Below are 1,153,433 nucleotides of genomic sequence, written 5' to 3' on the forward strand. Positions count from 1 at the left end.
AACAAAATATACTTAGTGTCAGTCAGCATGGTTTCACAGAAGGTAGTTCATGTCAAACAAACCTGTTCTCTTCTTTTTATTGACAAGATTACAGATCTGGTTGCTAAAGGCAAATGTGTTGATATAAAGTACTTGGATTTCTCCAAGGCTTTTGCCTTTGTACCACATGACACTTTGATTTAAAAACTTGCTTTATATGGAATTAACAGGGCACTCTAGCTCACTGGCAGCTCTCCAAATGTAGCTATTAATGGGGAGATATCACTGAGTGGGGCCATTTCTAGCCAGATAGTGCAGGGCTTGGTTTTTGGTCCAATGCTATTTAATATTTTTATCAACGATCTAAATGATGATATAAAATCTTTACTTGTAAAGTTTACAGGTGACACAAAGATTGGTGGTATAGTAAATAATGGTCAGGGAAAGTTACCATTACAGAGTGATCTGAATCACCTGGTTAAATGGTCACACTCCAACAAAGTGCATTTTAATATAGCCACATGCAAGGTAGTACATCTGGAAAAAAAGACTGCAGGTTATACCTACATGCTGGGAGATTATGCCTTGGAAATCAGTGGCTCAGAGAAGGATTTAGGGGGCATTGTAGATAAGCATCTCAACAGGAGCTCTCAATGCAATAAAGCATAAAGGGCTAATCCAGGGATGTATAAATAGGGGACTGTCAGTGATCTTGCCTTTGAATGCAGCATTGGTAAGATTGCTACTAGAATATCATGTCTAGTTCTGGTGTCTGCGCTTCAAGAAAGGAAGTGGAAGTACTGGAAAGAGTTCAGAGGAGGCCACAGAAATGATCCAGGGGTTGGAAAACAAGGCTTATGATGTGAGGTGTTCGATAAGGTGGAGAGGTGACTCGATCACTGTGTCTAGGTGCTTACACATGGAGAAGATAGCTAATAGTGGGGGCAGTTTTCAGCTTTGCTGACACAGGCATAACAAAATCCAGTGTCTGGAAGTTGAAGGTATATAAATTCAACCTTAAAATAAGCTGCAATTTCCTAGCTGTGAGAGTAATTGACACTGGAACAGTTTAGCAGCAGAGGCACTGGGCTCACAATCATTTGGAGCCTTTAAAATAAGCTTATATGTTTTTCTAGAAGACATGCTTTAATTTAGCTTTTGGGAGAATTTCTGTGTGCGGGGGAGGGTGGTAGTAGCGGGTGTTAGGCTGGATGGTCGTGGTGGTCCCTTTTGGTTTTGTAATCTGTGAATCTGAGTCCCCCTGTTCATTCCCTTCCTTCATGGGCCTTGGGGAGAACAGGATGCCTGCTTTGCCCTCACTATTCTCAAAATGCATGCAGTGCCGCATTAAGACAATGACTAACATCAAATCCCATGCTTCAGGGCTGTAACTGGTTGCCTGCAGGGATCAGCGAGGATTTCCCCCCCACCACGCCATGCACAATTACCCAGATGTATTCTGGGTTTGTGGGAGGGGACTGTTTGTTTCATTTGTTTTTTTGCCTTCCTCTGGAGCAACAGAGATTTGGCCATAGCTGGAGATGGGACACCAGATGGGGAAGACCAGCACGCAGCGGGGATCGATTTATCGCGTCTAGTCTAGATGCGATAAATCGATCCCTGAGCACTCTCCCGTCGACTCCTGTACTCCAGCGGCACAGGTGGAGTCGACGGGGGAGCAGCAGGAGTCGACTCACCGTGGTGAAGACACCACGGTAAGTCGATCTGAGTGTGTCGACTTCAGCTACGTTATTCACACAGCCGAAGTTGCGTAACTTAGATTGATTCCCCCCCCCGGCCCAGTGTAGACCAGGGCTTAGTGTAAGTAATCCCCTTTCTTCGCTGCCTGCCTGGTGTGTCTTCCTCACATGCTCAGGATCAAACCGATCACCAGATTTGGTGTCAGGAAAGGAATTTTTCCCCAGGTCAGATTGACAGGGACACTGGGGTGTTTTGCCTTCTTCTGAAGCACAGGGCATGGATTGCTTGTTGGGATCATCTGGGCATGTCTCACCTCGTTAATTCCCTGCCAGTGCGGCGGCCCCAGGCATTGGTGAATCCTTCGTCTCTCCTGTTCTCTGCCTGTGATATACCGAACAGTTTAGTCTCCTGAGGACTGAAAAGCTTTAGTCTAACTAAAGTTATTGGGCTCAGTATCATGGTGCCTGGTGGAATGTAATGGCCTGTGTTATACAGGAGTTCAGACTACACGATCTAGCGGTGCCTTCTGGCCTTAAACTCTATGAAGTCTATGAAAAGCTCAAGATGAGAGCACTCCTTTGGGAAAGTCCCGCTCCTGAATACACATTATGAGGGTAATTAACCACTGGAATACACTACCAGCAGATGTGGTAGATTCTTCATCATTTGGAATCTTTATATCAGAATTGGCAGTTTTGCCACTGACTTTAGTTAGATTAGGAGTTCACCCTGGCTGTTTTCTGAAAGATATGCTCTAGTTCATCCACAAGTTATTGGATCCTAGGCAGGAACTACTAAGTGAAGTTTTATGGCCTTTTTTTATGCAGGAAGTCAGACTAAATGAGCACGATCAGCCCTCTGCACCCTTAAAATCTCTAACCTCTTAACACTGCAGTTTGGGGCTATTCTGCAGTGTTTTTTTGCACTTTCATCTGAGATCAGCGTGGCTTACAAACAATGAAATTGGTTTCAACAATGGTGTAAGCTCAGTAGGCATCCGCATTATACAGATGGGGAAACTGAGGTACAGAAAGGTTAAGTGACTTTCTATAGGTCACACAGAGACTGTGGCACAACAAAGAACAGAAATTAGGGCCAGATTCTCTGATGTGTTGTGACCAGTGCAAGTCTGCCCTATAACTGGGATACCCATTTGACCGTATTCATTTGACAGCAATTAGGCCACTGGTGCGCTACCACTGCCTGTCATGCTGACCAAAATTGTTGTCTTGTTGCCTTGTGTGATGGTGTATCCACCCCACACAAGGCAGAGGAGGTTAAATTAGGTCAGTTAACCGGATAGGCTGCACCTGGGGGAGTGTGAGATATTGAAAGGCTAATTGATGATCAAGCCCATCTGGGCAAAGGCAGGCTGAGTTTATGTGACATTGTCTGATTAATGATTTCATGGTTATATTTTATTGCTACCACTGTTATATAATTGCAACAAATCTTCTACAAAATATAACTCATGGCCAGAAAGGGTTAAACAGCTTGCAGGATGGATAACCCAAAGCCAACTTTAAAGTCATGTTGAAAAGGTATGTGAATGGTAATTAGGGCCTTTCATGCTAAATAGGCTAGAACTTTGAAATGCAAACCTATGTTGTTAAAAGTTAGAGGTAATATTAATTATGTGTATCTTAGATGCTACCTGTCTAGCTAGTAATTCAGAGATCAAGGGGGATAATTACTAATTATAGCTAGTAATTCAGAGATCAAAAGGGTAAATTAACATTTAGATGAATCTTGGGTGAAATAATATCATTGTCTATATGCCTCTTTGAAGTTTGTGATAGATTGCCTAATGGATAAATTGCCCTGTGTTAAATTGTGTAATACTGGTGGTTGTTAAAAAACAGAAGGTTACATCAAAAGCATATTGTTTACCCAGGACTGTGTGGTCAAGTGAATGCTAGAACACTGTATAAAAGACCCTCGGGTCCTGATTCTGTCATCTCAGATCTGCTTAAGCTTCACTGGGGGAAGTTTAAGCCCGAAAGACTGAGATCCCAGTCCTAAACTGGAACACCCTGAAATGGTATTGGACATTGGACCATAACCTATGAACTAAATTCTAAAAGAACTCTTTGCAACTACAAAGCTCACCATCTCTGCTATGAATCTGAACCTTAAGAATCGAACTCATGTCTGTATGTATATTGATCTTTTAACAATTCTCTCTCTCTCTCTCTCTCGTTTATTAATAAAGTTTAGTTTAGTTAATAAGAATTGGCTATATGTGTGTATTTGGGTAAAATCTGGAATATTCATTAATCGGTGAGGTAATGTGTCCGATCCTTTGGGATTGGTAGAACCTTTTCTTTTATATGATGAAATAAGATTTTTAGAAATCTTCATTATATTTGTCTTGGGTACCTGGATGGAGGCCTGAGGCTGGGTACTTTAAGGGAACGGTGTTACTGACTCCTGATTAACCAGTGATGTAATTAAGAAGTCATTTTGCGCTTCCTTGGTAAATCTAAGTATTGAAACATCCACCAGCTTTGGGGATTGCTTGTGATATCCTTTGCAGTTCACCCTAATTGACTGACCTCAGCTGGCCCCCACTGGGACTCTGGTCACAGCTTGTCTAAAGCCAGCAAGCTGAGAACAGCAGGGGCAGTAGTCTGCAGTCACTTCCTGTGAGGAGGGACTTTGGGCCGGTAAACCCAGGGGGGCAGAAGATTGTGCAGAGAAGTAGGAAAGAGTCCAGAGAAATAGCAATAGGGTATGGGAGCAAGTAGACTGGAGTTGCTAGACATAGGGTCCCTGGACTGGAACTCAGAGCAGTGGGGAGGCCCAGGTTCCCCTACCAGCTGTGGGAAAAGCAGCAAGGATCTGGCCTTGGCTTGGAAGATAGTCTGGCAGAGATGAGGACAGCTGATCCAGTGGGACTTTGATACCTCGGAAAGGGAAAAAGCTATAGTGACCTGGTTGGAGGGCCAAGGCATGAAGACGGAGCAACCGAGTCACGAAGAGAGAGTGCGCACCCTGAGTCATAGAGAGAGAGAGAGGATATGGGATGTGTGAACGAGAGTGGAAGGGGAGTCAGATCGGGTGGAGCTAATCTCCAGAGCAGCCCATGACACCTTGCCACTGCAGTACAAATAACTAATAAAATAATAATAAAGGAATGCTCCACTGCTGTAAATTGTTTCACAATGGCAGGATTCGGTTACTGGCTCACCACAGTATGTAACTCCCCAGTCACACAGTCCCCTGTTCTTTAGAGAAGCCTGTCCACTTTCCCTAATCTTTGCTGTATCAACTGTTCATATCAAAAAGGTTCAACAGCAGGGGGCAGACCCTCAGTTGATGTAAATAGCTCCATTAACCACCTGAGGATCTGTCCCCAGATTAACAGATCACTGTTGGGCAAGGCAGTAGGGAAAGGTCAAAAATAGGCCTAGAAGCAATGCTATTTTGGCAGATAGAGGATAGGCTAGAGGGGATGATATTTGAGAACAGTGTTTAAGCAAAAGCTCCTATCACAAGAAAGGAGTTAACACAATAATGTAATTATGTTGGAAAGGCTGCATTGGTGTCACTTTCCGTAGCCAGACTTCAGAAAGAAAGAGAGAGGAAGGTGTTGCCAGAAAAAAGTGTGAAAATGGCTCTGAAACATAAGCTATGAATTGATCTTTAGCAATATTTTAAAACTAAAATGGACATGCTCAAGTTCCATAAAGATGCATTAATTCAAACAGAACAGCAATTTATTGCTTTATATTTTTCCTTTCCTTATCAGTACACATGGAACCACCTGGCCCCAGAGATCTATTTCATAGTCATAATCTTGACTTGATGTACAATTAATATATAGAGAGAGTGTGTTCTGCAGCTGACCTGCATAATCTTCTTGCTAAGGACTCACAGGTCAGGATGACCTTCTGAATTGCCGGTTTATATAACACCACTGATTGGGGCTCTGAAAGGCTTTTAAAATTCATTTACAGTTTAGGAATGAGTCATATTGCTTCTTCATTTAATGTGGAGAAAAAAATGCCTAATGACTTCCTTTGGGATATTATGTTCCGAGGGAGGAACTCTAAAATGTATTCATGCTGATGGCGCATATGTGTTTTCTGATCTTCTTACTTTGGGGTAAACATCAAATCCCACTGGAGGGCAGTGAATATTCTTCCATACCCACAGCAGCCATGGGAGAGCTATTCCTCTAAAACTGTTACTAGAAAAGGAAACATCCAATCTGTTAGAAAAAGAAGACCCTGACATATATAGCCTTGTATATAACAATACTGCTCCAAACAAACATTTCTATTAGAGTAGACATAGGTATGGCAAACACCCATAAATGTTAAACCAATGACTTGTGTACATGTACATATATAATAGTGCTAAGCCAATTTCTGTGTATTTATCGGCACAACATTACTACACCAGAAACACTGATGTTGCCTGCTATTAGGTAACCATTCCTTTTCTTAGACTCCCAGACTTTAAAGTCAGAAGGGACCATCGTGATCATCTAGTCTGACCTCCTGCATACTGCAGGCCACAGAACCTTACCCACCCGCTCCTGTAATAGACCCCTAACCTCTGCCTGAGTTTCTGAAGTCTTCAAATCATGATTTAAAGACTTCAAGTTACAGAGAATTCACCATTTATACTTCTTTGAACCTGCAAATGACCCATGCTGCAGAGGAAGGTGAAAACCCCCCAGGGTCTCCCAATCTGACCCAGGGGAAACTTCCTTCCTGTCCCCACATATAGCAATCAGCTACACCCTGAGCGTGTGGGCAAGAGCTCAATATCCAGGTTTCGTAAACTCTGCATCAAGGGAGAGGAGGCATTGCAAACTGCCCTCCAGATGGCACTCTTCCAGCATGAGTTATTGTCTGCAATGCTGCCCCACAGTCGCAATATGGAGAAGAAACCAGGTCAAACTGGTGCTTAGTGGCAGCAACTCTGGACAAGCCAGAGAGTCACCTGATGAGTCAGGTCTGTTACCCGGGGTTCTTTCAACCCAAAGCTCTTGGTAACGTTTACTCTGTTCGAGGTGGTGTCAGGAAATAAATCAGCGGAGACATGGCCATCTGACTGATAGATGGCTGGCACAAACAGGACAACATGAGTGCTTTCACTTAAAGCTAAACTTTACTTAGTTTCAAGCACTTACACATGTCCACAACAGGTTAGTAAAACATCCCCAACCCTTGATAATTACCAAAGCTGAGTGTGGCTTGTGAGTGGCCCAGCGGCAGCCCGGAACACAAGATGCATCCAGAGGGAGAGTCCAGTCCTGAAGAGTCCCACTACCTCAAACTTTTCCCCCTTATTTATACATTACATTTAGTAATAGAATGACATGTCCCTTAAAGAAAACTTGTTAAGCAAGCAATTCCAATGGTGAAGCAAGCAGTTCCTTCTGATTATCTATTAACCAGGTATGGGTTTTTCCAGAGTTTGCAGCCTTGAGACCCCAATAGACATTCCTGGAGCACATCCTGCTCTTCTAAAATGCATGTATCAGCAACTTCAACACAATTCTTATCAGGAAGGACACAGGGTCAAGCTGCCCTTTCTGTGGCACTCAAAACCCTCTCCCCTCCTGCCTTGATCAAGCTGTGTTTGCTACATGGCCACTTTACGGCCTGCTGACTTGGCTGCTTTTAGCAATAAGCCATAGTGGTTTCAGGCACTTTACTGGTTTGCTGACATCTCCCCGTACTGGTCCAGGATCTGTGATCAAGTGGACAAGGAGCAGGTGCAGCAATGGACGCCCGAATGTAGTTAGCTTGTGAGATTTTCTTTCCCACAAATGCTTCTACTCTATAAGAATATAGTTTTCAGCTCCCTGGTGGTGCTGATCATCCATTTTAATGCAAAGGCCAGTAGCATTCTTTGCTATGGGAGCTCATGCTCTCCTGGACAAGGGGTGTTGAGAGATCAGCCATGGTGTTACACCCCTGTCTGCAGAAGTGGGATCCTTCTCCTGAATACAAGCAGACCCTCAAACTGGTGCTGAGTATTGTTTCCTGTGTGAAAATGGCGCATAGATCAACCAGCGATGTAATAGCTTGGTAGATGTAACAGTACTGGCATCTTGTCAAAGCTCTGGCACATACAAACTGGAGGTTGGTATCTAATTCAAGCAGCTACTAATAATACAAGTTGCTGAGTTCAATAAGCTAAGTGTGGCAGCTGCGGCCCCCATACTGCAAAGCAGTAGTCAGCTGGAGCAAACACCAGGACCAATACAGCTGTATAAAGGACTCAAGGATCTGCTTCCCAGGAGGCTCCCAATAGTTTGCATACCAAGGCAAAACGGGAAGAGATCTTCATTTTCAGGTGCTCTAGCTGAGGTCGATATGCCAGGCTATGGTGAAGTTTTACTCTCAAATATGTGCCAACTGGTTGAAGTAGTAGTAATGGTCCTTGTGCACAGATTGAGATGGGTCGATTTAGCAAGGCAGTCGTTTAGATGGAAAGCAGTTGCCACTGTCTTGATTTCATTAAGAATTAGTCTCCATTGCGGTAAGTAAGTGGTGAAAATGTCCACAGCTTGGCTGAGATTAGGGTGACCAGATGTCCCGATTTTATAGGGACAGTCCCGATATTTGGGGCTTTTTCTTCTATAGGCACCTATTACCCCACCATCCCCCAGTAGCGTAGCCGGGGAGGGAGCAGGGGGGAGCGGCCACTCCCCCTCTGAGCCCAAGTGGCGCCTTTTTAATTTATAGGCGCCTTTTTAAATTTTTACTCACCCGGCGGTGCTCCAGGTCTTTGGTGGCGGGGGGCCTTCACGCGCTCCGGGTCCTCAGCAGCATTGCGGCGGCAGGGGCCTTCAGGGCCGCCAAGGACCCAGGGTGCCTCCTGGTGAGTACAAGCGGGTGGCACCTTTATGTCCGCTGCCCCTGTTTGCTCCACCTAGCTATGCCAGTGCCACCCCGTCCCAATTTTTCACACTTGCTATCTGGTCACCCTAGCTGAGATTCTCTTCAATCTATGGATGTCGTTTCCAAAGTCAGCAGTGCAGATATCAGCGTACACATACACTTCTCAGCCTGTTTCAAGAAGGTCATATATGTGTATATTGAACAAAACAGGAGCTAAGACTGACCCCAGTGAAAGGCCATTGAGGAGATGTTTAAGCCAACTAATTTTTCTCCTGGACTTGCAGGATGAGGCTTTGGTTGCCAATCATTCCTTGGATGAACTGCACCTTCAGCCTACAAGGGATAACTTGCAGCAGGTTGGCATAAGCCTGACATGCAACACGCTGTCATAGTCTGCTGTCAGATCAATAAGGACAGCACCAACTTTCTTTCCTGACTCATGTGGTTTTTTTAATATTTTGAATCAGACAAAGTATCTGATCTTGGGTGCATCATTCCCCCATCCTGAATCCAGCCTAAGGCAGCTGGGGAACAACTACCTCATTAATCCACATCAGGATTCATCTCTCCATCAGCTTATAAGTAACACTCAGCAGAGAGATCCACGGGTAGCTCTTTGGTCTCTCAACAGTTTCCCTGGCTTGGGAACCCTGCCAAGCTTTTGGGATGCTGCAATCCTGGGTACAGTGATTCAGAAATCAAAGCAGCCAGCTTTTGGTGACTGGCCCAAAGTGAGAGAGAAACTGATTGTGGATGTTGCTTAGACCTGGAGTCTTGTTATGCTGCAATTGATGTATAACCACCTTGAGCGCCTGATCAGTAAAGGAGCCATTAGGTTCGTGTCCCCACTTGGAGCCTGCCATCTCTCAGAAGCCATCATTTTAACTACATGACTGAAAACTTTACCTGGACTAGGAGCCCTGCCATTGGCCACCAGCAGGGATACAGTGGAGTTTGCTGTGACTGGATGAGCCCTCTTGTCCAGACTAGAATCTCCTCTGTCTATTAATATCTTGCCAGGTATTGTGGCTGGATTGTATGAAGTTCAATTTGGAAACAGATTCTTTCAGTTTCTCTTGCGTGGTTTAATGTAGAAGGTAGAAATGGTCTCTACTGCTGACAAAAACCTCCTGTTTGTTCTTGGTGGATATGAAGACCTCCTGACAACCATGAAGAAGCGCAAGTTGAAGTGGTGTGGCCATGTAACAAGATAAACTAGCCTATCCAAGATCATCCTCCAAGGGACAGTACAGGGGAAGAGAAGAAGAGGTAGACAGAAGAAGAGAGAGATTGACAACATAAAAGAGTGGACAGGAATGGACTTCACGGAGACTCAAGCACTGACACACAATTGTCAGGGGTTGAGACAACTGGTTGATTGCTCATCAATGATGGTGCCCTAACGACCAATGCGGTTATGGGAGTGATGATGATGATGATAGTCTGGTTGTATGGGATGATCATCCAGAAATTAGTTAAAAAGAAAAGGAGTACTTGTGGCACCTTAGAGACTAACCAATTTATTTGAGCATAAGCTTTCGTGAGCTACAGCTCACTTCATCGGATGCATTGACTGAATGCATCCGATGAAATGAGCTGTAGCTCACGAAAGCTTATGCTCAAATAAACCGGTTAGTCTCTAAGGTGCCACAAGTACTCTTTTTCTGTTTGCGAACACAGACTAACACGGCTGCTACTCTGAAACCTGTCAGAAATTAGTTGTTGATGAAATACCCAAGGTATCATTTTCTTTGCAGCAGCCAGAACTTTATCACAGAAAACTTGGTAGATGGAACTGTTCTAAATATCTGATTCCAGGCCTTTACCCACAAAAGACTCCAACTCAAAATGAAACAGATTTCACCGTTCTGCAGCATTTTCTGGAGGCCACATATAGTTGGAATTTGATGCTGGGATCTAGGAAACAGATCAAGCACTTCATGCTTTATGACCACCAAAAGGGGGTTGCCCAGTTGTAGAAAAGGTGAAGTCAGGAGACGAAACTGAGGTCTGCCTTTTGCCATAGGAAGGGGTGCCTGCTTAGGATCCTATAGAAGCTGCAGGTTGACTGTCAATGCCCATTCCTCTGGCCTTATTCCATCCAAATCATCATCAGGGTATCCCCAGGGGAATAGTGTGAATTAAAATGGCAGAAGACTAAGGGTACTGAGAAGATGGTAAGAAAGGAGTCAGCCAGTTGGAAGATGGAGGTTTGTAGACATTGATAAGAGTCAGGTCCTTCACTTTTACAGCCTACCATCAATAATCATGTGATTATTATTATTATTATTATTATTATAAAACCTGCTGCTGCTGCTGAAGTTTCTGGAATGCTTTCCCTAACATAGGGTGCCATCCCATATTGCGTGTGATGGAGATGAGGCACAACAGCAAAGCCAGGAATTGGCAGTTGAGTGTCCGTAGTAGAATATGTTTCCTGAAGCAGGAAGATGTGTGCTTCATAGTCTACGGCCAACTGGAAGAAGATATGGAAGAAGTGGCCCTCTTGGCCACTGGGGGCAGGTCTACACTGGAAGTGCTACTTCAGCACAGCTGCACTGATGCAGCTGTAGCGCCTCTGGTGAAGGCGTTGTATGCCAACAGGACAGCGCTCTCCCGTTGGCATAATTACTCCATCTCTGTGCTCCGGGGGGGGGGGGGGGGTGTATCTTTTTCACACCCCGGAGAGATGTAAGTTAGATCAACTTAAGCGGTAGTGTAGACCTGCCCTGAGATTCCCTCAATATTGAGATACAACACTTTGAGAGCAGACCCCAGTGATAGGTTTGTCGTGCTAATGGGACCGATTGGATGATTATTCCGTCAGGCTGTATTTGTCTTTCACTTTTTACAGTGAGAACTTGAGCTTATGTTTTGCACTTAGTTTACTTTAGCTTTGCTTTTCGCTGTTTGCAGGGGATCTCATGTGAAGGCAGTAGATTTCCAATTGATGTACTACAACAAAGAGACCCTGTGCAGCACTTGCGTGTAAATAACCTATACTTGCTGTTTGGAACACAAACTAATTATTATTTTTTAAAGGGGTAAACAACAAAGGAAGAAAAACTGATGTATGCGTTTCTTGATTCAACTCCTTACATCACATTTATTTTTATTTTTTAAAGAAAAAGATTTAAGCAGAGATGGGTCTAATATCAAAGTGCTATAGCCACAATCTAAAAATTTTGAAAGTTCAGTATAAAACTAACCTACCTGGAGGCTAGATGGTTTTGTGGTAAAGGTACTAGTTGGAGATGCAGGAGGACTGGCTTCTATTCTTGACTCTGCCACAGACTTCCTGCATGACCTCGGGCAAGTTACTTAATCTCTCTCTCGCTCTCTCTCCCCTTCCCTTCCCCCATTCCCTATCTGTAAAACGGGAATCATGATTTTGTCTTGTCTACGTACATTGTAAGCACTTTATGGCAGGAAGTGTTTTCTTTACATGTGCCTGCAAAATCACAATGATCCCCCAAATTTGTTTGAAACCTCTACACAATAGTGCAATATGAATTAAAAATAATAATTCAGAATTGTTTGAAGTAGTAGCAGGTTTTGCGCATACAGCTTTTAAAATGCTATATCCATATTCCAAATTCATACCACGCTAGTGAGATGCTTACTGAGGTAATGATCAAAAACCAGTAACCAAAAGTATATTTTGTACTTGCAATCTTGAGGAAAAATATGTACACATAATCATCATCTGTGTTTATAACTATTGTATGAGAGATTTTATTACCCTCCATGCCCAAGAAAAAAGCTTGAGAAGAGACCACATTATCAGGGTAGAGTTGTAAGTTATTTGACCCCATGTGAAACAAGATGCCATGTCTGCTTATACTGGGACTGGAGGTAGAATTGGGGGTATACTATATTCTTTGCTTTTGAAAAAAATGCAGTGTGAGAGTGACCATATTAAGCATAAGGACACAGCAGGTTATCCAAGCTGTTCTCACTGAAACTATGCTTTATTATTTGCAATCAAAGAAACGGTATTTTCCAGCTTTCTATAGTTAGAGCCAATTTTTTTCTTCTATGATCTCATATTTTGCAGCCACTGTGTGTCTGTTTTTCCCACGTGCAGGTATTTGCAATTGAAAATTAGGTAGCTGAGAGTGCAGATATCCAAACTATGTTTTCAGCTTTGGGGTTTTGTAGAGTCAAATGGGCACTCAGGAAAAATTAGAAACTGGTTTGAATGATTGATTATTACATTCTGGAAGTGTATGAAGTCAGCTGTCTCTGCCTTAAACCACAATAAGTACCATTAGAAACTATATAACACGGAGCCTAATGAACTTTAAAGTAGAACATACTAAGGCCATTTTATTGCTGGAGTTGCAATACCAATTTGGAGAGTGTCTTTCTGAAGACTACTTAAGTTTTAGATTAATTTTATCAATGGTGATAGCATAGTTCTTGCACTCAGGGATGCTGGTTGCACACAAATACTATGGGTTAAACAGTTGTATCATCAGTAATTTCCTTCATGATAGGAATACAATCAAACCAAATTTTGGAAAGAGGCATAGACCATAAACTGGGCTGAGTTATTCTGGTACAAAATAAGGCAGTCATTTAGACTGTTGTGTTCAAGAATGATGATCAAAAGGGCAGAAGGGGCAACTAAATTATTCAGGGCTTTGGGAGTAACTCAAAAGTGACATCTCAATTGCTTCAAAAAAACAAACAAACAAACAAACAAACAACAACAAAAACAGATGGAGTTGCTCAAACTAGGGTGACCAGATGTCCCGATTGTATAAGGACAGTCCTGATATTTGAGGCTTTGTTTTATATAGGTGTCTATTACCACCTATCCCCATCCTGATTTTTCAACATTTCTATCTGGTCACCCTAGCTCAAACTCATATGGAGGATACAGCAAGGGACTGGAGCCAGATCCTCAGAAACCTAACTACCTTTGAGAATCTGATCCTTAGTTCGTACAGATAAAGATAATGGGCCTTATTCTCTCTTGCCCTGCACCCTATGCAGTCGTCATTTATTCCAGTGCATTGTGGGTAGGAAACACTATCACTCTGACTTTGTCCTGGTGTAATTGATTGCACAAGGTGCAGGGCAATGGAGATTCAGGCACAATATATGCAATTTATTACTAATCCAAATTCAAGAGGAAAGGACTGGGGCTGAACAGAGCTGCCACACGTTACAGACTGAACAATTTAATATTATGGAAGGTTGCTGAAATACAAAACAAATAGCCAAATTAAACAAAAGGGGGAAAAATAAGGTCAACCAGAGGGATTTAGACAGCACTTCAGATAAATAATTCAAATATAATGCTGCCAATAAGTATCAGTATTAAAGTGTCCTTAAATCTATGACTAAGCAATTCTGACAAAGTCTGAAAAACTCTGACCTACCAGCAGAAAAAGCTTCTTTAAACTAAAATTCTATATGTTACATGAATGAAAGCCTTCTGGAAACAATAAAGCATGCTGGACATGAATATGTTAGGCAGCAGGATGTTGGCGAATATAAGATGGAATGGAAAAAGTCTTCACTGGAATCTTATTACCAGTTTGGTTAGTATCTCTTGTCCCCTTGAATAAAATATTTTTGAAAGTTAATGTGCTATTAAAAGATTGGGAGGCTGACACTAAATACGTGTGTCTTGTTTAAATACTGCGTACAAAGAATGAACTTTAAAGCAAGGAAAAGAGTGAACTGATCTATGTTTCTTTTAGTGGAAGGCTATATCCATGCTTAAAGTCTATAAGTATCCCAGAAGAGCCTTTGATTTATTCTAAGATTAAGAAACTTGATTTGGCAAATATTTCTGGTTTTTATCCAACTTACCTATCCTCTAGTATGTATTACTAATGAATCAAGCCCCAGCTACATCAAAGACTACATTTCAATCTGTGAACTACACAATAGCTGCGAGCCTCTGGGATGACGCAGATCACAAAGCCCAGGCTGAAGCATGTGAGAGCTAGGGACAAAGCATTCTCTGTCAAGGGGATCCAGCTATGGAACAATCTCCCAGACAAGTTCAAGCAAATCCAGAGTCTGACCATCTTTCGGAGACATTGCAAAGCCTTCCTTTTTGAGAAAGCCTTTCCATCATCGGTGACACTCATAACACCCTTTTATTCCCACACTCCTTACTGCTCCCCTCTACCCCCCCAAACAAGAAAGAGAACTTACCCAAAGCAGAATTTTCACCCTGAAAAGGGAGACGTGCCAGAGGCTCCATGAAGTTCACTAGGGAGTTTGCTATTACTTTTGATTTTTATATGGAATGCGCTCAGATACTATGTTGATGGGTGTTAGTATAAAACCCTAAGATAGCCAGATGTATTAAACATGCTAATGGTGGCATGGGGAAAAGTCAAAGTTCTCCACCTAATCCAGGCAGTGTTTGCGGGGAATGTAAAGCTGGCAACATGCTCAAATTTGACATCTCCCACTCTGATTTACATGTTACAATAGCAGCACTCGGTTTTCAGCACATGCAAAGCCTCTTTCTCATGAGAGAGTCACAAAACAATCTCATAAAGAATCATACTGAAATGTCATGACAATGCTTGAATTGTGACATTGCTTCATTATTTGATGTGGCATTGTCACCCCTTCTTGAAGCAACATCATGCACTGCTGATAGTCTTTCTTCCTATACTGGTGGCTGAGAGAAGAGGTCTCTCCTGAGACCTCTTTGAAGGAGAGGAGAAAGCTCCCCTTCTCCTGGCTACTGGGAGAGAAGGAAGAAAGCCAGCAACATAATGGCTGAACTAGATTCTTTCACTGCAGATTTGACAAAATGCAAAGGTACCGATGTGAAATTTCTAAAGATAGCTACAGCACTCGACCCAAGGTTTAAGAATCTGAAGTGCCTTCCAAAAATCCGAGAGGGACGAGGTGTGGAGCATGCTTTCAGAAGTCTTAAAAGAGCAACACTCCAATGAAACTACATTGCAGAAACTACAGAACCCGAACCACCAAAAAAGAAAATCAACCTTCTGCTGGTGGCATATGACTCAGATGATGAAAGTGAACATGCATTGGTCTGCACTGCTTTGGATCACTATCAGGCAGAACCCGTCATTAGTGTGGATACATGGCCTCTGGAATGGTGGCTGAAGCATGAAGGGACATATGAATCTTTAATGCATCTGGTACATAAATATCTTGCAATGCCAGCTACAACAGTGCCATGTGACCACCTGTTCTTACTTTCAGGTGACACTGTAAACAAGAAACGGGCAGCATCATTTCCTGCAAATGTAAACAAACTTGTTTGTCTGAGTGACTGACTGAACAAGTAGTAAGACTGAATGGACTTGTAGGCTCTAAAGTTTTACATTGTTTTATTTTTGAATACAGTTTAACATAATTCTGCATTTGTAAGTTCAACTTTCATGATAGAGATTGCGCTACAGTACATGTGTGAAGTGAAGTGAAAAAATACTATTTCTTTTGTTTTTTACAGCACAAATATTCATAATCAAAAATATAAAGTAAGCACGCTACACTTTGTTCTGTGTTGTAATTGAAATCAATATATTTGAAAATGTAGAAAACATCCACAAATATTTAAATAAATAGTATTCTATTATTGTTTAAGAGGGTGATTAATCACACGATTAATCAAAATTAATTTTTTTAATCACTTGACAGCTCTAATTAGAACCTCTAAATTACTGCCTTCCAGTGTCTAAGAAAATGGTCAACAAAACTAGCATCACAGTCTAACCCTTATAATTAGGACCCTACCAAACTCACAGCCATGAAATGTTGTCTCCACCTGTGAAATCTGGTCTTGTGTGCTTTTACCCTATATTGTACAGATTTCACGAAGGAAACCAACATTTCTCAAATTGGTGGCCCTTATCCAAAAGGGTGTTGCAGGGTTATTTTAGGGGGGATTGTAATATTGCCACCCTTAGTTCTGTGCTGCCTTCAGAGCTGGGTGGGCAGAGATGGCCAGGTCCCCAGCTCTGAAGGCAGCACCCGCCCCCACAGCAGCAGCGTAGAAGTAAGGGTGGCAATACCATATCTTCAAAGCTGGGCTCTCGGCCAGCAGCCACTGCTCTCTGGCCATCCCTTTCTGAAGGCAGCGCCACGACCTGCAGCAGCACAGAAGTAAGGGTAGCAGTACTGCAACCCGCCCCCCCTACAATAACTGTGACACACACACACCCCCAACTCCTTTTTGGGTCAGGACCCTCTACAATTACACCAGCATGAAATTTCAGATTTAAATAGCTGAAATCATGAAATTTACTATTTTTGAAATCCTAGGACCGTGAAATTGACCAAAATGGACCATGAATTTGGTAGAACCCTACTTATAATAAATGGAAATAGTTATCTTGAAGCACAACCACCAGTCAGCTTCCCTTGTGCCCCAATGGCAGATGATCCACTGCATCTACTGCACCAGCTTATTTAATCAGGTATCAGTTGTACTATTGTTAGAATGATTAGATGAATATTCCATTGAAAAAAATGAGGTTTATAGTGTTTACCTATCACAATTATGTAAACACTTAATTTCTGCTTTATTTTTATGCTATTTTTTTAAAGAGCCAATCCTTGCATTTTTTTCCCCATAACCCATTTGGCTGTGGAACACAAAGAAAAAAATATGCCCATCTCTTTCTCTCTTTGCAATGAATTAGTGACTAATTTATTCATCTTTAAGGCCTATTTGCACACCTATGCCATATTTCATATGTGTACAATGAGATAAAGCGTATTGTTTTCTGAATTTGTGGTTTAATTAAACCCACTGAATTTCAGCTTCTAGGTTACAGGGAGAGTCACAGGATCACTCACTTCTGTGGGTTGTGTCTTGTTGTTAAAAACTCTGAACAATTTCAACAGTTGTTTTTGAAATTAACATCTAACCTTTGAAAACAGAGGTTACTTACTGCATTAGTCTGGTAATATACTCCATAGAAAGTAAATTGTTTCTTTTCAGTTTTTTCCTTCAGTCATACAGACAGGCTTCACAGCTGAGTATTATGACAAATACCATATGTTCACCTTCAGGCCACTGCGTTATTTGCTGGTAACTGCATTTCCTGATGCTGTAGTTATGCTGTGAAATGTAGATATGCTATTCTACTTTCTCTGTACAGTGGGCTACCTTATGTCAGTTTATATTTATAGGCAACTTTCTAAAGTCAATGCCCCATGACATGGGTAGAAATGCATGTAGATACATTGTTCAAAATAGCAAAACATGAGGAATATTTGAATTGTTTAAAGAAATGACAAATAGCTAATACAGAAAATTGCCTGCTAAAAATTCGATACCTCTGTCATTATTCATTCATTTCAGACTGTAGTGCTTATGTGGCTAGTGTACCACTAGGCAAGAGTTTCATTTCAGTATGAAATGGATCACTGGAATGGCCCACATGTCCAACATCATGAGAAATTTATAGCAATGCCATAGAGGATGTTGCTTGATTTGTTCATCTATTGGTCTGTAATGTACACATATTGTGCATGAATTATATTTTGAGTCTGGGAGGAAAGAAAGTTTGCTATGGACATTCATGCAAGTGTACTGTTCTAAATTTTCAGTTTTTAGATGCTCATCCTTCCTCCCTCATTTCCCCCCTTGGACTTATTGGGTCTGACTGCTTTTATGTCCTCATTTGTTAATGATATTTGTTGGGTTCTGTTTCTGATATCGGAATACTATAGTGCACATTATATGATAGCTATGGACCTTAATCCTTTATTGCCCACACACCACAGTTGATTCCAATAGGAGTTTAGCATGCAACAGAATTGGGCCTTACACTGGCTCTTCTTCATTCTGACAGTACAATCTATAGAGCCCTGATCTTCTTGGGGAAAGATGCCATCCAGAAAGAGTTGATGAGAATTTCATGGCTCACATTACTAAGTACACTGGATTGCAGAAGGGTACCTTTACTAAAGATTTGGAGGAAGTCTTATAGATCCTTCCCACCTTCAAGTTTTTAATAGATTGTGTGAGCCATTGCTCTACACAAACTCTGAGCTTTCTTTTTGATTACTGAATTATACTTTGGCACATGACAAATGGGCCTTTCACTTGCCCTAGTGCCTGCAGTCAGGATTATGATCTGGTCCTTGTTCTACCATGGAAGGCTTTAGCTCCCTTGTCTTATCTTTCTCCACTGCTGCTGACTCAGTTCTCTCCTGTATTGCTATCCTTTAGCGGCTACAGCATCCTAAGGTGTGCTCACTTACAGACACCTGGAGGAAGTGACTTGCTAGTTAACAGATGGCTCTAGAATTGCCATATTAGCATGAAATTTTCTTGGGGTGCCCAGAACCAAGGATGAACTTGTTACTTTTATGGCTTAGAAAAAGAAAGTCTTTCCAAGGCTAAGTAGGTGACAGCTCCCAGTTACCCCAATCTGATAGCTACCCTAGGACTGCCAGCTTTTACTTTGCCTTGCAGGTAACGTTTGGTGCACCCCAGTCCTCAAACCTCCTTGAAGAGTGTTCCCTTGTGGTATCCATCCCCTGTCATTGAATGTTCTCAGTAATTGCAGAATATATTTTAAATTTTATTAAAGCTAATGTTAAAATTATCTAATACACAGCTTAAGGAAAGAGTGTCTATACATCTGGGTATAATGCATAAATTATCCAAAAGTATAAAGTTTAAAAGTCATAACATTCATATAGTACATAATCTGCAATAGTCCAAATTAAGGTTAATAAATGTAACAATGTGGTTAAAATATTAGCATCCAAATATCCATATATTAACTCAAAGTTAATATAGCTTTTGGAAAGTAAATAGCAATTATTGTAGATTATCCCTCAGTAATTGAGAATTTAGGATGGATTGTATTTACTGAAAGACAACGTATCAGAGAAGTATTTCAGTTACTTTCCCGACTTTGCTTTTCAATGGCACTCCAGCTCATAACTCCTGGTATTGCTGATATCTGGTGATATGTTCTAAATAGATGTCCCTTGATCACCTGATGGTGTCTGACACCATGAGGTGGCGCATCAGCTGAGCGCAGCGCTGACCAATTAAGCTTTTCTGCAGCACTCGCTTGTTACTGGGGTCTCATGCACCCAGGACTCTGACAATCAGCGTGTGTGTTTGAGCCTCATAACACCTAGCTCTCAAGGCATCAGCTAAAGGGACATATTTCTCCACCTTTTGAGCTCGAGCATTGCGGAAGGCAGGGGTCCTGTTCTCAAAAGGAACTGTGACATCCACCATGATGATCTTATTCTGTTCCTCTTTATTGATGATGTCTGGTCACAGTTGGCTGTCTGTTCCAGAGTTCAAGGCAAGCTTCCCTGTAGGTGATGGGATGGCTTTGACTAGGTGATCTTGATTGGCATTGTGGCACAGTTGCCAGGCTCTGGAGTGGGGCTTGCAGCTGCACAAGATGTGGGGTACTGTCTCATTGGCATAGTTACACTTTCTGCATCGCTTGTCCTGATTCCCATGGCAGACAGCTCGGTTCAGTGGGATGCAACTGAGCCAAGGTCTCTGAATGAATCTCCAGTCAGCAAATCAGGTGAAACTGCCCCTGGGGAGGAAGTGATTGATGGTGTTTCAATTGCACATCACTTTGAAGACCTTGCCCTGGTCGGGCTTGTGTCTCAGGTTTTCCATGTACTGCCAATGGATGGCATCCGTCAGCGTCCTCTCCAGCAGAGTTCTAGCTCTGAGTGATGACTGTAGGCTCTGTATTTTTGACCTGTGCCAAGACTCCTAATTCCTGACATTCCTCGCACCATGTCCAATGGCAGCCGATAAGCTTCTCCAGGTGTCATGTAGCATTGCAGGCATGAGTCCAAAGTGAAGCAAAGACTCCCCCGTCTCTTCCAAATTCACCTTCCAAGGAGCCTCTGAAGTAGGTGGTGACATCTTGGTTGGAGGGGATCCTGGCGATTTGCTTCCTGATATCATGCATAGCACTCACTGCGATGTTCCTCACTATGGTGTCCAGGCATGTCAGAAGGCAGAAAGCGTGAGTGATCACTGTAGCATCATACAGATCATGCATTCAAGGGACATTGGCGCCACCCTGCCTGTGTGAGATGTACACCAGCTCATTACTGGCCCATCCACTTCTTCACTAACTGCCTTATGATGTTGTCCACCTTGTTGAGGGTACCTTTGCCACAGCAGATCCCCTCAGGCAAATCAAATACAGGGGATCAAAGTTGTTCAAGGTGTTGATCTTCTGCCCTGATGCCAGCAGGGAGGAGTCGATCTTGGCCACAACCTGTAGGATCTCAGCAATGGTATCCTCAGGTATCTGCTGGACACGAAAACCTGTGGGCACGCTGAGATGTTGGTAGTCTTGCCCATCCTCAAGTAAGATCATGGATTCACCCTGGATCTGAAACAGGGTCACCTGGACCAAGTCCCTTCTACTGCCATCAATATGCAGGGATGCGCACTTCCTAGCATTGAAGCTGAGTCCCATCCAGTTGTCAGCCTGGCTGGTGACATCAAGCATTTGTTGGAGACACTCACAGTTGTCTGCTCTGCATGTCCCTAAACCTGTGACTGATGGAAGCTAGGAATGGAGGACAGGGGATGGATCACTCAATTTCCCTGTTTTGGTCATTCCCTCTGAATCATCTGGCACCACCCACTGTTGGAAGACAGGATACTGGGTTAGAAAGACCATTGGTTTGATCAGATATGACCAGTCTTATGTTCTAATTGCCAAGTCTGCTGCCTCCAAAGAGGTAGTATACACACCAACTTACTTGATTCAACTAAGAATTCACAGTTATGATAAAACAAAGAGATGTTTATTAACAAAGAGAGATTCAAGTGATATTGAATAAAGGTAGTAGAAACAGACATGGTTACAAATGAAATAGATGTGTAACACACTGCTAAGACACTAAACATAATCTTAACAGGCTAAAATCTTTGTCTCAGATAAGTATCTCACCTACAGTAACTTCTCAGCATCACCAATCCTCTGAGCCAGGAGCCAGCTTTCATAGACACATTCCCCTTTGTTCCCTCAGTGAAGGCCCCCAAAGGGGTTCTCTTGCTTCCTTTTTGTAGTCCAGAAAACCTTTGCAATGTATTCTTTAGAAGCATACCACCAGACAAAGTTGTCCCTTGCTGATTGCAGATGCCAGGCTGTCCATGCTGTTTTTCCTCACCCTTCTGTTAATTTGCTTTTCCTGTTGACAATATGCAAATGAAGATTGCTTTGTGTTTGCTTTTCCCATGCTCTATTTGCATCAGAGACCAGGGCAGACAGGTAAATCAACATTTCTTTGTCAAGGAAAACTTTGTTCCTCAATTCTGCCTGGTTTACATATATTTTCAGTATAAACATACAACTTCTTAATTGTTACCTGTACATATATCACGCAATGATTATGACAACCCGTATGATATAAGTTTTCATTTGATACCTTAAATGACATTCTTCATAGATAAATACTATGACATCAAAGTGTTAGGTGTAGTGAGTTTGTCAGGCCTGATAGGAGCTGCTGTTCCATGACAGCGAACGCTTTGCCAGTTGGCACTGAGGAATTCTTAGGGTCACAATTAGGCATGTACACTTCCAGCTCAGCATAGACCGCTTTCAACAAAGTCAAAATATATTCATGCCCAACAAAAAAGACTGAAAAGAAAAAATGTGCATCACGGATGCAAAGGAAAAAACCCATCTTGATTTATAATCGTCCTGGGATTGTGTATGTGTCTAGGGGTTGGGGGGGTAGCTAAATTGGTATAGCTGGGTGAAGTCCAAAAGTCTACATACTATTCAATGGTGCTGTCTGCCTTTATACAGTGTCTGGAAGTCTCTGGAGTAATTTCAATATTGCTCCCTCTCACAGAAGAACATGCTGTAGGAGGTACACATTCAGCATTGTGCTTTTGAGGAGTGACAGTGGCACGGTACGCATTCCTGGGCAGTTGTAAGTTAACATTTCCAGCAATAGAAACTGAAGTGCATCAAGCATACACCCTTAAAGACTACTAAGTCTGCTAACCGTACTCTTGCTAAATGCCACCTTACTCCACAAGTAATTCCATTACTTTTCAATAGGGCAAGTCATGGAGTAAGTTACTGCTCAACATAAATAAGACTGGCAGAAATCCAGCCCAAGAAATAAACTTGGGGTGAAATCCTAGCGCTATTGAACTCTCTTGGAGTTTTGCTATTGACTTCAGTGAGGCTAGGATTTCAGACACTTTTATATTGCTGCTTATTGAAGGTACTCTACAGTCCTGAAAATCTTGAAATCCTGGCTTTATTGAAGTCAGTGAAAAATTTCCCATTGACTTCAATAGGGCCAGAATTTCACCCTTGATGTTTGGATCAACTGGCATCTTTTAAAGGAATGCTCATCTTATTCCTTAGCCTTTTGTTTGTTTGTCTGTACCATGTGCTCTGCTGTGTCTTAAGATACGTTACATCCCTCATCACCTGAGTTACAGGGGGAAAAAATGTAAAAAGCTAATATTTGAAAGGCTTGTAATTAGGTTCATTTTGATGCCTGGCAACATTGGAAGTATCCAAGGTTATCTATCTAAGGTACTTACCTGGCCTTCATTACCATAGGACCTGTACACCTCCATTTTTTTAATGTATCTGCCCACAAAGCAGCCTTTTGAGGAAGGGAAGTGCTATTATCCTATTTTACACATGGGAAACAGAGAGACTGAGTGACTTGCCCAAGGTCAACAGTGACAAATGATTTTAGATGGCTCAATTTTTCAAGTCTTTGACTTGAGGCAACTAAAGAAGGCCTGATTTTCAGATGGGTGCTGAGCACTCCCCCTCTGAAAAATCAGACTGCTTTAAGGTGTTAGGCAGGCACCCAAAATCACTAGCCACTTCTGAAAATTATGTCCTAAGGGACTTGCCCAAGGTCACACAGGAAGTCTGTGGGAGAGGAAGGAACTGAACACAGATTTCCCATATCCTAGGCTCGAATACCAGCCACTGAACCGTTCTATTTTTCAAGCAAACTTTTAGCTAATGACAAGAACCCTTAAAATTAATTGGACTCCAGCCTAAATGAAACCAATGGTAATGAACATAAACTATAGCAAGTAAAATGTAAGCTGGAGGGCTGAAAAATTTGAAGAGCAGATAGAAAAAATTATTAAAAATTTTCTATTTTAGGCTAAGTGTATCAAAAGTGGTACCTGTGATAGAATCAGTGGGGTTGCTCAACCATTAGAGAGTCAAGGGAACAAAAAGGGAGGCTAAAGACATTGCAGAGAAGCTAAATTATTTCTTTGCATTAATTTTCACCAGAGACTATGTTGGGAGATGGCTCATTTTTCCTGCTAATAAAGATGAATCACTGTGAGATTGAAGTGTCCAAAGGTGACATGCTGGAACCAATTGCTATATTAAGCAATAATAAATTTAAAAGGAAGACTGGATAATATTCACTCAAGAGTGTTTTAAATCCTTACTTCTTCCATCCTAGTACTAGAACACGTCCATCCCTAAACTGGCTCCAACCTCTACTTACCTGTACAGCAAGGTTTTTTAGGAACTTTGACATGAAGTTGATGAGTTACTAACAAAAACATACAATATTACTAAGTCAGTTGATTGTACAGTAGCAAATATAGGATCTGTAAGAGAAGTGCTGGAGCGTGATTGTGAAAATTATAGACTAGCAAGTCTTACTTCAGTCCCAGGTAAATAGGTTGAAATGATAATTAAAGGCCATTATAAAAACATCTACAAGAAGATGAAGACATGACAGGCACAAATCAGCATGGCCTCTGTAAAGGAAAATCATGCCTCCAATCTACTAATATTTTTTTGAATGTGTCAAAGAATTGGCTGACATAATTTATTTGGACTTTTAAAAACACCTTTGACAAGTCCCATACATGAGGCTATTAAGGAAATTAAGTAGTCACGGGGAGAGTTAAAATCACTGCAAAGGATTGGAAACTAGCCAAGGGTTAGAAAACGAGTAAAAATAAATGCTCAATTTTCATTATGGCAAAAGGTGGGATGATTCAAGGATCCATAGGAAGAATGGTGGTTCATACATTTATTATGGCTGGCAAAATTTGCAGATGACAGAAAATGACTTAAATTAGTCCAAACTGGAATATTGTCAATTAATGGTATACCTTCACCTTGAATATTGTACCCAAAATCTGTGGGTGGGTGGCTGTGGGGTGACAGTGGCATCAAGGGATCTCTTTTGTTGCCTCAGCATTTCTCCCTCCAGGGTGGGGATGGGAGAAAGGTGCTCGAGTAAATCAGTCTGATTTACAAGGTGGATGTCAGGGTAGGCTCAAGTAGTTCTTTTAAGAAACCCCCCACCCCCTCCCCCAGGGAGGTACATCTACTTGTCCACAGTGGAGCACTGACTTATTTTGCTGGCTTCCAGTTACCAGCACTTCCCCAACAGAAGAAAACTTAATGTCTCCCCTATAGGGAAGCGAACAGCCTGCCACCCAGAAGAAGCCTTTTCTCCTTGCTGCCCTGGGTGGGAGGCTGGGAGGTCCAAAAGCAGCCCCTGGACTCTGTCCCTGCCCCCTGGTGCACCCTATCTAGGGTAGGTAGAAGGTCCAGGGCTCCCCACAGCAGCCAGGGCTCCCTGGGTGGCTCTTACTATGGCCTGGCTCCAGCTTCTGGCCTGGCCAGAGGGCAGGGCCATGCAGGGTGTGGGGGGAGAGAAATAGAGCAGGGGGCAGGGCCCCATGGCAAAGGCAGCTAAGGCTCACCTCAGCCCTGCACTGGTGAGAGGCTGGTGTCACTAGCAGGGCCTGCGCTTTGTGACAGGAGAGGTAATCACCTTATCACTTCCCTGCTGAGAAGCACAGCCCCCCTTGCTGCTGCTCCGCACCTGCCCAAGGCTACTTTGCCCATGTTAAAAAGTGGCGGGGGGGGGAAATGTTTGTGTCTAGGACCCCAATAAATCTTAATCTGCCTCTGAAAGTGCTATTATCCTCATTTTACATACAGGAAACTGAAACACAGCGACCCAGATCCACAAAAGTATTTAGGCTCCTCACTTACATTGATTTCAATGTAAGTGAGGAGCCTAAATACCTTTGAGGATCTGGACCAGAGAAGCTAAGGCCCAGATCCACAAAGGGACTTAAGTGTGTAGTGACACTGGGCATTGCAATGCCCAACCTTCAGGCACCTAGATAATCACAACACCGCAATCCACAAAGCCCAGGGGAGGTGCCTTGGTTCCTAGACAATGCACAGAGAGAGAGGCACCTAAGAATGGGATCCTCAAAAGCCAGCATGCTAAATGGAGAGCTGCCTAAGCTAGCCAATGGGAGATGAGGAGGATGTGTGTCCTAAGCCCCTCCCCTCTCATAGAGAGAGGTGCCTAAGTGTAGGCTGCAGTGAGGCACCTATGTCTGCTAGTGATCCATGACCGGGAATCCTTCTCCTGTAGTCAGGTGGCTTAGACAACTAAGCCATTTCTTGTGAGAATAAGTTAGGTGCCTGCCTCAGTCCTCCCAAAACACCTGTTTTAACCCCTTAAAAGTTTTAGTTTACTAGAGCACTCACTTGGGATGCAGGAGACTGAGATTCAATCCCCCCCTCTACTTGAATGGGGTACAGGATTTGAACAAGAGTCTCATTTTTTAGCAGCTTGCTCGAACCACTGATCTATGGGATAGTCTGACATACGGAGTCCCTTAATTTTTTCCTGTTGAAGCTGTTCCACTTTGAATTAAAGAATGATTAGGCCAGCGAGAAACAGAGTGAGACTTACTCTATAGCCTGGTAGTTTGGGCACCTATTTAGGAGTTGGGAGAGTCAGGCTCTAGTCCCCCTGCTCCAATGATTAACTTGCAATGAAAGAGGTGCTGGGGCTCAAGCAATATTTTACATTCACATCTGATTCAGCAAGCCCAGAAGTGCTGGGGCTATGAACTGTCAGGTGCCAGTGCTCAGCCCTGGAAAGCCCCGGCACAAATTAAGCACTGCCTTGCTCTAATGGCTCTTTAATTATTTAGACACAATGGAAGGGCTTCAACAGGAGAGACCAGGGGAGCCCCCACATCAGAATATCCCGTACCTCATTGGTTTGAGTATGCTTTTGAGAAGGATGAGAGCTCTAAGTTTAAGGTGGGCAGTGGCATGACTGCTGGCCAGATTTTGAATATGAAGCTGTCCAGCAAGTGGCCTCTGGATACACCCACTGGATTGGGTGCAACAGGCAAGATAGGCACTCTTTTGCTGCCTCTCTCCCCCAGTTCATAGATTGCTCTGGGAGACAGTCATCTGGACGCCTAGAGCGAAGCAGCAGTGCACATGCCCAGAGATAGAAACATAGGTGCCTAGGGAGCTTGTACAGCAAAAATGTAGGTGCTGAGTGAATTCAGCCACCTACATTGCTAGATTGCAGCTGAGTGAGGGTTTTGTGGATCACAGTGGAGCCTAGACCTGGACTGCCTAAGTCTGATATTTAAGCACCTAAGTCCCTTTGTGTCAGGTCAGAATTGAAAACCTGCTACTGTTATGACTATAAGCGGTACAACCTGTAGAGGTCAATGCTGAGTTCTGGGCAGTGGTTAATTAATCCAGAAACCTCAGGAAGTGCCAATGGCTTCAGGCAGATGAGTGCCTGAGGAGGGCAGTAGAACCCTTGATGGAGGAAATGTCATCAAAAATCTGATGAGCAAATTCACTCAGTGTTTTTGCCAATGACATCCACACAGGACAGATCGGTCCCTTCAGCTGTAGCTGATAACCAATCTAGGATTGGAGCCCCAAAGGCAGGCAGATGGAAGATCCATCTGGTTCCAAATGTATCGAAGGGCATCCTTCCTTTGGTCCAAACCAGTGAAGTCAAGAGGGGGATGTCAACTCTTGGGCAAAGCAGTGCCTCCATATTAACCACCCAGGCTATTGCAGCCACATCACATGGAGAGGACGCTCCATCCTTGCTGGTAATATGGACACAACACAGAAGGTGGCAGTTACAGGTTATAAATTCAGGGCACCATGGGTCATCTTCAGGAGGTGGGAGGAATCACTGCATTCCATTGGTCAGCCACCCCCTGCCAGAAAGCTGGGAAGCTCCCAGACAATTAGGTGCTGACCTGCCACAGTTGTGTGCCTCATGGGGTGCATGGAGCTAGACCAAAAGTTGAAAGGCAGACAGAAACCTCTCACCTGGCAAAAATAAGAAACCAAGAACTTCCTGGCTTGGAAGCTAGAATGTCAGGACCATGTGTCCAGGATTGACAGATGATGACCTACAATATACAAGCAGCATATGGAAGTCAGCTTTGATAGACTGTAAGCTCTACAAACTCAGTGTTGATATTGCAGCACTTCAGGAAACAAGACTTGCAAATGCTGGTTCTGTCCAAGAGGCCAATTACTCCTTCTTTTGGCAAGGTAAAAAACAGTGAAAAAATTCTGCAGAGTTTCAGTTTTGCTGTGAGAGACAAGTGGGTAAAGTTCCTAGAAACACCGATTGGGAAGTCAGAGAGTATCATCTCACTTAAACTTCAGATAGCCATTGGCTCTGTGAACATTAGTGCTTATGCATCAACACTCAATCTAGCCCCAAGGAGAAGGATATACTTTACAGCTCTTTGCACCAAATCACCCAACTGAGCAACTTTTCCTCCTCGGTGACTTCAATGCAGACAACAACTCATGGTCAGATTGCCTAGGACATTTTGGCACTGGCAAGATGAATGGCCAAGGACTTCTTGAATTTTGCGTCCAAAACCAAATGCGCATTACCAATTCATATTTTACAGGAAAAGATTGTCAAAGTGTCATGGAGGCATCTCTGATCAAGCCACTGGCACCAATTAAATGTTGTCGTCAGGAGGAAAGACCTACCCTTAGTGCAGAACACTTGCATGTTTCACAGTGCTGATCGTGAAACTGGCCACTCCTTGATTATTAACAAAGTGAAGATTACAGCCAAGAAACAGAGCATAACCCAGGAGCAATCAGTACTATTAACACCAAAAACCAGAATGACAGACTGACAATGTCCTGGAGAAACCTTATGGAATTAAGATAAACTTTACTGAATTAAGTTAAATCTCATTGCATTAGGTTAATACCTTTGGGGTCCACAGTGTTAAAATGCAGTTACATGAAATTTCACAAGAACATACATGCAACTTCTCTAGGAGAAAGTGGGTGTTAATGTAATTTGTTTGGTTATCAGCCCTTTCAAGTCATTCCCTGGTGCGGTCTACATATACTAGTTCAAACTGGATTCTCCAGGGACAAACAGCTAGAAAGAGAGTTCTGAATAAATAGCCTGGTTTTAAACTGGCTCAGGGCCTTCTTCCTGACTCAGACAGGACCCCTGATCCCTGGAGGGCCCAATCCTTAGGGAAAGGTTGGAAGGATTGGGCCTACTGAGGCCCCATAAAAGTAGGTGCTTGTTCTGAGGTGAAACTCTGATGAACTTGACACCACAAGGAAACTCCTTGGAGGGGTGTTGATGGACTGCTCCTGCCAGAGCCCAAGTTAGGGTTGAGGTGATGTCTGGTCTGCTTATTAGCAAGTGTGTATATCCTTTTATTGTTTTGAATGTGTTTTCTCTGTAGTGCTTTTGCCTTAAGAATAAAATAGGCTTGCAAAAAAAGCTGTGTGGTAACTATACCTGAGGGCAGTCACACTGTTAGTGTTAACCATCTCTGAAGAGAAAGTAAGTGGGCCTGCTTGGGCAGCCTGTCTCAGCTGGAAATAACATAGCGAAGGCAGGAAGCTGTTCAGCCTGGAGATAGGTGTCTCTCTCCCTTCTGACTGGGGGTCTCCTCTCCAGAGAGATGATGGCGGGGGAGCTGGAAGCCTGAGGGTGGGTGCCCTGGCTGGCACACTGCGGGGAAATACAGATGCAGACGCCTTGAACTATGATAGACAAAAAAGGTCATACACCACAGTGCATATTATAAGAGTTGACTGCTTTGCCTGCTGCCTACTAGAGTATGAATTGATTCCACCAAATGGCTTTTACTTTGTAAACTCTGGTTAGGCTCTGATAATGGTGCCAAAAAGGAAACGTCAGTGATTTCAATAGACCAACCTCCCCCAGGCCATTAGTGAGGGAGATATAAAGCCATTCTCCTCTCCAACTGGGAGAGCAAAGAGCACTAGTCTTGAATGCTTCAGTAAAGCGATACAAAGGGAGCTGTGGGGTTCCTGAGGCCTTTCTCTGCTGAAACCTATAGCTGTGCCTACATTATGATTTCCCGCTCTTGCCACCACAGGCTCAGCTCCACCTGTTGTAGCAATTGTAGAACTGTTAGCATGGGATATGTTTTTTAGGAACACAAATCCCAGTGGAGGCAAGGATTGTCACCATATTTTAATCAGAGCCGGGAGAGCTAATTAGTATATTTCATCTTTAAAAAAATATTTTACAAAATGTATTTTGGGGCCAGGTTAAGGAATTACAGCGCGCTGGGTCCAGGTGGATTTAAAGACCTCTAAAGGCCATGATGAAACAAAGTGTGTGACATTACTATTTCAGAGGACAATATGAGAAGTTAGACCACCTACTGCTTACAGATTGGCTCTGCTATAACCCTAATCCTGCAAAAAACCCACACAGAGCTTAGTAAAGTAAGAACTCTGCTTTTGTATTGGTTTGTTTTTGAATGATGCAACTGTATTTGAAGTTTTACCAAGTGCAGGTATTCAGCAACACAGAGTTAGATGCACATGGGACTTAGTTTTTAGAAAAGTATAAGGTCAATTAACTATTTCACTACTGAACAAAACATACAAGGAAGTAGAAGGATGATCATTTTCTGTTCTGCACACTACCGTGGGTTGGTCTATGTTACCAAATGTCCTCATGTTCAAACATAATCATGAAGAGCTGAGTTAGCTGACATGTAGTGGCCACAACAGCTTGCACCATGTAGAACAGGGCAAAATATTGACAGGCTCCCATCAGCTAACTTGATTCTTATCAATTGTATTTGGTCATGATAAAAATCCCTAGTGGAGACGAGCCCACAGTTGCCATCTCATTTTGTTGTCATGAGTGGGTGGCACTAAGCACTACCCTCCCCCCCCAAATCTGCCTGTTGAGGACAGGAGACCCAGAACTGAGCCATTTGATGGCTCCTCCAAGCATTTTAGCTTGCTTGTTTCCCCTTCTGAAAAAGGGGAGCTCAGACTGATTTACCTTCCCTATATCAAGGGACTGGATTTTTGCTTTCCTTTCTACAAAGATAGTACTGAATCAGACCATACTGATTCAGCTGGGTGTTAGTACTACAAGCAAGAGAGTGCAGGCCTGAGAACTGTGGTCTGGAGCCATTGCAACTCCAGGTCAGAAACTTATGCCCAGGGGTTGAACAAGGGGCAGAGCTCCCCCAGTAAATATCTATTTAACCCTTAAAATGGGTCTCCAGGCTTTGGGGTGTAGACCAGATCCTATTAAAGGTCATGCAGCTCATACATTTTTCACAAAGATTTGCTGGTTTCATTTCCATGTTTGAACCCCAAACTAGGAGAGCTTTGCCTGTCTGGGGGCTTCAATGCAAAAGGTTCATAGAACTCTATTTTCTGAATAATTGCTTCTTCCAAATCCTGGGACAAATTCTTCCCTGGTGCAGCTTCTTTGTACTAAGTGGAGTTGTACCAGGGAAGAAGTCAGACCTTTTAAATTACAACAAAGGCCCATGGCAGAATGTTACAATTTATCTTTAATTTTCATTACAAAGCACTTTGAGATTTTCAAACAATTAAATCAATGGCTGCATTGCACATACAATTTAGGGCATGAAAATGAATACCATATTAATACAGACTACTAGAGATGTGCAAGGGGGCCAAGTTACAGTTGCTATGGGAACCATAACTTTGAATTACATTACTTTTGTGCAGTTAAAATCTTAGTATTAACATTACATTATGGTTTCTTGCTCTGAATGCAGAATTTATTTTAAAGATACCCCACTAGCCTTTTTGGTGAGCATTTTGGTCAGAAAAGTGCTGTAGATGTGTATATTTGCAAACAGAAGCTTTTAATAGTCTGAATTTTTCCATAGTAAAATTTTTCTACTTTCTTTCACCTAGCAGCAGTAACCTTCCCAAAATGTCCTTTATTGTTAACAGTAAGAACATATGACTTTCATGGGTGGTGGTCATTCAATGGCAGAAAATCATGTAAAATACTAATATAGAAGGTGTCACCAGATTATTCTCCTCAGTTTGCTAGTAAATGGTCAATCTTAGGAAGACATGCTGTATTGTTAGTTTTTGCTTATGCACAGTCCTGGTAGAAGCAGATTGTGGGCTGAGGGGGCTGTGTGAGCAGCCGAAGAGCTTGTTCTCTGCCTTGGTCTCTGACTGGAGTCAGTTTTTGAGGAAGCGTTGCTCTTTGGGAACCATGCATTGGTGAGTTGAAACGTCTGAAAGAAAGGATTGCCTGCATATTGTTTCAGCTGCTCAGTCCCAGGACTGCATTTTACATGTAACCAAAATAAGTTACTTAGAATATACCACCAATATACCATGTCACGGATTTCTGCTCCACTGGGAAGCTGACCTGCAAGGCCTTAAATGTGCTACCATTCAGCAGAAGGGTAATGCTGGCTTCAGACTGAGACATTGCTGTCAGAAGAAGGGGTAACCATATGATGCACTGGTAGGCAACATAATCTAGTGCAGGAGACCAAAAGTTAGGAAACATTCTGGTTTTGGTTCTACTGACTCACTGAGTGACCTTGGGCAAGTAATTTCTTCTTTGCTTCCATCTTTCTGTGTATGTATAATATTTATGTATGTCACAGCACTAGGATGTTGAAAATGTGGGCTATTTTGCTATGTTGCCTACTCTTCACTCTCTCGCATCTGTAGTTCATAGTGAGTTGGATAGTGTTGTGGGACTGAATGGTCAGATAGTTGCCATCCAATTGTCTGGAGTTACAGTAGATGGCATGTTATGGTTTCCTAGGAGTGTGCTATTGGAGAGATGTAGACCCTGCTGCTGGAAATCAACAGGTACAAAGTTATGTACTTTGCTCACGTCAGGCGTAGAGAGGGAAGTAACCTTGAGAAAGTTATCATGGAAAGAATGGTGGTGGGTCATTGTAGCAGGAACAACTAGTGAGGAAATGGGTGGCTGGTGGTGTGTAGCAGATCACAGGGAGGTCATCTGCTGAGTGCTCGAGACTAGTGAGAGGGCGTCTGAAAATTCTGCTGTGATGTCACCCATATTCAGACAGGAATAAATGGATTTTACTTAGGATAGTGCTATGCTAAAGTAAATGGTCATTTTGTATCTTTTAAACCCAATAAGGGTAGTCACTCCCCTCCCCTTGCTGTTCCATAGGTATGTCTAATGAACATTAACATACATAAATTGACCTTATGTGAGTACTGCCACATGTGGCAGGCTGAAAAAGTAGGGCGAGACTGCCCAAACTATCAATATGGCGTTCTCTGCTGCTAGTGGCTGTGCTGACCCTACTGGCCAGAAGGGGATCATTCCCAAAGGAAAACCCAGGTTCTCCAGTAAAGTAGTGACTCCAAACAGTCTTGATTTACAAGCCAAGGCTCTTGGGTGGCTACTCCCTTGAGAAGATGTGGGAAGGATCAATACTGAGTGGAGAACAACTGTGGATGGAATAGTGTGAACACAAAATACAAGCTGACAACCAAACAGGTGGGTAGAGAAAGACCATCTCATTGCAGCTGATTTCAGGAGATGTGGGCAGCTCAGTCCCTCTTGTTTGAAAAGAGAATGGCCATCCGGACACCATTTTGATGAAGTGCCAGTGGCATGCTAAGTGAACATGCAGCTTATGTACAAACATGCCTCAACTGCTGTTTCTTATCGTCTGCTCTCTTGGGAGTCAACCAGTATTAGTACCTCTTGGCTTGCACCTGCCAGCTCCTTGGTAAAATTGTGGGTCCCCTAAAGTTGCTCACACCAGCCTGAGTTGCCCACACCAAATCTGAAAATAGGCTGTGGATGCTGATCCTTCATGCCACTCCTATGCCCCATCCTTTTCTGTGTGCTCCCTTCCTTTGGTACTTACACTCTGCACTCATCCAACCCAACTCATTTGAAAATCTCGTGCACACCTTACTCAAATCTCACTTCTACCCTGGAAGAAGCACTGATGCTTATTTCCCCACATACAAGCTATAGAAAACAGAGCCCTCTGTGTCCAAATCAACTTATATTATTGTTGGCTGTAAGTAAGGTTTCAATACTGTAATATTAATGGATGCCAGAAGCTGGAATACACTCTTTTCCAGGCAAAGATGCAGTTTTCAAGGAGAATTCAACATCTAAAAGTTTTCCAATGATAGTGTGTAAAGTCAAAGGAGTCATTTCAAAGAGTATCATTTGATCCACTATGCTTTTTCCGTGAAGGTATGATCAAGTTAACTTGATTGGTTGCATGAATTGTTACTCATTGTAGGAAGAGGTACTAAAAACTTCTGCCTATCAATTCATGCAGATATACAGCATAATCTAAAAAAGCATGTGCAGTAACTGACAGCGATGAATACTGAAACAGATGAAAATCATGAATAATTCAATAAAGTGAGAAAATCACAGCTGAGAGTTAGTTCACAGGTTGTCCTATTCACACTTCCTATAAAGGAGGATAATTAATTAAGGCTGGAACTTCTTCTGTGAGCTTCCACTTAATTAGGGAAAAGCAAAGGATGATGGTGAGATCACAAATGCCTAAGAGCAATTGTATTTTTGAAATTTTTAAATATAAAATCCAGTGACTGGGAAGGAAAACCCACTAAAATGACATCTCTGTAACTGAAAGGCAACTATTTGTTTTCTCTGAAGTATAAAGTAAACTTGACAGAAGGATTGGTTTGCTACAGAAGCTGAAATGCAAAACAGATGCTACTGCACAGCCTAAACAGTCTGGTTAGCTCAGCAAGGGCCTGGTGCAAAGGTAACTAAAGTCCAGTGTAGAGAGTCTCAGTAATTTCAGATCATGCTACAGCCTTGTTCTTTATGCATGTCTTATTACTGGTAATATTATGGAGGGGAAAGATCCAGCCCATAATTCAGGTTGAAGCCAACTTCCATAATATAGCCCTATATTAGTCCCCTTATCACTTTGGCTTGGAAAATCAATTTGGCCAGAAAGTCATTCTATTAGTTTGTATAAAGCTTGAAGAGAATTTGTCAAATTGGTTTTGAATTGCAAGTTATCAAAAATTTACCCTGATTTGAATTTTTCATGTGTGTAATTTCTGTCTCTCAAGCATACAAACAGCTACTCAGTCCCTTCAAACTTTTCAAATAGTAAAATCGCCTTGAAAACGTAGGTACCAGCTATAGATGTGAAAGCAGGTTTCAAAATTAATCTTGTATTTTTGCTCTGGATAGGCTGGGGCCCAATCCTGCTCTTATTGATATCAGTGACAGTTTGGGGCTAGTTACTTCAGGGTTTTCAGGCTCTGGCACTGTGTGAGTGAGTGCACATGTTGTCCTTTGTCACCTTTGCAATTTAGGAACAGGTCAGACAACTGACACTGCCTGCAGCTCCCTGCTCTTCAACTTTTCTGGGGCAGGAGTCTTTAAGGAGTGTGCTGGCAGAGGTCTGTACCCGACAGAGACAAGTGCAAGTCTGAAATATCAGCCCAATCTCCTAGCCATCCTGTCCTCCACAAGACCTGGTCAGATTCAGAAACCCAGCTTTTAAATCAGGCAGGAAAATAAAATGAACAAAATGAGCTTCGAACTAGCATCTTGTGAAGTAATGGCCAAAGCTTTGGAAACACCCACTGTAGCTTTAATTAGGAAAGAGGCGTCAGATTCTGCAATCCTTACTCCTACAAGCAGTCCTCCTTTATTTATCTGAGTAGTTCCAGTGGGGCGTATCCAATGAGGAGGGACAACTTGCCTGAGAGAAGGGTGGAGGAGTCTTGGCAGTGTAGATTACTTTGCTGGGCGATGCGATCAATGATAGAATATGACGACCCAAAGAATGCTACAACTGTATTTATTTCAGGGAGATTTTCATACAGTAATTGGTCTCAGTTGCACCCTACTTAATACTGAAAGGAAACAAGTTCCTATTGTATAAAATTGTAGGCTGCTAAGATAAGGCTGGTGTGACTATCTTAGGGCCATATTGATATACTTACTCATACAGAACAGTACCTTACTCCTAAACTACCACCACTGACATCAATAAGACTGCTCACTCTCAGCCTGAGTAAAAAGTCTCATAATCTAGTCCCCAGAGCCAGCACTAGACATAAGCAGGCTAAGCAAATAGTTAAGGCCCCATGCAGCTCCAGCCCCCCCCCCCCCCATTAATTATTAATATGTGCTGGAGGGAATATTCCTGCTTTGGACCCCCAATGGGTTAGCACTGCCCTGCTAATCCCTAATATTTTGGCATGAACTGAACAGGACCCTTTTAGTGGGTTCCTTAATGGAAAAAAACAGAAGAATCTTCATTTTGGAAAGAGTAATTGTGCAACTCTTTTGAGGTGACTTTTTAACATGAAGTAGGAGCTGAAATGTAACCAAGGGAATAAATAAGATGGTGACCAATAAGAACACAATAGATGGTTGGAACAGGGTCTTGCTGCTCAGCCCACCAGTGTCAGTTGCAAAGAATAAAGATATTGCCTTTGGCAGCTGATGAACTGACACTATTGTGATGCTCTGTACCTTGGAGGAACACCCTACACCCCCATGTTCATCTTTATAAAATGTTTGTGTGGTATCCAATGCAAAGTTTGTCATGTTGGTTGTCTTCGGAAGGTTCATGATCCACTGAGCATGGTTATTATAGTGATGTTATGGGTTATAAATTTCATTTATATAGTTATGAGGCTGAAAATGTATCCTCATGGCTTAAAATAAGCCCAGGCAAAAACTCTCCAAGAGCAGTTCACACCTCATTAGGGCAGGTATGGGACAAACCCAGCCCAGCCTCATAGGAACAAAGGACTCTGGCCTAGGCAGCAACAAAAGAATCTGTTGGACTCTTGAGGGAGTCACCCCCCTTCCTTTGGTCAGTTTGGGACTGCGATGAGGTAATGCTCACCTGACTATGAAGGGGGTGAGGACAAAGCCAAGAGGGAATAAAGGACATGATAAAAGGGAGAGACATTTGCCATGCTCTTCCTCTCTCTTCCACCTACATCTACAGACACCACACCAAGCAACTGAAGCACTGATGAAAGGGGAGAGCCCGGCTGAAGAGCAACTAGCCAGCCTGTGGGTGAGAAGCATCTACGTTTGTAAGGACACTGGAAGTGTTAAGATCAGCTTAGAATGCATTTTACTTTTATTTTCTTTAACCAAATCTGACTTATCACTTAAAATCTATCTTTATAGTTAATAAATCTGTTTGTTTATTCTACTTGAAGCAGTGCGTTTGGTCTGAAGCATGTCAGACTCCCCTTGGGATAACAAACCTGATACATATCAATTTCTTTGTTAAATCAATTAACTCATATAAGCTTGAAGCATAACTGGACACTGCAAGATGGAGGTTCCTAAGGTTGTGTCTGGGACCGGAGATATTGGCTAGTGTCATTCAATTGCACAATCCAAACAACAATTTACATGCCAGAGGCTATGCATGAACAGCCCAGGAATGGGGGTTCTCACAGCAGACGAGAGTAAGGCTGGCTCCCAGAGCCAAGAATTGGAGTGACCTGGCAGATCACCGGTCCAGATAACATCAGAGGGGAACATCACAACTATGAATGGTGCAATTGAGGTAGGCAAAGGGGTCAATCATGCTGGAGCTCCAGTTTATGAGGAAGCTGTAGATAATCCTCAGTGATTTCAGACTGAGGCTTCTTTTAAGATTTTTCTTCAGCTACTAGCTGAAGATTAGAGATGTTCTTATAATAGAGTTTTCATTTCCCGATATGCAGTCTTGACTGTACTGGGCCTAAATGGTACAAATTATCCATTTAATATGAGAGATTTTGCCCATAAAATGTACTTTCCACAAACACTTGTTAACCAAATGAGCTATTTCACACACATAGAAAAACACCTGATTGACACACACTCTGCAGTTGAAAGACTCATCCTGGGAAGTTTTCAGTAATATGGCATTGAACACTGCGCTGTAGAAAGTTCAAGGAACAGAAATAATAGTGTTTCATTAGAAGTATACAGAGTACCTTGATCATTGCAATGAAACAAACAGCTCAAGATATCTAGATGGAGTGATGATTTTTTCCTCGTTCACATAGCACTGCTGCCATGTGTGTTCTAGGCTTCAGAGGTATTGCCTCCCTAATGTAACAGGAAAACAAGCTTTAAAAGGCCGACACTGAGATACTGCCCATGAAGGCTCTTTAGATATTGCCCTACCTCCCTCCACTTCCCTCACAACCACTCTCAATAGACCCCTTCTCCAACTGACCTTGCTTGTGCAAATTCACATGTTAATGCTTGAAAGACCTGCTGTGCTGCCTCTAGCTTTGTTGCAGCAACGTACTGCCTCCTTCGCTAATGTGTGTCATTGAGTATGCGCGGTCATGGAACAGGCTATGACTCACTGCTGTGAAGAGAATAGAAGTGGCACTCTAATATTATGGTGCAGTGAGCTAGAGCAAGGAGTTATCTTTTTAATTAAAATTCAGCACATCATGATTAACATAATTACCTAAGCATCTCCACATCCATGATTTTTTTGGGGGGGCTCTTCCATATATTCATAGATCTTTGTGTAACTTCTAATTCTGAGGCTATCAAAGATTTTTAAATATATATCTTTATAATCCTTTCTGAGCACAAATAAGTTAATGCTCTGTAAACCCAAAGGGAATGCAGCCTAACAAGATATGTAGGGTAGGATTTGTTTCAGAATAGTTTTCAACCAGTGAATCTGCACTTTCATTTCAGTAGAGAAAGAGAAGCTGTTATTTTGGAAAACTACTAACATAAGCAAATGAATGCTAGAAACGCTCTTCTAGAGGTTCAATCATTTTCTGGATACAAACTAAAAAAAAAAAAAACACACACACAACTATTGCTGACTGTAATTCACTTTAAAGTCAGTTGCTCCAGATAACTCACCCTTTTAAGTACTTTCATTAAATTTATTTCTATATACAAATCTGGTACATTTACTTAGTGTAGCTGAATTTTAGATGATTGGACAATATCTCCCCTAATTAGCCCCTTTCAAAATTACTGTTCTATTATAAAAGAAGTTTCATCTTCTATAAAATAAATCACTACAGTTTTCTTAGTGTGACAAAGCTCTGTCCTTGTCTCTGTAGATCCCACATTTCCTGGTGGATTTCACTAGCCTCAGAAGCTCACCATGACCCTCCCCATAACCCTTCTCTCTCTAGAGACAAGGGTCAGTCTACTGAGCCATTTTCATCATCAGCCAACAAGGTGAGGCTATCCTCCCTTGCACAGTCTCTGTTGTCTCCCAGAGACAGTGATTAATCAGGGGGAGGGGGCAAAGAGGGGGAGCCCAGGCCCACCCTCTACTCCAGGCTGCAGGGACCCTAATAGTATCAGCTATGGTAGCTGACCTTTTAGAAACATGACACATACAATGCCCTGGGCTACTTCCCCCACAGTAGCCCCCACTTCCTCAAGCTCCACTTCACCCTTACCTCAGGGCCTCCTTTCTTGTGCCTGATACACTGTGTACTGCTCAGTCTCTCCAACAGCACAACTTCCTCCCACAGCTCCTACCATCCACACCTACCTGACTAACTGGGAGGCTTTTAACTAGTTTCAGCCAGCCCCTGATTGGCTTCAGGTGTCCCAATCAACCTAGCGTTTTCCCTGCCTTCTGGAAAGTTCTTAATTGGCCCCAGGTGTCTTAATTGACCTGGAGCAACTGCCATTTCACTTATCCTGGTACCAGGGATTTGTTTAGCCTGGAGCTAATATATCTATCTCCCACTACTTTTCTATAGCCGTCTGGCCTTGCCCCGTCATATTAGTTACAGTACATCTAATGGTTTACAGTTTAAAAAAACATTAGTTTATGCTGCCAGGATTTCCTTGAGTTATAAGGAGAAAAAGGACATTACAAAATAATTTTACTGTGTTATCTGCTAGATATGCATCTTATTTAGCAGTTAGCGCTTTAGCTTTTTTCCCTTCCCACTCATTGTTTGACCTCTTAGCCAGCCTCTGGTTTTTCCATCTGAAGTTTGAGAGCTAGTGACAAATTAAAAAGAATCTGAAAATGCTAAGTGATTTCCATTTTAGTAATTTTAAATTTAGAAAATTAATTGAAATTTTTTTGTATCGCTAGACACTTTATACCTCTTAGATAAGCTAGAAATGTTAACATGTCCCATTTTTCCTACCCTCCAAGAATCTGATCAGTAGCTTTTCCATCTCTGCATCTGGGATCTTTAGAGATTTCCCTCCACCCTATCATTTTGCAGTAGTCATTTAAGTACAGTTTCCTCCCACTCTTTTGATTTGAAGTACATGAAACATTCCAGTATCCATTGAAAGGTTATTACTGTAACTCTGTACAACTTCTCTTCCTCCTCCTGTAAAACACAATTGATGTTGCTCTGTGAAATGCCTGGCAGATGTGTCATCTCTCTCACACATCTTGTCTATTTTGAGCCATAACTTCCATGATTAATCAGAAAGAGGCCCAGAGCGGAAAACAGCAAGGGAGACCAGTCTGCCAGTGTTCTCTTGTTAGTCATAAGGACATACATTTTTTTTTTGGATGGAAATGAATGCAATTGGCTTAGATGTAATTCCTTGGATATATAAAAATATTATTTTAAACAGTGGGCAGTTCATCTAAGACACTTGCATGGACTTTAGAAACTCCATCCAAAGAAAAAAATGTATGTCTTTATGACTGACAAGAGGACTGGTGGGGTTACAGCAAGAGAAAGGGGTTAGGGTTCTGATCATGACTTTGGCTATGCCAGTATTTTCAGATGTGGTCTATGACTTTGGGCGCCTCATTTTTCAGAGGTGCTGAGCACCTGCATGTCCCATTGATATGGACTTTGTGGTTGGCCTCTTAACACTAGGCTTTATTTGCCTCAAGCTAGCCATCCAAAATCAGAGATTATTTTAGGTAGGATGACCATATTTTCTCAAAGGGAAAATGGGACAGCCACAGGCTGGCCCGATCCCGCCACTCTCAAGCACTCCCTGCCTCTCACTGGTGCAAGGCTGGGCTGAGGTCCTCCCGCACCTGGGGCCGGGCCGAGCCCCTGCTCCCTGTTCACAGGGCCGCCCAAGTCCTTCCTGCATCCCACCCATGAAGGGCCAACCTGAGGTCCCTCTCCCCACTGGCGCCCAGGGCCAGCCCAAGTCTCCCCGCCACCCAACCTCAACCTGCCTTCCCCTTATGTCAGGGGCTTGTCCTCCGACCGGCCCCCACTGCCTTCCCATGCACAGGGCTGGTCCTCTGAGCCCCCTGCTGCCCACTCACATCTCCCCCTCCCACTGCCCCCTTCCTCCCTTGCATGGGGCTGGTCCTCCAAGCCTCCCACTGCCTGCTTGCGAGCGGGGCTAGTCCTCCGAGCTCCCCCACTGCAAGCCTACACGCAGCACTGTCTGAGGCACCCCTCTAACCCTTTTGTGTGGTGCCACCTGAGGCCCCCCTCTTCCTCCATGCAAGCAGTGTGGACTGGTGGGCCCGGGCCATTCTCCCTAGCCCTCCCCCCCAGTGCAGAGCTGGCATTGCCTCTCCCCCCACCCCCCGGGCACAATCCTCCTCCATCAGTTGGCAACAGCAAATGGGACAAATGCCCAGTTTTGTCAAAGAAGTTGGGATGGCCAGGACAGGACCTAAAAAAGGGACTGACCTGGCCAAAACTGAACATATGGTCACTCTAATTTTAGAAAAATTTGACTTAAACCTTTCTGTACCACGTTTACCCATCTTGAAAATGAGTATGACAATCCTAACCTCACAGAGGTCTTGTGTCTCTTCAATGTACAGGTAGTCCTCTTCAGATCTGGAATTATTGTTAGACTGTTTAAGGTAGAAACATTGTTATGTTCTGCAGTATGAACAGCCTCAGACCATGTGCACATAACTTTTCAGAACATGGGGGAATTGGGGAAATGCTCTCCTCCAGAAATGTTTGTGATTTTTCATGAAAATGTATTCATGGTACGTACTATGTATTCACGGTGTGTAGACATTCTACAGAAGCTTATACATGATGGGTGTCAAAAGATGTCCTTAGGGTCTAAAAGGACACCTGTGTTCCATTTTCTCTGACTCCAACGATGTTCTCTGTGTGAGTATTATTATACCTCCCCCTAATTACAGATGTCAACAACCTCCACCCTTCAAATCACTTCCCAATGCACAGAGTGAAAAAGAAGTCGTCTTCAGTGGTTTCTGCTGGCTGTACTGATTTGCAACCTGTGTGAAAACTCTTGGGTATTTTTTTAGAGCCCTGAACCAACATTCTACTGTTGAGGACTGTAGATTCAACTCCATGGAGCAGAGGTGAAAAACAGCAAAGAGTTTTTAGACTAATAGTACAAAGTATAAAGAACCAGAGAAAGTGAAAGCCATTTGGGACCTCGGAGGGGATACAGAGGAAAGAGAGGATATTTTGGGTATGGAAGTGAAGGCAGCTTAGGGAGCAGAAGCCATCCAGAAGATTCTCTCCAGAGGAAACATGGCAGTGAAGGGAGTGGATTGAGGGCGTCTGATCCATTATTATAAAAAAGACAGGTACATAATTGTCCACCTTGGGGATTTTACATCTTCCTGGCCACCATCAGAGACAGGACACTGGACTAGATTGATCATCATCAATGATCATCTAGTCTGATCCAGTGTGACAGTACATATTGTACATTCTTCTGTTCCTATTTTGAAATCAGGCTTCTAATTCCTTCTCAGAATTTTGGTACTCATGTAAGCAAACCTAACTTTCTTCTGATGCTTTATTAGATCACCAGAGCCCATCAAAGGGATTATACTGCCATAGTTCAGATACCATTATTTTATGCAGTACCAGCTGTAGGCCCTGGTGGAGCCCTAATCGTAACTAAGAGTATGAAGCAGCATAGGCCTTGGCAGAACCGCTTCGGTGGTACCTGAACACACCAACCCATTGTAAAGATAAGGAGGGGATTACAGGGTAATGGATGAGGAGGTTTTGTGTTAACTAGCAGGTACAAAATAACAAAAACCCTACGGAATGTAATACATAACTTAATTGTATACAGGGAGAGTGGAAGGAGGGGCATCTTTGTACTGGTCTAGGGGACAGCATCATGTTATGTTGATTGAGCTGGTACCTTGTCGCAGGCATACACCGGTTAGTGTACCTGCAGCTCCTATGGGGCACAAGTACATGCTTTGTCAACAATACACCTGGCCAAGTGCCTTCTTCACCAAACCGAGCCTGTAGTCTTCCTTTATGAAAAACATAGAGGTCTGCTGAATCAGCGAGCTGCGCTCTGCTGCGGCCGAGTAAGCAGGAGCTCCTGAAACCAGCAGCACTCGCAGCACGAACAACACATTTCTTTATCTCCATATGTCTGGAACCCAAGTTACTGAATGAAAATACAGTAAGATAAGGAACTTGCACCAGACATCAAAAAGACACTCAAGAGGAACTCTATTTACAGTGTGATTTTGAATCTTTAAGTAATATCAGGAATTAGACTAATCAATGGCATCTAACTTTTTTAGAGAGAGAGATTTTTAATGTAACATGGAGAAAGCAGAAAGGAGGTGTGAGCTAACTGATTTAAAACGAATCCTACAGAAGCTGATAACCAATTTAAATGTTACTGTAACTCTTTGTTTTCAAAGCTGTGATCGATATTGGTCAGCTTTGGTGCACCCATTAACAAAAGTAGAATTTTGTTTTCAAGAGAAGAGTCTCTAATAAGAAGGTCTCTTTCACATTTCATATCTTAAGAAAATCTCAGAATTTTAATTAAAATTTTTAAACAGGTAAAGTAACTAAGTAATTCCTCCTAACAATCCTACTTTCCTTTCCAGTAAATGGTAGAATATCCACTAGCAGACTGAATTCCACAGAGGTTTTTATACCATCCTTTTCACCATAGTATCTAAACACTGTCCATAAGTACATAAAGCAACAAGACTATGAAATCTGTTACATGTGGTTCTTTCCCCCCCCCCCACATTCTCACAGCTGGAAATTTTGTAGGATTTAAAAATATACACATATATATGCCAGTGTTTATATTAGGGAAAGCAAGGTCAAACAAGTGAGCCTCTTAATAGAATTAAAGGTGGTGAGGATTGTGGTTCTTCATTCTGCAGTCTAGGACTGGGTCTCAAGAAAATTCAGTTTCTTGTACCATTGAACAGTACCCTTACAGTGGACAGTTCCATTGTGCCTGAGGACTGTTTTCATCCTCGAGCTTTAGGTGAGCTTTTAGGTGCCCTGAGTCCATTGAGGATCTTGAAGTTAAGGATTAAGACCTTGAACTTGAGTTGCTATTTTATGGGAAGCCAATATAAAGAGCAGAGGACTGTTATGTGCTTGCTGTAGCCCTTGTTCCTGAGGAGACATGCTGCAGCATTCCGTACTAGTTGGTGTTTGCTTAGGGTTGATGGCTTCATGCCCAGTAGATAGCGTTGTTGTTGTCTGGCCAAGAGGTGATGAAGGTATGTATTAGTGAAGCCAGGACATCATCCACCAGTATGGGAGGGCATTTCTTTCTCAGCTGTAGATGATAGTAGTGCCTAGAAATAATATGTGCAATGTGACATCTTAGCAGCTGTTAGCCGACGGCCAAGGATGTTTGGTGAGGTGCCAGCTATGCCCGTTTATACCATCCGTGACTTTAACCGCTAGGACGCACTGTCCCTTCGCGGCGGGCAGCCCGGGCTAGGCTGACGGATGCCCCAAGGTCCTAACCACCCGTGACTTTAACTGCTAGAGCTCAGAGCTCCTTTGCAGCGGGCAGTCAATACTGACTGACAGGTGCCCCAATGGCAGCACTAAGAGCCTCTCCACACCCGTGACTTTAACTGCTAGAGCTCACAGCTCCTTCGCAGCGGGCAGCCAGGATTGACTGACAGGTGCCCCAAGAGTTTGCCCCGTGGAGGCGGCACAACTCAACGCGAGGCTCTTAGTACTCTCACCTAATGGCCAGGCTTTAGAGCCAAAACGGCTGAGGTTCTTTAATTGTGTCGGCTGCTTTACAGTAAACCAGAGAAAACAAGTCAGGCTTATGCATAAATGGTTACCAAAATTTATTAAGCTAGATTCTAATCATGTGGTTACAAAATTGCTAGTGCCTACTTATTTAAATGTAGAGATGTTACACACACAAACAAGTTACAAAACTGAAGCCACAATCCCAAAGAAAGAAAACAAAGTATAGAGCTCTATTTCAGAATATGTGTACACTAAAGATAGGAGATCAGGTGTGGGTGCTTCTTACCCTCCTTGCATCTCTCGATTCCAGCGGTGCCAAGCCAGGATCGGTCACTCAATTTCCGCGGAAAGACGAATAAGGGACAAGGCGTAGGGACCCTCTTAGCTGCAGAAGCCTTGGGAGGCTGTCACTTGTCTGACCAGCAGATAGATAGTGAAAAGCACTCAAAAATCATGGTGCTGTAGGTCCCCTACTTATACCTCTGTACTCCTTTATTCTCTTTCTCCTTTCTTATGCCAAATTGAGGCTGGTCTGTCTGGGTGACGCCAGCTTTCGCAAGAGTAGTTTACACTTGCAAGGGAGAGAAACAATAAGTGTCGACTACTGGACATTTCTTTTATCAGGGTAAATATTTTCCCAACTAGGATGTTGGTGTGTGTGCATCACGCTATTTAGTAGGGGCTAAAAGCCATGTCTGTCACAGGGCCTCTGCCTGCTGTGAGCTTAATCGTTGTATCTGCCCCCAGAGGCACACCTGTGCTTTCACAGCTTCAAAGGCTGTGCTGGAATATATGTTAAGTGCCCTGTTCCGGCTTCCTCCTGTGTTTCCAGCAATGCTGGTCTGAGGGGGGGGGGTGGGGGGCTGGCTGTCTGGCTACATTCCACCCCCTGATGCACCACACTACATCCCAGATTGCAAGGTGGCGGTGATGCCAGCACCTCTTGCCCTCCTTGGGGAAATCTAGAAATACCCAACAACCAAATTAGAGGATGAGGGTTCGCGGAATTGGTTAGGATCCCTTTTTAGCTCTAGGTATCTGATTTGCGTGGAGGAAAGAGCAGTTTGAATCAAACGCTTCATAATACATAAAGTTACACAAAAAACAATTACAATAATTAAAAAGGTTAAAACAGTATTCACAACCGAATGTAAAAACGGGGAGAGGGAAAATCCCAAGTGTTGAGCTAACCATTGCATCCATGAGGTTTGTCCATTCTCAGCCACTGCATGTAGTGGTACAAATTCAATTCCCAGTCCATTGGTTGAATCTAGCAAGGTGCACATCCAGCAATTTGTAGCACCAGCAGCTGAGGCGATGGTTTGGATTGCTCCCCGAAGAGGATGTTCTGGTATTGCCAAGGTGACTGGAGCCAACAGAAGGATCATGAGGGCTTGCAGGAACATATCTCTGGTGGGTCGTGTTCTAGCTAAAAAAACTTATTTTAAAACCAAAAGCAAAAATTACACCTGCTATTATAAGTAATGGCAAATATATCAACAGTCCATAGTAGTCTCTAGTGATCAAACAGGTCTGCTGCATGGTCCATTTTGCTGACAGGTTAGCTGGCAGGTTGCTCGGAACCGTGGGACCATTCCTGCAATAAATCACATGGTCAGCCGGTCTTGGATGCGATCCAAGCCTCTGTAATGGTTATTAGCCTTTTATCAGCATTTAAAGCACTCCATACACCTTTCTCTTTATAGGCATGCAAAACACAGGTAAAGGTTCCCAGGGCTGGGTGTTTAATCACAACAGTGTCTCCGGGAGCATACTTGGAACTGTGCAGTGGTGTTCTGGCAGGGGAGATAGCTTTCCCTGTAGGGAAGAATCCCCTGCTGATTGGACTTCCTGTAGGAGTCTGTCTGTTGTTTAATCTCTGCACCACTTCGTCCAGTCTGTCTCCCCATGTGCCATCAGTAGGCTTCAAGTGATTCTTTAGCAACCCATTCCAGCGCTCGACCATGCCATTAGATTGAGGTCGATATGGAAGGTGGAAGGTCCATTGGACTCCATGTTTAAGGGTCCATTCCCTTACAAGCTTATTCTTAAAATGCGAACCATTATCTGATTGGATTTCTTGAGGCATTGGGACAATTGCTGTTAAGCGGTTTAGTCCCATAACTGTGGACAACCCTGTTGCCAATCGGGTTGGATATGCAAAACCAATCCCTGAAACAATTTCTACCCCAGTCAAGATGTATTTCCACCTTTGCCTTGTAGTGGGCAGTGGTCCGACATAGTCGACCTGCCAGGTTGCCCATAGTGTTTTTCCATCTCTTAGCCTGGCAAACCGTTGTCCTTCTGCTATATGTTTTCTAGTCTCAGCACAAATAGTGCAGGCTTGCACCAGGTCTCTAGCCTGTCTGTGGGTGATAGGCCACCCCCTGATATGTGCTTGCCGCACTAACTCATCACTTCCTGTGTGTCCTAAATTATCATGTAACCATGAATATAAGCGTTCCCATTCTACTTGTGCGGTAAAGAGCTGGGCAGCTGCATCGGCTAAATTGTTTAACTGTGCAGCTGGGGTATTATTCCTCTGATGAGCTGAGACATGTCCTATAGACAGGGGTTGTTGCAGGGCATGCTGATATAACCACTTCCAGTATTCCAGTCCCCAGACTGGTTTACCTCCTATTTCCCAGTGGTTATTTTTCCAGTTAGTGATCCACTGAGTGGCACCTGCCCAGACCGCATAGGAGTCCGTATATACTGCGGTGGCTCCTGCTTCACAGGCCAGTTTAATTGCAGCCAATTCTGCAAGTTGTGCTGACCCATCAATTTCAGCAGTTAGGGGTGCTGCAGAGGTGTCTGCAGGCACTGCTGCAGCTTTTCCCTTCCATTTTCCTTTTACCAGCCTGGCACTGCCATCAGTGAACCATACTCCCTCAGGCTTAGAAGGATCAAATGGGGCAGCATCCTTAATGGGAGACTGCTGTGGAGGTAGGCGGTATTCATCAGGCATTCCTACTTTCCATAGGGATTCCTGAATCATAGTGGGGTTTTGTGCAGTGTCTGCACTCCCTACCCTGTGGTGTATGTAAAGTGCCCATCTTTGGATAGTCATCTTTTGTGCTACACCAGGTGGTAACTCTTTCCCTTCCAATATAGGTTTAATGATTGGAAGAGGAGTGTGAATTGTGATGTCCTTATCCTGAGTTAATTCCTCAGTTTCTCTCAAGGCTGTGTAAGCTGCCAGAAGCACCTTCTCATAAGGCGCGTAGTTAGCCTGTGACCCTTGCCATGACTTGGAACCAAACTGAATTGGTCGTCTGGGAGCAGTGTCACTTTCTTGCCAGAGAGCATAAGACATTCCAGTGGCTCCCACAGTTAGGTACAAATGGAATGGGGCTTCAGGATGTATGGGACCCAGAGCCTGATAGGTGTGTATCTCCCCTATCAGTTGTCTGAGGGCTTCCTCATGGGCAGGAGCCCATTCCCAGGCAGCACTTTTCTTTAACAAATTGTACAATGGTCTGGCTATAATGGCAAAGCCAGGTACATGTTTTCTCCAAAATCCCAGGGTTCCCAAAATCTGTCTCAATTGATCTTTACTTTCAGGGGAGGGTGCCTGATTTAGCTCTTGTACAGTGTCATTAGGCACAGACCTCCTACCTCCCATCCATACAGTACCTAAGAATTTTATCTCTTGGGAGGGACCTTGGCATTTCTCAGCTGGTAACTCTAAATTAAGGGCTTCTAGTGCTCCTTTGATTTGATTCATAGTCTCCTGTACCTCTTCTGAGGTTTTCCCACCTATTAAGATGTCATCAATGTATTGCACAGTTTGTACATTGGGTGGCAATATAAGGTCATCTAGGACCTTTGCCAGTGCCCCATGGCAAATAGTGGGTGAGTGTTTAAACCCTTGTGGCATTCGGGTAAAAGTGTATTGTACACCTTTCCAAGTAAAAGCAAATCTTTCCTGGTCAGCTGGTTGCAAAGGGACCATGAAGAACATGTCCTTTACATCTAATACTGCTAGCCAGGGTTTATCCCAGGTTTGTATGGTGTTTACAATATCTGTTATGCTAGGGACTGCTGCAGTTAATGGTCCAGTGTTACTGTTTAGCTTCCTATAGTCTATAGTGAGTCTCCATTTGCCATTTGGTTTCTTGATGGGCCATACAGGAGAATTAAAGCGAGAGTGGGTACGAATTAAAATTCCTCGCTGTTCCAAATCTTTGATCAGGTCAGTAACAGGGCTTATGGCCTCAGCTGGGACATTATACTGCTTTATGTTTGTTACTGTTGAGGGCGGGAGAGCAGGCGCGCTGCTAAGTAAGTTTACAGAATAGTGGGGAGGGCTTTCCTCTTCCAGGTGGGTGGCATGAGGAACAGAACTGACTCCAAAAGCCCATCTTTCCCCATTAATCCTTCCCTTCTTTCCTCTTAAAACGTCCATGCCCAGTATGTTGGCATTGCCCAAAATCACCTCATATTTTCGGGGCTGATGGTGGGGTTGCAAGGGGATATCCAGTTTTATCTTAACTAATGGGTAAGTTATGGTACTGCCATTTACTCCTGTAACAAGTACCTGTTTTCCGCCAGTAGGTGGCAAGCCCTGAAAACTTTCTCGCTTAATCATGGACCTTTGAGCCCCTGTGTCCATTAAGAAAGGAATAATGTGTTTGTCATTTACAGTTACATGTATCCGGGGGTCTTTTGCTGTTGTTTTCTCCTCTTTGGATTTAAGCTGGTTTATTAGGAGAGGAGATTGACCCCCGCAAGCTAGTTTCCCTGCTCTGGTAACTCTTGCAGTTGCCGCAGCAATGGAGTATACAGGGTGTCTGCAGGTGGGGAAAGAGGAGAGGGCTGCAGAGGTGCACTGGGAGTAGCATTAGTTGTCTCCCAGTCAGCTCTTTTAAAGGTGGTTAATAATTTTAGCCGCTCTGTGGGCAGTCCATTTATCACATCTCTGGGATAACCTAAAGCCAGACATTGTCTCCACAACTTGGCTCTAAGCTCCTTTTCCTCTTGGGTTGGCTCTCGCTTGTTTTTATGTCCTTTAGATGGTGCCCCCTTGTTTCCCTGAAGGGAACGTATCTTAGCTTTGCCTGTCAGTGCTCTGATGTCTCCGAATTCTCTAAAGTATGACACCAGAAGGTTTAGCAGTGCCCGAAAGGTACTGTTATGTGCTGCAGCTTCTGATCTAAGGGACAGTGCCATAGCCCTGTGGTTACTTGGAACTCCCTTAAGCAGGGGTCTGAGATCATCTACATCTACCTGACCCTCCCATGGGCTTTCATAGGCTAACTCTTGAGGGTTTTGGCCAAGCATGCTTATAACAGCCACAGTTAATAGAGCTGTTTTTACCTCATCTATGTTGGTCCAGTGCATTACTGTGGGTTCATCTCGGTCTGCTGGGTAAATTCCCCTTGCCCATCGACAAGCCAGAGACCAAAGTGTTTTAGGGGTGTTCCCCTCTGAATATTCCAGGAATATTCCTGCACCTAAGTTAAGGCGCTCAGTTTCTTGGGCTGTCAGGCGTATATATCCACCCCCAGTGTCCCAGAGGCGGACCAGCCACTCTATTATACCTTCCTCAGGTTTTTTAGCAAAATCTCCCTGGATTGTTTTTAACTCCAAGGGAGTATATTGGCGGGTGGTAATTTTGGTAAAGTGTGTTGGAGCTTTACTCCCTTTTCCCTTTTTACCTCCCTTCTTTGTTTTTGAAGAGGTGGATGGATAATTGTCATCCCCTTCTTCATCCAGCTCTGCCCCACTCAAATTTTCCTCATGTTCTTCTGATTTGTGATGTGTGATAGCAGGTCTTAATTTTACAGAGGGACCTTCCTCCTCAGAGGAGGGGGACTCATCTGCTGAATCCCAAATGTCTCCATCCCATTCCTCAGGGTCTAGCCAGAGAGCAGTCTCAACTTTAGCCCGGTTGATACTGCGTGTTTTAGTCTCCAGCTTTTCCCTTCGTTCTATCCCTTCTTTCTCAATTAAGGGAAGTAATCTTTTCTGAAGATGTTCCATATCCCTATTCAGTGTTCTTACTCTGGTATCTAAATTCTGGCATTCCTTGTGCAGTGTGTCCCTTTCCTGTTGTAGCCTATTAAATTCTATTGCCAGACTATGATAATCCTTACAGGCAGCTTGCCAAATGTTAGTAAGCAGCCATATACAAGCACCTTTTCCTTTCCCTTTCTTCATCTTGCAGGCAGTTCTCCAGTTACAGAAATGCTGCCAGATCTCTGCTGGTTTTCCCCAATATTTCTCCAGCAGTTCTTTGCTCCACAGAGGATTTCCCCATCCCTCTTGGGTCAAACTTTTCTCTAGCTCAGGGAATTCTGTGGTGTTTATCATGACTGGTTTCATTGTGTTACTGTAGTGCAGCCTATATCACAATCCTGTTCGTGACGCCAATTTCTGTTAGCCGACGGCCAAGGATGTTTGGTGAGGTGCCAGCTATGCCCGTTTATACCATCCGTGACTTTAACCGCTAGGACGCACTGTCCCTTCGCGGCGGGCAGCCCGGGCTAGGCTGACGGATGCCCCAAGGTCCTAACCACCCGTGACTTTAACTGCTAGAGCTCAGAGCTCCTTTGCAGCGGGCAGTCAATACTGACTGACAGGTGCCCCAATGGCAGCACTAAGAGCCTCTCCACACCCGTGACTTTAACTGCTAGAGCTCACAGCTCCTTCGCAGCGGGCAGCCAGGATTGACTGACAGGTGCCCCAAGAGTTTGCCCCGTGGAGGCGGCACAACTCAACGCGAGGCTCTTAGTACTCTCACCTAATGGCCAGGCTTTAGAGCCAAAACGGCTGAGGTTCTTTAATTGTGTCGGCTGCTTTACAGTAAACCAGAGAAAACAAGTCAGGCTTATGCATAAATGGTTACCAAAATTTATTAAGCTAGATTCTAATCATGTGGTTACAAAATTGCTAGTGCCTACTTATTTAAATGTAGAGATGTTACACACACAAACAAGTTACAAAACTGAAGCCACAATCCCAAAGAAAGAAAACAAAGTATAGAGCTCTATTTCAGAATATGTGTACACTAAAGATAGGAGATCAGGTGTGGGTGCTTCTTACCCTCCTTGCATCTCTCGATTCCAGCGGTGCCAAGCCAGGATCGGTCACTCAATTTCCGCGGAAAGACGAATAAGGGACAAGGCGTAGGGACCCTCTTAGCTGCAGAAGCCTTGGGAGGCTGTCACTTGTCTGACCAGCAGATAGATAGTGAAAAGCACTCAAAAATCATGGTGCTGTAGGTCCCCTACTTATACCTCTGTACTCCTTTATTCTCTTTCTCCTTTCTTATGCCAAATTGAGGCTGGTCTGTCTGGGTGACGCCAGCTTTCGCAAGAGTAGTTTACACTTGCAAGGGAGAGAAACAATAAGTGTCGACTACTGGACATTTCTTTTATCAGGGTAAATATTTTCCCAACTAGGATGTTGGTGTGTGTGCATCACGCTATTTAGTAGGGGCTAAAAGCCATGTCTGTCACAGGGCCTCTGCCTGCTGTGAGCTTAATCGTTGTATCTGCCCCCAGAGGCACACCTGTGCTTTCACAGCTTCAAAGGCTGTGCTGGAATATATGTTAAGTGCCCTGTTCCGGCTTCCTCCTGTGTTTCCAGCAATGCTGGTCTGAGGGGGGGGGGGGGGGCGGCTGGCTGTCTGGCTACAGCAGCACCAAGGAGCTGAGGGGCATTCAGAGATTGTGGATTGACATGACCAGTTGTTACCTGCATGCATCTTCAGCCAAACAAGGTTGCAATCTGTCTGCAAGCTCCTCAAAGTGCTTTCCTCTGCCAACCAGCATAGTCTGTATTTTACTCAGGGTCTGATTAAATCAGCTGTTCTTCATCTATGAGCTGAACTAGCCCAGCCACTAAGGGTATGTCTACAATGGAGCTGGAAGGTGTAAATTCTAGCTCAACAAGACATACTCATACTAGGTCTGATCAAATGAGCGCACTAAAAATAGAAGTGTAGCTGTGGCAGCAAGACCAGCGAAAGAGGCTAGCTGCTTAGGATGGAATGTATACCTTCCAACTCTAGTGCTGACATACTCCATGGCAGAATAGTGATAGGGGTAATGTACGATGTGAATAACTATGAGTTGCCACAATGAATGGCAATGAATAGTCACTGGGCCAGGAAAAGAGTGTGAGAATGACTCTACAAACTGGTGGTTAGAGCCCGCATCTAGGATGTAGAAGGTCAAATTTGTGAATAGTTTCTAGTCAACTGAAACTGCGTATTCAGCAGACAAACTATCTGCAAAGTTTTCTCACCTCTATTCACAAATCTTTGATGGACTGTCTTTTAGTGTCCAATACTTCTTTAGATGTGTATGAGATGAACTCAAGGAAAGACGGTTGCTTGTTTGCTGGCCAGCTTATGGAGATTGGATCCATATAGCCTGAAAAGTATTTCCATATGTGGTTGCTTAGGCCCCAAGCCTAGAAGTTATCATGCGTGCAGCAGTCCACCTGTGAACTCAGTATAAATGGCAGGATTAAAGGCTTTATTAGCTACCTAATTTGAAAAAAATGCTTTAAAAATGGTAGATGTAGTAAATTATAAATTACAATGAAAATGTTTAGATAACACATCCCAGTTAATATCTAGTATGTTCATATCTTCCTCATTAAACAATCACTAATAACTGACCACTTAATTAAAAATGTTAACCCTGTGTAATGGAACCTAAAAATAGCTGGGTCTGATTGCCATCAGTAGCATTGTTGTTAGTGATTCACCCACATCGAATGCAGTTATTTCTGGGGTGAGACTCATATTGTTAAATGATCTTCCTTACCCATATTAATCAGTGTTTTCTTTATTCAGTGCAGTATGGCTTTACTTAAAAAAACAAAAACAAAACCTAAAAACAACTATATTAGTATGTGTCTTTGTGAGCAAAGGTGACCACTAAGCAAATCCCTACTCACTTCTTATGATAAGAAAAGAAAGCAAAGTTAGCAATTAAGGTAATGAGCAATACTATTACTGTCATTAAAACCTGCTGCCGTATAATTTAAACAGACCTAACAAAATGGCTGCTATTTCATTTTTTTGGTAAATATAATACGGTGCCTTTTGTATCGCTTAAAAGGAACTACCGTTGACAAAAGCTATTTTCTGCACTTATGTGGCATTTAGTGAGCATCTAGACTACAGTGCTGTTTGAAAAGTGCTGACTGTAAATGAGAGAAGTTTTTAAGTATCTGATCTCCTGTGTGCTTTGCTTTTCTTGTAATATACAGCACTGCATTTTTGAGACTTCTTTTAAAATACCAATACTAGTAAAAAACTTTTCATGTCAGACTAGATACAGTGTTGATATATATAAAACAAGATAAAAGACAAGTGTCTTTTTTGTGGAAAAAAAGTCCCCATTTCCCAATGGTGAAAATATCTCACTTCATGGCACTTTGCCAGAGATGTAGGGTAACGGCTGGGACAACCGTCATCCTTCACCCACATAAGCCTCCTAGTCCTTCTGATGTTTTAGAAAAACAGTTGATCTTCAGACATTTATGAATGTGATTAATAAGGGAGAAGGCATTCCCTGGGATTGTGACCTTACATTCCTGTAAATAGATGTCAGTACATGCCGATAAATATTTGCCTGAAACCATCATTCACAGAAGGTCAGCTCTTTGGCTCTGGCTTCAGGGGAGGAGCCACTGGACCCAACCATCAACTAATCACAGGGACTACCAATGAAAAAACAGGGATGACAGTGAAGGCACAGGGATAAAATCAGGGATCCAGTAGCACACACTAAGCAGAGAACCCCAGACAGTGCCTGCTGCTCCTCGAAAGCATTCAGAGAGGCAGTGGACACAGCCCAGAGGAACTCTGCCTGGAGATATGACTTCAGGAGGGATCAGAAATAGGCCCCACAGTCACAGAGCACCCCCTCCATCCAACTTCCTCCTCCTAGTATGGTGGATGGCCACCTTGGCCGGAGGCTTGGCCAGCACCAGGAGGAAGCTGACAAGGAGGTCTCGCAACTTAGTGGGGCCATGGACGGGGTGTGCATAAATCATGAGATGTGGGGAAAAGTACAGCCAGAATCTCAGGAGGAGGTTCTGGAGGAGCCAGAAGAGGGGCTGCAATCTGGCTCACCCAATATCAATGTGTGCCAGGGTCTCCCTCTTGCCACAAAAGGGGTAGGTGTTGGGGAAGGTGGTGAACCATGCCAGGTACACACCTGTGCTCACAGATCCATGAAGGAGCTTCTAACTAATATCCCCAGTGGGCCGTGGGACTAGAGTGGAATATGGACTGGCCCACTGTGGTTCCTTGCCCTCCTAGGGTGGTAGGATGTCCTGCCACTTGGAGTCAGGGCATAACACAAGGGCGAGGAAATGAACAATGTGGAGCACAAGCATATACAGATGTTTCCTGGGCACAGTTTGGAGATGTCATGCAGCCAGCTCAGTTATGTGTCAGGAATGGCTGGGGAGGCTCGCGGGCAGGGGCCCAGTGGCAAGGTTCAGAAGGCCAGGGGTGATAGGTAGGCAGGGAGCACCCTCCCTCAGGACTCCGTTGGCAGGGCAGGTGAACAAGCAGCCCTGGTCTGACTGTGGGTTTGCCTCACAGATTCAAACAAAACAAAGGTTCAGCTAAATTTTCACGAGAAACTCAAACTAAACCCAAACTAATTCTTCAAAAGTAAAAAAAAAAAAAAAAAAGAGGGGTGTGACCTTGACCTTATTTTGATGAAAGGTGGAGCTTGGAGATCAAGGGCTAGATCTGATATGGTTCCTTTGTGCTAAATAGAGGATGTGCCGGGGCATATTATGGGCCGAAGAGTTAGTCAAAGCATTTTGGCCTCTGATCTTTGACTGCATAATGGCCTCTTGTAGGGAAATTATCAACCCCCAAATTTCCCCCAAACTTATGACAATTATATTATTTAATATGCAATTATTAAGTAACAAAATAATGAGTCATTGTTCTTATTGCAATGTAACCAATAGGGATGCTAGGAAATGTGTAGATGCCTTCATAACAGGAAGCTATTTTTACAAAACTGGAAAAGCCTTTGTCAGCTACATATTGCTCACTCACTACATGTCATCCTTAGGATGTACATATTTGAGGGGATTTATTCTTCCAAACATAACAGGATGGAACCTTTCCCTGCTATTGGAAGCTTAGCAAATACTTTAGTTTAAATGAATAGTGAATGTTTGGTAGTGTACACACAGCATGCAATAACTTCAGATATATACTTCCTTATAACATGCGTGATTTTGCTTTTAATGATAAAGGTATCCTCATCTGTAAACAGTAATGACCTTTCCAACCAGCAGCCAGTCTTTAAGGATCCTTATAATAATGGTTCAGATTGAGATATGCCACATGGAAACAACATTAATCATGGTGTTCTACAATCTTCCCAGGACAACGAATAGATGCCAATCTGATATTAATATCCATGCTGATATTACTGGATCTGTCAGCAGTAGAACTGATTTCATTGAAAATTTGATTGTTTTTTCATTGGGGGAACCACAGAAATTTTAAACAGAAATTTAGGTGGAGTGTGAGGAGGTACAAGCTTCAGTCAGCAATATGCTCTACATCTCATTTTTAACAAACCCAGACAGAGCTGTTTCCCAGTGCCTGGCAGAGGCAGGGATCTAGATGAAAGCCAGCTGGCTCAGTCCTGGAAAACAGAAATGATTTTGCTTGGAAGAGGAAAGCAGAGTGAAGACTGTCAAAGGCAATGTCTGCTCCATCAGTTGAAGGTGTCTACCCTTCTATCATCAAAGGAGTTTGCAACATTGAAGTTTATTGGACTATCCACTGCTCCTGGATCACCAAGACTACAGTAGTGGATAGCAATGCCTTCTTTCATCTCTCACTTGCCAGAAGGTTGGGAAAATTCCTTTTACATGTAGAGTCCTAATGTGAAAATCCACAGCTCTGTTACCTCAAGACTGGACTATTCCATTGTACAGTATCTGAGGCTAACCTTGACAGCCATTCAGAAGTTTCATCTGGTATAGCATGTGACTGCCCACCTTTTGGGCTTAACTTTAAGCACATGCTCAAGTGATTTTCTGAACAGGAATCCCTTCTGAACCAAGGCTTTGGTAGGCTGCATTCTTCTGAATGAGGGTTGCTCCAATGTCCAAGTATGGTGCTGGGGCACATTGCAGCCTCTTTTCGGATGAGAAATTTAAAAATCAAGATGCTGATCACTTGCTGGTGGCAGTGTTTTTGGAAGACATAGGGGTGGCATTCTGGCCACATTACTATTTGGGTAACTGTTGTGTGTTGCTAGCTGCTGTCGCTCTCCAAAAGAGGCTGCTTTTTGTGACTGAGTGAAGTGATTTCTGATTGTAAAGCACTTAGGGCTCCTTCAGAATGAAAGGAGTTATTATTATTGCAGACATTGTTATAAAGGAAATGGACATAAAATGCTGCAGACAAAATTGAGGTTGAACTAGGACTTTGATTGTTCTGGACACTTTTCATTGATGATTTTATCTTGTTTGAATTTAGCAGTGCTATAGTGGACTAGACTCATATAAACCTCTTTAAGGCCTGATCCTAGTCCCAATGATATCAATGACAAAACTTGACTTTAATTAATGAAAGTAGGATCAGACCATAGTGACTGTCAGGTAGCAAAACCCTCTTTGGCTAAAGAAATTATTTCCACTGAGGTGACTGTAAATATAATATTGCTTATAAAGCATTGGCTCACCGTGGGGAGATAGGCAGCCATTGCCAATAAGAAAACTTGAATCTTTCCTGCCTGCTGGAAAATGTGGTATACTCTTCCCTAAACTCACTTATTTAGTGCTGCTGTTAGAAATTACAGTGCCCCTTGTAGCTCTGCTTTGGACAGATATACGTAGTGAGTGTTTCAATAGTCAGCACACACACAGGTCTAGTTAAATCAAAGATTCTGCAAATAGAGGGTCCGATCAGCCCACCCACAGGTTCCCCTTGTGGACTTTTCTGTAAATTGTCCCTTCATGGATAAGGGAGTTGGCAAGCTATGGTATTGGAGGCAAGGCTGATATCACCCAACACCACAGAGCCTTGAGGCCCACAGGAGGATTCCCCTTCCCTTCCTCCAACAGAGAAAGAGCTTTCCCCAGATAGATAGCCTCAGCATTTCCAGTGCATCATGCAGCCCTGCTCCTATGTTAGCAGCATGGCTTTTGTAGAAACTGCACTGCCATTGGGTGGAACCCTTCTTTGAAGCTTGTTAATGGAGATTACCCAGACCAGGTTAATACAGTGCCATATATTTTATATTCAGATTCAATACAGATTGTAACTTAAGATTCCTTCTACTCTTAGTTTATAAAGCAGCGTTTTTCTGATGATATTGGAAAGTCTGTATGAGACTTCATAGCTTACATCCAGATTCGTAATTAAGGAAAAAACTCCCTTTTAAAAATAAACTGGGAATAACCAAAAATACCGTTTTGATTCTCATAAATATTGTATGAGCAACAGTGAAATTTTATCAATCTTGTGCTCTTTTCCAAAAGAATCATGTTGGAAACTACTTAACAGCTCAGAGAACCAGAAGGATTGAAGCTTAACATTCTTACCTAGCAGATAAAATCACAGCATTTTTGTTTCACTTTTATACAGTCAGAGAAGTAAGTGCCCCTCCAATAACTAATGAGGGATACGCACAAATAATCACATTACTTTTCTAAACTCTCTGTCTGTTGATTTAGTTATGCACCCAGGTAACTTTACTTATGTGAGTAGTTCGAGAGAACTTGGTGCATATGTGTTTGCAGAATATGGCTTCTAGGCAGTTACCAAACAGGGATCACCATGCTGAAGTCCACATTGTTATCAACAAGAACACTCTAGCCTTATATACTCATTGGTACTATAGTCCTTACTCTGCTAAAACTCCTCTGATTTTGTTCCTTCATTATGAGTCTCAAAACAACTGTACCCAGACTTGCCGTACTAACCTAAAGAGATAGACCAAAGTTTTCAAGCCTGGGTGCCTAAAGATAGGGTCCCATTTATTAGGTGTCTAAAATGAATTTAAGAGTTTAACTCTAGTCACTCTTGTTCAAATGTTTTGGCCATAAAGAACACATCTCTTCACAGAATAATAGTAAGTTTCAGAGAAAAGGTGAAAGTTTAATTCAAACATGGCCTTCGTTTGCAAGAACCCAATAAACTGTACTCACAGTTTTGCATCTGCAGTGAATTGTCAGGAAAAACCATGACTGAGTTGCTTTTACAAAATTGTGCCTACAAAAATGGAGGACCAGTCTGAATATTGGTTCCTGAATTCCAATAATAAGAGCTACTGGAAAGAGTAATCTAGTTAGAGGCAGGGGTAGATTTATCTATTTTTAGATTTTAAGATTTTAAAAATAAAGACACCTATCCAAAGTTTTAGGTGACCAACTATAATTAATAATCATAGAATCATAGGACTGGTTGGACATACAGAGGGACCTAGACAAATTAGAGGATTGGGCCAAAAGAAATCTGATGAGGTTCAACAAGGACAAGTGCAGAGTCCTGCACTTAGGATGGAAGAACCCCATGCACCGCTACAGACTAGGGACCGAATGGCTAGGCAGCAGTTCTGCGGAAAAGGACCTAGGGGTTACAGTGGACGAGAAGCTGGATATGAGTCAACAGTGTTCCCTTGTTGCCAAGAAGGCCAATGGCATTTTGGGATGTATACATAGGGGCATTGCCAGCAGATTGAGGGACGTGATCGTTCCCCTCTATTCAACATTGGTGAGGCCTCATCTGGAGTATTGTGTCCAGTTTTGGGCCCCACACTACAAGAAGGATGTGGAAAAATTGGAAAACATCCAGTGGAGGGCAACAAAAATGATTAGGAAACTGGAACACATGACTTATGAGGAGAGGCTGAGGGAATGGGATTGTTTAGTCTGCGGAAGAGAAGAATGAGGGGGGATTTGATAGCTGCTTTCAGCTACCTGAAAGGGGATTCCAAAGAGGATGGATCTAGACTGTTCTCAGTGGTAGCTGATGACAGAACAAAGAGTAATGGTCTCAAGTTGAAGTGGGGGAGGTTTAGGTTGGATATTAGGAAAAACTTTTTCACTAGGAGGGTGGTGAAACACTGGAATGCGTTACCTAGGGAGGTGGTGGAATCTCCTTCCTTAAATATTTTTAAGGTCAGGCTTGACAAAGCCCGGGCTGGGATGATTTAGTTGAGGAATGGTCCTACTTTGAGCAGGCGGTTGGACTAGATGACTTCCTGAGGTCCCTTCCAACCCTGATATTTTATGATTCTATGATCAAGAGTTCTTCTAGTCCAATCCCCTGCATTCAAGGCAGGACTAAGTATTATCTAGACCATCCCTGACAGGTGTTTGTCTATCCTGCTCTTAAAAATCTCCAGTGATGGAGATTCCACAACCTCCCTAGGCAATTTATTTCAGTGCTTAACCACCCTGACAGTTAGGAAGTTTTTCCTAATATCTAACTTAAACTGACCTTGCTGCAATTTAAGCCCACTGCTTCTTGTTGTATCCTTGAAGGTTAACGAGAACAATTGTTCATCCTCCTCCTTGTAACAACCTTTTATGTACTTGAAAACTGTTATCATATCTCCCCCCCCCCCCCAAGTCTTCTCTTCTTTTCTCCATATTAAACAAACCCAATTTTTCAGTCTTTCTTCAGAGGTCATGTTTTCTAGACTTTTAGTCATTTTTGTTGCTCTCCTGAGTACTTTCTCCAATTTGTCTACAGCTTTCCTGAAATGTGCCCAGAATCAGACACAATACTCCAGTTGAGGCCTTATCAGGGCAGAGTAGAAGGGAAGAATTACTTCTCATGTCTTGCTTACAACACACCCGCTAATACATCCCAGAATGATTGCTCTTTTTTTTTTTTGCAACTGTGTTACATTGTTGACTCATACTTAGATTTTGATCCACTATGACTCCCAAATCCCTTTCCGCAGTACTCCTTCTTAGGCAGTCACTTCCATTTAGTATGTGTGCAATTGATTGTTCTTTCCTAAGTGTAGTACTTTGCATTTGTCCTTATTGAATTTTATCTTGTTTACTTCAGACCATTTCTCCAGTTTGTCCAAATCATTTTGAATTTTAATCCTATCCTCTAAAACACTTGCAACCCCTCCCAGCAAACTTTACATGTGTGCTCTCTATGCCATTATCTAAATCACTGATGAAGATATTGAACAGAACCAGACCCAGAACAGATCCCTATGAGACCCCACTGGATATGACCTTCCACCATGCCTGTTAACCACTGATAACTACTCTCTGGGAATGGTTTTCCAATCAGTTATGCACTCACCTTATAGTAGCTCCATCTAAATTGGATTTCCCTAGTTTGTTTATGAGAAGATAATGTGAGATTGTATCAAAAGCCTTACTAAAGTCAAGATATACCAAATGTACCACTTCCCCCCATTCGAATATCTTGTTATCCTGTCAAAGAAAACTATTAGGTTGGTTTGACATTATTTGTTTTTGACAAATCCATGCTGATTGTTACTTATCACCTTATTATCTTCTAGGTGTTTTCAAATTGATTGCTTAATTATTTGCTCCTTCCGGGTACTGAAATTAAGCTGACTGGTCTGTAATTCCTGGGATGTCCTTATTCCCTTTTTTTATAGATTGGCGCTATATTTGCCCTTTTTCAGTCCTCTGGAATCTCTCCTGTCTTCCATGATTTTTTGAAGATAATTACTAATGGCTCAGATACCTCCTCAGTCAGCTCTTTGAGAATTCTAGGATGTATTTCATCAGGCCCTGGTGACTTGAAGACACCTAACTTGTCTAAGGCTTGTCTATACGACAGGGGAAATTCGATCTAAGCTACACAATTTGAGTTACTTTAATTGTGTAATTCAAATTGACATAGCTTAGATATTTCCTATCTTTCCTATGCAGTGGGATTGTTTGCTCTTATGCCCTTAATAATGTCTCCTTGAAAAACTGCCAAATCTCTTGAACTATTTATCCTCTTAGACTTGGGATCTTACCTACCAACTCCCTGAGTTTGCTAAAGTCTGCCTTCTTGAAATACATTATCCTTATTGTGCTGTTTTCCTACCTACCATTCCTTAGAATCATGAACTCGATCATTTCATGATCACTTTCACCCACGCTGCCTTTCATAGAATCATAGAATATCAGGGTTGGAAGGGACCTCAGGAGGACATCTAGACCAACCTCCTGCTCAAAGCAGGACCAATCCCAAACTAAATCATCCCAGCCAGGGCTTTCCCTTTCAAATTTTCAGACATTTCCTCCCTATTTGTCAAAATCAAATCTAGAACAGCCTCTCCCTTAGTAGCTTTCTCCACTGTCTGAAATAAATACATTCCAAGAACTTGTTGGATAATCTGTGCCCTGGCTGTATTATTTTCCCAACAGATGTCTGGCTAGTTGAAGTCCTCCATCACCACCATGTCCCGTGTGTTGGATGATTTTGTTAGTTGTTTAAAAAAAACCTCATCCCCGTCTTCTTTCTGGTTAGGTGATCTGTACTAAACTCCTACCATGACATCAGCCTTGTTTACCCCTTTTATCCTTAATGCAATAAATAAAAACCCAGAAGTATTAAAGTAATCACTTCAATAGGAACTCAGTCAGACAGCCATATATAGATACTCCTGAAGGACATATGAAGATGTAAAATAAGATATATTGTTCATCCTCTAAAGACCTGTAAAATCTGCTTTCAAAATGGTATATGGCTCCCATTTCTAGTCCTCATGAATAGAAAGATACTGTACCAGCTATATAAATCCATTACTGCTGCAAGATTGAACATTGCCTGGCCCAATCTATAGACCAGTGTTACTCTGGATGGCAAAGAGTGAAGAATTCTGCATTTGGGTAGGAAAAAAGAATGCATTCTCAGGCAGGTTGAATTTTTTTAAAACTGTGTGATTGAAGGTAAAGGGTTTGTGGTGCAGAGTTTATGGAATGCTAGAGTAAGGCCCAATGGAGATGAACCAGTGGGCAGATGCTTTCAAAGGGACACAGTATATGCCATTGTTGACGTATATGGATGGTACATTCATATGATGACTTGCATTTATTATATACTTTTTCATGTGTGTGTAAATATATATGGTTAGACACAGGCTACTGTTCCAGATGTACATGTAATGTAATATATATAATATAAAGAACACATTTAACATATTAATGGCTCATCTGGTACAGTGTCCTGTATCCAGAGTGAGCTAGTGCTGAATACTTCAGAAGGAAGATGTCAACTCCATACACAGTTAGCTGTGCAGTGCTGTGCCGGGGGGAAAATTCTACCTCAGCACAGTTGGTGATCGATGTATGTCATTAAATGTGGTCTAATGTAGTTTACAGTTACCAGACAAAACATTCAATTTTTCAGTTATTTTGCCATTTAGTTCCACATAGCCACTTACAGGAAAACAGAACGTAAACAAAACTGTTGTTCTCAGTTGTCTATGTAACAAAAATCCAAATGCAAAGGCTTTTGGTTTGTTTTTTTACAAAGTATTTATAAAGAAACCTCTGAGTTAATGGAAGGAAATGGATACAGCTATGAAATAATTATCAAGACTATAACACAAAATCTAAACCTTTTGACAAGTTTCTTTAAAGGCTTTTTACAAGGGAAAACCCCGAACATACATATTTTAATAGGTTTTTTTAAACTTTTACAAAACTAATAGACAAAGCCTTTGTGGGAAAGCAGTTTTTGCATTGTAATTCTCCATTCATCTTACTCTGTACTCCCACTCAGACATTAATTAAACTGTTATAGCCATTCAAACTAACATCTAAACATCCCAAGCCCAGAGTGGCTTAAGTACAGCCTCAGGCTATATCTGGCGCAAATCCATGAGAATGGCTCTATGCCTAATCTTCTGTTCCAGCTATTGACAGTTCTCAACCCCTTTTTCCTTCACTTTTATCATCCATTATCCTATGTGAACTTATTGAGTTTGTCCCACTTCAGTTTTGTCCATTGATGCAACTGATATTTTTTGTTTACGTTCTGTTTTCCTGTAGTCAACTTTACCAGTTATTTCAAGAGTAACGTTTTCAAGCAACTTGCTGCATCTAGACAGTTAGACTTCAGTGCAGGTACACTAGCAATGAGTTTGGCCCTTTGACTTGTGGTTCCATGTGACCTGTGATCAACGGATGGGTTGTGAACATGTAGCTGACCTTTGAAGCTAGATGTTGTCGTTATCTTCAAAGGGGTTGCAAATCCTATTTATTTTGACTTATGCGCTCTAAAAATGTATGCTAGTATCCAGACAGGAACAGATACAAACCTTCAGAAGAGAGGAAGTTCTGAGCTAAGACTGCTATTGCATGCTTAAAGGCATGTGGGATCCAAGGGTTGGGTCCATTACATCGGCCTGGCATCTGACACAAGGGGGAGCTTAGCCAGTGCTGAAACAATTTATATTTTAAAAAAAAATATTTTAAACATCCATTTATCTGAATGAGTCTTATGGTAGTGAAATGTTATACAGGGGTTAGCGATATTAAATAAAACTTTGCAACCTCAATTCAGTTTGATCATTTTGAGTCACAGGGTGAGATAAGGCAAATAGTTTCAAATGCAGATAAGAAATGAAACAGACAGTTAACAAACCCTTGATTGGCAGATACTCTACATCACTTTAATACAGTTAACTGTAATTATTATATATTATATATACACATTTCAGAGTAAGCTTATTCAATCATTAACACTCTTTTGTTATTCAGCCCAAGTAAAGCTGTACTGCTAATAGCTGACAATAGAATCATAGAATATCAGGGTTGGAAGGGACCTCAGGAGGTCATCTAGTCCAACCCCCTGCTCAAAGCAGGACCAATCCTCAATTAAATCATCCCAGCGAGGGCTTTGTCAAGCCTGACCTTAAAAACTTCTAAGGAAGGAGATTCCACCACCTCCCTAGGTAATGCATTCCAGTGTTTCACCACCCTCCTAGTGAAAAAGTTTTTCCTAATATCCAACCTAAACCTTCCCCAATGCAACTTGAGACCATTACTCCTTGTCCTGTCCTCTTCTACCACTGAGAATAGTCTAGAACCATCCTCTCTGGAACCACCTCTCAGGTAGTTGAAAGCAGCTATCAAATCCCCCCTCATTCTTCTCTTCTGCAGACTAAACAATCCCAGTTCCCTCAGCCTCTCCTCATAAGTCATGTGTTCCAGACCCCTAATCATTTTTGTTGCCCTTCGCTGGACTCTCTCCAATTTATCCACATCCTTCTTGTAGTGTGGGGCCCAAAACTGGACACAGTACTCCAGATGAGGCCTCACCAATGTCCAATAGAGGGGGACGATCACGTCCCTCGATCTGCTTGCTATGCCCCTACTTACACATCCCAAAATGCCATTGGCCTTCTTGGCAACAAAGGCACACTGCTGACTCATATCCAGCTTCTCGTCCACTGTCACCCCTAGGTCCTTTTCCGCAGAACTGCTGCCTAGCCATTCGGTCCCTAGTCTGTAGCTGTGCATTGGGTTCTTCCATCCTAAGTGCAGGACCCTGAACTTATCCTTATTGAACCTCATCAGATTTCTTTTGGCCCAATCCTCCAATCTGTCCAGGTCCCTCTGTATCCCATCCCTGCCCTCCAGCGTATCTACCACTCCTCCCAGTTTAGTATCATCCGCAAATTTGCTGAGAGTGCAATCCACACCATCCTCCAGATCATTAATGAAGATATTGAACAAAACCGGCCCCAGGACCGACCCCTGGGGCACTCCACTTGACACCGGCTGCCAACTAGACATGGAGCCATTGATCGCTACCCGTTGAGCCCGACAATCTAGCCAACTTTCTACCCACCTTATAGTGCATTCATTCAGCCCATACTTCTTTAACTTGTTGACAAAAATACTGTGGGATCAATCAAGAATACTGTGGGATCCATCAATACAGGGGTTCTGCTTTGTTGAGAGAGGGTGGCTCTGAAATGGGTATACAAGGTGATCTGCACCCTATGTGCATGGTGGAATTGAGCTCTGCACTGGTCCTGCATGGCCCACCGTGGAAAAGGGGTTGGGGACAGACAGGGATGTGACCACTGGGTCTGTGCTTACATGAACATTAATGTGATGTCTATATCCTCTAGAGTCTAGTTCATGAGTTCTCAACTGGGTGGTTGCAAACAGGTGTCACACTACTCTTCCCATATTGCTAAATGGGAGGGAGATCCTGGCTAGGTGGGAGGGGAGAACTGGTGTATATCCTGGTATGGAAAGGGTTCAGAACCACCATGGCCTAGTCAGCTTTGAAAATGTATTTTAAATATTTACATTGTAACCCTCATTTCAGCACCTTCTGAGCTGACTGACTCTTCTGAGCAGAGCTTTCATTTAAAGGTGGTGAAGTGGGTACTTAAAACTGATATGAAAGACAGTCTCTCACTTGAACCTCCTCTATTTCCATGACTAGAAATGGGTTTGACACAAAGTTTGAATGCAAATGCTGATCCAAAGTTAAGGTGTTTGGATCCAGGGTATTTGATCAGGCACATCTCTATCCATGGCTTGAGATCTTGTTGATTATCATCTTATATTTGTTTTCAATTCTGTTATTCTCTTTTACAATCACGATTGTCATTATAGTTTGCTTCTGGCTACCATGCTATTTGTCATATATCCCATCTGGCATGGCAAAGCAATCCACAGCCACAGAGTGTTATGAGTGATTACATTTTCTAATGTGAAGCCAAGAATAATTCTGATCCAGCTACAATAAATTAATCCCCAAGAAGGGTCCTACATCTTGAAGTGTAACATATCAAAGGTGATCTGGTGGTCAGCATACATTATTCATGATGAAAAACTTTTATGCTCTATTCTTTGCAGAATGTCATTAGCCCTACTATCTATTTTAAACTGAACTTTTTACTAATAGTAGCTTTAGAGCCAAAAATCTTCAGATTTACTGTTTTGCAGTTATAGACTAACTACAAGAAGTGTCAAGTGATTCCAAATTATGTTTTTAATATGATACAGCAAAATCTTTATACATAAACTTTATCATCAATATTAGTTTTATCTTTCAATCTGTGCTTAGCAAAATTTGGAGAAAAGAAGAGAGTGAGTATTGGGAGACCTATTAGCCAAAAGCTATTAGCAGCCGTATTTTAAAAACTTGTTATTGAATCCTATTTCCTAATCAAGAACATAACATTAAATTTACACAGTAAGTGTCCTGAAACATAAACAGCTGATTATTTTGATCTGCTCTGTTTGGAGTGGGGGAGAAATCAGATGGTGTACCTAGAAAATTCAATATTTATGACAGCCTGGGCATTAATTCTGGAATCTGACACACTGCAGTTTTGATATATTACAAAGGCAGTTGTATAAATCTGGCGGTTGACACAGCAAGTTAATGAAGAAAGCAAATTTATAATATTTTGCTTACTTCTGGTAAGCTGCATGAAGTTATGAATAGCAGAATGTGGAGGGATATTTTCCCCTCTTGTCCTCATTCATTTTTGTAAAGATTAACGATGAAGGATTTAACAGAGCCTCCTGAAGTGCCAAAAGGAATGACATATATGTTAACATCCTTTTGGGTTCTGTGGCTTTGACTCCAAGAAATTAATTTATAACTCATTTTAATATGTTTGAGACTCCTTAGTGCTTTTTCTTGCATGTTCAAGAAGGGTACTAGATATAAAATCTTGCAAAGAAATACAATAAATATCAAACTGTTGCCTACATCCTATAGTACAGATGCTTTGGTTTTTTTCTTCTCTTGTTTCTTCTGTCACTTTCATCTTGCTTAAAATACACAGCATACACAGGCTTTGCCAATTCGGGTATACAATGCACTCTTGATTGTAGCATATAATTAAAACTGGATTTCTGTTGTTTCTCCACACTAATTTATATAGTATTTCTTTGAATTTGGGGAGGGAAAAAGACATCTGGCTTCTATGGCTTTGTGTGGGCTACTGCAACACAGAAACTAGTTATTTTTTTAACTGAATCAAGTCTAAAATAATTAGCATTTCTTATTCACTATCATATTATGCCTTATGTGAAGAAGGTCACAAAAATCATACAATGACACCTCTCCACCAAACACTGCAATATCATAATTGTACATTGTACTATTCAGGTCCATTCCTGAGGACCCAAATAGCAATTTTTTATTAAAAGGAGAAGCTTTTTTTTCCATTGCAGTTTGTGTGACTTTAATTAAAAAACAAAACAACATAACGACTGCCACGTTCAGTATACGTGGGAGACATATTTTATAATAAAACCCTGTCTGACTTTCCTAGACTATGCAGGATCTATATATATATATATAAGAACTGAAGACATTTGTGCTGGGTCAACATCACCACCACAATGCATTTATACAGTGTCCTTGACCAGATCCACAAGGGTGTTTTACAATAAAACTCATTAAAAATTATCAATATTTAAGAACTGTTAAAAGCAGTCACAAATGTATTTCTTTAATGTAGTTCTAAATGGTGAAACAGACTGGGCAGTTTTAAAGTAGAGATAGAAAGTAAGTTTAACAATTGACCAGCATAATTAGAAAAAGCGCTGGCTCTCAATATCACAAGGTTATAAGTAGGACAAACTAAGTAGCCATCTGATTCTGACCTCACTGAGCAACTGCAAAACACATGCTAGTAAGCAATTGGTCAGGTAAACGGGTCTCTATCAATTAAAGGTCAAATCCTCATTTCAATGCACAGCTGAGTAAAACAGATTGTCTGCAGGTAGAAATGAAGAAGTCCTCTCTCTCAGGTTGAGGAGCAGTGATGTAGCTGCACTGTGGCTACTGTGCAACTTCCCCTGTCCTGATCTCAAAAAGCTCCTGCGGAACACAACTCTAGTGCACAGTGGTCGTGGACCTGCCTCCCACAGTTTGCCCTGCCCCAACACACACCCAAACAATGTGTTTCACCAGACAGTGAAACAGCAGCACCAGGTTACTGCATTGAAGGCCTTCTGTGGTTGAGAGATTCATGGGATTTACCCCTAAGTGTCTTGTAGGTTAATAAAATATTGTCTAAATCCATAAGAAATTTTACAGGACGCGAATGTACAAGTTTGGAAGTGAGAGTAATATGATGGGCCAAAAATAAGCATCAGGGGACAAATTGTTGGTTGAGGCTGAGATCCATTCAGTGTTCTTAGGCAGCACTAAGTCACACCAGCTGGCAATGGTCACCAAGGAACCATCTACAATTCGGAGAAATCTGGGGAGTGATGTGCTCCAATGCCCCTTATGCTGGAGCTGCAGTGCGGGAGTGGTGTAGGAGCTGAGCATGATGACTCTGCTCACTGGGAGCTCCCCCATATTGGGAGAAATCATCTTCTCCGGAGATGAGGAGGGATTTCTGTCTTTGCACCACCAGAACCCCATGATGAGTTTTTTTGCTTAATGCAGAGATGGGTTAGATTAGGGGGCCTGTTATTAGTTGGTATCCACAGACACTGGATAAATACATATTTAAATTTCAGCACTTGCAACAGTTAGTTATGGCACGACTTCAGTGTCCCAGAGCATGCAATGATGTCTGTCTCTGATTAGTGAAGTATGCAGAAATGAGCCTAGAGTCTCAGCCCTCTGTATTTTTGGTATTACGATATGATTCCAAAGTGCATCACATTCAAGGGGCAGTATTAATTCCTTTGATAGATTCCCACATAGGGCAGAAATTTTTATTTCCCAGAGGGCAAGCCAGTATGCAGCCCTGTCGAGGTCCTTTGTAAAGACACAGTTTCAGAGCTCATTCTTATTTAGCCCTCATCTCATTATATTGCCTAAAAACAAATAATAGAAAAGTAACACATGTTCATTACAGCTGTAAAACATAACCCTTTGTCACCTGGAAGAGACAAACATGCAGAGGAGAGAAAAGGTTGCCCTTTTCTAATGGGTAAACTAAATTGAAAGACCCAGAGAATGCATCTTCTAGAGTACAGTTATTCTGAATGGCAGAAAGTAAATCCCAAAGAATTATGAGTGAATGTCAGTATTTGGGTCCTTCTGCACAGTAACAGCACACATGCTAACCTCAGCTTCATTATAGACAGGGAGTACAAATATGAAAAGAATATTTTTTTCAAAATGCCTCCTGAACCTGTTGAAAATGCCTTAGGTCAGTGGTTCTCAACCAAGGGTATGTGTATCACAGGGGTATGCAGAGGTCTTCCAGGGGTACCTCAACTGATCTAAATATTGGCCTAGTTTTAAAACAGGCTACATAAAAAGCATTAGTGAAGTCAGTAGAAACTAAAATTTCATACAGACAATGACTTGTTTATACTGCTCTTTATACTATACACTGAAATGTAAGTACAATATTTATATTCCAATGGATTTCTTTTATAATTATATGGTAAAAATGAGAAAGTACGCAGTTTTTCAGTAATAGTGTGCTGTGACACTTTTGTATTTTTATGTCTGATTTTGTAAGCAAGCAGTTTTTAAGTGAGGTGAAACTTGGGGGTACATACTCTGGACTCTGGAACGGGGTACAGTGGCCTGGAAAGTTTGAGAGCCACTGCCTTAGGTGCATGTTGTCAAAGGATACCTTGGGCGGGTTATTTTCAGTCCTTATAGTTTGCCACATACAGTACAGCCAACTACAGTTTTCAGGCATACAAAATCATCTCATTTTTTACAGAGGTTTGGGCCTTTTCCAAACACATGCTACTATCAGATGGGAATTCAGTGTGTAAAAGCTGAGATACTTTTGGGGAAGATTTGAAAAGACAGTTTTTTTCAGGCCTGTTATCCAGCAGTTCTGACTGCTGTATCCTGCAGTGTGACTGACAGTTTGTGTATGGCAGGGAGCAGATGGAGTGGGAAAGGTGCACAGGAGTCCTATTATCAATTTCAGTATATGTACACGTGTGTATGTCTTTTCTGCAAACAGTGGGAAGTGGATGTATACTTGATGTGTGAGTGGCTACATTTGCAGAGTGTTTCTACTTGAAAAGCAAATATATAAAAATATACCCTCTTTCTAAACAAATCTGCTCCCTATGTGCATTCAGTCCTGCTCCTCTTCATGACAAGCAGAAGTTTTAATATAGTGAGAGAAAGAACGCATGCGTGTGCGCACTGGCCAGAAAGCAACACTTCCATTTAATGAAAAAATTCAGTTTAGAAATTTTGTTTTCATTCTGCATCGGACAGAAAATGAGATTTTGAGAGAGCAAGAGAGAAATTCCGACCCCATAATAGTCAGTAGCCCAGTAGTTAGAGCCTCGCCTGGGACATGAGGCCGAAGCTCAAGTCCCTGCAGTCCCTGATTCTCTCTTGTTTTGACCAGAAATTGCATCCTGGATCTAAGAAACTTTCCCAACCAAATTGTCATGGAACATATGTAGATTTTGATAAAATAGTATTTTTCAATGGAAAAAAGTTTGTCAATTTTTAACTCCTCCTAGTCCTGCAGAATAAACAGAGCTGAGAGTGAGCATGGGTATCATCAGGAGAACTGTTTACTAAGTTCTAGAGCTGGTCAAAATTGATTTTTTTTTATTCTGAACTTTTTTTTGAGCTTTTGGTGAAAAATCAAAACCCAAAATATTCCAAAATCAAAAGACATTGATTCTGAAATGCTGCTGCAGTGCGTTATGGGTGTTTTAGTTAGAGTGTCTCTTGCTTCAATTCTCCTCTGAGAGCAGGTTCCCTGATCATGCTACATTTTCCATGATGTACTACAGGTGATGGGAGGCAGCACGGTGGAGATTAAATGTTATTGGGGAATCTGGCATTTCAGAATCAAAATGGTTTGATTTTCAGCATTCTGTTTCAGTGTTCAGTTTTTTGATGAAAATGGAATTTTTCTGCAGAAAGCTGACTTTTAAAAAAATGTGTTTAGTCAAAAACCCAATTTTTTGTTGAAAAACAGTTTTAACTGGAAATTTGACCAGCCCTACTAAGTTCCAGTCAGCTGTGGAAACCTATTGAAGAGAGGGAGCATGGTCGTGTGATTAAGTCACTGGACTGGGACTTATAAGATGTGGATTTTATTCCACAAACTTTCCCTTTGAGTCATTTACTTATTCTCACCATGTTTCTGCCACACTTACTCATATTGATTGGGCCAATGCCCTCCAATGGGACTGCTCATGTGGGTAAATAACTACTTACTGTCATTCATGTGTGTGAATAACTATTCCATTTAAGGAGGCTTCAACACTGCCCGCATGTCAGGAATCAGGCCCTACAGCAAAGCCAGTCTCCAAACAACCTAGTGAGCACAGCTGGTCTGTTGTACGCAGCCTGATTGGCTACACTGCCTGATTGGCTGGAAGAGTCAGCAACCAGCTGTTAGGCCCGGCATCAGCCATAGTTTGGTGGCTGCTCAAAGCGTTTGCCCATAGCTGTGATAGCATCCATGTATGCTTGTTCCCAGCCTTGTTCCTGCCTTGTTCAAGCCCTGCTCCTGCCTTGGCCCCAGCCTTCTCTCGCTCCAGGTAACCTAGTCCTGATTCTCAGCTCTGATTCCTGTCTTCAGGCTTTGGCTCTGACCCTTGGCTCTGGCACCTGGCCCATGACCCTGGGCTTCAATCCCTGGCTTTCTACTTCTGCTCAACAAATGAGGCCTAACCCCTGCTTTAACCACGAGGCACAACGGCCCATATCCTGGTCACTGACACCACATCCCCTAGCCCTACAGAGTGGGGAAGGGATAGGAATCCCAGTCATATTGTGCAATCTTCTTGTATGGTCTGCACCATGGATCCACCCCCGTGGTCCTCTCTTAATTCCTACCCCAGTCTGCGCAGTGGCTCATTATCCCAAGAAGAAGGAAACTCAGGCATGCACTTGTTCAATGCTGGCCATGCCCATGTGCCTAGTGTCATTAGTGTTCATTGTTTAGTGTTTATTGAAGACAGTCAGTGGAATTACCTCATGGATGAATCTGGCCCATTGTATCCCAAAGCGACTGTAATCCTGGGATCTTGGTACAATCCCTTTTCTAATTTGTTGGCTACAGAAGGGTAGATGATAACATCTGGAGAAGTGTTCCTGTTGAACTCTAACAGCTCTAAACTTAAAGATAGGTCATATAATAGCCATACAATGGTGACTTTTTTTGTTTTTTAAATTAACTGTGATTTCTTTGTATTCCAGGTTATTAGTTTGTTATGCACTAGCAATTTATGGGGTTTGTTAAAGCACAATTAAAACAAGGCTAAAAAGAGAAGCTAGAAGAATAAACAAGGAGAAATCATTTACTCTCTGATCCAACAAAATAAATCTATTTTACACCCTGGAAGTAGTTTCTTTATGCTCTTGTGTTATCATTTGCCATATCACATTGCATATAGACACTCTCCTAAACAAAAAAATATGAACAAAGATCTAAGCACTAATCTGTCCTGAATACTGAATGAGTCCAAGTTTCTGCCAAATTTCTGGCCATCAAGCACAGAAAGAATTGCAAAGATGACTTAGTTTATAACTAAATATAAAGACTCTTGAGGCCACTACTTTCCTGTTCACTTCAGTAGGAACAAGATCAGATTCATGATTAATGCATAACACAGTAATTCATTATGAATCACTCTGGTCCTGATCCAAAGATGGTAGAAATCAATAGAAAGACAGCCATTGACTTTCAATGGACTTTGGATCAAACCCACTTTGCAGAAAAAATGCGTTGTGTGAGTGAAAAAAGTGAACACTACATTTGCATCATCTATTCATTAGCTGTTAAAAAGTAAATCACTTTACAAATGATGTACCAGAAAGGAAGGCTATTGTTATGTATATGCCTGGGTACTTCTGCTTTCATGATTGTTCCTCTGTTTTTATTAAAATCATGAATGTGAATCTTTTGCAAGTGGTTTTGTCATTCACTCTCTAATATTGTAGGTGATATACTTTAACTGCTCTTTTATGTGACACTATCGATGTTATCTAAATTATATTGAGGACCTCAGGGGCGACAACTGTGCTTCTTGTTCCCATAATTTTGGCAATGTCCTTGCTAAAAGAAAAGTTAATACAGTGTGCATCACTTTTAACAAACATTTGATAAAACCTAGTTTATCATTGAACCTTTATAGATTGCAAGCATTTAGGGCCTTATTCAAAGCCCATTTAAGTCATTTTAAACTTTTCCATTACCTTTAATGGTTTTTGGATCAGACCATTACAATAACACACCTGCAATTTGAAAAATAGTTGCAATATTTGCATTTATCTGCATTGATATGGAGAATTTTGAAGAGATGACAAATACTTTTCACTTACATGCACCGTTTAACAAAAGTCTTCAAAGAGCTTTACAAATAATTTACTAAGCTATAAAATACCTTTGCGCTATACAGTAGGTGAATATTATTTCCATTTTACAGATAAGTAAGCTAATGCTCAGAGAGAATCCGAGGAGTCCCAAATTCACACAGAGCATCACTGGGAGAGCCGAGACTAGAAACCAGCAGTCCATCTGGTCTAATTCACTAGACAACAACATCCTTCTTGACAGTGTTATATCATTCTGGTGCTGAGTTGTTTGAGGAACCTACATAGAAGGTTTTCTATCTGTATTATTTGATAATTATCTGTGATTTTTTAAAACATACAGATAATTCATGTGATTTTTATGTTTGAAAAATATATAATGAGAGGGCTGAAAAGATTAGTTTTAAAAAATGGTAAAAAAAATTACAGTATTCAAGTATATTGATATTTTGATTTAAAGTGTTAGTCAGGTGCTGAGACAGATGTAGAAGAGAAAACATGCAACCTTGTATTGTACATACAAACCTAAATTTTAAAAGGATCCATGATAATGCCACTTGACTGAAGGTTTCTGCCCACATTACAGTAGGTGCTAGGAGAAATGCAATGCAATGAATTAAAAAGATGATAAATAACTTTAAAAACATGATTCACCTGCAAGAGAGCTTTGTCACACTTAGTTGAAATATGAAGTGAAATCCCATTTACTGTTGGTCAGCACTTGAATCTGTGATGTTCCTAATTTATATGAATGACTCCAAGGAAAGCACTAACTGCGAACTGGTTCAACTTGCTGACAGCACAGAAACAAGAGGACTAATGAGCTTCAGGTAGAATGCAAAGAGATTTGAAGCAGACATATAACCAGGCTGACATATATCCCCTGTCATTTAACACTTACAGATTGGAAGTGATAAAAATATTGGTCCATAGAAAATTGCAAGTGCTGTATAAAATGGGTTCAAATGAAAACTGGAAGGTTTTGCGACAGACCTTGCAATAGAATACACAATATGTCTTAAAAAACAAGAAGTCCTGTGCCTTCTCCCTCCCACCTAAAGCATTAGCTTTTCATGAGCTCAAACTAGAGCATCTTGGATGCACTAGAATGCAAACTAAAACAATCCGATGTCAGACTGAAATAATCTATTCTTAACTTATGTGCACAACACAGTGAGATGAGGCAATGCGATCGGTGGTTTACTAGATGAATTTAATTATTTCTGGTTTGTTTTTGCCCTTGGGGCTACTTTTTGGTAGAAGAAATTCAATATTAGTACTTGGATGACTTGCAATATACAAACAACACTGCTGAGAGCATACCAAAAGCTATGTTCAATTTAGCTCAGCTAAGACAGTAAGGACAATGAGGTTACATCTGTTATTCACAGCCTTCAGCAGAGAAAACTAGGTTACACATAAACTAGGAATAATGAAGATGTTGAGATTAAGTATACTTACATGGCTCTTTAGAGACTCACAACCTAGGAGTGGTCTCATAGAATCACCCTGGGAAAAGGTTAAAGGCTTACATTTTCGAAAGAGACTAGTAGTGATTTTAAAAAGTCAGACCCAAAAATTAAAGTTCCCCAAAGTACTGGTCACTTCTGCAAATTTACCTTGAAAAATTACTGGCATGATAAGCATGCAATGGAGTCACTATAAGGTTTTGGGTCTAGCTCAGTAGCGCAGACAAGGAAGCAAAGTAAGAATTCCTGTGACTAGTCTTTTTACCCAAGAGTCATTGTGCTGTATTTCTTTTTACCATAAAATTATTAGAGGAAGACAGCAAAATTAATACAGACTGGTTCTGTCAAGTAAGTTATCCCTCAGTGTAAGTGGAGGAGGGGAATTTCTCTATGTACACAGTACCCCAACTGAATTGAGTGATGAAAGGATCACAGTCCCTGCTCTAATTCACTTCACCCCAGTACCAGTCCGTCTTGACTTTCCTTCCAGGCCCCGGGGAAACAGGACATGCACCACATAGGGAGGACTGAGCCCAGGGGCTCCTGGATGCTTACTTCAGTCTCTCCATGGGCAACTCTGGGCAGGGCCGAGGGTGCCCCAACTCCAGGATACTCCTAACGCCCTTGTTACTGTTTTAACCCATGATCACTGCCATTCATTCTGACTTACACTATATGTTTACATTCCAAACTGTTTCCTTGGGGACTGAGGAGCACAGCGTGGCATGGGGAGGGTCAATGCAGCCGTCTCTAAAGCCCAATAAACTGTCCAGTTATCACAAATTGACAAGGGTCATATCAGGCCTGGATGTGGTGCTGCAGGGGGCTCTCCCCAGGTGTTCGGCTCTGTGCACCGGGACCTCTTCTCCACCTGCGGTTCTGGCCTCCCATCAGGCCATGTCCACCTCTGGGCCAGCACTTGACGCCCTCCCTGGCTGCTTGGGGAGTGGGACCCATCTCTCCCTAGGCCAACAAGTGTAGCCTCTCTGGGTGAGCAGGAGATTCACCCCACCACTATCACCCTGGTACCCCTTCGCACTCCAGCTGCCACCCTGCCAACCAGCTCCTAGCAGCCCCTCCCCACGCAGCCTCCTCCCTGGCCTCCACCTGTTACCCTCGCTCCCAGGGCAGACAGGCTGTCCCTGTGGGCGGGGACCCAGCTGAGCTGTGCCATTCAGTGGGGGTGGGGGGAGGACGACAGAGGGACTCAGGCAGCTGGAGGGGGCCTGTGGCAGAGGGACCACTTTGCTGGGAGCAGGGGGCGGGAGCTGTGGCAGCTGGAGGGGCCATTGGGCCACTTACAGAGATGAATGGTTAGAAGGGGAGCTCATCTGGACTCACCTTAGGCTTTCCCTGCACCTTTAAGTCATTACATTGTCACTCAGGTGTCTGTGTCCAGCTCTGCACATATACTTCTGACCCAGGGTCCAATTTTAAAAAGTTTCAGTCAGATGTGCTCACCCACTCCCAGCCCACAGGAAAATAACGAAATAAAAACATAGCGTTTTCAGCAGTTCACACCCAGGGAGACTTGCCTTTGGGAAGTGTGCATGCTGCTTGAAATTGTTACTTGTTTTTCCACCATTTGCACTGGAGGTGTGACGCTTGTCACTGCTGATGTAGCACCTCAGCATTCAAGCACCACAAGCAACATTTAACAAGGTGTATCCTCTTCCTGTGTGATGCTGCTGTGTCACATCAGCCTTTCACCTCCACAATGCAGTGACTCTTTATATTGCATTGTAGATGCTTCTACAGCTCAATCCTCAAAAGAAATCAGTGTCCACTGAAAATGACAGATTGAGTGAATGATTGCCCCCCACTCTTTATTCTGAAGGAATTTGGCTTGCTACTCACTAGCAAACTGTGTGAGCAGTTTAACCTTGACCATAATTTGTTTCTCTTGGTTGCCAGGGCATCTCTGTGTCAGAGTGACAAGTTAGAACTGATATCAATCTGCAGTTGGCACAAGTCTTCATGTGTCACAGTTCTATGAACCCACAGCCTTCACCCACAATAAGCATCACTTTCTATTTGGTAGGTGAAGTAAGGACTACGATCCTGCTAATTTTGCTTGAGCATTTGCATACATCTTATTTAATAAGAGAGAAAAGCAGTGTTTACTCGTGCTTAGATTTTTTTCTCTGGGTACATCAGCACTGCAGCTGGGAACTGTTTATGTAGACATACACATGCTAGCTTTGATCAAGCTAGTACTCTAAAAATAGCAGTTTGGTCACAGTGGCATGAGTGGTGGTTTGTACTGCCTAAGTACAATCCCATCTAAGATCTTAGGTGCATACTCAGCTCAAGCCACCTTGGTCACGCTGCTATTTTTTGCCTGCTAGCTTGATCAAAGCTACCAAGTGTATATCTACCCAAACTGCGAATTACACCTCCCAGCTGCAGTGTAGACATACTATTCTGTCTGTTATTCATTCCACTAATTAAGGAGCAGATTCTCCCAACTTTACTCACTGTGAGTATTATCTTACTCTGGGAGTAGTCCCAGAATGTTAGTACTTAGCATGAGGAAGGGTAGAAGAATATGATTCTTAATGTTTGAAGGAAAATTGCTATACCTATTTTCCATTGCCCACGAATCTAAAAATGCATGTGGTAATAACCCCTGTTACAAATGTGCAATATATCTGAAAATCAGAGTTATTTTTTAAATATTCTATTTATTTATTTTAAGATAACAGATGGTAACATATGCATATTTCTAAGCATGTCAAATGCTTTACATAACTTTGCAGTGGTAAAATCAGTAGATGGATATATATATATTACCATAAACTTCAATAAACAGGAAGTTAAACATAAGCTTAATTCTAAATAAATACAGCCAATACTAATCAAAGCTAACAGAGGCTCCACTGGGAGAGAGCTTGGGCTATGCTACAGACCCCACTGGATATGGATAGAGACCTCTTTTATATTTTTAATGAAATAAATACTACTGGGAATCGTGTGAATATCGGATATTTTAATTTCCCAGCAATAGATTGGAAGACAAGTGCTACGGATAATGATAGGACCCAGATATTCCTGAATATGATAGCTGATAGATTTCTTCACCAAATGATCACTGAACCAACAACACTTAATGCCATTTTACACTTAGCATCGGTACGTAGTGAGGACCTCATAGAAGAACTGGTTGTAGAGGACAATCTTGGGTCGAGCAATCATGAGCTAATTCAGTTTAAACTAAATGGAGGGATAAACAAATTTTCTAATATAACGCCATGTATTGTAGCATTCTTTGCATCAAGCCGTAGATCCATGATTTAACATTTAGTGTGTCTGTGTGTGAGGGTCTTTTGGGGGTTGGTTGTTTATTTGTTTTGCTCAGATCCATTGATTGTCAATGTAACTTTTTTGACATTGCTGCTAAGAATATAAACACTAATAACAAAAGATCCCCATTTTGTTAACAGGACGACTCACAACAGTAAGCATTACTTTCACTAGTGTTTCCATAAATTGTAGTACTGACAGCAGGGAAGGCCAGTGTAAGACTGTAAACCAATGCTCATCTTGCTTTATTGGTAGTTTAACATAATAGCACAAGTGAGGTTCCCCGAGGTGCAGCTACATTTGAAGGTATAAGTTCAATATAAAACTCTAGACAGAGTGGACATTGTCTGGAGGCATTATTTATAAACTACATCTATGTACTGTACCATACACTGGATACTCTGTCATCCATATAACACAAATGATAAACACATTAACTCTCTGAACTACAGTACATCCCTAAGAAATGCGGAGATCAAATACAGTTTGTAAACTGTGACTCGGTTTAGATAAACTGCTGTACAGCAACATGCAGCCATTCACTGTTCTCCTAACTAGCTTTGACTATACCAGCATGATGTTATTTTTCTAAACAGTGTTTTCCCAACAAACTACTTAATAATTGCCCTAGCTACCATACATGATCAAACTATTTCTGAAAGGAAATGACTGTCTATGGGAATGCTCGATGGTCTGTCTCATTAATACTGTAAGCTAAAGCTTTGTTCCCTTATTATTTTCTATAAAGCAGTGGTGTGCATGCTTTACAGCTCCAAAGGCCACACTGGCAACTTACCAGCAGCCAGAGGGATGCAACTAATTTACATACAACTTTAATCAGAGCTCACTTCTGCTACTATTTTATTTATTTTTATTCATACAGAGTTCTGTAAGTGTACACATTGCTTTACAAAATTATAGGGAATCCTTATCCTTAGAAGCTTTATTGAAGCCAGTGGAGTCAAACTGGTGTAAAACTTTAAAGAGGATCAAGCCCACAGTTTATGGGAATTAAACACCACTCGGCCTGAGCAAAGGAAACTTAAAGCTGCCCTAAAAGGGTACCTGAGGAAGCCCCTAGGCTGGTGTAGGGCTAGTATAGATGGGCCTGCACCATCCCTTGCCAGCTTTCTCAGGGTAGGGATTGGGAGAGGCCATGTCAGGTGCAGGAGGGGGCATGGCCAGTGTGTGCTGTGCTCTGGTGATTCCTGCCAGCGTAAACTAACCTAGAGGGTCATGACAAGCCAGTACAATTTAGAGCAGCTCTGACACTATTCTAATTGAATTAAGGATGAGCCAGCCTCTAACTGCCCCCAGGATCAGTAGAAGGATAAAGTGGCAGAAAACCACTTATTTCCTCTCTCTCTCCAGGTTAGGGTGACCAGATAGCAAGGGTGAAAAATTAGGACAGGAGGGGGGAGGGGAAATAGGATCCTATGGAAGACAAAGCCCCTAATACTGGGACAGTCCTGATAAAATTGGGATATCTGGTCACCCTACTGCAGGTGTGCCAATCATTGAGTGAGCAGATGTGAGGATTTAGCATATGGAATGCATCCACAAGTCAGGTACATAAAAAGCTAAAGAACCTGGTTTTCCTCTCTTTGACACTGGTTTTACACCATTGTAACTGCTTTGGCTCCAGTAGAGTTAATTGCAATGTATTCTAGCATAAGTGAGAGAGCCTAGTATTAGCCTGTTGTGTGGAACTGAGAAAACCTAAAGTCAGGAGAAGGCAAGGGTCTAGCTGGAGAAATATGATAGGGAGAAGACCTGAAAGTTTAGATAATCAGAATATTCAGGGCTTAATTGAAGGGGGCTTTGGGTGGCTCAGGAGACTGTATGGGATAATAATATTCAGCATCTTTCAAACCATTGTACAAATGTTACCTAATTAATCTTTGAGGTAGGCAAGTGTTATCCCTATTTTGCAGATGAGGAAACTGAAACACAGAAAGGTTAAAACCTAAACGACTGAGTCAATGTCTACTGAAGTCAGTGGAAAGATACTGTTTGCTGTCAATGGTCTTTAAATAAAGCCCTAAGTTTTCAGATGTGGTCACTGATTTCAGGTGTCTAACTTGAGATATATTGTGTCTGATTTTTAAAGGTTCTGAGCATCCACATCTCCCCTTATCTTCACTGCTCTGCCCTTTTAAAAATCCAGCCCAACGTTTCTCAAGTTGAGCTCCAAAAATCAGTAGCCACTCTTGAATAACTATCTGTTAATGATTTGCCCGAGGCCACACCTCACGTCGGTATAAGAGCTAGGATTAGAATTCAGGTATTGCTGTTGTCCAGTCTCATATTTAGTCCATAATGCCTCTCTCATGTGGAATCATGCACTCTTACATCACTGATTCAAACCACACGCAGGTGGATAGCAACTGAAATGGTGACAGGATATTTAGCCTACATGCAATGAATTGTTCCTAGTGGAGGGCTGTCTCTATGAAAAAAATACCACTCGTATTTGCATCAACACTTTTGTGGCAGTCTCAACAGAGAGGCAAAGAACTAAACTGGTACAGAGACCAAACTACCTCTGCATGCCATGATGGTCCCTCCAGGCCATGGCATTTTAAGGAAACTTTCACTGCTGAAGCTTGCACACATGTCCTATAAGTTAAGTCTCTAGTGCTCTTAGTCTGGCATTAGATTTACATTTTTAAAGAATCCAGACCATTCTGGATCTTTACTTTCTCCATTTAGGGAATTTATGAGATTCTTAATATAATAACAATCCAGCAGGATGTCAACATGGCATTTTTAATGAGCCTTCCTCATAGTGGTTGCATAGATTTTTCCATTAACTTTCCCTCACTTTTCCAGCCACATACTCCTTCTTCCGTTGTGCTGCTCCCACTTGGGGTCTGTGTCACTAAAGTTTCTTTGGCCTGGTCCACAATTCTTTTGTTGAATTAAGCTTTACTAAAGCTTATTTTCAACATTTGTAACACAACAGAAATTACACTACAGCTGTTTGCAGCAATCTGGTTCCATTATTGGGATAAATGACTCAGACTTGTAGTTTAGCCACTCAAGTTCATGATTGTACTTCCTCGTAAAACAGCATGGTGGTATTTCTTTTCAGGAGCATTTGATTCCCTGATATATTCTGTTACCAGAGTTGTTTCACGGGAGTTCACTTTTTATATGGCATCACCAAGGGAATGACTGGCTGTTCTTTCAGCAGTATTACTCTTATTGCAGTATGTTTTAAAGTGAATATCACTGTATCAATTCAATCAGATAGGAAATAGCTGCAAGTTTTAAATTTGATCTATTTCGCCTAGGTAATTGTAAATGTTACTCACTATGTAGGCCAAGATTTTTAAAACTGACTAGTGATTTTGGGTCAGCACCCACGCTCTGAAAATCAAGCCTCTTTACGGACGGAGGCACCCCAAAGCAGTAATAACTTTTGAAAATCTTGCTAATTCCTGAGCACTGGTTCATTTTCCAAAGATTGCATGTCTTACAGTGTGGCCTGTTTTGTACAATCACGGAAAACACTTTTCTTCGATGAATACAGAGGGTAACGTTTTATTATATGTAACCATTAATCCAATCAGAAGGAGGGAAAATCCCCCAAAATTACATTGTTCCATTATTACGACCACCAGACACCAATAGTGCCTCATTAATATTAGTCTGAAAGCACAATGAAAATGACTATTGCTGTTTTATCATAAAGTGTTGCCTTATATACTGTGCTCATAGTAATGCATATTATAACTACATTTATTCAGGTTAATCTCAGGGCATGTTTCAAGGTTAAGCTCCAAAACAGTTTTTAAATTGTCACTAAATCATTATGGCATGCGACAGCGGTTTTCACATTGATCCCCCTATGTCTGGTTTATCGACATGGGATGTAATGTGTGTGTGTCGCCCTACTAGAAAAAGCAGTTGTAGCTTTGACTCTTAAGTAACAAACGCAACAGTCACAGTTCAGTTGTTAATGTGGTTTGGCGCGCTGAACAGGGTAAATCCTGAGCGAGAGATACCCCACAGGATTCTGTGAGACAGAGAGAGACAAAAGACAAAGATTTCCAGCCCAGGACTGCTGAGTTCCCGGGGCAATTCTCTTTGCTGACAGCTTCAATCTACTTTAAATACAATGGACACTTACGATAATCCATTGGGAATCTTTACTGTGATTCAGTGAGTAATCTAATACATTTGTACTTCATATTTTAAGTTAATGAGAACATAAATATTTAAATATATGCATACTTTGCAAGGGCAATATGTTTTAAAATATCCACACTTCTGTGCACTTAATGATAAAACATGTTTTGAAATGAGCTAGTTAAACGTTGAGAAAGGTTTGACCTTTGAATTGAGCTAATCTAAGCAGAGCTTCACCAAAATTGTAGTATGGACAGACTGGCTAACTTGCTGAAAATGTTGTAGCACTGCAGAAAACTTCTGAGTTTCTTTTTTCACTGTGCATATATTAGAAATTTGTTCTGATGCTACTCTTGGTGTGCACTATGTTTCTCTTTCGTAATAAATCTGACCCAAAAAGAAGTATTCTTGAGCTATTCTATCAATATATTTCAATTTTGTACCTGGAAAATTCATTTGAAAAATCTGTTCCTTTAAAAAATGATTTCCTATGCACTAGGAGATTTGTTTGTGTGAAGGGGTAAATAAATAAATAAATTCTCTATTCACTTTCTCCATACCACTGATGATTTTATAGACCTCTATATCATATTACTTCTCTGTCATCTCTTTTCTAAAATGAACAGTGCCAGTCTTTTTAATCTCTCCTCATGTGGAAGTTGTTCCATACCCCTAATCATTTTTGTTGCCCTTCTCTGTACCGTACCATGGATTTATATATGGCATTGTATGTTCTGTTTTATTATTTATTCCTTTCCTAATGGTTCCTAACATTCTGTTCGCTTTTTTGACTGCCGTTGCACATTGAATGAATGTTTTCAGAGAACTATCCACAATGACTCTAAGATCTCTTTCTTGAGTGATAACAACTAACTTAAACCCAGTCATTTTATATGTATAGTTGGAATTATGTTTTCCAATGTGCATTACTTTGCATTTATCAACATTGAATTTCATCTGCCATTTTGTTGCCCAGTCGTCCAGCTTTGTGAGATCTCTTTGTAACCCTTCGCAGTCAGCTTTGGACTTAATTATCTTGAGCAATTTTGTATCATCTTCAAACTACGCCTCCTCATTGTTTACTTCTTTTTCTAGATCATTTATGAATATGTTGAACAGCACTGGTCCCAGTACAGATCCTTTCAGGACCCCACTATTTAACTGACTCCATGTGAAAACTGACCATTTATTCTTATCCTTTGTTTCCAATTTTTTAACCCACTACTGATCCATGAGAGGACCTTCCCTCTAATCCCATTACTACTTAATGTTTATGTTACCTTGTTCCACTCTGGAGCAGTTGTAAGACTACTGAGTCTTCAAAATGGCTCTGTGCTCCGAAGATTATTTCCCTATTGGACTGAACTGCAGCCAATACATTTTTTGAGTCTTTTATTAATGTTTTTATTCGTTACTTAACCATTTTGTGCATCAGTTTACACATCCATAAAATAGTTATTAAAGAGCAAGCAGTGCAATATGTATATGCCTTCACTGAGTAACTGTATGATCACAAATTTTGAGTAACTTTGTCCTTCCACAACCTATCCCCTCCCTATTGTTTGTCACCTCCACTTGTCAAGCCATGTCTTAAATTTAGATTGTAAACTCTTTGGGCACGGCCTTGTCTTTCTAGGTCTTCTTTGAAGTGTCTTGCATATTTTAGGTACATTAAAGGAATAAACAGTATAGGACTGAACTGTCATTTTTTCAACCCAGACCCGTCTTCTAAGGGCAGATCTCCCCACTCTCAGATAGAAGTGGCCAGTCCCCCTCTCCTGTTTCATCATCTCTCTTCTTTTGGATCCTTCAGAGGATAATCCAGGGCGAGGAGGAGGAGTGGCAGGTCAGGGATAAGAAGGGGAAGCATTCATAGATTCATATCTGGTCCCAGAAAAATCCTGAAATAAATAACAGAGCTCATGACTCCTCCATTCTCCCGGCATGGTGAGAGGGAGGGACTGCTGCAGCCAAAGGGAGTAATTGATCATGTAGCTCTGGTGAGGGAAGGCAGCCTGTTGAGGTGATGATGGCCATGGCCTCCCATAGATCACTAGGGATCTCCTAGGTTTGGGGACCCCGTGGTCTGTTACGCAAAGCAAGGCAAACCTTGTCCCTGTGAGGGAACAATGTGATGGAAACTCTATAAGGAGATCCCTGCAGAAATGTATTGTGGGAGGGGATGATCCGAATCTTACACATTTACACACCACAGTGATATTAAGTGTAAGTCTTTTTTAATGACTATTTTGTAAAATGTTTTGAGACATCCCTCCCCCCAGATGATAAGCACTATATACAATAAGGGTAGGTTATTATTACACTCTTTGTCCTAAGGTGTAGGTATGACAGGGCAAGAAATGTTTGTTAAATGTCTTTTTAGGTGTCATTCTTTTAATGCAGAACAAAAGATGCACAGACTCCCTAAGCACTGGTTATAGGGGCTCTGCAGTGCAGGTGGGACTGTGCCAGAAAGCATGCTTATCATGCAAGTTCTTCTCCAGACACTAAATAAGCTTGCAAACCTTGCACAAGCTTAATTGAAGCCAACAAGGAATTTAGGAGAGACACGGCACATGAGACTGGAAAGAAATGCATTATTCAGAAATAATATCTTGAAGCCAAATAAGTTGCTGGAGGGACATGACACTTGTGATCAGTGGTCAGGAAATGGGGCATGCCAAGGATAGAGAATGGGTAGGGAAATGAGGCCTCTTTAGAGGACAGGATGTCCTTGTGCCACTTACTGTACAGAACTGAGTCATTAGAGATGTAGGATGAGATTTTCAAAAGCTCTCAGCGCTGGCCTAACTCTGTTCCCACTGAAGCCAGTGTCAATATCAGCATCCAACTCTGCATCAGCATGTTGTTCAGGTTTCATTTTGGCACACTCTTCACTGTGTGCTCAACAGGCTGGCTGTGAAGTGAGTTTACAGGGGAGGTCGAAGTCTGTTTCACTAAAACACTTGTGGCTTCTGGGTAGCCATTAACATCACCCCTGCCCAGTCACAAAGTGCTGTTTGAAGTGTTCCACTCCTAACTCTTCCAGCATCATAAAAGCACCATTCCCCCAACCGTCATGCAAGGACTTCAAACTTCAATGATGATGGACAGCACTGAATGTGCTTTGGGAGCCAGTTAGTCTCCCTGTGTGGCAAGAAAGGCTCTCCGAAACAAGCCAGCTTCGGAGGGAGTTAAAAATCAACTATTGGTTCTGCTAATTTTTTAACTTTTGAAAAATTCAAAGAAGCAAGTTGCCCACATTAAACTAAGAAAGACCCATCTGACAGGCCTGGCACTGTAGCAAAAAGGGGGTGTATTTTTCTTATAGTTCACAACACAAGTGGGAAACAAACATACAAAAGACCTTATCACTATGATTCAACTGGTCAGGGGCTCCGTCCTCAGTTTGACATGTTGTAATGAAACTCTCTAGGTAGGAGTAAAATGGTAAAGAGTTAATGATGTGCTGGTTAATTCCACAATCAAAAACTTGTTCCCAGCAAAGCTCCAATGACTTGCTGGGGCCAAGGCCAGCCATGAAACAGTGAAAGGCACTCCAAACTTACAAAAGGGGAGTCAAAGCTAGGCTAGGTTTGAGCAAGGTCAGCAATTTACTTGCCAGTCTTTGTTTAACTTACATTGTGTTTACTGTGATCAGGTGCCTACCTGGCAAGCTGTGATGGAAATACAGTAACACGTTTAATGCAGTTTTTGCCCAGTTTAATACTAGGTTTCCAAAAATGTGCCCTGCTGGTCATAGAGCCTGTTTTTGCTGCTAGTTAATATCTCACCTATTTAGGCTTTTATATTGTGCTCATCACCATTATGTGGAAGGCAGTGCAGAGGGTGGAATGACATTGGCTCTAATAGGCTCAGTTCAGCTCTCCGTCACAGGCCATACACATAGACGTGGTTGCACAGCTGGCACAAGGACTAAAAGTGCTCTGCCGGAGAGTTCATTTAGGTGATGTAGCTGGATCTGTGACCTTCTCAAACTTGTGAATCTTGTCTGCTCAATAGGCAACGTAAATAGCTGACATCTGTCTAGCCTTAAATAAGCCACTTGTAAGTAATTTTGTCATGTTTATTGGGACTAATTGATTGATTCTGTCACCAGTATTGAAAATCTTCTCAGGCCTTTAATTCAATGTGTGGTCACTGTTCTTAAACTTTGATCTTTGCTGTTTTCTCAGCTCTTGTATGTCTATGTTAATTAAACATTTGAAATCATTATTTTTCTAAAATCTACACAAATTGTCAAAAGGAAACTTGGAAAACAGGCAAGCAAGTTAGATCTGAACAACTCTAGCAAATTGTGCTACAAGGAAAAAACATGGGTAAGACAACAACAGGTGAGAATTTGAGATTCAGATTGAATTTGCTACAAACATTAGGCTGTAAAATGAACTGGTGATTTTAAACATATGCCACCAAACTCCTGTTAGATGGTAACATCATGGTGACCTTTGAATTGGTGACCTGGATGTGAAAGTCTCAAAGTGGACACAAAAAGACTATTACAGTTGGTACTAATCTCAACAGAGGCCAAGGAGTGAATAGCCTATGGTGAAGCCCTTCCATCATTAGAGGTAGTTCTTCCAGGTGTCTGGGTTGAGACATACTGGCAGGGTAATGGAGGGTAAGTATTCTCTACATCTCCTGTGGACAAAAAGATTTGTAGTATCCTTACCTGTCAAATCTAGGAACTTTCAGAAGCGTTAAGTTAATTTGAATATATTTCTAAAATGCAAAGATAAGGTTGACTAAATATTAGACTGATTCACCAATTCATTGAAATAAGCTGAATTACACCATTGAAAAAGTTCAGTATTATGATAGTGAATCAGGCCCCTTTTTAGATTGGCAAACACTTTCTATCACACTCTTCCCATCTAGAGTGTCTTCCTCCCTGCTCTTTCCCCAGTCCTCAGCACTGGCCATAAGACAAAGCATAGAGAATCAAATTGGCAACATCAGTCTTGAAACTATTTGAACTCAGTACTAACAGGGGCATAAAAACCCCAAGTGGGGGTTTTCTTTTGTTTTTCAAAAAGGGCCACTGATTTTGGGTGTCTCAAATTAGGTGCCCAAATTCAGACACTTTGGACCTATTTTCAATGGTATTTAGATACCTAAAGAAGCAGATAGGCACCTAGTAAGCTTTTCAAGAGCATCTATGCAGGTTAGGTGCCTAACTCCAATCTAACGTGTTTAGGTGCTTTTGAAAATCCCACAAGGTGCCTATCTGCATCTTTAGGCACCCGAAATCAGAGGCCATTTTTGAAAATGTTGGCCTATGTTTCTCTGACTTCGTGAATGTTTTCAGTGGCTAGGAGGAAAAGCATTCTTTTGGTCTGCTGCACTGGCAAAGACAAGGAGCCAGTCCAATGCTGTTACAGTATCTGATCTCTGTAAGGTAAGCATCCTTCTGAAAGGAACTAATGTTACTGCCTAGTGTACTTTGTGTTCAACACTTTCTTTACTCAGATACAGGGGGAAAGATATTTAACTGTGGTTTCTCTCCTTCCTCTGATTTTCTTCCCAAGATTAAGTGAAGAAATTACTGCCTTGTGTTAAATTCTTTTTTTTTTTTTTTTGGTTTACATAAATTTTCTGTTATTTTTGCTACCAGTGTCTTGAGTCTCAAGTATTTCAATAAATTTCATGTTGCAGTTGTTGGTTTCTTGCAGTGAAAGACACTCATATTGCATAAGATATAGTGTACCATACACTGCACATGTTGTAAAGTGAACCACTGTATAATGAAATCTTCACATAAATACACAGTACCAGAGGTCTTTGCTTCTCAGGTAACACTTAAGCAATATTATAAAGAGGAGTGTACAAAAAAATCATGAGTTTTATTATGAATTTTACCTTTTCCTCTGTTTATGAAGACCATAATATTAAATGTATCCATTATTTGAATTTTGTCAATAATTCTTGGTTTATAGCTCATATGCAAGCTATTAATTGTAAGCATTTGATAATTGAAATTCAAGCTTTGTTTGGATTCACAAGTCATATGGTATTGTTTCTGTTTTCTGAGTGGAGGCTTCTGGTATGAACACAAATTTGAAATTAATTCTCCATAAATATTGTGCAATATTCAATTCAAATGTACTGTTGCATGGACTTTCCTGCCAATAAATTCAATTGATAGAAAATTCCTAAAAAGCAAGCACTGTGGAACAAATTAATTTAAAAATGTAATCACTTCTCGAAAATACTTTTCAGTATTTGCCCAGCTGTAATGATTAAAAGAAATCTGGCATTTATTTGTACATATGCTAATGGTTATCACAGTCTGCTTATGGTTTTCTCTAAGATAGCTGTTAGCCTCTGCAGCTGTAGTGACCTTGAGGTCCACCTAGCTTCCCAGATGGACAGAAACAGAGGCTAATTATCCTTGAACTGATCTTCGGGTTAAAGCCTTGGTAGCAGTTTAGAGACACAGTACAACACTTCCCCCATTTAAATTGACCTCTGTTTAAGCAAAACACCTAGTTTACTGATGTGCTGATAACTTCCACTAATTGATGCATATTATGTATTTCTCCTCCATTTAAATAAACCTATTTATCCAAAGGCTTTGGGTTACAGCTGTGAAATATGTGCATAGTGTGGTTCAAATGCATTGCTTGATTTGGGCTTTTATTATGAATTTGGACAGGTTTGCAGGTGTTCTTCAGCAACTCTGGCTGCATTTGGACAAACCCAGGCAGAGTTTAAAATAAAACGCTGCTCTGTCTTGGGATACCCCCTTCCTTCCAAAGGATCCCTCAGTTCTCCCTGCAGGGTTAAGCGCCCTTCTTACCCTCACCCACATAGGTCAGCTAGCAATACTTAGTGGAGTTTTCCCCATTCCTCACTTAGCATACTTTTGGTGACAGCTGGCTAGCTCTTTTTCTTGGCTTTTAAGGAGGAGGCTATGTTACCAGCTCCTCTTGTACAGGGCCAGCTCTAGGTTTTTTGCTGCCCCAAGCAAAACATTTTTTGCCCCACCCCCACGCACACTTTTTGGCCGGAACGCTGCCCCTGGAAATGTGCCACCCCAAGCACATGCTTGCTTTGCTGGTGCCTAGAGCGGGTCCTGCTCTTGTATAATCTTCAGTGGAACATCATGGAGGTGGGCAGCCTGCCTGCCTCAGTTCCGCAGTAACTGGACACAGAAGTTTCCACTTGGTCCAGCTGCTGCTATATGGCCAGTTTACTTCATTCTGGGGCCTGATGTGCCCAATGCTACACTATTACCAGTGCACTCCATCTGTGGTAGCTTCAGTCAAAGTGCTATTATAGACTACACAAGCATTTACAACTATGTTATCTAGTTCCTGCTTGAAGTAGGTCTAGATGGCAGGGACTTTAAAACATCAGGGGTTGGTCCTACTCCTCCTGTTATCACCAGTCAGATATGCACTCGTGCTTGTGAAGCAGGAAGAGATTTTTTTTAAAAATGCCAATGTAGACAAGGCCTTAGTGAGAGTGGGAGTGAAGTTTCTCTTAATGTTGTAAGTATATAGCCCGGAAGACACATAGGGCCAAATGGAGCAATACTTATTTACACCTGCTGGGGATCTGGCCAGTGGTGGCTTGAACTGAGAGATAGCTGCAGGCATGGGGAGAAAGATAAATTTAAATATGTTCTGTTTGATAGAAACAGTTATGTAAAAGGAAGAAATACAAAATGAGCTTGGAGAGATTTGTTTGGATTGTATTTGTATTTGGAAGGATGAGGAAAATGTATTTTAGTATATTTCAAAATATTTCTGTCCCCCAAATGGCATTTTGGCCTTAACTGTATGGGTGAGATTCAGTGCTGCACTGAAAAACCCTGTGTTATTTTTTTCTTAACACACATGCTGAATCTGGAGCATCACAGCTTAATAGATGCTACTGACCTATGGAGAAAAAGGACAGGAACAACCGATGTCTGCCCCACCTACTCACTTCCTCCTGCTGTTGCAGAAAGAAGTGGGATACATCTACCAGATGCTAATAGGTGATCCCGAACGAGTAATCTAGAGCAAGAAAACACACTGATTACCCTGCTAAGAACCCTGCTTATCTGAGACAGAAAAAAATTCCCTCAAAGGCCAATGTTTCAAACCTTTAGCATCAGAAAAAAATGCTACAGTGTATTGTCATAATGATGACACGTTATTAGTTTAATAGTATCTAAGTGCCCTTTACAAACAAATCATTAATTTAAATAGATATATGTAATCTGTTGAAGTGGATAAATTGGATGCTACGAGGAATTTGGTAACCTTATTCTGTATAAGGGAAATGTTATGCAGTCTGGCACTGCCACTAGGAAGAGGAATATCATGTGTGTTTTGTATTAGTTGCTACCTCTTACACTGATTCAAATACCTAAATTCTGAACAGGCCTGTCTTTTTTGTTTGTTTGTTTTGTTTTATTTGTTTATTTTAAAGACAATAATTAAGGAATCAATTGATTCAAAAAGAGCTATGGTTCTCATTGCTGAAGGTCGTGCATTTTGACTCTGCACCCAGTTGACCTAGTCAGTGGAAGCCTTTTAAAAAAATTCTTTAGTAGGTGTATCCCTGAACATTCATACAGAAATGAAGGTTTCATATAAATTAATTTCCCTTGTCCCTGAGAAGCTTTCTTTCTGATTCATAAGGGTCAAAAAGATTCCTCTCATGAAAACAATTTAGAAAATTCAAAGGTAATCCAATTCTAGGCTCTGTGCTATCCAAATGCCTGTACCCAGCAGGAAAAAAAATCTCCTTAATCCTTTATTGTTTTTATAAGTACATGTTTGCCAGGGGCCCTCCTCTTTTTTACTGAAGGCACTGCATCTTATTTAAACTTTTTATTTTCCCCTTACTTTGAAAATGTTCACTTCTCTCAGGTATCTCTTAATTGTAAAGTTCACTTGATTAATCTCTGAGATTTTTCCTCATCGCCAGCAATGGCACCCATGGATTTTGCCATAAGGTATCATATTCTTTATATATCTTTTGCCCCTAGACAAATGTATCTGAGGGCAGTGGGAGAAGGGGTTAGGGTGGGCCACATGAATACCAATTTTAGTGTGGTAAATGTTACAGCATTTTAGAGACAGGATTACTTGCATGTTCTGAATCAGGAAGCTTTCCAAGCTGGACTTTTCATGAGCAAGTTCCCAGAACATCACTTCTTTTGCAACAGTGACTGATAGGGAAGGCATGTTTTAGCAGTTAATAACCAGCTGGTCATTGACCCAGCTGGCCAGTCAGTAACTGGAAATATCTGACCCGAAAGTCATTTCTTCTTACACAATCTTCTGTTTAATTAATTATCATTTTTATTTACTCTATGTGTGGCATCTCAATTTATTGCAATTTATTTTACTATATTATATAGGACCTTTTGCTAGATAGTACCTGACTGGTATTGAAACCAATGGGAAAGCAGAATTATTACATTTATAGTATCTGTACTGCAGATTGTACCTAAGTGTGTTCAGAATAAAAAAGTTAAATATATAAGGTAATGTATGTTACAATAGGGTTGTTGATAGTTTTATCAAAATATTTGAATCACACATACTTTCTGAATATTAATATGTTTTACCCAGGCTGTTTTAAAAATAAGACTCAATATAATACAGGAGGAGTACGGCGTTTATGGAGTGGAAGAAGATGGATCGCCATGAACAAAAAGGTTGTGGAGGGAGGATTATGGCTGTGATACAGTAACTAAAGAACTACGCCATAGGACAAAGCAAATTACAATTTACTGGAAATAAGGGTAGTGTTCAAGAGGGATTAGATGGATGGAGAATTGGTAATGGGATAAAAAGCATTTCACCTCAAGGTCACCTTTTGAATTCAACTCAAATCAGCACTGACAAAAGCTGTTACCATCTGATGGCACTTGGGTGGGGTGTTATGGTATAGCCACCCCCCCACAAGCCCTGAGTGGGTTAATGTGTGCCAGAGGGGACACATTACATGCTGAACCTGGAGGGGAACCAGAGCTTGATAAGGAAGATGAAGCCCAGATGGAACAGGATTATAAATCAGGAAGTGAGAGAAGGAATGGGCTGCAAGGAGGAGGCTGGCATTCATTCCTTAGTGGGAGTGAGAGGAGATCCAGGGGAGACAGTAAGCCCTGGGGTCCTGAGACAGACTGGGGAGTTTAGTAAGAGGCCAAGAAGGATGAAGTAGCTATGGGGAGTAGAGGAATCTCTGGTGGCAAACCCAGAGATAGGCCAGGAGATAGAGGTGGGGTAGAAAGGAGGCAGAGAAACAGCAAAACGAGCTGAAACTGAACAGATTTAGATTGCTAGCCATAGAGTCTATAGGCTGGAACTTGGAGTAGGGGGTAGGCCTGCGTTCCCCTACAAGCCACTGGAAAAGTGGCATAGGACCTGGAGACTTGGAATGGAAGACAGTTTGAGACAATGTCTGGACAGCTTGTCCAGTGGGACTTTGTCACCCTGGAATTGGGGGGGCGGAAGGGGGGACGGGACTATATAGTCCTGGGGACCTGGCTGGAGAGCTGAGTCACAAAGAGGGAGCATCCCAAGTCACAGAGAGAGGGACCATGCTATGAGCAACTGATGGAAGAGGGTGTCAGGTGGGTTAGGGTTGATTCCTACCTGCAGAAAGTGGCCCCCTTCACAAGGGGTTTATGAGAAATTAATCGGTCTTTACTCAGTGTATGGATATTTACATTGTAAAACCCACTACTATATCTGGCATTCGTTACTCACCCTGTTAGCAATCTCAGGAGGCCCGGGAGAGAATGGGCATGGGAACTGAGACCAGCCATGAAACTGGTTTCCATGGACGGGCAGTGGAAGAAAGAGGACAAGGTGGCTGATAATGGCCACAAAAGAGTCATTGGCCAATCTCCTCCTAAATAAAGAAAAAGTGAACCCTTGGATCTACATTATAATTAAACCAAATACTGTCCAGGCTTTGAAAAGTCAAGCAAACAGTTAACATTGCTTATCCAGTGTCATCCAATTGTAAATAAACATTTTCAAATCTGGGTGCTTAAAGTTAGGTATCTGGATCTGTATTTCGGCATCTAAATTAAAGCGACTTAGTGTTCAGAGAATCTTGCAGCTCCCATTGATGTTACTGGTGGGTTGAAGTTGATGGAACCCGTGGTTGAGCAAGACCTTGGAACATCAAGCCACTTCTGGAGGTGCCTAACTTCAGGCAGACGAGTTTGAAAATGGTTTCAGAGTAGCAGCCGTGTTAGTCTGTATCCGCAAAAAGAAAAGGAGGACTTGTGGCACCTTAGAGACTAACAAATTTATTTGAGCATAAGCTTTTGTGAGTTCATGAAAATGTTAGTTAAAGTAAGGAGTAAAGAGGATCAAATGAACTGTAAAATAGGCCCAGATCCAGCAAAGCAATTAGGCATCTGTTTAAATTTAAGCTTGTGAGCAGTTTGTTTCCCAACAACTCAACAAAACACTTGCCTGAATAAGTGTTTTACTGGATTTGAGCCTTAGGGTATAGTTTTCAAAATGGGCTTAAGTCCCATTAAATGCCAGTGGAATTTGTGCTCCTAAGTCACGTAGGCTCTCTTGAAAATATCCCTATTACCTTCCAACCAGCAGTCCTTATTCACGTAAAACTTCTGTTTGGACTCAATGGGAAGCTTAGTTCAAGTTTTTTCCACTGTGATGTAATGGCAGAATTTTTTTTAAAAATTCATCCTGAAGGATGTTTAGCTAGCGGACTAGAAAACACTAAGGCAGTTTCAGCAGCGAAAGCAAGAGAAGCTAGTAATCAAAAAGAAGTGATATAAATTATACAGAAATGTGCTTGGGTTCTCTTAATTCCTATTATTTAGGCAGTATTGCTGAGCGGATGGTGCACTGGACTGGGAATCAGAGCAGCTGGGTTCTGTTCCTGATGCTGCTGATGACCTTGGGTAAGTGATTTTCCTTTTCTGTGCCTCCATTTCATCATCTGTAAAATGGGGATAATGATACTGACCTCCTTTGTAAAACTTTTTAAGATCTATGGATGAAATGCTCTATACAAGGTATTATTACTATTATTTTCATAATTGCCTTTACACTACTGCAAGTGCGTAGGATATCTCCAGGGAGAGAGGAATACTGTGATAGTAGGGAGCAAACAGGACTTGACAAATCATCTAATTAAACGTTAATACAAAAATTCTTTCAGAAAAAGAGCTTGCTTCACACTTGGTAGGGCGTGATCCATTTTGTAAATGTTTATATTCCCCATTTTAGCTCTTTAATGTAATTATTCAGTTTTCTAGCCTTGCTAATATAAGTGATGATAACATGTAAAGGGTTCAAAAAGAAGGTCTCTGAATAGTATTTTGGCACTCTGTTAGGAGATGAAATATGTATATATTACCCCGTAAATCTAAATTATTTGCACGTGAGAAAGATTATTTCCATTTATTTTGTTTTGTTGTATAATATGTTGTGGTGAAGGCAACAATAGTGTTAACTTGTGATGGTTCTAAAGTTCAGTAGATGATTAGATCATTTGCTTTATACATTTCTAGGGTCAAATCCTAGGAGGTACTAAGCATCTCAGATTCCCACTGAAGTCCAGAGTGGTCTCAGATGCCCAGCATCTCCTAGGATTTTACACCTGTATTCTTGGATAACACCCCCCTCTCCCACACACACACACACACACACTTTATTTTATTTCATTATTGGAAACATTAACTGGAATTTATTTTTCTACGTAAGTGTTATAATAGAGGAAAGATGTATAAATGTATATCTACCACATAAGATAGTTTTGCCATAAACCTAATTCATACCAAGAATTTAATGGTGGGGAGAAACCCTCTGGATATAAAAGTAATCCATTCACTTTATAGATGCTGTTTGGACCTCTTGGAATTAAAATGGGTTATCTTTATTAAAGTTAATTCACTGCCGTTGTATGATTTTAGCCATTTGTGTGCCTATTTAAAAATGTAGCTCTGTTAGCATGATAACTAGGTTGTGGTGGCTGGATGGTCTTGTGATTTGAGACAGGGATGGAATTCAAGAAATATGGTCTTGCAGTTCATCCTCAGGCAAGTCAAAACAGGCTTTGTCTGCATTAGTCCCTTTGAGGGGTGTGAATTCTAGTGCACACTAGGGTGTTGCATGAGAACTAATTTGTGTGGACCCTCCTGGTGCTCATTAAAATTCCCTAGCATGTTTTAATGTAGTACTGTTTGAAATGGGATTACATTTATGTGCACTAGGGAACTCCTAGTGCATGCCAGCAGGGTCCATATGGGCCAGTTAGTGCATGACATTCTAGTGTGCACTAGAAATTACACCCCTCTAGTGCAGACTAATACACAATGTAGACAAACCCTCAAATAAGTTTCCCATCTGTAAGAGCAGATGACATGTACTGCGCGGGGTGCTAAAGTAGGGTTTTTTTAATCTCTGCTTGAATGGGAGTTAAAAGATTCTGAGTTGCATGATTTTTTAAAAATCCTTACATTTCTGCCATTTAATTATGTTGCTTGTCAGTGAAAGTGAGTGTGGATGGGTGAACAGACTTCACTGAGAGCCTTGAAAGCTGCAAAGTCTAATCCTGGGCTCCATGGTGGGTGAGGGGAGAGAGGGAACAAGTAGGAGTTCAACTACAGGCCATGAAGATGCTTGTTGAATAGGTTGAACATGACTGATTAATATAAATTGTACATCTATATTATCTTCCATCCAAGGATCTCAGTCTTTTGTACATATCTGTGTGAGGGAGGTGAGGATTATTGTTTCTATTTTACAGGTGGGAAAATGGAAGAACGGAGTGTGGGTAATAATATTTTCAATTACTTACTGCATGGGGTGTGGTTAAGATAAACTTAACATTTTAATAAGAGCTTTGAGACTGTAAAGAGCCACAACATCTATACATTAAGTTATTGACATAAATTCTCTCAAAGTCGGTGGCAGTGCTGAATTAGAACCCAGAATTCCTGGCTCCCATTCCTATATTTAAGCACAAGACCGAGCATTCTCCCCAAAAGACGCATCACAGAATGCAGCTAAACTGTTTTTTCGTGCTGTTTATTGTCTATTTTGGGTTCTTTTAATCTATTTTGGGTGTCCTGGACCATTAGTTTGTTTTTTAAAAGGTTTGACTGATATTTGCATAATTACTTATAAAACTGAATTAAAATGGTTATTTAGAAAAATAAGTAAATAAAGCACCAGACCAGTAGACTGCCATCGAGAGTTTTAATTCCTTGAGGCTCTCTACTAACTTGTTTTCAAAATGGGTGGTGGGAGTGCTCAGCAGCTCTTCTCTGTCTGCTAGGGAGGGCTTCGTGAATTTAATGAACACGGGCAGTGATTTGCATGAAAATTTAAATAGCAGTTACAGATGAGATTTGAACTACTCATCTCTGCTTTCCCCTAGGCAGTATGGGTATTTAAGAAGATAGTCTCTCTCCCGAAGTGAGTAATCATATTCATTCTGTTTTGGCAAATTTGTTTTCAGATTACAATTCACTGGGCTCACCTTGGTGTGCACATTCTCCAGTATGTGAGAGTGAACAGCTACAGAATAAGAGTTACAAAATGCTTTATAGACAAACACTCCCTATGTATGACTGAGATTTCTGGAATCAGCACACGAGGAGTCACTGTGGCCAAAGGAGAGGGCCCAGAGTGTTTTAGATTTCTTGCAAAAGGGGCACAGAGAAAAGTAAGGCAATCCAGTGAAAAATTGCCAATAGTGATTTTTAGATTCTTATTATTCTCTCTGTATCCATTTTTTTTAAATCAAATCTCGTGAAAAATTCAAATACAACCCAAACTTTAGTTCTGTGTTTTGGTTTTTGCCACTTCAATGAGATTTTTACAAAGTAAAGGTTTAAGGCTTCTGTTAAAACAGAACTCTGTTACACAACCTTATCTATGGACCTGTTATTTACCACAATATCCCAAAGCACACCAACTTCAGCAATATTAAATGTACAAAGTTCTTCATAGCATTAGTTAGTTAGTTTAACTAACATTTTTCGTGGAAGCTATTGCTTCTGTGCATCTTCCTCAAGTACAGTTAATCTCTCTCTTCTGGTCCACAACTAACAAAAGTGATTCGTGATTTTAGTTGTCCCAGTTTTTGGGTGTCCAATATGAGACACTTAGAAGGGGCCTGACTCTTAGAAATGGGTGCTTAGCACAAGCCCTCAAACAACAAGTCACTTTTGAAAATCTTGGCCAGTGTTTTGGGTTTTTTTAAACCTTTCTTTCTTTTCCTTCTGGTAAGAATATTCTTAATGGCTGCTTGCAAGAAAATTAGCCAAAGGAGACCTTTGATTGCTGGCACTGTTGCTCATTAGCACATATTCTCTCTTATACTTAATCTCCTTATGGAATAGCGTGGTTGTGGTTAATAGTGAGAACACTTAACTCAGCTATACTCTCACCATTAGGCTAATGGTGAGAGATGTTCATCTAATTTGTTCTAGATGGTGAATGTAGGAGGACAACTATATAGTTGCAGCACCTTGTCTTTTATAGGAGACCTATAATATCTTTAACTCTTTGGGAAAAGTTTTTTGGGGGAGGAGGTGTGAAAAAATTATGTATTTAGGTGTTGTGATTTATAGCTCTGTAGCAGAAGAGCTCACTTCTTTGATTTCCTTTCTCATTCTGATTTATACTTCTTGAATGCCCCTTATACACATCATATAAACTGGCATCTGTGTGGCCTTCTGGCTGTATGATTCACAGCCTTGTGTTCTAGCCAAATGCACCAGCACAGCTCATGACTATGCATTGTTGGCCAGCGTTGTAACAGCGGCTTTCTGTGCACTTGGGCATACCATTTTACTCATTTCTGAAGGGAAGGGGTGCTCTGAATATTATGTTTCAAGTCTTTACTTTGACTAATTGTGCAACCAGAAAAGACCCATAACCTATTTTCACATCCCTCTGAATTCCTTGATTTTCTTAGAGATAAGGTAGGAGAGGTAATATCTTTTATTTCACCAATTTCTGTCGGTGAAAGAGACACGCTTTCGAGCTACATAGAGCTCTTCAGGTCTTGCTGATTTTTTTACAGAGACATCAAAGGCTTAAGTGTCTTAATATTGCATTAACACTTTCCACAGGGGACTGTATAAGACTGGGAATTTATCTTGTACTTCCCATTTTCCCCCAGTTAGAAACAAACCAAATTTCTCTCTCGGGATTTGGAACACTGCGTTTGGCATTCAGACATCATGGTGCAATATAAGAATTTAAATAAGAAAAAAAAGGTAGTATTTTGGCAGAAGGCCAGATGCAGAATTATGATCAATTATTTAGAAACAGAAGGATTTTAGATTAGTCATGTCGTCTCTTTTTTATTGTTTAGTTTAGTATCAGAGGGTGGCTCTCAGGAGCGGCAGAAGTGCCCTAAAAGTGAGGGGGGCCCACAAGCTCCTGAACCATGGCTTCACCCTCCCACCACCCCTTTCCACCGAGGCTCCCCTCCTGCACCACCTCTCAAGACCCCACCCACTGCTCCACTTTTCAAAGTGGGGGAGACTGCCCCCCCTTATTCTGGCACCCCTGGTGGCTCTCCTTTTAAGAGGTGATAGGCTCCAGTCCACATGTGACAAGTGTCAGGGGACTGTTGCCCCCTGACTAACATTCAGTGGGGGTGTTTTAGTTGCTAGCTCCCAGTACTAAAAAGGGGGAAGGGTCGATGGGGAATCAGGACCCTGAGACTGACAGCCCGCAGGAACAATGGGGAGAGGCCAATGCTCCAGGTCAGCCTGAATGACGGGGCGAGCAGGCTAATCAGGGAGTCAGGAGGCCAGGGAGGTCCCATCCTCCCTGTGAGCTGGATTTGCCTGGGTCAGACAGAGTGGGGCCGAGCTAAGGAGAAAGCAGGGGTGCAAGCTGAGCTGGGGACCAGAGCTGTGCCAGATCCAGAGGGACCAGAAAAGCAGCCCAGAGAGAGCAGACCCTGTCCTGGGAGCAGAGCTGCAGCAACCAGAGGGAGAGGGGCCAGAGGAGCAGCCCAGGGAGCCGGAGGCAGAGCAGCTGCAGTGCAGAGACCGAGTGGTGCAGCTGCGGCTGGAGCAGTCCGGAGCTGGGTGCGGTGAGCAGCTGGGGAGAGCGAGGGGGACCCTGGGCAGCCGGCCCAGCACAGGGAGACGCCTCAGCCAAGAGGCTCTGCAGGCCAGGCTTGATCGTAACCCCGACAGGGTGGGGGCGACCCTGGGAAGAAGGGTCCTACCACTTAGAGCCTGAGAGTGTGTGGCCACCACCAGAGCAAGTGTCCAACCCACAGTATCCCTGCAGCACAGCCAGGGTCTGAGAAGGAGGCCTGGGACTTACAAGGAACAGACTGTGAACTGCCCGGACATTGCAGAGACACTGTTTGTGATGTTCCCTGCCACAGAGCAGGTTGATGTGTTTCCTTTGAACCTTTCCCATTTTTCCTTATTCTTTTTAAAATTAATTGTTGATTAAATAACTTGCATTTGCTTTAACTTGTATGTAATGGTCAGTGGGTCAGAGAAGTGCCCAGTGCAGAGAGAGTACCCCATAGTGGGGACACCCTAGCCCCTGTCCTAAGTGACCATAGCAAGGTTGGGAGTCGAGCCCCCCAGGAATCCTGGGCCCAGCCTTGTTGGGGTTACGAGGACTCTGCCAGACAGGAGAGTGGAAGGGGAGTCCTCAAGGGCAGGGAAGCCACTGGGTAAAGGAAGTGGGAGCGAGGACTCAGATCCTTTCGCTAGCCCACTTCACCGGGGTAGTGCAGAAGCCAGGAAAGTTCCCCACAATAGTGGGACTATTCCCCCGTTACACAAGTTTAACTTGCTGCCTCAGGTGGGAAAATGATTAGTCACATGACCTTCCTGTCATATGACAAAACAGGCCAAGCTGAGGGCTAAAAGGAAGAGGACTGAGGGCAACTAAAGAGCTGCTGCAGCTAGCTGCTGGAGGAGTTTCTGGGGGAAAGAAGGAAACCAGTCACAGGAAGGAGAACTGTGAGACCCTAGGCTTGAAGGGCAAGCTATGGGCCAGGGAGGCTGGGAAAATGATATTGAATAAATTAGACACCAAGAAAAGGGGAATATTGTTTTTAAAGACCTGGTTGTGGCTGAATTATTCTGGGAGGTTTCAGAATGAAATTGAGGTAGGGTGCTTGCAAGGCTACCCCAGGCCATGAATGGGGTGCCCTGGGAAAGCGCCTGTTCTATATTTAGTTATTTTTGAAGAGTCATTTTTAAAATGGTTTAACTGTATCATAGTACTAAGCAGGTTAAGGTATTGGAAATGTTAATTTCTTGCTTGTGAATACACACCTAAAATACTCCTTTATCAGAACCAAAACTGCATTCTCACATGGACAAGTACTGTAAATGAAGATTGACAGACCTTAAAAAAAAAAAAAAAAAAGAGGACAAAAAATGGGGAATTCAGCATAGGGAAACCTTCACATAGCAGGAGGCTTAATACAATAAGCCAGTATCATTCATCAAAGCATACTCAGTGCTCTTCAAAATACAGTTTGTATGGTTTGATGGGGTCTTTCTTATGCTGTCACATCAGCAGCTTTCTTAAGAAAAGCCAAGTGAGAACATGAAAACACTTTTACAGAGCAAGAGACCCCAGTGGATGCAGGTGTTATATAACCTACATTTACAATACTACCACATTGGGTTGTAATCTTTGTCAGATCTCATAAAATAAGATAAGCTGGGCCTCATTGGTACTTGGATGGCAAGTAGATGGCCATCTAGATGCTGTAAGTAGTAGTGATGATTAAAGAGGTGCCCCTCTTGCCCTCTGAGTCAATACAATGCTAATGTGTAATGCCCCCGAATTATGCTGTGCTAATGGAGGTGTCAGTTTATGGGCAGAATAGAAGTCCTGTCCACATGTGGTTGTTAAAGAGCCCTTAAAAATCTTGGAGAAAGTAGAGTGCTATAACCCCATTGTCCTGGAGAATTCTAGTTTGGATCATTACATTCTGCCTCCCTACATTCTCTCTGTAGTTTCAGCTGAATCTGGTATTACTGTTCACTGTGGACTGCATGTCCAGGGCTGTTGAGCAGTGCTGAACAGCAAACATGTTCCATCTCATATATAATTGTGTTTCAAGGTCAAGTTGTGTATCCATATATTATCATAGCAGTGTGCGTGTGTGTGCATGTTAAGTACAGAAAGGATGCATAATGATGTAGCATGGGTTACAGACTTAGCCTCATTATTAGAGTGGCTATCCCAAACTTATGCCTATGAAAATGTCATGCCACTCCACCCCATAATGTGTTCACCATTTGCTACGCTTTACAGAATAATTATTTTAGTAATGTTTCAGAGAATTTATTAAACATTTTGAAGCTAATTCTCCACTGCCCTATCCCTTGTGTAGTTATTTACGTCAGTGCAAAATGGGTATAAAATGCTACACATCAGAATGGTAATGCTATACACTTGCTTTCACTGGTGCAAATAACTACACAAGGTGCAGAGTAATAGAGAATCAAATCGTTTGTATCCCTTTGTCTGCAAAGCTCGGTAGAGCTGGCCAAAACTTGGGTTTTCTGTTTAAGGAGAGATTTTCATATTTTAAAATTTGGTTTCGTTATAACTCAGACAAACCATATTTTCCTAAATTTCCTGTGAATTGGAAAGCCTGGAAAAAAAATTGGAACTACCAAATACATGGTGTTTCCAAAACAAAATATGCTCCCCCGGACATGCAGCTGCTAACAGAAATTGACACAGTTTCACCACTGCTACTGTCAATTGCAGTCAACAGCTGCTGGGACTCCAAAGGTTTTGGCTCTCAGACAGTCCTGCCATGAGGACTGCCTCTTGGCTGAGGACCCTCCAGGTCAGTTCAGGAATCAGCAGCATGGTGAGCTAGCTGGCCCGAGAGTCTGGAAGCCAGACCCTGGAAACTCATCCCAGGACATCCCAGCTCCACGGCAAAGAGCCTGGAAGCCCTGGCATGGCAGGATTGAACCAGAGCCCCAGACACTGGTTTGCCTGGCCCCCAGGAAGTCCATGTGGCAGGACTACCCCAGAGCAGTAGACTTTGGAAGTCTGGGCTTACCGGCAGCCCACCAGCCTGGCAGAGAGGTTCCACTGGAATCCTGGCAGCCAGGATTTGGTCAGAGCCTGCTTACAATTTGACAAAAGTTTGTCAAATCTTGCTTGCTTTCACAAGAAATTTTAGGTCCAATGCACCTGGCATTTTCCAGCGAAACTCTGTTTTACTGGAAAGTTTCCAACCAGTTTAAGTACTTTAATCATATAAGCCCAATTGTATAGGTCTTGAATAGGGGGAAACATTAGAACTGATAAATGTTCAAAACCTCTAAAAATGTCCTAAAATAGCCCTTCCGTATGTTATAATGTCATCATTATGTGATCCTACGGACACGCACAAAAAAGCACCATGTATCCCATTGGAAAACTGGGACTCACCCATTTTCAATGCAATAAAACCCTTATTTCTGGCCCTGCTGGTTTGTGAGATAAGACAATCAACCTGTCATTAATCCAGGCATATATATATTACCCATTCCAACTCTGAGGTCAGTGTACTTCAGGGAGAACAAAATAAAACTTTTTGGACAGGCTGTACTTGAAAAAAAAATCTTTAAAATAGAAGCACTTGCAAGCCGCACAAGTGTCTGGAATGTTACAATAAATTATGATGGAGATGGAGCAGGGGGAGAGTGCAGCTGAAATGGTCAAAGGTGCACAAAAAATTCACTTTATCACCTGGATATGCAATATATCAAATAGATACCACCATATATGTGGCGTGTAGCAGCTCCAGGAGTGAAGCGCTGAATAAAAAAGTTCAGTGAAGGCTTGGGTTTGAACACAAATAACCTTCTGTAACTAACATTTTATTGCAGAGGTTAACTTGGCAAAAATCCCCAGACGCATTGCTTGTAAGACTGCATGGAACGAAATGAACTCAAAAATAGAAAAACAAAATACAAACTAAGCAGGATAGAGCCTTTGTTACCAGAGCTTGCTGCCCTGGATCCTGGTGATTACAAGTTTGATTTCTCTAAACTCTAGGAGTCAACCCACTTCTCTTACATATCCTCATTCTGTGTGTACTCTGTTTCACAACTTTAATGTTGCATTATCAACATTTCTGCAATATAGAGAGAGTCAGGAAATATAGAGTGAAGGCTAAAAGCTCAACATTTATCCTTTCCCCTTTTGCTTTGTGATTTAAAATAGTCTCTCTTTATAACAAATTATTTATCAGCTAATAAAATATATTACGCTAATTTCATAGCATTGAATGCAATACAGTACAATGAAAGTATTAATTGGACATGGCTTAAGTCACAGTGTGATCTATGAAACAAGTTAAGTTTGAAGAAGAAATATTTTTCTGCTTTCAGTATACTAGAGAAGCTGAAGAACTATAAGAAGAGCTATTCTGACTATATTTCCAACCTTGATTGAAAACAAAAATATCTGAAATAATGAAAAACACTGCACTTGTCAAGTTTTCAGTTCTGTTCAAGAAATTCAAAAGTGTTTGTGGAGTCCACAGACATTTCTCAGAATCATCTGAACTTTTCTATGCTTATCCAAACTGAATCCAAATTTGAGCTTTGTGAGATTCATCTGTCACTGATGATAACACTATAAATCACAATTCAAAAGAAAAATACCTAAGTATTCTGCTACAGATGAAATGTTGAGGGGAAATGTGTTATAAGAATTTAATGAAGTCCAAGATGTGAGCTAGCAGAGAGGTGAACAAAGATTTTAGAGTACCTTTCCCATTAGTCTTCTATGCTTCTTACTGAAAATACATCCCTTTTGTACTGTATGCAGAAAGAAAGGCAGATACTGTTCACCCCCAAACAATTGTGTATCAGTTCAAATTATTCGTAGAATAGCGATACCTCATTTCATGCTTCTTATCCCTTTCTCTCCATCACTCTTTTGTTGTGACCCTTTCTGTCAGATGTTGGCTTTATAGCCAGCATGGGATTAACCATATAATACTCCCCTTTCATGCTTGCCTTCTCTTTATATACATACAGCCAAACTCAACACCAGAACTCTCCAACCCTTCGTGGTGGATGGGCATATGCTCACTGTGACCTGGTTATGTAAGAGTTCACTTCTCCCAATTCTGACGCAAAGTAATAAGAAGAGGGGAAATGTTGTTTCCAGAAATAAAACAGATTACTTTAATCCCAACCGCACTGCAATGTCAATCATAATTCTTTTTTATTATTATATGTTTAACCATTTCTGAAGGGAAACTAAAACAGCTAGTCATTTGTTTAAATACAATTACTGTTTAACCTTAGGGAACAATCCTCCATTGTGTGTGTTTGTTTCTCCTCCGCCCTGCCCATTTTCTATTTGAAACTCATACATTCAGATACAGCATGAGACCTCCCGCAACTACTTACTATACATATTAAAATGTTTTGTCTTATAGCTAAGTCTTGTCTATATGTAACTAATCTAGACAGCTATTACTATAAGGTAAATCTGCCTTCTTGCACAAATTTATGATTATTGCACTTTTCCAGGAAGATCTGTATTTTCTTCCTCTTTTTCCCCCTTCTCAATATCAGGCTAATTAAGTGTCATGCTAAAGGAAAACTTTTTTCCATTATGTATATATTTTATTTTTATTCTCTGCTTAGTACAGTGTCTCAGTCACATCTCAGATTTCTTTCTTTGAACTACACTGTAATACAACTCTAGAGTATCACTTCATTAAAATAAAACAAGATTCAATCACAGTTGCTATTGACATGCTGTCCACCTCACACAAGGCCTGAAGGGTAAATTAGGCCAATTAAAGTATCGGCTGCACCTGTAGGAAAGCCAGGGAATGCTAAGGCCTAATTTGCTGATGAAGTCCAGCAGGGGGAGGAGCTGGGCCAGGTTTATTTAAACCCAGGAAGCTGCCAACAGAAAGGGGCTGCAGGGAATTAGTCTGCAGTCATTCTCTGGAAGAAGAGAAGTGTGTTGGGGCTATAGAGAGCAGCCTACAGTTACTCCTGGCAAGGAGGGAGTTTGAGCTGGTACACCCAGGGAAGGGGGGAAGCAGAAGCTGTAGGAAGGAATACAGGGAAGGAACAACAAGGGTTGAGGGAAAGTGACCATAGTTGCCATGTACAGGATCCCAGAATAATGGGTGGTCCCAGGTTTCTTTACTGGCTGCTGGGGAAGCGGCAACATCAGGGCACTGCCAGAGAAGACTGCCTGAGACTGTGTGGAAGGACTTTAGGTAACCCCTACAAGGGGAAACCACGTAGTGACCTGGCCGGAGGGGCTGAATCACAGACAGGAGGCTGCGGTTCCTGGAGTGAAAGGGGTCTGCAGAGCAAGAGGACCATGGGAGGGATGCTGCCAGAGGAGGGTGCAACATCTGGCAGAGCTAATCCCCAGAGCAATCAGGAGGAGGCACCACCTGTGGTGAAAAGGAGTACTTGTGGCACCTTAGAGACTAACCAATTTATTTGAGCATCCGATGAAGTGAGCTGTAGCTCACGAAAGCTCATGCTCAAATAAATTGGTTAGTCTCTAAGGTGCCACAAGTACTCCTTTTCTTTTTGCAAAGACAGACTAACACGGCTGTTACTCTGAAACCTGTCTCCTGTGGTGAGTGGACCCTGTCACAAGACTAAATATTAAGATCCTGCACTCTGAAAGCTACTACTCCAGTGTGGTTACTTCCAATAATTTTTAATTGCAATGAGGAGTGTCAATGGGGATTTTCATATTTTTAAATGGTTATTTTAGTATTAATACATATAAAGGTAGTCAAATAATAAGATCCCAATACTTAAAAAATTCTGCTGGCATTTTCAATGTCCGCTTGGCAAAACAGCTGGTCAAACACTGTAAGGCTTGTTGTTAGTAGTAGCTTTGATCTGATGACACAATTCATCCCACAACAATAAATGATTTATGGTGGTGAAGCAATGGCACTAGGTGGCACAAGTTTCTGCGTCATGGACTCTCTTGACCATCAGAGGAGTCTGGCGTAGTCCTCATCCCCAGGAACCAGGATGAATAAAATCATGGATTACTGTTTTTATAAAAATCCAAACTTTTTACATACATTTTCATTTTTTCAGAATTCATATTTAAAAAATACTTTTCTGAAAGACAATAACCATAAGCATTTGATGACAGATGTATCACCTGATATATGTATCAGAGTAGCAGCCGTGTTAGTCTATATATGTATAAATCTCAAAATGCTTGACCAATATTAATTAATCTCATAACACTCTCTGAAGGATTAATACGTCTGTTACAGATGGAAGAACTAAAGCACAGGGAAGATAAGTGACTTGCCTTCATTTGCAACATCCAATTAATGACTGAGCCTGGAATAAAACCCAAGAATGACTCTCATGCTCTAGTTCTAGCCATAAGACTACACTACAGACTAACACGGCTGTTACTCTGAAACCACTCCAATACTGTTATAACAGGCAATATTTTCTTAAAAGAAACATGGGAAATCAGTGCTCTATAACTTTGTTGCACTTAGTCCCCTTATCTAAAGCAAACTAAGTACTGATCTATCTATCTTGGTTCTTATCAGGTGTTTTTCACCACAGTATCTCAGTGCCTCACACAAACAGAACTAAGGGACTATAGTGCACTCAGGTCCAACACAGGCATTATATTTCCCCCTCCTCCTTAGAGGCTGGAACACTCCCCCCACCATTTTTTTCCTAATATATGTGTGAGAAAGAGTTCTCCTCTTCTCCCTTCTATCTTCTTTTCCGTAGTAGTAGAAGGTGTTACTGGTTTTGGGGACATCTAAGCTAAAGAAGTGTCTTGCATTTAGTTCTGAAGGCAGTAAGATCTGTGTGTGTTCTTACCTGCCTTTGGAAGGGAGTCCCATCCTCTTAGGCCAGTAGCAGAAAGAGCCCTTCCCCCCATTTGCATGGGTTTGATCCTTGAGTTTGACAGTCTCATTGTTCCTGTGGTACATAACTGCTGAGGAAGCTTTTGCTTCTCTAGTGAGAGGAGCTGTTTTAGGTAACTTGCCCAATAACATGCATGGATGGTCTTAAAGATGAGGAAATCTATCTTGAAATTAACTTGGTGTTCTATGGGGAGCCAATGTAGAAGCCCAAGGGTGATGTGCACCTATTGTTTCTCAAGAAGCAGCTTCTGCATTTTGGACAAGTGGCTGCTCTTTTTAAGGTCAGCACACTCACTCCCCGTACAATGAATAGCTGTAACTCAGCTTGGAAGTCATAAAGGCATAGATCATGTGGCCAGGTCATTATCCAAGAGTACAAAGCTCAGACTTTCTGCCAGTTACAGATGAAGGAGAGCATCTGTTTCTGTGTGCGTAACCAGAAACCATGAGAAATAAGAACACAGACTGACTTGCTGATGTTGAAAACAGTCCCTTAATAACAGTAGATGCTATGGTGGTGCAGCTACTCTTCCAGATATTTTGTGTTCCCATTAGCATTGCTTCTGTCTTGGTTAGGCTTAGTTGCAGTCATCTGCCTTTCACCCATGTTCTGAACTTGGTCAGAAATGGAGATTGTTGGGTAACAATGCTATTAGCCTTGGATGTGAGTGAGCAAGAATGCCTACTGTTGGTATTTGAGAGCATGATGTCTTGTGATTTCCTCTAATGTCTTTAAATGGATGTCGAACAGGATGAGTGATGGTATAGAGCCTTCACAGGCCTGGTAGCAAAGGAGAAGCTGACCACCAACACTCTCTGATTGCAAGCCACAGGGGAGGATCTCTTCCAGCTCAGTGCTTAACCATTAACTCCTGTTGCTCTTTCAAGGCAAGATAATAGTATACTGTAGTGATTGGTACTGAATGCTGCAGAAAAGTCTAATAATCTGTTGATGGACAAGAGGGGGTCATCCATCAGTGCAACCAATGTTGTTTCTCATCCATGTTCTATACCCTCAAGGCTCTACACAATCACTCATCTTGTTTGCCATCTGTTTAAAGATATTGGGGGGAATCGTGGGACATCATGGTCTCATATGAACAGTATGCTGGGGAAAAGCCCACAGGTGCAGAGGAGCACGTGGTTTGGGTGGAGACATCCCTTACGGATGTGTTTATTAAAAGGGAAACTCTATATCCTAGTAAACAGGATAGGAAAGAAGTTGGTAAAGTACAGGCAGGAGCTAATGAGAAACAGTCATGGAAAAGAGTGCCATTTAAATATAATACATGAAGGCAAGCAACTGAATATTGACAAAATGTACATGGGCTTATATACAAATGCTAAAAGTATAAATCCTAAAATAGGTGAACTAGACTACCTGGAATTAAATGTGGATACATTGATATAATAGGCATCACGGAAACTTTGTGAATGAGGCTAATCAATTATACACAGTAATACCAGAGTACAAATATATAGGAATGACAGAGTAGGTTATGCTGGTGGGGAAGTGGCACTATGCACTAAGTAAAAATCCTAAATGAATCAAACGGTACCATAGAATCTGTATGGATAGAAATGTCATGCTTGAACAATAAGAGTATAGCAGTAGGAATATACTACCAACCATCTGACCATGATGGTGATTATGAAATGCTCAGAGAGATTAGAGAGGCTACAAAGGCAGAAAATCCAATAATATTGGGAGATTTCAACTATCGTCCTATTTACTGGGTGTATGTCACCTCAGGAAGGAACGTAGAAATACAATTTCTAGACACCATGAATGACTACTGCTGGGAGCAGCTTGTCTTGGAACCCATAAGGGGAGAGGCAATTCTAGATTTAGTCTTAAGTGGGGCACAGGATCTGGTCCAAGAGGTAAATATTGCTGAACCACTCAGTGACTATAATATAATTAAATTTAACATCCTCGTTGGGGTGGGGGGAATGCTAAAAACCCCCTACTATGGTAGCATTTCAAAAAGGGGAACTGAACAAAAATGAGGAAGCTAGTTAAACAGAAATTAAAAGGAACAATCACAAGGGTGAAATGCCTGAAAACTGCATGGCGACTACTTAAAGACACCATAATAAAGGCTCAGACTAAATGTATACCACCAAAAAAATGCCACAATGGCTAACCAGCAGATAAAAGAGATGGTTAGAGGCAAAAAGGCATCCTTTAGAAATTGGAAGTCAAATCCTAGTGAGGAAAATAGAAAGGAACATAAACTCTGGCGAGACAAGAGTACAAGTACAACACGGCAGGCCAAGAAACAATTTGAAGAGCAATAACCTAAAGACACAAAAACTAACAGCAACACTTTTTTAAAAGTACATCAGAAGCAGGAAGCCTGCCAAACAGTCAGTGGGGCCATTAGATGATCCATTTGCTAAAGGAAGACAGGGCTGTTGCAGAGATGCTAAATGAAATCTTTGCATCAATCTTCACTGCAGAAGACGTGAGGGAGATCCCCACACACAAGTCATTCTTGTTAGGTAACACATCTGAGTAACTGTCCCAGATTGAGATGTCTGTAGAGGAGATTTTGGAACAAACTGATTAATTAAACAGTAATAAGTCACCAGGACCAGATGGTATTCGCCCAAGAGTTCCGAGGGAACTCACATATGAAATTGCAGAACTAATAACCGTGGAATGTAATTTATAGCTTAAATCAGACTCTGTACCAGATGACTAGAAGATATCTAATGTAACACCAATTTTTAAAAAAGTCTCCAGAGGCGATCCTGGTAATTACAGGTAAATCTAACTTCAGTGCCAGGCAAATTGGTTGAAACTATAGTAAAGAACAGAATTATAGATGAATATGCTATGTTGGGGAAGAGTCAACATAGCTCTTGGAAAAGGAAATCATGCCTCACCTATGTGTTAGAATTCCTTCAGGAGGTCAACAAACATATGGAGAAAGATGATCTACTGGATATAGTGTACTTGAACTTTCAGAAAACCTTTGACGAGATCCCTCACCAAAGACTCCTAAGCAAACTAAGCAGTCACAGGATAAGAGGGAAGATGCTCTCATGGATTGGTAACTGGTTAAAAGATAGGAAACAAAAGGTAGGAATAAATGGTCAGTTTTCACAGTGGAGAGAGGAGAATAGTGGGGGTCTTCCAAAGATCTGTACTGGGGCCTGTGCTGTTCAGCATATTCATAAATGATCTTGAAAAACAGAGTGAACAGTGAGGTGGCTAAATTTGGAGACCATACAAAATTACTCAAGGTAGTTAAGTCCACAGCTGACTGCGAAGAGTTACAAAGGGATAGCACTAAACTGGGTGACAAAATGGCAGATGAAATTCAATGCTGCTAAATGCAAAGTAATGCACAGTGGAAAAAATAATCTCAATTATACATACAAAATGATGGGGTGTTAATTAGCTGTTACCACTCAAGAAAGAGTTATTGGAGTCATTGTGAATAGGTCTCTGAAAAGAAATGCTCAGTGTGCAATGGCAGTCAAATTAAGCTAGCAGATTGTTTGGAACCATTAGGAAAGTGATGGATAATTAGACAGAAAATATCACAATGCCACTATAAAAATCTATGGTATGCGCAGACCTTGAATACTGCATGCAGTTCTGGTCACCCCATCTCAAAAAAAAGATATTAAAATTGGAAAAAGTACAGAGAAGGGCAACAAAAATTATTAGGGATATGGAAGAGCTTCCATACGAGGAGAGATTAAAAATATTGGACTGTTCAGTTTATAAAGAGATGACTAACAGGGGATATATAGAGGTCTATAAAATCATGAATGGTGTGGAGAAAGTACATAAGGAATTGTTAATTACGCCTTCACATAATACAGAACTAGGGGTCACCAATGAAATTAATAGGCAGCAGGTATAAAACAAATATAGGGAAGTACTCCTTCACACAGTGCACAGCCAATTTGTGGAATTCATTGCCATGGGATGTTGTGAAGGCCAAACATATAACTGAGTTCAAAAAAGGATTAGATAAATTCATGGAGGATATGTCCATCAATGGCTATTAGCTAAGCTAGTTAGGGATGCTACCTTTGCTCCAGGTGTCCCTAAACCTCCAACTGCCAGAAGCTAAGACTGGAAGCCAGGGATGCCCTGTTCTGTGTATTCCCTCTGAAGCATCTGGCACTGGCCACTGTCAGAAGACAGGATACTGTGGTAGGCGGACCATTGGTCTGACCCACTATGGCCTAGCTAATGTTCTTGTGTCCTGGCCTGAAATTTGATTGGGAAGGGTCCGTGATTTTTGTGCTTGACAGACACAAATCAAAATTTGAGGAAATGCAATTTTCTAGATCACATTTAAAATCTCCGCTAAAGAAAAGTAAAACAGTTCTACATCCCCAAACTGTCTGGTTCCTTTAATATGCTTCATAGGGTCCATTCTTGGAGCCAGTTAATGGAACTACATTGACTCGCACCAGCTGAGGATCTGGTTCCCGGGATTTAAGAAAGATATATATATCTTGGTTTCACAAATTTCCAAATAGACACAGCAGTAAATAACAAATATCTAATCCCAAATAAATGCAATAGCGTCATACTGGCCCACACAAGGATTTGAGAAGTTGTGCATATGAAGGGTGTCTGAGGCCTATTTTGATTCATATAGACCTACAAAGTAGATGTGTATAAGTTTGATTATTTGCTGTAATGGTAATCCTTCCTGATGCATATGGGTCCACAAAGAGACTTTCTGAAGGCGCGACCGCTGGGAGGAGCAGTGACCAACTTTGCACCGTAAGGGGCTACAAGGGTACTTTATTGTGAGTTGATTTCTTGTTAAAAGAAACGCAAATTGCAGTATCCAATTCAATATAGCTAGTCAGTCAGGCTGGTATTCCAATTTGTTATATTAATACAGTACTAATGCAAGGCAAAAATGATTCAAAATGTTCAGTAAATGGTACTTAGAGTGTAAGCTTCTTGGATCAGGGACCATCTATTTAGTCTGATTGTACAGCACCTAGCCTGACTTTGCTCTAATGTAGGTATAACAGTGCAGCTACTCCAGTGGTTCAGGCTACCACTGGTACATTGTGATTTGCACTACTACAGTTTATCTAGATTTGAAACACACACCCTTATAGTACAAAAAAAAAATCTTAAACAAGTATTTTTCTGTTCTTTTAACCAGTGCATCATATTCCTGGAAGACATATTTATTTAAGGAGTTGCATAATCAATATGGAGGGAAAGAACTTATTGAAGACGTTCACAATATATATTCTCCTATAATACAACCATCTTTTAATGTCTGTCATCATTTGGTGCATTTCACATTTCTTGTTAATATTATTGTAATAGTATTCCTTTAATATGCTTTGCCTTGTTATCATTTAGTTAAAATTCTCTCAGTATTGTAATTCTGAACAGCTATGTCCTGCAGGGTATTATATTTTGGGTATTTTTAAATTACGTTGATCTGAAACAAATCTGCAATGAAACATCTGTCTAGTCATTTTCTTGTTAGAGAGGAAAAATAAAAACAATCCCCATGGTTTCAATTGCTTTTCTAACAAGATGTCACAAATGAAAATTTAAAATAATTAAAATTTAAAGGCAGTCTTTAATGGGAACTACTTGCTTTTTATATTTTGTTTTCATTACTGGTTAAAACACTTGACTTTCAAAGGCAGCTGCTGAACATGTGCACTAGTTACTGTTCAGAAAGTTTATTTTTCATTTACATCTTCTCATTGAAGAGATATGGACAAACATCAACCATGGAAAAATTATTTCAGTGCAAGTCTATGGGGATGCTATTACAAAGTCAAAACAAAATATCTCCCCTGCAAATTATGCTGCCATGAAAATAATGATTATGATTAAAAAGTGAACTGAAATTCTACCAGTGTAGACCAGAGTCCAGGGTTCTCTGCTTCTGTTGTAACATTTCATGACCGCAGCATCAGCTATGTCATCCCTTTGATCAGCATGCAAGTCCTATAGAGCCCTGTGCAATTACAGGTTACCCACCAAAGCACCAGATAGTCACCTGTGGTACTTGCAGTCTAGGCAGACCCATTTAGGAGGCAAGTTGGCTTGGATGATAAGGTACAAAAGGTTTAAGGAAGAATAAAGCTGGACACTAGGGAGTCAGAGAGACAGAGAGGAGGTATGGCAGTTTCTAACCACCAGAGACAATAAGTCATGGAAGCATGCTACATGTCTGGATATAGATGAGGATGGGTAGGCTGTTGCCACTAGAAAGAAGAGGATCTGAAGGGATTCCTCACAGCTAGAAGTTTCCAGTCAAGACCAGATCCTCAACATGGAAACTGTGGAAGATCTCTCTTCAGATCCAGCTGATCCAAGGGAACAGAGAGATGTATGGGACACACCTGTGGATGGCAGACTGGCAAAACTTTAAGAAAATCAAGCTTGCCCACAAAGAGTTCTCCAATCATCCAAGGAAGACAGACAATCGTTTGCTGGGGAGTTAATACTCAGAAGAATTGAAAGAACATTCTATAAGAGACAGGTGGACGACAGGACATTGTGCTGCCTTGCCAGAGCCAAGACATGAGACATCACTCTTAGATTGGGTAGGCTTTTGGAGTAAATGGGAAAGGATCCATTGGTGATGGTTCATATTGGCACTAATGACCACTGTGTCACAGACTATATCACAGATAATAGATGACTTCAGCAAACTTGGAAGCATGCTGAAGAAGAAGGATGAACAAGTGATCTTCTGAGATCCTTCCAATTCCACAAATGAAGAAAGACAGAAGGCAGAAGATTTTGGAATTGAACTGCTGGCTAAGTTTTGTGGAACAATAGTCCATTTTATAGAGGGAGCAGGAGAGGTATAATTTGTACTGCCTCCATTTCAGTAGAAGGGGGACCAATCTTCTTGGGGCAGGCTGGCTAAAGTAGTCAAGAAAACATTAAGTTAATTGTAGAAGGAGAAGGTAAAAAGAGGAAAGATAGGAGAATTCAGCACACAATTGAGATCTTGAGAACAAAGTTATTCAAGGAACCAAAAAACATGAAGAGAAGAAATTCTTTTATGGCTTACACACCAATGCTAGGACCCTGGGTAACAACCAGGAGCAACTGGAATAGCTCATTTATGAGCATGAATTTCATCTAGTTGGTAGTACTGAAACCTGGTGGGATGATTCCCATGATAGGAATCTTATAACCTATTTAGGAAGGATCAAGTGGGTAAAAGGAGGGGGGGAGTGGCATTCTATGTCAAAAATGGCATTACCTGTTTCTGAGTCTTTGATGAGCATTCAAGATCACTTTCTTTCAAGTTATGGATCAATCTTCTAATAGATAAAGCACAAGATGGGGGTATTAGATGTCTGCTACAGACCACCAAATCACACTGGAGAACAGGATGACCACCTCCTTATGTACCTATCTGTAGTGTCTCAGAAAAAGCTGTGTAATCATGGGGGGGCTTCAATTTCAGAGACATGCTGCCAATACTAAAACATCTTTGAATTTCTACTTATTAGAAATGACAAATTCCTAACACAAAATGTTGCCTCCAACATGGGGGAATTCTGTATTAGACCTCATCTTGGCAGATATAGAGGAACTGATCACAGAACTAACAATTAAAATGATCATGACACAATTGCATTTATAATGTGCAAACAGAATAAAGTCCAGACCAGTGAACTACATGCCTGGTGCCTTAAAAGGGCCAATTTCACAAATTGCAGGAAGGGATGGCTCAGTGGTTTGAGCATTGGCCTGCTACACTTAGGGTTGTGAGTTCAATCCTTGAGGGGGCCATTTAGGGATCTGGGGCAAAAATTGGGGATTGGTCCTGCAGCAGGTTGGACTAGATGACTTCCTGAGGTCCCTTCCAACCCTGATATTCTATTAATTATGAGCCAAATCATCTAGGAAAAAGTGTCTAATCATAAAAATGTGAACAATAATTAAGTTGTTTAAGAACACTTTACTAGATGCCCCAAAAGCAGTTGAGGAAGGAGACCATATTGGTTAAAAAACCAACCCGATTTAGACAGGAAGAGCAGGCAGGTATAAAAATTATATGTATAACAAATGAAAGAAAGAGGAAATTGATAGTAATGAATACAAATCAGAAGCTAGAAACTGTACAAAATTGAAAAGGAAAGCAAAGCAACACAAGAAGTAATCTTGGCCAGCACAGTTAAGAACAATAAAGAGAAGGTTTTTTAAATATAGTGGGAACAAAAAGAATCCTAACAATGGTATTCGTCCATTACTAGATGGAAATGGAAGACTTATCAATAATGCAAAAAAGGCAGAAATGTCCAATAAATATTTCTTTTCTGTATTTGGAACAATATAGATAACGTAGCCGTATTATATGACAGCACTAATATCTCAGGATAGTAAACAGCAGCTACTAAATTTAGACATTTTTAAATCAGCAGGTCTGGATAACTTGTATCCAAGAGTTTTAAAACAGGTAGCTGAGGGCACATTGGATCGTTAATATTGACTTTCAATAAGTCTTAAATTTGAGAAGACTGGAAGAAATCTAATGTGTCAGTATTTAAAAAGGGTAGACTGGCTGACCAGGGTAATTATAGATCTGTCAGTATGACATCAATCCTGGACAAGATAATGGCATAGCTGATATGGAATTTGATTAATAAAGAATTAAAGGTGGGTAACATAATGAATGTCAATCAACATGGGTATATGGAAAATAGAACCTGTCTAACTTGATATCTTTTTATGATGAAATTACAAGTTTGGTTGATAAAGATAATAGTGTTAATGTAATATACTTAGACTTCTGCAAGGCATTTTACTTGGTACAGCATGTCATTTTGATTAAAAAATTGCAAAGATATAAAATTAGCATGGCACATTAAATGCATTAAAAGCTGGCTAACTGGTAATGTAAATGGGGAATGATCACAGAATGGGTGTATTTCCAGTGAGGTACCGCGGGATCAGTTCTTTGCCCTACTCTTTTTAACATTTTTATTCATGATCTGGAAGAAAACATAAAATAATCACTGATAAAGTTGGAAGGTGACCCAAAAATTGGGTAACTGGTAAATAACAAAGAGAACAGGACACTGATACAGACCAATTGAGATTTGCTTGCGCCCAGATTAGCAAGCAATAATACACATTTTAATATGGCAAAATGTATACATTTAGGAACACAGCATGTAGGCCATATTTACACAATAGGGGACTCTATCCTGGGAATAGTGACTCTGAAAAAAGTTTGGGGGTTGTGGTGGATAATTAGCTGAACATAAGCTCCCAGTGCAATGCTGAGACTAAAAGAGCAAATGTGATATTTAGATGAATAAATGCGGGAATCTCGAGAAGGAGTAGAAATGATATTTCTATATCTCTATGTGGCACTGGTGCAACTGCTGCTGGAATACTGTATCCAGTTCTGGTGCCCACAATTCAAGCAAAATGTTGATAAATTGGAGAGGGTTCAGAGAAGAGTCATGAGAACGATTAAAAGATTAGAAAACATGCCTGACAGTCAGAGGCGCCGACTTTCATTTTTCCTTGTGGATGCTCCACCCTCACTCTGCCCCGAGGCCCCGCCCTCACTCAGCCTATTCCTACCCCTGCTCCACCTCCTCCCCCAGCAGCTGCCACCCACTGCCAAACAGCTGATCGGCAGGGCCCAATGAACAGGTGATCAGTGGGTGGCTGATGGGTGCTGAGCACCCTCTATTTTTTTTTTCTGTGGCTGCTCCAGCCCAAAAGCACTTACAGAGTTGTCACCTATGCTTATAGTGATACACTCAAGGAGCTGAATCTATTTAGCTTAACAAAGAGAACATTAAAGGGTGACTTGGTTAGTCTACAAGTACTGACATTGGGAACAAATATTTTATAATGGGCTCTTTCATCTAACAGAGAAAGGTGAAGGCCATCCAGTGGCTGGAAGCTGAAGCTAGACAAATTCAGACTGGAAATCAGGCATACATTTTTAACAGTGAGGGTAATTAACCATTGGAACATCTTAGTAAAGGTCATGGTGGATTCTCCATCACTGACAATTTTTAAATAAAGATTGGATGTTTTTTTGAAAAGATGTGCTCTAGAAAATATTTTGGAGAAGTTCTATGGCCTGTGTTATACAAGAGGTCAGATTGAATGATCACAACGGTCCCGTCTAGCCTTGGAACATATGAAAAAATACACAAAAAGCCATTTTACACTTGCAACTTGCAGAGCAATTCGCTAGGTACGGAGTCAAGATAAATGACTGGTTTTCCTAAATATTTCTACTACCTATTCGTAGTCTCAGCTACATAAGAAGTGTTTTAAAGTTACAAGGTTTTTCTTCTTTAATTGGAAAAGCCAAAGATGTCCAATTTGACTATGACATTGCATTGCAGCATATGGTCCTGATGGTAATCTCAGGTATGCAATTTATGTATTTACTTATTTCTGTTGTTCACATAGAATAAATTTCTTAATTTTGGTAGCCATAAAATAAGCTGCGAACCATAAAATAAATAACTTGTCCCCACTTTTGACCTCCTCACCTGCAAGCTGTCTGCTCAGCTGGGGCTCATTCACACAATCCAAACTTGTCAGCAGCTTTCTAACAGCAACCATATTTAATAATAATAAACAATAATCTCCCAAAACCAGTTTCCTTGAATATTCAATTTTCTGTTCAGGTTACAGTGACCTGAAATCCATGACTGATCAGTTTCAGACTATGACCAGTGGAAGTTTAAAGTCTGATATAACATGAATCATTTAGTGCTAGAAGCAGATGCCACATTCCAAATGAGGTGTAGAATAATGTAAAACATTTGTTTCTAGCTCTGGTAAATCATGAGATATCAGACTATAAGCCTGAATCACCCTGATTTATAGAAAACCTATTGTAGATATTTTTAGCGGTTTTAAAAATTTATAAACACTACTTTTTCTGTCATTTCAAGGGTAACTAAGGCAACCAGTGTTGAAGAAATAGTCCCAATAAAAATCTTTAAAACTTCTGCCCAAAAATTTTAGAATAATTATTCTGTAAAGTATTGGTGTTCAAACGTTTTCAATCATGCCCCCACCCCCTTTCCCAGTAATGGAATCTCTCAGACCTCACCCCCCCTTTATTACTGCACAATCAAGGCTTCCACAGCAGCAGAGCTGGGGCTGAAGGCAGAGCTGGGAGTGAAACTGGGAATGGAAATGGAGCTGGGGCTAGAGCAGAATGCAGAGCAGAGCTGCGACTGGGGTCAGAGCTGATATGGGGGTGGAGAAGGCATGAGGGCAGAGGTGGGCCTGGAGGTGGAGCAGGAGTAGGAGTGGAGAGGGAGGGAGGGAGAGTGGGCGGAGCTGGGCCTGGAGGCGGAGCAGGACTAGTAGTGGAGAGGGAGGGAGGGTGGAGCTGGGCCTGGAGGCGGAGCAGTATTGAGGGCGGAATGGCATTGGAGGTGGAGCTCGTCTGGGGGCAGAAGTGTAGAACTCCTTTCCTGCCCCCTGTGGGGGCTGGCCCAGCCTCACTGTGTACCCTGTAAATGTTCGTCTGCACTCCCATAGAGGGCATGCCCACACTTTGAGAACCACTGTTCTAAAGGGTAGCATAAACAAACTACTTAATGGTTTGTGCATTTGGTATAAGGGACTTATTTACACTTGTTTTGCATTACCTGCATAACTCACTTATGTCTTCAATACTCAGGAATTAGCAGCAATCCCTTTTTTCCTTCTGAGAATGGATCCAATGAAGAACAGTAGTGGGTGATTGTTCTTCTGCCCTAATAATTCTCTTGCATGGGGTACTGCGAAGTTCTGTTCTGTCATCACACCTGTTTCATTGTGTAGGTGTGAGTGTTCATGGGGCAATTTGGGTTGTAGTACCATCACTTCGTTGATGACACTCAGCTCTCTGTCTTCTTTTCATCTGATCTAGACACTGCTGTCTTTCAGCACTGGCCAAGATTAGGGCTGGGATGAGGACTAGCTATGTCAAACTCATTGCAAACAAGAGGGAGGAGAAGATACTGGCAAGCTGTTGGAAGCTCTCAGAGGGGACGGCAGAACTGATATCTGCCCCCTTGATCGGCCTTACAAATTTCACAATATAGTGGTCAAATAAGATTCCCAAATACTTTTTAATGATGATCAGCTGCTGCAGCCAAGTGGTTTTGTTTGGCTGGTTGGTTTTAGCCTGTGTTTGGTGAGGAGTTTAATGGTCTCAAGTTGCAGTGGGGGAGGTTTAGGTTGGATATTAGGAAACACTATTTCTCTAGGAGGGTGGTGAAGCACTGGACTGGGTTACCTAGGGAGGTGGTGGAATCTCCTTCCTTAGAGGTATGTAAGGTCAGGCTTGACAAAGCCCTGGCTGGGATGATTTAGTTGGGGATTAGGTCCTGCTTTGAGCAGGGGGTTGGACTAGATAACCTCTTGAGGTCCCCTCCAACCCAGATATTCTATAATTCTAGGAGATTGCAGTGCAAAGTGAATGAGAACCCCTTTATAGTTACCTTTGATTTTGTCACCTCTAGTTTGGAGTACTGGAAGATGTAGTTCCTAGAGATACACCTGTTGTCCACCCAGAAACTTCAGCTGGTGCAAAATTTAGCTGGCTGCATACCTACTTCAGTGGCGTGACAGAGAGCATAGGACACCTCTGCTCTGCACTATGCATCCAGTTCATTCCTAGATTAAATTTAAAGTGTTGGCTACCTTAAGCTTTGTATTCACTCAACTTTTTATTCTGTATGACTGGCTGTTGAGAACATTCAGATTTATCATAGTTGATGACAACAAAAATGTTGGAAGGGATATTAAACCTTGTGCTTCTGGGTTTAAGACAATCTAACTATGAGAGATCATGATGAGGATGACCTATAGGGGGAGCAGATTATCTGCCTACTGTGGGGTTCTTACACCTTCCTCTGAAGCATCTGGGACTGGCCACTGTCTCAGACAAAACACTGGACTAGAGGGTCCATAGGTCTGATCTTATGTGGCAACTTCAATGTTTTTAAAGCAGGAATAGTAGGCAATGGTGGGAGTGTTAGTATGAATGGGACACTAGTGTTTTTACCACCATGTTTTCTAATTTTGCTCAGCGCAGATTTAGATAGCATGGTGGTAAAAATTCTGATGGCTATCTGACTTTGGTCTCTGCTAAATTTTCCAACATTGCTACCACTGGTAGAGCTGTCTCATTTGCAGTATTAGTGGACAATTTTTGTTTAAGTCTAGTGTAGACAAGGCTTTAAAGACCACTTTTTTTGTTGGTCTTTTACCCATTACACAATAATAATAATGTGAAGAAACCACATGAGCACAGTGGGGTCCAAACAGCCATATTTACTAAATATGCAGAGCACACAAGGCCTAGTCACATATACAGACTGCTGCTTTTGCCTTTGGTTTCTAAAACATAGAACACAGTGAGACCCCTAGAGGGCTCCTAAACTATTGAAAGAGATATTATCCACTTCCTATACATTACAACCTCTTCTCCTTTGTGTCTATCCTGACAGTAGCCATCAGCTGGGAGCCCCCAGATTTATATGTCATGGGGTTGATGAAAGCGTTTGGTAAAGAGTCTATAACTATGCAGTTCACTCCCCACACTGGTCCCACAGAGGCAGAGGGTCTGATTTTCATTTAGATTAAGGCTCCTTTGCACCACTCTGGAAGTATAAAAGGGCCTTAAAGTGATTGTAAATATAACTAACACCCACAGTGACATTTACACCCAGCTTAAGGCCCCTTTACAGTGCCCCAGAAATATACAGGGGGGGTTAATGTGAATGAGGTTGAGGCTCAGAATTTGTTAATCTTCAGGCAAAATTTTGTGCAAATAGGTAGAGTGGAGGGAGGGTGTGCGTGTGTATGAGTGTGTGTGAAGTTTTACTGAATGCATTAACTGGATTTGTTCGAGCTGTTTAACTGAGATTTTTTAGGGCTGTTTAATGTGGCTTCCATTTAAAATTTGCACTTAAAGATGTGTTGTAAGTGCATTTTATAAAATTAAAAAATAGCCCATTGTATCAGTTCCTCCAGAAAAGGGGAATGATGTTAATACTTACTTCCTAACCCTAGAAGAGTATTGTGAAAATTAATTAGTTAATATTTGTCAAGCACTTGACAAATGTGAAGTCAGATATATTGCTAAATCTAAGGTTGCCACCTTTGATTTTATTTTGAGTCACACAATATTAGGTGTGTTTTCTTTAAGACCCCAACTCCTAGATTAATGTGTTTACATGAGAATCTCACTTTCTTTAAATGGAAGCAAAGTTTCTAGACTTTTTGGTTGCAGAGTAGGGTGACCAGACAGCAAGTGTGAAAAATCGGGATGGGAGTGGGGGTTACTAGGCACCTATATAAGACAAAGCCCCAAATATCGGGCCTGTCCCTATAAAATCAGGACATCTGGTCACCCTGTTGCACAGAGAGGCTTGACAACATGATCCAAGTGGACTCTAAATGCTCAAAAAACAAAAGGCAAAGAAATACAACCCAGAGTGAGTACATTTTAAAAATCTCATTATTTTATATCAATCTCATGGCATTTGGGGGTCCGTCTCACAATTTTTAAATCCTGGGGCTGGCAAATACTTGCTACAATGTCTTGGCACAAAAAAATCTGAACTAGTGCTGTCTGCCTAAGTTTGGGCTTTACCTTACAGTCTTTATTCCTACAAAACTCCTATTGATTTCAGTGGTCTGGCTTTTAGATTGTAAATACTTCAAGTCAGGTTTTTTAAAGGGCCCTGTACTCCTTAAAGGACCATGTACACTTACTGCTGCATAAGTAATAATGAAAATAGTAACCTTAACCTTGCTGAAGCAGTTATGGATCTCTATGGTCTTTAATTTGTATTTAGCTTTTTATTTAAACCTATGCCTCCATTATAATAAAGCAAGATGATTTGATTTTAAATTCTGTGGCACTCCATTCCATTTTGCCTAGATAAACCTTGACTTCATATGATTGCAGACTCAGAGCTATGGTACAGTTTATCTCCTTTGCAAACAGGGAGCTTATTTAAATGCTATAAGAAAGAATGAAAGTGAAAAGAAAAATATATCAATCCATGGAGGATTGGAGCCAAATTGATATAAGGCAGTCTAAGCTATACACTATACCAAGTGGAAAACTAGATATAAGTGTAATGTAGAGCAACTCTGGGGGACTAAAACTCCTTTTCAGCAACACAGATTTGTATCAAATTGTATTGAAGAATATGAATAACATTATACATGAATGTTACAGCTGCAGTGGTATGGATTCAAGTATTCAGGGTACTAGAAAGGCAGCCAATTGTTCAAAGTTTGATTATATGATGCTTGCTTAAGGCAATTTACAACAGGGTGATCAATGCCACTTTTTCTCCTGTCCTCCTATTTGCACCTGAACTTGAGTGACATTATGACAGTCTCAACAACTAGGGAGCACATAGTTTAGGCAGGAATTAAGTGGCGTGATAGTTATGACACCTGCTGTAAATTTTAATTCATGTTCACACTTTAACAGCGTTTTGGCTATTAAACAATTTGTTTAGGGGAAAGGAAAGGGAATGGATATTAGACCTTGATCCATGGATTTCCACTGACGAATAACCATAATAAATGCATGGTGTGGAGATGGTGATGAGCTAAATTGATATTTATATTTGTTTTCAAAGACTATTTAGCAAGGATTGAAACAATATTTAAACAAGTTTAGCTTGAAGTCGATTGAAACTGTTTAACACCATTTAAAGAAACACTGTTCCTTGAGCAGAAATGAGTCCAAGCTATACAGTTGGGATCTGGGTCTAAGTCCACATTTTGTACTCTCACGGTTAGGGGTTATTTTGATTTGATGGGTTCTTTACTAATTCCTGGCTCAATTAGTTTAGGCACCTAAATGGAGTGGTCAGACTTTCAATAGTGATCAGCATCAACTAGCAGCACAATAACCACTTATTTAGCTTACCATTTTGCGTTTTGGTTGGATTCTTTTAAAACTCCATTGGCCCAGCAGCATGTTACTTCCATTTCCAGTATCTTGCATTAAATAAAGGAATCTGAAGATAGTAAAATACTTGGCCATGTCATAAGGGTATCACTCACAATGCACTGAGATCCAACCTTTTCTAGCTCATTTTTATGAATTGCTTTGTTTTGTTTTGCTTCATCATAGAGGTTATGCTGTAGATTATATGTACAACTTCAAAACGAGAATAGTTATAATGGACAGAACATCAAAGTTAAGTTAGAAATATAGCAATTGCCTTACCAGATCAGATACCGGTTAAAAGTTGGCTTAAGCCCTGAAACGTAAGGGCTTATAACTTTTCCAAAAGTCAAGGTTACTTAGCATTTAGTATTTATAGTATAACCTTGGATTTTCTCATTAGCCATTTAATTAGGTAATGGACAAATATATGGACAAATACCCAAAGGCTGTGTACAGTTTAGGGGTCTGCTCACATAAATTAGGAAAGTACAAATATATACACATACCTAACTTTGAACGACTAACCTTGAAAAAAATAACAGCACATTGCTGGTATAGTACTCACACAAATAACTGTACTCGTCTCTGTACAGAAAGCGAAGAAGACATTTATAACATCTTATAACCATTTATACTGCACTCTTGGGGTTGATTCAAACCCACAATCTCTGTAATGTATTCCATTCACTGTACAGGGAAAATAAGAGAATAGCTCCCTTTTTCCTTACCCTTTGCCCTTCTGCAGGAGAAGAGAAAAATCTCATTTAGAACCATGTTCTCTACTGCAAGTAGCAGTGACCTTCTTGGCAGCTTCACTGATATATTTTGGCTGATAAACTTGAAAGAGCCCTGAACCTCAGTCATTTTTGAAAACTAGAAGTGAACTGAAAATACCAACGCTCACAGACTGCCAAAGCCAAGTACTGACCTCTTGGACCCTACTGAAAACCTTCTCTCTTTTAACCATTGGAATATGCCAGACACAATGCAGTCATGGCCTCAGTGGTTGATGTTACACCATCTATGCCAAACCATTACAGTGGTGTAATAAGGTAAAAAAATATTTTCCGGTTTGGACTCAGGTTATGGAGTATTTCAGTGTCAGTTGCAATGGATTCACTAGAATTGTGAATACTTTTTCCAAGAAGATTGTGTTTGCCTTGATTTCCATTTGTGGTTTTGGGCTCCCATCAGTCTTTCCATACACCCCGTGGGTGCGATGCTCCATCTGCTTTTTTGTTCCACATTATAGTGCTTGATTTCTCCTCGAGAAGCATCACATTAGCCCAGTTGAAATTAAAATCCCCAGTGCATCTTACCAGTGGTCACCTGAATAATCAGAAATGCCTCGAGCTGCAATCCGCTGAGGACTCCTTATCGTATTACTCAGTATGCTGAACAAGTAACTATCTTACTGTATTTATTACTGCATTGAGATTTGTAGTCCAGTCCTACACCTGGAAGAAACGACATTCTTGATGCACGTGCTATAACACATTGCACACCATTTACACACAATGTTTGAGCCAAAACTGGACCCTGATTCACAGAACTGACTTTTCAGATTGTTACATGGGCAAGAATAGCACCTAAAGCACAATATTACTTTCCCAAGCTAAAAATAACTGTCAATCTTTGTGAGACCTCATGTATAATGCATGTTTAGAGATTTATTAATCTGGCTATTGAGAACAAGATTGGCATTTTTAGCGGACAAAAAACTGACTTGCATTATCCTTAGAGATGTGAGCCAAAATTTTCAAATGTAGGTTCCCAAAGTTAGACTCTTAAATCCATATTTAGGCAGATAAATAGAAGTGGCCTGACGTTTTTTCAAAAGTTGCTGAACACCCAGCAGTTTCTTTCAACACAAGTGGAATTTGTGGGTGCTTAACACTTCTGAGACTCTGGTCACTTATATTTAAGTACCTAAATATGGATTGAGGAGCCTAGCTTTAAGCACTCAGGTTTGAAAACAATGGCTGTGAGATTTTTAATTTTGGAAAACCTCGGGGGGGGGGGGGGGAGGGGTGTGTGTATGCATGCACATATTTTTTACCTTGGGTCATTGGTGGTTATTTTTGTTCTTTATCATGAAATCCTTATCCATTCCTTATTCCCTCACCTCAGACCTGACATATATCTCTTATTAAGTTTACAAAGAGCAAAAAGCTTACAGCATTTCTTGTATACCATGGTAGTGTCCTATTATGTCAGTGAAAATGAAAAACCATACGTTTGTTAGATTGACAAATTAAGGAATTTACAAGCCACAGCTAAATGTGTGGTATGACGCTGGTAGGGAATAAACAGTACTGAATATTCCTGGAGATATTTAAAATTAGTAATAAACAACCCCCCTTTTTCCAGTAACTGGAAAATCTCCCTTGTCGTCTTTCCCCTCAAATGGTCTCCTACTCCAAAGTAGAATATCCCTTTTTATTTTAAAATCTCTCCTTGGATTTGATCATTTTAGAAGAAACATCGACCCATTGTGCCTGTTCCACAATCCTGAGTCCTCTCCCATGCCTTCCAGTGAACCAAAAATTCCAGCTAACCTTTAGTCATTTGCCAATACGTCTAGCTTCCCTACTGGACAACGTTTATAGTGTGGTTAAACATTGGCAGTGTAAGAATCTGAGGCACAATGAAAATGGAGGGCCACAGTAAAACAACAGAAATTAAATACTAAATAAAGATGACAAGGATGTACCGATGGTGGTATTCTTTTTCATACTTAATTAGTAAAAAAAAAAAAAGACCAAAAAAAAAGACGTGTTTTCTTTTTTTTTTTATCTTACCTGATGCTGCCACAGAACTTTCAAGCTGCCACATTATTGTGATGAAGAAACCATAGGATCAGGTTACAAGATCTATGTCGTTTTTCAAGCAGAATATATGGAGCCCTGCCTATTATTGCATCCTTCCATTTTTCTCTCATTGTGACTAAAAAATAAAACAATGTAAAACTTTAGAGCCTAGAAAGTTCACTCAGTCCTACTTCTTGTTCAGTCAATTGCTCAGACAAACAAGTTCGTTTACGTGTGCAGGAGATAATGCCGCTCGTTTCTTATTTACAACGTCACCTGAAAGTGAGAACAGGCATTCACACGGCACTTTTGTAGCCAGCATTGCAAGGTATTTATGTGCCAGATATGCTAAACATTAATATGCCACGTCATGTTTCAACCACCATTCCAGAGGACATGCTTCCATGCTGATGATGCTCGTTAAAAAAAATAATGCGTTAATTAAATTTGTGACTGAACTCCTGTGGGAACATTGTATGTCTCCTGCTGTGTTTTACCCACATTCTCCCATATAGTTCATGTTATAGCAATCTCAGATGATGACCCAGCACATGTTGTTCTTCATTTTAAGAACACTTTCACTGGAGATTTGACAAAAAACACAATGTGAGATTTCTAAAGATAGCTACAACACTTGATCCAAGCTTTAAGGATCTGAAGTGCCTTCCAAAATCTGATTGGGATGGGGTGTGGAGTATGCTTTCAGATGTCTTAAAAGAGCAACTCTCTGATGTGGAAAGTACAGAACCTGAACCACCAAAAAAGAAAATCAACCTTCTGCTGGTGGCATCTGACTCAGATGATGAAAATGAACATGCATTGTTCGGCGATGCTTTGGATTATTATCAAGCAGAAGCCATCATCAGCATGGACGCATGCCCTCTGGAATGGTGGTCAAAGCATGAAGGGACATATGAATCTTTATCATATCTGGCATGTAAATGTCTTGCTACGCCAGCTACAACAGTGCCATGTGAATGCCTATTCTAACTTTCAGGTGACATTGTAAACAAGAAGCGGGTAGCATTATCTCCCACAAATGTAAACACACTTGTTTGTCTGAGCAACTGAACAAGAAGTAGGACTGCGTAGACTTTCTAGGTGCTAAAATTTTACATTGTTTGTTTTATTTTTGAGTGCAGTTTTTTGGACATAATTCTACATTTGTAAGTTCAACTTTCATGATAAGGAGACTGCACTCCAGTACATGTATTAGGTGAAGTGAAATACTATTTATTTTGTTTCTTTTCTACAGTGCAAATATTTGTAATCAAAAATAATTATAACGTTAGCACCGTACACTTTGTATTCTGAGTTGTAATTGAAATCAATATATTTTAAAATGTGGAAAACATCCAAAAATGTTTAAATAAATGGCATTCTATTTTTTTAACAGCACAATTAATCACTATTTTTTTTTTTAATTTCTTGACAGCCCTATTTATATATATTACTGTAGTGCCTAGGAGCCTTAATCATGGGTAAGCGGGGGAATGGTCCCGCTATTGTGGGGAACTTTCCTGGCTTCTGCACTACCCCGGTGAAGTGGGCTAGCGAAAGGATCCGAGTCCTCGCTCCCACTTCCTTTACCTCGAAGCCTCCCTGTCCTTGAGGACTCCCATTCCACTCTCCTGTCTGCCAGATCCTCGTAACCCCGAGAAGGCTCGGCCCAGGATTGCTAGGGGGGCTCGACCCCCCAACCTGTGTGTGGTCACCTAGGACAGGGGCTAGAGTGTCCCCACTCCGGGGTATTCTCTCTGCATTGGGCACTTCCCTGACCCACTGATCGTTTCATACAATTTAAACATACAAGTTGTTTAATTAACAATTAATATAAAAAAATAAGGAAAAATGGGAAAGGTTAAAGGAAAACACATCACGCTGCTCTGTATCAGGGAACAATTCAAACAGTGTCTCTGGAATGTCAGGGCAGTTCAGTCTGTTCCTTGTAGGTCCCAGGCCTTCTTCTCAGGCCCTGGCTGTGTTGCAGGGATGCTGCGGGTTGGACACTCGCAATGGTGGTGGCCACACCCCTCCAGGCTTTGGGTGGTGGGACCCTTCTTCCCAGCGTCAGCCCCCCATTGGGTTAAGATCCCCCTCCCAGTCTGGCCTGCAAGAACCCTTGGCTGGGGGTGTCTTTCTGCACTGGGCCCTTTGCCCAAGGTCCCCCCTTGGCTGGCCCCAGTTGCTCACCGCATCTGGCTCTGTGGCTGCAGCTCTGTTCCCAGCATAGGATCTGCTCTCCCTGGGCTGCTTCTGTGACTGCTCCCAACTCTGACCTTCTTCCTGGGCTACTTTTCTGGCCCCTCTGGATCTGGCACGGCTCTGCTCCCCAGCTCAGCTTGCGCCCCTGCTTTTTCCTTAGCTCGGCCCCGCTCTGTCTGACCCAGGCAATTCCAGCTCACACGGAGGACAGGACCTCCCTGGCCTCCTGACTCCCTGATTAGCCTGCCCACCCTGTCATTCAGGCTGACCTGGAGCACTAGCCTCTCCCCATTGTTCCTGGGGACTGTCAATCTCAGGGTCCTGATTTCCCATCAACCCTTCCCCTTTTAGGACTGGGAGCTAGCCAACCAAAACACCCCTGCTGAATGTTAGTAAGGGGGCAACAGTCCCCTTACACATGGGCAAGGACCACATTATGCCAGGCACTGCACACGGAACCAAAGACTGTCCCTGCCCCAAGGAACCTACACGAAGACAAGAGACAACACTTGGGTCCAGACAGGGAGTACATGGGGACAATGAGACGATATTGGTGATAGGCAGTGGTCACAGCACAACAGCAGCATACAGGGCTGTCCATGCCCTAAGCAATGTATGCAGCTGCATAGGGCATCAGGAAATTTGGGGCGGTAAATTTCCTGGTGCCCTGCGCAGCTGCGTGCTGCTCCAGCCCCTGCCCCACCTCTTCCTCATGGCCACACCCCCGCTGTACCCCAGCTCTGCCTCTTCCCTCCCCTTCTCTGCCCCAGGCCTACCCCCACTCCACCCCTTCCCCAAAGACCCTGCCCTGCTCTGCCCTGCCCCTTCCCTGCCTCTTCCTGCCCCTGCTCTGACCCGACCCCACTCCCAAGGACTGCAGCAGGGTCGGGCCTGCACTCACCAGCAATGGGAAGTGCAGTGGCCTGGCCCCAGCCGCACCACTGCTGAGTCCTGGGGCGTGGCTCCCCCCATTCCCCCAAGCCAGCCCCCGTACCCCCTGCGGAGGCCTGGCACCCCCCCCCAAGGGGGGACTGTGTAGGGCCCCAGAATAGCTAGGGACGGCCCTGGCAGCATAGGTGCTAGAACTAGGGGTGCTGGAGTTAATGCAGCACCCCGTGGCTTGAAGTGGATTCCATTATATACAGGGTTTACAGTTTGGTTCAATGGCTCTCAGCACCGCCACTATAAAAATTGTTCCAGCACCCCTGAACAGCGGCCTCACTCGTGTCAGGCCTTTCGTAGGCATCACATCAAAGGAGAGTTTTTAGGAGGGATTTGAACGTGCATAATGAAGTAGCTTTGGAGATGTTTACATGCTAAATGCTTTCCTGAATCAGGGCCTTTGCCACTAAGAGAGCTATTGGCTCTAATAATTATTCTTTTTTCCACCTCTCTCTATTGTGTGCTGTTAATATTTCATACATATCCACTATAAAAAACGTAATTCTACCTTAAGTAGAAGATCATCTTATATTAAAAAGAACAAATGCATCATAGATTTCTCATACTTCCTTGCCATTTTTGTAAACATCACTGCTTAGCGCTGTAGTACCTTATTTATTGCAAGATTTTATCATACTTTGTGACTGAGTTCCTGCTCATTATCTCCATCTCATCTGTCTGTCTGCTCCAACCTGTGATCTTTTTTTTAAATGTAAGACTCCTACAGCTTATGAATTTTCAGTTCATAAAAGTAACCTATATCTTCTGTGCACCATTTCTTTTAATCAACCAGCTTGTATCGCATCTAATTATGAACCTGGCTTCAGCAAAATTGTTGCACTTGTTAGAGTGCCTGCTTACGGCCTGCTTTTAGGGGCTGTTCATCAACCAGAGTAAAATTAAAATGTGTGAACATATCCCTGTCTGGATTTCTTGGTTTCATAACTCCCAAGGAAAAAAATCCTAGGGTATCTGTGCTTACTCAATTCTGTACCGCTCTTGGCTTAATTTTGGGTGTTATGGGACACGTCGCTTCCACCCAGTTTGAAATCTCTTAGATTGTGTGGCAGAACTGAAACATCATTTCTTGTTAGCGATTTAAGAGTTTGCAGGGGCCAAAGACCAACTCATGCCTGTTTAAAAATTCTGTTCAAGATGTAGTATTTAAAAAGACATATGTACTAGCTGGTGTTTAGCTTCAAGGAGGGTGAAGGAATTTCTTGACAACATTGGTCAATTTCTTCACCAAGGACAGGGTAGGCCCGTTACTTAATGGGGGGGGGGGGAATAATAACAGACACTGGGGAAATGACAGAGGTGCTTCATGACTTATTTGTTTTGGTTTTCACCAAGAAGGTTGGTGGTGATTGGACATCTAACATAGTGAATGCCAGTGAAAATGAAAATAGGCTCAGAGGCTAAAATACAAAAAGAACAAGTTAAAAATTACTTAGACAAATTCAATGTCTTCAAGTCACCAGGGCTTAATGAAATGCATCCTAGAATACTCAAGGAGCTGACTGAGGAGATATCTGAGCCATTAGTGATTATGTTTGAAAAGTCATGGAAGACCGGAGAGATTCCAAAAGACTGGAAAAGGGGCAAATATAGTGCCAATCTATAAAAAAGGGATATAAGGACAACCCAGGGAATTACAGACCAGTCAGTTTTAACTTCTGTACTTGGAAAGATAACGGAGCAAATAATTAAACAATCAATTTGCAAATATCTAGAAGATAATAAGGTGATAAGTAATAGCCAGCATGGATTTGTCAAAAACAAATAGTGTCAAACCAACCTGATAGCTTTCTTTGACAGGATAACAAGCCTTGTAGATAGCAGGGAAGTGGTAGATATGGTGTATCTTGACTTTAGTAAAGCTTTTGATACCGTCTCAAACGACCTTCTCATAAAAAAAAAACGAGGGAAACGCAACCTAGATGGAGCTACTATAAGGTGGGTGCATAGCTGTTTGGAAAACTGTTGCCAGAGTAGTTATCAGTGGTTCACAGTCATCCTGGAAGGGCATAATGAGTGGGGTCTCGCAGGGATCAGTTCTGGGTCCAGTTCTATTCAATATCTTCATCAATGATTTAGATAATGGCATAGAGAGTACACTTATAAAGTTTGCAGACGATACCAACCTGGGAGGAGTTGGAAGTGCTTTGATGCCCTTAAGAAGATTAAAATTCAGAATGATCTGGACAAACTGGAGACATGGTCTGAAGTAAATAGGATGAAATTCAATAAGGACAAATGCAAAGTACTCCATTTAGGAAGGAACAATCAGTTGCACACATACAAAATGGGAAATGACTGCCAAGGAAGGAGTACTGCGGAAAGGGATTTGGGAGTCATAGTGGACCATAAGCTAAATATGAGTCAACAGTGTAACACTGTTGCAAAAAAAGCGATCATCATTCTAGGATGTAGTAGCAGGATTGTTTAAGCAAGACACAAGAAGTAATTCTTCTGCTCTACTCCATGCTGATTAGGCTTCAACTGGAGTATTTTGTCCAGTTCTGTGCGCCACATTTCAGGAAAGATGTGGACAAATTGGAGAAAGTACAGAGAAGAACAACAAAAATGATTAAAGGTCTAGAAAAGATGACCTATGAGGTAAGATTGAAAAAATTGGGTTTCTTTAGTCTGGAGAAGAGAAAACTGAGAGGGGACATAACAGTTTTCAAACACATAAAAGGTTGTTACAAGAGGGAGGTAGAAGAATTGTTCTTCTTACCCTCAGAGGATAGGACAAGAAGCAATGGGCTTAAATTGCAGCATGGGAGGGTTAGGTTGGACATTAGGAAAAACTTCCTGTCATTGTAGCTAAGCACTGGAATAAATTGCCTTAGGGAGGTTGTGGAATCTCCATCATTGGAGATTTTTAAGAGCGTGTTAGACAAACACCTGTCAGGAATGGTCTAGATAATACTTTGTCCTCCCATGAGTGCAGGGGACTGGACTAGATTACCTCTCGAGGTCCCTTCCATTCCTATGATTCTATGATTGTATATACATGGACATGGAGGAAATCTAACTGTTATAACATTTCACATAGAGTTATGTGTTTTGAGAAGAATAAACAAATGGATTCTCAAACACGTGCACAGTCCACTCTAAAGATTCAAAGTTAACTAAAATGAATAAAAAGGGTTGAAAAATATAAGAAGTGCTAGATAATTCTTGATGAGTTAAGATACTATAAAAGCATGGTCAACCATCACTGCCTGTGAACTTGGTAAGAACCACATTCTTCTGATGAAATTGTATCCTTGGCTGCCATTTTGAGATTGCCATCCATGCAGCAATATCATATTGGTTCATTGGCTTTAATACCTCTCTTGTCTAAATACACAATCACCATAAGAGCCTTTATATTAGTGATATCATCGCCTATTGTAGGAGAACCACAGAACCTTTAAGCTCCCCTGCATTTCAATTTTAAAAATCTCTCATCGTAATTTTTACAGACTACGCATATTTTCCTTTAATGATTTAGAATTTCAAACAATTTACTTAAAACAATTGCAGTTCACTTTTAAGATGGTTTTCAACTCATCTGCTGAAAAAATCGGAAGTGAAACTTAAAAGTTACAATGGAAATTGATGGTAGCCTGGATCACAGCCCCTTCAAGAGGTTTCAAATAGTATCTTTGCAATGGGGCAGGAATTCACCTGACTTAAAATAAATTGTCTGGGACAAAGTTGTATTCATTATGTAGATAAAATAATGAATATAATGGTCCATTTGCAATGCTGATATCACTTGTACCTAGTCTCCCTCGCAGCCCAACTCATGTAATACTACCGCTCACTGTTTCTAGCTTAGGCTCACCGTGCCTCAAAAGAAAAAACACACACAAAAGTATTTTGATAGCAACAAATAAAAAAAGCTCATTTATAAAGATAATTACACTGCACCTTCACATCAGCATCCCTGGAACCAGTGCAATGTAGATGTTATGAAGAGGTAGTATTATTTATAGAAATTTAATTTAGTTTTCATTTACTCTTAAGTTAAGGTGCAGAAGCATTATTACATGCTGTGTCTGTTACAACAACATGCTTTGTAATGAACTGTTGAGTCTCTTCTCTTTACAAATACATCTAAAACCAGGACACAGATATAGTCTCTGAAATTAGGGTTTTTAAAAACCACATATAGGACATTTCACTGTAGAATAATACAAAACATTGGAACACAGTGTTATGGTTAAAATTATTATATAAACAACTTGTCTTTTTAAAAGTAGCATACACCAAAAACAAATTCTTAAAAGAATATTCTTTGCTATTCTGTTATATAAAGAAAAATACAGAGAGAAATGCAGTCAATGAGTGATGTCGACTTCCTAAACAATTAGAAATTTTGTCTTTGGCTGATTATTTTTGTTACATTTGTTTGTCTGTTCTTATGCAATATTTACATGAACCTTTACCTCAAATGACTAAAATATCAGGTGTGTATATGTGAGTTCAGTCATGTCATATTCCGGTGACTACAACTTGTAAATGATAACACCATTGGATGAATTGGTATCTCTATGAGATTTTCAAGAGAGTCTGTATCTGACAATAGGTGGGCTATTTAGTGTAATTATTCCCAAAACTCTTATGGTTTGTGGCCCTTTGCTATAGCATAATCTGTCAAGGACTATTTTTCATGCATTAATTAAAAAAAAGTTGGCATGGAATGTGATTGCAATTACACAAGAGCAGCATGTTACTTAGGTACCTGTGGCTGGCACACGGACCAGTGATAAAATGTAAAGTAAATCAAATGCTTTGGCCAGAGCGCCTAATATGGAATTCCTTGCAATACAATTGTTTTAATTTGATGCTTTTTACATTGTGGTTACCTCTCCCCTGGCACTCATCTGCCATTTCAGTCCAGCCATGTGGTGTGACTCAGCCACTCACAGTGCACTCTGATCTGGAAACTTCATCCTAACCAAGAATAGCGGTCTGTGTTGCAGGTCTGGGGATGACAACACTGGGGACACATGGGGAAACCAAATGGGGTGAGCAGTGATGAGCTGCCAAAATCTTAATGGGTTCCCTCCTCACCCCACGAGGGGGTCGTTGCCCACCCCCACTCCCCGGGACTCCTGCCCCATCCAAGCCCCCCGTGTTCCTTGATGCCTCCCCCACCGGACCCCTGCCCCATCCACCTCCCTCCCCTGTCCTCTGACTGCCAGAACCGGGCAGGAGGGTCTCGTGGGCCACTGTAGTGGGTGCCCACCCCGCCCTGCCCCTAACAGCCAGAGGCACGTGCCGGGGGCCGAGTCCCGGAAGTGCTTACCTGGGGCAGCTCCCAGGAAGCATCTGGCAGGTCCCTCTGGCTCTTAGGGGCAGGGTGGGGTGGGCGCTCCCCCACTGATCACATCAAAAGTGGTGCCTTAGGCGCCGACTCCCTGGGTGCTCCGGGGCTTGAGCAGCCACTGGGAAAATTTGGTGGGTGCAGAGCACCCACTGGCAGCTCCCCACCCCGCGCCTGGCCCCAGATCACCTCACCTCCGCTCCGCCTCCTCCGCTGAATGTGCTGCCCGACTCTGCTTCTCCGCGCCCCCACCTTCCCCAGCTTTTTCGCGAATCAGCTGTTCGGCGGGAAGCCTGGGAGGGCTGAGAAGCAGGCCACGGCTTCCCGCTCAGGCTGAGGGTGGCGGAGGTGAGCTGGCGTGCAGAGCGGTTCCCCTGTGCCCCCCCCGCCCCCCCGGGTTACCTTCTGCGGTGTGGGTGGCCCTTTTTGCGCCCTGGCTCACCTCCGTCTCCCTGGGCCTGAGTGGGAAGCCGCGGCCTGCTTCTCAGCCTGCCCCAGCTTCCTGCACGAACAGCTGATTTGCAGGAAGCCGGGCGGGGGGGGGAGCAGAGAGCGGGGCGGCGCCTTCAGGGGAGGAAGCGGAGAAGAGGTGAGCTGGGGCTAGGTGCGAGCGGGGGAGCTGCTGGTGGGTGCTCTGCACCCACCAAATTTTCCCTTTGGGTGCTCCAGGGCTGGAGCACCCATGGAGTCGGTGCTTAAGGCGCCACTTTTGGCCAGTTAAATTTAGAAGCCCTTTTAGAACCAGGTCCCTCCCTTCTAAATTTAACAACTGGTTCTAGTGAACCGGTGCGAACTGGCTCCAGCTCACCACTGGGGGTGAGTGACATAAGGACTTGACAGCTGCCACTTAGGCTGCAGAAAAGGGAAAGGAGTGAAAGGAGGAGCCATGGTGAACACTTTCACCTCCTTTGAATCTATAAAAAAGTATCAATTAGGGCTATTGAAATAGCTTTCCTGGCCATAAGCCTGCAAAATCAGTCCCCATCAATACTTGTAACAATAAGAAGCTGCATAACTGGTGTAGATGGCTCCTTATCAGATGATTCCTCCTCCTGACCAGTTTGTTAATCTGCCATCTCCCCTATAGCATCTACATCCCGGTTCATCACAAGCAGATCATGAAACACCAGGCATTTCACTACATGCATCTGACGAAGTGGGTATTCACCCACGAAAGCTTATGCTCCAATACGTCTGTTAGTCTATAAGGTGCCACAGGACTCTTTGCCGCTTTTACAGATCCAGACCAACACGGCTACCCCTCTGATACCAGGCATTGCAGTATCTGGTTCTTCATCCCTGGGTCTGCCTGGTTCATGGTTCTCTTTGGCCCTCACCACTATGCTGTAAAAGCCCCCTTTGTGTTAGGCTTCAGATTGTAAAATAGACATTTGATGATTTGGCTCTGATCCTGAAAAAAATGTATGCATGTGCTTAACTTTACATACTGTGAGTAGTTCCATCAGCTTCATTAGGACTATTTGGGACTTGCAAGTGTGTAAAGTTAAGCACATACTTAAGCCTTGCAAGATCTGGGCCTTTGTTTGTAATACCTTGCTCCTTACCTTTTGCCTAGCATGCTTTGAGGTTATATAAATACCTTTAAAAACTGTTTTCTAACCAGCTGAAATTGCATTATCTTTGTAACATTTGCTGATCAATAGAGCAGTGTGACTGGCAGGCACAGATTCTTCAATTACTAAAGTTTGGTATAATTCTAAATGGATGTAAGTAGCATGCTGGATATCAATAAATGTTTTGATATGCTTAGCATAAAATACTTCATTACACATTTTAAAATGTGGAGATATCATGCACACATATGGTAGATAAGCAAGATTTTGTGCCAGTTGTTCAGTGTTCTCACAATGTAAACAGACAATCAATCATTCTTTGTTTCTGTTTTAAAAGTAAAGAATAGTTTGAAACCTGAGTCACATTGCGTGTTCGTACTGCCTGTTCCTTTTTGTACTAGTACCAGTAAAAGTTAATATAAAAAATGGTGCCTTGTTTTTTTCTGGCTTTTAGAGTCTACCTATTGTGCTTTTTGTCACTTGTGAAATTCCTGGTCAGTGTGGGGGTTGAGGGAAAGCTGCCCAAAAAGACTTGGACTCTGTGGGGTAAAGAGCATATCAGTCTATTTAACAATTGAAATTGTGAAGCAGAGAAAAATAGAGGAGGAGAAAACAAATTCCCATGGTGGGAAATTATCGAAATATGGAGCTAGGAAGCATGGCTTTATGTACATTTGTGGGTGAATTTTCCAAGTTCCCCGTTCTGCTCCCTCACTAGAAGTCAAGGCCTTGATCCTGCAAATGACTCTGAGAGGTTGGACCCTTACACCCATTGGAAGCCACTTGCCGGACCAAGGATCAAGGCTGTGTCTCTTCTATGTGGGCTTCTGATATGCTATAACACAAGAATCAGTTGTCCCATTTCCCAAATGCTTTAACAGGAAATTTAATTTAATTTAAACTAAATCCCCATGAAACTGCTTTGCAATGTTTTATCTTAACCAGCATGACCCCTTTTCTTAAATTGTCATTTGTGTGGCTGATGCAAAAAGCATACCACAGTAGTGTGTGAGCAACTGATTACTGCCCATGTGCACCCCTTATTCCCCCTAGCATCAGAATGGGAGGGCCATGGTCTTGAGCATACTAAAGAATATAAGAACAGCCATACTGGGTCAGACCTAAGGTCCATCTAGCCCAGTATTCTGTCTTCTGACAGCAGCCAATGCCAGGGGCCCCAGAAGGAATGAACAAAACAGGCAATCACCAAGTGATCCATCCCCTGCTGCTCACTCCCACCCTCTGGCAAACAGAGGCTAATAGCCATTGATGGACCTATCCTTCATGAATGTATCTAGTTCTTTTTTTAACCCTGTTATAGTCTTGACCTTCACAACATCCTCTCGCAAAGCATTCCATAGGTAGAATTCCATAGGTTGAAGCGTTGTGTAAAGAAACGTTTGTTTGTTTTAAACCTGCTGCCTATTAATTTCATTTGGTGACCTCTAGTTTTTGTGTTATGCGGAGTAAATAACACTTCCTTATTTACTTTCTCCACATCTCTCTATGATTTTATAGACCTCAATCATATCCCTCCTTAGTTGTCTCTTTTCCAAGCTGAAAAGTCCCAGTCTTATTAATCTCTCCTCATATGGAAGCTGTTAAATACCCCTAATCATTTTTATTGCCCTTTTCTGTAACTTTTCCAATTCATCTTTTTTGAGATGGGGTGACCACATCTGCACGCAGTATTCTAGATGTGGGCGTATTATGGGTTTATATAGAGGCAATATGATATTTTGTCTTATTATCTATCCCTTTCTTAATGATTTCCAACATTGTTAGCATTATTGACTGCCATTGCACACTGAGCAGATGTTGTCAGACAACTATTCACAATGACTCTAAGATCTCTTTCTTGAGTGGTAACAGCTAATTTAGACCCCATCATTTTGTATGTATAGTTGGGATTATGTTTTCCAATGTGCATTACTTTGCATTTATCAAAATTGAATTTTATCTGCCATTTTGTTACCCAATCCCCCAATTTTGTGAGATCCTTTTGTAACTCTTCGCAGTCTGCTTGGGACTTAATTATCTTGAGTAGTTTTGTATCATCTGCAAATTTTGCTACGACACTGTTTACCCCTTTTTCCAGATCATTTATGAATATGTTGAATAGCACTGGTCCCAGTACAGACCCCTGCGGGACACCACTATTTAACTCTCTACATACTTACAATTTCCTATACCAGATTGGGTCAACAGTCCAAGTTCAGCATGTGGTCTGGTGCTTCATATGATGGCCAAGAAGGCCACCAGGTCCCTCCCCTACCACAAAGGGAGAAAGGTCAGTACTGTGGCAGAGGGATGACTGGTGAGCAGGAGTCCTTTGGGGAGGCAGGTGTTTTGTATATGGGGGGGGGGTAGGATCCCCCTCCTCTCTCTTGCCTGCCAGGTGGATTCTGAGCTGGGCTTCTCATCTTCCCCCTGCCCCAACTCATGAAATGGGCCCCTTCAAGAGGGTGCTTCTCTCTTCGGCCTAGTCTACACTGGCAACGCTAAAGCACATTTACCTAAGGCTGGGCGAGTGCTCTGTAAAAAAACCCACCTCCACGAGGGGCGTAGCTGGTGCACTGCCTACACTGCTGTTTTACAGCGCTGAAACTTGCTGTGCTGGGGTGGGGGTGTTTCACACCCCTGAGCCAGAAAGTTGCAGCCCCATAAATTGCCAGTGTAGGTTAGTGTAGGGCACAAGCCTCTTCCCCCATGGGTGTGTGTTCTCCCTCATCTCCCCCTCCCCCCATGCAAGTAAGTGCTCCCCAGGCGGGGGGGGGGGGGTGTGTTCTCTCCTCCCTCCCCACTGCCTCCACGCGGGCCCCCGCTGTCTCCCCCGGGCTGCGTTGCCGGAGGCTCTGTTGCGCGGGCCAGCTCCAGGCAGCTGGCGGCGGGGTGGGGAGCAGGCAGCCGCCGGCTGCGGAGGGAGCCAGCGTGCGGCGCTCGCTTCTCCGGCTGCTGCTGCCGCCCTCTCCGGCTGCGCCCACCCACAGGCGGGGGAGACACCGGCAGAGAGGCTCCCCCTCCCCTCCTTGCTCTGGGGGCATCGCAAGCACCAGCGGGCTCCTGAGCGCTGCCGCCTCCCGGGCGCGCAGAGCGGCGGGGGCCTGAGCTGAAGCGTCTCCTCTCCCGCCGCTCAGCCCCGGAGTTTCCCCGGGCGGGGGCGCGGAGGGGGGCTGCCCACAGCTCAATGCTGCTGCTCCGAGATGCTGCACGCCCAGCTCCCGGCCGGAGGGGGGTAGCAGCTTCTGCCGCCAGCTCCTTCCTCCGCAAGGGCTGCTGCTGCGAGAGACTCGGGCACCACCTCCTCCCCACCATGGGGCTGCTGCCGCTGGAGTGAGCGAGCGGAGGGCACGGCTCGCTGCCTGCATGGATGGATGTGTTCAGCTTTGTGAAGATTGCAAAGCTCTCAGGGTAGGTTGCTGCTTCCTTTCCATTAGCAGCCAGCCCCCCCCCCCCCTTGTGCGCGCCCCGCTGCAGTGCTGGCCCCTGGCTGCTGACCCCCGGGGGCGGGGGACATACCCGGGGTGGGGGGAGACCATGCCAGGGGGCTTTAGCAAAGCCCGCCGCCAGAGCTGCTGCAGCAGCGTTCTACTTACCTGACACTGGGGCCGAGGTCCTGGGGCTTGGCTGCTGATGGCTCATGGCGTTTTCCCCCTGGCACCCTGCTGTGGGATAGTGTGGGGGGAAAAAAATGTGTCCCGAGGCTGCTGCGAAGATAAAGCTGGTGGGGTTCTGAGTCTTGGGCTGTGATGAGACGTTGTTGTTAATGGGCGATCAGTGGTTCAAACTGTTTGAAAATGTGAAGCCGGCACCCTGCCTTTAGTTTCCTTTCGGGTTGCAAACAGCTGTGAGGGTGCTCTAGCCGGGGAAGTAGCTGGAGGCAACAGTTAACCCTGGTGGGGGTTGACGTGGAACTTCGGATAGGCTGGACAGATAGCAGAGCAGCATTTTCAAAAAATACCCCATGGTTGGCAAACCCCCCCAAACCAAATGCAATATATTTAAGACTTCTTGACTTTTGTGCTATGAAGTATGGTGCTCTGCTTATTGCGAACCACTCTCTGTAGCTCATGAAAGCTTATGCTCAAATAAATTTGTTAGTCTCTAAGGTGCCACAAGTACACCTTTTCTTTTTGCGCATACAGACTAACACGGCTGCTACTCTGAAACCTCTCATGCTCTACAAAATCTCAGACACAATAGGGGTGATTTTTTAAGAGAAGCTGTGAAATCATAATCAGACTGGAAGTGCTGTCTTGTACCATCACACATAAATCCCAGGAGTAAGTGAATGTGGTCTCTCTTTTTTTTTTTTTTTTAAGCTCTTTCTTGTAAGGTGCACACAACCTGGTTGCTTGAGCTGGTGTCTGATTTAAATACTTTTCCTTCCAAAGAATTTTTCTCTCACTATCAACTGAATGCTGGTGTGGAAGGAACTGCCTCTAGATAGTCCTTAGGTCCAAGGCTACAGAGACACATGCACAATCTGAATTGCCCCCCCACTTGAAAATGTTTTCCCCATGGTTAAAAATAATGTGTAGTATTATTGAGAAAAGAGTTATGGGAAACCAAATTCTTTCTCAAAGATGGAGCATAAAGGTGCTGTAGTTGAGGGATTTTCCTGATTTTTGGTGCAGATAATCTTCCTAAAGGATTTAGCTTTGAATCAGAGTAGCTATGAATGTTTTGAATTCTCATGGTTTCGTGGTTAGCGCTGGCCTTTGCCATTTCTGAAGCATTCACTGAAGTGGAATGCCATTTGAGGGGGAGAGTGCTTGTTGTAGAAATGAAGCATATATGTTATTTCTGTGGCATACACGTACAATACTTGTCAAAATAATTGTTCTATAAAATGTTATTAAATGATTTTTATAGAAAGCACTGGGTGGACTGACGTTGTAAAATCCCGCAGGCGTGTGATGTTATAATCTGTGTCTACTCAAGCCCTTTGCCCTAAAATTTACCACTGTTGCTACCATGATCAAAGCTCTACTGAAGGGAGTGCTAGTATAGAGCAACCGCTACTATTCGAGCTACATGGCTGTCTAACTTTTCTCAGAACAAGTTTACCTGGCATGATGGTTAAAACACCAACGGTCTCCTGAACCTGGTCTATACCACCATTCCCACTGTTACTACCACAGGGGAAACTGCATCAATGGTAACAATTGTGGAAAATTTTAGAGGAAATTTTATTTGGTATAGATAAGACCCTAAGGAGTAGGTAATATGGCATCTGATTTTTGTTTCAAGAAATATTTAATCATTTAGCTTTTTTGATCAGGATATTAGGTTAACAAACCCTTTCTTGCAGTAAATGTCACACTTGAGTTCAAATCAAATGCAAAGAGCAGGCACTGGTTAAGGATCAGACATGGCTCAAGACAGTCTGCCAACCTAGGTAAAACTTCAGTGTGCACCCCGAACCTGCTTAGAAATTTGCGGCAGAGCTCCCAGTGGCTGCAACCCCAACTCTGGGTCAGAGGCTCACAGGGCAGACCCCAGCTTGGGGCTTCAGAGGCCACTAGGCCTGTTGTTGGCTCCTGTTGGATGGGAACATTCTGACGCCTGAGTGGACTGAGCTGGGCCAGGCCATGGCGAAAGTCCCCTAGGCCTTGCAAGCAACTGAGACCCGCTCCCTGGGTGGGTGATGCTCCCAGATGGGGCTGCCTTCCTAATGGCCTTTTGTGAGTGGGTTGGCACCAGCTGCCTAGGGCTCAAGAGAGGAGCAAACCCTAGCTCTGCAACTCTGAACAGCGAGCTGCTCAGCCCAACCACAGTGGGACCTGGGCACCAGCAGGGGGCAGCTCGCAGCCGATAAGGCTCTAGTTAAGGGGCAGCATAACCCCCACAAAATGAAGCCATCTGGGCTGGAGGTGCTGATCCCACTTGCACAGTGGGCTCCTTCCCACTGGACAGAGTGGGGTTCTCTGCCACCTGGCCCTGCACCTTGGCCCCTGCACTGCCAGTCCCCTGCCTGGCCCCACACCCTATCCCATTCCACTCCACCTGGCCCCAGCAATCTGCATACTCCCTAGTGTGCTCCCGCCTGCACCTTTCCAGTGAGCTCCTCATTGTTGGGCTCATAAATTGCGGGATGGCAGCACCTTCAGAACCTGGACGTGGTGGTGATGAAGCGGTGGCCCCAACTGGGGCAGGAGCCAGGGGCTGCCTGGGCAGCAGGGCCTGTGGGGACCAGACACGGAGCAGCAGGTGCAAGCTGGGTGCAGACATGGAGCCAGGCGGGTTGCCACAGTTGTGGCCAATGCCCTGACAGCATTCACCAGCACCAATCCTGAGCTGTGTCTGGGCCGTGGCCGTGATCTTACCCACAATGGGGATGGGGAGCAGCTGGGGATGAGGCGGGAGCGCTTGCCTGGCTGGGGGCCACTTTCTGCTCCTCAGAGCCCTGGCTAGTAATCCCCCCTCTTCCCCCCCCCCCCCAGGTCATCTCCTGCCACCACCGTTGGAGAGAACCTGGGCAACTTTACACTCCCAGAAATCTGTTGCCCTAGGCAACTGCCTAGTCTGCTTTAGGTAGAGCTGCCTCTGTTAAGGATGCTGCACAGAAGACAGTATCATTAAATCAATAAACTAGGAATGATTCTTCTACATTTTAAGAGTCAGTTTACCTTCAAATATCTCCTTCTTCCCTAACTGCGACCTGTAGTTGACTAACAACATCCATATTGCCATTACCCGGACAAAGCTTTCCAGCATATTACTCTTTTTCTCTTCAGGCAAACCAAAGTTCTTTCTGCAGTTGAATGACAGGTTTCAAAGCTCAAATCCAGCTTCATTTGATATAAGGACTTTAAAGTTCAGATACTGGACTGAGTTAATGCTGTGCTTTGCAATAAATCAGTTTTATGTGGAGTTGCTTTTTACTCTTATTATCTGGTTATTAAACTACTTAATAGTGTACACAGGACTTAACTTTGCTGTTTCCTTGGTAACTGTTAGATATATCTTCCCATTTCTCTTTGTAGAAGAGAGTCTTATGGAGCAACCAGTTTCCACTGTAAGCCCTATTTTTAGCTCCTTCTGTATCTTGGACAGAAAAAAACTGTTTGGGCCTGAAAACTGCACGTTTTTGCCTAAAGGCAAAGGAGGGTTTTTCTGAAAAGTCTGGGGGGAAAAAAGGGGTCAGACGGTTTTTGATTTAGAGTCTGATCCTGCAGGGCACCTCACTTGGCACAAGGGTTGTCAGGATCTTGGCTATTACATAATGTTTCTTTGAGTTCCTGTAGGTTTAAAAAAAATAGCTTTATCACTCATTCAAACTTTCCATCTGGATAAATCTCCTTGAAAACTAATGCATAGGCTCTGTCTACTTGTAAGTAAACTATTATAATAATTGCTGTCTTTAGCCTTGACCCTGCAAACAAGCACACAGATAAGTAACTTTACCCACGTGAATAATCCCATTGACTATTGGAATTTATAATTGTGATAGTCAAGGTGAGTATTTAAGGTTTGTGATGGCCCCATTTGTATATTATGGAGGTGCCTGCTAGGACTTTATAGTTGCAGTAGGCATAAAATGGGACATAAACTCTGTGTTTTCTCTAGAAGTAGGCAACCAGTTGATGTGAAATTATCCACACAATTCTTATCTTGTCCTTCAAACTTTCTGTGTAATTTTTACTCCCAGGATACTATCCATCTGTCACCCCCTTTAATTACCTTTCTGCGTACAGCCCTTTAAAGACTACCTTCTCACAGCAGAACCAACTGTTACATCAAACATCTACAGCTACTTGTTTTGGTGGGTGGAATAATCTGGTGAAGGGGTATATGCAGAAGGACAAAAGGGAGCAGCCCTAGATGCTTCACCACAAATGTTCTGTTCGTTAACTTAGAAAAATTTGTGATGACTGACCTCAAATGAAAATCACAATATTCTGCAGATATATTACCTTCTCTCTCTCTTCCTCCTAAATACGGACTTGACTAGACTTGGAAACTTACCAAAATAGCTATTCCATGGAGAGAGTTATTTCTAAGTATAGAGTAGCCTAGATGGGGTACTGTGTGGTCTACACTGTACGCATGTTCAAAGGCCTGGGTAAACGTGAATGCATTGTCCATCTGGAGAGTGAGGTTTTTGACCTGTACTGGGAGGATAAGAAGGAAAGATAATGAGATTGACCGTATGTGTTTAGAGGGCGGATGGTGTAGATAGTTTTGAGCCTTATAGTAGTAATAGTGAAAGAGATCATGATATGAAGTGGGAAGTTTTGGTTGCGGGAAGGTTAAGGTGGTGGTCTGTATATGGAAGGTGAGAGGCAAAAGGTTTGTGTCTCTAATAATAATAATAATAATAATAATAGGTAGTGAACTGTAAGAGTGATAAGTGGTGTTTGGAGGGTGTTTAGCTCCCATTCAAGGTCTATATTATCAGGATTTGAAAATCTACTCACTGATGAATAGGAAGCTTTTACTGATGACTGTGGGGATCTAACCTATTCCCCGCAAATATGAGCTTGCGTATTTACAAAGCTAGTCTTCCAAATATTGTGTGAATGTGATTCAGTGCAGTGTTGTCCTCCAGAATCTGCTGGCAAATAGCTCTAGTGCCTCTGCTGCTGTTCATAGCTTTGCAGAGCAGCAACATAATGAAAGTAATTAGAGACCAGTCACTTACATTGTTGCTGTTCCTTATCCTGTGGGCAAGATTGACTGAGACAAGACTCGAGTCAGTTTCATGCAGCTGTTGCTTGTTGGGAAAACTGAGCAACCACAGGCTTTGGAGTTAATCATAGGGAAAGAAGATCCACAAAATGGAGGTTGTAGGAAAAGAGTGAGGTAGTGGAAACTTGTTCCATCTCACAGCAGCTAGGGGTTGTGGGAGAAGCAGAAAAATAAGGTATGTCTACACTGCAATAGTAGACTTATGGCATGGCTGAAGCTGGCCTGGTCAACTGACTTGGGCTGTGGGGCTAAGAATGTCAGTGTAGCTGTTTGGGCTCAGGCTAGAGCATGAGGTCTGAAATCCTGTGATGGGGGTGGGTCTCAGACCCTAGGCTCCAGCGTGAGCCTGGATGTCTATGTTGCAATTTTTAGCCCTGCAGCCTGAGATCCACAAGTCTGAGTCAATTGACCCAGGTTCTAAGACTTGGTGATGTGGTCTTTTTATTGCACTGTAGATGTGTTCATAGAGACACTACCCCTGGCAGAAACCAGGAAGTTCTGGATGGGGGAAAGAAACCATGTTTCTGATCTTTCAACAGCTTTAGTGCTAGAAAGGAGAGCTTCAGATTTAGAGATGTCTGTCTTAAGGTTTTATACTACTACCAATCACTGTAACCATGAAAAGTGGCTGAGACTAGCCAAGTCCCAAAGTCTTCCAGAAGTCAGATTTTTAAAAATAAAGGCCTGCTGCATGCAGGATGGCACCCTGGCATAAACTCCAGCACTCAGCCTTTCTTCCCAGGTGCTGTGGTGTGCCTGGGGCTGCGCTTTTTACTGTGATTCATGGACATCACTGGTAGAGTATCTCTTGACTTTCATATTTACCTCTGCCTAGTTAGACATTTGTTAATTTTCCAAGCCGTATATGTAAATTAGGTTGTGCGAGAGTTTCCAGACTTGGAACCTGGTGGGCTAATGCAGCAGCTGAGGAAGGTGAAATTTCACTCCAAGCAATAGCACAGATCTAGTTCTCTTCTCAGGGATTTCATTTATTAAATGATTCAAAACAAAGTAACCCAAAACACTGTCACTGCCCCGTCTTGTCTTAATCTTTGTCTCTGGGGCTTCATGGTTCTTACAGCCCTCCACAGCTGGCTCCTGCTCCCTGTAAGTGTCCTTCTCGGGCTTTCTGCCTGATTGATGAGGAGAGTCCCTCCCAGGGTGGATAAAAATCAATGATTTAAAAAAAAAATTTTTTTTTAAATCGGATTATTTAATTTAAATCATTTTTTATTTAAATTAGATTTTTTTCCTCAAAAATCATTTTATAAAAAAAAATCCATCTGAAGATACATTATAGCTCAAAGATATCTCATCATGGAATAGGGATTATAAATTCTAATTCTATAGTATGAGACAATATATTCATGTAATGTTTAAGAAAAGTTTTGTAAATGAGTTCCAATAGTTCATGGATTAGGGACCCAATCTAATGGGGTTCCAGAGGCTTCTATATATCTTATTTAGGTTAATCTTTCTACCTACCCAATGGGGCTCAGTGCTCAGTCTAGAAGATGCCATCAGAGATGTTTAGTTTTGCAGTTCTCAGACTGCGGATTTGTCTCTCCAGAGGTAGCATGCTTGTTAACAGCAAAAGCGTTTTTAAATAAATAATATATAGAGGTGAGAAATAACAGACGTCAACTCTATTGTCCCTCTGCAAATTTGTGTACACAGTCAATCCCTTACCTCTCTCTAAAAGTGCAAAGTTTCAAAAAGTTCAATAAATAGAAGATTGTTGGGGGTGGAATAGATCTGGACAAGGAGAAGTCTGGAGATAAATATGAGAAGCGAGGGACATATTTTTTTTTTGTTAAAATATTATGTTGCTGTTGCAGAAAAAAGATCCAGAATACTTAACGTTGTTGTATTAGTTAAATAAAACAATTTAAATGTCTGTCTGGTGATGTTCTCTTCCTAATACAGCTTGTCAAGAAAATCCTCCAAATATTAATGATTAACCTGTGGAATTGGAGATAGTTCACCTTCCAATGACTTCATAAATATTTGCTTCAATTAACTTTGGTAAATGAAATAACCAAACAATCATTCATTTTCTGATATAGTTGTAAAACTAATCTGAAAAGTTTTCAAAATAAATCACTGTTTAAAAACATATAGTGTGTTCCTTCTAAAAATGAAAGCTACATCTCTCTCTCTGAGTTGTGAAGAATATGTATTAAGGTTATAATAACCAACAAGAATGCACTTTTATGTAGAAAACAATGATTAAATCGAATCTTCCTGACTAGTGATTTAAATCATGAGTTAAATCAATTTGATTTAAATCAAATCCATCTGGGTCCCTCCCATGGCCTTCCTCTGTCTAAGAGGAAGGAAGCCTTGTATGCTGTTTCTTGTAGGAAATGGGGCTATGGGCAAGCATGTGACCTGCAATTATGGCTCCTACTTTTAAAGGAGCCAAGGGCCATAACAGGTGCAGTGGGCTGCAGGATTACACCCCTAGACCCAAAGCCCTTTTACTATAGTTTGAGGCTGAGCAGGTATATAGTTGGCAGAGTTAAGGTTGTTCTTGGAATCCGCAGTGGGATATTTTATTGTGTGTGTTTTTCTTTAAGCAGTTGGTGAAGATATCTGAATATTTATCTCTCTTCTCTGTAAACCATTTCAATGTTTAGGTGTTTTTAATTGTGACTTGCTTTGGCATGTTTGTTTTTCAATTTCAGTGTTAACTAGCAACCTTCATTAAAAGATAAAGAAGATTTTTATCTGTCAGTAAAATGTAGGCTATATCATCTGCATACTATTTTTATTATAAGTACTCTTTTCAATGACTATATCTCATAGCATGTGAGTTGTTTCTACTGTTTACTGAAAAATGTGTCAGTAATAAAGCATATGATTATCCTTATGCTCAAGGGAGGTAATTTAAATCTTGAAAATATTTTATCACTCTAGATGATAATCCAAAGACTATGAATTCATCTTTCCTTTCTTCTTTGAGAGGACATGGCACTTTGTTCAATGAAAGATTTGACTATATGCATTTTCCCTTATGTTTTATTATCTGCTATATAGTGGTGTTCTATTTTATCATGTGTCATATATTATAAAGACATTGTTATTACCATAGTATGTAATAATAAATCTCTGGTCTGGCAAAGGCTGGTAATTACTGAATTCTTGTATTATAGGCTGTCATGAACTTGTAGAATGGTCAGTGCATAAAGGTTTAACTTTCCAAAATATATTTTAAAAATTACATTATCACTTAGTGATATAGCACTAGAAGATCTGAGAGTGAATTAGTACAGTGTAATTGATCCAGAATAAGGATTTAACAAAAATCTTGTCCAGACTTTCACTACTCAGTCACAATCACTGCATGATTTTTTTTAAATGGTTGTTCAAGGAGCCAGAATGATAGCCCTGAAATAGGTTTGCCACCTATTTAATAGCTGGTAACCGGATCACCAAGGTACACCCCTTGTTCCACCTCTTCCCTTGAGGCTTGCCCCCTTCTCCACCTTTTCACTTGAGGCCCCTGCCTTGCCTCTTCCCCTTAAGGCCCTGCCCCTGCTCCACCTCTTCCTCCCGATTAAAAAAAACCTTGTAAAATGGCACCTGGACACACAAGCCGAAACCTGGACTGTCCAGGTGAAAACAACCCTGGTAGCAACCCTACCCTGAAAACGGAAATGTTCTGTCTTCAGACTAAGTAGAGTGTGAGCAGGAACAAAGTAAATTTCCACCCAGCTAATGTGCCGTTCTGGGAGGATGAGAAAGGAGCTCAGTTTCCATTCCCATGCAAGCCTTGTCCTGTTTTCTTTTTTCTTTTAAATGTATAGTGGCATGAACTGTGATATGGCTTTTGTGGTGTAGACACTTGTCCCCAAAGAACAGGACAGACACACCATTTCATTCTTTACAGGACATCAGATGAGAGTTTATTTTTGCCTCTACTGAAATTGTGCTAGATGATTGAACCAAGAACCTTGAGATAATGACGTAACAAACCATTCTGCAATCACCTGAGCCATTTGGTCATTGTATTTAGTGATTTTTTTAATTGATCTGATTAATAAACTATTTATGCTGATTTGAGGGAGAGTTAAATAGACATGGTTGGCTTTCTACAATGTGTACAAATACTGAGGAGGACATCAGTTTCTATGGGATGAATTTAGCCTCTACTTCTTGTTGTCTGTCTGAATGGTAGGTTGGCCAGGAAGATTGTTGTGAAACTGAAAAACTTACTTACCTATAACAGTAATGCACACTGAGAGTATATTTCCTTACTTTATATCATTTTAGGTCATTATGTAAGCTCATCAGATTGTCTGTAGGAAGTTTAAGCCTCAGCCTGAGATAATGGATGGACAATAGATGTTCTTAGATCTGCTGGCCATGTGGGGGAGAGAAGCTGTCTAACTGTGCTTTCAACAGTTTTCTCAAATAGGTATTACAGTATGCCACAGCTTAGCATCTGATTTATATAAAAAATAATTGAGTGAAGTCACGTATGAACTAACAATGCTTGCTGTGTAGATTCTCCCTTGATCTTCCTCGTTCACAGGTCATTTTGATTTGTAACGGAACACAAATGAGTGCACAAACTCAAATGCCAAAGTGAAAAAGATGAACTCATAAGCCCCAGCCCTGCAAACACTCACATGTGTGAGTAGTCCCACAAAACAGAATGAAAACCAGTCAGACGTATGAAGCTACTCACATGCATGAGTGATTGCAGGATCAGGGCTGTATCTTCAGTTTTGATATTGGGTATATGGTGGAACAGCCCCATATCGATAAAGAATTAGCTTTTAGTTACTGTAGGGAACTGTGCTGGAACTCAGCTATTTTTAGCGTTAAGAGGAAATATCTCTCAAAATATCAATTTGCAAACAGGGAGAATTTCACAGACAAAAATAATAGGAAGAAACAAATATTCTGAAACATTTCAGAGGTTTGTGAACTTATGCTTATTTGTTATTTACCTTTCCTTTGATCCACCCAGAATAGATTTTTGTGTGAGAACGAAAACCTTGTAAACAGTTCTCCAACCACAAACCTTCAGTAAATCTACAAAGTAATTATTCCACGAATATAAGAAATGAAATAACATCCATGTAAAAATATACAAGTCTTGAGGAAACCTGATTTAGGAAAGCACCTTTTTTCAGAAAGCGGACTTAAGCACATGTTTAACTTTAAGCACATGCCTAAATCCTCTTGACTTCAATAGGACTTAAGCTCTTCTGAAGAGGGATGTGATTAAGCATGTATGGAAGTGGTTTTCTGAATTGGGGCCTATAATTGCAGTAGGAGTCTCTGAAACTCTTTCTTTATGTGGAAAGTCTATATAGAACTCTTTTTTAGAGATTGATTATTACAGAGACAAACATACAAGAAAGACACTTTGGGAAGCTCTTAATAACCTAGATCAAAAGTATTGCAGGAAAAAGTTGCTAAAATAAAGATATTGTAAAGAGGTGTAATGAACACACATAGAATGCAACTTGGTAGGTCAGACAAGTTACGAGTCCAGACTGTATGAAATTGTTCTGCATTAACTAATGATTTAAAGGTGGAGTGGGATGAAGTAAAAACAGGAGGAGCTTTTCCTGCTAAGCAAAGGGATTTGTGAGGCTTCTTTCCATAAGAGTAGGTGATGATAATCATTCTATTGACTGTAAAGGAAATTGCTACAGGACAATTTTTGGGTTTCCACAACAGAGGTAAAAATGGTTTGGGGAAAAAGAAGCAAGTATTTCAGGTAAGGAATTATTTTATCATAAAAATATTTTCAGTGATTACCTGAGTGCAAGCTATTCAATTTTCATTTTAGTAGCAAAGGTATTAAAGGGGATCAATAGCTGTTAGTGTTAATTTTTACTAACTACAAGGGGCTTTGGGGTATAAGGCACAGTGGTCTTAGAAGAACAAGGGGTACTGGATTAGAATAATATGGGAGCTAAAAGAGACTTACACAGAATAAGAAGGAAGGCAAAAGTGATAAGGTAACTACAGTGTGTATGACTGTGTGTCAAAATCACATGGTAATGTTTGGGAATCAATCCTGTTTTGATTTTTTTATGTCTCTTCAAGAAATTATTCTTTTTACAGTCCTGCATAAAATGTTGTGAAACTTTCTGTGAATGAAACTCAAGTGTTTTGAATATATGAAGACAGTTTTCACATATTCCTTTATAATGGATCATATTGTGACTGGAATAGTGATATTGAGAATGGAGTATTCCCTTCTGATTCAGTATAGGCATATTAATCACTTACCTTTATGATCAATATTTCTTGTAATTTTTAATGATATAGGTCTTTGTTATCCAGAGGGTCTGCTAATCCTATATATAATAAGAGGAAACAGGTTACATAATAATTTTTCTTTGCTATACAGCCTAAATAAAGTAGATGGTCTATAAAGTCTTGCACGTTTTGCTTATGGATTTCCTGATTTCACTGGCTTTGGTTTTTGTTTGTTGTTCTTTTAAATCTCAAATTTGTGTTTATAGTAATCTGCTTAATAAAAAGGCCTGTACTGCCAAGTTGAAAGTATTATTCTATGGCAGTAAACTCTGACAGAACTACTAACAGCTGCCCCAATGGTGGAGGTCAAATTATGCATGTTATACATCTTACATCTGTTTATTTCCTTTTGTTACAGTATGTTCCATATCTGAAAATGGTCCATATCTAATAAAGTCACTGGGCCCAATTCAGATCAAATGAGACACTACTTTCATTTACTCCAATTCCCGAGTAACGTCATTGACTTCAACTTGCTCAAAGTAGAAGCATCTAAAGTTTGTTTTTCTCCAAATTATCTAGTGCTATAACATAAGCCACTTATTTATAGCCCTAGTGTTCAGGGCTAATAGTAACTAACTTACTTACAATGCATTCCTTTTCCTCATGGATTTGTGTGGTGCAGCAATGGAATTGCAGACTGTGTAATACATATCATGAAGAATATCCAAAATATACACTACAATGACCTTTCAAGGACTGTGCAAGAACCAGGAGTAGGTTAATTCCTTAGCCAGTAAGGAACCTCATTTGACAAGCCTGGAAACGGTTATGCATCTTCAGAAGACCTCTGCACACCTATATTACCTGTTGTTCTGTGAATCTTGAGGAAAGATTCTGTAGATGAAGATGGAGGTGGAGGGAAGGGTTAAAATATAGAATCATCTAAACTAGAGATGGAAAAAGAGTCATTAGATCTTCTAGTTCTTCCTGATTCTGAGCGAAATATATATTCATATTCAGCTTAAATATTCTTGCTCTGTGATCCTATTAATGATCTCGGACCCTGTAAGACCTTTTCTATGTTAGGGAAGATATGTGCTTTTTAAATGTGATATATAACATATTGTAAAGTTCTAATGTAGATAGGACAAACTGTAACTTTACCTCGATTTAGCTGGTCGAGATGAAGGTTCACCTCAACTAGTTAAATCAAGATACAACTGTAACTTTCCCTTTCCAGTAAAGCTGGTCAAAGATTTTCCATCAAAACTATTTTTCAACAGAAAATTGGGTTGTCGATTTAAACAAAATTTTTCACAGAGACTATCTGCTTTCCTCAGATTATCCACTTTTTTGTTGGAAAAAGCAAAGTGTTTTTGGCTCAAAAATCTTTGGTTTTCATTTTTTGGCAAAAAAAAAATCAAATATTTTCCATGGGGGGAAAAATACAATTTTCCAACCATCTCTGCTGCATACATGTGATTTTTACTTGTTGGGTATCATCTGTTTAAAAAACACACCTTCCTTGTGTAGACATACCTTAAAGAGAGACATAGAGTGACTGCTTTATAAAAGATTTCAGAGTAGCAGCCGTGTTAGTCTGTATTTGCAATAAAAAGTACTCTCTCTCTTCCTTGTACTGGCAGTGGATTGGTGTTGCAGGGTCCGTGGAAAAGGAGCAGGGAAAAGCAAGTTAGTGAATGTGCTGTTTAACACAATCTTATTTTCATTGAGTGAATTTGAAGCAATTGTTCAAGAATAGCTGATCTTTATGTAAAGATTAGCTTGTTCTTTGTTCTAAGTCTTTTTGTATTTAGATCTCCTCCTTTCCTTTTTCACAAAAGGTGATGGTAAATACCTGTTTCACTAAACTTACCCATGATGGGGCATCAAGTGTTATTTCCCCATTCCTGTTCTGTGTCCTCTGAGAAAATTAGTTTTCTAAGGTTCTTTTCTTTTAACATTTTATCTCATTGAGGCTAGAAGCACACGCGCACACAGAGAGAGAGAGAGAAAACGAACTTTCAAAGGATTGTTGTACATTGCTTGTACAGTATGAAGTTTCCAGTTGGCAAAAAAGTCAGAGCTTAAAATCTCATAATTTTCAGCTTTATAATATGAACCAAATGCTCTGACCTGTAACTAACTTAAAGAACATGTATTCCCTCATAACAGTAAGTTTCTGGTTATGTAGGTGGTCGTAGTTATATCCTCTAAGTTCTGGAAACATTCTAATGAGAAAATAGTGTCTGAACTGGAAAAAGGATATTTTATGGATATTACTATAGTTATACTTGTCACGATTATATGTTTCTGAAAACAGAAAAAACAGCGACTATTAATGGCTTGTTTTCTTATGTTGTCAGTTTCCAAGCTGAAAACGGAGGTTTTGTGGCCTCATTAATTGACTTAAAATATTTTTTAATCTTCTTTGAACAATGTTTTTTTTAATCACTTAAGCAAGAAGCATAAACTTTTTGTAAACCCCAAGGAATGTTTAGGCAGACAGTTTTTCTATTCTGTCTAACCTGTTTCCTATATCAAATGATAAATATTCCAAAGTTTCAAATGATAGGCAGTAAAAAGGTTGATACATTTATCAAAACTAGTTGATAAATATAAATACTGTAAAACAAACAAAAAAACCCAAACTCCTCCTCTATGGAAAAGGTTTTAAAAACAGCTCGTCCCTGAATTGTTCAGTAAAATAAATTTCTCTTTCTGCTTTATTTTCATTTAGCTTTACAAATATTTGTGGAGAATGACTTGTCAGGAGATATAATTAAGTAGGTGGTGAAAAACATGCCAAATGTCTAGATTCTTATCCAATAGTCAGATTTGCAGTATAAGTTTCATAGAGAAGATAAGTTTGTATGCAGTAATTATAGAACAAAAATCAGTAGGAACAAGTGCCTCTTTTGCTCCTTGCTCAGAGCTTGATACAAAAAGATTTACAAGGTCAGAGTCTTGGAAGTTAATATTCTACTTACAACAGATACCAACTATCACATGTGGTTATTAAACACATCACATTCAGTACATCTCTATTTGGTAACTTTCTGGTCTCTTGCAGACATAAATATATAGCATTTTGATATCAAGGCTTTGGTTCTGAAAGGCAATGGAGGTGGTGGTATGGAGATTGGGCAGGTATGGCAATATAAAGTGAGAGTTGCGGATGTTTAACTAAAGAGTACAGGATTTGCCATAGTGGATGATTCTCTCATTCATCAAATCTGGGTATCCCACCTCTGCCAGTGGCCATTACTTCAGAGGAAATGCACACACTTAGTAGTTTATTGTGTGAAAGGGGAAAGAAGAAGAAAGTTCCCTCCTTACCCTTACGGATGATATGTTTATGCTTTGAAGCAAGAGACATTACCACACTTACTTAGCATGAATAGCTATGTGTCGTTAATGGTAAACTAATCAGCTCTTTTAACAATTCATCTCCACCTCATGACTTCCTCTACTGGTGAATTGCATAGGCTATGTGTACATGGTGGGAAGTATTTCCTTTTTCATTTGTTTTAAACTCAACAGGCATTAATGACATTGAGTTGATCTCTTGTTTTCAGATTATATTATAGTTCCCAGAAAATGAACTAATCTGTGTGTGGGGTGTTGAAATGTTTTTTACACAAGACTAAATAAAACTGTGTTAGTCAATTCAGTTTTTAAAATGACTCATTCACTGACATAACCGTTAGCAGTCTAATTAAAGACACAGTACCTGCCTTTACAGATTCTGGAGTTGATCCTATTATATATATAGTATCAACCAAAAATAGCTTGTGTTTACCAAATGATATTAGTTATTACTGAACAGTCTTTTCCCCAGTTTCTTCTTTCAGCTGTTTAAGCTCACCTACCCCCAAATATACACTATTTCCTTCTCTTCATTGCCTTCTGATTTTCGAATACACTTTGCGACTTCCATTCTGCTCCATTTTATTTGCCCTTCATTTGGTTTTCACTCGGGAAGATTTATTCTGTTAAATCCCCCATTTCAATAATGTTATGTAATTGGGACAGCTTGTGAGTCAAGATTGCTTGGCAATCTTGGCTATGATTTAAGTTTGTCTGGTTTATCCAGCCTTCAAAGCCGCATCCACTGACAATGCTCTGCCCTTGCATCCTGGAAAACAGTGATCCCTCTAGAGCACCAACTAGCCCCGTTAAGACACGTGTTACATGGAAGTTGTTAGATAACTGGAATCACAGCAAATAACTCAATGTTAGTTTTGTTTTGCCCATTTATGAAGAAAGGGAGAGATTTTGGCCTTTTCTCCTTATATAGTTGTTTAATATCAGTCTCATGCTTCATTTTCTTTCTAAGAGCCCAGATTCACTGCTCGCTTTGCCATAGTAGAAGGGTGGTGGTAAGGTTTAATTAATGTTTACACAGTTTTTTGGTATCCTTGAATGAAGGTAACTTCACTATTGAATTTCCATGTGATCTTTGAAAAAGTTTGGTACATAATGACAAAATTAAAATAGCTGCTGCTGGAGCCAAAAGTCTGCACAGATTTATTTCTAACTCTTCCCCTCATCTTCTCATTTATTTATTTATTTTGGGGAACTAAGAGATGCCAAAATTTATGTGAAATGGTCTTAGGTTCAGGTGGTGGTCTTACCCTCCTCCAACCAAACTTTGCTCACATTTCATATAGGCAAAATCACGTCCTTCTTGGGGTTTCTTAATTAATAAGGTAAATAATACCTCTGATTCACCTGGCATTGGCCACTGTCGGAAGACAGGCGACTGGACTGGATGGACCTTTGGTCTGACCCGGTATGGCCATTCTTATGTTCTTAATAGTGTAACTGAAATCCCAGCCAAAGCATTCTCCCTAAGTTGACTGTTGCTGTGGTTCTGCCTGTAGGAACTCTCTGTCTCAGTGTGTAGCTTCTTTGGCCTACAGGGCCCCTACCACCTCCCCATATCCAGAATGGATTTAATGAGATGCATTTGGTACAAATTTTCAGTAGACAGCAGTCAGCAACTTTATGTAAGTGTCTAACATCTGCTGTCAGGGTGGTTCAACAGTAGAGCCATGCCCCATGATTTTGCATCTGCTTTCCAGTTTTGGTGGAATGCTTCTGATTGTGACAGCTCCATGGTTGGCAGCCTTCTCTCCTGGGAATGTAAAATTTGCATTACATATGTAGATAACATGATCTGTTTTCTAAGCTGACAAGCTTAGTTTGACAGTTGATTTGATTCATTTACTGAATATGCTGCATTAAAAAACTTGATTTTTTTTATATGTATATAATGTACAGTAGAACCCCTTTTATCAGACCCTCCCTTAGCTGGCTCTCCACATTTACCAAACAACCAGGGCTCCCGGGCCAGACACGGGTGATCTTTCCTGTGGCGACTAGCTGGCGCTGCAGCATCGCATTTTCCCATTCCCTGGTTTATCCAGAGTTTTGATTATCTGAGCTGGCCCTGGTCCCAATTAGACCAGGTCAACCAGGTTCTGCTGTATATAAAATTATAGCCCTTGAAAATAAACCTAAATTAATCTCCGTTGAACAAATGGAACATGTCATCTGTGCAGGGTGATTGTGTTTCTTTCACTCCTGGGTAAGGTCATCATAACTCATGCTTACAGTGTCAAAAGTTAAGGCTTTTTGATTATGTGAATAAACCTAATAAATCACCCTCCATGGTGGGATTCCTTATGTTCTGGTACACAGTGACTTATGTCTTATGTATGGTGGCAAATGCTATAAAATGTGACACAAATATTCAAACAGTGATCATGGTAACAATCAACTGAATGGAAAACTCATGTGTGTAACTGTTAGTAACTGACTTGGTTTGTGGATTTGCTTTTGTGATTGATAATTTTACTGGAAAACAATTTCGCTGCTAAATACCCAGGACATGGTTTTCAAAAGCAGAGAGTAATTTTGGATGCCCCACTTGAGATATCATCATAAAGGGGCTGGATTTTTATTTAATTTTTTTTTTTTTTTTTCAGAAAGGGCTGAGCACGTGTCGTCTGAAAATCAGGCCCTTTTAAGGTGGCTGACGTTGACCACGAAATCCCTAGTCAGTTTTGGAAATCTTGGCCCTACATTATAAGTTTCTTGTTTGCCCTGAATTGTTATTCCAGATAATTATCAGATCTCATTTCAATTTTTTTTTGCAAAGGCATAACATTCCCACCCTGAAACACCTTGAAAATATGTACCATTTCCTTTATACCTCTGGTATTTAGACAGATGACTTGACTGTCCCATGTGTCCCTGTAGTAATGATGATTGATTGCAGTGATACTTGGTGGTGACAGAAGAACTGATCACCTGCAGCTTGCCCAGCTTATTTCTGAATTTATCCAGGAATCTGCGCCACTGGATGGGAACCACATAAACATGCAGTGGCCCTTCTTTCTTTCATTCCATCTTAAAATGCCAGCAAAGCTCTACAAGCACTTTGTCTGGAGTGTTTTGTTTGAAGTCTCCCTGTCAGTTATTTGGAAGGAATAATTCGAACAACTCATACACACTGCTAGGTTATAAATTAACTGCAACCGCTTGGACATCAATGTGGAAAGCTCAATGAAAGCTTCCTGTCAATGTAGAGTGGTGACCAAAAAAGTAAACAAAATATTCTGATGTGTTAGGAATGGGATAGAAACTAATCCTGAAAATATTACTGTGCCATTATGTAAATTGCTTTTATACCTTCACTTGGAATGTTGTATTCAGTCTGGTCACCATGTTGCAAAAAAGATTTAGAAGATTTAAATAGAAGGGTGACAAGTTCCAAAAATTAGAGGCATGGAAAGACTTGCATATGATATGGGACTGAAAAGATTACGACTGTTCAGTTTAGAGAGGACATGAATAAGAGAGGACAGAGTAAATGAATAAAGGAGGTAAATGGGGAACTCTTATTTACACTTTCTAATAATAAAGAATGAGGGACATTCAGTGAAATTGAAAGGCAACATATTTAACTTGGATAGAAGGAAATAGCCTTACACAACTCACATATAACCTGTAGAACTCTTTGCCACAAGATACTAAGATAAGAGCTTAGTAGAAGTAAAAAATAAATAGATATTTATATTGATAATGGGAATATCCACAGTTACATTGGATAGGATAAAATGTGCAAGGGATATAATCCATACATAAATCCATATGCTTCAGGCCATAAGACAACCACTCACTGATCAGATTTGGGCAAAAACTTCCTCTGGGCAAAGACTATTTCATCCATCATGATTTCAGTTGTGATTGGCCATATTGTATGTGTTAGAGACAAAGGGGTGGAATAAAAATTGTTGAAGACATTTGCATTTTTTATTAATTACTTTATTCATTAGTTCATCATATTAATCAGTGCAAGGAGTTTGTAAGCCAACAACTGCTATCTATCTAGGTAGGTTGAAGGTTTTTTTAAATTACATTTTTTTGTATGCTGAGTGGTGCAGTATTTTATTTTTTAAAATATAAACTGTAATCAAAGGTTTATAAAAGTCTGTAGACTGACACACTGTGTGTGTGTCTAAACTTTGGTGACTAGTTTGAAAATTAAATTGAGATTTTTAAAAAATATCTCTATGGATTTTTGTATTATCTTTCTTTAGTGAACAAATGCTATAAAATTTTGAGAATCTGAAACTGGCACACTCAGTTGGTTGACAGGTGTTTGCTAATTGTTTAAAACAAAGAAACAGAATACCTTTTGGTTAAATACCTGCAGGATTTTTCTTACTGTAATGCAAACTTGCTTTTAATTTGGGAACTGTAAGAAATTTTATATCAGATGAGGACATTCTAAAAATCATTCTGTCCATTCAAGGAAACTTTTTTTTTTTTAAAATTCTTGTTTCGTAAACTCTTATCTGTTGTCCAGAGGAAGCCAGAGATTTGTATGTCCCCTCCCTTTCCCCACCTTTCTCAAATGCCCAGTAATCCAGTATCTCCAAAGATGTTTTAATAGACTGGGCAGTTAACAGTTTCCCTAAAATAAAACCAGACAAAATATTTCTAATTCCAAATTTGACAGTGCTCCAAAGAACATAGCTGTCATAATATTTGACATCTTTTACCAAAACGAGTTAAGAAGGCTACGCTGCTGGAAAATACGCCTCTTGGAAAATAGATCCCTAGTGCAGCACAACATTGTAATTGGAAAGTAAGCTACTATACAGTTATGTTTTCTTCCCTGTCTGATTCTTTGATGCTAAAATCAGTACAAATAAATAATCCAGTTTCTTACTGCTCTAGAAGGCATTCTTAATTAAAAACAACCACCATAAAACTGATTTATTATTATTTTATAAACCATGAACATTTAGATCTTTTTGTTGATAAACAGACTTACCCAAATATGAGATTTTGATTTTATTGCTATTTTTTGTCTTTAGAAGTAATAGTGTTTGTAACATCAGCATGTGTTTACTGCTTGGTGGAACAATACTAAAATTTGCATTAGGCCAGTTGTAAAATATGAACTTGGAGTTATTTGTTCATGTTCTTTCAAATTTGACATTAAGTCTATGTCATACGGTAGTGAGATTAGAAATGTCTCTTGCATGACCACTGGTGCCACTGCTAAAGCTCACAAGGCTGCTGAGCTGTGATAGTGTAAGTCAGTCACTTCAAAAATGAAATACTTAATGTCCCTGTCATGGGGTGGCCACCACTCAAGTGCCCCCTTGTGGCCAGGGTGCCTCTCCAGTGCCCCATCCATATTTCCCCCTTCTTCAGGGCTTTTTAAAGAAAACTCACCGTCTTTCTCTTTCAGTAACAGCCCTTCTTTGGGTCTGGTTTTCTTTATTTACAAAGTTCTAGAAAGCAAACACAAAAAGGAATTTCCCCAATCACTCAGAGTCCCCAAAAATCTGTCCCAGGGCATGGCTCCTACCTCAGATCCTGGGGGAACAGGAAAAGTTTCCTTCACAGACCCTCTCTTACCAGTCTGTAGCTTCCCTGCCCAAGCTGACTCCCTTGTGGCTTTTGCTTTCAGTTCTCTTATAAGGAACTAGCTGCTGGAGGTTCCTTTCCTGTGCCAGGTGTTTCTGGTTGGCTCATTGAGCAAGCCTGCTCCAGGCTTCAGGTCTCCTGCAGGCAGCTCCCTCAGTCACTCTGCTCTCTCACCATGCCATTAAAGGATATTGCAAGTTCTTTTGCTGGAAAGAAACACTTAAAACCCATCTGTCAAGTACTCTATTTAAAACCCAGCAACCAATTTACCTTCATAAAACACGGTGAGAAGTGTTCTGTGGGTTATAAATATTTATTCTTCCTGCTGTTTTTTCACTTTGTCATAGAATGTTTTAAAACAAAAACTGTTAGCTACTCTGTCTGTCTGTCTAGGCTCTGCATGGTTACGTACTGTGTTTTTGCTAAAACAGTAGAGGCAACACAAATTAACAAATCTTATTGGTGAAGGTGTGAGAATGATATCAAGAAGACTGATGGCAATCACGGAAGTCACGGAATCAACAAGTAAAGTCAGAATTGCTTGGACTCTTAGAAGCATGGGTGTCTGAAGCGTAAGAGGGAATGAGATTAGTGTTTGCCAAGGGAAAAGGACACTGTGTCTAAGGAGGAATTACAGTCAAAACTAGAAAAAGTAGTATACAGTACAATTCCAGTTCTCTGAATTCCCGTTATCTGAAACTAGTAGTTATTGAAATCCACAGTGCGTCCCCCATGCAGCCCTATGTTAGTTAATCACTTGCTAATAACTATAATAATGACTGAATCAGTTATTATAATAACAAACTTGAAAACCTGTCTCTTTCATCAACAGAAGGTGATCCAATAAAAGGTATTAACTCACCCACCTTGTCTCCAATATCCTGGGACCAACATGGCTACAACAACACCGCAAATGTTAATAACTTCTCAGTTAGCCTCTTTGTGCATGTTAGTGCTAAGCAATGGCTTAGTATTTGTGTAGCAGTTTTGAAATTACCTTCAGTTGGGATTTGTCTACACTATTGGGGCTACAGCATCATAGCTGCAGTGCCATAGCAGTCCTGCAGTGACAGAAGAGGGTTTTCTGTTGCTGTAGGAACTCTTCCTCCCTGAGCAATGGTAGCTAGGTTGATGGAAGCAATCTTCTGTCAACCGAGCCGTGTCTACCCCAAGAGTAACGTCAGCATAGCTGCAGTGCTCATGGGCAAGAATTTTTCATACCCCTGAGTGATCGTAGCTATGTCAATCTAAATTTTTAGTGTCAATCGAGACTTAATCTTACTGAGGACTATATCAATGAACCTACAGCTCAAAGTAGCACTTCTGTTTATCTGAACAGCCAGTTGTCTGAAAGGTTTGGCTATCCCTCAGGCCATTGGGATAAATGGGAGTGTACTGTACTTGGCATTCTGCCTTTGAAATGAGACCAGGAGACTGAATCTCACCACAAATAATTGAAATTTAGTTTAAACTGGATTTAAACTTAGTCTTGTTTAGCTGCGATAGTGTCCTTGTGTTATTGAGTCTGCATATTGTACCACCCTCGATTCATGAGCAGGACTCCCACTGATACCTGTGGGCAGATCAAGAACAGTGAACAATCCTTTAAAGTGGAACTTAAATTTACTGCAGGTTTTTCAAATGTAATTTATTTAATGTAGAAGTTAGATTATATTTTAGGCCATGTAGTATTTTTGCTAAGACTTTCATTTTGATGAGGTACCAGCTTTGTGGAGAGCTTATTGTAAAACGAGCACTTGATTTGATTTGTATTCTTACATAAGTTCTGTGCATTATCTTAGTACATTCACTTCTAAGAACCATAGGCAGTAATTCAAGCTAACTTTATCTGGCAAATATTCTCTAGCAAGGGCATTGGTGATTAATATCTCTTACTTTGTAAATCAGTCACTCACAACTGTGGTCTGTGTTTTGGGAGAAATACAAACCATTTCCTACCCAAACTAACCAGAATGTCAAGAATACAGTCTTCCCCTAGCAGTGTCTCTTGCATTTCAATATTGGCCTCGTTAGTTTATCCTAGGAGTACACTATATCAGAATGATATTTTGCACAGGATGGCTAATCAAAAAACAAACCCACAATCCTATTAGTCATTTGCATGTTTTGTTTTGCAGTTCTTTCTGTTTGTCGAGGTAGAAATCCAGAAATGTATGTCGGTAACTATTTGCTTTCTTACCCTAGATGTGCAGGTTATGATGTTATACTCATAGGCTTAACAAGCTTTTCTAGGAGAGTAAAGCAGAAATGTCATTTTGAAGTTACTCAGTTGAAGGCTCTTTGAAATAAGTTTAGAAGGCTCCAAGACTATTTTTGTGCTCTCTTTAATTTTTAAGGAAATGTATTGACGTGATCCTCTGATGGTGTTATTTATTAGTTGGAGGGAAGCCACAAGAAAATTGCCCCACAAGCCTGACACTACTTTAGGTGAAGAGATGTACCTGCCAAGGCACCAGAGCCCTGATTGGCACAGTTCCCAAATGAAAAAAATGTCTATCAGAAGCCTCGACCCCAGAGATAAAAGGCAAGTGACTTAACCCATTGCTTATGAATAGCTTTCCCTTTCTCAGAGACTTTTTATTTCCTGGATAATTTCATAAGGCTGAATTTGGGAAAGGTGTGCTTTCATTTCTGAGTCAGATTAACTTCCTGAGGGTTGGGAGATATGTTTCCCCAGAGCTGTGATCAGTGCAGGCATTGAATTGAAAGGTGCTACGCAAGGATAGCATTACAGTAGGGGTGACTCAGGTATGATGTGGGAGCCACATGTTTTCCAATAGTACTCCTAAAATGGTCCAGCACAATTCTCAAAGACTTTAGAATATTCCCATGTGCTGTCCTCCATAATAACTGCTCTCCTACAGTGTGAAAATCTCCTTCTGTCTGCTTCTGTTGCCATGTCCATGCCTGAAGGAGGAGATGGCTAAAGCACAAATCGGAAATAACAGCATGGATTTTTTTTTCTGTAGAAGGGACTTTGGCTCTGGGAGACTTGTAATGAGCTGGCAAGCAAAATTTCAGTGGCTTGCGGAAGTGTGATGTGTCAGTGAGACAGAACAACACTCCCGGAATGCCTGTGCCCCAAAGCCTCAATTCTATACACACCCCGTCCACATGTCCAGAAAAGTTTGACCATTCTTGTATTATGGCAGTGTTACATTAATGAGGACAAATGGTGGTGACACCGGTTAAGTTCAGATCCTTTGGCAGTAAAATGCAGTGTGTCCTGCATGCAATATCATTGTGATGATGGGCATGCCTCAGAATAGATAAAATTTAGTGTTATATGTTTATACCAAATTATGATACTTCTGTGCAAGTAATTTGATATTGAATGTATCAAAGTAATAAAACACATTTTGTCTTATGAGGATTTATTGCTGTCAAGCTCAGTTGGATTAGAGAGAATGACTGATGGCCCGCAGTGTGGAGGATAATATTTACTACTGTTCATTACTTCACATATAAGAGACGGTTAAGTGATTGATTTTAATACTGCTTATGTGAAATCTGTAAAGGAACTCTGTAAAGGGAGTTGCATGGGACTGTAACATAAACATTCCCCAGTAGATGAGTAAGTTTACCTCATCACAGTGCTGTATACATGTTTTCTTCAGCCACTGCCATTTTTTACTTGTCTGCTGTGCTGTTTGGGGTAGAAATGGGCAAATATATTCTTGCAAATAAAACTCAAATTTCCTTCTCTGATCTGCACCTTTTATTCACTTTTCCACTGACATTTGGCTGAATGAACTGTGTATTCACCAGAATGTTCTCAGAAAGCAAAAAGCATTGCAAGTGCTCGCATATGCATAACATGAATAAATATGCACATCAGAAATGAACCCACAACCTTTTAGAATGCTCTTTGCAAATTGGAATGGGGAAGAGGGAGATTTTGGGAGAGGAGCAGGAGGGAAAAATAAATGAAATGTTCAGCAAAGGGTTAGGATGGGTTGTATAGAGCGCTGTCATCTCCAGAAGAATTGGCAGAAGGGTCCCTTCCTTGGCAGGATATTCCTGGTCACCTGGCTGGGTTCCTGTAGTGCAGCCAGGCAATGAGGTGGGTGAAGCACTGCCCTGGCGCATATTCCCTTTGGAACCCTCTTTCAAGATGGCATCAAGAGATTTTTGCTCTGCTGCATCTTTATTATATAGATTCTTATTCTGTGCCTTCCAGTCGTGCATTAAGCAACATGACTAACGTCTGTCACATGTTTGTTTTCTCATCCTTTTCACATGGCAAGAAGTGTGTGCAGTGCAGTTGGGTATTTTGGGGTTTTACGCGCACACATGCACATGTTGTCATGGGTCTATGTTAGAGAAGGCAAGGTCAAAGAAATGTGCCTTGCAGTGGGAGGGGAAGGTGGTGAGCTTTGTGATGGTCTATAGTTCCTGTGGAAGTTCATTTCAGAGTCTCAGATTGGCACCTGAGAAAGCTGTCTTCTGTACAGAGAAGTTTTACCCCTATTTTAGAGAGTTCCATTGTGCCAGAGGAGCAAAGCTGTTGACCACAGTCTTCGTCCTGGAGCTTTAGTTGATCTTTTAGATATCCTTGGCCTGGCCCAAGCCAAGTCCAAGACTTTGAATTTGATATGAAATTCTGTGGGAAGCCAGTGAAGAGAGTGGAGGAAAAGTTTGCTCACCCTAGCCCATAATTAATAAATAAATAAAAAACTGGCATATCTGAAAATGGAAGTTTATGCTCCGAGAAGGCCCAATTTACTGTACGCAGGATCATGATAAAAAAACAATGGGGAAAGGGCACCAACGACAGAGGAAGACACCAGGAAGGATATGCGGGGGGCCAGTGTAATGTATGCACAAAACTCACAGGTTTATGTGGATTGGTGATCAGAGCACAAGTAGCAATATCTCTTTGACATGTATGGCGGCTACAAGCGTGAAAAGGTAGAAACTTGGGGTCAGGACTGAAGGATTAAGACAGGTGGAGAAGAAACAGCAAAGAGAGTGCAAGTGATGGGAGATGGAAGAAAATGACAGGGGGAGAAAATTTAAATAATTTATGCCTAACGAAGAATGCATTGCTTTTGTCTTATTTATAGTCACACCAGCAGCTCTTTTAAGCTAATTACTGTAAATCACATCAGTTGCACCATAACATACCAAATTGCTTCAACTTTTCCAAACTTTTTCTGGGAGATCTTGCCTTAGTAGTATTCTTCAGAAGAACAATGGGGTGAGGTAGCTTGTTCAAACAAATTCTTTTATTGCCACTTTAAAAATTAAATGTTGGCAACTTGGAGGTAGGAAGAGTAATTATGTCTTTATAATTCTGGGTGACATCACCTTTTTATTCTGGAGAAAAAAATTGAAATTAGCATGAAACAGCAAAGCAGGGAAGTGTGGACTGTGCTGTGGTGATCAGAGTCTTCTGTATCACTACCTCATGGCTGTTTCTTTGTGGATGTGGTGACAGTGCAGGGCTATTCCAGATGGATACAAACCATTAAACAGTGTGAAACAGATGGGTTGAGAGGAAAAGTGTGTGTGTGTGTGTCTGTGTGTAAGGGGGTGGGGTGAATGAGGAAGATGAGACTCATTTTGCACTTAAAAATAAAAGCAACCCTCAGTTTATGGGGCCTAGAGGGCCCCTAGAGCTCTGCTTAAATTGTTCTTTTGAATCCAGGAATGGGCTTCTCAAGAGTAACCTGGACGGAGAGCAGGGGGACCCTGAGGAGAGAGGGTCAAGGTCCACAAGCATGAGCAAAGGCTTCAACCCTGGTAGATCTGTTCGCTCATGGGGGCTGTAAGTCAGAGATTTTTACTTTAATCATGTGTATGTATATGTAAGTGCTTTGTGTGTCTGTGCATAGTATATATGTAGATATATATGTAGTCAATACACAGGATGGTAAACAGATCTATTTAATTATTTTGCCATGCTTTTATCATATTCTTGGTAAATTCCTTTGAACTAAAACATTTCTATAAACTGTACTGAAGTATTTTGTGAATACTTTTGACATGTAGTGTAAATGTCTTGGGAGGCTGTCTGCACTAGTGACTTACCATGAGTTAACTGATGGTCAGTTATCTTAAGGGAGCTAACGCGTTTGTAAAGGCTATCATGGACGCTCTCCAAATGTTTGTTCCAGGGTACAAATGTTTGTGGTTTACTAGGAGAAACAATATATGTTTGTCTTCTGGCACAAAGATTTGGGGAGTGTTCATAGCCTTTGTCCATAGCCTTTGCAGCGGCGTTCCCTCCCTCTAGATATTTGGCAATCTGGGGCACACAAGCTGGTATTGGCTTCTCAAGCGCTTGATCCTCCTTTTTTGAGTGTTTTCACCTTTCTTTACCTGCACATTTTCCCTGCCTCCTCCCATCACCATGACTTAGCCGCACATTTTTGTGACGTTCTCTATTATATCATGACATTAAGCAAATAAACACATAACATTGGTGGGTGGGTGTGTGTGTGGGTGGGGGGGTGGTGGTGGTGGTGGTGGTGGAGGAATGAAGACAAATTTCTCTTGTCCTACTGTCTCTTTCTTTGTATTTTTTTATCCTGTGTTGAAATGATGAGGAACAACAAGGAATTTCTGTGGAAAGTCTATTGTAGTTTCAGTTCCATCAGCCATTACTTAAGTGACCTTCTATCATGTTTAATTTCTTACTGAATTGTAAGATTTGTTTTTTCATATACAGCTAAAATAATCAATAAAATACTATAAATTTGCTACTGTTTATGTTCTAGCAGATCATATTCGTGTAAAAATATTGCTTGGTTTTGCAATTAAAACACAAATGTCACATCCTCTCACGTTAGCAAATTTTCTTTTAAGATTTAGTTATGCTAAAGTGATATGAAGTATAAAAGCCTTGTTGAAAGTTACTAGCAGACTAAAATTGTAGCTGGGTCTTAGCAGAAATGAACGCTTCTATGGTGTTAACGTAATATTACAGATCATTTCTAACGAAACAACATTTGTGTAATACCATCAGCGACCTTTGTATCTAATTTAAAGAAAATTTGTACGGCTACGAAATGGAAGCTCTCGTATTATTTAATACAATGAAACATAATTTTGTTCTTTTTCTGTCGTTTCATCCACAGACCATGTGCGTTTGGCATGGATCGTGAAAATAAGAGAAATTAGAAGATTGTCAGTGTGTTATTTCATAGGTTAATTTTGCCCATCTCCCTACTTCATTCTGTGTTAAAACTGAGGCTCTTGAAAACACTTGGTGCCTCATCCACTGAACTCAGTAGGCCTTTCACCAGGCCTTTAAAATGGGAAAAGAGGGTAAACCTAGAAATCAAATAATGGTAGCTGCAAGATTTTTCAGATGTACATTATGCTGGGAGAGAGGTCAGAATTAAAATGGATGCCTCTTCCTCCAGTAACACAGCTACTAGGGGATGGATTTTCTTTTAAGCATTGCCAATTACATGAAAAACACACATTCAATATTCCACAGTTCTCTTCAATTAAAACTTGAATTCTGATTAATGGACACTGGACTATTTCCACACATAATGTAGTATTTTGGAGCAAAGATTTTGTATAAATAAGTCTTCTGAATCGAACAACCTTTGCAATTTAGCAGTTTCACATTGATTATGTGCTAGATTTTATTGCATAATATTTGAATATAGTGTATGGATGGTAGAATTTTTCCTTCTACAAAGAGCCACTGGAACATTTAAGCAAACTTTTTAAAGACCTAGCTTTTATTTAACTGTTACACACTGTATTTTTTCTTTCTTTCTCTGTATTTTAGAGTTCCATGGTACATGCAAGTAATTAAAAAGCTTTGTGTTCTATCATCATTCTCCTTTTTCTTGATTCGTTCAGTGATGCTCCCATGCATTGGCTTACTTATCAAAGCCCCTGTTTATCAAAATAATTAGTCGTGTGCTTGACTGCTTCACTGAACTGGGGCTGAAATATATTGTGTGTGTGTGTGTGTGTGTGTGTGTGTGTGTAGAGGAATGGGGCATGATGAGTAATAGGCTGATTACGGCCCTGATCCTGCAACCACACAGATGCTCAACTTCATCATCATCATCATTATAGCAAATCCCAAAGGGATGCGGTCTCTTTGCAGATTGAGCACCACCTAGATTGACCTTTGGCTAGATCCTTAAGGTGTCTGTTTCCATATATTCACTTTATGTCCATCACTGGCAATCTTGTCATGCCACCAAAGCTTTTGGCACCCTTGTGATTGCTGGCTGTGCAGATTCATTTCTTGGTACATTAGCTTTGGAATTTGTTGGTCCTCCATTCTAATAATATATCCATACCAAGAAAGCCACCAACTCTGAATACATGCTGATTGTTGCTCGATTTTATGGGTGATTAATAATATTGTTTAGATAATATGGGTCATAGACTCGCCAGTTAATCTGATTGGAAGATAAGGTTTTTGACCCAGAATCAGGGTACACAGAATTTTCAGGGACCTTTGGGATGTCTGACAAAGAAACTCACACTGAGAACAAAAGGCAGCTTTAAGCCTTTTATTGAGATAAATGAGCAGTAATGGAATAGCTATCAAATAATCAATTACAAAAGCAGTAATAATGTTCTAGCAGTACAGGTGGTATTATATACTATAAGGTTTCTCAATTAATGTATTCTCACCCTTTTTTGACAACCTGGTGATCAGAGAAAGGACCAGCCTTGCCTCTGGCCTGCCAAGAGACTTCGATGGTCCAGATTCCTCAAGTCTTGAGTGAGAGGTGAAGAACTCAGAAGAAGCTAGAGCTAAAAGCTATAGAAAAACTATAGAAGCTAACTTAGAGTTTACTTAAAAAACTAAGAATTAAGAACTAACAATGAACTAGCTAAAACTACCCAATATGGTGAGTTTCCCCTATTATAGGGCCTGAGCCCTAAGTGCCCTCCTTCCATGTCCAAACAACTTCCTGACCCATGAAAATGTTAGGGTACACTTACTCTGTAGGCTGGCGTGTTCGTGCATATGAATGACATATTTGTAACTATTAGAGACTATTAGCTCACCCTTGCCTCTGTTATTTCTGTTCTAGCGGGTTGTTTCCATGTTCTTTGTGGTGTACCTGCTAAGTCTGAAAAAGGCCATGAACTTGGGTGGCCTTAACCACCACCATGTTTTAATTTGCCCACTTATCTTTGTGAAAGGTCACACACATATATACTGTATACTTAAGCTCATCACCACCCATCTAGGGTAAAGCTCTCAATCATATATATGTTAACTTGCTTTAGCTTAACAAACAGGATATTGCCTGTAGGTTCTTTGCATTACAGTTAAAATACTCTAATATAAATTGATAAACCTATTATAATAACAAATAACAAACCTATAATGTAACAAATGATCAGACTCATAAGAAAAGATATATATGCAAGCAAGCAGGATAGCCCGATAGGCTACATGATGGAGGTGGTTGCTGAGTTCATCTTTGAATATCCTCATTTCTGATCTTGTCCAGCCACTTGATACGGGGCAGCTGACAAAGATGACGAGAATCAAAAATGTCAGTCTGTCGCTCTTCAGCATTCCTCAGTGCCCACGTTTCACTTCCGTACAATAGAGTTGGTATAACCATGGTTCTGTAGACCCACAGCTTTGTGGCAGGTTTCATGTCACAGTATCTCCACAGAGGCCACTGAAGGGTCCGAAATATAGCAGTAACTGCTAATATATATGTGTCCACATCTTTCAGACACCCTGCAACAAGTCTGTGATGCCGCTGAAGTATTTGACTGTTGTCATGTGCTCAGTGTCCCATCCAGACAGGTTAATACTGAGCTGACTGTAATCTGGAGCTGGAGGCTGCTAGATGATAATGACCAGAGGTGTAATTTTATCTGGATTAATAACCAGACCAATGCACGCTGCTTCTTGTCTGACCAGATAGCCTATCAGTTGCAGCAATTTACCAAACTGAGCCAACAACACAATATCATCGGCGTATGCAAGATCTCGAAGCAGAATGTTGTCCAGCTCCGTGCCACTGAGAGCTGCCTTTTCAAGTTTATCCATCAAGCGATCAATGTCAGTATTAAGCAGTGATGGTGATAGAACACAGCCTTGCTAAGCTCCTGTGGAAATAGGAAACCATGTTGTGTATCTGCCATTGATTTGAACCTAGCTAAACTTCATACACATGAGTAATTACTCTGAACTCAAAGGAATGCTGCACTTACATAAATGTTTGCAGGATTGTGGCCTAAAAAGGAAAGCTTTTACTGTATTAAAACCCAAACATCTTAGTAGTCATCAGAACTGAAAATATGAAAAAAGTACATGGTTTTTGCAAAGTATTGCAAGCAGTTCCTTTGGCTTCTGTTGCCTTTGGTGTGCAGGGTTTTTTGTCTCCTCTGACTTTATGCTGCTTGTTTACTTGTTGCATTTCTCTCAGTTTGGACAATGAAAATACTAGGTATTTTCAATTTATTTCTAATCTCTTGTACTTTTTTTGCTGTCACAATGTTGCACTACTTGGATTGAGTTTTATTTTTATTTTTAATTCTTTAAAAACCTTGTTTCCCAACTGGAAATTTTTAAACCTGTAATTGGATTTAGGTTTTGATATAGCTTACTTTAGCTAAAGCTACATTTTTGGTCCAAATTTGAGGTGCCATTGTCACTTTAAAAATGCCTGCGTCTGAAATCAGTCCAGGTAATCAGACATACCTTTCAACAGTGCTATGTTACAGCTGTGATTGCTTTTTGCTTCAAATTTTGTATAAGAAATTCGTAATTTATAATGGTCTTGAATTTATTTTAATGAGAAAAACTAAGTTGCAAACATGGGATCTGCTCCTACAAATAGTTATTAATTATCAGAGTGCTTACTACCAGGATTAATAGTAGCCTGGTTATCTTATTTTACTAATATATTTTTATATAGATCATGTAAAAACCCAGCCAAACAAAAAAATAAATAAATAAACCCAACTCTAAATTAAAATAACATTAAAATTGAAAAGTTAGGAACTGTTTGGACTAACATGCCCCTACACCATTAATTCAGTTCCCTTGTGTGTACACATTATGATATAGTCCTTAATTACGTGATCCCGTACTTCACTCAGTTCAGGTTGGATGGTGCTCACTGAATGGGCAACTGTTCAATATTTTCTTTTCTTCTCATTGTTCTGTGTGTGGACAGTTGACTGTGCACTATCCAAACCCTGCACTGAATACAGAATAATTAATGTCTTCATGGCTGTTTCTGTGGTGTTTTCACCATGCTATCTGAGTGCTTCACAAACACTTATCGATTTATCTTCACTCCTCTGTGATACTTGTGGAGGGTATTATTATCCTTATTTTACAGATGAGGAACTGAGAGATGAGAGAAATTAAAGCCAAGATTGTAATGAGTCTATTAATTTTTGGTGTCCAACTTGAAACAGTTAGGACCTGATTTTTTTCCGAGAGCTCAGCATTTTTATAACATTTTATACGTTCAGTGTGCATCTCCCATTGACTTGGTTTGCAGTTGTGAGCACTTAGTACTTGTGCAAATCTGACCCCAGGTGTTTCAAGTCAGACACCTAGAAAATGAGGAACACACAATTAGTGACCACCTGTGAACATTTTGGTTTAAGTGACTTGCCCAGAATCACATAAGAACTCCGGGGCAGAGACTGGGATAAAATCCAGTTCTCCAGGCCAGCATTCAGCTGCTACACTACAAAACCATCCTTTCTCTTCCTGCAGTTCCCTTCCTCATTCATTACAAGCCTCCTAACTTCTGCAACAAATGAGGCTGTGGTCCTGCAAACAACAGCATCCTTTATTACAAGGTCTTGATTCATTCCCTGAGCACTATCCATTCTGTGCTCTAAATGATGCAGGATGGTGAGTATGTAGTATCTGATCATAATGTATATGTACAGTGGGGTCACGGTGAAGTTGCACTGGCAATCTTGATTCTGGATTTTTCTAACTTTTGAGTGCTTGTTTTGGCAACCTTGATTTTGCATAAAAAATGTTCTTTTAATATTCTTCTTTTTTTATGTAATTTCCTAATATTTAAAAAACAAACAAACAAAATCCTGAAAGAACAAATTCCATCACATAGAACAACTACACTGATCCCCACATTAGTCATCAGCAGCACTGGGTCCAATAGGTTTACTGCACAGACCCTAACTACTTGAGCTAATGGGGTAACTGACAGCAGTAGCAGACTCTTAGCTTCTGGATGAGCTGCTGTAGGGGGATGAGACACACACTTTGCCAGTGAGTTTCACACACATTTTCTGACAGCTGAGGAATGTTGGGTTCAGTTCCAGATTCTGGAGAAGAATGTGTTTAGTGGTTATAGATCCTTATGCACCATTATCCTCTGCCCTTATCTATCCCCTCTCTCCTCCACTGCTCCCCTCCATTCTGCTCCCTACCCCTCTGCATTTGAGTTAGGCTGCTTCCTCCATCTTCTCCTCACTCTCTTGGTCCTGTGCTTTCAATATCCCTGCTCTTAATTCCAATGCTTGGCACCACAGCAGCCTTTAGCAGACAGGAGGGGCAATTACAAGTAAACTCTCTGATCAGCCTCTGCAACCTTGGGATGGAACGTGCTCAGTTGTTCCATAGGGATGCACATGGTTAATTTGTTGGTATATAGCAGATATGTGGGGATGGAGCATGCTTTGCACAGACAGAATCACTGGAGAATAATACTGATAACTTGTAACAAACCTAACATGGGCTACAGCATTTTTTTTTAATAATTTTTTTTGTAGGGGTTATGACTTGACCAAATCTGGGTGGATTTTCATAGGGATGGCAAAAGGCACATACCTGATACTAGGATGTCAACATCCTTGTCAAACTCCCAAGTCCCTGCTGTGAAGCATGGAAGTGCTCAAGCTTCTCAGTGAAATGATTAACCCACACTAAAAAATTCTTCCAAACAATATAATTTTACCTCTCCTCGTTCTCACAAATGGCCCAGAAATGTTTTAGCTGACACTTTCCATAACAATTCAGTTTGAGACAAACACATAGCATGGAAAATTTCAGACCGAACTCTTAAAAGTTTGGCAAAGATTTAAGTAGCTGAGAACAATGTCATAATGGGAAGCATTATGGAATAGCCAAATCAACGTCACCTTTAATTAATCTAACAAATTAGTGGGACATCTGTCTCTTGGATTTTCATGTTAAAATAGCATCACTCAACTTTCAGGACCTGTAGAATCTCTGCATGTCAATGTTTGAACTCTGACATTTCATCCTTAGGTGATACTGCATTATTATATAGTGCATTGTCGTGCCTTCTGGAGCCACCTATGTGAATAGATGATATTCTGTGTATCAGTTTCATCCATAATGAGGTGTTTATTTTTTTTAAATAACAGTGACCATATCCTTCCCCAGAGAGAGAAATAAATAAATAAATATTTGGCAAATAGATTCTGTAAAGTGGAACGAATATGATCCATGCTGAACTTTACTGTGACATCTCAGATGTTGTTGTCCATTCATATTCAGATTATAAACTCCTCGTAGTAATGTGAGTTATAAAACCAACCTGTAGAACAAAGATGATTGTAAACTAACATTGGGTTCTAGTGATGTTGCAAATGTCTTGGACTTAGTGTTTCTGATATATAATGTTGGCATGCCAAACGTCATGATAATAAATAGTGTCATACAGATAGTATAACAGTTTTGTTATAGGTGGGCCCTCAAATCTGCAGCAAGCTCCCTCCTCCACTTCTCCCCTTGGTCTGATATAGCCCTGGTTTGTTGGTCCCTAGGGCATGCTGGAAGATGCATCTGTTTGGACAGGGTGCTTTGGAGAGCAGATTCGGATGGGGTTAGATCTGGAGGGACTAGGAAGGGAGATCTGTTGTCCATTTAATTTTGTTTTTGTAATTTTCAGGCAGGGGCATTTCCTTTTTTCAACTCTAAAAAAATATAAATCCATTGTTGAGCTGGAGCCAAATTCTCTCCTTGCATGTATGTGCTATGTGAAGTCAATGGGAACCTTATATGTTTTATCTCATGCCAGCATTTTGGGCCTAGCTATTCACCATTCCTTTGGTTCAATTGGGTGCAAGTGACAATTTGTAGAAAAACTGAGTTTGGACGAATAAAAGAGATGGTGAGAGTTGTTACTGGAGTAACCTGTCAAGCAAAGAGGACTGGTATCATATATGAATCCAGTCCAGGTCATGCAATTGACTTACCACAGATAGGATTAAATGCCAACATGGAAGCTAGTGGCACCTGTACTACAGTGCAGTACAGATAAATCTGAAGTGGGGGTGTGGAAAGGGGAAACGGAGCCTTCCCCCCCCCCCCCGCACAGAAATATTTGCTGCCTCCACACACAATAACCGCACCTACTGGCAGAGTTGGAAAATGGGTCATGGTGGGGATGGAGGAGCAGATCTAATCGCATCCTTTCTCAGCTGCCCCGAACGTAGTCCCTGGAACCAGTACTGACCCTTCCAGACTCGCCTACAGCTTAAATATACCCTCTCCCAGAACTCCATCCCTGTGGATGTTCTGGGTTCACAGGTTAACTCTTTAAGGGCATGTGATAGGTGTAACACACAGAATGAATTTTAACACACCATTGCTCTTAACTGCATATGAAATACACAGATATAAACAAAACTAAAAAATCCCACACACATTTTTACCACTCCAAGGCTTCTTTGGGCTGGGGTTAGAGTCCTCTGGGGTTATCCAGGGTCCTTCTGCTGTAACACATAGCTTGTCTTAATCATGGAGCCTCTCTCTCTCCTTCAGGTCAGCTTGCTTTGAGCATGGTCAGCTTGCTTCTTCAGCTAATTTGAGCATCGCCTGCTAGAAAAGCATGTTTCTTTCCTTGTCTCCTGCCCAAAGCTTCCCGAGTCTCTCTGAGTTTGTTTCACTACCACACCTGATTCCTGTGACCTGCTGCTGGTAATTCTCCAGTCTCCAAACCCCAGCCTCCTGCAGACTAGCTGGAGGAAGTGGCTTCTCCCAACTCCAGCCAGCCTCCTTAGTAAACCAATTAATTGGTCAGAGTAGCTGCTAAGGTTAACTACTGTCAATTATATCTAGTCTGGGAGAGAGATGCTTACAGACTTGTCGGCAAAGGTGAAAGCACATAGACATAGAGACATTCCACAATACAGCAATTTTCCTAAAAGCAACTTCACAATGTCACTGAGAATTCGTAAGTTCCTCTACCTCACACAGTAACAGAAATAGTGAACTGTTTTTTCTCTTTCTCTCTCACCCTGGTCACACAGCTGCATTAATCCTGAATTTTACCTAATGCCAAAAATTAAAGCTTAACATTTTTTCCTGCATAATGCTTTATTATTTTAGATATACCTTTGCTCATTTGAATTGTGCCTGGAAACCCCCTGGAAACATTCTTTTCCATATTGCTAATACTTTGACAGAGACAGTTTTTGTCTCAGAGAACAGTCTTGCATTAAAGTCTCAATTAGCAACCAGATTCCATTGTGAAATACATCAGTATAAATTAATGTCATATTGTGCTACGCTATGTTTGCCACCTGTTCAGAGCTTGCTATCTCTGGTTCCTAACCTAGACCACTGTGTTTTAGCAATGCAAGCTTCACAGTTTCCTGTGCAAATAGGTTTGTTCCAGACCCACAGTATAACAATGTCATTTTAAGCCACTGGGAAAAAAGAGAAAAATGAGTGAAGGAAGGCAAATGTCAGAGTAACTTGAGGCCAAAAAATGAGCTTTGAAACTGTTATTGAGGTAATTCTGCAAAGAAAAGTCTGTCTCTTTTGAACTCCTGTATTCTGATCCTGTCATGTTGCACCAGTACTTGAGATATGAATATGCAATTGAGACACTGTGCTTCATCATTAGCAGTCTTGATGCAGACTTCAATAGCATTAGGCCTTAGGTGAATTAAGTCAGTAGAATATTTATTATTCATTTCAAGGCTGCAGAATCAGGTCCCAAACCAGTGACATATTTAGCTGTTCCACAGAGCATTAAAAAAGGCTATTTAGTCCATACCAGAAGCAGCAACCTCCCTGTTCTCAGTCCCTCAACCCTGCTTACATGCACAAGAAAATTAAATAAATCAGATTTAGTTAATCTGAATCAATTTGTCAACTCTTTATGTACTCAGATTTGAAAGCTCCGGATTAACATACCAAGGGAACAAATATATCAAAAAAATAGTTACCACTTCACTCTTTTTTACACCTACTGACATACATTCCAACACATGTACTCTACTAGATAGCAGTTGTATGTATAAGGTCTTGTTGTACATGTAATGAACACACGATAGAATCTGATTGATTAAGAAACAGATGGTGCACATTTTTTCTAGAGATCTTTAATACATCAGTCAGGATGTGGATTACACACAGAAAATATATTGGCACAGAAAAGAAGAGGCAATTTGGCAGGGTCGACACAAATGCAGATTAAAGTGTGCAAGCTCTACTGCATATGAGAACCAGAATAAATAACTCATTCATGTTCACCGAACAGACCCCAAGAGCTATAACTGGAATGTATGTGGATCCTTACATAATACATGGTAGCACCCATCTTTTGGCAGGAGGCTGATTAGTTATACCCTTCATTTTCAAATAATTATCTTTTTTGTGATGAAATACTGGGATGAGGAGGAGAGTAGGAGGAAGTCTTATAGATTTTAAAAGTTGCAAGAAAATGTGAAATCTCAGTGCTGTGCAATATCTGTTTTCCCTTAAACCACTAGAAAAAGGGGCATGTGTCTCCTTGTCTGTAGGAGAAAACAGAGCAATCGTAATGATTAGTGAGCACATTTATAGACTGGAGTAAAAAGACACACATGGTCTGAGTAAATTTTTGGCATCTACTTTACAGGATATAAAAGTTAGACTATCTCCTGCTTTGGAGTTCCCCTTTCTTGTATTTCAGAGCAGTGTGTGATTAAGGTCTGTCACTTTACCCAGGCAGAGATAAGGAACAATATACCACAACAACAAATCATTTGCGTAGTGAAAGAATGTGCCTGAGCTCTCAAAGTAAGATTCACACAAGAATCCTGAAACAACTGGAACGTTTTCATGCTGCACAAAGGTTGTAATTAAAAATAAAGCCTTTTCCTTAAACCCTTTACTCCTCTCAATTAATTCTACCAGTGTCCTCCTGCCCAGAAACTAATGCACACTCAGTAGCTCTGTGACAATTTGGGGAATCGGTCTGTACAACACGATTACACAGGAATGCTGAAAATGACTTTGTAATGAACTATTCACGTTTTGAGGGAGATCAATCCTAGAGATGACCATAGAAACCTTTTAGGGAACAAAGGTTTCCTCATTCCAGAGTGGGCTTGTTCCATGGTAGAGGTGCGCCCAAAATGAAACCTTGCCTCTGCTTTACCTCTGAAAAAATTTAACAGCCAAACTGCAGGTTGTGCCGATCTCTTTTCCTTATGATTTATTTTCCAGTGTTCTGTCCAGTCTTGATTTGAATGTCCCAAGCCCTTGCACTACAGCCACTTTCCTTTGGATGCTATTATACCATCTAATCTAGATCTCATTGTCCCACCTTTATGTCCTCCCATTTCTCTTCATATTGTGGGATTTACACACTTCAGATAATTTTAGTCTAATTGCTGCATTCTTTGTATGACAGGAGTTGCTGTATACCTAATGGAACAATTTCCTGCAAAGCAATCGGGAAACAATTTAGATTCAGAGGTCAGTTCTGTTTTCTTCTGCCTTATCTCTTGGCAGATGTATGCACATGGTACAGGTGGTGATAAGAATGAATATCTGGACATGTCAACATAGGGACATAAGACATTTTATTTCAGTTTGGGAAGCATAGGTAATATGGATGAGCAGTGTCAAGCTAACAGCTGTACTAGGAGGTATGGGTATAATGTAAAAGCCTGAAGTGCCAGAATGAGGGCGAATTATGAGATGAACCTTCTCTTTGGCCCAAAATAATTATTCTTGAAATTAATAGATGTTGTCAGTTAGTGTTAGGTTCAGACATCAGACAATTTGAGTGTATTTGTATTAAAACAATATTAAGACTAATATTACAGAAAGTTATTAGCAAAGTTAAATTTTAGCCACATTTAGTATTGACCAAAACTCATATTGCATCCAAGCCACACTTGTTCAAATTTATAATATTTGAAGCAATGAAAAAGTCAAAATGTGGATTTGCTGTAATGTGCATGTGAGAACTAAAACCTGAATAAAAGCTTGCCTTCTGAGGAATAATTTTACTCCTATCCCCCATTATATAAAATCAAGTGAGATAATATCAGTGGAATAGCATGTTGTCACAGGATAGTGGTCTCCTGCTGCTACATAGAAAGGGTGAAATACTTAGGGGAATTATGTGTCATGGAGAAGCCAAGATATTTATTTCCAGTGGAGCAGTCACTGATCCTGTGTGAATTTATTAGTACTACTTTATTTATCTTATCAGTACCAAATGATTCATAGAGTTTAAGGCCAAAAGAGACGATTTAGGTCATTTAGTCTGACCTCCAGTATTTCGCAGGCCATTACATTTCACGCTGTTAAGCCTGTATTGAGCCCAATAGCTTGTGTTTAAGTAAAAGCATATCCTCCAGAGAGTTGTCCAATTTTGATATGAAAACTGATGGAGAATCCACCATTTTCCTTGGAAGTTTGTTCCAGTGGTCAATCAACTTCACTGTTAAGGCACAAGTCTTATTTATTTTAATTTTAATTTGTCTGGCTTCAGCTTCTAGCCATTGGTTCTTGTTATGCCCTTCTCCACTACATTAAAGAGTCCTTCAGTAACTGGAATTTTCTCCCTGTTGAGGGTACCTATACACTGTAATCAAGTCACCTCTCAGTCTTCTTTTTGATAAACTACACAGATTGAGATTTTTAAGTCTCTCATAAGACATTTTCTGCAGCCCTCAATGTTTTTGTGGCTATTTTCTGCAACTTCTCCACCTTTTTAAAATGTGGATGCCAGAACTGTTCACAATATTCTAGTATCAGTCTTACCAATGCTGAGGTAAACTCACCTCCTTATTTCTACTCACTATTCCTTGCTGTCCTCCTCATTATTTATCACTCTGCAAATCTTTGTGCCATCCACAAATTTTATTAGTAGTGATTTTATATTTACTTCCAGATCATTGATGAAATATTGAATAGTGTCAGGCCTAGGACTGATCTTTGTGGAATGCCACATGCACCCTATTAAATGATTTCCCATTGACAACCGTTTTTTGAGATCTATCAGCTAGTTTTAATCCATTTCATGTGTTTTTTACGGATATTGTTTAGGGCTAATTTTTTAATCACTGTCCTCTGATACTAAGTCAAATATCTTACAAAAGTTTAAATATATTACATGTATGCAATTACCATTATCAACCAAACTTGTAATTTCCTTGAAGTAAGTCAGGCCTGTCAATCAAATCTACTCTTTGTAAAACCATCTTGACAACCTTAATTATTAGAGCTGGTTGGAATTTTTCCAATGGAATATTTTTCCATTGGAAAATGCTGATCTGCAAAAGCAAAATGTTTAGTGAACCCAATTTTTTTTTACTTTTGAGTCACTGAAATTTTTGGAATATTTCATTTTGGTTTGACCCAAACAGAACTTTTTCACCACGTTTTCTGAGAAAACAAAAAAAAATCAGCTGTTTTCCCATCTCTGCTCCCTTCATTATACCTTGACTGTTTTGTCTGATCTAACTTTTAAAGTTTCACATGCTAACTGAATGAAAAGGCTAAAGATAAAATTTTCAAAAGCACCTAGGTGACTTAGAAGCCTAAGCTCTAAATCACAGATCTGGCTATTCAGTAAATACACTGAATGTACATGGGGTAATGCTGAAGCAAACTACTAACATATGCTGTACAAAGAAAAAATTGGTGACAACATTATAATTTTAGCAAAACAATGAATCTAAACATCTAGTGCAATTGTAGGGAGATTTTTAAAACCAGTGTACAATCTACAATAAGTTGGTATCACTTTGAAATATAAAAAGATCCCATAAAGGGCATTGGATGGGTACACCATATTGTTAACTTCATGGATAGTAGAACCTAAAGCTAGTGGAGTCCATATAATATCCTCTATTCCAGGGGTTCTCAAACTGGAGGGGGGGGGGTTGAGACCCCGCAGGGGGGCCTGAGGTTATTACGGGGGGTGGGGTGTCACGAGCTGTCAGCCTCTACCCTAAACCCCACTTTGCCGCCAGCATTTATAATGATGTTAAATATATAAAAAAGTGTTTGTAATTTATAAGGTGGGTCACACTCAGAGGCTTGTTATGTGAAAGGGGTCACCAGTACAAAAGTTTGAGAACCACTGCTCTGTTCAATACATATCTCACTGTAACACTTTTTTTTGTGTGCTTTGTACAGGCTATTTTATATTTTGTTTGTCACTTTTTGAAACATTTTTGCTTTGAAATCTTTAAAAATGAAAAGTTCAGTGATTATTATTCTGACCCAGTACTACTTACTGAGTAATGACCGTGATTACAGAGCTAAACAGATCTTGCAGAGAATAGCTGATACAGACTAACATGGCTACCACTCTGAAACCTGTTTTGGTTTCACATTTCCTCGTCATTTTGAATCACATCAACATTTTTTGTCATTCAGTGTAAAAATAGAAATTGGTAATTCTGGGAGTAAGATTTCAAAGGAGCAAATGCAGTATCTAATACACCTCAGTTAAAATGGAGTCCTTTTCACCCAACATTAGTTTGTTTATCGTGTACTTCTACTTTAATAAATGTCTGAAAATGACACCATCAGAGTCTGTTTGTTGTGTCTCGGTGGTTTTCAGAACAAATTTGCACAAATTATTTAAGTAAAATGTTGTTGTTTTTCTAACTGTCCTACTTGCAAACTGAAGCTGAGCTGAAAGTCACAGTGTATTATTGCTGATTTATACATCATCATCATCATCCCTGTAAAAAAGATTCTCCCAGGCCATATTTTGCTACCACATCTTCAAAGAAGTGGCACAGGTGTAAGGGAGGGCGAAAGGCAGCATTGCAGTTGGAACTTAACCATTGTGTTTATAGAGTGAACTGGATTGCATTCCTGGTCATGCACTATCTCCACAACTGTGTTTACTCTAGAGGAGGAAAGTCAGCGTAATGAAGACCTAGTAAGGGTTAATGGAACACCACAAGGTAGGAGTATTTTCAGCAAGTGGAAAGAAAGTAAAAATATTGATTAGAATTGTAGGTAGGTGTTACAGTTAGTGAAAGGACTATACCTAATCTGGACTGAAAACTGCATGAGATCTGAGGCACACAACTAAAATTCTTGTACATGAATTCAAGGAGTCTGGAAAATAAAAAAGAGGACCTGGACCAACTGGTGCAGGAGATCAAACTGTATATTACAGGGATTACAGAAACATGGTGGAATAGCACTCATGACTGAAATATAGATATTGAAGGGTATGTGCTGTTTAGGTGAGATAGGAATAAAGGTAAAGCATTTGGGGTCGCATTGTACATCAACAAAGCAGTTAACTGTAAAGAAATAAGTGATCATTTGGACAAAAGAGCCTGTTTGGGTCAATGTCACTGCAGAAGGATTGTAAAAGAAGTTCTATTAGGATAGAGACTGGAGAATAAATGCTACTAATACTGGTAGTTCCGGTTATTCCTCGATGCGATCGACGAAGGTTTTCTTCATCACTGGACCATCATGAGGTGATACAGTTTTAGACTAGGTTCTGGTAAGTTGTAAGGAGTCATAGAAGAGCTGGTCATAGGAAATACCCTTGGATCGAGTGATCAAAACTTGATTCAGTTTAAATTAAATGGAAGGATAATCAAAACCAGAAAATGAACTGTGGCTTTTTATTTCAAAAGGGAAGATTTTTGGGAATTAGTTAATGAAATCAACTGGCTTGAAAAGCTCAAGGACTTAAATGTGGAGGAGGCTTGGAAAATCTTCAAATCAGCTGTACAAAAAACTGTCTGAAATTTGCATCCCAACTGGATGAACCCCTTCAAAAAGGTTATTAGGTGTAAGCAGAGAGCCTGGAGGGAATGGAAAAAGGGATTGATCAGCAAAGAAAGTAGTATCTTGAAGGTTAGAGAATGTAGGAATAAAGTGAGAATTGCTTAAAAAAATCAAGCTGCATTCACTCTTGCCAAGAAATTTAAAATAAATAAGAGGGTTTTTTAAGCTGTATAATAAAAAAGAATAGCAGTAAGCCACTTTGGAGTGTGGATGGGAAGGAGATTAAAGATCATCTACATATAGCCCAAACACTAAATGAATACTTGGTTTCAGAAAGGGTGGTGATATGGAACATGGTCATGAAGGCAGGATGGCTGATGGAAATGGTATATAGAAATAGAAATTCCACATCTGAGGTGGAAGAAAAAGAGTTTAATGTGCTCAGATTGTGCAGACCAGATAATTTCCATCTCAGAATACTGAAAGAACTGGGACATGAAATTGCTAGTCCAGTAGCAAGAATTTTAAATACATCTATTCATTCTGGGGTAGTACCATATCACTGGAGAATAACTTATGTCCTACCTGTATTTTAAAAAAGGGGAAAAAATGGGATCCAGACAATTAAAAGACCTGTTACTCTGTCCTCAGTATTATGAAAGGCTCTAGAACAAATTGTGAAGGAAAGGATAATTCATTTAATAGAGGTAAAAGGTAAACGGGATGTTATGCAACATGGGTTTACCTCAGGTATATCATGCAAGACTACCTCAGTTTCTTTCTTTGAGAAAACTGATTTTTTAGATAAGGGAAATAATTAGATCTAATATACTTGGACTTCAGTAAAACATTTGATACAGCACCACATGGGAAATTATTAGTTAAATTAGAGATAATGTGGATTAGTACCAGAATTGTAAGGTGGATAAAGAACTGGCTAAAGGGGAGAAGCTCTAAAAGGTGGATTGTTGGATTAGAGGGAAGTTACTAGTTGAGTTCCTCGAGGATTGGTCTTGGGACAAATCCGATTCAATATTTTATTGATAACCTTAGCACATAAAGCGGGAGTGTGCACATGGAATTTACTGGTGATAGAAAGTTGGGATGCTTTGTCAGTACTGAGGAGGATCAGAATATTGTACAGGAAGATCTGGATGACCTTGAAGACTGGAGTGACAAATGGGATGAAATTCAATAGTACAAAGTGCAATGTCATGCACTTAGAGTCTAATAGTAATTTCTGCTGCAAGCTTGGGGGCTTATCAGTTGGAAGCTACAGGAGAGGACAGAGACCTGGGTGTCTGGGTCAATCATGGATGACTAAGAGCCACCAATGTGATGTGGCTGTGAAAAAGCAAAATGTGATCCTAGGATGTAGTAGGCAAGGCATTTGCTGTAGAGATAGAGAAGTATTAATGGCATTGTACAAGGCACTGGTAAGACCTCATTTGGAATACTGCGTACAATTCTGGTCACCCATATGCAAGAAAGATGAATTCAAACTGAAGCAAGTGCAGATAAGAGCCACTAGGATGATCAGGGGAATGGAGGGCCTATCTTATGAAAGCAGACTGGAAGAGTTGGCTAGTTTAGCCTAGCAAAAAGAAGACTGAGAGGGGATATGGTTGCTCTGTATAAGTACATTGGGGGTGGAGGAGGGGTAAACGACAGGAGGAGAAAGAGGTATTTAAGCTAAAGGACAGCGTTGGCAAAAGAACAAATAGATATAAACTAGCCATGAACAAATTCAAACAGGAAATTACAAGAAAGTTTCTGCAGTGTAATTGTAGCTTTGTTGGTCCCAGGATATTGGAGAAACAAGGTGGTTGAAAGAAGGTGGGTGAAAGTGATATCTTTTATTGGACCAGTTTCTGTTGGTGAGATTGTGTCTCTCATCAACAGAAGTTAGTACAATAAATGATATTACTTGACCCACCTTGTGTCTCTAAGAAAGTTTCTAACCATCAGAGGAGTGAGGTTCTGGAACAGCCTCCCAAATAGTAGTTGTGGGGGCATAGAACTGAACTAGTTTTAAGAGAGATGGACAAATTTACTAGTGTGATTGTGTGATGGGGGTGGCTTGTGATGGTAGGGGGCAGGGCTCAGTAGCCCGGGGCTCGCTTTCAGTTTGTCTTATGTTCCTAAAAGCTCATGCTTCACGTGTCATGAAGGGAATTCCCCACCTCCCCCCCCCCCCCCCCGCAACTTCTTTTTGTGTGTGTCTAGTCTTCCATGGGCTGTAATACTTTTGGCCTAATTTAGGTTGTTGGGTTTAGCGTGTGGGTGCTGGGTGGTGTTCGTGGCCTGTGATATACAGGAGGTCAGACTAGATGATCTGATGGTGCCTTATGGCTTCAGACTCTGACTCTGGTGGTAAGAGGAGTGAAAGCTTATTTCTCACCAGTGGAAAGAGAGGAGCAAAGTTAAGTGTTTTATTTTCCACCTTTTACAAACAGATCATGAAATCATATGCAAATAGCTAGCATAAAAAAATAGACAGCAAAATGCCTCCTAAAATGTATTTTAGTTGATTAATGATAAAAGAAAAATGCAGTATTATCATACTGGTATTGCATTGCAATAAATTTGATCATAATCACATTAAAATGCAGTAATTTATTATGGACTGTCACAGGGGGCCGAGTGTGTCAAAGGGGGCTAGCTGTCTTAGCCCAGTGCAGGACTGGTACACCCCATCACACGATCATCTGGATTCCCTGTTGGGTCAAGCAGTTGCGATGTGGAGTGAGGTGGGGTGTCCCAGTCAGTCTGGGCGGTCATTGGGTCATCTGCAGTGTAGTCTGGGTCCACAATCCCAACAGCCTGGAGAGACGCCAGTTCCTCAGGATTTGGCTTTTGCCTCAGGGTTTAGCTCAAGTTTGCAGCATGGTATGTGGGGCCTTGATACTGATTTTTAAGTCATTCTCCACAGCACTGGAAAAATCATGTGTGCGAATAAATTTTGGGGTTTCACTATTTGTCATCTTTGAACAATTTTTCTGTTTTCTGCAAAACTCTAAACATTTTTTTTTAAATTCTAGCTTTTCTGTACACCGTGTTACTTTGTAGTCCCCTTTCTTGTGGTAAACAGTTTCTAGCCAAAGATGGTAGCAAAGGTGTGACCCACTCTTCTCTTTGTTTGAATGAGAGGTTCATTACAAATTATTGATGGTAATCCAAATCCTGAAGAGTTTTTGGCACATGCGTAGCTTTAGTCATGTGAATGTTCCCATTGACTACTCATGTGAGTAATCCCACTGAAGACTCAACATGTGCCAGAAGTGTTTGAAAATGAGCAGAGTTATAATTGCTCACATTACCAAATTATGGTAATGCCAAAAACTAACAAGCTGGAGTCAATGCACACTCACAACTATTGGGAAATATGACACTGTTGATCCCTGCATGAAATCCCATTGCTAAATGTGTTAGCTGCATTTATGTTCCTGGCCAGTAATGGTAACTGCCTTCATGCTTTATTCTTTCCTTTTTCCAGGATGGTGTCTTTGCATGTTCTTCAGAAAGGGACTTTGAGGTTCTCTTATTATCTGTGGGATTGTTCCTTTTCTATTTTCCAACCTCAGGAGCATCTGGAAGATGGACAAACTCTTTTCTTTTTCTCTTCACTGTCACCTGCTGAGAAAATGGTCTTGTACATACTGTGCGATATAAACCTTGAGTCTTGCAGATAATCCTGCACTATCCAATTTCTTATACTTTATTGATACTGCCATTGGAACCTTGGTCTTGGGGCCCCATCTAGCTCAACAGTATGAGAACTGAGCTTTAAAAGAACATGGAGTTCAGAATCTAGTTTCTCAACAATTTATTTTTCATGCACAGTGCGTGTGTGCATCCATACTTTTATATAATATAAAATTAGTACTTTGTTCTAACACAGTGTTAACTTCCCAGACTAATGTCCCCCCCCCCCCAAAAAAAAAAAAAAAAAAAGCCCTCCACCAGGCTGAAAGTAAGCATAGTCTTGGGCATGTTCCTAAGGAGGGTGTTGCAGGCTTGTGGAACTTTTTTTGCTAGTCACTGTGCTTCCCTGGAGGAGAAGGTGCTGCAGCAGAAAACATGAAAAGATGAAGGAAGGCAGATCCTAGTGGTTCTCTTTCTCCCCCTGTTTCCTCCTCTCCTCTCCTGGTGAAGTGTTTCAGGTACTGGTATTGGCTTTCTACATCATGGGTAGTGATGAGGTCATCCTGGTGGGCCCCATCCTCTCTACAGTAGGTAGGTGAAGGGGATGGTGCCAGTGTGCCCTGAAGGAAGTGAGAGAGAACCATGCTAAGGGTAAGTACACGTGCTCTTGAAATAAATTCTGTAATAAATAAAAAAGGCAATATACTTCTAAAATGTTTTATTAAGTAATATGTCAAAATATCATTTCTGAAATATCCATAATTATATTTGCATCTAACTATACACATTGCGAAATTCCCTATTTATTGTGTCTTAACGACTTGTAGAACAAATGTGCATGAGAGAGTTTTGTTTTGTTTAACCTTTGTACCTTGCAAACTCATCCTGGGATCTGAGAGTCAAAATATATTTTCACTTGCATACATGCAGCCCTCCTGAAGGCTAATAGAGTTGTACAGGTATTAGCAAGGACATAATTTGGCTACAGTATTTTTATTTTTGGTGATGTGTGAGAAGGATGGAACTCAGCTTGACTCTGATTCCACAGTGAGTTTGCCTGGCTAACCATTAGAAAACCATCACTCTTTTTGTGAACCAGGCCATTTGATCTTAGTCAGTGAAACAGAATAAACTTCAAACCCATTAATGTCTTTTGAATTGTCAGTGGTAAGAGTGAAGCTGCACTTTACACATGGTTCCAGCAATATAAATTTTTAAAAATGGAAATCACTAAAAAGAATAAGAAATAGGTACTGTCCTGCTTATTTATTCTCCCCCAAAAATTAAAACAGAAATTGATAAGAATAAATTTTTTTTTAAAGTGTCTTGAGAATCAAAAGGCACAAAGTATATAGAAGACTGTTTTTAAAAATAAATCCAGCATTGTAAGAGGTAAATTAACTGAGGTAGAAATCTTACCCTATTTTTGCAAAGCAGTGCATTAAAATTAAATTGTTTCCCTATCATTGAGGCAAGAGGGAACAAACATTTAAGGGGCAGTAAGGCATCTTAAAAAGCTGTCTCTAGCAACCGGCTTGATCTTATTAATTGATAAATTAAATGTGCAGTTATAGTTCATCTCAGGATTCATGTGAGGTTTCATTTACTATTTTTGCATAAACATGTCTAGTGAGTTTTAACACAGCATATATTATCACTTGTAAATATTTTAAGATTACTCTTTTCTTAATGTGGTGTAGTGCAATGAATCCCATGGTATGCCCCTCCTTCCCTCCTCCAGCCTTAGCTTCTGCTGAATTATGTATTCAGCAAGAATGAAGTGTCAAGGAAAAACCAAAGAATCTCTCAAGTTTTTTACTTTATTTCTTAGGGCTCAGAAAACAGACCATAAATGTGTGTGTTTTCACCATCAGCAGTCACAATTTCTGTTATGGCAGAGAGGCTACTTATGTTTCTTTTAACTTAGGGTTCTTAAAAGAAGTATAGGAGAAAGGAGATCAGAATGCAAACCCAAAAGGCACTCAACTCAGATTCTTTTAACAGGAAAATTAGGATTAATACCATATTAAATAATCAAAATCTACTTAAACAAGCATTCATTTAACACATTTATTGAAAAGAACACTTTCAGAGAGTACCAATCATTAATGTCTGGGCAAATAATAGTAGAACCCCCATTAAACTCACAATTGATAAGGGAATATCGCAAATGAATATGGATGGAAATATGATGAATATTCAAGCAGTTGAAAGAGAGGTAAATGAATGAAATTGTTTGTGCAGCAGTTTATATTCGTTCTTTATGCAGCAAACTTCTTATGTAAATATTTGATGGAAGGAATACATTTTAACCTGTTAATAAAAAAAGGTTTAAGTGCAGGAAAGTGGTGTGCATAAGAGCGCTAAATGTACCCAAGACAAAGTAAGGTAGAACGGGCTATTTAAAACAAATAGGATGTCTGTCACAGAGCTGTTTGAGATGTGCCAAATACTGAGGAAACAAGCTGCTCAAACGAAGAATAAGAAAAGGTCATCCGCAAAAGGAATTTAGGTGAGGCTGTTTACAATGAGATAAGTTCATGCAAAGAATAGACTTCTGAAGGCAGCTATAGGCAAAACTAGTGTAAAATACATAAAAGAGGAGCTAAACAAATATTTGGAAGGGACAATGATGTGTGACACAGCCGCTCATTTAAACAAATGGACAGTCTTGGATTAACTAATTGTTTCTCTTCTCAGCTCTAGAGTTGTCTGAAGGTAAAATATGTTAATGACTTTTACAGATATGGTTTGCAGTACAAACTTTCAAACAACTTTGGGAAACTGGCAATATTTTTGTGAGTGTTAGTCAATGTAATTTCAAAAATTGTCTGTCTTTCTATTTGCTTGTACTTTGAAAATTGTACATGTGAAATGATTTCTTTGAGAACCTGATAAAAAGCCAAAAAACCTAGGTTATGGTGCAAGTCTTTTTGTTAAGCTGTGTCAATGGTATGTCTAGATTAGGATAAAACACAGAACAGGCTAGCTAGCACATTCTAAAACTCTAGTGTAGACTTGGCAAGTTGTACTTTAGCACGTGGTAGTTGGTCATGGTGAAGTCTTGTCAAGTCTACACTAGAGTTATACAATACATTAGGTAGAACATACAAGCTAACATGTTCTAACTCTCTTCCCCCTCTCCCACTGTATCTTTTATCCTAGTTTAGACAAACCCTAGATGTGTACTGGGAGTGCCAAAGTAAAATCCTGATTTCCTTGACAGAGTGTTGGGGCAATGATATTCCTGCCATGACAGTACTTTCCCCCCTAGATGATCAAATGCAATGTGGTCTGCTTGTCTAAACAGATGAGGTGGCTCTTTGCTATCCACTATAAAGAATGAATTAAGATTAACACCAGACATTTCATCATTAGATCTAATTGAAATTAACATTGCTTTGGGTATATAACGCTGGACATATTGTATCACTCTCCTTTATACCAATAAAGTATTCCAGTGGGCTAGTATAATTGATTCTGAAACTTTTGACTCCTGACAAATGACTCTCCCTACCTGCTATTTTCGTGTGGTGGAGTGGGAGTGGAGAATCATATGTAAGGGCAGCCTTTTGTATCATGACCATATGTAGTGTGATGCCCAGGCTGTTCGGTTCATTATTTACTCCTGGGGAATTCTGTGCCACTGAACTTGTGCAGAATTCATGTCCAGCAGAGAATTTTTCCCTCCACAGAAAATGCATTTCTGTCTTTTGCCCACCAAAGGTGACTGTGGAGCCAGAACAGCCAGCTGACTGGCAATAACAGCTAGCAGCCTTCCTGTGGAACCAGGTTAAGAGGCAGTGTGGGGCACACAGGGCTGTGGGGATGGTCACAGACTGGGGTTCAGAAGAGCTAGTGGGGGGGACAGACTGTGGCATGGGCTCAGGAGCTAGTGAGGTGACAGCATTGAGCCAGAGGCTGGATGGAAGGAGGGTTCCAGGGCCACATAGGGACAAGGGGGTAGGAAGGCTCCAGGGCCACATGGGGACTTGGGCAGATGTGCCTGATTGAATGGAAGAGGGTCAGCATCAGCCAGGGTTTGCATGGGGAAGGCTTCCCAACTCTCTAACAGTCCCTCCCCTGCCAAAAGAAAGTGTTCCATACTTCTCCCACCCACACCCAACAGCCTACCAGGTTCACTCCCAGTCTACTTCCTTTTCCCTCAGGTCATCTGTTACCCCCGACTCCCACAAACTTTTGCACGGCTTCTAAGGGGTGCGGGAAATACATTTCTGTATTGTAGTTTAAATAAGTTACTCAAAGTTCTGTATTAATATTGAGGCAATAGATTCCTTACTAGGCATCTTTCTTTTGCTGACAGGCATTTTGAAATAAATTCTCAAAATAATTGAAACTGGCATGATTATATTGTGTTATTTTGGCAAATAAAATATGCAGAATTTTGCAATATTTTAAAATATTCTGTGCATAATTTTTAACTTTGGCACAGAATTCCCCAACAAGTAGTGATTGCTCTTTGTGTTTAATCGATCTTTCCAGGCATTTATACAATGTTTATTGCCATGGTATTTGAATGCCACATACCCGTTTGTTTTGAGTAGCTTTATTTATTTATTTATTTACTTATTTAGTCTGTAACATTATGAACAAAGTGCCATAAATGGCGACCATCTTCTGTCTTGTTGGCCCTGGAATGTTATCTTTCACATGATGCTGTTTATGAACTGTTGATATAAAATATGTCAAGTCATTTCTGAGTTTTGACAAATGGGTTGTTATCATGGGTCGCAGGTGGAGCTCCCCTTTGGGAAGTCTAGCCCCCAGCTCTACCCCTTCTGCCTGTGCCCCCACCTGGGCTGGACCCCTGACACCCTTGCCCCCCCCCACCCCCTGCCTGGGGGGAGCAGTGAGCAGCCCTCCTTGGCCGGAGGTGCCCTGGGCTGGCCAAAGCCTGGAGGAGCCCCGACCCACCTTTGCTTGCCCGGAGGAGCCCCAGGCCAGCTGCAGCTGCGCAGCGCCTCCCCTCCCCAGACCTCAAGCCACCCGGGAAAAGCCACAGCATTTCTTCCAGAAGACAAATCTGAGCTTTTGATATGCCTGGCCCATGCAGGTGCTGAGGCAGCTGAGGCAGTGGTATCAGCTACTCATCTTTCTGGGTTCATCAGTAACCTCTCTGGAGTCAGGGAGATTACTGATGAACCCAGGAAGCTGAATAGCACATCCTGCCTCCTCAGCTGCCCTGGAACCTGCATAATAAAACAAAAACTTCCCCACCCAAACCCGCAACTGGGCTCCGGTGGCAACATCAGTGCCAGGGGAGTCAGAGCCTCCCCTGGCTTATTATATCCGCCACACATGGTTGTTGTTTAAAGCTTTATATATACTTGTTGACTGATGCACTCACACTGTCATCCTGCAGTTTTGCTTGTTTCTGGGAGGATAAATGATGAAAAACTTGTCTCTTTCACCAACAGAAGTTGGTCCAATAAAGGATATTACCTCACTCACCTAGTCTCTAATATCCTGGGATAGGTTATTTAGGTGCATTTTTAGTTAGTTAACTGTGATAATAGTAATAGTGAATATCACCAACATTTGGTCAACACTCAAACTAGAATTTGCAGATAAACATAGCAACAGAAGAATGTTAGGTACTGTAGATTTCAGAGTAGCAGCCGTGTTAGTCTGTATTCGCAAAAAGAAAAGGAGGACTTGAGGCACCTTAGAGACTAATTTATTTGAGCGTAAGCTTTTGTGAGCTACAGCATCCGATGAAGGGAGCTGTAGCTCATGAAAGCTTATGCTCAAATAAACTTGTTAGTCTCTAAGGTGCCACAAGTCCTCCTTTTCTTTTTGTGAGGTACTGTAGAGTGCATGTGTATACAACTTTTGATCATACTATGTTAAACTTCAAAGGAAAGTGTTCTTTAGAGAAGCAAGTGGAAACAAAACCCCCAGTTTTTTGTGAAGAGGGAGGAAAATTATCAGAATAACTGATACCTTTTTTGAATACTTTTTCATGTAGGTATTTCATACTCATTAGATATAAACGTTGGTGTGTGTGTGTGGGGTAATCTCCTCTATTCTGGGAATCCAGAACAAGAAGTGAAATATGATAGATGATGAAACGCTGGTGATTTGTTTAACCTTTCATGAAGTATGGGATTAGGATCATATATTATGGTTTTTATATTGTTTATTTCATACATTTTCCAGAAGACAAGTGATTGTTAGGTTTCACTGTGAAATATGATTATATTTTCTTCCATATACATTTGGAATTATTTGTAAATGAGAGCGAATACATTCAGAGAAGTTAATATTACAGATGCTGCCTTAATTGCTTGAGGAGGTTAAATATAGACAAATGAGCAGAAAAGAATGTTTGTATTTAAGGTTATAGAATAAAATGGAAATCTAAGTGCAAACATTTTGCTGAAGTATTATCTTATTATTATGTAATATCTTTTTGATTCTACTTATCAATGCAATTGCTAAACCTATCCCCAAGACTGATGGATGCTAATTGGCAAGAGAGGATTAGGGCACAAAATTGGCGGAAAGTATAAAAGCAAATGTTTTTAAAAGGATATTTTCTGTACCTGCTGAGCAAACAAACTGACTTAGCTTACAGTTTGCAATGTTTTTGAGATAACAGTATTATTATTCCCTTGTTCTGAATTATTGAGCTTGATGCAGAAATTACTGAGTAAAATTTTTACCTTTTTTTGTTAGGCAAGATGTTAGGTTAGATAATTGTAATGGTTCCTTCTAGCCTTATTATCTATTCATCTATATCATAGGTGAAACAGTTTTTACTTCTAGGCCAAGATGTTCAAAATTTATTAGTGATCTTGAATTATTCAAATTTTGGATGCTCAATTTGAGTGTCCTTAAATCAATTCCATTTTCAGAAAATCAAGCTCCATTAAGGTCTCCAAAAGATTCTGAAAATCTTGTCTCTTAACTGTAAGTGTGTTATGCAATGCCATTTTCTGTACCTAAACATTTCTGGTTTTTACTCCTTAATAGCCCCTTTAAAGTGAGTAAACCGATACAGTAGAACCTCAGAGTTACGGACACCAGAGTTACGAATCAACCAGTCAACCACACACCTCATTTGGAACTGGAAGTACGCAATAAGGCAGCAGCAGAGACCAAATAAATAAATAAATAAATAAATGATAGTACTGTGTTAAACATAAACTACTAAAAATCAAAGGAAAGCCACATTTTTTTTCTGCATAGTAAGTTCTATTAAGTCAATGGTCTGTTGTAAACTTTTGCAAAAAAGAACCATAACGTTTTGTTCAGAGTTATGAACAACCTCCATTCCTGAGGTATTCGTAACTCTGAGGTTCTATTGTACTGTAGAACACCTCCTTCAAAATTATAGAATATGAAACGTTATGATTACTGTACTGAGTTTTCATTTTCTTTAGGTAGTTGAACAATAATAATAGGGAGAGTACTCCTTCCTTTATTTGGAAGGAGTACTCTCCCTATTATATGGTCTCTGCTTTGTTGTTTGTTGTGCAGATGTGAAGTGGAGTTGTACGTGGGACAGTACCATCAGTTGTGCACACCAAATGCACTGCAAAGAATGAAATTGCTCTATTCTTCCTTTGGAGTCCTTCTGTTTCTGTACCATAGCACTGGCTATGTGGAAATCAGTGATCAGGAATGTTTCTGTTCTTTGGAACTTAACCCATTGGGATATCCTTAGTTGATGACAAATTTAAAGATGATGATCTCCTCCTTAACATACTCCTAAATAAGACTGTAAACTCAAGCTAAATCTGAATGCTTATAGAACCCTTCTGCCACGTGCCTTTAGCAGTAGCAAGGACCAGGTTCAAATGACATCTATGGGTTTGTTCTGTTTAAAATAACAATTGGTTCAGGACCCCTCCTAAGACCTTATCCACTCCCAATTTTTATGAACTTAATATTTAAATCCCCTGATCACTCTTACAGTGTTTCTTCCCCACTTGCAAACAGTCAGAAGTCCTTGAGAATATGAAACCATCAATACTCCTTATTTGGAAAAATAAGATAAACATTATCTTCATAATAAAATGATGAAAACCCCAGCGATGTATCAGAGAAATGGCCAGCCCTAGGGCCTCCGTTATTCATCCCGCCACCCCCCAACTCATTTGTGAATCCAAATAGTCACTGTAGTAGAAAGAGAGAGCCGACGTCAGATGTTCGGCTGCGTGTGTGTGTTCTTTCTGTATGCTGCACTGGCTCTGTCCAGATAGCCTGTACAGGAGGCTGCGATCGAACCGCCCAATAAGACCACAAGACTTGGTTTAGTAGCACAGGCAGCTGGCCAGGTTTATTGCTGACAAAGCACAGTGCTAATGCCCCGGCTCAATGGTTACAGGTCACACTAACACATGTATGCCCGTGACCATGGACTTAGCTCAGTCAGTGGCGGAACTTTCCATTGCCCCCTTGGCAGGCCAAAGGGTTAGAGCGAGGTATCTCAACATTTATAGACTGAGACAAACAATCTGGGATAAACAACTTACATATCACCATATGTGTTTCGTGACGTGTTTGTTACCTCCCCTTGTACTTTCCTCCCGATATTTCAGACAAAATATCACTATTCATCACTTCTGTCAAACCACTTTATCCTGTGCTAGGTTGGGGTGTTCTTGTGCTGGCCTGCTGGAACGTGTTTACATACTCAGTGTGTTTTAGCAATTCTAGCAATACTGGTGCCGAGTTCGTGTACCAAACACTGACTTTCAGGCAAGCACCTGCTTTTAGCAGCGCCTGATTGTTGCTCATAGCATAACTTTTGCCGACTTTGGTTCAGTCCTCAGGTCTTGCACCAGGCCCATGCTTCAGGCGAAGGTCTTGGGAGGGGTCCTGAACCAAGTTCAGGTGAGGGCAAATGGGCCCGAGGAGGTGGCTTTCCTCAGCCTCATTCTGTGAAGTCTGCACCACCATCATGCTTTCTGATCTACAGCTACCAAGACCTGCTCAGGGAATTCAGATCTGCCAGGCCTGCTACTGCCTAGTCCACTTCTGTGAAGTCAGCTCTACCTGCTCAGTTACAACTTGGCCAGGTTCCATAAAGTCAGCTCCACTGAGAACTCTTCACAGGTTCCAGAGAATCTTTGGGTGGGAGAACTCAATGCAAAGAAAAGATTTCTTCGGAGGATCTCTACTCGCTGGCAGAATCCTGATTTCTGTTGCTGAATTTGCGGTCAGTGTTCACTGTCAGCTCAGAGTGAGCCATTTTCCCCATTTCCTGTTTTAAAAAAAAAAGTATCCAATATGTAGTCTCTGAGTGCCCAATATCGAAAGTTACAAAACCAAATTCTCAACTTTGTAAGCTCACCCCCTCTGCCATGCAACAGCTCTTAATCAAATAGGATTAAGACCCCCATACACTGGTTTATACTTCAGTTCCCATACAAGAGATGAGTGAAATTTTTTGGTTGATTTTTTTTTTTTGTGTGCCAGAAAATGCAGATTCAGGCTGACAGAAATATTTTGTGAATTTGTATCAAATTCACCAGATTGATTCAGCTCAGAGAACAAAAATATCCCCAGAAAGTCTAAGTGTTTCATTTAAACACTTTCAAAACAAAATACTTCATCTTTTGAAATATTTTGTTTCAAATATTACTTGAATTTTGTTCAGTGAGCAGGGATCAGAGTAATCGCTAGAGCTGGGTCTCAAAGCAAGTCAGAGTCAGCCTGGAGTCAGAGACCAGAGGTAGCACCAGATTGGAATCAGGAGGCAGGGTCAGAGGCAGGTTGGGGTCAGACGCTGAAGGTCCAACGCAAGGAGTAGTCTGGAGTCACAATAGGTCAGAAATCTGGGTGGTTGCCCGGACAACTTCCTGGACAACCCCCCCAGGGTTAAATAGTGAGCGTGGGTCAATCAGAGGGCCATAGGATGCTGTCACTCTAGACCAGTATTTCTCAAACTTATTTGACTGGATGCACCTTCTTTGTGTCTATAGTCATTTGCTTCCCCACCCCCCACCCCCCGTACATATATTGCCACCCAGCTCTGAAGGCAGAGAGCAGTGGCTGCAGGCTGGGCAGCCTTCTCTGAATGCAGCACCACACCAGCAGCAGCATGGAAATAGGGGAGGCAATGTGAACAGTGATATATTGTCAATATCACTTTTCACAGTACACTTAGTGCCCCATTGCCACCCTTACCTCTGGGCTGCTGCTGTCACCTTGGGGCTGATAGCCAGAGCCCTGCCACCTCCAGGTGAAGGATTGGGGGCAGGGAGGAGAACTTGAGCCCAGGCTGCCTTCCGGTGAGGAAATGTGGGTGGGGAAGGAGAGCCCAAGCCCGGGTTGCTTTATCCAGCTGTCTCCTTTATCCCCACCTCCTGGATGTGCACGGCCGTTCTGATGAGCCCCAGCCACCTGGGGCCACCAGCCAGAGCTCTTAAAAATCCCCAGACCCACACAGCTTGCATCCCTTGACACATTCCTGCGCCTCCCTTGGGAAGCCTGCCCCACAGTTTGAGAACCACTGCTCTAGACCCTTTAGGCAACACTTCCTGTGGCACCTAATCTCCATTGTGCTCTTGGGAGGTGGCTCTGCATTTCCTCCTAGTGGCAACGTTGGAATGTCAGTTGTCCTATTCTGTGCAGAGCTGAGTTCTGGTCTCATGGATCCTTACACAAACAAAATGCAATGTTTTGTTTGTCCCTCTTACCTCTCTTAAGAAGCCCAGGTGACGCAAACAAGGTCAGCGGAGTGCAGGTCTAATTCATCTCCAAATTATTCTTTGTAAGCCATGAAGTAGTTTTTTTTTAAATTGGCAAATATGAGAACATATCATACCTAAGTAGTGGACTCATATTGATCTCCAAGGAATGAAATCATACTGATCTCCTAAAATCAAGGAGGCTGGTCTCATGACTAGCATGTCAATTTCCAGTGTCAGTGGAAGGGTTGTCACTGGGTGCCGAGTCATGTTTGCCACCAACATCTTAGTTTTTGTGTACTATTCCGTTCCTAAATTCTACATGAGCTGTCTTTAACCTGTTTTTTCACGTGCTCTTCTTCTTCCCCATGTAAAGTCATGGGATGAAAGTCTGATTTGATTACTAGTAAAAGTGCATATAAGCTACTATATGCATGGGGCAGAATTATTCAATACAGTAGTTGGGTTCACTCTGGCAAAGCCGTTTGTTTATCAGACTTGTACTCCCTTTCTGGCTGCTCTTTCTTTAAGTTTGACTTGCATGTGTTGTGGTGTTTATGCTGTCTCAAACAATCATCTTTCTGAAGAGTAATGTGTATAAATTACATAGCATGTAGCAGAGGAAGTACCAAGGGGAAGTACCTATAAATTCAAAGATCATGAGCTGTCAGATCTAGCTTTCAAGGCAAGGAGTTAGAGCCAAATATCAAAGATTTAGATATCGGGGATTTTGTTACAGTGCAGAAAGAAGCCGACCATAGTGTAAATTTAGTTTCAGAACAGCAACTGCAGCTCTTGATTTTTTTTTTCCCCAGGAGTTTCCATTGCTTCAATGATCTGTGAGAAACTAGTTTTTCAATGGCTATTCGAATATTTCTCCTGCTTTAATTTCCTTTTTTCACAAAACATGAGGTTAGGAGCTTGAAGGATTTTTTTTAATCCTTATTGTTAGGCCTGGGAATATGTAGCGGAAGCATGGTAAGATTTTCTGTGGACTGAAAACCGTTTATAGTACATAAGCCAGAATAGAATGTGTTGAAGAAGTAAACAACCTTTGTTGCCGAACATTGATGGAAAGAAATTCAGTTTATATGTGTATTTTATTTCCTGTTCCTCCCCTCCTTGGGTTTGTCCTGAATGTTTAGTAAGTCTAAGGACTTCTCAGTCAGGACAACCTTATGTGGGTGTCTCCAGAGTCTCAGACCAACTGGCAGTGGACATCCTACTGTAGGACTGTGTCTTACCTTATCCTGTTGTACACCAGTGACACAAACAGTGTTGTCTTCTTCCCAGGAGGAAGGCAAACAGATGCTATTTCAGCTAGATCGTCTCTATAATTCAGTTAACTAGCGCATCTGAGGATTCTTCCAATCTCACAAGTTCTGAAAGCTGCTTCATGTGTGCATGTCCTGAGTCCATTAGGTTTTTGGGACCACAATGTTTCCATCACTGAAAAATATAATCAGCATTTTTGTGCTGTTTTCTACCACTCTCTCTGCTAAAATAATACGAAGGCCCTAATGTAAACTGGCAAACTGGAATTCTTTCCTTTTTCCGACCCATTGTCTTTAAGTTGTCCATCTTGCAAAAACAAGGTGTTAATTATTTACCATATCATTACCTATTTCTCCATTGCTTTGAACACTTCTGCTTGTAAGTGAATGAAGCTTATAATAGTTGGCAACTAGCTCAACACCTGCTGTAAGAGTATGCATTATTCTGAGATCTTCTGATTTATCTCAAACTTGAACCATTTAGAAGTTGCCTAGTGCAGAAAGACCAAAGCCACCTCTCTGCCAAGATGCAATAAAAGTTTGGCCTGAAACTTTACTACATGTGGAGAAACTTCAGACCTGGTGATTCTTCGTCAGTACTTTGAAAAACATTCTTTTTAGCAATAACTTTCCATCTACATATATTTTCTGTATTTCTTTGTTGCATGAGCTGTATGACAAAAGGATCTATGTTTCTCAAAGTACAGTTTGATTCTGAAATGGGGCCAGATGTGACTAGGAAAAAAAGCATATTCTTATTCACAAATCTTTCTGAGAGTTCAGAGTCAGATCTCCTGACTTTAGTGACAAAAATCCAGTTTTATCTCTGCTTTTTGTAAGCTGTTAAGAGCCAAACCAACTAATGTACACCTATAGCTAATAGACATTATTTACTCACCAACAGTATCTGTGCTCAGCTCAGATTTATCTATTCAGTGTGCGTTTGATAAGAAAAATATCTTCTAACCTTTTTACTTTCCAGTGTCCTATAAGATTTTTACAATGAATTTATGTTTGTGCAAATATTTCTTGGTTTACAGATCCACTGGGGGCCCTCTTAGGACTCTACAGTAAAACTACTGCAACACTGGCTCATGGTTTATGATTTATAAGTTGGTTTATGAATATTTGTCAAGTGCATATTTTTATTGCATTGAACATGCCATGTCTTATTTGCAAATGTATAGTCCTATTACCATGTATTGCCATTGTCCATTAACATATTTTTTCAGTTCAGACTACTTTAATCCTATTTGCCATGATACTACCCCAAAATTTACTACATTTTTCATATAATTATGCCTTTAAATTAAAACACATCCAAATTATTGTTGGGCTGACCTGTCTGAATTTATAAAACACTGTTTGTGGTGATGCAGTTACTTCCCCTGAGTGAGAGTTTACACAAGGAAGCAGGGAAACTTACAGTAGTGATTTGGTTAAGAGAGCACAGCAATAGTATTAATGGCTTGAACATTTTCAAGATGCGCTTCTTCAGAATGCAATGTGTGAAAAGTGTTCTCTAGAGACAAAAACACCTGCCTTTGTTCAACTCTGTCCCTTTACACTGGCATGCTCACTGCTGATGCATAAAGCTAGAGAAGTCAGTGTCACACAGTTACTTGGGGGAAAGGGAGTTTGACAGTGGAGGGATCTGCGATTATGAAACAAAGAAGCTGATAGATATAGGTGCACAGTTTACTGACTGAGCACAAGTTACTCCTCATTATTTCATTGACTGTAAATGATGCAGAAAGGTCACATCATATTTGCTGAAAGGAGCATATTATAGACATTTCTTTAAATCAGCATATTTCCATGTCATACTCAAACTAGCCATGCTGGAGAAAGATGATGCCACCCTGATCACTTTTTTAACCATGTAAGCAATTTTCTTAAAGTTCTGGCTAGTTGCTCGTTTACCATGAACATTCAGTCTCTCTGGGTAGAAGCAGCACCTGTGGAATAGTTGAATAGGAAGTTTTATTGTGGTTTGAGAGGCAGTTTGTCAACCAACAGCAACAGGAGACTAGATCAAAGAAAGATTCTAAAAACCAAAAATGTTACACTATTAAAAATGGAGGGAAGGGGCCATTTAAAAAAAAAATTGAACCAGATTAGCTGCCATTGGCAATTCATTCTGTTTTAACCAGCTCTCCTCATCTTTAATAATAATAAAAAAAGACTGTTAACAACAGGTTTCAGAGTAACAGCCGTGTTAGTCTGTATTCGCAAAAAGAAAAGGAGGACTTGTGGCACCTTAGAGACTAACCAATTTATTTGAGCATGAGCTTTCGTGAGCTACAGCTCACTTCATCAGATGCATACCGTGAGCTTTCGTGAGCTACAGCTCACTTCATCAGATGCATACCTTCCACGGTATGCATCTGATGAAGTGAGCTGTAGCTCACGAAAGCTCATGCTCAAATAAATTGGTTAGTCTCTAAGGTGCCACAAGTACTCCTTTTCTTTTTACTGTTAACAACAAGACTGTTAATAAAAATATGCTGAGAATGGAGTTGAGAATGATCAAAGAATCTGATGTGGAATCTGTTCAGAGTGCAGTTGTCCTGAGATAAAACTCAAATGTTTTTTACCTGCAAAGCCACCTGAATCTCCATTCATAATACTGACGTGCTTCAGAGTTTATATACTTAGAGGGTAACTTCATCCAATAAGTCATCAATGCAATATGTGTATGGTGAACAGCTATTGAACGTCAAGCAAGAAAAATGTTAAGGCCTTGTAGAGTCGTGGTAACGTAATAAGGCTGTTTTGAAATAGAGAGTGCCTGTTAGGTAGCATTATTAAATCATTCATTATAACTTATGATAGGCAAGGGATCTGCGCCACTGCTGATGTAGAGAATTCTAATAGAATGTCACTGCTTTAATAACAGGGGCTCTCAGCAGCTACTGTCCTTGCTCAGTCTGCTGGTCAGGCTTGCTAATAACAGCATTTTGTTGCTGGGAGGAAGCACTGCCTCCAGGAAAGCGAAATCACCTTCTCTTCATCTGTGTTAAGAAATGGTTAGAGGGCAGAGTACATTTCTGAGCAAATCTTGGCATGTAGACTTTGTGCTTGAATTTTTCATTTCTTTTTTATATTAAGTAAAAAGATAATAATTGTGTTGCTGCGTGCAATAGAATACTGAAATGTTAACTGCAAAATTTTAACCTCTGCATGCACGTTTTTTGGTTGTGCTTTAAACTCCATACTGTAGTTGTTTTCCTTTCCCAAATGTGGCTTCCCAACAGTCTTATTATTTTGTTTAAAATGATAACAGGTAATAAATGGAATTCTTATTCCTCCCTTCCTCACTTAACTATATACAAAAATAGAATTCCATGAAAATTACAGTAGCGTGACGAGCTATTGACACGTGCATTTAAGTATGTAATTTAATAACGCTAAAAATTCAGTAGTTCCCTTTTTCCCTGTCAGACATGTTGTCATAAATAATATAACGTGTAGCGAAAGACATTCCCTGTCCCAAAGGGTATCCAATCTAAATAGACAAGACAGACAAAGGGTGAGTGGGGAAATGGATGTACAGAAAGGTAAAGATACCCAAAGTCACAGAACGAATCAGTGACAGAGTTGTGATGATAACACAGAGTTGCAGTTTTAAGCCCTATTGACTAGGACGCGAGCTTGAAGGCATTACTTCTAGATGTGTGTGTGTATATACACCACCTCAATGACGACAACAAATCAGATTCACTAGGTCTGCAATCATTTATGTTAGTGTAAGACAGTGGTCTGAATGAGCTCTCCTGTCCATCTATTGATGAAGTGAGGGAAAAGACTTCATAAGCAGACTGTATTTGCATAGATACACCTACTTTCCCAGGGTGATCAACTTTGGTTGTATTGTGTTAAAATTCATTTAAGTCTTGAATGAAGGGGTAATGAATTGTTGTTACCCTTACTGTATGATTAAAGGGTAGCGGAACTTTACTAATGTGCCCTGTTTGAGAGGTCATTATAACTGTACCTCAGTCACTAAGTGTGCGGTAGTGAGTGAAATCTAAGCAAATGAGACAATGGGGTGGGGACAGGCGTTCCTAGCTGGTGGTGAGGACTTTAAGAGTTCATTTAATCCTTCTCTTCCAGTGTTTAAAGACTTACCTTAATAGCCTCAGTTGAGAGTCCTCTTTTCTCAGGGGTCACTACAGGTGAAATCCCTGTTAAGCTTGATAGGGGTTGAGCCCTATACATGGTACAGAGAAGTGTACTGGTGTAAGGCAGTGTGGGGAAAAAGCAGTGGCAGTGAGGATCCACGTTACTCAGTGAAATCATTAGAGCTGAAATAACTAAGAAATGGGCTAGGTGGTTGCGGTGCTGTGGGAGTGGACAAGAGAAAGGAGATAGCAGAACAGCAGCGGAAGCATCATTCACCCTGCCCCCTCCTCTAGGGCTGGTGAACCCACCTGAATGCACCTGTGGCCTCAGGGACTTCACTGGCCTTAGACAATACACTGCAATGTTAAAGGGACCTTTGTGCACTGGACTTTCACACCACAAGGTGGGAAACTGAGGCTGCTGCCCAAGATACTGTAGGATCAGTATCTATTTATTGTTTGCATACTTTTGAGTCATTGTTGCTGTGTTTTTTCTAAACTAATGCTGTGTTCCCTGTTCCTTAATAAAATGGTTTCTCTGTTTCATAAACAAACTCTGTGCTTGCCAGGATGTATTGCCTATTAGAGGTGCCCATTAGTTCCCCCAGACTTCTGGGTGGGGGGTTGAGCCGGTTTTGTTTTCCAATTTTAAGAACATTTTCTGGATATTGAACCCAGCCCTTCTTACTGCTGATACTACCTGGGAGAAGGGTTATGTAAGCATCACCTTCTGTGTTCATGTTATCTGGGAATAATGTGACAGTGAGGGAGCTGAGCAGATAAGAGGATAGATACAAGAAGGACCAATTTATTGATTTCCCCTTATGGAAATCTGCACTCTCAAACTTGCCCCCCCGAAGCAAGTGCATGGATCTTCAGTAGGATGTGATAAAGAAACTCAAAAATTCAAGATCCTTTTCTAAGAAATATAGAATTGTTGTATCATGTCCACAGAGGGGTAATTTTCCTCCTCCCTCCCATGAATTCAGCCTGTAATTTTCACAGTTAAAACCACAATAAACAACCCATAAGACTGAAGAAAAGCAAACATACAGTACCAATCTATTTTGCCTTTGAAATCTTGTAAGAAGTGTAGGAGTTCTCACTGCATATTGATTTTACTGGTATGTGTTTTGAAAAGGTGGGCTATATCCTGAGGTCGTATCCTCCTCACTTCATTTATACTCCCAGCCTTTGAGATAAGGTTGAGGGGAACTAGAAATAATTCATTTATGTTTCTGTAAAAGTGAACTCATGTTGTTTGAACAGTACATTACAGATACAACTACCTCTTGGTCTAACTCCTTACCCTTTTTAGTTTCTGCTGCAGTGAAGTATTTAATGCTGTAGTTGCTGCCTAGAAGCAGTGGGGAGGAGGAAGAGATCTACTGATTAAAAAAAAGTATATGTTTACCATACAACTGACCTAAGCTTCTGCAGTGCATGTGATACTTTTTCAGAAAATCCCTGTGACCCATCCCTCATTGCCAATGATGTGATTAACTTTGGTGAATTACAGGTCATGCGTGCCACTGTAGGAAGGACTGCATATCAGTTAAATGATTGGCTGAACTAAAGAGCAACCTCTTAGGTTGTAGCAGTGATTTGGTATAGCTGTGAAGTAGTAGGAGAGCACCTTGGAGACCAGAAAGCTACAGATTTTGTTCATACGTTCATTGTTTTGAAGCACAAGCCAGAGCACTCTATCTACCAATGTACAAATAGAGACACATGAGAACAGTGACAGAGAAGAGAAAAGAGTTGAGAAGGAAACTTGCATCCAGAATATATATAGTCACCAGTGAGTTCCATGGAGATGGTGACAAAGCTGCCATTTTCCAGCTTCTTTGTTAGTGATTTAGGACAGGGCTATGCCTTTAGATTGAAAAAAAATGCTTTTGACACTGAAATTGAAAAGGCAATTAATATTGTGCCTGAAGTGACATACATTACATGCTCTTCATGATGGTTTAAATACATTAGGCGTGTAGTCAATGAAAGAATGGATGGATTTTTAATGTGAACAGTCATTGTATTATGGATCTAAAAATCTTTAAGAGTCTGTGATGGGTTTTTGCTAGCCCCTAAAGTAAGTCCTGGAGCCCTGCTCCCTGCCATAGTGTTGTCCAAATAAGGCACTAGCAAACGGCATGATTTGTTTTTTCTTTCCAGGTGGTTTGGGGTGGCTAAATTTTAGCAAGAGTTTCCAGAGTGTCTGCCTGTTCTGAAACAATCTCATGTAGCTTGGTCAATTTAAGGTCAGATGCTTAAAAAGTGACCGGGCTCCTCTTGTGAGAGGGAAAGATTGGAATGGCTGACTAGAAACCAGGATAGAGAGGTTTTCAGATAAACTAGCTAGCTGTTTCTTATATGTTTTTAGATCAGATGTACACTATAAGTATGAAGTTTAAACCACATGAAATGGAGGGGGAATATGAATGGAGGCTTTGCCAGTTTGGGTTCTTCTGAGAGAACAATAACCCTGTAAATAACAGGAAATGCCACTAAGGGCTTTTAAGTCCTTCACCTGGGCCTCCTGTGAACTTTCTCTCCATCCATTCAGCCCCTGCCACAGAGACATAAATTACTTGGGGAGGAACTGAAATGCACTGACCTAAAATGGGACAGTGTAGGAGTAACAAGAAGATGGAAATGCTGTTTTCAATTTGTATGTTATGTTGATTTATTTATAATGTGCCCATCTAAAGCTCTGGGCACATGTACAAAATGTTTTAATAAAGCACTGTGATGGGGCATCTGCCCCACACTGGCAGAAAAGGGGGTTAAAAGCAGCCCTAGGGAGGCTGTGCAGGAGGCAGCCAGTCACAGAAGGGCTTACAGGAGTAGCGAATCAGGGTTGGGCTGGCCCCTATAAGAAGGTCTGCAGAACAGAGCAGGGGTAATCACTCCCTGGAGCTTGAGAAGGGAGGAGGACAGGCTGCCTTGCAGGTGGAGAGCAGCAAGCACCCTGGACCATGCAGTGCTGCAGGCAGAGACCCAGAGAGCTAAAGGCAGCTCCTGGCAGGCTGCAGGGGTCTGCAGACTGAGGTCCTGATGCAAGGGTAAAGAGGGTGCTGGAGCCACTGAAAGAAGTGGCTAGACAGTGGACTGCAAGTCCCCGCGGAAGGGGGATATATGGAGTGTGGCACAGCCGAAGGGCAGTGTCCCTGAAGAGGACGTTGTGGTCCTGGGAGTGACATGGGTCCAGGAACAGAGGTGACAGCGGGCGAGACCCCACCAGAAGAGGGTGCAGTTCTAATTCCTTGGACAGCCAGCAGGGGGCACTGCACATCACAAGCACATACAAAATACAAGTGGGAAAAACAAAGCTCTCCCCGACTCACCTGCAATATGAGCAATCGAAGGCCAAGTGAGGCACTGACAGAGTGAATACAGGTGAGTTCAGAGTGAAGGCAATAAAGTCATAGGTAAAACCAGCTGATTATCTCTTGTGCAGTGATTGCTTTGGCTGTAAATGGGACCCTTATGTTTTGTACTGGGAAAGTGTAAATTCAGAGCTAACTAGAGAGATTCCTTTCTCAGGTGCCGTGAGGGCTTGTTCAGCGTGAGCATAGGAGAGTGTGAAGTGCATGGGACCTGTAAAATATTTCCTTGTTTTATCATTGCATTAACATAGATTTTTTTTTTTGCTTTTTATACAGTGCAGATGGATGTGTGTTACACTGTGTGTGTGTGTGTGTGTGTGTGTGTGTATATATAAATAAAATTACACACACACACACACACACATGTTAGACAAGACACAGGATGAACTTTTAGCCTTGCAGTTTAAAAAGCTACCCAAAGAAACTGAATTTGGACAGCATGTACATGTTTTTTATTTATTTTCTGATGGCCAAAACCTTGGATTTGTTTTTAGTTATATTTGGAGCTTGATCCTCTGGTCTGATGCTTATTGTGTCATTGTGCATTGCTTTTAATAATCGTTCAGTGATTTCAGATAGATGAATGCAGAGGTGGTGGTGGTAACTTTATTTAGAATATTTTGCTGCAGGAAAAGGCTGTTCATTGGCTTACAAAAATATTCCTTAACCTGCTCTTTAAAGCCAGTTTTGATCTCCTACTTGCCCTAACTTCTCTTTTATACACAATCTCAATATTTCTCATTTGCTGAACAGGTGAGTTACATTTATATTATTTATGTTGCCTTAGTTTGGTCATGCGATTGCAATGTTACGTTAATGTTGAGGACTTGTTATCATGACAGTAATTTAGAAACATCCATGTGTTTTGTGGACAGCCTTGCCTTCGCTTTACTGTCTCAGGTTTTGCCCACGTGTGTATGTGTAATATATGTAATTAATATTGTTGCCTTCCCTTCCCTATTATGTTTTGCATGTTCTATTGATTTGTGCCACATAAGAGACACGTTTCATTTGTCATTGTTTGAGGCTAGAGCTTTCCAAGGAGGAGGATCAGGGCTGTGGCAGGGGATTGGGGCATGGTAGGGGGGGCTCAAGGGTGCAGGCTACTGGTGGTGCTTACCGCAAGCAGCTCCCAGAAGCATGTCCCTGCTCCAGCTCTGAGGTGCAGCCAGGTGGCTCTGCGTGCTGCCCCATCCTCAGGTTCCACCTCTGCAGCTCCCATTGGTCGGAAACCGTGGCCAATGGGAGCTGCGGGGGCGGTGCCTGTGGACGGGGCAGCATGCAGAGCCACCTGGCCATGCCTCCGCATAGCAGGAGCTGGAGCGGGGTCATGCCGGTTGCTGTTTGGGAGCCGCGCGGAGCGGGGCAAGCCCCACGATCCCGCTCCCCAGCTTGAGCGCCAAAGCGGGACAAACCTCCGACCCTGCTCCCTGGCGGGAGCTGAGGACCAGATTAAATGTGGCCCGTGGGTCTAACACTTGGAGTAAACTGGGTGAAGTCACAGTATTGCCCACCCCAAGCATTTAAAAACAAAAATCATGAATCAGTCCCTTCCCTTCTCCTTTCCGCCACCCCCCCAAAAAAGCCTCAGCATCATATGTTTGATAATATCATGAGATTAAACAAAAAGTTAGGATTCTTTTTATTTGCCTTCTGTTTTTTTAGATTTATAAGGTTTACGTTTTTTTCAAGCTTTTCTTCACAGCCATGAGATCTAGAAGCTTACTACTTTAACAAAAGCAAACCAAACCCCAAACAAAAAGCCAAACACCTGCTCCAAGGTTCTCCCAGGATTCCAGGAGTTGGGGCTTAAAGAAAAACACCTAATATCTCAAGGTTTGTGATAATATCATGAGGACTGGGAATCTTGAAATCAATCTGTAGAATTAAACATACCACCACGTACCCGCACTAAAAAAACCCAAACACAGAACACCTCCCCACCACAAGCAACCAACACAACAGTCCTCCCCCCCCCCCAAAAAAAATCTTTGTGTTTGAATTTGGAATACTGCTTAATTAAATTTTTCATTTCTGCTTCTCTATCCACAAAGATTCTTGGAATACAATGCAGTTTGCTCTTATCTACCTCCTTTTATCTGGTGCATCCTTAAGGCATTTTTTGGTTCATAAATAAATCTACATCAAAAGCAAAACCCTACTGAACTGCAGAAACCATAGAAAACAAATATCTTCAATTTAGGGTTTTAAAAAAGCACAGCTTATATTTGCCCTTCCAAGAAGACAAAACATGCCACATTTTAAACATCTTCCTTTATCTAGGACGTCCCAGGCGTTCTCCAGAGCAACTGTGCTAGATGCCATGCAGAGCTCAAAATAAAAGAGATACTCAGGATCTATGTAATGGTTCCATGCTACTTATGGCTATTTACTTAATATTTTATTTCTGTTTGATTTTTATTCCTTGAGATTTGCCAAGAAATATCTCAATATTTCAGTTGCATCCAGACATAGCTGCAGATGACAACTAGCAGGTAGTTTTTTCCTGGGAAAGCTGTCCAACTAGAGAAGCTCTTTTTGGCAGAAAAAACCAAGTACTTGGCTCCAGCAGTCAATGGGATAACATTTAAATTGCCCCCCCCCCCCCCCCCCAAGGAATGGGAATGCCAACCTTTGCTTTCTGTCACTATTGCAGTGTATCACTTCTAAGCAGCAAATGCTACCCTAAATGACCCAACTTCAAAGTCATTATATACATTTTTACAAATTTTACAGTGATTTCAGTGAAATGTCATTCAACATTTAACATAGACTTTTCTAGACCTGAGTGAGCATTTGCTTTCTTTAATCCATTGGCTTGTAGTGCAGATAGTAATAGGCAAATTTGGGGTGTATTTTCAGTGTTTAGGTTTTTCTTTGTAAAGCTTCCAGTTGTGTGAGTTGCCAAACCCTAAACACGTATCTTAAAAGAATTATGTCATGTGACTGGTACAGCCTGAAAAGAGCTGTCATATATAATGTGTATAAATTACATTTATCATCCTTCTTTAGCTGGTAAAGTTCAATTTTTCAGGGTTGGATTTTAAGCTGTAGGCAGAAATGCTAGAAAATACCCCACCCCCCAGATATTCTTTACCATTTCAGTTTTCCCCTAGAGACAAGGCTGAATGTGGATTCTTTCTCAATTTACATGCTTCATTTAGGTCTCTTCCCCTTCCCCCACCCCCATACTAGCTTAGAAGTGGAAAAGCTCTATTAGGGCATCTAGCCCTTTCCCTTGCCAATGTGGGAATGTTCCCTATAATCCAGTTTCAAATGAGACAAAGCCAGGATACCCTCAGCTCCTCTCTCTCTTTTACCCCCTTTATGACTGATTAGAGTTTATAGCAGTTCCTTTTGTTTTTTCACATTACACACATCCTGTTTGGACCGGTACAGAACTTGTGGCTAGTCATAACTGGACTACATGTGTAGGTTTGTCTTTGGGTAGAAAGGTTTTTGATATGGCATTCACAGAGTCAGTGTAGTGAGACATGAGAGAAAGATGTTATGATTTCTTGTTGCTGAAGTCTTTGTTTCAGCCTGAGTCTGCAAAATCTTCTGTTTTTGTACATTTTAGAAATCTTCTTTGATGTGTTTGTGTTCCAGATGCAGAAAATATTTCTCAAATATTTATCTTTTTTTCCCCTTTTAAATTCTACATTATATGGCATGATAGTGTTGAGAGCAAAATTTCCGTTGACTTCAGTGGGACCAGGATTCAGCTGTAGTTGCCAGAGAGTCTGCCTTATGGGTATGGGAATCATTTCTCCCTCCCTATGCAAGAGAGGAGGATGAAGGGAATTTCAGAACTGCTGGTAGGGGAAGCCCTAAATGCAGCAAATTGTTGTGTGGAGGGAAGCTGAAAGGCACAAGTGTTCAGGGCGGTGAAGGGTGCTGACTGCTACAAAACTTGAAGAGTGAGCTGGGAATATTTTTGGAATGCAGCAAAATAATCAGAGATCCCATTGTTCTATCTACAGTTCCCTCTAAAATCCACAGTTTCATCCTCCCAGCCCAGCTACTCTTTTCTCCCTTTCCTCCTATTCCTCTACCTTCCCACTCTGTTGATAACTGTGAATGATTCAGTTAAATAGGACTTCCCAAACGGCTGTTTAATTTTCTCTTCTGACCCCCTGTAGCTTTTGTAGGCAGCTAATCTGTGGCAGCCCGTGCACCATATTTTTCTCTCTCTCTCTCCACACACACACACACACACGCGCACACACACACTCCTGCTCCCATTACTTGTCTTGCAATTCTTCCCCAGCTGATTGCAGCAGCCACTTGTGCTACCTGCTCACCCCTGTTACTCCCCATATTGTAGATTTAGATGGACAGAGAAGGGGAATGTGCCCCTGTTCCATGGGCAGTGTGCCCTCATATAATAAGAAATCTGAATGTTCTGTGTTTTTAGTCACACAACCCCCAGATGCTGTGTAGAAAAATGACACAGTGACTCAACAATACTATCAACAACCATCACTCTGTATTTTCAAATAACCTGTAAGAAAAATAACTCTATCCATCCACCCCAGACACAGCACACAGAGGTGGGGGATCCCTGTTGCTCAAGTAAATACAAAAGTTGAGGGAGCTTCCTAGCTAACTTTTCTAAATTGCAGCCATCGTGTCCCTAATCTATGCAGGTTTCAGAGTAGCAGCCGTGTTAGTCTGTATTTGCAAAAAAGAAAAGGAGTACTTGTGGCACCTTAGAGACTAACCAATTTATTTGAGCATAAGCTTTCATGAGCTACAGCTCACTTCATCGGATGCATTCAGTGGAAAATACAGTGGGGAGATTTATATACATAGAGAACATGAAACAATGGGTGTTACCATACACACTGTAACCAGAGTAATCACTTAAGGTGAGCTATTACCTTACATTCTTACAACTACAATACCCACCTGTTGAAGTGAAGAAACAGATTGACAGAGCCAGAAGAGTACCCAGAAGTCACCTACTACAGGACAGGCCCAACAAAGAAAATAACAGAACGCCACTAGCCATCACCTTCAGCCCTCAACTAAAACCTCTCCAATGCATCATCAAGGATCTACAGCCTATCTTGAAGGACGACCCATCACACTCACAAATCTTGGGAGACAGGCCAGTCCTTGCCTACAGACAGCCCCCCAACCTGAAGCAAATACTCACCAGCAACCACACGACACACAACAGAACCACTAACCCAGGAACCTATCCTTGCAACAAAGCCCGTTGCCAACTGTGTCCACATATCTATTCAGGGGACACCATCATAGGGCCTAATCACATCAGCCACACCATCAGAGGCTCGTTCACCTCCACATCTACCAATGTGATATATGCCATCATGTGCCAGCAATGCCCCTCTGCCATGTACATTGGTCAAACTGGACAGTCTCTACGTAAAAGAATAAATGGACACAAATCAGACGTCAAGAATTATAACATTCAAAAACCAGTTGGAGAACACTTCAATCTCTCTGGTCCCTTGATTACAGACCTAAAAGTTGCAATTCTTCAACAAAAAGACTTCAAAAACAAACTCCAACGAGAGACTGCTGAATTGGAATTAATTTGCAAAGTGGATACAATTAACTTAGGCTTGAATAGAGACTGGGAGTGGATGAGTCATTACACAAAGTAAAACTATTTCCCCATGTTTATCTCCCCCCCCCCCACTGTTCCTCAGACGTTCTTGTCAACTGCTGGAAATGGCCCACCTTGATTATCACTGCAAAAGGTTTTCTCCCCTCCACCTCTCCTGCTGGAAATAGCTCACCTTAAGTGATCACTCTGGTTACAGTGTGTATGGTAACACCCATTTTTTCATGTTCTGTATGTATATAAATCTCCCCACTGTATTTTCCACTGAATGCATCCAATGAAGTGAGCTGTAGCTCATGAATAAATAAATTGGTTAGTCTCTAAGGTGCCACAAGTACTCCTTTTCTTTTTGCTAATCTATGCAGCTACTCAACAGGCTGAAAGCACTGAAGATGGAACTCGAGAGAAACTGTGTGTGGCACAGACTAATCCGTAAAATTTTATTTTGTCCTATACACTGATGGGGTGTCGGTTTACAGAATCCTCTGAGGAAAAGATTTAGGAAACATCGTGGATAGCACGATTGATAATGTGCAGTGGCAATTAAAAGATCAAAATTGATGTTGGGGTACGCTAATGTCAGAGAAAACACAGTTCTCACTCAGGTTGGGTGCAGCAAATCAGATTGACTTTATTATCTCAAGCAATTTCACAGAGGGAGAGAGTGCACTAGGACACAGGGTTTCCCCCCACCTAGGCAGGTCTCTCCCAGATAAACAATAAGAGCAAGTATTTATACCTTTATTACAGACAATAATAAGCAACAACTGCATGTTGTATATACATATGCCTTCCTCATATCTTATTTTTCTTACCATTTCTCTTATAGTCTGCATTCTGTTCTTCTCTAATAAAAGGTCACAACAGCCTCTTTCACAGTTGTTTTCCACTCGCTTTGCACTATCGCTGCTTCTACAAATCTCGCGTTATTAAAGCTAGAGTTAGTCTGACTCCTGCTCATTTCAGAGGCCTGCATCCAAATTCCCTTTATCTACTTCCACACTAATAAAGGAATAGAATATAGACCAGAACACATGGTGAAAACGGGGTTCTCTCATTTGTGTTCTGTTTCGTTTGGTGACCCTTAAAATATAGCCGAGATTGAAGAGATCCATGAAGGGCAATGCAATAGTTACAAGAAGAAATTTTAGATATGAGGTGAGAATTGCACAAACTAGGATGATTTAGCCTTGAAAGGAGAAGCGTAATGGAGATTTATGTGAGGTGTTTAAGACTGGAAGGAATATAGTAAAAATAGATCATTCCTCCCTTTTCAGCTGCAGTTTATCTTCTCTGGTCAGGTCCCTAACCTGTGACGGAATCTAAGAGGAACCATGACAACATTTGGTACCAGGTTCAAATCCTGTGTTGGAACGAGAGAATTAGCTACCAGTCCCGACTTTATCAACTGGCTGTAGGACGCAGGAAGCATTAGAGTACAGGCTTTTCAAGAGGACACCCATTGAGCCTGTCAGCTGATACTTGCACTCAAATGTGACAAGCTTTCAGGCCCAAGGCTAGACTAACTTGTTGGAAATCCAGTATGATTGGCATCCTGGCTTCATTGTGCTCTGTCCTCACTCTGTCCCATGAACTCACACAGGGTCTCCAAACCCTACAGTGCGTCTTGGCTGTCGATGGCTTCTTTGGCTGTATCAAAATAGAAAGTTTTCTTTGAAAGTCTCTTTAGGCTTGTGCACTTAACAGCAAGGCCAAGACTGCAAGCTTTGCTGCATCCTTATGAAGTACTGAATCTCCTGATGTATAAATATAGAGAAGAGTAAAGAGTAAGATCAAACTATTAAGTCAAGGATTATTCAGTACCAGTGGAGCCCCAGGAACTCAGAATCTCTGTCCAGATTATCATCATTTCATTCTTTTTGGTCAGGATTTGTCTCTCAACACTCGATGATGATTTGTTTGTAAACACAAACTAGTGAATATTGCAGCATACCATGTGGTCCATCTGGCATTTGGGGGAATTGAATTGCCCATATGCTACTTTCCTCCCCGCCCCAATGTAACAGGTTTTGTATTTTAATAATTGTGAAAGATTTGATCCTGAAACATTTTTAAGGATGTCTTTCCCGCCCCGCCCCCGGGAAAAATGCAGTGTCCGTGGAGGATGAGGTAGTCCCTGAGAGTATATGATGAGTTTGTTCTGCACAGTACAGTAGTTCTTAGTTAGCTGATCTAGGTGAGAGAGGCTGAAAATAGTAGAACACAGTTCATTATCTATCTCGCTATTTTTTCCCTAGCAAGGTACAGTTGCGGAAAACACACATGTGCATGAAATGAAGAGTCATATGAAACAACTTGCTCTAGCTAAGGCAGTTTACATAGCAGGGCATATAGGAATCATCTCCATTTGGCTAGCATTCGGATCATTAAATATCAGGCAGAGTAATGCTGTAAATTTGATCAAATTTAAAAATAAACATATGTGCATAACAAGAAAAAATATGCAACCGTACTGTGACATGCAGATGGCAGTCTCTCTGATGGTACTGATACAGTCTGTCACCATAGTATCTAAGTGCTGTTCTCCCTTAACATCCAGTAATACCAGATCTTTTTAGGGTTTTTCCAAGAGTAAAAATGAATGGGTGCTGCTAGTTTATCATCCAATTCACTAGGTCATTTTTGAAGCAGGTTCTCTGCTCTAGCAAATACAGTATTCTGCTTGGAAGGGATGTGTTGACATGCTTGGTTTATGAATCCAAGTTTAATACAGTACCTGATACAATTGCCTTTGAAGGGCTCTAGACAGTTGACGGAGATTGTATATACAAAGAGGCAAAATCTGACCCTCATGAAGGAAGAGAGCCATTCTGGAAAACATTTCTTGAGATAATCAAATACCTTCTGATTGAGGGTAATCAGTTATATGGAAGACAGAACAAAAATCACCAGTACCACTTCATTTTAATACACATGTTTAGGAAAGTGTGTAAATTAGAGTAGGTCACGTTATACTTGTGTGTGTGTGTGTGTGTGTGTGTGTGTGTGTGTGTAGCCTGTAATTATAAAAGTATTTTGAAAATTGCAAAAACAAACAACCCCTTTCCCCAGTCCTACATCAATCTATTAATAATGTATTCATATGCTTAAAAAGGCATATATTCCTTATGTTCCATATGATAAACCAAATAATATCAAAATATATCACGAAAATTGAAATAATATACAAAAATCACACTAGGGTGGATGCCTACCAGTGCATAGCACTCTGCACAACATTTATAATGGGAAATTTTTTGACCAATGACCCCAGAGAAGATCATTTCTCTTTTTATATATAAAAAGTAAATATATGGGATATGTAAGGTCCACACAAAGCAAATAAGACTTCTGTTTTTCAGGAGTTATATAAAAGGCACCCTCCAAATGCCATAGGTCAAGAAACCATTTGTTCCAGTGAGCCATCATTTTCTTAAGAAAGCTCTTGCAGCTCTTTTATTGAAATTCAAAGATGAGGTTGTCTTGCAGTATTTTGGCAAGAGGAGATATCCGTGCCCCTCTTGCTTCTCAACTTTAACAAGAAATGTAGGTATTTGGAACAGCTTGCTGTACTACATCACTGTTCTGGGATTCTTTGAGGGGCATAAACCTTAAGAATTCATTGAGACTGCTCTGGCATTGCCTATTACAAATGTGTTTTTATGTACAAATAACTGAGAAATGGAAAAAATAGATTGGCTTGTCTAATGCTAATGGTGTGTGTGTTTGTGCCTTATTCATTGGAGAGATTGTTCAATGATTGCACCACGAGGATTCTGAAGCTGGTGCCTGCAGGGCCGTTCTGTCATCTGTTGTGTAAGGACTGAGGGCAGCTTTCATCTGGTCAGTTGACTCCTTTGGAAGCTTTGCTGAGTTTTTCTTTGGTGAATTTGTGAGGCATATTCTTTTGGATTTTCCATTTTGGCGGGGAGGGGTGCAGTTTGGGTGTGAACATTTCTCCCTTTTTGCAGCTCCCGAGTGTGTCTCAGAGGTGTATTGCTGTACTACTGTAGGTATAGCCTAAACCCTAGGAACTGAGCTCTATAAATGGGGAACTGTATGCCACTGAACTGTGCAAAATACAGATTGACACAGAATGCAAGTGCAGCAAGATACGAGTCCTTTCTGTGCAGAATGTTTACATTGTTTCATACAGTCTATTTAAACTAAAGGGGTTATAGAATTGTTTAGGTATGTAGCGGGAATGTTTTGATTTTAGTTTGACTTTGAGCACTGACAAATTTTATTTGAATTTTCAATTACTCAATAGCTTTCCTCACCACATTTCCTTCCTTACCAAATGCAGTGTTCCAAGTGGCTCACTCTATTTCATTGGACAGAAGCGATACTTGAAAGTAAAATCTTAAAGTACAGCTATTCGTATGTTCTGACAAAACTAATAATTGTTCAACTGGTGCTTGGATTACTGGGTAATGGTAGACTCCATAATCAGTCATTTGTTGTCTTTGTATGGTGGTTGTGCAAGAATGTGGAAATCTGTGTTCAGTTGTCATGGCAATTTGCTTATTTACCTGCCCTTATCCATCATAACTGCTCTCTCTCTCTGTCTTAAGGAGAAAAGAATGTCTGGTTTAGCAGAACCACACTTTTAGTGAGATACTTGAATTAAATTTTTGAATTTGTGTCATTGTTGCATCTAGGCATCCCAGTCACGGACCAAGACCCCACTGTTAGGTGCTTGTACAAACACAGTACAAAAAGTGTCCCCTGCCCCAAAGAGCTTACAATTCTAAGTATAAAATGAGACAGATATAAACGGGAGTATAGGCAAACAATGAGGCAGTATTGGTCAGCATGGTAGGCAGGGGTCTTTGCACCTGAGCAATCTCGCTGATGTCAAGTTTTCTTTAGGCTTCACGTCAAAGGAGGGTTTTGAAAGAGGATACTGAGTTAGTTTTGAAGATATTTATGGGGAGCTTCTCCTAATTAGGAGGGGGCAGCATGAGGGTAAGCACATGGTGCTTATATGAAAATTTAACATGTGGATGATGAAGGCTATGACTTCATTTTAAATGCCTACTTCTCTATGTTCCTTTCCCTCTTAACCCACCTACTAGTTTCCCAGTCCTGTGATTTAGTTTAAGATATTTATATGGACAAGTTGCTTCAGATTTGTCTTCATACACCAAGCCAGACTTTTCACTTTGGGATGGACTTCTAAAATCAATGTATGTTCCCCCGCCCCCCCTCCAAATTTAATTTATTGCTGATCTGGCTTGAACGCTCTGCTATCACAAGTCTGGCCTAAGGATTTAGGGATGGGTTAGTGAGAGAATTATTTGAGATATACCTCAAACTATGGTAGACTGACTCATTTTACATAAACAAAGTATGTGTTTGGGGGCTCTTTTTAGGCCCACTTAGCCTCCTGCTGTAGAGATGGAGGCCCAGCTGCTTCTTTCTTTCAGCTTTAGCAATCAGTTGACCCTTAGATCAGTTTACATTTTTATGGCTGTCTTCACAAGAAACGTACAGTAGAACCTCAAAGTTATGAATGCCTCAGGAATGGAGGTTGTTCGTAACTCTGAAATGTTCATAACTCTGAACAAAATGTTATGGTTGTTCTTTCAAAAGTTTACAACTGAACATGGACTTAATACAGCTTTGGAACTTTAATATACAGCAGAAAAATGCTGCTTTCCCTTTATTTGTTCAGTAGTTTACATTTACCACAGTACTGTACTATATTTGCTTTTTTTTTTGGTCTCTGCTGCTGCCTGATTGCATACTTCCGGTTCCAAATGAGGTGTGTGGTTGACCAGTCAGTTCGTAACTCTGAGGTACTACTGCACTTTTTATTTTAAAATGAGAGCTGAGATTCTCCTTACTCTTATAATTCTCTCAAATCAGGGAGCTTCACTGCTATGAACCCCATGATTAACTCTTATCGTACTTCACTGGCATTGTATTTGTATTCCCTTCTCCCCCTCTCTGCCATTTACCTAATTGTGCTAAATGTCACCATCTCAGAGATATAGCCTGGTGCTCTTCCTGATCCCAGATGTAGTGTTCTACAACAGCGCTGCTTTTTTAGACTTATATAATATAGTAATCCACAATCAGTGCATAAACAGAAAATTGAAGCTGTAATTGAAGCAGAACATTTCAGAATGACAATAAAAGACTCTAATGGATTCCAAAGTTGAGGATCTCTTCCTAGGGATGTCTTGCCAGCAGTCCCCCTCCCTTTTAATCAGAGGACTGGTGCACTGAGCAACTTGTCATGGAACCACAAAGGGAGATGTGATCTATAAGTTATAAAAGGCCCAAACTGTTGAGGGTTTTACAAATCAAACCCTCTACTCTAAGCTACTTGCAGAAATTGGGATTGGTAGATTTTCCTCTAAAATCACTGTTTTGTAACTTGAAAATCCCAGCATTGGTGGGGTTTTTAACCCAAGGCCCAAGCTCTTTGAATGTGTAGCACGCAGCTGGAGTGCTGCTAAAACAAGAATATTCATTCCATATCTTTGAGTGTGCTGGGAAATACTTCCATAAGATACTACAGAAGCCAGAACAGATTTTGGGTAATCAGGGCAACTTTCCTTGAGGAAAATACTGCTTACTGGGTAGGCAGCCATGTTCTGTCCTAGCTATAATTTCCAGATGATCTTAAGGTGTAGCCCCATGTAATATACTTTTTTTCCCCCCTCTTAAAGGAGGTCCTTCGAAAGAGAGCTGAACCGACAGTCCTGAGACCAAGGTCACTTTATTCACAGAACAGGGCAGCAGTAGTGCAAGTTCATCAGAATTGTCCTATCAGTCTGTGCCTCATCTAAACCTGCTGCTTCCAGGAGTGAGAAGAGTTTGGTCCATATGTCCCTTTAATCCTTGTTCCCTCTGTTTTGAACACGCACACAGGTGCCAATTGTATGTTGTTTGAGTGGACTGTTTTTGTGGTGATCAGTGGGCAGATATGTATACTGGTCTGAGCTTTTCTGCTCAGCTGCTATGGGTCGGCAGAGATCATTCCTGTGGTAGAGTGTGTAGCAAAAGTTACTAAGCCATCCAGTTGCTTCATCAATAAGAAAATATTGGACATTTGATATTGGTGTTCCATCTGTAAATGTTTGTCCTATGAAGAAGTGGTGGGTTTCCTCCTTATCCATGTAGCAGTGGCCAAACTCTCCCCCTTTGCCTCCAGCTCTTTTTTTGTGCAGAGAGAGGGACTGTGAGAAAGTAAGTTATGCACTCAACTAACTTTCCAAGTCATAAGTGTAACAGCAAACAAACAAATGGACAATAACTTCTTATTTTCCTAGTAATGTCAGCATTACATCTCTGTTGTAAGAGAGCTAAATATAGCTGACTTTTGATGTTACTTTGAGAGGGATATTTTTAAAGGACTCTTGGTTTTTAGGCATCTTTTATTGTTTGATCAGTCTTAGCCGAAAGTGTCTCATGAAGGCATGTATCAATTACTTCAAAATCTTCATGAAACGATCTCCTTTGACCATCTTGTTTGCGTATTGCTACATAAGGCTTAATGTGTTCCTTTGTTATCATTGTGAGTGTGTTTTGTGGAGGTGTTGATTGCTCACAGTAATGCTTTCTGGTCCTCCAAGCTGCTGGTTGGGTTATAGAAACCTCTCCCACTCTCATTCTCTCTCACCTGCCTATTGAATGGAAGGGTAGCTTGTTTATTTTGAATGCTCAGTAGAAAGACCACTTTCTGCCCTAAGTATGGCTCTCTTTGGCCCTCTGTTTACCTCTTTATGATATATTTCTTTTGTCTGTAGATGTGCCTAGCCTTGTATGAATAATTTCATAACACTTAAATAACAATAAGGTAAGAGTTATGATGCATCTCTTCACTTGATTGGCATAGATGTCCCTTCTGTGGAATGCTTGTGCCATATTGCTAAGCAACCCTTAACTGCTACCCACATTCTGTTTGTACTTGTTAGGTATTTCTAACATTTAATTTCATCTTTATGAGTGAGTTGTTAGCTATATTGTTGCTGTCATATTAAGTATGGCTCATTCAGAGGAGTATGGACATTTTAATGGCACATCCTACATGACTGGCATTGGACATAAGTTCTTTTTATGTCCAAGGCCTGACGTAGCATTTGCTTGGAAGTCAGTTCATGTTAATGCTACCCAAAACAGATTTGCTGTTGAAGAATATGCCAGATGATGGTCCATGTCTAAAGGCCAATTTCTATAGTTTAGCCAGGAATTTGAATTTCTTAAACCCCATTTTTTCATTCACCACAGTGGTGACTGTGCATAACAAAGTCAGTGTTAAACTGTAGACAGCAACTTATCTCTTCTTTTTCTTCCCCTTATCCCATCAGCTGGGGTTGAGTTGTCATGCAAACATACGCCATCTTTGTCTGCCCAAGGCGGCACTAAGGTCCACCTACTTATCTTTCTTTGATGCAATCCATCCATTGCTTTGCTCGGGGTCTCACCCTCTACTACCGTACTACCTTTGTCAGATTACCTTCATTCATCCTCGTTATGTGTCCGAACCATTAAGTTGTGTCAGTGTTTGCTTGAGCCCTGGCACCTCTTTCATTACAAATTAATTAGGTGCTGGGGCTCAAGCAATTTTTTTACATTCATAACTGATGCAGCAAACCCATAGGTGCTGGGGCTCAGTCCTAGCAAGCCCTGGCACAAATTAAGCACTGAGTTGTGCTTCCTGGAGGTTGTCAGCCACATCAGACTTTGACTTCCATTTTGATATTTTCATTTTGAAATCTGTCTTTCCATGTAACTCTTCTTATGGTGCGAAGACATCTCCTCTTGAACACCTGTAGGCATTGAGCCTGACCTCTCTTTATTGCCTGTGCTTTTACACCATACAGTATTGTGGAGCACACCATTGTTCTATAGAGTTGGGCATTTACTTTCAGTGGCATACACTTGTCAGATACAACACCTGAAATGTGATTCCACACGCTTCCAGCACTCCTAAGTCTGGACTGTGCCTCATGTTCAAGCTCACCATCTTCTGTGACCCAGCTGTCAAGACCGGTCTGATCAGTCTGGTTTAATCTCACTGCATTAATCTCGATGTCCAATTTCCCTGTGGCACCTCTGCTGACCCTTATGCTCATTTTCATCCCATGAGTACTTAGGTGGTCGTGCTACTGGTTTTCTGTTTTCTCTAGAGCCTTCTTTTGAGGATGCCCTTATTACTATATTACCAATATATAACAGCCTTCTCACATTTTTCCATTAGAATCTTCCTGCTGATGTAGTCCATCAGTATGATAAATAGCACTGAACTGAGTGCCAACACTTGGCACATGCTTTCACTTCAAAGGGACCTGTCGTTCCAAAACATGTTGAGATCACTTTTTTAGGTGGTCTATATAAGGCATTCACCGGAGTTATAAAATCCTCAGACACTACAGGTTCTTATTTCCTCAGCAGTGGTGTAAGCATCCTTCTGTCCACTTTCTTGTACGTCTTTTCTAGGTCTATAAAAGCTATCCTGTTGGTGCTCTAGCCACTTCTCTATCCCTTGCCAAATTACAAACATGGCAACTGTGCTACCTCGTCCTTCCTTAATGCCAAACTATTCTTGTTTGAGGAGGGGTTCCACCATTCTCCTAATTCTAGCATCCAGCGTAGGTTCCAGTTCCAGGATCTTATCATTCAAGTATTTTATTTCATGCTCCACAAATCAAGAAGAACTCTTTTGATTGATTCCTGCCCCCCCCGCCGACATGCAGATATGTCACTCACTAACTGTCTTAAGTTATCAACCCATAACTAATGCTCATCTTGCAAAGAATTTTGCAAAAGACTGTTATTTAAAGAGTGACTGAGGAAAATTTATTTTGCTGTGGTTGCTAAATAAGACCAGTAATGGTTAAAAAAGAAAGCCAAGTCTCCAGCAGAAGAGAATATTACTGAGAGAGAATACTTATTAGTTGTGCAGAAGAACACAGATATTGATTTTTATCCACCCTGAGTATAGTATGATTTAAAAAAAAAAACTTCCTGCACAGGTATGCCATTGCATAACTGTCCATTATAAATTTATAGTCTGCAGAACTGACCACTTTCAGAGACTTGTTACTCGAATAGAAGGGTCTAGAAGTAGGCAAACCCTACTTTTTCTTGTTCCCCATGTGTTAGAACATACATCAGAACATTTGGTGACTCTGTAACATTCATTAAGTGACCATAAGATTCCTATGCAATAGAGTGAATATATTAAGAGATTTATATTTCTAACAATCTGTATGGCCAGACTGTATAATCAGGGACATTGATATTGGTTTGCATAATAGGCATTAGTTAAAATTACATAAAATGGTTCTGAAATAGGAATGGGGGAGGGGGAAGAGGGGAAGACACACTGTGTGCTTCTAGTCCTGCAGGGCTGAAACATGAAGGACTAAAACTGTCATTTTTAGGTCACTTTTACAAGATTTTATAGCTCTCTTAGTTTTACACATGGGATTCATGGCACAGATCGTTAGCCCTAGGATAGCTAGGGCACTTAGCTTTAAGGTGCAGATAATTACCTGTTGAAAGGCAACTATTCATTTCACAATTATTTGATTCACTTGTAGCTTCCCCCCCCCCAAAAGGAAACACTATAGCCTCATCTACACCTAAAAGGTCAACCTAGCTACACCCCTCGGGGTGAAAAATTCACACCTCTAGGAGACATAGTTAAGATGACCTAAGCCCTGGTGTCGACACCGCTAGGTTGACTGAAGAATTCTTCCATCGACCTACCTACAGCTTCTTGGAGAGATGAGTTACTACAGCAGTGGAAGACCCCTTCTAGCAGTGTAGGAAGCGTCTACACTACAATGCTACAGCGGAATAGCTGCAGCGCTGGAGCTGTGCCACTGTAGTTCTTGTAGTGTAGACATAACTTAATCTTTCAGTAATAGAACCCAGACTCTGATCTTGTCAAATCCTGCAAGGTAAGCAGTGTGAGCCTGGTCAGTGTTTGGATAAGAAACGTCTGGGGAAAACCCAAGGCTGTACAAGAAGTGATGCTGGTGGATTAGTGGCTGATACTTCCCTCAGCTACCACTGAACCAGTGCCACAGCATGATGTGCATTGTGTGGTTGGGGGGGCAGTCTTTCTTGTGAGGTATAAAGCTGCTTGACCACTTTTGCCATACTAATGGTCATTAGGGTTGCCAGTTTTGGTTGGACATATCCCTGGAGTTTTCACCACATGACATCTTTAATTAAAGATTAATCCTGGAGGGCTGGCAACCCTAATGGTCATGGGAAACTTTTTTTGCTATAGAACAATTTTTAGTTCAAGTATGCAGGTCAAAAATGACTTTGCTAATTGCATCCTGCCTTTGTAGACTATACTGGCAAGTTCAGTTATCCTGTAGAAAGGGAAAAGGTGGGTGAGGACGGAGCATAATGGGCAAGGAGGACGGAGCATAATGGGCAAGGAGGGTGAGGTTTGGCAGTTGAATGGCTGCAGTGGTAGGAAAGGGTGGGATGAAAGTAGACCAACAACCAGCGGTAATCGAACAAACAAGAAAAGAAAAAAATGTCCAGATTCAAAGTTTCAGAGTTGGAAGAATAGGATAGTAATTTAATCCATTCCATGATGATAATATGAGATTAATTAGTATTGATGCATGGATATGCAGAAGTGCGAAAGAGATGTGACATCAACTAGATTCAGATCTAAGATATGAGTAGGCACCATAAGGGAATATGCAAGTTGAGAACCGGGAGAAATTGGAGGGAGGGGGAGAGGAGAAAGAGGCTACATATCAAATAGCAGTTTTATATTTAATATTAAATATGTCAGAAGACTCTTTGCAATATAAACTACACATCAGTTGAGTCATAAATTTTGAGATCATTTTAGTTTTTCCCCTATGTAAGACTTAGACATTAGGATAAATTCCAAAGTATAACTTGTGTGTTGTTTTAGCTAGGCAGACTCCACTGTGACTCTTTAAAGTGATTGTACAGGGCTTTAGCTCATCTCCAATGTGTTATTTATACTTCACTATTCACAGGAAGGTGCTTTTTGATTCAATATTTTGGACATAATTCAAACTCGAACTTCAGTTGTCGTTAAGTTCATAGTTTTAGGGAAAAACAGGATCCGAACACTTCATTTTACGTACATTGTTTCTTTTTCTGTTACAATAATAAGTGTAGGCGCAACTGACTTTCCCAATACTATTTTATGTAATAAGAAAATGACAAGGAGAACAAGCTTGTTTGGAAGTGAATATTAGTCTGCTGAAGTCTGAAATGTGGAGTTAAATGTAGCCCATCGCCTCATTCCGAACTATTGCAACTTTTGTTGTGATCCTTCCTTATGATCAGTTTAAAAATGCTCCTTTTATCTTCAATTGGGCACCAAAATAACCTGAAACAATGGGACACTTAGGATCGGATTCTAGTCAATTTTTTTCTGGATTTACAGATCAGAATCTGGCCCTAAAACAAACTGTTACTTCACAGCAGAAGTGTAATTACTTCAAGAGGAAGTCAGCTCTGCACTGCGTAGCTTTTTATTGGTAAAATGGGTTCTGCCCGAAAAAGGTGAAGTGTTTGAAACCAAAACCTATCAGACACTTCAGAGAATAAATATTTAAATTTTGATGCTCTTTGAAATGATGGGTTTCAGAGTAACAGCCGTGTTAGTCTGTATTCACAAAAAGAAAAGGAGTACTTGTGGCACCTGAGAGACTAACCAATTTATTTGAGCATAAGCTTTCGTGAGCTACAGCTTACTTCATCGGATGCATACTGTGGAAAGTGTAGAAGATCTTTTTATACACACAAAGCATGAAAAAATACCTCCCCGCTACCCCATTCTCCTCCTGGTAATAGCTTATCTAAAGTGACCACTCTCCTTACAATGTGTATGATAATCAAGGTGGGCCATTTCCAGCACAAATCCAAGGTTTAACAAGAACGTTTGGGGGGGGGTAGGAAAAAACAAGGGGAAATAGGTTACCTTGCATAATGACTTAGCCATTCCCAGTCTCTATTCAAGCCTAAGTTAATTGTATCCAATTTGCAAATGAATTCCAATTCAACAGCTTCTCGCTGGAGTCTGGATTTGAAGTTTTTTTGTTGTAATATCGCAACTTTCATGTCTGTAATCGCGTGACCAGAGAGATTGAAGTGTTCTCCAACTGGTTTATGAATGTTATAATTCTCTCAGCCCAGCAGAAGCAGTTGTCCTGTCTCGGGGCCTCTCCTTCTGTCCCTCCACCCCCACGAACATGATACAGTTCTGTGGTGACCTAGAATCCTATTTTCAATGTCTCCGACTCAAGGAATATTTCCAACATACCTCTGAACAACATACTAATCCACAGAGACCTCCTTACCAACACTACAAAAAGAAGGATTCTAGGTGGACTCCTCCTGAAGGTCGAAACAGCAGACTGGACTTCTACATAGAGTGCTTCCGCCGACGTGCACGGGCTGAAATTGTGAAAAAGCAGCAACACTTGCCCCATAACCTCAGACGTGCAGAACACAATGCCATCCGCAGCCTCAGAAACAACTCTGACATCATAATCAAAAAGGCTGACAAAGGAGGTGCTGTTGTCATCATGAATAGGTCGGAATATGAACAAGAGGCTTCTCGGCAGCTCTCCAACACCACTTTCTACAAGCCATTACCCTCTGATCCCACTGAGAGTTACCAAAAGAAACTACAGCATTTGCTCAAGAAACTCCCTGAAAAAGCACAAGATCAAATCCGCACAGACACAGCCCTGGAACCCCGACCTGGGATATTCTGTCTACTACCCAAGATCCATAAACCTGGAAATCCTGGGCGCCCCATCATCCCATGATCTTCCTGATAACACCATCCTGGCCACTACGGATGTAGAAGCCCTCTACACCAACATTCCACACAAAGATGGACTACAAGCAGTCAAGAACACTATCCCCGATAATGTCACGGCTAACCTGGTGGCTGAACTTTGTGACTTTGTCCTTACCCATAACTATTTTACATTTTGGGACAATGTATACCTTCAGATCAGCGGCACTGCTATGGGTACCCGCATGGCCTCACAGTATGCCAACATTTTTATGGCTGACTTAGAACAACGCTTCCTCAGCTCTCATCCCCTAATGCCCCTACTCTACTTGTGCTATATTGATGACATCTTCATCATCTGGACCCATGGAAAAGAAGCCCTTGAGGAATTCCACCATGATTTCAACAATTTCCATCCCACCATCAACCTCAGCCTGGACCAGTCCACACAAGAGATCCACCTCCTGGACACTACAGTGCTAATAAATGATAGTCACATAAACACCACCCTATCCCGGAAACCTACTGACCGCTATTCCTACCTACATGCCTCCAGCTTTCACCCTGACCATACCACACGATCCATCATCTACAGCCAAGCTCTGTGATACAACCGCATTTGCTCCAACCCCTCAGACAGAGACAAACACCTACAAGATCTCTATCAAGCATTCTTACAACTACAGTACCCACCTGCGGAAGTGAAGAAACAGATTGATAGAGCCAGAAGAGTACCCAGAAGTCACCTACTACAGGACAGGCCTAACAAAGAAAATAACGGAACGCCACTAGCCGTCACCTTCAGCCCCCAACTAAAACCCCTCCAACGTATTATTAAGGATCTACAACCTATCCTGAAGGATGACCCAACACTCTCACAAATCTTGGGAGACAGGCCAGTCCTTGCCTACAGACAGCCCCTCAACCTGAAGCAAATACTCACCAGCAACCACATACCACACAACAGAACCACTAACCCAGGAATCTATCCTTGCAACAAAGCCCGTTGCCAACTGTGCCCACATATCTATTCAGGGGACACCATCACAGGGCCTAATCACATCAGCCACACTATCAGAGGCTCGTTCACCTGCACATCCACCAATGTGATATGTGCCAGCAATGCCCCTCTGCCATGTACATTGGTCAAACTGGACAGTCTCTACGTAAAAGAATAAATGGACACAAATCAGATGTCAAGAATTATAACATTCATAAACCAGTCGGAGAACACTTCAATCTCTCTGGTCACGCGATTACAGACATGAAAGTTGTGATATTACAACAAAAAAACTTCAAATCCAGACTCCAACGAGAAACTGTTGAATTGGAATTCATTTGCAAATTGGATACAATTAACTTAGGCTTAAATAGACACTGGGAGTGGCTAAGTCATTATGCAAGGTAACCTATTTCCCCTTGTTTTTTCCTACCCCTCCCCCCCCCAGACGTTCTTGTTAAACCCTGGATTTGTGCTGGAAATGGCCCACCTTGATTATCATACACATTGTAAGGAGAGTGGTCACTTTAGATAAGCTATTACCAACAGCAGAGTGGGGTGGGGAGAGGTATTTTTTCATGCTTTGTGTGTATTAAAAGATCTTCTACACTTTCCACAGTATGCATCCGATGAAGGGAGCTGTAGCTCACAAAAGCTTATGCTCAAATAAATTGGTTAGTCTCTAAGGTGCCACAAGTCCTCCTTTTCTTTTTGTGAAATGATGAGGAGCTATGCCTTAATTCAGTCTTCCTGTCGTTTTTATCGATTTTTTTCCTTTGCTGGAGATGCCCCTGTTTGAATATCAAAAGCAGATTTACATTCACTTTGAATATTTTAATTTTTTTCTTTTACTACCAAACTTTAGCTTTTAGCTTGTGTCTGTTGTAATAGGTCCCTCATGGACATTACAAAACATGTAAGACAATACATTAATATTGACTGTACTACATTTTATATATCTATATCTATCTATCTATATCCCAAAGCGACAGATTGCTAAATTGGACATTTCGTTAACATTTTACTGTAAGATTACTATTATTATGATTTGTGGAGTGCTCTCACTTTTTCATGATTCTCACTCTATAATAATAATAATTAATAATTTGAGAGTGCTTCCTATTTATGAGATAATAAATGTGTTAGATGAATAAACTCTGAGCCAGGGTCTACATTAGAAAAACTACCATTTGCTAAGAATGGGTTCAGCATGGGTTCAGCTGCATGGGATTTAAATGCAAGCATAGACCAGGACAAACTACTTTTCAGCAGTTTCAGAAAAATGCGGCTAAGATTTGTTCTTGGTTTTAAATAGGCCTGGACTAAAATTTTCAATTAACCTAATTTTCTGTCAAAAATTTCTTTCATCAGAATAAAATTTACAAAAACTGCATCTTTTCTTTAGAAAATTTTGATTTTCATTGAAAAACAGAATGCTTTAAAACCAAAATATTTCCACCAAGAACAGACATATTTTGATGTGCTGTAGTGCCTCTTGGGAATTATAGTTTGTTTACCTCATGGTCCCTATTTCCCTTTATGGGCTGAGTTCCCCAGCAGCACTCTCCTGCATCACGTGATGCTCCGTGGTCAAGGACTCCAAAGATGTATTGACTCCTATTTCCAGGAGGAGAAACTGTAGAGCATCGTGGGAGAGGGAGACTGCCCGACAGAGGAGAATGGAAGCATGAGGCTTCTGAACTACAACTCCTATGAAGCATCACAGCAGCATTTTGAAATCAAAATATTTTCATGTTTGTCCAAAATTTTTCAGTGTTTGAATTGTTGCCAAAAATATAACTAGATCTGCTCTTGAAACCCATATAATAAAACATATACACAGTTTGTGTAAACTCCCTGACCTTCCCCTGACAGAGTGGGATACAAAACTCTATTCTACACTCCCTTTGGAACGATGGACAGAGCATGAAGGGACATATGTATCTTTAGCACATCTAGCATATAAATATCTTGCAACACCAGCTACAACAATGCAATGTGAATGCCTGTTCTCACTTTCAAGTGACAATGTAATTAAGAAGTGGGCGGCATTATCCCCTATAAATGTAAACACACTTGTTTCTCTTAGCGATTGGCTGAACAAGAAATAGGACTGAGTGGACTTGTAGGCGCTAACGTTTTACATTGTTTTTTTTGAGTGAAGTTATGTAATAAAAAACCCTACATTTCTAAGTTGCACTTTCATTATCAAGAGATTGCACTACAGTACTTGTATGAGGTGAATTGAAAAATACTTTCTTTTGTTACAAATATTTGCACTGTAAAAATGAAATAAAAATAATATAAAGTAAGCACTGTACACTTCGTATTCTGTGTAGTAATTGAAATCGATATATTTGAAAATGTAGAAAACATCAAAAAATATTTAATAAATTTCAATTGGTATTCTGTTGTTTAATGGTGCGATTAATGCGATTAATTTTTTTGAGTTAATCGCGTGAGTTAACTGCGATGAATCGGTAGCCCTAGTATTTTGTGTTTGTGTAGATGAAATACATCCAATACTACTGTTCTGGCAAAAACGTTAATAGACTGCATGTTATGATTTATTGAAGTATGCGGTGTTGTAGCTGTGTTGGTCTGAGAGTATTAGAGAGAAGGCGGGTGAGGTCACATCTCTTATTGGACCAATTTCTGTTGGTGAGAGAGACAAGCTTTTGAGGTATCTGAAGAAGAGCTCTGTGTAAGCTCTAAAGCTTGTCTCTCTCACCAACAGAAGTGGGTCCAATAAGAGCTATCACCTCACACCTTACGTCTCTAATGATTTATTGAAGTAAGGACTAACCAAGAAGAGAGCTTGGCCTAAGGGAGCCCATGAGGTTTGGCTACCGCAACCATGGTGTAAGGTTGTTAAGGGGATTGTGTGAATTATATACTCTTTGGATTGCATGGGGACTAGCAGAGGATTCAGCTTCAGAGGCTGTTGTTGTAGTCAGGCCTCTTTGTGGTTCGGTTGTGTCACAGAGCAGCTTCACCAAAGAAGGATTAATGGCCAAACCTTCTGAAGGAAAAGCCTTAATTTTGGCAACACAAACTCCATGCTGGTGACAAGGACTTGGCCTAATGGGTTTACTGAGTGGAAAGAATAAGGCACAATCAGCAGAGAGGAACAGATAAAGATCTGAAACAGGGAAAGACCAAAGGTGAGAGAGTTTGGAACTGTTTCTTAGTGGCAACTTTCCTAAAGTTTCTGCAAGTGGGATTGCCTGCGTATGACTGTGTGGGGCCTGTGTTGGAGGTAAATAGGGCTTGTGTTCATCTTCTGAATAAACAAATTGAGCTAGAAGAGACAATGCTGTCACCAGTTTCTCTCCTACTGGGAAACCTTACTCACTGCAAAGCTCCAAAATCTGTTATTTCTTGGTAAAGGACAACAGTCCTAAAGGTTTCAGAGTAGCAGCCGTGTTAGTCTATATCCGGAAAAAGAAAAGGAGGACTTGTGGCACCTTCACAAAAGCTTATGCTCTAATAAATTTGTTAGTCTCTAAGGTGCCACAAGTACTAAAGGTGTTGGTTTTTTTGTTTTTTTGTTTTTGTTTTGTTTTGAAGGATCTCAGATAAGAGTTCCCAGATCTGTGCACAGTTGCCATAGTTACATGTGAAAAATCAGTAAATGTGCACATGAATGGGTCATATCTTGCCAGGTGCAAAGTGTTTCCTGCTGGATGATGAGAGCCCTTGATCAGCATAAAAGTAAATGGGACCTCAGGGCACTTAACACTCAGAGGGTTGCGCCCCTAAATTATCTTTCTAAATAGGACACCTATCACCATTAGCCAAACAAATAGTCTTTTTTGTGTGTGTTTAACTGATTTATATACGCACTTAGGCCATTTCTACTCTTACAAGCTTACAGCGGCAAGGTTTCACCGATACAGCTGTGCCACTGGAGGATTGCTTGTGTAGCCGCGTTATGCCAACAGGCGAGAGCTCTCCCATCGAAGTAATAAAACCAGCTCAATGCATGGTGATAGTGAGAACGTCTCCCACTGACATAGCACTGTGCATATGAGCACTTATGCCAGCAAAAATTATGTCGCTCAGAGGTGTGAAGGAAGTTTTGCTGACATAAGCACTAGTGTTGACCCGGTCTGAGTTATCTCAAGTGCATAGACATTTGCCCTTTGGTACATGCTACTTTGTGTGTGCAGACTTGGGCCTCTGATTTCTGAAAATCTGGCCGTCTATTTAATCTGTAGAGACTGAAAAGACACCAACACTCAGCTCTTCTCACAAGCTCTGGATGTCCCGTGTAACTGACAAGTAGCAGAGTGAAACAGGTCATATTTAGTGCTGAATTCTAATTTGCAACAGAACCTGCATCTGTAAAGGCAGCAACATCTGCTCTTTTTTGCTAAATACAGTTCCTGTAGGAAAAAAAATATAAATATTCATTTAAACATGCATCTGAAAGGATCACGTACGGAATCACAGCTGGTCTGATGCCTTCAGGAACAAAAATGTATCACCATTAGTTTCTGTGCATATTTTTTAGCTGACTTTTTTTTTAAAAGTTGCCTTAATATGCAACCATTTGATTAAATAGTGTTTCAACTGTTGCTGTCGTCAACATTTTTGCGTATCATTTTTATTATACTATGTGATTGCTGACAGCTTGTTTCTTTAGATAACTCCAGTTGGCTTTTTAACTAAGGCTTACTTGCTTAATAGACACTTTTCTTTTTCTCTTGATTGATTAAACTGTCATTTTAACTCCTTCAGTTAGTCACTAGACAGGGCTGAGGGGACAACAAGCCTCTATTTCTTTCTCCTTGTATATATTTTCCTGTGTGTGTGTGTGTGTGTGTGTGTTTTTTAATACCTCTCCTTCGAGATGATAAAGCTGTTCTTTCTCTTTGTTTTTACCATGGTGAGTTTTTCGTCATTTAGGCTAAATATTGGATGAGTCATTTGCTCCCCTGAATACATCCAAACATGATTCAAGCCAAACGTTGACCCAAAATTGATTTATTCACATTTGTGTGTTCTCATATTTTGGCATTTGCGATTCTTGTCTACACTGAACAAATTAAAAATGAAACCCTGGGAAATATAAAATTATAGAAGTCCTTGAAACTAGTAACATTAGAAGTAGCAGTTATCAATAGTATTAGGTGATTAGATGATAACTTGCTCATGAGTATTTCTACATTCTGGAAACTTAAAATTCCATCTCTGTGCAGGACATTTTCTGCTATACTGTATGAAATCCATTGAATAGAATTGACAAAAAAACCTCACACTTTCTGCAGAACGAGAAAAATTACAAGGTTCCAAAATTGGACATTAGAGATGGTTGAAAAAGAAACAAAACTTTCTCAAAGAAGTGTCTTGTTTTTTAGTCAAACCGTCAAGAATTTGAAATTTTGGTGATTAAATGTACTGAAATTTGAACTTTGTTGTCTGTCAAAATTTGACATTTTGACAAGAACAAAAGGAAATTTTCATACATACTTTTGAAAATTTGTTTTTGTGGCTAGCCCCACTGCTATTTGGCGTTATAGGCAACTGGCAATAGGTGACTGGGCAACAAAAATGGCAGATGAAATTTCATGTTGATAAATGCAAAGTAATGCACATTGAAAAACATAATCCGAGCTATACATATAAAATGATGGGTCTAAATTAGCTGTTAGCGTGCAAGAAAGAGATCTTGAAGTCATTGTGGATAGTTCTTTGAAAACATCCACTCAGTGTGCAGCGGCAGTCAAAAAAAGCGAACCGAAAGTTGGGATCATTGAGAAAGGGATAGATAATAAGACATAAAAGATCATATTGCCTCTATATAAATCCATGGTATGCCCATAACTTGAATACTGCGTGCAGATGTGGTCTCCCCATCGCAAAAAAGATATATTGGAATTGGAAAAGGTTCAGAAAAGGGCAACAAAAATGATTAGGGGTATGGAACAGCTTTCATATGAGGAGAGATTAATAAGACTGGGACTTTTCACCTTTGAAAAGAGATGACTAAGGGGGGATGTGATAGACTTCCATAAAATCATGAGTGGTGTGGAAAAAGTAAATAAAGTGTTGTTTACTTCTTTTCGTAACACAAGAACTAGGGGTCACCAAATGAAATTAATAGGCAGCAGGTTTAAACAAACAAAAGGAAGTATTTCTTCACATACTGCACCTGTCAACCTGTCAAACTCCTTGCCAGAGGATGTTGTGAAGGCCAAGACTATAACAGGGTTCAAAAAAGAACTTGGTAAGTTCATGGAGGATAGGTCCATCAATGGCTATTAGCTGGGTTGGGTAGGGATGGTGTCCCTAGCCTTTGTTTGCCAGAAGCTGGGAATGGGTGACAGGAGATGGATCACTTGATGATTACCTGTTCTGTTCATTTCTTCTGAAGCACCTGGTATTGGACACTGTTGGAAGACCGGATACTGGGTTAGATGGACCTTTGTTCTGACCCAGAATGGCCGTTCTTATGGCACATGCTACATTTTGCCAGGGTAACTTTGTCAGTTTGAGTTTCAATAAACATGCCTATAGGACTTTTATTTTTGGAAATGCTGTTTTATTATCTGAATCAGTCTTGGGGCTGCTGTGTTTATCATTTGTGAGTCTTCCTCCTGATTGACTGGTATCTTGTTTGCTATGACAAGGTAATTGCTAAAGCAGTGGTTCCCAAATTGTGGGTCACGACCCCAAATCAGGAGCTGGCAATCCCTTTTGCTCTGCAAAATGGCATCCTCCACACACACTGTGACCTCATATGTATGGTGCGCATGAGGCCATGCTGTGTGGAGGAAGCCATTTTGCTTTCCATTCTATCCCAGCAGCAAATCCTTCAATAAAATAGGATTGTGCCAGCAAAAAATTAGGGAACCCTGTGCCCGAGGATTCTTGAAGTTCTTTTTATTATTTAGCCAAGATCAGGTCTGACGGAATTGAAATGATTACATTTCATGATATTCTGTTTATTCCTGGGACCTTAGATTTATTAGACATGAAGCGACCTCAGATTTATTAGACATGAAGCGACATTCTGCTGCAATGTCATTTTGCTGTGATAAACAGTGTTTGATACAGCAAAGATAATATTTTGTTTCAGCAGTCCTCCCGGGAACAGATAGCATAAAGCAGAAAGACTAGATAAACTTAACCCAGTTAAGAGTGGAAAATAAACATTCTGTATGAACAAAAAAATTGGCAGATCATTCTTAATTTAAAATTTTTGGTTGTTTTAGTTATTTGTGTACATGATTTGCAAAGTATTTCATGGCTCCATTATTAGCCCATATAATTAGTGGGCTTTAGTGCTTTATTTTACATTTCTACAAAAGTATAAATTGAGATGCCAACTACACACTAACCATTGGTTCTGCTCTGCAGGGGTCCTCACGATCAGACCCAGGGAAATAACTGATTTTTGAGTTCACTGACAGTTCTGAAAAATTGGGGAGGGAAAAAAAAAACAGTTTGACCTGAACTGAAACCAAAATTTTTCAGAATTTTGGGTGAATTGAAAAAGTCAGAGAAAATTTTGGTTTGGTTTGAACAAAAAGTTTCACTCAACTTAAAATGTTTGTTTTTGATTTTGGCATGATTTAAAAAAAAAGGAAATTAAATACTAGATTCACAAAATGGAGGCAGTGGGGGTACCCCCATATACATAAAAGCCCCCAGTGTGTGAGCCTGAGGTTCAAATCTCCCCTTTGGAGTAGGGACTTGACCCTTGATCTCCTTTTCCCCCCTCCCCCCAGGTGAGTACCCTAATCATCAGGCTTTGGATTATTTCTAGGGTGAATCTCTCTGCCTGCCCTATTGAAGCTGTTCCACTTCGTATAAAATATTTGAATAGTCATTGGGCCAGAGAGCAAGCGAATACCACTCTATAGCCTAGTGGACCTAGGAGGGGAATTTGAACCTGGGTCTCCCATATCACAGCTGAATACCCTTAATCACCGGGTTATTGGGTATAAGAGGCACTATATCCCCACTTCCCCATCGTTGTCCTGTTATGTGAATGGTACCTGAATCACCTAGCATAAAAAAGCCAAATGTTTGATTTGATGTTTCTAAATTTTTTTCATTTCAACCTAAACAATTTGCTGAAATCAATATGAATTCATAAAATGCTTCAGTTGACCTGAATCTGCATTTGTCGGTGGAAAAAAGTTTTGGTCAAAAAAATTTGCGCAGCTGTAGTTGAGATTCTATTAGAAGTTAACCATGTGTCTGGGGTAGAGTGTGGAGGGGAAATGGGATGGTTTAAACTCTCTCAATTCTTGATAGCACTTTTGATTGTTGCCACTGGTACTCACAATAATGTCACATGAACTAGGGATGCTTTTTCAAGTTCATTGTGCAAAGGAATTGCTGAAGCCCTTGAAGAAAACAAGTTGCACTTAATACTAAATCATGCTGATTGCAGCTGCTGTTGCAGTGAAATCACACAGAGATGAAGGAGGGCAGTTAAGACAGGAAATTCTGAGATTGTGGTGACAATACCAGTCCATTATGTTTAGTAGATGTTCCTTCTTTTCAATATACTAATGCTGTGTATTTTTAATAGTAGCTGTAACTCTAGCTGACTCATACCTTATCCTCCTACTAGAGCAACTTACTAGCAATTCTATAGTTAGAAATTTAAAGTTGTTTTCTATAGAAATGTTTTGGGTTTTTTTTTTTTGCATTATCATAACACTGGTACAAAAGGTCCTTTCTAAATGAAATTTCTCATGTTTCGGTCTTGATGTGAGATGTAATTTATTTTCTGCCAAGTCTGGCAATATTTTGTTTAGCCACTTCTAAATTATTAGAATGCTAAAAATGAAAAATGTTACGTTTGCTGTATTTTTGCTCTTAAATAACTTTTTTTTTAAAGTGAGAATCTGAAACCCTTGCATGTCATAGGTCTTTAGGGTGTGTCTAAACAGCAACTAGACACTTGTGGCTGGTCTGCCCTAGCTGACTCGGGCTGCAGGGCTGGGGCAGAGTGTTGGGGTACAGGAGGGGGTACAGAGTGCTGGCATAAAAAAGGGCTGGGGCAGAATGTTCGGGTTCAGGAGGAGGTTTGGGGTGCTGGCTCCAGGAGGAGGTTCAGGGTTGGGGTGCAGCCTCCTGCCAGGTGGCACTTACCGCGGGCAGCTCCCGGTCGGCGGCACAGAGAGGCTAATGCAGGCTCCCTGCCTGCCCTGGCCCCACACTGCTCCCAGAAGGGGCCAACGTGCCCCCGCAGCCCCTGGGGGGAGGGTGGGGGCCTTGTAGCTCCATGCGCTGCCCCTCTCTGCACGCATCACTGCCACAGCTCCCTGTTCCTGGCCAACGGGAGCTGCGGGGGCGGTACTTGCAGGCAGGAGCAGTGTGCGGAGGGGGACCCCTGCCTCCCACCCCGGGGCCATGCTGGCCACTTCCGGGAGCGGCGTGGGGCTGTGGCAGCCATTACTTCTAGGCTGTCTGGAGCATCCACAGGAAGACTAAGCCCTTTCACAGTTCATTGTCTTTGCTAATGGGCCACTAGCCTTGTCTGGCTTTTCTATTGTTGTACCCCAAGGGCTAGTTGGGGGTGAAACCCAAAGTAACACATTTGAAATACAGATACATAGTCAATATTTCTAACTTTAGATACAGAAATGATACAGGCATACAAATTGGATAATCACATTCAGTAAATCACAACCTTTCCAATGATATCTCACATGAGCCATCTTTCATAAAGTATATCTCAGTTATGTCATATCCATATCATAAGCGTATTTTCATAAAGAATATGAAGTGAAATGTCACACCCTCTTTCCCAGCTAATTGAGATGAGCTCTCTGAAGGAGAGCTGCCTTCTTCCACAGAAGAGGGAAGATGCTGACAAGAGAAGGAAGCCAGAGCCAGAAAGCGGAGCTCCCGCTAAGAAGGGCTAGGAATGGTGGCTAGCTGAGGATAGAAGAGGAGCTCTGTGTGTGGCCAAAGAGCCAGAGCTGCATATGAACTTTTGGGTGGTGGTGATGGACTTTATTTTGAGGACCTTGAGGATTGTCTTGACCTTTTCCTATTATTTAACCAACCTCAGGGAGTGAGGAGGACCACAAGAGAGACTGTGAGGAGTTCTTAAGGGGCCCTGAGAAGGGAAAGCAGAGGTGGGCCACATTTGAGCCTCTGATGGCCAGTGGTGGGGGATCAGAAGATGGCTGCCGTAGTATAGGGGAATTGAAAACCAGATCACCTGCATCCCAGGTGAGGTGCCCTTAACCATTGGGCTAAAAATTTTAAAGGAGGTTGTGCTTCCTCCTCTAATATTTAGTAAATCTATCCTGAAAAATCAAAAGAAACTATTTTGGAAATGTAAAAAGAGTATGTTTCAAATTTGATTTTTTTAGTTCAACTGAATATATTCACCAAAATTGACACAAAATTCACAAGTAGTTTCAGTTAACCCAAAATTGCATTTCTTTTTTGGCAAATAAACAATTTTTCCAAAGAATGTCACCCAGCTCGATCTCTCGGTATGCATAACTACAAGGGTTAGAGTTAATGTTCTCATTCATTTTCTTGCTTTTGAGGATAAAGCCATCGAATATTGCTTTTTTTTTTTGGTGCATTTAATTGATGTAGTATTTGTAGTTTTGCAATGTAGTATTCAACTGTGACCTATAAGGCTACTGAAGGGAATACCTACTTTCATATGAAGTCCTTCATAAGCAATCAAGGATTTCTGAGAATGACATGATATAACCAAGAAAGTAAATGTCAAGTTGTCTGTCTGTTTTAAATCATGCTCGCCGTTCTAGTCTGAGAGCACCTTGTGGTAGTAGCACATCCAAGAGGTGTCTAGCTTTGTTTACCTTCCCCCTCCCCTGTGTTGTATCTTATATATCTGAAGCCAAAAGCAGAAAGTTAGCAATAAAAACATTTAATTAAAACCATGTACAAAATGTATTCCTGCTGATTCATTTTTGCAAGAGTCTGTCCCTTATTATGCACAAGGAGAGCATAAGAGTGGGAGAACAACACTGGTGGTTATTTTAACATTACAATTTAATTTCAAGATTGTTCTGGAGAGCCTAGTGGGGTGATTGACAACATAGGTAATTCAACTAGCTGTAATACACTTCACTATATTAGCATAGTGAATTTCTGCCATTTTAAAAGGAGTTATTCACTTCATTAATCCAAATGTAATGATTATGATGTCGTAGTCTTGAATATAGCCCTTGGATGACATTAATCACCATGATCTTTGTCTTTTTTGCAGTTGCAGGTGAGGGCTAAGAGGAAGGGTGAAGTGGACAGGCTAGCTAGCCATGGGATTTTTCACCTGTGATAGAAATAATTGAAGATGTTGCATTCTGAAAAGTGAGGAGACCTGATTCCTTGTGCTTAGAAAATGGATACATGGCAAAGGAAGCCTTATCTGGGTCTCCTGCTTATTCATTGTTGGGTGCCTGCTGTACCTAACCTCTGCAAATATAAAAGAGAAGTGAAATTGATTTAGTGCTTTGGATGCCCTTTGATTTACCCAAACTATAAAGCTGCACCACAAGGGACTCATTTACCTAGTTATATAAAACAAAATTAAAATAGAATTCTCACTTAATCTGGAAAGACCAGGAAAATTAGTATGAGTGCTGAAAGTTTGTTCTTAACTTTCTCTTGTTCTCCCTTGTACTCATGTGTTAACTATCTGCTAAGAGGATCCATAATAGAAAAACATTCCCTCTTAAACATTAGCTTTCTGGCATCTTGTTCTTCTAAAGGGAGGAACTGCCAATCTCCACCACTCACAGACCAAATGTCTCACTTCCTAGACCAGCCAAGATAGGCATGGATCTAAATCAGGGCATATAATCTAACAACCCTAGAACTTCTAGAGCCTTGGTGGGCAAAACTGGTTGAAAGCTTGGTAGAAAAGATGGATTTTTTCCCTTACTGTCAAGAATCTGTCAGCACAGAAGCTAATAATTTTTGAATCTGAGCAAACTTACCTGTGAAATAAATGGAAAACTCCTCAAAATGACTAAGTCAAGTCTATATAATCAAACGTAAACAGTTCCTCAGGTCATCTTTGCAGAAGTACCTTGGTACCAATGCCTACACTCTACAGTGGTTGGCATGTTGGAAATGCATATAGATTAAAAAAGTCATCTCTGGCTATCTCTCAATGCGAGGATGTCTGCCAATGGGGTTCATTGGTGGGTTTTTAAGTGGCGGAGGAGCCCAATTCGTGCCCTGCAGTTTTTCCCACAGAAGTGACAGATGTAATTTTAGAGGAGAAATAGTTGTTGGCTGGACTGTTGTGCCGTTTATTTCCTCCTTTGTCGCTTCTCTGTCTCATGAGCACGTCTGCTCTCCTCAGAGTGAGCTGTGACTTAGTGCATGGTGTGGTGCCATTGTTCTGTTCTGCGCCAAGTCCTCCCAGTTTGTTGGGTTGATGCCTCTCTTTTTAAGGTGTACTTTCAGTATGTCTTTGAAACACTTCCGCTGCTCTCCACGTGCCCTTCTTCCCTGAATTAACTGAGAAGAGTACTTGCTTCGGGAGGCGAGTGTCAGGTGTACAGTGGCCAGCACAGAGGAGTTACTGTTTCATGGCCTGCACTTCTGTACTGCTGATGCTGGCTGCAGAGAGAATGCTGATGTTAGCGCATCGGTCTTGCCAACTGATCCTGAGAATCTTCCTAAGGTAACGCGGCTGGAACCACTCCGGCTGCTTGAGGTGTCGTCTGTAGGTTACCCAGATCTCACACCCACAGAGAAGGGTGGGGATGACAACTGTCTTATAAACCAAGATCTTTGTGCCTGTTTGCAGATCCCTATCATTGATGACTAGTTTGATTAGTCTTCCAAAGGATCTGCTGGCGCAGTGGTTCCTGTATTCAATTTCTGTGTCAATGCTGGTTGTTTGGGAGAGGTGGCTGCCAAGGTATAGAAAATGGTCCACGTTTTCCAGGGGTCCTCCACTGCTGGTGATTTGTGGAGTTCGAAGAGGAGTTTGTGCAGGTAAGGGCTGGTGGAGTACGTTGGTTTTCCCAATCGTTGAGCGAGAGAGACCCAGGCTGTGATAGGCATCTGCAAAAAGATTTAGGGTGCTTTGCAGGTCGGCCTCTGTGTGTGCAAGAATGACGCAGTCATCTGCAGACTGATCAGTGATGCTAATTCTTGTAATCTTTTAGTAGATGACTAAAAAAGATTCTGAAACCAATGAGGGTTTTCCCCTTACTGTAAGTTTTAATGTACACTGAACCCACTCTGAGGCTGCAGCTTTGCATGCTAAAAATATTTTTAAAGCACAGTGGAAAACAGTGGATTATAATGCAAACATTGATGCAGTTTTAACTATGAATCAGAGTGGATAGTGAAGACAACTTGTCACTTATTTGTAGGACTTCTGCTTCATTTGTTGCAGGAGTTGTAAAATGTGTAAGAGGAATGCCAGGAAGTGACAAGTTGTTACAAGTTGTCTTCACTACCTGCCCTGATTCATCCCCAGAACAGCTCCAGTTTCCAATCCTTAGGCTTCTTTTTCCAGTCTCATGGAATCGAGTCTCCTCCTCATCTGATCTCTCTCCCCCACCCTGGCAGGGAAAGTCCTGCTCAGCTTTGGATTGGAGCATGCTGAGTTTAGATGGAGTCTTCGAGAATTTAGCTGTTAAAATCTAACGTCTTTACGGAGCATGTGCTAACGGTGCTTTCAAAGACTTATAACTTAGCCAATTTTGGGTGGATTTTCATAGGGATAACGAAAAAACACATCCCTGACGCAATTTGACAAGAGGAGGTCTTTGTAAGTTCCTGCTGCAAAGAATGGGGGCACTAAAAGTTTTGAAAGAAAATGTATCCAGAGTTCAATATGGGAACAACTTACTTTTCCTTAGTCTTGATCTCAGAAATTGCTGAACCAGTTTGGCTAAAATTTGCCATAAAATCAGCCTGGGGCAGATGCTTGCATTCTATTATGTGGCACAGAAAATTTCAGCCTAAATGGCTGAAATTTGGCAAACATATAAGCAACTGAAAACAGGTCTTATAATGGGAAGTGTCAGGCAAACTTAATAATAGGTAATGCTACAACGTCTTCCTATAATAAATTGGTAACAGACCTGAGGCCAAATTTGACTCAACCCAATATGTTGTATTTTCATTCATTTTACTAGTATTAAATTAATACATCACTTGAGATCAGTGCTCACTGTTAAAGTCCAATAGTGTGTTATCTCTCACTTTAACCAAAAGGAAGGGTCAGCTATATACAGTCCATCAGCCTCCTATTTCCCTTGTGTTCCTCTAATAGGAATCTGGGAAACCAAGATTTACATGTTACCCAAAAGATGTTTCAAGAAAATACAGCACCAAAAGGCAGCCAATTAGAAACTGCTAAAACTTCTAAAGATTTTGGGCATTTGATTAAAATTAATTTTAAGGTGGTAAAGGAAGCCCTTCTAAAGGACTTGTCTGCTTTTGCTCATAAACTATGGCTTCTTTTATTTAGTGCGATCAGGAATGACTAAAACTGCTTGATGGCACTAACACCAGCAATTGTATGGCTATAAACTAAGTTTGGTAGCCATGTAGTGGGTGTGGCTACTGTGGAGCCATGTTACTAATGATAGTGAAATGCATTTATTTAGAAGGAATTAAACAGTGTTATAAGCACACACATCCCTGTTTGACATTGTTTTCAGCCCAACTAATGAGACTGTACTTAAAACCATAACTGAGCATTCATCAAAATCTGAGGCACTGAAATGTACGTGACAAAGTCAGATATAATGTATGAGAACAAGTTTCAGAGGGGCAGCCGTGTTCGTCTGTATCAGCAAAAACAATGAGGAGTCCTTGTGGCACCTTAGAGACCAACAAATTTAACTAATTTGTTTACTTTAACAAATTTAAAGTAAATGCTAAGGCAGCTCCCATCTTTTCATGTACTTTGTGTGTGTGTGTATATGTGCGTGTGTGTGTATGTGTGTATATATCTCCTGTATTTTCCACTCCATGCATATGATGAAGTGGGTTTTAGCCCACGAAAGCTTATGCCCAAATAAATTAGTCTCTAAGGTGCCACAAATACTCCTCATTGTTTTTGTATGAGAACAGTGATGCCAAAGAATGTAAAGATTAACACACTATAAAGAACACTTCCCTGAAACAAGAGTGATGGTGATTAGTCTGTTGTAGTCCCTTATTATAAGTAATAACAACTGAAGAAACCTCTGTTCATAAATGAATCTAGTATTTTGACCCAAAGGAATAGCATAATAGTCAGCCAATGTGCATGTACTGCTGCAGGTTACTCTTTAAATGATAGTACATAGGAGACATAATTAACAAAATATTGCCAAGTCACTCTTTCGTTGCTTTCAGGACAGGTTGTCAGGTCGCTGACTGAAGTACCAATTGGTTTTAATACTTAGTAGCCTGCTTTATTAACAGGAGAGAGTGAGTGGAGGGTGGAGGAGGGGCAGTTAGGGTTGGAGAGAGAAGGCCAAACAGGAATTCATATGAAAACGCTGTACTGAGAGCAAGAGCCACAAAAGAGAATATATTTTGATTTTTTTTTTTTTAAGACCTCAGGCCAAGTGAAATAATTAGATTTCAGAAGGAGCATGTGGAGTGCTTTATAGGTTCATTGAATTTTGTTTGGGAAGCAATATTCGTGGCACATGGGTCTGTAGAGCTGGTCTGTGAGAAGCAGGGTTTTCCCAAGCCTTGGTAATAGCTGGTTTTTAAAAAAAAGTGAAATAAAAAACAGCTGCTTTGATTTCAACCAAAATGTAAGTTGCAGCCATGTAGCATTGTTTATTGATGTCTTCGCTCACTAAGATATTAAACAGTCTGTCCCTATTTTGAAGATATCTATTTGTGCTTCTGAACCATCACTTCCTGGCAGCTCCAAATGGAGCACTAAATTGCAACTTGCATGATAAGCACCATCAGCGCTCCTGAGAACCTCACTCCTGGTTTATCTGTATTCTAAGATAAGATGCAACTATTTATCTTTGATGTTTGCTTCCAAGTTGTGTCCTTAAGAGCTTTTCTGTACTGAACACAAATCCTTTTCTTGTGCCTCAAAAATTAAAGGCCTGTTCACCCTCCAGAATGTAGCCAGAAGGAGCAAAATTCTGAGGATTACTCTGCAGAGTTTCTTGTGAAGCCCCTCCTTTGAGCTGCAGCGTAAGCCTCTTCCCTTGTATTTGCTCTTTGGAGTGGTTTCTCTCCTCCACTCACATGGGTTGGCTTTTCTTTTTGTGCTGGCTGGTGTTTCTACCAAGGTGATTCCTGGAGTATTAATTTAGATGGAATATATAGGTTGTCAAGGTTCCTTCCCCCACTCTGAACTCTAGGGTACAGATGTGGGGACCTGCATGAAAACCTCCTAAGCTTACTTTCAGCAGCTTAGGTTAAAACTTCCCCAAGGTACAAATTAATTTTATCCTTTGACCCTGGATTTCCACTGCCACCACCAAACTTTAACTGGATTTACTGGGAAATGTAGTTTGGACACGTCTTTCCCCCCCAAATCCTCCCAACCCTTGCACCCCACTTCCTGGGAAAGGTTTGGTAAAAATCCTCACCAGTTTGCATAGGTGACCACAGACCCAAACCCTTGGATCTGAGAACAATGAAAAGGCATTCAGTTTTCTTACAAGAAGACTTTTAATAGAAGTAAAGGAATCACCTCTGTAAAATCAAGATCGTAGATACCTTACAGAGTAATTAGATTCAAAACATAGAGAATCCCTCTAGGCAAAACCTTAAGTTACAAAAAAGGTAAACAGACAGGAATGGTCATTCTATTCAGCACAGTTCTTTTCTCAGCCATTTAAAGAAATCATAATCTAACACATAACCTAGCTAGATTACTTACTAAAAGTTCTAAGACTCCGTTCATGTTCTGTCCCCGGCAACAACAGCATACAGACAGACACAGACCCTTTGTTTCTCTCCCTCCTCCCAGCTTTTGAAAGTATCTTGTCTCCTCATTGGTCATTTTGGTCAGGTGCCAGCGAGGTTACCTTTAGCTTTTTAACACTTTACAGGTGAGAGGATTTTTCCTCTGGCCAGGAGGGATTTTAAAGGGGTTTACCCTTCCCTTTATATTTATGACATAGGCCAAAGGTGTTAACATAACCCAGTCACTCTCCAACAAGGTTTGGGGTTTAGTAACAAAGATTTCAGCCTGTTTAGTACCATGGCAAATACACCATTAAAAATCCTTATAACCTGTTAAAGATACAGAAAAGAAGGAAAAATAATTGAAACATTTGAAATGTGTAGTATTAAATAAGGCATTTATTTTAACAACATCCCTTGTTCCATCTCCCTTTTATTGGAAAGGATTTTTAGAAAGGGAAAAAAACACCCTTGTTTGACCTTTTTTTTTTTTTTTTTTTTTTTAGGTGGTAATAAGCATCCTTTTTGGGGGAAATGAGTAGAAGTTAGTTAAGATGAGCTGGAGCGGTTAGTCTGATCCCATTTCCTAGAAGACAAAACAAGACAAACCCACACAAAAGGAGGAGAGAAGAGAATAGCAAAAATAGAAAAGGTAGTTTCTGTCATTGGTGTTGACTTTCACTTGCACCCTCAGTGCTGGAGAAACACAGGCATAGCATACAGTTTTATCAGCTACTCCAAGACTAGGCAAACTTGTACCAGCATCAGGCTGTGTACGGCATTGTGGGGAGTGGGAATTCATCAGAGACTCCATGAGCTGTTCCGCTTCTCATTCAGCTCCCAGCCTCAAAAGCTCAAAACTGAAACCAGTCTTTTGGTCTCTGAGTTGGGCAGTGGCTCATCACTGGGCCAGCAAATTGCGTGTCCAGATCACCCCAGGCAGAAGCCTGCATATTGGCCTCAGCATGAGTTTCTAGTCCATTCTGTCTGAACCACTGACTTCAAGCATGCAGGGAAATGGTATCAGAGGGCATTAGTAGCCATTATCGTTGTATTTCAGTAATTGTAGAACCTGCTAGAGGCTCAGTCTAGAGTTCCAAGAGCTGGCAAACTACAAATGGGGGTTACAGCCACAAAGCCACTCCTCAAAGGAGAGGGGTTGTGGGTAGCAGTGGAGTGTGAGGGTGGTGAGCCTTCTCAATGTCACAGAGCCTGGGGTGATCCATGAGAGAGGCACCATTTAGATCAGTGAACGCAGAAGACTCCCACGTGGATAGCTTCCTCTTTCTGGCATTCACTGGTGCACCTCTGGTATGATCCATTTTACCATTAGCTAGGTTTTCCTATATGTGCTCAGAAGCAGCTATGGAGGGTCAATACAGATTGTAAATGTTTTAAATCCGAACACAGGTTTTTTGTGGGTAATTTAGCAGGTGTTCTGAGGATTGTGTCACAGAGAGCAGATGTTTTCTTGGTGCTCCTGTGCCTCATCCTTTAAACCTGAAGGCATCCCAATGGTTGGATTTTCCATTAATTGCTAGGTAAGGAGGACACAGCTCCCTGTGGGGAGCACAGAACTTTCAGGTGTTCTGGTCTTATGGTACTGAGCTACTGTATATGTATTCCACAAAGTACCATTTTTTTTTCTCAAGGGGATTAACCCAAGTATGTTGTTGTCCCCAGGGATGACTAAAACTGCTTGATGGCACTAACATTAGTAATTGTATCACTATAAAACTAAGTAAGCGTGTTATGTAAGTTACCTTATGATGTGGTAGGAGTCCTCACAGTCCTTAGCTATGAGAAGAACTATCATTCTTTGTTAGTGAAATCAGTGAGGTGTGAAACAAAACGGGTGTGTGTGTGTGTGTGTGATTTATTGGTTAGAAAGGAGGCTTTCCAAGGAGTAAACAATGTTGTGGCTGTAAACTGGTTATATGCCATTTCCAGTGGGTTTCCTTGTTTCACTTCTGTGGTCAGTATTCTAAGACCCATACGAAAAAAGAAATAAAAATAAGCCAGAAGAGAAAACCATTTTAAATAGATTCAGTCTTTCCCATTTTTATTCTTACAGACTTCTCAGCTGGCATGGATTAACCTGTGAGACCTCAGGTTCCTTATTCAAAGCAGACTGAAAGTTTTTCTCCGCCTGACAAATAATCAAACCATTTCTATTGATTATGAGTTGTATCCTCTTGAACTGTGGACACCAGAAGTGCACACAGTATTCCAGCAGAGATCTATCCAATGCCAAATACACCTCTCTACTCCCACTCAAGATTGCCCTGTCTATACATGGAAGATCACATTAGCCCTTTTGGCCACAGCATTGCTCTGGGAGCTCTTGCTCATCTGATTATCCACCCCATCACCCCAAAATCTCTTTCAGAGTCACTGCTTCCCAGGTTAGGAAGTATCCTTCCCTGTAAGTATGGTCTAGATTCTTTGTTCCTAGATGAATACATTTACATTTATCCATATTAAAATATATACTGTTTGCTTGTGCCAAGCTTACCCACCGATCCTGGTTCAAAAGACACCATAATAGAGGCTCAACTTAAATGTATACCCCAAATTAAAAAACACAGTAAAAGAACTAAAAAAGAGCCACTGTGGCTTAACAACCATGTAAAAGAAGCAGTGAGAGATAAAAAGGCATCTTTTAAAAAGTAGAAGTCAAATCCCAGTGAGGTAAATAGAAAGGAGCATAAACACTGCCAGATTAAATGTAGAAATGTAATAAGAAAAGCCAAAAAGCAGTTTGAAGAACAGCTAGCCAGAAATTCAAAAGGTATTAACAAAATGGTTTTTAAGTACATCAGAAGCAGGAAGCCTGCTAAACAATCAGTGGGGCCCCTGGATGATCGAGATACAAAAAGAGCACTTAAAGATGATAAAGTCCTCGCAGAGAAACTAAATGAATTCTTTGCTTCAGTCTTCACAGCTGAGGTTGTTAGGGAGATTCCCAAACCTGAGCCGTCTTTTGTAGGTGACAAATCTGAGGAATTTTCACAGATTGAAGTATCACTGGAGGAGGTTTTGGAATTAATTGAGAAACCTAACAGTAGCAAGTCACCAGGACCAGATGGCATTCACCCAAGAGTTCTGAAAGAACTCAAATGCGAAATTGCAGAACTATTAACTATGGTTTGTAACCTGTCCTTTAAATCAGCTGCTGTACCCAGTGACTGGAAGATAGCTAATGTAATGCCAATATTTAAAAAGGGCTCTAGAGGTGATCCTGGCAATTACAGACCGGTAAGTCTAACGTCAGTACCAGGCAAATTAGTTGAAACAATAGTAAAGAATAGAATTGTCAGACACAAAGAAGAACATAAATTGTTGCACAAAAGTCAACATGGTTTCTGTAAAGGGAGATCGTTTTACTAATCTATTAGAGTTCTTTGAGGGGGTCAACAAACATGTGGACAAGGGGGATCCAGTGGACATAGTGTACTTACATTTCCAGAAAGCCTGTGACAAGGTCCCGCACCAAAGGCTCTTACGTAAATTAAGTTGTCATGGGATAAGAGGGAAGATCCTTTCATGGATTGAGAACTGGTTAAAAGACAGGGAACAAAGGGTAGGAATAAATGGTAAATTTTCAGACTGGAGAGGGGTAACTAGTGGTGTTTCCCAAGGGTCAGTCCTAGGACCAATTCTATTCAACTTATTCATAAATGGTCTGGAGAAAGGGGTAAACAATGAGATGGCAAAGTTTGCAGACGATACTAAACTGCTCAAGATAGTTAAGATCAAAGTAGACTGTGAAGAACTTCAAAAAGATCTCAGAAAACTAAGTGGGCAACAAAGTGACAAATAAAATGTAATGTGGATAAATGTAAAGTAATGCACATTGGAAAAAAAATAACCCCAACTATACATACAGTATGATGGGGGCTTATTTAGCTACAACTAATCAGGAGAAAGATCTTGGAGTCATCGTGGATAGTTCTCTGAAGACGACCATGCAGTGTGCAGCAGCAGTCAAAAAAGCAAACAGGATGTTAGGAATCATTAAAAAAGGGATAGAGTAAGACGGAGAATATCTTATTGCCCTTATATAAATCCATGGTACACCAACATCCTGAATACTGCGTACAGATGTAGTCCCCTCATCTCAAAAAAGATATAATGGCATTAGAAAAGGTTCAGAAAAGGGCAACTAAAATGATTAGGGGTTTGGAACGGGTCCCATATGAGAAGAGATTAAAGAGGCTAGGACTTTTCATCTTGGAAAAGAGGAGACTAAGAGGGGATATGATAGAGGTGTATAAAATCATGAGTGGTGTGGAGAAAGTGAATAAGGAAAAGTTATTTACTTGTTCCCATAATATAAGAACTAGGGGCCATCAAATGAAATTAATGGGTAGCAGGTTTAAAACAAACAAAAGGAAGTTCTTCTTCACTCAGCTCACAGTCAACCTGTGGAACTCCTTGCCTAAGGAGGTTGTGAAGGCTAGGACTATAACATGGTTTAAAAGAGAAGTGGATAAATTCATGGAGGATAAGTCCATTAATGGCTATGGGTAAGGAATGGGTAAGGAATGGTGTCCCTAGCCTCTGTTTGTCAGAGGGTGGAGATGGATGGCAGAAGGGAGATCACTAGATCATTACCTGTTAGGTTCACTCCCTCTGGCGTACCTGGCATTGGCCACTGTCGGTAGACAGGATACTGGGCTGGATGGACCTTTAGTCTGACCCAGTATGGCCATTCTTATGTTCTTATGATTACTCTGTATCAGTGACCATTTAACATACGCCAATTTTTGTGTCATCTGGAAACTTTATCAGTACTGATTTTATGTTTCTGCAAGAATTTCTCACTGTCCGAAGCAGTGTATGTTGTTGCCCTTTGCAAATGGATCACTTCATTGAATAATGGGGAGTTGCATGCATGTACATCAAAGGGACAATATAACTATAAAGAAGAATGAAAAGAAGCTTTCTGTGATGTGCCTCATTTGTTCAGCATCTCTGCACCTGAACATATGCACAGTAGTGCATAAAGACCAGGGACATATCATAAATACAGCAGTGGTAGAGCTTAAAATAAAGCACTTAATAACGTATCAAAAAATTTTAAAAAAAGGATAATTGTAAAAATATAACCTCACTTAGGAAGAAGAACAAACAATGACAAACTATCAAAGGAGTATTGTGAACTGAAAAATAACAAACTTCTGTCTGCAAATTTTGTGCTTGCTCTTGTTACAAGTCACATTAAAATTACTATAATTGAAAGAATTTAGAGAAAAATACTCCTATTTTCCATTTGTTTACTTTGTTCATTTGCAGCACTTTGTTGCCAATCACTTTTATCCCTGTACAATCATCCAGTTATCTCTGTTTGTGTGGGATTTTCCATTCGGCAACATTAGAGAGTGAAAGGTTTGGGGGAAACAGGAAAATGTGAACGTAAAACCACAAAAATCAGGGAGTGGACTTGGGTATGTTTAGTATCTTGAGACTGTTTTTATTTTTTTAAATTGATGGTATTTTAAGATGATTTAGATAGTCAAGGTTTGCCTGTTTACTGAAATATCAGCAAGTATAAATGAACGTGGGAAAGTGGGAATCTTGAGTTCTCCTGAGCATTTAAGCTCCATAAAACTGAATTTTCTAAAGGCTCCTTCAGTGTGAAGTTAAACTCCTGTAATTTAGGCTTGCTATAGGATTGAATCCTGAAAACTCCCACTCTAATGAACTGCTGTGTATCTGAACTGAACTGGTTCCACTAATGGAAGGAGTTCAAGTAATCTGGGTTCTACAATATTTGCAGGCGCATCTGTTTGCATGTGCAGAACAGATAAACACAGGTACAAATTTTGAATTACCTATGTAACAACCTGTCTTGTGGTAACAAATGCCAGGTTTAACACATCCATAGAAAGAAAGAGTGGCCTTGTAGTTAAGGCATTGCCTTAGGATTCCGGTATCTTGGTTCAGTTCTTTGCCTTGCAGGAGACTTTCGTTGTGGTATTGGGCAAAGTACTTAACCTCTCTGTGCTACACGTTTCAGAGTAACAGCCGTGTTAGTCTGTATTTGCAAAAAGAAAAGGAGTACTTGTGGCACCAGTTCCTCAACAGTAAAATGAGGATAATAACAGTTTTCCTTCTCCTACCTTTTTGTCTTGTATATTTAGATTGTGAGCCCTTTAGAGTAGGGACTATATATGTTTATACAGCTTTCACCAGTATGTGTGCCCCAATTTAATTTGGGGCCTGAGCATCTCCTAGAATACAAGTAATAAACATGATAACAAAAGCAGTTCAGTAATAAAGAACGAATGGGTAGGAAACACTTAAAATTGCATATCCAGTACACTTCCCTGTAAAGAGAGCAGAGGATCTTAGCAGCAGCAGCAAGTGTGTGAAAAATTTCAGAGTAACAGCCGTGTTAGTCTGTCTTCGCAAAAAGAAAAGGAGTACTTGTGGCACCTTAGAGACTAACCAATTTATTTGAGCATGAACTTTCGTGAGCTACAGCTCACTTCATCGGATGCGTACCGTGGAAACTGCAGAAGACATTATATACACACAGAGACCATGAAACAACACCTCCTCCCACCCCACTGTCCTGCTGGTAATAGCTTATCTAAAGTGATCATCAAGTTGGGCCATTTCCAGCACAAATCCAGGTTTTCTCACCCCCCCCCCACCCCCATACACACACAAACTCACTCTCCTGCTGGTAATAGCTTATCTAAAGTGATCATCAAGTTGGGCCATTTCCAGCACAAATCCAGGTTTTCTCACCCTCCGCCCCCCCACACAAACTCACTCTCCTGCTGGTAATAGCCCATCCAAAGTGACCACTCTCTTCACAATGTGTATGATAATCAAGGTGGGCCATTTCCAGCACAAATCCAGGCTCTCTCACCCCCCCACCCCGACCCCCGGAAACACACACACACGCACACACACACACAAACTCACTCTCCTGCTGGCAATAGCTCATCCAAGCTGACCACTCTTTAAGTTTAAATCCAAGTTTAACCAGAACGTCGGGGGGGGGGTAGGAAAAAACAGGGGGAAATAGGCTACCTTGCATAATGACTTAGCCACTCCCAGTCTCTATTTAAGCCTAAATTAATAGTATCCAATTTGCAAATGAATTCCAATTCAGCAGTTTCTCGCAGGAGTCTGGATTTGAAGTTTCTTGTTGTAAGATAGCGACCTTCATGTCTGTAATTGCGTGACCAGAGAGATTGAAGTGTTCTCCGACTGGTTTATGAATGTTATAATTCTTGACATCTGATTTGTGTCCATTTATTCTTTTACGTCGAGACTGTCCAGTTTGACCAATGTACATGGCAGAGGGGCATTGCTGGCACATGATGGCATATATCACATTGGTAGATGTGGAGGTGAACGAGCCTCTGATAGTGTGGCTGATGTGATTAGGCCCTGTGATGGTGTCCCCTGAATAGATATGTGGGCACAGTTGGCAACGGGCTTTGTTGCAAGGATAGGTTCCTGGGTTAGTGGTTCTGTTGTGTGGTATGTGGTTGTTGGTGAGTATTTGCTTCAGGTTGGGGGGCTGTCTGTAGGCAAGGCTGGCCTGTCTCCCAAGATTTGTGAGAGTGTTGGGTCATCCTTCAGGATAGGTTGTAGATCCTTAATAATACGTTGGAGGGGTTTTAGTTGGGGGCTGAAGGTGGCGGCTAGTGGCGTTCTGTTATTTTCTTTGTTAGGCCTGTCCTGTAGTAGGTGACTTCTGGGAACTCTTCTGGCTCTATCAATCTGTCTCTTCACTTCCGCAGGTGGGTATTGTAGTTGTAAGAAAGCTTGACAGAGATCTTGTAGGTGTTTGTCTCTGTCTGAGGGGTTGGAGCAAATGCGGTTGTATCGCAGAGCTTGGCTGTAGATGATGGAACAACGCTTCCTCGGCTCTCGTTCCCTAAAACCCCTACTCTACTTGCGCTATATTGATGACATCTTCATCATCTGGACTCATGTAAAAGAAGCCCTTGAGGAATTCCACCATGATTTCAACAATTTCCATCCCACCATCAACCTTAGCCTGGTCCAGTCCACACAAGAGATCCACTTCCTGGACACTACAGTGCTAATAAACAATGGTCACATAAACACCGCCCTATACCGGAAACCTACTGACCGCTATTCCTACCTACATGCCTCCAGCTTTCACCCTGACCACACCACACGATCCATCATCTACAGCCAAGCTCTGCGATACAACCGCATTTGCTCCAACCCCTCAGACAGAGACAAACACCTACAAGATCTCTGTCAAGCTTTCTTACAACTACAATACCCACCTGCGGAAGTGAAGAGACAGATTGATGGAGCCAGAAGAGTTCCCAGAAGTCACCTACTACAGGACAGGCCTAACAAAGAAAATAACAGAACGCCACTAGCCGCCACCTTCAGCCCCCAACTAAAACCCCTCCAATGCATTATTAAGGATCTACAACCTATCCTGAAGGATGACCCAACACTCTCACAAATCTTGGGAGACAGGCCAGTCCTTGCCTACAGACAGCCCCCCAACCTGAAGCAAATACTCACCAACAACCACATACCACACAACAGAACCACTAACCCAGGAACCTATCCTTACAACAAAGCCCGTTGCCAACTGTGCCCACATATCTATTCAGGGGACACCATCACAGGGCCTAATCACATCAGCCACACTATCAGAGGCTCGTTCACCTGCACATCCACCAATGTGATATATGCCATCATGTGCCAGCAATGCCCCTCTGCCATTTACATTGGTCAAACTGGACAATCTCTACGTAAAAGAATAAATGGACACAAATCAGATGTCAAGAATTATAACATTCATAAACCAGTCGGAGAACACTTCAATCTCTCTGGTCACGCAATTACAGACATGAAGGTCGCTATCTTACAACAAAAAAACTTCAAATCCAGACTCCAGCGAGAAACTGCTGAATTGGAATTCATTTGCAAATTGGATACTATTAATTTAGGCTTAAATAGAGACTGGGAGTGGCTAAGTCATTATGCAAGGTAGCCTATTTCCTCTTGTTTTTTCCTACCTCCCCCCCCCCCCCCAGATGTTCTGGTTTAACTTGGATTTAAACTTAGAGAGTGGTCAGCTTGGATGAGCTATTTCCAGCAGGAGAGTGAGTTTGTGTGTGTGTGTGTTTCCGGGAGTGGGGGGAGGGTGAGAGAACCTGGATTTGTGCAGGAAATGGCCCACCTTGATTATCATACACATTGTGAAGAGAGTGGTCACTTTGGATGGGCTATTACCAGCAGGAGAGTGAGTTTGTGTGGGGGGGGGCGGAGGGTGAGAAAACCTGGATTTGTGCTGGAAATGGCCCAACTTGATGATCACTTTAGATAAGCTATTACCAGCAGGACAGTGGGGTGGGAGGAGGTATTGTTTCATGATCTCTGTGTGTATATAATGTCTTCTGCAGTTTCCACGGTATGCATCCGATGAAGTGAGCTGTTGCTCACGAAAGCTCATGCTCAAATAAATTGGTTAGTCTCTAAAGTGCCACAAGTACTCCTTTTCTTTGTGTGAAAAATGAAACTCTTCTTATTTTTTAAAAAACAATACACTACATATTTTAACAACTTTTTTACAGCTTGGATATTTTTCTAGAGTAATTGTGTCCAACCCTACGTGGCAAATATTAATTTCCATCCTTTTTCTTACCCACCTTCTCTGGTGTGTGTACCAAAGCAAACTGATAACTGGGGCAGGTTACATTTCTTCATGGGTCATGAACCAGAGGGGAAAGTCCATGTGTCTGGTTTCAGAGTAACAGCCGGGTTAGTCTGTATTCGCAAAAAGAAAAGGAGTACTTGTGGCACCTTAGCGACTAACCAATTTATTTGAGCATAAGCTTTCGTGAGCTTGGTTACGAATAAATTGGTTAGTCTCTAAGGTGCCACAAGTACTCCTTTTCTTCATGTGTCTGGTTGTTAAGAACTCGGTGTAGATGGATTTGGGGACACTTGTGACCAGAAGGGCTGTTGAGGTCACCCTTCAAGGAGTTGGTAGGCTGGTGGCAGCCGGGGTGAGACTTTATTCTTGCAGGATGGTGTAACAGGGTGCTGGCCAGGAGGTCCTGAGCCAGGCCCCTGTTAGCCCAGATCAATTAAGAAGTATTAATTGGGGCTGGCTGAGTATGCCATGCCTAATTGCTGGAAGGGAAGCACCTGTGGGTCTTATTAGCTAGGGGACTATATAAAGCTGGCAGGGACAGGGTGAGGGGAAGGGAGAAGAGAAAGGAAAGGGAGGAGCCAAAGGTCGTGTATCCCTGCTGGCTGGAGAAGCTAGCTATCCTCCAGGTTGCTAATTTGGAGCACACTGTAATTAGAAGGTGGTGGGAGCTGACACTGAAAATAAAAAGCACTGGTGATTGCACTCAGAAGGGGTCTCTGGCTGATTTGTTGCGCGGGCAAGCGAAGGCCTCGTTACAGATGGCTATTGTTATCAAGGCTCTGAGCCATAGCAGCATATCATTAAGGCACCCTAAGTTACAAGGCAGGCAGTGACAGAAACTCTTACTGGTCAGTGTGAAAAATGCCACCATCCCATCAGCTTTGTTATGGCACTAATAAAATTCATCTCAGTAGCCATTAATGATGCTCACCAGGATGCAGAGTACCATTTTAGTAAGTTCAGAGTAATGACTATAAACACTGAATGATCTGAAGCCACTTAATTTCTTTCTGCGGTTCTCAACTGGAAGGCAAACAAGCTTGTCAAAATGAAAATGTCTTCAGTGCCTAACCGAGGTTTTAGCTCTAAATTAGGCTCTGTTCAGAGAGCCAGATGTTTGGCCTGTGATCTTCCTGGGGGACATCTTTCTTTAGAAGTCTGCTGCTTTGAATTCTGACACATAATTGACAATGTAAAAGAGGAGTTACGAAGCTTGAAATCTGAAGGAACCGTGTCTGCTGAAAGGTCGGTTGAACTGAAGGTGAGTTTGGGAATAAACATGTATTTTGCGAATGCCTTTTTTAAAATTACAAGATAATTATTGAAGATATCAGTAAAGAACATTAAAGAAGGGTGATGTATACCTCAAGGGTGACGTATACCTCTAGGGTGACTCATTCTGACTATTTTACAGATAGAAAGGTAGTGGAAAGAAATGGTGTTCCTTGGCTTGTTTTAAAATTCTGAAGACTAAATGGTGGCAAAATGGTTTAAAAAGTGGGATAGCACTCTTGGTTAGAGCAAAACATTTTAAGATCCATTTCCTTTAGCTGACTGGAAAGATGTTTGTGGAGAGTTTGGCACATTTGCTAGGATTATAAGTGATATCAGAGATAACTTCCAAATGCATCACACAGTTTTCATAGACACTATAATATTTCAAATTAGAGATGGAAGATCTGTTATCTAGTCATCTAGTTGACACTTCGGGTAGTGTTTGTTCTAGTCTAGTGCAGCATATTTTCTAGTTCATTTTTCAGTTTAATTTTAAATGGCAGAAGCAGTGGGGCCTCATCCACTTATAAACATGTCACACAGTTTTTCATGATACTCAGAGTGAAGTATCTTTAAGCTTACCCCCTTGTACTAGGTTAACGTGACACAGTGAACAGTCACATTCCGGGTAGTGAGGAGGTGAGGGTCAGCAACAGCGAAAAACCCAGTCAACTGCAGATGGTCTGTCAGGCTCAAATCAATCACCACCCCCTCAGATTGTATGTCTCACTGCAATTTAAAAACCCATGACTGGCCGTACCAGTTGACTCAGGTTCTTGGGGCTCGGGCTCAAGGGCTTTATAATTGTGGTGTAGATGTTGGGCTCAGGCTGGCTCAGTCTCTAGGACCCTGCAACGTGGGAGTCTCCCAGACCTTGGGCTGCAACCCAAATGTATATACTGCAATTAAATAGCCCCTCTAACCTGAGCACCCATAGGCTAATCATGGGTGTCTAATTTCTGTGTAGACATACCCAGAGACTGCTAGGAGTGGAAGGAGTCTGGGGCCTATATAAGGCAGATCCAGCTCATTCCAGAGGGGGCAGGGCGAGAGTCAACTTCAGGAATGGTGTTCTGTTGCTGAAAGTGGGAGCTGGTAAAATATAGTGTTGCCAACCCTCCAGGATTGTCCTGGAGTCTCCAGGAATTAAAGATTATTTTTTAAATTAAAGATTATGTGATTTGATGAAACCTCTAGGAATACATCCAATCAAAATTGGCAACCCAATAAAAATTTGATATGTGGAGATTGACAAGTAACCCAGGAAGGCTCGGGCAGAGCCCAGAAGCAGAGTATTGGAGAACATGACAGACGCTTGGAAAAGAAGGTACTGAATCAGGGGGAATTTGGGCACTGGTTGGGCCTGCCTCCCTTTAAAGACTTGAACTTTGGGAAGGAAGGAAAAAGGAAAAAGAATTCAATTGGATTTGAATAAGCTGGTGACACCTAATTAACATCTATTGATCCTTGGTATTTACACTAGTCAAAAAATTTAGACAGTTATCCTGCTTCCTCTGACTCCATTAATCTTTGGTTGACCAAGCTATAGCATTCACCATTTAAAATGCGTAATGAATGTAGTATTTATAATATTTGTGCTTGTAAGTGTAGGAAATAATGGATTAAATATAACTTCTTCCAAGTGGTACATGGCAGTTTTGGATGTTTGATTATAGAGTTTTCAGTCTTTACTTAACAGTCGAAACCATTCAACCTCTTATTATTTTTCTTACTTGTCTTTGAACTCTCTCCAGTTTGTCTGCATTTTCTGGAACTGAGGTGTCCAGAACAGAAAATGGTGTTATCCCTATTTTATAACATGGAAAACTGAAGCACACATAGGTTAAACTAGTTGTCCAGGTCATGCAGTTTTTAGCAGAGCAAGGCATAGAACCCAAATCCAATCCCCTGATCCAAATCTTTTGCCTTAAACACATTATTTTTATCTCCATATAACCATTAAGATGTCTTACATTTACTGCCTTCCCCATCCTCTGATTTTGTAATTCTATCTTTCCAATCTAACAATTGTAGTTTAGAAAAAAAAACACATTTCCCCTCCTCTCTTCATGCTCCCCCGAACTGGCTGTCAGATGTGTTTGCATAGTTAGATATGACTGAGCTAGTAAAGAGATTACTGTACAAGTGATGTATTTGTTTATCATATTTGAAGACTTAGAATTAGTCCATTTCCCTATGTGGGCTTCACGAATACCCAGTTTTACCTACTAGACCATGTTTCTGTTCAAAGCTGATGATTAGCCCTGACAGGGAATGTACACTTCTGTTGTTGCCAACCTGGCTGAATAAAAAACCTAGTCTAGTTTAAAAAAATGTGTTCAGGCTTTATTGGATGTGGGAATCTCAGAAGCAGAGTGGGTTGCATGGGATGCTCACATGCATGCCAATATTCAGAATGCTTTCACAGACTCTTACCGTTTCTTCACATGCACACACGCCCACTGATTTCTTAGCTATGGCGTGCTGTATAAGAAAACTGAAAAGAATTCCTCCATACCTCGTTGCATTACAGAAATCAATAAATTGCTACACTTTGCCATCCTTTCCTGCTACAGTAGGCTAAAGGACAGGATTTATATGCTGCTTCTCCTTAAAAGAAGGCATGAACTGTCCTTTCGTCTTTGAACTGTGTTCCAGTCAGAATGTTCTTGTGCTTAAGATCTGATATAAAATATGATAGAAATAATGTATCGGGACGGATCTTTAATTTGTGTAAATCATCATATCTCAGTTGAAGTAAATGGAGCAATGACCATCTATACCAGTTAAGAAGCTGGCCCAGTATCTGCACTTCCTGTTTTACCTAAACTATATAAAATCCGGCAAATTAATTTACTTCATTAACAGGCTCATCTTCTAGCCGGGATGGACTAGCTATTCCTTCAGGTCTTGAACAGGAAACCTCTTAAAGTAAGCTAGAAGCCTTTTGCGTACTATCATCTAGTCAAGATACTTATATATAGTGCCCATCACCTTAGTATCTAATTGTTTATCTAGGTGAAGGTCACTCATTATTGCTGTCTAAGTACAGAATAGGTTTTGCACTTTTAAGTGTCCCAGTTGATAATGTTCAAGAGCCTGCAAATTTAGTTTGTCTCACAAGTACAAAATTTCATGTTTTCCCGATGGATCACATCTTTTTGAAAATGCTTTAAGTCAAAGAGTAAATATAAATTAAAAAAATCCAGAGAAGAAAACTTTAATTAAAATACCATGTTTTCCTCTTTCTCTGTGAAGTGTACGTAGCTCACATGTGAAGGAAGATGCACTGTTTCCACAATTAGCATATGTAACGTTTGATTGCCGTATACATCTGCTATTAAGCCTCAATTTAGATACTTAAAGTTACATTAGAACTTGTGGGCAGACAAGTTACTGCTCAGGGATGAATGTTTTAGCGTGTTCATCTTTACTGGTTTTTTTTTTTTTACTGTAATTATTTCACTTTTTTTCTTTTTTCTTGAACTCCATTAGATTAGCATCTTTCAGATACTTAAATGAATGGTGCCAGGCCCCAACCTTTCTGTGGGAATAGTAATTTTCTATTTCCAGAAGACAGTGGCGGGTGCCAGACACCCCGCCGCAGAAATGCTGCCGAGAAGCGGCAGCGGCAGGAAGCATCGCCGCTGAAATACTGCTGAGAAACGGCAACGCTTCTTGGCGGCATTTCGGCAGCCCAGTCTCCTGCGGGCGCACTGGGGACCCCTCAAATAATGTATCATTATGTCAGTTATCTTGAAAATATGTACAATGATCTAATAATGTTTGGTCTTACCTCATTTTCATAGATCATTACAGGTACCCAAAGGTGCACTGGCAATTTTGTAAGTGACTATGCCTATCATTATGTAAAATATACTGGAGAATAGCTGGCCATGAACCAAATTTATGGTTGCCATTTGGTTGCCATCTTCATCTGTTTCTCTGCTACCTTAATCACACATCCATTGCAGTGTTACAAAATTAAATCAACTCATCGTGATATGCTATCATGCTATATCACCTCAACTCAATGATGTGTCACACGCCGTAAAATTTATTTCAGGATTAATAATAAAAAATCTTGTAAAATTTGAGGCTGGTAGCAGGTGTGAATACACTTCAGAAATTGTTATCCTTAATTTTATGAATCTGCTGTGGAGTGCCTGTTTTAATCTGCCAGAAGAATTGATAAATCTCTCATGCCTAGTAGACTCAGCCTCTAAAAAGATTACATATAGTAGATTAACCATGAAATTTGCCCCAGTGGTTACCTCTGTGTTGTAGTTGATTTTCTCTTGGGGATCACAGGGTAGATGGATGATACGGTACTGCATGTCTCTCAGTTTTTTTATTTGGGGCGCATAGGGTGTGGGCTGGGCCTCTGGGATTTCACTTGGGAACTTAAGATGTAGGTGGGGAAGAGCTTCTGGATGCCTAGTTGCACTCAGATAAGGGTACTCATGCTCCCTACCTATAGCAGTTTTGTTTATTTTAAATTGACTCTGAGATGAGGTATCTGGGCTTTCAATCCTTTTTTGAGGGGGATAAGGTGGCGGGGGAAATTTCACAAGTAGTTATTTGTATTGTTTTATGAATAGTGGCCCTCTCTGAACACACCTTTCGTTCTCTGTTGACAAATATTTGTTAAAACTGATACACATGAACCAACTGTTGACTGAAGAGGCTGCCTTTAACAGCACCACACGTTTCAGGCTGCTGTGGGCTGAGATGCTCAGACTTACAAGTCTGACATGATTGGCTCAAAACAACTGCTCAAACTTTAATTTTAAAGAAAAAAATCCTCCATTTCCTGATCTAGACTACTTGATGTGTAGTTCTACAGAGGTTTTTGCTAATATGGAGAGGCAGGAGAGCATTGTAGAGCATTACTGTCATAGTTGACATGGATACAGGTAATGTGTGAATGTGTAGGACGTAGGGGCATGATATCCAAACACTCTGAATTTTCAGTGCGTGGTGGATGGGAGCCATGATACATGTATGCCTGGGGCAAAGTATTGGGTGTGTTGCCTGAGCTGTGATACCATTGCTAGTATGATATCTAATGGATTCATTATCTGCAAAATTACCATGATTCTAGCACTTATTACTTAAACAGTGCTTATCATCCAGATAGACACAACTTCATCAAATATGCCTCACTTAGTGCTTGGCTAAGTAATAAGTAAGATGTTTTGTTTTGAGAACATCTGTTTTCTTATGCCAGTCGTGGTTTACAAGCATGGACGCTTCCAGCCAATTGTCCCATCTGGAGCATAAAAGATTTGATTTGTGTGTTTTGTTTTTTTAAATCATAAACTGCAATAGGGATCCAACATCAAGTTTTGCCAAAAGAATTGTGTGGCATCTAAATAATTTTGTCACTAGGTTATAGAGTAGTAACATTCAAGATGCCAAGAATGTGAGCTTATTTCTACATGTAAAATAAAAATAGGATATTCTTGGTATATTAATTTCACTGCAACCCTGAAAACAGAACATATTGGTTTTGATTGGTAGAAAATCAATTATAATATAAACCCTCATGAAACAGCTGCGTTTAACAAACTGGATAATGAGTAGAATCTCCTTTTTTACTGTTGTTGTTTTGGACGCTATCTGGTACTCCTACAGCGTGCAGTGTCAGTCTCTGTTTAAACCCTGACATTCAGTACCCTTACCTGCTAAAAGCAATAAATACCCTTTAATGACTTGCACTTTTCTCATCGTTTGCCTGAGTTTTAAGCCTGTGTAAAAGGATACTGTCAGCACTACAGAGTGGTCAGGAACCTTTGGCCTTAAGTCAGTTGGTTATTTCCCCTGCAAGGGAGAAATGAAAGGATTTTCATATAATTATAGATACATAAGTATTCCTAGTATATACTTTACTCACATGTAGCTTTGAACAGACTGTCTGCACTACCAGGCAACATTTGCACAGAACTATCCCTTACAACTCCACAAGGCATTGTGTGGGTCAGGAAGTAGAGTGTGCCCTGTGGGCCTGTCAGGATGCGTTCTGAGAATTCAAAGGAGTTTAAATGTTTCCCTGAGGTGAGTTCCATCACTGTGCTCTTGTTAATTGCAAATGACAACATTCCAAGAAAGATCTTGCCCTTTGATGGGGGTAAGTGACTGTCACAGAAACCATGTGCACTTAATGTTTGAAAATTCAGGACAGGGCCTTGGAGGCTGTGTTCAGATTATATATATATATATATATATATATATATATATATATATATATATATATATATAATGACTGTGCAGGCCTGGGGAGGTTGCTGAGCCTGCTCTGCAGGAGACTGACTGGTTCAACAGAAAGCTTGGGAAGCGCATTACAAAACAAAATCTAGTACCTCACAGGCTAAAAGTTGCAGCCTTAGATAGTGAGTACATGTTCTCCTTTCATAAACCATGAAGTCTTTATTTTAAATATCTTATCTCCTCCTGCTCCATTGGTGGGCTTAGATTTAGATGCTCAGCTTCAGCGGGTCATGGATGCTTATTACATCTTCAGCCTGTGGTCTTCCTTGTTTTAAAGAGGAAAATTAAATTAAAACAGAACACTTCAGAAGCGTCATTGAATAAGTATGTGTTGTATCACAACTAGTAAGAGAGGACAATCCTAATGCTCCATCTGGAATTAAAAGAATAAAATTGTTTATGTCATAAAAATAAACGTAGACTATTGGAAGTAGGACATAGCACTATTCTCACTTAATTAGTCGATTAAATATTTTAAGCTCTTCCCTAGTCCCTTTACGACTGTTCTTTGGCTGTCAGCAGTGGAAGAGAAATAGCCAAGTGCCTGGCATGTATAGCTCTCCCTGGGTCATGTTAGGACCAGATGTGTCACCAGAGAAGACCTCAAGTTCAAATTCAGGCCATAGCACTTTTGTGTCACTAGGTGATCCTGTATTTATCTTGTGAAAAGAGACAACCAGGACTAGAGCTGGGAGAATAGTTGATTTTTCCATTTGCTAGCAGTTCTGTGGGGAGGGAGGGAGTGTTTTTGGGTTGAACCATGTTTGAAAGTTCTGCTAATTTGAAAAAGCCAGTTTCAGGTGAAATAAAACATATTGTTCCACCTGAAACATTTTGTTTCTGGGAGTTTTTAAAGGGCTAGATTTGAGGAGGAGGAGATGGTGCCACCACTGCCTGCCTTATAAGCCATTAAATCTGTCTGACGTGGAGAAGGGATTTGAACATAGTGAGTACCCTAACCACAAAGCTCTAGGGTACTCTGGGATTGGACTCTCTCCAGCTGAAGCTGTTCCACTTTGTAGAAAATACTTGAGTAGTCATTGGGCCAGAGAGGGCATGAAAATGACTCTATAGCCTGGTGTTATGGCATTCATCTGGGAGGTGGGATACCGAAGGTCAAGTCTCTGCTCCAGTGACCATTAATTTATTTTTACAGAGTGGAACAGCTTCAACAGGAGAGGCCCGTCTCAGAATATTCCATAGTCCCTTTAAATCTGTTCTCCATTTCAGACAGAGAGGAGAATTGAATGAGTGTCTCCCACATCCCAGCTGAGTGCCCTAACCACTGGGCTAAAGGTTATAAGGGAGATGGTGGCACCATCTCCTCCGGCTATTTCATGAATGGCACCACAGTCTTGAAAAAAAAAATAGTTTTTGGCCATAACTGGTGAATTCATGTCAAATCTGCAAATAGTTTTGATTTGCTGAAAAATGCAATTTTTGGCAAATTTCCTCTTCTCTGAAAAAAGTTGCCCAGTTTTAGCCAGCACTCCTAATATTTATCTTGCTAATCCTGCTGTGTTGATACTTTGTGTTCAGAAGGTAAGATGAAGCTCTCCTGCTGATGCTTGTGCTTGGAGGAGGCATGAGAGCAACAGACACTTGCTTTATTTTTGGCCTATTATTACAGTAGATTAACTGTGTTAAATTGGTGTTCGTTAAATTGGTGTGTATCTATAGTTCATTATTTTTCTGCTATACACAAAATAAGGTTGGATTATATTTGCCCTGACTTTGCTCCTTCCTTATTTTTCCAGGTCATTAGGAATAAAACTTAACAGCTATTAAGGAATATATGTTCTCCTTCGGGTTCCTGTCCTAATACTGGCTAAATGATGTCCATTCTCCAAAGCAATTGGTGAGGAATCTTCCTCTGTATTAAGGTGCCTGGAGTACTCTGAGTATAGTACCAGTTATCTTCCCCAACATGAATCTCAGGAACCCAACAGCCAGAAATGGCAGTTAGATTGGGCAAAGTCCACCAGAGAAAGAGCACGAGCAAACAGAACATTTTCAATTAAAAAAACCCCAAATCCTCTTTATCCCTGTGTCTGTGAAGGGACCTTTTTGCAGTCTCCAGGGACAAGCAGCTGGGGATGTTGCTTTTTGCTGAACTGAGTCCCTTGGGGGTCAAATACTGCAGACATAAATCTTGTGAAACTCCATTGACTTCTGCAGAGCCTTACAGAATGTCTATCAATGCAGTTTGGCTTTCGCTATTTCAGGTTAATTCTGAAAAGCTTAACGTTATTGTAGCTACCTTCTGAATAGATGGAAATTGTACGCCCCCATTTATTTTGACTAGGTATATCTATCTAAGCTATTTCTATAGCTTCCCTCACTGTAGAATTGAAGCACTGCATTGTTTTATTGCCATATGTTTAATGTGGAAATTTAAGGTTTTCTTCTTGCAGGCCATTATTCATTAAGATGCATTTGCTGTATATTCATTCAGTTGTTCAGCCGCCGATTATTGTTTTTGAATTAAAATGGGGAAAAAGTGTTTTTCTCCAAATGCTCCTTTGCTCAGAAACACTGTGCTGTGTGGAACCATTAAAAAGCTAGTATGGGGAATGCAGAAAATTAAAAAGATATACAGTAAAAGCTGTTTTACCTGGCACTTCACCAGCCGGAAAGATCTATAAACCAGCATTTCTGATCTTCATCAAAATGCCAGTTTATAGTCTGGTTGGCACGGGGCCAGCAGGGGGTTGAGGCGTGGGAGGGGGTCTGGAGCGTGGGTTCTGGCAGGGGGTTTGGGTACAAGAGGGGACTTGGGGCGCGGGAGGGGTACCGGATCCAGGGGCCACTAACCTTGGGCGGCTCCCTGCAAGTGTTGACCTGCCTGGCTGATCTTAGGGGGAGGTGCGGCAGGCGGCTCTGCACGCTGTCCCTATCCCTCCCTGAGCGCTGGCTCCGCAGCCAATGGGATCTGTGGGGGTGGCACCTATGGGTGGAGGCAGTGCACAGAGCCATGTGCCGCGCTTCCGCCTAGGAGCAGCCAGGGAGGTTGCCACTTGTGGGGAGCCGCCCACAGTGAGTGGCCCCTGGATCCAGCACCCCAAAACCCCTCCCACACCCCAACCCGCTGCCCCGAGTCCCCTTCCACACCCAAACTCCCTCCCAGAGTCTACGCCACACACCCAAACTCACTCCCTCTTAATTAACCGGCATTTTTCACTTACTGGCACCCACTATTCCCCCAACATGCTGGATAAAACAGCTTTTACTGTATTATTGGTGGCTTGAATAATGACTATCTTTCAGTACTTTTTTTAGTCACTTCCCTCACTACGAAAACCCCGACACCCAGTATTCAATTCCAGGAATTTAAAATTTAAAAGTTTAGGATTCACATTTGCATGCTGATATAATTATTTTAAGACCATACAGTTGTTGGGAATCTTTTATACTGTGAAAGGTTAAAATTCCAATTTTGCAAACATTTCAAGGTTATACTCTAACATTTTAGAAAACAAAAAATAATCAGTGGAAGCAATAGTTGGCAGTACAAGCTTTCCGTTGAGGATACAGCAAAATGACTTGTGGTTATATGGACGGACTAAAAGGGGTCTGTGTGTGTGGTTTGTATATGTATATAAAATAAGGGTATAGTGTGCAGGAAGGTCAGTTACTTTTCCTCATCTTAGAGCAGACAATAGACATAACAGTGGCTATTAGCAAATGCTATGTAAAAATATATTTTTAATTTCTGTATAGTATCTCCACTAACTTTTTTTCAATAATGTAACAAAAATCACTGACCTTCACCATGACAACTTATTCCTATATTAAAAAAATAATGCTAAGCCCCTTTCCTTCCAAAATCTTGAAATGGAACTCCCTGGAACTAAAGAACAATTATGTCATTTCCAGTAGTCTGGTGATTTTTTTTTTTAAAGTAACTTTAAAATATACAGAATCAGAAACATTTTGACAAATAGCATAAGCATTAGTTGTGTACAAAGGAAGAGGGGAGTAAAGTGTATGACCTAAGGCACACTACTTCGCGTACAACAGACCCTTTTACAGAGCACTTCAAGCACTTGAAAACCAAAAGGAAGATATAAAAACAGATCAACAGGGAGAGCATATGAAAGAAGTGAAGAGGCTTAGTTGAGGAAGTGATACCAAAATATACGAATACATTCAGCACTGTGCGTCCCTATAGGTAGTACTGAGCCACAGCATTTTAGTTGTAAAGTATGTGTTCTAATGCTGTTTGACTATAGTGAACTACAAAATTGTATAATGTACATATAGCATTCATAGTTTAAACCAGCCATTTGTCTGATAGTTTTCTGTGGCGGGAGAAGGGTATTGGTGGGAGTAAAAAAATATTAATGGCGTTTTCATTTGTATTGTCTGCTGGCTGTGGGAAATTATCTCTGTTTTTTGATTATTGAAGACCATGGGTGAGTGGAGTTAGTTTAGTTGATTTATGCTGCTGGGAGCTCTTTGGGTCAGGGGCTGTCTTTTTTTTAATAGCTTTTAAATTGAGAAAAGCTACCATTATATTCATCTAGTCTGACCTGTAAAATACAAGACTCGGATTCCACCAAGTGGTTCCTGCATCGAGCCCATAACTTCTGACTGAGCGAGGGCTTTTCTTTTACAAAGACTTCCTATCTTGATTCAAAGATTCCAAGTGAGGGAGAATCCATCACACCCCAGGTAACTTCTTACATGATTTAATATCCTCACTGTAAAACAAAAATTACACCATATTTTTGTTCAGTTTCTATGGTGGTTCTTTGTTTGTACAGCACCTAGCACAATGGGGCCCTGATCCATGCCTGGGGTTCGTAGGCATTCCTGCAGTATAAATAATAATAATGATAATCACATACTTAATTATCATTGGGGTGCTCAGAGCTTTGTATGGGCATTTTTTCATGTCAAATCAAAATAAATATATGTACTGGCAGTGGTGTGTGGGTCTCTGCCTTCTGCTGGATGGGATCTCTGGCCTTCTCAAATATGTGTCATGAGCCTGAAGGCTACAGGCGCTAATGGAGATTCACCTTTAGTTCAAATATTAGTGGTTTTTGTTTTGGAGTATAAGGATGAGACTTCTCTCTGGCTAAAACTACAAATTCCTTTGTGGCCACAGTATGTAGCCCTTGATATCCATGGAACTTTTATACTACATACGATAAATATCAGTTTTAAAGAGTTTTGTGTATACAATTGTTTGTTTGCTTTAATTTACATATTAACATTTGAAACTCTATTCCCCAGTTCACAAGAATGAAAAAAGGGAATTGCCATGTCTGACTTTGCCTTGACCTGAAAACTCACCTACGTTTTCTCTCTCCTTTCCATTCTGGAGCCACCATTTACCATCCACATTTTTCAGACTTTTCCCCCAATCCACATACATGCATACAGCCGTTATTACTTAGCCTTCAGGTGCACACCATCCTGCACTACCGCTTTCGATGCCTTACATCAACCTGGCCAGCAGGGACTCAGCTCACATCCTTCAAGTCTGAATGTGTCACCTGGGTGGCTTGGCTCCCAGGGCTTTTGTGCCCCTTTTAACTATAAGTCAGTCCTAGCCCAAGGCAGTAGTAGGCGTGTACATATTGCAGTGTTGTTGGAGCCCTGTCAGTCCCAGGATATTAGAGAGACAAATAGGATGACGTAATATCTTTTATTGGACCAACTTATGTTGGTGAGAGAGATAAGCTTTTGAGCTACATAGAGCTCTTCTTCGATTGTGAAAAAGGTTTTCAGAGTGTCACAGCTAAATACAAGGTCAAACTGATAGTTTTGCATAAAGTAGTCAGCACATATTCCAAGGTATCATTGAAGGTGAAGTGGCCCATTACAATCCCTCTAGTCCTAGGATAAAAAGTGGGGTTTAGTGGGTTACAGATAGTTGTCATAAGCCATAAATCCAGTGTCTTTATTAAGACCATGATTTTTAGTATCTAGCAAAGTGATGAATTTAAGCCCCCAGATTCATTTTTTGAAGGTGTTGTGCAGGTTTCCTTTCAGGATGAGGACTGATAGGTCAGACATAGAATGATAGCATTGTGAAAAGTGTTCACCCATAGGGTGTTTGTCTTTTATCATTTTCCCGTGTGAGTTCATTTGACCATAGTGATTGTCTGGTTTCACCCACATGGTTGTTATCTGGGCATTTAGTGCACTGGATGAGGTACCCCAGATGTTGATAGGCATGTGTAGGACCCCTGGATCTGGAAAGGTGTGTTGTGGGGGTGTTGATCATTGTAGCAGTCAAGTTATGTTGACAGGTTTTTCATCTGTTGTTCCAGCAGGGTCTGGTGCTAGTTTGAGTTGGTGGGTCCCGGTCTGTGGGGAGCTTGGAGAGGTGATGGTGTTTGGAGCGGGGGAGGTTGTTTGAAGGCCAGAAGAGGGGGTTCAGGAAAGACTTCTTTTAGGATGGGGTCACCATTGAGTATGGGTTGCAGTTGTTTGATACCCTGGATGGGTTCCAGTGTGGGGTGGTAAGTGACAACTAGGGGTGTGAAGTTGGAGTGGGTTTTATTTCTGGATTGAAGCAGGTTCCCTTGGGATGTCTGGGTGGACCATTCCATGATGCAATGTACTTCTCTGGTGGAGTGCCCTTGTTTGGTGAATGCAATTTTAAGTGTGTTCAGGTGTATATCCTGGACATTCTCTTATGTATGTAATTTGTCCTGTCAGAAGCATGGGACAAATTCAGGCCATTTCCCCTTAGCTGTAGAAGTATTACCATTAAATGATGATCAAAAGATAATGAAATCATAATGAAATATTGTTCAGTTCTAATTACAAGTCTGATGCTTCCTGCTCTATGTCTGAGTTTACTGGCCCCAGCGAAAACCACTGAATGTCTGTATGCACTGTGTAAGTGCTTATCGTCAGTCTAATGTCAATATTCTCGAAGTTCCTATAGATCTTGGTATTAAAGAATGTGGCAAGAATGGTCATGTGCAACATTCAACAACTCTAATAGAAGTCTTGTATTTTAACTCCACAAAATTGTTGAGAGTTCTGAAAATAGAGCAAACAAATAATTCCTTTTGTCGCTATGTCATCATAGACATTTCAGTTTTTTATTCCTAATTATATATATCAGAGCGTCACTAATTCACTAACTTCACTAACTCTCCCACTTCGGAATTTTTAAGAATAATAGAATAAAAATGGTCATCTTTCTCTTTCACAACAGGAATGCAACAGCAGGTGCTACAATGAAGTCTTATGTTTTTATAAAACATACGACTTAACTTATGAAGCACTATAAATAATTACAGCTAAATCACAGCTGTCAGCACAAATGAGCAAAGTATACTTTGTGACTAGAATCCTTACATTTCTATGCTTTCTATCACGCAGTCTCCAAATTCAGTAATTCACATTGGGTCTTCATAGCTATCCATTGCGTAGATAAAATATTTCCCAATCAAAAGCTTAGAAACGGGTGTACCTCTGTTTCTCTGTGTCACAATGTACATCATACAGTATGCAATAATAACATTTATTTTAAATCTTATTTATACCTATGTTTTAATTAAAGCCGTTTGTGCTGAGCTAAAAGAAAGAACTATATAATTTATTTTAAAAAGCAACATGTCAGAACTTACAAGGTCAATAACAACTGTTCAATTAAGTTAAGACTTTTTGTATGTGTGTTTTTGTTTAAGAAAAGATGCAGTACTTCGGTACATCCTTTTGATAACATTTCAGAAGCAAAACTGTAAATCCTTCCTAGCCTACAAAGGCACTCAATGGCCATCCACAGTAGTCGGCAGTGGCGCACTGGCATGTTGACTACAGAGGCCCCTTATCTACTGTAACCTCTTGGGGTATGTCTACTCTGCAATTAAAACCTGCAGCTGGCCTGTGCCAGCTGATTGAGGCTCACAGGGCTTGGGCTAAGGCTAGAGTTGCCAACTGTCTAATCGCACAAACCCAAACACCCTTGCCCCACCCCTGCCATGCCCCTTCTCTGAGGCCGCACCCTGCTCACTCCATCCCCCCTCCCTCCATTGCTCACTCTCCCCCACCCTCACTCACTTTCTCCAAGCAGGGGGTTGGGGTGCAGGAGTAGGTGTGGGATGCAAGCTCTGGGAGAGAGTTTGGGTGCAGGAAGGGATTCTGGGCTGGGGTAGGGAGTTGGGGTGCAGAAGGGGATATGGGGTGCAGGTTCTGGGGGGTAGTTTGGGTGTGGGAGGGGCCTCTGGGCTGGGGTAAGGGGTGTGGGCTCCTTAACTGGGCGGCTCGTGGTCAGTGGGACTAAGGCAGGCTCCCTGCCTGCCCTGGCCTCGCACCACTCCCGGAAGTGGCCGGCATGTCCCTGCGGCCCCTGCTGGGGGGAGCAGGCAGCTCCATGCACTGACCCCGCAGCTCCAATTGGCTGTAGTTCCTGGCCTGCCTTAGCCCCACTGTGCTGCCAGACTTTTAGCGCCTAAAATCTCCCAGTTTGGCTTCAGTAGCCTCTGGGAGTTAGAGCCCAATTCTGGGAGACTCCTGGCAAAACCAGGAAGGTTGGCAACCCTAGCTAAGGTGCTGTTTAATTGTGGTGTAGATGTTTGGGCTTAGGCTGGAGCCTGGCTTCTAGGGCCCTGTCTGGGGGAAGGTCCCACAGCCAGGCTCCACCCCGAGCCCAAACATCTACACTGCAAGTATACAGCTCCTTGGTTCGAGCCCTCCGAGCTGAGAGGGCACAGACCAGCCATGCTTGTCTAATTTGCTGATCCCTAGCCTTGCATCAGCAAGGCCTGCTCCTGTAGCTGGTGAATGCTGCATTGGTGCCACTTCTTCCCTGTGCTGTGAGCGCACACATACATGTGGTCTGAGTGCAATTTGTGTCACTACCTCCTTGAGGGAAGAGGAAGAGAGAACGCGGACTCAGTCAGAGAAAGGGGATGCTGGAAAGGTAGAGGGAGATAGTGGGGACCCAAGAAAAGGAGGGGGAGAAGGGAGATTCAGGAGGAAGTAGAGAAGGGAGATCGGGGAATCCAGAAAGGAAACATCCAGGGCAGACGTGGAGGAAGGAAGATAAATCACATTTTGGGAGAGAGGGAAATAGATGGGTATTTGGGAACAAGGAGAGGAGGAAAAACATTTCATGGCAGATAGCGAGATAAAAGGGGGAGAGGGTTGAGTGAGCATTAGGGTTAGGCTGAGAACTAGAGAAAGGAGGAAAAAGATGTAGTTGGAAATCCCAGGCTTAGGCAAGGAAAGTTTCAATTTTGCACCTGTGGAGCATACCGCTGCACGGACCCTGAAAAAACTTCTCCAGGGCTAATCACTGCTTCCCTGAGCTGCTTTCAGAATTTGCACCAGAACTACTATGCTGATGGCTGGCCATCGATTGCTGAAATTGGGGCCAGAGCCATGGACTGAAAGGATTTAGAAGAGAGGGAACCGGCAGAGGAAAAGAAAATGAGAGAGAGAAGATCACAATCACAGAAAATTGAGGGAAAAATAAAACAGAAGCAGCAGGGGTAAGACAAAGTCTTGTCAAAGACAGCAAGGTGATGTGGTAAAGGTTGTTTTCTTCTATCCTGCCTGTTAGTATAATTTTTTTTAAATGAAGCTGAATTGAAGGTAGGCTGGATGGGGTAGTGGGAAAGTTTGTTGGGGGTGGAAGTGGCTCAGTCCCTGTGTGGCTGTGCTGATGCATCCATAATCTAGCGTAGCTTATAGAGGAGAAGATTGATAGTTTCCCAGCCCAATTCCTTGCTTCATTGCAAATGGTGAAGGGTAAACAAGTATGCAAATACTTTTCACACACATTGTTCTTTAGCATGTCTCAGCCTACAGCTGGATGCAGCCCGTATTGCTGAAGAGTGGCCATTTGTGATGGAAACAATACGGGAACCTAATGGAAAAGTCTATGAAACCAGTTTCCAAAGTACTTTAATATTGCTCGAAGAGTCGAAAGCAAAACCTTTTGTTTTAATGTTTAAAAATTTTAAAAGATTTTAAAAATAATTAAATACTAACAGCAGTTTGGGAGCTAGTTTACCATCTTTATCTATTGTTATTTATCATCATTATTTGTTATGCTCATGCTCTCAGGGTGTTAGTATCACAAATGATTTCACTCTTGTTTTTGGTGACAATTATGCCTTATCTTGTGGACTGTCATGTAGGGTTGCTGAGCTGAGCAAAATGAGTGCAATTTTACAACAAAAATGAGGAAAATGTCTAAAAATGGAAACAATTTTTAGCATACTATTGACTTTGTATAAAGCATCTTTGTTCTTTTTTTGTTTGTTTTTTTAACTTCAAGGACTATTAAAATATGTGTTCTACATATTTATGATCAAAAGCCAGTGTGGGGTTACTTACTGAAATTTAATTATAAGTGCAATTACTATACAGTTATGAAATAGGATATCAGCAGTTTTGTGCTTTAGTATGGTGCATTGTACTTTGGAGGGCTTCAGCATTTCTATTTTAGCACATTGGAGATTGTAACTTCTGTACTAGTGAAATGATGGTGGGGGCACTGTATGGTTGAAGGTAAAGCCAGCTCTAGGAGTTCTAGAAGGGGTCAAAGAGATGATTCCTCTCCCTTTTCATTTTTCCCAACACCTTTCAAAAATTAATGGGCTCATTTTAATTTTGTTTAAAGAGCCATGGCGGGAGGGGCACGGGGAAGATATTAGGCAACCATATAGTCGTTCCATGGCTACCCGGTAGAGGGGTTTCTCCATTCAAGATTCAAATAGTGCTCTGTGGGTATAGAGTTAGACTAAGGTGTGGAGCCCAGGCCATACCTACATTATAGAGGGCTTTTAAAACTAAATCTCACCATGGGGATCAAGGTGGAGAACTGTTTTTAAGCTCACCAAAAACTAAAATGAAGTCTCTTCTGAGGTGAAAGATGGCATCTATTAACATTTCACCACATCATAAGGATTTGAAGAGCTAATCCAACTGCGATAAGGGGAATTTTAAGTGGGCAGAATATTACTGGCCCAAATTAGAAATGGACTTTGCACCACTACTGCTGGGGAAAAATTTAATGGGCTCCTGAATGATCACAAGGCTTCAGACTTCTGATTTATGCCTCATAGGGAGTACACTGTCTCCTAACACCATGGTGAGTTATTGGTTCCGTACAGACTCATAGGATTGCTGATTGTAGTTTCAGAAGTAATCAGCTTTGTTCAGTTAAAGGACACAGAGGAGTGAGCTATTTATATAAAAAGGGCAAAAGGAATTTTATTCATTTTTCTCGACTCTAAAAAGTTGGGAGTTTCTTGTGAAACTGAAAATCTTACTTTTCAAATAAATGAGACCTCGAAGGTACTATATAGAAGCACAGAATCTACAATAGCCAACTTTTTTTAAGCGTTAGAGGTTGGATTTCCTGTTTTAGTTCCCAATTAAAATAAAATTAGTTTAAAAAAAAACAGTGTAGTGCTGCATTAGAAAACACATAGAATGCAACATGCATAATCTGTAGTTTTCTCGGAAGGTGCTGTCAGCTCCATTTTACTTTTAAACTGCATATGCATTTAGACTTGCCATAAGGAAAATAGCACAATAACTATTGTCTTTTAAAAATGACTTTCAGATTGAATTTGCCTGCAACCATGTGTGAGACTTGGAAGTGCTGTTACATTACAAGGTGATAAATCTTCAGCTGTAATAGAATTTGATTTAATTGTACCTATATATCTGACAATTAATTCAGAATATTCTTAAATTATTATCTCATCTTGTTTTTTAATTGGTACCCACATGTATGCATGCCCTTGAAGTTACAGAAATCCTAAAGCTCCAGAAAAGGGTATCTTGGCTTTCTTAGGGAGAAGAGGGGGAAGGAATGATAAAGAAGCCACCATATTTAAAAAAAAACAACTCCACTTGCATCATGATGATTACAATAATCATTGTTTTAAACTTATATTCATTCATACATTACTATTTTATATTTTAAAAATCTGTAAGTGACCATCATCTGCTCTGGGCGCCTATTCTGTTAATTAAAACACACAGTTTACAAAAGACTTGCTTGTCTTTTTGCTCCCAAATGTCAGCCCACCCCTCTTTAAAAGTTTGAGAGAAAAATAGATATTAAATACATAGGTGGCACAATGGCTTATGTGTGTTAACTTTTCCTGGGTTCAAATGACGATCAGGTCACAATAAACCATGCATTTGTTTTTTAAATCTAATCTCCATTTATATTATTACCAAACTCTCCAATGTTTTACTGTCTTTGGTCAAGAGAGGCCAGTGTTTAGGATGTTGTGGGTCAAGACCAAAAGACATTGGCAGTGCCATGGGGAGCAATTTCTTGGTGTCTCTCTGCAGTGTGCCGGGCTCAAACTACTGCTACTTGCTTTTCATGGCTAACTCGCAACACTTTCGAAAGTTGAAATAAAATAAGCCTCTGTTGGCAGATTTTATTAAATTGGCTGTAACAGTTTGCTATGGGCTAAAACATGATATGCTGGGCTCCCAACTGGCTTTTCTTGTAAGCAATCTTAAAAGAATCAGTTTAGTCATTTATTACGTCATGAAAGTACTAAAAAGGAGTTAAAATAGGGAGGATTCTGATAATGTTTGTTTTCTTATCACTCAAAAACTGTTAGTTTTTCAAAGCTGAAATCACAGGGTTTCAGCTCCATGACCCTGGATCAGTACCTCTGACAGCATACGCTGGCTTTTGGAACCAGCCAGTGGCTCATCTGTGTCAACAGCTCCTCACCTCCTAGGAGTAGTAGCATTACACAAGTGGAGTAGCCCATGTTATCCTGTCAACTAACCTGTCAGACAGTATATAACACGTCCTTGGTAAGAGCATCTGGGGGCACTGAGCCAAGCCACTGAGCTAACAGTCCCGTCTGTAGCCCAGATGGTTGGAAGAGGTGATTTTCTCGATGATGCAGACATGTTTCTCAAAAGAAATAAATAACATGTTGCTCAAAGACAGTTACAGAAGAAACTAATCTAGGCCCCTGTGGAGGTAGGGCTGTGGTGTGTGTTATATTTTGTTGTTCTATTAGGACCTAAATAAATAGAGCATCCCCATTGTAACTCAGGGTGAAACTTGGCCTTGTATTTTGAAGATTGTCGTTCTGCTGCTGATTCATGTTTCAGAAAATATCCCAGCTCAGTCTTCATAACTGTTAGCTTTGCCATGCTCACATGAGTAAAAAGTACTAAAATGTTATTTCAGTTACTAAAGAGAGTAGCAATGTCTTATCATATATAGGCACCAGATCTGATGAGGAAGAGAACTTAGATTTTATATAGTTACATTGCCAGTCATTTGATTTTTTGGGGAGGTTTATTTTGTTTTATTTATTTATTTTATTGGGGGTGTCAGGAGATTTTTCTAGGATTTTGGAATGTAGAAAAGTTAAAATGTTATGATCAGAAGCTATTGTGTATATGCAAGACATATCCTAGACCTAGATGCTTTGTATTTTATCATATTTGTATTTTAAATGATTTAATGTAAATTCCTTTAAACAGGCATTCCAGAAGACTTATAAGAATAGTATTATCAAAATCAAGAAAATGCTTAATGACATATTGAACAAATGAAGTTCTTACCTTCAGTCTCAAAATGTGACAGGAGCAAAAACATATATCCTGTTCCAAAGTTTTACTTATCAACTTGGAGGTCAACTAAAGATGTGTAAACTTGAATTTGATGTAGTTTCCTTGATAAACATTACTTCCTTTATTAGAACATCTTGAATTCTTTATAGGATTGTTGTCTGAGTCTCCTGATCGGAAATATTGCTAGTTATATCTTAATATGTTAGATTTAGATGTTAATATATTTTGTAAGGTAGATATTTTTGTATGTTATTTGAAATCTCTTATCTTTATTTTTTAAAAAAATCCTTGTGTTATATATACAATGAAGTAGTAATCTGATAGTAAGCACAACTAGGGTTTAGTAAAATATTGCTTTTAAAATTCTTCTTTGAAATCTGTTGTCTAGCTTTATGTCAAATATGTATCTGAGGTCACCCATAAGTTAGTAGAGATGAGCAGTGATGCATGTCTTTCCTATGGCTATAACAAAACCAAAGCATTGCTTGGAGGTCTTCTGCCTTACATTCATTTATAACCAGTGCCAGAGTTGATATGTTGTCACTGAAGCAAAGAGATTGATTTTGCTAAATGAAGAGTGAGCATATGTGTTCTAACCATGATGTTGATGCAGTATTAATCGGTAATCTGCATGTTGATATACAGAAGTATTGGAAGGAAGTTACATTATGTTTACAAGAAGTGTAGAATAATTTTAATCCTTTAAAATTCCTGACAAAAAGATTAGCTTTTGGATGTATCACAACAGGACACTGGATACATCTTTTTACATCTCAAAACACCAAAAGTCATTCTGTAGTCGTTGGGATTTATTAAATTTTGATTTTTAATTTAGTGTAACTTTGATTTGTGATAATTGTCAGGTTAATTTTCTCAGTAACCTTGTATAGTCTATAAAAGTGCTATTAATTGCCATGGAATTTCTGTGGAGGTATACAGAGTATGACTTTTCCCTGATTATTGAAAGAGCTTCTTATGATTAATGTAATTACAATGTATGCTCAAGGATTTGATAACAGTTAGCTACTTAACTAGTATTACTGAAGTGCATCTGAATAGAGCTCAGTGGGAAATGGTTTTCCTGTCCCATGAAAATTGTGAAGATTTTAGGAATTTGTATTCGTCGTCAGAACAGCTTGAGACCTTTTGAATTATTTTGTGAAAAGTGAGAGCGAGAGACTCACCCTAGAATAGCCAATAGGATGGTTAGGGCATTAATCTGAGAGATGGGAGACTCAGGTTCAAGATCCTGCTCTGGCTGACTTGAAGGAGGGACTTGAGCCTGGGTCTCCCACATCCTAAGTGAGTGCTCTACCCTCTGAGCTGTAGAGTCAGTCAGTCTCTTGCTGGGCCAATGAATATTTAATTATTTATACGAAGTGGAAGAGCTACAACAGGAAAGGCTGAGAAAGCTCCATCCCAGAATAGCGAATAGGCTGGTGGTTGGGGCACCGATATGGGTTCAAGAGCCCCCTGCAAATTGGGCAGAGCAGGGGATCTGAGTCTGAGGTGAGTGTTATAGTTACTGGGTTGTTGGCTATTCTGGGGTGGGACACACCCACCCACCCCATCCTGGATCTGAGAAACCTTTCCTAGGAAAAGTTTCTGTTTTGACAAATCACATTTTCCAATGAAAAGCAGTTCTGTTAAAAAAAAATTCCCAATCAGCTCTACATCTGAATTCCCGCCCCGCCCCGCCCATCCACTTATTTAATATAACCCTGGGTGTTAGACCATTTTAAAGGAAGTTTTAAAGCTCATATGTATCTAGATTTGACCCTATCATTTTGTCTAATGTGAATCTGGTTCGTTATCCTAAATGGATTGGAGCTGAATGCTCCTCATAACAAAGACTTTCTGTTTTCAAAGAGTTCTGAGCCAGAAAATTGTTCTGTAGTTTTGGTATTTGGATGAACTTTTGATTAAAGTCTGGCATAATTACTTGATTAAAGTCACAGAAGATATGTGTAAAGTTATGGGCAGTCCATGTGTGGCCCAATGTGGTGCTGTGAGTGTGCACAACCTTAATTTACTCTGACTGGGCAGCAGTTTGTTAGCTTTAACAGCCTGGGGCAAGGAGAAGCCAACACATGTTAGCAAAATAGCATGCCCCCGTTTTAATAAGTCTTCAGGGCAGGAACAGATATAACAAATAGTAAATAAAGTCTTCACCTCAGAGTCCTGGGTCAGCTCCAAAACTTAATATTAACAGTGTCTCCAGTTAGTCTGGTCTTCTAGGGCAGTGGTTTTCAAGCTGTGGTCTGCGGACCCCTGGGGGGTTCACAGACTGTCTAAGATTTCCAAAGAGGTCAGGACCTCCATTCGAAATTTTTCTAGGGGTCCAGAAATGAAAAGAGGTTGAAAACCACTGTTCTAGAGTACATGTAAACAGCTTGCATCAGCAAGCCTCCCAGCCTGGGTCAACAGACTTGGGCCAGTGGGGCTTGTGCTAGTGCTCTAAAAAATATATGTATAGTCAGCACTTTGAAGTTGCAGTTCTGACTGGAGCTCGGGATCTGAAACCTTTGGAGGGTGCTCACAGTTTTCACCTTTTGTTCTCAGGTGGGCCAACTCTGCCCCTGTTTTGTGACTTGAGCCAAGACATGGATGCTGAAGGGGAGTGCATCTTTTCTAGCTCCAGCAAGTCCTCTGCTTTGTGTGTCTGTAGGCTGTTCGTCTGTGCAAGGACTTCAACCCTGATCCTCTCAGCTGCAGTAATCTTCTCTTACAATTCCTTCTAATTTATTAGTGGATGGGTTTGCTGGGGAGCTGTAGTGGGTATCCCTGTTAGCGCAGCTTCATTTGTAGACACAACCTCCATATTTATGCATGTCAGTATCCAGTTTTGTGAAGTGTGTTCAACTCCTCTCTTTGAATAGTCCTCTAGAACATCGGAGTCATCACTCCACTTGACTGTATAGACACCAACCTCCTGGTAAGTTATTGCCTTGCTTTCCGCCATATCACATGTACTAGTGCTCTTGTGATATAGCTATTCTCTCCAGAGTTGTCCTCTTTAGTCCTTTCTAACTTGTTCCAGGAGCTGAGTCTGTTCCTGCCTGAGGTTTCAAAGCTTCTCAGTTACTTTCTTTTAACCAGAGATACAGGTTTGATGGTCTTGGTAGACACTCTTCTAGTCTTTAAACTGCCCTGCTCATGTCCTGCAGCTCATTCTGGGGTTGCTCCTTCTTGAGCTATAGGACTAGTTTGAGCCCTTCCAGTTCCAACTTCTGGGTGGTTTTCCCTTGGGAAACTCCTTTCCCACTTCAGCTACCTGGTGGCTGGCAGTCAGGCATTTCTTGGTCTCTGAGTCCCTTGGCTTTTCCAACTGGGCTATCTTTGTTTCTACAGCTGTGAGGAAAGACTGGTCCTTGGAGGTCATTGTGCATTCCAGATCCTGCAAGTTGGACTTCAAGTTCATATTACCTGGCTGACCTTCAGATTTAATTTTCTTGATGGTTGTTCACCATCTGTTTGTTACTTTTCTCCTTCTCCAGCTGAGGCTGGCATTGCTTTTTCTCTAGGGTCAGTGCTTCCTGATCCTGGGAAAGGGGCAATCCCTGCAATCAGATCATTCTGTTGCGTCATGCTGGGCACTTGGCGCATTTAGAAGTTGCCAGTTTCTCTTGCTTTTGGACTATCTCTGCCTTCATCTACTCCTGCAGATGCTGGAACTTCCTCCTTAACTTCAGGGCTTCCGGGAGGCTAACGCAGATCTTCCTCTGAAGAATACCCTATTCATTTTCTAGTGTGTTGGTTCAATCCTTCAGTGTCCGGTAGCAAGGTCCACATGGACACTTACTGCATGGCAGGCTAGTACATCTCAGCTTTCTACGAACTAAGTGTTCGTTTAGAGTAGATAAGCCCTGCCTCTCTCAAGCTCCCTGTTGGTTACCATAGACACAGGGACAGAATCTCTGAATTTACTGGTTATGTGTTAAGAACCAAGAGTGCTTTATCTTGAACCACATTTTTGAACACTCCCTCCCCCACAGGAATATGCTGGAAGATTCCTTCTCCTTGAATCAAAAATAAGTTAAACTCCTGCATAAGGGTGTAATGAGAGTCACCAAAGATGCGAAGGAAATTGCAGAGAAGCTAAATGATTTCTTGCATCATTAAACACCACAGAGAATGATGGGGAAATATCTACCGTAGAGCTACGCTTTGCAGGTGGTGTCATGCAGACAAAGTATTGAAAAAAGGAGATGCAACAACGAGAGTAATTATATTTGGATAAATACCATGTGGGCCTGGTGATTTATTGCAGAGTTCTGAAGGAACTAAAGGCCAAAATAAATGAGCTGCTTACTTTTTAGTGATAAAATACATGTTATAGTTACTAGTATACCGAGGACTGGAGCTTCTTACAGGGAACAGGACACTAGGAAGCCTTATTTTAATGTCAGGAAAAATATTTGTTAAAATAACAGGAAATAGTTATAAACGATCTAGAAAATAATGGGGACAGATGGGCAAGGCTTCTTTAAGGGTAAATAGCACCTCTTTAACTTGCCATTTAAAGATTGAACAAAATAGCTGATAGAAAAGATCAAGAGAATATAATATTTTAGACTTATAGTTTCTTGATTAGTGAAGATTAGAGATGCACTGATAGGTTCAGAATTATTTGTGACCACTGAGGAAAAATGATCTAAGTGGAGGATCAAAAAGAGAATAAGGCCTTTGATTGTGTTAAAAAAGGAATAGAGAAGAAGGCAAAACATGTTATATAAATAAATGGTGGGTCCTTAACTAAAATACTGTTGTTTTTTTTATCAGCTTATCTCAAAAAAGATGTAGCAAAAACAGAATTTGTTCCAAAATGGTCAACAAAAATTATTAGTAACCTGAGTTTAGAGGTAAGAGATATGAAATAATAAAGCTATGTGAGATATTTGCAATGAAATCTAAAACTACACAAAGTTCATGTGATTTAGGATTTCATTACAAACTTGAGACTTGGTCCTAGCTTGATGATAGATTTGCAAACATTTCAACTGAACATGATCTGACTTATGGATTTGAACCATATAAAATTAATGATTTTACAGGGTTGCAGTGTGAAACCAGATAAAGTTAAGACGTTTCAAGTAATTTCCATTGTATGGTTTTGGATTTGATGAAAACCCTAATCTTTAGGGGAAGAGGGGAAATGTGCCCACCTGAAACTGTGAACAATGTTTACAGGTATCCCTGCTATGTGAAGCTTTTTATGTTGATGGATCTTTCCTGGGGGATATTCCTCTTTTAAAAGGGAGATCTTAGGTTTTCATGCAGAATTCTGTGTCTCATATTCCTGAAATCATTATAAGCTACAAAATTAATGAATGTGTGTATTTCGTGATTCTACTTAATTGGCAATGTATATCAAACTTAAAGATAATTAAATGAAATTAGAGGAATCCTCTATATCTGCCTAGGTGGAACTAAATCAATCATTTGAGAGCTACGATGACCATATGGATAATGAGTGCAATGACTTGTGTGTTAATGAATAATAATTGTATTTGTTCTATCTCAGCCTTTCCTAGGATATTAAGTGGCTCCTTTTGTTGGTTTACAGTCTTCCTTAGTTCCCCACCCTCCTTCTCCAGGCCTCCACACACACATTAAGGAACTTGCACCAAGAGACTCATTTTCACTTTGTTTTTTTTTTTTTAAAGTGTCTTTTTTTGTCTTCTGCTTTGTGGTAATATTTGTAATACTTTCTAAAATGATTCATTTTTCATGTTCTTATGTATGATGTAAAACTGCAAAATAAAAAGCCCAAACAAGAATATGAAGGTACTCAATTAAAAGGCATCCGATTTAAGCAGATGCAAAAGTACCCCAAAAAACCCAAAGTATTTTTTAACATGTAATTAACCGTTGAAACTAAATTGACACAGGAGGTTGTCAGGTTAAATATCTTAGTGAGATCCAAACAGGGATTTAACGTTTATATGCATCTATGGTTACAATAGCGAAGGTGAAAATTATGAGGGCTGTCCATCCTTTCCAGTGCACATAAATTGATCACCAGGTGGGTCATGATGAGGAAAATTCCTCCTTTCCCATCTCCCTGGTATACGTTTGCTAATTTGAGGGTGTTTATGGAGGGTTTTATAGCTTATTTTTCAGATCCTGCAGTCGCATTCTTGGATGCAGGATGGTGGAAGTAGATGAACCACCAATCTGTTCTATTCTGACAACTCCTAGAATCCAATCACGAGTCAGTTTTTCCTGATGTAAAGATTTACATTTTGGTCACTGGAGCTCTTTAGTTAAAAGCTTTATTCTGAGCTAGGGAACTAGTTATAGACCCTATAGAAATCTTATCACTATGGGCTGCTTGTGTTCATTTGTATAAAAGGGACCATAGAACACACTGAGTAAATTACAGTAGATTCATGTGTGTTTATTTTGATTTCTTTAATGTAGTGTCTACAACACTAGGCCCCTTGTACACCATTTTAACCTCCAAAGTCAGGAATAAAATTAAAAAATCTATGGCTTAATGTAATCTGTGCTTACTTTGAACTGATAGGTGGTTTTTTGTATTGAATGCAGTGTGAGCTGAGGTAAGGAGTACCGTTAACTTATACATAAAAATCTTCATAACATTAATATTTTTCATATTGGTCTCTCACTGAATCCAGCTGCCCCAGCTCCAGGCTGTTTCCCTGTTCTCATTCCAGAGGTGGACTTTTCCAAAGGGGAAGGAGCACAGAAAGAGAAATTCTCCACCTAAAACAAAGACTGGAGATTTACCCAAGAAAAAAAAATGGGTCCATATATTGTCCTCACGCAGAAATCCCACTGATGTTCATGGAAATTCTGAATATAGCCTGAGGCCAGTATATGGCGATTAAATATTAAGAGTCGAATTATTGTTGTTAACAATGACTGTGTAGTCTTCGGTTAAGGCTGCATTGCCCTTACATATTTTATTTAAAGTCCCTTTTTTCAATGTAAGACATAATCTGAGAAAATTTGTGTTGGCTCTTTCCTGACATTTGTGGACGCTTGTTTCTAGATTTCCCCCAGGGTGCGCACATGCCTGTGCTGTTTTGTTTTTCTTTCACCTCAGCGCTATATAAATGATGATGGTGAAATAAAAATCTGTCTGAGCAGTGAACATTAACAATTACAAAGGAATCCTTCCTAGCAATATAACAGTCCATCCAATGAAGTCGGACATTGTCAGGTGGTGATGGAAAGAGATGCTTTTGAAACCAGTGGGATTATAATAGGATTGAGTGTACTGGGGAGGAATAATAACTAGCCTTATTTCAGTTGGTGGAATCTTCAGATATGTCAGGTTTCCAGATACAGTGTTATCTGGGCACAGCATAGCAGAATTTTAAGTATACATTTCAACTGCCATAGTCTGCATTTTCAAATCCTTTTTTTCTTATAGACAACAGGCCGTGTTCAGATCTCAGCATTTAAACTGTGACTGAAGGTACAGTGCGCCATTATGCCTGAGCTGCTCCCTAGGGAAAGATCGAAGTAACTTGGCTTTCATTAGTGCTGGGAGTGAAAGTTTGGCTACGTGGAGGCCAGGTGTAAATTGTAATGCGAGGTGCTAAATTGGTATATAATTCCCACTCAATCTTCTGTGGAAAATTAGTGTTGATATGGCAGAAAGGGAGGCAACCAAGGACAGAGAAAAGGAGTACTTGTGGCACCTTAGAGACTAACCAATTTATTGGAGCATGAGCTTTCGTGAGCTACAGCTCACTTCATCGGATGCATACTGTGGAAACTGCAGAAGACATTATATACACACAGAGACCATGAAACAATACCTCCTCCCACCCCACTGTCCTGCTGGTAATAGCTTATCTAAAGTGATCATCAAGTTGGGCCATTTCCAGTACAAATCCAGGTTTTCTCACCCTCCGCGCCCCCCCCCCCCCACACAAACTCACTCTCCTGCTGGTAATAGCCCATCCAAAGTGACCATTCTCTTTAAAATGTGTATGATAATCAAGGTGGGCCATTTCCATCACAAATCCAGGTAAGGAGAGTGGTCAGTTTGGATGAGCTATTGCCAGCAGGAGAGTGAGTTTGTGTGTGGGGGGGAGAGGGTGAGAAAACTTGGATTTGTGCTGGAAATGGCCCACCTTGATTATCATGCACAGTGTAGGGAGAGTGGTCACTTTGGATGAGCTATTACCAGCAGGAGAGTGAGTTTGTGTGTGTATGGGGGTGAGGAGGTGAGAAAACCTGTATTTGTGCTGGAAATGGCCCACCTTGATTTTCATACACATTGTGAGGAGAGTGGTCACTTTGGATAAGCTATTACCAGCAGGAGAGTGAGTTTGTGTGTGTGGTTTTTGGAGGGGGGTGTGGGGGGGTGAGAAAACCTGGATTTGTGCTGGAAATGGCCCACCTTGATTATCATACACATTTTAAAGAGAGTGGTCACTTTGGATGGGCTATTACCAGCAGGAGAGTGAGTTTGTGTGTGTGTGTGGGGGGGGGGGGCAGAGGGTGAGAAAACCTGGATTTGTGCTGGAAATGGCCCAACTTGATGATCACTTTAGATAAGCTATTACCAGCAGGAGAGTGAGGTGGGAAGAGGTATTGTTTCATGGTCTCTGTGTATATAATGTCTTCTGCAGTTTCCACAGTATTCATCCGATGAAGTGAGCTGTAGCTCACGAAAGCTCATGCTCCAATAAATTGGTTAGTCTCTAAGGTGCCACAAGTACTCCTTTTCTTTTTGTGAATACAGACTAACACGGCTGTTACTCTGAAACAAGGACAGAGAGGATATGAGGGCAAGTAGCAGAGACTGAGTGAATCAAGTGATATTAGACCTAGCTGGTTAGCTCTCTGAACAGTAAGTAGTACGGTGAATAGTAAATGGAATAAATAGATATATTTAGTTGATACGTCTTTGCATTGCTAGGCTGTGGACCCAGTACTGCTAACACAAAGCTTTCAAAAACTCAGGCCATCAAAAATCATAAGATTGGCCTAAAGATTGTGACATTTTAAAAAACAATACTGTTATAATCCTGGCTGCCATCCCATTTCAGTCCCCACCCCCTTTGTGGGTGGGTCACTGATCTGCTGTATTGGGTACATTTTTGGATCCCATGTACTTCCAAGCCAGCTGGGTCTGAGCAGTGTTTCTCTCTGGCCTTTCAGGTATACTCCTTGGGTGCACATTTCCTACATGGCACCCTTCCTTGGGTAAAGGGGCCCTGCAGACCGACTGCCCTCAGCCCTGAGACCAGTGCTTAAGACCCCAAGTACCTAACGCACACACTTCCTGCTTCTGCACTCTAGAGTGCAGTTTAACTCTTTGGGGATTACATGACAGGTATAGGAAGGAATAGAAAGGATTTGCTAAAGAAATTCTTAAACACACACACACTTTACGCTGGAGGGCAGGGATAGGATACAGAGGAACCTAGACAAATTGGAGGATTGGGCCAAAAGAAATCTGATGAGGTTCAATAAGGATAAGTGCAGGGTCCTCCACTTAGGATGGAAGAACCCAATGCACAGCTATAGACTAGGGACCGAATGGCTAGGCAGCAGTTCTGCAGAAAAGGACCTAGGGGTGACAGTGGACGAGCAGCTGGATATGAGTCAGCAGTGTGCCCTTGTTGCCAAGAAGGCCAATGGCATTTTGGGATGTATAAGTAGGGGCATAGCGAGCAGATCGAGGGACGTGATCGTTCCCCTGTATTCGACATTGGTGAGGCCTCATCTGGAGTACTGTGTCCAGTTTTGGGCCCCACACTACAAGAAGGATGTGGATAAATTGGAGAGAGTCCAGCGAAGGGCAACAAAAATGATTAGGGGTCTGGAACACATGACTTATGAGGAGAGGCTGAGGGAACTGGGATTGTTTAGTCTGCAGAAGAGAAGAATGAGGGGGGATTTGATAGCTGCTTTCAACTACCTGAGAGGTGGTTCCAGAGGATGGTTCTAGACTATTCTCAGTGGTAGAAGAGGACAGGACAAGGAGTAATGGTCTCAAGTTGCAGTGGGGGAGGTTTAGGTTGGATATTAAGAAAAACTTTTTCACGACGAGGGTGGTGAAACACTGGAATGCGTTACCTAGGGAGGTGGTAGAATCTCCTTCCTTAGAAGTTTTTAAGGTCAGGGCTTGACAAAGCCCTGGCTGGGATGATTTAATTGGGGATTGGTCCTGCTTTGAGCAGGAGGTTGGACTAGATGACCTCCTGAGGTCCCTTCCAATCCTGATATTCTATGATTCTCTCTTAGAAAGCAGTCAAGAGACTTGCAGATCTGTACACTTGAACACAATTCCCTCCCTCAGTGTCGTCACCACTGTCGAGAATGTTTTCGGTTCTGGCTAGTGTCTTTAAGAGAGACCAATTTTTTCCTGCTCCCTCTTCACCCACTCCTCCTTGCTGAGTTTTCTGGTTCTGGCAATACTCTCTCCTGTTGTTAGAGAGGCTATCTCTTTCTAAAAGCCATCTGTCACCTCTTGTGAAGTGGTCAACTGGAGAAAAACTGTAGCTCTTCCAGTCATGTGCTCGCGCTAGGGAGGATTTCAGCACCCACCCTTTCCCCTAAACATGTTTCTGTGAAGAGATAGTGCATTCAAAGGCAAATGCCCTTTCTGGCAGAAACTCCATTGTTTAAGACAGAGAGACCCAGTTACTGCTGATATCTCCTTGATAGCCCTATCACATTTTTCAAGACATTCTACTCACTATGTGACAGGATCCTGCTAGCAAATAGATAATCCAATTCACAAACATTGCTACAACCACACATATTTCACAAAACAAATAGGAATTAATAAATAGACACAGATCTGTTTTGGGATTTGCATTCTGGTTTTGAGTCTTTAGGGTTCTAATTTTCATGCTTTTTGCAACTATTATGATTCCTAGAAGCTTACTTTTTGAAACCGTGACAGCTGAGATATGTGTTAGGGTGGCCAGGTGTCCTGTTTTCGACCAGAAAGTCCAGTCGAAAAGGGGACCTGATGGTGTTTGCTCTGATCTACCAACCGGGCACCCAAAGTCCAGTTACTGCAAGCCGGGGAGGCACCGAGTCATCACCCACACCAGCCCCTACTCATCCAGGACCACCACCTACCTGCATTGGGTGGCTGCAGTTCCCAGCCCCAGCTCTGAAGGCGAGTCCCTCCTGACCTGGGCAGAGGTGGGGGAGAGAGAGGGAGACCAGTGAGTGACAGAGGGATGAGGAAAAATGAGCAAATGGGGGTGTGGGAAGGGCCAGAGAAGGGGCAGGGCAGGGGTGAGGCCTGTGGGGAAGGGAGGGCAGCGGAAAGTCCTAAGGGGAAAGGGATGGGGCATGAGAGGTTCTGGCACTCTTGCTGGAGTGTCTGATTTTTAAATATTACAAAGTTGGCAACCCCAGATACGTAATCTGATTACAGAAGCTGGGGCTTTAAGAAAAACACCAAATATTTTGAGAGTTGCCACACGATTTCTTGTCTGATAAAAGGGGTAGATACATGGTACACAATCCTGTGTAGCATCCATGAGCACAGGACTATGGTTTCTTACCCTGGACAATAATATAAATAGTTCATTTAACCATAGGCAACAACTCTGAAAATCTAGACAGCTCTGCCCACCAATTTATTCCATTACAGATGTGCAGTGTAAGCTTGTTATATTTGCTTGGCCAACAGCACAGCAACAATTGGTAGTCAAAAGGCAATCAGGCAATAACATTGAAATTAGACCAAGGTTTCTAACTATCAGAGGAGTGAAGTTCTGGAATAGCCTTCCAAGGGAAGCAGTGCGGGCAAAAGACCTATCTGGCTTCAAGATTAAACTCAGTAAGTTTATGGAGGAGATGGTATGATGGGATAACATGATTTGGGGAATTAATTGATCTTTAACTATTCATGGTAAATAGGCCTAATGGCCTGTGATGGGATGTTAGATGGGGTGGGGGATCTGAGTTACTACAGAGAATTCTTTCCTGGGTATCTGGCTGGTGAATCTTGCCCACTTGCTCAGGGTTCAGCTGATCGCCATATTTGGGGTCGGGAAGGAATTTTCCTCCAGGGCAGATTGGCAGAGGCCCTGGGGGTTTTTCACCTTCCTCTGTAGCATGGGACACGGGTCACTTGCTGGAGGATTCTCTGCACCTTGAAGTCTTTAAACCATGATTTGAGGACTTCAGTAGCTCAGACATAGGTGAGAGGTTTATTGCAAGAGTGGCTGGGTGAGATTCTGTGTCCTGCATTGTGCAGAAGGTCAGACTAGATGATCATAATGGTCCCTTCTGACCTTAATATCTATGAGTCTATTCCCCAGCAACTTCTCTTTATGCTGTGAAAGAGGCAGAAACACTTTACCCCACCATATGAGAAGATCTGTGTTCTATTTTCCACCAATACTGCTGATATCCCAGATATCAGGGTATTCAAAGTTTCAAGTAATTGTGCTCTTTTAAAATTCATCCTTCTCATCACCTCCACATTTGTAGTTTTGGTTATCCAGCTAATTTTTAACTTTCCTCTGTAACACCAAAACTTAAATGCCCTGTGTCCTCTTTAAGTGTCCAGCTCTTACATCCATACAAGAGGATTGACCATATGTAGCACTTCAGCAATCTGATCCGGATGTGTAGTTTTAACTTTAACACAGGAGTCTTTGGCTGTTTCTGAATGCATTTTTTGAAAGCTTAATCCTTTTGATTTCTTCATTGCATATTCCGTCTGATATTAGACTCCCCAAATAGGGGAAACTCCGGGACTACAACTCCTATGTGGCACCATAGCGCCATTTTAAATAAAAATATTTCAGTTTTCAGTTGAAATATTTTGTGTTTTTATATTTTGCCATAACATCTAAATTTTCCACATTAAAGTTTTTAAAAAATAAGTGTTTTGTCCAAATTTCTTTATGAAAAGAATGCTATTTTCTGACAAGTTCTGATTTTCATGGAGTTCAAGTGTCAGAAATGCTATGCTAGAATGCTATCCTAGAATCACCTATAAAAGTTCAGTGTACAATTTCCCCTACAGGATGGAGTTTGCAGGGAAGGAAATAGTCTTTCTGCTCTATCAGAAAGAAAAAAAACTAGCTGTATACTGTACTATATGCAATACTAGCTATATATTCTTTGGATTTGGTTGGTAAGACCTGTGTCCTACCATAATATAAGATATTTTCAAGCAGTGTATCTTTTTAAATGCATTGCATATCTGTCCCAGAATCACGTCAGTGGTCTTGTTGTGAATCAAGTGAAAACCTAATGAATCTCAAGATCAGACACGTCTGTAAAATCAAAATGATTTGCCACCATACAGGTTGTAGATTAATGTCACTGACTTAATTTAATTCCTTTTCACTTTTTGAGTTTACTCATGTTGCACTCCGAATCTTAAATAAGACCCACAACAACAACATTCTTGTTTAGCTATCGTGAGTTCCAGGCTTTGACAGTATTTACCAGAAGCTTTTTTTAGTGGCTCTAATAAGTAATTTCAAGCAACTGAAATAAAACAAAAACATCTTGAAGAAAGAGAAGAGAGGATTGTAGAGGTTCCTTTTTTCCCCACTGAGCCTTCGGATTTCTGCAAAATTTACCTCATGGACATGATGGTGCTAAGCAAATTATCTCTACCATTGTGAAAGAGGATTTTGATTAAAACACAAGAATAGCTGATGTAACCATTCTTTTTCATATTGATGTTTTATTCTGCCCATCACCTGCTTTCTGTTAACATTTTTATATTTGCATCTGTTCTTATTGTGGTGGAAGTTTTCTGGGTTCAATACAGATATTGTTTTAAAGTAAACCAATCACAATGGTAAAGAAAACAGCTATGTGATCACATTCAGTTATTGTTGTTACTTGCTATTATTTGGGGGCGTAAAGTGTGCAAGGACGACCACTTGCCTGAAGAGCTTAAACCAGAGGTCCCTAACTGTGGGGTACAGAGGAATGTTGGAGGGAGTGCAGCGGGGTCTGGGCCAGCCCCCACAGGAGGCAGGGAGGGAGCATTACCCAGCCCAAACCCTGTACCTGGCCCCGGCCCCAGCCTTGGCTCCACACCCAGCCTTGGGCCTGGCTACTGGCCCCCACTGCGGTCTGGCTCTGCCCAGCTCCCGGCCCCGCTCCCAGCCTTGGCCCTTGGCTGCAGCTCCATTCCCAGCCCAGGGCCGAGGCTGGGAGTGGGGTTGGGAGTGGAGCTGGACTTGGGCCCAGCTGCCAGCCCCCACTGGCAAGGGGAGGGGTAAGGGGGGGCACGACTCTGAAAAGTTTGGGGAAAACCTAAATTCAGACATGGAACAATATTTTGCCTTTCGGTGTCAAGTGCAGTGATCTGGGAGGCTACTGTTCACACAAGAGCAGACAACTGTTGTCATTGCTCTCATGCCTTGCTCTGCACTCTAAAATGCGGAAAAAATCAGCCAGAGCCTTACAAGGGTAGGCAGAGCAGCTAGAAGTAAGTCCCATGGAGGTGACAGCAAAGGCCTTTACCTCCATTATAAAGCAGGGAGAGGAACTGGGGAGAGTAGAGGAAAGAACGCTTCCCAGCCCTTCAACCCCTTCTTTTGGGTGTGCTGCTGGAGCCTGCTGGGAGGGTGTGACATATCCCTGAGGTACAACCTGAAACTTGTGGGACTACTGTGCCCCCTTAACTCTCCTGCCTGAGCTGTCTCTCATGATGCTTTGCTCGTGACAAGCAGCAGCAAACCTGTCCAGGTGCTGTGATCACTTGTCAACAACATGCAGGGACACACGGAGCTAAGTTGCATGAATGCTCTCTAAGCCACCCATGAAATATACACGGGGAGATACCAGCAAATCCCCCCAACCTTGCACCATCTTACACTGCTCAAGACCTTTTCTTGAACAATACAAGCTCATTTAATCAGTTCACCACTTCATAGCCACCAGCCTTTGTAATCTGAACAGATTCCCCAAGCAGTTTAGACAACCTCACTGTAAGGATAAATCATTAAAATAAGTTTATTAACTACAGAAGAGTAGATTTTAAATGATTATAAGTGTTAAGCATAGAGGTCAGAGTTGGTTACACAAGAAATAAAAGGTAAAATCGCAGTCTAAATCCTAAACTTTATCAGACTAAGCAAGATTTGGATCATGCAGTTTTTCTTACTCCGCTAGATGTGTAAATAATTCTTAATACTCAGGCTGAATTCTCTGTTCAGCCTAGGACCAATCTCCCGAGTTCAAAGTTTTTTCTTCCAAATGTTCTTATTGTCTTCAGAATAGGTGGGGGAGGAGAGAGGTAGACTCATGATGCCATTGTCCCTTATTTTATATGCTCAGTTCACGTGCTTGGAAAAATACTGGTTCAAACATGGAGTCAAGCATCAGGTGTCCTGAGGTGCCTTGATGAGTCAGAGAGTTGAGCAATCCCTATTGTGTGGAACTTGAGCAACAGTCTCTCACTGAATTGTAAATCTCTTATTTACAATTCCCTGTTGGTCAATGTCTGGGGATGGTCACTTAAAACCCATCTGGGTATGAGCCACCTCCCTTGTTGCCTCTGGAGAGCTAGCTGTGGGCATCTCCCAGACTCACCACATAGTTAAATAACAATCATATAGCAAAATATCATAATTCCATGTACAATAATGATATACATGTTTTGACAGAACAATGAGTTTCAGCAAATCATGACATTTTATATACCTTACAAGGCATTCTTTGTACAAAATATGATAACCATATGACCCTGGTGAATATGTGGGTACAGGCTGCTATTTTGAGGTACAGTATGTCACACAGGGTTGTGAACAAAACTAGGCAGGAAGGGTATGGGCTGTAAAGTGCTGGGAAGTGGGTTCAAGACTCAGGGGTGCTGGGACTGGACCATCCATAAGAGTAATCAGGGGATGAACTGGTGTGTGGTGAGGGAGTGGAACTACATTGTACCTGGAGAAGTTGTTGGAGAGTGCTTGGGAGAGGAGTAGTAGAGGGTCAGGGACGGAAAGGCTGTTATCCCTGATGTGAAGGCAGGAAAAAATGTTAGTCTTGGTAAGCAGGAAGAGGGGGAGGCTCCTCCATTTTTGTGTGTGTCAGAGCTTCTAATCTTCACATGTGTCAGTGTGCGGCACCAGCAATCAGAATATGACAAATGACCAAAAGCTGGAATCCCTGTGTTTCACTTGGTGTCCTACCTAATTGATGGATAAAGGGTTTTGGCTGTATCAATAAGACTCATTTTAAAGGATGTTTTCTCACTCTGTGAATTGAATAATTTTTTTAAAAAGAAGATGGGAAAAGATTGTAGTATGTGCAATTGTAACCCCCCCCCACACACACACACCTTCTGGGTGTGATGTTCTGTCCCATCTAGTGGCACTGAGACCACTTAGAGAGTGTTAAATGAGTCTGTTCTACAGCCTTAGCTAAGAGACAGTTGGCTTTTAGCTCATGCAGTAGAGGCTCATGCACTAAGCTTCAGAGGTCTCAGGTTCGATCCCGCCTGCAACGACCAGCGTCTGTTGGTATTACACAATCGTAAGGTCCCCCCACATCTATTGTCAGGAGAGTTTGAATCCTGGATCGTCAATCCTCAGCACAACCTCTGCCACTTGATGTACAGGAGTAATTGTTATCTGCTCAGCCATTAGACGGGGATTTGATGCGCACTTTGCCAGTGGATTAAAAACTCTTTTCTAGACAGCAGTAGATAGTGGAGATAAGAAATTATGGATTCTATACCCAGCTTTGGAATGGGAGGAGAGTCTGGTTAGTTAGAGCAATGGTTAGAGCTAGGATAGCCAAAGAAAAATGATGTCACATAATCAGCTTGAAAGAGAATGTGTCTGAGATTTGGGTCTGGCATATTAGAGACTGGAATGAGCTTGTGCTGCCTCAGCCCATTACTTGCAAAATTGGGTGGTTAATATTTGGCTGCCTTCTGTGGGGCTCTGTGTGGTCTTGGTCAGTAATAAAAGGATCTGCAGTGTACAGAAATATAAATGGCAGAGGTGAGACCAGAACTTACGGATCCCACTTAGTGCACCTTACTCTAGGTTACCAGGTTTTTCGGTGGGAATCTCTCTCTCTCTCTCTCTCTTGTCTGCAGAATGTTGCACAGTTTAGTGGAATGGATAGCCTGATCCAACTTGAATGTGGAATTTTCAGCAAAATCCAATACACATGAGAAGCAGAGTGTGTGCAATCATTTTTTATCCTGAGGCGTGCACACAAAAATGGGGGGTCAGTGGGCTTTTTTTCAAAGTGTTCAAATATCAGAATGCAGAGCCAAAATATCATGCCGTATATATTTCTATATACACAAATTTATTTCAGTCTGTGTCATGATTTTGTAAGTAGTGAGGTTGGCAGTGCTGCAAAACAAGAAAATTCATAATAAAGGAGGGGGGAAAAGAGGTAGGACAAGGGTTAGAATAACATCCTGCAGTTACTCATCAAGACATGTACACGTGATGGTTGTGGTTTGATTTCAATTAATTCATGATTTATTCAGTGAATAGTTACAGATCTGGGATAGATGAACAGACCTTGGCAGCAAGTCTCACGTTTTGAATCCCCTTTTTTTCAGGAGTAAGAACTTGTTTTCCTCTTAAGCAGCCATTTTGTCTGCCAAGTTGACGTTTTCTTCCTTGGCATATTTAGAAGAAAGCCCCGAGGAAAGAATTAATGCTAAGCACCTCCTGAACCATAATGCAGCTGATATACTATGCTGTGTATAAAACATTGAGGGTTTGCTCATTTTCACAATATTCCAAGACTACCAAGCAAGAGTTTGATTTTTAGAAATAAAAATACATTTTTTATTCATGGTACAACTACAGCTATAGAATTTTTGAGGGGGGGGGGGATTACTATTTATGAACATTTCATTTGAAAAACAGATTGTACTTAATAAATGATGCCTGACTAACCCTGATCCTGATGATTAAATATGTACCAGCTGACTTTTGATTTGCTAACCTTTTGATCTCGAAAGATTTGTTTTAAATCCGCGGTCACACTTTCTAGAAGAAATGCCTCTCTCCCTGATCCTGTAGTTATATTTATACTATTATACACAATTGGGGTAGTTAATCTTTTAGACAAGGGGATTATTTTTTCTCTTTTGGCCCTGCATGGTTTTGCTTTCAAAGGCTCAGGAGGACACTCTGTTGGAAGCAGAGCACAGCTCCGTATTCAAAGGTAGGCCTGAAATAAGCTTTGGAGATGGACTCTCTTCACAACAAGGGTTCCCCAAAGGCGTCCATTGCTACTTCATCTTGTGAAAAATCAGGAGGCAATGCTGCTGCTGTTGTGTTCATAAAGATACAGAGTTTTGTCTCCTCCATCAGGTTTCTGTCTTGGTAGTGACTGAAATCAAGCTGCAAAAAGAGCACTTCTGTTGCCATCCTTAACAGGACCAAGTGTGATGGGAATTTGGGTTCTTCCATGTGAATACCAACCATTGAAACTTAGTTTAATTTTGTGTGTGTGTTGCCTGAAAGCATAAGATTATATACAGATAATTCCTTTTACTATTTTACTCAAGACCCTAATCAAGATAAATCTAAAGTTCATTAATTTTTTGCATGCGAGGAGACTCTGACGTGAACAAGGGCACAGACTTATTTTGAAATCTGTAACCTGTAGGTACAATTTGTTTCCTTTGAAAAATTCAGAATATTTCCATTGTATTCAGGAAGTGGTATTAGAATCCCTTTGTCGCTAATGAAATACTTGTAAATTCACATATCAGTAATTTTAGTATTGAGTTTTCTAGCAATGTAGTTACAGGTGTATTTTAAGCCCTTTTCTATAAAGAAAAGAAATATTTCTGTTCCAAAAAGAAATATCAGATACGGAGCTGAGTGAATAATTTCTAACGAATATTTTATCTAATGAATTTTGTCTTTCTCTGAGTTACCAGGGACATACCAACCTCAAACTTATTCATTGTTTAGAATTTTTCAAAGGATTTTTTTTGGTTTAGCTCTTTGACCTGCTATTCAAAATTCAGACTGTTGCTTGGTTGTAGATCAAATAAATATGTGATCTGTTTTTTCCCTTTTTCTTGATTGGGTGAATACCATTTTTATTATATGGGTTCTGGTGCAAATGCTTATGGGTAAACAAATTTAATGTTTGTGGAAGCTTAGCACTTGCTTTTTGCAGTAAAACAGAAAGTGACCACAAAATGCATACAAACCTGCTCATTTGCATAAATATGTTTTTAGCCCTTCTCTAATCTGATTCAAAACATTTCACTGTTGAAAGTGCAGCCTTAAATAAAAAAGAAGCGATATCTCACAGAAAAAGATTAGCTATTAAATTAAATGTGTCCTTACTAACTTTTAATATGTTCTTCCTATGGTTTATAAACCGTGTGTATTGGGAAGGAAGGACTTGACCCAGTCAGAGCCCAAATTTTCATATTGAACTTGATCTTTGAAGCAGCTACCATTTTCTATAGAGGCTCTTCAGTACATATCACATATTTATAAATGGTTGGGTTTTTTAGGCTGTTTTTTTAAATGTGAAACGTTTTGTTACAGGTTACAGTGGTGAAAATTAGTTTGGGACCTTAGAGCCCAGGGTAAGAATCTATACTTCCTTGCCTCCATAATATGGTATGGTGCTTATACTACAAACGTTATCAATAAATCCTATTCCTAGAGGAGAATTTCCTGAAGATAATACTGGGGCGTGATTGGGATTGCTCCACTTCTTGTACTTGGGGCACCACTAATTCCTTTTACGCTTAGCTGCTGCTGCTGGCTCCTTTGCTGCTCTTTAGCAGTTTGGTTTGAAGAAGGACACTTGTTCTGTGAATTAATTTTTTTTTGTTTCTTCCTTTTTTCTTGTTTCCTCCTTTGTCTTCCTCTTTGAAGATCATTAATTAACCCCAATTATGGTAGTACTGTTCTTGCAACTTACAGTAGTTTCCCATATTATCACTCTTCCTTAGGGCTTCCAAAACTTTCTTGCACAAGAATAATTTTTTTCTCTCTTAGCCATAATTAATTTTGGAATTTACCATTGCAGGTCTCCAGAGAAACTTTTGTCTATCAGTGATTTAAATGTAAAAGACATAGTGACGTGGGCAGGATTCATTTATAACCCTCAAAAGACTCATATGGGAAATGGCGTCATTATTTCATCACTGGATGTCTGTGAGCAGTAGTGGGACTTAAGTTAAAATTTTTCAAATGTAAATATCATTTGCTTGGTCCCTGGAGGGAGATTATTTAGCTCACCCTAGATGTCATTACTAATGGCTTGTAACTGGACTTTAAAACCAATCAGTGAGATAATGTTTATGGCACATTAGGCTGTACAGCAGGTCTCTGCCCTGCAGGTAGCCGGGGCCTAGTTATGTTTTTTTAAAAATATCCCGAACAAATATGCTTTAAGCAGTAGTCAATTATTGGATGGCTAGACCCTTTTCCCCCTGACTTTTTCCATGACGTGATTACCCATAGGCAAACTGGTGTGCTGCAATCAATGTTTTGTTTCATTTAGTTTGATTTTAAAGGGTCTACTAGTTAAGTAATGAAAAAAATAGATGTCAGACACAGAATGACTCGGTCACATATGTTTTCCCACATAGTATTTGGTAGTTGCTTATTCTTAATATTATTTAATGTAATCTCTTATTAATTGTGTATACTTCAGTTTTGTATCTTAATATGGGTTCTCCTGAAGCATTCATCTGGGGCTTCGCCTTCTCCCACCAGGATTCCTACTTTACCATGTTCATTCTTCTGCACTCTGCTTGCTAATGGGAATGTTTGTGTTCAGGCATGGGAAAGCATGATGTATTATATCTGTTTATTTCAGCTTATAACTTTGCACACTAAAATAAAAAAATTAATTGCTGATAATGTGTGTCCCCCTGCTGCGATCTGGACACACCATTGTATACAACAAAGATTGTTCTGTCGCTTCTCTTAGGTGGCATTCAATACCCCACTGGCATCACTGCCTGTTTCAACGGAGCATGGGCAAATATTTCTTGAGATCAATAGGTCCTCTTACTCCTGGGGAAAGAAAAATATTACCTTTATAGAATTCAGTGTTCTCGCCCGCTTCCCAATGCTAGCATCTCTTCACAAACAAAAGAGAGCCCTTCTCAGATCTGTTTAATGACACTGACACTTTCACAATCACTCCCCTCTACTTTTATCTGCATCAGGTTTTCCCATGGGCTACTTTGCTATTGCAAAGTATTGTAATTGTGAGGGGAGGAGGCTGGGGAAACAGATCCAAGGCTTCAGATGGATTAACAGCCTTATGAAAATTTGGAGGTTCAAAATAGAAAACTCTTTACTTTACCCCAAAAGCCATCAGGACCTGAGGATATTGTGGCGTTTGTTAACCTGAGATTGCTTCATGTTATCTGTGCCTTGGATTAGACAATCAGAATTTTTGTGTCCCTTCACTTCCCTGGGCAAGCTCAGGAAAGCGGACAAAATCATGGTGATAACAGCTGCAGTAATGTGGAATGATTTTTTTGTTCTAGGATAGAACCACAGATACGGTGTTAGAACCAATTCGGGGGAAAATCCTTAACCTCTCCATGTTCTGGAAACTCACCCTAATAATGGAGGGGGAAAAATCTCACATCACCCCAAATCACTCACCTAAAAGTTCTGGTAGGCATCTAGATAGTAAAAGAATCCATTTCCCCTCAATTGAGAGGCAGCAAAAACTGAAAAAGCAAGTCCCTAATTAATTATTTTCCCTGATTCAGTTGTAACAATGCCAATACCACCTGAGGCAAGAATAGAAGCTAATTGCCCTTAAAATCCCTTCAGCGAGGACAGGTCAACTTTTGCTTCTGTTCTCAAATAGGGGGCCCTCATTAGATAATGTTGGCTGTGGACAACATTCTTTTTAAGATGCAGAAGCTCTCAGGACAAGAGGGCAGAGAAGGGCTTTTCCCTTAGGAAAGTAAATATTTTCATCTCTTCTGTAATCAGTTTTGGTAGATCTGTTTGACAGCTAGGAGGAGCAAACTTCATCATCTGGGCTAGTGGCAACCAGTCACAGCAAACAGCAAATTTACTGGAAATGGTGTTTTTCTACTTAAGATGATTTTTTTAATTAGCTTAAAAATATAGCAAGAAATATTAGCTAAAATTATCACCACTTCAACCACAGAAGAGAGAATGAATTGAAACAGGTCTTGACACTTAAATGTGAGCAAAAGCATATCTAAAACAATTGTTTACTTTACAACATAAATGTTTTTCCAGACAACACACAATCATGTGCTAGTCCAGGCAGCTGTCTCTCTTTCTCTCATTTACTCATTTATTTTACAATAGTCTTGGGCAAAGGTAAATGTGTTCTTCAAACCCTAGGCCTGTTTGGCCCATCTCCTGGGTCCTTAATGCGAAGAACCAAAGTCTTTTAAACAACAGAGCTGTATGTACTTTGAACTGCTTATGCTTAAATGGAGCTCTGCGGCTTTGGTGCATGGATATATTGGCTGTCCTGAATTGATTTAGGTGCTAACCCAGAGATATTAAATAGAATGGAAATTCTTTGAAAAAGAGAAACCGCCAGTAGTCAAAGTGCCTGCTCTCTGCTTCCTTGTCATACCAAATAACAAAAATGTTGTGAAGCAGCACAGCATTTGCAGTGTGATTAGTTGCATCACTTACGCAGATTCTGAAAAATAAACACATTTAGATGGCAAACCATGACAAGCGTTACAAGAAATAATGGGCTTTAAGCAGGAAGAAAGTCACAATTAAGCTGAAACTTAGCACTGTGAATACAGTTAAACAATGTAACATGCTCTTAGGAGAGCTAGTGATATCATTGCCACAGAGATGTTCCAAACTGGATTTGACACCTATGTTTGGGGGATAATTTAATCAGTCCTCCATCTAGCAGAATGGACTAGCTATTAATAGCCCTTTAGAACTCTGTTTGAATACTAATGAAATCTGTGATCTGCTGCATTTGAAGTTGCCTTAAAAGTCTATGAGCAGTTCACTATCGTACTAACTCATTTTAAACCTCAGTGTTTGATTCCTTCGGTTAGTAATCAGGAAGAAGTACTGAGGATGGCATGATCTCCTGTAATTTCTAGAAACAGAAATTGAGGACCTGAAACTGCAGCAGATTGTGTTACATCATCATGTTTTATATAATAATTTGGCAGTTGTGACTGGAGCTGGGAGAAAAATTTTGACCAAAACATTTTTTAGTAAAAAATGCAGATTTGGGTCCATGGAAACATTTCACAAATTTGTGACAACTTCACTGAATTGTTTTGGCCCTTTTCTTCCCTCCACCCCCTACAATATCTGAAATAAAAATCCTTTGTGTGACAGATATGGCAATGTTCCGGGAGACCTTACTGAATTAAATTTAAGTATCTTTGGGGTTCCATTGTGTTAATAGTTTATGTATTATCGTGGGCTGGGAGTATGTGTAACCTCTCGAAAGGTGGAGATGTTACAGATGTGACATCTAGGAGTTCAAAGAAATATATTGAACATGTACCAAGCAAGCATGGATTTCTGGAACCATAAATGTTACATGGATTTCCTGGGGAATACCTCAGTACAGGTTAATACAAATCCCCCCCTCCCCCCCCCCCCCGTTATGCAGAAACCCAGCCTCTTGAAGCTACACCCTAAAGGGAGGATACTTGTCTGCTGATTACTTGTTTTTGGAGACTAGATATCAAAGCCTGAGATGTGTAAAGAAATGGCTGAACTGCCCAGCGTGGGTTCTGGTTCTGAAATGTTTATGAACTTGTAACCATGGGGAAAACCCAGTTGTGGGGTTGAAGGACTGACACTTACTAAGAATCCTAGGCTGGAGTTGGGGGTGACCTCTGATGAGCTTTTTAGCATGCATGTAGGTTCTTTCATAGTTTTCAATGCATTTTCTCTGTAATGGTTTCACCTCAAGAATAAATGTGCTTACTGAGAAAGGGTTCTTTGGTAACCTGTAACTGTGGTCAATACACTGGTCACAGCCTCTGGAGAGAAAGCAAAGCACAGATTCTGGCCTTTTAGGCATGCTGGCTTGCTGGGGATATCGCAATACATAGCTAGGATCTGTGCAGCCTTAAAAACCTCCTGTCAGGAGAGAGTAAGATGTGACTCTCTGCCCAAGAAAAGTGATAGTTTGGAGTTGGAATCTTTTATGTGGGTGCCCTCGAGGGACTATGGAAGGGGAATATAGGTGCAGTTCACCTGAAACTCTAACGTTTTGTGTTGACATTTTCAAATGTTTCAATTTTTTTATTTGAAACAACAGTTTGAAAATTTTCATTAATTTTATTTTTTAAAAATCATTAAAATTATTGAAATTTAAATGAATCGTTTAATTTCAAGTCAAACTAAACATTTTGTCTGACCTCAAATGATTTTTAAAAAACTTTCAGAACTGTCAACAAACCAATTATTTGCAAAGCTGTAGTCATTACTCTGTGATCAGTGAAACAGTTGTGTTTTTGTCTTAATGATGAGGGCTGCAATCTGAAACAAGGGGCAATTTTGTCATCCTAGAAAGTTTCAATTTTGCGTCTCATTCTTCAAAATGTTTGCTGTGGAGCTACAGCATTCCACACATATATATGTAATTGCTTTTGTTCTAGGACTCCTTAAACCTTAGTTGCTTAGTGGCAGCAAATTGATCAAAATCTTTTAAGTTCCACTTCCTTGCTCTGCACACTGACCAAACTAATGAAGTGCAGCTTTGGGTAGACAGTTACAATCTCTGAGCCAGTGTGCTAATTCTGAGTTATTGGAGAGGAACAAGAGACACATAACAATAGGAGAGAGAGAGAAACAAAAGTCTGAGGAAACAAGAGACAGTGAAACAGGCTCAGATACAACAAAAGCAAAGTAGAAGGGAAATAGAGGAAACACAGGCACATCATAAGGAGAAAGTGTGGGCTGGAGACCAGTATTCCCTCTAATTTTTCACTGGCCGTGTGCACAAAAAATTTCTGCTGTGCAAATTGTTGTGCTTCTGTGCAAATTTTTGTGCGTGCGGTGTTTCGCTGTGTGCGCGGGGTTTAGGATCTGTGTGCCCGCACGCACACGCACAGCTTAGAGGGAACAGTGGTGGAGACCAGAAGAAATTGTAGAGGAGATAGAGAAAAATATTAAAGGAAGAAAGAAAATGAAAGCGAGAAGTAATACAAAATAGACCAGGAAGGTTTAAGGAGAACCAAAATGGCGGGGAAAATATTATAGGATACATGTCTTACTGTTAAATGTGTTTGAAGAGGACTGTCAAAAGAGCATATACTTCTAACATGCATAGAGAGAGGAGAACCTATATTAATGAAAATTTGACATATGCATGTAGCGGGAGAAGAACTCTGCATCTTCTGGGATATTTCTGTACACTGCCAGCATTTGTGTGGCATTTATCTTTTGATAAGATGCATGAGACACCATGGGATTGGGAAGGCAGTAGTGGAGACAGTCCATGAGAGGATTTCTCTTGTACATGTGTACAGAATGTAACCTGATGGAAACCAAAGTAATGCAGGTGGCCAGATATTCTAAGAATGATGACTGCATTTCAGGAGTGGAGATAACAATATGCATGAATTCATCATAGGCCGGTGTATATTCTTGTTGTATTTGTTATTAAAAAGGCCCAGAATGCAGTTCAAATGTATGGGTTCATCCCCAGCCCAAAAGAATAATGAGATTTAAAAAAATTATTTTGGGGATGGTTCAAAGATTATTTGCTTTGTTATTTTTGAGCCCTCGGGATTCATGTTTTCAAGCTTTTCTCCACAAACCTTAGGACTACAAGTGTTCCTTTAAAAAAATGAAGGCTTAGATTCTCAAGTAATGACATGGATCCAGTAGCTGGACTGTAAGGAAAATTCCAAACATGAGACTCATGGTAAAGGGGAGGATCCCCAACTTGTGTAAATTGTCACAGCTCCATTAATGAGCTGAGGATCTGCCCCAAAATCACAAACATGGAGCTTGTCATATCTTTGCTTTTAAGTTAGTTTCTAATGATTTCTACCAAACTCTCTTTTTTTTAAAAAAACTTGTAGCTTAAGAGGAAGGACAGGAAGTGGGATGACTCAGTAGAGTTATCTTATTCTTATGGAAGACACCATACATTATGTCCAGTGGCAGAAACAGTTGATTTGGGTAGGAGCGTAGCTTCTATTTTGACCAGTGCTGTTTGTGGCAGGTCAGTACCTAAAGTAGTTCAAATATAGAGTCTGTGAGGAGTTCCAAATGATCCTGTGGGGGTTAGGCATTTAATTCCCTTAGTTGTCTTTGGAAATACCAGCAAGAACATTTATGAGGCTTGTTCAAAACAACATATTGGGCTAGATTTAGAAAAGCTGTCCCACAGAGGTGCAAATTCCAACTTCCTGCAATGGTCCAGCAATGACTATGCGCAGAATGGGAAAGTACCACTGTGCGAAAAAGATGGTTGTAGAGGTTCCATCAGTGGTGGAGCTCTTTAAAACACACCAGATTTTCTTCAGAGAGCGGTTGCATCCACGGGCTTTCTAGATGAGCTGGCCAAATTCTGTTTTTTGGCCTGCATTGACCATTTTTGGGACAATGTAGGCCTCTTACATGCCCTACCTTGCAAATGTCCCCCTAAACTTTAGAGTTACAGCTGTTTTGTGCTGCTACAACCCACTCTCCAGTTGACGGTGCATCTGGCCCAATATCCATATGAAACAGTCACAAGTTGACTGTGACTATGTTAATACAGTGCCTCTACTAGCTGTGTAAGAATAATTATGTAGACTAGGCTGATCATAAGTATATCTCTCTGTTATTCCAGTTCATACTCTGTATTTCTCCTTTACAGAGATGCTTGCCAGGTATTGGAGCCAGTAGGGGCAATATTGGAGAAATCTCTGCATTATTCCTTTGTGATAAGTTTCCTCAGAGCAGTTTCTAATATCAAGCGCCAAGATGAGAATTTTGATTTCTGTGCAGGTTCCTGTAGGTAACTACTTCTGATAAATCGCTATTGCTTCTGAAGTAATAAGGGTCTATTCCCTGTTGTATACAGGTGGTGTTTTTGTTAATCTCTGTTTTAGGCATTTATGTGCCCCCATCACTGTAGTATCTGAGCACCTCACAGTCTTTTAATCCCCCCAATGTCTCTGTGAGGTAGGGAAGAACTATTGTCCCCATTTTACAGATGGTAACTGAGGCAAAGTGACTTGCTGAAGGTCATGCAGGAAGTCTGGTGGATCAGAGAATTTGAACTTTGGTCTTCCAAGTCTTTGGCTAGTGTCCGAACCACTAACGCTTCCTCAAGTTAGCCTGTAAAGTGAGAGAGCTAGCTGGTATTTCCTGCTTTTATCCTTTCCAATTCCTTTGTTATTATGAAAGCCTTTTAAAAAATCACCATAGCTTTTCTTCTAAAACTGGGATTAATTTCATACTTGCCAAGAGGTGACTGACTAGCTAGTCTTTGCTCTTGAACTTTTCCAGACAAGGTTGATGGTATATCATGTTTAGATTTGGCCCTGGTCTTTAACATTATGATTTATATGAACAGAAAGATTTCATATTGTGATTCCTTTATTTGTTGGTTGTATAGGATTATATGCTTTCCTGATTAAAACCATTAGTTGTCCAGGAGGTCAGAGATAGAGGACGATAGTTATATGTCATGGTTATATCTAATATTCTGAAACAGTTAAGTGGTGACCACAGTAGATCAGAGAAGTAACTTCATAAAAAGAAAAGGAGTACTTGTGGCACCTTAGAGACTAACAAATTAGGTGCCACAAGTACTCCTTTTCTTTTTGCAAATACAGACTAACACGGCTGCTACTCTGAAAGCTTTAAATTTATAACTCGTTATTCAGGCAGAATAGAGTTAAACAAAATATGGCACATTGGTTCAACTGTTATATTATGCAGATCGGATATTGATGTTATGTTGATGCTTGATATCAGGATATTTCCTTTTTATTGCACCATTCTGCCCATTAAAATAAAAAAATATTAGAGTAGGTAACTGGTCGAGTTGTTCTGCCAAATAAAAATAAAAATAAATATTTGGTTCTTAAAAAAAAACAAAAAAAAACCACACAAGATATTTTCTGCGCTTTAAAATATGTTCAGCTAGGGCCATTACAGGCAGAAGAGAACATCTTACAGTCAGAATGAACAACTCAAGTATCAAGCAAAAAGAAAAGGAGTACTTGTGGCACCTTAGAGACTAACCAATTTATTTGAGCATAAGCTTTCGTGAGCTACAGCTCACTTCATTGGATGCATACTGTGGAAACTGCAGAAGACATTATATACACAGAGACCATGAAACAATACCTCCTCCCACCCCACTCTCCTGCTGGTAATAGCTTATCTAAAGTGATCACTCTCCTTACAATGTGCATGATAATCAAGGTGGGCCATTTCCAGCACAATCCAGGTTTTCTCACCCTCCGCCCCCCCCCCCCCCCCCCCCCCCCGCCCACAAACTCACTCTCCTGCTGGTAATAGCCCATCCAAAGTGACCACTCTCTTTACAATGTGCATGATAATCAAGGTGGGCCATTTCCAGCACAAATCCAGGTTTTCTCACCCTCCGCCTCCTCACACACAAACTCACTCTCCTGCTGGTAATAGCCCATCCAAAGTGACCACTCTCCTTACAACGTGTATGATAATCAAGGTGGGCCATTTCCAGCATAAATCCAAGTTTAACCAGAATGTCGGGGGGGGGGGGGGTAGGAAAAAACAAGGGGAAATAGGCTACCTTGCATAATGACTGAGCCACTCCCAGTCTCTATTTAAGCCTAAATTAATAGTATCCAATTTGCAAATGAATTCCAATTCAGCAGTTTCTCGCTGGAGTCTGGATTTGAAGTTTTTCTGAAGTTTTTTTAAAGGGCCTGATAACATCAGCCACACTATCAGAGGCTCGTTCACCTGCACATCCACCAATGTGATATATGCCATCATGTGCCAGCAATGCCCCTCTGCCATGTACATTGGTCAAACTGGACAGTCTCGACGTAAAAGAATAAATGGACACAAATCAGATGTCAAGAATTATAACATTCATAAACCAGTCGGAGAACACTTCAATCTCTCTGGTCACGCAATTACAGACATGAAGGTCGCTATCTTAAAACAAAAAAACTTCAAATCCAGACTCCAGCGAGAAACTGCTGAATTGGAATTCATTTGCAAATTGGATACTATTAATTTAGGCTTAAATAGAGACTGGGAGTGGCATTATTCAAGGTAGCCTATTTCCCCTTGTTTTTTCCTACCCCCCCCCCCCGACATTCTGGTTAAACTTGGATTTATGCTGGAAATGGCCCACCTTGATTATCATACACGTTGTAAGGAGAGTGGTCAGTTTGGGTGAGCTATTGCCAGCAGGAGGGTGAGTTTGTGTGTGTTGGGGGCGGGGTGTGAGAAAACCTGGATTTGTGCTGGAAATGGCCCACCTTGATTATCATGCACATTGTAAGGAGAGTGATCACTTTAGATAAGCTATTACCAGCAGGAGAGTGGGGTGGGAGGAGGTATTGTTTCATGGTCTCTGTGTATATAATGTCTTCTGCAGTTTCCACAGTATGCATCCGATGAAGTGAGCTGTAGCTCACGAAAGCTTATGCTCAGATAAATTGGTTAGTCTCTAAGGTGCCATAAGTACTCCTTTTCTTTTTGCGAATAGAGACTAACACGGCTGTTACTCTAAAACCTGTCAAGTATCAAGCTGTCCAATATTTATTTGGTATTCTATCTGTCAGCTCTTTGTGGGATGGGAGAAGCCCCACATACCATACACAAAAATAACATTTCTGTTTTAAATCAATTTCACTGGTTTCAATGGACTTCATAGTAGGGTTGTCAACTTTCTAATTCCAGAAAACTGAACACCCTTGCCCCACCCACTGCCCTGCCTCTTCCTTGAGGCCCCGCCCCTGCATGAGGTCCCCCCCCCCACTCACTCCAACTCCCCCCCCCCCTCCGTTGCTTGCTCTCCCCCACCCTTTCTCGTGTGCTCATTTTCACTGCAAGGCCCGAACAGGCATATTTATTGTTTTGACAGATGTATTATGCTAAATTCAAGTTTTATTTGTTAGAGGATGCTAGAGCTGGCAGCAAAATAGTCAAAAAGGGTAATTTTTAAAAAAATGAAATTTCACAAAAGTTTTCATGATTCTTTCCCTTCCTCTTCCTGTTTTTCATAACCAGCTCCATGGTTTTTGTTCACTAAAGTTATTGTAATTTTATGTGTGGAATTAGGACCACATGTTATCACTGCTGCAATGGCTCTATTAAAGGCCCATTCCCGAAGCCCAGATACAAATCCATAGAGCACAACCACAGAAATGCACACCTGTCCAAATACATATAAAAATAAATCTGAAGAAACTGACTACCACACCTTCATGCAGATACACACGTGTATTCAAGTGTACACATCTAGCATGTGCTAACACATATACTTCCACATTATTTATTAGTACAATTGTTTAGTGCCTAGAGACCCCAACTAAGATCAGGGCTCCAGGGTGGTAGGTGCTGGGCATACACATAAAAAGAGAGAGTCTGCAACAAAGAGTACATAATGTAGCTAGATAAAAGTGGGGAGAAATGTAGAATACATTGGCTCTTCTGCAATTTCTAGTCAACAACATTCACTTTTTAAGAAATAATGTATTTCTTTTAGAGTTCCCTTCTCTTTTGACAACTTGTTATGAAATGAATACACACATTTTATGTCAAATTTTTGTGTGTGCAAACCAGCAAAAGGAATAAGTCAGTTAGGCTGCACATTTTATTCACACAGGTATACACACATGCAGCAATACATACACCTCCCTACACAAAGACACACAGTCTCTTACACACATACAATGCCTGCATGCACACACTTGCCTACACAGAGACACTTTTTCATACACTTTTCCAGGGGCTGCCTAAATCACCCAGCCTGGAAGGGAGGCGGGTGGGCTGGAGGGGATAAGATGGGGGGTGGGGTGGAGGAGAGAGGATGGGGAGAGAAAGAGACCAAGGATAAGAGCAGGGTGGGAGTGAGAGGGGGGCAGTGAAGGAGAGAGGAGGAGGAGGTGTGGGGGGTATGTGGGGTGGATGGGGATTCGGGGGAGGCAGAAAGCTACAGGTGTATGAGGATGTGAGGGGCACAGGGGTGTATAGGGACATAATGGGAGGGCAGCAGTGTGTGGAGGCAAATGGGGTGTGGTGGGTGAGGGATATGGGGCTGGTGGCTCTGGGAGGCAGAGAGGATGGGTGGGAGAGCGCTGTCAGGGTTCAGGGTTGCGATGGGTAGGTGTGGGGTGTGGGATGGGACGGGGGAGGGACGCAATGACTGGGGGATGGAGGGGTGAGGGGTGGGACGGGGAGGGATGCAGTGAGGGAGATGGGGGTGTGGCCCCATTCCCAGCACTTGAAGATGGGGATACACATACCTTCAACTCCTGGGTGCCGGCGATGGGGCGACAGACCACGGTTTGTAGCAGGGCACGTGCCGCAGCTCTAGCCCAGCCAAACGAGGAGCGTGAGGAGAAGAGGGCCGGGCAGCAGCAGGAGAAGCACGTGCCACATGACCCCTCAACAGCCACCAGCTGAGCACTCATGAGTGGCGCTAGTTCCTGACCTGCCCTGCCCTGACCCATCCAATGGGAGCTGTGCCTGTGGACAGGGCAGCACGCGGACTCCCCCAGGCAACCCCTAAGGCTAGGAGCCGGATATGCCAGCTGCTTCCGGACCCAGGAGCTGTGTGGGCTGCCGTGCTAGCATGGAGTCTGCCAGCCCCACTGTGGCACCGCGAACCGGACATTCAACGGCCCAGTCAGCAGTGCTGACGGGAGCCGTCAGGATTCCTTTTTGACCGAGTGTTCTGGTCCAAAACCAGACACCTGGTCATCCTATTTCACAGCACAATATGATCCTATGAAGTTTTGACATGGGAATATTGTTTTCTAGCCATAAAGAGAAAAACGTGCTTTCAGTCTGGATTTCACATTACAAAAAATCAAGGGGAAAAAACACTTTTAAATATGAGAGCATAAAGTTAGGCTCGTAAATCCATACGTAGGCCACTAAGTAAGTGGCCTGCTTTTGAATGCAATGAGTATCCAGCAGTCTCCGTTGACTTGAGCAGGAATTGCTACTCCGTTCTTTTGAAAATCAGGCCACTTATTCTGGTGATGAAATATGGATTTAGAAAAAGTTTGAAAATCTGAGCTCTAATATGTTTTCATGAGAGAGTGTAGTTCAGCCATGTTGAACTGATTCACAATTCTGATCCCCCAGCAGACTGGCAGGTTAACTTCCTGTACCTTCCCCCCAAAAAATTGGTCCAATAAAAGATATTACCTCACCTTCCTGGTCATGTTAACTCTGTATATTTAAAGCGATTTAAAGGTGCAGTACATATCATAACATTTCCTCTACATCTACATAACTATGCGTACCACCAGAGATACCTGCTTTTAACACATCATTTTAAAAGTTTACAGCAACAAATAAAACAGAGAGCAAGAGATACCCTAATACTAATACTCTAAGACTCTGAATCTGCAAAATTTATGCGTGTGACTACTGGTAATTTGTGTAAAATTATCCATGGCATGAGTCGTTGTGGGGTCAGAGTCTTTCACATCAAAAATACTGGATGAAACCAAAAGAAAAATCCCAATTCAAGCAATAATAATACATATATTGCTATAATTTTCATCTTAAAAATTCTTTACCTGCATTAGCTAATTTAATCCTTCCAGCAGGAGTACTTTGGCAGAGCTCCGATTCTGAGCGCAAATTTTCCTTATAACTTTGATAGGAATACAATTACTCCTTCTGTGCCTTCATCCATAAAAGGAAATTAGGGTAATGTTCCAGTGGAGACTTGACAGGACAGAAATGATACTACTTGACCTTTTCTACCTATATATGTGCTGCACCAATTGACTATTTTATGTCTAATTGGATGCAAAACTCATTGAGGAACTCAGTGGAATCTTATCCTACATTTTAGCAAGCTACGCTTTCTCTGTCATCCTCTTCCAAATTCCCCTCCGCCCTCCTTCCCTCCCCCGCCCAAAAAAAGAAAGAAAAAGTTAAAAAGGAAGCAAATTGTGGCAGGTAGAGAACTAAGAATACCTAAGAGCCAGATAATCCTGCCATCCTTATTCACCATTAATATGACCTCACTCCACAAACAATTGTGTACATAAGGAAGAAAGCTAAAAGCATTTGTGAAAATTTTCTAATCCCCATAAATTACCAGGGAATTTACTTGAAAAGCGGTAAGTACAAACAAGGTTTGAACTGAACTAGTGTGTCATACCGGCATCATGCCAGCTTGTCATACTAGGCCATAAAAGGCACTGATGACTTTTACTGTAATTTCCTGGGCTGCCGTGCCACATTGCAGCTATTGTGAAAGCAGAGCATTTCTCAGAATATGCATAGCCTTTCTGAAACTCCCTATCAAGCAAAGTGAGGCGAGTGTGAGTCTGAAATACCTGTTTTCTGGAACTAGTATGTCACCAGCATTAGCTGCAAATTTAATATTCTTGGTGTACCAAGTCCCAGAGTGCAAGTGGTAGGATGCAGCTGTTGCCAAATTGGAAGAATTCATGCAGAGTGCAACTTCAGAGTGCAGGTGGCAATGAAGCGAAGATGTTATAGGAAGGAGGTAGCTCAGTGATAGGCAAATAAAGAAGGAGACTGAAGAATTGTAATATAGAGTTAAAAGGAATGAAATGGGGGATTTGATGAAAGCAAGGAGATAAACAAAAATAGATTTAAAAACAAAAAAAAGAGGCAACATAATTTAAGGTTAGTAATTTTTTTTTTTCATTTTTCTTTGACTAAAAGGAGATGTGGAGGAGATGATGGTGAGATAGGATGCAGAATCTTTGTCAATCATGCTTCAGAATTTGATGACTGTTCTGGGCAGGGAGCAAACCAGCACCTTTGCCCCCAATAATTTGAACACAGACGACCTGTTTTTGTTGTTACAGCTGGATGACCATAGATTTTTAAAAAAACCCACAATTTCTTGCTTGCTGTCTTGGAATGTAAGCTCTCTGGGCAGAGACTGTGATTTCCTAAATGTGTGGAACTGCTACTTAATATAAATAATAATTAAATGGTTGAGAACTGTAGAATTATTTATGTGGAAGGCAAACAGACCTCCGTGTTTGCCAAGCCTCTTAGTTATTTTTTGATGGCTGGTTAAATCTAGTTATCCCAACCCAAGACGGATGACCTAATATGAAAACCAGTATAGAAGGAATAATTTGCAAAATCATCTTGCAGTGACCAAACGTTTAACATTACAATATAATCTTTAAAGGACAGAATCTGGGTAGTTCAGTATATTTAGTTTCTATAGGTTTTTATGCAAATTACTATCAGGGAGCTTTAGAAATTAATGTGGATTACTAATAAAGGGGATAAAACACAATTATTTTTAGCCCGGTATTGACAATAGCATCTTGTATTTCTAAGGGTCTTAATGTCCAGTAAGTTAGCTGTGTAAAATGCAAATAGAACATACAATAATGCACATGTTCATGTCACACGTGAACAGTACCAGTAAATAAATTAGATTGTTGTTCAAAAATCTTCCTTATTGGGTTATCATACAGATATAATAGAATTTATCCCCTTTATTAGAAATCTATGGGGGACACACATTATAATTTCTATTTCTGTTTTTACACAGAATGTATATCTAATATATCTGTATATACAGTATATATATACTTACAATGAATACTTGTAAACAGTAGAATAATTGCAGGCATGATAATACATGCCAGCAAAATGTAAGAGAGCCTTGTAATAAAATCTCATTGAGCATGCAGAGAGTATGTTTCAGCATTAGGCATTCTCCTCATGTTTCACATAAATGCATCCTGCTCTCATGAGAGGCTGAGCAGTGCCTTTGCACTGGCTCATTCAAACAGAATGTTGGTAAAAGAAGAATCTTGAGCAAACAGAGAATAGCCTGACGTTTTTTTAAAGACAGGAGAAAGGTTAAGCTGTCTGCTGCTCATGCTGCTGTTGGTTGGATATTTTATCTGCTGGCCTCCATGTATACTGAATGTGTACTTCAAAAAATCATTGGCAAGATTTTGGATTGCTGCACAGCGCTGGGCTGGATGAAATTAAACCAAGACTGTTTTACAATAAAGTTAGATCTTCATAATTTTTTTCACTTGTTGTTACATCCCTGAGATTGGAGAGAGAGCATTTTTCTGGGAGGGGGAAAAAAAAAGGATAAGAGATGCCTTTCCAGATTTTTGCGTTCTTCTTTTTGTTTTGTTTACTAAATTGTGACAGCACTGCAGCTGGAGCTGGAAAAAGAAAAGATGATAATTCCACGCATTTGGCATTTCCTAGACCAAGCTACTTTTTTTAAAAAATAAGGGCTCTGCAGCTGACTGGATTGTTTCTGTCACTTGGTATTTACAACAGCCTAAAAACCAATGTACAGAGCAATGAGCCTGCACTTGAACATTTTCTCGATACTGCATTGAGTGATTACATGGAGTCAGATACCCCTTTTGGGTGAGGTACCGGCATCATCTCGCATCTCTGTGGGATATTTTAAGAAGAACACTCACTGATCACAGTAAGAAAAAGGTAAGACTGCAGATGCATACAAGGTTATTTCTGTTTTGTCCAATATTTTTCTATAGTTTTTCCAAAGAGAAGAGTGAGAGTGCTAAGACATTTATATATTCTTGTAAACCAAACTTGTATATTCTTTTTTTTCAAGTTGAAGGAAAGAAATTTCTTCTCCTTTGAAAGTGCCTCTACCTCTGTATCTAGCTATCAGTTACGCATTGCTACCCAATAAAAAGTTTTCTTAATATTTAAGAAAGTACATAACACATATGTTGTAAGGGCTAGTAAAGACTGAGAATTGAAGGCTTCTTTTACAGGACTGGATTGTTGAAAATCTTTTTTTTCCCCATGATTCAGAGGTGAGGGCATGGACGTAGTTTGGGGGGCAGGGGAGGCATTGCCCTCTCATATGGTAAGCCTCGGGCAGGCACGGAATTTGCCCCCAAACACGTGGCTCTATTTGTCTGACTGGAGCTCTCCCCCCCACCCCACCCCGCATCCCAAACTACACCTCTGGGTGGGTGTGAAAGGTTTTGCAGGGATAGAAATTCAAAGAAACTTTTGACGTGGCTCTGTGTGATGCAAGTGGTGTTCATGTGCTAGGTGAATTTAATCTGCAATACTTTCTGTGGGGGAAAATGTCACTTGAAAAAAAGTTCTTGAGTTAAAGAAACCTGAACTTACTTCACAAATGCTCATTCTGTTTTGTAGCTGGCATGTCAAAACACTATCTTTGGTTAATATTTATGGGAAAAATAACTGTACAGCAGTTGGGTAACCGTAGCATCTCATGGCTGCTTTGGCAGATCTCTTTACAGACTCTTTGGATCCAAGTTCTGCATGTAAGCTGAGCTCATGTGCATAATAAATTTCTTTCTCGATTGGTTGGACTCATTTAAAAGCTTTACAACATTTACAGCATTGTAGGTAAAAACATGTTCTGTGCACGCTGCCTCAGGGTATTGGAATGCAGTAATATTGTCAGATGAACAATATAAATGAAATGGTCCTAATACCATTTTTATCACTTGTAAACTGCACACTAATGAACGTTCACAACAATTGACATTTCTATATAGAGTGCTAATTTTGTGCTTGTGATCGTGGGTATGTGTGCACAGTGTTGGAGCTACAGCAATGGCACTGGACCCTAGAATGACATGAATCACAAGATCTAGCATAACAAAGCATGCTGTGCAAATAAAAAATAAATGCTCTCTCCGTGTGCCCTGCATGTCTGTCTAATGGATTTTCAGAATGGATGATTTTCCAAGCTGTATTTTTACACCAGAGTCTTATGTGCACATCGTTGTTATTCAATCCTATGTGGCATTGTTAGTGTAGTCTACTGTTTCTTGCGCTGTAGGTTATTTGGAAGGAGCTGGATGCCCTTTCCGATTCCGGTAAATGCTCCGAGTAAGAGAAGGGAACAAATAGTCTGGCAATATAATTACAGTCCAAAGGATTTTCCTCGTGCCTTCATCACATGTCCAGGACTCTGGGGTGAAAATTTTTTTTTTCTTGGTGGTAGAGACTGGCAGACAACTCTTTGTTGTGCCTGTGGTAATGCAAGAAAAATGCATGGACAACCATTTCAAATCTGGTGGACAATTCAATTAGATTTTGATGTTATCAAATAATATATTTTCACCAATTTCTGTTTTTAATTGCTTTTTCAGAGAGACCTATCATCTCGATTTTCTCTTGGGATTATTTGAAAGAAGTCAGGGTAAAAGCAAAACATTGTTAGTGAACACTTAAGTGTATTTGACAAAAGTTAGTTTCTGGCTTTTCTGAAATCTCAAGATTAATGTTTTATGCACTTTAGAGCTGCATATTGTTCATCATGACAGGAGGGTGCTTGAAAGAGTCTTCTTGCTTACTTTTGCTAAAATGGGGATCAGCCCATTTAGCTGAATACCGCCCACTATCAGAATGAAGCTAGCCATAGTGCTCTTATGCACCGAGGCCTCTGAATCAGTAACAAACCAATAATAACAAAAAAATACATTTACATATTTATTTGACCTTCTCTCCTTTGTGTGGATTTACTAAAGAACAGTTCTTAGCCAGTTCTCAATTTGGAATCAATATTATATGTTAGGTTTTAATTTTCTTGGTCAGCCTTTACAGTCTCTCCTGGTACATTTGTCACTCGTACTACAGAGTGACAAACAGATGGCCCCTTTGGGCATCTTCTCTACTATCAAGTGGGAGCGCAGTGGAAATCCAGTCCATAGTTTTCAGAACTGGGGATGCAGATTGTTAGCTAATGTGGTCCTAGTTTCTGTAGCAGATGCAGAAAGCCGGGAAGGTGTCTGATATACTAGTGTTGGAGGTTTTGGAAATGGAGATACCTGTTAAAAGCTGCCTATTGACCCCTGCTAGAGAGGAATTAAATTGATTCCTCAGGACAAGTGAAAATCAGAGCTCAGATTTTTTTTTGAGGGGGGGGGGGAAATCATCCCTGTATTTGAAGAAGGAAAAAACAAACAAACAAACCTTTGCCACTGCTGCCCATGAAGTTCTTCTTCTGTGGAAATACTTAGTCTTACTTAGCCTTAACTCAGGGGTCCGAATCTTGGTTTGTGGCTTGTTCAGGGTAAGCCCCTGCCGGGCCGTGAGACACTTTGTTTACCTGAGTGTCCTCAGATACAGCCGCTTGCAGCTCCCAGTGGCCATGGTTTGCCATTCCCGGCCTGTGGGAGCTGCGGGAAGTGGCACAGGCCGGGCCACCACTTCCCGCAGCTGTCATTGGCCGGGAATAGCGAAACGCAGCCAGTGGGAGCTGCGAGCGGCCGTACCTGCGGAAGCCCAGGTATGCAAAGCGTCTCACGGCCCGGCAGGGGCTTACCCTGAACAAGCCATGAACCAGGATTCGGAACCCCTGTTCTAATGGTTAATTACTCTCGCTGTTAGACTAGAAACCAGGAGAAAATGTTTAAGGGCATGTGAATAGTGTGAGAAGGAGTGCTGTGATGGTCCACAGGAAGGCAGATGATTAGAACACCTAATTTATGATAAAATGAAAGTCCTCTTTGTTTATTGCAGACATTTTTGTCTATAAAAAATATAGGATGATAACTTCATAGCCACAGAGAGCAGTTAGGTCTTCAGCTCCCACTGACTTTCAAAGGGAGTTGGTTGTCTCACTGCTATTTATGTCTTTGAAAATCTTCCTCATATCTTACTGAAATAATTTTTTTCAGTTTTCAAGACTTTCTTCTCTATGTTTAAGATTACAGAGAATGTAAATGTCAAAGTTCTATAATTAGTTTTATCTTTTGGCTTGGAGAAGAAAATCACATTATTAGTTGAAAGGCCATAAACAAAACTAGAGTGAGAGAGAGAGTGAGTGTGTGTTTAAAATGAACCTGTAAAGGAAGGAGTTGTCAGTTTGTAAAGAGGGCTGGATGAATTCACTAAGTGTGTTGACAGACCTGCACCAATATTTAGTAATTGCTCCTGTTATTACACAGTACAGGATTCTGAAGTTCTCTATTATGTGACAGATATGTGAGGAATGAGTTCTAGAGACAGTCTCTGGAACTGACTATATTATATTATACTTAATAAAGAGAGAAAAAGATTGTTAGAGATACAATATCCAATGCCAGCTAAAAATAAACTTCTAGCAGATTGTCACCACCTGATGTAAGATTTTAGTAGGGAGATAGAAAATAGAATAAATTACAGCAAGACTTGTATGGCTCTTGTTTCTTCAAAGAGGAAGCAAGGCCTGCTGCAGAAGGAGTATTGCTTACATGAAACATTTTGCATGTCTATATATCTTTGAGCATTCTTCATTTTTGTAAATATTAGTGCTGTTATAGTTCATAGAATGAATGCAGTATTGTCAAGCCCCAAAACATCATGATATTGCCTTAAAAATCATAAACTTTTTAAAAACGAGTACAATTTCTGTATGTTGTTTGACATTTTATTTATTCTTCTTCTTCTTTAGGATTCATATTTTCAAGCTTTTCCCCCCTGCAATAACAAGGGATTGATTACTTACTTTTTTTAGATGCAAGAGGCTCACGTAATCCCATGATTCCAGAAGCTGGGGCTTTAAGAAAAACCCTAAGTATCATGAGATTGGTGATAAAATTGTGAGAGTTGGCCACCCCTGCACATGATTGCAGAAAATGAGCATGAAAAGGTTGCAAGCATACTTGAAACACATTTAAGAGTGATTATTTCTATGGACCATCCTCTATATAAACTAGAATAAAACCTTATACAAGAAAAGAAACATTTTCCCATGGGACAAATTAGGTTGAAAAAGGTGTGGTGGTTTGAAAAAACTGCACAAATAGCAGGTTTCCCATATCTAAACCTGCAGAAAAGGAGTTCTAAACAAGCTGAACTACCTTGGTCTCAGAAGGTACATTTTAAAACATTTTACTGCTAACAAAGGTCTATAGGGACAGCATTCTTTTGAAAAGTTATTACTAGGAGCATTAAGGCTCACGGTTTTATATCAGTGGCCTACAGAATACTAATGAATCTAATGCAAAGGAACTTCATAAGCACCTTCACCCTTGGGAATAAAGATTAAAACATACAATTTAGCCAAACATAGTGATCTAAAGCTATACAAATTATACACTGTTTTTTCCAGAAATAACATGCTTATACAAAGCCAGATCTTTATTATCTTTTGGAGTTTTATTTCTCCAGGATTTTATGACAGAACATCAAAAAGAGAGGGAAGCATTTTAATAAATGTGAATTACAAGACGCTCCCTATTTTCATGTAATACGGTCATGCAAAGTAATACAACCTTTTCAGCACGACATGATGCAACACAATAAAGGACGTGTTGGAAATTGTTGTTTTTGTAATATCCTAGTGATGTACCCTTGGCATTAATGACATTAAGACTTAATGAAATAGTTATTAGAGCTCCTTTGCTCTTCAGGCTGGCTAAAAAAGCCACGTTGGCTTGGGTTAATGCAGTGGGACCACAATGGAGTATGAGATTTCACCTGATCAGAGTCCCCATCACAATGGAGCAAGACTCAGCAGGAAGAGAGCTCAGACCAGCGGACAAGGAAATGGGAAATAACCACCATTTTTTTCAAAATAAATAACAGACTTATCTCTACTATATGGCTTTGTATCTGTTTGATATAATTCTATATATGTATGTTTAGGCATGTTATTGAATGAAAACAAATTTGAATGAATATTAGCCAGAAACACCTCAGTAATCACACCCTGCTGTACCAATGCTGATGACTAAACCATAATTGATCAAGTCTGATTTGAAATCCCAGGTTCAGTTTGCAGACCTGGCATTTAGGTGTTTGTGTTGGGAAACATTGAAATTAAACTAAGGCTCCAATCTTGAAAACTGATCCTGGTGATCCTTGTTGAGCCCCATTGATATCACAGTTGAGCATTTTAACTTCTTTTTTTAACATGGTTATCTTTGGAGAGATCATAAGCCATTCTTGGCCATATGCATAGAGAGGTACAAAAGCTTGGCCATTATGTGTAGGGGTCCAGCTAACAATTTGACTGGTGTGAACCAGTGAATTAACCTTACACAACATATCTCAAAGCCCTTGGCCTAGCTAGGAGGTGTGGTCAAAGCTGTTGCACTCCGGCTATCTCTGGGCACTGGAATATCTTACTGAGGGTGTGTGAACTTCACGCAGCTTAGAACAGACTTGAAACTGCTTTAAAATGCACAAGGATTGAAGGAATGTTAAGGAAGGGGTGAAGTAACATTTACCGATTCCCTCTTAGATCCTGCACTAAACATACCTTTGTTATATGTTGTGGGATAGGGGTATCTTTGTTGATTTTTGCTAGCTGCTTCTGTATGTGGAATGTTTTGGGTTAGACATGTTTATAGAGTTGACATGAGATTATGAGAAATGAAATGGCATCCCCAAGAATGTCTTCATACTTTGCCTCCAGATATCATTTTCCAAAGATGGAGATTCCACACTTTTTGTGTGGCTGTAGGAGGTTTTTCCCCAAAAGAAACTTCAGTTCATTGCTATAGAAAGCAGTGCAATCCATTAATTGTTATAGAAAAATTAATAAACACTCACCCTAAGCAGAGACAAAGGAATAAACAAACAGATGCAAGATGAAAGAAAGATGAATGGTATCTTGTAGGCTGTGGAGCCAGTAATGAGCTAGCTATGTGTTTAAAAAAAAGTTGAGCACAACTTCGATTGAAAACACATTTTTTGTTCGGTGTGTGGTTGTTGGTTATTTATTATTAAAATGGCATTGTATTGGCACTGTACAGGACACAAATATAAGTATTTCATGCCCCAGTGAGTTTACAGTCTAATATATTCATCATACTGTTTTCTAGCATCTTAATCTGAGGGAATAGTGAAATAGTTGTTTTTTCATGATTAGTATAATCATTTTTTGGATTACAATAGGGATTACTGGATATACCAGTGATATTGTCCTGCCTTGGATAGTTTATAAAATCTCAAAGCATTTTATAAAGAAATTGGTTAGAGTAGTTATTTGTGTATGAAAATGGTGCCATCAATAGTTCATACAAAAGTCTAGGATATCCAACTGTTTTCAGAATTGCATTTGGATCTCTTAACTTTTATCCAGACAGCCACCAAGGTTGGGCAAGACCTTGTCTTAATTTCTCTTCCAAAGGATGGAATGAGGCTGAGATGATGGTATTGCTATAGAAACAACTGTTAATCATTGTGTTCTGCACTCCCAAGAACTCCGTGACAGATTAAATTGCAGATGATGATAATAATGGATCTCTGTAAAAGGAGTGGGGGATGTCTCGACATGCTAGAGCTGAGAGATGACAAAGAGGATGAATATAAAACAAGGAAACAAGGCAATGAATCAAAAAGAAAGTTCCTCTCCAGAAACTGATAGGTTTGCTAGTGGAAGCCCTTATGACTCCCTCAGCTATAATCTATATATTGCATGCATTTAGTTTGTCTGTTGGCATGTTCACATTGCAAAAGATTTTGGGTTTCTTCCGTTTATAAATGATACATTTACAAATGATGATTCTAGCACACTAAGACTAGCTTCTTTAAAAAGGTGTTAATTATCAGGCATGATCTTTCTGACGCAATGAATGGGATCTAGTTTTGGCTTTTCTGATGTCTGAATAGTTAAATTGTGAACAAAACTCCTGTGTGGAGCGAAGTTATTTGTTATATTGATTAAGTATAACTCACAACCATCTAGCAGAGCTACAGTGCAGTTGTTGTTTACATCTCAGTGCTTGTATTTCATTCCTATTCTGAGCCAAAGTGCTGAACCATGACAAATCTACAATGCAGAATGTTTCTTTATAAAGATTGAGCACAGTGATTTTGCAAACTGGAATAGAGTTTATTTAACAAAGTGCTGGGAAAAACATTAAGTTCACCAGCCAAGCCCCCATCCCACCTCAGGGTGTTATTTCCAGGGCTAGACAAAGCTTGATTTCAGTTTGCCACTTCAGAAGCTTGAAATGTACTGCATATTAGAGTTGGGCATTGAATACTAACCTGAACAAGCATCTGTTGTCATAGGTGTGGGGCAATGACCAGCAGCAATTGGGGTTCTCCATCTGCAGATGTGATGCGTAATGTAGAGGTTTTCAAAGCTGTAGTGACAAACATCTAGTCAAGATAATTAGACACTGGAGGCTTCATTGGGAAGAAACGGGAATGCGCCGTTAGGGTATAGTTACAACATGCAATTTCTGAAGCATTTACAGTATGTGGGACTGAAACTGAGATCTGAAATTGGTGTCTAATTGGAGTCTTATCATTACTTGCTGCTGAGAGAGAATTTAATAGGGGAATTGCTGAAGGATGCGGTCGGGTGGATTTCCACTAGTAGTAGCTCAAACTGCCATGGATATTGTAAGGCATCTATTTCCCAGCTACTATTCATTAAGCAAATTTAAGTGGTATTTTGAAACATTAGCAGTAGTTCAGTTATTGTTGTAGAGGAGAAATTTTTTTTTCTGTGTTCTAATATATCAGAAGAAATAGCTTCTAGAGAGAGGAAACAAATTAGACGTTTTGAGAGGAAGGATCTGTTTTCAATTCAGGAAAAAGGAGATTGTAAAGTGAAGTATGAAGAAGAGGGTTCCACCACTATGTCCCATATTGTAACCAGTTTTTATACCTCTCTTTCAATATGTAAAAACAACTACGGGTTTTTTTGGTCCATTCTTTTGAATTTCTCTTTAGATGTCAATAAATAAATGTTAATTCTGATTGGTACTTAGTTTGGTTTGGTTTTACACATTCATTACATAACAGCACAGCAAGTGCACCCACTTATGTTTTCAGGGAATAAAGAAGAATTGTTTGAGAAGATATGGGGGACAGCGTATTTTAAGATACGACATACAATATGTTATTTATGGTATAAAATCATACCTTTAGATCACAGGATATTAGCCTTGCATAACATTTGCTTGAAAGCTGAGGCAAACATTGTCAAGCCCAAAGCTAAGCTCCTAAACCCGTGGTTAGTCTCCCAAATAAAAATAGCCTGATTATCATAGATGCTGAGCCACCACAGAGCTGATTGAAAATAGTTAATATCCCTGAATATCAGGCTGCTTTTATTTAAGAACCTAAATATAGGTTTAGGCACTCAGATTTGAAAAGTTTGGCCTTAATTTTTATGTAGACAAATGCTTCTAGGTAGCTACTTACTGGATGTGAGTCATGGGACGTTAGGCACAAAATAAGAGATGTCCCTCGAAGTATGTGATGGATGGTCACCATGAGCCAGAGCAGAGATATTTAGCATAACTATGATTCCTCTTCAGCATTTTATTTCTTTTGGAGCCTCAGTAGGTTTTGGGAGCTAGTGAAACTGGTATGAACAACCAATATTTTAAAACTTCCTCTTCCTAAGTGCTGCTATAATAAGCATAGGATTCACCAATCTCTGTGCTAACTATATATTTTTCTTTTTATAAACTCTTTCCAGAGGAGCAGTATTCAATCAAGGGCTAGTTCACTTTGTTTTTTTCTGGTTTTAGGTAGTGGATATTGAAATGTGTGTAAGGGGATAAGGAAAAAACTGGGAAAGAGAGAAATGGGGCTAAACCAGGGAATTCCGAAGTTCTGAAAAATGTGTGTAAAACAATTTTAAAGCTGCTTCTAGATCATTCTAACTTGAGTGACCTGGTTGCCATTGGTCTTTCTAACCTTGTTTTAAAGATTTTGTATTTTTGCAAGAATTAACTTTTTAAAACCATGTCTCTCTAAGAATACAGGATATGCTAGGCACAAACAGCTTTCTTTAATATAATCTATTTTATGGCATCTTGTTCTTCCTTTTTCAACAAACAAAAGTACCGCATCAATTATAAGGAAAATTCTATTGTCTATTCATATTTTAATTTTGTGCATCAGAAATTATCCTGGACCAATATTCAGGGTGTGAACACCTTGAATTTTGGGGAAATTTGGATCTTGAACCAAACTTTCCAGCTCAGAACCATTTGTGCTTTACATTCTCTAGATGTTATGTGAGGATATGTATGCACTTGTAAAACAGGGCTGTATGTAGTTCAGTGGACACAAGCTGGGTGATGTTTTTTGTTATTTTACATATCTGACAAAGACAGCTGCTTTTCCTTCATGTAGAGTCATGAAGCTTGTTTTGTGTGTGTGTGTGTAAGCAGTAAAGTAGTAAATATGAGCAGGTGGGAAGCACAGAATGCAGAGAAGAAACTGGTGCTATGCTTCTGAAAAATGCTTCTTGATCAAACCATGGGATGCAGCAGAAGAGTTCAGGTTGTTAGGATTCCCAAGAAGTGAAGTGAGCTGTAGCTCACGAAAGCTTATGCTCAAATAAATTGGTTAGTCTCTAAGGTGCCACAAGTACTCCTTTTCTTTTTGCGAATGCAGACTAACACGGCTGTTACTCTGAAACCAAGATACCATAAAAGCAACATAATGACATCCCAGGCTAAAGGAGATAGTATTAAGTATTTCCAGACTTTGAAAGCTTTGCTAAAAAGGTACTAGGAGTATGAATCTGGAAATGTTTTTCAATGTAGAGCATTTTTTTTGTCAATCAGCCAAAGAAAGTTTTTCTTAGGACACTCTGTGAAGCAGGTTAAGACTCAACTTACACCTTAACACATCTGTTCTGGACAGTATGGGTTAATATTATTGCCTAGTGTCTTAAATTCTTTTATACTACTTAAGGAACGTTATCAACTTACAACCTGGTCTATTTTTAAAAACTAATTAAAATAACATGATGTCCTACACCTGACCTTGAGTCCTGGTGCTGATTTTTGTTGTTTTTAAAGTGACCTTTTATTTTCACTCTCTCCTCTTGCTTTGCTCATGTAGAAGGAGGAACTGATTTACTGTACAGAGTAGGGAGGAAATAGTAATGCTCTCTGTATACGAAGTGCTATCAAATGCACAGAGTAAACAAATGATATACTGAATTATTTTCTCTAATTTTTTTTGCTTACAGTAATCTTAGCAATTACTTATAGAGAACAATAATAGGTAAATTATTTGTGGACAGAGTGCAATTTTTATTTTTTTAAGTTGGCCATTTTCCTTTAAATTGCAGATGTTCTCTACAAAGTGACTGTTTAAATATGCCATATTTTTACTTAATAGGTCTCCTCCCTGCCTGGCCCAGACTCATGTCATATCCAATCTATCTGCTCCCTCTGCATCCAGAGTTGATCAGCAGACATTGGTAACAAAATGTAAACTTTTTCTCCTGTTACCATTGTAAATCAACTCAGCTAAGACAGAGTGAGCTGAATTCTGCTCTTCCTTGCACATCATCTACAGAATATGCTTTGTGGAATGTTTTAGTATATTTACCAGCTACACCTTTATTAAGGTCCTTTTTCTTGTACCTTAGCAAACCCGTCACTAGAGTTACTGACGGTGTAACCTGGACTGCAGAACTTTTTGTGTGTGTGTGGCCGGGGGGCTCATAGTGGTGCATGAAAATACAAGATGTTGGTTTGATTCTGAGCTCTCAGTTGAGATTAGAGGGCTGGCAGTGAGGGAAAAAACCTCTTTATTTGTAATTTAGCACACTTGATCTGGAAGTAATTGAGAGACAGCAAGAAATATGGCACCCACAATCACATTTTGCAGTTTCAGGATGGAACTGCACTTTAAAGTTTATTGTCATTTAAAAGACTCCAGAAAGTGCCTGCTTTTCTGATTTTTTTTTTTTTTAAACCAATTAATTTTGGAATGTCATGGGACAAAATACCATTTTGTTTTCCTTTATTTTAAAATGTTTTTGTGAAAAATATTAGAAAAATGTAAAATGTCATTATGGTTGTGGCACTTGCTACAAGATTATTTTAGGTTTTGAAAGTCTGTTTACTATATGTATATTTCTTGATTGCAATTAATTTCTCATTTTTAGTTTTATGATCTTTATTCATGTATTTAAAATAAAATATTAACATAACTGATTTCTGAAGCCTATAAACTCTGTGAAAACAGATGGACCAGTTCTATGAAACTGATCTGGAAAACAGAAGGAAAAAGCCTCAGCTGTATCCTAGGTCAGAAGTTAAAAAGGCCTAAGGTATACTAGATAGTTGGAATTAGCCTCTCATGTCATGAAATGAATTTAGAAGCTGTTGAAAATGGTTTTTAAACATTGATGTCCTGATTCTCAGAAGTACTGAGCACCCAGAAATCCCACTGATAGGAGCTGAAGGTGCCTCACGTCTCTGAAAATCTGGTCATGCAGAAGTCCTGCAATTTAAGTAGCTGTAATTTGAAAAAAAATTGTCATGTGCAGTGTGGGGTTTTCGTTGTTGTTCTGTTCATGCTGCTTTATCATGTGTTTTAAAAAAAATTGCTGAAGGACCTCTTGGTGGAGAGTAAATATGACCATTTGGCATCTCTCTCTCTCACGCACTGCCCTCCCACACCCAGAGTAGAGCTCCAAGACTACCATTACAGTATGTGGTCAGGAAGGAGTATCTCTTCCTATAAAATAGCATGTTAAACATTTATTCAGCTAGGAGCCAAAACACAAACTTTTATCTAATTTCTTGGAGCTTGGAATGATGTGAGATCAGAATCAGGCCCTTAAGGAGAGCGCCTTAATCTCTAGTATATGATTGAGTGCAGTCAGAATATTTTTTAACTAACCTTAAGGACCATTGATGTCAAGGAGAGTTGTGTGTGCAGATTGGGGTTAGCAGAAGGTCCTAAAATTTAATGTAATAGGTGAATTGCTGTGGTCTGCACTTGTAAAGTTCCTGATATCAGAAGCTTCTAAAGTAAAGGTATAGGACACTAAAGAAATGTTTGGTAAGGGAAAATATCCACAAAAACTACTATTCTTTCTTGATATATACTTGGAAAAATATGACCTGGGATACTTGTTAGCTGCTTTAAACACTGGTTTTCATAGAGAAATAATAGAGATGGTATTTATTTGTGTCAGGCAGGCAGTAGCCAATGCACCTCTCTTGGTACAGTATTTAATAGAAGCCATGTATTTATATAAAGTATGTACTTTTGTGTACGAAAAACTAGTTTGGAATTCACTAGGAAAATATTTGCTGGGTTTGTCTGTCATAGATTCTGAATCTTAGAGAAATGTAATTGTTATGCTTAGTCATATCTAAGCAGAAATGGGAAAAATAAAGAGTATGCTTTTATTGTAGGGGGCACCTGGTTTTGCAATTACTGAGTATTTTTCCTTGTGTACTGCAGCTTCTAGATGTTGAACTCCTCTGTCATGGATGCCAAATAAAAGTTTGCTGCGCAGGAAGAATCCTTCTTTCAAGTCACAAATCCCGTTCCCCTCCCGTTCCTGGCTGCCAACTAGACATGGAGCCATTGATCACTACCCGTTGAGCCCGACAATTTAGCCAGCTTTCTATCCACATAATAGTCCATTCATCCAGCCCATGCTTCTTTAACTTGCTGGCAAGAATACTGTGGGAGACTGTGTCAAAAGCTTTGCTAAAGTCAAGGAACAACACATCCACTGCTTTCCCCTCATCCACAGAGCCAGTTATCTCGTCACAGAAGGCAATTAGATTAGTCAGGCATGACTTGCCCTTGGTGAATCCATGCTGACTGGTCCTGATCACTTTCCTCTCCTCTAAGTGCTTCAGAATTGATTCCTTGAGGACCTGCACCATGATTTTTCCAGGGACTGAGGTGAGGCTGACTGGCCTGTAGTTCCCAGGATCCTCCTCCTTCCCTTTTTTAAAGATGGGCACTACATTAGCCTTTTTCCAGTCGTCTGGGACTCCCCCGATCGCCATGAGTTTTCAAAGATAATGGCCAATGGCTCTGCAATCACATCTGCCAACTCCTTGGATGCAGCGCATCTGGCCCCATAAACTTGTGCTCGTCCAGCTTTTCTAAATAATCCCTAACCACTTCTTTCTTCACAGAGGGCTGGTCACCTCCTTCCCAGGCTGTGCTGCCCAGTGCAGCAGTCTGGGAGCTGACCTTGTTTGTGAAGACAGAGGCAAAAAAAGCATTTTCCATATCCTCTGTTACTAGGTTGCCTCCCTCATTCAGTAAGGGCCCCACACTTTCCTTGACTTCCTTCTTGTTGCTAACATACCTGAAGAAACCCTTCTTGTTACTCTTAACATCTCTTGCTAGCGGCAACTCCAGGTGTGATTTGGCCTTCCTGATTTCACTCCTATTCACTTCACGATTAGTCCCATGGTTTAGAGTTTCAGGTTAGATCTTCTAGTCTGACCTCCTGTATTTCTGGCACTGGTCCAGTGTAACTTGCAACCCCCCTGTACTGAAATAAAATGAAGTGAAAAGGAGGGTATAGTCTAAGATGAGCAATAATCTGCGTGCTCTCTGGTTTTCTTTATGAGTTAGGTATGGAGTCTGCTCCTAATTTGCTTGTAGCAAATTTGAAAAAGTATATGGCCTGATTTTAATCTGTGTTTTAATTAACAGAGCCTGGAAACACAATGAGGATAAACCTAGTATTCTAACAGGCAATGGTATCAAGAGGAAGTTGAGTTCTTAATAAACATGTTTGATTTGTCTTCTCATGTTGAAGGAGTCCATCCATGAAATGAAAATTGCATTTAGCAGAATCAGCCAGGATCATAGTGTTTAGAAGTGGTGAAGGAGAATATTTAAAATAAAGAATACCACTAATAACTTTAGAGTTGAATATTCAAAATAGTGAGTGTGAATTTAAGGCATTCAGTTACAAAATGCTCAAAAAACCAACAGGTATTTCAAGAATAGATTAGTGAGACAATTTTCAAAAGAGCTTATTCTGCATCTAGTCTGTTTTGGGTGTTTTGATTTATAGATTGTTCTATTGCTTTTGGCAGGTGGACACTGAATTATGAAAAAGATGCTTCTTATTCTGGGTACCTTGTTGGTTTTCCCTTGTAAGACAGGGTCTTAATTAGGCTCAGCTTTTCACTTGCCTCCTCTCATGGGTGTAATCTGTGTTGGAAAGTTCTTCATTGACCATACCTAATCACAATTAGACACACATTTTAAAAAACCCTGTACAACAACAAATACATCCGTTACAATAAAGACTGGATTGGTTGGCCAGCATCTGCCACGTTCACAATTTCTGTTTCATGCCATACCTGTAAAAAAGCATTCCCAGCAGCAAATTGTCCCCTACACCATGATAGGGCAGTGGTTCAGCACCAAGGGAAGTGTGATACTTTCTGTGAATCATCAGTACCATTTCATCAACAGCTAGTTGCTAAATAGAGGTCGTGCAACCAAGGCTAACTAGCTAGCCTATCAGATCTTATGGAATCACAACATGTAGTGATATACCAACTGGTTGGACAGAAAGCAGCTATTGTGCTGTCTTCCCTAGAAAGCTTGTTTAAATGTTATTTCAGTAATCAGCTGGCAGGAAGCTCAACACTCTTTTGTGGAAATACATGTCCTCTCTTCAAGAGAGCCCCAGTGATAGATCCCATTGTGATAGGCATTTTATAAATACCAAACGAACAGGTGTCCCTGCCCCAAAGACCTTTTGGTCTTGCTCTTCAGGTAGCCTTAGGAATGGTGTATGAATTTAGGGTTGCTCCCAAATCTGTTTTCTGTCAGTCAATGCAATTGGTACTGTTGTAGTATTGCCAATTCTTTTTATGGCTTCTCAGTTTAAATGATAGATTTATCAGTGATGTTTGTAGTATATCTTGATGGCCCACATTAAGTTGTTTAATTCTTATCCCAACCTAGTTATCAAAGTGCTTGAAATTGTGAATCATACCACTCTGTAGGGAGAATTAAAGGCATCTTTGGTACTTGATTCTTGGCTTGCTTCCTGAAAAAGGAACTAGATGTATCTTTTGTTACTATATAATTGAAAGTTATAAAAATGCCATCTAGGAGTTAGGTGGAAGCATGGGTAAAACATTGGCATTACATCTTAGAGTCTGGATCTTTCAAATCCATCCTGAACTCCTGAAGGAAAGTTTGTGGAATATTATTTCTTGTCTTACAAAAAGCCTATGCATAGAATTTTGGCACAGGTTGCTGCTGTAAGTGGCAGGAACTAATCTATTTTAGGTTTAAAGAAGAATTCTCATGAGCACGTTTTCATTGCTTCCTTAAGACTATAAAGAGGAAAACAAGCAGCACTCCAAAACTCAATGTATTGCAGGGGAAGATTAAAATAAACTAATGGTTTGCTTTTTTATTATCCTTTGAAACAGAGTTTTGCAATTTTTGAGGGTTTATGGTATATGTCCAGCAATGAGATCTGTTCTTTACAAGGGACAAATTTTGCTCCGAATAGTTTTCAAAGAAGGCATTTGACATTGTTTGAAACAATGTATTTCTGTATCTCTACAGTTGGGGCTGTCAGCCTTTTCAAAACATCAGCCATACTGGTTTTAAAAAAAAAATCTGGTTTAGAGGGGAAGTGAAGGCAGCTATAAAAATAATAAAATAAAATAAAATAACAATTTAAAAAATATAACAAATGGAAGAAAGGTGAAGTAACGAATATAAATTAGAAGCCAGGAATTAACATGACACACATGATGTGGATTAAAAGCTGGCTAACTGATAGGTCTCAAAATGTAATAGTACGCGGTGAATCATCACTGAAAGAGTGTGTTTCAAATGGGGTCTTGCAGTTCTTGACCCTGCTCTACTTGACATTTTTATTAATGACCAGGAAGAAAATGTAAAATAATCACTGAGACAGTGTGCAGATGATGCAAAAATTGAGGAAATGGTAAATAATGAAGAGGATAGGTCACCGATACAGAGTAATGTGGAAGCAAACTGTGTGTTTTAATATGGCTAAACGTATACATCTAGGAACAAAGGCAGAAGGCCATACTTACATGATGGGAGGCTCTATCCTGGGAAGCAGTGACTCTGGAAAAGATTTAGGGGTCGTGGTTTATCCATACTGTGTATGAAGTATCCATACCGTACGCATTCTGTGTCCAGTTTTGGTGTCCACAATTCAAGAAAGATGTTGATAAATTGGAGAAGGTTCAGCGAGGAGCCACAAGAATGATTTAAAGGATTAGAAAACATGCATTCTAGTGATAGATGCAAGGAGCTCAGTCTATTTAGCTTAACAAAGGGGTGACTTGATTACAGTCTCTAAGTACCTACATGGGAATAAATACTTAATAATGGGCTCTTCAATCTAGCAGAGAAAGGTATAAACCATCCAACGGCTAGAAGTTGAAGCTAGACTGTCAAGGTTCCTTTCCCACTCTGAACTCTAGGGTACAGATGTGGGGACCTGCATGAAAACCTCTTAAGCTTACTTTTACCAGTTTAGGTTAAAACTTCCCCAAGGTACAAACTATTTTGCCCTTGGACTTCCACTGCCACCACCAAACTTTATCTGGATTCCTGAGAAAACGTAGTTTGGACACGTCTTTCCCCCCAAAGTCCTCCCAACCCTTGCACCCCACTTCCTGGGGAAGGTTTGGTAAAAATCCTCACCAATTTGCATAGGTGGCCACAGACCCAAACCCTTGGATCTTAGAACAATGAAAAAGCATTCAGTTTCCTCACAAGAAGACTTTTAATAGAAGTCAAAAAAGAATCACCTCTGTAAAATCAGGATGGTAGATACCTTACAGGGTAATTAGATTCAAAACATAGAGAATCCCTCTAGGCAAAACCTTAAGTTACAAAAAAGACACACAGATAGGAATATTCATTCTATTCAGCACAGCTATTTTCTCAGCCTTTTAAAGAAATCATAATCTAACACATACCTCTCTAGATTACTTACTAAGTTCTAAGACTCCATTCCTGTTCTATCCCCGGCAAAAGCAGCATATAGACAGACACAGACCCTTTGTTTCTCTCCCTCCTCCCAGCTTTTGAAAGTATCTTGTCTCCTCATTGGTCGCTTTGGTCACGTGCCAGTGAGGTTACCTTTAGCTTCTTAACCCTTTACAGGTGAGAGGATTTTTTCCCTCTGGCCAGGAGGGATTTTAAAGGGTTTACCCTTCTCTTTATTTTTATGACATAGACAAATTCAGACTGTAAATAAGGCGTACATTTTTAACAGTGAGGAATATTAATCATTGGAACAATTAACCAAGGGTTGTGATGGATTCTCCACTGGCAATTTTTAAATGGAGATTGGATGTTTTTCTAAAAGATATGTTCTCGGAATTACTTAGGGCCTGTGTTATAGAGGTCAGATTAGATGGTCAGGAGTTCAGACTAGATGACCATAATGGTTCCTTCTCGCCTTGGAATCTATGCGTGTATTTTAGTGTACTTGAATAATACATGCAAATGTATTGCACTTTTTATACGAGATGTAAGTGTATTACATAATTGTAATAATCCCACACTTTAACATAATACAATAAATACATCTTAAACAGAATAGAAAAAACCAAGGTTCCCAGAGTCTTCACTACCACAGCTTAGTCTCCAGTACAACCTTCATTGAAAGACTCCTCAGCAGCCTCCATCACAACCGTCCTCACATAATTTAATTTATAAATTAAACCTCCTCATTTATCATTTAAAAAAATACTCAAGGGCAATTTTAATAATGCACTGGATATCTGTCTCTAGGGATTTAACATGTCTTTAGCAGTAGCAAGCCTTCTGCCATTTTTGGTCTGTGTTTGCTACTTAAACCCCAGCAGCTATGGAAAGAGCCATTTGTAATAATTTTGGCTTTAAGCAAAAACTCATGATATATCCTATTTTTATGCTTGCTTCAGCTGAGGTCCCAATTGCTGCAATGGGGGAGCTTGTTTTTAATTTGACAAATGTTAAGTTATTTTCTCTGTGCTGTACTAAATAAATAAGGTAGAAGAGCTTATGTATATACTGGTTTCAGAGAAGCAGCTGTGTTACTCTCTATTCACAAAAAGAAAAGGAGTACTTGTGGCACCTTAGAGACTAACCAATTTATCTGAGCATAAGCTTTCGTGAGCTACAGCTCACTTCATCGGATGCATTCGATGAAGTGAGCTGTAGCTCACGAAAGCTCATGCTCAAATAAACTGGTTAGTCTCTAAGGTGCCACAAGTACTCCTTTTCTTTGTATGTATATACTATGGCTATTCAAAGGGCAGCTCCTTGACGTGATATTCTCCCATCTTCTGGGTGGTGGTGGGAAACGCCATCCATTTGGGAACAATAAATTGAAATTAGAGATGCTTTCTTTCAGTTATTCATGCACTGCACATAGAGAACAGGAGGCAAAAGCAAACTCTTGTTATTAATCACCTTAAATTAGATTTTAGACAGAGTATGATTGGGGCCACATCAAGAAGTCTAAAAGTGGAGGGATCTAGAGTCTCTCTCCAGGGAGCAGCAGCAAATTGAGAAATATAAGAAGAAGAATTTAGGATTTCTACATGGAGACTTAGAGAAGTCTCCTGTCTCTGAATGGGCTTGTTTGACTGAGGGTGTGGAAGGGTAAGCAGCAGTGGAGTTGGTAATCTCCGGATACAAGATGGAGCAGAAAGCTGAAATAGAAAATATATAAAACAGCAGCTGCTGAAGTTAAGTATTTCTAGATTGTCAGTCCCCTCTCTTATCTCATTCTCCATACTTTGTTTCAAAAGTAACAAAAGAGGATCTTAAACAGCTCTAAAAGAGTTAAACATTTTAAAATTGACAGGTCTAGGTAACTTACACTCATGTGTTTTAAGAGTTTGTCTAAGGAGCTCTTTGAACTGTCAATATTGCTTTTAATAATTTTTTGGAGAAATGTGAAAATTTCAAAGGCTCGGAAGAAAGTCAGCATTGTGCCAATATTTACAAAAGATAAATGGGATGACCTGGGTAATTATAATTGGTTATCCTGACATTGATTTCCATATTTTCCATTCCATTATTTTTCAATCCATAAAAATTGTAGGTCAATAATGTGATTCATGCCAATCAGTCTGGTTTCATGGAAGAAGGTCCTGACAAACAAACTCAGACTATTCTTTGACAAAACCAAAGTCTGTTTGATAAATATGTTGATATAATAAACTTACCTTTTATGACCTACAACCACACAGTGTTCTAATGGAATCTTAGGTGGTTTCATCACCACTGTATGAAGTATATTATACCAACCAACTTTGTCCTTGTTCCACCACAGACTTCCTGTGTGACCTTGTGCAAGTCTTAGTCTTAGGGATAATATTACTTTCCTACATCATGGTGGTATTTCAAGGCTAAATCCATTAAAGGATTGAGGGACTCTGATACGATGATGATGTACCTATGATAGATGTATTCCAAATACAGAACAAAATTATTTATTGAACATGTCTGCCTTCACTACAGCCTTACTGACAATTTCATCACCTCCCCTTAGTAATGGATCCAATGTTAGCATTCCTTTTTTGTTCCTTGATGTATTGGAAAAATGCCTCAATTTTGCTCTTAATCTGTTTGGCCATAGATATCTCATGAATACCTTTAGAGCTATTCTCAACAATGTTTGTTCCCTTTCTAGTCCATTGATATGCACCTTGCATCCATAAAGAAAATGTTTCCCTGGGTTTTCAGAATGGCTAAGAAACATTCCAAACAGGCCTTGAATTTTCAGGACAAAGAGTGACTGAGGCTGAACCATTTCAGACTTGGCTGGTGACATGCCAATGTGGATGGAGCTGCCTGCATAAATGTTTAAAATAGTCCTCTGACCAGTAGAGGGTGTCAGGAGTGGAACTACCAGCTCTGCTGCACAGTTACCTAGCTGATGCGCATCCAACCGTTTGCTAGCTGAGTCCCCTCTCTGACTTCCCTCCCAAATGTTATTCCCTGTGTCTATACACTTACCCCAGCCTCCACTAATATCTGTCCTGCTCATAAATGTCAGGTGGTTTGTTGGCTTAAGACATGATTGGGGGAGGGGCCTTTCTGAGGTGAGGTTAACATACAGGGTATGACTTAGAGGGGTGCATTTCTGAGAAGGGAGGAAACTACAGAAGGCATAGAGGAAGAATGGCAGTGGCATGCATGTGGGCTCGCGCGCTCTCTCTCTCTCTCTCTCTCTCTCTCTCTCTCTCTCTCACACACACACACACACACACACACACACACACACACACACACACACACACACACACACACACACACACACACACACACTTTGAATCATTTCTGCTTCTTCTGTATAAAACTAACCAATTCAAACATAAGTCATTGCAAGTCTCTTTGGGGACAGAGCCTTAGAAAGAAAGCTGAGACAGTTTGCTTCAGAAGCTGCTGAGCAGTACAATATCTGATTGCTGATGCAAATTAAAAGTATTGCAGTGTGGGTGTGATATTGGCTAACCTACGATGGAGGAAAAGATAACACTGAAATAACAACACTACCGTGAAGTTCTTGGAGGCAGAGGAAAATTTAAAATCTTCATGAAGTGGTATAATTGGACATTTCCCCAGGGTATCAGAACACTTTTGGTTGCAGGGAACCATTTTGTCCATCCATCTAGTTAGTGTTTGTAGCCTGTCATGTTTCTTCTTTTTAAATGGCCGTCTACTAGAGCTAGTTAATGTTTTCTGGATTTTGAGTTTCTGATGGGAGCAATCAATTTTGCAATCTGTTTTATTATATAAGAGAGTATAGATAACTATTATGTAAACCAGGTTATTTGGTGGTGTTTTGTGAGTATTTAAACTTGATCATTATATCACAGAATAGTCCAACAAGCTAATTAAAATATGTCTCTGGACAGGCAGCCTACAAACCATATTATAATGACACTTTAATTAGCATGAAGGGTGACAGCCTGCAAAGACGGATCCTTAAGATTCCTACTTGCATTAGAACAATACTACTTCACATCTATTTAGAATAGTATTTCCATTAAGTATCCAATGTACTTTTGCAAACACATCAGTCTTGTGACAGGAAGATAGGTCTCCTATTAAATCTGTTTTGCAGACTGGTAAACTGAGGAACAAAAAGTTAAGTAACTCACCCGTGTTCATGCAGTGCGTCAGTGGTATGGGGTGGGAATAGAGCCCAGGACTCCTGTCTTCCATTCAAGAGCCATTAGAACAGGAAATCTTTACAGTGAGAGAAAGCTTTCACAGAGGATGTTATTCATTCTTCATCACAACTCTCTGTTCCATCTTTTACTCTTACTGCCAAACTTCATAGGAATTGTATCCACAGTCTGTAATTTTAGGTTTATATCTCATTTGAATAGAGAACAATAAAGGCCATTGTTAGAGCCTTGGTATTTTAAAAAATGGTGACTTCTGATACCATCTGCAGGCAAGACTTTCATTTTAGTAAAACAAACAAAAATCCTGTGCTTTAAGTTACAAGACTTTCATGCATCTTTCAAAGAAGGGACAGCTGTACCAAATTCAAAGAAAAAATTATAATGAGAATGGAATAGTTTTCTTTGCAGAAATCAGTGCTTTTTAAAAATAGAAATAGTCTGACATTGTTTAAGATAGCTCTTGGTGTAGTCACTGCAGCAAATATTCCATTACAAGATAGCCATTATTTTGGCTAGTCAGCTTATTTTCCTGTCATAAAAATCATGCCAATAATTCCTACTGACTGATGTGACCTCTGCTGGAGAGAAAAGAGTTGATCCTTCTGTAGTTGTTCCTGACAGACAGCTTAGTGACATGCTCTTTTTATTCATTTATTTATTGCTACAGCAAATGTCTCTACACACCAGGTGACTGAAATGAGCTGCATGGTTTGTCATTTATCTCTTGCATACATCTCATTAAAACAAAAACCGAAATTTTTATCGTAATAAACTTGTAGATCAACTTGCTCTCCAGCTTTCTACAACTTGCAATTTATCTATTTTGTATCATTTCGATTTTTGTAAATGGAAAATCTCTCTCTTCCTAATATTTAGATCACAAACAATTGCTTCCTTGGCTTTCCTCAGTCTTCCCTTCCACTCTCTCTTGCCATACTATCTTCACCTTTTCATTCATCCTCTGCTGTGTCTGAGCCAGCAAAGTTGTGCTTCCTGGTTTTTGGTAGTACATCATGGATTTTGATTTCCATCCTAATGCTTTCATTTTGAAATCTGCTGTCTTTTTATCCCTAGGCTGCTGCACCATTCAGCGTTATGGGGTGCACCATGATTCTATACAGCTGGTATTTCAATCTCGGGGGCATCAGTTGTTATATGCAACAAGTGAGATGTTATTCCACACTCTTCCAGTGCTTCCCAGTCTGTACTGTGTCTAATGGTCAAGCTCATTGTCTTCTGTAACCCAGCTGCTAAGGTATTTGAACTGGTTACTCTTGTTTAGTTGTACTCCATTAATCTCTATATCCAGTTTCCCCCGTGGCACCTCTGCTGACCCACATAATCTCAGTTTTAGTCATGTTCATTTTCATCCCATGTCTGCTTAGCTGGTCATGCCACTGATTTACAGTTTCCCCTACATCTTCTTTTGAGGGTGCCCTTATTGCATATAGTAATTTCGCACTTTTTCCCATTGGGATTTTCCTGCTGACATAATCCATCAATATGATAAATAGCAGTGGACTGCGGACCGACCCCCGATGCAGTCCGGCTTTCACTTCAAAGGGAATTCCGTAATGTTGTAGCTGTATCGGTCCCAGGGTTAAAAGGTATTACCTCACCCACCTTGTCTCTTCAAAGGGACTTGTTTTAAGTGATCTATATTGTCCATTCACCATAGCTATTAAATCTTCAGACATTCCATGTTTCCTCAGCACAGGTGTAAGCATACTTCTGTCCACTCTATTGTATGTCTTTTCAAGGTCTGTAAAAGCCCAGAAGCTGTCTCGTTGTTACTCTAGCTGATCCTCTATTACTTGCCAAATTACAAAGAGGGCATCTGTGGTTTCTTGTCCTTTTCTACAGCTGAAGTGTTCTTGTTTTGAGAAGGAGTTCCACCATTCTCCTAATTTTAAATGCATCTTTAATTCTCAGTATCTTCATTCCATGAAACAGTAGCTTTATCCCTCAACAGTTTCTGCATTCATGGATGCTTTCCTTTTTATTGGGACCAAGATAGACCTGTACCAATCTTCGAGGCTTCTGTTGTCTTGCCATGCAGATTTAACCACTCTGCTCATCCATCCTATGTCTCTCTTGCCCAAGACTCTCACCAGGTCCACATGTCTTCATCAGGTTCCACTGCCTTACCGCTCTTCATTTTCTCGACAGCATTTTTCACCTCTTCCTCAATTATGCTGGACACAGGCATCATGATAGGAACACAAATTTGCAACTCTACTCAAAAGGGGTTTGCCTCATTTAAGAGATTCTTGAAATATTGTTTCCAATTCTCTTCATTTGTTTGGGTATTACTAGCAGTGTCCCTTGGCCATCATTTACGAATGGTGTTGCAGTACCATCCTCTTTCCCTTTGTGTCTCATTTTTGGAAAAGTTATAGACCTTTTTACCAGCCAGATTTGGGTAGTGTAAAAGCTCAGTGTACAGGTCATTTAGAGCACTCTTGGACCTTCTTCACAGCTCTCTTTTTGCTGCTTTGTATTTGCTTTCATTGTACTCAGTCAATTCATTTCTTTTTCTTTATGCACCATTTTCTTGTTTCAGATTGCAAACTGCAATTCATCAGTCCACCACCACTCCTCTCTTTCTCTTAGATTTCCCCATCTGCATTAGGGATGTAAAATGTTAAATGAATTAGGCTGACTGGTTAACCAACATTAACTGTTAACCCCAGCCATGCCACACTGGCTGGAACCTGGCATGCTGGGCCCCAGTCGTGCAGCACCAGGCCCTGGCCATGCAGCACCCACCAGCCACCTGACCTCAGCCCACGGCCGGCTGACTGGCCCCAAGAGCAACCCCATTTAATCAGTTAACCGTTTAAATGATAGAATTTTATTTGTTTTAATGGTTAACTTTTTAAACTAGATTTACATCCCTAATCTGTGTCATCCACAAACTCTTCTGCTGCTGCAATCCATGTTCTTTTGAGCTGTTCCACTCCTCTTCTGCTGATATCTGTTTTTGGATACTTATCCTGCACTGCTTGTCCAAACTTCTCTGCCACACTTCCCCTAAACTCAGAACACTTTAATTTTGTTTCTTTTGAGCTTAGTTCCCTCCTTGTCCAAAGCTCTACTGCTGTCTTTGCCACAAGAGGTTTCCCCTTGGCTATATAAAAGTGTCTATAGTTTGGCTGTGTAAAATTGTCTGTAGGTTCATTTTCAGTTCAAACAGATATAAGGTGTGTACCATAGCTCTAGAAACCTTAATATGCTTTCACATTAAAAGACTTACTACTTCATTTTAAAAGATAACAGTAACACACTATGTTCTGTAGATATACACATATAAATTGATTACTCCTTCATTTTCTACGTGATTTTTTTTCTGTCAAAACCTCAAAATTCAGAAGATGTCAACAAATTTCTTATTTATTTGAAGCTTTGATGTCTTGTCAGTGTATTCTCTTACTTATGGATTACCAACCTAAGTACCCAGAGTGCATTCTGGGAGTATGTGTACACTGTTTACACTCATAAAACTAATGAAAGGTGTAGCACTTTCCCATCCATAGCACTCTTCATCCAATGTGCAGTGATGCAATTAGAATTATAAATTGCACCTTTCACATTCTAAATACAAACTCCTTGAGATTGATAATACTGTCAAAGTTCAGAACAACTGCACCTTTATTCCCCCTCTGTGGTCCACCAAGGGCACCCACTTCTAGGCTCCTGGCTCCCAGCTGTTACCTCTCTTGGGGAGAGATCCACCTCTCTCTCCCATCTGATCATTTCCCAGGCTGCAAGTTCCCTGTCTACACTGTGATATCCCCAGCAAGCCAGACAACTTAAAGGGCCAGGTCTGTACTTTGCTTTCTCTCCAGAGGTTAAGTGCCTGCAGTTATGAGTTACCACACAGCTCTTTCTGAGTGAGCACATTTATTCTTAAGGTGAAAGAAAAAACATATTCAAAACAATAGAAGAACCTCCAAGCTTGCTTAAAAGAAGTCAACTCAACTCCATCCTCAGGCTCTGGTAGGTGTGAGTCCTTTCAACCCTTTCCTAAGGCTTGTTCTCCATCTGTCCCTTGGACAGAAGATTCTGCCTGTTTGCTGCATCAGAAAGAAGGCCCTGAGCTAGTTTAAACTAAGGCTGTTTATCCCAGTGTCCTTTTTTTTTGTCCGTCGGTCTCTGGAAAATTCCATTTGACCTAGTATATGTGAGCCTCTCCTGGTGGTGGCACCTCTCTAAAGGTGTTACAACTTGAGTGAATTTGCCTATCACACTTCCTCCCCCCTCCTCCCCCCCCCCCGCCAGGGTTCTTAGTTCCTGGAGGGCTGTGGTCCTCCTCCTGCGCGGGATTATATACAATCCCTGGCCAACAATGATACAGCCCAAAGAAAATGCAAGGAATTGCCATTTGTCACAAATACCACTGGGTACTTTTCTTGGTATTTTATGCCATTGCACATAGTTCCCCAGAAAGACAATACAAGGACTATCTTCTGGATGAGAAAGGATGATTGAATTTCTAATTATTCATTTTAATATTCCTTAGTTTGTTTTGTGCTTTGAAGAGAGAGATTTGCATAGTTTTTGTTTGCCAATCAGCAAAGGATGTCTTGACTGTAAGTAGATGAGTATTTACATGCAGAATGAAAGGATAACATTTATAGAATTGTCCTGGGATTTGGCCGTATAATTGTTATAATGGTGTCTTTCCCACCCCCAAACTGCAAAACAGCATAAAAATATGCATTTCACATGGGATAATTGCAATATGCAGTCTTGGATCAAAGAGCCTGTATTAGAACAGAGGGAGAAAGAACAGGGCATAGTTTGCCTTAGTTCACCTGCCAAAAATATTTCAATCGGATGCTTGCTTCTCTAGGGGATGGGGGAAGGGTTGGTAATGAAGGCTGGTTGTTTAGTAATTTTCTGCCTATTAACCCATAGCAGCCATGTTCACACTTCAAAAAGGACAGTGACTAGAAACCACTATAAAAACCAATTTAATAAACTGTTTCAGGTAGTACAGCTTTTGCCTCTGTGGACAGGGAAAGAAGACTGGAAGATTTCTTAATGGCTCTATCTCTTCTCTAATTTCTGTGATTCTTTGAATTTTCTAGAGGCCAAATTTCTGATCCTGTTTCTGGGAGTCAGCATTGTTTTGGGTAAACTGATATTCTCATTTATGACCATGTACTTTATTTATGGCTTCCCGTCAGGTTTGGTTAGGTACTACTACTTGGGTCAAGCAATTTGACCTCCCTAAAATAGAGCAATGATGTGATCACAATATAACATTTAAACTTGTGAAGAAAAGCAGGGTTTTTATTGAAGGCTGGCTGTCGCATGTCTAGCATGCAGGATGACAGCAGGTCTTGTGTGCTCTCGTTTCCCAAATTGCACTGTTGTATTAACTAACCTTTTGTTATCATTTGCCATATATGTTAGAATTATTTTCTGGTTTCTGTGGTGTGGAAAAACTTTTATGATAACTCCTGCCATGCCAGACTGAAGTTAGCGTTTTACATGAATTCTGTCAAAATAAAGTCTTAGTCACTAGTTAGCAATAACCTACACTGTAGAAACTATGACCCTGCAACTGTGGTCGTTAGTAAGGACTCTAAAAAGCATGACATATGAGAGGTAATGAGTGCTGAAGGAAAACTTTAATGAGAATGCTTCTTTAATTCTGTTTGTAAAAAGGGGCTGCAAGGAGCATTTGGATTTGAATTTATAAGCTTCCAGTTATGTGATAAATTTTGTTTGTTTCTGTCTTTTTTCCTGCAGAAGGAGAAAAAAATCGATACCATGGTTTTACCCATATTACATCATTTGGGCTGAATCCCACAAATGTCTCCACTGGTTTCTTTCCTTTTATATAGAAGCTAAAAAAGCCAATCAATAGACTTGACTTGAAAGCTTTTATTTTGAATTTTTGTTCACTTTAGAACAAGTAGTTTTGCGGATCAACTCTGTTGTAGGGGGTGGATGTAGAAGATGCTATGCTCCCAAATTATGGGCTGCTGCATCATTTGAGCTTGTTAGTGGATAGTTACAAATGTTACAACATTATATTAATATTTCATGCAAAAAAGCCTACAAAATAAAATGTTTCATTTACATTTTCAGCTTTAATGGGTGAAAGCAAACCTGCAATATGAGTTATTACTCATTAATGTTCATGGACCATTTAGACTATCTCCCAGTGGAAATAAAAACTATCCAACAAGAATTATGGATTTGTAGCTTCTGCTTTGTGTTATGATGGTATTGCAATTTTAACCTGAATGTTTTGAAAGCTTCTTGTGTATAACAGAGGGGGCAAACCGTGTGTTTTCTCCATCAAGTTAAACTTACAAATTACAAACAGGATTTTCTAGAACTTTACCAAGATGGAAAAAAGAATGTTTGTTTGTACTTTATATATTTGGTGGAATATACATACTAACATTTTAACTGGAATTGGGCAAAACTTATTCACTGATATGAATAATGCTAACACCAATCTGGAGCCTTAGGAAACATTAGGGATAAAAAGTGAATTAATTTGGAAGGGTTTAACCTAGAATGAAGCCATCTGCATCCTGAGACCTATATTAGTTCCACTGTTCTTCCTGTGTATGTGTGCCACTTTTTAAAAAACCTATGTACAATTTCAGTGCCCTCAATTTCACAGTTTACATGAAAAGGAACTTCTCCATGCTAGATTTTATAAAACTGTTCTAAAGTGTAACCAGAATGACAGTTGCTCTGTCAATATCCCCAACAGTAATGTATTATTTAGCGTATTCACACTGCACTGTACATAGCAGAGCAGCTCTTTTTTCTGTGCCAACTGTTCAACCAGGAATAACGTAATTCAATATCTTTAGACTCAAAAAATAATAATTTGGATTTTTTGTAATCACTGCTTTTATAGGCGAAAGAAGTGCTGTTCCAAAGGTTGAATCTCAAATTGACATACTTTTTTTAGATTTCCTCACCCGCCCCATTTTTCCAATGCAGATTAGATAAGGGTCTAATTTCCTGAAAGACTAGGCCAGTTGACAAGTACTCCCTTGAGAAACTGATGAAAACACATGTAATCCGAAGCTTGGCTGCCTCTCATAATAATACCTTCCCCTCTTGCATCTAGCTGGGAAAGTAATAATTTGGTCCATTGAGTAATAGTTAATAATAATAGTAATAGTTAATAGTTACATTTTCAAATATTCTTATCTTTGAGGAATCTGTGAGATAGTCTTAAAGTGCATTTATCTCCTTTCCTTTGTCGTCTTTCACATTTCAGGTCCATGCTTCACCCGTGCTGGGTGTATGCAGTTGAGTTCTTGAAAGCTTGTTATATAGGTTTTGCTTTCTCTTTTTTTTCGAGTTACATCTTTGCTGAATAGCTATCTTTGTGCACCCAAAATGAATTAATGTATATGTGTGTACAGTATGGAGGCATTAAAAAGAGAATGTCACAGTTTTCCTCAAAGGACTGAAGAAAATAAGACTATCAATTATCAAACTTCTTGGCATCTAATCTTATCTTGAAGCACAAGCATTTACAGTGTGGCTCTTGTTAGTGTTTAATGGGAGACATGTTACTCCCTCTCAGCAATAAAACAGGTTTGTCAGGGCAATAAAATTGCTGAATAGTTTTCAGAAGCCATTTTCTAAATGTTGTGGAATAAAGAGTATTTTAAATGTTTCACTTAGACTAGTTAGGTATGAGAGTTGAAAACGACTCCTTTATTTAAACATACATACAGAATTGAAGTGTACGGGTAGTACTGATGTCTCTCTCATGACTGAAAGACTCTGTTTCCAGAACAGTTTGAGTACAAGATGTTTTAAATTTCCTTTTCAGATTTGTTTAACTCTGATCTAGTGGTTCCATCACTAATACTGAGATAGATCAGGCTCCATGTCACCAAAATCCTTGGCGTTTCTGCTGACGTTGCCAATTAGTGTCACTCATAGTGGTGACTTACAGAATGTGGACAATGATTTATTTGCTCTGCTGATACCACCAACTTATTTCACATAGCCGAAGAATCTCTGCCAGACAGCAGCTATTTGCATCATACCAACCTGGGTTGGATTCCACCCACAGGCAGAGGGATACTGTAAAAGTCTCAATATCCATGGCTAATCCCTTGAGACATCCAGTCCTCTTACCTTGAAAGCATTTCTTAAAATATAGAACATCCTAACGGAGATTGTTGTATGTTGAAAGTTAGACCAGCAATCTCAGCTACATTCGTTGGCAGTATTCCCTTCTGGAAAGCTGGATGTCTTAGAGTTCAAGGATTTATTTTCTCAAGTGACTCATCCTTCATATTAGAAAGACAGAGTGGGGGAGGTAATATCTTTTATTGGACCAACTTTTGAGCTTACACAGAGCTCTTCATCCTTCATGTGTCACATTTAACACCCCCCCCAACATTCTGACTTGCCGTTTAACAATAAATAATAAACACTGGGGTTATCTCTTATTATACATGGTGTATAATATATTGTATTAGACACAATGGTTCATGCATGGAGTTTATTACAGATTGACAGGAAGTAGTATATTTGAATTGGTGGTTTGGCTGGGGTGGTTAAAAGATAGCTTTGGACTTTAACATTAGAGCATTCCTACTTGGAAACCATCATAGTCCTTGGTTGCTTTTCCTAATTAACTTAGCCATCACAGTGTTTTAAAGGTGAATTATGCAGGTTTTGGAAAAATGAGTAAACCCCACTGATAAATGCTGCACGCTTCAAATAAAAAGGTAAAAGAGAAGGTAAAATTTTGTAAGTGTGTAAGTCGCTGTGGAGCCAAAGTCTCATTGACTTTTAGTCTCATTGACTAAAATATATAATTGTCCCAAACTGTTTGCAGTCTACCTTTAAAATGGTGTCCTCCATTAGAAAATAACATGTGGTTTTGTTTTATGCAAATATTTAATAAATATACTACTTCAGCTGCAGACATATTTGGTCACTGTTAGTGTTTGCAGACAAAGCATCCTATGGAGTACAGTGACTCCTCACTTAACGTTGTAGTTATGTTCCTGAAAAATGCGACTTTAAGTGAAACGATGTTAAGCGAATCCAATTTACCATAAGAATGTACATGGGGGCGGGGGTTAGGTTCCGGGAAATTTTTTTTTTGCCAGACAAAAGGCATTATATACATTTTAAACCATTTTAAACAAGCAATTTAATACTAAAATCATCATTGCTGAGTATGAAGCGTGGTGGAGTCAGAGTCCCCCCCCTTTACTTCGCATGCTGCGTCCTCGCCCCCCACCTTTCTAAATGCTGCAAGCCAGCTGATTGCCGTAGGCAGGAGAGGGAGCGGGGAGGAGCGAGGCGCGCCGAGTCCTTGCTCCTCCCTCCTGCCCGGGGCAATCAGCTGGCTTGCCAGGTTCGGGAGGGAGGGGAAGCCTGCATGCCAAGTCCTCGCTTCTCCCCCCTTCCTCTGAAACGCCGCAAGACAGCTGGTTGCCGCGGGCACAACTTTAAACGAGCATGTTCCCTAATTGATCAGCAACGAAACAACGTTAACCGGGACGACTTTAAGTGAGGAGTTACTGTATTTGATAATGCTAGTTTGATTGTAATATTTTCATAGCATTAAAGTTTCAGGTGAGTAATTTGGAACAACATAGTCCCTCTTACCTTTATGTGTAAAATTACATTTTGCACCTTAACTACAAAACTAAAGTGACACAAACAGCTTTCAGCACTGGCTTTGTTGGGTAATAATTGAAAACTTACATCTTTTTATAAATATGAAATAGAAGTATGTAACAGTAGCAACTGGATGCTCGTCTTGCAGGACGGACCTTTACCCATGCAGTCAGCCTTATATAGTGTTCATTGCTTAATATTCTGAAATGTAAACTCTTAAGATACTGCTGTTAAATGAGTCACAGAATCCAATCTCTCTCTCTCTCTGTGTCATTCATTGTATGCTGTCGCCCATCATCGTAATATCTGAGCAGCTCCCATGTAAAATCAATAGCAATAGTGTAGTTCATGGAACTTCTCCCTTTTTGGGTCAGGGTTTTTGTTTTTAATCTTTTCTATTTTATTAATGTATGTTTTTCAGGTTTGTTTTGATTCGTAGGGGTTTACTGCACAGAAGAAGGTATCAGTATTGTGAGTGTCATGCTTGAGGAAAGGCTTTTTCAAAGAGGATAGTTTGCAGCATTTCCTAAAGATGGTCATATTCTGGATTTGCCTGATCTCTTCTGGAAGTTTGTTCTCTAGCTGGATCCCTCTACCAAGAATGATTTATCCCCAGATCTTATGTGCTTCATCCTAGGCCTTGAGATCTGCATTGTCGCAGAGGAGTACAGCTGTCCAAGTGGTTCATTGATGAAAATGGCGTCTTTAATGTAGCTGGGGCTTGATCCATTGCTTGCTTTGAAAACTAGAACTGATGCAATAAACTGGCATTGAAAGTTGACTGGGAGCCAGTGAAGGTGCATGAGCACAGATCTGATGTGCTTATGAATGTCTAGAATATGGAGAAAGTGGGCAGCTACAGTCTGGACCAGCAAGAGCCTGTGCAAATGACTTCACATTCAGCTTGAGATTCAATTATTTCCAGCAATCCAACCTGAAGGTGACAAATCCATAGATCACTGTGGCCAGGCCCTCCCAGGAGGACAAAACTTCATAGCAAGGTGTAGTGAAAGATATTATTTTTAGATACTGATACTAGAGAATTATACAAGCTTAGTGAGGAATCAAAGAGGATTCTGAGGCTTCACAACACTTTGATGAATAGGAGTTGTATGCCTTCAGTGGAAGGTGGAGATTGCGTCTGAGCTAGTTCTTCAAAGCATTTTCCCTTTCTGACCCATCTCACTTAAATCTTGCCTGGATTCAGCTTTAGCCAGCTGCTTTTCATCCAAGAACTGACTTCTTGTAGGCATTCTGCCATCATAGTAGCAAGGGTAATTGGTTGAGAATGGGGAGTGTCAGTATGTATATATGATTGGCATGGTGTTAGCAGCTGATCCCATAGCTTGTTACTCTCTTTCTCAGTAGTATTATGTAGATCAGGGATAGGCAACCTATGGCACACGTGCCAAAGGCGGCATGCGAGCTGATTTTCAGTGGCACTCACGCTGCCCAGGTCCTGGCCACCATTCCGGGGGGGCTCTGCATTTTAATTTAATTTTAAATGAAGCTTCTTAAATGTTTAAAAAACTTTATTTACTTTACATACAACAATAGTTTAGTTATATATTATAGACTTATAGAAAGAGACCTTCTAAAAACATTAAAATGTATTACTGGCACTCGAAACCTTAAGTTAGAGTGAATATATGAAGACTCAGCAACACCACGTCTGAAAGGTTGCCGACTCCGATGTAGATATTGAAAGAGAAGCGTGGATAGGATCTCTGTGGTACCCCAGAAGTTTGGGACTTTGGAAAATGTGAAGCAGTTACTCAGTACCACTTCCTAAGGTCTTCTGGAGAAGAATGATTGCAGCCACTATATTGCTGAGCTATCTACTCCTGCTAAGTTACATAGTTGGGTTAGCAGTAACTTGTGGCCTATCGCATATTAAAATTTGGCAACTGCTTACTCTTGCAAACAGGATAATAGACAATGAATGGAGTAAAACAGGTTATTCCTTATAGTTAGGATGGATGGTGCATACAGTCAGAGTAATCTATTAATCTAAATTTATCCATGAGATTTTATTTAGCTCATTCTCTCCTCAGTGACATTAGTGGCATGTTTTATTTCCCCAGACTGAAGCCATGCAGTTCAAAAACTGGCTTGTCATCACTAGACTGAGGATGCTGTCTGTGCTGTGGTAGTCAGCAAGTATTTGCAGTTCTGTTTTCTTAGTCTTACTAACCAAAGAGGGCTTAGTAAACAGTAAAAGCCTTGAAGGCTGGAAGTCAGAGATGACTGCTGGGAAGAATTAGAACTGAAAATAGCAAACTTTTTTTTTAAATTTCTATTAAAAATTAAAATTAGTAGAAAGCATGATGCATTTTATGAAAGTCTGTAACTGACATTCTAGCAGTATACATTCCAGCTCCCTCATCTCCCCTTTTTAACATACATGTCAGTACTAACTGTATCAGAAATTCCCTTATGAGCACTTCAGATGCTTTTTAAAGGTAAGTAATAGTGCATCTGTGCAGAAAATTCAAGTTTATGTAACAGGTTGGTTAGTATGGTGTGTCAATAAACTTAGAAAGCTAGTAAGGACATTAGGAACATATTTTAAACAGGTCTCAGAGTGGTAGCCATGTTAGTCTGTATCAGCAAAAATAATAATGAGTCCTTTTGGCACCTTAGAGACTAACTAATTTATTTGGGCATAAGCTTTCATGGGTTAGAACCCACTTCATCAGATGCATGGAGTGAAAATAAAGGAACAGGTATAAATACATGAAAGGATGGGGGTTGCTTTACCAAGTGTGAGGTCAGTCTACCAAGATAAATCAATTAACAGCTGCCCCATCCTTTCATGTATTTATACCTGCTCCTTTATTTTCACTCCATGCCTCTGATGAAGTGGGTTCTAATCCACGAAAGTTTATGCCCAAATAAATTTGTTAGTCTCTAAGGTGCCAGAAGGACTCCTTGTTATATTTTAAACACTCGGCTGATTGTAAAATGGGATCATTTTCTGCCAAACAACAAGGTACTAGTCTATTTATGGTTCAGTCTGGCTTACATATACTACCTGTCCTTTCTTAATGAATCAGTTTTGCTGTGGAAAAATTAATGGTTTCAGTGTGTTAGTTCTGACCAAATCCTATGATGCAGAACAGCTTATGAAATCTCCCATCCATTATCTGAACCTGTAAAAAAAAATCTATATATCATGGATTATATTCAGCTTCAGGGAGTCAGTGACTTATTATATTGTGATTTGGCAGCCATATAAAAAATTAAATGCTATTTGGATTCTTGCCATGTGTATTACTTAAAAACTGAAAGTATCAGTAAACCAGGCTATAGAATAGCATTAAATGGGTTATTATTCCAAGCATTTTAACAGTCCAACAAGAAACTAATTTAACTGCACCTTCAGATGAATCTAGATGTTTTGCAAAAACAGGAGGAAAAGGGGAATGGGTTTTTAAGTGTAGTGTGATACCCCTCTTCCTCCTGTGGCATCTGAACACATGTACAATCATTTGAGATAATTATTGGACAAAAAATATCAAGCAATAAATAAGTAAATAACATAAAACCAAAAGGATAGTGACAGTATTTTACCTGGACATTTATAGAATAGACCACTGGCTGCATGGTATTTTATCTCCAGTATATCTGTAAAACAGCTAGTATCCTTTAGTCTCTGGAGGCCAATCAGTGCATCAACCATGGTGGGTGCAAAAATGAGCCTTAACCTTAATGTGAAGGAGGTAAAGATCTGACTTGGAGAAGACCTTGGGCGTTGTAGTCTTCACATTTCAGTCTTTACTCCCAATCCAAAAATAAGATCCAAAGTGTGCACACACATAGACCCTACCACTGCCTGGAATAGTTCCAGAGTGGCTATGAGAACCTTAGCACACCAGAGCAAACATCTGCAACTAAGGAACACAAGACTTGCGGTCTCTGGTACCATACTGGACAAAAACCTCTCTTCCTGTCAGATGGGGAGATCTGAAGTGCAGTGGGATTATCCCAGATTTAATTTTATCTACGATTCTCATGCTGTGTGGACATGTTCAGACCTACTTTTGGGGTGAATGTCCTCCTTCGTATGAGGTTAAATGCAATCAGCACAGCTACACTATTTTCCAGGCCTTCTCTTTGCTCATTCTAAACTTAGTATATTACCAGTGAAAGATGAGACAATAAACTCTGATGAATCATCCAGACAAATCTCAGTAATGCATGCAAAGTCAGGGGCCTTATGATTGAATTATGGTTTGTGACAAGCTCGTTATCCAAAGAACATGCATTAATCAGAATCAACTTTCCTATAGGGTCAGTCAGGTCCCTGTCAGCCAGTGTTCTATGTTCCACAGATGGAACCCCAGAGAGGACCAGAATAAATGTTGATCACTGGTCTACATCTGGAAAAAGTCTTTTGACCTTCACTTACCATGCCCACTATAAACTTTGGCGAATCAGTCCTCTCTCCCCTTCAGACCCAGTCTCTATTCCCCTGTTCCTCCAAATTCCTACTCTAATGCTTGTTGTTCTGCCCTCTTAGCCACCAGGTGGTAGCCATTAAAGGAACAGAACTGCTGTAGCTAGGGTGACCAGATGACCCGATTTTATAGAGAAACTCCTGATTTTGGGGGCTTTTTCTTATATAGGCACCTATTACCCCCACCTCCCATCCCAATTTTTCACACTTGCCCTCTGGTCACCCTAACTGTAGCTCAGTTAACCAGTAAGGACTTCCAAGTAAGTAAGGTCCATCTGACAGACAAAAGATTCTAGAAAGCAATGCATTACGGGCAAAGATGGAAGCATACAATCAAGAATCTTTTTAAACAACCTCAGATAGAATTTCCAACCCTCAAATCGATAGTCACCATCCTACCACAGAACTGCTGCTCTTCACCAGAGTAGGACACTTGTATTTGGAGGTCTGGGGTAGATGGATTCTGTGGACATCTAGCCCTTCTGTTACTGAGGTTAGTCACGTGAACCGGAGGCTATAGAGGAAACAAAGAAAAATACACAGGGATGTATCTGTTCACAGAGCTGGAAATCTAGTATCCCTTAAGAACATCCCTCATCCTCACAATCTACAACAATCCAGCCATCATACACCGTTCATAATTTAAAAATGTCCTCTCCCATGAAGCATTGACAAGGGCCTCTGTTCCTATTGTGGGAGGACATGATTAATAAATACTGTAAATAAAACCTCAGCCCTATCTTTCACTATGGGTGTGAAATGCCATGGTGGGACTTGGCCGTGGCAGAGTGACCACAGCCAAAGATTCCCCATGACCCCACCCTACCTTTTCAATATCTCACAGTACTGTCAGCTGAAGACTGAACTCAAACATTTCCTACTTCTTTAAATAGCACAGCTCTAACCCTTTGCCTCTCCCACTGTTGTCACAGCAAGGTTTTATTCGCTTCTTTTCCTTTGCTTGGAATAGATATAAAAAGGATGATGTGGGCAGTTCAAACAGAATGTAGTGTACCCCCATGTGATCTCATCCAGGTAAGGACAATTAAGATTTTTTTACTCACAGTGCTGGATGAATACATAGGATTTTTTGAGCAACAAGATTTTCCAGGAATATATTTGTGAACTCAATTGAAGGTTAATATAAATATGTGGGATGCTCTAAAGATATCATTACAGGAATCACTGGAATATGTCACAGTCGTTTCAGGGATCAGAATAGAGGAGTATAAAATGAAATGGAGCAGTTCTATTCTGATCCCCAAATCTCGGCATAAGAAAATGCATAATTCAAATGATGATAACATCAGGGGACTGCATAAATGTACAGTATTATCAAGATCTTAAATATTAAAATAAAAAACCTAAATAAATGAAGTACATTTACTGACCTTTTCAGTTCCTCTCTCCTCCTCCTTAGTCTAAATTCAACTCCAAGAAAACAGAATCTTATGGCATTATACCTTTTTCTTTTTTCTCATTCAAACATGAGTCACTTTCTATGCAAAATGATAAATTTATTTGGTAGAGCATTTTGCCCATTACATTGTTCATTATTTACAGTAGAAAGGGGACAAATAAACTATAGCCAAAGAATGGGCGGCGGGGAGTGAGGGGCAAGCCTTTTACCTCAGACAGCTTGGAATGTATTTGAGGTCTTAACGATTTCATGAAAAATTAATTTCCTGAAATGTGAATTGTTGTAACTCCATCCCTAGCATGGAGTTAAGTCTGTTGCTATTGTCTGAATTTAGTGATGCTTCAAAGAATGAGTATAGAGAGGTATATCATGTTTTAATTTTGTTTATTTTTCATTTCATGAAAATACCTTTGTGCAAGACTAGAAAAATTCCTACATTAGCTGTAGATGACAAGTCCCTTTTGGGAAGGAATTCTTTACTGTAAATGTACGGTTTTCTCTGTACCACATTGGTTAAAGAAGCCACCTCATGTTGAGTGCATAGTAGAAGAGAGACAGTCTGTAGGCTCTGATTGAGCCTACTTAACCTTGCAAGGGTAAGGAATATATCTGGCTAACTGCCATGGTAGAGCTATAGAGAGACAAGGTGGGTGAGATAATATCTTTTATTGGATCAACTTCTGTTGGTGAGAGAGAGAAGCTTTAGAGCTACACAGAGCTCTTTTTCAGGTGTGGTAGAGCTATGGCAGTGATAATGAACCTAATGGTGCCTCTGAATGGTATGCACACCAAAAGCAGAGGTGGAGGGAATACGTGTACAGCATAATAGAGCTGGTCAAAAAAATTCAGATTTTGAAGTCATTTTCATTTCAAAATGAATTTTTTTGTTTTGTTTTTTGAAACTTTTTTTTTTAAAAAAAAGTATTTAGAATTGGAATTTTGAAACTTCTGTGTTTTATTTTTCCCCTAACTCTCTTCCATACTGAATGCAATTGAATAAATAATGCTAGGGGGTTTTTTGCTTTTTCATTTTTTTCTTTAGCCACTGTCTGTCTTTTCAAAGTTCCTCAATTACTGAAGTTACCAAATGGCCAAAGGAAAAATGGAAAAAGTAAAAAGTGTGATAGGTAGAGAGAACATTATTCTATTGCAGTTAGTGACAAAAAGAAAAAAAGTGAGGGGGATTTTGAAAATATAAATTTCAAAATTTTCAGTGGAGAAAATGGAACATTTTAAAAAAGTCGAAGCTTTTCGCAAAAGCTTTTGCTTTTTAAAAAGACCATTTTCTGTTGGAAAAAGTTCAAATAGTCTCTTTTGACCAGTTCTGCATATTAAGTTGTGCTCTTATCTAATTGATTTTTGAGCTTCTCATTTATAGTAATGATTTCTGTTTTATATTTTGAAAGAAATATTTCTATAATCTACTTTCCAAAACTCAACAAATTCACAGTCATTTAAATAATTTAGGCCAATTTCTGCCATTTGTTGCTTGCATGCTGCTCCCAATTATTTGAGTTCTATAGTGAGTGTGTGTATTTTATTTATTTATTATAGATCAACAGAATGTAATGAAGAAGCCATTACATTCCCTTTGGTAAATATAAATGGGCTGATAGAACAAGTCTTATTTATTTGTGTATATAACCTTACAAGCCAAACAAAGAGGATATCACAAAATGCTTGTAAAATATGCCAAATTATACACCTTAATGATTACTTATGCTTTCAAATTAACATATGGATCTTAAGAAGAGTAAACATGGAAATATATAATGTAGATTTAGCTAATCTCTACTTTAGATTTGCATTCCATTTCCAGATGTTTGCATCAGTTGCTTTTTCTAGTTATCGAATCAATAGTGATAGAAAAATAGCCCACAATCCAGCAATTTTTCTTTGGAAAGAGACTGCTTGATGTACAGCTTTGCCCATTGCAGAGCACTAGATGAGGTACTGTAGTTTAAAAAAGGCATAAAATACTCTACCACAACAAATGGCAGGAAACTCTCTCTATACATAAAAGAGCCTATAATGATTAAATCATATTGCAGTGAATATCCAGATTTATTATGCCTTCAAATAAATCCAGATGACCTCAGTTCAATAATTCTTGATATTCACCTTAACCAATGTTAGTACCTACTTATTATGTACTTGGAATCTGAAACACTTAAGTGTAAAATAAAGCCATTTTGGAGTTGTGTGAATATCAAAATGCATTTGAAACTGATAGGCATCTACTATTTTAGTTTTGCCATCCTTTTAATGTCAACAATTTTGATATTTTCACATTTGTAGAGAAAAAAATAACTCTTGACAAAGGATCATATATAGAGAAAATATTTTTGTGTGAGTTACATATCCTTGGAAAAAAAAATTTCAGTTTGTTCCCCTTTTTTGTTAAGGAGAAGTGAACTCACTTTGCCTAATTTTTCCCCACTTAAACAATGTGGGTTTAAAAAATGGAACTCAAACAGGGTTTGTATTCTACTTACAGGACATGTTAACTTTAAAAAATCACATTCTCTCTGAAAATTGTTGACCGAGTATTTCTACACATAGCACTTATGATTACTATGAATGAAATAGTAGAGGGAAAATGTTTTTGTTTTCCCCCCAATTTTTTTTCTTCATGCATTTGAAAGAACTCTCTATATACAGTGGTCAATTTCACGGTTTCTGTTGCAATAGTCAATTACTAGCTCACTGGTGACCTGGTCTTGTACTGGAATTCATTAGTGCGTAAACCTGTGCCAGTGCAAAGTTCTGTCTAAATCAATAGGTCTCTGCATGGGTACAGGGATTCTCCAGTAGTGGGTTCTCCTGTAGGATCAGGGCCTCAGTAAGTTCTCTCTTTCCTTTGTGTGTGGGTTTCTCTCCTTCCCCTTTCCTCACACTCACAACAAAAATGGGAAGAGAATGTTTTGTTTTGTTTTTAAAGTAAACCGCAACAATTTGCAAGGTGTCTTGGGTGTATGTATTTTCTATAACTACTTTGGACTTTTTAAAGAAGGATTCAAGTTGAGGGGTCACTTTTAAGAAACTGGAGGAAAATGGAGCAAGAGAAAATATAGGATGAGACAAGGAACAGAGCATGCTAGAGGGAAAAACACACAGAAGAGCCAACATTAAGGAGTAAAGAAAGGAGAGAGAAAAAGAATCAAACTTGTTTTAAAAATAAAGAATTTAACTTAAAGGGGAAAAAGAGGGGCTGAAAACTTTTAACTAATTATTGGGGACATAAAACTAATTAGAGAGGTTTGCAAAACCTTGAACTCTACCAAGTTTCTTCTTTTATATGATTTCTTTCAAAATGGAAACACTGATTTTTCTGAGCTTCCTTTTTAAATGGGATTTTAAGATCTAACAATATCTGCTGCTTAAATCTTTGGAAAAATGTGTGTTATATAACTCAGGTTGGGTGAACTACTATTTAACATTTGTCTTTGATGTAAAATACAATGGAAAGTCTAATACTTGAACAATAGAGACAGTGTACATAAAAAAACGTGGATAAGTGCTTTTATATTACATTTTAGGTGCTTAACAAGAAAATTGTACAAAAAATGAAGAAGAATTCTCTAGTTTTGGCTGTAAATTACTAATATATGAGCGCTACAATGTTGGGCCAGAGGGGAGTCAATGAATGGGAAATGAAATCAATCAAACCCTACCAGATGGGCATGTTCATGTTTTCCCCTGTCCCAGTTTTGAGCTGGATGTCCCCATATCCTTAGGCTTGCAGGATCTGAAACAGTCCTGAAGTATCCTCAGACTGCTGTAATATTGTATCATGATGCAACATCCTGCTGTGATGGTCAAACTTCACATTTTAGAGAGACAAGGTGGGTGAGGTAATATCTTTTATTGGACCAACTTCTGTTGGTGAAGGAGATAAGCTTTCGAGCTACTCAGGTACTGAAGAATAACTCTGTAGCTTGTCTCTTTTACCAACAGAAGTTGGTCTAGTAGAAGGTATTTTCTCCCCACCACCACCACCCTTGTGTCTCTAATCTCCTGGGACCAACAGAGCTATAATACTGCAAACAAGCTTCAGTTATATAAGAAGGTAGGAAAGTCCAGGGGAAGAAAAGCCAGGTCAGTAAGAATCCACAGACATCACAGCATCGTGATGTTTGTGAAGGTGGTACAAGGTTAACCTCTTCCCTTAAAACGTCAGAAATATTTCAGTTACCACATGTGAGAAAAATTTCACCATGGGTGCCAGATGTGAAAATTGCTCCATATTTCTCCCATTTCAGTAAACAGAAAAAACATTTCCATTCCAGATAGTCACGGGGAAAACAATAAGGTAATCATGAATCCTTCACCCCAGAGTATCCACACAGTAATAAGTTATAGGGTGAAACCCTGGAAAGGCAAAACTGTCATAGGGTTTACCGGGGTCAGGTTTTCACCCACAGCATATCATACTGTTAGGGTGACCAGACAGCAAGTACGAAAAATCGGGAAAGGGGGTTTGGGGGGGTAATAGGAGCCTATATAAGAAAAAGACCCAAAAATTGGGACTGTCCCTAAAAAATCGGGACATCTGGTCACCCTACATACTGTAAGATTATGGTCAGCATTCACCCTCAATCTTCTCCACAATAATTTTGTCATTAAGCAAGTGGCACCCATTGACAAGTGAGGCTAACTCCTGTTTGGCTGCATCTGGTTTGCAGGCCCAAGAAGCATTTTACAAAACACCTGTGTGGGTCTGCAGTACCCAGCAAATAATCCTGCATAACCAGGCCATGGCTCACATACATACATTAAAGATCCAAGAATTTAAGGTTAATGGCAGTATATATGAATGAAAGCAAAAAAGCAAAGTGGAACTCTGTATTGTGCTTGGTGTGATCTGATTTGGGCTTTTCCATATTTCACTTATTCTTTGTATCTTACATTTCTTATTAATTAATGATCTTTATTCAAGGTAACATGCAATTAAGGTATGTTTTGTTTTTTGCTTTAAATGAATGGTTGAAACAGCCCACTATTTGTTTTTGGGATATCGTTTAACAAGAATGTATGAATTGTGATATATTCTATCCAACAGCTAGAAGATTCTATTTTATATAATCTGTACAGTTTTTTAATGTCATTTTTGAGGATGGACTTTAATCATGAAAGCAACGTCTGACTCTATACAAGATAGAATATATGCTGTGACGTTCAGGCCTTTAAGAACTGCCAGGTGAAATAGTAAAAAGATGTTTAAACATACCTGATTAATTATGGGTGGACCAAGGAAACCCACAAATTCTAAGAAAGCCAGGAAAAAAACAACTTAAATTGCATGAGTGTTTTCAAAACTGTTTCATAAAGTTTTATATCCTGTTTCATATCAAAATGTGATCATCAGCTACTAGGCCAATATCTTTCCTCGTTCTGGTCCTTTTAAAGTGAATATGAAGCTTAATAAAATATAGAAACATGCACAGACTTCCAGTGTAATCATGTCATGATGAAGTGCTGTATTCAGTCTAGTGAGCAAACACAATATAATTACCAGAAGTTTTCAGTGTGCTTGGTTGGTTCTGTTGTTGTTGGGTGTTGTAGTCATAAAAAGGTTTGTTGCTCCTCTGCATAGCCAGGGGAAGAAAAGCCGGGTCAGTAAGAATCCACAGACATCTGTGGTATTCTTATTATTTCAGTTGTATTTGATTTGTGTATTTGCAAATTGAATTGTGTTCCCAACTTCCATTTTAAATGCAGCAAGAAGTTGTCTGGTTGTGCATCATCCTGAGGAGAGAAGTATACAGCATCGAGAACGATTATGTTCAGGAGATACTCTGTAGCAGTTAAAAAGCAATGTTCATTCTTGCATAGTATAATCTCAGTATGAATAATGATTAATGTCCAGCAAAATGTTATGACTAGAGAATTAATATTCCTTCTTCTGAATCTGCATACAAACACAAATTCATAGACCGAACTATATTAAGTAGATACTGGTCATTTAGGTGGCAAAAGCCTCATTTAACCAAGGATGTCCAACTGGACAAAAATATGATCCTTAGATTTGGAGTGTGCCTGTGTGTGTCCGAACATGTTTTGTTTGCTTCCACAGTGACCAAAGATGTAAGAAGCTCTTTTTTTGAAAGAGGAGATTTATTTATTGATTTAGATATATAGAAAATACCTCTATTATGTGAAAATTTGCCATTTGACTTCAATGGGCCCAGGATTTCAGCAGTGGTGATTGTGACAATGAGTGATTCACATCAGTCCAGGATCAAAATGATAGAAGCTCCTGGGCTGGAGAAACTCAGTGAGGGTAATCAGTTAATTGAAATGATATTGCAAATTATTTTATGTGTGTGTCTACATATCTTATAAATATATATAAAATAATCCTCAATATCACTTCAGTTAACTGAATTAACATATAGATGGTACTCAGCAAGGGATTCTGTTTCATTTGAATTGCTATCTTTAAAAAGCTGTAAAATTAAAACAAAATGATTTCTGCTGTATATCTCTAAAATGGCATTGGGAAGTAGTAGCTAAGTGAGGCATCTCAGCAAGGCCACTAGAGTTGAATGAATAATTGATTTTTTGGTTCACTTGATTTTCCAAAAAGTCACGTGGGGAGGGGGGGAATAGGTTGGGGTTTAAACTGAATTTGAAAATTTCTGAAAAATTTTGGTGAAACAAAAAGAAGTCTGTTTTGGGTTAAGCAAAATGTTAAATTCCATCGAAAATGTTTTGTTCTGTTGGTGTTTTTAGGGTTAGATTCACAAAATGAGGGGAGGAGAAGCTGCTACTGCTTCCCTCATAAGCTTTAGCCCTGTGGTTAAGGCACTCACCTGGGGTATGGGAGATACTTGTTCAGTTCCTACTTCTGCTTGCTAGAGAGAAGGGATTTGAACTTGGGTCTCCCACAGAATGGGTGAACATATTTGCTCCAGGCTGTGGGGCACTCTCAATCTCACCTATTGAAGCTGTTCCACTGTGGATAAAAAAAATTAAATAGTCATTGGAGCAGGAACATGAATTTGGGTGTCCCATCTCCCAAGTGGGTGCCCTAGCCACCAGGCTATAATCATTTTCACTCTTTCTTTGTCCCAAGGTCTATTTATTGATACAAAGTGGAACAACTTCAACAGGAAACTGAGAAACACCTACTGTAGACTGGCCTGTAGCCCAGGGATTTGGACACTCTCTTGCTGAGTAGGAGACCCAACTTTAAATCACTGCTTGAATGATAAGATTGTTCAATTATACGAAGCTAGAGGCTGCATTAAACAACCAAACACAGCTTTAAAGTAATTATAGAATGGCTCTCAACTTTCTTTCGCTCCTGACCCAATGATAAACAACATGTTATTAAGGAATATATTTTCAGGGATCACTGAAAGTTAGTTTTCAGAGTAGCAGCCGTGTTAGTCTGTATCCGCAAAAAGAAAAGGAGTACTTGTGACACCTTAGAGACTGACAAATTTATTTGAGCATAAGCTTTTGTGAGCTACAGCTCACTTCATCAGATGCATGCAGTGGAAAATACAGTGGGGAGATTTATATACACAGAGAACATGAAACAATGGGTGTTACCATACACACTGTAACGAGAGTGATCAGGTAAGGTGAGCTATTACCAGCAGGAGAGCGGGGGGGGGCGGAACCTTTTGAAGTGATGATCAAGGAGGGCCATTTCCAGCAGTTGAGAAGAACGTCTGAGGAACAGTTGGGGGAGGGGGGGAATAAACATGGGGAAATAGTTTTACTTTGTGTAATGACCCACCCACTCCCAGTCTTTATTCAAGCCTAAGTTAATTGTATCCAGTTTGCAGTCTCTCGTTGGAGTCTGTTTTTGAAGTTTTTTTGTTGAAGAATTGCCACTTTTAGGTCTGTAATCAAGTGACCAAAGAGGTTGAAGTGTTCTCTGACTGGTTTTTGAATGTTATAATACTTGACGTCTGATTTGTGTCCATTAATTCTTTTATGTAGAGACTGTCCAGTTTGGCCAATGTACATGGCAGAAGGGCATTGCTGGCACATGATGGCATATATCACCCCCGCTCTCCTGCTGGTAATAGCTCACCTTACCTGATCACTCTTGTTACAGTGTGTATTGTAACACCCATTGTTTCATGTTCTCTATGTATATAAATCTCCCCACTGTATTTTCCACTGAATGCATCCGATAAAGTGAGCTGTAACTCATGAAAGCTTATGCTCAAATAAATTTGTTAGTCTTTAAGGTGCCACAAGTACTCCTTTTCTTTTTGAAAGTTAGTAATGCTTATTATCTCCCTCACTAATTCATTTCCATTATAGCAGCAGAATACAATTCTTCTGTACAGTTTGGTGTCAGGCAAAATCTGGCTGAGGCCATACAGATTATAATGAGAAGAAGGTAGAATAAGGTCTTAAATTTCAGGGGGCACCCAAAGACAAAAATAGATTATGATTATATCCCACCTCTCATTTGGAAAAGCATCTGCCCCTTAGATTTACCTGGGAGACTATTTATGTAAAAGTTAACATTAAAGGAACACCAGCTTCAAAGGAAATAAACATTATTTGATAAATTGATTTTACACATCTACGTTATTGTTGTTCAGGAATAGTATAGGAGAAAGAAACAATTTGCCTAGCAGAAGGCTAAAGGAAGCTGATGATGGTAGATAAACAAGGTTCTGTGCATTAGGTCTGCCATGTGAAACAGGCTTGGAAGTGTTTGCCTGAATCCTTCCTGCATCTTGCCTCCAACCCGCCCCCTCTCACCAGGCCCCCTCCCCCACTTAGCAAGTACTGGAAAAAGATTAAATGGGTTCTGCTGACTGACATGTGATTTGTTACACAGGGTAGATATAAGGGAGATGGGAGTGGCTGTCTAGATGGAAGGTGTGGGCTGAGATAGGAACCCTGAGTTGAATGTCAGTTAATTTGTTTTATTTTTTTGTTAATAAAGCCAAAACCCAGGAAGGAGAAGAAATATTCACTCAAACTATTCCATAGTTTGTGGACTTTGCTTTAGAGCAGATTGGGAAAGGCCACCTGATCGTACCATGCTTTCTGACACAGCTGTGGACTGCATACAGATCCAGTTGTGCTCTCAAGGAAGACAAGGCTGTTGCAAAGAAGCTAAATGAATTAATTGTATCAGTCTTCACTGCAGAGAACGTGAAGGAGATTCTCACATCTGAGCCATTGTTTTTAGGTGACAAATCTGAGGAACTCAAATCTGAGATTGAGGTGTCAGAGGAGATTTTGGAACAAATGGATAAATTAAACAATAAGAAGTCACCAGGACCACATGGGATTCACCCAAGAGTTCTGCAGGAACTCAAATATGAAATTGCAGAACTGGTAACTGTGGTTAAGTAACCTATTGTTTAAATCAGCCTCTGTGACAGATGACTGGAGGATAGCTAAAGTAAAACTGATAAAAAAAAAAAGGCTCCAGAGGTGATTCTAGCAGTTAGAGGCCAGCAAGCCTAACTTTAGTACTGGGAAAACTGATTGAAACTATAGTAAAGAACAGAATTATCAGACATGTAAATGAACATGATAAGTTGGGGAAGAGTCAGCACAGCTTTTGTAAAGGGAAATCATGCCTCACCAATCTGTTAGAATTCTGTAAGGGTATCAATGAGCATGTGGACAAGGATGATCCAGTCAATGTAGTGTACTTGGACTTTTAGGGCTATCAATATTATTAGCCAAGTTGTTGAGGGAAGCAACCCTGTGCTCTGGGTATCCCTAAACCTCTGACTGCCAGAAGCTGGGACTTGATGACAGAGAATGGATCACTCAAAATTACCCTGTTCTGTTCATTCCCTCTGAAGCTTCTGGCACCAGCCACTGTTGGAAGAGAGGATATTGGGCTAGATGGACCATTGGTCTGACCCCGTATGGCCATTCTTATGTTCACTCAGAATATAAGATTATTTATTATCAGATTTAGCTTTTCTTTCTTTTTTAAGCATTCAGTGTTGTTCAGGCATAGTCTTGTGTTCAGAAACTGTAGCATTTATGCTGTTTTGTAGTTTTCTGTTGTATGCAGAAAATGGGTGTCTCAGGTTTATAACAAACCTCAGAATGGAATAATAGATGGACTGCAACATATCCTTAGTGTAAAGGTTAGATACGATAAAGAGCACTAGTTCTACATTCTTTGACATTACAGCTGTTTGTAACTTTTTCCAAAAAAAGTTTTGTAGTTGATGAATGGCTTTTTTGCAAAACTAAAACTTTCTATAAAAAATGTCTTTACTATAAAAATGGTCTGGATTTTGTGCAATTTTTAGTGAAATATTTTATCAGAATGTTTTTTTCAATCATGAAAGATTCTGTTTATTTGAAAACTGGATTTTCAATAAATGGAAAATTTCAAAAAACTATTTCAATAAAAATGTGGGTAATTTTTTTTAAACTTCTGAAGAACGGATGATGTATCCATTTCAAAGACACATTGTACTGAGACTGTAATGGGAGCTACTTAGATTTTTTTTATCTTTTTTTTGGTGGAAAAATCATTTTCCTTTTATTTAACCAGCTTTATTTGGTATGTTTTGGGCTTTATGGATTTAATTTCAATATTTTCCATCTCTGTATAAAATATTTACATTTGTCTCATAGCTAAAGCTAAGATTTTGTCACGGATATTTGTAGTTAGTCACAGACAGGTCGCGGGCAATAAAGAAAAATTCACGGAAGCCTGTGACCTGTCCCTGACTTTTACTCAAAATATCCATGATAAAATGGGAAGGGGCTGGGCAGCTGTGGTGTGGCTGGGAGCTCCAGGGCCCCCACCACCTGTGGGGGCTCAGAGCTGTAGGATCCCTCTGCCCCCTCCTGGCGGCTGGGGGCTGCGAGGTTCCTCCTGCCCCTCTGCAGTGGCGGGGAGCTGTGAGGATCCTTCTGCTGCCACCGTGACAGGGAGCTGTCGTGGATCCCCCTGACCTGCTGCTATGGCCGGGGAACTGTGGGATCCCCCTGCCCCGCAGTAGCTGTGGGGATACCCCTGACCCACTGTGGTGGCGGGGAGCTGCAAGGTACCACCGCTGTCCATGGCAGCTTGAAGCATGGGGGCCCCCTGCCTCAGGCGGTCGGGGTACCTCATAGCTCCCTGATGCTGCGAGAGGCAGTGGGACCCTGCAGCTTCCAGCCACCTGGGTTGAAATCACGGAGATCTTTGGAAGACACGAATTCCGTGACTTCTGGGACCTCCATGACAAAATCATAGCCTTACTTATAGTCCACCAAATAAATAAGTTGCTCCATTAAATAGAAGAGGTAGGTTTTTCATACTTTAAACAATATTAGGCTGCTAATGCTTGTTTATAAGAAACCAACCTGGATGCCAAGATTTCAGTTACATTTAATCTGTAGAACATACGGCATTTCCCAAATGTTAGTCAAACAAATACTTAGGAGGGAAAAACACTTGTTGCATGGTACATGTGTGTAAAATAACATATATAAAATTACATATGTGCAGCTGATATGCAGGTGATAGATAAATTGCACAGCCATACATTAAACAAACTCATAATACACCTTGACAACCTCATCTGTCATTTTTCCACTAATTCATCTCATTTGGATTTATTGTAACATGTAGCAACTTCAAATAGGTGCAGCCTTTTAAAAATCTTGCCAGTGAAATGGTTCTCCCTCCAAATTACCCTTGTCCTGGGCTCAAGGCAGGCAAGAGTCAGTTCTATGTTAGTAACTGCTCTTCTATAGGTAAAAATGCCAAGAAAGGCCCATGTTATCAAACCTTCAAGTCATGACTTATTTATGTCTAGAAAACCTACTTTAGTTCTCCTTTAGATGTTTTTATGGCTTCCTTGAATCTTGTTCAAACGTTTTAGACCTCTAAATCATACGTAAAATAGTTTTTTGTAATGTATGTGACATATACAAAGTACATTTGGTGTGGTTTGAAGGTTTTGTCGGCATTCACTTGGGAAGACGTACACAATACGGGAGGGATAGCTCAGTGGTTTGAGCGTTGGCCTGCTAAACCCAGGGTTGTGAGTTCAATCCTTGAGGGGGCCATTTAGGGATCTGGGGCAAAAATTGGGGATTGGTCCTGCTTTGAGCAGGGGGTTGGACTAGATGACCTCCTGAGGTCCCTTCCAACCCTGAGATTCTATGATTCTAATTCACTGAAGACTTTGTCACATGTTATCAAAGTGTCTATTCCAACCTCATGCTGATAAAACCTTTATACTTCACCACACTGTCATGTATGCCCTTTAAATATGTTCTGTCCCTCCACCCACTTACAAATACACATCTGAGAATGTTCCAAAGGTTAAAAAAGGTGAATGGGAGAAGTGTTCTATTCTCTACACAAATAGTAGCAAGCTGGATTAATAAGGTATCATCAATATGCTGACCCAGCAGGGAAGTGGGAGCTCATTGCAGCTAAATATGTTAAAGTGAACTCTCCAAATGATATCCCAGACTTTCTTTTTTTGGGCACTCTGATATTCTCACTAGTCCTCCCCCGAACTCACTTCCACTTAGCAAAATACCAGTCAGTGGTAAGTTTCAGTGCAGTTCTCTATCTTCATATAATATACTTAATTCTAAATCTTCTGTTCTTAACAGTTCAGCACTATAAAGGCAATGATTAGAAGAATTACCTCTATTGAAAAGACAGGAAGCCTTGAAAGGCATGCTTATACTTGTATCTTCTTTTGTCATTTAGCTTACTCTTTATTATTTATATTTAACAAATTAAATCTCAAAATTGTGGCTTATAATGGATACATTGGCCTTCCCAATCCTGCCACAATTCTAGTCACTGTTCTCTGACTTCTGTATGAATTCCCATAGTTTAAAATGATGATTCATTTGTACATCTAGTCTCAAATTGAATGGTCCCTCGGAGAGGATCTTTGTGTAACTAGCAATATTTCTTGGTCTATTCCTATTATCATTTTGGAAACTTGCACAGCCAACAGAAAAAGATAGATAAAATCCCACTACTCTACATGGCCAGGCGCTCTGATATCATGGAGAGGCATGGTATAGGAACCTAGAGAGAGAGATAATGAAGGGGAAGGAATTATACTCTGGTCTTCATAAAACAAGAAGCACAAGTTACTATACAGTAATTAGGGTAATTAAAATTTTATTACAAGTGTAACAGGGTACACTCACTGCAGGTGGAACCTCCTTGTGGCTACATCTGTGGAGCAGCTCCCACCCGATCTGGCACCCCCTTTTGTTGGTTACTCACACTGTGATACACTCTCTCCGCAGTCCTCCAGCCAGGTCATGATATAGTCCTTCCCTTCCAGGGTACCAAAGTCTGCTTGGGTACTCTGGACCAACTGTCCAGTTGGCATCTACAATGATCTTGTGCCACTTCCCAGCCCAGGGACCCCGCAAGGTCTGACTGTGTTGCTTTTCCTTTGGGCTGCTTCCTATTCTTTTCCCCTTAGGCTTTCTTCTTCACCCTTCTGGGTAAACCCTTTCCTCAAGGCCAGGATCCCAGGGCTTCTCTCTCTCCCTGGGTTTCCTCCTTTTCCCTCTGCAAACCCAGAGAGTAACTGCTGGATTCCACACTGGAACCTCTTTCTTGTTTTGTTTTGTTTTTTATTTCTGGTCATTCTATGGCGTGTCAACCTCAGCCTCTGAGGCTCTGACCACCATCTACCGCAGTTTTCGAATAAGCAAAAATCTATATTCTCTCACCCAGTCTTGTATCCTACCCTATCCTATCTTGTATGTTACCCCACTTTCCTGATATTCTTACCAATCCTTTCAAACTATATTCTTTCATCTTGAGGCATCTCAGTTCTTCATAAAGAATCTTTCTTTCTGTATGATCCTCCCTGTGTTGACACAGCAGATACTCAACTGTTTCTTGGACTTTGCATGTGTCCCACAACCTATCTTTGTGGTAGTTTAAGAAATGTAAATTACTGTTTGGTCACAGTGACCTGTTAGCACTCTAGATATCTTCAATGCTTCTATCATTGCAATTAAGTATACTATTATCCTCACGTTTAGGACATATTTCCTTTGCCCTTTTTTCCTCTGTGGTCCATAGTTCTTGCCATTCCTTCTTAAATTCTTTCTTAACCAAATTTTTGAAGTCCTATTTAGGTAGAGGGATCTTTATATCAACCACCTCATTTGTAAGACTTTTTTTTTTTTTTGCTGCTTTATCTGCCTTTTCATTGCCTGGTATCCTCACATGCCCTGGAATCCTGACTTTTACTATATGTATACCTAATTGTGCTCTTTCCATAGCTGAGAACAGTATTTCATTGACTAAGTCATTCCTGCTTTCCTTTCTAATCACCATTATACCCCATAAAGAGTCAGATAGGATAGCAATCATAGTTGTATATGTACATCCCTTATCCAGATCAGAGCCAACAGTATGCCGATCAATTCATCCATCATAATGACTCCAAAATTGGATAATGTCATAGATCTCTTAATTTCAAATTCAGGGATACAAAAGTTCCCATTCTGCCTGTGTTGTCATCTCGAGAGCCATTAATATAGATTTGGCAATGCTGACCCCATATGTCATGTATAAACACACACATCTTAGCTGTCATATTTGACAGTTCTGTTCTTCCCTTTTTTTATTATATAATTCCAAATCCACAATTGGAGAGATAACTGTCCAGCTATAATTTGATTTCCAATGACTAAATATTTTAATTTCTTCCAGTCCTTCCTTTTCACCGCACTCTCTTAGCCACCTTTTGACCCTGTCAGCATCTGGGAGTTTGTGGCACCCAGTTATTCTTATCTAATTAATTCCCAACAGTCCTCATATGTTCATTTAGTACTCTTATCTTCACTGTTTCCTTAGCCCAAAAAGTGAAATCTAACGATTTCATCCTTAAATTTATAGGCATTTTGGTGATTGCCACCTGCAGCACACACAATGGAGTTGGAATGCTTGCACCACATGTAATTCGCAGAGCTTGGGCTTGGATTGGCGCTAATATTTTAAATTTTGATTTAGAAGCTGAATTAAAGGTTTCAGAGTAGCAGCCGTGTTAGTCTGTATCCGCAAAAAGAAAAGGAGGACTTGTGGCACCTTAGAGACTAACAAATTTATTTGAGCATAAGCTTTCGTGAGCTACAGCTCACTTCATTGGATGCACCCACTGTATTTTCCACTGAATGCATCCGATGAAGTGAGCTGTAGCTCACGAAAGCTTATGGTCAAATAAATTTGTTAGTCTCTAAGATGCCAGAAGTCCTCCTTTTCTTTTTAATTAAAGGTTTGACATCCATAATCTAACTCTGGTCTTATGAATACCCTGTATAGCATCAACAGGGTGTTCTTATCTACACCCCAATTGTTCCTAGCAATACTTTAAAGCAGATTCAGCCCATATTTAACATTTAATCTTGATCTTATCTCTAACAGTGGCTTTCAACCTTTCCAGACTACTGTACCCCAAGTTTTACCTCACATAAAAATCACTTGCTTACAAAATCAGACCTAAAAATACAAAAGTGTCAAAGCAAACCGTTACTGAAAAATTGCTTGCTTTCTCATTTTTACCACATAATTATAAAATAAATCAGTTGAAATATAAATATTGTACTTACATTTCAGTGGATAATATAGAGCAGTATAAACGAGTCATTGTCTGTATGAAATTTTAGTTTGTACTGACTTCGCTGCTACTTTTTATGTAGCCTGTTGTAAAAGTAGGCAAATATCTAGATGAGTTAATGTACCCTCGGAAGACCTCTGCCTACACTAGACTTACACACACCCTAGTTGAGAACCACTGATCTATATGACCCTTCCAATAAGTTTGCTGTGGAACATAACTCCTGAGAATGTAAAATTTTGAACTACCTCTGTTATTTCTGTATAGAGATATAGGTTCCATTCTTTCCTAGTCTTTCTTTTTGTAAACATCATTCCCTTTGTTTAGCAAGTGAGAACTTAAATCCCCAAGTATCTCCCCCTGGTTTCTTTCACAGTTATCTTAAGTCTTCTATGTTTGGCCCAAATAGCATAGCTGTCCACAAATAGAGTAGTGTCTGTGTGCTCTCTGGGAGATCATTAATCATAATGTTAAACAGGGTTGGGTTGATAACATTCCCCTGTGGAGTGCCATTAGTAAGTTTATAAATATTTGACAAAGTTGCCCCCACCCTGACTTGTATAATTCTTTCATTTAAGAAGTCTCTTATCCACCAGAACATTCTTCCTCTTATTCCAATTGACTAGTTTACACTGCAAGCTTTCCCTCCATAGCATGTCGCATGCTTTTTCAGTGTACAATAAGACAGCTATCAGAAACTCTCTCTTCCGAGTGGTTTTTTGTATTTGTGTTTCTAATCTTACAATATGATCAACTGACACCACTTTGTACACAGTTTATACTTTCATATTTTTCCAAGTATGCTACTGATTTCTCATTTCTCATTCTTTCCATAATTTTGTCCATACATGATGTGAGGTCATAAGGTCTTGTGCACAATTTGCCAGGTTTTCCTATTGGTATACCACTGTTTGTTTGCCTCCATTCTGATGATAGTATACCCTTTCCTCATATAATTTCAATAAAACTCTTAAATTCTCTTCTGGTAGGTGCTTAAGCATTGTTGTAAAGCATATGTTGTTTTTACCTGGACCTGTGTTTTTAATTTTGTCTCTAGATTTTCTGAGTTCCTATATGCTGAAATTTCCATTCAGTATGCCATCTTTACATTGTACCCAGCCATGTAAGAGCTCACAATTTCTTTCAGCAAACATTCTTTTTTGTTAACAAAACTCTAGCCCCCTTCTGCTGCAAACTTTCTGGCTTTATACCTTAGCTAGCTTCCCCCCCCCCCCCCCGCTGGGCTTTATTGGCTCATTTTCAATCAAGCCAGACTCTCCAACAAGTGCATCCTATAAGGTTAATTGGCCCTGTCTGCACCACCTTACCCTTTCAGAGCTGGTGTAGGGTGAAAACTGCATCACAGCAAGAACAGACCCTATGATGATCACCCCAAGGTATTACAAAGCATAGATTGTATTGTAGGAGAGACACTATGCAATATAAATTGGAATTTAAACACTCTTAACTGAAATGTATTTTTAAATACTCATCAGAAGGATGATGTTTTGCTGCACTTGTACTTGGCTTGCAGCTTCCCCAATTATGTTATTAGACTTTGATATTTTGTGGTGAGGATGTGGAGAATGCTGCAAAAGTCTCCAGGAGGGGTCTGATCTTGTTCATGAACTTTGAAAGCAATGCTGTAAGCAAGTATTCGTGTTTTTCCACAATTTTCCAATCTAGGCCATTGCTTTCACACATGAATTAGGCTATTGCCACGATATTTACCAAAAGATGCAAAAGAGACAATTACAATCTTATTTCTCTCTTTTTATGCTGATTACTTGAGTTGGGAAAAAATCTGGCCACTCTGTTAGAAAGAATTACTAAATGAAAACACTCTGGTCCAGTTACCTCTACTGCAAGTAGTTTTCGTGAGTATAACAGTTAGAAAGCTTTTACTATGAATGTGAAAAGGAGGAGGAAGGAATACTAGATTAATGCACACCTTTTAATCTCAAAGCCAAATCCTTGTTCTGATCTCACAACAGTGTAAAGGGGTAACTACATCAAAACCAGTGGAATGACCCCTTTGTAACCTGACATAAGCCCAGAACTGGATCTATTATTTTTAATTTCTGGCCATTAAAGTGTAGTTTATATATCAGTTTAACTTTAGATTCTTTGGAATGAAAGATGATGGAAACAAGGAGCCAAATTCTTACTGATCTAACTCCATGGACTTCAGAATAGGAATGCTCAGCATAAACTCCAACCTGGCTTACATTACTGCTGTAATTTCCTCCAGTTTTCCCTCCTTAACACCCAGTCATGTGACAGTGATAAAAATTGCAGAAAGAATTGTTTTGTTCTTGCACTGAACAAGGAACGTTATTGGAATAAGAAAAAAAGTATTATCCCTAAAGCTTTTCTCTCTTTCATTGTAGAGTTTCAACCATGAAAGCCGTGAGTTTACCTATATCCCTCCCCCACCCAAAGAAAAAAAAATCTGACTTTCTGCTTTGGATTTAAAGAAAGGGTACATATATGCTCACACTATATTTTTCTCAAGTTTTCTTCATCTGTTGTTCATGCCTCCTTCTATAGAATGCTTTCTGGCTCCTATTTGGCCAAATGGCTTCTCTCTATTCGTATCCTTAAAGCACTCCTCTTCTGTGCCTGCGAGGCTTTTCAGTTCTAAAATTCCATATCATTTTAAAAATAGGACATACGCCAAAGCTTTGATCATCCACATTTGTGTAATATATCTGAACTGTGCTGTTTGTGTCTGATTTTAGGGAACTATCCTAAAAACTCTGTCAGTTCTAAAACTCTTGGTCCATGGAAAACTAATGTCTTCCTGCAGAATGAAAATTTTTGAGGATCATGCAGTCGGGAGGTTGAGAAAAGAAGTGGTGAAAAGGTGTGTCATTACTTCAGAGTTAACTTGGGGTGCCTGAGCATCTAGATTGGTCTAGCACAGGTGAGAGCAGCCACACTGCGAAACCATACCTGAGAGACCGCGTCCTTTCCAGAGCTGCACTCACTTGTGCCTGCGTATGTCACTCGGAATTTTGGGGGCACATCCCACGGGTCTTTGTGCTACAGTAAGATCAGCCACTCTGATTCTTTCCCAGTGAATTGTTAGAAAACTTGTCTGTCCTGTGCACCCGGGGGGATAATGGGAACGCATTGGAAGACTATCAGCACTCAAGAAATTGTACCTTGTGTCATCACTTCAAAGCTGGCAGGGAATTACTAGCTTGAATGAAAGCAGCATCTGAGCTCCAGTATATACCCCCAGCTGGGCCAGCTAGCCTTGGCTGAAAGCACCACTAAACTCAAGTTAGAGGATTCAAAGTGCGGCTAGGAGGATGATCAGAGGCAACACCAGCAGAACTCTGCAGTGGAGAAATACCCTAAAAGACCAAGAGAAGATCTGCTGTAATTCTCATGCAGGCAAAACTGCAGGGGTGAAATCCTGGCCCTATTTAAGTCTCATTTAAGGAAGTTTTACCATTGATTTCAGTGGGGTTAGAGTTTGACCCCAAGTGAATTAGAGATTTGCTAGATTAAGAATGGCAGGAGAAGCCCCTTTAAATTGCAAATGTAATAGTTATTGTGTCTTCCTCTGTAGTGGCAGAATGCCCAGTCTGCTTACTATGTACATTAAAATACATACAGACTTCCCAGAATTAACTCACCTTTGAGCTGAGGCTACGCATGAGAAATTTTAGCCCAAAGGAAGTAAGTGTGTGTGTGTGTGTGTAAACTTGAAGCAGTGGAAAATGGAAGTCAGGATAGAATGGGTCCTGCGACCTACAATTTCTACCTTACAACTGTATACACTTCTATTTGGTTTACAGGTTGCCTAATTTCCCATGAAATATGTAAAATCTAGTGCTATGTTTTTCATTTTGTAAAAATTTGTTTTTTTTTTTTTTTTGAAAAGTACATTAATTGCTCAGAGGTAAAATATAAAGTAATTTTGAATAAATGAGGGCTATCTATTAGTTAAGGAAATGCAGAAACACAAGATGTGTACTTACACAGCCTTATAGCCCATGGAATCATAGATTCTAATGTCAGAAGGCACCACTGCGATCATCTAGTCTGACCTCCTGTATAACACAGGCCATAGAACTTCCCCAAAATCATTCCTGGAGCATAGCTTTAGAAAAGCATCCCAATCTTGATTTTAAAATTGTCCATAAATGGAGAATCCACCACAATCCTTGGTAGCGAGCCCTTTCCTGATCATAAAATAGTTCACTGCAATGGGGTGCAAATAGTGCTTTACTCTCTGAATAACCAATGTGGAAATTCATTTTTAAAATTTCATGAGGTTGACTTTAAATAATTTGTTTTTGTTTCAGTTATTTATTCATTCCATCTGAATTGCAAACAGTTAAAAGACCAGCCTGTTTTTATTATTATTATTATTATTAATTTTGTGCTGTAAAGTTGTGATAACTTTTTATGGCTAGTTATAAATGTATCAGGCGTATGATTCAGCACCAGTAAAAAGCTTGTAAATTACTATGGATGAGGCCAAAATTGCTGGTTCTAAAAATTTGAGGGCTTCTTGTAGTTCAGTGAATTACCACCTTGAAGCAGAGATAAGATTGGCACAGCCTGTCTGGTGAAACCATGATAGAGGCACTGATTGCAGCTGTCCTGGAGATAGGCCCAGGAGTGCTGTCCGTCCTATTCAGCTTGAATGCAATTGTATCTACTTCTGATTTTGAACGGAGAAAGCAGAGCATAATTCAGTGCATTTGAGCAAAGTCATGACATAATCTGAATCTCATCTTTTAATTTGTTCTTGTATTATTCAGTGCTGCATGACATTGGAAGTTATTGCATTAACTGACTTATGGCAGCATAAAACATCACTCCTATTGACAGATTACTCCAAACAGTTTTCAGTTTCGTTACAAACCTGAGATCTGGACCAGGTTTTTCAAAATATTTGCAAGCCTTTTAATAGTGAATGTAATAGTTTTGATGGAACTTGTTTTGAGAAGATTTTTTGTAGTAAACAAGAAGAAAGGTTAGGGTTTTTTTTAATGGCAGGAAGTACATAAAAAAAAGTACATAAAACAGGCTGAGCTTTTAATGGCAGGAAGTACATTTAAAAAAAATCAGAAACAAAGATGCCTGAATTTTATTTTTAAATAGCCTAATCATAATTCCTAGAAGCTTGTCTTGTAGCAGGAGATCTGATTTGATTAACTTTACTGAAAATTATTCTCTCTATATATACTGTTGAGGACATGATGCTACTACCTGACAGTCCCAACTCATTAAGTAGACACCCTGGCATTCTAGATGGTTATTAATTTTTCATATATTTATGCAGTCATGAATGATTAATGCAGGTTACTGCACTACAGTCTAAGAGTTTTAAAGGAGGTTAGGAAATAAAAAGATGACACAGCGTGCTTTCAATTTTGAAAATATTTCCCAGGGGATCAGTGAAGACTGAAGAGAGGGATCAGGTGAAAAATGAAGAGTTAATTTTAAGGAAAATGCTTTAACCTGTTGTAATTTGATAAGATGTAACATAAATATTTAACTCACTGTGAACATTATACTGGACAAGGAATCCCTGGATATAGAAGTATCAGTAGCATTCAATATCATAAAGGACATTTAAAGTATCTTAAATTAACCATAGAGATTTTTTTCAAATAGGCAACAAAAGGAAGGTTATTGTCATGAAATTGTCTGTACTGTGGGCAATTCCTCTAGTCAGTGTATTTTCTGTCCCCATTGTATTGTTGGCTCTGCCATTTTTTGAGGTGTGGCTGTGGAGAAGCGACTGTCTTGAAGTGTTCTTTGTCCACTGGAGTCTGGGAAACCTCGTCTGCTCCATATATATGCAATAGTATATGCAAAGCTCCCTGGGTTGGTGCCTCTGTGGAGGAGTTTACAATCTAAGTGATTCACCTTAATGACCTCCGCACACACTGTTTTTGGTTCCTGGATGAGCTGTAGTAACCCTGCCCACTGGAGTTGCTTACAATCTCTGCCCCACAGTGACACACAAACTTAATACAATATGTTACATCAAAGATAATGCATGAGATTCCAATAGCTATCACAGTACTATCTGATATTTGACTTCTGCAGAGAAAACACTAAAACAAAGTATAAGGCTTGGTCTACACTTAAGTTTTACTGGCATAGCTATGCCAGCAAAAGCGCTAGTGTACACATGGTTATAGGTTACACATGGTTATAGGACTGACAAAAACTACATCAGTATAAGCACTCTTATGCTGACATAACACCAGCCACAATAGAGGGTTTTGTTGGTATAGCAATACTGGTATAACTAAACTGGCAAAACATTCCTGAGTTGTTTGAAAGTGTCATGAAATCCACTGTTTCTGTGCACTGCTGTGGCTAATAAAATTTTTAGGTAGTTGAGGAGAAGATTTCTGTGTGTTGTGCTGTTTTGTTGTAAACTGTGCAACTAAGAAAATATAGCTTGTGCCATACTTCTACAGTTTGGTTTGGCTATAACCCATTTGCTCTCTGTTTAAAAAGAGAAGAGGTAGAGCTGGTCTTGCGGTTCAAGCAAAGAGTTGTCAGGAGACGTTACTTAAGTCCTCTCCCACAGACTGCCAGTGTCACTTAGTCTCTCCACAGTGTAATTTTCTGATCTGTAAAACAGGGATGGATAATAACATTTCATAAGAGTTTTGTGAAGCTTAATTCAATAAAGTTTGTAAACTGCTTTGAAGTCCTTGAAGGAAAGGTACAAGGACAAATAATTTATTGTAATAACTTGAGCGCTCTCTGTTATTTACAAAATAATAATCCTAGCATAAGTTAACTTCAAAGCTGAGGTGTCTTTGGGGGGAAAAAACAGGCTGATAGCTCAGAAGTTTATTAACCCAGGTTATGGTTAGTACCAAGTTAACATACCGAACTTATGGTGAAGTGCTGTCTGATTCTGTGTTCTTGTATAATGTTGTTATCCCACTCCTATTTGAAATGTCACAAATAAGAATTTTGCCCCCAAAGTTGAAGAAAATGTTAAATCTGGTTTATCTTGCAAGTGGCTTAATTAATCAGCCTCTGGCTCAAGAGTGTGTCTCTGAAGACAAATCTTTTCTACATAATGCTCAGGTGTACATTCACTGGAAATTTTACCTTTGCAGTACAGCAGATAATGTTTAAGGCAGCTATATTAAGACTCTCAGAGCTCGTTAAGTGGTTATGGGTTTAGTCAAAATTTACACAGCATGAGGAGCCGTAAGTCTCTGGTTACAAGGGTTGTATTGCATTGTACGCCCAATGTTCATTTTCAGTCATCTGTTAATGGTTGCATGTTAAGTAGTATTATCAAAGCTCTACCTGGAGTAACGAGGACACATTCTGTACTTGTTAAATGTTAATTTTTTATACTATGTCATTTTTCATTGTGATGTATTTTCAGTTTTAATAGAATTAAATACAAGGAGTCGCGGTAGATGGGATGGGATTCATAAGGAAGCTCTTGCATGTGTGTTCTTGCCTTTCCTCTTTGGCAATATGTACAATTATTATGAGGCCAGGTGTTGATGCCAGCAGGATGGCTCAATATTCAGGAAAAAGTGTGCAAAGCCTGCAAGGGATGACCACTGGGCAGAACTGGTTAGCTCAAGAATTTCAGTTTGGCTGTGTTAGTACAAATGTCATTTGAATGCACTAGTTGAAAGGATTTTTCATAGTGTCAGTTGTGTCTGCAAAGGGGAATAAAAAATCAGGAGTTAATGATGTATATCAGGAGTTAATGGTGTATTATTGACCTTGCATGGTTGAGGTGGTATAGAATGCTATAAAATTTATTTATTTATTTATTTTTAAAGTCTATACCATGAAGATGGTGGATATAAGATATAAAAAGGAAATAAATTGAAATCTGTAGAGCTGAGCTTTGTGCTCATTTTATCTTACCACTGGACAAATGCATTTGCTTCTTCACCCTTCATTATTATTATGTGGTTTTGTACAAAGAACTGTCTAGATTTTATAGCCTATGACTATACAATTAATTTTGTTATGTCTAGAGTACACTGTCTCAGTACAGAATGCTAGACAGATGAGTCCAGTATTGAAGAATCTTTGGATGAACGATGCTTGAGTTGGTTGTTTAGCACCCTCCGCTGCTATTCCTTTTTGCTGGGAGTGCTCCTATACATGTAAGAAGTTCCTTTTCTTTTTTAGAAATAAAATAAATGTTTAGGCTGAAGTGGAGGTGAAAGTTGTAGAAACTTTCAAACTGTTTGCTGAATTTGTTTTTCCTGGTTTGCAATACAACAGATCATTTAGAATTTGTTTTGTTCCAGGGTCTGCAGGAATTATCCTATATCTGTTGTCTGAACTGTTACCTGATGCTAACTGAACATCAAGAAACACACATTTTCCTTTTAATATCAGCAGAAGTATTGCAGGTGAAGATGGAACTGCATTGACTGAGCTATGTGGTTGAAGAACATAACGGCCATACTGGGATAGACCAATGTCTATTTTAACCAGTATCCTGTCTTCTGACAGTGGCCAATGCCAGGCGCTTCAGGAACTGTCATCCTGTATTTGGGCAGTGTTCCTAGTCTTTTACCTCAGAGAACAAAAATCCACATTAATTTAAAAAGAAAAGAAAATGAAAGAGAACAGGTTACAATTAGCTAATAGCTAGGTTTACTCTTAAGACAATACATGGGGTGTAGGAAGGAGTGGGAGGACAGGACATTAATGTATGGATGAGCATATATAACTTAAATGTCACACAGTTTTGAAAATGTGTTACCAAATACTTTTCCCTTCATATGCCCTCTATCAGTTTCCCCTTCCAGCACTAATGAGTTCGGAATACTTTGGGGTCCATGTTCAGTGCTTTCTTTCCTCAGCTTGATACATTTTCTGAAGCTCAAATAGAGGCTTTGTTGTTCTCTGCTGGTTAAGTTTTTGAAGGTTGTAGAGGCAGGCAGTTCACAACATTTCTGGAATAATCACTTGAAAGTGCACAAACAATTATTAATAATTTTTTTAGTTAAAATCTCTATACTCAAGAGTTCTCCAATAACTTCCAGAATCTGAAGGCATGCTTTATTTATTCTTTTCTCAATCAGATAAGGATCTCAGAAGTACACGGGATTCTGCATAATTATTTTCTTACAATACAAATCTCTCTGGAGGGGCACTGTTTCATTTACTGTATCGTATTTTTGAGCGTAATCCTATTTGTCATTGCACAGAAGCTAATGTATAGCAGCTTTTTATTTAATGCAGACATAGCTACTGATTGCTGCTTGCGGATCCGCTCTTACCCTGTTGCAGAGTTTACACACCCACTACGCATCCACAAGAGGTCTGTTGTGACTAAGGAAGGAGCCTCATTTGCTAAGCTGCTAGGTATGGTTATTCCAAATGTTGCTGGTTAGGGTTTGTTTTCTTCATTCAGCATGTTTTCAAGTGAACTTGATTATCTTTTTGAAAGAGATTATGACTACTTTGTTTCTTACTTCCCTTGGTTTCTGGCCACGAACAAGTGGCTCAACATTGATGTTCACCTCACTAATTAAGAACTCTCTTCCTTTTGTATCTGCTGTGTGTGAGAAAGAACAAGGTTAATGGAAGTTTAAGCATCTTTGAAGAATATCATTGCTTTAACACTTAGCACTGTCTGTAGATGCTGATTAACTTGGCATCAGTCATTGTCTAATTGTAAGAGTTACCTTTCATAATTGAATTGCCAAGTGCTTCGGAAGGCTAACATAAAATAAAACAATGTGTTACTTCATTGAATTGTGCCTAAAAATAAGGATCATTTTTAATACAATGTAAAGCAATGTAAAGCAGATGGAAAGAAAATACGTCGCATTCAAAAATCCAAATCTACGCTGAAACCAAATCTATATGCAAACTGTGCTGTAGATACAGAGCATATTGACTGCAAAAGTAACACTACTTTAGTGTTTTAACCTGAACGTTATGGAAAATATTCTACTATCCATTAAGCCGTTGAAGTAATACCATGCACAGAACAAAAATATTGTACATGAACATCTTCTTATACATCTGAAAGGATTTTTATTTTTAAAAGTCTCATCCGTTGAAAAATGTCAGTGTCCAGCATATCGCTTTGAAGATGGAAGAGGCTCTGGCAAAGGAATTAATGCTTTCACAGTATGTCAATAACAGAAAATAACCACAAAAAAGAATCATTATGCTGTCACAATTCAAGGAATCTTTATTGAAAACCTGCATAACAGCAGCACATGGTAATGGATACTATAGAAATCCCAAAGACAGATAGTTATCTACCACTTTAACCTACCTACCTTATTGCTGGCTGAGTGTGGAAATGCCAATGGCGTAACAGATTCTTTCCCCTGCAGGACTGAGCAACTGTTGCTGATTTCTCTTATGGTACAGATGGCTTATAACACAACTGGGTTTATAGTAATTGCTATAATACAGAAAAGAACCTAATAGGAATACTTGGTATGATTTCAGATTAGGTTTTCAAGAAACAGTCTTAATTGCATATATACTTTTGGTGGTTTAAAGAGCCATTTTCATGATGATAATAATTAATAGAGATTTCATGAGGCCGTATCATAATAGTTTAGTTGGCATGAATTTAGTATTACTGCAATACTCATCAAAGGTGAAGCCACAAGTGGGGTACTGGATAGCACTCCAATCATGTGCTAATAAACCTTAGTATATCACTACTCAGCATCAAGTATTCACAATGGCACATATTTTAGGGAGTTAAAATTTTGCTTGGTATTTTCTTGTCTTTCTCTGCATATGCAGCCAGGCTTCCTTAGATACCATGGATGAAATCCTGGCAACTCTGAAGTCAGTGGCAAAACTCCCATTTACTTCAGTTGGGCAAACCATGTGCCCAACAATAAAGGTCTCAGAGAAAAGTAAATTTTAAATAATGTTATATTATATATTATTATAAAAATACCTAAATAACTTTTCAATACATAATAACATTTGATTTAAAGTTCCAATATCTGGAAACTTAACATGGCTGTGCTGTCCTATTGAACAACTGAGAAATTCTCCTCTCTGACAGTTGAAAGGAACGGTTCTCAAGCTGTGGGTCGGGACCCCAAAGTGGGTCACAACCCCATTTTAATGAGGTTGCCAGGGCTGGCTTAGACTTGCTGGGGGCCAGGGCTGAAGCCAAAGCCCGAGCCCCACTGTCTGGGGCCAAAGCTGAAGCCTGGGGCTGAAGCCCTTGGGCTTTGGTCCCCCCCACCCAGGGAGATGAGGTTCAGGCAGGCTCAAGCTTCAGTCCCCCCACCTGGGGTCGTGTAGTAATTTTTGTTGTCAGAAGGGGATCACGGTGCAATGAAGTTTGAAAGCATTGATCCTTAAGCTGTGGTCTAGGAACAACTGTTGGTGATTTGGGAGAGCTAGCTGGTCACACGATGCTAACTGTGTTACATGTTTCCAGCTACTAAATTGCATTAAAAACAGTTGCAAATACCCTAATGTTGCTAAGCAATCGTAGTTGTCACAGGGATGTTATGTGAATGGGAAGGGAGGTGGTCTACATGATCGTGAATGGGAGGGGTGCATCCATTAGACAGTCTGTGTGTGTTAAGATGTGGTCTATTCTGTGACCAACCTTAAAACTCCCTGGTGTAAAACTCCCATTTCTAGCTTTGATGGGTTGCAAGATGTTGGGCCTGAAACCTTTCACTGGTCCATGACTGAATATTCCCCATACAGGGCATGTGTGATTTTGAAGAGGGACATTCCATATTTGAGGGAAAATAAAACATTTGTGTCATCTGTTTTTAAAGGTAGCTGTATGGAACTGCTCAGAGTCTGGTAATATTAGAAATGGTCCTGATGGAGATGGATTGGTGGGTAGAGTGAGGGTGAAGTAGTTACAGATGCATAATAAATGCGGTTTATAGCATGAAGCTGCATTTTTCACGTAGGTAACTTTTCGTCTCGTTTGATGTGTGTGATATCAGTACTTATCTGGTAAATAACAGAGACCATAAGAATTATAATTTTTTAAACTTTATTTAAATAACCTGACGGGGATGAAAGCAAAAAAATGACCAAATTGGAGGGGGGAAAAAAAAAGAAGGATGTCACACAATTACTGGTTCCATATTAGTGCCGTCCAACCTGTTCTAGCGATATCCTGGATGAGCAGGGGTGTGTGTGGGTGTGTGTGTCTTGTAATGCCAGAAGGGATGTATGTGTCTCTTTGTTGCTGTGCTGTCCTTTATTTCACACTGCTTGCTCTCTGATGATGCAAGATGAACAAACAGTTCTCAATAAACATAGCCATGTATTCTCATCCTGAATATGCCAGGATTTAGTATATATGCATACATCGTATTAATTCAGATGGGTGTTTAAATATGCAGATTTTCAAACGGAGGTGAAAACTGCTTTTGCTGAAGTTTTGGTGGTATCCGATCACTAAACATGTGAGCAAGATAGTGAATATCAGAAGAAATCTGTCTTGAAAATATTTGCAGAAGCTTTGATCTTTTCATCAGGCTCATCTTCAGAAGGGTGAATGTGCAACATCCTCCATGTGGTGCTGGGGCTTGTCAGCACTGCTGCAGGTCAGCCGGAGGCGCTTTCTGGTGACAATAGGACGTTCATCCTGGACTGGAGATGCTGCTCCTGGAGTACTCTCAACCACTAGGAGTCAGTTCCCCTGCACGACAGCACGCTGCATTGGCACTAGATTGCTGGGCTGTCTTTGCTTTTGGTTTTTAATCCGTTTTAATATTGAAACCTGGTCTATAGTAATAGTGTATTTTGCCCCGGAGACTTTTTGTCTAGCTCAGAAGAGTAGTTTTAATGATACGGAAACTCCCAATATGATGACGCTGTTCTGCTGTGTTATATGAAAGCAAGATAAAGCACAGGTGCTTGGTTATGCAGCCCGGTGTATTAAAATAAATCGGAATAAAAGTGCTACTTTAGAGAATATCAGGATAAATAGTCTTTTTCTTAATAAAAAAAAGTCTAAAATTGCCTGCTTGATGCTGAGCCAAAGGACATGATACTATCTTTTAATTAAGATGGCACTTCATTTATTTTCATGCAACATTAAGTTAATCTGTTCCAATTGAGTCCAAACCAGAGAAAAAAAATTTCACACTTTTAAGCCATAAGGTCCTTTCTATATTAATGTCTGGAGTCCGATTGTAATTTTACACAGAGAGGGGAAGGCTGACATTGAAGCAAAACCAAAGCTACTGGACCTATTGATAACAAATAGTCACTGCAGAATATTCACAGTAACTGCATACTTTCATTTATCTGTGTTGTTTGACGGATAGGCATATTTTCCCTCCAGTGTTGTACTCAGTGGAAAAATTGATTGTGCTTAGGTTGTACAAGATAAATGTAACATTTCCAATAAATAAATAGAATTAAATTCAGAAGTACCTCTGCTTTTGTAGTCAATATGTGGAGTTTATGTCTTGACAATGACTAACTTCTATTATGTCGTAATTCTGGAGTAAATCAGTTGGAAGATAAATGAGTTACTTTGTCTGGTATAAGCTAGAGCAGAATTTGACCCAATGTATTTATCTGGTTCCTGGGTCTAATGTAAATTGGAAGAGGATTGGTTTGCAGAGCAGAGTTTGAAATATTTGAAAGGGTTGACCTCACATTGGGAATTGAGATCTGAGACCATCTCTTGGAATGGCATCACAGGACATAAGCTGAGCAAGTTTTTGCCCTTAGAAAACAGGATACTCTTGTTTGTTCTTGGGTAAGCTTTATATGACAATTCTGGGGGCCAGCAATCTTAGACAGTTAAAATGCATGCAGATACAATCTGCTTTTCAAAAGACCTCCACATTTAAATAGCTAGCTGCAGATTTTATAGTAGTTAAAGATTTCTAACCTGAAGGTTTTCTGTTCATTCTACAAGCTTATTTACATACAAGAAAAGAGAGACAAAAAACCCCAGAATTGAATAGTTCATAGAGTTGCCTTTTTCATGTACAAACACTCATCACATCAGAAGTTCCCATGACTGATACAGAAGCATGTAGACAGTCCAAGGAGGAAGATCCGTCTCTCATTCACTATCCCTATTTTGTATATTGCAGTCTACTCATTCCTGTCTGTTTTCAGCAGCACAGAGCAACTTGAGTTTGTTTTCATCAATTTCTCTGCTTTCTGCTCTGATTTGAATTATCCAAATTCTAACTCTGGGACAATATTTCTCTCCCTTCTCCTCAGTACTTCCTTTCACAGTTCCCCTCTGATCATACTGTTAATTCTGAGGAGTAGGAAGAAAACTTGTCCCAGAATCAGATTTTGGATAATTGAAACTTTGAACGACTATAAAACCTCGAGTAAAGAGACATTTCATCACCTTTCTCACAACCATGGTATGGTACCTATAACATCTGTAAATCACAAATGTTGATGTTCCCCATGATGTGTCTCCCAGGGTGCTCTCAGTGTCTCCCTCTTTGATTCGCAAAAAGAAAAGGAGTACTTGTGGCACCTTAGAGACTAACAAATTTATTTGAGCATAAGCTTTCGTGAGCTACAGCTCACTTCATCGGATGCATTCATGTCAAGGTTCCTTCCCCACTCTGAACTCTAGGGTACAGATGTGGGGACCCGCATGAAAACCTCCCTGAGCTTATTTTTACCAGCTTAGGTTAAAACTTCCCCAAGGTACAAACTATTTTACCTTTTGCCCTTGGACTTTATTGTTGCCACCACCAAGTGTCTAACAAATATATACCAGGTAAAGAGTCTGCTTGGAAATGTCTTTCCCCCCCCAAATCCTCCCAAACCCTACACCCCCTTTCCTGGGGAAGGCTTGATAAAAATCCTCACCAATTTGCATAGGTGAACACAGACCCAAACCCTTGGATCTTAAGAACAATGAAAAAGCAATCAGGTTCTTAAAAGAAGAATTTTAATTGAAGAAAAAGTAAGAGAATCACCTCTGTAAAATCAGGATGGTAAATACCTTACAGGGTAATCAGATTCAACACATAGAGAATCCCTCTAGGCAAAACCTTAAGTTACAAAAAGATACAAAAACAGGAATATACATTCCATTCAGCACAGCTTATTTTATCAGCCATTTAAACAAAACAGAATCTAACGCATATCTAGCTAGATTACTTACTAAGTTCTAAGACTCCATTCCTTTTCTGTTCCCGACAAAAGCATCACTGAAAGCATCCGATGAAGTGAGCTGTAGCTCACGAAAGCTTATGCTCAAATAAATTTGTTAGCCTCTAAGGTGCCACAAGTGCTCCTTTTCTTTTTGTGAATACAGACTAACACGGCTGTTACTCTGAAACCTCTTTGATTCATCTGTCATGGGTCATCTGTAAACCATGGACAAAATTGGTGGCAAAGGTTTTTCATAGATTTTAAAGCCAGAAGGGACCATCATGACTTTCTAGTCTAACCTCCTGATCTTCACCTGTTAATTTCTGTATGAAGCCCCTAACTTCACTCTTTCTTTTAGAAAGAGATCCAATCGTGATTTAAAGAGCTCAGGTGATGAAGAATCCATTACATCCCTAGGTAATTTGTTCCAAAGGTTAATTACCTGCACTGTTAAAAACTTGCATCTTATTTCTAGGCTGGATTTGTCTAGCATCAGCTTCCAACTACAACGACTTGTTATGCTTTTCTCTGCTATTTTGAAGAGCCATCTGCTATCAGAATTCTCTTCCTAGTGAAAGCACTTGTAGGCCATGTTCAAGTCACCTCTTAACCTTCTCTTGGATAAAGTAAATAGATTGAGCTAGGGTACTTAGGGGCCATTAGTGCAGGACAAAAGATTAGTCAATACAATCTTATTAAACCATTCACAGTGGTCAGTTGTCCCTAAAGGCTGCAGGACACCCACTGCTAAACACCCAGTAGGTCCCCCTCACCTCAAACTGAAGGAGGCAATGGTCAGTGCATGGCAGATGAGTAATATCTATTCCAGCTTCCACTCTTTTTTTGTGATTACTTTTTATTGACTTTTATATGAAAAAAAAAGCAAAAAAATTGTACCTTTTTGTCTGTCTCCAAATACTACGTGCATCCCAGGATCGCTGACAGACTTGTGCAATTTTACAGCTCATCGAAGCTGCAAAGCCTGACAGTACAAAACCAAACAATACTATGTAGACATAACACATTAGGGTGGGGATTATAGTAGTAAAATAGGAGAAGACAGATAGAAACAGGAAAATTAGGGAAGAAAGGGATGAGGGAGAGGTTTCTGTACAACAGATCCACAATGTGCCGAATCAAAAGCACTGTCAGCCTTGGTAACTGCAGCACCACTGTCATGAAGAATAAGGTCTGCCTGCCTAGAGTTTCAGTGCTGGAGGGAGACAGGTTTGATGTAGTGGTTAACTTTTCTGACATTTATCCAGAAGTCAAAGCCCCCATTAGGTTTGGTACATTAAAATTTGACCCTCCAACCTTTAAAAAGGATTCACCGTTAGCTACTGCTTTGCCATTGCTTTTGTCTATTTCCTGGATAACTACAATTGCGCACATTTTTAAAAATAAAAAACATTGTATTGAATGTAAGCTTGGATACAGGAAAACATCTGATAGGACCCAAAATACGGAGGTCCCCTAGCCTTCCCGCAATTCTTCTCCAAATTTACAACTAAGCCTAATTCTGTTTCTTTTCCATTTGCGTTGACTATCTAATGTATCTATCTGTACAACCCTGAGTACTCCAGCAGGAGTGGGGGGGGCTTATAAATCAAATGATTTTATTATTCAGAAGGACTTTACAGTTTTTCTTCAGCAATCCCCTATCTCCTCTATGTCAATATCAACAGTAGAACAAGTTTATCGCCATCTGTGTGCGGTAAATCATACTGTCTCGGAAAAGTGAAATGAGAGTGCAGTGCCTGAAGGAATATTTCAGTTTGTCATCCTGCGCAAAGAAAAAGAGTCTCTTCACTTTACTATTCCTCCAAGAAAGAAATAGAGAATAAAATGCCCAAGATTAATATTGCTCCTGGTACATCATTCAAAGCCTTCCCTTAAGATGGGAAATAAAGATCATACCGCTTGTGTTTCACGCTTGTGGTCCTTCTTTCCTGTGAATTTCTCTACATGACTGCATAGCATCAACAAAGCAGCCAAATATACTGGCATTGGGGTGGAGTTTGATTTATGTTGTACTTTAAATATGATCTTTAAAAGGAAGAAAGGGGATTTTTTTATTTGTTAGGAATTGTATATATTTACAAGAAATGAAGGCTTCCCAAAGGACTTATCAATCAAATCACAACCCATGTATGTGAGGGGTTTTTTTTATGACTTCAAATGTGTGGCCTTTTTTAAAACAATCTACTGATGCTGCTACGTGAGACACAAGTTGTTGTCGCTGTAACTGGACTTTGGCAAAATTAAAAAAAAATCGAACATCAAAAGACAAGCCTCCAAGTGTAAGTGTGTGATATAATGTAAGTAGTATCAAGTGTTTCGTGCCTTAAAGGGGAGTCCCCCACACGAAGAAAGTTAAAATGTAGAGGCACGCTCCAATCCAATGCTCTGGCAAACTGTAAAAGGGGACTTAAGGGCACTGAAACAGGAATGGAATATGCTTTTCAAGCTTCAGCTATGGTAAACGTTTGATGAAAGTTTAGATTTAAAAACCAAAGGTAACCCCCCTAATAGTGATGGAAAACTTTGTGCTTGAGCTTATTTATATCCAAATAGAAATGTTGTTGTGATCAGTATTGGCTTGGGTTATGTGCTTCATTCATACATACATAAAAATAAGAGGTTGCAGTGGAAAATTCTGAGCCATATTTCACTCAAAGATGTGTGTGAAGCTAGACAGGTTTACTGGCCTCCTTCCAAAAAAAAGGTCTTTTTACTTTGCCTGTTTTATTCGTTAGATCAATGGGTATTGTCTTCCGGTAGAACAGAAAAGTGTTTTATTTTCGTTACCTTACAAGTAAAAGAATAAGTAATAGGATTAAGTACATATCAGCCTTAATTGCATGAATGTAATGAGGAGAGACATTGAACAATTTCACAGAACGTGAGGAATTTTCATGGGTTTTTTCTAAAGTTGAGTAAATTCATTTGGTTAGGGGAGCCATAAACTAGAGCTGTCTTTCTTTCGTTAGTTGAATGACAGGCCCTTTTCCTTGGGTTGAGGTTGCCTTCCCAAAGTACAGTGATGAAGAGAAACTTTCCCTGAAGGTCACCCTCTTCTGTTTCAGAAGCTGGTGCATCTTTCAAAAGAGACTAGTAATTGCTTTCACTAAGCCGAAACAGGCAAAAAGTCCAGATAAATCAGGCTATTTCAATGAAACTTGGACACAGAGAAAGGAAATAGCATTTTGAAAGTAGTTTAGAATACTTACCCTCAATTGGCTTATCAAATCAGATACCATGTGATGAATGAGATGCATGATTTAAGGAGGAAAACACAGATTAAGAAAAGAACTCTAATACAGTTGTTCATACGTAATCATCTAGTATCACTATGTTAAAGATGTGTCCATTGAAAAGCGAACGGTAATGAAAACGTGTAGTGTGAGAACATGCTTTTTTCTACCGACTGGTTTATTTGCTTTCAGCAGTTAGTCTCTTAAAATCATAGCAAAGGATTAAAGTGTTCTGATAAGAATATTGAATCACAAGATAGTTTATATTAACCACTAGAAGTTACTAGAATGAATTAATGCGTAGCCAGAGTTTAGCTGAGTATGAACTTCATCAAGGGCCCAGTTCTGTCAATGCTTGATATGCAGAGCTCTCTTGAAGTCCTTGGTATTTTTAAGCCTGGAGTAATTTAAATGTTTGCCCCGCAATTTTGGAGATGAAGACATTTTAACATGGATGGACTAATGGAATTTGTGTAGTTCCATATGCTGCAACATGAGAAATTAGCAGCCACAACAGTTAGCTGTGTACTCCTTTTGTAGTAATGAAAATCCTGGCACAAAGAACAGCTGTCAGATTCTGCATACACCTGCACAAACAAGCGCATGCTCTGCACTTCATGCACCTTTGCACTAACGCCTTTCACAAAATATAATCTGCAAGCCTCTAGTTTTCTTTGTTATAATTTAATCAGAATTTAAAATTAGCCTCTCCAAATTTCTAATTGTTTGTACATGCACACTCACATGCACAAAATAATTGTAGGAAATATTTGTATTTTTGTAACAAATCCCCCCCCCCAAAAAAAAAACAAACCACACACACCTTAGTTTATCTTACATTTTTGCCAGGGTAGGTTGGCCCTCCGACATTCTCACAGATGCAGGAACTAATTTCCTGGCAGGAACTGTGGAAAGCCTTTTGGAAGCTCATGGGGTGAATCACTTGGTTGCCACCCCTTACCGTCATCAAACAAATGGCCTGTTGGAAAAGTTTAATGGAATGTTGGGGGCCATGATACCTAAATTCGTAAATGAGCACTCCAATGATTGGGACCTAGTGTTGCAGCAGTTGCTCTTTGCCTACAGAGCTGTACCACATCCCAGTTTAGGGTTTTCACCATTTGAACTTGTATATGGCTGCGAAGTTAAGGGGCTGTTACAGTTGGTGAAGCAGTAATGGGAGGGGTTTACACCTTCTCCAGGAACTAACATTCTGGACTTTGTAACAACCTACAAAACACCCTCCGAACCTCTTTAGCCCCTGCTAAAGAAAACCTACAGGATGCTCAAAAAGAGCAAAAAGCCTGGTATGATAAACATGCCAGAGAGCGTTCCTTCAAAGTAGGGGACCAGGTCATGGTCTTAAAGGCGCTCAGGCCCATAAAATGGAAGCATCGTGGGAAGGGCCATTCACGGTCCAGGAGTGCCTGGGAGCTGTTAATTTCACTGCCTAGTATGCCAGTAAGTCTGTCTGCCTTGGTACAGCCAGTTAATGAGAGATATTGCATTGATGCGATTTTTAACAAATAGATTTTATTTTCTGGAGAACATTTTTTAACTATCTGACTTGAGAGAGAGAGAAAATACACATCATGGGAGTAAGTTATGAGTTGTTAAAGTGTAATCATTCTTGTTCATAGGGTAACTGTGAACTATAAACTAATGAGGTCCAAACAGCCTGATGACTGCAAATATTGACAGTCTAACAATAATTTACAGATCCTCAGCCATCACCTGCCAAGTCTCACACTGCATGAGGTGTTAATGTACATGACAGGGCTAATGACCATGTACTGTACCCAGAAGCACACCACCCCAAGGCATTCACTTAGATCTGGTCTACACCTAAAAATTAGGTCTAGCTTGCTATGTCACTCAGGTGTAGGGGATGACAAGAACAAAATATCAGGAGACATGGGGGGGCGGAGCCACAGGCTCTCCCCCCAACCAGGGCCGGCTCTAGGTTTTTTGCTGCCCCAAGTGGGGGGTGGGAGGAAAGCTGGAGTGCTGCCGAAGCAAAATATCGGGGCAAATGGTGTCCCGACCGTACATCAGTCCGGACGCTGGACAAACCACTAAACATCGGGACAGTACCAATTTTATCGGGACATCTGGTCACCCTTCTCAGGTGTGTAAAAAATTCACATCTCTGAGAGAAACAGTTAAGCCAACCTAAGCCCCAGCCAGTGGTCACCACTCGTTCAATGACCAAATTCTTCCGTCGACCTACCTACCTCCTCTTAAGGGAGGGGCTTAACTACAGTGATGGAAAAACCCCTTGCATTGCTATAGTAAGTGCCTACACTACAGAGCTACAGTAGGATAGCTGCAGCTCCACAGGAGTGCCACTGTAGCGCTTATAGCATAGACATACCCATACTAACTTGCAGAGATGCCTTTTTGGTAGTGATGTGGACATCAAAGCGAACCAAATTGTGCTCCATGACAGCTGTGCAATGCCACTGAATTTGACAACTTCAGTGGGCTTGCATGGGTGAAACTGAGAGCATAACTGAATTCCATGGGTGAAATCCCTGATGGTGAAATCAATAACAAAACTCCCTTTGCCCTCGAGGTCAGGATTTCACTCTCTGTCTTTTATAATAGTGATGCAAAAATTCCAGTTCTAACAGATAGGTTCTGTGTTCTTAGGTGCTCTTGTGGGAATTGTTTATAGGCATCAAAGGACAGAATTTTTTCCCTTAACTTCAAGATGAAGGATTTAAAATGACGTATTTACAGTAATTCATTTTCATTAACTAAGCATAACCAGCTTGTTCTACTGGAGAAATTATTAGTTGATAGATAGAAAAAAGTATTCAAAAGGCATGTGAATTTGTGATCTTCAAATAAATCAAATGAATGGACCAATTTAGCCTTGATCAGTTTAATATTCCTTTTTATTTTACATCTGCAATTTATCTTAAAAAGCTCTCAAATACTTGGAAACATTTTTTAAAAAATCAATTATTAAACATTTGTACATCAACTTACAGTATAAAAGTTGCAAAATAAGGTTACGTGTATGAAACAGATCTGAAAATTAAAGAAGTGGGAGGTGTGTGTGTGTGATGAAAGTATCTGGGTTGGCATGAGATTATTCACTCTTTTTTCTGTATTTATGAATAATTCTTACATGGGTTTCAAAAATTCTCTGCTTTCAGTTTGAATCTGTCAGTCACAGAAAATTTTTACCTTCTCCTTTGTTTTGGTTTCTTTAACTTTGTTTCTGTCTATTTAACTAGGAAAGAAAGAAATGATGGAGCTGATATAGAAGACATAGGGGACATGTACAAGAGAGGAAGTATGGGCTGGTGGTTAGGGTGTTAGCCTGGCACTTAGGAGCCCAAGTTCAATTCTCTCTCTGCTGGAGACTTCATGTATGATCTTGGGTAAGTCACTAAGGGCTTGTCTCCATGGTGCCACTAGTGCAAACTAGATGGGTGTGACTGTATAGAGCACTCTAACTGCTCCTTGTAGACCCAGCTGGCACGAACTAAAAGTTACCTAGTTCATAGACCTATTTGAAACATGGCTGTATCAACGTGAACTATCTTTTGGCATGGTCTACACAGGGCACTCAGAGCACAACGCATAGCAACTCGCAGAAGCTACTAGATCGCACGCCCTGGTTCTCATGGGTGACTTTAATCATCCTGATATCTGTTGGGAGAGCACTACAGCAGTGCACAGACAATCCAGGAAGTTTTTGGAAAATGTAGGGGACAATTTCCTGGTGCAAGTGCTGGAGGAGCCAACTGGGGGAGAGCTTTTCTTGACCTGCTGCTCACAAACCGGGAAGAATTAGTAGGGGAAGCAAAAGTGGATGGGAATCCCTATTGAGATTACAGGGACAAACCATCCTGATATGTTGAAAGAATAGTAAATATGGCAGGTGACCAGCTTGGCTTAACAGTGAAATCCTTGCGGATCTTAAACATAAAAAAGAAGCTTACAAGATGTGGAAGATTGGACAAATGACCAGGGAAGAGTATAAAAATTGCTCGGGCAGTAGGAATGAAATCAGGAGGGCCAAATAGCACCTGGAGCTGCAGCTAGCAAGAGATGTTAAGAGTAACAAGAAGGGTTTCTTCAGGTATGTTAGCAACAAGAAGAAAGCCAAGGAAAGTGTGGGCCCCTTACTGAATGAGGGAGGCAACCTAGTGACAGAGGATGTGGAAAAAGCTAATGTACTCAATGCTTTTTTTGCCTCTGTCTTCACGAACAAGGTCAGCTCCCAGACTGCTGTGCTGGGCAACACAGCATGGGGAGGAGGTGACCAGCCCTCTGTGGAGAAAGAAGTGGTTAGGGACTATTTAGAAAAGCTGGACGTGCACAAGTCCATGGGGCCGGATGCGCTGCATCCAAGAGTGCTAAAGGAGTTGGCGGCTGTGATTGCAGAGCCATTGGCCATTATCTTTAAAAACTCATGGCGATCGGGGGAAGTCCTGGACGATTGGAAAAAGGGTAATGTAGTGCCCATCTTTAAAAAAGGGAAGAAGGAGGATCCTGGGAACTATAGGCCAGTCAGCCTCACCTCAGTCCCCGGAAAAATCATGGAGCAGGTCCTCAAGGAATCAATCCTGAAGCACTTACACGAGAGGAAAGTGACCAGGAACAGTCAGCATGGATTCACCAAGGGAAGGTCATGCCTGACTAATCTAATCGCCTTCTATGATGAGATTGCTGGTTCTGTGGATGAAGGGAAAGCAGTGGATGTATTGTTTCTTGACTTTAGCAAAGCTTTTGACACGGTCTCCCACAGTATTCTTGTCAGCAAGTTAAAGAAGTATGGGCTGGATGAATGCACTATAAGGAGGGTAGAAAGTTGGCTAGATTGTCGGGCTCAACAGGTAGTGATCAATGGCTCCATGTCTAGATGGCAGCCGGTATCAAGTGGAGTGCCCCAAGGGTCGGTCCTGGGGCTAGTTTTGTTCAATATCTTCATAAATGATCTGGAGGATGGTGTGGATTGCACTCTCAGCAAATTTGCGGATGATACTAAACTAGGAGGAGTGGTAGATACGGTGGCAGGTAGGGATAGGATACAGAGGGCCTAGACAAATTGGAGGATTGGGCCAAAAGAAATCTGATGAGGTTCAACAAGGATAAGTGCAGGGTCCTGCACTTAGGACGGAAGATCCCCATGCACCGCTACAGACTAGGGACCGAATGGTTAGGCAGCAGTTCTGCAGAAAAGGACCTAGGGATTACAGTGGACGAGAAGCTGGATATGAGTCAACAGTGTGCCCTTGCTGCCAAGAAGGCCAGTGGCATTTTGGGATGTATAAGTAGGGGCATAGCCAGCAGATCGAGGGACGTGATCATTCCCCACTATTCGACATTGGTGAGGCCTCATCTGGAGTACTGTGTCCAGTTTTGGGCCCCACGCTACAAGAAGGATGTGGAAAAATTGGAGATAGTCCAGCGGAGGGCAACAAAAATGATTAGGGGTCTGGAACACATGACTTATGAGGAGAGGCTGAGGGAACTGGGATTGTTTAGTCTTCAGAAGAGAAGAATGAGGGGGGATTTGATAGCTGCTTTCAACTACCTGAGAGGTGGTTCCAAAGAGGATGGTTCTAGACTATTCTCAGTGGTAGAAGATGACAGGACAAGGAGTAATGGTCTCAAGTTGCAGTGGGGGGAGGTTTAGATTGGATATTAGGAAAAACTTTTTCACTAGGAGGATGGTGAAACACTGGAATGCGTTACCTAGGGAGCTGGTAGAATCTCCTTCCTTAGATGTTTTTAAGGTCAGGCTTGACAAAGCCCTGGCTGGGATGATTTAATTGGGGATTGGTCCTGCTTTGAGCAGGGGGTTGGACTAGATGACCTCCTGAGGTCCCTTCCAACCCTGATATTCTATGATTCATAGGAGTTCTTTATAAATCACACCTCTGTAGAGCACACTGCAGTATTGTGTAGACAAGCCCTAAGTCTCTCTGTGCCTCAGTTCCCCAAGAGTCAAATGGGAATAAAAATACTTCCCTAACTCATGGGAGGATGTGTATATGAAGATAAATACATTAAAGATTATAAAGAGCTAAGATACAATTTTAATGAGGAGCTAGATAAGTATTTTAGACACAGACAGTTTATAATAAAACAGGATAACTGGCTATAACAACTTCATGTACAGAAGTTCTTAAACTAGAATAGAAAGTAAGGAGGCAAACACAACAGTGAAGTGAAAATAGAGTGAGGGCTTGTGTTGGGTAGTTAATAGTAAATTTTGCTATAGCAAGTCTTAGTTGAAGAGTGAAAAGCTTAGAAATGTTTCAGTGTAGTAAACATCATACTTGGAAATTAATCCTGCTCTCCCTAGGTTTCTTCTATTGGAACTGGGGACCATCTCATTCCAGTTCACTGTAATACTGTTAATAGTAAGCACCAACAATGTGAAGTATAGTGTATAAAATGGTTTAAATTGAATAATTTGGCTTTTTTTTTAACCAGCTGTAACGTGGTGGATATGCTAGAGCAGGAGTCAGCACCACCATGTTGCGCGACGGGCACTTGACAAAATTACTGTACTTAGTGACGGACATTGCGGGGGCAGGTGGGTTGTGTCATTCACTCATTCAATTTTTTGAAAAATTACCACGGACCTCAAAATTTTTACCATGGACACGTTGCTGACCCCTGTGCTAGAGCTGGATTCATCCCTTACTGGCACAATGAGCCTTCCTACAGCAGTGTGGCCCATTCTGGTGCAGAGTATATTCATCCTGGGAGAGGGCAGGCCACGTTTCCACTGTTGTGCCCTCCCTTGCTGATTCTGTCAGGGCACTTGCATTTTCTGCTGCAAACCCATAGGCAGTGACTGCAGAGAGAACGTGTTGAATCAGTGCAACCTCTTTCCCCAGCTAGCCTTAACCCGCTCTTAAGGGGTTTGTTATCCTTCTGTGGGCACCACAGTGGAGGAGTTTGCAATGGCCCTGTTTTGCTATTGCATACTTCTCTCCAAAGGAGCTTTGCATTGCCAGGGATCCTATACTCTAGTTTATTCAGCAGCAGCAAGCATAAATCATGGGTGATTTTTTTTTTAAAAACAGTCTTACAGGCTCAGGCAGTTTATCCATCCAGACACTTAACCTTTGGTGGATCCCATACCTTAAGAGCTCTGAATGTATGTAATAACAGAAGTTTATTTTACCAATACTTTCACCTATCCAACTTGCTAAAGCACCAGCCACATTTAGAGCACTGTATTGATAATGTATTGAATTAGAGGCAAATTAGAGTACTTCTTTGAGTACTGGTCCCTGTGTGTATTCCACATGTGGGTATGCATGAGTGCCACGCACCTGAGTCTGGAGATTCTTAACCTAGCAATTTCCATTGGCCTGCACATGCACAGTTGCTCTCCACGTGCTCCAAACTGAGGGCATAAGAGGCAGTGTGGGCCAACACCTCTCCAGTTCCTTCTTACCACTGCATGGCCTGAATCAGAATCCACTGTATTCACAGATTTCTCCAGCTTCTTATAGCCTATGAACAGATGCTGTAAATAGTTTTTATATTAGCATGGTTTGAGTTTTATATGCTATGGTTAGTTTAGCTTTGTTTTCCCCCTTGTAGGGGACTTCATCCCCGCAGTCTGAGATTATGCCCAGAGTCCCTGATTTCAAGAATTGCTTCTCTTGGCCTCTTTCCTTCTCTGTGAAAGGTGACCACCAATGCTGCCTCTACTCTCTGGGTGAGATGCATATCTCTGCAAAGTGCATCTGCCACTTGTTTCCTCTACCAGCACATGAAGCTTGTGAGCTTCAGCTAAGGAAACATTTTATTCAGAAGTCCATGAGACCTCACTAATCCGGGCCAAGAAGATTCTCCCCTGTACATTGGCCCCAAGCAACAATCAGCACGGCTCCAAGCATGATCTTGGGAGTGGAGCCAGTCAGAGGCTGTCTGATATACCCCAGCCTCCTACACCTCCACACCTAAAAGAGCTGAGAGGCACTATTTCATCCCAGCCAAAGGAGCTGAGTTCCTTTCCCCGCACCCAGCACCCAATTTGCTGATGATGCAGGCAGCCGTGGAAAGAGCAAGGTCACAACAGCCTAAAATCACCCCAGCTGACAAGGATTCAAAGAGGTTGGACCTTCTGGGAAGAAAGTTATTCTCCTCTACAAGCCTGCAATTCTGTATTTCCAACTATCAGGCTTTGTTGGCAAAATATGATTTTAACTACTACTCTGGACTAGCAGCCTTTAAGGACAGTCTTCCCCTTGAGGACCGAGCCCAGTTTCAATCCTTCATTGAGGAAGGCAGACTAGTGGCTACAAGCTGCAGTGGATGCAGCGGACACGGCATGTAGAGGGCTAGCTGCTGGTGTAGTTATGAAGCATGAGTCCTGGTTTCATTTTCTGAGCTTCCCCAGGAAGGTGCAGAATTCCATAGAGGACTTACTATTCAACGAGTCAGACTTATTCAGCAAGAAAACTGAGTCTCCACACTCCTACATTGACCCCATGCTCCCTGAGAATTTAAACCCTGGCCCCAAAGAGAAAAACACCACAGGCAGGTATATAGGAAAGGACCACCCCCTCCAGAAATATTCTACCACCAGTGTCCAGCCAAGCCTCTGGGCAAGCAACAGAGAGTTCAAAGACCTTGATTTTCAGCCCTCTCTACTACTCTGAGCTCTATCCATTCCTACCCACCCTCCAAGGGCTTCTCTCAACACCTCAGTCGAGCACTGTATATCTTTATTGATACCAGCCACGTCTAGCCCCTCCCCTCCAATCTTTGGAAGATATCTCTCCCTTTGTTACTCACAATTGGGACTCTATCACGATAGACAAATGGGTTCTAGAAATCATCCACCATGACAGGTTTCAGAGTAGCAGCCGTGTTAGTCTGTATTCACAAAAAGAAAAGGAGTACTTGTGGCACCTTAGAGACTAACAAATTTATTTGAGCATAAGCTTTCGTGAGCTACAGCTCACTTCATCGGATGCATTCAGTGGAAAATACAGTGGGGAGATTTATATACATAGAGAACATGAAACAATGGGTGTTACCATACACACTGTAGTGAGAGTGATCACTTAAGGTGAGCTATTACCAGCAGGAGAGCGGGGGGAAAAAACCTTTTGTAGTGATAATCAAGGTGGGCCATTTCCAGCAGTTGACAAGAATGTCTGAGGAACAGTGCGGGGTGGAGGGGAGGAATAAACGTGGGGAAATAGTTTTACTTTGTGTAATGACTCATCCACTCCCAGTCTCTATTCAAGCCTAAGTTAATTGTATCCAGTTTGCAAATTAATTCCAATTCAGCAGTCTCTCGTTGGAGTCTTTTGTTGAAGAATTGCAACTTTTAGGTCTGTAATCGAGTGACCAGAGAGATTGAGGTGTTCTCCGACTGGTTTTTGAATGTTATAATTCTTGACGTCTGATTTGTGTCCATTTATTCTTTTACGTAGAGACTGTCCAGTTTGACCAATGTACATGGCAGAGGGGCATTGCTGGCACATGCTGGCATATATCACATTGGTAGATGTGCAGGTGAACGAGCCTCTGATAGTGTGGCTGATGTGATTAGGCTCTATGATGGTGTCCCCTTAATAGATATGTGGACACAGTTGGCAACGGGCTTTGTTGCAAGGATAGGTTCCTGGGTTAGTGGTTCTGTTGTGTGTCGTGTGGTTGCTGCTGAGTATTTGCTTCAGATTGGGGGGCTGTCTGTAAGCAGGGACTGGCCTGTCTCCTTCAGGATAGGTTGTAGATTCTTGATGATGCGTTGAAGAGGTTTTAGTTGAGGGCTGAAGGTGATGGCTAGTGGCGTTCTGTTATTTTCTTTGTTGGGCCTGTCCTGTAGTAGGTGACTTCTGGGTATTCTTCTGGCTCTGTCAATCTGTTTCTTCACTTCAGCAGGTGGGTATTGTAGTTGTAAGAATGCTTGATAGAGATCTTGTAGGTCTTTGTCTCTGTCTGAGGGGTTGGAGCAAATGCGGTTGTTTCATAGAGCTTGGCTGTAGACGATGGATCGTGTGGTGTGGTCTGGATGAAAGCTGGAGGCATGTAGGTAGGCATAGAGGTCAGTAGGTTTCCAGTATAGGGTGGTGTTTATGTGATCTTTGCTTATTAGCACCATAGTGTCCAGGAAGTGGATCTCTTGTGTGGACTGGTCCAGGCTGAGGTTGATGTTGGGATGGAAATTGTTGAAATCACGGTGGAATTCCTCAAGGGCTTCTTTTCCATGGGTCCAGATAATGAAGATGTCATCAATGTAGCGCAAGTAGAGTAGGGGCATTAGGGGACGAGTGCTGAGGAAGCATTGTTCTAAGTCAGCCATAAAAATGTTGGCATACTGTGGGGCCATGCGGGTACCCACAGCAGTGCTGCTGATTTGAAGGTATACATCCACCATGGTTATTCTGTTGAATATCTCTCCTTTTCCCCTCAGAAACAACCTTCCCAGTTCCTCTTCAGGGGCGACTCTCATGAGCATATTCTTTGCTAAAAGGCAAATTCTCTTCTCCAATGAAGGGCAATAGAATGAGTATCCCTCAAGAGTATCAAGGGAAAGGGTTCTATTCTCTGTACTACTGAGGTCCCCAAAAAAACAGAGAGTGGATACCCATTCTGGACCTTCGACAACTGAACATCTTCATTCAGAAGTCAAAATTTAGCATGGTTACACCAGCATAAATAATCTACCTACCTACAGGAGGGAATGAGGTTTGTGGCTCTCAACCTGAAGGATGCCTATTTTCATGTAGATATTCATTTGTCCCACAGACAGTTTCTTTGGTTCCTGGTAGTTCAGGAACATGAAGAGTTCAGTGTTTTTCCCTTTGGACTAACAACAGCACCCAGGGTTTTCATAAAAGTTTTCTCTGTGGTGGCAGCCCAAATGAGATGTCACAGCTATCCAGTCTTCTCATACTTGGATGACTGGCTCCTGACAAGTCACTCCACCCACGAGGTCAGATTGGTGACTTTGTTCCTGCACCATCTTCTTTCAGCACTTGCTGGCTTCATGAACAGAGAAAAATCCACTTGGACTCTCACAAGGATGATAAACTTTATCAGAGTGACACTGGACTCAATTTGAGCAAGAGCTTTCCTCCCAATAGAAGGATTTCAATCAATGAGCAATCTGATATTGCATGTTATTCGCAAACCAAACACTATGTCAGAGTGTGCCTTTCTCTACTAGGTCACAGGGCCTCATGTACTTATGTGATGCCATTTGCCAGACTTCATTTACACTGCCTACAGGCCGAGCTCAGGAACACATGAACACCAGAGTGACTGTTCCCACCAGCGTCATCACCTCTCTTACCTAGTGGTCAAACCCAGAATGAGTTGCAAGAGGGAGTCCCCCTCAACATTCCCACCTCCAGTGTCACTATAGTAATAGATGCACCTGAACAACCGTACCCTACAGGGCACTGGACCCCACAGGAAGTCCAGACTGCACATCTAGTTCCTGTGGTATGGTATGTCTACTTCCTGGAACTGAGAGCAGTCCAATTGACCTGCAGGGCCTTCCTCCCTCTCATACATTGTCTCCTTATCCACATAATGTCAGACATCACCATTATGATCTTTTATATAAACAAGCAGAATGGAGCAAGATCCCTCCCCGTCTGCCTGGAAGCAGCCAGGTTTTAGAATTGGTACATCGGAAACCACATCGCTATCCAAGCCACATACCTACCAGGTGCTCAGACTTCTGTAGAAGACAGCCTAAGCGGGCACTTCTCTGCGGATCATGAGTGAGTAATACATAACTCTGTCCTGAGTGATGTGTTCACTAAGTGGGGAACACCACAATAGGATCTTTCCAGGTCCCAAACAAATGGGAAACCTCCAGAGCAGCTGTGGGCCACGACTCCCAGGGTGATGCTTTCTTGTTATCATGGACAGACCAACTCGAACATGCTTTTCCTCCCATCCCCCTGCTACTACAGGTCTTGAGAACGATCCATTATGACAGAGCTAGAGTCATTCTCATAGCACCCAACTGAGAGTTTTGGTTCCCAGAACATCTAAGAATGTCAACCTGTCCTCTCATTAGGATCCATCTTTTCCTGGATCTTCAAACTCAGGAAGATGGCAAAATCAGACACCCCAATCCAAACCCATTTCACCTTACAGCCTGGATTTCGGATGGGCATCCGATCTAGAATGGTCATGTTCAGAAGTCATCCAAGCCATTCTGACTCAGAGTAGGAAAGATTCAACTAGGACCTGCTAACTATCTAAATGGAGACATTTCTCTACCTGATCACAGCACAATCAGTCTTCTTCAGACTCTGCAGATTTTCCAGTTATTTTAGGTTATCTCCTGTCACTAAGAACTCAGGTCTTTCCCTTTGCTCATTGCAAATCCATCAAGCAGTGATCAATGCCTTCCTTCTTCCAGGAGATGGGCATTTCATTTTTACTCGCCCAACAACAGTCAAATTCCTGAAGGGCCTAGTGAGGCCCTTTCTGCCTGTGGTTAAGCCTACACCTCAATGGGACCAGAGATTTTTCAGTACTCATCAGACCATCATTTGAACCTTTGGCCACATGCTCTATGTCCCACCTTTCCATGAAGGTTGCATTTTAAGTTGCTACTAGTTTGGCCAGAAGGATGAACAAGATGGCAACTCTCATGGCCGATCCACCATATGCTATTTTTCACAAGGAGAAGGTCTCCCTTTGCTTTCATCCATGCCAACCAACCTATCCACTTACATGTTTTTCTTCCCGAAACCTCATGCTTCCATTGAAGAGAAAAGACTTCATTCCCTGGATGCCAGACATGCCCTGGCATTCTACCTACAAAGGACAAAACCAATCAAAAAATCACCAAGTGTATTTCTTGCTATAGAACAAGGGTCACAAGGACAAGCAGTATTTTCTCAGACAATCTCTAAATGGATTTCTGGTTGCATCATTACATGCTACCAGTTAGCACATGTCCCTCACCCAGATGGGGTAAGGGCATGTTCCACAAGAGTGCAAGCTGCTTTGGCAGCATCTCTACAGGAGGTACTGAAACTGAGAGTAGCAGAGTAGCTACCTGGTGTTCCTGTCATATGTTCACAAAATGTTATATGCTAGCTGAAGCTTCTGCTGCAAATACAGCTGTGGGGACTGCAGTTTTTCAAGCTGATATCCTCGCACCCTCCTCTGATCTGAATACTGCTTGTCAGTTACCCATGTGTGGACTACACAGAGCGATCAGCACTCCAAGAAGAAATGGAGATTACTCACCTGTAACTGGAAGCTCTTCTGGATGTGTGGTACCTATCTGTATTCCACTATTCACCCCTCTGCTTTTGATCCTATTGGAGTCACGGCAAGAAGAGGAACTGGAGAGGTGTTGGCTCACGCTGCCTCTTGTGCTCTTGGTCTAATATAAGGAGTGGGTGCACGTGCAGGCCATTGGATACTGCTTGTTAAGAATCTCTGGACTTGAGCACATGGCATGGACATGTACCACATGTGGAACACAGATAGGGACCAAGCATCTTGAAGAACTTCCATTTACAAGTAAGTAACCTCCATTTCTTTTTCGAAAGTTACAGACAAATTTTTACATCACATTTTCTGTTTAGTTTTAATCTTAAAATCAATAGAGTAGGAAATGTATCTACAAATGAGATCAAAGCATTGGCCATGAAACAGAAAAGCAAAAATTCTAAGCAGCGTCTTTGTTTTCCAAACAGTCTTCCACTGTATGCAAGTGAACTAAAGCTAGCTGTGTCACATACCTTTCTTTCAGAGTAACAGCCGTGAGCTATAGCTCACGAAAGCTTATGCTCAAATAAATTGGTTAGTCTCTAAGGTGCCACAAGTATTCCATACCTTTCTTTGTAGCAGTAGGAACTTTTTAGTTTCAGAATGTAGTGAAGGAAAAGATCCGTGAAGTATGAAACTATCTGTTAAAATGTGAGGCATTGAAAAGTGCACCACTTGTAACCTGCTCGGTTTGTCTTTATCACTGAGCTGAGCACCTTGAATTTAGTCATGGTCTTTGCGTTCAGTGTTTTTTAAAAGAAACTATGTGTTTAGGTTGAAACCCATTTATTTGGGAGAACTGGTATTAAAAATGTCATTCCAGTTAAATGCAATCCTGGATCTCATTTAGTGTTGTTGCCAGACCAGAAAGAGAGCTTTGCGTAAGCTCGAAAGCTTGTCTGTTTCATCAGCAGAATTTAGTCAATAAAAAATATTGCCTCACCGCCTGTCTCTCTAATAAACCTGGTTCTTGACACTAAAGGAAAATCAAAGAAAATGGTGCAGCCATGGGAATGCATTTTAAAATATACCTCCTTGTTTCTCCTTAGCATAGCTTTCATTTCAGTTTTTAAAGCCTTTTATTTGTGGTCCCATGCCTAACTATTTGACCTCTCTGTTGGCATAAATGACTGAGCAATTGACAATCAAAGCAACATGGTGGGATTGGTAGATATGCATGGTAGATAGGAGCCAGGAGATGGCTGTGATATAATGCAGCATATTAAAGGACATGATGGATGAAGAAAATGATTAGGAATGAAATCAGCTTATTCTCCAATGGAATAACAATGACATATTGTTCATTTTCTTATTCCATTTTTGACAGTTACTCTAACTTGTGTCTCTCTGTATCCAGGGGTTGACGGGGGAGGAGGGAAACTAAAATTACAACACATATTGCTAATGCACTGTAATTGCTTTAATCTCTGAGTGCTGGACCATCAGGACTTAAATAACATACTGCTAGATAACTGATGACACTTGGTGGGAGTGCTGAAGCACAAACCTAGATTTCCTAAACCTCTGGCATTTATTGCACAAAAATATACTGTAACCCATTTTCCAAGACATGTAAATGAAATATTATTTTGTGAATACTGGCAGTCCAGGTAAATGTAACCCTACTGGTAGTTTAGCAAAGATAACATGGTGAACAAAGCAACGTTATTTATTAAATTGTGCACTGATTGATACACCTACTAGAAGTGGAAATGCTCACAGATTTTCTATTTGTTTATTGCCACAAGCTGGCTAGGCTTTTAAGGCAGGCAAGGCTCAGCCTTGCCTGTGACCTAGCAGCTAGCTTCCAGCTGATAATGATACCACAACTTAAGGCTAATTAGTGACTCCAGCTGAGAAAGGTTTAGGACAAGACTATACAGAATGGAGAACTCAGTTTGTCGGAGGGAGGAAAAATAAAAAGATACTGTGGAGAAAGCAACTTTTCTGTGGGTAGGAGAACCAGCAGAGTTCCTGTGGGGGAGGCCATCAGGTAGGTCAATAAAAGCACTTTAGTGGAGCCCACAAGAGGAGGAAGACTTAGGTCAGCTGGGGAGGGAGAAGCCCCAGGCCTAAGTACCAAAGGGAGGCTGTGTTAAGCACAGGCTGTAGGGAAGCAGCTAAGGGGATTTCTAGGTAGGAAGTGGCCCAGGGAAACGGCAGCACATCTGAAGGAACAGACATAACTGTTTAATGCAGGATCCCTGGGCTGGAACCCAGAGTAGAGAGTAGGCCTTAATCCCCCTACCAGTCCCTGAGGACAGGGCATGCAACAGCATAAGCAGATTAAGGCTCCTGGGATGGAGGAATTGAGGGAGGGCTAGTAAGAACACTTGGGTGGTGCCCAAGAGGGGTGGAAGAATTATTATTTGGACATATTCCTTTGAGTTCTAGTTGGACCTTTTGTTATCCCAGAAGGGGACTGGACTTTATGTGACTTGGTCAATGGGCCAAGCCATGCAAGATTCAGTGAGAGGCAGATGGCCAGTAGGAGGCACCAAAGACAAGGGTGTCCTGCAGCATTGCACCCTGACACAAGGGGGCACTGTGGGTGGTGAGTACATCACTGTTCACCTACCTGAAAATGTGCTCACTGCAACTGGATGCAGTGAGTCCTTGTCTGGTTGCAGAAAGAAAGAAGGTGAAGCCTCTTTAAGGAGCAGCACTCAAAGGAATTGTTAAGAGGGGAAAAAGGAAACTCACCTGGGCAGAGCCCGGGGAAAGGGACATGGCAGGAACAGATTTGGGGAAACAGTAGCCCAACATGTGTCTGGAGAGAGGGGTGGGTCTATATACCCATTCACGTTAGTAAGAACTCACTCTGTCTTGGGCCAACAACACCCACCCATGGGATCAGTGTAAGGCCAGATTTGCATGTTCATTGGTGGGCCTCTCACTAGTCACCTTGTTCCTTTGGGGCTGGGAAGGAATCTTTCCTGCTCTGCTACATTGGCCAGGCACAGGGGGGGAGGGGGAAGGAATTGCCTTCCCCACAGCTGGTCAGGGATAGGGGTTAGGTCAGATATGTTGCAACTTAACAGGTAACAGGTTTGGCAGGTGTCCTATGCAGGTAAACAGGATTTGAAGGGGTCTTGTGGAGAGGCATTCCCTAAGGAAATTGGGAAAAGTAGGGTTGGGTTGCCTAATGTTTGATACAGTGGGGAGACAACCATTCTGCTTTCCCCCCAGTCCTCCCACTCCCAAACATTATATGAGGGGAGAGTGGCAGGTTCCAAGTAAAGGATCAGGTTGGGAAGAGGGAGGGCTGATGGCAGCCCTCCCAAATAGCTGTAAAAGATGAAAGAAATAATGCTGACCTGGATGGGATGGTTTATTGCCTGGTGTTCCCAAGTGTGTGGCTGGGACAATGATGTGATTCACAGACCTATCTGACGTAGACCAAAATATGTCACTGTCTCCAGTGTTTTGATACTAGTTACAACTTGTTTTGTGATGTGAGCCTATACTTAAGTAAATATTAGCAACTTCATGTAAAAGGGAAAAATATTATTTGAATTTGATCTTTTTCTAAATCATACAATTCCATGCTACCGCTGGTTCCCTCTCCCTCCTCACTCCCCACACACCTGGCACACTGTAATTTTAAAAGCTGCCTTTTCTATTTATTATCCAAAACAGGATAGTGTTTAAGGTCTGAGATACACCAGCTGTTACTAATTAAAAAAAAGTAAGAAATATTGTGATTTGTAAAATAATAGCTAAAAGTCTGCAGCAGCCTTTTTTTAAATTCTGAGTTGACAATCTTTGGAAACACTGGGCTGATTTAGTGATCTCGTCCTTTTGTAACATTATCATCAAATCATACCCTTTGGAAGTAGGATTAGAACCTATCTGACAGCATACCATATGTTTTGACTGCCAAGAAAAGGAGAGGTCATATAATGAAGGAAGTGGCACCAGTGTGAGCTTTTAAAAAAGCTATTAATTCTGTCTGTGACGGGTTGGATCACAGAAACCCCCTGAGAGCTGCCACCTGATGTGCCAAGACTACTACTTCTCCTGCTTTCCTGCCCAGTCAGCTTAGGACTTCAGTGCCCTGCCTGGTTTGAGCCAGACCCACTAGCCTGCTGTAAACCCAGACCCAGGTCTGAACTATGTCCCCTAACAGCTGTAAGCTCAATTGAAAGCAGCTTTCAGAGTGTGCCTGTCTTTAACACTCAGATGCCCAACTCCCAAAGAGGTCCAAACCCCAAATAAATCCATTTTACCTTGTATAAAGCTTATGCAGGGTAAACTCATAAATTGTTCGCCCTCTATAACACTGATAGAGAGATATGCACAGCTGTTCCGCCCCACCCCCCCCACCCCCAGTATTAATACATACTCTGGGTTAATTAATAAGTAAAAAGTGATTTTGTTAAATACAGAAAGTAGGATTTAAGTGGTTCCAAGTAGTAACAGAGAGAACAAAGTGAATTACCAAGCAAAATAAAATAAAACACGCAAGTCTATGTCTAATCAAACTGAATACAGATAAAAACCTCACCAGTTCCAGTAAGCTCTCTTTTACAGACTAGACTCCTTCTAGTCTAGGTCCAGCAAGCACTCACACCCCCTGTAGTTAGAATCATAGAATCATAGAATATCAGGGTTGGAAGGGACCTCAGGAGGTCATCTAGTCCAACCCCCTGCTCAAAGCAGGACCAATCCCCAATTAAATCATCCCAGCCAGGGCTTTGTCAAGCCTGACCTTAAAAACTTCTAAGGAAGGAGATTCTACCACCTCCCTAGGTAACGCATTCCAGTGTTTCACCACCCTCCTAGTGAAAAAGTTTTTCCTAATATCCAACCTAAACCTCCCCCACTGCAACTTGAGACCATTACTCCTTGTCCTGTCCTCTTCTACCACTGAGAATAGTCTAGAACCATCCTCTCTGGAACCACCTCTCAGGTAGTTGAAAGCAGTTACTGTCCTTTGTTCCAGTTTCTTTCAGGTATCCTTGGGGGTGGAGAGGCTATCTCCTTAGCCAGCTGAAGACCAAATGGAGGGGTCTCCCATGGGCATTAATAGACTTTCTCTTGTGGGTGGAGACCCCCTCCCTTCTCCTATGCAAAGTCCAGCTCCAAGATGGAGTTCTGGAGTCACCTGGGCAAGTCACATGTCTATGCATGACTCAGTTTTTACAGGTTGAAGCCATTGCCCACATAGTATTTTGAATGTCTTCAGGAAGACTTCTTATGTGGATTGGAGTATTCCAAGATGCATTGTTCCTTAAGTGCTTCTTGATTGGGCACTTAACTTTGCAAATTCCTTTCTCCAGGAACTGACCAAATGCTCTACTAAGGTTATTGAGAAATCAAGCCAGTACACGGCCAATATTCATAACTTCGAATAAAAAAAGATACATGTATACAAATAGGATTAATAGATTCAGTAGATCATAACCTTTACATAGATATGTTACATGGCATGTGTAGCATAGAACATATTCCAGTTATGTCATATATATTCATAAGCATATTTCCATAAAGCCTTATGGGGGGCACCGTCACACTGTGTTCTGCTGATTTTTTTTACAGACTGTATAATTTGAAGTAAAAAATTGATAATTGTTCATTACAACAGAGTACTGTAAGCTTAATATGTGAAATTAATCATTTTACACAGTAGACTCACACAATAATCCAGTGTTACCTCAAGTTTTTTATTGCTCCTCTTCCTCAGACTTATTTGGGCAAGTTGCCCATTTATCAGTCATCATATCTGCTGTTATTTTTTCAAAGGAAGCCTAGAGACCATTGGCATAACTTTAATTTTAGATGTTTATCTTATATATACGTTTTTGAATGCAATACGATGTTGCGGCATAATGAGCGATGTTATGGCATAATTTAGCACAATGCTATTTTAGAGTTAATTTTGCACAGTCAGACTACATTAAAAGTACATTATGAACTTTTAAAAAGTCATATTTTGGTATGCAAATATTTGCCTATTAATGTTGTTCATTTTAAGATCACTAAAACTGAAAGAGAAAAATGATTTCTTTATTTTTTCAGTTTATTTACCTTATTTGTTTTTGACAGGATTTTGTGTAAATGTGCAAACAATTTCACTGTTTCCCCTCTATCGGCAGTAAATCACCATTACCTTTTGTATGTGTCTATCTCTCATATCGTAATGGGGAAAAACATCTTAACAGCCAGAAGATGTGATTGTAACACCACAAAAATTGTGAGAGGAATTGACTTGAAAGTATAGTTCCTGAAACTACTTTTAACGTTGTTTTTTTTTTGTAATTGACTCACTTTAATTTTTTTTCATTTCCAAGATAATATTTTAGCTAGCAATTATTTCCGTCTCTCTCTCTGCCTTCCCTTCAGGCTTTCTTCTTTAGTTTCTTTCTGGAAAACTCTGACCTTCTTTGGAGCTTCAGGTTTCCAGCGCCAAATACCAGAACAGCTGTTGACAGTGATTTCTTCCACTGATATTTCAGAGTGGTTTCATGCTTACAGAGAGAATTTTCCCTCTGAAAACCACCCTTGAGCTAGTGTTTGGGTCAATTGGCATAGAAAAGAGTGAAAGGTCTGTAACATGAATGGACATTTTGTCTACTATGTGTGTTTGGGGTCTAGGATACACTGAATTAGTTCCCAAGCTAGGCTCTGTTAGGAATTCTGCCTTTAGTTGCACATTCTTTTTTATTTATTTTATTTTTTAAAAGAAGAAAACCAAACAAAGCTGCTGATTGAATGAATTCTTCTGATTAAAAAAAGTTGTTCCCTAGCTGTCTTTTCAAACCTTCTTTTAGGCTTCCTTTCTTCCGGCTGACGTCATCACCTTGGTTGACTTCGAGTGATTATTCCTCCTTAGGTTCAAATTCCTGTGTCAGCTACTTTGTTTCATTGAATAAATGCCAACTTTGAAGAGTCCTTATCTTGTTTTGTACAATCCATCTACGTTCTTTGATGCCTTCGTAAACATATTTAAAACGGTAATATAAATCACTGAAGTCATCTTCTCCAGCAGCCTTAATATGGCTCAATATCAGTCGGATGAAACACTATATAAATCTTCAGCTTCTGTATCAGTACCTGTTTATTGTACTTTCTAAATTGTATATGATTGACATGCTGTCATTGCTTCTGTTTGATTCTGAACAATGTCTACATAACTTCTAATCAAGTATTTAATAAGCCTTATGAGCCATGACCACTGGGTTCTTATGATGCTTTTTGGTTGGCTATCCTCCAAAGGCTTTCACTTCATGTTAGCTTTTTAACACGTAAGTCAAATATTTCATCAGGTCCTTGAATATGCTCTAGATTCTTTTAATACCTTTCTTTATCTAAGTACCAAATGTTCATTAAGGAATATTTCATATTTAAAATTAAAAATACAAACATTTTCATTGCCCTGCACCTTGTGTAGTTGTTTATACCTGAGCAAAGTTAGTGCAAAACACCATTTTGCTTTGGTAATGTTTTATACTCAATTTGTACTGATGTTTAGGGCAACAGAGAATCAGGCCTGTTTTCCTGGCACTATGTGCTTAGGGTTTCTGAAACACAGAATTTCTTCAAACTGATGTTTGTTTTCTTAAGGGCGCCTGTGTCCACAGTGCTTCAAATAGATTAAGAAACTATATGGAGATTTTAGGCTTTCTCCTCTCTAGGTCAGTATGATTTTCCATCAAAAGGGATTGTCATTTGTATAATAGCTCAATAGGTTAAAATGCAATATTCAACTCTCATTCCCTAATATGATGTAAACCAGAACACAGGAAAAGAGAAGCATCTCTTTCACCAAAGCAACAGGAATTTTTGGTAACCAGGCCAGCTGGTTCTCAATGTGAAAACAGATTTTCTGTTGTGATGCTTCCTGGGAGTATCCCTTGGCATGAGGAAGCTTTGTCTGTACCTGCCATGGGTCAGCTCCCAAAGTCCACCTGCCATGGGCAAAACAAACACTTCTCTCTAGACCTACACTGGTCCTGCTCGCTCTTGCTCTCTCCAGGTTAGTGATAAGCGCACTCCAATCATTTCACTGGAGTATCCAGCTCCTGTTGCATTAGACAGTTGCAGTACTCACAGATTCACTGCTTCCAAAGAAGCAGTACACCTCAGCTTACCAGCTATACCTCAGATCATCACCTCACTTAACACACAGCTCTTAAGTATGTTTATAGGGAAAGCAAGTAAACGTTTATTTGACAAAGTAGAGAGATTCTCAAGAGATAGCAAAATGTCTCATAATATCTTCTGAGCTGGTTCATTTAATGTATGGTGTAGGAAAGGAAACTTTAGGAGAAACTCTTAATATTCCTTTATATTTTATTGCTTATCCCAACTTTCATATCTGTCCTCATCTCCACCTGTTCCCCTTTTCTCTCCCCTTGATTCTGTGATTTCTTCTGCTTCTGTCTATGCTATTCCATATATCTGCTTAGCCTACTCCTGACGAGAGCCTTCTCTCATTCTGTTGTGGATGTGCACAACAGCCTTCCAGTGAAGCAAGCCCCTCCTGCTTCTCCTTCATAAATAAACACCTACTCTATGCTGTATACCATCTGCAAACACTGCATCACACTGCTTGTTCTGTTTGTATTGTGTTGTACTCAGATCTCACCTCCAATGTTTGCTTTGACTGCTATATAAATAATAATCTTACTACACATAAAAATATATTTCCCGTGCACTTTTTAAAATGGAGTGTGCCGATCCAGATTTTAATGAATATGTAAAGTGTACCTAGAATCACACAGATGGCAAGTTTTCATGCTACATAAAATATGTAGTGTGTAACAAACTAGTTAATATATTGTATCATTTATTTAAAATATGATGAAAATTTGCAGTGTTAAATTCCAAATGATCTAATCTGTACTGTCATAAACTGTGATTATTAGGAGCCGTACATGAACTCTGCAACATCTGCAGATGTTTTTTCTTTGTTTTTTTCTTTAAGGGAAGAGTGGCGATAGCTTTCCTTTTGTATATTTGGATCTTGTTCTCTCTGGGACTAAGCACAAGTTAAGTATGAATGAGACTTTTCAGAAGAAGATTGGGCTTTACACTGGAAAAACTGGAAGGAAGAAAAGGATTTAGCTGCATGAATGGGATAAGACATTTTTAACATAAGAGCAACAAAAAAGATTTGCATTTTCTAATTTTGTATAATGCAATAGTCTTCCCTAATACCAATTACTGTTCTGCCAGGCATAGGATTTAATTGTTGACGCTTCTCATTTTGTGGAAAGTATGAGCGCAGCTAACATGATACTGAGCATGAATTTTGTTTATCGCCCAACAAAGGTGTTAGCCAGAGAACTTTACAAGTGCACAGATTTGCTAGGAAATCAGGCTTTTTAAAAAGACTAGCTCCAGAAATCAAGTTTTGTCTGTTTACTAAGCAAGAAAGAATCAAGCATGCTTTACTGACCAGTCCAGTTTTTTTAAAAAAATCGAATAAACTTGAGCCTTGGTCAAAAACTTGGTCAAAAACGCCATTTAAGCAGAAAAGCAACCCAGCACACATCTCATTTCTTAAAAATAGTCTCTTACTCTTTCTGTATAATAATGTTGTATAATAGTGCATACCTGCAGCATCCTACAGACAAGCAACTGAAACTCAGGTAAACAAGCCTTTTTAAAAAATCCAGGCCCAAACCATTGTTCGCCTGTTAAGTTAGATTCAGGCGCTCAGAAGACTAGACTCTGAAGGGGAAAATAATTTCTTCTGAAGTTGTGACTAGCTCTAATGGGGTCAGTGAGCCTAAAACCAAAGACTACCACAGCAACAAAAAAGAGAATTCTTCTTCAAGTGATTGCACATGTCCATTCGACTCTTGGCGTGTACGTGCCCTGCTCACAGTCACCAAAAAATTTTTCCCTCAGTTGGGGCGAGTTGAGCGCCCTCTGCTGCTGTGGGCTGCTAGTGCGAGTATAAAGAACCCAGCATCCCCACGCCCCCTCTGTTCCTTCTTTATGGAAACTCTGATGTAAAGGGGTAGGAGGGCAGGTCGTGGAACGGACATATGCAGCTTGAAGAACAACCGTTACAAAAGGTTAGTAACTGTTTTTTCTTGGGATTGTTTACAATGAGTTCACAGCTTTAATGATAATGTGAGTTGGGGTGGGGGAGTGAGAAAATGAGGACAGTATGTGGGTCATGTACGAGACGACAGCAGGTGAACAAAAAAAGCAACTGAACCTAGTGGGAGGCAGTGGTGGTGGGGAGTAAGAGGAGAGAGAAAAAGAGAGAGGAGAGCAAGAACAATTTATGAAAAAGGAAAATGTCTCAGATCTGAAAAGTGTAAAGTGCTGCTGCTTCTACAGGGAAAACTAGAGGCAGTTTCCAGAGAGAAATTCTACGGGAAGCCAACAGATGCCTCCCATCTGAGTAAAATAAGGTTAGGAACAGAAATTCTGATCACAGAATCATAGAAGATTAGGGTTGGAAGAAACCTCAGGAGGTCATCTAGTCCAACCCCTTACTCAAAGCAGGACCAACCCCAGCCGGGGCTTAAAAACCTCTAAGGAAGGAGATTCCACCACTTCCCTAGGTAACCCATCTCAGTACTTCACCACCCTCCTAGTGAAATAGTGTTTCCTAATCTCCAACATAGACCTCCCCCACTGCAACTTGAGACCATTGTTCCTTGTTCTGCCATCTGCCACCACTGAGAACAGCTGAGCTCCATCCTCTTTGGAACCCCCCTTCAGGTAGTTGAAGGCTGCTACCAAATTCCCCCTCATTCTTCTCTTCTGCAGACTAAATAAGCCCAGTTCCCTCAGCCTCTCCTCATAAGTCATGTGCCACAGACGCCTAATAATTTTTGTTGCCCTCTGTTGGGCTCTCTCCAATTGGTCCACATCCTTTCTGTAGTGGGGGCCCCAAAACTGGACGCAGTACTCCAGATGCGGCCTCATGATGATGGGGTCTAAATTAACTTTTACCACTCAAGAAAGAGATCTTGGAGTCATTGTGGATAGTTCTCTGAAGTCATTGTGCAGCGGCAGTCAAAAAAGTGAACAGAATGTTGGGAATCGTCAAGAAAGGGGAAGGTAATAAGACAGAAAATATCATATTGCCTCTATATAAATCCATAGAATGCCCACCCCATCTCAAAAAATACACATTGGAATTGGAAAAGGTTCAGAAGAGGGCAACAAAAATTATTAGGGGTATAGAACGGCTTCCGTATGAGGGGAGATTAATAAGAGTGGGACTTTTCAGCTTGGAAAAGAGGTGACTCGGGGGGATATGATAGAGGTCTATAAAATCATGAGTTGTATAGAGAAAGTAAATAAGGAGGTGTGTGTTTCTCCTTCTTATAATACAAGAACAAGGGTCCACCAAATGAAATTAATAGGCAGCAGGTTTAAAACAAACACAGGAAAGTATTTTTTCATGCAACGCACTGTCAGCCTCTGGAACTGCCATAAGGTGTTGTGAAGGCCAATACTATAACAGCGTTCAAAAGATCCAATGAAGTGAGCTGTAGCTCACGAAAGCTTATGCTCAAATAAATCTGTTAGTCTCTAAGGTGCCACAAGTACTCCTTTTCTTTTTGTGAATACAGACTAACACGGCTGCTACTCTGAAAAGGGTTCAAAAGGGAGCTCGATAGTTTCATGGAAGATAGGTCCATCAATGGTTATTAGCCAGGATGGGCAGGAACGGTCTCCCTCGCCTCTGTTTGCCAGAAGCTGGGATTGGGTGTGTCATAAATATAAAGGGAAGGGTAAACCCCTTTGAAATCCCTCCTGGCCAGGGGAAAGCTCCTCTCACCTGTAAAGGGTTAAGAAGCTAAAGGTAACCTCGCTGGCACCTGACCAAAATGACCAATGAGGAGACAAGATACTTTCAAAAGCTGGGAGGAGGGAGAGAAACAAAGGGTCTGTGTCTGTCTGTATGCTGGTCTTGGCCAGGGACAGACCAGGAATGGAGTCTTAGAACTTTTAGTAAGTAATCTAGCTAGGTATGTGTTAGATTATGATTTCTTTAAATGGCTGAGAAAAGAATTGTGCTGAATAGAATAACTATTTCTGTCTGTGTATCTTTTTTGTAACTTAAGGTTTTGCCTAGAGGGGTTCTCTATGTTTTCTAATCTAATTACCCTGTAAGATATCTACCATCCTGATTTTACAGGGGGGATTTCTTCATTTCTATTTACTTCTATTTTCTATTAAAAGTCTTCTTGTAAAAAACTGAATGTTTTTTCATTGTTCTCAGATCCAAGGGTTTGGGTCTGTGGTCACCTATGCAAATTGGTGAGGCTTTTTATCCAACATTTCCCAGGAAAGGGGGGGTGCAAGTGTTGGGAGGATTGTTCATTGTTCTTAACATCCAAGGGTCTGGGTCTGTAGTCACCTAGGCAAATTGGTGAGGCTTTTTACCAAACCTTGTCCAGGAAGTGGGGTGCAGGGTTTTGGGAAGTATTTTGGGGGGAGAGACGCGTCCAAACAGCTCTTCCCCAGTAACCAGTATTAGTTTGGTGGTGGTAGTGGCCATTCCAAGGACAACGGGTGGAATACTTTGTACCTTGGGGAAGTTTTGACCTAAGCTGGTAAAGATAAGCTTAGGAGGTTTTTCATGCAGGTCCCCACATCTGTACCCTAGAGTTCAGAGTGGGGGAGAAACCTTGACAGGGTGATAGGGCATGGATCACTTGATGATAGCCTGTCTGTTCATTCCCTTTGGGGCACCTGCCATTGGCCACTGTCAGAGGACAGGATATTGGGCTTGATGGACCTTTGGTCTGATGATGATGTTCTCATCAGTGCCAAATAGAGGAGAATAATCACTTCCCTCAATCTGCTGGCAATGCTCCTACTAATGCAGCCCAATATGCAATTAGCCTTCTTGGCAACAAGGGCACACTGTTGACTCATATCCAGCTTCTCATCCACTGTAATCCCCAGGCCCTTTTCTGCAGAACTGCTGCTCAGCCAGTAGCTGTGCATGGGATTCTTCCATCCTAAGTGCAGGACTCTGCACTTGTCCTTGTTGAACCTCATCAGATTTGTTTTGGCCCAATCCTCCAATTTGTCTAGGTCACTCAGGACCCTATCCCTACCCTCCAGCATATCTGCCTCTCCCCCCAGTTTAGTGTAATCCGCGAACTTGATGAGGGTGCAATCCATACCATCATCCAGATCATTTATGAAGATGTTGAACCAAACCAGCCCCAGGACCCACCCTTGGGACACTCCGCTTGATACCAGCTGCCAACTAGACATCGAGCCATTGATAACTACCTGTTGAGCCCGATGACGTAGCCAGCTTTCTATCCACCTAATGGTGCATTCATCCAATCCATACTTTTTTAACTCGCTGGCAAGAATACCGTGGGAGACTATATCAGAAGCTTTGCTAAAGTCAAGGTATATCACATCCACTGCCTTCCCCATATCCAGAGAGCCAGTTATTGTGTGTATATCTGATTAGGAATTTAGCTGAGAAAGTAACTGTTTTCAGAATCTGTTGGTACTTAACTGTACAATGACTAACCCTTCAGATGCGTATGATAGGGATCCCAAAGAGAGGATCAACCAGTGTCATCCTCAACACCCATGCTTTCTTATTTATTGGAAAGTAAAATCGATTGGCAAATTACAGCCAGTGCAGAATCATAAACATTTGTTGTTCAATATCCCCCCAAAATCCAAAAGGGTAAGAACGTTCAGTTTTAAAAGGTTTTCAGTACTCTTCTAATCAACGTAATAGATTACAATTAACATGATACTGTTTTCCGTCTCAGATGGGCAGTATTGTTTTCTGTTTTAACTGACTGTTTTCCAGGGAAACAGAAAGGAGGAAAGTAATATCCCCAGGGAGGAGCAACACAGCAGAACCAAAGCTCTAGGACAGGGGAGAGGGACCCCGCAAGAAGTGGAGATTAGCAGCAGGGGAGTAGAGATTGAACCCTGCAGAGTCCATACTCCCAGCCTGCCACCAGAAACAGGAGCTACAGGGCATTCTTCCTTAAAGAGGAGGTTTCGGTGACATTTTCCCAACCAGCTCTAGCTTTATCCTGTAGCCCAGAGAGCTAGCTTTAGCGTTTTACTTTACCTAGCAGTAATGCAAGCAACCTACAAACCTGTATCCTGTAAGGCATTAGCTTAAACAGTTAGCATAAGGCTTTGAGGCCTGTGAACTTTGGCAGAGATAGGTGGCCTGTCAGTGACACTGGGTTTTGGGGAATTGGGAACGGGTGGTGGGGGGAGGCTGTACAAAGTGCTACCATGTTACCACAGGAACAATGAACTGAGACTAGGCTTGGCTATTTTAAGATAAAATGTTGGCAAATGCTTAATTGCGAACTTGCCTTGGGAACGAATTGATAATGGTGATGGTAAAAAGCTAAAATAATTAATATACTAACCAATAGGGTAAGGACACCGCAACATTATTAAGGTGAGGAATGGGCCAGGGAGGCGGGGCATTTGTATGAACATTCACGACAGTCTCTAGGCCCTATAATAGGCCAGACCACCATGTGAGACGGAGCTGATCTAATCTGGATCTAGATCTGGACCTTCAGACTCATGTGGCATGCCAGTGACAGAGCAGGACCATTGTTTCTTACCATCAGATCTTCAAGAAAGGGTGTGAGTATATGCAAGGAATGGTAAAAGATATTACTTTCGTTCTGTATTTTTGCTGTCTTTTTAAGTGGTTTGAAGCATTTGTATCTTGTGCTCATACAATTGCTGAGAGTTTTGCTTTCCACATAGTGTGCTCGTCTTTGTTGTGTACACCGGAGTTCCCAATCAGATACTGAACTTAGTCATCTTGATTCTGTTGTGCCTGATTCTGGGACTAGAACCCTACAATCTCCCAGCTCATTAGTGTGTAATTAATTGGAAATCAAATATTAATAATGCATAACCACTAAATCATTGGACAAATATAACTAGCTCCAGCTATCCTCTGTCCAATGCAGGGACCGTGTCTACAAAGATGTCTGTAAGGAGCTCAGCTTAGTGAGGCCCTGAACCTAATTTTGGACATCACCACAGTATAAATAATAATGAAGAGCAGTCTGCCTGTTTGGAAGCAAAAAGTGCCTTATTCACTTCATCACACTACTTGTAGCTTTATTCATTGCAGTGGGATGAACTGGAACACAGAGAAGGAGAAAAAAAGAACAGGAACGAGCTCACAAAAAGACTAGGGGAGGAGTACGTTGAAACGAGTCTAATTATAGTGTGTCCTGAATGTTTTTAATCCCAAAACTAGCACGGAAGTAATGGTATGTGATTAGAATTGCATACAAGGGTTATTATACGTGGAGGGAGGTGTAATTGATGGAGTGCAGGTTCAAAAGAGGGAAATAGCAGGCAACTAATGATGAGATGTTGACAGGTCAGAGTGTTGCAGAGCCTTTAAACTGAGCATAAGGGAGGCAGTGCCAGTGAAGAGACTCATGAAAGGAGTGATGTGGACAGAGGTCTGGGCTCGAAGATGAGTGTTGTGGGAGCGCTGCGGATGGGCTGCATACACATCTTAGATTGGGTTACACATGATGACACACATGGGTACGATGAGTGGATTAAGGCAATCCTGGGTCCTAGGCATGGCTCCACACATGGTCTCCAGGCCCCACTCCCAAACTCTGGCTTTGTGAATGCCATCACCACTCCTAGCATGGATCCCCACACAAGCTATCCGCTACGATGGGGAGAAGCTGCCACTGCTTCTCTTTGGGCAGGATAGAGCCTCTCTCTTCACCAGCTCATCAGTTCCTAGACAAACACCTGTCAAGGATGGTCTAAATAATACTTAGTCCTGCCATAAGTGCAGCGGACTGGGCTAGATGACCACTGGGCTAGATGACCACTATGATTCCTGACTTCAGATGGGATGGGATCCTGTCCTCTCACCTGCCACTTTATTAGAGAATGTTGTGTGAACCCCTGCTCCAGAGGGTGCAGGTAGTGCCGGCAACAGCCTTCCCTGACAACCGGGAAACCTCCTCCCTCCCTTCCAAAAAGGCATCAGCAGCTAGAGTGCCCTCGCACAGGGAGCAGAAACAAGGGGCTTCTTGTGAGAGTACCAAAAGATTAGCAACAAGCAGGACCCTGTCCCTTCTTTCTACCTGCATCCTGGCAGTGGCAGATGGGTCCATTTGAGGAGCATGGCAGCAACAATAGTTGGGGGATGCTCAGCCCAAAGTACATACTGAAGTTCCCGCTGGGCTAGATCCATAGAGCAGACTGCCTAAGAGGCATCTTAGTGATCACCCCATTGAGATGAGTCTGGAAGCTCACACAGTCAGTGGATGAATTGGGAGCTAGAACTTATTAGAGGGAGATGAACCTTGTCGCACAGTGAGTTGTGCCCTTTTGTAGGATTTCGGTATTAAGCTCTGGTTTGTGCCTGAATTTTCTGCCCCCATGTTATAGGAATTCTGGGATTTGTAGTGCCATTAGACTTGTAGGCTGGGAGGAAGTAGAATAAAAACCAAGCCATTTTGCATTGCCATGTGAGACCTGTGGAGAGCAAGCAATAATTCATAGATTTATCAGCTCAATAATTATTTTTAATAATTGGGAGTGTCTGTGCTGAGAGACCTGAAAGGGAACGGTTTAGCTGTTATGTTTCTCCAGGGAAGGGTGACTACTTCCTGGAACACCTGTTCCAATAGGTGAACCCAGGCAATGAGGGGGTAGGACTTTGTGAACCTATGACACAAAGGTAGAAGGGCTCTTTGTATCCCCAGTGAGAGGATAGCTTGGGGAGGTGGTGTGAATGGTTGGGGTTTTCCCGTACAAGTGTTGAGACATATTTTGTATGTTAATAAACCATACTCCAGCAAGGATAGACTTTGTTTGTGGAACTCTAGTTGTATTGTGTGATTACACCAGACCAAGGAGGAAAACTCTGTTTGGATGGTAGAAGATGAGGTACACTGTGACATTCCTTTCTATTTGTCTGAAACAACTGTATGTTGAATGGGGTCAAGGGCCTGTTGAAAGGCCATGGGATTTGTCTGAGGAGGGTATCCTTATTCAAATTATGTGACTATGAAAAGAAATGTGACATTTGGGTCAGGCATTGTTTCTCTCTCTCTCCTGACTCAGTTTGTCATCAATTCAATTCTAGAAGCCTAAGCACATGGGTGGGATGGTTTTCCTGAGCTTTGTTTCATTTGTAGTAGTGCTTCTGAGAATACAAAAAATGGTTCACATGGTGTATGAGAACTAACAATTTCTTGTTTGTTCGCTATGACCCTGATCCATCAAAGCATGACAACACATGCTTAACTTTAGCCTGTGTAGCGCCCCACTGAGGTCTCTGTCTGTCTGAAATGAGTAGGAGTCCCCTCCTGTGCTTATGGTGGTTTAGGGCCTTGGTGTGATTTTTCATTTGTAATATATGTCCATGAGTCTTACTTATGCACTTCATTGTCTCTAGCTGTGCTTGTGCTGTATACTTCTGGGTGTATTTGTTGAATCAGTCAGTAAATCACCCGGGGAAGCTTTTGCAGGGGGAGGGAAGAGCAGATTTGTCTTGTTGGAGTCATGTAGTTTTTCTGAGTCAATGCAAATATCCTCCTAAAAATGTATTTTTCCCAGTTGTTTTTTTTTTAAGGTTAAATATGACTGGCTTTCTGTCTGACATTCTTTTATCAGAAGGTACATCTCATTTATTTTCCTGTGTATTCTCTCACGTGGTGTCAGGTCCAGACCCGTGTCCACTACTTTATCCAAACAGTGGGGGCTCTGGCAATAGGTGGATTCCTTGGCAGTGTAAAGTATTTCTTGTTGAGTGAGAAATGCTTCGATGTGCGACTATAGACAAGTGCTTTGAGATCTTTCACCTCCACTGAATAGCTGCTGGATATGGGCAGAACAGGCCTTGTAAAATATTTCCTCAACATTTTGTGTGTGTGTAGAGATGATAACCCTTTCAGCTGTCCTTGATCATGCAACAAGATTTCTGTGTCTACTCTATGCCTGCTGGTGTGTCTTGCTCTGCGGTAGGGTTTTGAAAGGAGGATATGACAACTGATCTTGATAGCACAGCGGTGCAGTCCTTTTTTTTAAAAAAAAGCTTTCTTTTTTCACATTAAAATAGAAAGATTGACAGGCCTAGTGGTTCAGTGGAGGCTCTTGTCTTCTCGAAAGAGGGAGAATTGGGCTAAGCATTTTTATTCCGGAGGCAGAGGCAGATTAAATATCATAGAAATAGCATGTTTAGTTTTCCAGTTTCCATTCTGTTTTTTTAAGTTGTTAGCATTTAACAGTGGAGTGATTTGAGGGGAAAAGCAAACAAAAACCCTAAAACCAGCTAGATATTAGGATAATAAAAATATGCTTTCAAAAATTTAAGTGGCTTCAGTTTTGAGGTGTAAAAGGAGTTACTGAGCAATATGCATTTTCATTAGCTACTTTTTGTAATGGTTTCAATCATGCATATTCTGAATACTATTCAATCTAAATACTGTGTTTATTGACAAGATGGGATCAATCATCTGTAGATTAAAGACTTCCTAAGAACATGTATATGTAATATAGACTCATAACATACCCTAGCCATATATATTATGCACACTACCGATAACAGGAGACTCAGGTTTTCACTTCATCTAGTAGAAGTCCTGAATGCTGTCATGAAACAGATGGCCCACTATTGCAAAAGATGGAGACTTAAAACTTGTAAAAGACAGTTTCCATCTGCTTCCATCCACCATGCAAAGGCCAACAAACAGCTCAGCATGTTCCTGAATGGACACAGGATGATTCACAACCCAAAGTCTGTGTATCTTGGTGTTGCACTGGACAATACTTTGACTTTCAAGGAACACCTTACCAAGACCTCATTGACAGTAAAGACAAGACACAATCTGATCAGCAAACTAGCTGGTTTAATGTGGGGAACCAATCGCTACAATTCTGGACTTGCCTTGTGATATTCTGTAGTAGAGTATTGCTTCCTTGGCGTGGTTCAGCTCTTTACATACAGGACTAGTAGACACTCAGCTCAGTGGAACTGTATGTAAAATAACAAGTACCAGGAGAATGATCAGCCTGGCCTGGCATTGGCATTCCTGTCCTATATCTCCCCTCCTGGCGTCAGCAACAAGTTGCCTTGCAGAGTCTGCTGCTTAAAGTACAGAAGATGCCACATCTACCCGTTTAAAGATGTGTTTAATCTAGCAAGCTGAAGCTCAAGGCGTGTTTGGACAATTCCCCTAAAGAACTTCAATTTCACTTCCGAGTATCATACTAGGTGGCGAGAACAAGACTCAGACATAACCAGTGCCTATCTTAAGTCAGTCCTAGTTTTGACTTTCTCTGCCATCTTTGCGTAAAGCTCAATTACTTCAGAGGTGGAGTAATCAGATGTAGGCCACATATTTGCAGGCTGCATCTATCAGCCAGGGCTGCCTGGTTCCCTCATGAACTTGGACAATGCCCTTCCTTCACCTGGTTAAGTCAATTAGACTAACATGCTTGACTTAACTATTTATGAGATGCAATCTCTCTCTATATACACATATACACTGAGATAGAGCTCATATACTTTTCCAAGTGAGATTACAACCGTTCTGTATAATTTCAGTTGCTGGCACTTACTCATTTTCACTGATTTTGTAATAGGCCTGAAGCAGTTTTAACTCAGGCTTCCATACATTTGAATCAAAAACTGTAAATGAAACTCAGAGGATGCAAACGAATGGCTTGTCTAAACAGAGTGTGAGTGTGCAACAAGCTGGGGTGTAAATCTACCTCACCACACAATTTTTAGCGTATTTAACCCCACGACACTCCTGTGAGGTAGGGAATTGCTATCATCCCCAATTTACAGATGGGAAATTGAGTCATACCTGACGAAGGGACTTTTCGAGGATCCCACAGGATGTCTGTGGCCCAGCAAGAACTGAATCCAAATCTCCCATGGCCCAGGCTAGCATTTTGCTCTGGGGCATGCTTCTCCCCCACTTACCAGTGTGCAGACCGCCCATTCCATCTCATGGTTGCGCTAGATGAAGAGACTGACCAACTATTGAGGGAGGCACATGAACAGGCAGCCAAGAGATCATTTATAGATAACTAGGAAAAAGGCAAGATTCCCAGCTATAAGCAAATGGCTTTCCAACCTGGGTTTACTTTGTCACAGGTACAGGGCAAGCTTTAGACTACTTTTAGTCCCGTCTCAGGTGCACCCTTTAGGTGACAGGTTTGGCTTCTTGCACCTTTTTCAAGGGTGGGGGGCTCCGTGGTCCAACCACTATTAGACTGCGTAATTGGGCCACCATAGCCTCCTTGTTTTTGACTGTGTAAACATGACAGGCTCAACTATACTAGGCACCTGCAAGAAAATGTATCTTATGGAGACTGTGACAAACGGCTGATTAATGTGGCTCAACAGTTTTATCGGAACAAATATTGCTTATTCGCCCAAATGTACATAGTAAGCAATAAAAGGGATAAAACAACACAAGGCCTGTCCCCCTGGTTCTCACCTACAATGTATTCTTTCCTTGCACTTTATCCTTTCCATGTTAGGTAAGTTCCGCTCAGCCTAGCCATTCCAACTCCTGGGCTGGGAGTTGACAGACTACCTCTGCAACATCTTCCAGGCTCCGTGTTAGAAACTCCTCTCCAGCTGCTGCTGCTGCCCATTCAATCCCACTCCATCTCTAAGATGGAGTTTTAAGAGGATTAGTATCCTCTTTGATCCCAATTCCAGCCTGAGAAGAATATACCTTGCGAGTCTAGCTGGAATATCCACCTGCTTGGCACCAAAGTTAATAGCTTCCCCATTGTAGCCACAAGAACCCTTGGTATTTTCTCTGACAGGACCTTTTCATTGGCATTGTTTTGTTTCCTGTTTGTTTCTCGCCAACAGCCTGCTTTGAGTTAACTCCTTGCAGTTGGGCAGAATAATATCAAGCAGCTAAACTGAAGTGCATATGATATTTATAAACAAAAATACAGAATATTCCTTCATTCTTCATGCTGTGCAAAGTGCTGTGAAGTATCAATGCTAATCGACCCTGAGCTCCATTAATGCAGCAATTTAAAAATTATATTTGGATGGGGAAGATTATCTAGGTCTTTATGAATTGTGAAAAGGTACATGGGACGTATGGGAACATTAATAATAATACTTAACTCATACATAGCACTGTTTAACAGTAGATTTCAAAGTGTTTTACAAAATTAAATTATGTATCATTTTACAAATGGGCAAACTGAGGTACAAACAAGTGAGCAGTAGTGTCTACCTTATAAATGAAAGTATTAAAATTATTTTTAAAAAAGGGATAATTTGTTCTTATGGCACATGTCTACACACATAGTTTCTAGGTATTTTTATTACTACCATGAAAATTACTGTAAAAAAAGTGTTAAAAATAAGCTGTTAAGTGTTAATTTGAGATCCATGAAGTTGGATTCATCAGTCTATGAACCATATGGGGTACATTCTGTAGGTAATTTACTACTCATTTTAAAACTTCCCACTCTGATGTTTTTGCTTTCAATATAGGCTCCTCAATTATTCTTGTCTCCCTCTGTCAAAAGCCTGTAAGCTTTGGGAGGGATATAAGGATGCATTAGTTCAGTTTTATATGAGTCTGCATGCTACAGAATATTACTAAAGATTCATTTTTAAAAGCATTACTTTGTTTCTTAATAAGAACATTTGATTTGTTAAACTACTTTAATCAGGAATGGTTTAGTTGCATTTATCTGGGATAATGTAGCAAATCTGACATTTATTTGTTTCTGTAACATGAGTAATGTTAATTTTATTAAGATTTCCAGCATGCTCAAATATTAGAACTAAGCTCTGTTTTATTGCAAATGCCTGTGTTTAGATATGCTTAGTGAAATGTTTTTCTACTCCTTGAAGATACAGTGCTTGCTTAGTGTGATTTGTAATGAAATTCAGGCAATCTCTAGCACTCTATTGTAATTCTCTGTTTTACATGTAAATTATATTTTGAATCACTATCTTTCCTCAATAGTGATTAAGCCTTCAAATAATGAAAAAGAGGTTAGTTTGTTTGTTTTTAATGATTCATTCCTCCTTTGGGAAAGACAAACTATGTACACTGTTATAGAATTTAGCAATTTGGAATGGATTGTTGAGTTACCCATAGCTAACTGTTTCTCTTTTTTTTAAAAAAAGTGCTGGCCAGGTTACACTTCACTCTAAGATAGGTGGATATAGATATGTCTTATTATTTAAATAGCATCAACGGTGGTCATTATGGTAAATATGAGACAAGGCCCCAGCTTACAATGTGGCTCATACAAATACCATGAGTAAAAGTTATCACCAGCACAGGCTAGAGAGAGGAATGGGTTATATGGGGGAAGACTTAGAGGTGGAAAAGCTCTTGGAAGAGCATGTATGAACTACATGGTGTAATCAACTGGGTTCTCATGGTGGTTCATATATATATAAAATGTGTTCTAAAATCCTAAAATGGGACCAGATCATCTCCTCTCCTTCAGGGTCTGGAGGTTCTCTGAATGGATCCTGTCTGTGTATCTTGGTGTCCCATGCATCCCTTTCGAATCCACACAGATATCCGTGCTTCAGGTCATACTGTTAGGAGTCTTGACTTAGGCTCTGTGCCTATAACTCCCTGAGTGGTGGCGTTTATTCACAGGAACTGGGACATCTCTTGCAGGAGAGGGCAAAGGACCAGGTCATAAAGGTTGACTTTCCATGGGGCTGGGACCTCCCTGCTTATATGTGGAGGTGAAAGGCCAGACATTCCAAAACCTATCCAGCCTGAGGGGGCCATTAGTTGGAAACACAGATGAACCTTCCATGTACCCCTCTTGTAGGTGTTTCTTTGGGGTGGTACAGGTTGGCCCATGCTAAGCAATGGAGAGTGCTGAAGTAGAGAGCAGCAGCAAAATGCTAGCTGAAAAAATGTGAATTGCAAGAAGCTATTTGAAGGAGAAGTAATGGATAATATATGGATGTAATTACAAATACATATAGAACACATACAGCATCCCTATATCTAAATGTGATGGATTTTCTTTATTACCACCCAAGAAACAAATAATAGGTTGATAGTAACAGGAGTGTGCATCACATGGGAATTGAACATTTACATAGCTTCTTGTGCCATTTAGTGCATTAACGTGCATAGTTTGCCACAAGAATTCTGTGATTAAACTGTAAGTGTTGGGAATTTATCATACTGGAACAGAGGAGTTAGCAAAGACTAGGACTATTTTTGTCTGTCTTTTCTTCTCTTGATTGTGCTGCAATATATAGGAAAAATAATCATATGTATACATAGATACATGTGGTCATGGCCTGGCTTCAAGTTCCTGTCGCAGACAGGACCTTCTAAGTGATTGCAAATCACATTCCTTCATAACTCCTAGGAATAAGTTGATTGAAATTAAAACTGAATAAGCCTCGTTCCTGCAACCAGGAGATTGTCTGAAGAAATATTTCACACATCTGAAGATACTCAGATGCCACAGTGTGGTATGCAAGTATTGATAGAAACAAAGAGTCTGATTTTTCTAGTCTAAGTGTTTATTTTTTGCTAATTTGCAGCCACAGGACCAAGTCTTCAGGTTGGCCACATCCTTCAGGAACCTGGAGCTTGAACCAGGGCCCACCCTATGGATGGGAGATGACGACAAACAGAGATGGGAGAGACTACTTCATCAAGTAGGTTGAACAGATTTAGCACGAGTTTTTGTTAGATGGATAGAGGCTGCAGTTCGGTACTGTAACTCTAGTACTTAGCACTCTTTCTCTCTGCATCTTGAGTTGACATCAGCTTCAGTTTTACCATGTTAATGCTCAACTGTTCTGGTTTGTGCACAAAGAGATGGTCTTGACCAGTCTTTGTGCCCTGTCTTTCTTTCACTGATGCATACTCTTTGGTATCTTCTGATATTGATAGAAACACAGATAACTTAAGGATCTGTTTTTCTTGGTATTTGATGTTCTGCTGAAGACAGTTTCCTAGAAGAGAACCTTACAGTGAAGAATTACAGTAAATATGATCCACAAAAATCCCTCCCAGGTTAAAAGAATGAGGCAAAAGATCAGTTTTGACTGGGATGAACAAATCTGCTCTCTCGGACATGTGATCCATTTTAGTTTGCCTGATATATTCATCATACTGGCAAAGAGAAAATAAGTTCTTTGATCCTATCTAGTTTGTAATCTAATTCTTAGATTTCCATTTGCTTGCACAGCTAAGATCCATGATCCTTTGCCTCTGGGTTTAAAGGATTGTAAGAGAAATTAAAAGGAATGATTAGATTGTAAACAAAGATTATGTTTGCTTTTCCTCCCCTTTAAAACTTTCCATAATTACTCTTTTGAACTGTCTGTGCCTTTGATTAAAATAGATTTTCCTGTCCAAGTAAGTGGAGCTCTGGTTTGGATTGTAGTTTGGAATACTTTTTTGCTAAGAACAAATGGAGCTGAAATATCAGAACCATCATTTGGTTTTACTCTATTTGTTGGTATTAGTTTAATTTACTTCTGCAAAGACTAGGCTAAGTGTTATTTAAGAAGCAGGATTTCAAAAGTGCTCAACACCTAGAACTGGTGGTCAGAATTTCTGAAGAGCTCAGCTCCTGTTAAGGCACCTAAATTAAGTGTCCAAAATTTCAAAAGGCCCTAGCACCCAGCAGCTCCCATGGTTCTAATTTTGTTAAATGTTCTTGATGGGAGCTCTGGGTGCTGAGCTCCTTTGAAAATCGGGGTGAGATCCTCATCCCCACTCCATGCTCTTCACATGGGGTGAAAGGGTTGGAATGTTATAAAGGAGACCTAAAAGCCATCAATCTAGTTAAAGGAGAGTTCTCCTAGCCTGTCTGCCTCACTTTTTGTGCTAAGAACTCACTCATAGCCATAGGAAACATAATGGAGGCAGGCGTTTTGGATAGGGCCACAGCATGTAGATTCTGAGTAGGCCCTGGGCGACCAGGGACAGAAATTTAGACAGGCCTCAGAGTGTTTAAATTATACCAAGGGCTGTAAACCAGCCCAGGATTGAGATGGTATAGCCCACCCTCGCCCACAGCCACTCTCATCCCTGGATTTGAGAGTTTTTTTCCAATCCAAAACTTACTCATATCACATGACCTTACAGGCTGGGATGTGTGTGTCAGTACTTCAAGTATCTTATTGTGTAAACTATGTTTTAGTGCCTCCAGCTATTAGCCAACAGAGATGCTTTAAAAAGTCAATCGTTTCCTTTAATAATTACCTCTTGATTTCTTATGCTTACATTCTGCTAGACTAAACTTGAAGTGCTGTGGTGTTTCTGTTTACAGGATTCTTTCTGAAATATTTTAGTCATTTAGTGTTTAACTATCAGCTTTACTGATTTTGACTACCCCGCAGTAACTAAAAATCCCAAAGACTATTTCCAACATGACTAGATCAGGTATATAATTTGGGAAGAATCTTTTAGAATTGTGCATTTTTGCTATTGTTACAAAGGACTAGTGAAGAATTTAGACAGGATCTTCCCAGAACTTTATTGCTGTCATTTGCTTTAACGGTAGTATCTAGCTAGTGAAGACAACCATTAAGCTTGAATCCTGAGTTCTCTCACTTCCAGAATGATACTAGTCAGACTGATAGTCTAATTCTCATGGATCAGTACAAAGCTGTACCTTACTATATTGAATGCATTAGCACTCATTAATTCTGTAAATTAATAGAGCATTTTCAAAGTTAATATCTGACTGGTAATTATCACCTCTGTCTGCAATTTTTGTTTGTTTTTCTGATTCCCTTTAATATGTTGAGGCTCCATGCTGTGTTACCGCCTTTCAAAATATTGTAGAAATTCTCTGATCAAAATTCCATAACAGTCAAAAGGGCCTTATGATGCCAAATTATACTGACCCTAGTGTTTAGTTTTTGTATTTAGTGTGTTTTAGTGCTCATAAAGATACTAAATTAACATTCTAGAGATGATAGCCCTCCATTCCCTTTGGGGCTATTATTCTATCTGCAATTGGCTATTTATTTATTTATTTGGATGTATACACACTGTAATTGAAGAGCACCCAACTGGTGTTCTGGATGCCCTTGACAGTTTTTTTTAAAAATGCTAACATAAGCAGTCCCATCAATTTCTTGCACATCAACAACTGAAATTAGTTGTTTCCATGCAACCCCCAGCCCTTCCCAACACCCATTTCCTTGTAGCTCAGAGAAACAAGATGAACATTACCACATTTTTACAGAACTGGGAAAGAAGTTAGGGCTTGTCTGCACTTAAAATGCTACCTTGGTGTAGCAGTTGGCCACTGTAGTGCTTAAGTGGAGACACTACCTATGCCGATGGGAGGGTTTCTCCCAGTGACATAGGTATTCCACCTCACTGAGAGGTGGTAGCTAGGTTGATGGGAGAATTCTACCATTGACCTAGTGCTGTCTACTCCAGGGGTTAGGTCGGTTTATCTGCGTCCCTCAGGGGGCATGTCTACACTACAAACTTAAATCAACCTATGTTAGGTTGACTTCCAGCCACAGTTATTACTGTGGTGGCAGATGTCCACACTACCCTCCTTCTCACCAGGAGCACTTCCACTGACTGAAGAGGGGCAGTGTGGGGGCTGAGAGATAGGGGTCTCAGCTCTGCACAGTTCCTCCCCCCCGCTCCCAGGCAGTAGCAGGTACCTGATTAACCTCTTAATGTTTAAAATGCCCAAATACTTGGTTGATAAGTATAGCCATCTTGCTAACAGCTAAGCATGTTTTGACTTGGTCATTACTAAGATGGGAAAACTGTTTGAAAGAAATGTAAGGTGACTGAACTAATGGCACCATCTGGGGTTGGACATGAAGGATGGGCAGTCTGTTGCTGAACATTTGTACTTACATTTCAGTGGATAGTATATAGAATAAACAAGTGATTTTCTATATGAAATTTTAGTTTGTACTGACTTCACTTGTGCTTTTTATGTATCCTGTTGTTAAACTAGGCAAATATCTAGATGAGTTGATGTACCCTCTGAAAGACCTCTGTACCCCCGGGATACATGTGCCCCTGGTTGAGAACCACTGCTTTACATGAGAATAATCACAGTACATCTGACTGTATGAGACATTTTGTAATGATGACTAAGGATAGCACTAGCTTTAAAAATGTACTCTGATCAGCATGCATCATCCCTCTGAAGCAGTAATGCATATTTCATTAAATCACTATCACTTGGGTGCATTAGAAACAGCTACTTTCGGAGAGCGAATACCTCAAGAATTTAGTTATGGGATTTGAAGCCATTTACTGCTGCACCGAGTCACCAGTTCAAATCTAGCAACGGTTGCTAGTGAATGATGGTCCTTACCATCTATGCACCATGTGGTGCTGGTACCTCAGGGTATATTTACACTGCAGCCCTAAGTCAGCCTATGTTAGGTCTTTTTATAGCCACCACAGTAATTACTACAGTGGATGATGTCCACACTACTCTTCTTCTGTTGGTGGTGCACGTCCTCACCAGGAGCACTTGCACTGGCTGAAGAGGGGCAGTGTGGGGTTCAGCTCCCTACCAGGAGCCCAGCTGCCTGCTTTCAGCTGGGAGTAGGGGAGGGCAGCCTCCAGGCTTCTTGACTCCCAGAGTGGGGAGCCTCTGGGCAGCAGCCTAACTGGGAATGGGCTTTCTTGTCAATTTCATGGGTCAGACAGCCAACAGTCAACGTAAGTAACCCAGGGTCTACACCGACACTGCTTTGCCATAACTACAGCATCATAAGCTCTATGGCTCTCATGGAGGTGGAGTTATGTCAGTATAATAGGGCATTTACATCAGCAGGACAAGACTGTAGTGTACACACTGACATAATTAGGTTGACATAAGCTGCCTGACATGGACCTAACAGTGTAGACCAGGCCTCAGTGATGAATGTGGTATAATGGATGGGAGGGCAGATAGATCTTAATGGGAGATCTCCACATCACAAAAACTGGCATGAATTTTAACCCTTGTTGGCCATCTCGGAAGAGGGAACCAAAGATAGATTTAGTAATTACCCACTTGCCCCCGGCTGTGGTCCCTTTCAGGCTTGAGTGAGGCACAGAGATGGGACATTGTGCTCTTACTGATACTATCTGTGTATCTGTTAGTTGTTTAAGTAGAAGGCTTCAGTGTCAATAGCCGTTAAACTGGCTCCTTTCATTAGCACTAAACTAACTTAAAAATGAAGCCAGTAATTTCCTCTCCTTCATTTTGACCTCTGCCTTCTAGGAACAGAAGAGCACAAGGAATGCTTTGCAAATTGACAGTTATGCCCATGGAAAAAGAAAAGAGATCAGCAAGATAGCACCTGTCATGTTGTCTTGGAGGTTAACAAATTATGACATAGGAGGAGATCTAGCAATTGAAATCCTTTTCTGGTTTTGATTAAAACTTCTCAAAGCAAGTAATATTGGTATACAAGGTGCACATGGGTTCTGCATAAGCAAATGAAATATTTCATCCAATGCAACATCAATTGCTTTTGAGTTGCATTATTTACTTTGTGTCATATGTGTAATATCCATTTAATAGTAGGACATATTTAAACACTGTAGTTATAAAGTAAGGGGGGGGGGAAAATATCTGATAGCATCTCTATATGAAATGAAAGGTACTTATGTGGTGTCATTGCAAAGGCTTTCTGGCATGAGTACAAAGCAATGGTGCTGGAACCAGGGCACTCCCTGGCTTAAAGTAGTAGTAACACACACCAAATACATGGTTTCCGTCATCAGCACTGCCACTATAAAAATACCCCCGATACCAAGGCATGTTTATTCTTTTCACTGAAGTAGATTTGGTTCCTTCTTTCAAATATGGGACTGCACCTGTGCACTGAGCTAATAAGTAGTAGCTTCCACTGCCTGACAACACTTTGCAGAATTGATACAAAAGCCTTTAACTGAAATACTTTGAGACGTGACTATCAGTTCACTACCTCCTTTTTACAGGATGGAAAATGACCATCCTGTACCAACTTAAAAAGAGACTTTTCTTGAATTAGGTCAAGTTTTCCATTAGCTAAAGTTCTATTAGGTCAAACTTCACTTCCTCCTTTTAAAAAAAATTGTTCACTTGCAATAGCCTCATGAGATGAACAACTAATTTTAGTAAAGGTTGCATGGGGATGGCAGTTGTATCATGTTAATCCTGCATATTAATCCTAAAACACAAACAACATAATGCAGGACTCTCAGTACAGAATAGCTAACAGCATATATTTAATGCATTTCTGGTCTATTTTCTATACTGGCCAATCCTCGCTTACAGACAGCCCCCCAGCCTAAAACAAATACTCTTCAGCAACCACACAACAAAAACACTAACCCAGGAACCTATCCTTGCAACAAAGCCCGTTGCCAACTCTGTCCACATATCTATTCAGGGGACACGATCAGAGGGCCTAATCACATCAGCCACACTATCAGAGGCTCGTTCACCTGCACATCTACCAATGTGATATATGCCATCATGTGCCAGCAATGCCCCTCTGCCATGTACGTTGGCCAAACCAGACAGAGTCTACACAAAAGAATAAATGGACACAAGACATCAAAAAATATAACATTCGAAAACCAGTTGGAGAACAATTCAGCCTCCCTGGACACTCAATTACAGACCTAAAAGTCACAATTAGTCAACAACAAAAAAAACCTTCAAACACAGACTCCAATGAGAAACAGCAGAACTGGAATTAATCTGCAAACTGGACACCATTAAATTAGGCTTGAATAAAGACTGGGAGTGGATGAGTCATTATAGTAACTAAAAACTATTTCCCCATGCTAATTTTTCCCCTACTGTTACTCACACCTTCTTGTCAACTGTTTGAAATGGGCCATCCTGATTATCACTACAAGTTTTTTTTCCTCCTGCTGATAATAGCCCACCTTAATCAATTGGTCTTGTTAAGAGTTGGTATGACAACCCCCATTTTTTTTCCATGTTCTCTGTGTAAATATATATATTCCTACTGTATTTTCCATTGCATGCATCCGATGAAGTGGGCTTTACCCCACAAAAGCTTATGCTCAAATAAATTTGTTAGTCTAAGGTGCCACAAGTACTCCTTGTTCTTTCTGCTGTTACAGACTAACACGGCTACCACTTTGAAACTTATTTCACAATATATCTATAGCCAGAACAATTGTTTTGCTGCCAAGGGATAAGTCTTTAAGTTATACTGTGTTTTACCTGAACTTTCATTCTTTGGTGGACTTCATCTAACTATTTTGCTGCTTGTAGTCCTTCTGGACAGTTTCTATAACAGCAAGCTTGGTTGTCTCTTCTAGCAGACAGAATTTTCTACCCTTCTTGCACATACAGTTTGTACAGCTGGCTTTCCAACAGTGTAGTCATGACAGCAAACACTCATTGACATTATTAATGGCAAGCCATTCATACCCCCTTATTAAGAACCAAAAATGTATACCTGATGCAGAAGCGAGGCTCACAAGCATACTAATCAGTTTGCCTGTCAATATGTTCTCCAGGGTATATCTCCAGATCAGCTGATCTTCTTTCACAGTATCCCTCTAGAGTTTATTCCATCAGAAGGTTCTCAAGGATATCTCAAGGGATTAGAAGAGTATGGTGAAGGTCTTATGGTTGTTACCCCACCATGTTCTTGGAAGAGCTACTGTTGTGTAACTCACCTATCAGGATAGTCTCAGAGAGCACAATCACCATGAACATTTGAGACAGCAGCTACCTCGTATATCTATAATTGTGATTTACTGTTGCCATCCTGTGCACTGACTGGTTGCATTGCAATCCTGCAGCTATCTCCCCAAGAAAAGAACCACACTGAGGTAGTGCAGAAACCAGGTACAATTTGGACAGTTTGCAAACTGGCAGAAGAGGAGGTGGCAATGAGTTAGCCTTACATTGCTTTTGGAAGCACCAATTTTCAGAGTGTTACCACAAGTTGAGTGGAAGGAATGCTCTAGAAGAGTGTAAACCGAACACTACAGTAGGGAAATTTCCCCCTAATTTTATATAGATTGCATATGATACTAACTATTTAAAATTAAACTATATCAAAATGTAATTTTGATGTGGCTAAGCTGACCTGTTTGTATTTCGTCCTCTCAAATGAACATGTCAGTTCTTAGAGGCAATTAATAACACTTGTATTTGACAAGCAGGATGAATCAGATTCATCAATTATGTCAGGCTCTCTCGTTGGCCATCTCCACTTAACCCCAACTCAGTAAATTTCTTCCTGTCCCATAAACTTAGCCACAGCAAAACCACTCAGGGTTGAGTTTAAGCAGGCCTGTGGATGTTTTTTCTTCTCTAATAATTTAAAAGTAATTCTTGCTGAAACTGAGGTGTTTTTTTAAAATTTGTAAGTGGATAAATGTAACCATTTGAAAGTGGGCCTACTGTATACAAAATGAAGAAACACTACAGTTAGTCAGTCAAGAGCTTCTGCTCACCTTTTCTACAAGAACAAAGATATCCATTGAAACTGAAAGGCAACACATTTAACAGTGAGAAAAAGTGGTAGTTTATTTTATAACCTATATAAATAACATGTGTAACTCACTGCCACAAGATACAGCAGAGGCCAAAATGCTTAGCAGGATTCCAAACAGGGTTAGAAATGTACATCACTAATGAATCCTTCTCTTTTAAAAAAACAAAAACAAAAAAACCCACCATGTAATTTAACTGTGAACAGATATAAATCCATACATTTCAGGCAGGTTATTCTGTAATTGTGAAGTTTCTTGAACCTTCCTCTGAACCATCTGATACTGGACACAGAGACAAGGTAGACTAGATGGACAACTCTTCTGACTGGTATGGCAATTCCTATTTTTCTACTCTTCATGCCACTGATATTTAAAATGAATACTGTGCTATAAGGGGAAAGTATGGTATCTCTCTTTCAGCCTGCCTGAGAATTTGCTGCATAGGGCTTGCATCTGCTCCATCAACTGATGATTTCTTGAGAGGTAGAATTGTTCCAGTGGGAAGGGGAGTTGGAGTAAAAGACAAAACAGGGAAGCACAAACACAAATTAATGTTTAAAGGATAGCTGAATAATTAGCAGGAAGCAGGAAAAAAAATTAGAGAGCAATCTAAGCGTCAATGGTCTGCTTAGAAACAACTTTCATACATTTTTGAAAGGAAAGTGACTGATAAATCTAACTTCTTACAGGAGGATACTGAATTTAATACTAGTCCTTCACTCTCAGAAAGGGTTGATTTATAAAACACGATAGATGTAGTGAACTGAATATTGACTGAGAAATTCGTTTTTAAACAAATAGTGATGTGACATAGAATATGGTAATCCCACATGCCAAACTAAACGAACAATAAGTTCCAGGGAAGACAGATGCCCTACAGAAAGAGTTGAGAGGGATAATAAGCTAATCTAGAAAGAAGACACTTCATTTTAGGTTAAGTTATATATCAATGGACTGTATTCAGCAGAAGAGAAATTGTTGTTTCAGAAAAGCATAAGCTGACAGACAATTTAAACAATCCTATTTCCCTAATTTTTTTGATAGCACGGTGAAGCCATTCATTTCAGGATCCTGGTCTCAACATTCAGGATCTGTTTTGTGACTTTCACCTCACCACCTTTTCCAAATTCATATGCCATGCGAGCTGGAGGCATGTAGCCGAAGCTTAATGTTCTATGGATGTCTGAGAGATCTTGCATCCTGAATTGGGGTGTGTGATGGAAGTTAGTTGGAATAAAAGATGGAGATTTCCTGGCAAATAGGGGAGGGTGTTGGGATCTGGGGAACTCCAGTGTGTCCTAGTTCAGAAGACATCCTGTTTATTCAGTGGGCTCAACTAATTTTCAATGTAGAATCCTCATATAGTATGAAGTAACTTATACTTCACACCACCAGTAACTATGTGCAGTAAAACATCACATCAACATTTCAGCATGCCCTTCATTGGGTGGCATGCAAGTTACTTCATTTGGTGAAGAATCTTATCCCCAGGTTGTAAGTATCTGTTTTCGATACCATTCTTTTTAAAGAGGAATTAAATAAAGCATAAACTCCTGTTTATGTAGCACCTAGAATACAAAATGCTTTGTTCAGGTTTTGCAGAGCCAGCCCGTAAGAAGAGAGTTAGAACAAACTAACAAATTAACAATCCTAGTCTAGATCATGTGCATAGAAACACTGTAAATGAAAGAACCATATTGATTTGCACTCCAGAAACACATGAGAGAAATTAGCCTATGCCTAATATAAAGGAATTGCGGAACAGTGGAGAAAAGGGGTGGGGGGGAGGAATGAAAATTACCAAAATATACTGATGTGCCTTTAAATAATACAGTCCAGCGAATACAGAGCTTCATGTCATGTATGTGTGGGATCTGAAACAATTACCTAATGTATTGTACACCTTGCAGGAAATATGGTATTTATGATGACTTTGCAACAGCCCTTAAAATAATTGTAAGGGCACATAGATTGAGGAGAACATGATTGCTGACAATCTCCTAAAAGCAGAAATTGATATTGGAGCCAACAAAGAAACAGATAATGATCTATGAAAATGCAGTCCTATTGTAAGATGCAATCATTTGGAGCATTATTGTAGAATAGTGTAGTACTTTGTTTTAATAAGGGATACTGAGAATGCTAATAAAACACTCCAAAACTTTATTTATATGTGGCCCCATTTTAAATTACCTTTTCTACGATAAAATACTACTTCATTACATTCAAAAAGTTGAGCTCCCAACTATAATGCTAAGAGGACACGCTGTATGTGTATGTTATGAATGCATAAAATGAGCAAATATCTTAACTGCACCTAAGCTAATCTAGTCACTAACAGCAGTGTGACTCATTGGAACATTTAAAAAGTCATTTCTGTGTCTAATGTTCACTAGTATCCTGTGCTGTTCTATGAAAAAGCCTCAATTTAAAATAAACCAATTAAACTGTGTGGCTGTTCAATTAAATTTTACCATGGCAACAAGGATTAGGCACACAAAGTAAAAACCTGCTGACAGTGCAGAGATTATTCCTAGTTTCTTACACTTATAGAAACAGCCAATTGAAGTTAAATTTTCTGCACCAAATATTGCGAGATGTAAAATGAAAGGGATTGACGTGCTTTTGATGCATCTTGGGACATCAGAGAATATTTTCCTGATCGGGGAAGTAATTAGCTGGAATTACAAATAGGAACATGGCAGACATATGAAAATGTGTAGGCTCCTGGGATTTAATCAGCATTCCCTAATTAAAACCTGGGGATTTATTTTGTTTAGAACAGTTCTCAAAGCCGGTCCGCCGCTTGTTCAGGGAAAGCCCCTGGCGGGCCGGACTGGTTTGTTTACCTGCCGCGTCCACAGGTTTGGCTGATTGGGGCTCCCAGTGGCCGCGGTTCGCTGCTCCAGGCCAATGGGGGCTGCGGGAAGTGGTGCGGGCCAAGGGACATGCTGGCCACGCTTCCTGCAGCTCCCATTGGTCTGGAGCGGCGAACCGCGATTGGCTGAACCTATGGACGCGACAGGTGAACAAACCGGCCCAGCCCGACAGGGGCTTTCCCTGAACAAGCAGTGGACCGGCTTTGAGAACCACTGGTTTAGAATACAGATATATGTGTGTATTTTTCCTATGCTTTGATTAGGGCACAGTATTCATTGATCTGTTCATGGGATTCCATGAACACAATCAGATTTAGATTTCTCTTTAGAAGAATACTCTGGCTGCTGTCATAAGTCTGTTGATGGCATGGTAGGACAATACAATGATCTGTCCTCAACCATTGATATGGTAGCTTTTAAATGTATTCTTAACATTATCTTCATAAATCACTTTTGTATGCAGATGATTTGTGACCAATGAATTAGATAGGGTGTATGTTGGAATGTCAATGACAGAAATCATGCTCCAAGTTAGATTGGCTACAACACAGAGTTTTTAAATCCCTATGGTGTGTCTGTAGTAGAGACAATTAACCTTTACTTTTCTCCATTGCATTTGTTACATCCCAGTCAGTGGTACAGATGTTGCCGTTGGATTAATTAATTAATCTCATTTTCCTCTGCTGGGATACATAGAACAAGCAAGGAGATTCCCATTTACTTTACTGAGTGTATGGATTGGATACAGAATGGATTGGATATTTTCATGGTGCCAGATCTGTGTCAGGAAGGGATAAGTATAATGTCTTTTCTAGCTCAAAGGCCCTAAAAGAGCTACCTCTTTTATCATGAAACTAATTGCTATCTGAGATCTTCCTTTCTTCTTGTGGAATGGTAAGCTGCTAGTTACCCTCCATGGTATATTTCTTGATGCTGGTGTGTTTACCACTGCCTCGGATCTTCGTTTAAAGAAAGATTGAGGAGGGTGTGGTAAGGCAAATGTGGTGCTATTTGGAATCCTCAGCTTTTCATGGTCCCTTTCAATTTGGCTTTGAGCTGGACCACGATACAGAATAGAACTACACCAGTCTCATTGGTTGAGCATCTCCTCCTCTTGATGGATAAATGTGAGGTGTCCATGCTGAATCTCTAATTTCACTGAAACATTAACCACCAGGTTTTGTTTTTCCTCTAGTGTTCATTCACGGGGATAAAAGGTCCTACCCTAGCCTGGCTCTCTTCTTTCTTCTCTAAGAGATCCCTGAATGTGATTTTTGGGTCATGTTTATCCGTCCTGAGGTCAGTTTTACATATGATTATGTAATGTTCTTTCTGCCACTCTCTTCCCATTCAACTTGTGATTGAGGAAGCTGGAGACAGGTTGTAAATCTGTTTGGGTCAAAATGCTATCAACATATGAATGATCTGCAGCTGTATGTCTTGTTTTTGGCAAATCCAGGTTGCATGGTGTCTTTCCCAATAGCTGATTAGGATGTGGACTTTGAGAGTAAATGAGCGGATATGTAATCCAAACCAATAAGAGTTGATAGTAGGATGAAGGATCTTCAGGTCATGATTACCCTGTCCCCCAGGTTGAGGTGGATTGTCCTTCAAAGAGGTCTGCGGTTTGGAAGATGCTTCTGGGTGCATGTGCTTGTTCCCAAAAACTTTTTAAAAAAATCTTTCTTATAAAATACTTGCAATCCTTTCTGTTAGATCCAGAACTTTGTTTGATAAACCATACATCTGTGACTACTAGATTAGATTATTGCAGTGTGTGACACCCATGAAGACCATCCTCAAGCTATAGCTGGTTCAAAATGCAGCTGCCCACCAACTACATTGGCTTCTAATTGCACCTGAAGTGAATTCAAGGTGCTGGTTGAATGTATGGCTTGGGTCATCAATATCTGACAAAACTCTCTCTTTCTCTCTCCCCATGTGTACATTCACAGCAGCAGAGATCTTAAGCTGGATTGCTCAGGATGAGAGTCCCTGCATGTAAATGTTTGGCTGATGTGGAGGTGTCCATACTAGAGGGCCCCTGACTCTGAAATTTGCTTCCCCCCTGTGGTCTGACAGAGTCCAGATTTGTTGGGTCTCACATGATGTTACAGATCATTTCCTTTTCTGCACCTTTTTTTGGTGTAATTTATTTTGTATTTGTTTAGATGAAAGACTTTAATTAAGAATCAGGCTAAGTATTATACCTGCTCAAAGATGTATTGAGTGCATTTATAAAGGGACAAATACTGAATACTCTTTATACTGGCTTGTACAATTTGTGCTGACTTGAAACTGTTCTGTCTCTGTAGGGCCTTAAATCTGCCAAGAGTTAAAAAACCAAAATCCCATATCCACAGATTCATAGAGGCATGTTTAAAGATCACGTGGCAGATGCAGGGGCTATACCAAAGCACCAGCACTCAGAATTTACTCCCTGCTAAGGTATCTTGTAGATGGAGAAGGGAGAGGTAATGAGCTATAGATGGAGGCTTAAGGCAAAATTAGGAGGTTAGAAGCTCTATATTAAAAAACAAAAAAACACCGTTAGCCAGCCAGGAGGAAACTTTTTAGGAATCAGTGCTGTACCATATGGAGAGGGCAGTGTTTTATATGTAGCCTGAGAAGGTACTTTTTCTTTAAAAACTTGTTGTTGTAAAATCCAGCTAATGCCTAAAGCTGCACAATAAAGTCTTTGGAGAAAAGTCATCTTGATAAAACGTTTTGTTTTGTCCTGAGGGCCTGCAGTGCCAACTTACACAAATAGTACATAGGGATTTAGTTGTATGAATCCATTCATGGTATCACACTAAAAATGAATCTACCAGTCTCCTAACATCCTTTAGGAAAAGAGGTTTTGTGTTTGGATATTTTTTTTATTTAGATTGGTTAAAGATAGCAGTTATGTGCTGAAGAATCCCAAAGCATCCGTTTGGATTCCTCTACAACAACGCCTAAGATTTTTAAAGTATAAAAGATTTCAAAAGAATGAGGTGTGATGGGCAATGTAGTCCATCTAGGTCTCACAAAGGCTCGTAGCTTTGCTGGCTTTCCCTGGGCAGCTCTACTACAGCTGGCCAGGAACACCATAGGACATTAAATCCAGTCACAGTTATCAAAACAATAGTATATATTCCAATTTCTATAGAGGTTCCTCCCCCGCCCCCCTCCCCCCCCCCCCGCTTAGAAACAGTTCTGTTCATTTTCACACTACAGTTAATTAACGCTGAAGCAAGCTAATGGCTGAATCATGAGACCAGCTGCTTCTATGGCACAATGTCCTAGAGGGGAATCCTATCACTTGAACATAGTGTGTAATGGTTACACAGCTGCCTAATCCATCTCTTGAGATGGAGTCTGTGATTTTACTTAAGCAATTGTGCCCTTTGTAATGATGCCAGGATGTTAGGGCCTAGCTGGGACAGGATAAGAATTTGCTTACAGCTGCTTGGAGCAGGAAGTTTCTTTACCTAAATTCTCACCTGTATGGCAACAAGCAGTACTGCACATCCTGTATGAGCCTAGAGTAGATTGGGGTTTCATCCACCTAGTCCTTATACATCAGACTGATCATTCCCAGGATCAGTCATCCCAGTACACAAACAGGACCCACCAACTCAAAATGGCACCACACCCTGCCATAACAGATGCAAAACCTACAGACATCTCTACTGCTGTGATGATCAATACACCTTTCAAGATCCAGGGATCCTAACATGTGGTGTACTTCGTTCAGTGCATCAAATGCCCCAACAACAACTATGTGGGTGAAACGAGACAATCACTTTGCTCTTGAATGAACTCTCACACAAAAGACAAAAACCACCATCTCATCCATCAATGAACACTTTTCACAAAGCGATCACTACATGTCTGATCTTTCAGTACTTGTCCTCAAAGGAAACCTGCACAATATCTTCAAAAGGCGAGACATTGGAAACTTACATTCATAACTCTCCTAGACACTAAAAACCATGGACTCACCAGGGACACTGGTTTTATGGCTCATTACAATTTGTAACACTCCACAGTCTGCTAACTGTTAATTGGTTCAAACCCCTTATACATAACTTTTAATTGTCCACTTTATTGCAAGTGGCCTCCTACAACGTGTTACCCCTTACGCTTAACAATCTGTCCCAACCTGTATTTAGCTCAGATACTCTGATTTCCCTCCCCAGACCTAAGAAGAGCTCTGTGTAACTTAAAAGCTTGTACCTTCCACCAACAGAAGTCGATCCAATAAAAGATATCACCTCACCCACCTTGTGTCTCTCAAAATCAGCTGTATAGCAATTAGTCTGCTGTCACTTAAATTGGATTTGGCCTTATGTAAACATCTTTACCTGTTGGAACTCCCAGGCACATCTGTGCAACACAGAATGCCACAGACAATATATTGCTTGTACTGCAGTAACACCTAAAGTCTACCAACCATTGTCTACTGGGGCTCCATTGTGTTCAGTACTGCAGAGATCATAATAAGAGATGATCCCTGCCCCACATGCATGTAATCTAAATAGACAAGTCATGTGGAGTGGGAGAAGGGAAATATCCCCCTTTTGCAGATGGAAAACTGAGGTACAGTAAGATTAAAGGTCACACCAAGGGCACACAAAGTTTGTAGCAGATCCAGGAATTGAACCCAAGCCTCCTGAATTCTAGTCCAGTGCTTTCACAAGACAACTTTTCCTTTGCCAGTATAGGCTGTAAATAAACTAGTGGATACAGGAAAAGAACTATTCAACCCTCTAATTGATGGGCTAAATATTGTGGAAAATACATGTCCAAAAGTAATAGTGGTGGTTTGTTGCAAAGATTAATTGTAGAAAGATGATCCTTTTGTTCCCCTTTTGTTTTTTAACCTTGTTTTGTCACATGAACAAATACTAATAAAAAACACATACTTACCTGAAATATGTATGTATCCATCTTTTGATTTCCCATGATTTCAAATGGTTCTACTGTGGAGATAATTCATTAGCATTGGTTTACATTCCTTAGAAAAGAAGACTAAATAAAGCATTTGCTTGTGTGGTTATTGTTGTACTATAATTTCCGTTTAGCGGCCACAAATCTCATACTGAAATATATGTGCCAAAATTTCAAATTTTGTGTGGCACTTCAAAACATATATGGGCTTCTGATTTTCAGAGATGCCAAAACATCCGCAACCCCCAGTGGGAGACAGTTGCTCAACAACTCTGAAAATCCAGTCATTTTATTTTAGGAGCCTAAATATGCATTTAGGTTATTAACTTTGCCACCTAGGCTAGGATTTTCAAAAAGGTCTGTGTGAGTTGATATTTAACTGCTCGACTCCCTGTCATGGGGTCACTCATCACACTGGTGCCTCCTGCTAGGCGTTTCAGGAATTAGCTCTGTCCCAGCGGGTGCACCCTCAGGTGGTGGTGGTTCTCCCATCCTCACTACCGTCTGCAGACCCATTACAGCTCCTGTCTCTCAGTGTCTGATTTTTGGCACAGCCCTCTGGCCGTGTCACCATCTGTTCCCCCCCGTTCCGGGGGACTCCTTCAACAAGAATCCAGTCACCCCTTGCAGCGGCTTGGCAGTCCACAGCTGGGCTAGAATCATAGAATATCAGGGTTGGAAGGGACCTCAGGAGGTCATCTAGTCCAACCCCCTGCTCAAAAGCAGGACCCATACCCAATTAAATCATCCCAGCCAGGGCTTTGTCAAGCCTGACCTTAAAAACATCTAAGGAAGGAGATTCCACCACCTCCCTAGGTAACGCATTCCAGTGTTTCACCATCCTCCTAGTGAAAAAGTTTTTCCTAATATCCAACCTGAACCTCCCCCACTGCAACTTGAGACCATTACTCCTTGTCCTGTCCTCTTCCACCACTGAGAATAGTCTAGAACCATCCTCTCTGGAACTACCTCTCAGGTAGTTGAAAGCAGCTATCAAATCCCCCCTCATTCTTCTCTTCTGCAGACTAAACAATCCCAGTTCCCTCAGCCTCTCCTCATAACTCATGTGTTCCAGACCCCTAATCATTTTTGTTGCCCTTCGCTGGACTCTCTCCAATTTATCCACATCCTTCTTGTAGTGTGGGGCCCAAAACTGGACACAGTACTCCAGATGAGACCTCACCAATGTTGAATAGAGGGGGATGATCACGTCCCTCGAACTGCTCACTATGCCCCTACTTATACATCCCAAAATGCCATTGGCCTTCTTGGCAACAAGGGCACACTGCTGGCTCATATCCAGCTTCTCGTCCACTGTCACCCCTAGGTCCTTTTCCGCAGAACTGCTGCCTAGCCATTCGGTCCCTAGTCTGTAGCTGTGCATTGGGTTCTTCCATCCTAAGTACAGGACCCTGCACTTATCCTTATTGAACCTCATCAGATTTCTTTTGGCCCAATCCTCCAATTTGTCTAGGTCCCTCTGTATCCTATCCCTGCCCTCCAGTGTATCTACCACTCCTCCCAGTTTAGTATCAGGGCTGCTCCTCCAGTGACTAGTGTGTGTGGGGGGGTGCCCAGTCCCATCCATTACTCCAGGCCCCAACCCCTGCTGCCTCTTCCTTCCAGCTCACTGTCTCTATCCCCTGGGCCACTTCCCCACAGCCTTAGTTCCTTCTGCGACTGCCTCTGGCTCCAGCTCCTTTGCCCAAGGCCTCAAGCCTGTGAGTCCTGGCAGCCCATCAGGAGCTCTCCCTAGGTCCTGGCTAGCACCTGCCCTTCCCCAGGTGCTAGTCTCTCTGTAGCCCTGTAGTAAGCCAGTCTTCGCCCTCAGGCTCCCTGCAGCAGACTCCCTCACTCTAGTCTGCAGCTTCCTTTGATATGGCCTGGCTAGGCTCTGATTGGCTGGTCCAGCTGCCGCCCTAATTCTCTGCAGCTGCCTCCCTAATTGGCTGTTTCCCCTGCAGCCACTCCTTTGGCTGCCTGCTGCTCAGCCTCTGTAGGCTGGTTTTAACCCTCTCAGGGCCCGTCACACTCCCTTTTGAAAATCCCCGGCTCAGGCTTGGAAATATTGGCCAGAATCATGTTGTATGTGAAAGTATAGTATAAAATACACTAGCATGTTGTGCCTCAATTTTTTCTTTGTGGTAACAGATTATGAAGAGACTTTAAAAAGCAAAATTAGACTGTTACTAACAAAGACATTTTTGAAATGAGCTATTTTTAGTATCTGTTTGAAATGGCCCCTGTTATCATAATAATTCCTCACAACCATTAATGAAGTTATTGTCAGAATACCCCGTGAAGTGGTGGTATCCCCATTTTACAGATGGAGAACTGAGACACCAAGAGAGACTAAATTACTTATCCACAGTCACACAGGAAGTCTGTGGTGGAGTGTGGAATTGAACAGGGGTGTTTGAGTCCCCGGTGAACACCCGAAGCATTGGGCCAGCCATCAGCATTATCTTATTCATATAAACCCTCTATCTGGCTACCTATTCCAGGATTTTCTGAAGACCTGGCAACAAAAAAGCTAAGCATTCTGCTTATAGATGGGCAGTGGATTTCCAGCCATTGGAGGACCTTGGAAGGCTTTACAAATAGAATCATAGAATATCAGGGTTGGAAGGAACGTCAAGAGGTCATCTAGTCCAACCCCCTGCTCAAAGCAGGACCAATTCCCAACTAAATCATCCCAGCCAAGGCTTGAACAAGCCTGACCTTAAAAACTTCAAAGAAAGGAGATTCCACCACCTCCCTAGGTAACGCATTCCAGTGCTTCACCACCCTCCTAGTGAAAATTTTTTTCCTAATATCCAACCGTAAACCTCCCCCACTGCAACTTGAGACCATTACTCCTTGTTCTGTCATCTGCTACCACTGAGAACAGTCTAGATCCATCCTCTTTGGAATCCCCTTTCAGGTGGTTGAAAGCAGCTATCAAATCCCCCCTCGTTCTTCTCTTCCGCAAACTAAACAATCCCAGTTCCCTCAGCCTCTCCTCATAAGTCATGTGTTCCAGACCCCTAATCATTTTTGTCGCCCTCCGCTGGACGCTTTCCAATTTTTTCACATCCTTCTTGAAGTGGGGGCCCAAAACTGGACACAGTACTCCAGATGAGGCCTCCCCAATGTTGAATAGAGGGGAATGATCACGTCCCTCGATCTGCTGGCAATGCCCCTACTTATACATCCCCAAATGCTATTGGCCTTCTTGGCAACAAGGGCACACTGTTGACTCATATCCAGCTGCTCGTCCACTGTAACCTCTAGGTCCTTTTCTGCAGAACTGCTGCCGAGCCATTCGGTTCCTAGTCTGTAGTGGTGCATGGGATTCTTCCGTCCTATGTGCAGGACTCTGCACTTGTCCTTGTTGCACCTCAGCAGATTTCTTTTGGCCCAATCCTCTAATTTGTCTATGTCCCTCTGGATCCTATCCCTACCCTCCAGCGTATCTACCTCTCCTCCCAGTTCAGTGTCATCTGCAAACTTGCTGAGGGTGCAATCCACGCCATCCTCCAGATCATTTATGAAGATATTGAACAAAACCGGCCTGAGGACCGACCCTTGGGGCACTCCGCTTGATACCTGCTGCCAACTAGACATGGAGCCATTGATCACTACCCATTGAGCCCGACTTTCTATCCACCTTATAGTCCATTCATCCAGCCCATACTACTTTAACTTGCTGGCAAGAATACTGTGGGAGACAGTGTCAAAAGCTTTGCTAAAGTCAAGGAACAACATGTCCACTGCTTTCCCCTCATCCACAGAGCCAGTTATCTCGTCGTAGAAGGCAATTAGATTAGTCAGGCATGACTTTCCCTTGGTGAATCCATGCTAACTGTTCCTGATCACTTTCCTCTCCTCTAAGTGCTTCAGAATTGATTCCTTGAGGACCTGCGCCATGATTTTTCCAGGGACTGAGGTTAGGCTGACTGGCCTGTAGTTCCCCGGATCCTCCTCCTTCCCTCTTTTAAAGATGAGCACCACATTAGCTTTTTTCCAGTCATCCAGGACCTCCCCCGATTGCCATGAGTTTTCAAAGACAATGACCAATGGCTGTGTAATCACATCCGCCAACTCCTTTAGCACTCTCAGCTGCAGCGCATCCGGCCCCATGGACTTGCGCATCCGGCCCCATGGACAGCTTTTCTAAATAGTCCCGAACCACTTCTTTCTTCACAGAGGGCTGGTCACCTCCTCCCCATGCTGTGCTGCCTAGTGCAGTAGTCTGGGAGCTGACATACTAATGAAACAGGTGGGTCAGCTTAATCATCTCTGTTTTACAGACCGCTCAAGGCAATTTAGCCTGCCAGTTTAAAATTGGCATAAAGACCAGTGTTTTTCGAGAATTTATGCAGTATGCTGCTTAAATCAGGGCATACTCTGAAAAACTGATCTGGCTTCAGATACAGTGTAATCACTATTTTCTAAACACTGTCACAGTATGATGGATGACAACTCCGTAAAAAGCTATTTTGCTTTCATCAGGAGATAGCAGAGGAAATGTATTTCCTCATTTATTTATAAGCAGGAACAGCAAAAAATAGTCTTTCAGGGAAAGAAGTAATATCTACAATCTTATTAAAGTGAAAGCACTAAAGTGAACTGCTAATATGGGGACGGGAAGTTCAGTGCATCAGCAATATTTTATTACTAACATCTTTGAGTTTTATACTATTGTCCAAATAAGGACAGGAATGAATCAATTAATTTCATCAAGATATGTAGACTGTCATATTTTACCCACACAGGTAAAAAAATAATTGCTGACATCTGAAATATTCTTTTGACTGCAAGGTGCAGAATTCTGTCGCCCATATGCACTGGTACAGTACTATAGAAAATGTATTCCGTGACTTTAGAGCTTTAGCAACATTTCTGAATCAATTCTACGACTACCAGGAACGTAAAGCCTCATGCTTTGTAAATGTGCAAATCTGACAATTCTGCAGACTCCAGAATAACAGTTCAAATTCATTTTTCATTGAAATGATGTGAGCTTCCAAAGCCTTAACAGTTTTGGCACCCTGTGTAATAATGTCCTTTTTTTAAACCTAAAGTTGCAGGTTGATCTTTCGAAAAAAATCAGTCTGAAGATAGTCTTTTCCCTCAATGTTCAATAAAAATGATGTAGTGCTTGACAGCTACAGTAAATGGTTCCTCTGAGCAAATCTATCAACAGCTGCAAAGAAGGAGCAGCTTATGCCCCAGAGTACCCAACTGATGCTCGACTCCAAATACATTGTAAGAATGTGCAGACTAGAGGAGATTGCCCTTGGTGTGCAAGTAGGTTTCAACAAGGGAAATAGTGTCAAGCACAATAGTGCTGCTCAAAAATAGGGGGGTAGGAATTGCCATACTGGAACAAACACATGGTTTATCCATTCTAGTATCTGGTCTCTGGTGTTTCAGAGGGAAGGTCCAAGAAACTCCATAATAGGCAGATGTGGGATAATCTGCCCTCCATGAAAGTCTTGTTCTAACTCCAAGTAGTTAGAGATTGGCTTAAGCCTTGAAACATGAGGTTTTTAATCTTTCCCAAACTTTTATTATTAGCTCTTGTAATTCTGGTTATTCTTGATATCCATGTAAATATCCAGTCCCTCTTTCAACTTTGCTAAATTCTTGGCCTCAACAATATATTGTGACAATGAGTTCCACAGTCTAATTACACATTGTATGAAAAAGTAATTATTTTATAAGTTTTGAATTCGCTGCCTTTCAATTTCATTGAATGTCCTCTGATGAGAACAAAAGGTAGGTAGGCAGACCCAAAGCCCCTATCCATCTTTTCAGTACATTAGAGAGACATGGTGCGTGAGGTAATATTTTTTTTCATTGGACCAGCTTAAGATATTACCTCACCCACCTTGGTTCCCTAATATTCTGGGACCAGTATAGCTACAACTACACTGCATTTTCAACACATTCATTATTTTATGTTTCATGTAATTCATCTCCTTATTCTCAGGGAAACAATTCCAATCTTTTCCATGAATGATATTACAAAGGTTTTATTTATTTGTTTACTGTTTCAATTAAAATAATTTTAAGGCGATGTACAAATTAAATCAAGAAGATGCAATATTTTGGTTTTTAGGTTACAAATGGACCATGCCACTGCATCTTTCATATTTCATTTACTACACAGTTACTTTCTCTTCCACTTTTCCCAGCTGGCTGGGGTTAGGTCGCTGGATCAATTAACCTTTTCTGGGCTTGCCAGACCAAAGCTCGCTCCATATCTCTTCCCATACAGAGTCTATCTGCTGTTTTCTTGGCCATCTTCTTGTTCTTTTTCTGTGAACGCTAGATGAAAATGCCTCCCTAACAGAATTCCCTTTATCCATCCTTCATACGTGTCCATATCATCTCGGCCTTCTCTCTTGTTGCTTCTCTTTGATATCACAGATCTTGGTCTAACTCCTGATTACCTGTTTCTGCATGTGGTTCAGCAATGTCATCACTCTCACTGCCCCCAAGCATTTCATGTCAATGGCTTCAAGTCTTCTCAACTCTTTGGTTGTCCATGTCTCTGATCCGTACAGAAGAGCTGGTCTTACCATGGTTTTCTATGGTTGTCTCTCAAGTAGTCAGGGCATCCTTTTACCATAAATCACTCCACTGATTGTGTGCCAGACTTCCCCTACATGCAGCAGCTTTGCTTGCAGCTCTGTCGATTTCTCCATAATATGAGTAACTATCCAGAATTCCTTAACTACCAGTTAACAGGATCACCAGTCCGGCTACTTTTGAAAAAAAAGTTAGTGAAGAAAACACATATACTACACTAGAATGTCCTCTATTAGTATGGCCACAGGAAATGAAACAACTAAACAGGCTATGGACTGCTATTCTATTCTGTGTAGGTTCTTATACCACCTTCATCATCATAGTATATCTCCACCTTTGAGTAGTGCATTAAGCAACATGACTATTATCTTTCACAAGTGATTTGTTCTGTCTCTCATCCGCTTCCCCAGTGGGATAATTGTGTGTGCGGGGTTTTGTTTTGTTCCGGTAGAGTTTTGTTTTTTTGTTTTTTAATGTACTCTGATATGTATTAGAGAACACAAAAAATTGCAGCAAAATTTGAGTTCAGTTATGGGGGAACTGGAAGCACTATCTAATATTAAGCACGGCTGGACGCTTCCTGTTATAAAACCATGCTTTTAGTGGCTTAATGCTTAGCTAAACTTTAGCTGTCTGGGATGAAATTTTCCTTGCTGTGTGTCTGCCTCAGGCTGATTACGCCAAAATGGCTCAGCAGATTCTGAGAACAAGACCAGCAAAAAAAAAGTGTTGTTTTGCCCATGTTATAAAATTCTGGCAGCCTTTTACCAGAGAAGCTCTAGTGCACCCACAGTGTAGAGCAGGGACTTGAAATTTGGCAGAGACATGGACTTTGTCATATGTCAGGGATGTGCCTTTGGCCATTCCTTTGAAAACTGCCCAAATTTGGACATATTATAAACCTTTAAAAATGCTCAGTAGATTTTTCAGACTTCAGCAAAAACTCAGACATGCTTGAGCTTTTACATGTGACTGGATTGTGCCCACCCTCACCCACGGAGCATGCTCCACCTCAGGGTTACAGAGTGTCAGAAGGACATTTCCATGTATTGGCTGCTCTATGAATTGGCTGCCAGGGCTGAACACCAGAACCGAGAGCAGGGAGTCTGTCTCTCCTGTGCTCTTAATAACCCTCTTGCTGGCACCCAGGCTGTTTCATTTGTAAAGAGTGAAGCTGAATGCAGGTTAAGTTGAATAAATGGGACTTTAATAAACCCTGTGGACTGCTCTGTCCACGTGGATGAGTTGTGACCAAGTTCTCTATTCCCATGGTGTCCTTTCAACAACAATCCCTCCAAGGACCATGGGCCCTCTGACTCCAGTTCCACTGATTGTGGTACACAGGCAGGGTAGAGGAGGAAGCCACCTGACTTGAATGTAGAGGATACAAAAGCCAGACCAAAAGGGGAGGGACACTGTGTGTGTGTGTGTAGTGTGGAAGGGATGAGACAGATGTGACAAAGAGCCAGGATGTGGCTGGGAGAACTGGGATTCGCTGGGCAAATAGAGTGGAACAAGGAGCCAGGGAGGAAAGAGAAATTGGATGAGGAGCTCTGGAAAGAAGAGAGGGACTGAGGTGAAAAGCCTGAGGAGTGGAGACTTGGACTGGGTGGGTGAGGAGAATGGGATTGGGATGAAGAACCAAGAAAAGAGGAGACAGCACTGGGACAGGGACAAGTTGGAGGGGACAGAGCAGAAGTGATCAAGCTGGGGGAGGGATAGCTCAGTGGTTTGAGCATTGGCCTGCTAAACCCAGGGTTGTGAGTTCAATCCTTGAGGGGGGCATTTAGGGATCTGGGGCAAAAATTGGGGATTGGTCCTGCTTTGAGCAGGGGGTTGGACTAGATGACCTCCTGAGGTCCCTTCCAACCCTGATATTCTATGGTTTAAGCTTCAGAAGGGGAACAGACAGAAAAGTCTGTGATTGCTAGATACACTTGCCTCCAGAGCTTGGAATGGAACCCAAGATTTATGAGTTTCTTCATTCCTCTGTTGTTGGCAGGTATCTGTGAAACCCATTAGCAGAGTGTCTCATTCCCTTCTAGGGCTCATTCACATGGGAGTGACAGCCTACTATTGCTATCAGTTACTCCATTAACTCAAGTGGCCAGAGGGCTGTATGGTGAATTCAATGGTTTCAACCCTGCTGATGAGTCAGGTGGATGTCAGTGTGATTCTATAGGATGGAATTTTTTTTTTCATTTTGCTTATTTAAAAACCTAGGAGATTACACAGCAAGAAATACATTAAAATAATATTTTTAAGATTGCAAAGTCAAGAACTCATAAGTTAGGAAATAGCCTTAATTAGGCCCTGTTGTGCATTTACATTATGCTACAGTCTTTAACCACATGAACTTACTCTGGTGATGAATCAGGTTTGTGTAATAAAAGAGGCTGTTTTCTGTCAGACCTCTGCCTCCTTTGTTTCATAAGTTGGAAGGTCTGTGGTGAATGAGGCAGGAGACTGCAGGAAGAGAAGGGATGGACTTGTGAGTAAAGCAGTTGAATGCTGCCCTGAGGAGCTGGATTCTCTCTCTGTCTCTACCATAGACTTCGTCTCTTGTGTTAGGCAAGCCACTTGCACCAAACTTATGTGTTCCTCATTTTCTGGATGCTCAGTTCGCCCAGACAACCTTAATTCTGGCATTTACTAATGTCTGAGTGCTTGACTCTTCAGCCTTAATATTCTTTTAACACAGCATGGGGGGGTGTTTTTTAAATACTGTTTTAAAGCAAAGGTTCTCTCTCTTATGAGTGTTCTGACACTCGTCACAAGTGTAGTGGCCTAGCCAAATGCTAGTTTAGTTGATTAACCTTTCCAAACACACAGCAGTTTCGGTTTTATAAGGTATTCTTATTTTCCATCCTAAACAATTGGGTAGTGTTAGTGTGTGTTCTACCTGTATGTCAGTGATGGGTGAAGTAGTAGTAAAAGACACAATGTGTGTATAAATAAATCTTTCTAATAGAAAGTCAAACAGCCAGTTTATAGTCTTAGATCTACTCATTAGGCTCCCACTGAAAGCAATAGGAGTTGCATGTATAGATTGTAGGTTAGAATTTAGGTCCTTGCTTCTAAATGGAACCTTTTATCCAGAAAAAAATATGTGCTAAACAAAGGTCATGGTAGATTCTCTGTTGCTGATGATTTTTAAATCAAAAATTGGCTATTTTTTCTAAAATATATGTTCTGGGAATTATTTTGGGGAAGTTCTATGACGTGTGTTATACAGCAGGTCAGAGTAGATGATCAGAATGGTTCCTTCGGACCTTAGAATCTATGAAAAAAATGTCATTATCATTAATAACAATTCAGTTATACACAATAATGATATACTCTGCTGTCTGGACTGGGGGTGGGGTGGGGGGAAAGAATCGTATTTTCCCAATAATATATGTTTTATATTGGCAGGTAGGGAGAATCAATAATCAGCATTCTGAAATATGGAACAATGTGGGTTTGTAAATTTAGTTTTCGTGATTTTACACACAATTGACTCCCAGTGAGGTTTATGCAACTCTTTAATCCACTTAATATTTTTGCCGAATTTTGTAGAATGAACCAACATTTTCAGTTTTCCCATGCGAACGTTTGCTTAACTCTTGTCTTTCTCCATGTGCTTTTCCATACCTATTTGTGCATGCATATTTATTTATAGGGCCTTCTTTGTCTTCCTCTGACCTTCCATAGTCCATTTCCCCTCCTTTTCCTGGCCTTCAAAGCCATAAAGCCTAATGCTTGTTTATCTCTCTGCTTGTCTCCTCTTGCTTCCGGTAGATCCCCTTCGTCCTGCCAAAGGCACACAACTACTTCATCCCTATTGTGTTCTCTTCTCTCTCTTCCTCCCATGCTTCCTTCACATTCTTCTTCCAGAATGCCTGTACCCTCTAGTCTCCCTGCAAAGAAGTGTTCATAAACTAGGTGATCAAAGTTAATTATATTTGCACAACAAAAATAATGCAACTAGGTACTATGTGAGCTAAGCATTCCCATTCAGTCACTGTGTTGGCACTGTAGCCCATCCTTCTATAACATCTGTATGTTGCTTATTTTGAGGCTAAATTCTTTAGGCAGAGGGAATTTTTGTTTTCATTATTGTTTGCAAAATGCAAAGCAAACACTATTAGTGCTAGATGAAAGATTAATAGTACTGTAATAACAATAATATTCAAATTCAAATTACCTCATTCAAATTACCTAAAAACCATGTAGGCAAATATTAGAGTCAGATACATTGTCCATATTAATAAATTATGTTGGGACTCAGGAATGGCTTCAGATAACTTGCACACTGTAAAGACAGGTAATCTGACAGAATCTAGAGTTTAGAAAAAATAGTGTCTTTGTCCCCAAACATGAACATTATTGGCTTTGAAGCATGCACCTCATGCGAGGCTTTTATGTACTAAGTTACTGCAACTGCATATCTCCCTCAAAGATATTGTTCGTTATTTAATAATGCATGTCAGTGCAGTTGGTAAATAAAGGCTAACAAATGAATACAAGAAAATCTTTATTAACTCTTTTATATGGACTAAGTTCATGTTATCTTAAATTCACACTGTAGAAATAGCTTTATTAAGAATGATTGACATGCACTGACTTTTAACAAATTAAGGGGCAGATTTTCTGGTGGTGTAAATCCTCATGGGTGCATTGATTTCAGTGGAGTTACACTGATTTATACCAGTGATGGATCTGGCAGGAAAGCTTTTGTTATGATATTTTACCTCTTTACATGTGAGCAGGAACATTGCAATTGTTTAGTGACCCTTTGCAATTGATTTTTCTCTTTTCTTCCCCTCTGCACTTCCATCATGTGACTAACCACTTCAGCTTTCAAATACTATCCTCACTAACTGTGTCTGAGTAATTATAGATTAGGGTTCAGAACTGTAGCGCTGTTGCATAATTATAGATGATACATTTTAATTTTGCTTTTTAATTAGAAATAATAGTCAAAATGTGTTCTGGGTTTTTGTGAAGTTTTCAGCTGGCAGTTTAGGGCCTTCCTTTTCTCACTCCTCCATTAAAGCAGTTATACTTGGAAGTTTGCTAATGTATGCAGAAATCCTTTCAGCATCATATTAGAGTCCAATGTTGTGAACATTTATGCACATGCTTCACTATAAGCACATAAATAATCACACTGACTTTGATGGGGCTCTTTTATGCTATTTATAAGAGAAGCATGTATAAGTGTTTGCAAGATCAGCGCCTCATTTGCTACAGATCATATGGAAAATCTCTGGCAAGAATAGATAAGTTTCAGTTGTACTCGATTCTGGGTAAGTCATCCAGCAATTAAAATCATCCTTATATTTTGATATAAGAAGGCAGGACAATTACAAAAAAAACTAGTTCAAAATGTATCTTCAGAGCTGTAATACAAGCTCCTTTCCCCTGAGTATAAATATTTAATTCTTTGAAGGATAAAGAAAAATAATGGTTTGCTCATTTCGTATAAGGTACCTTTTGGAGTTGGAGTAATTATTTTTCCATGCAATAAAATGAAACAAAATCTACTTTTAGAATGAAGGCAAGACAGCAATCTGAAACGATCAAAACAAAATTATAATAGATTATTACCTAGCAACATGATGTGTTTTTTAATGAACCTTCTACTGAGTTACATTTAAAGATCTTCAAATTTTGACTTTCCGTGTGGAATTGCTTGTAATTTTATGTCTTATTTAAAGTATAAACAAAGAAGCCAGTTTTGACTGAAGAAATGTTTCATAAATTTTTAACCCCATACTTGATAGACATTTTTAAACAGGTTTAAAAACTAATGTGTTTGAAAGCAAATTCATTTGATGCCATTATAATCAGCTTGCCACTCTACCTTTTCTGGATATAATGGGACTGGCAAAGGCCCCTATATTTAAAATTGCATGACTGTTTTCATTCTAAACTCCTATTTCAGTTACTCATATCTTTCCAAAACATTCAAATTTCAGACTGAAATTCTGAAAACTTCATCTCTAACAAATTCCAAGTGTGATTTTCTTTTTTAATGTTTGAGCAAATATGATTCAACTATTTGCCATTTGTGAGACTGAGTACGGTGGAAACAAATACATTTTCCCCATAATGGTTTTTTTATTTTTTAAAGCTTCTGTTTGTTTTTTAAACCAGACTTAGTGCTGAAAAAGCTGAGGATAGAAAGTTGAAATATGGAAGGGAATTATCCTGCACTGAAAAATGTCTTTGTTCTGATGAAAACTGATTTTCATGTGTCTGTGTTGTGACTGTTTGAAAATTGCTGTCTGGATTCACACAAATTGCTCTCTGGGTATACAAAGTACATTGACAAAGATAACACTAAGCTTGTAAAGTGCTGCACGCAAATCTATACCTAACTTATGTGGAGAATGCGGTAGGGTTTATCTTGTAACATGCACAGTGAATGAGGGTGCTTATCTAGTAAGTCACCCCAATGTACATATTTGAGATGCCCTGGAATCATTAAGGTTACACAGTTCAGCACTCAAAAGTCAAGAAATAATAGCACTGAGGTTTCCCATGCATCCTTAACTCTGCCCATTTGTGCTTATGCATTACAATACAGTCTTTAATTCCATATGCACACATTTTTCAAACAAGTATCATATAATATCATAATTTTTCTGCAATTTTGCATGTTGTATATGTGTCATGCCTTGTCATTTTTTCCTTCATTTTACGTTTTCAACATGGCCAGGATTTTTAAAAATGACTAGTGATTTTAGGTGTCCAATCTGAGACACCTTGAAGAGGCATAATTTTCAGAGGGTGAGTGCTCAGGGCTTTCTGCAAATGGATCTTTTAAGGCATCTTAATTTAGGCATCCAAAAAAGAAGACCACCAAAAGAAGTAGTTATTTTGGAAAATCTTGAGTTGTGGTCAAGCCTACTTAGAATGGCTATGCAATACATTTTTTCTCTGAAGAATATATATTCGTAATTTAGTTATTTAGACATATATAATACTGTTCATTTTCAACTAGCAATATAGCCTTCCTTTGGGTGCTATTCGGGAAATTAATTGATTTACACACACACACACACAGCATAGTCTTTCTAAAGAGCAATTTATAAACTGAGGCATTTGACTACAAAACAACCCTCCTGCATATTTAGTTGGCCTATAAATAACAGCAAAATTTCACTAATGCTCTGTGTTGCTGTATTTAATTTATATTACAAAGTGTAAGAACTAAATACTGTGTATTTTTATAGAAAAACTTTCTTGGACGGTATATCTGGCAAACACAAAGTAATAGAATACATGTACGGTGGTTGTAGAGGAAAAAATGAGATACTGTATTTGATAAATAGCATGCAGTTAGGTTCTGTGCAAAAGGGGCAGAGTTAATGTTTGTGTATGCCACCTTAACTTTTTCATTTTCCATCTCTTGCGTACTTAAGCATGCAATCTTAATGTTTTCTGAATGTATTTTTCAAAGATATTTAACAAAACAATTCACAAAATATGCTTTTTCTGCTTGTTCGTGTGTTATCTCATGCATCTTCTAGAAGCTATAGGAAAAATAGTTAGTTACCCATAAATTACAGAGCCATTTCTAAATTCAATATGAGAAATATTGCTATTTTAATAACATAGACTTTGGGTTTTGCCCAGGAGAGTGTTGTCATTTTGTAACGTTGATGTTTGCAGTTTAATTGCTGCTGCATTAAATGCCAGCAAATGGGTGACTCCTGTATAATATAGTTATAGGGTCATGTCCTCTAGCTCTTTCTGCATGTGGCATTCGCACTAGTTTCACTGAAAGTTCTGTGTGCAAAATATCATCATAAATTGAAGCCCCCTAAGTTTCTAAATTTTTTATTATCATCCTTTGTTTGTTGTCTTACAATGTAGACTCTCACAAATCCCCAAGTGTTAGGAGCTGTGCACTTATACTATATATTGCCAGCCCCAGATTGCTTATAATCTCATATGGTACTAAATTGACTTCAGAAGTATTCGGTGAATTAAAAATAAATTTGAAGGAATATTTCTCTTAGTAAAACTCCAAATTTTCCACCATATATGAATATTCATTTTTATTACTAATCCACTTGGGAAAGTAGGGGGTTCCTACTTTGATAAGATCCCATTTTATACACGTCCGTGGAGAACTTGATTAAGAACACTTAAATGCACTTAGAATAATGAGAAGACACACCATATCCTATGGTCTCACTGAAGCTTACAAAATATATTTATACAACACTGTCATCAAGCTGGTTGAGCTGTGCTTCTTACATTCATTTGTTACATACTACATAGCATCCCATAGCTACTGCAGCCACCTGCCACGACTGTTCAGAGGCAACCTTCAGCAGGCACCAGCAACAGGGCTGACAGGGACACATATACTTAAAAGAAAGATTTGTTATCTGAATTGCAGAGGTAGACAGTGAATTGGGCTCATTCTGAACCTTGATTTCTGTGCCTTTGTATCTTGATTGGCAACTATTGGTATCATGAATTATTCTTTCAGAGTTTCTTAAGAGGAGGCTTGGAAGTTCTTTTCCAAAGTACCCAGAACGAGAGCAAATTGCATTAGATCTATATTTTCCCTCCAATGTTTTATTAGTCGCTGTCTTTGGCAAGCATGAGTAAATCAGTAGACCATTTGCACAGAAGTAAAGTAAACAGCAATCATTAACTGTTATCTGTCTAAAGTGCATTCTAGGTTCTTACTAGCTGCCTTAAAGAAAATCCATAAATTCACAGACTGCTGTCAGGTGGGTGAAAATTTAGAGGGTTCTATTTTTGTCTTGTATAGTTATGGTGCTTTATATAATGCATATGATATACTAGTCTATATGTCTGATCCAACTGCAACTTTGGAGGTTGGGAGGTGAACGGTGTTTGAAACACTAAAATTCCCATAAGCTTTCCATGTCTGATATATCATGGTTATTGATATCCTAGCCAAATATATAAGTTCAAGGTGACATGACCATAAACATTTAAAAGGTTTTATCCTGCCTAGAAGAAGTTACACATACACACCAACCAGTACATTACTGATTCTGGAAGCATATCTGGATTTCTTATGTTGATCTCAAAAGTAACACTTTGCTTACTTAGCTTATGTAAGCAGAGTCAGGATGAGCTCTACCCTGACATCTGGTGGCGAGTCATGGTGGGTTGTGGAAAAGAACTTCAGAGGCTGATCTCATTTGCATAGGCACACCCACTCCGCCTAGACAGTCACTTTGGCTGCTGTAGGAGCCCCAGTTTCTCTGTTGTTGGGGCAGGAATAAACTGTTATTATCCTGATTATATGAATCAAGGACAGTGGAACTGTACTTGGCCTTTTGTTATGCTGGAGGGACTCACCATCAACTAAGCAACACTCGTTAGGCAAGGGTCATGGGTTCCAAAACCAAGTGAATGGAGAGAGGCTGGGGATAAGTATTAATACCTGGTGGTATGGGCCCCACGGTGAGGGGGCTAATTGCACTTCCTCCTCTCTCCACTGTGGAATATCAGAGCTAATTTTGATTCCATTAGGAATCTAGTTACAAGCTGCTGAGCTGAATTCACTTTGGGCCAATGGTGCACCAGCACTGAGGCTCCCCTACTACAAGCTGAAATCACAAAAGAGCTAAACTTACTAAGAGCTGAGTGTTGTGTTAAGTAGTGGGGGAGCCTGAAGATATATTGCAGAGCAGTTTGTGGGACGGCTGGCAGAGCAGAGCGGCTCTTGGAGCAGAGCAGTTTCCTCATGGGACGGCTGGCAGAGCAGAGCAGCTGGTGGAGTGGAGCAGTTTGTGGGATGCCTGGAGCAGCTCATGGGGGCAGCTGGCAGAGCGGAGCAATTCGTGGGACGCCTGGTGGAGCGAAGTGGAGTGGAGCCCCATGGAGAGGTGGGGCAATTGGCTTTGGACCACGTAAGGTGCCCCTTAATCCCCCCTCCCCCCATCTCCACCCAGGTTGGGAGATAAAACTCTGCAGATAAACTTTCAAACTCTGGGGCTGCACTGACCAGGGACAGAGACTTTTGGGACTTTGGGTGATTTTGGGTTGCTGGACTGAAGAACCAAAGGGAAAGGACATGCCCCAATTTTCTTGGGGTGGGTTCTTTGCTCATGGGTTGTGTTATGAATCCTGTTGGTGGTGTTTCCCCAACATAATGCCACATTGTTTCTCTCTGTTATTAAAAGGCTTTGCTACGCTCAGACTCTGTGCTTGCGAGAGGGGAAGTATTGCCTCTTAGAGGCACCCAGCGGGGGGTGTTATATATTTGTCCCAGGTCACTGGGTTGGGGGTCGAGCCGATTTTGCATTGTGTTGTTGGAATGGAACCCCTAGATACTGAACCCGGCCCTTGTTGCTGCCAACTCTGACGGGCAGAAGGGTTACACTTATGAGGAACATTTCAGTAAATATACGTGCTAGACCTTCACACTAAACCACTGCTTGTGCCAGTTTATTATAGTGATGTGCTTGTTATAGCAAATATAATTCTTCTCTTTTGTGTAGGTTCTTATACCACAGTCATGCCCAGAGTATATGAGTGACTTCCACTAGTGCTTAAGCAACATGACTAACATCTGTCATGTTTTTGTTCTCTCATCCTCTCCCCAGAGACACAAGTTTTTGCAGTGTGTCCTATTGAAATTAATACTTAAATAGCTGAGGCTTGATTATGGAGCTGATTGAAACTAAAATTCAGCATGAAGAAGGTTCTTATTGTCAGAAGAAAACCTTTCTAGGAGTTAGCATCCAGAGTATAGTTTCCACTGGTCAAAGACACGGACCTACATTTAGTCAAGATAGTCAGCAGTAGAGTTCTCCTGAACTCCTTGTGGATGGTAAGCTTTCACATAGGAGTATGCACAAGGAATGCATTCTATCACATCTAGATGGCTAGGAGGCTGGACTCCAATCTATGGATGATGATCTGACCTCAAAAATGCACATCGCTATTACTTCCCAGTGAGACTACATAGCAGACTACTAGCATAATCTACCTGGATATGGAAAATTCAACTGATATGGAAGGCCGCAGTACATCATCAGGTTAGGTTACTGTGAGAACATCAGATGTGATCTCTATTTATTATACATGCTCCCTATAGAATATCACATCGAATAAAAGATCTCAGTCTTTAACTTCAAGACTCCTAAGGATCTGGGCTCAGGTTACTTAAATGATCACTTCTTTTCTCTGGGGACTAGTACCCAGTCGATGATTGAACTGTCTACTGCAAGATTAAATCTTGTTTGTGCAATAGATGGAACTTTCTCACAGGCCTGTGCAAAATGGTAGAACTCACTCCCGTGGAAACTGAGGGCCATCTCAAACTTCACCACTCTCTATTCCAAGTGCAAGTTGTACTTCTTCAGCCTGATCGTCACAAACTCAAATCACATAGTGCTTCTTAATAAACAAACAGCTGGAAAAGGTACTATATGTGACACACACCAGGTGATTTGTTTGGTGCATCTCTGGAAGATGCTAAACCAGTAAGGTGATAGGCATGACATACTTATTATTTGTATTACCATAGTCCCTCACAGCCCTAGTCTTGGACCAACAACCCCATTGTGCTAGGCGGTGTACAAACAGAGTACCAGAATATAATTTTATTAAGGGATCCCAGTATGTATAAAGGCACCTAGTTTAATCCAGCCCTGTCTGCTTTGTAGTTTCTTCAGCTCAATGAACAGTGACTTATGCCATACCTGTGCCTATTGAAGAATTTCATTTTTGTTTTTTAAAGGAAGTGCAACCATTTTGTTGCTTTATCTTCCCAGTTTTTATGGTAGATTCTGTTGTCCAGTTTAACATTAACTAGTAGTGATAACTCAGTGCTAGAGATATATTTAATGCTAATTCTGGACGTCTGTGCTCTGGAGAGTCCTGCATTCAGAATTATTAAACAGACCATATAGACAGACACTTTACCTATAACTTGTTTGCTCATTTATATACAGAAGAATGGTGATGAATAGCTAATTTTGCTGCAGAGAGTTGCCTGCTCTGAATCCCAACTATTCCGTATTTTGAAACCTGCAGGAGCTTGATCAAAACATTGTAGTACACCCTTCCACTGACGGGGGATTAATTGTTCAACCCCTCCATTCCCTCTCCTTCACCAACCTCCAGCAAAAGAGAATTTGCATCGTGATTTAGAAAGTAAATTAAATACTTCCAGCATGGCTAGCACAGCTTTAATGTCTCCTGAAGATTACACTGGCATTGTAGACTTGCCTGAAGGAGCAGAAAGGAAAGTGCACAGAAAAGCAAAGGAAGGTGAGCACCACAAAAACAGTTGCATGCACATATTTAACTGGATAGGCCATGCCACTCAATTTCAGTGTAAGGGATTCGTCTGGCTGTAACAGAATGCAAAATGCATAGTTCTGTCCATTTGATGTGAGAGATGAGTACAGGCCCATTTTAGGAGAGCTCTGAGACTATAGGGATCAAAGAAACTAAGTTTTATAATACCAAAACTTTAATTTTTAGTGAGGTCCTAGAATAAATCACCAGTAAATCCCAAGTAAGGTGAATTTTGCCAAGAAGAATGACTATGTTTGAAATTCATGACAGATATTGGTAGCATTATTAAAAGAGTTGGTGGGAACGGCTTGTGCTGTGTTTTCATGTCCTGAAATGCATGAATGATGATGATGGCCATTTGCACACTGATACCATGGTCACCGGTATGGAAAGCATAAGTCACTGGTATTTGAGTTGACTCTATTAGCTGTCAATGTAAGTAGCAGGCTGTCCTCCTTTTTAGGGCCATATGCTAGTCCTGATTCAGCTTTGTCTAGGTTCTTAAATAGTGCCCGTCATTGTAATATTGGAGTGCCTTCACAGTTACAGTGTGTACCTTTTCTCCTTCTTCTCTCTCTCTCTCTCCCCCCCTCCCCACACACACCATTACTTCTGTTCAGCCTGCCTCTTTTCCTCTCACCTTCATCTTTTTCCTCCTCCCTTTTTGAAGGCTGTGAAAGTTGTGTTCATTCTTATCTCATCCTGCAATGAGTACCACAGCTTTGGCCTTCTTGCTGAGAGAGCCACCTTTCCTTCTGTCAAGAGCTTTCCCCTTGAGTCTGACCGTGCCTGCGGAGCATATATGTGGCAGGAGTATGACGAATGGTGTGCGTTGCCTTCTTGCTTATTACTTCCTGTGCCTGTTCGTTTCCTGTTACTCAGGACCTGCTGCTACATACCCACCATTTGGAGTGTTATGATGTTTCGTTCACACTGTTGCTGACTTAACTAGTTCATGGTTATTACACACCTGCGTGTCTTGCTTTGATTTCCCTGTGTTTTGGGATTGCTGTTCTTGTTGTGAGACGAGAGGAACTATCTGCAGAATCTTGGATCATTTTCATGGCAGACGGAACACAAGCAGAGGTGTGATGCCCGTGTTGAAAAAGGTGTAGTGCAATCGATGGCTAATGGTAGGAGGGGATAAAAGCAACCTTTGCCACGTCACTATCAAAATATTCAGCAGCAGCCAGAAGCCTAGGAGCACTCCTTGACTGAAGACTGATTTGACACACTGAGGGCAGACTAGTTTGATGGAAGGTGAGGTGATAATGATTGCCAGGACCTCAGCATTTTTCTCTCTTCTCACCAGCATCACATCTGTCTTGCCTGATTTCAGTTTCAGCCAGCTGCTTTTCATCCAGGTGCTGCTACCCAGCCAGGCATGGAGCAGGTGTGGGGCGGGGGGGGGGCAGAGGGTTGGGAGACATTGCTGTTAGCATCAGATGTGAATAAAATGTAGAGCTGGGTATCATCCTCATACTGCTGACATTTGGGACACTGATGCGTTGTGATTTCCTGCAACAACCTCTTTTAAATGTTAAAAAGGATATGGGAAGAAGACTGGATCTTCTGTGATTGTGGTATGGGGGGTTCATATGCTACATCTGGGATCAAGTTGTGGGGCTTCTCTCTTTAACAGTGGCTTAGCTATCCCTGTCAACAGGAGGTCTTAGCTGATTTGTGGTTCGGACTTTAGAGGTACATTTTCTACCAGTGCTACTCCAGTTTCCTTCCTTACTGAGAGGAAGCATGTTGAGTGGTCCATATTGGTGGAAGCTAGCTTTGTGTATTTTAAACAGCTGTGACGGATATGTAATTTGTTTATAGAGATGGCTCCTATTATGTATCTGTTCCTACTAGAAGGGTAGGAGGAGAGAAACTAAGCTACAGAGGCTATTTTCTGTTCTGGCTGCAGTTACAGGCTGTTCTGGTTCCTTAGTGTTGCATGTATTTGGTTCTGAAATATTTTCCAAGGACTGGCACCATTACTTTGAACCACTGTGTTACTCTACCGAATTCAGATTAAAAACTTTTTTAAATTTGAATGTTCCTGTAAACCACACGATTTATTTCCCTAGTAGCAAAACAAAAATGGACAAACATAATGATCCCTGAACAAGTGATACTCAGAGGACCTTTAAAAATGAATTTGATTTAAAATATTAACCATTTGCTGGTGTTCATAAATGGCTTGAACCTAACAGTGAGCAGATTACATATCCCTCACTGGAGAGATCTGTCTTCCTCACCAGATGTTTAATCCATTTAAAAAACATAGTAAAGGGAGTTGTGGTGTTTTTTGTTCCATTCGCTTTTTTAATTGCATGTGTGAGTTTAAGATTTCTGTGAAATGGTGCACAGTCTTCTAAAACAGAACTTGCAGGATGGGGGAGTAGGTGCTGTTTTTTCTCCTTTTTATTTATTCATTTGTATGTGATTTATCTGGTTTGTAAAATTAGGCTCCTTGACAAAACTGAATTACTAAAACCTCTGTAATCAATCATCATGAGTTCTTGATTTGTGGCATAATGAAAATTTGATTTGCATATTTTATTAAATAAAAAATATCTATGATTAAATGGTGAAGACTGGCTCTGTTTATAGATTTGACTTTATGTAAACTGAAAACATATAAAGATCTGTTGTCTGGGTAACTGTGCCCCATCTTTGATCTGATGTGTGTAAAAACATTGACAGTCAATCTGTCTACTGAAGAGTATATATCTCCTATGGAACGGCCTCTTTATTTTGTGAGTGAAGCTAACAAATTACAAGATAGGTAGAAACATTAAAATGTAATTCTACTTAAGGGCCGTAGGATATTGCATGAGTCAAAACTACATAATTCTCAAAAATATTACTTTTATCTTTAAAAAAGTTTTGCAAAGTGCTTTCCTCAATGCCTGACCAATATAGAACATAAGAGCGGCCATACAGGGTCAGACCAAAGGTCCATCTAGCTCAGTATCCTGTCTTCCGTCAGTGGCCAATGCCAGGTGCCCCAGAGAGAATGAACAGAACAGGTAATCATCAAGTGATCCATCCCCTGTCGCCCATTACCAAGTTCTGGTAAACAGAGGTTAGGGACACCATCCCCGTCAGGATGGGGCTTAATCCTGTAAAACAGTTACTTTTATGAGTGCTTGCCACTGTGAGTGAATAGGACGTCTCAATGCCAGTGCTTTCTACTTACTAAAATGACTGGGACTACTGACAATATTAAGCACTGGACCCGTAATATCTCTTTGTATGATTGGGCCCATACATTGCAAGAAATACTTGACTTGAGTGATCTCAGTCATGCTCATGAAGCTATCTGACAGTTTCAGGCATGATTCTGGGCAGCAGTCAGATTTACCCCTTATTCAGAAGCTTGTTACCCAGGAGCAAGTGTTACAGGTCACTCTCTGTGCTGATCCACAGAGGATAAGAGCTATTACAGCCCCCACTTAAAAAGCCTTGGCTCTTTAGCTCATGCTGAAGCAGCTCATGCTTTATGGTCTAGAGGTCACTGGTTCCTTGGTGCGGAGTTATATGGTGAATGGGTGTTGCAGGTCCTACTCTGTGCTGATCTGCTGAGGATGATCGGCCAGCTATACTGGAAGAAGGACAGGAGACACTTAATATGGTTTAATCAGGCTGCAACATTATTATTAGATGTCTGGGACTACCAGCTAATTAAAGTGTACAGAGCAGGTAACCTCATGATCATTTCAATATCTACCCAAGGGTTTCTGCCAGCACCCCCTTTTCTCCCTCCTGGTCCCCAGCCAACCCATTGCTGGGACCTTACCATCCTCCTGCCTCGAATGAGAGTTAAGGTGGGCTGTAAAAGAAGGGTGGTTGGCTCCCGGTCATGCCAGTCATAGGTGCCCTGAAAGCTTCCCCCCGACCATCCATTCTGATCCTTTAACGAACACCTCTTTTAAGTCCTTTACCAAGCCATTTATCTGTCACTGTACCTTCCCTGTGGAGTACCTGCACTGGGAAGCTGCCCCAAACTTACAACATGAGTTGCAAAATCATAGCCTAACTCCCTTCCCTACTCACTGTAACAAATCCTCCCCTGCCCTGAACCTGCTGCGGAGAAGGTGAAAAACCCTCTACTCCATCTTGCCCAATGTGGTGGTGAGGGAAAAATTCCTTCCCAGCCCCACAAGAAAGAAGCGGCTAGCACAATGCCCACCGCGAGTCCTGACCAAACCTGGCATTTTGCCACTTCCTGAGGGTGAGAGGGTGGGTGGTGCTCCATCTGCTCTGGGAAAAGGGGCTTCTCCCTCCGGGCTTACCCTTTATCAATCCCCCAGCCCTTCCAGTCTCTGGGAGATGAGTTAGCATCACCACACTGACCCACACCGCTTTTGCAACAGCATCTGTGCCTCTCTCTCACCCCCACCCTTAAAGCACTATGACCACTTTCAGGTGTGGTGTGGTCAGTTGTTACAGCCCCCAGCTACAGGGTCTACGTTCTTTAGATCAGTTCATGCTTTCAGGTCTGAAGGTCCATGTTGTGTCAGCCAAGACACCATCCAGCACACCAGTATTTCTCAATATAGCTCCATTGGAGTCTGCAGACCTGAAAAACAAAATGGTTCTTCTGAAGAAGTATGATTTAAACAGCAGGTTTGAAATATTTAGGGCCTGACTCATTTACCCTAACATCCTTCACACAGATGTGGTATATATTGCATTTACACTTACTGTAAATGAGAATCAGCCTTCAGTCCCCAAGGAGTAGCATTTTCAAATCTAGACAGGTTTGGCTCAACTCCAAGGTGTCCTGAGCGCTGAGGCATCTGACATCTACAGGTAAGACCAATTCTGGTGCGTCTCAAATGTCCCTGAACTATCATGACTCTTAAGCTTGAATTGATAAAAAATAAAAAAATGAAAAATTTTTAAAATATCAATGTTTGTACCTTTAAAATTATTCAATTTATTTCCTTCAAACTTGGCTTGTTTATAGGTCTTCTGAAGACTTAAAAAATCAAGTCATATCTGAATACTGCATGTACTGTAAATTAACATGTGTGAGGTTGTAGAGAAATTCAAGTTTCCATTATTTATTATAGTAAGTAAAGATAATATTACAGAGGCTTTGCTTTTAACCTTGACTGAATGGCCCAAATTCTGAGGGCTCGAATTCTTAATCTTAGCATTGCTTTTTTTAAGGTTAGAGATTTTTGCCTGGAATGTAACAGTGCTAATTTTCAGCACAAAATAAATGTTTCATATAATTCATTGTAGAATCCAAGTAAATTGAAACCAGAAAAGAAGCTTTACACACACATTTCAATAGACATTCCAGAGTTTTGCATACCGTGGGTTCAGTAAGTCAATGGTATATTGATCAGTTTTGGGGTTTTTTTGAAGTGTATAAATATTCATATGAGGAAAGTGGGAACTTCTCTGGATATATAATTTACTCAGAAATCAAATGCAGTAAATGTGATAAATTCTTATTAATACATGAGTGCCTGTTATTTCAGATGTGCTGAGCACCTGTGACTGCCTCTGACTTCAACTGAAGTTGTCAGTATTTATGAAAATCAGGCTGTAAGATGCTGATACTGAAAAGGACTAATTGCTTGTAACTCCAATGAAATCAGTAGGAGTTGGGTGTGCTCAGCACTTCTCAGTATCGTGCACTATGTTTGTAAGGAGTTTTAGGAATTCAATTAGGATTTAACAGGGAAGCCTGCATGAAATTAATTGGGTATCAGTAAACTTAATTACTGAAAGTTCTGACATTAAGCATGCCTATGTTACTTAACTATTTTGCATTTTTGTTAAATATCAAATAAACATAAAAGTATTGCATTTTTCATTAACATTGTTCTGCCCATTTATAATGTTATGTTAATTACATTTGCGTTTCAATCTGCTATTTTAAAAAAATGCATAACATTATAAATGCCCTATTAAAACCTTCATATGCCTGATCTCATCAAAATTAAATGCTTATTTAGAGACCGTGTAAAACTCCACTTTATGCTATTTGCAGTGGTGAAAAGAAAAACTGATACAATAAGATGTACTGGAACTATTATGTGTCCCTTAATTCATTTGTACTGTTATTAATAGTTTTGCATAATGGTACATTACTGTAATATAAAATATTCTGAAACATTTTTGTGGTATTTGAAAAATTAGAGGATTAATATGCAGTATTAATGGACAATATTTCGACTGAATATCTCAAAAATACTCTCCTCTATTATCATTCTCTTCTCTTTGCTAAAGATTCTTATACCGCGCTAATCACTGTAGTATTTGAGCACTGTGCGATCAGACTACACATCTGTCATGTGATGTTTGCTCTCTCACCTAGGGAGAGAAGCATGTGCAGAACAGTGTCTTCTTTTAGTAGGGCTTTAGGGGGGATTTTTTTGTTTGTTTGTTTTTTGCTATGTATTGTGTTAGAGAAGACAAGGTCAAAGAAATACACACAAAAACGGTTTGCACAAATGTGGTTGGTTTATTGATCTAAGACCTTTAACCTAAAAGCAGCACTAATTTAGTCTGCCTGTTCCTATATTTATAGGCTTGGCAGAATTTCTTTTTTAATATATAATTTTGACAGATAGTGTCAATATTTATTCTTATACATTTAAATTTTCAGGGGGGGTAAATTATGGGGAGAGGGGTAAGACAATTATTAAATGACAACAAATGTTGAGATTCAAAAAGTGAAAGCTTTGTAACTGTGAAAACACAAACTGTCAACATCTGCAAAGTAAATATCCTTCAATCAAAGTCTAAGTTCTCAAGCAGCATTTTTCTGAAAACTTCGATTATCATACATGGCAATATATTTGCATTGGTTTGTGTGTGTACAGTGAAATCTATGTTTATTGACAGCTACTGATAAAAGTCTAATCCTTCAAAACTTCCTATCTTTTTATTTTTTCAAAAAAGACAAGGTTATACTCTTCCTTATGGACAGAGAGAATCAGTGTTCCAGCAATTTAAGCTTCACAAGAGCTTCATTTGAAAACTTATATTTTATTAGTAAATGCTAGGAAAAGATTGCTAATAGAAACAAACAGAATGAAAACAAGGAGGAGTCCTTGTGGCACCTTAGAGACTAACAAATGTATTAATAATTAATAATTTAATTTGTTAGCCTCTAAGGTGCCACAAGGACTGCTCATTGTTTTTGCTGATACAGACTAACACGGCTACCACTCTGAAACAGAATAAAGTTTGGCAGTCTCAGCAGAAGACAGAAGAATAAAGATTTGTAATAAATTCATATATGTTATGCAATAATACATTAGTTTATCATTGTCAGATTACGCACTTAACTGACCTGATTAAACCCATATGGATATGTTTCATATGTTACTTATGGATTATATAACTTTAACATTAGTCCGTATATGATCTCATGAGTCAAATATATAAACATGTGTCTTTTATAATCTACAAGTTTAAAAAGTTGTTGAGCTCAACGTAAGAATTACTGAGTGACATTCTACAGCCGGTGTGAAGCAGGAAGTCAGACTTAGATGATTAATGGTCCTTTGTGGCTTTAAATATATTAATAACATTGTCATATCAGTTGCATATATCTTTGCTGTATGTGAAACCATGCTTGCTTCACTTCACACTCTCAGCTCTTCCACAGTTGTTAGGCTGTGGAAGGCTCTCCCCTTTAACCTTTTTTCTTACTGTACCTCCTTGTGGTACTTGTGGCACCTTAGAGACTAACCAGTTTATTTGAGCATAAGCTTTCGTGAGCTACAGCAAAGCTTATGCTCAAATAAATTGGTTAGTCTCTAAGGTGCCACAAGTACTCCTTTTCTTTTTGCGATACAGACTAACACGGCTGCTACTCTGAAACCTCCTTGTGGTATGATCCTGTCAGTTCACACAAGATAATCAGGGCTGGTCTGGATGAACACTTGGATGGGAAATCTCTGAGGAGCACCTAAGCTGGTGATTATTCAGCCTGTGCTTAAGCAGTGCTCTCGCTTGATGTAGAGGTGTACTGTGCTGCTGGAGAGGAGGTCTGTTACAACAGATATAAAAGCAAGGCCCTGAATACAGCTGGTTGAAAAATTTCTAATTTCCAGTTTTTCTAATGCGAACAGGAGCAAATTTTTCACGGTTTTGTGAAAAATTGTCCTTTTTTTGTACTGGCTCTGGTTCTGACCACTGCATTGTTGGTGTTTATGTGAGTGCCAGGAGTGTGTCCAGCATTGTACAAAACATAGAAAACACATGCTCTGCCAAGGGGCTTATAACTGAAATTTAGTACAGTTACTACAGTCTATGCCTATACACATATATATTAGATATAGAGTGATGAGACGTCCCGTTTTTAAAGGGACAGTCCCGTATCTAAGCCCTCTTGCAGCTGTCCTGTCTTTTTCTTAAAAACAGGCAAATTGTCCCATATCTTCTATCTCCCTCCCTCGTTAGTACCGGCGGGTCCTGCTGCTGGCCGGATCCCTGCTCGCTAGCCACCCGCCCACCAGCAGTGAGTGGGGTGGGGGGGTCCAGTGGCTGACGATGGGGGTGGGTGTGTAAGGCTGGTGGCGGGGAGAAGATGCAGCGCGCAGGGCCAGCCACTCCCCCTGCTGTCAGTGCAGCCCTTGCCGCGTGCTGGCTCTCAGCCAGCAGGGCCCCGCCCCCCGTCCCGTTTCCAGCTGGCACTGGCTGCGAGCTGCGGTGTCTGAGTGCAGGCAGGTGCCAGGCGGCCACGGGTTATGTGTCACCTCTGCTGCCCACCCAGTGGCCCTTTATGTGCTCCCCCTCTCGCTGTCCTCTCCCTGCTTTGCCCCTTCACCCCTGCCAAGCCCCACTGCTCCTCCATATCCTCCCCGGCAGGGCATGCCGCTCCCAGCGCTGTGCGGAGAACCAGCCCCTGGTCGGAGCGCTCAGCTCACCAACACCCTGGCCATCAGGCTCCTTCCTTCCCCCACTGCCTCTGGCTGGCCCAACACCCTCTGGCCTGGGGAGCTGGCCAGGAGGAGCTGAGCCCTGCATGTGCCAAAGCCCCACACAGTGCTGGCACAGGGAAGCCTCTCCACCCCTCAGCTAAGCTCTGGAGTGGTGTGGGGGGGAGCGATTTCCAGCCTGTTCCCACCCTGAACCTGCAGGCTCCATAACACTCCCCGGGGCTTAACAATCCCCTTCAACCCCCGCCACCCTGGGTCCTGCCCCCAGGGAGCGTGGGGCTGCTCCATCCCCTAGGTACCCTCCTCCCCTGCTGAGCCACCTCTCTGGTGGGGTTCTCTGAAGCCCCTGCACTCAGGTTCCCTGGGTTCTGGTGCACAGTGCATCCTTAGGGCTTAACCCCTTCCTGCCCATGCGGTGGCTGGTTATGGTGATGGCCAGCAGCAGCCCGGAGGTGTTAGCTGCCTTTCAACACTGTGTAGGCAGTAAGGGACAAGCTGCTTCTAGCCACACTGGGGGAGGGGGGAATGGTGAGGGGAAAGAAAGAAACTCTGCAAAGACATGCGCCAAGTCATCCCTTCCCTCCCGCACAGTGCCAAAAGGCTGCTGCTGACCACATTCTGGTGTGAACCCTGGCAGAAATCTGGAAGTGGAGGCATGTGACCCTGCGTGCCCTGCCCACCACGTGTCGCCTCGGGAAGACGCAGTGCCAAGTACCAGGAGAGGTGGGTCTGTCCAGGGGGCCCAGCCAGGCATGGAGGGCAGAGAGTGCTGGGCAAGGAAGGTTGGGTCCAGAGGTTCCTCTCCCCCCCCACCCTTTTGTGAGAGAGGTGTACAGAAGTGTAAGTGTGTGTGTGACCACTCCCCATGTGTGTGTGTGGGGGGAGAGATGGGGTGTTTGTGTCACCCCTCCCCATGTGAGGCCTAAAGCTTTAAAGATAAGAAGGTAAATAAAAAGAAATACTGCGTAGTTGAATTCTTTTTAACAGCCAACTTGATGTTAATTTGAATGTTTGTACTGCATAGTTCTGACTGATTTCTTTTCAACTCACTTGAATACAAGTAATTTTACCAGGTGTCTTGTGTGCAGCATAGGGAAATATGGTCACCCTAATTAGACATATGTGTTAACTCCATTGTGATTACTTGTGCTAAATAATACAGAGGGGAATAGATTAGAGTAGCTGGTGATACCAATTAGATAACTAACAGTTTTGCTACTCCAGTCTTAAAGTGGGAATATTTTGGTCCATGTCTAATGCGTTTGGTCTATATTGTAGTTTAAAGGAATCATGATAATTCAAGTGCCTATACAACAATTTTTTCTACACTTTAAATCTTAGTTCCCTTGGAAATTGAGAAACTCATGTTCTATCTGACCCTTTCTGAATGAATAATTTCCTAGGAATTCTCACTTTCCTATCAAGGCATAAGAAATGAAGGAAAAAATCGTTTACGAGAAGTCTGAAATTTAGCTAGTCTTTGTGATACAGCTTTCATTACTAATGCATGTTATTAATACATGGTCTTAATAAAGATACTGGATTTATGGCCTATTACAACAATCTGTAAACCACTAACTCCGCTTTTTGTCCTAAGACTACAGGGGTGTTAACGGGCCACTTTATCTTGAATGGTAAAAATATGTGCTAACTACTTATACTAAACTATCTGATCAATCTTGTATAGCTGTGACACTCTTAGAGCCTTTTCTCAGGCTGGGAAAGATACTGAGTGGCTCCAAAGCTTGTCTCTCACCAATAGAAGTCGGTCCAATAAAAGATATTACCTCACTCAATTTGTCTCTGAAATGCATGTTAGTCACAGATTTAGAAAGAGGAAAATACAACTACATACTCTATCCTAGAAGAAGCTTCATAATTTTTTATTTATTTTTTTTTTTTACATTTTTAATGTTGCCCCTGAAGACTTTTTTTCTTCCAAACCCATTTGAGTAAGTATGGAAAATATGTATTCTATTTGTCCTTTATTATTTGTTTTTATTTTTTAAATTGCTAAAACATAATTGTTTTTATTTGAATATAAAATAATTACTACATACCTCTTGACACTCAATACCACTCACACCGTTGATTTCACTACCACTTTAATAAAGGCATAGGTGTATATTGGCAGAAAGATATTTAAAGGGGCACTGGAAACTTAAAAATAACATTTCTACCTTAAAGCATTGTACCTACTGTTGTTATAATTAAAACCTAAGATTACTGTAACTGAACGAGATAGATTAGAGGAGAAAAATAATTATTTATTTTTGCATTTGACAGCATTTTGTGTATACTGGTAGTCGGTTTCAGATTCTTATATAGGTAGTTTCTCTATTACTTCTCTAGCTAATTCTCAAAATATAAGGGAGAGAAAATATTTTTGAATAGAATAGGAAATGTGATTTCATGCCCAAAAAATTGGCAAGATGGGGTTAGGTGCAGTTTTTGACCCTTCTTGTAATTTTTTTTTCAGTTCACTAGATTTCAAATTTTACTTTGTCCCTTTAAAGAGAGTTCAGAATATGATACAAATCTATAAAAAACAGAGTCAAAACCTTAAACTTATAACTTTATAGTTGGTTATTGTCATGTTCTTTACTTTACCTAAATTTTGAGGATGAAATCCTGACCTCATTGAAGTTGATTGTTTTTCCATTGATATCATTGGGGTCAAGATTTCACCCAGGGTTTTTATAATTTCCAAGCTTTGGTTCTTTGAAAAGAAAAATAAATTATCTACAGTGCTAAAAGGTTTTATTATTAAACTGACAGAGTGTGATTGCTCAGTGTAAATAAATAATGAGGTAACGTATGTTATTTTTGACAGGTCAGTATATAACCCTCTCAGCTCTATGTAATAAATGGTAGAAAAGAGGGTAAATCAAGAAAAATACATGACACAATGTATTGACGTACCTAATTTTACGCCACAGGAATCTTTCTACATGGGACTTACACAACATGAAAATAGGAGTTTATAATAGAAACACTTGTACATGCTTAACTATAGCTCATTTACCAGCTCCAGATCCTAAAATGATTATTTGTGAATGGTCATATTCATAGGCCAATAGTGTTAAAGGAAGTCATTTAGAAATCCTCTTGCTAGCCTGCTATTAACTCTTTAGACACTGTTTTACAGTCAGTCTAGGCAAAATGCACCACAGTGCACCTGTTCTACAAAAAAGCCATGTGAACATTTAAACCCCACTCAAACCCTGGGTCTTTAAGTGTTGCACAGAACCTTCCATAAAATGATGTGTGCCTGCAGTGTCTTCAGTATGCTGATGATACCCAGTTTTATATCTCCTCCATTTTCTCTGACCGGGCTGAGGCAGTAGAATGAATGGCCCGTCTGCTGTAAATCGGGCCTTTGATGAGCGCTGTTGGTTTCTGAGTGAAGTTCATAGTGTTGGTTTTAACCTGTAATGCCCTCAGTGGTTCAGGATCTGGTTATCAGAGAGCTTGCCTATTTTCTTATTTGTGGCACCTTAGAGACTAACCAATTTATTTGAGCATGAGCTTTCGTGAGCTACAGCTCACTTCATCGGATGCTCAAATAAATTGGTTAGTCTCTAAGCCACAAGTACTCCTTTTCTTTTTGCGAATACAGACTAACACGGCTGTTACTCTGAAACCTATTTTCTTATGTTCTCTTTCCAGAATTGAGAACAACAGAGGTACTCAAGCTGGGATTAAAGGAAAGGGGCTGCTGTGGTGGCATCTTGATGGGCTCTCTGAGGGTCCCCAAATCTGGAGTTTGGTTCCCAGCTTGGTCTGCTATAGGCAAGCCAGATTACCCTACTGGACTTAAAAGCCCACCCCCTTCTTCTGGGCATTTGAGTACAAGGTAGATGGAGGGATGTGGAATTGGGTGAGAGGGCTTTCTTCTGTGTGCAGCAGCTAGCACAGTGGGGACCTGATCCCTGACTGGGCACTACTGAAATACAAATTTTAAAAAACCTTGCTGATTTTATACTTGTATATTGTGAAATGTAATGTGTTGTTAATGTTCCCAGTGAAGTGGATGGGTGTTCGTTATAAATATAGATGGGTAAATAAAATGCTCCGCTGGTCCACTATGATCCTTATCTAGGATTACCATATATCCGTATTTTCCCAGACATGTCCGGCTTTTTGGTTCTTAAATCGCCATTCAGAAGGAATTTTTAAATATCTAAAAAGTCTGGGATTTTGCCGTTATTATTTTTCCCCAAAGAAGAGTTGATCGTTCAAGAAAGAGAGTGAATGTTGATCGTTCGAGAAAGAAAGTGAATGTTGATCACTCGAGCGAGTGCCCACTTTTTCCCCCTAGCTCCCAGTGCTTGCGCTGTGAAACAGCTGTTGCGCGCGGCCTGGAGGGAGGGGGAACGCAGCATGCTTGGGGAGGAGGCAGGGCCAGGGCGGGGATTTGGTCCAATGGGGCAGGGAGGGGGCGGAGTTGGGGCAGGAACTTTGGGGAAGGGGTTTGAATGGGGGTGGGGCTGGCGGGGTGCAAAGAAATTCCCTCCCCCCCCCATGGAGTGTCCTTTTTTTTGAATGGACAACTATGGTAACCCTAGCTTATCACCACCAGGCCTAATTTCAATTTACGTACAATATCCTGAGGGGAACGACAGTTATGTCCTTTTCAAAGGAAGTTGCTAACTGCTTTATGGAGGAAGTTGACACAGAAAAATCATTTAGTTGCATTGTGTTAAAGGACAGACAATGATCTAGCAGGAGAATTTAATTAACAAACACATTTCCCCCTGTATCCCAAGTTTAATTTTCACATGACAGCTCTATTGGGCAAACTTACCTCCTTACAGTACAATATGTCATTCCAGGTTATTTAAATTTTGTTCTCTATGATCATTTGCCAGGGTGTAGTTGAGGCAGTACCAGGTTAGCAGTCAGGAACAGTAATCCTGCCTATTTGTACACTTTGTATGAGCAAGGGGGATTTCCCTTCATCTTTCCTTACCACCCTTTCCAAAATAGGAAGTAATGAGAAGAAGAAGAATGCTGAGACTCTCAGCTCTGCATTTTATGGATTACTACAAAATCTCGGTAATTTCTGTAGCAGATAAACATATTCCATGCACGTTCTGTTGCCTCTGGATCCCTTTTATTTAATGTTCAACTGCTACTATAAAGTGGCCAAACTATAAAGAGCTCTTTCCCCCACTTGCTTTACTTCAATGCATTAACAGAACGGCCTTGTGAAAGCATGGTATCTTTGTAAGCTTCTCTGCACATGAGTCTCCAGAGAGAAGAATACGTACAGTGTTTGTGGAATAAGAGACGGCTCACTGCACTGAACTAGATTCTTTCCCTATATGTGTGTGTGTGATATGCATAACTGAATGCTTTCTTACAGGTCTGTTTTGCTCTTATGCCTGCGTGAAGTCAAAGCTGCAATAAAGAGGCTGAGCCCAGTGAGCTGCACTCAACAAAACTATACAGCACTTTATGCTGTATAATATCAAAACCTTTAAAACCCACGAGTTATGGATAGATTATAGCAGTTCTAATATTAGGCTGCTTCTTCTCAACACACAGAGTAAATATAAACATTTATGTTGCTACTCGCATGTCACTTAAGCAGAGAAACAGAATGGCCTTGTAAGAAAGCGGTGGATGAAATTCAGTATTTTCCTCGTTATTTATCTCTATCAGCATAGTGCCTAGAAACCCAAGTCATGGACCTGACCACAGTGTGACAGGCGGCCTACAAACGCCGAACAAAAAGATGGTCCCTGCCCCCGAAAGTATGTCTCTCTCTCTATATATATATCCTCCTCCCCATGCCCTGCCCTCCCCCAAAAAAACACCTAGCTTAGACTCCAGGTTTCTAGTCTGCATGTCCCACCAACAAACTATATAAAGGTGAAAAAGGATAGAAATAAGCAGTTTAGTCATTCAATAGCCCACCTCTATACCTGCTCATCAGTTCCCTTTCTCAACGTGGAGACTAAATTTAATTATTAAAGTGTGAAACAAAGGGAATTTATTTCTTTAAATGCCAGTTTCAAGGCAGCCCTTGGAGTTGCTAATAATGTCTGTACTACACACACCTGAGAGACCACCCCATGTGATTCTGCCAGTTTCAGTTAGCTGAAATACAAGAAAGAGGGGGCTGCCAGGGGTGCATTTTCTATGAGGGCTCTTGGCTCTGGAGCTTGCTCTTCACTGGGGTCTGAAATAGACTAAAATTGTTGAAATTTAGGGCACACTGCAAACTCCACCTATAGGCTATGGGTGGAATGGGATTAGAATAGAGGGGTGTGCCTTTTTTGCTTATTTAAGTTATTAGCTGGAAAATTCATTTGCATTCTGTGATGTGCTTGCTGGGTGTTTCTTTATGGGTGTCATTTTAAATAATTATTAGGGAGCCTGAAATTGTGGAATAAGTGTCTTTTGAGCTTAAAACAAAAGAAAACTATGAATGTACAATTATTAGTAGGGCTGTCAAGCGATTAAAAAATGAATTGCAATTAATCACGTGATTAAAAAATCAATCATGATTAATTGCACTGTTAAACACTAATAGAATACCATTTATTTAAATATTTTGGATATTTTCCACATTTTCAAATATATTTCAGTTAGAATACAAAGTGCACAGTACTTTCTTTTATAGTTATTTTGATTACAAATATTGCACTGTAAAAAAGAAACAAAAGAAATAGTATTTCAATTTACCTAATACAAGTACTGTCGTGCAATCTACTTATCATGAAAGTTGAATTTACAAATGTAGAATTATGTACAAAAAAAATGCATTCAAAAATAAAACCATGTAAAACTTTAGAGCCTACAAGTCCATTCAGTCCTACTTCTTGTTCAGCCAATCGCTCAAACAAGTTTGTTTACATTTGCAGGAGATAATGCTGCCCACTTGTTTACAATATCACCAGAAAGTGAGAACAGGTGTTTGCATGGCATTGTTGTAGCCAGCGTCGCAAGATATTTACGAACCAGACATGCTGAACATTTGTATTCCCCTTTCATGCTTCAACGGCCATTCCAGAGGACAGGAGTCCATGCTGACGATGGGTTGTCAAGGCTAATTCCCCACTCTGGCACTTGAGTGCAGAAGGTGGGGGCCTGCAAGGATTCTAAAAATTAATACTAGCCACTCTGGGCTTGTATTAAACTTAACCCTTTACAGGTAGAGCAATTAGAAAACAGCTACTAAGAGGGATTTTATAGCTACTGGCTGGCTGGATGTCCATAAAAGGGAGCTACCCCTCTCCCCCCCTCACCCTTCATTTATCACATGGCACCCAAATCAGATGGTGTTGGCCAGCCTGGTTCAGGGCAGGTCCACACTGCCTGGGATTTCTTTGTGGAGGTTTAGGAAAACAGAGTTAATAAGATACATGCACATGGGTTCTGCTCAATAACTATTCAAAGCAGTGCAGACCGACGCATGTTCTTTTTCATCATCTGAGTCAAATGCCACCAGCAGAAGGTTGATTTTCTTTTTTGGTGGTTTGGGTTCTGTAGTTTCTACGTTGGAGTATTGCTCTTTTAAGACTCCTGAAAGCATGCTCCACACCTCGTCCCTCTCAGATTTTGGATGGCACTTCAGATTCTTGAACCTTAGGTCGATTGCTGTAGCTATCTTTAGAAGTCTCACACTGGTACCTTCTTTGCGTTTTGTCAAATCTTCAGTGAAAATGTTTTTAAAAAGAACATGTGCTGGGTCATCATCTGAGACGGCTGTACCATGAAATATATGGCCGAATGTGGGTAAAACCACAGAACAGGAGACATACAATTCTCCCCCAAGGAGTTCAGTCACAAATTTAATTAATGCATTATTTTTGTAACGAGCATCATCAGCATAGAAGCATGTCTTCTAGAGTGGTGACTGAAGCATGAAGGGGCATATAAATATTTAGCATATCTGCCATATAAATACCTTGCAATGCCTGCTACAAAAGTGCCATGCGAACGCCTGTTCTCACTTTCAGGTGACATTGTAAATAAGAAGTGGGCTGCATTATCTCCCATAAATGTAAACAAACTTGTTTCTCTTAGCAATTGGCTGAAGAAGAAGTAGGACTGAGTGGACTTGTGGGCTCTAAAGTTGTGCATTGTTTTGTTTTTGAGTGCAATTACGTAACACAAATCTACATTTTGTATTTTCATGATAAAGAAATTAAACTACTGTACTTGAATGAGGTGTATTGAAAAATATTATTTCTTTTGATTATTTTTATAGTGTAAATATTTGTAACCAGAAATAGTAAGGTGAGCACTGTACACTTTTTATTCTATGTTGTAATTGAAATTAATATATTTGAGAATGTAGAAAGATATCCAAAAATATTTAATACATTTCAATTGGTATTCTATTGTTTAGCAGAGCAATTAAAACTGTGATTAATGTTTTGAGTTAATCATGAGAGTTAACTGCAATTAATTGACAGCCCTAATTATTAGTAATTTCCACATTCTACTTTCATTGTGGGTGGTTTTTCCTTTCCAAATCCTATTTACGGTAATAGAAGCTACATAGATAAGTCTCTCACATACATGATAAGACAGTATTTCAGTCTTGTGCTGCAGCTATACCAGATGTGGCAACGTAGTCTGATGGGAATTCTCTAATACGGTATGCTCTACATTTTCTTATTGTCACAGGCTGTTAGGGCACCCTCGTTCCGTGTTTGCAGAGATAGCAACTTGCCTCTAAAAGCAAGTTTGATCTCGCCTGACCAGTCTCTAGTGAGGAGCTTACATATTCTAATCCATACATCAGAAGCCAGGACCTCATTTGACAGGTTTCAGAGTAACAGCCGTGTTAGTCTGTATCCGCAAAAAGAAAAGGAGTACTTGTGGCACCTTAGAGACTAACCAATTTATTTGAGCATGAGCTTTCGTGAGCTACAGCTCGCTTCATCGGATGCAGTGAGCTGTAGCTCACGAAAGCTCATGCTCAAATAAATTGGTTAGTCTCTAAGGTGCCACAAGTACTCCTTTTCTTTTTGACCTCATTTGAGGTTTCTCTCTTCTTGTCTTGCTCTGCTGGTTAAGTGAATTCTTCACGATGGATTGGACATATCAATTCCTTATTCCTGCGGAGTGAGAAGTGTTCAGGGGCTTCACAGAAGGCCCATTTCCACTTGATATGCAGAGCTGGGATAGGCACAAGCAGATGGATTACTGTCATTCCACTTAGAATGAAACCTTTCAGAAGCAGGACAAATAAGAATTGCTCATTCCATTTTGGTGTGGACTCTTTCAACCCCAATTAATTTACTGTATATTTTCAGTTCAGTGATCCTCTAGCCTTTTTCTCCCCTTTGTCTTAGGAGTTGCATTCCACTAGGCTCAGCAACAGGGTTCACTGATGCATGTGAAGAAGGTGGCAAGAAACTAAGTTTCAGCTCATTGCCCCAATTAGTTTTTTAATCAAAAGTGCTTTGCTCAGGTAAACAACAAACACCTTTCATGGAAAAGCTCCAGTGTAGTTTATATCATAATCTGGTAAGTGCCAACAGTTCCTATTTTTAGAGCCTGTAATAACTCTGCTTCTAAACAAACTACTGTACAAGCCTTCATGAAATTGTTATTCTGTGGGCCTATCTAGACCAGGAGACTGATTTGTCAGCTCTTTCCATCCATAAGACTAATTGTAAAGGCCACATAAAAAGCCTCGGATTTTTCTCTCATTTACAGCATGTCAAATGAAGAGTAACTCCTGATATCAATCTGGTGTGAAACTGATGTATGTGAGAGGAGAACCAGGCCAAGAAACAATATGCAGCAGCCCAACACCTTTCAGATAATTTCAGATAATTGTTAAGGAGCCACACCAAAGAAAAGGCCTGTTGGGGCAGGTCTACACTTAAAATGCTGCACCAATGCAGTTGTGCCACTGTAACACTTTAATGAAGTGGCTCTAAGCCGATGGGACAGAGATCTCTCGTCAGCGTAGTTAATCCACCTTGTAGTATCAATGTCAGTGGGAGAAGCCTTCTCACCAACATAGCGCTGTCCACACGGACACTTAGGTCAGTATAGCTGTGTCGCTCAGGGGTGTGGATTTTTTCATACATAGTTTTGACATAGTTATACCGAAGTAATTCTGTAGTGTAGACTTGCCCTTAGAGTCTGCCCAGAAATGAGCACCATGTGGTGGGGATGGTATTGTGACCAGGTGTGTTGGGGGGCGGGGGGGACAGTATGTGTGAGAGAACATGTACAAACTGAGAATAGACCGAGCAGAAGCAAAAAGCAAGAAAGCCAAGCAGTACCCAGTGAGCAGAGTGTGACCCTGGGAAAAGTGAGAGAGCGCATTTCTGGGTCTCTTGGCTAAAGAGGCTTGGGACTGTACACTAAGAAACTGCTTCTTTTGTTCTTGGTTCCTCCTGCATTTGGAGGAGGAGGACTTTTTGTACATTCTTTGTAAATAAACAAGATTGAATCAAAGAAAATACCAGACTCCAACCAGTTCTATTTCCAACTGGAACATCCCCAGGGCTATGAATTTTGGATATCTGCTTGTGTCAAAAAGAGGCAACCCTATACTCCATTTGCCTCCAGATCCAATTTGAGCCTTCAATGGACAGAGCCGCTCGGATGTATCTGAGAAGGAGTGACACTACCCAGTGGTCCCTATGAAAATCAGCATTGCCAGCTGCTTACTACACAGTACTTGGTTCTCCATTCTGGCTATATATTTCAAGAGGTGAATGCGGTTACTTGAGCAGAGAGGAGTGGATTGGTGTTTTGCAGCAATACCATCTAGCTGGCAGAATCAGGGGTGCAACTGAACAGCATTTTCCTGATACTAATATTTTAGAGTTTGAAAAATTAGATGTTTTGTTTTCATCCCTTGTGGAAAAGTCAGGATTTAATTGAGATGGCTCTCTATGAAATTTAAAGGGAGGGTTCAAAAATTCCATAGCATTTTTCCACAAAGGGATAAGTTCTCCCCCCCCACCCCACCCCCCACCTTAAGCAAGTTGAGGCAGCGTGACTTCCTGTTCTGTTACCACCTCTCCTGTTACACACACTCTCCAGGGAGGAAAGGAGCTCTCTTCCCACCTACCCTGTTTGTCCATTTTCTCCTTCATCCCTCATTGCCACTGAGAAGTACTAGGTCATTTCCATTATGTGGCTTGTGCCCCAGGTGTCCTAAGGCAGTGAGCCAGGCTCAAACTTTAAATACACAGAGGCCTGAAAATGTTTGTGAGTATCGTGAGAGAAAAAAAATACCTCTGAAGGCCAAGTTCTTAGACAACAAAACAAAATTCAAGCAAACAGCTGGTAATTTGTGGATGTAGTTTGAATTTGAAGTAGAGCTTATTTCCAAATCCTTTCATGATTTGAGTCTAACAGATTGCAAAACTGCTTACCTTCCTAACGCAGCATTTAGAAGGAAGCTATTATAATATATTTAATATACTATCATCAACAGAGTGGTACCTGTCATTATAAAATATTTTCAGTAGCAGAGTATCTCTCCCAATATCTGCCTGAAAAAGAGGGTAAACACTGCATTTTCCCCTTTCAGAATCATGCCGGTTCTGTTTGTTAGGATTTTGTTTCACTTTATCTTGTTCTGGGGAACACATCACATGGGAAGTGGAGGAGGAGGAGTCTGGAAAACGTTTGTGCATGTCAGATTTCACTGTATCCAATTTCATGAAAAAGCTGCCGACGACTTCTGAAACCAACAAAACCTTTTTTCTTTCTAATTACATTTTCACCATATGCTCATCCAGATGGCTTATATTGACATGTTCTAGGGTGTTATAAAATGACCTTGCTTTAGATAATTTAACCACTGAAGAAGCTTATGAAAAAATAGAATTGACACTGACAGAAAAATGATCAGAATCTTGTCTTTCTAGAACAATTCTTCCAATTATCTCTTGTATCTGTGGTATTAACCCAGACTCTCACACAATTAGTCAACTTTTGTCAGGCATCACCATTCATTGCAACAGTGGAAATACAGGATCTGGGTTTTATTGAAGTCTAGACATTAACTCCTTCATGAACTGATTAAAATGCATTGGTTTCTAAAAAGAAATTCTGCAATTCCAATTGTGAATTAACTTCATCTTTACTGGACAGTAGAAGAGTATGCAGCCACCAGATTCTCTTTCAATAGTAGTCACTTTACTTAACAGCCTGTCTAAATATTTTAATATCTTTTCTAGTGTTCCTGTTGACGCCAGGAGAAAAATAAGCAAGCTTGATGCATATTGTTGAGCGCATTTAACTGCCCTATTTCTAAACAATGTGCATGGAATCTCAGAGTATAAATTAATTTAGGAAAAAAGCACACGTGAGGGTGCAAGGGACTGGGGAAAGGGATATAGAGTGCCTCACCTCAAGGTTACTAGTTCAAAGTAGACCAGGTTGATAGTGACCACAAGTTACTACTATATAGTTTTTTAGGTAGTTTTTGTGAAATGAGTTTGATGGTCTTATTCCAGCCCTCAGCCACCATAATTGGCTTTAATTGTCATCATTGCTGTGGCAGTCTCAGCAGAGAAGCCAAGGACTGAATGGGCATATAGGCAACGTGAATCAGTTTTGCCATCTCTCGCACTTTTATCCCAAATCTCAGGATATCAAGTATCTGGAGGTTTTACTTGACGCCGCAGCTCCTGGAGATGAGGGATTATGTACAAATCACAGCTTTCATCTAAAAAAAATTCTGGCACTCAGCAAAGGAAAGCTCGAAAATATGATCTGAGCACACCCTCCTGGCTCAAAATACAGAAAGCAAATAAAATGAACCCTAAACGTATTATTTCGAAAAAATTTCAGAATTAAGCCAATCTCCACATTTTGGAAGGCCTGACTCATTATTTTTGAATGTTTGGGGTTGGCAGTCTTGCTTCTGTCCTTTGCCCTATACAGGTGTCTACCAAAGCACATTGCAAGGGCATTGTGGAGCGTATCTAGGACTACATCTACATTGCAATCGGGAGGTGTGATTGCAACCTGTGCAAATCAAAACTAGCTCAGTTATGTCTACATCTGCTGCAATCACACCTCTGAATGCAGCATAGACATACCTTAACTGTGAATAAACTTTGCTCTTTTTGGCTGTCAATCTGGCAGCTTTCGTACATGGTAAATTCACAAAAATGAGGTTTCTACAGTCACTGTTGAGCAATGTGGATACCCTTGTAACCAGGGCAGGAAGTCTTTCTGCTGGAAAATCCTACCTCCAATCCAATTGCCAGTCACTCAATAATCCAAGAGATCTGACATTTCTGTAGACTCTCTTTCTCCTTTCAGTTATTGAGAAGGACGGCATCTGCCAGATTTCAAGGCAAAAACTATATTAATAAGGAGTTGAAATTGAGAATACAGATCAGTAATTTAGCATAAACTACATTACAGAGACTCATTACATTACTCAAGTTGCAGTGGGGGAGGTTTAGATTGGATATTAGGAAAATCTTTTTCACTAAGAGGGTGGTGAAACACTGGAATGCGTTACCTAGGGAGGTGGTAGAATCTCCTTCCTTAGAGGTTTTTAAGGTCAGGCTTGACAAAGCCCTGGCTGGGATGATTTAACTGGGAATTGGTCCTGCTTCGAGCAGGGGGTTGGACTAGATGACCTTCAGGGGTCCCTTCCAACCCTGATATTCTATGATTCTATGTTGTAATTATCCCAAACCAAGCCCATGAAAGTCAGTGTTCAGATTAAACTTAAAAGAATTCCAGACATGTTGAAGTATGAAAAGGCTCAGATGAGGTATATAAACAACTTTAGCGCTGGGCTGTAGTGACATGTGATGGAGTGCAACTCACCACTGCAGCGCCTCCTACTGGCTGTTTTGGGAATTAGATCTGCATCCTCTTCTGGTGATGTCTCACCCACCGGCACCTCTGCTCCTGGGCCCACATCACTCCCAGGACGAGGGGAGAGATAGCTCAGTGGTTTGAGCATTGGCCTGCTAAACCCAGGGTTGTGAGTTCACTCCTTGAGGGGGCCATTTGGGATCTGGGGCAAAAATTGAGGATTGGTCCTGCTTTGAGTAGGGGGTTTGACTAGATGACCTCCTAAGGTCCCTTCCAACCCTGATATTCTATGATTCATGACACTGCCCTCTGGCTGTGCCACACTCCATGTTCTCCCCTTCTGGGGGATATACAATCTCTTCCTAGCCACTTCCCTCAGTGGCACCTGCAGTCCATTGTCCCAGGGCCGCTTTCCATGCAGCTCCAGCACCTTCTTCTGCCCTTACCTCTGGGTCTCAGCCTGCAGGCCCTAGCAGCCAGCCAGGAACTCTCTCTGGCTCCCAGTCCCCGCTTGCAGCACTAAATTGTCCTAGGTGCTGGGGCTTCCTCCCTCTGCTAGGAGCCTGGTCTTCTCCCCTTGAGTTCCAGTTAGCTACTGAACTCTGCTCTGCCTGCAGCCTTTCTTATATGGGCCTGCCAGGCCATGATTGGCTACTCCTCTCAGCCCCTTTCTAATCGGTTGCTTCTGGTGCAGCTTCCCTAGGGCAGCTTTTAACCCCTTTTCTGCCAGTGCGGGGCAGCTGCCCCATCACATGACACAATGCAATAACCATATGATTATAATTACTAAATGTTAGTAGCTGTAGTCACAGATTATATTAAATTTGTCAAGACACATTAGAATTGTTTTCTCTTTGGGTATAGTTGCAGGATATAGATAAAGTTGTTGCAGTGTCTTAACTGTGCATTTCCATAATAGCATGCATGATAATTACAATATCCCTGTAACGTATTTTACCCTAAAATTACTGATGCATATTCTCAGTCTGAGCTCCATTTTAATTAGTTTTTGTCTGGGAATTTCTTTGGGTATTTTTGTGGTTTAAAATTAAAAATTTCACTCATGGACCTCAAAAAGAATGTTATTATGCAAGATGTCTAGTGAGTTGCAGATATCATTTCAAAAAATTTAAAGATTTATAGCCAGACAGTCCAGTATGCGCTGGCTGTATTTTGCCCCTTTGAAGCAGCGCAAATCAACTAGAGCATACCGGCCAGTTAAACTGGGATTGCAGTTTCTTTGCAAAGCTGGAGTACTCCCACCCCAGGTTCCCCCTTCCTCTTCTGATTTCCCCCTTCCTATCACACCTGACTACATTCCCCTGTGCATATGTGCACACACCAGTTTTCACCTTCCTTTTAAACCCCCACATTCTTCTTTGTCCATGCACACACGTGTGTACACGGACACTCCTTCCCTTATTCTTCCCTGTGATGGGGTTCCCTCACCATTTGTGGCACCTCCTCCTGGCCATCCTGGGGATTAGCTCTGCCAGATGCTGCACCCTCCTCAGCAGACTCTCTACCCATCTTCTTAGTCTGCAACCTCTCATGCTCTTGGAGTGGCAGCCCTCTCGTGCTCACGGAGCAGAGGGCCCATGGCTTGGTCCTCCAGCAGGTCACTAAGGCCCTCCCCTTCCAGGGAAATCACAATCCTTCTGGACCAGCTGCCCATCAGACGTCTCCAACACCCGGTGTCACTACCCAGTGGCTGGTAGAATCCAAACCTGCCCTCTGCACTGGGTTCCAGCCCAGGGAACCTATAGCTTGTAGCCAAGGCATGTATTATCCTTGCAGCTGTTTTCCTGGGCTTCTTCCTACGTAACTGGCTCCCCTCTCTCTTTGGGTTTGCCATCCCACTCTCCCCTCTCTCAGGGAGTGACTGCAGACTTCTTCCCACTTTGCTACTCACAGCTCCTGTACTTTATACAAGCCACTCCTGCCTCTAATTAGTGGCCTCCTTGTAGCCTACATCTCTCTCCTACTTGCTGCTTAAGTAGGCCAATTTACCTTCTCAGAGCCCGTGTAGGGCACACACCCCATCACATCACCATTCTCCCTTCTGATGAGTAGATCAGATGAAAGCGTTAACTACTAGAACTAATTGTCATTTTTGCTGTTATTTTTCCTCACTCCAAGTTTATCTGTCAGCAGAGACTTATGCATAAAATCTTCTTCAGAGAAACTCCAAAGAATTGCCCTTTTTCAAAATGGCTGAAATCTCCCATTGTGTCTGATGAGGCTGGAGTCCAGGAGGAGGCAGAGAGGAACACTCTCACTCCCATAGAAAACAGGAGGAGATAAGTTGCTATTTTGAGAAGGGCACCTGTGTGCAGTTTGGGAATTCAGTCCCAAGGAAAACAATGGAAGATTCTAACCATTTTGAAAAGAAGGTAGTTCTTCACGGAATTCTTTGCAGAAGAACTTTATGATTCAGCCCCTGCTGAAGGAGGAACTTTCCATATGAAGAATATTAACATAAATAAATAAAAAAAAGTCTAATGTAGTCTCAGCACAACATTTCAGTGAGTTTAAAGGAAATGGGAAGTGTTATTCCGTTGTTTAGATCTTTTGGGACAAAAAAGGTCTGAAACTGGGTACTAAATTTATTAAAGGACCCATTTTGAAATTAATGTTAACCCCCAAATTACTAGATTTACATGCAAATTCTCCGAAAATTAATTCTATATTCCAAGAGTAAGTGCTGTAATTTTGTATTTCCCATACATAAGAAAGAGACTGAATCTCTCCCTTAAGTGCGTAACTCGGCTCAGTCTTAACTATGGTTAGGGCCCTACCAAATTCACAGTCCTAGGATTTGAAAAATCATAACTTTCAGGATTTCAGCTCTTTAAACCTGAAATTTCACAGAGTTGTAATTGTAGGGGTCCTGACCCAGAAAGGAGTGGGGGAGGGGGGTTGCAGTACTGCTACCCTCACTTCTGCACTGCTGCCGGTGGGGCGCTGCCTTCAGAGCTGGGTGCCCAGCCAACAACTACCATTCTCCGGCCACCCGGCTCTGAAGTCAGCGCAGAAATACCACGATTCCCCCTAACGTAACCTTGTGACCCCCCCCCCCCCGCAACTCCCTTTTGGGTCAGACGCCCCAATTTGAGAAACGCTGGTCTCCTCCCCATGAAATCGGTATAGAATAGGGTAAAAGCACACAAAAGACCAGATTTCATGGGGGGAGACCCGATTTCACAGTCTGTGGTGCATTTTTCATGGCCGTGAATTTGGTAGGGCCCTAACTATGGTGCTAGATCTGGCACCTCAATATTGGGCAGGTCGAAAGAGGAAAAGTATCTGTGTCAACGCCTGCCAGCCATCACAAAGCTTTAAGTAGTCATCTTATCTCTAATGGGGTCTGTCCTACGGAAACCCCACCTGGAGCACCCTCCCGCAGTAGGCCATAGCACAACAGGCATACCTGCCTCAGTTTCCCTTCTTCAGAGTCGCCAGTAACTCCACTGGACGCTTTCTTGGTTCATTGAAACATGCTTTGGGGACAGTTAATTACTAAAACATAGTTCAAATAATCCATAACATAGAAGTCGCAATCATTGTCCGTTTCTCAAATCCAGTGTATGTAGTCCTTAAAATCCCATATCCTCTAGTCCATCAGTATAGCACATCTATCAAACCAGCATCTTCAACCATACCAGAGCTCTTCTTCAGTCTTCTTCTACCCATTTACCCGGACAGTCACCCAAGCCCTTCTGCTCTGTGCAGTGCAATCCACTCTCCCCAGCAGGAATCCCCACAGCCTCTCTGGTGGGAATTCATTCTCACCAGGGGGGCCTTCTCACTCCCCTGTCCCTCAGCCCTCTCCATTCCTCTGGCTCCAGCTTTACAGCATGGAGATGTCAGTGAATAAGCCCCGTTGCTGCTCCCTTGCCTTCAGCCTTTCCCAGGAACCTCCTACAGGGACCTCCCACGGTCTCCTGATCTCTGGCAGCTCTCAGGTGCCCTTTCCTGACTCCCCTCTGAGACGTCCCCCCTCTGCATTCCAGATGCCTTCTCTTAAGCAGTTAGGAAGTAGCTGAGGAATCACAGGTGCACTAACCTCTTCCTCCTTAAAGGGCCAGTGCCACCCTGTGACAGGGTCATATACATTCAACTTGCTGTTCACCTGTAATCCTTCTGGATAAGGTTCTCATAGACAGGAGTGTTCTGTACAGCCATTTGTGGAAGTGTAACTTGTGGTGACTTATTAGATGATATTTTGTAGGTGGATAGCCTTAAAAAAATCACTAAAACAGGCCGCTCTATTCAAAATCATGATTGACTGCTCCCTGCTGATATTCTGTTTTAGGCTTTGGATAATAGATACTGTGCTGCCACTGAGGATTCTTAAGATAAGATGATGCAAAGGATGGAACCAGGCATCAAAGAGCACAACTGCTTCTTTGGGCAGCCCCTGTTCCTGTTGTAAGAATTTGTTTTCTGGGATGTTACAGTTGACACCATTTTCTCCTCATTCAATCCAGACTAAATGCTAGAGTACCTGGGGACCTAAATATACAAAGGCAGAAAAGAACAGCAATCCTGAAAGGCTAGTATTTTTCCAAGGCTCAGGCACTGGCTTCCAAATCACTCACTCATTCACCATTTTATAAATACTTCACTTTAGTGATGGCAGCCTCAAATGATGAAAAACCTGTTACAGAAATGAAGGCTACAATCACCAGGAGAAAATGATTAGACATAGGACTTTAACATACTTTAGAGGAGAACATCGTAGGGATTTCAACTGAGAGATAAAGAAAAACAAATGGAAAATGTTTGAAACCTCATGATCACTACCCGAGTGCAGTTCAAAATGTTAAATAGGCAAGTTTCTGAAATGTCAGTCTCCTCTAAAACAGGATCTTGATCAAAGGTAAGAGCTTTGGAAACCCAAATCCATAGCTGGGATTGTTTCTGGAAGACCTGAAGATACTGACATAAGTACTGTATTTCAAACACTATAGAAAATCTGACATCTATTTTGATTAAACATATAAAATTGACCCAATATTAATAGAAAAACGCTACAAGATTCTTGAGGGCGGAAGTAGGAGACAGAGTGTGGGAGGGTTGTTACTAACATTGCTTGATGTATAGGAAAAGAGGAAATTTACAGGCTGAATTCATTCACTGTCATAGATTCCCAGGCCAGAAGGGGCCATTGTGATCATCTCGTCCGAACCCGTGTATAACACACGCCATAGAACTTCTCCAGAATAATTCCTAGACATATCTTTTAGTAAAACATCTAATTGTGATTTTAAAATTGCCAGTAATGGAGAATTCACCATGATCCTAATGTTAATTATGCTCACTGTTAAAAATATATCCCTTATTTCCAGTTTGAATTAGTCTAGTTTCAGCTTCCAGACACTGGATCATATTATACCTTTCTCTGCTAAATTGAAGAACACATTATCAAATATTTGTTCCTCATGTCAGCAGTGTTCCCTCTAATTTTTCCCACCCATGTGCGGAATTAATTTTGTTATGTGCACCAATATGGAGGTGACGTGTGACACATCACCTCCATATCGGTGCACATTACAAAATTCATGTGGTGGGGTTTGGCCGAGGGGTTCAGAGTGTGGGAGGGGGCTCAGGGCTGGGGCAGAGGGTTGGGGCGTGGGGGGGTGAGGGCCCCAGGGTCAGGCCAGGGATGAGGGGCTCAGGGTTGGGGCAGAGAGTTGGGGTGCGGGGGTGTGAGGGCTCTGGCTTTGGGGGGTGGGCTCTGGGGTGGGCCTGTAGATGATGGGCTCAGAGCTGGGGCAGAGGGTTGGGGTGCAGGAGGGTGAGGGCTCTGGCTGGGGGTGCGGGCTCTGGGGTGGGACCAGGGATGAGGGGCAGGGCTGGGGGAGAGGGTTGGGGTACAGGGGAGAGGGCTCTGTGTGGGGGTGCGGGCTCTGGGGTGGGGCTGGGGATGAGGGATTTAGGGTGCAGTGGGGCTCCCCGGGGCTACGGCAGGGAGAGAGGACTCCCACCCCCCCCCGATCTCTCTCTCCCCACAGCAGCAGCAGCACCTGGTGGGGGAGGGGAGAGGCAGCTCTCCCCGCTGTGGCAGGTCCAGGCCAGGATGCGTCGGGGCCAGGGGAGGGGTGCCTGTCCTCTGGCCGTGGCAGGTTTGGCACTGGGCTTGGTCGAGGCCAGGTGAAGGGCACTGCGGCAGGCCCGGGACTTGGAGAGAGGCATCTCTCCCCACCGCAGCCCTGAGCGCCTGTGCGGTGCTTAATAGGCAGCTGCGCAGTCATGCAGCTTAGAGGGAATTTAGCAGACTGTAATTAAGTCACCCCTTAACCTTCTAAATATATTCAGCTCCTTTAGTCCATCACTATAAGTAATGTTTTCTAATTCTTTAATCATTCTCGTGGCTGTTTTCTGAACCGTCTCCAATTTATCAACATTCTTCTTGAATAGTGGGCACCAGAACTGGACACAATATTCCAGAACTGGTTGTACTAGTGTCAACTTTGGAAGTAAAATAACCACTCTATTCCTACTCAAGATTCCTCCTTTTATTCATCCAAGATTTGCATTAGCCCTTTTGGCCACAGCATTGCACTAGCAGCTCGTGTTCAACTGTTTATCAACCATCAGCCCCAAATCTTTTTCAGAGTCACTGCTTTGCAGGATAGAGCCCCCATGCAGTATGTACAGTTTAGGTGTAGCCATATTAAAACACATATTGTTTGCTTGCACCCAGCATACCAAGTGATCCTGGTTGCTCTAAATCAGTGACCTATCTTTTTCATTATTTACCACTCTCCCAGTTTTTGTGTCAGCTGCCAACTTTATCAGTGAAGATTTTATATTTTCTTCTAGGTCACTGAAAAAATATTAAATAACACAGGCCAATTTAGAAATAAAGAGATAAGATTCAAAATGTCTACGGTATTCATTTTTGTCATATGTGAGCCATACTATACAAACTAGGAGAAAATACATTTGTAGTAATAGAATGAGCTGGGACAGAACAGCAGGTACTTTTTTGCTGACTCACCCTAATGCAACTATTAGGACCCTGCGCTGAGGTACAAAGCTGTTTCAGTTGACTCACTCTGACTCAGACTATAAAACCTATTAGCTCCAACCATGAGTATAAAAGGGCTTGATCAAGGGAACCCATGAGTATAGACAGAGAGGAACTGCAGGGAGAAATTCTAGAAAAATACTGAGGCTTGTTTTGTTGTTGCTTTTTAAGTTAACAATAAAAGCTAACTCCAGGAACAGAGAACATTTGTACCAGTACCAGTAGAAATGTGCAAGTATGTTAGGTGTAGGGTGGGAAAACCACCAACCTGAAGAGGCCTTAAACATGGAAGGATGATTAGTGCACACAGATTCTCTACATATTATATGATTAACCATTATACATACATTTCTTAAGGTGTTCTTGCTGGAATGTGAAAACCTCAATTCTTGAAGATGGGAAGAGAGGGAAGATGAGGTAGACCTCTGAACCTGAATGAAACCCCACCCAATTCTCATTTCTTATGAACATTTTTTGTGATATAGAGGGAGGTGGTGTTTGAGTCTGCTATTATTACAGTCCATATATTCCTAAGGAGACTGACTTTCAAACTGACAATATGTCACACTTGATGACTTTCCTGTTCCTTTACCTTTTCTGCTCAAAAAAGGTGCTTAACAGTACAATCTTCTCCTGCCAGACAAAGACTTCTATTTTGGGGGATATGACTTTGATTGATTTTAACCATTTCTTATGCACATAGTTTGAGTGTGACATTCTCCCAGAATAAACTGAGACTTGTCTTTTTGAGGGTTTATTTCCCTACTACTGTAATAAGAGAGAGCTATCACCAGTTGTTGTTTTCCTTTCTACTCTTTCTTTCCCCTTTGTATTAATCTTCTTGCTCTGTTGATCCAAAAACAAATGATCCAGTGTTCTAAATATACAATTGAGTGTTACATTTGTTTCCAGGCTGCTTGAGACTGCTCAAATATATGCAAACTGTGCTGAATGTTTTATACTTAAGGCTGCAGGTTGACTGGGTATACCCTCTCCTCTCAGAAATGTTATAGCAGAGAATTGTGTACTTTATTTTCTGGAATGTAACTGTAATGTTTTAAATAAATACAAAGTTGCTTTATTTTCCTCCTCTCCCTGGCAAATGGAGGATGAACAATTCAAAATACAAAAGATTTTTCTCATATATTTAGAGTTGGTAAAATGTATACTGTCACATGCAGGAGTTGTGTGCAGGTATAAATATTGGTTAGCGAATCAGCTCTGTAATCTGAGATATTATCATCCTCTGTGTAAGAAAACTAATAAAAAAGATTATAAAACATTAAATAAGATGAGACTTTGGTTCTTTCAGAGAGACTATCTCAAATATTCCTCCTATCCTGTAAATATAAAGTGCTTGGCTTGTGTAGGTACCACAAAAACACATTTTGATGGTCCTTTCCTTTTTTTCATTCATTTTTTCCCACAGTCACATGACACAGTCGGCCACATTTGAAGACCCTCGAATAGAGAGCTGCCAAATCACCCCTCCAGCCCCTCGGAAAGTGGAAATGAGGAGGGATCCTGTGCTGGGATTTGGTTTTGTGGCTGGCAGTGAAAAGCCAGTTGTTGTACGCTCAGTAACACCAGGTATGATTTTTCCCCTTGCCTGGCCCCAAAAGCAGGGCTTTGAGACTTACTAACTCCCTGTCTGTGCTGGCTGTATTGCTGGCAGTGATATGGATGTGCTCAGATTTCCAGCAGGACTGCATTAGCTTTTAAAGTTGTCTACTTAGAGGTTTGATTTCTTTAGAATTGCTTTTTTAAATTAAATTAAATTAAATAATTTTGAACTTGTATTTACACTGATTGAGGCCCACTGGGACAAAATACCATGGCACATACGAGTACTATTAATGCATTCCAGCAACCAAGTGAATCATGAATACTAGACAGCATTCTGAGAGTATGTCTACACTGCAATTAAAATCCTGCAGCTCACCCATGCCAGCTGCCCTGGGCTCAGGCTGCAGGGCTGTATAATTGCTGTATGGACATTCGGGCTCAGGCTGGAGCTCGGGCCCTTGGTTCCTATGAGGTGGGAATGTCCCAGAGCTTGGGCTGCAGCGCAGTTAAACAGCCCAGCTAATCTGAGCCCCAGTAGCCCGAGCCCCGCAAGCCTGAGTCAGCTGGCACAGGCCACCTAGGGGTGTCTAACTGCAGTGTGACATACCCTAAATTCTGATATGCTGACATGCCTCTATAATGAGGTCTCAAGTGGAGTTCCACAGGGATCTGTTCTGGATCTGGTGTTGTTTAATATCTTTATTAATTATCTAGATGTAGGTATAGAGAGCATAATGATCAAGTTTGCAGATGACACAAAGTGAGGGGCGGTTGCCAATACTTTGGAGAATACAGCTAAAATTCAAAGGAATCTTGATAAATTGGAGAACTGGCTATAGATGACAAAATGAAATTCTATAAAATTGGCTATAGACAACAAAATGAAATTCAACAAAGACAAATGTAAGGTGTTACACTTAGGGAAGAAAAACCAAATGCACAAATACAGAATGAGAGATAACTGGCTTGGCAGCAACGCTGCTGAGAAGAATCTGGGCGTTGTGGTGGATCACGCCATCAACATGAGTCAGCAATGTGATGCAGTTGCAAAAAAAGCAAATGCAATTTTGAGTTGTATTAACAGAAGTATAGTATTAGCATGAAAGTCATGGGAGGTAATAGTACTGCTCTACTCGGCACTGGTTAGGCCTCAGCTGGAGTACTATGTCCAGTTTTGGTCACCAAAGGATGTAGAGCAGTGTTTTTCAAACTTCGGGTTGCGACCCAATACTGGGTTGCAGCATGTCAGGCACTGGGTCTCTCTGGTCAGCAGTGCCCACCGGGACATTGAAAGTCCCATTGGTGGTGCTGCCAAGCTAAGGCAGGCTAGTGCCTACCTGTTTTGACACCACGCAGCGCCCCAGAAGCAGCCAGCAGTGGGTCTAGCTTCTAGGCAGGGAGCCACAGGCCTCCGCACGCTGCCCCCGCCCCGAGCACAGGCTCCGCACTCCCATTGGCCGGGAACGGGCCAATGGGAACTGGGGGAGGTGGAGGCCTACACTTGCGGGCCTCCGCCTAGGAGCCAGACCTGCTGCAGGCTGCTTCTGGGGTGTAGCACTGTCCGTGGTGCCAGGACAGGCAGGAAGCCTGCCTCCTCACCCCGGCTGCGCTGCTGACCAGCAGCCGCTGGAGGTAAGTCCAAGCCCCAACTCTGCACCCCAATCCCCTGCCCCAGCCCTGAGACCCCCCAAACCCTGAACCCCTTCCTGCACCCCAAACCTCTCATCCCGGGCCCCACCGCATAGCCTGCACCCACAGCCCAGAACCCTGACCCCCTCCCTCACCCTCAACCCCCTGCCCGATCCCTGAGCCCCTCCCACACCCCAAACCTCTCATCCCCAGCTCTTGTTGAGTCACAGGCATCAACAGTTTTCTTCAACAGGGTCCCCAGAAAAAAGTTTGAAAACCACTGATGTAGAGAAACTGGAAAGAATCCAGAGGCAAGTGACAAAAATGATCAAAGGGATGGAATGCAAGCCATATGAGCAAAGGCTGAAGGAACTGGGTATGTTTAGCTTGGAAAAGAGGAGATTAAGGGAGGGATATGATAGCAGTCTTCAAATACTAGAAAGGCTGCCATAAAAAAGATGAAGAAAAGTTGTTCTCTCTTGCAACAGAGAGCAGGACGAGGCAATGGGTTCAAACTACAGCATAGCAGATTTAGACTAAGTTTCAAGAAAAACTTCTTAACTGTAAGAACAGTAGGACAATGGAACAGACTGCCTAGGGAGGTTGTGGAAGCTCCTTCACTGGAAGTTTTCAAAAGGAGGTTGGTTAGCCATCTGTCTTTAATGGGTTAGACCCAACAAACCCTGCATCTTGGCAGGGTGGTAGACTAGATGACCCTTGCAATCCCTTCTAACCCTACGATTCTATGATTCTGTAAGGGCTTGTACTTTGGAATATTGTTTCTCACTGCACTCGTTTCAAACCCATAAATTTGTTAGCAGCAAAAAGCCAATATCATAGTTATTACTCTTAGCCATTACTATTGTTTGACTATACTGGTTGACCCACTTTAAATAAAGAAAGAATTTTATTCTATTGTTTTCTATTCTGTATAGTTTCTTATACCACCCTCCTCACATAGTTTCTGAACTTCTTCCAGGAATGCATTCAGTTATGTGACTAAACTATGTTATGTATGATTCTTTCTTCTCTCATCTACTCATAGGGTGAGAACTGAGTATGCAGTGTACGGTTTTATTTTGGTGGGGATTTTGTTGTTGCCGGGGCTTTGTTTTTTTGTTTTCTTTATGGACACTGCACTGTGTTTATATTAGAGAAGGCAAGATCAGAGAAATGCACCTTGCACTTGTGGGGGAAGGTAGCGAGGTTTGTGACAACCATTAGTTCCTGGGGGAGTTTGTTCCACAATCTCAGACTGGCCCCTGAGAAAACTCTGTCTCCTCTACAGAAGAGTTTTGCCTTTGTGATAGAAAGTTCCACTGGGCCTGAGAAATGGAGTTGTTGATCATGGTTTTCATCCTGAAGCTTTAGGCAAACTTGTAGACATGCTGGGCCCAGACCATTGATTGTCTTGAAGACAAGGATGAAGACCTTGAACTTTCAATATTCTTTTGGAAACCAGTGTAGAGAGCAGAGGACAAGCAAAACTGCCTGTAGAACACCTAAATGTGATTTTCCCAGGTGTGTTTGCAAATGGTGTTTGTACTGCTTGCAAATAAAGCAAATTATGCAGTTAGGATCTGGCCCCCCTGAAGTCCTGATTAATCTCAGACAGTTCTTTTTTCCCCAAAATAGTTTTATTTAGTGTAACTCTCATATTGAAAGCCCAGTTGGGGAAGCATATTTGTATTCAATCACCAAAGTAGGAGTGGAGACAAATACATTGGAACTGGTGTGCATTTGTACATAGTGAAACTCAATTTATAGTGGATTCAAAAGTAAAATAAAATCTCCAAACCAAACAGATAGAAGCACAGCTTCAGCTTGTTGTTTGAATGAATTGTGTCAGGCAGTAAGAATTTTTTTCTTTTAAGATTTCATCTTTTGTTTTATACAATCGTTACAAAGTTTTTAAAGACAAGACATTAGCACAAGTATAATCTTTCGTTTGAGGCTGTGACACTGTGTTCCTTTTCTGTGAGCTTGTTATGGGAAGCAAAAAGGTTTTCATGTGCTTCCAAAGAGGAAAGTTGTTGTTATAGTGATGCAGGAGCGCCACGATACTTAAGGTTGCATCATGACATCTGTGTAAAAGTTGATCTTTCTAAGTCCTCTGAAATCGACGTGCTTAGTCAATTTTTTTGAAATCTGTTGTGCCTTAGGAGATGTACCAGTACTAGATGGGGTTAATGACCCAAATCTGAAGTCATTTGAGACAGATGTTCCCCAAAATAGATATTTTTTGAAGTTTCTAGATTTTGTTTGGTTGGTTGGTTTTGCCCAGAACTGGAGATCAAACTATTGATCTGATGCAGGTCAAAATGTCTCAGTCTGTCAAGTTTTGCCCAAGGGAGTGCATGGCACCCACTAAATCTTTGGTAGACTCAAACTGAGAACAGTATTTACACTGTACATGCACCAATACAGAAGAATGACTAGATGGTTTATTTTCCAACATTTTATATGGTTTAAAGCTAGACTCTTTTAAGTGCTTTAAAATCCTTCCTCCTCCCCAAAAAATAATTTCCTTCTGCTGCCTCATACTGTTAAACTGAGAAGTATTAACAAAGGGATGAATCACAGACCTCTTTATTGCTGTGAACTCATCCTTCAATTAACATAACTAAGGATAATTTAATCACAAGTCCTCACCTGAGACAAAAGAAGTTCTGGACAGGGAGGGTTGCTACTATTTGTGAGACATGACTAGCAATTTTATTTTGGGGGCAATGTAATCAAAGTATTCATAGAATCATAGAATATCAGGGTGGAAGGGACCTCAGGAGGTCATCTAGTAGTCCAGCCCTCTGCTCAAAGCAGGACCAATCCCCGACTAAATCATCCCAGCCAGGGCTTTGTGAAGCCTGAATTTAAAAACCTCTAAGGAAGGAGACTCCACCACCTCCCTAGGTAACCCATTCCAGTGCTTCACCACCCTCCTAGTGAAAAAATTAGGGCAGGGGTGGGAATTAGACATGTGAATGCTTCCTGGGAGGGGAGGCGTATCAGGGGACGGAGGACTGTGGGAACTGGAGGAGAGAAGTTTAGACAACCAGTGATGTTATGGGGGGCAGAAATGGAGATTGATGGTATGGGAAGCAAGAGAGTTTGGGGACTCAGGCAAGGGAGGCATGGCACCCCCTCAGCTCTGCCAGTGCACCCTAACTTCCTTGCACCCCGGGCTCTGCTTCTGCACTTCAGTCCTCTCATTGCAACCACCCTGCAGCCTCAGGTCTGCCAATGCACCCGAACCCCCATGAACTGCACATTAGAGCCCTGCATGGAACTATTTTTAATCCTGCAATACCCACTCCTACACGTGCCCGCAATTATAGCAGCAGGTCCTGTGGGACCCATGGGATCCTGGTCCTGCTGCCGGTCTCTACACTAATCCAGCACAGGGCTCTATGCCACAGCTCTGACAGTGCACCCCAACCTGCCTGAACCCCAACTCCACAGCTCTGACAGTGCACTCCAACCTGCCTGAACCCCAATTCCACAGCTCTGACAGTGTACCCCAACCTGCGTGTGATGCATCTTGGGGCATTCAGGATTGCAAGTTTGTTGCCACTTGCCTCCAGCACAAGGGACTCTTGCCTGTGTTAGCTCACAAACACAACCAGTCTGTCAGCCACTCCAGCACTCTCCTCTGTCTTTGCCCTGCAAGTTAACAATAGATGGCTCCAAGTCCCTTCAAAGTGCCCCCTTGTGTTTTCCAGGCACTGATCACTGGATACCCACAGAAATCCCAGATCCTCCATTCCCAAAGGAACAGTGTACCCCAGTTTACCATCTTTACCTTAGACCAGTGGTTCTTAACCTTTCCATACTACTATACCCCTTTCAGAGTCTGATTTGTCTTGAGTACCTCCAAGTTTCACCTCACTTAAAAACTACTTACAAAATCAGGCATACAAATACAAAAGTGCCACAGCACACTGTTACTGAAAAATTGTTTACTTTCTCATTTTTACCCTATAATTATAAATCGATTGGAATATAAATATTGTACTTACATTTCAGTGTATAGTATAAAGAGCAGTATAAACAAGTGGCTGTCTGTATGAAATTTTAGTTTGTACTGACTTTGCTAGTGCTTTTGATGTAGCCTGTTGTAAAACTAGGCAAATATCTAGATGAGGTGATGTACCCACTGGAAGACCTCCGCCTTGCACCCCAGGTTGAGAACCACTGCCTTAGACCACCACTCCTGTATTACACACAGCACTCAAATTCATTTATAGCAGATGATGATGTCCTCCTTGCTTCTTCGGACTATTAATTCCTAACAGGAGCATATATTTTCCTGGTCAACGACCTAGGAAATTCGGTGGCAAATAATTATGTTAATACAAAGTTAAGATTGCTTGGTGACATGTCATCTCCTTGTTGAGTTGAGCAAAACTCAATCTTCTGAAAACCAGGAAATGTGCCATTAAGGTTGCCCATGCAACTGTAACCCTACCCTCTTCCAGCAGTGCCACAATATGCCCTAGTAACACACAAACCTTTGCTCTGCCAACCCCACAGTTGCTGAAAATGTATAGGCTCTTCACCTCCTTTGACAACCAATTTATACTCACCCACAGGATTGCATCTAACACTATTAGAGAACAAAAAGAAATTTCGTGGTGGTCAGAAGTTTGAGTTTTGCTCATCTCAGCCTTCTGCAAGGGGACGATGTACCACCAAGCAATCTTAACCTTACATTTCAGTAGAGTTGGAAACCAAAGCTCTTGGCTGAAGCTTTCATATCTGAGTGCCTAACATTAGAGTCTTCTTGTAATTTCATACCTAAATAAAAGTGGCCTGATTTTCAGTGGTGCTGATCACCTGCAGCTCCCTTTGACTTGTCAGGGAAAATCCGGTCCTGCTTATTTAAGTATCTGAATATAATTTTATATTTAGGCACTTATCAGGTACTGTGATATGTACATTTAGATTGTTAGCTTTCTGGTGAGGATATATTATCAGCAAAGTGCTTTAGACCTCCAAGCTGAACCGTATCTAATATCTGCCAGTAGAGCAGACTGTCTATGTGTTTATAATGGTCTACTAACCTGTCCTTATTTCTCATTTGTCTCCAGGCGGCCCCTCTGAAGGAAAACTTATACCAGGAGATCAGATCATAATGATTAATGATGAGCCAGTCAGCACTGCTCCAAGGGAGAGAGTCATCGACCTTGTCAGGTAGTTGATGCCTTCGTCCTACCAAATAAACCATGAGCCCAGTGGCTTACTGCCAGAACAGTCACTTGATAATGTGGCATTCTTGCCTTCTCAGAGCAGAGAAAGTGGAAAATAATGTTACTGAGCTTATAACAAATGTTGGTGGAATTGCATATTACTGACGGGAAATTTCCTTACATAAATACTGCGGGAGTGTGAATAAATGTGAAAAAATATACTAAAGCACCTCCAAAAGAGTTGTTGGTTGAAGGACAGGTAACCTTGATGATTAACGGTTGTATCATATGCAGGGCTCGAAGAAACCGCTCCTCTGGTTGCTTGGGTAAAGAAAATGTTGGAACAGGGTGGCGAGTTGACTGGGACAGGGTACAAAGAATCTGGCATTTTTGACTTCTTCCCTGAGGGGTGGGTTGTGGGGACAATCCTTAGAGCAGAGTGGGCCAGGCGGTTGCTGCTTTATACTGCTTTTTCATGACAGTAGTGGAGTGGGACTAAAGAGGGAAGAGAGTAGCCTAGGATATGGGGCTCTGTTACCTTCGGGGTTGGGGAAGGCAGGAAGAGGTGAGCCTGTGAGTGGATAGGTGCATATATATGTGTGTGTTGGGGGGAGGCTTTTGGGTAGTGCATGCTTGAGTGGACAGCATGTGAATTTGTGCAAGTAGGTGTGTGTTGGGTGGGCGAGTGTGAGGAATAAAGGGGATAAATTATAAAAAGTACAAGGGAGAGGGAGGGAAAGAAGTTAGCAAACAGAAGACACAGTAGGAAAAGAAAGATGACGTTTATTATGGGGTGGAGGAAGAGAAAAGGAAAAGAGGGAACAACACACAAAGATACAACATGATGTATAATGGGGGGAAAAAGTGGAGTGAAGCCATAGAGATAAAAGAAAGTATAACAAAACTCAGGAGGTGGAGTAAGTTAGAGTATGTTTTAACAAGTTTATTAAATAGAAAATTGATTAGCAATAAATATAGTACACAGTTGTTTTAAACTTCAAAGGCATGACTCTTAGAGGGCAGTGTGTTGTATGTATTTTTTTCACTTGGGCTAGTACGCTTTCTCCTTGGGCTAGCTGGTGTTAGGGAATTTCAGGATCTGATCGTACACATTTTTTCCCTGATAGGTTAAATGGAGGGTCCTTCTCTCCAAATCTGGCAACCACCAATGTTGAAAGTAAATTGCCCTGACACTTTTCTAAAAGAGTCAATTCTGAATTTCAATTTATGAACTTCTACAACAGCTGTGATTCTCTGGGATGAATCAGATCACAATACATAGGATGAAGCGCATGAGAGTTGGGGGCAAAGTTTTCTCAGTCAAGGGGATCTGCTTGTGGAATAAAACTTCTGTAGGAGACTGGGTGACTCAAAAGTCTTACCATCTTTTGGAAATGCTGCATACCTTCCTTTTCAAAAAATATTTTCTACAATAGCAAGAAAGATACCCACAACAGTGACACCACATCCCTGAAAAATAAAAGAAAATGAAACACTGTAACAAACAACTCAACCAACAAATAAAAACAAAATTCATAAAGCAGAGATTTACCACAAAAAGAGTTAAAGTCTTTACGGGGTCAGTTGCTATTGCTATTGATTTTATGTGGAAGCACTCAGATATTACAATGATGGGTGGCAGCATGAAACAGATAGATAGTATTTAACTGGTCATTGAAACTTCTTTGGAATGCCTTTATGCTACATAAAACTATCATGTTGTAGTCTATATTCTTTTCCTGATTGTTTGGGATGTATAACGCATACGTCCCATTATCAACAGTGGGATACAGCCCCATCTCCCTCCCCGGTGTCAGTAATTTACAGTAATAGGAAAAATAGACTGCCTAATTAGGATTGAGGCAAATTGGATCTAAATATGAGGGAGGTCCCTCTGTGAAGGGGAGTTGAGAAGCTGATCCATGTTGAATATGAAAGTAGTACTCTCTGATCATATTGACTCCGTAGGTAGTGTCTTGGAAATGCTACTGTAAATAATCCTTTTAGTGTTGTTGAATTCTATCTTTTCATGGTGCTTTCCTTGTAGTTGAATTGTATCACTGCTCTCTACATGTACCTGCCTCTGGGACTTTGTCAGAAGTTGTCTTTTCTTTGATGAATTTCACAAAGGGCTGTATTAGCAGTATGTACATCATTCCACTTAAAGAGCTTATCATCATTTCATCGGGGACATCTGGAATGATTAGACAAGGCATGCAGTCACCACATCATGGCAGAAGCCGTTCACTGCGCCAGTACAGTAGTGCATCCCTTCCATACCGTATCTAACCCAAGGTCATTCTTGGGTCGGACACATTCATATCTTTGAAAGCGATGCTTTGTCTCAGTTTGAAGCGCAGACAGAAGAAATTTTGAAATCTTGCTTTCTGACTGGTAGTCATATGTCTGCAGTCAGTGATGGGTAAGCTCTCTTCCCAGAGAAGGATATATATAAAAAAGATATAACTGCATAATATTGCGGGGGTGAGGGAATGGGTGGGGGTGAATGCATGACCTCATTGTATACTGCAGATCAGGTATAAGAACTGCTTAGCATTAGCTATGTGGAAGTTGCTTCTATCCAGTCCTGCCAGGAAGCTTACTGCAAAATCAAGAAAGGATTTGCTTTTATAGTTGTAGAAAATGGAAGAAAAAATCAGTCTCATTTGAAAATATAGTCGTCTTGTGCCAAATATAGAATAAAGCTTTAAAAGTGTTTTAACGCAACGATGAAGTGTTTTAAACTGAAATATGGGCATTGAAACTCAATGTTTCAAACAAAAGTATATAAAAATTAGAGGAGTTGTGCCAAGTCTTGAATATTATATCAGAGTTTTGATTCTGTTTAATTTCTAATTGCATACTAATCAAATTCAAGTAAATGTAATGGGGAAATTTCTTTGTAAGAACAGTATTGCTATTGAGGGGAACATCAAAATGGGGACATTGATTAAATGTAACTTTAAATTCAACGGAAGAAAATATTTGTACTTCAGAATCCACACCAAAAAGTGGTGTCTGAATTGTGAAGAAATTATACAGCTGTCTTTTCCCATTCTGCCCTTAGAAAAGACCACTTTCCCAATCACTAAATTTGCGGCATTTGTTTCCTCAAAATTGCCAGGGGGTACCACTTCAGTTGCTTTCCTTTGAAGTGGGTGCTATTAGTGCCAAAGCTGCTCATTAATTTTTCCTATCTATGTGGTGAAAAATGAGTAGAAAATTATTGTGATATACAGTGCACCAGCTTTAGTAAATGATGGAGGAGATACACTTAGTACTATGAAAGCTTGCACTGTTGCATCACTTCATCTGTTCATGAAATGTTAATATTTTATTACATGACTTGGGGGTCATTTTAGAACTGGTTACATTAAAACAGGCCTGTTGTAAAGATGTTAACCTTCCCATAAACTGCCTAACTCTGTGATGAAGCAACATCTGGGTAAAGAGATTTCTCATCAGAGACACAGTAAAGGATTTTTTTGTTTATTTGTGTTTAAATAGTCTGTAAATTGAGGAATACTATTGCTAGGCTGTGAGGTCTAGAAATTAACAAGGATATACATTATATAATAATGAACTGTGTCTGTAGTTTATTCTCATCCATCTCATTTTCCTTGACTCCTGCTTTACTAGTAACATTTAATTAAAGTCCAGGTCTCCCACAGTTACGGAGATATTGGTAGTGCATGTAAGCTCTCATTATTTCTGGCAACGTTCAATGGCTTTTGGGCTGTATTCTACTCTGTTGAGCTATTTCAAGGAAGATACGCAGCAGTCATGTTTATAATATTTCCTAAAAAAGGCAGGTCACGTTTTTATGAATAACCGGTGGTTGCATTTTAAAAGAGGTCTCTTCAGGAGCAAAGTAGGGAAAATTGGGGAAAGGAGATGACTTGACTTGAAAACAGGTTCATTTGTAAGTGTATCATTAATATCTAGGCAAGGAGTAGGCAAACTGAATACCAAATAGATAAGATCTATTTAAAGAACAGACTGTGCAACATTGTAGCAGCAGCTGCTGATCTTGGTTTTTATTATACAGCTGATACAAATGCTTTGACTCTTACATTCAATCACAGAATAATTAGCTTTCTCCCATACTGGGGGATAGCTTTCATATCAATGCAGATTTCTGTGTGTTTGAAGGAGATGAACTATGCCAACCTAAACATGTTATATGGTATAGAAATTAATTGCTGACTAAATGCTTGAAGCCCTTGGAGCTTCTGTAGTATTACATTTCTCAGCAACATTTCTTATTTTTATTAATTAATTTAAAACTTGCATCGGCACAGGTAAACAAGTCAATAAAGCCAAGTCAGTTTTATCATGGTTAGGTAAATATTTTTTAATAAGTCGTTTGTCTTCTAATGTAATGTGTATGTATGTAAGTTATGTGTGTGTGTGTATGTAATGTAAGTATTTTGAAAATGTTAATATTTAGGAAGTATGTGTATTTTATATGTATGTACATATATTTTATATACACATATACTCATTCTCAGATTGGCAAATTTAAGTAGTTTTACTTAGCAATATGTTTTAATGACGTTTACAATGGCTGTGACCCAAGGCACCCCTGTACTCACAACCTACATACTCCTGCAATAATATTTGTTCAAAATATGCCTTCTGAGGTATCATTTGAAAACTGATAACACAGTGGAATATATGTAACAACAATTCCATTGTGAAATATATGTAACAACATTATGTGTACAGATATAAACTTGCTCTTTGTAATGTTACTAGGACATGTTTAAGACCAGACAGCCTAACATAGGTAAAGGTGATAAACAGGTTTGCCCTAGACAAAGCAATGAGTCTTTAACCTCAATTACATATTAGCAGTAAACAAAGCCATCAAGCTAAACTAGCTGGGTTTATAGTGAAACTGAACTCCAGAGAGAGAGAATTAGCATGTCTCGTGCATCCCAGACAGAAACAAGCGGCTGAGTCGCCAGGTGGCTGTCCTGACTTTTAGGAGAAATACAATTCCTTTGGGAATATAAGGGACAGAGAGAGACTCCATCTTGATCCTTCACCTTAAAGAGACAGAAACCAAGCAATTTATTCTCTGTGGTGGGCCCTGGCCACTTTGGCCAGTAAAAGCTGGAAAGAAGACTGTGGATGAGAAAAAAAAAATCTTGAAGAAAGATGGTATCCTGCAGGATGAAGTTTTAAACATTTAGATGTGTGTTTTCACTTTTATTTGCTTAAACAAGAAGGAGTCTTGTGGCACCTTAGAGACTAACAAATTTATTTGGGCATAAGCTTTCGTGGGCTGTAACCCACTTCTTCAGATGCATGGTGTGAAAAATACAGTAGGCAGGTATAAATATACAGCACATGAAAAGATGGCAGTTGCCTTACCAAGTGGGGGGGTCAGTGTTAATGAGGCCAATTCTATCAGGGTGCATGTGGCCCATTCCCAGCAGTTGACAAGAAGGTGTGAGTATCAACAGAGGGAAAATTGCTTTTTGAAGTGACCCAGCCACTCCCAGTTTTTCTTCAGGCCTAATTTGATGGTGTCAAGTTTGCAAATTAATTCCAGTTCTGCAGTTTCTCATTGAAGTCTATTTCTGAAGGTTTTTTTGTTGAAGAATGGCCACTTTTAAGTCTGTTGTTGAGTGTCTAGGGCTGTCTCTACCTTTATTCTTTTACTTGGTATCGTTTAATCCATGCTCTTTAATAAACTTGGTTTGCTTTCATTATAAATCATCAGTGCTGGGTAAATTCTGGAAAGTGTGTGCTTCTAGTAAGCTGACAGGTTGGAGAGGCAGAGACCCTAATACTTTTTCTGTGAGGGTCTTGTGAGGAGGACTGGTCCCTACAGTAGGACAATTTGGGGGCTAATTCAGGGCTGGAAGGGTTTCAAGGTTAGCCTGCATGGGGTAACCTGGTTGTGCAAAGCCAGTGTGAGTCTTGTCAACTGTTCGCAAGCAGTTGGGATCAGAGCTCTGAACCAAAGCTACACAGCCACAAGACATGCAGAATTACTAGGCAGACCTTGACACCTTACTAGCCTGGGTGAACCCAAAATGTCACAGTGACCCACAAACATTTTTACCCAATATAACAAACTCCACCTCTGCTGAATAAAAATAAAGTTTGGCTATTAAAGAATTTGATAACAGCACCCTTCTCTTTAATAGCACTGTAAAAATTCTCTCCTTTTATTAAAGTAGGCCTCCAGTTCTTTCCATAAATAGTCTGTTTTTTTTCTATTGCAAAACTCACTCATAGATCATTATTTGTTTTGAGTTTCAGTTGTATTTTCCTGGGGTTATTTTTCTTGGTATTTGGATGTTTTATTAGAGGAAAACGTATTATTTTCACGTTAGAAAAAAGATGGGGTCTCTCTGCGACTAATTTACTGCTGTAATAACAGTATTTCAGTTTTTGCAGTATTCCACGAAAAGACTATTTGCAAATTGGAACAACTGAGGGTAGTTCAATCCATTATGTGATGTCAACCATATTTCATATTTAAGAGAAATGACTGAAAGCGACTTCTGAAGTAACCATTGCCTTGGCAAGTTAGCATATCCTGCAGCATAAAGATCTGGAAGGTTCTTTCCCTGTAATTTTACAATTTCTTTCTCGCTCTAATTTTACAATTAAAGAAGTTGCATATTGCATTTTAATCGCTACCATGGGATTTAAATACAGAATGCATCTTCTTTATCCATCTATCCACCATCGCTGAACATGCTCACTGCTGTGGAGTTTCACATGGTGGACTGCATGTACTCGCTTGATGGATATGGATGTCGCTCTATCGTGGTAGGTAAAAAGAGATTCTGTCTTCAACAACAACATAGCAAAATAAATAAAATCAAATATAGTCAAGTACTACCATATATTTCTCCAAGATATTATATATCAGCCAAGACGTTTGAAATCTACTTTTCCCAGTAGAGCACATGTATGTTAAGTCAGTGTCTCAGTAAACCAGCGCTTGTGGATTATTACTCAAGCCTAGCGTTTGTACGTACCAGCGTGCTATATATATATGTGTGTGTCTTCGTGAGGGTATTATACTTACAGCTCAGTCGATAAATCCAATAACACCAGGTACTACATGTTTTGTTTCGGTGTTTGATGTGAGCCATCGTTATTCTGAGCCTTTGAGTTTTAGTATTGAACGTGTTAGAGAATTCACAAACAGAAGGAGTGAAACCCATTGAAGTCAGTGGGTGTTTTGCCATTGACTTCAAAGGGACAAAGTTTTTTTTACATAATGGGCGCCTTGAGTCAAGTTGACTGAGAATAGAACTGGGAGTCAGGACTCTGAGATTCAATTCCTGACTGGCTCTGTGAGATTAGAGACATCACATAAGCCTCTTGATCACGTTAGCCTCAGTCAGTCATCTATAAAAAGGGTTTAAAAATGGTTACCCACCTTGTTAAAGTTCCTTAAGAGCTAAAGATGGGGAAATAATCTAAAGTATTATTTGTCATTATTAAAAACTAAGGCCAGCCATGGAAGTTCTTTTTTTAAAGCAGGAGTACCTGTGGCACCTTAGAGACTAACAAATGTATTAGAGCATAAGCTTTCGTGGGCTACAGCCCACTTCATCAGATGCATAGAGTGGAACATATATACACACATACAGATAAGTTGGAAGTTACCATACAAACTGTGAGAGGCTAATCAGTTAAGATGAGCTATTATCAGCAGGAGAAAAAAACTTTTGTAGTGATAATCAAGATGGCCCATTTAGACAGTTGACAAGGTGGTGTGAGGATACTTAACTTAAGGAGATAGATTCAATATGTGTAATGACCCAGCCACTCCCAGTCTCAATTCAAACCCAAGTGAATGATATCTAGTTTGCATATTAATTCAAGCTCAGCAGTTTCTCGCTGGAGTCTGTTTTTGAAGCTTCTCTGTTGCAAAATTGCCACCCTTAAATCTTTTACTAAGTGGCCAGAGAGGTTGAAGTGTTCTCCTACCAGTTTTTGAATGTTATGATTCCTGATGTCAGATTTGTGTCCATTTATTCTTTGGCCAATGTAAATGGCAGAGGGGCATTGCTGGCACATGATGACATATATCACATTGGTAGATGTGTAGGTGAACGAGCCCCTGATGGCGTGGCTAATGTGATTAGGTCCTATGATGGTGTCACTTGAATAAATATGTGGACAGAGTTGGCATCGGGCTTTGTTGCAAGGATAGGGTCCTGGGTTAGTTGTTTTTGTTGTGTGGTGTGTGGTTGCTGGTGAGTATTTGCTTCAGGTTGGGGGGCTGTCTGTAAGCGAGGACTGGCCTGTCTCCCAAGATCTGTGAGAGTGATGGGTCGTCCTTCAGGATAGGTTGTAGATCCTTGATGATGCGTTGGAGAGGTTTTAGTTGGGGCCCTTATGCTCTAACAAATTTGTTAGTCTCTAAGGTGCCACAAGTACTCCTGTTCTTTTTGCGGATACAGACTAACACAGTTGCTACTCTGAAACCTTTTTTTAAAGCAGTTATGTCTGAAAAGGAATGCATGCACATTCACACCTACCTTTAAAGAGCAGTAAGCTGACCTACCCTATAAAGATTTTGGCACAAGCAGTGAACAAAGTGAAACGCAATAATCAAAATGTTCAGATCCTAGTCCCTTTATTCCTTTATTTTTATAAGTTCTCATTCAAATTTATCAGGCTGGATATTTTGTAAAACCAGCAAATTGTCAGAAACTAACTCTGACCTTTTCAAAATTCCTGGGTTTGATGTGTGATCCAAATGAAGTATTATGCCTCAGGTTACATCATCATGCCATGTTACCCTTTGGAAAGAAGAATTATCGCTGACAAATTTTACGTCAGCTATTCAGTAACAAATTGCTATATGGTTAGTGAACACTATAGTTAGGACAAGAAGATGTGAAATGGCTGTGCTAAGAGCAAAGAAATTGTGCAAAATGACTATTTTGGATAGAACCAACAAGGATGGCTTTTATCTTTCCGGTCTGATGGAAGCTGACTTACCACTTACCTGAAATTTAGACACAATATAATCTTACTGGGAATATGTAAAAATAATAAAATGCAAAAAACTAAGATTAAGATGCTTTAGAATCAATGTGTGAAAGTTTGATTTTTATTGTCTTTCTCTTTCCTTGTTGTGCTTTGATAATATAATCTACATGGTAGTTAATCATGCTTTGGGGACCCCTCAACATGTACATGTAAGAGGGCAAGTTACAACAAAGCATCAGAAGATGGTAGAATGTCTGATCTCTCCATCAGGACACACTGGCAAGTTAATGACAGACACGGGTGGATTTAAGCAAGTGTAGTTTCTGAAACTATTTTTGTTTCCTTTTTAAAAATGAACTAGTTTTCATGTCGATGGTATATCTTTAAGGGCCACATTTCCAAAAGTGCACACATTTTTCACATACCTTTCTTAATTGTACAAATGCATAATATGTGCATACAAGTCAAGGACTTGCTGCTCACCTGCCTGTGTGTACAACCCAAACTTTCACATATGCCTCAGGTACTGCATGAGTACTTTTTGCTCATGCTTATGAATTTTTTGCTTTATAATCAAAATTAAGGACTTCTCAGGCCAATTCTTAGAGCTGGTCCAGAAATTGTTGTAAAAATATTTTCCTGCTTTTCAATGAACCTTTTTTGGCCAAAATTTTCTGACAAGTTCTACCAATTAACCAGCCAGCCAGAACCCAGAGAACTGCCAAAAGGGTTAAGCATATAAAGACAGATTTTTAAAGGTATTTAGGTATTTGATTTGAATAAGAGTTAGATGCCTAATTACCTTTTAAAAATTTGGACCATAATTGAATTTCAGTGGCCAAAAAGGATGAATTCCCAGTTAAGGCAAATAATAGAAAGGGAAAAGGAATAGCAAATACAAATGGTCAAAGATAGACTCCTTGTAAGAGAAAAGTTTTGTTGAAACCTTCTAAAGGCACTCACCATGGGATCTGCTAGACATTTGAGGTAGAGAGGACCAAAATCCAACGTTTAGTAGGATTTTATTTCATACAGAATGTCTCCCTCAGGGATTCAGTATTTTACTTTGTCTCCATATTATACCTTATATGAAATAAGAATTTCAAAAATCAAACCTCCAGAGGTGAACTCAAACTGCAATAAAAACTGACATCTCCTCCCTACAGGCAGATTTGCTGTACAGTGTGTAGCAAGTAACAGCATGTGATGAAATGTAAACTGTTTTGTTAGTTCTTGTACTTCTTTCCACAGGCTGGAGGCTCTGAACGATTTTACCTTCTCTATAACAAATAATCATTTTAGTCCATTGATTTCATTCTTAGTTCCGGTAATTCAGTTTAATTAAACCAGAAGGCTCAGTGAAATCCAAGTTTGTACTGATTACAGGTCAAACAATAAAGAACTCAAGAGAGACAAAGGTCTTGTCACCTCCTACTGCAAGATGTTACCACAGTATGACAGCCACTATTCTTTCAAATTTTCAGCAGGTCTTCCAGTCAGACCTCAGTGTACAAAAAGGACATCTCTTTTTCTGGGGGAGGGGAATGGTACCATTGGCTGAACATTCTTGTGTTTTTATACTTTACTTACAGAAATAGGAGCCATGAGGCTAAATCTCTGTAGTTTCGGAGTAACAGCCGTGTTAGTCTGTATTCGCAAAAAGAAAAGGAGTACTTGTGGCACCTTAGAGACTAACCAATTTATTTGAGCATAAGCTTTCGTGATCTACAGCTCACTTCATCGGATGAAGTGAGCTATAGCTCATGAAAGGTTATGCTCAAATAAATTGGTTAGTCTCTTTTCTTTTTGCGAATCTCTGTAGTGAAATTTTCACTTCATCCATTCTGTTTCTCTTCAATGTTTTTTTCCCTTGCACATCATTACAATATGTCTAAGTCTCACAGTTTAAAAAAATTATTTTTCCATAGATATCCTAGCTAACAAAGAACAATATTCTCTGCCCAAAACTTTAAAGAGGATAACAACAACTCTTAGTTTTAGAAGACAGCTTAAAATATTAAAACCACTTGTTCAATCTGTTTTGCTCTCCAGATACTCCTGAATTCTTTAGCTTATGAACAAATCTGTGCCCTTTTCTGCTTTTTTCACTATGTTTTTGACAATGTTGTGTATTTTTAAAGTTGGCCTTTTAGACTAAAAATAGTCTGTCTCTCTCCCCCCGCCCATTCCTCTCATGCTCTTTCTCTGAAATTTCAGCTTGTATCAAAAGCCTTTGAATTAAATATTCAGACAAATAAATTAGTAGCTTTATTAAGTCATAGGATTATTGAAACTATTTATGAATGTACCAAAGCAACCATGATCGCTTGACATTTTCATTTGAGTGACTGTCCAGCAGACTTGCTGAGGTCAGCAGTAATTCACATAATTAGCACAGAATCAAAGAAGGAAATAAGCCGTATATTGAAACCAGCAAATGGAGGAAAGATAGGCAAGCTCCTTTTCAGCATTATTTTTCTGGGAGAAAAGAGGCAACATATTCTCATGTTTAAGTATCTAGATCATATTCAGTATATTAGACATGTTTACAGTATGCTAATATAATTTTCAAGACCTTTTTCTATAGAACAAATACTGTATCATAAATCCGGTGTGTGTGTGTGTATAAAGATACATAGAGAGAGATGGGAACATGATTGTGTGGCATGCCATATAAAGGTTTTATCAGCATAACTTTGGTATGCATCCATTGTTCATAAGTAGCAATCCTTTGCTGTCTAACAATAAATGCTCCCTTCCCCAAGGGATTGTAAAAGGAAATGTTTGACAAACATATTTATAAAGGGACCGTAAAAGAGAGCAAACATGGCTTGTGCACCAACCCTGAGTTTATTTAGTATAGTATAATAGTTCTCCAGCAAAATGGGCCTGATCCAACTGAAGTGAGTGGAACTCATTTAATTGATTTCAATGGAATTTGGATCAGACCTTATGTGAAATTCCTCACAAATTATTCATAACAGCAGTACATATACCCTGGTGGTTTATAGAACGCACAGGGATCAAATAAAAATGTAACACGTTTTTAAAGAGATGTTTATTCATATTGATCCTAAGAGATGCATAATATTATGATAAAGCATCATCCCAACGGCCAGCCATTCTGACCATTGCAGATCCATTTCCCATCAATATACCTAATCAACTCAACAGTGGTGCTACTATGTGTTGCCCAACAGCACTCTTCCATTTGGTTTTCAGCAGCAAGAAAGAACCAATGGCTGTTGATATAATTATTGAGTGGCAGCAGGGAGTAAGCTCCCTTTCCAGGCCACCTTCTTCTGTCTCCCAAATCAGTTTGCTAAAGCTGCTGTAAGCTGATGGACAGATGCACCAATCAGGAAAGGTGTAAAAAAAAAAGTGTTGCCAACTCTCGCAGTTCTATCATGTCTTACAATATTCATTGTTTTCTTAAAAACCCACCTTCTGGAATCATGTGACTCTGGGTATGTGTACTCTGCAATGTAAGCCCAGGATTGGAACTCAGGTTCAAGCTGACCCCACTTTCTGTCTACACACAAAGTGCACTAGCCCAGGGTCTCAGGATCCATGGGTGGAGAGTCTGAGCCCAAGTCAAGCTGGGACCCAGGGTTCAAGCCTTATTACTTTGCAGTGTAGATGCAGCCTCAATGGACTCGTGCTCTGGGAGTCTTCACAAAGTATCCCACACATCAACTTTCTTTGTCCTCTGGACAGTCAACTTTGATGGACAGTCAAGTTTTTCCAGACAGCACCACAAACAAAAGGCTAGAGTGGCCACATTTTGGGAGGGCACTAGGAAGTCTGAGATAGGGGTGGCTACATTCAGGCCCACATAACGCAATGTAGTCCCTTGTGGTCTGTTACACTATCTCCTCCTCACTTGCTGTATATGAAAGTAAAGGGTCTCCTTGCATAGAGTATTAAGGAGATCTTTCAATGCAAAGATAGTTGCCCCCAGCTCCAAGATCTGTATTTGGAGGCACACTTCTGCAGGCAGATATCCCCACTGTCATGGAGAAGGGAGGACTGGACTTGGGGGTGATGATGCTGTGGAGATGGATGAGTCATTTGCCTACTAAATGAGTCATCCACCTCCACAGCATCATCACCCCCAACTCCACCCATCACCTGTTGTAGATCCCATGGAGAGCACTGTGTGAATCTGGTGACTGCTCTGGAGGAGAGGATGGAGACTGGATGGGCCAGGGGAAGAACTGGGGAGACTGGGAGGGGGGTGCACATTGTTCCCTCCCTAGTCCAGTGGAGAATCTCCAGAAAAGATACTTGTACTCTCTCTTCTGCTGCTCCTCCTCAGTAGCAGTTCCAGGGGCAATTGAAGCCAATTGAACAATACTACAAGACACTATTGAGGAGAATTGGGGAGCAGAGCCATTGCAGAGGTCCCTGGCCTCCTGTGGGTGCCCATGGATTTGTGGGGACGAGGGAGAGAGGGAGCAAACACTGCCACCTAATGGGATGAAATGGAGACCCTTTTCAGTTTTACCTCACCAGTGGCTCCTACAATCAGGGATTTCCCCACACACACCCTGAATTTCCCCAACACCCCACCCCCAGTTTCGTGAAGTAGTTACATGCAGTGTTGCCTGTTTAGTGATTGTTTGGAAATGTGAATTGAAATTGAAACATTAATACACACTTTAAAAGCATATACAGTGTATGATAAAATACATATATCTGAAAAAGTATTGTAGATTTGAAAAGTATAAACATAGACTAGCTTCCTTGTACAGCTGTTGTTTTTTATGACGATGTCAGTGCATTCATTTCGGTGATGTTGGTCAACCTAATAGTTTCAGACTATGATTTGTAAGCAAAGTCTAAATGAGCTCTCCCTGACAGCTAGTGATGAGCTGGGGGCTGGGGGGAAAGGCTTCAGGACAAGATTGTATTTACATTCACACCTAATCTACCTAGGTATCCAGCAAACAGAGCTGCGTTGCCCAAGTGATAGATTTTGACTGGGGTTGGGTTACAAATCAACTGTGATAGATTTTGACTGGGTTGGGTTACAAATCACTTGAATGCGGGAGAGATGAAGTGTTGTTGTTCTTATTGTGTGAGTAAAGGGCAGTAGAACTGTACTTAGCCTGTGATGATTGAGGACATCAGGAGAGAGGGTGGGGATAGGTGTTTTGCTTGATGGTCTGCCTGAGTCACAAGTACTATTTGACCTGACTTCTCCACTGTTTAAAGACAAAGCTGATTAGGCTCCACAGATAGTCTTTTGTTTTGTTAAGTGACCACTACAGCTGAAATCACTGAGAATCAGGTCTAAGTGCTTAGACCTGCTGTGGGACAGCGTTTCTGTGGAAGAGACGGCCGAGTCTGCACTAGCGCCAAGGTTCCCCTACTGAGAACTCAGCTGAAATCACTGAGAGCTGGGTGGAACCTCAAGAGACCAACTCAGAGAGGTCACAGTGGCAGGTGGCAGCAGAAGGTGATGGCGCAGGGCCATTGGCAACAGAGCAACGGAGTGAACAGTGGCACAACGAACAACAGTGGCCAGAGAGAACAGTGAGCAGTTGGAGGAACAAGCAAGGTGCCTTTTTGCCCCCTACCTGGGAGGTGAACTCATGTGAAAAGCACCTCTGAACTCTGAGTCTCCACTGACCAAAGACAACACTGGTGAGTGTTGATGAGGCTATTAAGAATGCTGGAGACACAACACAGTTCATGCGAACAAACATGGCCGTGGCATCATACTTTCTATTTAAGCAAGAGATACCACACACTACAAACTGGAGGCCAATGTTAAGTGCATTGTCACTTGTTCATCCTGAAGTTGAACACTGGTTCTGAACAAGACCAGAAAATGCTCACTGTCTTTTTGCAAAAAACTCAACTGACCAGCTAGAAGAATGTGGTGCAACAGTGAAAGACATAACAGTTGAAAAGGTGAAGAAATCACTTTTTTTTGAATCAACACAAAAATTTTTTGCATGGCTGATGAATGCACCGATGCAAATGGGCATCAAGTATTAAGTCATTGTGTACATTATCTTGAGGTCAGTGGTAGGCCAGTAGATGCATTTCTAGATGTTCAAGTTATAGAAGACACATTGGCTGCATCTGTGACAACCCACATCTTAGAAGAGTTAAATGCTTGTTAGTTGGACCCCAAAGAGATGGCTGCTTGTGCATTTGATGGAGCTGCAAACTTCTCTAGAAGACATGGTGGAGTACAAGCTTTGCTCAGAGAAAAGTGTAAACATAATCTCTCCTATACACACTGCAGGGGCCATCTACTCCAACTAGCGCTAGTACGAGCTGCAGACTCTTCAAAAGACATTATAAAAGCTATACATTTAATGTCTTCATTATATTCTTTTTTCAGCAAGAGTCCAAAAAAAACTGAATATCTTGGAAAATACAGAAGATGCAGAAGACTGAAGTTCAAATTAGTCCAACCTGGGAAAACCCTCTGGCTTTCTCATGAGTGATTCTTGGCTGTTGTCTTAAAATTACGCCAGCCATAATTACTGGCTTTGGAAAGTATCTACCAAGATGGGATGGATCTAAGTAGTGAGGCTGGTGGATTACTTTTGCTACTACGTTCAGAGAAGACTATTGCTATTCTCTCGCTTGTAAATCTACTGTTGAAACCGCTTGGGTCATTAAACAATGCCATCCAGGCATCTGCTACAACAGTAATAGATCTTTGTCCAGCAATAGAAGCTTCATTTGGATCAATCAGAGAGCTATTCATTGAAAAGGTACTAGAAGAAGCAAAGACTTCAGTCCAGAAGTTGACTAATGAAGGCATTTATATTGAATCCTTAAAGTGAAGAGGACAAGAAGTGTTTGTTAAGACAACTGAAAAAGTACACAGACTTGATTCTTAAAAATCTACAACAGCGACTTATAGATTCTACTCCACCTCTACATAGCTTTTACAGATCCCTGTCCTATAAACCACCGACAGTTGAGTGGAGTGAGGCACTAACAGCAATGGGGCTGCCATGTGCTCAGGACAGAATAGAGAATTTGAACACACAGTGGAATATCATACGATGAATTAATGAAGATTTGACTTCAACTTCTTTTTTACCATCACTACTGGCTTGACCCAATCTTTGTGCTATGTTTCCTGGGATGAAAGAAGTAGGAATTCATCTCTTGTTACTCCCAGTCACAACAGCTACAGCTGAGCGTTCTGTTGCCTCGTTGAATAGAATTTTGTGTTTTGAAGGAATTTGCCTTCTGCCTGATCATGTGAATGATCTAATGAGCATATCAATTGAAGGAATGGAAGTACCGAACACACGAGAAGCCACCAAAGATGAATGCATTGCATTCAAGAAGTGCATTAACAGAGTTGTGCAAAGTTATAACAAGAAACCAAGAAGGATGAAGATGTAGTGCTTCACAGAAGGCTTGAGTAGCCAACTTTAATTTTTGTGATGATTTTAAAACATGAGTTGAATCTAATTAAATGGTCATGAAAAATTTTTCAGTTTTTACTATGGTGCCATAGACCCACCTTCACCCTCACGGTCTCACCCCTCATCGGCCCTGACCCTCCCTCCTCCCCCCCCCCCGCCCGTAAATTTGAACACCCCCTTCCATTTCAATTCCTGGGGAAAACGCTGCCTACAATGGTTTTTTTCCATGGGAGGAAATCATGTGGCCTTGGTGTCTTTTCGCAGTAGAATGGCACAGATCTCAGGAGAGCCACTGACACTATTAAACTCTGAAAGTTATAGCCAGACAGCAATACTACTATGATGATTAAAGCAAGACGACACTTTCCAGTGGGAACTTTCTATATGCAGTACACCAGGACCTCTCAGAACAGATAAGTGCTATTGACAACTGCTGCATGCAGTACAGCCTAGAGAAGAGTTAGTCATTCTGTCTCCTATCATAAGGTGAGGAACCAGAAGAGTCTCAGTTTTTAATGGGCTTTTCAGTATGCCAATATAGCTAGTTGAAATGCTGAGCTTCTGGGGTTTTTCCTTACTGGTGACCTTTGAGACATTGTAAAAGCTTACCTTACCTCCCGTGAGCCTGACCTCCATTCTCCAAAAGAGCTGCAGGGAAGATACAAGCTTTGAAAATTTCCTGGCAGATGGCAGGAGAGGAGGAGGGAAGAGTCTGGCAGCTGAAAAAAACTCCTTGTCCTTCCTTTTTAATGTAGAATCTTCTCTGCTAACTTTGAGTCCAGTTCTTCCAGGAAAACTCCCTCCCCTATAGCCTTGCTTTTACATTATCATGTGACTGTTGATAATTTACAGAACAGGAACTCATACTCTGAGATAGGGTTACCATACGTCCATATTTTCCCTGACATGTCTGGCTTTTTAGTTCTTAAATTGCCGTCCAGGAGGAATTTTTAAATATCTAAAAACGTCCGGGATTTTGCCTTTATTATTTTTCCCCAAAGAAGAGTTTTTGACACAGTCTCCCACAGTATTCTTGTCAGCAAGTTAAAGAAGTATGGGCTGGATGAATGCACTATAAGGTGGGTAGAAAGTTGGCTAGATTGTCGGGCTCAACGGGTAGTGATCAATGGCTTCATGTCTAGTTGGCAGCCAGTGTCAAGTGGAGTGCCCCAGGGGTCGGTCCTGGGGCCGGTTTTGTTCAATATCTTCATAAATGATCTGGAGGATGGTGTGGATTGCACTCTCAGCAAATTTGCGGATGATACTAAACTGGGAGGAGTGGTAGATACGCTGGAGTGCAGGGATAGGATACAGAGGGACCTAGACAAATTGGAGGATTGGGCCAAAAGAAATCTGATGAGGTTCAATAAGGATAAGTGCAGGGTCCTGCACTTAGCTGGATATGAGTCAGCAGTGTGCCCTTGTTGCCAAGAAGGCCAATGGCATTTTGGGATGTATAAGTAGGGGCATAGCGAGCAGATCGAGGGACATGATCGTCCCCCTCTATTTGACATTGGTGAGGCCTCATCTGGAGTACTGTGTCCAGTTTTGGGCCCCACACTACAAGAAGGATGTGGATAAATTGGAGAGAGTCCAGCAAAGGGCAACAAAAATGATTAGGGGTCTGGATGATTTAATTGTGGATTGGTCCTGCTTTGATCAGGGGGTTGGACTAGATGACCTCCTGAGGTCCCTTCCAACCCTGATATTCTATGATTCTAAGAGTTGCTCATTCAAGAAAGAGAGTGAATGTTGATCATTCGAGAAAGAAAGTAAATGTCGATCACTCAAGAGAGTGCCTACTTTTCCCCCTAGCTCCCAGCGCTTGCGCCGCGAAACAGCTGTTTCGCGCAACTGGGAGAGATGGGGGAGGAGGGGGAACGCGACGCGCTCTGGGGAGGAGGCGGGGCTGGGGCGGGGATTTGGGGAAAGGGTCCAATGGGGCGGGGACTTTGGGGAATGGTTTGGAATGGGGGCACGGAAGGGGTGGGGTTGGGCCAGGGGCGGGGCGGCACGAGCAAATACACTACCCCCCCCCACCAGGGAGTGTCCTCTTTTTTGAATGTTCAAATATGGTAACCCTACTCTGAGACAGACCTTTTAACTTCATGGAAATGAAGGAGAGGTTTGTGGAGTGGCAAAGCAGGGAATATAATAAATATTTCTCCTTTAAAAAAAAGAATAATTGTGTGAACAAAACTTTAGAAACAATTCCTAAGACCTTGATTAGATTTACATACAAGATGATGTTCAGTCAGGGATTGTTTTCTAGTGTTATATTTTTATTAAACGCTCAACCATTATGCAGTAGGTGGCATTGATTCCCATGGGAGTTAGGCACGTATATATATATATAGATATAGATATATCTTTGAGGATCTGGGCCTTTGATCAAAGAATGGAGAGAGAGTTTTAATATCCAATACTGACAGTTTGGCAACTTTCACTAGCCCTAAATTTAATTTTAAAAAAGTTTTTGTTTCTTTGTTTTTAAATAAAATTCTCAATCTAAATAAAGTAGTTGGGGGGAGGGAAGCTACTCTATGACAATGCAGTGCAGACTATTGTGTCCACAGGGGCACTAGTGATGTCAGATTGACCTCTAGGAGATTAAATTTTGACAAGTCTACTTTAAATTCTGTGTTTTGACACTTACCCTTTAAATCAGGAGTTCAGCCTATGTCCTTTGCATGCTAAACTTTCTGGTGCATTCCCTCTGAGTATTGAATTTTAATGCCCACCCTTGGAGTGAAGAATTTGTTCTTACACTGGTAGATCACTGTCAGCACACCCAAATCAACAGCTAGGAGTCTGGAAGCCCTTATGCTTGTCACAAAATTACAGTTAAGGTGAGGGACAGCTATTGAACCTGATGACTCTGTCAATTATGTGAACATTCTCAGAAAAATAACAGATTTAAAAGTACAAGGCTTTTTAAGAATAGAATGAAATGTACACTGGAGGGGGAAAAAAGCAAGCCCTCAAAATACTGCACTCTAAATCATTGTCCTGTTATAGCAGAAAAGATTAAATACCTCATTTTTCACAGATTATCTGAAGCGTGTTTGCATGCTTAGGATGTTAGTGAGATTGTTTTCCCAATGTAATTGCAAAATGTATCTTCTTAATTGTATAGTCCTAACATTGTTTTAATATCTAGGCAATGTAGATTACATAATAAACTGTGATTTTTTTTCCAGTTTACATTCTCAGAAACCAGGGCCTTAATTTCAAGAGGGGCTTGATATTTTGCAGTACATATTCTGCTCCATCTGCATTCAGTCATCAAGGCAGAGGCGTGTTAGGCAGAAATGAGTTTAATAATGAAATGTTAAATAACTAAGAATACAATGAATATTATCTCTGGCTTGACATAAAATTGTGCTAGTATTCTTTGGTTTCTGTAAGGTAGGTCACCAAATATGTAACTCTGGTTTTTTTTCCCTTTATTCAGTGGCTCTCAACCTTTCCAGACTACTGTTCCCCTCTCAGGAATCTGATTTGTCTTGTGTACCCACAAGTTTCACCTCACTTAAAAACTACTTGCTTACAAAATCAGACATAAAAATACAAAAGTTTCACAGCACACTGTTTCTGAAAAATAGCTTACTTTCTCATTTCTATCATATAATTATAAAATAAACCAATTGGAATATAAATATTGTACTTACATTTTAGTGTACAGTATATAGAGCAGTATAAACAAGTCATTGTATGAAATTTTAGTTTATTCTGACCTCACTTGTGCTTTTTATGTAGCCTGTTGTAAAACTAGGCAAATATCTAGTTGAGTTGCTGTACCCCCTGAAAGACCTCTGCGTACCCCTGGTTGAGAACCACTGCTTTAATCTACTTGCTGCTAAAATTGTAAAAAAGTGCACAGAACCAGCATGTAACTTCTAGAAAGAACCATATGTATAAGCTTAGTCTTTGATGAGACATTCTGATACAGATGACAGTCAGGAAAGCAAGAGAATTTTTCTGTGGAGAGAATTTATCTGTCTCTGGAATCTAATTTCATATTCTATAGACAAAAATCAATGAGCCTTCCTGGTTCCACGTGGAAGATTCTCATGACTGGCTTCTTAATTTTAAATATGTATTGAAATAAAGATATCCATTTTCAGTTATTGGGTTATGGTCAGGCAATGCTCCCCAAAGATGCTGCTTTAGCTTCAGGCAAGGGCTTTCCTCTTGCACACTATCTACAGCAGTGGTCACCAACTGGTCGATCGGGATAACCGGTTGATCCTGGAGACGCTCCCAGTCGATCGTGACCCCTGGCAGCTAAAAGTCTGGCAGCACAGCAGGGCTGCCACTAAGGCAGGCTTACTCTCTGCCTGCCCCAACCCCATGCCGCTCCCAGAAGTGGCCCACACGCCCACGTGGCCTGGGGGGGCAGAGGTCTCCACGCGCTGCACCTGCCTACAAGCATTGCCCCCACAGCTCTCCTTGGCTGGGAACGGAGAAATGTGGCTAGTGGGAGCTGTGGGGGTGGTGCCTGCAGAGGGGGCAACGCATGGAGCCATGTGCTCCCCACACCTCCCTTCCCAGAGGTCACAGGGGCACATTGGCCCCTTCCAGGAGTGGCCTGGGGCCGGGGCAGGCGCGGAGCCTGCCTTAGCCCTGCTGTGCCACCGACCAGGAGCCACCCACAGTAAGTGCTGCCCGAGGGGAGTCCTCACCCCAACCCTGAGCCCCTTCCCAGAGCCAGCATCCTATATGCTCTCCTGCATCACAAACCCCTTCATGCACCCCAAGCCCCTGCCCCAGACTTGAGGCCCCTCCCAGAGCCAGCACCCCACAACCCCTCCTTCATCCCAACACTCTGCTCCAGTCTGGAGCCCCCTCCTGCACCCAAACTCCCTCCCAGAACTTGCACCCCTCACTCCCTCCTGCACCCCAACCCCCTGCCCCAGGCTCAGCCCAGAGCCCCCTCCCGCACTCTGAACCCCTCGGCCCCCGCCCAGAGCCCACACCCCCTCCCGAACCCCAACCCACTGCCCCAGCCTGGTGAAAGTGAGTGAGGGTGGGTGAGAGCAAGCGACGGAGGGATGGAGTGAGTGGGGTGGGGCCTCAGGGAAGGGGCGGGATAGATTCTGAGTTGCACTTAAATTCAAAAAGAAATCTTGTCCATAAAAACATTTGAGACCACTAATCTACAGTAACTTTTGGGAGCTCTAAAGCCAAACAGGGACTTTGAAAAATGTGTAAGTAGCTAGTATACTATGATGAACTAATCCAGTCACCAAACCATGCCTTGTGACTAGACCCAACTGTGATTTCACTTCCCTGCAACATGGAGTCTAAAAACATAAAATGAGTTTAGAAGTAGTGTGTTCCCCTTTAAGTTATTTTTTGCCTGTGGGGTGAAAAGCTTTAAAAACAAGATGAGTCAGGAGTATACAAAAGATCTATTTTCTCTCACCTAACCAAAACCTACATATAACCAGATTTTTTATCTCCTGCACATATGTTGTTATTAACCTCTCTATCCCCTCCATGCCCTCTCCCCTGTTTGCTGTAAAGCTTGAAAGCAGAGTTTTGTTTCTGACAAGATTACTTCATGGAAACATTATTATGTAAATCATTAATATAGACACGGAAATGCCTTTTCCCTGAATCAAAACTGTTCCCTGGTTAAATGTTTTTCCCTGAAGGAAAGTGTTCTTGTATTACATGCAGTTAAGGAAGGAGATGAAAGGGGAAACTCATGACTTGGGTTGTTCTCTAAGATTGCTCTGTGTGGAAAATGTACTGGAGAGATAGAACTCTCTTAATCACATTCCCAGGCTGGATCGTCTGCCTTTTGCTCCCTTCACCTTGTGGATGTGAAGAGAAGTACTTGGCGCATGGTGCTGGGCATTTTTATTGTAAGGTGGCCTGCATGAGACACAATGTGTAAGCAACAATTTGGGTCTGTTAATCCAAGATAATTCTCCCTGCCATCATCACCTTCAACAAATTGAACCCAGAATCTTGATGCTGTGAACCTAGCTGCCTGGAAAACGAGTTAAGTGGTCACTCAGTGAAAAGATGGTTTTTATACCCATAGGGACAGCGGCAATGTAACCTACTATCTAAGGAAAAAACAAATGTTGGTAATACCAGTTCCTAATCTTCATCAGCATCGATATTTACTCCAAAAATAATTAATAATAATTTACATATGACTAACATGGAAGCAATTTGCATAATTCACATTGGAAGCCAAAACAACTCAATCCAAAAGAAGTGGTTGGGGGCTTGAAAAATGTACCCAATGCTTACTAGCCAGAATGAAAAAACCCTGTGATGTCATGCACCCCCCCCTGCAGTTTAAAGGAGTAATATAAGTCTGGTCTCTTGCAGGTCTTGTATACTTGATTGAATTGTGACCATACAAATCTGCTATTATTATTTCACTCAGTTTGGGAAAGCTGAGCAGGAACAGAGGCAGGTGCTGGGGCTCTTCAATGTGATGAAGAACCAGAAGCAGGGCAGCACAGATGCTGCACACAGCAGCTAGAAGGTTGCTTCTGTTAGTGTTCAAAATGTGTTAGCGACAGGTGCTTTGCAGGTATGGAGGGGGACACAGGATCTGCGGTGGAACAAACAATCTTTTCAATATTTTAAGGGCTGATTGAATAACAGAAAAATAAATATTCTTTGCACCTGTAATTCAGTGAATGTATCTGTTCACCAATAGTATGTGACCAGCTACCAGACCTGGTCGAATACTACAGAAAGTGGTTCTCAAACAAATTGTTCAACGAATACCTGTAAAATTCATCCAACGTGTTCTCCAAGTTTTGTTCTTCCTGACTTCACTGTGTTTTTAATCTTTCCTCCCTCACTACCGCGGCTTCCCAGCTGCCGCAAGGTGGGTTGTCTACTAGTCTATCCCTCTCCTATCCAGCTCTAGCGAACAGCTCCAGAGTCTGCTACTGCTCAGAATTTTCCCCAAACAGCAGTGTGAAGAGTTTACTTGATTCTTGTCAGTTAACTGCTTCCCTCTGGGTTCTGAATAGCAACCGTGAACCCTGACAAAACTGCTTAGTTTTTACTCTGCTGCAGCTTGGCAAAGCTCTGAGTCTCAGCATCAGCACTTAGCAGCCGTAGACTTAGGAACTCAGCACTGCATCAATGTACACTTGGAAGCTTATCTTCACAACAGTAAGGGATAGATCTTCCTTTACTAATGAAAGCTTAGATTCTGCAGAAGTTGATAGCACTTGCCTAGGAAAGATTCCTACTCACTCTAAATGAGTGAATTTTGTGACATTTGCAAACAATTGTTGATAAATATGCATTTGCTTTTTAGCTTACCTAAAATATTTTTATTAGCAAGCTCATTTTGTCAAAGGGTAATGTAAACCAAATTATGTACATTACTGGTAACAACATAGCACTCCAGTTAGGAAAATTTTTTCTTTTCACTGCAGAGTAGGCTATGAGCATAAATACAATAATTTTAATTAGCCAAGACATTCTTTTCAGTCTCTGAAAACTAATAAAAGAAAAAACTGAACCCAGAGTTTATATTGAATAGATTAACAACTTACGCTATTGCTGATTTTAAAATAATCTTTTTTAAAGTAAAAAGAAAAGCGTAGCTTTAGAGCTTTACACACTCCAGATTCATAACATATGCCCAAGATGCTCTGTACAGTAAATTATATAAATGAATGAGAACATGTGGTAAACTGGCCAGCAACACTGCTGAATCAGAATTTCTGCTGGGGTTCTGCCCACTTTCTCAAATCTTTCTTGGGGTTAGGAGGAAGAGATTTATGGCAATCATTTCCATGTGGAAAAGACTTCCATATACAGACGCACAAAATGAAGGGGTTTGAGTGCCAGGATTCTGGTCTGAATTACTGTGCCATGTGCATGAGAACTTAAGAAGGGTCCCCTGTTTAGCCACTCACAAAAATCATTATAAAATCTCATTTGCCATGAGTTGTACAGCTTCCAGTGGCACATGGATGTATGTTTTTGGCAACCAACCAATCAATTTTCCATCCCACACTCAATAAGCAAAAGTCATTCTGAATTAGTCTCTGCAGTTCAGTGCCTGCCAATGGTCTAACCTTGGAGATATAACAGAAAAAGTCAGCCGATGATCACCTAAATTTTGCTTAATGTGGAACTAAATAAGTCATGTTCTGTTGGAAGATTTGCTCTTAAAATTGTCTCTATGTCAATGTGTAATGATTTAAAACTTACTCAAGTAGCAACTTCTTCACATTGGAAAGGGAATGAAACTCTTAGATTAGATCAAAAAGGCTAGTCCTCAAAAGTAGATAAGAATTAAAGTAGCATTAGCAATAAATCAAATAATATCGGGGAGAGAGAGAGTACAATCTCTGTAATATAGCACTTGAAAATTCAACATGTTTCAGAAATTAAGAAATGTACTTCATTTCAAAACATCTTTCCCCCTCTTCATTTTCTCTCTTTCTGCTACTGGGCTTATTACTAAAAGTTTAGATAATGTTTTTAATGTGCTTCAGACACAAAAATCCCTACATAAATGTCAGGTATTATTAGTAAGTCCAGATACTTCTATAAAAAAAAATTCCCAAGACATTTAATGGATTTAGGTTATCTTCTAATCTTCAACAGTTTACCAAAATGATTTTCAGAAAAAAACAATTGGAAGCTTCATTAAAAAGCATATGTTAGAAGAACACCTATCCTTGTATTGCAACATATTCCATGCACTGGTCTAACATGAAAGGGAAAATATCAATGAATGTTGACAACAGGAGCTTCTCATAAGCATATGCTATAGCTGTCGATCTCGTTGCAAGAGTCAGAAAGCTGAAATAATTATTGTAAAGGTTATGGTAGTTCTGCAGCATAATTAAAGTATCCTTAAAAACGTACCTTATTTCCAATGAACATTGCCTCTGCAATATTTAATGCACTGTTCTTAGAAATAAGATCTAAAAATCACATAATTATTTGTGAAAATCTCAGTCACAGTCTCACCACTGATGATGCAAGAGGTCTTCTCTGCAGCATGTGACATCTGGAACAGTCCTATATTTCTGTGTATCATCACGTCACCGTCTTTTCAAATTTAAAACTTACCTAGCCTCCGAGTACATTAATAGGAAGGGGTATTTCTCTGTGGTTCTCCAGGCGCTTGTGGATCACCGTGGGCGTTTCATTGACATTAACTCAGGCTGGCCCGGAAAGGTGCATGACACACGCATCTTTCGGAACACTGTCTTGTTCAGGAAGCTGCAAGCCGGGACTTTTTTCCCAGACCAGAAGATCACCGTAGGGGAAGTCGAAATGCCCATTGTGATCCTTGGAGACCCCACTTATCCTTTGATGCCATGGCTCATGAAACCCTACACAGGGAGCCTTGACAGCACCAAGAAGCGGTTCAACCACAGGCTGAGCTGGTGCAGAATGACTGTGGAGTGTGCTTTTGGCCATTTAAAGGGCCGCTGACACTCTCTGTGTGGGAAGCTGGACCTGGCTGATGACCGCATCCCCGCAGTTATATCCACGCGCTGTACCCTCCATAACATTTGTGAAGGGAAGGGTGAACAATTCACTCAGGCATGGAACTCGGAGGTTCAACACCTGGAGGCTTTGAATTTGAACAGCCAGGAGCAGGGCTATTAGAGGGGCCCAGCGTGGGGCTGCAAGGATTAGTGATGCCTTGAGGGAGCAATTTGAGGCTGAAAGCCACCAGTAATGTCTGGTGCCCTGCAGTGAAGTGCAGTGGTTCCAATGCTAGTAGGAATCTGTGTTTGCTACACTGCTTGCAGTGCCTGCTGTTTCCTGGGCTAAGGTATCTTTTACTTTATGCAATAATAAAGAATGTTTTCAAAGCCAAAAAATCCATTTATTGAAAAGAAACACAACTGCTTGGGAAACAAAGGGCAAGGGGGTGGAGTGGGGAACGGTACAATCACAGATTTGCATATGTCCTGTTATCATACTCAGCCTTCCTGTCTGGAGTGCTGTGCAATGAGTGCTGCACTTCAGGATGGCTATACTGCATGGTGATGGGGGGTGAGTGCAGTGGGTGAGGGTCGTAGTTTTCAGGGCTGGGTGGTGAAGCTACAGGTATTGGAGGCAGCTGGTGGTGGTAAGAACCTGGATGTTGGGGAAAGTGGGTTGGAGGTGACATGGGGACGCAAGGGAAAGAGTTTTGGGACAAGGGCTGCAGGGGGGCTCAGACACAGTAGTGCTCCACCTGCATGGCTATGAGCACGTGGATCGGGTCTGCTTGATGCTCCATTATGCTTATCAGCTGATCCGTGCTTTGTTGCCGGAGCACTGCGCTTTTGTGCCGGTGTTCCTCATTCTGCTGGAAGATCCTTTCATTGTCCTGCCACTCCTGCACTGTTTGATTTTCATTGCTTGAATGCTGCATTACGTCATGCAACGTCTTCCTTGCTTCTACACGGTCTCTTTCTGATTCTTTGGCATCTTTCGGCTGGCAATAACACAGACAGCTGAGATCTCAAGGTTGCATCTGTAAAGGCCAAATGCAACACTTAACAGAGGCAGCATTGTTCACACCAGACAGAGCAATGATTCCCCTGTACTTAAGGGCAAGCACAGTCTACACAATAGCATAAGTTTCCTGTCCCAAAGCGAGCACACATAACCCACAGGAGCCCCAAAATGGTGAGTAAGCATACAGTCAAGTGTGACTGATTGTTTCAGGGCTGTACTGTCCTCTGTGTTTCTGTGCCTTGGGGAGAGCAAACAGTGCCAGGGGACCCCTATACTGAACACTGTCCCCACATTTTCCACAGGAGTTCGTCCTGGATGATATCTCGCTGCTGAGGGTGAAGTGGGAAGCAAGGGAGGGTCTTCTACTGCAATGCGGATTCGGCCCTGGCCCATATGCAGCTTGCCTGTGTGCAGCAGTAGTCCCCCCGCCCCTCGTGGCATAGTGGCGTGGACAAGTTAGCCTTACTGGGACAAAGAACACAGTGGCTCTCCCAAGAAACCTGCGCAAGCACATTGCCCAAGTTCTGGATGAGACCTCTGAAGAGATCACTGAGGCCGATAACCACAATGTGAGAGAGCACATCAGTGCCCTATTCCGCATCTAGGCATGCATGCAGCCCTAACCTTCCTCATCCCAAGAGCCCATACTGAATAACTTCCTTCCCAAAATAAAAGCCGCTTACCGGGAACCTCCTCTGGTGTTTGTCCTTCCCCAAGAAACGGCTGCCGCGACTGGCTACCTTCCTCCTGGCTTGAGAACAGCTCCTGGCAGCGTGCATCTAGGGATTCCGGGGTGTCTTCCTCCGCCTCAGCACCCTTGCTCCCGCTTTGCTGCTGCTCCTCCTCCTCCCGCCTTGTTGAATTGGGCTCTGAAGTGTCCATGGAGGTGGGGTCGCCCCCCAGTATCATGTCCAGCTCTTTGTAGAAACAGCAGGTCGTGGGGGCAGCACTGGAGTGGCTGTTTGCCTCACGGGCTTTGCAGTAAGCATTCTGCAGCTCCTTCACTTTAACCCTGCACTGCAGAGTCCCCGTCATGGACCCTTTCCATCATGTCCTTTGATATCTGCCCAAAGGTATCGTAATTCCTACGGCTGGAGTGCCACTGGGACTGGACAGCTTCCCCCCACAAACACTGATGAGGTCCAGCACCTCGCCATTGCTCCATACTGGGGATCGCCTGGCGCGTGGAGGCCTGGTCACCTGGCAAGATTTGCTGAGAGCACTCCATGCCTTGCTGAGCAAACAGGAAGGGGATTTTCAGAATTCCCAGAGAATTTAAAGGGCGGGTCTGATGGTTGGTCACCCGAGGGCAGGGCAGTAGAGTTCAAAGTGATGACCAGAGTGGCTAGCACAGGCATTGTGGGACACTTCTGGAGGCTGATCAGAGCGCACTAACAGACCAGGACGTCCGCACTGGCGCTGCGGCGCTCCAGCGGGGGTGCACCAAATGTTGTTCCACTCGCCGAGGTGGAGTACCAGGAGCGCTCTAGCCGTGGAGTCAGAGCGCTCTACGTGCTTTGCCGGTGTGGATGGGTAGTGAGCTGGTGCGCCTGGGGCTCCTTTAATGCGCTGTAACTCGCAAGTGTAGCCAAGCCCTAAGTCTCTCCCTTTCCAGACTTCAGTGAAATAGGGCCACTTTACTTCAGATTGAAAGTGTCCATGCGGGGAATTAGTGCTAAGAGAGCAATTCTGTCTGTGTCTCACTAGTGCTATGTTAGAAAGTACCAGTCCATCCCTTGTATTCAATAAGGTGTCCTCTGTGGCTGACCTCTGCATCCACTGCAGGACATGAAAGTTTTGATTACCTCAGTCCTGGGTTGTCACTTGTTACTGTAACGAGTGGAGCAGCACGTGACCTACTTGGAAAGGGGGTTTTCTTGACAGGATCTGCAATTCAGTGAAAAGAAAACTATCCATTCTTTATGTCTCCAAGGATATTCAAACAATAATGGGAAGTAATCACTTAAGAAAAAGTCACAAGTTTTGGAGATGTTTCAGAGTAACAGCCGTGTTAGTCTGTATTCGCAAAAAGAAAAGGAGTACTTGTGGCACCTTAGAGACTAAGTTTTGGAGAGTTACACCCATATTTCCCTAAACGTACTTTGCTTTCAAATGGCCAGGTAATTTCATCAAGACATCTGAGGGAGTCTCCAAAACTTATTTTGATCACAAAACAGCTTCTACATCCTGAAACTCATTCAAAAACATGATTCACTGAGTGGCTCTTCCCTCACCCAGCCCCAACTAGATTGGTTTTGAACCCACTAGGAACATCAGAAACATCCCAAGGAATTCAGAGCATGAGGAAAAATATTTAAAAGACTAGAAATTCCTAACATTTCTACCTTTTTTTTTTGTAACATGAGCATATTCACCCTGACAGTGTTTGCTCTGGTTTTATTGTAGAAAGCAGCATATTTGATGTTGCTCTGCACTGCTCCACTTGCACTTGCAGTGCAAGTCCTCTACAAGTATGTTGACAAAAAGGGTCAGAATTTTCTATATCTAATATATATGTGCCAATGTGCACCTGAGGTGCCACCTGCATATAACTGATTATATGTGCACACATAAAAGTATGCACAAAATTGCACTTCTCTTGCCTGGAAACTGTCAAAAACTGGGCATCCATTTTTGTAGAAAACACTCTTAGAGACAATACACACAATTCATGCAATAGCAACAGTGTGGCCTGATGAATAAAATCTTAACGTTTTCAAGGGAATGGGAGCTGCCTTTTTTTTTAAGATCTCCCTCCTCTGTATACTGCTTTAAAGTAATTTACAGTACTTCTGTAATTCCCTTCTTAGAGACAGGAGATAAATAGCCATCTTGGGGCCAGGCTTCACTGCACCTTGTTGATTATACATCTGAAGTTAACTCTGCCTCAGAGCTCTTGGAACTTTGGTGATTAACAAAAGAGAGTGCACAGCATTCAAAACTTTGGCCTGGCTGACTTATCTCCGAGTTCCAGATGAAGGTTTGTCTCAATTTATCTATTTTTGATCCTGTAAAACAAACGAGCAGAAAGGCTAATTAGAAGAGGAAAGCTGAACAATTAATTATTAGACAAGTGAGCTCCATTTTTAAAAGGTTAATTTTTCTCACTGGGAGGATACCGTACACAGCTGCGGCCTGGTTCTCTTCTGCCTTATACCTTGCGTAATCATTTACATCTGTGCAAAGTGGCCAGAAAATGCTACCATTATGAGTGGATGAAAGACTCATTCCTACTGAAATATACATGCACATCAATCAGGCTCCCCATGGTTACACACTCCCCATGTGTAAGCATGGCGGTAGTCTGACGCTTCCCAGGACGCATGCTTACACACTGGTCACAATGAGCAATGCTGGTTCCGTTGGATCAGTGGGGCATGTGAACTCTAGGGCTGAAGACCTTCCACTTAACGCTACTGGCCATGGCATCCTGGAGAATTAAACTGGGGGGGCGTATCAATCTTCCTAAGCACTTGAACTGGTAACAACAGTCACAGAGCTGTATGAAGAGAAAGCTGATCTAATCAATAACTTTAAATTGTACCTAGAAATGAACAGGAAGCCAGTGCGGAAACAAAGAATTGATGTGATGTGCTCGATGCAATTAGCATTGCTAAGCAGCTGAGTAGCCACAAACTTCTCTGGCTGATGCTTCCACGGAGTTTATGATGCTACTTGTATTCTTGTAAATGAAGCTCAAAATATGTGCTATATTAACAGTTGGCATTTTGGGTAATGTATTTGTTTTTGGGGAACCAGCATAGGAGTTAAATCAAGTGCCACCCACAGGTTGGTAAGGGCACTATTTCCAGTTCAGAGGGAGATGTTAAGGTTGGTCATTTTGAAGTAACTTAATAAAGCTTAATGGAGATCCACTGACTCCTTTCACATGTCAGAGCTATGGGACAAGACTTAACAAATTCATGCAATTACAGGAGCGGAAAGGCTGGTCACCCAATGGCCCATTACAGAGCGGCGGGTGCTGTGGTACACGGGGTCCCATGCAACCCGACAATTGGCGTCCTCAACAATCTTGGAATCGTCTCCCGGCTGTTACATTTCTCATTGGGCTAAATGGTTATCCATATCCACACAGCACTTTTAACTGAAAGGTTGCTGGCAGGGTGCTTGTTTTCCAATGGCCCATGCAGCACTCATGCAGGCTACTTCACAGTTAACGTGCTCAGGAATCTAAACGGCCTTGCTCAGAGCAGCATTCTTAAAAGCAGTTTTGGTACTTTTGGAATCAGTGAGCAGGTGCCTGGGTTATGTAGGGCCACTGTCGAGGTGGGGCTTGGAACAGGGTGATGTACACCGGGAGAGGCAAACAGGGATATTAAACTTGTGATGGTCAATGACCAATCATGGAGACTGGGCAGCATTTGCTATCTTCCGGAAAGGCTGGGAGCTTGGTTCTGCCCTATGGAATTTGGTTCTCTGTCATTCGCAATAAGGGCCACAACAGCAGTGGTTCAGGGGGTACAGGGGCACAGGCAATTCTGACAATTGGGTGTTGGCATTCAGAGGCATACAATATGTTGTGCAACCTCAGGTGGTCAGTCGCCATTAATGTGTTATGATGCCATTCCAGATGTTGGCAGACCGGCCATGGAGATGGTGGTGTGGATCTGTGGGCACAGGATTGTTTTTCTTATGCACATAGGTGGACGTCCTAGTGGCCTTAAGGGTTGGCAACCAGTGTCCAGTGACGAGGCAAGGCTGCGTTGGCATGGAAGGAGAAACATGTTATTGGACCAGCTCATGCCACTGCTGTGTACCGAGGGGCCTGTCAGAAGTCACTCACGTGATGTGGCACACATTGGAGAACACTAGCTGGGAATGTGTAAAGGAGTTCAATTGCTGTCCAGAACAAGAAGGGGCTTGATGCAGAGCCGTGTTATCATACATTCATTAACTCAGGGCCTGGCTGGGAGCTTTGGAGCACCACCCGGGTGGACAAGGCTCGACAGATTCCACCAGCCGGGTGACCAAATCTCTTGGGGTCATAAAAGGCTCAGCAATTTGGGCATCCTGGGGCACCAAATTATTCAGGGAGTATGGGCTTCCCCTGTAAAGCCTGGGATCCCATTTGTTTTGGCCAATATAAAAGGGGGGGGCAGTAAAGATGTCTGGGAACCCGACTGGGTTTGGAGTGAGGGGTAGGCAGCCAAGCTAATTGCTGGCACCTCCTTGTGGCAGATGTCCAGTGCAGGTACTCCATAGGGAACGTACAGTGACCAGATGGCTTGGAAAAGGATTTTAAAAGAGATGTTCATTAAAGGAACAAATGGGTGTCAGTTGGGGACTTCTATGATTGGTTCGTCAGGAAGCCAACCCCCCATACTTATAGCCCACTTTAGCCCTCCTACAAGGGGGGTGGGTGGTAAGGTCCCAGCCATGGATTTGCTGTAGGAACCTGGATGGAAAAAGAGGGGTAGCTGGAGGGAGCCCCCCAGATCATGGTAAGGTGCCAGCAATAAATTTGCTGGAGGGACTTGGATGAAAAAAGAGGGGAGCTAGTAAAAGCCCCCCGGGTAATTACAGAATAAATATGGGGTTACCTGCACTGTACACATTTATCTGCTGGGTAGTCTGAGACATCTAATAATAAAGTTGTGGCCTGATTACACCCATGTCAGATGTCTCCTGTCCTTTCTGTATAGCCAGACAATAACATTGCTACGCAGTTGAGTAGCCACAACTAGTTCTAGTTGATGCTTCCAAATAGTTTATGATGCTACTTGTATTCTTGTAAATGGAGCTCAAAATATTGTGGGTCCTATAGAAACAGTTGGTGATTTGGGCCGTGTATTTGTTTTGTTTTGGTTTTTGTGGTGGTGGTAATTTCTTAGATAGTAAAACAGTGACATTTAAATAGGTAGAATTCCTAGCACTTTCCCCACCATAATGACAATAAAGGAAAAATTTAAGTGAAATCAGTGCCCATAAAACTGACAGACAATCCTAGAGAATGAGAGCTTCTTTCTCCCCAAAATCTTTATAGCAGCAACACAAGCTTCCTTTCACTGTCAGCCAACATGCCTCAGTCATGATCTGATGGGGCCACTTCTGTTAGCAAGAGAATAATTCAATCTCCACACACACTCACTCCTTGGTCCCGTGCTGAGATTGCCAAGAAGGGTTCCAATTAGTGCCAATTGCAGACTATGACAGTTTTAAAGATCGACTTTCACACTGTGCCAAACCTTTAAAAGAGAGAACATTTATATGAAAAGCAATTTGCTTTGATGGTAATTTTCTGTATTCCTGTTGCTATTATTGAAGATATTTATGTTAGAATAAGAGTGTCCTCTCTCTCAGCGTAGTTTCTACTTCTGCTTGATCCTGCAGTGCAGTAATAATCATATGCTAATGTCTTCTTATGTGGCAGTGGCCATTTTAAGCATCCACTATTTGAATTATTTGAGAGGTCAGATTTGTTTGAATACGAATCCTGCAAAACTACCAGCTTCATATACAGACTAATTCTGCTTCTGGAAATGTTCACATCTGTAATAGCAGACTTAAATCTTTCAAGGAGATTATTTTTAATGCTTTTTCCTGAATCAGTGCAGCTATCCAAACTACAATAGTGCTAGGAATAATTAAACACACCACAAAGTGCCTTTAGAAATTCTAGTTGATTCTTATTGGACATCCCCAAATCTAATGGCTCATTGTATTTTCTACCAGTTGCCATGGGTGAGGTTCTCTAAAAGTCTTAAGACTTTTGTACATCAGCCCACCCGAGAACTTACAGTGGCACATGAGTGGCACAGCTCTCACGTCAACATAATTAAACCACCCCCAACGAGCAGCAGTAGCTATGTCAGTGGGATACGCTTTCCTGCTGACATAGCGCTATCCACACCAGCGTTTCTGTCAGTGTAACGTATGTCACTGAGGTGAGTGTTGTTTCATACCCCTGAGCGACATAAGTTATACCGACAAAAGTGCCGGAATAGACATAGCTCTGGGTGCCTGTCTCAATTATGGGAGCCTCCCAGGGCTGTCCTATGGCCACAGGGCTGCCTGGAATTTCCTCAGTGCTGTGTACTGTGGCCTCATCCCTGATACAGCAGTGGTTGCAAAGGGGTCTTTGGGAGGCATCCATCTGACTGTCTTCCTCAGTGATTGTACTGGAGGAATTCTCCCCCAGCCAGAACCAGGACTTTAGGACCCCTTCACACTGCTCCAGATCTTTTACAAAGAGGTCAGGCATGAGGATCTGACCCAGAATTCTAACATTGTACTGTGTACCACCGTGGAGCTGATTATGAGCTTAGCCATAGCTTTGAGTTGTGGAGGGTGCTGAGTCACAAGCCCAGATCCACAAGGGTACTTACTCACCAAACCCCCAGATGTCAGTGCCTAAATACCAGGTTTAGGCTCCACTGCAATCCAGAAAATGCCTGCTGGAGTACCCCCTAACCCTGTAGTCATCTAAATTCACTAAGCACCTAAATATTCAAGGTAAAAGTTGCCTAGGTGCCTAAATTTCTGCCTCTGGTCATCTGCACTGCTTCCTCACTCCAGGTGTCTGGATACCTATTTCCTGCCTAAGCCCCAATGCTATCCACGAACCAGAGGAAGACAGGCAGAAAAAGTGCTTCGCTTGCCTGTGAGGCCTGATCTAGCAGATGTGCTCAAAACATGCCTAACATTCATGATGGTGACCCAAGGTATAGGAGATTCAGGTTCAGTTCCTCCCTCTATCTGACGAGGAGAAAGGATTTAACTAGGGGTGTCCAGCCACTGAACCATAGGATAGTCTTTTGTGGGGCTCCCTCAATCTCTCTCTCTCTCTTATTGAAGTTGGACTACTGTGAATAAATAATGAAAGAGTCATTGGTCCAGAGAGAAAAAGCAAGCGAGAATAACTTTATAGCCTTGTGCTTAGGGCTGGTGAGGTGAGATACACAGGGTTCAGTCCTCTGCTCCAGTGACTCTTTAAGAAATGTCCCTGACCTCTGCTAGATCCCATAAATTCACATGGAGCTTGGGGACAACCTCTGTCTCTCAGGGGAACAGTCAGCCAGAAACTTTAAAATTCCATATAGGTTGGAGTTTTGAATTCCCTTACATAAGGAGATGTAGGAGAACTCAGGGATGGTGTGGGTGTGTGTGTGTGTGTGTATATATATATATATATATATATATATATATATATGTGGGTGGGTCGGTGTATATGTACTCACTCTCTCAACTAAATATGCAGTTAAAATAAAAGCAAACCCTTTGAAGCCAAGCATAATGGACTACAGTAGATTGATCTCAGATTTAAGATGAAAAATCTTTTGCTGTCTTAATGTCTACAATAATGAATGACATTAAAATGCATAATCACAGAGCTTTTCTTAGCCTAGTTCTGGGAAGTTAGAAATGGCTTCATTTTGCTTTGAATATGATTGATATTTTTGCCAACCTATTACTTTTGGCTCCCAGATTTTAACTCAGGGGATGAACACAACACTACAATTCTTTAAGTCAGAAAATGTAATTATGTATGGAGTCTCTGGTGACAGTCATAATTCTCAGACCAACAAGATCCAAATATGAAACACAGACCTTTGTTACATATGGCAAAGACCCAAAATGCAAGACACAGCATAGACATTTCAGAGAAGGATGATCTTAGTGATGTCATTGTTATCATTGCATGTCCGAACAATAGTTTTAGAATCTCATGATTCACACTGAATGGCTCAGAGATAAGTCTGGGCCTAAAAGGGAGGGCATCCCTGACTGACATAATATAAATACTACTGCTGTTGTGTAATACAATTTCTAAGTACTGTGTACAGTGTTAGCTCCTCTTGCTGGAGACTTGGTCTTCTTATCTGTACAGAGTGAGACACCTAGTATTCATCTGAGTGTTGTAAGAGTTCATATTTTTCAGTAAAATAGATAGCAAATAACTTCTAGTTCTCAGTTCTTAAGAATGAATACAGATTGTGCCCTTCCCTCACTCTCCTTCCTTACATATTGTATTTTCTGTGATTATGAGCTAGAGACGACTATTTTCTTGGTCCGTATCTCTACACGTGATACTGCCCCGAACTACTCTGCCACTGTCTGATTCAAATGGCAAAAGAGGGACCATATTGCCCCACCTGCAACTTCACAGACAAAGTCAATGGCTAACACTGCATTGGAATAAGAAAAGGAGTACTTGTGGCACCTTAGAGACTAACAAATTTATTTGAGCATAAGCTTTTGTGAGCTACAGCTCACTTCATCGGATGCATGCTGTGGAAAATACAGTGGAGAGATTTATACACACAGAGAACATGAAACAATGGGTGTTACCATACACAGTGTAACAAGAGTGATCAGGTAAGGTGAGCTATTACCGGCAGGAGAGCTGGGGGGAAAAAACCTTTTGTAGTAATAATCAAGGTGGGCCATTTCCAGCAGTTGACGAGAACGTGTGAGGAGCAGTGGGGGGGGGAATAAACATGGGAAAATAGTTTTGCTTTGTGTAATGACACATCCACTCCCAGTCTTTATTCAAGCCTAAGTTAATTGTATCCAGTTTGCAAATTAATTCCAATTCAGCAGTCTCTCATTGGAATGTTAATGCCTCATGTCCTCTGAGAGAGATAATACTCAGTAATATCCTTTGATCTTTTTTTAATGTTCTGTAACTTGATTCTCAGACCATTGATAGTCTCTTTTTCTTACGGCTGAAGTACCTGCAAGGAGTAGGTGGAATGGACAAATATAATCATAATACAGGGTTTTGCAAAGGTCAGAGAGATGAGACACTGAATTTCCCATTCTCATTGCAACTTTGTAGACTTGTCCTCCTCAGTTAATTCCCTTTTCTGAAATGAAGAGAACTTGGCCATAGATACTTGAATTCTTTGTTGGCTGGGCAGATGACAGAGCACCTTAAAAATCTAGAGGCTTTGACAATGCCATGAAATATAGATTTGGTCTTTTAGCCTGTGTGGTCTAAATTCTACTTTTGATTACAATCTTTTTTCAACTCATTAAGTGATGGGTGGATCAGTAGAATAAAAATGGGGAAATCTGATGGAAGTTACAGACATTTTGATATGCATAAATACCTTCTGAAGCTATACTTTAGGTATGTGAATAAAAGAGAAAAGAAGCTTGTGCAAAGGGAAAATTTGACAGTGATTTTTTTGTCTTTGCCTTGTGCTGTTGCTGTCCTGAAGTTTTTAGGAGAGCAATGGTGCAAATTTAAATTAGGTCACGTGATCAGTTTGTTTATGTATTTAATATCTAATAGCACACACACATCCAGTGGGGGTGAGTGGGTTGTGTGTGTGTGTGAACATATATATACACTTTATATATACTCCCTATATATACACACTTGATGGAGTCGTGTAGTATACAGGTTATATAGTTTTAATATATATGTGTATATATACATAAGTATCGGGGTAACCGTGTTAATCTGTGTCCACAAAAACAATAAGAAGTCTGGTGGCACCTTAGAGACTAACAGATTTATTTGGGCATAAGCTTTCATGGGTAAAAAAATCACTTCTTCAGATGCAGCCTGAAGAAGTGGGTTTTTTACCCACAAAAGCTTATGCCCAAATAAATCTTAGTCTTTAAGGTGCCACTGGACTCCTTGTTGTTTTTATATATACACATTATATATATATAGGAACTACATGGACATGTGCATGGTAAGGGTTTCATCAGCATGAGTTTGTGCTGGTTTTGAAGTCATGAGTGAGTGTAATAATGATACAAGTGCTTTCAGATTGAAAGATGAAAAGAGCTACGTAAGAGCAAGGTATTATTTTATTTATTAATGCAGGTCATCTCAAACAGACAGTGATAAAACATTTACATTACATGCCACCATCGTGCATTTTGCATGAGCCATATGTATTACAGAAAACTATTTTAAGTAATGTTTTAGAGTCTTTAAAAATTGTATTTTAATGTCTACTTTGTGTGCCTCTCTATCCATAAAGCCAGGTGCCTCAGTATTATTAGTCCAATTGTACAAGGCTCAGAAGGGACCCTAAAAATATCTAAAAATGACCAGATATGTCATCTTATACCTAAAAATGCCTGATTTATGGTCCAGTGTCAAAGGTCATTCCAGTGCAAGTACTGGTCCTATTCGAAGCTGGAAATTTCCCCCAAGATAGAATTTTAAATTAGTCACCTTCTTGTTATAAAAAAAAAAAAAATCTGATACTGGCCCAGTTAGAATCTTGCCTATCCTGGGTCTTGGACAGGTTTAATTTAAGGAGGGAAAACAGTTCTATGACAAATTATTTTTTTAAAATGACAACACTTTAAAGTTGCCTGTAGCAGAGCGCAGCAGGGCCCCCTCAGCTCCTGCCTCTGCTAGGGCCACAAAGTCACACAGGTGCAGTTTATTTACAGGCTTGTTCCCACCACCATTTCACCATGTACAGTTGGCCCTTCACCACCTACAGGAGGGAGGTGCTACCTCCCTACCTTTTCCCTTTCTTTCTGCTCCCCCTTTGGTTTTCTTCCCCGCTGCTTTTATACAGCCCCAGGCTATTTAGGCAGCAGCTGTCTCTGCTTCCCCAATCAGGGCCAGGTTATCTCCAGCCAGCTCAAATTTATTCCCCTAAATGGGAGCTGGCTGACAGAGGGTTGAATCAGCAACCCTTTGCTCAGCACCCTGTCACATGCCCAATGGTTGGAATGTTAGAATAAGTTCCTGAGGAGGTGCATTAGTGGTGGCAAGGAAGGTGGCCAATTGGCCAATTGAAATATTTGCCTCATGGCTCTGCAACATATTAGAAATTTGTCTGTAAATCAGTCTACTTACCTACTTTGGTGGATGTAGATATAGATAAATATGTAGACACCATATCTATGGTGATGAGATTTCACATGATAAATTGCCTTTATTGCATATTTTTGATTGCCCAAAATTGTAGTAGGTTTTTCACTAACCCAATATAGTTCTATTATTTTTATTAGTTGATTATAAACACAGGATTGGGATTCTCTCAAAATCTATGAACTTTAATTTAATAGAGGTTGAAGGTAATTCCCTCTATAAACTTCCATGATCCTAAAATTTGCTATTTTTCCTCAGAAATATCATCACCATGAGTCAAGGAGTACATACTGTTTCATGAGTGAATAAATCTTACTAATAGAACCTAGCATTAAATGCAGAATATGATTTCTGAAAATAAAAAATTCATGCATGTAATGTTCCTCCAAGCGACTATTTATTTTAACTAGGCTAAATGATTTGTAGACTTTTCTATGAAAGGATGTTTAATTTATTTACCATATGTAGCTCTTCCAAAGCTTCACTATCGTTCAGTGTTGTTGTTATTTTTCTTCTTCTTCTGCCTGGGATAGAGGATACAATAGACAAAACCAAAGCTTTCAATTCCTCTTGCTCAAGGGGATGTGCTCGTTCACCTGCACATCCACCAATGTGATTTATGCCATCATGTGCCAGAAATGCCCCTCTGCCATGTACATCGGTCAAACTGGACAGTCTCTACGTAAAAGAATAAATGGACACAAATCAGATGTCAAGAATTATAACATTCATAAACCAGTCGGAGAACACTTCAATCTCTCTGGTCACGCAATCACAGACATGAAGGTCGCTATCTTAAAACAAAAAAACTTCAAATCCAGACTCCAGCGAGAAACTGCTGAATTGGAATTCATTTGCAAATTGGATACTATTAATTTAGGCTTAAATAGAGACTGGGAGTGGCTAAGTCATTATGCAAGGTAGCCTATTTCCTCTTGTTTTTTCCTACACCCCCCCCCCCAGATGTTCTGGTTTAACTTGGATTTAAACTTGGAGAGTGGTCAGTTTGGACGAGCTATTACCAGCAGGAGAGTGAGTCTGTGTGTGTATGGGGGTGGGTTTTTGGAGGGGGGTGAGGGAGTGAGAGAACCTGGATTTGTGCAGGAAATGGCCTAACTTCATTATCATGCACATTGTGTAAAGAGTTGTCACTTTGGATGGGCTATCACCAGCAGGAGAGTGAATTTGTGTGGGGGGGTGGAGGGTGAGAAAACCTGGATTTGTGCTGGAAATGGCCTAACCTGACGATTACTTTAGATAAGCTATTACCAGCAGGACAGTGGGGTGGGAGGAGGTACTGTTTCATATTCTCTGTGTATATATAAAGTCTGCTGCAGTTTCCACGGTATGCATCTGATGAAGTGAGCTGTAGCTCACGAAAGCTCATGCTCAAATAAATTGGTTAGTCTCTAAGGTGCCACAAGTACTCCTTTTCTTTTTGCGAATACAGACTAACACGGCTGTTACTCTGAAACCTGTACTATTTTAGATAACATGTAGATAACATGATTATTGGGAAGTTGATGTGAAAACTGAGAAAGTTTTATCATTTTGACTATAATTTTGCAAGAATATATGGTCAAAGTTTGCCCTCAGTTACACCTGTGCAATGCCATTGACAGGAGTAGAATCTGATAAGCTGGATGGGCTAATCTGTTGACTAATTCACTTAGCAGGTGCTGACTTCACCAGGTACATTCCAAACAGATTTTCTTACCAGTCTTTGAGTGTCTCCTCTGTTTCCTTTTCCCATGGTTCCATTGATTTTTTTCAATGGTATTTCAATAAAGTGAATTGGCAGAGCAGGGTGATTGCATACAGAACCAGTGACATGGTGCTTAATCCTACAATTGTGATTTATTTTAGTTGTTCTACTGAACAGTTCTGGCATTCAAATTAGTTGCATTTCACTTGGCCAGGCAATAAATCACATAAACAGACAATTAATTACATTTGAAATTAGGAAAGCCTACAGAAAATCAACTCCATCTCAACAAAATGGCAACTAACCTTTTCTTAGCTAATAAAAAACAAGCAATCCAATGATGTAATAAATGAAGTATTGACTTGGGTTTTCTCGTTTAAATAAGCATTTATTTGTCCTTTAAGTTATCAGAATCACTTGATCATGCAAAATTTCCTAGTGGTTTCCTCTCCAGTTTTAATAGACTTGATATGGAATTTAGTGTTGTCCTGTAAACTCACCTGCTCAGATAATTGTGCTGCTTACCTGGTTTCAATTCACTGGTTTTACCCAAAGAAGAGCTATCAGATTTTTAAAGAATAATCTTTCTTTGATAATGTTGTAAATATTTTACTGTAATTGGGATATCCTCAAAATCTTCCTTTCCCCCAATTCCCAAAGATGAATTCAGGAAGACTCTCAGGGCCAAATTCTGCCTTCACCTTTACCTATCCCTCCCCAGTGTCTTCAGCTAAATTTGGCTCTAAATCTGCAGGAGCTGGATAGCATGCAAAACAACTGCATTTTATTAGGCCAGTGAAAGAAATAAGTAGTTTGTAAATGATAAACAGATTTGATGAATCCAAACTATTCCATGCTCAGTAGGGAAAGCTATCATTGCTGTGCACAATTATTTGATGATGCCAATAATATCTCCCAGTGTAAACTGCATAATAAGGTTCAAGTCAGGTTGCTTTGTTACATTGGAAAACACTTCATTTTTAACATTCATTGTGACTTTGGCATATTATTCATCTCTCTAATGCTCTGGTATGTGATTGTAATAAACACTTGGCCACAGGATCACAGTTTTCCCCATTAGAAAGAAAAGCTTATTATCTTTAGAGCATGAAAGTATGGATCTTCACTCTGTTTTTTTTTTCCTTACAGAAGCTGCAAAGAATCGATCCTCCTGACTGTTGTTCAACCTTACCCAGTAAGTATCTATAGTGTTTTCTGAACAGCAGGCTGAGTTCTATGCCCAGCAATTGTACTGACTTGCCGGGCAGACTGACAAACTCTCGTGGTATGTCAGCGACACTCCTATTTGTAACCAAAAACTCCCAACTCCTGATTTAATAATGTTATCTCAGCCATGTGGGAGGGGGAGCTCAGGGCAGGTGATCTGGCAGTGCCAGGGATGGGCGGGGGTGGAGCAGGGATCTGGGAGGGGAGAGCCCCATCTTCATGCTGTGTTGTGAGCACTTTTGCCACTGCTGGAATGGGAAGTCATAGAATCATAGAATATCAGGGTTGGAAGAGACCTCAGGAGGTCATCTCGTCCAATCCCCTGCTCAAAGCAGGACCAACACCAACTAAATCATCCCGGCCAGGGCTTTGTCAAGCAGGGCCTTAAAAACCTCTAAGGATGGAGGTTCCACCACCTCCCTAGGTAACCCATTCCAGGGCTTCACCACCCTCTTAGTGAAATAGTGTTTCCTAATATCCAACCTAGACCTCCCCCAAGTCATGAGCATTGCCATCTTGAATGCAGGAGCTCAAAATTGAGCAGCTCCATTGGCTCACTCCCTACGAGACAGGGATGATGCTGGCTTGCTATTGTTTGAGGCAAGAGTGATGGGCATGGCTTGGTGAAGGGGGCCTTGGTGAAGGGGGCCTGTGTTTAGGGAGGAGACTCAGGCAGGGCAGGGAGAGAGCCCAAGAGAAAAGCAACCAGGGAGAGCAGGGAAGACGGGAAGCAGAGGTGCTTGCCACCTTCCCCTGTAGGGGGGCTCAGTGCTGGGTGGGGAGAGAGAAGGAGCCCCAGTGTGGTCTAGAAAGAAAGAGGATGAAAGGAGAATGAAGCTTGGCTCAGGATCTGGACAGGCTGAGTCTTTTGGGTGGGAGGCTGAGCTGGACAGGAAGGGGTGTGATAGGCTAGAATCTCAGTTCATTGAGACACTGAGATTTGGTCTGTTATTCTAATGGGTTTGGGGGATTTCCCTCCTCTGCAAGTCTCCTCCACCCAACCAGCTTTCAACCCAGGAGTAATCTGGGGGTTGCAATACCCTCAGAAAAGAGCCAGTTTTTGTGTATCCCCATGTGCATCCACAGAGTTGTGCATTTTGTGATGAAAGATAAATATAGCCCGCTTCCCCTCCCCAGCTTGTATGTTTGTAAAAGGAGAATTAAACCAATAGTAATGGATTAAAATATTGAAATGGACAACCTTATATGTAGATTTAATTTGCTAAAACTTCAGCTCTGTGTGGGTAGAAAAATCCAAGGTGTAATTGTTTTTACAGAATACAGATTAAATATATTAGCCATTGTCAGATTAAATGTCCCACCTTATACGTTAGAAACATTACTGTCAAAGAGGCATATGCTTAGCAGAAAGGCATATAGCAGCCTGTTTTCCAGTAGTGCATGCAGCAGCAAGAGCCAGCACACAGGAACGGGGAGCTGGGCCAGCCCTGTGAGACAAGAGCAACCACTCCAAGGTGAGCTTGGGGCTGGCTTGCTCTCCAACCCACCCGCCCCCTGCCTGGGCCTTCCAGTTCCTAAGGACAGGACACAACCACCAACCCCAAACATATCACATCCCGCGGGGGCAGAGGCCCAACCCCCACTAGGCCTTCCATTCCCAATCTTCCTGAAAGTAGTTTGAAAATGTTGGTCAGTAGGTTCCTGGGTGACTGTGGGCAAGTCCCTTAACTTCTCTGTTCTTCAGTTTCCAGCTCTGTTAAATGAGGATACCTACCTACCTCACATGGCTTTTGTGAGGCGTAAATCAGGATTACAATGCACTTTGAGATCTTTAGTTGAAAGGTGCTACTGTATTTCAACTGTGTGGAGTTGAGTAGTGTGATAGCGCTTTACAGCCATGTTCTACACTGAGCTGACCAATCCTGAACCTGTTTGGATCTTAGTGTGTAGGTAAGCAAATGAGAATCCAGTCCTGGCTGGCATATGCTGTGACTCCTCAGCTACAAACTACACTAACTGCAATAAAGAGGGAGGGAAGACCGACCAGGATCCCCAAAGGACTGCACATCTCTCTCTTTCTCTGTCAATCGCACACATACACACACCCAAGCAGCTCTATGGTCCCAGCTATGGAATGGGAGTTAATTAATCTGCCCTTATCCTGTACCCTTCCAGGTAACTAATGCCAGCAGCGGTTATAGCAGGACACAGTGCATGCAGTCTCCAACAAGACTGTGCAATGGCTGCTGCACAAGAATACTTGAGGCAGAGTGAGCAGGGGGTTTGGCCCCATTAAACATATGTGCTGGCCAGGCACAACAGGACCATTTACCTTCATTCTTTTCTTTCTTTTTAACCCAGATCGTTTTACTAATATCAAGATACAGATTTTTACCTTCAGCCGAGCATGTGCCACCCCATTGTAGTCAGAAATCTCACGGAGGTAGCTGGGAGCACTGTATTAGGCTCACTGTATGTTTAGTGGTTTTGATTACAATAAATATATATAAAACATGAAAAAAAGTTCTCTTACACACATTTTTGCACAAGTCACTGAAGTCCCTCGTTTGACTGATTTGAGTCTTTGCTTTAAAGTCATGTGAAAAAAAGGGGTCTATCCTGTCATGCAGTTATATGTAGTTCAGTGAGCTGCTGTTGTATTCAGTACTGACAGTAAGGTGTAACTGTACATCTGTGTGGTCTTCTGGCCTGAGGTGGTTTTGCTTTTGATTGGATGATCAGGCTATCTCCTTTGCTGGGCTACATGGCGTCGATGTGAAGTAGTATCCTAAATGAACTGTGACTAAAATGAGAACAGAATTACCTCAAGATCAACCATAAACACAAGCAAACCAAGCAGCTGACTGGGGCCTTTCATCCCATGTGACCTCAGGATTCTCACAGTTCTTCCTCCAGCAGGTGGACCAGGGGGTAACTCAGGACCTGATCATGCTTCCAGGAGACGGGAGTCCCTATTCTTGCTTGAGGCCCCACAAATCAGTAGGCCTGTCCCTGCCCAGTGCCTCCTGGCCCTACAATCATAATAACACAGAGATATTAAATAACAAAAATAATTCAAGGTGGAGTAAAACCATCAACGTTATTAAAATAAAGAATTTCTTCTCCTTAACTCTGAGGCATCCACCATTAAACTAAACCAGGGGTTCTCAAACTGGAGATTGGGACCCCCTCAGGGGGTTGCGAGGTTATGACATGGGAGGTCACGAGCTGTCAGCCTCCACCCTAAATCCCGCTTTGCTTCCAGCATTTATAATGGTGTTAAATAAATTAAAAACACTTGTTTATATATGCGGGGGAGCAGAGGGGATGCACTCAGGCTTGCTTTGTGAAAGGGGTCATCAGTACCATAGTTTGAGAACCACTGGAATAAACCTTGCTCATGTCTGCTGAAGCCATGTTTTGGGTCAGGAGAAGGGCAGGTGCTCACAGTGACGAGAGCCAAGGGAAATAGCATGGAAGCAGGACACACAACACAGTTTTCTTCAAAAAGGAATAGTGGAGCCAACTAATTTGTGTGTGTGTTTATACTGCCCCTCCCCCCTCACGGACTATGCACTGGGAGGCGAGGGACCTCACCATACCCCATAGCTAGCAGACAATGCCTGCACTCTGTTTGGGGCTATGGAACTCTAGCAGGTGCAGAAACCAGGTTAGTTTCCTAGTGTTCTTTGTTGCTAGATAGGCACACTAGTCACTGGCTGAATAGAGGTGGTGGGGTACCTTAAGCATTAATGTGGTAATTAGTGAGGAGGATATGACAGAGGTCTATAAAATCATGAGTTGTATAGAGAAAGTAAATAAGGAAGTGTTATTTACTCCTTCTCATAATACAAGAACAAGGGGCCACCAAATGAAATTAATAGGTAGCAGGTTTAAAACAAACACAAGAAAAGTATTTTTTCACGCAACACACTGTCAACCTCTGGAACTCCTTGCCAGAGGGTGTTGTGAAGGCCAATACTATAACGGGGCTCAAAAGGGAGCTAGATAGATTCATGGAAGATAGGTCCATCAATGGCTATTAGCCAGGATGGGCAGGAACGGTGTCCCAAGCCTCTGTTTGCCAGAAGCCGGGATTGGGTGACAGGGCGTGGATCACTTGATGATAACCTGTCTGTTCATTCCCTTTGGGGCACCTGCGATTGGCCACTGTCAGAGGACAGGATACTGGGCTTGATGGACCTTTGGTCTGACCCAGTATGGCCATTCTTATGTTCTTAGTGTGATAAAGGCCATTCTTCCTGAGTATGGCTGGTTGGAAAATGGTCGAGATTTTTCATGACAAAATTTGAATTAGTTTTCATTCTTCTGGTTTCAAAAAGGAATGATTTTAGTTTTATTAAAAATGTTTCACAAACTATTTATTGTAGATTTTAGTTTTAAAATGTTTTATGTTCTTCTTTTCTTTTTTTCATTTTCTCTAGCCCATGTTACCCCTCTTTTTAACTTGTTTTCATTTTTTCAGTGAAAGTGGGGAAATGGGATAAAGAAAGGAACAATAAAAATCAAACATTTTGAATGACAAATTTTAGTTTTGAAAAAATGCCATTTTTTGACAAGTGTTTTATGAGAAAAATTTCATCCAGCTCCGCTCCTGAGGAACATTTGTGTTCCCATTGCTGCAAGAAGAATGCCCACCAAAGGGAATTACAGAATTATCGTTATTTCTTTATTATTTTTCCTGAGGGAACAGTTTACGCTTGTTGTGTTTAGCGTTTGTATTGTTTTCATGCTTAAAATGAACTGTCCACTACAATTATAGTTGAAAATAGCAATAATGTAGATTGATAATACTCTGGTCTGCTACTCAATGTAATTCACTTAGTATTTTTTTAAAACTTTACAGATTGGTTTTGTTTCATCTCATTCATTTTAATTACAACCAAAACAAAACATTGTGGTCTTTTGTTCTTCCTGTCAATCTAATAAATCTTTCCCAGGTTAATTTGAATATCATCTCTGCTGATAAGAAAATGATTGAACAGCTGAAGCACTTGAAGTAGTTTAAAGTTTGGGGTTTTTGGAAGTTTGGTATTTGATTATCATTTGAAACCATTTTATTCTGTGAATGGATTGCCATCCCATAAGGTATCTTATTCAGTTTAGTTAATTAACTGGCCTATTGTGTTATGTGTTCAGACTTTATGAATGGAACTCATTTCATAGTCTGACATACCACTTTCTTCATTAACCCTTTAAACTCCTAGGGTAAAATCCTGACCCGCTGAGGTTGGTGGGAATTTTGCCACTGACTTCAGTGGGGCCAGGATTTCAACCATGGAATGTAAGGTAGTGTGATGGAAAAGGACAAACAAGTCCGTTTTCCTTTTTATGGCCTTTTAAAAGAAGTGCTTCTGGACATATACTGTCATATGTCAAACAAAGTCAACGTTTATTGAAAAACTTCAGTCAACAATTGTATTAGCTTTTTTGACTGCCACTGCACATTGAGTATATGTTTTCAGAGAACTATCCACAATGACTCCTTGGCCTGCCTTATTAAACTTGTGCACTTAACTTGCCAGAATTTATGTTCCTTTCTGTTTTTCTCACTAGAATTTGACCTCCAATTCTAAAGGATGCCTTTTTGCCTCTAACCACCTCTTTTACTCTGCTGTTTAGCCACGTGACATTATTTTGGTCGTCTTACTGTTTTTATATATATATCTATTTGGGGTATGAATTTAGTTTGAACCTCTATTATGGTGTCTTTAAATAGTCTCCATGCAATTTGCAGGAATTTCACCTTTGTGACGGTTCCTTTTAATTTCTATTTAACGAGCTCTCTCATATTTGTATAGTTCCTCTTTTTGAAGTTAAATGCTACTGTGGTAGGTTTCTTTGGCACTTTTTCCTTACAATGATGTTAAATTTAATTACATTATGGTCGCTATTACTGAGTGGTTCAGCTATATTCACCAGATCCTGTGCGCACTTAGGACTAAATCAAGAATTACCTCTACCCTAGTCAGAAAAATGGAAGAGTGCCTCAAGCTTATTCTCTCTGATCCTCTCTTTCCAACACATTTTGTCTTATCTTTTACCCTTCCAGCTCTCATTTTCCACCCTATTCTGCCCCTAGTTCTCCTTTCCCTCCTAAATTTACCCTCCTCTAGTTCTCTCTTTATTCCTCCTCACATGCTCTTCTTTCCATCTGGTGGCTGGATCTGGAATGGCTGATGATACTTTCAGTCACAGGACCTAACAGTCCTTCCTGCAAAAGCTGCTCTGTAGAGCTGAGTGTAGTGCAGCACCCCCCACTCCTCACAGACACACACTTTAAAAAGAAAAGGAGGACTTGTGGCACCTTAGAGACTAACACATTTATTTGAGCATAAGCTTTTGTGAGCTACAGCTCACTTCATCGGATGCATGCAGTGGAAAATACATCCGATGAAGTGAGCTGTAGCTCACGAAAGCTTATGCTCAGATAAATGTGTTAGTCTCTAAGGTGCCACAAGGACGCCTTTTCTTTTTGCAAATACAGACTAACACAGCTGCTACTCTGAAAACTGTTTCCTTTATGCCTCTCAGCTGTTGAATAAGAAACAGAGGCCACTTCCACATGAGACATAACCAGCAAGAGTAAGGGGAGTTGCAGATACCTGAAGGTATAACTGCACAGGAGCTCAGCACAGCAGTAGTATAGACATGGAGATAAATAGGCCAGGAAGGAGGCCAGGTGATATGCCGCAGCATTCCACTAAATCTGGAACAAATCCTTGGTTTCAGTAGAATCATCTGGGACCATCTCAGTAAACTAGAATGTCTGATGATTTAGCGCATCATCATTGTTTACTATAGAATGAACCAGCTGATTTTTCCATGATGCTTTCATTAAAATAAGTATTGGCAATTCTTCACCTTGGAGGCATGTGCTGTGTATGTGCATGACCAATAACTGCAGTAAAAATAGCAAAATATAATTGTTTGGCTCTGATACACAACATTGTTTTAAAAATCCCAAACAGTTAACAAATGCCAGGAATAGGATAGCTACTTCAACATAGAAATTCATGTGTCAAAAATTTTACAGTTACTGTACATTGAAAATCATCCATCAGTGCACTGTGGTTGTTACATATTGTGCAGTAAAATATCTGACTTTTCAGTTTGGGGTGTTTTCATTATTTTATTACTTACACATGCATTGCTGCTGTTGCTGTTGCAAACTAGTTGAGATGTCTGAGTGAACAGCTTCACTTATGGCTTTGTATTGATATATTTAATTCGCCTATGTACATTACTTACTATTCATCATAATATGTTTATTTCTCGTCCTGTTCATGTATTTTATGTACTTGCTAAATTTTGTCTCATGGAACTGACCTGAGGGACAGAGACAAACCAAAACATCAACACATTCTTCTTGCATGAATACAGTTTTCCCTATTTTGTGCCCAGCATGGAATATGTTTCGTTTCACCAACAGGTCAGTTATAGGCAGTAAGCATTCGCAAACCTAAAATTGAGGTTGGATGTATACAGATAGGTATATTCTTTTAAACGACCTTATTTTCCAAGCATATGAATGTGGACTCTGATTTGACATGCATTTTGCCAAAGTGACTTTCCTTCCCTTTTCTATTAGTCTGGTACTGGTGTTTTGTGCAGGGTTTATACCTGCTACCTTATTCTGAGCTGCTAAATGTCCCTTTTCCTGAGCATCAGTAAAGCTATATTGTGCATCAGCCCTGCTTCTGAGAGGAGTCTGAGCAGGGCTTGTGAAAAATGGTAGAAACAGTTTTACTTCTCAGAATTTCACAGAAACTGTGATTTGATTGCAAAAAAACGTGCTAAATTGTGAAAATTTCCATTTTCACAGTGAAAACTATTTAACTTAAAACTGGGCCCACTAACAAAAGTTGACCTGATTTTAGCATAAGTTAACAAAAATTGGATCCAATTTTGAAAAGTTAACATAATGAGAAGAATAATGAGACAAGGTATGTGAGGTAATATCTTTAATTGTGCCAACTTCTGCTGGTGAAAGAGACAAGCTTTGGCGCTTACACAGAGTTCTTCTAAGGTCTGGGAAAGGTACACTCACCCCCCTTTTGTCTCTAATACCTTGGGACCTATATGCTATAACAACACTGCGAACAAGAATCATAAAAGTTCAGTAGAATAGTTCTTACTCTGCAACAGTGACATCTAAGTCCTTGATGCTGCAAAGAGGTCCACACATGTAGAGAGCCTCACTGAGGCTTATGAGACCGAGGGTTTATGATTGTGGATCCCTGTGCAGGATCAGGGCTGTAAGATTGTAAATGTCAAATATATGGCTAGCCATGGGGAGCAAAGGAGGTATTCAGTCTTCACCTTTATATCCCCTCCAAACAAACCTCCAAGGGTGTATTACTCCATCTTTGTTCAAAGACCAAACTAACTGAGATACCATATAAGAGCTCTGAGTGTGCTATCTGTTGGCTGACTGGACTATTAATGAAGTTGTCCATGAGAATAAAACCCTAGACCATAGGGAGAAAGGCATTTTTATTTCATTGTCCATACACAAGTAAACATGATACAAGATCAAAAATAAATCTGAACTCTTAACAGAAATAACTGTTATTGGCATTATTTAGGTTGTGCTAGTATTTAGTTTGTATTTACATATTCTGATTCCTCCATTGAAATGGATCCTCACATTTGCAAAAATAGTTCTAATTAGGATGCTTTTATCACAGACAGTGCAAATATCTCACAATGACAGACACATTGCATCAGTGTAAATATCTCCTGCTTAAGGTCATTAACTGAGAATAATGTCTTCCATTTGGCTAAAAGATGGTGCATCAGAAACAAATGAACTTGCCACTCTGTGATTCATTAATCCCTGGTATGCTCAGGCTACAAATATGAAGACATTAAAATGGAAATCACCTACTGCATATCCCTTCTATTTTCTTACTGGTCTTCTTTTGTTAGACATTGGAATTATGAAAGTTAATAAAAACTGTTTTTCTTTTCTGAATTAGTTCATCAGCTTTTAGAATGAAAATACCAAGAGCCAGGTTGATGTGGACATGAAAACAATGAGACACATATGCTATATTATGCCAAAATGCAGAGGCCACACCATTTTTAAAATTCTTAACCAACTGGGACGATTCCCTCCAAATACTTCCCTCCAGTGCAAATTTTCACTGGTTACAAATGGGCCTATAAGTCTGAGGGCAGGTCTGAGGACAAAGGCCACTCTACACCCTCAGGCCTGTCCAGGGTCCCTGGATGGAAGCCAGAGTCCCAGCCCCTCTCCCTTCCTCCACACAGGATATAGGAGAAATGGGAACTCCATGCTGTGCGGGACACAGAGACATGTCCCCTTATCATGCAGTGGTACACTCAGGGCCCCTGCCCAAGCAACCCATTGTGTTACAGGGACTTCATTTTGGAACCATTTAAACCCACAAATAGCTCTGATATCCAGCAAAGTTATGACAATATAATGTAACCCTCCCACCAAACAAGATTTCTGAGATGCTGAGTAGAAGGTGAGAAAACCCACATAGCAATTTTGCCAATATTGTCATATGGCAAAAATTCCTTTCAGCCTCCAGACAAAACTTGTCAATCAGCCTAATCTCCTACATCATACGAGATCTAGCTCTAGGGGGGTGTCTCCTGCCCTTGGTGCAGTCTCTCTTGGGGTTCCAGCTTTCTCCTAACTGATTCCCTTCAATTTGCCTACAGTTAGACCAGTCCATAAACTCTGAACCCAAATTGAGTCTCTCCACCCTTCAACTTGCAGCCTTCTTTTGTTTCCTTGTTTGTTTCTTAGAGGCAGCCTGACGTGGTGCTGTGGCCCCTTTGCTATCCTAGGCCTTTCTGCCTTCCTCACCCTCTGTTCTCCTTCCTTTATAGCTGGGCTTGTTTTCTTTATTGCCAGCCTGATTGCCTGTAAGCAGGGAAGACTCTCCCCTCCCTTCTGTCTTTCTCAGTATGGGGTTTGTAAAGCCCATTATAGGTGGGTAAGGGCAGGGCTGGACCAGAGCCAAATTGGTGATTTACCAGCATTAAGAGCAAGCAGAAACTATCCCTTTTCTCCTGCCTTGTCAGGTGAGTTAGCCGATCAGCCAGCCCCCTCATGGCTCTGCTTTCCACTGCCACCAGAAGTAGGAAGGTCAGGCTCCATTACTTGGATACCCTGTGGGATAGCACCCTGCACACACTGGAGAAGGGAAGGAATGAGAGGGAAACGTCACCCTTTCTCTCTCCCATACACACATACACACTGCAGAGAGGGTGAGGGGAAGTAGAAGGAGTATGTGTAGCACTGCCCCAGCCACTTCCCCTGGGGCATATGCCCCTCACAGATATGCATATATATCCTTCTGGTCATTCACATAGTGTCCGATATCTAGTGACCATGTTGTGTTGGGCCTCTCTAACAAAAAATTGTCCGGAGACTGATAGAGGACTAATGCATTTACATTTGGGCAGTGGGGAAGAATCGTTCTCCTGTGAGAGAGGTAACAGGTTTTATTTCCATGTTTGTTGTCTTGAATTCTCTAGCATGTGGTGATGATTAGACCAGAATAAATTTAAATAGTGGGTTGCACTTTAGATTAGCCCATTTTATTAGCACTTCTTAACTTGTGCAGTATTTTCAGTTATCTGGGGATCCTGAAATGAAACCTGACCTCATTCTAGTTCCCTCTCAAGCTCTCTTGAGAGTATCAAAAGATTTAGATTTAAAAAAGTATCTAAATGGGACCAGTGCACCATTCTTTCTCCCTCTGACAAAAGTGTATTTCAACAAAACTGAATTGCTACAGAGAGTCACACAGCAACAATGCTCCTTTTGCCAAGCCCTGAGGTGCGTCCATTAGAAGATCAGAGAGCCAATGGCCTTTTCCCTAAAGCATGTCAGAGGAAGGTTACAGCTCTGGATACTTTTTACTGTTCACTGGGAACTCATGTGGCTTGTGAAATTTTACTTTTTGTTTTGTTTTTGTTTTTTGCTTCCTTGCATAAATTCTTGCTGTGACCAATAAATTTTGACAGCAGGTATAGGCAAACAAACCCTAGCAAAATAACATCCTGCTATCCCCAAACTGTCCTCTTCCTGAATCAGACTGTATTCAGGCATGGATCTTTACTTTCTCAAGAGATCCCTGGTTCAGGATCCCTGACCTCTCACCCCAATCTTTATAGTAACCAGACTCCTCTCTACATTACTGCTCTCTGTGTTTTGCCCCTGTCACTGAATGTGTGCACCTTGGATTATTTTCCACAGGGGAATTAGCTTGCATTTTTCTAACCTGATTCTCATTTTGTTGTTTTCTGGGTTAATGTTTCTAATCTTTTCAGATCTTTCTGTATTATTTAACAGTCCTCACTGGTTTTTGCAACTCATCCCAATTAGTCTTACCTGGGGATTTCCTATCATATAACATTTCTAATATGCAGCTTCCTGTCACAGCTGTCAGAGAAAGTGCAGATAAGCATGATCCATGAATGTGAGGAAGGGAAACTTGTGTTTCCTGGCTCAAGTTTGGATGTAGGGAACTGGGTTGATGCTATGTTTACTAATAGAATACAGAGCCTTTCACTCCTAGTGCACCCAGTTTGTGTTTGGTCGTATCTGTAATTGCTGCACCTAATGGCTATTCAGTAGTCTGTGTGAAATGAGTTTCTGATGTCAGTCTAGTTTCTAGAAGCCAGGTGTCTACATCACCAAAAATATTTTTTTAATCAGTCTTAACAAAGGCCAAGGACTGGAAGGACATGGAGGCTGAACCAACTCCATGGTTGCTATTCCTGGGCAATGTTTGAAGAATAGTGACAGGGAGTGTTGAAATTATATATTACTGTGCTTTGTGGATAATGGAGTTTAATCCATTCATGCACTAAATTCTCTCTCTTACACACACACACACACACCAATCAACCAACCAACCAACCATTGAAATACCTAATGAAATAACTCTTCAATGACATGGGATGGGATTTTCAAATATGCTCACCATTGGCCTGCCTCAACTGTTGAAGTCAGCAGATGAAATATGAGGCCCATTGAAGTCAATGGCACAACTCCTTTTGACTTCAATAGGGCCCGGATTTCACCCAGTGACCTCGGGAGTGGAGCGGAGGGAGAGGAGGGCAGAGTCAGACCGAAGCTGATTGCTTTTGAAAATCTCCCCTAGGAGCCCTAAGCATGTTACTGATCTCAAATTAACACATCTTTCCTACTGCTGCTAAAAGTGGAAACCTTTTCTTTTTGTTTGAGCAGAAGAAATTTGTTTTAAAAATAGGCCAAATCATCCAGTCATGGCTCAGCCAAAACTCCCGATATTCAATGAGAATTTTTCTTGATTAATGACTGAACATTTGGCCTTGTGTGAACTTGGTGGGGAGTGCAGTGGACAAAAGTACACTGGAGGATTCCTGAATTACGGTCAGTGATGAATTATCTATAATTTTGTACCAGTTTCCAAAAGAGGGAGAATGAGGGAAATATCTCTGTTATTTCTTATAAACACCACGTGCAATTCAGTATATCTATGTTATATCCTGCCAAAGGAGGCTGTAAGGGAAAAACTAGAAAGAAATGAAATAATGGCAAAAGTAAGGTGCTATTTTAGAGAATGCCAAGGGTCCTTGGGGAAAGGAAGGTATTAATTGGGGAATACCCCTTGCTTCACTCCACCTAGGCTGGAAAAGTTTATTCTTCCCAGGCCAAACCTAGGATCAAAGGAGATACTAATACCTTAAAGATGCTGGTTTAGGGAAGAAAGGGGGCTGCCCAGTGAGCAAACTGACAGAAATGCTAGGAGAGACAGAGAGGGAGACACAGGCAGCATGCTGCAGTGAGAGAAGCTGCTTCTGACAATCCAGAAATGGAGGTAACTGGGCTGAATCTAATTTACCAAAGTTCACAAGGAAAGACTAGGGTTTAAGTAAGGGGAAATAAACATAAAGGCCTTTATTGTTTACTCTGCATTCTGTGTACCTTTGGGTGAATAAATAATACTTTGGTTTGAAGAAGATTTTCTGAGTCACTTGAATCAGTCTCAGTCACAGGTTCCCAGAGGAAAAATTACTGGTGCCAAACACAGTTGGGCCTATTGTATTAACACTGTTGGAAAACGGGGGGGCTGCTACCCAGAGATCCAATCTAGGAGTGGTAGGACCACATGGTTCCATCCTAAAGAATAGTGCAGGTAGCAAAACCTATCCCCAGAGGGGGGGTATGCTTAAGAGGGACTAAAAGGGGTCTAAAGCACAGCACGCTTTGGAACCATGACAGTGGTGACACGTGTCTTAGAGATGGAGTCTTGTTAGCTTCTGATGCGTCACTACCAAGTGTTCCATATAGAGTATGTGGAATAGAGGGCAAGTCTGCGTGTTCTTTATGGTGGTGCTGATCTATAAGTGGAAATAAAGTCATATAATGATGCTACAGGGATTGCAAAACTTTCAGAGACTGTGTGTATGTGTGTGTGTGTGAACATTAAACAGTGCAAAAGTTTTCCATTTGGTGTTTGAATAAAAGGTCACTGACTGGTCACTGATCACGGCTCACTCATGCAAACAAGCATGGTTGACAGCAATCAATGAAAAAGCCCCATGAGAAGTTCCCAGTGACTGTGTGAGCACTTCATATTGGTCCAGTCTGGTCGCTGAATAAGGTGCAATCTTTCACTGCATGTGTCTGTATCTACTTAATTTTTCCATACCTCCAGGAATACTATGATTTTCTTTAATTATTCAATTAACAATGCACAGAGCATATTGTCATATACTTGGGGTACCTGACATATCAGAAAATGGAGAGTGTATGTCACAGAGGCAAGAAGGATAGGTTATGCTTTGAGAACTATATGAAATGTTTTATTTATTTCTTCCAGTCTCCTAAATCAGCATTTATCAGTGCTGCAAAAAAGGCAAGATTGAAGTCCAACCCGGTCAAAGTACGCTTCTCCGAAGAGGTCATTATCAATGGCCAGATTTCAGTGAGTACCTCAAGCCATTTTAACTTGAAGAAGGAACAAGACCATTTCAGCGAAAGGCACTCTATAAAGTTCTAAAGGGAGAAAAATGTACAGTAAGCACAACCTTGGTACTGTTGTAGAAAATATAGTAGAGGTTTTGGAGAGGAACATTCTAAAATATCTAAATAAATTAAAGCACATTAATTAGGCCCAGAGCACTACAAAATCTTCAGACTTTTGTAAATGTAATATTTAAAATTCCAGGAGGACTACAGTTCATGTGGCTCATATCTTAATTTAGCATAGGATTTGTTTTTCTTCTGTAGAGTTGTTGGGGTTTTTGTTGTTGTTTTAAAGGAAATTTTGTAACTGGAAAACCTGTAAACTCCAGTGAAGCAGTATGTCAGGAAAACAGATTAACACTAACTTAACCTGAATTTTAAAGAGGTCTTTATCTACTTTAAGTTGTTCTCTCCCTAACCTGTCCCCAGGCAAAGTCAGGCCTCCTTCCAAAGGCACAGCTTTTTAAAGAAGAACTCCTGGCTTGCTTGCTTGTTTTATAAATTGCCAGAAGCTGGTGATCCATTTATGTCTTCCTCTGAGTTCTTTGTTTACATGGAGAAAACTCGTAATTTTCATGTTGTTAATCAGTAATTTCACTTTGAAAAACCAATAATCGCCTTCTGTTTTGTCCCCCATGAATGAATCAAATTTCCTTTTAACATTGCAATCCCCTTCCCAGACTGTCACAATAGAAACGAGCAATATACATTATTGTTTGTGAATGATAATATTTGTGCCAAAACCCCACATCCAAAAGCCCTAAAATATCGGTGAATAGAGCCCGGCAAAATGTTTCAGTTGAATAGTAAATTTGCCAAAAAGTGCAGTTTAAGGGCAACTGAAAATGATGGGGAAAGATTTTTAAGTTGAAACGGTTCATTTCCACATTTTCTAAATTAACCATTTTGACATTTGATTTTGAATCAACATTTTCTAAACAAAATGTCATTTTGAATTGACATTTTGAAATTAAATATTGTTTTGATTTGACTTGACTTTCATTTCAAAAATATTGTTTGAACATTTTTGAATGTTTTTTCAGTCAACCCAAATGAAATGTTTTCATTTCAGTGAGGAAGAAATTAAAAAAATTCCAGTTCCAGTTTGAAATTAGCCATTTTTTTCTGAACCAAAAAATAATTAATTCACTCAATTCTAGTTCAGAATCCAGAGCTGTATTCATATCCTGCTGTTTGACACCAGTCCTCACTGCTACACATTGCAGAAAAGAGTATTGACCAGTTCTATCCCTGATGCATCTTTAGGGATGTCCATGAAGGTACAGCAGGAATGAATTTGACCATATGAGTTTAATTTGACATCATGAGAGGTCAGCCTGTTATACAATGTAACTTTACAGTGATATGATAAATAGTTCCCAAATAGGTATTTTCTAACTGCATCTGCATACATCACATGTTCTTGCAGAACATTATTGCAGAAAACCAAGCAATGGTGCAAAAGGACAGGTAAAACGGGTAAATTTCCAGGGTTTTTGTGCTGCATTCTTATCACTTAAAAACAAACAACTGTATCATTTCCACATGAAAATACAGATCTCTGCTGTAAATGAGGACAGAACTTTCATTATGGTAGTCATTTATTTGTAATCAGATTTACCAATTACAGATGGAAAAGCTAATGATAGCACCATAGTTGCAGCACTGTGGACATGCAGTCTAACAACTGGTGGGTCTGTCACATGCAGCTATCCTAGCTATACTGCATATCACTGGAGTCTCCTGCGGCGAGGCATTGCTAATTCTGCTTTGGGTTTGATCCAACATACCCATTTTCAGACTTACCAGGTGTTCTTCCCTATAGAATACAATTTAGGTTCTTCTTGTTGCATGTGAAGTGTAATCTAATTCACTAATCTGTTTTAACAGGAAACTGTTAAGGACAATTCACTTCTCTTTATGCCAAATGTACTGAAGGTATATCTTGAAAATGGGCAAACCAAATCCTTCCGTTTCGACTGCAGTACTTCAATAAAGGTAGGCTAATCTACCAAACCTCATAATGTACAGTGCCAACGATGCCATTAAAATATTCTTCAAAGCCTTTGTAATAGAAAAACAAAAACTCCAATAAGCTCAGAATTTGAGCCTGAGCCTGGATCATTGTATTGTTCATGGCTGACTTCATAGATGTGTGGAGTAAAGAAGTAATAAGATTCTGCCAATAAAAGCATAATGTTGTGTCAATGAAGCAAAAATAGGAGTGATAATTTTAATGTGACTGCAGCTTAATTAAATTTGCATGGACTTTGCTAAGGTCTGATATTCTGCCAAATGCCAGTTTGATTTGTCAGCAAAGTCAGAAGGTAAGAAGTTTAAGATGTTGGTTGCTAACTGAATATCATCTAGCCTGTAGTCTAGTGAAATCAAGACAGGATAATGACAATAAATTGTTCATGTCAGTGTATTGTCTCCTTTTCTTCAACATATTTCATAGAGAGGCTAAATCACAAGGTGAAGTTGTGACATACAGTTAATGCAAGTAGGGAGTAGAACCTGTTCTGTTCAGTTCTAGGTAGGTTCTTATACTGCACTCATCACCATAATATCTGAATACCTTCCAATAGTGCATTAAGAAACATGACTAACAGCTGTCATGTGTTTGTTCCCGCATGTGTGCAGTAGAGTGTTTTGTTTGGTGATGTCATACACACACACATTGCTTTGTGTTTGTGTTCGAGAAAGCAAGGTTAAAGAAATGCACTTTGCAGTTATAGTGGAAGGGGTGAGGTTTGTGATGGTCCTTAGTTCCTGTGGGAGTTCCTTCCACAGCCTAGGACCAGTGCCCAAGAAAGCTCTGTCAGGATGACTTCTCTCTGTGAAAGTCACACGTGAGTTTTCAAGGTACTATGGTGATGAGGATCATATAAGTAGATAAAGAGTGACTTGAGGGATTTCTTCTTTTCCACTTCAGCACTTGATGTTTTCTATCACAACAGTTTATTCAAAAGTTTCCCATTTTATTCTATCAACATGATTTTCATAGTGATTATTTCATGATGTTCAATCAGTTTGACCTCGGCTTTCTTCAGCTGCTGTGGTAAGGACAGATTTTTACTGAAATGAAGGCAGGGAAATTTTGATCAGTTGATTATAAGGTACTGGGAACTGGGAGAGAAGATTGGTTAGGAATTACTACAAGGTGCTATACAGATTAAAGAGAAAAATGTTGGCTGGTTTTAATAATTGGACACATGCACCTCCTAGCATATTGGGAAAAAGCAATTAGTAAACAGCACATGTCCGTGTCATATTACTTTTCTTTAGCAAACATCTTTCTTCAAATTACTGTTATATTGTTTGTGTTTGAGCACAAATTAGAAGTGTCAATAAGAGTAGATTGACTGGGTAGGCTTTAAATTCCCTCTGAGTCAACACAGTAATAATAGTAACGTACACTATTGTACTAGCTTGCAACTGATTAATTATGTGGTTTATTTTTTAAGATTTATAGACTCCTGTCCAATCGCCAACACACACACTCACACCACTCTTGCACCAAGTTGTTACACTTCCATTAAAAATGATTAATTGATCTATTAATCTATCTAATCAACTTTTGGCCTAATTTCTGTTAAAGTACTTGGATTGTTATTCATCAGATGCTCTCTTTGGTAAATCCTATCCATCTGGACCCTAATGTATATCTAACAATCATTGGGATGGATGTAAATGCTTTAATAATTTCACCAGTACATCATGAATTTGCATTTCAATGTTGATTTTATTTTGTATTCCTCTCTGTCACTGCACTTACTAAAATAACAATAATTGCTGAATGACGTTAATGATCTCGATATGCTTTATAGATCAACATAGAAAGTAAAGTGATAATTAGGGATAGTTGAACAGGTTCGGGTGAAATAAAGATTGGATTTAGTCAATTTAATACTTAATTGTAATTTTAGAAACAATTACACTTGAAATGATCACCCTTATTTTAAGATTTATGTCACTGTGAAAGAGTTTTGCTATAATTCCCACCTGCCTCGCTTTTATAATGAAAACAAGAGCCCAACTTTGGAGGTGCTGCCTAGGAGACATGTCATTATTCTTGACTTTATTTTGATCATTTTTAAATATGTAAATATGCCTCTACAATGAAGGGGTGTTAATGTCTCTTAATAAGAGATTTCACTGCACATTTTTTAAAAAAACCTTCACTATAGGAACAAATCTATTCAGATTCATTGAAATCTGTGGGAATTGTGTCCAATCTCACCCTATGATTTTGTGGTTCCCGCTTTGAAATGCTGGAGAGGTTTATGTTCTGTCTTTTGGAGGGAGATATTGTCTCTTTTTAGGGTGAATCTGAGGTGTGAACATAATTTACACATTCAATTGCCACAAAGAGCATCCATCACTGTAATTTTATATACAACAAACATTTTTCATGCCCAGTTCTAAAAATCTGGTCCCGAAAGTCTGGAGTTTAACTCAGAGAAGCCTAAACTTAAAGGATCTTATTCTGCACTTGTTTCTATCTTGTATAATTGTTTACAGCTGTGCAAAGTGAGAGTAAAACACAATCATTCTGACTTGGAGTATTTAACTTCCACTTTATACTTGTGTAAATGACTAGACAATCTGCAAGGCAATGGAAAATCAGGCCCCAAACCTTTCATGATTTTAATCACATTTTATAAATCCTCTCTTAATTAGGATGTCATCTTAACACTCCAAGAAAAGCTTTCCATCAAGTGTATTGAACACTTTTCATTGATGCTGGAGCAGAGGATTGAAGGAGCTGGAACCAAATTTCTCTTGCTCCATGAACAGGAGACTCTAGCTCAGGTTTGTGTAATAATACATGCAAGTAGATATGAATGATATTAGATAATCATTATGCTCAAATAAATTGGTTAGTCTCTAAGGTGCCACAAGTCCTGCTGTTCTTTTTGGGGATACAGACTAACACAGCTGCTACTCTGAAACCTGTCATTAGATAATCTGTAAATTATCTGTTCCTCCAATTACTTACGTGAATTAATTCAGATGCACTGAATGAAACACTACCAGCAGCTACACATGATTATTGGTGATGATGGTATGACTCTCCCGGAGTGTCAGTTTGTCTATTACCTAGACATCATATTTTGATGCTTTGGTAGCTCATTACAAAAGGATATGAAACTTCGTAAGTTATTATATTTATAGCTAGAAAATATGCATCAAATCCTTTTTCATATCCTGTACAGAACTACTCATAAACATCACTGAGCAGATAAAAAGTTCTATTGCAACAGGCCAGAGAACTTTATTCAGTTTATCGCGACGCGTTGAAATGCCTTATGGTTTAGTCTTTTGCGTCCTGACTGGTTACCGAGATATTTCTGTATAAGTTGAAGCTGTCTTCCTTCTGATCATGTCTCACTTATTTTAGCAAAACTTTCTAAAAAAACGCTTAGGGGTCCTATGGAAAAACAGTTGCAACTCTCAAGGGCCCTGTGATCGTGTAGTTAAAGAGTGTATCATAATGCATATGCACAAAGAGGCCTGTGCAACCTTAAATCTGGTATTTCCTAACTTTGGAGTGCTTGATTAGGCAACCTGAACGTTCTTTTAACATAATTTTGTGTGTGTAGTTCATCCAAAGAGTGTGGGATTTTCAAAAGCACTCAGTGCTGGCCTCGCTCTTTGAAGTCAATGGTAAAGCTTCCATTGAAATCAATGGGAGCAGAGTTAGGCCAACACAGGGGGCTTAAAGAAAATCCCATCCAGAGCTTTTATGTATATACACACATGCTACACCTAGGTATTTGGGAACAGAGATACAGAGAAAGTGCAGGACAAGCTAAAGGTTTGGAGGGTTTTTTTAAGCAAATTACAATATATTACAAAGATTGCTAGAGCAGGACGGTTATTCCTTAAAAGATTTTAATGCTCAGCAAAGCTTCTGTCAATCAATTAATGGAATAATATGATTATAAATTGTTAATATATAATGTTATATTTATAAATAATATAAAATGCTAACTTTCTATCCAGATTTGAATTGAATTTGAATAATTGGTAGAATTAAATGAACTGCATTTATTATGCATTATTCTATGGCTTTCTTCATTGGAGTTCCTACGTCAGTTTACCATCACACACTTGCTACTGACAATATTTTATTGTAGCAGAAGTGGAAAATGACCATTTCATCTGATTGTCCCACAACTTACTTGGTAGTTCGACTTTATACTACCATGTAAATATGCTCAGCCTGCTGTTACTTTTTTAATAAGTTTTATGTTGCCTGTCAAGCAAATAAGTTTATCTCTTGAAGTGGTGGATAACTCTATTGTTATCACGTAGTCTTTGGAGAAATCTCTTGGTCTAGAATCACATAGCTAAAAAAGTGCTTAATTGTGATTGGATCAAATCCCTTTTAAAAATAAGGGGTTTTTTTCCCCCCTGGAACCATCACCCATTGTTTTACTTTCTCAAAAAATTTTCAATAAGATTTTCTTGCAAATCCCTGTCAACAAATGTTCTGTAACTGAGAAAAAAACATACAAACAAAACCTGTTTAATCTATTACTTTGAGGGCTGCCAAGATCAAATACTTGGAAATCATACAGTGAAAGTCTCTTAAAGTGAAGTCACTTTTTTCATGGAACAACTTCACTGTCAATGAAGAATAACTGTAGCCAACAGTTCAATTTGCACATTTCACTGGAAGAATCTGCTTCCACTGTTTTTGCATTTAGATGTGTTTCATGTCCTGATAACTCTTCACCTGCTCCTGGTCCCACAAACATACAAATTTAAAGACGGACAAAGTTCAATTTTCATTTTGTCAAACCTAATGAGGAGCTTGATCCAATGCCCATTGTTAAGTCAATAGAAGTCTCTCTATTGACTTAGGTGGGCTGTGGATCAGGTTTAAGGTGTCTAAAACTAAGAATAGCATTCAAAATCCAGTGTTTCAAAGTGCTAATAAGATGATTGCACTCTTCTAGGTGACCCAGAGACCAAGCTCCCATAAGATGAGATGTTTGTTCAGAATCAGCTTTGTCCCAAAGGATCCCATTGACCTTTTAAGAAGAGATCCAGTTGCTTTTGAATATCTATATGTACAGGTAAGTGAAAACATAACCAATCTTAGCATAAGCTAAGAAAACGTGTAGATGGCAACTTTGAATGTACTTTTTCGTTTGTGCTTTCACAGATAAAAATGGGATGGTTCTGATTTTTAAATATATTGGTTATGTGTCCTAAACCCACCACATTCAGAGAGATGCGCAGGTGTTTATTTTCCAGCAAAATCCCTAGCCCCTCCAAGTCCTCACAAAAATACTTCTTATATGCTAATGCTATGGCATCCTTCCAAAGAGTGTTCAGCTCTAGGAGGCTTAAGGAAGTGAGCCGGCAGCACTTCTCTCCAATTGTTTCTTGTCCTGTAATGTCATTCATGGAAAATCTCTTGGAGGGTGAGAAAGATGGTGCACACACAGCAGGGATGCAGGCAGAACATGGTTGTATCAAAATCCACATGCCATTTGCTCTTGGGCAGCTACCTGGATTCTTCTGAGGCATCCAGACTTTCATGAATACCCAGCACTTCTGAGAGACATAGCCTACTGTCAGTGTAATGCCACCTTTCAGTGTGGGGTTAATCCATAATGCATCCATCTTTAAAATCAATCCATAAAAGCTTGTTTATGCTTTGCTTTTTAAGTCAAAGATATTTGAACTTGATGCTCCCTCCCCTGGTTCTTTGGCAGAGCTGCAATGATGTGGTTCAGGAGAGGTTTGGACCTGAGCTGAAATATGATATTGCTCTGCGGCTGGCTGCATTACAAATGTACATTGCGACTGTGACCACCAGACAAACTCAGAAAATCTCCCTCAAATATATTGAGTAAGTATAACATATAGAGCATTCCTCAAAAACAAAGGTTAGATAGTGTTTGTAGGTCTTTTGCATGTTAGTCAATTGGTCTGTCTGTCTGCATATCCTGATTTTAGGTTTGTGTGCTTTCAGTGCACTTTTAATTCTCATATTGCACTTGCCCATCTATTGACTAAACCATGCTTAGCAACATGGCCTCTACCTGAAACACCAGCTTTAAACCTCTCTTCCTCTGAGATTGCCACAGACCCCGGAGCGCTGAGCTGGGAGCCTCATGTGATCCCTATGGCTAATTTGGAAGTGATTCCGCTTCACTTTTGAGGGAGCAACATTTACAGCTCTCCCCGTCTGGAAGGATGGTCAGCACAACACAAGGACCCTGAGGGGGAGGTGCAGTTGCCAACTTTGAACTGATTAATCCTTGACTGTTGCATACCAACAGTGTCTCCAAATGTACAGGTTGTATACCACATGCTGAGCTAAATTGCCTTCTCAGTTACCGCTGTGCAACCTTTGGCCCAATGTGCTCATAGTTGGGTGTAATATGAAATATAGGTCTAAAAAACCCTAATAAAGAACAAATAAAACAGAGCAAGTAAACCCTTGCCATTGTGCCTTAACAAATGTTCCTTACAGAAAATGTAGAATTGTACCACAGTTTATGTGTATATTCCTGCATCTGTTCATAAGTTGGAGGTGAGGAACTAAAGATTAAAAATGAGAGGAATCTCTGAGTCTCTGAAAACAGCGTGGAAAATCCCTGGGATAGAAAGAGCCTCACACCGCAAATGTTAAAGCATCTTATTTGTCTATGAAACAGTATGTACTCTGAGTACAGAAAATAGCACAACTGGTGCCTTCACCAACTCTCCCTGTGCTTTCAGGCTTTCATTTACTCAGCATCACAGCTACCATCTAGTCCTAGATAAATAATCAACACAGGAATGTGAACTTAAAGATATGCCTTTTATTGCAGAAAAGAATGGGGATTAGAGACTTTTCTTCCATCTGCTGTGCTGCAAAGCATGAAAGAAAAGAACATAAAGAAAGCACTTTCACACCTTGTCAAAGCAAATCAAAACCTAGTTCCTCCGGGTAAAAAGGTATTTGCATCTTAATGGAAAATATATTTTAAAGACCAGAGAGGACTGCATGCACGGGAAATGTTTAAACTTAGTTCTTTGGAGAAATACCTAGCCAGTATATTTTCAAAGATGGTTAGACTGTATAACTTTCAGTGCCTATTACCACATTTCCAAGAACAATTGAAAATAATTAATTATACTCCAGCTAAACCATCTCCTCATTTTGAGAATGGTGGAAAATTGATGATTAACCACCAGGGTATGCCCAGGATTTTTAAAATTCATTTAGCACCTGTTGTTAACGGCAAACCTGTTAGAGAATTACGTTCTCTCTGCGTAATGCTCTAAGCTATGTTAACCTGTGAGCCTGGCACAGACATAAGACATTTTCATGGTACTACAGGATGATTTGCTCTGGTGCTGCAGGGTAAAGTGACCACAGTTGGCAAGATGTCACTTGATTAATTATCTCCCTTATTGTAACTGAATCTTCAGTGTTGTTATAATATGCCTAGTCTTGGTATTAAGCCTTTGCTTCAACCGGGAAAACTGTGAGGGAAAATGTCTATGGACATTTGTCTGTGGAAAACATCTATGCCATATGTATGCAGCTTTAAGTGCTTTTAGATACAGAGACCCGCTGTGAATGGCAGAATACCAACAGCTTGATCCAAAACCTATTGAACTCAACAGAAAGACACCCATTAACTTCAGTGGGCTTCAGCTCAGGACCCAAGAGACGAACATAAATCTGTGTTTATTTTAGTACTGCTAAATGTTAGAGGTTAACTAGTTGCCAAATTTTTAACTGAACAAACCAATGTGTACGCTTTACATAGCTGCAGCAAAAGCTGAAATGGTGTCAGCTGTATGTATTTTATCCTAATAGTTCAGGTATGTTTGAATCCATCCCTGCTGCTGGATTCCCAGCTGGCAATAGTGGCCCACAATAGCTTACACTATCTTCAGTTAGGACGGAGATTACAACGCTGCCTCCCTGATGCACTCCTTGTCAAAATTATCTATGCTTTTTGTTACCTTCAGATTGGGCTGCTATCATGTGCTCTGCTGAGGGCTGCTCTTGAAATGCATAGTACAGCCCCCTGCATGTTTAGCAGGACAGGCCAATGTGAAAACAACCCTGGTGCTCTGTAGTGGCTACCAGTCCACTCTGAGAGTAAATCCAGGAAGTGGTTATCATCTATAAATTTGGTTTCCTTCAATGATTAGGACCCTGCCTATCTCAGAGGTTTTGTCTCCTTTTCACAGCCATTGTGTTCCACTTGACTACTCTAGCTATCTGTCCCCAGGGCTGAATGCCCACTGAAGGATAGGAGAAGACATTTTCAGTAGAAGGCTGACCACTAAAGCCTAAATCCGGAGACTTTTAGGATGCAATGCATGATAAATGTATTTATTCAAATTTTCATAATATGGGCATGTGGTACACCGGTGGGCAGGGTGGAGTGGTAAAATCATAGAAATATAGGGCTGGAAGAGACCTCAAGTAGTCATGACCCTGTAAACCTAGACCATCCTTGGCAGGTGTTTGTTCAACCTGTTTTTAAAAACCTCTAATTTTGGGGATTCCGTAGCTTCCTTTGGAAGTCTATTCGAGAACTTAACTACCCTTATGGTTAGAAAGCTTTTCCTAATATCTAACCTAAATCTCCCTTACTGCAGATTAAGCCCATTACTTCTTGTCCCACCTTCAGTGGACATGAAGAATAATTGATCGTTGTCCTCTTTGTAGTAGCCCTTAACATATTTGAAGACTTCTTATCAGGTCCTCCCTTAGTCTTCTTTTCTCAAGACTAATCATGCCCAGTTTTTTTAACCTTACATCATAGGTCAGATTTTCTAAACCCTTTTTTCATTTTTGTTGCTCTCCTCTGGACTCTCTGCAATCTGTCCACATCTTTCCTAAAGTGTGGGGCCCAGAAATGGACACAGTACTCCACCTGAAGCCTCACTAGTACTGAGTAGAGCAGGACAATTACCTCCCATGTCTTAGATACAACACTCCTGTGAATTCACCTTGTAATGATATAAGCCTTTTTTGAAGCTACCTCACATTGATTCATATTCAATTTGTGATCCACTACAACTGCCAGATCCTTTTCAGCAGTACTACTGCCCAGTCAATTATTTCCCATTTTGTAGTTGTGTGTTTGATTTTTCCTTCCCAAGTGAAGTACTTTGCACTTACCTTTATTGAATTTCATCTTGTTGAATTCAGACCAATTCTCCAATTTGTGAAGGTTGTTTTGAGTTCTAATCCTGCCCCCAAAAGTGCTTGCAACCCTCCCAGCTTGGTGTCATCTGCAATTTTTATAAGCATACTCTCCAATCCATTATCCAAATCATTCATGAAAATATTGAATAGTACCGGACTCAGGACTGACTCCTGCAGAACCCCGCTAGGTATGTCCCCCTAGTTTGACAGTGTACCATTGATAATTACTTGCAGAGTATGGTCTTTCAGCAAGTTGTCCACCTTATGCTAATTTAATGTAGACCACACTTCCTTAGTTTGCTTATAAGAATATCATGTGGGACTATGCCAAAGCCTTACTAAAATCAAGATATATCATAACTTGTTTCCTCAGATCCACTAGGCCAGTAACCCTGTCAAGGAAGAAAATTAGTTTGGTTAGATTTGTGTTGACAAATCTCTGCTGGTATTCCTTATAACCCTATTATCCTCCAGGTGCTTGCAAATTGATTGTTTAATAATTTGTTCCAGTACCTTTCCAGGTATCCAAGTTAGGCTGACGGGTCTATAATTCTCTTATTCCTCTTTGTTCCCCTTTTTAAAGATAGGTTTGGCCTTCTCCAGTCTTCTGGGACCTCACCCATCCTCCAGGAGTTCTCAAATATAATTGCTGATGGTTCCAAGATTGCTTCACATAGTTCCTTAAGTACCCTGGGATGAATTTCATCAGGCCCTGCTGTCTTGAATACATCTCACTTATCTAAATAGTCTTTAACCTGTTCTTTATTTTGGCTTGCATTCCTTCCTCCTATGTTGTTAATATTGTGTGGTCACCATTAATCTTTCGTGAAAACTGAAGCAAAATCAGCATTAAACACCTCCGTTTTCTTGATGTCATCAGTTGTTAGCTCTCCTTCCCCACTAAGTAGAGGGCCTACACTTTCCTTCATCTTTCTCTTGTTCCTAATGAATTTAAAGAACCTTGTCTTATGGCCTTTTAGGTCCCTTCCTAGGTATTTTGTGCCTTAGCCTTTCTGATTTTGTTCTGACATGCTTGTGCTATTCTTTTGTACTCCTCCTTAGCAATTTGTCCATGTGTCCACTTTTTGGAACTAAGATGGGCTTGATTTGCATGGAAAATATATTTTTTTAAACTGTGGACTTTGAGGTTTTTGCCTGAGCAAGGGCTGCAGATTTTGGACCTACATTATTTTTATGAACTGAAGAGATTTTTTTTTGTCTAAAAATTATACTTTAGTTCTTAATTTTTAAATTGTTTGTTTTCACAAAAAATTAAACAACAAGCAAACACAACACTCCTGCCCCCCAAAACCTTCATTTAAACCTATTTGTAAATTATTCCTATTTTTCATGGAAATAAATTATGGCATGTTTGTATGTATCTCTATACTATTTTTCAGGTTCATCCTGTGTTATGGGTAGCAGAAAAGTGACTAAATTATTGTTTGTTTAAAAAAAACGTTTTAGAAGTAAGTTAGAAATAAAATCCTATATATTGCAAGTATCTAGCAAAATGTGTCATGTATAGCTGTTCTTAGCAATTTTTTAAACATTTTGTACTTTTTAAATTCACATTGGTAAACCAAATTTTAATGAACTGCTACTGATGGTGATTATGAATAGAAACTCCAGTCTACCCTTGAAATCCCTCAATGAACAGATGTTTAATCGGAGTAGTCTAACATTTTCCTTTTACTGAAAAAGTTCCAATGTACTTGCAGTGCCCTGATGCAACCCATACATGAGTCTTGAGTACATCTGATCAAAATAAATAAGATTTTAATTCCAAGATCTGAAATCCTGTTCCTTCATCAGGAAGTCAAATATATAATGGTTTATCGCCAGGCTGATGAGTTCATCACAGTCCAGTCTCCTTAGGCTGTGTAATCATGTTTTAATTCTTCCATTTCCATATGTGTTGATTTCCCCCAATGCATCTTAGTCCTGTAATAACATCAGAGGTTTCCTTCTCCTCAGCTGTCTGCTCTGCAAGCCAAGGTGCATTATCTCAAGTTCCTCAGCGATCTGCGATTATACGGGGGGCGTGTGTTCAAGGCAACATTAGTGGTAACTTTTTCCTTTATTTTCTTGATAATTTTCTCCAACTAATTTGCATCTGCCTGACTCACACATTTGCTTTAAGGAAGTTCAAGTCCAAATCAAACATTCTAAAATAACAAACACACTATATTGGATCAAACCACATAAGCACTTTTATTTAATTCTTCTTGAAAATGTCTTCCTTTGTATTCTGATTGGCAGCTTCGAGGTAGCATTCATTTGGTGGATGATGCTATGGGTATAATTATAAAATACTAAAGTTGTTGAATAAAAAATTATTCTTTTAAGAAATATACTCTACATCCACCCATGAAAACCTCAATGCAGTCAGTTTTTAACAAAAACAAATTGTGACATGATAACTTTTATTTTATGCATTTTGCTATAAATCTAGTACAGTCATGTACCTGTTGTTGTTTTTGTGTTTTGGGGTTTTGTTTGGTTTTGCCTCTTACTGAAGAACTTACTAACTCATGGCAAAGAAATATTGTGCAAATGAAAAGGAGTACTTTTGGCACCTTAGAGACTAACCAATTTATTTGAGCATAAGCTTTCGTGAGCTACAGCTCACTTCATGGGATGTGAGCTGTAGCTCACGAAAGCTTATGCTCAAATAAATTGGTTAGTCTCTAAGGTGCCACAAGTACTCCTTTTCTTTTTGCGAATACAGACTAACACGGCTGTTACTCTGAAACCTGTGCAAATGAAGTCTCATAAAAATGAAACAGGGTAGCAGTGCTGTTTTTGTTTCATCTTATTTTATTTTTGTTATGCAAAACTTGTCAGGTTTCTTACTCTTTTTAATTTTTATTTTCTTCTTTTTATGTTATAGCAAGGAGAAAAGCGTTCAGAAGTGACTTTGTTAGTAGGGCCACGCTATGGTATCAGCCACGTGATCAACACCAAAACGAACTTGGTGGCACTGCTAGCAGACTTTAGCCACGTTAACAGGATTGAGATGTTTACAGAAGATGAGAGCACCGTTAGAGTTGAGCTCCATGTCTTAGATGTAAAAGTAAGTTGACTGTTGATTTGTATCAATTTAGTATCTTAAAATAGCATGATTTTCATTTTCCCTCTCTATTGGAATAGTTGATAAAGTTGTGCATGATTTTGTTCTAAATGTTTTCATGCTACCAATATTATCAACGTGTATTTTAGAATTGTTTTAGCCAAATGGCATACGGCTGATTACTTAGGAACATAGGAATTTCTATATCACATCAGACCAATGAGCTATCTAGTCCAGTATTCTGTTCCAGATGCTTCAGAGGAAGGTACAAGAAACCCCATGGTAGACAGCTCTGGAACAACCTGCCTAGAAGGGAAATTTCTTCCCAATCCCGTAACTCTTCTGAATTCTTTTTATTCCATCTAATGTAATTGTGTGGGCTCTCGTTCTTCATATAAATGTCTGATCCTCTTTTGAATCCTACTGAGCAATTTGCCTCAGTGGAAATGAGTGGAATTTTGCAAATTACATCCTCTCAGTGCAGTTTATAGGATCGTGAAGCTTTATGATGGAAGCTTTCATAGAGTTTCTATAGAATTGTATAGAGGATAAATAGACCTTAAAGTGGGAAATATCACAGTATGCAAAAGTTCAATACTTTTAAGCCAAGGATCCTCCCAATTTTCCTCTTTCTTACAAAGGTATGTGGCAAAACTTACGCCAAGTTTTTACCACGATCTTACACCATATTTACCAAGCTCTTCTTTCAAACACTTAGCTTTTATTGACAAGTATCAATTGACAATATATTTAAGTTGATAATATTGCTGCAACTTGATCTGGATGAACAAGAAAACATTACTGGCTGGTGAGCACCTTCTATTCTTTAGCTCCCTGGACAACAATAATATCAGAAGATCCCAGAGTGCTTTATAGATATTAATGTCACAGCACCCCTTTGGGGTAATTATCCAGGTGCAGAAACTGAGACAGAAATTAAATGACTAATTTTGTTCACACAGAAGTTTTGTAGCAAAGCCAGGAATCTCCTAGTTCTATGATGTAATCAGAAGATCATTCTTCCTCTGTGTTTAAGACCAGGTACTTTGAAGGAGTAAGGAGATGGGAATCTAAGAAGGCTAAAATACTTTATAATGCTAATTAGAGCTGTTGATTAATCTCAGTTAACTCATGCGATTAACTCAAAAAAATTAATTGCGATTAATCACAGTTTTAATCACACTGTTAAACAATAGAATCCCAATTGAAATTTATTCAATATTTCGGATATTTTTCTACATTTTTATATATATTGTATTCTGTGTTGTAATGGAAATCAAAGTGTATATTATTTTTCATTACAAATAGTTGCACTGTAAAAATGATAAACAAAAGAAATAGTATTTTTCAATTCACCTCATACAAGTACTGTAGTGCAATCTTTTTGTCGTGAAAGTGTAACTTACAAATGTAGATTTTTTTTTTGTTATATAACTGCACTCAAAAACAAAACAATGTAAAAATTCAGAGCCTACAAGTCCACTCAGTCCTACTTCCTGTTCAGCCAATCGCTAAGAGAAATAAGTTTGTTTACCTTTACAGGAGATAATGCTGCCATCTTCTTATTTACAATGCCACCAGAAAGTGAGAACGTGCATTTGCATGGCACTTTTGTAGCTGGCGTTGCAATGAAGCTAAACATTCATATGCCCCTTCATGCTTTGGCCACCATTCCGGAGGACATGCTTCCATGCTGATGACGCTCGTTAAAAAAAAAAGTGTTAATTAAATTTGTGACTGAACTCCTTGGGGGAGAATTGTATGTCCCCTGCTCTGTTTCACCCGCATTCTGCCATATATTTAATGTTATAGCAGTCTCAGATGATGACCCAGCACATGTTGTTCATTTTAAGAACACTTTCACTGCAGATTTGACAAAACGCAAAGAAGGTACCAATGTGAGATTTCTAAAGATAGCAACAACACTCGACCCAAGGTTTAAGAATCTGAAGTGCCTTCCAAAATCTGAGAGGGACGAGGTGTGGAGCATGCTTTCAGAAGTCTTAAAAGAGCAACACTCTGATGTGGAAACTACAGAACCTGAACCACCAAAAAAGAAAATCAACCTTCTGCTGGTGGTATCTGACTCAGATGATGAAAATGAACATGCATGGGTTCACACTGCTTTGGATTGTTATTGAGCAGAACCCGTCATCAGCATGTCCCCTCAAATGGTCGAAGCATGAAGGGACATATCAATCTTTAGGGCATTTGGCATGTAAATATCTTGTGACGCTGGCTACAAAAGTGCCATGAGAACTCCTGTTCTCACTTTCAGGTGACATTGTAAACAAGAAGCGGGTAACATTATCTCCTGCAAATGTAAACAACCTTGTTTCTCTGAGCGATTGGCTGTTCAAGAAGTAGAACTGAGTGGACTGGCAGGCTCTAAAATTTTACATTGTTTAAATGCAGTTTTTTTGTACATAACTCTACATTTGTAAGTTCAATTTCCATGATAAAGAGATTGCACTACAATTCAATTCACTTGTATTAGGTGAATTGAAAAATACTATTTCTTTTGTTTTTTTACAGCGCAAATACTTGTAATCAAAAATAAATGTAAAGTGAGTATTGTACACTTTGTATTCTGTGTTGTAATTGAAATCAATATATTTGAAAGTGTAGAAAACATCCAAAAATGTTTAAATCAATGGTATTCTATTATTCTTTAACCGTGCAATTAATTGCGCGATTAATCGCAATTAATTTTTTTAATCTCTTGACAGCCATAATACTAATAGCTAAGCAACACAGACCATAAAGCAGGGAAGTAATCTGTAGTGACCTGCCAGTTCAGTGAGGGAAGAGAAATATAAATGGTAGGTATCAAGAATAACAAGGAAAGTGAGTAGCACAAGATTTATATGGGCTAATTAGCAAGAGGGTCAAAATACTTATTCTGCTTCCTGTCAAAAGGAGAAACTTACCAAAAGTAGTGTTATGATGGCACATGAATAATGATATGGAAATTTTGCATCTGATTATCAATAACTGAAAAATAATGTGAAACAGAAGTTTCACTACCACAGTGGGTAGGCCTAGGAAGTGGTTGATGTTGGCCGGGAACTAGGCATGGCCATAGCAACTGGGAAATACGTTAAGTACAAAGTAAAGCTGCTCGAACCCTTGACAGAAATCCAGAATGAGGGCAGCACTAACACCATGTGCCTTCCCCTTATGATGAATTCTTCCATGGGATGCAAGTGGAGGGAGTGGGTCTAGCTGAGTAAGGAAGGGGTAATTTACATCTGCCTGTAGCACCACTAGTGAATGTGGCCTAAGTGTCCATTCCCGAATTGGTAAAAGGGAATGATAATATCTCTCAGGGTTACTGTGAAGCTTATTTAATGCCTGTAAAGTACTTTAAGATCCTTGGTTGAAAAGTTCTATATGAGTGTAAACAGCTTGAGTCTTTCTTTTACTGTTAATTTTCCTTTTCAGTATTCTCTCTACCACATGTTATTTCCGAAAAGTCATCAATAAAAGTTTAGTTGCTTCTAGGTTACAAAAAGGGTGAACAGCAGGTCACAGTAATACTCCTGACATTTAAAATCTCTCTGGAAATCATCTACTTTTATTGATCCTCTCTGAAAATTCAGCATCAAGAAAGCATTTCAAACATGTTTCTCTATACATGCACACCTGCTCCTTCTCAACACTAACATAACCAGAATTGATTCACTCATCTTTGGGTAATAATTTGTATTAATTTTATGCCCAAAGTTGACTGCTTTGTTGCAAGCATGTGTCCTTATACCAAAGTTACTATACGTCTGAACAAAATCTCAAATTGCCCAGAAGAAACATGATCAATAATAATAATCATCATAATTAATAATAATTGCCTGGATTTTTCCACTGGGTCTGAAACTGCACCTGTAAAGTACTATGTGAATAAGGGTGTCATGGAATTTTATCAACACATGTGTATTGGCTTAAGGTTCTACGCTACGGATTTCTTTTAAAAAAACCATATACCTTGTTTTGTGCTTTGTCTTAGCTATGATCACAGAACCTTGTTTTGATCAAGAAGGCAAGTACACAGCATCCTTCAAGATCAATTGCCTATTAGTTTTCAGGAGGGTCCAATAAAATCTTCCCATAAATGTGGATACTGCTATAGTGTGGCACTTCAGGACTTTCAGTGAGCTGTAGCAATGATCCCATGAGTCATTACAGTGCAGCAAGGTGCTGGGCTGTATATCCACACCCTGGCTTGCCAGGCAGTAACTTACCATGTAGATAAAACCCTAGGGTACACCAGTGAGAAAGGTGAAATATTTAGTTCTAAAATTTTATGAACAACATTAACTTTTGAATAAGTTCTAGATGTTAAGACTCTTAGAATTCATTTATTATTAATAATTCTATAGCGAGCAATACAAATATTAGTTAAGCATCAAGTGAATTTAAAATGTTCAGTTACACATTTTCCTTGCTTCAGCTCTCATCTCTCCAAACATTTTGTACCCTAAATATTGTTTTCAATCAGACCTTTCAGAGCTGAGGAAAACAAATTTACTTTTTGATTTTCCAATGTAGCATTTGTGAAATAATTTCTATAATTTACATTTTATAAATATACTAATTTTTAATAAGTCATGTTTGAGAAAGTAAATTGATTAAGAATGAATAGCCTTTAACCAAGACTTGGTTGTTTCCTTCATAGCCGATTACTTTGATAATGGAATCATCAGATGCAATGAACCTTGCCTGTTTAACAGCGGGATACTATCGACTACTGGTTGATTCAAGGCGCTCAATATTTAACATGGCCAACAAGAAAAATGCAGGATACCGAGAAACAGGTATTTATTGCATAATGCATTAACAGAAGTCACCTGTACAAAACAAGGCCTCGATCCTGCCATTGGACCCACGCGGACAAAACTCCATTGATGTCAGCAGTGGTTTGTGCAGGTACAGGGGTATGCCCGTTCAGAACTGGTTGCTAGTCTGGGGCCTAGAGTTGTATTATATAAATTCAGCTTTATAGTATTTTAATATCCGCCCATTGTGCGTATTAATGGTAACATAAAATGTTTAATGTATTCCTCCTCGTGCCATAGTGAAACAAATAAATGATCATTTGTTTGTATACAGGTTATAACATTTTATATAACTAGAGTCTTCACGCAAAAATGTGAGGTGCTGGGGTTTTTTTCGATTATCATATCAACCAGTCCTGGGTTATCCTTTCACCTAGTTTTAGTTTAGTTCTCTGCCCTCATAGCATAAAAACATCCAGTTAATCTTAATTCTTAAATCAAGAGCTCTGTAACGTGAAGTAGAGGAGAGTTTGAAAATGGCTTGACTGTAGAAAGGACAAGTTTAGGCAGCTGTTCTATATTAAAACATTGCTTATTCAGAATTAACAAGTCATTATTATAAAATGTCAGGGAGCAGTTCATTTGTTAAATGACTGTTGCTTTTATTTTGTCAAACTGTAGGAAATGAAAATAGAGGGAAGTATAACCTCCTTGCTTCTGAGTGGAACTGTGTCCCAAAAACTACTACATTCATGGCTGAAGGGGATCAAGAAGCCCAAAGAACATTTGTAGACCCAAAACAGAAGACTCCAGAAGTTTCCGAAAGCCCCATGTGTCAAAAAGACCACAGGCATCTGTACATAGAAAATACCCATAATTCAGGTGGACTCGATCAGGGGCTGACCAAACAAGATGACTCCACTGAGGCAGGAGAAAACAGAAGTTTAAACCAGCAGTCATTACTGTCACTCTCAGGACTGGAATCTACCAAGAAAGCACAGGATTCTCCAAGGGGAGCAAAAGTATCCTTTATATTTGGAGATCACAGCTTGGATGGTATCAGTCCCCAAACCCTTGGCTATGAAAGACTTCTGGATGAAAGTCCAGAAGTATTGGACAAACAGAGAGCTATTTATATTAGTAGTACCAATGACATTAAAGGTCTAGAATTGTCTCCAGATGTTGAAAGCATTCAGTTTGCTACAAATTCTGTTTATGCAAGCATAAACGATGGCAAAATATTTGGAGCTGCAGAAGGGATAGAAGAGCCCTTGTTGCATGACATTTGTTATGCGGAAAACACAGATGATGCTGAAGATGAAGATGAAGTTAGCTGTGAGGAGGACATTATGGTAGGAGAAATCAGTAGACCTACCATTCTCAGTCTTTCTGGTTCAAGTGATGATATTATTGATTTGACATCACTCCCCCCTCCGGAAGGTGATGATAATGAAGATGACTTCTTATTACATTCTTTAAACATGGCCATTGCTGCTCCTCCACCTGGCTTCAGGGACAGTTCAGATGAGGAAGACTCTCAGAACCAAACAACACAGTATACAGAAGACAAGGAGCAAGCTAGTAATCTAGGAAATGATGACATTCCAGTGTCGCTCATTGATGCTGTCCCTACTAATCCTGAGGGGAAGTGTGAGAAGGGGCTAGATGATGCTGTAGTCTCCACTCTTCAAGCACTAGAGGCTTTGGCTGCTTCAGAGGAACAGCAGACGAATGACAATTCAGGTTCTTTCACCATAGTTACATTTATTCATTGAACATCATTCCACATCATCCATTTGCACATTTAGCCTTGGACACATTCCATTCTATATGTTTTTACCATCATGTATACACCTCACATTCCATATCACGTGGTGGAACTACCATAATGTTGCTAAGTTACCTTTCTTGGGGATTATGCAATAAAATCAGAGTATGTTTTAAAATAAACCATAAAAATCCCTTTATTTTTATATTTAACACACCCCATTTGCTTATCCGTTTATTCAAGTGCCTCAGATGCTTTCATTAATTGGCTCTTATTTTTTGTGGCATGCAGGTGTAGCAATCTTGCGAGCATATAGCCCTGAGTCATCTTCAGATTCTGGCAATGAAACAAACTCTTCTGAAATGACTGAAAGTTCTGAACTAACCGCAGCACAGAGACAGTCAGAAAACTCAACACGTATGTTTTTGACCACTAGTGAAGGTTACCAACCCCTTGTGGAAGAGCAAACAGAGTTCCCCATTGCTAAGAATCAGGCTGGAGGACCACTTGCGAAATCCTCACAGTCAATAGCTGGTCACCAAGCTGCTGAGCTACAGTCAAAAGTTGTGCCTTCGAAGCAGATTCTTCATTCAGACAATATGGAAATGGAACCAGAGACTATGGAAACAAAATCTGTCACTGACTATTTTAGCAAATTGCACATGGGGTCTTTGGTATACTCTTGCACTAGTAAAAGGAAAAATAAGATGACTGATGGAGAAGTGAAAGCAGCCTGTGATGGTAATGCTGCTGTGAAAAAGCATCAGGGAACTAAAAAAGCCGAGACTGATGAAGACCTAAAAGCTATATGTGGTACTCTTTCATCAAGAGACAGTCAACGCATAAGCACTTTTAACGTGGAGAGAACTGCCTTTCGCCAAAGATGGTATGCTGCTGCCGATGGTGAAGCTGCCGATAAATCAAGCTCAGAAATAGTGAATGGGAAGACATTTCCAAGAGTTTCTGGTCTTGGTAAAACGGATACTGGCTCTAAGAATGAAGTGGATCCTGACGTTGATGAGGGTGATACTTCAGCACTTGGCCCAGGTGAAAACTTTTTGTCTGATATGACTGTGTCTTCAGCCAAAGACCTAAATGACTCAGAAGATGCAGATGACCATTCTTCAAAGCTACCGGACGCTGAGCAGAGTGTGAGTAGACTTTGTGACTATCACTTGACCAAGCGCATGTCGTCTTTGCAAAGTGAGGGTCATTTTTCTCTGCAAAGCTCCCAGTGCTCTTCAGTGGATGCGGGATGCAGCACAGGCAGTAGCCCATGTGCTACCCCCGTCGAATCTCCTCTTTGTCCCTCTGATGTTAAGCACAGGATCTCAGATTCATCTGTGAAAGGAACGGGCTATGTTCCAGCAGATGAAAGAGTTGTCATCCTTCCAAACCATGGAACCACGTACAAGGAACTACATCAGCAGTCAGAAGCTGTGTGTCATAGAATGACAATGCCTGCCATTCATTCAGCAGTTAATGCTGAACCACTGTTTGGCACTTTGAGAGATGGATGTCATCGGATCCCCAAGATTAAAGAAACTACAGGTACAGCAATTTCAAAGCATGTGTTCTTAAAAACACATATTTAACAGGGTGTATGCGCAAAAACCAAGTGTGAAGATTACATCATCTCTTATCTGAATGCATATTGTCAACCTAGAGTGGACAGAGAAATTAGGTCTAAACTGTCGCTATTCATTCTCGCTTTCTGGTTCTGCTGTGTGGCTTTTGCTAAAATAACCCCAATTAATATGTGGACACGCAGGAAAACATTTCTATTAACATTAGCTTTTTTTTCCCAGTCTCCCTGACATGGCTGTCTATTGGAAAAACCATTGCTTGAACGCTACAAAGGAATTTCTAAAATTTTGTTTCTTTTGATTTTCTGGATGCTTCTGTGGAGCTAGATATATTTGATCCATATGAGCTTTAACAATGTATGTAAATTTGGGATAGCGGGGGAATCTGGGATTTAATTAGTATATAATATATACTATTTGCCTGCTATGTGACTAAAATAAGTGACTTTTGCTAAAATCAACAGTTGCATAGAACAATCTCCAGATAACAATATGAAAAGTGTGTTGTTATTGATAGGCCAGGAAAGGCTTAGAGCACTAACTGTAAAGAAGAGAAAGAAATGGGATTAACTATGCATCATTTTAATTTAAAAACCCTTTGCATAAGTTTCCTGTAAGGATAGTTTAGGTGCAGTATCCTAATCACATAATTTAAGACCCAATTTTAAGAGATTTTATAAAATCTTGGTGGGGGCGGTTGTTTGTTTTTAATTTAATTGAAAACAATATTTGGTTGGGATCTAAACATTCCTTTTTACTGGTTGCAAGTGAAACACAGCAGCAATGTGTAAGTTTATGAGAACCAAAAAATGAAACTGATGAGAAGCAAAAGTGAAATAGTTTCTTTTCACTGCCTATAAAAAGCATATTGTGAAACAGAATAAAAATAAATGGAATTTTCCAAATTCTTTCCATTTTAGTAGACAGATTTTTAACCTATCGATATCCCTTTAAATGCTAAATGGGAAACTTCCATTCCAGTTAGCAGAGGGGCGACGTTCATGAAAGGTCTATGGAACAATTTTCTGCTGCCTCACATTACAAGTCAAAGTGTGGTAATAGAGGAAGTAGTCAGTTATGCATAAATGAGAATATGTTGATAGATGTTTTAAAAAAATGTCATGCTGAGAGAAACACAAAGACATATGACTATTTCCTGAAAGACACATTACTATTCATGCATGGTACTAACTGAAATGGGGGTCCTGGAAAAACACCATGAATCTATTGGGGCATTTCATTTAAAAAAAAGGTCCATAAAAGATGCTTAGAAATTCATTCTACGAATATTATCAGTGTGATGCTTAATTATTCTCTCTGTTCTTCTACTACCCCTAGTGTAGCTTTCACAGAGCCTGGAAAGGGAAGACGAGGGGGCATACCTTCAGCTTTTCCTAAACAGCCTCTAACTGACTCCATCATGCTATCATCCAACATTCACTCAGAATCAAAGGTGCCAAGTCAAAATCAAGACTCTTGTGACATTCCTAAAGTAAAACAGGGATGTGGGGCAGCAGTTAGTTTATGGCCATGTGAAGTGATGGGAGGAAGCCTCAGAATGCCACCCAGCAGGAAAGTATTGAGACACAGCAGCAGCAGCATCTTTGCAGGGTCCACAGGCACTGAGATGCTTCTTGAGAAGAAAAAGGCTGCAGTCAGTCTGAAGTGTCTAGACATTGTGGCAAGAGATGATTCCAAGTCAGAAAAAAAGGTGGAACTCCCTCTGGGCAGAAAGTTATCCAAAAGCTATTCTCAGAGTTCTATGAATGTCAGCACTGATGTCAAAGACAATAAAAGGTCTTCAGTCACCAGCTCCATGCAGAAGGACTCCAAACAGTACAGAATGTTGCCCTTACGAAAGTCAGATGCCAGCAACTGGAGATGCCATGGCCCCTTCAGCTATTGTTTCCTAAGCAGAGGAAATGACAATGAGGATGATGAATATGATGGAGACAACAACCACCTCTCATGCCTCTATGAACCACAGATACCGTGTGAGTTACCAAAACCAGCCAGTCAGTCTTTTTCCATTGAAAATGAGAAGAAAGCTGTTGAGTCCCCCAAACAGATACTAAATAGTACACATGACAAGAGCAATGCTGAAGACCAAGGTGGCCAAACTGATATGAATCTCAGTGACATGGCCTTTGAGGCACAAATCACAAGAATAAACGTGATGAAAGAGAAAATGTATGCAATGCCTGATGGATTTCTTGCAGCACAAAAGGATGCCAATGAGCTGCTCTCTCTGGTCCGAGCAAGTGTGGGGAAGAGGGAAGATTTACATCCGGAAACATATGACCTTAAACTTTCTCAGTACAAACAACTGTTATCTATAGAATCGAGACAGTTGGGAAGTGCCTGCAGGAAAATGGCCATGGCTGATAAAAGCCCCGAGGAAATGCTTCTAGCTATGACTTCCAGCTTTCAAGTGCTCTGTTGCTTAACAGAAGCCTGCATGCGTTTAGTGAAAGTCATGAACTCTGAAACACAGCAGCAGGAAATTATAGCTAAAATAGATGAGGTCGTAATAAACTACGTTTGTCTTCTGAAAGCTGCAGAAGCAGTGTCAGACAAGACCTCCGATGATCCTAGCATTAAACTCTTGGCTCGACATTCGACTACCATGGCCGCTATTGTAAGCACACTAACACGTTCTCTTAAAACGCTTTTAAACAAATAAAATACAAACGTCACTTCATAATCTACCTTTGCGAAGCCATACATAAAACCTTTTGTTTACTGTATGTGTATGAACTAATGTAACAAACTCAGCTCCCTCTATCTGTATATTTTGTTATTTTATAAAAAATAAGTATGCGATTGAAAAAAAAAACAGTTCTACTACCGAACATTGACAAAGTACTGGCCAGATCTATCCTTCTGTTTATATTTTAAATAAAATGACAAAAAAAACAAAAAAAAATCAAAGAATCCCACAAAAGCATATTGACGTTTGACTATTTTTCATATAGTCAAATATACAGGTGTATGATGTGAGCTTTTAAAGCCTGTGATGTCAGAGGAATTGTTTCCTGTTCCCTCCGAATTTCCATTTGGAGAACATTACATCCACATTTAGAAATAAGAAATGGAATCATAATGTATATAACACAGTATTTAATGTTTTAAAATTATAATTTTTAAGCATTGGAAATAGCAAAAAGACATTTAAAATCCAAGAGACTATTATGACTTACTAGAGAATATATATATAATAAATAACTCTTTTGTTCATATTGCCTGGTTACCTGATGCTTCTTTTCTAGGAAATGCTTCCATATTGCAAATAGAGAAAATGACAGATTCAGATAGTATCTGATATATTATATGGTAGAATGTTGCATTTTGGCACCAAATGATAACTGTGTGGAAGATAGGGAAGAATGGTGAAGGGCATAGAATGTGGAATGGGTTGGGTTTTTTTATGATGAAAGTACTGTGAGAAATGCATTGGTTTCATTGAAGGTAGAAGAACCTAATGGCCAGGTCTAAAATCCTTCCATTGGTGAACAGAAAGCAAAGGAAAACCATTCGGAAGTTACTATTCTTGTACAATTTTATCATAAATAAATGAATCATGTCTATTTTGTTAACATATTTTACAGTTCGTTATCAGATGTTTCTGGATTTATAAATGTAAACACCTTCAAAATAAAATTAATCTTTTGGAAGAAAATACCCTTTTTGCACACACACAAAAAAAAAATCTCTGCAACATTTTTAGCAAAGAACCCAGGTACTTTTACTGGTGATAGAGAGGGAATTTGTGACAGCTTCTCTAATATATAAATATATGTAAAATATACAGTAGCATTAAAGTTGCAACACAGCCAAGGTAAAAGAATTCAAAGTTTCAGCGACTCTTAGGCTTTAAAGGGGAGATTTTTTTAAAGTGCCTATGAGCTTTAGGCACCCAGCCGTAGTGAAAACATTAAATCCCTAAACTCTTGAAAATAGCCACCCTAACCTACTGGGTGCCTAAATAATACCTGGTGTAGGTATTATTGCCCATGTTATTCATAATCTTGCATGTAGAGGCTGATGTAATAATAACAAGGATAAAGGTCTTGGTTTGAGAATTGCACTTGCCTGCTCAGCTGTAGCAAAGTTGAGGCTCTTTGTTGAGTGAGGGGGCCTAAGACATCAGAATTGAACCATTTGCTAAAAAAAAAGAAAGTATGAGTGCAAAGAATAACCTACCAAATGTGAAGACAAGCAAGCTGTGTTGTCTTCTTGAGTCTGCACACAGACAACTCCAGAGACTCTGCTTCAATTTATAGCTTTGTCAAACAGCAACAAAGTGAAATTTAAAAGACTGTGGTAAGCTTCACTGCTGCCATTCAATTTTACAGCGGCTGTTTCACTGTGAGCAGCAGTAAAATTGTCAAGATAGATCTTCTTCATCTCCCTCAGCAGTGATGTCTAAGCATATTGCACTGAAAAGATTAAGTTAATTATTTTACGTGAGACACATTCTTCCACTGCTTAGACACCTGTATCAAGTCTGGAGCTAAGGGTAACGTTTTCAGCTATGCCTATGTCCCATTTTCAAAAGCTACTTAAATGCTCAGGAGCTGAATCCCAATTGACTTACAATGCAGTTTTTGCTTCTAAGTGCCGACATCACTTTTGAAAAAAAATGGCACTTAGGTTCCTTGGGCACTTTTGAACATTTTGTGCTAAATTCATCTCAGTTGTAGCTCGAGTGAAATCAGATTATTCGAGTTAATGGAGTTACACCAAGCACGAATTTGGCCATGCAGGTTTAATTTTCATTACCAATATTATTAATTATTATTACTCTTTGTACTATATAGCAAGTAAGCACCCCATTCATCAACCAGATCCCCATTGTGCAAGATACAAACACAGAACGAAAAGATGGACTCTACCCCAAAGAGTTTACTCCTAAAAATGTAGCAATGATATTATCCAGAGTGTATAACTTCCCATATGAAGCTCAGCAAGTGACAATCCACATGCCACGTCAAGTGCTGATTTTTGGACAAAAAGTTAAATAATAAGCCACTGTGACAGCTTTGAAATCCCTGAAAAATATTTTGTGCGCTTTGACTTGGCTGAATGGAGGCAGGGAAAGAGACAGTTACCATATTTTTTAATGGACAATTCTGTTTTCCTCCAAGTATTCTCTAAACAAAATTTTGAGATTCCCTGTCAGTGATAATAGGGTTTGGAAGCCCTTGGCAACTGAAAAACCCATCAGAGCCATTTAATGATGATGCTGTAGTTCCTGATTTAATCTGCTACTTCTATAGTGGAAATAGTAGTCTACAAGAACTAATAGAGACAGCAGCTCTTCCGTTTGAAATAACCAGAGTGAGCTGCTTTAATAATTAACCTGGTGGCACTTCAGGCTTGATGCTTGTCACATACTTACAGGTGACATTGTTTTAGTATGCTTTGTGCTGTATTGATATGATAGTACCTTTCATCTATGTTCATTTTGAGGTCACACGTTTAGAAATCTAAAGAGTGCCAAATTCTGCTTTGACTTACTTGGGGTTGCACAGGAGCTCCAGGGCCAAAGTTGAGTAAAGGAACTGAGGGCTGCTGAATTTAGTGGTTCCTAGCTTGTGTATGTATTTGCCGTAGCTTAATCTCCCCCATTCGGTCTGCGTTGATTATCTTCCTTTTGGTCCATAAAGATGTAATAGCTTTTCCAAGTTCTAAAGGCAATGATAAAGACTATTTTTATTCATCCCCAAATAGTGGCTTAAGGCATCTCAGAGTTTGTGATCTGCATGTGAAATGGCTCTCCTAATGAGCAAGACAGGCTTAGTAATGCCAGATTCCTGGTATTGCTCTAATAAAGCTCTCAAGCTAATCCGACTAGCAGCCACTATGAGGTTTCTTTTTGCAGCTGGAATGTAGTATGTCCTGACAGTGTCCATTGCTCTAAACTATCCTGCATCCCTGTCATTTATTCACAATTCTGTAGTTTTATTTCCCTGGGCTCATTTTGTTGAGGTCTTGATTACTGTCTTCAGAGCTTCAATGTCTGTCACGGAGGTCACAGAAGTCACAGATTCCTTGACCTCCATGACTTCTGCAGCAGCCGGTGCGGCTGGCTCCAGGGCTGCCCAGGCAGCCCGTGGGCCAGTCACACCAGCCGCTGCTGGGGCAGTCTTGGGCCGCTGCCCTCCCCCGCCCCAGCAGCAGCAGGAGGAGTTTGGGTGTGGGAGGAGACGGGGGTTGGGGCATGGGACGGGGTGACGGCTCTGGGTGGCGCTAACCTTGGGGGGGCTCCCTGGAAGTGGCGACATCCTCCTCCTTCAACGCCTAGCTCCGTGCACTGCCTCTGTCTACAGGCACCGCCCCCGCAGCTCCCACTGGCCGCAGTTCCTGGCCAGTGGGCGCTGCGGAGCTGGCAGCACGTGGACCGAGGAGCTTAGGGAGGGACTTGTCGCCACTTCCGAGAAGCCAGGTAGGGAGCCTGCCACCGCTGCCAAACCTCACCTCCCAGCACCACTGGGGATCCGAGGCTGCTCCCACCTGAGCACCCCTGGTGCTGGATCACCCCACCTGAGTACCTGCGGGGCCCCTCCACGCATGTGTGGCACCCCCTTGATCACATACCCCCAGAGCAACCATGGCAGCCCTCCAGGCCACACACCCCCAGAGCACTCGTGGCACTCCCCTGGGCTGCACCCCCACCCCGAGCACCTGTGGCCCCACACTGCCTCAGCGCCCCCTGGGCACCCCAGAGCACCCGTGTGCTCCTCAAGCACCCGCAGCACCGCCCCCCCCCCCCCGATTACTACCTCAAACACACACACACCGCCGAGTACACACAGCACTCCCAAGATTGAGTCAAGGGTATAACACAAGTCATGGACAGGTCACAGGCTAAGTTCTATCTAAGCTGTGCGGCCGCACAACTGCCTATTAAGCCCCGCGCAGGGGCTCAGGGCTGCGGCAGGGAGAAGCACCCCTCCACCAGCGCCTCGCCCCAGTGCAGAGCTGCCGCAGCAGGGAGAGACACCTCTCCCCGCCGGCCCAAGCATGGACCTGCCTCAGACTTGCTGCGGTCAGGGGAGAGGAGCCCCTCCCTCAGCCCAGCCCAGCCCCGCCAGAGCTGCCAGTCAGGGAGAGGTGCCTCTCCCCCCGGCCACAAGCTGCTGCAGCAAGAAAGGGGGCTGGGAGGAGTCCTCTTTCCCCACTGCACCCCAAACTCCTCATTCCCAGCCCCACCCCAGAGCCCATACCCCAGCCCTGTGCCCCAGCCCTCCTGCACCCCGAAACTGTCATCCCCAGCCCCGCCCCAGAGCCTTCACCCCTTGCTGGAGCCCTCACCCCTCCAAACCCCAGCCCTCTGCCCCAACTCCACATCACTTCCATATTGGTGCACCTAACAAAATTCATTCCGCACAGGACGTACAAAATTAGAAGGAACAGTGGTCACGGGCCATGAATTTTTGTTTACTGCCTGTGACCTATCCATGACTTTTACTAAAAATACCCGTGACTAAAATGTAGCCTTACTCAGACTACATCAATAAAATTGTTAGTCATCTCTGAAGGCCAAAAGCTGCCATCAGTTACACCTGTGAAATACCACTGAAGGATTATGGGATTGCTGTGTTGTAATGGACAGCAGAATTGGAAAACTATGGGTTTGTACAGGCAGTATTAGGCTTGCAAAATATTTACTACTGTTGATGATACATGAGCCAGAGGAATGCAGTTTGATTCTAATGTTGAATGTGCAAATAACAGTAGCTAGAAAAAGCATATTTTTAAATGATGATATAGGGATCATTGAGAGATGTTAAACATGAGACTCCTACATTAGACTCCTACAATGCGATTTTTAAAGTCACTTTTCAGAGAGGAAAAAATAATTTTACGTCCTCCTTTGGTTATACACTGCAATGCTCCTCGTTGTTTTCTGTGCTTTAAGAGTTTTCACTCAAAGGACAATGTAGACAAAAGACACCATCTGTAAGATTTGCTTCATCCCATTCAGGAGTTTGGGGGTATGGGGTTCAGAACTGAGATCAGAAATCCGTTTTCCATGATAATTCACCTTTGAAGCTCTGAAGACAGTAATCAAGACCTCAATCAAGACCGGGGAAATAAAACTATAGAATTGTGAATAAATGACAGGGACGCAGGATAGTTTTAGAGCAGAGGTTCTAGAACTGTGGTCCATGGACCTCCATTTTCAGAGCCCATGACAGGTGGATGTTGAAGAGAGCTTCATAGGGAATCTCTGTGACTCAATATGCAGGATGACTGGAAGGGGAGCCAGAGTATCCATTTTTAGTTTGGATCCTTTAGTCGTTGTCTTCCATGGAGTGAGCATATGACAGCTGAGGGATAATCCACTCCTGAGGCTGCAGTAGGGGACATGGAGTGATTCTGCTGCTGCTCTGTCACATGGAGAACTACAGAATTGTCTAGTCCACAATCTGCCTACTTGGGTTGTACAGTGGTTGTGCTGTGAATAAACAGTGCTCTCCCCATACCTACTTACGTTCTAATATCTCCTGACTTCTCATGGGACCATCCCAAGGGACTGAGGCCTTCAACCTTTTCTATCCCATCAAACCATTCTTGCCTCTCCTTTCTTCTGCTGCTTTCTGCAGTGTGAATGGAAAACTGCATGCCCTGTATGCTGCCAGTTTTACGTCAAAGTCAACATGCAATTTAAATGTATAGTCTGAGCTTCTCAAACGAGTCTGAATATTTAATTTTTAGTTTCTTCTGTTGGTCTCACCCACTAACTTCGGTTTGTAGCTACACGTCATACACCTAATACTACAGCTGTGTCTCACCCAAATAATACTTAACTGTTCCTGCCTGAAATAGTCATTGTGTCTTCGAATCTCAACAGCGTTGTTTGTGAAGCATTTATCCACATTGGACAACATTTTATTTAAACTAGGGCTGTCTATTAATTAACTCAGGCGATTAACTTTAACATATTAATTGTGATTAAAAAAATTAATCATGATTAATCACAGTTTTAATTGCACTGTTAAGCAATAGAATACCAAGTGAAATTTACTTAAATATTTTGGATGTTTTTCTGCATTTTCAAATATATTGATTTCAATTACAACACAGAATACAAAGTGTACAATACACAGAGTACACATATTTGCTCTCTAAAAATGATAAACAAAAGAAATAGTATTTTTCAATTCACCTCACACAAGTACTGTAGTGCAATCTCTTTATCATGAAAGTGCAACTTACAAATGTAGATTTGTTACATAACTGCACTCAAAATCAAAACAATGTAAAACTTTAGAGCTTACAAGTCCACTCAATCCTACTTCTTGTTTAGCTAAGACAAACAAGTTTGTTACATTTATGGGACATAATACTGCATGCTTATTATTTACAATGTCACCTGAAAGTGAGAAGAGGCTTACGCATAGCACTTTTGTAGCTGACATTGCAAGATATTTACATGCCATATATGCTAAATATTTGTATGCCCCTTCATACTTCGGCCACCATTCCAGAGGACATGCTTCCATGCTGATTACACTTGTTAAAAAAATAATGTGTTAATTAAATTTGTGACTGAACTCCTTGAGGGAGAATTGTATGTCTCCTGCTCTGTTTTACCCGCATTCTGCCATATATTTCATGTTATAGCCGTCTCGGATGATGACCCAGCACATTTTGGTTTTTTTAAGAGCACTTTCATTATGGATTTCACAAAACGCAAAGAAGGTACCAATGTGAGATTTCTAAAGATAGCGACAGCACTCGACCCAAGGTTTAAGAATCTGAATTGCCTTCCAAACTCTGAGTGGGATGAGGTGTGGAGCACGCTTTCAAGGAGCAACACTCTGATGTGGAAATTACAGAACCCAAACCACCATGAAAAGAAATCAACCTTTTGTTGATGGCATCTGATTCGGATGATGAAAATGAACATATGTCAATCCGCACTGCTTTGGATAGTTACCGAGCAGGACCCATCATCAGCATGGATGCATGTCCCCTGGAATGATTGATGAAGCATGAAATGAATCTTTAGGGCATTTGGCTTGTAAATATCTTGCAACGCCGGCTACAACAGGTGCCATGAAAACACCTGTTCTCATTTTCAGGTGACATTGTAAACAAGAAGCGGGCAGCGTTCTATCCTGCAAATGTAAACAACCTTGTTTGTCTGAGCTATTGGCTGAACAAAAAGTAGGATTGAGTGGACTTGCAGGCTCTAAAATTTTACATTGTTTTAGTTTTGAATGCAGGTTTTTTTGTACATAATTCTACATTTGTAAGTTCAGGTCCAAAAACAATTGTAACAATAATTAATAACAATTTTTTAAAGGACTGTGATTCTCAAAAGGGTTTGTCCTGTTACTAGGACTTAATTCCTCACTGACAGTTTATTTTAGAAATCCAAATAAATGTGAGGGTAGCTTGTTTGCTTGCCTGGATGTGTTTCTTGTTTCTTTTTTCGGTTTGAATTTCGTTGGGGGGGGGTACAATCTTGCACTAAAATGCATGAAATTGCACTTGAAATTTCAAAATTTTCTGGTGGGGACTTTAATTTAAAATTTTCTTGCTGTTTTACAGCCTCCTTATTTGTGCTTGCCACTGGCTAACCTCAGGCAAGTCCCTTCAACTCCCTGATCCTCAGTTTCCCCATCTGTTAAAATGGGGATTATGGTACTTAGAGATGATGATCTACAGATGAAAAAACTAGGGATTATTATTATTAATTGCATATCTGGGTGCTACCTGAATGTTTTCCAATAATAAAATGTTTCAAGCCAAGGGAGAGGAATTATTTAAGCTCAGTACCAATGTGGACACAAGAACAAATAGATATAAACTGGCCACCAGGAAGTTTAGACTTGAAATTAGACGAAGGTTTCTAACCATCAGAGGAGTGAAGTTTTGGAATAGCCTTCCAAGGGAAGCAGTGGGGGCAAAAGATCTATCTGGCTTTAAGATTAAACTCGATAAGTTTATGGAGGAGATGGTATGATGGGATAACATGATTTTGGTAATTAATTTATCTTTAAATATTCATGGTAAATAGGCCTAATGGCCTAGGATAGGAGGTTAGATGGGGTGGGATCTGAGTTACCCAGGAAAGAATTTTCTGTAGTATCTGGCTGGTGAATCTTGCCCATATGCTCAGGGTTTAGCTGATCACCATATTTGGGGTCGGGAAGGAATTTTCCTCCAGGGCAGATTGGAAGAGGCCTTGGAGGTTTTTTGCCTTCCTCTGTAGCATGGGGCACGGGTCACTTGCTGAAGGATTCTCCGTAATGGAAGTCTTTAAACCACGATTTGAGGACTTCAATAGCTCAGACATAGATGAGGTTTTTCGCAGGAGTGGGTGGGTGAGATTCTGTGGCCTGCGTTGTGCAGGAGGTCAGACTAGATGATCATAATGGTCCCTTCTGACCTTAGTATCTAGGAATCTACAAAACAAGGCAAATCTGAAGAAAACAAATTACATACAAAGTTCCTGAATCCCACAGAAAGTTTGCACATCATTGTACAGGTAGTGTGTTGAAATTTATAATATGGTTAGTGAAACAAGAAAATTAGGACTTCTGGTGATGTCTAGCAAATGAAAGAGTTTAGATAGAAAACATTGAGAATATGCAGAGTTGATGATTCACATAAGGTCAATTAAGCTCAACTTAATTTAGAAAATTTCTCATACATCTTCCCATCTCCATTTTCACCAATTTCTCCTGTCCTAGTATTACATGATCAGATTATCCATTCTGAAAGCATGACCAACCCCAGTAGGGGGTGGCTCTGGAAAAATTGAAATAGCCACACACTATGCAACCATGTCTGTTGTTTGTTTTTTATTTTATCAGTATAACCCCTATGACCATCTGAGTTAGAATTTTCCCATGTTCTCAGTTTTCATAAAATTATAGGCCCTGATTTGGAACAACTTGGGGTTCTGGATTCATGAAATCTCTATGGCTAACCACATGCATTCAAAACTCAGGACCGCCAAATTAAAGTGACTTTAAAATAACATGTTAAAGTTCTTTTTATTTGCTTTCTGGTTTTTGAGTCTTCTAAGGTTCATCTTTTCAATCTTTTCTCCACATCAATGAGGGCTAGAAACATATTTTTCCCCCTCTAATAAAAGCTGAAGTTCTTAGGTAATCACCCTGTTCTCCCCAGACTTTCAGCCTGAGAAACTGGGGGTTGCCAAGGTCATGCCAGGACGCCTGCTGCACCTCTGGGCCTCAGCGGAGGGACTGAGTCTCAGTCTGGTTACCATGTATGCCCTGTTCCAAACCCAGAATGGGTGCGGTTCTATCGGCAGACGTCCAGGGCCAGATTAACCCATAGGCTAATAAGGCTATAGCCTTAGGCCCTCCTATTTTTAGACCCTACTTTAGACCAGCGGTTCTCAACACATGGCCCGTGGGCTGCATGCGGCCCAATTAGCAAGCTGTGTGCTAAAAATAATTCAAAGTTTGCAGCTCTGGTCAGGCAGGGGTCAGGGCCGGTGCCAGAGTTGCGTGTGGGGGAGCCTGATCACGCAGCCCTCCTGGAGCACTCCTGCCAGCAGGAAAGGCAAAGCAGCCCCCTATGGCGTGGAAGCAGTTCAGCCGGCAGCCAGCCAGCAGCCTGCTGCTTCTGCTCCCTCCCATCTGCGTCTCCCTACGCTGCAGGAACACACTGCCAGGCATTCGGTTACCATGGGTGACCGGACACTAAAAATCCGGTTACCATGGGAACCCGTGCCAGCCATGGGTGTAGTTTGAGGCAGCATTGTCTCCCCCCCAACCCGATTTCTGTGGAACTCTGTTTAGCTGTCAGGGAGGGAAGAGGCTCCCTCTGTCCCTCTCCTTGGCTGAGGCTGGCAGGCAGCTCCTAGTGCCCGTCACCATCATCTTCTATGTGTGCTGGGTCCTGTTTCTGGACAACTGGTGAGTGCCTGTGGGGGGGCGGGGGGAAGAGGCAGCGGGGAAGGAAGAGGGATGATAATAGGACAGGGAGAAGAGACGGGGATGGGGGAAGTGGGCAGGGGGGAGGGGGAATGGGGCAGGGGACAGTGTGGAGAAGAAAGGGGATGGGGTAGGGGAAGGGAATGGGATGGGGGAAGAGAAGGGGATGACAGAGTGCTGTCGCTAGAGGGAGCGATGCCTCCTCGCTTCTGGGTGTCTGTCTGGCGAAATGGAGGGGGGCACGTCCCTCCCCAATAGCCACTGCTGTGTATCGCCTCTGGGGGGGAATGAGCATGCGCCAGGCTGCAGTGTGCCCTGGGCTGCCTGCAGCTGACAACAACTGTCTGCCCATCCCCTATTGCTCATTTCCAGACCCTAATGTAAGTGAGGACAAATTAATGGTTAATGTTTTTACTTAAATTAGGAAAATAAAATGCTCTTGATAGACATTTGCCACTGTTGAAATGAAAGGTATCTATCGATTTGAATCACATTGCTGTCAGATAAATACTAAACCTTATTTTTTGGTAGATATACAGGTAGTATATATATTGTGTGGATGCGGCCCACATAACACACAGAGAGCTGCATATGCAGCCCACAATGGTAAATAAGTTGAGAACAACTGCCTTAGGCCCTAATTTTTAGGCCCTCCTATTTTTACGCCCTACTGTAGGCCCTCCATTCCATATTGAAGTAACAGCTGAGCAACCGTAGCGGGGCCATCGGAAATTTTTTGTCTCGTTAGGTATTGCTTTGTACAAATTAATCCATCAAGATTGTGAATTCAATTTATGGTGGTTGTGATTTTGTCTTTATGGGCTAAGTAAGTGTTTGTGGGCCCCAGCAATATTGTACACCGTAGGCCTACACTAGACAATAGTCACCATGTTGAAGAAAGGAGGATGGCAGAAATTGAAGGTGGCCAAAGAAAGATGGCAAAGACAAGATGTAATGCTGAAATACTATTCCTTCTCTCCTAATGTTTTTTCCGCCTACTAAGTCTGTTGGTGAGGAAGTCCAGGCGAATAGCAGCCCAAGTGAACTTGTTGTGCCTGTGCCTGATGAAAAGGAGCAGCCTCCTGTGACTTCTCTACCTGCAGTCTCACTCCACTCCTTTGAAGACTCTCCCAGTGATAGTAATACAAAAATATACTTCTCCAATGATCCAGGTGAGTGGAACCATGACTTCTCAAGATTTTCATTGTATATTGGACTGAGAAGGGCCCACAGAAATGCCAGAATCTAGATGCTGACTTTTCGCTGACAAAGCGAGAGTACACCAATCAGAATCGTTGTCTGACCAAATCAATGTTTGAATATGTGGAGCCTAACAAACAGATTGGCAAGCGAGAATGGCTCATCTATTCGCCTTCCAAGAAGAAAGTGTACTGTTTTTATTGCCACCTGTTTTCTGATACCAAAAAGTGAGGAATGTTCTGCGAAGGCCTTCAATGATTGGAAGAATACTGCATACATTACCAATCATGCAATGAGTGAGCAGCATACATTGTCAGTTAGCAGCTTCCATGCCCAAAAGAAATGTAGTGTCAAAATTGATACCCTAATGGAAAACCAGTTTTTGGAAGCTCGTGCTTACTGGAAGAACGTTCTCAGACATGTGTTGAAACCATAGTTTTTCTTGCTGAGGGTGGTCTGCCATTCCGAGACTGTTGGGTCGAAACAGCAATGGCAATTACTGTGGCATTCTACAGTTAATCTTTAAGTTTGACCCTTTCTTAGCTCAGCACATCAATGAACATGCAAATCATGGAAAAGGCCATACATCATATCTATCAAAGACTATTTGTGATGAATTCATTGCACTGCTGGCAAAGAAGACACTATCAGCCATTGTAGATTAGATCAAAGATATGGGATATTTTTCAGTGTCTGTGGACTCAACACTGGATGTGCCACATCACTCTCAGATATAGAGAGAGAAGATGACAAAAGCAAATCTATTTGGATGTACCGAGTTATCACTGAATCCAATGTGATAGAATATTTCCCAAATGTTGAAAGTGCATTACGGCTGTATTTGTCACTAATGATCACAACTGTAGTGGAGAATGTTCCTTCTCTCTTCTAACAAGGGTCAAAAATGTCCTCTAATCCACCATGACTCAAGAACATCTCAGTGCTTTGTCCCTCATGAGCATTGAGAATGAAATCATCAGGTCTTTGAATTACAATGACATCATTCATGACTTTTCCCATAGCTTTAGGTGTGGCAAAAATTGTTTGTTTGAAGAATTGAATGTAGTGACAGTAGAATAAACTTGTTAATTTTACATAAATAATATGTAAATATGTATGTAGATAAATGCTTGATGACTTTGTGATTTTTTTTGCAATATGTAATTCATACTTAGTCCCTTCCCTCCCACCCCTCATAACCTTAATCTGGCCTTGCAGAGCTCTATCTTCCTCTGCTCTGTAGATCCTCATAAGTGCCTGGTCCTGGGAAGGGATTCTAACATGAATGTGGACTCACGGCATTACCTTGGAACAGAGAAGTGTTAGGCCATTGCAGACATCCTCAGGGAGGTTGTCAACCATCAATTCCTAGTAGATATCTGGCATGACCACCACCCAGCTGACTCCACCACCTTCACCATTGTCCAGGTAGATGATACTCAGTTGTGCCACTCCTGTTTGAAGTGCATTTGTGTGTCTTGATTTCACATCTTGCAGGCCCATTTCTCCAGTATCAGGCCATCCCCATTCTCCAACCACCACCTAGTAGCCATGATGGCCTCATTGCCATCTAAGATGCCTACTAGTATGTCAATAACGTGTTTGAGGATATGGGCTTTTGAGCCTCCTGGGAGTCCTGACTGGCCTAGCAGAGGCACACCTTTCCCTTGGAACAGAGGTGGTGGGATATGGGGAAGGTACGTTCCAGGCTCTTCTGCTTTGATGACACCCAGGGAGGTAGCTGGAGTTGGGATGCTGCAATAGAGCAGTTGGAGTGGGAAGTCTTGGACCTGGAGAGATGCCTGGCCATTTGCCAGGGATCTATCTCTCTGTAGAGAAAGTTAGGAGAAGCAGGACAATCGCCAGGCCCTCAACCACCATTGGGCTTGAGGCGCCTTTGTTTGATACTACATTCAACACTTTCAGGAGATGGATCATGGTGCCTGCATCTTATATGCCCCAAAGAAAGAGAGAGGTACCAAAAAGCATATCACCTACTACTCAGCAGAGGACAGCACCCCTCTCATGGGCCTAGGAATGGGTAGGGAAGGGCCAGGGCCTTCTATGCCAGCCTCTTCTCCCTGGATCCAATTGACACTGATGCCTGTGGGGTCCTGTGGGATGAACTCCCTATGGTCAGTGTGGGAGACTGGGACTGGTTAGAGCAATATCTCACATTGGCCAAGTTCTTGGAAGCCCTTCCTCTAATGACCATCAACAAATCTCCGGGCATCATTGAGCTAACAGTGGTATTCTACTGTGTATTCTTGGATGTCTTCAGTCCAGCCCTTGCCACCATCTAGGCCAAGTCCTTGAAGAGTGGGGTGCTTCCCCCTGTTGTATAGGTGGGTCATGATCGCTCTGTTGCCTAAGAAGGGGGAAATCCGTGATTTAAGGATTTGGCACCGACTACAAGGTCATAGCAAAAGCCATCTGACTGCAGCTGGGGTCTATGCTTGTGGACATGATCCACCCCAACTAAACCTACAGTGTCCCAGGATGAAACATCTTTGATAACCTTCATCTGGTCTGGGACCTATTCCATCTAGCATGTCCAGGGATAATCTGTCACTTGCCCTCCTGTCCCTGGACTAGGAGAAGGCATTTAACAGGGCTGACCACAGGTACTTCATGGGCACTCTGCAGGTGTTTGGCTTAGGCACCACTTCATAGGGATTCTCCTCTGTATGCCTCTGGGGAGTGTCTGGTCAAGCTCAACTGGGCCTTGACTGAACCTTTCACCTTCAGTCCAGGGATATAACCGGGCTGCCTGCTCTCCAGCCAGTTGTACTCCATCATGATCAAGCCCTTTTTCAGAAGAGGATGATGGGGTTGGTGCTACGAAAGCCTGACTAGGGGGGTGGTCCCGTCAGTGTATGCCTATGATGTGCTCCTCAAGAACCTGGGAGACTGGGCTGATCCTGCCCCACTAGAGAACTGGATTGATCTAGAGGCCAGAGTGTCTGATTGATTGTGGAAGTGGATGGGGTTGCTCCAGTGCCTTGCCCTTTGGACGAGATGCCGACGCTCAACCATTTATTTTTGTCCATGCTCTGGCACTGGTTCAACACCCTGAGCCTGCCTCTGGAAACTCTGGCCAGCCTCCACAAGAAGATCCTGGAGTTTTTCTGACAAGGGTTGTACTGGATCTCTGTGGGTGTCCTGAGCCTCTCCCTGTGGGAGGGCAAACAGAGCCTGGTCAGCTTCTGCACCTTTGCCTTCAAGCCCTGCCGAGACTCCTTTACAGTGCCGGTAATCCAGCATGGAGCATGCTGGCACAGACTTTTTTCCCACCACCTCTGAGGACTCCGATATGACTGGCAGCTCTTTTACCTCCATCCGAGGAGTCTCCCTGAGATCTTGCTAAGCTGCTGGACTTTTACCAGGACCTCCTCAGGACCCGGTCGCTAGTTTCAGGGACCAGGTCTGTTGTGGCTGGAGTTCCCCTTGGTGTGTTGGAGGATAGTCCTGGTGGGTGTCACCAGAAGTTGAGACCTCCTGGACTCAGATTGGAGGGACTCGGTGGACCCTATGGCACTCAGCCACCACCTGGAGCTGCCCACCCTGTGTGTTCCCTGTCATGTACTCCAGGAGGTGAGGGCAGCCTTGCCTCCTATCTCTCTCACTTTTCTCAAGTGCGTTCTGTGGGAGGGTGCTCCCTGCCCACCACTCACCCTGGTCTGCTGGAACTCATCATCAGGCTCCTGCCCCACCAGCCTCCCTGGCTGCTCCGAACATGCCACCTGAGGTGGCTTCATGAAATTCAGCTGGTCTGGGCATGGTTCAGAGGTGGACAACATTTGTATGTGCTCATGCTTCATACCATCCACTTCTTCACCCTGGTGTCCTGCCCCAACACCAAATGACAGAACCTGCTGTCCCCTGATGAAGGTGAGGAACCCTGGTAGGTCAGTTGATGGCTTTTCCATGAAGTCATGAGCATGGCACATACTTGGCATGGAGTGTGAACTCCCAACATCCTTTCTGTAATGAGAGGGAGACACTGGCTCATATCTACCTAGGGTGCATCAGGTTGTAGCCCCTCTGCCAATTGCTCCAGAACTGCTTACTGAGGTTCTGGCTGCACTTCTCCCCGCACCTCCTGATCTATGCACACCCATCTGCACCCCCAAACAGTTGTGAGACCTCCTCATCAACCTCCTCCTGGTGCTGGCCAATACCAGGAGGAAGAAGCTGGACAAGACGGTGTTCTGTAACTGTGGGCCTATTTCTGGTCCCTTGTCGGATCATATCTCTGGGCAGAGTTCCTCTGGGGAGTGTTTACTGACTCCTTAGTCAGTGCCTTTAAGAAGCAGAGGGCACAGTTGGGAGTTCTCTGCTCAGCATTCCCTTCTGTTTCCCTGATTTTTAATCTTTAAAATTCACTCCTGTCCTATTTTATTTGTTGCCCTCATTATTTACTTGTGGTCTGGGTTCAGTGGCCCTTCCCCCTTTGTTGAGTAGGGAGGGCTTTTAGCTTTGGGTGGCCTTAGGTCCTCTGCTTCCTGGCAACCACAAAAGGTACACACCATCCAACTTGTGTAACAAATGAGGCAGGAGTTCTACAGACAACAGCCTCCTTTCACCACACAGTTTTGATCCATCCCCAGAGCAGGTCCAGCCTGTGCAATGAATGAGACAGAAAAAAAAAACAGTATATGAACATGTAATTAAAGAATCTATCATCATACCTCTTATCATCCTTAGGTTTACATGATTCAGTGTGAAGTAGCCAGAGGCCTCAACTGATGAGAGCACTGTTGGTCTTGGTTTGGGAGATGACTGATCTCCTTCGTACAGAGAAAACACATTGCTTAGAACAAAGTAATGCTTCATCCAAGGAGGTGCCTTTAATCACCCACATGGCATGCAGAGGTACGAAAGAAGTTGACGCCAGAGAACATTAATGGAGGATCATAGAATCATAGAATATCAGGGTTGGAAGGGACCTCAGGAGGTCATCTAGTCCAACCCCCTGCTCAAAGCAGGACCAATCCCCAACTAAATCATCCCAGCCAGGGCTTTGTCAAGCCTGACCTTAAAAACTTCTAAGGAAGGTGTCAAGGTTCCTCCCCCACTCTGAACTCTAGGGTATAGATGTGGGGACCTGCATGAAAACCTCCTAAGCTTACTTTTACCAGCTTAGGTTAAAACTTCCCCAAGGTACAAATTAATTTTATCCTTTGTCCTTGGAATATCCACTGCCACCACCAAACTCTAACTGGGTTTACTGGGAAACGTAGTTTGGACATGTCTTTCCCCCCAAAATCCTCCAAACCCTTGCACCCCACTTCCTGGGAAAGGTTTGGTAAAAATCCTCACCAATTTGCATAGGTGACCACAGACCCAAACCTTTGGATCTGAGAACAATGAAAAAGCATCGAGTTTTCTTACAAGAAGACTTTTAATAGAAATAGAAGTAAATAGAAGTAAAGGAATCACCTCTGTAAAATCAGGATGGTAGATACCTTACAGAGTAATTAGATTCAAAACATAGAGAATCCCTCTAGGCAAAACCTTAAGTTACAAAAAAGACACACAGACAGAAATAGTCATTCTATTCAGCACAATTCTTTTCTCAGCCATTTAAAGAAATCATAATCTAACACATACCTAGCTAGATTACTTACTAAAAGTTCTAAGACTCCATTCCTGGTCTATCCCCGGCAAAAGCAGCATACCGACAGACACAGACCCTTTGTTTCTCTCCCTCCTCCCAGGTTTTGAAAGTATCTTGTCTCCTCATTGGTCATTTTGGTCAGGTACAGCGAGGTTACCTTTAGCTTCTTAACCCTTTACAGGTGAGAGGATTTTTCCTCTGGCCAGGCGGGATTTTAAAGGGGTTTACCCTTCCCTTTATATTTATGACAGAAGGAGATTCCACCACCTCCCTAGGTAACGCATTCCAGTGTTTCACCACCCTCCTAGTGAAAAAGTTTTTCCTAATATCCAACCTAAACCTCCCCCACTGCAACTTGAGACCATTACTCTTTGTTCTGTCATCAGCTACCACTGAGAACAGTCTAGATCCATCCTCTTTGGAACCCCCTTTCAGGTAGTTGAAAGCAGCTATCAAATCCCCCCTCATTCTTCTCTTCTGCAGACTTAACAATCCCAGTTCCCTCAGCCTCTCCTCATAAGTCATGTGTTCCAGTCCCCTAATCATTTTTGTTGCCCTCCACTGGATGTTTTACAATTTTTCCACATTCTTCCTGTAGTGTGGGGCCCAAAACTGGACACAGTACTCCAGATGAGGCCTCACCAATGTCGAATAGAGGGGAACGATCACGTCCCTCGATCTGCTGGCAGTGCCCCTGCTTATACAGTCTAAAATGCCATTGGCCTTCTTGGCAACAAGGGCACACTGTTGACTCATATCCAGCTTCTCATCCACTGTAACCCCAGGTCCTTTTCTGCAGAACTGCTGCCGAGCCATTCCGTCCCTAGTCTGTAGTGGTGTATGGGATTCTTCCATCCTAAGTGCAGGACTCTGCACTTGTACTTGTTGAACCTCAGCAGATTTCTTTTGGCCCAATCCTCTAATTTGCCTAGGTCCCTCTGGATCCTATCCCTACCCTCCAGGGTATCTACCTCTCCTCCCAGTTTAGTATCATCTGCAAACTTGCTGAGGGTGCAATCCACACCATCCTCCAGATCATTAATGAAGATATTCAACAAAACCGGACCAAGGACCGACCCCTGGGGCACTCCACTTGATACCGGCTAGACATGGAGCCATTGATCACTACCCATTGAGCCCAACAATCTAGCCAGCTTTCTATCCACCTTATAGTCCATTCATCCAGTCCATAGTTCTTTAACTTGCTGGCAAGAATACTGTGGGAGAGCATGTCAAAAGCTTTGCTAAAGTCAAGGAACAACACATCCACTGCTTTCCCCTCATCCACAGAGCCAGTTATCTCGTCACAGAAGGCAATTAGATTAGTCAGGCATGACTTGCCCTTGGTGAATCCATGCTGACTGTTCCTGATCACTTTCCTCTCCTCTAAGTGCTTCAGAATTGATTCCTTGAGGACCTGCTCCATGATTTTTCCAGGGACTGAGGTGAGGCTGACTGGCCTGTCGTTCCCAGGATCCTCCTCCTTCCCTTTTTTAAAGATGGGCACTACATTAGCCTTTTTCCAGCCGTCCGGGACTTCCCCTAATTGCCATGAGTTTTCAAAGATAATGGCCAATGGCTCTGCAATCACCTCCGCCAACTCCTTTCGCATTCTCGGATGCAGTGCATCCGGCCCCATGGACTTGTGCTCGTCCAGCTTTTCTAAATAGTCCCGAGCCACTTCTTTCTCCACAGAGGGCTGGTCACCTCCTCCCCATGCTGTGCTGCCCAGTGCAGTAGTCTGGGAGCTGACCTTGTTCGTGAAGACAGAGGCATTGAGTACATTAGCTTTTTCCACATCCTCTGTCACTAGGTTGCCTCCCTTACTCAGTAAGGGGCCCACACTTTCCTTGACTTTCTCTTGACTTTTCTTGTTGCTAACATACCTGAAGAAATCCTTCTTGTTACTCTTAACATCTCTTGCTAGCTGCAACTCCAGGTGTGATTTGGCCTTCCTGATTTCACTCCTGCATGCCCAAGCAATATTTTTATACTCTTCCCTGGTTATTTGTTCAATCTTCCACTTCTTGTAAGCTTCTTTTTTGTAATTAAGATCAGCAAGGATTTCACTGTTAAGCCAAGCTGGTCGCCTGCCATATTTACTATTCTTTCTGCACATCGGGATGGTTTGTCCCTGTAACCTCAATAAGGATTCTTTAAAATACAGCCAGCTCTCCTGGACTCCTTTCCCCCTCATGTTATTCTCCCAGGGGATCCCACCCATCAGTTCCCTGAGGGAGTCAAAGTCTGCTTTTCTGAAGTCCCGAGTCTGTATTCTGCTGCTCTCTTTTTTTCCCTGTGTCAGGATCCTGAACTCGACCATCTCATGGTCACTGCCTCCCAGGTTCCCATCCACTTTTGCTTCCCCTAATTCTTCCCGGTTTGCGAGCAGCAGGTCAAGAAGAGCTCTGCCCCTAGTTGGTTCCTCCAGCACTTGCACCAGGAAATTGTCCCCTACACTTTCCAAAAACTTCCTAGATTGTCTGTGCACTCCTGTATTGCTCTCCCAGTAGATATCAGGGTGATTGAAGTCTCCCATGAGAACCAGGGCCTGTGATCTAGTAACTTCCATGAGTTGCCGGAAGAAAGCCTCGTCCACCTCATCCCCCTGGTCCGGTGGTCTATAGCAGACTCCCACTACTACATCACCCTTGTTGCTCACACTTCTAAACTTAATCCAGAGACTCTCAGGTTTTTCTGCAGTTTCATACTTGAGCTCTGAGCAGTCATACTGCTCCCTTACATACAATGCAACTCCCCCACCTTTTCTGCCCTGCCTGTTCTTCCTGAACAGTTTATATCCATCCATGACAGTACTCCAATCATGTGAGTTATCCCACCAAGTCTCTGTTGTTCCAATCACATAATTCCTTGACTGTGCCAAGACTTCCAGTTCTCCCTGCTTGTTTCCCAGGCTTCTTGCATTTGTGTATAGGCACTTGAGATAACTCGCTGATTGTCCCTCTTTCTCAGTATGAGGCAGGAACCCTCCCCTCTCGCGCGCTCCTGCTCGTGCTTCCTCCCGGTATCCCATGTCCCCACTTACCTCAGGGCTTTGGTCTCCTTCCCCCGGTGAACCTAGTTTAAAGCCCTCCTCACTAGGTTAGCCAGCCTGCTTGCAAAGATGCTCTTCCCTCTCTTTGTTAGGTGGAGCTCATCTCTGCCTAGCACTCCTCCTTCTTGGAACACCATCCCATGGTCAAAGAATCCAAAGCCTTCTCTCCGACACCATCTGCATAGCCATTTGTTGACTTCCACGATTCTACGGTCTCTACCCAGGCCTTTTCCTTCCACGGGGAGGATGGATGAGAAGACCACTTGCACCTCAAACTCCTTTATCCTTCTTCCAAGAGCCACGTAGTTTGCAGTGATCCGCTCAAGGTCATTCTTGGCAGCATCATTGGTGCCCATATGAAGAAGTAGGAAGGGGTAGCGATCTGAGGGCTTGATGAGTCTCGGCAGTCTCTCCATCACATCGTGAATCCTAGCTGCTGGCAAGCAGCAGACTTCTCAGTTTTCCCAGTCAGGGCAGCAGACAGATGACTCAGTCCCCCTGAGGAGAGAGTCCCTGACCACCCGCCTCCTTCTCTTGGGAGTGATGGTCGTGGAAACCCCAACCCTAGGACAGTGCATCTCATGCCTTCCAATCGGAGGAGTCTCCGTCCGTTCCCTTCCCTCAGATGTATCATCTAGTCCACATGCTTCTGTATTGTGGATGTGAAAATATGGGGCCTATCCTTCTGTCGGATCCATTCCAGATTTGCAGTCCATGTGTCCAATATAGGATCTTGACTCTGATTTTTTCTTTGAAGCACTCCAAGTTAACTGTGTTTCAGACTTGCTTAGTTTGCAGGAGATGTAAAGTGAGTCTTCAGGTGTTCAATCTGAGATCTTAATGGTGTAAAGTGGAATCTTGGAACTAATGTTGCCCCCCAGCTAGCTATGATCCATGCTAAGACAAATGAAAAAGTAATGTGATTGTCAATCAAACACAGCATGCAATTACATTCCTGTGCTAATCACCCTTGAATAGCATCTAGTGCAGATAGAGCTAAGGCAAGAGTATGGCATGAATCCTGAAATGTCAAATGATGAGGCTTCAAGTTAAAAAATGGGTGCAGAGCTTGGCAGGGTTTAAGCAAGCCCTGAAGAAGTCATAATGAACTCTGTCTATGATCAAAACAAGTCAGTTGCCTTAATGAGCTGTCAAACAAGGAAAGACAAAGCCTGGGAATTGCCAGCAGGTACCTGAAGGCTCCGTAATGCACCTGGGCACCCAACTGAAGAGGGGGAAAAAGGATTGTTTGCACCAGCAAAAGCACATGACCACCAACTTCCTCTTTCCCAAACTACCACAGGCTACATGGTCAAAGCCATGTTAAGAACTTGGTCAGTGTGCCAGCCCAAGTGAAGAGGCTGGATCAAATAAAGAGGTTATTTTTTCCCAAAACCAACATGTCAGAATGACTGACCTCTAAAATGTGGGGGAAGGGTCAAACAAGGCAATACAGCTGAAGTATTTGGTTGGGCAGGATAACCATGAGATGTCCTATGGTAACTCATTCCCCAACCACAGTCAGAAAAGATGTGACTAGAGTGCATCAAAAATTCAGGAAATCTCATTAAAAAATTGTTGTGAAAAATTCTTAGTATTTGTTACGAGTTCAATAATTCACCATTAAATCAAAGTGGGCTGGAGTGGAGGGACAACATAGGTACCAGTAGTTGGTATCTTTAAGGTACACCTGCCCTAGCGACTCAGGGATTCAAAAAACCATCAAGACGTGGCTATTTCTCAACCAGGGAGCATAGAGTGGGAATCCTCCAAGATCAGTAGCTTTGGAGAAAGGCATTCTTTTTGCACTTTGTAAGGATTCTGATTCTACTAGTGAGAAGTCCATTTGTTTTATAGTCATAAGAACGGCCATACTGGGTCAGACCAAAGGTCCATGTAGCCCAATATCCTGTCTTCCAACAGTGGCCAATGCCAGGTGCCCTAGAGGGAATGAACAGAACAGGTAACCATCAAGCGATCCATCTCCTGTCACCCATTCCCAGCAAACAGAGGCTAGGGACACAATCCCTGCCCATCCTGGCTAATGGGCATGATGGACCTATCTTCCATGAATTTATCTAGTTCTTTTTTTGAATTCTGTTATAGTCAATATAGTCCTATTAAATCTTGTATTCTGTTTCCATGACCAAATTATAATGTGATTTAGACCCTTTATACAATAAACATCTGACCAGTAGAAAAGAAATATGGGAAGAGCAAATTTGTGCTTCAAAGACATTAAACATACTACTCAAACATTTTATAGAGAAACACTTATTTTAATTGCCTGTAATGGGCTTATTACATATTTTAATGCAAATTGAGATGTCATTTTCTATGTAAAGGTTAACCATCCCACTGAAAGAACATTCAATTATGTTGCATCCATACATTTGTGCAAGTTAAATCAAAGAGCAGTACAGCACACAAGGGCACAGTTCCTATTTGTGTCCAGGCTAGGTAAAGTAAAAGATAGCCAGATCCCTCTTGCAGCGTCTCTGCTATCATGAGCTATCAGTTGGCAAAACCATACTTGATGAAAATAAGAAACAATGCTTTTTAAAATGTATAAAGTAATTTCTAGTGAAACTAACTGCATGGAAATATTTTTAATATGTCCTCCAGTTCTCTAGTGGCCAAATCGGCATTCTAAGTGAATTCAAGTTCAGAGGGTAAGAGCCTAGCATTTTCTCTCTTCTACACTTCTATCTGGAATAAGAGAAACATAAAATGAAGAGAGGAATGATAGATGAAAGAAGTAAAAGTTAATATGAAGCATAAAACGATCAATAAAAAAGTACACACTAAATTACCTTCAGTTCCAGCTGTTAGAATGTTCTGTACACTTTAAGAGAAAAGTGAAAAGATTTTTTTTCAGAATTTTTTTTCATGAATATCTCCTTCGTCTTCTCCTAATCCCATCATCTGGGGTCAGGTTTTCATGCAAATATCTACCATCTTTTTCTGTCTGAGTCAGCAATAAGGTCCAACATTCTTACCATCTTCTTTGATATAATCCATCCACTGCTTTTTTGGCTGTAATGTGTATATGAATACAAATAAAACAGAATTTAATTAATTAATTCAGGTGTCACAACCAATGGCCCCCTCCCTCAGGGGTTTCCCTGGGGAGGCAGATCAGTATTGTATGTTGCTAACGCTGTTGCAGGCATCAACCCTTTTGGGAAGAGTTAAAGGTGTGAGCATGGAGTGAAAGGTTCTTTTGCAGGTTACAAGAGACCATAGAGGGAGGAAGGGAGAAGAGAATGGGTTAACCCGATGCCTCAGCTCAGTCCAAATATAAGACGCTGGGTCCAGTCCAAGGTCACTGTGCTCGAACCGACTTTATGCAGCCAAGAAGTCTGCTGCTGTATCCAGTGTTCCTTCTAATTTTTGACAGGCCATGTGTGCAAAAAATTTCTTCTGTGCAAATTGTTGTGCTTCTGTGCATGCAGTGTTTCATCATGTGCGTGGGGTTTAGGATCTGTGTGCGCACCCAGATGCACACAGCTTAGAGGGAACAGTGGCCATATCTGTATCTTACCCAGCCCCAGCCAACCGTGAGAAAAGAGAAGTAAGCTGAACAAGACTGCAGGGGAATGCAGAAAACTAGTGAGACACCAAAGGTCAGCAAGGGGGAAAACAACTGTGTCGCGTCCCTAAAGCCAATGTGTTTTGGGAAAGCTGAGAAAGCCATGGGAAGCCGGTTTGGACTGGTACAAAGAGCATGAGGGACAGAGGTCCCTGAATGAGACGCCCCCAAAAACCCCTAGGATTTAAAACCTTCCTGAGAGCTAAAGCAAATCAAAGATCAACAGTGGACCCTGGACAGCCTGTGCACAGGACAGAACTCTCGTCTACCCTTCCCCCTCTTCTTACATTACACCCGGCTTGGCCAGCCTGGGGTTGTGTGTGTGTGAGTATGAAAGTGGGTTAGGGCACGGGCACTAATGCTTTCTTCTTTCCTTTGAGTGACATGGGAAGCACCCCACACTCACCACTGTTATTTTATAAATAAAGCTTTAAAACTTAGTCACTTGGTGTGCTCCTTCATCTCCTCCCCTAAAGATTCTGTGGCCTCAGCCTGATCACCTGATGCCCCAGGCAGATTGGTAACATAAATCTGTCACACAGGCTAATGAATTAATTAATTCAGGCTATAATTTCATTTCAACTGTGCGCCTTCTTCTCTCCTGCCAAAAACTGTACAGTGTTCCATCTAGCAAGATCTTGTAGGACTGATAGGCCGATGTCCAAAGAAACGTACGAACAGGAAAAAAAAACTCAACCTTGTGCTATGAGTAACAAAGGGGAAATTAGTTTCCTTATCTGTAGCTTTTGTTTCTTAGAATGCAAACATCATCTGATCTGAACAGCTCTGCTGAATAGATTGCTAAGTTAATAAACTTCCCCATTTCACAGTAAGAGAGGCAGCTGAGGCAATGTTTTTGTTTGTTTTCCTTAAATTTACTCTCATGGTGCTGGACTGTTCTCAGCATTGTTCACAGACCTGCAAAGAACACTTCCAAACCACATACACGTGGTACTTGGTAGAAGCATTTCTAATTATGTTGTAGATGACAGGAACAATAGAGTTACAGGTGTAAAATGCATAAATTTAATGTGATTAAGAATATTTTGTTATATAAGGAAGATCTATACAGCCCAGTGAGTGTCCCCTTTATAGCTAAGTATTTCAGACCTGCTGCTTACACCACTAAGCAGTTCTTCCAACCAAAAGTATGCATAAGTGGTAAAAGGTTACATTTAAAAAAATCATTTTTAATAATCTAAAATATTAACAGTAACAGAAGGAATAGTTTTTTAATGATTTACTCAACATTCTGACAGCTTACCGTTAAATGTCCCTTGATATGTCAATTCTCTGAAACCATTTTCCTTACTATTTTAATACATTTCATATTCTCCTTAACCTAGAAGCCCTTTTGTATTAGTGGGAGACAGAATTACGTCTCCAGAGTCCACAGCTAACCATCACGCTGGCTGCAGGACATAGTACACTGAATTCTAATTCCATATCTTTCTATTGCACTTTATCAAATTATACACTGAATGTATTTGAAATAAAGATAAAATAGAATTCCTGGGGGAAAAAAACAACCTCAAAAAACTAAAATCATATTGATGCACAATTTTTAATTTGTCTTTCTCATGCCAAAATTATACAAGATGTCTGATCAGCCTTAGTGACACCCAGGATGGAAGGGGTGTTAATGGGGAAGACACAACATTGATTCTTCTGGAATGGATAATAATTCATTTTTGGAAACAAATCTTAGTTTCTTCTGCCTAAGGTTATGGCTACACTAGAAAGTTTACAGCAGTGCAGCACCGATGCAGCTATAAGCTCTCTAGTGTAAGCCCGCTCTAAGCCAATGGAAGAGATCTCTCCTGTCAACTTAATTAATCCACCCCACAATGAGTGGCAGCAGCTAGGTCGTCAGAAGAAGTTCCTCCAGCGACATAGCACAGTCTACACCGCTGCTTATGTCAGTGTAACTTATGTCACTCAGGGGAGTAGCTTATTCACACCCCTGAGCTACATAAATTATACCAACATAAGTGGTAGTGTAGACACAGCTTCAGTGTCTATAGGAAAGCCTCACAGTCTGACTTTCCTTAATCTGTGGTTGTGTTCCAGGTCATCAATCGGATTTCTTAATAGTTTGCAGTGTTATGTATTTTAAAGGAGAATAGCCCTGTGTCAGTCAGTCAGCCCTCGCTTTTCCATTATCATCACAGCCTCAAGCAGTCTTGAATAAAAGACTTCAAACTTCTTGCCTATGCAACTATTAAAGACTGAATCACCATTATTTATTAAGATCTGTTGCGCGGGAATTCAAAGCTGTATCTTTTAATGGTGTTAACCAAAACCAAGTTGGGAATGTGCCCTGTTTATGAAAACCATGAAATGAAAATGCTGAATCTTTAGTAGACTCTTTTTAAGTTAAACAACAACAACAAAGCCCCGGTAGGGGTTCTCCATCTTCCTAATAACAAAAAACAAACCAATTGCTAAAGGCTCTAGGCACTAAAGCCTCTACAGAAAAAAACTAGATGCAATCAATTGGACCCAAGTCACTAAATTCAGATGTGGATCTAAATTTGCTCAAACTTCAGGACTGTCCAGATCCACTTTGTTTTTTCTGACTCATATCAGTGTGAAAAAAACAAACTATTAAATCACCATCTCAACTATATATTGCCATCTCAAAATGGAATAAAAACGTTGTATAGTTTTGCCATATTTGTCCTTGAACAGGTGGTGAAGGCAGAGGCCATTCTACCTTTTACTGGTAATAAAAAAGATACATTATATATACCTTAAGAATTAAGTTCTTTGGCTCAAAAGTATCTGTTGGCACAAAAAAGGGAACATTACAGTAGAATTGTGTGAAAATAAACACACACAACAAAAAAACAAAGGCAAGCTGCATATTCACCTCTGTTAATTTTTTGCATTGCCATGTGGCCCTCTGCTGGGGACTGCTTGGTACTTGTCTGTTGCTGAGCAGTGACAGTGGAAGAAGTGGCTGGCATGGTTGGGTCTGCCTATCTAAAAATATTTTCTTTGATCTGATTTTTGAAGAGAGTTCAAATCCATGAATACAGAAAAAAATTAAATTAGAGTTGAATTTTCCAGTGCTAGTCAATCATATGCATTTGAAGAAAGATGCTTCTCTGGGTCAAAGTCTTAGTATGATAATATACATGTTAGTCATACAACAGATATCACACTATACCTTCTACTTTATCCATTTATATTAAAATTGACCAAAGTAACTAATTGTTGATGCTGACAATGATTTTAAAATGGGGGAAATTACCAGTGCTAAACTCTGGTTGCTTGAGTAAAATTTTCCAGGTTGCTACAGACCAGGGCCATTATTAACAATAACATGAGTGTTACTTCACATTTTCAGATTACAGTAAAAGCTGTTTTATCCGGCATGTTACCAGCCAGAAAGCTCTATAAACCAGCATGTCTGATCTTCATAGAAAGTCCGGTTTATACTCTGGTTGGTACGGGGCCAGCAGGCTCCCTATCTGGGTCCTTGTGGCTCCTCAGAAGTGGCGACATGTCCCTGCTGCTCCTAGGTGATGGAATGGCCATGAGGGGTTTGGCATGCGGGAGGGGGGTGGGGCAGGGGGTGGGGCATGGGAGCGGGTGCGTGGTGCGTGCTCTGGGAAGGAGTTTGGGTGCTGGAGGGGGCTTGGGGCAGGGGGTTGGGGTGCAGGAGGGGTTTCAGGGTGCCGGATCCAGGCAGCACTCACCTTGGACAGCTCCCCACAAGTGGTGACATGTCCCTGGTGCTCCTAGGCGGAGGCACAGCAAGCGGCTCAGCACGCTGCCCCCACCCCACCCCACCCCAAGCGCTGGCTCCGCAGCTCCCATTGGCCAGTAACTGCGGCCAATGGGAGCTGTGGTGGCAGCACCTACGGGTGGAGGCGGCACACAGTAACACCAACCCACAATATATTCAGCACAGTAACTGAACAGGAAGTAAATGGGGGTTACCTTGAACAGGGAAAGGCACAAGCTTAGGTGTCATGGTCCTATATCAGATATGGACTGGCTACAGAGCTTGCTTATATACACAAGATGTATTCATCATGCGATCCTTTAATGCTCCGCCAGCTATGACTGAGGTTCGTTTAAATAAGGTATTGTACACACAATGCCACCTAACAGCTGAACAGTATAATACAGTTTATCATTCCATTACATCTCACCCTTTAAATTCTACATTCCTACCATTTACAATATTATGCTGTCTTTGAAGTTCAGTATGTATCAGTCTGTTAAGTCTCTGAATCATACTGGTTTTCTAATTACATGACCCGAATGCGTAACAACGTGGTCATCTGGCTGTCCATTAGTTGCAACAATTGACTAAGGCTAGTTTGAAATCCCTGAGTTATCCTCTTCTTGTTCGGCAACTGCCATCTCTACAGTTTGTTCTGTGGATTGTTCTTTCTGGGGAACAAACTGTAGATGTCGACAGTTTCTGTTGAACTCTTCACTGTCGGTCTTGATCACATATGATCTGGTTGCTGAATTATTTTTCTTCATGACAGCTGGAGTTGTCTATTCTTTTTCTCCATCTAATTTGACATGAACATGGTCACCAGTTTTTAGACCTGGTTGTTCTCTAACTGAGTGATGTCTGTTGAACAAGAGTTCATAAGCTCTTATAACCATTTTTATCTGCTTTGGTTACTCTCTTCAGGTCTCGCCACTTTGAAAATAGGTTATTTTCCAAAGTTGAAACAGTAGTCCTGCATTGTCTTTCTATCAGGGGTTGGGCTGGACTATATTCAATAGCTTCTGTTGGTGTTGATCTGTAACACATAAGAGCAATTAATGGATCTTCCTGCTGTAGGATTTTCTTGGCTGTCTGTACAGCTCTCTCGGCTTCTCTATTCACTTGTGAGTAATGTGGGCTGCTAGTAATATGATCAAAATCATATTTCGTTAGGAATTATTTAAATTCTGCTGCAGTGAATTGCAGTCCATTGTCCATCACTAGTTGTTCTGGAATACCAAAGTGAACAAAAGCGCACTTCAGTTTCTCAATAAAACTGTAACATTATGTCTATATTCCTGGAAAAGCAGTCCATGGTGATCAGGTAATGATGTCCTCTGAATTTGCATAAATCTGCAGCTAGTCTCTGCCAAAGTCTGTCTGGTAGATGTGTTGTTAGTAAAGGTTCTTTGTGTTGTGTTGGTCTATTAGTTCTGCAGTGTTCACATGCAGATACTTTGGTCTTTATGTCCTTGCTGATGCCTGGCCACCACACTGACTAGTTGGCTCATTCATGGCCTTTAGTTAATTCCTGATCTCCTTCATGGATGTGGTTTAGTATTTTTTCCTCTCATTTTGTTTGCAATTATGATGCCATTAAGAACATTTAATCATTTGACTCAGTTAATTGTCCATTTGACTCCCTTAATTGTCCACACACTGCAAAGTAGTTTCTTGTCACTTCCACAGTGTCCTTTGGATACTTGGGCCAGCCACTCCAAATGTAACTTAGAACTTTCTGAAGTTGCGTGTCTGTCAAGATTACCTTTTGTAGATAGAGTAGTCTTTCCTGACACAGGTCTGTATGTGTCCACAGCATCCACGTACACATTTATGCAGGGAGTGGAACCATTAAAAGTTTTGGTTCAGGTCTGGTTTGGGTTCATGAATATTTCCTAACTCTCTGATTTAGACACTAACTTAGAATGATGGTTTGGTAACCAGTTCAATCATTTTGAACCTATTTAAAGTGGTTCAGATACATTTCCTGAAAACTAATGTCACACACTCTTATGCTTGCATTATGACTCCTACCAAAAAATGTAGAAAAAAATATTTTAAACAAGTTATTTGCACATACTAGTACAATATCTTCCAAAACTCTGTCAGTCATATTTGACCACTGAGGTGACAAAATGAATTTCAGCACAGAAAACGCCCTTTATACACTGAGGGCTTGTCTACAGTACCCCGCGGAGTCGATCTAAGATACTCAACTTCAGCTACGTGAATAGTGTCGCTGAAGTCGACGTACTTAGATTTACTTACCATGGTGTCTTCACTGTGGTAACTCGACAGCAGACGCTCTCCTGTCAACTCCGCTTGCACTTCTCATTCTGGTGCAGTACTGGAGTCAACAGGAAAGCGCTTAGCAGTCGATTTATCACATCTATACTAGACGCGATAAATAGATCCCCGCTGGATCGATCGCTGCCTGCCAATCCAGCATGTAATGTAGACAAACCCTGACTTACATAGCAGGAACAAGCACCCAGCAGGACATGGGGAGAGGGAGCAGATAGAGAGGGGAGGGAGGTGTTCTGGGAGTTGTAATTCCCTTCCATGGGCAGACCACTACCTGGACGTAACAGACAGGAGACCTACCAATCCCAGAACTCCTCTCTCCTCCTCCTCCCTCTCTTTGCATCTCCTGCAAGAGCATCCTGAGAAGTATAGTCTCTGCCCCTCTCTCTCTAGGGTTGGAGCAGAGAGAGACCCTTCCTCAGCACCCCCTAAAGACTCTTCCTCAGGACCTGATTATTGAGCCGTGTTATTTTGAACCAGATACCAGGTTTTTTGGGGACCTGGGGGGGAGTGTTGGCTCCAGCTTGGGTTCAATGTGACTGAGAAATTTTCAGTTCAGTTTCAGTTCTAGTTCACTCAAAAAACCCACCTGAACTCTTGTTGGGTTCAGGTTCGAGTTCAGTTCGATTCCCTGCCTTTACGGCAGCTTTGAGCTCATGGGTAGTTGAGTACAATGCTGGGCTCCTTGACAGAGTGTCTGCTACTACCAGATTTTCCCCAGGAACATATTTAGCAATTGGGTTAAATCACATTAACCTTAGGAATGAGATGTTGGCATCTCATTAGTGCTTGATCCAGGTCTTTTCTGTTGATGAGGGTTACAAGCAATTTATGGTCCATTATCAGTGTAAAGGAATCCAGTCCACACACATATCTATAAAAGTTCTTATATGCCCATACAATTGCCAGGCACTCCTTTTCAATTTGTGCAATTTGTACAGTTCTGCCATCTTTCTTTAGAAAATTTCAGTTCCACTGCTTGTCTCAAAAGGTCACATTTGAAAGCAAAAGCTCCCAAAGTGTGTGATATATGTAGTCAGTTTAGCACTTTCTTTGGCTAAAAGAATGCCAGAATCCGCTCGAGGCACCCTCTTTGCAGAATACTGTAATTCCTTTCACTTTGGGGAGAAAGTCATCCCAGTGTTGGGAGGATATATTTTTCTCCCATAGCTGCTTCATTAAGTCTTTGAAGATCCACACAGATTAATATTTTTCCCTTTTGCTTTATAACTGGTACTCTTAGGCCACACCACGCTGTTGTCTGTGATTTTCTCGATTGTCAATGTGCTCCATCCTATTTAATTTAGTGTCCACTTTATGAAGTAATGGGATAGGAATCTTGCAAGGTGTATGTACACTATATGGTTTAGCATTGTTTCTTAATGTCATTTGTACTGGATCTTGTTTCAAAAGTGCAATATCACCAAATATTCCATGAGTTCTTCTACCTTTCTCACTAGGTCCAGCATGGGCTGCAGCTGAGAAGGGTGTTGGTCTGTGGCCCTTGATCACATATAATCTGAATGCATAGTATTTGTAAGCTGTTTCTGTGGTGAACTGGCCCATGCAGTTCAGAACGTCTTCAGGGCTACTAAGAGCTATGTTAGGTGACTTCAGCTCTGAGATGGGCTGAAGGTGATTGTAAATCCCTTCTGAGATGACTATGATATCAGCCCCTGAGTAAATTTTAAAGTCAATAGGCTTGCCTTGAATATCAGTTTCAGTCTCCAGGCTAGCCCTATGTCATCATAAGTGATAGACTGCAGAAACAATGGCTCTTGATTGTCTGTAATATGAGTCAACTCCTTGACTGCTTTGGTGCAGCAACAGCTACAAAATGTCCATACTTCATACATTTATTACACTGTGTGCCCCTGGCTGGACATGCATCATCTCTTGGGATATGATTTTTTCCTCACCTTGTGCAGGTAACCTGGAATTTGTCCCTCTTAGCCTGGGTGTTATCTCTTCTTGCCTCTGGGGTTTTATGATGATGACTTTTGACATTCAAGTGTCTGTTGATAGCTTCTAGGTTAGTTTCAGGTTTTTCAAATCGCTCTGGCCTTTTGTTCTGTTGTTTGACTAATTCTGACTGCTTTCCTCTGTGTATAGGTATAGCTAGGCCTAAATCTCTTTTCAGTTGAAGTTACTGTTGTGATGCTTTATGATTGAAAATGACCATTTGTATAATTACTGCTACAATTATAACAACTCTTATGTAAAATATATCATGTAAGGTGTCAATGGGAAAATGCAGTCTATCAAATATGATTATCCTAGTTAAATCCATGTATCAGCTTTGTATCTAAAGTTATGAATATTGATTATGTATGTGTATCTTATACATGTGCTGTATTCCTGGGTAATAACCACCAGATAGATTTCTAGCCTTGATGTAAATCCTATGTGTTGATGGCCCATTAAGGACACTTCACTCTAACAATGGGCTACAGAAGAAACTCATTCCTCCCAGTAGGTCTTCCTGTTGATGCCTCAAACTCTGAGGGGCCCATGGCCACCCCCTGTGATTCAGTAAACTATGTAAGAACATGTGATATGTTCATGTGACCCTGAACTCCATCGTGAGCCAATAACTTTTCACAAACAGGGGCTGTGGACTTTGTTTGGGACAATAAATTTCTATGCAGATGGCAAAGGATGTAAAAAGCGCACCTGGGACATTTCCATTTTGTCTTCATTCCCCAATTCATTTCTCTGAACTAGATTTCTATCAAGGAAGCTCTGAAAAAGGACTGATGACTCCCAATCTGTTTGGGTAATTCCAGAGAGACTTTTGCAAGCTAGCAGTTTATTTCATCACCGCTACAAACCTGATATAAGGACTTTGCAATCACGTATATGTATATGACACATTAAACATTTATAACTCTTCTTTTTTTATATTATTAAACCTTTAATTTTTAGTTATTAAAAGATTGGCATCAGCGTGATTATTGGGTAAAATCTGAGTTATATGTTGACCTGGCTAAGTGGCTGATCCCTTAGGATTAGAAGGGCCCTATATGTGATTAAATTGGTTTTCAGTAACTACGCATCATAATGTCCAGTGTCTGAGTGATAAGCCAAGGGCTGGAATGCTTAAGGAGACTACATTTTTGACTTCTTGTTAACCAGAAGTTCACTTTTGTTACTGGTGTGGTATAATCTAATGATAGAATAACCACCAGTTTGAGGTGAGTCTGCTCTATTTCTCAGCAGTCTGTCCTGAATTTGGCATTCTCAGCTGGGACCCACTGAGGCATGGTGACAAGGTTTTTATCTGATATTTTCACGTTTTGCATTCCCAAAATCACAGTTTTCAGCCAATGTATGCGGAGCTCTTATAAAACATTCAACATTTCCCCCTGGTTCTTGAATTCTCTTGTGAAAACATGCTCTCTCTCAAACCACATTTCTCTGAGATATAAAGCATGCATCAAACATAACCAGAGTCCTTACATGTCATCTTTGCGACTGTCTTCAGTAAATTCAAAGAATTAAAAGATATGTTCTGCTTGCTTCCCCATAGCATAAATTAAAGAAGATACATGTATATCATTAGTTTCTTTGTGGAGTTTGTTTGCAATTCAAAGTCTTGCAAAATACTGCTTCCTGTCTGTCTACCGTGAAGGTTTGTCAAAGCTGAAATTCTCTGGGGCACTGAAGTATGGGATGTTCATGAGATCCTTCAACCTTTGTTGCTTTGTTCTTCTGTTTCTGTTCTTAGATTACTCCTGACATCATGTCATGTTTTCTGTACCAGACATGGACTGGCTGTAGAGCTTGTTTATACACATGAGATGTGTTCATCATAAGATCTTTTAATGCTCTGCCAAGTATGGCTGAGGTTCACTTAAATAAGGTATTTTACAAACAATGCCACCTAGGGGCTGAACGGTATAATACAGTTTAGCATTAGAGATACTGCTTCCAGGTACCCAGAGACCTGTACTCAGGGAGCCCTACATGCAGGCCTGGGACTCCTGAGCTCACCGAACAGCAAGTCCTACCCTTTCAGTGGCTGGCTCCCGACCCTCTCTCAGAGTGGCTTCTCCCCTCTCATACTGTTCTCAAGGATGGGCATTTTACTGAAGACTTTCCTTATTGGTCAAGCTACCTCTACTTTCCTGGGCTTTTTTCTTGTCAATCATTTGAACTGTAACCTCCCAGCCCTTTTCTCTCAGGGTATGTCTGGCTTTCAGGAAACATCCCATGGTACCAAGTCTCAGAGCCCAAGTCAGCTGACTCAGACTAGGGCTAGGGGGCTAAACATTGCTGTGTAGCCATTCAGGCTCTGGCTGGAGCCTGGGCTCTGAGATCCTCCCCCCTTGCTGGGTCTCAGAGCCCTGGGCTCCAACCCAAGCCAGAACATCTACACAGCAATTTTATAGCCCCACAGCCCAAGCCCTAGGAGCCTGAATCAACTGACTTGGGCCAGCTGTGGCCATGCCATGAGTCTTTTATTGCAGTGTAGACATACTTTCAAATGCTGCTCCTCCTCTGAGCAGGTGTGCTGGTGGCCATCCAGGCGCAGTGGCTATAACTCCCCTGAACCATCAGGGGCCCATATCGTTCAAAATAGTGTCTCTCCTCTCTCCATATTGGTTGCCTAGCAGACTCTGAGTCTACCTTGGCTCCCCCTACCATCCAGGGTCAGCACCTCCCCCCTGAGTTACTAGCATAGAGACTGAGGAACCAAGGTAAGTGCCTCAGGGGTTACATTTGTATAAAGCACTCAAACCTGTTGGGGTGGCCTCCCAAATCCTCTACTGAGATATAACACTGTCATGCTATTCAGGAGTGGTCACATTAGTTCCCTTCCTTCCAAAATGTAATGTTTCCTATAAACAGCAGTCACAAGAAAAGGGCGCTTAGAAGACAAATGTATTCTTATTCTTTCCTCACTTAAACAACAACAAAAAACTGCAAAATTGTGAACCACATATGAACCGGAACAGGGGTTCTGAAACTAGTGGTGCTATTATGAATACATAGTCTAAGGAATGAAAACTACTACTGATATATAAGAAAAGCCATTCAAAATCATTCCTTTATAGTGACATTTATAGTACTAGTCCCTGTCTAAACCTTTGAACCAGTGCATTCAACTGCACTGACCCAGGAGGAACTCCAAAGGGGAAATTTGCCATCTTGGACCTACAAGACACACCTAAAGTGTGAACCCTGTGCTATATTGCTTCAGGAGCTGCAGGACAAACTCCCACCCACAGAATGCTGTGCTGCGTAGGGTGACAGGGCCATGCCTTACCTTTCTGGAAGTGTCTTGTTATGCCCTAGCGAACACAGGAACTGAAGTTGTAATCTGCTGCTGCTCAAGAGTTCAGTAAGATGGGTGGTCCTTATTCCCTGCTTCCTCCTTCGAGGAACAACCAGACACAACCAATAATATTAGGGACGAGATGTCTTTTAAGGCTTAACTTTTTTCAACGTATATTTACATAGTCTCAATTTGTCATAAACCAACCTTCTCCCATGTACAGAATTTTAATATGTCTTCTCCCAAATACAGAGGGCAACTGCACATCTTGGTGCCCACAATGAACTCTCAACTGACTTCCTGAGTCTTAGTTACACAGAAAAGAAAAAAATATATTTGAATTTCAGTCTCTGACTCCCTAAGGTGGGCCTCTCAGGTTCTGCAGCAGCTCTTGAGTACTCATAGAGCACCAGTCACTACAGTATCAAGGTACTGCCTACCACAGGCACAGGCTTCCTTCGGGTACTGGGGGTGCTCAACCCCCCGCTCCGTCCCAGGCCCTGCCCCACCCCCACCCCTTCTCCCAAGCGCCCACCTTTTTTCACCCCACCCTGCCACTTCCCACTTAGTTCCGCCCCCACCCCCAAGTGCACCCTGTCCCCGCTCCTCCCCATTCACCCCCCCCAGCACCTCCTGCATGTAGCTGAACAGCTGATCACAATGGGCAGAAGGCTCTGTGAGGAGCCGGCTTCCAGTGGGTGCTAAGCATCCACTTATTTTTTTCCATGGTTGCGCCAGCCCTGGAGCACCCATGGAGTCAGCACCACATGACATGACAACGTGAACATTTTAGGTCCAAACATTACATTAAAGCTGTTACAATGCAATCAGAAAAAATCTTCAAGTTTGATTGTAATCTACAACTTCATGACAAAGAGATGCTAAAATATAAGTGTATAGCCACTAGTGTGGCAGAACTTCCTGCACATAAACAAAATGGGGCAAACTCTGGTTTTGGAAACAGGGATATAACTTATGCTGACTTCAGTGAGAGATGTAAGCAGAGGAAGGTAGAATTTGGCTCAGTGTGCTGTACTTGTGCTCCCCCTTCTGGCTCTGTAACCGTTGTGCTGGCCTGAGTCAATGATGCTGATGCACAAACAAAAGTGCAGTGGCAAGATAAGGTAGATTGTGGACGTAGAAACTGTTTTTTTCTTTTAACAAGAGCAATAATGTTATATTTCATCAATAAAGCTACATTTTAGTCACGGGTATTTTTAGTAAAAGTCATGGACAAGTCACGGGCACTAAACAAAAATTCACAGCCTGTGACCTGTCCGTGACTTGTACAATATGTCCTTAACTAAATCTTGTGTGGGGACTGCTCGTGAGTGGGTGGTGCCTGAGAAGCATCGCAGGTGCTCGTGGGCAGGGGGGTCTGAGGGGCACCATGGGTGCTCGGGGGGCGGGCCAGGACCTCTGCTGGTGCCCGGGGTGGGGGATTTGGCAGAGCTAGCAGGCTCCCCACCTGGCTCCTCACAGCTCCCCGGAAGTGGTGACATGTCCCTCCCTCAGCTCCTAGCTCCACGCTCTGCCCCCATCCCGAGTGCCGGCTCCGTAGCTCCCATTGACCAGGAACTGTGGCCAATAGGAGCTGCGGGGATGGTATCTACAGGCGGAGGCAGCGTGTGGAACTAGGAGCTGAGGGATGGACATGTCGCTGCTTCCAGGGAGCCCCCCAAGGTAAGCACTGCCCAGAGCCCTCATCTCCTCCTGCGGCCCAACCCCCAGCCCTGAGCCCCCTCCCACACACACCCAAACTTCTGCTGCTGCTGGGGCGGGCATGGTGGCCCAAGAACGTCCCAGCAGCGGCTGCTGCGGTTGGCCCAGGGGCTGCCCGAGCTGCTCAGGTGGCCCCCGGGCCAGCTGCACTGGCCACTGCAGAAGTCACGGAGGTCTCAGAAAGTCACAGAATCCATGACTTCCATGACAAACTCAGAGCCTTACTCATCAACGATGGCAGGCATAGAATTCATTCTACACTAATATTTTACTTTTTGAAAATATATATCCAACACTGAAAAATCTCTCAGCCCCTCCAATCAAAGGGCTGCAATACTATTCAGAATCTAGCTCCTTGGGTTGACCGATCACCTCATCCAATACTCTACACTCTTTTTTTTTTTTTTTACATATGTTGAAGCACTCATAGAAACAATAACTTATTCTCATCTCCAGAGAAATAAAATAACCAACCAAAAATAAATTTGAAGGCCAAACAGTATCCCACCTACCTACAAATAATGGCCAACATCATGCTCCTCCTTCCCTGGAGACCCCAGGAAAAACAGATGGTATTTGTAACTTGACTTTAAAAAAAAACAAAACCAAAAAACAAAGACAGATTTTGGAACAACTGAATTTGGGAGTGAATTCTGCAGCAGAGGCCTCCTCTCTTTGGAATCCCCTCAGTTAAAGCTTGAAGCCCTCTGCTAATTGCAAGAGTGGCTGTGTGGAAAAATGACAGGGGTGGCTCGCATGTAGATTCATCCCAAGCTATAAATGGATACACAAGTCAAAAATCAAACATTTTAAATTTCGTCTGGAAACAAATAGGCAGCCAGCGCAGATCATGGATCCTGCTAGTGGCATTTTCCCTAATTAATGCCAGGTGACTTCCCACCTTTCATTAAAAGTTTTTTTTTCTACACTCAGACTCTGTGCTTGCGAAACGGGAAGTGTTGCCTCTTAGACGCGGCCAGGGATGGTGTGTAATTTTCCCATGTTATTGGATGGAGACTCAAGCCAGTTCTGTGTTGTACTGTTGAAAAGAAATAACTAGATATTGAACCTGACCTTGGTTGCTGCCAACTCCACCTGGCAGAAGAGTTACATAGAAAAGTTGCAACCTCCCAGCCATGAAAGCAAATTGTCCTGGTCACTGCTGCTCACATGCTCATCTCACAGCAGCTCAGGTCACAAATTGAGAAATTAAGAAACAAACTAAAGAAATAACTTCCCATTGGCCCCATGTGATAGACCTATGGCATCACCTTTGGGGATAATGAGCAGAAATACTCAGCAAAAAAGGGAGAGATCCAAAGTGCAGCCTCTCACCTAGCTACCCCCACTATGGGCCACAGGCAAGTCAGCAACATCTCATGACCAATGGTATCAAATGCAGATGATGGATCTTAGAATATCAACAGATGAAATCCTGGCCCCATTGAAGTCAATAGGAGCTTTGCCATTGACTTCAGTTGTTCCAGGATTTCACCCTTGATCTTTATCAGATCTTCAGATAAGTTCATCTATCAGCGCAGAAAATGCCATCTTTATGCCATTCCATCTCTGAAAAACTCTATGAATTCTCAGTACATGATTTTCAAGTGTTCATTTCTTTTTAAAATAATTATTTTTTTCTAGACCTAATATTCTGCAATACATTGTTCTGCTATGAGGATTTCAGTTTACAAACTACAGCTGTTTTTGCTGCAGACCCAAAAACAGTCAATATCTGATAATAGAACAAATTCATTTTTTTCCACCACTGTCTAACTCAGAAGTGTCAGGAGGGCTTTTGCTTAAAACTTTTTTTTAAAGGGAACGGAGTTGAGGGAGAGGGGGAGTCACATTTGAGCACAGAACAAACTTGGAAAATTTCAACCTCAGATTGCATGTTTCAGATAGTTATGGATTATATAGGACCAGGTTCTAACAAAACTGTTTTGCAACTTTAACAATAGCATTCACTAGCTAGATCAAATGCTAATTATATTTATTCAGATACCTTGGGGAGAAAGTAAGCATCATCTAAAGTTATAGCAGGGGACTGGAAGTCAGAAGACCTGTATCTCTAATTTTGTCATTGACTGGTTGTATAATCTAACAGCAGTCACACAACCAAATCAAATCCAGGGACCTAAAGTTAGTCTCCTATTGGTACTTAGACACCTAAATGAAAGTAGCCTAATCAAGGACTTTTGAAAATATATGCGTTTATCAGCAATGCTAGGTAAGGACTTCTGTGACATCAACATCTTTAGTGGTTTCGATTACTCCATGATTTTAAATAATAGCATTTATAAAGAGTTTGGGGATCTTTCATGACAAAAAGTACTGTAACTAATGTAATATTTTTATTTATTATAAAATTGATTTAAAATCTGAGGTAAAGAAAATAGTATCTACCAAATAGAAAGGAACATGGGAAACATATTTCTTGGACTCTACATTTCAAACAAAGGAAAGGGGACAAAAAAAAGTGGGGGGGACACCATGCACAAAAATATTTATTTTCTTCTAGTCAAATTTCATTTTCCACTAAATATTTTTAGAAGAATGACTGAGCTCAGAAACCCTAATTGTTCAAAATTGATAAGCAAATTAATCTGTGAATTTATTTATAAGCACATGAGGTTCTCTCTTGGAACTACAGGCTTTCGAAACTGCACAATGGAGTTCCCATGAGAGGCATAAGACTCAGTGCTGGCATTGAGTCTAGTTATCAGGGGGAAGAAAGGAACCAGAGGAGCACAGCAGCCATCTATACTGTAGAACCTAATTTAATCATATCCTTCAAGTCTGGGAGACAGAATCAAATCACAGAGACTTTTAATGTCAATGAGCTACTAGCTATTTGCCCTGCAGAATTACAAGGAAACATTAATGATGATAACACTTTATTAATGCCATTAGCTTAACACCTTTTTTAAAAAAATCTTTAAGGTCAATAAGAATTACTGCCTGAATTGCCTGGAGGCAAATTAGATTGAAATTGTTTTCTGTGATTTATGTGTTTTTCATTAAAGATTTCAATCTTCTGTAAAATCTGTACAGAAGTAAAAGCTGTCCATGGTCATTTATTACAGTGACAAAGTGTGGGAGACTAAGAAGTAAAGCCATCGTCCTCTGCATTCACTCAGATATAGTGTCACTGAACCTAGGGAGTGCAAGCAGTTTCAGTACTCACACCACAATTTGCCTAATCATGGTGGAGGTAGCAGAGAAGGAAGCACAGCTAGGTCCCTTGTACTACGTTATTTCCTAGAATGTGATGTTAGTTTAATTCAAGCTAATTTTCTGCTGTCACTTCCAGAAGTACCATCTTCTGGAAGCCACTTTATTCTAAGGTTGAGAAATGACTCCCTCCCCCTGAGGTTCTGAGGTATTTTCCTGTATGGACTTTCTGTATTACTGCCAACCAGGAAAACGTACAAATCAGGAGACAGACATTAACAAAACACGAGGCTGGTATAAAACTCATGAGCTTTATTTAAATCCCATGACTTTGGGAGGGAGGGTCTGTTTTCTAATTTTATAATTCAGGGAAATGTGCACCCTTTCTGTCTGCCTCTGGTACGTGTATGTTCCAAGCTAAAGCACACACACATACTTATATCTCGGTCCCTCTCACTCCCTCATAGCTTAGTGAAGTAGAACTCTTCATGTATTTCTCCTCGAACTGTTTTTCCTGTCACTGAGAGAGTTGACAAAGCGGAAGACCTCGTAAATCTTTGAGCTTAATGAATTTCAGGTTCTTAGCCATCAAGCAGTGAAACTTGATTTAAACTACCCAGAACTTTAAAAGCTGCCACAGGCTTTAAAACCCTGTGAAGTGTAAAACCCAGTTATATTTGTCACTGGTGTTATCAAAAATTTACCAGTTTGGGTTCAGAAGGGTTTAGATCAAAATATGTTATTCTGGTTTGTGTGTGTGTTTGTGCACCGTTTAAGTTTCACTTTAAATGAAGTTCTACCTTAAAAAGTGAATAATGACATTATAGGGTTCTATAGGCATTTTTATTTCCATTTCAAATTTGCTCACTTTGCAAGTTAAAATATTTTTTCTGCAGAAGTATGGCCCCCCACAAACTCACCTTGGGATTTGGCAGTCATGCTGGCCTCTTTCTGACTTCTGGATCTGCACACATAATAAAAGTTCTACAGGACAAATTAAAACTTTAGGACAGCTGTACACTGGCTTTAAGACAGGTTGCAGAGGTGTCACTGATGATATACACCTGTACAGTTGTCAGATTATCTGAGTGTATAATTTGGCCTGCACAAATTGTGTTATAGGAGATGGAAAGAAACCAGTTTGACTGTCAGAGCCCAGGGGGAGTTTGTTGGACTAGAAATTAGAAATAAATCAAAATATCGAAATTAGTGAGACGCTATCAATATGGAACCTCAAAATGCCCTTATTACTTAGAAATACATATCTGAATGGTGACTCTAAAAACATCATTGTGGATTCCATGTTTGTGTCTCATTGGTTATGTATCAACTTGGAACAATTTTCAAGTAAAATTGTCTTTTCTTCACCCCTCCGCCACCCCACAGTTGGCCCTGCAAATTCAACATGGGAAGTAAATATCAAATTGGGTTTTTTGTGTTTGTGCTTCATCTCAGTAATAAATCAGCCTGCAGATAAAATTTTGCCCTCAGTGATATCTCTCTCTGTAACCCCATAGAAAGCAGCAAGAAAAGGAGTACTTGTGGCACCTTATAGACTAACCAACTTATTTGAGCATAAGCTTTCGTGAGCTACAGCTCACTTCATCGGATGCATACTGTGGAAAATACAGAAGATGTTTGTTTTTATACACACAAATCATGAAAAAATGGGTGTTTATCACTACAAAAGGTTTTCTCTCCCCCCACCCCACTCTCCTGCTGGTAATAGCTTATGTAAAGTGAGGGTGGGGGGAGAGAAAACCTTTTGTAGTGATAAACACCCATTTTTTCATGATTTGTGTGTATAAAAACAAACATCTTCTGTATTTTCCACAGTATGCATCCGATGAAGTGAGCTGTAGCTCACGAAAGCTCATGCTCAAATAAATTGGTTAGTCGCTAAGGTGCCACAGGTCCTCCTTTTCTTTTTGCGAATACAGACTAACACGGCTGTTACTCTGAAACCATAGAAAGCAGCATAATTTGACTTGCAAAATCTGTCACTGGGGATGGCACTTGAGAAAGACTCTTCATTCAGTGGGTTGAGTTTTCAGGGCTTGAAGATAGAATTGTAATTTGAGTATGTAATCTGCAAGTCATTGCTGTGAATTAGAGATAAAAATTTTCCCTGAAAACTAAGGGTGGGAGGGTGGCTGGGTAGCCTATGGCAAATGTTTCAGTAGAGTTTTTCTTTCCCTCTTTGCTTCACTCTGTCTCTCTCTCTCTCTTTAATACAATCTCTTTCTATTTGTTTTTCACTCTTTCCCACTGTCTGCTTTATTTTTCACTGTTTTAAATTGAATTTTTTTTCTTTTTGGTCTCTTTTGTCTAAACAGATTGTGAACCCCTAGTACTGCTTAAGTCTGAGCTGAACTTTCAAACCCATGATGTTCAAGAAAGTTTAGATTACATGGGTGTGACCTTCCCATCTGGTGTTATCTGAACTGGTGATCTGCTAGGTCACTCCAATCCTTGACTCTGGGAGCCAGCTAGAACAGCTGTGCTGTGAGAACCCGCACTCCTAGGCTGTTCACACACAGCCTCTGGCATGTAAGCTGCTCTTTGGATTGTGCAACCAAATGACACTAGACAATACCTGTGATCCCAGACACAACCCTAGGAACCTCCATCTTGCAGTGTCCAGTTATGCCCACTGGATGCTGCAAGCTTACATGAGTTCGTCAATTTAACAAAGAAATTTATATGTATCAGGCTTGTTATTCCAAGGAGAGTCTCTGGCTTGCTTCAAACCAAATACACTGCTTCAGGTAGAATAAACAAACAAGTTTATTAACTATAAAGATAGATTTGAAATGATTATAAGTCAAAGCATAACAAGTCAGATTTGGTCAAATGAAATAAAAGCAAAAAACTGATCTTACCACTTTCAAGGCCCTTACAAACTTAGATGCTTCTTACCACAGGCTGGCTGGTTGCTTTTCAGGCAGGCTCTCCCCTTTGATCGGCACTTCAGTCGCTTGGTGTGGTGTCTATAGATGTAGGTGGAAGAGAGAGGAAGAGCATGGCAATCGTCTCTTCCTTTTATCATGTCCTTTCCTCCCTCTTGACTTCCTCCCCTTCAGAGTCAGGTGAGCATTACTGAGTCTCTCCAAGCAAGGTTGAGCAATTCCCCTGGAGTGGCCTCATGCAGGTGAGTCATTGCATGGTAGCTCCCCTGCTGGACAAAGGCTGTTGATGGGTTGTTTGACACCCCGCCCAGGCATTGGTTATTTTCCTTGCTGTTGCCTCTGGGGAGCTAATTCCCCCAACTTATAGCATGGCTGATTCCCCCAATTTATAGCATGTTTTAGTGACAACCATACTACACAATTCTCATAACTTCATATGCATTAATGATATACATATATGGATAGAGAAATTACTTTCAGCAGATCATACCCTTTCTTCTGATACCTTACAAGGCATGCTTTAGATGTAAGATCACAATTAAATGAAAATGAGGAATATGGGGGGTACAGCTCGCTCCCTCAAGGTACAGAATGTCACAATGGGCTCTCCCTTTATTAGAGATAGCCCAGGATTTTATCTTCCAGAGTCCCAAATCCACAGTTGTTTTAGACTGCAGGGAGTTACAATGCCAGACCATAATATGACAGTGTGACACAAAGGAAATAATTGGACCACTTCATCTTGCTTGGAGATTAATTTTACAAATACTATATTGTATATAGATATTTTTTGCACAAAATAAAATAAAAAATAGTTGAGATAGAGACTGAATATAGTAACTCACACTATCATTAGTAAGTATGACAAGAAGCTTCTCCGGGCTTCCCAACAAACTAAATTAAGTTACTCCCAACATTAATGCTGCATTAAAATTTTGTATATCTTAAATTAAACTGTGTTCTGTGCACAGACCAGAGGCCTGCCTAACACTAATATCAACAACAAATACTTTGTATATATAAAATGCCTTTCTTCAGAGGCTCTCAGGGGCTATATAAACCTTTATGCCAAGGGCAAAAGAGAAACAAAAGGTTCCCCTCCTTTTCCTGCTAGATTCTTTATCTACATAAAGATGGAGAGGAGATTGTATCCCCAGTTCATGCATGTGCCTCCATGCGTGGATCTTTCACCTCATCTATATAACAGGCTGCTCAACCATCTCCCCAGCAGCATCCCCCACCTCCCTGGCAATCCTCATTGGCCTTCCTGCTGGCCTAGGATCTGTGGACTAGTAAAAAAAGTAGACAGGCTTGCTGGAGGAATGTGGGGAGAAAAAGAGGAAGGGAAGGGACACATCATCCCCTGCAGTGCCATGGAGATTGGACAAGAAAGGTAACACAGTCTGGGGTGCATTCTCTGTTCTGCATTGTCCCAGGGCAGCCATGCCCAGGGAAGGTCAGAGATTGGGCAGAGCTGCCAGGCGCACAAAGCTGTAGAGAGGCCTTGGCCTCCCTATCCTCTCTCACAAAGTTTGGACATAGGTCCCATAGTCTATGCTATGTAGAGCTGGCAGGGGGGAGGGCTGTCAAATTCCACCCCCAACTAAACTATTAGGGAGGAGATGAGGAGATCCTCATGGAGTTTTCTTCCCTGGAACCACTTGGCAAGAGATTTACCGCAGGTGAGCAAGATCTGGCCTATAATAATTCTGTGCGCTTCAGTTTCCAAAAATAGTACATTTGATATTATTTTGGGGAGGTTTCGGAATTACAGAGATCAGTTAAACAAAGCTGCTCACTGAGAGAGCAAATCATATGGCTGACCCTTGGGATTATGTGAGGTAGGCCCAGTCTCTCTCTCGCTCATGGATGTAGTAAGTCACGTAATATGCCACATGACATTTAGCAGGAAGTTTTACATGTACTCCAAAACAAAAGCATGAAATTGAGTTTTGAAATATGTGTCCAACTGTCCAGATATCACAAAGTGCTTTGCTTCCAGTTTCTGTGAAGGATTTATGGGCGTCAAAAGGTTTTGCATGAAGCCTAGCTAGTTTTTCTTTCCTTGTTCATATCAGAATCCAAGCAAATTAGTCTGGTTTTGTAATGAAATGTACACATAACTTTATTTAAGTAGTCCCTTTCAGTTTAAGAAATTAGTATTGATATTCTGGTAGTGCCCACAATGTGCAATTTATGGTCCACGCATACAGGAAGACACTGTCCCTGTGCTGAAGGGCTCACAACCCAGAATTTAGCCATGACACAATGAGTGAGGGAGAGACAAATAAAGGGAGAGGCTTGGGGGTTGAACAGGATTACAAAAAATAAGATTGTGTGATGACTGGGTGAGTTCCAACCATTGCAGTTTTAATGTGATATTCACATAGCTGAGAGCAGGCCCTGACTAGGCTACTGAGCAACTGTGCTATTATACCATCAGAAACAGGCATTGCAACAATGGAGGAAAAGAGAAACGCCATACAATGGAGGTGAAGAATAACTGGAAAAGATCTACACAGAGGCACAGATCTTCAAAGGTATGTGTGTGCCCAACTCCCATTGAAATCAATGGGAGTTAGGCACTTAACTACTTTTGAGGGTCTTGGCCAAAACCTTTTGAGTGGTCTGTACGTTTTTTCTATAACTCTTTTCAATTTACCAGAGTCATCGAGGGCCAGATTCTGATACCCTTACACATACCAAATAGTAACTTATTTCACAAGCAACCTTGTTGATTTCAACAGAACTCTTCATAGAGTAAGTACTATACAAGGGGAGGGGATGGAAAGGGGTGGAGTGGGAGCAGGGCCTGTGGCAGAGCCAGGGGTTGAGCAGTGAGAACCCGCCTGGCGCATTGGAAAGTTGACGCCTGTAGCTCCAGCCCTGGAATCTGTGCCTATACTAGGAGCTGCATATAAACTTCTGAAGAGCTGCATGTGGCTCCAGAGCCACAGGTTGACCACCCCTCCTGTACTTGAATTGCTCAGAGAATTTTCCCTTATGTAGTCACTTTTTGTATGGAGTATTTTTTTTCAAATGAGCTTTTCTTTCACCACAGTGAATGTTTTCTGTATTGCTTTTCCTTTGGGTACTGTACATCTGTGTGGTGGATGATTAGGAAATGATTCCACAAGAATGAATGAACAAGAAAAAAGAAAAGATGTTGATAAATCACAAACCAGATTACATTTTGAGGAAAGAGTGATGAAAAATATGTCTCTTTTCTGTATAAATAATAAATGAATCCTGAGAACATGTCTAGAGATTTCTATGAAGTGGGAATACAAGGCAATAACTTTACATATAAAAATTTTGAAGTCTTTATGAAAATAATAAAGCTCCTCACCTGATTTATTACTGTGTGTCTTATTTACAAGTTATTTTATATGCTAATATTCTTGACAGAGTATCTGTAGGTGTATTAGAGCAGAAAGCAAACTTAGGTAGGTCTTTTCAAAGGGTCTGCAATGTGACAACCCATAGTAAAAACAAAGACCACTGAGTATGCTATAAAGTTCTTAACTAATTATGTAAAAAAGTACATGCTTTCTTATTCAACTTTTAAAAGGCTTCTTCCCTGAGCATCACACTAAAAGTGAACATTATAGGCAACTGCTCAGCTCGTGCTGATGTAAAACGGGAAATTTTTTTCATTCATTTCTGAAAAATTCAACAAAATCACCACACTTTTTGGTAATCTGAGTTGCATAAAAGAGCCTTGCAGAATTCCGTTCATCCACTCACCTGAGCTAAATAGGACTCTTTCTTTGGTGATTATGACAAATGTATCAACTTTACTATCAACAATCCAAGCTTGTTTTAATTTATTTAAAAGTTTCTTGCCCTACTGGTCATGGAGAATATCTTGATAGTGTAAAATGAGTATAACCAATGTTGCAGTTGGCTAACTTTCTCCAGCTTTTTCTTCCATTCCTTGTTGTAATAAATTGTATCAGAATGTAAACTGACTTGGAAACTTTACCTTTAGCAATATCAATTATTAACATCCCCTGATTTAATTCTGGTATCATTTCTGCATTTGCTTCAAGCTTCGACTTGTTTTGTACTCACGTTGCATTCATTTATTTTTTATGTTTTTGTTTAGTGTTGTACTTATATGAGAATTGTTTCCCCATTACCTAAATCACTGGCAACATTTATAATAATTATACCAAAAATTTAACATACTGCTAACCAGAGGCACCGACTTTGTGATTTGCTGGGGGATGCTTGATCCCCCACTCCATCCCTTTCCCCAAGTCCCCACCCCTGTCCCCACTCCACCCCTGACCCGTCTTTTCCCACACCATTCCGCCCCCTCCCTCGAGCACCCCACCCCTGTTCCTCCCCTTCCCTCCAGCGCTTCCTGCACGCCGCTAAACAGCTGATCCATGGTAGAGGCAGACGCTGGAGGGGAGGGGGAAGAGCTGATCAGCAGGGCTGCCAGTGGGTGCTAAGCACCCACTATTTTTTTCCATGGGTGTTCCAGTGTTGGATCATATTAAAGAAATTCTGTATTAAAATCACAAATGAGTTTGATTCCCCATAGTTTAAATTCCAGAGTATTACTAATTAAGAGGTCTCTTGGTTTTTGGTACTGTTTCGCTCCCTCTCTGTGTGAAACTTGCAAGATGCTAATTGTGTTAGTAAATCCTAAGACAGAGTCTGTTCTCAAAGCAATACTTTGTAACAACAGAAACAGCACACAGAGACTCCCCGCCCTTTTGTTGTATTTATCTCGCTTTGTTGACAATTGTGATTAAAATAGAGATAGAGGATGTATATGGATGGATGCTTGGTGTGCATAATAACTGAATGATCAGGGAGGTGCCAGCCTAAGAATCCAGTCTCCATGGGCCGAAGAAGGCGTCAAGTAGAAACAACCAGAGGACCCCTGGAGGGCAGACTGGAATCCACCCAACAGCCTCAAGGATGGGAGAACCAAAGAACAACACGGAGCCGTCAGGAATGTGCCATCTGCTGATTGATTCAGCAACAGCATGATGAAGCAATTCCCATAGAGTGGCCTAGGAATAAATCCCTATAAAAATGGACTCTAGAAAGTGAGAACTTTGGGGTCTGATTCTGCAAACCAACTACCAGGAGCGTCTGATGTGCATCTGACAAGGCCCTGCTCCCCCCTCATGTCCAGGCCAGCTGGCCAGTGGCTTGGCATGAGCAACTCTAAGGCTGGTAACTACGATAATATCTTTGCAGAACCTGTGTGTGTGTGTGTGTGTATGAATGAATGTGTGAATAAATATGAAATTGAATGGAATGTTAAAGCTATAACTAACTGCTTACTATGATTCTTTCTATATTCACAATAAATGTGACATTTTGCCTTTTGCCCTTTAATAAGATCCTGCTGGTTTTTATTTTATTGGTATAACACCAGCCCCGGAGCACCCATGGACTTGGCGCCTATGCTGCTAACAACTATTTTCATCCAAGTTTTGCAGCTGCTCCAGTAAAACAAAATTCAGAGTAAACATCTCCAACCAATAGCCAAAACCTGTAAAACATATAATACTCTTTCCCACCAACCTTCTTCAGACAAGAGAATGAAGGCTTGATCACCTCCTGCCCAGGATAAAAATCAGACCCTTAGGGTATGTCTACTCTTCAGTAAAAAACCTGCGACTAGCCCAGGTCAGCTAACTTGGGCTTATGCGGCTAAAAATTGCAGTGTAGACATTTGGGCTCAGGCTGCAGCCTGGACTCTGAAAAGCCTGCAGAGATACTAATGGAAGGAAGAAAACCCTGTGGGTGGTTAGATTCTCTTCCTCAACTCCTGCACAATGGGTAGTATTTTACCAACACAGAGATCCTGAGATCCACAGGCAGCAGGGCCATCTACAATGAGACTTAATGCCTTCAGACAAGCTGTGGCCTTCTGCCTCTGCAAATGCTTCCTGGCAACACTGAAAAGACTTTTCAACCATATAAAGCAAGATGTAGAAAAGTGAGTGCAGTCTCAGATTATTTTAACATGTTGGTGTCTTTCCTAGAGCTGGTCACAAATTTTCTGATGAAAATTTTCCACTGGAAAATGGTGATTTGACAGAATCCTGTGGAATATGTCAATTCTGTCAAAATTTCAACAGAAACCAGGCAGGCTGGTTTTCTGCCAGCCTGGGATCTCTGCGCAGCGGGGTCCTGGACTTCCCGAATCCAAAGGTACTTGCCTCCTAGGACTACCCGACTCCCCAGGCAGCTGCCTCTCCAAGCTGCCCATTTGCCAGACTCCCAGAGCAGTCCAATTTCCTGGCTTCCAAGGCTCCTTACTCCCGAGGCAACTGCCTTCCTGGGTTCTGTGACTCCCCAAGTAGTCAAGCAGCCCAGAGAGGTGGTTGCCTGGGGAGTTAGACTCTATGGGAATTTGGGGAAAAAGCTGAAAACTCCATTTTGGTTCCCTGAAATGAAATTTTTCACAATGATTTTGTTCCAATTAAGCCTATATCCAATTCAAGCAGGGTAAACTCCACCTGTGTAAATCCCTGCTCTCCTTGTCTACACTAAGAGTTTGCAGTCTGCAGCTATGCCAAAGGCCAAAATTGGGGCTAATTCCCAATGTAGTCAAGTCCTTAATGTATACCTGTGTGGTGGGGAAGAAGCAGCATTGCTGGACCTTGTTGTCCTCTGATCCAATGGAAAAGGGAAGGGTTTTTTTTAAAATATTTCCAATTTCCTTCTGCTGGTATTTGCAGCCAAAACAATGCAGGATTGTGCCAGCATGTGGCAAACTGAAATGGACTAGAAACTCGCTAAAAACAGAAGATGGCGCAATAAAATATATTATCTCACCCACCTCTTCTCTCTAAAAACAAGTGAAACGGGCTAGTTTATTTTCATTCTCCAGACCAAAAGAACTAAGCAATGTCATAAATGGTGGAAAGTAAATGAGATTTTTTTTTCAGTTTTAATAATGTTATTTGCAGAAATAATGTTTTGAATGTAACTTTTAACCTGACAGTTTGCCTCTAAATTACTAATCACTTATAAAGCACCATAAATGGAGGCAGCAGTTTACAAAACAAAAAATTCAAAAATCCTCAAAAGTCATCTTATTGCCAATGCTGAGGATTTTATTGCAAATCTGGTGATAACTGATGTGTTTTTTAAAGCCCAACTCCTAGAATCAAGAGATTGCATGAGAATATCATCTTCCATGAAAAAAGAAAAAAAAAAGTAAGTTTACAGCCCTCCTAATTGCGGAGAAAGTTTTGAAAACATGAAAAGAAAAGGAGTACTAGTGGCACCTTAGAGAATGCAGCCGATAAAGTGAGCTGTAGCTCACGAAAGCTTATGCTCAAATAAATTGGTTAGTCTCCAAGGTGCCACTAGTACTCCTTTTCTTTTTGCGAATACAGACTAATACAGCTGCTACTCTGAAACTTGAAAACCTGAACTGAGTGTACCCTAAAGGCTCAGAAAGCTGAAGGCAAATAAAAAGAACCTAAAATGTATTATTTTTGTGTCATGAGACTGGAGGAGCCTGACATGTTTTTGAACATTTGCAGTTGCAAATATTGCTAAAATAACTCACAAGACAACATCTCCATTAAGGCAAGAAATTGAGAACAAGGTACTGAGAATTTGGTGAAAACTCCCTGAGGCTCTTATTCCTTTTAAAATTATTTTATTTTTATTATTTATTATTTTTAATTTGTACTTAAAAACCACTATAGCTCTGGAAGAATTGGATCATCATTTGAAAACAATGAAATTGCCATGCCAGAATATGAAGACGGTAGGGTTACACAGTTATAATTGTAGTGTTGCCAGTTCTTGATATTTTTCTCCACATATCTCACAATATTTGATGTTTACCTTTAAAAGCCCCAGTTTCAAGAGAAAAGTGATTAGGTGAAAATCTCTGCTTTCATTAAAAAAGAAGAAGAAGAAGAAGTTTCTCGCTTCAGAGTTGGAGAGAAAAGATTGAAAATGTGACCCAAGTGTACCCTGGTAACTCAATGCAAATAAAAATGATCCTAATTATTTTTTTATTTTAAATCTCACAAATTTTAAATCAATTTCCATAACTCTGTCTGTGGCATGACTCATGATTTATGAACATTTGGGGTTGGCAATACTGTAAATGTGGAAACCCACAGTAACATTTTGAGTCATTTCTCAGAGTATAAAAGTTTTATTTTGAGGAAATTTGAAAGAGGAGTGTCACTGCTGACTTACCAGGAAAGGTTTACAAAATGTTGGTTCAAAACAAGTGGAGGTAAAACAGGTGAAAGGGGAAAAAAGCAATAATAGAAAAACAAAAATAGTTTACAGTTTCCTAGAAATAAGATTACATCACGATTATGAGTTCAGCTCTTGAGTTCTTCGGAAAAACTTATCTTCATTATGCTAAATTACTAAAACTCTGTCTTGAAGACAATAACAGGTTTCTCCAGCAATACCTTTCCGCAGCAGAATTACCTATATTGCCCCAGTTCTGCTAGTTGGTAATTGCTAGAACTGTGGTGCCTTAAATTAGCCACAGCTGAACTGACTGGGGTCTACTACCAGCTAATGATCAGGAAATAGGAATCTCTCTTGATCAAGGAAAGAGAAAAATTCTTTTGTCCCACATCAGGTAAGAATCTCTCTGCTTTCAGGGGTTGGGAGAAAGGAGGAACTAGCTAAAATAAAACTTTTTTCATTGAAAGATAGGTTTTTTTCCTATATCCATCTGATGGCTTCTCTACACTACAAAATTAAGTCGACTTAAGTTGACATAAAGCCATCACAGTAATTAAAGCAGTGGTACACATCCACACTACACTCCTTCTGTTGGCGGTGTGTGTCCTCAACAGGAGTGCTTCCACTGACTGAAGTGGAACATGTGAGGCACTGACGGCTGGAGCCCTTCAGCCCTGGTGTTGATAGCCTGAGCTCTCAACTGGGCACAAGGCTCACAGCTGGCCCCTATCTGCTCCAAGGGCTAACAGCCTGAGCTGTGAGCCCACCACTTAGCTCACACCTTGGGCTGTCAGCATGGGACGAGGAGGGACAACAGCTGTCAGTACAGGCTCCAGCTGTCAGCCCCTCACGGGTCCGACAGCCAACAGGCAATGTAAGTAATGCAGTGTCTACACAGACACTGCATTGCCCTCACTACATAGATCTAAGCACTATGTCTCTCACGGAGGTAGAGTTATTAAGTCAATGTAGTGAGCAATTTACATTGGTGGGCGCACCACCTTAGTATAGACACTTACTAGTTAGGTCAACGTAAGATGCCTTACGTTGATCTAATTCTGTAGTGTCAACCAGGCCTGAGTGTACTTCTCATTTACATAATTAACCCTTTGAATAGGGAAAAGCAAAAAAGGCTCAATTTTGCTCTGAGGCAATGCAAAGCAAATGTTTAAATTAAAGCAGCCCTGACAATACCCTTAGAGTTCTGGTAGTTTTGTGTGGGTCTGTATAGGTGTGCAATTAGTACATCCAGGGAACAGGATAGCCATAATTTCAGTGCAGGGCCGGGAACGGGCCCTTCAGTACTGCTCCTTGTGCATAACATCACCAACAGTAAGTTCCTTAGGGCAGTGGTTCTCAAACTAGGGCCGCTGTTTGTTCAGGAAAAGCCCCTGAAGGGCCAGGCCGATCACAGCTCCCACTGGCAGCAATTTGCCGCTCCAGGCCAATAGGGGCTGCGGGAAGCGATGCAGGCCGAGCGATGTGCTGGCAGCGCTTCCTGCAGCCCCCATTGGCCTGGAACGGTGAACTGAGGCCAGTGGGAGCCGCGATCGGCCGAACCTGCAGACGCGGCAGGTAAACAAACCAGCCTGGCCCGCCAGGGGCTTTCCCTGAACAAACCGGGGCCCTAGTTTGAGAACCACTGCGTTAGATAACAGACTATTATGTTTTTAAAACTACCCTTTTTAAACTACCAAAATAGATTTATAATTGAATAAAATTGTAGGTCATTCAAACTCGCAGATACCTGACACTACCAGGTTAAATTATACTATATCTGGATTTTTTTTTTTACATATTTTTGTTACAAATAATGCTGTAACCGAAAGATAAGCAAACATACTTTTTTCTCTTGTTTACTTCCTGCATTTGAAAGCAATTTGTGTGTATAATCCCTCTGGCCATGTGGGCATTTCACACAGCAGAAGGGGAAAGAGAAATACTTTTTAAAAAACAGAAAATCTGATTATAAACCTAGAAAAACTGGCAGAGTGGTCGGGGCAGGTGCAGCACCTCAGACTACTTCAAACTTTTGTTATTTGTAATGACTAGCTTTTGAGTTGATTGCATCACTCAAAACACAAAGCTACAGTGTGGGAGATATCATTGCACAAGTGGATCCCTCTCATCTGAGCGGGAAGGAGATGCAGGTGGGTAAGGGAATGGTGGCCCTGTCCCCTTGTGTCACCAATGCAGATAAATAATAGCTCCTATGTTCAGGGATGGCAAGAAAGGGAACGATTGTACCATGGCCCCCAAACTATCTGTGATTATAATGACCCCTGGGGCCCCAAATGCCTCTTGCCAGGCCTGTACATTGGTGGCATGAGGCTGCTGCTCCCCAGTGCTCCTCATCTCATGGCCCAAGCTTTGCATGGGATAATGGTGCACTTCACTGCCAGGGCAAAGGCTTGGCCATGTGGTGAGATGACCTGGGCTGGTGCTGAGATTCTGGGTTCACATCCTCCCAGCCCCCCTCTGCTGCCCCCAGGGGACGCTCCTGGGCCCCAAACCCCCCTGACTGTCAGCCAACCTGGCCAGCCCCCTCCCCAACTGCCTCCCCGAATCATCACTCTCATTCATAGAGAAGCCCTCTACACCTACGTTCCACACAAAGATGGACTACAAGCTGTCAGGAACAGTATCCCCGGTAATGTCATGGCAAACCTGGTGGCTGACTTTGTCCTCACATATAACTATTTCACATTTGGGGAGAATGTATAGCTTCAAGTCAGTGGCACTGCTATGGGTACCCGCATGGCCCCAGAGTATGCCAACATTTTTATGGCTGACTTAGAACAACGCTTCCTCAGCTCTCGTCCCCTCATGCCTCTACTCTACTTGCACTACATTGATGCCATCTTCATCGTCTGGACCCATGGAAAAGAAGCCCTTGAGGAATTCCACCATGATTTCAACAATTTCCATCCCACCATCAACCTCAGCCTAGACCAATCCACACAAGCGGTCCATTTCCTGGACACTACTGTGCTAATAAGCGATGGTCACATAAACACCACCCTATACCGGAAACCTACTGACCGCTCTGCCTACCTACAAGCCTCCAGCTTTCATCCAGACCACACCACACAATCCATTGTCTACAGCCAAGCTGTACGATACAACCGCATTTGCTCCAACCCCTCAGACAGAGACAAACACCTATAGGATCTCTATCAAGCATTCTTACAACTACAATACCCACCTGCTGAAGTGAAGAAACAGATTGACAGAGCCAGAAGAGTACCCAGAAGTCACCTACTGCAGGACAAGCCCAACAAAGAAAATAACAGAACGCCACTAGCCATCACCTTCAGCCCCCAACTAAAACCTCTCCAACGCATCATCAATGATCTACAACCTATCCTGAAAAATGATCCCTCACTCTCACAGACCTTAAAAAGAAAAGGAGTACTTGTGGCACCTTAGAGATTAACAAATTTATTTAAGCATAAGCTTTCGTGAGCTCACAGACCTTGGGAGACAGGCCAGTCCTTGCTTACAGACAGCCCCCCAACCTGAAACAAATACTCACCAGCAACCACACACTACACAACAGAACCACTAACCCAGGAACCTATCCTTGCAACAAAGCCCGATGCCAACTCTGTCCACATATTTATTCAAGTGACACCATCATAGGGCCTAATCACATCAGCCACACCATCAGAGGCTCATTCACTTGCACATCTACCAATGTGATATATGCCAGTGGTCTCCAAACTTTTTTGATAGCGCACCCCCAGGGAAAAAAAAATTTTGACGCAGGCGTGCCGCCGAAGAAAAGAAAAGGGAGGGGCCGCTGCAGGCATGCCGCCGAAGACCGGAACAGTGGAAGGAGCTCCACCTGCTGCTGCAGAATCAAAGGTTGAAGAGCTGCCACAGGCGTGCCAGCGGTGCTCCTCCTGGTGTGCACCCCCAGGGATCGTCTTGCTCACCCCTTGGGGAGCGTGCACCCCACTTTGGAGACCACTGATATATGCCATCATGTGCCAGCAATGCCCCTCTGCCATGTACATTGGCCAAACCGGACAGTCTCTAGGTAAATAAATGGAATCATCAGGAATCATAACGTTCAAAAACCGGTAGGAGAACACTTCAACCTCTCTGGCCACTCAGTAACAGACTTAAAGGAAAAGGAGTACTTGTGGCACCTTAGAGACTAACACATTTATTTGAGCATAAGCTTTCGTGAGCTACAGCACACTTCTTTGAGCTGTAGCTCACGAAAGTTTATGCTCAAATAAATGTGTTAGTCTCTAAGGTGCCACAAGTGCTCCTTTTCTTTTTGCGAATACAGACTAACACGGCTGCTACTCTGAAACCAGATTTAAAAGTGGCAATTTTGCAACTGAAAAGCTTCAAAAACAGACTCCAGCGAGAGCTTGAATTAATATGCAAACTAGATGCCATTAACTTGGGTTTGACTAGAGACTGGGAGAGGCTGGGTCATTACACATATTGAATCCCTTTCCCCACGTTAAGTATCCTCACACCTTGTTGTCAACTGCCTAAATGGCCCATCTTGATTGGCACTCCAAACATTTTTTTCCTCCTGCTGATAATAACTCATCTTAATTAATTAGCCTCTTACTCCACCTTTTCATGGTCTCGGTATGCACGTATATAATCTTCTTACTATCGGTTCCATTCCATGCAGCCGACGAAGCGGGCTCCTGTAGCCCAGGGAAGCGTAGGCTCCGATACACTTGTTCGTCTCTAAGGTGCCGCAAGGGCTCCTCTCCTCATCCACTACATGCATCGGACGAGGTGAGCTGTAGCTCACCAAAGCTTATGCTCAAATAAATGTGTCAGTCTCTAAGAAGAAAAGGAGGACTTGTGGCACCTTAGAGACTAACCAATTTATTTGAGCATGAGCTTTCGTGAGCTACAAGGTGCCACAAGTCCTCCTCTTCTCTTTGCGGATACAGACTAACAGGGCTGCTACTCTGAAACCTGCCCTCATCCCAACCGCCCCCATACCCAGCCTCCCACTCAGGTGCCCCCGCCCCGCTCGCCTCTCCCGCCCCGCCCCGCCCCGCGCCCTCCTCCTGCCCGCGCGCAAGCAGGGGGCGGGCCCGGGGCCGCCCTGTTATTTGACCCGCGCGCTCGCTGGCTTTCTCCGCCTCCGCCGGGAGCCTCAGCCCGCGCTCTGCACCCGCCGCCGCCTCCCTCCCTCCCTCCGGCGCGGCCATGCCCAACATCGTGCTCTTCAGCGGCAGCTCGCACCAGGACCTGTCCCAGCGGGTGGCCGAGCGGCTGGGGCTGGAGCTGGGCAAGGTGGTGACCAAGAAATTCAGCAACCAGGAAACCAGGTGACGCGGGCATCGGGGGGGCGTTAATGAAGCGGGGCCCGCGTTACCTGCTCTCCCCGCCTGCGTGGTCCCGCCCCCGCCTTCGGGTTCCAGGCCAGCGCCCAGGGCCTGGTCCCGCCGCTGCCCCGTGCCGCCAGCCCCGGCAAACTGCCCCCCCCCCCGCCCCGCCGAGCCTGCGCCCTGCCCTGGCGCCGCCACCTGAGCCGTGACAGTTGGCAGCCCCCCCCCCCCCTTGCCGGGCTGCCCCTCCCCCCACATAACGCGCGGAGCGGCCCCGTGGTGAGGTGGGGGGTCACCACCTGTGGGATTGAGGGTCCATGTGTTTCTGTACCAACCCCACACGCTCCCTCAGTGGTGGGAAGCGCGTTATCCAGCCGGCAGGAAGGATGAACCGAAGCCTTATGGCACCGGTGAGGCGGCTAAAAATCACACCCTTGCTTAGATCTGTTACAGCGTCTTGATATTTGGGGGAGGGGGGGCAGGGAGGAGAAGAAGAAATTGTATTTAAGAGTTGTGTGTTTTAAGCATTTGAGCTTAAGAGTTGTGTGTTACGCAGTGTTGAGGACCCCCTCCCCCCCGTTGCTGTGGTGTATAGGTGTCCCCCCTAAGTGAACATCTGTTCCTCCCAAAAAGAGCCTAGTATTTTTCGTTATTGGCTGCTGCTTTCTTTTGCTCCCTTCCTTACTTTGTCTCCTGGAAGGATGCTGCTGGCCTTTCTCTAACCTCCCTTTTAGAGGGAAGGCATATGAATGATTCTGCTGTCAACTAGTAGGTAAATTATCTACAGCTGTTAAATTAACAGTTGAGAGTATGTGGCAGAGAATGCTCTCACTGGAGAACATCATCTTAGGCCTTTTGTACACTGCCACTTTACAGCTCTGCAACTTTCTCGCTTGGGGTCTGAAAAAACGCCCCCTGAGGGCTGCGAGTTTGAGTGCTGTAAAGTGGCAGTGTAGACACACCCCTCATGGGGGTGGGTTTTTTATAGGGCTGGGAGAGCTGTCCCCCAGTACTGGTGCCGCGACTACACTGCCACTTTAATGTTGCTCGTGAAGACATACCCTTAGACTCCTGCTGTAAAGTCCTGTTTGATGGATTGTATCTATTATAGTGGATTGTGTGACTAAATAGCTATGAGTTTGCATAGTCTAGTATTCTGTGAGGTAGAGCCTGAAGGGACCTCCAAAAGGTCATTTAGTCTAGTCCCCTTCTCTGAGGCAGGACCAAGTAAACCTAGACAATCCCTGACAGATACTTGTCCAATCTGGTCTTAAAACCTTCAATTATGGGGATTCCACAACCTCCCTTGGAAGTCTATTCCAGATCTTAACTACCTATGTCATTAAGTGGTTTTTTGGGATGTTTTTTTGTTCTTTTATACCTAACCTAAACCTTCCTTGTGGCAGATTAAGCATGTTTCTTTTTGTCCTATCTTCAGTGGGCACGGAGAACGATTGATCGCCGTCCTTTGTACAAGAGCCCTTAATGTATTTGAAGACTGTGATCGGGTTCCCCCTCGTTATCTTTTCTCAAGACTAAAAGTGCCCAGGTTTTTAACCTTTCATCATAATCGGGTTTTCTAAACCTTTAATCATTTTTGTTGCTCTCCTTTGGACTCTCCAATTTGTCCACATCTTTCCTAAAGTGTGGTGCCTGCAATTGGACCTAGTACTCCAGTTGTGTCCTGACCAGTGCCAACTAGAGTGGGACAGTTCTCTCCCACCTCTTACATAGCTATTCTGGGGTGTATTAAGTGTTCTGTCTCTCCCCCCCCCCCCCACCACCCCCCAGTTGCATCATATTGTTGACTTTGTGATCCACCATAACCCCTAGATCCTTTTCATCAGTACATCTGCCTAGCCCAGTGGTCCCCAAAATGTGGGGCATGGAGGAACATTTGGGGGTGTGGTGAGGCCTGGGTCAGCCCCACTGGGGGGCAAGGAGAGACCACTACTGAGACCCGCTCTGCCCCCAGCCGCAGGTCCAGCCCTGGTCTCGGCCAGCAGATCCTGGTCGTGATCCTAGCCATGGCTCTGCTCTCGGCCATAGCTCCCAGTTTGTGCCCCCCAGGAAAGGTGGTGGTGGTGGGGGGGAGCAGACAAAAAAAGTTAGCCAGTTCTTCCGCAGTTTATATTTGTGTGTTTGATTTTTTCCTTAAGTGTAGTACTTTACACTTGTTTCTATTAAATTTTTCATTTTGTTGATTTTGGACTAATTCTCCAATTTGTGAAGGTCACTTTGAATTCTAAACCCATCCTTGAAAGTGCTTGCAACCCCACCTATCTTAGTGTCATTCACAGATTTTATGAATATATTCTCCACTCCAGTATCCTAGTCAGTAATGAAAATATTGAATAGTACTGGACTCGGGGCTGACCCCTGTGGGGACCCCGCTTGATACATCCTCCCAGTTTGACAATGGACTGTTGATAATTACTCTTTGAGTATGGTCTTTCAACCAGTTGTGAACCCGCTTTATAGTACAGTAGAACCTCCGTTACAAACACCGGAGTTACAAACTAGGGACTGATTAACCTCACAGCTCATTTGGAACCAGAAATACACAATCAGGTAGCAGCAGAGGTGGGGGGGGTAGCAAATACAGTACGGTACTGTTTTAAATGCAAACTGCTAAAACAATAAAGGGAAAGGTTTTATTGTTTTTAAAAAAAAAGATTTGACATGGTAAGGAAACTGTTTCTGTGCTTGTTTAATTTAAATTAAGAGGTTTAAAAGCAGCATTTTTCTTCTGCATATTAAAGTTTCAAAGTCAATGTTCAGTTGTAAACTTTTGAAAAACCACCATAACGTTTTGTTCAGAGTTACGAACAACCTCCATTCCCAAGGTTCTACTAATTTAATCTAGACCATACTTCCCTACTTTGCTGATGCTAATGTTGTGTGGGGCTGTATCAAAAGCCTTACTAAAATCACATCTACTTCCACTGTGCCAGTAACCCTGTCAAAGAAGGAAATTAGGTTGGTTTGGCATGTTTAGTTCCTGACAAACCCAATCTGGCCGTTCCTTCTAAGTGCATCCCCATCATCGTATCGGCTCATTATACTCCACACCTGAACATAGCCATTATATGGACAACATATCCCCATATCTCAATGTCTGTACTTTGACCGGTTAAACTTTCACCCCCAATCGGGGAGATTGCAAATTATGTATTCCTTACGCCACCCATTCCTAAACACAGATTATCAAGGGGTGCGAAATCTGACTGTATTCCCCGATAACCAGAAACTCCTATGCTTAATCTCTGTACCGTTTTCTTTTTACTTCAACATTATCTTAATAAAATTATTAAATCTTCTCAGTGCTTACAAGCTGATTATTTGATTACTTGTTCCAGTATCTTTTCCAGTGTTGAAGTTTGGCTAACTGGTCTATAATTCCCTTGGTCCTCTTTGTTCCCCTTTTTAAAGACAGGTAGTGTTTGCCCTTTTTCAGTGCTCTAGTACCTCACCTGTCCTCTGAGTTCTGGGAGATAATGGGTAACAGTTCCAAGATTGCTTTTGTTTAGTTCCATAGGTACTCTAGGATGAATGTCATCAGGCCCTGCTGACTTGAATACATGTAACTTACCTAAATATTCTTTAAACTGTTTAACTATTTTGGCTTGCATTCCTTCCCCTCTTATTGTTATAGTGTTGCATATCTGGCCACTATTAACGTTTTTCTAATAAAGTTTGAAGCAAAATAGGCATTAAACTCGTCAGTTTTCTTGATGTCGTCAGTTAACTCTCCTCGTCTGCTAATTAGGGGGCCTACACTTTCCTTCATCTTTCTCTTGCTCCTAATTTATTAAATAACCTCTTCTTATTGCCCTTTGTGTCCCTTGCAGAGAGTAACTCATTTTGTGCCTTAGCCTTTCTGATTTTTGCCCATACATGCTTGTGCTGTTCTTTTGTACTCCTTGGCAGTTTGTCCATGTCTTCACTTTTTGTAGGATTCCTTTTTTGATTTTTCAGATCGTTAAAGAGCTTCTGTTGTAACAATATTGGCCTCTTACTATTATTCCTCTTTCCTTTGCAACAGGATAGTTTTCAGTTGTGCCTTTAATATTGTCATCCTGAGAAACTGCCCGCTCTCTTGATCTCCTTCTTCGCTTAGATTTTCTTCCCATGAGACCTTACCTACCAGTTCTGAGTCTGCTTTGTAGGAAACCTTTGGATTTATTTTCTAAAATGATCATGAGGAAAAGGGAACACTGCTTTCTCATTTTGTATAAACAAAACCTAAATTGTACCAGAAGCATATCTTCCTGAAACTTATTGTATATAACAGTAATCTTCTTTCTGTATTTTTTTTAAGTTTTGCTAAAATGTGTAAGTAAGTAAATGTGCATTGTTACAGAACACATTACACAGAAGTCAATAATTAACCAATTGACTCAATATTAAAATACTCAATCTTATCCCATAAAAGAACCTCAGACTCTTTTCACACAACACTTAGGCAAAAACCTGTGTAAACAGATAAGCCTTGCCCTCGGGGTCAACTAACTCATGTTCAGCTATGGCAGCAAGTCCCACGGATGAAAGACCTTAACTATAAATTCATTGCTGCTGTTCATTTAACAGTCTTTTCAAAAATATGTGCATACATGCTTTTGTGTGCAGGTCAGCTGATATGCTTATGTAACCCCTGACTTGCAAATGAAGCATATGAAAATCACATTGCCTATACAATCTGGAGAAAAAAATGCCCCCAAATCTTCCGTCTTCCTGAGAACCACAGTTAGAGCTCTGCTTGCAGGATAGAATATGGGTATATGGGCACACTAAAGTTTTTTTGTTTTTGTTTTTAACTATCTTAATCGAAAATACACATAGGGTAGCCAAAACCCAATCTTTAGTGTTTTGAATTTCAATGCTAACAATTTGGATTGTATCCAGAAATTAATATTATCTGAGCCCTGAAAGAGACACTGTGTGGCAGTGACATTTTGTACACCATGAAATTTCTGAAAGGTCTGAATGTGTAGCTCCCAAGTAGAGTACATTGCAATATTTCAATACAGAGGTGACTAGATAGAGGACCATTCAAGAGGTGGGTAGTAGGGAAGATGTATGGTAAAGATACTGTTTATAGTTGAAACATACACTTTCAACTTCTGTGGAGAACATCAGTATGTTAAACTGAAATTTAATCTAAAACCAAAGGAAGCATTTTCAGACACTAGAAAAAAGTGGGCATTCTTTCATAAGAAACTGCTGTGAATGTGAAAATGGATCTTCAGCCTAATTTCTATGAAACAGTCAATTAAGATTCAGAAGTGAATATAATGATTTAGAAGATAAATAACCTGAACTTGGTTAATATCTATGCTGTAGAAATAGGTGACACAAGCACCTTTGAGGTTACCTATTCTGTTTAGGTGTAAGGATCAAACCTCTTTGAAGGTGAATGCTCTGTGGTTCTTGATCAGCTTGTTGTTAAATCTGAATTTCAGGACAACAAGAAGTATAAGAACAGTTCAGCAATTGTTGGTCAGCTCCTGATCTAAACAGAGCTTTGAGATTTTTGTAATGTTAAACTTTTACTTTCTACATGCACCTCTTACCCCCACATATGAAGATACCGGATATTGATTTCTAATATTAAAGGAAATTGTAATTGAATGAGATCTGGATGAAAGACCTCTATGATGATCCTGTGTACTTAATTTGGGATTTTAGTGTTCGTTCTCCATTGCCAGGGTCGTTATGAATTAACAACTTCATCTTCAAAAAATAACCATTCACAGTGTAGAAAAGAACACACTGTAAAATGTATTATAATTGTTTCATCACACCACCTACCGTCTCAAAGACCAGTAAGGACTATATTAAAAAAAAATCACCACTGGAAAAAACCAGTACATCAATAATTGACTTTGATCAGGTGGTGGTTGTGTCTGGGAGTTGAGTTGTGGGCCCTGTAAGAGTGGCAAGTGTGCTGTGGGCAGCCAAAATTTTAATATATTGCATTCATAAAACTATTTAAAATGTAGACAATCATATTCCATATTAAAATAGTCTTATCAGCCATATCTAGTTTTGAAGGTTATATAGATACACACAGAATTATTTAAGAAGATTAAGATTTCAGAGTTAAGCATTCAGCAGTTTGTAAATGCCATAATTAAGGTTGCTTGGGTCATGTGATCATGTAATTAATGACTATCATAATGCACAAGGGGACAGATTTTTAAGGCTGTACAATCATGAAAGCAGGAGGAGGGCAACCCTGCCATTAAGTGTGGGGCTAGGCCACAGGAAAGTCCTGTGTCATAATGTGCTTAAAATCCTGATTGCCTTAATTTGGGCTGTAAATATATAAGAATACTGGGAGTGGTGGTGGAACAGAAGCCTTACATATGGAAAAGAGCAGTGTAGTGAAATATGAACGCCCCATTTTTGAAGCCTTTCTTTGCAGTCTTAATGGTTAGTGACTTTATTTTAAAGTAAAGAAGAGATGAGAGGTGTCTCTGCTTTCCCCTTCCCCAAGCCAACTAATCTCCCATGAAGACATGTCCCATACTTTGGGACACACTGGATTGGAGCACAAGTCAAAAGGTTCTATTTCTGGATCTGCACCAAATCTCTGAACATTGGTGCCTGAAATTACTCATCTGTAAAATTGAACTAAAATCTACTGTGCTTCTCATGGGTATGTCAAAGTATCATCATTTGTAAAATGAGTAAGATTCTGAGAAGGGTACAAAAGGCCAGATTTTAAAGGTATTAGGTGCCTTTGAGATTTTTTTTTTTCAAAAGCACGTAAAGGGCCTAACCCCCATTAATTTAAATGGGAGTAAGGCACCTAGGTGCCTTAAGTGACTTTGGACTCTGAGCCATTTTCGAACGTGAACAAGGCACTTAATAGCCGGAATCTCATTGGGGATTTAGACTCCAAATTGCCTAAGTCACTCTTGAAATAGAACCTAAACACTCCTGAAAATGTTACCTTAGTTTTGTTTTTAATTATGTGACTTAAGGTGGATCCTACAATCCTGTACTTTAATCTGTTTTTCAAATATGTGCATCTCTCTGCCTCCTCCCATTCTGCCACAGGATTTTTGCACATTTTATCATTTTGATTAAATCCCCATCAATGCTAATTCTGCTTGGAACATACAATGTATCAAAATATATTTCAATATCTCCCTGATTTTGAGTTCCCTTGAGTAATGATTGCATGCTTGAGCCCTTCGACTAATGCAAAAGGTATGTGTGTAAGGATGGTCCACAAGCCTTCGGTTGTTGTCCCATTGAAGTTATGGTGAAGTTTGCAGTGAGTAAAGTTAAACATGGCACAAGTCTTTGCAGTATTATGGTCCAGGAGAACAGTGAAAATTTGTTCTTGTACCTTGTGGCTACTTGTTACAAGTAGTTGTAGAAAACTGCATACTCCACTCCTGGGAGAATTCTGTGCCATGCATGCACACAGAATTCATGTCCCCCAGAGATTTCTTTGCTTCCCCACAGAAAAATGGGGAAGCAAAGAAATCTGCAGGGGAGATACACACCTTCCCTAGCAGCCTGAGTAATCTGTTGGAGCAGCTGGCGGAGATGTAAATCAGTGCAGGGGAGACATCAGACGTCCCTCTTGCTGTCTGTTGTGACATGCTGGGTGTGGAGGGGTAGGGCTTCAGGTTGTTTGGAGGCAAGTGTGATGCAGGCTTTGTCTCCTCATAGCAGAAAATGTAGCAGCCTGCCTGCATAGTTGTTAATGTTTCTATTGTTAGTGAATTGTTCCCATTTTTAGTCAGTTCCTCCAGGAGCATAAAATACATGTAAAAATTGTAAGGCTCCATTACATTGCCAGAGTGGTGTAAAGGAGCCTTATTGTAAATGACAGTCTTCAGCTAAGAAGATCTGTGCTTTCTCACTTTTGACCTGTGCCACAGTGGGGCAATGGTGTTCGATTACAGCTCAGGATCATTTACTTACCCATTTAAAAAAAAAAAAAACTTTTTGAGGGCAAATAAAATATTTATCAAGCAGTCAATAAAATGACAGGACAGTCCAAACCAAGCACTTCTCAAAGTAATCAGCCAGGTCCAGATGAAGTTACAAAAAGGGATATTCATTCTTTTGCACAAAGTGAACAGCCATCACAACGTGCATCAAAAAATGGCTTTATCAGCTTCTCGTGCTCAAGAATTCCCTACAAAACTGCATGTGGATGGGGACAAATTATTTTGCACATCCTGCAATGTTCTCAGTTTGAATCTGGCATTTTGAGAGCAGTAAGCCTTGTACTATTAAAGCATTTAACCTTCAGGAAGAACTGCAGATATCTTTTTAGCTCTTATCTAGAGCTTCTTTCAGAAAGCATCTACTAGTTCTTCAAATTTAGAGAGGCAGAAAACTTATCTCCTGTTGAAAGACTTGCCTGTCTAGATCTTTTTTTTTTTTTTAAGAGGTATTCCACAAAGCTTCTGAAAAGCTTAACAAATATTTGTAATTTGGACAACCAGGTCTGAATTATCTGAAGGCTTGTAAGTTATTTGATCCTCCTTATGTTTATATCCTGCCAGAACACTGAGTATTTTCAAGCAATATCTGCTTGTTTTTTTCTTCCTGAACAAGAGCGAGAACTGTACAGAAAAAAGATTGCCCCTGAAGCTATGTCTACCTATTTCTGTAGACCTCCAAGTGTTTTGGCTTTCAGTGAAGGAGAGAATTCTAAATATTGCCAAGCTGGCCTTGAATTGTGTAAATGCTGTCTCAAACTTTGCGGATGCAGAGAGAGGTTTTTCACTGTAGAACCTGATCCTTTTTGCCAGAAGGAAATTACTAAGTGAGAAACTTGAAAGCTTTGTTTTCTGTACTATAAATGAAAATACTGGATTGTACTGAAATGGAGGATAATGATTAGCAAAGACGTATGACTTTTCATGTGCAAAAGCCTGAGCAATTTAAAAGGACGTTCTACTTTATTTTAGGTATTGCTGTTTGGTGTTTTATAATGTAATTTAAATGAAAATACAGGATTATCACTGGAATGCAGGCTATTTGGTTACCAAGTATTTGTAATTTAACTTTCATGTATTTAGGAAATGGTGAATAGTTATTGTAACTTTTTTCTGTATTGTGTAAATTACCAGAATAATTGAATCTGATTTGATTATATTGCATTATTTTGTCAAAGTATGCAGAATTTTTAATATTTTGGTGCAGAATTCGACCAGGGGTAATGCCACAAGTGCTACAAATTCTAAGCAGATGGGTGAAGCATAAAGCTGCATCTAGGACTTTGGTTGGTTTGTTTGTAACCTACTGTGAAAGATGTCACTAAGGTAAAATTACTCCCTGAGAGTCAACAGAATCTCTGTGTGAGAAGTTTAGGTAAACAGAGTGTTACCAAATAGTTGAATTTGATTAAACTACCCAAAACTAACATAGTTGTAATGTTAGTGCAAAGGCATGGATCTTGCCCCTTCTGTACATCCTCACTAAATTACATTGTGTAAACATAAACAATCCAAAATGGATTAATTAGTAATTAGGCCCTGATACATCTACAAAAGTCACTTTATTCCAGTAATATATCTAGGCTTTTCAGAATTCAGCTATTTTTCATTTTGACTGGGTATCTATTTTTAAGCATTTTTTCTATTTTAATTTTAACAGTTGTGGGATGTTATGGGAGGCGATCAGACAATTTAATGTCAAATATTGATTCAAAAGTTTTTAGAACTGTTAAAACAAACTGTCAACATCACATGTCAAAATACACACGGTGAATATCCCTAAACTCTTGTTTTCAAGCAGCATTTCTCTTTGCTTGTCTATACATTTTGATTATTTATGGAAATATGTTTTTGTTTTGCACATGTACAATGAAGTAGGTATTTGATGTTTTACCAACTAAAAATCTAACACTTTCAAGCCCAAGTATATCTAGGGTATCTGTTACAAAATTTCACTTTTGTTAGCTTAGTATTTTAAGGAAAAAAGTGTCTACTGATTTCATTCATGCTCTCCTATTTCTGTGCTGTTGTACTTCTCATTTGTCTTCACAATAGATGGTTTTATTGAATCTTTCTAGGAACTTTGTATACACTTGCGTGTAAACTGAAGACACCAAGAATTAGACAAACAACTGACAGAAGATCATACTTCTCTGAAGGAAAATTCTGACTAATTTATCCTTTTATTAAATTGCTGTATAGTGGCTAAGGAATGAGCTGCATGTCCAATCTGATTAGTTGTTGCTGTCTCACACTTCAATACTGAACTTTGAGAAGGTAAACATTGAGGGTACTAACATGTTGCATGACTGTCTTCAGCTAGCTGTGAGAAAACCCTCTTGTAGGCAATCGTACTCTTTCACCTATAATTCTGTGGTACCTATAATTAGATCGGTGTGGCCAAACTTAATGGCCCTCCGAGCCACACATTTCAATCTTCAAAATTCGAGGACTGGGGCACACCTGCCGGGGCTTCAGCCCCACTCCTGCTGAAGCCCTGGGCCCTGGTAGGTGTGTCTCGCAGGGCAGAAGCTTCTATTGCACTACCCCACTCAAAGGCGGAGGTCCTGAGCGCTCCCCCTCCCCCCAGTCTGGTAGGTGGAGAATGGAGGGTCTTGAATGGTAAAAGAGCCGCATGTGGCACGTGAGCCACAGTTTGGCCACTCCTGAATTAGATGATCACGAAGTGCTATGAAAACATTAATTTCAGCCTGATTTCAGTCCTTAAATCTTTGTGTGCACGTTGCCGCAGAGATTTGCATACACATGGCCTAACGGCTCACACTTATGCCTACAAAATTAGTGTGTATTTCTGAGGTGAAAAACATGGCCTCAAATCTCTATACACTTTGAGTGAAGGGAACGTTATTCTCATTTCCAAAAGGGTCAGTAGGTTTAAAGGTTGTGGCTAGCTGAAGGACATTGGTAAGCAACAGTCATTAGTATACTGAGAGAGAGAACAGAGGCAGCGTGGCTCCCAGTGCTATGTTCTTTTCCAGGTTCTCAAACTTCATTGCACCACAACAACCTTCTGACCACAAAATTACTATATGACCCCCAGGCAGAGGGCATGTAACCTTGGGCTTCGGTCCTGCATCGAGGGGCTCAGACTTCAGCCCCAGCAAGTCTAAGCCAGCCCTGGTGACCCCATTAAAATGGGGTCGTGACCCACTTTGGGGTCCCACCCACAGTTTGAGAACCACCTCTCTAATCACTGGAATATACTTCTCCCAAAGGTATATACGTACAGAATGCATAAGCTACGTTATTGGACTCATGTGAGCTGTTCTATCTTAATGAAGTATTTTAGTAATGGCCATAAAGAAAGTTAAAATGTTATAATACACTGTCTTCTACATGTAGTAAAAATGAATACACTTCATTTAAAAAATTTTCCCCAACTACATAACTATTTACAAATTATTGATTACTTGTAAGTGCTACACTCTTTCTTCCACTAAACGTTCTCTCTGTCATTCTGAGAATATTTCTCAAGTTTGGCAATATCTCCTTTTTATATTTCACTTATTCCTTCTCTTTCCCTTGTGTAATAGTTCTCCTGATAGGCATAAAAATAAGTCTTTAACTTTAAAGATGTTGTTCAGAAGAAATGTTACAGGGTTCTTGCACATGGTGATATTAGGAACCATTTTCCTAATCTCCTTCAGACCTATCCCAGAGTTCTCACATGCTAGGGCAACACATGTTTGTTTTGTTTAAGCTGTTTTCAACAAGGGCACTGAGTCAAAGCTGTGGTGATTTCTTTATTCATCATTTACTGTGTTCTTGGGGGGGAGGGGGAGAGGAATATCCTTATTCAGCACTTAAGAGTGGACCTTAGGTGGCCATTGCTGAAATTTGTTCATACATTTTTATTATATTTGTTTTGTCTTTTATTATTTTCTCAAGAGTATGAGAGAAGTCCACTTTAGAGCTAGATTAGTAGGATGAGCACAAACACCATGTGGTTTGTTTTTTTAATGGCGCTTGGATATTTGGATACTTGATGTACGTGTGTCACTGTTGTCCCTGCCTAAACTGATGCTCCCATCTGCTAACATGAAATTAATTTTTATTATAGGTGGGGCCTATAATATCATTATCATTCTAGGCTCTTCAGCCCATTTCTCTTCTTCCCCTCTTCCCCCCCACCCTCCCGCTTGATTAGTTCCACCTATCCCTTCCATCTGTCATCTCTTCTCCACCCCTGGCATTATCATCACTATCCTTAAGGTTGCTTGACACTTCCCATTATAAGGCACTGTCTTCAGTTGTTTATAACTTTGTCAGACTTTAACCATTTGGGATGAAATGTTATAAGGTGTCTGCCTTAGGGTGAATTTTTTTGTGTGTGGAAATTTCAGCCAAAATGGTTCTGAGAATGAGGCTAGGAAAAAATATTGTTTTGTCTGTTATAAAATTCTGGCAACCTTTCTTTTAAACAGTTCTAGTTTCCCCCATGCTTTGGAGCAGGGATTTGAAATTTGATAGAAGTGTGGCCTCTTTCAGGGATGTGCCTTTCCCATCCCCATGAAAATTCTCCCAAATATTGGCCAAGTTATAAGCCTTTGAAAATTCTCGGTTTGCATATGATCAGTAGAGACTTGGTAGAGCATACAAGCTAATCACCAAAGATTCCATCCTCGCAGAGTGTGCTCAAGCTTCACAGCTATTAGTGTTGACCAGAGTTCATGTGCCATGCCTGCAGAGTGAAAATGCATGAACCTTCTTCCGCAGGGTTACGGGGTGAAGCCAGGCCTTCCCTGTAATGACTGCTCTGGTTTGGGACTGGGCACTGGAATTGGCAGGAGGAAGTGTCTGTCTCCTGTACTGTCAATGATCCTCCCACCTGCTGGTGCCCAGGTAGCATAGAGGGGGAAGCAGTCCATCAAATGCAGAGGGGAGGGAAAGAAGTAGATTTAGGACAAGGAGTCTGGTGAGACTGGGACTAGAGGATGGTGGGGGAAGGTCCTGGGGCATGGGGGATCTTTAGGATTGGGTTGGGAAGTCTGAGGTGTGGAGACTGGGCTGAGGAGCCAGGGTGGAGAAGAGATAAGAGACAGGGACAGATGGAGGGGATAGGTGGAACTAGTCAAGCTTGGGAAGGTGGGGGGGAAACAGGCTGACGAGCCTAGAATGGAACCCAAGATTCTGCAGTCTCACTGTTCCTCTGCTGTCACCACATATCTGTGAAACCCACTGACCCATCTGCCTCTAATGCTGGGCCGCATAGAAGATGAAACCTACTATTGCTGTCAGTTAGTCTGGTAGCTCAAGTGAGGCCTATAGTGGATCTAAACATCAGTATGATGCCCCCAATGGGATTTGTTTTACCATTTTGCCTTTTTTAAAAACCTAGGAAATTGCACACCAAACACTGATGTTAAAAGAACACTAAATTTGCATAGTCAAGCACACAAAAGTTAGAAAATTCCAGATTTATGGTTGCCTGTGCATTCTTAATTCAGACCTGATGTGCATATGCATTATGCTGCAGTCTTTAATTACATGTTCACTTCCTGTTTTTCCACAGGACCCCTGCCTTTAGTGCACAGAATGGGGCCACACATTGAACAGCAAGGAGAAAACAAAATATTGAATAGTGAGCACAGTCCATTCTGTTTGTAATGTTCATGTGTGTATACATGCAATACAAGGTGTGCCTATCCTTGTTGTAGGTGCTTTATGACACATTTTAAAAAAAAACCAAAAACTACAGTACACCCTCGCTATAATAAACCTGTTGGGATTCAAGCCTTTTGTCTGTTATAGCCAGGGGTTCGTTACAGCGAAAGGACAGTCAAAACACGAATGATAAACTGCTGGAGTAAGTTAATGAAATCACTTTGGATAAAGGTGTTAGCTAAATTAATTAATAACATAACTACTTGTGATATGCATCCTGTACTGTGTTTAATTTATTGAGGAACACACAAACACAAATTCCAAATTGAAACAGAACATTCAAAACCAGTCGAACATTTTCAGTTTTGATTCAATTAAAAAATAAAAATTCTAAACATTAAGTCTCAATTCTAAAAAAAAAAAAAAAAAAAAAAAAGAATTTCATCAGTTTTGCTTTGCCATGCTGGTTGCATGGAAGCTCTCTGAGCCAATATCCGCATTTGACAGAGTTGTAAGGTATTTATTGCCTCAACCTGATATTTCCATCCATGCAATAGCAGTCTCTAACCCCTGTACTACCTCAGATGCAAATGGGGCAGGGGGCACTGATTCGTCTGCCTCCTTAATTTCATTTTTCTGGGTATTTGACATCTCGCCCCTCCCCAACACTTCAGCAATGATGTCTTCATCCGTCAGCATGGTGATCACTGTACACTTATCTACATGAAGCCAGTCATTCACTACAGCTTCAGGATCCTCTGCTCCAATGGTTCTCAACCAGGGTATGCGTACCCCTGGGGGTACACAGAAGTCTTTCAGAGGGACAACTCTGTATTTGCCTAGTTTTACAACAGGCTACATAAAAAGCACTAGCAAAGTCAGTACAAACTAAAATTTCATACAGTGACTTGTTCATAGTGCTCTATAGACTGAAATGTAAGTGCAATATTTATATTCCAATTGATTTCTTACAATAAAGTAAGCAATTTTTCAGTTATAGTTAGCAGTGACAATTTAGTACTTTTATGTCTGATTTTGTAAGCAAGAAGTTTTTAAGTGAGGTGGAAACTTTGGGTATGCAAGACAAATCAATCCGGAGACTCTGGAAAGGTTGAGAGCTGCTGCTCTACTCCATCCAGCAAATGAAAGCATCCAGATATCCAGCAGAAGCTAGTCGTTGTCGTTTTCCTGTTTTGCATGCATGTTCAACATCCAGTACTGTACTGTAGATGGGATCTAGGTACAGGTTTGTTAGACTAAGATTTGTAACTATCAATTATGATATAGTGAGGGTGTATACTTCTACAATCCTCATAATTATAATAAAGCATCTGAAAATATAGTTATGATTTTATGGTCTCCCACCAGAGTCATCCTTTTTCCTTGCAGCTACAGAAAACAAATGGGTCAGTCTGAAGGGTGGTGAACTAGGACTAGGGTGAGTTCCCAAGCTATAGGACCTCATGAAACCATGACTTCTCCCTCTAGTTTCTTTTATGAGCAGGGCTTCAGCTCCTTGTGATTGCATTTGTGGCAGTGTGGCTAGGACATTTGAAGCTTTATAAATCTGACTGGCTCATTGAGTTATGAACCCAAATATAGACATGGATTTAAATGGGCTGATAGAAAAAGTACTTCCTGCATGGTAATACTAAGACAAGAATACTATGTTGTGTATGCTTAAAGAAAAGAGACAAGGTGTTGAGGCTGTATAGCTATAAACTTTTTTTTTCAATTGGACTGATTTCTGTAAGTGAGAGAGACAAGCCTTCAATCTTACAGAGAGCTGCTCTTTAGGTCTAGGAAATACATTCAGAGTGACACTGAGGAAGAGCTCTGTGTAAGCTCTACAGCTTCTCTCACTAACAGAAGTTGACCCAATAAAAAAATATTACCTCACCCACCTTTTCTCTCACATCCTGGGATTGACATGACTACACCAACACTGTTAAGTTAGTTTAATGTCTGTGATTAGTACTGTACCATGTAGAAGGTCTCTGTTTGGTTCAAGAGTTTGATTTCTTGCCCTTTAGTCTTGTAGGGAGTAAAAGTATTGTACTGTTCTGTGCTCGGCCTATTGTATTTTTTTAAAATTTGCTTTCCCCTCTTAAATGAGCTTTAGCTGTGGTAGAAGATGTCATACATTGCATGCTGCAGTTTCTTGGGAAGCATAAGGCATTAATTTTGTGTAAAAACTGAACGTTGTAAATCTGTGGAAGACGGGAGAGTAAAATAAAGGGAACCTCTTGTGTTCCAGTGTAGAGAAACAAAGAAAGCAAACCCAGTTTAAAAAAGAAAAAGCAGGCTGTTGTTAAGCATTTTCAATTATGAGCTGAAGTAAAAGCTTCTTTTCACCTGCATTTGAGAACAGTATCTATTTCTTGATTTGAATAGTGTGTGTTAGTGTGGAGGAAAAAATTCATTGTTTTTTATAAAGCTGTCTAAAGGCAAATATTTTCTCTAGCTAAAGAAACAAGTGGAGTGATTAAAACATCTAACAAGATAGATTAGCATTATTTCATGGGCATGATCTTTTAGTGCTCCAAACCTCCTTTGGAGACGGCAATGAGACCATGTAAAACAGGTTAAGATTTTCTTTTCACTGTCTACACTACCACTTATGTCAGCATAATTTATGTGACTTAGGTTGGTGTAACTTCTGCTGCTCAGGGGGGTGGCTTATTCATACCCCTAAGTGCCAATGTGAACAGTGCTATGTCAAATGCAGAGCTTCTCCTACTGATATAGCTACTGCCACTCGTTGGAGTTGGATTAATTAAGTCAACGGGGGAGCTCTATCCTCTTGTCTTAGTGACCACACTAAAGAGCTTACAGTGGTGCTGCTGTAAACTTTCTAGTGTAGCCATAGCCTCAGTGTTAGACTGAATGAGAGTGACTTCTGTTCTTTATCAACAATAATTATTTTATGCAGCTTGGTATAAACCTTTTAGATGGTGAATTTAAAGTAAAATAGCAAAGTTGAGATTTTTTTTGCAGTAGACATAGTAAAATGTACTGTATGTGCTAAATGAACAATTATATAATCTACACATATTGGACTGTTAGAACTACTGAGAGCTGCTATTAGTTTTCTTTTTAAAAATCCATTTCATGAACTCAGAATTGTTTGATCCTAGAATTCTTTCTTCTGTTTAAGTACTTTAAATAATTCATTGGCCCAACCTTACTTTTTTTCAGTGTAGAGATTGGTGAAAGTGTGAGAGGGGAAGATGTGTATATTATCCAGAGTGGCTGTGGAGAAATCAATGATAACTTGATGGAACTTCTCATAATGATTAATGCTTGCAAGATTGCATCATCGTCCAGAGTGACTGCAGTAATTCCATGTTTTCCATATGCCAGGCAAGATAAGAAAGACAAGGTAGGTGAGGTGTGTTGAATTACAAAGCCAGTATCAAACTACACTCTAATTTCTTTCCTATTTGTCCCAATCGAAATTTTTAAAGCTAATCAGGGAGGGGATAGCTCAGTGGTTTGAGCATTGGCCTGCTAAACTCAGGGTTGTGAGCTCAATCCTTGAGGGGGCCATTTAGGGATCTGAGGCAAAAAAAAAAAAATGGGGATTGTGCCTGCTTTGAGCAGGGGTTGGACTAGATTTCCTGAGGTCCCTTCCAACTCTGATATTCTATGATTCTATGAATACTTTTGTAAATGCTTCTAGGAGACTGACGAGACTTCTTTACTTTGCCAATATTTGCCTTCCTCAAAAATTATGTAATCCTTAAAGGACTGTTTGGTAACCAAAATGAGTAAGACAAGCCATTATATTATATTTTGATAAACAATTTCAGCTAGCATTCTGTTCACAAGTGCAGGTATTGTGTTTTTTCAGTCTTCTAGTTAGGAAAACTCCTACAACAAGTTAACTTCAGTTTTGAGGGCTGTATTGTTTTGGAGAGTGTCTGTCTGTAATTCAACACTTCTGTACATTAAAAAAGAGTATACCCTTTCTAAACTAATTCAGTTGTTACATTTTAATAAATAAATACTTAAACGCATGATATATTTTATTAAACATAATAGAGGTCATAGAGATGTAGGAAAAGAGAAGAAGTTAGTAGAAGTGAAGAACGACCACTAGAGTGGGAAAACTGAAGTGCTCTAACCATTCTTCAGGTAGCTAGTGAAGATGGGAATGGGAGCCTTGGATAGATAGCTATCCCTTTTTCTGTGTAATCTAACAGTAAAACATTCCATTAGCATCCCCTTGAAGGGGAAGGAACAGTCATTGTACTAATGAAACCGTTTACCTGGAAAACTCTTCAGTCATGCTGCTAGATATTTAGTTGTTTTGAGTAGGACATGGTATTAATGCTGTAAGATAATTTGTTAATAGAAAACTGATACTTTCAAGTTAAACACTTACTTGGATGTTCTGGATCTGTGCTCCCTAATATCTAACTTAAATCTTCCTTGTTGCAAATTAAGCCCATTACTAGTGCCCTACCTTCACTGGGCATGGAGAACAATTGATCACCGAATTCTGTATAAAAGCCCTTAACTTTTTTGAAGACTGATCAGGTCCTTCCCTTATTCATCTTTTCTCAAGACTAAAAATGCCCAGTTTTTAACTTTTTCCTCAGCAGTCAAGGTTTCTAAACCTGTTTTGCTCTCCTGTGGATTTTCTCTCCAGTTCGTCCACATCTTTACTGAAGTTAGCACCCAGAACTGTGCACAGTATTCCAGCTGAGACCTCACCAATGCCAAATAGAAAAGGACAGTTTTATGCCCTGGATCATACATACAGCACATCTTCCACCAGGAAGTAGGTTTGCTACCAGTATTCCAGCTGAGACCTCACCAATGCCAAATAGAAAAGGACAGTTTTATGCCCTGGATCATACATACAGCACATCTTCCACCAGGAAGTAGGTTTGCTACCAGTGCTGAGAACCTGAAGGAACCCCTCAAGGATCATATCCCTTCCACTCCACCTCCTCTCTGGCAACTACCTCTTCTCCCTCTCTCCTCCCCCTCTCCTCTAAGGCATGACTACACTTGCGAGTTAGAGCGCATTAAAGCACCTCCGGGCATCCTAACTCATAATGCATCCACACTGGCAAGGCACATAGAGGGCCCAGACTCCATGACTGGAGCGCTCCTGGTAATCCACCTCCATGAGAAGCATGATGCTTGCTGGAGCACCAGAGTGCCAGTGTGGATGCCCTGGTCTATTAATGCGCTCTGATCAGCCTCCAGAAGCGTCCCACAGTGTTCTAGCCACTCGGGTCATCACTTCGAACTCTACTGCCCTGCCCTCAGGAGACCAGCTATCAGACTCGCCCTTTAAATTCTCTGGGAATTTTGAAAATCCCCTTCCTGTTTGCTCAGCAAGGCATGGAGTGCTCTCAGATCTTGCCAGGTGACCATGCCTCCACACACCAGGCGATCCAGTATGGAGCAATGGCGAGGTGCTGGACCTCATCAGTGTTTGGGGGAAGGAAGCTGTCCAGTCCCAGCTGCACTCCAGCCATAGGAATTACGATACCTTTGGGCAGATATCCAGGGACATGATGGAAAGAGGCCAAGACTGGTATGCCCTGCAGTGCAGGGTTAAAGTGAAGGAGCTGAGGAATGTGTACTTCCGTGCTGCTCCCCCCACCCACCCCCTCAGCCCTTGTCCCAAAACTCTTTCCCTTGTGACCCCATGTCACCTCGAACCCACTTTCCCCAACATATGGGTACTTATCACCACCAGGTGCTTCCAACACCTGTGGCTTCACCACCCAGCCACCATTAAGTAAAAGATACCGTAGCCCAGGAAAGCAACAGGCACTGCGACTCAGTGCATCATACATAGCAAACACCAATTCCTACTAACATTGGATCCATTGCACTTCACTCCCATGCAGGGCACCAAACATTAGTGGTGGCTTTCAGCCTCAAATTGCTCCCTCAGGGCATCCCTAATCCTTGCAGCCCTATTCTCTAATAGCCCTAATCTCTGGCTCTTCAAATTCAGCCTCCCAGGTGTTGAACCTCCAAGGTCCGTGCCTGAGTGAATCTTTCACCCTTCGCTTCACAAATGTCATGGAGGGTACAGCATGCGGATATAACGGCGGGGATGCTGTCATCGGCCAGGTCCAGCTTCCCATACAGACAGCGCCAGCGGCCCTTTAAATGGCCAAAAACACACTCCACAGTCATTCTGCACCAACTTAGCCTGTGGTTGAACTGCTCCTTGGTGCTGTCAAGGCTCCTTGTGTAGGGTTTCATCAGCCACGGCATTAAAGGGTAAGCGGGGTCTCCAAGGATCACAATGGGCATTTCGACTTCCCCACGGTGATCTTCTGGTCTGGGAAGAAAGTCCCGGCTTGCAGCTTCCTGAACAGGCCAGTGTTCCGAAAGATGCAGGCGTCCTACACCTTTCTGGTCCAGCCTGCATTAATGTCAATGAAATGCCCACCGTGATCCACAAGCACCTGGAGAACCATAGAGAAATACCCCTTCCTATTAATGTACTCGGAGGCTAGGTGGGCTGGTGCCAGAATTGGAATATGAATCCCATCTGTCACCCCTCTGCAGTTAGGGAAACCCATTTGTGCAAAGCCATCCGCAATGTCATGCATGTTACCCGGAGTCCTGGTTCTTCTGAGCAGGATCTGATTTAATGGCCCTGCAAACTTGCATCAACACGATTCCAACGGTCGACTTTCCCACTCCAAACTGAGCGACCAATCAGTAGCTGTCTGGAGTTACCAGCTTCCAGATTGCAATAGCCACCCGCTTCTCCACCATTAGGGCAGCTCTCAATCTTGTGTCCTTGCGCCACAGGGTGGGGGTGAGCTCAGCACACAGTCCCATGTAAGTGGCATTTCTCATCCAAAAGTTCTGCAGCCACTGCTCGTCATCCCAGACTTGCACTGAGGGGTGGGTATCACATCATCATGCTTGTTTCCCAAGCCCAAAAGCCACATTCCACAGACATGTTCACCACTGTGAATGCCATAAGCAATCTCGTGTTGTATGCGTTATGCAAGTCGACATCATTGACTCCTCACTGTCAGATTGTAGTTTAAGGAGTAACTCGACTGCAATTCATGACATGCTGGCAGGACCCATCAGCATATTCCTCAGCAGTTCGGGCTCCATTCCTGCAGACCAAAAGGGAAGACAGAGTATGCAGTACAAAAACCGTTGAAAGATGGCGCCAAATGTGGACAGAAGCACAGGGATTGCTGGCATGCAAACCAATGCATCACTGGCATTGGGACAGGACTCAGAATACCTTGCACTCCCCTGCCCTCTCCCACAAGACACAGCGCCAGAATGGGAAGAGGTGCTCTGTGGGATAGCTGCCCATAATGCACTGCTCCCAATGCCACTACAAGTACTGCAAATGTGGCCACGCCAGCATGCTTGCTGCTGACAGTGTGAAGACACTGCAGCACTTTCCCAACTGCAGTCTCCGAGGGCTGGCTTAACTCGGTGCTCTACATCAGCAAGTGTAGCCATGCCCTAAGAATCAAATCCCACAAGGTATGAAATCATTGGTGTTGCAGGTGTTTACCAATCCTCAGAATTTAGTGCAATGTCCCTTAAAAAAATCAAACCTGTATGACAGTGGTACTAGTATATACAAGAGAAAATAATCAGAGCTGATTAAAATTTAACCAACTTTGTAATTAAAACAGTTGGGAATTCTTGCTGTTTTGTCTCCTTTTCCTCTACTTGCTATAGAGCTAGACAAAGTTTTGAGGGTGGGAAGTTGTGGCCAAATTTTTTGGGGGGGGTGATTTTTTCTTTTCTAATATCTCTAAGTAGATATTCTTGTATATAGGTATGTAAAATAAATAATTGTATTTAGGTTTGATTTAAGACTGTACCATCTTGAGTGCTTATTAATATTAGTGCAATGTTTCTGAAATTATTAAATGCCATGCTTAACATTAAAAAAAATAGCTTCTAAATTTTGCCAATAGTAATGTATGTGTAAACTTTTAAAATTGGAAATATTTTGACTATGTAAGGAGGAAATTGGGAAGTTAAGTAATGGCAAATGTATTAAATATTCAGCTGCTTAAAATAAAATTAGAATTGTTAGTGGCAATATTGGAAGGAAAGCCAGCAGTGACTTAAGATGCATTGAAACTTGAAATAGTGAGCAAGAAGTAGATTTCTCTTCAGATTAAAATAATGAATGTGTTCTCTGCCTTACCTTGCTGATTTAGAGTTCTTTTCCCCCTTCCCTTTCTGTGATTTACCAGGAAATAAGTAGAATGAGCAAACTAATTTAAACATTCAGAAGTAATATGGTCTATCAGGGTCTCATGGCATTAATAGCAAGACTTGCCACTAAATGTCTAACTCGGATACATTTCTTGGACATGAGGAATTCTTCTTTACCCATTTAGTCATTTGTCCCATTTCTTGATTCCATTTATCTACTTTATTGACTTTCCATAGCATCATTATGTTGATATTTTTGTTTTGTTCTATCTGAGATTAAGAAACAATATCAGGTTGGGATATTACAGAAGAGGTAAAGCGAAATCTCTAAATGTGTAACTAATATAAGTCTCTTAAATTTAATTTGACTGTATCTTTTTACAATTTTGTGAAACATATGGCTTGTTCCTCCAGAGTCGTGCTCCAATCTCGGCAAAACTTGTTGCCAATATGCTGTCCGTTGCTGGGGCTGACCACATCATCACCATGGATTTGCATGCCTCTCAGATACAGGTAATTACAAGCTCTTGTTGACTGCAGCTAGGAGTTAACCTATCACATTAACTCAATAGGGAAGCTTGTTACCAGACCACATTCCTTTCTGCTTTTCTCACAGCTGTGAGAGAGGCTATTCTGATGCTCCAGGGAGAAGGGAAACTGTGTACCAAAGATTATTTAAATATACATAGTTTTAAGGGAAAATTTAAGAGAAACAAACCTTGCTTCTGGGTAGAGACCAGGCCTGACCTAAGTAACTGACTTGCTAATATTAACCTCATTCATATCTCTAAATCTGAGTGTTTGATAGAATTGGGTAAAACTTCAAAGTGTACTAGAACCCCCAGCACATACCATGCACAGGCAGGCTTCTATTTATTGTATTTTGTAAGTATTTAGTACAACTAAAGTATTTTGCTAATATAATGGGGGTTTCTAATCTTGCATACTAATTCATGAGTGTTAATTGAATGTAACAGTAAGCTATAACTCTTTCTTCACTTCTATTTTGTCAATTATGTGTTAATGAAAGTGAAGAGTTTATAGCTTTAGGTAGAACCATACATGCATGGTAGTCACTGTTCAGTGTCCCTGTACACAGCACTATCAAGCTTTCTTATTTCTTACTAGCAAACACCCGCTTTTTCCAGTCTTGAGGTTCTAGTTAACCAGAACTACCAGTCACAGTAGATGTTGAAGTGTGGACCAAAGTCCTTTTTACTTGTACTCTAACCTGTTTCTCAGAAGTGGGAGACTATTGCATTGCAATCTTGTACAAGAATTACAGGGGGAAAAAAATATTTGTATCTTCTCAGTCTTGAAATATCAGTGTTCATTTCTAGCACTTATTCTTTTAATATTAAGACTATTAATAGTAATTTAATATTAAAATAATAAGAAATTAATTTATAATAGACATTACTTTTAGCTTATGTTCCTTTTTAGATTAAATTTATTCTCATGAAAAACTTTCTCGGCCATGTGCTTAAGGCTTCTTTCCCCCCAACAAAAAATTACCTTCTGGCTTTACAGTGTAAAGTCATTAGTGATGCTTTCCCCTCCCTTTATTGCTAATGAGCAGGATTTTAGTGCTTGTGTTGACCTAACTGTACTGACATTGAAGTAAGTGAGAATTTTACTATTGACTTCAATGAGAGCAGAATTAAGCCAGTGTAGAACACTGTTTTGAAAATCCTACCCTACATGTTTAAGTTGACCAAGTGGTTGTTTTTTGTTTTCTAATTTTATTCTAAACAAAGTGTAGTGGAAAGCTAATATATGTTAAGAACTGTGTTTCTGTTTGTTCTCAGGGTTTCTTTGATATTCCAGTGGACAATCTGTATGCAGAACCTGCAGTGTTGCAATGGATTAAAGAGAATATTTTGGAATGGAGAAATTGTATCATAGTCTCACCTGATGCAGGTGGAGCAAAAAGGTAGAGTGCAAACTACAAATTGTCCATCGAGTTCAACTATTTCTGTTTCACAGGAAGGAATACTTTGCTCATACTTGGTTGATTTATTTGTTTTATCGCTGAAAATCGTATAAGGCAGTGGCTGTAAATGCTGATGGCTCCAGTTCCATTGTAATGAAACAATAGTCCTTCCAATGTAGATCATGCTTAGTTATATGTAGGAATTTTCTGTGCTCTAAAGGAAATATTTTCTCTCTCCCTGAATATGGCCTCCATTAGCTGAGACCCTGTGTAGGAGGAAAGAGGCTTTTCCTGCTGCATGCTCCTTTAGCAGTTACTGCACCTCTTCCCGCTTCTCTCTGGAGCTACATACATTTCCCTTCTCTAGTCAAGCATGTGGCCTACTTTCACTGTACCTGCTGGAGTATAGGTAAGAGCGTACTTGAGTCATGTTTCTTTTTTTAAAAAAAAAACAGGGAGTTGTTTTATTCCTGGCTAAAAATCTATTGACTCAAGTTTAATAATGTGTAATCAAAAAAATAATCTGGTGGAAATATTAAAAAAGCTTGGGGAGGCGGGGAGGAAATGTGGAGGTGTTAATTAATGGAATATTACATCAATCATGGCATCCATTATTACTCATTCAGCAGATCATCTTTTGTTTGGTTCTAGTCAAGTACGAATTGATGTCAGAATTCTGAATCATACTATCTGTGAAGTGACAAAGTACTCCATATAGATGGGACACTTCTCAAGCAGAGATTGTTGGTCATCCTGCTGATAAAAATCCCTGCCCATCAGCTGGAAACTTGGAGATTGTGGCAGGGAGGGGGAGAATAGTTAGGTCATCTAGTCCCTCTCATTGCCAGTGAAGGACTGCCATAAAGTGGATTTGACCAAAGCCTCATGTTTGTCACAAGTTTTAGATGATTAACAGCCAAAAAAGAGAAGGGAAGGGGCTCACTTTGCTACTTAATGTACATAATCTATTTTGAAGAATGAAGTTATAGATTTGGAGGGAGACTGTCAGAAGCATTCCAGAGATAATCTAGTAAATTAGGCAGACTTCCTTTTTCAGTCCAATATGATGTATTTGTTCTTTCTCTCTTCTCTCCTCCCCCCCCCCCCCCCCCCGCCTGAAACAATTCAGTCTTGTGGTAGAATTCATGGAGTGGCAGAGAGAAGCTGTCTGGCAAACTTCTTTATATATTTTATCAGATTAATTGCTTTTTTACAAGAAACATTTGTTTGTATTTAGCATATCTTCATGTTGTAAAGTAACCAGACACTGCCTCTTGAAGTGGGGGGAAATTATTCTTTAAGATGGAAAGACAGACATTTATGTATGTTTCCCAGCTAATTACTATATTCTGTGTGAGACAGAGGACTACCTATACAAGCTCCACAGTTAACTGTGGATTTCTAAAAATAACTAGCAGTAACACAAGTTTATTGGAAGAGCAGCATGTTGGGTTTTTTGTTGTAGGGTTTTTTTAATGAATAATCTTGACCTAGATCTGGAAATATTGATAGGATAGAAGGACTTGCATACAGTAGAACCCCATTTATCAGACCTTCCCTTAACTGGCTCTTCATGTTTACTGAACAACCAGGACTCCAGGGCCAGACTCAGGTGATCTCTCCTGTGGCTGCTAGATGGCGCTGCAGTGTCTCATTTTTCACATTCTCTGGTTTATCCACAATTCTGATTATTCAAGCTGGCCACAGTCCCAATTAGTCTGGATAAATGGGGTTTTGCTGTGTAGATATTGGATACAAGCTGGGTGAGGTAATATCAGTTATTGGACCAACTTTTGGTGCGATCTGAAAAAGAGCTCTGTGTAAGCTTGGAAGTTTGAGTCCCTCACCAACAAAAGTTGGTCCAATAACCGATATTAACTCACCCAGCTTGTCTCTCTCATATCCAGGGAAGGACCAACTCTTCTACAGCACTGCTTACGTGTATATGATTGCCAAGGTTTGGAATATTTGGATTCTGTCACTTCCTCTTACAACCCCATCAATTGTCTGTTAGCCAGCCTATGAAAGATATTTTATGATTGAAGTTAGGCATAAAACTACTGTTGATTATTTGTGCTCCTGCATTGTCAGGACCTGTTGTGAAAATATGTGCTCGAGTGTATGAAAATGTAAAAATACTTTGACTTATCCCATTGTAGTCAAAAAGAGGTCATTTTGAGATTTATTTAAAAGATGACACCCCTCTGGAAACTAAATTCTAATACTGGTTCAACTGTGGTTTTGAGTGGTATTTAAGAATAGTCCCTATTTCAGAAAGATTGAGATTGCCCTCTATATGCTCGCTGTCTTTATTAATACATAAGAGAGACCTGATTTTTTTTTATTTTATTTTATTTAAGATTGATTGAATATTGGTGTAACTTTTAAAGGAAAGTACAGTTTAGTTTTTTACAATCTTAATATGAAAAGGTATCAATCTTGTCAAAAATTTGTTATGCAGTGGCTAGAATTTAATATTTTAGAAGAGATTAGTATGTCCACAAGAGGTCACTCTTAGCATCTTATGAAATCTTTTGTAATTAAAAGTAGTGTGTAGATGAATGTTGTGAATTACTAACCAAGTGCTGAACATCAGAAAAGAGACATGGAGAATGAAATTAGTCAGGTCCTCCTCATTTACTCCAATATACAAGTGACTATAAGGTTAATTTAAAAAACCCACCTATGGTACTATGCATTTCAGTTGAAATGTGATTTTTAAATGTGCAGATCTTTTATATATTAAGGATTTTCTAATGTTATCAATACAATGTCATTTTGTATAGATAGCCTCAATTCTGAATTTACTTAACTCATCTAGTTGTGCTTAAATATTGCAACAATCTATTCGAACAGGGGTTCTCAACTTTTTTTCTTTCTGAGCCCCCCCGCTCTCTCCCCCCAAACATACTATAAAAACTCCATAGCCCACCTGTGCCACAACAACTGTTTTTCTGCATATCCAATAGATTAAAAGCCAGGACCAGCATTAGGGCATAGCAAGCAGGGCAGTTGCCTGGGATACCACACCACAGGAGCTCACATGAAGCTAAGTTGCTCAGGCTTCAGCTTCGGCCCCAGCGAGTCTACTAGCCCTGTTCTCTGGTTTATTTTGGCAGACCCCTGAAACCTGCTCACAGCCCCCCAGGGTGGCCCCAGACCTGTGGTCGAGAACCACTGTACTAGAAGCTTTTGAATAGTTGGCATGTATTGTGTATGCATAGCACTTGCCAACAAGATACTAACAAACCTAAACTTTTACTTGCCTGTATTTGTCTGTGCAATATTTGTTTCAAACTTAAATATTTTAGTTAGTTTTAAAAATATCCTTTTCTTGAAGTCAGCAGCCTATATAAATTTAGCCTTTAATATTAAGTTGGTGTTTAGCTGATGAGGTGGGTTTCTTAACTACATGTAGCTTTTCTAGTTTACTTCCTAATTAAAACATAACCTGTTCTTTCCATCTTCTTGCAATAGGACAACCCAGATGTCCCCTAGAGAGTAGTCTTTCTTTTGGAAAGGCCATCTAAATTTGTTTTCACTACCCCACAATGTCTTTGCTCTTTTTCAGCACTACAAGAAGAAAGGCCTGTTGCCTTCATATTAGGGGGACATCAGGGCTTGATGTATTGCAAAGTCTGCTTGTAGCACTAGGCTTTAAACAGTTAGTTGTTTGGATTGTGCTCAAGGCCAGTTCTCTGATTTTACAATGCTTTGTAGTAAACCTTTAAATATATATCTTTATAATACAAATATGAGTAGACCATGTTAAATTATAAACTTAATATATTATAACTGAACTACTGACTTAAATTCTGTTTGGGGTGTCTGGGTGGGGAGGAGGATGGGTAGTGAGAAATAATAACTGATCTGTATTTTTTCCAGATCCCCAGTGTAAAGGGTCAATGCCAAAAAACATTTTGAAGTGATGAATACTCTTCTCCATCCATATAAAAGCACTAGTGGATTATTAATTCTATGTGCCCCAAATATGGCTAAACATTCTTGTTCTCATTAAATATATTTGAATAGTGACCTTCTGTAAGGAAGGAGTTCAGTGCCTGAAAATTAGTCAGTCCAAAAGAAAAAAAAACCCTCATACATCTGGAAGAATGATTTTTGGATGTCTTATGCTACTGTGGCTGTAAGCCCCATTGCTTACAGAAGAGCAGCACTGGTGCTACTACCCACATCAATATTTTGTGATATTTTAAAATGTTGTTTTTGGTGTGTGTGAACTTTTTTCTTCAAATATAAAGACCGTTATTTCTACAGCAGGCACATGCAATTTCTTTTCCTCTTGTTTCTGAAAAGTGTATTTTAAAACATGTTTGAATCTTTCTTACAACTTAGGGTTACTTCAATCGCAGATCGACTGAATGTTGAATTTGCTCTGATTCACAAGGAAAGAAAGAAAGCTAATGAAGTGGACAGAATGGTCTTGGTTGGTGATGTGAAAGATAGGATAGCTATTCTTGTCGATGACATGGCTGACACATGTGGCACAATATGTCATGCAGCAGACAAGTAAGTATTGTTCCAAATTGACCCCATACCCCAGTGTATAGTCACCAGTCTGTTGCAAGCTGGCCAAATTGCTTGGTCCACTCCCCCCATGCTTCCATTTCTGTTGGGTCTGGATAGTGTCTAGTTTTTTTTTTTTTTCTAGGTCTGTAGGGCACACTTTTAGCCTCAAACCTCATGTCTGACTTCTTCCTTGGGACCTGGAGTGCCATCACCCTCAAAATCAGTGTCTGAGACCTACCAAGCTCCCTAGTTGCTTATACATGCTCTTAGAGCTCTGCCTAGCCTGTGATTTGAGTTTCTAGTTTGACCCCTTCAAGGACAACGTAGCAGAAAAGCAAGGAACATAGGCTTAGCAAAGAAATGTCTTAATCACAGTGGCTTTACATTTAAAGTATGTGAGAATTATAAATCTTTGAAAATAGAAGTTCTGGCATAAACTTTGCCCGAGTCTGATCCGACCCCTTCCAGGAATCTAAGGTCTGTCTGCATTTCAGATTGCAGAGTCCCTCTGGCAAGTCCTTTTCAGATTGGTGAAGGTCAAACCCCCGTGCACAGACCACAACCTCACTCTCTCTCTTAAATAGAGCCTCATGGTGCTATCTGCTCCCACCACACAAGGAGTTCTTGCCCCTTCTTGTGGGCTCCTGTATAGAGGAACTATTGTTCCATGATGGTAGGCCAGTACATGGGGAGAGTCAGTGGCCCTAGATTGCTTTGTCATGGCTTTTAATGCTCTTCAGTGAGGTGTCAAACGCTCTCCCTGAGCAATACTTCCATGCATAGCATAAGTCAGTGAAACTACTCACATGCATAAAGTTACTCATGCTTAAAAATTTGCAGGATTGGGACCTCAGGCTATAAATTCAGCAGAGCAGGGCAGCTTTTTTCCTGTGTGTTTATAGGACACCTAGCAGAACAGACCCCTCTTAGGAGCCTTTGCTATTACTATATATAAAGCGATGGGGTGTAAATTAGCTTTTACCACTCAGATTTTGGGGTCATTGTGGATAGATCTCTGAAAACATCAACTCAATATGCAGAGGCAGTCAAAAAAGCTAACCATGTTGGGAATCATTAAGAAAGGGATAGATAATCAGACAAAAAATATCCATATTGCCTCCATATAAATCAGTGGTTCTCAAACTTTTGCATTGGTGACCCTTTCACACAATAAACCTGTGAGTGTGCGCCCGTTTCGCCCCCCCCAAATGAAAAATACCTTTTTTTTTTATATTTGATACTTATAAATGCTGGAGAAGAAGCACGGTTTTGAGAGCTGATGGCTCACGACCTCCCACGTAATAACCTCACAACCCACAGTGTGAGAACCCCTGATATACCCACATCTTGAATACCATGTACAGATCTGGTCACGCCATCTCAAAGATATATTGGAATTGGAAAAGGTACAGAAAAGGGCAAGAAAAAGGATTAGGGGTATGGAACGCTTCTGTATGAGTAGGGATTAAGACTGCTGGGGCTTTTCAGCTTGGAAAAGAGACAACTAAGAGGGGATATGATAGAGATCTATAAAATCATGACTGGTGTGGAGAAAGTAAATAAGGAAATGTTGTTGTTTACTCCTTCTCATAACAAAGAACTAGAGGTCAAATGAAATTAATAGGCAGCAGGTTTAAAACTCACACAAGGAAGTATTTCTTCACACAATATACAGTCAACCTGTGGAACTCTTTGCCAGAGGATGTTGTGAAGGCAAGACTATAACCGGGTTCAAAAAAGAACTAGCTAAGTTGATGGAGGATAGGTCTGTCAATGGCTATTAGCCAGGATGGGCAGTGATGCAAAACCATGCTCTGAAGTTCCTAGCCTGTGTTTGCCAGATGCTAGGAATGGGCAGCAGAGTGATTACCTGTTCTGTTCATTCACTCTGAACCATTGGCCACTGTCCGAAGACAGGTTACTGGACTAGATGGACCGTTGGTCTGACCCAGTATGGCCGTTCTTATGTTCTTAGGATACAAATAATAAATGATAGTGTGGTGTGAAAAACACTTAGAAGAATTCTCAAGGAAAAATAATTTGGTTTTGTTTTGACTATTAGAAATCCTGCTTCATCTAATGCAACAATTCTGGGAAAGGACCTCTGCTCTAGTTTAGAGTTACAGCTCAAAGAGGTGCTCTCCTTATATACCTAGCCACCATTCTTTTTAGGCTGAGTAAATCAGATGGAGCTTTTAGAGTTTACTTCTTCCAAATTCACAAGATTTTTCTGAAGACCATTGTGAATAAATATCTGTAATGTGCAAAACCATAATTCTTTTCAATATGATATGTAATGCAAAGGTTTATTTTGCATTTTCTAGCTCACTTCAGATACTCGGTAATACAAACGTCTAAAAACAAAGCTAATTAACTTACTTTTCCACCCCTTATTCGAAAGGGGTCAGTACTGACTGAAAAAATGGTTCTTATCCTGACTAAGCAGATGGAAAGGGCTTTGTCTTGACAAACCAGGTTTTCAGCTAGCTTTGTTTTTAATCTATTGTCAGTGTATTTAAATAGACAGAACTGTAGTGTCTGTCTTGCCATCTCTAGAAAGAGTGTGATGAATCAAGTTGTTACTCCTGTAACAAAGCAGCCTTTGGCGGGATGCTACTGACCATCAATTCAGGACAAATTGCTTAGAGCAGAACAGTCACAGCCCAAGGCTGGGGGGTCGGTCCTTCACTAAGGCACACCAAACCAGCCAAACAGATGGGACTTCGGTTTTACCCCACTGGCTAACCAGAAGTCATACAGGCAATTCCTTCAGATGCTCCATTTTGCCAGTATCACCACCAGCACCACTCTGTAAGGGGGTGAATGCTTATGAAAACCAATACCCCAGAAAAGAGAAATGGTTCTCCTGATCCCAAAGGACAAAGCCCCAGACCCAGGTCAATACAGAAGTCAGATCTTACCCACAAATTACGCTGTTGCCAATCATTTAGAATCTAAAATCTAAAGGTTTATTCATAAAAAAAGAAATATAGATGAGAGTTAAAATTGGTTACATGGAATCAAATACACACAACAATTGCAAAGTTCTTAGTTCATAGAATATCATGGTTGGCAGGGACCTCAGGAGGTCATCTGGTCCAACCCCCTGCTGAAAGCAAGACAAATCCCAATTTTTGCCTCAGATCCCTAAATGGCCCCCTCAAGGATTGAACTCTCAACCCTGGGTTTAGCAGGCAGATGCTCAAACCACTGAGCTATCTTTCCTTCCCAGTTCTGGTTTGTTTCGGGCTTGATGGGATTACTGCTGATTTTAAGCCAGTTAAGTCTCTGGAGTACAAACATCCCAGCTTGGATGTGTTGTTCAGAGCTTCAGTTTCAAGCACAGTTCCTCCAGAGGTCAGAAGCAGGATTGAAGACTTAAATGGAGGGGTTTTCAGAGCCTTTTATATCCTCTGCCATGTGGAAGGAAACCCCTTAGTTCTTACTGTGGAAAATCACAGCAGCAAGATGGAGTTTGGAGTCACATGGCAAGTCACATGTTTATGCATGACTCAGTTTGCAGGTGGCAGCCATTGCTACCTTGAACATTCCCACAAAGGTTACTCGGATGTAGATTGGAGTCTCCCAAGGTCCATTGTCAGTGTTTCTTGATAGGACTATCCTGAGTAACTAAGTGCCCATTCTCAGAAGCTGACCAAATGCTTCTGATACTACTTAAAATCAAACACACTGAGATACAAGTACATAGCCAATATTTATAACTTCAAATACAAAAATGATACACACATACAGACAGCATAATCATAACCAGCAAATTACGACCTTTTCTTAGACACCTTACTTGACCTCCTTTGTACAAGATTTGATGCAACTATAGGACCTTGGTTGCAACAATGATCTCTACGGTCACACTTCATGTCAATAACGTCACAGCTCCATAAGGAGTAATTGGGAGGGGCCAGGCCAGTGGACTGCACCTGAGTATATATTTGACAAGTACCTGTCAAAGATGATCCAGGTAATACTTAGTCTTGCCATGAGTGCAGGGGACTGGATTAGATGGCCTCTTGAGGTCCCTTACAGTCCTATGATTCTGTTCTAATTAATTGACTGAAGCAAGAATCACTTAGCAAGACTATGGCTCCTAGTCTCAGATGTGGTGTTTGCCTCTAACAGTGTAGAGGAATTGGTAGAGTCTTCTTCCTATCTCCTACCCATCAAACTTACAAAAATACCATCTGCAGTTCTAAAACTTGAATCCAGTAGCTAAATGATTCTGTCTGATCCAGTTCTTCTTTGAGTGGCATCCCTAGGGTGTTCCACTCTGGTGCACAAATGCCCCCTGCTCCTTTGATCAGAGACTTCTAGCAGTGTCCGTTTGGTCTGTGCATGCTTTTAGTCAGTCTTGTGCCCTGTGCCGTTCTGTTATAGCATTTTATGGGTGAGCCACCCTCAATTCCTTCTCTACCACCTCGGCCTGAGACAGAAGTCTGGCAGTTGTCCCGTTGAGATTTCCTCAACTTAAACTATTAATAAGGAAAAATAAAAAGAGGCTAAAGTTTCATTAGTTACTAAGTAGTAATAGTATAGCTTCTTATTAAAAAGAAAAATATACTTTAAAAAAATTTTTCATTGTATTTAGTTCTGCTTTACTGGGAGGTTAAATGTTTGGCTGGCTTCAAATGTTTATCATGCCTGGAGGAGATCCTGGTTGGCAACAGGCACTCCCACTGCATCGTTACCTCAGGGAATCACATGTTGTACAGAAGTGCAAGTTTTGTCTGGCACTAAAATCAAGAGGCAGAAAAAACAGAGAAGGCTTCATCTCCTGATGGACAGCTCTCTCTGCCTGGCTTCTGACCTAGTCAAAGGCACCTCCTGTTTCTGAGTAAGTCTGCTGCCTCTGAGGCCCACACCTCCAGGGCTCTTAAGAGGAAGACCCAAGACTCCTGTCAAAGGAATATGCCTCTAGCACACTAGGTAGATAATCTACCTCTAAAAGCCAAGGTCATCCGTATTTTCAGCTGCTGTGGTGCCATTGGCTCACCAATCATGTATCAGTGAGATTACTGGTTCCTCTGTTACCCAGAGCATAGCTAGACTGAAAGACTCGTGCCTGGAGAGATCATTGGTACCCTTAATGGATCGAGGTGCCAAGAAGAACTTTCTCAGTACCAAAGAAACATGGAGTTCTGACTGTGCTTCCCTCTGAGCACCCTGAGACTTGCGGTACCATCAGTGCCTTCGGCCCCAATCACCTTGGTGCAGACTGCAGGCTCTTTACTGATCACACTCTTGGTACCTCAGGAGTTTTTTTTCCCCAGGACCTGGCTATATCAGAGATGTCCAATTCTCTGCTCCTCAGCATCAATGTGCTGTCGACGCAGAGGACATTGAGATCACCTAAAGTTCACTTGGTACTAATGGTTTCACCTCAGATCTCTCCTGGCACTCCACCATTCCAGACTGAGCTTGAGGAAGAGGATTCTGGTAAAGACCTTGCCTCGGAGTCTCAAGTGTCAATTCAGGATTCTCCCTTCACTTCTATAGAGGCCCCTTCCAGAAGCCTCTGGTAAAGCTGCAACTACTCATGACCCACAATTACCACCAACAGCTTGCTGGTACCAGCACCCCGGATGCCACTTCCTATGCCTTATTCGCCTCCTCGTTGGCCATATTGGGACCCTGGGAAGACCTATTACCCATTCACTTGCCTGTCTTCCATCCCAGACTGCATCTAGATAACAAGGAGGCACTGCTTTATCCCTTTATGGATACTAAAAACTGTTATACGTCTTGTTTCCTGGTTCCTCTCCTGTAGAGAGATGAGATGGGGCCTAATTGTCAAAAGTTCAATAGAGTGAAAACTGTAATGCATTAACAGGAGGAAGATCCTGACCTGCACAAATAGATGTCACTTTTAGCTGATTTGAGGAGTTCAGTAAAGCAATACTCTTATCCTGTGACTTCTGTTTATTTTTTTTCCCTTTTTTCTATCCCCAAATTTGAAGCTTGGAAAGAATTATGTCCTTTCTTCATTGTTTCCAAACATAATTGAGTCACAGGGGACAATAAAGATGTAGCCCATATCTCAAGTAATCATCACAGATGTTTGAAAATGTCCATTTCTAAATAGTTTATATATCAGTTCAAGTAAGTTGGATCTTCAGCAATCTACTTGGTTTAAACTTAAAAAATAGGTACTGAAATTCAGACTGTAGACTAACCTGGATTTAAAGTGTAACTATTTTAGATCATCACAATAGCTGCTGACACCCATTGACTTAGTTCACAATTATTCACCAGCAAGTGTAGTGTAGCAAGCTCACTGGGATGTATTTTTGGTCAGCCTTTCCTAATATTCATACTGACGCAGTTCAGGGCAACTGCACCTGTGCTTTCCCCGCAGGGGTCCAGCAGGGGCACCCACTCTAGGGTTCTGGCTCCCCAGCCGTCACCTGTTGGGTGGAGACCCACATCTCTCCCTCCCTCCTGACCATGGAATTTCCAAGTTGAGAAACTGAGAGTCAGTTTACCACTAGATTATTTATTCATGGTCTCTTCAATGGTTCAAACTGGGTACTGGAGACCAGCAGACCAAAAGAGAACATTGGAATAAACAAACAGCCAGACAATGGATCTCTTCCCCAGGTCAAGCTTCAAAGGGCTGATGACTGGAGGAATTATATTAGCATTCCCCATCCTCCTAAAGAAGTCACATATAATCTCATAACACATAAAAATTACACTTTTAATACACTGGACGTCAAAGGTGTTAAAGTTAAGCTTTATCGAGGGTATTGTGTTATTTGTCATGCATACAAGCTAGCATATGCTCAAAACTGTACTACACGATTTTACAAGAGTTATTACCTTTTTGTAGTCTATTGAAGAATCCATATGTAAACTGGATCTTAAATCAAGAGTATTTTGGTTTTGCTGTTTCCTAAATAACACTAGAATTTTGTGCTCGAACACATTGCAAACTTTTCTGTTTTTTGACCCATGTTTTTTAGGTTAGTGTCTGCTGGAGCCACTAAAGTTTATGCTATTCTGACTCATGGAATCTTCTCTGGCCCTGCTATCTCTCGGATCAATAATGCTGCATTTGAGGCTGTTGTAGTAACTAACACAATCCCACAGGATGAGAAAATGAAAAATTGTCCCAAGATTCAGGTACTGTGTGTGTTTTTGGTGTAGCTTTTCATCTGCTTGATAAAATGCAAATCTAGAATTCAGTTTCATAGATTCATAGATATTTAGGTCAGAAGGGACCATTATGATCATCTAGTCTGACCTCCTGCACAACGCAGGCCACAGAATTTCACCCACCACTCCTACAAAAAAAACCTCACACCTATATCTGTGCTATTGAAGTCCTCAAATTGTAGTTTAAAGACCTCAAGGAGCAGAGAATCCTCCAGCAAGTGACCCGTGCCCCATGCTACAGAGGAAGGCGAAAAACCTCCAGGGCCTCTTCCAATCTGCCCTGGAGGAAAATTCCTTCCCGACCCCAAATATGGCGATCAGCTAAACCCTGAGCATATGGGCAAGATTCATCAGCCAGATACTACAGAAAATTCTTTCCCAGGTAACTTGGATCTTACCCCATCTAAAACCCATCACAGGCCATTGGGCCTATTTACCATGAATATTTAATTACCAAAACCATGTTATCCCATCATACCATCTCCTCCATAAACTTATCGAGTTTAATCTTAAAGCAAGATAGATCTTTTGCCCCCACTACTTCCCTCGGAAGGCTATTCCAAAACTTCACTCCTCTGATGGTTAGAAACCTTCGTCTAATTTCTAATCTAAATTTCCTAGTGGCCAGTTTATATCCATTTGTTCTTGTGTCCACATTGGTACTGAGTTTAAATAATTCCTCTCCCTCTCTGGTATTTATCCCTCTGATATATTTATAGAGAGCAATCATATCTCCCCTCAGCCTTCTTTTAGTTAGGCTAAACAAGCCAAGCTCCCTGAGTCTCCTTTCATAAGACAAGTTTTCCATTCCTCGGATCATCCTAGTAGCCCTTCTCTGTACCTGTTCCAGTTTGAATTCATCCTTCTTAAACATGGGAGACCAGAACTGCACACAGTACTCCAGGTGAGGTCTCACCAGTGCCTTATATAACGGTACTAAAACCTCCTTATCCCTACTGGAAATACCTCTCCTGATGCATCCCAAGACGACATTAGCTTTTTTCACAGCCATATCACATTGGCAGCTCATAGTCATCCTATGATCAACCAATACTCCAAGGTCCTTTTCCTCCTCCGTTACTTCTAGTTGATGCGTCCCTAGCTTATAACTAAAATTCTTGTTATTAATCCCTAAATGCATGACCTTACACTTCTCACTATTAAATTTCATCCTATTCCTATTACTCCAGTTTACAAGGTCATCCAGATCCTCCTGTAGGGTATCCCTGTCCTTCTCTAAATTAGCAATACCTCCCAGCTTTGTATCATCTGCAAACTTTAGTAGCACACTCCCACTTTTTGTGCCCAGGTCAGTAATAAAAAGATTAAATAAGATTGGTCCCAAAACCGATCCCTGAGGAACTCCACTGGTAACCTCCCTCCAACTTGACAGTTCACCTTTCAGTAGGACCCGTTGTAGTCTCCCCTTTAACCAATTCCCTATCCACCTTTCAATATTCCTATTGATGCCCATCTTATCCAATTTAACTAATAATTCCCCATGTGGCACCGTATCAAACGCCTTACTAAAATCTAAGTAAATTAGATCCACTGCGTTTCCTTTATCTAAAAAATCTGTTACTTTCTCAAAGAAGGAGATCAGGTTGGTTTGGCACGATCTACCTTTTGTAAAACCATGTTGTATTTTGTCCCATTTACCATTGACTTCAATGTCCTTAACTACCTTCTCCTTCAAAATTTTTTCCAAGACCTTGCATACTACAGATGTCAAACTAACAGGCCTATAATTACTTGGATCACTTTTTTTCCCTTTCTTAAAAATAGGAACTATGTTAGCAATCCTCCAATCATACGGTACAACCCCTGAGTTTACAGATTCATTAAAAATTCTTGCTAATGGGCTTGCAATTTCTTGTGCCAATTCTTTTAATATTCTTGGATGAAGATTATCTGGGCCCCCCGATTTAGTCCCATTAAGCTGTTTGAGTTTCGCTTCTACCTCAGATATGGTGATGTCTACCTCCATATCCTCATTCCCATTTATCATGCTACCATTATCCCTAAGATCCTCTTTAGTCTTATTAAAGACTGAGGCAAAGTATTTGTTTAGATATTGGGCCATGCCTAGATTATCCTTGACCTCCACTCCATCCTCAGTTTTTAGCGGTCTCATCAGTTCTTGATGATAGGATCCCATGCCACTGACCTAGAAGATACTGTTCACAAATTTACTGGACAGTTGTCTTGTTTGTAGAACTTATTCCTAAATGACATTGAAGAATTTGCTATCCCTTTAAAATACCATTGTGAAATCTAGTCAGTTTTAAAAAGACTTCATATACTGCAGCTTCTCCTCCTCCTGCGGGGGAGGGTGGTTTAACTGGTGTGTCAAACTAAAATCCTCTTTTTTTTTTTTTTCTGCCAATGTACATCATGTTATGTTTGCATGTTAGAAATTAACATAATTCTGTTGAAGCCTTTGATTTGTTCCTTGTATTGATTGAGGTTATAGTTTAAAAATAACTATGAAATACCAGACTGCAGAAGTTACATTGTACCAAAAAATTTGAATGCATCTCAGGACAACCTCACAAAAAGCCTGGTGTTCCCTTGGAAGTTTCTTCTGGGGAAAGTACAGTTTTGGGTGGGGGGGTTGGTTTTGTTTTTTTAAGCTACTTAGTTTGAGAGCACCAAAAGACACCTTAAGTTCTGATATAATACAGTAGTCAATTGAATAAACTAAAGCCAATTTGGTATTAACAGAAACAAGACTTGCAGTAAAGATTTGTAGTTCTGTTAGAATTCTTTCAAGGAGACATTGCCATCTAGTGGCTAAAATGGTCAGGAAACTTGGATTGTATTCCTTGCTGTGTAGTTTTGGATTAATCTCTTAGTGCACAGTTCATCAATTTTTAAAATAGATATAGTAAGCAGTCCTCACAAGTGAGGTTTATCTAGTTAATGTTTGTAAAGCACTTTGAGTTCCTTAGAAGAAAGATGCTGTAAATTCTAATGGTCGCTAGTGTTAGTGGTATAGTAAATCGTATTTTCTTGATTGCTTTTAGGTTATTGACATTTCCATGATTCTGGCTGAGGCAATCCGAAGAACACACAATGGTGAATCCGTGTCCTATCTGTTCAGCCATGTTCCACTATAACTGCAAGAGATCAGTGGTTTCCTATTGGCTGTGTTCACTGTCACTGTTTTTTTTTAAATAATGCGACTCAACAATGAGATGACTCTCTTGGTAAAAAGCTTCAGCTCTTACATACTTAAAGATGTTTTTGTTTTCTAATTAATCTTTGTTCATTGTAAATGGGCAATACAACTCCATTTTGCAAAATCTCTTATGAATACACTTGAGGATTTTGAAGGGGAGGCTTCAATACTTACCTGTGACTTATTCCTACAGGTAACTTTTTGATTCTGTATTTGCCTACAGCAAGAGGGTCAATACCATTTCAAAACTTTATTTGTGGGGCTGCCAAAGGTAGTCCAATTTTAAAATATTTCATATTTAGTTTATATTTAATAAGTTGGATGGGCAATGATGTAGTTCTCCTGCTGTGTGATACTGAACCTTTGTCTAGGCTGTTAACTGAACGTTGGAAAAAGGGTCAAATAACAGTAAAATATTTTCTTTCTTTTAACTTGACAGATATTCTGTGGTAGCTTGATGCCCACCTACTTCATATACCTCATGATTAAAAATTGCTGGGCAAGTTCACTTTTTGTGGGGTCAGCATAACTGTAGATTAGAGATTAGTTGCTTGTGCTCTCTTCCTACTAAACTACTGCTTCAAATGTCTAATCTCTGAAGCTGGGACCACAGCCACCATTTCTCTGCATATGGTAGTTTCAAAATGTTACGCTTCGTTTGGAATGAAATGTGTCAATTATAGGCAACTTGTATGTATACCTTGGCCTTGCTAAAGTTTGATCTTTATTTACATCTTCAGTTTTGACCATGAGTCTGTCACTTTGTAGGTCTTTTCAACAAAAATTTGAGACTTCCATAACGCAATTAAAGTGAACTATTGACACAGTATATTCAGTGTGCTACATTTTGGAGCGTATGAAATTCCAAAGTTCAAACAGTGATTGTGTATGTGTGTAAAATGGGTTCTCTTTTTTTCCCCTCTGGAAAGTTCATTGCACTATATCATTCTGTTCTGCTCTATGTTGCTCAGCTGCAGTTTTCAGTTTTCCTGTTCATAGTTCAGTATTTGACATGTCAGCCAAACCTGTTATGTTAATACATCTGTTAACATGTAAATTTTAGTGGTCACTAGTATTAGTGGTATAGTAAAACATTTCTTAAAGCTTTCCCACCTCATTGCAGACAGTGGAGCTTGACCATTCTGTTAGGTGAGATCTTCATTGTTGTGCAGCTAACTGAGTGGTCTGGTTGCTCAACAGTCTTAGTTACTCAGTAACAAAGGAGCAAAAACCATTGTGAAAATAAGTTTGCAACTAAAATGTTGAGAGCCTTATCCTTAAGTACTGTTGGTAAATTCCTTTAGAAATTTTACAGGTTTATGACTAAATCAAAATTCTTACTCTTGAAGATTACAACTCCAAGTTCTAAAGGGACTTGACAACCTAAAAGCATAGAGAGCTTCAGTTGAGCTAAGATAACATTCATACACCTAGTTCATGGGAGGATATCCAGTTTTCCACCTGATGTAGTTAATTACAGTTTCATTTTCCATATCGTAGAAATGAGTCTCTTAATTGTTTTATTGTGGGGATTCCCCCCAAAAAAACTGACTTCTGCCAATCTTACCGTACTATGGTATAACTTTTAAATATGCTTGCTTTTTCTGTTGCATCTTAGGCAGTCTAATGTTCTAGTCCAGTGTTTACCTAATTCTAAGTCTGATTTAGTTTGGGTATGCCACCCCTTTTAGGGATTAAAAGCAGTCAAGTGGATTTTTTTAATCCGTAAGGAGAAGAATAGTGGTGGAGAGCACATCCATGTTAGTAATCCAAAGAAAATGCAATTCAGGTGTCTGTCTACTGAGAACTTCTAGCCCTGGTTTAATTTTCAAATCTTGTATTGTGACCGGATGAATTTGTTGCCTACCTGCTGCAGAAAAGGTTTTATAGAGAATTATTTAACCTCTTGTAGTCTTAATTTTAGAGATTTCTAGCTTTATCACATTGCAGTTAAGTCTACCCCAAAACTGACTGATTAGCCATGATCATACCAAACTTTCTTTTAACTTACCTCTTCTTTTGCTAGTATATGTAGTACCATAGACAATAACTGTTATCTTGCTCTGCAGATCAGGGCTCTGTTACAAATGAAATGTTGAACTGTTTTGCCACTACTATGCTCAAGTATTATTAATAAATCTTAAAACTGCTTGTGTTTACAGGTTGTTTTCTTATTTTCTTTTGTTGCACTGGTTTATGGAGACCACTTATTACAAGTACTGAGTTGGGGATGGAGGATGGGTGGAAAATATAGGCAGTGGTATTCTTCCAAGACCTGCTTACAAACTGTGCCCAGCCATCCTAGACACCAAAACAAGCCAGCCCTCAATTTGTGCAGACCTTCATAATAGGTTCATCCTTCTCCCTCTTCAAATGCTCTGACAAGCACGGAAATAGTTACAGTAACATTTAAATTATCATTATTGGGTATCTGATTAAACCTATGTGAACAGGGGCCATTTTTGCTTCTCAGGTTATGCATTTTAAAGTTTTTTTCAGCAAAAATGGTTCCTTTGTTTCTGATGTTAGGTGTGGGGCGGGGGGAAATAGTTTTACTCACTAACATTTTTCTTACTGGGTGGGTCAATGACAAGAGTGATTAAGAACAGTCATTGACCACTCATTACGCCAAGCTGATTCCACTGTCATGTCCTTTGGTGGTGTAAATTACCATAAAATGCATCTAGAAGACAGGCCAGCTGGTGGGTAGTTGAAGAGGTCTGCATACAAATACAGGTCGCTGTTCTTATGGATATTGGCCAGCAGCATGAGAGGCCTTCTCACAACAAATATGGGGCAGCACTCTGTTACTAAGTATCAGCAGCCTTGGCACTGTAGTTGCCTGTAAAGTCCCAGTAACAATATTCATATCTTTTAAGCTCTACATCAGAGGTGGGCAAACTATGGCCCGTGGGACTGTCCTGCCCAGCCCCTGAGCTCCCAGCTGGGGAGGCTAGTCCCCAGCCCCTCCCCTGCTGTCCCCACCACAGCCTCAGCTTGCTGCACTGCAAGCGCTCTGGGCAGCACAGCGGTGTGGCTGGCTCCAGCTGGGCAGTGTGACTGCCAGTCCCGCTGCTGTGAGCAGCATGATAAAGGCGTAGGGAGCGGGATGGTTGGATAAGGGGCAGGGAGTTCTGGGGGGGCAGTCAGGGGACAGAGAGCAGGGGGCAGTTGGATGGTTGGGAGTTCTGAGGGAGGCAGTCAGGGGTGGGAAGTGGGAGGGGATGGATGGGTGCGGGGGCCAGGCTGTTTGGGGAGGCACAGCTTTCCCTACCCAGCCCTCCATACAGTTTTGTAACCCCAATGTGGCCCTCAGGCCAAAAAGTTTGCCCACCCCTGTTCTACATCAACCAGCCTTGTGTGAGACAAGCGACACCAGACAGGAGCACAGTACTCTGTTGAATAGCCGAGGGCAAGGGCTGATGTTCTAAATATCCGGGTGCTTGCAAAAAAGGCAAAGTATCAGCCTACCTTTTTTTTTTTTTTAAAACCAGGAATAACAGTAAGTGTACAATAAATGTTTCTGGCAGAGTTGGGAACAGAGCTCAGGTCTCTAATATAGGAGATCCAAGCCTTATCCACTTAGCCACGTTATGTGGGTAGAAACTCTGGCAAGTCTCTGCACTTTAAAACTGAGATTACTCCTGCGGCTGTAACCTTTATCTGTTCCATAGCTAGTCAGCCACAGAGGAGAACAGCCTTCTACTGTTGCAAGCTAATATAATTACATGGTAGCGGTAGAGGTCTGTGGTACAGTTTTTGAGGTCCTGGTTTCAAACTCCGCTGATGACCCATGTGTAAGGTAACCATATTTATCCATGTGTGGCTGGCCCGAGTCCTTCCTGCCTACGCAGGACCAGCTTGACATCCCCCTCCCTGCCCCCCCATGGTCCTAGTCTGAGCGCCCCTGCTGTCCCCCTTCCACCTGCGGTCCAAGTCTGAGCCCCCCTGCTGCCTTCTTATGCATGGTGAAAATGATACTTGCAGCCTGCTTTCCCCACCAGTGGGTCAGTGTAGCCCCACTGCCTGGGGGAGCAGAGATCCTCCAACACAGGCTGAGTGGGGACCCCCTACCCCACAGCTGCCCCAGGCACTAGGCAGGGGCCACAGCAGGTATGTGGAGTAGTGTGCCGTGCTCCGGCTACTCACCTGTGCAAGGTAGGGGCACTGGCTGGAGGGTGCAGCAGAGCAGAAGCAGCAATGGGAGGGCAGGAGCACTCTCACTGCCTATCCCTGGCGCTGCTGTGGCCATGCTCATGCTGCTGACATTGGAGGAGGTGGCAAGGGAGATTCCAGCATAGCTGGCAACCAGACTTTGAGTATCTGGTCAATGTTTCTGACCAGACGCTGTCAGGTGCCCTTTCGACCAGACGTTTTGGTCGACATGGACACCTGGCAACCTTACACCCATCCCTACCCCTCTCTCACATATGGGGAGTGACCAACCAAACCCTCCCTGCCTGGTGCTCTTAGCCCTGCTGGGTCCCTGGAATGGGCCCCTATCTGCTACCCTATGTTGCATCTTCCCAGCCTGAGGTCACCACCTGCTCCCACTAACTAGCTGCCGCAGCGCACAGCCAGCAGGAAACAGGCTGGGGAGCGGGGGCTCTGCTGGCTGACAGCTAGCACACAGTGGGGGCTGTGCTGGCAGACCAGCAGGAGCAGTCCCCAGACTACATCTTCCTGCCACCAGCCTTGCACACCCATCCCCATTGTTGACACCCCCCCCCATTCCCTCCCGCCATTGCTGGGCGAGCGGCTGGCAAGCAGGGATCTGGCCCCCAGCAGGACCTGTTGGTACTGAAATCGGGGGGATGCAGAAAATACAAGACAATTTGCCTCTATTTAGCAAAAAATTAGGCACTTGGCAGAGGACTTAAATGCATTGACTGTCCTGTTAAAAACGGGCCATCTAGTCCCTACTTAAGTGGTGTAGTGTTACAGTTGTACATGACAGAACTTGGATTTCTTAAAACAAACAACCCTCTGGTAGGAACTTACTATACAAAACCACCCTGTGTTTTATTAAAAATTAGGCAGGCACGCAAGTTTGAAAACGCCAAAATTAAGATCTGTGTGGAATGTTAAGTTGTTTTGTGTATGCTTTATGGCAGTGTCTTCAATTACATGATCATGTACTATTCTTCCCCCCGCCCCCCCCCCCCCCCCCCCAGGACCCATGCCTTTCAGCGCTTACGTTGTGGACATGAAAAAATGTATTTCTGCATTCTTGTGGTAAAGACTCCTTGGGTATTTTCCTACTATGAATATGTACATGAATTTACAGTAAAAACAATAATCACCTAAGCCAGTACAACAAACATCATATTCAAAGGCCAGAAGGGACCATTGTGATCATCTCTGGCTTGTGCTATACAGAAGGTCAGACTACAACTTCTCCAAAATATTTCTAGAGCATATCGTTTTTAAAAAAAACACCCATTCTTGATTTTAAAAATGGTCAGCGGTGAATTTACCACCCCACCTTGTACAACTTCTCTCTTGTGTGGGGAAAATGTTGTGTAAACAGAGTCATTAGGGAAGACCAACAAACTGTACCTCTGTTGAGTGCCCCCACTGTCTGGGCAATGCACAGGTGGTCTTTAAGACAGGACTCATATAATAAAAGGCTTTATAGAGCAAAACCAACACTTTGAATTATGTCTAGAAACCAGTGCCATTGTTGAACATACATAATATGGTCACCTTAAGGTGTACTAAATAAATAAGATGCACTCAGTAATGTTTGAGTAGTCTTCAAGTACAGCCAAACTCTCCTGCAGATTGGATTTTTGCAGTAGCATGGATAAGAGGGGGCTGATGGAGCATTCTTGGTGACTGGTGGAAAAGGACTTGCCTCTGCAATTCATGTTCTTTCTTGGCTCAACAGCTCATATGTGATGACCTCTGTAGACTTGTTACAAGTATCACCTATATTCCCCAGGCTTTTCCTTGTAGAGGAGATGTGGGTTGACTGAGGAGGAGATTGAGAGAAGGATAACTGAGACAGGCTTGGAAAGATGTAGGAAATTCTGATTCATCTGTTTCACTATGGACCTGATATGGGACACTTACATAAAAACAATCTTAAAATATGTGAAATATGCTTAGCAGCTAGGATAGATGCTATAAATAAAATGTAGTAATATCCACATCTGAAACAAGATGTTGCACCCTCCTTACACACATGGTGCAGGGGAATTTTTGCTCTTAGGCTCCCCAGATACCAACTAACAGTAACAGCAGATGGGAATGCCTCTTCAGCCAAGGAAGGAATGCTCCTTTGCTATTCCTTCAGCTTTCCTTCCCTCCAGACAACCAGTAATACCTGTCTCCTACCCATGTTGCACTTAAGTAGACTTCATTCAAACCCCAGTCAAGTCTAGACAATAGGAAAGCCAATTAGCCGCACCATCCAGCTCTAGTAAATAGACAAAAGAGCTGCCGTTGTCTAAATCTGTATTCTGAGAGTGCCTCTCTGCATTTTAATGGGACAGTGGGACAGTGGAACAGTGATTCTGTAAGTGACTTTTTAATGAGGTGTTTGTCATCTTCCAGTGCAAACAGATTATTTGGGCCTGTACTTGGACAAATTTATGTATTGGGAAACGTATCAATTGTACAGCACAAAACCAAGTGGGTTAAATTCTTATTGCCATGGGCCTCAAACAGCTGAATTTGGACCATCAATCCTTTTTATTTATAGTGCAATATTATTTAATTCTGGGTTGTAGAAGCAAGCACTGAATTAATTATGTAGCTAAGTTTGTGTTTCTACACAGCTGGAGGTGAGGCTTCTGTAGTCTCATCTGGCCTATTATGTTTTCTCTTTTGTGTATTGTCTTGAGTATTTTTAGTTCTTATCACCACGATTTCTGTAACTGTTATCAGCCAGGATCCTACAGTTCCATAGTTATCTGCTGCAACCATTTGTTGTTGTTGTTTTTCTCCATTTTCCTATCCATTTCTCTTTGGGGTTCACAAGGTGCATCTGTCTATTTTGGTGTAAAGCTTTATTGTACTGTATATTCATCAAAAAACTAGCAAGATTTTTTTCTAAGAATTTGGTGACTACCTGTTAAATCACCTGGTAAGTATCATACTTTGAAGATTTTACCCTGTGTGACATTAGTACTGTAAATGGCTAAGTAAGAGCATGATGAAATTCAGGGGAAGGGGAACCTCTGGTCTCCAGTCCAACAGATGCAGGTGGCTTTATAGATGGGCACCCCTGAAAAACTGACAGTTGCTCATATCCATCAACTACTCTGTGACTAGTGTCACAGCAGTTAATGCTGCATAAACCTTTTAGGTCTCGGGCCTCTTGTGGATTGGTCAGCAGTTTTGGGTTTTTTTGTTTTGTTTTGGTGGAAATATGTTTTCTGTGTCTCCTTTCTTGGTTGTGCCCACTTTCATGGACGGAAAAGATATCCTCATAGAACAATGAGGGCACTTTTCTGCTGAGTAGGGAGAATTGGCCAGACATTTTATGAGCAGTGCTATGGATTCTTTGTCAACACAGAGCAGTCACGGCCTTATCTCCTCTCTCCACATGACACATTGCATGGGATTTAATTTGTCTACCTCAGATGGCTGAAAGGTTGTGTTGTCCTAGTGTGATTTAAAACTATGATTCCTAGAAGTGCTAGCAGCCTTATTTTCAGAGGTTCTGCACATTCCCAATTCCCATTGAATATAATGATTCAGTGCCTCTGAGAAGCATGCCTTAGGTCTGAAGTTCCAGACCACTGAGATAGCTTGTACGCTCTTTCTGTTTCTAAATCAGTATCATTCTCTATGTTGTGTGATGTTTGAAACATGTCTCACCCGGCGGGGTGGGGGAACTTTTCGTTTCACTAATGTGCCTTTCCAGTCACCAGGCAGTTTCAGTTGATGGTGAATTGAAACTTAAAAGCTACATGGTGGGTCACTGCCAAATTCAGTTTAGAAAAAAAAAAAATTAGAGAAATGAAATTAGCATAACTATGGTTTCCAAAAGGAAACTTGTTTGTACAGTAGTTAAAACGAGTTAAAATGGTGGCTATGTACTAAAGGGGATATTTTTAAAGGAGCATCTTTGAAAGTCAGTGAGCGTTGGGTGCTTAGCCGACATTTATGCCTTTGAAAATCTCCCCTAAATCAATAGGTTGCACAAAGCTTTTTTTAAACAGGCATGTAACTCTGCAGAGGTGGTTAACACTGTGACACTGACAGACCAGATGCCAGCTGTTGCCAAAGCTTTAGGACTCAACTGAGCACTGACAAATTCATTGCTGGAAACTAGTCTGGTTCACCTGTGTGATAATATGGTTAAAATGGGTATTGCACCTATAATAATATGTTTAGACTTTATGAAATGCTTGTAAGATGCTGCCTGCATGAATCTCACTTATAATATCTTTAGCACATGCTATAAGGTAATATTTAAGGGTTTTTTTGTTTTGTTTTGTAACTGTAAAAACATTTTCTCTGAAACTGTGAACCCAGTCCGGAGGATTATCTCCTGCCCACCAAGAAGGCCTGTCAAAACTAAATGGGCATTTGTGAGACATCACAATACAAAGACTGTTATTTTCCCCCTTACACCCATGAAGAGGCTATGTGCAAAAGGGCTCATCCCTTGAATTCTGGAAGAAGGAACTAAAAATAGCTGGTGAAAAATTTTCACTTCTTTTGCTGTTTGGATTCTCACAGGGCCAGAGCTACAAAACAGAAGCAGACCTCCAGAATCAACCTGGGTTAGCCCTAAGAGATATTCAGAGCAGACAGATTACAACTGTCACCTTTTGAAACCATAGACTGTAACTCATTTGTGTCTATATGCTTGCCTGCTTTACCCTTGTAATAACTCTCTCATTTCTTTCCTTAGTTAATAAATCCTTAGTTTACTATAGGATTGACTACAAGTATTCTCTTTGGTGTGAGATATAAGGTACAGATTGACCTGGGGTAAATGACTGGTCCTTTGGGACTGGGAGTAACCTGAATGTTTTATGATCTTTGGTGTATAGCGACCATCTATCACTAAGACTAGCTTGCCTGGGTGGCAAGATTGAGTCACTTGGGCATTGTACTCTATGTTAAGGCTGTTATAGTGCTTTAGGAGTTCACACTTATTACTGGATTGGTGAAATTTAATTATAGAACAATGAAATCAAGACCTGTGGGGGGCTGTGTCACCCTTGCCCTTCAACTTGGGGTGCCATGCAATGCCTTACTGTTGTAGCTCCAAACCTGCACCACTCACAAACAGTTTACCAGCGTGCAGGTCACTACCATATTGTGCGTGTGTAACTGCAGCCTGCTAGTCACACCCTGGCTCTCATCAGCTTGGGTTATACTCCAGGGTGACCCAACAAACGCCTGTCCTGGATTTTCTCCCAGAAATGTATGTCCTATACTGCCCAGCCCTCTCCTGGACAGTCCAAATATATTAAATCTGTTATTCCTTTAAGGGAATAATATACACACAGCTTGCCACCCTGAAAGGAATTACCCAGACACTTGAATTTAAACAAGTTTATTAACTACAACGAGAGAGATTTTAAGGGAGATGAGGCATGAGAGTAAGAAATGGTTACCAAATAAAGATAAAATGTTTTCTAGTACCCAGTTTAACAAAGTATATTCGATTTCAAGCAAAGTTTCTCACTGTATGCTTCCAACAGCATTACTGATCAAACTCTTCAGGTCAGGACGCCTCCCCCAGTGTCCAATGGCTGTTTCCTTTGTCTTCTCAAATGTGGAAAATGAGATAGGCCAGGGAGAGAGAGAAGGGTGTCTTGGGGTGTTTGACCCTCCTTTGTATAGTTTCAGTCCCTCTTTGAAAAGCATTTCCAGCTGGGAACGTAGAGACAGGGGGTCTGACGGAGGAAGCAGACATGCTGTTTTTTGCTAAAATGCAGATCTTTGTCCCTGCCCCCTTTTCTTGCCACAGAATAGCCACTTGCCACAGATAAGGGCCCATTAATTTTGTTGACACCTGGCTGGGGCATAAGCTTTCCCTTTATCTTTGAGAAATTTGGTTTAGCGACTCCCCAGATTTATTTGGGAAACAGTTCTGTCATGCTTTCAGTTTATGTTCATAATGTTCATAAGTTCATTGATTTCATACATAATGTTGCTACATGGATTTTACCATGATATGACTGATCAGCAAGTTATGAGTTTTCAAATGATACCTCAGAAGGCATACTTAGTACAAAGATTATTATAATCATGTGTAGGGTGTGACTATGGGATGCATTCTGTCACAAGAACATACAACCAGTTTGGGGTCTCTGCTCTGCTTCTTGGCAGTCTGCCCTGAAGTTGGCACTCACAGTTGGGCCACTCCAGACACACACCTTGCAGGTTTAATGGACAGTCTCCCATTAAACTTCCGTTGGTGTTGGACCAGTCCCTTAATGAACATCCATTTTGTAGTAATAAATGCATCAAACAGATTATTTCCCCAGCACTAAAGGCATGCAATGAGCTTTAAAGATGAGTTAGACATATGCAGGCGCTCAGGACTGATAGTCTGTTAAGTATTCTAACTGGACTGCCTACATAAATTAAGTGGAACCACTTACAAAGGTTTCAGAGTAGCAGCCGTGTTAGTCTGTATTCGCAAAAAGAAAAGGAGTACTTGTGGCACCTTAGAGACTAACCAATTTATCTGAGCATAAGCTTTCATGAGCTGCATCCGATGAAGTGAGCTGTAGCTCACGAAAGCTTATGCTCAGATAAATTGGTTAGTCTCTAAGGTGCCACAAGTACTCCTTTTCTTTTTGCACTTACAAAGTATTTTTCCTTCTATAAAAATGTTGTCTCACAGAACTAAGCAGAGTTTTAGCAAAGCTGATGCATTATTTATAATACCTGAAAGTGAAAGACTAAATGCACCATCTATGAAAAGAAATGTCTAGCTGCCTGGGCCTATCAGCAAAACCAAATGTTATTGTATTGATAACATATCTTTAGGAATCAAGTACAGAATGTAGGCAACTATAGGCCTGATTGTGGTCACTTAATGCTCAGAACAAAATACCATTACGCCCCTTCCTGTCTTGGGGGGGGAAAAGGACTTCAGAGGTGGGATGATCCAGTAGTTAGGGTGCTAGCCTTGGACTTGGAAGACCCAGGTTTAATTCCCTGCTCTGCCACAGCCTTCCTGTGTGACCATGGGCAAGTCACATAGGCCCAGATCCTCCGAAGTATTTGGGTTCCTAACTCCTACTGATGTCTCCCTTTGATGATCTGGGCCTTAGTCTCTCTATGCCTCAGATCTCAATCTGTAAAACCGTGAGTTTAAATGCATTAAACAACTGTGAAGCACTCAGATACTATGGTAATGGGAGCCATGTTAGTACCCTAGATTGATCTATGTTAGGTGCTTGCACCCATGTAACTAGATCAGCTACTACAGTGTCCCACATCTTAGTTACCTTCCTTCAATGCCCCCATCCTTAAAAGACATTTCTTCCCCAAAGTCTTTCACTGTTAATCCGCCAGGGCAAGAAATTAAAAATCCAAAATAATCCACAGCGGTGAGCCAGTCTGTTTTGCGTCTGATTCCTGTTACCTTTTTTATTTAAACTGTAAGCCTTTTAGGCTTGGGAATATGTCTGTTTATTATACAACTTCAGGTATACTGGTGGTGGTCAAAAAGGGGCCTGATTGTTGATTTTGCTAGGAGGAGGACTGAACCCTAACTAATCATAGTTAAATTTCCAGTTCTAAACTATCTTAATGTCAGGATCCTCTCTCTATTCACGCTGCTTCTAACAACATTGCCAGTTTAGAAAGAGGAAGTTGAACTTGTGCAAATCTGGGTCATCTGAGTGGATGTTGTTCCTTTCTAGCAACCCTCTTCTCCCTACCCAGTAAATACTCCTTAAGTATTTTGGCATTGCACACCCATTGTGGTCACCCATGTTGCCTCAGCTGGGCTTCTTAGGAGATTCTTGGAGAAGGAGTCATCATAGCCAATCCAGCTGCTGAAGGTATGATTGAGAGAGAAAGAGAGATTGTATTTGGATAAAATAGACCATTTGAAAAGGAAGCTATACAAAAACATGGCAAACTTGACAATGAATTGCTATACAGAATCTGTGACAGTGCACCTCTTCTTCATGAGCAAATGTGGACTCTGGGGAAAGGGGAAAATAAGTACAGGTAAAACCCTGAGCTATTTTTATCAGGGGGTAGAGGGTGGGCTGGAATAAATGAGGTCCCAAAGGTTTAATTTAAATATAACTTTGAAGAAGTGAGTAGCAGCAGCTGTTTCACATGTAATTGATTTCTCAAGTTTCATCTTGACTGAAGAAACGATAGTATCCGAACGTTATTTGGTGTCTCAGTGAGTTATGCCATTTTGTGCTTGCTTCTGTACCTGAGCTGAAGCAGTGGACACTCCTTTCAAGCTGCTGTGTCTCCCTTTGATTTGCAGTTTTCGCCAGGGAAAAGTCATCTCTAAGTCTTGGAAGAACACAGGAAATGGTAGGTTCAGCTTCCACTTTAAGCATATTCTTAGAGCTCTGTGGAATGGGAACTGCAACGTGGGTGAGAGAGGAGTTTTTCAGACTATCCCTTTCCTTACCAACACCAATTTCATAATTTGTCATAATGATTATAGTTGGCATTACACAATAACACGGATCAGGGGACAGATAACGTTTGCTCCTACTATTTTATTGCAAGTTTTTAGTATGATAGCATGTTAATAACAATATCCTCTTCCAGAATGTTCGTATCCCTTGGGATGCTATTTTCTCTCTCTGCTCCAATTATATTTTGCCTTTAAAATCTGTATGAAACAACTTCAAAGAAGGATGATAAAAGTCCATTTAGAAAATATCCCCAGTGCATTGTTTCTGAATATTTGATGAATACTGTAAGTCAGATGTGGATTCGATAGGGTTTATACAAGTCATAATTGGTCCTTCCATTGTCATGGACAGCCACATGGTCAGATTATAAAAATACGTTTATTTACGTGTAACAGTGAAATGCCTGCATTTGCCTAGAGAATAGATCACTTGATCAAATGTTAATCAGGCAGAAAGAGGCCCTTTTTGCGCTTCCTACAATAGCAACAAACTGGCTACGCAGAAAACAACGGCAACGGTTGCGGCTACTGGTTTTAACTTCAGTTTCTTTTACTCTGAAGACTTTGACACAAATTATTATTGCTAATGCATTTTCCTTTCTACAGCGATCTGGGAAAGACACTGTTCTTGTTTGTATTATCGTAGTCTGTGGTGTGGACAAATAATTCGAGAGACCGTTTCTTAACAAAAGAGCTTACAATCAAAATAGATAAGACAGATGAATGGTGAGGAAAGAAAGGAAGTGGCACTTCCCCGATTTCATGGATGGGAAACTGAGCACAGACACATTAAGGGCCAGATTTTTAAAGGTATTTAGGCACCTAAAGATGCAGAAATCAATAGGAGATAGGTGCCTAGTGAGATTTTCAAAAGTACCTAGCTGCACTTTAAGCACTTAATACACCTTTAGAAATCTGGCCCTAAGTAGCTTGCCCAGGATCACACAGGAAGCCTGTGAAATAGGCGCTGACTCTGTGGGTGCACTGGGCCTCAAGCACCCACTGAAAAAAATAGGAGGGTGGTGCTCAGCTCACGAGGACCCACCCCCACTTGGCCTCTTGTCCCCAGGGCTTCTGCCGCCGCTCACATAGGGTGGAGAGGAGTGAGCAGTGGGCGGGACCTCGGGGGAAGAGGCTGAGTGGGGATGGGGCCTCAGGGCAGAATGCAGGTGGAGCTGGACCCCTCCTACATGTGGGCATAGAGCCATTGTAAACCCAGTACTGCCCTCACGAGCCACAGTGTTGCTGACCGTTTCATCTAGAAAGTTACAGTGAGATGTAATGTGTTTAAACTGGGTTATTACTGAAGACAGCTTGTAGGTGAGTGCAATGATTTTAATATATTGTCATTTATAATATAATTATGTAGTTCATTACTATCTTAATAATGATTAAATTATTAAGATACCAATGATAGACACATATTCAATAACTAGAATATAAAAGAAGTGTATAAATATGCTGAAAATAGCCTCCCCCCCCCACACCCCTCTTCAAAATCACCTACCAGCAAAACCAAAAGTCTGTGCCTGTGACAGTGCTAAGAATTGAGCCCAGGTTTCCCAAGTACAGTCCAATACCTTAATCACAGCACCATCCTTCTTCTCTAAGGAATGCATCTAAAAAGTGTCAAAGATCAGGTTTGAATAAAACGTCTAAATTGTCCATAGTGAACCATCATAGCGAAGAATCCAACAGCATTTCTGTTACAGCAAGACCTGTTCAAACCTGAACTTGAAAGTTGGAGTTCCAACACACATCCATTGGTCTTTGTTGGGGAATGGGAGAAGGACTGGCATCCTTATGCCCTGTTCTTCTCTTCATCCTGACATGTGATGGTGCCTCTCTGGTCTTCTGCCAGGTAAGCCCCTTGAAACACACTGCTCCCACTCCCAGCAGGCTCTTTGAGCTACCCACAATGGGTTGTAATTAGACATGTCTTCCCCTATAATAGTGCTTGTGGAGAAACTCCCACTCACTGAGTGACCTCCATGGCAGACACACCCCATAATTCTGGAGAGGAGCTAGGGAGCCTGAGGCTTCTTTAGTAACCTTGTGCTAGAGATTGTGAACATCTCTTCCAGCTCTCATGATTGGTGTATAGCCTCAGGTATCCTGCTCATGGTTCTGGAGAAGACCCTGCTGTCAGTAGAGGAGCAGCTTTTTATAGCTTACCCTTTTGGTAGCAATTTTCATTATTCTAATAATCATTTATGTATTTTCTCATCCCTTATAAAAGTTACCAATCACTTATGTGTTGTTATTGAGTTTACTAAATGTGCTCCTTAAAATGAAGTGATGCATAATATTGTTGAAATTTTTCTCTTGCAACTTTTTTAACAAAAATAATTCCTTTTCCAACCAAATGAAGATTTCAATGGGTAATTTTTCATCTTGTTCAAAGTTCTCAGTTAATTTTTTCAGTTTTTTTTTTTTCCAGTTAATTTGGCTTTCAGTTATTTTTTTTTAAAAAAATGTGTCCCCCACCCCCCTTATCTCCCTTTTTTCCTCCTCCATCACCACCTCCTTTGTTTATTAATGAAAAATATTGAGTTGGGGGAGTGATTTTTTTTTCCTCTACAGATTACCTCATTACCTCAGCCTGGAGGTTGCAACCAATTTCTCTTACTCTAAGGCTATATGGAAGTGTGGGAGGGTTCTGGCACCTTTTGGTGTTGTCAGATGGAGTCACCCATTTGAATGAAAGGTTGAGGTTCCTCAGGAATGTAGAGAACTGATCTGAACCTCATGTAAAAATAAATGAAATTTGTCTCATTGACATAAAACATCTCCTAGGACACAATCCAGCTGCCATTGAAGTCAATGGCAAAACTCCTATTGACTTCAATTGGATGCGGATCAGGTAAATGACTTTTTATGTTCCTACTTTAGTACTGAAGCTTTATATTGGAAAGTTGACAGAATAAATCTCCTGAAGTTCTTAAACCAAGTGTTGATTTTAGAGAACAGAAATGCAGTGTCACATGAGAGCCGTTCCATCTATTTCTTATGGTTGGTCTCCTTTCAGTTCTTGTTAACTCCTTTGTATACATCTGGGGCTGGCTATTTTAGGTAACAATGAAATACAATATGGCCAGGGTGGAGGAGCAGCAGGGGAGCAACTTAAGTGAGCACAACATATATAACATGAAAACCTAAATATTCAAAATGCCTATGTTACCTACCAAGTGTGTCTGAATTAGTGCTCAACAGCATTTTCCCAGACTTTCAGTTTAACAGGTGGCTTGTAGTAACAAAAAGATGTTCACATGATCAAACAGGAGTGAAGAAACACTTGGGCATTCCTAGTGGCATCTGTTTAAGCATCTGATTCTCAATGTAATTAGCTGCTTAATTGAACTTCCACATTCAGTCAATACATTCTCTCATGTAATTACTTGATTCATTAAAAAGCACTGGGTGTAATGTTTTGTTCTCCATTCCTTACACATCAAATTACTGAGGGAGAAATTTTAATTATGAATATTTTTAAAGTTTTCAAAAAAAAATCCAGATAAAAGCCAGTCCCAAAATAACACAATAAATAAGGATAGTTAAAATTGTATTGAATTTCAGGTGATTGACAACTTCAGTGAATAATATTACTTGAAAAAAAAAATAGTGACTGCACATGAAAGAAGGAAATATCCACTAGAATACTGAGAAATGTTACTTCCCCATTCCAGTCCTCCTCCCTCCCCAATACAAATATAAATAAAAAGAGTAGCCAAAATCACAAATATAGGTGTGAAAAGAGAGCTCATTTGGGGAGATTCTGTGAACTTTGAAATGTCTGTGGGTTTTGGCTCTCTTATTTAGCTATTATTATTTGTTAAAGGGACACAGCCAATTTAAAAGTACACCTCTGCTTGATTCTTTTTAACCTATCATTGTTACATCAGCACCTTAGTTTACTGGCCTGAATTTTCAAAAGTATATAGTGATAGTATATCTTGTTTTGATTTTAAAGGGTGCTGATCACATACCTGCTGAAAATCAGGCCCCTTTAATTTGTGTCAAGTTGGGCACCCAGGTCACTAGTCACTTTTTGAAAATTTACAGTTTGACCACATGGAGATCAACCCAGGACGTGAATGTGTAGCACACTAGCCTAGCCTGCTGCACACGAAGTTGTTGAGTGGATCCGCTACTGCACACTGAAAGTTCTATAGTGCAAAGCTGCAGATCAAAGCGCGCTAGGGAACTTTTAGTGTGTGACAAGGGGTCCGTACGGCCAGTTAGCGCACAGCAGTCTTGTATGCAGTAGACGTACACCCCAGCTTGCCACCTACTAAGTCTCCGTATAGACAAGCCCTTACTCCACTGTAAACTGAACCCGAGTATCTTACAAACAAAACCACCCTATTTTTTCCATTTATTTTGTGCATTTGACAGCAATTTGTGCATTAGTCATTTCACTGCTTCCTTTTGTACAGCTACAACTTACCATGCATTGAAAATGAACTCTGAAACATTTCTCCTATACCTTTAAATGTAATATTACTACATTCTCCAACGATATACAGAAGTACAATATAGGGGAAAATCATGAGTATGAAAAGAAACAAATGTCAGATCTCTCTTGCTGAGTTAACATATGCAGCTGGACTGTTTTGATAGCTTTCTATGTGGGGTTTATTTAACCCTTTTAAATTGAGCTACCTAATTCCACACAATGTCAAGTATTGGGGGTAGCCGTGTTAGTCTGTATCCAAAAAACAAATTTAAAAGTAGCCATACTTGAACAAAAAAAACTTCAGAAACAGACTTCAAAGAGAAACAGCAGAACTAAAATTCATTTGCAAATTTAACACCATTAATTTGGGCTTGAATAGGGACTGGGAGTGGCTGGCTCATTACAAAAGCAGCTTTGACTCTCCTGGAATTGACACCTCCTCATCTATGGTTGGGAGTGGTCTACATCCACCCTGATCGAATTGGCCTTGTCAGCACTGGTTCTCCACTTGTGAGGTAACTCCCTTCTCTTCATGTGTCAGTATATTTATGTCTGCATCTGTAATTTTCACTCCATGCATCTGAAGAAGTGGGGTTTTTACCCATGAAAGCTTATGCTCAAATAAATCTGTTAGCTTTTAAGGTGCCACCAGACTCCTTGTTCTAATTCCGCACAAGTCTTCAGATGGATTTCTCTGGGCCTACATGAGTATAACATAGCTGTGCACGGAAATGGAGATTAACCAAAGAGAATTCCCAGGCACATGAATTTCATTTGTCTTTCACAACACTTTTGAGTAAGTTCTTTAATGTTCTTTAGCGCTTTGTTGAATAGAGAATTTTGGGATCTAACATTTAATAGTTAAAAGGGAAAAATAATTGTAGATGTATATTGCAGCTGTACTAAATCATTGTGCGTTTCTTTCCTTCTTTTCAGGCCTTTCACACATGGCCCTCAAACAGATTGCGCTTCCTCTTGCTCTTCCTGTTTTCCAAGCTGCTGTCAGCCAGATGGTTTCCTAAAAGCTTACCCTGTGATGTGAAAGTAGAAGCTTCAAAAGCCAATGTGATAGTGGACTGCAGTGATCGTCACCTCACTGAAATCCCACACGGGATTCCTCTGAACACCACCAACCTGACTCTCACCATTAACCATATTCCAAACATTTACCCAACATCCTTTGTCCATCTTGATAATCTTTTGGAGATTGATTTCAGGTGCAACTGTGTGCCTGTTCGACTGGGGCCAAAGGATCATGTGTGCATCAGGAGACTGCAAATCCAGAACAGCAGCTTTGCCACTCTTACAAAGTTAGAGTCATTGTACTTGGATGGAAATCAGCTATCAGAAATACCTCGGGGGCTTCCTTCTAATTTACGCCTGCTGAGCCTCGAAGCAAACAGCATTTTTTCCATCACAAAAGAGAATCTGTCAGAACTTGGAAACATAGAAATGTTGTATCTGGGACAGAACTGCTATTACCGTAATCCGTGCAATGTTTCATTTGAAATTGAAGAAGCAGCCTTCCGGGACTTGAGAAATTTAACAGTATTGTCCCTGAAAGCCAATAATTTAACCTACATTCCACACAATTTGTCATCCACTTTAAAGGAACTGTACCTTTACAATAACATGATTCAAAAAGTTCAGGAGCATGATTTAAATGACCTTTACAATTTGGAAATTCTTGATTTAAGTGGCAACTGCCCTCGCTGTTACAATGCCCCATTTCCGTGTACTCCGTGCCCTAATAATGCCCCAATTTGGATCCATCACAAGGCCTTTGATGCCTTAAAAGAATTAAAAATTCTGCGCCTTCACAGTAACTCCCTTCACAATGTACCCAGTAGCTGGTTTAAGAACACCAAGAATCTCAAAGTGCTTGACCTTTCCCAAAATTTCCTGGCCAAAGAAATTGGAGAAGCTTGTTTTTTGAACTTTATCCCCAACCTCGTAGAGCTGGATCTGTCCTTTAATTTCGAACTTCAGGTTTATTCTTCATTTTTGAACCTGTCTAAGACATTTTCCTCTCTCACACACCTGGAAATTTTGAGGGTTAAGGGTTATGTCTTCAGAGAATTGAGTCAAGAAAACCTACATCCATTGCTTCATCTTAGAAACTTGACAGTTTTGGACCTGGGAACTAATTTTATCAAACTTGCTAACCTGAGTATGTTTAAAAAATTCCCATCTCTTAAAATGATAGACCTCTCAGTAAATAAAATATCTCCTTCTTCAGGTGAATTCAATAATCATGGTTTTTGTTCTATCCCCATGGCTTCAGTAGACCAATACAAAAGCCGAATGCTGCAGGAAATGCATTATTTCCGGTATGATGAGTATGGGCGAAGTTGTAAATCCAAAGACAAAGAGGCTGCTTCCTTCCAACCTTTTGTTAATGAGGACTGCCTCAGTTATGGGGAAACTCTGGATCTAAGCAGAAACAACATATTTTTTATCAACCCGTCTGACTTCCAGCATCTCACTTTCCTCAAATGCCTCAACTTGTCAGGTAATGCTATCAGCCAGACTTTGAATGGAAGTGAGTTCTACCCTCTCTCTGGACTGAAATATCTGGATTTTTCTAACAATCGGATTGATTTGTTGTACTCAACTGCCTTCCAGGAACTGAAAGATCTGGAAATTCTAGACCTGAGCGGTAACAAACATTATTTTCTGGCAGAAGGTATTACTCACATGCTTGATTTTACAAAGAATTTGACCTTTCTGAAGAAGCTGATGATGAATGGGAATGAAATTTCCACTTCTACTAATATGGGGATGGAAAGTCATTCTCTTCAGACTTTGGAATTCAAAGGAAATCACTTAGATGTTTTATGGAGGGATGGGGATACTAGATACTTGTCATTTTTCAAGAATCTGACCAGCCTAGAGCAACTGGACATTTCCTACAACTCTCTGAGTTTTTTGCCTCCTGGTGCTTTTGAAGGCATGCCTCCACGGCTCAAGGTACTCATCTTAACCAATAACATGCTGAAGACTTTCAACTGGGGGAAACTCCACTTTTTGGAGAAACTGGAAACCTTGGATCTTAGCAACAATCTGTTGAGTACTGTCCCCCGGGAGCTGTCCAGTTGCTCTGCAACCCTCCACAAACTGATACTACAGAACAATAGGATCCGACGGCTGACTAAGTACTTTCTCAGAGATGCCTTCCAGTTAAAACACTTAGATCTCAGCTCAAACAAAATCCAAATAATTAAGAAATCTAGCTTCCCAGAGAATGTTATCAGCAATCTGGAGATGTTGCTTTTACATGGCAACCCTTTCAAGTGCATTTGTGATGCTGTGTGGTTTGTTTGGTGGATCAACCAGACTGAGGTTACAATTCCTCTGCTGGCCACAGATGTGACCTGTGCAGGCCCAGGAGCACATAAAGGTAAGAGTGTGATTTTCTTGGATCTGTATACCTGCGAACTGGACTCCTCTCATGTGATCCTGTACTCTCTGACAGCATCAGCTATCCTGTGTCTGATGGTATTTACAGTTACAAGTCACCTCTACTTTTGGGATATGTGGTATAGTTACCATTTCTGCACTGCCAAGATAAAGGGCTATCGGCGTTTACATTCACCAGAAACTTGCTATGATGCTTTCGTTTCCTACGATAACGAAGATCCAGCTGTAGCTGAATGGATCTTGAAAGAATTAGTTGAAAACCTGGAAGATCAAAAAGATAAACAGTTCAATTTATGTTTGGAAGAAAGAGATTGGCTGCCGGGGCAACCAGTTTTGGACAACCTTTCCCAGAGCATACAACTGAGCCGAAAAACCGTATTTGTGCTGACTAACAAGTACACAACAAGTGGCAACTTTAAGACAGCATTTTACATGGCACACCAGAGACTTATGGATGAAAAAGTAGATGTGATTATCTTGATATTTCTTGAGAGAGCTCTGAAGAAGTCCAGGTACCTCCGGCTGAGGAAAAGGCTGTGTAGTAGCTCTGTCCTAGAGTGGCCAACCAATCCTCAGTCCCAGTGTTATTTCTGGCAGTGTCTGAAAAATGCATTGGCGACAAACAATGACATGACCTACAACAAACTGTTCCAAGAGACTGTGTAGCTCTCCCATGCCCTGTACAATCTTAGTATGATACTGAGTAGACTGGAAAAAGAAAAGGAGGACTTGTGGCACCTTAGAGACTAACCAATTTATTTGAGCATAAGCTTTCGTGAGCTACAGCTCACTTCATCGGATGCACCAAATACAGACTAACACGGCTGAGTAGACTGGGTGATACTGAAACTCCAATTTTACTTGAAGGTTTCAAAGCATGGGAGATAACTTAAGCCTGACATTATATCAAAAGTTAAATGCACATGACATTGGAAAGACAGTATTTTACTTGACTCCCTGCAACATGACGGCCTTACATTTAATCATCACCAGTTGCCAACCAGACTGTTTCAATGACATGCACCTTACCAGGCACTTACTGCTATACATAGAGATAAAACGCACTACCAGCTGGAAGACTCAGGTTTGGAACAGAATCATAGCTTCCAGTTTTCAGTTCAGTGGAGGCTGAGAGCTTCTCCTCTAGGTTGGCTCAAATATCTCTGAGACCACTTACTTGTGTTACTGTATTACATGGACTACAAGGAGAAGTTTAGCTGTGTCTGAAACTGGTGCTCTTTGGATCATTGTTAGATTAAATAGTATTCTCATATAAAACTGTAGCTCATCAACCTAAAGCAGCACCAAACCCTGCTAAAACAAAAGATGCAAAACCTGTAGACATAATTCCACTGCTACGATGATCAATACTCCCCACAACACACCTTTCAAGGTCCATGAGCTCTACACGTGCCTATCACAAGATGTACCTCATCCAGTGCACTAGATGCTTCAATAACAACTGTGCGGGTGAAACCAGACAATCGCTATGCTCTCAGATGAACTCATACTGAAAAATGACAAAAACATCATATCGCCTGTGGGTGAACACTCTTCACAGAACAATCATTCTACATCTGACCTCTCAGTCCTCATTCTCGAAGGAAACCTGCCCAATATCTTCAAAAGACGAGCCTGGGAGCTTAAATCCATAACTTCACTAGACACTAAAAATCATGGACTGAATAAAACACTGTATTTATGGCTTATTACAGCAATCTATAAGCCACTAACAACCCCCTTCTCTTGCCCCCAGGTGCCTTTTTTCCCCTCTCTTCCTTCTCACCTCCCTTCTCTGCAATGACTGTAGGAGTGTTCAAGGCACTTCATTCAAGGCACTTCACCTTGAATGGTCCCTTGAAATATGTGTTAACTCCTTATGCTAAACAATCTGTTCCACCTTGTATTTAACTGTGACACTGAGTATGTTTCCCAGACCTGAAGAAGAGCTCTGTGTAAGCTTATAAGAACGGCCATAATGGTCAGACCAAAGGTCCATCTAGCCCAGTATCCTATCTTCTGACAGTGGCCAATGCCAGGTGCCCCAGAGGGAATGAACAGAACAGGTAATCATCAAGTGATCCATCCCCTGTCACCTATTCCCAGCTTCTGGCAAACAGAGGCTAGGAACACCATCCCTGGCCATCCTGGCTAATAGCCATTGATGGAGCTATCCTCCATTAATTTATCTAGTTCTTTTTTGAACCCTGTTATAGTCTTGGCCTTCACAACATCCTCTGGCAAGGAGTTCCATAGGTTGACTGTGTGTTGGGTGAAAAAATACTTCCTTTTGTTTGTTTTAAACCTGCTGCCTATTAATTTCATTTGGTGGTCCCTAGTTCTTTTGTTATGAGAAGGAGTAAATAACATTTCCTCATTTACTTTCTCCACACCAGTCATGATTTTTATAGACCTCTATCATGTCCCCTCTTAGTTGTCTCTTTTCCAAGCTGAAAAGTCCCATTCTTATTAACCTCTCCTCATACAGCAGCCATTCCATATCCCTAATCATTTTTGTTGCCCTTTTCTGAACCCTTTCCAAGGCCAGCAGATCTTTTTTGAGATGGGGTGACCACATCTACACACATGGGCGTACCATGGATTTATATAGAGGCAATATGATCTTTTCTGGCCTATTATCTATCCCTTTCTTAATGATTCCCAACATTCTGTTCACCTTTTTTACTGCTGCTGCACATTGAGTGGATGTTTGCAAGCTTGTCTCTCTTACCAACAGAAGTTGGGCAAATAAACAATAATTACCTCACCCACCTTGTCTCTAATATCCTGGAACCGACATGGCTACAACACTGCATACAATACATGCATACATGAAGTGGAATATGTAACATGAAGTGCAGGAGGTTGTTCTGCCAAAGGAAGCTGTGTTCACTGGCTTCCCCCACAACCATCTCCATGCCCTTTTCCATAACATGCCATATACGTGGAATGGCCTCCCATTGCTGGGCACAGGGGGAGGAGGCAGGAACAGATGAGTCTCATTGCTCCAGCCTCCTATTTTCACTTGCCAAGGGTGAGGGTGAGAGAAAATGCTCTGTTTCCACCTGATTTGGGCTAGTGGCACCTAGGCCCCGTCTTCAGCCCGTCACACATCAGGGAGAGAATGAGAAGACATCCCTGTGCTTCTCCCCCTATTTCACTGAGCTGGAGGCCACATGAAGGGTGTGGAGTCTGTATGTCGATGAGCGTAAAGAAGGGTAATGTTCCATAAGTGTTGGTTTGGGTTGTATAGATGATTCCCAGACACAACTCAGGAGCAGCGATAAGCAAAACTCAGGAGTGACTGGGTGTGGGGATGTTCAGGCACAGCAGGATCCGCCCTGAGAAGTGACCAGTGCGCCTCTTCCAGGCAGCGCATTAACCACAGACTGAGCCAGCGCTCATTGTCTACATGTGAATCATTGCAGAAGTAGCAAATAACAGCATTCACATGTCACCACCCTCTCATGCTCGCCCTCCGCCCCCTGCACCAAATACGCAGACATGGGGGTTGAGAGAAGACTGAAATGCCAAAACCTTTACATTCCCTTCCTGCTCCTTATTGGATGCCCTATAATATTTGTGTATGTAACTGAACCTGTGTAGTTTACTGTATTCAACTGTTGTTCCATTCTCCCGTCAATCTGCACATGTGGAATGTTCTGCATTCTCAATAGTACAGCATTTCACCCGTGGGATAACAAGCATTTTACTACAAGTTGTGATTTTTCCATTCAGTTACACCATAGAAGATGTTTAAAAAAGAAAGTGGGGTGTGAGGAAAGGGAACAGCTCCTATCCAACCTGAGCTGAGGGGGTGGGGGTGGGAGGGGGGGTGGAGGAGGAGGAGGAGAACCAGCTGTGAATAACTTAGGAAAAAAGGAAACTAACCCACATCCTCCTTCTCTTCATTTCCATTCTCGCAGCTGGGAAGTTACAGTGAGTTCATAACGAGCTACCAACCCATTCAGATGAAGCAGCAATTTATGCTTCTCTCTGAACTATTGCTGCAGATTGCTCATGGACTAAACCACAGACTGTGCCTTGGTTTATAGTTGGGTCACATTCTGAAGAGGATCATTGCATGCATCAGATCTAAGGACTTTAAAAAAAATGTTTAGTTAAAGTACAAGATAGCAACTCCCAGAAAAAAGTACCTGGGCCCAGATGCTGCAAGGTATTTAGGAGTCTAACACCCACTGATTTCAATGGGAGTTAAGCACCTAAGTAACTTTGAAGGTCTGGGCCCCGGTCACCGTCCTGGTGGATCTCAGCCCCACCTACCCCCTGCTTGTAAGAAAAAAAAGGAAATGAACATAATTATATGCAACAGATTGTTAGTAAATGCCCTAAATTGTTTAGAACTTGGATACCTCAGAGAAGAGAATGACAGTGAAGATCAGTTGAGGGGCTTGAGCCCTCTGCCTTAACTGTGAGAGGGCCTCAGCATGGAACTTGTTTACCCTGTTGGTCTACCAGAGCTAGATTCACAAATAGACTTAGGCACCTAACTGCCTCTTTAGGCCCCTAAATCAACATTTAGGTGCCACTGGCATTCACAAAACACCTGCTTGGCTGCTGCCTAACCTTGTAAGCGTGTAAACTAACTCCATGACTAAATTTTCACTGTAAAAGTTCCCTAGGCCCCTATGTGTCTGCCTCTGGGCATGCGCACTGCTGCCTCACATTGGTTGTCCGCATGCCAAAGGTGCAGTGCAACAATCCATGGGAAGCTAGGCATTCCTCCACCTCACCCACCTGCAGTGCCTGAGCTGGTAGGTGTGCTCAGGGCAAGGCTACTGGATCGGGGCCCATTCAGAATCCATGAGAAGGAAGTGCCCATTTTATAACTTTTATCCCAGTGGTTAGAGAACTTACCCAGGCTGTGGGAGATCCAGATTCAATCCTTCTCCGATGCTGTGACACACATTGCAATTGTACGCAATAGCTGTGGAAACCATTTGGTGGTAAATATATGAATGGTTTACGTAACACTGTGGGCCAGGGATTGCATGTAACTTCAGGAGGAAGGGTTGCTACAGCTCCACTAGAAACAGTATGGGTGGTTAAGATGAATCATCTCCACAGAGGTACCACTCCCTCGGGAGGTTGGCCTATACGAGTTCAAGCTGGGTTTTCCAGAGACCTACAGACAAAGAATAAACAATCTGGGTTTAAACTAACTCTGAGCCTTTTTTGTGACCCAACAAACGGACAGGAACTTCTATCCAGGTTGGAATGGAGGGCGGGGGTAAGGTGTGAACCTTGCAGAAGAGTTGGAAAGACTTTGTCCTACTAGGACTCTATAAGATCGCTGGGTCACCACAGGTAAGCTTTCAGCATGTATACATGAACTTTTATTGTTTTTAATGTATGTTTTCTTTGCAATATTTTTAACCTGAAGAATAAATGTGCTTGTGTAGAAAGAGCTGTCTGGTTACTGGTAACTGCTGGCAATACACTAGTCATAGCCCTTGGAGAGGAAGCAAAGCACACGCATTGGCTGTTAAGCAGACTCGCTTGCTGGGGATACCAGAGTGTAAGGCCTGGTCTGCACTACGCAGTTAGGTCCATGTAAGGAAGCTCAGCATGTACATTACAGCCTTGTCCCTCCGATGTAAGCGCTCTACTACACCGACATCAGAACTCCACTTCCATGAGAGGCGCAGCATTTGTGTCAGTGTAGTTAGGATGAGGCGACGCAGTGTCTGTGTAGACGCTGCCTTACTTACATGGGCTGTTGGCTGCCTTGTCCATTTCAGAACTCCATGCTGAAGCTGTGAAATTGACAAGAAAGCTGAGCAGCCAGAAGTCTGGCTGCCCCCAGCTCCCCACTCCCAGGGGGCCTGCTGCCCGGAGGCTCCCCGCTCAGTGAGCCAAGAAGCCTGGGCAGCTGACACCCACTCCCAGCAGGGAATGGGGAGGTGAGAAGCCCAAGGGGCTGGCCCCTGCTAGCAAGACCTGAGAGCCCAGGGGGCAGCTGGGCTCCCTGTGAGGGCTGCATGGGGCTGAGAGCCCTGGCTCTCAGTCCCCCACACTTCACCTTTTCAGTCAGTGGAAGCACTTCTAGCCCACCACCAACAGAAGGAGGGTAGTGTGGACATCAGCTACCGCAGTCCTGTCAGCGCCCATCTTCTAGTCATCAGCCACCTAACATAGATGGACTTAAGCCTGTAGTGTAGACAGAGATGAAAGTAAGCCGGTACACCCCAGTACGGCATAGTGGTAAGAGCCGGTGCGCCGTACCAGGACCAGCTTTCCGAGAGGGCAATTTAAAGCCCTGGGGTAGCGGCGATGGGCTGTAGCCGCTGCTACTGCCCCAGGGCCCTTTAAATCCCAGCCTGAGCCCTGCTGCCTGAGCCCCAGGGTAGCAGTGGCAGGTCTCTGGCGGGGATTTAAAGGGCCCTGGAGCTCCAGCCTCCGCTACTGCCGTGGGGCCCTTTAAATCTCTGCCTGAGCCCTGCTGCCTGAGCCCCAGGGTAGCAGTGGCAGGTCTCTGGCGGGGATTTAAAGGGCCCCGGAGCTCCAGCCACCGCTACTGCCCCGGCCCTTTAAATCCCCACCGGAGTCCTGCTGCCGAAGCCCTGGGGTAGCGGCGGTGGGGCTCCGGCGGGCATTCAAAGTGCCGGGGCGGTAGCGGCGGCTGGAGCCCCGGGGCTCTTTAAATCCCCAATGGAGCCCGGCCGCCGCTACCCCAGGGCTTGGGCAGCAGGGCTCAGGCGGGGATTTAAAGGGCTCGGGGCTCCGGCAGCTGCTACCACAGCGAAGCCCCAGGCCCTTTAAAGCTCTGCCAGAGCCCAGAGCCCCAGGGTAGTGGTGGCAGCCGGGAGCCCCCAGGGATCCTCAGTGATTTAAAGGGCCCGGGGCTCCACTGCGGTGGCAGTAGCTGGAGCCCTGGGCCCTTTAAATCGCCCCCGAGCCCCGGGGCTCCCAGCTGCCTCTGCAGCTGGTAGCTCGGGGGTGTTTAAAGGGCCCCAGGCTCCCAGCTGCCACTACTGCAGCTGGAGCCCTGGCCCTTTAAATCAAGATTTAAAGGGCCTGGGGATTTAAGGCCTTGCCTCTTCCAGTTGAAGCCACGGCCCCTGCTCAGGACTCCGGCATACCGGTAAGTCCTCTAACTTACTTTCACCCCTGAGTATAGACATGCCCTAAGGCAGGGGGGGTGGTGCAGCCTTAAAAACTCATGGATAGAAGGCAGAGCGAAGTGGCTCTGCCCAACGATGACCCATACCTGCCGATAGTGGGGGCAGAATGAGGGCAGCAGCTTCAGCAGGTGTTCCTGAGCATGCTCAGTTTGTGTGAGCATGCTCAGTAGAAGCCAAGCAGAAAATCCAGGGGGGGCAGCACATGACCCCTTTCGGCCCCCCCCATGCGTCACCTCTAGCTCCACCCCTCTCTGCCCCCACCCTCCCCCAGAGCGGTAATGGCTGGGAACAGGAAACTTTAAGTGGAGGGGGAATACATGTGCAGTTACACTGAAACTCTGACATCCACCTTATAACTTTCAGCCAAGGATTAGAGCACTTAGCCAGACTGTAGGAGACTCAGGTTCACTTCCTCCTTCTGCCCAAGGGGGTGAACAGAGGTCTCCCCCATCTCAGGAGAGTGCTCTAACCAATGACCTATGGGGCATTCTGATGGGAAATTCCCTCAGTCTCTTGTGTTGAAGCTTTTGCACTATAGATAACTAACTCACTGGAGCAAGGGCAGTGTACCTCATCTCCTCATTATCAATGCCATCCTCACCAAGCGATCAAGTCATTTTCTTTGTCTCTCTGCTCCAGTGACTATTCCAGTACTTAGCCCGAGTGGCATAGCTTGGAAGGAGCTGCATACCAAACTGTCCCAGTGCTCAGTCGAATGGGCACACTTGTGGCCTGTGGGTGACCCCATTTGAGTCAGACACGGGGGCCAGGGGCATTGAACCTCAGTCTCTTGCAGGGTGGATGAGTGCTCTAATTACTGGGCATCTCCTCTGGCATTTCTTGCACAAAACGGTTTAGGCACCTGACTCTCGGAGAGGATTCACAGTTGTGAGCTGAAGCGCTGAATTCCCTGAGGGGGGGTGGTTTAGGACCCACCCTCTTGTCAACATCTTCATTTGGCTCGTTAGGCCAGGAGTCGCCTTGCATACTGACTTTTGTGGGGCCCCCTCTGAGCTACCCGTCTCTCTCCATTCACTGTATCAGGCAGGGCTAGGCAACCTATGGCACGCGGGCCAAAGGCGGCACACGAGCTGATGTTCAGTGGCACTCACACAGCCCGGGTCCTGGCCACCGGTCCGGGAGGGCTCTGCATTTTAGATTAATTTTAAATGACGTGTCTTAAACATTTAATAAATAAAATCAATAGAAAACCGTATTTACTTTACATACAACAATAGTTTAGTTATATATTGTAGACTTATAGAGAGAGACCTTCTAAAAATGTATTACTGGCACGTGAAACCTTAAATGAGAGTGAATAAATGAAGACTCAGCCCACCACTTTGGAAAGGCTGCTGACCCCTGGGCTAGGGCCTAGCTCAGGCTTTGTGGATCCCAGTGATTGTCTATGAGCCTAAAAATGAGGTGTTGCAACACAATGCCTCAGCCCCTTTCTGAATCTGGCTCCCAGTGTCTGACTTTATTTACTTTCAGGTCACACTGCAAAGCTTGTTTTAGTCCCTAGATAGTTAGATTTTGATCCTTTGAAGTCAGTGGGCCTCCATGTGGGAGTAATGACAACTTGGTCCTAATTTAACACATAGAGAGTGGTGTAAATCTGGAAGCCTGTTAGCAACATTTTGGTGAACAAAGCCCCCACATGTTTCATAAATATGTTATTTCTGTGGAAAGAGCCCAGCCAAATACTGACTACACTCAACACTTCTTAGCCATCTAATGGGATGGCTTTGACAGAATTATCAATATTTTACTAGCAGTCACATGTGCTGTAGGGCTGTGCCCTTCTGTACCTTAACTATAGTGTGACCATCATAATACTATGAGCATCTTGATTGGAAATACATCTTTGGTTACAGCTGATTAATTGCAGGACCCATCCTGCCTTAGCTGGTGCCATGCTAACATGAGTGGGACTAAGGGGCAGGTCGTAGACTACATAAGACATCTTGTTGTGCAGCTGGTGCTATGCTTAGAAACCCCAGATCATCTTGCTTTTTGTTCTACAGCAATAACATGTGGGAATCCCTCAGGCGAAAGATACACTGTAAATATAAAGCAGGCATATTATGTTGCATAAAGGGCGTTCTATGGGGAAATATAACAGTAATATTTGAGACCTAAAAACAAAAGGAGGGCAGGAGGCTGGCTGTGTGTGGGCTGCCAACGGAACCAGCTATTAAGCAACATTGCACACCAAAAATAGAAAATGCACTTCTTGCCCTGTCCTCATCATTTCCTGCCTCAATGCTTGTTGAACCTTGCTTTGCAAAGGCTTCTCAAAACAAGATCTGTAGTAGAGCACTCATCTGAAAAACCAGAGACCCAAGTCTAATTTGCCCATTGATTCATGATAATAAGAAGTCATAATAGCACTTATATAGCACTTTTCATCCAGGAATCTCAAATTACTTTTACTAGTTGTATTATCCCCATTTTTACAGATGGAGAAATTGACATCCAGCTCAGTCAAAAAGAAAAGGAGGACTTGTGGCACCTTAGAGACGAACAAATTTATTTGAGCATAAACTTTCGTGAGCTACAGCTCACAAAAGCTTATGCTCAAATAAATTTGTTCGTCTCTAAGGTGCCACAAGTCCTCCTTTTCTTTTTGCGAATACAGGCTAACACGGCTGCTACTCTGAAACAGCTCAGTCAAGTGATTCCCACAAGATCACGCAGCAAACCAGTAGCAGACCTAAGAGCAGAAGCCAGGGCTTCTGGCTGTTAGTTTAGTAATCTAGCCACTAACCTGTGCTACCACCTCATTAGTAGATACTTACTGATGTCTAAACATTGTTGTGTATTTATGAAGTTATCTGATTTTTTGTGTGTCAAATTTGGGAGCTGGGGGCATAAGGTTCTGAATTTGGGACAGGAGAGTATTGAACCCATATGAGAGGCTTAAAAAAGGCATGTCTGAATCCTCTCTTGTCTTTTCTGGGCTCATCAATAGAAACACCCTTGGAAACCAAAATGAATTTTTTGTTTTAATGTACAGTTTCCCTACCCCCACAAGATAACAATTTCTGATATGAAGGAGTGGTGGCAGAGCAGCGGCTAATCCTAAATTAGTGATTTTCTCTCTCCACTGGTTCTTTCTTTCTTTCTTTCGTTCTCTCTCTTACTAAGGTATGTTGCAGGCAGCAAAACATCTCAGTGGAAGCAAACCTGGTAGATCTGGCCTTCTGAAGAGATGACAGAAACATACAAAAATATGTTTTTTTGCTAGTGCAGTTTCAGAAAAAATTGAGACACTGAAGGGTTTGTTTTTTTTAAATCTCTATATTGCAGATGGCTGGGATGTTTTTAAAACAATTGCAACCAATTCATATACTGTCTGCAAAGTTGTGAATTTGCAAAACTGAAGACACTGGGTCTAACTTGAGTCTCAAACATTTTTTCCTGACTGTTCCACCCCCTTTATCACCACCATTCTCAGCTCAGTAATAGCTGCACACCTGACACATTATATCAGTTACACTAAGGGTTTTTTTTTTTTCCCCTCTCCTGCTGGTAATAGCTCACCTTACCTGATCACTCTTGTTACACTGTGTATGGTAACAGCCATTGTTTCATGTTCTCTGTGTATATAAATCTCCCCACTGTATTTTCCACTGCATGCATCTGATGAAGTGAGCTGTAGCTCACAAAAGCTTATGCTCAAATAAATTTGTTAGTCTCTAAGGTGCCACAAGTCCCCCTTCTCTTTTTACTAGGCTTCTACTAAGCTAGCTCAGTGGTGAGAATGCATCTGAAAGTACCTGCTGTTTACATAGCAAAAAATATAATCCATGGTCTGCTCTTTTCTTACATATATTATACTCCACATTAAAGAGAGTGATTATCTTTTGTAAGCGCTCTATCAAGCATAGGTCTTTTTTCCTTAAAACTCTTTTTCACTTTTGCTTTCCTAATTGGAAAGCTGCTTTTTCATTGAAATGACTCAATGGAAACAGTTATTTAAACATACGAGACTGAAAAAAAAAGTTCCTGAAGCAGAGTGTGTATGAATTTTAAGTATTTTGTTTTCTGGTTGTCACATGAGACTGCCACAAAATCACTCCTTTCCAGTGTTTCAGGCCCAAATATGTATTTGAAAGCCCATAATTCCTTTAGCAGTAATGCTCTTGAATGCTCTGCATATGAGGAAGCAAAGTTCATAATAAAATGTGTGACTATAATTATCTCCATAATGTCATTGTTGGCTAAGAGAAGCTTGGGGGGGTAGAGTGATAAAAAGGAATTAGCTGCCACTTTAGGCACCTAAATCCCAGAATAGACCTCATGGGATTCACAAGACTCCTGCTCAACTGCTGCTTAATCCTGCAGGTGCCTAAACTCACTTGACATCTAAGTTTTTGCAGTAAAGTTCCCTCTGGTGAGATGGGATTTGAACAAGGGTCTGTTACTTCTCAAGGGCATGCCCTAACCTCTGGGGTATAGAATATTTTGGTGCAAGGGAGTCTCATTCTCGCCTACTGAAGCTGTTCCACTATGAAATAATGAAAGAGTCACTGGGCCGGAGCAAGAACAAGAAAGAGAGCACAAGTTGAAGAATGACTCTGTAGCCTGTGGTTAGAGCATTCATCTGGGAGGCGAGCGAGCCAGGCTTCAGTCCCCTTGCACCAATAACGCTTTCATTAGTCACTCACTGAGGAACATCTTCAGCAGGAGAGCCCTCCATGAGCATCTGGCATAGCTCCAGTGGTTTGGGCACTCACGTGAGATGTGGCAGAGCCTTCAAGCCCTTTCTCCCCTTGAGCAGAGCTGGTATTTGAACTGGGAGAGAGAGGAGAGTCTCCTACATCCCAGGTGAATACTCCAACCATGGGGCTAAAAGTTGCAAGGACAGTCCTCCTCTCCCCTCTCGTCTTGCTAACAGTATAGGTGCCTACTACCAAGAGAGGAGTCAAAGCTGAGAATCTCAAGCAGGGTAGATGGCACCAGTATTTGCATTAACACGGACAGGGGCACTGTGCAGAAGTGATATATGCAGTGTTATGTAGGCTTTTGATTGTTATCTATGCCTTCCTGTAACTGGCATGGAAACCCACAGGTATGGCAATTTTCAGAGTAACAGCCGTGTTAGTCTGTATCCGCAAAAAGAACAGGAGGACTTGTGGCACCTTAGAGACTAACCAATTTATTTGAGCATAAGCTTTTGTGAGCTACAGCTCACTTCATCGGATGCATCCGATGAAGTGAGCTGTAGCTCACGAGAGCTCATGCTCAAATAAATTGGTTAGTCTCTAAGGTGCCACAAGTCCTCCTGTTCTTTTTGCAGGTATGGCTATGCCATCCAGGCAGACAGGCCTCTATATATAACGATGAGCCAAATTCTATAGCTTTCCTAAGCTTTGTGCTGGCAACAGTCTACTTGCAATCAGTCATTCCACACACCCACCCCCTCAAGCCAGGTATGCTGGGGAGGAATAGCTTCTCTCAGGGCTGGGGCCTGCCACCACTGGGAGTGAGAAACTATACCAGCTGCAACCAAAGCTATTCTTCTAGGTAGGGTGGGGAGGAGGAGAGGTGAAAACAGTGGCTTAGGTGGGGGCCCCCTCCAGGACCTCCGAGCCAGACACCAGTAGGCGGAAGCCTCCCCCCAGTCACACAAGGTTTCCAATAGTCTCCTATGACAGTCATGCAGGCTGACTGAAGAACTCCCAGGGGCAGAGCTAACCATCCTTGGTATTGAATCAGCAGTTAGAGCTCCTGCAAGAGCAGGCAGAGGCAGTTTGGCCCAAACTATCCCTAGCCCACAGGAACTGAGACACCGGTGTGGGGAATGTGTCCTAGGTAGGGCCTGTCAGTCACTGGCCCATGACATTCCTGAACACCTGCAGCAGACTTCTTGACAGGGGCCCTTCTCCCTCAGACAGAAAAGGAAACAGGCAAAGCTCCTCTCCTGGATGAATGACTTTGCCAGCTTTTTGTTGTGGGAGAGGAGGAATGGTCACAAAATGGCATGTGTACAGTTGCCATGTGGAATAAGGATAGAAGGTGTTAGGAGGGTGGCTGAGGCAGGAACATTGGACCCTGGAAGGGAATTTTAGCGGGTTGGGACCACACACCCTCAATTTTTGTAAATATTGTGGAATAAGACGTGCATAACAAGTAAGTAACCTTGCGACCTTATTTTTGTAATCCTCATCAGCTCATCCCCCTATTTCGCCAGCCATGGCTTGTAAAATGTCTTGTTAGGTAATACCATGCAAGCAAAGGAGTAAGAGGAGAGGCATGGGTTATGTTTACTGTTAGATTGCATGCTCTTTAGGGGGACCGGGGGTGGGGAGGAAATGTGTCAGTCTCTAAGGCAACTGACACACTGTAGTTGCTACAAATAAATAAATATGTCAAAGACACTGAGTAAAGCCTCAACTTCTGCTTTAAAGGAGATGTTCAAGCATGGAAAAAAGCCTGCACAAAAGTTAATGATGTAGGCTGCATTAATTTTTTCCCATTGCTTTGCCTTGGGACTGGTGTGTATGTCATGGTGGTGGTAAGACACTGTACTTCCCTCTAGTCCAGGGGTGGGCAAACTATGGCCTGGGGGCCTCATCCAGCCCTCCAGACATTTTAACCCGGCCCTCGAGCGCCCGCCAGGGAGAGAGAACTGGGGCTTGCCCTGCTTGGCTCCTGGAAGCTGCGGCATGTCCTCCCTCTGGCTCTATACGTAGAGGCAGCTAGGGGGCTTCACACACTGCCCCCACCCCAAGCGCTGCCCCTGCAGCTTTCATGGGCCAGGAACTGCGGCCAATTAGAGCTGCAGGGGCTGCCTGGCTGCACTGCCGCATAGGAACTGGAGGGGGACATTCTGCTTCTTTTGGGAGGTGCTTGAGGTAAGCACCGCGTGGAGCCTGCACCCCTGACCCCCTCCAGCGCCCCAACCCCCTGTTCCAGCCCTGATCTCCCTCCCACGGAACCCTCCATCCCAGCCCGGAGCAACCTCCTGCACCCTCAACCCCTCATCCCCAGCCCCACCCCAGAGCCCACCCCCCTCCACCCAGAGCCCTCACCCCCTCATACGCCAACCTCCTACCCCAGCATGGAGCCCCATCCTGCACCCCAACCCCCCAATTTCACGAGCATTCATGGCCCGCCACACAATTTCCATATTCAGATGTGGCCTTCGGGCCAAAAAGTTTGCCCACTCCTGCTCTAGTTCCATCCCCAGCCATGGAACACTGCAGAAGGCTAATGGGGGCAGTGATGGCCCAGGCCACAGAAGTACCTGACCAGGGAGGGATAGCTCAGTGATTTGAGCATTGGCCTGCTAAACCCAGGGTTGTGAGTTCAATCCTTCAGGGGGCCATTTACAGATCCGGGCCAAAAATTGGGGATTGGTCCTGCTTTGAACAGAGGATTGGACTAGATGACCTCCTGAGGTCCTTTCCAACCCTGATATTCTATGATCTGCCCCTGTAGAGGTTACCCTCCACACAGGAAATATGAGGGGACAATCAGGTGCGTTGTTGTTAATTTCAGATCAACATATACAGACACTTTTGTTGTTGCTTTCAGTACCCCAAAGACCAAATAGTGTGGAAATAATATTTCTTATGTGTTGCAGGGACCACAGCTGGCAGCAGATAACCAATACATATCACACCATTCTTGTTTTAACCTTTACAAAGAAATATATTCATTTTCTTCTATATGGAAATTTCATGATTTTAGTAAACAATCCTACTAGAATGACACAAATTCCTTAATGCAAACACTGAGCTGCAAGAAAAGTGTGATTCAACAAGGGTAACATTTTCAAAAGCACCGAAGGGACTTAATAAGCAAAGTTCTTTTTCAAAAGTGACTTAGGAAACTAAGGGTATGTCTACACTACGAAATTAGGTCGAATTTATAGAAGTCGGTTTTGTAGAAAGCGCTTTTATACAGTCGATTGTGTGTGTCCCCACACAAATGCTCTAAGTGCATGTAGTCGGCGGAGCGTGTCCACAGTACCGAGGCAACCGTCAACTTCTGGAGCGTTGCACTGTGGGTACCTATCCCACAGTTCCCTCAGTCTCCACCACCCATTTGAATTCTGGGTAGAAATCCCACTGCCTAATGGGGCTAAAACATTGTCGCGGGTGTGTTAGCCGACGGCCAAGGATGTTTGGTGAGGTGCCAGCTATGCCCGTTTATACCATCCGTGACTTTAACCGCTAGGACACACTGTCCCTTCGCGGCGGGCAGCCCGGGCTAGGCTGACGGATGCCCCAAGGTCCTAACCACCCGTGACTTTAACTGCTAGAGCTCAGAGCTCCTTCGCAGCGGGCAGTCAATACTGACTGACAGGTGCCCCAATGGCAGCACTAAGAGCCTCTCCACACCCGTGACTTTAACTGCTAGAGCTCAGAGCTCCTTCGCAGCGGGCAGCCAGGATTGACTGACAGGTGCCCCAAGAGTTTGCCCCGTGGAGGCGGCACAACTCAACGCTAGGCTCTTAGTACTCTCACCTAATGGCCAGGCTTTAGAGCCAAAACGGCTGAGGTTCTTTAATTGTGTTGGCTGCTTTACAGTAAACCAGAGAAAACAAGTCAGGCTTATGCACAAACGGTTACCAAAATTTATTAAGCTAGATTCTAATCATGTGGTTACAAAATTGCTAGTGCCTACTTATTTAAATGTAGAGATGTTACACACACAAACAAGTTACAGAACTGAAGCCACAATCCCAAAGAAAGAAAACAAAGTATAGAGCTCTATTTCAAAATATGTGTACACTAAAGATAGGAGATCAGGTGTGGGTGCTTCTTACCCTCCTTGCATCTCTCGATTCCAGCGGTGCCAAGCCAGGATCGGTCACTCAATTCCGCGGAAAGACGAATAAGGGACAAGGCTTAGGGACCCTCTTAGCTGCAGAAGCCTTGGGAGGCTGTCACTTATCTGACCAGCAGATAGATAGTGAAAAGCACTCAAAAATCATGGTGCTGTAGGTCCCCTACTTATACCTCTGTACTCCTTTATTCCCTTTCTTATGCCAAATTGAGGCTGGTCTGGCTGGGTGACGCCAGCTTTCGCAAGAGTAGTTTACACTTGCAAGGGAGAGAAACAATAAGTGTCGACTACTGGACATTTCTTTTATCAGGGTAAATATTTTCCCACCTAGGATGTTGGTGTGTGTGCATCACGCTATTTAGTAGGGGCTAAGAGCCATGTCTGTCACAGGGCCTCTGCCTGCTGTGAGCTTAATCGTTGTATCTGTTCCAGAGGCACATTGTAGCAGCACACCTGTGCTTTTCACAGCTTCAAAGGCTGTGCTGGAATATATGTTAAGTGCCCTGTTCCGGCTTCCTCCTGTGTTTCCAGCAATGCTGGTCTGAGGAGGGCGGGCGGGGGGTGGGGGGGCTGGCTGTCTGGCTACAGGGTGGTACTGGGTACATATCGTCAGGCCCCCCTTCCCTCCCTCCTTCTGCGAAAGCAAGGGCAGACAATCGTTTTGCGCCTTTTTTCTTGAGTTATCTGTGCAGACGCCATACCATGGCAAGCATGGAGCCCACTCAGCTAACTGTCACTGTATGTCTCCTGGGTGCTGGCAGACGTGGTACTGCATTGCTACACAGCAGCAGTTTATTGCCTTTTGGCAGCAGACAGTGCAGTATGACTGGTAGCCGTCGTCGACGTAGTCCTGGGTGCTCTTTTAACCGACCTCGATGAGGTCAGGGGCGCCTGGGCAAACATGGGAGTGACTCAGCCAGGTCATTTCCCTTTTAAGTTTTGTCTCATGGCGATTGAGTCCTACCGGCAGTGCACTGTCTTTTAATCAGCAGCTAGCAGAAGACGATGGCCAGCAGTCGTACTGCACTGTCTTCTGCCGAGCACCCAGGAGATGATGATGGCTAGCAGTCGTACTGCACAGTCTGCTGTCAGCAAGATGTATAAAGATAGATGAAGTGGCTCAAAACAAGAAATAGACCAGATTTGTTTTGTATTCATTTTCTCCTCCCTCCCTCCATGAAATCAACGGCCTGCTAAACCCAGTTTTGAGTTCTGTCCTTGAGGGGGGCCATTCAGTTTCTCACAAAGCCACCCCCTTTGTTGATTTCAATTCCCTGTAAGCCAAGCCTGTAAGTCGCCCCTCCCTCCATCAGGGCAACGGCAGACAATCGTTCCGCGCCTTTTTTCTGTGCAGATGCCATACCACGGCAAGCATGGAGGCCGCTCAGCTCTCTTTGGCAATTAGGAGCACATTAAACACCACACGCATTATCCAGCAGTATATGCAGCACCAGAACCTGGCAAAGCGATACCGGGAGAGTAGGTGATGTCAGAGCGGTGACGAGAGTGATGAGGAAATGGACACAGACTTCTCTCAAATCACGGGCCCTGGCAATGTGGGCATCATGGTGCTAATGGGGTAGGTTCATGTGGTGGAACGCTGATTCTGGGCTCGGGAAACAAGCACAAACTGGTGGGACCGCATGGTGTTGCAGGTCTGGGACGATTCGCTGGAGCATATTTGATCCTCCAGCAGCCTCAGCATTGAGTCCTGCCTTCTCTCATCATGCTGCTGCCACCTTTCAGCTTCAGCCCTCTCTTCAGCTCGCCACCTCTCCTCCCAGTCATTTTGTGCTTTCCTGCACTCTGACACTGTCTGCCTCCACGCATTCGTCTGTGCTCTGTCAGTGTGGAAGGACAGCATGAGGTCAGAGAACATTTAATCGCGAGTGCGTTTTTTTTGCCTTCTGATCTTCGCTAGCCTCTGGGAAGGAGAAGATCCTTTGATCCTTGAAACACATGCTGCTGGTGGAGAAAAAAAAAAGGGACAGTGGTATTTAAAAAGACACATTTTATAGAACAATGGGTACACTCTTTCACGGTAAACCTTGCTGTTAACATTACATACATAGCACATGTGCTTTCATTCCAAGGTCGCATTTTGCCTCTCCCCGCCTCTCCCCAGCGTGTGGCTAGCACCTCCCCCCTCCCCCCTTCCTGTGGCTAACAGCAGGGAACATTTCTGTTCAGCCACAGGCAAACAGCCCAGCAGGAATGGGTACCTCTGAATGTCCCCTTAAGAAAAGCACTCTATTTCAACCAGGTGACCATGAATGATATCTCACTCTCCTGAGGATAACACAGAGAGATAAAGAATGGATGTTGTTTGAACGCCAGCAAACATACACTGCAACACTTTGTTGTACAATGATTCCCAAGTACGTGCTATTGGCCTGGAGTGGTAAAGTGTCCTATCATGGTGGATGGAATAAGGCTGCCCTCCCCAGCAAAGGCTTTGGGAGTACTTCCAGGAGAGCTGCAAATGCCAGAGCAAATTAATCATTAAACATGCTTGCTTTTAAACCATGTATAGTATTTTAAAAGGTACACTCACCAGAGGTCCCTTCTCCACCTGGCGGGTCCGGGAGGCAGCCTTGGGTGGGTTCGGGGGGTACTGGCTCCAGGTCCAGGGTGAGAAACAGTTCCTGGCTGTCGGGAAAACCGGTTTCTCCGCTTGCTTGCTGTGAGCTATCTACAACCTCATCATCATCATCTTCCTCGTCCCCAAAACCTGCTTCCGTGTTGCCTCCATCTCCATTGAAGGAGTCAAACAACATGGCTGGGGCAGTGGTGTCTGAACCCCCTAAAATGGCATGCAGCTCATCATAGAAGCGGCATTTTTTGGGCTCTGACCCAGAGTGGCCATTCGCCTCTCTGGTTTTCTGGTAGGCTTGCCTCAGCTCCTTAAGTTTCACGTGGCACTGCTAAGGGTCCCTGTTATGGCCTCTGTCCTTCATGCCCTGGGAGATTTTGACAAATATTTTGGCATTTCAAAAACTGGAATGGAGTTCTGATAGCACAGATTCCTCTCTCCATACAGCGATCAGATCCCGTACCTCCCGTTCGGTCCATGCTGGAGCTCTTTTGCGATTCTGGGACTCCATCATGGTCACCTCTGCTGATGAGCTCTGCATGGTCACCTGCAGCTTGCCACGCTGACCAAACAGGAAATTGAAATTCAAAAGTTCGCAGGCCTTTTCTTGTCTACCTGGCCAGTGCATCTGAGTTGAGAGTGCTGTCCAGAGCGGTCACAATGGAGCACTCTGGGATAGCTCATGGAGGCCAATACCATCTAATTGTGTCCACAGTACCCCAAATTCGACCCAGCAAGGCCGATTTCAGCACTAATCCCCTTGTCCAGGGTGGAGTAAGGAAATCAATTTTAAGAGCCCTTTAAGTCGAAAAAAAGGGCTTCGTCGTGTGGACGGGTGCAGGGTTAAATCGATATAATGCTGCTAAATTCGACCTCAACTCCTAGTGTAGTCCAGGGCTATGTCTCATTGAAAGTCAATGGGACTTAGACACCTAAGTCACTGAGGCACTTTGAATGTGTTACAATGTTACCCCAAATTGTTCTCTACTTATACAATAAACAAAAGAATTATTTCTTGTACACAGAACAATGCTTGAACTCATCACAAGAACTTTTAAAACAGAAGAGCGAAAAAAAATAGTCAATAAATGTTATTTTTATAACAATATTAGAAAGAGTGACATGCTAGATAGCTTTTTTTTAAAATAAGACCTTTAAAAACAAACTAAAGGTATTTAAATGGTTCAAAAGAGACACGAAATGTAAGATTACCTAACAAAAATGTGAGAGCAAAGAAATATAGTCATTTCTTGGACTACAATGGTTGCACAAACTAGTTTTTGTTCCTTTAAGTTCCCTACATTATTTCTGATATTAGTAATTTGACAAATGAATAATTTTATTAATGACTATTGAAAATGAAATCTATAACTTTTGTTATACATTTCATATGCATGTATTTTAAATAATTCAACATATTTTGGGATTCTGTGTTTAAATTATCATTATATAATGAATTTTATGTCAAGAGAACTACTGCAAAATTCAACAAAGTGTTTCCAATAGCAACAGATATGTAACAATTCAAATGGATATTAATTGGCTTTATCTCTTCCCAGATTAGAGATAGCAAAACCAAATATTACACAAAAGTATCTATAATTAAAGTATGTACTGATTGAATTTGAAAATTCCTTGAAAAAATATGGACTGCAAAATGTGCAACAAAATTAACAAAACGCAAACAAATGTGTGAAACTTCACATAAATGACTGTCATCTTTGATGCACAAAATTGATGACTGTATCCTTTGCTGATAATATTTTAATAAATATTATTTAATAAAATAAATGTTATTAACAACACTTTACATAGTCACAGCATTCTACAGTCATTAATTATTTACACTGGGAACACATTCAATTACTACACTGTTACTATGATCTACAGTGATTGTAGTGAAAAGAAGAGCTGAAAAATGGAGAACAGTAAATTCAGCCATGCACTTGGCAAATATATGAAATAATGTTGTATACAGTCTAGTCTGGAATGGATAATTGACACTTGATATTACATGAAAAGGAGTACTTGTGGCACCTTAGAGACTAACAAATTGACAACTGCTGGAAATTGCCCACCTTTATTATCACTACAAAAGGTTCTCTTCCCGCCCCCCCACCCCCCGGCTCTCCTGCTGGTAATAGCTCACCTTACCTGATCACTGTCATTACAGTGTGTATAACACCCATTGTTTCATGTTCTCTGTGTATATAAATCTCCCAACTGTATTTTCCACTGCATGCATCCGATGAAGTGAGCTGTAGCTCATGAAGATTTATGCTCAAGTAAGTTTGTTAGTCTCTAAGGTGCCACAAGTCCTCCTTTTCTTTTTGTGGATACAGACTAACACGGCTGCTACTCTGAAACCTGTCATTGTTGCGTTTGTGGGGGCAACTTCACAGAAGCAGTTGGACAGTGTTTCCTGCCAATTGTAGACCAGATATCTACCATAAAGAGAGCTAAGACAAGGAGACTCACAAAGGTACATTAATATATTGTATATAAGGGGTGTGTGGTTGGTACATGTTAATATGACATATATAAAGATCTGTGGATTCAATCCAAGCACTCTCTCTCTCGTGCAAAAGATTTTAAATATCCTACGTACAATGTTTTAGGCCTGTTAATCTTTTGGCAGTTCATACTTTCCTCCTCTGGCATAAAACCCTATGAGCAGGGCAATACCAGTCAGGCAGAGGAGCAATAGAAACCATTCATAGATTTTAGTGCCAGAAGGGATCAGTGTGATCATCTAACCTAATCTGACTTCCTCCATAACACAGGCCACTGAATTTTACCCAGTAATTCCTGCATAAAGTCCATAGCTTCTGGTGCTTTGACTTCAAATGAAACAACCACTTAAATCTTCACTTCCTTACTAAATAATTAATTTTAATGCCTCTCTCTTTTAGTATATCTTTTAGAAAGACATCCAAACTCAATTTAAAGAGAATTCACCACATCCCTATGTAGGTTGTTCCAACGTTTAAAGTCTTTTGCACGAGAGAGAGCGTCCTAACCTTCACTTTAATAAAATACATAGCTTGAGCTTCGTAAGGCTCTCTCACCGTAACGCAGAATTTCCAGACCTCAGATAAGTGCATCAGTGCAGCAACTGAGTCTATGTGCCAGATTCCATACTCCTTACTACTCCTGACTTCAGCGATGGCCATACTACAGCTTCAGTCGATATGTTATGCTGCTCAGGGGTGTGAATTAGGCACTGCTTTTATATATTAAGCTTTGGTTGCCAATCAGGGAACAGAAACAATGCCATATTAGGAGACTAGTTAAGTTAACTCAAATACCAAATCATCATAATCATAAAGAATCCATAGGTTGAAATCAGTTTGCTTAAACTATTTGGCAAACAATTATGAATAACGTCTACATTTATAGAAGACAACGGAAAAGGGAACTACATTTCCCAACTATATTATTTATCCTGAATTGTTGTCTTGCTCCACCGAAGAGTTTGGTTAACAGGTCTGGTAGAATTTTTCATTACAGTGCCCAGCATTGTACACAATTTCCATTAAGAATGTCTTCCTATCTGCCTTTAGGGTGTCTAGCACAATGGGTCCTGAGTGGGGCCTCCGGGAACCACCGCGATACAAATAATAAACAATGCTTGGGAGCTGGTCCAGTGCAGCTTTGCAAAAACACCTGGCGATGAGAGCTTCCAATCGGACTGGACACCTTCGGATAAACTGAGCTGCTATGGAGGCAGATTTCAGAGTAACAGCCGTGTTAGTCTGTATTCGCAAAAAGAAAAGGAGTACTTGTGGCACCTTAGAGACTAACCAATTTATTTGAGCATAAGCTTTCGTGAGCTACAGCTCACTTCATCGGATGCATACTGTGGAAACTGCAGAAGACATTATATACACAGAGACCATGAAACAATACCTCCTCCCATCCCACTCTCCTGCTGGTAATAGCTTATCTAAAGTGATCACTCTCCTTACAATGTGTATGATAATCAAGTTGGGCCATTTCCAGCACAAATCCAGGTTTTCTCACCCCCCCCCCCACACAAACTCACTCTCCTGCTGGTGATAGCTCATCCAAAATGACCACTCTCCTTACAGTGTGTATGATAATCAAGGTGGGCCATTTCCAGCATAAATCCAAGTTTAACCAGAACGTCTGGGGGTGGGGTGGGAAAAAAGGGGAAATAGGCTACCTTGCATAATGACTTAGCCACTCCCAGTCTCTATTTAAGCCTAAATTAATAGTATCCAATTTGAAAATGAATTCTAATTCAGCAGTTTCTCGCTGGAGTCTGGATTTGAAGTTTTTTTGTTGTAAGATAGCGACCTTCATGTCTGTAATTGCGTGACCAGAGAGATTGAAGTGTTCTCCGACTGGTTTATGAATGTTATAATTCTTGACATCTGATTTGTGTCTATTTATTCTTTTATGTAGATACTGTCCAGTTTGACCAATGTACATGGCAGAGGGGCATTGCTGGCACATGATGACATATATCACATTGGTGGATGTGCAGGTGAACGAGCCTCTGATAGTGTGGCTGATGTTATTAGGTCCTGTGATGGTGTCCCCTGAATAGATATGTGGGCACAGTTGGCAACGGGCTTTGTTGCAAGGATAGGTTCCTGGGTTAGTGGTTCTGTTGTGTGGTATGTGGTTGTTGGTGAGTATTTGCTTCAGGTTGGGGGGCTGTCTGTAGGCAAGGACTGGCCTGTCTCCCAAGATTTGTGAGAGTGTTGGGTCATCCTTCAGGATAGGTTGTAGATCCTTAATAATGCGTTGGAGGGGTTTTAGTTGGGGGCTGAAGGTGGCGGCTAGTGGCGTTCCCTGTTATTTTCTTCGTTAGGCCTGTCCTGTAGTAGGTGACTTCTGGGAACTCTTCTGGCTCTATCAATCTGTTTCTTCACTTCCGCAGGTGGGTATTGTAGTTGTAAGAATGCTTGATAGAGATCTTGTAGGTGTTTGTCTCTGTCTGAGGGGTTGGAGCAAATAGCGTCTTGTTTAAAAGGGAGTACATTACCTCACTGTCGAATGACTCTTGGCCAGATCATGCTGATGGGCCTTGGACATAGCCATATCTGTCTCCCTTGGCTAGAGGAAGGATTGCCATAACGTTGCCATAACATTGCCTACAGATAAGTAGAGAAGGCAAATTAAGTAATGCATAGAATGTTGGCACCCACAAAGAATCTTTTCCAGCAAAAAACAGAACAAAACCCACAGATCATGCTATGACCAACATTTAGCTTTGACTTCAAATGAAACACCCACTTAAATCTTCACTTCCTTACCAAATAATTAATTTTAATGCCGCTCTCTTTTACTTCCAGGTCATTCTCTCTCCTTTGTTGTTAGTTTCAATGTGTTATTCTCATTTTACATCTAATGTTGTTTTGTCTTTTCTACGATTGCTCTTTAGTCATACTCTTTCGCTTTCATAAGTTCCTGATAACGAATAGCATTTTCTAAATATGGTTAACTGCTACCCTGAAGGATCCCAAAGTGCTTTAAAGAATTTTACAAGTACGGTAGCTATTCTATCTTAGCAACATTACACAACAGTGTCACAGGAGAGGAATGAACAAAAACTTCTAGTAAAACTAAACGGTGAATTTATGTAAGCAGAATGTAATTATCAAAACTGGAATTCAGCCAGGCCACAGGAATATACCCTTTGTCTTGTAGAATAATTCCATGTGATGTTTAATTGACCATAACTGGTCTGAGCCTTTATTTTCCCCCCTCACCATGTAGACCTGTAGTTCATACTTAGGGTGACCATATTTCCCTATGCTGAATACGGGACACCTGGTAAAATTACTCGTATTCAAGCGATCAATCAGAACTATGCAGTACAAACATTCATATTATCAAGTTGACTGAGTCCCTGTTAAAAAGAAATACTGGGTAGTTGGATTCTTTTTATTCACCTTCTTCTCTTTAAGGCTTTAGGGTTCACATGGGGATGGGTGACACACCCCTATTTCTCTCCACCCCCGCACATGCACACAGGGAGAAGTGACACACACACACTTCCGTATACCTCTTTCACACAGCGGGGGGGGGTGAGGGGGGGTAACCAACTGACCCTCCCCTCCCTGCCCAGTGCTCTCCACGCTCCATGCCTGGCTGGGCTCCTGGGACAGACCCACCTCCCCTAGTACCTGGCACCACGTCTTTCTGAGGCAACACGTGGGGGCAAGGGCACCCAGGGTCACTCCTTCCCCAACCCAGATTTCTGCCAGGGTTCACACCAGAATGTGGCCAGCAGCAGCCTTTTGGCACTGTGCAGGAGGGAAGGGATGACCTGGCCCATGTCTTTGCAGAGTTTCTCTCTTTCCCCTCACCCCCCACCCCCTGCCAGTGTGGCTGGAAGCAGCTTGTCCCTTACTGCCTACACAGTGTTGAAAGGTAGCTAACACCTCCAGGCTGCTGCTGGCCATCAACATAAGCCAGCCACCTCTGGCTACAGCATGGGCAGGAAGGGGTTAAGCCCTAAGGATGCATTGTGTACCAGGGCCCAGGGAACCTGAGTGCAGGGGCTTCAGCAAACCTCACCAGAGAGGTGGCTCAGCAGGGAGGAGGGTACCTAGGGGATGGAGCAGCCCCACGCTCCCTGGGAGCAGGACCCAGGGCAGGGTGGGGGAGTGGGTTTGTTAAGCCCCAGGGACTGTTATGGAGCCTGCAGATTCAGGGCGGGAACAGGCTCGAAATCGCCCCCTCCCGCCCACCCGCACCACTCCAGAGCTTAGCTGAGGGGTGGAGAGGCTTCCCCGTGCCAGCACTGTGTGGGGCTTTGGCACATGCAGGGCTCAGCTCTTCCTGGCCAGCGCCCCAGGCCAGGGGGTGTTGGGCTTTCCCAGGGTGCTGGGCCAGCCAGAGGCAGTGGGGGAAGGAAGGAGCCTGATGGCCAGGGTGTTGGTGAGCTGAGCGCTCCGACCAGGGGCTGGTTCTCCGCACAGCGCTGGGAGCGGCACGCCCTGCCGGGGAGGATGTGGAGGAGCAGTGGGGCTTGGCGGGGGTGAAGGGGCAAAGCAGGGAGAGGACAGCGAGAGGGGGAGCACATAAAGGGCCACTGGGTGGGCAGCAGAGGTGACACATAACCCGTGGCCGCCTGGCACCTGCCTGCACTCAGACACCGCAGCTCGCAGCCAGTGCCAGCTGGAAACGGGACGGGGGGCGGGGCCCTGCTGGCTGAGAGCCAGCACGCGGCAAGGGCTGCACTGACAGACCAGCAGGGGGAGTGGCTGGCCCTGCGCGCTGCATCTTCTCCCCGCCACCAGCCTTACACACCCACCCCCATCGTCAGCCACTTGACCCCCCACTCCCCTCACTCACCGCTGGTGGGCGGGCGGCTGGCAAGCAGGGATCCGGCCAGCAGTAGGACCCGCCGGTACTGATGGGGGAGGGAGACAGAAGATACGGGACAATTTGCCCGTTTTTAAGAAAAAGTCGGGACAGCTGCAGGAGGGCTTAAATATGGGACTGTCCCTTTAAAAATGGGAAGTCTGGTCACCCTCTTCATATTTCCTAATTTTTTATTCTACTTACTCTTGGTCCTTCCTCTTTACCTCCCCTTCACTTCCTGTTTTGTGGGGGCTGGTGTAAAGAAAATCATTGCCTCAACCCTAACGCTGGAATAGTCTCTCTAACCATCATCCATACTTCTTTTGCACCTGCTTTCAGATGGAGAAGGTATTTCATGCAAACCACTCAGTGAGACGCTTTATCTGTATCGCTTAACAAGATGCCCTGAAGGCAGATTTTGTGCCAGTCTACAATGTAGAAGACCACATAGGAAAGTGCACATTCTCTTGACTGCACCACGACACTAGAATCATCTAATTAGCTGCTAGTGTTGATTCTTCATTGCCGCAAGTAAGTGATTCAATCCTTCTGCTGAAACTCACAGTTCAACAGTTCTTCTTTCACACAAACGTATTTGACTATTACTTTTTCTCTCTCTCTCTCTCTTTGTGAGCTTGTGCCAGTGTGTGTGTGTGTGTGACAGAGTGATATCTAGACATGTTTATACAGGAGTATTACAAATTGTGCCAAACTTCTTGTTATTTCTTAGGATATGCTCTCATCAAGTTTTTAATGCATATGATTTGTAGCATAGTGTCTGTCCTTTCTTGACAATACTCAACTGGTATTCAAAATATCTCCTAATCTCCTGTTTAACGTGTGTCCATGTGTATACACACACTCACTTACACACACCCATACTGAACCTGAAATCAGGAGATATTTTAATATCAGTTGAGTATTTGTATGTATGTGTGTGTGTCCCACGAGGTGGGACAGTACTGAAGGCCTTACACAAAGCAAGATTCTTCTACACACGGGAATTAAACTCTATGAGATCAAGGAATTGTCTCCAAATTCTGCCATCAAAGGAAGGTGACAGAGTTTGGACTCCGAAGACTAGAGAGTGGTTCATCCTCCAAATCTGTGACTGGCAGAAGGGATCTGCTGGAGACGCTGAACCATCTACTTGAAGGACGTGGACAACTTTTTCTGAACTGTGTGCCTCAAGCTAGACTTCTCAATAAATGGCCTGATTTTCAAAAGTGCTGAGCCTTCAGCCCCTCTCATTGAAGGCAGCTGCTAAATGATTAGTGCTTTTGAAAATCAAGCCACTTTTTATGGGTGTAAATATGGGATTTAGGAGCTTAACTTTAAGCATCTATTTTGGAGATCATTGCCTTTAGCCTCTGTACTCACTTCAGGTCCCAGCTCCCTGTTTGTGTGGCTCCCATAGGAGTTACTAAGAACACTATAAAAACTCAATACATTGAGTTAAAATCTCATGTATGCATTTATTTGGGTGTGAGAGAGTGTACTGTGTGATATGATCTTTTAGTATATTTTTCTTGTTAAAGAAAAAGTTCAGAACCTCAGCCATTGCTGAGGCACCATTTTGTTCCCCTTCTCATTAATTAATGGACCTACTTTCCCCGAAGCATTTCCAAGACAGAGGAAAGCAGTTACTAAGACAGGATTCAGAGGTCACCACAGAGAATTGCCTCAACAGGAGCTCTCAGGACTATGCTGTGGCAACAAGGGGTACTGTGATCCAGGGATGTATAAATAGAGGAAATTCAGGTAGAAGTAGGGAAGTGATCTTGCCTCTGTATGCAGCGTTGGTCAGATTGCTAATAGATTACATGTGTACTCATGGTGTCTGCCCTTCAAGAAGGATGAAGAAATGCTAGAGAGAGTTCAATGGAGGCCACAGAAATGATCCAGGGGCTGGAAAACAAGGCTCATGATGTGAGGCTTAAAGAGATCAACTTTTTCAGCTTATTGAAGAGACGGCTGAGAGGTGGCTTGATCTCATGCTTCAGGGCTTCAGCTGGTTGCCTGCGGGGATCAGGAAGAATTTGTTTTCCCAGATGCACAGTTATAATTACAGGTTTCAGAGTAGCAGCCGTGTTAGTCTGTATTCGCAAAAAGAAAAGGAGGACTTGTGGCACCTTAGAGACTAACAAATTTATTTGAGCATAAGCTTTTGTGAGCTACAGCTCACTTCATCGGATGCATTCAGTGGAAAATACAGTGGGGAGATCTATATACCTAGAGAACATGAAACAATGGGTGTTACCATAAACACTGTAACCAGAGTGATCACTTAAGGTGAGCTATTACCAGCAGGAGAGCGGAGGGAGGGGGAGGACCATTTGTAGTGATAATCAAGGTGCGTCATTTCCAGCAGTTGACAAGAACGTCTGAGGAACAGTGGGGGGTGGAAGTGGGGATAAACATGGTGAGTTAGTTTTACTTTGTGTAATGACCCATCCACTCCCAGTCTCTATTCAAGCCTAAGTTAATTGTAACCAGTTTGCAAATTAATTTCAATTCAGCAGTCTCTCGTTGGAGTCTGTTTTTGAAGTCTTTTTGTTGACGTATTGCCACTTTTAGGTCTGTAATCGAGTGACCAGAGAGACTGAAGTGTTTTCCAACTGGTTTTTGAATGTTATAATTCTTGACGTCTGATTTGTGTCCATTTATTCTTTTACGTAGAGACTGTCCAGTTTGACCAATGTACATGGCAGAGGGGCATTGCTGGCACATGATGGCATATATCACATTGGTAGATGTGCAGGTGAACGAGCCTCTGATATTGTGGCTCATGTGATTAGGCCCTATGACGGTGTCTCCCGAATAGATATAATTTATCACTTTCCTCTGAAGCATTAGAGATCAGCCGTGGTGAGAGATGGAGCACTGGTTAGAGTGGACTGATGCTTTGAGGTGGCACAGAGAATCCTCTCTCATAGGTGCCTGGCTAGTGTGTCTTGCTCATGTGCTCAGGGTCAAGCTGATCACCAGATTTTGGATCTGGAAGAAATTTCCCACCAGGTCATATTGCCAGGGACCTGGGTTTGGTTTTTTTGTTTTGCCTTTCTCTGCAGCATGGAGTGTGGGTTGCCTGCCAGGATCACCTTGGCATTTCTCACCTAATTAATTTAAAGACACTGTACAAGTTGATCTCTAGAGTAGAGTTTAACTTTAATTTGACCACTTTACACATGCTAAAGGCACACTGCCATGTCTATACTAGGCTGTTAACACATGCTAGCTAATATGTGCTAGCTCAGGCCCTCAAAATCCTCATCTAAGCAAGTCTTATGATGACAGGAGAAGTAGTGCAATGGAGACATCACAAGAGCCAAGAGAGTGGAAGCTGATGGGATTTTTAGTCAGACTGTTTAAAACTCTCTGCTTGTTTTTGTAAACACTTATTTAACATCAAAGATTAATTAGCCTTTTGGATAAAGGAAGCATTTGTTAAATATTCCGCACCCTAACCCTTTTCATTAGAATACTAAAAGTATAGTAGTGATTAGACAAAACCAGGGTAATGATTACAACTGGTCAAAATCTTACAATGTCCTTCTTGCTCAAAGAACTTAACAGAAATTTCCCTCAGAAATAGTGCTTTCTGTTAAAAATTTATTTATTCCATTTTGGGCAGCATATAGTGCATGTAACAACAGTAATAAAATAACTGAAATTATGTTGCTGGTCAATTTTGATAACAATCACAAACTACCTGTACACTATACTAGCAGTATGTTTTGTTTGTATTTTTGTGGTTTGGACACACACATTTAAAAATTATTAAGATTACAATGTGAAATATTATATGCGCATGAACAGCACTTGTCATCAACAATATACCAAAACCACTAATCTTTCTGTTTCTTTTTAATTAGGTAAATATGGCTACCATGCCCCACAACCTGTTCTTCTTACTCCTCCTGATTCAACCTGAGTTTGGTCTCTCCACTCATCATCAATGGGTTTCTAAGGTTCTACCTTGTAAAATAAAAGCAAAACAGAATAGCTCCTCCATTCTCCTTGATTGCAGTAAACAAAAGCTGAGAGCAGTCCCTCAGGAAATATATACAAATGTTACTGGCTTGATATTGTCTTTCAACTGGATTGAAGAGATTTCTAAGAAGGATTTTCACAACTTTAAGGACCTTACATTTTTTAAATTAAACTGGAATTGGCATGTTAAGCCAGAAGAATCTAATTTTGATTTGTCTCCAAAACCTTTACAAATACTAGATGCAACTTTTTCAAACTTAAGACACTTACAGGAATTACATCTTAATGGCAATCAGCTAACCAGAGTGCCTGCAGGGATTTCACCTAGCATTACTTCGCTAAGTCTAAAGTCCAATAACATTGTTACTATTAGCAAGAACACTTTCAAAGAACTCACAAAATTGAAGGAACTCTATATGGACCAGAACTGTTACTATGGTAATGCCTGTGAAAAACCTTTCAACATGGAAGAAGGGGCTCTTTCAGCCCTCACCAGTTTGACTGTGCTGTCACTTTCCTACAACAACTTGACCCGGGTCCCACCCAAACTGCCTGTGTCACTACAAGAACTTTATTTGAGCCATAACAAGATAAAGAACATTAGTCAAAATGATTTTAAGAAACTAGTTCATCTAAAAGTTCTTGATTTAAGTGGGAACTGTCCAAAATGCTTCAATACACCTTTTCCTTGTGAACCCTGCACTGGAAACTCTGCCATTCAAATACATCTTCTGGCTTTCCAGAATCTTAAAAAATTAAAGACTTTGGTTCTATCCAGCATGTCACTCACTAGTGTACCCGCTATTTGGTTTGAAAACATGCCAGAGCTAGAGGTGCTGCACCTTGCATCTAACTTCTTAATGAGCGAAATAGCTACTGGAAAATTCTTGCAGAATTTATCTTCTTTAGAGGAACTTGACCTATCTTTCAACTACCAGAAACAAATATACTCACGATATCTAAACCTCTCAACATACTTTTCTTCTCTAGTATCTCTAAAACGATTATATATTAAAGGTTATGTCTTCAAAGAATTAGATAAACTGCACTTGGAACCTCTGTTTGCTTTGAGAAAGCTAAATGTCCTTGACCTTGGAATAAATTTTATTAAAAGAGTTGATATGTCTGTCTTCCAGGCTTTTAGAAACCTCACGGAAATATACTTGAAAGAAAACAAAATATTCCCACAAACAACAGAAAAGCATGTTTTTTTAAAATCATTTGAGAAAGAGGACTATTTGATCAATTATCATCGTACCTTGGTGTGGAAATACAAGTTGAACCCTCCTGTCATATATTCTGATAAAAAAAAGCAATCATATGACTTCCTTCACCAGCTTTGTACCTCATATGGCACAGCCTTGGATTTGAGTTTAAACAATATCTTCTTCATTAACCCAAATCAGTTTAAAGGCTTTGGGGATATAACTTGTTTGAATTTGTCTTCAAATGGCCTTGGCCAGGCTTTCAATGGCACTGAATTAATCTATTTATCTAATCTCAAATATTTAGATCTCTCATTTAATAAACTGGATTTGACCAGTTCCTCTGCATTTAAAGAACTACCTAACCTAGAGGTATTAGATCTTAGCTATAACAAGCACTATTTTCTAGTGACAGGTTTTGCACATCAGCTCTTATTTACTGAAAACCTTCCTAACTTAAAAATTTTAAATTTAAGCTGGAATGGCATTTCTGCACTAACAAAATCTGAACTAAGGAGTGACTCCCTTCAAAAACTAGACTTCAGAGGAAACCGTCTTGATATCTTATGGAAAAATGGAGAAATGAATCACATACAATTGTTTAAGCATCTAAAAAAGCTGACACATCTAGATATCTCATACAACAGACTTCGAAATATCCCCACTAGGGCTTTCCAAAATCTGCCTCAGAGCTTAACTAAATTGTATATAAATAACAACAAAATACATACCCTCAGCTGGGAAAATCTTAGATACTTTAAGTCTCTGAAGTTGCTTGACTTAAGTCAGAACAAACTGAAGGCTGTTGATATCCAGTACAACTACACACAGTCCCTCCAGACTCTGCTGCTGAGGGAGAACAAGATTTCCAGGATTGTTGTTGGGTTGCCTGAGAGAGTCAGCAGCCTCTTGTACCTGGATTTGAGTTACAACCGACTGCAAGTCTTAAATCAGTCAACTTTCTTATCAGGACTTATACAACATTTGAAGGTTTTAAAATTAAAAGGGAACCCGTTTGACTGCACCTGCAAAAACAGCAACTTCATAAGGTGGATACAGAAAACCAAAACTTTGATCTCACAAGTAGCCAGAAATGTCATTTGCATGAACCCTGAGGACCAAAGACAGCATAGCGTTCTCTTAATTGACCTGCATGCTTGCATTCTGGATAGCGTTGCAAAAATATTATTTTATATTTCTTTCTCCACTATTATTAGCATTATGATGGTAGCAGTTACTAAACATTTATTTTATTGGGATGTCTGGTATACTTATCATTCTTGTATGGCAAAAATAAAAGGATACAAATCTATAACCACAGACAAAGCTCTCTATGATGCTTACGTCACCTATGATACTCAGGATGCAACAGTAACTGACTGGGTAATAAATGAACTACGATTTCGTCTAGAGGAAAATGGAGACAAGCACGTTCTGCTTTGTTTGGAGGAAAGGGACTGGGAGCCGGGAAAGGCTGTCATTGACAACCTTGCACAGAGCATCCATCACAGCAGAAAGACCATCTTTGTCCTAACTGAAAGATATGTGAAAAATGGGAACTTCAAAACCGCTTTTTATATCGCTCTGCAGAGGCTAATGGATGAGAATACGGATGTGATTGTGTTCATTCTACTGGAGCCGGTGCTACAGCATTCCCAGTACCTGAGGCTGAGGAGGAGGATCTGCAAGAGCTCTGTTCTTGACTGGCCTAAGAATCCACATGCTGAAGGCCTTTTCTGGCAAAGACTAAAAAGTGCAGTGCTAACGGATAACAGCATGCGAGATGATGGGGTGTACAGTATATAGAAAGGGGTTACAACAGCTAGCTTCAGTTCTCAAAAAGTAACTTGTGCTTTTCAGTGCCTCAGTATTTGGGTGCCAAATTTTAAATGCATTAAAAAGAGTCCTAATTTGAGGGGAAGGGGGGTTGTTCAGCATTTTCTGAAAATCAGGCTGCTCTAGGTTCTCCCTTGCTAGACAACCAACATCACTGGTCACCTTAGAAAACTTTGGGTGGTTTTCTTAAAGTTTTATGGGGTGTACTCTATGGTAAGTACTTACAGTTGAATGTACCTGTTACATTGCTATATTGTACTGAAGAAAGTGTGCTTTACGAGGTTAAAGTAAAAGAGCGGATATAAAATCATAGAGATAGAATTAATAACATGCATAAACTTGCTGCATATAAACAGTATTTTTTTCTTTCTATTCCTGTGCTACATTTTTCAGTAGTGGAAGAAAGTTTATTCTCTAACAAGGCAATGTTTGCTCAGACAGTCACTTTTTTCTGTATCTTTATAGGCAATGCATTTATTACAACTTTATTCATTTATTTATTGAAATTTATATAAGTTTGTATTAATAATGAAATACAACATTCTATTATAAAATTTATATTTACATAACAATTGCCTTCAGAATGTCAACTACTTGGGGGCCAGGCCCTGCTGCATGTATGGCAGGTTTAATCCTTTGTCAGGCATGGTGCACATTTATGATGCTATCTTAATAATGACACTAGAAATTTTTTTGTGGAGTTGATGCCTTCTTTGTGTCATTATGTCATTCAGACATCTGCCATTGCTTCATATTTTTTCTGTTACACTGTTAGTAAAATGTCTTTTTATATATGTATGAGACATATTAATTTTTATATGTTACACCACCTCATGTAAAGGAACAGATAGACTGATTCTGGCCACTGGCATATGCTTCCGAATAACCAATCTTCCTTTTTCTATGTTGTCAACTATATTTTCTTTAGAAACTGTTCACTAGTGATTGTAAGAGTAAATTCAAAATTGGGCATAAAGGTTAATATGCATATACTGAGGTAAGAATAAATATCTAGGTAAGTGTATAAATAGAAATGTGCAAGTGTTATTGATACAGCGTTATAGCTATCATTTGGTTCCCAAACCACTGGTGCAGTATTTCTATGCCAAGGGAGGAAAGTAGGATTTGGCGAAGCATAGATTTATACAGGTGTTTGTTATAGCAATGTTATACATGGAGAAGTACACAAGCGGCTGTTTTACAAATTGCTTGTGGTAGGAAGATGTGTGGGTAACTGGGTTTGTTCAGTTTGGGGATCATTATATGGATGATAAGCTGACATATTATTGGCTGGTTTTAAGGTGGGGCCATCGTGTCTTTTTGTTTCATGTATGGTTTTCACAGAGTGTGAGGTAAAGCCTAACAGTGTATGTACTGCTCTTGGGACTGTGTAAGGGTATGTCATCACTGCAGCCTTAGCTCAAGTGATCTACACTACGTTTTGTCTCTTGAGTTAGCCTAGCTCGAGAGAAAGCAGCTATACTACAAAACAATGCTTGAGCCACACAGAATGACTGATTTAGCATCACCGACACAGCTACTGTCTACTACATTACTACCTCAAGCATCAGCAGCACTTGGGCTTCAAGCCATACCCCCCTGATGGCCAGCTACCTTGAGTTTGAAGCACCACCTAACTCGAACGAGAGACTTTTGTGCATGGACAAGAGTTGGGTTAGGGGCAACATTTGAGTTATATCTTGTACTAACACAGCAGTGAAACGACTCCCAATTCCAGCTGTGATCTGTTCCACCTCTTATATTTCTTTTAGTTTCTTTAGCCACATCTCATTTGCAGCGCTTTCCTTCATGAGCCAGAATATTTTCTTGCATTTAAGCATTTTCTTGCAGTTGTTAATATTTTGAATGAGTATTGTCCTGTGCTGTTATGAAAGTTCATGAAAAGGCCCACCAGGACATAAAAATAGGTCTAGTTTTTATTACGGTTTATGTCAAAGGTTTTCTGTAAATGTTTGTGAATGGGTGACCAGGCCCAGAAATTTGTGTGGGGAATGATTTGCCCCTGTCCTGTCCAGCAGAGTTTGGAACTATTCAAATTCATTTTGCTGGTCAGCACTGGGAGCTAAAAGCAGCCTGTCACTAGTTGCCATTAGAATTTTCTCCGGGGGGGGGTGAGAAGGGTGGTGCTTTGGGCATTTTGAAGATGTCTGATCACGTGCCATTTTATCAGTATCCTGAAATTCTGATTTTTGTGCTACTTGTGGATGCTGTGACTTACCTGTTGAGAGCTGCACAGAGAGTAACAATATGACTTTTTAAGCTTTAGGTTTAAACTTAGATTTCCTTCGGCCTTTTTGTTGCCTTTTCACTTCTTATCAGTTTTCAGGATTAGCTTGGTTTTCCTGGATTCCCCCCCCCACCCCATTGGAATCCATTCCTGCTACATACCGATACCTGGGGCCATTAATTCCATGGATCTTGCAAGTTTCCGTGATAATGATACTGTAATTGTAAATAATAGAAGCTAATAAGTTTCTTGAAATGAAAAGCCTGACATAGGGCTGGAAAGGGCTTAATTTGAGCAGTTGCACCCAAGCTAGTATCGTTAACGTGTATTTGGATGGAATAATGCAGGTGTCATTCCACTGAAGACAAGGGTGTTCCATTGGTGTAAAAATGGTGTAAATAAGAGAATAAGGCCCAACATTTTCAGTAACTTATAAAGAAAAAATAAAATGAAATAAACTTGCTTTTATTTAAACAAAGCAACTTTTACTGGAGGATACTCTGGATTTACTCCAGATCCACCAACAAATTAGTTCATTTCAAGAAAAACAAAACTTGAAACTTATATTTTGTTCTTTTCCTTTTATTTTCAGAAGGAGGAGGAAAAGCTGGCTATTTTAGCCCAAAATAGGCTTTTCTCAAAGATATTAAGGATGTCTACTAGCTTTGTGGGGCCTTATTTATGGTTGATATAGAAAATAGGCTGATTCTTTCAGTGTTCATACAATGTTACTCTAAGAGGTGTCTTAACTGAAAGGTCCTTGAATGAACAGCATTGTAGGAGTGTTAAGTACATTGTGATCAAGTGAGCCATCTGGATACAGAAATATCTAAAAGTCACCTTGCTCACCATTGTGAGGGAGGGGTTCACAGTTCGTCACATGAACAGTCCCACTGACTTCTATTTAAATAAAATTATTAGCTGACTTCAATTGGACTGCTCATGCTGTATGTAAGAGGTTCAAATCTGACCCTTATGAAAAAGTTTGGGTTCCATATTAATTGTGATTGGGAGAATTTTAGGCACACAATATTGTTCTTTAACAATCAAAGGTTGTTAATGTGGATTTGTCTCACACGGCAATATATTAATTTCACCGTAAAAGTAAATGTCACTTTAAATTTAAAGTTAATTACAAAGTTATATCTTTTTCTTTCCCTTTTTACTCAAGACTGCATCCTTAACATTGTTCACACTTTTGATGTACAGAATACCATTACACTTCTTTTTTGACTTTATCTTGTGATTCCCATTGCCTTTATTATAAAACCGTGAAACATCTTGTTCCTGTTTCTTAGTTCTTGATTCCATTAAAAACACGACACTTCCCTTTTATCTCTCCTTCACTTCCCAATTCTGAAGGCTTCCTACTCCTGCTCTTTGTGCAAACTTGTAAGAAGTGTGTGTCTATTAACTCTGAAACAGTTCTGTTATTTATAGAAAAAAAGCAGCATGCACTATCTGCTCAAATTAACTGTTTATTTCCAACCCCGGACATAGATGGAGATGGAGAATTTCACATTTAATTTCTTGCTAGCAGTGATTTTTGATATGCTAGAGAAAAGGATTTTTTGAAGGCAGACTTTCTGCTACTCTGCAATGATGTACAAGTCAGGCTTCTGCAACTGATTTCCATGGACATGCTCTTTACCGCAAGAACGCATTATTATCCATGTATCTCTTTCTACTAGCGAGAATTCTTCATTTCTGTAAGTAAATGGTATAGTTATAAGACTGTCTATTTCTATTTGAACAAGTTGAGAACTTTCCATTTTCTCATATATATATATATATATATTAAAGTTAGTAAATATCTAGCAATTCTTAGGGTTTTTAGAAAAAACTCCATTGTATCCATTGTATTAAAATTAACATTTGGTTCTAATTTTATCACTGCTAATCATTTTTGCTGCTTATCTTTTATTCTTTATTGAACAGACATTGTCAAGGCTGTCAGCTCCAATATTTGATTTCCTACTCCACCCTGCTACAATTTCTATCCTTTATTCTTTAATTGGCAACAAAAAGAGAGGGCATATATGCTGCTGATTTCAGGTTACAGGAATGGAGCTCACTATGAAAGCGAAGGAACAGTGCAATATTGATCTGATCCAAAGCTCACTGAGGTCAGTGGGAACCTCTCCATTGACTTCAATGGATTTTGAATCAGATTCTAAGAGCTAGCTTTTTAAAGTAGACAGACACCTAATGGGATTTTCAAAAGCACTCAGGCACCGAATTGGAAGTTAGGCACCTTGGTGCTTTTGAAAATCACACTAGGCAGCTATCTGTATCTTTAGATGTCTAAATTCATTTAAAAATCAGGTCCTAACTCTTTCTTATCAGAGTCCTGCGTTGGTGGTTGGTGAGTCGCCTGATCAAGGAGTTAGAGATGCAACATGGTTTAAATTTTAACTTTTGCAGGCAGATTGGGAAAACGTTAGGGGCAAACATTTTATGATGGAGGTGTTGATTGCAACTCCTTTGTTAAGACTGAGTGTTCAATATAACAGGAGCATTAAAACTATTTGATTACATTCTCAATAAAATAGCAACACACAAAACATAAAAAGTAAACTTTCAGAACTATCTGTATTTTTCCTGGGGATTTGACGAAAACTGGTTTGATACAGAAAGAATAATAAGAGCTCCAAAATGACCCCTCTTTTTTGAAGTTTTTCATCTTATTGTTTCACCTTTTTTCTGGATGCTCTTTGAAAGAAAACAAAAACACTCTGGGATCTGCGTTTCATTCTTCTGTTGATTTAGTGATTAATACAATGGCAGTTATACATAAGGGAGTTTAACCTGTGTCATGATTTGTAATTTCCTACATAACCGAAAAGAAATGTGCTAATCTGTGCTTGTTGTGTGATTAATTCAGTGATGCCAGAGACTGACACACACACACACACACACACACACACACACACACACGCAACCCTGCTCCCCCACAATATTCCTGTAGTCTAGTTGAATGCCCCCTGAATTAGGAAAGAGACAATGAGTTCAAATTTCATCTCTACTGACTGTAATTTATATTTCCATACATCTCACAGCCTTATTATTCATCAAGGCTACCAGGCAATCTGGTATGAGTTGCCTTCTCATTTTACAAATATATAAAAGGTAGGAAAGAAACACACAAAAAATTCACATAATGATAGCTAAAGTTGCTTCAGGACACTCCCAGCCAACTGAAAATGTGAAATGTATGGAAAGAAGTTAGGGGAAAAGTCTCCTACGTTCCTTGGCACCTTTGTGTTGCCCAAAGCACTGTTGGTAACACACTACCACTCTCCATAAAGCTTTCACATCTACCTCCAGCAGACAGATACCGAAAAGCAATGCATACACCAACTTATCAAACTCACACTCAAAACATTAACAGTGACCATTCAAGTTGCAGTGGGGGAGGTTTAGGTTGGATATTAGGAAAAACATTTTCACTAGGAGGGTGGTGAAACACTGGAATGCATTACCTAGGGAGGTGGTGGAATCTCCTTCCTTAGAAGTTTTTAAGGTCAGGCTTGACAAAGCCCTGGCTGGGATGATTTAGTTGGGATTGGTCCTGCTCTGGGCAGGGGGTTGGACTAGATGGCCTCCAAAGGTCCCTTCCAACTCTGTTATTCTATGATTCTATGACCTCAGTGTTGTTAAAGCAGAATAATTTTCTGAACGTGTGAATGAGACGAGTTGATCTGTTAACACAGGGGCACCCAATTACCATGAAGACTTTGTACTAGAGTACTAATTTGATGAGGTTGAGCTGCACATTGCTTTTTGGTATCTATTGGAGGTGAATGTGAAGTTTTTGAGTGTTTATAACCAAAGGTGTAATTTGGGGGTGTTAGTCAGCAATATGCAAATAAAAGAGCTCAGTCGTAAAGTCAGCTAATACAGCAGCTTTAGTTTGTGGGCCTGATCCCCTGCTCATTGATTCAACTTTACTGGATGTGAGATCAGGCCCTATGTTTACTGATCTTAATCTAGCTCCTATTTCTGAAAGAGGCATAGCCACCAAATAATTCAGTCTTTGCTCAAGAGAGAGATGAGGAAGTAGAGCAGAAGTTTGGGTGAACAGTGGCTGAGCTGAATGGAGAAATTTCCCCAACATCTGCACTAGACATGGCCCACGCCAGAGCTATTAATGCAATGATCCCCAGGGCCTAAATTCACTCACAACTTTAATAAATACCCAGCTAGAACTGACCATGTTTGTAAAGGCTAAGATAGTTGTACATATACAGGATCATGTGCTCCACATGCACATTGGACTAGGCCCTAAGTTCACTGAAATAACTAGGGCCCAGATCCTCCAGGTCAGGCCCAAACTCCCATGTAACAAATACTAAATAAAGACATAAATAAATAAATAAAGACCAAAGGTACCAGAGTGGTGGCTCCAGACCTGTGGGACTGTCTGGGCTCAGCTCCCCTCTCTAGGTATTGTGACCTGCACGGTTGCCATGCTGCTGAGGTTTGGCCTGGGTCCCCTGTGATCGTGATGGAAGGGTGTCCAGGTCAAACCTGAGCAGCACTGCAGCCCTGTGCACCAGGTCACAACACCCGGAGTGGGGAGCTGAACCCAGCCAGCCCCACAGGACCAAAGCCACAAAGAGCTGCCTTTCAACGCTGCCCCAGGACTCCCACACAACCCTTTGACACATTCTGGTGACCCAATGTTGGGTAGAGACTCATGGGTTGGGAAACCCTGGTTTAGAGCGGGGCTGCTGTAAACTATATTGCAAGCAAACTGGTCCCTAGCCTCTTCCAGGATTGGGGAGCTGCAACTATACCCGCCTCCCTCAGCTGTAGCCAGTGGACACCGGGTATAGCTGAGGACTGTGGTCATTTAATTTCCAGTCATTGTAATATGTATAATATCAGTTGGTTCTGCTTCTTATGTAATCTTATGACTGCTTTTGAAGTACCTGAGACGCTTTCATAATAACATAGGATACTTGATATATGCAGTGTTTATCATTGCACACCAAAATCATCCAAAATAACATTCATCCCCCTCTGGACACTTTTTAACTGTGGATGGCAAGTTTATAAAATAACAAACAGCTTGAATCCATGATGTTCAGGTCATGATATTTATGAAATACTTGGTCCTTTTTTAATTATGTTATTAATGTAAGTTTGTGCACTAATTAGCATATGGTAAAATAGAGCATAAATGCTGCATCAGATGCCACTATTGTTATTAATGAGTCATTCATCTAAGAGCATAAGAACAGCCATACTGGGTCAGACCAAAGGTCCATCTAGCCCAGTATCCTGTCTTCTGACAGTGGCCAATGCCAGGTGCCTCAGAGGGAATGAACAGAACAGGTAACCATCAAGTGATCCATCCCCTGTTGCCCATTCCCAGCTTCTGGCAAACAGAGGCTAAGGACACCTTCCCTGCCCATCCTGCCTAATAGCCATTGATGGACCTATCCTCCATGAATTTATCTAGTTCTTTTTTAAACCCTTCTATAGTCTAGGCCTTCACCAAATCCTCTGGTAAGGAGTTCCACAGGTTGACTTGTGCTGTGTGAAGAAATACTTCCTTTTGTTTGTTTTAAACCTGCTGCCTATTAATTTCATTTGGTGGTCCCTAGTTCTTTTGTTATGAGAAGGAGTAAATAACATTTCCTTATTTACTTTCTCCACACCAGTCATGATTTTATAGACCTCTATCATGTCCCCTCTTAGTTGTCTCTTTTCCAAGCTGAAAAGTCCCATTCTTATTAACCTCTCCTCATACAGCAGCCATTCCATATCCCTAATCATTTTTGTTGCCCTTTTCTGAACCCTTTCCAAGGCCAATAGGTCTTTTTTAAGATGAGGCGACCACATCTGCACACAGTATTCAAGATGTAGAAGTACCATGGATTTATATAGAGGCAATATGATATTTTCTGTCTTATTATCTATCCCTTTCTTAATGCTTCCCAACATTCTGTTAGCATTATAGACTGCTGCTGCACATTGAGTGGATGTTTTCAGAGAACTATCCACAATGTCTCCAAGATCTCTTTCTTGAGTGGTAACAGCTAATTTAGACCCCCATCATTTCATATGTATAATTGGGATTACATTTTCCAATGTGCATTACTTTGCATTTATCAACATTGAATTTCATCTGCCATTTTGTTGCCCAGTCACCCAGGTTTGTGGGATCCCTTTGTAACTCTTCGCAGTCAGCTTTGGATTGAACTATTTTGAATAGTTTTGTATCATCTGCAAATTTTGTCACCTCACTGTTTACCCCTTTTTCCAGATCATTTATGAATATGTTGAATAGGACTGGCTGCAGTACAGACCCCTGGGGGCAGGGCCGTATTTACCCATACGCAAACTACGCAGCTGTGTAGGGCACCAGGAAATTTGGGGCACCAAATTGCCCCAGATTTCCTGGTGCCCTACGCAGCTGTGTGCAGCTCCAGTAGCCAGCCCAATCCCCCAGCCGGCTGAGCTGGCCAGGAAAGCTGCCCCAAGCCCTGCTCCACCCCCATCCCACCGCCACTCTACCCTTTCCCCAAAAGGAAAAGCTGCCCCAAGCCCTGCTCCACCCCTGCTCTGCCCCAGCCCCGCCCCCACTCCACCCCTTCCCCGAGCTACATCCCGGGGAATTGCAGCAGAGGTCTGGCGTGCCCTGCAGTCACTGGGCGGCGGGAAGTGGAGTGATCCGGTCCCAGCCCACTCCTATCTGCTGGCTCCCAGCCACTCCGCCGGTGAGTGCTGGGGGGTGGTTCCCTCCTGACCCCAAGTCCCAAGGCTGGGAGGCAGGAAGCAGAGTGGAGCAGGCTGGGGCCGGGTAGCTCCACTTCCCGCCGCCCCGTGAGTGCAGGGTCAGGCCCACCCTGCACTCACCAGGCTGTGGAAAGTAGAGCTACCCAGTCCCAGCCCACTCCACTCCGCTGGCTCCCAGCCACAATGCCGGTGAGTGTTGGGGAGCGGTTTCCCCTCTGCCCCCCCAAGCCTGCTCCTGCCCAGCCCTGGGGAGGCCTGGGGCTGTGTAGGGCACCACAATGTCTAGGGATGGCCCTGCCTGGGGGTCACCACTATTTTCCTCTCTCCATTCTGAAAACTGACCGTTTATTTCTACCCTTTGTTTCCTATCTTTTAACCAGTCACTGATCCATGAGAGGACCTTTCCTTTTATCCCATGACAGCTTACTTGGATTAAGAGCCTTTGGTGAGGGACCTTGTCAAAGGCTTTCTGAAAATTTAGGTATACTATATCCATTGGATCCCCCTTGTCCACATGCTTGTTGAACCCCACAAAGAATTCTGGTAGATTGGTGAGGCACGATTTCCCTTTACAAAAACTATGTTCACTCTTCCCCAACAAATCATATTCATCTATATGTCTGACAATTTTGTTTTTTACTATAGTTTCAACCTTAACTATAATGCAATAAATCAGTCAATGGTACAGCCTCTTGGCTTGTTTAGAAACTTAACAAAATTAGAGAAATTAGCTCACAGTCACAATCACCTGCAAGAAGTACCCAAAGGTCTCTCACCTAGTATAACCTCATTAGAGCTGAATGCCAACAAAATAGTTTCTATTAAGAACAACACCTTCTCAGAACTCAAAAATTTGAAGGAACTCTACATGGATCGGAACTGTTACTATAGCAATCCCTGTGGAAAAACTTTTGAAATAGAGGATCAGGCTTTTGTGGCCCTCACCAATTTGACTGTGCTGTCACTTTCCTACAACAACCTGACCCGAGTGCCCCTCAATTTGCCCTCATCTCTAAGGGAACTTTATCTTGGCTTTAACAAGATAACAAGAATCAGCCAGGGTGATTTTAATGAACTGGTTAATTTGCACCTTCTTGACCTAAGCAGGAACTGTCCAAGATGTTATAATGCCCCCCTTCCACGTGAACCCTGCACTATATACTCTTCCATTCAAATACACCAATTTGCTTTCCAAAATCTTAACAAATTAAAGACTTTGGTTCTCACCAGCACCTCACTTACAAGTGTACCAGCCATCTGGTTTCAGAACATGACACAGCTAAAGGTGCTATACCTGGCATTTAACTATTTACAAAATGAAATAGTTTCTGGCAAATTCTTACGGGAGTTGACTTCTTTAGAGGAACGTGACTTATCTTTCACCTTTGAGGAAAAAGTATACTTACAGAATCTAAACCTCTCACAACATTTTTCTTCTCTAGTCTCTTTAAAACGATTATATCTTAAAGGTTATGTTTTTCAAGACCTGTGTGAAAAGCACTTAAAACTTCTAATTGCTCTAAAAAAGCTAAATATCCTTGATCTTGGGATAAATTTTATTAAACGAATTGAGCTTGCTGTATTCCAGAATTTTAGTAACCTCACAGAAATCTACTTAACAGATAACAGAATATCACCTTTTGTAGAGGACAATAATTGTCTTTTAGAACTGGTTGGAAAAAAGGCATTCCCAACATACCTCCTGCCCCCACTCACCACTGAGGAAGTGGCTGGACAGAGGACTGCCGTTCCCCCGGAAGGGAGGAAGCACAAAGTGTGGCTCAGCCAGAGGGAGATGTCATGAAGAGGATGCCGTGGTCCTGGGAGTGACTTGGGTCCAAGAACAGAAGAAGTGGCGGTGGCAAGACATCACCAGAAGAAGGTGCACTGGTGAAAAGAGCTAATCCCCGGGACAGCCAGCAGAAGGTGCCACAACAGTGAGTTGCATCCCATCATATGGATGCATGTGATTATTGTGAGGGTTTGACCAGATTTGTTCCTCTGAAAGGCGGTTGTATTGTATTCATTTCATAACTAGTTACTGAAGTTCACCTCTAGCCTTATCCTGCAGCTACTCCACACGTGAGACTCCCATACTAGTCAGTGGGCCAAAGTGCCAGCCCCAGTAAAACTGGGTATTTGGCCCACCTTGGCCTATGGGAATCCCCAAGTGGCACAGGGCTGGAAGAGCCATTTCTATGCCATCTCGCCCAGAGCCTCTGCCCTCTCGCTCCTTCTGCTCCTGCCCAAAGTGCAGCTTGGATGCACCTGAGGGTTAGGGCAACGGGCACCAATGCACAAAAATGTCTGCAAGATCTGATCTCTACTTTGTATTTATCGTATTATCTCCTTCTTTTGTTAATACAGGGCCCAGCCATGCTCCAGTTGACTAGCAAAACTCCCGTTAAGTTCAAGGAGAGTGTGATCGACTTGCAGTGGTATGTTTTGTACAATAAAGTGGATCCAGCACAAGGTGAAGCTGTATTTAAGGAGGCGAGTCGGAGCACTGAGCTGAAGAGAAGGTGCTTAAGCTGACTCAACAGGTGCAGGAAGGAAGCTTAAGAAACTGCTCAATATTCTGAAGAACTCATCTTGTCAAGCTTTCGCTGAAGCTGTGTCAGTGGCCATAAATGGAGGTATTGTTTCTCTCACAACCACAGCATGGGAATGTAAAAGTTCTGTGGGCTGCAGTTGGTCTGGTTTGGAGCATTAGGTCTCAAGACTGTTTCCAAAACCCTTAATCAGTGACAAGTCATCTGTGAACCTTGGAGACATGTCAAGATGATGTGACAGAGTGGGAGGGGGGCATGTGGATCTATGTGTCAGTCTGTCAATGTTCGTTCATAGCAAGTTGCCTTAAAATTCCACTATGCCTGTAACAGTGCGTCGGAGCAGTATAATGTCTCAGAATCGGCATCCCAACTAATAATTAAAACTGGTCTTTCACCATGATAGGTCCTGACTTCAGTGTGGAGAACGAGATGACATGATAGTGAAAAACATATCTTCACCTCTCCAAAATCCAGTCCAACCCCCAAGATAACATGCCATGTGTGCCTCTGACTAGGAGCTGAGACTGAAACCAGGCAATCCCTTGCTTATTACATGATCCTGAGCTCACAGGTGCTCAGCCAAAAAACCTAGTCACTTTGAAGTCTCTGGGCTCTCTTCCTTCCCTTGATAGATAGGGGTGGGGGTGGAGGGCAGTAAGGGAGAGGGAAGAGAAGGACCTGCTGGGGTCCTCAATCATGTGAAGTTGGTGGGAACACAAATCATACCTCTTCCAGCCATGAAGACAGTAACATATGAATATATGTACACTGTTCTATGCATGTTACAACTACCTTGCAAAGTGATCTTACTTAGCACTCACATACCACCTTGCTATCTGAAAGCTATGCTTTTCAGCTGAGCATGTATTTCACTGTAAATTTTCAAAGCTGCCCCTGAAGAGGATAATATCCCTTTAAGTAGTTTGGGAGCCATCTAGTAGCCTCACTGTATTTGACATTTTACAAACCAGCCAAAGCAGCAATCTGTATAGGTTAATTAGGCCTTGCATGTTGCGTATCATTAGTAAACATGGTAAACTGGATCCCATTGTGCCCATGTGGTTTCTTTCTTCCCATAATTATCGTTGTTTAAAGGACAAAAGACACAACAAAGAATAATCCTCATGTTGTGCTGCCTAAGCAAATCTCAGCTTTTGTGAATTTTTCCTCTGATTTATGTTTTATTTTCCCAATAGTTTGCCAGCTTTCTTTTCTCTGATATGGACTTTCCCTGGCTTACAAAGTTATTGTTCAACCATGCTTCAATTGGCCATGTTTTGTCATTTCAACTTATCAGCATATTCTTGTGCCAAATGAGTCAATAAATTATACTATCAAAATAGGCGTGGCTTCTGTTCTTCCCACTTGGGCTATAGCAAACCACAAGCCAGCTTCTGTTGTCACTGTAGTGGCCAGTTTGGGGAAGTTGATCAGTGTACTTCAGTTACCATCTGTGCTTTCAGCCTCTGGTGCTCACCCCTTCTGCTCTGTTTTAAAAACTCTTCACTGGACTGACATCTTGTATAGCAGAAAAATAAAGAAAGTAAGTATTTTTATTTTACAAAAGTGCATACATACAGCCATGAATTTTAAAGAAACATTGGGTTTTTTCCTGATTTATGTGAGAGTAAACGAGATCAGAATCAGCACCACAGCATCTAGTTAGAAAATCTTGAACTAGCAGGAAGTCTGGAATAAATGCGTGCTTTTAACTATTGTGCAAGCTGCAGCTGGATGTTAGGAAGTGGCACTGGTAACTCTATCATGTTGAAAGGAATAAAAACCTTTCAATCTTTTTAAAAAAATGTTTGATTAGACAATTTTATATTTTGTTTAAATATTAAGTCTTACTTTTTCTGTGGCTTATCAATCTGCTACAGATCATTCTAAAACTTGGATGCTTTTATTCATCATTTTCTAAGTTAAATGTAATTTTGTTAAATTGTAAAGTGTTTTGATTATACAGTGCCTAGTTTTATCTGATATATAACTTGAACACAATTTTTACAAAATAATAAAAAAATTGTATGACTATGGTCTCCTTGGCTTCTTTGCCTTTCTTCTTTCCACTTCTTTTACCCCTTCATTCTTCCTGTTTATATGTTTATCAGTTACACTATGAATCTTGCCTTCAGCATGTTAAGAGTTTCCTTCCTATCAATTTTCCTCTCTTTTTAGCATTTGTCTAAAAAACTAAAGACATCTGAAGGATAAAACTATGTGTCTGATCCTACAGACACACAAGTGAATAAATTCATGGTGCTGAGTATTTCCACTGAGCTCAATAAGACTACTTCTGTGTACAACTGTTACTCATTTGCCTAAATGTTTGCAGGATCAGAACCAGATGTACACTCCAATCTGAGGTCTCACTTCAAAAGCTGGCCCAGTTAAAGATATGACCTCACCCACCTTGTCTCTAATATTCTGGGGCCAGCCTGGCTGCAACAACATTACAAATGGCTCAAACTGATGTGCACACAGCAGCTTCACATGACTGTTCTAACATGGCTAAAGACAGCAGGGTAGATGCGTGGGCTGTAGCAACCCATGTTGGTACCCAGGGTTCCAGGCAGACTTGTACAGCTCACAATGTTGCATCTAAACTGCTATTTTTAGCCAGGCTACTGCAGCTCTGTCTATCCGAGCTGCAATCACACCTTTACTTGCAGTGTGAACATACCCTTAAGATTGTAATGAGAACCTAAATTGACTTGTTACCTAAAGTTCAATTCTCTGTTTCCCAAACAGGGTTCAAATATTTAGGGTTTTTGCGGGCATCTCATTTGTAAACCACAGTTGCTGACAAGGAAGCTGCTCCTGCTTCCAATTCAGCCAATAGAAGTTTTACTACTGACTTCATTGGGAGCAGGATCAGGGGGTCAAAATGATCCTCAGAATTTCAGGTCTTTCTAAACATGACACAAGCAGCTATCATGGAGTGATTTCAAACCAACATGGCTATTGAGACAGTTAATGCAGAGTAAATAAAGCATGAGTCTTTTTGTGACCATAATAGTCACATAAAATCCTTCATGGCCAAAGCCCAGTGAAGTCAAGAGGTGTCTTTCTATTGACTTCAATGGGCTTTGGATCATTCCCTAATAATTTTTATCCAATAAGGCTGAGAAAGGGAAATAAAGCAATGAAAAAGTAGTATAGTGAATTCCAAGGAAAATGCTGCCTAATAAGCAATTTTGATCAACTTTTTCTAAGTCTAAGAAGCTATTCCAAACTGTTTGTTTTCTGCTAGCAATAAATCATATTTCCTATTTCACAACTGGAATTGCTGGTGGTGTTTGTACATATTCAGGGAGGCACGTGATGCCCGTACAGTAGCTGTGAAAGCCCAGTTAAGTCCTGCACTCATTGTTCAGGCAAAACCTCCACTGAATTGAAACTGAATTGCATGACTTGTGTATCTTCAAGTTTTTTCTAACAAATGATACCATTGTAGTAACTGTTTTAATACATTTATTTCAGCACCTGTAATTAAGCACTAGAAAAGAATCAAACAACAAATAATAAATGCACGTAACATGCTGTTGGAAAGGTGGCCCTGAATTATTGCTTCTAAACATGGATGTGTAGCATTACTGTCTTCATTTCAGGGTCCTGTTAACATAAACTGCATGTGAGCTCAGCTAGCTAGTTTGTTGCATAGGGAAATCACAAAACATACTTCTCCCACCTAGCTTTTTATACATGAAATTAGCACTAATCAACACTGGGTTCTTGGCAAAACATGGACACTCATGGGGTCTACTGCAGCTTTGGCATAAGTGGGTGCAACTCTACTGAAATCAAGGAAGTTGTACTCATCTCCACTGTGTATGAGCATGGCCCCAAATATTTTACAATATTTTAAAACTAGAAAATGGGAGAAGGAATTGGAGGGTTCAAGGGAACTGGTAGAATGATAAGGAACCCTGGTCTGAATCTGATCCATATGCCTAACTGGTAGCCTGGCTGAGGCAGGGTGAGCATTTTCAAACTGGTTGCCAGTGCCTTCCTATTCATACTCCCCCCAGGCTCTTCCTGCCACTTTCTCTCCCATATTACTTTTGTTTTGACAAATACTTGCCCTATTTATTCTGTTATACAGATTTTAGGTAGAGCTTTTTAAAAATGGCTTCAGGTTTAGCTGTCCATTTTTTTTTAAATCATTTTTTTTAAAAAGAAACCTAGCTGGCAAAAAAGATGGCATGGACAGACTTCCACTGAGCAGAGACTGAGAAGACTGGGGCTGTTCATTTCTGAATGTGGTCCAGCTCCAGGACTGGAGCAAGGCTTTCCCTGTAATTGTGGGAGCCATTTTGGTACTGAGCACAGGAACTGAGAGCAGGAGATTGCCTCTCCTGTGTTCTCAGTGCTCCCCCATCCCCACCCCCCATGATATCCAGGCAGCATGGAAGAGAAGGGAGAAGCATCCTGACATGAATGCAGAGGAGTGAGGGCAGAGTTGGAAGGGCAGGGTTAGGAGCAAGTTATATGGGGAGTAGAGGGAAAGAGGAGCAACCTGGATAGGACAGAAGGAGAGAGGACAGGCTGAGGATACATGCTAGGGTACAGAGGCAAAAGTGTGTGGAGGGGGGGCTGATGGTGGGGAAAGAAGCAAAAAGGTCTGTAACCACTGGAGAATACTCCCCTCCAGAACCAGCAACTGGAGTCTAGATTCCTGTATACCAATATTCTTCTGCTGTTTAGAAAATAGCTGAGAAATGCACTGACAAAATATGTCTCTCATCTGCCTGCAGTGGTTGGTGCAGAAGAGAGGAGAACAGCCTACTAACACTGCTAGTTACTCCACTAGCTCAAGCAGTAGAGGACTGTGTGGTGGATCTAAAGGTCTCACCCTTCTGATGACCATTGTGGGCATCAATATGGTTCTATGAGATGCAAGATTTTAGGGGGGGTTTCAGTTTGCTTTCTAGATAGTGACAGAAAAAAAACTTACATTAAAAAGAACATGAAGGTTCCAAAGGCAATCACTGAAAATTAGGAAATGCCAGAATTAATTAACCCTTAATTCAGTTCCCTTGTGCATATGCATTCTGATACAATCTTTAATTACATGAGCACATGCTGTTTTATGTACAAGACACCTGCCTCATTCTGTGCACAGGTTGGATGATGCTAAGATGCCATTATAATTAATTTCTATACTATGTATAATTTCCTATCAACCTTGTAATTAAATTTTTTGGTTGCACTTGTAATGGGAGGGATAAAGAAGACAAACTAAAATGTCTTAAAAACCACAGCTACAATGTACAAAAAAAGACTAGTGATTTTGGGTGCCTATATTTTTGGGTATTCAAGCTGAGATAAGCTTGACAAGATCTGCTTTTCAGAAACTGCTCAGCTCCATCTCTTAAAAATCAGGCCCTTTAAATTTGTTTTACATTCAGCACCAGAAATTCAGGCACCCAATTTTGCAAACCTTGGACTATGAATTGACGAACTGATGATGCTAGTTTCAAAACTGCTATACTAATGCTACCTATTTATTATTATAAAAAGCACACTCTCTTTTTTAAGGGAAACATGAATCCCACAATACCAAATCTAATATGGCTACTTCTTCTGGCTTATGGCACTTCAGAAATTCTCGCTGAGACCAAGTATCCTAGAACCCTGCCATGTGATGTCAGCATGAATAACTCCTCCGTCATTTTTGACTGCAGTGCCCGTCAACTGAGAAGTGTGCCTACTGCAATGCATGGTAATGTAACAGAATTAAAGCTCTCAGACAACCTTATAAAGGAGGTATTTAAAGAATCTTTTCAGGGCCTGAATAATCTTATGAAAATAGATCTAAACAGAAATCACTACTCTAAGGCAGAGGAAGAGGCTCATGATTTGTGTAAAAAAGGAATGGTAATTGAAGATGGAGCTTTTGCTAACTTAACAAAGCTAAGGGAATTACTAGCTGATGAAAATCACCTATGTAAAATACCAGTTGGGATGCCATTGTCCTTAACCTCACTGAGTTTGAGATACAACAACATACTTTCTGTCTGTCGGCAAAATTTTTCAGAACTCACACAACTGAAAGAACTGTATATGGATGGGAATTGTTATTATGGCAATCCCTGCGAAAAAGCTTTCCTTGCAGACAATGGAGCTTTCTCAGACCTCACTATTTTGACAGTCCTGTCACTTGCCTTCAACAACCTGACCCGAGTTCCAAGCAAACTGCCTTCATCTCTAAGGAAACTTTACCTCAGCAGCAACAAGATCAAAACCATCAACCAAGATGATTTTAATGAACTGTCTAATATAGAAGTCCTTGACTTAAGTGGGAACTGTCCAAGGTGCTACAATGCCCCCTACCCATGTGAACCTTGCACTGGGGACTCCGCCATTCAAATACATCCTCTTGCTTTCCAGCATCTGAAAAATTTACAGAATTTAAACCTCTCCAGTACCTCTCTCATTAGCTTACCGGCCAGCTGGTTTTATAACACAACACAGTTAAAGGTGCTGCATCTTGAATTTAACTACTTAATAAAGGAAATAGCCTCTGGAGAATTTTTACTCCAGCTGCCTTATTTGGAGGTGCTTGATTTATCTTTTAACTATGCAAGGAAATCATACCCGCGGTATATAAATATTTCAGACAAGTTCTCCAACCTGGTCTCTCTCCAGCAACTGCACTTAAGAGGTTACGTGTTCAAGGAACTTAAGAGCAAACACCTTCGGCCCCTCATAAATCTTACCAAACTACACATCCTCAATTTAGGAGTCAACTTTATCAAGCAAATTGATCTCAGTGTGTTTCAGCTCTTTGCTAATCTGACTACAATTTCTTTGTCTGACAACAGGATATCACCTATACTAGAGAGCAGCAATAATAGTGTTATTAGAGGAGAATCAGTCCAAAATCATGTAATTCAAAGTCGTTCAACAGATACTGATCTTGAGCCATCAGTAAATAGTATGGTACCAGCAGAAGGCAAAGACAGTAGCAGTGTGTATAATTCCATTTTTCCTTTAATCAAACCCCAGTGCAGCATGTATGGTAAATCATTAGATCTAAGCTTAAACAGTATTTTCTTCATTGACCAACAGCAATTTAAAGGTTTCCATGATATAGCATGTTTGAATTTGTCCTCAAATGGCATTGGACAAGCTTTGAATGGCACTGAATTTATCTTTCTACCTAATCTCAAATATTTAGATCTGTCTTTTAATAAACTTGATTTGGCTTATCAATATGCATTTTATGAACTGCCTAGGCTAGAGGTACTGGACCTCAGCTACAACGTACACTATTTTATTGTGTCAGGGATAACACACAGATTGGGATTTACTGAAAATCTTCCGTATCTAAAAGTTTTAAACTTAAGTTACAATGACATTTTTACACTCACAGAGCCTAATCTAACTAGCAGCTCCCTGAAAGAGTTAGTGTTCAGAGGAAACCGCCTTGATATTTTATGGAAAAATGGAGATAATAGATACATAAATATTTTTAAAAGACTCTGCAATCTGACTCATCTTGACATATCCTACAACAGACTTCATAAAATTCCTACCAACGCATTCCGTGGCCTGCCACAAAGTCTAATTGAGCTATACCTAACCAACAATGAATTAAAGTACTTTGAATGGACAGCCCTGCAACAATTTCAGAACCTCACATTACTGGACCTGAGCTCAAATGCTCTGTCTTTTGTAACTGATAACCTTGCCAACTGCACAGCTTCCCTTCAGAGACTAGTGCTTCGACAAAACAAGATTTCTCAGCTTGCTGATGGATTTTTTAATAAAGCCAGCAGCCTCCTGCACCTTGATTTAAGTTACAATGAGCTGCCTTCCATAAACCAGTCAATACCTCAGTATGATAACTTAATTTATTTAGAGCTTTTGGACTTAAAAGGAAACCCTTTCGAATGCACCTGTGCAACTGTTGATTTCAAAAACTGGATAAATCATTATGTTAATATTAGTATCCCACGACTGGCAACAGACGTCATTTGTGCAACACCTGGAGATCAAAAAGGGAAGAGCATCATAAGTTTAGACATATACGCCTGTACTTTGGATAAGGTTGCAGCAATATGCTTTTGTTTATCGTTCTTCATTATTTTGACCATTATGACAACAGCTATCACAAAACATTTATTTTATTGGGATGCCTGGTATATTTACTATTTTTGTACGGCAAAACTAAAAGGATATAAATCTCTTGGCATGACCAAAGCTCTCTATGACGCTTACATAGCCTATGATACTCAGGATGCAACAGTAACTGACTGGGTAATAAATGAACTACGATTTCATCTAGAGGAAAGTGAAGACAAGCACGTTCTGCTTTGTTTGGAGGAAAGAGACTGGGAGCCGGGAAAGGCTGTCATTGACAACCTTGCACAGAGCATCCATCACAGCAGAAAGACCATCTTTGTTCTAACCGAAAGATATGTGAAAAATGGGAACTTTAAAACTGCTTTTTATATCGCTCTGCAGAGACTAATGGATGAGAATATGGATGTGATTGTGTTCATTCTACTGGAGCCGGTGCTACAGCATTCCCAGTACCTGAGGCTGAGGAGGAGGATATGCAAGAGCTCTGTTCTTGACTGGCCTAAGAATCCACATGCTGAAGGCCTTTTCTGGCAAAATCTAAAAAGTGTAGTGCTAACAGAAAATTATAAAAGATATAATGCATTGTACACAGATTCCATTAAATGACGGTAAAGAGAGAAAAATGTCTTCTTCTTTGTAGCAGATATCTTTGTATTGAGACATTATCAGTTTTGAGTACATAATTAGAATCTAGTTAAAACAGCATCATTGGATCTAGTTAAAACAGCATCTCTACTAAAGTGTTTGAGGAAGTATGAAGGAAGCAAACATTACAGTACTTTGGCCTGAATTAATGTCAGTTATGATACTACAGGCAAGTGGAAGATCATATACACAGATACTGTGCTGTACTGATGATTTGTGTAAATTGTTTCTCAATACTTGTCAGTTATCACCACTAATTACACATGTAATTAGCCATTATGAATTGTATGTTTAACATCATGGAACTTTCAAAACTATCTAACTTGCTAGTGAGAATTAAGAACAGTCTTACCTTTGGCTACCTTTTAATGAAACAGTTTTTATACTTCAGTCCAATGATACTTACTAACAATAGTTGCGGCTTAACAGGGACACTTGCAAGTGGTCTAGTGGTGCTTCGTTGTGTGTTTTAGTCTTGTGTTGATTTAGAATGTTTGCTTCTTTAAAATCAGCTTTTGGTTTCTTCACACCTGTTATACACATAGAAAGTGTACACACTGTGACCTCACTGCCTGACTCTGGTTGTTGACCATCAATTACCCATGCTTGGATCCAATGTCAGATGTCTTATAGCTGCCCTTGCTACTGGCATGGGGCAGTAGATTCCAAACTACACTGGTCTGTCTAATAATGGGGTCGGTTCTGTAGCTTTGTGGACTGCATGTTCACTCTTAGAATTGGGTCTTCTCTTACATCAGCATTCCTCTTAATGGGTGCAAATGGCTATCTACCATAGGGAATAAAAATAAAAATTTCTACTCTATTAGTGGAAATCATGCTAATAAACTGATTCACTGATAGACCTATTAATATAGGCTGACATTTTCAAGTATGCCCAAAGGTGTTTCATGCCCAAATCCCATTAGAACTGGGGTTCTCAAACTGGGGGTCAGGACCCCTTGGGGGGGTCGTGAGCTGTCAACCTTCACCCCAAGCCCCGCTTTGCCTCCAGCATTTATAATGGTGTTAAATAAATTTAAAAGTGTTTTTAATTTATAAGGGAGGTCACACTCAGAGGCTTGACATGTGAAAGAGGTCACCAGTAAAAATGTTTGAGAGCTACTGCATTACAAGTCAATAAGACTGGGGTGCCTAAACTCCCAGAGGCCCAATGAAGATCTAAACCAAACTGCCTTATCAGGAGGAATGACATGAAAGTTAGATGACAACAAAATCAACAAAGTTTGTACAAGTCATCAGCTAGTGATACTTAAATGGGAGAATCCAACTCACTGAATGTAAAACAGAACACAATGGAACAATACTTTTCTCAGTTATACCTGAGCAGCTCCACTCTAGTCAGTGATTTTGGACGTGGTAATTTGATCCTTTAACAGAAATGAATAAGTGGACCAATAAAGCTTATAAGGGCTTTTCTATTATCTTCTCCCTTATGTTGGATCATATTAAGGAAGTTCTGTATTAAAATCACAAATTAGTTTGATTCCCCATAGTTTAAATTCCAGGGTATTACTAATTAAGAAGTCTCTTGTTTTTTGGTACTGTTTCTCTCCCTCTCTGTGTGAAACTTGCAAGCTGCTAATTGTGTTCGTACATCCTAAGACAGAGTCTGTTCTCAAAGCAATACTTTGTAACAACAGAAGCAGCACCCAGAGACTCCCCGCCCTTTTGTTATATTTATCTCGCTTTGTTAACAATTGTGATTAAAATAGAGATAGAGGATGTATGTGGATGGATGCTTGGTGTGGATAATAACTGAGTGATCAGGGAGGTGCCAGCCTAAGAATCCAGTGTCCATGGGTCGAAGAAGGCATCAAATGGAAACAACCAGAGGACCCTTGGAGGGTAGACTGGAATCCACCCAATAGCCTCAAGGATGGGAGAACCGAAGAACAACACGGAGCCGTCAGGAATGTGCCATCTGCTGATTGATTCAGCAACAGCATGATGAAGCAATTCCCATAGACTGACATAGGAAAAAATTCCTATAAAAATGGACTCTAGAAAGTGAGAACTTTGGGGTCTGATTCTGCAAACCAACTTCCAGGAGCATTAGATGTGCATCTGAGAAGGCCCTGCTCCCTCCTCATGTCCAGGCCACCTGGCCGGTGGCTTGGCATGAGCAACTCTAAGGCTGGTAACTATGATAACAACCTTGCAGAATCTGTGTGTGTATGAATGAATGTGTGAATAAATATGAAATTGAATGGAATGTTAAAGTTATAACTAACTGCTTACTATGATTCTTTCTGTATTCACAATAAATGTGGCATTTTGCCTTTCCCCCTTTAATAAGATCTTGATGGTTTTTATTTTATTGGTATAACACTTATAACTAGAGCTGGGCAGGAAATGATTTTTCCATCCTGCAAAAATTAGAGATAGCAAATACATTTTCCCATCCTGAGTTGCAATAAGACAAAATCTCAAATATTTTCGCAAACTGAAAATCTGAAAAAATATCAGTTCAGGTCAATCATGTTCAATTTCAATTCTGACCTTTTCAAAATCCTTTTTTTTTTTTTTGGGGGGGGGGGGAGTGGAAGGAAGGAGGGGTGTCTAACTTTACTAAAATTTTTAAACAAAAAGTTTTTGAGACTTAAACCTCCCCAAATTTTTCATTTGGTAACTGTCAAAATGGGACACTATTGAAACATTTGTTCCCAGTCATTTTCTGAGTCAGGAGATTTGTCAAAACTGGCCCTGTTTTGCAACCAGTTTTTATTGTGACAAATCAATATTTTGGGGGGAAAAGATGGTTCATTGAAAAATTCCTGACAAGCTCTACTTTTAATTTTCTCTCTCTCTCTTCATGCATCTGACGAAGTGGGTATTCACCCACGAAAGCTTATGCTCCAATACATCTGTTAGTCTATAAGGTGCCACAGGACTCTTTTCCTCTCTCTCTCTCGACATTTAAAGAGTGACCTTGTCACTGCTTGGTTCATACTGTGCTGATGCAAACTGGGAGCACACATGTCTGTGGTCACATCAGGTGATGCCAGGTGATGGGAAGTCTAGTTTTCTAAGTTTAACAAAAAGCAACTTTGACACAACACATGAACTGACTAGTCTGAGCTTGGGATATTTCTACAGGTAGCTTCACATTTTCACTTTCATTTCTGTGCTACTGCAAAGCTGGAAAAAATACCCAAAGTTTCGTTTCCTAGTCATGCCCCTTTTCTTTTATCTCAATTACATTACATGACAGCATGAGAAATCAGAGGCCTTGTCTACTAATAATTGCTGCTAGCAATAACTAGTAGAGCTAGAGCTCTTTGTAAAGTCTATCTTTGTGGGCGTTTGCATATTTTTTCTTTCAGAACTCAATTCTACTTCTGAATAGGTTGAAAAAGATAACACTATCCCCTACATTTGTGTAGCTATTGGCATTCAAAACAAATCTTTGAAAAAATTTAAGGTCACCTGTTAAAAAGCTGCCATAAAAATATTCTGTAACAGTTTTTTGAAATGACTGTTAAAGACCTCTCCTTGCTGCTATAGAAATCAATAGCAAAATATCAATTGACCTCAGTAGTAGCAGGGTGGGGCCTTTATTATTCACAAGTTTATTGTGAGGACATACATCGGCTGAGTTTAGCAAGTCTAGATATTGGCCCAGATCCTGCTTACTTATTCATACAAGTTGGTTTCAGTGGGAATATTTTTGTAAATCAGCAGTATTTGTCCAGTGATGCCATTCAGGGCTTCTCTTCATGGCAAGTTGCTGTGTGGCAAGCCAGGGTGTGAATCTACCGTAATATCCCATGTGGTCACCGCTACAGTGCTGTGAAAGTCCTGGAGTGCGGCTTGGTATACTATGACTTGAAAGCTTAGTATGTCAAGCTCCACTCTGGGACTTTCAGTGTACTGTAGCTGGGCCCACATGGGATGTCACTGTGTGACAAGCTCATGCAATGCAGAGTCACCCCCTGGCTTGCCACGTAGTAACTTGCCCTGTAGACAAGCCCTTTACCACAGAATCCTCGAAATTAGGCTTGAAAATGACTTATTATGTCATTTAATCCATACCCCTGCCTATACAGGCTGCTTCCCTACAGTAGATTTCCTAGCTTTATCCAATCTTTTAACTGTCACAAGCAAAGAAGTTTCCGCTATATTCCTTAGGAGACTGTTCTAGGATCCATTATATGTTGTCAAGGCTGATTCCCCACTCTGGCACTTTGAGTGCAGAAGGTGGGGGCCTGCATGGACTCTAAAAATTAATACTGGCCACTCCAGGCTTGTATTAAACTCCCAAGGCCACAGCTTTTTTCTGACCTTGGATTGGTAGATGCTGCCACCACCCAAGTGCAAAAACCCCTTTGAGAACCCAGGAAGGCGCACTTGGGAATTTCTTCCTGTGGAGTACCCTTAAGCTCTTTCACACACCCTGCCCCCGGGAAGAGCTGAGAAAGAAAGACAAAGGAAATCAGCTGTTGCCACCAGCTTATTAAACAACATGTGCACAAACCTCTTAGGGACACAAAAATTAATTCTGTTCTTTAAAAAGGTAAATTTTATTAAAAAACAAAAGAAAAAATATATCTTGGAGTTTAGGCTATTGCTAGATTTAAAAAGAGCAACTACAAAGATTAAGCATCAAGGATAGTTTCTTGAGGTCCAGCTTAAAGGTTACAAGCAAAACAAATGCATTTGGGGTTAGCACAGAGGAGTCCACAAGCCATAAAGAAATAAAAGGGATAAACCTAATTGTGTCTTCCTAGACATTTCCTGATCTACTTACATATCTGGGGTTTTAAATGAGTAGCTTCCAGGTATGATCCTGATGATTTTTTCATATCTGGCCCCAAGCTTCTTACAGCATAGTTTTTCCTGTGCCCTCGCTCCTGGAGAACAACCACAGACTGACAAAAGAGGAGTCTTGTTTCAATTTTTAAAAAGTTCTAAAGCTTTCCCATTGGCTCTCCTGGCCAGGTGCCCATTCACTTCTTTTAACCCTTTATAGGTAAAGCAAGTAGAGAACAGCTACTAAGAGGGATTTTATAGCTAATTGGCTGGCTGCGTCCATAAAAGGGAGCTCCACCACCCGCCCTTTCATTTATCACATATGTGATTAGCAGGTAGTTCTTCCTGACATTCAGACTATATTTGCCTTTCTCAGTTTCATCTCAGTATTCCTAGTTATACCCATTTCCGCCGCATGCCACTTTAAGCACATGAACAGTCCCTGTTCTTTGCTGGACCGGGACTTTAAAAAGTAGCTGCCTGTCTTTAAAAGCCCTGCTTATTGTTAAGCGCTGATGTAAAGAGATGCACAGAGGAAGCCATTTAAGGTTCACAACAACACATTTTTGTTAGTCCTAAAAATCCTTCAAGAACTGTGCTACATATTTTTCAGCACACTCTCCTGTCACCTAAACTGCTGTTTACATACACACAGATAGAATGATCCCATAACTTCTATATGGAGATTTCAGCAGCAGCAGCAAAAACCAGCCCTACTTAAAATAACACCCTGGGTAAATTCCAGATTTTTAGCATGTGGCAAGTGGATTCATGTTCAAAAAATAACAATGTGCACTCACAGACAAATATTCCTGCTACAATGTGTAGAATCCAACACTTCATCGTGCATTTTAAAAAGTCAAATGTCCAAGGAAATGATTCTGAGTCCAGATATTTTTTACAACTAATATCTACCTCAGCGAAAAAAATAAAAAGGAATTAAAAGGGAAGTATTGCCCCATCTGATCCTCCTTCCTTTTATTTTATTTGCCGCATAACCACAGCTTCTCTGTTTGAAAATGAAGATTAATGATTAACTTTGGTAATTTCATGTTAGTTCCTCGGCAGCTCAAGAGAAAAATAGATATGATAATAAAATCTACCAAAAAACAGAAGTATACTATAACTCTTTCAGAATTAGATGATGTTTCCTGTGTTACAGCTTTGGTTACATAAAGACTTTCTCATCAGTACTTTAAAGGTACATCTACACTGCACACTCCTTCGGGTGCTGGGTATATACACAGCTCTCCCTGCATTTCCCAGCATGGCTATAAATAGTAGTGTAGATGGTGAGGCAGGGCTTAGGTGAGGAAAGACACTTCTGAAATCTGTGGTAATGTACCCTGCATAGCTTTCTACTCGCCCAAGCAGTGCCTCTCATGCATAGGCACCGACTTCCTCTCTGCTGGGGGGTGCTTGACCCCCCTCTCTGCCCTTGGCCCACTCCCAGTCCACCCCTTCCTCCAAGTCCCCACCTCTGCCCTGCCTCTTCCCACACCTGCTCTACACCCAGACCCACTCCATCACTTTCCCCAAGCCCCCACCCCTGCCCTGCCTCTTCCTGCCCCCACTCCGCCCCCTCCTGCCCCCAGCTCCACCCCTGCCCCACCTCTTCCCCTTTCTGTGCAACCCCCATGCTGCAGCTGGAGCAGGGTGTGCGCACCCCCCCACGTCTGCAGTTGGGGCCGGGACTGTGCCCTCCCCAAGACTTCTGCCAGAGTGAGAGTGTTGCCACCACCAGGGCTGTGTCCCCCCCGATGTTCATGGGGCTCAGGCTGTCAGCCCCCTTGCCTCCCGTAGCATGGCTCAGGCTGGTAATCCCACCTCCCTCCCCGAGCATGGGGTTCCAGCTGCCATTTCTCCTCCCCATCCCTCAGCCCTCCTCCCTGGTTGTTTTTAATAAAAGTCACAAATAGGTCACAGGCTGCCTTGAATTTTTGTTTATTGCCCGTTGTTGGATCATATTAAAGAAGTTCTGTATTAAAATCACAAATGAGTTTGATTCCCCATATTTTAAATTCCAGGGTATTACTAATTAAGAGGTCTCCTGGGTTTTGGTACTGTTTCTCTCCCTCTCTGTGTGAAACTTGCAAGCTGCTAATTGTGTTAGTACATCCTAAGACAGAGTCTGTTCTCAAAGCAGTTCTTTGTAACAACAACTACTCACACAGAGAGAGACTCAAAGCAATACTCTGTAACAACAGAAACAGCACCCAAAGACTCCCCGCCCTTTTGTTGTATTCATCTTGCTTTGTTAACAATTGTGATTAAAATAGAGATAGAGGATGTATGTGGATGGATGCTTGGTGTGCATAATAACTGAATGATCAGGGAGGTGCCAGCCAAAGAATCCAGTGTCCATCGGCTGAAGAAGGCGTCAAGTGGAAATAACCAGAGGACCCCCCAGGGCAGACTGGAATCCACCCAACAGCCTCAAGGGTGGGAGAACCAAAGAACAAGATAACATCTAGCAGCACGGAGCCATCAGGAATGTGCGATCTGCTGATTGATTCAGCAACAGCATGATGAAGCAATTCCCATAGACTGGCATAGGAAGAAATTCCTATAAAAATGGACTCTAGAAAGTGAGAACTTTGGGGTCTGATTCTGCAAACCAACTTCCAGGAGCATCAGATGAGCATCTGAGAAGGCCCTGCTCCCTCCTCATGTCCAGGCCACCTGGCCAGTGGCTTGGCATGAGCAACTCTAAGGCTGGTAACTATGATAACAACCTTGCAGAATCTGTGTGTGTATGAATGAATGTGTGAATAAATATGAAATTGAATGGAATGTTATAGCTATAACTAACTGCTTGCTATGATTCTTTCTGTATTCACAATAAATGTGGCATTTTGCCTTTCCCCCTTTAATAAGATCCTGCTGGTTTTTATTTTATTGGTATAACACTGTGACCAGTCAGTGACTTTTACTAAAAATAACTGTGACAAAATCTTAACCTTATGGATGATGCATGTACAGCCTGGTCGTAGGAGTCGTGAGGGAATGGAGCATGCCCAGGGCAGGTGAAATCTTTGGAGAATTTAGATGCCCCTCAACAAGTCTCTTCTGAGCATGTGCACATGGGGATTCTTCAAAGGTAACTTGGCCAGGTTTTCACAAGGGTAGTAATGGACACGAGGCTGACCCCTTCGCCCGCCCCCCTGTAAATTTCAAGTCGCTGCTACAAAGCATGGAAGCATAGATTGTCTCATCAAAACTGCTGGGGAAAAATTTAACATGGGCAAAACAGTGTATTTTCCCTTATACTCATTCTTGTGTGAGCCTTCTGCCAGGTGTTGTCAGCAGCCACAAGGGCCAGGAAACCACGTTCAATATCATAGAGATTTTCTTAACATTGGAAAACAGAACCAGCTTGAGCCCCCACCCAAAAATCTTGGAACACTAAACACCTCCCCTAGGTGCCTCTAAGAAGCAATACTTCCCCACTCATAAATAAATTTTAATCCAAAACAGCCAAAATTGATCACTGTAGCAAAGCAAACCTGTCTGCTGATCACCTACACCAGTAGTCCCCAACTTTTCTGTGGGAATAGCACATTCGTATTCCCAACAGACTGTGGTGGGTGCCAAACACCCCGCTGCCGAAACACCACCGAGAAGTGGCAGTGGAAAGAAGCCTCACTGCCAAAATGCCACCGAGAAGTGGCAACGGTGGGCAGTTCTCAGGTGGCTTTGCTCGGCAGCGGCATTTCAGCGGCGCAGTGTCCTGCGGGTGCACACAACTTCCCTGGTGGGCGCCCACAACTTCCCTGGCGGGCACCATTGCACCAGCGGGCACTGCGTTGGGGACCCCTGATCTAGACAGAGTAGGTGTGTTAGTGTAAATACAGCCTGCTCTTGATATCTTTTCCCCCCAGTTCATCCAGGAGCACCATTTCAGTTTTTTGGGGGGGGGTAACTTTAGCCACGAGGGGCTACTTTATACTGCATCAATACTCCGAAATCACTTAAAAACTAGTCCAAAAGTAGCCGAATCTATTTATTTGAACAATTTTTTTATTAACACATTGGTCTATACCTTTAAAAGGAATCGGTATCTACAGTATAATTAAATGATGGATGTTAGCAGCATAGATCTATAACAAATTTTGGCAGCCATACTTTACAAGTTGTTCAGATTGGCTTGGGTTTATGTTTACTGAAGGGTTTATAAAATAGTTATGATAAATACAAAGGATTAAGTTGGAAGGAGGTTTCTAGTGTGTTGTGTCCATTTATTCTTTTACATAGAGACTGTCCAGTTTGACCAATGTACATGGCAGAGGGGCACTGCTGGCACATGATGGCATATATCACATTGGTAGATGTGCTGTAAGAATTGGGGAGAGTAAACATCACTTAAATGAAATTCACATATGCAACTCTAGTTTGTGAGATTCTGCCACCCTCAGAAATGTTAAACAGCAAGTATGACAGGAGATAAGAATATTTACCAGCTGGAAGAGAAGGAGATACAGCAGAAAGCTGCAAAATGGCTGATGGAAGGAGCAGTTGACGGGCAGCAGCTCCTCAGAAGGTATCTGGGGAAAAGGTCCTAGAACAGTGCAACCCCAGTGTGGGGAGATTTGGTAAAATCCAGGCATTCGCAGAGGAAATCAGTGTTTCTATCACAGCTTATGGACCTGGCCCAAAGTCCACTGCTGGCAAAGGAAAGACTCCGACAGACAAGTGGGACTAAATGGCAGAATAATTTGATGTTTATTGGGGTGAACTTCCAGCAAGCTTAAATCCAAGTTCCTTTTTCCTTATTTTCGAATCCCAATTTATTTCGTTTTTGCCCCTAATTTATATAGTAATATTCTCAGCTATACCTTAACCAATCATTTTACTGAAATTTACCTAACCAATCCTAACATATTGTAACATGATTAGCTAACCAATTATACCCAACCACCTTAATTAGTTTACACCCAGAAAATTAATTATACAGCAGACAGAAACAATCACAGAACCAGACAGAGACCATGCAAATAAACAATAGCAAAGTGGGAACTATAATGACAAAACAATACAGAAGTGAGTTTTTCACAACTACATCTATAAAGACATAAGGGTTTCCCAACTATGTCTATGGATAAGTGAATTCTTACCAAACAGAAAACTATCAAACTAAATTTCCTTTTACATCTTCTAGGCTCTTCCCTTTATCTGGAGGTGATAGATTGGATCACCTTTCTAACAGCTCCCGATTGCCTTATTTCAATATAACTGGTTTGAAATGTGTGAGGACATGACCATACGCTTTCCAGCTTATGGCTGCTCCCACTGCTTAGCCAAAGGCCTTAGCTTAAGAACAGGGCCTCAGACTGTCACAGTGAGAGAAGGCCCTTACACAGGCAGACAGTGACTTTGATTCTTTCTTTTATACCTCTATAACTAGCTAAATGATAAACATATACCTAAATTCTTGAAGTATAGGCCTTTACAGACCGGCCTGAATATCTATATCCTAACAATATACAGGGCCAGCACAGTGGCTGAATGATCTCTAAATTATTTTTAGGCATGATATTTCTGGAGATCTTTCTAATTCATCATGAAAGAAATGTTCAGATTATGTGTTGTAACCATTAACATAAATGAGCTGAAGCTAAACTACAGGGGTTAAGATGAACATTTAAAAGTTTGCCAAGGGTAGGATTACCATAGCTGAACATTCAAAAAAGAGGACACTTCACAGGGGGGGTTATTTGATCACACCCCCCCACCCCCAGCCCCGTTCCAGCTCCACCCCTTTCCTGCCCCCGTTCCAGCCCCTTCCCCAAAGTCCCCGCCCCCAACTCCGCCCCCTCCCTGCCCCATTGGAGCCCTTTCCCAAATCCCCGCCCCGACTCCATCTCCTTCCCTTAGCATGCTGCATTCCCCCTCCTCCCCCTCCCTCCCAGCCGCGCGAAACAGCTGTTTTGAGGCAGAAGCGCTGGGAGCTAGGGGGAAAAAGTGGGCACTCTCTCAAGTTATCAACATTCACTTTCTTTCTCGAATGATCAACATTCACTCTCTTTCTTGAACGATCAACTCTAATTTGGGGAAAAATAATAATGGCAAAATCCAGGACATTTTTAGATATTTAAAAATTCCTCCCAGACGGCGATTTAAGAACCAAAAAGTCAGACATGTCCATGGGGAAAGTAGTATTAGAGAGAAAGTATGTGTACTAATTAACAAATGACGGGATGGATGAAATTAATGATTGCTTGAAAGTAGCTGAGGTACCTAACTTTTTTTTTTAAAAAATCTCTTAAAAATCACTATCTAGAGTGTAATTAAATGATGGATGTTAGCAACATGGACCGATAATAAACCAATTTTAGCAGCTAAATCTTACAAATTGTTCAGATTGGCTTCGGTTTATGTGCACTGAAGGGTTTATACAAACAGTTATGATAAATTGGATTAAGTTGGAAGGATTTGAGAGAGTAAATATAGCTTCAATTAAATTCATGGATGGTACTCAAGTTAGTGAGACTCTGCCACCCTCAGAAATATTAAAGAGTAAGTAAACAGTAGCTAAGATTTCTTACCAGTTAGAAGAGCAGGACATACAGCACAGCAGATACACAGCTATAAAATGGCTGCGTAAAGGCAGCAGTTGCTTGTATCTGCACATTGGGGGGAGGGAGAGCTCAGTGGTTTGAGCATTGGCTTGCTAAACCCAGGGTTGTGAGTTCAATCCTTGCGGGGGCCATTTTGGGATCTGGGGCAAAATGAGCAGGGGGTTGGACTAGATGACCTCCTGAGGTCCCTTCTGATTCTATGATGTAAAGGACCAGCAGCAACTCAAAGGGTGTGCTGGAGAAAAGGTCCTAGAAAAGCACAACCCTGGGGAGATTTGGTAAGATAGGGCATTTGCAGAGGAATCAGCATTTGTGTGTAACAGCCTATATGAACCTTCCTGACCCAAAGCCCATTGTAGGCAAAGGAAAGAGTCTCACAGACAAGTTTCAGAGTAGTAGCCATGTTAGTCTGAATCTGCAAAAAGAACAGGAGTACTTGTGGCACCTTAGAGACTAACAAATTTATTAGAGCATAAGCTTTCATGGGCTGTAGCCCACTTCATCGACTGCATAGAATGGAATGGATAATAAGATATATATATATACATACAGACAAGATGGAAGTTACCATACAAACTGTGAGAGGCTAATTAGGCTAAATAAGTAATTAGCCTCTCACAGTTTGTATGGTAACTTCCAACTTATCTGTATGTATATATATCTATATATCTATATATCTTACTATATGTTCCATTCTATGCATCCGATGAAGTGGGCTGTAGCCCACGAAAGCTTATGCTCTAATAGATTTGTTAGTCTCTAAGATGCCACAAGTACTCCAGTCTCACAGACAAGTGGAACTAAATGGCAGAATAAATGGCCACACTGGGATACTGCCATTCCCCCAAAAATTAGAGAGTTGGAAATAATGGGAAAGTTTTCAGTGTAATTAAACAATATTTGTGGTGTGACACCATGTTTGTTTCTTGACAGCAGGGAATGATTCCAGGTGGTCATTCTTCAGCTGCTCTTGCAGCCTGAAACTTCCAAAGCTGGGCTGTCTGTGGGGATAATAATTATCCCCTGAATGTGCCTGGGGCAGCAGCCCCCTCCCCTGCCTGTGTCTACTGGTGTCACAAGGGGCCTGCTCCTGCCTTTGTAACATGTCAACATGTGAAGGTGAATGGCAGATCCTGATGAAATTTGCAGCAAGCATCTTCTGACCTAAGGACAGAGCTTGAGAGCATCCTCCTTGCCCCCACCCTCTCCCTATGCATATTTGTTTCAGGAATGAATTTGAAAAAGTGCTGCAGAAGCTTCCAGCCCTGCTATTGGCTCTGCCAGATACACCTCTGCATTCCTAATGGCCAAGCAAAGAATAGGCCGGGGATGGGGGTGAAGGTGGAGAGGAGCGAGAAACAATTGCTCCTGGCTGCTGAGGGGAGGGGAGAGGAGTAAGCGACATGGCTCCTGGATGGTGAGGGCAGGAGGGAGAGGAATAAAGAGTGACTATTTCTGAGTTATCTTGTGAATCGAGCTAAATCAGGGAAAGGTACTCTTATTCCAGAATAAGACGGGAGAGCTCATTCAGACCCTGCTTACACTTGGAAATGGCTGAATTGTTTTAGCTAAATCTTACAAAAATTCGTCATGAGGCAGGCACCTGACATGGGAAATTTCAAGCTGAGTGGTTAGAGTTTGGCAAAATTACAAGCAGCTGAAAACAAGTCTTATAATGGAAAGTGTTGGGCAATCTTAACTAAATGCATTGCTATATATGCCACCTACAATGCAAGTACATATTACTTACATATTAAATAGATGTAATTTTGTGTAAGTATCAGGTAAAAACAAGGGTACCAATACATAATTGTACCAAGAATTTTTCAAGCTTCTAGGTACAAACTAATATTTTCTTTGAAGTCTTTCTTTTAGGAGGTCCACCAATAGATCTAGAGATTAACTGTAGATCAGACTCTGTGAGTGAGTTGGAAAGGCAGGTAGACGGAAGGTTTTCTTAGGACAGTAGATACAAGAACATGCTTGTAATCAGCTGGTGAGGCGATAAGGAGGGAGATTGAGAACAAGTGAAAGAATATGGTAGAGTGGGCCATCTAGTGCCTTGTCCAGAAGTTACAAGCAGATAGTGGGAAAGAGTCCTTTGAGCTGGGAGACAGTGATGGAGGAGGAAGGACAGATGGAACAGAAAAGAAGAGTGTCGGGGCTGATTTAAAGGTGCAGGACCAGACCCTAGGTTTGTTGAATACTCCCAGTCCTAACCTAGAAGTTCATTTTATTGGTGCACCATTTGGAAAATCCTAATGGACACATACAGATTTTTCACTGAATTTTCTGCTTCATTCCACAAATTATGCAAATGCACAAAGACTATTTACTGTACTACTGCAGTAGATCAGACAGGTTAGCTCTACACAATTATATCTTAACAGTCATCAACTTCCTTTAGTGCTGTTTAATACTTGGCACAAAGTGAGAAGGAGAGAAAGAAAGAACAATCACACTAGCTTATAAAAGCAAAGTACACGCTGGGGAGTGTACTTTGCTATTTACGGGGTACTCACCAGTCTGCTCTACATGGGGAATCTGCCCTTCCATTCCTATGATCTTTTTTAAGCTGCTACTTGGTGGGGGGACAGATATCATCTCTAAAGTGCAGTTTCCCTTAAAATATAATAACATAAATGAACATCAGTAATAATGTAAATAGTACAGGCCCATTCTGTTCCATCTATTTAAAATATCATTTTTAAAACTATTACATTTCTCTGAAATTTGGTGCCCTTTAAACTGTGCTTGCAAATCAGTGGAATTCATGTCTAAAGCACATGCATGCATTACTTTAACAATATCTGCATGTAGCATCATTCTTTCTGGCAGTCTAACCTAGGCCCTGATCCAGCAATGTATTTAAGCACATGCTCAACTTTAATCACACAAATTGCCTCACACATGGCAATAGGACTACTCACATGCTTAAAATTGAGCACATGCTTACGTGCTTTCCTGGACGATAGCCATACTTAGTGTTTCAAATACTAGCAAGACAATTTTCCTAATTTTTAAATTCTTTTTTTTTTTTTCAATCTCTAGATTTTTAATAACCCCTTGAAATTTTAAAACAGAAATATGTCTCCTGGCAGGATTTTCTTTTCTCTACTGTACTTGGAATGCTAGTAGTTTATCACTGTAGGCTTTAGGGTTTCTCACAAGTGCTGTGTTGATAGTATTGATTTTTTTTAATAGAAAAAAGCATTGAAAAATTTGTTTTGGAAAAATGTCACATATAAATAATGGTATGTACTTTGCAAACAGAGAAATACAAAAAATGTAGGTCAAATTGTCGCTTTACTAATCTTATAGTGTTCCTTCAGGTGATTATTGCCAATATCTTTTGTACTATATGTTATAAAAATGGAATTCAGTGAGTAAGTTCAAACACCAAATGGTATAAATTAATAACATTAATTCAGTGCCAAATTAACTGGTCATTATGTAATTTGGGAAAAATCCTGCCTGTACTAAATCTGTATTGTATAGACACAATGTGGACAATATTTCTTCTAGAAACCTTCCAACCAAAATGTACTTGTGGGCTCCATTTATCCCAGGTATATCACCATTGATATAAGTGACCTGGGATGATTTGGCTCAGTAGGTTTGACATTTCTGATTGGAACCCTTCTGTGCTCTACCCAGAAGCTGATCTCAAAACTGGCTGAGGCAGCCAGCTGTTGAACAGCAGCTGAATCACCCCTCAGTCAGAATGTAGGGTTGAGCCCTAGCAAGACAAAAGGTGTTAGGACTTATGATAAGAAGGACAGATGGAAGTGGTAGATAAATGCAGGTCAAGCTTGGGGGCAGTGTTATGAAGAGGTAGCATAGGCAAGGGAAGTGAACAAAGGTCACACTAAAAAACAAGAAGAAAGAAAAATATTTGAATATGGTATTTCCAAGGTGTGCTTCAACATGGTGTTCAAGCACCTTTCTATCATCAACTCCAGTGTGGTATTATTGTTAATCATGTTAATTATGGCAGTGGCTAGGGACCAACTGAAAATGGGGTCCTATTACAGACACAGAGTAGTAGATATGACGAAGCATAGGGAGCACAGAGAGAAAAAGAATCTTGCAGCTAAGTGATGCAATCAAAAGAGAATGGGACAGATGGAAGTGTATGAGAAAGACTGGAGAAGAAAGAGGAAAGGGACCAGCAGCAGTAACTACAGGAAAAAATATGGTTGCCAGCTATTTGTTTTTGTCCTACATAAATGAAACAATAAATAACATTATTATTAATAATAATAATCACATCCCAGCACTCTGATTCAGCATGATGTTGCAACTTTTGTCTCTTAATGATCTGATATATGCCGTGACATCCAAAATAAATTCAAGACTTTCATTTTCCCCATAGAGACATAAGAGGTAAAGTAACCAATTTCAGAAAAGATACCTTTCTGTAGATTCCACGGTACATTTTAAAAACCCACAAAAATATGTTTTAAAAAGGTCTAAAGATGCAACATTTTTACAAGGCATCTGAAACTTTGCATAAGTTCCATAAGTCCAGCATGGTTTGACTAAAATTGTGTGTTCATGTGTGTGCACAGGAGGGGGCAAAAATATGCACTCCTCTGAAAAATCAATTGGTACAGTAGGAAATACATTGCATTGGTACAGAATGAAATGGATTTTTACAGCAGGAAATTCCTAGAGAGCACTGCAGCATGGATGTACTTATTTTTAAATAGGCAGCAATGTCAATTAGAATTTAGGTTTCAGAGTAGCAGCCGTGTTAGTCTGTATTGGCAAAAAGAAAAGGAGTACTTATGGAACCTTAGAGACTAACCAATTTATTTGAGCATAAGCTTTCGTGAGCTACAGCTCACTTCATTGGATGCATTCAGTGGAAAATACAGTGAGGAGATTTATATACACACAGAACATGAAAAAATGGGTGTTATAATACACACTGTAAGGAGAGTGATCACTTAAGATAAGCTATTACCAGCAGGAGAGCGGGGGGCAAGGGGAGAAGAAAACCTTTTGTAGTTATAATCGAGGTGGGCCATTTCCAGCAGTTAACAAGAATGTCTGAGCAACAGTGTGGCGGGGGGAGCGGGGGGATAAACATAGGGAAATAGTTTTACTTTGTGTAATGACCCATCCACTCCCAGTCTCTATTCAAGCCTAAGTTAATTGTACCCAGTTTGCAAATTAATTCCAATTTAGCAGTCTCTCGTTGGAGTCTGTTTTTGAAGTCTTTTTGTTGTAATATAGCGACTTTTAGGTCAGAGATCGAGTGACCAGAGAGATTGAAGTGTTCTCCAACTGGTTTATGAATGTTATAATTCTTGACATCTGATTTGTGTCCATTTACTCTTTTACGTAGAGACTGTCCAGTTTGGCCAATGTACATGGCAGAGGGGCATTGCTGGCACATGATGGCATATATCACATTGGTAGATGTGCAGGTGAACGAGCCTCTGATAGTGTGGCTGATGTGATTAGGCCCTATGATGGTGTCCCCTGAATAGATATGTGGACACAGTTGGCAACGGGCTTTGTTGCAAGGATAGGTCTGTGGGTTAGTGGTTCTCTGGTGTGGTGTGTGGTTGCTGGTGAGTATTTGCTTCAGGTTGTGGGGCTGACTGTAGGCAAGGACTGGCCTGTCTCCCAAGATTTGTGAGAGTGATGGGTCATCCTTCAGGACAGGTAGATCCTTGATGATGCATTGGAGAGGTTTTAGTTGGGGGCTGAAGGTGATGGCTAGTGGCGTTCTGTTATTTTCTTTGTTGGGCCTGTCCTGTAGTAGATGACTTCTGGGTACTCTTCTGGCTCTGTCAATCTGTTTCTTCACTTCAGCAGGTGGGTATTGTAGTTGTAAGAATGTTTGATAGAGATCTTGTAGGCGTTTGTCTCTGTCTGAGTGGTTGGAGCAAATGCAGTTGTATCGTAGAGCTTGGCTGTAGACAATGGATCGTGTGGTGTGGTCTGGGTGAAAGCTGGAGGCATGTAGGTAGGAATAGTGGTCAGTAGGTTTCCGGTATAGGGTCGTGTTTATGTGACCATCGCTTATTAGCACCGTAGTGTCCAGGAAGTGGATCTCTTGTGTGGACTGGTCCAGGCTGAGGTTGATGGTGGGATGGAAATTGTTGAAATCATGGTGGAATTCCTCAAGGGCTTCTTTTCCATGGGTCCAGATGATGAAGATGTCATCAATATAGCACAAGTAGAGTAGGGGCATTAGGGGACGAGAGCTGAGGAAGCGTTGTTCTAAGTCAGCCATAAAAATGTTGGCATACTGTGGGGCCATGCGGATACCCATGACAGTGCCGCTGATTTGAAGGTATACATTCTCCCCAAATGTGAAATAGTTATGGGTGAGGACAAAGTCACAAAGTTCAGCCACCAGGTTTGCAGTGACATTATTGGGGATACTGTTCCTGACGGCTTGTAGTCCATCTTTGTGTGGAATGTTGGTGTAGAGGGCTTCTACATCCATAGTGGCCAGGATGGTGTTATCAGGAAGTTCACTGATGGATTGTAGTTTCCTCAGGAAGTCAGTGGTGTCTCGAAGATAGCTGGGAGTGCTGGTAGCGTAGGGCCTGAGGAGGGAGTCTACATAGCCAGACAATCCTGCTGTCAGGGTGCCAATGCCTGAGATGATAGGACGTCCAGGATTTCCAGGTTTATGGATCTTGGGTAGTAGATAGAATACCCCAGGTCGGGGTTCCAGGGGTGTGTCTGTGCAGATTTGTTCTTGTGCTTTTTCAGGGAGTTTCTTGAGTAAATGCTGTAGTTTCTTTTGGTAACTCTCAGTGGGATCAGAGGGTAATGGCTTGTAGAAAGTGGTGTTGGAGAGCTGCCGAGCAGCCTCTTGTTCATATTCCAACCTATTCATGATGACGACAGCACCTCCTTTATCAGCCTTTTTGATTATGATGTCAGAGCTGTTTCTGAGGCTGTGGATGGCATTGTGTTCTGCACAGCTGAGGTTATGGGGCAAGTGATGCTGCTTTTCCACAATTTCAGCCCATGCATGTCGGCGGAAGCACTCTATGTAGAAGTCCAATCTGTTCTTTCGACCTTCAGGAGGAGTCCACCAAGAATCCTTCTTTTTGTAGTGTTTGTAGGAAGGTCTCTGTGGATTAGTATGTTGTTCAGAGGTGTGTTGGAAATATTCCTTGAGTCGGAGACATTGAAAATAGGATTCTAGGTCACCACAGAACTGTATCATGTTTGTGGGGGTGGAGGGGCAGAAGGAGAGGCCCCGAGATAGGACAGATTCTTCTGCTGGGCTAAGAGTATAGTTGGATAGATTAACAATATTGCTGGGTGGGTTAAGGGAACCATTGCTGTGGCCTCTTGTGGCATGCAGTAATTTAGATAGTTTAGTGTCCTTTTTCTTTTGTAGAGAAGCACAGTGTGTGTTGTAAATGGTTTGTCTAGTTTTTGTGAAGTCCAGCCACGAGGAAGTTTGTGTGGAAGGTTGGTTTTTTATGAGAGTATCCAGTTTTGAGAGCTCATTCTTAATCTTTCCCTGTTTGCTGTAGAGGATGTTGATCAGGTGGTTCCACCGTTTCTTTGAGAGCGTGTGGCACAAGCTGCCAGCATAGTTTGTGTGGTATGTAGACTGCAATGGATTTTTTACCTTCAGTCCTTTTGGTACGATGTCCATCTGTTTGCATTTGGAAAGGAAGATGATGTCTGTCTGTATCTGTACGAGTTTTTTCATGAAGTTGATAGATTTCCACTCCATACGGCTAAATGCAGTGCCTTGCATAATGACAGGTTTCAGAGTAGCAGCCGTGTTAGTCTGTATTCGTGACAGCACCTCCTTTATCAGTGTTTTTGATTATGATGTCAGAGTTGTTTCTGAGGCTGTGGATGGCATTGAGTTCTGCATGGCTGAGGTTATGGGGCAAGTGATGCTGCTTTTCCACAATTTCAGCCCGTGCACGTTGGCAGAAGCACTCTATGTAGAAGTCCAGTCTGTGTTCCTCAGACATTCTTATTAACTGCTGGAAATGGCCAACCTTGATTATAACTACAAAAGGGTTTCTTCTCCCCCACCACCACCACCACCCCCGGCTCTCCTGCTGGTAATAGCTCATCTTAAGTGATCACTCTCCTTACAGTGTGTATGATAACACCCATTTCTTCATGTTCTGTGTGTATATAAATCTCCTCACTGTATTTTCCACTGAATGCATCCGATGAAGTGAGCTGTAGCTCACGAAAGCTTATGCTCAGATAAATTGGTTAGTCTCTAAGGTGCCACAAGTACTCCTTCTCTTTTTAATTAGAATTTAGATCCTTTTAAAGTTCTAATAGTCAGGATCTATGACTCCGTGTTGATTCTTTTGCATTTATTTATGCTGATGTAACCCTTCTGCTCATCAGAGTTGGCAGCAACAAGGGCTAGGTTCAGTATCTAGGGGTTCCATTCCAATAACACAATGCAAAACCGGCTCGAGCCCCCACCCAGTGACCTGGGACAAATATATACCACCCCCCACTGGGTGCCTCTAAGAGGCAATACTTCCTCTCTCCCAAGCACAGAGTCCGAGTGTAGCAAAAGACTTTTAATAACAGAGAGAAACAATGTGGCATTATGTTGGGGAAACACCACCAACAGGATTCATAACACAACCCATGAGCAAAACCCATCCCAAGCAAATTGGGCTGTGTCCTTTCCTTTTGGTTCTTGAGTCCAGCAACCCAAAAGTCACCCAAAGTCCCAAAAGTCCAACAACCCAAAAGTCTCTGTCCCTGGTCAGTGCAGCTCCAAAGTTCGAAAGTTTATCTGCAGAGTTTTACCTCCCAACCTGGGTGGAAATGGAAGGGTTAAGGGGCGCCTTACATGGTCCGAAGCTGATTGCCCCACCTCTCCATGGGGCTCCACAATGCTCTACCAGCCATCCCACAAATCACTCTTCTCTTCTCTGCTCTGCCAGCCCCCCACACCGTGAGCTGCTCCAGCTGTCCCACAAACTACTCCGTCCCACCATCCACTCTGCTCTGCCAGCTGTCCCATGAGCTGCTCCAGCAAACTGCTCCACAACATATCTTCAGGCCCCGCTACTTAACACAACATTCAGTGATTTCAGCTCCTAGTAATTTTAAGCTCTTTTGTGATTTCAGCTTGTAGTAGGGGAGCCTCAGTGCTGGTGTACCATTGGCCCAAAGTGAATTCAGCTCAGCAGCCTGTAACTAGACTCCTAATAGAATCAAAATTAGCTCTGATGTTCTACAGTGGACAAAGAAGGAAGTGCAATTAGCATATAGAGGCCCTCACCACTGGCCCATACCACCAAGTATTGGACCCAGGCCCAGCCTCTCTCTCCATTCACTGAGTTTTGGAACCCATGTCCCTTGCCTAGCTAGTGCTACTTAGTTGATGGCGAGTCCCTCCATCATAACAAAAGGCCAAGTACAGTTCCACTGTCTTGATTCACATAATCAGGATAATAACAATTTTTGTTCCTGCCCCAATAACAGAGAAACTGGGGATCCCACAGCAGCCAAAGTGACCATTTGGGCAGCTATGGGCTCATGCTAGGCGGGGTGGGTGTGCCTAAGCAAATGAGATCAGCCCCTGAAGTTCTTTTCCACAACTTGCCACAACTCACCACCAGCTGTCAGGGTGGAGCTCATCCTGACTCTGCTTACACTTATAGATGGCTAGAGAAATACACAATGTACACATTGATGCTGCGCTGGGCATCACAAAATGGGGAAGAGATGGCCAGCCCTCTGTGGAGATAGAGGTGGTTAGGGACTATTTAGAAAAGCTGGATGTGCACAAGTCCATGGGGCTGGGCGAGTTGCATCCGAGAGTGCTGAAGGAATTGGCGGCTGTGATTGCAGAGCCATTGGCCATTATCTTTGAAAACTCGTGGCGAACGGGGGAAGTCCCGGATGACTGGAAAAAGGCTAATGTAGTGCCAATCTTTAAAAAAGGGAAGAAGGAGGATCCTGGGAACTACAGGCCAGTCAGCCTCACCTCAGTCCCTGGAAAAATCATGGAGCAGGTCCTCAAAGAATCAATCCTGAAGCACTTGCATGAGAGGAAAGTGATCAGGAACAGCCAGCATGGATTCACCAAGGGAAGGTCATGCCTGACTAATCTAATCGCCTTTTATGATGAGATTACTGGTTCTGTGGATGAAGGGAAAGCAGTGGATGTATTGTTTCTTGACTTTAGCAAAGCTTTTGACACGGTCTCCCACAGTATTCTTGTCAGCAAGTTAAGGAAGTATGGGCTGGATGAATGCACTATAAGGTGGGTAGAAAGCTGGCTAGATTGTCGGGCTCAACGGGTGGTGATCAATGGCTCCATGTCTAGTTGGCAGCCGGTCTCAAGTGGAGTGCCCCAAGGGTCGGTCCTGGGGCCGGTTTTGTTCAATATCTTCATAAATGATCTGGAGGATGGTGTGGATTGCACTCTCAGCAAATTTGCGGATGATACTAAACTGGGAGGAGTGGTAGATATGCTGGAGGGGAGGGATAGGATACAGAAGGACCTGGACAAATTGGAGGATTGGGCCAAAAGAAATCTGATGAGGTTCAATAAGGATAAGTGCAGGGTCCTGCACTTAGGATGGAAGAATCCAATGCACCGCTACAGACTAGGGACCGAATGGCTAGGCAGCAGTTCTGCGGAAAAGGACCTAGGGGTGACAGTGGACGAGAAGCTGGATATGAGTCAGCAGTGTGCCCTTGTTGCCAAGAAGGCCAATGGCATTTTGGGATGTATACGTAGGGGCATAGCGAGCAGATCGAGGGACGTGATCGTTCCCCTCTATTCGACATTGGTGAGGCCTCATCTGGAGTATTGTGTCCAGTTTTGGGCCCCACACTATAAGAAGGATGTGGATAAATTGGAGAGAGTCCAGCGAAGGGCAACAAAAATGATTAGGGGTCTAGAACACATGACTTATGAGGAGAGGCTGAGGGAGCTGGGATTGTTTAGCCTGCAGAAGAGAAGAATGAGGGGGGATTTGATAGCTGCTTTCAACTACCTGAAAGGGGGTTCCAAAGAGGATGGCTCTAGACTGTTCTCAATGGTAGCAGATGACAGAACGAGGAGTAATGGTCTCAAGTTGCAGTGGGGGAGGTTTAGATTGGATATTAGGAAAAACTTTTTCACTAAGAGGGTGGTGAAACACTGGAATGCGTTACCTAGGGAGGTGGTAGAATCTCCGTCCTTAGAGGTTTTTAAGGTCAGGCTTGACAAAGCCCTGGCTGGGATGATTTAACTGGGAATTGGTCCTGCTTCGAGCAGGGGGTTGGACTAGATGACCTTCAGGGGTCCCTTCCAACCCTGATATTCTATGATTCTATGATTCTATGATTCTAAATGCCTTTGCTTTCTTATTCTATAAGACCAGATGGCATAACCCTTTCAAAATGGAGCAGTGAATTGTTTCGTATTCATTCTTTGTGTCAGCAAAATCCCTGCCAACATACAAATACTTATGCATGTTATTTGAAGATGTTGTGAGTAAGCATTAAAATGTGGATTAGGTGAGAAAAAGGTTAAGTAAGTATCTGTTGATTCATCTGTCTTATTTATAAGGCTCCTGTCACATTGGTATCCGAGAGCGAATTCCTATAGAGACTGTGTATATTTCTGATCATGGTCTAATGCATATTCTAATTTTTGTATTGTGCTAACTGGATCATTTAAAGCCAGATCTTCTCAACAACAGTAGCTAGGATGGACAAGTATTCACTCTTCCTTGGATATTTCATGATAGCAGAGACCTCTGTAAGTGCCACTGGAGATGGGTGAGGGTTGCTGCAGGGTTAGGAAGCCCGAATAGGTGAGTAGAGCAATAGGTAGAAGCTGTAAGCAGGAGTCTTTCAGCAGCAAGGGAAGCCTGAAGTGGATACAAACACCTCTGGAGAAACTGTTACAGGGTTTCAACAGAGGGAAGCCTCCCATCTAAACCAGGGGGGCTTCATGGTGACAAGACAAAATGGCTGTCATTCACCAGTGGAAAAATCAATCCCTTAATTCCTGACTTGATCAGAGAGCTGCTTGTATCTAAGATCTCAATCCAGTTACATCAAACTCAAGAATCTGCTTTTGTCTCTGTAGTGTTTATGCTGTGCTGAGTTGGAGTAATGTCTCAGAAGAATACATATCCTCTAGTTATTGCCCACTCCAGTAAGGAGGGTGCATGAAAGTGAAAGCTTCTTAGATTTGTTTAGGGTGGAGAGATTGGTCTCCATTGTTGAGTTTTAGTTGATGTTTTAAATTTCTTCATTATCACTATATGCCAAATTCTATTGTACCAGGCTTTACTAAGAAGGTAGCTAGCTGATAAGAGCCTGAGAAAATGTATGTGAAGTACGTCCCCATGTATTATGGTTGAAAGAGTTAGGGTTAGCCAGGAAGTCTGGATAATATGCAGCAGAAAAGTTTAAAAACCTTTAAATATAGCCGGTCTGTGCACCGAGGAGCTTCACTGGTAACCCTCCCCATGAGCCCATGAAGAAACAGAAGAGCTCTTCCACAGCTGCTAATGCAGACCCCCTTGCAGCTTCTACTTTCCCTCCCACTAGTGGAAGAATAAGTCAATGGATCTGTGTAATCACTGTCCCATCCTGAACATCCTCTGTCATCCTCATACATCCTGATCTAGCCCACTGAAGTTGAGGGAAGTCTTCCTATTGATTTCAATGCATTTTGGATCAAGGCCTAATTCACAGCAAGCCCTCACTCACAGCTCAAGCTCATGGAAACTTGCCTTCACTTTATCCAGTGGAACTGCACTGGTTTTAACAAAAGGCTCTTGCTATAGCTTTCATATTTGTGCTACTCATCGCTGATACGGAAAGGGCCTGCTCCTGCACAGAACTCCTAGTTAATCCAGTGGTTGTTTTCTCTACATACAGAATGCAGGAGTAGGCACTGCCCTTAAGATTGCCTGTTTCTAGCTGGAATTCTCATCAGTCAGCCAAATGATCACAGGCAAGATTTTCAAAAGCATCTAAGTGCCTTAGCAGCTTAAATGACATTTCTAAAGTGATTTAGGCAATCAGGAGTTTCAATGAAACTCAATGGATCTTGGCTCCTAAGTGCTAAAAATGGGACTCAGGCTTCAAATCATTTATGTGCCTTTGAAAATTATATCCCACGTCTTTAGCTGAAGATATGAGTACTTCACTGATAAGTGGTTTTTAAAAACAAAACCAGAAATTGTTTCACCCTTAAGTGAAACAGTGAGTTGCAGGATGAAAACAGCCCTGTTCTCACTTCCTAACTATATGGTTTTCATCATGCTTTATGGTTGATGCATTTGTGCTTTGACCTGAGAGAAAGGAGAGTCTTTCATATTTCTAAGAAAACTAGCCCTTCCTGACTCCCAGCCTCAGAGGACTAAGCGTGTCAGACTGCTAATTTATTTGTAAACTCTCACAGAAATACTGAGATTAGGCAGGAATGACAAAGATGGAATGTGAGGGACAAGGTGGGTGAGGTAATATCTTTTATTGGACCATCTTGTTAACAAAGATATTACTTCACCCACTTTGTCTCTCATAGCCTGGGACCAACATGACTACAACACCAATGCAAACAACAATGGTGCAATGTACCAAGTGACAGGAGGCAGATTTATTTAAACTCATGAATATGCTTGTGGGAAAGTTACCCTAAATTCACATTTACACAAAAGACATTTTACAGCATCTCTGGGGTCTACACCAAAAAAACGCTTTGGCCAAAAGAAGTGATCCATTCTCTAGAGCAGGCTGATCAGTCTCACTTGAGACCTCATTCCTTCTTCATTACCAAAGGCTCCTTCACCTTTCATCCTTTCTGTTATACATTAATTGAAAACACACAGTATCTTTCTTTCTCAAATACAATTTTGACGGCAAGAGCCAAGAGCTATCTTTGAGGCACCAATCTATATAACCATCTCATTTCAGTCTCCTTCACCTCTCTGACTAATACAAGGTAGGACTGAGTTGGTCAATGCCCCAGGCCCACTTTGGCACAGTACTACAGGACAAAGGCTAAGACTAATGGAACACTATTTTAGATACTATCAAGTGACATGCTTTTTGCTTGCCCACATAAAAAGTAATGGATGCTATTAAAGTTTTTAATTCAAGGACAATTACTGTAGAAGCAAGGCACAGGTCTAACATGTTTTATTAAAATTTTAAAGGGCAACTACCTGGATTATATTAATAATCACAAGTGGCTTTCTGTGCATAGTGACTTTTCACGTCAGCTTTCACTGACGTCTTAACGACTTCAAAAAATCAGAGATCTGCCCAGTATAATTCATTAGTACAGTTTATGCACAGCTACATACAGCCTTACCTCACCAAAACACTCTGCTCCACAACTATCCACTTGCCCAGTATATATTTTATGATGTTATTTCTTCCCTCTCTATTCTCTCCCCCCTCCCCCGTCACAGTGATTAATGTTAAAAGCATCACTATGGCAGATGAAATTCAGTATTGATAAATTCAAGATGGGATTAATAATTCCAACTACTCATATACATTATTGGGTTCTCAATTACTTGTAACCACTCAGGAAAAAGACCTGGGCATCCAATGGTCACTGGACTTAGTGGATACCGACTATTAGTATGTAACAGGGATATTAACCGCAAGTCAGATACCAGGTATCAGGCCAAGTCAGGAGACCAGGATCAGGAGACAAGCCAGAGATCAGGAGCCACGAGTAAGATACCAGGAATCAGGCTAAGTCAAGAAAAAAGGAGACCAGGATCAGGCCTGGGTAGCACTGAGTGAGTAGTCCAAAGCAGGGTGGAGCCCAGCTACATGGACAACTTTCTGTTCCTCCTTTCAGCTTAAGTAGGGGGAGCAGGCCAATCAGGAACTCCAGTTTTCCAGCAATTGGAATTCAGGGGTGGAGCTGTCTGTCTGAGCTGGGCTTCAAGGAGTCCTGGTCCAAGCTGATGCTAGAAAGCCATCAGGTGGAGGATTGAAGCACGATGACTCCCAGGGACTCGATGGACTTGGGTTTGAGATCAGTGGCACATGACACCACCTGTCCCTTAGAGGTGCCCTCTGAGTGACATCAGTCCAGGGTGACTCTCATGGAAGGCTTATATGAGGGCCGAGGCATGAAAATTTTATGCTGACTCCCAGGTGTGCTCCTCAGGGCTATAGCCCTCCCAGTCAATTAGATACCAGAGTCTCCCTTGTTTAAGTTTGGAGGCTAAGACTTTGTGAATGATATATTCCTTTTGGCCTTGTATGTGCACTGGTGAGGGTGGGGTGGCTGGTTGGGTCCTCTGGGAAAACGAACTCTGTGAGTATCATTTTAGGAGTGATACAGAGAACACTGGGTGGATTTGAAGGTGATAGGATAGGTGGAGGTCAAAGGTAATGGGATTAATCTGTTGCCAGATTCAATGGGGGTTGAAGAATTGGTAATCTAGTTTACGAGAGTGTCCATGCAAAGGTGCTCTGTTGAGAGCCATATATTTGTCCCACTGAATAGGTGGGGCCCTGATCCTGACTATTTGTAGTTTGTTTTATCCTTTTCCAGGTGTTCCCTCACTACCTCCTGGATTTGATGGATCCATTGTACCGGTCTGAGGTGGCTGGGTTACAGGAGGTTGTGGGTAGTTTCGGATGAAATTGGGTGGTCATGCCAGAACCGGGAACTGAATTGTGGCCCTCTATCAGAGGTAACGTGATCTGGGTGGCTACTGAGTTGGACTATGTATCCATAGTGTATCCATAGCTGGGTGACTTCCTCAGCAGAGGGTAGACTGGTGCCGGGAATAAAGTAGGTCATTTTGGTGAAGTGGTCTACCGCAGTCAAAATTGTCATAAATCTGTTGGATTCCAGTAGTTCCACGACAAATCCGAGGCAACTGCCGACCAGGGTCAGGATGGGGTTTCCAGAGGTTGGAGAAGACCACAAGGTTTGTAGAGTGGTGTCTTGAGGCAAGCACACACACTGCAGGAAGCAACAGATGCCTGCACTGTGGGTCGCATTTGGAGCCACCAGAAGAAATGGGTCACTAGCCATTGGGTCTTAGAGTGTCCACAAGAGACTGTATGTTTTTGTTAGCAGCTCAGCTCCTTCTAAGCTTTTGTGAGTAAGTAAGACAGAGTGACTTATTGTAATTTACATTATCAGTTTGTTCCAATGCCTCCTCTTTTGACAAATTAATTTCTGACAGATGAACACAGATAGACAGATGGGAGAGTACAAGGAAACAATGAAACACTATTGGTCAGCATGACAGGCTGTGGTCTCAGTTCATCAGCAACCTAACTGTTCCCAAGTGCTAAGAACTTGTCTATTCTTGAAAATTGACCAGACTACTATTGTGGAATAAACTATACCGCAATAACTATCTAGATACCTTCCTGGGAGGATGTTCTTATTCTGGAATAAGAGTGCCTTTCCCTGATTTAGCTCGATTCATAAAATAACTCAGAAATAGTCACTCTTTATTCCAGAATAAGAGTATCTTCATGGGGAGATATTCCAGAAGAACTGTTGTAGAATAATTTATCCATGTGATTCATATGAAGTTCATGAGCAGTGATTACGTAAATTCTAAAGTATTAAGCTGTGTAATGTGGGAGCTTTTTCATGTGGAGTTTTGAGTTCAGATCTACTTTCTACTTCTTGGCTGGATACACATAGCAAAGAATCTCTAGTATCCCAAAGTTCTCAAACTATATACATTCAGCATTCCAAAATTTAACTGCCTCTGGAGTGAAGGGCAGCAGTCGTGTGGATAGCCAATTTCAGTGGACTGAAGGAAGGCTTTTGATCAGAACACTAAGGCAATCTTCTGTCTCATATGCAGTTTTCCATGGGATTATTAATATTCACAGAAATGGACGGAACATTCGAATCTTGCTGGTAACACAATTAAGTTCCTGGACTGATTAAAACCTCACTTGATCAGCTGGATTCTGGAAAGAGCTATATGATATTTTTAGTTGTCCCATTTTTGGGAATGAAGGGAAGAGCATTTTAGATTCCCTTATTTATCTCTACCACTTACACAGTCCCCAAAAGGTGGCAATCCTCCTGCCACAGGAGTGCTGTATTAATGCTCATTAATGCAACTCCACACATCAGCCAGAGGGAGGCTGTCAAGGCATTTCCCCCCCACCCCCAAGAGGAAGTACATGCTGCTTCCACAGTGTCCTAGTCCCTTGTAGTCTGGATAAACTTGGGACAAAATTCAGGGCTTCATTACACAGTGCGGCAATACGTATCAGAAAGGGGTAAACTGTAGAGTGCTTTAAAGTATTGCACTCTAACTGCCCTTTGCAGACCCTTCTGACACACTCTAAATGGTTCCTAGTGTGTGTTAATGTAGGACTGTTTCAAACGGGACTACATCAATGCGCACTAGGTACCTTTTCAAGTGCATCAGCAGGATCTACACAGGGAAGTTACAGTGCAACATATAAAGAGTGCTCTACAGTTTACACCCCTCTGGTGTGCATTGCCACATCACATAGACAAGCCCCTAGTTTTGCAACTTTTCAGCGATAATATTTACATATGTGAAGCCAGTTTAAATACTGAGTTGGTGTTTGGGCCCATTTTAGCAGCATATGACTCTGTTCATACTGGTACTTTTTTGACAGGAGAAATAGCTCTAATAAATCTTGTCATAATTGAAAAGGACTAGGAAGCTACATACATTTGATCAAAAATTTGATTTTTCCCCTTATGGAGATAAACTACTTAACAGCTTCTGCATAAAAATTAAACAAAACAAATAGCGATTAATTGTTTTTAGAGTAGCTGTCCACAACTAATGAGCTCCAGGATGAGAGAAACCAACCCTGCCCTATTCCAACAATTCTGAAAAGCAAGGGATAGCCAGTCAGATTCAAAGGCAGATTTATTTTCCAAAAGTATCTTGATGACTGGATTTTGGTGAACTTGACAAAAGTAGGTTGACAGTAGCCCTTAAATAAACATTCAATATTAGCCAAGTGTGTGAAACACTGTCGTAGGCTGGCCAAGAGCATGGATTTGTTTTCATCAACACTAGTCAGAACATCAGGGCTAATTTTCCTTTCACTCAGTCCTGTTTTCAAGAATAACTCCAAAATGGGCATGGTTCTTCATTGCCCTGCACCGTGTGTACTCATTGATATCAGTGCACAGAGCCAGTGCAGTATGTGTTATATACTTACAGATTAGGGTGGTAACATTTTATACTGACTTTGCACTGGTGTAAATAACTACAGGTTACAGAGTAATTGAGAATCAAGCCCCGTGGACTAACACCAGTGTAAACAAGAGGTGAATAGAGTGCCTGTTATGCTCAGAAGAGAATGGCTCCAAAAGGACTAGTGGTGTCCATTGAAACTATCCATTTAACTACTATGGTATGTGTCAATAAATGCCACACAATAACAACAGATAATTATTCAAATTAGTAATCACTGGCCAACATTTTCAAACATTGATGTCTAAAGTTAGTTTTCCAGATCCATATTTAGGCACCTGAATAAGACTTACTTAGATTCCTAAATATGGATTTAAGTGTCTAACTTTAGACACATTTTTAAAGTTATGGTCACTATTACTGTACAAGTATTTTGGATGTTTTAACAGTGTTAACGTTTGTGCCAATACAAATCCCAGCCTATTGGTGGCAGCAGTTCGCTGCTCGTGCACAGAACTTTGAACAATACCATGGGCTTTAAGTTTCCAGATTCAGGGGCAAAGAAACGCTGAACTTTCACTTATAATTCAATCTAGCCTTTTACTCCTGTTTCTCAACCCAGAATTCTGATGTTACCAGAATTATTGTGTGAGACTAATCAGCCAAAGATTTAGATGGTGTAAATCCAAGTCAAGAAATGTTCCATTCAGAAAGGGTGTTTCACATACATTCCGTACGTTAAGGCACATTACATAAATAAAACAAATAAAAGGTATGGGCTCCACCCTGTTCTTATTGATATCACCAGCAAAATTCCCCTTGACTTAAAGATTGGAGCCTGCATATTTTTCTCTCTGCTACTATGTTTTATAGTAAATTCAGTTACAAAGGGTATTTGACCCATAAACACAAATGGAGCTTTCTAAGTGGCTGGCTGTGATGACACACTGCTGGCAAGAGCCCTCTGTACGTTAATGATTTTTCGAGTGTGTATATGATAATTTCCTGAGAATCACAGCACACCCTAGAAAACATTCTGAGAGCTTATTGCATTCCTGAGGTATTTGAAGTCACTCAGCCTTTAGCCCTCATACCCTGTGCTTCAGAACACCAGGGTGACCAGAGACACGAGACACGAGATAATCACAAGGAAATGAGCTATCTGTTGCCTCCTTTTGCTTCATTCAGATATAAATGAATCTGTATCTACCGACAATATGAATAACGGAGAAGGCAGGAGGTGATACCACAAAAAAGCAGACATACCAGATTGAGTTAATGTCTGAAAATAGAGATATTCTCCCTTCAGTGCATGTAACCCTGAGAATATGTGCCCAGGGAAGGATGCCCCCACAGAAGTGCTGAGGGAGAAATAAAACAAAAGTCCTCTCCCTCCCTCCCACCCCACAGCTCCCACCAACTTTTTGTCCTGAACAACAAGTTCCCTTCCTGGTATTTTCGTGTGTAGGTTTACTTCTCTAAACGGGAAGTTTTAAAAATAAAAGTCACAAGCATTCACAATCATGAACCTCCGGCACTGGCTTTTATTGTGCTGCATGAATAAGTTGAAACGATAGCTCTATTTAAAAAATTGTGCTTTCTGCAGAACAATGTCATTCTCCCCGTCTCCCCCCAGTGACAAATAATCTTCAGTGCTGCTTGAAAACACAAGACGTAGAATTGCAGGGCCAGCCCCAGGCGCAGGCCAATCTTGTGTCTCAAAGAAAACAACCCCCCTCCAAAGCCCTTCCCCAAAGAAACAAACTTGTGACTTTGCTCAACAGTTCCCCTTCCCAGCAGGCATCTATGACTGCACTCTTGCTGTAACATCATGAATAAGCCCTCTCCCTTGAAAGATAAACATGGGAACCCAACACTTGCCAGTTCCAAGAAAGAACTGTACTGATCCTATCCCGAATGATACACTTTTCTGACTCCTGACTGCGGTGGCAAAGCATTCAGACTCCCCTCCCTGCCTCCACCCCTCCTCAAGAAGTCCCTTAAAAAAACCCTATGCTGCTTGTGGCATTCTCCTGAGGCACCCTAGAGCCCCTTGGACTCTATCCATATAACCTCCCCCTCTAACTGACCCTGTACATTTGGTTATGTTTGCAACTTGCTACAAAAGGAAGAATCTTAGTAATATCTGAAGAATCAGGACTATACCACCGGGTGAGCAGAGCTAGATAGGAAATGTATGAGGCTTGGGGTGCCTATAGCATAAGAGCTGGTGCTACTTTAAAAATATAAAAATCTCATTGTACTAGTTAGGACCACTTATGTATGTAGGCCCCTATCCTCAAAGGTATTTAGACACCTAACTCCCATTGAAATCAATCTCGAGCCACTGGCTATTGTTTCTTCCCTTGAGTGAATTTTGGCCATCCCCTTTCCAAGGGAGTTGTGATAGGAATTGCTTTCCTGTCATTTATATATTTCACATATATTGATTTGTTTATATGTTCAACAAAGAGGCCATGGTATTTTGGAGGCAAAGCCAGCTTTATCTTTACATAGATAGGGAGCCATATTCAACGGTCACAGGTCCAATCTCCCTCTCTTCCCCACCCTTGCTCTATATGTTTTATGGAGTCACATTTCATTTGCCTCAGATTTCTAATTGTATTCTATGTTGACACATACACAGGATATGATTAGCAGCCACTACATAGGAGAGGCCTGGCACTGGAATTGCAGGAGTATTGTTAGTTAGGACTGAGGTGCATTAGCAGAGCTGAATGGTAAAGACTGCACAATACCTTCATGCACTATACCAATGCTTTCAAAAGCATTATATTCACACACATAAATTGAAAGAGAGGAATGACTTGACAGGAGATTTCCTGGCAGTGTTTTGTTTACTGTTCTTTCAGATACTTTGAATAACAAAAATACACCATTTTTAGATAAATTTTAAACTCAGTATTTAGAAACACTTCAGGCAATAAAGTGCTCCCGCCAAAATGTAAACCTTTCCTTCCCTCTGCTGTGTGCGTAACAGACAGCAGAATGTGAGAAGAAAACAACTTCCATCAGAAGTTGAAAACTAGAGTTCAGTGCCTCCTTATCCTCTGCCCTTTGTTTTAGATTGTATGGAGAGAACGTCCTAATCAGTGTGTCAGAATGGCTTATTTTCTAAACAACTTGTTTGTATTGTCATTTGTGCATATTAAAATATGGGCTCATCTATGCAGGCAAAAGGGAAGGAAGCAAATCCAAACACAGATGCAGAAGGGAGCCTCAGCAGCCTCTTCCGTCCATGAGAACCTGTGGAAGCCCCTGAACTCCAAGAGATGAACCTTAGTTTCCTAAGCCCTCTGTTGCTACCCCATGAGTTTTACCTTATTAATGTCATGGCCTGTTGCAAACTTCCCATCATCTGGCCCAACAAAAAGGAGATTTAATTATTTGTAAAGCCAATTAGTACTGGGAGGAGGCATTTTGTAAGTGCTCTTTTGGAATTAAACTTGTGAAAAAATAGTATGCCCCTTTAAAGAGCCTGTTAAATGAATACTTTTATATCTATCTAAAAAAATCTAAAAAACGATTTGGACACATTTTTGAGTGTCTCAATACCCTGCTGGAATTAGTACCAAGTAGAGTGGAATATAATGCAAAAAGAATGTATTGGGTGTTGTATTTAAGAGCTTTACTCAATTATATCATAATAGCAAAATAATGGTGTCAGCAAATACTCAGCCTACAACAAGGAGCATTGTTAGTCTAGCAGAGCCTTAAAAAATTGCAACATGTGAGCATCTTCTCATTTACATTTCCAATTCTCATTGCCAACTCCTGGTTCTATGTAACCTTTTTTGCAAACTGCAGAGAAAGAAAGTTCTGACAGACAATGAAAGTCATCTGACAGTAAGATTTCCTCAAATCCTGGACAACCAATCACTTGGTTGCTTGTCTCTAAGTTTACTTGCCAGATGATGGAGAAATTTATATGCAGATTTCTTTTTTATTCATTCATTTATTTATTGTGCCAGTGAGCACTTTTTCCATTATTACGGACTAAATGATATGGGAATTAATCTCTGCCACTGTGTCACATAGATATTTCTCATCCCTCATTTTTACTATAATTACTACCATGTACGTGTGCTTTAATTAACTCAAAGTCTGGAGGAATTAATACCAGGTTGGAAGTCTTGAATTTTAATCACATCTCTGACTGCCACTGACTGGGACCTGATCTAGCACCCACTGAAGTCAATGACATACTCCCAAGTGGAGATACTTTCATTGATTTCAGTGGATTTCAGACTGGGTTCTTGCTGCTTTGCCCTGGGCAAGTCATTTAGCATCTCTGCTTCCCAGCCTGCTTAAAGAGGGTGTTAATATTTGTGTGATGTTGTATTTGTACAATGGTTTGGACATGTGAAATGATACATAAGGGCTCTGAATTATTGTTACCATTCATTATTTGTCCTGTTACAACTAGCAAAAACACGAGACAGGATTTGCAACCTCTCTGTGTTTTTGTTCCTTCACTGAGTTACAGAACACTAGATTAGCATGAGGCTGACTCTTGTCTAACATGCTGAAAAGTGTGTGCCTTTAACATGCAAACAGCTACCAGAATGCATGTCCAATGAGGCATTACATCACTGAAGATATATTGATTTAAATTAAAAAAAAAACAAAACAGGAGAAGAAATTGATGACAAAACCGCATGAAGTAATGAAAAATTTAACAGATCATCAATATCCAAAATGAGCATTTCTAAGCCAGTTATCCAATACATACTATGCACTGGTTGGTTTATTTATGAGCTCTGCATTGGTACCTTCAAGTTCATTTTGAAGTTTTCTATCCACTAGGCCTAGGATATTGTGCAATGAATTACTATTGGATGATCAAGCACCTTTCTCACAGTCACAATATAACTAAAAAGTATGGCACTAAGGTATGCAGATTCTGTAGCTCCCATCACTAATAAAATATGCCCTATAGATAGGTATTTACAGTCAGAAATTACTTTCCGTTTATTTCCTGCCATTACTCAATAAGCACATTCATTTCAATGGGAGAAAAATGTCAGCATCAGGTCATAAGTGTATTACAATAAACATGCTTTCTATATTTAACATAGGAGTAGATTCTAAATATCCCAGCCTGAGTGCATGGGAGCAGGCGGGACTAGGGAGGGCGGCAAGTTGAAGCTGAAAGACTAGAGCTCTAGCATGTCTCTGGCATTCGGAACCATAACTGAATCTAAATTTGGGCTAGATACTCCGTGGGTGTAAATCGCCATGGAAATCAATGGAGCTCCTCTGATTTATGCCAGCTGGGCATCTGTCCCAAACTAAGAAACTAAAGATGAGGTACCTGCCACTGGGCCAACTGCTTTCAGAAATACAGACCCAAATCCTGTAAACACTCACACCCATGCCTAGCTCTAAGCATATGAGTATTCCCATTGAAGTCAATGAAAGTACAATGAGATCACTCACATACTTACAGATAAGCACACGCATAAGTGTTTGCTGGAGCCATAGAAGTGAAGAAATAGGCAGTCTGCTCAGGGAATTTTTAAGAAAAATTTGCACTCAACTCTTCTGCAACATTCATTACAAAGATCCTTTTGAAAGCCCAAAGATCTGAGATTGTAGAGCCATAATGGACTTCATACACTGTAGAAAAAGATAGGCCAATAATTGAAATATTTTAACTATTCAGGTTTACAAGATTCAAGTTCACAAAATTTGGAAGTAGTGAAACAGTCATAATGTTATCCTACAAATCTTGCTCACATATTAGCAAAGTTGCTTTGTGTTTAATAAAGAAAATATTCCAGGATCCTTTCAACACTTTTATTATGAAAAGCTGTAATAAACATCTATGTCCCGACCATTTTTCTAGAGACTTTAGTAATGTATGTTCTTTTCCATTTCTTTTCTAAACAGTTCCTTTGGCCTTCAGTCTTGTGTGTTTCCCAGATCATGGAAACAATTTCTTGACCCTTTTTGCCTTCATACATGGGATTGCCTCTTGTGTGAACCACATGAGTAAAAACCTGGCCCCAGTGAAGTCAATGAGACTTTTGCTGGGACTCCAATGGGACCAGGATTTCTCCCAATGAAATTAAGACTCTGTGATTTTATGGAGACTGCCTGGTAATAGGTTAAGGCAATGCCATTTAGCAGCCACTCTGTGTGGCATGCTCCCGAGGGAACTGGCATAGATTTATTCATAATTACCAGTGTAACTTAATGCTGCTTAGGAGTTGTGGCTTCAAATGACCTCCAACACACACACACACACACACACACACACACACACACACGTTGCCAGGGCATGGGACCACGGAGCAACACAACCGGCCGCATGGGTCTCCATATAGATGGCCCAGGATCAGCGAAGATTAAATTAATTTCCACATACACAATCTGGGACTCCACAAACCTTGCCCCTTTGGTGTGACCTGTAAAACTCTCTTTCCCCCATTCTCCAGGAGACAACGAATCAGGATAGTTAAAATTCACAGTTTTAACTGAACTTTTTCGCTTCTATGTATTTTTGCATGGATAGTTTGGTGCATTGTTCAATCCTGTATACACAGAAACCATATTCCAGCCGTCCTCTCCTCCCCCATATCCAAAAATTACCCCAAACATCTAAAAACCCTCGTGTTCTCACAAATGGATCATTTTACTCCTTTAGATGTGCTGCTTGTGTTCCCTGCAATGCTCTGTGTGCAAGGAAGCTTGAAATATACAGCATGGAGAGGTCCCAGGCCTTGCTTAGCTAAGGCCTAGTATGGTGGAAATCCTGTTTGTACCATGTCTCTGTCTGCCCTCCAACCACAATGAACCAGAACTGGAAGCACACAAGCAGATTCATGGTTTGTGATAACCCAGCTGTAGTGAATGGAGCTAGGGGTGGAGAGGGGCAAGTCAGGGTCTCCTTTAGAGCTATTGTCTGCTGAAGCTGCAAGAAAGCCTGCCTACATGATTTCTTTCTTTCACTTGCAGCACGATCACAAGGATGGCAGGGGGGCAGTTCCTGGAGTCTTCTCTCTGATAGAGATTAGGTTTTGTAAGTGAGGAAATTTGAGTAACATGAGCAGTAAGAAACTATTGCTCAACAAAAAGAGATCCACAAAAAGTTTGTGCAAAAATATACCAGGGTTTTGGAAATGCAGCAGAACATGGTCACCACAACATGGCTGCAATTTCTCTGCAAAATGTAAAAAAACAGCTATCACTGGACCCTCCTGCCTCCATACACACTAAGAGGAAGTAAAAAAGAACAAAGAAAAGCAGCAATTACGAACAATAAGCACTTTGTTATGCTATTTTCTGGAGCCAGCATATTGTTGCCATTGATTTTTTAAGCAAAACGTCCCATTAATTTCAACTGAGATTTCTGCTTAATAATGGTTGGCATGATATGGCCCAGAGTTATTATCTGTTAAAAAGGTATTGTTCTAACTAGAGTGATTTTAAAATGGGATTTTTTCCCGGTGGTTGGGATTTTAGCACTAAATACAGTAACCCACCTGATGTCAGACAGTGTTCAAGGGCCAGAAGACATTGAGAAGGCAATAATAACTGCAAACAAAAATACAAGGGGAAAATCCTTTCACATCGACATGAAGGGGAACCAGGGAGTGACATACACGTTCATTTCACCCCCCCCCCCCCCCCCGCCCTTCCATCATTGCATTAGATCCACAAAGATAGCATCCCCCTGTGTTGTATTGGTTTGCTGCGTGTTTACCCTGCCCGTTTTCTAGTACGGGGGCGCGTGTAATGTCCTAGCTGCTACAACAGGCCTTTCCTTGTGATAATTTGGCAGTAGTACAAATCTCACACACAAATTCCCTCACATTCTTTTCAGGGACAGCTGTCTACAAAAATAATGCTTTCCATAGGGGATCTGGTTGCTGGCTTTTGCTTTTTTAGTGCGGTGTAATACATAAATAAATAAAAATAACATAAAAAGGAAGCAAGGAACAGGACGTGTGGCGAAAGGGTTAAAGCCGTCTCAATGACATCATTCTCATTTGCATGGAAGTGAGGATATAACTGCTCATGCAGAGAAAGCGCTGATGCTACAGTCCAGAGCAGCAGCGGCAAAGGGTAGAGTTACTTCTGTGCAGAGCATCAGTGGTGAGGATACAATTTATATTTCAACTCTGGTTTTCTTTCCCCCCCCTTTCTCCCCTTTTATTAGCATGCATTTCTCCATCTCTGCGCTGATGAGTGTGGATTTTTAACCCAAGTCCTTCTTCAACACCCTTTGCTTTGTTACTAAATTTCAGGATGGGATATTCCTGTTGCTTTCAAAGGCACCCAAGAGATTTTCATTGTAAGCCCGTGTTTAAGACTCGTGGCGTCGTTAAAGGTGGACAGATTGAGAGAAAATGTTAAATGCGAGCCTAAGGAAAGAATGGGGGAAGCCCTCTCCCATTTCCTTTGTTCTGGCTTGATCAAAAAAGCTGGCATCTTTGTCGACACTCATTGAATCTTTTCGTATCTGTGACCCAACAACGGGAGCTTTTGTTGATCTACGCATTACTACTTCCTTCCCTGCTATTTAGAAGGGAATTTACTACAAGCAGATGTGCGCAAAAATCTCAAGCTCCCAATACAGGGAGGGAGGGAGGGAGAGCAAGGGGAGGTTGTATTGTTCAAACCTCCAGCTGCTGAAAGAGGGGCTCTGTCTCTGTGTGTGTGTGTGTATCGATACAAGAAAATCTTTTGTTTAAATCCAGGCAGCGTTGTATCTGTGGCTGCATTGCTGAGAAGGAGAAAGGCAGCAAACGGAGAAGGGCGGTGGTTTGAGCTTCCTCAGACTGCAGCTGCAGTTCTTTGTGAGGAGAAAAGAATGCAGGACTTCAGCCAAATGTGCTAAGGGAAGGGAGAGCAGGCAGACCCCAAGATGGAGAATGTGATTAGCATAGGCTAGTTCCTTGGCATTGGCATTATTTCACATTTTTTAATGTGTGTGTGTGTGTGTGCATTAAATCTTTTTTAAAAAAAGATAATAGCCTCTTCCAGGCACCATCCTCCCTATTGTTCTCTTCGTGGAAACATTGAAGAGATTTTAATGAGAAGAAAACAGTCTCAACAATAGGCAATTGTTTTGACAATGGATTAAATTTCCACTTAAAAAATAAAACAACGTATTTCCTGCATTGATTTTGTTTTAAACTCCTTAATCAGCCTTGTATATGAAATGTACATATCATTTCATCCCACTGTATGTTAACACGACGAATTTTATTTCACTGAATATGTATCTTATTACCAAAAAAAGAAGAGGCTATTACGTACCTCTCAACCAGGGAGGCGGGAGGCGGGGTTGCTGGCTGGAGATCAAGGAGTAACGCTAAAAGGTGGAGGAGTCTAACTGTCTCTCCTTTCCACGCACAGATTAATCTGCAAAAATGTCCGACAAACCAGATATGGCTGAAATTGAGAAATTTGACAAGACTAAATTGAAGAAAACAGAAACGCAAGAGAAAAATCCACTGCCTTCAAAAGAAAGTAAGTATGTATAATTTAACAGGGAGAGGGAGAAGGCAAGGAAAAGACAAAGTCCAGGGTAGAGACAGTTTTTATACATATATAAATTATGTGAAATATATGTATGATTACTGAGTAGATATAAAATATCCTAACCACTGTAAAGTTAACATAGTACATTTTATAATTTTTTTTACCAATTTTATAAATCTACATTTGATTTCTATACCATAAAATTTATTAAAGTTAATATTTAAAAAAGGTCAAGTACTTCATCTTTATTTTTTAAATTCTTATTTTTTTCCTCTTTTTTTTTTTTTTTTTTTTAGCAATTGAACAGGAGAAGCAAGCGGGTGAATCGTAATGAAATCTGCCCTTCCAAATTATGCACTGTACATTCCACAAGCATTGCCTTCTTATTTTACTTCTTTTAGCTGTTTAACTTTGTAAGATGCAAAGAGGTCGGATAAAGTTTAAATGACTGTACTGCCCCTTTCACATCAAAAAATAGAACTACTGACACTGAATGAAGGCGCTGCCTTTCCATCTGCCTGTCTGGGTTTGGTCCTGGTGGCATGAAAGAGCTTGCATGTTGATGAAAGAAGAACTTGGGTGGGACTACAGTAAACTAGTAACACATGAATAAATGCAAAGCTGTACCAAGGTCCTGCGAGCTGTAAAATGCAGTTAATCGAGTGCCATTTTTTTTTGTTCAAATGATTTTAATTATTGGAATGCACAATTTTTTTAATATGCAAATAAAATGTTTTAAAACCTGGATGGTATTGATGTGCTATCTTTTGGACAGTGATCTCACAGGATGAAGCGTAAGTGCCTGTGTTAACATGTGGGATGCTAGGAGACCTTTGGAGATTATTTAAAAGAAAAATGTTTTTGGCTCTTGATATATGCTCTTGCCAATTTCAGTCCTACAACACTTAAAATCGATTTCATTCATATTTATATGCATCACAGCTAACTTTGTTTGCTTTCCTGTAAATATGCTTAGTTCTAATATATATTTTTCAAATTTGAGGTAAATCAGCATTTTTGTATTTTTTTTAAAACATTTCCTTTTGTAGAAACCATTCTGTATCTTCACCCTTGAACTGCACTTTCTTCACGCAAATATGTAATTAATCTGCATTCAGTTTAGTAGGCAGTACAATAATAGACTGAACCTAAAAATTTTAGAATAAATACATTAAGAGAGCAACAAGGGTAGCCAGTCTTTTGCGTATTGTTGACCACTCATTCTTTGTGCTGTGCTAAAAGTAAAACTATTAATGATCGTTTAATAAAGGGTATTCTGTGCAAATGGAAGTTCAGCAGAATTAAATATGGTTTGGATCTGTTCAGAGCTTCATTGGGTAATGTCTTTCTTATTAGTCACTGTATGATGATCTGACCTAGAATCTTGTTCGTAAAATTTAAAATTAATACTTTGGGGATAAAATCCATGTTAATTTAAAAAAATAAAAATCATTATGGGACAAAAATATCTTGTAAACCATCAGACAGTATCATGCCATTTCACATAACCTGCTTTGTTATGTACACATTCATCTCCCATCCCTGTCACTTGACACTGGGTGAAATTCTGGACCCATTTTAAAGGCAGTGGGCATCAGGATTTCATCGCTAAGCATATAGCAGCCTGAAATGACACTTCTTCATATGGGTGTTGTGGGGATGGTCTGTGAAGGTCACTAGTATCTTAGCTTATTCAGTGGCTAAGACTTGGTCCTGCACCTTGTTCCTGATTCAGGATCAACTGTACCCAGGGGTGCTATGTGAATTAACTGCAACAGAGACAAATTTATCCCTGGGGGTAACTCCATTGATTTCGTTGCGCCTTTTCCCTGAGTAAGGTGTATAGATCAGGGGCCTAATCCTGCAAGATGCTGAGTGCACCTAGTCTGTACTCAAAAGATACTGGGAGCACTCACCACCTCGCAGGATGAATTCTGTTCTTGACTGAATTCTCACCAGCATCAGCGCACAACTTGATTCCTCTAGCTTAATACTTACAACAGAATAAAGGCTCGATCCTGTAAGATGCTCTGTGGCCTTGAACTCCCACTGAAGTCAATGAAAATTGAAGGCATTCAACATCTTGTATGATCAAGCGTTTAATAAGGAAGTCTACATATTCTAAGAACTGGGATTCAGTGAAATGCTGATGTAATCTACTGAAAATCTGTTGGCAAAAATGCTTCAGGATAATTCCATTATGTTTAGGGTGGTCCATTAGAAAATAAAGTCAGTTATCTTTGCTTGTAGTGTTAGATTTTTAGGCTTTCATTTTCTTCCGCCTGAATTGTAGAAAAGGTACAGGAAACCAGTTAGAGTCTGAAAAATAGTTTAGACAATCACCTCCTAGCTTCTGATCTTAATCAGCTAGCACAGGAAGTAGCATATGACTAAACTCAAGAGTGTTAATCTACATTGTATGTATGTGAGTCGTGGTCAATTAGAATGGCAGTGAGCATCTGCTTGCAGTGGTTCATCTCGGCAAAGAAAACCGTAGCAATATCGGAGCAATATATTTAAAAAGAATTAGAGCATTAGACACAGAGGACCAGATCCTCGGTGTAAATTGGCATAGCTCCATTTAAGTCAATGAGCTATGCTGATTTAAACCACTTGAGGAGCTGGCCCAATATCATGTATTTGTGGTACTGTGGCCAGTAGCTTCACATTCCCTTTTATGGCATGCATTTAGATTGATGCCTCATGAACTTAACCTGTAGCTATCTGATTGCAGCTTTGATAAATTGTAATTCAGTGTGTGTGTGTGTAGGTGAATATAGGATGGCTCAGGCAAATGGTAATTGGATATAGAACCTTTTCCTTCTAGGTCACTGGTCCAAATGCACCAGAAGTCAGTAATGTTCAAAGAGTGTTACCATCTGCTAGCTGTTTGAAGGCCTACAGTATATGATGAGTTTCCAGCCCAGTCTCTAGTAGGGAGGTGATTTTGTCACAACTGATGTGAATTAGTCCTATTATCAGGATCCTCAATAGAGAGGCAAAGCATCTGATGAAGTGAGCTGTGGCTCACGAAAGCTTATGCTCAAATAAATTGGTTAGTCTCTAAGGTGCCACAAGTCCTCCATTTCTTTTTGCGAATACAGACTAACACGGCTGCTACTCTGAAACCTGTCAGTATTTGATGGTGATCCCTCCAGGTCAGATTTGAAGAATACCGGACCCCATTCTCCATTGCTTTACACCATGTGAAGCCATTTATATCAGTGCCAAGTGAGTGCACAGTGGCTGCAAAACATTCCCCACAGTGTGAAAAAAGAGTTCTAAATATGGTAGCATCGTACATTCACATAGCACAAGTGTAAGTGAGCACACAAGGTGCAAGGCAGGGGAGAATCAGACCTACTGTGATGCTCCTTACCCTTCTAGAGTTGTACCGTGAATAATAAACAGACAGGTTTAGGGTTAGGCTGTAGCGCTGTCAATCTAGCAACTTTCACCAGTATTAAATTCACTAAAAAAAATCACAGGCAAGAAACCTGGTTATGAAAAAAAGGTCATTTGAAACAGAGCAGCACATACGGTTTTTGATCTCACATGCTGTGCAGCCACATCAGCCCAGCCCCCCTCAGGGACAAAGTCTTTATGATGTCTGATGTGCTGTCTCCCCCTCCCCCACTCCCACCAGAAATGCGGCTCAGCTTCTGAGAACTGCCTAGGTTATGAAATGTTTAGTGGTGCCTTCAAGCTCTGAAGCAAATTGTTCATTTTAGGGTTTTAAATAAGATTTTTCACTGACATACAAGTTGCAAGATCTATGTATTGAACAGAAAACATACGTTCCCAATATCCAAAATAGCTCCTTTTGGCACTAAATTTACAGAAAAAAATTGTTGAGCCTTTCCGTAATGCAAACATTTAGGCTATTTTTGTGCAATGCTGAATGTGTGATAAAACACCACTTCCCTTGGTAACCTTTACTTCCCTAGTAACCGGGTAGAAATGAACACCAAAGACCAGTGTCTAGCTTTTAGTTTAATCATATGTGGCGAACACATGAGGCTATTGAAGAAAATTATTTTTAAAAAGAAGGAATGAATAAGTACTACTCCAAATGGTACATTAAAGTAATTCATGTGTTTGACTGTGGAAAATGATAAGCCAAGCCATAAGGATGATGCAAAAAATAACATAGGACAGAGAAAGTGGGCATTTTAATCCTACATATGGTAGAATTTTCTTTAATGCAATTAAAAATATAGCTGAAGCTTACTTATTCATACACATTAGTACAAATATGCAAATCAACCTTAGAAATCTGTAAGAGAAGGCTGGGGAAGGCAGTTTCCTCTGACAGCATTTGATGTGCTTATTTTATACACTTTGCAATATAACAGAATGGGAAATGGAATTGCAAAGAAAACTGGCTATTTTGTTAATTTGTATAAAGGCAATTTTATATATAATCTCTGTGTTATTTGTACACTGTTTGACATATTAATTTGCCACCGTCCCTGTGATATGATTATTTTTAGAAAGCATTGTTGTTAACCATGTACCTACTTTAAAGCTGTATAACTTGTGACAAGGAAGAATCCATTTTCCCTCCTGCTCTGAGTGAAGGATTTCCAAATTAAAGGCTGGATTTCAATACTGCTGCCTTCAAGCTTTCAAAAATCATGAGGCAGACCCCCAAAAATCATGAGATTTTTTTTAGAAATTATAAATTTGGAGGTTTTTTTATTTGCCTTCTGTTTTGCTGTGCACGAGGGTCACATTTTCAAGCTTTCCTCCTTAGCCACAAGCACTAAAACAATGTGGCGGGGGGGAAGAAAACGCAAAACCTGAGATTCTCACAAAATCTCAGGTCTCCCAGAGCTGGGGCTTTAAGAAAAATGTCAAATAGAGTGAGACTCAAAATAAAATTGTGAGAGTTGGCTACACTGAATTGGTTCTGCCACCCTTACTCATGTTAAGGTAGTATTTTATGGCCCAAATCAATAGGACTACTCATTACTTACTACTCAGTATGAGAAGAGTGATCAAAGGAGGCTATAAGCAAAAATTTCTTAAAAGATATGGAACCTGTTATTCTGGTTTTTCTGATGCCTTTGGATTTATTTTCTGATACTTTTTAAATGTATTTACCTAGTATATACTGTTTCTTGTGTTGAATAATGAAAAAATGATTAGCAAATATCATGCAAATACAAGCACTGCAATGTATTTGCCGTTAATCCTCTGGGATAGTATTATTTGGATGGTCACCCACTCATGATAGCTCATCCAAAAAAAATGATGTGTTATTCGTCATTCTGCTGTTCAGAATGTTTAATTCCTGAAATCAGGGAGCAGAAACAGTATCATGTGACCTTGTTGACCAATCACACACCATGAACAGCAAATAGTAAATGTGAACAGTTCAAAAACAATCCATACCTTGAAATTTGTTTGCATAATCCTTGTGAATACGGAATACCCCTGCAGAAATTAGAATCATCTTAGGAGGCATTTGACAACGGGAGGGTGCGGGTGGGGGTTGTAAATTAGCATGTACTATTATTTGCTAATAATAACCCAAATTTCCTGTGATGGTCCAAACCTGCAGTAGTGCCAAAATTAGAAAGATGAGACAGTTGCAGATGTGATAGCTAGTTTTATAAGGTGATATCCCCATTGAAATCAATGCCAACATTCTCATTACTTTCAATGAGGACAAGATTTCACCCATAATGGTAGTATAGTTTACAAGGTGTTTTTAATAAATCTGAACACAAATTTCTTTGGTGGATATGTCTTTACCCCCACTGAGCTTACACTGTTACTGGACATTTTGCAGCTAGGGCAGAGTGCCAGAGCTGTAAATCTTGCCAGATTGTAATTGCCTGTCAGCACCTTACTGCTGCGGGTGGCATTTTCACTTAGGAGAGCTCAACAATTGTCTTCCCTCTACAATCTCATTCAAAGGGCAGTTTGTGTAGTTATTGGCCACCAAGCAGTAGGAAGTGCATAGATGTGTGTCTTTCTCTGAGATGACTTAGCCAGAAAGTGAGAGATTGCAGAGGAGATGATGGAAATGGCCGTAAATTGGGAAATTAAGAAAAAGTCCATAACTAGAATCTGGAACATAAATAATACTTTAAAAATCAAATGTTCCTTAGATTAGTTTTCACTTGATTTCTTATACTGGTGCTTATTTACCCTATGTTTTGGCTTTTTAAAACATTTTGAAATGGTGAAATATTGCTGCAAAACAATTATTAGCACTGTAATTCATTTTCAAGTCACTCTAGTTATGTGTGGAAAACAATCAGCACTACATTAATGACAGGGTTATTGCCTCTAGAAGTTTGTAATTTGAATGGTAAGCTACCCCACAATCCAGGGGCTTGTCCATACCTGATCATTCCCTGGCATAAATTAGAACAGGCTGAGGGCTGTTCTAACTTGTATCAATTGCCCAGAATAGTAAGATGGTTCTGACAAGAGTTTTGTATGACCATATAATTAACAAGCGGTAAATGCATCATATTGCTCTGCCCTTTATCACCTTGATTATTTTCACTTATGTGGTTATGAATAAGCATGCACTATACTCTTCACTGACTGAGCACCCCAGGTGGCCAAAAAGGTTATGACTAAAAATGTAGCATTTAACTTTATGGCTGGTTGGAACAGAGCAATGTGCTACTGAGAAAGGGAAGATCCCAGGTAGAGGTACTGAGAGGATTAACACAGAAAGGTAAACTAAGAACATAAGAACAGCCATACTGGGTGAAACCAAAGGTCCATCTAGCCCAGTATCCTAATGATATCAAACCCATTTTCTGAAGCCTAACATGGTCAGTCAATGAAGAGATTAAGAAGAGTGACCCAGCTGTAGAGCACCTTTCCCAAATGGAAATGTGGCAAAGGTCTTACCTTAGGGATTCATTCCCTGAAGAAGACATAAGCTCCACAGTGTCCTTGATCTCCTCTGCATTCAGGGGCACAGGAGAAACCAGCAAGGCCTGAAACATTGCTGATGCCATCTTATGTTTGTTCTGTTTTTACTTTTTTCTTCTGCTTTCTTTGCATTTCTCATCATGGTGCACTGCAATCTGCCTCTCCAAAATCGGCAAAGTTATGCCTGTCTTCCAGATGGCTCTTGGTGCAGACAATTTGTTGCTCCATGTTGTATGTGTTGCAGGCTGCCAAGTTCCTGTGTGCTTGTCAAGCTCCAGTTTGTTTTACTCTGGCCTGTGGACCATTCAAGGGTGCCTCGACCCGAAGTGATCCTGATCTTTTGACAGGTTTCAGAGTAACAGCAGTGTTAGTCTGTATTCGCAAAAAGAAAAGGAGTACTTGTGGCACCTTAGAGACTAACCAGTTTATTTGAGCATAAGCTTTCGTGAGCTACAGCTCACTTCATTGGATGCATACTGCAGTCTCCACACTATGCATCCGATGAAGTGAGCTGTAGCTCACGAAAGTTTATGCTCAAATAAATTGGTTAGTCTCTAAGGTGCCACATTTCAGAGTAACAGCCGTGTTAGTCTGTATTCGCAAAAAGAAAAGGAGTACTTGTGGCACCTTAGAGACTAACCAATTTATTTGAGCATGAGCTTTCGTGAGCTACAGCTCACTTCATCGAATGCATACCGTGGAAACTGCAGCAGATATATACACACAGAGATCATGAAACAATACCTCCTCCCACCCCACTGTCCTGCTGGTAATAGCTTATCTAAAGTGATCATCAAGTTGGGCCATTTCCAGCACAAATCCAGGTTTTCTCACTCTCCACCCCCCTACACACAAACTCACTCTCCTGCTGGTAATAGCCCATCCAAAGTGACAACTCTCTTCACAATGTGCATGATAATCAAGGTGGGCCATTTCCTGCACAAATCCAGGTTCTCTCACCCCCTCACCCCCCTCCAAAAACCACACACACAAACTCACTCTCCTGCTGGTAAATAGCTCAAGGTGGGCCATGTCCAGCACAAATCCAGGCTCTCTCATCCCCCGCTTCCCCCCTCCCCCCGGGGACACACACACACACACAAACTCACTCTCCTGCTGGTAATAGCTCATCCAAAGTGACCACTCTCCCTACAATGTGCATGATAATCAAGGTGGGCCATTTCCAGCACAAATCCAGGTGAGTTTGTGTGTGTATGGGGGTGGGGGGGTGAGAAAACCTGGATTTGTGCTGGAAATGGCCCACCTTGATTATCATGCACATTGTAGGGAGAGTGGTCACTTTGGATGAGCTTTTACCAGCAGGAGAGTGAGTTTGTGTGTGTGGTTTTTGGAGGGGGGTGAGGGGGTGAGAGAACCTGGATTTGTGCAGGAAATGGCCCACCTTGATTATCATGCACATTGTGAAGAGAGTTGTCACTTTGGATGGGCTATTACCAGCAGGAGAGTGAGTTTGTGTGTAGGAGGGTGGAGAGTGAGAAAACCTGGATTTGTGCTGGAAATGGCCCAACTTGATGATCACTTTAGATAAGCTATTACCAGCAGGACAGTGGGGTGGGAGGAGGTATTGTTTCATGATCTCTGTGTGTATATAATATCTGCTGCAGTTTCCACGGTATGCATCCGATGAAGTGAGCTGTAGCTCACGAAAGCTCATGCTCAAATAAATTGGTTAGTCTCTAAGGTGCCACAAGTACTCCTTTTCTTTTTAAGGTGCCACAAGTACTCCTTTTCTTTTTCCTGATTTTTTGCTCATCTGCCTATAGAACAACAGATAGTATTGGTATCTCCTTGCTTCCTGATAGCAAGAAGAGACTAAGAGGGCAAGTTGTTCACATGGCTTCTTTAAAACCACAACCATAATGGAAAAAAGCTTTTTTTTGTGGGAGGGAGGGAAGCACTCAAGAGGGAAGGGGACTTTAGCTGAAGCTAAAGGGAGGGAAGCAAGCAAGATAGCTTTTTCCTTGTTTTGTGTATTTGTTTTAGTCTTTTCCTAGAACTACTTTGGAAAATGTCTTGGAAAATACGCACTTTCTGTTTCTTGAAAAATGTCCATTACATTTTGTTACATTCATTGGGAATGCAGCTGTTTCAAGGATGGTGCTAGGTAACAAATCATTGAGGTGGGGAATTTAAGATACATTTGTAAAATGGTTGGTTCATACCAATACATTCTGGTTGCTTTGCACCATTCCACTAATGAAGAGCAGTCATAAAGCTGGTTTATCCAGCCATTTAAGTTGGATTTATTGCTGCTTTCCATCATAGGAGTGGTGCGAAGTAGCCTGAATGTGCAGCTGGACCTTCATTTTATGTAATTATAGAGACATTGCTATTTTAGGGAAATATCACTGTTCAGCCAAAGGCTTTGCTTCATAGTGGCATAGCCAGGTCTACCAACAAATCTCAGCCTAAGAGTACATCTGAAGCCATGAGGAAGTCTGAGGTTCTCCTGAAGTTGTGTCTAGGTGGGTATTAATATAATGACTCTAAACGGAATTCAAATTTGTGATGATTTTTATAAGGGCAATCATTTCCCAGAGATAGCTAGGGAAATGTAAAAAGTGAGTGAGTGTTATAGGCTTCAGTGATATTATTCATTCCTTGTAATTCCAATAGCATTAGGGATAAGAAGTCTCTGATGTGAAAAGCTGAATTGTTCACCCTCTGGTTTAACGCATGGAAGAGAGCAAGGTGGATCCTAGACAGCCTTATCCACACGACTCATGACTGTAAAAGCAGCTGATGCTTGTCTGGACCACGCAGAGAATTAAGCTCCCATGAAGAGGTTCACATTTTTCGGGGAACAACATTTCACTCTGTGAAATGTACAAAAATCAGCTGCTTGCCTTGGGCGTGGCAGTTTGCTTTCCAGTATCAAATGGGAGAACAGGCCAAAGGTTGCTGGTGAATAAACCTTTAAAGAAAAAGGCTGCAAGTTGCACAGTTCTAAACATGTACGTGTGTGGCAGGCTGCTTCGCTGGTGCTTCGCTTGTTAAAAATCATCTCTGCAGCATGTGGGAGGTGTTAGTTCCATTGAGAAATGTCAGTGTAGCTCTCAGTGTCCTTGCTGCCTTTTTAAAGGTTAAAGCTGGGAACAGTAAACTTCTGCCTGGCATTCTCTGAAAGGTCTGTAAATGATGGCATGTTTATGTCCTTGCGGAAAGCTGTATAATCATGCATACAGTAATATTCTAATGTTATATTATTATATACAATATTCTAATGTAATAATAAATGTCACTTCACATATTTTGGGGGGCCAATTTGGTGATTTGGTGAGCCAATGATACCTACACAACTTTGTTTTCAATACAGGATATAGGGCATGCTGTGGATACCAACATATATTTTGCCTATGGTATGTAAAATAGGAAAATACAGACACTGTATTTAGATTTGGAATAACTTTGGCTCACTTTTTAAAACCTGAAAAAAGAAAAGGAGTACTTGTGGCACCTTAGAGACTAACAAATTTATTGCGAAAGCTTATGCTCAAATAAATTTGTTAGTCTCTAAGGTGCCACAAGTCCTCCTTTTCTTTTTGCGGACACAGATTAACATGGCTGCTACTCTGAAACCTTTTTAAAACCTGGGTGCCTAAAGTTGGGCTCCCAAATCCATATCTAGGATGCGGGGGGGGGGGGGGGGGGGGAGAGGGGAAGACAAAGGTCCCAAAGATGCCGAACTCACATTTCTCCCTTTGCAAATGCCGTGCCACAAATAAGTGCCCTGATTTTCAAAGGAGCTGAGCACTCACAGCTTCCCCTCGCCCCTTGGGGAGATTTGTGGCCGCTCAGTGTATTTGAAAATCAGGCCACTCTTATGTAAGTGCCTAAATCTGAATTTAGGCACCTAACTGTTGGCACCCCCATTTGTAAATTTTGGCCGAAGACTCTAAGGCTTTGTCTACACTGCCAATTGAACGACACAACTTTTGTCATTCATGGCAAGTGCCTGTGTGAACGCCTGCGTTGTCGGCAGGATCGCTCTTCTGTCGACAACGCAAACCTTGCTCGTAGGGGGTGGAAGTATTTTGTCAGCAAAAGTGCTGACAAACAGCATTTAAGCTGCCAGACATTTAGCTACATGGCCGTGTCACTAAAAGCTGTGTAGTGTAGACAAAACCTAAATTAGCTTCTACTGTACCTCTCAGGCAGGTGTCAGCTGTAATGAGTGCTCATCAGAAGGCCTGGAGGTTTGGATAGATCTCCCATCTTTGAATACTTATGTAAAATTGAATTAAATCTTCCGAGTTCTTCTTTCTCCTTCCCTACCCACTGCCTTCTTTATTTGACATTTTTCTCTTTTTTTCCCCAAACCTAGTCATCTCCCCTCCCCTCCCAACTCCTTGTCTTCCTCTGTGTTCCTATTCCCCCACTCTTTGAATACAATTTTCTCTTTGGCTGATCCCCCAATAATTCCAGTTCTGCATTTGCATGATCCTTGTCTTTTCCTTAGCCCTCACACTGCCCTGATCCACAATCTATTTGTGTGCCTGTGACCCAAGAAACTCTTAATGCTAGCTGGCAAGGGTGTTACAGGAAGATCCTGATTCTGGTATGCACATTCTGGTTCACCAAATAATGTAATGCAAGGTTGCAGATGAAAGCTGGTGTCACATTAGTTATTAATATCACTGTGAACAGTATGTAAGGTGTTATGTATATACACTAAAAATATAATCTTAGTATCTGTATCAAGGTGTTGGTCGCCAGCAAAGGTGAAAAACAGTTTTGTCAGACAAAAGATGTTAATTTACATCCTGACAGAGAGATAGGTGAATTAAAGCATTGTAAGACGACACAATGGTTGCCCATTTCCATACAAAGTCAAATGTTAACCAAGAGATGTGAAGTCAACTGTAAAGGACATGCAGGAAAAAACATGGTTATCCTGTTTATGAGCAAAGATAATGAACTTTGGAGCTATTTCGAGAAAGCAAAGATGACACTTCTTCATCCTGCACTTTGGATGTAAACAGGCAGTGCATTTATATTCATGAAAACGGGATCTTGGTTGAAAACCTGAAGAGGTCCTTGGGTAACATAATCTTGTTTAGACAGGACACTAAACTGTTAGTTAAATTTAGTCTCTAGAAAGCATGCTGTGATTTTGTTTTATATGTAACCATTTGTTTCCAATATCCTTCCTATCTCCTGAATCTCTAAGTCTTGGATAATAAATTGATTAGTGTTTGTACTATAAATATATCTCAGTACTGTGGAGTAAAGCCAAGTGATGACTCTGACAAGCTGGTGTGTACTGTTCCTTTGGGAACAGCAAGCCTGGTAATTCTTTGAGTGTCCCATGGATAAGGGGAAGGACACTACAGGGAATGCTCTGAGGACTTAGGGATTGGTGTGTGGCTGTCGCTACCTGTACAGAAAGGGTAAGGCCTGAAAGGTGGTGCTTATGCTATCAGTGGCCATTGATTTCAGGGAGCTGGTCCACAGCAGGCACAACCCAGACTAGACTCCTTCATATTAAGGACAAGTAGTGGTGAGGTGCCTCACAGCTCCGCGTGCCCCTGGGGAATGTCACAGTGCCTCCTCTCCCACCAAGCACTCTCACGATCTGTGGTAATATCTTGAATCCCTTAGACAGTGTCAGAGCAAGTCTGCTGGGCTGTCTGGTGCCTCTGAATCCCTCAAACTCAGCAGTGATATCCTGCAAAATTTTTAACAAGAGGCTCCTTTCAAAACTCTTCTGCCTCAGGCAGCTAGACCTGTGATATACCTGTGTAATACTCCATTTGCCCCCTCCCACTCTTCCTCAGATAAGCAAGACAGAAAGACAAAAGCTGACCCAGCAGAGTAGGCCAGTGGAATATCAGCAAATGGGGCAGAATTAGGAACAGTATAGACTGTTCATCAGGAAGAAGAAGAGGACATTTATCTAAATATTCATATAATCTTGGCTTACTCTTTACCTCAGCTTCAGGGCAGTGTTTTGTTTTGTTTTTTTTCTTGAAGGAGTTGACTTATGCCTAGTGGTTACTAGCTAGTGATAAGAGGGTCAATAATGCAGACAGTAATCACGGGCAACATCCTGCCCACACATTTCACATCTACTGAGATTTGAAATATTTAGGCCTTTTCTATTAGACATATCCATAAATTTGAGTCTCTGCATAGCTTCTTTTCTCACATTGCATTCCCCAGGGGTTCTTATACAGATGTAGCTCTATAAGGAGGTTTAAGTTACATAGAAAAAAGGGAATTTATTACAAATTATGGACTTGTAGATCCGAAACCCATTAATATGTAATATTGCTCTACTTGCTAATAGAAGATTGATTCCTTGGAGATTATTTTAGTATTGTGCGAGGGAGTTGCAGGCCAGGTTCTAACACAGAAATCAGTTAGATTGTTATCAGTACAGCTAAATTGTATGTGGAGACACTAAAAATATTTGGCTTAAGTTGAGGCTAGGAGCTAACAAAATAGAAATGGCACACATGTGTGTATACTAAGGAAAATGCACATTGAAATCAATAAGCCAAATCCAGAAAGAAGGCAGGTGCTTGCAATTCTCATTAGAGTCAGCGGGAGTTGCAGATATTCAGCCCTTCTCAGGATTTGAGTCAGTGCAAAACTGGCCTAAGTAAAAACTGCAGAATTTGACCCAATTTTAAAAAACCCTGTAATTTCCAATGCAGTGTAGGCTGAAAATTTCCCAGGGTGATCACAGGCTCAGATTCTGTTCACCCTGAATACTGCCTTACCCACACTAGTATCCCCTTTATTTTCAGTGCGGCTTTTCATGCGAGACAAACATAAGTAAAGGTGAAAAAATGAGCCTCAAAAGATTAAGGGCTTGGTTGTGACTTGGACTACATACACAAGGGGAAGGAATAGGCTCTGGTTAGGATCTTGGGTTCAAATGCTTACTCCCCTGCTGCTTATCCTTCCCTCTCCCCTTTTATCCCCCTCCCCTCAGAGCAGGTAGGCTGGGATAAATGGGACCCCAATAAAACACCAGCCATTACAACCAAGCTGGTGGATGGGTAGGGTGCTGTTGTAATTTGCTGCTGGTGTAGGGAAAGCAAGACGGGAATTGTGCCTTGTAGGGTGTCCCTGTGTCACCATTCTTCCCGCAGTGAGGCATTTTATGCATCACCCCAGGGCCATGCCTTAAGACACAATCTACATTAAAAAGAAGGGCAGGTGGAAAAATAAATCGATGGTTTTCTGAATACTCCAGTACTTGACATCTTTTTTTAAATTCATTTTTATTGATTTTCTTACAGAAAGTAATACAGTTTGCAGTGGTGTTGTAGGATTGTTGTCTGTACGCCTGTCCTCTGCCATGGTGCTGTCTCATGAGCAAACAGCATTAAAAGGGGAAAGAAAGAAAACAGGCAATAGAAAGAACAAATTAATAAAAGCTTGTAATTATCTGTAAGTCACTAATGGTCAAGTCTGTAAACCCTTATTCACATGAGCCATCCCATCAGAATTATTTGTATGAAAGGTGCTATTCAATCTGAATTTCGATGGCAGCTACTTCTGTGAGTAGCTGTTCAGATGGATAAGTGTTTGCAGGTGCAGGTTCCGTTCTTCTTCTTTGTGGGACTATATCATTTGATTACATGACCAAGTCCTGTTCTTTCTTCTTCAGAAAGCTAAATTATTTATAATCCATTGCGGCACTTCAGTTATAAGCATTGACTTCCTCCATTAAATTTAATAAAGTCTGGGAAATTATCCCATACTTGTGAAATTTCTCCATGTTAGTTTATTCCTTATAGCTTGTTTCTTTTTCACAGGCAGAATATATATATTATCTTTAATCCAATAATAGACTATCAACCATGTGCCCTTCACACAGTTCTTTCCGTTTCACAAGTATCAAGCTCATCTTCACAAATTCAGTGTGCTTAATACACATTTAATCAGTTACAGACAAGAGGCATAACACAAGCCCAGTTCACTCTACATATGCAAACAGTATTTCTGGTGGTGAGGCCAGACACCCAATACTCTTTGATCAAGCAGACATTTCAATAGTTGATGGATGGCTAATGGTCTCCAGCGTAATTTTAAAATATTTAGAATTATTAGGGTGCATATGGTACAGATTTATAACGGTTATATAAATGCAGGGTGAAAATGGGTAATGTGGTAATTTGCATCTAGTTAACGGCAATATATTTGTAATTCACGTATATGACCATTCTGACAAATCAATGTTAGGTCTTAAATCATGCTCCAATTTTAGCTTAACAGGTTGCGAGTGTCTGTTTTCTACATTTGTCATTACCATCTGTAATTTGGAGATTATGGGTCATATTCTCAGATGGTATGAACTGGAGTAGCACCATTGATATAGCTCAGTGAAACTATGGTAGTTTATATCAGCTGTGAATCTGCCTTTGTATCTTTCCTGGTGAGTATGCTTAGGCTGAGATAACAAAAAAATCATGCAAATTCCTGGGTGAACTGTTCACAGTTCTGGGTGAGCTGCCCCTCTGATTCCTCCTGGTCTCTCTGAGCACACACCCCTCTAGGTCTCAGGCCTCAAGCTGTCACCTTTCTCTTGGGGTGGAATCGCATGATTCACCTACTCAGACTCATTGGCCCCTGAGTAGCAGTCCTCTGTGGATCAACTATGATTACCTCGGAAGGTCTGACTTCGGCTCAGACCTTGAGGTTCTGTTCTCGCCAGGGCAATGGCAGTGGAAATCAGTAAACAAATAGCCTCCTTGAAGCAAAGTATCATTTACTTAGAACAAAAACATTTCAGATAAAACATCTTTAAAACAATAAAATGGACTGTACACTCATCAAGCTCTTCCCTGGATCTGCCCTACTGCTTAGACTCTCTCCACAGAGTCTCTCTTCCAGTGTCAGCCTGTCTCCTTAGACAGCTACTGACATGTGACTGACTCCCTTCTGCCACTGACAAAAGCTTTTAATTCTTCAGTGTTCTTTTGATCTCTAACCTCACAGCTTTGGCAAAATTAGACTGCTACTTCTTAGAGGCCAGAGACAGGATTAGTGAAGCTAATGACTTGCCACAATATGTGTTGGGATGTCCTTATCTAGATTTATTATGTGACTTTCCTGTTTTTGCTCTTCCCACAGTCCCCAATTCGTTAGATCAATATGGTCATGCAGGAAATTCCAATAATCCCAATATACCATGACTTCCTCTCACTTACCAGGTCACATGAAGTGTTCATAAAATGGTTAGAGCTCAGTATTCATAACGTTATGACATATTGGCTCCACATCCACCCACAGATCTCCTTTGTACACATGAAAGGGGAGGGTGAGCACCTCGGTGATAATTATCCCATCCTCATTGGACTTCATAGTAACCACATCCTTGGGAATATGGTGGTCCAAGGTAGACATGAATTATTACCTTTCCCACCCCGCAGCATCTGGCACTGAATTCACCAAACTATTGGTGTAGCCTGCGGCTGCACTAACCTTTGTTCAAAACTCCTTCTATGTTGCATTATTCCCCTGTATGTGGGACTTCCACGGGCAGTAGGTTGTAGGAGACGTCCTGCCAGGAGAAGATTGTGATACAGTTATGCAGTCTGAAATTCCAGGGTTGCACTCTCTGTGAATTTGGTGGCTAAGTCTCCTTCCCGCTTCCCGGTTTAAACCAAAACACTTTCAAAACATGACTGCATTGGAGCAATGTATAGATAGTGTATGTTGGTCCACCTCTGAAAATAGTTTATATTGATATACATGGGAAGTAAACTAAGCTCAGAATAGCCAATGCTTTTGTTGTTCTCATTGTTTCAACAGTATTTCAGTTGTTTCCATTTGTTTTGCTACATACTTACAAATGGCTTCTGTGCCCTAAATAATAGGGTTGGAAATAAATAACTGCTAATTCTTCCTCTTTGTGTGGTAGCTTAAAGGCTTCCAATTGCACCTGCCTTTTACACCTCACCTCATGTTTTCTGCTCAATCTGCTTCAGACCTGCAAGCATATTTCCCTCTAAATAAAGCAGGTGCTAAATGATGTTTTTAAATGCCTAAACATTTCATCACCTATGCTCACCAAATGAATGGCAAGTTAGTTGTATATGTTGTCAGGGCATCACTCCAGCTGTTGATCAATTAATATTAAAATATAATTTAGATCATTTAACATAATGCTGTATGGTTGGTAGCATCTGGGAGCAGCATTAGGGTCAGTAATAGACAATAAATATATCTCCCCATTTACTATAGTGGTATGACTTAGATTTCTTGGTGTAAGTAGTCTATGGATATTATATTAGCTAGAGGTTCCATTCTCAAGGCAAATAAAAATTGGGAACATCTCTACTATCTTCCCCTATGCAAACTGAAATATGTTGACTTTATTTGGTTGATTCTAATTTTGTCTCCAGGGCTGGACTATTACAGTTTAGTCCATTTTATAATGTATTTACCCAAATTATTTTGCCTAGAGTGAGAAACAAATTCCCAGTGAACTGAGTCAAACATCAAAGAGTTGTTATAGTCATTGACTCATTGTCTTTATTTTCTGACATTATGTTAAAATGACACTGTTCATGGCTCATGTCTCCTATCTCCCACATCCCTCCTCCTTGGAGGAGAATTAAACTAGTATGAACTAAGGCCACTTGACTTCTGAAACAGAGTGTCCACATAGGACTAAAATATGCTTTAATGCAATTTCACACCTTTAGTTATTTTGGCTTAATTTTCCTTAGTGTCCCCAGACAAGCCCTCAGAATTGTTGTAACTTACATGCTAAAGGGCAAGAAGAGGTGTGAGTTAAAGAAGGTGAAATTCAAAACTATAGTGGTCATGACTGTTAGATAGCAAGCAGCACCTGCTATAAGGCAAGCAGATGGACTAGATGCACCTTTGGTTCTCTCCATCTATAAATTTATTTTTTCTGTTGAGTCCTATCAGTGGTAAAATTATTTTTGAACAACCACCAAATAGTCTATGATGAAACTCCTGCATCTATACTGAAAACTGTTCTTAACTGCAAAATGTAACAGCATATTTAGCATCATTATTGTTTTAGATATTTTCAGTTTAACCTAAAGGACTAATTTTTTTAAGCGACTCGTGATTTTGATGTCTCAATTTTTGGGTGCCCAACTTAGGATGCCTTAAATGGGCATGAATGTTAATAAATGCTAAGCATCCTCCCTCTGGAAATCAGGCCCCCAAATCAGTCAAGCTGGGCACCCCAAAATCAGAAAACTTAATATTTGTCCACTTACCTAGATACCTATCTTGTAAATTGCTGCCATTGTTGCTCAATAATACATATTGCAAATTTGTACTTACATAGGTACAACATCCATAGATAAAGTCAAACAATATAAAGTCTAACAGCATTACTAAGACACCCCTACAGTAGCAATATTAGAAAGGGACCATTAGAAATGTGCCCTTAGAGATCTACCAAGAGAGTGTAGGTGACTTTTTCTTTTTTAATAACTGAATTAGTCTCTCCCTTCTTGCAAAGACTGAAAGCAATACAAAGGCTAGAAACAGCAGTCTGCAGACCACGCTAAGAAATGTTTTGACAAATATTCAACATGAAAACCCCCCACCTTATTTAATAATTTAGCATCTAGAATTAAGGCATGAAATCGGGAGCTTCATGAAATCAAGGTTAGCATAAAAATCAAACAGCAGAAGTTATTATCAGATAGAGCTACTATCACAGGATCATCATGGTATGACATATAACTCCCCCTTCCCCTGCACCCTCCCCCCCACCCCCACCTATTACAGAGATACAGAAAGTAACCACTCAGGGAGATAATGCTGCTACCATTCTTGTAATGTATTGCTTTGATAGAATTTATAGATGTTACTTTTCCTATACTTAAAAAGGAGACAGATAAACACTGAAATGCGGTTACCCTTCCAGATTATTTACACTGCAGCCAACATACAATCTGCGACTACTGCAGTTCCAGCCTCATAAAATGGCACAGAAGAAAACCATCCTGAAAGATGTTTCCATTTCCCTATTTAGAAGATGGTAAACATGTCAAGTAGCACAAACTTACCACCTGGTCCTGAAAGCCTGCCACTCATCATTTATTATTTGTACTGTGGTAGCACCTAGGAGCCCCAGTCATGGACCAGGACCTCATTGTGCTAGGCACTGTACAAACGCAGAAAAAAAAGACAGTCTCTTAGACATGGAACTCCCACTGGAGTCAATAGTACCATCTGCTGCTTGAAGCTCGCAAGGCTGAAGCCTTATTTGTCTTTAGTGGTTACTGTCATCAAATTGTATTTCTTCTAAAGGGTTACTTGCCTTAGAATATGGTAAGAGTGCAGAACCTGTTAAATTAACAAAAATTATGTTACAAGGGTGCCATCTTGGCAAACAACAAAATTTTTAGCCCACCAGGACTGGTGCTTAAGGGACATTCTCACCATACCATCCATGAGTATCATGGTATGATGGGAGCAGATAGATACCGTGGTGATGGGAACTTTAGCTATCATCGTCATCACTCCCATAACCGCATTGGTCATTGAGGCACCATCATTGATGAGCAATCAACCAATTGTCTCCACCCCTGATGATTGTGTGTCAGTGCTTGAGTCTGCGCAAAGTCCATTCCTGTCCACTCTTTTATGTTGTCAGTCCATCTCTTCTTCTGTCTACCTCTTCTTCTCTTCCCCTGTACTGTCCCTTGGAGGATGGTCTTGGATAGGCCAGATGATCGTGTTACATGGCCATACCACTTCAGCTTGCACTTCTTCACGGACTTCAGGAGGTCTTCATGTGACTCAGTGCATTGGGTGATGATGTTCTGGACCTCTTCATTAGTGACATGGTCAAAGTAGGAGATGCCCAGAATTTTACGGAAGTATCTCATCTCTACCACCTGTATTTTCCGTTCAAGTTCTGCCATAAGGGTCCATGTCTTGCACACATTCAGAAAAATGGAGATGACCAGTGCGTGCAGCAGTTTCAGTTTGGATTCCAGGGAGATGTTCTTATTCCTCCAAATTGGCTTTAGCTTTGCCACTGCTGCTGTCTGCGCAGTTCTTGCCAGAATTTCTGCCTTGGATCCTCATCAGTGATGAATGCCCCCAAATAATTGAACTGTTTCACTGTCTCCAGCTCTTGTCCACTGACAGTGATATGTGAGCTGATCCCGTCACATTTGTTTGTCATCAGCTTGGTTTTCTCTGCATGATTTCCATGCCATATTTTGCGGAGGTTTCATCCAATCGTTTCACAAGATTGGCAAATTCATCTTCACTACCTGCCAGGCCATCAATGTCATCAGCGAACCGAAGATTTGAGATTGTTCGCCCCCCGATGCTGACTGTGCATATGTGATCTTCTAGGGCATCAGTCATTATGCGCTTCAAGTAGATGTTGAACAGTGTGGGTGAAAGAAGGCAGACTTGCCAGACTCCAGCAGCGGTGCAACCCCCCCCCCCTCCTATTGTGCCATTGATGAGAACTGCACTATTAGTGACTGTGTCCACGTCGAGGGCCACTCACTGGTCTGCCAGATCTTGTTACAGATCTTGGTGAGTACATCTATTACTATTTCTCCATATTTCATCAGTTCGGCTGGGATGTTGTTAATACTTGTAGCCTTTCCGTTCTTGAGTAATTTCACAGCTGTCTCCACTTCTTCACGCAGTATTGGAAAGTCATCCTCCTCTGTTGAATCTGGGCTGTCTAAGACACTAGGATTTCCATTTGTCTGGTGGCTGTATAGATCAGAGCAGTAGTTTGTCCACCTATTGATGATGTCCCTTTCTTCTGTAAGACTGTTCCCTTCTTTGTCTTGAATTGCATTAGCTTTGATCCATCTTTCCTTTGTCAGATCTTTTACAACCTGGAAGGCTCATTTGCTATTTTTATTATTGATACACTCTTCAATTTTAGAGCATTGTTTTTCAATCCATCTTTCCTTGGCCACTTTCATTCCTTTCTCGATCTTTCTGCCAATCGCTCTGTATTTATCAGCTCCCTCAGTGCTGTTCTTGTCTCTCTTGAGTTCTCTTCTAATGTCACACATTTGTAGTATTACATTTGTGACCCATGTTTTTTTCTTCTTATGGTATTTCCCAAGGATGTCCATTGCTGCCTCATTCATTACAGCATTGAAATTGTTGGTCATTGTTTCTATGTCTTCCTCTAGAGCAAGCAGAGGGGCAAATTTTTTGCCGATCATTGCTTGGAATGACTCTGCAATGTTTTGGTCTCTGAGTCTTTCTAAATCAAGCTTGGTTCTTGTGAATTTTGGGGCCTGATGATTTTCCTTAGCCGCAGCCAAAAGTTTAGCATCACAAAGTCGTGATCACTTCCAATATCAGCACCAGCGAAGCTCCTTGTTTTAGCTCTGTTAATCCCAGAACTAATCGGTTTTGACCATAATGTAGTCGATCTGGCTGTGATGTAGACCATCAGGTGCATGCCACGTTGATTGTCTGGATGCTTTATGTACTCCTAATGTGTGTGCAAGAACCAGATTGTTATAGCTGGCAAACTCCAAAAGTCTCAATCCTCTCTCATTGGTTATCACATTACATAAAGGGCCTCAATAATCTCACCAATCTGCCTGTGCAACGGTACTCACTTTAGCATTCCAATCTTCCTGTACAATCAGGATATCTTTCTTGTGTACCTTATCGATGATGTCTTGGAGCTGATTGTAAAAATCTTCAATTTACTCATTGTCATAGTCTGTTGTAGGGGTACACAGATTTGTACCACTGTCATATTAAATGGTACTGCCTTTAGACTGATTGAAATAAGCCTGCTGGATATTGAGCGGCATCCTAATACTGAATTCTTGATATCTTTATGCACAAGAAATCCTACACCGTTGACATGTTTGTCCTCTCCACTGTAATAGAGTACATGGTCTTCTTCCGTTAGTGCCTCTCCAAAGTTCTTCCATCTGACCTTAGAGATTCCTAGGAGGTGCCAGGTATTGTTCCATTTTGTATGTGAGTTCTTTCAACCTCCTATTTGTCTCAATGTCCTTACATTCCATGTGGCTACGGTGACATTAGCTCTTCCACAGATCCTCTTTGTTGGAGTTACACCGGTAGTATACTTGTCACATCTTCCCTGGTGGTAGACGGATGGCGCAGTCATTATTAACCCGGGCTGCGACCAATCCAGTATGGACATGGTTGACTTGCTCATTATATGGTGTGTCTTGGGCAAATTTCTAACCTGCTGGAGCCCATCCCTCTCCAGGCAACCCCATTTCAGTCACCTCTTATGACATGCAGGAGAAGCAGTGGGCCTATTCCATCCCCAGACCTACAGGGGGGACTTTAGCTATGCATGGAATAATAATTAAAAATAATAAAATGTGCTTCTCACAAAGACAGAAAATCAGTGTTTTTATCCTTGTAGTGTCTCAATATGCATACAAATTCCTGGGAGTTCATCTGTAGGGTAGCATGAGTTGAAGTCTTCATTTAGACTTTTGACTTCAATGGGCTTTGGATCAGGTCCCTAATTACCAAAGTTAAACACGGTTTTCATTCCTATGCACTCATTACTGTAGTGTCAAGTTGGTATATGTATTTATATTGTGCATTAGGGAGACAATGCCAAACAAGTACAAAGCCATTGACGTGGAGGCTTTAATGGCAATCTAAATACATGAAGTGATATAGTAATGAACAAACAACACACTACAACAATAGGTAAACATGGAATGGGGTGTGTTTTCATAGATGGAATGAAACATGGATTATTACCAAGTATTATGAGCTCCTAAATTACACTGTTTAACAGGAATGCAGTGTGGTTGAAGGAGCACTGTATTTATTCCTTCCAAATCCACCAGGAAAGGTACTTCCACAACTTCCTAAATTCAACAACCTCTTCTAGCGATTAGGTTACAGCCCCATTACACTAGGCAACCTACAAATATATAGTGAATGATAACCCCATCTGCAGTATTTCGTGACATAAACTAAAGCAACAAGGGCCACTCTTGAAATGATTCCTAGCACTCGACAATGGCAAGTGTATGGGTGTGCTGTGACTGCTGGTTGTTATGCCAAACATAATTGTCCCTCAGTTACTTTTTTCCTCCTTCCTTCCCCCCCACGTATTTGTTCTGTCCACCTGTTGTCTCTCATTGTATGCTTAGATTGTAAAGCTTTTTGCTGGGTACAAGATCTAGCACAATCTCTCACTGGAGCCTCTACTAGACTAGAAATAATTTAAGTAAATAATAACATATCTCAAAGTAAATATGTTTTGGATCGTTATGTAATAAACTGGGCAATGCATTTTATATATTATAAACTAAAGACATAATTTAATAAAAATGAAACCTAGTTGTAATAATATCACTAAGGTCCTAATACTGTTTCCATTGAAGTCTATGGGAAAACTCACATTGACAGTAGTGGTCAGAATCAGGTTTTTAGCTAACACCTTTGTAGGATGCTCTAAAGACTGGCTTATTAATCTGTGGCACTATAGGTAGAATGGAATGTGCTAAATTTGTTATTGAAAAGGTTTGTTTTGTCCATTAACATTTTGCATGTGTTTTCGGTGCTTATGGGATGCATAAGGGATTGACCGTTAAACTCAATAGTCTTTTATATCCCTTAAGGCAATGAGCAGTGAATCATAAAGATACCAGCCACAAGCACACACACGGGAGTGTCATAAGAGACTAGAAGGAACATCTCATGCAAAAACAGGAAAAGGGAAGGGAAATTCAGACTGTGCATAAGAGGAAGGAGCTGCTTTATCAGTGATAAAGGATCTGATTGTGTAGTTAGTACAAAGTCTGAATTGGTTGTGGCATGTGGCCACATCATCCAAGGTAACTCAGGGAGCACATACAGCAGGTGTGCAGGCTGTACTGTCTTTTTGAATTGTGCATCTTCCCTATGGTGGGTCTGCCACACAGGGTCATGAGCTACTGTGGAAGGGGGTTCTGGCTGTGGCCCCACCTCTTCTCCATACACAGTGGGGGCATGAAAAGAGTATTCCTCATTCTTCTGCATTCTCTCCGGCACACAGTGTTCATTTAAGACTGGCCCTCGTGCATGGTGAGAATGTTGCTTGTGTCCTGCCTTTCTGTGAGCACCCACACAAGGGCCAGTCACAACCTAGCCCTAACATTCAGCTGGTACCACAAAGAGCCTGATTCCTCTCTTTCTTGGACCAGTGTAAATCAGGATTAACTCTACTGAAGTAAATGCTTATACACTGATGTCAAACTACTACTAGAGAGGAATCATCATTATAGATTTTTTTTAATGTAGTGAGGCTCAAACTAAATAATTTCTTCTCTTGGAACAAGTTTTTTTCCCCTTTTGATCAAATTACCATTGACATCAGGAGTTGGATCACCAGATTTTCTGAAGAGGGGGATTTTAATCTCCTATGTAGCGGAACATCATGTCAATAAAATATATGGAATCTCCTCACTCCAGACCAGCAGCCTGTGGGGAAAAAAATGTCCAGACATCCTAGGCTTCAGAGATTCTCTCACCAATAGAGCACAACTTTTCAAGTCAGCAGGGGAAAACACAAACATCAGTTTTGGCAGATGACAGGATGTAGCCTGTCCTATAGAATGGGATTTATTTAGTTCAGGACTGAGAAGTGAGTAATACAGCAGCGAGAACCTGACAAACCTCTCTCCTAGGAGAAACAAACAAACCCCAAACTCTAACACATGTTCCATTGTCCTTGGGAAAAAGATAAATTTCCTCTTGTTGCAGACTTCCTGATACAGGACTCAGGGAATGCACAGAGTTACCTCATGGCCCAACACAATAGAGCAAAACCAAAACAATAAAGCAGTTTACGTACTTACTTAAATGTGCATATTCTAATTTTTTCCTCCAGATTATTTTAGCAGAGGGAACAGGTGCACTGGCCAGGCTTATTCAGAACAAAATAGAACCTCTGCAAAATGTAACAATACAGCACTGTGCTTTGTCAGGTAGTAGTATGCCAGACAGTAATACGTGGGGCACAAGTGCAGGACAATGGGCCTTGGAAGGGCTGGGATCTGAAACTGAGGGGGTGTAAAACCTCCCTAGTACTTTCAACATTAGGTTCTGATAGGCACTGCCTTGCACCTTGCATACTTATGAACACTGGTGCAAAGTGAGTTTTAAACATTACCAAGGCCCAGATTCTAAACTGCATCCAAGTTGCACTTCACACAGTTTAGGCGGCTGAATGGCTTTAAGTTACCTTTTCATTCAAACAATACTAGGGCTGGTTAGAGACTGGGTCTCAGGCCTGCTACAATTGATGCCAGCTACCCCTGGTCCCAATATCACTGGGATCACCAGGGAGTAAGCCCTGGTTACACCCCCTTCCTCTCAGTTATACCCTATGCACGAGAGGCTGAGAAGCTGGGTGGTGTATGCTTCCTGATAATTTCCTGGCATAGAGAAGAAATCTCAAGAGGCAGGATCCACCAGTTTTACAGCTACTTCATGCTACTAGCATAGTGCAAAGTAGCCAGTGCCAGGCCAGGATCTGGTCCCTCATGTTTCACACCCACTTCACACAGGTATGAATAATTATGCAAAATGCCTGGTAGTGGGTCATCTGGCCCCATGATCTGTTTTTACCTTCAGTTCATCCAGGTGCTCCTCATGGAACAAGAGAAAAGACATTTTATAAGAACCAGGTAAAGTACCTAGCATTCCAAAAATGAAGCTCAGCTAATAATGTGCTAATTCTCAGATTCCATCTGGGCTAATCTTGCAAAGAAAAGTGCTGGGTTCTTGGTAACACGTTCATTTGTATCGAGATTTACATAGTGGCAAAACTACTTTTATTTTTTAAGCCACCCTTTAGTTCGTGGCTGAAGGGGTGGGGAGTTCCTAATTGCTTTTATATACTCTACACTGTAAATTCACTTACTCAAATATTCATTAGACCTTTCTGGTTCTTAGCCACCTTTACAGGAAGTCTTCACTGAGTAAGTTTGCTTTACGCTTGCCCTGTGTTTCAGTTTGAACTCAACTGTAGCATTCTAACTTCTCAAATAAAGTTGTTACCCATGAAACAAGTCAATTTTTTGGTGATATTTAAAATATATCTTCATTTAGGATAGAACACAGCAGAAAGATGTGTAAAATATTTTCATGAAGAGCACAAAGACCAGAGCTTCCTGCCTCAGTATAAAAAAGTATCATGCATTACAGCATCCTTCTCTTGCCAAATACAGTCAGGAAGTGACTCTGTTCCCCAGAGACTGCACTTTCAAATAGCTCTTTTCAACAAGAAGGGCAGAAAAGGAAGCAAAAACCTGCTTCTCTTCTTTATTACTGTTAGTTTTATTTAAAACAAGGCCAAAAAGCTGCAGATACACATTGTTTGTACAGGTTAAAAAAGAAAGTGCTTAAATATAGTCTGTGAAAAATATATCACCAAATCACTGAAATATTAATGGTTTACCCAAGGTAAATAAAATACTTTGAAACATGAGGGCTAGATTTCCTTAAACAGAGCAGAGGTTTGCTAATCCACACTTCACTAACCTGCATACCTGGGTGACATCCTGACCTTGCTGAAGTCAGTGGCAAAGCTCCTTTGTCTTCAGTGGGTATGTGTACAGTGAAAAGTAAGCCCAGGGTTAGTCGAACTCGAGTTAGCAGACCCTGTGTTTGCTAACCTAGGGCTTAAGTGTCTACACTCATTTATAACCCCAGATTACAACCTGGAGTTCCAACATCTACACTGCATTATCTGGGCTCAAGTCCAACCACGCATATCCCAGACTTCCTAGAGCCCTCCCAAAATGTGGCTGCTCTAGTCATTTGTTCATGGTGCAATGTGGGAAAACTTGACTGTCCAGAGGACAAAGAAAGGACAAAGAAATACCACAATGTGGTATTGTGGAATACTCTTGGCGGACTCCCAGAGCACTAGTCCAGTGGGGCTGTGTCTATACTGCAAAGCAATAGGGCTTGAACCCTGGGTCCTGGCTTGACTTAGGCTGGACCACTCTCCACCTGCATGGGGTTCTGGGACCCTGGGTCCAAGCTCTGGGTAAGTGATAGTTGTGCATAGATGGAAGAGAGGTTAGGCTTGAGCCTGAGTTCAAATCCTGGTTTATTTGCAGCCACACTCAGTGGGGCTAGGATTTCACTCTTTGAGTCTGTTCCTACAGTCCTTGCTCAGGAGAGGACTGTAAAACCAGGGCACTTATAATTTGCACAGAAGAATGGCAGTCCCTCTCAATGCCTCATCTAAACCTTAGCAGCAGATGCTGTAGTAAGGAATTATATTAAGACTACATTATTTTAACAAAACCTACTACCATGCGTTTACCGCAAGAAATGAGTCAAAGATACTTATGTATATTGAGGCTAAGATATTTATACAAGGTTTGTGGGATTGACTACACCACATATTCTGTACAAGCCTTGACTAAGTATTGCTGCTCTTCTCTCCCAGTGCCCCCAACCCACCCCTTCATATTGATTTATTACCTGATCCCATCACTTTGTTGCATCGTGCCTGAAATTAGAATGTAAAGCATCCTCAGTCAGGGTTATGCTGGGACAGATCCCCAGCTGAAGTCAATGGAACTACAGTACTCCATGCCAACTGAGCATCTGTCCCCATCACGTCTTACTTGTACTGTATGAGCTCATCACATGTTTGGGTGCTGTAAAATAATATATACACAATAATTAATGGCAATTTTAATTATGAAATATAAGAAATAATTACACAAATTACCACTGGCAAAATAAATTAACAAAATATATTTTGTGACATGGGATCATTGTTTTGTTTCTTATTTCACATACTTGCTTTAAGGCCTGATCACTGCACCAATAGAAGTCAATGGTAAAGCCTCTTATAATTTCAGTGATGCAGGATCAAGTCATTCAGGACCAGTCCTGCGTCCATTGAATTCTATGGCAAAATTCTGACTGACCACATTGGGAGCAGGATCAGATCTTTACTAATTTACAAAATTCTGTTATTCACAATGGGCGCCCAGTCACGAGGAGCATGAATGAACAAGGTCCTAATGAACTAGCAAAAGCCAAAGGCTTTTGTTCTTATTTTAATAATTATAGAGCTGTCCAGTACGTATTAAAGGATAAGTGGGGTTGCGGCAATGCAAGTGTTTTGCATGTAAAGGCATTCTGATGCAGATACTAGTCATTGTTACACTACATCACTGATACCATAGACACTAGCTATCTATGCCCACCAGCCATACCAAACTATACTAAGCAATTCTAGCCCAGATCCTCTAAGGCAGCATTTCTCAAACTTGGGTTGGGACCCCAAAGTGAGTCGTGACCCCATTTTCATGGGGTTGCCAGAGATGGCTTTGACTTGATGGGGCCCAGGGCCAAAGCCCAAGCCTGAGAGCTTCAGCCCTGGGCAGTGGGGCTAAGGTTACAGGCCCCTGCCTGGGGCTGACGCCCTTGCGCTTCGGCTTTGCAGTGGGGCTTTGGCTTTGCCCCCCCATTCCCCAGGTGGTGGGGCTTGGGTGGGCTCAGACTTTGGTCCCCTGTCCTGGTGTCCTGTAGTAATTTTTGTTTTCAGAAGGGGGTCACGGTGCAATGAAGGTTGAGAACCCCAGCGCTAAGGTATTTAGTCTCCTAACTTCCATTGATTACGACAGAAGTTAAGAGCGTACTGCCCACTGTCACTATGCTCTTCCAACAGCACTGGCTGTAAGTTTTCATTGCTTTGCTTATTTATTTTTTCAATTTTCCACTGAAGCTGGTGAATGTTAATTCTACTGTGGGGCATGACAATACTGGTGAGAGACAGGCATTGTGCTCATAGTATGGCCATTGTGCTAACTGAGAGGCCTACAGCCTTGGGGAGAGCCTGAAGAGATACTCACGTTGAACTGGGTCCAGTCAACTGTGCTCTGAGATGTGGACAAATATCATTGTCATTGTTTAAGTTCACACCACTAAATAGACGATAGCTGCTCTGGTCTGCAGGTGAAAAGCCAATGCATTAACCCTGCACTAGAATGCTGGTTTATAATATTTCTTTGGCTGTGGAATTGCTCATTGACCAGAGAATTTATTTAAATCCTCTAGCTCACTGATGGAATAGTATTTTAGGAATACTACTACTACATATTAGAGGATCCATCAGTAAAAGAGGATAGTAAATGCACAAAGGCAATAAGCTTTTTTACTTGACAAAGTACCACTTGAGTTACTATAATTTACAAGTAATAATCCATTTATAGGGTAAAGAGAAGGAATGACAGAAAAAAAATGTACAAGCAGATGACAAGAGGAAGGCTGAGGACTGCAGATTTAGACTGTTTAAAATTCAGTTTATTTCATCTAGCTTCCACTTTGAGCCTTCCTGAATGTCAGGAAAGAACATGAGGCAGTGTTTCTGTAAGATATGCCATCCTGTATTGATACCATTTGAAGACACTGAAGGAAAAACCACTAAAATGAAGTCCATGTTTTATCCCATGTAACCAGAGTTCTAAATGCACATAGATAAACCTTAACCATGACCAAAAAAAGGAAATATTCTATATTAGTTTAATAAGGAACGCGCTGAGAATTGCACTGGTAGGTAGGGTGGCAATCTTGCTACATACATTCCTTTCTACATAGTAGCCAGCACAATTCTACTACACTACCGAATTTTTTTTCTTCTGAAGGTAGAGCACAGAAAGGTGGTGGCTCTTGTATTGATATTGCAGTCAGAAAACCTGACTGATGTTCTACAAAATTGTTCCCATTATGGCTTCTGGGAGTGGGGGATGGGGGGGGAGAGTAGTACCTCATAACTGAATAATCTATTCATTTGGTTAGTGGATTCCTGTCCAAGTTTTCAAAAGGTAATTTACAGCTGTAATATTCTGCAAAGATTAGCTATTTCAGGATGCACAAAAGTTCCCAACAGTTACAATACCGATGTATTACTAAGTCTTCTAAATGGAGTGAGAACTAGATGCGAATGAAATTAGTTTAAAGATATGTTTTACTGTAGATTTTGCAAGAAGACAGACTAAAAATGTGACTTTTCACTTTTTTCTCGTCATATCCAGAATATCTACCAATCAGCGATATATACAAAATGTCTGCATAACTGCATACACATTTACAGAACAATTCCTTTTAACATTAGAGTTTTCATGGAATTCATTTCATGGAATTTTATTTATTTATAGCTGGGTTTGCTTAGTTCTTCTTCCCCTCCCCGTTGTTGCTCATTAGTGTAATTAATGCGTATTGTTGGCATAGCTTCCATCATTGCATTTTCCACTGGGAGGGGGGGGGAATAAAACCATCTCTATTTTCATTTACAGCCCATAGTTTCCATGTTGCCTTTTCTCACTTGTCACATTAAAAATCTAAAATAATAATCCTCTTCAAATAATTCTTGCCCTAATTTTAGAACTGTTAATGGGATCGTAAAAAACCCCTTTCAAAATCCCCTTGCTAAACACTATTATTTTACATGCTCTCTAGGAGCAAGCAGCTCACAAGCACTCTGCTTTGCCAAAATACACACAACAAAGCATACAGCCAACTCCCCTGCTGCGCCAAAATTCACACAGGAACATGTAGTTAGCTATTCTACAAGGCAAGGATCTTGTGCAGTTTACCTGTGCTGTGGATTGCCTAGCACAGTGGTTCTCAAACTGTGGGTTGGGACCCCAAAGTGGGTCACGACTCCTTTTTAATGGGGTCGCCAGGGCTGGCATTAGACTTCCTGGGGCCTGGGGCCAAAGCCAAAGCCCCGCCACCTGCGGCCAAAGCTGAAGCCTGAGAGCTTCTGCTCCGGATGGCGGGGCTCAGGTTTCACGCCCTGTGCATGGGGCTGAAGCCCTTGAGCTTTGCCCCCCCCCCCCAACCACGGGGTGGGGCTTGGGTTTTGGCTTTGCCCCCCCACCCCACCCCCCACGCCTGGGCCACAGGGCTCAGGCTTCGTTTCCCCCCTCCTGGTGTCGTGTAGTAATTTTTCTTGTCGGAAGGGGGTCATGGTGCAATGAAGTTTGAGAACCCTTGGCTAGCATAAACTTGGCTGCAGCAAAATAATATACAATTACCATGACCATTAATAGTCAGTACATCTCCTTCTTGGTGTTCTCTAACTTCAGGGCAGGTTAATTACGTACAGGCTGGGTCCAATGGAGGATAATAAATAGCCAGTTCCACTTCTTGCAGCACCTGGCATTTTCTCAAGGCTATACCACTCTTCAAGAACTGACCTGGCCCACTCCTGCATAGCTTGTGAAGTTAGATGAAATCATAGGTGAAAGCTGCAGATGCATATGCTGTATTGCTCACTGTAAAGTGAAGCTCTTATTGGGATGTCAATAAGAAAATTACCACTCCTGCCCTGAAGGGAATTCCACTCTTTGGACACAGAAAGCAGGTAATGGGAAGATGTGTAGATGATTAATCAAGTGAGCATCTGTATTTTAAAGATCATAAAAGAATAAGAGGAAACAAGGGTGTTTTTCTGAGGAGACAGAGAAAGAATGTGAGGCCTAGTAAACACAATAGAAAGACTGAGCATTCTAGGAGTTATAGATATGAACTGGGAATCTGTGTAGATTATGAAGCCACTGTTGGGGACTGTTTTTGTTGTCGTTGTTTGTTTGCTTCATAAATTAACTCATTCACCTGATTTGGTAGTGGGTAGTAAAGACCTGTTGGTCTCCTGTATCCCCTTTTCTCTCTCTCCATCTCGCAAGAGTTCAAAACCAGTTCAGCATGTCATTAGACAGAATAGCGATCCCATGGAGAAAAGTGACCTTAAACAGTGCTTCAGCCTCCTGTGTGTTGTGTGCTACCTTTCAACATGTCTGGAAGTCAAATAGTTATTCAGCAAAATGATCCTATTAAAACCAATTGCTGGGGATGAGTAATTGTAGATTCTACTTTAGAACATGTCCATGTACCAAAGGCAACATCAACCACAAAAATGATATGGAAGAAGATTTATTGCACCATAAATATTATTAGTGAAAGCCCTTGGCATTGCACAGTACATGCCTATGTAAAAAGAATAAGGAGACAGAAATTTTTGCAACAGAAATTCAGTCTTTACTGAAGCTCCAAAACATCACGAGTTTTCATACAGTGTTTAAAATAGCAACACATTGACTGTGAGTGCCAATTATTTACATGCTAATTCAATTTATCTGGGTAGATTTAGTTTAAACGATTTATTTTTTGTTCAGCCATACAAGCAGACTAAATGTTGAAACTGCTGACGGATACTAGTCAGTGCAGAGGAAAAAAAATAATAGCCAGGAAGGAAAGAATATTTTGCCGTTATTTGTTGAAAGCAGTATCTGAATTTCAACAAATAAGTTCACACATCAGCGACATGGCTGTTATTGCTAAAGGTTCTGTTGGTATTTCCTGTCGAGGCATCTTCCATTAAAAAATATTAATGCAGTCATAGAGATGATTTTTCAGCTGAAATTTTGTAGGCAAGAGTTTATCTTGGGAAAGAGCTGTTATTTCTTTTAACACGATTGCATTATAGAGTTCAACCATTTTCTGTGTGGTTTGCTCTCTCTTTTTTCATGTTGCTGCATAAGTAGAGGCTGAATGTTAAAAAAAAATGTGGGCATCTCATTCAATGGATATTTTTTCAATATGGTACAAAAAAAATAAGTGTTTGAGTTGTCTATGTTTGGGGCCAATTTTTTAATGGGCTTTAAATTTGTTCATGCAGACAGATATTATACCAGCAGGTCATCAGGTCTCCACATGCAAATACAGATTCTGTGAACAATTGGAATTGAGTTTGAGGTTCCTTTGACACACACTTGTCCATGCATAGCCTTTTGTTTTATGATTTTTATTTTTTGAGACAGTCGTACTTAATACTAGTACATAGAGAACTTTTCATGCATACATCCCAAAGGCCAAGATTTTCAAAAGTGATGGGATTTTGTATGCCTAACTTGAGATGCCTTAAAGCAGCTGGATTTCCAGAGTGTGGACAGGTTTCAGAGTAGCAGCCGTGTTAGTCTGTATTCGCAAAAAGAAAAGGAGTACTTGTGGCACCTTAGAGATTAACCAATTTATTTGAGCATGAGCTTTCATGAGCTACAGCTCACTTCATCGGATGCATGTGTGGACAGTTGGTGCTTTATGTATATAAGGAGTCTCAAACTGGTTGAGGCCAAATAGTTGAGGCCCCTAAAATCAATAGACACTTTTGAAAAACTTAGCCTAAGTGCTTTAACAAGATATGGAAGCATTATTATACCCATTTTACCAATGGGAAAACTAAGGCCTGGTCTACACTTAAAAATTGGATCAAGTTAGCTATGTTGCTCACAGCTCTGAAAAGTTTTGTGTTAGTGCAAGATACTTCGGTCAACCTAGCCCCCTAGATAGACGTGGCTAGATCAATGGAAGAATTCTGCCATCAACCTAGCTACCACCTCTTGGAGCGGTGGATTAACTACATTGACCAAAAAACCCCTTCAGTCTATGTAGGAGGTTTCTACACCAAGACTGCTACAAGCGGCGCAAATGCAGAGCTGTAGGTGTGCCACGGTAGCAGCTGTAGAATAGACATACCCTAGGCACAAAAATGTTACACGGTTTGCCAGAGATGGGACTAGAGCGCAGGACTCTTTAATGCCATGCCCTATCCACTGCATTTTACCTCCCAGTTTAGACTTGATGACCCTTTGTAGTAGGACATCTCTTACATGCATTGTCTACCCTTTAAAAACAATACATAAAATAGAGAGGGATCTGCTAATCTAGTTTTCTAAGGTGTTTTCTTATTAATGTAGCCAAGCAGGGCCTTTTCTACACTGACACTTTACAGCGCTGCAACTTTCTTGCTCAGGGATGTGAAAAAACACCCCCCTGAGGGCTGCAAGTTTCAGCGCTGTAAAGTGGCAGTGTAGACAGTGCACCAACGCTGGTAGCTACGCCCCTCGTGGAAGTGGTTTTTTTATCGCGCTGGGAGAGCTCTCCCAGTGCTGGTGCCACACCTACACAGCCACGTTAAAGCCCGGCCGCGGCAGTCCTGTAACGTTGCTAGTGAAGACGTGCCCAAGCATGTATGGTTTTGGGCCACATGTACTCTAAGGGCTACTCAGAGGCAGTGTGAGGACTTAAGAAGAGAGTGTCTGCAATGCTCTGAATTTTTTTGTCTTTTCCAGGTTAAGCCTCAGTCCCCTCACATTATTATAACTCTATTCTAATTCTCTTTAGAGAGTTTAATCTAAAAATTTCACTAACTTCATTTAGTGGAGTCCTTCTCTGGGGGCTAAGGCTATTTCCCACCAATCCCCTATATAAAGCATCTGATGAAGGCTGATCCTTCCTAGCTGCTACACATCCCTATTTTTAGTTGTCCATTTAGGGAAAGTGATTGAGTGGTGGGGGCTGGGGTATGTGTTGTTCCGTTGTCATTTATCTGGAAGCTTTTCTGCAGCCTTGACAGTCCCATCTAACAGAAACAAAGAAATAGTCATTGGATCAACAGCTCAGACCTTAGACCAGCCCCTCAGTAACCTTGGAAGATTGTGGTGCACGCTTACATTATATCCCTCTCCCATCCCCTTACCTCATTTTGCTTGATGAAGTGATAATCAACAGGCCTTGGGCAGTGACAAGCAGATAATCCAGGAGATACAGAGTTTGCTTTGCAATGTAAGGCCTGAGGGCTACTCCAGCTGAAGTGACTACAGAATTCTAAAACAAAAGCTGGAGACTAAGCAGTGTGCATGGGGAGACAGTCTGCAATCACCAGCTGTTGGAGTGAGATTAATTATTAATTTCTTCTGAGCAGCCTTTCCAAGAAAGAAGAAGACAAAAACAGCATTTGCTGCAGGCCTGCTCAGCTGTATTTCTTCTTCTTTTTTATAATCATACACATACATGTTATATGTACTGTGCACACACTATAGAGATGTGGATGTATATATTATACTCACCACGTATATGGAGGTAGCTATCCCAAGGGGTGAACAAATTTATCAGGTACTTTAACCACCATACCTGCCCTCTCCCCACTAACGCTAACACGCTGCACATCCCTAGAGCTTCAAACAGCCACTATTAAAAATTTTAAAAATCAAGTAGCAGGGACAGTCTTTTTGCTCTGTGTTTGTATAGCGTCTGAAGTTTCCACACGCATTAGCAGGCTGAATTAAAGACTATGGGGAAACCTAGGGCTGACCTTGATTTGCTAACGCCTGTGAAAACCACAAATTGCCTTGTCTTCATTAGGATCTTACCTCATGATAGCCAACTCCTGTTCAGAGCACACCTTTCTCCCTAGAGAATACAAAGCCTCAGAAGATGTGAATTCTTTAACAGAATTCTATTCAGTAAGGTATTTAAGCCCAGGCTCAATTTAAAGCACCTGAATAGTGCCATTGAAGCATGCTTCATTCCTTGCTTACGTTTGAACATGCTTAAAGGTGCATAAGAACATTTGTTGAATCAGGGGCTGGAATATGAAATGAGTTGGAAATAATGTGCCAAACCCTGATTGCCTTACTCAGATGACTAATCACAGTCATTTTAATGGGACTACGCATATAAGTAAGGTGAACAGGATCTGAACAACTTTTGCAACTAGTCAGTATCTGCAAATAATGTAAATCTGTAAATAATGATTCTTGCCTTGGCTTCTGCTGTTGATGTGGCATGGGCACAAGTAATCTGTCTTCTGAGTTTTGAAAATAGTTTATCAGGATTTATTTGTTCTGCTTATAAACAAACAGATTGATAGGATTTTGAGGCAAATTCTGATTAAATTGCTGTGCTAGAGTCAACAGGTACAGGCTATAGGATTATTGCTTGTTACAAGCCACCGCATCAGGTCTGATTTGCTAGTGAAAAATTTAAATAGAAGAAATCATTCCACTAATATTTAGTGGGGATGAGGACGCAACCTCAGTTCCTGCAAAGCTGGGGGAGGAGAGTATCTAATGCGATCTGCAGATCTTTGACCAATGGCTTCCCAGTCTTCCCTGGAGACCGATTAAGCTGTGACTTATTTTCCTGCATGCAAAAAGAGAATGCCAGTAAGAGGGAGCAGGTGGTGGTCCCATTAAAGCAGCCCATGCAAAAAGCAGAAAAAACCCAAAACCCATAAATAAATAAGAGCAACAGCTGTAAGAGGATTGGGAACTGGAGGATAAGGAAGTTCTGAAATCTGTAGAATAGGAAGTGGTGGCTTTATTTACTCACCATTGATGGTACTTCCTGTTGTGATCGCTGTACAATGTTTCATAACAGCTTGGGGGCTGCAAAATTTTGTGCAATAATGAGGAACGGGGATTCTTAGTTCCACCATGGTATCTAGAAGAATTAATGCCTGTTTTATCTAGTGCTGCCAGAAAACTTCAGTAGATCCAGAAAAGAAAAGACAGCAACAAGCAATTTTTCCCCCCCACAAGCTTGTAGAAAATAATAATCTCAGTATTCAAAGTGCCAGACTCTAAGCTCAATTACCCTGGAATAAATCCTGGTAACTGGGTGTTACCCCACAGTGTAAGTGGCCATATTGTTTATAAAGCACTTGAAAAATGAATCATCACATCACATCAACAATTAGCCTTACCAGGAGGCACTGTGTGCTGCATGCCTGTTTGTCCATCCTCAGAACAGGAAAGCAAGGGCAGGGGAGTGACATAGGGAAGGTAGCCTGGAGCTACCTTTGTGCCTGTGTCATGGTTACTCTATTGCACCAACTTGTAACAGATCTCTATGGGGCCATTATGCTGCTACAAAACTATCTGAAAATAATGCCTGTCTCCTCCTTTCTCATCACTTGCCTGCTAATCCCTACATTCCCCCTATGCGGGCTAGGAGGGTGCTGGTGTGGAAGGCATATTGGCTCTATGCCATCAAGAGAAAACCTTCCTCCATGATCTATTTTGCAGGGACTATTTAAGATCCATTTATAGAGATTTTGTGCCAATAGAGCAGCATACCTGGGCCACAGCATGAAACACAACTGTGGCCTATACCTTTAGACATGCAGCTCAGTAAGAGGTGTGAGAGAACAAGAAATACACCTCACAATATTTGCACATTGTTAAGTAATAATAACTGCAGATGAGCTGAACCTATGACTCATGGCATTTACTAAGTAAATCCAAGGGGATTATTTGCTAGAAATACACCCACACTTCAAATACTGTGATAACTGGCAATAAAATGGAGCCTGGAAATGCAGCCCAAGAAGTTGAAATAAAGTACCTGAGGGGGACAGGCAGCACATAAGTCATACAAATCATTCTGATTCACCATACTGTTGGGAAGCGATCCTGGATGGCTGCAGTTCATCTTATAATACATGTGGTACAAAAGGCATATATTGCACGTTTTTAAGCTAATGCGCATTAAAGAGATAATACGAGATGAACAAGGAAAGGAGGGGATTTGGAAGTATTAAAACATAGCTTGTGATGTTTATTAAAACACTTAGTCCCATGGAAAAGTTGTGTTTGAAAGGAGCAAGACTGAACTGTTTGTCTTAAGAACCAAAATTCCTAAGCAGAATAGAACAGGCCTTTATTTTCACAGCAAAATCGTGTAATTTATAATAGTGTATTGTTTCTGACATTTACACGTGATTTGTCAAGTATGACAGTCCACCTCAAAAGATCACACAACAAGGGCTACAACTGTGGAGGGGAAGAATGAACATATCCTGGGCTTTTTTCTGTTTGTATTAGATGGTCAAATTGTTCTCCCACACCCCTGTACCAAGAGAGACTGCTGCATCCCAGGGAGATTCACTCCTGGAAGAAGGCAGCTGCAGAGGTTTCACTAGAGAAGGACATCTTTAACTTGTGGATCAAGCTCAATAAGATAATTGCAGTTAGAAGTTACCTGGGAACTTGTATAGTACCTCTTCAGGGTAAAATGATATCACCCCATCCCTGACTAGCACTGAGTAATTTTGGGGCTAAGCTGGCCCCTACGTGAAGTATAGGATGTGGGTGCCTTGAATCACTGTACCTTCACTCAGAACAGACATTCTGACACCTGGGAAGGCATAAACTTTGTGCCCTGATTCATGCTGATGGCATCCTTGCATCCCTGGGCTGAATCTGGCCCCATATGTGTAAAATCTTTTCCTATGGCATGAACTCAGGGAGTTCACTGATAGTCTAAATAAAGTCACTTTAAAAGTTCCAAAGGGATTTTGTTTCTCCCATTGGAATAAGAACAATAACCAAACCAAATCACACATGGTCTACTGGTAGAGAGAGCAAACCAGTTGGAAATAGAGACTCTGCTAGTCCAGCTAATTCTTTAGAATGAGTTATATATATATATCTTTGATGGATACTTTAGCTGTGCCATTTGTATCCTTTAAACACAAAAAGAGTAGGGCAATTACTTTTCATTTTCTTTGTAAAATAGTTTATAGTGACTGTCATGTTTGGGAACGTGGCTTAACTGACAGCCTTGAAGATGGAAGCCATCTGTTTATTGGGAACATCATGAGCAACAGTAGGACAGGCTCACCAATATTGTCTCATCAACTTGCCTCTCACCCGACCTAGAAGGACAACTTCTACAATCTTTCAATTCCTCCCTCTCCTGACACTACTAACGAATATGACAATTCATGCCAGCTATGGTGAAGGATTTGAGTCTACCAGGAAAATGGAATTGGATTGAGACCATCAACACATTTCACAAAGGCCAATGACCAGCCATCCCATCAGATGGCTTTCCATTGTGAGACCTAGTGAATAGCAAAGCAGGAACTCAGAAGAGAACAAAAATGTGACCCATTTTGTTCTTATTTTTACTGCCTCTGTGGTACACATTTTGGGAGAAGTGGAACAGCTGTGCTCTGTCTCCTTGTCTCAGTCACGTGCGAAATACATAGGCTCATGGACTTACTTCTCACCTTCAGAATGTACACAAATTTCAGCTTAGCATGTACTGAAAAGTAGAAATACCAGCTAAGTATAACAGAGTAATAAAAGTACAAAACAGGTCTTAATAGAGGTGCAGTCTTGAGGTAACAAACATAATGAGTGAAGTTTGCAGCTCTCTCTGTAACTTCAATACACCACAATTTTTGGTTTTACATCAAGATAGGACAGTAATATTGTAGAGAAGGGGAATGGCAATTATACTCCTGTCGGGTTTCTTCCTGCAGCCAGTATATGCTATTTTCTTCACTTAGAGTTAGACTGGAACTCCTCCAATCTCCATTCTCCTGTATGGATCTGGCTGGACATAAGGATGGGGAAGTATGCTGGGGCCCGTAAAAATATATATACCAAATTACCCCTCTCTCTACACAAGAGGGGAAGCGCTGAAGAAGCTGTACCTAAGACAGATCTCTCCGAGGCATAATGTCTCTCAAGGTAACTCCTGGGGCTGAGTGCCTTATATACTATTCTGTGCTCAGGGCAGTATCTTAAGGCACGATACAGTCATTAGTAATGTTGGTGGGAAAACTCCCTTTCTTATCTCTGCTGTTCATGATGACCAATATTTACCTTAAATGTGCAGTTCTTAAGCCTAATAAATGGTGCTAGTGTACTGTGCCTTCCTATGGGTTCTGCTCTTGTACTTCTATCGTACCATCATACATGCAATGGGCCTTGTATGCCCGAAGAAAAACAAAACTCTGTGCATTGGAGAGCACAGAATTTGGCAAAAAATACATTTCTTGCAGTCCTTTCACTAAGCTGGTATTTTGTCTCTTCTGAACATATTCTGGATGAGTTACAACTACTCAGAAGCACATAGCAACAGTACACAACAAAAAGCCATACATGCTTATACTGGCAAGCACAGGACTAGAAAAGAAGATGGAGCCTGTCATAAATATAAAGGGAAGGGTAAACCCCTTTGAAATCCCTCCTGGCCAGGGGAAAGCTCCTCTCCCCTGTAAAGGGTTAAGAAGCTAAAGGTAACCTCGCTGGCACCTGACCAAAATGACCAATGAGGAGACAAGATACTTTCAAAAGCTGGAAGGAGGGAGAGAAACAAAGGGTCTGTGTCTGTCTGTATGCTGGGTCTTGGCCAGGGATAGACCAGGAATGGAGTCTTAGAACTTTTAGTAAGTAATCTAGCTACGTATGTGTTAGATTATGATTTCTTTAAATGGCTGAGAAAAGAATTGTGCTGAATAGAATAACTATTTCTGTCTGTGTATCTTTTTTGTAACTTAAGGTTTTGCCTAGAGGGGTTCTCTTATGTTTTTTAATCTAATTACCCTGTAAGATATCTACCATCCTGATTTTACAGGGGGGATTTCTTTATTTCTATTTACTTCTATTTTTTTATTAAAAGTCTTCTTGTAAAAAACTGAATGCTTTTTCATTGTTCTCAGATCCAAGGGTTTGGGTCTGTGGTCACCTATGCAAATTGGTGAGGCTTTTTATCCAACATTTCCCAGGAAAGGGGGGGTGCAAGTGTTGGGAGGATTATTCATTGTTCTTAAGATCCAAGGGTCTGGGTCTGTAGTCACCTAGGCAAATTGGTGAGGCTTTTTACCAAACCTTGTCCAGGAAGTGGGGTGCAAGGTTTTGGGAAGTATTTTGGGGGGAAGGACGCGTCCAAACAGCTCTTCCCCAGTAACCAGTATCAGTTTGGTGGTGGTAGCAGCCAGTCCAAGGACAACGGGTGGAATATTTTGTACCTTGGGGAAGTTTTGACCTAAGCTGGTAAAGATAAGCTTAGGAGGTTTTTCATGCAGGTCCCCACATCTGTACCCTAGAGTTCAGAGTGGGGGAGGAACCTTGACAGAGCCCTTAACTTCACCTGCTGAAAAATTATTGCCAGCTAGGTCACTAGATCTGCTAGACCAGCTAGAAGAAAAGGAGTACTAGTGGCACCTTAGAGACTAACCAATTTCATTGGATGCATCCGATGAAGTGAGCTGTAGCTCACGAAAGCTTATGCTCAAATAAATTGGTTAGTCTCTAAGGTGCCGCTAGTACTCCTTTTCTTTTTGTGAATACAGACTAACACGGCTGCTACTCTGAAATAGACCTGCTAGGTCACTCCAATCCTTGACTCTTCTTAGCCACTGCACTTAGACTCACTTAAAAATTACAAATATCAGTGCTTAAAGTGTGAACTCCACTTGGGAGTAACAAGCTGCACATACACCCTGCTCGTTGTGCCACTGTGATGTTCCCCTGGTGTTATCTGGACCAGTGATCCGCTAGGTCACTCCAGGCTTTACCCTGCTCTGCTGTGAGAACCCCCACTTCCGGGTTGCTCCCGCATGACCCCTAGCATGTAAGTTGCTCCTTGGATCGTGTAACCGAATGATACTAGACCATATCTCTGGTCCCAGACACAACCCTAGGAGCCTCTGTCTGTTATGCCTGCTGGATGCTGCAAGCTTATATGAGTTCATCAATTTAACAAAAACATTGATATGTACCAGGTTTGTTATCCCAAGGGGAATCTCGGACACGCTTCAAACTGAACGCACTGCTTCAGGTAGAATAAACAAACAAATGTATTAACGACAAAAGATAGACTTTAAGTGATTATAAGTCAAAGCACAACACGTGAGATTTGGTCAAATGAAATAAAAGCAAAACACATTCTAAGCTGATCTTAACACTTTCAGTGCCCTTACAAACTTAGATGCTTCTCACTACAGGCTGGCTAGTTGCCCTTCAGCCAGACTCTCTTCTTTGATCAGCACTTCAGTTGCTTGGTGGTGGATGGAGGAGGAAGAGAGAGCAAGCATGGCAAACATCTCTCCCTTTTATCATGTTCTTTCTTCCCTCTTGGCTTTGCACCCACCCCCTTCAGGATCAGGTGAACATTACCGCATCATAGTCCCAAACGAAGGGGGGGTGACTCACTCGAGAGCCCAACAGATCATTTGTTGCTGCCTAGGCCAGTGTCCTTTGTTCCTGAGAGGCTGGGCTGGGTTTGTCCCATACCTGCCCTGATTTGGTGTGAACTGCCTCTCTGTTCCTGGGGAGTTTGCCTGGGCTTGTTTTAAGCCATGAGGACACATTTTCAGCCTCATAACTATATACATGAAATTACAACCTATAACATTACTATAAAAACAATGTTCAGTACATCACGAAGACACCCGACATGACAAACTTTGCATTAGATACCACACAATCATATTATAAGGATGAACATGAGGGTGCAGGATGTTCCCCCAGGGATCAGAGTGTCACATATAGTACTTATCCTATCTAATTAGAGATAGAAAAGACCAGTTAGCGCATAAAGTCCATTGCCCTGCATGTCCAGGTTACAATACCTTGAAAAAGGCCATGTCAACATTAAACAGGCACTGCTATACACTTAGCCATATCTACCATAGAAAAATATCACGTGAATTAGAAACTAAAGGAAACAATTTAAATGCTGATGAGAAAACGAGATTGAAACTCAGCCTTCAGACCTTTGTTTCAGCTGAAGATTTGAAAGAGAATATATATTGACATCACAGCTTGATCCATGTCTCAAGATCAGACTTTTTACCCTACAAAGACAGAAGTGGCTTGAAAGATGTTCTTTCAAACAAAATTCTGGAAGGAATGAGTGTATCCAGCGTATATCTGAAGATGAAACCTTAGAAGAATGCAAGACTCCAAAGGAGCCCTGCTGGGCAAACACCTACTGGACAGCGGGATCCGATTCTCATTTACTTGCCAGCCCCTTTTCACAACTGTGGAAGTGCGAAGAGCAGTGTAAATAGCTCTGAGTGTAAATGAGATCAGGTCTAGGGAGCTGCACAGAGAGGAGGGAAGGTTGTTTAAGGGTCTGTTTATGATGAGAAACACTGACCTTGCAGTAGAAAGGAAATATGGGGAAGCCAGGTACGACTGACACTGAAACCAATCCCTACGTACACACCTGGTCTTGGATATTAAAACCTCTTTCACTGGGGGAGGAAATCATTGGCTGAGCTCCCAGTTTTTCTTAGCCTCTTTTTGAAACTCACTATGGGATATTTTTACATCTACTTGAACAACTGTCAGACACAGGCAGAAGGGATTTAACATCAAAGCCTAGTTAGAAGGATAGTGCCTATAATGGTGCAGCCCAACCCACCCCCTGCTACTGCAGTGGGGGATCAGCACCTGGGCTTGTTTCAACTCCTGGTTACATCAGCAGAAGGGTTTGCGGTAGTAGAAAGTCTGGCAGGAAGGGGCTGCAACTTTGAACCGCATTCTGCATAGGGGGGCGAGGGCAGTCAGCCAGTGCAAGCCCAAAACAGGATAGTGCTCTGTGTGAAAGGGATGTGGCCAGCCTGCCTGGTGATGCATTGAATCAGCACATCTCTAGGCAGTTTCTGCTGGAAGGATCCCTGGCTGTAATTTAAAGCTGTCTTCTCCCAGATGAAGTCCTGGGGGTGGGGTGGGGAGGCAGTGCCTTTCCCCAGAGCTAATGCTACCTCCCATGCTGGTGCGGGGGTATGGGAAGGGTCGGATTCCCACAGCACTGGCAAGAGTGAATGTGGCCTGGCATCTTTTCTGCACACCATATGTATTGTTCTTGTCTTTCTAAGAGTCACACATACACCCCCCACCTTGCCATCCACTCTCACTACTTGTTGATGCGATGAGAACCAAAGATACTGTGCAAGTTAGCACTAAAGCAACAAGAAAATATCCTGCACAGGCAGGGAAGTGAACTAGATGGCCTTTTTTCCTATCTCTAAGTTCTACTGTTTTAAGAAGGAATATATACATAAATATATATAAAAAATCACCTTAGCACCATGCTTTGCTCTCTCTTTTTATGAGTCAAATATAGATCAATATGATTTTGTGTTGAGTAGCATAGTCTTGCCATTGTTTCAGAAAGTAAAAGTTTGCCCAGTCCCCCCCCCCCTTTTTTTTTAGGTGATGACCCACAGCAGAATAAGGAGAAGCCCTGTGATTTAAATTTGGAGAACAAGGGGCTACTGAAGCTGTTGGCCCCCCAAAACTTCCTGTGATCCATTTCCTTTTCACGTGTTGTTACAGAGAGACACATAGCATAACAGATACTGGTCTGACAACTGGGTTTTTTTCTATGACTCAAATTTTGTGGCAAGTCTAAATAAATCTAAGGCAGTCAAAGCAGGAAGAATGCCAGGGGCATGGCCAGGACATTCCTATGCCCTGACTAATTTTGGCTATTGTGCCAAAGTTGTGCTATCAGGAGGGTATCTCAAAGATATAAATAAGCCACCCCTTATTTGAACTTACATTTCCTCAGTGTGTAAATTATACCCACTTAAGCATCTCCTTACATTCACTCACACATTAGAAAGTGGGCGTAATTAGTCCTGATGGAATCTGAGTGCATCTCAGAGTGTAACTTACATCATCTCACAATTCACCTTTGAACTCTGTCTCCAAATACTTCTCACTATGACATTACAACATAAGATAATGTCACTAGATGACATGAACAAGGCTCTACAAGTTTGTAATGTTTAATGGTAGTAGATTTGGATTTTTTTGCTAGCTCAGGTGGTTTTCTTTGAAGTGATTAAGTTTAATACCTGCAACATCACATCAGGCTCACCTCCTTTAATAATACATTTAGGAGATTTGAAAAATTTACCTCAAAAGCATCTAACTGATTTAGTATCCTAAATCTCATTTTTAAAGTGGCATAGGAACTTTGGAAAAGCTTCCATTCCTCTCCTCCTGCCCTCCCCCCCAATCACCTGATTATTTCTAAAATGAGTATGTGGGGCATGTAAAATGTTTTTAATTTTTAGAAAATGTGGGGAGTGTCTCTTTAGATATTTTTTAAAAGCAAACCAGAAAGTATGAAAGATCAGGCATCTTTAAAGCAAAGAAAACTGACCTCCCAGCTATTTCTACACCTATTGTTAATAGAAGAAAGTAGAAGATGTGTCGTTTTGAGACAAGAACAACAACTAGATGTAGATGCCAAAAGAAGAGACTGCAAATGCCTTTGATTAACCCCGACGTTCAATATGGAATCATGATTCCAGTAACCCATGTCTCACTTAACCAAATGATTAAGAGGACCTTTATGAATGAGTTTGCTTTAAAAGTATTTTAAATGCACCAGTCCCCACATATAATCATGCAAATCGGGTGGACTTGAGTACTGACTATCTCCCCTCTTCCATCTGTAGTTCCCTTATCCAGACAGTTGTCTCAAAGGCAAGGAGTGAGTATGGATTAGGAGACTGATGGGGAAAGGGAGGGCCTCTCTCTTTCTTTGACAGCATTACTTAATAACTGCTGCTAAAAGCGAAAGACACTGTCCTTATTTGTTTCAGAGAAGCAGCCGTGTTAGTCTGTATTCGCAAAAAGAAAAGGAGGACTTGTGGCACCTTAGAGACTAACCAATTTATTTGAGCATAAGCTTTCATGAGCTACAGCTCACTTCTTCGGATGCATTATTTGTGATATACCTAGCCATAGTAACGAATGAGCATATATGAGAATGGAAGTGTGAGTGCTCTGTGATGGGATGTGATTTACTGTGCCTGACTGTCAATGTGATTCATTAAGTGCATGTCTAGAAGGAGAGCAGAGTGCCTGGAGAGCCTAGCAGAGCTAGGCAAAGGAAAATATAAAACCTGTCCAGTTTTGAGGGCTCATACTCTCTGCTTACAGAGACATCAATCTTCCTGTTTGGAACCCCTAACACCAATCTAGGATGCTGTCTGAAAATGACATGCAGACTTTTTTCTGCACTGCACTTTTCTCTCTTCCTTTATCACTGTCTTCTTCCCACACTGGCTTTCCCCTTCTCTCATTTTCTCTTCTTCTTTTCCTCCTCTCTCTCCATCAGCTTTTCTCAAAGCAAGGATGAAGATGCCTCTCCACTCTTTCTGTTCCTGTCATTCAGCATCTATGCAGTCCTGGCCAAATGTTTGTGGTTCCGAGAAACGTGGGCTTTCCACTGATTCCAGTTCCAAAGGCGGGCTAGGTATATATTAACAAATACTATTTTTTCATACACCACAGTGATTATACAATTCTTGATTTGCTTCATTGTATCTCCATTTTACTTCAGAAAATGCAAACAGATGATGCAAGCAAATAAAAATCACTCAAAAGAAGGAAAAGTATAAATAATGGTGGTAGGGTGTGAGTTTTATACCAAAATAATAGATAATTTAAATAATATATCATAAATAATTAACCCTATGTTTACTGAAGTTATACCAGCCTTTTCCATCTAGGGATCTTAGAGAATTTTATAAATATAAGACACTTGCCAAATGTATCATGCCCCTCTGATCCAAATAAAATAGAATAACCTACTACTGCTACCAACTATTGCCAAAGTTGTAGAGGACTATGCTTTGGAGCTGAAGGTCTCAGATTCATTCCCTGCTGACAACTATTACATAAACAATTAACTGGTCACACAACATCCCATGAACTCTTAGCGTACCCATTTCACAGGCCACCAAACCGAAGCACAGAGAGACTAGTGACTTATCCAAGGTCACATAATAAGTCAGAGCAGAGCTGGACATTAAAACCAAGAATACTGACTCCTTGTGCCTCTTTTTACCCATTGGCCACAATACCTCTCAGAAGTGCAGTAGTATAATTGTTATGTTGTATTGTTTAGTACTTGTATTTTGCTAGACGTCATAATGTGCGAGGCACTGTTCAAAAACAAAGATAGGCTTTACGCCAAAGAGCTTACAATCGAAGTATAAGACAAAAGACAACAGATGGATACAGAAAGACAGATGGAGGAGCGCAAGGCAACAGTATTAGTCAGCATGGTAGACTGTGGTCTAACAATGTCAAGTTTTTGTAGGCACCCCATGACGAAGGAGGGATTTGCAGGAGGACCATGATGTAGCTTTGCGGACGAGTTTAGGAAGCTCCTCCCAAGCACGAGGGGCAGCCTGGGAGAAAGCACAAAGGTGTTTTTGTAGTGGGTGATGGAGTCTGGCATCATGGGCCGATCAGAGGCAGGAGTCAATCTCATGGTTTAAAAAACCTAGCATGTTGTGTTTGAACAATGTGGAACTGAAAACCTAGCACCAGTCAGATCCAAACAGGAAGGGTGTGGGTGGGTGTGTTACAAGCAAGGAAAGATTCACATTAATTGCTGCTAGCCAGATCCAGGATAGAGATCTGCAGACAATGGGGAGATTAGCTCACAGACAGCGCTTCTCCCTGAGACTAGGAATGGAACTTTTACTGGAACATGGACCATTCAGAAATACAAAGGACAGATGCCTCATTTATGTCACAGTTTTTTCTATTGTAACTGCAGCCCTATATGTGCCCCCAAGTATCTATATGCTGGCTTATGATGCCATTTGCTTTGCCACCCAAGATGAGTGTTTAATACATACAGCTAAAGCAAACGGAAGGATTTCCATTCACACATTTGCAGTTATGTCACAGACCATGTTACACATTTGCTTTGTCTCTCCAAAGCAGTGCTTCATGGCGTTTCACATGCAGTATTCGAGGCAGTGAATTTCCATAACTGAATGATGACCTACATTTAAGCCAGAAGCCTTGATGCCCGCTGTCAGAGCTCATACTCTGGAGTGCACCCTGGCTGCCTTCCAAGTCGGAGCTTGAGATTGAGAAATTTCATTTCCTGGCTTGTCCCCACTGGGTAGCAGGTTGGATGTGGACAGTTTGTAAGGGAAGGTCACTTCAGAAAGAAGGGTTGGGAACTGTTTACCACAGTACATGTAAGTATTGATCTGACAAAGTTTGCTGATATACATAGCACAATTAACATGACAGTATATGTAATAAAGTGATAAAGAGATTGAAAAGCCTGTGCTTGTAAGAAGCCAGACAATTTTTCAGCCATGACAGAGCTGTTTTAGAATCTGGCAAACTCTTGACAGCATGTGAATGATTTTATTCAAAATTTAATGTTTGCCATTGCAACTTTATCCTGATCCACTTTCTACCTTAAGATTAAATTACCCACTTGTGAAACCGAATGAGAGACTTGAAAATTTAGTTTCTAAAGACCCAATCAGACTCTTTGGCCCATTTTCTGTTACTGTGAAACTGTAACAGAAACAACTGAAGATGGGGGTGCAGAGCCTGATTAATTGATCTTTGCAGCATTAACAACCCTGATGTGAACTTCCTGTTTCTGTTCACTATTTTTCTGCAAGAGAAGTAGCCTGTTGGAATGCTGCATGTAACTGGGTAAGCTGATCTGAGTCATCAACGCTTTCTGAAGTTAAACAAGGCTGTCCAAGCAGAATGGTTAAAGCAGCAGGCCAAATTATTCTCTGTTACCCCTGTGTGCAGCTAGAGTAACTCACTTCAACTCCATTGAGATACTTTGGATTTACACTGGTGTAGCTGACAGCACAATCTGACCCATATCTCAAAGGAGGCAGAGTCAATTTCATTAGCAATTTCAACTACAGAGAGGACGTAGCATGCTTGAGAAATGGGAATGGGGCAAAACTTGCTATTTAAGCTCTGGGAGGTGGAATAAAAGCTTAAATTAAACTATCCTTTCATATTGCAAAGTGTGGATGACACATGGGAAAGACTCCCTGCCCAATAAATAACGAGGACTAAAAAAAGGGAACAAAACAAAAGGGAAAGTCCTAGGCTAAGGAAGCTGCACTTCTGTTTAGCAGTGAGTCAAACCATCAGAAAAAAAAAAAAACTTGACAGTTCAAAAAGAAGATTCTGTAAATTAGACATGCCTAAAAAAGGTTTGCCTGAATAGCAAATGAGTAAGGAGGCTGTGCTAACTAGTCTTTAGGGTTTTGGTGGGGCTAGATAAGTCTTTAGATCCATCACAGCTTGCTTCAGGCCACTGACTTTGTCTTTAATGTAAGTGTTTTACAACTGCTGAAGTGACAGAACAAAAAAAAATAAAATGAACATGACCGTATAATGATCCTTTTCTATGGTAAGCTATTTACTACAGCCTCATGATTGCAGAGCAATGTTAGTTTTCGTTTTACCTCACCTCATTGTGGCAGATATATTTGAAACTATTTCAGCATAAAAACTGCTAAGGAATTATTTGAGCAATTTCAGTGATGGGGAAGTGTTTGCTCTTGACATTTTGCACTGCCTTGTGTGCCAGTCATTTCCTCCTCCCCTCCCGCTGGAGAGACGATTTCCCACCTTATTTTACACCAGCCTCCTTTCCTGCAAGGCTCATTCCATGACTATTTCTTTGTGTGGCTGACTAGGGCTGGACGGAATTGCTTCGGGAGCCCATCAGTGCACACAGGGGTCATGCAGAGTGGCATGACATGTTCTCTCCTTCAGGTCCAGGGAGTACAAGACTGTACCTAAAACATAAGCCCAGAGTCTCCGTGGGAAAAGGCAGAACAGCATTAATCACAGTGCCACTTGGCTGCTAAGTGCCATTCTTAAACACCAGCTCCATCATTTTTACCCAATCTTTCTTTTCTTCCATGGACCACTCTTTTTTTCCCCCTCCCTGGATCCATCATCACCTGGTCCTATCCTTTCCTTTCTGCTCAATTCATCCCTTCTCCACTCCCTCCTGTTGTTTTTCCCCTACACATACACTTGTGTATTCTGTTTTCACCTTTGGAGTCTCAGTTTTCCTGAAGGATGAGCATCTTCTGGGCCACAGCAGTAACCTCTATCCCTGACCCTACTTCCCGATAAACTTGGTGGTTACCATGCTATCAGAAGAGGCCATTTGGGGTATAAGCATCCAAGATTTCCCAACCCTGTCGAATCTGGATATCTGTAGGCAAAGACTTCAATAGCAAATACAGTGCCAAGCCAGATTTTATCTGTAAAAACAAACACACACATAGAAATGCATTATCCAGCAAATACTTCAATGCTCTCTCATTTTTCGGAGAAAAGAATGCCAAACTGATGAACAATACTCAGCCACAAAACACAATCTGAGATAAAGACAAATGAACAACGCAGAGCTGCTCTCTGCACAACTGCATTGGAACAACACCTAAACCAATTGTTGACCATAAGAGAAGGCAAGTTGGGAATAAATGGTTCATGTTTAGTGAGAAAATAAAATGCCAATATCCTGAAACTTTTACTATTTATTTCCTCAGTTCTTAGATTTTAAGTGGATTTCACTGGACTCCATTGCTCCTCCTGGTAATGTGGGAATGAGGAGTGTTACTGCAAGGCATAATGCATATGTCCTTCACCATTATTCAAGACAGGAAATGCCTTATCGCCTGAAGCAAGGGAACTGGAAGTACATTTCTCGCCTATTTCTATAAACTAACCGAGCATGTGTTAGTGTAAACATCACACACACTGCTGCATTAACCTTCTTTTTCTTCTATCAGATAAGCTGCTAAGAAACCAAGACATTTTCCCAGTGTAACACAGCAGTAATCCCCAGGAGGATGCTCTAAGGAGCTTGTGAGCCAGCCAGGCTGCTGAGGGAGGCTGTACAAGGGAGGGTCCTGAGGAACCAACCCTTCTCCATGTTAGTTGAATCAAATAAATACTAAAATTATTAAAATGTGTTAAATATTACTAACAATATTGCCCATGGTGCATCTTAAAAACTGAATGCCTCCCTGGCAATTCCAAAATGTTAACTGTACCTTCTAACAATTTTGCACTCAAGATACCAAAATAAAGTCCAGCAGCGATCAAATCTATTACTGTTACCATCATCTTTATTCCAAAGGGATATCATATCCCCTCAGAACCACAGATCAGAATGCTAAGTGAGGACAGAAAGCAGTGTCTACTGAATTGAGCACTGAGCAAAGAAATTCTAAATTCTAATCACAGGTTTCAGAGTAACAGCTGTGTTAGTCTGTATTCGCAAAAAGAAAAGGAGTACTTGTGGCACCTTAGAGACTAACCAATTTATTTGAGCATAAGCTTTTATGAGCTACAGCTCACTTCATCGGATGCATACTGTGGAAACTGCAGAAGACATTATATACACAGAGACCATGAAACAATACCTCCTCCCACCCCACTCTCCTGCTGGCAATAGCTTATCTAAAGTGATCACTCTCTTTACAATGTGTATGATAATCAAGGTGGGCCATTTCCAGCACAAATCCAGGTTTTCTCCCCCCCCCCCCTTTTTTTCCAAAAACCACACACACAAACTAACTCTCCTGCTGGTAATAGCTTATCCAAAGTGACCACTCTCCTTACAATGTGTATGAAAATCAAGGTGGGCCATTTCCAGCACAAATCCAGGTTTTCTCACACCCCCCCCAAACACACACACACAAACTCACTCTCCTGCTGGTAATAGCTTATCCAAAGTGACCACTCTCCCTACAATTTTCAGAGTAACAGCCGTGTTAGTCTGTATTCGCAAAAAGAAAAGGAGTACTTGATGCATCCGATGAAGTGAGCTGTAGCTCATGAAAGCTGATGCTCAAATAAATTGGTTAGTCTCTACGGTGCCACAAGTACTCCTTTTCTTTTTGCTAAATTCTAATCATGCTTCTGCCATTGACTCACTGGAGGGAGCTAACTAGGCCACTCACCTTTGTCTCACAGCTTGTTTACACACAGAGTTGTGCCAGTTTAACTCTAGGTGGGATTTTAAACCCATTTGGTTAAAACAGTACAAAAGGCTGGTGGACACTCTATGGCAGTTTATACTAGGCTTGTTTCAGTTTAGTTTAGGTTGATCAGAAGCAGCTTAGAGCAAAACCAAAATAAGATCCTCCTTACCAAATAAAAGTGTCCACATAGGAATCTGCACTAAACTGGATTAATTAAAACTGGTGCCACTCTGTACATTTGAAGTTAGTGCACAGACAAGACTTCAGTTTTCCCATCTGCATGATGGTAATAGTAATACTCCTTGGATTCATGGGGGCTGTGATGCCTCATTAGTTAGGGCCAGTTTTTGCCATCTATATCTTGGTTCCAGGACTACTCATGAAATTACTCAGTGTGGATAAGGGTGGCAAACTCTGGTTCTTAGGCCTTGTCTGCACACGTAAGTATTGGTAGAGTTAAGTGCTACAGCCCCTTTATAAATAATTCCCCTTTCCATATGAGAATAGCTACACTGCCATAAAACACTTTTATACTGGAATAACTGCATCCGCACTAGGGGTTGTACTGATATAAATATATTAATAAAAAAAAGATCTCTGTCCCCTGTCCCCCCACCAACGGAAATAGTTATACTGGTATAAAAATCTGTATGTAGGCCAGGCCTTAATGTTAGTCCAGCACTTAGGAAAATGAAAAGTGGTATGTAAGTACTAACTATTATCAAGACATTAATAATGTAATGTGTGAGTAGCAGGATAATTCCAAGAGGCTGGAATCAAAAGCAAAGGGTAAGTATGAGGAAGGATAGGATAGGGCCCAGATTTTGAGACATTATTGCAGTGCAACACCCAATGTGCAAAGCCAGGATCCCTAAAGCATGTGCCCACTGAAAACAGCCATAAAGTCAGACTCACGCCCTGTATAGAAATGGAATCACTGTAATCGTTATTTCACAATAAATCATTTACTGTTACAGCTAATTTGCTTCAGGGCTTGGGGGGCTGGAAGGATAAAATAACTTTGCCTATGGCAGTTTTGAGAATTACACAACAGGAAATTCAGTTCTCAGTGACTTGAATAGTACTACTACATTACAAACTGCTGCAGCAAGAAGATAAGAACGGCCACACTGGGTCAGACCAATTGACCGTCTAGTCCAGTGTCCTATCTTCTGGCTGTAGCTAATGCCAGGTGCTTCAGAGGGGGTGAACAGAACAGGCGATCATCAAGTGGTTCATCCCTGTCGCCCACTCCCAGCTTCTGGCAATCAGAGTCTAGGGACATCTAAGTCGATTCTTCACAACTGTTTTCAATCATGAAAAAGTATCTTAGTGGCCAAAAGGTGTATGTGCAATGTCAGAGGCCACTTGTCACACCTCCAGCCCAGTTCCCTCTTATGGCTCTTAGAGGTTGTTTGCTTTCTTGTTCTGTCCATTGCAGTTGGTCTCCTATTCCAACATGTCCTTTCCATCCTCACCCACACCCTCAGGTTCCCACCCCTCCACCCAACTTCCACATGCCCCACAATCCTACCCTCCCTGTTGTTCAGAGACTTATAGATGCTCAGAACTTCCCATGGTCAGGTCGTTCACCAATGACACTAGCAGAAATACAGCTGACTGAGCATAGCCTTTCCCTCTAACTCAGTTCAGGCTTATACTGTAAAATCTGGAGAGACTTTGGGAGTAAACATATCACATTTGGCATAGCCAGCTTCTGTTTTCCTGATTAAACAGTTTACATAACACTCTTCAGTCTGAAGTCAGAGAGCTGCGTTTGCAACAGATTTTAAATCAGAACTCCCTCTCTTCTGTTTTCCCAGCTACATTGCTGGACTCGGATATATCCAAAGCAAAATAAATCTGAGGGTAAAAAGCACTGAAACTGTTGCTTTAGCTTACAAAAGTATTTTACAGTTCCTCACTGCACAGTTCACAGCCAGCACATGTGCCCTACATATTCAGGCCTCCTCACTTCCTCTAATAGCTTCCCAGACACTTAGGAAACAAAGCAATTGAAAGAGGGGCTGACGGCTTCAAACTTCCTTTTGACAGCCAGATTCTGTCTGCGTAACACCTTAGAGATTTATATGAGGTACATATGCACCAGCCTAACTACTCAATGCAGTAACGCCGCATCAGGCTCGCACTGGTGTGATTTACTCTAGTAGCTTCCTCGGGTAGTCACACCAGGGCAGCACATCTACACTGTGGGGTTGCATTGGTGCAGATACAGTGATGCAAACAATAACAAGGCCTCAACGCCTTAAGTAAGTCAATGGTAGTGTTTGAGGAGTAAGATAGGAACAAAGGAATTGCCAGATTGAATCAGACCCGAGGTTCAGCTAGTCCAATATCCAGTCTCTGACAGTGGCCAGCACGAGATGCCTCAGCGGAAGGTAAGAACCCTGTGGTAGGCAGATGGGGGATAATCCGTCTCCACATTACATCTCATCTTGATCTCTAATAGTTAAAGCTAGGCTTAATCCCTGAAATGTGTGGTGTAATATCTCTTCCAAAAATATTGTTAGCAATAAAGTCTAAATATTCTTAAGAATGTCAGACTTGCCATACTGGGTCAGACCAATGGTCCATTGATCCCAGTATCCTGTCTTCTGACACGAGCCAATGCCAGATGCTTCAAAGGCAACGAACAGAACAGGGCAGTTATCAAGTGATCCTTCCCCTGTCATTCAGTCCTAACATCTGGCAGTCACAGGCTTAGGGACACCCAGAGAATGGGGTTGCATCCCTGACCATCTCACTCCAGGTTTGTATTCCAATCCTGTTTTTAAAAGGAATCTATTTCCCCAATTTGTATCATTCTGGGTAATCTAGGTGGTAGCCATAGTAACATCTGACAGAAAAGGTGGAGGGGGAGTTGACAAATTTCAGGCTTCTCTACAGTCCCCTGTGATCAAAATTAATAAAACTGTTCTGGATTAAAGTACAAATGTTTGTACACTGATTAAACAAGAAATCATGCAGTGTCTCTCCCTTCCCAGCATTGGAAAAGGTGACCCATGCCAACAGAGGTGATCCAGAAACTTGTGGCTGACTAACTCAAGACAATTCAATGCCAAACCCCAGTGGACGTGAAACCAGTCAACTGTATCACAGGCCCATCGTGACATTGTTTTAAACTGGTCAACATATGCTGGGTAAAAGAGCGAAAGCATTTTGCTGCCTCTAAAAAGTATACTTTAAGAAAAGAAAATGTACAAGATTAGCAAGTTTGTACCTTTAATATAAGTATCCAAGCTGCAGCATGCAACCTGTTTTCTCATTTCAGAAATAAAATGATATTTTTTAGAGTAAGTAGTACAAAGAACCGACAATTTAGAGTATAAGTTGTTCTCTTTGGAGGGGATGGGGGAAAAGGAGAGGTATTTTGGTGCTATATAAAAGATTGCAATAGATCTGTTGCAGGATGTTTTCCCCTAAAAATAACTGGTGTGCCTTGTGTTTTAATCATTTTGTATATAAAGGGCCCAATTGAGCAAGGCACTGAGCACCTTAAACTCTTGAGCACACTCAGCATTGCCAAGGACAAGGCCTAAAGTTTGTACAACAGAAAAAGCAGAAAAAAGAGTCCAACACTGCAACGTTTACTGACCCCGCTGTAGCCGAAACCCAAAAAAGGAAGCCTGATTTCATTTCCAGCATGAATCACTTTTAAGAAAAGCAGAGAGCTGTGCAACTTGCTGGCACTGAGCAATATTCTGGAGAGAGCTCACTCAGTGCTTTCCTAACGGTAGCAAGCATCTATTTGCTTTGAAGCGGCTGCGATCCTTGTTGAAATACATCTTTAAAAACAGGAAGCTGTATAATTATGATTTCCTAGGAACCTCACCCTTTCTTGTGAACCAGGCTCTGGCTACATGCCATTTGCTTTGATTCAAACGCAACTGTTATCAAACTCAGATATTTCCTATTTTCCCTCAAACATATACAGCAAGCACTTAGAAACAACTTTTCTCAGATTGATTAACTCATCCCTGGGCAGGAACAGAGCATATTAAAGCCTTAGAAACATGACACTTGAGAGACTAGTATTTATAGCTTGAGTTTGTTTGTGTTTTGTTTTTATGAGGGGGAGGGGAGATCTTTTGCACTATGCAAATATTATCATAGCTGAAAATACCAGAAAACTGCTGAGAATGTATTTACAGGAATGACAGCAGAGACAGCATTTGTAACTGTGTAAGCAATAAGTAAACTCCTAGTACATTAGTACTTAGAAGAAAGGCCTCTCTGTACAAGAGTGCAACAGACTTGCTGCTGGAGGAGTTACAGGATGTATAATTTGTTTTAAGAAACATTTAATCCCTTATCTAAAGAAGTCTTATCAGTAAGATGAACTGAAATTGTGACTGCTCCGTGTTGTTGCCTGCTACGTTTTTATAATATGAGTCAGGTAAGTAATGGCATGCTCCACACATCCTCAGAATCCTGAAGCCAGCCCTGTGCACAATGTGAACCATGGCAGACAGGAGAGGGGGGACATTTAGGGCGGGGCAAGGAGAGCCCTGAAAAAGCTGTTTGACAGGCCCACCCAGAAATGTGAAGACATTCCTTCTCCAAGTGTGTCACTGCATTGAGAGAAGATGATATCTCTCCAGTGCCAACAGAGGAGTTTTCCATAGAGGGTGAGACACAAGACAAGGTCCAGGATGGGATCACAGTGTCATCACTTTGTTTCCAGCATTTGTGAGGTGATCCTGGGGCAGTGATGGGAGAATGAGAAGACATTGGGGATTAGACCTAAAATAGCATTCATTTGGCTTTATTTGCAAGCTAAGGAACAGATTTTTCCAATATTATTCATGTTGAGTAGTATCCAGGCTAAGTAAAAAAAGGATTGGATATTTATATGGATTGCGAGACCAGAGTGGCTGAACTGGAGGACCTAAGGGAGGCACAGAGGTACATAGATGAGTCTTTCTGGGACACAGTACAGTAGTCACCCCTCCACCCCCCATCTGACAGCATCTGTGCTGTTGAGGAGGATGAGAGCTTTGGGGAAGGAGAACATCAAAGTGGAGCAGAGGGAAATGATCCCATAGTTGGGACCCTGCTTCCAGATGATGTCTAGGTATCCTCGCAAACTGAGGACACCTCTCTGGGGGAGAGAATCCCAATTATTAGAAAGAGACAGGGAATAGTAATAGGAGATTCAATCATTAGAAATATAGACAGCTGGATTTGTGCTGACCAGGAGAATCGCTTGCAGGGTGCAAAAATTGCCGATAGACTTAGGGGCAGTAAAGGGGATGACCAGGTGATCATGGTGCACGTAAGTACCAGCGATATAGGGAAAGGTAGGAGACAGGTCCTGGAGGTCAAATTTAGGCTTCTCAGTAAGAGATTAAAGTAGCATTCTCTGAAATGCTTCCAGTTAGACAGGCAGAACTGCAGGGTCTCAATGGTGAATGAGACAATAGCGTAGGAAGGTGAGTTTTAGGTTTATTAGGAACTGGGGAACCTTTTGGGAAAGGATGAGCCTATACAGGAAGGATGAGCTCCACCTAAACCAAAACGGAACCAGATAGCTGGTGCGTAAAATTAAAAAGGCCATAGAGGAGTTTTTAAACTAAGGGCTGGAGAAAAGCTGATAGGTACAGAGGAGTATGTGGTTCAGACAGAGACACCCCACATGGGAAAGGAGTACTTGTGGCACCTTAGAGACTAACCAATTTATTTGAGCATGAGCTTTCGTGAGCTACAGCTCACTTCATCGGATGCATACTGTGGAACCTGCAGAAGACATTATATACACACAGAGTCCATGAAACAATACCTCCTCCCACCCCACTGTCCTGCTGGTAATAGCTTATCTAAAGTGATCATCAAGTTGGGCCATTTCCAGCACAAATCCAGGTTTTCTCACCCTCCGCCCCCCCGCACAAACTCACTCTCCTGCTGGTAATAGCCCATCCAAAGTGACAACTCTCTTCACAATGTGTATGATAATCAAGGTGGGCCATTTCCTGCACAAATCCAGGTTCTCTCACTCCCTCACCCCCCTCCAAAAACCACACACACAAACTCACTCTCCTGCTGGTAATAGCTCATCCAAAGTGACCACTCTCCCTACAATGTGCATGATAATCAAGGTGGGCCATTTCCAGCACAAATCCAGGTTTTCTCACTCCCCTACCCCCATACACACACAAACTCACCCGCGCTCCTGCTAGTAATAGCTCACCTTAAGTGATCACTCTGGTTACAGTGTGTATGGTAACACCCATTGTTTCATGTTCTCTGTGTATATAAATCTCCGCACTGTATTTTCCACTGAATGCATCCGATGAAGTGAGCTGTAGCTCACGAAAGCTTATGCTCAAATAAATTGGTTAGTCTCTAAGGTGCCACAAGTACTCCTTTTCTTTTTGCGAATACAGACTAACACGGCTGCTACTCTGAAACCTGTATGATTGAAGTGTTAAAGGAGAACTCAAGGAAGACAAAGCCACTGCAGAGAAGAGAAATAAATTCTTTGCATCCATTTTGACTGCAGAGGATTTGAGGGAGATTCCCATTCTTTTTAGGTGACAAATCAGAAGAACTGTTCCAGACTGAGGTGTCAATTAGAGGCAGTTTTGGAATAAATTGATAAATAAAACGATCAGAAAACGCCAGGACCAGATAGTATTCACCCAACAGTTCTGAAGTAACTCAAATATGATATTGCAGAACTACTAACTGTGGTATGTAACCTATCACTTAAATCTGCTTCTGTACCAGATGACTGGAGGATAGCTAATGTGACACCAATTTTTTAAAAAGGCTCCAGAGGCAATACTGACAATTACAGGTGAGTAAGCCTGACTTCAGTACCAGGCAAATTGGTTGACATTATGGTAAAAAACAGAATTGTCAGACACATAGATGAACATAATTTGTTGGGGAAGAGCCAACATGGCTTTTGCAAAGGGAAATCATGCCTCACAACCTACTAGCATTCTTTAAGGGGAGTCAACAAACATGGACGGGGTGATCCAGTGGATATAGAGTACTTGGATTTTCAGAAAGCCTTTGACAGGGTCCCTCACCCAAAGCTCTTAAGCAAAGTAAGCAGCTGTGGGATAAGAGGCAAGGTCCTGTCATGGATCAGATCATGGTTAAAAGACAGGAAAGGGTAGGAATAAATGGTCAGTTTTCAGAATAGAGAGAAGTAAATAGTGGTATCTTGCAGGGATCTGTAGTGGGACCACTGCTGTTCAACATATTAATAGAACAGGAAACAGTGAGGTGGCAAAGTTTGCAGATGACACAAAACTACTAAAGATAGTTATGTCCAAAGCAAACTGCAAAGAATTACAAAGGGATCTCACAAAACTGGGTGACTGGACAACAAAATGGCAGATGAAATTCAATGTTGATAAGTACAAAGTAATGCACAATGGAAAAATAATCCCAACCAAAATACAAAATGATGGGGTCTAAATTAGCTGTTATTATTCAAGAAAGAGATCTTGGAGTCATTGTGGATAGCTCATTGACATGTAGTGGCATTCAAAAAAAGCTAACAGGATATGAGGAAGCATTAGGAAAGGGACAGACAATAAGACAGTAAATATCACAATGCCGTTATCTAAATCCTAAATTATCTAAAAGGTAGGCTCAGACCTTGAATAGTGCATGCAGTTCTGACTGCCCCATCTGAAAAAAGATATATTTATAGGCAGCTGGTGACCCGGCTGTTGGGTGAGGCTAACCTCCGGGGCCCCACCCCGTGCCCGAGGCCCTTCCCCTTCCTTTCCAGTCCCCCCGCCTCCACAGGAGCCCAGAGACCTCCACCTCGGCCCGAACGTTGGGTGGTCAGGTGATGTGGCCAAGGGCAGCACGGCCCCAGCCGCCCGAGTCCCTGTGGTAGGCAGGCCGGCCAGCCCCAGCCCCGGCCCCAGGCAGCCAGGGCCAGGGCAGAACTCAGGGAACTGCAGGAGGGGTCTGGGGATGGGCTCATGCCAGTCTGTTCGGGGAGGCACAGGCTCCCCCAGCCTATGATATCCGCTGCCCATGGATATATTAGAAAAGGAAAACATACAGAGAAGGCAACAAAAATGATAAAGGCTATGGAAAAGCTTCCATATGAGGAGAGATTAAAAAGATTGGGACTATTCTGTTTGGAGGAGAGACTAAGGGGGAATATGGTAGACTAAGGGTCTATAAAATCATGAATGGTGTGGTAAAAGTGAATAAGGAAGTGTTATTTAGCCTTTTCCGTAACAAAAGAACCAAGGGCCACCTGATGAATTCCATAGGCAGTAGGTTTAAAACAAGCAAGAGGAAATACTTCTTCACACAAGGCACAGTAAACCTGTGGAATTTGTTGCCAGGGGATGTTGTGAATGGCTAATAGCTATTGATGGACCTATCCTCCATGAATTTATCTAATTCTTTGGATGTTGTGAAAGCCAAAAGTATAATGGATTAGTAAAACCACTCTCATTGTGAACAAAAGTGGCCTTAATTCAGTTTAGCTTAATTCACTTCCAATAAGAAGTAATTATTCGGGATGAAATCACTTTTATTCTGAAATAGTGGCCACACAGAGAGCTAGTATGGAATAGTTTATTCTACAATAGCTATTCCGGTTAATTTCCACACATAGGCAAGCCCCTGCATGCATTCTGTATCACAAAGGGCCTGATCAGAGGACACATTGAGCACCCTCAGCTCCCATAAAGCCCTGGTCGACATTACGGGGTTAGGTCAAATTTAGCCGTGTTAGGTCAATTTTAAAATGAATGTGTCTACACAACCAACCCCGTTCTATCAACCTAAAGGGCTCTTAAAATTGACTTCTGTACTCCTCCTCAGCAAGGAGAGTAGCGCTAAAATTGACCTTGCTGGGTCGAATTTGGGGTAGTGCAGATGCAATTTGACGGTATTGGCCTCCAGGAGCTATCCCAGAGTGCTCCAACGTGACCGCTCTGGACAGCACTTTAAACTCCGAAGCACTAGCCAGGTACACAGTAAAAGCCCCGGGAAATTTTGAATTTCATTTCCTGTTTGGTCAGTGTGGCGAGCTCAGCAGCACAGGTCACCATGCAGGCCCCCCAGAATTGCAAACGAGCTCCAGCATGGAGTTAATGGGAGACACTGGATCTGATTGCTGTACTGGGAGAAGAATCTGTGCAGGCAGAACTCTGATCAAAAAGAAGAAATGCTAATATATATGTCAAAATCACACAGGGCGTGGTGGAGAGAGGCTACAACAGGGACACACAGCAGTGCCACGTGAAAGTTAAGGAGCTCAGGCAAGCCTACCAGAAGACAAAAGAGGCAAATGGTCGCTCTGGGTCAGAGCCCCATACATGCTGCTTCTATGATCAGCTGCATGCCATTCTGGGGGGGGACCCTACCACTACCCCACCACTGTCCGTGGGCACCTGCAAGGGGGGGGAGTCTCATGCAACAGGGAGGAGGATTTTGTGGATGAGGAAGAGGAGGAGGAGGAGACTATGCAGCAGCCAGGTGGTGAATCCATTTTCCCCAGCAGCCAGGACCTTTTCATCACCCTTGAGCCAATACCCTCCCAAGGCGGGATCCCCAACCCTGAAGCCAGAGAAGGCACCTCTGGTGAGTGCACATTTGTAACTACACTGCAGGGTTTAAAAGCAATAGTGTTTAATGTTTGATTTGCCCTGAAGAATTGGGATGCATTCATGGCCAGTACAGCTACTGGAAAAGTCTGTTAACATGTCTAGGGATGGAATCCTCCAGGGACATCTCCATGAAGCTTTCCTGGAGGTACTCTGAAAGCCTTTGCAGAAGGTTTCTGTGGAGGGCTGCCTTATTTTGTCCTCCACGGTAGGACACTTTACCACGCCAAGCCAGTAGCAAGTAGTTGGAATAATTTCAGCACAAAGCATGGCAGCAAATGGTCCTGGGTTTTGGTCGCATTCAAGCAACATTCGGTCTTTATCTTTCTGCGTTAGCCTCAGGAGAGTGATATTATTCATGGTCACCTGGTTGAAATAGGGGAATTTTTGTAAGGGAACAGTAAAAGGACCCCGTTCATGCTGGGTTGTTTGTGCTTGGCTAAGAGGGATCATCTCGGAGAATAGCCATGCAGTGGGGTGGGGGGAAGGTGTGTGCTGCACATCCACCCGAAAACCACAGCCCTTCCTTTTAAATGTGAAACCCAACCGGCATTGTTTGCTATGGAAAAGGAGGGCACTGCAGTTTGAAACCATTCCCACATGTTATGAAGGCGGAAGAAGCCAACCCCACCTACCAAAAGGCTTACCATGGCTGCCTGGAAACCAAATTCTGTTGCCCAGCCATGTATGATGTGTCACCATACTGGCAGGTGCTCAATATAAAAGGCAAAATGCGACCTTGTACCTAAAGCACATGTGCTGTGTGCTGTGAATTGCTTTGATTGCTGTGAAAGAGTCTCCCTTTTGTTCTCAGAAATGTATCATCTTAAATTTTACTCTCCCTTTTTATCCCCCCCCCCAGGTGCAAATGTTTCTATGTTCCCCCTATCATCTCAGTCCCTGAGGTTATCGCAGATTAGAAGGCAAAAAAAACCGCACTTGCGATTACATGTTTTCCGAGCTCATGTAATCCTCCCACACTGAGAGGGCACAGCTTAATGCATGGAGGCATTCAGTGGCAGAGGCCAGGAAAGCATTAAGTGAGCGTGAAGAGCAGAGGCAGGAGGCGATCCTGAGGCTAATGGGGGAGCAAACGGACATGATGAAGCGTCTGTTGGAGCTGCAGGAAAGCACTGCATCCATTGCCCTCCTCCCCAAGTTCCATATCCTCCTCACCCAGACACCCAAGAACGTGGTGGCTCTGGGCACCCAGCCACTCCACTCCAGAGGATGGCCCAAGCAACAGAAGGCTGTCATTCAAACAGTTTTGATTTGTAGTGTGGCTACAATAAGCAAGGTGACCTTGTCCTTCCCTCCTCCTGCACCCCACCCCACCTTGGCTACCTTGTCATTTATCTCAATTTTTTTTTAATTAATAAAGAAAAATGCATGGTTTCAAAACAATAGTTACTTTATTTCCTTTGTAAGCTGTGATCGAAGGGGGGAGGGTGATTGGTTTACAGGGAATTTGCAGCAAGAAGAAACATACACAGCTGTCACACCATAGCCTGGCCAGTCATGAAACTGCTTTTCAAAGCCTCTCTGATGTGCAGTGTGCCTAGCTGTGTTCTTCTAATCACCCTGGTGTCTGGCTCCTCAAAATCGGCCGCCAGGCGATTTGTCTCAACCTCCCACCCTTCCATAAACATCTCCCTCTTACTCTCACAGATATTATGAAGCACACAGCAAGCAGCAATAACAATGAGAATGTTGGTTGCGCTGAGGTCTAACCTAGTCAGCAAACAGCGCCAGCAAGCTTTTAAATATCCAAAGGAACATTCTACCACCATTCTGCACTTGCTCAGCCTTTCGTTGAACTGCTCCTTAATACTGTCCAGGCTGCCTGTGCACGGTTTTATGAGCCATGGGAGCAAGGGGTAGGCTGGGTCCCCAAGGATGACTATTGGCATTTCAACATCCCCAACAGTAATTTTCTGGTCTGGGAAGTAAGTCCCTTCTGGCAACTGCTCAAACAGCCCTGAGTTCCTAAAGATGTGAGCGTCATGCACTTTTCCCGGTCATCCCACGTTGATGTCGGTGAAACATCCCTTGTGATCCACCAGTGCTTGCAGCACCATTGAGAATTACCCCTTGTGGTTTATGTACGGGTTGGCAAGGTGGTCCGGTGCCAAGATTGGGATATGTGTTCCGTCTATCGCTCCACCACAGTTAGGGAACCCCATTGCAGCAAAGCCACCAGTATGACTTGCACGTTTCCCAGAGTCATTATCCTTGATAGCAGAACGTCAATGATTGCATTGGCTACTTGGATCACAGCGGTCCCCACAGTAGACTTGCCCAGTCCAAATTGATTCCCGACTGACCGGTAGCAGTCAGGCATTGCAAGCTTCCACAGGACTATTGCCACTCGCTTCTCAACTGTCAGGGAAGCTCTCACCTTGGTACTCCTGTGCTTTAGGGCAGGGGAAAGCAACTCACAAAGTTCAAGGAAAGTGGCTTTATGCATGTGAAAGTTTTGCAGCCACTGTGAATCATCCCATACCTGCAACACTATGCGGTCCCACCAGTCTGTGCTTGTTTGCCGGGCCCAGAATCGGCATTGCACTGTATCAACCAGCCCCACTGCCGCCATGATGTCCCAATTGCCACAGCCTGTGCTTTCAGGAACGTCTGTGTCCATGTCCTCATCAAAATCGTCCTCATGCTGGCGTCTCTTAGCCCGATTCTGCACAGACTCCAGGATAATGCGTGAGGTGTTTACAATGCCCACAACAGCAGCGGTGAGCTGAGCGGGCTCCATGCTTGCCACGGTATGGCGTCTGGATGGGTAACCCAGGAAAAAAGGTGCAAAACGATTGTCTGCCATTGCTTTCATGGAGGGAGGGAGAGAGGGAGGGAGAGAGGGGCAACTGAAGACATGTACCCAAAACCACCCTCAACAATGGTTTTTTCCCCATCAGGCATTGGGAGCTTAACCGAGAATTCCAATGGGCAGCGGAGACTGCGGAAACTGTGGGATAGCTACCGCAGTGCACCGCTCCGTAAGTCGATGCTAGCCACGGTATTGAAGACACACTCTGCTGACTTAATGCACTTAGTGGGGACATACACAATCGACTGTATAAAATTGATTTCTAAAAATTGACTTCTATAAAATCGACCTAATTCCGTAGTGTACACATACCCTAAGTGGAGCAGGCTAAGCAGCTTGCAGAGGCATTTGGCACCTAACAGAATCTGACCCATAGTGCAGATCCCAAACCATATGGCATTTACTTGTTCATGCAAGATACTGTGATAGCATACAGAAATGCCTAACAATCTGTTGTAATCTGCTCAGAAATACCATACCATTAAAGGTGACAGGCCTTTGTGGCAATGAGGGCAAACTAGGCATGTTCTCCTTTCGCAATAGACAGCTGCCTGACATATGCATCTCTGATAAATACTAGCTAAGCTTTCTCTTTCGTCCATTGCTTTGGATATGAATTAATTAGCATAGATGTAATACACAAATGAAAGTCATCCTGCCAGTCTGCACAGTAGAATTCTCTCTCAGGCTTATCTATACTATGGATGAAATTCTGAAACTTCCACTGAATTCAATGGGGCTAGGGTTTCAGATGCTCGTGTCTCCGTGTATGTCCAAGGCTATGATCTTTGAGGGTGACCCTCCTGGATTTCATTGCAACAATAGGGTTGTGAGTAGAGCTAGGCAGGAACTGGCTTTCCTGTCCCACAAGAATCTGAGATTTCCAGAAATGTTCCCATTCTGAACTATGACAAAAAGTCAAAATCTCAGAAATGTTTGCAAAATTTTGACATGAAAAAATTTCAATTCAGATCAGAAGTTTTCAAATCTAACCTTTTTAAAAAACATTTTTAATAATTTTGTTATTAAACCATCAATTTGTAAGCATGATAATAGAGGACAATAGGGTTATAAGGAATAGCGAGGATGGATTTTTCAAGAACAAATCATGCCAAACCAACCTAATTTACATCTTTGTTAGGGCTACTGGCCTAGTAGATGGGGAGAAGCAGTAGACATGATTTAATCTTGATTTTATTAAGGCTTTCCATACAGTCCCACATGACATTCTTGAGAGCAAACTAGGGAAATTTGGTCTTAATTACTTTACTATAAAGGTAGGTGAACAATTTGTTGACAGACCATACTCAAAGAGTAGTTACCAATGGTTCACTGTCAAACTGAGAGGATGTATCTAATGCGTTTCACAGGGGTCAGTACTAGTCAATATTTTCAATAATGACTTGGATAACTGAGTGGAGAATATGTTATGAAATTTGCAGATGACTCCAAGCTGGGAGGGATTGCAAGCACTTTGGAAGATAGGTTTAGAATTCACAGTGGCCTTGACAAATGAGAGAATTGGTCTTTAATTAACAAGATGAAAATTCAGTAAAGACAAGTGCCAAGTACTTTACTTAGGAAGGAAAAAATCAAATGCACAACTATGAAATGGAGAAGAGATGACTAAGTGTTGTACTGCTGAAAAGGATCTGGAGGTTGTAGTGGATCATATATTGAATGTGAGTCAACAATATGATGCAGTTGCTAAAGAGGCTAATATTATTCTGGGGTGTATTAACAGGAACATCCTACGTAAGAGCTGGGAGGTAATTGTTCTACTCTACTTGGCACTGATAATGTCTCAGCTAGAATACTATGTCCAATTCTGGGTGCCACACTTCAGGAAAGATGTGAACAAATTGGGTAGAGTCCAAAGGAGAGCAACAAAAGATGTCAGAAAACCTGATATATGAAGAAAGGGGGGAAAAGTGGGCATGTTTAATCTTGAGAAAAGAAGATTGAGCGGGGACCAGATTACAGGCTTTAGGTAGGTTAGGGACTATAATAAAGAGGATAATGATCAATTGTTCTTGGTGTCCACTGAAGGTAGGACTAAAAATAATGGGCTTAATCTGCAGCAAGGGAGTTTTGGGTTCGATAGTATGGAATACTTTCCAACTATAAGGTTAGTTAAGCTCTGAAATAGGCTTCCAAAAGAGATTGTGGGGTCCCCATCAGTGGAGGTTTTTAAGAATAGGTTGAACAAACACTTGTCAGAGATGGTCTAGCTTTACTTGGTCCTGCCTTAGCACGGGGGGAGAGGGGGGGGAAAGGGATGGACTTGTTGACCTCTGAATGTCTCTTCCGGCCCCACTTTTCTAAGATTGTTTGATTTTTAGTGTAAATGAAGCTAAATTTCAAAACAAGAAATCATTTCAAACCAAACCAAGAAACAAAAACTTTGAATTTAGAAAATATTGAAAGGAAACTCTTTCTCTTCAATTTTTTTCAAGAAATGTGTCAAATCTGACTCTTTCCCATGACCCAGTTCAGTTTTGATGAATCAATATTTTTTAATGAAAAATGTCTTGTTGAAAAATTCCTGATCAGCTCTAGTTGCTGAGATATATAGTACATACAGTTTCACTGAGTTCTGCCCACGTCTGTCCACTGGGGGTGGGGGCTAAATCTATAGAACCCTTGAATGCCATTTTTCAGAGTACATGCCATTCATGCTAAAACTTAAGGGGATTAATTTGTATAGATTTTTCCGTTTCAAGGTTAGGCATATGGATTCTAATTTGAAACTGATGACTAGAAATTGACCTGAGCCATGAAATTCAAACCCTGATCCAGATTTCAAACCTCCCAAGTTTGGAAGTGTTTGGATAAGAAAGAGAGAACAGCTGTGAAATTAAGACCAAGATCCGGGTTCTGATTTCAAGCCCCTCATTCTGTGGTTCAGGGCCAGGGTTTCAGCGCAGGTCCAACAGACGACAAGGTGTGCAAGTACATTAGATAGTATGGATGTGCAAGCCAGTTTCGTTAAAATAAGAACATAGTTTCCGATTTGTTTGATTGTTTAAAAAAGGTCCAGAGGCCTCTGCAGTTCAGATAAGCTTTTGATAACTGTCTAGATTTTTAGATGCTTAATCATTCCAAAGCTTTGGAGGATTGCCTGTTGCTACTAGATACACCACACACCACTGTTACTTTATGAGACATGTGACTGAAGATCAAGAATCTTCAACCACCTGACTAGTTCAGATCTTCCTTGTAATTGCCCTTCTTAAAGTGTTATCATTTTTATCAAATGTTCCGGGTAAACTATTTGTAATAAGTAGTGAGTCCTAATCTGTGTGGGTCACCCTGGCTACACACATATAATGAAAACCTTTGTCTGGCAAGTGCGTAACACTGATAACATTTTGTAAAACCAGTTGTAGGACCTGATTTTGTTCTCATGTCTGCCGGCTTTATACCAGTGCAACTCCATTGACTTTAATATAAATCAGGAGTAACTCAACTGGATTAATGAATCAGGATCAGGTCTGAAGTTCTGGACTATTAATGCTTCGTACCACATAAAAATGAGCAGAACTGGCCAGTGGATGATCCCCCCTACACAGGGGAATATGCTGATGGTGTAGGTCCCCCTCAGCATCTCGCACTGCGGGCATGTTTGGGGGAAAAGGAAGTGGCCAGAACATATCTAAAACTCAGTCATCTCCAATTGCTGGAACAGTCCCTTGGGAACCATAGGCAACTTCATGCTGGCGATCAGATTTGTGACTAGACATCCCAAGAATTGGGAGTGGTGCGGAAGAGCAGGACAGACACCATAAAAGTAGTATAAAGCTACCTTTGTCTGTTCCTGTGCCATGCCCAGGCCAGCTTGCCCAAAGAATCCAACCTAGAATGTTTAAACTGACTTATATGATTCTCTTGCTTTATTGGTCTCAACACAATATTTGGAACAAATGGCCTTAGTTAGAAGGGGGTCAGACGAATGGGAAGAAAAGGAAAGGGCAAAGGGCCATTAAAGAGAAGGAGCATGAGGGGGACAGGGCAGGGGAGAAGATAAAAGGCGGCAGGTATGGAGTGACGCTGAGGTGAAGAGACTACGAGGGGGAGGTTTGTCACAAACAGCCAATCAGCACAGGGCAGAGAAAGTCTAGGCAAACTCTTGAAAGGTCTCTGAGGATATGTCTACACTGCAGCTGGAAGGTGCAACTCCCAGGACAGGTAGACTTACACACACTAGGTCTGCTTGAGCTGGTGTGCTGAAGCCAGCAGTATGGCTACAGCAGCTTGGGTTAGCTGCCTGAATGTGCTCAGGGCGTCGGGTGGGATTATACACAGGTGGTTAGTCCAAGCAGCTGCTGCTACACAGCTAGTTTTAGCATGCAAGCTTGCTCAAAGCTAATATGGGTCCTGGACATTACACCCCTGGCTTCAATGTAGACATGCCCTGAATGTCCAGAAGCTCCTGCTTTGGCAGCTTCTATTCCTACTAGCTGGAGTCTCTCCAGTTTTTCCCCAAGGCAAATTGGGAGAGAAGGCACCACCTGGGTCCTCATGCCTTCATAATAGAGGTATATAAAATTTTAGGACAAAAATTCTTCTGATTCATGACCATTAAATTGTGCCGTCAGTAAAGAGACCTCGAGGTTGAGTCTTAATGGGCAACGCAGAAGCAGCACTGATGAGGATCCGATTAATAATGCATAATTACCAGCGTGTCTGAGCTTTTTATAGACAGAGACCCTGACTAAAAAACCCCTCGTTGAAGCTAATCACATCTCTGAATGTGTACCTGGAGCCTGAGAGTTTTGCTGAGAGCCAAGGATTTTTCTTTCATGAAGAAGCCTGGAGGAGGTGTAAGGAGGAAGATGGATTGCGATCACATTTTTAATATGGTCTGCTTCAGGGAGATGCTTTTGGCTTTTTATTAGAAAAAAAAAAATCCCACAAAAACCAAACCCAAATGCTAGATTAGTCAGGATGACTGGGAGTTGTATGTGCTATTTTAACACTGGATTTTTATTTTCTCCTACTCTATGTTGATTCAGCTGCAAATCCTGATCATGTAAGAACAGGTGCAGAGCTTCCACTGTGAAGAATAGTGTGAGCTTGTAAAATGTATGCAGCAGACAAGCATATGATCTTGGAGGCTTGGAGACTAGCTAGGTCAGACGAAAAGGAGTAATTGTGGCACTTTAGAGACTAACAAATTTATTTGAGCATAAGCTTTTGTGAGCTACAGCTCACTTCATCGGATGAAGTGCCACAAGTCCTCCTTTTCTTTTTGTGGATACAGACTAACACGGCTGCTACTCTGAAACCTAGCTAGGTAGGGTGATGGTGTGATTGTGTCTTCAGTTTGTGACCTGCAATAACATATTAAAGACTAGTACAGCTTCTCTCTTTGGATTAACGGAGGTACAGACTTCAGGGAATGGGTGTGGAAAGGTGACATGCACCCTGAGAAGATATTGGAAGGCAAGAAAATTTGTATATGTGTATGCACACACACACACACACACACACACACACACACACACGGGATTTTGTACAATATCAATTTTATATTTTTAAAAGTGTTTTCAGAAATTACACCTGTAAATACATGACACGGTATAATTGATGGAATTGCTTATTAAGCAATTCAAGGAGCTATACCATCATTAACTTCAGTTCCTTCCTTAGTATTTTTGGTTTCTCAAAGTGAATACAGGTTCATGAAAGATGCCCACTGGACATCTCTGGAGTCTGATGTCCTCTGTCAGCCCACAGCATGTCAGTACAGCACAAAGCAGCACAAGCATCTCTGGGCCATCCTGAAGTGCTGCAGCACAAGGAAAGAGGTTAGATCCATTTCCAGGCAGTTTATCTGCTGAAACTGCCAGCAAAGATGCCAGTTAGTGTCTATTTTAAAAATAGACACTGTTTCACCATAAACTGGACTGGACCAAATCCATTCATATTATAGACCAGCCACCAGCTGGAAATAACTTTGGCACTACTGGCCTATGCTGAATACAAACCAGTGACTGAGGCCCTGTCTACATGGGGATTTTAACCATCTAGCACTGAACCGGTGTAAATCAATTCTGCACTAGGGGTTTGCCTGGCTGAGCTCACAGGTGGCTAAAATCCTAGTGCAGAAAAGGCCTGAAGTATGAGAAAACTTAATTACTCCCATTACTAACCACCTGAGCTATATAGACCTGTTACTGGCTATTTTAACATGAAATCCTTCTTTATATATATATATATATGTATAATGTGTGTGTGTGAAGTTTTAAAAGTTTTTTCTTAGCTATACTTAATTGTAAAAAACCCCCAAAACCCAATATTTATCTTTTATAAAATAACCTGGTTTGACGACTTTAGTCATCAAATCTCTCCATTTAGGCTGACTTAATTCAGTTAATATCTTGGCGGATTGCCAGCATGTTACTTTAGTGAAATGTATTATGGCTGGAGTAGAGGCGATTTAGATGGAAGCACAGCCATTAGAAGTAATGTACTATGTACAAGATACAGTCCCTATTTAACGTACCACAATTTTCCTTGCAGGAAAACAAAACAAAACGGATTGCTCACAATTAAAAAAAAAAAAAAAGCAAAGACTGGCATTGTTTCTTAAAATACTTGTAATTTGAGCTGGGCACTGTCAGGGACAATAGTTCAAACCTCAGTGCCTTGTGTGTAAACCTCTAAGAAATGGGAGTCAAGTGGACACCAGGCCTCTAAGCCTTAGCTATTTTTGCTAATCTAGGCTCAACAACAAGACTTGCTTTTTGTTGTAGGTCAGGGTGAGCAATAAAGGAAGAGAAAGAGCGTTAGGGTATGTCTAGAGTGACGACAGGCGCTACAATGCACAGCTGCAGTGCTGCAACTCTGCTGCTGTCATGCCATCGGGTAGATGTCTACTTCTTTGACAGAAGGGGATTTTCCACCGATGTGGGTAATCAGCTTCCAGACACAGTGGTAGCCCTCGGCTGATGGAAGAATTCTCCCCTTGACGTAATCGTGCCTACACCAGGAGTTGGGCTGGCTGAACTACTGCACCCTGAAGTGTGAACTTTTCAAACTTCTGAGCAACACAGGTAGGTCGATCTAAATTTTAAGTGTAGACCGTGCCTAAAAGGAGGACTCCACAGATATTGTTGCTGCATTCCCTTTCTTTGTTTACAAGAAGGAACCCTGGAACATAACTAGGCCAATTAAAATGTTTCTAGACCAAGTGACAGGTGAGCACTGGGGCTCCATATCAGGGGAAGACTGAAATCCAATATGGGATTTGGCTGTGGCTGTCACAGATGACAAGGATAGCTAAGCATGTTTGCCTGGGAGTCAGATAAGTGGAAGACTCCTCCAATTCATTCACTAGTTTGGATTTGAGAGGGTAATAGTCTGAACGGTTGTCATGGGCTCTGGCTGTGCACCCCTACCTGTCAGAATCCAGTAACACAGATACATTCTTTCATGAAGAGGCTTCTCCTCTGAAAATCTCCCTGAATGGATCCTATGCATTGGCCTTCGCCTCAGAGTTAACAGATTCAGTATTTTAGATTAATATTGACTTGTGGCCAGCTGCACATCATTTAAAACTATTACTTTAAAACTGATCAGCAGTGTGCTTTCATTCCCTGTGTGTTTAAACTAAATCCCAAGGCTACTAGAGCTGTGTAATTACTTACTCCACAAGGAATTAGTGCCAATTTAAGGTCAGTTTCTAGCCAAATGAGAATTTCAGATCTCTGCTCATCTCTCATTTTATTATGTATATTTATCTTTTTTTAAATATTGCACATGCAAATTATTTTGCAGCAAACACAAAAAGCTCAAGAAGGCAGCAGCAGCAGCCATAATCAGATTCTGAACAGACAATGCAAGGAGGAGTTTGATTTCTCTTCTGCTTTTCGCAACCACTGGGATTACCTTTTCTTCCAGTGAGAGGCAAAGCTATTCAATTGTTGCAGGATAATTTTTTCCCAGCAAGTAGACAGTTTTAAAAATTCAGGCACACGTGGTTCTTCCCCAGTGTCTATGAATTCCAGACTTCCAGCGGGGTGCCATTTGATAATGAAAAGGACCTGACAAGCACTTCCCAGCTGTCCCATAGCAGAACTAGTGCCTGTTTTATAAAGCAAAAGGCAATTTTGTCTGATCGTTGGTGTTATCCCAAGAGGGAATGGAGTGAACAAGCTTCACGAATGATTTCCAGCTTGGTGGAGATGCAGTAACACACCGGTATTAGAGAAGGAATTGGGGAGAGTAAAAAGAAAACCAGGAGGCCTCACACTTGCACTCATTTTGCATAGCTAAAAAAAAGCAACCCACTTATTTAATTTGGACTCCAGAGTTAAGCAATCAGCCCATTCCATTTGCAATACGTTTGCTATAAATCAACATTCTTGCCCAAGAGCATTCTTATGAGCAAAACTGAGCATTCAATCAATGTGCATGATGGAGGAGGGGAGCTCGGTTTGAGGATTATTGCTACATACTTACTGAGGTAACTACAAGTTTCATTAGCAAATGTGTGTTCATTTATATCAATCTGGACATGTACAAATGTGGTTTCTTTCCTCCAGCTGTTGTGTGTCTGAGAGGGGGTGCTGAGGGAAAAGGGGTTCCTTCTTTGCTGCTTGTGGAGGTTAAATGAACTTAGTGGAATAGAGTTGCATCAAAAATTCAACCTTTCAGCCATGAAGTGTTAATGTGCGCATGGCCTTTTAAAAAGAGCTGTCAGTTTTACGACAACATTTTAATCTCCTCCCCGCCTGAGTACCTGCCAGCCCTAATGGGTCACATTTGCAATTGTATGGAAACAGCAGAATTTGCTATGCATGCTTTGCCTGTTTTTTTTTTCCTATCATCTTATTTCTGTTAACATATACAGTGGCAACCTGTTAAAAATCAGAATCTTTATTGCACACAGAACTACATAGGTGAAGTAGATTACAATTCCATATTTCTCAGCATCACTGTTGTGTTGACTCACTTTCTTTCTAAATTAAATTACTGTAATTTCTTTTGTGAACTCATGAAAAAGTGCTATTCTATCATCTACCCTCTCCAATTTAGGCTCTTGCTGGAAGAATATTTGCAGAGCCTAGTGATAGCCACTGAACAGTCCACATTTGCTAATAATAATAATGATCACAGCAGTCTGAAACAACACTTTCCATAGAGAGATCTAAAGTAACTGTGTGATAACAACTGGCACTTATAAACTTTCAAACAGTTTCTATGGCATATCAATGAATTGCAGATATGAACTTTTGAAGCCAGTGGAAAAGTTTTGCAAGTGTTTTTAAATGAGCATTTTAACAAATATTATTGGGGGAAAAAAAGTCTTGCACAAATATAGCAACTGTTCCGTCCCTTGGAATGTCTGTTCCACTGTGTGAATGATGTTCTTTGTTCTTTTTCAACAAAGAAAGTGCCATGATTCCAAATGTAGTCTCCTACATGAACATTATTGAAAGGGCTCCTGGGCTGCCCAGTCATGAGCATATGGAGGGAAGCTAAACTGGACACACAAAATGTCATGGAGGGACCATGTGGCAGTGAAGGACAATTAAGCAAGATATTTCCCTGCCTCTGCAGAATATATGGGCCACTGACAGCCTACACAGGAGGGGAGGAGCTGGCAAGGAGCCAGATAACAGCAAATCTACATGATCTGTTCCCCTTCCTTTGCATATTGATGCCCACATAATAACCTGGGATTAGTTAATGTTGCTCAGAGCAGCATCAGCTACTCCTCCAGGATTTATTTTTTCCATCGGCAGGATCACACAGTGCAGCCCCACAGCAAACTGGCAAAATGCCTGGCCAGGAGCTGCCTCTTTTTCAGTGTACAGTGTCCTTGTAGCCATGTTGGTCCCAGGATATTAGACAGACATGGTGGTCCAATGAAAGCGATTACCTCACCACCTTGACTGTCTTTTGCAGTGCTCAGGGAGGGAGAGAGGTGGCCCAGCAGGCACTAGGAGGGGATGAGCCACCATTGCTTCCCTCTGGGTGGGTCTGTGAAAAACCCTTTCTTAACTCCATAGATCATTAGCCTCTGCCTGTTTTAACATTCCCTTCCCAGACGCTCTGTACACATGGTACAGATCGGAGAAATGTAACCTTGTAGCTGCACTTGAAGGATACATCTGCACGGCAGCTGGGAGCCTGCTTCCTGCTTGAGCAAGCGTGCTAAAAAGAGCAGTGTAGCCAGGGGTGGCGCAGGCGACTGGTCGCTCAGGCTAATTGCCTGAGTACAAACCGACTGGGACGCCTGGTGCGTACACAGGGGGCTAACCCGAGCTGCTGCCCATCTTGCCGCCCCAGCTACACTGCTACTATTAGTGCACTAGCTCAAGCAGAGCTAGCTTGTGCCTGTCTACCTGTCCTGGGAAATATGCTCCCAGATGCAGTGTAGACGTACCCTAAAAGGATGCGTGACTTCTGGAATACTCCCCACCTCCCCCATGACTTTTAATGCCAGTAGGCACCATACCTTTATGGCCCAAGACACCCAAGTTAGGTTCTAGTATTTGTAGCCACCCTAGAAATGTGCGCACCACCAGCGTTTAGGGCAATATCTCGGTCATATTATTTTTTTCTCATCTCAGTAACCATGCTAAGTACCATGGTCAGCTTGTACAGTTTCAACAGTAAAAACGTTACAGGCAGGCGTCGCACAGTAGCATTTACCACTGCTGCGTCCCTTCCCCCACCCCCCGGGCTGGGCCATGGTGTATAGATAAAGGAAGACAAAACCATGGAAACAGTAATGCGGAGGCCTCGGGTGTCAGTCGACTGAAAATTGGATACGAGTTTGCTGTTCAAAATGGCAGGGGAAAAACAAAAGCATAGTGCAGTTTTGGGTCACATTTATTGAGGCATAATAAGATTGAGCCAGGAAGTGGCAGAATTTTCTCTGACTTTTCTACATCGTCCCAGTGTTAAGGTGCCCAGAACTGATTACAGATTTGCAGAAAAGGATTGAAAACTATATCTGTCTTAATTATAATGGATAATTCAACATCTGATTAATATGTTCTTTTTCTGTATGCAGGTGATCTTGGAACAAATTGATTCTGATAACCCAGGGACTACCAATAGTCACTGTTCATGCTGCATGACTGATCAGCTAAATTATATGACATCATTTCCGTTCCCTGATTAGGTGACCTAATTAGCCACATATATTCATATCTGTTAGACAAATCTACTATGCAAATAATAAGACCACTTTTCCATAATTGCCATTATAGCATTTTCAGTGTGATTGTTCTCAAGGATATTTATGTATACCAGAATTCACCAAGTTTTTGCCTTCTATGAACACTCTTGTGAGCAAAACCTTGCTTACTCAACTGTTAACACATATTCAAGTGAAAGTGATCTTGGATACTGGTGCAGTGAATCAGTGTGTTTTATTCACAGAAATATTAACAAAATGCTTTTTTGCTGCATTCATGGCATGTATTGAGGAGGGTAATTAACAGTGATTAATGAACAAGAGGGAGTGACTTATTAGAAGAGATTGGAGGAACTAAATAGGTGCTTCTTGGCTAAGCAATGACTAAAAAAGGGCATCTGCAACTATCTGAAGGATGGAAATATTCAGGGCCAGATACTGATATATTATTCAACATGGGTAAGGTCTTACTCCACAAATGGCCCCATTGAAGCCAATGGGACTGGTCCTGAAGTAAGATGATTCTAAGTGTGAATAAAGGATCAGCATCTGGCCCTGAAAGGGGGAAGAGAAATTACTTAGTGTGGTACAAGTCAGGGGAGACACTGGGATGAAAGTTAACAAAACAAAATTTAAGGTTTAATGTCAAGAAGATCTTCTCAATGGGGCATTCTATAATACTGGGAACAGTTTCCCAGTAGCGGTGGTGGAAGTCTCCCTATCTTTGGGGCATTTAAACTAGGCAAAAACAATAGGAAATATATTGCAAGGAAGAGTTGTGCTGGGGGAGAGGGTCTAGATCATACTGCTAGATAAGGACAGAAGGGACCATTATGGTCATCTAGTCTGACCTCTTGCACATGGCAGGCACAGCGCCTCCTGCACCCATTCCTGCAATAGGCTCATAACCTCTGGCTGAGTTACTAAAGTCCTCAAATCTTGATTAAAAGACTTCCAAGTGCCAGAGAATCCACCAGTTGCCTAATGGGTCTTTTCAAACACAAATTATTATGATTTTAAGAATCAAGGTTATCCCAGGTAGACCTATGAAGCTGTTCAGCTCCAATGCAATGCACAAATTCTTAGCAGAGACCATAAATTTCTTTGTGACTCCTCTCTTTTCTTTACAATTTCCTCGACTGTCAAGAGCATGGGGAGCGAAGGCTGAGCTAAACCTTTGAAAAACATTTAGGTCACCTCCCAGCAAATGTATGAAGGAGCTGCCAAAGAAAAGCATAACAACCTTTCAGCCTCAATCATTTCAGCTGAAATTATAATGCAGAGGAATGTCGACATGATTGGTAGGTTTTAGCGGAAAGAGTTCATTCCCCCCCCTCCCCCCGCACCGTCCCCTGTGCTCAAAATGTTGTATTTTTTGGCACTACCAAGTTTCCAAAGGCACAAACGATCCCTCCAAGTGGTAAGTTATCGCATTGCCTAGCCCAGAGCTGCAAATTGTGATGATTTCTTCCCTGTTCTTTTTCAAATGAAAGAGTCTATGCACCAGGCAGCAATCTGAGGCTCGTACAGATGAGATAGAAGAAAATCTTTTTATATTGTGCCCATTGCTTTTAATTAAGGCTCCAACAGGGCTGTTGGCTGCCTTTGCTCATGGGCTGAGATTACCTAGTTCAGAAATAGGGGAAATAATGAATCCAAAACCAAATAGAAAAGCACTCATCAAAACAATTTGAGGTGCTCAGGAGCAGGAGAATGTTATGTAAATGAGGTGACACAGTAGGGAAATGGCTAAAGACAGGAAGAGAACAATATATAGTACTTTCAGACTCTTGATTGGAGGAAAAGCGTGCAGTGGTAGGTAGGTAAATAAATATTAATCCCATATCTCCCCGTGTTGGCACAGCAGCGTTATCTGCTCAACAGAAGATCACACTTTAGAGTAGTGGACCCAGACAGGAGGTTTCTGGGTGACTGAGTGGGTACACACCACTAGAGCAGTAGCTTTGGCCGCCATCCTGTATTGCGGCACTGCTGCCCCAAATCATGGGTGATTGACACTCTGAATAGTTTCTCTCTCTCTCTCCGCTGTGTTTACACTCTTCAAATACTTGTAGGCAATTACTAGAGCTCCCCTTAGTCACTGTTTAGTCAACTGTACATAATTTTGTGCTTTTTAATCTTTCCTCCCATGCCAGTGAATCCCTTAGTCCCATTTGTTACTCTTTGCAGAATTCTCTCCATTATGAGATGCTCAAACCCAGGGCCATCGGGGGGGTGGGGGGGGGAGGGGCAAAAGGGTCAGGTTGGCCCAGGTCCCCATTTGAGAGGGCTCCTGAACTGAGTGGTGTTGCAACCTGGCACATGGAGTTCCAGCGTCACTCAAGTTTGACCCAGCTGCCCATTCATCATGACAAATTTTGCCCTGGCCCTCCAAGAACTTCTGCACGGCCCTGCTCAAAGCCCAGTGCAATAGTTGCAAAATGTATTATTGTAATTATTTATTATTTGTATTGTGACAGAGTAATTAAAAGAGGTCATGCTATTAAACAATCAATTTATTGCATACTGATTTAAAGCATTTACTTTGAGGTTGCATTACTCAAAGTCCCCATGTACTCAGGGCTGTACACACTTTGAAAAAAGACAGACATTGCGACAAAGAGCTTACGGCCTATGATGAGACAACAGGTGGAGAAAAACAAATGGGAGAAGACAAGGTAATAGGGACATGACTGTGCGTGGGTGGTGTAATAGGCAACAGTCTCAGGACACTCACTGCCTATTTGACAGGGGACCTAGCAGTAAAATATTTCCCATGAATGTGATGTGATCTGGATATGCCAAATACTTTAGTTTGTGGGGATGGTTAAAGAATTGGAAAACAGAAGAAAATATTAAGTCTTTAACGTATGATGAAACACTGCACCGTGGTGCCATAAAGCATGGAAGAAAGACAAAAGAGGGAATGATAACGGGGTTAACTGTTAAGAAAGATGATAAAATAGTCTACATAACAAGACATAAAATACAATACAGTCCCTTAAATTACTCCTAATTCTTTCACAACCTTAAACTAAAACAAGCCTCATTATGTGAGAACATCTAAAATTCAACCCTTATGCAAGGAAGAGCAATAAGTACAATTTTGTGTGTGTCTGCAAGATCATTTACTGAGAATATGCCTAGTATTCTGCTTTGGCGGGGCAAGTGTGGCAAAAGCAAACACAAGCTGAATGATTTAGGGGCCCAAGCCCTATCTTTTACCTCTAGTACCAGATTCAAACCTCTATGACTGGACCAAAGATATACAAAAAACCAAGGACAAATATCTGTTGGTTTTACTTTGTGGTGGAGGGTCTGAAAGAATGACTTGGAGGATTGCATTTTATTCTATTTTTTTTATTAAATACCTTCCTAGTTAAGTTTCAGAGTAGTAGCCGTGTTAGTCTGTATCCACAAAAAGAAAAGGAGTACTTGTGGCACCTTAGAGACTAACCAATTTATTTGAGCATAAGCTTTCGTGAGCTACAGCTCACTTCATCAGATGCATGCAGTGGAAAAATACAGTGGGGAGATTTTATATACACAGAGAACATGAAAAAATGGGTGTTACCATACACACTGTAAGGAGAGTGATCTATTACCAGCAGGAGAGAATAAAAAAAACAAAACAAACAAAAAAAACGATGGGTCAACTTGCAGTTTTATACTCTACCTTTTAACTTTATTGGCATCTTTTGTTTACAGAGCACTGGGGTCAGCAGCTGCCATTTGCACCATGCAAGCATTAGTACAATGCCGGGCTTCACCATCAGCAGTGGCCATTGGTCCTTGGTATTTAAATTGTTTGAGCTCTCTGCCTATGATATCCTTTGTGGTGAGTGCTCCTCCCTTAGATATCATAGCCTCCGTCTTACTAACACGTACCCTCAGGCTAGCCGACGCAAAACTATATTGCGGCTGTTAAAAGTTGGCTTGTTAGACCTCACAGTCTTCCACACATCTCTAAATCATCTGCAGACAGCATCTTCCAAGACAGATCCCTTCGTATCATCTCACTTCCATGACAGCTGCAAACAAAAAGAGGCTCAACACTGACCTCTGATGCAGGCCAATGTTTACCAGAAATTCTCTACTGTAGCCCCATTTAGTTTTGGCCATGTTAGTCACCCCATCACACATGTTTAAAGTAATATTTTATAGAACCAGGATATGATGTATTACATTATTATGGGTGACATTACATCTCCAGGGAATGGACTTGAATTTAAGATATTGTAAATGTATTCCTTACATTGGAATGTACATCTCTTTTTCAAATATGCTTGTCCCATGCACTTAGCTTATTCTTTTCCCCTCCCCTCCCCTCCCCCCCCCCCGGCCTTTTTCATCTTGTATCCGTTATGCAGAGAAAACTGGCTGCTGATCAAAGAAAGTGAAAGAGTGGTGAAGTAATATATCAGTCCTTCCCCTATTTCTGGGTTGCTGCAAGCATCCTGTCAATATCTGAAAGCCCCATTTGTGGTCTTTTTATTGCAAGATACAATTGGAAAGGTCACAAAATTTCTAGGTTGTTTCAATCAAGTCTGTTTTCAGTTTTGTGGGTTTAAATTTCCTAAAATACTTGGCATCTCTCTGATGAAGACATACAGTAGAAAATAGGCACAAGTGGGTACTGTAAACAATATCTAGAACTTACACTGCATTAACTCATCCACTCCTTTACCCTCTTCCTGAGCTCTTGAACACTGGAAATTCCCATGTGTTCTGCGATGGCCATTTCTTGTGCTCAGAAATACTTCCTATCCCATTTGGTACCAAGCATCTGTTGGTAATTGGATAAAAATAACCAGTCGTATAAACATGACTGATCTGGCCCAATCTATCCTAAAAAGTACATTCTGTAAGTCAACCTATTTTTATTCATTGGCCATTTGCCTTCTCCATGCCCATCATGAATAAAATGCATGCAACATGATTTCATCCTCATGGAAAAATAAATCAAACAAGCCAGAGTATAAGGGCTATGATAGAAACAAATCATTGCTTCATAGGTAAAAATTGCTAGAGGCCCACAGATAAACAAGGGTAAATATGTACATGTGATAACATTTATTAATGAAATTATTTTGAGGGCCTTTCAAGGTATTCAACCACCCTCTCCCACATACAGTTCCTCCCTCCTTTACTTCCCTTCTGTCCTCAAAGGAGTCACTGTAGTGAATGTCTCCCATCCCATAGTCATGGAAGGCTGGGACACAATTTTCTCCAGAACCTATCAAGGCCATTCCAAGAATCAGCCACAGATGACAGTCCATGAGTGTACCAGGTATCACCTCCCCCACCTAGACACCCCCAGAGTCAGATAAAGCGGTCATTGAAGCTTTCTACATTCCCCACCCCTCACTGTCATTAGTTCAGTTTCCCTGAATCTTATCCAGGCTTTATGAAGTGTTCATATTGAGTCTAATCCAGCCTTCCACTGGATCCAATCTAGCTTGATCTAGTGTTTAAACTACTCTTAGATCATAATATTTTATGGACTGAGAAAGCCACAGTGCATCCAAAAGCTCTGGGGAAGCAGTGACTCTTAAATTGCACTGTGGCTTTCTTTGTCCACAAAGTATTCTGTCACAGGGTTCAGCATGCATTTCCACAAAACTGGCTCATGTCTGCCAGCCAGAGTAGAAGAGAAGAGGATGCCATGGCCCCATCTTCCCGTGGGGATTCTAGAACCACTGACAGCACTAGCTTCCTTAAGACTTTGCAGGGTGGAAACACAAGGATTGAGTCCCTTGAGTAGGGTTACAAGGGGAAGGGGAAGGTTCCTTCTGCCCTCTCTCTCCTCTTAATTCCATCCAGGACTAGGCCTAATCCAATCTAATTTGGGATTATCCAGCAGAAAGGTTGCTGTGCTCTTATGCAGGGAGTCTACACTAGGGCACTTAAAAAAAAAAAACGTTTCCCACCATTGCTAACACTGATTTAATTCTAGTGGTATTAGCAATGTTGGCAACATGTAAAGGAAGAGCACTAGTTGTCATCATCTTTTTAAGCATTACCTTTCTAAAGTGTCTTTGGGTATGTCTACAGAGCAAACAAAAACCTGCAACTGGCCCATGCCAGCTGACTCGGGCTCATGGAGAGCAGGCTAGGGGGTTGTTTCATGGCTGTGTAGAGTTCTGGGTTAGGGCTGGAACCTGAGTTCTGGGACCCTCTCACCCCACAGGATCCTAGAGCCTGGAGTCTAGACCAAGCCTAGAAGTCGACACAACAATGAAACAGCCTCATAGCCAGAGGCCTGCGAGTCAGAGTCGGCTGGCACAGGTGAGCTGTGGATTTTTCTTAGTTATATAGACATACCTTATAAGGCCTTGAACTCCTGGTCTTTAATGCATTTTTCCCCCCACAATACCCTTGTGAGGTAGGTCAGCATTATTATCCCTATTTACAGATTAGGAACTGAAGTCCAGAAAGACTGGACCATGCTTGCTTTGGTCATATAATCCCGTTCAAAACAGGTCTAATTGATATGGTGCTTAAAATCTCCATTGATGGCCTGCAATGAAGATAATCCCCAAAGAAAAGCCTTTCTGGAGACTCTCAGATGCAATGTGCTTTCTAGGATTTAAATGACTTTCACGAAAAAATGCCTGCAGCCATTTCTGGGATAGTTGGACTTCAGCTACAAAAATTTGATTCACACCCACACTTTCCAAGAGGTCAGGTTTGCTCAGGTCTAAAGCTAGAAAGAAAATGATGCTCTTTACATCGGTTTGCTTTGTCCCACAGCAGATTATTTTTTGATTGAGTGTGACTAACAGAAAACAGACTTATTAGTGATAATGTGATCTCCATTTTTTGCACAAGGTGGTATTACCTGCCTCAGACCTGGTCTACACTTTAAATCGACCTAGGTATGTCACCCAAGGATGCAAAAAAACAAAAACAAAAAACAAACAAACCCAATCACACCCTTGAGGCCCATAGTTAAACCAAACTAACCTGCAGTGTAGACACAGCTAGTTCGACTGAAGAGTTTTTCCATCCACCTAGCTACTACTGCTGAGGGAGGTGGATTACCTACAGCAACAGAAAAAAACCCGTCTGCCAATCTAGGAAGCATCTATACGACAGCGGCACAGCTTCAGTGCTGCAGCTGCACTGCTGAGGTGCCCGTCCTGTGGATATGCCCTCAGACTGTTCCCTATGGAAGGGAGCCTGCAGGCCCTGCAGTGACTAACCGCCATTGTTTTTGGGTAAAACAGTGTCAGTGAGAAATAAGCCTCCTATCCAAAGAGGAGGGCACAATCTCTGGTGTGATTTACTCAAATACCATCACAGTACACCTTGAGTTTATACCGCTTCATACCACGGCGCTCATTTGCCAGGAACAGCTCCAGAAAGGTAGTCACATAAATAGAGCATCTAGACACAAGAGTTTGATTGAGCTCTGACAGAAGTTTTTTGGGTCAAGCTGCATATACAACATGGCTCACTAGAGTTTGGGGGCATTTTACATTGGAAGCCCCATAAAGGAGCAAAATGGAACTTTCCACCATGGGCCCGAGATGCAGTTAAAACGGAATTGTTTTGTTGAATGAAAATTCAATTTCTGTTTCCCACATAATTTATTTTCCATTTAAATGGCTTTTTAATTACCCTCTTGGCAGCAAGCAAAGCAAAACAGGATTTATGGCACTTTTAGTAACAAATCCATTGCGCAACTTCTGATGCAGCTGCCTGCCATTGGTGGGTAATTTTAAAGCAGTTCATGCACAGACACCCCTGATGGTTTCTGGAGAAAAACTGCAGCAATGATATTCAGTCTTCTGATTGAGTGGGGAGCCTTCCTCCTTTCCACTTCAATGCGCTGTTTAATCTATGGGGGATGTGAAATGCCCACCCATTCAAAACGGAAGATGATTTCAATACTTTTGCCAAGATTTGAGGGCTATGGACGATGGTGAATGGTGGGTGTCTGCTTCTAGGTGGCTGGTATTTTGATACTGTACATGGTGTGCCTTTGCCTTCAGACAGACTTCCACACTACAGCAAACAGGAATAGTGATTATAAACAAGACACTGTATTTGAGCAGTCATACCCTCCCTGCCACTTGGAGAGAATCATAGAATCATAGAATATCAGGGTTGGAAGGGACCTCAGGAGGTCATCTAGTCCAACCCCCTGCTCAAAAGCAGGACCCATACCCAATTAAATCATCCCAGCCAGGGCTTTGTCAAGCCTGACCTTAAAAACTTCTAAGGAAGGAGATTCCACCACCTCCCTAGGCAACGCATTCCAGTGTTTCACCACTGGAAGCAATTTATAATACTTTAACGGAGATCTACATATGTGTATGTCACTAGCACCCTGGGGTCCGAAGGCGCTAGGCACTGTACAAACATGTAATAAGAGATAGTCCCTGCTCTGAAGAGCTTACAGTCTAAATAGACTGAGATAAGTTAGGTTTGCAGAGTGAGCTGAATGATGGGTCATGTAATATTAGTTCCACCTGATCCTGCCCCATTGAAATCAATGGCAGTTTTATCATGACTTCAGTGGGATCTAGCCTGTGGTATTAGCTATTTTCTAAAAAAAAAAAAAAAATTGTTAAGTTTATACCCTTTTCACCCCCCGTTATGGTGTATGGAAGTGTGAGCATTTTTATTTTAAAAAGTTTGGTTTTATTTTGCCTGTTTGGTGCTTCACCTTTGAAATATTCGGAACACTAATTCCTGTCTTACTTGTTTAACTGGGAGGTCTTTGTTAGAGGTATCAAGCATGGACTGTGAGTTGCCTCAGTCCTTCAGTGAAAGGGCTGTCTACTCTCCTCCAGAGGGAATTCCCTCATGAGCCATAGTTGACCTCTCCAAACCAGGGGCATGATATTTGAGCCCCTTCCTGCTAGCAGGGGTGCACAAAAAGTCTTCACATTCTAACATTAGACACTGAACACACAATATATCAGATTATATGAAAAACAAAATTGGATCGCCATCAATTTTCCAAGTGATATAACTGTTTCCATTCAGCACTGAATAATCACTGCATGTCCTTGTAACTATATTTGGTTGATGTTCCATATGTTTGTATTTTCCTCTCTTTTTGATGTTATGGAACCTTTTTTGAATCAGAAATCTATCAATCACTCGTCTCACTTTTGCCCTCCCCACCCCCACCCCCATGGAATGATTTTATCTTGACCTGCTGTATTTTGTATCTAGCTACAAGAGAGCTCTCTTGTTATCACAATAATATAGACAGGCCTAGATTTTATAAAATGGTCACTTGGGGTGCACCAATTTTTGGGTAGCCAGCTTGACATGCAATAAAGGAGATTGATTTGCACAAAGTGAAAGTCAGGCTCCTCTAAGGTTTCTCAAGTAATATAAAAACTGAGGTCCCCAAACACTTTTGAAAATCTTGTCCGAGAATTCTGGGTGCTTCTAAACCCCAACGTAGGGTAGACACAGCAACACATTTAGCACAGAGACATTTCCAGAACAGGCTACTCTCCATCTTGTAAATATCCCTTCCCTTGGAAATTGTTAGAGTCTTTGCAAAAATACAAATAAACAATAGCTGGTTTTACCTGGTAAAGCTATAGAAAATTACCGGTTCCTGTGCTCTCTTGATTTCTGCATGCTCCCAACGCCAGGAATGAAAGACTCAGTCAATAAATCAAACCCACATTTGAAAAAAAGAATTGTACAACAATTGTCCTAAAATGTTTGACCCAGCCTCCATATTTTATTGCTGTAATATCTGCCTATATTTAGCTTGTTGGAAATTACTATTCCGCTGTGTGATTTGGATGCAAGGGAAGCTTTGTTGACAGTGGAAATTGAACCTGATAAAGAAAGGAACAATAATGAGAAACTAGAGGGGGAAAAGGCAGGATGCACCCTAGGTTTATTCATGCATAAAATTGCAGATTATGAATATTTTACACCTTCCCCTGAAGCATCTGGTACTGGCCGCTGTAGGAGAAAGGATACTTAGCCCTGGTCTACACTAGGACTTTAGGTCGAATTTAGCAGCATTAAATCGATGTAAACCTGCACCCGTCCACACGATGAAGCCCTTTATTTTGACTTAACGGGCTCTTAAAATCGATTTCCTTACTCCACCCCTGACAAGTGGATTAGCGCTTAAATCGGCCTTGCCGGCTCGAATTTGGGGTACTGTGGACACAATTCGACGGTATTGGCCTCCGGGAGCTATCCCAGAGTGCTCCATTGTGACCGCTCTGGACAGCACTCTCAACTCAGATGCACTGGCCAGGTAGACAGGAAAAGAACCGCGAACTTTTGAATCTCATTTCCTGTTTGGCCAGCGTGGCAAGCTGCAGGTGACCATGCAGAGCTCATCAGCAGAAGTGACCATGATGAGTCCCAGAATCGCAAAAGAGCTCCAGCATGGACCGAACGGGAAGTACGGGATCTGATCGCTGTATGGGGAGAGGAATCCGTGCTATCAGAACTCCGTTCCAGTTTTCAAAATGCCAAAACCTTTGTCAAAATCTCCAAGGCCATGAAGGACAGAGGCCATAACAGGGACCCGAAGCAGTGCCGCATGAAACTGAAGGAGCTGAGGCAAGTCTACCAGAAAACCAGAGAGGCGAACGGCCGCTCCGGGTCAGAGCCCCAAATATGCCGCTTCTATGATGAGCTGCATGCCATTTTAGGGGGTTCAGCCATCGCTACCCCAGCCGTGTTGTTTGACTCCTTCAATGGAGATGGAGGCAATACGGAAGCAGGTTTTGGGGACGAAGAAGATGATGATGATGATGAGGTTGTAGATAGCTCACAGCAAGCAAGCGGAGAAACTGGTTTTCCTGACAGCCAGGAACTGTTTCTCACCCTGGACCTGGAGCCAGTACCCCCCGAACCCACCCAAGGCTGCCTCCTGGACCCAGCAGGCGGAGAAGGGACCTCCAGTGAGTGTACCTTTTAAAATACTATGCATGGTTTAAAAACAAGCATGTGAAAGGATTACTTTGCCCTGGCATTCGCGGCTCTCCTGGATGTACTCCTAAAGCCTTTGCAAAAGGTTTCTGGGGAGGGCAGCCTTACTGCGTCCTTCATGGTAGGACACTTTACCACTCCAGGCCAGTAACACGTACTCGGGAATCATTGTACAACAAAGCATTGCAGTGTATGTTTGCTGGCGTTCAAACAACATCCGTTCTTTATCTCTGTGTTATCCTCAGGAGAGTGAGATATAATTCATGGTCACCTGGTTGAAATAGAGTGCTTTTCTTCAGGGGACACTCAGAGGAGCCCATTCCTGCTGGGCTGTTTGCCTGTGGCTAAACAGAAATGTTCCCCGCTGTTAGCCACAGGGAGGGGGGAGGGTTGAGGGGGTAGCCACGTGGTGGGGGGAGGCTAAATGCGACCTTGTAACAAAAGCACATGTGCTATGTATGTAATGTTAACAGCAAGGTTTACCCTGAAAGAGTGTAGCCACTGTTTTATAAAATGTGTCTTTTTAAATACCGCTGTCCCTTTTTTTTCTCCACCAGCTGCATGTGTTTCAATGATCACAGGATCTTCTCCTTCCCAGAGGCTAGTGAAGCTTAGAAAGAAAAAAAAACACACTCGAGATGAAATGTTCTCCGAGCTCATGCTGTCCTCCCACACTGACAGAGCACAGACGAATGCGTGGAGGCAAATAATGTCAGAGTGCAGGAAAGCACAAAATGACCGGGAGGAGAGGTGGCGGGCTGAAGACAGGGCTGAAGCTCAAATGTGGCGGCAGCGTGATGAGAGGAGGCAGGATTCAATGCTGAGGCTGCTGGAGGACCAAACCAGTATGCTCCAGTGTATGGTTGAGCTGCAGCAAAGGCTGCTGGAGCACAGACTGCCACTACAGCCCCTGTGCAACCAACCGCCCTCCTCCCCAAGTTCCATAGTCTCCACACCCACACGCCCAAGAACGTGGTGGGGGGGCCTCCGGCCGACCAGCCACTCCGCCACAGAGGATTGCCCCAAAAAAATAAGGCTGGCATTCAATAAATTTTAAAGTTGTAAACTTTTAAAGTGCTGTGTGGCATTTTCCTTCCCTCCTCCACCACCCCTCCTGGGCTACCTTGGTAGTCATCCCCCTATTTGTGTGATGAATGAATAAGGAATGCATGAATGTGAAGCAACAATGACTTTATTGCCTCTGCAAGCGGTGATCGAAGGGAGGAGGGGAGGGTGGTTAGCTTACAGGGAAGTAGAGTGAACCAAGGGGAAGGGGGTTTCATCAAGGAGAAACAAACAGAACTTTCACACCGTAGCCTGGCCAGTCATGAAACTGGTTTTCAAAGCTTCTCTGATGCGTACCGCGCCCTCCTGTGCTCTTCTAACCGCCCTGGTGTCTGGCTGCGTGTAACCAGCAGCCAGGCGATTTGCCTCAACCTCCCACCCCACCATAAACGTCTCCCCCTTACTCTCACAGATATTGTGGAGCACACAGCAAGCAGTAATAACAGTGGGAATATTGGTTTCGCTGAGGTCTAAGCGAGTCAGTAAACTGCACCAGCGCGCCTTTAAACATCCAAATGCACATTCTACCACCATTTTGCACTTGCTCAGCCTGTAGTTGAACAGCTCCTGACTACTGTCCAGGCTGCCTGTGTACGGCTTCATGAGCCATGGCATTAAGGGGTAGGCTGGGTCCCCAAGGATACATACAGGCATTTCAACATCCCCAACAGTTATTTTCTGGTCTGGGAATAAAGTCCCTTCCTGCAGCTTTTGAAACAGACCAGAGTTCCTGAAGATGTGAGCGTCATGTACCTTTCCCGGCCATCCCACGTTGATGTTGGTGAAACGTCCCTTGTGATCCACCAGAGCTTGCAGCATTATTGAAAAGTACCCCTTGCGGTTTATGTACTCGGCGGCTTGGTGCTCCGGTGCCAAGATAGGGATATGGGTTCCGTCTATGGCCCCACCACAGTTAGGGAATCCCATTGCAGCAAAGCCATCCACTATGACCTGCACATTTCCCAGGGTCACTACCCTTGATATCAGCAGATCTTTGATTGCGTGGGCTACTTGCATCACAGCAGCCCCAACAGTAGATTTGCCCACTCCAAATTGATTCCCAACTGACCGGTAGCTGTCTGGCGTTGCAAGCTTCCACAGGGCTATCGCCACTCGCTTCTCAACTGTGAGGGCTGCTCTCATCTTGGTATTCATGCGCTTCAGGGCAGGGAAAAGCAAGTCACAAAGTTCCATGAAAGTGCCCTTACGCATGCGAAAGTTTTGCAGGCACTGGGAATCGTCCCAGACCTGCAACACTATGCGGTCCCACCAGTCTGTGCTTGTTTCCCGAAATCAGAATCGGCGTTCCACAGCATGAACCTGCCCCATTAGCACCATGATGCATGCATTGGCAGGGCCCATGCTTTCAGAGAAATCTGTGTCCATGTCCAGATCCCTCACGTGACCGCGCTGACGTCGCCTCCTCGCCCGGTATCGCTTTGCCAGGTTCTGGTGCTGCATATACTGCTGGATAATGCGTGTGGTGTTTAATGTGCTCCTAATTGCCAAAGTGAGCTGAGCGGCCTCCATGCTTGCCTTGCTTTGGCGTCCGCACAGAAAAAAGGCGTGGAACGATTATCTGCGGTTGCTCTGACGGAGGGAGGGGCGACTGACGACACGGCTTACAGGGTTGGCTTCAGGGAGCTAAAATCAACAAAGGGGGTGGCTTTACATCAAGGAGTATTTCAGGCAGGACTTCACGGAGGGTTCCAATAAGAAATGGTGCACCTAAGTTATTGTTCTTATTGGAACAAGGAGGTTAGCCTGGCCTCTGATTGATACATGGCTAGATTTACCTCGCTGCACCTTCTCTGTGAGTGACTGCAGTGTGACCTAGAGGAATGAGTCCCCTAGACGGGGGAGGAGGCAAATGAGTACAAAACAAATCTGGTCTATTTCTTGTTTTGATCCACTCCATCTATCTTTTACATCTTTGACTGGCAGCAGACGGTGCAGAAGGACTGCATGCCACCACATCTCATGGCTGCTAAGCAGAAGATGGTACAGTACGACTGCTAGCCATCCTCATCTCTTGCCTGCCCGGCAGAAGATGGTACAGTACGACTGCTAGCAATCCATATCGCCTGCCTGCTCACCATAAGACGGTTCAATAGGACTGACTGCAGGACTAAAGAGAATGACCTGGTCAAGTCACTCCAAATTTAGTCCCTGCGCCCATGTCTGCCCAGGCGCTCCCAGCCGACGTGGCCAGGAGCACCTCGGACACGACGAGGACGGCTACCAGTCGTACTGCACCGTCTGCTGCCAGAAGGCAATGGGTTGCTGCTACTGTGTAGCAATGCTGTACCGCGTCTGCCAGCACCCAGGAGACATACGGTGACGGTTACCTGAGCGGGCTCCATGCTTGCCGTGGTATGGCGTCTGCACAGGTAACTCAGGAAAAAAGGCGCGAAACAATTGTCTGCCCTTGCTTTCACGGAGGGAGGGAGGGAAGGGGGGCCTGACAATATGTACCCAGAACCACCTGTGACAATGTTTTAGCCCCATCAGGCATTGGGATCTCAACCCAGAATTCCAATGGGCAGCGGAGACTGCGGGAACTGTGGGATAGCTACCCACAGTGCAACGCTCCAGAAGTCGACTCTAGCCTCATTACTGTGGAAGCACTCCGCCGAGTTAATGCACTTAATGCACTTAGAGCATTTTCTGTGGGGACACACACACTCAAATATATAAAACCGATTTCTAAAAAACCGACTTCTATAAATTCGACCTTATTCCGTAGTGTAGACATACCCTTAGCTATATGGAAAATTGATCTGATCCTGTCTGGCAGTTCCTATGCAAGTTTGGAGCCCCTTTTTCTATGTTCCCAGCCCTTGTGGTTGAATGAATGAGTTTTGCTTCAAAGAAAGAATGATGCCAGTAATGATGCTGTTATCCTGCTATAGCGCAATGTTGAACTAAAAAGCACAGCATTCCTTGCTTAGAAAGGAAATGCCACCAAAGCTGGTCCATTTGTACGGCCAGGCTGTGAAACAAGCGTACCAGAATCCCATCTTAGTTTTTGAAGAAAGCAGTTTCAGTGCTATCAAATGACACTCGTGACTCTCTGCTCAGGCAGGAGCTGGAAAGGAGTAAATAATCCTATGTGGAAAGAAGGAAAACTAACCTGAAACTACACAGTGGATTGGTTCAGTTCAATCCCAATAGGAAACCGAGCCTGCAGAAGAGCTGCAGTTAACAGAAATATTGCCATCATTTGAAACTGAGCATATTTAATCAATATTCTTCATGCTAATTTTGATTTTACCTTGCTACCTTTACAATATAGTATTTAAAACGTGGCCTTAAAAGTCTATTGAAGAATGAATGGCTAACTAAATGCCCAGTAAGCAGCTCTTCATGGCAATTTTTCCTCTATGTTTAAATATATAAAATACAATGGGAAGGAAGAAATTATGCAGCTATTACAGTGATGAGACTGTAAAAAAACGCACTTGTGTTACTTCTATGCCTTTGGTAATTAATATGGCAATTACATTTAATTGCTTTCCTTTCAAAAAAGGCAGATAAGATCATGTAAGTAGTTAGTTCTAATGCTTCACATTGATAACTAGAGAACTCACCCTTATTCTGCTTCCACTGAAATCAATTGGAGTTCCACCATCTACTTTAATGGGAGCAGCATTGGACCATTTTATTATTTACCTATTAAACCGGTTTTATGTTATTTACTATTCAGCCTCAAAACTGGAATAAGAGTCTATAACAGCTTCTATAGTCTATACACTACTGTGTAATGGAAAGAATGATACACTGTACTTCTTATAGGATGATCTCAAATAAATTTACATTATAAATGAATTAATCCTCATAACACTCCTGTGAGGTAGGTAGTATCGGCCCCTTGTTCCTATGGGAAAATTGAGGCATAAAGAGCAAAAATGTTCAAAACTATCCTAAGTGAATTAGGAGCCTAAGTCCTGTTTTCAAAAGCAACTTGGGCACTTAGGAGCCCAAGTCCATTGACTTTCAATAAGACAGACCTAAGTGCCTAAATCATGTAAAATAAAAACGTAACCTCCTAAATCACTTGGGTGTTTTTGAAAACTTTTAACAGCATGATTAAATGACTTGTCCGAGGTCACACAATGATTTAGGGGAAGAGATGGGAACAGAACCCAGAACTCCTACGTGCCTATTCTAATCAGTAGAATACACCCCTCCTACCCCCATCTATCCCACATTTGTATTTTCTGTTTGATATCCGTAGAACATGCACAGAGCACACAGGGAACTGAGATCAACCACAAGACTGGTTCTCATTTCTGCTTTCAGAGTTGCTAAAGCCTTTATTACTTTTTATCATTCCTGAGCGGGAAGGAGGTGAAGAAAAAGAACACACACACACACACACACACACACACGGTATGTCAGCAAAATTAGCAAATTTTAAATATTTAAAGTATTTGCCTCTGTACTTAACTAAATTGCTATGCATTATGTAAAGCACTTAAGCATGTGCTCAACTTTAAGCACATACTTAGCTGAATTTGGAGCAAACTTCCTCTTACAGTAATACACCTAAAACTTGATAACCCTGTTGTTTATAGTGTGCTTAAAGTCTCATTTTGGATATGACACAAAACCAGGCATTTTTAAGCAACCCCCAGATTTGTAGTTTAGTTTACATAAAATGTGACAGGTTAGAAGCCTGCTGGATGGACAAGAGCACTGGGGGAGAGAAGAGGGCTCAGAGTGAATTGAGGTACTCGTATGGCCACGTCCTCCCAGTTTTAAAGTACATCTTCAAAGCACGTCTTCTTTTAAGTACAAGTAACCTGTTTCTTCCTAAGCTTTTTTGCAGTTTGACCAGCCTGGCAGGCCCATATTTACTCCTTTTCAGCTCTTTTTCCTACTTTTCTCAGTCCATTCTGCCCTCAGCTGCTGTCATTTGTTAAGCTTTCAGAGACCAGTCTTTAATTTTTAAAAAGCATTTTAAATGGTTTTATATTGACAAACAGCAGCCTTAGTGCTTCTCTGGGGAGTGCTCCAGTGCTTTGTAAGTTGAATTTATTTTTTCACAAAGGCGAAAACTAGAGAAGCGAGGGAAGAAAAGACTAGAATAAATTCAGTGTCTGACTCCTCTTTGCAAGTGGACAGGAAGTTCCTCTAAGGAGCCATGCCACAGAATGTTGCACAGAGAGCTTGCATAAGTTGTTTAGTGATTACAAATTATCATCTGGTGCTTATTGGAGATAAAAAAAATATCCCAACAGTACAAAATTCTGCATCCATTTTACCTCACTGCAGAGCTCCTTAGGAAAAAAAAGGAATATTGTCTAATACTAGAGGTCCATCTGAAAGTCCCTGAGGGCTGCCCCTGTGTTATCAAAGGCTGCAATACTGTTTCTGATATACATTTCCCCTCTGCAAATATTACAATCTATTATAATCCTTCAGGGTAACTGAGAGGGAGGAGGATCATCATCAGAGAGGGAACCTAATTTTCAGAAGTGTCTGCCTAGATTCTGATCCTGAAATGTAGTGGATACCTCCTGAGAGACACTGAACACCCTCAATTCCCTTTCACTTCAGGAGAGTGTAGAGCACACAGCATCTAGTTGGAGGTACCCTGCCTCTAGCAGCATTGAGTTCTAAGGGCAAAAATCCCACTTTTACTCACACCATCTCTTCAGTGCTTAATTAACCATTTTGTGCACCCACATCCTCTGAAGGTGCAAAATTGGGGCTTACAGACACTATTAGGCAGTCCCTTCTGAAATCTGTGCTTATTGTGTTAGCTAAAGTTTATGCAATTTAAGGTCTTATTTTACTGGGCTTGTTTTCAACACTCCTAGAACAAAATACAAAGTAATACTATTAAGTAAAGAAACTTCTCCCTTGGTATCATCTGTTTTGGATATGTTTTTTAATTTCAGTTTCAGTCTCTGACATGGTGGATGGAAGGATATTTTTGTAATACTTAAAACCCACAAGTCATTCAGTTTAGCTGGGAAGAATGTGACAGTGAGTCCAAGGAAAACACATCCAAGTGACAGACAGTGAGGGCTATGCACACTTAGTTTATTGGTTTCTTAGCTCTTAGCTTTATAGTTTTGAAAATCAGAGAAGCTGGAATATACTCCTATAATATTACTGGTTTCAGAGTAGCAGCCGTGTTAGTCTGTATCTGCAAAAAGAACAGGAGTCCTTGTGGCACCTTAGAGACTATCAAATTTATTAGAGCATAAGCTTTCGTGGGCTACAGCCCACTTCATTGGATGCATAGAATGGAACATATAGTAAGAAGATTATATATACATACAGAGAACATGAAAAAGTGGAGTAAGAAGCTAATCAATTAAGATGAGCTATTATCAGCAGGAGAAAAAAACTTTTGCAGTGATAATCAAGATGGCCCATTTAGACAGTTGACAAGAAGGTGTGAGGATACTTAACATGGGGAAATAGACTGAATGCAAAGAACCTTTGACATGCGGGGTCAGATTTTCAAAAGAACTCAAGGCTGGATTTTTCAAGTGCTCAACACTCACAGCTGAAGTGAGATTTTAGCTCAGCATCTAGTGTGCTGTGTTCTTCTGAAAATATGGCTACTTATTTTGGTGTGTAAATGGAAGCTAAGCCCAGCTGGCAATCTAGTCCCCGCTGTGGGAGCTGAGCACTTTTAAGAACCTGGCCCTCAGCAGACAGATACTCTTTGAATCTGAGCTGGTAAACATTTTTAATTCTAAACCTTTCTTCAACAAAAAACAAACAAACAGTGTTTTATATCCAAACAGAAATTGCCATCAGAAAATATCAGATTTCAACAAAGCAGATCAGATTCTTGTGGAAAACCCACCAAAAGAATTTGTTTTGGTTTTTTTCCCCCCACGAAAACCAAAAACTTCTGAAGAAAAAGTTAGATAAAAATGAAGTGTTTTTAATCTCCATCAAAAATTTTTCCTGGGGACAAAATCCATATTCCTGACTCACTCTACGTCAAATCATACCACATTTCTTTCTTCCGCCACCCCTCTGGACAGAATAATGCTTTCCACATCTAAAGAAAATGAAATACATAAATAAATAACATAAATCTCGAATACATAAGAAAAATCCTCCACTAGAACATAGGTCATCAAGGCCAGTACCCTCCTATCACAGACAATTCTCATTGGATCGAAGCCTAACCCCCCCCCAGTGCTTTATTTTATTAAAGACATTATTTCAATAACGATACAGAACATTGGTTGGCCAGGAGAGCAGACAGCAAGAGGGAGTATTAGACAGATTTTTTTTTAGCTCTTTGTTGGGGAAGACACTCACTGAGATGGACGATGGAGTTTGTCTTCTTGTGTTAAAGAAGATTTGAGGACTTATTGGATAATACTGGAGAAAGAAATGCTATTTTATTTTTTTTCTTGTGAGTCCTATTGAGCTGCTGAGGGAACCCCACGGACTGTAGCACACCTAAAGAGCTATCCTGCTGCTTCCTTAAGTCCACTCCAAATGTAAGGATCACCTAGTTTACAGCAGTTTACTTAGCACCCCATTGGATGATGAAAACAGACAAACTAGTGGGAGGAAAATCAAAGGGAGATTTGAAGGCTCAAGTGGTGCTCTTTCTACTGCATTCCATAGCCAGACAGGAGCCTCTCTGATAAATTCTCTCCCTCTGAGATGTGGTGCATGCGGGTTCATTGCTGCATAATCTCACTAGCTGTTGCTCTGAAAGCAACTATAAATGTCAAATCGTTGCAAGAAAACCCACATAGGTTTCCTGTTTCTTATGGCTCAAGATAAAGGTTACACGACAAAGCATGTGTTCAGTAAGTTCATTGCAGCAGTTGTTTTCTATCACTGCTAGAGTTAAAGATCCATCAGTATTTCTACTAGAAACTTCCTATTTCAAGGAGAAGATAATTTGGCTCAATAAAGAAAATCATTTGGCACAAAGGGCCCCAGCACCCTGATATTAAATGCGCAGATTTGTAGAGAGATTTGGTACAATGCATGTTCTTGGCACACTAAGAAAAATGCACAAAACATGGATAATCCTTACCAAAGATAGTAAAAGTGAAATTCCACCCCCCCCAATTAAACCATAATAAAACTACGTTCAAATAAAAAGAAAAGGAGTACTTGTGGCACCTTAGAGACTAACCAATTTATTTGAGCATGAGCTTCCGTGAGCTACAGCTCACTTCATCAGATGCATCTGATGAAGTGAGCTGTAGCTCACGAAAGCTCATGCTCAAATAAATTGGTTAGTCTCTAAGGTGCCACAAGTACTCCTTTTCTTTTTATTTGAACGTAGTTTTATTATTTCAGATGCATCTGAATTTTATTATTTTATTATTTCAGATGCATCTGATGAAGTGAGCTGTAGCTCACGAAAGCTCATGCTCAAATAAATTGGTTAGTCTCTAAGGTGCCACAAGTACTCCTTTTCTTTTTGCGAATACAGACTAACACGGCTGTTACTCTGAAACCGTTCAAATAAAAGATTTCAATTAAATCCACAGACACAGGTCAGGGGAAAACACATTTAGATCTGGTATTCTATCTCCTGTTGTGTGGTAGCTATGACTGGGGTCTCTAAGCACGTTTCAGTTTCATATCCCCCAGTATGATGTGGCCAAAGCATGATGGTTTTTTTCTGTGGTGATTCCTCCCCTCTGGAAACAATAAGGCTGATTCTATTCTCATTTACACTAGTGTAAATCAGGAATAACTCCAGTAAAGTCAGTGGTGTTACATCAATATAATGTGTGAGATAAGAATCAATCTCTGCACCTCTTAGTTACATTACCCAAGGGGAGGTGTTACCACAACGGGTGTGCAGCTCAGACTTGCGACTACTCAGTGCTCAGTTGAGCCCTGACACCTCTAGCGCTTGGCAGTTCATAGCCCCAGCACTTCTGGGCTGGGCATGTCACTTATGCAAGTAATAAAATTGCTTGAGCCCCGGCACGTCTTTCATTACAAATTCAGCACTACTCCTCCTCTACGTTTACGTCTACACTACAAACTAGGGGTGTGATTTCCCTGCTGGTGTACACATACTTGGACTGACTCTCATTGAGCTAGCACAAGTATAAATAGCAGAGTAGCCATGGTATGATGGGTAGCAGCATACATGCCAAGTATGAACCTGCCTGAAACTAGTGGGTACGAGAGCTAGCAGGAGTATGGTTACACAGACCGAGGAATCACAGCCCTAGCGTGCAGCATACACGTAGCCTATCTGTGGCAACAGAGAGCTCCTGTAGAAATACTGGTTGCTATTTCAGTATCTCCATTCAGTGAACGAGGCAGGCGCCATCGCTGGGAGCTGTCAGGTTGCTGATGCTTCCGGAAGAAATTCTATTCAGATGACCTTAAAAGATGATCTTCACTCAGTGAGACTACTGCAAACTCCATACTATTCCAGACTAAAATGAATCAGGGAAGTCAGGGGGCTCTGGTTTACCGCACACTTGCCTCATCACAACCTTCTCGATAACTTACCCCCAAAACAAAGGGAAGGCAGGATGATGACTGGCAAAATTACCAGTTTCAAGAGAGCTACTTGAACACAAACTTCACTGCTTGTCTGAGGGAAGCCAGATCTTGCCCTCCCTTGGTGAGGTATTAAATAAGCTCAAACAACATTAGAGTCTTACTTCCTGATTTGATTTTACTGGCCCTGAGGGAGAGCCCATGAAACTCAACCAGAGAAGATGCTACATTTGTCCCATTTGGGCATGGATCTATCACTATGAAAGAATCAATTTGAGTCAAATCAAACCAGTCTTATCCAGAATAGTAAAGTTCACTGTAAGAAATGTTCAAGTCTGCTTAAGCAGAGGCAGCCTAAATTTCCCTAGGCTATTCGCTATCCAGAATAGTTCTGCTGGATGTTTTAAGTACTTTGGCATTAACAGGGGGCAGCAAGGGCTAAGGATTATTGCCTATTTGTGCAAACCTTTAAAACACCTCAAAAAAAAAAAAATCCCTTGGAAATTGTGTACACAGCTAGCCTCTGCAGTCACTACACAGCCAATGTTCCCAGCACTATCACCCAACCCCTCACTCTCATAGCCCTGGAGTTTGTTACGCCCACCGTTTTGCATCCTGTTTTAACTTGGCCTATCACTGACTAAGGCAGAGACTATGCAGTTGTACCACATCATGCATAATAGGGCCCTGACTTGACTGGGCCATTCTAGAATACAGATAAAGAAGACTCATTTTGTTGTCTGTCACTAGATGTAGAGTGTAACAAAAGGCCGAAGTGACCACTGATCTTCCTGGGGACTTGTGTGCCTAAGTCACTTAGGTTCTTTTGAAAATTCCCCATATCGTGAGTAGAATGCATTCTGTAGAATGCTGGAGGTTTTCTTGTCAAGGATAACTTTAATGATGAATTTTCTGGCTTTTGTAGATTTAAGTTGGCTTCTTTACACTAATGAAGCACTTGGTGCATGTGTGGTTTTAGATATATATATTTTAAACTCAGCTGTGGCTGAAATGAGCTTGAGCACCACTTGGAAGTCTTTTTTTAATTGTAACCCCAAATCACTAATCTCTTTTGCAAATCTTGGCCTTCTAGAGTACGTCTGTATAGCAGCAGGGTGGTGTGAGTCCCAGCACAGGCAGACAGACTTGCACTAGCTCAGCTCAAGCTAACATGCCAAAAACAGCAGTGTGGATGTTGCGGCACTGGTGGTGGGTCGGGCTAGCCCACCTAATCCAAGCCCATCCAACTCCCTGGGTCTGAGCTAGCCTGAAACGCCACCCATTCTACAGTGTCCACACTACTATTTTTAGCACCCAAGTGCAACCTGAGCTAGCGCAAGTCTACCCACACTGGGACTCACATTTCCCAGCTGCTGTATAGACATACCCACAGGGCTGATTTAAAGCCCATTGAAGTCAATTGAAATAATTCCTACTCACTTCAGTGGGCTTTCAATCATGGCCATAAAACTCCCATTCACGTCAATGGAAGTTATACATGCATAAGGGCTACAGGAACAGGTCCAGATGGAACTTGAATTGCTGAACTGAAAAATTGCCAAATGACGACAGCCACTGCTTCTCTATTTAAAAGAAAATTCTGAGTACCACTTTGTATTTACATTGTACCAGCTCCTGCCTTTACACTGCAAACTCTCTAGGACCAGAGGCCTGTGGTTCGTTTGGAACAGTACCGTGTATGCTTACAATGCTATAGAAATAAAACTAATAAAAAGACCCCAGTGCCACAAGGTTATCTAGTCTAAGGAAAACTACAGAAAGAGAGGAACAAAAGGATGAGAAAAGAGCGTGAGTAGTTTCTCACCAGTCTGCCCCCCTCCTCCCATGCCCTGTGAAATATTTCAGTGCTCATCTTCACAGATAAAGTGAGTTTTAAATGGGTTTAAAAAAACCCCTATGTTTGGTAGGAGAAACTTGCTATTATTTAACTGAGTGCTGGGGTAGTTATGTCTGTCTTGGCATGTTTCACTAAATAAGGCTTATATTTATTATCGTCTTTCTCTTTGGAACTCATTTCCCAGTTATGGAAGAGGCTTTGATTTAATCCCATGGAGTGCCTCTCAGATAACAAAAAAGTGGTTGCACAAGCAGAGGAGCGAACTCGTCTGAGAAAATGTCACAAGAGAATGTGAAGGTGTATGCAAGCTCCTGAAGCAGCTGACATTTTTGTCTTAGCACATTCATTTATGCTGGACCAGCACATTCATGCCCTATCCACATTCTCTGCATTCAATGTAAGCGGTTCTTTTTAATCATTATTGCTGAGCTCATGCATTCATTGTCTCAGGTGGCATTTTTTCCATTTGTAAGTTTACCAGGAAACTAGCGTCCAAAGTGGGGGAAAAAAGAAAACTCTGATGTGGTGAAGCATCAGTTGTGACAGAGCATTTGTCTCCTGTGTCACCCACGCTGCTTGGCAGACCATAAAATGGCAGGAGCGTCTGCCTCCCAAAGACACTAAAATCATACACAGACCCACGTCTTTTTTGTTGTCCTACAAGACTACAACAGAGATGAGCAGAGAGACCCAGCCCCGCTGCCCAAACATGAAGGATCTAAAACTTGCTAACGTCAATGTTTGCTGCAACAAACATTAAAGCACCAAGTATTAGTTTAATATAACCCTCCCAGCCAATTAAAATGGGGCTTGGGAAGAAACCCTTTCCATATTTGGCATCGGACTTGCTTCATTCCATAAACCTAATATCATAGTGACTAATCACAGGGCATACTTTTGATCTGAATATTACCTCTTTTTTGCCTTTTTTTGTAAGGAAGCTTCATCATCTTTGCAGATTTGCTGATGCTTTTGAAGTCTCATGTTCAGCAAGAGAGAAGTCAGGGAAGGAGAGAGTTTTGTCGTTTTTCGTTTGCTTGGTGTCCCCCTGCCCTCCAATAAGTTTAATGTAAATGTGGATAAAATTGCATTTTTTCAATCATACGTTGCTTCTTTCTTTAGAGTAAACTAATTTGCATTAAAATGAGAGTGATCTGCATAGAAAGGCAGAAGTAGTTTGCAAGGTTTTAGTTAAATGCAAGATTGTTAAAGAGAAAGGATACAACTGTCACAGTTCCAAGGCCTTTGCCCTAGTTGCATCAGCTGTCTTTAGCAATCTCACATTTAACCAATCCCTTGCAAGCTACCTCTGCATATTTATGTAGATCCCTCTCATTTTAATGCAAATTATCTGGAAGCAAGGCGCTGCCTAAAGAAAAATGTGAGTTTTTCTACATTTCTTATTAAACCAAGTAAATTTCCTCCTTCCCTGGTTTCTTTCTTTCTTGAATACAGAGTTTCAAAACTAGTCAGTGTGTGCTATAAGGTTTGCGGAATGAAGTAACTCTGATGCCAAATATGGGCAGAAACTCTTCAAAAAAAACCCTGAATTTTAATTGGCTGCATTTTAAACAAATACTTGGTGCTTCAAGGAGACCTTGAAATTAAAGTCCCAGTGGTCTAGTCAGAGGAGTACAGTGAGCAAGGTTTTGCTTATAATACATTGCTGCTTATTATCATGCTCTAGGGTATCTAATGGCTCTGGACCCTCCCAGACAATATTTATTTTAAAAGCTATTTGTGAAAGCATCAGGTTGTCCTTCACCTGGCCCCTTCCACCCTCCAAGAGGAGTTAATAAAATTGAACATGAACCTATAGAAATAACGTAGCAGTTCCCCCAGTCAATGCCTGCTCTCTGCTCATGCACATCTAGAAAAGCACCCAAGTGTGTAGGGCCTGATTCTCCACTGTACCAGCAACACTTCACTGAAGGCCATGGCATCACACCAGCATAAAACTGGTGTAACTCAGTGAAGAGTTAGGTCACTAATTTCTCTGAAGTTTTAAAAGGAAGAGCTGCTGTAACCTTGAGCCACCCCCCTCCCAGTATTCTCTCTTAATCCACAGAGCTTTTATGAGAATTGTATGCATTCAGCTCTCCATAATTTGGATTTGGGATTTTTCTGAGGTGGGGGTTGCTACTAAAGTAAGGAGCAGGAGGCTAAATAGTAGCAGTCATTTATTATTACAGCCACCTTCATTACTCATTCATTACTCAGCTTCCCCTATTAGCAACCCCCTTTTGTTTTGTTTTTTTGTCTTCACTTCCTTTTCCCCTCCTAGGTGCATCTGTAGAAGGTCTGCACTTTCAATGCTATATTAATAGTAATTACAAGTCTTTAATGCTTCCTTTCACTAGAATGATTTTGCACTACTTCTTTCTCTCTTTCTTTGCTTCTGAAAGGTAATTTACTGCCAACACAGTCTTTGGTTTCATTACTGCCTCCTCTAACATTTCTTGTGGTATTTCCCCCCCTAAAGTTTCCTTTTGTAGACCCATTATTATTTCTTACTTCACAATCCATGGTTACTGACCCAGCATGTTATTATTTATGTGCCTTTCCTCTTGCTAGCAGGCAGCAGAGTTCAATAAACATTTGTGTTCAAATGGCTCAAAATAATCCTGATGTTTCTTCTAGCATTTCATACAGACAGGCACATGGATAATAAACACACACACACTCACTTGCAGTACAGAGTAGGATTTTAGTTGGATTCTTCCTGTAACCACCAAAGGCAGGAAAGTGGCTATCAAGGTCAGGGAGGTGGCAGTGAATGTTTTCAGATTTCAGGCCAGGGATATTGAGCCTATGAGCAGCTCCGGAAAATACTGGCTGCGTTACCCAGCACCAATGCCCCTTCAAGCTCCATTTACAGAGCCACATTGTCACTAGCTCTATGGAGCTACGGGTTCCCACAAAAATGCAGCTGGCAGCAAGGGATGGGGTGGGGGACAGGATAGCATTAGCATATGACAGGAAAACAAGGTTAAAAACAAAAGGAAGAGGAAGTATTTGAATTGCGAGTACAGATTCCACAGGAATTTAACCATTTCATGGCATTTTTTTCCTAGTATCACAGTTTCAAAAAAGAAAGAAGCAGCCACTGCTTCTCCCTCTGCAATTCTGTAACAATCTGGAGATGGTATACTCCAGTGAATAATTGTTTGTATTACAATAGCACCCAGAGGCCCCACCCAAAATGGTGGAGTGGGGAAAGGAGCTCACTCTAAGAGATAGACCCTGCCCCAAAGAGTTTACAATCTAAATATGCAAGGGAGACAAAAGATGGAAAGGGAAACAGAGGCACAAGCAAAAGTGACTTGCCCCAGGTTGAGCCAGGAATAGCACCTATGTGTCTGGAATCACAGATCAGCACCCTACCCACTGGATCATGCTGCTTCTCTTTAAGACAATATAATGAATTTTGACTTATGTATCTTTGTGTTCTGCCATGAAGTCAATAGTGCAATGAAGTGTTCTCAGGTCCTTTATAAGTTTTGTTAGCTGTGACTTAGGTCATGATCTAGCGTAACCAGCAACCACTGTGACAGATCCAAAAGATCAGCAGAACTGTTTGGCTTCCTTGTAGCTAGAGAAAGGTGATAGACAATCTACTCAGCAGAAAAGTATCTTTCACAACAGGGAGCTAACGTGGTAGCATGTGGATATACGGTACTTTTTTTTTATTGGACAGCATGAACTTTCTGTTGTTGTACAGGTTGTAATATCTCATTATTGTTTATATGAGCAAATAAATGGTTCTTAAAATTGAAGTTCTTTAAGCCATTCATTCCAAGCACAGATACTATCTGTAGCAATAATGTTTGATGTGTCCCAGGCAATAAAATGATATTAGTGTGGAGATAGTTCACTTACTTCTAAATCTAGCTCAGGTCAAACGTAAGGTATGGGTGGGTGGTAGATTGCTTTTTAAAAAAAGGTAAGATTATACTGTGCTGGGGTGAACTACAGTTATGGCATGTTCAACCACTGGAGCAAACTACCAAGGGAAGTGATGGACTCTCCATCTCTGGTGTCAGAGTAGCAGCCATGTTAGTGTGTATTCGCAAAAAGAAAAGGAGGACTTGTGGCACCTTAGAGACAAACCAATTTATTTGAGCATGAGCTTTCGTGAGCCACAGCTCACTTCATCGGATGCATACTGTGGAAACTGCAGAAGACATTATATACACAGAGACCATGAAACAATACCTCCTCCCACCCCACTCTCCTGCTGGTAATAGCTTATCTAAAGTGATCACTCTCCTTACAATGTGTATGATAATCAAGTTGGGCCATTTCCAGCACAAATCCAGGTTTTCTCACCCTCCGCCCCCCCCCCCCACAAACTCACTCTCCTGCTGGTAATAGCCCATCCAATGCTCACCCCCCCCCCCCTTTTTCCAAAAAACACACACACAAACTCACTCTCCTGCTGGTAATAACTTATCCAAAGTGACCACTCTCCTTACAATGTGTATGAAAATCAAGGTGGGCCATTTCCAGCACAAATCCAGGTTTTCTCACCCCCCCACCCCCATACACACACAAAGTCACTCTCCTGCTGGTAACAGCCCATCCAAAGCGACCACTCTCCCCACAATGTGCACGATAATCAAGGTGGGCCATTTCCAGCACAAATCCAGGTTTTCTCACCTCCCCCCCCCCAAAAAAAAAAAAAAAAACCACACACACACACACAAACTCACTCTCCTGCTCGTAATAGCTTATCCAAACTGACCACTCTCCTTACAATGTGTATGATAATCAAGGTGGGCCATTTCCAGCATAAATCCAAGTTTAACCAGAATGTCTGGGAGGGGGGAGGGGGTAGGAAAAAACAAGGGGAAATAGGCTACCTTGCATAATGACTTAGCCACTCCCAGTCTCTATTTAAGCCTAAATTAATAGTATCCAATTTGCAAATAAATTCCAATTCAGCAGTTTCTCGCTGGAGTCTGGATTTGAAGTTTTTTTGTTGTAAGATAGCGACCTTCATGTCTGTAATTGCGTGACCAGAGAGATTGAAGTGTTCTCCGACTGGTTTATGAATGTTATAATTCTTGACATCTGATTTGTGTCCATTTATTCTTTTACGTAGAGACTGTCCAGTTTGACCAATGTACATGGCAGAGGGGCATTGCTGGCACATGATGACATATATCACATTGGTGGATGTGCAGGTGAACGAGCCTCTGATAGTGTGGCTGATGTTATTAGGCCCTGTGATGGTGTCCCCTGAATAGATATGTGGACACAGTTGGCAATGGGCTTTGTTGCAAGGATAGGTTCCTGGGTTAGTGGTTCTGGTGTGTGGTATGTGGTTGTTGGTCAGTATTTGCTTCAGGTTGGGGGGCTGTCTGTAGGCTAGGACTGGCCTGTCTCCCAAGATTTGTGAGAGTGTTGGGTCATCCTTCAGGATAGGTTGTAGATCCTTAATAATGCGTTGGAGGGGTTTTAGTTGGGGGCTGAAGGTGATGGCTAGTGGCGTTCTGTTATTTTCTTTGTTAGGCCTGTCCTGTAGTAGGTGACTTCTGGGAACTCTTCTGGCTCTATCAATCTGTTTCTTCACTTCTGCAGGTGGGTATTGTAGTTGTAAGAATGCTTGATAGAGATCTTGTAGGTGTTTGTCTCTGTCTGAGGGGTTGGAGCAAATGCGGTTGTATCGCAGAGCTTGGCTGTAGACAATGGATCGTGTGGTGTGGTCAGGGTGAAAGCTGGAGGCATGTAGGTAGGAATAGCGGTCAGTAGGTTTCCGGTATAGGGTGGTGTTTATGTGACCATTGTTTATTAGCACTGTAGTGTCCAGGAAGTGGATCTCTTGTGTGGACTGGACCAGGCTGAGGTTGATGGTGCTGGACAGTCTCTACGTAAAAGAATAAATGGACACAAATCAGATGTCAAGAATTATAACATTCACAAACCAGTCGGAGAACACTTCAATCTCTCTGGTCACGCAATTACAGACATGAAGGTCGCTATCTTACAACAAAAAAACTTCAAATCCAGACTCCAGCGAGAAACTGCTGAATTGGAATTCATTTGCAAATTGGATACTATTATTTTAGGCTTAAATAGAGACTGGGAGTGGCTAAGTCATTATGCAAGGTAGCCTATTTCCCCTTGTTTTTTCCTACCCCCTCTCCCCCTCAGACGTTCTGGTTAAACTTGGATTTATGCTGGAAATGGCCCACCTTGATTATCATACACATTGTAAGGAGAGTGGTCAGTTTGGATGAGCTATTACCAGCAGGAGAGTGAGTTTGTGTGTGTGTGTTTTTTTTTTTTTGGGGGGGGGGGGGAGGTGAGAAAACCTGGATTTGTGCTGGAAATGGCCCACCTTGAATATCATGCACATTGTAGGGAGAGTGATTACTTTGGATAAGCTATTACCAGCAGGAGAGTGAGTTTGTGAGTGTTGTTTTTGGAAAAGGGTGTGGGGGGGTGAGAATTGGATGGGCTATTACCAGCAGGAGAGTGAGTTTGGGGGGGGGGGCGGAGGGTGAGAAAACCTGGATTTGTGCTGGAAATGGCCCAACTTGATTATCATACACATTGTAAGGAGAGTGATCACTTTAGATAAGCTATTACCAGCAGGAGAGTGGGGTGGGAGGAGGTATTGTTTCATGGTCTCTGTATATATAATGTCTTCTGCAGTTTCCACAGTATGCATCCGATGAAGTGAGCTGTGGCTCACGAAAGCTCATGCTCAAATAAATTGGTTAGTCTCTAAGGTGCCACAAGTACTCCATCTCTGGTGTGCAGTTCAAGTCTGGGTGCCTTTCTGGAAGATATACTTTCATAGAAATGTAGAAGTGGAAGGGCTCTTGAGAAGTCATCAAGTCTAGCCCTGATAGATGTTTTCCCAACCCGTTCTTTAAAACGTCCAGTGATGGGGATTCCACAACCTCCCTTCAAATTCAAACTTAACTACCTTTATAGTTAGAAAGTTTTTCATAATACCCAGTTAGCAAATACCAACGTTGTTGAAACCTGCCCATAGCTCTTTGAGTTTCAGTTGAATGTGAGAAGCTTCAAATGCATTTCTAACTCACTGAGGATGGGATAGTGACCCTGTTACCACCACAGCAGAGCAGATAGTCACACAAATGTCCCATCACTGGGACTAGTTCTGAGAATAACCCCCCACCCCAAAGCCCTACTCCTTCCAAAAAAAAAAAGAAAACCGATACCCATTCCCATCTGGGGTTTCTTTTACAGGTTAGTCACTGTAGTTATCAGATTTTGTCAGTTAGACCTTGGCCCTTCAAGCTATTGAATGCAGGTGGATGCCCAGTGCCACACGGAGCTCCACTGAAGTCACTAAGCAGCTTGCAGTGGGGAAGCCTTAGCCAGCTACACTTCAGCACAGCTCTCTCTCACTGCGCTCTATTTCCAGAGCATCTTAGGCTACGCCTACACTTGGAGCTGGGGCAGGTATGATTTCCAGGTTGAGCAGACATACTCACACCAGCTCTCATTGAGCTAGCACTCTGAAAACCATAGCTCAGCTGCGGTACATATCCATAGGGGCTGGGCAGGTTTGTACTTAGAGTGGCTAGCCTGCGCTGCCATTCACTGCTGCCTGGGCTACTGCAGCTACACTTCTATTTTTAGAGTGCTAGCAGGGATGTCTACCCAGCTCCATGTGTAGACGAAGCCTTAGTGCTGTAAAACAAGGCTTTCAAAATTTGGTTAACATGTGGGTACCTATATTAAATACACTCAAATCAGTGCCTCTATAATCTTCCAGCATCACAGACTTTAAAACGACATCAAAAAGCATTGTAACTTCCATAGAATGCTGTAGCAAGCCACTGGTGAAATAAGTGGAATGGCAAGAATGCCCTCCTTATGAAAAACTAATAGAGGATTCCTACGGAACTAATCATACTGGCAGACAAACCTGATCTTTAGAACCTAAGAGCAGGGAAATTATTTTCAGACATAGCAATCTGCTCTGCCCAAGTGAAATGGCTGGACATTGAAGTTAGACAAATTCAGACTAGAAATAAAGTGTAAATTTTTAACAGTGAGGGTAATTAACCATTTGAAACAGCTTACCAAGGGTCACACTGGATTCTCCATCACTGGCAATTTTTAAACCAAGATTGGATTTTTTCTAAAATATATGCTCTAGAAATTATTTTGGGGAAGTGCTATGGCCTGTTCTGTGCAGGAAGTCAGACTAGATGATCACAACAGTCCCTTCTGGCCTTGGAATCTATGAACCTATAATTTTATGAAGCATTAATTGCTTTGCTATATTCTTTCCTGAGGCCAGTCTATATCTGGTCATTGATGAAGAAGTAGAGTGGATATTTGGACACAAATATTGCCCTGTTCCTCTCCAAAAAATCAGTATTTCAAAGGACACCACAGAGGCAGGCAATATTTTGTGATAGATACTGCAGAATAAAAAACAACAGTTTTCAAAAATGCTATTTCTGGAAGAGGTGTAAAAACATGACTGCCCACTTCTGCTAAAGAGAATATTTGTGGAATTATTATGAGCATATTTTTTTAATATATTCCAACCCCTAAAAAGCACCGGTTGTTGTATATTTTATGCTACTCTTACATGGTCAAAAAGAAAGCAGAAATTAGAGATGCAGCCATACACGCACATACTGAATTAATACTTAAAGGATTAGGGAGAACATACCATCTCCTCAGCAATAAGAAAGGAGAAAATGGGGCAAAACAGGACAGGAACTTACCAACTTGAAGAGACGTAGCCAGAAGCAATCAACTGCGAAATGGCCACTTCAGGGTTGCAACTGTCTGAGTCTGCCAAATTTAAAGGGCTAGCCCCAGAAAGGTGGGAGGGGGAGGGAGGCAGAGTTTATAATCCTGCATTAAGGAGGGCTAGTAGGTACCAGGAAGGTGTTGTTTTGTTGTCCATGTTGGTTTTTCCAGGAGGTTTATGAGGGTTAATACACATCCTCCAGCTCTGTCCCAAATCACTGAGTTCCAGTGATGTATGATCAGACTGGGAGATGTGTATCAGCCCTCTGAAACCCCACGGAAAGGTAGCAAAAAATTAATTCACCTTGAGGCTTCATTATAGGACCCCTCCCTGCACCTGACAACCATGGCTATGGAAAATCACTCCAATGGAGCTGTATTCTCAGAGAGCTGGGGATGGCCTAGAGACGTTGTAGATGTCTCCTTGTGGGTGTCCCTGGATCTGTGGATCCCAGGGAATCTGCTGGGGCTGAAGACACAACTCTGACAGGGTGGGATATGTCTGGGCCAAATTGTGAACTATACGATGCCTAGTGAACAGAGGCCAACGTCTACAAAGGGGGTTAGATGCCTAAAGCCCAGGTTTAGGTGACAGTGCGATTCACAAAACCCCCATTCAATTGCCACCTAAACCTATAGATGACTCAACTCATTGGAGCCTAATTTTTCACTGTAACAGTCCCCTAGGCACTTGAATTTCTATCTCTGGGCATGCACACTTCTGCCTTCAGGCAGGCACCCAGAGACCTATCTCCTGCCTAAGCCCCAGCATGAACCTCAAACCAGGTGAAGATAGATGTGGCAAAGCCTACCTCACTTGTGGGGCTCAATCCAGCGGCCATGCTCACAGCATGCCTAACTCCATTCAGAATGGCCCCCTGGATAGTGGGAGAAAGAGGCCTCTCTTATAAGCTTCAGCCCAGTGGTTAGGACACTCATCCAGAATGTGGAAGATCCCAGTTCAATTTCCTCCTCTGCCTGATGTGGTCCCCTTATGGATATGGGCCAGAGTGACTAGACTCAACCCAGACCCAGTTAGGTTTTAGAAGTACATAGGATCCAGCAGTTAGGGCCACTTGCACCAGACTGTTCACTGTTCAGATGGGGGACTGGGCCGTGTTGTAACAATAACCACTGTCTGCTCTATGAGGGAAGAGGCGCACTTCTCCCACCCAATAAAATGACTTGGGGAAAACTCTGTCAGGGACTCCTCATGGCTTTTCCCTCCTCCCATGTTTTTTCTGTGGAAGGGGATGATCTAGCCTACTGCTAGTTGCAGTTACTATTTGTTCATCTTCAGCAGGATTTTCAGGTCCTGGTAGGGCAGGATGTTTTGGTACTTGTATAAACCATGTATTGTTTTTCTGTGTATTTTCATAACACATGGTGCTGCTGTAGGTTACCTCAAAACTCATTGCATCTTGTGGTAAGCCTGAATCCCTCTGGATGCAAAGAATGCCCTGTTAGATGACACCTCATATTCAACAGATATAATTTAACAATAGAACCGCCATTATCTATCATTCATTGGACCAGACAGGATTACTGTTGCTTGGAAAACCTTCAGGGGAGAACCTGGGAAAGGAGGAATGTGTATGAAGTACTCCTTATGAAGTTTTCCACAAGTCATGCCATTAGAAGCAGAAAAGTTTGCCCCATATGGAACAAAGGGGGAGTTTTGCCCCAAATATCATGAATCCCTCAAGACCCATGGGGATCAAGCGGAGGCAAAAGGCCAGGTGCACAGAAATGCTATGCTTCTGCACTGCCCCCTCTTTGTCTCTCTAGCAGTATGGTTCTATTGAAGCTATGTTGCCAAAGACTTTCCCTATGGCTGCCACCAGTGTGGAGTTTGGCTGTAAAGTCAATGAAGCTGGTGGCTGGGTTGGGGAGGAAATGGTGCATGTTCACCACACTGGACCCATGGAGCTTCTTCCATAACATTTGGGGAGAGTAAGAGAAACAGTGCTATGGAAGTGCACCTCTGCCTTCCACTGTAGAGGTGGAGCAGATCTGAGCCTGGAGAATTCCGTCCAAGTGCAGTTCTCTGGGGTGTGATCTTGCTCACTGAGAGGAACTGCATAGCATCATTCCATGAATGTAATCGGAAGATGGCAATATATTATGATGACATATAGGGTGACAGGCAAACTAGCGTTCAAATGATGGATTAGGTCAAGGAGAAATGCAAAAAGTCAGTCCAGCTGGTTGCTTTTTGTGTATAAAAGGATGGAACAATGGTTCCTAAATAATGTAATTTTGTAGGGTTCATCTCAAATTTAAACCATCTGTATGAATAATCAGGGTTTCCGATGCTAAAAATAAACTACTTCTAGATAATATTAATAACCACAAAAGGACCGAACAGCTTATTCCATCAATTACCTTTGACAAGTCTCACTTTCCAGTGCATCATTTGCTACTATTGAATAGAACAGATAGTGGTTGTTATCCAGTTATGGATGGACACTAGTTTGCCCTGTCTTGTATCATCCTAGCTCTAGTCTAATGTGGAGTTTTAATGTTTATTTAGAACCTACCTTGTGTTATAGAGTTTATAATGTGTGTCCAATAAGGCCTGGTCTGTATAGTTTTTATAACTGTGTCAGTTAAGGGTGTGGGTTTTTTTCTGAAATAGTTATGACAGTACGCTCCCTAAGACCTATTCAGCTATAATAGTATAAAGGTACCCGATAACAGTTTAGCTTATTCTTTTTCCCATACGTGAAAAAGCTATACCAGTATAAACACTTTTTTACTGGTATAACTCTGTCCACACTGTGGGCATTGTAACTATACCAATTGTCAAGGTTCCTCCCCCACTCTGAACTCTAAGGTACAGATGTGGGGACCTGCATGAAAAACCTCCTAAGCTTATCTTTACCAGCTTAGGTCAAAACTTCCCCAAGGTACAAAATACTCCACCCTTTGTCCTTGGATTGGCCGCTACAACCACCAAACTAATACTGGTTACTGGGGAAGAGCTGTTTGGACGCGTCTTTCCCCCCAAAATACTTCCCAAAACCATGCACCCCACTTCCTGGACACGGTTTGGTAAAAAGCCTCACCAATTTGCCTAGGTGACTACAGACCCAGACCCTTGGATCTTAAGAACAATGAACAATCCTCCCAACACTTGCACCCCCCCTTTCCTGGGAAATGTTGGATAAAAAGCCTCACCAATTTGCATAGGTGACCACAGACCCAAACCCTTGGATCTGAGAACAATGAAAAAGCATTCAGTTTTCTTACAAGAAGACTTTTAATAAAAATAGAAGTAAATAGAAATAAAGAAATCCTCCCTGTAAAATCAGGATGGTAGATACCTCACAGGGTAATTAGATTCAAAAACATAGAGAACCCCTCTAGGCAAAACCTTAAGTTACAAAAAAGATACACAGACAGAAATAGTTATTCTATTCAGCACAGTTCTTTTCTCAGCCATTTAAAGAAATCATAATCTAACACATACCTAGCTAGATTACTTACTAAAAGTTCTAAGACTCCATTCCTAGTCTATCCCCGGCCATGACAGAATATAGACAGACCCACAGACCCTTTGTTTTCTCCCTCCTCCCAGCTTTTGAAAGTATCTTGTCTCCTCATTGGTCATTTTGGTCAGGTGCCAGCGAGGTTACCTTTAGCTTCTTAACCCTTTACAGGTGAGAGGAGCTTTCCCCTGGCCAGGAGGGATTTCAAAGGGGCTTACCCTTCCCTTTATATTTATGACACCAGTATAGTTAAAGCTGAACAGTCTGGGGAAGACAAGGCCTAACACTATGTTTGGTTATATTCATTCACTTCTTCAGTGTTGCCATATTGATTTTTTAACTATTATTTGTAATTTACAGTGTTTTCCTTGGTGTATTATAACTGCCTGAATCTAGTGTAAAATATCTAAGTGTTTGTTATATGCTGATCTTTTTTATATAACAACTAAGCTCAAAAAATCTTCCAGGAAGCCTGCCTTCCTTCATAAACATCCTCCCCAGCAAATACAGTCTTCAAGAGAGACCATGGAGAAACCAAAAGCCGTGTTAATATCTGGAGCTGGAAAACCAGAAGCTCTGATATTTATGGGGCATGTTTCAGGGGTGTATAAGGTGTATCCAAGGAGACAAATCCTTGAGAAGAGCTATTAATAAATCTTTGCAATATTTAAAAGACTGGAAATCAGTATATAAAGCTTCTATTGCATGTACTGTCACAAACTTTCTGTGTGAACTTGGAAAAGTGACTTAAATCACCTAGGTCGAACTCACTTTTGTGCTGCACTTTGTCTTGTCATTTATACCGGCATAGAGGGAACTGTAAGTAGAGCTGGTCATGAAACATTTTGATTTTCTGTTGAGAAAATCTAAACAAAATATTTCATTGCAAGTCAGTTGGAGTCAAATTGGAATATTTTGTTTTGTTGAATTGACTGAAATATTTAGTTTTGAATCAGTTCAACATTAAAATGTATTTCTCTATTATGACATGTTGCCTCATGGGAGTGGCAGTTTGGGCTCTCATTCTTTCCAGTGGGCTATACTCACTGGAGGACTACATCTCCCATAATGCAATGCAGACCCTCTTTGGCCAAGTTGTGTGGTGCTTCATGGTAGACATGATTCTCAGTTCAGCATAGGCGATGTGTCCACTCAGGGAACCTGGCCCATAGGGGAAAACGGGGGCATCAGGCGCTGAAACTAAACTCCCATGAAGCAATGCGCCACAATAGGGAAATGAAGTTTAGTGCTGAACTGACTCAAAACAAAGTGTTTCGGGTCAGTTCAACAAACCCAGAAGAAGCATTCTGACATTTCCAAATCACAGTGTTTTGCAATATTTCCAACCTTTTTTGTCCCAATCTTGTGCTGGGGCAGCTCTCGGCCTGAGAACTGGAGTGTCTTACGCTCACCTTGGATTCGCTTTGGACTGGTATAAGTTACTACAGGGCAATGGTAAAGGCAAGCTGCTGTGCCTCTGTGTCTGCATAAGGAAAATGGAGAAGACAATACTTACCTACCTCATAGGGGTACCTTTTTGTGATGAAACGCACTATGTAAAATGTAAGACATCATAGTAAGTATTATCATCATCATTATTATTAATTATTTGTATTACCATAGTGCCTAGGAGCCCTAGTCATGGACCAGAACACCTTTGTGCTAGGCTGTATAAACACAAAACAAAAAGACAATGTATGCCTGTCATAAATATAAAGGGAAGGGTAACCACCTTTCTGTATACAGTGCTATAAAATCCCTTCTGGCCAGAGGCAAAACCCTTTCACCTGTAAAGGGTTAAGAAGCTCAGCTAAACTGGCTGGCACCTGACCCAAAATGGCCAATGAGGGGACAAGATTCTTTCAGATCTGGAGGGGGTGGGGGAACAAAGGTTTTAGTCTGTCTGTGTAATGCTTTTGCCGGGAACAGATCAGGAATACAGCCTTACAACTCCTGTAAAGTTAGTAAGTAATCTATAAGTAATCTCGCTAGAAAATGCGTTAGATTTTCTTTTGTTTAATGGCTGGTAAAATAAGCTGTTCTGAAGGGAATGTATATTCCTGTTTTTGTGTCTTTTGTAACTTAAGGTTTTGCCTAGAGGGATTCTCTATGTTTTGAATCTGATTACCCTGTAAGGTATTTACCATCCTGATTTTACAGAGGTGATTCTTTTACCTTTTCTTTAATTAAAATTCTTCTTTTAAGAACCTGATTGATTTTTCATTGTTCTTAAGATCCAAGGGTTTGGGTCTGTGTTCACCTGTACAAATTGGTGAGGATTCTTATCAAGGATTATAAGAATCCTTCCCCAGGAAAGGGGTGTAGGGCTTGGGGGGATATTTTGGGGGAAGATGTCTTCAAGTGGGCTCTTTTCCTGTTCTTTGTTTAAAATGCTTGGTGGTGGCAGCATACGGTTCAAGGACAAGGCAAAGTTTGTACCTTGGGGAAGTTTTTAACCTAGGCTGGCAAGAATAAGCTTAGGGGGTCTTTCATACAGGTCCCCACATCTGTACCCTAGAGTTCAGAGTGGGGAAGGAACCTTGAGAATGCCCCTCTTTCCTTTTATATCGATTTGGAGTTACTCCAATGAACTTGCTAAAACTCCAATCCAGCAAAGCACTTACGCATGTGTTTAACATTAAACATGGGAGTAGTCCCATAGAAATCAACTTTTGAGAATCAAAGCTTTTGATAATTTTCAAGGACCCTTAGAAGCTTTCCTGTAATATATTATCTTTTAATTAGCCCAATAAAAGATTACCTACAACTTCTTATTATTTAGTAATGGAAATGTTGGAAGATCTTTAGCTTACATCATAGGGCAACAGTGGCCCGTAATATTTTACTCATATATATATAAGAATTGATCTATGTCAATCACTTCTCATGAACTGAAGTCCCACGTAAATTATGAAAATTATTTTCTCGTACTGAAGAAAACATTGTCATACGCTATTGGCTGCTACTGTTTTCAGTGAGGTTACTGTAGGTTTACCTCAATTTTACCTACTCGGGAGTTTCTTTTTCCTTCATTTAACAGTGGAGGAGGGATTTTGTAAAAGTGTTGCCCTTTCAAAAGTCTGGAAGAAAAGAAAAACAAACAAACAAACAAATCACAGTGTGATTTTTTATCAGTAAAATGTATCAAAAGTGTTGCAGAAATTACCTGCTTGCACCATTTTGTACACAGCCCTCACAGAAGAGGCCTTGGAGTTCTTTACAGGCTCTTCTGAGGCAATCTGAAAATTAAATGGACCTTGCACAGCCTGGGATAGCTTCGTTTAACAACAAACAAGACCAGATGGGCTCCAGAGTGATGAGCCTGGCAGACAAAAATGAAATGCTGGAAAAACAAATTATGGTAGCAGACACCATACTACAAGTTAGTCTTATATAGATTTTTTAAAAAATCAAAAGCCCTAAAGAGCAAAGAAAATAAGTCACTCACATTTAAACTAGAATGCATGTAAAACACAATTTATTTAAATATTAGTCCAGTTTGATTCCTGGAAGGAGCAGCAGGAAAAGATATCTATCGGATTCCTAGACAGTTGGCTACCACAAGACTAGAGGCAAGCACTAAATTTTCCCTGAGATCGGGGTGAAAGTAACTTAAAGGATTTACCAGTACGCCGGAGTCCTGAGCAGGGGCGTGGCCTCAACCAGAAAACAAGTGGCCTCAACAGGAAAAGGTAGGGTCTTTAAATCAAGATTTAAATCAAGAGTTAAAGGTCCCGGGGCTCTGGCTGTGGCTGGGAGCCCCAGGGCCTTTAAATCACCCTGGACCTACCAGCTGCAGAGGCGGTTGGGAGCTCAGGGGCAAATTAAAGGGCTCAGGGCTCAAGCCACCATGGAGCTCCGGGCTCTTTATATCACCATGGGAGCCCTGCCGCCACTACTCTGGGGCTCCGGCAGTGGGGCTCGGGCAGGGATTTAACGGGCCCAGGGCTCCCCACAGCAGCTGGAGCCCTGGCCCTTTAAATCACCACCAGGGAAGCCAGTCCGGTCCGGCACGGTGTACTGGCTCTTGCCGGTACGCCGTACCGGACTGGACTGGCTTACTTTTACCTCTGCCTGAGTTGGAGACTGTGATGTAAATCCAGTGGAGTTACCCTAGATTACGCTGGTATAACTGACAGTAGAATTTGGCTCTAATTAATTAAGTTTTATGACACCCTTGTGAGGTTGAAATGGTAATTAACCCAGTAAGAGAAGAATCTGATCTTAATTACCTGAAGATGAGCTCTGTGTAGCTCAAAACCTTGTCTCTCACACCAACAGAAGTTGGTCCAGTAAAACAGTGACCCCCAACCTTATTACACAGGAGGGACACATAAACCTAAGCACAACAGTGTGGGCCAAACAGATTCTACATATTTTAATAAGATTTAAAGTCACCTTATTGATTTATATTTTTTAAGTTCAGCTTGTTTCATATGAATTTAGCTAGGTTGTTACTATGTCAATATTGTCTATTTATGCACTTGTGTAAACTAAAATGATGTATACATGACAACAAACTGCTAATGAATCAGCTGTTAGTATATTGTGCTGAAGCGGGCTATAGGCCTTAGGAAATACTCTGGTAGGCCATATATGGTCTGTAGGCCATTGGTTGGGCACCCCTGCAGTCGAAGATATTACCTCACCCACCTTGTTTCTCTTAGTTATGAAGGCATAGATTTCTTTTCAACTCCTCTATCTCTCTAGCTACTGAAGGATTAGATTCTGCCTCACTTATTCCCATTGACTCATACCTTTGTCCACAAGTAGTTCCATTGTAATAAGTGAGCCTTCTTGTGGAATAAGATACAAAACAACATAAGTAAAGTTGGTAAAATCTGGCTTCCAGGAATCAAGGAACAATCTTCTCCCACTTCTCATACTTTGTGTTCAGGGAGAAGGAGAAGCATCTATCTGCTGTATCCTGCCCAATTTTCAGTGTGTCCCCGCAAAAATCCATATTGCTTTAGGAAGCAGAATAAGCAAATAAACTCCTGAATTAAGTACTGCAACGCACTGAACAGAATGAAATGGAAACAGATTTAAGACAGAAGATAAAAACTAGCAAATGGCTTTAATATAGGTCAATCCTTAATAGTGATTATTTGCTTTGTGAAGCATATGATTGGATACATTGCTCTTGTTTGTTACTCCTCAAACACAGAGCACAATGGTACTAGGTGGGCAGACATATCCAAAGCACGGGACCTCTCTACATGTTTGTGGAGTGCCCCTTCCACACCAGGCTCTTCTTACTCCCTCACTCAATCCATAGTGGCTAGTCCCTGTCCTCACTACCCTCACCCACCTGAGAGTGGTCAGCAAGAGGACACCGAGTACTACTCACACTTTACTGCCTTCCTACACATACTGCTCCAGAGAGCAAAACTGGTATTAAGGGGGGAGGAAGGCAGAGGTTGGTTGGCAGACAGATGGATACATTGCTTCAAAGGAGCTGCATGGCACCTGCTTCCCACAGCTGCAGCTTTCTGCAGCAAACGTGGTAATTCAGATGTTCCCCCCATTCCTCTCCTCTGCCAAGAAAGGAAAGGGAAGGACCGTTTAAGTCTTTCCTTTCTAGAAGCAGCAGCTTCAGAGTTTGGGGGTTTGGGAGCCCGAGACACCACCAGGTTAGGATTTGCATGTACCTTGGCAATGAGAAGTTACATCTGGCAGGTAGGCCCTGATCCTGCCCTAAACAGGGTCTGCAGGGGTGGAACTCAGGCCTATTTTAAGGCCTTCCCTTTTTCCCTTTTCATTATTTTACTTTTGCTAGATAATAATCCTGGCTACAAACTCGTTACAGGAGTCTGAGAGTCACGCAGGCCCCACCACATTGTTTATTTACTAGCCCAGCTGCTGAGGTGTTGAAGAAGAGCTTGCAGTTCTCGAATGAATCCGTTTCTCACTGGCAGAGGAGAGTCCGTTTCTCACTGAGTGGACGAAGACCCAAGAGAACATTTCCTAGTGTGTTTACACTCTTGAATAAGGGATTTGGTGAGCTAATGCAGGAGCCATATTTACAATTCACAGGTGCAGCTCTGCCTTGGTGCTTCAGTTAACGGGCACCAAGTTCAAGCATCAAAACTGTTATTTTCATTGCCTCAGAAGACTCTGGGTGGAACCCTGGCTCCAGTGAAGGCCATGACAAAACTCGCACTTCAGTGACACCAGGATTTCATCCCCTCTCCCCAATTCTGGTGTGTGTGTGTGTGTGTATGTGTTAATTGTGCCCCAACCACACTGAGCCCTTCAATCCTTGGTTTGTCACTCAGCCATCACTTCACTCAGGCCTTTTCTACACTGGGGACATCAGCCACTCCTCTAGATGCAATGATGCAAACCGCAAATATAGACAGGCAAAGCTCCTATAAACTGCAGTTCACAGCAGTGCATTTCATTCCTGCTATAATCTGTCATACACTACATTGGTGCAAATGGTGGCTTCCAATACTTTGTATAAAGCACAGATTTGCACCATCAAAGTTACACCAATGACTGTAACTGAGCCTAGTAAACAGTCAGTGAGAGTAAGCGGTCAGCCTCAACTAGGTGCTCTTCAGCCCTGCAGAAAGGAAGCCATATTCAACTGCACAGAGAGCCCGTTTGGATTTAATGATCCCCCTTTTAATACAAAGTCTAGCTACATATAAACAGTACTTACCTATTCCTTGGTCAGATACCTTGAGGGCCTGCTATTAACCCCAAGGTTTCCAGTTACGTTTTTCATGTTTAACCCCTCTGCTGGGGTTCCAGGCAACCTAATGGCTGTGCCTGAGTATCCCTGATCTCTTAGTGTATGTCTACACTGCACACCTTACAACAGCGTGGCCATGCTGCTGCAGCTGTGCCATTGTGAGGTGCGCTGTGTGGCCGCTCTTTATTGCCAGGAGAGATCTCCGGTCGACCAAATGAAACCACCTCCCATGAGAGGTGGTAACTTCGTGCCTGGGAGCGCGGCTCTCACCAACGAAGCGCTGTCCACTCCGTTGCTTTTCACCGCTAAAACTTTTGTCATTCAGAGGGGTGTTTTTTCACACCCCTGAGTGACAAAAGTTTTAGCCATAAAAGTGCCAGTGTAGGTGTAGCCTTACACAGGCATTATATTTCCATACACACTCCTTGGGTGGTTTACTCCACTCCTGTCTCAGTGAGACTCTGCCTCTGCAGAAATATAACCAAGCCCTAAGGTGGGAGGGGCGGGGAGGGAGCAAGGAAGGGTGAATAGGTTTAATTCCCCACTAACTCCACATATTCCTCTCCCCCTCCCCCCAAAACACATTTTGTAAACACTGGGAGGGCTGGTAGGAATTTCACTCTGAGAGGTTACACATTTTGTTGTTTAGAAGGCTATTTTGAGAGGGATCCAGGAAAGAATGAGAAGCCAGGGAAGTTGTCTGATAGCACAGGTGACATGGTTAATGCTTCCTTGCACTTGTGATAAAAACAGGCCGTGACGTGCTGCACCTGCCTGTGTCTGGAGAGCTGGGAGTTGGGGAGGCCATAGCAGAGGGAGCCACAATAGTTTAGGCATGAAATATACATTCAGCACATCTTTTATCCAGGGAAAGATTGGTCTTGCTTGATGCTATGCTCTCTGAACAGACATACTGTTCTTGACAGTTCTCTGTGTTTTTGATTTGTGGAGGTGGTGTGTAGGGGAGACATGTCTGCCCTAAACTTTTTTTTTTTTTCCTGCAGTCAGACTGTCTTGATAAGATGTTGTGTGTGCTGTTGAGATACCACAGTGACAGTGAGACTGCGCTTAGCTCTGGCTCAAGCAGTACAAACAATAACAAGAGACAACACGCTGTTTAACTAAATGCTGCATGGTTCCCTGTTGCTTTAGCAGAACCATGGGAGTAGAATCTACCTGTGTATCTAAGGCAAATATTGTCAGTCATCATCAGCTGCTAGCCACATGGTGCTTTGTTATATGTGATTTAACAGTACCTAGCAGAAACAATTGCTGAGATCAGCTGAATCAGTACCAGAATTTATTGATGAAGGAAAAACCATCTGCTAAAGCTAACATGACAGTCTAGCAGTGGCATTATTACCATTTTGCCAGTTATTCCCCAGACACAGCAGTGGCTGAGTTTATTAGGTCATTGTCTCCTGTTATGGGACTGTTGCAGTTTTATTACTGCAAGCAAAGCCAAGTGTTTGGGGCAGCATGCGAGAAAAATGCTTATTTGAAAATTTAACGAGTGGGCAGTGGATGCTGACGGCATGGGCCAATCAGAGGTCAGCATTGACAGCTAGAGAGTGAATGAGAGATGATGGGTAGGCTGCGGATTTGATCCATGTTTGTGTAATGCCTAGCACAATGGGGTCCTGATCCATGACTAGAGTTCCTAGGAACCATAGTACTACAAAGAACTAAGTAAATAAATAATGTTGAGAGGGTACCGTACAGGGATGTCCTTTTGTCCATATAATTGTCACTTGAACAGTTAAGTGGTGAAGTGCAAGGTAGAGAAGGCCAGCCAGCACTGTCTGCAGTGCTAGTGGCCCCAGAAGGAATATGGGAAGGCAAGTCCATGGTCCTGCCCCCCTACGTATCCAGAGAGTGCTAGGAAAAGTGCTGACTATGTCAGGGTATAGTGGCTTTCCCTCCCACCCGTGGAGACATGATGCCATACATAGGCTTAATGTTTCCAGGCACTGGCCTTTGGCTGGTTGACCTCTATGTCCTCAGTGAGGGTTCACCCTGCAGAAGGATAATTGAACCCTAAGATTTGTTCTCTCTCCATTTCTAAGAAAGAAAATGTAAGCTGTTTTATATCCACCTTTTTTTCAGGGCCAATTTGCTTTCTATTAGGTTTTCCATTCCACATGTAAAAATGATCTAGAGTACACTAAGGGAGTTCTATTTAATATAAAATGTCCTACAAGTAAACAGTAACGTATTCATTTCACTGCCTGTCACCAGGTTGATAAACTATTTTGTTTTTCAAAAAGCTGGTCAGTTTCCATTAAGGGAATAAAAACACAAAGTAACTCATCAGTTTACCAAAAAACAGAAGCAGGCCTAGTCAGCCAACTTTGCAGAAAGTTTTTGTTTCAGATTTTAAGAAGTTTGGGGGGAGAGATAGCTCAGTGGTTTGAGCATTGGCCTGCTTAAACCCAGGGTTGTGAGTTCAGTCCTTGAGGGGGCCATTTAGGGATCTGGGCCAAAAACTGGGGATTGGTCCTGCTTTGAGCAGGGGGTTGGACTAAATGGCTTCCTGAGGTCCCTTCCAACCCTGTGATTCTAAGTTGGGGAGTCAAATTTGTTAGCTAAGCCTCCAGCTAGAGTTCATACATTTACATAAATTCCTTTTCTTTCCCCCTGGAGCCTGACCCTGGTTCCTGAGGCTTGGGTGAGTGACAGAAGACTTGCCTTTTCAAGCTTATACAGCTTTTGGAAAGCCTCCCTGCTTCCTTATTACTCATAAATCAAAGATTCTTAAAGGGCCCCTGCAGCCTGCACTTGATAAAAGCCTCCTATTTAAAAGTGCCCCCTCCATCTTTAGAAATAAATATCCCTTAAATTAAAAGTAGACACTAATAAATCACTTGCACGATACAACTGCTCCCCACTGCTCACCGTGTATCATCTGGCTTTAAGACTGCAGCACACAAGGGTCTTCCAGCTACATGATTTATGACTCTTGGATGTGTCTAACCCCGCCACCTACACAACTTCATCTATGGGAGACAGAACTTTCTTTTCAATAAATAATGGGGGTACTTGCAAAACACCTGCTCCATAAAGAAGCACCCACTGTACTTCCCACCGAAGGAGAGCAGGGCCTCCGTGCTTCAGGACAGCCTGTTTTTTTCAACACGTCACTATGTGCACTGCAGTGTGTGCGCCCTGGTCTGGTGCAAATTGAAACTGAAAGATGTTGATAAAAAATTTCAGCACAATTGCAATGAGAATAATGAGTTGTGACTGTTTTGCCTAGGTATCTAAAATATTTTCATGAATAAAGAATCCAGGCTTTTGGGTGGCAAATAACTCATTAAAATGCTGATTTTCAACTTGTTTGTAGGGGTTTTTTGAAAGAAAGAAAGAAAGAAAGAAAGAAAGAAAGAAAGAAAGAAAGAAAGAAAGAAAGAAAAAGGAAACACCAGTGCATGATAATTTCATGTCCACTCAGGGTTTTTCCCCCTTATGTCTGTGACATGTGAAACTCCAGAGGCCTCTTTATCCTTAGACCTGCCCAGGTGACATTTTGCTAATTCAGACTGCTGCGGTCATCAGATTGTTTTTGTAGAGTTTGGGGGCATACATTAAGTATTTATATCATTCGCTATGTGTGGCTGTCAACTCCTCTACAGACAGATTAAGTGACATTAGATATTTTTTAAGGGAGCAAAACTTTCTGGTTTCTCATCTTTACCTCAATAGCAACCTGAGCCCCAGTTGTTGTTATTAGTTATTTGTATTACCATAGCACCCGTCATGAACCCAAACCCCATTGTGCTAGAAGCTGTTCAAACACTGAACAAGTTCACACCCTTAAGCTTCTAGAATTATCCAGTATCAGATCTTCTTTATTATATAGAGTGCTTTATTTAAAAAAAAAATTAATAAGGAAGGGAGGGCTCACTGTGGACAGAATCTGTGGGGATTTCAGGTGGTTGTTGAAAATATCACATTCAATGCTCATAAAATATCACTGTATGGGTTAAAAACCTTATCTCATACCCAAAAGTCAATGCCAATCTTGAAAGCCATGCGCCTTTCAGACCGTTACCTTGCCTGGACTCAAGAACAATTTTCACAGCCTTCTAATCCGGCCAACACTTGCAGTCTCCCTTTCAGATCACAATCCAGTCTCACACACACACATAAGCCACGCATCAATTTTTACAATTGTCCTCAGATTTCTGATCATCACAGTAACTCTCTTTTCATGATAAAAACTTCAATCCTTCTTTTTACAGGGTCATAATTGGAATGGAGTCCTAGGTAACCCTCATGCTAAGGGGCTGGAAGACAGGATTATAGAAAGAAATGCAACTAACAGGAAAGTGTACGGTTGTAAATTAAAATAGATTGCCTTCTGCCAGAGATGACCAGTGCCTGCAGGGAGGTGGGGGAGGGGGTGTCAGAGGGAGAGCAGCTGGCTTCAGCAATGTTACTGAACATGCTCAGTCTGCGTGAGCATGCTTAGTACAAACCAAGCAGCAAATCTAGGCGGGCAGGTGACGCCACATGCTCCCACCCACATCACCTCTGCCTGCTGCTTTAACTTACACTGTTTCTTCAGCTCCTTGGCGTGCACATTACACTCCTTTACATACTGGAAGGGGGTATAAGAGATCTAAGGAACTCTAGCCGAGTACAAACCTGCGGCCCAGGAGGAATGAGAGCTATGGTGGCTTAAGTCACCTTTGCATCATCCTATCCTGTTTGCATGGTGGTCCTCAGAAGGCAGACTCACAGCTGTCTTACACAGTTCCTGTACGGATTAGGTCCTCCCCAGTGAGGCAGTAGTAAAAAAAGAAGTGGGTACTAATCTAAATTAAACTCTATATTCTTCAAATGAGAAGTAGGTAAACTCCATTTACCTTCCTGTACCCTTAACTATACTACTGGTCCTTCCCCAGTTAAAACCAGGTTTTAAGGGCCCTTTTATGTAGCATAAAGGGGCCAGCGCTGAGGTGATGATCTCACCCCTAGTTTCTCCATTTTCTCCTCAACTGATGGGTTGTTTGTTTCTTTCTAAGGTGAGCATAAAATATGTTATGCTGTTTTGGTAGATTTACATACTGATGTGACTAGTGGCTTAATTGAATGCTGGAAACATTAACATTGCCCGCTGGTATTCCTCTGACATTGTGCTGACTGAAAAACATAGATAAGGAAAGACAAATGTGGTGAATACCTGAGAAATGTTTTCTTAGCAATAACAACCAAATAAAAGCTCTCCAACTGTTGCCCTAATATTTGATAAGAGGTGCTAATAGCACTGAATGAGTGGAAACAGATAACGGTTCCCATGCAAATAAATTGCCATGAGCAGAGTAAATGTCTACCACATGTACAGGTTTCCAGGTTGTCTGGGAACTTGAAACTTTGCCATGAACGGGCTTCAATTACTTCAACAGCACAACTTTTGTATTTTCCCCCCAGTTCATTTCCTCTGTTTTAGAAACTCTTCATCAGAATTCATAAAATAAACAGTAGTTATGCTTTGCCAGCCATTATGTAGTGCCTTTCACTGAAGATCTAGACACACCATAAAGTCATGGGCAGCTATCATTATCTACATCTTACTGATGGGGAAATTGAGGTCCAGATAGGGGAAGGCCTGAATTTTTAGAAGTAGCTGCAAATGTTATGTGCCTCCATTGCTGGGTCCCTTTGGATATTTAGACACTTGGGACTAGACCTCTCAGCTGAGGCCAAGCACCCCTTTGGGTAACTGAGGAGAGGAAGGGTGAAGGACACTGTTCCACCCCCCAGGCTGTTAGTCTTGGGACTACCTGGTCCTACCATTCCCCTTAGTTATCTAGTTCCCTCAGTGAAAATATGTGTGCAGATTTTGAATTCAGTCATAAGACAAACAAGAACTCATAGTAAAATACTGAGCATTTTACAAAGTATCAGTGCAAATGAGATAAACTACCCAAGCAGTATTTCCAAGAATTCCTGGTGAATACCTTATAGCTTCTGTGATCAGTTCAAACTATCCAACCATCTGTACCAGTTGTTCCCAGCCCATTCCAGGATAAAGTTCTCTCCAGCAATGCTCCTATCCAACAGGAGTCCTTACCTACTAAAGCACTGAAAAACATAGAGCCAACAGCTTCTGTGCGTTACCAGAAACATGCTCCTGTCAAAGGAGCCATCCTTTCAGCAGCACTAGGAGCAAGAATTTGGCTAAAAGCATTGAACTAATTTTCTCCCTCATTCTTTCCGCACATTGACAGCTATGTGAAAACCAGAGACACACAGCCTTTCTGCTTACAATGCCCTTTTACAGTGCACGTAAAATGACATGTAGTGACTTACATGCTAGATTATATACCACATTCTGCAAGCCTGCTAAAAAGGAAAGCAATGGCGGGGGGTGGGGGGAGGGAAGAGGGGTTGCAGTTAATAAAGGAATCCTTCATCCTGGCACCCAGCCAGCTACCAAGAGATAGCAAAGCTGTAATCGCTTTTCGGCAGCCACTGCATGAAAATAACACTGATTCACAGAGGACACTCCCATTAAGCTTCTGGCTTCTTGAGGTAATTGCAAATAAGGTTGCATGGATACAGGTAGCTGAAGGGAAAATACAGATTCTGATGAATCGTGAAATTGCCTGCCCTGAGCCCTAAAATAATTCTGGGTAGAAATTCACCGGAGTCTGTTGTAAAAACAGAAAAAGAAGCCTCTGTCTTCCACAGATGAACTTCCTCTTGTCTCCCCTCCCCCAGTCTGTGCTGCTATTTGCTTGATGCCAGAGACTAGACTTGCATACATCAGAGGCGCCTGCATAGCATCACTCCAGCATGAAAAGGATGGGTTGCTGCATTCAAACTGAGAAGCTGGTGCCTCCTCTCCTGTAACTGCCTGCCCAGGGCTAAGCTCAGGAGTGATGGTAGCCTGGAGTGGACAATGCTCATAGTCCCTTTGGTCATCAGCTTTTACATTTTTCTTCCATTTTAAATACGTTTAAGCAGAGCAGGACAGCTCTCACTGAAATGCAGCCTCTTTGTCTGTGACAAGGGCCAGATGCTAACGTAACTGCAGTGGAGAGAAACTAACAAAAACAGGAAGAACTAAAGAGGTGCAAAACGGTTTTGCCCGTCAAGCAAACCCCGGTACATTTCTTCTTCTTTTGGTGGTTTCACACAGGCTAAAAGAAAATTTTGGGGAAAAATCATCGTTTGATCGTTTTCACTCACAGAGCGTCACAGCAGAGGAAAGCGAGGAAGAGCAAGCATACTTGTTTTGCTATTTGGCTGAATTTTGCAGTTCATAAAATACATATTGTACAGGAGACAGAGAGGAGTGCATGCAATGAAAAAGCTGCGGTATTGATAATGGCACAGATCATCAGAGGCACATTCTGATTCCCTTCTCACACTGAGTAGCGTCTTTCTCTATGAGTAATCTCACTGAACGCAGTGAGGCTACTAATGGAAAAAGATATTATTCAGCAAGAATGAGATTGTCAGAATCTGTCCCGTGGTATGATAGGGAATGTAAACAGCGGGACATTGATATACTTATCAATGGTTAGATTCTGCTGGCCTTGCCTACAATGGGGCCACTTAGAGAGTATGGGACCCCCCCACCCCGAAAGACAAAAATTTTACTGCAGCGTCAGTGTGAACAGCGTGTTGTCGGCTGGCGCACTCTCCTGTTGACAACACGAATGCCGCTCGTTGGGGGTGAAAGTATTTTGTCTGCAAAAGTGCTGACAAACAGCGGCTACACTGCCCAATTTTTAGGGACACGGCTGTGTCGACATGGCTGTGTCACTAAAAGCTGTCTAGTGTAGACTAAGCCTTAGTAAGAAGGGGAGAATCTGTCCCGTAGTACACTAAGAGAGAATGGTTATTATATATATATTGCAGTAACACTAGAAGGCCAACCAAAGAACAGAGCACCATTGGGCTTTGTGTTGTACATACAGAGTAAGGTTGCCCCGAAGAGTTTACAGTCCAAACTGATAAGACAGACAAAGGAAGGAGAAAGTATTATCCCATTTGACAAAAGAGGAACTGGGGCCCAAGAGAAACTCAGGGATTTCTCAAGATCATACAGGGAATCCAGTGGTTCAACATTCAAGTAGCCTTTGTGAAAGGGTGCCCCAGGAATCCTGACACGAGTACCATGAATCAGAAGAAACTATTCTTGCTTTTTGCATCCTTAGCCCTTAAGCCACAAGAGATGAAGAAATTAAAAGCACTGTACAAGAAAGGAAGATTTGGTTGTTCTAAAATATTAAGCCACATGATGAGTGGGTGTTAACCATTTGGTCTTATCTTTCTCCCAAAATAATTTGATGGCTTGTTTACTGACTGGTTGTTTCTTCCTCACAATTTTATAAATGCATAAGGTCAAATTCACATCTTGGGCCACATTCTCAGCTCGTTTTAGATGAAGAGCTAGGGAGTTATCCAGCATTTCTGAAAAGCAGTGGAGTAGCCTTGGAGCTAGATCCACAAAGGGGACTGAGGGCTTGTCTGCGCTAGAAATGCTACAGCGCTTGTAGCACTGTCATGTAGACACTTAATACAGAGATGGAAGAGATTCTTCCATCCACCTTCGAGAGGTGGTAGCTAGGCTGATGGGAGACTTCTTCTGTCAACCTAGCAGTGACTACATCAGGGCTTACATTGGCTTAATTACATCTCATAGGCATGACATTTTTCACAGCCCTGAGCGATATAGTTATGCTGATAGGTTTCAGAGTAACAGCCGTGTCAGTCTGTATTCGCAAAAAGAAAAGGAGGACTTGTGGCACCTTAGAGACTAACCAATTTATTTGAGCATCAGCTTTCGTGAGCTACAGCTCATCCGATGAAGTGAGCTGTAGCTCACGAAAGCTTATGCTCAAATAAATTGGTTAGTCTCTAAGGTGCCACAAGTCCTCCTTTTCTAGTTACGCTGATGTAACTTTGTAAAGTAGAGCAGCCCTTAGACACAGAGTTGCTAAGCTTAACTGTAGCTGCCATACCACCCATTGAATCCTCAGCCATGAGCTAAGTGCCCAGGCTCCCTGTACAATGCATGGAGAAACTTAGGCACCTAGGAATGGGATCCACAGAAGCCAGCAAGCTGAGTGTGGAGCTGCCTAAGCTAGCCAATAGGAAATGTCGAGAAGGGTGAGGTCTAAGCCTCGACTCTCAGAAGGCATTAGGCACCTAAATCTGAACCAGATGGAAATGCCTATCTCCACTCAGGATTCACAGCCGCAAAGCCTCGACTGAAGTCAGATACTTACATCATGTCAGACCTTTCTTGTAAACAAACAAATGGGAGAGGTGGTGGTGATGCCCCTCCCCCCATCCCATTTTTATAACCTGTAGCCAAGTGGTTAGCGCATTCACCCCAGATGTGGGAGACAAAGTTCCTGAGTCAGCAGGAACTAGAACCTGTGTCTCCCCCCTCCCAGGTGATTGCCCCAGTTACTAGACTAAAGAGTATGTCACACACAAGAGCTGTCTGTAGAAGCTGTTCCACTTTGAAATACTTTATTCATTGGAACATAGACTGGCATCTGGGTCTCCCAGGTGCATGTACGGACCATTGGGCTTTAGAGTCATTCTCACTATCTCTCTGGCCCCATTAATATTTAAATATTTTTTAAAAAGTGAAAAAGTCAAGAGGAGAGAGACCCACCCCACAGTGGTTAGGGTACTCCTATAGAACATGGAAGACTTGCGTTCAAATCCCTTATCTGAATGAGGCAGAGGGGGGAGTCAAGCCAGGGACTCCCACAGCCAAGGTGAGTGCTCTAACCCCACTGGACTGTTGATGTGGTAGAAAGGGACTGCTACCCTTTTTGTTGTGCAGGACCTGATCCAGTATGTGTGCTCTAAGGCAGCTTCTAAGAATGCCTACCGGCTTGGGCCCCACAGGCAGAGAATGCCTAGTTTAAGGATCACGCCGGGGCTTAGACAGCATCAGGATTTACATGGCTTTGTACATTCCTACAGGCAGGAAATTAGGCACCTATGGCACTATGCCCACAGAAACTTAGGCGCATAGGGAATTTAGGCACCTACAGGGTGAGGCAGCAGCCGAGTCTGGATTTTGAGGATCTAAATTTTATACTTAGGCACCTGAAGTGGCAGGTTTGCATCCAAAACCCTTTGTGTGTCTAGCCCAATGTCCATCAGGGACTTTGATGGATGTTACTATTTCAGGCGCTGAAATAGGTTTTTCTAATTCAAAGAGGTGATATTAGGATCAGCAGTGAGACAGGAATATTTTTGGGGAGGAAATGTATCTTTGCTTGCTGCTTAGATCTGAGTCAAAACTCCAAATAAGTATTTGCAAATTACGTTCAAATTAAAACTGAACAGTTCTGGGTGCACATTTTTGTTTGGATGTATGTTCATGAGAAGAAAAAAAATGTCCTGAATACTCTTGGAAATATAGTCACATCAGAAATATATATGTCCACAGTGGAAGGATTTCCCTGGCCAATATGAAAGCTTTTGTAGGCTTGGGAGTCAGCCAGTCATAGATCATGTGATCAATCACATTATTCAAATACTGACTTACAAATGGTTATGTTACTAGTGGCAAATATTGCATAAGCAATTCAGAGGCTGAAATAGGTTTGCATAAACTATTAATAAAATAATTTCAAATGATGACTAAATGTTAGTGTTGTTTTATTCCCTTCAACCCACTTGTCTTCACTGTCTTGAGTGTTAGGTATAGGCTGGGTCAAAGCAAAAAAATCAAACAAGAAATGATCTTGTACTTACAGAATATATATTTGCATCCGTCAAACCAGAGCATTTATTTATCACTGACAGCATCATTTTGCAGTGTAAAAGTGTACTTTAAGACATACCTTGCTATTGTATGTACAATCACAGAACTCAATGTATGTTACAAGAAGTTGAATATCCACAAGGAAATAATACTATAGGTTCACAGATGTTGGTAATGGGATGACAGTGTTGGATGTGTGTAACTTACAAAAGTGCACTAGCATACTCAATTGAGGAAGGAAACATCTGTGGGGGTCATGAAGGAGCCATTGAGACCCTGAGCTGTTAGAAATTTTCTGAATTTTGATTTTTGTTGGTGAAAAACGGATGAATATTTCACAAAAAAATTTCAGAAAAAAAGTAATCTTATTCTTCCATCAGTGATACTGAGATCCATGTGTTTCCATCTGTGCCCATCACCATTTTATCTGACCGGATCAGAGCCATGTTGGGAAAATTGTCCCTACAAGTACAAACAGAGAAAAAGAAAGAATAAGGATGCAATGAGACCTACATTTTCAAAAGTGACTAGTGAGTTTGGATGCTTCAGTATTTGGATGCCCAACTTGTGAAACATTAAAGAGGCCTGATTTTAAGAAAACGTTGAACATCTACTCTCTGAAAATCAGAGCCCTTAAAGGTGTTTCATATTGGCACCAAAATATCTGAGATCATGGCCCCTTTTGACTCTTAATCTTTAACAGACTCTTTTAAAATTCCTAGTTTACCATCTATTTTACAAAAGACCTTCCCCCATTCAAGCACATCGGGGTAATCCATTTAACCAGTCTGTGAGAACGATTAGTGATAAATCATAATGTTGCACAGTTAAACTTTTGAGTTCTCTATTTCAAATGGCTGATAACTGAACAGGCTGCAACATTCAGAATTTGGCTCCCAGATTTTTAATTCAGCACTATTCCCAGATATTTCTACTTTTTGACAACACTGTTGGGTATCAAAGCTAAAATATAGATGATATGTCCCTCAGATATGAATAGTACTAGTAGCCAAGCAGCTCTTATTTGGACACTTGTCAATTTTCCAAATATTTGTGAAAAGTTTGAAGTTTTCAGTTTGAGGCCACAGAAATTAAAAATTAAGCAGAGGCCTTCTTCAATTTCAAAAGGATAATCAAATGAAAGTTAATAGCTGAGGAAAGAAAGCTTCAAAAGAAGAAATATCGTGTAGGGAGAGACACTAGTTATATTGGGCCGAATGGGTGTAACGAGGAGAAATGGACTGAAATTCAGAAAAGGGAAATTTAATATTCACCATGAACTAAAACTCTTTAATTCGAGAACTATTATGCTGGACTAAACAAAGAATGTGAGAGGAAGTAAACTGACTGAGATATTTAAAACAAAACAGGAAAAGGATTAGGAAATATATGGTGGAGAACAATCCTGCACTGAAAGAAAGAAAGAAAGAAAGAAAGAAAGAAAGAAAGAAAGAAAGAAAGAAAGAAAGAAAGAATAACTAACCAAATAGATTTTTTCCATTCCTCACTTCTGTAATACAGGATCATCTTCCTTTTTATGAATGGGATAAACTGTTGCATTGACTGTTTTCTCCTTGCCCTTTAACAGCAACGTGCAGCGTATGTACATCGGTGACTTTTTGTTCCACATTAGAATTCTGCTAAGAATTTGGCCTAGGTTTCTTCAAGTTCTCCTAGTTTTGTTTCATTGTGGACAACTGTGCTGGGGGAAGACGCTGATTAAATTGTTTGCTTGATGAATATTAAATAATGAGGAATTCACCAAACCAACAAAAAAATGTATATGAGCCACAGTGGATTATCAAAGATCTAGTCAACAGTGCCTCTGAAAGAAGAAGCAAGCCACATGAGTTACAGCCTTCTCCTCTGTCAAAAGAGCTTCATGAAGCACCTTAGGTGGAAGAGACTTGTGGTCAGAGAGCACTACCAGAGACACAGAAACCATAGCAACAGCAGGAGGCACTGCATCACCCTGTGTCTGCAGGGCCCATCTGACTTTATTAAAGTTTCATCCAATCAACTAGGTTTTCTTTTTATTAAGACTAGGCAGAAGAAGAACTGGGACTTAGGAAACCTAAGTTCTCCCCACTATGGCTATATTGCAAGAGCAACAGCAGTCACTTTTAGAAGACTGTAGCTGGGTTTCTTGGGATCAAGAAGTTCATCATGCACACAGCACAATGTGATTATCTGTAGTAGCTGAAATGTAGCCTCCAGCGTAGATAGCTTACACATCCCTATGTTAGATAACTTCAGGACAGAGACAATGGACAATATTTATGTTAGAATAGCGACAACTCAACCTATTAAGCTAAAATTAGAAATGAGCCAAAACAGTTTAGAAAACAGTGAACAAGTCTTGCAATTTGGGTGGGTTCCTTACATTAAATGAAACTGATGGTGAGTCTCAGGCAATTAGTAGAAGTTATATAATGTCCCCAAATTGGTATTGCTTGGGACATTTGAAAGTTCAGCCTTTGAGTAGCAGTGCATCTGGGACGATATTAATACGTCTCATACTGGGATCCTTTGATGTTCCTGACGGTACAGTAGTGACATGATTTCTAAGTGACCTGAGTGCTGGCTTGCCATTCACACAGAAAGGTCTTACTGAGAGGTCATTTTCTTCAATGTTTCGTTCATTATGTTGCATGCTATAGTCATTATAAACAATTGTCTGCTAATGCTACCCCCACAGCTCTGCTGCTTGTACTGCATGAGTCACTCACTTCCCTGCTGCAACTGAAAACAGGATTTCTTCATCCTGCGGTAGCCATGTACTTTGCCTCAGATTATCTCACTTCCATTGGACTAGGCAGAACTGGTGAGGTTCACTTAGAGATAAGGCGGTGTGCATATGATATAGGCACAATGTTTGTGTCAGTGCTGACAAACTGGTTTCCCCCCCTCACTATAAACTTATAAATTATATGATGAAAGCTATTTTGGCTCTAGACTCACTAAACCATGCAGCATGTACAGCTTTCAGAAGCATGAGTTTCTCTTTCTGGAAAGGAACAACAAGCTTTAGTCAAACACATACGAACAAATTCAAATGTGGTGAAAGCTGGTCTACCTCCATTGGCCTCTTGTAGAAACAACTTTCTACTTTATATATAGATTGTTCCGTATCCTCCTCTTCTGGCAGAAATCCTGCCCCCTAACCCTTAGCACACTCCACATGCAAAAAACTCCCGCTCAAAACCTAGGCTTCAGATGATACAAAGTATCATGCAGGTTATCTTGCAGTGTCAGCCCATATATGGACTTTTCTTCCTTCCCTGTTCATCCAAATCACAAACATAAGGGTACAATGTACGTATCTACGCATCTATTCCCCTAAAGGTGAAAGAAATGGGAGGGGGTGTGACTGCTTACAGCACTCACAAGTGGTATGGGGTAAGGTTTCTCTACAGCCTTCCAGTTTCAGTTTACAAAGCTTTCAAGGTAGACTAACTTGAATTGCATACTGGGCGGTATGGATCTGATACACACAGCACTTCTAATTCAGTGGTTCTCAACCAGGGTACACATACCCCTGTGGGTACACAGAGGTCTTTCAGGGACCAACTTTTCTAGATATTTGCGTAGTATTACATCAGGCTACATTGAAAAGCACCAGTGAAGTCAGTACAAACTAAAATTTCATACAGCAACTTGTTTATACTACTTTCTGTAATATACACTGAAATGTAAGTACAATATTTATATTCCAATTGGTTTATAATTATATGGTAAAATAAGACAGTAAGCAATTTTTCAGTAGTAATGTGCTGTGATCCTTTTGTATTTTTGTCTGATTTTGTAAGCAAGTAATTTTTAAGTGAGGTGAAACTTGGGGTATACAAGACAAATCAGACTCCTGAAAGGGGTATAGTAGTCTGGAAAAGTTGAGAGCCACTGCAGTCTAATTCACTTTCCTTGCACTCGCAGGCTTGGAAATTATTCTTTCAACTCCCTTTGGGAGGTAACAAAAAATTAGGAGTGGGTTTATATTACAAGCCAAATACAAATTACTCATGGTGCTGAGTTGAGTGGTTGACTGTGTCCCATGGCTATGTTCTCTGCTGTTGCTTATGATATAGAAAGATTGAGAGAGATCCTCAAAAAGAAAAGGAGTGCTTGTGGCACCTTAGAGACTAACAAATTTATTTGAGCATGAGCTTTCGTGAGCTACAGCTCACTTCATTGAATGCAGAAAGTGAAAAATGTTGCTCAGAATGGGCCTGATCTAAAGTCTACTGAAGTCAAGATTTCCACTAACTTCAGTGGTCTTTAGCTTAGGTTTTCACAATGCAAAAGCCAAATTGGAATATTTGTATTTATCCTGAATAACATCTTACTCCACTGACTTTAGTGGAGCAAAATACTACTCGTGCATCAAGGGATCAGGATCTGGCTTTTACTGATCAGGGCCTATTTTAAAGATCTGTAAAAATCATCTTTCTTCCCAAAGGCACACTTCATCGGATGCATTCAGTGGAAAATACAGTGGGGAGATTTATAAACACAGAAAACATGAAACAATGGGTGTTACCATACACACTGTGAGGAGAGTGATCACTTAAGGTGAGCTAATAACAGCAGGAGGGGGGGGGAGGGGGGAGGAGGAGAAAACTTTTGTAGTGATAATCAAGCTGGGCCATTTCCAGCAGTTGATAAGAAAGTCTGAGGAACAGTGGGGGGGGGGGGGGGGGGCGGGGGTCCCTGTCTGAGGGGTTGGAGCAAATGCATGCAGAAATAAACACCTACAAGATCTCTATCAAGCATTCTTACAACTACAATACCCACCTGCGGAAGTGAAGAAACAGACTGACAGAGCCAGAAGAGTTCCCAGAAGTCACCTACTACAGGACAGGCCCAACAAAGAAAATAACAGAACGCCACTAGCCATCACCTTCAGCCCCCAACTAAAACCTCTCCAACGCATCATCAAGGATCTACAACCTATCCTGAAGGACGACCCATCACTCTCACAGATCTTGGGAGACAGGCCAGTCCTTGTTTACAGACATCCCCCCAACCTGAAGCAAATACTCACCAGCAACCACATACCACACAACAGAACCACTAACCCAGGAACCTATCCTTGCAACAAGCCTGTTGCCAACTGTGTCCACATATCTATTCAGGGGACACCATCATAGGGCCTAATCACATCAGCCACACCATCAGAGGCTCGTTCACTCCACATCTACCAATGTGATATATGCCATCATGTGCCAGCAATGCCCCTCTGCCACGTACATTGGCCAAACTGGACAGTCTCTACGTAAAAGAATAAATGGACACAAATCAGACGTCAAGAATTATAACATTCATAAACCAGTTGGAGAACACTTCAGTCTCTCTGGTCACTCGATTACAGACCTAAAAGTCGTAATATTACAACAAAAAGACTTCAAAAACAGACTCCAATGAGAGACTGCTGAATTGGAATTAATTTGCAAACTGGATACAATTAACTTAGGCTTGAATAGAGACTGGGAGTGGATGGGTCATTACACAAAGTAAAACTATTTCCCCATGTTTATTCCCACCCTCCCTCACTGTTCCTTGTCAACTGTTGGAAATGGCCCACCTTTATTATCACTACAAAAGGTTTTCTTCCCCCCCGCCCCTCCGCCCCGCTCTCCTGCTGGTATTAGCTCATCTTAAGTGATCACTCTCCTTACAGTGCATATGGTAACACCCATTGTTTCATGTTCTCTGTGTATATAGATTTCCCCACTGTATTTTCCACTGAATGCATCCGATGAAGTGAGCTGTAGCTCACGAAAGCTTATGCTCAAATAAATTTGTTAGTCTCTAAGGTGCCACAAGTACTCCTTTTCTTTTTGCAAATACAGACTAACACGGCTGCTACTCTGAAACCTGAGAGAGATCCTGTTTATCTGGCAGATTGAGGAGTAGTGATCTGCTATCAAGTGCTAAGCCCCATCCACTGTCAATATGTACTCATCTGAGGTGGATAGGATTGGCTTTTAAATAAAACTGCACTAATCAAAAGATAAGTCTGAAGCCTACCATGGAAATTTGCTGAAGAATGAGGCAAACTGAGGAGTAGTTTTCACAAAATTATGCTGCACCCCCAGCTATGTCCTGGTGCTCCAGGAAGAGCATTATCTAGTGCGCTGAGCTTTATAGGGTGTGTTGGTTTCAGAATAACCACAAGACCACTGATTCATTGATCTTTTTTAAAAAATAGCTAACACAGTAGTAAAAAGAAACAAGTTCATAAGAAGAGCATATTCAGCAAGGGTATTTGGCCTGTATAAAGATATCTACTTATTAAGATCCAATAATTACAGATTTTAAAATTATTTTTTAACGAGGGGAATAAACATAGCTTATAATCAGGCTATGTCTACACTACAGTTTATGCCGGCATAATTTATCTTGCTCAGCGGCATGAATAAACCATCCCCCTGAGTGACATCAGTTATGCTTGTGTGCACAGTGCTATGTTGGCGGGAGAGCTTCCCCCACTGACATAGCTTCTGCCACTCACGGGGGTGTTTTTTTTATTCCGACAGGAGAGCTCTCTCCCATCAGCTTAGAGGATGTTCACCACATATGCCGCAGTGATCAGATGTACGGGTACAACTGTGCCACTACAGTGCTGTATGTACAGACATGGCTTCAGAAATTGGATGTGTGGAGACAGAGGATGAGTAGGAAAGGGTACAAAATAAACCCGTCCTCAAAGTTGGCTTTAAAAGATATAGGTTGGGATTTCAAAGAAGCCCAAGGAAATCAGGTGTCCAACTACCAAAGATATTCGTACTAACTCTCTTAGGTGCCTTTGAAATTCCCAGCCATAGAGTCTTGGAATTGGTAGGGCTCTAGGGCCTGACAACTAGGGCTGGTTGAAAATTTTGCATTGAAAATTGGGTTTTCCCTAAATAAAAACTTCCACAGAAAGCGTCCGACTCATTTTCCAACCAGTTATATTCCGTTTCTCTTGCTTATTAACTAACAAGTTTGTTGCAAGCCAACCGAGAATGTGAGCCTGCAATAAATACTGAAATGAAAAGCAGAACTCTATAAAAACATTTCACACTGAGAGGTACAATTGCAGTTGGTTGTGCATTTTTTGTTTAATGTTGTGCATTAAACAAATGCACAATGTTAATGTTGTTTAATGTTGTGCATTTTTTGTTTAATTTGTGAGCTTTGCCCAACCCATGAAGTCTGGACCTAGACTGAGACTTCTTCAGAGAAGATTCAGGTAGGCAGATACTGCAAGAAATTATTCATCAACGTTTGCTCAAATAAAGGCACAGTTGTTCTGATACTTTTCACATCCCTTTTCCTTTGTTTTCCTACAGAAATACATACAAGGGAATTTTGTTCACAAGAATGTTCATGAAAAGAAACAGTCTTACAAATATTAGTGTGAACATATTTCTTTGTGAAGGATCAGCCTGGAAATGACTTGTTCAGTCCGTCCTATTTATAAAAGTTCGATCATGCAGTCTGAGAACGGAAACCACATCCTGGGTCTACTTCTTCACTCTCTCACACTGCTTTTCACTTCCAATGAAGCCAACACAGTTGCAGTGGTGAAGAAAACAACAACAATATAAGGGACGCAATGTCAGATACCCTGTGTGACTACCACTCCCACAGCATGAACAACAAACAGCAAGAGCTAGTGTAGTTGTAGCTGTGTCGGTCCCAGGATATCAGAGAAACAAGGTGGGCGATATGACATCTTTTATTGGACCAGCTTCTGTTGGTGAGAGAGAAGCCCCGTGGGGTTCAGAAGCTTGGACTCTTTTGCTGGTATCACTGTGTCTAAACCAGCGCGTCTGCTGGCATAGCCGTGTCGGCTGTGGAGTGATTTTCTTCACAACTCCTAGCCAACATAGTCTACACTACAAAGTTTTGGCAGCATAGCTAAGTCTTGCATTGGTTTAACTCCTGGTGTAACGCACCTTCGTACCAGTATAACTGTGTCTACTCTAGGGATTGTACCAGTATAGCTATATTGGTAAAAATAAATTGCACCCCGAAGCAACATAGTTATACTGGTACAAAACCTACGTGTAGACTAGGCCTAAGAGCTTGTCCACATGAGAAAGTTGCATTGGTATAATTCGAATTGAACATTAAACCAATATTGTTAAATCAGTGCAAACAGCTGTGTGGACATTTCTTTCAGTAGAGGAGTGGCTTATTTTGGTTTAGCTAACCCTGTTGCTAACCTACTTAAGTTTAACCTAAATAAGATGCTCCTACCAAAATAAGTTTCCATGCAGCCTTTTGCATTGGTTTAACTGTATTGATTTAAATTACACTTTATGTTATCCCAGTGCAACTTTCTTGTGTAGACAAGCCAGTGATCTCAAAAGCCTTCCTTTTATATTTTTAGGGTGAGATCCTTAGCAAGTATAAATGGGCACAGGTCTGCTTCATGAACAATACATGGACAGAAAAAGAGCTAAGTTCATCTAATAAATTATTTGTTATGTCTAGTTTGTCCAGATCCACACATCACTCTGCTGTTCAGGTGTCTGTCAATCGTAGCTCCAGAGGAGTCAATTAACTTCAGGAGATTTTCCTGCTACTATAGCCTTTTATTTTAGCATCACCTTTAGTTTTCACTCTGATTGATAAAGCCACGTGTCATTTAATTCAGACGGTGTTATTAAGTGGATATACTCCTAACTATACCTCCTAGTCTCCTGTGTTTCTCCTTTGATCTCTAAATGAAAAGTGATGCACCATCATGCCAGAAAACTTCCTACTTTCTCTTTGATCTGCTTTCCTGTGGCCTGATGAAGAAACAAATTCTCAAAAGCCTGTCCTTTATACTCTTAAGGCCATATCCTTAGTGGGTGTAAATCAGACTGTCTCCAATTCCGTGGTGCTCGACTTACATGTAATTATGCTGCCTTACATCCACTGAGGATCTGGACGTATTTTTAGTTAGTCCAATAAAAAGGCCTTGCTTGAAACTTTGTGTCATTATTCAGTTTTTTACTGTATTTCATAAAAGCTATCACGCATACATAATAGTCCAGTTTTGCTCCCATTTATCTAAATGGGAAAACTCCCATAAATAACTTTAGTGGGAAACAGATCTGGCCCAATATATGAAATATATATATATATGACAATATGTTAAAATAGAGGCATGAGACGTTATTTTAAATATAGTTGTACTGTGAGTACCACAATGAGGTACTGGGAAATGGATGAGGGGGAGAATTAAAATTCTGCAACCAAATTGACAAAAGGGGCGTTGTAATGGTTTCCCTGCCTGAGGTAATTATCTTCTCTCTGAGTACTCTCCTAGTTCTAGCTGCTTTGATCAAATCTGTGATGAAGTGACTTATCTGAGGACTTTGCCCAAACCTTTCGGTGAAAAAGGGAGATTTGGTGACCCTAAAACATTTAGCAAATTTGTGTTTATTTTGCCAAATTGTTTTGGTAAAAAGAAAACAAAAACTAAAAAAATCTGAAAACTGAAACATTTTGCTTTGACGTTTTGATTTGAAATAACTTCATTTTTGAAATGTCCTTTTTATTTTTTAAAAAAATTAAAGTACAAAAGTATTCCAAATCTACATGATTGGAGGGGGAGTGGGTGTTGGAATTGCCAGTGAACAGAAAAATCCACAATTCATACAGCTCTCCGTAAAAGTACTTCTGAAAAGTTACGGTTTGGGAGGGGAGAGATGTCGGAGGGGGTGGGGGAGGGACGAGGTGGGTTGGAATGGACCAATGGCAGGTATTTAAAAAAAAGAAGAAAAGAGGTACTCCAGTCCCATCTTCAATTTAATAGTAATAATACCTACCTTTTATATAGCTCTTTTCATCCATAGATCTCAGAGCACTTTACAAGGGAGGTCAGCATCGTTATCTGCATTTTACAGATGGGGAAACTGAGACACAGAGTGGTGACGTGACTTGCCAAGGTCACCCAAGTGGCAAAGCCAGGAATAAAACTGAGGTCTCCCATGTTCCAGTCAAATGTTCTATCTAATACGCCACATCGCATCTCTATTTACTCATGCTGAACAATACATTCAGTACGTTTCAAGAACCAAGCAAAGTAAAAATATGAATTTACTGCCTGCAGCTTAGTTATGATTCTGAGGCTATGTCTACACTGGCAAGTTTCTGCACCACAAGTTATACCACTTTTATTAAAATGCTGGAATTAAACCGCTGTTGCGTGTCCACACTGTGCTCCTTGTGATGCTGGAGCGCATCCACGTTAGCAGCTCTTGCAATGGCAAAGACAGCAGTGTATTGTGGGTAGCTATCCCACTGTGCAACTGGCTGCAGGGTGCTTTGGGAAGGGTTTGCGATCCCTCATGGGGCAGGCACAGCATCTCATGATGCAGGTTTCCCAATCCCATTGTTCCATTACATTGCCAGCTGCTTTCCAACTGAAGTGTGTGTGGCCGGGAGAGGGGGGGTAGGGGGTGAGGGAAGTGTGTGACAGGGTGTGTGTGTGTATGGAGGGGGGGAGAGAGACCGTGTTTTGGGGGCCAGAGAGTGTGTCAGCATGCTGTCTTGTAAATTCAGACAGTGGCAGGAAGCAACCAGTCCTGTGGGAGGGGGAAACCCTGACATCAGCCCCCGCCTCTCTCCCTGGGCTCTCTGCACAGCAATCTCTCTCTCTCTCTCTCTCTTTCACACTCACACACACACACACACACGCACACACACACCCCCCTGCCTCTATATTCAGCAGCACGAACATTCCACATTAATGGTTTGCTTTGTGTCCTGGAGCAGATCAGGGTGACCAGACAGCAAGTGTGAAAAATTGGGACAGGCGGTGGAAGGGTAATAGGCCTCTATATAAGAAAAAGCCCCAAATATCAGGACTGTCCCTATAAAATTGGGACATCTGGTCAGCCAAAGCACAGCACACAACAGCTGTCAGAAACTGTGCTTTGAAAGGGGAGGGGCCCATGTCTCCAGGGCAGCCAAGTTCAAAACAATGAGGCATTATGGGACAGCTCCAGAGGCCAATTACAGCACAGAAAGCAATCAAGTGTCTACACTGGCAATAGAGCGCTGGAGCCTCTGCACAAATAGCCTTACAACTCTCCTTGAGGTGGTTTTTTTTGCAGCGCTGCAGCTGAGGAGTTTCTGTGCACAAAGTGGCTTGACAGCGTGTTCACGTCTGCAGTTTGAGCACAAAAAGCTTCTTTACTGCACAGAAACTTGCCAGTGTAGACAAGCCCTGAGACAGCATTGTTGTTGAAATTCTTTCCTTTCCTCTCTCCTCTGTGAGCACATGCATCCCTGGGGCACAGGGTTTATCAGTAGCTGAGGGAGAAAAGTGTTTTAGCAGCACCTTATTAAAATATTGACTGCACAACACTGTGGTAAGGGCTTTTTGCCTGCTGTAAAAGCTATAAGGTCTGAGAGCTTTGATCAATTAAACAATTAACACTTCAAAGAGTCTACTGGTCAGTGCTAACAGATAACCTGACTATGCTGGGCTTTGCTAGTTTATTATTCAAATTAAGTTTGTAAAAGGAATTCAGCTTGGGCAATCAAGCCTTTGAAGCCATGCAGAGACACCAATTGAAGGTTACCATTTCAAAGAGGATTTTACAACAACATGAACATAGAATAATTTTGGTGAGGACCAGATAAATCATTTCCAAACTGACTAAGCTGAAAAGAACTCAAGCAGGGCTAACTGAAACAGTTCATTAGGTACTCTATGAGCTGCTATTATGTGAGACCCTTATAAAGATTGTTTTTTTAACCTAGGGACACAGCATGGGTGTGGCAGAGTTTCAGGGAGTTGAGAGTTTGTTGATTTCCTTTGGTGACAGTTAAAATGTGATCAGAAACTAGCTTTGGTGGAGACAGATGCATTAGGAAACCAACAAGAAGTAAGAACACAGATGGATACAACGACACCTAATAGGACCAAAAGATTTCCTTAGGCCATGGCTACACTAGAGTGTTTACAGCCCTGGAAGCTCTCTAGTGGAGCCGCTCTAAACTGACGGGCGAAAGCCTGTCAACTTAATTAACCCACTCTCCTGCCGACATAGCGCTGTCCACACCTGAGCGACAAGTGATACCAACATAAGTGGCAGTATAGACAAAAGAGAAGTTCTTTCTACATATGTATAATAAGGACTCATAATTAGGAAGTGCCGTTCATCTTGAAGACCCCCAACTGCTTCACAAACTTCATCTCAGCCACTGACATGGAGTATTGCTAGCCCAGTTCAAAAATCATGAATCAGGCTCTCTCAGATTATGAGGTTAGTTTACAAATGATAAGAATTAATAATAATAATATTGTTTGGGGGTCTCTTTATTTCCTTTATGGATTTGAGCCTTGAGGAGTCATGTTTTCAAGCTTTTACTCTGCAACCATAAGGGCATTAAAATGTACATTTAAGATAATAACAAAAGAAAGCTGAGATTCTCATGTAATCACTGATCATTTAACTCCTGGTACAGACAGCGCTATGTCAATAGGAGAGCTTCTCCTACTGACATAGCAACCACCTCTTAGGGAATTGGAGTATCTACATGGACAGGAGAAGGAAGCTCTTCCGTCAGTGTAGGTTAGATCTTCACTCAGTACTGCAGTGGTGCTGTTAAGTATAGACAAGCCCTAAGCCGGAAGCGTTAAGAAGAACAGCAGATTCATGAGAAAATTCTGAGATAAAACACCGAGCAGCTGTAATGTTGACAGACCCTGGTTGTCGGCAGGTGGGATCAAACCTGGGGTCTCTGGAGCTTAGTGCATGAGCCTCAACCACATGAGTGAAGCGCCCACTAAGGCTGTAGAGCAGACTCATTTAACTCTTTCCAAGTTGTCTCGGTGCCACTAGATGGGACAGAACACCACACCCAGGAGTGGAGGGGGGCGGGGATTCCACAGCCATCTCAAGGGTGACACTAGCAACTTTTGACCTGTGCCCACCAGTAATATCCAATTGAAACGATGGGGGAAATTAAGGTTGGAAGAAACTGGAATGTAGCCAGGATCCCCAGGATGTATCCTCCTACTCTTGTGCACATTCTTAAAAGAAAAGCCATTGAGTCTTTTGGGTCACACACATTTACACAGTTTGTTGGCATTTTTGGTAAATAAAATCATATTGTTTTTGTAGCATTTCTGACATTTTTACTAGTCCCATCACTGCCTTACAACTTTTAAAACTTAGGCTTCAATTACTCTAACAAGCCTGAGCCATAGGAGGAGAGCAAGAGAAAGTCTCACTTCTGGGCCAAAGAGGTCTGGGTACACAACTGAACTATCTGTTGCTTTCCAGAGCTTTTGTGTAGAGATGGGTCCAATTCCAAACCTGAGATCCAGAACCCCCGCCCTGAGTTTTGTGGGGAGGGAGGCTCAGGATCTAAACGCAACTCTGGACCTGAATTTCCTACAATTTCTATTACTGAAGCAGATCCATCAGTGGTAGCAAAGCTGGGAGTACTAGCATAGATCATATGCCAGTATTTTTAACACAACATTGTCTAATCTGAAGAAGGTATATTAACTAAGGGGTATGTAAAAATAAGGCATAGCCTACACCTTCACATCTCATCCTGTTAATTGCTTTTCTGACCCCTCAGCGTGTGAGTTACATTAGCTTAGAGTCAGTGAGCCTGTCATGGATCTCTTTTACCTTGTCCTGTAGTGATGCGGCTGATGTCTGATAAAGTAGCTTAAGGCAGCTCTCTGGTGGAATTAGGAAAACTCCACAAGTCTGAACAAACAATAGCGCCAACAAGCCATTCTTCACCCTTTCTAGGCCACAGTGCTCCTTCTGGTGTCTGGCAATCTCCATCCCTTTTTCACCTGCCTCTCTTGGAAGTACCATCTGTGGGGCCCAAACAGGAAGCTAGCATTCAGTTCAAGCCCTTTGCCCAAAGCATCTTCCTAGGGGATTTGCACAAGTACCTCCAGATATGCACACATCCACCTGGGAGCTAAAAAACAGTTCCTAAATCCTTGAACATAATGGTTTGAAACTAACTGAGTTTTAAAAGACACTCAAAATATTTTCAGTAGTTAAAATGCCCCCCCCCCGCCCCCCCCCGTGCAAAGGGCCAGAACAAAGGCTGGGCCTTTTTTAAGTCTTATTTCAAGGACTCTAAATGCTAGAGACAATAACCATTCACGCACTGGGTATTCAAAAACAAACCAGCCACGATTCTGCTGCCCATTAAATGATCTTGGAAGGGCACTTGTCCAGCGTTCAACTTTTTAAACATCTGTTTGAAAACATGTTGTTAGCGCTTGCAGTAAAGTCTAAGGTTACTCAAGGAATTAAGAGGCAGCTGTTTTCAGTGTACTCCACAGACTGGTTAAAATGCTTTTGTTTATGAGCATGTGCTTTCTAGTGAGAAAAGCAGCATAGATGTGTATCTGGAAATTGGGCAGTAAGAGAATGAATGATGACTGAAGAAACTGGTGCATTTGTTTTCATTTTTGGGGGGGGGGGGCGGGGGAAGCAATAGCAACATTTTAAAACAATGAATCTTAAGATTAAATATTAATAAAAAAGGGAAAGAAACATGTGGAATGGTCCTCAGACATTATTTCCCGTATCTGAGCGCTGAGGGCTAAGGAAAGGCAGTCTGGGCCCAGATCCAAATCCATAAAGCCATTTCCTTCCTGTTGGAATTCAAAGGAATAAATAATGGAAGAAAAACCATCCTCACTTTAATGTGCATCCTATTACATCCTTGGTTTAACCATTTTTATAGTTACATTGAGCTAATTCATAATTCCATAGGAATTTTACTTAACTATTTTTCCTTGTTTGGGCAACATTATATTACTATTGCGCTTAGACACATTCACTGTTCAAGATGGGCCTAATCCATTGACGTCAGTAAGCTTTGGATCAGGCCATATAAACATAACAAGTGTAAATGAGAATATCTGGCAATTTGTGTGTGTGTGTGTGTGTGCACACGCACTCACACACACAGCTAGAGACAGAAGGTCTGATCCTGCACTCATTGAGTTCAAACGCAAAGCTGTCTCTGACTGCAGGTAGAGCAGAATCAGGCCCCGAGTTACCTCAGCTGCTGGCTTGGGGAGAGTGTGGTGATTGTCTGGTGTGGCCTCTGCAACTGTGAGCACAAAGCATGCCTTACTCTTCATACAGTTCATTAGATGAAACCAGAAGAGTGAACAAGTGCGAACATACACTACCTAGCATAGGCATTATGTTCCTGCTCAAGAAAGAGGAGCTAGGGATGTGTATAACACTACAAAGGCCCATCAGCACTTGCAGGGAGTGCTTCATGTGGCCAAGAGGTGTAATGTGGACTCACTATACCCACTAGCACAAGGTGCAATGGTGCCATTCTCAAGTACCGACCTACCTGTGGATAGGGCTGGTGCTTCCCTTCTTAATCTGTTTGTGAGGAATACCATTGCAGTTTCAAACCAAACTTTCAGGTAAAAGAGAGAGGGCAATGGGAGAAGGGAGAGAATGAAAGAAAAGCATTCACGGTTTGTTTTGGCAGCTAAGTTCTCATTGTTTAACTCAAGCTTTAGAAAACAGTTTGCTCTTCACATATACAGGCTCTGGTCCTTCAAAGGTAATTGAAATCAATGAAAAGCTGCCCATTAATTTTAGGTTTCAGAGTAGCAGCCGTGTTAGTCTGTATTTGCAAAAAGAAAAGGAGGACTTGTGGCACCTTAGAGACTAACCAATTTATTTGAGCATAAGCTTCCGTGAGCTACAGCTCACTTCATCGGATGCATTCAGTGGAAAATACAGTGGGGAGATTTATATACACAGAGAACATGAAACAATGGGTGTTATCATACACACTGTAAGGAGAGTAATCACTTAAGGTGAGCTATTACCAGCGGGGGGGGGGGGGACACCTTGATTATCACTACAAAAGGTTCCCCATTCCCCCCCTGTCCTCCCCCCTCCCCGCCCCTGCTCTCCTGCTGGTAACAGCTCACCTTAAGACTCTCCTTACAGTATGTATGGTAACACCCATTGTTTCATGTTCTCTGTGTATATAAATCTCCCCACTGTATTTTCCACTGAATGCATCCGATGAAGTGAGCTGTAGCTCATGAAAGCTTATGCTCAAATAAATTTGTTCGTCGCTAAGGTGCCACAAGTACTCCTTTTCTTTTTTTCATTAATTTTAGTAAGCTCTGGATCAGTCCGCTAATGAACAAAATGTTTCCAGGGTTGCTTGGTTCTTGTAGATCAACTCCAGAAAGAGCTGTAGAAAACCTCTCACCACCAGGTCTTTTGCCACAAGGGGTGAGGATGACAAGGGGGTTATTTAGAATGTAACATTATTTAGAACTTTGAATTCACTTTATTTATTGCATCTGCCAACTGATGGCCTGTTCTAGAGGTAACCAATTAGTTGAGCACCACACCCGGCATCAACACTTGATGGATCAAATTATGCTCTGGTGTAAGCTGAGAGCAGAATTTAGCTTACTTGACATGCATTCTGCACGTTCCTGCAGCCAAGCCTCAAACTAGGACCCCCTCTTTGTTCATAGGCCTTCCTGGTTCTAGGGGCAAACAGGGTGGTTTCCCTGGGCACCAACTCCCAGAGGGCACCATACAGCTGTGCCACTTGGCCACCCCCCACCTCCACTGCTGCTGCAGGAAGGGTTTGCGGGGAAAGAGCTGAAAATATTTTCTGCCCTGGATGGCAAAACAACTAGGGCCACTCTGGGCAGCTGGTGAACCAAAAAGCAGCTCCTTCCTGACCATGCCAGTAGTGGTACTCAGCATGTCAGAGCTGAAAGTTGTTATTATTCTACCATACAAAAAATAACAGCAAACTATTCCTCTTTTTTGATTTCCAGTCATTATTTGTATTTAGGTTTATAACAATGCACCCTGACAACCTGTTTCAGGACACTGTGATGGTTTCATATGCACAGATTTAGTCCCTTGATACCTAAGAAACAGTGAGTCCTGCATTGTGCCCTAAAGGCCACAAACTCCAGCTCTGTCAGACCAGTGGAGGAAGTGAAGTTTGACTCAAGAAGCACCACCAAGCACCCTCCTGCCATGCCTGGGTTTTTAACTATAAGAATTCCAGCTCAGGCCCCTTAGCTGACCTCAAATGCCACAAGTACATGGAGAGAGAGTAGGTAGGTCATGCTATTTGCATGCAGTCCATAGTCAGGGATATACTGCATAGGCACACTACTCCAGGAGGAGCACCAGGAGGCATTGTTCAGAGAACACCCATCCTCCCGGTCTCCCTGACTGTGATAGAGGGGAGAGAAGGGAGTAACTGACTACAGCCCTTTACAGGGTATATTTGATACTCCTTCTTACCCCCTATGCAGCCAGCCATCTTTGCTGGCTTTGCCTAGTCCCTGCCCCTCCACACTCAGTCAGCACCCAGTTTCTCCTAGGGAACACTCTGGAGCTGCACCTGTGACTGGATCTTACAGCCCTGGCAAAGGGATAGATCCTTACTCCCACCTACTCCTATGCATAGCTAGTTAGGATATGTCTACATGGTAAGCAGGAACCCACAGCAACTTGGGCCTACAGAACCTGAGCCTACAGACTTGGGCTCATGCTACAGTGCCAAAAGTAGCTGAATAGACGTTTGGGCTCGGGCTGGAGCTTGGATTCTGAAGCTCTGGGAGGAGCTACATAGTTATTTTTAGTGCCGTAGCGCGAACCAGAGTCTGTAGACCAGGGTTCTGAGACTTGTGCCACAGGTTTCTGCTTGCTGTGTAGACGTACCTCTTAGGTTTAGCTCACAATGTGGGCCACAGCCATATAAGGCATTATAGCTCCGGATCAACACTTGGAAGCACTTCAAGGGCTACATTTTCAAAGCAGTTCCCCAAAGTTGCACTGTCAAAAGGTGTGGACAAATTTATTTGGCACCAGCAGATAAGTGCACTCACACATTTTAAAGGTGAGTTTTGGAAGTTCTTTTCAAAATTTGGCCCAACATACCCACTAACAAGCACTTTTAGTAGAACTCTCGTAGTAGCTGCTATGGCCCAGATCCTCAAAGATATTTAGACTCCTAACTTCCACTGAAATCAATGAAAGTTAGGAATCTAAATACCTTTGAGGACCTTGGCCTATACCCTTTCAGTATCACTTCTGGGTTATATCCTGCCACAGATTTTTATACCCCATGCAAGGAGCTCCAAATGCAGATCCATGGCAGTATAGTCATACCATGCAAAGAAAAATGAATAGTTACTCCTAAAACAACATATTGCAGATAAACCATGGACAGTACTTCAAACTGTACCCCCACACTTAATCTCCAGGGCAGACTGTGAAATCAGCCCACCATGTGGCTGGGAAAATTGCAGAAGAACCACCCACGAAGGATGGAATAGTCTGAAGTAGCAGGTATTTCCAGTACTCCAAACCCAGGGCATAAGTAAGCCAACAGAACACTGGCAGCAAAGAACAGACGTGCATCCCAGCTGACCCCAATATTAGAAACTTGTTATGCTTGAACTCCAGTCAGTTCCATCAAATTTCATTGCATTATATCCTGGTTCTTGGGAGACAGACCTTGTGTCTTTTATCACACAGCTCATGTTGTCACAAATGTTTTCACAACAGCTTGCTCATTCTCTAATCAGGGAGAATAATCCAAGACTTCAGAGACAATCTCAAAATGCAGACTGCGGGAGCGAAGATTCACGCATGCCACAAGACTAACAAAACCAATCAGACAGAGCTAACAAATCACCTTTGTGCTGACTCCATATATCTTCCAAGGTTGATCTGGCTGGATATGATTTTATAATAATGACAGGAGGAGAACTTACTGGCAAAATAAAAAGGCCATACGTGGTACTCAACATGAGGTACAGTGTTTACTGTACTACAACCCTAATACCAGAGTCAAATATAATATGTCTCAAGTTGGATGACCCATAAATCAAGGCACCCAAAGCAAAGGAAGATTTTTGAAACTGTTAGCCTGATCAACTGAGTGACCTATTGTTCCTGGATGAAGGATATCAAAGGCAGCATGTACTTCAGTAAAAAGCGTTAATGGCTGTAGTACTAGTAGATATGCAGATTCTGTGTTGTACCATCTGCATGCCCTGAGGTAGCGGAGATTAGGGTTCTTGCCAAAGCTGATTAGAACAACTAGTAAGGAATACTCTACATCTCAGTTAAGTGAGAGGGTGGTTTCCAGCTAAAATGTTTTTGCAATACTCAGAGGCTTTTGCTACTAGAGTCTACACTAATCAATCAGAACTAATAACTAGTTCAGTCTGGCTCATTGACATGGAATTATTACACATTGTCTGATTTGATGGAAATGAAAATAGTTTCTATTCTTGAAGATATTTTTCCAAACATCATGACAATCATGACAGAGATTTTTGGTTGTTGCTTTTTTCCCCCTGCACCAAATTCATTCCACCAAATCATTCTGTTTACAACTGAAGGAATTTCAGCTGATACAAACAGGAACATGAAAATCTTAAAAAGCCTGTAAATAAAAGATGGTTTAAAAGTGGGGCATGTGGAAGGGGATTATGTTTTTCATTAGCGAATGGAGATCTAAACTAGCAAACCACAACAGCTGAGACCCTTTGTAGCTTTTCAGATTCATATTTGCTCTCTTTTCACACACAGATACAAAGAGACAGACAGACCAGGGCTGAAATTAGAAACACAGCATAGGGAAACAAAAGTTTTACTGAATGTATATTAGTTCTTATTTTAGGAAACATGAAAGAGTTTAAATCTATATTTTAAAAAAATACATTCTAGATTTGGAGGCTCAAAGAATCCTAGCCCTTTTTGTGCTGAGATAAAATGATTTTAGTATGACATTATGTGGGAATTCTGTAGTCCACAGAGACATGAAAGATTACCCATGTCACACACACAAATGCTTTTCACAAGCATTTGAGAAGCACTCACACTACTTTTAGAAATGAATTTCATAAGGTTTTGAGCATCAGATGAGCACTGAATATCTACAATAGCATTTTGCTAATCTTTGCTCAAGCATATTTAGAGACTGAATTATTTAAACAAGGAAATGTCAAGTACTGAAAATTTGGGGTCTGTTTATTAATTGCATCATGTAGAATCAGCCTAGCTGGCGTAGAGTAAAGACATCTGGACGTTGATAAGAAAATTCTTTATAGACTGTTTTGCAAATGCATAAAGGTGAACGGTATAAATGATTACAGAGCTCACTAGTTTTGTATCTACCTCAGCCTCAAAAGGTATAGCAAGTCTACCCAGGATAAGTAACCATGTTTAAGAGATATCTTTAAGGACAATTTAAATGATGTTGCAGCTGGAGTTGCGTGATTAATTCACAAAAACATTATTCAGCAAATAAGCTTAGTTTATTTGCTCACAGAATATCTGCAAGCAGAATGCAGTATCCTCAAATAGATTCAAATGTATTCAGTCAATATCAATTCATTTTTTTTTATTCTATAGATTCACCGTGTACATTTGAAATTTAAGCTGTTATTTAGCGGTGATTGGTCATGTAAGCCACATAATATCATTTCTGTCCCCTGATTGGAAGAGAATGTAAACTTTTATGGAGCAAATAGTCACATGTGTGAATTTAAAGTTCAGCAACCATGAATATTCATGCGTGCAAATTTGAAATTTGCTTTCCATGAACATCTGTGTGCCATAAAACATATGAGCATGCCTGAAGTGAATTCATCTAAAATTCAAACAAACATTTGAAGGATTTTTTCTTCCTTCTTCAGTCAGCTTTAACTGTGGCAAAACTGGCCTGAAAGAGTCCAGAGAGTGGTTGTAATGAGGTCTGATCTCATGCACAATGGCCAGCCAACCCCAGTTAGGTTGCCGTCTAACCTATCAACCACTGTGACTGATCAAAGAAAAGTGGATCTGATCTAGAAAAGTGGAACCTGGCAGCACGCCCATAGGAGGACCAGCCGGCATCTTCACAGCGTATTGCAGTTTCATGCAGCATAACATGTGGCGATCAAGCAGTGTAAATAAATTTTATTTCAGCAGTATTATAACAATCATGTTTAAACAAGGCTTAAACTAAGCACGGAACTAGCTGGCTTGTATGTCCTGCCTAGAGGTGACTAGAGTTAGAAAAGACAAACAGAGACACTTTCTGATGCAAAAATCTGTGAAAAACCTGCCTCTCTTTCTGTGGTGATTAATTAAAAGTGAAACAGCAAAACATTTTCTGACAGGCAGAGACCACTTTTCATTTCTGTGTCAGTGTCTAGGATAATGGGGCTCTAGATCCATGAATGGGGCCTCTAAGCACTACCAGAATAATAAATAAAAATTATTAATTATTACTATTATTTATTGTAGGCTTTGCAGGCTCTTAGCCCAATATGTAGATATAATGTAGCTACAGTAAAAATATCAGTAGAGAGAATTCATGTCTATCTGAAGAAGTGTTTTATTTACATGGCTTACATTGACTGTATTTATTTCTTGCTTTAAGTGGTACATAATGCAGTTTCTACAATTACATAAGAGAACTGAGAAATTAGGCATAGGGACTGTCAAATACCAGTGACATTTTAGTATAAATTGCAAAACCTGGTGTTTCCATCCAATTTTTAGTTTCTCTTAAGAAAGTTATTACAGGAAGTAATCCAAAGTTGAAGACTAATATTATTTAGGTTAAAAATGATATTGGAAAAAAAATGTTTACACTGGAATGATAAAAATTCCAGATATTTTCCTCTCTTGTTGCTCGGATTGTTAAGAATTTATGCTGTATTAATTACTTAAAATATTGGACACACAAAAGCCAGACTTATTGTGATCAGATGGAATACAATCCCACTTTCCTTACCAGGACACATGGAGACTATTAACTCTGTCTTTCCTCTCTATCAGCCAGTGTTTAATGGTCAAGATGATAAGCAGTTGGAGCAGGCAACTAAAGGGCAACTGGGCAAAGGTGATTATGAATGTACAATTTTTGACTAGCAAATGTATATAAAACTCTATTGCATGTATTTGTTTCCCTTTCCCCTTTCTCCCCATCAATATGTTACTTGTCTTCTCAGGGTCTAGCCCCACACTTTCACTGAGCATTGTGCAGGCAGACCCTGGCACCCTCAGCACAACCCACTGACTTCTGCTTTCTGGCTCTAATGAGTTTTATATCTACAAAACTTATTTCCTAGATGGAATCAATGGGCTGTCTGCAAGGGTCTCAATCCAGAATGGGGCCCTTAGCTTGTCAACTCTTTAGGGGAGGGACTATGGGCCAGATTTTTAAAGGTATTTAAGTGCCTGTCTCCATTTTCAGATGCCTAAATACCTTTGACAATATGGCCCTGTGTCTACTTCTCTTTGTACGGCACCTAGCAGGATGAGATTTCAGTTCTTTGATCACAACCATTCCTTATTCTTATAGAAGCAGCTTCAGAAATGGCACCTAACTAGAAAGGTGGAACCTGCTTGCAGCATGTCCACAGGAGGCCCATCCAGCATCTTCATAGCGTATTGCAGTTTCATGCAGCATAACATGTGGTGAAAATGAATTTGATTTCAGCAGTATTTTGGGAAGGGTCACTTGTAAACCAGGGGTTAATTCATTGTGTTTAACTAAAGCAAGTGAAGGGGCCAGAGGAGGAGTAGGGAGGGAGGGAGGGGGATTAGCTGTTATAAAACTGTTCTATTGCAGCAGTCAGCTGAAATATTCACTGGGTGGGACGGGGGGGACTAACAATACACACGTCAGACATCAGAGAATACAAATATAAGAATTAATTCTATCAGCTAATATTATTGATTCATTTCAGGCCATAACAATCATGCACACTCAGATATCTCAGTGGAAAATGGTTCAGCCAAACACCGCAGCTTACCTAAGATCCTGAAAGAACACTTTCATTATCAGCTTCTGGCTATCAGCACCACTTCATATCCAGCACTCTGTTTATATGTGTTCTGCTCAGGGAGCGTTGGACATTGAAGATAGATATTTGGCAATAACATCCCTATGAAAGTGATATCCCTTCTGGGGAAATACTGAAGGCTCATTATTCAGACAAGGAAAATAGAAACTCAAGGAGAAAAATGTGATTGTTTCCCCTCTTAAATGTCTCCCCCACACAAGCTCTGGGCCTAGGCATCCTCTTTCCTTTAGCTAGGGAAAGAGAATGTGAGCCAGCCAGTTTTTCCGCTGTAGTAAATGTCAGTGTGGTTCTTTGGCCAGATGCTCAGATTCATTCAATATCTGGCTGCAGCCCCACTACAGACAAAGGGGCTAATTCTCCTTTCCCTTATGCCAGTGTAACAGAGGTTTCATATGACTAAAGTCAGTGGAGTTGCACTGGTGTGGTTGAGTAGAGAATCAAGCCTGATCTCACCCCACCCTCAACTTCCACCAGCTCCAGGCTTGGTACCTGGGGTCCCCTTGTCCTTTTTTTACCATCAAGTTCACAAAAAGAATAAATACATAAATAAATAAAATTGTGCTGTTCATTTTTCAGGATCACCAGACTCAGAATGTTTATTAGCAGCAGCTCTGCTTGGCTACACTCACCACATGTGGCAAATTGTTTGAAATTACATATCCGACTCTTTCCTTTTCTTTTAATACTGTACATAGTCCCCAACCTGGGCCATCTGAAGTGCTGGCCCCAGATAACACTGCAGTAGGCATTAAACATGCCGAGGAAGTATTTCTGGCTCACTCACAGGTATTTTTATACCTTCACATTCAAACAGGTGAATCCTTTGCAACTTTGAGGCACGTGGGGGCACACTGCACCCTCCCACTGAGAAACCTGAATCCTTCCTGTACGGTCAGACATGGATTCCCTGTCTAAAGGAACCCTGTGGGAGGAGCAAGGAAGGATAGCTCCATAAGGTTTCCCTCACAGATCATTCAATTGAGGAGCAGGGATTAGCTGCCCTGCAGAAGAAGCAGGAGGTCTGTCCTGCAGAAACTATTGATCCCGGGAATCCAATGGTAAGCCCTGTGCTTCCGTATTGCCCATGGGAAACCATGCCCCTCCCCCCATCTCCTTGCCACACCATCAGAGCCTGTATTAGCTTTCCAGAATATTCTACTCTGCAGCGATGGGGGACAATACACAAAACACAACTGGATCTTTCCCTCCCCAAAGATTGGCATAGAATCCCCTTCGTATGACTGGTACCCTAGAAGTGAATTTCAGAGTAGCAGCCGTGTTAGTCTGTGTTCGCAAAAAGAAAAGGAGTACTTGTGGCACCTTAGAGACTAACGGAGTGACTATCACCCCCATGTGTGGGCAGGAGGGGAGTTTATGTGCAGAGGTCGGAGTATAGATCAGGCTGGGACAATTGGACCCACACGCTTGTTAACTTGTCTTTATATAAGCTTCCTAACTGGTCTGGTCAAATCATTTAATCAGAAATCCCCTGTAGCGTTTATACTGAGCTGATTTTTGATCATATGAGCAAAACAATTCTGTGCTCTGCTCTTTTTCCAGATTCTCCTGGGAAAATGGAATGAGGGTTGTTGTTTTTTTCCCCTTTTTGGTGGATAAAATGCTGGTCACTTTACTACCTTAACACTCCCACTGTTGTCATCATCTTTGGAGCTGCCTCTGTGGGAGCAAGAGTGGGAAATTTTATGAAAAAAATTCAGTGTGTAAACATTGCCTTGAAGACCTAGTGAAATTAGTAAAATGCAAATTCAGCCTCTAAGGCCCTGACCAAAACTCACTGAAATTAATGTGAATCTTTCCGTTGACTTCAGAGGGCTTTGGAACCCCATAAGTGACATTGTGTGACCCAGTGGGATATATCTGTGTCAAAATAAGAACTCCATGTTGCTCCATGAACTCCATTTTATATTATGTAGTGAGCAAAGTCTAACTTTCCCCAAGGTGGGATATTGTAATGCATTCCAGGCAGCTCCTTCCTGGGAAAAGGACTTAATGCTTTGTGGAAGGAGGATCTTCACTGAGAAGCCACCACAGAGTAATCTGGAACCATCAACTTGGATTATCTCTCAACAGACACCCCCATGGAACAATGCATTTTCTACATAGGGGCATCAGCATGGCCTGCATCTTTTCAGTCGGGGCATGTGGCAAGAGGAAAGAGATTGTATTTAAGGGTGAGGTGTGCTTCTCTGAGCAGGGGGGCAGACCATCACGACATGTAACCAGGACTGGCTGGAGACAGAGAAGGCAGAAGGGACTCTGCCTAGCCTATACCATATTTAAGCAGTAGAATTATCAAAACATAATAAGCAAGGAATGGAATATCAGAGGTTCCAGTTACTGACAATTTCCCAGTTCTCAAGTGGAAAATTTTAGGAATTTGCTAAGGAAGTTTGTATGTAACCTGCCTCACTGAAACATCTCCAGAGGAACAGGATGGCTGAAAGTGAAAAATATCTTAAAGGAGGCAAAACATGAAGAAGATTCCTTTCTAGTTCTGTTGGATTTCAGATATTGCCAGTAGAAGTAGCTTCCCCAGCACGGCTATTAATGGGCACATAAACAAGGACTTTACTTTCCATAAGAACTACTGAACAATCTACTGAACAAACACCAGGCTTACAAATACTGGACAAAAGGCAAAGGAACAAAAATGTTACTTTGGAAAGACAGATGAAAAACCACTGTTCAGGCTGACAGCTCAGCAGGAAGTCCATAGGGCAAGTGACAACAGCTGGACAGCAGTAAGTGTCATTTTAACTTCAGGGCAGAACCACAATCCTATATTGTAGCAAGGAACAGTTAGGAAAAATGGAGAAATCATTAAGATTTACTTGAAATATCAGATGTGACAGGCCACCTGCTGGTACAGGAGAAAAAGGTGAAAACTCAATTCCACAAGGAATAGATAAGGGGAAAAGAATTGTGTATCCATGCCAGAAGAATCACTGAATATACTCGCATCACCAAGGTTACCAAATGCAGAATTATTACAGAGACAAGCCTCACCAAGGCTTCCAAGTCCAAGTAGCAGCTGGTTGAAATCGCAACATAATCATCCTGGAGTGAGTCACATTAGCGGCCATATCCTGAGAGGCATAGCCAGATACACACAGAGCTGAAATAAACCACAGATGACTAATAGAATAACTTTTAAAAATGTATTCCCAGTGTAATGTTATTTCAAAGTTGGAGGTATTGGCTGAGGAATTAAGCTAATACACGAGATGTAAGATTTCAGGGTGTTTTTATGGTACTGCCTTTGTTACACTGCCCCTGGGTATATTCACTGTATGCTAGGAGCCAGATTCTCAGCAGGTGTACATTGGGACAGCTCAGTCCAAAAAGTCAATGGAGCGACACTGATTTACGTCAGCTGAGGATATCACCCTACTTATTTCCAGAAGCCTGACAAGTCACAGGATTGCCTAGCTAATTACACAGGGCCTGATTCAAACCCTGCTAAGTTTGACTTCAGTGGGCATTGAATCTGGCCAACAGTTAACAGAAGTGCTACACCTGCCTTCTGAGTGCTTACAAAACAGGATGATCTTCTTCCATATTTTCCCCTGTAAAACTAACTGAGCCTCACTATGGGCTCAATCCTGTAGGTTGCTGAGTGCTCTGGTTCTGATCCATCAAAACACTTTTGCGCTGATGTGCACAGGACTACTCAGGTGTTCAGTGTTAAGCACATGGTTAAATACTTTGCTGGATGATGGCCAGGGAGTTTAGCAACTTGAGGGTTGAGCTCTTTGGATGCAGAAATAGAACCAAGTATATAGCGAGTAATTAAAAATCAAACTATAAATAATGATCTGTTACATGGCTAGGTGAAAGTTCTTGAGAATAGAACTGGTACCAGCAACAACAAAACCACAACCACGCATCACTGTATTGTGATTACATTTGATGAGCTCAGAACTAGTCCACCTTTCCCAGTGTACTCAACAAGAATAGAAAATTACCTTTCCAGAATGATGAGTGAAATTAAGGAAATCAAAGCTCCTGGTGCCTGCATTTCAGAGGCAAAGAAAGGAGTTTGGATCACATTTACATCTTGATACAAACCATGAAAGCCAGGATATTCAAAGCTTAGATCCAGAGTAGCTCACAAAAGCTTATGCTCAAATAAATTTGTTAGTCTCTAAGGTGCCACAAGTCCTCCTTTTCTTTTTGCAAAGCTTCGATCGATGCTACCTCTGTGGAAAACAGAGAGACAACCCAAGACAGGGGCATAATGACAAGAATCAGAAAGGAGTATTGGCTTAAGTATACCCTTTGAATTCTTGGCTTTTGCAATATTTAAATATAGAGGGTTTTCTTCCCCTGTGAATTCCTCTGGGGTTTGTGATTTAAACTTCAAAAAGGGAAGGGAAAAAGAAAGCCTTTTTATCACTGAAGTAGATAAAACAGGCATAGACTAGAATGGCACCTTTTGTTCTGATATTTCAGTCAGCTGAATGTAATTCATGCAAATATGTACTTAGGATCAATGTAATACGTATTTAGCTGCATTTAAAAGGATTTTTATTTACCTGGTTAAATAGGTACTTTGGTTTGGAATTACATGTATTATTTTCCCAACAGAATACTGTAATGGAAGGCTACTGTTATGGTTTATCATATTTTGACCATGTTCTTATTTAGCGAATATCTGTTACATATGTCCCATGTTATGTGTTGTTACTGAAGTTTAAGCTCTCACATAAATCCTTCTTAGCATGTGGATTACTGATCAGATACTCCATAATGATATCCTATTGATCCAGCTGCCAGCCACAAAAACTAAAATGCACATGCTAAAAATCTAAAAGGTTGTATTTAGGAAAAATGAGGAGCATAGTCAATAAATTGCATTTGTAAATACAATATTGTGATTTCCCCACAAAACCTAAAGGGAATAAATTCCTATTTTGGATTTGTGGTCTACAGAATTTCTGTTTTAAAAACAAAGCCATTTTTCAGTTGTACAAATGTAAAACATTCTAAACAATTAAACCTTTGTTTTGCAAGTGAAAAATGCCCAAATCAATTTTTCACAGTTCAGGGAAAGAAACTGCTTTGGGCTAAGATGGTAGTAGAAGGCCTGAACCAAAATCCTGATCCAAGCAGCCTCCAAATTTGGAGGTTATTTGGGTTAAACACTGAAACTCTTGTCAGTATCCAAATGTTGCACCTGGTGCTTATCTCTATAATGAGCAAATCAAAAATCCCAATTCTGAACCTCCCATTAAACCTGGGGCTAGATTGTGACTTTACCCAAATAAGTTCAAGTCAGAGGCATTGTGTAGTTGGGCTGCTGCAGTAACAGATGTGGGGGACGTAATCTGAACCAGCTATAGGACTCTCCAGCTCAGCTGCTCTGGCTAGCAAGGCCCCACCCACTCCTGCCAATTTGTTATGAAACAGGAGAAGTAATCTACAGAGACTGCTCTCCTGCTCCACTCACACTGTGACCCACAATATGGATAGTATATAATTCAAGTCACAATTTTGCCTTTTGAAGAGGAAGAGTTTTGAAATATAAAATGGAAGAAAAAAGGAAATTGATAGTAATTAATATAATCAGAAACTAGGAAGTGTAGGAAATTGATAAGGAAAGCGAAGGGACACAAGGAGAAATCTATGGCTAGCAGCATTAAAGTCAATAAGAAGGAGGTTTTTTAAAGTATATTAGGGACAAAATGAATCCTAATCATTGTACTGGTACATTGCTAGATAGAAATGCTATAATTATCAATAATAATGCAGAAAAGACAGATATTTCTGTTCTGCATTTGCGAAGAAAACAGATTATGTCGTCATATCATAACACACTTTCCATTCCGCTAGTATCTCCGGATGATAACAGCATGTCCCCAAATGAGAGATTTTAAAATCAGGAAGTCCAGATAAGTTGCATCCAAGAGTTTTAAAAGAGCTGGCTGAGGAGCACACTGGACCATTAATGTAGATTTTGAGTAAGTCTTGGAACACCAGGGAAGTTCCAAAGTCGAGAAGAAAACTAACGTTGTGCCAATATTTGAAAAGAGTAAACAGGATGATCCTGGTAATCATAGGTCTGTCAGTATGACATTGATCCAATTCAAGATAATGCAGCAGCTGATATGGGACAATTAATAAAGATTGAAACAGGGTAATATATTTAATGCCAATCAATATGGGTTTATGGAAAAATAGATCCTATCAAACTAAATTGCTATCTTTTTTTTTTTTTTTTGATGAGATTAAATAGTATTGATGTAATTTATTTAGACTTCTGTAAAATGTTTGACGTTCTTGCAGGGGTGACTGGGAATATGACTTTAACATCCCAAGATGCAGTTTTTTCCCTCCCCTGATTTCATCTGAAGCCCATAGTATTTCACACCCTTTTTTTCAAAAGACCAGCATAGCTGCGCGTACACCATCCCCAGAGAAGCATGAACCCCACTCAGCTGTGCCCTGTTTTGGTGAGTGTTGCAAACACCACACATCTTATCCTTCAGTGTTTCCAGAGCCGCTAGAGGAACTGCCACGTAGAACATGGCAATGTCCTTCAAGCAGCACTGCTGGGAGTCATGGAATGAAACAACTCCCTGTCACAGTTGGCAGCTGCGCAGTAGCTGGACAGGGTGGAGCACCAGCTCTGGTTCTGAGACATGAGCACTGATGGGTGGGCTCTCCTTGTTGTGCAGCTATAGGGTGGCAAGCAGTGGCTGTAAAACTTTTGTGTGCGCAAGGCCACTTTCCAGGAAGAGTGTGTGGCGCTCTTCCCAGCCCTGCAGCACAGTGACACTAAAATGAGACCTGCTGTGATAGCGGAGAAGCGAGTGGCCATCGCTGTGTGGAAGCCTACAACGCCAGACTGCCACTGTTCCATGGGGAATCAGTTTGGAGTTGGTAAATCCACCATGAGGGTTGCTGCGATCCAAGGGTGCAGGGCCATTAATTGCCTGCCACCAAGAAGGATAGTGACTCTGGGCAGTGTGCAGGACATACCGGATGGTTTTGTTGCAGTGGGGTTCCCTAACTGTGGCAGGGCAATAAATGGCACCAATCAACCTTGCCAAAGAGTACATAAATAGAAAGGGATCCTTTTTACGGTGTTGCAAGCACTCGTGGATCACCGAGGCCGTTTTACCGACATCAACTTGGGATGGTCTGGGAAGGTGCATCTTTAAGAACAAGGTCTGTTCAGAAAGCTGCCAGCAGAGAATTTCTTTCCTGACAGCAAAATCATCACTGGTGATGTTGAAATGCCAATAGCAATCCTGGGATTCATTTTTCAGGGTCACCAGACTCAGAATGTTTATTAGCAGCAGCTCTGCTTGGCTACACTCACCACATGTGGCAAATTGTTTGAAATTACATATCCGACTCTTTCCTTTTCTTTTAATACTGTACATAGTCCCCAGCCTGGGCCATCTGAAGTGCTGGCCCCAGCTAACACTGCAGTAGGCATTAAACATGCCGAGGAAGTATTTCTGGCTCACTCACAGGTATTTTTATACCTTCACATTCAAACAGGTGAATCCTTTGCAACTTTGAGGCACGTGGGGCCACATTACACCCTCCCATTGAGAAACCTGAATCCTTCCTGTACAGTCAGACATGGATTCCCTGTCTAAAGGAACCCTGTGGGAGGAGCAAGGAAGGATAGCTCCATAAGGTTTCCCTCACAGATCATTCAATTGAGGAGCAGGGATTAGCTGCCCTGCAGAAGAAGCAGGAGGTCTGTCCTGCAGAAACTGTTGATCCCGGGAATCCAATGGTAAGCCCTGTGCTTCCGTATTGCCCATGGGAAACCATGCCCCTCCCCCCCATCTCCTTGCCACACCATCAGAGCCTGTATTAGCTTTCCAGAATATTCTACATCTTTAAGAACAAGGTCTGTTCAAAAAGCTGCAAGCAGAGACTTTCTTTCCTGACAGCAAAATCATCACTGGTGATGTTGAAATGCCAATAGCAATCCTGGGAGACACAGCCTACTCCTTACTCCCATGGCTCATGAAGCCGTACACTTGGACAGAAGCAAGGATTGGTTCAACAATAGGCTCAGCAAGTGCAGAACGGCGGTTGAATGTGCCTTTGGCCATTTGAAGGGTTTGCTCACTAGGTTAGACCTCAGTGAAAAAAAATGCCCATGGTTATAGCTGCCTGCTGTGTGCTTCAAAATATATGTGAAGCAAAGGGAGAGAAGTTTCCACAGGGGTGGGGTGTGGAGGCGGATAGGCTGTCTGCTAATTGTGAAAAGTCAGATACCAGGACTATAAGAAGAGCTCAGCGGAGAGCAAATCAGCTCAAGGAGACTTTGAAAACCCATTTTAGTGATGATCCACAGTAATCTGTGCTGCTTTTCTGTGATCACTGCTTGCTGTGATTGCTGTGTTTCTTTCTTGTGCATAGCTCCATGCCTTAGTTTCCCTATCCCTCCCCTTCCCCCTCACCCCACGCTTTGAATTAATAAAGATAATTTCATTTTCAAGACGTGGACTTTTATTGCACACATATATAAATGCTGAAAGATCTGACAAATAATTAAACCTTGGAAAGACAGTGGAATAAAATTGGGAGGGGGGTGTCATAAATATAAAGGGAAGGGTAAACCCCTTTGAAATCCCTCCTGGCCAGGGGAAAGCTCCTCTCACCTGTAAAGGGTTAAGAAGCTAAAGGTAACCTCGCTGGCACCTGACCAAAATGACCAATGAGGAGACAAGATACTTTCAAAAGCTGGGAGGAGGGAGAGAAACAAAGGGTCTGTGTGTCTGTCTATAGTCTGTCCTGGCCGGGGATAGACCAGGAATGGAGTCTTAGAACTTTTAGTAAGTAATCTAGCTAGGTACGTGTTAGATTATGATTTCTTTAAATGGCTGAGAAAAGAACTGTGCTGAATAGAATAACTATTTCTGTCTGTGTATTTTTTTTGTAACTTAAGGTTTTGCCTAGAGGGGTTGTCTATGTTTTTGAATCTAATTACCCTGTAAGGTATCTACCATCCTGATTTTACAGGGGGGATTTCTTTATTTCTATTTACTTCTATTTTTATTAAAAGTCTTCTTGTAAGAAAACTGAATGCTTTTTCATTGTTCTCAGATCCAAGGGTTTGGGTCTGTGGTCACCTATGCAAATTGGTGAGGCTTTTTATCCAACATTTCCCAGGAAAGGGAGGGTGCAAGTGTTGGGAGGATTGTTCATTGTTTTTAAGATCCAAGGGTCTGGGTCTGTAGTCACTTAGGCAAATTGGTGAGGCTTTTTACCAAACCTTGTCCAGGAAGTGGGGTGCAAGGTTTTGGGAAGTATTTTGGGGGGAAAGACGCGTCCAAACAGCTCTTCCCCAGTAACCAGTATTAGTTTGGTGGTGGTAGCGGCCAATCCAAGGACAAAGGGTGGAATATTTTGTACCTTGGGGAAGTTTTGACCTAAGCTGGTAAAGATAAGCTTAGGAGGTTTTTCATGCAGGTCCCCACATCTGTACCCTAGAGTTCAGAGTGGGGGGAGGAACCTTGACAGGGGGAAACATTCATTTTATCTTGAAAAGTACAGTGGCCTGGCAGGTCATACATCATCATGTGTGCAACTTTTGTTCTTGGCACCCTACCCCGGGATGGAGTGGAAGGGATATTGCATTGTCCCCCCTTGCCTAGTGGAACGTGTGTGAAGGGGGCAGGTGGAGTACAGAGACGTTGGAATGCTGTCTCCCATAGGTGATCCGAGCTGATATCATGCACCTGACGGTAACAGAGTTCGCAAGGGAACAGCTACTGCGAGCGTCTGCACAGGCACTGGCTTCCAACTTTCCCCGGGGATGCTTAACCCCCACTCAGTCCCAGGCCCCACCCCCGCCCAGCCTCTTCCTGCCCCCACTCTGCTCTCACCCTGCCTATTCCCTCTCAGTTCCACCCGCTCCTCCCTCTTCCTTCTAGTGCCTCCTGCATGCCGCAGAACAGCTGATCTGCAGTGGGTGGAAGGTGCAGGGAGGGAGGGGAAGGAGTTGATCGGCAGCGGTGCCGGCTGGCGGGAGGCGAAGCGAGGAAGGGAGGGGAGCTTGGCTGTTGGTGGGTGCTAAGCACCCTGAAGCACCCATGAAGTCGGCACCTATGCATCCGGGTACTTACCGGGTCCTTATGCTGCTATGCTGTGTGCTGCAATGATGCCAGCTGAATTAATACTGGAGCTGTGTGGGAAAGTGTCCTACCGCAGTGGAAGAAATAAGGCAGTTCTCTCGAGAAATCTTCTACAATGGATTGCAGAGTACCTCCAGGAAAGTTTCCTGGAGATCTCTATGGAGGATTCCAAGGACATGCCTGTGCACATAAACACTCTTTTCCTCAGGGCACCCTCTGCCTCGCTGGTGTGGCCACTGGGAAGGCAACAGTCACTCTACCTCAACTGGCTTTTTAAAAATAAAAAATAGTCTATAAGAACATGTGATCCCCAAATATTATTTGGAATGGCCTATTCCCCAGCAGTTGCTTCCCCGGCATCACACTCAACCATGCTGCTGTGCTGCGAGTGGGGTTACAAACAGCTCCTGGCTCTTTGGGTCAGTGGATCCCCCACTTGCCTGTCTCCCATTCTTCTCCTCATCCAAGACTCCTCCTCCGTGTTGCCTGCGGTGGCTGGGGGTTCTGACTCCTCAGAGGTACCCACGCTGCTCTGGGAGGTTGTGGTGGGGCTGCCGCTGAGAATCGCATGCAGCTCTGTGTAAAAGCAGCATGTCTGGGTGCAGACTGTTTGCCCCCACCTTGCTTTCCGGTACGCCTGCCGCAGCCCCTTGATTGTGACACGGCATGGCTGTGCGTTCCTGGTGTAGCGCTTCTCCCCCACGCGATCTGCTCGGATGTGTCGACGTTTCTTCAGCTGCCTGCACGGCCTCTTCTCCCCGCAGACCCAGAAGATCCACCGCCCCCTGTGTGCTCCAGGCAGGAATGCATTTGGAGCAGGACTGATCTGCTGGGCAGGCGAGCTCTCCATGCCGAACAAACCGGAAATTGAAATTATAAAGTTCCCGGTCCTTTAATAGGGAAAGGGCTGTTTCCTGTGTACTTGGCTGGGGGGGCAGCAGAGTTGAGAATGGTGACCAGAGTGGTCACAGTGGAGCATTGTGGGATAGCTCCTGGAGGCCAGTTAAGTCAACGGAAGCAACGTAGTGTCTACACTGCCACCACATTGATCTAACTAGGTCGAATTAAGTGCTACGCCTCTCGCAGAAGTGGAGTACTTACGTTGACATAGCAGACGAGTTACATTGGCGGAAGGGACCTGCTAGTGTTGACACAGACGTTATTAGGTCAACATAACTGTGTAGTGTAAGCCAGGTCTTAGTAAACACCAATGTAAAAATGCAGTGGTAGGTAAAACAAAAGGGGCTAGGTAAGTCTGTAAAACACATTAAAGTTCAAAGATCAAAACATCTCAGTCTTATCTGTGAAAGCATACAGCTGCTGATAACCCCTGATTTAGTCACATTATTTATTTAGCAGTTAATGGTAAGCATCCTGTAAATTACTCATGTTTAGGAAAAGTCCCTAAAACCACTTTTGTTCTGGAAGAGACCTAAATAAGATGTGAACTGTTCCTGCCGTCTCAAACAAATTCTGAGAAACTAGACAGCTGGTTCTTCCCTTGCTTCATCGCTTTAGGGAAGCAAGGGAAGAAGCTCCAGCACTCAGCTTTTTTCAAGTCAGCTACTGTTCTGAGTAACAAGGAGCAAACAAACAAACGAAACACAGAATTACTGTTGATGTTGAGAATGACTCACCTCTCACCGGTGCATATTGGCAGTGGATTTAGCCAACTGTTACCCGCTTTTGTACCTGAACGACTAGTCAAAGTTTGAGGCTCTGGGGATGTTCCAGTTGAAAGTAGAAATTGTTGGAGTCTGATATTTTCTTTGACGAAATCTTGTTTACTTACAAGGAAGGTACAAAGTCCTGTGTCTCTCAGTGCAAAAGGAACAAAAAGGAGCCATTTCGTAGCTTACAGCCCCAAGCTTCTTTAGTGAACACCAGACTCCAAAGCTCTCTCACTAGCTTTTTGCACTGACATAGCGCTGTGCACACTAGAGCTAATGTCGGCATAACTGATGTCACTGAGGGGGGTGGAATATTCGTATCTGAGTGACATAAATTTTGCTGATATAGATGGTCGTATAAACATAGCCTAAGTTTTTGGTTATTGTGAATATTAATTCTTGCAAAGGTTGCCTAGAGTTTGTCACGGGGCCTTCTATATATCTAAGTACTTTCAACATTTTCCCTGCCTAAAACAGATAAACTTTGGGCTATATATTAATCCTGCTTCCCATCAATGTTAACATCTTTGTATAGCTACCTTATATACACATAATTATAATGCCTGTTCTTTTTCCTTATCAACTTCTGTACTTCTGGATGCATTTAATTTCTATATTGTAGTCATAATTTCTTTATAATCAAAATGACTGGCGACAATTATGCAAGAAGCCCCATTCACTATGGGACTATCTGAGCTGTGATACGCATGTATTGTGGTTCCATGGATTCATAGGGAGAGGATAAGTACTAGTGTCACTCTGTCTGGAGATGGTCATGACCATGAGTGCCTACTTCAGGACAGACTGTCAAAAACACAGCAGACACCCCACACTGGTGGTGCATTCCATAATTAGATTTTACCAAGCCAGTAACAAATGTGAACTGGAGCACTATAACAGTTTCACCATAGAGTCAGACTTCTAGTCTCTCTTGCCACCCAGGCAGACTGGACTTAGTGATAAATGGTCACTTACACCAAAAATCACACCATATTCAGATTGCTTCCAGTCCCCAGAGACCAGTCATTTACCCCAGATCAATTGGTACCCTAGACTTTACACCAAAGACAACGCCTGTAGCCAATCCTGTAATAAACTATCTAAAGGTTTATTAACTAGGAAAAAGAAATGAGAGAGTTGTTTACAGGTTAAATCAAGTAAACATATACACACAAATGAGTTACCATCTAAATCTTAAGAGTGACAGAATTATAGAGATCTGTCAATTCAAAGTATCTTTCAGGACAGACCCAAGAGATATCTCTTGGGGATCTCTAGCTTCAGTTTGGTGTATCTGATTCTGTGAGAGTTCAAACAGCAAAGAGATGAAAAATCTTCATGTCAGCTATTTTTATTTCCCACTACCAGCATTCAAAGCTATCTAACGAGACCTTCAGCACATACTTCTTCATAGGATGGGGCAATTGACAAAATTTTTGCCTTATAATGGCCTGCTTAAATTTTAATAGTCCTCCTAGATGAGTTGGGGGAGGGACGATTCCCATGCCTGGGTTCAGAAGTTCAAATCAAATGTTTTCAAAGTTACAAAGCAAAACCCACATATTTTCTTATAGCATGGAATACGGACATTACAAGTGAGATTAATGCATGCAGCAATTTACAAGTATTTCATAGAGCTTAAACACTAAACACATTCTTATAAGACTAATGTCCATTTTGAGCAAAACTAGCATACCGGTAAACAGCCGTGTTAATCTATATTCGCAAAAAGAAAAGGAGTACTTGTGGCACCTTAGAGACTAACCAATTTATTTGAGCATGAACTGTAGCTCACGAAAGCTCATGCTCAAATAAATTGGTTAGTCTCTAAGGTGCCACAAGTACTCCTTTTCTTCATACCGGTAAACTGGTCTGGTCTCCAGTTGTGAAATCCCTGCTGGAGCATGTGCCCAGATCTAGCTGATATCAAACAAAACTTTGTCCTGAAAAGGAATCCATACAGACAGGCCTGAAACTTGCACTAAATCCCACTCATTTCAGTGAGACACCATGAAAATGTAAAGGTCTATACATGTATTTCTTCGTGGGTTCTAAAGCAATCAATTCTGAGCTGCTGAGCACTCAAACACCCACTGACATCACTGGGAGTTAAAGGTGCAACCTTCCAAGCTTGGTCCCATAGCTGAGATTGCAATGGATAAATTCCTCTTTTTTTTTTTTTAACCAATTAACTCTGCAATACTTAAGTTTGAAAGAGAGAGGTAGTTTCTCCCAACCTCCACACTTCAAAAGACTAGCTTCTGCCTTGCCTAAATTCCACATATAATTAATCAAGTTTTTATGTGTTTCAGACACTGTTGCTTTAAAAGGAGGATGAGTGTCAGAGTATGGGAAAACAGAAAGGAACAAGGGGCAGAGAGGGGACAGCTAACAGCTTGGAACTAGGATACTCTGTTGGCCTGCACTGTTTTGCTGTTTTCCAAGTTAATCACAAACATATCTGATAAGGAAAGCACCATAACAATACACCATTTGTGTATGCTCTTCTTTTTATCTCCACTCAGCAAGGACTGTAAGAAACGGGGAGGAGACAAATGATCCATCTGCAGGCTTGACTGAAACTTTCATTTTCTAGTACTATGAATGTATAACTTTGAAATTATTTGAACTGGGGAAGTTTCCAGCATTTCTGTTTCAGGTGCTTATGCCTCAGACTGTTGGTTTTTCTCTAGGTTGCTGAAGCTTTGTGCTGGTTCTGAGCATGGACCTGTGGCTTTCCCATGCAGGAAAGAGCTCATGGAAGAAGAGCATACCAGCTGAATATTCCCATATGGCCCTGAGAGGATAATTTTGCAGTTATTTTTATTATTTTTTTAAATCTATAGTGGCAACAATAGAGCAAATTCTCCTCTCAGTTAAACCCATGAAAATCCAATGGCTTTATTAAGAATAAACTTAGGTTAATTGACTTTCAGTCTCAGTGTGCTTCCCTTAAGTCCTCTATCTTGCAATCAGATTTGCATAGGCAGAGCCTTGGATACACACTCTGAAATTTATTGGGGCTGTACACAGGCACTTGGGTCTGCCTGTGCGCATCCAAATGCAGGACTGGAGACCAATTTTGCATTTTGATTGCAATCAGTATCTTATTTGGCATGGGATTCCTGCTGGGATTTGAACGCTAAACATAACCCTTTGCAGATTTTGAAAAATGTCTGACAAAAAACATCCTTAAAATGCCTTTTGAAAGAACATAGGCATACAGCAGGTATTTACAGTATTAAGATAAAGAACAAATAAGATAATGTTAATAGAAGCTGTAAAGTCAGCTCCAACAGCCGGTTCTACTTTAGTTTTGAATCAGTGCAGTTGTAACTGAAGATGGCACCTCAAATATCCAACATTTAAATCACTTATTTGACCCAAGTAATTGATAGCCATGAATCATGAGAGTGGATAATACGAAGCACTGCAAAATATTGAAGAGGCTAGAAAATGGTTTGTTTGTTTGTCTTGTTTTCTGTGTTGCTGAGACAACACAGTGATCTCTGCTGATTCATTGACACTGTAGATTGAACTTTTTGCCAGACACACTATTTCCAAAGTATACATATGACATGGCTCTGGAGGATGGATGACCCTGTGCCAGTCAGTGTCTTCATTTAAGATGGGAAAAGGAGCTATATAATCTCAGAGCTGCTTCCCAAGTTGAAAACATATGTTTAGTACTTAAAAAAACTGGCCAAAATGAAATGTTGTAGAAGCATGGCACATCTAGCAATGCTAAAGATAGATGATGCATGAAATAAAAAAAATGCCAATTCCTCACAGAAAATGTATATAATGAAAGTATTTAATCTACTTGAGATGTGTTGGCATGAAACATCTGCTGCAGTCTTCACTTCTTTCTGACTTTAGCACATTTCAATATTCTTGCAAACCACAGAACACTCTCAGGAGGACTTTTAAAAAAAAAATTACCATAGAAAACTCCCAAACCATCTTTGTTGTTATTGTTAATTTTTTTTTAAAGGAATTAACAGTCCTGAGACTTCAAGGGAAGTAAAAGCTGTGTCACGTTGTGTAATGCATCTAGCTGTTTCATTGGTTCCCAAACTGTTGATCTGTGCTGATTTGGCTGGTCACATAATTTAAGCTGTTTTGTTTTCAGCTGCTAAATCAAAGTAATAAAAGCTAACAAATACACTCAGTGCTTCCCTAGTAGATCCTTCCCATGTAAACAATTGCTGTAGTTGCCACAGGGATGGTGTGTGTTTGTGAAATGGGCGCAGTGGTGTGCTGTACAGTTGTGATGGGGAGGGAAGGCAGGCTATGCAGTTGTAATGCATTGTAATTGTAATTGTGTGGTTCACCCAATTCTGAATGGTAGAAGATGTGGCCATGAGACTCTCTCTACTCAACTGTAGTCCACACTGTAAAAATGTTTGTGATCCCAAACTAATGTTCACAGTTGTTTCACACACACACAGCTACAAAAGGATATTGAGCCACCTCTACCCAAAACATCATCATTCCCTGATATTGTGATTCAATATGTATTTTCTATTAGTGCTCAGAGGCCCCTGTCACTGGCAGGAATGAGGCTACATTGGGGTAGGCCCCATGCAAACACTTAAAACACTTACACTTACACTTAAAACGCTGCCGCTGCACCTTCAGCGAAGATGCTACCTATGTCAACCATTGGTGTAGGTATTCCACCTCCCGGAGAGCCAGTAGCTAGGTCAATGGAAGACTTCTCGGGGCTTAGGTCAGTTTAACTGCATCACTCAAGGGGGTGAATTTTTCACTTCCTGGAGCGGCAAAGTTATGCCAAGCTAGTTTCCTAATACAGACCAGTCCAGAGTAAAAGACAGTGTTTTCCCTGAGAGCTGGCAACCTAATGTCCTCATCCTACAAAGACTTACACACATTCTCAAAGCCAATGGGATGAATTATGTGCTCAGAATGAAGTATGTGCTTAAGTCTTTGCAGGATTGAGGACTAAATAGACAAGTGATGTATGAAGTGCTGGTGGGAAAGGGAAATAATCAAACACCTACAATTAAAAAATAAATGCACATAAACTTAGCCTTCATAGATAAAAGTGTTACTGCAGAGATGGGTGCTGAAGGAGAGGGCAGTGAACTTACCAGTCAGTTCTAGGATGGCATTCCACTGCAGGGTTCTTCTAATGCAGCTCCAGTGCTGGTCCTGCATTTCTAGTATCTAGCACACTTAACCACCCCCATCCACCACCCACTATCAGGGCTTATTTTATGTTATATTGGAATGAAACAGGATAGAGAGTTAAAGTGGTGCTTTCTAGGAGGCATAGCAATTTTAGCAGCTTTGGTTTTACTTGTTATTGCTTATAATTCAGACTCTCTAAAGCAAAATTCTAGATTTTTTTTTTTTACCAAAAGTATCTGAGTGCTCAGAGATTTCTATATGAAGAATGATCATTTGTACTTATTAAAATTTAATGTTGTACTTTGCTGGGTGTCATTTGGAAAGTAGTGACTTAGTCATATTCCACTTGAAGTAGAGAATTCATCTGTTGGCAATGCAGACTAGTGGTTCTTTCATTTAGAGTCCCTAGCTTCTGTTAACCCTGTTCCTCAAAGGCATTATTTTTAATATATGTGTTTTCACAAAAAGAATGCCATCTCAGACCTTATTTTCCTTGAAAGTGGCTTTATTAATCTCTATACCTCTGTTAATTTATACCAAAGTATAAATTGTCCAAACTGGACAGTCTCTACATAAAAGAATAAATGGACACAAATCAGACGTCAAGAATTATAACATTCAAAAACCAGTCGGAGAACACTTCTATCTCTCTGGTCACTCGATTACAGTCCTAAAAGTTGCAATTCTTCAAAAAAAGAACTTCAAAAACAGACTCCAATGAGAGACTGCTGAATTGGAATTAATTAGCAAACTGGAGACCATTAAATTAGGCTTGAATAAAGACTGGGAGTGGATGTGTCATTACACAAAGTAAAACTATTTCCCCATTTTTATTTCTCCCCCCCCCCCCACTGTTCCTCACACGTTCTTGTCAACTGCTGGAAATGGCCCAGCTTGATTATCACTACAAAAGATTTTTTTTCTCTCCTGCTGGTAATAGCTCACCTTACCTGATCACTCTTGTTACAGTGTGTATGGTAACATCCATTGTTTCATGTTCTCTGTGTATATAAAATCTCCCCACTGTATTTTCCACTGCATGCATCTGATGAAGTGAGCTGTAGCTCATGAAAGCTTATGCTCAAATAAATTTGTTAGTGTCTAAGGTGCCACAAGTACAGATTTCTAAAGAGTCCCTCTCTTTTGCTAGAGAATTAAGTCGATTGTTCTTCAAAAGTGTGTCTTACATATTACTTTAACAAGGTGTGTTGGGGAGAGGACATGGAGTAGGTTGCTACAGAGAGCTTGGAATTATTATGGATTAATAGAACATAAAAATAAAGTAGCAACAATTTACTTAGAGGAGAAAAACCAACCACAGTTCAAGTAAAATAGAAAGTGTTGGCAAATCAATGAAAACTAGAGCAGTGTGAACCCATCCATGTCTAGGTGGAATGAGCTGCAGATTATTGTGTGTTGATATCTGGTTTGCACAGGTTCAGAGGACAGGCCTTGGAGGTTCCTGTTTGAACAAAATATTTTCCCATATTTGAATCTTATTGTGAATTTTTAAGCAAGGTTCATGCTCATCCCACAAAAGGTGCACACAAGCTTGCTGGGCCTCGAATTAGGTATCACCTCAGACACAACATCAGAAAGCTGATCTCAAGGAAAATAAATGTCCTTTGTAAAAATGGACTAGAATTACTATGTGAGCCAAAATAGCAAAGAGACAATTCCCACTAACTGGGGGAAATTTCACTAACTCAGGGAAGATAACATTGTACTAGACACTGTCTGTTAGAGTCAAGCCAACACCAAGACTGGGGAGAAGAAGTCTGGAAAATAATCTAGCTGAGTTAGAGAACTGAAATAAAATGCAGTCCATAGTAAGGGATAAAGACGATTAGTTCACTGATTAGTTCACACAACTGATCGGAACCTTCACACAAAACTAGAGAAAGACTCAAGCTGAAAAATCTGGGTCCAGATACAAAAAAATGAAACAAAACAACAAACAACCAAAACCCACCACTACGTCTGGGGGAGTTTTTGGTTACAAAATTTTGGTTTAGGTCATTATGAATATCATTTACCATTCTAGGACCTTAGAGATAAACATGCAGAATAAGGGCCTAGTTCCAAACCCATTGAAGCCAGTGGGAGCCTTTCCATTGTCTATAGTGGGTTTTGGATCAGACCCTAAGTACCTGCCTTGAAGAGCTCAATAGACATCAAATAAATGAAGGATGTAAGATAGGATACAGTTGTTGCATTGTCTGGCGTGGCTACCTCAGGGCAGACTGTCAGAAAACAAGGGCAGACACCTCAAACTGGTGGAATGTTCTATAAACTTTGGTAAGCTTACCAAAGCCTAGGACTTTCACTTAATATCGAGAAGACTAAAGTGCTTTATCAGCCTTCCTCAGGCCTTGCACATGACCCACCACAAATTACCATAGACGGACAGACTTTAGAGATAGTCGAGCACTTCTGCTACCTCGGTAGCCAACTCTCTCAAAATGCAAAAATTGACAGACATACCCAGCCCAAAATCCAGTGCTCCAGTGCCTCCTTTGGGAAACTGCTCTGATGTGTTTTCACAGACCATGATCTACGGAAGGACACCAAGATTCAGGTCTATAAGACAGTTGTCTTCCCTACACCCCTCCATGGATGCGAAACCTGTGTAGCCTACCGATAGCACCTCAAGAATCTGGAGAGATACCACCACAGATACCTCAGGAAGATCCTTCTCATCAAGGGGAAAGATCGCCACACTGATGCTAGCATCCTCACTGAAGTCAATGTCACCAGTACTGAAGAAATGATCATTATGCACCAAGTCTGTTGGGTTGGACAAGTGCAGATGCCAGCTTCTCACCTCCCAAAACAAGTCCTCTACTCTCAGCTCACCCATGGTCAGAGTTCCTGTGGTTGTCAGAGGAAATGCTACAAAGACACACTAAAAGCCTATGTCAAGAAAACTGATGTGGACATTACAAGCTGGGAGGAGCAAGCCACCAACCGACCCCAATGGCGCCACATCCTCCAACGGACAGGGGCCCACTTCACAGAGAAGCGCCTTGCCCTCGAAGCTGAAAAAAGAGAGAAGCAAGGAAAAAGAAAGAACTTTCTCCCAGCAGGCAGCTGCCCGCCAGGAAATGTCTGTACCTACTGCGGGCAGATCTGTGGTCATCTCAGGACCTCCATGGTAGAGATCATCCTCGAATCAATGTTCTATAACTAGATTTCAGCAAGTCAGTAACAAACGTTAACTCCTGGATCACTATACCAGTCTCACCACGGAGTCACAGACAGTCCCCCTAGGCTCCGCAGCCTATCTTGCCACCCAGACAATCTGAAATTTATGATAATTGTCACTTAAACCAAAAATCATACCGCATCTGATTTCTGCCAGCCCCAAGAGACCAGTCACTTACCCCAGATCAATTGGTACTTACATCAAAGACAACACTGGCAGCCAATTCAATAGTAAACTAACTAGAAATGTATTAGCATGTATTAGCAAAAGAATGAAAGTTATTGAGAGGTTAAAGCAGGTAAAATACATGTACAGGTGAATCACAGTTTGTAACTCCAAATGGTGGCAGTGATGTAATAAATGGCCAGTCTCCCAAAAGTCCCCTTGGGGTACCCAGATTGTCTCTGGGGATCTCCACTTTGCATCTAGTATACTTCCCTCTAAGAGTCCAGAGATGAAGGATCTTTCTTTGAATCCATTCTTATATCTTTTTCTGACAGAAGACAAGCTGACAGTGTCGCTACCCACGTGGGATTTTCCTTTGATGACGGTGAGTGAGGAATGCACTTAGTCTTTTGACCTCCAACCATCAGATATAACAACCACTTGCTTTGAAATTAGCATTTTCTGTTAAAGTCCTTCATTAGCATGTCACAAGATTTCTTTGATGGATTATTTAGTTACAGGAGTATACACAATGTAAATATTTGCTATTACATTATAACAGACAAGTGAAAACAATGTCCCATTAGTTTTCATGAAGTTTAAACACCAGATACAGTCTTATTCACCTAACCATTACTTTGATCTATACTAATACACCAGTGAATTGACCTGAATACTCTAGCATGACCTGGTCTGCCAGTGTCACAACAGCAATCAAGAAAGCACATGGCAACATTAGCATTCATCATGTTAACACCACAGGTTTTGGTTAGAGTGGATTAATTTTATTATTAATTCTTCTGAAAGAACAATATAAGGGTCATTTACATCACTGTGATCTTGAAAGAGGCATTTTGACTACTATCACCACCACAACCACCAAAAGTTGAAGGTCCACAAAGCTCAAACCCACCTGAAACTTGTCCCTCTTTTGAAGTTTAACAACGTTCTTTTCCATTTGAAAAGCCACTCCACTTTTTGGTTTTAGCTGGAACTTGCTATAGAAGTACCACAATACTGCAAGAGAGATTATTCTCATGGTACACAAGGCCCAACTGGTACCAACAAGTACTGGAGATAGGCAGCTAGATAGAGGGGTTGCTTGTTGCAGAAAGCTGCATCACAAGTAGCGCTGGAATGAAGTAAAAGCACAATCGAAACAACAAGGCCATTTTGGACCAGGTTTATATTAACCCCTCCAAACCTCATAAAACTCACTCCTTGTTGGTCTCCATTTCAATCTGAACACTCAGAGCAGAGCCAATGAAAGACTGGCTAGGATGCACAAACCCCCAGGGGGATCCTGAGCCGCTTCTAAAGAAAGTGAAATTTGCACTTGTATGCTATCTCATAACAAAACCAGGTGAAACTTGAGGATTTTGGGGATTAGTTTAAACTGGAAACGCAGAGCAAAATTTGGGCTATTTGAGTTAGTTAAACATCCATGCACCACAGCCAAAGAAAATGCTTGACAAAACCATGTGAAAACCTAGCCAACACGTTTCATACTGCTCCTCTTGTGACTTACAGGAAGTGAATTTCGAGGGGTCCCAGAGACATTTAAGAGACAGATCTTTAGCTGGTATAAATCCTTAACTTCATTGTCTGCATTATGTCACCAGCTAAGGATCTGGCCCTAATATTTTAATACATGCAGATTTTCTGAAGCCTCCTCCACAGCTTCATTTTTGCTGAGCATTTCTCATGCATCAGTGAAAACAGAAGTTTCAAATAAAGGGAGAAACTGAAGTGAGGCCAAGCATATTTATGTAAACAGTGGAGCCAAGAAGGAAGAGAGAGATATACTGACATCGTATTGTGAACTGAGCTGCATACCAGGAATACCTTGGACATCATTCACACAGTTTACACCTACATGTCAGTAATGTGTTGAAAATTCCCCCATCTGATATGATGTGAAATTCTTGGCTGTCACTGCAAACAATGAAATTAGCTTTCAGATGTTCTGCATAAACACATCATCACCTCTGCAAGCATTTAGTAGTGGGAAACTCCTGGGGTGTCCAAAAGCTCCACAGCTGTGGATGCTGAAAGAAAAGAACCCAAAATATTTACAGATGCCCAGGAACAACAGGACACAATTCTGTTGCCCATACAGAAGAAAGGGTTGGATGGAATAAGCACAACTGTGTGCTAGAAATTATCTGTAGATAATGGCTTGGTAACGGATCTGAACACAACCAAGAAAGGAAAATAACCCAGTTTAAATATTACAATGATATGTTATGCTAATACATTCTTAAATTTGCCAACACAACTAACAGGAAGTACTGGTGTGTAGACAAAAGTAACACTGTAAAATACCCAGTTTCCTCAGTTATTTGATAGGCATTGTGCAAAAATGTAATAAACACATAACTGTGTTTTATTAAAGAGAAGTTATGATCAGAAAAGTGATTAGGCAAAAAAAGTTGTTTTCCGTGTTGTGTAGCCCTGTTGGTCCCAGGATATGAGAGATAAGGTAGGTTTGGTAATACCTTTTATAGGACCAAAATGGCGCCATTATCTTCAACAATGGGTGTTCCCTGTTTGTATTCAGAGTCACTCTCTGCTGACTTAAATGACAAAAAAAAGAAGTCTTCCCTCCTGTTTTACTTCAGCTGATATTCAAGTGCTAACAGAGCTGCAGTACAGGAGATTATGCTGGGTCTCATTTTGACTCACGCATCAGCAGCACCATTAAATAAGTTTCTATTGCAGAACCTTTACTATGAGGTTGTCGGAGCCCAGCTACAGCTTGACTTTCAGCTCCCAGGATGGTTTTGCAAATTTGATGGAATCAGTAAAAAACATGGAACCACACTACACCATTTCTGCTATTACCCTTTAGAGCAGGGGTTGGCAACCTTCAGCACGCAACCCATCAGGGTAATCCACTGGTGGGCCACGAGACATTTTGTTTATGTTGACTGTTCACAGGCACGGCCCCCCACAGCTCCCAGTGGCTGCGGTTCACCATTCCCGGCCAATGGGAGCTGCAGGAAGCGGTGCGGGCTGCAGGGATGTGCTGGCCGCCACTTCCCACAGCTCCAATTGGCTGGGAACGGTAAACCGTGGACATTGGGAGCTGCGGGGGCCATGTCTGCGGATGGTCAACGTCAGCAAAATGTCTTGCAGCCTGCCAGCGGATTACCCTGATCGGCCAGTTGCCAAGGTTGCCAATCCCTGCTTTAGAGAATAACCTCACTTCAGGAGTATTTAATTCAAACTACAAATCAACATGAAAGCTGGGCTAATTGTTAGAAAACTATATTTTCAAAAGTCTGAGCAGAACTATGAGCAACCTACGTGGTCAATACCAAACAAGATCAGAGTATGATATCACCCAAATACTCTCACTGGTTGAACATTCTCTGAGGGCACACTCATTTTAGAGTGGTTGTTAAGGGGGCAGGGTTTTAGGAGTGGTGCTATTTCCTCAATAGCCAACAACTGAAATTCATTTTCTAACTCTTACTATTCAGAGATGGTCTTTTATTTCTGGAAATCAGTCGCGTGCTGAAGGGGCCTTACAAATTCTGACACCAACCGTAAGGCAATGTTGGGGTGATTTCCTTACCTCTGACAAAGTCAGCTCATCTCTGGAAAATGCTGACTTATCTCTGCCAAAAGGAAAAGGTAAATAAGGGCCAGAAGATAAAAGCCTGTTGCATATAAAGAAAGGAGGGTTTGAGATGAACAGGAAAAAAAGTAGGGTGCAAAGAAGATAGTGACTTAACAGAAATCTCAAAGGGTCAGATCTATTTAAAAATAATTTCTAAGCAGCCGAGGGATATGGCTATAGAATTTGGCATTTCTTTGCCACATGTTTAAGTATTGTAAAGAGCAATTACTCAGAGCCAGGAAAGTGCTTACAGATGCAACAATTGGTTATTAAAATCTGTCTGGTAGAAAGCCAGCAAGAGGGAGTGTCCGTATGCTGCTAGGGAAAGTGATTAAAACATAAACAGGATGTACTGAAGTAGCCAAATATGTTTACAAGAATATTCTATTCATGTGCCATTTCACTGGTTAGCTCTTCTGTACAATACTTACGCTTTGTCCAATGCAGCTGCTGTATTCCTTGCCAGAAAAGATACACTCTTGATATTTCAGCATATATCTTGGAAAGAATGATTCAATATTTATTAACTGATAAAAAATAAATGTGCAAATATTTTAAGTCCAAGGTCCACACACAATGGATGCAAAAGAACACCCACAATGTGCACATTAAATTACCAAAAAAAGAAAAGGAGTACTTGTAGAACCTTAGAGACTAACACATTTATTTGAACAGAAGCTTTCATGAGCTACAGCTCACTTCATCGGATGCATGCAGTGGAAAATACAGTGAGGAGATTTTACCTACACAGAGCACATGAAACAAAGGGTGTTACCATACACACTGTAAGGAGAGTGATCACTTAAGGTGAGCTATTACCAGCGGGATGGGGTGGGGGAAGGGCACCTTGATTATTACTACAAAATGTTCCCCGTTCCCCCCCGGCCCTGCTCTCCTGCTGGTAACAGCTCACCTTAAGTGATCACTCTCCTTACAGTGTGTATGGTAACACCCTTTGTTTCATGTTCTCTGTGTATGTAAAATCTCCCTACTGTATTTTCCACTGCATGCATCCGATGAAGTGAGCTGTAGCTCACGAAAGCTTATGCTCAAACCTAAAAGTGGCAATTCTTCAACAAAAAAACTTCAAAAACAGACTCCGAGAGACTGCTGAATTGGAATGAATTTGCAAACTGGATATAATTAACTTAGGCTTGAATAGAGACTGGGAGTGGATGGGTCATTACACAAAGTTTCCCCCATGTTTATTCCACCCCCTCACCATTCCTCAGACATTCTTGTCAACTGCTGGAAATGGCTCACCTTGATTATCACTACAAAAGGTTTCCCCCTCCCAAACCCCCCCCCCCCCCCCGCTCTCCTGCTGGTAATATCTCATCTTAAGTGATCACTCTTGTTACAGTGTGTATGGTAACACCCATTGTTTCATGTTCTCTATGTATATAAATCTCCCCACTGTATTTTCTACTGAATGCATCCGATGAAGCTGTAGCTCACGAAAGCTTATGCTCAAATAAATTTGTTCATCTCTAAGGTGCCACAAGTACTCTTTTTCTTTTTGCGAATACAGACTAATACGGCTGCTACTCTGAAACCTGTCACTTTTAGGTCTGTAATCGAATGACCAAAGAGATTGAAGTGTTCTCCAACTGGTTTTTGAATGTTATAATTCTTGATGTCTGATTTGTGTCCATTTATTCTTTTACGTAGAGACTGTCCAGTTTGGCCAATGTACATGGCAGAGGGGCATTGCTGGCACATGATGGCATATATCACATTGGTAGATGTGCAGGTGAACGACCCTCTGATAGTGTGGTTGATGTGATTAGGCCCTATGATGGCGTCCCCTGAATAGATGTGTGGACACAGTTGGCAACGGGCTTTGTTGCAAGGATGGGTTCCTGGGTTAGTGGTTCTGTTGTGTGGTATGTGGTTGTTGGTGAGTATTTGCTTCAGGTTGCGGGGCTGTCTGTAGGCAAGGACTGGCCTGTCTCCCAAGATCTGTGAGAGTGATGGGTCGACCTTCAGGATAGGTAGATCCTTGATGATGTGTTGGAGAGGTTTTAGTTGGGGGCTGAAGGTGATGGCTAGTGGCGTTCTGTTATTTTCTTTGTTGGGCCTGTCCTGTAGTAGGTGACTTCTGGGTACTCTTCTGGCTCTGTCAATCTGTTTCCACTTCAGCAGGTGGGTATTGTAGTTGTAAGAATGCTTGATAGAGATCTTGTAGGTGTTTGTCTCTGTCTGAGGGATTGGAACAAATGCGGTTGTATCGCAGAGTTTGGCTGTAGACAATGGATCGTGTGGTGTGCTCTGGATGAAAGCTGGAGGCATGTAGGTAGGAATAGTGGTCAGTAGGTTTCCGGTATAGGGTGGTGTTTATGTGACCATCGCTTATTAGCACCGTAGTGTCCAGGAAGTGGATCTCTTGTGTGGACTGGTCCAGGCTGAGGTTGATGGTGGGATGGAAATTGTTGAAATCATGGTGGAATTCCTCCAGGGCTTCTTTTCCATGGGTCCAGATGATGAAGATGTCATCAATGTAGTGCAATTAAAGTAGGGGCATTAGGGGACGAGAGCTGAGGAAGCGTTGTTCTAAGTCAGCCGTACAAATGTTGGCATACTGTGAGGCCAGCGGGTACCCATGGCAGTGCTGCTGATTTGAAGGTATACATTGTCCCCAAATGTGAAATAGTTATGGGTGAGGACAAAGTCACAAAGTTCAGCCACCAGGTTTGCCGTGACATTATGCAGGATTCTACTTACCAAACACAAATCCCACCCACCACTGTGCCTCAGGTCTGATCTGGAGGGACTGCAGTGACAAACCCCACCCATGTGTCTTCTTTCACAAGCATTTTCATGATTCCTCCTACTCCACACATTATGCATAGAATATCTTCCCCACAACTAGTTTGTGTTGCCAATATCCACTCCTTTTTCAAAGCCCTCCTCAACTCTTATTTCTGTCACAGCAACTCCAGGAAAAGGCCAGCTGATAACGACTGTGTAGAGGGCCACTGCAGGATCACTGATCTTTAGGAAAGGTCTCTGAACAATAAAGTTTGCACATAGTTAGTCTGTGTAAATGTATTTTCTTATTACTGTTCTCTCCCCTTCCCTCCTACTGTTTGATACACTCATAGGTTTTGTATGGTCTTAAACTAGACTGCAAGCTCCTTGGGGAAGAGTCTGTGTCCTCATATGTGTTTGTATAGTACCTATCACAAAAGGATCCGGATAGTGATTGGAGCCCCTGTATGCTTTCAAAATAATAATGCAATAAATATAAATAAACAACAACAACAACAGCAATAAAATAATAAATAATTATAATTATAACTAATAATAATAATAACGCATTAGAGACAATGGAAAGGGTAGCTATATAAATGGATAAAAGCAGCAAGACATAATTAGAAGGATGTAATCTAGTGTCTGCTACCTTCCAGTTCAGTAGACTCTTTCAGGGCCCTCAGTGGCTACACCAGCTGTCTCGTGGTGCTATTTGTGAAGGAAGATGCAGCAGTCTCCATATTCTTGTGTTATCAGGCAGGACATTATTCAGTCAGTTTGGCTTTCCCCATGCTCACAATGGCCTCAGCCAGCTTCCTCACAGCACAATCTGAGCAGGGGCTTCAACCCTTGACCACAGGTTCAGACCTCTATTTCTATACTTACAATTCTGACTGTGGAGAACTGGGAAACATGCTATATAGTTATGGAATAATAGGTGTGACTCAGTTTCCCCTTGTATTGTTACACACCAGGAAAAGAAGGGGTTAATTCCTTTCTTTGAAAAAAGACATGCAATGCATTGACTGAGGGGAGGTCATGAAGCATGAATGAAGTAACATAACTAGGGGGTAATTAATGCAAATCTCAAATCTAGACAGCTAAACAACTGTTACTCTTTAGCATCTTCACAACAGTTACCTTTTACCATTTCCACAACTCCCAAATGTTTACTTTCCTCCAAACCCTGTATTATCAAGGCGGGTAGAAGTAGAATAGAATAGAATAGAATAGAATAGTGGAGTAGAATAACAGGTTTCAGAGTAGCAGCCGTGTTAGTCTGTATTCGCAAAAAGAAATGGAGTACTTGTGGCACCTTAGATGCATCCAATGAAGTGAGCTGTAGCTCACGAAAGCTTATGCTCGAATAAATTTGTTGGTCTCTAAGGTGCCACAAGTACTCCTTTTCTTTTTTAGAGTAGAATAGAATTTCCCCCTGAGGGAAATTGCATATGCTGGTTTTGACCAAATTCAAGAGGCCCAGCAAAGAGAGAATTGTACAGAGTGCTCAACCTGCTCTATAGTAAGGTTTCAGAGTGGTAGCCGGGTTAGTCTGTATCAGCAAAAAAAACCCGAGGAGTACTTGTGGCACCTTAGAGACTAATAAATAAACTTGTTAGTCTCTAAGGTGCCACAAGTACTCCTCGGTTTTTTTCTATAGTAAGGGTCTCGCTTACTGGATGGAAGAACTGATATGGCATAGTGACCGAGACAGACAGACCCTGAAGAAAGGGCTTGAAGGACTTTGAAACCTACCAGGGTCTCCATGGTGCAGGTGAGTCACAAGCATATAAGTTGTTTATTGTTTAAGATATATTTCCTCTGTAATGCTTTTGTTCTAAATAAAAATACTTTGCTTTGTGAAGGCTGGATAGTCACTTGGAAACCGGTCATAGCCCTTGGGAGAGAAAAGGACAGCAACTGCTGAACTAAACTCAGACTTGCTGAGGTGATCACAGTGAGTTGTACTAGGAGGTTGCAGCCTACGTCCCTGGTCGTAAAGGAGAGGAACGCAAGTTCCTGCTCCAAGAAAGTGATAAAAGGGTCAGAGGTGCAGTTACTCTGGAACTGTGACACTGCGGCCTGGTCTACGCCACAGAGTTAGGTCGATGCGAGGCAACTTACGTCATCCTTACAGTAAAATTTTGCTCCTGCTGACGTAATTGCCCTGCTATGCCGACAGGAGAGGTGAAGAGTCAATATCAATGTAGTTAGATGACACAGTGTCAGTGTAGACCCTGTGTTGCTTTCATCGACTGTTACTGGCTTCCAGAAGCTGTCCCACAATGCCCTGTACTGACAATACAATCGGCCCCGGTGCAGGTTATGCACAGCCAACACAAGAAGCAAATTATAGACATGCACAAGCGATGTAATTACTGTGGCATCTGTATACCGATGTAAGTTAGGTCGACTTACTTTGGTGGTGTAGACATGCCCTCTAACTTAAGGTTATGTCTACACTAGAAACGTTACAGCAGCACAGAGGCAGTTGCATTGCTGTAGTGCAGACGCTTACTCCACCACTGCAATAAATCTACCTCACCTAGCCATGTCTACATCGGCACTTAGGTCAGCCTAGGTACATCACACAGGTAGCCAACAGTGATTAACCCCTTCATTAATTACGACATTCAACATCAGTTATTTTAAATTAAACCAAGTTTATCATCCAGTCAGGGGTTTGGCTGAAACTTCCTCCCACAACTCACTGTGATCACCTTAGCAAGTCTGAGTTTGGTTCAGCAATTGCTGATCTTTCCCAAGGGCTATGACAGGTTTACCAGTGACCATCCAGGCTTCACAAAGCAACAATATCCCCCTCCCGCCCCCCCACACACATCACCACCACCACTGGTGTACCCTAGTGTCTCTGCAGGGGAGGGGATTGCCCTGTGTCCCTCCTGCTATGTCCACTGCATACTTTCTCAGTGTCATTCACACCATGGGTTATCTGCTCTTTGTTCTGTTCTAATGACCATGCTTTGGCATGTTAATTGTCCTGGCAGGGGGTGTCAGCCTGATTCTGTCTCAGTCTGCCTTCAAAGAAAGGCAGAGGCTATAATTGTTTTATAAGTCCCTCAGTTTAATAGTACTCTAGCTCATATGAGTTATTGCAGTATAGTTCTAGTGGTGTCGGTACCAGGATATCAGAGAGAGAAGGTGGTGAGGTGGTATTGGACCAACTTCTGTTGGTGAGAGAGACAAGCTTTTTACAAGCTGTCTCTCTCACCAACAGAAAGAAAAGGAGGACTTGTGGCACCGTAGAGACTAACAAATTTATTTGAGCATAAGCTTTCGTGAGCTACAGCTCACTTCATCGGAATAAGAGAACACCTCACCACCTTGTCTCTCTAATATATAAGAGAATGAAGATTAATGCTGACCTGTCACTGCAGTCCCTCCATATCAGAGCTGAGGCACAGTGGTGGGAGCAGGAGGAAGAAACCTGAACTGCCATCGCCCCTCTTGCTCATACATCCCTTCAGACTTTATGGAACCTCCTCTCATCAATTCTCTTCATAGTTTCTATCATAAAGAAAACAGATATTTTAAAAAGACCCATATACATGCTAACATCTGTATTGATGACAACAGCAATGATAATATCTAATATCAATATTTGAAAGTGAACATTCTGGCATAGATGAAATGCTGAAAGGACCGCCTAGAGTCAGGTAAATCTACTATGTTAGCACTAACCTATTGAAATGAATACATTTTATTTCCAAAAATGAAAGGCTATAAATATTGCCCTTTACCACGATCATTTTTCATTATTTTCCAACTTAATTCCATGAAGAACATTTGAAAGCCAACTGTCTGTGTGTGTGTGTGTGTGAGAGAGAGAGAGAGAGAGATGCAGGAAGAGTGGAGGGGATGGAGAGTAATAAGTGAACAGTACTGAATCAGCTCTGCACAAAGCAAAGAAAAATCCATATTTATTACTTTTTGCAATTTTAGTTATAGATCTTGATTTTCAGCTTACAAGGTTATTGAAAGTCATGAAGTAGCCTAACAAGCAGCACCACAAGTAGTTCCTGGCTTAACTCTGCTGCTGTTATGCTACCTTTGCCCATCAATCACCCTTTGATATCAGTGGAACATTGGGATGGACCTGGTATAATCTAGCTGTATTTCCCTAGACTTAGGTGAAAATTTCAGCAGCAGTCAAGTGGTTAGAAGTCTGTTTGTTTCTCCTAGTAAGCTCTAACTTGTAGCAGTGCTATATTCATGGGCTATAAAAAGACATCTTTCTAAGGAAGAGCTATTCTACTTTTCTTCCTCCTTCATTTAGCCTTTTATTAGATTTTCTAGTCATGATCCAAATTCAAGATATTCTTTGTGGGAGAATAGGAACAAAAAGTCCTTCTGACCATCTTGTGTTCTCTGGAAGCTTATTACAGTAAGACAAGTGCTTCAAGGGGTGAAAATGTTCCAGGAAGTTATTTGTCAATTCTCAAGAAATTAGTTCATAGAACACAAAAATAAATCCTCAATAAATCAAAGTAAACAAAATAAGTACAGTTGGGCCTCGAGTTGCACAGTAATTTTTTGCACAGTTTCAGTTGTGCATGGTCAATAAATTATGACCCTTTATTTTTGTAAACGGTATGGATGCACTTTTACACGGTGCAGCGCAGTCGCCAAGATGTGCACATCAGTGGCGTAGCAAGGATGGGACACTTGGGTGGGCCCCGACTTTGGTGGGTGGGCAATGACAGGGGCGAGGGAGGGGAGGCAGGAGGGATGGGGCAGGAGGGATCGGAGCCACCTCCCCTCCCCACCTCCAGCTGGCCTTGCTGGGGACAATGGGCCAGTAAAGGTTAGTAGCAAGTTTAACTTTCATTAATTTTTTTAAAGAAAACCTCTATTGCGTAAATTAGGGAGGTCATCTTGTGAGCCTGGAACCTAACCCCTGATTTCCTATAGACTCTTGGTATCTTTTTATGCAATTGCTATTTGCATGGTGTTTTTTCAAGAATGTAACCACAATGTAAATCGAAGCTCAACTGTACATACCACCACAAAGTGGTGTGTCCATCTGTTTGCTTTCATTTTCTGCTGCTGCACCAACACAAAAATGCTCTCATCTCTCTCCTTTTTGGTCTCAAGCAACCCAATAGGGCTAACATCATCATACAGGATATACTGCAGGGCTAATGTTTAAGATGTAAACGTCAGGCCTAACATCTCTCTCAACTGCTTCTCATTTTGAGAGAGACCTATTTTCGTTCTAGAGTTACTTAGGGTACATATTTTTAACGTTGAAAATAATGTACCTGACCTCACTGACAACTCTCATCTCTTCCTTGGTCCTGTTGGTGTTTCACCAGGTGTTTGGCTGCCACAGCCTTTGCAACACCAGGGCACTTTTGCCCATAACTTCTTGATAGAGATGGTTGCAGAATGTCTTTCCTTCCTTGAGGACAGATTTCCCCACACCCACAGCAGATTTCTTTATAAGAACAATGTTAATTAAAAGCAGAGAAGAACATGGAATAAAAATAAACCAACAAAAACCCAGCTTGCATAAGATAAACTAGGCCAGGTAGTCTCGGCTTAAGTTATAGAAAAGAAACACGTGTACATGTTCCAAAACAAACTCTGGCTCCAACTCCAGTCCCTAGTTCCAGCTCCATGCTGACCCCAACAAGTGAAAGAGCCTTTCTTCATTGCATCCAGAGATTTGTCTTCTCCCTGCCCCTCCACTCCTTCCCAGACATGTCTCCCATCATCTAAGGCTTGTTCTAAACACAGATTTTGTACCACTATATCAGTTATGGGGCATGATTTTTTTTAAACCAAAATAGTTATATGGATACAACCCTAATGTCGATGCATTCATGCTGTATAAAGGTGCCTTGTGTTCTTCTCAAACAGTGTGGTATAACTATATCTACACTAGGGGAGAATTGTCCCACTTTAACTGTACCAGTACAGATACAAAGATTTTGTGTAGATAAGGCCTTAGCTCTTCTTCAGGTCGGGTTTCCCCGGTTACTTATGCACACAAAAACATTTTGGACTTGCTGCCAAAGCTGAAGCTTTTTTTTCACTGCTAAAAAGAAGCATTTTTACCACAGGAGACGTACCACACACTAGGTATCCTGCTGTGAAATCCTAGTGGAGAGAAGGCATAGTGGTAGAAAGCAGAAAGAGTTTTACTTCTTCTTTAAAGATCTTGATCCAGGTGCCAATCACTAAGGTTGACTATGCAGTACAGACACAACCCTACATGTAGATATCAGCTGTCGCACTATGGGAGACTCATACAGAAAACAGCTCCTTCTACTTTGGCCCCAAGTGCCTCAAAACCTTGTAATGCCTGTTCTTCAGTTCACCTGTAGAAGTATTTCTGTAAGGGCTCAGGAAAACGAGGAATTATGTCACTAGAGCAACTACTGGAGTGACTTCTGTTTAATAGGAAATAGTGATGGAAGGAGATAGAAGGTTGTCATAAATATAAAGGGAAGGGTAAGCACCTTTCTGTATACGGAACTATAAAATCCCTCCTGGCCAGAGGCAAAACCCTTTCACCTGTAAAGGGTTAAGAAGCTAGGATAACCTTGCTGGCACCTGACGAAAATGACCAATGAGGAGACAAGTTACTTTCAAAGCTTGGGGGGGGGAGAAGGGGCGAGGAAAGAAAGGGTCTGTCTGTCTGTGTGATGCTTTTGCCGGGAACAGATCAGGAATGCAGCCTTACAACTCCTGTAAAGTTAGTAAGTAATCTATAAGTAATCTAGCTAGAAAATGCGTTAGATTTTCTTTTGTTTAATGGCTGGTAAAATAAGCTGTGCTGAAGGGAATGTATATTCCTGTTTTTGTGTCTTTTGTAACTTAAGGTTTTGCCTAGAGGGATTCTCTATGTTTTGAATCTGATTACCCTGTAAGGTATTTACCATCCTGATTTTACAGAAATGATTCTTTTACTTTTTCTTTAATTAAAATTCTTCTTTTAAGAACCTGATTGTTTTTTCATTGTTCTTAAGATCCAAAGGTTTGGGTCTGTATTCACCTATCAAATTGGTGAGGATTTTTATCAAGCCTTCCCCAGGAAAGGGGGTGCAGGGCTTGGGGGAATATTTTGGGGGGGAAGACGTCTCCAAGTGGGCTCTTTCCCTGTTCTTTGTTTTATGTGGTGGCAGCATAGGGTTCAAGAACAAGGCAAATTTTGTACCTTGAGAAAGTTTTTAACCTAAGTTGGCAAGCTGGTAAGCTTTCATGCAGGTTCCCACATCTGTACCCTAGAGTTCAGAGTGGGGAAGGAAACTTGACAAAGGTTATCAAGTCCATTTCCTCCCATTGCAACACCCCTCCTCAGACTCTACAATGTACTGTTTTGCTTTTATCTAGTGGTTTTGAATAGTTCCTTTTGAAAACTTGACAGTTTCTATCCATGGTTGTACATTGGTCACTGTCAGGGATCTGATAAAAGGCAAAGGAAAGCCCACAAATAACAATAAAAAAACCCAAGTCACCATGACTCTTTTCAGGCTCAGAAGCCAAGCTCAGCTTTAGAGCTGAGTAACTGAAGAGGTCAGGGGGAGTGTGTTTTATCAGCAATGGGGATATATGAGGAAGATGCAAAGTATCTGCAAGCAAAATTAGAGATAACGTGAGCCCAACAGAAGTAAAAGTGTGCAGCCTCCCGGATGGTGAGATGGTTCAGGCCATCATGAAGGTTAGGGCCTGGCATTACATTTAGAACCAGATCTGGGTTCCTATTCCAAACCAGCCCTGTGAGCTCTGGGTGTTTGTTTGTTTTGTTCAGACTTCTCTCCAATGCTAAAGCTAAAGGTGATTGACTCAGAAGACTGTAGGGCTCATTGGCTGGCTAAAAGTCTCCCCCTGCTCCCCACCATTACATCCATGTTTCATGTTGACCAGCTTGGATGTTAACATTATTATATCTGTGGATTACAAAGCACACAAGATCATTGCTCTCCCTCTCCCCTGCAATCAATTTTTTCCATAGAGTTTTAGGAAGGCATGTAGCCTTTAACAGAATGAGCTCTTAATTTGTCCTGCATTGTATTATTCTCTTTCATGCACACTCTGAATAGAAAATGAATTACCTTTATGGAGCATGGACCAGCCAAGACTACTTATGGATTGAAGCTCACTGTACTGCATCAGCACTCAAATGCTCTGTCACTCTGCAGGTAAAGGAAAGGTGTGGCTGGCACTGTACCTGTGCAAGGAGGCAGGACAGTGTGCATGCATAGGTGCTGGAACTAGGGGGGCTGTGGGGACTGCTGACCCCTATGGTTTGAAGTGGTTTCCATTATATATACTGTTTACAGTTTGGTCCAATGGCTCTCAGTGTCTCCACTATACAAATTGTTCCAGCACCCCTGTGTGTGTGAAGGCTTTTCACCTTACACCTCTGAACACTCTCCCACAGAGAGCACAAGGACTGTGTGAGGCTAGCTTTGTGCTGGCAGTATGTTTCCCAAAGGCGGTGGGATGAGGATGGGACCCATTTTAAATCAGCTGGCAGAGTTAAAGATGCGGAGATGGAATAGCTAGGGGAGAAGTGTGCCCCGTATCCTTTGAACAGGCGGCAGTATTGGTGTTCTCAGAGCCCAGGGCAGAATTGTGTCCGAGCCAGCCAGAATGTCTCCAGGAACTTGCGGTGCTGTGCGGTCCCTACTCTCCCCCCAGTCCTCACTTTTCAGCATTTGTAATATATGAAACCCACAATGCAGGCTGCTGCTTCAAAGCCACAGTACAGTCCCAAGTGTGTACAGTCCATTCAGCCATGTTTAAGCACACCTTCTCATGTTACCTGAGTAACAGCCTTGAGGAAATCCCCGAGTAATTAATCTAGCTGTGTAATTGTTTAAGGTTCATTACAAGGGAAGCAGTTGTCTGGCTCCTTTCTGATTGCCTGTAACATTTCTATATTTAGAAAAGAAATGGCATGCCTGCTGATTTCAGGAGCCTCCCTCCCTTGTGTCAAAGAGAGGGGAAGGGGAGTGAGTGACCATGTACACCTTGTAAAATCATTTACTCAGCTAGTGCGTACATGCTTAGCAACCAATGTCACATGTAATAACTGAAGGCTCTCTGTGACATTACACCCCATATTCATCATAGATATATTATGATTATGGCATAACTAAGATGTGTTTTATGCAAGATGGGTGATGTGAACTATCACTGGAAAGGTTACGATTTACTGAATATGATTATCCTATTTCTGTGCATGTATCATTTGTGTATCTGAAGTTAGGAACAGTGACTATATATCTGTACTACAAATTGGGTTTACACATGGGGAATGCCCACTAGACAGAATGCAATCAGTCTGGTTGGGTATCTGGGAACAAGTCAATGGACCATTAGGAAAAACGATAGTCTCTAAGGTGCCACTACTACTCCTTTTCTTTTTGCAAATACAGACTAACACGGCTGCTACTCTGAAACCTGAGATAAGTCTTTGAAGATGCTAATCTCCCACCTTCTGGGACTCTATAAACAGCCTCTGACTCATGGCTGCTTTGACACTGCAGGGTCATGTGATCAAGTCACCTGGTACTCACTCCGTGATAGAATACCAGTATTTCTCTAGTGAAAGGGGTGGGAACCACACTGAAAGACAAAGGATTCCTACCATATGTAAAACCTATTTAAGGCAGGGGAGTGACATAATCAGTGTTTGTTCTTCACTGAATCCTCGGCCAAGATGATGGCTGTGAACATCTAAGAAAAAAGACTGTGGCAGGCAGAAAAGAGCTGGGCCCAGGCTGGAAAGCTGTCTAGCCTGTGAAAGAAACATCTGAAATTTTAAGCCGAAAGCAAGAGCAGCTTGCCTTCAAGAATCTCTACAATCTGCCTAAAACAACATTTAGGGTGAGAAATTACTACTTGTAACCAGTTTCTTTAGTAATTTAAGCGTAAATTGCGTGTTTGTTTCATTTGAGAGGTAATCTGCTTTGATCTGTTTTCTAACCCTTATAATAACTTGAAATCTATCTTTTATAGTTAATAAACTTGTTTTTGTTTTCTCTAAAACCAGTTTGTGGAATTCATAACTGGGGGGCAAAAGCTGTGCACATTGAGGGAGGGGGCGAATTTCATGAGCTTACGCTGTACAGTTCTCTATGCAGTGCAAGATGATACAATTTTGGGTTTACATTCCAGGGGATGTGTGTACTTGAGTGCTGGGCAGTTCCCTAGTTGAGTCTTCCCATTCAGTGCTGATTTTAGTGTCTGTGTCTTTCTGCAGTTGGGTGTGTCCCTACCTGTGTGTGTGCTGGAGGAAGCTTGAGGGCCTGGCTCATCAGGACAGTATAAGGGAGCCCAGGCTGGTGGAACAGGCATCAGTACATCAGGTGGCACCTGCGGGTTGGCAGCAACCCATTACTGTCCCCCTCAGAGGGATTGGAGATTCAGCTGCTTTTCTGAATGTCTCAAGTTGTGGAGACCTTTTCCCAGAGCTCCTACTGCCAGTTGCCAGGTCTTTCCCTCCAGTGCTGTGCACACAGAAAGTGTCCTGATGTTCATAGACTCATTGATTTTAAGGTTAGAAAGGACCATTATGATCACTTAGTCTGACTGCATAATCACAGGCCCTAGAAATTCACCAACACATTTCCCCAGTGGAGGGAATTAATCTGCCCTATGATACAAGTGAACATGATCAAGCCCAATAACGTGTGGATGAACTAAAGCATATTTTACAGAAACACATTTCTCTTCCCCTATACCCAGTAGATTGTAAGTATTTTTGGGGAAGAGACCATGTTTTTGGACGGTTTCTGCAGTGCCTAACACAATGGGGTCCTGAGCCATGACAGGGGCTCTAGGTACTTCAGTTAAAAAAATAAATAATAATTAATAACACCACCAACACCTTTGATGATCCAGTTGCAGGACTGTTCTCTTACTTATGGGTGCAGCTCTTTGTGGGATATACCTATAAGGATCCTGATGAGGGCAGTCACGACCAATGGCGAGAGCAGGGTCAAACCTGAGGCTGAGTGTAGTGGAGGAGTTCATAGTCCAGTTCTAAGTTGCAGTTGCTACAAAGGATCAGAGTTCAAATCGGGTTTCAGGTAAGGAGGTGAGGTCCAAATCAAGTGAAGGTCAAAGCCAGAGCAGAAATAGTTATGGCAGCTATAGAAGATCCACACTGTTGCCTGACATTTCCTAGAAAGCCCCTGGGGTTTTTATAGGGTGGTGAGCCAATCAGGAGTCATGAGGCTACTTCCTGTCGGACCCCTTGAGGTGAGACTTCCCATGGTCTGTGTCTGGAGCAGGTCATGGTTAGCGGACTACCAGCTGGATACTGCTGTAGCTGGGTGGCAATGCGGAGGCGTTCATTGCCTTAGCACCTCAAGAGGCCTGGGCTCAAGACCTGCTGGGCCTTATAATACCCAGGTCTTCCTTCATGATGCTAACGTCCCACATTTGAAGAGAGCACTGGTTCATCCACATCTGACATTAATTCTCAGGAATTGCAAAGATCTGAGGGCATTTTTTCTGTTATCAGCTGGAACTGGAGAAAAAAAGAGATGTAAGTATTATATTTTAAATGCGTGATACAGTTCCTGTTGATGTATATGGGGGAGTGCATATACACATTGTGCAGAGCTAATGCCCTGTACAGTATATTACTGAATTCTCCTTCAGCAGATCTCCTTATATAATTCTTTTATTCTTTTGGTTTTTAAGAAACTAAAAAGTCACCTATCCCAGGCTCTAGGGACCCCAGCTTTTCTTTAATATACACCCTCAGAAAGAGAAAGCAAATGATCTTTGCTCTATTTTCCTGTGGGTGTGAGAGAAATAGTTCCCTATGTAACCAGTGCTTCTGAGATAAGACATCATTTGATACACTATGTGACAGGTGTCTCGCCAGAGGAGGATGAAAACATTCCATTGGATAGACTTCTCTGCAAGAGATGATTGTCATTGATCAATGTCAAGTGCTGGATCCTGCTCTCAGCAGTGCTATGATTCATACTGTGCAGCTTGTAATTAGGGATGAGTAAACACATTCAACTACAATGTAAACTAAGCCGAACCTTTTCCTGCAGCTTGAATTAAACGTCTGTTGAAGACAGAGTTTGGTGATGGATATATACCCCACCGAGGAGAAGAACGACGGAGAGTCCCAAAATGGCTGCTATTCTTTTCCAGTGTCCCTACAGCCCTCTAACAGACCTTGCTAGCCTGCAACAATCCCTGCAACACATTCTACTTCTCATTGATCTTTATCTCCTCTCAATAATACTTTTGCCTTCATGAGATAAACTTAATATGGGGAACAAAATCGGCTTTCATGGGCCTATCCCCTTGTGCTAGGAATTTGGGAGAGAGAGCTCTTGAACCCTGATTCAGCAAACCCCTTGTGCCATAGGCACCCACTTCCTAATGTGCCAGGGGGTGCTCCCCTCAGCTCTGCCCCAGGCCCCAGCCTGCACTCCATCCCTTCCCCCAAGGCCCCATCCCACCCCTGCCCCACCCTCAGTCCTCCGCCGTGCCCCCCAATATGCTGCAGAATAGCTTATCACTGCAGGTGGGAGGTGCTGAGGTGAAGAGGGAGGTGCTGATGAGTTGGCACCTATGTCTTGAGTATGGGCTTAACTTTAAGTGCATCTGTCACAGATCCACAGGATCTGTACCATGTGCTGACTTTTAAACAGTGCCTTGGATGTGCCCCTGCAGTGTGCCAAACCCCCAAAGGGTCCCACTCCTTCCTAATGGTAGGCCACATGGCCTCAATGCCTGCAAGGACTGGTCTACACAGTAAAGTAGGTTATGTGACGGGGCAAGGCCAGATGGCTATAGAAAAGTAGTGGGAGATAGATATATTAGCTCCAGGCTAAACAAATCCCTGTACCAGGATAAATGAAATGGCAGCTGCTACAGGTCAATTAAGACACCTGGGGCCAATTAAGAACTTTCCAGAAGGCAGGGAGAAGGCTAGGTTGATTGGGACACCTGAAGCCAATCAGGGGCTGGCTGAAACTAGTTAAAAGCCTCCCAGTTAGTCAGGTGGGGGTGCATGTCAGGAGCTGTGGGAGGAAGTTGCGCTGTTGGAGAGGCTGAGTAGTACACACCATATTAGGCACAAGGAAGGAGGCCCTGAGGTAAGGGTGAAGTGGAGCTTGAGGAAGTGAGGGCTGCTGTGGGGGAAGTAGTCCAGGGAATTGTACATGTCATGTTTCTAAAAGGTCAGCTACCATACCTGATACTATTAGGGTCCTTGGGCTGGACCCCAGAGAAGAGGGTGGGCCCGGGCTCCGCCCCCCCTCCCGCATCTTTGCTGCCTGATTAATCACTGAGACTGGGAGACAACAGAGACTTTGCAAGGAAGGATAGCTTCTCCTCACCTCCCTCGCTGGCTTATGATGAAAATGGCTCAGTAGACTGTGACCCTTATCTCTAGAGAGAGAAGGGTTACGTGCAGGGTCACAGTGAGCCTCTGAGGCTAGCGAAATCCATCAGGAAATGCGGGACCCACGGAGGCAAGGACAGAGCTTTATCAGAGTTCACATAAGCTGCCTTGTGTTGATCTAGTTGTGCATGTGTCTACCTCCTCGAACGGCCTTGAGACATGGTCAATGTACTGAGGACAACGCAGTGCAAATGTTGCTATCTGCTTTTCATTCCCTTGTACAGTTAGGCAGGAGGGAAGGGGACATGCAGAGCAGTTTGTTTATGTAAAGAGGGATGTCCCTTGGATCTCCTGAGAGGTCTCAATGAAACTATCATGGAGGTACTCTGCAATCCTCTACTGCAGGCTTCTAAGGGTGGCTGCCTTATTTCATCCCACTGCAGGTTGACACTTCCCTATGCCAGTCGGCGATAACTTCAGCAGGCAGCATTGCAGTGAACAGGCTAGTGGCATATGGGCTCAGGCCGCTTCAGGATGCCTGCAGCAGCTGTGCTCTTTGTTAACCTCAGGAGTGAGATGATAGTTAAAATCACCACCTCTTGTGGAACATGGTGCCAGTACTCAGTGTCATGGCCCCAGACTCACAGTTTCATGCAACTGAGCAATTTCATCCTCAATTCCCTCACCCCTGGCGGGCCATACTCACCCTGGCAGGTGTTGTGAGTGGTGGCATGCATGAGCACATCCAAGCAGAAGTGTCAATGAGCACATCTTGTTTAAAACTTTAGAGCAGCAAAGGAAGGGAGTTCTGAACCTTAACTTTTGCTTTGCGTTGTGACTATATTGACAATTATCCCTCTCTGTGTTTATTTGCAGCTGCTGCCATTGCAGCCTTGAGGGTCTCCCCCTCCATACCCATGGAATGTCTGATCCAGCTGAGGAGGAGAAAGAAGAGGACTTGGGATAACACGTTCACCGAGACCCTGCAAGCCAGGGCTGCATCAAACCACGGGCAGCGGGCCTGGAGGGTGAATATTTCAAACTATATGGCGAAACAAAGAGTGGACAGAAGAAAGGCCCAGGAGTCCCAGCAAGAAAAGGAGAGGGAGATGCAACAGAACATAATGGGGATTCTCTAGCAGCAAACATAGATGATGCAGACTCTTCTGGACCTACAGGTTCAAGAGTCACTGGCTTGCTCCCCTTGCAGTCCATGGAGAAGTCCATTTTAGCACATCCCTACAACCCCCCCTTAACATTCCACATGGCATCAGGGGCTGCATCCCCATCCCTTCCACACCACACCGGGGGTACAGTAAAGACTATTACAGCTACACTGACTTGAAAGAGCCACGACTGGTGTACGTGTAGCCAAAATTGACATGAATGTTCTTTCCCCTTCTTAACTTCTGTTTCATTAGTTAATTAAAGTTTTTAATATATTTGCTTTTAAATTAACAGATTTTTTGCACTGGTTTTATTACTCAATAAAATTCTATTTTTTGAAAAATAATTCACCTTTATTAGTTCACAACATATGCTGCAGAATGTCTACCAGTACTTAAAGCACCCACCCACTGTGATAGAACTCACAGGATTGGTGACAGAGTGTAATCACTGCAAATGCACAGCAAGCACCACAAAATTAATAAGTGCAATGAGAGTGTCATAGTCATAGACGTGCACCAAGCACCACACAGTTCCTAATGGGCCCCAAAACTTAAGGGCCAGGTAGAGTCCAGTCCACTGCAATGAATTATTGTGGCTCATGTTAGAATGCTTTTGCAAGACCTCCCACAGCTGTACAACTTTGCGTTGAGCTTTTCTAATGGCCCTTGTGTCTGGCTGTTCAAACTCAGCAGAGAGCTGCTCCACCTCAATCGCAGCATCAACTTTTCCCCCTTTGTTTCACAGATATTATCTAGGACACAGCAGGCAGCTATAACCATTGGGATATTTTTTCACTGAGATCTAATCTTGTCAGTAAACACCATTGTCCCTTAAATCTATCAAAAGCACATTCATATCTCATTCTGCACTTGCTGAGATGGTAGTTGAATCTTTCCTTGGTGTTGTCAAGGAATGAGCCAGAGGAGCAAGAGGTAGGCTGGGTCCCCCAGAATCACTGTTGGCATTTCAACATTGCCAGTGGTGGTCTGCTGGTTGGGAAAGAAAAGGCCCTACTTGCAGCTTTCTAACACTCCTGTGTTATTTAAGATGCCTTACCTAACCAGCCAACGCTGAGGTCAGTGAAGCATCCCTGGAGATCCACCAATGCTTTTGCATAACCATAGAAAAGTAGCCCTTTCTGTTGATATACTCTGTGGCAAGATGGGCAGGGGGCCAAAATAGAGATATGCGTGCTATTGCTCCATTGCAGTTCAGGAACCCCATTGCTGTAAATCCACCCACTGTGTCCCTGCCCATTGCCAAGAGTAACAGTCCTGCCTAGCAAGAGATGATTAAGGGACCTGCATGACAATGGCCCCTGTTACAGTGCCTGGTAGGTGGCTGCAGCTGAGAGAGCCAATCTCAAGTCAGACTGTCAGAAAACAGGGTGGACATCCAGAGCTGGTCTGTAAATAGATTTCACCAAACCAGTGATAAAATTGCACTCCTGGACTACTGTATTAGTCCAGCCATGGAGCCTTGGGCAGTCCCCCTAAGCTCTCCACCCGCTTTTTACCACCCAGACAATCTGGACTTTATGACAAAAGGTTATTAAAACTAAAATTATCACACATTAGGTTCTTCCAACCCCAAAGGATCAGTCATTCACCCTAGGTCAATGATCACACACCAAAAACAATGCTCACAGACAATTTCTTCATTAAACTGAACTAAAGATGTATTAGCTAAGAAAAAGAAATGAGTTATTAAGAGGTTAAAGCAGGTAATATACATAACAGGTTTCTCAGAGTTTGTAAGTCCAAAATGAAGCAGAGATGGTGTATCCATGTAGTTCTCCACCAGTCTCTCAGGGATGCCCAAAATGGCTTTGGGGACCTCTGTCTTGTATCCGGAAAGCTCCTGACAGCACCCAAATAGATCAGAGCTGCAGAATCGCTCTCAGGGTCCCTTCTTATAGTTGAAAACCATCTGGCAAGCGATTCCATCACCACATGGGTCTTGCTTTGTTGGCTAAATGCAGACAAAATATGTGGATCTTCCATTGTCTTACATAATGACCCATGCTTTGAAGTTAATCTTCTTATTTAAACTTCTAAGGCTTCAACCGCAGTTGATGGGCCATTCAATTACAGAGACATACATCACACATTTACGCTATGTCTACACTACGGACCTTACAGAGGCACAGCTGCACCACTGTAGCTGCACCATTGCAAGGTCTCCTGGGCAGCCACTCTATGCTGCTGAGAGAGAGCTCTCCCACCGCCATAATTAACCCACCCCCAACAAGCAGCGGTAGCTATGTCCAGAGACGCCCCCCACCGACATAGCACTGTCCACACCAGTGCTTTTGTCAGTGAAACTTATGTCGCTCAGTGGGGTGTTTTTTCACACCCCGAACAACAAAAGTTTTGCCACCAAAAGTGGTAGTGTAGACAAAGCCTTAGTTACCGACATCCAGCCAATGTCATTAATTTTCATGAACAATGTGACATCAAGCAAACTCTTATCCTAATATATCTTTGATCAAAGGTTAATTAAGTACAAAGATAGCTATCACAGGAAGCAGATAGGTGAAGACAATTTTTATCATTTCATTAGCTTTCATGCATTTCAAGCAAATATAATTACTGGGCACACACCAAGTACAGGTAACGTGATAACATCCCTTTTTGTTCTGTTCTAACAAGTGCATTGGTACACTTAACACTTCCTTGGGGTTCAGAGTAGCAGCCGTGTTAGTCTGTATTCACAAAAAGAAAAGGAGGACTTGTGGCACCTTAGAGACTAACCCATTTATTTGAGCATCAGCTTTCGTGAGCTTATGCTCAAATAAATGGGTTAGTCTCTAAGGTGCCACAAGTCCTCCTGTTCTTTTTCCTGGGGGTTGTGATCTGAGCTGGCTAGCAGGCAGTGCCACATCCCCAACAGCGGATTTTCCAATTCCGCATTGATTACCCCCAGACCAGTAGCAATCCAGCATTGCAAGTTTCCACAGTGCAATCACCACTCGCTTCTCCACTGTCAGTGCAGTTCTCGTTCTGGTCTCCCTGCCCTGGGATGAGCTCACAGATCCAGGGACATGGTTTTTAACATCCAGAAGTTCAACTCATCATTCCAAACCTGCATTATGATGTAATCTCACCTGTCAGCATTTATTTCTTGGGCACAGAAGTGGTGCTCCACTGTCCGCAGCTGCCCTGTGAATACCGCCAACAAGCTTGGATTGTTTTTCACTGTGTCCCACTGCATCTGTCCTCTATTGCTGATGAAGTTGTTCTTGTCACTCTGCCAGTACCAGAGGATTGTGTGCCTGTGCTTGCAATGCTCATATGAGAGAGCATCATCCCACTCCTGTCTCTTTTCTAGACACAAACTGCTTGGAGACCGTCTTCTGGTCAAACACAGTGTTCTCCCCATCACCTTTAGGAACTTGTGCAGCTCTGTATTTACAAGGTTACAACCCTTTGCTCACTTGGCCAAGGATGAGGGAGACAGAAGGTATCTTTCCCTGGAGAACTCTCTCTCCTGGCTGTGACTCGGAAGCTGCCATGGTAGTATATCACTCGTGTGCATGCATCCTTGGCACCTTGTGTCAGTGCTTCACATGCTCACCAGGACTGCCTTGTGTCGATGCAAAGTGCAGTGCATGATGGCTAGGTATCCCAGTGTGCCATGAGCCACCCTCCAGTGCAATAACTTTTGGGGAATTTTTGCAGTGCGTAGGGAGACATACATGAGCCATGCAGGTGGGCTGGGCATCAGGGGGTCAAGTTCCCATCATGCATCTTTCTCCATCCCGATGCCATCCCAATTCCATAATTTTCACAGCTTTTTTTTTTTCAAATCCCACAAAACCATGTGGCACTCATCACTGTTCATTAACTATGACAGCATCATGGAGCCTGCATAACTCTATGCTATTCTCATGAACATTGCAAACACAGGATGAACAGTCCTCTGGTAGAGGTGGAGGACGTACCTCAACAATGGGGGATACTGATGATTTCTTAGAGGACAAATTGCTAAGGGACATAGTGACAAACAATTCAAGGCTGTTGGTGGCATTCCCAGAGCAGCTGCAGATGGCAGAGTGCGGCTTCTGGCTCTGAGAAATGAGCACTGACTGGAAGGATTGCATCATAATGCTGGTTTTGGATGATAAGGAATGGCTGCAAAACTTCTGGATATGAAAGGCCACGTTCCTTCCAGCACCTGGACACCAGACTGAGAACTGCACGGTCGGGATGTGAGTGGCAATTGCACTGTGAGAGCTTGCAAATACGGATTGCCACTGATCAGCGGGCAATCATTTTGGAATTGGAAAATCCACAGTGCATGCCGGTGTAATGTAAGTGTGTATAGCCATTAATCATATCTGGGACTCTAAGCAATGTGCAGGACATCGTGGGTGGATTTGAAGCAATGAGGTTCCTGAACTGCAGCAGGCACACCAAAAGGCCAGGGAGTGCACCAACAGATCTGGTGCTGAGCCACAGACTTGCTGCTTTTACAACGACCTGCATGCCATCCTTGGTGGAGACCCCACCAGCACCCTGCAGAGTACTGCGGATACAGCAAGGAGCCTGAGTCACAGACCCCTGACTCCCTCACCTGAAACACTGTAGAAGATGGAAGTTGCTGGGTGCTCTAGCGAAATGTATCTGGTCGTAATTTCATTGAACTGTGTGCCCTATTCCCTTGCAGTACCGCATCCCTGTATGTGTTCTCAGAGCCCAGGGCAGAATTTTGTCTGCTTTTTGGTTTACAACCAAAAGAAATAAAATGGGGAGGGGGGCGGGGGTGGAATCTCTAAATCTGGATACAGTGACATTGTGCCTAGTTAAGACATGCACATGTCCAACATGAAGTGTTCCAGACGTGAGATTTAAGTTTACAGTGGTCAGCTGGAGTTTGGACAGGCTCTGTGATAAAGTTTTTCTTCTTTCTAAATAAAACTAGCCATTTCAAGAGGTACCATAGGTTCAACAAGCATTGCGCCCTGCTCTATATTGTGGTCCTCCCCAAACAGCTGGATGTGCTTTGCCCCTGGAAAATGGTTTTATTGAAGAATCCTCCATGAATATGCATTGTCTTCCAGTGCAACGCTCTTCTATCACTATTAATTGGAGTGAAATTCCAGGCAAATACTCATAGGTACATAGAGCTGAGATGTTGTCCCAGAAACACTGTCACCAGAATGACACACTCACATCCACAAAACTGCACTTTGTGGGCTACTATACATAGGCTTTACTTGTGGGAAGTGGTGCTGTAATAAGTTATCCTAGGAAAATCCACTTTTCAATGAAAAGGTCTTTAGCAAAACATGAAGACCTGATTCCCAGGTAATCGAGTCTGACATGTACAGAAGCCATCCCCAGCATACTTCAGAAAGTTGCACAGTATATAAACACAGCCCAGAAAATGGATTACAGTGCTAAGCACAAGGAGAAAACTCTTGTAATTACGTCCAGGTACTGTGGGATTCCTCCAACTAATGAAGAGCCACTAGAGAACAAAGCAAAAGCTGCTCTAGTAGCAGAGAGGTCACTGAAGAAGTTCAAGAACACTTCAGTGGAGAAAGAGGAGCCACAGTTATGAAAGATGAAGGAAATACAGCCAAAGCAGGATAGTAAGCTACTCTATTCTAGTGTTAGTTTAAGAAGAATGGAGATGCAGCTGTTGGAGAAAGGGAAAAGGAGGAGCGTCAGACCCTCTTGATGGGACGATAGCCCTCAAATTCACAGTTATCTTTTCTTTATTTCATATTTTCTTTGTTCTATAGAGAATATTTCATGTTCTGATTAAAACATGCATTACATTTTTTAGCTATTTAAATGTTTATTTACTCTACTTAAAGATTACTGGATTTTTAATGATTTTTTAAACTTCATAGACCCGTTGTTCTGATCAAATAGACTATAACAACATACTCCTCTGAGCAGTTCCCTATCTGAAACCCTTGGATCGAAGAGGCTGTCATCTCCAACTGTTGGCTGTAGTTTATAGGGCTCTGTATATCCCATACTAAGCTGGAACTAAAGTCTGCAGCAAGGTCACCGGATCTTTGCAGAGTAGGTTTAAGAGTTAACAATCAAACAAGTTGGGGCAGTTCACACCTCTCAGAGTTATCCTTTCAGGTGGATCTATAGCAAATTCCATAGCTAGAGAATCATGGGATACAAAGGGCTTTAATTATCATACAGAGTATCAACCATATTTCAGTTGTGTCCTTAAAGTCAGTCTTTGTTCAATGTATATATGTGTTCATCTCTCCCATTTTCTCTTCAAATCTTAGTATTACTGTATAGGGAATATAATAAGAGGATATGTTCTTAGAGTCTGTTCAAGTCACTCAGAAATCTAATTTAGATTTTGCCTGTGACTGTCACAGACAAAATATTTTTGCTAATTAATTCTTCCATATGTATCAGAAAACTAGTCGAATTCTCCTGCTGTCTGATCCTAGAATGGTTTGTCAAATACAGCAATGCAACAAGGTCCAAACACTTTATTCACCGTGATTTCTGACTTACCTGGACTACTCAGTTATGGCCCCTGGAACTGCAGCAACCCGCCTCCCAGCACTCAGTAACCTCTCAATGGAAGGAGGTCTAATGTGTGCTGAGTCTGTGTGACCTGAGGCAGTGCCAGGGCCTCTGTTCTGATGTTTGAAGGGGCTCCATTTGACCTTGGATCAGCCCTGCACCTGGAGGCCCTGGGGTTGCTCTCCTACCCTTGCATGTAAAACTTCTCTTTGAAATGCAATAGTCACACACTTTACTCACTGTGCCTGGTTTTCGTAACAGCTTCCCAAGGGGAAAAGGTCTTTCTGCTGTCTGGTTTTATAATTGGATGAAGCTCTGGGAACAGCCTTTCTACCCAGAGCATTTTTGAAGCAGGAGCAGTTTTTTCCACTGTCAGGCAGGTCTCCTGGCTCTGAGCCAGCAGCCTCACCAGGGCATTCCTAGTTCCCCACAGATAGCCTGAGGGATAAAATTTCATTGAACACCACCAATATGCATATTAACCTCATCTAGAATCATTTAAAAAAACATACTGTATAGCTATGGAAAAATGATTCCTGCCCTAGCGTGGCTACATTTCTTAGCTAACCACTTTTCATGTGTGAACGTATTTGTCATCTTCTTTTTGTTAACTTATTCCTCCCCCCACCATGATGACTGTATGTGATAAATGTACTGCGCCAGCTAACTCACTTCCGGAAATTACAAGAGCACACTTTCCTTTTGTTTCTCTGGACCTTCCCATTTATATTCCATCTGTATGATCGATCCTCCTCTGTCGGGGCCCTAGTGTATACTCTTACCCCTGTAGCTTTTCTTAATTCTTTTTGCAAATAAAGAACCCCGATAGGTGCAGATGTTGCCTGAAAATAACATCCACAGCCACCCCAACCCTCCCCCAATTAAACCCGGTTCACAGCATGCATTACTGTACATTAAGGCTTTGGGTTTGGTTTGTTATCTGGGTCCCTGAAAGAGGCAATAACGGTGAGGAAACTATTAGTTTTTAGGGTTGAGCATCACCTACTCCGGGAACTCAAGTCTATTTCTCCCAGAAGGATTAACTGTAATATAAAACTATGTGAAGGCTAAAGATGGCTAGTTGACTTGAATAAAATAGACGTATTCCTGCATCCAGAATTCGAACTGAATCTGAACAGAACCATTTTGGACTGAGCCATTTTTTGAGATTCCAAAATGTTCAAATGACACGCCTCTCATCTGTCATCTTTTCTTGTCTCTGCACTTTCTGGTCCTAGTTGGAAGTGGAAGAAGAAATGCAAACCGTTGTAGAACTGTCTCTCAGGGAGGCAATGTGAGCCAGTGGATAGGGCACTAGCCTGAGAGGCAGGTGGCCAGAGTTCTATTCCTGCCCTGTGCACCCCACAACATATATGCTATTTGGCAGGAGAGCTGACCACACCCTACATGGCTACGTGATACGTTTCACTTGAGATTCAGCTAGTCAACAAACTCAGTCTCCCCAAGCTATAAATCCCTAGGATGATTTCTTCAAGATAGTGTTGTACTTCAGTAAAATGACAGTACATCAGTGTAACAAGGTAGCTTGCCCCTTTACAGTCCAAGAGGCCCAGAGCTAGCCAGCCCTCTTTCACTAGCCCAGCCCAGCCATACGTGTGCTGGATGTAGCACTTAAAAGGGGAGGAAGCCCAGCAGTCAGGGGCTGCCTGTGGAGGACAGCGGTTGAGCTGGGTTGTAGCTGGAGAGCTGAGCCACAGGGGACAGGAGCTAACTCTCCAGGGAAGTAGTGTTGGGACTGGTGTTACATAAGAGGAACAGAGAGGTGAAGAGGAGCCCAAGAGGGACGAGAGACTCCTGCCTGGGGAGGGATGAAAAATTTTGGGTACTGTTTAATTTTGTTTATACTTTTGAGCTTTACTAAGAGGCCCAGTGACAAGTCCTGGGACCTGCTGCTCTGTGAAAGAAGGGTGTGATTCTGTTAAGTTCTGTTTGATTTAGAGGGACTTTGCTGCTGCCTGCATGGACAGCCAGGTTAAGAAACTGAAGAGGCCAGCTCAGGGAAGCTAGCTTGGAGCTTGAACAGTTACAGCTGGACTTGGATACCCCAGAAGGGGACTGAACCTTTAAGTGTGACTTGGCTGGAGGGCTGGGTAACCCAGAAGACCACTGCTGCAGTACTAGGTTGGCTGCCAAAAGGGAGTGCTACAGTGTGAAGAGTCCCTGCAATACCACTTCCTGACCCCAGGGGGTACTCTTGGTGGTGAGTCTACACCAAGACAATCAGTTTTACACCAGCTGAAGATCTGGTCCTCATGTTTTGTTTGTTTGGTTCAAGAATTCAGCCAGATCCCATCATAGGAATGGTTCTAGTTCTGTAGTAACCATAATCATTACAATTCAAAATAAACACCTATCAGAGCAGCCTTTTTTAAAAAAAAAAAAGCTGTATAGGTACCAAATAAACAGACGACAGTTTACACCACAGATATAAGTCAAAGGGTGTTGACATTAATACCAACGTTAACTTCTCGAAGCATTGCAAAAAAATGGCAGCTTCAGGGTCTCACCTCATTAGATGGAAGGTCACCATCAAAAACTGATTAAATTTAAATTTTAGGGGACTTTCCTTAAAAGAGGACACAAGAGGGTCTTTTCATTTTTATGTCAGGGACTTGTCTTAAACTTGTCAAAAGGGTTTCAAAACATGGCAGGTCCAATTCACCACTTGCACCAGTTTTATATAATTCCAATGACTCTAATGAAGTTACTCTGGCTTTACACCAGATTAAAGGAGACTCAGGCCTCGTAAATTCACCTGTATGAGCAAAATGATCTTCGCTGCTCCTGCGAGGAACTGACTAAGCAGGAACAACATTATTCATTAAACTCGCCTGCCTTCAATGGAAATAGACCGGTTTACACCAGTTGAAGATTTGGCCCCATGAACATAAACTTTTATGGCAAGACTCTAAAAGTCTCCAGTAAGTTCTTTGGAAATGTCCTCATTGTGAACCAAACAAAGCTGAAACCTATACTAGTGTTTCAAATGTCAAACAGATGTATTAATTATCAGGGATTGTACAAGGTTTTGTTGAACATAACAGTTTATTTACAGCACCCTATTTTAAGTCTGAGCTGTACAGAGAACAGTCTGCATCACCTACACTGACTCCTATTAAATCAGTCTAACTAACTGTCACACTCATCACCTTTCTAGATGTTTTATGGAGAGGAGAAACAAGTTTTAAAACTTGGCAACAGTGTTTATGAACTGAAAATATGATCCTTCCCGGGGTGTTTTTGTACCGGATTTATAAAGAGTACTTTAAACTTGCACTGGATCTTCAGTATCCGCTTCTCCACATGCTCGCCCCCATCATGGAATAGATTTGGACTCCTCCTCGTGACTATCTTGGACGTGTGCTAGTTCTGTATAATCAAGTCAATCTAGAGCAAGCTGAGCTAGAATGAGACAAAAATCATGGGATGCTTGTACCTACAATGCAGAGTTATTGTATTAATTGCTTTAACTGTGCTATTTTCAAAGGCTCATACCTTGTGCAAATACAAGCCATTATTTTAGAAGAATAAGAGAGATGATTGAGCTATTTTGTAACCTAGTTTGATACTGTCAAGATCTCTGTTTCAGGAGAACACTGGATTCCTGTAAATAATTCAAATTACCCCCATATTCAAATAGCCCATTGCAATAGTGCATAAAACAAAAGGATGTAATGAATACACTTACAATGTAGGTCATTGTACAGTTTAGCTGTTTTCATTCTAATCTAAAAGTCTAACAGATTTATTTGGGCATAAACGTTTGTGGGTAAAAATCCCACTTCTTCAGATCATGGATTATGCATCTTCAGCCTCCATGCATCTGAAGAAATGGGTTTTTTTTACCCATGAAAGCTTATGCCCAAATAAATCTGTAGTCTTTAAGGTGCCACCGGACTCCTCATTGTTTTTGACAGGTTTCAGAGTGGATACAGACTAACACGGCTACCCCTCTGATACTCATTCTAATCTGCTTCCATTCTGCACAGAAAATGAGCCCACATGACTATCTGATCCTGAGCAATAATGAACAATTTAAGGAAAAGTGAAGCTGGGCTTCATTGTATGTGATGATCTTACCAAATTATATCAGAGAAGGAGACGGTTCCTTAGCAGTCATATAATCTAAAATCAACCTGTAAAAAGAAAAAAAAATGGCTTGCAAACACATTAATCAATTACAGAGCACAATTTTCAAAAATTAACTAGAGAGACAGGTATTAACAGCCACTGACACACTATAGTTTGACAATGATCACAGAACAAAAAGCCCAGAATTCTTTCCAAATCATTAGGCCTATCTGAATCAAACACCCTGACATAATACTGTATTATGTGAAACAGCATCTGCTGCCTTTTAAAGGAATTTGAAGAATATGCTAAAAATGCAGTTATAATTTCATCTGCTGAAAAAACCTGCTTTTTCAGACATAACAATGGCCACCAGTGCATTTTAGTTTGCAAACATTTTGTTTTTCTACTGCTGTATTTTTCTGCTTGAGTAATCTAAACTGGAGAGATGGCAGATACAGGGCAGGCCTTGCAAGCTGTTTAACATTCCTTTGCAGCAAGAAAGTCAAAAGCCACAATACAAACAGATGACAATTATCCCTTTCAACTTGTTTTCCTGTTAACCATGTTAAACTAAAGTTTCCTTTAATGACTATCTGAGTCGCTCCCCAGTGTGGTTCACCAAAACAGCACTAGGTAATCACTTTTTGAGAGCCATTTCCTTTCATGTGTTTGAACGATGCTTAAACCAGTTGAGGTCTGATATATGGCCAGCTGAGCCAACATGCATATGAAATGATTTGCCATTACCAAGCACTGCTAAAACTCCATGTAACATGGTTAGGAGACCATAGGAGCACCATATACTCATATGAGAAGTGATAAAATCCTTCGTCCTAGGTAGAATTTGATTGCAAGGTTGTGGTACTATATAAGAGTGTCTTAGCCCAAGAAAATGTAGTCAACACAGTGTTTCCTATTAGCTGCTGCCTGGAGAGTAAACATTTCAGCTGAATTTGTTCTGAAGGGGAAAAGAGATCAATACTTCAGAAATACCTATTCAACCTCTCTTTCTTTTCCCTCTAGCTATAGGCATGTTTGTTCACTGGCAATTATCAAAGAAAAAAGCATTTCAGGGATCCAAAAAGAGATGCTTCAAAGGGAAAATGACAACATCTGTTTTGGGGGAGAGAAAAAGGCATCTGTCATTAATTTATGCAGCATGTACATAACAGACAACTGAAACATTCTGTCTGGATTCATTTGACATTTATATTCTTTGGTCATCATACATGGAGAGAGTAGGGAATGGTGTTATAGAAGAAAAGAGCATATACACATATTCTTTCTTTATAACTCTCAGGCTAGTCAAATCCCAAAAGGGAAAGAAAAGGGTTGAGAAAGACAAAGGGAGTCGGGAGAAGAAAGGGTCTGAGGGTCCCTATAGTCTGATTAGCTGCACAAGTTTCCCTTTCTTTTCTGGCAGTAAATCTTTCCACTGCACATATCATGAAAACGACCAAAAAATCATTTCAGAAAAACAAAACCGATTCAAAGGCATAAAACCCCATCAATTGAGATTGGTATATTGTTGCACATGATGTTTCAAATTATATATAACCCTCCTCATTGCTACAATTTTCCCAATACAAGCCAGACCCCAGCTCTCCATATTTCAAAGATGCCACTTGTGGCTTATAAAAGAACGATAGCATCATATGTTCTCTTCAGCTATAGCATCTCCTCTGATACCTATGATAATGTTTTCATATTCAGGCCATCGGCTCTTTTAGTGATTGGTATTTGCAGGTGTAAATGAAGCAAAAGATGTTCTGAAAGCAAGAGATTTAAAACCAGGCCCCAGTGCCAATTTATTGCTTGAATGATGGAAAACACAAACAGGCATCCAGTGGTTAAAGAACCTGTAGCAATGAGAAATGGAACAGAAAATACAGAAACTAAGTCCTAGATACATAGCAGTGACAGAGAGAAATTGAAGTCGCTAACACAGCCAATCTGAGCTGCTGTATAAATCAAAGGCCTAGATTGTGGCTCCCTGCTGCTGCCAGTAACAGGGGGATGGTTGTGAGACAGAGCTGCAAAAGTGTAGAAACACTCAGAGGCACAGTGCTTGAGGCAGGCGAGATCTCTAGAAGCCATGGGGTAGTGTACCTTTGACAGTGTATAACATTTTTATTAAACCTAATGTTAAAAAAAATTATATAATACATAGGTTACGAAAAAAAAGTGTTTGTACATCTGGGTATAGTGCTTGGATTATCCACAAATACAAAGTTCATTTTTAAAGTCATATGATACATAGAGTACATAATCAGCAGTAACCCAAATATTTAGGTGAATAGATTTAACGATACAGTTTAGATATTAGAATCCGAATATTCGGTCACATCACTCATGAAAAGTTGTACAGAGATTTGGTTGTGGAAAATAAAGTATATCAATGAGTGGAGATTGTCCCTCAGTAATTGAGAATTAGGTTGGTTGCCCATTTAGAAAATATAATCCATAAGGAAAGTATTTGTTACTTTCCTGGCTGCGCTTCTCATCGGCACTCCAGCTCATCCCTCCTGGTATTGCCAATAATACACTTCCCTCAGTTCTGACCTAGCTCAGCTAGTCTGTTTGGAGCAATAGTGCCCCTTACCCCTGCCCTGATAAGGTTTCTAGCACCAAGGGTGTATCTACACTTGGAGCTGGGGGTGTGATTTCCAGCTTGTGGAGACATACTTGCATGCTAAAAATAGAGTGTAGCAACAGCAGCATGAGCTGCGGGAGGGGCTAGCCATGCTGAGTTCATGCCCATTGAAGACCCTAGGCATGTAATCTAGGTGGCTAATCTGTTACCCACACACTCTAGGGCACCCACCTTTACCCTTCCATGGGCTCAAGGAGTAACCCTATTAATTTAGGCACCCACCCCCTTTCCCAGTTCCTAGGGCTCCAGGTGAAAGGCACCTATCTTTACTCCTCCCTGGGCTCTGGGCTCTACTCCTCTGTGGGCTCTGGATATAATACCCATTCCCTGTGGACTCAGGACTCTATGGGTCTGTGGGGTCTTTTACTAGTGAAAGAGCCTTAAACAGTAATATCCTTAACTTCTATTTATTAACAATCACCAAAACAGAATGCACACATTAAGCTTGCAATGCTCATCACTCCCAGATAAACTTCTGCTGGCCAGTCAGGATCAGGTCATCAGGGGACTCCAGCTTCTGCACGGTGTGATTGGCAGGGTGTTGAGGTCTGGCAGCTCTGATCTTGGGGCTGTGCCCTGGAGTTAGTTCCAAAGAACTTCCTTTTGGACCCCAGTTTATATAGTGAAACTTGAGTCCTAGACCTTAACCAATCATTTTACTAAAATATTACTAAACAATTTTCTAACCAATCCTAACACGTTGCAAAACACTTCTTTAGCCAATCAAACCCCACCACCATAGTTAACTTACACCTAGCAAAATTAGTTATGCTACAGACAAAACAATCAAAGAACCAGACGGAGACCATACAGATAAACAATAGAGAAGTGGGGATCATAAAGACCAAACAATAAAGAAGCAGGGATTTCACAACCACAATTGTTGATAAGTGATTCCTTGCCACAGCAAATGTATCAGACGTTTTCTTTAATTGTTTTAAGATTGGTTTCTTTACCTGAGGATGGTGTGTACTATTGGACATAAAAGCCTGTCAATATGTCCACTTTACAGTGGGCAAAAGAGGCTTCTGAATTACTACAGAGTCTTATTTCTAAACCCCGTTGCCTTATTTGACCACACACAATCGAACAGGCATGCAGCTGGTAGTAACTTGCAGCATATGTTTCTGTTTATAGGTTTAAATAAACCAGCAACATTTATGAACTAAAAAAAAAAAATTGTTACATTTTCCTCTTGCCCTTTCAATTTCCTTGCTATAATGTAACTGACTTCAGCTACTGATGGAAGAGTATGAGCCAACGTGTCTGTTTTTTTTCTTTTCTTTTTAATTGAGTAATTCTGTGTATTTGGGGTCCTCTTGAAATCATGTATCCTGAGGAAAAAATCCTTTCCTCTACCTAACCTACATTTCAAAATCTATAGTGGGCGAAGAGAAGCTGTGTTTGTCTTGTGAAACTGGAACAATGAAAGCTATTACAATTGAAAATCAAACAACTGAGGAAAGTGGCCTTTCCACCGCTCATATAGCTCTTAATGGCTCTCATTACTAAACACAAAAATAGAAACATATGAACAGCAGTATTTGGGCTTTACTGTGGCTGACCAGTGCTCATGTGGCCTTTGGTGTCCTGCCCAGTGGCCAGCTGAGGCAAGGTCCTCATCTTCCATGTTTGTACCCCATCCAGCACAACTGATTGGAGCCTTAGTCATTACCACATTACAAATAACAAATAATCGTAGTAATAACATGGCTAGTGGTGTGAGGCTACCACTGGTGGGGACACTGACCATTCAAAAAGGGGCAGTAAAGACATGGAGAGAGTAGAGATATTGTTCCACCCTCTGAGCACTGGCCAGCATAGCCATATTAATGTGAAGAGTAAGCATATGCTGCATCCTCTCTTGGTGTGACCTAGCTGGCTGCTGCTACACCAAGTGCTTCCTGGGAACCCTCGGAGAAGCCACAGTCGACATTCTTGTTAGGTGCTCCCATTACAGCGTATCTTTCTGTGCCAAACCCTATTCCAGTGTGGGCTATGTCTGAAAGCCACATTCCATCCAGCCCTTAAAGCACAGAGAGTATCATTTTGCACTTTTTCAACAACTTCCCCCCTAATGCACTAGTAAGGTATTTTATGGTTCTGATTTTCACCCTGTGGAATAAGAGCCGCAACAGGAGGAAATGAGAAGACATAGTGATAGGGACATTAGCCATTCTAAATAGCATTGGAATTAGGCATGTTTTATGGACCACAATCAAGAATATTACACTGCATACTAAAAGAATTCACAGTGATCCAGGTGAATAAAGTTTCAATGGTCTCAGAAGTTTTACCATCAAATGGAAAATTCCATTTGGAAGCTGAACTCGTTTCACCTAAAGTCGATGGCAAACTCCCCTTGATCAGGCCCTTAGATGGAAAAAAATAATCCCATCTCTGCCCTGGAAAAACAAATGTATAAAGAAGAGGAACTTCCCATTTGTGTCAACGTCTGATTCGTGAGAAATATTTGATCATTTGCACTCAGGATCTAGTTCTCCACCATCTTGCCTCTTGTGCAGTCATTTACCCATGTGCAAAGTGAATGTCAAATGCTACCAGGTCAGAATGGTAATGTTTTACACTCATTTTTCACAGACATAAGTGACTACACAAGGTGCACAGTGTGATAGGTTTGACCCACCCTTTCGGGGTGCCACTAGGTGTGCTGGGGTCCCACTGAGCCTGTCCATTCCATCAGCCTGGGCTTCCTCACCCTGTCCTTGCTGTGCCAAGCCCTCAAGTCTTTTCTAGCATGCACACAGGTAAGGTCACACCCAGCTGCAGACACAGACTGAAATCAGCTCTGTGTGGGAGGATTCAGTGTGGGGATTTACCCAGCACTCACATGCACACCTCCTTTGGGGTGTAAACCCAAAATAATATTGTCTTGCGCTGCACAGAGAATTGCACAGTGTAAGCTAATTGACATTCGCCCTCTCCCTCAATATGGAGAGAGAGATATGCACAGCTCCTTGCCCTCCCAGTTATGAATTGCACAAACTGGGTTTTAGAAAACAAAACAAGTTTATTAACTACAAGAGGTAGATTTTAAGTGATTATAAGTGATAGCCAACAGATCAAAGCAGATTACCTCAGTAAATAAACAAAAACATGCAAACTGAGTTTAACACACTAGATAGGTAGGATATAAATTAGCAAATTCTCACTCTGAGTGATAAACAGGCTGGCAGATTCTTAAGGCACAAGTTGCCTTGGCTTTCCCAGGTTTTCATACACAGGCTAAAGATCCTTCTAGCCTTGGACCATCACTTCCCACAGTTCAATCTTTGATCTGCAGGTGTTTCCAGGTGTGTTGTTATAAGGAGAGTGAAGTCCCCTCATGATGTCATTGTGTCCCTTTATATCTTCTCCTCACTTGCTGGAAAGCTCTTTTGCTGTGACCTGAGTCAAACAGTTCCCATTGTGTTGAGCTATCTCTGAGAGGTTTCTATTGTACACGGATCCTGGGTAATCCTTGTGCTTGAGTGCATTTCCTCAATAAGCCATTAACATTGTTTGCCTTTTTACTGTCATACCTGAAAGGCTGCTTGTGGGTGTTTTCAACCTCAGGACATGTTTCAGCAACACATACATAGCCAAACTTCATACAATGATGATAGCACATACAATCCAATGAGATAATGACTGTCTAGCGGATCAAGACTTTTAGAATGACACCTCAGAAGTCATACTTTGCATAAGACATATCCTAATTACATGACAGTGGTGAATACTGGGGTATCACGGTGTCACAAACGACAACGAAAAATGGGACTTCACTTTTTTAATGTCTGGGTTTATAAAATGTGCATACAAGTTAAACTACAAAGGGCTAAACTGATCCCTGTTGTCTAACTCAGAGCTGCTAACTTTTGTGATGTCTAGTGTTCTTCTTAAAGCTCAGCCCTTGGAGTCATGAAATTATGCAAGAATCAACTTCTTAAAAAAATAAACAATTCTTGAATGCATCTCATAGGTAAATTAAGCAAGGTGTGATAAAAAGGCTTTTTTCGGGGGTGGGGGTCACCTGTAATCCACAGTTCACAGACCCTGACAGGGCAAGTACCAAATCCAGCCAAACTTGCAGAGTGCAGTAACCTGGTCTAAGAGTGTGAAAATCATGGGATTCCTCCCCAGAAAAGAATAAGACACAAGGTCTGAGACCTGAGAGGGGTACACTCACAGAGACCAAAGAAAGGAACCAAAGAAAGGAACCAAAGAAAGGATGATTAGCCCTGCAGCTGTGACAGTACCATCTAGCTGCCATAATGTAGTCTCTCACCCTCTTCACATGTGTATATGCGCACACACATACAAACACACACAGTCTCTTTTAGAAAAGCAAAAGCTGAGAAAGCTAACTTAAAATAATTAAAACAATTTTTGAAAGGCTGTGAGCCATTATATTACCTTCAAATCCATATATCAATTACCTTCAAAGCCATATATCAGCCACCAAGAAGGCAAATTGGTATTAATATTTAAAAAGAGCAGCTGTTTGTGTGGGTTGAAGGGGTGGATCAGTATGGTTCATGTGTCATTAAATGTTTCTCATGCTGATGTATTTTTGAATGGCTCATTGTATGTGAGACAATGAACCAAGATCATTGTGAGAGTAGGGAAGATTAAAGACTTGTCAACACACAAATAAAACTTTACTTTGAGATAGTAAAGGTTATGACACAAACCAACAAAAACCAGGAAATGAAATATTAAGGATGAATATCTGATCTTAATTCAAACATTGTGACCATGGACTTCTCCACAGGTGCTAGTTTTAACTAATCTGATTATGATGGCCTGTCCCTAAGAGAACCCCAGTGCCAGATGGTACTCTGTTTTCATGATATATATCCAAAAGGAGATATGTAATATATCATGGGAAAAATAATAATTCACGGATCATTAATATTCTTGCATGATGTATATACTGTAAACCCACAAAGGACTTAAAAAATATGTGCTTGAAATATGTTCTTATAATAAATTTGGCTAAGCCACATACCAGACAAAGGAATGTGGTTCCACCTGCTTGAATGCATCTCATAGGTAAATTAAGCAAGGTGTGACCAAAGACACACCAAAAAAGCACATTTACATGCAAGGTAAACTATGCCATCAGGAGCACAAGTGGGGAAAGTTGGCCACTTAGCAATCTCCATGAGGGATGGGGACTGCACTCCCAGGAAACCTTCTTATCCCTTGAAGCAGGGTCGATGAACTTTGGGAAGATGTAAAAAGAAAGAAAAAAAGCCATTTTGGCATCCTTCACCATAGGAGAGAAAGGAACTGAGCACTCAGATCTGTGAATGATCCTGGCCAGAGAGTCTGGGCAGCCATTCTGGTTCAGAGACTTGGTGGGAAACACTTTTTTGAACAAGAGATTCTAGTCTGTTAAATCAGGTTTTAGCCTTAGAAGCATATTTTCACTTTTTTGTTTGCTTGTGACCCTTTCTATCTTTACTCCTTATACATAGTATCACTTACACCTATGGCTTTCTGATTAATAAATGGGTTTTACTTTGACTATAAACCAAGTCAGTGTTTTGATTAAAATAGAATGCTTGTTAGCCTCAGTTAAGGTAATAAGATGCTGTGTGTTGTCTCTTTAAGGGAGCGTGAGCTTAATAACCTCCACAAACATTCAGTGAGAGGGCTGGATAGTGCAAAAGATCTCTGAGGAACGCAGAAGTTAGGGTTCGCCAGCTGTTACCCACTAGGCAAGGTTTGGACTGGAAGAGTCCTGAAAAGTTTGTTGGGTGGGCAGACACGTTGATGTGTCAGGGAGCTGATACATGACTTAGCAGCAGCAAAATTCTCAATTGCTGAGGCAGAAAGATAACACAGCAACTCCCAATTCTGGGAACACTGACAGGTTGCCACAGGAGGACAGTGGAATCCACATTTAGTGGTGTCATTCTGGGGGAGGGGAGATGATTAATTTCTCTAGAAGTAAAACTGTGCAAAAATGTGAGCATCACTCCCCTTAATTATGAGCCTGATCCAAAGCCCACTGTAGTCAATGGAATGGGCTCTGGATCACTCCCTATAAAAGGAGATTCCTCTTTTTCTGAATTCAGTCCAAATGATTGATTTCGCTTTTGGAACACAACAATATCTAAGCACAAACTCAGAGTTTCTCTCCTCTCAGGACCATTGTGGCAGGTTTTCCTGAGGGAATAATGGGTGATTTGGATGAAAGTAAGCAAAAATATATACTGTCCAGGAATATTTTATATCACAGTGACTTAACTTTTTACATGACAAACATCATTGCATGCCCATGGCCAGAATTGTTTAAAAAGACGAATGAGGCCAGATCTCTGGACACACAACTGCCTTTAGATTTGGGCATAATTATGTCACTTTCACTCCTGGTGTAACTCCAGTGAAGTCAAGTCCCCATAAAAAAGGGGAATGGACCCCCCCAAATACTCCTCCCTTTCTTTCTGCCCATGGCATCAACAACACCTGAAGGACAAAGAAATTAACATTGAACTGGGGGAGGGGCACTGGCTAAAAGGATTCCAGCCAGTAACACTGTTGAAGGCATGTGCTGAGAGAAACCTTTGCTTTGAATCCACTTAGCTTCTAAGTTAGATATTAGTTGCATTTTACCTTTTATTTGCTTCTAACTAATTCTGACTCTTATGCCTCATTACTTGTAAGCACTTAAAATCTATCTTTCTGTAGTTAATCAACATGTTTTATTGTTTTATCTAAACAAGTGTGTGTTTGGATTGAAGTACTTGGAAAAATTCATTTGGGATAACAAGATTTGTGAATATCATTTTCTATTAATGAAATGACAGACTATGAGCTTGTATTGTCCAGGAGGGGCTGGGCAGTACAAGACGCACATTTCTGCGGGAAAGGCTATGACTGGGAGTTTGCTGATATTGCCCTGAAGTGTAATTCATGGGTGGCTGGCTATAGTACTTGTACAGCAAAGCTGGGAGTGATTTACATTCTGGAGGCTGAGTGTGGGGAAACCAGGAGTGGTTGCTCTCACAGTCAAGCAGTGTAAAAGACACCCCAGGTTGGAGAATTGAGGGGAGACACAGTCATAGGCGCTGACTCCGTGGGTGCTCCAGAGCTGGAGCACCCATGGGGAAAAATTGGTGGGTGCTTTGCATCCACCAGCAGCTCTCCGCCCTACCCTGCCCCCCCACCCCAGCTCACCTCCGCCTCCACTCCGCCTCCTCCCCTGAGTGCGCCGCTGGGTCCTGCTTCTCCCCCCTCCCTCCCAGCGTTTGCGCCACAAAACAGCTGTTTCGTTCAGCAAGCTTGGGAGGGAGGAGGGGGAACGCAGCGTGCTTGGGGGTGGAGGTGGGGCCGAGGTGGGGATTTGGGGCGGGGCAGGGCTGGGGGTGCGAGCACCCACTGGCACCAACAAAAGTTGGCGCCTGTGGACACAGTTGTCCATCGGTCCAGATTGTTCCCTGGGTAATGTCACAGCAACCCTACATCCAGTTCCTCTATAAGGTCCTCACTACTGACCAGTACCAAATCTAAAGTGACATCAACTCTCGTAGGTTCAGTGACTCTTTGGTACAGAAATCTGTCAGCTATCACATCAGGAAAATCTGGGCCCTACTGTTATTAGTAGCACTAGTCATCCAATCTATATCAGAGAAGTTAAGTCTCCAATAATCACACAAGTTGCAGTAGTATTTATTTCATTAACTACATTAAGGAGGTCTCTATCCATATCAGATCGGATCATGAGGGTCTGTAGCATACCTCAAGCATATCCCAGAATAGAATTCTCTCTGGTAGCTTTCTTCCCCAAAGTGTTTTTGACTCAAACCGACTCTGTTATATCCATTCCATCACTTCTAATTTCTTTACAGTGCTACTCCACCACCTTTACCTTTAATTCTATCTTTCCTGAACACCACATATCCTTCAATAACTGTAGTCCAGTCATGACGACTATTCCATCATTTTTCTGTTGTCCCTGTAATATCTGGTTTCACTTCCTGCACCAATAGTTCTAGTACCTCCATTTCGTTACCCAGGCTCCTTGCATTGATGTACAATCATCTTTGTTGTTTCTGCTTGGCTTTGCCCAGATTCCTCACCCAGTTAGGTACAGCCATTTTACTGACAGCATTGCATACCTGACTGTTAGTGCCAATACCAGTGAAGCTATCTTTCTTCTTAATGTCCATTCTCCTACCCACTGCTGTTCCTTTCTTCATTGCTGTATTCTCTCTTTCTAATATTGATTGTGAGGAAAATCAAGAATCAGGCACAGAGATTACGTAAGTATTTTCCAACTGTTTCCCCTGAGTTCCTAAGTTAAAGCTCTTTTAATCAGTTGTGCCAACCTCCATCCCAGTTTAGTTCCTTCCCTACTCAGAGGGAGTCCATCCCATGAGAACAGTCCCTCTGTCCATGGATGCCTCCCAGGGGATGAACACCCCAAGCCTTCTGTATAGCACCGCTGCCTGAGCCATCATCATCGTGGTGTGATCATCATAATCTTGTCTTGCCTTTGTTCTCCTCATAGAATATCAGGGTTGGAAGGGACCTCAGGAGGTCATCTAGTCCAACCCCCTGCTCAAAGCAGGACCAATCCCCACCTAATTCATCCCAGCCAGGGCTTTGTCAAACATGACATTAAAAACCTCTAAGGAAGGAGATTCCACCACCTCCCTAGGTAACACATTCCAGTGCTTCACCACCCTCCTAGTGAAATAGTTTTTCCTAATATCAAACCTAGACCTCCCCCACTGCAACTTGAGACCATTACTCCTTCTTCTGTCATCAGCTACCACTGAGAACAGTCTAGATCCATCCTCTTTGGAACCCCCTTTCAGGTAGTTGAAAGCAGCTATCAAATCCCCCCTCATTCTTCTCTTCTGCAGACTAAACAATCTCAGCCTCTCCTCATAAACCATGTTGCTCCAGCCCCCTGATCATTTTCGTTGCCCTTCGCTGGACTCTTGCCAATTTTTCCACATCCTTCTTGTAGTGTGGGGCCCAAAACTGGACACAATACTCCAGATGAGGCCTCACCAATGTTGAATAGAGGGGAACGATCACGTCCCTCCATCTGCTGGCAATCCTTCTACTTATACACCCCAAAATGCCGTTAGCCTTCTTGGCAACAAGGGCACACTGTTGACTCATATCCAGCTTCTTGTCCACTGTAACCCCTAGGTCCTTTTCTGCAGAACTGTTGCCTAGCCACTCAGTCCCTAGTCTGTAGCAGTGCGTGGGATTCTTCCATCCTAAGCGCAAGACTCTGCACTTATCCTTGTTGAACCTCATCAGATTTCTTTTGGCCCAATCCTCCAATTTGTCTAGGCCCTTATGTATCCTATCCCTACCTTCCAGCGTACCTTCCATTCCTCCCAGTTTAGTGTCATCTGCAAACTTGATAAGGGTGCAATCCACGCCATCCTCCAGATCGTTAATGAAGATATTGATCCAAACCGGCCCCAGGACCGACCCTTGGGGCACTTCACTTGATACCAGCTGCCAACTGGTCATGGAGTCATTGATCACTACCTGTTGAGCCCAATGATCTAGCCTGCTTTCCATCCACTGTGACAGGGTCGGGCCAGATGGCTACAGGAAAGTGACAGAAGGCAGATATATTAGCCCCAGGTTAAGTAGGTCCCTTTTCCCTGCGTAAGGTGACAGGGAAGGTTCTAGAACAATCAGGAACTTTCTGGAAACAATTAAGGCAGACAGGCTGATTAGAACACCTGCAGCCAATCAAGAAGCTGCTAGAATCAATTAAGACAGGCTAATCAGAGCACCTGGGTTTAAAAAGGAGCTCACTTCAGTTTGTGGTGCGTGCGAGGAGCAAGAGGCACATGAAGCTGAGAATGAGAAGACATACTACTGAAAGACTGAGAAGTACAAGCATTATCAGACATCAAGAGGGAGGTCCTGTGGTGAGAATAAAGAAGGTGTTGGGAGGAGGCCATGGGGTAGTAGCCCAGGGAGTTGTGGCTATCATGCAGCTGTTACAGGAGCCACTGTAGAAAGCTGCAATCCACAGGGCCCTGGGCTGGAACCTGGAGTAGAGGGCGGGCCCGGGTTCCCCCCATCCCTCCAACTCCCTACTTGATACAGGAGGAGTTGATGTGGACTGTAGGTTCCACCAGAGGGGAAGGTCTCTGGCCTGTTCTCCGATCCACTGCGGGGATTGTTCTTCTTCCTTTTCCCCATGCTAGCCAGTGATGAGGCTAACTGAGTGAATGGCAGATTTGATCCACGAAAGTGACCAAACTGAAGGCTGCTGTGAACCTCTGAGGTGAGCAAATCTACCAACAAGCGCAGGACCCACCAAGGCAGAGGAGGAACTTTGTCACACCACTTTATAGTCCATTCATCCAGCCCATAACTTAACTTTCTGGCAAGAATACTGTGGGAGACCGTATCAAAAGCTTTGCTAAAGTCAAGGAATAACACATCCACTGCTTTCCCCTCATCCAGAGGGCCAGTTATCTCAATCTCATCAATAGAAGGCAATTAGGTTAGTCAGGCATGACTGTTCCTGATCACTTTCCTCTCCTCTAAGTTCTTCAGAATTGATTCCCTGAGGACCTGCTCCATGATTTTTCCAGGGATTGAGGTGAGGCTGACTGGCCTGTAGTTCCCAGGATCCTCCTCCTTCCCTTTTTTAAAGATGGGCACTACATTAGCCTTTTTCCAGTCATCCAGGACCCCCCCGATCGCCATGAGCTTTCAAAGATAATGACCAGTGTCTCTGCAATCACATCAGCCAATTCCTTTAACACCCTCAAAGGCAGTGCATCCAGCCCCATGGACTTGTGCTCATTCAGCTTTTCTAAATAGTCCTGAGCCACTTCTTTCTCTACAGAGGGCTGGTCACCTCCTCCCCATACTGTGCTGCCCAGTGCAGTTGTCTGGGAGCTGACCTTGTTCATGAACACGGAGGCAAAAAAAGCATTGAGTACATTAGCTTTTTCCACATCCTCTGTCTTTAGGTTAAAAGAAAAGAAGTACTTGTGGCACCTTAGAGACTGACAAATTTATTTGAGCATAAGCTTTCGTGAGAAAAGTGGGAAGATTTTTATATACACAGAGAACATGAAACAATGGGTGTTACCATACACACTGTAAGGAGAGTGATCAGGTAAGGTGAGCTATTACCAGCAGGAGAGAAAAAAAACCCTTTTGTAGTGATAATTGAGGTGGGCCATTTCCAGCAGTCACTAGGTTGCCTCCCTCATACAGTTGGGGCCCACACTTTCCTTGACCTTCTTCTTGTTGCTAACATACCTGAAGAAACCCTTCTTGTTCCTCTTAACATTCCTTATTAGCTGCAACTCCAAGTGTGATTTGGCCTTCCTGATTTCGCTCCTGCATGCCTGAGCAATATTTCTGTACTCCTCCCTGGTCATTTGTCCAGTCTTCCACTTCTTGTAACATTCTTTTTGTGTTTAAGATCAGCAAGGATTTCACTGTTAAACAAAGCTGGTCGCCTGCCATATTTACTATTCTTTCTACACATCAGGATGGTTTGTTCTTGCAACCTCAATAACAATTCTTTAAAATACAGCCAGCTCTCCTGAATTCCTTTCCCCTTCACGTTATTCCCCCAGGGGATCCTGCCCATCAGTTCTCTGAGGGAGTCAAAGTCTGCTTTTCCAAAGTCCAGGGTCCGTATTCTGCTGCTCTCCTTTCTTCCTTGTGTCAGGATCCTGAACTCCCATGAGAACCAGAGCCTGTGATCTAGTAACTTCTATTAGTTGCCGGAAGAAAGCCTCATCCACTTCATCCCCCTGGTCTGGTGGTCTATAGCAGACTCCCACCATGACATCACCTTTGTTGCTCACACTTCTAAACTTAATCCAGAGTCTCAGATTTTTCTAAAAAGAAAAGGAGTACTTGTGGCACCTTAGAGACTAACCAATCAGACTAACACGGCTGTTACTCTGAAACCTGTCAGATTTTTCTGCAGTTTCATACCGGAGCTCTGAGCAGTCGTACTGCTCTCTTACATACAATGCAACTCCCCCACCTTTTCTGCCCTGCCTGTCCTTCCTGAACAGTTTATATCCATCCATGACCATACTCCAGTCATGTGAGTTATGCCACCAAGTCTCTGTTATTCCAATCACATCATAATTCCTTGAGTGTGCCAGGACTTCCAGTCCTCCCTGCTTGTTTCCCAGGCTTCTTGCATTTTTGTATAGGCACTTAAGATAACTTGCTGATCATCCTGCTTTCTCAGTATGAGGCAGGAGTTCTCCCCTCTTGCGCTCTCCTGCTTGTGCTTCCTCCTGGTATCCCACTTACCTCAGGGCTTTGGTCTCCTTCCCCTGGTGAACCTAGTTTAAAGCCCTCCTCTAGGGACAGGTAGAATTCCACTGAAGATCACCTGTGACTCCATTTGTGGAGCTCTTCCCACAAATCCTGAACCAAATCCTGCAGTCAGATCAAAATTCCATGACTTTAATGGAACTTTTGCTTAAATAAGGAGTAAGGACTGTGCAGGATTTGGTCCAAACAGAATAGCAGAAGAGTTATTGGTTGGATTTATTATTAGACATTATAGAAGTTCTAATATTATAAATATAAACCAGAGCTGTAAAATTCAGATGTTTGGTTTAGATGTTCCCTGTAAGGGATGGTAGCATAATTAATACCAAATAACATGGTGTTATGGAAAATAGGCTGTGTCCAAAAAAAAAAAAAAGTTTTTTAATAAGATTACAGGCTTGGTTGAGAAAGGTAACTGTGTTGCTATAACATTCTTAGATTTCTGTAAAGCGTAAAACAATATCACATCATCATCCTGATTAAAAATATAAGTGCTATACAAAAATCTAGGTAATACACATGAAATGGATTAAAAACTCTAACTGATAGATCTCAAAAAGTAATTGTAAAATCAGGTAATCATCGCTGAATAGTGATAATTCTAGTTGGGTGCTACAGGGATCTGTTCTTGGACCACTTCTCTAATTATGTTGGAATGTGTTAATAGCTGCCATCAACCAAACATGGTTAATGTAGACAGTTGTGCTGACTAACTCAATTAGGCTAAATAGAAGGAACAATTAAATTTTCCTTGGTGTAGCAATAGCTGAAACATTGGGAAGTCACTGCCCAAGGCAACGGTCTGCATGGCAAAGCTGATCAGATGCTAAGCTATCCAGGTGGGCAGAGAGATTTCCCCGGGGACTGACTGCAAATGCAGGGGTAGGGAGTTTGTTTGCAGCTTTGTGTATCTGTGCGAGAGAGGTGGAAAGTGATCAGAAAGCCAACAGAAAGTGAGAAAAGCAGCCATGAGCATTTCCCTGGGAGGAAGCTGAAAGACAGAGCTGTTTTACGCACAGAATTGCATGGAAAGGCAGACTTGGATTTCTGAACAAGGAAACTTCCTCCTGATTATTTCTACTATGTTCAGGGAAACAGGAGATTGTATAGATTCTTTGTAAATAAAGAGCGTTGCACCACAGAAATACCTGACTCTGTTATCAATTTATCCTTCTAACAGAAACAGCCTGGCAAAGCCCCAAATATTCGCTAACTCCTTGGGCCAAAAAGGGGCAACACTATTCAGTATCTATCAATGACTTGGAATAAAATATAAAATCATCTTGAGTATGACACAAAAATGATGACGTGCTAAACGATGACAACAGGTCAATTCTACAAAGTGATCTGGATCACTTGGTGAGCTAGCGTCACTTGAATAACATGTGCTTTAATATAGCTAAATGCGAGGACATACATGTAGAAACAAACAAAACAAAAATAGGTCACACTTACAAGATAAAGAAAACCAGTGTATTGGAAAGCTGTGATTGAAAGGGAGCTGGAGGCCCTGGTGGATAACCAAATGAACGTGAACACTCATGTAATGCAGTGGCTAAGAAAACAAATATAATCCTTGGCTGTATAAATGGGGAAATATTGAAAAGAAGTATGGAAGTGGTATTACCAATGCATATGGCATTAGGGAGACCATCACTGCAATACTATGTCCTGTTCTGATGTCTTTTTAAAAAGATATATTGTAGTGCAATCAGAAGTTATGGACAAGTTGCAGAAATCACCGAGTGAAATTTTATGGCCTGTGTTATGTAGGTGGTCAGACTTGATGATCATTCTGGCCTTAAAAACTATGGATTTAAAATATTCCTTCAGGATTTGAACCTGTGGGTGAAGCAATGAAAATCCTTCACGCATGACCAGAAATGGAGATTTTACTTTCTGTGATTCAGAAACTACAGATTTTCACAAGAGAATTCAGATCCATTTTTTCCAGACAGTACAAGGAATTGGCGTGAGGGGCAGTTCTGCATTTGCTTCCTCCCTGATAGACGCACTATGAAAGCCTTTTAAAACAGTCTTTCATTGTGAAACAGCAGAATATACTACATTTAGCACTTCCTATGCACTATTGCAATGCCCACACCTAGGACTTCTAGCCACTGAAGTCAACAGGAATTCACACATGAGGAAAGACTTAAAGGCCAATGGCTAACGGAGTGAAGCAAAACAGAACAGACAAAGATGACAATCTTGATCACGCTCTAGAAGAAAGAAAAAAGTCTGGAGACAGACATGTACATCTTGCTAACTTTCTTATCTAGGAACAATTAGCAGCAATCTCCACCATGGGATGCTTCTGGATCCAAATGACAGCTTCTTCTAACTCTTTCAGTATATGAACACCACTATAAAGTTGGTTCTGGGAAAAGAGGGATTAATGAATTATGGCACAGGACAGGTTTTATTATACTACTACTTACAGAGTGGGCTTTATTAGAGCAGTAGTCTCAGAAGAAACACACGCACCGTTATCTCCTTTGCTGTTTGATGGAATTTTAGTTTAGCAGTGTTTCACAGAATTCTGCTCAGGATCATTTTAGCACAGAACTACTTTGCTTATTCAGCTTTTAAATGCCGCCTTTATCTGATGTCTTTGGGGCTTCTGTCCTGCTGTTTTTATTGGACTCTTGCAGTAGATGGACTCTTGTGTGTCACTCATTCTGAATAACGATGGCATATCATTGTGCCTGTAAACATATTACGTTTCTAACGAAAGCCTTTGAAATTTTTCAGACAAAGCACCTACTCAAGTTGCTGTTTTTATAAGGCAATGATGGCCTCACTAGGGCATTAGCAAAAGGAACGAAATATTCACAAAAGTTTACATTTAGTTTAGATGTGTATGTAATATATATATTACATACACTTTAATTTATCATGCCCAGTAATCCACATCCTGCTGCGACTTCCCCAATACCAGTTCACAAGGGGATGGGGAAAAAGAGCCATCCAATACCGTATTTACAAACATTATTCAGCCAGATGTAGAGTTATTATTTCATGGCATTACCAGTACATACATAGGACTAGGTCATTAGATTTTCATTTCTTACTCAGTGTCACATGTATGGCATTTATTTTTCCAAGTGACAACATTTTTGATTTTCCAAACAAAATGTAATACAATAAGACCAAAATAACATTAACAAGCAAATTGTAGAAGCACAAAACATCTTTATACCACTGAGCTGCACCGCTTCTATGAGTCCACATTGCCCTTGAAAGTAGCTGAGCTTGGTTATCTTTCCATTCATGAGTTGCATTTGAGTGCAGCAGGGACTCTGCGCTGGAGTGCCAGTTCCACTTATCACTTATCAGCTGAAAAGTACCCACTCACTGTGTGTCATGTCATAATTTGTTCAGCTATTTTTCTGAGGACCAAAACAGCCAGATGGTTAATTCCAGTTTAAAAAAAAAAAAAAAAGTAGTATGTGGGAGGAAAGCCCCCCGGGCACCCTGCTTCTCACACAGCAGGCTGAATCGCTGTGCAGAAGTTTGGATTGTTGACCCAGTGAATGTGCCCAAAGTTCCTTTTCAGTAAGACAAAAACTGCAGTTTCTCTATTTGCATATCAGAGGTGAAACTGTGGTGGGAAATGGTGCAGGCAACAAAGGACGGAGCTCAGGGTCATTGTCTGACTGGCGCTTACAGAAACAGAAAAAAATGATAATTGGCCATTCGCTGTGCAGTGACAGACAGATGTTGACATTTTTTTCCCTTGGGTGATCAAACCCCACCCCTAGTAGAAGGCATGTTTCCTTGTATGCCACAAGAGGCATTCAGATGAAGAACTTTCGAAGGGAGCTGTTGTAAGCAACAGCATCCCCCATTTACATACAAGCAGGTACAGCCCACACTGAAAGACTAGCTGGAGAGATTCTTTTTTGGTCACACTTTAAATTATATCTCAAACAAGATTTTAATTCACATTTAAAAGGATAGGCTGCAAATGTTAGTTAAGTGCCAGGTCACCCTCCACCCCCTGGAGAATCTGGGGGAAGGAGCCAGAGGAGCAGAAAAACTCTGCAAGATTTTAGTCATTGACTTCCCTGACGGATCCTGGGAAATCCACGTGGAAGGAATTCCTTATCTCTGTGGAGGCAAGAACCATCTATATATAGTGCCACTTTGCTCTGCTGTCTCTCCTTCTCCTTGGCTGCATATTGCGTTTTGTCTGCATCCTCTCCTGGCTGCTCAAAAGGGGACTCAGTAACTTCAGCTGGGACATTCACAGTACTGGAGAGAGAGCTTTGCACCCCCCTCACTTGCCTCCCCAAACCACATAGACGATGATGATGATTAATATCAACAAGTTTATCACATTTTCTTCATACCTTATATTGCTTGGATAACACCAGGTCGGAGCAAAAAGATCTTTAGCCAGCAGAGTCAGTTATGCTGAATATTTTTCTGCATTTATTGATTTCAAAATCCACTGCTTTTTCAGAATTCAAAGAACTGTCCACCTCTACATTTGTTATTCAGCAGCCTTATTATATGTGATGGGCCTCTGTACTGAAGCGGTCTAAGCTAAATGTCAGGGCAGTATATATTGATTCTAGAAAGACAGCATGAATATTGCACATGAAACCACTATGGGATACTTGCACTGTTTGAAGAGTTTAGTTATAAGTTAAGTACAGCTATTCAAAGATCAGGCTGATACCTGCACAGATCCAAATTCCCTGCACTACTGGATGGTCAATACCAGAGAACAGTGCAATGCAAAACACCAACATCAAGTTTAGAGCAAAGGAACACAGAGTAGTGACCCTGGCAGAGGTGCAGAAATTACTGATGAACTAAACAAATATAAGACGTAGCAATGCAATGGACAACCAAGCAATTTGTATTATTTTAAAGTTGTAATGTACTGTATTGTAATCATAGTTCTGCTCTCATTTATCTGGACAGCTTCCACAGGCCATGCTATTCTTTAGATGTTGGCTATTTCAAACGATGAATTGATCTAATATATGTAGTGCTGGTCAGGAATTTTTCAATAAAAAACTCTTTTGTGGGAAAATGCCAATTTTTCAAAATGGAAACTTTTCATGGGAACATATCAGTTTTGATTAAATTTTCATCAAGAATGTTTTTCAGGTCCAGGAGGGAATTTCTAATCAAAACTACCTCAGATTAGCCAAGAGCCCACTGGTTGGGGCACTCACCTTGGAGGTGGAAGACCCAGCATTAATCCTTGCTCTGCTCAATTCAGAGTCCACTGGGCTCAAGATCCAGTCTCCCTCTGTCTGTCTCTTCTGTCGAAGCTGTACCACTTCATATAAATAATTAAGTATTCATGGGACCAGAGAAAGATGGACTATTTCTCTGGGATGTGGGAGACCCACATTTTGAATCAGGCAGAGCAGGGACTTGAAGGTGGTCTCCCAGATAACTGCCTGAACCACAAGACTATTTCTTAATCTGGTGTCTCACTTGCTGCTTTTACATGAAAAAAAGTCAAAAGGTCTCCATTTTGTCCCAGAGCAGAAGACTTAACATGTTAGAAATCTTAAACATTTTCCTGGGATAGGAAAACTATTTCCCAGTCAGCTGTAATCATATGTTATCTTTTCCTTAGAATGCTATATGAAAATTGCACTTAAATGTGCCCATTTCTTTAAAAAGTTTCCAAGGGCAATAAGCCCACTTCATGCTGCCTACTCAAGGTTCAAGACTTACAGCTCCAGCTCAGTGATGCAAGAGACACAAAGGGGATGTAATCTGACTGCTGATGACCTGCAGAATAGTCTTTTGGTAGAGAGGAATTCTGAACTTGTACAAAGCCAGCAGAGCTGGCTTCTACAACTAACTGCCAATGGGAGCGTGTTGAGAGAGTGAAGTGATGTGTCAGGAGTGGGGTAGGTGACCATAGCCAGCTGGCCCCTGGCTACGCTAGCTTATGCGGAGCTGAGGCGGGAGCAGAGTGAGAACCAAGGAGCTGTAACTAGTTCTTGGATGTACTTCCCCTCCTCCTGCATGCCAAGACACACTTGGCACAGAAGAGAATCTGGCTCCTAACCATAAAGTTCAGGAATGTTTGGAAAGTTCAAGTGTCTTTGGATTCAGGGTTTTGGTTCAAACCCATCTCTAATTTTATGGGCTCATTAATGGTCTGTTAAGCGCTTTGTTACATATAAAAATTCACTGAATGATTTCAAATAAATTTCCATGAATAGAAAATGGGACTCAATTTATTGGCTAAATTATTCATTGCAAATTATTCATGCAGTTCCTCATAATTAGCCAGACTATAGTTCAGTGAATATGGAAAATTATGCTTCTTCTGTTCTCTCCCACTGGGGAAGGATGGGAGAGGGTAAAGGGCTGGGGGGCGAAGGCATCAAAAGGCAGCTGACCTACAGCGCAGACACTACACACATACCTTACAAGGATAATTTCTATTTGTGCCCATAAAATTCTTTTATTCCCCCAAATTCACATAAACAACATTATATGGGACCCTAGGAAAGGTTTATTTTCCATTGCATCCTTAGTTCTTGCATATTCCAGAATCTTAGCATTTCTTACCAGAAATCCTCTCTCTTAACATTTCCTCACAGAACCCGCTCCGGAGCAAGATCTTGGTTATGTAGTTCTATTCTGAAAAATGACTATGCACAAAGTGGCACCTTTTCTTTTTGCGAATACAGACTAACACGGCTGTTACTCTGAAAAATGGCACCTTCTTACTCAACAGGTCCAAGCCCAGCATCATATTTGATTATTTCTTTATCAAGACAAACTTTCACTGTTTGTTACTCCTGCTTAGCCCTGAGAGCCAATACAGCAGTGAACAAGGGACATGGAGCCTACTTCTTGGGCATCATCAACAGAACTGTTTCTTGGATTCCAAGCAGTTATGCCCATTGAAGGTAATGAGACTATTCTGGTGTCACTTAGGGACTAATTCGGCCTTGAAAAACGTTCTGCTAGAGAAAATGGGTAAGGAAGAAAAAACCCAGATTGACTCAAAGCCCAGGTTGGGTTTGCAGTGCATTTTATTTCAGGATTGGAAAAAAAACCCCATCAGTTTACTTGAAAACTGAGCTTATATTAAATAGAAAGCAAGTCTCAATTTAAATACAATGGAGCTGCCTCTCCACTTAGGGTTGCCAGGTGTCTGGTTTTTTAGTGGAATGCCTGGTCGAAAAAGGACCCTGGCGGCTCCGGCTGGGACCACCTACCAGGCCGTTAAAAGTCTGTTTGGTGGCACAGCAAGGCCCTAGGGCAATTAATACAGGCAGGCTAATCAGGGCACCTGGGTTTAAAAAGGAGCTCACTTCAGCTTGTGCTACACGTGCAAGGAGCTGGGAGCAAGAGGCGCAAGAAGCTGAGAGTGAGAAGGCGTACTAATGGAAGACTGAGAAGTACAAGCATCATCAGATATCAGGAGGAAGGTCCTGTGGTGAGAATAAAGGTGTTGGGAGGAGGCCATGGGGAAGTAGCCCAGAGAGTTGTGGCTGTCACGCAGTTGTTACAGGAGCCACTGTAGACAGCTGCAATCCACAGGGCCCTGGGCTGGAACCTGGAGTAGAGGGTGGGCCTCGGTTCCCCCCAAACTCCCTACTTGATACCGCAGGAGTTGACCTGGACTGTAGGTTCCACCAGAGGGGAAGGTCTTTGGCCTGTTCCCCGATCCACTAGGTGGATCAGCAGAGGCTGTGGGGATTGTTCTTCTTTCTTTTCCCCATGCTAGCCAGGGATGAGGCTAACTGAATGAACGGCAGATTTGAGCCATGAAAGTGGCCAAACTGAGGGCTGCTGTGAACCTCTGAGGCGAGCAAATCCACCAATAAGCACAGGACTCACCAAGGCAAAGGAGTGAGTCACAATATGAAATCCCTATCTCCCTATGGGATGAGTAGTTCTGATGGGAAGTGGGAGAAGTCTATATGGGTCTCACTGTGCACTCTGGGCCTAAATCCCAGAGTGTTTTTACACCATCCCCCTAACAGAAGGACAGAGGTCTGCTGCAGAAGACAAAAGCCTTACATGTGAGGCCTACTGAATGTGATGGGTACCACACAGAGGAGGGGTTACTGAGTCCTACTGCAGAAAACCAGGAGTACAGATCTGTATGGTCAGGTCCCTGTGAGGGAGACCTGCTGCCAGGAGGGTATGTGGGGCATATGGCGCTTTTCTTCATCCGCCCAAGAGAAACTGCCACTGCAAGTAAATGGTTGCAGGGACGTGAGGAAACTTTAGATAAAAAAAAAAGTGAAACCTTCAAAATGGTATTGCATTGGAAAAGGGGGCTGAAGGTTTGAGGGCTCTCATTTTATCCATATCAGTGTGTCGATCTCTTCTGAAAACTGCCTGCTCTGTAGTAATCCAATCTGGGTTTAAGCCATGATGGTGTCAGATTTTCCCAAATCTTAGTATTTATGAATGAAACTTTTGCCCTTCCTATTTTCAATAGCGTTATCTCCATCTGCAATATGGGATATTTTACAGTTCATGAAGCTGAACTGTGAAAACAGCAAGCTGTTAATAAAACTCCACGCTCTTTTGGCAGAGTAGTGCAGAAGTGAACGCCGCTAGTGTTTATTTCAAGCGTTGAGTTATGGGGAGGCCTCTGTGATGTTAAGAGTATATACTGGCCCTACTCTGATTGCTGTCTGACATTCCAGCCAAATGGAAAACTGCTCCATGCCGCTGCTGAAATACCTCCATGTATCCAATTTCATTTGGCTGCACAGCAATGTGTGCTAGGAAATACAGACATAGTGGAATCTCAGGCAGGAAACTAGCAAAGGAATGCCCTCTGAACTGCTGTGACATTTATTCCTTAGGACCTTTCACTGTCAGCTGCTTCTGGGAGAAGAAATGTTTTCTACTTCATCCCTCTTTCCTTCCTCCCCCATCTCAGCGAATAAACAGGAGATGAACTTGGAAGTCCAAATAAACTTTCTATCAGCAAACAGGGCTAAGCCAGAACTTTGATTTTTAAAGTGACATAGAAATTCTCTTTGACAGCTCATAAGGTAAGGGAAGAGAAACATTAAATTACAGAATGATGGGCTCTGGTGCTATCAAGCAGGTACTGGAGCTTTAGGGCTGATCTTAAAAGAAGCCGTGCTGAGGTATGAATCAAATCAGGCTGCTTCCACAGTGGCTGGTGCTATGTGGATCTTTTCTCCAAGGACATTAAATGCTTTCCCATTACCCAGCTCTTTCACAGCATTGCTCCAGGATCAAAATGAAAGGATACTGTTCTGGTAGCGTGTGCACAGGATCGTTTTCTGAAAGATGTAGACACATTGAAGCAGTCTTTCTATCACTATAAGAGTGTGTTTAAATCCAACAGAGACTTGGGAAATTCATTTAAAAAAATATATGCATTGCACTGGCAATCAGCTTTGTGCAGAGAAACAGCGCTGGTGACATATGTGACCGGAGACAGAATGTGACCCTCCAAATCATTACAGCCAGTTTGTCCTCATGATTTACTTGGGAAGAAGGTAAATTTTGATGGTGATACAGGAGATGGTCAAGTCAATCTCTGTATTTTATTAATTCCACTACTTGACTTGGCCTGGTGGAGGTGTGGCACCAGCAGCAATCCACATTGATGCTGTGCTTCTGGGAGTGCTGTCTGGATCACTTGGCAACTAAGCCAGCAAAGACTGGCAAGCGCATTGCAGAGGTGACGTTTCCACAGAAGGAACACAGACCAGGAGAGCTATAAGCCAGACTGATGTTATCTCCAAAGGCCATTGATTATCTTGATGAAGCTTAGTAGCAATGGCCATATCTATCGGGCAATGACAAACACTCAGAGGTATCTGGCCCACTCTGGGAATTTAGGCCACAGAAATGCTTCTTGGCCTTCCCCTCCCCCTTTTTATACATACAAACTGGGCTGGAAAGAAAATAGCACCCAAAGGAGAGAGCCATTTAATAACATGAGAGATCCCAAATAGTATTGAACAATAATGAGATTCCCTCCAGGTCAGTCCTCAAGGCAAACTGTGGGTGCCTCTCTCCTCCCAAATCCAACACAGCAGCATTCCCAAGGTTGTTGGACAGGATTGTATTAACCTGGAATACTCAGTCAAATTTCCAACCTTGGTCTCTGAGGAGGTGTGCTCCCCATAGCCCAGTTTTTTGCAGAAGCCAAGAGCACATCCAAAACATGTCAGCTATATGCAAAAAGCGGGTATGCAAAATCAGCGACCAGGACTGGATCTTTGGTCTGTATATCCGTGGAAGACCACCACCACATCAGCACTCCTATATCCATGCAGTGACACTGCTAAGAGAGTTAAATAATGTTTCCCCTTTCAGCCAGGCAGAAGACACTCCTTTTCTTATGTTGTAGCAGCACATAGTTGCTCTCACTGCTGTGGCCACATGTCCCTCTCCCTTCCAGAGGAGCACAGCACTGTTTAACTGAATTTAACTCGATCAGTATTGAATGAGATCACAGCTGGTTTAAATCTCAAGACCTCACTATGTTTGGAAAGCAGACAAAATACTCAGCAAAAAACCCATTGGCTATGAGAAATCCAGAAAAAAGCAGAAATGTTTAGAATGCCTTATTTGGTGAACTGACTCCAACACAGAGAGTTCAAAGAATTGCCTGAAACTCGAAGAATTCTCCAGGTTGGCATATGTAATGTCATTGTTTTCAAAAGAGAAATCCCTTCCACATTGATATCAAAAAGATCCAAATATAAATATAAAATAAACTGTCAGGTTGAAAAGAACAGGTTTTTAAAACAAAGCTTTACTGTGTGACAAATTACACTTTGGATTATGAAATCTTATGCAATTTTAAAATTTGAGTTTGCTTTTCGTTTATTGGGTTTATTTTTTGCATTCCTATCAGCTTAGGCAATGAAACTACTAGACTAATCTATTTTGCTCTTGGGTTCTCATGGCCTAACACAATGCTGAAGTGGCAGCACTGCATTTAGATTGTAGATGCTGCAGAGGAATGTTTATTTGTTTAAAAAAAACCCTGTTTTCAGGTTGGAATGCTTTGCTAACCCTGGGTCAATTATGCATAAACTTGCATAAAGAAAAATTCGCAAACTAGTCATAAGTCATATATACTATGGCTTAATCACTACTGAAAATTGATTGCATGAAAGTTCTATGATCCCTCAAAAGCGTTCAATATGTTCTGTTTCACAATAGCCATTCCCAGCCCCTTCTCTCAAGTTCACTATAATCCTTCAATTGGTCATTTCCCTCCCCTCCTGCTTCGCCTCCAAAAATTCCCCCATTCTCCCTCCTCCCAATTATTGTTGGTTGTGAGCAGCTTCTTGGGCAGAAATAGTTTGCTGTAGGAACAAACCATAAGCTGTCAGAAGCCATGTTACAGAAACCAGTGTGAAAAGCACTGTCTACCTATCAGAAAATTGACACAGTTTTACAGGGATGAGCCTACAACCACATTTTAGCATTGTGGTTCTGTTTTAGAGGAAATATTCCTTCCAGCTACACAGTGCTCATCTACCCCATAAAGTCTCTAATATTAACAAGCAGTAAGTAAGTGTGTGTGTGTGTGTGTGTGAGAGAGAGAGAGAGAAATAGTTTTACAGTTAAAACCCAGTCAAAAGTGTAAGGATATGGGGAAGTGGTGGGAGGGAGTTAACTTCATTAAATTTCAAAAAATTGCAGTGCAAAATTTCACCAAGTGTTATTTCGTGGATTTCACTGTCACTGCCAATTTTGCAATCACATATACATAAATATTTTTAAATTTTCCAGTGGCACCCACAATGTGCTAAGTGCTGTACAAACATACCAAAAGACTGTCCTGATGCACTTTCACAGAAAAACAAAGGTTAGGCCTAGGGGGTACAAACAAGTGAATTTGTTAAGGTGATGATTGGTGTCATCACGATAATACTTTCCACTTGTAACCATCTAATTTCTTTAATCATCCTGGCAGCAGGGTCTTCAGGAAGGATATGAACTTGGACAGAGTAGTAGCTTTGTGGACCACCTCAGGAAAGGCCTTCATGCATATAGGTCAGTGTGGTGGAAACCATTGAGAGAGACAGTTGCATGGACTCCATAGATTCCATGGCTAGAAGGGACCATTTTTGTGCAAGAAGTGGACAGACAGAAAGCAGAGTTTAGGATGAGAATCTTGAACTTGAAGTGGCGGAAGAGATGGAGCCAGTGAAAGAATTCAGAGAAGAAAGGCTATGGTCAGAGCATCTTAGCAGTTCAAACAGACTGGAGGAGGGTGAGATTGGTGTCAGGGAGGGGAAGTAATCAAATCAGGAAACAATGAGTATTTGGACGAGGGACTTAGATGTCCTGTCAGAAAGGAAAGGTCAGATCTTAGAGATGATGTGCAGGGACAAGTGTCAGGATTTGGAAACAGCTTGGATATTTGACCCCTCTCCCTCCCATTCTCCAAAGATAACCCTAGGTTTCAGTCCAAGTGACAGACAGGATGGTAAGGTAGTCAACAGGGAAACAGAATGTGGGTGAGGGGTGGAGTTAAGGAAGAAATAAGGGAACTGGGTATGGCCATGTTAAGTTTCAGTGAAGAATGAGACATCCAGGAGGAGAAGTCAGAGAGGCTGCAATGAGGGACTTGATGGATGGAGACTAGTCAGGAGTGAACAAGTCAAGTTATCAGCTCACAGAGCTGTATAAGCCACTGAGAGCACGCCAAGACGGGGGGGGGGGGGGGGGAGGGGAGAGGGGGGAGGGGCGGAGACAGCAGGAAAAAGGGATCTTACCTTGTAAAGTGTCTTTCATCCTGATTATTACTAACCCACTAGACCAAAAAAGTTTTCAAATTTCAAAGAAAACAAAACAAAATGAATACATGGGGAATTTATACAAAAATTGCCTCCCCTTTTGACCAGCTCTAATTATTAAGAATCAGGGTGCCCTCTGTGTTAAGCACTATACAAATATATAAATTCACCTACACAAATACATGGCCCCAACCCTAAAGAGTTCACAGTCTAATGAAAGCCAAGACACAACCAATGGGACAAGCACTGGGAGGGAAGGGAGAAGGCTAACAGTAACAGAACCATACGGTTAAACAGTCTTGAGTCCTGCAAAGTGCACAGCTCATTGGTTCTGAGCCAATTAAAATTTGCTTCATTATTTCAAGAATTCCCTATCAAACCAGAACTCCATACAATTCCTTAACATACCTTCTAACCCCTGGATAAAAGGACCCTTAGCTGATTATCATTGTTTGTATGTATTTTTCCTCTTCCGACATAATCAATCCCGATCAGCAGCTCCATGTAGTATATCCATGGCCAATGTGTATTGTATGTCCCCTTAACACACACTGAGCAGTGGGTTACAGACAGATTATTAGCACCTTTTAAAAAATTAAAAACCATCCTCACAACTCTCTCATCTGATGAGTCCCTTCTCCCTATATAAACCTCCCTCTCTCTGGAGCACCTAGAGAGGCCACTGAAGTTCTCAGCGTTTTTCCACTCTCTTTGCTGCTCTCCAGGGGACAGGGAGGGTTTCCTTCAGATGTTAAGCACAAGAGGGAAGGAATTCCACTGATCAATTACAGCGTATGCACTCTTGATGTCACTGTGGTCCAAGGCCTGTGGACCATTACTTGACCCCCTGTTCAGTTACTTCTCTTTCCCAAACCTTCCCCACCCAACAGTCAATCTCCCAACTTCACAAAATAGCTCAGTCTAGAATTGATGACACCAGGGCTCTTGGCCTGTAAAGGTTCTGTCCCCCTCAAAGTCCTGGTTTCATACAGGGTGAAGGCATGAGGATAGGGAGGGCTCTACCAAACCCTCCCATCACCCCTGCTATTGCTGTCAGCCACCGCTGCTGTGTCTCTCTCTTTCCTGGAGGATGAGGCTACCAAGACCTCCTTATAGGGCCAGTCCGCCTGGTACATTTCACCAAGAACCCAAAAGTGCTTTGCAAAGTACACAGTAAAAATTAAATCACTTGACTCACCATGGAAACACAGCCACCTCTGGGATGGAAAGCCACAACTGTTAAACAGCATGTTGCAACAGGAACTCAAGAGTACCATATCCAAATGCATCAGCAAATGGAATTCACTGCAGACTTTGAGGAGGTTTTCCATTTCTGCATATGAAAAGTGCTTTTGTGAAGTACCAAAATCCATAATTTGGTGAAAGTTTCTACAACTGTAGTTAGTTACAATCAGAGATGAGACAGTTGTGAGATTCAGCTCTGGACTTCAGACCCCCCTCAAAGTTTGCAGCATTCAGAACCAGGTTGTTGGTTTTGTTTTTTTTGCCATCTCTTCTTACAATATTGACTTAATTCAGATCTGGAGACAGTGTAGCAGAGGTATCCCTAAAACAGGCCATCCTTCATCAAAAGTAAAAAGGCTGCAGTACATTTTAAGTATGTGGGTGCGATTTTGGGGTTGTCACCAAAACTTTGGCAGAGAAACAAATTCTCTTGGCTTTACAGCAGAATGTTGTAAAGCCAAGAGAATTTGTTTCTCTGCCAAAGATGCTTTCCTCCCCACTCCTCAGATTATTCTGACATCAAATGGCAATGTCAGAAATAATTGTGATCCTAATTCAGAAACTGTTGGTGAGTAAGTGGGGGGAAAGAAAAGGAGGTCCCCTTGCTTCCTCTTCTGAGAGCAGCCTCTGACTGTTCAGCTTTGTTCCATACTAAAGTAAGAGGGACCCAGTGCACTGCACATGTGGTCTTCATTAGTGACTCTTTGTTCTCCCTTTGAAATTCTTCAAATCCTTGGATTGTAACTTTAACACACATCGGGGGGTGGGGAGGGAAGGGGGAAATACGACCAGTGGATTCATCGCTGAGAAATCCGGGACAGACATGGATGTGAACATTTTTTTGCATGGACATGCGATAGTTGTTAACCTTCTGAACTGTGAGAACATAAGAAAATCCACTAGTTCTCCATCAAAGCTAAAACCAAGAATAAATAACCTCTTTCAAATTGTAAGCACAAAATGATAGAGTGCAATGGTTATAATTCCATTGTTCTGTGTATACACATGTGCTTGCATATGTGTTTTTGTGGTCACACGAGTGCCGTGTGTTTCCAGCAGACTGGAATTTGCAAATATTTCAAAAGGAGAGAGAGAAGCCAAAAAGAAAAGGAGCTGGGATTGATTTGGCAAGCTGAAATAATGGATGTTGTTTTCTGCTCATTAGGAACCATGTCACAGAATCACTGTTTAATCAATGTGCATTCCCTGAAACTGCCTGGAGTTCTCTCATGCTTTAAAAACGTATATTTCCTTTCCTTGCTGTGTATTGAGGAATGAAGTTGTTTGGAAAAGGTCTTACAAAAGATGAATGTATTATTTATACTTGATTGTGCCCATCAGATGATAGCACTTAGATTTCAGGCCACCTTAATTCACAGCTGCACCTGCCTGGCTTTGCATAACTGAAATCAATTAGATAGTGTGGAAAGCTAAAGATATTAGCAGCAATAAAAAAAAAAAACACCACCACAACAACACCACAACAAGTAAAACCATATCAATTAAGCTAGAGGTAATTTGTTTTTTCTCTCACAGTCAGAGGGAGATAAAGATATTGCATACCACTGAGAAAATGACATTTTAATCACTATTAAGGAAAACAATTTTGGAGGAATGCAGCAAAAGCATTCCTTTTCATCAGTCAAACATTTCTGGAATGTTGATAAACTCAGGCGGCTGACAGGAAGCTTTTTTCTTTGTGTTGCTATGCTCAGTTGTAGCCTGAAGTCTTTAGGTAATGGAGGTTGCATTAATCTGGCAGCAGTCCAAAAGGACAGCATTGCTAATCTACCGTATCATGCAGTTAGAATGAAAACAATTGCTGAGGCTCTGTGCTGAAGAGGGACAGACCCAACCAATATAGAAAGAGAGAGAGAGAGAGAGAGAGAGAATGACCCTGATCAGCATCAGCAATGGCAGTCCTTACGGGTTGGGGATTACAAAGATCATCAGATCAGTGTGTGGAAAAAGCTCATCTCTGCACAGCCGCACCACAACGGCTGATAACTTCAGATATTTCTACCCCATCTGAAAACCACTATTGAAATGAATGGAGAAATCTAATTGAAGTTGTTGTCTAATATATCTGGGGGGTTAGCTTTTGACTTCCATCTCCTTTTTTCGTTGCTGCTCACCTCTGCCCCCTCCCTTTCTATTAACAGTAATGGTAATAAAACCATCAAAGAACACTACTTAGATCCTCAACTATTTATTAAATTATGCATTTGAAACAGATTGAAGCTGGGCTGTAATATATGGATGCAATCTTTTCTTGGGTACCATCTTCCTCTTCATTTTTGGCCCGATACATGGGGATTTTGCTGCATTGCATCCCCCCAGTAATAACAGTGGGAAGCTACAGAGCTATATTCCAACTCAACATTTTCAAAATGTGGGGAGCTTGTTGCAGGGTACTGAATTTCTCTGTATGTTTGTAGAAAATACCATTGTGTATACTTTGGGCCTGATCATTCAAGATATGGAGTGCCCTCAACCCCACTGCAGTGAAAGGACAGTCCCTTGACAGACCTGAACCCTTAATTACCTACTGCTGGGCTCATTTTCGACTCTGGAGCAGCAACATTAAATACTAGCACATATCAAAAAGAAGTGTCAGTGAATGCAGTAAGCTTCTTTATATTTTCAATGGACACATTCATGGACTGTGCACCGAATGTACTGAATACACATGCTATACACAACAAGCTTGCTGAACGTATGCATCAATGCCATTAAGGTACAGGGCATGTGGACTAAAGATTAAGGAATGTGAGTCAGCAGTTCTGGATTCTGGATCTGGCAATAATTTTTCTGCATGACGTTGGGCAAGTCAATATTCTCCCTGACTCAGAGTCCCCATCTGTAAAATGAGGATAATGATAATTCCATACCTTCCAGTGGTGATGAAAGCCTTAATAATTGCATGGAAGGTGCTTCAAGAGCCTCATAAGGATGGTACTATACAGGGGTATTATGATGATTAGTCACAGGATCCAGAAAATCAGTACACAGTTGGCCTCTTAATAAGCAAAGGGCCTGTGACGTTTTGGGGTTCAACTCAGACCAGTAAGGGGCTGTGTCACCACCTGCCCTGCAACTCTGGGTACCTTAAATGCTCTGCTGCTGCAGCTCACAGCCCAGACAACAGCAAGCCTAACAAGCATCCTAGCTTCCACCCACCCCAGTTACTTCTTGCAGAGTGACTCAACATCTTCCCAGTCCCGAATTTCCCCAAAACCATCAGCCCTGTAGTGTCCTGCCCACTCACTCACTTTCAGATGTTACAGTTTGTTGCTTCTTCACAGACACAATGCAGCCTGTTTGCTTACTGGGATTAACACACCCTTCTCTTCAAATAGTGCTGAACTGATTTATAGTAAAACACATGTATTTAACAAAAGGACATGGGATTAAGAGATACCAGGTATCCGGAATAGACATAGAAAGGGTTACAGGCAAACAAAAGTAAATACATGCTTCTAAGACTAAAACTTGATTTAACAAATTAGATTCTCTTGTTCAAATAAGTGTTTCTCACCAAGTCTCTTTTCCAGCCTGGCTGACCAGACTCTGTGGCCAGGATTCTTCACAGATTTCAAAATGCTCAGGTCCTTTATCTTCTCATGTGAAAGATGCCCAAATAGCCTTTTCTCTCTCTCCTTATATCTTCCCAGAGTTCATTGACCCTGCTTCAAGAGTCAGGAAGGCTTCCTGGGGATGCAGTCTCCATCTTCGGGGAGATTGTTAAATGGTCATCTTTCCCCACTTGCTTTCCTGATGGCTTTGTTTACCTTGCATGTAAATGTTCCTTCATTGCCTCTTTCTGATAAGCTTATGCACTGTCTGACAAACTCATGCATTGTTTGCTGAACACATTTTAAGAACATAACTATCACATATTTATAACTTTGTACACATGCTGTACACACACCATGGAATGTTTTATGGGACCAGTGTGTTACCAGTTGGCGTAGGATACCTAACATGACACCCTTTAGATACAGATTATGGCTATTTCTACACTTGAAATGCTACAGCTACACAGCTGCAGCAGTGTTTCAGTGTAGGCACTCACTACAGCAACAAGAGAGATTCTCCCTTTGCTGTAGGCAATCCACCTCCCTGAGAAGCAGTAGCTAGGTCAACAGAAGAATCCTTCCACTGACCTAGCACTGTCTACACTGGGAATTAGGTTGGTGTGTCTATGTCTCTCGAGGGTGGATTTTTCACACTCCTGAGAGACATAGCTATGCCGATGTAAGTTTTCAGTGTAGACCAGCCCTAAGACAACAGTGCATTAGGTATATAATGAATACACCAGGACTGGCAAGAGTTGCTGACACATAGTAATGCACCACCAATAGGCCTATGTGTCACAGGTCCTAATTCTGATATTACAACCATTTTATACCAGTGTAGCTCTCTTGATTTAGAATCAGGATGAAGATATTCAGTAATGCACACTACTTTATATCCTAGAAATGGCCAGTGCACATCAAGGGGAGTATATATCTTTTGTCTCTTTATCTCGGTGGACACATTTCCTATGTATTTATTATGCTTCACTCACAAGTTTTTATGAAAACCATAATCACTCCTACTTTCTTCAAACATTCACATGAAGTGAATCAGCCTGGCCTTTCAGATATAATTGATTCTATTCAAATTAATCCTCAAAATTGTACGGCGGCAGGTTATTTGTCAGCATTTCCTGTGGTCAACAAATGCAGGAAAATTAAAGGCATAACAAGAAAGTGTTTACATATATTGCACCTTGCTTTTGTGCCAGTATTTGAATTACTGCTTTTTTACATGAAAATACTTTGAAATACTGTTTGTAACAGAAGGACAGCTGTGGATAAAGCAAGACACTGATTGCCTGATTCTTCTCACCTGCACTGACTTACCACTGATGTAATGATGGCATTACATCAGTAGAGTTACTCCTTATTAACACCAAATAAGATCAGAATCAGACCCTTATTGATAGTGTACTATGAAAGGACAAAACAAAGGAAATACAGGCAGAAATAGTTTCGATTAAAAATGAAATTGGAAATTCCTTTGTTGTAATGGGTCAGAAATATCCATGGCCTATGTAAATATCTATTACAGATTACTTGATCTGGAACATCAAGTGGTTGGACAGGACACCAAATATTGAAGTCCTGGACTAGTGCTGCATGAGCAGTGTTAAATCCCTAATCACACAGCCTCAACTTCCCTGGGTTGGTCACCTTGTACATGTGGATGATACACAACTCTACAAAGCCATATTTTATGGACTGTTGAAAAAAGGAACATGTACCCCGGAGGCCAACAAAAACAACATAAGTGTACTCTCAAAGGTCACCTAAAAGCTGGCCAAGTCAACCCAAACACTTGGGAAGCTGCTACTGCTGCTGTTAATAGGTCAGGATGACGGCAGACCTGGTGGTCTGCAGTTAAAACCATCAAGAATAGCAGAACAGAAGAAGTCAAAGAGAAGCATGAGCAAAGAAAGCAGGTCATGACAAAAACATACGGCTACATCTGCCTGTCGTGAGAATGCATCTGCGCATCCCTCATTGGTTTACATTTGCACAAGACGACACACTGAAACAAACTGACTCTCATACATCGACTATGAAGGGAGACTCCAACAACCAAATATTGATTTCTAACCACATGGGTTAGAATTTGATCTGCTTTTGATAACATGCGTATGAAAAAATCAATAAACTAATCAATACAGACAAAAAACGAGAAAAGAAAATGCATGTGCTTTCTTAAATGGAAATAGTGCCCTTAGTTACTGACATAAAATTATTTTTCAGATCTCCTGACTATTGAATGTTGTAGATGTCTCAGAGGACTGGTAATGGGATATCAAACCTTTCACCTCTAGATCAGTGGTTTGATTCAGGCCAGGTCAATAATGTGGGAGCTGTTGGTATCCTGTGTGAAATAACTTAAGGGTTTCAGTCCAGATCTTAATGGACATATCTCTACATCAGCAATCCACTAACACAATTGGAATTCATTCCCCCCCACCACCATTGGCAGTCCCATCAGAGACGCTACGGTCATGTTATCTGAGAGCACTGACTACACTGTTCCCAATAGATAGGGCTTTTGTGTAGAAAGGAACTTCCAGGAAGTCCAATGAAATATATTGATACAAATACATAATTAGCAAATTGAGATGTGCAAAACTGGAGATGGATTCACAAAACACTGTTGGTCAAGTTTTGATTTCACAAAACCCCTGGTGGCTCACATCCAACTCCCATATTATCTAGACCTTCACATCTCAAGGCGGTAGATGTTGAATAAATAGTTCCCGTTTTATCCCGTCTGTTTCCCTGCAAAGTGTGCGTATTGAGACTGGTTTTAAATTTGCAAAACCTCATCAGTCAAGGTTTTGGTTTTACAAATCCAGCTCCTAGTTTAACTAAATCACTAAAGTCCAGATGGCAAGAAATAGGTAAGTAGTTCTAGATTTGGTCTCTTTCTTCTGTTGTGAAGAGGTTAACTGTCCCACTCCCTAGTCCTTTACCCCAGAGAAAGATTTCAGTAGAATACTGCAAACAGAAAACAAAAAATGCACAGTTATGACAAAAAATGCCCACAATGCCAAACCCGAATAAAACTAAAGTTTATATATTTATCATAAATCTTTAGGAGGCAAATCTTGCCATGAACTTTGCTTCAAATGCTACACCTTACAAGATGCCATTTTTATTAGTGTCAAGTAATTCTCAGAACTTCAGAAGATCTGTTTAGATAAACATCTAAAAGTTTGGATGTTTTTCCAAAGCTTATTTGTGCCTCATTGATTAAGAAATTAGGCACTATATTTCAGGAGAACAGGTATTTCTTACGATAGTTCCCTGGTTTTGGTTTGCATCAGAAATACTATTAGGTCAACTTTTCTTGTGTAAGTTTCAATACTTCTGGGGCTTGTGGAAACCAGAAATGCAGATGCAGACAAAGAAGAGATTTTCTGAGTTAAATAAACATTTTTAAACCTCAAAGATTTGGTTTCAAGTGAGGGTTCAAGCTGGTTCTTAGCCAAAACTGTTTGCCATACTTAATAATAAGAGATCTACTATAGGGCAGATACATTCCTTTATATCAGAAATCTCTGGGCTAAATTTTCAAAAGTAACTAGTGTTTTGTATGCCAAACTTGACACTTCAAAGGGACCTTCTTTTCAGAAGGTGAGTAGTCAGCAGTTTCTGAAAAATCAGCCTCTTTAATGGGTCTTGAGTAGAAGTCCCAAAATGGAGGCATCCAAAACCACTAGTCACTTTGGAAATGTAAGTCCTCTAGCTTTTCCTTATATGGTGTTCCTTTTATAATTGCACCATTTACAGCAGAAGTGCTAAATAATAACCTTTTCCAGGTATGTTGGAGGAACTTGGTTCTACCTAAGGCACATATTCTCAGTGCTTACTACAAATGGGGATGATATCACTTACCTCCTTTGTTAAGAATTTTGAGATTTACTGATGAAAAGTGCTATGTAAGAACTAGGTGTATTATTATGAATTATAACCATAAATATCACACAATGTCAAATCTTATCATGCAATTAGTGATCTTCCATTAAGATGCAAGGTTGACTTAAAACTAGGGTTGTCAAGCGATTAAAAAAATTAATCGTGATTAATCACTCTTAAACAATAGAATACTATTTATATAAATATTTTTTGATGTTTTCCACATTTTCACATATATTTATTTTAATTTCAACAGAATACAAAGTGGACACTGTTCACTTTATATTTATTTTTTATTATAAATATTTGCACTGTAAAAACAATAGTATTTTTCAATTCACTTAATACAAGTACTGTACTGCAATCTCTTTATCATGAAAGTTGAACTTAACATAGAATTATGTAAAAAAGCCTGCATTCAAAAATAAAAACAATGTGAAACTTTAGAGCCTACAAGTCCACTCAGTCCTACTTCTTGTTCAGCCAATTGCTCGGACAAACGAGTTTGTTTACATTTGCAGGAGATAATGCTGCCCGCTTCTTGTTTACAATGTCACCTGAAAGTGACAACAGGCACTGTTGTAGCCAGCGTTGCAAGATATTTATGTGCCAGATGCACTAAAGATTCATATGTCCCTTCATGCTTCAACCACCATTCCAGAGGACATGCGTCCATGCTCATGTGTTCTGCTTGATAATGATCCAAAGCACTGCAGACTAATGCATGTTCATTTTCATCATCTGAGTCAGATGCCACCAGCAGAAGGTTGATTTTCTTTATTTGTGGTTCGGGTTCTGTAGTTTCTGCATCACAGTGTTGCTATTTTAAGACTTCTGAAAGCATGCTCCACACCTCATCCCAATCAGATTTTGGAAGGCACTTCAGATTCCTAAACCTTGGGTCGAGTGCTGTAGTTATCTTTAGAAATCACACATTGGTACCTTCTTTGGGTTTTGTCAAATCTGCAGTGAAAGTGTTCTTAAAATGAAGAACATGCTGGGTCATCATCCGAGACTGCTATAACTTTAAATATATGGCAGAATGCGGGTAAAACAGAGCAGGAGACATACAATTATCCCACAAGGAGTTCAGTCACAAATTTAATTAACGCATTATTTTTTTAATGCGCATCATCAGCATGTCCTCCGGAATGGTGGCCAAAGCATGAAGGGACATACGAATGTTTAGCATATCTGGCACATAAATACCTTGCAATGCCTGCTACAAAAGTACCATGGAAACATCTGTTCTCACTTTCAGGTGACGTTGTAAATAAGACGCGGGCAGCATTATTGCCCATAATGTAAACAAACTTGTTTCTCTTAGCGATTCGCTGAACAAGAAGTAGGATTGAGTGGACCTGTAGGCTCTAAAGTTTTACCTTGTTTTGTTTTTGAGTGCAGTTATGTAACAAAATCTACATTTGTTAACTTTCCCAATAAAGAGATTGTACTACAGTACTTGTAAGAAGTGAATTGAAAAATACTATTTCTTTTGTTTCATTTTTACAGTGCAAATATTTGTAATAAATAATATAAAGTGAGCAGTGTACACTTTGTATTCTCTGTTGTAATTCAACTAGATATATTTGAAAATGTAGAAAAACATCCAAAATATTTACTAAATTTCAATTGGTAGCATATTGTTTAACAGTGCGATTAAAACTGCAATTAATCAGAATTTTTTAAATCGTGATTAATTTTTTGAGTTGATTAATCGCCGTTAACTTATGTGATTGACAGCCCTACTTAAAACCGGAAGCATGAGCTTCCTTCATCCCATTTATTATTTTCTATACTTTTATCACATTACCTCTTATTCATCTCCCCTCAAAGGCAAACCATCCCAGTCTTTTCAATCTCTTCTCATTTGAAAGTTTTTCCATGAGCCTAATCATTTCCAGCAGCTGCCTCTAAGCCCCTCCAATTCTGTAATGTCCTTTTTGAAATGGAGTGACCAGAACCAACACTGTATTGCAGGTGAGGGCGAGCCACTGATCTGTGTCATGGCACTGTAATATTTTCCATTTGAGTGGTGCATACTGAACAGTGGTTGTCATGAAGCTGCCCATAAAGATGCCTAGGGAAAGATTTTCAGAAGCACCCAAATGACTGTAGTAGCCTAAGTCCCATGAACATTTGATACTGCCTGAAAAGTTCTATTCAAAATGTTTAGACTTGAAGCTTCACCTTAGGCCATGTTTACACCACCTGCCGGATCAGCGGGTAGTGATCGATTTATCGGGGATCGATTTATCGTGTCTAGTGTAGATGCAATAAATCGATCCCCGATCGCTCTGCTGTCAACTCTGGAACTCCACCATGGCGAGAGGCGGAAGTGGAGTCAACAGGGGAGCGGCGGCCGTCGATCCCGTGCCGCGAGGACACGAAGTAAGTGATTCTAAGTTGATCTAAGATACGCAACTTCAGCTATGAGAATAGTGTAGCTGAAGTCGACATATCTTAGATAGATTCTTCCCCCCCCCCCCCATGGGGACCAGGCCTTAGTAAAACATTGCGCTGTGACTGTGTTTCCCTTCTGTTTCTTGCTTCTATTGGCTCATTATTGCACTTAATTGCAATGATATCAAGCAAGCAGATAAAGGACTATAACAGTTAAAATAGGAAATATAAATACAGAATAGTCTGATTCTCACATATGATAAGGCCGTTTTGCCCTGCCAGTGATTTATTGAGGCATTCAATGAAGTGAGCTGTAGCTCACGAAAGCTTATGCTCAAATAAATTTGTTAGTCTCTAAGGTGCCACAAGTACTCCTTTTCTTTCTGTGTTTTGGGTGTTGCTCTTACTGATTCAGCTGTCTGGTTCCATAAACGAACTCAATTGCTTTTTACCCTTTTTCTGAACGAAATGTGGCTGTTACACCCACCAGCTTCAATGAGGTTTACCCCAGGCCATAACAATTTACATTATGAGCCACAGCCTGAAAATACCTTAAAATACTGTTTCCTGAGTGAGGGCAGCCATAACCAAGGAAATGGAACAGCAGATTTTGCTGCACTTCCTTATGTTGTGTGCACCACTAGCTGAGCTCTGACGTGCAAGAATATGGTGTGATAATTGTAAGAACAAAAGGTAGAAAAACACTCAGGAATTGGCCTCCCCATATGCTGCTCACCCCAATAAACTGGCTGTATCGTATTACTTCTGGCCTCTCCTGTTATTTCTTTTAATTACCGTTCTCCACTGCATTACAAAATGAATAATGAGGCATTTGTCCCTGACCAGACAGAACAATTTACTTGAGCAGGAACCAAAATAAGTGTATAAAAAACCTGGAAGCGAAAATTATATCATTTATAAAAAATATTTTACATTAAATGCAAAGGACTATCTTGAATTCACCTGGATCTACAGTATTTGGCAGCAGTCACACTAAAATATGCATGTCCTCTGCAAGCGAGAGACATTTCAATATATGTACTGCATTTGTCTTTGAGAGAAAGATGGTCTCTTTCCTAGTTCCTCCTTTTCAATAATTAAAGCATATTTGTTCACTGCTTAAAGTCCAAAAGCAAAGATAATTGAAAGTAGTGGTAGCAGTTTCCTTTAATAAACTGTACAGACCTCTCTTGGGCACACGGATTTCAATTATATAGATGTCAAACTTCAGTGAATGCACAGTTCTCCTAAATAGGGTGATGGTGCTTCCTAGGTATTTTTATTGTTGTTGCTGCTTAATATGATTCAAGGATTACACCTAAATAAATACCTCAAAATGAAAGGCCACAAATATTCCCTGGAAATTTTATATAGAATTGTGTTCATAAACCCTTTATGTGTAGGCTTCCCACAAAATGTCTAGCAAATGAGTCTACCGGCAGAAATGTTTGTCACCACAGCCAATTGCAAAAAAATACTGTTGGTAGAGATTTCAAAGTCATAACTGATAGTATGCAAATCAGAAACCTGATTCTAGGTGTGATGCTCATCCAGTTGAGAATGAGCTACACATCAAGGTGTATTAAAAAATATTTGGCAAATAATTCTGAACAACAAATAATTAGAAGTAATTAATCTTTTTGCAGACAACCTGCACACAGAAAAATATGTAATTCAAATGAGTTATCCATTATGAATTAGTCACCCAGCTGTCAAGTTTAAGATTAGTTGAGTGACCTACATAAAACAAATTCTAAACATCCTCTTTTTAGTTTAGTAAAGTAGAAATGAAGGATAGTTGGCTTTGAGTTCCAATGGCAAATATTGTAATTCAGAGATGGGTAATAGAAAATGTGTTCAGACACAGATCTGGTTTAGCTATTGGCTAAGGTTCAGCATTTGGGTTGTAAGATGGATCAGAGCTAGGGTTTGGGTTCAGGTTCAGATCTAATGGCACTGAAGTATCACAAGCTTTTCTTGTAAGATTTTGGGCCCCAAAGATCAAACACCCACAAGTTCAAGAAATGTGAGAAATCGCGGTGATTTCGTTGGCATTCAAACAGCAACTGAAATACTGGCTCTTCCAGTTTGAGCTCCTACCCATGGTTAAATCCTCACCAAAATCCATGAAAATTTAGCTCTTGGAATTTGAAGTGGTTTGGATTCAAGGTTCTGATTTTAATATTCAGTACCATCAATCTGTATTTAGCATGCAACGGACAGATCAGCCACACTATATGAGAAATTCCTAACTCTGAAATCTAAACAGGGCCAAATTATGGCCACTTCCTAGTGCAGGAGAGCTGGAGGAGAGAGGTCTCCCACCCATGGGTTGGCCATACATTGACTGCAGATACTGGCCTGTGCGGTAGAGGGGGACAGCCAGTACCACTGGCAGTGCTAACAGCTTCACTGAAGGCGAGTCTGGGTGAGAGTGGGCAAGGGTCCCAGAGGCATACAGGGCTATAATGGGGGGAGTCACTGGTTACACCTGTTGTACCAGTGTAGTAAGTCTCTGTTCCCACACAACACAATGGTCCTCTCATTTACACTGTGTGAATGGGAAGAGAATGTGCAAGTTACACACCCACCAGCAGGACAAGATGAAAGAGAAGAAAGCACAGATGTGGGCTTTGTGACACAGCTGTTATCGGCACAATTTGCTGGAGGACAGAAAATCATGGCCATGGGTTGCTTGTGTGCTCTGTATGAAAAGCGTGGTAGGCTTGTGTGATGCTGGCAGACCAGGTCAATCCAGGGCCACAGGCCAATTTATTTGCTATTAGCATAGATCAAACATGGCTTCAAAGAAAAAACCTGTGTCAGTTTGGATTCTAACAGGGAAAAATAACTGAACAAGAAGACTGAGCTCCCCAGAGTTATTCTGGGTAGCCCTGTAAGACTTTTGGGAAATTGGCAATTTATAAGATCACTGCTACCATTTGGAGTTACAAACTGATTTACCTATTGTTATATATTATCTGCTTTAACCTCTCAATAACTCATTCTTTTTTCTTAGCTAATAAACCTATAGTTAGTTTAATATGGAATTGGTTGCCAGCATTATCTTTGGTGTAAGATCTGGAGTACCAGTTGATCTGGGGTAAGTGGTTGGTCCCTTGGGACTTGGAGCAACCTGATGTGGTGATTCTTGCTTTAAGTGACTTAAATCACAAAGTCCAGTTTGTGTGGGTGGAGATAGGCTGCAGAGTTTAAGGGGACTATCTGTGACTCCATGGTGAGACTGGTATAGTGATCCAGGAGTTTCTTTATTACTGGTTGGGGAAATCTAGCTATAGAACACACCACCAGCTTGCGGTGTCTGCTCTTGTTTTCCGTCAGTCTGCCCTGAGGTAGGCATTCACAGACAGTGAGCTACTCCAGACAGTATGATCTTCTGAAAAGGAGATGTGGGCAAAGCCAAAACCCTGGTGCTATATGTTCCCCATTCAAAAGCAGCCTACGGGAAGTGAATACAATAGCTAGCAACAAAACTTGCCCTTTCCCTTCTGCATACAAAAACATAACTATCCTGTATGCACAGAGCATCTGTAGGCCTACTCTGGGATTAGCACTCACTGGGAGGAGGGGGAGGCAATGTACCATTAGGATGCATTGGTTTCATACTGTTAAGAGCTTGTAAGCTTCTGGATGTGTGCTTCTTGCTTGATCTTTAGTTAATGTGTTGGGAACTGTGTGATTGATTCTTCTCCGAGGAGAGAATACGTCTCTTGTACATATGATATCTGTGCTTTAGCTAGTGTCTGTGGTCATCAGTATTAGTCTTTTCCTGGTTTTACAGCACACAGTGCAAGCCTATCATACACATTCCAGACTCAGGATGCTCCTGTCTCCTGACTTTGTCCCATGCACAAGACACAATATATGCCATATTAGACAGTGGAGCAACTTCAGGAGCTCATTAGCATGTGCTGAAGTGACATAAGGTCACTGAGTTGCAATGGTGGAAGCAGTTGGTTTATACTGGTAAAGCCTTCCTATTAATTACTGCCAAAGTCTGCAATATTGTTTGCAGTGTTGTTGTAGCCAGATTGGTCTCTGGATAATAGAGATACAAGCTGGGTGAAGTAATATCTGTTATTGAACTAACTTCTGCTGGTAAGAGAGACAAGCTTTCTAGCTTACTCAGAGCTCTTCTTCAGGTCTGGGAAAGGTACTCAGAGTGTCACAGCTAAATACAAAGTGGAACAGATTGTTACACATAAGGAGTCAACACATGTTGCAAGAGATCATTCAAGGTGAAGTGGGCAATTAACACATCTGCAGTCATAGGACAAAGGAGGGTTGGTGCATTATAAATTGTTGCAATGACCCATACATCCAGTGTCTTTAGTGAGTCCATGATTTTTAGTGTCAAGCAAAGTTATAAATTTAAGTTCCCAGGCTCATCTTTTGAAGGTGTTGTGCAGGTTTCCTTTGAGATTGAGGACTGAGAGGTCAGATATGGAGTAATTGCTTTGTGAAAAGTGTTCACCCATGGGTGATATGGTATTTTTGTCTGTTATTTTTCTGTGCGAGTTCATTTGAGAGCGTAGTGATTGTCTCATTTCACCATTATCCAGGCATTTAATGCACTGGATGAGGTACACCATATGTTGTGATAGGCATGTGTAGAAATCATGAATCTTGCAAGTTGTGTTGTTGGAGGATTGTTAAGCCTGATGAAGTTGTGGGTTGTTTGAAGGCCAGGAGATGCTGTTTGGGAGAGATTTCTTTCAGGATGTGGGTGGTAATTTTTTAATAATACCCCATATGGGTTCCAGTGTGGGATATAGGGGACAACTAGGGTGTGTAGTCATTGGGGTGTTTTTTGGTCCTGTATTGAAACAGGTTCTCTCGGGGTATTCGGATGGCCCATTCCATTGTCCAGTCTATTTCTCTGGTGAAGTGTCCTCACTCAGGGAAGGAGGTTTTAAACGTGTTAAGGTGTGTATCTCAGACTTTCTCCCCGAAGCATATTTTGTGATATCTGAGTGCTTGGCTGCAGATAATAGATTTCTTGGTATGTTTGGGGTGGTTACTGGATCTGTGAAGGTAAGTGTGTTGATCCATGGGTTTCTTGAATACAGTTGTCTGTATGGTTTCATTGCTGAAACTGATCATGGCGTCCAGGAAGTTAATGCTAATATGGGATTGTTCTAGGGACAGTTTGATGGATGGGTGGTCTACAATATGCCGGATATCTACACCGCTAACCTCTCCTACGATAAACAGAACAACTCATTGATGAACAGTTCTTTGTTCTGTGGTGCATTCTGGTTTACAATTTGAGGTGTATCAGAGTTTGTTTTTTTTTTTTTTTTTAATCATGAGTAACTGTCAAGCACATGGAGAGAAAAATACCAGGGGTGAAATCCTGGACCTACTGAAGTCAACAGCAAAACACCTTGACATCAATAGGGTCAGGATTTCACCCCAGGTCTCAAACACCAGACTGATCGGTACAGTATGAAAGATTGGGGAAGAGAGAGTGAGAGATGTAACCTGTCTTATTATCCGTTCCTTATGTTGGGAGCTGTGCACAGTATTTTACAAGTATCACTCTTATATACTCCTGAGTGGATATATACCTGCTGCCTTGCACTGCTTCGTCAGTTAGCATAAACCTAGCTGATTGCTATGGTTACATGATATCTGCTGCTGATCTCTAAGAAAAATAAGCGTATGTGCTTTTTCAGCATTTAGGTAAACATTGCATTTTTTCTTATCTGAAATTTCTTTACTCATTGAAACTACATTCACTAATGACAAATTATAAGACAATTATAATTAGTATAGAATGCTGCATTACATCTCCTCATAAGACAAGCTACCACATCAGACCTGTCTTGTGCATTCTATACTGACTTCTCATAGAATATCAAGTCAACTTCAAGGACTTGATCCTTATCTCCATGGTCAGTGGCTTGGTCCCAGCATATGTAAAAGATTGCCTAGATGTCCAGGTTGAGGACGTGTCATCATTGACCACTCCTCTGGCACAATGGAGCTTTTTTGCCAAAAGGGTAAAATTTAGCTGACTGAGGGACAGAGCTTTTTCAGGGGCTGATCCAAGGCTGTGATATGAAATCCCATGGGAACGAAGGACAATCACAAAGCTCCCCACCTTCCACTCCAAATGTCAGGCACATGTATTTGCCCTTGCCTTCTCTAGCTTAAACACATAGCAGCAGGAATATTTAAAAAAATCCTACCAAACTGCAACACTGCACTGCACCCACAATTCTCCCCTGTAGCGATGTGACAACTCACTGGTGCGGCGCCTCCTGCTGGTTGTCTCGGGAATTAGCTCTTCCAGCCCAGAGCGGCCCCTGCAGGCCGGTGTCTCACCTGCCGCTGGCCCCCGTGTCCCTCCTGGGTTCTGCCCTCTGCAGTACCCCCACAGTTTCTTGGTCTCCCCCCCCCAGGGAACCCCCAACCCTCTATCCCCACCTTGCCTCAGTGGCTACTGCCAGTCATTGTCTAGCCCCCACTCACTGGGACAGATTGCAGTCTGTAAACCACTCATCATCAGCAAGGGGAGTTGGACCAGCTGCCTCTGCCTATTCCCAGGCTACCCCTCTGTAGCCCCAGTACCTTTCCTGGCCTTTAGCAGGGCCTGCAGCCTGGGGGTTTTCCAGGTTAGAGCTCCCCAGCTTCTCTGGCCTTCCCCTCTAGGTACCCTGCTCAGCTCCCAGGCAGCCAGGTCCTTCTCTCCCTACAGCTAGAGAGAGACTATTTTTGAGCTCCTGGCTCACAGCCCTTTTATAGGGCCAGCTGTGGCCCCAGCAATGGCTGCCTTCCCAATCAGCCTAGGCTTTCCCCTCAGCCCCAGCCCTCTCTAAGGGCTGGCTTTAACGCTTTTGAGCCGGAGCAGGGTGACCGCCCTGCTACATCCCCCTAGAGAAAGAATGAAAGAAAAAACAAACCACACGTGACAAATATCAATCATGCCACCTAATGCACTACTGGAAAGTACTTGGTTACTAAAGTGATGATTGGAGTCCCTTGTTTTTGATCCAAAAACTGGCATGAGATTGTAGCCAAGAGGGCAAAACCCTGCTGGAAAAGTTTGAAGGACTGGAAACTGACAGTCTCCATGTGGAACAGAGGTGAAACTAGGTAAGCTAGCAAGCATGTAGACTGCTTCTTATTTTCTCATATGTTTTCTCTGTAATGCTTTTGTCCTAAAATAAATGTACTGTGTTCTGTGAAAGCTAGCTGGTCACTGGTATTCACTGTCACAGCCTTTGAGAAAGAGAGAGAGACAGAGACAGACAGACAGAGAGTGCGTGCGGGAGGATACGCACAGTAAAAGGCAAGAAGAACTTCTGCCTAAATCCCCAGTCTGGAGACAAAGGGATGCAGGTCTTCATCTTGAGAGAGGTCATTGCTAAGAAGTCTGAGATCCTTAGTGGGTACCCTGAAAGGTGGTCAGAGGTCTACTTAACCTCTGAACTGTGATAGTGACATCTAGGGTGCTATATTCAACTCTTAAATAATAAATAACAACACTAATTGTACACATTTATATCCACTGAGGAGAGACTGTAGATCAGTACCTGCACATTGATCTCCTTTCCCATCATTCCAAGATATGACTCCACAATTTGGTGCTTTGCTGGGCCATGAATCATCAGCTCAGCCTTCTACAACATCCCACATTAAATAAGCGTCTGCCAGGCAGAAACCAATTGAAAAGAATGCTGGCTGCCGTGAGAAAGGAGGAAAGACTTAGGTTGGTGATGGAGATGACTCATTGGGAGAAACAAAAATGATAATCCAGAGCACGTAAAACAAATATACCAGATGGGAATAGGATAAATTAGTACTTCAAAGAAGCAACACTGGACTCAAGGCAAATGAAGTACTTAAAGACAAGTGCTGTGCATATGTTCTGAGAGCCGGTCTAATGCTAAAATCATCAGCAAGAACAAGAATTAGCGGAATATTTTAACAGAGCAACCAGTGAAGTTAAGAATTGCAATAAGACACGGAAAAAGGACAAATGTAGCTGCTTGTCTGTCCTGGCAGTGGAAATGAGGCTTGTTGTTGAAAACTGGAGGCAAACAGCTAAATAGAAAGAAGGGTGAATATGAACACTGCTCAGCTGCTTGGCAACAGAGAATTTTTAAAGGCCAAAAGGGACCATTATGATCATCTAGTCTGAACTCTTGCATAATACAGACCATGAAATTTCACCCATTAATTCCTGGATTAAAATAAAGGCTAGGAAGAGCCTTTAAATTGAGCCCAGTGTAATGGGTGGCACATAGCCACCTCAGCCCAGAAGGAGTACCAAGAAGCACTAGTGAGTAAGGTCCAAATCCAAAGCTTACTTGAATAGTCCCTTGAAATATGTGTTAACTACTTCAATCTGTTCAAACCTTGTATTTAGCAGTGACACTTTGAGTTAGTTTACCAGACCTGAAGAAGAGCTCTGTGTAAGCTGAAAAGCTTGTCTCTCTCACCAACAGAAATATTACCTAACCCACCTTGTCTCTCTGAGTCAATAGGAATGATTCTATGGACTTTAGTGGGCATTGGATCAGGCCCTTAGAGTCACCATTCCTTCATTGTTCCCCTGTTCTCTAGGGAAACACAGTCTCCTAAATGCTTTTACTGAGGTGTAGTATATTCCTCCTGTCCTACTCTCCATGTGCTGACCAGCTCCATGCCCCATCCCCATGCACTTGCTTACAGTGGGGAGTATCAGGTTTGCAGTCTTTGCTTCACCCATCCCCCAATCCCATGCCTGGAGCCACAATCCACTAGGTGAGGAGACTCTACTCCCTCTTGCTCCCCTGCTTAACTGCAAATGACCAGAGCAGAAACTCTCAGGGCTAGACTGTGAATCCCTTACATCAATGAGTGGTTACAGGAGTTGTTGTGTTGACTTCGGTGGGGCTACTTCTGTGAGGAGCTGCTTGCCAGTGTGGGTTGGGGGTTCACAATCAGCCTTAGACTAGTAAAACCTCAAATATTTAGAATTAAATTGTGAAGTTAATTACTACTAGGTAAGTATCATCATCTTATGAACACTTGCTAAATCTCAGCAACGATAGGCTAGTAATAGCTATTTTGTTACGGCATCTGCAAAGGCAGCTCTCCCTGAATAAGTGGAACACAGGCACTTCAATGAATTCTGCAACTACTACTGGAAAACATAGTCTGATGATAGGAAAACTCTGTTAAAACTCAAAAGTGGTTTGGGACAAGCATATGGGTCAGGTATTTTATCCAAAACAATTTCCCCACCCCAATGATATAGAACCCTCCTGAAAGGACTATAAATTTAAATTTATTTACAGAAGGGTTTTATTATGAAGCCTAGGCCCAGTATTGCCACTCGCAGGTGTTCAAAAATCATGAGACTGGCTTAAAAATTATGAGATTTTTATTTGCCTTCTGGTTTTTAAGCCGTTTGGGTCCATGTTTTCAAGTTTATCTGTGCAACCATGAGGGCTAGAAACTTTTCGGTTTGGTTAAAAAAAGCCCCCCAAGATTCTCACGATTCCATCTTGAGCTGTAGCTTTGAGAAAAACACCAAATAGGGCAAGACTGTCAATAAAACCAGAAGATGTGGCAGCACTGCAGGCTTTCAAGGGAAGGGTGTGCTTTGGCATGGTCTCTACTCCTACAAAAATTGCACAAGAGGCATTCTGTGGTGATGGAGAAAAAGACAAATTGAAATAATTTTGTTAGACCCTACTGACAATGTGGAATGCTGACAGATCCCAGTCATCAACGGCATCAAACCTGGGACCGCTGGAGCTTGATGCACAAGCTACTACTGCATGAGCTAAAAGACACATCCCTCTTAGCCCAGGTGATAGCAGACTCATCAATCTCTAGCTGGTCTGAGTGCTAATAGAGGGGACAGAGTGCCACACCAAGCAGGCGTGGGTTAAAAATGCATACTTGAATGCAAACACCTCGAAATACGATTCTGGCCTACCACGCATCCTGTGAAACCTTACTGCACTTATGCAAAAGCTCTAGACCGAAATCATTCTCTTGCGCAAAATCATGGATGCTGAGGTAGTTGGCCTTGAGATGTCAAAAGAGTAGGGAATCGTAGTTGAAAAAAATTATTGCCAGGCCAGTTGTCTAATAGGCAGCACAATGCACCAGAACACAGGACTGTCAGTTTGGGGTCTCAGTGTCCTCCCCCAATCCCAGGGGTGTCTCATGTAAATGAGTATCACAATGAGTTGCAGCAAGCAAAGAAGAAATACCCTTTTTAATTGTTCCATTTTAAGGTGAGGAGTACTTGTGGCACCTTAGAGACTAACCAATTTATTTAACCAATTTAGTCTCTAAGGTGCCACAAGTCCTCCTTTTCTTTTTGCGAATACAGACTAACACGGCTGTTACTCTGAAACCATTTCAAGGTGTTATTGGAAAATAAAGAGGAATTTCTGCTTTTTTTTTTTTTAAATAGCTGCAGCTGATTGTGTGGGTCCCTGCTTTCTGTTTAACTGGTTTTGAGGTTTGTTAATGGTTTTGTGCAGTCAGGCTCTTTCAACACATCTCTCATCATTGCATGTTTCAAAAAATATGACTGACTGAAGCCGAGAGCAATGCAACATGCATAACAAAATATACAGACTCCAACTTGATCTACACTAGAAAATTAGGTCAGTACTATAACTACGTCCCTCAGGGGTGTAAAAAATCAACACCCCTAAGCGATGCAGTTAAACCGACCAAGGTAGATAGCCAAAGTTGGCAGGGGAACTTTGCTGTCGACCTAGCTACTGCCTCTTGGGGAGGTGGAGTACCTCTGCCAGTGGGAGAGTCGCTCCCCTCAGCATAGGTAGTATCTGCACTGCAGTGCTATATAGCTGCACTACTGAAGCATTTTAAGTGTAGACAAGCCCTTAATAGCAGAATTAGGGACATTTTAATGCAAACAAGCAATTTCTTTCAAGAAACGATATTGAGAAGCTCCAATCCAAGAGACTGGAATGTGAAGCTTGTGGGAAATGTTATCTTACTGGCCTCTTGTCTGCCAGTGAGTGTGAAATTGCCTTATTATGCTGGGAGAAACCAACTGTCATCCCAGGCAGAGAAAGATTAATGTAAACTTGTTAAACCTTCAGTAACCACAAACAGCAGAGAAGCCAAGGGAAAAGCCTTTAACACACCATATGTAAAAGTGGAGGGTTGGGTTGTGTGTCTGTTACAATAAATACTTGCCATGAAAAAATAAACCTTAGGAAAATGGGACTATACCATAGATGCAGCTGGAAGATCATCAGGCGTGATTGTGTTGTAAATCAGCTATCATCTGTATAATCAATGTGGCACGGAAGTTAAGACACAGGATTGCACAGGATATAAGTCCAGGGTGGAATTTTGCACTAAATAAATGAGAAAATTGCAGGAAACTTGTACAATGTTCACTTTACTCTTAAGTGTGGAAAACTCTTTAATTCATTGGAAAGAAGGAGTGTTTTTAACTCAAGTTAGCTAACACATGTTAAAATCCTAATGTAGACAAGGAAGTTCACTCCAGGGTTTGTCTTGCTAGCTAACATATCTTAAGAACACACCTTTGTCCCTAGAGGACATATGTTCTAGGATAGAATACAGCCAACCCGTAGAAGTCTCCCACAAAGCTGTTCACATCACAAAACACCAGCCCTATCATGGGAGTGTTGTAAGCAAAACAATCACACAGGGAGCCAACCATGCTGCCTGCAAAGCAATGGGAGAGATGAGATGCAGATTGTGAATAAGCTGCCATACAGGGTAATGTTTGGGGTGGACCAAAGAAGGGGAAATTGGATATTTGCTTTTAGAGGTTCAGTGGCTCACTATCTCCAGAGAGAAAACATACAAGTGAGTGCTTAGCCCATTGTTCAGAACAGAATCCATAGAAGGGCTGCACTGTGGGCCTGTGGCCCATCAGCAAGTTGGGTAGAACAGAATTTACCCCCAACTGTACACAAAAAGCCAATCTGTGTGGACTTTGCATAGGCAGGGGTGAGTGGCTCTGTTCGAGCACAAATGTAGATCGTATTTCCCTAATTTAGTAGATGGGCATTTCAATATGTAAATCAACAAAGAATTTGACCACAGACATAGTTGTAAATGTCTGTTAATTTTCACAAAACCAATCCAAAACCACACCGTTCTACAGAAGGGGGTCTCACTGTCTCTCTGGCCAATCTTATTTTTGGTGGTGTCAAACTTGCGTACGCCATCTGGGAAGTTTCCCAGATTTGGTGTGAAAATTATGTGAAGCTACACAGTGCCACCATCAGTAGCACCAAAACCACTCTGAGTACATGCGGGTTGCTGGCCATCTGGCATTTCAAATAAGCAATTTAGAAAATGGCAGTTTCGGTGAGAGCTGCCCACACAGTACTTCTCATTGGACTAAATTCATGTAACTTTGCAGGGCTTTTCTGAGCCACGCCTCCAAACCTTCTGAGACTCGTCTAATGTTATTTTATCCTTCACTGATTATAGCCTTAAGAAAAACATAAACTAGTCAAACACATTTATTCAAAAGTACATGTATTTAGACTATTTACTGTATATATTTCTGTTGCATCCTTTACCATCGTATCAAGTATCTTCACAAAAGCTTAAATACCACCTTACACTAGCCTTAAAAGTTAGCAGTGTAGCTAAAAATGCCTGACTGAATTGGTATAGATACACCATGACCTAAATGTTGCCAGGCCTGTGCTCTGGAAGACTATTCGAGGCATATAAGTCAGAAAAATATGATAGACTAGTACTGTACACAACCAGCTAAAAGATCTGATATAGCCCGCAAAGACTGGGGAGACTCCTTTGGGTTTTTTTGTAAATTCAATTGAGCAGTTTTGCATACATTAAGGGCCAACTCTTGGATTCACTAAAGCTGATGGCAAACTGCCTCCCCCTCCCATTGACTTCAACTGGGCCATGATTTGGTCCTGAAGGAAATATGAATCAAAACAGGATGACAATAGAATATTGTTTTCTGTTAAGGTTTATAGCACAATTTTAAACTGTAATTTAGAATATCTGACCAATAAAATATGCTCTCCTAAGGCCCTGGAATGAACACTAGAATCTGACTATAATAAGTCAAATAAAATAGGTTGTTTGTAAGGCTCTTCAGTTTATCATAAATATAAAACACATGCTTAAACTGTTCTGTACATTTAAAAATGTTGGAGAAAATATGTTAAACCTCTATTTTTGTTAGACGTTTGTTCAGGAACTTTTTTAGTACTGCTCTGGATGCACCATTTGCTAATTACCTCTTGTGAGCAATAGTATTTAAAAGGCTTCCAAATAATAATTAAATGATTCTCTCCCTTACACAGCTTTATATTTTCAAAATGCTAATTGATGCTCACAACCCCCTTGTGAGGGAGGTTTTAAAAGTGTTACTGTCCCCATTTTACAGAGTGAGTGGGAAACAGACTCAGCATGGTGAAGTGACTTGCCCAAAGCAAGTCCGCAACAGAGCAGGGACTTGAACTCAACAATGCTTTGCATCCAGAGTTGTGCTCAGTCCATGGCACCACTTTGCCCCCCAAATGTATATGGGGAGGTATGTGAGGAGGACGGGTGGAACAGGGTGGAGTTCTTGCTCTGAAACATGCCACATTGGCTCCTGTCCCAGGCAGGATATTGAGCTAATTAGAACATTACTGGCCTAGTGGATAAGGGGGAAGCTATAGACATGATATATCTTAATTTTAGTAAGGTTTTTTTGACACAGTCCTACATGAGATTCTCAAAAGCAAACTCGGGAAATGTGGTTTAGATGAAATTACTATAAAGCAGGTGTAAACTGGTTGAAAGACCATTCTCAAAGAGTAGTTAGCAAAGGGTCACTGTCAAACTGCAGGGACATTATCTAGTGGGATTCTGCAGAGGTCTGTCCTCAGTCTGGTACTATTCAATATTTTCATTAATTAGTTGGATAATGGAGTAGATAGTACGCTTACGAAATTTGCAGAGGACACCAAGCTTGGAGGCATTGCAAGCATTCAGGAGGACAGCATAAAATTCTATGATAACAATATGACAGCAAGACGTTTAAAATGTTGTGTTTTCAAGACAAGTCCTCTCCTTCACACTGGTTCTGTACTGTGGTATGTAATGCAATAGAGTGAAATATCAGATGGGTGGATGCTAATGATAGAGAGATATACTGGCTTTTAATATTTCCTCTTCTATAAAAGATTTTTAAATATGGCAATACAGTACTTTATACCTAATTTAAGATATTTCTATCGTAATTTACTATGTAAAAATTACACCATCCTATCTGCACTAGCTCTGAGAGAATGCTGACTAAATGAACTTGTACAAAACCCTAATATTTCTAGCCTTCAACCTTGTTATCCTGTTAATTAGGAAGTAGGGCAAGTCTACTAACATTTAGCACTTCCATCTGTTGCTGATTTACTAGTTCACAAATTATGAAAGTGTGTCAGACAAAAGTTCTGTCCAATATGTGTTCTGTTATAGTCTGTATATGAAAGATGGTTTAGTATCAACAATTAAGAATTCACTGGCCTTTGTTTTATTTCAATATTTCTTTTGTGGAGAGGGAAGTATCCAGCTCCAGAATAAATTGCCAAATTAGCTCTGCAGATTATAAAAGAACATATGGCACAAGGAAAATTTCAACCCCAGTGTGACTTGCAAATAAATGGCCAGATTGTGCAATCCTTACTCACATAATGCAGTATTATTTATTTCTTATACTATATTAGAGGAGTTTCTGGAGGCTCCAAACAACATCTAGGTACCCCCTCGTGCTAGATACTCTATAAACATATAGTCAGAGATAGTCCGTGCCCCCAAAGAATTTACACTCAAAGTAGAAAAGACAGAGGAAGGTTGGAAGAAAGATTACAACATACAAGCAGAAGATTAGTAAGTGAGGAAAAAAGACATTAAGCAATTTGTCCTCAGTCACAAAGGAAGTCTATGATAACTGCAAATTGAACCCCATTCATTTGAGTCACAGTCCATTACTTCAACCACAAGATCAGCCATCCAGTCTTTACTTCCTACAATATTTCTAGCAACATGGGGTTTTGGGCATTATAGCAATTCATATTTACAGAGTATATTATTGTAAAATACTATAGATTAACACTATGGCAGCTAAAGGCTACACTAGCTAAAAGGAAGAAATCTCTCTAGCAAGTGCCTTTCACTGTACTGGAGCCAAACAGAAATCAGACTCACTGTATAGAAAGGAGATAGGATCTGTATGAAAATAGGCAGCCAGCGGATTTCTGGAATTCTGTGTCTGAGGCTGATGGGTATATACTAATTTTCTGTGGCAGCAGAATAGAATAGCATTTTCCATTGGAACCTTGGCACTTTTATAGGGCCACATGGGGAGGCAACGGAATTGCATTTTGTCCTGTGCGCCTGGTAGTTCAGGCTGCATTGAAGGAATGTAGTGAGAATGTAGCGGGAAAACCAGTGGGGAGTACACCGTTTTGAAAGCAAGCAAACAAATTTTAAATTACAGTCTATTTCTCTACATTGCCTCCCACAGTCTATTACCTTTTATCCTCTTATTTCATCTGCATCATTCTCTGCAAGCGCCAGTATTAGTTAACATATCCAAGCATAATCTTGCCTCTGCGTCATGTAATAGGCTACTAAAATCATTTGCAAAACGTGGAATCCCATCAACTAGTACATTGCCAGATGATAAACTGCACTACCTAGGCTGACACCATAGTGTGCTTCACGTCTCATTTTCTAAGTCGGGTCAGGACCTAAGGGATAATTACTCTCCTACTTGCCCGCCTCACCGAGTAACATCAAACATGTTATAAGGTTCAGGATGGCATGGTGTATCTGAAATCTCAGATATCCAGCTGCAGCTGGCATTTGTCAGAGAGCAGTTACTAGAATTGTACATTCCTTGCAAAGCTCTCTTAGCCATGTAAAGATTATTTTTATCTGCCAATGGCACCCTTATAAATACTAAGATTTTTGCATTCCTGCAGAATGCAACAGATCACCTGGATTGCTGTGCTTATCAGAAATTTGTGCTCTGAAAAAAACAACCACATTTATCAATACACATGGCATGCCTGCTTCATCAAGCAAGAACCTGATTCAACATGAAGAGCTGATATTAAGGCTACATGAAATGTTCCTAGTTTTTAATGTGTGAATCAGAAGATTCATTCATTTCAGAAAGAACAAAAAAGGATGGTATGAATGTATAAAATATTATGTTAATATGATTCAGGCAGCATGCACAAACTGCTTCATATTCAAGTTCAGGTAAGAGAAATCTATATTTGGGGTAAGGCAGGGGAGTATTTCAGTTACACACGTAACCTCTGCAAGCAGTTGACTAATTCCATGATTTTCATAAATGGGTCCCTGATGTTACATATTTACCTAAGTAATATTTAGTCACCTGAATAAATTGTCCGATTTTCAGAAGTACTGAGCACCCACTGAAGTCCATGGGAACTACTGAATGCTTAGGATTTTGTTTAAAAACCAGGTTATATTTCTCCCTAGTGACTAAAAATGTCCACTGGTTTATACAGTAGGCCAAATCCAGCCTATTTTATTCATGCCAGCAGTGGGACTACTTGCATGAATAAGATAAGAAGGGTTTGGACCTGTCTTAAATGTGTTCACAGTTTGACTCCAGTTTATTAACATGAAATCATTGAGGGGTTTTCAATGCAGACTGCAGATATGCCCTTTGTTCAAACCAGCCTATTTATTTTAAAGAACCTAGAGATAAATCTGACTCTGAAAGACAGGTTTTTGAAGCTGCAGTCCAAAGAGCAAGAATAAATTCCCTGCTTCAGTAAAACAGGTTCCTGCACTGTCTGGTGTTAAGAAACTTTTAATCTATTTTATTTTCAGATTTTTTATAAAGATAAATGATTGTGTTATTCCACAATCTTGTCATCTAATATTATGCATTGTATGTCCTGCATAAAGGTGGTCAGGAATGTTCTGTTTGAAAATATTGATTTTGCTGAAAAGTTTTGGAACTTAAACCCAGATCTGAATATTTTGGTTTTTTAACTGACCCTAAATGTATTGTTTTGAATCAGTTAAAAAAATTAAACTGCATTTCCTATGGCAGATTGTCTTATGGGAGCAGTAGTTCCAGCCAACATTCTCCTCATCTACAGGTTCCCTGAAGGACTACATCTCCTGTAAGGCAATACTTTGATTTCCATCTGACTTAGCTGCTTGTGCATTATGTGAGTCACATGACTCTGGATGCATTATGGGAGATGTAGTCTGGCCTGGGAGCCTGGCCCACAGATGAGAATGGGTGCTGGGACTACAGCTACCATAGGGCAGTATGCCATAGGCAAATGCAAATTAATGTTGAAATGAAATGTTCATCTGCTGCTGACTTACCAGTTTTTGAAACTAAGCATTTTAGGTCATTTCACCAAACTGATATGAAACATTTCAGTTTTGGGAGTGCTGAAATACTTTGTGTTGATCAATAATGTTGTAAGAAAACGTTTCAATATTTCCCAAATAAATTTTTTTTTAAATTCTGTTCAATGGAAAATTTTAAAATTTCAATTTTTGTCCCAGTTGGACGAAAACAAGTGTTCAAACGTCAGCATTTCTCACAGGACAGAAATTCCAAATTTCACTTGCCTCTATTCCTGCATCATATTTTTTGTATTGTATTGAAGTATAGTCTATAGTGTAACTGCAGTTGTGCTTGAACACTCATGTGTATATCTCATGCGGGCTTCCCTGTGAGCAACATGATGATTAAATAAGTATACAAGAACAATAACATCTATGGAGGACTATTATTTACTGACGCCAAAAAGAGTTTTTTATGAGCTAAGGCTTATGTATTTTGACTCCCAAGTACATTAATCCTAATTGTATATACAATCCACTTAGTTATAACAAAATATCTTTGTATAGCACACTTAATCTTTATTCCAGAGCCTGTTGCTAGGAGTAGAAAGGCTACATTTAGTGCCATTGTGCTTCCCAATTCTGCAGCTGGAGAAACAATTCTGAAAAATTACTCCCTGACCTATGGCCAGCCCTAGGTTTTCTCAATTCCCATGCAATATAAAGCTTGTGAGGATCCAGTCCAGCTTTCTCTTCACCTGTGGTCAGACAACCACCCCACCTCTGTATACAAGACCTGCTAGCAGCCACCTTCCTGTAACCCCCTCCACCCAATTTCACCCATTTGCAAGGCTCTGTGACCTGGAAGACAGAGGAGGGACTACCTATGAAGCTTCTGTTTGTTTCACCATGCACCATTATGTTTGGATCCAGTGGGTAGTTTACAGGACTGAGAGTCAGGAGACCTGGGTTCTATTCCTAGCTCTACCACTGACCTCTTGCATGACCTTGGGCAAATCACTTCACCTCTTTGGGACCTCATTTTCCCCTCCTACTCTTTGTCTGTCTAGTCTATTTAAACTGTAAGTGCTTCAGGGTAGGAACGGTCTCTTCCTAGATTTGTACAGTGCCTATCACAAAGAGACTGTAACCTCAGCTGGACCCTCTAGGCACTACTCTAAAGCAAAGCACACAGACACAGGATATTTTTTATTTACGTATTTAGCATTTGTGTGTTTGTTGGAGGATAAATACTTTTTTTAAATGTTTTTATTTATTTGCATGACTTGTCTGTAAGGAGGCGGGAGTTGCTGTGAGGGAGGAGTTGATTTCCTTCAAAAACAAAACCCAAAGAGATATATGATGAGCTATGACTGGAATACAATTAACGTCACCATGTCTCAAATCAATTGCCAGGCAGCCAGTGGATTTTTTTAAAGGACTATTGACTGTTCAGCAGGGCAATAGTACATAACTTAGGTCATATAAATTTGTCTCAAGCAAGGATTTAATTAAGACAAAGATTTGCAGGTCACCCTGGTGGTGGAGAAAAAAATAGGAATTGGCACCTGGGAAGATAATATTACATTGTCATCCAAGAAAATGACATACGGAGTGACATGCAAGAATTGCCACAAGTCTCTACTGCCCTTGGGCCTCTTTCTTCACTTATGAATTCCAACGTGTGACTTGTACATGTTTCTAGTTTAAAGAGGTAAGCACAACAAGAACAGAAGAATGTATGCGCGTGGCGCTTTATTCTGCAAAGAAGTGGAAAACAAGAATGTGCCAGCCAATTTAGACTGTGGCAATCCAAAGTATGTTTGTGAAACAGACAGGTGAAGAGAGAATGCTTTTCACACGTATTAAGGAATATATTGTAATATTACCTCGTAACAGTAAGAAGATTCCTCTGAAGCAGCATATTATTCTCTGAGGCCTGTGTCACAGACAATAGAGTTTAACTTCATCTGAAAGATGTCTCCTTTTTTCTAATTTAATCTAATAAACACAACACTCAAACCCATAAACACTTTATGCTAGCAATAAACTGCACAAAACATGGGAAGATCACAGCACAAAAGTAATAAAGGAAACGCAGTGCAAAGTGTGTAACATACTGAATGCAGCTAGAGAAATTAAAGACAGGTCAAAGGATCAGGGAAAATCCTTCTGACCTGCATATAGAACATTACTCACTTAGAACAGCTGTAGTAGCTTCAGGATCTGGAACCAACAGAAGTCTGGTACTTTCAGAAGAAAATGGGCATTAGGATCACTAGTGATTATTTGAAAAACATTTACTGAACAGTTGTTTTGAAAAGATTGCTAAGGGTGTGTTGTAACCTCCAAGTTGCCTGGGTATTGGAAATCCCTGAGGAAACTTGTTACTTTTGTATGTTTATGGTAAGGAGAGTGGTTTCTGGGGAAAACTGGTTAATTGCTATGGACTACACAGGTGATCCCAACTTTCATTATTGTTTGTATAAGAATAACACCTAAAAGCCCCAATTCAGCTTGATGCCCCATTGTACACTGTACAGACACACAGTAAAAACAGACCCTGTCTCAAAGTACTTACAATCTGAACAGACAAAACAGACACAGGGGTGCAAGGAAAGGACCATAATGAGGGACCCAAAAAAAGTTCTGAGGAAGGAAGGTGTAAGATTCTTTTTTTTTTTTGAGATGTGTCAAGTTCAAGAGTCCAAGAACTCTACATTAGTGATGTCCTAAATTACAGTAACAAATAATGAGGTAACACTAGGTTTGTAGGTTTACAGAGCTAAATGGAGGTGAAAATGAATGCCATACATTATTATTATTGACTGTCAGCTGTGTACTCAGCTTTGTATAAAAGACACACTGGTAATAAGGTATGTTTGACAGCCATGGGAGCCTTAGGTCCATGCAGCTGAAGAGGACTCTATTCATTAAGGGGCCATGCACCACACATACTAAACCCAATATCCTCGGACCACTATCCTCAATTCCCCATCCTGGGACTTGTCTTAGGTTGTACAGGCACTAAATCCCTACTCCTGCAAACTCTACTCATGTAAGTAAAGACTGTTCAGGTGAGTAAATTTTCCTGAGTTCTTCTGCTCCCCACTTATGGTGCACTTTGGTTCCACCTGTTGGATTTCATGGGAGGCAGTGACCAGATTCTAAAGATTCTCAGACAGTTGAGAAGGGGATCACCACAGTTTTGGGACATGGGATCATAGCCAGGCAGGAATTGGCTTGGTAGAGGTGGGAAACCCAGTGATTTGTAACAAGAAAGGTAGATAGGGCTCTGCAAGAGAGAACACCAGAAAACCAAGGGCTGGCTCTGACTGAGAGGTAAATCCTATCCCTGGGTAGGAATTGAATCTTCTGAATGATTTAAAAAAAACAACAAACCCATCCAGTGAAATTTAGAAAATGACAGTTGCTCCCCTTTTGCATCCTAATCATGTAATGCTCTGGTTAACTGACCAGACTAAAACACTGGCAATGCTTCCATACATCATTTAGGAGATACAAAGTTCTGACCTGAGTCCAGACACTTACAAAGAGTGGTGAGTCTGCAAATTCCAGTTAGTTGTTCTTGGTCGTTCTGGTTATTCTTAGTCACCCATCCTAATTAGTTACTGAAATAAAGCTCCCTTATTTTAAATGTTATTGTCTAAATGAAACTTCAGGCTCCACACTTCAGTGCTGATTAGTAATGATACTAATGTCAGCAGTTGACTACATGCTGGGTGACTCTGCACAAGCCAGGCATTTAGCTATCCTTAGGTATCATTTTGGTTTGTTTGATGTTTGATAAAATGTTTCAGATCATTATTCAAATGAAGGACAACAGACCTGTTCTAAAAACAGGTATATTTTGAAATATGGGATTCTGCAAGTCCTAAAAGTAGATTAATTACTTTTGGGGGTAAGGGAGTGGGAAAGGACACAGAAATTGTGAGTTGGATATGTTTTTTAAAGCACCTGCTTTTAATATGTTTCTGCAAAGTTAACACACAATTTTTTGCATAATGGTTCTATGGAGCAATTGGGAATAGAGGCAGTTAGGTGGAAGGATAAACAAAAATAGATCTCCAACTAGTTTGACCTCAGTTGTGTGCAAGGTCTCTGAACAAATTTTGAAAGAGAAAGTAGTTAAGGACATAAAGGTAAATGATAATTGGGATAAAACACAACATGGTTTTACAAAAGGTAGATCATGGCAGACCAACCTAATTTCCTTATTTGAAAAAATAACTGATTTTTTTTAAACAAAGGAAATGCAGTAGATCTAATCACCTGGATTTCAGTAAGACATTTGCCGCAGTTCCACATGGGAAATTATTAGTTCAATTAGAGAAGATGGGGATTAATATTAGAACTGAGAGGTGGATAAGGAAACAGCTAAAGGGAAGACTACAGTGGGTCACACTGAAAGGTGATCTGTCAGGCTGGAGGGAGGTTACTAGTGGAGTTCCTCAGGGATCAATCTTGGGACCAATTGTATTTAACATGTTTATTGATGACCTTGGCATAAAAAGTGGGAGTGTGCTAATAAAATCTGTGGATGACACAAAGTTGGGAGGTATTGCCAATATGGAGGAGGACCAGAATATCATACAACAAGCTCTGGCCGACCTTGAAAACTGGAGTAATAGAAATGGGATGGAATTTAATAGTGCAAAGTGCAAGGTCATGCACCTAGGGACTAACAAGAAATTTTGCTATAAACTGTGGATTTATCAGTTGGAAGTGACAGAGAAGGAGAAAGACTTGGGTGTATTGGTTGATCAAAGGATGACTGTGAGCTGCCAATGGGATGCAACCATGAAAAAGGCTAATGAAGTCCTAGGATGCATGAAGTAAGGTATTTCCAGTCGAGACAGGGAAGTGTTATTACCACTATACAGGGCTCTAGAGAGACCTCATCTGGAAGACTGTATCCAATTATGGTCTTCCATGTTTAAGAAAGATTAATTCAAACTGGAACAGGTGCAGAAAAGGACTACTAGGATGATTCGAGGAATGGAAAACCTACCTTATGAGAGGAGACTCAAAGAGCCTGGCTTGTTTACCCTCGTCAAAAGAAGGCTGAGGGGAAATATGATTGCTCTTTATAAATACCTCAGAGGGATAAATACCAGGGAGGGAGAGGAGTTATTTAAGTTAAGCACCAATGTGGACACAAGAACAAATGGATATAAACTGGCCATCAACAAGTTTAGGCTCGAAATTAGTCGAAGGTTTCTGAAAATCAGAGGAGTGAAGTTCTGGAACAGCCTTCCAAGGGGGAGCAGTGGGGGCAAAAAACCTAACTGGCTTTAAGACTGAGCCTGATAAATTTAAGGAGGGGATACTATGATTGCTTACATGGGCATGTAACCGATTTGCGACTGCTAGCAGCAAATATCTCCAGCAGCCTGTGTTGGGACACCAGATGGGGAGGGCTCTGAGTTATCACAGAGAATTCTTTCCTAAGTGTCTGGCTGGTGGGTCTTGCCCACATGCTCAGGGTCTAACTGATTTCCATATTTGGGATCAGGAAGAAATTTTTCCCTACGTCAGATTGTCAGAGACCCTGTTTGTTGTTGTTTTTTTCCCTTCCTCTGCAGCATGGACTGGGGGTCACTTGCAGGTTTAAACTAGTGTAAATGTTAGATTCTCTTTAACTGGAAGTTTTTAAATCATGATTTGAGGAAGTCAGTAGCCCAGCCAGAGGTTAGGGATCAGGAGGTTGGACAACATGATCATGATGGTCCCTTCTGGCCTTAAAGTCTATGAGTCTAAAATTGCTTTGTGGATCTAGTTCTGTGTGAAAAATTTATTATAAAAAATTTCAGCCACTTGTACCATGGAGTGATGCAAAACTGAATATAGGAAAACTCGTAACACTGCTTGTCTTTTACGCTTCTGCCAATTATAAAATGACCAAAACAATTTAAATCCAATTATAAAGATGAAGTGAGTTTTCTAAATTTCAGGCTATGTCTATACTGCACAGCTTCTAGCAACATGGCTGAGTCGCCACCACCGTGCCACTAAAAGTTGTGCAGTGTAGCCGCCGTTTGTCGGTTCTCCTGCTGATAAAAATCTTCCACCCCCAACGAGCAGCGTTTGCGTTGTTGGCAGGAGAGTGCTCCTGCTGACAACGCACTGTTCACACTGTCACTTGTTGTGGCAAAACGTTTGTCTTTCGGGGGAGAGGGGAATATTAACATTAAGGTTTGTCATTCAATTGCCAGTGTAGACATAGCCAGAGTCTACTGTGACAAAACAACTAGGTAACGGCCCTGCTGGGGGCCATTACACAAGCATACATTGTTCTTGCCAAGAAAGTGGTGTAGTGAGTCCAAACTTTTTAACTGTGACCAGAGTTATCATTCCTAAGTCTGGTTGGTTGTGTTTTGTTTTTGTTTTGCAAGAGGCAGGAACAGAAGACAGAAAAAAGGAAATTAATTTTCCTTTGGTTGTGTGGGGGGAAATGGTGCTAATTGGATGAACTTTCCTTAGGAAAAATATCATGATTTAAAATGTATTGATCCTTATTCCACCTTTGCTTCCCCATCACAATAGCTATTGATAGTGAAAACTTCAATTAGCTCCCTGCTGTATGACATGGACTATATGCCACTTAGAAAGCAAAAGGAAGAGGCCTTTGAAACTAGGACAGTGAGATATAACACCAGCTAGAATCAAAGGAAAACATTTCTGTGTATATTCTACCAGTTGTATCCAGCAAACGCGAGCCAGATCTGAGCAGCAGGAATGGACTAATCAATTATTGTTACAAATTAATAATATATTGGGTTTGAACTCCAATTTCAAATGTCAGTCATGATCTGGCAGGTTAAAAGTCACCCATTTGCCTTTCATTTCTTGAAGACACTTTCTATCCTTTAAAGTATTTTTCTTCTTTTTTAAAAAACAAAAGAGCTATCTTCAGGCTCAAAAAGTGGTTTGTGGTTTTTGGTACACCTTATCTGTTCAGTGAACAAATGGGCTCTGCTGCAGAACAATCACAGCCCTGAGCATTTAACTCCCATCTTTAGAGAAGCAAAAAGATACTCCACATAAATTAAAGAGGGCAGAGCCTAGACAGCAGTAAAGGCACGTACTTTCTCTGAAAGAGTCTCCTGGAGGGATGGCAATCTGGAGACACTGGCTATGTTCTGAAACTCTTTTCAAGAACTGATCTTGAACGAATCTTTCTGTTTAAAAACAAAAAGAAGTAAAACTGTTGGCTGAAAACTACTCATGGTTATTCTGAACAATTATTGTCACTAAATCTGGCCCACCCACACTGCATACCATTGTCTAACACAATTGCGTTGTCTGAAACGTTTTTCTTCCTGGATTATTGAAAATAAATTGAAAACCATGATAATTTTCTTACGTTTTTTCCACACTATTAAAACAAATGCCCTCCATGCCTACATGGAGGAGCAAAACACCTCTTTGCTCCTCTGTATGGCCTATGTGCTCCGTGGGTCACTACACGATGGGTCACAACCTCTGGACATGACTACGGCCCCCACCTCTACCATTGCAGGACTACAGAATAGATGGAACCTTGGTTCTGACCCTCTCTCTGCAATGTACCAGTCAACACATCTGAGCCTGTGCAGCGTGGGTACCAATAGTAGATCAAGAGGGGAGTCAGGGAGAGAACTGTGTCTCCAAAAGTCACCGTTCTCTCCCTGGACGGCTGCTGGGGCAGTGTAGCTATGTACTTGATTGTGGGCACATTGTAAACTGATGATCTAAGCTTTAGTTTGGCTTCTTAATCTGAACAGGTCCACGTTGATTTATCACTAGTTTCAAACTATATGCGCTCTGTCCCCTGGTACCAATGGTGGGAAATATTTAGGGCTGGTCAAAAAAAAAAAAAGCGTTGACCAAAAGACCTTCTAATAAAAAATGGGATTTCATAAAAAGTAAAGTTTTTGCAAAAGCAAAAATTTGTTTTCCAAAAAATATTCTAAAATATTTTTTAAATGGAAATTCGTAAAAAATTTCAAAATTCCCACTTTCACGTTGTTTTGTCTACTGCAAAAAGGAAAGGAAAGGTTAAAAGTGATGAAAAGCACTCTGACTTTTTTACATCTTTCTACTAGAAAAGTGTGGAAAAGTAGGAAGTGAGAAGAAGAAAAATACTGAAAATTTGATTTTTTTTTAAACACAATTTAATTTTCCATCACTCCCGCCCTTCCCCCGCCAAAGAAAATGGGAAATGAAATGAAAATTGTTTTCTTTCAAAACAGTTTTAGTGAAAAAAATCCCAAATATTAACCAGTTCTAGAAATCTTAAAGAAAAAAGTGTAATATGATGAAAGCTTGTGCTTGAACTCTGCAAAATCATGGTTGAACATAGTATAGACATGGCCTGAGTGTCATCTGGACCATGAAATATGTAAAAAGGAAAGAGTGAAAAAATGGGATTTCTGATACCCCATTCCCATATAAATCCCCCTGCAGAGAAATGTCAGAAAAAATAGCTTTACAAAAATGCTGAGTTTTAAATGTCAGTTAAAACCACTGTCAACTTCACTTAAAATGTCTGTATCCTTGTTACTTTCAAATATAGTGTGTACAGTTTGACTACACTGACGACATGTTGCTTTTTAAAACGGATGTGGTGAAGGTAAGAAAAATACACCAGAAAGAAGAAAGACCTTTTATCCTCCCATACCCTGCCTTATTGCTCTCATTAACTGTTCTGTTTAGTTGGCTGAAAGGTGTTAGAGAGGCTAAATGTAAGAGATCTCTCACATTTGTTGTTCTACTTTAAATTTCAGATTACATGAAGGCTAAATAATTTTGGATGAGATAAAATCAGAGGCAAGCCACAGGTTAAGGATTATGAGACTATTAAATTATCCATGGGAGGGTGTAATCCCCAGTGAAACCCTGCAGAGAAGATTTCTAGTTCACCTACAGTGTGTGATCATACTAAATTGGTCAGGGTTGTCAACCTTTATTTACCTCAAGCAGCTCTCTAAGCTCTATAACATTTTATTTTCTGTGGTTAGACACTAGAACACAATGTTCTTTGGGGAATACAAAGGCAAATCGTAGCAATAGACAGAACAAACTGTACTGACAACTTAATAAAAACTAACGCAGGAAGACCTGCTTTTATTTTAGTGCAAGTTTTATGATTACAGAGTCAGACTAACTTTATGCTGATGTGGATATGAAACAAAACCACTTTACATCACCTATTCCTGGACTGTGCAGAAACTAAAAATAACTGGCTGTTCAGCTTTACTTTCTATGCAGCATCTTTACTATTAAAGTCATGCAATTTACCAGTCATTGATAACCTGTACTTAAGCAAATATGTGACTCACAGCTCAAAATAGCATTGAAGATGAAAACACTTAATATATTGCCTTTCAAACCAAAATATTGAACATGAAAAATGGAGGGTTGGATCAGGATACCTAAATATTATAGGCTCAATTCTTAGCCCCTGAACCAGCTGTTTTGCCATGCTCAGCAATACAAAGCTGCCCTGAAAGGACAGCCCAAGGATTCCCCGAACAGAGGGAAATGCTCAGGTGGCATAGAGTTGGCATATCTGGCCCTGTGCCACATGCTTTTCATCTCCTCCAAGTAGGACATGAGAAGGGGACGTGGAAATGTAGAGAGGTGCCATGTTGGTGGTAGGGAGATTCAGAATGGCGCATGCAGCTCTCTGCGTGATCCTTAGCAGGCACAGTGGGACTGCTGCCGTCAGTGCAATTTAGGGCAGCCCTCGGGTCCCTGGTTGGCCAATGATCAGGGAAGTGGAAAGGTGGCTTAGAGCTCTCCTCAGCTGTATTGGGTGTAAATTTAGTGCAATTGAGGATTGAGCCCTAGAACTTAAATTAAAGACCTTAAATCTCAGGAATAAAATGCTGTGCTATAAAAACCTATTAAGAAACATGCTATAATGTACAAACAAAATAAAGTCCAAACCAGAAATATATACACTCAGTGCTTTAAAAAGGCCAGTTTCACAAAGCTAAAAACAATTCTGAGTCAAATCAGCAGGAAGATTTTAATCAGAAAAATGTGAATTGGAAATTATTTCAGAACATTTCACTTGATGACTTAAAAGCCACAATCCCTAAAATTGAGGAGGAAAGCCATATTGGTTAAAAAAAACAACCTGGTTTAAAGGGGAAGTGAATTCAGCTATACAAATTTTTAAAATAATATGTAACAAATTAAAGAAAGGGGAAGTTGATAGTAATGGATATAAATCAGAAGCTAGGAATAGTAGAAAATTGATAAGGGAAGTAAAGGGACACAAGGAGAAATCTGTGGCCCGCAGAGTTAATGACAATAAGAAGATTTTTAAGTATATTAGTTACAAAAAGAATTCTGATGATAGTATTGGTCCATTACCAGATGGAAATGGTAGAATTACCAATAATAATGCAGAAAAAACAGAAGCGTTCAATAACTATTTCTGTTCTGTATTTGGGAAAATAAAAGATGATGTAGTCTCATCACATGATAGGTAGGATGACAACATTCTTTCCAGTCCACCAATATCCCAGGAGGATGTGGAACAATTTACTAAAGGTCATGGGGGATTGACAAATTGTAAATTAAGATTGGCTGCTTTTCTAAAAGATATGCTCTGGGAATTATTTGGGGGGAAGTTCTATGGCCTGTGTTATGCAGAAGATCAGACTACAGGATCATAAATGTCCCTTATGGCCTTGGCCTCTATGGAAGTATGAGCAACTGTTCTTTCAATATCTTACAAAAATCTTTTTAGAAAATTATTTCGATGGATAAAGTGAGAGAAATGATCAGTCCTGGAAGATTTTATTTTCTTTTTTTATTTTCTTATCACTTTATATTGCTTAATTTATCAGATTTCTCTAAAAGTAAAAGTAAACTTCAGTATAAACTATGGAAAAGCAGGACTTCAGTTTCCATTGGAAAGATTCCAGTCCTGCAAAGATCTATGTACTTGCTTAATTTGAGTTCAGTGGGATTATTCATATGTTTCAATTTAAGCACATGTATACATTTTTGCAGGATAAGGGTCTAAATCATTTAAACTACTTACAATAATGCAATCTCAAGGGGCGGGGTGGAGCAACCACCTCTCTAGTTCTTTGGCTTCCACTAATCACCTTAGTAAAGTCTACAAAAGTAGAGGGGGAGGAGGGTCGGTGGTGGAGTACACATTGAGATCACATATCTTGAAGAACTTGTTACTGTATGTGATGGGGCAGACTGGCCCCGCACTGGGACTGAGAGGGTTAACCTTTCGCTGCTGGCAGAGGAAGCCACACCCCTGAGGCTCTGCTGGGCATGCTCCAATAGGGAGTCAAGTATAAAAACCTTCAGAGCTGCTCAGTCAGGGCTGGTGGCTGAGGAACGAGGACTCCCAGAGGAGGCTGTAGCCCAGGAGCAGTGGCGACTCGTACAGGAGGGAGCCGAGGGGCCAGGAAGTGCGACCGGAGACTGGCAGCTGTGGGAACCCCAGGGAGCGCCAGGGGCTGAGGAACCTGAAGACCCTGATGCCACAGGGGCTGCTACATTTGGAGAACTAGTAGGAAGTGACCCAGGAAAGGGAAGGGAGTGGTATCTCCCACCACTCTGAGGGCAGCGTGTTGTGGTAGGATTCCCCGCTGACCTGGGGAGGATCACGTCGTCAATGACAGGGCCCTGGGTTGGAGCCCAGTGAAGGCGGGTGGGCCCGGGCTCCCCTACCAGGGGTCTCTAACCCCCCATCTTTTTTTTTTTTTTATGACGACATAGTTCACCGACCCCTCTTTTACTTCAAAGGAGATAGATGAACTCTGGCTGCTGGGCTGCACCATCCTACGAGGGGAAAGAGCTTAGAGGGACTGTGGCCCTTGGGCCACACCGCTTTAGGAGTGCACTATAGAGACTCCAGCTGCTATGTTGGATCATATTAAAGAAGTTCTGTATTAAAATCACAAATGAGTTTGATTCCCCATAGTTTAAATTCCAGGGTATTACTAATTAAGAGGTCACTTGGTTTTTGGTACTGTTTCTCTCCCTCTCTGTGTGAAACTTGCAAGCTGCTAATTGTGTTAGTACATCCTAAGACAGAGTCTGTTCTCAAAGCAATTCTTTGTAACAACAACTACTCACACAGAGAGACTCAAAGCAATACTCTGTAACAACAGAAACAGCACCCAGAGACTCCCCTCCCTTTTGTTGTATTCATCTCGCTTTGTTAACAATTGTGATAAAAATAGAGATAGAGGATGTATGTGGATGGATGCTTGGTGTGCATAATAACTGAATGATCAGGGAGGTGCCAGCCTAAGAATCCAGTGTCCATCGGCTGAAGAAGGCATCAAGTGGAAATAACCAGAGGACCCCCGGAGGCAGACTGGAATCCACCCAACAGCCTCAAGGATGGGAGAACCAAAGAACAAGATAACCTCTGGCAGCACGGAGCCGTCAGGAATGTGCCATCTGCTGATTGATTCAGCAACAGCATGATGAAGCAATTCACATAGACTGGCACAGGAATAAATTCCTATAAAAATGGACTCTAGAAAGTGAGAACTTTGGGGTCTGATTCTGCAAACCAACTTCCAGGAGCATCAGATGTGCATCTGATAAGGCCCTGCTCCCTCCTTGTGTCCAGGCCACCTGGCCAGTGGCTTGGCATGAGCAACTCTAAGGCTGGTAACTATGATAACAACCTTGTAGAACCTGTGTGTGTATGGATGAATGTGTGAATAAATATGAAATTGAATGGAATGTTATAGCTATAACTAACTGCTTGCTATCATTCTTTCTGTATTCACAATAAATGTGGCATTTTGCCTTTTTCCCCTTTAATAAGATCCTGCTGGTTTTTATTTTATTGGTATAACAGCTAGGCCACGCTATCCCACCAGGGAAGAAAGTTTTGGGAGACTCTGGCCATTGGGCCACGCTGCTTTAGGAATGCACTATAGGGACTCCATCTGCTAGGCTGTGCTATCCCACCAGGGGAAGAAGATTTAGAGGAACTCTGGCCATTGGGCCATACAGCCCTGACTACCGGGGAGGTGGCAGAACCAGTGTAGAAGCCAGGAGGCAGGGTGAACTCCCCCCAGCCCCGGAATCAAAGGGGTTGACAAGGTACAAAACCAGCCACACGGTACAAGGTAAGTAACCAGAATTTCTTCTTCAAGTGATGGTCCCTAAGTGTATTCCAGTCAAGGTGACTCACAAGCAGTACCCATTAAGGAGGAGGGTGCAAGGAATCCTGCTGGACCACAGACTGCAAGACTTCTGAAGAAGGCTGCATCTGCTGAAGAAGCTTGAACCAGGGGTAATGCCTACACTCTATTGATCTCCAGGAGGGGAACACCCTGAAGAAAAGCCACTGTGGTAACCTGGGCTTTGGCCAAGTGGGCTCTGACAGCCTGAGGAGGAGGTTTCATCATCAACTCATAGCAAAGAAGGATGCAACCAGAGATCCATTCAGAAAATCTCTGTGAGGAAATAGCTTCCCCTTTCATACATTCAACAAAGGAGATGAATAGTCCAGGAGAATCCCTCAAGAGTTTTGTCCTCTATAGGTTGAGTGCCTTGGCTGGATGAACATCCAGAGAACAGAGTTTCCTGTCTTCTCCGGTGGTTTTGGGTAGAAAACAGATAGGTGTATGACCTGATTTAAGTGGAATTCAGGTGGAACCTTTAGAATGAATTTAGGGTGTAACTTCAAAGAGACCTTATCCTAATGGAAGACCATGTAGGGAGGGTCCACAGTGAGAGCCAAAGCTGACCCTTATGGGTGGATGTGATTGCAGTCAGATGGAGTGTTGACATGGAGTGTTGACAATAGGAGACTGAGGGGAAGGTAGCAGGAGAGGTGTCAATACCAGAGGAAAGGTTCTGTCAAGGCCTTTTGAAAACCTCAAAGTTATAGGATAGAGATCTCCGAGTCCTCTGGAAGTATCCAATAATATTGGCACCAGATTGAAAATCTCTTCCATTTTGCAGCATAACATTTTCTCATAGATACTTTCCTGCTATTATTAAGGATGGACTGTACCGCCTCTGAGCACAACCTCTCTACATTAATTATTCATTCACATACCTGCCTGTTGGATGGATGGATGCTGGGTTGGGGTGGTCTCTCTCTTGTCTTGAGTCAACAGGTTTGGAAATAGCTCAAAGCACATGCACGGCCATCTGGAGGATGCTGGTGATCCAAAACTGCCTCAGCCATCAGGATGCCACTAGGATTACCAATGCTTTCTCCATGTGGAAATAGGTGTTCTTTAAATCAAGAGCTGCAAACCTTTGTTCAGAGAGGGGATTATAGAGACCAGATGATAATTCTGAATCTTGAACAGAGGATGACAATATTCATTTGTCTGAGTTCCAGAAGGGGTCTCCACCTTCTGTTCTTTTGGGGAATGAGGAAATATCTTGGACAAAAACCCTTTCCGTTGTGCTGTGGAGGAACCAGTTCTAAAGCTCCTAGCTGCAGTAGGGAGTCTACTGCTTTTCTGAGTGTCCTCTCATGAGATGGGTCCATGAAGAGGGACAGGGACGGGGGGCTTTGTTGAAGGGATTGACAAATTCTATTGTATAGCTGCTGGTAATTGCTCTGTAGGACCCACTGTCTGAAGTGATATCATGCCACACCAGAAAGAAGCAGGCCAAGTGGCTACTGAAAGGAGTGTGGGTGTCAGGTGATAGGAGGGCTGGTTTGTGGCTCTTGGGGGTTCCATCAAAATGATTTCTTGGTGAGAAGCTGGGGCTGGGGATTAAATGACAGAGGGATGTTCTGTCTGGCTCTTCCTAGGTGGTCCAGAGGCCCTTTTGATGTTTAAAGGGCTAAACAACAGGACATTGCTTATATAGTGGTGGTTGGGAGTATTTTCTCTGAGTTGCTGGAGAGTTTATATTGAGGAACAGATGGTTGTGTGAGGGTCTTTATGGGTTTGCAATGACTCATCCCTTCTGCCACTGAAGAGGTTGTCCTCTAAGGGAATATCGTCCACAGTGGCTTGTATTTCCTTTGAAAACCAAAGGATTTGGGCCCTCAAGCTTGTTTAATGACAAGAGAAATTAACATGGAATGAGAAGCCAGGTCCACTGCATCTACTGAGTTAGATTGACCCTCCTCCAAGCTTATCATCTTACCATCATCAGCGATGGCCCGGAATGGTGTCTAAGGTCTTAGGGTAGTGTGTTGGTGAACTCAGAAAACTTATTATAATTAACAAAATCATATTTAGGCATCAAGGTCTGATAACTCACAATGTGGAACTGTAGGCTAGTCAAGATGAAACTCTTTTCAGAAGAGGTCTAATCATTTGGTATCCTTGTTGCAAGGAGTAGACCTAGGTTGATGCAGTTTATGTTCAGTTATGGCTTGTACCAATAGTGTTTGTTGTGGGATAGGAAAAGAAGTATTCCACTCCCCTTAGATTGTACAAAGTATTTTTTCTCCGTTCCTTTCACAGTGGGGTTGCAAGTGCCTGGGATATGCCAGACCATGTTGGCTGGCTCTAATACGTCCTTGTTGACTGAAAGTGCCACCTTGCTAGGGCCTGCACTGTGGAGGATATCTAGCAGGTTGTGAGTGATATCCTGACCTTCATACAGGGGATTCTGGAATGCATTCACAAATCTCCTCGGGAAGTCTTGGAATTGCTTATAGCCATCAGGTGTGACTGCTTCATCAAGAGACGAAGATGAAAACGCTGCTGGGGCAAGTAAGTCCATTTTTTCAGGGTGCTCTTTCTCCTAATAGTGCTCCTGAGAGGTCTGAGGTTGTTCCCTGTGGGGTGACCTCTCTCTGAACTCCTGCTCTGCTTCTCTGTAATCCGGAGATCTCAGATACAGATCCCAGGATCCCCAATAGGCCCAGTATGTGGGATCATATGGGTAAGGAGGCGGTACCCATGAGGAAGAGTACCACTTGTCCTGAGGCAGGTTGGGCATCCTATGTCAGTAGGAGGGTACCCAAGAGACTCTGTAACCTCTTTCAGGACTAATCTTGCATCTTGGTACAGTTGGTGGAGATGCTTCTGACCCTAAGCACCCCTGTATTCACACCCCACACACTAATACAATGATGTTTGTACAAAATATGTCTTGTAAGGTATTTGAAAACTAATGGCACACTGATAATTAATACCATTGTAAAATGCATGTGTTAATCTTATAGGTGAAGTTATGAATTCCTCTCTATGATGTTCCTAGAACAAGTTTAAGGCAAAGACTGCTTAGCTTTGATGGAGGTGATAAACAGGTCTGTCCTAGACAAAGAAATGTGGGTTTACCTCAACGTACATATTAGCCATAAACAAAGGTATCAAGGGGGAGGGGGCGTTTGTCTTGAGCTTGAGAGATGGAGAATTAACATGGCTCCTGTACCCCAGAGAGACACAGGAGACTGAATCTCCAGGAGGCCTTCCTGACTCTGACAACAAAGACAATCCTATGGAAATATAAAGGACAGAGAGACACCTTTAAAATAAGGGAAACCAGCACCTCGTACTTGTATAGAAGGTTCTTTCAGAGACAATCAGTAATGCTGGACAAAGAATAATTGGTGAAAGAAACTATCTTAAATAAAGACTGCATCTTGCTAGATTAAGTGTTAGACTTTTAGATGTGTGTTTTCACTTTTATTTTCCTGTAACCATCTTTACCTTTATTTCTTTTACTCAGCTTCACTTAACTTATGTCCTGTTCTTAATAAACTTGTTTTATTTTAATCTAAACCAACCCAGTGCTGTGTTTGAATTGGGTTAACTCCAGTTAATGTGGTGAGCTGCTGGGTATTGATTCTTTAAAGGAGCAAGTAAGCATTATTATTTCTCTGAGTGGTCCAGGAAAAGGTTTGACATTTCAGGGAGGATGGTTTAGGGGAAATTTGGAGCTGGGGGTGTACTGGGGTCACTTGCCTAGTAGTAACCAAGGCTGGTGGCAACCAGAGTGCAGCTGTGGTGTAACTAGCAGACTGCTGGAGCCAGAGTTGCTGAACCAGGGCTGCTTAACATACAGACACTCAATGCATGCTTGCATGCTGGTTGGGAGTGTCCAGACAACCTCTCACTAATCTCAGTGGCACCCCAAAATGTGACACCACTGTCTGTCTCAGTCTCAAAATTGCCAGAGGAGGATGAGTCCTCAGGCTGAGCAGCTGGTACCAGATGTCTCATAATGCCTCAGCTGGTCGATGGTACTAGCAAATGGCAGACAGACAATGTGAGTACTTCTGTGGTGGTTACCAGCTCCAAAAATATCAACAACTCTAGGTCAGAATAGAGAGCTAAGTTGTTAAGGACAGCATTCTCAGTCCTTGAGGATAGGCAGAGAGAGAGGGGCTGCTGCCTCATGGCAGAGCCAACAGCGCCGATTTAGGTTGTGTAGAAAGTGTTGGTACCGCTGAATCCTTCTTGCTGTGGAATGGTATTGTCAGTTCAGTCAGTGACACCTCCTTTCTTTCACTTACCAGTGTTGAGGCCAGTCCCAAACCTTCAGCAATCAGTGGCTGTGGAACACTCTTGGCTCTCAGTACTGTCAAGTCAGACCTGTACCCTCCATGAGCTCCTCACACATCTGTACCAGGCTGTGGAGTCTTGCCAGATTTGGAGGGTATAGAGGAAGAAATCCTTTTCTTGAATGAGAGCTTGGAGATTCCTCTGTTTTTTGTGAGTGCTTGCTCTTCTCCTCCTCCTGTCTGCTCTGCCTACTAGGGTCCTCAGCTCTGCCCTCTGATAATCCAGAGCCAGGGAGCACCGGGCTCAGAGAAGCACTTCCCAGTGACTCTGGTAAATGTTCAGGGGGTCTGACGACACAGGGTCAGATTGGGTCCTCATTGAGCACTCCATCAGGAATCTTCTGAGCTGGGATTCTTGAGGTTGCAGGGTTCAGAGAAAAAAGGAATGATAGATATTGCACTTGGAGGGGATGGGGGCTCCCTACAGAAATATAAACTAGTGCCGTGGAAGTCACTAACTGGGAAGTCCTGAGGGCACTGCAGCCCATGCAGGACTTGAAACAGGGGGTCTTGGGAATACTAAGCAAACCATGGGGATATTAGGGAGAAAGTCTTCAAACCCCTACTAGCAGTAACCAACCACTAAAAACTATCTACTAAAGTGTACAACTATTTGTTTGATAGAGTTACTGGCCTAGTGGCTGGAGGATGCAGTAGACATGATATATGTTGATTTTGGTTGGGATTTTGACAGTCCCACTGACAGTCTCATAAGCAAACTAGAGAAATACAGTCTATCTGAATTTACTATAAGGTGGGTTCACACCCGGTTGAAGGACCATTCTCAGAGTAGTTATCGATGGTTCACTGTCAAACTTGGAGGGCATATTTAATGGGGTCCTGCAGTAGTCTGTCCTGGGTCTGTACTATTAAATATTTTCATTAATGACTTGGTTATTGGAATGAAGAGCTAAGAGTATGCTTGTAAAATCTGCAGATGACACCAAGCTGGGAGGGGTTGCAAGCACTTTGGAGGACAGGAATAGAATTCAAAAGGACCTTGACAAATTGGAGAATTGGTCTGAATTCAGCAAGATGAAATTGAATAAAGACAAGTAAAAAGTACTTCACTTAGGAAGGAAAAACCAAATTGGGGAATAATTGGTTAGATGACAATATTATGAAAAGGACCTGGGGTGATGGTGGATCACAAATTGAATGAGTCCACAATATGATGCAATTGATAAAAAAGCTAATATTCTGGGCTGTATGAACTGCAGTGTTGAATGTAAGACATGGGAGGTAATTGTCCCCTTAACTCAACACTAGTGAGGCCTCAGCTGAAGCTATACTTTCTGGGTGCCGCACTTTAGGAAAGATGTAGACAAATTGGAGAGAATCCAGCAGACCACCACAAAAATGAAGTGAACTCATCAGTCATAAGGTGTGATTGCAGCCTGTGTAGACATACCCTAGCTAGCTTCAATCTAGCTAGCTCGGGTACTGATAGCAGTGAAGCTGTGGCAGCATGGGCTTCAGTGCAGGCTAGCCACCCAAGTATTACCCAGGGTTCCGGGTACCTCACTTTTAAGACATGCACACTGGTAAAACTAAAGCAAACTTAACATTTCCAGACACTCAAAAGGCTTTTCTTTTAAAATGACAGAACAGTAGCTTCTCGTTACTGCTGTTTTTAGTTAACCAGTCACTAAGCACCATGAGTGGTGCTAATTAAGTACTTCCTACTAACCGTGGCTATGGAGCTTGCCTTTACTATCAGTCCAATTGGATTTAATTTTATAAGTGCAATTTAGAAGGGAATTTCCAGAGAGGGGAAAAAAGGGTTCTCACTAGGACCAATAATAGCATCTGTAATTACATCAGTTGCTAAGATAAGAGTAAATCCAATCTTGTGCTTCATATTGCATAGATGAGACAGAAGGAATTTCCCTCTCCATGTTCTATACTGCAAGATTGGGAAGGTAGATTAGTGTATATTATGGGCAGGAGTGCACTTTCCACTGAAACATTAAATATTGATTACTAGAAGCAATGGATCAGATAATGTCTATCTGATGAGGCTGAAGTTGGAATGTCATAGGGACATGGCACTTGGGATGACCCGAAAAGAATTATGTCACTTAGAACCATTCAAAACACAGTTCCTATTCGAGGAGCATCTGCAAAATGAAAGTGTGACATGTGGCAGCATATTGTTCAGAAATAAAGCTTTGAGTCAGGGAGCAGTATGTGCCAGTTACTTCAGAATAGTGTAACAGTTACAAGCTCATGTCACATGAGGTAACCTGAGAAATATTTTGTCATTTATACATCCTCAAATCTTGGTGATATATTCAAATTAAGAGGCAATTACACCAGGTGGGATTGAGGTCTCTCCTCCAATGCAGAAAACTCAGTTCTTAAGAATATGAATACATATTGTTATAAAATTCAGTCAAATTTATTTTGGTGACAATTCTAAAACTTGACTCTACAGCAAAGAAATTAGAAAAAAAATACCTTCGAATAAGGAACCAACATTTGTCTCGTGTCAAATGAGCCTCTGCCAGAGTCTGGCCACCTTTTTCCCCATACAGCTACTTGTTCCACATCTATGTGGAGTAGTTGTCCTTGTTAGTAGAGCCGGTTGTAACATTTTTGATGGGATGGTTTTCTGTAGAAAAATACAATTTTTGTCAAAATCAAAACATTTTGTGGGAATGAGATGATTTCAATTAAATTTTCCGTGGGAAAAAGTCTACATTCACTGTTTTGACTTTCTCATTTCAGTAATGTCAAAACATTTCATTTCAATGTTGATCCCACTTCATTTTTATAAGATAAAAATTATGTGTGTCAACTTTATTATTCTGATTTGTTTCATTTTAACTTTATATTATATGTACTATTACATTAAAAAGCATAACTCAACATTTTAACTTACCAAATAACATGCTTCTGCCTTATTGAAATGACACATTATTTGATGGTTCTGAATCAAAAGTTGTCCGAATTTTTATTTCACAGGAAATTTCAACTTTTTGTTCCAATTCAGATTTTTTTTAATATCTTAATTCTCTGACCAGCTCTAGGTATTAGGTTATAGGTGTGGCTGCAGAGACCAAAGGTCATTCTCCATTTTGGAAGACAGAGAATCCTTGACTACAGGCGGCAGAACAGACTGTGGCTGGCTGAAGCTTGCAGAAGACTCGCATTGTATGTAACGTTTAAATAAAAATAATTTAGTTGTTAAATACCAGCTGAACAGCATGTACACAACCAGCAAGGATGGATAGCCGGAAACCATCACCTGAATTGAGGTTTGGGAACAATGTGGAAGAATCGTGAAAGCATTTCAAACAAAAGTTCTTGTGGTATATGCCAACAGTGAAAGCACATACAGTGAGCAGTGCAGGAAAGTGCCCTTATTGTTAAGTGTAACTGGTGCAGTGTTCCTAGATTAGTTTTCAGCTCACACTTACAGAAAAAAAATGATTCTGTTAGAGTACTAGCATAGCTGGAAGCTTATTGTGTATGTAGAAAGAATGAAAGCTATGAAAGATTCCGCTTCCATCTGAGTGTAAATGCCACAAGAAAATATTTTAGGAACGTTCCAGATTAGAAATTCAAAAGCCAGTCTCGCAATTTTGAGTCACTTAGAGATTAGCCTGTGTCTATCAGGCAATGGTGGGCTGTAGACCATAGATTTGTAAACTTGTGTGCTTAAGTCATTGAGGTTTGTTTGGTTTTTTGTTTTGTTTGTGCCCTAAGTTGTACATGCAAACCTGGCAATTGCATACGTACTTGTGAATGAACCACTAGGAAACTGCAAAATACATGTTTTGTGCATACAACTTAGTGACCATTTCTGAAAATTTGGTCTTAAAAGTTTGCACTGCTTTTTCAACAACCAGATCTTTTCTTCTAATCACTGTGTTTTCCACAGGCTTTGGCTGGGATTGTCTCCACATTGCAACTTTTTTTTTTTTTTTAAAGTTTGTTTGTAAATGTGGACTGAAAGGTTAAGGCCCTTGGCAGAGTGATTTGGGAACAAACTATGATGTGTCCCATCTTGAATGTTAGCTCCACTGTATGTTATGTACATTCATGCAATGCATTATAACCAGATGGGATGCATCACTGCAATGACAAAGCAGAAACTGAAACAAGGGCCTTAAAAAGGGGGTTGAAGTTTTTATCTTTGAAAATACGTAAAAGTTGAAAAGCATTATTGCGGCTGGTTTATTGCAAATCGTCAGAGGCTGAAATGGAAAAAAAAGTAGAGCTATTACTTCCCTATATAGTCTGAGGCCATCTATCCCCTTGCAGAATCCAGGGCCTTAGGTAGTGCTGCCTCCTTGAAGTTTTAGACACTTAAAAGGACACAGTCAAATTATTTGGGCTTCAGTGATTGTCCATGGACTGGTAGTAGAAAATATGCCTAAAGGGCCAACTCCAAGATCTGTTTTGTTTGCTATTATCTGTATTTATTACCCATAGACGGGTGAGAGAGTCCCAAACTTTTTGCTCCTTTTAAAATTTTTATGGCTGAGACTTTGTGATAGCTATTGCAGCCAGGTGAAGTTTCTTTGGGGACAATATTATATTAAGTTTATGAATGTTTTATATACCATTGTGGGCCAGGGATTGTTACCATAGCTCCTTCAGGAACAAAAAACAGCAAGGGGGGATTATTCCAGTCCCTGAAATTGTAAACTGCTCCAGAGACACATCATCCACTGAGTTGGTTTGCATATACTGGTTTAGGGCAATCCCCCAGGAGAGGCAAGAGACACAGAAAAAAATTGGGATATAAAGGCTGAGCTTAAACAGACTCAGTGTTTTCCTTTTGATTCAGCAAATAGACAGGACCTTTGGACCTAAGAGGGCCCCAAATTTGCTGAAGCACTGGAAGAACTTTGGCCTACCAGGGCCCCATAGGACTGATAGATGATTTCTGGTACACTTAGTACGTGTGTAGAACCTTTGATTGTTTTATTATGTTTTCTCTGTGATGCTTTTCCCCAATCAAAAACGTACTTTGCTTTGTGAAGTTGGTAACCGAGATACACTGTTGTACGTCTCCTTGCCCTTGAGAAAGAGAAAACTACAGGTGCTGGACCCTGGTCAGATATGCTGGGGAAATCACAATGAGATGCAGAGGGACTGCAAAATTAACCCCTGGTGTGGAAGGAGAGACACGGGTCTCTGCCAAAGGAAGTGACAGCTAAGAAGCTTGAGACTTTAAGTGGATATTTAAGTGGTCAAAGGTGCAGTTAACCCTGAAACTGTGACAGACTTCTCTGTGCGTAAGTCATTGCAGCCCCATTGCACCAATAGATTATTCAGACCTGTTTCAGAGACTCCCTAATCAAACTCCTATCTGCTGTTCAGCAATATATTGCCTACTCATTGCATCTTCACTTCTCCTCTGTCCTTTCCTTTTGTTGTGCCACTTCTTATTTCAAATGCCAAGTGCACTCAGTTGTACGGAGCTTGGTACCCTCACTGATACTGTGACCATGCCCCCTGTAACACATCCTCATTATAATCAGGCCTTTTGTGATGAGGAACAGCTTTAGCAGGAAAGACTGAAGGAGATCTGCATCAGACTATCCCAGGGTCCAGTGGAGCACTCTCCTCAGAGATGGGACACATCTGTTCAAATCCTTTACCCCATCAGGCAGAGGGGGAAATTGAACTTGGGGCTCCCACTTTCTGGGTGAGTGTCTAACCACTGTGCTAAAAGTCATAGCCTAGGTAACACCAGTACCTCCTCCTTGTTTTGTGTGGACCCAAGGCCAACACCTAATTCATTCTCACAAGAAACAGCTTTGGCACCTAAGCTGCCTGACTCCAGGAGAGGGACTTCCAGCTGTGGATTGCAAGCACAGATCGGAACCTCCCTACAGCCTAGACTTCGGCACTGAACTGCATGAGAGAAATGGTGTTTATCATATACCCCTCTCTTTGGCATCTCCCTTTAGCTTAGGCAGCTCCCCATCTAGCATGCTGGCTTCTGTGGATCCTATTCTTAGGCGCTTATCTCTCCCCATTCATTTTATAGGGAGCCTAGGCATCTAACTCAGGCTTTGAGGATCCCATTGTTGTTTGTATGATTTTCTAGATGCCTAAAAATTAGGCATTATGACTCTCAGGATCACAACAGTTAAGTCCCTATGTGGATCTAGCCCTCAATTCCCTGTTGATTCATATTCCCTGATCCTTGTGGAATAAGCTGCATGCTGCCAGTGAGACTCATTAGCATGTGTACATGGATCACCCACTAACCCATCCATTCATGTTAAAGTGTTGGGGCGGCTCATTTTGGGGAGAGTGGTTTTACCCTCCTCTTCACAAGACCTTATGAGTGGTCCCTTCCCTGTATCATACCCTTACACTAACTTGGTTGCTGAGCTAATGAGTCCTGCAGAGCAACGCTAAAACTAGCTGCTCAGCATTCTTGCAGAGAAAAAGAAAACTAGCCTGTCTATATCAGAGGGAAAACAAATTGAGCAGCATCAGCCATTTACAAAAAACTTAGCATGTCGCCTGCTGACCCAGTCAGGCTTCAGCCTTTATCAATAAATTGACTTATCTGCGTCTGAATTATTTCCAGTACACAGGGTATCTCCCAAGGTTATCATCAGGATCTGTTGGACTGAATACGTTGCCGGGGAGATGCGCTGGATAATTGTTGTTTGACGTTTTTAGGCCCCAAACTGGGTCATCTCTTAAAGATTAGGGTATTGTAAACATTATTTTATTGTGTATAGAAGTCAGTAATGCAAACCTAAAGAGAAACACATGTTGTGCCTTTGCACATGTGGATTCTGGGTAGGGTGGGGGAGGGGAGGAAGGAGGGAAGAGAAATGGCTCTGATTCGAAACAGGGAAGCCCCTTTTCGTCTCTTAGATATGAGGGCTTCTTACTGCTTTGTTGAATTTAATGATAAATGCATAGCTTTCAGTGAAGCTCCTGGAGGAACTACTTCATGTGGGAAGATTTCACTCTACAGATTGCCCTCTAGAAAAAAGTAATCCAATTTCGGAACCTAAACAAAAGGTTTGCTGTGCTTTGTGGGTGGATTGGCTCTGGGAGCACTGCAGCAGCTGCAAGCTCAAACGTCTACGTGGCTGAGGTAATCAGAAACATGTTACATGGACGCAGCAAGCTTAAAGAGCTTAACAACCCAGATAGGGGGCCTGTCATTTCCTTCAGGAGGCTGCCAGCAGGGTAAAAAAAACAGGATATGCGGGAAATTACCAAAGCTAATGGTCTTCTTCCTACCTCACACAGCTAAGAAGAGATATGAGCAAGAGGATATCGCTAAAAAAAAACTAAAATAAAACCACAATAAAATAATTTGAATAATCTACCATCACCTGCTGTCACGTAGGGTAGTTTTTCAGTATTTCCTTATATCCAATGTGTAGGCCCTTTGAATTTGAAAACCAAACCCCTTCATTAAAAATAACAGGCTTGCTAAGTGACATCCCTTTATTCACCTATCAAATAATATACAACACTAACTAGCATCATGTCACCTCACCTAGACTCTTTGTGTATCAACTGAGGCTTTTAATGGAAAGAAAAGCATAATGGGGCAGATTCTATCAAGTACAAAAGATATGTATTTATCACCACACAACCACCATAATTCTGGCCCATGGACATTTTTCTCATATACTATTTGTGTTATCTTGATTTCAGCATTTATATATTTTCTTGTAATCTTTACTTTCTGTTCAATATAGTAGGCTAATATTTCACATTTTTTCAATTGTAAAATGATTTGGTATTGTATTTATAACTGACGTTTCTGGAGACTGAAGTTGTTGACGTAGGGAACATGTCCAAAAGAAGAAGTATGTAACATTGCTAATCTATAAATGGGGACTTATGTTTGAAGTGTCACTAACATGTGGCCTGATCTTGCAAATGCTCCCACATGAGCAGTCTCATTGAATTTAGAACTATTCTCCTTCATGAGTACTTGAAAAAAGGCCGTGTTCCTTTTTCAGACATTGAAGCTTAAAACGCTACAGTAATCCAGCCCCAGTGCTGCTGCAGTACTTCAGCAGACACTCACTACAGCAATGGGAGAAATTCTCCCATCGCTGTAGTTAATCAGCCTCCGCAAGAAGCAGTAGCTAGGTCAACAGAAGAATCCTTCCATTGACCTAACGCTGCCTACACATGAGGTTAGGTCAGCATAGCTACACCCCTGAGAGACATAGCCATGTTGTTGTAAGTTTTCAGTGTAGACCACCCTTAGATTGCTAATTATTATTTGTTATTTTATTATCATAGTGCCTAGGAACCCTAGTCATGGACCAGAACCCAATTGCATGAGGAGCTGTGTGAACCCAGAACAAAAAGATGGTCCTTGTCCCAGGGAGTCTATATTTTGGTCAGAGTTAAGGCTGTTGTTTCATGATGAAATATACTTCTATTTATTCTCGATAAGAATAAAATGTTAATGTCCACAGACAGTGCAATGTTCATGATATATTTAACTATTCATTCCCTTGTTTTCAAGTATATGGATTTTGAAAATGATTTGATAAGTAATTACCTACTGGTCACACTTAGCCACCTTAAGTTGGTGTTTTAAATGACGTTTGTTGTGTTTGGAATCTACCTGTTTATAAACATCTTTCATTTTTCTTTTATTGTAAGTAAATGCAGACACTGTTTTTAAAGTTTTAAATAAATGAGATGGAGAGACTCAAAGGTTAATTTAATTAAAACAGGGAGGGGGCACTGGCCAAGGTAATAAGAGCTGGAAACCAACAGTCACATTCTCTTAATAGCTGTGAAATTGTAGCAGAAATGATATACCAATGAAAATGCATAGTAGTCCATCATTCCAACCTCTTCATGGGGGTGTCATGGAAAGCATTCATTGATGAGAACACTAAGGGCCTAATTAACACAGAGATGAGTCAGACCTACTGTGTACAAGCACTACACCACTACACTGTCTGTCTTTGTTAATTAACTCAAGCAAGAAGATATGGAAAGACAGATATGGTCACTCTGCAGCTAAATTAGCTGCGCATACTCATGCGGTACCACCTTCCTTCATTCTGAACATTGGCAAAAAGTAATTTAAAAAGTATTTAGCAAACCTTAAGTGTCAGACGCGAGAGTGGAGCTCAAGTCTTTTGGTATGATAGTGAGAGCAGGCTGCAGTGCCTCCCAGCCAAGTCATTTCTGTACTTTGGCTACCCATCTGGAAAATATGGCCATTAATAAGCTCTTGTATTTATACAGTACTTTTAAATCTGTAGGTCTCAAAGAGCTAAGTGAAGGAAGAATAGCACTATTAATCTATCTATAGTTGTTCTACCTAACTTACAGACATTTTAAGCAATTTCGATGAAAGATACCATGGTCTAGTGGATAAAATATAGGTTGGTTGAAGTGAATTCTGGTTCAGGTACAAACTTTGGATATGACATCTGGAAAGTCACTAAAGTGCTTCAGTTGTCCCCATCCCAGAAGTTAGGGTGTAACAATATCATTCTCAACCTCATCAAGGTAATGGTGTGAACTAAATAAAGGTTGGGATGTCCAGAGATTTAGTTAGGCTTTTCTGTGAAAAAGCTGGACCTAGAACTCAGGATCTGTGCATGTTCTCCATTGACCTAGGGGACATTTAGGTGTGGCATTCAAGAAGAAGAGTCATATTGCCTCTATATAAATCCATGGTATGCCCAAATCTTGAACACTGCGTGCAGATCTGGTCACCCTATCTCAAAAAAGACACATTAAAATTTTGTTCTCTCTCAGCTTCACTGAGCAGGAATCTGGTGGCAATATCCTAAATATTTTACTATTCCTGTCCTTAAACTCTCTTATACACAAGGCAATGTCAAAATCAAACTATGCCTCAGATTCTATGGTGTAGTGTAATTTTATTGAACAAATAGAGGGACATAAATATTAGCCACACTTAAAAAAAAAAAAAGGAAGCCATGTTATAGTCTTTTAATCTAAAAAAGTTTGTGCTCAATTTATTCAAACTTTTGAGAACATATTCTAATTACCAATGATACTCCCCTAAAATAAAGTATATGAAAGCATGAGGTTCTCTTTTTTTATCCCTGCTCCCCTTTTATTTTGTTTGACATTATCAGAAGATCAAAATCACCCCTAAACCAGGACCATGGCTTCAATATCAACTAAGGACAGACTGGTTTCAGAGTAACAGCCGTGTTAGTCTGTATTCGCAAAAAGCAAAGGAGGACTTGTGGCACCTTAGAGACTAACCAATTTATTTGAGCATGAGCTTTCGTGAGCTACAGCTCACTTCATCAGATGCATACCGTGGACAGACTGCCACCTCTCCGTAATAACTGGAATGCAGAGACAAGAATGCTAGACCTACAGCTCCCAACAGCTTAGGTTTCTACCATACTTTAGCTAAAGGAAGAACAGTGTTAGCTACAAAAGGACCCTTATTTTCTTTGTAAGCTGCAACCAGCCAACAGAAGGCAACATGCTCACCCCTCTTCCACCCACCTGTGCCTTAATGAATGAACTCCCATTGAAATAAGTGGAAACGTGATTAAGCTCAAAAAGAGCCACAACAAAAACTCTTTAATGCTTAGCTTAACTTCTACCTATTTTCTTTAAATATAGTCATTCTAGACCCAGTCCAAAGCTCACTGGAGTCAATGGAAAGATCCAAAGTTCCATTGAAGCCAACGGGAAGATTTTCATTGACTTCAATAAACATTGGGTCAGGCCTTATGTTTTCAAGGAGATTTAACTATATGAAAAGTTTGAAGGGGTAGTAACAAGCCATTCCGAGCTAAAGGTAGACATTGGAAGCTGACTGCCACCCCTACAAGACTCTCATCAATGGCTAGGCAGTTGGCATGGTGATTGTTGCTTATTATACTAACGTGATGTTTCATCTGTCAACACTCTGCCTCTCCACTTCCTTTGTTCTCTACTTGTGGGTTCTCATCAAATACTAACACTGTAAGCTTTTTGGGACAGGGACTAACATTTTTATTACATGTGTGTAAAGCACCGAACACAATGGGGGCCGTGATTACTGACTGGTGTGTCCAGGTACTACCACAAAATAAATATCATTCCCCCTATTAACACAGTGATGTTAATACCTGCTTGCCTCACAGAATAGAATAGCGATTATGAAGAAGCTGCTGACTCTCCATAATATGAATGGTTGTAATACAGAATCAATAGAGGTCTAAATATTTCTACTATGCAGTTGCTACTGACACAGAGAAATCCAAGCCAGCTACGGTTGCTGCTCAGAACAGTTGCTGGAAATTATTCATGCAGGATGAGTTTTTATCTGTTCTGTGGGTTTTCTTAATTACTGCAATGTCATTAGCTATGCTACATAACTCCATTGCTGTAGGAATAAGAAAAGCTTTTAAAGATCAGCCATGGATCTGAAACTCTCATCTGGTAGTTAGAAAGCAAGAGGTAAGCCACTTCTAAATCATACAGTCACTTGGCTAGATCAAGAACACAACAATTTTCTCCAAGACAATTATTGAATAAGAAACCCTGATGTTTTTCAAAAATACACTCTAGGTAATATTTTTACAAATTGTATTTAAGCTAATAAATAAATGGGCCAAATTCAGGTCCTATTCCACTCTGTGAGACAAAACAGGCATACCTCAGTGTTGCTACATTAACCATGCAAAAACAGCATTAACAAAAGCTGTACTCTTACTTGGCCACAGTTAGTACACGTGCAGGAGTCCTGTGCATGAGACATGGGGCAGCAAGATCAAAAGACAGTACATGCTAAAATATACTGACTATGCTCCCTTGCCACAAGAATGTTCTTCCGTGGCTCCGGCCATTGAGGATCTATAGAATGTGAACTGGGGGGAGAGGGAGAATGGTGAACGACAGTTCCCCACTTTTTCATATTTGAAAGTGATGGCCTGAATATTCCCTTGAATATTTTCCTTGAGGAGTGACTTTAGTGCAGATCACGATGCAATGAAAACTGTCTAGTAAATTTGCTCCAGCACTTCACACAGTATAGACTGTAGTGATCAATGGACACTTATCTGTGTACTTGATTCAAATGTGGGTTACAACTTTATTTTTGTATAGCACCCTTCATACAGTACCCAGAACACTTAAGAGTTAAAGTTACAAGGAAAATTGTTTTTATTTAGAGACTCATTCGTTAGAAACTAGAGTGAGATTCCAAATACATAGACTACAGAACAACCATAACTGGTAACTTCAAGTTATTATTCTCCAAGTTTTCAGAAGTGGCCTTTTAATTTTGGATCCTCAATTTAGAAACCTATCTGACCTAAAATGGATTTGAATTTCTGTGGCGATAAAGCACTAAAAGATTCCAATGCCAATTATCAATGTTCTGAACCAGCCAGTCTCCTGGCAGGTTTTCTATGAGTATTAGAAGCTGATCATTTTCACATCTGCTTGTGCTAATCAGATCTCAGTATCCTATTAAGTCATCGCATGCCCACTAATTAGTTTTTGCCTTTTACAATTTTTAAAGTAAAGATTCTTGCCTTCCCAAATATTTCTAAAGATACAGGCCTGAAAGTACACAGAATATGGGACAGTGTTATCGATCATGTCCTTAACTTTAATCTTTTGACCAATTAATTTTGGCCAACAGGCTTTACAAGCACTAATTATAACCTCTGTTTCTCTGCTCATTTGTGGCCTGTTCATATGTGCACTGAAGTCTTTTACAAAACATCCATAAGGCCACAACTTCAGCTGCGCTAACTGAAGTCAATGGAAATATGCTGATTTATGCCTGTTGAGGATCTGTCTCATTGACTGTAATGGGAACAACAGGATCAAGCCCTCAGTTAGCAGAACAGATATGACCTCTTAATATAATCCCAGTCTTTTGACCAGTGCACAGTATAAATCACTTTCAACACAGTGACAGCAGAAGATCAGATCAAATAACCTGGAGGCCAACTATTAAACAAAGAAAGAAATGGGGAAAAGAGACTCCAAAGAAAATAGAAGAATTCAGAAAAAGAACAATCAAGCATGATAAGATGCTTTCTGCAACAGTCTTAAGGCTATGTTGTAAGTGGATGTAAATAATTTAACGATGCCCATGGTTTTCATTGGGCCCATTCCTTAAATTCCTATTGACTTCAGTGAGAGTGCTGCCTAGCTAAAGCTTTTACAGAGGAGCCCAGTGGGTAGAAGATTTGCATTAAAGCATCAAACCATTTACAAAAACAATTCTTGACCTTAGTCGGCAACACCTGAATGGGAAAATATCCTGGATCTGAAATCCTCACTCAGGGATTTCAGATGGGTTTTCAGGAGAGATTTCATGAACAGGAAGCAACTCCCATGGATGAACTGTATGCATCCTTGAATTTGCATTTTTACCATGGTGACTGGACACTAGATAGATTAGACTGGAGAGACACTTTCAAATATACAAGTCTAGGAGATGCACAACTACACCTCAGGATGAATCTATAAAGCGTACATCTAAGTCATCAGCTCATCCATGATCACATTTTTACTGCTCCTGTTGGCAATGCATTTTTAGCTGAACTGTGGGAGATGCTCATATGTAACGAAGGCTTGTATTTTTAATCCACCAGACCTGCTTATTTAAATGGCCAATGGGTGTTGATTTCTCTATCATACATAAAACACCTCAATCTCTTTTAAAACAAGCTGGCATAAATTTTCATTGAGTTTAGAGAAATATGTGGCTACAGCACTGGGCAATTTGAAAATACACCCTGAGAAATAGAGGGCAAGACTGGTCTTGTGGCAAGAACACAGGATTGAGGACAAGGTGGCCTTGGGTTCTTATCCTGCCACTGACTTCCTGTGTGACCTTGGACAAGTCACTTCACCTCATCTGTTCCTCAGTTTCCCCATTCATGATATGGGGATAACAATACTTGTCTAATGGGTTTTGAGAGATTAAATTTACAAAGTGTGTGATACAAAGACCACTGGAAACACATCAAAGAGTTTTAAATGAGACACTGGACGTTTGTGAAGCATTTCTAGATCCTCTAGTCTGATAGTGTAATATTAGCGCAAAGGATTATTAATTATTATTATAGTGCTGAGGAAGAAGAGAAGTGCAACTCAATCTTATTTTTCTTTCCTTGTAGTTTTAGTAATATTGTCATCTAAAAATATACTCAGTTAAATCTTTCCTGCATCCAGGCTTCTCTTTCAGTGCTCAGTCAAACCTTAGCTGAGCACACTACAACTTCAAGGGTTTTTTGGATCATATATATTTTTTATTATTCAAGTTTTTTGAAACTTTATAATGCCTGAAGGCAGCTGCCTTTCTCGAGGAGACTGGAATGTCCATGGTGTAAATATATTTTTAAACTATATGTGTACTTTTGGTATTCATTATCTATCAGTTGCTACAGTTAAACTGAATTTCAAGACATAGTTACAGTCCTGGAATATATTGAGCTTGGATATATCTTGTTTGTTATAATGCTGGGAAAACTCCCTCCCTGACCCCCTCAAAATTCTCACACTTGTCGTCAACATGCTTTATCACTCAATATATTTTTTCTGTTGCCTATAACTAACTCTCTTTATTCTGAGAAAATTGTAACTATCGGTACTTATGAATACATTTAAATGAAGCATAGTAGCTGACTTTCCTCGATAATTTATGGTCAGTATTTTTAAACTTTATGTAGGGTTTCACCTCAGTGACTTGCATTAAAATGGATGGAAGACTTATGGTTAAGCTTTCCAAATTGCTGGGGGGAAAATAACCAAGTTTTAGCACTCCAAGACAGACATAATCCTCCCTAATCATATATTATATTGCCACAGTTTAAGACTTCATGCTTTGATATAAAAAGCCTGCAATTTAGAATGCTATATCAGGTATTATTTTTATACCAAGGGTGGGTCAAAATCATCGTAGACCTGGTTCTACAAGGGTAGGCCATTATGTCTATCTGGAACCTTCACGGTCACTGGGGTCAATACTAAATTGATTCTGAGGCCTGTTACACCCATGCAACCTGATGCAGAGGAGGAGCAGCAGAGCTGTCCCTAGTGTATGCAGTATACGCAGTACTGGAAATAATGACACACTCAACTTTTTAGCACTCTGGCAAGTATAAGAAAATAACTCTATAGTAAACAGTTAAGATAAAAAATGGGTTGAAATGGGAAATATATTGTGTTAAAGTTGGAGGCAACTAGCACTAAAATAACTATTTAATACAGTTTTGCCCTTGAGGCCTTAGTCTCCAGCAGATACTCAGGATAATGGGTGGGGGAGATGGAAGGATAAGATGGAGAGGAAGTTCTAACCCAATAAATCCAGACATTTTGCAGGCAGTAAATGCTAAAGTATTGTCATAGTAATTGACATCACAAATGCCCTAAGCTAAAATGTATTGATTGCAGAGGTCAGCATTTTTGGCAGAAACAGCAGGCATCCTTATCCATTAGCCCTGAAATATTGAATATAACCAGGAAAACAGAGGAGAAAAAAAAAAAAAAGGGCAAGGAGGGACAGGAATTCTTGAGCAATAAAATTATCTTTGTCTTTAAATGATGTGAACTTATACTCCATTCAGCACATGCCAGCATTTACAGCATTGGTAAAGACTCTTATGAATTTCCCATTCCTCAGTCTACTCAACATGTGTTTGAATTCAGAATAGCCACAAGCAACGTAATTTAAAATAATGCACATCAGACTACATAATGGTGTATCTATTACTGTGTTACTACTCAAATGGGTATGATGATTTTCAAATCTGCAAGTATTTCTGTTAATATTATTAAAAATACAGACCCAGAAAAAGGTGCAGAGAGCTTTTAAAAGGAAACCATGTAAGGCTATGTCTACACCTGGAGCTAGAGGTGTGATTCCCAACTTGAACAGACAGGCTAGTGTGCTAAAAATAGTAGCATAGCTGGAATAGTGCATTCAGTGGCAAGCAGAAGCCATATAGAGGACAAACCTGGCCAAATCCCAGCATGTGTTCAGGATTGCTGTACTGCATCACAGCTCGAATAGTTCCATGGGAACTTTAGTGTCTCTGCAGAGCAAACATGACCTCTGCTTTTAAGATGAATGACCCATGCAGTAAGATACTGAATGATACTCATTTAGTCTGCTTCTTCAGGAAAATGAAGGGATGCATCAACCTTGCTTGAACTTCAACATGTGATTCCAGGGATTCTATATATACCAATTCTGGTGCTTAGATCACTAAGAGCTCCCTTCCAGAACTGGACAAGCACTCATGTAGTTGAACCATGACCAATGGGACCAGTAACGTGAAGGCTTAAGGATGTAATACCTGAAAGAAACCAAAGCCAAATGAAAAGTACAATTTAATAGGGTTTTACAAAGTTATAGTTATTATTACAATTTATTTGCCTATTTTGTTTCATTCTATTGATGGAAACAGAGTAGACGAAGATATCTTCAGCAGCCACACATGGAATCAGGGTTGGGCTCAACTCCGTGTGGATGGAAGGCCCTGGTTACAATAGCACAGTAAGTAGAAACTGTGCCTTTGGGAAGAAAGATGATTTTTACAGATCTTTAAAATAGGCACTGATCAGTAAAAGCCAGATCCTGATCCCTTGATGCACGAGTAGTATTTTGCTCCACTGAAGTCAGTGGAGTAAGATGTTATTCAGGGTGAATACAAATATTCCAGTTTGGCTTTTGCATTGTGAAAACCTAAGCTAAAGACCACTGAAGTTAGTGGAAATCTTGACTTCAGTAGACTTTAGATCAGGCCCATTCTGAACAACATTCTTCACTTTCTGCATTCAATGAAGTGAGCTGTAGCTCACGAAAGCTTATGCTCAAATAAATTTGTTAGTCTCTAAGGTGCCTCAAGTCCTCCTTTTCTTTTTGCAGATACAGACTAACACGGCTGCTACTCTGAACCTTAGTGGTCACTCTCTTTCTACTTTTTTAATATAATATGACAGCTCAGTCACACCACTTGTGAGACAAAGCAGTTTACAGCCCATCTTAGTGCCTACTAGGGCTGTCAAGCGATTAAAAAAATTAATTGTGATTAATCACATGATTAAAAACATTAAGCACGATTAATCACACAATTAATCAGGCTTTTAAAGAATAATAGAATACCATTTATTTAAATTTTTGGGTGTTTTCTACATTTTCAAATATATTGATTTCAATTACAACACAGAACGCAAAGTGTAAAGTGCTCACTTTATATTTATTTTTATTACAAATATTTGCATTGTAACAAAAGAAAGAAATAATATTTTTCAATTCATCTCATACAAGTACTGTAGTGCAATCTCTTTATCTTGAAAGTTGAACTTACAAATGTAGAATTATGTACAAAAAAATCTGCATTCAAAAACAAAACAATGTAAAATGTTAGCGCCTACAAGTCCACTCAGTCCTACTTTTTGTTCAGCCAATCGCTCAGACAAACAAGTTTACAATGTCACCTGAAAGTGAGAACAGGCACATGCGTCCATGCTGATGACAGGTTCTGCTTGATAACAATCCAAAGCAGTGCAGATCGACGCATGTTCATTTTCATCATCTGAGTCAGATGCAACCAGCAGAAGATTGATTTTCTTTTTTGGTGGTTCAGGTTCTGTAGTTTCCACATCAGAGTGTTGCTCTTTTAAGACTTCTGAAAACATGCTCCACACCTCATCCCTCTCAGATTTTGGAAGGCACTTTAAATTCTTAAACCTTGGGTCGAGTGCTGTAGCTGAAATCTCACATTGGTACCTTCTTTGCGTTTTGTCAAATCTGCAGAGAAAGTGTTCTTAAAATGAACAACATGTGCTATAACATGAAATATATGGCAGAAAACAGGTAAAACAGAACAGGAGACATACAATTCTCCCGCAAGGAGTTCAGTCACAAATTTAATTAACACATTATTTTTTTAACGAATGTCATCAGCATGGAACCATGTCCTCTGGAATGGTGGCCACACGAAGCATGAAGGGTCACACGAATGTTTAGCATATCTGGCACGTAAATATCTTGCAATGCTGGCTACAGAAAGGCCATGCATATGCCTGTTCTCACTTTCAGGTGACACTGTAAATAAGAAGAGGACAGCATTATCTCCCATAAATGTAAACAAACTTGTTTGTCTTAGCAATTGTCTGAACAAAAAGTAGGACTCAGTAGACTTGTTGGCCCTACATTGTTTTGTTTATGAGTGCAGTTATATAAAAAAAAATCTACATTTTTAAGTTGCACTTCAACGATAGAGCGATTGCATGACAGTACTTGTATGAGGTGAATTGAAAAATAGTATTTCTTTTATCATTTTTACAGTGCAAATATTTGTAATCAAAATAATATAAAGTGAGCTCTATACACTTTGTGTTCTGTGTTGTAATTGAAATCAACATATTTGAAAATGTAGAAAAACATCCAAAAATATTTAATAAATTTCAATTGGTATTCTATTGTTTAACACTGTGTTTAAAACTGCAATTAATCACAATTAATTTTTTAATCGCAATTAATTATTTTGAGTTAGTCCCATGGGTTAACTGCAATTAATTGATAGCTCTGGTGCCTACTGCTCTATTTGCAAAAATAAAAGCCCCACTACTACCCAGAATTCATCTGTTCAACTTGGAAAACTCTTCGAATATTTAAAAGCTGATAATTCAATAATACACCAAATGGAAATAATATTAACTAATTACTAACTCTAAGTGGTTAACATATTCAAATCAAGATACTCATCACTAATGGAATCTAACAAACAAGTGGGGTAAAAAGGAAAGGAGACTCTAAGCCCACAAGCTGTTATAGCTGTTTGAATTCACCAACTAAGCCAAAGAAGCCCCTCCAAATTTCATGATTTAGCTACCACCAACTCATATATCCTTTCTACATACTGATCTCCAATGTATCTGTCAGGCACAGATGTGAAGGAGTGAGGTCTGCTTGGCATACAGACAGGTTCACTATTTTTTTTTTTCAAATTAAGACAGTTTAGATAAAGGTCATGAAGACCACTGCATTTTATTAGTTATATACCAATTTCTGTAGTGTATTTCATGGTAACACCTGGATGCTTTTTACAAGATTTATTTGGCCCAATCTACTGTCATACCAGGTGTACATCTGATTATTGACTTCAATAGTATTACTCTGAATGTACACTTTTATAAGTGAGGGGAGAATCAGGTCCAATATATATATAAAATACCAATGGATACAGCTGTTATCCCTCTTTTATTAATTAAGCTGTCTAATCCTGGTTTTAGGGTTTTACTCAGGAGGAAAAATCCTACAAGAACTTAAAAAAAAAAAAAAGCTACAGAAATATTTTTGACGGAACTTTGATGGAAATTTCCTCCACTTCTCACACCTCAGAGATTCAGTCTAGATCTACAACCACAACAATTCAGTCTAGATAGAAAACACCACTGGAAGACAAGTGACAATGGATTAAACATTTAACAGATTTTAATTAGAGCAATATACTGTAACAGCCTAGACCATTAACTTACCTGGAGCAGTTGCCTGAAACGAAATGGTCAGCATTTTCAATATACAAATTTACTCTATCCTTGACTAAATGCAAGATAGCAAAATTCATAGAGCAAGTAGCAGAGTTACATCATAGATAAGTAGTAAAGCAAACTTTGCGTACATACCTGTACAGTACATTGAAGTAGAAGCAGCAAGAAGACTAGATGATCATAATGGTCCCTTCTGACAGAGATGAAAGTAAGCCAGCCTTCCCAGAGGGCAATTTAAAGCCCTGGGGCTGCGGCGGGGATTTAGAGGGCCCCAGAGCTCCAGCCACTGCTACCGCCCCGGGCCTTTAAATCTCTGCCTGAGCCCTGCTGCCCAAGCCCTGGGGTAACAGCGGCGGGGCTCCAGAGGGGATTTAAAGGGCCCCGGGGCGGTAGCAGCTGCTGGAGCCCCAACCCCTTTAAATCTCCACCTGAGCCCTGCTGCCTGAGGCCTGGGGTAGCAGCGGCGGGGCTCTGGTGGGGATTTAAAGGGCCCCGGAGCTCCAGCCCCGCTACTGCCCCAGGGCCCTTTAAATCCCCACCTTAGCCCTGCTGCCCAAGCCCTTGGGTAGGGGTTGGGGGGCTCTGGCGAGGATTGAAAGGGCCCCAGAGCTCCAGTGGCTGCTACCACCCCGGGCCTTTAAATCCCCAACAGAGCCCTGCTGCCGAAGCCCTGGGGTAGTGGCGGCTGGGCTCTGGAGTGGCTTTAAAGGGCCGGGGCAGTAGCGGCGGCTGGAGCCCCGGGGTCCTTTAAATCCCTGATGGAGCCCGGCCGCCGCTACCCCAGGGCTCGGGCAGCAGGGCTCAGGCGGGGATCTAAAGGGCTCCGGCAGCCACTACCACAGCGGAGCCCCAGGCCCTTTAAATCCCCAGAGCCCAGAGCCCCAGGGTAGCAGTGGCAGCCGGGAGCCCCCAGGGATCCTCAGTGATTTAAAGGGCTGGGGGCTCTGCTGCGGTGGCGGCTGGGAGCCCTGGGCCCTTTAAATCGCCCCCAAGCTCCAGGGTTCCCAGCCGCCTCTGCAGCTGGTAGCTCGGGGTGATTTAAAGGGCTCTGGGCTCCCAGCCGCCACTACCACAGCTGGAGCCCTGCCCCTTTAAATCAAGATTTAAAGGGCCCGGGAATTTAAGGCCTTGCCTCTTCCAGTTAAGGCCACATCTCTTCCAGTTGAGGCCACGCCCCCTGCTCAGGACTCCAGCGTACCGGTAAGTCCTCTAACTTACTTTCACCTTTGCCTTCTGACCTTAATGTCTATGAATCTATGAATCCTTGGTTCTGCTAAGCCAACTTTGCACCGTTCGTTGGTTGGGGGCCATCACAACAGAGTGCAAATTAGAGCAATGCCATCTTTAAGTTGCATGAAGGACTAAAGAGGTCCCTGCAGCCCCAGGATCAGAGACTGTATAGGAGGCATATAGCCTCCTTTGTTCCCTCCCTCTCATATCCTGCACCAAGTACTGGAACTGATCATGAGAATCTGATCCACAGTCTATGTAACTGCAAATTAGTCTGCTCCTGGAATAAACTAAAAAAGTACTAACACAACTTTAGACGGACCCTTCTAGATATTCAAGGACATTCTAGAAAGAAATAAGGAGCAGGAGGAAGGAATTTTGCTGAGGTCATGTCTAGTCACCACAAAATTAGTTCTGCAGAGATGGATACCAATAAAAGAGCTTAATATTATAGTTCAGTATATAGGGATCAATGGAGAAATCTTTCTTTTTTGTAAATCTTCTCAAATAAATAACAGAGAAATTTCCTGTGAGCTAGTCTCTTTGCAGAAGTGGACAGCTTCATTTTGATGTAGGTACATAGGGATTATATGGGCCACTTGTAAATATTCAGAAATAGTTTTATGTTTGTTACAGTTATTCTATACATTGCTCTCTTCTGATTTTGAAAAACACTACGAATACAGATTGTAAAAAAATAAATCGAAGAAAAGCCAATATATTTTAGAAACATACATAATACATGCATATACATATAATGCCACCAGTTGTGCAAATGCAAATTCACATGAGTACTTTTACTCATATATGTAGTCTCATTTAAATCAAGGGGTGACCCCTGGGCTCTTAATCCCATCACTCGGGCAATGGGGCGAACCAGGCAGAGGTAAGGTTAGGCCCAATTCCATTAAAGGGCCAGCTCACCCTGTGACAGAATCCAAAGAAAACTCCAGTAATAGCCATTCCATTGGTCACAGAGAAAAGTGATGAGCATTTTCATACTGTTGCACATGAAGCAGAAAGTAACAAATGACATTCCTCCATATTCGGCACTGCATAAAATTGCATTAGAGAGGCTTCTATCTTCTTCTTCCACCTGTCCTCTATTGGCCACTGCTAGAGCTGGGATGCTGAATTTGACGGATGAATGGTCTGAGGTGATACTGTAAATCCTGTGTTTCATTTTCACAGGTGAACCAGAGCAAAGAGGGATAAAACAAGTCGCATAAGATACACTAGATGGATGAATTGTAGAGAACTTCTATCTAATCATAGCAACCTCTCTATTCACTCATTCAGGCAAACTTAGGTGAATTATCTCCATAAATATGTCATTGCACACGTGCATGCATACACACACACTATTACGGGAACTGGGTGTACATTCACAAAAGTATTGTCATTCTTTGGCCTTTTGCAGAAATCTCATTAGCTCTATCCCAGATCAACTCCTTTGTGGATTTGACATCATTGTTCATACATTATCCCCCCCCACACACACACACATTCCGCACACACAAATTAACACTGCACAGTCTCGGAGAGTATTTATATTTGCTAATCCATTCTAGATGCCTCACTTTGGTCTTCATTTGCCTAAATATGTACAATACTCCCATGGGAAACTGGATTAGAAGGAATCCTTTGGAGGAAAGAATTCAGTAATTCAAATCTTTATTCCTCAAAAAATGAACAGTAAAAGAAACAAAGACACAGTTGGATTACATTCTAACAGTGTTTTTTAAATGTCATAAGAGATTGTAAATGCATATTATGGAATTTTATGCTAGCTATTACACTATATACATTTTCCTGGATATACTGTTAAATTCATGGGATGTATGGGTGTGTTAAATTAGGAAGACATTTTAATCTCAGAAGAATAAGCACTAAAGTCCTGATCCAAAGCCCATTGAAGTCACGGATTTCAATGGGCCTTGGATTATGCTTCAACAAGTGATAAAATAACTGTGCTTTTTATTTTTAGTGACTGGTTAAACTGACATTGGACGAGACATACCAAAATAATTGTGAAAATGCTTCTCAGAGCTACATGAAATTATTCTGTTTTAAAAGTCTATTTTTTAAAAACACAAAGCATCTCACAGGTCACCATGTTTGCATGATTCTAGACCCACTTGTCGCTTATGTTTTCATGTGATGTCTTTGGCAAGTTCAGTCAGGACAAATAAACCTGATCAATAAATAGAGTGTAATTTATCTATATGCAGATAAAGGAGAGAGCTGCCCCAGGGAACTGTTTCTAGGAAATAGCATAAATGCTGCACAGAGGACAGGAGCATTTGATAGGGCACAAAGTAATAGTGTGGAATCCTCTCCCTCTCCCCCCCCCACATAGTTAGTAGGTGCTCCTAAGGGAGGTCACACACATGCAATACATTCAGTGCACGAAAGTCAAAGCTTTGCATTTCCATGCTCTGACGTGGTCAGCTCAGTGTTGCTTGCACATTTGTCCCTCAGTTATTTTCTTTTTAATCACCCCTATGATCCCAATTTGTCACTCACAACTGGTTCATAAATACAGCTCTCTACTAGCAAAAGGACCATATAACTTAAGAGAAAGCGGCCTTCAAACACTGCCTATGAACTAAGGTTAAATATAGTCAAACTTGAGCTCCATACTAATTAAATGCTTCTCCCTGACCCTCCTTCCCTTTCTTCCTCTTTCCTTACAACAGCCCAGTCTACCTGAGTTTTCTGCCCTAAACATCCAAATCACAGTGTGTCACAATAAACTGTACAGCATAAAAACTCTCCTGGATTTTCACCGTGTCCAGGGTCTCGTCAGTAAGAAGACATAGACGAAAAGGATGAGGATTTATTTATTTTTAAAAACAGGGAGAAAAAGCCCAATGGGCAGCAGGGAAAAAAAGAGCACAGATCTATCAGCAGCCATTGTGGCAGCATTACTGTACTACAGCCCACTGCAACATTTAGCAGAACACTTTCCTCAAAAGAGCTTCAAGTGAAAGGCAATTTGAAAACAGGAGAATGACTGTGGGATGCAATTATGGTGATTAGTTCCACTGGAAATAGGGCTTCCTAACAATCCCCTCTAGGGCTTATGTTGAAGTCTATGTGTTTAAACCATGCCCACTGCTGTTTACAAAGCAGCCTATACTTAGCTTAACAGCAAGGATATACTGGGTTCAAGATGCCTACAATTAGGGCTGACTGGAAAACAAAGTCTGTCTTGTGAAAGAAAGGAAAGAGAGAGAGAGAGCACCTAGAACAGCCAGGAAACTGAGAGATCCAGGTTCAAGTACTGCTCTGAATAAGGCAGAGCTATTGGCTATATTCTGGGATCTCTCCTTCTCTCTGACAAAACAAAACAAAAAAAACCCTTTTAATTGAAAACTTCTTTACCAGCTCCACCCACAACCAATCACTATAAGCAAAACAAATGTAGATAGTTACAAGATAAAATTATTGTAAATGCATAATGGTATTAGTACACACCACTATAATCGAATTTTAGCTTCCTTGAAAGTGTAAAGTTATCTGTAAACTGATGTTTAAGAAACCAAATTTTAAGCAACAGCTACAATTCACTTAGGGCCAGATTATGACTGCCTTACTCACATTAACCAGTACCTTACTCCATAATGGTATCAATAATGTAAGGTATTATTTATCATGAGTACGAATATCACCTCCTCACCCTTAAATTAGACAATTAGGGGGAGATTTTTCAAAGGCACAAATAAGAGTTGTGTGTCTAATCATCCACTGTGCCTTTGAGAAATCTCTCTCTTAAAAGGCAGTAGCTTTTTAAAAGTAAAAGGATTTGTTCCAATGACAGAAATATTTCATTGGTGAATGTAAAGAATTAGGTCTTCCCAGAAAGCAGGTTTTAAAAAGTCATTAATTTTATTCAAGACAGCCAGGAAATCCTTGAGAAGTTATCCATACAAAGTAAAAGGTTAAAAGAAATAAGTAACCTGGCTTATTAAATTTGAACTTCAAGATGGAGTTCACAGAATTACTGATTTTCTAAAAGCAATAACCAGCGGGTTGTGCAGCTTGCTTACATGCAAGAGTACATCCTCACAGCAACAAAATCGCTGCTTTATTGCTTTATATAGAATTGACAGGGACAGAGAATTGACTAGACACTTTCATCAGAAATTTCAGGAGCGGAAGGATGACAAATCACAAGGGACATTCAAGCCTGTTCACATTCTGTCTCTCACATACAGTCTCACAAAAGCTTCCTCCACTGGACACTCCCCAGGTGGCTGTGTTGGGTCCTAGACCCATGTACTTCCATGGATCCAAGGAGGTTCCAGCACTTTCTTTTGCCTCTCTGGTACATTTACAGTGTGTCAGTCTGTTACCCTTTCACAGAAATGGGACCACACAGCGCAGCTGCCCAAAGCCTCCAAGTTCAGTGCTGATCCCTCAGACTCTGCCAATGGCTTTATCCTGCCCTCTTCCACAACTCCAACCATGTGGGTGCTCTGGGTTTATAGTTTAACTCTTCAGGGGCAAATGACAGTGAAGGTTGAAGCAAAAAGACACGAAAGTATGCCCTTCTGTCCTGTCCAAAGCCAAGCTTCCTCCTTCTTGTTCTCTGACTAAGGGCATGCCTACATGTAGTCCGGTGGTGGTCGTCCCTCCCCTCTGGGTCGGAGGGAGTCCAGACCACCTCACTAAGCCTTTGGGATCTCGGTCTATTATTGGGGGAATTAGCAGTTAGGCATTAGTGTCCCAACTGGCCTAATGGGGTTGAACTCCCAGATAAGCAATTAGCTTCGGCCAACAGTCTATAGCCCTTGGGCTCTTTAAGCAGGGACTGGGCAAACACTGTTGGCTATTGGCTCAGGTCTCTTGATGCAGAGACAGAGCAAACCCAGGGATCAGGCATCCTAGCTCTGGCGGATGACCGACGAATGTAGGCCTCTGGACCTGTCAAGGAGAGGCTGCCTTCCCAGGGGTGGGGAGGTAGGTGGGGCCCATGCCCACTCTACTTCACCGGACGCCAACCCAGGGCCCTAACAGTGGCGGAGTGATCCACCACTGGGTTAGTGGGGCCGTGGGCAGAGCTACAGCCAGACTGAAGTCAGCTGTCCCTGGGCCACTTCCTCCCCTCCCCTCGGGGTGTACCTGGGTCAACAGGTCATCCTCCGGCCCTTCTGGGTAGGTGGTCAGCGGCAGTACTGGCAGACCCATGGCAGAAGCAAGTTCCATGGCGGGAAGGGGGCCGCTGGGATCAGCAGTGTCAGCGGCCGAAAGCGAGCAAATTCATCTGCCTCCCTCGATGTTTCAGTCCCAACTGAGCGGGAGGTCCCACCCTTTATACTTGTGTACTGGTTACGTACTTCCGGCAGGAGGGGCCAGGCAGGCCTGGCTTGCCCACTTGGGCACAGAGGGTGGTTCCTACCCCTCTGACTCGGAGGGAGGCCACACTGCCTCTCTACACTACACTTCAGATTTAAGTGGACTTAAGTTATGTCAACATATAGCCACTGCAGTAATTCGTTTGATTTTTAATAGCCACACTATGCTCCTTCTGTCAACAGTGCACATCCTCACTGGGAGCACTTGCACCAATTTAACTGACAGTGCCCCACAATGCCCCACACTGACATCCTGAGCTCTGCCGCCCGGGGCTGACAGCTGGAGCCCCACTACCACTTCCTAGTGAGGGATTGGGGTGGGTGGGGGCAGGAGAGCCCGAGCCTGGGCTGCCTCTTGGTGAGGAATTGGGGTAGGGGAGAGAAGAGCCCGAGCCCAGGCGGTGGGGCTCCAGCTGTGGGCAGCAACAAGTGACATAAGCAACACAGTGTCTGTCACTGCGTTAACCTAACAAACTACATCAACTTAAGCACTAAGCCACTCACACAGGTGAAGTTATTAAGTCGGTGTAGTGGGTGACTTACATCGGTGTGAGCAACATTTTAGTGTACATACAGCGTTAGGATGATGTAAGCTGCCTTACGTCGACCTAATTCTGTTGTGTAGACCAGGCCTTAGTCCCTCAAGTTTGTGTGTCCTACCACCACCACCATCTGGTTCCTTTGTTCAGCTGCTGGGGATTTTCCACTCTCCACACCCAACCCCCTGCCAGAGGCACCGACTTTCTAATGTGCCAGGGGGTGCTTGACCCCTGCTCTGCCCCAGACCTCACCCCCACTCCACGCGTTTCCTCAAGGCCTATCCCTGCCCTGCCTCTTCCTGCCCTCGCCCCGCCTCTTCCTACCCCTACTCCACCCCCGCTCCATCTCCGCCCTGCCTTTTCCCATCCCATTCTGCCCGCTCCCCTGAGCACACCCCATCCTCGCTCCTTCCCCTTCCCCCCAGCGCCTCCTGCCCACCACAGAGCAGCTGATCATGATGGGCAGGAGGTGCTGGGAGGGAGCGGGAGGTACTGATCGGGGGGGGGGGAGCTGCCAGTGGGTGCTCAGCACCCACCATTTTTTCCCATGGGTGCTCCATCCCCAGAGCACCCACGAAGTCAGCGCCTATGCCCCCTAAAGAGAATTTGGAACAAACTGGCTTCCTCCAGCCATTCTATTGATCTATCTGGGCCAGTTCTATTCACTAGTTAACAGCTCTTAATGACAGTCTCTTCAAAGACAGATGTACAGGCTCCATTTCCTCATGTCACTACCCTTTGGAATTTCAGTCCAACATGGAGGTAAAAAGTCAACAAGGAAGGTAACCAGCTTTACAATCAAAATAGAGTTTGCCACTTGATAAAGATCTATACAGAGAGCTGATAACCTCAAAACAGAAATTTGTTAGTTGTACATTAGAGAAACAAGGTGGGTGACATATCTTTTATTGGACCAACTTCCTTTGAAGTTGAAGTTGGTCCAATAAAAGATATGATCTCACCCACCTAGTCTCTCTAATATTCTGGGACCGACACAGCTACAACTACACTGCATACAACAATTAGTTGTACATTGACAGGTTCCCTCCAAATCATCACAACATAACTTTCACTTATGCTACTTCTCAAATGTTTGTTTCACATCTCCTCCTCCCCTGTATCAAAGGCTCACTGATCTATAGGTTTAAAATTGAAGCTTGAAAGCAGTTGGGAACGTCTGGAAATATCTAAAGCTACACAGGCAAGAATGAGGAGCATAGTTGTTTTGGAATCAATGTGACCTACTGCGTCACATTATAGAGAAGCAGTAGTTAAGGTTGCAATCTACTTCCATTGCTAAGCCCTATTTTGTTCTCCTATAACTTTGGCTAGGAAGATTGGTTTGGCCTGACCTGAAAATTGTTTCATTTACTGTGACAGCAAAGGGGAATGAGGAATGGTCTTCAAACTTGGAAAAAAAAGTCACAGGGCAGTAAAAACTACCCCAATTTTGAAAGTGTGGCTTTTGTCTATCATTTCTGTCCTTTTACTACACAACTATTAGAATGTACATAAAGCCATACAGAGCCCCACAGATCACTGGCTGGTTTGAAAAATTGTCTCTTAAAAATGACATTGCTTCACTTTCCATCCCTTTGGTTCCTGTTTCCCCTTCAGTTCCCCCCCGCCCCGCCCCCGCCAATTACTCGCCCTCTCCCTCTCTTTGTGGCAACTGACCTCTTTTTGCCCATATATTGACTGCAAGCTCCTTTAAAGGCTGCTCAGTGACCCACTCTCCCTGCTGGTTGTCTCTCTCAACTGTATACATCTGGTTCTCAGCTCCACCGCCTCCCCAAGATACATGTTGCTGATCTGAGTGCACCCCATCCCTTTGAGGGGCATATCCTATAGGTGGATAGTACTGATGCAATTCTTTCCAGTGGCAACTTTCTCTTCAATTTTAATATTATTTTCTTGAATGCAAGGCAGACAATGATGATCACCTCTAAAGTTAACACATCTCTCACAGCCCAATCCTACAAATCCTTACTTACATGTGTTGTCTTGACTTCAGTGAGAGTACTCATGTGAGTAATGGAAATTTGCTCAACTAAAGGGATTACAAGTTCAGGCCAACACCGAGTTGTATAAACACGGTAAACCATTGTCATTTTTGTACACAGTTACATCAGTCCAAGTGTTTCTCAAAGGGAAATAATGAGACCACATAAGTAGAGGCTGACTAAAGTAGCAAAAATTAATAAATAGATGTATCAGGTCTCCAGTATGCAAACGTAAGTTTTGGATGGCCTGAAAATTATTTAACCTAAGACACGAATGTTCATAGTAAGGAAAGGGCTGCTTAAATTTCCATTACAACACAAATAATGGAACTGTCATAACAAATAATAATAATGAAAGACATAAAGTTGGACAGGGTTTGCAAAATTTGAGATATAGCCCAATTCTTAGGATCCAAATCAACACTAAATACAAATATTTCTTGCCTAGCTAGTGTATCCTGCCACAGTAGTTCTAGACTTAAAAATGAATCTATGTTAAACACAAAACAATAAACAGTAAGAATGCTTTGATCTTATTGCCCTTTGTTTAATATTGCACATAGCTTGTTATAGGTCAACTACATTAATTGCGAAGTGGAGCTAGTTCCTTATAAGGAAGGCTCATTCAGATCTAAGAAGCCTTCCAAATAAGTATATAGAAGTATCCGCTGAACAATCTAAGGTGCCCCATAATTTGCTACTTGAACTTCTTCTGTAATTTCTAGAGCAAATACTATTTTGATTTCATGCCAGGCTGAACTGTTTTAGTTTATCTGGGGTTGATTGCACTTTGCATTATTAAGGTTGCCGAACACTTTCCATTGTAAGATCCTCTTTTCAGTTGCTTATAACTTTGCTAAACTTTAACTGTTTGGGCTGAAATTTTCCATGCCAGTTGTCTACTTCAGGCTCTGTCTACACTAAAGAGCCTATGCCAGCATAGCCCCAAAGTGTAGATGCAGCATACACCACAGAAGGAGTTCTGCTGTTGAAAGAACACCACCTCCCTGAACAATGTTGGTTATGCCAACCAAAGCCCTTTTCTGTCAGCGTATCTGCATCTACACTGGGATTTTCTCAGCATAGCGATGTTAGTAGGGTGTACGGTTTTGTCACACCCCTGACACCATAGCTATGACAGTACAAGTTTTAAGTGTAGACCAGGTCTCAGGCAGAACTTTCAAAAATTTATCAAAACTGTTTCCCCAGTTTCTGAGAACAAGACTAGGAAAACGTATGTTGTTTTGACCATGTTAAAAAAATCCTGGCAATCTTTTCTTTGAAAAGTTCTAGCACCTCTATCTTCAAGCACAGACTTGAAATTTGGCAGGGGATGAGAGGAAAACTGGGACTGGAAATTGATGAGTTGAGAGGGTGGAGAGGCCAGAGGGGTGAGACTAGGGTGTCTACGCTACAAAGTTAGGTCACCTTAACTACATCGCTTCAGGCTGTGAAAAATTTCACACCCTGTGCAACATTATAAGCCAACCTAAGTCCTGCTGTAGACACTGCTAGGCTGACAGAAGAATTTTTCTGTCAATCTAGCTAGTGCTTCTTGGAGAGATGGATTTACTACGTGATGAAAGAATCCTTTCTGCCACCGTAGTAAGAGTACAGAGCTGCAGATATACTGCTGTAGCATTCTAGTGTAGACATACCCTGAGACATACCCTTAGTGGGGCCCTATGCACAGCTTCATTTTCGGGGCCGCACCCTGGGGACCCAGCCAAAAAAAAGAACTTTCTCTCTTATCTCCCCCCATTTTTCATTCTTTTTTCTTCATCCTCCTCCTATGTTATAAGTAATGGGAAGTAAATGAAAATAAAGTGAGGTACCTTGACTGGGGCAGGGGGTTGGGGTGAAGGAGAGGGTGCGGGGGGCAGGCTCTGGGAGGAAGTTTGGGTGCTGGGTGCGGGCTCTGGGCTGGGGCAGGGGATTGGGATGCGGGAGGGAGACAGGGGGGCAGTGCTTACCACAAGCGGCACAGCTCCCAAAGCAATTGGCACACACCCCCTCTCTGGCAGCGGCTCCTAGGCGGGGGGGACATGGGGATCTCTGCGCGCTGCTGCCCATAGGCGGCACCCCCACAGTTCCCACTGGCCGCAGTTCCTGCCCAATGGGAGCTGTGGAGTTGGAGTTTGGGGTGGGGGCTGCACGCGGAGACACATACACACCCCCAGGGGCCACAGAAAGATGCCAGCCACTCCTGGGAGCGAAGTGGCACAGAGGGAGGTAGGCAGAGTGGGCTGGGAGCTGCCTTAGCCCTGCTGCTGGCACATTTCTGCATGCCCCTTGGGGATAGGGGGCAGCAGGTCTCCGTGCACTGCCCGGGGTGGGGGTAATTCGCAGAGCCGCCTCCCCCACCACCAGGGGCACGCAGAGATGTGCCAGCAGTCGGCCAATGCCAGGAGCGGCGTGGGGCCACCAGCCACAGCATGCAGGCAGCCTGCCTGCCTGAGACCTGCTGCGCTGCCGGCTGGGACTCTGGGGCAGGTTGTCAGATATTTGTCCTGCATTTTGGAGGCCGCCCCTGTCATTGGGGGCTTTGTGCCACCTCACAGTCTGTTTCATGGTAAATCCACTCCTGGGGACGAGGAGGAATGGGGAAGAGACAGAACTGGAATAGGGACAGGTTGGACGTGATGGGACAGAAGGGGTCAAGCTAGGGGGGAAAGGACAAATATCATCTGACCACTTGCAACCTTAATTCTGGCATTTCCTAACTTTTGAGTGCTTGACTTTGCAACCTTAATAATTTTATCTTAATGTAGTTTTTTGTGTAATAATTATATATTTTATATAATGCTTTTTTACCCACACACACACACCCCCACCCCAGCCGCGTAGCCAGGTGGAGGGAACCGGGCGAGCGATCCAAAAAAAAAGGCGCCACCCGCAGCGGCGCTTTTACTCCCCCAGCAGCGCTCCGGTGGCCGCCCCTCACTCGCTCCGGGTGCCTTCAGCTCTGAAGGTCCCGCTGCCGACGTGCCGCCGAAGACCCGGAGCGCCGCTGGGGGAGTAAAAGCGCTGCAACGTGCGGCGCCCTTTGTTTCGGATCACTCGCCCAGTTCCCTCAACAGGGGAAAATTTAAAAGGCACCAAGACATTCACAAGGCGCCACTTGTGCTCAGTGGGGGAGCGGCTGCTCCCCCGCAACCCCCCAGCTACACCACTGACACACACACACACAGAACATTAAAGTTGCAAAGTCAAGTTCTCAAAAAAGTTAGGAAATGCCAGAATTAACATAGCCTGGGAAACCTTACTTCAGTCCCCTTGTCCATACGCATTAAGATATACCCTTTCATTACTTGATCACTTGCAATTTTTAATACGAGTCCACTGCCTCATTTAGTGAACGGGTAGTTGTGATGGTTCCCAGTGATAGCCAGGTTTGTGGGGCACCTCTCTGCCACCTTAGTGTGAGGAAGCCCTGACTGTGCCTGTCATAAGCCAGTTCCCCAACTCCATCGACTATTGACAACACAATTACTCCCCTCCAGGCTTCTGCAGCCCCCCCACCCTTACAGGTTAGAGATAGACACACTCCAACACCCAAGTCCTCCAAGCATCTCCCTGAAGTATCCAGCTTGTGTTCCACTGGATCCTCTCAGAATTCACAGATCCACTACTCTCAAAGGAGTAGTACACAGCAGCTTATCTGTTTCACCTCAGAATCACTGCTCCGCTTACCTCACAGCACTTAGCTATGTTTACAGTGAAAACAAGAATAAATGTATTCAACAAAGAACAGAGATTCTAATAATAGCAATTAAGATTAATGGAAACAAAGTGTTACATATAATACATAACCATAACATGCATTCTGGAACCTAAACCTAACAAACAATATGACCTCTTATAGAATCATAGAATATCAGGGTTGGAAGGGACCTCAGGAGGTCATCTAGTCCAACCACCTGCTCAAAAGCAGGACCAATCCCCAATTAAATCATCCCAGCCAGGGCTTTGTCAAGCCTGACCTTAAAAACTTCTAAGGAAGGAGATTCCACCACCTCCCTAGGCAACGCATTCCAGTGTTTCACCACCCTCCTAGTGAAAAAGTTTTTCCTAATATCCAACCTAAACCTCCCCCACTGCAACTTGAGACCATTACTCCTTGTCCTGTCCTCTTCTACCAATGAGAATAGTCTAGAACCATCCTCTCTGGAAGCACCCTCTCAGGTAGTTGAAAGCAGCTATCAAATCCCCCCTCATTCTTCTCTTCCGCAGACTAAACAATCCCAGTTCCCTCAGCCTCTCCTCATAAGTCATGTGTTCCAGACCCCTAATCATTTTTGTTGCCCTTTGCTGGACTCTTTCCAATTTATCCACATCCTTATTGTAGTGTGGGGCCCAAAACTGGACACAGTACTCCAGATGAGGCCTCACCAATGTCGAATAGAGGGGGACGATCACGTCCCTCGATCTGCTCGCTATGCCCCTACTTATACATCCCAAAATGCCATTGGCCTTCTTGGCAACAAGGGCACACTGCTGACTCATATCCAGCTTCTCGTCCACTGTCACCCCTAGGTCCTTTTCCACAGAACTGCTGCCTAGCCATTCGGTCCCTAGTCTGTAGCTGTGCATTGGGTTCTTCCGTCCTAAGTGCAGGACCCTGCACTTATCCTTATTGAACCTCATCAGATTTCTTTTGGCCCAATCCTCCAATTTGTCTAGGTCCCTCTGTATCCTATCCCTGCCCTCCAGCGTATCTACCACTCCTCCCAGTTTAGTATCATTCGCAAATTTCCTGAGAGTGCAATCCACACCATCCTCCAGATCATTTATGAAGATATTGAACAAAACTGGCCCCAGGACCGACCCCTGGGGCACTCCACTTGACACCGGCTGCCAACTAGACATGGAGCCATTGATCCCTACCCGTTGAGCCCAACAATCTAGCCAACTTTCTACCCACCTTATAGTGCATTCATCCAGCCCGTACTTCTTTAACTTGCTGACAAGAATACTGTGGGAGACCATGTCAAAAGCTTTGCTAAAATCAAGAAACAATACATCCACTGCTTTCCTTTCATCCACAGAACCAGTAATCTCATATAGAAGGCGATTAGATTAGTCAGGCATGACCTTCCCTTGGTGAATCCATGCTGACTGTTCCTGATCTCTTTCCTCTCATGTAAGTGCTTCAGGATTGATTCTTTGAGGACCTGCTCCATGATTTTTCCGGGGACTGAAGTGAGGCTGACTGGCCTGTAGTTCCCAGGATCCTCCTTCTTCCCTTTTTTAAAGATTGGCACTACATTAGCCTTTTTCCAGTCATCCGGAACTTCCCCCGTTCGCCACGAGTTTTCAAAGATAATGGCCAATGGCTCTGCAATCGCAGCCGCCAGTTCCTTTAGCACTCTCGGATGCAACTCGTCCGGCCCCATGGACTTGTACACGTCCAGCTTTTCTAAATAGTCCCTAACCACCTCTTTCTCCACAGAGGGCTGGCCATCTATTCCCCATGTTGTGATGCCCAGCGCAGCAGTCTGGGAGCTGACCTTGTTAGTGAAGACAGAGGCAAAAAAAGCATTGAGTACATTAGCTTTTTCCACATCCTCTGTCACTAGGTTGCCTCCCTCATTCATTAAGGGGCCCACACTTTCCTTGGCTTTCTTCTTGTTGCCAACATACGTGAAGAAACCCTTCTTGTTATTCTTAACATCTCTCACTAGCTGCAGCTCCAGGTGCGATTTGGCCCTCCTGATTTCATTCCTACATGCCCGAGCAATATTTTTATACTCTTCCCTGGTCATATGTCCAACCTTCCACTTCTTGTAAGCTTCTTTTTTATGTTTAAGATCCGCTAGGATTTCACCATTAAGCCAAGCTGGTCGCCTGCCATATTTACTATTCTTTCGACACATCGGGATGGTTTGTCCCTGTAACCTCAACAGGGATTCCTTGAAATACAGCCAGCTCTCCTGGACTCCTTTCCCCTTCATGTTAGTCATGTTAGTTATCTAATAAGGTACTGCTTACCCAAAGTCCTTCTCACTCAGTTTTTCAACCAGGACAGCTGAGACCCTCCTTTCACAAGACCAAGCCTGTTAGCAGCTTGTCTTCCTAGATGAAGAATGCCAGAACATCTCTCTGGACGCCGAAGTATATATTTGTTTTTCACCTCTAAAAAGCTCCCCCTTCACCTCTTCCTGAAGTCCCCACAATCTCTTCATTAGCATTTGATTCAGTACCAAAGTAAACTTCCATTGTAAGATACACAACACACAATAGTCAACCAGGGAGATAAGTGTTTCCCGCCTGTTGTCTGATGTACTCTATTACGTCTACAGTATGAAATTATTTTGAAATTATTCTATTCGAATGCTACCTCTTGGTCACCTGCCTTTAACTGCAAGGCTTGAAGAACATAATTTCCAATATAGGCAGAGGTGAAAGTAAGCCAGTATGGTACAGTGTACATAGCTGACCGTATCGGCAGGGGGCAACTTCCCCAGGAGAGCAATTTAAAAGGGCCCTGGGCTCCCGGCAGCAGCCGGAGCCCCTGGCTCTTTAAATCGCCACCAGTGCCCCGGGGCTCCCAGCCACTGCCGCAGCTACAGCTACAGATACCATGGGGCTCCGGCGGTGATTTAAAGGTCCCAGGGCTCCCGGCTACTGCGGCCGGGAGCCCCAGGACTCTGGCAGTGATTTAAAGAGCTCGGAGCTCCCGGCAGCGGCTGGAGCCCCGGGCCCTTTAAATTGCTGCCAGAGCCCCGAGGTAGCGGTAGCAATTTAAAGGGCCCAGGGATTTAAAGGCCCCGCCCCTTCCGCCTGAGGCCCCACCCCTTCTGCTTGAGCCTCCCCCCCCCAGTACCCCGACCCTGTGTACCGGTAAGTCCCTTAAGTTGCTTTCACCCCTGAATATATGTATCTATCTCCTTACATATTATGCACACGTAACCCCTCTCCTGTTCACCATTCCAGTAAGAAGTTGTTTTAGATAAGAAAAGGAGTACTTGTGGCACCTTAGAGACTGACCAATTTATTTGAGCATGAGCTTTCGTGAGCCACAGCTCACTTGTACTCCTTTTCTTTTTGCGAATACAGACTAACACGGCTGTTACTCTGAAACCGTTTTAGATAAGGTAAGTCTGCAGTGTGGCTTTTTATACATCTTTGTGGGACTGGGTCTGGGGTTCCTCAGTGTGCTTTGCATTCGCCAGTGTGTTTTCACCTCATACTAAGCCCACTCAGACTAACCACCAGGAACAGTTTTATTCTGTAAGGAAACACAAAACAGGCTTTCAGTCCAGCAGCCTCTTCTCTGCTTGCCTCCTGCTTCCAGCTTCAGTGCTAAAAGTTCCTGTTCAGAGGGCAGAGGGTACTTCCTGTTGGATTCTCTCAACAGTCAGTAGTTCAGAGGCGACATGTGTGGGGGACACGCAGGGTCATGTGCCCCCCTCCCCCTCAGATTCTCAGGACGCCTCTCACTGGGACACCCAGCAGCAAGGAGGCATCGGCTCCCCTTGGCAGTAGCACTCACTGTGCGTCCATGCAGTGTGGGTAGGGAGGAAGTAGCAGGGCAGCTGGCTGCAGGCTGGTTCCCCCGTCTCCCTCTATTACGATATCTACAGACATGAGACTCAGCTTGCCCAGGGTAGGGTGGTTTCTCCAGAAATCCTCTGTCGTGGTTGTGACCTGTGACCCTGAATCAATTAAGACCTTGCACAGGATACCGTTGACCTCCAAATTTTCTTCGTTCAGGGTCCCCACCAGGCCAGAATGCTCGGTTGCTATTGGTAAAGTATGCTGGGAAGTTGTGACACTGATACTATTTGGGGGACTTTTCATCAGCTCTGTGCCCTTCACCTGACCCTTGGTGTCGAACCGTAGCAGTTTAAAGAAGAGAGAACCTCAGCTTGAGCTGGCTCCGTGAGGTGGGGCTGAACATGTTGATGACAGCCCTGGGCTATACGGCCTTCTTGTCCACAATTGTGGCATATGAAACAGCCTCTGGCTATGGACACTAACATCAGGGGTACCTTGACCACATCCCCATCTAGAATTTTGGGGTGTGTCCCCCTGACTACTGTGCCCTGTTGCAGTTCCAGTTCCTCTGGTTGTCCCATTGTCTCATGGCTCTGTCTCTGGAGGACAGTCAGCTCCTGGATTAGCCCAGTTAGGCCTGTCACTGCTTCCTGTAGCATGTTGCCTGGAGTACTCCTGGGTAGAGGCACCTCTGGAGCAATCTGCACAGCATCGTCTGCCAGGGCAGCTTGTTGCAGACTGTTTATCCTCTGGGCTGGCACATCCATTCTACCCTCTATGTTTCTCTCCCGGGCCAGCTGATGCAGTTCTCCTTGCAGCTGTCAGAATGTCAAGTAGCAGGGTTGCATAGGTGCCAACCTGTTGTGGACTTCTCACTCCTGGATGCCCCACATGAACTACTGTGTGAATTTATAGCCCCAGTCAGGGAAAGGATGACCCCCTCAGAGCTTCTCCTCTACTACCCACAGTAAGGCCCCTAATTTGATGGCATAGGATGAGACTGTTTCTCTAGGGCATTGGCGTCTTTCATAAAAGTCTGTCATGGGGTTCAGAGACAAATGGCAGTTCCTATACTCTGCTCTAAGTTCTTCAATGGCTCAGGATGGAAATTGCTCCTGAGGTGGCAGGTTAAGGTCCCCTCACTCAATGCAGCAGTTTGAAGTCCACAACCTGTAGTTCCCACCTCTGAAGCCCACTGGATCTTGAACTACACACACACACACACACACTTTACAAACATCACGATGAGCGGAGTGACACAGGCTTTCAGTAGAACCCTCACATGACACTCTTTGGTGAACTAGGATGCAAATACCAGACTCAGGGGATCCCTGTAACCCATATGCACCCCCCGTGCCCTCTGCCAGTTGGCATCAAGAGGTCATTGGGTCACTGTAGTTATTCAAGAAGAATTGCCCTCTTTTAAAATGGCCTCTTCCCTCCCCTCTCCACACTGTTCCAAGTTGAAGTGAAGCCAAACTATCTTTAAGGAAGATTATAAATCTTGATCTGTTGGATGGCAGCAATTAACACTGTGAAGAACAAGTGAGTAAAGACAGTGAATGTTATGTGTCACAACGTACAAACAGAGAAGTAGATAAAAACATAAATGCTCTTGCTGAGAGATTGTAGCATAACACTACATTATTTCTGAGAATTCAGAACAATACCACACACAAACCCAAAAACAAAGAGAGAAAACAGGCTGCTCGCCAAAGCAGAAAGGCACAACTCACCCCCACCTTGCTTTAAGCTGGCTCTCTCCAGACTGACTCTGCTCACAGCAACAGAGCTCTCTAGCCTGCAAGTAGGACTAGGAACCACTCCCACCCACACCCCTAGCTCTTAAAGCAATAGTTTGTGACTCCAACACAAGTCCTCAATACATCACAGCGGACATCTTTGTTGGGGGAACCTATGGCCTCAGGCCCACTTAGTATGATAGGAGATGGCAGCCATTCTGAAAGAGGACTGTTATTTGTGGGACTCTCTGTAGAATGTTATTTGTCGGCCTCTGCTGAAGGAGAGCTTTCAGTTTTGAAAAATAGGAACAAAAAAGACCATTAAACCTAAAAAAAACCCAACCTTATTCAAATGGAACTTACACATAATGTTTCAGTTAATTTTAAACCATATGGGACATTGAGTAGTCAATTATTCCATTATTAAGATTAGGGGAAAAAATAATCTGATGCTGGGTTTTTAAAAGAACCAATTTTCAATTTATTTCAACTCTAAATTAATAAACAGATTTGAAAATTCTCAGAATATTCATTCTATGCTCAAAAAGTAAACTCTAATTTTGGGGAGGACATGCTATTTCAAACATAATAGTGAGGAGATAGAGAAGGGATACAGTAATGAGTTTCAACTTTGTTGAGTGAGCAGGTGGTTTCAGTGCAAAACCTCAACTAAGCCTTAACTATGGACTCTCAACTGATGCCTCCATAATAACATGTCACCCACCTCTGAGCTCTGATTGGTTTTACTCCTGGCCGGAAGACATGATGAGGCCACGAAACAGCTGATTGGGAGGTGCGGGGAGGGAGGGAGAGGCGCTGATCGGCAGGGCTGCTGGTGGTTGGGAGCAGGGGAGGGGAGGAGCTGATGGGGGGCTGCTGATGTATTACTGTGGCTCTTTGGCAATGTACATTGGTAAATTCTGGCTCCTTCTCAGGCTCAGGTTGGCCATCCCAATATAATACCATTTATTTAAATATTTTGGGACTTTTTTACGTTTTCAAATATATTGATTTCAATTACAATACAGAATACAAAGTGTGCAGTGCTCACTTTATATTATTTTTATTACAAATATTTGCACAGTAAAAAATAAATAAATAGTATTTTTCAATTCACCTCATACAAGTACTGTAGTGCAGTATCATGAAAGCTGAACATACAAATATAGAATTATGTACAAAAAATAACTGCATTCAAAAATAAAACAATGTAAAACTTTAAAGCCTACAAGTCTACTCAATCCTATTTCAATCACTAAGACAAACAAGGTTGTTTACATTTACGGAGATAATGCTGCCCGCTTCTGGTTTACAAGTTACCTGAAAGTGAGAACAGGCATTCTCATGGCACTGTTGTAGCCGGCGTCACAAGATATTTACGTGCCAGATGCACTGAAGATGTATATGTCCCTTCATGCTTCAACCACCATTCCAGAGGACATGTGTCCATGCTGATGACGGGTTCTGCTCAGGGGTGAAAGTAACTTAAAGGACTTGCTGGTACTCCGGAGTCCTGAGGAGGGGGTGAGGTTTCTATCGGAAGAGGTGGAGCCTTTACCGGAAGAGGTGGGGCCTTTAAATCCCCGGAGCCTCTAAATCAGTTTTTAAAGGCCCGGGGCTAGGGCTGTGGTAGCAGCAGCTGGGAGCCCCAAGCCTTTTAAATCACTCCCTCAGCTCCCAGCTGCAGAGGTTGCTGGGAGCCCTGGGGCTCGGGGGCAAATTTAAAGGGGGTGATTTAAAGGGCCCGGGGCTCTAGCTGCCACTACCGCTGACGGAGCCCCGGGGGTCCAGCAGCAGGGCCTGGGGCTCCAGCTGCCGCTATCCTCCAAGGCCCTTTAAATCGTCCCTGGAGCCCTGGGGTAGCGGCAGCGGGGCTACAGCTGCGATTTAAAGGGCCCGGGATGGTAGCGGTGGCAGGAGCCCTGGGCCCTTTAAATCACCACCCGAGCCCCGCCGCTGCTACCCCACGGCTCCAGCAGCGGGGCTCTGGCAGCAATTTAAAGGGCCCAGGGCTCCAGCCGCTGCTGGGAGCCCCAGGTCCTTTAAATTGCCGCCTGGGGAAGCCGGTCTGCCCCGGTACGGCGCACCGGCTCTTGCCGGCAGGGTGGCAGGTTTGTAGAAATTATGGTGGTGCCCAGAATCTGCCCCTGCCCAAACTCTGCCCCCCACCTGCCCAAGGCTCTGGGAGGGAGTTTGGGTGGAGGAGGAGGTCTGGGGTGCAGGCCCTGGGCTGGGGCAGGGGACTGGGGTGCAGGAGGAGTGCAGGGTGCAGGCTCTGGGAGGGAGTTTGGGGATGGGAGGGGGTGCAGGGGTGAGAGCTGTGGTGTGAGGCTGGGGATGGGTTTGGGGTGTGGCTGGGGATGAGGGGCTTGGGGTGTGGGAAGGGGCTCAGGGCTAGGGGAGAGGGTTAGGGATGAGTTTGGGATGCAGGCAGGCTGCCCTGGGACTGGAGCCAGAGAGGAGGACTCCCCTCAGCTCTCTCCCTGCCAGCAGCAGTGAGCTCTGGGGTAGGGGCCTACCTCTTCCCACCAGCAGCACACTCACCCCCACCACTGTCACTGCACGTGCTCCTAGGGCCTCTCTCAGGTCCAGGAATCTCCCTCACCTCCCCTGCGGTGGGTGCCATGGGGGGGGGGCTGCCATCACATGTGCACCTCGTCCCCTGCTGCTGCCCCTCACTGTCACCTCACTCGGGGTGCAGGATGGGGCTGCCCCTTACCCAGCGTGGGGCAGGAGCGGTGACTGTGGGCAGGGGGGGTAGCTGTACTGGTGGAGAGTCCGGCCGAAAAATGAAAGGGTCTGAGGGGGAAGGGCAGCCTGTGGTGGCAGTTGATGCAGGGAGGCAGCATGGAGCTGCAGGGGACAGACAGGGACGTTCTGCTCCAGGACCCAGGGAGGCGTGCAGGGGCAGCAAGTGGGGGGACACTCAGGGGAGGTGGGGGGTCAGCAGGTGGGACCAGGGGGGAGACCCGGCCCCGAACATTGGTGGAGCCGGGCCCCCGATATTGCTGGAGCCACGAGCCCATATAACTCGCCTCTGCAGCTTGCCAGTATGCCGTACCGGGGCGTACCGGCTTACTTTCACCTCTGGTTCTGCTCGATAATGATCCAAAGCAGTGCAGACCGATGCATGTTCATTTTTATCATCTGAGTCAGATGCCACCAGCAGAAGGTTAATTTTCTTTTTTGGTGGTTCGGGTTCTGTAGTTTCTGCATTGGAGGGTTGCTCTTTTAAGACTTCTGAAAGCATGCTCCACATCTCGTCCCTCTCAGATTTTGGAAGGCACTTCAGATTCTTAAACCTTGGGTCGAGTGCTGTCGCTATCTTTAGAAATCTCACATTGGTACCTTCTTTGCATTTTGTCATATCTGGAGTGAAAGCGTTCTTAAAACCAACATGTGTTGGGTCATCATCCGAGACTGCTATAACATGAAATATATGGCAGAATGCAGGTAAAACAGAGCAGGAGACATACAATTCTCCCACAAGGAGTTCAGTCACAAATTTAATTAACACATTATTTTTTTAATGAGCATCATCAGCACGGAAGCATGTCCTCTGGAATGGTGGCTGAAGCAAGAAGAGGTATACGAATGTTTAGCATATCTGGCACGTAAATATCTTGCAATGCCAGCTGAAAAGGTGCCATGTGAATGCCTGTTCTAACTTTCAGATGACATTGTAAATAAGAAACGGGCAGCATGATTTCCCATAAATGTAAACAAACTTCTTTATCTTAACAATTGGCTGAACAAGAAGTAGGACTGAGTGGACTAGTAGGCTCTAAAGTTTTACATTGTTTTGTTTTTGAGTGCCGTTATGTAAAAAAAATTTAAAAATCTACATTTGTACATTGCACTTTCACAATAAAGAGATTGCACTACAGTATTTGTATGAGGTGAACTGAAAAATAGTATTTCTTTTGTTTATCATTTTACAGTGCAAATATTTGTAATCAATAATATAAATTGAGTACTGTACACTTTGAATTTTGTGTTGTAATTGAAATCAATATATTTGAAAATGTAGAAAAAACCTCTAAAAATATTTAATAAATTTCAGTTGGTATTCTATTGTTTAGCAGTGCAATTAAAACTGTGATTAATCATGATTAATTTTTAAAATCACGATTAATTTTTTTTAGTTAATTGCATGAGTTAACTGTGATTAATTGACAGCCCTAGTTGTATTGCTTGAACACCCAAAGTTCCTACTGATTTCAGTGGGAGTTCAAGGTGAAGTTGAACGGACTGTTCCTACAAAATGTGGATTCATATCCAAAATAACTTACTAGATGCAAGTGCTGAGTTACCCAAAAATCCGTGGGTATGTTCTTGTTCCCCTCAACTGATATCCTGGCAGGAACATCTCCTTGGGATCATATTATGATTTACTGACTACACAGCAATCAAGGCATTAATTAGGTCAAGCCATGTCAATTGTAAAAAAGCTTAATTAGTAGTTTAAAATGGAATCCAGACGCCCTCATCATTTCAAGGGAGAAAAGGCACTAAGCAGTTTTTCCTTGTGCTACATGGCATGCATCCAAGTTGAACTCTCATATGAAAATAAGTGAGTTCATTGTTCTGAACTTGCAGCCAACAGTGCCTTCAGTTTTGTCTGAATGTTTTGCAACTGAGAAGTACATAAGATACTTTAAATAGGAGAGAGAGAAAACAGTAACAGTAACTAATGAAATCTAAATAATATAATGTTTTATTTCTTTGTACATTTGTGGACATTACGTAACATTTGGATCCACTGACTAAACTGATTTGAAAACATGCCCAATTATTAATGTATTTCTCTGTTTCCATAGAAACTCTTAGACCATTAATGACTCGTAGAAGTAAATAAAATCCATGACCATATAATTTGTTCCACTTTTCTCAACAAGACTGATGAAGACATAGCCGTTAACATCACAAAAAAAGCTCACCTAAAGGACAGATTTTGGGGGGGTACTAGTCTGCTGTACCTTCTTACTTGGAAACAGCCATTTCTGCTTTCTCACCACAAGCATTTTGTAAAAAGCTCAGCCCCACCATTGACAAATTTTGACTTTTATCAGCATAGCAAAAAAATAGGACTTGCTGTGCAAAACTAGGAAATTTAGCAAAATGTTATGGTAAATGACTGGTAAAATGTTATGGTAAATCCACAAAACAATTGGGAAGATGAGTGAAAATGGCAACCAATGCCCAAGAAGGTTGTTTTTCTTAAAATGTGGATGAAATCCAGTGACACTTTGCACTGAAAAAAGTCCCCCTCTCCACCCCCTCACCCCCATTTATTAGTTTGTTTAGTGTTGGAAAAGGTGGTTAACTGACAGTCTTGGAAAGTGAATTGCATAATGACAGGTTTCAGAGTAGCAGCCGTGTTAGTCTGTATTCGAAAAAAGAAAAGGAGTACTTGTGGCACCTTAGAGACTAACCAATTTATTTGAGCATAAGCTTTCGTGAGCTACAGCTCACTTCATCGGATACATTCAGTGGAAAATACAGTGGGGAGATTTATATACATAGAGAACATGAAACAATGGGTGTTACCATACACACTGTAAGGAGAGTGATCACTTAAGGTGAGCTATTACCAGCAGGAGAGCGGGGGGGGTGGGGGGGGAGGGAAACGACGCACCTTGATTATCACATGTATATAAATCTCCCCACTGTATTTTCCACTGAATGCATCCGATGAAGTGAGCTATAGCTCACGAAAGCTTATGCTCAAATAAATTTGTTAGTCTCTAAGGTGCCACAAGAACTCCTTTTCTTTTTGGAAAGTGAAGTCACAGCCTCCTCAGGGGACTAAGAGGAAGAAAGGCCCCTATTACACCTCTGCTCAGATTTTGATTGTGGCCATGCCAGGGAGAGCAGGAGGTACTCATCCATCCAAGACTGCTGCAGCAAGTAGAGGGGACAGAAAAGAGAGACAGAAGAGAAAGGGAAGTTGGGGAGGAGGGGAGGGAAGGGAGTGGGAGGAGTCTTGGATCCAGGATTGTGCCCCCCGCTACTCACTGAACAGACTAGCTCACCAGCTACCCTGGGGGATATGAGCTTCTCTGTGAAAAGGATAACATAACATACTCCTACCCAAGAGCAAGCAGTGAAGGAATTGTGCCTCAGAAGGGTGTCCGAGTCACACAATGCCTCACAGGGCTATGCCTGGGATTGTGCATCTTGCATATCATCCCTTCTTCAGGATTTTTCCCAAAGTCACAAGCTAGCCCTCAATCCATAGAAAAGGTACATATAGCATGGGAAGTGGCTTCCTATGCTGCCCTGTCAACGTGACTGAACCTATGCAGTAACCAGCTCAGTCTCAAGCCCATTCAGTCTTTAGCCTTGCTGCCACGAAGGGTGCAAACTAGTGGTAAGTTTGGTGGTGGATTGGGGGAGAATATTGGTTCACTAGGAACTGGACTGTCTAGCAACATCAGCTTGGTCCCATCAGGACCAACCATCAGGTGGTATTTATATTCTCCAGAGTACAATGATCAGAAAAGGAAGCCCACACATTTAATAGTTTCTCAAGCCAGAACACATGAATGTAGGTCATGAATGCTCTATGCTCTCAGAATTACAGCCTAGACAAAGAAAAACATGACAGGGCCCTTATCTAATGTAGTTCTCCAACAGTTTATTCCATACATTCCCCCTCAAGGACAGTGTAACATGAATGTCACTAAACAGTGCACACGACACAATTAAGCTGCAACATTATTTTTCTCCTTGTCTCTCTTGATTGGCTTGTGTGTAGGCGAGGAAAAAATACTGCACAATTACTATCTGCCAAGTAGCTCTGAAGACATTACATAGTGCTGAAGACAAGTTCTGCCATGCAAACTGATGAAAGAAGAAAAGAAACATTCCAAAGTTTAAACTGATTCAAGGGATTGCTGATCAGGTCAAGGATTATCCAGCAATGACACTGAGTTTCCAGACTATTCAAGTTTCAGAGTAGCAGCCGTGTTAGTCTGTATTCACAAAAAGAAAAGGAGTACTTGTGGCATCTTAGAGACTAACCAATTTATTGAGCATAAGCTTTCGTGAGCTACAGCTCACTTCATCGGATGCATTCAGTGGAAAATACAGTGAGGAGATTTATATACACACAGAACGTGAAAAAATGGGTGTTTATCAGTCTCTACGTAAAAGAATAAATGGACACAAATCAGATGTCAAGAATTATAACATTCATAAAGCAGTCGGAGAACACTTCAATCTCTCTGGTCACTCGATTTCTGACCTAAAAGTGGCTATTCTTCAACAAAAAGACTTCAAAAACAGACTCCAATGAGAGACTGCTGAATTGGAATTAATTTGCAAATTGGATACAATTAACTTAGGCTTGAATAGAGAATGGGAACAAAGTAAAACTATTTCCCCTTGTTTATTCCCCGCCCCCCCCAACTGTTCCTCAGATGTTCTTGTTAACTGCTGGAAATGGCCCCCCGTGATTATCACTACAAAAGGTTTTCTCTCCCCCCCCACTCTCCTGCTGGTAATAGCTCATCTTAAGTGATCACTCTCCTTACAGTGTGCATGATAAGCACCCATTTTTTCATGTTCTGTGTGTATATAAATCTCCTCACTGTATTTTCCACTGAATGCATCCGATGAAGTGAGCTGTAGCGCACGAAAGCTTTTGCTCAAATAAATTAGTTAGCCTCTAAGGTGTCGCAGACTATACAGGAGTTAGGGCTTTGGATGAAGTAAAGGAAATTTGTACCACTGAGTCAATTCACTCCCTTTGTTGCTGCTAGGGTAACAAACAGACACTGGAAAACTTCTGCCATAAAGAGATCTTTAGTGGCATTTCTTCATTAGGAAAGTGGGGCTGAGCCTGCACCCATGGACTTCAGAGGGAGCAAAACCAGGCCCAATTTGTAGATTTCATTTTGAAACTGCTATAAAGGAAAATTCAAAAGTATAAAAAGAAATGAAAAAAAAATCACAGAAACATGAAATGTTTCCAGCAAATTTTAATAAAATTTAAGACACTTCACAGTGATGTTTATCCAAATAATGCTTGATTTTAATCTGATATTATTGACATTCATTTGCAGGTATGATATAAAATGTAAGGGGGGGTTATTACAGCTAAATTTCATATTTCTTCTTACAGATACATCAGTGATTCATCTACCTGTACAATATGAAACAAAGTTACCCGCTCAATTCATCAAATCTGTTAGGATGGATTGTGGACTGCTTATTTATACTGGTGGCCAGTTATTCATATAATCCCACTGATTTCTTTTTTGAGTAACTGCTCAGCAACATGAGTAAGGGGATTCACAGTGAAACCCTTTCTTAATGGAATTAACATGAAATTCAGTGTATAGTAACTACAGCATGGCTCCTAATGTGGATGTCCATCACCATGTATATCATTAGTCAGACTGGAAAAGTGCTTCACTTTATATGAAGCATCTTTGAGATCAAGAGCAGAATCAAGCAGTGGGTCTGATTCTCTGACAAATGATGCATGGAGACACTCAGGAGTGGGAGTTTGTGCTATGCCATTTTTATTCATCACTTATGTAGCATTTATGTGCACCGGGTAATTTATAATAGGTAGAACATATCAAACAAAGAATATAATCCCTGCTCCGTAGTGTTTACAGTATAAAAGAAATGACTGGACATAATCTGACACAAAGAATTCCATAAATTACCATCTAGGTCTTTATGGAGTGGAATGAGGCATTTTAGCTGGAATTGGTCCTGGGATAGGCAGGTTTTCTGTCTTTTTTTATTTTATAATTAAAAGAGGAAAGGAAGGGCATACATGAATAGTGAGGCTGTTCCAGCTGCAGTGGGCAGCATGAAAAAGGCAGTCACAAGTTAGAAATACTCTCTTAGGTATCTATACCCTCATGTAGTTTAGATATTTCTTTTGGATATGATTAACATGAGGGAACCCAAGGTGGATGAGTAACCCCTTAAGTAGAAGAGCATACAGAGACAGAAAGGATGGGTGAATTAGTGTGGCTAGGAACAATCAAATATCTTAGTTATGAGGATCTGGATAGTGGGGGATAATGGATAATGGGGTATAACGGTTTGAGCTGCACAGGCAGCTCTTGTGGTTTGCTAGAGGGCCTTACTCCGGTGCTCAGCTGTGTCACTTTGATGCCAATTTAGGATGGTTGAGAAATCAGAACATGACTGTAGGCTGGGGATGGAGCACCAAGGGGCAGCGGTTGGTAGGAGGGTGTGGGTCCCTTGATCCCCATGGTAGCAAGCAGGGGACAAGAAGACCGGAAAGTAGTTAGAGGGATTATAAAGGAGGTGGTGCAGCTATCTGACTTGCAGCCAGACTAGAGTACAGGAAGACTGCCACATCAAAGCTGGATAAACACAGAGTGCTCCTCACCTCATTTCTGTGAGGTTCCTTTGGACTGTATTGGAAAACTGATCATTGACAAACAGATCAGTCTTGCGTGGGACAAAATTCTATACTCAGTGTGTATAGTGGGTTAGTGATAGAACATGTGGTGTTATACCAATAAAATAAAAACCAGCAGGATCTTATTAAAGGGAAAAAGGCAAAATGCCACATTTATTGTGAATACAGAAAGAATCATAGTAAGCAGTTAGTTATAGTTATAACGTTCCATTCAATCTCATATTTATTCACACATTCATTCCTACAAACACACACACACACACACACACACAGAGGTTCTGCAAGGTTGTTATCACAGTTACCAGCCTTAGCCCTGGTCTACACTAGGACTTTAGGTCGAATTTAGCAGCGTTAAATCGATGTAAACCTGCACCCGTCCACACGATGAAGCCCTTTATTTCGACTTAAAGGGCTCTTAAAATCGATTTCCTTACTCCACCCCTGACAAGTGGATTAGCGCTTAAATCGGCTTTGGCGGCTTGAATTTGGGGTACTGTGGACACAATTCGACGGTATTGGCCTCCGGGAGCTATCCCAGAGTGCTCCATTGTGACCGCTCTGGACAGCACTCTCAACTCAGATGCACTGGCCAGGTAGACAGAAAAGAACCGCGAACTTTTGAATCTCATTTCCTGTTTGGCCAGCGTGGCAAGCTGCAGGTGACCATGCAGAGCTCATCAGCAGAGGTGACCATGATGGAGTCCCAGAATCGCAAAAGAGCTCCAGCATGGACCGAACGGGAGGTACGGGATCCGATCGCTATTTGGGGAGAGAAATCCGTGCTATCAGAACTCCGTTTCAGTTTTCAAAATGCCAAAACCTTTGTCAAAATCTCCCAGGGCATGAAGGACAGAGGCCATAACAGGGACCCGAAGCAGTGCCGCGTGAAACTTAAGGAGCTGAGGCAAGCCTACCAGAAAACCAGAGAGGCGAACAGCCGCTCCGGGTCAGAGCCCCAAATATGCCGCTTCTATGATGAGCTGCATGCCATTTTAGGGGTTTCAGCCACCACTACCCCAGCCGTGTTGTTTGACTCCTTCAATGGAGATGGAGACAACACGGAAGCAGGTTTTGGGGACGAAGAAGATGATGATGATGATGAGGTTGTAGATAGCTCACAGCAAGCAAGCGGAGAAACCGGTTTTCCCGACAGCCAGGAACTGTTTCTCACCCTGGACCTGGAGCCAGTACCCCCTGAACCCACCCAAGGCTGCTTCCTGGACCCGGCAGGCGGAGAAGGGACTTCCGGTGAGTGTACCTTTTAAAATACTATACATGGTTTAAAAGCAAGCATGTGAAAGGATTACTTTGCCCTGGCATTCGCGGCTCTTCTGGATGTACTCCCAAAGCCTTTGCAAAAGGTTTCTGGGGAGGGCAGCTTTATTGCATCCTTCATGGCAGGACACTTTACCACTCCAGACCAGTAACACGTACTCGAGAATCATTGTACAACAAAGCATTGCAGTGTATGTTTGCTGGCGTTCAAACAACATCCGTTCTTTATCTCTCTCTGTGTTATCCTCAGGAGAGTGAGATATAATTCATGGTCACCGGGTTGAAATAGAGTGTTTTTCTTCAGGGGACACTCAGAGGAGCCTGTTCCTGCTGGGCTGTTTGCCTGTGGCTAAACAGAAATGTTCCCCGCTGTTAGCCACGGGGAGGGGGGAGGGTTTAGGAGGTAGCCACGCGGTGGGGGGAGGCAAAATGTGACCTTCTAACGAAAGCACATGTGCTATGTATGTAATATTAACAGCAAGGTTTACCCTGAAAGAGTGTAGCCACTGTTTTATAAAATGTGTCTTTTTAAATACCGCTGTCCCCTTTTTTTTGTCCACCAGCTGCATGTGTTTCAATGATCACAGGATCTTCTCCTTCCCAGAGGCTAGTGAAGATTAGAAAGAAAAAAAAACGCACTCGAGATGAAATGTTCTCCGAGCTCATGCTGTCCTCCCACACTGACAGAGCACAGACGAATGCGTGGAGGCAAATAATGTCAGAGTGCAGGAAAGCACAAAATGACCGGGAGGAGAGGTGGCGGGCTGAAGAGAGTAAGTGGCGGGTTGAAGACAGGGCTGAAGCTCAAATGTGGCGGCAGCGTGATGAGAGGAGGCAGGATTCAATGCTGAGGCTGCTGGAGGATCAAACCAGTATGCTCCAGTGTATGGTTGAGCTGCAGCAAAGGCAGCTGGAGCACAGACTGCCACTACAGCCCCTGTGTAACCAACCGCCCTCCTCCCCAAGTTCCATAGCCTTCACACCCAGATGCCCAAGAACGCAGTGGGGGGGCCACCGGCCAACCGGCCACTCCGCCACAGAGGATTGCCCCCAAAAAAGAAGGCTGGCATTCAATAAATTTTAAAGTTGTAAACTTTTAAAGTGCTGTGTGGCATTTTCCTTCTCTCCTCCACCACCCATCCTGGGCTACCCTGGTAGTCGTCCCCCTATTTGTGTGATGAATGAATAAAGAATGCATGAATGTGAAGCAACAATGACTTTATTGCCTCTGCAAGCGGTGATCGAAGGGAGGAGGGGAGGGTGGTTAGCTTACAGGGAAGTAGAGTGAACCAAGGAGCAGGGGGTTTCATCAAGGAGAAACAAACAGAACTTTCACACCGTAGCCTGACCAGTCATGAAACTGGTTTTCAAAGCTTCTCTGATGCGTACCGCACCCTCCTGTGCTCTTCTAACTGCCCTGGTGTCTGGCTGCGCGTAACCAGCAGCCAGGCGATTTGCCTCAACCTCCCACCCCACCATAAACGTCTCCCCCTTACTCTCACAGATATTGTGGAGCACACAGCAAGCAGTAATAACAGTGGGAATATTGGTTTTGCTGAGGTCTAAGCGAGTCAGTAAACTGCACCAGCGCGCCTTTAAACGTCCAAATGCACATTCTACCACCATTCTGCACTTGCTCAGCCTGTAGTTGAACAGCTCCTGACTACTGTCCAGGCTGCCTGTGTACGGCTTCATGAGCCATGGCATTAAGGGGTAGGCTGGGTCCCCAAGGATACATACAGGCATTTCAACATCCCCAACAGTTATTTTCTGGTCTGGGAATAAAGTCCCTTCCTGCAGCTTTTGAAACAGACCAGAGTTCCTGAAGATGCGAGCGTCATGTATCTTTCCCGGCCATCCCACGCTGATGTTGGTGAAACGTCCCTTGTGATCCACCAGAGCTTGCAGCACTATTGAAAAGTACCCCTTGCGGTTTATGTACTCGGCGGCTTGGTGCTCCGGTGCCAAGATAGGGATATGGGTTCCGTCTATGGCCCCACCACAGTTAGGGAATCCCATTGCCGCAAAGCCATCCACTATGAGCTGCACATTTCCCAGGGTCACTACCCTTGATATCAGCAGATCTTTGATTGTGTGGGCTACTTGCATCACAGCAGCCCCAACAGTCGATTTGCCCACTCCAAATTGATTCCCAACTGACTGGTAGCTGTCTGGCGTTGCAAGCTTCCACAGGGCTATCGCCACTCGCTTCTCAACTGTGAGGGCTGCTCTCATCTTGGTATTCATGCGCTTCAGGGCAGGGGAAAGCAAGTCACAAAGTTCTATGAAAGTGTCCTTACGCATGCGAAAGTTTCGCAGCCACTGGGAATCGTCCCAGACCTGCAACACTATGCGGTCCCACCAGTCTGTGCTTGTTTCCCGAGCCCAGAATCGGCGTTCCACAGCATGAACCTGCCCCATTAGCACCATGATGCATGCATTAGCAGGGCCCATGCTTTCAGAGAAATCTGTGTCCATGTCCTGATCACTCACGTGACCGCGCTGACGTCGCCTCCTCGCCCGGTATCGCTTTGCCAGGTTCTGGTGCTGCATATACTGGTGGATAATGCGTGTGGTGTTTAATGTGCTCCTAATTGCCAAAGAGAGCTGAGCGGCCTCCAGGCTTGCCTTGGTATGGCGTCCGCACAGAAAAAAGGCGCAGAACGATTGTCTGTCGTTGCTCTGACGGAGGGAGGGGCGACTGATGACATGGCTTACAGGGTTGGCTTCAGGGAATTAAAATCAACAAAGGGGCTGGCTTTACATCAAGGAGTATTTCAGAAAGGACTTCACGGAGGGTTCCAATAAGAAATGGTGCACCTAAGTTACTGTTCTTATTGGAACAAGGAGGTTAGTCTGGCCTCTGATTGATACATGGCTAGATTTACCTTGCTGCACCTTCTCTGTGAGTGACTGCAGTGTGACCTAGAGGAATGAGTCCCCTAGACGGGGGAGGAGGCAAATGAGTACAAAACAAATCTGGTCTATTTCTTGTTTTGATCCACTCCATCTATCTTTTACATCTTTGGCTGGCAGCAGACAGTGCAGAAGGACTGCATGCCATCCACATCTCATGGCTGCTCGGCAGAAGACGGTGCACTGGGACTGCTAGCCATCCTCATCTCTTGCCTGCCCGGCAGAAGATGATGCAATAGGACTGCTAGCCATCCTCATCTCTTGCCTGCCTGGCAGAAGATGGTACAGTACGACTGCTAGCCATCCTCATCTCTTGCCTGCCCGGCAGAAGATGGTACAGTACGACTGCTAGCAATCCGTATCGCCTGCCTGCTCACCATAAGACGGTTCAATAGGACTGACTGCAGGACTAAAGAGAATGACCTGGTCAAGTCACTCCAAATTTAGTCCCTGCGCCCATGTCTGCCCAGGCGCTCGTGGCCGACGTGGCCAGGAGCACTTCGGACATGATGATGACGGCTACCAGTCATACTGTACCGTCTGCTGCCAGAAGGCAATGGGTTGCTGCTACTGTATAGCAATGCAGTACCGCGTCTGCCAGCACCCAGGAGACATAGGGTGACGGTTACCTGAGCAGGCTCCATGCTTGCCGTGGTATGGCGTCTCCGCAGGTAACTCAGGAAAAAAGGCGCGAAACGATTGTCTGCCCTTGCTTTCACGGAGGGAGGGAGGGAACGGCGGCCTGACAATATGTACCCAGAACCACCCGCGACAATGTTTTAGCCCCATCAGAGTGCTCCATTGTGACTGCTCTGGACAGCACTCTCAACTCAGATGCATGATTGTTTGCCGTTGCTCTGACGCAGGGAGGGGCAACTGAGGATACGGCTTACAGGGTTGGCTTCAGGGAGCTAAAATCAACAAAGGGGGTGGCTTTACATCAAGGAATATTTCAGGCAGGACTTCACGGAGGGTTCCAATAAGAAATGGTGCACCTAAGTTATTTTTCTTATTGGAACAAGGAGGTTAGCCTGGCCTCTGATTGATACATGGCTAGATTTACCTCGCTGCACCTTCTCTGTGAGTGACTACAGTGTGACCTAGAGGAATGAGTCCCCTAGACAGGAGAGGGGGGGAAGCAAATGAGTACAAATCAAATCTGGTCTATTTCTTGTTTTGATCCACTCCATCTATCTTTTACATCTTTGGCTGGCAGCAGACGGTGCAGAAGGACTGCATGCCATCCACATCTCATGGCTGCTCGGCAGAAGATGGTACAGTACGACTGCTAGCCATCCTCATCTCTTGCCTGCTCGGCAGAAGATGGTACAATACGACTGCTAGCCATCCTCATCTCTTGCCTGCCCAGCAGAAGATGGTACAGTACGACTGCTAGCCATCCTCATCTCTTGCCTGCCCGGCAGAAGATGGTACAGTACGACTGCTAGCAATCCGTATCGCCTGCCTGCTCACCATAAGACGGTTCAATAGGACTGACTGCAGGACTAAAGAGAATGACCTGGTCAAGTCACTCCAAATTTAGTCCCTGCGCCCATGTCTGCCCAGGCGCTCCCAGCCGACGTGGCCAGGAGCACCTCGTACACGACGATGACGGCTACCAGTCGTATTGCACCATCTGCTGCCAGAAGGCAATCGGTTGCTGCTACTGTGTAGCAATGCCGTACCGCGTCTGCCAGCACCCAGGAGACATACGGTGATGGTTACCTGAGCGGGCTCCATGCTTGCCGTGGTATGGCGTCTGTACAGGTAACTCAGGAAAAAAGGCGCAAAACGGTTGTTTGCCCTTGCTTTCACGGAGGGAGGGAGGGAAGGGGGGCCTGACGATATGTACCCAGAACCACCCGCGACAATGTTTTAGCCCATCAGGCATTGGGATCTCAACCCAGAATTCCAATGGGCAGCAGAGACTGCGGGAACTGTGGGATAGCTACCCACAGTGCAACGCTCCAGAAGTCGACTCTAGCCTCAGTACTGTGGAAGCGCTCCGCCGAGTTAATGCACTTAATGCACTTAGAGCATTTTCTGTGGGGACACACACACTCGAATATATAAAACCGATTTCTAAAAAACCGACTTCTATAAATTCGACCTTATTCCGTAGTGTAGACATACCCTTAGAGTTGCTAATGCCAAGCCACTGGCCAGGTGGCCTGGACATGAGGAGGGAGCAGGGCTTTGTCAGATGCTCATCTGATGCTCCTGGAAGTTGGTTTGCAGAATCAAACCCCAAAGTTCTCACTTTCTAGAGTCTATTTTTATAGGAATTTATTCCTAGGACAGTCTGTGGGAATTGCTTCATCATGCTGTTGCTGAATCAATCAGCAGATGGCACATTCCTGACGGCTCCGTGCTGCCAGAGGTTATCTTGTTCTTTGGTTCTCCCATTCTTGAGGCTGTTGGGTGGATTCCAGTCTGCCCTCTGGGGGTCCTCTGGTTATTTCCACTTGACGCCTTCTTCAGCCAATGGACACTGGATTCTTAGCCTGGCACCTCCCTGATCATTCAGTTATTATCCACACCAAGCATCCATCTACATACATCCTCCATCTTTATTTTAATCACAATTGTTAATACAGCGAAAGGGTGGGGAGGCTCTGGGTGCTGTTTCTGTTGTTACAGAGTCACTTTGAGTCTCTCTCTGTGTGAATTGCTTTGAGAACAGACTCTGTCTTAGAATGTACTAACGCAATCAGCAGCTTGCAAGTTTCACACATAGAGGGAGAGAAACAGTACCAAAAACCAAGAGACCTCTTAATTAGTAATACCCTGGAATTTAAACTCTGGGGAATCAAACTCATTTGTGATTTTAATACAGAACTTCTTTAATATGATCCAACAGTGGTACCCAGTTTTATGTCTCCATCTTATTTCAGATGATCCATCAGGAGTGGTTTGCTAGAAAATGAGCTGGCTTAGGCTTAAACCAGGTAAAATAGAGCCAATACTGATAGGTTGACAAGCAATTAGAAACTATTGCAGAGATTATATTGACTACCTTGATCAAGGATGTACACCTGCTGTTTGTTATCCAAATCCGTAATTTAGGGGGCCTGGTTATACCAACATCTGTTTTAGATCACCAAGTAGCAGCTTGGCTGGCATTTTTCCATCTGTTGTCCAGACATATATGACCTTTCCTTTCAGATGCAAATCTTGCTTTTGTTATCCATGACATTGCCTTGGCTATTTCAAGATCCGACCACTGCAATATTCTCTACTGCAGGACACTCCTTAAGGGTATTTGGAAATTGAAACTGAAACATAGCCACCTGTTTGGTGAATGGTGCCTTGACAGAAGCAGGTAACATCAGTAACAGTTAACATCAGTAACTAACATTGGTGGTTAGCTTCCACTCCATGTTGTCTCTCTCTCTCTTTCCATGCAATATTGCTCTAGTAGCAATCAGCAGAAGTGCTTGAACTGGAGTTCCCAAGGTATATAGAGCAGAGGAGCTACTAGCAGACTGTAGCAGCACTTCCCTGTGAGAAACAGACGTTTGGAATTCCCTCCCAATTTAGCCCAAATCTGTTGACTTTCAGAATATGACTGTCTGTTATCCAAGCTTTGGAGGGAGGGAAGAAGTAAGAGGGAATTGGACAGAATCTGAGGGAGAATGGGGTATTGTTATTTGATCATCACTGGATTTTGTAAGGGATTAGACCTGTTCAGATGCTTTTTTATAAGGTCAAATTTTGCATGCTGTTATGTTCATAACATTCCCCCAGAGAAGTTAGACAAAAACATTCTTGCTAGAAGGTTGCAATGTCATACTACTTTATTTCTTAGAATTCAGAATGACATCACACAAGAACACAAAAGAGACACAGACAAAGCATGCTGCTCCCTAAAGCAGAGAGGTACAACTCAACCCACCCATGGGTGGCACGTATCGTAGGGGAGGGGAGGGTATGCCTCCCCAAACAGCTCAGTGTGGCCCCACCCATGCTCCGCCCTCTCCTGCTTGCTCTTTCCCCTTGGGCCCAGCCCAGGCAGGCTGCTCATCTTCAGGGAAGCATGCTGGGGCTGAGGGGCCGTGCGCCACCCGCCCGCTGCTTGGGGGCTGGGGGCCGCGCACCTGGCGCCACGGCAGGGGGAAGCTCAGGGATCTGGTGGGAAAAAGGGGCGGGAGGGACAGGGTCTCGTGCCAGAGGGGTGGGTCTGGCCAGGGGCTAGCCTCCCCAAGCCAGGGGTTCACCCGCTGCCCATGAACCCACCTTACGTTAGACTGGCTCTCTGCAGACTGACTCAGATCTCCTGCTTCCCTACACAGCCCCCTAGCCTGCAAGCAAGACCAAAAAAAACCCTTACTTTTAAAGTGACAGCTCGTCATTTTAACACAGTTTTCTGTACACCACACGCTGGTTTTTAAGGGATGGCAGGACACCTGGAGATTTAAATGGGTGCCTTTTTTGGGTTAAAAAAATCAAAGTAAATGAAGTGGAAAAAGAGGAGAAGAGTGGGGGCTTGGGTGAGCCAGAGAAAATGGGAGGAGTCCTAGAAGGACACGAGGACGGACACAGAGGCAGAGCTGAGATACAGTGTTATACTGTCGTTTCCCGGTAGTTCATAGAGGATGATGAGGCTATTGAGTTAGCCTGTGACGTTATCTACCCCTAATCCAATGCCCAGTTTTTAATAAACTGTGGGATTCTTGGCAAACCCCTCTGGTGCTGGAATAGAGTGACCAATCGGGACAGGGGGTGGGGGGTAATAGGTGCCTATGTAAGAAAAAGCTCCAAAAATCGGGATTGTCCCTATAAAATCGGGACATCTGGTCACCCTATGCTGGAAGAAGAAGGGAACAGCATTCTAAACATTCATGTGTACATTCTTGGAGAGTCCAAGAACAACAATCAGGGAATAATGGAGGAAAAATATCTATTTTAAAAGGAGCTAAATCATTTTGCATTGACTCAGTTCAGTCCATCCCAGTTTCTCTGACTTACTTAATCTTTTCCAAATAAGTAGAGAGAGATTAGAAATGTAAATCAGATATTTGGAGTTGGACTTGGTAACTGAAGCTTGCCAAACAGATTCAGACAAAGACTTTTATAGGCATGTTGTAAAAACAGCAATGCTGTAAACAAACCATAGAAAGGGTGTTTAAGGTCATTTTCTCCTCCCCATCCTCTTCCTCCTATCAATTCACAGAGCAACACATTACATGTTTGTTCTCGTGGTAGCTATGGTTCCATTTGCAACACACCCATTGAGATAATGTGATGTCTTGGCCTGTGAAGCTTTGGTATAACCTTATTTCAAAATTAGATGGTAAAGAGGCAGAATATCTTCAAAGTATCTTAAATCTGCATTTGTAGATGAAAAAGTGAAGAATTGTGTCTCACGGTGGTTACAAGAATTAACATATTTTCATGACATTCCACAGTATAGTGTAACCACAATGGGATCACAGTGTCATTTTTTACAACATTAAGTAAAATATGGAAATTTGGGAAGTTCTTTGTACTCTGCCGTAACAAAACACATACATTCATTTAGTTTATTCCCTAAATTCTCTAATTGCTCCCTCCTCCTTTTCCACATTTGTTCACATGTATATAAAGTAACCTGCCTTTGTGTGTGCTTTTTTTGCTTTTCCCAGTGCTGTCTGCAGGGATGAATTAGACAGACACTTAGCTCAATGCTGTCCTCATTTGCAATAGTGCAACCCCACTGATTCCAAGAGAGTTTGTTTTGCCCACACAAGCAGGAAAACCAGAATAAATTATTCAAAATGCCAGCCCTTCTCTTCTCTTTCTTTACTAATGACGTGGAAATGTGAATGTCAGAAGTGGGCAGCAGCATGCCTGCTCCTGTGCAGTTATGAGGAATGGCGAATGGTGGGTAGGAATGTCCATAAAAGCGATTGGGTTTCAGGAGCCCATCCAGAATAGGAGCACCTTTTCATGGTGCCAAGTATCAGAGGGGTAGCCGTGTTAGTCTGGATCTGTAAAAGCGGCAAAGAGTCCTGTGGCACCTTATAGACTAACAGACATATTGGAGCATCAAACATCTGGTAGTCTATAAGGTGCCACAGGACTCTTTGCTGCTTTTTCATGGTGCGTATGGCTTTTCCCTTGATTCACAAAGAATGTGGTACTGATTCATAATTTAACCAACGTTTGGCAGATGACAGACAGCATGTGTATTTGTCTGGAAAAGTAAAGTGTGTCATTAACACACATCCTTTTTACACCATCCGTAGAACAGTTCATATGCAGCTGCATATTGGGAGGATCCCCTCAGTCTCAAACACCAAAAGTTCACCAAAACCTCCCTCATGCTGCAAGACCAACTAGCCCAATTATAAACTAATAATAATCCTAAAGTATCTGGTGACTTTCATCCCACTGAACATATAAATTACTAACAATCTATTATTACCCTATTTAGGTACCGCAAATAGGTTCCATATTGAGTTGCTACTGAGATATTCTTATGATGAATTACTAATAAGCTATAATGAAAAATTGCTAGTGTGCTACCTTGGGCTCTCTATGAATTTTTGAACAGGAAAGCTTTTCTCTACTCCCAGAGGGCCAAATGCAGCCCTGCTGGCTTCTGTTTGCATTCCCATTCCACTCTGTTTTACTAGCAGTACTTATTTACTCATTGTGTAAGCTTCCCAGTTCTCTTATGTGAACATTCTAAAACATTTTCATAAATATCACTAATGACTGTATATCTTTGTATAGCCATTTCCAACAGCTACTCAGTTGTACCCTTAAAATGTCCATCAAAACAGAAATACAATGAAAAATGGGGCAGAGGGGGAGAAAGGTTTTTTTAAAAATCTGTTTCTGATCAGCTCATACACACAGATTGTAATTATTTTAGCGTTTCTGATAGGCTTGATTGGACCTCTGCAGAAGGACAGCAGTGCTGGGGGTATACTGTTTAAGCAAGAGAGGATCAGGATGGAAAATGCGGTTTGCAACACCTGTTTATTATATAAACAGTCCTCCACCGGCATTATTACAGTGTATTCTACTATATGTATGCCCATCATTGTGTTATGTGAACTCCCCTTGCGGTATATGCAGGGGATCAGGGACACACACTTCTGGGATTGCTACCACCGCAGGCTTCACTGTCCTTCATTCTGCTACACTAAAGTGTCTGCACCCAAATAGTTGTTGCCCCCTGTGTGAAAAGTGATGTGAGGGAAAGGGATCCCTTCCTCCTCCGCCCACCGCTCAGCACATCTGCACTTTAACTTCTACAGTTTGGCCCTAAATGAATATATTTAATAGGGGGAGGATTTTGTCTTTTAAATAAAGAATGACCTATAAGGAGTTTCTTTCCAGGAACCAATTAGATGGATATTTTAGAAATCAAGGATTTCTTTCGTATGGAAAGATTTTAATAGGTCATTTAGCTGAAAGCACAAGATATCTCTGAGTGGCCCTTTGTGCAGAGAAATAGACACCCAAGAATAATCCATTTGTTATATTCTGAAGGGCTCGGTCATCAAGGATGCAAGCAAGGGAAAAAAACATAGCACCTTATTTTTACATGAGCTTTTTAAAAAAGTGTATTTAACTGTGTCAGCTCCCTTGCCTACAGTCACAGGGTATTGTTCTGCACAGTGACTCTCCAACCTTCTCAGATCCACACAGGGAAGAAATCCCATTCATCGTTATTGATTACTTTAGGCCTTAAAGGGCTTTGTGAGGCAAAGGCTGGTGTCAATGTAGGACAATGGGCATGGTCAGACCCTCTCTAGGACTCTTTGTTTAGGCTTGATGGGGTGCCTGTGGCACTCTGTGTATATGTCTAAACTGACCATCCTGAAGAAGAGCTCTGTGTAAACTCAACAGCTTGTCTTTTTCACCAAGAGAAGTTGGTCCAATGGAAGTTATGACCTCATCCGCTTTGTCTCTCTATTATCCTGGGACCAACACGACTATAACAACACTACAATAAACTGAGTATCAGTTCCATGCAGCTCAAAAACCTAAGAGAGAATTGCACTGCCAGGATCAAGTTTGCTTTAAGAACTATTGGGAAGGTGGGAAACCATAACATCCAGTTATGTGGAAAGCCAGGAACATTTTTCAGGTGAGAACATAGACTTTGGTGTTTGTTTGGAAAAAAATCTATCCATCCAGAAGTTATGGGCTTGATGCAGGAATTACTGGGTGAAATTCTATAGCCTGTGTTATGCAGAAGACCAGACTGGGGTAAAATTTCAGAAATGCCTAATTGACTCCGGAGTCCACATCTAATTTTCAAAATGAGTTGGCCATTTAGGAGCCTTAGTCCCATTGATTTGCAATGTGGTTTGTCGGATTTTTAATTCCACAAAATTCAGGGATGTTTGTCAGTAGGGCTTTTGTTTAGCTTAATACTAGAGACAGGAGCCAGATCTGAGTTTTACAATGGAGCCCCTAAATTTAGACTATGAATCTCAACAAAAATCTGAAATTATTTATATCCAGGGTTTGTGCTTGGGTCTCTCATTTTTAAAAGAGTAGCAACTATATTAGGGAAACAGCTCCTACTGAGAGATCCCCATGTGATGTTTAATTTTGTAAAACAACTTGGGATACAGTTTTATGAAAGATGCTGTACAGAAGAAAACTGTATTATTTTGTAGTAGTTGCTAGTACCATTAATGTTGTTCCATCATATGCCATGGGAATAGTAGATCCCAGAGAACTGCCACAGGCAGAGTGCCAGCATTTTAAACCCCGTCAGAACCAAACAGACCAAAGAGCTCTCCTTCCTTTCTCTTCTCAAAATTATAAAAGAATTTTAAATTGCAGGGGAGAGATGAGGATGGGAACTGGGGAACAAGATATCCCTCTATTGGCTAATAAAAAATATGCAAACTTCCAGAAATCACAATCTGGGAATGTTGGTATGTCTGGTGTATTCCAAACTCCAGGTTCATGCAGCTTAGTATGGGCTGAGATTTGGAACATCTAGACCTCACCATGCATCAGAAGTTCTCATGTGAGACAGAAAAAGAATGAGATATGGAACATGCTGGACTCCATTATTATGTTGATATAGCCAGAAGCTTGTATTTGGAACCATGTCTATTTTTGTTAATTAGTTCAATAATAATAAATAATAATAATAATAAAAAAATCTGTGCCATGTTTTTCTATATTCCCATTTTATTTAGAGTATGGTTTTGCTGGCTGTTGACTAAAACAATGAATGACTTTGAGCCAAACTCTGCACTCAAATATTGACATGAAACTCCCACGGTAGCCTGTCTGTCTCCTTTCATAGGCCCAATTATTGTAATATATCAGCGTATCGAATAAATATTAGTGAATTTATCTTCACAGATAGAGAATTATTAGTGCCATTGTTCTACAGTGGGAAACTAAGACACAGGGAAATTAAAGGTTTGGTTGCTTTGGATGGGACTAGACCTGGGCAGGAATTTTTTGACAAAATAGGTTTTTACTGGAAAAATGCTGTTCTGTCAACATCCGAATTTTTACTGGGAGCTTTCATTGGGAAGGTTTCTCAGGCACAGAATGGAATCTCTGGCCAAAACATCAGAGAGAGTGTGAAAGAATAGCTGAGTCATTAAGGTACTCATCCTAGGTAAGTGGGAGATCTAGGTTCATGTCCTTGCTCTGAATAAGGCAGAACAGCAACTTGAACCTAGGTCTCCCACATCCCTGGAGGGTACCCTGTCCACTGGGCTATTTGTGGGCGGGGGATAAAGTTTCTCTCACTTCTTCTGCAAAAAAACAAAAACAAAAAAACCTTTGAAATGTTATCAGTCTCATCCTGATGTAATATAGGAATTTTTTTAAATCATAAAATCTGTTTCCCACACAATGAGACTATTGTATTGTGGATTCTTCTCTTAAAACATCTGCTCAGTGGGCAATGGCAGTCAAAAAAGCTAACAGAAAGTTAGGAACCATTAGGAAAGGGCTAGATAATAAGACAGAAAATATCATAATGCCATTAGATAAACCCATGGTATGCCCACACTTTGAATACTGCATGCAGTTCTGGTTGCCACATCTCAAAAAATAATAATATTAGAATTGGGAAAATACTAGAGAAAGGAAGCAAAAAATGATTAGGGGTATGGAACAGCTTCCATACAAGGAGAGATTAAAAGACAGACTATTCAGGTCAGAAAAGAGACAACTAAGAGGGAACATGATAGAGCTCTATAAAAATCATGAATGATATGGAGGAAGTGAATAAGGAAGTGTTATTTACCCCTTCATGTAACACAAGAACCAGAGGTCACCCAATGAAATTAATACGCAGAAGGTTTAAAACAAACATAAGGAAGTACTTCTTCCAACAATACAGAATCAACTTGTGTAATGCATTGCCAGGGAATGTTGTGAAGGCAAAAACTACAACAGGGTTCAAAAAAGAATTAGATACGTTCATGTAGGGTAGGTCCATCAATGGCTATTAGACAAGATGGTCAAAGATGCAACCCCCATGTTCTGGGTGTCCCTTAGTCTCTGACTGCCAGAAGCTAGGCCTGGTTGATGGGATGGATCACTCTATAATTGCCCTGTTTTGTTTATTCCCTCTGAAGCATCTGGCATGGGCCACTGTTGGAAGGGAGGATACTGGGCTGGACGGACATTTGGTCTGACCTAGTATGTCCATTCATATGTTCTTACGTAGTAGCAGACTAAGATAGTATTGAGCATGAGATGGCAGAATCAGATTTGTCCAAGATCTCACAGGACAGCTGTGAAAGACCAATGAATTGAACACAAGTCTCCTGAATCCCAATCCACTGCCTCAACTACAAAACCATCCTTTCTGTCAAGATCCGGTAATAATTGGGATTTTATCTGTTGGAAAGGTAATATGGCAAATACAAAATATCCAATCGGTTCTTAAAATGTAGTGGGGACAACTTCTTGTTTCAGAAGTAATCAGGAGGACCATTTTAGACTTCATTCTGACTAACTAGGAGGAATTGCTTGTGAATCTGAAGGTGAAAAACAATTTGGGTGAAAGTGATCATGAAATGATAGATTTCCTGATTCTAAGGAAAGGACAGCATGAGAGAAGCAGAATGAGGACAATGGATTTCAAAAAAGCAGACTTTAACAAACTCAGAGAACTGATAGGTAAGATCCCATAAGAAGAAAAACTAAGGGCAAAAAGAGTTCAGGACAGCTGGCAGTTTCTCAGAGATAATACCAAAGGCACAACTGTAAACTATCTCGATGATAAGGAAAGATAGGAAGAATAGTATGAGGCCAATATGGCTCCATCTGGAGCTCTTTAAAGATCTGAAAATCAAAAAGGAATTCTACAAAAAAATGGAAATATGGACAAATTGCTGAGGAGGTCAAAAGAATAACACAAGTATATAGGGCCTAAATCAGAAAAGCTAAGGCACAAAATGAGTTACATCTGACAAGGGACAAAAATGGCAATAAGAGGTTTAATAAATACATTAGGAGCAAGAGAACAATGAAAGAAAGGGAGATTTAGGTTAGATAGTAGGGGAAACTTTCTAATGATAAGGATAAACACTGGAAATGTACTTGCAGATCCCCATCACTTGAGGTTTTTAAGAACAGTTTAGACAAACACCTATCAGGGATGGTCTAGGTTCGCTTGGTCCTGCCTCGGCACAGGGGACTGGACTATATGACCTCTTGAGGTCACTTCCACACCTATATTTCTATGATTCTATGTATTTGACACACAAAAAATGGCTTTATATTTAAGAACTAATTTAAAAATCTGACCTTTTTAGAAATCTGACTCAGCTCACACGGCCTTTATACCTACAGTAGTCCTAACATATTATGTCTTTTCGAAAGGACACTGCTACTTTATGTAAACAGAGAGATAGGACTTCTGATGGGGTTTTCATTCCTCCCTGCCACTAATATCTATCCAAGTTAAGTGCATGCATCAGTGAAAGCATTCACCATAGCAATTGTTTGTCTGCCTCTCCTGCTCTATTATTGTTATTATTTGGACTGTAGTAGGCATGAACAAGTATATCTATATATCCCTTTCCATTTCTTCACCAGTCATTACATCAATTGCTATGTAAAACTGTTGATTTATTTAAGCTCTCACTGTCTTTCGAAGGTTATGCAACTGGCAATAGTTAGGATAACCTTTAGTTTGACCTTTGTAAGCAATCACAATATGCCAGGAAGCAGCACCATTTAAGATTTGATGAAGTAGTGACTTTTATGCATGTTCAGAGTGGTTTCTGAAAATTGAGGTCTAGCTCAACCTTCAGGAAAGTAAATTTTAATCTCTACAGAAGATTTTATTTAATTTTTAACGTTAAACAGAAAACACTAACAATGACTGAAAAACATTTTCTGCTCTTTTTTAAAAGAAAATTTCTAACAAGCTGAGTAAGGCAAACCACAAGCTAGCAATCTGGCTTCCCATCAGACTAACTTTGACCCAGAAGAGATACTCAACAAACACCTGGAAGAGAGGACCAGGATGGTGTGTCATCCACTCAACAACTGAGGTACACTGCAATATGAAAGTTCACTGAAGAAATAACTACTGGTATGTCAGGCATATTGTGGAAACACAAGAAGTCTCCAGGGCTAAAAGTAGCTTAGTTCCCTGAGGACTAGTATTTTGGAGGGTGTGATTTCAATTTTAAGTCTTGTGTCTTTCTAGTAAGTTCAGGAGGCGACCAGTAAAATCAAAATGCAGGGAAGGATGGGGTAGAGTGACCAGATGTCCCGAATTTATAGGGACAGTCCCGATTTTTGGGTCTTTTTCTTATATAGGCTCCTATTACCCCCACCCCCGTCCCGATTTTTCACACTTGCAGTCTGGTCACCCTAGGATGGGGGCAAGAAGAAGAGAGCCCATTCTGAAGTGCCAAATATTATTTTGTTCTTGTAAATGAATACGGTGTAGAATCGAAATTGTATTTTAGGTTGAGGGGATGGAAACTCTTGCAAAGACAAAAATGAATGGACTTGTTAAGCCTGATCTTGCTCCCATTGTCTTTGATGGAAGGATTGGGCTCTTTATGGAATGTTGACCTGTAGTGATGACCACGGTGGATCAGTGCTGGAAAGCATTCTAGTCCCAGATTTTTAAAGCTATTGAGGTGTTGCTGCACTCAGAATTGCAGTAACTGATTTAGGAGCCGGTCTCATTTTCAAAAGGGATTTAGGCACTTAGGAGTTTAAAATTCCTTAGATATTGCAGAGCTGAGCACAGCAACACCTGAATATGCTTAATAATCTGGGCCATAGACTGAGGTTATTGCTGAATTCGGACAATTTTCTGCCACTGCATGGCATTTCTTGTATGACCGCCTATGTTCTATTTCTCATCTTTCCCCTGTTTCCTATGGCTTGCTTCTGTCTCCTCTGGTTTTAACTCCATGTGTCCTTAAAACACAAAGCAGCCAAAAAAAAAAAGTACAATTAATTTTCTGATATGAATTTGGCTTTATACTGTACATCTCTTGGGGGGGATTGTTTGTTTTAATTGAATTGTGACGGTGTTTCTCCCTCCTCCCCCCAAAATAAAAACACTTAATAAAAAAAGGGCTTTAAATAACAAAATAGTCAATACTTTAAGCTTAGTTCCCTGATAATTTCCAAGGAAAAAGGTCCTTATCAAAAGCCCTGTTTCACATGCTCCAAGTTGGGACTTACAGAATAAAAAATCAGGGTCATGGTCATTGTGAACTCTACTTTCATAAAGGCTTTGATCATTATGGTCTAGTTAGGCTGCAATGTATTGCGCTCAATGCAGGAATTATTGGGTGAAATTCTATGGCCTGTGCTATGCAGGAGGTCAGATTAGAGGATTATAATGGTCTCTTCTGGCCTTAAAACATATGAAACTCCCCAGTAAAATGAGGAGAAAAAGTGTAGTTGGTGTAGGAGGTTAGAGAGGATTTAAGAAGTGTCTTATTGCAGTATTTTCTGCCCCCATTATGAGTTTTTAGCAGATGTGGTGCAAAAATCACTGCCTTGTGAATGAGCAGAATATCCTCCTGTACCAGACCTCTACTGGGAAGGGAGAACATTTCAAGGATGAATCAGAGCTGTACTGCACAGTAGAAAATATCATAATAGAAAAGATTTTATCAGGAGAAAAGAAAGATTTTCCACTTCCCTTCTCATATACAAAGGTTTAGGAGACAGCTGGAAGAAGAAACATTATAAAATATTCAGTAGGGAAATGCACATCTCTGTGAGGCTTTTTAATTGTTGTTTTAAACATGCCTTCCCTGTAGGCTCCATTTTGTCCAAGTTCAGGTGGTTACTCACAGGAAAGAGCATGTTTTCCTGCTCTCTGAGAAATCCTTCAAATCACCTGGGGTTTCAAGCAAGACATAAAAAGGGACCAACATGAGACCTGATCGATTTTTCAGAGGTGCTGAGGATCTGCAACCTCTACTGAAATTAGAGAGGTCAGAGGGGTACAATGCCTTTGAAAATCAATTAGGTCACTTATTTAGGTGACTTAATATGGATTCATATTCCTAACTTTAGGCCCCCATTGGAAAACTTTTCCCTAGGAGTCTAAATGGGTATTTAAGTTGGAATGCTGGAGGCAGGTGAGTATGAAGGTGACATTTTATATAGCCATTTTTCTGGCTGCACATGCATTTTGTAATGGGACAGGGCAGACATGCCTGTCACCGGGTCAGTGTTACTGAGATATAGGCAAGTTAGTTCAGCTGTGGGCCAGGGTAATCAGGAATGACAAGAATTCCATTAACAGCTACTAAGGGGATTTGAAACATTCTGTGAATTAGCCTTGAATGAAGCTCTTAAGCTTTATTCTCCATTTTCCTGTGATCCAGCACCGCATATGTAACATTAGAAGAGAAAAAAATATATAAACCAAACAAGCATCCATATATTTGTTTGTAATGATAGGTCAGCCAGGCACTGATGCCAATATCCCAGACCTTTTGCAGCTTCTGCAAGAAAGCTTCTGATGAACAGAGCCCTAAGCAGCTATTCAGGGATATCGCTCTAGTGGAAAGATAGATGTTATTCCTTCTACAGCAAAGGTCTGATCGTTAGGTCTGACAGGGATGGACTGTAAATGGAGCTTGTATGGGCAGAAATAAAAAGGAGCTTCGGCTTTAAAAAAATAAAAACAGCAGGAAAGAGATCAACTAAGAAGGGTCAGTCAGTCTACAATAACCACTTATGTCAAGGGACCAGCACATACTAAGTGTATGATGACAGGCTGGGAATAAGATTGGAGTCTGCTAATAAGTAATTCCTTTAGTTATTGTAGAAGCAGAGGTCTGGAGTCACCGAGGAGACAAATAATATCAGTAAACTAGCACGGAGCAATTTAAATCCATATTTATTCCAGATAAATGAATATGTAAATACTTCTTGTGACCTTTGCCAAATGCCATTCTTTATCATCCCAAATATCATTTCAACCATTTTAATCAAGAAAAGATTTACATGTCTTTTTTTTTTTAAGTGAGGCTCTCTCTCAACACAAAAGCTGAGTAGAGTTCTTCAAAATACTAAGAGGGTCTGATCAGCTGTGAGCAGTTTCATCAAAGTAAACAAGCTGCAAGTGGCACCCTTCTTTATTTCAAGTACAATAGCACACAGTTCTTCTTGCCATGCAAAGGAGAGAGGTGGAAAAGAAAAAGGAGAGTGACTTTTTTCCATTTGTTTAAGTTCAGAGAGAGATCATGCATGCCAGGATCTCTAGAATCTGACATAGCTAAATTCTGAGATATTGCAATTTAGCAGAAGAAAGAAAAAAGGCAGTGACATGGAGTTTTAACAGTCCTAGTGACTGCTTCTTCCATTCACATGTAGAGAGCTTACATGGTTAGTTCCCATCAAATCCAAAAGGCATGGCAGACCTGTAATCCCTCACCTATCAATGGACAAAGATACATAACCAGAACAGTGAGATGAAATTTAAGAGCCAGCTCACATAACAGCACTTCTTTGAGGCAAACATGTTGATGCTCATCTCTATCATGCACCATCAGCTAAAAAGAACAAAGCCAATTCAAGCCACCATTTCTTCTACCTTGAAACTGGTGCAAACCCCTTTCATTCCAGCCTAACACCAGCAAAGTGCTCACACATCTGCGGCTACAGAAGCTGTTAATAAATACAGCAGCCATCCCTTTCCCACACACCATTACCCCCAGTCCATGGGAATTCAACCACATCACCTCTGCAATGTGTCTCGGGTATCCTAGACTCCAAATCTGAACCTCATGGATGGTAGCCAGTAATGTCTTCAGAAGATACCACACTCCATGTCCCTGACCAGGACTTTGTAATGTTCAAAATAGGCAATGCATCCATCCCAGACTATCCCCTCTGGATTTGTGATTGGAGGTCCCTTTCTGCAATCGGCAGCAGGGATATTTGCTCCCCCCTCACAGACATTGCTTCTCCCAAAGCCCTCTGTCGTGAGCTTTTACAGCATGACCGAGCTTAGCAAGACCCTGTTTTTAACCGAAACTAGTGCATCCTGGGACAAGACACTTACAGATTTCAGGTAGATGACTAGAAATGCCAGGTGGGTTCAAATAAGCCAGTTTGTTCTTTACCTTATCTTTACCTTAACACTGAACCTGAACATTGTTAAGACTCCCAGGGTATGTCTACACAGTGATTAAACACTTGTGGCAGGCCTGGGTCAGCTGACTCAGGCTCATGGGGTGCGGCTGCTGAGATGTAAAATTGCTGTGTAGCTAGTTGGGCTCAGACTAGAGCCCGAGCTCTGGGACCCCGTGACGGGGAGGGTCCCAGAGCCCGGGCCTCAGCCCAAGCACAAACATCAATACTGCAATTTTTAGCCCCACAGCCTGAGCCCTGTGAGCCTGAGTCAGCAGACACAGGCCAGCCGCAGCTGTGCATGGGTCTTTTATTCCAGTGTAGTCGACATACCCTTGTAACCTGGGAGACAAGGCAGCTTACTTCTCTGGTTCTACCATGCCACCTGCCTGATGGAGAAAATTAACATAAAGAACTGGAAGCAGAGTAATTTTTTTAGAGGTTATGTTAAAAATGGAACCTGTGACGTGACTTCTGTTCTGATTGTGTTGATCATTCATTAGTTTAGTGGAGAAGCCTTGGAGCATGGGGTTCCTGCCATGTCTTCCCAGCACACTGCTGCTGTACAGTCTGTCCCTTTCTGAATCTATATGGTAATCAGAGCTATAAAGAGCTGAATAAAACATTTTTGTGATGCTGTTTGAGATGGGAGGGAAAATAGTTTCCCCATCTGCCTCACCATGGTTGAAATGCAGGGGGAAGCCATGGGAGTAAGCAAAAATGCAGCATGTTTGCAAGGGCTTCTGTGAGCCCTCCGGAGGAAAATAAGTGTCTGATTAGAAATCATACTGTACGATGCTGTTTCTTCTTACCATCATACAGTGATGCTGTTGGCTGCTAAATTATGAAGGACTACAGAAACATGGTTAAGCTGCAAAGAAGAGAAAGGAGAGCAAAAAATACTGGCTATCTCTATAAAGGAAACAATAACATAAGGAGGGTGAGATAGGCATTTAAAAGTAATAAATGTATAATAAATGTAAGGCATTTCACTAATAAGAAGTGTTATAGGATTTATTCTAACCTCAAGTAACAAGGCCATACAATGACCATATATCTGAGGGGGGAAGGTGGAGAGCAGAAAATCAATTCTTACTTGTGACACATATCCAAGTACATAGAAGCTTGTTTTAAGTGATCACTCAAGGGAGCAACAACTTGCAGTGGCCTTCAATAAGAAGGTGGAGCAAAAATAATAATACATTTAGGTCTGTCATTTAAGACAGGAGTCTTAAAAAAGATGGTCTCTTATACAAGTTTCACTGTATTTAAATTTAGAATGAGTTACAAAGTATTTATTACAAAAACCAAGAGAACTTGCTGCATGATGAGGTTTTGCTTATGACCTACCTTCCTTCCAAATGACCTACTTAGCTCTCAACATTTAGATATGCATTGAATGTAATTGGACTGTATGCAGCAGGAATAGCAAAGAGCTTTCTAGCTGGAGGGCGTGGTTTGAAAGAGCAGTGATCAATGGATCCTGGCATTAGTATCTTTCTTCTCTCTGTTCATAACTGGTATGGCCATCAATATGCATAAACATATAACTAGTATGCTTTTCCTCAGTTTGAGCAATGAATTTAGGAAAGAGTCATTTTTTTAAATGCCACACAAATATATCTTTTGCTTGCATAAATGGTCTAATAACACACATGTTTTAGGACGTATTGCTTAAGAGAACTGGTTGAAATTTTTTGTTCAAAACATTTTTTTAAAACTGGAAACCTTTGCGTTAAACTCCTGTTTTATCAAAATGTTCCATATTTTTGTCATAGCCAGAAATGTCAAATATTGCTTTGTCTGTTACCTCTATTCCTTTTATTCCTTCTTTTTCTTTCCAGGGCTTGGGGTGGTTTTGTTTTGCTTTTCACTACTTTTTAGTTTTCCCTTTTGCCACTCTGTTACTTCAACAGATTAAGTTTTGAAAAAAGGTCAGAGTGGCAAAAGGCAAAATGAAAAAAAAGAAAATAAACCAAACCCTAACCAAACTGTTGCATTCAATAGAAAAAGGGGGAGGAGGGAGAAAAGCAAAAAAAAATTTGAAAATATTGACTTTTTCAAAAAAAATTACTAGCCCACTCTCCTTACCCCATGATAATTCCAAAGGCCATAGAAAGGGGCAGGAAACTAGGCCAGCCTATCGGAAAATGGAAGGCCTGGGTGGCAGATGTCCTGGGAACCTTTACAAATCAGAAGCAGTTAATATGGCTTTATGGAAAGTAGGTCTTGTCAAGAAAACCTGATGTCATTCTTTGATGAGGTTACAAGTTGGTTGATAAAGATAATGGCGTAGATGCAATATATTTAGACTTTTGTAATACGTTTGACTTGGTACCTCATGACATTCTGACTAAAACAAATGAGCGCTATACAACATTCTCATTTGGGGGAAGTTCTACGACCTGTGTTATACAAGGGGTCAGACTAGATGATCACAGTGGTCTCTTCTGGCTTTGGAATCTCTGAATTTCAATGGAGCACATGTTGAATGGATTAAGAACCAGCTAACTGACTGATCTAAAAAAGTAAGTTGTCAATGGAGAATCATCATCGAATGGGGTTTTTTCTAGTGGCATTCCTCAGGGATCAGTAGTAGGCCTGACATTATTCAGTATCTTTAACAATGATCTGGAAATAAATATAGAAATCACTGCTGATAAAATTTGTGGACAACACAAAGATGGGCAACTTGGTAAATAATGATGAGCACGCCATACAGAACAATCTGGATGTCACTTTGAAGCTGGGCTGATTGAAACACAGTGTGTTTTAATACAGCCAAATGCAAAGTTATACATCTGGAACCAGGAATGCAGGCCATACCTACAGAATGGGGGACTGTATCCTGGAAAGCATGGAAAAGGTTTCATGGGTCAGAGTGCACAAGCAATTCAACATGAGTTCCCACTACAATTCTGTGGCAAAAAGGGTTAATGCAATTCTTGGATGTATAAAAAGGGCAATAGTGAATAGCATAAATGAGGGAGTAACGATTAAGAGTAGGGAGATGATCTTACTTCCGCATGCAGCAGTGGTGAGACTGACATTGGAATACTGGATATAGTGCTGATGTGCACATTTTAAAAAGAACATTGAAAAATTAGAGAGGGTGCAAAAAAGAGTCACAAAAATGATTTGAGGGCTTCAGAAAATGCCCCAGAGGGAGAGACTTAAAAAGCTTGATCTGTTTAGTTTATCGAAAAGAAGATCAAGAGGTAACTAGATGATGGTGTATATACTTTCATGGATAGAAAATAGCAGATACTTAAAGGCTCTATAATCTACCAGAGCACAGAATAACAAGAACCAGTGGCGAGAAGCTGAAGCCAGACAAATTCAAATTAGACAAAATTTTAATAGTGAAGATGATTAACCATTGGAGAAAACTACCAAGGGAAGTGCTAGATTCTCTCTCTCTTGATATCTTCAAATCAAGACTGGATGCCTTTCTGGACAAATATGCTTTAGCCAACCTCAAACACAAGTTGTTGAACTCAATACAGGGGTAACTGGTTGCAGTTATGTGGCCTGTGTTATGCAGAAGGTCAGGCTAGATGATCTAATGGTCTCTTCTGGCCTTAACAGCCATAAATCTGTGACTTTAACCTGCAAACAGATGAGCAATTCTGTTATAACTTACCAGAGAATCTTGTGCAGCTGGGGATCCAGAAGGACAGCAGAGCAAGCAAAAGAGGGAAAAAAAAGACATAGAAGGGAGTACCAGAACGTGACATGCGGATGTCTATAGCAGCTGCAGGTTAGAATCACAGAAGATTAGGGTTGGAAGAGATCTCAGGAGGTCATCAAGTCCAACCCCCTACTCAAAGCAGGACCAACCCCAACTAAATCATTCCAGCCAGGGCTTTGTCAAGCCGGGCCTTAAAAAGCTCTGAGGATGGAGATTCCACCACCTCCCTAGGTAACGCATTCCAGTGCTTCACCACCCTCCTAGTGAAATAGTTTTTCCCAATATCAAACCTTGACCTCCCCTACTGCAACTTGACACCATTGCTCCTTGTTCTGTCACCTGCCACCACTGAGAACAGCCGAGCTCCATCCTCTTTGGAACCCCCTTTCAGGTAGTTGACGGCTGCTATCAAATCCCCCTTCCCTCTTCTCTTCTGCATAACCCCAGTTTCCTCAGCCTCTCCTCAAAAGTCATGTGCCCCAGCCCCTAATCATTTTTGTTGCCCTCCACTGGACTCTCTCCAATTTGTCCACAATCTTTCTGTAGTGTGGGGCCCAAAACTGGACACAATACTCCAGATGTGACCTCACCAGTGCCAAATAGAGGGGAATAATCACTTCCCTTGATCTGCTGGCAATGCTCCTGCTAATACAGCCCAATATGCCGTTAGCCTTCTTGGCAACAAGGGCACACTGTTGACTCATATACAGCTTCTCATCCACTGTAATCCCCAGGCCCTTTTCTGCAGAACTGCCGCTTAGCCAGTTGGTCCCCAACCTGTCACAGTGCATGGGATTCTTCCATCCTAAGTGCGGGACTCTGCACTTGTCCTTGTTGAACCTCATCAGATTTCTTTTGGCCCAATCCTCCAATTTGTCTAGGACCCTGTCCCTACCCTCCAGCGTATCTACCTCTCCCCGCAGCTTAGTGTCATCCGTGAACTTGCTGAGGGTGCAATCCATCCCATCATCCAGATCATTAATGAAGATGTTGAACAAAACCGGCCCCAGAACCGACCCCTGGGGCACTCCACTTGATACTGGCTGCCAACTGGACATTGAACCATTGATCACAGCACGTTGAGCCCGATGATCTAGCCAGCTTTCTATCCACCTTATAGTCCATTCATCCAGCCCATACTTCTTTAAGTTGCTGGCAAGAATACTGTGGGAGATCATAACAAAAGCCTTGCTAAAGTAAAGGTATATCATGTCTGCTGCTTTCCCCATATCCACAGAGCCAGTTATCTCATCATCGAAGGCAATCAGGTTGGTCAGGCATGACTTGCCCTTGGTGAATCCACGTTGACTGTTCCTGATCACTTTCCTCTCCTCCATGTGCTTCAAAATGGATTCCTTGAGGACCTGCTCCATGATTTTTCCAGGGACTGAGATGAAACTGACTGGTCTGTAGTTCCCCGGATTCTTCTTCTTCCCTTTTTTAAAGATGGGCACTATATTTGCCTTTTTCCAGTCGTCTGGGACTTCCCCCAATCACCACGAGTTTAGGCCCTGGGTTACACCAGCCCCGCCCCTACCCCATGGCACAAATGAGGAGTGTCAGTCGAAAGCCAGCTGGGAGGATGATGGAAAAGGACTGCTACTGTGTTGCCACCTCTGACCAATGGGCCAGACAGATGAGGGCCAGGAAGAGGCAGCTAAGTGACTGCAATAAAAGTAGAAGAAGCTGTCCTCAGATCAACGGACTGAGGAACAAGAGCCGGAAGGCTAGCAGGTAAGGTCATAAGAGAAAACTGGAGTTGACGGTATGGAGATAGACAAAGAATCAGCCAGTGAGGCTGAAAGGAAAAGGCCAAGTTTTAACAGGAACAGGGGCCATTCAGGTTGGTAGGAAGCTAGAATGAAGTCAGAAAAGAACTACCCACCCCTGGAGATTGACTGAAGAGTAGTAGCATAGGGAGTCAAACTGCTGCACAAGATGTGCCATTCAGATACAACCCATCGAGAGAAAAGTTGCAGCTTCCCACTGACACAGGGGCAGGTGAGCTCCAGGTGCTGGAATCCAGCTGCAGTAGAAAGCTGTGGGATAGGGTCGCAAGGCAGGTCTGCGGAGGAAGTAACCCGTATGTTTTGTGCTTCAAATGTCAGTGCTTCTTTAAAAAAAGCCACATAAGATACGGCACACTTCTGCTCCCATCCTCCACAATAGAAGGAAATACCACTTGTCTTTAAGAAAAGACAGTTCCACAATCATGAAGGAAAGTTTCTTTGGTTAAAAACCCATGCTGGTTAAGAGGGGAGGTGAAAGCAGCAATACAAATTAAAAACATATATAACAAATGGAAAAATGGGGAAGCTGATGGCAATGAAAACAGCAGTGAGGAAATGCAGATAGCTGAAAAGGAAAACTAAAGGAATCTATTAAATATATGTGGTTGTTAAAGTTAAGGATAATAAGAAGGGAGGCAATGTGCAGCACAGAGGAGCAGATTCCTTGAGATACAGAGCCATTCGCGAATATCCATTTGAGGGCTGTTAAAAGCGATTAAAAAATTAATTGCGATTAATCACACAATTAAAAAATTAACTGCAATTAATTGCACTGTTAATAATAGAATACCATTTATTTAAATATTTTTGGATGTTTTCTACATTTTCAAATATATTGATTTCAAATACAACACAGAATACAAAGTGCACAGTGCTCACTTTATATTTATTTTTGATTACAAGTATTTGCACTGTAAAAAAACCTAAAGAAATAGTATTTTTCAATTCACCTCTTACATGTACTGTAGTGCAATCTCTTTATCATGAAAGCTGAACTTACAAATATAGCATTATGTACAAAAAAACTGCATTCAAAAATAAAACAATGGAAAATTTTAGAGTCTGCACGTCCACTCAGTCCTAGTTCTTGTTCAGCCAATCACTCAGACAAACAAGTTTGTTTACATTTTCAGGAGAAAATGCTATCCACTTCTTGTTTACCATGTCACCTGAAAGTGAGAACAGGCATTCGCATGGCACTGTTGTTGCCGGGGTCACTAGATATTTACGTGCCAGATGTACTAAAGATGGATAGTCTCTTCATGCTTCGACCACCATTCCACGGGACATGCGTCCATGCCAGTGACGGGTTCTGCTTGATAACAAACCAAAGCATATGTGTTTCCAAGCTCCTTTCAGCAGTGCACAGCCTGCTGGATGATTTTAAATTTGATTTAGAGAGAGCACCTAGATCCCTGACTCCAAAAAATGTCTCAAATACCAGACCTCATGCATCGATTGTCAGATTTCTGATTTAGCGTAAAAGAAATAATAATGCTTCTAGCTCATGGGAAAAAAGAAGTGTTTTGGGGGAGGGCAAAAAATAAGAATGATTTTTCAAGATTTTGCAAGAGATGTGGTTGAACAGAGCTCAGCCTTTAAAAGAGCAAGAGAACTTGTCAAGCAACAAGGTCTCAAATATTTTACAAAGTTTCTAGCTCAATTTCATGTCAAGGTTGATGCGGAAGTGCATCTGTTCCAAAAGCCACAAAGAAGCAGAATGGTTTTTCACATAGCCTGCAGTGAAATGCGTACCTGTTCTGTTTTATACCAAGTTTACTTCCCAGTTGTTATGTCTCTCCTGCCTGAACTTATTAACTTTTCCAGTTACTGTGACTGACTGACTGACTTAGGTTTCCTCTTCCACTCCATGCTTATACTTTATTAACTTTGGGGACATGTATGTCAATTCTCATCAAATGGTTGAATGTGAAGCGCCCCAGCAGAGAAGTAAAGGGAACATCTCATCCCAAACTGATCTCCTGGGAGTGAACTGACTGCGAAAGGATTTATTTAAATTGTATATTAGCAATATTAAGTGCCATTGCTCCTGTATTGGTGCTGGGAATTCATGAAAGCATTTGACAACTTCCCGAAATGGACAGATCAACAGGGAGCCTATTCAATAATTTTCTTGACAATGTGGAAGAAAATATAAGATTATTACCAGTAATATTTGCAGATGGCAAAAATAAGGATAGACATGGGTCAGTTATACAGACTGACTGGATTGCTTGCTCAGTTGATCAAATGAGCCAACACGAACTTGAATACAGCCAAATGCAAGATCTTACATTTGGACTAAAGAATACAGGTCACACTTACCAGTTAGGTGATTGTATCATGGAATACAGTGACACTGAAAAGAACATAGGAGTCATGGTAAATAACCAGTTGAACATGAGCTCCTGGTGTGATGTTTTTGAGGGCTTGTCTACATCTGAAATGCTACAGTGGAACAGCTGCAGTGTCGACACTACCTATGCCAATGGGAGGGGGTTCTCTCATTGATGTAGGCAATCCACCTCCCGGAAAGGCAGTAGCTAGGTTGACAGGGGTTAGGTCAGATTAACTCCATTGCTCAGGGGTGTGGATTTTTCACACCCCTGAGTGACACAGTTGCATCAACCTAACTTTTGAGTGTAAACCAGGACAAAGAGAGTGAATACTTGCTAACTAAAGAAGGTCAAAAAGTTTTCTCAATGCCCTACTCTTCCAATAGTATCGGATGTTGCAGTTTCCAGCCATTTACAGAAAAATGTTTATTGTTGTCTGGCGCATTGCACCAGGTCCCTGTTGATTAGATGCTATATTGGTATATTTGTCGTCATAGTAAAAGCCTGTGGGAGGGATTTTTCTGTCCAGTGATCTTGCTGTTCCTGGAGGTTCTCCAAAAGCATCATTAAAGGCAGATACCACATTGATAAGGAGAATACAAAAAGGCACCCTTTTTGAAGTCTTCACTACCAGTCTTTCCTGTCACTGGCCCATCAACACATGATGCTTCCTTGAAACAGGTGAACATGTAACAAGTATGAAAGGCATCAGAGGAAGTTTGCTTATATTCTTGCAAATAAAACCTACCGAATGACTTTGTCAATAATCTGCACCTCTATTTACTCATGAGCCTTTTGTAGAAAGTTAATGCAGTGCATACTAGCACAAATAAATGCTTATGAGAGCCTTAGCCCTTTCACAGCCATCTTAAAAAGTTCTTTGTCATTGGCACAATAAATTCAGACTTTTAAGAATGCTAGTGGAAACTGTAAGAACAGAAGAATGAGTTCCACTGTTTAGAGAGTTTACACCATTCAACTCTGGGCACCAAAACAATACCATGTGATGTAGGTGACCAATCATAAGGCGCAAATAATCAGTCAATAGTGAATGGTCAGTTTGTAAACAAATCTTAAGCTAAAATTTGTTCACATAAACTATAGGTCAAGTTACAAACAAATTAACAAACCATATCCTGTTCACAGATAATTCACAAACCAAAAAAGGGGCTATATTTTTCTGATATACCGCCAAGTCAGCTGCTATAAACTGACAGCTTCACTGAAGGCACTGAAAGTACCTGAATTCACACCTACTGACAATCTGGTCTATCATTAGGAATTAATAACTCAATCTGCTCTACTCTCAAATTTAGACAAGCAAGGCACCTTTTGCTTAGTTCTGCTCCCAGGGACTGAGTAGCATAAATAGACCCTGTCCTTTTTTCATTAGGTGTATTTGCTTTATTTTATCCCAGTATATAATATTACACCTGATACTTGTAGTTATGGCTATATCTGTTATGATGGTCACGGCAATCACCCAACTACATGCAATTTCTATACTAAATATATTTTCAATAAGATATATTTGCTAATATACTGACATTGCTTATATAGCTCATGGCAGAATGATTGGAGCAACTATTTTCTTTGCTAGGGATCTAGACCTCAGTCTTGAATTCCTTGCACGCTGTATACTGCCAGTAAAGCCTAGAGGACTGCAAAGGAGTACAAGATCAGGCACAAAACATACACAAATTTTATATTCATATATATATATATATTTAGTTGTCCTTCCTTATTCATCAGGGGAATTAGGCAAATTAGTGGTCCACACTATGGCCTAATCACTTAACTAGAAACTTTTGTGTGACTTTTTTTCCTTTCCATTTTCACTTTGTACAGGGTGTTTTCTTTTGTTTTGTTATTTTTAAACTCTGTATCCACAAGCCACACAGGGCTAGATCATCCTGTCACAAGGAGCCCTTAGAAAGAAGCAGCACACTGGGGTGCTGCCCCAGGCTCAGCCTGGAAAGCAAGCTGTGACTCCGTCATAATCTGCTCCCAGTCTCACCTCTACTCCAAGGAGGAAATTGTGCCCAGGGTGGTGTGTGTCACCTTGCTGGCAGCAGCATCCAGACTTCACCCTTTCCCACCCTATTCAGTCTCCCTGCCCAGGGGAAGCAGCAGCCTTGAAGGGCCTGCTGCCCCCCCTACCCCCAGATGCTCCAATCCATAGTAAAGATGGCCTGCTCAAGGGAGAAAAGAGGTGCCTTATTCCCCCCTTATTGCCTTGCATAGCTTTGTAGGGCTAGTAACAACCTAGCCCACAACGGGCAGGAATTTTCTCTGCAGTGATATAAGTGGTGCTACTTTGTCTGCAGCCAAATGCCAAAGTTCCAGGATTTTGCTCGACGTATCCAGAGTTTGTTATTGCAGAACTAACAGAAAAGGCACAACCTATTACCTGAAGGTTTTACAAAACTAGAGGCTATGCAGTAAGGGTGTTAATGTCTCAACAATTAAGTGATTGGTTATTAAAACAAAAGCAAGCAACACAATACTATAAATAATTAGAATCTTGAGATGGTTTTAACATTTCAAGATATGGGTCCAATCTTGGATCCATAATTTTTAACGCTGCTGCTTTCAAGTGTGCTGACAGTTTTGAAAACCATGCAAAAACCTCCATCCAAAACTTCTTACTAAACATTAGAACTGATCCAAAAAAAAAAAAAGTTAAAACATTTCGTGAACATTTTTGAACAATGACAAGGAAGCTTTAAGTTCATGAAACATTTTTTCACAACTCTTTTTGATGAGTAAAAATCCCATTCTTATTTTTTTTAATTCCTAGTTCCCCACTGGAGAAAGGTGGGAGGAAAAGTTTAATTTAGATTTTAAAGAGAAATTTGTTACTTTCCTCACTTTCTCACACATTAAAAAAAAAAAACAAAAAAACTTCCCCTCTTTTTTTCCCCACTAGAAAAATAGAAAGAGAGAGTGGGACTTTGCCCACAATTTCAAAAAAATCATTTGACTGCAGTGGCAGTCAAAAACACTAACAGAATGTTAGGAACCATTAGGAAAGGGATAGCTATTAAGACCAAAAATACCAAAAAAGATATTAAGACTAGATAAATCCAGGGTATGCCCACACCTTGAATACAGTGTGCAGTTCTGGTCACCCCATCTCAGAAAAAGGTATATTAGAATTGGAAAAAGTACAGAGAAGAGCAACAAAAATGATAGGGGCATGGAACAGCTTCCATACAAGGAGAGATTAAAAAGACTGGGAATATTCATCTTAGAAAAGAGACAACAAAAGGGGGATGTGATAGAGGTCTCTAAAATTATGAGTGGTGCAGAAAAAGTGAATAAGAAAGTTTATTTACCCCTTCATGCATAGGTGCTGGAACTAGGGGTGCTGTCACACCCCCTGGCTTGAAGCCCTTTCCATTATATACAGGGTTTACAGTTTGGTTCAATGGCTCTCAGCAGAGCCACTATGCAAATTGCTTCAGAACCCCTGCCTTCATGTAATACAAGAACCAGGAGTCACCCACTGAAATTAAAAGGCAGCAGGTTTAAAACAAACATAAGGAAGTACTATTTCACACAGTGCACAGTCAACCTGTGGAACTCATTGCCAGGGGTGTTGTGAAGGCCAAAAGTATAACTGAGAAAAGAATGAGAAGTTCATGGAGGATAGGTCCATCAATGGCTATTAGCCAAGATGATCAGGGACGCAACCCCATGCTTTGGGTGTCCCAAAGCCTTTGACTGCCAGAATCCGGGACTGCTCTGTTCTGTTCATTCCCTCTGAAGCACCTGGCAGAAGCCACTCTCAGAAGACAGGATACCAGGCTAGATGGACAATTGGTTTGAGCCAGTATGGCCATTCTTATTTTGTTTTATTGAAAAAACAACAAAAAAGAAAAAATTTATGATCATCGTAATCCCACTTTTTGATTAAAAACTTTTAGTAGAAATCTTTTTTGACCAACTCTTCTCAATATATAGACTCCCTATGTATTAAATCCTGTAGTCAGTGGCTTCAGGCACGCTTATACTACATGGTGAAGAGCAAATAGTAGTTGTGATTTGGTAATCAATGGTAAAGATTGAGTTTTTGATGGCAACCACTGTAAGAGGCAGAAAAACAAACAGCTTGATTTTCCAATCCCAGGCTGAGTTTGCAGAAGTGGCAGGAAAAAAAAGTAATCTTTTTTATTTTTCAACTGGGCAGATGTGATATGGAGTTATTGGGAGAGAAAAAAATATGAGCTTTCAATGTCACGTTTACAGAATCACTTTACTCACTACAACTGCTCTTTCCAAACTGACAAAGTATTTTAGATTGTTGTATGTATCATTGTAGCTGTGTTGATCCTATGATATTAGAGAGAAAAGGTGGGTGAGATAACATCTTCCATTAGACCAACTTCTGTTGGTGAGAGAGAAGCTGTGTAAGCTCAAAAGCTTCTCTCTCTCACTAACAGGACTTGGTCCAAGAAAAGATATTACCTCACCCACCTTGTCTCTAATATACTTTAGAGTTTGAAAGCTGCTTTCATGCCTCTGCAGTACTCTAGCTGCATCCCATATGGATTATACAAACCATTTGTATTTTCTTACTTGTATACTAGAATACATACTTAGACTACAGACAATATCAGCGAAGTCATGAACTTTGAATATGTAATTACCCAGCAGAGCAGAAGGCACTATTCTAGTCTGTCTGGGACTGAATATAATATGTATTAAATAAAACCTGACTAAAACCTTTCTATACTGAAATTTGGGGCAGAAAACATGGCTCATTTTCTTTTGCAAAGTGTTGTGTGTGCTGTCCTTTTGGTGATTATAACAATGTAATTAATAAATTTGCCCAATGAGCCAAAAGTCTCTAAGGATGAACAGTAATTTCATTCCTTACATGGTGGGGTATTTTGTTCTTTAAAACAAGGAAAGGAAATATTTTTAGAAGACTGTAAACTGTTTAGAATAGAACTAAGCAGTTTTGAAATGGTCTCTTTTTAACCCCTTCCTGGCCACCTGTATATTAACATGGTCATCCCTTGAGCCCCCTGAATGCTGGATATCAGCAATACATGCATGACCCCTGTGCAGTAGACTGTACTGTCATTCACACAATTAAAGTTCCTGCACAAATCATCATGATTTCGGGTGGCCATTAATCCAGGAGCTATTGACATGACAGATCATAAGGGCTGGGTCTCAATTTTTTGTAGTATGGGGCCCTTAATCTTCCAATAATTGACACATATTTTAACCCATAATTGCTTCTGCAAAGCGGTGATAGCTTGTTGTGCGACTTCATATCTGGTGATCTTTAATTGGTGGGTTATTAGTATGATGGGCCATAGCATGGGAATGAATGTGTGTTTCTAATTGTATAAAGTGCATATACCCTGAATATGCAGGGTAATCATTCAAAATGCAGTGTGTGTAATAAGTCATTAAAAATGCAGTAGTTACTGTACATCCCTGATGATTATCATGACTGCTTGGTGTATTTTATTCTGTTCGTGTTATCACAGATTCATACCATCGGAGAGAAATAGTACAGGGAAGGCAAAAGTAAGAGACAAGGAACTTTTGAAGGCATCTGCCAGTTTTACTACTTTTCACAGTAGTGCTGTATTGAAAAAAAAAACCTTACTTTATGGCCAAATAATAATAAATCATGAACTAATACTAATGAACCTCAAATTCACAAGCAGTGAAATGCAAAAATCCTGAAACTACAAGTCTTTTTTTCCCCTATACCCAGCTAATTTCCATATTTGATTTAACAGCTGTAAATAAGTTAAAGAAAATCCCTTCTAAGGGATCAACTTTTCACTATAGCTAATGCTTACTGATGAGTTTAAAACCTTTGGCAAGAAGGTTCATGTTATAAAAGACAACCACTTAGCTATTGCATAGTGTGCATGTTAGCACCGCTATGGCAGTACAGATTGCACAAAAATCATGTTAAAGTGCTGGGTATGAGCCAGAAAACATGTGATGTGCAATTTTATTTACAGGGATTCAAATTCATTTTAAAAATAATCATCTGCATCTTTTAACTACTTACTACTTGTTTTTAAAATTGATTCCATCTTGTGTGAAAATGCCCAGTTTTGTTCATGTTAGCTACAGAAGACTTCCATTGACATCAGTAGTAGTTTTGCAAGAGTACCCTTATTAAAAAGTACATTCCTACAGTAACGGTCCAAAGCAAGCAAGATTTCACCCCCAAATGCAATAAACAAAATTTCTTCTTTAAAGAGGAACGAAACAATAAAAAAATAAGAGAAAGCTGTGTAAGCAGATGTGTTCAATAACTATATCTGTTCTGTATTCTGGAAAAAACAGATGATGTAGTCATATCATATGACGATGATAATACTGTTTCCATTCCACTAGTATCTCAGAAGGATGTTAAACAGCAACTACTAAAGACAGACATTTTTAAATCCGCAGGTCCAGATAACGTGAATCCAAGAGTTTTAAAAGAGCTAGCTGAGGAGCTTACTGGACCATTAATGTTGATTTCCAATAAGACTTGGAATACTGGGGAAGTTCCAGACTGGAAGAAAGCTAATGTTGTGCCACTATTTAAAAAGGGTAAACAGGATGACCCAGGTAATTATAGATCAGTCTGTCTGACATCAATTCCAGTCAAGAAAATGGAGCGACTGATATGGCACTCAATTAAAAAAGTATTAAGGAGTGTAAAATAATAATGCCAATCAACATGAGTTTGTGGGAAAGAAATCCTATCAAACTAACTTGATATTGTTTTTCCCAATGAGATTAGAAGTTTGGTTGATAAAGGCAATAGTGTCTATGTAATACACTTTGACTTCTGTAAGGCATTTGACTTGGTACCGCATCATATTCTGATTAAAAAAGTAGAATGCTATAGACTTAACATGACATTAAATTAATTAAAAGCTGGCTAACTGATAAGTATGAAAATGTAATTGTAAATGAATCATCATCATTTAGCACGTATGTTTCTCGTGAGATTCTGCAGAGATTCAGTGTTGGTCCTATTCTGTTTAGCATTTTTATCAATGACCTGGAAGAAAATATAACACGATCACTGATAAAGTTTGCAGATGACACAAAAATTAGGGGAGTGGTAAATAACGAAGAGGACAAGTCACTGATTCAGAGTGGTCTGGCTTGCTTAGTAAAATGAATGCAAGCAAACAAGGTGTTTTAATATGGCTAAATGCAAATGTAACACCTATCAGGAATGGTCTAGTTATTACTTAATCCCCTGCCTTGAGCGTAGGGGACTGGACTAGAAGACTTATTGAGGTCCCTTCCAGTCCTACACTTTTATGATCTAGAAACAAAGAACGTAGGACATACTTACAGGATGGGGTGGCTATCTCAGAAAGCAGTGATTGAAAAATATTTGGGAGTTGTGATGAATAATCAGCTGAACATAAGCCCCCAGTGCGACATTGTAGACAAAAGGGCTAATGCATTCCTTGGATGCGTAAACAGGGGATTCTTGAATAAGAGATTATTTTACCGCTCTACTTGGCACTGGTGTGACTGCTGCTAGAATACTGTGTCCACAATTCAAGAAAGGATGTTGATAAATTGGAGAGGATTCAGAGAAGAGCCACAAGAATGATTAAAGGATTAGAAAACATGCCTTATAGTGATACTCAAAGAGCTCAATCTGTTTAGCTTAAAGAGAAGGTTAAGGGGTGACTTGATCACACTAAGTATTTTCATGGGGAACAAATATTTAATAATTGGCTCTTCAACCTAGTGGAGAAAGGTATAACATGATCCAATGGCTGAAAGTTGAAGAGAGACAAATTCAGACAGGAAATAAGGCACACATTTTTAGCAGTGAGGACAGTTAACCATTGGAACAATTTACCAAGGATTGTGGTAGATTATCCATCACTGGCACTTTTTAAATCAAGATTGGATGTTCTTCTAAAAGCTATGGTCTAGGAATTATTTTGGGGGAAGTTTTATGGCCTGTGTTATATAGGAGGTCAGATTAGATTATCACAATGGTCCCTTCTGGCCTTAGAACCTATGAAATGTCATACATTAGAGAGGACTAAACAACAGGTAATGGCAATGGGCTATTTTGGGCAGGGGAAATGGGAAAACAGTGTCTCATCATGTAACTGTTTAACAATACCATATTACAAGTCGCATATACTAGAACTCCTCACCTCTGCTGCAAAACATTGAGTCAAAAGCTCCTTACAGGTTTCTATACTGATTTCACAGAGCCAACTAGTGCTTTTAACCAACCACAGCAAATGCACAATAGAGCTTAACTAGTGCTTAACTCTTGTATATCAGAGGAAGGAAGTGAGAGGGTCTGAGAACAGAATGGTGAGGCGCATTACCAATGTGGAACAAGGTGAGGTGGTTAGATAGCTCAGTCCTGAATTTCCTGGCACTTCTTACTTTAAATGACAAATTTACACTGTTTTATGGAAGGTTATTGTCTTTAATGTTGTCATCTTAATGGAGGCTTGTGTGCTGCAGATTTTGCATCAAAGACTACCCTGCATGGACACAGCATTTGATATCTGTCCAGTGGGTTTAGTATCCTACAGCTCCTATATGGGACACCAATGCAGACGACAGTAAAGTAAATAGCTTCTGTATGTGCACATATAATAAACTATAGCTCCATACGCTCACATTTCCCACAGACATCATTAGAGGTTTGTCACTGACTTCAGTGGGAGCAACATCAGGCGTCAAAAGCACAAGGTTCTAACACGTGCTAAAGGAGAACTCCTTTTACATTGAGGCAGTAGTAAATGGTGTAATTGCTGGGTCATGACAACAGGGAGACACAAAACCACGCACAACCAGGCCAGCGTATTACACACAATAGCTGCTTTTCAAATATGAATAACTTGTCTGGTTTAAATAGCATCAAAATCCAGGCTTGGTCTATGCTACCAACCCATGCCGGTATAACTACGTCACGCAGGGGTGTGGAAAATCCTGACCCCTGAGCAACGCAGCTATACAGACATAGCTCTGTCTGCACCAGGGGTCAGGTCAATGGGAGGGCTTCTCCCGTCTACATGCTACCGCTTCTCAGGGAGGTGGTGTACCTGCGCTGATGGGAGAAGCTCTTGTATTGTCTTCACTAAGCGCTACAGGAGCCAGCTGCACTGGTGCAGCACTGCAAGTGTAAACAAGCCCTACATAGTTTTTTTTTAAAAAAATCCACTTTTGTTGCTATAAAAATGAGAGAAGGAATGAGAAACAAAACATAGATCAGCTGCAGTTCAGCTACAAGTATTAGACTCGAAGCAGGAACTAATTCAGGGAAGTCTTATGGTCTGTGTTATGCAAGATGTCAGACTAGATGATCACTATGGTTCTTTCTAGCCTTAAAAAAACAAAACTTATATATATAAAATATATATAAATACTGTTCTGCTCTGAATAAAGCAAAGCCAAAATAAGATGATATTTTTAATAAATGAAGTACAGGCTACAGATCGATGTGCTACAATTTAACACAATGCACATTAAAATAAATGGGAGAGAGAGAGAGACTGGGGAAAGCAACACTTAAAAAAAATTTTAAGCTACAGTATGTCAGCAGTGCCAGAAAACTAGAAGACAAAAGTCTCCCCAAAGCAGCACAGAAACATCATTGTAATAGGAGACTGGATGACTCAGGGGGCTGGAATGGGATATGGCCCCTTTCACCTCTAGGTCACGGGTTTGAATCCATTTTCAATTGGCTGAGGCTAGAAGTCATTACTATCTGATGGGTGTTTGGTGACCTTTGTGAAATTAGTTGGTTGTCTCAGCCCTGCTTGTAGGAGACAGCTGTCCAGATCACACAAGCCATCGTCACAATGGTTACCCAACACATACTGTTCTCCCAGATGCCACATCCATTCAGTAATTGCCCCCATGGCTTGAAGCTCTAAGGGACACCAAGGTTACGCTGCTGCCTTCTGTTTCAGGAGCTGACAGGCATGCTCACCCAGCCTGAAAGGGATTAAGAGAAATCCTCATGTCCCCTTTGTTCTTCAGTCCCGATATTCGCCCTCCCCTCTTCTCTGCAGGACTGAGAGAAAGGTTGTCTGCATTCCTCTATAATTATCCCAGTACTGCCAACCCGAAGCATTCAAAAAGCATGAGTCAGCTCCCCTCCCCCAAAATAATCAATAGATTAGCTTTAAAATCATGACCTTTTAAAAATATATATTAAATTTGGGCTTTCCACCTCCTCCAAATGTGCTTTCTGACTTTAGGGTACACGGTTTCAAGCTTTTCTCTGCAACCATGAAGGTTAGAAACTTACTTTTAAAAAATGAAAACAGATTTTTATGTATTCACATGACTCCAAGATCTGGGGCTTTAAGAAAAACATAAAATATCACGAGACTCTTGAAAAAATCAAGAGTTAACACTGCATCTTAATATGTTTGTTTAAAGTATATCCTGTTTGCATACGTGCAGTACGTGCATCAGCATTTCTACTGGTGCTTAGAGGACACGATGCCTAAACACCTAAGGACCTGATCCAAAGCCTGCTGAAGTCAATGGGAACCATTCACAATGGGCTTTGGACCGGGGCCGAAAAGACTAGTATTGGATCTTTGTCTTTTCCAAGTCCCAGAGGGATCCCAGTAAAGGGATTTTGACTTACTGTTGTAGGCTTCAGTCTCAAAATTCATTTCCCCATTTGCTTCAGTATCCATTCTTGGATAGGATTAATGTAGCAAACACAGTCTGAGAGCACTCTGTCTCTCTCAGAAGTGATGTAGGATGGGCTTGACATGATTTTCTTCACTTACATTCACACAGTCAACTCAATTGGTCTTCCCATTATCAGTTTCCTCTACATCCTCGTACTTCCTCCACCTTCAACCCACTAACCAAAACAGACACTTCAGCGTCCGTGCCCTGCTGACCACTAGCCAGCACCATCATGTATTAGCTGAATCAATCATTTCAGCAGCTTACTTCACTCTTCCTCTCACTTTCCCCTCCCATGAAGGAAACAGCTTGCAGTTCCTGCAGCTGACACACCGTAAAATGCCACCAAACACAACTGCAACACAAAAAAAGCTCCTGAAAACCAGGGATCACACAGCACACTGCAGCAATGCACTGAAGCACAAAGCCTGTTTCCCCACAAATTACAGACCAGGGCCTAATCCCATAGTTCTTGTTAAGGCAAAACTCCCATTTGATTTCAGGGATCCCAAGTCATTCAATGGGAACTCTGCCTGGCTGAAAGGGTCTGGCCAGGAGAGTTACGAAGCAACTCTGATGTGCACGGAGCTATCGACTCTCAATGAATTTGATGGAAGCTGAGGGCCCTCAGGCCTCACAGTGATTAGGCCCTAGTGCTGGGCCTTCAGAGTAGATGCTTCCCAATATGTGTTCACTCAAGAAAGCACCTTCAAAAAAAAAAATGCTTTTTAAGAATTAAACTCCCAAATAATGGTGTTTTAAGGGTATTTTCCTCATTGTGCTGAGCTGTAGAATTATACCCATAACTCTCCATAGAGATAAAAAGGGGTTACACGTTCAAGGGGTCATACACAAACAAGCCCCAATAACATACTACCTTAGCAGCACCCTGCAGTGCCCATCAAGGGCCTCAAAACAGCTCCCCATAGTATAAAATCTCTGGCAGTCCCCTGGCCCACACAACCAATAAATGAAGGCATCAGTTTTATGTGGGTTTGTGCGCAAGGGCTATGCGATGGACCCACAGGTTCTGCTTCTCCCCTATGGAGGCGCACCAAAATCAGCAAATCTCGTTAGGGAGAAGGGGAGGTTCAGAAGGAAAGAAGCCCTGGCTTGGTGGAACTTCCCCCCGCCCCCGGGTGCCCCCCACCCCCCACTGGACAGTCCAGTGAAACCCTTCTATGGGGATACAACAAGTCAGGGGAAAGTAAGCCAAGAAGACACAAGGCTAAGGATAGAGCTGCTGTCCATGGCAAAATGCCAACTAAACCTTGTGAGATTTCTCCATCAGCTGATAGTTTAAGGACGAAACCTCTTGCCCTTTCCACAGAGGGTGGGCAACCCCCGTCCCCAATGAATCAGTAAGGAAGGAACGCTGCAAGCTGTAACTTACAGAAATTCCTGCCCCCTGTGCATGTTTTGAATCGCATCAGAGAAACTGGCTTATTATTTTTTAGAGCAGAAGTTTATAATTAGGGCCAGGCAAAATGATTGGGATAAAAGAACAACCCTAAACTTTCACCCTCGACTCGAGCAACACCCTCTTTGAGGGAGTGAAAAAGGTTGGTGAATTTTTAAAATATATAATTATATATTGTGCCTTCCTCATTCTAGTGTGCCTGTTGGAAGGGCCAAAACACCACAACTGAGCCTGGTCTCATGTTATTTCTAGTCTTACAGTAAAATCCCATGCCACACATAAGAAAGCTTATATTAAATGTGTGATTGCATAAACTCTGGAGGTTTGGATAGTTCAGATAAGCATCTGAACTTTTGTTTTTCTTACCTGGGCTGAACAGAACCACTAAATCTTTAGTAGTTCATTATAACTGCTACATTATTGCATTGTACAAGAACTGCTTGAGGCTACATTCTTGTTTCTAATAGAAAAAAAGCTTTAAATATAGCAGATTATTTTCTCTGCCCTGTGTGACATGAGCTATAATCATCTATATTTCCGCCTTTCATGAATGCCATCTGTTTGTGACCATTAAAATCCATTTTCTATGCTGGAGAGATAGGATCTTAAGAGGGATCTATTCAGCCACCATCCAGACACTACAGCCATTCCTAAGGGATCTATTACTGTCTGACACACCCAAGTATTTATGAGCTATAAACTGCCTGCCTAGAATGGAGATTCATCAGCTATGCACGGGAGATGTTGACAATGATGGAGCACATTGTGGCTGGGAAAAAAAAAAAAAGAAAAAAAAAAAAAGGTTTCCCCTCAACTAGCAGCTGTATCGATCAGTTATTTTTCACTGTGATACATCAACTTCAAGCCATTTGCTTTGGCTTCTCCAACAACCAAGGTTAAAACAAGCAGATGCTTCAGAAGTGGCGCCCAAATGATACTGTTGAAAGGTCTCAGTTTTTCATCATTATTGTCTGCTCTGGTGTCTGCACTTGTTTGCCTTTAAAGTCCTATTTTCTTGAGCTGAACACCCCACAAATCAATACAATGGGTGCTTAGGGCCCAGCCCCTCACATGAGCAGTCCTAGTGAAACCAGGGGAACTGCAGCTTGCATAAGTCAGGGTCTGCAGGCTCCAGCCCCCATTTTGCATGCTATCTTTCATACTGACTATATCCCAAAAAACTTAAAATAATTGCAATGTTAGGACATGCATAATAGAACAGGGAGACAAAAATTTAGTGAAAAGAAAAGGAGTACTTGTGGCACCTCAGAGACTAACCAATTTATTTGAGCATAAGCTTTCATGAGCTACAGCTCACTTCATCGGATGCATACTGTGGAAAATACAGAAGACATTCTATACACAGAGACCATGAAACAGTACCTCCTCCCACCCCACTCTCCTGCTGGTAATAGCTTATCTAAAGTGATCACTCTCCTTACAATGTGTATGATAATCAAGTTGGGTCATTTCCAGCACAAATCCAGGTTTTCTCACCCCCACACACACACACACAAACTCACTCTCCTGCTGGTAATAGCCCATCCAAAGTGACCACGCTCTTTACAGTGTGTATGATAATCAAGGTGGGCCATTTCCAGGTCTTCTCACCCCCCCCCCCACACACACACAAACTCACTCTCCTGCTGGAAATGTGCTGGAAATGGCCCACCTTGATTATCATACACATTGTAAAGAGAGTGGTCACTTTAGATAAGCTATTACCAGCAGGAGAGTGGGGTGGGAGGAGGTATTGTTTCATGGTCTCTGTGTATATAATGTCTTCTGCAGTTTCCACTGAATGCATCCAATGAAGTGAGCTGTAGCTCACGAAAGCTTATGCTCAAATAAATTGGTTAGTCTCTAAGGTGCCACAAGTCCTCCTTTTCTTTTTGCGAATACAGACTAACACGGCTGTTACTCTGAAAAATTTAGTGATATAAGCAAGGGAAAAAAACATGTTTTCAAGCTGCAATTGGAAAGGAGATAGATACTGGAAGTTTGTTGGAAATGGCACATGTTGCAGAGGAGAAGACTCTTACACCAATACTGGCGAGATTGTGTGAAGGGACAAAGAAAAGAAAAAGGGGGGTAGACAAAATGAGAGAGTAGCAGGATGGTTGTGTGGCGCAAGCACTGGTGCCTGGACTCAGGAGACACCGAGTCAGTTCCTGTTTTGCTGCACAATTATTATGTGTTTAGTCTCTCTGTGTCTCCACTACCCAGCAGTGAAATGGGGAAAATACAACCCACCTCAAAAGGGTATTATGAGACACCCTGATACTATGATGATGGGAGCTATGTAACTACCTAGGTGGGAGGGAGGGAGACAAAGTCCATGACTGTATATGCATTCAGACTATACAAGAAAAATGTCTAATAGTTTATTTTTAGGTCTCATGAATTTGACTGGCCAGCTCTGCTCAGCTGGTATGCTCCAGAATGTACCACGTTGTGATACTAGAGAGGAAACTCTGGAGTCAGTTTACGAAAGTCAACTAAGTCGAAATCTTAGCATACAGAAAGGTTGAAAAGTTCCTTTAAATTTGAATTTATACGCAGCCACACCCTTGTACATTTCCTGGGCTTTGTGACAGCTGCAGGCCTCTTCAATACCTGGCAGCTTTCTGATTCTATACAATACTGAAAATGTAAGTTTTATGCAAGCGGTCCTCTGTTTAGAAATGTGTCTAAACATTTGTTCTACAGGTGCCAACAAGTGCCATAATCTCTTTACATGGCTCCATAACGCTAAAGGAGAGTAATGATACTGGAAACAGGTTCCAGCTGCAGTTTGGTTCTAGTTCTAAAATTTCTCCAAATTTTGAGTAATCAGAAAGAGGTTTTTTGTTGAGCGTGTCTCTAAATGAAGCTGTTGACATGTAATAGCTGCAGGGGTGGGAAAAGATGTACTGTAGTGGGCTTGTTAAACTTTTTAGTCTATTACTGTTGCTTTTACAAATGTTATTTTAGGGATCCTGGATGTACATTACAGTTTGAAGTTTGTTTGGTTTTTTTCTCCTAAACAAAGGTATGTAAAAGTATTTGCTTTTATTTTTAGCTTGGCCAAAGCCTGTAAAAGTCCAAAGGAATTCAAGCATAAATTGTCTTTTTTCTTGGCTTGCTTATTACCAAGTCACAGTGAAATTCTCATTCTCCTACAGGCGAAAGTAAGAGTGCTTGCAAGAAGTTTGTGGTTTTCTGTTCTCTGGCTCACTGACACATAACCCAGCCATGACTGCATACGACAACAGGCAGGAACTTACTACCTTATTTGGCCACATAGCATGCCTTGTGGTGATAGCTGGCTAACTACTGATTCTAGAACAGACTGAAGCACCCATATACGACACTATCACCTGCAAAACTGAACAGCAGTGTCAGATGGGAATTCACGGTGGGTGTGCACTTCCTTTGGAATAAATGTAGCACATTTGCAACATCTGGTGCTTTCCTGGTCATCTCTCTTACATATTAACAACAAAAAAAGTAAACCATGCTTTCCTGGAAAATATCTTAAACCATTCCCTTTTGTTCTATGGATTTCTTTCATTTTCTTCCTCCTTAGCTAGCTATGCTTAACACCCTGTTTGAATATGTGCTTCTGCTGCTCTGCGTGAGAGTACACATGCGCACACACACTTCTCTCCAGAGTTTTTGTGTGCATTGATTCACAGTTGTTAGCATTCCTCCCATCAGGATGTGTCTCCTTCAGTTTCAATGTACACATGCCTGCATTCCACTTAGATCATCTCATTTTCATCACAAAGAAATCCCTAGCATCAGAAATGTTGAATTACAAAGCTATGGTAATAGACAATATTATTGATGCTGCAAAAATAGATCCCATATTATTTAAAGCTCCCTGTATTTATTTTTCATCATAGTTCAGACCTTTTTCTCTTGAGTTCCACAATCGGGCCTGACTGAGGGCTCCTAAATATGCATTTCTGTTATACAGATCATAAACCCCATTGTCAGTCTGTATCAGGCAGGAGCCATATTTGGAGGGAATCATTTAGCAAGGTATCCCCTCATTCTGTTAGTTAGTTTATGGTAAATGAGGATATAAACCTCTCAGAAGAGGCAGAGCAGAACATTCAATGGCAGTGCATCTGAGACAGGAGTGTTGCGCTGTCACACTAAGGAAACAAAGAAACAGAAACCTCTTCCGGCTTTTGTGAACCAAATCCACGGTTAGCCTCAAATAAGAGCACAAGGCGCCCTCTTCTGCCTCGAATTATAGCTTGCACAGCACATCACTAGAAAAATAAATATATATATTTGAAATCACAGTATTTAAGCACAGACACAAAAATATAAGCACTCAGATTTAGCTAAGAAAAGCTGGGTGATTTAAAAGTCAGTGTAAATCATGTGGGTTTTTTTTTCGAATTCTGCCTCAAAACAATTTCAGAGGTCATTTTTGCCAGTTAATGCAGCTCTTTTCTTTAAGCTCAGGCCTGTTCTAACAGATGCGCACCAACCTTCCTCCCTAATTACTTCAGTAGGGCTTGGCAGCACCTTGTGTATCATTTGCTCTCCAGCCTGCTTACACTTCCTGGTCAGCAAGTGGTGCTCTCTCTGAACTGTCGCAGGCATCCATATCCATCCAGCCGAAGCGGAATAAGAAATAGCACTTGTTCAGTATACAGATACAGCTGTAGGACAGCCCTGTCAGCCAGAAGGAGCTTATATAGCACCACCCTAAGGTATTATAAGAATCTCCTCAGTGCTGGCTTATATTTAAATTGAAATGAGCCCGAGCTTCTGTCGTCTTAGTTCTGAAGGAGAGGAAGGGTTTTAATCAAATAGGAAACATTGTTTTAAAAAAATCATTTAAAAAAGGCAGAATTGTTTATTTTTGCAAAACAGATCAATTGTCTCCATATCTCACTGCCCTTGCTGGGGTTACACAGCTATGACCGAGGGCATAATTTAAAGATAATAAGCCAAGCTGATCACTGTGTTGTATAACCCCAATGATTAATTTGGTTTGCACGTGTATAAATGAATGCAGGATGTGTCTCACAAAATGATGATGATGAAACAACACTCCAATCCTAGGCTGAGTTTGCAGGGATGGCGGGTAGCAAAACATCTTTTCACTCTACATTTGATCTGGAGCGAGACAGACACTAAACACAAAGCCCCAGGAGACCATAAACCGTCACTTCCGGGACTCGGTACTGTATAAAATAAATTTAAGTCACCACAAAAATCACTCTCAGAAGTTTTACTAGCATTCCAGCTGAAATGGCCTAACCTGATGATCACTTTAGATAAGCTATTACCAGCAGGACAGTGGGGTGGGAGGAGGTATTGTTTCATATTCTCTGTGTATATATAAAGTCTGCTGCAGTTTCCACGGTATGCATCCGATGAAGTGAGCTGTAGCTCACGAAAGCTCATGCTCAAATAAATTGGTTAGTCTCTAAGGTGCCACAAGTACTCCTTTTCTTTTTACTGTAAGGAGAATGATCACTTAAGATGAGCTATTACCAGCAGGAGATCGGGGGGTGGGTGGGAGGGGGCACCTTTTGTAGTGATAATCAAGGTGGGCCATTTCCAGCAGTTAACAAGAACGTCTGAGGAGCAGTGGGGGGTGGGGGAAATAAACATGGGGAAATAGTTTTACTTTGTGTAATGACACATTCACTCCCAGTCTCTGTTCAAGCCTAAGTTAATTGTATCCAGTTTGCAAATTAATTCCAATTCAGCAGTCTCTTGTTGGAGTCTGTTTTTGAAGTCTTTTTGTTCTAATATTGCAACCTTTAGGTCTGAAATCGAGTGACCAGAGAGACGGAAGTGTTCTCCGACTGGTTTATGAATGTTATAATTCTTGACATCTGATTTGTGTCCAATTATTCTTTTACGTAGAGACTGTCCAGTTTGACCAATGTACATGGCAGAGGGGCATTGCTGGCACATGATGGCATATATCACATTGGTAGATGTGCAGGTGAATGAGCCTCTTATAGTGTGGCTGATGTGACTAGGACCTATGATGGTGTCCCCTGAATAGATTTGTGGACACAGTTGGCAACAGGCTTTGTTGCAAGGATAGGTTCCTGGGTTAGTGGTTCTGTTGTGTGGTGTGTGGTTGCTGGTGAGTATTTGCTTCAGGTTGGGGGGCTGTCTGTAGGCAAGGACTGGCCTGTCTCCCAAGATCTGTGAGAGTGATGGGTCATCCTTCAGGATAGGTTGTAGATCCTTGATGATGCATCGGAGAGGTTTTAGTTGAAGGTGATGGCTAGTGGCGTTCTCCACTAACCCAGGAACCTATGTTTCCCATGTTATTTCCCCCACCCCCCACTGCTCCTCGGACGTTCCTGTTAACTGCTGGAAATGGCCCACCTTGATGATCACTACAAAAAGTTTCCCCCCACCACCGCTCTCCTGCTGGTAATAGCTCATCTTAAGTGATCACTCTCCTTACAGTGTGTATGATAACACCCATTTTTTCATGTTCTGTGTGTATATACATCTCCTCACTGTATTTTCCACTGAATGCATCCGATGAAGTGAGCTGTAGCTCACGAAAGCTTATCCTCAAATAAATTGGTTAGTCTCTAAGGTGCCACTAGTACTCCTTTTCTTTTTGCGAATACAGACTAACACGGCTGCTACTCTGAAACCTCTCAGAAGTTTGGTTCAGAGAGCTTCTAGGACCTAGCTCCATACAAAACAGAGGTAAATGGAGTCTCTGTCCCAAGATGCATACAGTCTAAGGGCTAGATTGAACCATAGGGCCGGTGCATCACCCTAGAAGGAGCCTCTCTTACAGCTTTGGATACAAATTATTTCGCATTCATGCCTGGCCGGTGTGTGGGATGGGCAGAATCATTGTTCCAACCTCTTCCCACCTCTCCCTTGCCCTCTTGCTTGAACGAAGTGGGAAAAGCTATCAGGCATACAGTCATTCACGTACCCAAGCTCTCTCCTCCTTCCCCCCCTTTAGTGCATTAATGCTGAAAGCCCTCATGGAAGAAGTGTGTTAAGCTGCAATTTAATACAGAGAGAAGACGGTCATTTGGCACAGAAGGGAGGGATTTCTAAGCATAATGTGTAAAAGGAAGAATGGAAATATGAGCAGAGATAAGGATACAAAAGGGGCATGAAAGATGGTAGCATGAGTGCAGTGTAGGCAATGGAGGGTTACCCGAAGTTCGAACTCTGATGATGTTATTTCCACAACTTCCTTGTTATGGTCATGCTGGAGATACCATGTGAAAATCTTCTGATAGAGTAGTTCAGCTCTTTCTCTTTTAATCATGGCAAGAAAGCAGAAGTTAACAATCTTAAAATAACCTTTATCAATTTTTTTTTGGACCTGAATATCTTTTGTCATCTTGAGGCTGGGGACCAACTAGCTAAGCAGCAGTTCTGCAGAAAAGGACCTGGGGATTACAGTGGACAAGAATCTGGATATGAGTCAGCAGTGTGCCAAGAAGGCCAACAGCATATTGGACTGTATTAATAGGACCATTGCCAGCAGATCGAAGGAAGTGATTATTCCCCTCTATTCGGCACTGGTGAGACCACATCTGGAGTATTGCATCCAGTTTTGGTCCCCCCACTACAGAAGGGATGTGGACAAATTGGAGAGAGCCCAGTGGAGGGCAAAAAAAAATGATTAGGGGGCTGGGGCACATGACTTATGAGGAGAGGCTGAGGGAACTGGGGTTATTTAGTCTGCAGCAGAGAAGAGTGAGGGGGGATTTGATAGCAGCCGTCAACTACCTGAAAGGGGGGTCTAAAGAGGATGGAGCTTGGCTGTTCTCAGTGGTGGCAGATGACAGAACAAAAAGCAATGGTCTCAAGTTGCAGTGTGGGAGGTCTAGGCTGGATATTAGGAAACACTGTTTCACTAGGAGAGTGGTGAAGCACTGGAACGGGTTACCTAGGGAGATGGTGGAATCTCCATCCTTAGAGGTTTTTAAGGCCCAGCTTGACAAAGCCCTGGCTGGGATGATTTAGTTGGGGTTGGTCCTGCTTTGAGCAGGGGATTGGACTAGATGACCTCCTGAGGTCACTTCCAACCCTAATATTCTATGGTTCTATTTGTAAGAGAAAATATATATGCTGTGGATACAAATACAGGTGATCAATATATAACTTCACTGTACCATTATCTGTGTTAATTTTTGTCACTTTACATGAAGTTCCAAGCAATTCCGCATGTGCTCAAAACAACACAGAGACTCCTATACTGACCAGCCATTTACTAGATGGGATATAGTGTGCTTTCTATGACAGCTTAGTAATGTCATTGTGGTACAGTAAATTTCAGAAGTCACATTAGTAGAATTCAAAACGACACATCCAAAAGCTATTTTTGTTATAAGATTGCTGTTAACTTTGGGTAATTTTAATAGGTGCTTGGGGCCAAATCTGGCCCCTTCACCTCATGTTCTTTTTGCCACTAGATTAAGCATCCCAAATGTACTGCTTTCTTTCTGCCCCAATCTTTGTTTATCAGTCAGAGACATTATAGAAGGAACTGCACATAAATAGTCAGTAAATCAGGCACTGGATTGGAAGTCAAGATATTTGCTCTCTTTTTCAGCTCTCCCATGGACTTGCTTTGTTACCTTGAGCACGCCACCTCTCTGTGCCTCAGTTTCCTCATCTGTAGAATGGGGATAATATGCTTACCCATTTTTTAAAAGTGCTTTGAGATCTAGTGTTGGTTTTTAAATGTATGTCAAGGGCACCCTAAGCCCAAGGACACTTTTGGTGTGGAGCGGTTTTTTATATAAAATTAATTAAATATTATATCAACCCTGAGAAATCACAACATATGATCTAATATATACATAAGGTACTCATTACAGTATTATCCAAAGTGCCATATACAGTAATTACAAAATAATCACATACAGATGGTCATAGTAATCTATAAGACAGTTAACTGAAGTTTTGTGATTAAAAAGAAACAGTAAATCACTTTGATATTTACCCTTGCTGTTCCAAGTATTTTAAAGACTTACAAATAAAAGCAGATATCAACAGAGTCAACTCCATTAGATTGTGCTGATAGTACTAAGCCAGTAATTAAAACCAAAATGTGTGTTTTTATAATGCCACTGGGAATCTGCAAATTAAGCAACTAAATATTCAGCTGATTTTTTGCCTGTTTCACAATACAAGCCACATAGTTACTGCTAGCCATCAGGTCTTTGAAAACTGGAGCTTGGTTTTCACCGACCACTCTCTCAGTGGTAAAGTTACATAAAGGAGAAGGAAAGACAGCTGGATCTTCATGAGCTAAAAAGGCTATGCAACTCAAAGCATTTTCACTAGAGGGACTTATCTTTCCTGACTCAGATGTAGAAATAATTACTAGTCTACAATGAGCCAGACAGTAGTGATGAAGCATCAATTTAGTTGGGATAAGGCCTACCTAATAATGGTCTATAAAACTTGAAGGTTATATACCTTGAGCGTTTCTCTCTCCAATAACAATAGATCATCTTTCCAAAAGTATTGATATCTATTTCGACTAAATGGCTCCTCTGAATCTCTCTCCCCATTAATATTTTCTAGGCCAAAAGAATCACTTTAAGTAAAAGTGACCTTTTGTCCCAGTAAAACTGGGATGATCCCAGTTTTTCGTGTCATGTTCCAGTATGCAGGAACTTCATTTAGGAAATTTGATACACTTCCATTTCAATCGTTATAGATAGATTAGATAATAACTACAAAAATGTTTGTTGAATCATACTGTTATGTGTTACCCCAAGTAGAACTTGTTCTGTGTTTACCAGGGGCAACCAGACCAGCAGAAGGAGTAGTTAGTATGATGAACAGTGTGTGGAGAGAAAAGAAGAGTCAGAGGAGTGGAGACAGTAACAATGCTGTTTTTCTGCCCAGAGTGCACACCAATGGTACTCGTTCATCATTTCATGACAACTCATTCAGAATACTAAGGACTATAAAAAATCCTCCGTGCCGAGAAATGTGCACATGCTGCTGTTGAGTCAGAAGCTGGCAGTAATGACAACAGCACACACTTTTAAAAAAAAGTCTTTTCTATGATTATACTGCAACCTCCATTTTTTTTTTAAATGGGAGCACATTAAAGTGCACAACTGAACTTTTAGTGTACAACAGCAGGCTTTACACGGCAAGTTAGTGCTCAGCAAGCTAATGTGCTGTAGAGTCACACTCTAGCCAGCCATGTAGACACTCCCTGAGCCTCTCTGTCTCAGTTCCACATCTATAAAAAAAATGGAGACAATCCTTTCCGATCTCACAGGGCCAAATAAATATCTCATATAAACAGCTAAGAAAAAAATGCCATGGGAAAGAAAAAACAACCACCACCAAAAAGAAGTGCTTCCTTGGGAGCACTGAAATCCCTGTGCAGAAATGTGGCAGGTCTGACAAGAGAGGACAGATGAGCACTGCCCAGCCAATGGAACTACGTGCAGAAAAAGTCACAGAAGAGGGAAGCTAGTCCAAGCAAACGCCAAGCTCTGCAGTTGTCTGGGATCTCTGCCTAAAGACCACTACAGGCTGAATGCACTATATATGCTTTTCCAGCTCGACTACTGTACCAGCAAAACAGTAATAGCTAAAATCCCCCTGGGAGAAGAATCAATTAGAGGTTAGTGTCTTTTGGCCAAAGTCATCATCCCTTTTGTATTTTTGCTAAGGTAACTCTAGGGACAAATTTGCCTCCTGCCTTTTAAGAAAAGAAAATAAGATTTGTTAAGGAAATACAAACAATCTGATCCTTAGAAGTATAAACGAGTATATGGTTTCTTCCCCATGCCCTCTGCTGGGAAAGAATAGGTCACCCTTACCTCAATACAATAGTTCTCCCACATGTACAAACATACTCCAGTTTCTTCACTCCTAGCTGCTTGATTTAAAAGTGACTTTATTCACAGATCAAAGAATTTCACATGTGACGGATTATACTCAAGTGTTAATTAGCCTAATTTAACAGCTATGGATTCCTTGATTTGGAATTTCCTATTGCTATCTGACTTTCCGTTCGCTCACCAGGGTAAATGGCACTGCATTGCTGATATGCTGTCTTTTGCAGCAATACTAATAATGTCCTTTGTTAAGCCCTGAAAATCTGGAACTGGTGCAGGTGGAGTAAGATGTTATCGCCTTCATTACAGCAGCGAACAGAACCCCATTGCTTTCCCCCGGACATCTCATGAATGGACACTTGGTTTTCAGCTACAAGTGCTACATGCTGGTCAGCCACCAGGGAAACAGGCCACGTTTCACTCACTGGGAGGGAGACACTTGCAGTATTTACTCATTGTATTACTGCAGTGTCCAGACACTCTGTTTAGGAGCAGGGCTTGCAGCACTAGACACTGTACGCACATTGTACTCTTTTGCTGTTATAAGCTAACAGTCTCATTGGCAGAGTTTCTGAGGCTGAACACTGGTCTTGATGGCGTTTTTCTGTCTGTTTGGATGTAACCGATTAACTTTTGAAGACCGCATCCAGTTGATTTCAAGGAATGTTCTAGGCATTAATGGGCAGAACCCTACTGATTTTGGGGAGGGGCGTGGGGGAGTCAGAAAACCAGAAGGGGGACAATGGGAGACACACAGAGCCCCTACCATCTGTTTAGCAGAGCCACAGCTTCAGGCACCTCTGCAATTGTCTTATAAATCAAACAACTGGTTGACTGCTAACACCTTCCAGCATAATCTATCTTGCTTCAAGATTAAACTCGATATGTTTACGGAGGAGATGGTATGATGGGATAACATGATTTTGGCAATTAATTGATCTTTAACTATTCATGGTAAATAGGCCCAATGGCC

At 41.6% G+C, this 1,153,433-nt stretch overlaps 6 protein-coding genes, 1 long non-coding RNA gene and 1 pseudogene across 20 annotated transcripts; 7 read left to right on the forward strand and 1 right to left on the reverse strand.

Moving 5' to 3' along the window:
• Positions 1–165,973: 165,973 nt before the first annotated feature.
• Positions 165,974–569,774, forward strand: FRMPD4 (FERM and PDZ domain containing 4). The gene is made up of 17 exons (XM_077815620.1): positions 165,974–166,035; positions 416,424–416,540; positions 482,182–482,342; positions 489,035–489,137; positions 530,649–530,694; positions 544,565–544,669; positions 546,601–546,708; positions 549,394–549,525; positions 551,679–551,798; positions 552,444–552,580; positions 553,548–553,674; positions 557,870–557,959; positions 558,786–558,968; positions 563,638–563,776; positions 564,419–565,480; positions 565,797–567,056; positions 568,435–569,774. The coding sequence occupies exons 1-17, from the start codon at positions 165,989–165,991 to the stop codon at positions 569,772–569,774; spliced, it is 5,277 nt and encodes a 1,758-aa protein (XP_077671746.1). The 5' UTR covers positions 165,974–165,988.
• LOC144264171 (uncharacterized) lies at positions 557,739–625,669 on the reverse strand. Of its 9 annotated transcripts, none has more exons than XR_013345976.1 (5): positions 625,415–625,669; positions 612,584–612,691; positions 604,794–604,901; positions 572,612–572,781; positions 570,325–571,255 (listed from the first exon to the last, which is right to left on the reverse strand). XR_013345976.1 is itself a non-coding variant. In XM_077815646.1 (5 exons), exons 1-5 carry the CDS (start codon positions 625,575–625,577, stop codon positions 592,573–592,575), a joined length of 363 nt encoding a protein of 120 aa, XP_077671772.1. In that variant the 5' UTR covers positions 625,578–625,669; the 3' UTR covers positions 592,052–592,572. The 9 variants fall into 9 exon arrangements, 2 of the variants coding, with proteins under 2 accessions (XP_077671772.1, XP_077671762.1); XR_013345964.1 differs by lacking the exons at positions 570,325–571,255; positions 572,612–572,781 and adding exons at positions 592,052–592,601; positions 592,706–592,928 and having other exon boundaries at positions 612,621–612,691; positions 625,455–625,669; XR_013345973.1 differs by lacking the exons at positions 570,325–571,255; positions 572,612–572,781 and adding exons at positions 592,052–592,601; positions 592,706–592,928 and having other exon boundaries at positions 612,621–612,691.
• LOC144264189 (uncharacterized) lies at positions 612,687–615,369 on the forward strand. The gene is made up of 3 exons (XR_013345983.1): positions 612,687–612,852; positions 615,054–615,150; positions 615,276–615,369. It is a non-coding gene; the product is annotated as an uncharacterized LOC144264189 (long non-coding RNA).
• Positions 625,670–625,929: 260 nt separating the features above from the next.
• Positions 625,930–666,885, forward strand: PRPS2 (phosphoribosyl pyrophosphate synthetase 2). 4 transcript variants are annotated; one of them, XM_077815690.1, is made up of 7 exons: positions 625,930–626,130; positions 642,924–643,107; positions 648,330–648,428; positions 649,724–649,848; positions 654,202–654,375; positions 661,353–661,512; positions 664,572–666,885. In XM_077815690.1, exons 1-7 carry the CDS (start codon positions 626,009–626,011, stop codon positions 664,662–664,664), a joined length of 957 nt encoding a protein of 318 aa, XP_077671816.1. In that variant the 5' UTR covers positions 625,930–626,008; the 3' UTR covers positions 664,665–666,885. The 4 variants fall into 4 exon arrangements, with proteins under 4 accessions (XP_077671816.1, XP_077671825.1, XP_077671833.1 ...); XM_077815699.1 differs by having other exon boundaries at positions 625,991–626,130; positions 642,929–643,107; XM_077815707.1 differs by lacking the exon at positions 642,924–643,107 and having other exon boundaries at positions 626,016–626,130.
• Positions 666,886–677,164: 10,279 nt separating this feature from the next.
• Positions 677,165–687,961, forward strand: TLR7 (toll like receptor 7). Of its 2 annotated transcripts, none has more exons than XM_077815730.1 (2): positions 677,165–677,209; positions 682,711–687,961. In XM_077815730.1, exons 1-2 carry the CDS (start codon positions 677,207–677,209, stop codon positions 685,858–685,860), a joined length of 3,153 nt encoding a protein of 1,050 aa, XP_077671856.1. In that variant the 5' UTR covers positions 677,165–677,206; the 3' UTR covers positions 685,861–687,961. The 2 variants fall into 2 exon arrangements, 1 of the variants encoding a protein (XP_077671856.1); XR_013345995.1 differs by lacking the exon at positions 677,165–677,209 and adding an exon at positions 682,388–682,570 and having other exon boundaries at positions 682,711–682,848.
• A 2,023-nt stretch (positions 687,962–689,984) lies between these two features.
• LOC144259007 (toll-like receptor 8 pseudogene) lies at positions 689,985–718,079 on the forward strand (annotated as a pseudogene).
• Positions 718,080–731,116: 13,037 nt separating this feature from the next.
• On the forward strand, positions 731,117–740,586 carry TLR8 (toll like receptor 8). 2 transcript variants are annotated; one of them, XM_077807170.1, is made up of 2 exons: positions 731,117–731,199; positions 735,262–740,586. In XM_077807170.1, exon 2 carries the CDS (start codon positions 735,312–735,314, stop codon positions 738,351–738,353), a length of 3,042 nt encoding a protein of 1,013 aa, XP_077663296.1. In that variant the 5' UTR covers positions 731,117–731,199; positions 735,262–735,311; the 3' UTR covers positions 738,354–740,586. The 2 variants fall into 2 exon arrangements, with proteins under 2 accessions (XP_077663296.1, XP_077663295.1); XM_077807169.1 differs by having other exon boundaries at positions 731,164–731,199; positions 735,198–740,586.
• A 35,245-nt stretch (positions 740,587–775,831) lies between these two features.
• TMSB4X (thymosin beta 4 X-linked) lies at positions 775,832–778,123 on the forward strand. The gene is made up of 3 exons (XM_077815746.1): positions 775,832–775,986; positions 777,253–777,366; positions 777,675–778,123. The coding sequence occupies exons 2-3, from the start codon at positions 777,267–777,269 to the stop codon at positions 777,707–777,709; spliced, it is 135 nt and encodes a 44-aa protein (XP_077671872.1). The 5' UTR covers positions 775,832–775,986; positions 777,253–777,266; the 3' UTR covers positions 777,710–778,123.
• Positions 778,124–1,153,433: the final 375,310 nt, after the last annotated feature.

This window comes from Eretmochelys imbricata, chromosome 1 (genome assembly GCF_965152235.1).
Source record: "Eretmochelys imbricata isolate rEreImb1 chromosome 1, rEreImb1.hap1, whole genome shotgun sequence".
In the NCBI taxonomy this organism is placed as follows: Eukaryota; Metazoa; Chordata; order Testudines; family Cheloniidae; genus Eretmochelys; species Eretmochelys imbricata.

Excerpts from the sequence above, each read along its gene's own strand:
- FRMPD4 (XM_077815620.1), top strand. The coding sequence starts at position 165,989 with ATGAGCAAAGGCTTCAACCCTGGTAGATCTGTTCGCTCATGGGGGCT. Across the intron at positions 416,541-482,181 it reads GGGAGAGACTACTTCATCAA|TCACATGACACAGTCGGCCA; the intron begins GTAGGTTGAACA and ends TTTTTCCCACAG. Across the intron at positions 565,481-565,796 it reads GCAGACGAATGACAATTCAG|GTGTAGCAATCTTGCGAGCA; the intron begins GTTCTTTCACCA and ends TGTGGCATGCAG.
- LOC144264171 (XM_077815636.1), bottom strand. The coding sequence starts at position 625,577 with ATGCATGTAGTGGATGAGGAGAGGAGCCCTTGCGGCACCTTAGAGACG. Across the intron at positions 604,902-612,620 it reads AAGCAACCAGCCAGCCTGTG|GAGGAAGCAGGGAATAAGGA; the intron begins GTAAGAAGCATC and ends TGTTCCTCGAAG. Across the intron at positions 592,929-604,793 it reads AACAAGACACTTCCAGAAAG|CCAAAAAAGCAGTGGATGGA; the intron begins GTAAGGCATGGC and ends TACACATTACAG.
- PRPS2 (XM_077815690.1), top strand. The coding sequence starts at position 626,009 with ATGCCCAACATCGTGCTCTTCAGCGGCAGCTCGCACCAGGACCTGTCC. Across the intron at positions 648,429-649,723 it reads TGCATGCCTCTCAGATACAG|GGTTTCTTTGATATTCCAGT; the intron begins GTAATTACAAGC and ends GTTTGTTCTCAG. Across the intron at positions 654,376-661,352 it reads ATATGTCATGCAGCAGACAA|GTTAGTGTCTGCTGGAGCCA; the intron begins GTAAGTATTGTT and ends CATGTTTTTTAG.
- TLR8 (XM_077807169.1), top strand. The coding sequence starts at position 735,204 with ATGAATCCCACAATACCAAATCTAATATGGCTACTTCTTCTGGCTTAT.
- TMSB4X (XM_077815746.1), top strand. The coding sequence starts at position 777,267 with ATGTCCGACAAACCAGATATGGCTGAAATTGAGAAATTTGACAAGACT. Across the intron at positions 777,367-777,674 it reads TCCACTGCCTTCAAAAGAAA|CAATTGAACAGGAGAAGCAA; the intron begins GTAAGTATGTAT and ends TTTTTTTTTTAG.